The sequence below is a fragment of the Spodoptera frugiperda genome, chromosome 23, assembly GCF_023101765.2.
Source record: "Spodoptera frugiperda isolate SF20-4 chromosome 23, AGI-APGP_CSIRO_Sfru_2.0, whole genome shotgun sequence".
In the NCBI taxonomy this organism is placed as follows: Eukaryota; Metazoa; Arthropoda; class Insecta; order Lepidoptera; family Noctuidae; genus Spodoptera; species Spodoptera frugiperda.
Window position 1 is genome coordinate 11,803,430 of NC_064234.1, and position 1,027,129 is coordinate 12,830,558.

Genomic DNA, 1,027,129 nt, shown 5'->3' on the forward strand with positions numbered 1-1,027,129 from the left:
CGCCCTCATTTATTTTCTTCTTTAAAATGACAAGCTTTAAGCTGCAGCCTTAAAAGATATAGGCAAAGAGTATAATAAGTTAGTATAGGTAGGATATAGGGCTGGCCATGAGCTGGCGTACACGATATAATTTTGTAAGATCGTTAGACGATCTTAATCCCAAGTTGTAAAATATCAATCATAATTTTAAATATGTTTGCCAATTTTTCGTCAAATGGCATGCAATAACTTAAAATATTGCTAGAAAAAAATTATATCAAACAAAAACATCACAATAATGAAGGTTTGATAATTTTTTTTAGAAAATCATTTTCTGTTTGTCGATATCTAACCTTTTTCAAATTGGTGTTGCCTATGATAACGAAAAATATTACCTTAGATAGTTCGAAAAAAATAATGATTGTGATGTGAAGAATGAAAAATGGTAATCTGTGAAAAGAATAACTAATGCTGGCAACACTCCATTCAAAAATTATTGATACATCTGAATTATATTTACGTAAAAATAAGATTTTTACATAATTATACTCATCATTGTGAATTATAAATGTGTGTTTTTACATTACGATGTGTTTCTAGTGACTAAATAAGTTAAGATTCGTTTTTGTATTCAAGGACGCGTTCGGCACAACAAATCGATCTCACAACCAATATGGCGGCTTTACTATATTTTTCAAAAGTTGTTTACCAAGGTGTTTGTGTCCATAATGTTTATTATTTCAAAAACTTATAGTGGCACAAATAATATAGTGTTAATTTTATAGGATTATGTTAAGTTCATATGTTGACTCATCAAATGAAAAGGAACCGTATAATTTCTTTTATAACGTTAAAAACTGTGTTTTTGGTATCGTTATTAGTGAAATTCAGTGTAGTACTTATGTTTTGTAGTGCAAACATTACGTTAATGTTAAACTCGACCGCGATGTCACAATATGAGCGCTCACGATGAGTCCGCCGCGCCACCCGCCCTCGGCAACTCTGTTCAATTCATGGTAAGAGTACATACCTACTGCAATTTGTATTTTCGTCATTTATTGTTACTTTAAGTAATATAGTTTAGAAGTTACTGCAAGCCTCCATTCAACCATATATAAAAAAAATCCTGAGTTTTAGTTTGTATGCTATATTTATTCAATATGCCTGTCTGTCTGTCTGAATTCTGATTATGAGGGTAAAACATTTGTGACAGATTTAGAGATTATTATTGTTTATTTTATAGATAATAAGCTTGTTTATTTTTAGGTATTTAAATACCTATTTTAGGTTACAAATTACAAACCATTCTTAAGACAACATTAAAAAAAGATCATTAAAACAAGCTCGAACCTATAATAATGATCTGCAACATGTGTTGATTCTGCAATATTAAATGGTTTTGCTATAATATAATATAAAAGAACAATATAAAATAATAGATTACAATTAGGTTGAAACTTGGCCGTATCATTAGTTATTTAAATTAGGTACTTATCTCAATTCATTTTTCAATAACTAGGACCAATGACCATTTCCACTCTATAGGTTTTGCTCAGAACTGTAACTTCATGTTATTGTTGTAAGCAGTTGCCCGAGTACATAATCATTGTTGTCTTTAAATTGTTTGACAATTCTGCTTTATTATCTTCATATTTTGGAGATAAATAATCAAATTCCATCATGTTGAATTAGGTAGTATACAAATAGTAATATTTGTCTAATAAACTCAGAAAACTCAATTATAGTCTAAACAATCTAAGAAGTCAACTCTGACAGTTGCCATGTAGTGAGAGACAATGTTATTCAATTTTCATATTATATCAGTTCACAAAATCTTTATAAATAGCCAATAGTAAGGTGCGTTGGGGTAACATCGGACGGATTTTCGAATAGTTGCAAGGATGTTGCAAAAACTTTATTATCTCAATTTTAGTACACAGTAGATTAATGAAAAATAGTGAAAACAAATAATGATTAAACACAGTGTAGTTAATTTAAAATTTAATTTACTTTTTTGAATAATTTGTTTATTTAAATTCATTTCTTTAATAAAAAGATAAATATAAAACTTGTAAATGATTTCTTTTATGAAAGTGTATGAGTAACAAAGTAATTAATGAATATTATGAATTACTATTTTTATGTAGACATTCCAGGACATTCATAACAAATTATAGCGAAACATAGACTGACAAACGTCAGAGTTGACTTCTTATCTTAGATTGTGCCAACTATAATAGCAATTAATTTTTATGCAAGTAACACAATATAAAATGTCACTAGTAGACAATCCATCTCCTTTCTATAGAAAAAAAAGTAAATTTCCAGTACCACTATGCACTGTGCAGTCAGTTTCTATCACCTGATGTGATAAGCTATTGCCGCTGCCAATGGACACTTGAAACGTTAGGGGTTAGGAATTTAAGGGTTGTTGGGGAATAGGGGATTGGGAAGGGGGGTAATTGGACCTCCGGTAACCTCGCTCACACAACGAAACACAACGCAAGTGTTGGTTGACGTTGCATCATTGTTAGGTGAGGCCATGGTATCATTCCAGTCGAGCCGGCCCATTCGTGGGGAAGCATGGCTCTCCCACACTTACTAGGCATATTACAAATTTAATAATTGTTTAAAAAAATACCCAAATAATAAAAAAAAACAAAACAAAATGTCTGTGAGTTATGCCCCTGCCATAGAATGAATATGCCGCAGCAGCGCCGGCGTAAAACTTCGGGGGGCCTTCGGCGGAACATGTGGTGGGGCCCTTAAATCGCTCGTGGTTTTTTGTACAAGGTTTATTTAACTTACAATGATAGATAAGTACTTATCAGGCACAAAACGTCAACTGCTGAACATAGGCCTCCTCTATGACTCCCAGATAGGCGGGTTGGAAGAGGCCTGCATCCAGCGTCTCCCTACAATCTTAATCAAGTTATCTGTTCACCTTGTGAACTGGGCGTCGTGCGTTACCATTGCCAGCATGTAACCTTCACTCGCGAACTTCCATATCCCAACGGCTGTCGGTTCTCTGAGATATGCCCACTCCCACTCCAGCTAATCCACTGGGCTATCTCGGCGACTTTAGTTCGTTTGCTGATCTCCTCACTTCTATTGACTCATTGACATACATATATATTATATTATATATATTATATATTATATATATTATATAATATTATAAAGAGGAAAACTTTGTTTGTTTGTTTGGTTGTAATGAATAGGCTCAAAAACTACTGGACCGATTTTAAAAATTCTTTCACCATTCGAAAGCTACATTATCCACGAGTAACATAGGCTATATTTTATTTTGGAAAAAAATAGGGTTCCGTAAGATATTTGGATTTTTCGGACACAAACTGAAAAAAATCAACCAAAGAAGTTACTTATTTTGCGTACGCTGCCTAAACTACAAAAGATAGAACCATAAAATGTTATAATTATTTGTAGATCTGATAAATATCTACAAAAAAGTCTGCGACACACTATACCTATCTATGTCGAGTGAGGCACAACAACCACATTTTTATTTAAAAATTGAATTTTTTTTGGACTACATTTAAACGCGTTTATTTTACTCATGCTATTAATCCTTATCAAAATAAATTATTTCATCAATAAGTACAGTTTATGTTGATAATATTTGGTCTTTGAATGATTAAAATTGGACGTTTGGGTTTGAAATTGTGGTGAAATTAAAATATTACGATTTCTGCTGCACGCGGGCCGTGCGTCGTATATCTCTCGTAAATCGTAATATTTAGTCGAAGTGGACGTCGCCAAGGCCAGGGGTGCGCGTGCGGGAGAGGGGACAGAGATAGAATAGACCCTGAAGAACAACATAGACTTACACATACTTTTTATTGCAAAAGTGTAAGTGTCACAAATACTTTTGTGAAAACCAAATGAAAATAGGTTAACATAATCGCAGACATACAAGTCAAACTGAGAACTTCCTTTATTTTTGACGTTGTCTAAAGGTTTATTGTTTGCAGGGGGTGGAGCGTGTCAGCGGGTCGGGTGGCGGCGGGGCGAGCGCGCTCAATGGGGGCACGCCGCCCGCCGCCGGCGCGCCGCCCGAGCGACATGACGAGCCGCCGCGCAAGCGAGCCAAGCTGCCCGTCGACGACGTCGCCGCGTTGCGCCGCCGCGTCCTCGACTGCGAGCTGCAGCGTCTGAGGAACCTTCGCGACAGGTGAGCTGAAAGTCGCGCCGCAACCATTGCGGCCCCCGTAGCTTCGTCGGCTCTCCCTGTCACGGTCTTCTGTTCTAGGTTCACGGAACAACTGAACGAGCTGTACTTCCTGCAGGCGGGCGGCAACATGATGGACTACGCCGTATGGCGCAAGCGGCCACCGGCGCCGCAACTGTCGGCCTTCATAGAAGCGCGCCGACCACCGCCCCCGGCCGCCGCCGCGCCCCCATCGCCGCCCGCCGCCAGCGCGGCGCCCGCGGCGGCCGCGGCGCCCGTGGCGGCGGCGGCGCCGGCGCCTGACGAGATGGTGGAGAAGGCCAAGCAGGAGGCGTACGTGGCGTCGCGCGTGGCGGAGCTGGCGCGCGCGGGGCTGTGGGCGGAGCGCCGCCTGCCGCGCGTGCTGGAGCCGCCGCGCGCCAAGTCGCACTGGGACTACTTGCTCGAGGAGATGGCGTGGCTGGCGCAAGACTTCGCGCACGAGCGCAAGTGGAAAAAACAAGCGGCTAAGAAGGTGACGATGTTATGAATTTACTTTCGTTACAGAACAAAACGTACCAACCGAAGTAATTCCACCAAAATTATAATTGTAAAACCTTTTTTTGTTTGTTACTCCCCTGAAAATATTTTGCTAATGATAACAACTATGATTACAGTGTGCCCGAGCAGTACAAAAGTACTTCCAAGACAAAGCCCTGGCAGCGCAGAAGGCGGAAAAAGCTCAAGAATTACAGTTAAAGAAAATTGCCGCTTTTGCAGCAAAAGAAATACGAACGTTTTGGTCAAACGTTGAAAAGGTATGTACGTACAGTAAACAGTAACAAGTTGGCGCATAGTGGGCCGAAACGGGCCGATAGTGGACTTAGCATTGATAAAAAAAAGTTAAAATATTTTTAATTTTAGAATATCGGGTTGCATTAATCTATTGATTATAAGAAACTATGTGGAGGTGGTGGAGCCATGACAGGAGCTAATTCACAAAAAGGTTTTCTAGGGCTCTGCTCGGTGGATATACTTACAGAAACTTTTGCTGGTGACACAAACTGTCAAACAGTGCCCAGTACATCAACCGATGTACTGGGCACTGAGCGATCTTTATTACGGCTTATGCGGCAAACATAAATTAATAAAGTCTGGCCAAATATGGCCAGACTTTATTAATTTATGTTTGCTTGAAGCCATTTGTCATTTTTAGTTTTGAAAACATCTTCTCTCCCGTGAGCTTTTTGCCATCTTCTATTTAAATTAAAACAATACTTTGCACAATATGATTTTTAGGTCTTTTTTATGTTCATCACTTAATTCGTCCAAAAGTTTGGACCTTATCTCATTGTACAAGTCATCACTATTTTTAATACTACCACTGTCAATGTTTTAAGGGTAACGAAGAGGTCAAGATTTGTCACAAAATTTTGAAACATCTTCACAAACATGGTATCACAAATCACACATAATGAATAATGTGTAGGGGTAGTACGACTATTACGTCGGATACTAGAACACTGTAGTGGATTTGAATGCAACTGAATATCTTGTGCTATGTTCATGCACCAATCACGTTACGACACGTCATAACTTGTAGTTGTGTACGTGCTCTCTTATCACCCAAATCTCGGAAATATGTGTAAAACAAACGACTGCGAATTATAAAACAAAACATTTTTTTTTTCATTCAAAATACTAATGGCTATATCTCTCAAACTGCTCGTTAAATAAAAAAAAAAATGTCTGATGAAAACGTTTATAAATAATGCCTAGATACCAAAAATATACATTTCATCTCTTAAGTCCAAACTTTGTAATCCCAGCCCACTGTGCGGCGCACAGTGGGAGACTATGTATGAGCGCGAGGAAATAACTACGTAAAGCCGTTTGTTATTGATTTCAATAAGTTTTTTGCTTATTTAATGATAGGATTATGTCGTTACTAATATAAATATGCATCATTAGTATGTATAAGTTAATTACTGTGATTATAAGTCATGGTTTTTCCACGAAATTTAGCATTCGAAATGGGAACAATTAAAAAAAATATTAGTTAATCACTATAAATATTTTATTTGCAAATATAACTAAATATAGATAACAACAAACATGCTAGCTATAAAAATGTAAATAATAAATAAGAAAAATTAACAAAATAATAAAACAAAATAATTAATAACTAAGGAGATTTTTTGCATCCTCATCTAAGGGCAAATGCTTTTTTATTGGCCCTTTTCTCATAGTATATAATAAAGTATAGTATATAATAAATTATTGACGCTTAATGGTCCTTTTACTGGGAAATCGACTAGTTAGTTCTAATTAGTCTAACTCATAAGTTCGCAGTTATTAGCAGCTAATTTTTCTAATGAGTTATAACTAGACTTCGAAGAATTTTTTAATATATGATTCACTGGAAGGCAGTGGATGGCAAGACAGTTATAAGGTCTTGTTTTCAAAAATTCTAAAGAAAATTTACCATATTTTAAAAATCCTAATAATATAATGAAAATGACGACTTTCATTAAATCATATTCATATTTTCTAAAGTACATACTGTGATATACATGTTACATAAAAAAGTTTTTCCAAAGCAATGTAATTGCAGCTATAAATAATTACCAAAAGAACGATAAAAATTCAACTAAAATGCACAGTTTTCTGTTCATTAAGATATCAAAACCGATAACCGTTTTTATAAACAGACTTCTGAAAAGAACACATTAGGATTTTCTTAGTTTAGGTGTCTATTTTATGTATTTAAAGTTAAAAATGAATTTCATGTACCCAGCCAATTTGGACTTTTTTCCTCCAATCTCCCATTGTGCGGCGGCCCCAGACCGTCGCGCGCCGCCCGTCCGCGCCGCTCTACCAGCTTCTTTACTTGAGCTTCTTTACTTGAAGAATAAGTTTTTAAAATTAAAGTATGTAAATCATACACAATAAGAAACTCCTTCAAAGACTTATTATATGAACAAGTTAAAATATGTTATAAACAATTATGTTGACATAATTATTCTCTAATACAACAGTAAAAAAACCGGCCAAGTGCGAGTCGGATTCGCGATTGTACGAACGACAAAGTTATATTTGCGTATTTTTAAAAATGTACTATTTCTTAAAAACGAATAATGATAACTCGTTTAAACCAATTTTCGTTGAAATCTACATGTATGTTTTTTAGTTTCCTCACTCTTATTTTAAAAGTTAGAGGGGGGAGGGGGGGAGGGGTGACACACTCATTTTTCCACTTTGGAAGCGTCTATCTTTCAAACAATTGATTTTGACGAAAAATGGTTTTAGGAACCTTAATGTCTTTTATAAAGTGCTATCCATAGACACTCATCATGGATAAATTAGCAATTTTTTTTTATGTCAGTTCCACGTGTTGGGTGCTCCCCTTTAATTTTTAAATTGATAAATTTTTTTTATCGAAATTCGAATAGTCGTTACCAAGTTTCAACTATGTAAGCTCAACAGTTTCGGGAAATAAATGGCTGTGACATACGGACGGACAGACAGACAGACATGACGAATCTATAAGGGGTCCGTTTTTTGCCATTTGGCTACGAAACCTTCAATTAAGAGGTGCAGAATTAACCCGTACGAGTTATAAAAGGTTTACTGTAGTGATGTTACCTGTCAGTTATACATTTATAACAATAGGAAATACATTGTCTCTCTGAATAAAATAGTTTAAAAGGAAGATATTTGAAAATGAAAATGTCAATAGTCAGAACAGAGAAACATTATATAAAGCTGAAGAGTCTGTTTGTTCGATTAGATTATTTTATGCTGGATAGTCCATTTCGTGTGACAGTCGTATGTATGTGTGTGCAGTTGGTGGAGTGGAAGCGCGTGCGGCGCGTGGAGCGCGCGCGCAAGGCCGCGCTCGACGAGCAGCTCAGCTACCTCGTCGACCGCACCGAGCGATACTCGCGCCAGCTCGCCGCCAACCTGGGGCCGCGCGCCGCGCCGCCCGCCGCGCCCGACGACGACGACTTCACGCCGCGCGACTGCTCCGACGACGACGAGGAGACCATCGCCGCGGCCGAGGCCGGCGTGCAGCCCGCCGACCACCGCGACGAGCTCGAGGCGCTGCGCCGCGACTCGCGCCAGCCGCTGGGCGACCTGCTGCCGCCCGGCTACCTGCCCGCCATCTCGCCGCCGCCCTCGGACTACGGGCCCGACGCCGACGATTCCGCCGACGACGAGCGCACCATCGCGGAGCAAGAGCGCCACGAACCGGCCGAGGACGCTGCCGACGAGCTGGCGGCGTTGCATCGAGAGGCCGATCTGGCCATCGACGAGTTGCGGCGCCGCTACGCCCCGCGCGACGACCGCCCCGACGGCGACGGTTCGGAGACCGACCGAGACGACGGCGCCGACGACGTCGAAGACGACGACGACGACGCCGAGAACGAGGACGACGAAGGACAGGAGGACGACGACGCCAGCGACGATGAGTCGGAAGCCAGCGAGTCCACCGCGGCGTCCGAGGGCATGGAGGCGCTCATCGACGAGCCGGGCGAGGGCGCGGCGGACGCGGCGGGCGGCGAGCGGCGCGTGGAGGCGGCGGCCGTGCTGGCGGCGTCGCTGCAGCCCACGGGCACGACGCTGTCGGAGACGGCCGTGGCCACGCGCGTGCCGCGCCTGCTGCGCCACGTGCTGCGCGAGTACCAGCACGTGGGGCTGCACTGGCTGGCCACCATGTACGCGCGCGGCCTCAACGGCATCCTGGCCGACGAGATGGGGCTGGGCAAGACGGTGCAGACCATCGCGCTGCTGGCGCACCTGGCGCTGGAGCGCGGCGACTGGGGCCCGCACCTCGTGGTGGCGCCCACGTCCGTGGTGCTCAACTGGGAGATGGAGTTCAAGAAGTGGTGTCCCGCCTTCAAGATCCTCACGTATTACGGCACCATCAAGGAGCGTAAAATGAAACGTGTCGGGTGGACTAAAGCTAATTCGTTCCATGTGTGCATAACTTCGTATAAACTCGTAGTGCAGGATCATCAAAGTTTTCGAAGAAAACGGTGGAAATATCTTATTCTCGATGAGGCACAGAACATTAAAAACTTCAAATCTCAAAGGTGGCAGATGCTATTAAACTTTCAAACAGAAAGGTGAGTTATTTCATAACTAAAAGGAAATTCCATTTCAAAGGCATATCAAATATTAGCATTGAAAGGCTCACAATGCTACAACCCGGGCGACTTGTTATTTAGAGCATAATCGCATGTGGCGTTATACAACAGATCATTTCCAATATTTTTGTCGAACAAATAGATCGTCTCACATCATAAAGTTAGGTATTTTAGAGACAATAACACAGAATAAATAGCTCAAATACAGTAGCGCCACTCTGCCCAGGTACACTACATAGCAATATTTTTGGTCGCTGAAGTGCCAGCCGGGATGTTTATTTAAACGCTTCTAACGAGCGTTGTATCACTCCACAACCTTGAAAGGGATCAGCACCATACCAACTCACAGCAATCGGAATCGTAACGTAATCGCCTCGGAACAAACGAATCGGGGTGCGGTGCGTGGTCAACTTGCAGTCCCCGATCTGCGTACGCTTAGCTTATGTATCTTCGTCCAGGCCATATTCTTTTTTTGTATTTCTTTCTGTTTTCTTTTGCCTATTTCTTTCTATTGTCTTTTGCATCGTCATCAATTGCTGTAGCAATGATAGCCAATTTACCGTATTATGAACTTACCTACATTTAACGTTCGAATTCAAAATGATTGAACAAATGTCAGCTAGCTGTCAACCAGCGGTTGGTGAGCTATAAGCGCGGCGCCGTCGTTAAGCTGTAGCCGAGTCAATGTGCGGGAGTTTCTGCTTCGCATACATTACGTGGTCAGGTCACGTGGACGACTGTTTGACTGTTTGACGCCAAGGGGAAATGCGAGCCGGTGACGACCCGTTCTGAAGTTGTTATCTATGTATTAAATTTAATTAGTAGCAAGTATTTAGTAGCTCCCTCTCTCGATTCTGGCCCAAAATCGAAGCTATGCTAGGGTTAGGTTAGGGTTTCTGCTGTTAGTATATTAGTTGAAGTCCATGTTTGATGCATACGCATCGCTACTGTCCCCAGACGGCTCCTGCTGACGGGCACGCCGCTGCAGAACTCGCTGCTGGAGCTGTGGTCGCTGATGCACTTCCTGATGCCGGACGTGTTCGCGTCGCACTCGGAGTTCCGCGAGTGGTTCGGGTCCGTGGGCGGCATCGCGGCCGGCTCCGCGCGGTACGACGAGGCGCTGGTGCGGCGCCTGCACGAGGTGCTGCGGCCCTTCCTGCTGCGGCGCCTCAAGGCCGACGTGGAGCGCCAGATGCCGCGCAAGTACGAGCACGTGCTGCTCTGCCGCCTCGCCAAGCGACAGCGCTTCCTCTACGACGACTTCATGTCGCGCGCCAAGTCAGTATCCGACCTCGTATATGCTATACCGCCGATCATATTCATGCAAATACGTTAACGGCAAAGGAAAAATTCAATAATGGTTTTCAATTTCTAAACCATCAACAAAAAATAATAAAAACAAGTCCAGTTTATCATGATTTCAGTTTGTACGATCTTCCCACAAGTGGGACCAATAAAATAATATGTACATGAAAATCAACTTAATGGCGAGCTTCCCTTAACCTTTTAACCGCCATATTATGGCATATATTGGTAGGTACATATGAGATACACCCTGGTTATAGACACAGATGGAAGAACACTCAACAGAGTGATAGGGTTGCTATCTTTAAATAAAAAAAAAAAGTTAGCATGACATATATTGAAATCTTGCTGAACAGTAACGTATTAACCTTACTTTGAAAATTTATATTTTTTTTTAGTTTGATAATGTTTGTTGCAACCCTCAGGACCAAGGAGAGTCTGGCATCGGGGCATCTGCTCAGTGTTATCAACGTGCTTATGCAGTTACGGAAAGTGTGCAACCACCCCGATTTGTTCGAGCCGCGCCCCGTGTCCTCCCCGCTGCAGCTGCCCGCGCTGCGTCTGCTGGCGCCCGCGCTCGTGCTCGCCACCGGCCTCTCGCAGCGGGCCGAGCTCGCCGCGCGCCTCGGCGGGGACCTCGCCTCGCTCGAGGCCGACGGCGCCGGCGCCTTCGCCGCGCATCGCGCTCGACACCTTGCGCCGCCGCGTCGACTAGTAGAAGAGTTGGGCGCCGGGCCGCCGCGCGCCGCGCCGCGCCCTCCACCGGCCGGCTTGCGCCTGCATCTGCGCCTCGTGCCGCGCGCCGCGCCGCCCGACGCGGCCGCTCCCGCCCCGCCGCCCGCGCTGCTGCCGCGGGCGCGAGCGCCGCCGCCGCCGGCCGCCGCGCCGCCCCCGGCCGTGGCGGCCGGAGCTCGCGCGCGCCTGGAGGCCCGCCGGCGGGCGTGCCTGCGGCGCCTGGCGGCCCACAACGAGCGGCGCTGCTGGCGCCTGCCGCTGTACGGCAGCGACCTGCGCGCCGCGGTGCAGGCGGGCGGGCCGGCGCTGGCGGCGCGCGACATGGGCGCGCTGCTGGCGGAGCTGCAGCCGCTGCTGGAGCGGTTCTGCCTGTGCGTGTCGGCGGCGCGCGCGGCCGCGCCCCAGCTGGTGCTGGGCGGGGGCGCGGCGGCGCGCGACTGGCGGCGCGAGGCGGCGCGCCTGGAGTCGGGGGCGGGGGCGGGGGCGCGGGCCGCGCTGTCGTTGTTCCACGCGGCCGCGTCGCGGCAGGCGGTGGCGTTCCCTCACCCGTCGCTGCTGCAGTACGACTGTGGTGAGTCCGACGACTTTTCGACGACTGTTATTTAATAATTGCTGTTATTTAAAATGTGAGATCTTAAAGTAGGCTAAATTTGAATTGGTTGAAAAGTTAATATCTTTATAGAAAAACTGAGGTTTAAAAAATGTGCAAAAATCCAAAAATCTTTAAATTTTGATCAGAATCTGTGAATCTTTGAATGTGGAGACTTTTACACTATAACTAATAGGGAACCCAAGGAAACCGCCAAAAGGAGATTGTCCGAAGCTGGCCATTTTTAAACAGGCTGCTCAGCAAGAATGTACTTTTCACATAAATACACAGATATATGTGATGTTGCTTTAAAATCTCTAGTAGTTTGTATGGCAAAACTGTCTCCATGTTTTTTAACGCGCGGTAATGGAGATTGCTTCTTTATAATTTTTAACTGAGTGTCTTCCCACTGAAGCGTCAGAATTTAAGGTTTCTTAAAACTTGCTATATTTTTAAATAACTGCTGTCAGTTTGCCGATTACCTGGTGCCATTTGGAGAGGAATGGACATCTTGTTGCACCGACGAATGACTTGTTTAAAAACATGAATATTTCTCCCGCAGGGAAACTGCAAACGTTGGATGGACTATTGCGGCGACTGAAAGCGGGTGGACATCGTGTGCTCATCTTCACGCAAATGACGCGAGTCCTGGACGTATTGGAAGCTTTCTTGTCTATGCATGGCCATACCTATCTTCGATTAGATGGAGCCACGCGCGTGGATCGGCGTCAACCTCTCGTGGACCGTTTTAATGCAGATCCTCGTGTATTTGCATTTATTTTATCCACACGAAGCGGCGGCGTAGGTCTCAACTTGACCGGAGCAGATTCAGTAATATTCTACGATTCGGATTGGAACCCCACCATGGACGCCCAGGCACAAGACCGCTGCCATCGCATCGGACAGACGCGGGACGTCCACGTGTACCGCCTCGTCACCGCCGCCACCGTCGAGGAGAACATCCTGCGCAAGGCCGAGCAGAAGCGGGCGCTCGGCCATCTCGCCATCGAGGACGGCCACTTCACCACCTCCTACCTGCGCGGGGTCGGTCTCCTTTCCACTGACACGTTGCTCCTGCTCATTTTATCCAAATTGTCATTTATTTGTTTGTTCGTTTTCCATACACAGGCTAACATCAAGGAATTATTCAATTCGGAGAGTGAAAACGTGGCGACCGAAACCGAAAGTAACGCCGAGGATGCCGAACCTAGCGTCGGCGGTGAGCTGGAGTCGGCGCTGGCGGCCGCCGAGGACGAGGCCGACGCCGCCGCCGCCAGCGCCGCGCGGGCCGAGGCGCAGGGCGAGCTCGCCGAGTTCGACGAGACTCTGCCGCTCGACGACGACGCGCGCCCCGCGCCCGCCGCCGACCCCGACGACCTCGCCACGCTCATGAACCAGGTACCTCGCCGCTACTCACACTCGATGGGATGAAATATTGTACTTCCTGTCTCTTCTTTTTCTAATTTTTGAGTACCTGGCCAAAGATAGGAACTTCCGTTGTAATTTTGTTTAAAATGAAAAATGGCGTATGTCGTCGTGTGAGCAGTTTTGCTGTTTTAAGTCGGTTTTTTGTAAGGCACCACAGCCTCATAGAAAACGCACGCTCATCGCTACCGTCCTCCGCAGCTCACGCCCATCGAGAAGTACGCCATGCGCCTGGTGGAGAGCAGCGAGGCCGCCAGCGAGGCGGAGCGCAGCGCGCTGAGCGAGATGCGGCGCCAGCTGCACGAGTGGGAGAACGCGCGCCGCCAGCTGCGCAGCGAGCCCGCGCCCCACCCCGAGCCCGCGCCCGCGCCCGACCTCACCTACAGCCGCGGCGACGCGCGCGCCAAGGTGCGTGCCCGCCGGCGCCGAGCCGCGCCCCCGCCGTCGCCGCCGCCGTCGCCGCCCGCGGCCGCCGCGGCCCCCGCGCCCCCGCGGCGCGCGCCTCGCCCCCGCCGGCCCGCACGCGCTCGCGCGGCACCGTGCACATCAACCTGTGGACGCTGGACGAGCGCGGGGGCGCGGCGGGGGGCGCGGGGGCGCGGGCGGCGCGGCGGCGGCGCGGCGCCGGCCGCTGCGGAACGGCACGCTGGACGCTTGGCTCGCCAACGCGCCCTCCCGCTCTCACAAAGATGACGATAATAAATGATTTTGAGATACTATACGTGCGTTTTATATTTCTGACGTTCGACGTTTCGGTGCCGCTCGATATTCGTCCGTAAATGCTTGATCTGTCCCCGAGTCGGCGATGTTTGCTCGTGATCGGCGAAACTGCGGCACCGATCCTAACGTCAGGGATATATGGCGTACAAGCATTTACGGGCGAATCGAGTCGACCGCGACACGACGCCTTATATTTCCCGTAATTATGCGTCCGGAGCCATCAATATCCCTATCAGCTAGCTTATAACTTCATTATATAACCCAACACTTACAGAAGTATTCGGTTTCATAAAAATATCGAAGTGAAGCACAAGATGCGCATAGAATGAGACAAGATGAGATGCTTGATAAGTAAATAATTAGTCAGCTCGGACATTTGTTAGTCTATCTATAACTTCTATGAACGTCCTTGGATATGTCTTACGAGTATATTATTTTGAACTCGATATCATTTACTTAAGAATCAGTCGTAAACAGCGATCGATCTTGCTTATATGGCAGCTGTCAGAGTTGACTTGTTATTTTGTGTCGACTAAACATGTAACTTGTGTGATATGTGGCTGTCGCTTAACCCACATGTTGTACGTTTTATGAGACCCTAAAGTATTTACTAAACTATTAAACCGAACAGGGTTTCCAAAATATTTGTAGTATATATAAGTATACTAGTATACTTAATACAAGTCGTTTCTGGAAATTGGATCAATTCGAACAGGGACTGGTGGTGCGATTTTTAATGTTAGCTCAGTACAAGAGTGGACTTTTTATCATCATCCATTCACTCGGTAAAATAACATAACATAAATATTTAAAAAAAAAACGCTCCAAATACAGATTCCGAGAAATTTTTTACAACTTTCAAGTGCTTTTTTTTGAAAAATATTTACCACTAAGGAAACTGCCCAGGTATGAGGAAAACTTTCACCATTCATATACATTATTTGGAGGTATGAATCACGATGATATTATCATAAATTCAAAAATAAAAATAGTTCGATCATTTTCTTTACGAGGACGTCGTAATTAAGTAGCTTAAGCTAGGTACTACCCATTCATTTCAGTTTCTAGACGGCCAGTATCAATTTACGTTATACTGGGATTTACTTTCGGTTGAAATAATAAAATACTTTTGTATCTCGTTGGTTACGTCGCCAAGAGATGAAACAGCTAAGAGGGGCAGTGAGGAAATGACCAAGTTGAGCAGGTTACAGTGACAAAGTTCCACAGTATGTTACGAGTGTATTGCATTATTTCGTTTTTACACACTATATTAAACCAACTAGAAAATTATTTTCTGAATAAGTCATATATTTAAATGCATTTCTCCAATATTTAGGTAAAACAAATGATGTTCTCTATGAAAGTGTATGAGTAAGAAAGCAATGAATTGATATTACGAATTAGATTTCCTCCTTGTTTACGTGGACGGTCCAGGACATTCATAATAAGTTACTGCGGTACATAGACTGACACCCGACAGAGTTGGCCTCGTAGATTGTGCCGACTATTGGTCGATCGAGGCACTATATACATATAAACCTACTGATGAAGTTCAATGTTGACTACCTCTTTGGTAAAATGCTCACAAGTAAGAATGCATAGCATCGTGTCTCGGGTTCGATTCTCGGGTCATCTGTCAACAGATATTTTTGCATCATGAAAGTAAATTAATTCCGACCGCATCATAGCAGTCATTTGCGTAATTCAACGCGAGCTTTCAGCGATATAAAGCTATTTTCTTAATCATAACGTTATCAGTTGTTATGAGTATGCTAGTTTTTATGATTTTGAATTGCTTTGTATCTTAACATAGACAAGATCAGGTGAACGTGAGAGTCGTGCTTCGGCGCGACCGGACTGACTGTTTTTTCAACTCGTAGTATTATCATGCAACAAATAATTCAACGGCAATATTAAACCAAATCAGAGTTAAAGGGTGGTTTTTCGAAAAACTTCTCCTGCGTTATTAAGCATCGCGGTAGCTTATTATCATCCTTTTTTTTATTGTCTTGGTTGAGAGCAGTATCACAGCTTATTTTATTGAAACCAAATTTTGTGTTCCAATCGGCAGAATTGTAAACTTTTGGTTGAAGATAATGACGCCGTTAACATTTTGTGTTTTTTTTTTCGGAAAACCACCCTAAAATTTGTAGCGTGCAAATTGATTTGAAGTTCTCACTATAAATCATTTTATTTCAGATTTGGGTGAGCAGCACTGGGTGTATGGAACGAATGCCGGTAATATATATTATACGTATTTAATGTAAATAAGTGAAAATATGTAAATAAGTGAAACAGCTAGATTTACGAGTTTAGCTCTTGTAGAGTATTAAAGTTCACAACAAGTTATATTGGTTTTGTTTCATACATGAAACATTATATTTATTTAGAGTATTAAACAGAAAATATGAAAGAAAAAATATAAAACATTTATTTCACACGCTGAAAACAGTTGCAATATGTTAGATTATAAATGATTAAACAGATTAGGCAAATTTTGGTTTGCGGCGATTTGGGACCAGTTCAGCATGTGTCTTGCGCTCGTATTCTACTGACTCGCGCTTTAACAACAGGAGTCAGCCACTAGGAGTAAAGCACCAATTAAATAACAGGAGTTTATAAACGGTGGTAGTGTTAACATTTTAACCACTCAAACGTCCGGCCCGCGCGACCGTTTATCTCTCTAACGTCCAGCCGCGCACGGCATCCGAACCGCGCGCGACTCGCAAGTTTGTCGTAACAAAAAACCTATATAGCTACTGAACCGTAATGCCTAGAATAAAGAAAAGAATACCAAAAAAAAGATTGAAGAATACTGATCAATCTTAACGATTTTTTTAAATCTTTAGTTAATCTTTAAAATACAATAAAACGGGTTAAACATGAAACACAGAAAAAAAACAGAATTATTTCTACCTTTTTAGAATATACGGCACAACTATATTGCATATTTTATCAATAAAATATTTTTACAACAAACTAGACTCATTACCCTTTCTTTTGATGTATATATGATTATATTCGGTTAACTCTAAGTATTGTAATTAAATCGAAAGAAAACACTACTTGTAATTTTACACATCAAAAAACCTGAGGAACACATTGACATTATTATGGAATCTTCAATGAATTTAGTATATTTCTCTTTGAAAAATGTATTATTTTGCTTATTACGAAATGTATTTCGATATTTTATATACTATTGTAATGCAAAGTATGTAAAATATGTATAAACAAAACTAAAAGTGGCCAACACCAGACCGGCCATTTTTTTCGAAACAACAATCGTTTGAAGTTAAAATTAGACTAGATTTATCAGCTAAAACTGTGATATTTATACATCATCGTAAAGCACAAATCTTCTAGTTTATTTTGATGTATAACACTTGCAAGATAAATTAAACAAAACTGTAGTATTTACGACATAATTGTTAGTCCGGTCAATTTAGACCTGAAAACAGTAATGAAAGAACAAAAATTCCGACAGAGCTGAATTTTGGTACAGACCTTTATTTTACTATAAAGATTAAAAATTTAAAAGTCCCCATCGATCCCATATGTGCTTCAAAAGTTATTCGAGGTCAAAGGTCAAGATTTTAGGTTTTTTGAGTTTTTCTCAAAAACCGTAAGTTTTTTCAAAAAAATACTTCAGACCAAATTTGTAGATCTCAAAATTCTCTACAAAATGGTCCTTATAAGTTTTTCTATAAGTATTACCGTTTCTAAGATAGATTCGTGTGTCCCCACACACATTTTTCCACTTTGGAAGCGTCTAACTTTCAAACGATTGATTTTGACGAAAAGTGGTTTTAGAAACCTTAATGTCTTTTTTAAAGACCTATCCATAGACACCCATCACGGATATGTAAGCTGAAAAAAAATTTTTTTGAATCAGTTCCATGTATGGAGTGCCCCCTTTACTTTTTAAATTTATAAATTTTTATTCAAAATTCGAATAGCGGTTACCGAAAGTTTACTATGTAGGCCCAACAGTTTCGGAAATAAATGTCCTGTCCGTCCGTCCGTCCGTCCGTCCGTATGTCACAGCCTGTTGGGCCACGAAACTGTTGGGCCTACATAGTTGAAACTTTGTAAGATGGTGTATTTCGGTAACCGCTATTCGAATTTTGAATAAAAATTTATAAATTTAAAAAGTAAAGGGGGCACTGCATATATGGAACTGATTCAAAAAAAAATTTTTTTCAGCTTACATATCCGTGATGGGTGTCTATGGATAGGTCTTTAAAAAAGACATTAAGGTTTCTAAAACCACTTTTCGTCAAAATCAATCGTTTGAAAGTTAGACGCTTCCAAAGTGGAAAAATGTGTGGGGACACACGAATCTATCTTAGAAACGGTAATACTTATAGAAAAACTTATAAGGACCATTTTGTAGAGAATTTTGAGATCTACAAATTTGGTCTGAGGTATTTTTTTGAAAAACTTACAGTTTTTGAGAAAAACTCAAAAAACCTAAAATGTTGAACTTTGACCTCGAATAACTTTTGAAGCACATATGGGATCGATGGGGACTTTTAAATTTTTACGGCCTTACTTATAAACGATCACTAAAGTTAAGACACAGTTAAACTACCTATTAAAAAATATTTTAACTCATAAACGATGATTAACGCTAAATAATGTCTTAGCGACTGCTTAAATAGCTGTCAATTTAACCAGTGTCGAACCCTTGTTTAAAGACTTTAAACACCAAAATGGCGTCCGAAATTCGTAAAAGTCCAGCTGTGGTATATTTCAACAATAACACCACATGCAATCTTCGCATTGAATTGTGTTCTGTTTGCTGAGCTTTGTTCCGCTACTTAGGAAAGTGAAGTGGATAAATATTAAAAAATGGATATATTTGACGACGATAATGTATTACGCACATACCGTGACGAAATAGAAGAAATAAGAAATTTCAAGAATATTGGTTGAAGAAGGAGGGTAATAATATATAATTTAAGATCGAACTCAATGGAGGAATTGAGTGAAAGCGACTTCAAGCATACTTATAAATATCTTAAGAAACGACTTGTCTATGGATAGCCGGGGCGGCAGTATACCTGTGGAGTTGCAAGTAATGGCAGCTATAAGATACTGGGGCCGCCATGAGATTCAAGAAGACTGTGCGGAAATTCATGGCATGACTTTATCAAGAACTGCTAAAAGAGTTGCTATTCATTGGCTTCAAAAAGTTCCATTTATATTAAAATGCCTTCAAATTTAAGAGAAGAGACTGAAACTATTCGGAAATTTGAAACAATTTGTGGGTTCCCATATTACCGGTGCAATAGATTGACTTTTAAATTTTTAATAAGTGACGTGTAAACTATATAGTAAAATAAAGGTCTGTACCAAAATTCAGCTCTGTCGGAATTTTTGTTATTTCAATATCGTATAATGACCGGACTATGTTGGAACTCACAAAAACACTTCACAACACGGGCGTAAAACGAGTCAACTAACTTTAAAAATTTATATTTTGTTTGTCAAAGCATATAACAACGCCATGTCTTATTTTTTCGTCGAACAATTTATTCAGCTGTATAGATAATCAGTCAAAACTCACCAAACAAGACCGTATTTTAAACTAGAGGGAGTTAAACAGAACTCGTCGCTTTGGATACTATAGTATCCATGGGCGTATGACGCTCCTTTTTTTTTTGGATACCGTGCTATCCATGAACGTTAGAGTGGTTAAGCAAATAGTAATTACGTAACTTTATTACGCAGATGTGGTGCCCGCCCACTCCCCCCTCCGGCGACGGCGACGTGTACTGCGACACCTGGGCGCGCGCCCTCTACCGCCGCGGACCCGCGCCCGACGCCGCGCTCCCCGCCGTGCACCGCCGCGAGCCGCGCGCGCGCGAGCCGCGCCGCATCCGCGCCCCGCCCCGCGCCACGCACGCGCCGCCCTCGCTGTTCGAGCGCGCCGGCCCGCGCCCCCGCGCCCGCGCCCGCGCCCCGCCGCCGCACCCGCACCCGCACGCGCCGCAGCCCGACTGGGCGCCCAGCGAGGACGCCGCGCTGCGCCGCGCCCTGCGCCTGCAGCGCCTGCCGGCCGAGCCGCCCGCCGCGCTGCAGCCCAACTGGGAGTGGGTGGCCGACCTCGTGGCCGGCGCCGCGCGCGCCTACCGCTCGCCGCGCGCCTGCCGCGACCGCCACGACGCGCTGGCCGACCCCGAGCGCGCGCGCCGCCGCCACCGCCGCCCGCCCGCCGCGCGCCGCCGCCTGGACGACGACGCGCCGCGCCCGCCGCTGGCGCGCCTCGACGCCATGCGCGACGCGGCCGAGCGCCGCCGCGCGCAGCCCAAGCGCCGCCACGACGACCAGACGCCGCACAACCCCAAGCACGCCGCGCTGCTGCACGACCACGGCGTGGACTACGACGCGCCGCCCACGCCCATGGAGGTGGCTACGCGCCGTGCCGAGCGTATAGCCAAAGAGAAACTGAAGGCGGGCACGGCGCCCCCCGCGGCCGCGGCGCCCCCTGCGCCCGCGCCGCAGCGCATAGTAGTGGCGGCGCCGGCAGCCAAGGCGGAAGCCCGGCGCGTGCGACCGGCAGGGGGGGAGGGGGCGCGGCCGCCGGCGCCGGCCCCGCCCCCGGGGGGCGCGAGCTCGCAGACGCAGTTACTCTATCGACAGCAGACTTTCCCAACTCGTCATCTTAAAATTCTTCATCAGACGACTGCTGCACACGCTCAGGTCAGTACCAGAATAATATTATATCGATGCAATAATTTCGACACAATCCAATTTTCTGTTCGCGCGCATAATTTTCTGAGTGTAGTAGTAGTAGATAGTCCTACAGAGTTCGAGAAAAGCAGACTGATAATATTGTAATGGTATCTTTTGATGAAGTTTGTTGCTATTGAATGTTTTTATTGGAGGCCAATATATTTTTCGTGTGAGTCGAAATGAACCGTGCGGTGATGTTGCGACAGAGCGCCAGCGGCGCCGGGCCGAGCGGGACTGGCGGCGGCAGCAGTGGCGGCGCGGCCGCGGCCGAGCCCGCGCTGCGCAAGCTGCAGCTGCAGCAGGTGGCCGTGCGGCGCGGGGGCGCGGCGGGGGGCGCCGGGGGCGCGGGCCCGCGCGTGCTGTCTGCGCGCGCGCCCCCGCACGTGGTGGTGGCGCACCTGGCGCCGGCGGAGCGCGCGCCGCGCCCGGACTCCAGACAATAAACCGTTATTATAATTTCAATACCGAAATGCTATGCATTTTCATTTCACACCCGTTACTATGCGCTCTCACAGAGCGCGCGAGCGCTCCTGTGTGCCGGCTAGTACTGACGCACAGCTGACGTAGCCTGCTAGTTGTTTTAAGCAGCGCATAGCTACTGTCTCTCGATTCATGTGGACTGTAGACCACATGTTACGAGGTTTATTATGGCACAATCAATAATCTGTCTGCACTACATACTAAACCATAATAATCTATACCTACTAATATTACAAAACTGAAGAGAAAACTGTCTGTCGTCTTTTTGAACTAATAGGGTACCTGTTCGGAGCAGTACCGGAATTTATAACAAAATTATATAATATTATTATTTAAAGTTGTCAGGGCGCTCGATAGATGGAGTTTAGATCGAGATAGAGCGCGCTATGGTTTCGGTAGCTCAATTTGTTAGGTTCGGCGTCAATTTGACGTCGATCTAGTTCAAGCAACGCCACTATCGGGAAAAGTGTTAACAATAAAGTGAGTGCAGTAACAGTGGTGTTTGTGATATTATATCCCTCTGAAGCCGACCCTCTGAGTTCTGTTCAGTACCCATCCACTGATAGGTTAAAATAGGGTTCTGTAAGATATTTGGATTTTTCTGACACAAACTGAAAAAAATCAACCAAAGAAGTTACTTATTTTGCGTACGCTGCCTAAACTACAAAAGATAGAATCATAAAATGTTATAATTAATTGTAGATCTTATAAATATCTACAAAAAAGTCCGCGACACACAATACCTATCTATGTTGAGTGAGGCACAACAACCACATTTTTATTTAAAAATCTTTTTTTTTGGACTACATTTAAACGCGTTTATTTTACTCATGCTATGAATCCTTATCAAAATAAATTATTTCATCAATAAGTACAGTTTATGTTGATACTATTTGGTCTTTGAATGATTTAAATTGGACGTTTGGTTTTGAAGTTGTGGTGAAATTAAAATATTACGATTTCTGCTGCACGGCTCGTTGCGTAGTGGCCGTCACCAAGGCCAGGGGTGCGCGTGTGGGAGAGGGGTGTTTAGATCTATGAGTAATCGGTAAATATTGTAATTTCTTTGCGATTGTTTAGTATAATTAAAGCGGTGGTCGAGTCGCTCTTTGTTCATTCATTGTGTTTCAAGTCTGTGTAGTTTGTTTTCTAATAAAGAAAGAAATGCCTAAAAGGAAATCGTAATTGTCCCGGCAAACATCACAGACAAGATCAGCTCGACTACGCCGTACGGAAGAATCTGCCCCAGAAAATGAGCAGCGCCTCTCGAGAAATAGAGAACATATTTCGCAAGCACGCGTCAGAGAATCAAACTCCGATCGCTCACAGCGGCTCGCTAGCCAAAATGTGAGGACATCGCGAGCCCGTGCTCGAGAAACTAGCGCTGAACGTGCGCAACGTCTACTGATTTAAAGCAGCATGTCTCTGAAACGAGGCTTAGGGAGACTAGCGCTCAGCGCTCAGCGCTCAGTCTATTGTATATAGAGAAGCATTAAATTAAATAGGTACCGAATTTGAACGTACGTTCGTTCGTTGGTACGTATTTGACGTAATTGAAGCAGATCATGATTGATATGTGGCATACATTATTTAATGACATCATCATATCGTTTCAGTAAAAGGTGACTAAGGGACTAACCTTGAGCAAACAAGAGAATTTCGATAATCTTCGAAATTACTGATCCGATTTCAAAAATTATTTTACTAATAGGAAGCTACAATAGCGCCGAGTATAATCTTATGTTAAAACAAGTTTTTTTCCGCGGACGAAGTCGCGGGCAGACGCTAGTACTTTATAAACTAAATGCTAGTGGGAGTCACGTTAACTCGTCGCTCCATTGTGTCTTGAACGACGGACAAACAAAAACACAGTTTCCTTCATTAGTAATATTAAGTATAAATATAGATAAGTAAGACTAGGCGGGCGCGGCGCGCGGCGCGCAGGCCACGTGCACGTCCACGAGGCGCGCCGCCGCCAGCACGCGCGCCAGCGGCTCCAGCACGTCGCCCAGCGCGCCCGCCAGCGGACGCAGCGCCGCGCGCAGCCCCCGCGACACGTTGGCCGCGAACACCAGCAGCGGCTGCAGCAGCGCGTTGAACGTCAGCGCCAGCGCCGGCTTCAGCGCATAGTCCGACGCCGTCTGCACCAGCCCCGCCGCCGCGCCGCGCAGCGCCAGCAGCGCGCAGCGCGCCACCTGCAGCGCCAGCGCCACCGGCAGCGCCAGCAGCAGCTGCGGCGCCGCCAGCAGCTCGGCCAGCAGGCCGGCGGCGGGGCGCGCGGCGCGGCGGGCGGCTCGCTCCAGCGCGGTGGGGCGCGCGCCGCCGGCGGCGCCGCACGTGGCCAGGAACTCGCAGCTGCCGTGCTCGAAGTAGTACACCTCCACGCGGTCCGGCTCTGTCACCACCGGTGTACCCGTCTGTCTACACTACCGATCTGTCCATTCGCGGGTTTACTCAATAACTATTCGTATCTATTTCTACTAAATGTGAACTTTTTCGTGATTATTCACGTTAATCATGCGAACACTCTGCGACAGTGCAAGTATTATTTTGATATTCAAAATCGATTGTAGTCCGTCAAGCTGCGGTAAGTAACACTAAAACTTAGCAAGGATTCTGTTTCTTTCATTGAATCCAAAAATATTTCAAAGAAATAGTTGCGAATAGTATTTTTTTGGGTAAAAATATTCTATTGAGTATGTATCCGTCGACCTGGATGGTCGCGACTGGCTATGGCTGACGGTCGGAACTTCTTTGTACACATCATCTTGTAACTTTCTGGCTCGCACAGGAAAACTGGAATGATCTGTATTCAGGGGTTTCTGAACCTATACGACCTTCAAACCTTCAAGAAAAGAGTTTATACCGGTAACGCACCTGTGACTCCACTGGTGTTGCGGGTGTCGATGGGTGGTGCGGGTGTCGATTACCATCAGGTGATGGTAATCGATCGGACGTTTATCGAACGTTTATCTCCTATTCCAAAAAATAAGTTAGACAATGTTTTTTAGGGAAATATTCAGTTATTTTTATTTAGTTACCTATCTTCTTCGATACTCAGTAGATAAGAAAAGCTTGATGTAAGTATTTAACGTAAATCTTACCGTTCTCGCACAATTTGTCAGTGTCCATATCTTGGAACAGCTTCCACGTTTTATTCTTTTTCTGTGAGATAAGTAAATAATTATTAACGCCATTAAGTCCGCCGTCACAATGTTTGTGTCAAACTCCTGCGCTGCGCTTGCTGTTGCCTTTCAAGAACCTTCCTTCCTCTGGCGGCCATCAGTTATCTTGTACACGGGACCTTCAAAAACGTGGCCCGCAGCATTTGCTACTGCTCTTATGACGAAGGAAATCCGCCACTAATTGTATTAAATAAAATAATATAAAAAATAATGATTTTGGATATTACATGCAGCGGGAGTTTTGACCGAGGGCTCCAAGGGAAGCCAGGCCGCCGCTGGTATTAAGATCATTAAGAAGTCGCCCTGTATAATGTATGTCGGATTTGGAGGGATCATGAAATATTTGTTATACCAGTCAGCAAATAGCGGTAGGTGGTGCAATGACCAATTCAATTGGTGTGTCAACTTGACATGGACCTTAATCACACAAGCGTAAAGTTGTTGGTCCTATTGACTGACCTGGCAAGGCAGGGCGGCGGGCGGCGCGGGGCGCGGGGAGCGCGGCGGCGCGGGCGCGGGGTCCCGGGCCGCGCCGGTGCCCGCGTCTACCAGCACCCGTTTCCTGCGGCGGAATGCGTACATCCACGGTATCACAATATTAGAAGTTGGATTCTTAAAGCGGTAATATGGAGGTTGCCTGTCATTTTTCCCGGGAGTTAAAAATTGGGCATTTTATAGATTTTTTGTGCTATTTCCGATTTCATCTTGCAATCTTGTACATGCGCCACTCTTGGAAAAATGGTAACAAAAACTGATTTTGAAAAACATTGAATACAAAATGAAACAAAGCACAATTTTCTGTAATTTATGTCAAACTGTTATTGACTCATGCACCGCAAAGTATGAATGTACATTTCAATGAGGAAAATTAGTTTCCACTACACGCGTAAGTAGAGCAAGTGGGTTATTTTTTTATAATAAAGTTAGTTCTTATAGACTATTTACAGGTCTAATGATGATGTGATTGTGTTAACCTGTTGCTTAAGCTGTTTGTCATGATTTTTTTTATGGAACTCGTAGACAAGCTTCTCACCTGATGGTAAGCAATCGCCGCTGTCCATGGACACTTGAAACACCAGAGGTGTAAAAGTGCGTTGCCGGCATTTTGGGGCTTAGGAATTTAAGGGTTGTTGGGGAATCGGGGATTGGGAAGGGGGGAATAGGGCTTCCGGTAACCTGTGTTTCGTTGTGTGAATTTCATGTCGGTTTTCTGTGAGGCCGTGCCGTGGTATCACTCCGGTCGAGCCGGCCCATTCGTGCCGAAGCATGGCTCACCTACACTTATATTCAGAAGTCGCCATTTCGTCTCGATATGTCATAGTCACTAATTTTAAAAGAAAATGCTGAGTCTGTAAAAGTGCATCGCAGATAATGCGAGTAAGAGTTTGGTGAAAATGGGTGTTACATGCGTCCATTTTATTATACCCCGGCCCCCTAGATAATCGCACGCGATTTCGTCAAGCTTCGTCCACTTCCCTCGCGTTCTTGGGGTTTGGGGCTTTGCAAAAAATATACCTAGGTACATTTAAATAATAGTTAAATAGGAATGAGAGAACCAGCAAGGACTGACGTGTAGTAGGTGTGAGGCTGCAGCGCGGCGCACAGCGGCGACGCGGCCGAGCACGCCAGCAGCACGGAGTGCGGCACCACGTACACGCCGCGCGCCGCGCCCTCCGCGCCGTCGCCGCGCCCGCCCTGCGCCACGAACCCATCTCAAAACAACACGTCCTGTACTCACTTCAAATTTTGCTAAACATACACAGCATGCAAACCATAGCCTAGGTCAGCGTTACATCGCGCCGCAATAAACGTCCGATACCTCACATCATAAATGTCAAATAAGTAGGTCAAAAGTCCAATCTTTCACGAATTTTATTTTTTTTCTGTAAACTAAGTCTCAGATTAAAATATAGAAAAAGAAATAAAAAGACTTAAAAACCAGTATTCTTATCACGGAATTAAAAAGGTATTGTCTGAAAACTGCATCACAGATAGGAATGTTTTGCCTTTCTTTAGTCACTGAAGTTCATGTAGGCGGACTGGAGAAACCACGTTACAAATCACCATCTAACTACTACAACTTTCGATTTACTTTATGATAAAAGTTAAGTACCAATTTTGAGCTTTGAACCAATATCTCTTGACGATGGGATCTGGGGAAGTGTTGACCCTATATTCCCAGTGTTTTTTTTTATCGTTACGCCTTTTATCTCCGAAGGGGTAGGCAAAGGTGCACATTAAGCCGGGTCCAGACGAGTTAACGTGTAATGTAATCCACCGTGTAATGTAACACGAATTCTTCAGCGCGAGCGTTACATGTAATGCTCGTACTGCCGTCCACACGTAGAATTCGTGTTACATTACACGGTGGATTACATTACACGTTACACTCGTCTGGACCCGGCTTTATAATAGCACGTAATGCCACTGTACAATATATATGTCAGTTTTCAGACTCCGTGCTACTACTGGGAAACGAAAATGGAAAAAGAAACCCAGTTGTACTGCGCCCGACCCGGGCATCGAACCCGTGACCCCTTGCCCTTGCCCTTGCAGTCACACTTACAACCACTCGGCCAATGTGGCAATCGTCGTAATCGTAATACACAATACGATTTTAACTAGGTACATATTGACCCATTAATATGTACGTATTTAGACTAGGGAATGCAATCTCGTCCTTTATTAGCGAAAATCTCGAACGAACAAAGGGCGCGGGGTGATCGCGCGAGATTACAACTTGGAAAATCCGATACCTATAATATATAATACCTATGTGTATTCATATCTGACCTGGTGTGTGAGAGGACTCGAGGCGACAGGCAGGCGCGGAGACGTCTGCGCCGCGACGGCCTGCGCAGGCGAGCGCTTGCGCCGATGTTTCTCCACGACCACCTAGCATACATCGGTATTCCAATTAATGAAGGTTGGCGTTTGCGACAATCAATAGGTAGGTACATATTGTACTTTATTTTTCCATTATTGTTTTAATGTGATTTAGTCCAGTCTCCGAGTCTAACAGCACAAATTTGGATAAACCTACACACTCAAAGTTTCGTGCTATGACTAGCTTCATAATCCAGCACAACAAAGAGAACCTGGTACACGGTGTAGGTACCTATTGCGCCACGTACTAATATGAGCCGAGTGCACAGTTTGTACCTTCAGGGAGGCCGCGGTACTAACCTGCAGGTAGGAACCAGTCTCGTCGTTGGAGGCGAGGTGCGGCGCCGCGTCGCCCGTACCGCCCGTGCCGCCCGTACCGCCCGCCGAGCCCGCGCTGCTCTCCGCCGGGAAGTGAGTCGATACCGACATGTCAAGTTCTACAAATCAACAACTACCGTACATAATTCGAAATGTCCGCTTTTTTAATAACGACATCCCCCCCCCCCTCCCCTATGCAATTATTATTTATTATAGAGTAGCTGATTTTACTAATTTTCTCTCTCATCTTTTATAACAGTGTGTATAAAGTAGAAACATGACTAGAGTTACCCAAGTTTGTGTTCACCAGCTCGACTTCCTTGGCTTCTACTCCTCGTTGTGCTGTGCTGGACGTGTAGTTAGACGTAAACTTGTTTGGAGTTAAAGTCATAATTTTATAACTGCAATTACTTTAAGTAGGTACATATAATATTGTAATTATTATGTAACAATTCAAGATGACACTGTGTCACTAAAATAAAGCAAATTATGATGTCAAGTACAAATGAGTTTTAATTGTATTAATGGGGTCTACTACCGACCGCTTTTAACTCGCTTTTATTTGGTTTACCCAATCTTCCTGTTAGTATATCGTCTTACCATTCGGCGGGATTGCGGCCGACCGCCTACCTAGAAACCAAACTATAAGAACTAATTATTTATTAAAACCTTATATTACGCTGTGAACAATTTTATCGCAGATTATAAAGGTGAATCTGAATTATTTATGAAAACCGTGTGTCGTATTTCACTCAGGCAACTAAAAGAGCTGTATACAAAAAAAAAAAAAAACGGATGAATTGAGGAAATCTTCCTGGAGACGCACACTTCCCCAGGTGTGAGTACAGCCAGACTCTCACTGGCTATAACCCCTCCTGCTGTGCCAAAGTATAGAATTTCGATTGGGAACAGTCCATTGATTTATAAATAGATAATTAATAAATAATTGAAATAATTTTATCTATATCTATCTATACTTATAATAAATCTGTAGAGAGGTCAATTCTGTACATGAAATATATTTCCAAAATAACTATCAGCGGGTGATTAGTGATCGATACTGACGCCAAAAATGCAATCAGATTTTTTTTTGTCTGTCTGTCTGTCTGTCTGTATGTTCTTTATAGAAATAAAAACCACTCGACAGATTTCAACGAAACTTGGTACAATTGTTCTTCATACTCCTGGGCAGGTTATAGTATACTTTTTATCACGCTACGATCAATAGGAGCCGAGCAGTGAAGGGAAATGTTGGGAAAACAGGATAACTTACTCCATTTTTTAAGCTTCCGTCGTGTGTGCAGCCTTAATGGTTAAAGCTACATAGAAATAATGTATGGCGAAAATGTTATCCTTAAAATTGTTTAAAAAATATTCCAAGACAGCAAATGTCTATCTCTTAAGGTTGACTCACAATAACACTCCCGATAGCTTAGCAGTTCGGAGCTTTCTGATTATATTTGTCTACTCTTACATTTATAACACTCTCCCAATGATAACAAATATGATAACAAATATAGATACAATGATACCAAAACCAAATATGTGATTAATTTTTTTTTTGTCTGTCTGTCTGTATGTTCAGGCATCACGTGAAAATTAACTAACGATTCGAAAAGTTACGGTTCGATTTCAATGAAACTTGGTATAATTATACCTTATTATCCTTGGCCTAAAATAGGATACATTTTATCCCGGCAAAATACGTAGAAAAAAAAAACTTTATTTTTCAGTTTTATTCTATAGAACGCGAGCTCAACAGCTCAGTAGCTCAATAGAGGGATCTCCTTAATTATTATGGGCCTCGCCGTATTTGGGTCCAATAGATATTTATAAGATATCATTGTCAGAGTTACTCAAAATGGAGACATAAAACTACCACGCGAAGACCGACATCCACGCGGACGGAGTCGCGGGCGGAAGCTAGTTATAAATAATAATAAATACATGATAGAATAAAATTAAAAAAATCCAAAAATAAAAATGAGAACGAGAATAAGAATGAAAAGGAGAAGGAGAAGGAGAAGGAGAAGGAGAAGGAGAAGGAGAAGGAGAAGGAGAAGGAGAAGGAGAAGGAGAAGGAGAAGGAGAAGGAGAAGGAGAAGGAGAAGGAGAAGGAGAAGGAGAAGGAGAAGGAGAATGAGAATGAGAATGAGAATGAGAATGAGAATGAGAGTGAGACTGAGACTGAGACTGAGGATGAGGATGAGGATGAGAACGAGAACGAGAACGAGTACGAGAATGAAAATGAGAAGTTAGGTAGGTTAGGTCAGGTTAGGTCAGGTTAGGTCAGGTTAGGTCAGGTTAGGTCAGGTTAGGTCAGGTTAGGTCAGGTTAGGTCAGGTTAGGTCAGGTTAGGTCTTTTTTTTTTTTTTTTTTTTTTTTTTTTTTTTTTTTTTTTTTATACAGCAGGAGGGAAAATCCTCATGGAGACTCACACCTCCCCACAAGTAGAGAGGTGTGAGTACTGCCGGACTCTTACCGGCTAAAAACCCACCTGCTGTTTCCGAAACCCCTGACGTGGTCAAGGTCAGTGTTTACATATATTTTTATTTATAACATATCTTTTTTTAACAAAGTACAATACACTTACAATATACGTTACCATAATATATAAGTTACAAGTTTAGCTATGATTTGTTTTTTGCTATTACTTGACTGACTACATGTTTACAGAAGTCAAGTACTACATTTCTTGTCTTGGCCTTCTTAATATGCTTGTGAATGTCTTGTGGGACAAACTTTTCTCCTTCCAGGCGCTGTTCGACCTCATGTCTGGCACGCGCATACACTGGACACGCGAATATCACGTGCGGGACAGTCTCCTCCACGGTGGAGTCGCAGGGACACGATGGATTCCCCCGAAGCTTGAAACGGTACAAGTATTCGGAGAATCCACCGTGCCCGGTGAACAGCTGGGTGGTGATGCTGCTGGTCTCAATTTTCCTTACAGTGCTATACGCCGCGGCTGCACTGGGGAAGAATAACTTTGTGATTGAGGCGGTGTCACCGGATTTATACCTCGCGTCCCACTCGCTGATCGTGTCCATACGGATTCTCCCTCTGACGAATGAGACGGGGCATCGGTCATAATCCGGCCTCCTCTTTGATCGCAGCGCTGCTTCCTTCGCCAGGTAGTCGGCCCTTTCATTTCCCTCCAAACCTGCGTGGGCTTTTATCCAGAACAAGGAAACTCTCTTATTCTGGGAGGCGCAGTGGCGGAGAGCATTTCTTGCTTCCACTGCCAGAGGATGGGGGGAGGTAGGGTTGGCGACAGTTTGCAGCGCCGCCATCGAGTCACTGAATATGCCGAACGTGGTTTTTTCGCTGTTGAGCGCCTCCCCAGCTGCTCTCTGTAGTGCCAACAGTTCCGCCTGGTACACGGTGCAGTAGGACGGCAGTACAAGTTTTTTCGACTTAATTTCGGTGGCACTATCCCACAAAGATAGCGCCGCGCCGACTTTGCCCTCGATTTTGCTGCCGTCCGTGAAGATTCTCACGTCGTAATTAAAGGCGTGGTTATTATATTGTTCCTCGTCTACCAGGCTACTGAACTCTACAGTTGTCTGTTCGGCTGGGTGGGGAAGTCCATCGCACTTGTCATTGTTTCTATGTCCCGGTCCCCTAATGCGGTATGGGGCAATCCCCTCTTTGCTTCGTACAGTGAAGCAGCTTCACGCACTCGAAGATCGAGGGGAGTATCCCCGCCAGCAAGAGGGCCGAGTGCAGGGAGACCGTGCGATGGGCTCTGCAGAGCTTTTGAGCGAAGCCTCTTTGTACCACGTTCAGCTGTTTTCTTATCCCCAGTTTGTTCACGGCTGGCGCCCATGCACTCGCGGCGTACAGCACTATAGGTTCGACAACGGCGGTGTAGATCGAACGCACGACCTCTGGGTGCAGTCCCCAACTCACACGTGCAGATCTGGCAAGGTGCTTGTAAATAGCAATTGCTTTTTTACATGCGCCGGCAACGTGAGAGTTGAAGGTGAGGCCTGCGTCTATCGTCAGTCCCAGTATCTTCACTTCCTTCGACATTCCAATGTCGATCCCGCCCATGGCCAGGCGAGGAGTGTCATACTTTAGCTTGCGTGTAATCACCATGGCACTGGTTTTGTGTGGCGCAAATTTGAGCTTATTTTTGACACCCCACGCGCGCACATGCTCGAGAGCGGCATTGGCCTGTTGCTCTATCTCCAAGGCTGTGCCACCGTCGAATAGCATCACCACATCGTCCGCGAAGGCTTGGCAGTAATCGCCTCTAGCCTCCAGCTGCTTCAAGAGCGGGTCCAGAAGAAGGTTCCACAGGATGGGACCACCAATCGAGCCTTGGACGCACCCTTTCGAGGTTTTGCGTCTATTCTCCGCTCCCGCATACCTGACTATTACCTCCCTGTCACTCAGGTAGCTATCTATTACTCGCCTTAAGTTGATCGGACACTTTTCCTATGCCAAACGGACTTTGATCGCCGGCCACCATGCGCTGTCGAAGGCTCCCTCTATATCCAACGACACAAGAACGATAATTTTCTTACTCTCCAGCTTGGCGCGGATATTCTTCACTAAGGTGAAGAGGGAGTCCTTAGTGCTTCTTTGGGGCCTGAATCCGTATTGGCGAGTACTAATCCTCGGCAATAGGTGGAACTTAAGACGAGCAACCAGCATCTTTTCGAATACTTTTCCCAAGACAGGCAGGAGCCCAATCGGCCTGTAAGACTTGGGTACGGTATACTTGTCTTTGCCTGGCTTTCTCAGCACAACCACCGTTGCCTCCTTCCAGGTTTTCGGGAAGTGGTGGTAGGCCAAGCATCGATTTATGAGTGACAAGAAGTAGCCAGGGTTGCAATTTATGGCCCGAGAGCAAATGTCTGCGGTGAAGCCGTCGGCTCCCGGTGCTTTCTTCGGGTTGAACGACGATATCGACCTCTGGAGCTCGCTTAAGGTAAACGGTGGGTCATGCTGCTCACCATCACCACACGCGTTTACTAATTTTGCCAGTTGTCGAGTTCGGCAATGGTCTGAGTCGTCGTCGTCCTCACGATCCTCCGGGTAAAATGTTTCGGCCAGTAATTCCACCGAACCCCCGCATCCAGAACTCGATCTTCTTTGTGCAGGAGCACATCTTCTTCTCTTTTTTCTGTCATCCTCATTACCCGGTAGATTCCCTCCCAGACCCCCTCCCTGCTCTGCTTCCCGCAAAACTCCTTCCAGCTCTCCGTCTGTGCATTTTTGACCGCCTTCATATAATTTTCTTTTAGTTCCAGGTACAGGCTGACGACCAACGCTCTCCGCACCGGCGCTGCGTTCCTGATCCTGCGTCTGCTGGTGGCTACGCGCTTCTTCATCTCGGCGAGCTCCTCGGTCCACCACGGAATGGTGAGTCTCTTTTTCGTCTTCTTTATTGGCATGGTTTCCGAACATACTGAAGTGATGGCTTTTGTGTATTTATTTATTTCCTGATCTATTTCCCTAATGCTGTTTAAAATTTTAATATTATCTTCATTTAATTGTTTTTCTATCATCACTTGAGTCAGCTTTTCACGAAATTGGCTCCATTTTGCTTTTCGACTGTTGTAAATCCTGGTGGTTCTTTGTATGTCGGTGCCAGTCGACTTTTTCAGACTGATCTCAAACACCACGCCGTTGTGATCGGAACTCGTGAGGTTCTCCCGCACGTGCCATCCGTTGACTAGGTTCAGCAGGTCAGTGGAGCAGGCCGTTACGTCCACGTGGCTGCTGTACCTGACTCCTCCCTGATGGTATCGAAGGTCGGGCAGTCGCCCCGGTTGAGGATCTGTAAATCCATCTCGTCCAAGGTACTACTCCACTGCTCACCTCTCTTGTCTTCATTGGGGCTACCCCACCAGGTACTCTTGGCATTGGCATCTCCACCCACGATGAGGTTTCTGAAACTGGCATATTGTGTTACGCATTTTATATGCGCTAGGTATGGCTCCAAAGGCAGGTCGGGCTCGAAGTAGTATGAGACCAGCGTGATCCTCCAGGCTCTCGTATGAATTCCCACCACCACAATATTGTGTGTGGTGAGTTGCGGGTACTGCACTACGTCCAGTGTCTGGTCAAAAACGATGATCGCGGCCTTGACGGTCCCTTCTTCAGTTTGAGATGCCTGGTAGACTCTTACGCCCTGGTAACATTTTACCCTTTTAGTCCCGCCGATGTAGGGTTCCTGCAGTAATGCGACGGCAGCGTTTTCTTTGCCGGCTTCAAGGAGGAGTTCGTGGGTTGCCAGTTGGCTTCGCTGGAGATTAGCCTGTATTATTTTATACCGGTGAGTGTTCTCCGAGGAGCCCTTAGCAATAGGCCGTGGAAGCTCTAGCCAACGCGTCCCATTTCCGGCGGATAGGGCAATCAGTGCTGAAGGCGTTGTGGGCGCAGGAGCTTGCTTTCGCTCTTATGCAATTGATGCAGGAAGGCCCTCGCCAAGCTGTTTGTCCGGGCATTCCGCGCTGTGATGCAGCCCACCACAATGGCTACAGAGGTCTGCTGGTTGGAGAAGGAGAAGGAGAAGGAGAAGGAGAAGGAGAAGGAGAAGGAGAAGGAGAAGGAGAAGGAGAAGGAGAAGGAGAAGGAGAAGGAGAAGGAGAAGGAGAAGGAGAAGGAGAAGGAGAAGGAGAAGGAGAAGGAGAAGGAGAAGGAGAAGGAGAAGGAGAAGGAGAAGGAGAAGGAGAAGGAGAAGGAGAAGGAGAAGGAGAAGGAGAAGGAGAAGGAGAAGGAGAAGGAGAAGGAGAAGGAGAAGGAGAAGGAGAAGGAGAAGGAGAAGGAGAAGGAGAAGGAGAAGGAGAAGGAGAAGGAGAAGGAGAAGGAGAAGGAGAAGGAGAAGGAGAAGGAGAAGGAGAATGAGAATGAGAGTGAGAATGAGAGTGAGACTGAGACTGAGACTGAGGATGAGGATGAGGATGAGGATGAGAACGAGAACGAGAACGAGTACGAGAATGAAAATGAGAAGTTAGGTAGGTTAGGTCAGATTAGGTCAGGTTAGGTCAGGTTAGGTATGGTTAGGTCAGGTTAGGTCAGGTTAGGTCAGGTTAGGTCAGGTTAGGTCAGGTTAGGTCAGGTTAGGTCAGGTTAGGTCAGGTTAGGTCAGGTTAGGTCAGGTTAGGTCAGGTTAGGTCAGGTTAGGTCAGGTTAGGTCAGGTTAGGTCAGGTTAGGTCAGGTTAGGTCAGGTTAGGTCAGGTTAGGTCAGGTTAGGTCAGGTTAGGTCAGGTTAGGTCAGGTTAGGTCAGGTTAGGTCAGGTTAGGTCAGGTTAGGTCAGGTTAGGTCAGGTTAGGTCAGGTTAGGTCAGGTTAGGTCAGGTTAGGTCAGGTTAGGTCAGGTTAGGTCAGGTTAGGTCAGGTTAGGTCAGGTTAGGTCAGGTTAGGTCAGGTTAGGTCAGGTTAGGTCAGGTTAGGTCAGGTTAGGTCAGGTTAGGTCAGGTTAGGTCAGGTTAGGTCAGGTTAGGTCAGGTTAGGTCAGGTTAGGTCAGGTTAGGTCAGGTTAGGTCAGGTTAGGTCAGGTTAGGTCAGGTTAGGTCAGGTTAGGTCAGGTTAGGTCAGGTTAGGTCAGGTTAGGTCAGGTTAGGTCAGGTTAGGTCAGGTTAGGTCAGGTTAGGTCAGGTTAGGTCAGGTTAGGTCAGGTTAGGTCAGGTTAGGTCAGGTTAGGTCAGGTTAGGTCAGGTTAGGTCAGGTTAGGTCAGGTTAGGTCAGGTTAGGTCAGGTTAGGTCAGGTTAGGTCAGGTTAGGTCAGGTTAGGTCAGGTTAGGTCAGGTTAGGTCAGGTTAGGTTAGGTTAGGTTAGGTTAGGTTAGGTTAGGTTAGGTTAGGTTAGGTTAGGTTAGGTTAGGTTAGGTTAGGTTAGGTTAGGTTAGGTTAGGTTAGGTTAGGTTAGGTTAGGTTGGCCGTAGTCGGCAGGATGGCGCCTCGACAGGTTTCCGTTCTGGGGGACTTGAACGCCAAGTCAGAGACGTGGGGCAACTCTGCCACCGACGCTCGTGGGCGGGCGCTTGAGGCGTGGGCAGCCTCCTCTGGTCTCTCCCTCTTGAACAGGGGGAGTGTTCAAACATGCGTGCGGCGGCAGGGTGGGTCCATAGTGGACGTTACCTTAGCCTCCCCAGTGCTGGCCGCACGTGTGGAGAACTGGCGGGTGGACATGGTGGAGACTCTGTCGGACCACAGATATATACGATTCGAAATCTCCACCCAGAGCCGACGGGGGAACTCCACATCATCGGGCCGATCCCCGTTTCCGCGTTGGGCTCTCACTCGCTTGGACCGGGAGGCTGCAAAAGAGGCCGCGTTCCTGCAGGACTGGCTTTCGCCCCCTGCCGTCCTTGACCTGGACGTTGACGCCGCGGCGTCACAACTCAGAGGGTCTCTGACCGAAGTGTGTAACTCCAGCATGCCTCGGACTCGTCGTCCGCCTCCAAACCGCGCCGTGTATTGGTGGTCGGAGGAGCTGGCGCAGCTGCGGGCAGCGTGCATGGCCGCAAAGCGCCAGTTCACGCGGAGTCGTCGCCGGCGGCACCGAGACGAAGCAAACGAGGACCGTCTGTACGAAGCGTACAAGGCGGCAAAGGCGGCCCTCAAGTCAGCTATCGGCGCCGCCAAAGACGCAGCGAGAGCCGAGCTGCTGGAGACACTAGACGGCGATCCATTCGGGAGACCATACAGGGCGGCGCGTAACAAACTGCGCCCCTCAGGTCCCCCGGTGACCGAGACCCTTGAGCCTTCATTGCTGGATGAGGTGGTGCTGTCCCTGTTCCCGCGCCGGAACGCCGATTTCACCCCTCCAGCAATGAACCCCCCTCGGGATATGGAGGCGGAGGTACAGGTCCCTCCTGTCGCGGAAGGCGAGTTTCACACGGCGTTAGTCCGCCTCCGGGGAAAGAAAACTGCCCCCGGCCCAGACGGTATCCCCGCTAGGGTAGTGGCCATTGCCGCCTCCCAAATGGAGGAGCGGTTTCGGGACCTCTTCAGCGCGTGTCTCGCAACGGGGAGGTTCCCGAAACCCTGGAAGGAAGGGCAATTGTGCCTGCTGCGCAAAGACGGACGCCCGGCGGACTCCCCCTCGGCATACCGGCCCATCGTTCTGCTCGATGAGGTCGGAAAAATGTTCGAGGGGATCATCGCTGCCCGCCTCAACCGCCATCTTGCCAACGTTGGACCGGATCTCTCCGACGCTCAGTTCGGTTTTCGAGCCCAGCGGTCGACAATAGATGCCCTGACTCGTCTCAAGGGTCAGGTCAAGGAGGCCGTGGAAGAAGGGGATGGACTGTTGGCTGTGTCGTTTGATATAGCCAACGCGTTCAACTCCATCCCCCATTCAACCATTATTGAGGCGCTCCGATTCCACGGGGTGCCTCAATACCTTCGGAGCCTACTGGCCGATTACTTGGCAGACAGGGCTGTCGTCCTTGTCGACAGAGACGGAGAGGTTCGGCGCTACGTCGTGGAGTCCGGCGTTCCGCAGGGGTCAGTGTTAGGACCCCTCCTATGGAACGTTGGTTTCGACTGGCTCCTGCGGGGAACGCTCCTCCGCGGGACGAGTGTCATATGTTACGCGGATGACACTCTCCTCACTGCCCGCGGGGGCTTCACGACGGCGGCCAACCTGGCATCAGCGGGCGGCTCCCTGGTTGCCAACAGGATCCACCGCCTGGGGCTGACGGTGGCGCTGCACAAAACCGAGGCCGTGTTCTTCCACGGCCCGAGGCAGCGCCCCCTCCCGACGCCCACATATATGTGGACGGCACCAGGGTCGCCGTAGAGGGCCAGATAAAATATCTGGGCCTCATTCTAGATAGCAGGTGGTGTTTCCGCCCGCACTTCGCCGAGCTGTCCAAGCGCCTACTAAGAACAGCGAATGCCCTCTCGTGGCTTATGCCAAATCTGGGGGGCCCAGCGCGCGATGCCGGCGTTTGTACGCCGGCATTCTCAGGAGCATGGCCCTTTATGGGGCTCCGATTTGGGCGGACTCCCTACACAGAAGGGAGAATGCCACCGCCCTTCGTGTGCCCCAAAGGGCTATCGCTCAGCGGGTGGCGCGGGCCTACCGCACAGTGGGCTTCGCGGCGGCATGCGCACTGGCGGGCACACCTCCGTGGGAGCTGGAGGCGTGGGTGCTCGCCAGAGTCTATGATTGGACGGCAGAGCGGAGGGCGCGCGGAGAGCACCCGGCTCATGAGGTGAGGGAGGCCGTGCGGCAGGAGGCCAAGGAGGCCATCGTCGTTCACTGGGCGGACGACCTTGCCGCTGCTGCCTTTGGCAGACGAACTCTGGACGCCATCGGGCCAGTCCTCCAGGCTTGGCTCGAGCGGCCGTTTGGTTTCCTCTCCTTCCGCCTGGTGCAGGTGATGACAGGCCATGGCTGTTTTGGCTCATACCTGCACCGCATCGGGCGGGAGGAGAGCCCGTCGTGCCACCACTGCGGTGCGATAGCGGACACGGTGCGGCACACTGTGGAAGAGTGTCCATCGTGGTCCGAGCCGCGCCAAGATTGGTTGCGGCGGTCGGAGCAGACCTCTCGCTCCCTTCCATTGTTCGCGCTATGCTGGGGAGTGAGGAGGCATGGGCGGCGGTCGCCTCTTTCTGCGAGAGCGTAATATCGCAGAAGGAGGCGGCGGAACGTGAGCGAGAGGAGGACGCCCTCGCTCCAGCGCTTCGTCGAAGACGAACTGGTAGGAGAAGACGATAATACCACTGTCTTCTCCCTCCCGGGGGTGAGTAGCGGGTGCTAGGCGCGGGGGCGCCTACACCTGCTTTGCACTACTCACCTCTCGCGGGACGGGAGCGGTTGGCACACGACCGTTCCCGATGCCCCTTTCCCATGCTAGGGAGGGGCTTGTAATGGCCTGCCACCACAGGTGGGCTCCGCCGAGGGGGTTCTGGTAGTAAAGGTTCAGCCGGTCTCCCAGACCCCCTAAATGGCGATGCGGGTGTGCTCCTGGGTTTTTTAGTGGGTATGCCGGCTTCTACCGGAGAGTCCCACATATCCCTCCCGTCCCCCGACGGGAGGACGATACATAAAGTATTTTTCCCAGGGTCAAAAAAAAAAAAAAAAAAAAAAAAAAAAAAAAAAAAAAAAAAAAAAAAAAGGTTAGGTTAGGTTAGGTTAGGTTAGGTTAGGTTAGGTTAGGTTAGGTTAGGTTAGGTTAGGTTAGGTTAGGTTAGGTTAGGTTAGGTTAGGTTAGGTTAGGTTAGGTTAGGTTAGGTTAGGTTAGGTTAGGTTAGGTTAGGTTAGGTTAGGTTAGGTTAGGTTAGGTTAGGTTAGGTTAGGTTAGGTTAGGTTAGGTTAGGTTAGGTTAGGTTAGGTTAGGTTAGGTTAGGTTAGGTTAGGTTAGGTTAGGTTAGGTTAGGTTGGGGATCCCCCCACAGTGCTGACTTCCACGTAGTGATCCCCGGGCAACGCCGTGTCTGACCACCGTAACGGAGTGGCAGACCGGCGGCTAACGAGCGCTGTGCTTTCGTACACTTTCATTCATTGCGGTTGAGTACGAACGAGACTTTTCTTCGATGCCATCGAAGCCTTTGCGGGACGCCTCCGGGCGCTTCCAATCAAAACGCCCTTCTCAGGGCGAACCCAACGGCCCTTCTCAGGGCCAACCCAACGGCCCTTTTCAGGGCCAACCTGACGACATGTGTGCGTCGGAAACTAGCCGCGCACCATCTGCGGCTAGTTTGTTTTGTCGGGCGGACGACTCGTCGGACTGCGAGTCCGTGACCGAGGCGGTCGCCAGTACCAGTCGGTACCTAAAGCGGGCCTACCTGAGGCAAGAATCCGACGATTCTTCGGAATCAGTCCTTGGTAGGAATAAAAAGGTGAAGGCGAAATCAAGTTCCCACGACGTGGGACTTGATGAAGCCCAACGCGAATTGAGGGCGTCTCTGGCGCAAGCCAAGCGGGTGGAGGTCCAAAAGGACCTAGAAGAAAAGGTCGCCGCCAAGGAGCGCGCAACCGGTGCCGCACGGTCCAGGGCCGGCTACGGGGCTTCCAACGTCCTGTACGCAGACCACTCAGTGGCTGAGCTGGCGCAAATGGCGCTGGAGGACAAGGAGGAGATTTTGGAGGTGGCCTCCAAGTCCTCCAACCTCAAGGGAACCTTTCAAAAGGCCCTTAAATGCCGTGCAGCCAGCTTGCACGGCATTATTGCGGAGCTGGTGCAGCGCACGGCCACGGACGAGTCGCGGCAGCTGCAGGCGCGGGTGGATCGCCTGCAGGCTGAGGTAAGCCAGCTGCATAAAAAGCTGGCTGAAGCCACGGCCCCTGCCCCCAAAACCTCAGCAGCAACAGGTTCCTCCTCCGACCTTGAGGACATCATCCGCAAGGTCACTCAGGAGGAGAGAGCCTTCACCAGAGCCTGCCTTGCAGGTATAGAGGATCGGCTGTTGCCGGAAAAGCGCATCCGTCCTCCACTCGCGGCGGACAGAGCGCCAGTCGCGATGCCGGCACCGGCAACGGTCCCTTCCACCAGCGGGCAACCCCAGGCCCCAAAGCCCTCTAAGGGCAAAGGGAAGGGAAAAAAGTCCCAGGTGGCAGCTCCACTTGCGCCCAGCACATGTGCAGATGCACAAGTTGAGCTTGGAACCGTCCAAGCAGCTCCTCTGAGCCAGCCGGACGACGCGGGGGAACCTTCCGCCACCCCTCCCACCGAGACGTGGACGGAGGTGGTGAAGAGAGGGAAAAGAAGAAGACGGTCCCGAAAATCACCCCGGCTGCTCCTGCAGCCAATAGGGCTCCTGCCGCTCCCTTAAACAAGGTTGTTAAGCTAGCGGCTCCCAGGTCGGCGGCGGTGACGGTGACCATCACTCCAGAGGCCGCCGAAAGGGGTGAAACATACGAGTCCGTGTTGACGCGGGCTCGTAGCTTCGCTGACCCTATCCAATTGGGTATCGGCCCCATTAAATGTCGCCGTACCCAAACTGGCGCTCGATTATTCGAGTTCCCCGGGGCATCGGGTTCGCAAAATGCGGACCTCTTCGCGGCTAAGCTGCGAGAGGGCATCGCGGACGTGGCAAAGGTCGCCAGACCAGTCAAGTCCGCGACACTGGAGGTTGTGGATCTCGATGATTCAGTTTCCATGAACGAAGTGGTTGCGGCTATTGCAGCAGCAGGAGGCTGCTCCGTCGAGGCGGTGCATGGTCGGCCCATCTGGACTGGCCGCCGCGGCCTGGGCATGACCCGTGTGGACTGCCCAGTCACCGCAGCCAAGGCCGTCCTGAACAGAACCAAAGGACGGCTGCTGGTCGGGTTCAGCTCAGCTGTGGTCCGAGCACTTGAGGAGCAACCTCTGCGCTGCTTCAAGTGCTTCGGCACTGGCCACACCCGATACATGTGTCCGTCCAGCGCGGAGAGGGCAGACACCTGCTACCGTTGCGGCAAGTCGGGGCACTTGGCGGCGTCCTGTGACGCCACCACGCCGCACTGTGCTGTGTGCGCTGCCAGTGGTCGCCCAGCGAACCATTTCATGGCTGGGAGGAAGTGTACAGGCCAAGAAGGGCAAAATGCAGGCGCCAAAGCGTCCTGCCGCTGCCAATGCTACCGCCACCGCTACCCCGGTCACGGTCGCTGACGCGGGAGATGAGATGATTGAATAATGGGGCGCAATCATCTCATCCTACAGGCCAACACCAACCACTGCAGAGCGGCCCAGGACCTGCTGGTGCAGACCATGGCAGATTGGTTGGTGGACGTAGCGGTAGTTGCCGAGCCCTACCGGATTCCCGACCGTTGGCTGGGCGACAGGGATGGCCTAGTCGCGATTGCGGCACGGTCTTCCACAGACTCCTCCCCTCTCGCTTCTAGAGAGAGGATCGGGATACGTGGCCGCCGTGTGGGGGGACCTGGCCCTTGTGGGGGTCTACTTCTCCCCAAATCGCCCTCTCCAGGCCTTCGAGGATTTCCTCGAGGGACTTGCGGCCGTAGTCGGCAGGATGGCGCCTCGACAGGTTTCCGTTCTGGGGGACTTGAACGCCAAGTCAGAGACGTGGGGCAACTCTGCCACCGACGCTCGTGGGCGGGCGCTTGAGGCGTGGGCAGCCTCCTCTGGTCTCTCCCTCTTGAACAGGGGGAGTGTTCAAACATGCGTGCGGCGGCAGGGTGGGTCCATAGTGGACGTTACCTTTGCCTCCCCAGTGCTGGCCGCACGTGTGGAAAACTGGCGGGTGGACATGGTGGAGACTCTGTCGGACCACAGATATATCCGGTTCGAAATCTCCACCCAGAGCCGACGGGGAACTCCACATCGTCAGGCCGATCCCCGTTTCCGCGTTGGGCTCTCACTCGCTTGGACCGGGAGGCTGCAAAGGAGGCCGCGTTCCTGCAGGACTGGCTTTCGCCCCCTGCCGTCCCTGACCTGGACGTTGACGCCGCGGCGTCACTACTCAGAGGGTCTCTGACCGAAGTGTGTAACTCCAGCATGCCTCGGACTCGTCGTCCGCCTCCAAACCGTGCCGTGTATTGGTGGTCGGAGGAGCTGGCGCAGCTGCGGGCAGCGTGCATGGCCGCAAAGCGCCAGTTCACGCGGAGTCGTCGCCGGCGGCACCGAGACGAAGCAAACGAGGACCGTCTGTACGAAGCGTACAAGGCGGCAAAGGCGGCCCTCAAGTCAGCTATCGGCGCCGCCAAAGACGCAGCGAGAGCCGAGCTGCTGGAGCCAGCCAGGCCAGGCCAGGCCAGGCCAGGCCAGGCCAGGCCAGGCGCAGGCCAGGCCAGGCCAGGCCAGGCCAGGCCAGGCCAGGCCAGGCCAGGCCAGGCCAGGCCAGGCTGTCCCTGGCCAGGCCAGGAACGCCAGGCCAGGCCAGGCCAGGCCAGCAATGTGCTGTGCTCGGGCAGGCCAGGCCAGGCCAGGCCAGGCCAGGCCAGGCCAGGCCAGGCCAGGCCAGGCCAGGCCAGGCCAGGCCAGGCCAGGCCAGGCCAGGCCAGGCCAGGCTGTGCCCCGCAGGCTGGTGGCCATTGCCAGGCCAGGCCAGGCCAGGCCAGGCCAGGCCAGGCCAGGCCAGGCCAGGCCAGGCCAGGCCAGGCCAGGCCAGGCCAGGCCAGGCCAGGCCAGGCCAGGCCAGGCCAGGCCAGGCCAGGCCAGGCAGGCCAGGCCAGGCCAGGCCAGGCCAGTCAGGCCAGGCCAGGCCAGGCCAGGCCAGGCCAGGCCAGGCCAGGCCAGGCCAGGCCAGGCCAGGCCAGGCCAGGCCAGGCCAGGCCAGGCCAGGCCAGGCCAGGCAGGTCAGGCCAGGCCAGGCCAGGCCAGGCCAGGCCAGGCCAGGCCAGTGGCCAAGCCAGGCCAGGCCAGGCCAGGCCAGGCCAGGCCAGGCCAGGCCAGGCGCAGGCCAGGCCAGGCCAGGCCAGGCCAGGCCAGGCGCAGGCCAGGCCAGGCCAGGCCAGGAGCCAGGCCAGGCCAGGCCAGGCCAGGCCAGGCCAGGCCAGGCCAGGCCAGGCCAGGCCAGGCGCAGGCCAGGCCAGGCCAGGCCAGGCAGGCCAGGCCAGGCCAGGCCAGGCCAGGCAGTTGCCAGGCCAGGCTCCTGCCAGGCCAGGCCAGGCCAGGCCAGGCCAGGCCAGGCAGGCCAGGCCAGGCCAGGCCAGGCCAGGCCAGGCCAGGCCAGGCCAGGCCAGGCCAGGCCAGGCCAGGCCAGGCCAGGCCAGTGCCAGGCCAGGCCAGGCCAGGCCAGGCCAGGCCAGGCCAGGCCAGGCCAGGCCAGGCCAGGCCAGGCCAGGCCAGGCCAGGCCAGGCCAGGCCAGGCCAGGCAGGCCAGGCCAGGCCAGGCCAGGCCAGGCCAGGCCAGGCCAGGCCAGGCCAGGCCAGGCCAGGCCAGGCCAGGCCAGGCCAGGCCAGGCCAGGCCAGGCCAGGCCAGGCCAGGCCAGGCCAGGCCAGGCCAGGGGCCAGGCCAGGCCAGGCCAGGCCAGGCCAGGCCAGGCCAGGCCAGGCCAGGCCAGGCCAGGCCAGGCCAGGCCAGGCCAGCCAGGCCAGGCCAGGCCAGGCCAGGCCAGGCCAGGCCAGGCCAGGCCAGGCCAGGCCAGGCCAGGCCAGGCCAGGCCAGCCAGGCCAGGCCATGCCAGGCGCTGTGCTGTGCTGTGCTGTGCTGTGCTGTGCTGTGCTGTGCTGTGCTGTGCTGTGCTGTGCTGTGCTGTGCTGTGCTGTGCTGTGCTGTGCTGTGCTGTGCTGTGCTGTGCTGTGCTGTGCTGTGCTGTGCTGTGCTGTGCTGTGCTGTGCTGTGCTGTGCTGTGCTGTGCTGTGCTGTGCTGTGCTGTGCTGTGCTGTGCTGTGCTGTGCTGTGCTGTGCTGTGCTGTGCTGTGCTGTGCTGTGCTGTGCTGTGCTGTGCTGTGCTGTGCTGTGTTGTGCTGTGTTATGCTATGTTGTGCTGTACTGTATTGTATTATGTTGTGTTGTGTTGTATTATGCTGTACTGTGTTGTATTATGCTGTGCTGTGCTGTGTTGTGCTGTGCTGTGCTATGCTGTGTTGTATTTGTTGTATTATGCTGTGTTGTGCTGTGTTGTGCTGTGCTGTGCTGTGCTGTGCTGTGCTTACCTACATCTGTGTACCTATAATTATTTGATGTCTAACTTGCGTTAGGACGGGGGGAGGGGGACTGAAACTTGTGAAAAATTATTGCTTCCTCCGTAAAAACTTGAGAATTGTTCGCACCCCTTATTGATTTTACATCAATTTGTGAGAGTTTTAATTTATCGAGCAGAGGGATTCTTGTTACAGGACTCCGCCCCTAATTTCTTGCTTTTGTTTTCCATTGAAAGCTGCTCCTTTTGTACTGTTATACTTTGTCACAACACAAATAAGTACTTCGGTAATTAGAGAACAAGAGCTTGGGGTATTTTTGTTGTAAGCAATAAGCGTGGGTACAGAACCGTTTCTTTTCTTTTATTAGCCAGTAAGAACCAGAATCCTACGGCATTTTCGTAATACTAGTTACGTAATTCGATTATGTAACATAACATTCTTATCTAAATAACTATCTTCATAACATTTTTATCGTATTTTAATCATATTTTTACATGTCTCTACATTGGTAGAGAACATTATACGGCAAGATGTACAAATGTGGTAAATTGCACTCGTTATTATTGCAGGCGCCTGCGCTAGCAACATTTGACAATGTGCCAGGCGTACAGTTATACAGTACACGGTGCAGTGTAAAGCCAAGTGGTGCTGACTGCTGACTCACCGAGTGTACTCGCCGATGCATTTGTTTCGCGCTACTCAGAGGGTGCACTCCACTGACTTGCAGGGTTACCAAACTGTTATTTCTACGGATTTCAAGATAACTTCCTACTTGTAATCTACATAAATTAATTAATTGACATGCACTGGGTAATTTAAGAATGATGAGAAACAAGCTTCCAATAAAGTCAAAGCATTTATTCCAATTTAATCACATATAAGATAACATTTTTAACCGACTTCAAAAAAAGGGGTGTTCTTAGTTTCACCTGCATGTATGCGTGTATGTTTGTGCGCGATTATCTCACAATTGGCTGAACCGATTTTAATATGGAAAAGTATTTGTTACACTTAGGAGCAGATTTATAATTCGTATATTCGGTATATTAAACGACTTCAAAAAGAAGAGGTTAAAGTCGGTCTTTTAAACGTAGTTTACTGAAAATTATTAATTACATGAATTAAACAAGACGCCAAATAAACAAAACATTTAGTATTTCGAACAAACGACCCCGAATTTCGTCGAACATCTCGCAAGAACTAGGTTCAGTAGTAAAGCCCAACTCAGTGCACTCTGCACTTGTGTTTGTTTCATATTTCACACGTTTTAGCTTCGAATGGCGAACTGTGTGCACATTAGGCGCCCTCGTCTCTCTTTGCGTGCGTACCTACATATTCCTTTTAATGTGTACCAAAAGTGCACAACATTCCCTTTCCTTATAATAGGTGTAATGCCTGTCTACATTAAAAATATAATAGTAGGTACTTCAAGATACGACAAAAATACAACAATTTTAAATTATAGGTATTTTCAGGCCATAACTGCTGAAAAGTATACTTGTACTTAAATTAAATACCACATTTTTATAGATGTAGTTAAGGCAATAATTGAAGTTATAGGTATTGAACAGTTGCATACATGTCCGCAATGCAATCGCGATGCCTCTTGTATTGCTGTTGTACTGGTGTATAGGTACATGGCCTACGGTGACTACGCAATTTTATAGGTATTAGGAAGAATAAAGCAGTCGGATTTTCATCTAGCAAAAAGTCACAGAAAAAGTATAATTAGCATTAGCATTTCCGGTGGTAATAACAGCAACTTAATCTGCGGTTTTGTTATTATTACCTACTGAATTGATGCTGTTTGTTTAATGATTTTTACATCGTGCTCCAAACCTATTCAAAAACATAATTTTTTGTCTTCGTCTTTTCCGAATTTTAATATGACAAGTAGAAAGGCATTTACTCTCCGACTTATCATAATAATTGTTGGCAAAGTGGGTACAACTTAAATTAGTGGCATTTAATGTACAATTGTAATAATATTACAGTTAAGTAGAACACCACTCCAGTCTTATCGTATACACTTATTAATGATAACAATTTCAACTGGGATTTTCTTAGGTAGGTACGTATTTCAGGCTCTATAATCAGATGTATATCTGCGTCATGAAATAACGTAAAAAGAAAATGTTCGTGATTCTTTACAAGCATTCTAAATATCTAAAACATTCCATAGAAACTAAATTTTACAACCATTTTACTTTTAAAATAGATGTTTAAATTATTGAGCTCTTATATATTATGCATTAGATTACTATAAATTAATTATTTTATTTGTTAATAAACGAAGTCATTTGAAAATATTACTTATGTAAAGTCCAATCAAAGTCTGCGTCGGAGTGTAACGGAACGTTGTTTTCATGATGGCAGGTGTGTCATTCATATGTTTTGGTTTTTTACATAAATAGTACGTTATAAAAATATCAAATGTTTATTAATCTTTATAACAAAAAAATAGTAAATACAACAGTGACCGTGTGACTGTGTGATGTGTATGTGACGCAGTTGCTGCAGTGGAGTGTGTTGCGCAGAATATGATAGATGGTAGTGGAGGGACGCGGGTGTTGTAAAATGCCTTGCGAAAGCTGCGCCGTGCAGTTCAGCATGTTCAAGCGTAAGCGAGCATGCAGCGAGTGCGAGAGGTTCTACTGCAGCAGCTGCTTGCGGCGAGGCGGCGGCGCCATGTGCGCGCCCTGCCGGGTGCTGTCCACCCGTCCGCTCACCAAACAGGCTATATCCCATTTGAAAGTGCGCGACGTACAGTGCTTCTTACAACGACAGAATGTCTCCACCAGGGGCTGCGTTGGTATGTCTTCCTGGAGCTCTATAACCCGCACTAGTTACAGACTACAGTAAGCTGATGAAAACAAATCCAATAAGAAATTGTAGTCACTTAACTTTACCAGTTGGTATGTTACTAGCTAGTCCTCAGAATTCTCACTGGCCCAGTAGACTGGGTCTTTAACCCTGCCTAAGCTGCTAGATAGGTATTTAGTGCTCTAAGCTACGATTAAATTAAACTAAGTCAGATTATGACTAAAATACTGCAATTTATAATAATTAGATAAAGAAAAGTAAATATTGATTTAGATATATTACCTACGTCCTTCACTTCGCCCAACTACTTGCTTGATTTCTACACAAACCACCACAAACGTTGGGAGTCCTCAACTCAACCTAGTGTTGGAAAATTCCAGGTCCATGCAATGGACAATGATTAGTTACTCAATCCTATGCCATTGTAAAAAATGTATTTGAAACTACCACAATAATGTAAAACATAATCTATACATTATGATCCACGACAGCCTGCAAACTAATGACATGTCAATATACAGAAAAGGAGGAGTTGCTGAACTTGTGTGTGTCACACGTGAACAGCACTGCATACAGACGCCGGGGCTCGCGCACCGGTCCCAGCCCCTTCAGCTCACTGAAAGGATTTACAAGCAACATCAATGACTTCATCAACTCAGCATTTGACATCCGCAACAACCAGCAGCCAGCAGCACAGCCCGCCACTAGAGGATGTGCCAGTTAGTTGTATATCTTATTTTGCATTAATTACATTGTCTGTCTGCAAAGTGAAGATATTCTAGAACTTTGTCAAAAGATTACACACACATTAATTTTTTCCAAGATTTTATACATTGTACAGGATCTTTTTGTAAATTAAGTAAACCTGTATTTTACCAGAATTAACTAGGTGAGGGATCATCCATTACATGGCATTATTATTGTCACCACATTGTTATTATCAATGTTTTACAAATACGATCCAGCTGAGTCATGAAAGTAATTCTAGAATAAAATATTATCTAAAAAGATATCATGATTAACTAATCATGTTATCTACTGTTTCATAAATTATGTTTTTAATGCTCTATGTCTGAGCTTGTTGGATATTACTTTCCAACTTATAAATGGGGTATTTTGTGCAAAACTCACACCACCTCTACTTATCCTGTTTGGAATGACATAATATTTTCTTTTATTTTTTCTATATATCCTGCTCCAAATTATGAAAAACCCACCAAAAAAATCAGTTCAGCTGTTCTCAAAACTTGCACTTAGCCATACATTCAGAGAGTCATTTTATGGATTTATATTCATATCGGATCATAGATGTTTGTTTGTGTACTACCTGAGGACAAAAGAATGATAATGAGTAAAACAAACTGAAAAAAATATTCAAAAAATGTAGATAATACATGCATTTTTTCTCAGATTCAGCAGGTCATATTCAAATTTTCAGGCACTCAGCCATATTAATTTATGAATATATAGGTATATTATATTTCACTAATGAATAATTTATATAAAAATTGAATTGTAAAATATTTGTGAATGAATATTACAGGCAATTGCTTCAACTCTGCTCATGTGCACAATAACATAACTGGTGAAGTTCCTTCCAACCGCCAGAGGCCACAAGGAGAACGATTTACAACTACACCAGGTATTGAAAACTATATTCTATGTACCGTACCTGTATAAAATATTTACACTTAGCTTTACATTAGATATTTCAAGCTGAATTATTTACTATTGTTATTTGATTCATTGACTATACTTCATTAGAATAAATTATGTTGTAGTATAATATGTGTATATTTGTTTAAACCAAGAAGTGTCCCGTGCAGGTGGAGAGCCCGACATTTGTGTACCCGTGCCAGAGTCGTCAGTGTCCCGCAGCGTGTCCGCGGAGAGCGCGCGCGTCGACACCGCCGACTGCTTTGAAATCGAAGACCTGGACGACACTGGCTGGGAGTTTGTCAACCGACCTGCCGATCCCTTGCCGAACGGTACTTTTTGTGAATCTTTTTTCTGATTATCTTGTTGAGGTCATGACATCGAATTATAACTGTTTCACTAAACAGGAACTTGGCAATAGAATAGCAGAAAAGCTTTTCTACAAAATAATGATATTGATGTTGAGCCAGACTCGGAGGTGTTGCTGAGTACGTCGGCCAGCTTCCAGCGGCGTGCTAGTGCTGGGGAGCGGGAACCGGAGCGGCCCGGGGAACGGGCAACTGCGCGGAAGACGGAACGACCAACCGAACAAAGGGCGGAGCGAAGCACAGAGCGACCAGCTGCCCACCGAGCGGAGCCCGAGGAGCGAGAGGTGGAGCGCGCCGCGTCCGAGCTGGAGCTGCGGCCGCCCGCGGCGCGCGCGCACGACTCCGTCAGTCTGCACGACGCGCCGCTACTCGACCGGGACTCGCACAGCGGCCACGGTATGTGCCAGCACTCAGTGCCATATTTCTCCAGCTTCTTTGACATCTTCACACTTTGACAACACATTTATATTGTTAATCTCTTAGGTATTACGTAATACTAATTATGTACGAACTAAAATATAGCTGACAATATGGTTTTGGGCAGGTACACCTAAACATATAAGTTTAGAACAATTCAAGCGGCCGTCGGATCTAGACGTGCTGAACGTGAAGCAGCTGAAGGAACTGCTGGTGCGCAATCGCGTGGAGTACAGGGGCTGCCTCGAGAGGAAGGACCTGCTGGAGCGCGCCAAGACCCTGTGGAGGAACCACGCACAGTACTGCGACGGTGAGTATCCGACGGCGCGGGGCGCGCGGTTGGTGGCGGGTAGTGACGTTGCGCGTGTTGCAGACGTGGACAAGCTGCCGGCGGAGGAGTGCTGCAAGATCTGCATGGCGGCGCCGCTGGAGTGCGTGCTGCTGGAGTGCGGGCACATCGCGGCCTGCACCAGCTGCGCCAAGCAGCTCGCCGAGTGCCCCATCTGCCGCCAGTACGTCGTGCGCGCCGTGCGCTTCTTCCGCTCCTGAGCCCTCGTTGTCGCGTTGCTTGATGTCGGATATAGAATAGAGACGTTACAATTATCCTTCCATGAAACCATAATACGTTATCACGTAACTAAAATTGCCATGGTCGTGATTTGCATGAATAAGAGATCTCCACAATATGCTTGCTGTTTATATTCCCGACGACACGTAGGTTTAGGATCCACATAGCGATGGCGTAGAACAGTAAATGGTGCTTTGTTGCAAACCAATACTAGCGCTGACTACTATTGGAGCGAGAGTTTCGCTGCAGTAGAGAAACTGTTGTAGTTTGTACGATGATATGTAATGGTCTGCCGTGCCCGAGTAACTCGGGCGCCGACCATCAAACAAACATAGTCGTGTTGCACGGTGCGCCGCACGTCGCACGCTATGCCAAAAGTACAGAACTGAACTTGTAAATATTGTAACTGTTAATATTTTTACCAGTTTTCTACAAATGTAAACTGTTGTTATGTATATTAAAATTGTCGCTCTGGCCGTTGTAGCTGCAACACAATCGATCGTGTTTTGATATGTACCGTGATTTACTATTTATGAAGTAACTCAATGAACTATATTATCAATGTAAAGTTCCGAACGTAGTGCAGTATGGTGTAGTCATGAAACGCATACTGTGCACTCGATCCTCACGATATATTGATAGATGAAAGTCTAAATGTATTCATAGTTTCATAGTCCACATTTGCGAACATATTACATTATGTTATTGTATTTGTTATAGTAGTACATCGCAACTTAACGAACTAACAGGGCAGACTGTTCAGACAATAAGTCAAAGTCACTACTGAAGATATTTATCATTTATTGAGCGTTCGCAGCTGTAGTTAGGTGTAAAAAATTGTAAAATTGGTTAGAATTAGCTCAAAATTGTTTATACAAAACTCGGCTATAGTTGGCATGTAAATAGTCAATTTACATGTTGTGAGCCGACTGTTGGATTGGCTCGATTGTGTTACGCAGTCACATCTCATATTGTATCTTACAACAGATAATTTACAATCACGTTCTGGCCAGCTAAATTCCATCATAATCTGGCCATTCCATCGATCAACTCACAACATGCAGGCTCGACCGTCTCTCCCATCTGTGACCTCGTGTCGTGTAAACAAATCTGATCTTCTGCCGGAGGTCCCTGCTAACTATAGTGGCGTACTGTTTAGTTTTATTTATTATTATATTGTTATTAGTGAGATAGGAAACGCGGGCTGTGTAATGCTTCGAGTGATTCCTGCGGTGAGCCGCACGTTCGTGATCCAGTGTCGAACAATGTCACAAGCATTATGTTGTATTATGTCCATATTCGTATACTATGTCGGACGATATTGTTCACACGACCTCGTGGTCCAAATCATTATTCGTATTCAATATTTTATTCAAGTAATTGTTTGTTTTTATAATTTAATATTAAAAAAAATATATATTGCCTAAAAGGTTTAGTGACATGCTGGATCCGACTCCGGACTCGGTAATGGTGTAACTGTATGACTGAGGTCCATGAAATATTGTTTATGTTTCGTTGTATTATTTAAGTACATGTACTATAATCAGCGCCATGTATCTTTGGAACGTTCCCCTACTTGAATGACATACTCGTGGTCGATATATTTACACCTCGTCTAGTGACGTGTATATACACGTCGCCAATAATTATGTGGAACGATGATATGTATGCTGGCACTCGTGTGGGTGCCTGCTATATGAGATATCGAGTCTCCAGCTTCAGTTATGTGTATATATAATATACGACGTACCGGTATATATACTTTAGTTTTAGCCCACTAACTACGACGAGAGTCTTCATTCGTATGGTACAACACGTGTCTCGCATAAATTCCTTACAAACATGAAACTCCCTAAATGTGTATATCTCAAGTTCAGGTAAAATAGCACCAGTCGTGAGTGGTGTCACCTGTCGCATATTAAATTAACTGCAGTGGACACCCGCTCACATATATTGTCCTTATTCTAATACAGAACACAAGCTACAATCTGGAGTCGACTATTAGCCAAATTCTCGTTAGCTTTTCTCATTTCCATTTTCTCAAAAGTGAGAGACTTTTATCAAATTTTCTTACAAATAGCAGCTGTTAATTATCGCACGTCTTATTGCGCTTAAATATTAAACGAGTAGGTATTAACTTCCTACCTATATCTACTTTAATAAATTGATGTTTCTGGTTGTGACTTGGTAAATTAAAAAATAACGTAATTAATTACAGGGTATAGGAAATAGCTGAGAACTGTCGTCTTTGTGTAAATAGGTTTCTTGATTACTGTATTTAGGTAACTACAAACAACGCGTTATATTAATTTCAACGCAATCGTGTATAGTTTGTAAATTCAATCTCACCTTTTGCTTATTTCTTCTAATACATAAGGATGTCCAACACATGCCACGACGCGACAGCAAGCGATGTGTTCTGTTTAATTAAACGTCTCTTGTAACAACAACATATTTCCCTAGAGATATACTGTGTAGTGGCAGGTCTTGTATCATACGATGAAACTTTCTGGAAATACTATAAACGAAGTTCCGTGTAAATATGAATATTTTCAATAAAATTGTAACACAATAGATAAGTTGAATACACGGTAAAGCCTTTATTATAATTTTATTGCCTTTACTCACACCTTTACCCCGAGATACTACTATATGGTGCAATATCCCTTCACTATACATGTGGAACCTTACAACGGGATTTGGGTTTCAATGAATACATCATATTGATTCCGAAGTACTAAAGGTTTCGTAAAATAGTAAGAGGTCTATTAGAGAGTAGGAAATATTTACTGAATGAATTGAATGGAATGGAGCATAAAGCAAAAATTGTTAAAAGAGGTAAACGTCAAGAATATAAGATTTCGTTGCATACAAGCTCTTATCGAATTGGAATGAAACTTAACACTTGTAATTTAAATATGCAACGCATGACTTAGATACAATTGCCCCAGGCAGTAGCGACGAATGAGTAATTAAATAAATACAATACATAAATAGTAATTTATTGAGCAATAAAAATGTTATTTTATAACAATCTATTTAAATAGGTGACCATTTGGTTTGTTTGGAAAAGGAGAACAGTTGCCATAATAATTATAATATCCATCTGACATTGGAATTTCAACCATGAAGGTATAACATATAAAATTATTTTTCATTTGTTTGTCCAGAATCGTCTTGTTCCTACTATAGTATAATATTGGGTTAGTCTCGGCCCACTGCGTGGGTCTCCTCGGGCGCGTCCACGCGTATGATGGATGCCGCGAGCGCGAAGTATCCCTCGTAGTGCACGTCGTCGGGCGTGGTGTCGTAGTGGTAGTGGCCGCCGTCGCCGTGCTCACTGAACCCGTGGAAGTGCTGCACGCGGAGGTCCAGGCCCTGGACACAATTCAACATGAAACGTGAACTTATGTCTCACACACACGAAGTACGATATGGCGCCGCCCACAAACACCCGCAATACTAAAGGAGTTGTGAGTGCGCTGCCTTTTACAGATTATAGAGATTGGGCATTGTGAATACAAAGTTATATAAATGTAAGATAAAAAAAAAAACAGTTGAGGTCGACTGACATGGTCTCCCGTGACGAGAGTGCCGACGTGTGTGATGGGCGCGCGCATCTCGAAGAAGTGCAGCCAGTTGTCCACGTCAGCGTCCGTGCACAGCGCACTGCTGGAGAAGTCAGGCATCACGTGGAACTTCACCTTGCCAGCGCGAAGCATGAACAAGCCACCCAGACCTGACAGAGAAAACTAATTCTAAACACTTTGTAAGATAATTCGGTTTATTATTCAGGCATTATCTTGCATATTTTAAATAAAACATTAAGCATTTCTTACTAACCGACAATTTTATCATCACCATAGTGGTTTTTGAGCGTCTCCCTGATGGCGGTAATGAAGTTGGATGGCCCGATGCGTTTCTTTGCTACTACTTTAATTACCTGAAATCACGTAAGTAAAGAAAACGATTTATATAAACAAAATGCAAACAGGTTTATACTGTTGTTTATCTTCCACTGAGGGAAGAGACACAAACCTTGCCCGGCTTTCCCTCACTGAATAAATAGTTCCCCAGCAGCGCGGTCCTAGTCTCTGTGTTGGGCAGCCGCCGCTGCAGGTAGCCGCTCGTGCCCTTGGCCGCCCCCACTGGTTCTACAGACACGATGCGAGTACCTTGCTCTACGGAACCGTTGTGGATGCTCAAATTTATGATACCCTAGAAACAATAAAATATAAAGCAAAACGTGTATGTTATACGGTCGTGTTTTGAAGAAAAGTCAGATGATTCTTCAGACCTCGCAGTTGACTCCGATGTGTGGCCAGGGCCCTGCGCCTGCGCCGGCCAGCAGCGCGGGGTCGCTGTTGAAGTGTCGCGCGAGTGCCGCCAGGTCGTATACCTTGTCGCGCTGCACCAGCGGCAACAAGTATGGCGGGCCACCGATCTCCACGAGCTTGGCATTGCCCGTCAGACCTAGAATATGATAAAGTTAAACTCGTCTTACGGCCAAAATTAATGACCGATCTCAATCTAAAATCGGTTGGATTAAGATCGGTTTTTGGCATTAATTGAAGTTTTTGTAAATAAATCCACGGATTTTAGATTGAGATCAATTGAGAGAATTCAATTATAAAATGCAGATCATTAAGATAAAGGCAAATGATATTATTTTTATAACTAAGTAAGTTGTTATCTGTAGTTTCGTATTCGGTTTTATGTTTTCGTTCAAGTTTATATCTGCGCTGAAATAACTAATAAAATTCAGAAGTCAACTCATCTGATAGATAACAAATTATTGTCTCAGTTATCATGTATTTACTTGAGATATGAGCTGAGACTTGGAACAACAATATTAATAGGTCAATATTATGTAATTGTTATAATAGTTATATTATGTATATGGGCGCCAATAACTAGACTGGAAGAGTGATAATCCAGCATTTGTTGAACATTGTTAAATGTTATTACCTGGTGTAATGAGGTTGTACGGCGACTGGGTGAGGTCTGGAGTGTCGGCTACTGACACGCTGACTGTCTCGAACGTGCTGGTCAACCCCACGGACAGCACTGCCATCAAACATGATCCGTATTACAATATTCATATACAAGTCGGAAGTTAACCAAAGTGTGGTTAGGAAGCAAATTGACCAACTCACCATCCGCGATCTCCTGTAGCGGAGGCTGGAATAAAGGCTTCTCCTTGATGGGAACCTTACTGTAGTCGACCGACGTCATGCTGGAACATCAACTAATTCATTTTATCTCTATCATTTATTAGGTATCATAATATATTTATGTGGGTACTTCAGTATTGCAAACTGAACTGATTAACGCCAAAGCAATGTTTGTTGATAGTTACCTAACTTACCTCAATTGGTTGCTATTTAATTTCATTTGAAATCGATACTTCATGTAGTGAGTATATGATGAATCACGTTAAATCCGTCAACCAGTTACATTTACAGGTACATCTAGGTACTTATTGCAGTCTTATCCGGCGGGTGCGTCACAATCGATATATCAGACAATAAGAAGTAATAACAGCTGCAATTCATTAAACAGCTATTTTTAAATACTTCTTGTACATTACCTACATTTTTAAGGAATTCCGCGACAATATTTTGAAGTAGCTAAAGTAGCTTACGGATTCAATAGAAGTCGGTAGTAGTAACAGCAGTAGTAAGTAGGTATCAGTGTGACAGTTGGTTTACGAGCCATTGCTTTTACTCACCTCGGCGTGTTCAAGGTCGCCGCGTTCACCGCCACAACAAACACGCACGTCAACAATGTGTGTGACTGCATGGCGCTAACCTAACAGCTATATGTTACTACTGTATGTTGTACGTACGTTGCGGAGTAGTGTGGGGGACGAACTGCCGGGCTATTGGTGGCCGATGACCTGCAGTGACCTCCGGACGGCGCGGTAGAGGCCGGCGCGGTGCGCGGCGTGCGACTGGCGCGGACTGTGGGTGCCGCGCTGCGCGAGAGTGGCGCTGAGATTGCGCGCTATCTACCGAGTGCGCTTTATCATTGTTTGAGAGCTTCCAGTCTAATTAACGGATCAAGGTCATCAAACATCTTATTGTCGCGATAAGCAAACTGTGATTAAATAGTACTCATCAGAAAAATAGTCACAGGTACTACATTAGTTAAGTATTTCCTCGATACGTTTCACAACTAGAGCTGTGGAAAAAAAAAACAGGAAAATATAATATAAATTAGTCACTTGCCGTTGGAGCAGTTTCAAGCAACCGCAGTTTATAAAATATCAACTGTATAACATCTTAGATTGTAATATGATCTGACATAACCAGGAATAAATAAAACACAAAATATACAAAGTTTTCAAGATATTTATTTTGATGAAACTAAACCACAACAGATGTTATTGAATAAATTAGTGTAAACCTTTATCACTGTCATACTTTTAATTATTATTAAATAAATACGAACAGAAACCGCGTCCACTTACAGTTAGCCGTACTTTGGTAATGTTGTGTTAACTAAACTAGATCGAATAATATAAGCTCCGCTATTTACTGTGCTAAGCAAGAATATGTCAAATAATCGCACGTCCATGAAGTCAAACCTTTTCAACAATCTTTAATTGTACGCTTTATGTACAGAGATGACTCTATAGAGAAAAAATAGAAATTATTAAGCATTAATATAAAGCCATTGCAGTCGTTCTTCCAACAAAATAAAACTACACATGTTTGCCCATTAGAATATCATTACGATTAAACTTACAATTTGTTTCAACTGCCTAATCATGTAACGTAAAAAATAACTGCTGCAGTTAAATTATACTGAGCAGTAACTGACAGACAGCCAACATACATACTTAAAATAACACGCAATACACAAACACAAGATAACATAAAAACCAAGTATTCTTGTCACATCCACCTTCAGATAAAACCAATTGTTTTTTTTTTTCAAATTACTACATAATTATTGTAAATGGCAAGGAAACATATATTTTTTTACCATATTATTTTCTCAATCTCTGTGCGACATTTACCTCTGTCTTGTTTGCAACAATTTCACTGCATTATGTTCATACAACCGCCAATTGGAATTTATTTAAAATATACTTTTATTTTAGGTGTAATCAATGACCATGTAATTGGAACGTGGTCCTAATTACAAAGTAAACCTTAAGATTGCCAACACGACATCCATGAGACCGGCCATTTCACTGAGAAATTGGCAACACCTGGCTTATGACATGCAGCACAACGCGTACCGTGTAACACGCTGGCTTGCATTACTGTGCGTCTGCTAGTTAGTGGAACCTACACGTGCAATGGAATGTATACAAATAGAAAGTGTTGCCCACTTCCGAGGACTGCCGGACTATGTCGATTGGTTACAGGTTTATATCACAGCCTAAGATAATTTTGCTCAATCGACCTTCCTACTTCACTTCGTACACAAAATATATCAATCTGAAGTAACATGCAATTACATTGAGGGAATATATTTAACGTGTTTGGCCTCGAGAGTCAACAACAACAACAACAATCACTCGACTGGAAATTGATATTGATAAACTAGTATCCGTTGACAGCGTACTTTTAAAATATTATAATCTTTATCGCAGTCACAAGTCGATGCAGCCACTGCTAAATCTCTCACACTGCGGAAACACGTTAAAAATATTATCTCATAATATATACTACAACAAAGTATCCTCACCAGTTATACGTATCGATACACGTTTCGCACAAGGACATTAATTTATAGCTTGCCACGAAAAGGTCAGTGTCACGGCTAGTGCCTACATCACTCAGGTGGAATAAATCGTATAGTTTTAACAAAACACTCAGATTAAGGATAAAGGATCCATTACATACCCGTACGATTGATATACGATCGCAGCTGACAAATTGTTAGGTTCGCGTACATCAATCTTTTATTCATAGAATACCTGCTAATTAACATGTATAGTAAATATCAATCATCATAATATGTCAATTGCCATAATTACGTACTTAAATAATATTGATGCATGTGATGTAGCTACTCGACTATCCATTAGGAAAGGACATAAATACACACTAGGATAAGTTAATCAGTTCGACATTGTACAGGTGTTCGATATAACTAGACATTTATTGTGGCAAATTATGTCGACAACACCTTCCTAATATTATTATTACAAACTACTTCTTATATACACAATCCAAACTGATATTGCGGTGACATCCTGAATACTCCCCGATATCTCGCAGCATAGGTACCATAGAGTATAATTAATGATTGATTTGCTGGTAAAATCAATGGATAAGTCAAAAAACTTTAATATACTATAATATACAAAAGTTTAAAAAGTTGTCATATTATAAAAACTCGGTGCAAAATGATTGTATATGTTACGGTAAATCTGATTAATTGAAAATTATTAATAATTTTGCTAAATTATTAATAATTACCACACGTTTTGGTAAATGTGAATAATCGATCGAAATTTATCACTTTTAGTAGTGATTATTAATAATTCACGACACATATTGGTGAAAGTAATAAAATAAATATAAACCCTATGTTTTTTGACCAGCATGTATTTATTTATAATATTAAACACCGTCTTACGATTATATTAATTAGAGATCACACAAACAAGGTTGCTTGTACTTGCTTTAAACCAAAAGAACAACAAATTCACATATTCTGCGCGTAAGTGCGGCTCTGCGGACGGCAAGTAGGGGTAGCTCGCCGCCCGACCAGAACCAGACCCGTGCGTGCGGCGCGTCGAGTTCTGCGCGCGCCTCAAAGAGCCATCAGATCACCACAGATGGGGCCCAGTAGGGCTGATGCATGATCCGGAGCTGCGGACTACCTAGCGGGTTTACCGGGGCTCCGGCTCGAAAATCAGGAGTAAGAACGGGGTGGTTTTTAGTCAGTAAAAGTCTGACACTCCCTCTCACCTCGCCAAAAAGGGCACATTTATCACAAAATTAACAATAAAATTCTTTTAAAATCAAATTACCATGAAACTTATGCAAAAAAGTCTATCGTGGTACATAAAATTGTAACAAAAATAAAATTAAACAATTATTGTTTCATTAACAAAATCAACACGAATCCTAAAAGCAATCATCAATAATCACATTTGGTTTGCCTGTAAATCTTCTGTAGCATCTATAAATGCATCAAATTAAAAATTTTAAAGTATTATCATAGAATTCAACAAATATTTGTTGTGTAAGTACAATATATTGCCTTTTAAATTGAAATAAAAATAACATCTTGGCCACTTATTACATTTATCACTACTAGGGTAAAATTATTAATAATAAGCGACAAATGTGATTAATTTATCACTTTTACCTCGAGTTTCGGTAATTATTAATAATAGTAGATAATTATTAATAATTTTCAATTATTCACTCTTACCGTAACATATATACTGTTCAGGTAAAGTAATTAGTATGCACGATATGACTACTTGGGAAATATCTAAACTGAGTACCTGCACAGTCGCTACTTACCTGTCGCAGTGATGTTATTGACACAGGCAACAGTATACAAGATGTAGACGTCACTCGGCTTGATGCAGTTCAGTCGTTTGACATGGGATGAGTAGGTGTACACATAATATCACAACTAGATTCATAGTTATACAAGAATATCATAAGTTAATATAATTCTAATGTTATTCAAGTTAAGTCGCAGTGTCTTTTACAATAATACTTCTGAATACTTCTTCATATAGCATTGTCATATTGTAATATCGGCAGTATAAGTATAACAATCTGAGAGGTCGCTTCACCCGACCGTTTTACAAGCCTTCCTAGTGTTTCAGTCAGATCAGTCATTAACGGGAGCCAGGCTCCAACTACGTTATTCTATGTCGTAAACGAAGGGGAATCTGTATTCCTAGTGTAGTATTGTTGCCATCGATAAAGTCAGCACTTAGATGAACCAAGTCGGTGAATTGACAAGTCTGGCGCGGGCCGCCTACAGGTCGGCGGGCAGCAGCGTGTGCACGTGCTCGTGGTAGAGCTGGCGCGCGTAGGCGGCGTGGCGCGCCACCCACGCCGCCAGCTCGCGGCTGTCGCACTGCACGCGCGGCCGCCGCACGGCCTCGGCGCCCGCGCCCCCCCCGCCGCCCCCGCGCACGCCCAGCTCCACGAAGTAGGCGCCGTCGGCCGCCACGACGCAGCACGACACGAGGTTGCTGAGGTGCGTCTCCATGACGACCTGCGGCGCCGCGTGCTTGCACGTGATGATGCGCACGTAGCAGTCCGACAGCAGCGCGCGGATGTCGTGCGGCGTGTCGCGCACGGCGCGGTAGGCCAGGAAGTGCTCCGAGTAGTCCGTGTGGTTCAGCGCGTACAGCAGCGCCGCGCCCGCCGCCTGCGCGCCGCAGTAGCGCGGCAGCAGGCCCCCGCAGCCCGCCACGCAGCGCGGGCCCCGCACCCGCGCCGGGACCCACTTGTCCGACCTGCACACCACATTGTATCCTCGGACGATGGCTCCACGGGCACACACCTACCCGCTCATCATAGACAGCAGATTGGAACTAAATCCCGAGCATATGCACAAAAATATAAAAGACGTAATAATATGTCACCTGCGGCTGGTATCCCGCAGCGCGGACGCAGTCTCAGCGGCGAGGTCGAGCACTCCGATGACTGGCTTCGTGACCGTGCCCACCAGCCCCTTGCCCACGCCCGCCAGGAACCCGCCCAGCCCCTCTTGCGTAGCACCCTCGTAGCTGTGCTTCACCAGCGACGTCATGCCTCCTGCAGCACCACGATAACAATACAACAATATTCAATCCGTGAGCCGGTACCAATAGAGTAGGCAGTAGCGTCCAGTACCGAGTATGCCGAGGCCGAGCCCCCGGAAGCCGGCGGCGAGGTGGCCGGAGGGGGCGGCGGACCGGATGCGGCGCCGGGTCTCCTCGTGCGCCTCGTCGCTCACGACGCGCTCCAGCCCGTCGCCCAGGGACTCTGTGGACAGACAATGCTCAGTTACTATAGTTAGAGGCAACAATAAAAAGGTTTAAGGATACGTAACAACTATGCATTAGATAAATACCTGTAACTTTGGCAGCAGAGTTAGATATTCCATGGGTGACGTTTTTAAGTAATGCCCCTACGTTGCCCTCTAAGAGTAGACCTGTGACCCCCTCCGACACGTCCGCCACGAAGCCTAGAGGATTTCCCAGGAAATCCACAGAGCCGAGTATTTTAGCAGCTTGCCACTTCAACTCCTGGGAACAATGGTGGTACAATAGTACCAAGATTAATAACAAACTCAACGACACTCGAGTCATGCACGATGGGTAACAGCATAGCATCCGCCAAATATTGGGTTACCGCGGAGCCAACAGGTAAGCTTCCCTTCCCCACTTACGTCCTTGAAGTGCGCCAGCATCTGCCTGCCGAGGTAGGAGGCGGTGTCGAAGACATGCGCGCGCACGAAGGGCTCCAGCTCCACGGCCGCGTCCTCGAACTTTATGAAGGTCAGCCCCAGCCGCCGCTTCAGCGCGCTCAGCGACCCCTCCAGCTTGTTGGCCGTGCACATGGACAGCCGGATCTACACACACACACGTACACTGCACCTCCGCCCGCACCGCCCCGGCCTCTATCTACGTCATCTACATTGCGGTCATACACGAACAAGGGACGAACGACACGTGTCATGTACTCCAACATGTTGTGACGCAGCCACGCACTATGTAGTTTGTGTAAATGTTAATAAAACTGACGTGTACTACGTCGTGTAGTAGTGTACATGAAAAGGCACAGTTTATGGAAACACTAGCAATGTTCACACCTATAATATTACTTTTATGTAGTTAGGTATACTAGGGCCGTGGAGATAACGCTGGCGGTATAACACATAACAAATAATTATAATCACATCAAATCTGACCTTTTCGGATGCCAAACGCTGCGCGTAATAAAAATAAAACAAATGCATTCAGTAACAATGTATGACTCTTTCACACATAGCTCTTATTCCTTACTGTTTGGACGAGACGAGACGTTTGAATTAATATTTTATTGTTTACTTTAAGAAGTATCTGCTATGTAGGTGATGTTTCAGTGTGCAGCGCGGTGAGTGTGTGAGTGAGTGAGTGAGTGTGGCAGTGAGGTGCGGCCGTGACCTGGCTGGGGATGATCTTGATGAGCGCGATGTAGTAGCGCGTGGTGTGCAGCGCGGTGAGTGTGTGAGTGAGTGAGTGAGTGAGTGTGGCAGTGAGGTGCGGCCGTGACCTGGCTGGGGATGATCTTGATGAGCGCGATGTAGTAGCGCGTGGTGTGCAGCGCGGTGAGTGTGTGAGTGAGTGAGTGAGTGAGTGTGGCAGTGAGGTGCGGCCGTGACCTGGCTGGGGATGATCTTGATGAGCGCGATGTAGTAGCGCGTGGTGTGCAGCGCGGTGAGTGTGTGAGTGAGTGAGTGAGTGAGTGTGGCAGTGAGGTGCGGCCGTGACCTGGCTGGGGATGATCTTGATGAGCGCGATGTAGTAGCGCGTGGTGTGCAGCGCGGTGAGTGTGTGAGTGAGTGAGTGAGTGAGTGAGTGTGGCAGTGAGGTGCGGCCGTGACCTGGCTGGGGATGATCTTGATGAGCGCGATGTAGTAGCGCGTGGTGTGCAGCGCGGTGAGTGTGTGAGTGAGTGAGTGAGTGAGTGAGTGTGGCAGTGAGGTGCGGCCGTGACCTGGCTGGGGATGATCTTGATGAGCGCGATGTAGTAGCGCGTGGTGTGCAGCGCGGTGAGTGTGTGAGTGAGTGAGTGAGTGTGGCAGTGAGGTGCGGCCGTGACCTGGCTGGGGATGATCTTGATGAGCGCGATGTAGTAGCGCGTGGTGTGCAGCGCGGTGAGTGTGTGAGTGAGTGAGTGAGTGAGTGTGGCAGTGAGGTGCGGCCGTGACCTGGCTGGGGATGATCTTGATGAGCGCGATGTAGTAGCGCGTGGTGTGCAGCGCGGTGAGTGTGTGAGTGAGTGAGTGAGTGAGTGTGGCAGTGAGGTGCGGCCGTGACCTGGCTGGGGATGATCTTGATGAGCGCGATGTAGTAGCGCGTGGTGTGCAGCGCGGTGAGTGTGTGAGTGAGTGAGTGAGTGAGTGTGGCAGTGAGGTGCGGCCGTGACCTGGCTGGGGATGATCTTGATGAGCGCGATGTAGTAGCGCGTGGTGTGCAGCGCGGTGAGTGTGTGAGTGAGTGAGTGAGTGAGTGTGGCAGTGAGGTGCGGCCGTGACCTGGCTGGGGATGATCTTGATGAGCGCGATGTAGTAGCGCGTGGTGTGCAGCGCGGTGAGTGTGTGAGTGAGTGAGTGAGTGAGTGTGGCAGTGAGGTGCGGCCGTGACCTGGCTGGGGATGATCTTGATGAGCGCGATGTAGTAGCGCGTGGTGTGCAGCGCGGTGAGTGTGTGAGTGAGTGAGTGAGTGAGTGTGGCAGTGAGGTGCGGCCGTGACCTGGCTGGGGATGATCTTGATGAGCGCGATGTAGTAGCGCGTGGTGTGCAGCGCGGTGAGTGTGTGAGTGAGTGAGTGAGTGAGTGTGGCAGTGAGGTGCAGCCGTGACCTGGCTGGGGATGATCTTGATGAGCGCGATGTAGTAGCGCGTGGTGTGCAGCGCGGTGAGTGTGTGAGTGAGTGAGTGAGTGAGTGTGGCAATGAGGTGCGGCCGTGACCTGGCTGGGGATGATCTTGATGAGCGCGATGTAGTAGCGCGTGGTGTGCAGCGCGGTGAGTGTGTGAGTGAGTGAGTGAGTGAGTGTGGCAGTGAGGTGCGGCCGTGACCTGGCTGGGGATGATCTTGATGAGCGCGATGTAGTAGCACGTGGTGTGCAGCGCGGTGAGTGTGTGAGTGAGTGAGTGAGTGAGTGTGGCAGTGAGGTGCGGCCGTGACCTGGCTGGGGATGATCTTGATGAGCGCGATGTAGTAGCGCGTGGTGTGCAGCGCGGTGAGTGTGTGAGTGAGTGAGTGAGTGAGTGTGGCAGTGAGGTGCGGCCGTGACCTGGCTGGGGATGATCTTGATGAGCGCGATGTAGTAGCGCGTGGTGTGCAGCGCGGTGAGTGTGTGAGTGAGTGAGTGAGTGAGTGTGGCAGTGAGGTGCAGCCGTGACCTGGCTGGGGATGATCTTGATGAGCGCGATGTAGTAGCGCGTGGTGTGCAGCGCGGTGAGTGTGTGAGTGAGTGAGTGAGTGAGTGTGGCAGTGAGGTGCGGCCGTGACCTGGCTGGGGATGATCTTGATGAGCGCGATGTAGTAGCGCGTGGTGTGCAGCGCGGTGAGTGTGTGAGTGAGTGAGTGAGTGAGTGTGGCAGTGAGGTGCGGCCGTGACCTGGCTGGGGATGATCTTGATGAGCGCGATGTAGTAGCGCGTGGTGTGCAGCGCGGTGAGTGTGTGAGTGAGTGAGTGAGTGAGTGTGGCAGTGAGGTGCAGCCGTGACCTGGCTGGGGATGATCTTGATGAGCGCGATGTAGTAGCGCGTGGTGTGCAGCGCGGTGAGTGTGTGAGTGAGTGAGTGAGTGAGTGAGTGTGGCAGTGAGGTGCGGCCGTGACCTGGCTGGGGATGATCTTGATGAGCGCGATGTAGTAGCGCGTGGTGTGCAGCGCGGTGAGTGTGTGAGTGAGTGAGTGAGTGTGGCAGTGAGGTGCGGCCGTGACCTGGCTGGGGATGATCTTGATGAGCGCGATGTAGTAGCGCGTGGTGTGCAGCGCGGTGAGTGTGTGAGTGAGTGAGTGAGTGAGTGTGGCAGTGAGGTGCGGCCGTGACCTGGCTGGGGATGATCTTGATGAGCGCGATGTAGTAGCGCGTGGTGTGCAGCGCGGTGAGTGTGTGAGTGAGTGAGTGAGTGAGTGTGGCAGTGAGGTGCGGCCGTGACCTGGCTGGGGATGATCTTGATGAGCGCGATGTAGTAGCGCGTGGTGTGCAGCGCGGTGAGTGTGTGAGTGAGTGAGTGAGTGAGTGTGGCAGTGAGGTGCGGCCGTGACCTGGCTGGGGATGATCTTGATGAGCGCGATGTAGTAGCGCGTGGTGTGCAGCGCGGTGAGTGTGTGAGTGAGTGAGTGAGTGAGTGTGGCAGTGAGGTGCGGCCGTGACCTGGCTGGGGATGATCTTGATGAGCGCGATGTAGTAGCGCGTGGTGTGCAGCGCGGTGAGTGTGTGAGTGAGTGAGTGAGTGAGTGTGGCAGTGAGGTGCGGCCGTGACCTGGCTGGGGATGATCTTGATGAGCGCGATGTAGTAGCGCGTGGTGTGCAGCGCGGTGAGTGTGTGAGTGAGTGAGTGAGTGAGTGTGGCAGTGAGGTGCAGCCGTGACCTGGCTGGGGATGATCTTGATGAGCGCGATGTAGTAGCGCGTGGTGTGCAGCGCGGTGAGTGTGTGAGTGAGTGAGTGAGTGAGTGTGGCAATGAGGTGCGGCCGTGACCTGGCTGGGGATGATCTTGATGAGCGCGATGTAGTAGCGCGTGGTGTGCAGCGCGGTGAGTGTGTGAGTGAGTGAGTGAGTGAGTGTGGCAGTGAGGTGCGGCCGTGACCTGGCTGGGGATGATCTTGATGAGCGCGATGTAGTAGCACGTGGTGTGCAGCGCGGTGAGTGTGTGAGTGAGTGAGTGAGTGAGTGTGGCAGTGAGGTGCGGCCGTGACCTGGCTGGGGATGATCTTGATGAGCGCGATGTAGTAGCGCGTGGTGTGCAGCGCGGTGAGTGTGTGAGTGAGTGAGTGAGTGAGTGTGGCAGTGAGGTGCGGCCGTGACCTGGCTGGGGATGATCTTGATGAGCGCGATGTAGTAGCGCGTGGTGTGCAGCGCGGTGAGTGTGTGAGTGAGTGAGTGAGTGAGTGTGGCAGTGAGGTGCAGCCGTGACCTGGCTGGGGATGATCTTGATGAGCGCGATGTAGTAGCGCGTGGTGTGCAGCGCGGTGAGTGTGTGAGTGAGTGAGTGAGTGAGTGTGGCAGTGAGGTGCGGCCGTGACCTGGCTGGGGATGATCTTGATGAGCGCGATGTAGTAGCGCGTGGTGTGCAGCGCGGTGAGTGTGTGAGTGAGTGAGTGAGTGAGTGTGGCAGTGAGGTGCAGCCGTGACCTGGCTGGGGATGATCTTGATGAGCGCGATGTAGTAGCGCGTGGTGTGCAGCGCGGTGAGTGTGTGAGTGAGTGAGTGAGTGAGTGTGGCAGTGAGGTGCGGCCGTGACCTGGCTGGGGATGATCTTGATGAGCGCGATGTAGTAGCGCGTGGTGTGCAGCGCGGTGAGTGTGTGAGTGAGTGAGTGAGTGAGTGTGGCAGTGAGGTGCGGCCGTGACCTGGCTGGGGATGATCTTGATGAGCGCGATGTAGTAGCGCGTGGTGTGCAGCGCGGTGAGTGTGTGAGTGAGTGAGTGAGTGAGTGTGGCAGTGAGGTGCGGCCGTGACCTGGCTGGGGATGATCTTGATGAGCGCGATGTAGTAGCGCGTGGTGTGCAGCGCGGTGAGTGTGTGAGTGAGTGAGTGAGTGTGGCAGTGAGGTGCGGCCGTGACCTGGCTGGGGATGATCTTGATGAGCGCGATGTAGTAGCGCGTGGTGTGCAGCGCGGTGAGTGTGTGAGTGAGTGAGTGAGTGTGGCAGTGAGGTGCGGCCGTGACCTGGCTGGGGATGATCTTGATGAGCGCGATGTAGTAGCGCGTGGTGTGCAGCAGCGCGGTGAGTGTGTGAGTGAGTGAGTGAGTGTGGCAGTGAGGTGCGGCCGTGACCTGGCTGGGGATGATCTTGATGAGCGCGATGTAGTAGCGCGTGGTGTGCAGCGCGGTGAGTGTGTGAGTGAGTGAGTGAGTGTGGCAGTGAGGTGCGGCCGTGACCTGGCTGGGGATGATCTTGATGAGCGCGATGTAGTAGCGCGTGGTGTGCAGCGCGGTGAGTGTGTGAGTGAGTGAGTGAGTGTGGCAGTGAGGTGCGGCCGTGACCTGGCTGGGGATGATCTTGATGAGCGCGATGTAGTAGCGCGTGGTGTGCAGCGCGGTGAGTGTGTGAGTGAGTGAGTGAGTGTGGCAGTGAGGTGCGGCCGTGACCTGGCTGGGGATGATCTTGATGAGCGCGATGTAGTAGCGCGTGGTGTGCACCGCGGTGAGTGTGTGAGTGAGTGAGTGAGTGAGTGTGGCAGTGAGGTGCGGCCGTGACCTGGCTGGGGATGATCTTGATGAGCGCGATGTAGTAGCGCGTGGTGTGCAGCGCGGTGAGTGTGTGAGTGAGTGAGTGAGTGAGTGTGGCAGTGAGGTGCGGCCGTGACCTGGCTGGGGATGATCTTGATGAGCGCGATGTAGTAGCGCGTGGTGTGCAGCGCGGTGAGTGTGTGAGTGAGTGAGTGAGTGAGTGTGGCAGTGAGGTGCGGCCGTGACCTGGCTGGGGATGATCTTGATGAGCGCGATGTAGTAGCGCGTGGTGTGCAGCGCGGTGAGTGTGTGAGTGAGTGAGTGAGTGAGTGTGGCAGTGAGGTGCGGCCGTGACCTGGCTGGGGATGATCTTGATGAGCGCGATGTAGTAGCGCGTGGTGTGCAGCGCGGTGAGTGTGTGAGTGAGTGAGTGAGTGAGTGTGGCAGTGAGGTGCGGCCGTGACCTGGCTGGGGATGATCTTGATGAGCGCGATGTAGTAGCGCGTGGTGTGCAGCGCGGTGAGTGTGTGAGTGAGTGAGTGAGTGAGTGTGGCAGTGAGGTGCGGCCGTGACCTGGCTGGGGATGATCTTGATGAGCGCGATGTAGTAGCGCGTGGTGTGCAGCGCGGTGAGTGTGTGAGTGAGTGAGTGAGTGAGTGTGGCAGTGAGGTGCGGCCGTGACCTGGCTGGGGATGATCTTGATGAGCGCGATGTAGTAGCGCGTGGTGTGCAGCGCGGTGAGTGTGTGAGTGAGTGAGTGTGGCAGTGAGGTGCGGCCGTGACCTGGCTGGGGATGATCTTGATGAGCGCGATGTAGTAGCGCGTGGTGTGCAGCGCGGTGAGTGTGTGAGTGAGTGAGTGAGTGAGTGTGGCAGTGAGGTGCGGCCGTGACCTGGCTGGGGATGATCTTGATGAGCGCGATGTAGTAGCGCGTGGTGTGCAGCGCGGTGAGTGTGTGAGTGAGTGAGTGAGTGAGTGTGGCAGTGAGGTGCGGCCGTGACCTGGCTGGGGATGATCTTGATGAGCGCGATGTAGTAGCGCGTGGTGTGCAGCGCGGTGAGTGTGTGAGTGAGTGAGTGAGTGAGTGTGGCAGTGAGGTGCGGCCGTGACCTGGCTGGGGATGATCTTGATGAGCGCGATGTAGTAGCGCGTGGTGTGCAGCGCGGTGAGTGTGTGAGTGAGTGAGTGAGTGAGTGTGGCAGTGAGGTGCGGCCGTGACCTGGCTGGGGATGATCTTGATGAGCGCGATGTAGTAGCGCGTGGTGTGCAGCGCGGTGAGTGTGTGAGTGAGTGAGTGAGTGAGTGTGGCAGTGAGGTGCGGCCGTGACCTGGCTGGGGATGATCTTGATGAGCGCGATGTAGTAGCGCGTGGTGTGCAGCGCGGTGAGGTCTGCCAGCACGCGGCGCGTCTCGTAGTCTGCCTCGTCCGCCTGCTCCCGCGCACTCTCCTCCTGCTCCAGCCGGGCCCACGCCCACAGCTGCAGGACCAGTCTGGGGACACGTGGTATAAATGGTAGAGGTCTATATAACTTGGGATGACGCACACGGAAATTTTAACGACACGTGACAAATAACAGAAGTTAGATGACCCGCTAGACGACCAATGGCACAAATACTACATGGCACATGTGAAGTTTACATGCGAAAAACATTAATAGAAAATCCCAACGAACAGTTGTTGAACAGCGTTTAATAAGATAAGAACACTTCACGTGGTCGGAGGATCGAAAAACTAACAATATTGTAATTTCCAAAAGTAAATACAAAATGCATGGTGATTTTAATATTTTCCTACCTTTCTTCCAATCGTATGGCCAATGGCCGCAGTGCTACGACGAGATGTTTAAAGAAGTACGCGTTGTACCGCTTGGTGGGCGCGCGCTGCAGCTCCACCGCGGCGTGCAGCGCCGGCAGCGCCGCGCCCCCCGCCGCGCCCCCGCCGCGCTCCGGCAGGCAGTACAGCAGCACCGGGCTCGGCGTGCCCAGCAACTGTACCGGACACACGCGTACAGGCCACTCAGCGACCGAACAAACAACAGTAGGGCTACTCCGGTTCTCGAATGCGAAGTTTCGTTTAATCTTCGGCCATAGGTTTTATTCATTTACTAATGAAATTACTTTAAATAACGTTTTATTTTTAATTTCAAATCAAAACTTATTTACTTATCTTCATTTCATTCGGTAACTTCCGTAGGCAAATGGCAAAAAACGGAACCCTTATAGATTCGTCATGTGTGTCTGTCCGTCCGTCCGTATGTCCCAGTCATTTATTTCCGAAACTGTTGGGCCTATATAGTTAAAACTTTGTAAGTTGATGTATTCCAGTAAACGCTATTGGAATTTCGGACGAAACTTCTTTTCGTTGAATTAAAGTAGGCCTCCAGTGCTGGAAGTCGGTACGAAATATACGTAGAGCATATTATATTGAATATAGCTCGCCAACCTGGTTGTCCCACTGCATGTGCGACACGGCCAGCGCCAGCGCCAGGCTGCGCGGCTGCAGCGCCAGCTCCAGCAGCACGGTGTCGAACAGCGCGTGCACCAGCTCGGCCGGCGGCGCGCGCGACACCAGCGACACCGACAGCCCCGCCAGCGACACGCGCACGCCCCACTCCCCCCAGCCGCGCCGCCGCGCCCCCGCCTCCTCCTCGGCCGCCGCGCCCCCCTCCAGCCAGCCCGCCTCCTGCACACAGACGCTACTGACTCCGGCCCCGCCGCTACAGGCGGAGCGCACGCGCAGCATACGTACAGGCTCCTTGTGGTCGTGTATCTTGACGACCCGCGTGGGCCCGTCGGCACACAGCGTGACGTCCAGGCGGCCGGAGCCGGGCCGCAGCGTGTGCCACGACACGGCTTGCTCCGCCGGCACCGGCGACGTCGGAGACCAGCCGGCGCGCCCCGACGCTGGCAGCCCCAGGACGACTCGAGTACCTAAATGCAAAATGAGATTAGTTTCTCCAGAGAGTTTCTTCTTAATCTTTTATGCGTACTCGAATGATTTCGGTCAAAATTTTAATCCTTACTTTTCCTTACTAATCCTTACTAATATTATAAATGTGAAAGTAACTCTGTCTGTCTGTCTGTTACGCTTTCACGCCTAAACCAGTGAACCGATTTTGATGAAATTTGGTACAGACATAGAATAGACCCTGAGAACCAACATAGGCCTTTTTATTGCAAAAAAATAGGGGAGAATGGTAAAAAGGGGGGATGAACGTTCATATGGAAATTTGTCATTTTGAAAGCTCTAACAGTGTAACTTTGTATTTAGACACTTTATGATAAACGAAAGAACATAGGCTACTTTTTATTGCAAAAAAATAGGGGAGTATGGGTAAAAAGGGGGATGAATATTCATATGGAAATTCGTCATTTTAAAAGCTCTAACAGTGTAACTTTGTATTTAGACACTTTATGATAAACGAAAGAACATATGCTACTTTTTATTGCAAAAAATAGGGGAGAATGGGTAAAAAGGGGGATGAATATTCATATGGAAATTCGTCATTTTTAAAGCTGTAGGTAACAGTGAAACTTTGTACACTTTATGATAAACGAAAGAACATAGGCTACTTTTTATTTCAAAACAATTAGGGTGAATGGGTAAAAACGGGGGATGAATGTTGATATACAAATTCTTCATTTTTAAAGCTGTAACAGTGTTCATATGGAAATTCGTCATTTTTAAAGCTGTAGGTAACAGTGAAACTTTGTACAATTTATGATAAACGAAAGAACATAGGCTACTTTTTACTGCAAAAAATAGGGGTGATTGGGTAAAAATAGGGGATGAATGTTCATATGGAAATTCGTCATGTTTAAAGTTGTAGTATTATAATCCTTACTAATATTATAAATGTGAAAGTAACTCTGTCTGTCTGTCTGTTACGCTTTCACGCCTAAACCAGTGAACCGATTTTGATGAAATTTGGTACAGACATAGAATAGACCCTGAGAACCAACATAGGCCTTTTTATTGCAAAAAATAGGGAGAATGGTAAAAAGGGGGGATGAACGTTCATATGGAAATTTGTCATTTTGAAAGCTCTAACAGTGTAACTTTGTATTTAGACACTTTATGATAAACGAAAGAACATAGGCTACTTTTTATTGCAAAAAAATAGGGGAGTATGGGTAAAAAGGGGGATGAATATTCATATGGAAATTCGTCATTTTAAAAGCTCTAACAGTGTAACTTTGTATTTAGACACTTTATGATAAACGAAAGAACATATGCTACTTTTTATTGCAAAAAATAGGGGAGAATGGGTAAAAAGGGGGATGAATATTCATATGGAAATTCGTCATTTTAAAAGCTCTAACAGTGTAACTTTGTATTTAGACACTTTATGATAAACGAAAGAACATATGCTACTTTTTATTGCAAAAAATAGGGGAGAATGGGTAAAAAGGGGGATGAATATTCATATGGAAATTCGTCATTTTTAAAGCTGTAGGTAACAGTGAAACTTTGTACACTTTATGATAAACGAAAGAACATAGGCTACTTTTTATTTCAAAACAATTAGGGTGAATGGGTAAAAACGGGGATGAATGTTGATATACAAATTCTTCATTTTTAAAGCTGTAACAGTGTTCATATGGAAATTCGTAATTTTTAAAGCTGTAGGTAACAGTGAAACTTTGTACAATTTATGATAAACGAAAGAACATAGGCTACTTTTTACTGCAAAAAATAGGGGTGATTGGGTAAAAATAGGGGATGAATGTTCATATGGAAATTCGTCATGTTTAAAGTTGTAGTATTATAAAATGATGAATCGGCGGTCGTGGTCTCTATGGAATACATATCTTTAAAAATGCTAACAGTAACATATTCTCAAGTAATTCAGATTTTACATGACATACGGCAGCATTTTGAACACCAACCACTAACACAACCACGCTGACGAGGTCGCGGGTAAAAGCTAGTGTAATAAATAATAAAGCGCAAAATACAAGTAGTACGCACCGGGTGTGAGCGCCATAAGTGAGAGTCCATCAGGCTGCACGCACAGGTTGGCGTGTGCGCAGGCCATGCGGCCGGGCGCCAGCAGGCGCCAGGCCTGCGTGGAGCCGCGCCGCGGGTCCGCGCGCCGCAGCACCAGCGCCGACGCCCGGCCCGGCCGCGGCGCCGCGTCCTCGATGTCCAGCACCTGCAACACGCACGCTGCACCACTGCACCACGCGCCGCTACACCCACTCACGCAGGCCGGCCATACTGACCATGGCGTGCGGCGACAGCGGCGCCTCGTCCGACAGCAAGGCGTCCGTCGGCTGCGGCGGGGAGCTGCCCTCGTGGATCAGCTGGTCGTTGGGGCCACGCCGCCATAATTGAGTCCTGCGATACATCATTATTATAATTTACATACATCAGTAAGTAAAAAGGTCAAACACTAACGCTATTTTTGCTTTGTATGAAGTTCATAATATCGAGTGTCATAAGTGCCTACCTGTCCCCGTACCGCTTCCTGGCCAGCACGACGCGCGTGCTCCCCAGCGGCACCTCCAGCACGAGCACGCTGTCGTCGGCCGCCTGCTTGCCGCCCTCGCCGCTGTAACCGACCGCTGTAGCAGTACGTGCACGCAGCCCGCGGGCTACGGACAGGTACCAGGATACGTACGTGTGCTGCGTGGCGCTGAAGGCCACATAGATGAAGTTCTGGTACAGCAGCTGGTGGTGCGCGGGCAGCGTGTCCAGCGGCAGCTGCGTGCGCGGGCCGCCGGGCGCCCGCAGCGCCAGCGCCCGCGCCGCCTCCGGCTCCGGCAGCGCCCAGCGCGCGCTGCCGTGGGCGCCCACCACGCACTCCTCGCCGCACCCCACCTGCACACTCACTGCTCACTACTGCTCGCCCACCGGGGCCCCTTCCTACACTGGACGGGGTACTTACCTGGTGGAACATGATGGACACGGGGGAGTAGTTGTCGATGCGCAGCGGTGGGGGCGCGCACTCGGCGTCCGTCAGCACCACGAACATGGTGGCACCCTGAGATACCACCTCCACGCGCACGAATTGGTACCCACCGCCCGGCTCCCTGACGCAACAAATATATTTAGTGGTAGATCATCATAATTATAAGATGATATTTCTTAGACATTAGTTTTAAATACTGGACATAAAAATGTGTTTCACTGTTTTGAGATAATCTACGAAAGCTAGAAACGAACATAGTAATATGATTTAGTATTACCTGCAGGCGATGTGCAGCGTCCTGGTGGCGTCGACCCGGAAGCCGCCCGACCACTGCGTGAGCGGCGCGCCGCCCGGCGCCGGGGCCAGCACGCGCACGCACAGCAACTGCTCGCGCTCCCAGCGCGCCCAGTGCCACGGCAGGTAGCAGCCCGCCACCGCCGACACGTGCGTGGCCATGGCGCCCGGGTCGTTCTGCACACACGCATACTTACAACACCTGTACCCGGCAGGTGGCGCGGCGCGCGCGGACACTCACCAGGGTGGTGGCGCAGCACTTCTGCGCGAACTGCAGGTGGTGCGAGGTGTTGTTGTGCAGCTGGTAGCGCGGCGTGAACGTGGCGATGTTGGTGTGGCGGTAGCGGCCGCGGCCCGCGCGCACGCGCACGCCCACTGCGAACACGCGCTCGCCCGTCCCACCCTCGCCCTCGCCGCGCACCTCCAATTTCTTCACGCCCACGCCCACGCCCAACCCAAATGGAGAGCACCACTGAAGAAACCATATTATTTAATTAGATCATGAATTTAGTACCAAAATAATGCTGAAATATTTGATTACCTCTGGCGTGCCGGGCAGACCTCGTCCGATTCTGGCAGAGATTGTAGGGCCCCCGTCGGCCTCTGCGAAGGAGAACAGCAGCGGCTGCACCATGCGAGCCAGCTCGTGCTCGTCGTACTGTCCGGCGGCCTCAGTGGCGCCCCCCTCTGCTCGGAACACCAGCGGCAGCCCCGTGTGGTTGACCAGCCAGTAGGCCGCCGATATCGACACCTGCGACACACTGACAATGACATCCGCGAACACTCGCGCTTTCGCGATACGTCTGACCACAGAATTTACCGTAGCCCGAATTATTTCCACGAACGCAAATGCCTTTCGCGGCGCTGCCGGTAAATTGCCAAACGTCAAAGTCGGTTTTGTCGCAAAGTTCGTGTGGATGGCTACACTTCGCGCGCTTTAGTTGACTGCGAGAAACCGAATGGTTTGGAAGTGTTACATTGTTAAAAATTCGGTAAAACGATATTTTGAAACCTGGGAAACGGCGTTTGAACGTGATTTTAATTTTTCCCGGAAATCTCGCGAGAACGGGGCTTACTTTAAAATTCCGAAGCTCTTTATCTTCTAAACGACTTAACCTATTGATTAAAATTCAGTACCTACCAGGATGGTTGAGCCCGGGTAAGGATATAAGATAGTTTTATCGCTAAAATCCCATGGAAACGGAAACTGTACGGGTATAACCCCTTAAGATTGTTTATTTTTAACTCTGCGGAAATAAATTAAATTCACAATAAACAGAAATTTGGAAGTGAATCGATTTTGATGGTGTTTGCTACAGCCGTAGAATATAACCTTGAAAATACAACGCAGACCAAGTCGCAGACAAAAGCTAGTATTAGATATTTATCAACTACTTCATTTGAGATAACTGCGATTTTTTTTGTAGCCAAGAACTTTGTCCTGGACACAACCTTTATCGTGAAGACGCGAACGGTGAATCTTCGCAGTGAAATGTAGCCGTAGCATCAAGGTTAGAAGAAACTTTTACTTTTCCATTCCTTTATTTCATCCTGGTGGCGTCGACACACTGCAAGATAAACCGTCCATAGCTTTGCGTACCTTGATGCCATCAGTTTTCTTGACGGTGACCCTGGCGTTGAGGTAGAGCCTCCTGGCGCGCGAGTCCCGCAGCTTGAGGCGCGCGCTGAAGGACCCCCCGCCGGCGCCCCCCACCGCCGCGCCGCTGCCGCCCGCGCCCATCACTATCAGCGCCGTCGACCAGCCGAAGCCCTCCAGCTTCACGCTCAACTCCACTCCTTCTTCTACGTTAACCTACACAGATACACATATCATGTTTATACATATTTGTGTCAGTTCACTTAAAAATATACACCTTTACTAGGGTCCGACAGGTATCTTTAGCAACATAGAGCATAGACTATCATTCGTCTATAATATTTAACACGTTTATTGTCGAACCTCGTGGAAAGGCATGGTGTCTCCTGGAGGTATGTTGCCGGATGCGTTGACAGTGGTGGTGCCCTGCACGGCAGGACAGGCTCGGTATTGCAGCTCCAGCGGCAGCAGGTTCTCCAGTCGCAGCGCCGGCACTAAGGTCAACGTGTGCCCAGCAATGGGCGTGCCTCTATCCGGAGGGAATCGCTCGCGGACTATGACGCAACAGAATCTGTAACATAGGTAAACAAGGTAATTAATCGTAAGCGTCGTCGGAACTAGTCTCGAAGAGCAGTTAAGCAAGTCGGTGGTGGTCAGACCTGTAGACGTGGTCGGGCGGGGCGCGGCACTCGTAGTGCAGCAGGGCGCGGTCCCCGGGCGCGGTGCGCCAGTCGATGGGCGCGGGCGCGGGCGCGGGCGGCGCGGCCTGCGCGCGCAGCAGCGGCCGCGTCCACAGCGCCGCGGGCACGGCCGACAGCGGCGCCGCCCACGTGGCGCCCGCGCACACCTGCGCCGACCGCACGCTGCCGCCGCTCCACGCCGCTGCCGGGGGGACAATGTCAGCGACACGCGACGGGACAATACGACAATTCAGAAAACTTTCTACAACGTTACGCAACGTTCAAATAATTAATGCTAATGCAATGAATTTTACTCTATACTTATCTAATTTACATATACTTACGTTACTACAGTATTATCTAATTTTATTCTTTTTTTAAGTATATTAATGTCGTGCGAGATGGAGTACGTCGTGAGTGCGAGCAGTGCAGTAGTACGGTAGAGTGGAGCGAGTACCGCAGTTGACAAATATAGGGTGCAGCGGGAGCGGCGCGCGGCGGGGCGCGGCGCAGGCGTTGCGCGCGCCCAGTCGTGCGCACGTGCCTCGCAGCGCCGCCAGCGCACGCGCCATCGCGAACACGCGCTCTGCGCACGCCAGCCACGTCACCGCTATCCTTGTCAAGTGCGACCCACTACTACGGGGGGCTTCATAGCCAGTATCGACTGAACAAAACTCGCCACAAACATTTCGTTTAAGCCCGCTACAGTATAGCAGTCATAGGTTCAATATAAAACTGCGTGCCGGTCTCACCTGCGGAAGGCGCGTGGTCCACCCTGACCTCCACGGGGTGCGGCAGCTTGTTGACGAGCTGCAGCGCCGACCGCACCGTCACTAGCTTCCGAGCTGACCCTTCCAGAGATACTTCAAACACTATGCGAGCCTCTGCGCCGGATTTCTACAATACATACGAAAATAATGAAATATTTGGCCTTCGACACAATGAATGAGACTTGATACGAATTTTATTTTATTTTATTTTCTTCGGAAAACTTACAGCTAGGATACAAATAGTTGAGAAATATTGAAAGAAGGCCAATTACAAGTTTCCACAGGTAGAATTATAGTAGAACAAGAAACAGTAGACAGATAAGAAAAAAAGAAAAAAGTAAAGGCGCTCAGAGCAAGTACATTGTAGCATTGGACAACATTTCAATGGTTTTCAAAAAATCTCGTACACATAATTTTTTTCAGTTTAGAGACACTGGTGAAAAATAGGTCCAGATCATCAACGCTTTCACACAATGCGTTGAAAGTTCTGCTAGCCCTTATCATGTAAGAGTTTTTACGATAGATACATCGCACTGAGGGAACATTTAGAGGTCGATGATTCATCAGAGTATGAGATGGGACTCGCAGCCCAATCTTGCTCACTAGCTCAGAACAGTCAGCTGTACCATCAAATAACTTAAACAAAAGTGACATGTCAGCAATTTTTCTCCGCTCATTTAGAGGAAGAATGTGAAACTTCCTACAGCGACTATGATAGTTAGGTAGGTAGGTTTTAGATCTAAACTGAATGTACCTCAAAAACTTCTTTTGAATACTTTCGATGCGATTAATGTAGCAGTTGTAGATAGGGTTCCACACCGGTGAACAGTATTCGAGATGACTACGCACAAAAGCACAATATAGTATCTTGACTGACTTACTGTGTGCGTTAGGTTCCTGAAGAAGACGCCGACTCTGTCGACACAGACCGGGTCCGGCGGCGACCAGCCGTCGAGGCGCAGCGCGAGCTGGTTGAGCGCGGCGTTCTGTCCGGCCGCGGCGCCGCCGGCCCGGCCCCGGCGCCGGCCGCGCCGCTGTCCGAACGAGAACGGCTCCGTGTCGCCCGCGCGCACCATCATCCACGAGTCGTCCGGCTCCGACCAACTGGTCTGCTCGCGTAACCTGCACACCATACGAACCATCGTGGCTAGTCGGAGCACGCGCCAACTACAAGGAGCAGTTGGCGTATACTGCAGGACCGAGCTAGTACTCACTCATCGGAAGTGGTGACGAGCGTGGTGAACAAGAGTCGGTGGCCGGTGTGGTTGCGCAGCGCGTAGGGCACGAAGGGCGAGCGGCGCCGGTGGCCGGACGGGCTGCCCTTGGGGGACTGCTCCTGTGTTGCGGATGACTACGTAAACAAAACACACCCTTCAATACATAGCTAGCCCTGGGTGCGGATGAGGATGTGCCATGCTTGCATGCCTGTCTACACGCTGCTGGGCGAGATCGGATTTATTATGAACGATGTGATTACGCACCTGCGGCGCGTAGTAATCCGCGGTCCAGTTGGCGCGCACCAGCTCGGCCAGCTCGATGAGTGAGGAGGTGACGTTGGTGTTGAGCACCTCGGTGGAAGCCACCTCCATCTGCACGCGTCCCAGCGACAGCTCGCTCGTCAGGGTGTACTCCCACGATGTCTCGAATCTGAACAATGCGATGTTTAGAATTTTGCGACAAATAGCACGTCGTTACATCACTAGCCAACAAAGGGGCCGACCTCCAGGGTTCGACGACGGGCTCCCAGCCGGACAGCGTGCGGTTGTAGTAGTCCACCGTGAGCAGCGCGCCCAGCCGGCCCCCGCCCGCGCCCGCCCCCCGCGCCACTACTGCGCCCCCCGGCCCCGCGGGGGTCGACACCAACATCGGGTCCTCGAACGACTCCTCTATTTTACGCAAATCCTGGATCCATGATAGATTAGCTCAGTAAAAAAAACATCATATATTGGTGATATACGACAGAAACAAGTCAGTTACGTTATTTGAAACAAAGCACAGTGTAGGTATACCTGCTCCACCTGCAGCTCGGTGAGCGAGATCTCAAGTAGAGGCACGTCGGAGTCCAGGCAGTCGTCGATCACGCACAGCGTAATGCAGTCTGCTGACACCTGTAACATGTCACGATATAATATTTTGTACTGCCGAGCAAACTCATATATTGAAGAAAGATATTAAAAGCCCCCTTTTTAAGGTTCCGTAGCCAAATGGCAAAAAACGGAACCCTTATAGATTCGTCATGTCTGTCTGTCTGTCTGTCCGTCCGTCCGTCCGTATGTCACAGCTATTTATTTCCAAAACTGTTGGGCCTACATAGTTAAAACTTTGTAGGTTGATGTATTTTAGTAACCGCTATTTGAATTTAGAATAAAAATTTATTAAATTTCAAGATTAAAGGGGGGATTATTAAATTTCATACATGGAAATGATTCAAAAAAAATTTTTTTTCAGTAACATATCCGTGATGGGTGTCTATGGATAGGTCTTTAAAAAAGACATTAAGGTTCCTAAAACCATTTTCGTCAAAATCAACCGTTTGAAAGTTAGACGCTTCCAAAGTGGAAATATGAGTGTCCCCCCCCCCTCTAACTTTTAAAATAAGAGAGTAAGAAAACTAAAAAAAAAAATTATGCTGTAGATTTCAATAGAAACTAACAACGAAAATTGGTTTGAACCAGATATCATTACTAGTTTTTAAGAAATAAAACATTTTCAAAAACCGTAAATATAACTTTGTCGTTCATACAAACACTATGTAAAACAAAGTTATTTTTTAACTTTTATATTATGTCATCTACTTGCTGTTACGGAACCCTTCATGGGCGAGTCCGACTCGCACTTGGCCGGTTTTTTTTATTATGATATGATAGAGCGTGGTATACTGGTATCCTTACCTTTTAGGACAAAATCAATAGGTCTGTTGTAAACATGTGAAGAGAAGAAGTAACATGAATAAGAAATAGTAAGAGACAAGTATGCAACCTGCACAGCTTTGAGCGGCCATATGGAGGTGGTGGGCTTGGGCTGCGGCGGGGGCGCGGGCGGGGGCGGGGCGCGCAGCCAGCGCGGCCGGCACATCCACCCCCCTGCGCCCGCGGCACCCCCCGCGCCGGCCCCCGCGGCCGGGGAGCGCGCGCCTGTGCCGCTGGTGGCGGCACGCATGTGCACGATGTTTGCTGGCTCGTCTGCGTCTTCCTCGGATACCAACAGTTTGCCTGTAACGTAATGTTTAAAAAAAAATATTTTTACTACTTGAACGTTTGGTCAGAATATTCGAACGGGCTAAATGGTGGCAGTAGTTATAAATACAACATCGTACTACTGTGTATAGTCGGCAGTTCGGAACTCACCAGACAGCGCAGCCCTGGCCTGCACCGGCAGAGACTGCAACATGGCCGCGAACATCCGCATGTCGTGGTACGACAGCCGCAGGTTCAGCGTACTCATTGCCACCTGGAACATGACACGTGGGGTGAGGGAGGAAGGAGAGGGCTCCTGCAGCCACTAGTATATAGTAAGCTGTGTTTACGTGTAGCACGCGTTGCGCGTCGATAGAGACGTGCACGGCGGCGGGGTCGACGATGGACAGCGCGGTCTCCTCCTCTAGCCCCAGCACGCACGAGAACACCTCCAGCTCGTTCAGCTCGCACGACACCGGCTTCTGCGCGTCCGCACACCGGTACGTAATCACCGTCGTACTCTGCAGCAAACAATGCAATCTAAAAAACCCTTCTTCTCGATCCTGGATTTCTTCCCTCCATCTACCACCTTCTGCGCGCTTCTCGTGTCGCTTCTGTACATACCCGAAGTATGACCGCGTTAGTGTCCCAGACGGACGGGTCTTCCACCAACACCAGTTGAGAGTCCGTTACATTAAGCTTCAATTCCATAAGTGGCTCCTCCTGCGCCTGCGCAGGATGTGGACTGGCAGCATTGCGGATTGCGCAGAGCGCTTCCTCGCTGTCATCAAACACAACCATTAAAAAGTAACCTTTTCTATAATCGTCAAATAGGCTTTTCAAAACAAATAATGTGAGTACTAACAGATGAGCCTGGTCAGGGTCGGCAGGGGGTGGCGGGGGCTGCATAATGAACTGGTTGGCGCACTCCCACCAGTCTAGCACCGCCATCAGGCGCATGTTGTTCACCAGGATCGTGTACGCCGAGGAGTCGCGTCGCTTTCTGCGAACGAGAAACATGGTACGTCAACTAGACTCAGCGGGCGATGTGGGGGCGGGGGAGGGGGGGGGGAGAGGGGCGCTCATTACCTGGCGTGCACCTCGGCCTGCACGCTGTGTCGCTGCTCCGCCATGGGCTGCACGATGTGGCTGAACACGTTGCCGCGCCGGTTGGCCGGCTCCTTCGCGAACCGAGTGTCGCTCACTAGGATCTCCTGCACACAGTGTACCCAGAATGTCACATTCGTTCATTTAAAACATATTGAATATTTAATTGAATTTATGAAGTAAACCTGTGAAACGAGGTCTATGTCTTGGCTGAGGTCTGAGTATGTTTCCACCACCAGCCTGGACTTGATGAAGTTGATGCAAGCCAGGGAAGACACTCCGTGCTCAGGCTCCAGCTTTACCGTCACGTCGTGTAAGTCCAGTTTCAAAGAGCTCGTGGTCCACACCTAGGCAGCACAGAAAATATTAGGTACATTTTTGTTGGCAATATACTGGATAGTGGGTGTTAGGCTCACGTCGTGGTGCTGCGGCTCGGGCTGGTGGTGCGGCAGGTCCCGCGGCAGCAGGTCGTCCACGGCCTCCGCCAGGTTGTGCGCCAGCACGCCGCGCACCAGCCGGTACTGCGCCGGGTCCAGCGCCAGCTGCAGCGTGCTCAGCGAGCCCTGCACCGACATGTCCGGCACTGCGGGGCGGGCGGGGGGAGCGTCAGTACAGCGGGGCACACCGCGGGACACTGGCTCGGAGCGAGACCTACCGGTGTGCGCGGCGTCCATGTTGTACTCGATGTGCAGGCGCAGGTCGGCGGGCGCGTGCAGCAGCGGGGCGCCGCGCCGGCGCACGCGCAGGCCGCGGCCGCCGCGCGCGCACCACAGCGCCACGCCCGCCAGGCGCACGCTGCGCACGTCCAGCAGGGGCCGGCGGCCCTCGGCCGGCGCGCTCAGCGTGCCCTCGTCGCCCGCGTACTTGAAGCAGTTGTCCAGGGTGAGCTGGTCGAGGTGCGCTGCCAGAGCGTTGCGCGCGCGCCCCGACACCGGCAGCACTATGACGGGTGCCGTACACCGCACGTTGAGTTTCATGCGAGCTGGGCGGGCACCGTCTGTGCCAGATCCGCCAGATACTACTGAAACCTAAAATGAAAAAAATGTCGTTGAGTTTCTATCATTTGCTCCCCATTCAATGACGATAAGCAGATGTGTAAATACTTGAATAGTTACCGACACTATTAGAAATACCTTCTTAATGTTATGAATAATCAATAGAAAAGCTTTCTCCAGTTTCTACGGTTTATTTATACATTACAATAATAACTCACTTTGAGTCTAGCTTGCATAATAACTTTCCGTAGCAGACTGAAGTCCCGTGCGAAAGCCTGCAGCTCTTGCACGAAGCGCTTGGTGTGCACGTACGTCACGGGACCCATCTCTATGCTCAGACTGGTCTCGTAACCCGCGGCGGCCGCCTCGGCAGAGCTCAACCTGTACAAGTCAAGAAATACATTGTACACAGCATCGGGATCGAAGACTGCGAGTATAGAGGAAGTGTTGCAGTTACCGCTGGTATTGGAAGGTGAGTGCGTGGTCAGCGTTCGTGCGGAAGCGGTCGCGCCAGAGCGCCGAGTGCGGCGTGAGGTCGGTGAGCGCCAGCGCGCCCAGGCGGCCCGTCAGGCGCCGCGTGTGCGCGCGCGCGTCGGCGCGGCACACGGCGCGCGCGCGCGACACCAGCGCGCGGCACGCCTCGCCGCGCCCCGCCAGCAGCACCACGCTGAGCGAGCGCACCCACAGCTCCGTCTGCGAGCACGCGCCGCCCGCGCCGCCCGCCTCCGCCTCTGCACAGCGCACACGGTTAGCGCCGCCCCGCGCGTCCCCCGCCCCCCTCCCTGCCCCGCCGGCTCCCATACGTACCGGTGCTCTGCGGCTCGGGCCCGTGCTCGCCGTCAGTCACGTCGTCGCCGGCGATGCCGAAGAAGTCCAGCACCGCCACCCAGCTGTCGATACTTACCACCAGGTTGAGGCAGTTAAAGTCCACTTTGGTTAGTTTTGATATCTAGTAACATCAAACATAACTTTAACAACACTAGACCTATGAGATCAATAAATGTATTTACGTACATTAATATTTCTCATTAATTATCTCCCTGTTAACGTGTAATATTCTGGCGCACCTTGTCGTATTTATCAGCAAACTGAGGATGGTGCGGGTCACGCGTGTGTACAGACAGCCACACGAGGTTGTCCGAGGGGTCTGTGGACTCCGCGGGGTCGGCTGCATCGATGGGGTCCGCGGGGTCGGAGTGATCCGCGGGGTCGGCAGTGGGGCGCGACGCTGCGGGCGCGGGCGGGGGCGCGCCGCACTCGGGGGAGCACGGCGGCGTGGGCGCACACTTACTGTCACGCTTGTTGCGGCGCTCCTTGCTCTACACTCACAAAATATAAACATCGCGAATTGGCTCACAATCACTAGCACATTTAGGTGTTGCACGCAACAGCGCCGATGTCATTAGCTACCTCTCTAGTGAGCACGTTGAGCTGGCTGGGCAGCGAGCTGGAGCACCACTTCATGTACTGCAGGGAGCTCACGCTGGACATGTCGTCCGCGTACTCCGTCACGAAGTCCGGGCACGACTTGGACACGAATACGGCCTTCGGGGGCATTTGTGGCGTGTGCGACACCATCAACATGCGGTGCTTCGAGTCCGGCTCTTTGGTGAGGTCTTCCATCGTAATGGAGTGCAACGATACCTGCGCACTCATTGTTATTCAAACAAATATCTTTATATGGCAGTGAATAATAGTTATTTCAAATCGTCAAAGTTTACCTGTAGCATATTCTCATAAGGGTGTGTCTTCTGATATTTTAGTTTGAACTCTCTGAAGGACAGCTCCACGAGGCTTCTTTCCCCCTCACCCATGTCGGCGCGGAGCTCCACGCTGAACGTCGGCAGCTCGAAGTTGACTGCCGAGGGAAACATCGTGAGCGACGAGTGACAAGCGGGGTGTAGGCGGGAGTGTAGTGCGCTGCCGAGGGGGACGTGTACCTGTGAGGGGCGTGAGCGGGGCGGGGGGCGCGCGCGCGGGCGGCGGCGGCACGGCCAGCACGGCGGCGCGCACGGCGGGGTCCAGCTGCAGCGTGCGCACGGCGCCCTCCAGCAGCGGGCCGGGCGCGCTGTGCGGCCCCGCGCGGGCCCCGCCGTCGGCCACGTCGGGCCCCTCCGAGCTGACCCAGCGCAGCGTCTCCAGCAGCTGCTCGTACTGCTCGCGCCGCGCCGACACGTGCAGCCCGCCCACTATCTTGCCGCGGACTTCGCACTGCAATATGCTTCATCATAAATACCTTACCATATTACAGCAAAATAACCTTATAATTTTTTTCATTTGGATATGGATAAATCATTGTGAATTAATCGTTATAAAAGTGAAAACAAAAATACAATAAATAACTTGTTCAATATTTTGTCTTTTGGTACTTAAAATTTTTTTTTCATTTTTACATAATTGGGTACTATCCTCGGTCAAAAATAAATTATTACAACTTTTCAATACAATAAAATATTAAAAAATAATCACACTCTCATTCATAAATTTGACGAACTATTTAATTTTCGATTTTTTCTAGCTAAATTTCTAGAAATAAGTCTGCTATTTGACGTCAAAAACTTATGACGTCATAACGCACTATTTCATACAAAGTTCATAGAAAATATCGTTTTTGACGTTTCGAAAAAAGTATTGAATTTGACTAGTAGGAAAGTAGCCTATTATAATTAGTTAAGTACATTATTATCACAGTACAAAAAATATCGATTATTTTTTAACCATCGTTATTAATCGAATGGAAGCAATATAGTATTCAATAGTGGTAACACTTTTTTAATTGTCATTGCCATTGTTAAAAAGTTTTATTTTATAGATCCTTTTAAATGACATAAGGCATTAACCTAAATCCATAAACGTACATAAATAGGCATTCAAGGAAAATCTATGTAGGACAATACCTGAGTAGAAAAAAACGAAAACTTTTTTGAATACATGTAAAGGAAATAATGGTTACATGTTGAGACGATAGGTGGCGCTGACGATAGTGTCGGTGGAGACGGGAGACGTCATGATTTTTTATTTGTCAAAGAATTGAATTTAATTTATTTTGTTATAAACTAATTAGTGGAATAAGAGCGACAATATAACTTTAAATGTCGTTTTATAAGACAATTATTCTATTTTTATGGAATTTACGACAAATTAAACCATGCGTTGCTCTGTAAATCAAAAGTTTTTTATTTTAGTATTTTACAATGAATAATCACAACATAACATTACTGTATTGGTAAAACTTTACCTGTAAATCAAAAGAAACGACATTTAAAGTTATATTGTCGCTCTTATTCCACTAATTAGTTTATAACAAAATAAATTAAATTCAATTCTTTGACAAATAAAAAATCATGACGTCTCCCGTCTCCACCGACACTATCGTCAGCGCCACCTATCGTCTCAACATGTAACCATTATTTCCTTTACATACATATATTTTTTTTGTAAGCTTTTATTGAAATTTTGTCCCGAATTGAATTTGTTACTTTTTACTTTTAACTTTTTTCGTTATACCTGATAGTCGGCGTCGCAGTCGGGGTCGGGGTCCGCGTAGTTGATGGTGAGGCGCAGCGCCGTGTTGTGCAGCACGGGCTTGCCGGCGGCGGCGTCGTACACGGCGGCCGGACACCCGGCGGCCGGCCCGTCCGCCGCCAGGCGCGCGCCCGCGTCCACCGTGGCCAGCGAGATGTCGCGCACGCGCACCTTGTACAGCGTGCGGCGCGGCGCGCCCGGCCGGTTGCGCAGGCTCATGCGGCCCAGGTGCGCCACGAACACCTGCGGGCTGTGCGCGTGCCGCGGGACCACCACCACCGGCGACTCCAGCTCGATGCTCACGCTGCAACACGCGGGCCTGTACTACACTGCACTACACTGCATGCCACAGTCGCAGGCGGGGGACGTACCTGAGCACGATGTTGTCGGATTTGAGCGCGGCGGGCTCGTCCAGCGACGCGCCGAGGCTGACCGTGCGCCGCCGCGGGGACACGCCCTCCATCGACTGCGACAGCTTCGGATTCGCGTACAGAGACTCACCCCTGCAATCGAGTCGGATAAAATACAACATCCATTTTCTAGAGTATCAATTAGGTACTTTTAATAAAATTGTATCAATAACGAGATAGCAAGGTACCGAACGTATTGCGTACCTGGGGTGCACGAGACCGATGGCCATGTCGGCGGCGGCGGCGCGGATGGAGCGCGCCAGGTTGGCGAGGTACTGCTTGAACTCCGTGAGGCACGAGCGCAGCTCGCGCAGCAGCGGGCCGGAGTGCGTGTACCAGACGCTGGCCACGTGCAGCGCCACGCTGGCCTCCACGGCGCCGTCGCGCACGCCGCGCGCGATGCTGAACTGCAGCGCCTTGGGCTCGTCCGCGTCGTCGGGCGCGCGGCCCGCCTGCCCCGCCGCCAGCACGCGCGTGTGCAGGCCGCCGCCCTCGCACAGCGACACCACGCCCACGCCGCCCAGCGACCCGCCCACCTCCACGCGGCTGCCGTCTGCACACACCCCACGTCAGACCCTGGCCACCAGGCCCGGCGCCCAGCCCGCCCGCGCCCGCTACTTACCCACGGTGGCCTGGATGCGGGCCTCGCTGATGGTGGCGGTGGCGATCTTGCGCGCGACGAGCGCCCCGTCGTGCAGCGCGGCGCGCAGCAGCAGCACGCCCAGGCGGTGGAAGTCGAACGTTATCTCCGTGCGCACCGAGCGCTGCGGGGTGTTATACATGTTGTATATGTTGCAGTCAAAACTCTCAATCAGTCAAAAGTACTATTAACTGGCCACGCACACCGCACGTGTTACTACGGTATCTTACCTTAGGCTCGTCTTCAGGTACAGGATAAGTGTAGGTGGTGGCGGTGGCAGGCTCCGACTGGTGCTCCTCGTTGGCAGGCTTTTTAGGAGCTGTCTTCGGACCCATCACGCGCTGAGTAAAGCCAATCAACTCGACTATGGTTTCTTGATTAGCTACATACAATAAACGAGTATTATAATACCATATCACTTAGCTTTATCACAAACCAGATACTTTTTGAGCTCACCAATAATATCAAGATTGTTAAACAAAATATTAGCGATCCTTAAATCCTCCGAATCGGCGTCACCCTTGACGATGCATAAATCGACGGCGATAAGTGCTTCAGAGTCGACGAGTCCGGCTGCGCCCCAGTTGGTGGCGGTGGGTCCCCAGTTGAGCCCGCTCCAGGTGCCCCAGGCCGAGCCCCAGCCGGCTCCGAACATGCTGCTGCCGTTCCAGTTGAAGCCGGTGCCAGACATCCAGCTCGGCGCCGGGCTAGCTCGCCCAGGGTCTGACAACTCGGTGGGACACTGTGACTCTTCTGGGAATTATATAATACCAAGGTTTTTTATATAATAAGTAGCTTAAGAACCTTGAATGAACTATTTCAGGCACTTAGAAACATGCAAAAGAGCATTAATGGGCATTGTTCAAAAAAAAATACCTTGTATTTTTATTGAATTTTTTGATAATATAGACCATTTAAAGAAACTAATTTGAATATTTTGATAAAAGGATCAGAAACCACATCAAAAATATTTTTTTTAGATTTTCCACTTTTTGATATTGGTGACGTCATCATATGGACAGAACGATAGTATCTGTGCCATAGTGTGGTTGTATTAAAAAAGTACAACTGTCAATAATAGCTGTCTGAATAGAACTGTCAATAATAATAACCTTAATATAGGCTGTAAACAATAAAACCTGTGATAAAACGTAATTTAACATATGATATGGACAATAATGGGACTGACAATATCAGAGGAGTATATTACTTCTGTGATACTTACATTAAAATGATCTTCGCGACAATACATATAAGACAATTATTCTATTTTTATGGAATTTACGACAAATTAAACCATGCGTTGCTCTGTAAATCAAAAGTTTTTTATTTTAGTATTTTACAATGAATAATCACAACATAACATTACTGTATTGGTAAAACTTTACCTGTAAATCAAAAGAAACGACATTTAAAGTTATATTGTCGCTCTTATTCCACTAATTAGTTTATAACAAAATAAATTAAATTCAATTCTTTGACAAATAAAAAATCATGACGTCTCCCGTCTCCACCGACACTATCGTCAGCGCCACCTATCGTCTCAACATGTAACCATTATTTCCTTTACATCTCCCCCTTAAATTGAAAATTCCTCTGGAAATTTTCACTTTTCCAATATCCCTTTATTTATTCTGGTATGGGCACAGGAGTCAGTTTAGTAATATGAAACAGATTTGATTCCTTCTTCTTGTGGCCTGTATTAATCTTGTATATTGATTGTGATACTTTTTCTTCTATTTTAAATGGACCAATCCTTAACTCATCCAATTTTCTTCTATTTAATTTGTGTCCATTTTCAACATATACCATATCACCTACTTCGAAATTATATTTTATTCTCTTCTTATTTACTATTGTTTTATTGTACTCATGTGATTTTATAGATCTCTCTATTGCAGTTTTTCTATCTCTCATCCAGTCACTTGTTTGTTTTTCCAGTTTTAGTTCATTGGGTATTAGTGAGACATCGGTGCCATCCATTAGGTATCTTGGTGCAAAACCTGTTATTGAATGTTCTGTATTGTTATATTTGTCTACACAATTATGAGCAATACTCGTCCATGCTGTAGTATTTGGTTTTTCATTTAGCTTGCATCTTATTTTATTTACCAGTGTTTGGTTAAGCCTCTCGTTGAGTCCATTGGAAAAAGGTGAGTTTACTGCAGTGAAAATTAGTGTGATAGATATTTTTTGTAAAAATGTTTTAAATTCTTGTGAATTTATCCCGGGGTACTGATCAGTGAGTACTATACCAATTTCATGACAATTCGGTACATTATTTAAAAGTTTTATGAAGTCTTTAGCACTCTGTGTCTTTGAATTTACTATATAAGCGTATCGAGTAAAATGATCGACTAAGAGGTGCAGATATTTCTTAGTTGACCTAGAACCTCCGAATCCCCCAATTGTGTCTATTGAGACAATTTCCAATGGTTTTGTAGCAGGACCTAGGTACGACATTAAACCATATTTTAACTGTCCTCTTGTCTTATTCTTTATACATATATCGCATAATTTACATGTTTTTGTTATGTTTTTAGTTAAATTCCTTGCTGTGTATAGTTTTCCTATTTTCTTTTGCATTTGTTTTATGCCTATGTGACACATATTTTCATGAATTAATTTTACAAATTTTATACTAAATTCTTCTGATAGTATTATTTTTTCTTGTTTCTTTATCTTTTTGAAATATATATTGTCTTTATAAATCAATTTGTTTTTGTATTTTTTTATATCTTCATTATTTTTTTGATCTGTCAATATGTCACTCAATGTTATTAAGTTAATTATCTTTAACTGTTCATGTATCTCTTTATTTGGTTCTATTACTGGGTTTCTGCTTAAACAATCAGCTTCTACATTATCCTTTCCTGGTGTATATTTTATAGTGAAGTCGTATTGTGATAAATAGTAAGACAGTTCTCCCAACTCTTCATCGGTTCTAGATTTGATATTTAAGTTTGCCAAAGGTTTGTGGTCAGAGAATACTGTGAAACGTTTGCCTATCAACAGTATTGCCAGTATTTTATAGCTTCTTTAATAGCTAAGCATTCCAAGTATATTGCCTTCTTTTTCTTCTGGGCTTCATTTAATTTTTTTGAGAAATATGCCACAGGTTTTTCCTTTCCGTCAGGTTGAATTTGTTTAAACACAGCTCCAATTCCTGCAATTGATGCATCTGTGTATATATTTATTGGCAGGTCTTGGTCAAAAATTTCTAAAATGGGTTGTGAGCACAGCAACTGTTTTATCTTCTCAAAAGCTTTTTGACAATCATTTGACCAAATAAACCGTTGGTTTTTTCTCAGTAAATTATAATATTGTCGCTCTTATTCCACTAATTAGTTTATAACAAAATAAATTAAATTCAATTCTTTGACAAATAAAAAATCATGACGTCTCCCGTCTCCACCGACACTATCGTCAGCGCCACCTATCGTCTCAACATGTAACCATTATCTAGACACACGGCAGTGTGTCCGCCAAGTTCGAGCAAATAAACCGACACACCGGCCGTGGGTTATATTACACGAACCATTTCGGGCCAAGTTCGACCCACCTATAACTCAAAATCTATTTTATCTACGCATATGAAATTTCTAGTATCTGTCGAGATCTACTTACTTATCTAAAATACAAAATTTCATTAATGTACCTATTGTAGGTCTTGAGATATTGACGTCAGAAAATCGCTATTTTTACTATACACTCACTGACTGACTCACTCACTCATCAAAAATCTAGACCACTTCCAATGGTCGTATTGACTTGAAATTTGGCATGGAGGTAGGTCTTTAGGTCTAGGTAAAGGAAAAAATCTGAAAATGGCCAAGTGTGAGTCGGTTTTAAAAATAATGAAGGTGTAAATTCATTTCCTTTACATACATAGTATAAACTTTGTAATAATTCGCACCAGCTTCTCGACACCACTTCTATCGTAAGTCTTCCCTATTGCGAACGAAGATTTTGTTTGGACTATTTTTACAATTACTGCTGCAACTTGGAATAAAGCACTTTCTGTATTCCATTTTCACTTTATGCAGAAGAAACTTAGAATTTGAAACTTTGTATTTTTTGTAAACAAAACCGAAACAAACTGATATTTATATTTGACAGTTGTAGGTTTGATTCAAAACTTTTTAATTTTTGAAACATCAGGCAACGATCCTAATGTATACTTGCTATTTGAAGGGCAAGCAAGGTCAACCGTATTTTAATGAAATATCAATAAATAATAAATATTTTAAATTTTTAATTAGTCCATAATGATTAGTAAGTCTATTCCTCGAAATGGTTTTTCAATTACGTTTATAAATTATGAACAATGCCCATTGTCCGGAGGGTTTCGAGATAATATAATATTTTTTTTTCAAAAGCTAGAACATCGGTATTTTGGTATTTTAAATTTACTGTAATTGTTAAATTCGTTTAGGAATTCAAGACCATTCCTTTTTTGTTATTTGTGCAGGGTTGTACTCACGTCTATTATAGTGCAGCGAGTTGAGTGCCTGGTGCAGCGCTTGCGGGTGCGCCAGCCCGTGCGGGCCCCGCGGGCCCCGAGCGTCCGGGGACGCCAGGCCCTGCGGGGACGTGGGGTAGATGGGGGACGTGGGGGACGTCGGGGACGTCGGCTCCGACCCGCGGATACTGCCCGACATCGTGTCCATACTGCAACACCACAATAATGTGACACAACACAGTCGGTCGGTCATTTTCAATAGCAGGCACTTTCGATTTTAGTGAGGTTATTTTGTTTGATCGTGCGTCCACAACAGTGAGGGCACGTACCCGACGTGCTTGTGGCTGGCGACGAGCAGCTCGAAGTCGGGCCCGTAGGTCTGCAGCGCGTCCACCAGCAGCAGCGAGTGCACGGACAGCGACAGCGACAGGTCCCGCGGCCGGCCCGTGGCCGCCGCCTTCACGCCGCACACCTGCACCTCCGCGATGCTGCGCCCCATGGACTGCACCTCCAGCGACATCTGCTCGATGGCGAACTGCAGCATGAACAGCGTCGAGTTCTGCTGCTGCGACAGCTCCGACTGCTCCGTCTCCGAGCTCACGCTGTTCTCCTCCACGTCGTCCGCCGGCTCCTGCATCGGGCTGGCTGCCTCGCGGCCGCTGGGGACATATCGGCAGTCGGAGTACACCTACTGTGTATTGTACGATGTGAGTAGGCCGAGGGGCTGCGCGGGCACGCACCTGGCGGGCAGCAGCGCGCAGCGCGCGAGCACGGCGCGCACGGCGAACAGCTTGTGCTCGCTGAGGTGCACGACCAGCGCGGGCAGCGAGCCGCAGGCCGTGGCGGACGGGTACTGCGGGTCGCACGTGTGCACCACGCGCCGCTCCGCCTGCAGCAGGATGCTGAACCGGTCCAGCAGGTGCAGCGAGGACGTGCTCTTGGTGTGCGCGTACTTCCAGTTGTCGCGCGCGCGGCCCACCAAGATCTGCAGGTCGCTCAGCTCTATCTTGTACCTGCACAGCACGACGAGGGTTAGCGCCTTCACGTTACTACGTCAAATGCTGCAGCAGCGAGCTGTGTACCTGTCGTAGAGGCGGTTGTGCAGGTTGGCGGCGTCCAGCGCCGGCTGCGTCGCCTGCTGCGGCGGCGGGTCGGGGGGGGAACTGGGGGACAACAGGCTGCCCGGGGGGGTCGAGCAGGGGGTCATGAACATCTCTGCGAAACAAATGCATCGCTTAAATACGTTCCACTCCCAAAGGTTATAAATACACAGCTGCAGTGTACACTGTGATTGTGGCGGCAGCGTACGAACCCTCGTCGTCAGGCGGGGTGTGCGGCGTACAGTCCGTCAGGTTAGCGTTAGCCAGCCGCAACCTGCCGAAGTCGACGACTAGTACTGCAGAGTCTCGCGAGCAGAGTTCCTCCACGAACAGGATCTGAGGAGCCGAGATGTCCAGCTCCACTTGCCAAGTGCGGCGTTCGCCCTACAGATACAGAACCACGAATAAATGGGTGAGATCACACGGAAGGTGCGTGCGCAGACGCAGGCGCTACGTACCGGGTGTGCGTGCAGCATGTGTTCCCAGTGCGTGCGCAGGCGCGCGCGCGTGGAGTCGCGCACGTGCGCGTAGGCGCGGGCCCACGGCGCGCTCAGCCACTGCTGCGCCCAGCGCGCCGCCGCCGCGCTGTACACCACCTCCAGCGACGCAGACTTCACCCACAGCCTGCACGAACACATACGTACTCATTAACATCCTGCATGCAAACAGTTCATTACTTCTGTGAAATTACTGAAGTAAAGTTTACTTGTAGTCACAGTTCATGCCGAAGGGTTTCTTCTCGTAAGTGAGTTGGAAGAGAGGTTCCTGCTGGGAGTGCGGGATGCTGGCGCCGGCCTGCGAGTGCGCGCGGCACCACGCCATGGCCGCGCCCGACGCGCTCAGCGAGCTCAAGCCCTCGCGGATCACTCCCTGCACCGAACATACATTGTCACCATTCTCTTAAGTTGTAAACAAGTATAATAATAACACAATCACGGTTCATCGTGCGATGTGAGTACGAGCAGTGACCTGTGGCGCGATGAGTATGGGGAAGAGAGTGTTGGGCGTGATGCGCTCGCGCAGGCAGACGGAGCCGAGCGACACGTGCAGCGCGTGCGACGCGGCGCGCGGCCGCGACTCGATGCCCACGCGCACGCACCAGAACTGCAGCTCCACGCCCTCCGCACCCTCACTGCCTTCTGCCGCTTCTGGTACACCTCTGTCGGACCACAAACGGAATCATACTATTGAAATATGACCTCTGGGAGGAAATTCAGAATAAAAAAAAGTTCACAAGCATCCATAAAGTAACAAATACCAAAAAAGGTTCCTATATTTGTAAAATTCATAAATACTCACTTGTTTTCGTCAGCGTCAGTCTCCATGCAGAGGTTGAGTGAGCCCTTGTTCAGTATAAACTCGAACTTCCCAAACACGGTATCCCTCTTCAGCATCGTATTATTGTCCAAGGAGTCAGCTATGACGTCGAGGATTTCCTCCTCCAGGTCGGCAGGGGCGGGGGTAGGGGCAGGGGCGGGTGCGGGCGCGGCGGAGGGGGGCGTGTCCTGCGGCGCGCCGTACCAGCCCCACCACTGCGGGAACCAGTGCACCAGCATGCTGCGCCCCGAGCTGCCCGGCTTGTCCGGCGTCGACGCTGGACTCGACTTTGGCACTTTGCGCATCGCCACCTGAATTAATAGGCAACTAAATGTGTTCAGTCTGGACTCGAAGGACTGCAGAGATTAGAAAACTGTGGTAACCATTTATGCCACGGTACCTCTCTCAAAGCCTTGAGCAGCGGCAGCGGCGTGCGCCACTCGAACTCATCCTTGGCGGCCTTGCGGTCGGCCGGCAGCGTGGCGGCCGGGTTGCTGAGGGTCACCAGGCACGCCTCCACGTACTGCCGGGACTGGCGGGCTCGCTCCAGACATGACTCCCACGTCGGCTTAGGCTCGGTCCCTGGGTCCAAGTGTCAACATCAGCAAATAATGAGTATTAAGAAGAAGAAGAATATAATAATATAAGGTAGAAATAGTTATATGAGCGCTCACATCGATGGTCGGGTATGTGGCAGGACAGCGCGTACAGCCACCAGTCCCGCGCGTGGCCCCGCACGGGCGCGGCGGGGCGGCGCGCGCGGAACTCCCGCACGCGCGCCAGGCGCTCCAGCCCCGCCGCGCAGCACACCGCCTCGTTGTACTGCCGCTGTGGACACCGCGAGGGTTACGGGGGAAGGACAGGCGACGCCGGGCTACGGCAGCTACTCACGGAGGTGAGGTGCAGCGACACGGTGTCCAGCGTGAGGTGCGCGGCGAGGCGCGGGCGGGCGCGCGAGCGCAGCGGCTGCTCCGTGCGCTCCCGCCGCGCGCGCGCGCGCCGACGCCGGCCGCAGCACGTAGCGGTGCGCGCCGCGCCACGTCTGGCCCATGCGGCCCTGCAACCGCCGCGGTACTGTCACTACACGGTCGGGGCCCACTCGCCGTCGTGTGGCGCGCTACGTTACCGTTAGTTCCGCGATGGTACAGCTGGCGAACATGCCAGTGGGCACGGGCATGGGGTCCCAGTACACGGCGAGGTGGTGCAGCTCGAGCAGCTTGAAGGAGCAGCCGTCGGGGTCGCTGAGCAGCGTGAACCCGCGGCGCCACTCGCTGTCGCACGACTCGGCGCACAGTGATTCTACCGTCAGCCCGCACGCGAATGGACGTGCGCACGTTACTGCGTCTTCGTAGCGGATGTGTACGTCGTTCAGTTTCAACTACATAACAGTATGGAATCCCATCATATTACGATACAATACAATGCGTATTTAGATTATAAAAATACCAATATACACACAAGGCTTCCTAACTAATCATTTAGAGCTTGTTTCGTATCTCGAACAGGAATATTACCTGGAGATTCTCGACGATGTTGGCTAGCAGCCCAGTGCCGTAGCTGAGCCAGGATGAGTAAGAGGTAGCGTAGTAGCCGGCGTCCGCGGCCTCGTGTTCTGCGCGCCATTGTGCCTCCAGCGCGTCCAGAAGCGCCGTCTTGCGCTCGTGCGCTATCGACGCTTCCACCGAGCAGTCCCACTGCACACACCAACACAATTTTGGGATTTTGACCATTCATGAATGGACACTTTCTGCATTTGAAATTGTTGGATTATATGTGGTACCCAAAAATATTTTTTCGTAATAGATCTTATATCATCAATCAATGCCTATGATTTATGACAATAAAAGATATAAAAACATCAATCATACAAATACTACTTATATCACTGATATCTTTTATCTACTGTTGCAAAAATTTGGCAGAAAAACCTCTCTTAACAATGTATTGTGCCTAAAATAAAAAAAAACATCCTAACATTTTATGTTTGTGTGTCAACATTACATTATTATTATCAGTTCAAATTTTATATAAGACACATTTGTGTGTGGTTGCAACAACAAATATTGAGCTGTGATTAGATAAAACATCAAAACATTGTTGCACTTTCTAGAAAGAAATGACGGATGTCACAAAATTACTGTCAGTAGAGTCACTATTCAATAATTTTACAATTTTAAATTGTGCCACCAAAGGATATCAGATAAAAATGATCTATAAATGACTTTAGCCTCTATTGACAAATATGACAATACTAGTTAATTCACAAACCTCATCCAAATTGATTGGTGCTGCTACTAGGTATAGCTTCTCGATGGCTATCAGCCATGGAGCTGATCGGATCTGCCGTACTGGTACTTGGAGTTGGACTTTCCCAATGAATCCTGCTTTGATCTCGACTGGCAGGCCGAGGTGGCGTAGGGCATCTTTCTTCAGGGGGAGATTCTCTAGTTCCACCTTCCCTTTATATTAATAAATAAAAAAAAGATTATATTTTATCTATGTATCTGTTACGGTAAATCTGATTAATTGAAAATTATTAATAATTTTACAAAATTATTAATAATAACCTCGGGTTTTGGTAAATGTGAATAATCGATCGAAATTTATTACTTTTAGTAGTAATTATTAATAATTCACGACACATATTGGTGAAAGTAATAAAATTAATATAAACCCTATGTTTTTTGACCAGCATGTATTTATTTATAATATTAATCACCGTCTTACAATTACATTAATTAGAGATCACACAAACAAGGTTACTTGTACTTGCTTTAAACCGAAAGGACAACAAATTCACATATTCTGTGCGCAATTGCGGGTCTGCGGACGGCAAGTAGGGGTAGCCGCCGCCCGACCAGAACAAGACCCATGCGTGCGGCGTCAGGTCACCGCAGATCACGGCTGATGCCTGATCTGGAGCTGCGGACTACCTAGCGGGTTTACCGGGGCTCTGGCTCGCTTTAGTTAGTAAAAGTCTGACATTCCCTCTCGCCTCGCCAAAAAGGGCACATTTATCACAAAATTAACAATAAAAATCTTTTAAAAATCTAATCTACCTTCAAACTTATGCAAAAAAGTCTACCATGGTACATAAAATTGTAACAAAAATAAAATTAAACAATTATTGTTTCATTAACAAAATCAACACGAAACCTAAAAGCAATCATCAACAATCATATTTGGTTTGCCTGTAAATCTTCTGTAGCTCCTATAAATGCATCAAATTAAAATTTTAAAAGTATTATCATAGAATTCAACAATATTTGTTGTGCAAGTACAATATATTGCCGTTTAAATTGAAATAAATGGGATATGAATATAATATAAATCCCACATGGGATGTTGTAAGACACAATATGGGGACCGAGCCAGCTAGAGAATATATTGAAAAAATCGTTGACAATTGTATAACATTGACTTCAGGGTCCGACATTGCAAATAGATTTAATAACTTTTTCATTGATATAGCAAAAAACAACTGTTCAACTACAACTAATAGTAATGGAAATTACATGCATAACATAGATATTCACAATAACAGTATATTCCTTGAACCTACAAATACATTAGAAATCTATCGGATCATAATGGCGCTGAAAAATTCTAAGTCAGCAGGGTATGACAATATATCAACAGAGCTGCTCAAATCTATATCTAAATATATCTCTTCTCCTTTAGCTCATATTATTAACCTATCTCTACAACAAGGATGTTTTCCCGAAAAATTAAAATTGTCACTAATCAAACCATTACATAAAAAGGGCTCGAAACTAAATGTAGATAATTATAGACCGATAGCATTAACTCCGGTGCTCTCGAAAATATTTGAAAAAGTTATATATAGTCGTGTTCTTAAATTTCTTGATAAACATAATATACTAGTCAATCAACAGTACGGTTTTAGGCAAAATAAATCAACTACACTAGCGATTTATACATTAGTAAAAGCCATTATTAGTAATATTAATGATAAAATACCTACTTGTGCTCTATTTCTTGACCTAAGTAAAGCGTTTGATCTTGTTAACCATGACAGGCTCATAGAAAAAATGGAAAAATATGGCATTAGGGGTCCTGCCAAGGATTGGTTTCAGTCATACCTAAGCAACCGTAAACAGATTACAAGAATAACCAAATTCAATCAATCAACTAATTGCCTAGAATACTTTGATTCTAATCCAGATACCAATGACTGTGGCGTTCCTCAAGGCAGCATTTTAGGTCCTCTACTTTTCCTTCTCTATATTAACGACCTGCCAAAATCAATAAAGCATCAGAGTGTCTTATTTGCTGATGACACCACAATAATTGTTAAATTTAGCAATCCTGAAAACTACGATATGGAGATTAATCAAACTTTGAACGATGTAATACAATGGCTAGATGCTAATAAACTAAAAATAAATATTACTAAAACTAACTTGCTTCACTTTAAATCGTGTCAAAGTAAACCTATACGCTTTAATGTAATATATAATAATAGTAAGATTAATCAGGTCAATGCTTCAAAATTTCTTGGAGTCACACTGGATGAATGCTTCACTTGGAAAAATCACATCGATATAATTTGTAGGAAAATCAATCAATTTGTATTTGCATTACGGAAAGTAAAAGATGTAACGTCTCGACAAACCGCCTTGATGGTGTATCACGCCTACATCTGCTCAGTGATTCGCTATGGTATCGTGGTATGGGGAAACTCTTGCGAAATAGAAAGGATCTTTATTGCCCAAAAAAAATGCATTCGGACAATTTTTAACATGCAGTGGTCCGAATCCTGCCGGCCTGTATTTAAGTCAGAGAGCCTTTTAACGGTACCCTGCATATACATTTACGAGGTTGCTAAGTTCTTACGATCCTATCCTATGCTTTTTAAACCGAAAGATAACACAAATAAAAGGAAGGTTACACATTTGTTATATGAAATGCCTGTTCCTAGACTACAAATCTTTCGAAAAAACTGTGTTTACATGGCTCCTTTAATATATAATGCACTACCTAAACGCATAACGCAACTTCCTTTTAAAAAATTTTGTGATGAACTCCGAAAATGGTTGGTATCTGAAAGCTTTTATTCAATTAATGAATTCTTTTACAAATATCCATGTAAAAACTACAGCCTTGACCTAGCCTCTAAATATCGGCCTAAATATATAAGCATAAGTCCAAATAAATAATAGTTCCTACTCTAGTATATAGCTATTAATTTAAATATGATGTTCCTATTCTAGTATAAGGCATAATGTATTGTTTTAAACAATGTATGTAATCTGGCTTCATGTTTGTTACTAAAATGTTTGTGTCAATAACTATAGTCAGATTAGGAATAGTTTAATCTCTTTGCCTATTCTGTGTTTAATATATTAGTTTTTAAGGAAAATAACTTTCAAAATTTGCATGCTGCTGTGACAGCGAAACATGTCGATCTTTAAATATATACCTATGTAAGAACTTTGTATTTACCGTGTTTCTGGCAAATAAATATATTATTATTATTATAAAAATAACATCTTGGCCACTTATTACATTTATCACTACTAGGGTAAAATTATTAATAATAAGCGACTAATGTGATTAATTTATCACTTTTACCTCGAGTTTCGGTAATTATTAATAATAGTAGATAATTATTAATAATTTTCAATTATTCACTCTTACCGTAACATATCTACTATCAAGCTTCTGCCCATGACTTTATACACGCAATACTGGTTTTTCCCTTTCATAAATCCTTGGATAAAATCAATTGAGCCATTCTTGGGTTATAAATATTGTAACTAAGACAACTTCACTTTTTATATGGGTTGATTTGTTATTAGAGCACTATCTCATATGGGGTTATAGAACATTACCAACATGTTTGTTGCACAAAGCGATAGGTGTAATTGTATAGTTAATCAAATATAATTCTTAGTATTAATTTTAAAATGGCCCATGCAGCAAATCAAAACTAAAAAAACAAACAATATAAGATATGTGCTTGTCATATTTTTTTATAATCTTACATTATTAGGTTTTTTTTAGTTCTAATCCTCAAATAAACTATATTAGTCTTAATTTAGGCACAGTAATCCCAAATTCACCAAAGTTTAACTAAGAAGATGAAAGATACTAGACAAACAATGGAACTAGGTAGTAAAACAATGAAGTTCAAATTGCAAGTTTACTACTTTTAATGAAATCACACAACTTGTACCCAAATGGTTACCAATTCTCTTAGAATATTTAAATTTAAAATATGAGAGTCTATTCACCAAGGAAGGTTATAAAACATCATGATCGCTATGATCAATATGAGCCGAGCAGAGCAGATGAAACCACACCGAAATCGCTAGTAATATAAGAAAGCTATAAAAAATATTGACAATATCTCTAATTAACTAATTTAAGCAATAATATATTTTATATATTTAAGCAATAAAGTTCACATAGTTCCATTAAAATTAATTTGTAAAATCTCATGCCCAAATATTTGTTTATTTACATGTCTTATGTCATACACAAGTGTCTATTATAATAATTGAAAAAGTTATTTTTCAATTGATACAGTATTTTAGATTGCCCATTTGATCCATTCATTAGCCAATAAGATTGTATGATACTATAAGTCATGGCTCTTGTGTCATCTCAATAACGTAATATCTAAATATACTCGAAAGGACATGTACGCAGTAGAGTGCATCATAACTATAGGAACGTACCCGACAAGAGAGCTACGCTCAGCTGATCCGTGTTCAAGTTCTCCACGTACTTCCCCAGATAGTTGTTCAGAACCCATGCTACTAATCCCTCCAACATCGTGCATCGTGCTCTCTGCTGGTAGTCACTTCACACGGTCTTGCGGTTCACTTTCGCCTTTAACACACCAATGTTTAACATTGACCTAACACCTCTGTTGTTGTTGTCGTCCTTTATCGCCGATATTATGTCACGTTTCGGTAAAGCCGTAATGAACTTTGTCCGGCAATCTTAGAATTTATTGCGCAATCTACTCATTCATTTATAAAATAATAAGGGGTTGTATTAAACTTTTCACCACTCGTACCGCAGAAACTAGCAATATAAAGATAACATAAATTTTCACCATCATACAGTTATGGTAAAATTTATCAATGCTGCCATCAACAGTTTTTAAGAGTCCTATCCTACAGTTCTAGAGAATAGTACATTATATCGTTTTTTAATTTTTGTTAAGACAGTGACATCAAATTAGTTTTTTAGCTCTTTTGAGTTAAATTAGGATTTATCCTTTTACAAGTATCAAATTAACTGTGGTTTGATTTATGTAATATGAAATTATGTTTAATTTTCCATACAGATACTAATATTCCCGCATGCAAGGGAAACGTGATTGTTGTGGTAACATTATGATAATGACTGAATCTGTCAGCAATTCCGTCAGCTGTCTACAGTCAAAGTCAAAATATGAACGATCAAAGAGTTTTCAATCAACCCGACCCTTACAAAACAAACATACAGACAGCATGATTAAAATGCCAAGTTCAACAACTTTATTACTTTTTGTAACGACGATTGAAAAGAAAACAAAGTTTTCAAGCTTGTTCTTAGTCAGCAGTTAATAATTAATATGCAAATTTCTTGTCCGGCAGTCGCGGTAGAGGTGCGATCACTCGACCAACGAGGCAATATTTATTCAACGAGGCGGAACTATTTATTCAGTATTTATCTATGGGGATTCTCTAATTCTATGAGGATGGCGTTGTACTTTTACACGTACAACTTAAGAAATTGAAAATAGTTGCATTGATTCTGTGCTGTCGATGCAAGGACATTATAATAATATAGAACGTAAAAGAAACCTTTTATTTTTTATTATTACATAAACGCACTATGTACGCACGTTTTATTATTTATAAGGTTTCTGTGTCAATGTCACTATTGTCAATATCATCAATATGCCAATGTAGGTGACGTTAAGAGTTGACAGCTGACAGCTGACAGCAGCATCCGTGAAACAGACCGTCTCATTCATCTGAAATAGAATTTGTTTATTATATTTTAGTCATTTTCTTTGGGTTATTACGAGTAACAGTGAAAGATGAAAGCAGTACAAGGCTTAACTAGGTTTAGTGTATCACATCTAAATAGGGTTAATATATGTTGTCTGGATATTTCATCGAGACTGCAGGTGCGACATAGTGCCATTTTATTCAACTCACATTTTAAGTTATTAGCACCTACAGCGGTTAAAATTAGAAGTTTGGGGCTTGGACCAACTTCTAAAGATTTTGATGATCAGCCACAGGCACAAATTACTAGCCCTTTGACAAAACTACACGCCAATGAACTTGTGCTACACTTAAATGATGAAGAAAGGAAAGTTTTGCTCCACGCCTTACAACAGTATGAATCTAAGAGAATTAAGGAAGATTATGAAGGTAATTCACTACTTTTTTTTTATAATTTTCGTATATCTTTCCTCCTAAGATTTGAACTAAGTTTGTACAATTTTCCAGATAAGTTAGCTGGTAGAAGATGGCGCAGCAAGCTAGGGAGACCAAGCAAAGTACCAACATTAGGAGACGTAGATCCTACAGGTTCCTACTGTGAGGTGCCAGAAGACTGGCTAAAGAATAAGTATGGTGAGTATGTAATCAGAATAAAAGCCAACTAAATCCAGTTTTAACCAGTTGCCAAGGTGATGATGTCATTCACTGCTCACCTATATAGATTACTCATTTAGTTTGCTTCTCCAAGATTGCAGTTAATGGTATTAATTACATACATGTGAACAAAATAAGACATAAAATATTATCCTAATATTATGATAAGTAATAATTTCATAAATGAAAAACAAATAGTACATGGATTGGTTAATTAGTTATCAAAGTATTGAAATTGAACAGCAGCAACTAGCTGCAAAGTCTCAAATACCACCCAATCATGTTATAATAGAAACTATTGTGGTTTATCTATATTATTGAATAGTTATCAGTTTTATGAACATTATAAAGATTAGATAATATCAATAAAAAAGAAAGAAACAGCACATTAAATAATAGACACCAAATAGCCATCTTGGAGAATCAACTAACAACTGCCACGGCAGTACCCGAGGCTCCTCGTACTAATGAGCCGCTCATAATCAATGAGAGGCAAATACTCCTACATGGAGAACGCGGTATCAAAGGAATATGGTTGCGAGGGGTAGCCCTATTCATGAACACCAGCAGCGAAAGACTAGGGATAGCCTTCTGCGAAAAAAAAATAGCAAATGGCTCACTATTTCACCGGGCCTAGCCTCCCTGATCAATGGCAGCACATCCAGAACAAGCATGCGACGCAAAGTCTATGACGCACTACCAGACATGAAACTGTTGGGTCGAAGCTGTCGATTGTTACGAACACGCAATAAAACAATCGCAATGTTTTCCAGCGTCGACTCTATAACTTGTTTTGCACAAGCATGTGGGGTGCTGTCAGGCGTGGGTGAGTGGGGAGACGTAGAAGGCATACATTCCAGAATAATTAGCGTAGACGCTGCGGTGGTGGCTTATGAGAAAGGGAAAACGGCAGACCTTATGGGCTGTATTAGGGCCTCGGAACATCATGAGGTCATCGTGTACGAGGACAGGGGGGATTTGAGCTTCCTCAAGAGGTCAGTTCAGCGCCAGCCAAGGGTGGATTCTCCAAGCGGCTCAGAGCGTTTACAGCAACAATATTTGCAACAGAGCGCTCTGCAACAACAACAGCGTGCCACCGAAAGGGAAAATAAAAAACTAGCGTCCCGAGGCAGAATGTGGGCAATAACAACAGCCATATGCTCAGTAACCGGACTCATTGCGTCACCTTTCAGGAAAAATGCAACCAAGTCCACTCAAAGATCGGAGAGCTGTCCCACTCAAACACAGTCTGCTCATTCTAGGTCATCCCCAACAAGAGCAGCTATGGGCCACGTTTGTCCACCGAAGCTTCGACAAGCCACCACTCCCAGAGACCATCTCATGAACGCTTTTCTCGAGTTTGTCGCAGTAATAGAAGCAACTAAGCAGATTAACTTGCGGAATTGCGAAGCCATTCTGCAGACCTATCTGCAGGGTAACGAGGTGATACTGGACGATAGACTCGAAGCTGCAGAAGCAGTCATATACGACAATAATACATCGAGAGTGCAGAGAGGTACCTCTATAAGTCGTAGTATGGCAGCTTACAACGCCACTGCAGGATTTGTGTCTCTGGACGAGAAGGAATCAAATCGATGCGGAGTAGTGAAGTTTAAAACTCCCCCCAACGATTCCCTAGTGGTGGTTGCCAAGTGTACCAGGATTATGCTAGACGATGGGATATTAGAAATAGCAAAATCCATATCGGAATCCGGACCGGACGGCATAACCTTTGAGAGCTGGTGCACTCCGAGGTTTCACTGGACGAACGGGGTCCCTGGATGCGGTAAAACGACTTGGATAGTGGATCAATTTGATGCGGACAAAGATTTTATTGTCATTACAACAACTGAAGCAGCAAATGACCTCAGAGGCAAACTATCTTGCCGATTTGGGGGACTACTAGTCAAATCTAGGGTTCGAACAATGGCGTCCATCTTAGTAAACGGCTTGAAGGGGCGAGAGAGCTGCACTCGACTAATGGTAGACGAGGCTCTTATGAACCACTTTGGAGCCGTGGTGATGGCCGCCCGAATAACTTTAGCCAAGGAGGTCCTGCTAATTGGTGACATAAATCAGCTCCCGTTCATTGATCGTGACAACCTCTTCCCTCTCCACTACGGCCGCCCTACACATATCACACCCATAAGTCAGGAGTTGCTGTGTACCCACAGGAATCCGATGGACGTGGCCTATGCTCTCAACACAGTTTACAGTGGCATATACTCGTCCAGGTCGGGCGTGAGATCCCTCGAGACAAAAAGATTCTCGGGAGCGATGATCCCAAAATCACTCCCCGACACCTTATACCTGGTACACACCCAGGCAGAAAAGGAATCCCTTAAGAACCAGGTATACGGGTCGGGCGAGGGATCACGCATCCTCACTATACACGAGGCTCAGGGGCTTTCGTCGGCGACGGTGGTAGTTGTGAACACAGCAACAAAGAGGCAGAAAATTCATGATAGTGTACCACATGCAGTAGTTGCAATTTCGCGTCACACACATAGTTGCATCTACTACACGGACAACTGTGATGACGCAAAAAGTAAATTGATCAGAAGGGCTGCTGAAGAGAGCGACCATGGGATTATGGACTACAACCTGAAAATGGCCATCAAACACAGAGACGCGGCTGTTGTGGGGCCGCTTTTGGGTGAGAAATGTTCCTCGGACTAAAATAAAAATTTATATAGCGGGAGGTAATGTGTATGTGGAAAGCGTAAATAAGAACATAACTGCTATATACATAATTATATAATTGGTAACTCTTTGACTTCTGTAAGCTCTGTTGAAGTCAGCCCACCCGACAGGGGTTGAGGCGTCATGCACACATAAATGTCCTACAGTCGGTGGCGCTGTGTGTTGGGTTGTCCCGTTCCCAGCAAAATGGTTGACCGGACCAATTGCTGACACACACGTCATACTCGTGAACGAGTGCCTTCTGCTGGGGCAGGTCGGCTCTCCCAGCGCGCCGGTGGACTGACTTGGCAGATACGCCGGTAAATTTAATTTAGTTGAATAAAAAAAAAACAAATATGTTAATCGTAAGTATTTTTGTAGTTATAATTTAATAGTTGTGGTTAATTGTAGTGTGTAAGGTAGATACCATATTGATAAGATTTATTGTAAAAAGAAAAACAAATTGTATGACAAGGGCACGGACCAAGAGTCCGTGGAGAACAAATTTAAATAAACAAACAAACACCTAAATTGAGTCCTGATGGATGATAATATGTATAAGTATTTATTTTGTAATATTACATATAATCCTAAAATGAGTATAAAAAATGTGTAGTATTAAAATGTACAACTAAGAAAAATTTGGTGTTGCAGCGGCCAAGGTACCAGCACCCACCACAAAGGAGCTGTTACACTGTAAGTATTATCTGTAAGACCTACATATACTATCTAATGTTTTATGAGTATCTGTTATTTATCAATCTTATGTAATCAAAGAACATGAACACGTAACAGTGATAAGTTAATTCAGCATAGCTTAAAAATATGAACATAAAATCATGATTAAATGATATTTCTTTCTGTAAATAGGTGTACCCTATTTACATTTACTAACTACCACTTTTATACATTCATATTTTAAAATTACTACATGTGATTTATCTCGAATCCAAAATCACCAAAAAGCCGGCAACACACTTGTAACTCCATGCGAGGGTAAATTCGCTAACTAGCTCCATTAACTCATGGACCATTTTAGTTACCAATGAAAGTTAGGGCTTGAAAACAAACTTGCATTGTAAACAAGTTAATATTATTGTTTTAGTGTCGTTGGCAAATGCAATACCATTCATTGGATTTGGATTCTTGGACAACTTTATCATGATCATAGCTGTGAGTATTGCTTGTGGTACATTTAGTGAAGATTTTAAGTGCCGATTTATTAATATTTGTCTTATATGACAGGGAGACAGTATAGAAACAGGCATGAGTGCATACATTACGTTGTCAACGATGGCTGCGGCGGCATTGGGCAACACGCTCAGTGACGTCATCGGCATCGGCTCTGCTTACTACGTGGAACGAGTCGCCTCATTGGTCGGCCTGGGCGCACCAAAACTATCTCCTGTGCAGCTTGATATGACCATCTCCAGGCGGTTTTCAAACTTGGTATGTATGAATTTGGCAATAACATCACGAACATACAGAAAATTAGAAAATAATACTATTTATATACATATTCTGATTCTAGGGTCGCGTTGTCGGTATCACAGTGGGCTGCATTCTGGGAATGGCGCCATTGCTCTTCATGGATGAAGATTCAAAATCTGAACAGAAAAAAGAAGAGCTGATATAGAGAAGGAAAACAAACATATCAAACTGTTACTTATAGGACTTTATTTTGTCCTTCCCTCGAACTATGTAGTTACAAAATTAAGGAAAAATTAAATTGTTGTTGTTGTTCGAAAAATTATATTGTGTATACTAAGAAGTGCAATATTTAACGAAATAATACATATTGATTTTTATCCAATGGATCTTATACTCTGAGTGCTATTGTTGTGGAAAAAATGTGCTTTGCTATTATATTTATGTATCTCTATATATAAAAATCAATTGCTGTTCGTTAGTCTCGCCAAAACTCGAGAACGGCTGGACTGATTTGGCAAATTTTGGTCTTGAATTATTTGTAGAAGTCCAGGGAAGGTTTAAAAGGTGAGAAAAATATGTTTGAGGTGGTACGAAGTTTGCCGGGTCAGCTAGTCATGTATAAAACTCTCATCTACAGGGCAGTGAAACAGTTTTCTCCAACTCAAATGATTACAACACTTGTAAATCCGAGGAACGGTGCACCGCTGGCCGACCGCAGATAGTTGGGGGCCCAATTAGCGTGCTAGCCACACGTGAAAGGCTGCCCCGCCATCTAGCGAAAAATCCCATGGATACGCCATCGTGCCGGTTGGCGACCGGACGAGAGGGCCCGATGGATATTCATGGGGGGGCTCGGGCGTCCCCGCAGTCTCCACGCTGGCTTCCCAATGATGTAGCTAACTGCAGTGCGCGTCTGGGGTCGCCTGTGTGGAGGAACATTTCACTGCCATCCTCTCAGCAACCTCACACTCCTTTATGAAAACAAGAGCTAAGAAAAGGGTTAAACAGCGGCTGCACTCCCTCTTCCTCAAAGTGCACCTCTCTAATATCCGAGGCTTGCACTCCAATCTCAATGCGGTCCATCACCATCTTGAGACCGAGAACCCCACGCTCTTGTTTCTCTCGGAGACCCAGATCAGATGTCCGTCCGACGCTTCGTACCTAAACTACCCAGGTTTTACCCTGGAGCACAATTTTGTTGCCCGTGCAAGCGTATGCCTGTACGTCCAGGACGGCGTCTGTTACCGGCGTCTCCGAGACTTTGAAGACCCCAGTTTCTCTACATTGTGGATACTGGTGGACACAGGCATGGAGAAAATTCTCTATGCCTGTGTCTATCGGTCGCACAGCGGAGATTTGGAGACGACCAGATTAGCGCAATACCTTGAGGAGGCGGCGGATACGGCTCGGCGGAGGTACCCCTTCGGCCCAGTTCGTGTTACTGGGGGACTTTAACGCCCATCACCAGGAGTGGCTGTTCCCATACCAGTGCACTGACCATGCTGGGAGGGAGATGCGTAAGCTTGCGCTGACGCTTGGCCTGACCCAGCTGGTCCATGAGGCCACAAGGGTGCCTGATGTCGATACGCAAACTGCCAACTGCTTAGACCTTCTGCTGACAACTGATCCAGACAGCTACTCAGTGTCAGTTTCATCACCCTTGGGTAGCTCTGACCACTGTCTGGTGAAATCTGTATCCACACACTCCCCGCAGGATCCCAGTCCCAGAGGATCTCGGCGGATGTGGCGGTACAAGTCAGCAGATTGGGATGGGATGCGATCTTTCTTTGCATCCTATCCTTGGCGGCCTGTTTGCTTCTCATCCAGTGACCCGTCAGCTTGTGCGGATGCCGTAGCGGGGGTGCTGCGTCAGGGCATGGAATACTACATCCCATTCTCGGACGCAGCATCTTCCGGTGGCACTCGTCCATGGTTTGATGCCGACTGCGGACGTGCTGAGGCGCGAAAGCATGCGGCATACTTGGCATGGGCGGATGCCAGGCGCCGTAAGGCTGGCGACACTCCTCAGAAGAAGAGAGCCTTCAACCGGGCTGTCAAGTCATGCAAAAAGGCATTGCGGATGGCTCGGTTCAACCACATTGGCCGAATAGGGAACAAACTGGCTTCCTACCCAGCGGGCAGTAAAGCGTTCTGGTCCTTGGCCAAGGCGGTTGAATCGAACTTACGCCGCCGCTCACTACCGCCTCTCCTGGGGTCTGACGGGACGCTGGCTCACACCGCAGTAGAGAAAGCGAACTTGTTTGCTTCTCTATTTGCGGAGTCTTCACGTCTTGATACTGGTGGCGCTATACCTCCTTCTCTACATAACGTATGCGAGACGAAAATGTCCAAAATTCGCATCCGACAGAAGGAGGTGTAGACGTTGACGTAAGACGTTGCGTAATCTCGACATGAACAAGGCCAGTGGCCCCGACGGAATCCCAGCCGTAGTTTTAAAAACCTGTGCGCCTGAGTTGTCTCCAATCCTGACACGTCTGTTTCGCCTTTCCTTGGAGACGGGTCAAGTGCCGGTTACATGGAAGCTGGCCAACGTGCAGCCTGTGCCCAAAAAAGGTAGTCGTGCCGACCCTAATAATTACCGACCTATCTCGGTCACGTCCATACTCTGCAAGAGTATGGAACGTGTGCTTAACAACAGGCTCCTGGCATACCTTGAAGGTAACGCCCTCCTCAGCGATCGGCAGTATGGGTTTCGTCGCAACCGATCTACTGGGGACCTTCTTGCGTATGCCACTCACATCTGGAGCGAGGCCATCGAGAAGCACGGGGAGGCATTAGCGGTCTCGCTCGATATATCAAAGGCCTTTGATAGGGTGTGGCACGACAGCCTTATCGGCGAGCTTCCTGCATATGGACTTCCCGCTGATCTGTGCAAATGGATTGCAGACTTCCTGAGGGATCGGTCAATTCGAGTAGTCATCGATGGCTGCTCGTCTGACCAATTTGGCATCAACGCCGGAGTTCCTCAGGGGTCAGTACTTTCAGCAACGCTCTTTTTGCTGCACATCAACGACCTGCTTAAGCCCGGTATCTTTGGGTATGCAGATGACAGCACAGTTGTTGAAAGGTATGTGTCCGATGCGCGGACTAGCGGAACACAGATCCAGTCTCTAAGAGAATCCATGGTCGAACGGTTGAACTCGTCCTTGAAGGCGGTCTCCGATTGGGGAGACGCCAACTTGGTCAAGTTCAACGCTACCAAAACCCAGGCGTGTCTATTCTCTGCCAAACGGAGTCAATTTCCGCTGGCTCCTACTTTCCGAAATGTATCTGTTCCAGTATCGGATCATCTAGAGCTTCTTGGCGTAACTCTATCGCCAACGCTAAACTTCGGCTCTTATATAGAGTCGAAGGCGCATCTGGCTGGTAGGAAGTTGGGTATCCTCTCGAAGGTGAGACGGTACTTCACACCAGAACAACTGCTGAGCCTGTACCAAGCGCAGGTTCGGTCATGTATGGAGTACTGTTCTCACCTTTGGGACGGCTTGGCTAAATACCAGCTGGATGCGCTCGAACACATTGAAAGGCGTGCCAAGAAGCTCATCAATGATGATACGCTTGTGGAGACCCGGCTTCAAAGTATTGAACACAGGCGCAAGGTCGCAAGCCTTTCCGTTTTTTACCGGATACATTTCGGAGAGTGTGCGGGGGAATTGCACAACTTGATTCCTCTTAGTCCTTTCCATCATCGAACCACAAGACAATCGGCGAGGCGTCACCGATTCATGGTGGATATCCCACCCACACGCACGAAGCGCTTCGCTTCAAGCTTCCTTGTGCGAACTGCTAGGGAGTTGAACTCCTTGCCGGAGTCTGTGTTTCCTGATGGGTATAACCTGGGTGTCTTCAAAGCCCGAGTGAATAGGTTGCTTATGGGCAGACGTGCTCCATCGTAGGCCACATCATCACTTACCATCAGGTGAGATAGCGGCCAAACGTCGTCCCATTTAACAATAAAAAAAAAAAATCTCACACCAACACGCACTTGTGGAGTGGACTGTAGGTATCCTAGGTTTTATACATTATGTAATTTCTGTAGACACACTCATGTATGATCCTAGTGTAAGTATTTTAGAGGAATTTACTGATTTTACCTCTTAGGTAGTAATACTATGTATTATGTCGTAATGATGGCCTAATATGTTATTGTCACTTCTACTGGCTAAGTGTATACACAATGAACATATGTTGTAACTATCTTGTAAAGTAATGCTGGTACATTATCATTCAAGATTTGACCAAACTTGATGTTACAGGTAATACAGGTATATCATCTTTATCCATAGTAAATATTATAGGTATTTAACGCCACAATGTGTTATACATATATACAAGAGATGGAATATAATATACACAGGCAGTGAGCAAGGGTATCACGTGATACTTTTTGGTTCGTGCCTCGTTGGTCGAGTGGTCGCAATTGCGACTGCTGGGCGAGGGGTCTTGGGTTTGATTCTTGGTGCCAGACAAAGTATTACTGACCTATTTTCGACTTTTCGAAAATTTTCTTTTGTCTCGAAGACAGGAATAGTGCCCAGTATATGCTCACCCCCTATTTCTTGGGACTTATAACACGAACGGTGAAAAGTGGGTGTACATTGTACCGTGGCATTACGTGCAGCTCTGTCTACCCCTTTGGGAATAAAATGCATGAAGATGCACACACATTATAGGTCTTTGTCAGAATTATTTCACATATAAATAAAGTATTGTTTAGGCTTACGACATATTTGGATAAAATCTTGTCTCGAAATACGTAAAAATCTTGTATCAAATAGTAATTTTGTAATTAGCTGCTTAGAAGTTTGACGACACGAACAGAAAATTACAAACGGAATCAATATAGCCAATATATAAAATAAAAACTCTCATCTGACCTGTCGTACCTAGATATATCTAGGTACTCGCATGTTACTAATTGTATTGCTATACGTGAATGTGTAACTATTACGTTCATAATCTATATACCATATTTAGTAACTAAGTTTTACAGAATATAATTGTATCTATGAACTGTTTAAGTAAAATATAATAATTTAAATAGTAGATAAAATGTTACAAAAATGTTACTATTATTTTAGGACTTAGTAGTAAGTGCTTTGTGAAAATAATTGATTGCAGGTACATTGGTAGTTAATGTGACGAAATAATGCTAGGTAATTTATTTATAAGAGTTCTACTCGTTTAATTCGTTTTCAGTGAGATCCCTACTGCTGTCTGATGTCACTCGCCTGCTTACCCCAGGTTGTTGTTAACATATTAATCTTTCGCCTATTATGTAATTTTAATATTTTGACTGATCATATCAATGCCCGATACGTTAGGACACAATATGGCGGTGAGGTGGCAGACATCAGGAATAGTTTCCTCTCGGTGTGCGTACACATTTCTATTTCTTGCCATAGATCGCTCTCTGGCAGTGAGTTATGCTATACAACGTGTAACAAAAAGGGGGTATACATATCAAGTGCACGGTTTCTAGATAACATAACAAACGATACGGGAAGGGTTTTTAAAACTCATGTTTTCATTAAGTTATGAATTTTTTCAATCGCGCCGTCGCGTGATTCAAAATTAGGTAGACAGGTACTAGGCGATCAAATTGACAGAAGAAATGTTTCGTAATATTAGCGAGTGATCCCTGTAGTGTTGTAACACGTTTGTATGATTTGAAACCAAGAACCATGCGATATCAAGTATTTGGTACAAATTTTTTTTAAACGTATTTTAAGCTGAAACTTTGTGTAGAGATTATATTCAACCTGTATTCATCAGGGCTTCTTGATGTATATGGGTATTTTGTTACACGTTGTATATTATTTAATCAGATTTTACGCTTTGACTATTATTTAATTATTTCTTTAAATCCTTTTGGAAGCTATAAGAGGCATATTTACTCGCACAAATAATTCTTATTATTTGACTGCATACATGTAACATAATCTAATAGACATAGCTGTGCACATAAAGTGGTTTTAGCGAGAATTATTAACTATGTTAACGATTATTAATATGGAATATGCATGCCGCTCTGCTTGCGTTGGAGAAATATTTACAAGGACTCGCTAGCTCTAGTTTGCTAACTAGTTGTTGTATATGTGATTTTGGTTATTAAGCGTTCATAGAGGTATTTACTCCTCCCAGCTCTAGAAATATAAATGAGTTGAAAATCGATTACAATAAATCTCCTAGCTGCTTCAGGGTCCTGCCTGAAACTAGTCGAATAAATTCAAATCTAGTGATAAAGATATTAAAACAGAAGTAGCTCAATGTCAAGCACAAACGTTGTCTCTAGTCAATACACAGTGGAATTTGTATATACTTGTATAGTAAATGGATTGTATTACATAGTACAAAAGTTGGCACTACATATTCACAATTTAAACTGTGTTCCTTCGTGGGTGAAAACTATTTTTTCGATTATATCGGGAAACTAACATTTCACGAATGTATATAATTAATGGTTTTGTGGTTAAAATAGGGTAAACTCGTTAGAGATGGCCATAGTTTTATTTAAACATAATAAAAAAAAGAAAAAGTGTTGCTTCAATCAGTCTTTTATTCTTATCATAATTAACAGTAATTAGTCTTGTAAAAATCAACGACAAATATTTTTTTATAATTCAAAAACATATTAAAAAGCTATTTCTAAAAAAAAATTGAATTGGCCAACTCTCCCGGGGCTTCAGGGTTAGTTGGCCGTAGCTATACGGGATAGATGGCCAGTACTTGACTTCCCTTTTCCCTTTCCCTTTCCCTGAAATTCGGCTTGTTTAGCTTCTTTTTTCTTCTTCTGTCCGCATTTGGAACACATACATATCATCAAACTCGGTACAGTTTTCATGTACCCACCTGTCACAAATAAGACACTGGAGCCACTCTTCCACAAGACGAGTCTTATAATAATTTTCTCCGCATCCAGCGCAGTTATCTGCTTCGTTTTCTTTATCTTCTTCGTCAGATGTATCACACAATACTGGTTCACTGAGATCAGAACTGCTTTCGCTCATACGCCTTACTTACAGCTTTCCGTTTTCTATTCTTATTTGTATCAGTCTTCTTATCTTTGGGCTTAATCATTTTTTTTTTTCTTGTTTTACTTTACGCCTCTGCTCTTTCAAAGTCTTTTCGTTTTCTTTATCCTTTCTTAATGCTATAGTAATTGCTGCTCTATACACCGACATTTCTCCATTTTTTAGGGAATTTATAGCAGCTTTTAGTGAATCTTCACTCCAACAACCACGAGTGGCTATGGCTTTTCTCTGATACTTATTTGGCATCTGTAACAAAACATAAAACGCATTAATAATACTTCAAATAACAAAAAATAATATGGCAAAAATGTGATGCATTTGGCAGATCTCAACCTGAATGTATGTGGCCATCTCTCCTTTTTGTGCGGGTGAGATGGCCATATCAAATTTTTGATTTAGTTAAACATTAGCAGGCGCCATTTTGAGGTTAGAATAGACGTTAACATTTGATAAACATAATAAACTAAGCAAACATTTAAAAAATGCAATAAAATGTAGTACTACATGATAATATATGACCACACTATACTATTTTTGCAATACCCTGTAAAATAAAAGTTTATTTACTTACTTTTTAACATAAATACGCGCAGCAGCGTCGTCGCACTCTGTTCCCGAGCGTGGCTTGAGGCGTACTGACGGCATTGTAGCGCCATCTAGTTATGCATGCCAAAAATAATTCGATTGGCCATCTCTCCCGTATGGCCATCTCTAACGAGTTTACCCTACTGCTTACATAATGTGATATAATTACCCGAGTGGTTGTACAATATTGTAGCGTGTAGAAGATGCGACGATGTCATTGTCGGAAGAGTTTTTGGTCCATATTTAAGCTTAATGACAGTAATTGGTTTCCTTGCTGTAATACTTTGTATTTTGTAAGTAATGTATACGTTGATGTACTCATGTAGTATTTTAATCACAAATCCAAGTTCTAAGAGAATTATTGTATTAAAGTATTTAATGTTTAAAATCGTTAATTTTGTTTATAGTTATCAGAATGTTGTATGCGTGTTTTATTCTTTGTAATTTCTCGGTGGAATTAATAAATTGATATAAATACACACGGAATTTGTTTTTATAATGAAATTGTGAACAATGAAACCGTGGGTTGATGTATAATAAAACAATGGAAGAATGTCATAATCATCGTTTAATAAATAATTTATCACTTGTTGATAAAGATATGCGTATGTAAAAGCTGCATTTGTTTAAAAAATACGCTAAACAAGATCAATAATCATACAGCAGGCATTCACACACATGCACACGGACACACACACGAACGCAAACACGCGACTGCTGTCGGGGACTTATTCGAAGAAGTAAAACAAAGCTAAGTAAGCAAAGTAACTGATAGAGAAAGTTTAAAGTATTGAGTCTTTGTGCCCATCGGGGGTGTCGGTCTATGGAACCCGCTGCGAGGTTTTACAAAATGTTTGGCACGCAACTTCGGGTTCAACACGATTGCGACACTCGGAAAATAATAGAAGTAGAAATGGTTCCAACGGAAAAGGTAAAAATAGGATCATTAGTAAAAAGTCACGTACAGCAGTAGCATGATTTGCGTATCTCGATATAATTTTACAATTAAACCTAAGTAGAGTGCGAGGGAAAGATACAAATACTCCGTTATGCAACAGCGCGTCTCTTGCATCACTGTTACTGTTACACAAACATGTTACAAAAATGTGATGCATTTGGCAGAACACTACAGTTCAAACGTGGTCGTATTTATATCAATTACATTGTATAAATTTAGTAAGTATATACGTATCCTATCCATTAGGTTTTACAAATTTCAAAAGGGTTAATATAAGCAGTACAATATTATCTATTTTACCAAATAGATTTCAACAAGTGCGTAATGCGTTGTCCATCACTGAGCCAACATTCAATAAAATTGTATAGGTACCTAGATATGAGCCGTGTTCTACGCCAATGGGTAATTAGTGTAATTCTGCGCGGTCATCAAATTACTATTTTAGCCAATAGGAACTTGAAATAATTGTAATAATGCAATTCATTAACTTGTATCTTAAGTGTAGTCACAATAATCGACAATTGCTTTCATCGCTCAGTTGGCTCAAGTATTGCAACGCACTACGAACGTGTTTGAAATGTATTTGAAAATCCAACTTATTATTTATTACCATAAGGACTAGATCTCGTATTAACTAACGCGGCACGGCTCGGCGCCGTCCGCGACGCTACTACAGCTGGCAACTTGCTCACCACTATTCGTTCAGAACATAATCTCGGCACAGCGGCTGCTCACTCGCTACAAGTACTCGAGTCTACTAGATCATTACAGAGGAGAGCACACTACGGTTCAACGCTGCCTTCGTTGTCTCTAAACAGAATTATCTACGAATTATGTTACCCGTGGCATTTACAAATGTTGTTTTCACTAACTGCGACAAACTAAAAGAGAATGTGATGAAATTTTGAACAATTAGCAGTTCCCAGTATCCAAATTTACAGTAAAAACATTACAAACTTACGTAAATGTTGGTCATGATTACAGATAGGTACAAACTCTTAATTTAAGCTGCGTTAAGTAACTGTGAGATCCTTAAATTTAGAGGCTATAGGTATACGCGATCAATCTCAAAATAAATATGTATAGGTCTTTACAAAAGTGTGATACAGCTATGATAAATGTGCTCTAATACAATCATATTACAATATGGTATAATACTTATATATGAGTTGTAGTGACTGCATGTTTCGATTCTCATATTATTCGAGTTCATGTTGATTTACTTGGGATTTCGTATGTTACGAGAATATGAGGACAATATAAAAATCGATGAACGTAATGATATTCGTGCGGTACTCGTTCTGTCTCGCCGGGCGCCGTGTACAGGCACACGCTACTAATAAATACTTAAGTATATCACATTGGATGCGGCGAACTAAGTAGGTCGTGCATGCAGGTACACAACTAGCGTTGATAACAGTTCACAACCAAACCTGGTGTCATCACAAAATACATCAAAATAAAACACCGATATGCACCGTTCGTTACGTCCTTACACTGACGGACGCACGGCCCTCCGCGCGATGTAACGTGTGGCGCAACACGCAACACATTTACTAGGTGGACACTTGTATAAAAGTATTTATAAATAACTAACAAACCTGGCGAACTCCGTTTCGCCACCAATGGTTTCCCCGTTTTCTTGCTTTTCTCTTGAAGTTTTCCCGAATTTCTTTTGCTATAAACCTCACGGAGCCCGAGACCTTTCCAACGAATGCAAAACCGTGGAAATCGGTTTGTGCGTTCTGGAGTTATAGCGTCAGGAAGGAAAACCCGACTTATTTTTATATAATAGATAATGAACCATGACAAAATCCTGTATCAAAATATTTGGCGGTACGTAAAATACCCGGCTGTTATATAATCACTGGTTGCTGTTTGATGGCCAAATAGGTGAACTATATCTTGTATACTTATAATGATTTCAATAATATATTCTGTGCCACTTTATAAAGGGCTTTGTTTCATAAACTGCTGCATTTTAAGACAGAAATATTTGTTCTAATTCATTGACATAAAAATGAAGACAAAATTAAATAAATAGCTTGCATCTCTAGCCTATTATGTAGGTAGGTACACAGTTTTAGAAATTAAACAATTTAAAAAAAGCCACATTTGAGCCAATATGTAGCCGGTATGTTGCGACTGCGCGGTGTAGCACGCGCTACGGTGTACTTAACGTAAAGTATAATATTGCTCGATAAAAGGCTCACGTATAAATTATGACTAATGAGTATCGATGCACTAACCACTAACATAGCAGTACGCGCTGGACGCGGGCCGTCACACGACCGGCGTGCTCCGCCAACTTAAACTAACAATAATCACGAAACATGTACCTCTACTTTACATACTAACGTCTAATGTACAAACTTATGTACAACTCAATCTACACAAAATAATTATGTTCCTAGTAAATAATTTCACAGCTGGCGACAGTATCTCGTTCGTTCGTTACTCCGCACGCGGCTTCTTTGTACTTGGTTAGCAGTGCAGGACTGCGGCACAGCCTACACGTAGGATCGCAGCTTCGTGGTGTTTGCGCAAATGTTTCAGTCGTCATTACGCTGCCAGTTCGGTCAGCACCTTTCTCGCTCGAAACGAGAATAATTTATCAAATAAAATAATACTACAATACAAAATAAATGGTAAACAACAAGTAACTCGCATCCACTCGTGCTCCGCACCTTTTCAAGGTAGCAAATACATGATTGCTGTAACGAAATTATTCAGTAACAAACAATACTGTTAAACATTTAGAATTTAGACAATATAAACAATTGACAAAGGTAACATTACATCTATCGCAGGCTCCGAAATACACTAAAACGAACAATGTTACTTTGTACCCAATATGGCAAATTAATAGCTGCTAATACTCATACTCAGCTTATCTCCTCAACATTACCTAGGATTGCTAACGACTCTCTGAATTATGCCTTGTACTTATTCGTCTAATAAATATGTCTTTCACTAATTTCTAAACCAATACGAATTTTCAAAATTCAAACAACAAAATCTCATCTATTTGGCGTATTTTCATCAAATGGAATGATATCAAATAATGTCAAAATTTGGTCTCACTAACATATCCAATTATTTTTTATCTTAATTCTAACCGTCGTCGTCGTCTCCCGTAGCCCCAACAGTCGCGGGCTTCAAGCGGCGTGCGCCGTGAGCGCGTCGGCGGCGGCGGCGTGGTCGGTGCGGTAGTCCTCGGTGGAGTTCCGCAGCAGCTGGCGCAGCTCGGCGCGCGCCGCGGCCGCGCTCACCGAGCGCCAGCGGGCGCGCGCGCGCACCACGTACGCCGACTCCTCGAAGCCCGAGCGCAGCCCCAGCACGATGCTCAGCGCCGACGCGTCCTGCCCGTGGCAGCCCGAGTACCGGTACTGCGGCTTCTTATCGAACCTGCAGCCTACTGACTGTGCACCTGGAATACCAAACATGTTTATCACGATGACAGTGCGTTTTATCTCTGTATCTGATATTACAATGTCAGTTACGATGCATAACATTCGTCATTCATCATTACACACCTATTGGCATGATGCAATCGAGGGTGAGCACGCACTGTATCCAGGGGCGCATGATGTCCACCACGGAGGGCTTGTTGACGACGATGAGCCGCGTCACGTCCATCATCTGCACGAAGAGGAAGTCGTCGATGGTGGCGTGGAAGTAGTGGAACATGCGCGGGTGCGTGAGGCTGGTGACGGCGGCGCGGCGCGGCCAGGCCAGCACGCCGCCGCCCGCCGCCGCGCGCGACCACAGCGCCGCCAGCTCGGCCGGCGTGCCCGCCCATCGCTGCGACGCTTCGCAGAATATGACACCACCTACGCGGCTCAAAGCGTGCTGTAAACCGAAAACAAGGTCCCGTTTAGATTTGCTTTAGTAGTAGTAGAAATATTTTTGGTACTTGACTATACTGCATTGAATAATTCAATGCCAAGTGGCGACAACGGGACTCTATTTCCTTGGTGCACACCATGTGCTACAGAACAATAAGCAACGCTCGCGATGCAGAGTTACAAGTTATGCCATTTAGTTGGGCGTTGAAAGATGCGCGCAATTAGTATGAAAGCTTCCGGTTTGAAGGAATGTCCCGCGCCGCCAGCCCTATTGTTCCACGAAGTAAAGTTGTAGCGCTGCATAGGCACACACATCTCAGCAGATGGAGTGAGTCCCGAGAAGCATTTTGATGAAACGTTTTCTATTACCTGAACAGCCTCCTCACACAATTTAATGGTTTTCTTTTATATTGTTTGTTTAGAGGCATTAAAACGGATATATAATGTCGCTATATGTGCAACGTTTTGAGGATACTCGGCCATACTTAACATGTATGGAGCAGAAACGTAATGTTGTCGGCCACAAATTTTAAGGTTAAATCGGTTGTTCTGTTCGTTCTGTTCGTAACTGCTTCTAAGCAGTTTAATTCTTTTATGTGGTTTTTTGTTTCATAAGTATTCTAGGAACAAAGACCAATTAAATCCCTAGCCAGGCACTATTTAAGTACCGACGCGGTTCAAATGAATAACTGCCGCACTCAGAGTCATTTAATAATTACTTAAATTAGTCCTTAGTAACGATTGTGTTCCAAAAACAATTGCTAAGGACTGGATTAAGTAACCATTAAATGACTCTGAGTACGGCGGTAGGTAAGTCTACAAGTTGTCAGAAATAGCTAAATGGTTTTTATCTAAATTGTTAATTGGTGAAGAATTGACAAAATAAAGAGTAATCATGTCAATTGTCCTTTATCAATTAACTAATCCAGTGATTGTACAGAATGACGTCGGGAGTCTTTTGAACATAGGTAACTACGTAATAATTGTTGAGGCGCCCAGAGTCCACGCCTCATCCAAGTGGCGTCAGGATAGTACTGTGGGGGATTTTTAGGGCATACCTAATGACATAACTCTGCTGTCATTGCTATGCGTGGGATTTTAAACGGAGTTCGGGATGAGGGTGCTGTACCTAATTAGTAATGAGTTATTCCTCCCCGTTGTGACTCGACATGGCTCATAGGGCCCGTATTATCAGTGCGCATTAAGTTCATTTTAACTTGACTGTTCATCAAACGCCAATTAGATGAATGGAAACATTAACAGAGGTGGTGAAAGAGGGATATGGTCATACCGTTTTCAAACAAAAGTCTAGTATAAAAATAACAGTTGTACGAGTCAGTATCTATTTAGGTACCGTAAAACATGGCAACTTTACCATATTTTGGAACAAAAATCGAAATATATTTTTAACCATAAGACGCATAGAAACCAAAACTATATATTTAGAATTGTAGTCTATCTGGCTCACTTTACCGTAATCGTCATTATATACAAACGCTTACTTTAGCCGTAGTAAAGAAAAAACAACATGGGTAAAGATACCAAATTTTTGGCAACTTTACCTACGCGCCGTATTCATCGTGTATTGCATATTAAAGAGTTGTTGAGGTACAGAGGGCTTCATCTAGGACTACTTCGTATTATAATGCAAACAATATGAGGAAATCTATAAAGATAACGGCTACACAGACAGTAGGTAAAGTTGCCACGGGTTTCATCGTAATTTACATACAAATAATTTGTTACGCTCGGGGTTGTCAAAAAATGAGATTTTTTTTATGACATGTATATTTAAAAAAAACAACCTTAAACCTAAAGTAAAAAAAAAGCATAAATATCTGACATAAATATTGTTCCCTTTTAAACTAAATTAAGTTCTAAAATTTTAAGTATTTATGTTTAAAATTGTAAAAAAAGGCTACAAAATAATGTTTAATCTTTTGACTTTTTAATTTTTTGACTTCACTATCTCCATAGCTAATTTTAACATTACTTTCGTATACTTTTTATATTGTCTAGCTCCGAGTTTTCTGCGGTTTTGTTTCATGTGAGCCATTTTGGCTCTAAAACAAAAGGTATTATTAAAACATTATAACTTATCATCCAGGTTATTTACTATTATGCTGGGAAATTTAGGTATTCGAAAATGGTTACATACACACAAACAAGAAAAAAACATTTATTGCTAACCCTAACTGTAGGTAAAGTTGCCACAAAGCAGGTCGTGGCAACTTTACCTAATCTGTGTCAACATTACCGAAGCGATTATTTATCAATGAATTAAAGAAAAAGCAATTGCTGACATTACAACAGTAATCCCAACTATATTATACATACAAGATCAAAATTTCACTCACCTGTGACAAATAATTAAGGCTCTGTGAGCACAATTTAGGAATTACTAACTTTTAGCACATTTTCACGCACTACACTGTGACGGCCATTACTGGCATAATAGCAGTCTTGCGTTTACGCAAAATATAGTAAATATTTCCTTTTAATGTCTAAAAAATACTACTACTACAAAACAGAATTCTAGTGGGTAGATTTTTAGATAAATGAGTTTATACCGAATACCTATAGTATGGTAAAGTTGCCAAGGGTCCGGTAAAGTTGCAATAGTTTACCGGTATTTTCAGTGTTTAAATAAGCAACATACTACTTTTATAATTTCACTGGAATGACGATTGCCTGTTCAGCACGCAGGAATGCGTATACTCGAAGTCTCTACTCTCTAGTTATTTTGAGAATAATTTTCATATGACAAAATTAAAGTATGCTTCCTTTGAACACAAATCACAGCCGTAATGATTCCGAACATGTGTGCCGAACATTACATGTAGTCGTGTCTAGTGGTACAACGTGACGGTACGTCTGGTCGCCGTACCTAAATAAACGAATCTTAAACATCTCTCCGAATTATTTATTTACGGCATATAATCGTGCGTCGTCGGGGATGCTGATACATTTTACGATCAGACACAATTTGTCAATAGAATGTTGAATCAACTGTGGAGGTAGACATAGGTAGACATTAATTGAGAAGACATTAATATCAAATTGCTGGATCGGACACATAAAATCTAATATTTGATTGAAGTTTAAAGACTCTATTTAATACTAAACGTCCGCCAAAAGCGAGCTGGTCTTCCTATACGTATTTAGGTACATATTAATGAACGTACTAGAAATAAATATGAAAGTGTAAGAGTTACATGGACAACGAGTCAGTGGCTGCACCGCCACTAACAACGTATCGCGTTTAATCCACAGTCTCCGGGTTGTAATTTTATCTTCTTGCTGGGTATTAGGTGATCTCAAACATAATATACTGCACGATATACTACTTACGCACATTTACTAGATTATTTCCTTGATGAAGTGTTTTACAATGATTTCCTAGACGTTTTTATGTCTTTTGCCTTCCTGGAACTATTATATTATATAAGCGTTTTCAGAAATAAATAGTGTTGTAAAGTATCGGTCATTAAAACTATTTCGGCGTGGAGTGACCTAGACAGCAGAGACGCAGACACCACGGCACAGACATAACGTCACGCAGTCACGCTCGCAGGGGGCGGGCGGGCGCCGGCGTATAGCAATGTTATGCTGCTTACCTTCTGTAGCACAATCCGATCCAGAAAATTAGAAAATATTGTCGATGAAATTATATTTAAGTGGTAATAGCTTAATTCATTTACAAGAAGCTTCTATTAATAATTTAGCGTACATACGTATAGCGTATGTAACAAAATGAAAGTTAGAGTAATCAGTAATCTCCATATTGCGTTTTAAATAGTTTGAATATGGTCGCGATAAAATGAAATGTAAAGTGTCCTAGCCTAGCTTTAGTATTCATAATTAGGTACGCTACATACATGAGTACTATCACGCGATAGTTGGTAGGTACCAATACGCCATCATTACCGATAACGTGCTGGCATTTTAACTGCTTGCAGACAATAGCCTGCTAATTTATAGTACCTGTATTAAAATGTTTCATATTATTGTCATTACAATCAACCTGCATGGTACTCAAAGTGCATAGGTACTTGATAAACATTGATGATACTGGCGAGAGAAGTGTGGATCGATAATATTGTCGGTAGTCCTTTGGATAAACACAAGTTTCTGCCAGCAGCTAGGCTAGCTAGTAGCTTATATTCCAGATCATAATCAACCCTTGTTCGAAATTTCATCCCGATCCCATTTGTCGTGAAACACACGCAAACTCACAAACTTTTACATTTATATTACTAGTAGGTAAGAAGTAAGATATACCGAACACTATTCTAGATTATGTTCCTTATTGAGCCTAATCATAAACCATGGTTGGGTGGCGATCCCACGGTTATAGGATTTTTAGGTTGTAGTAACTGCGAAGTTACAACAATTCAGCCAACAACTACCTGACTGCACGGTTGGAGCGGTAGATGCCGCGTAACGTGTAACGGGTTAGGTTCCTGGGACGCAACTCTTTTTGTGATGGAGAAATTGTTGTTTCGGGCCTGGGTGTCATGTGTGTTTCAATAAATAGTGAGTGTGACCTATGAAAGTAAGTCCACTAATCGGTTGGCTACTGGTTATAGCCTCCGTGTCGTCCACTCCACTGCCGTAGGCAGACCTCAAGGACATGAATGCGACACAGCAGTCAAGTGTGTCTGTACTGGACATTAGTATAGTGAATAGTATGACCAATACTTTATCTACTATTAAGGAAAATCAATATTAGTTATCTTGTGTGAAGCAAAGCGTAGGACTTAGACACATAATTACGTCTCATTGGGGAAAATGGTGAACTCTTAATTTTTCCGAATAATACTGCAATAGTTCGACGATCGATGATGGACACCCAGCTTGTTACAGTACCCAGTGGGTAGGTACGGCGCGCATCGCGAATGTGTGCATACTTATCTTATCTGGTGAAACGTCGAGTGTGTTGACACACAAGTAGCTAAGCTAACAAAACTAGCGCCGACAAACGCTGTGCCACACTGGCACGGCGCTCAGTCACTCACGCTCATGCAAACATTGAAAGTCACCAATAGACAAATACAGAACATAACATAATACAGGTTTGACAAGTTAGTCTTCAAGTAACACACTCTAGATAGTCAGATTGCAGTTTGAATGCAGTTATTTTAGTATGACTGCCAGCTAATCGGGTAAGCTGCTGTTCATTCGACACTATCGACAGCACGTTGATTGCAAGCTAACAGTTGATTTTATGTCAACTGTGCAGCTAGCATTACTACATACAAACTGCTTCGCAATTGTTGTACCAATCCTTCTGGCTACAACTCTGCCTGCTGCCTTACAAAGCAACATTGATTGACTGAACAAAGAGTGACGTGGCGCAGCATATTTGTTCTGATCTCGAACGTTGTCGCGCCGGGACCTTACAAGTGATCCCTCCGCACTAATATAACCCTTAGCCTCCGCTAACCAACTCTTCATCTGACAAAACCTTGTTCTAATAAAGTTGACCTGCCGGTTAATTAGTGGAATTGTTTCTGGTCGCTTGTATCACATGTTATCGCATTACGTCCACCTGTCCAAGTTAAATTAATTCAGTCACTTAAACTGTTTAGGGTAATTGAAGATAGTCAACGCACGATAGGTAATCCAATTACAAGGAAAAAAGTTCAGTTAGACTGGTGACAGAGAGTTGTCGTTGACGTGCGATATTATGAAAACATACGAGCCCAGTGGATGCGATGGTGAAATTAATGAAAAAGCAACATTAACTAATTTCCTTAGTTGAAACATTGAGCAATACATTTAATAACTGTAACGAAATATCGAATATGTATGCGTTTGTAATTCTCTATTATTAGATTACAGCGAGCTAGTATATTTAAAAATATACATACAAAAATATATATAAAAATATAGTATACAGTGGACGCAAAGTAACTTAGAACGATTACAAATTTGGCCGTAGGCTGATGTAAGCATATATTCAGTTGAGCAGGAGGCAGGAGCCTGGCAGATGGATGAGCCATGTTCAACAAGCTTTGCACACGACATTGTTAATTTAGCGTTGCATTACATGATGTACATCACGTAAGAGCATTTCGGTGTCAATTAAGCGGATGATAAAATATTTGAGAAACGGTCTTACTGGGGTACCACAAAATATTTGATTACATTGCCTGGGCCCTTCAAAGGCCCAGATGAGACCTTGTCCAGTAGACACTATCAAACAACAGCGCAGAATAAATGAATAGACAATTTAGGAGTATGTACTTCCCTTTTTAGATGTGAATAACAAATGGATTTCCTTATCAGTAGAGTGCCACAATAGCTTCGATATCGTGTTTAATTAAACTATTGTGCTGTTACCTGACTAAATGCTCCAAAGAAACAAAACAAAAAAGGAGGCCACATAATGCAGCCTACTCACTATTCAATGTTTTAATTCGACAGAGATTTAGGCTGCTTTTACTAAAAATTAAGCAGATATAACAAATAAATTACCTCTTCGTTCTAGACAGATGGATTATGTATAGATGGGTCGATTAGACTAATGGGTCCCATGCACAGTTATTTAAAGGAGCAGAAATATTTCTTTTATTTATCGATTATTTTTTTGCGAAAGCAGTTAAAATGTAAAACAAGTTTTTAATATAATGTTATTTTTGTCATTTCTATTTTAAGCATCATGTTTTAAATTCGTTATCAGCAACGTGGTTTTGACGGTCCTGAGATAAGACAACTTCTGTTTGTTATGAATACACCACGACGGACTTAGATCAGCTCACCTGTATGACGAGCGGGCGCACGGCGTGAATGCTCTCATCGCTTACATGCGACGGGAACGTGTCCAGATCCAGGTCGATGATGGCACATTTCGAAGAGTTACAGTAGTTGGAAACCTACGAAACAACATATCATTTATTGACTCGTGTCTACCTGTGTTGTAGAAAATCAAAACATTTAGTTGTGGCTATAGCGCAGGATAATACATGCAAGCCAATAAGTACCAGCTACTAACCACAGATAAGGAGTAAGGTTTCAATCCAAGATTGTAGAGCAGCACTGTGTAGGGCAGCTTAGCGGCGGCGCGGATGAAGCTGACGGCCTCAGCGTGCGCGTCGTTGCGCGCGTACGTCACGAGCGCAGGCAGCGTGGTGTTGTGCCACAGCTCCTGGTGGCCGTCCAGCCCCAGCAGCCGCGAGTACTGCTCCTCCTGCACCAGGTGGTTCTCCTCCACATCCCGCAAATTCTCCTGCTGGGATAACGACGCCTGTACCATGGTAAATCACAATTTTATAGTCAGAAATACCAAATTGATAGAAGTTCATTTATTTTGCAGTATTTCTCCACAATTTACATATGTCTTTCTTAAGTGTATAACTACTAATAAACATTTTGTGGTTTAAAATTGATTATAAATATGTAATACATACCTATATGTATTTTCGATTGTTTTGCAATGACACATATTTTATCTATCTACCATATATCAATTATATTGCAAATACACACCCTAAATTAAAGCCGTTTCACAATTTTGCTTATATTTCCATTACTCTAATGATTACAGTCTAATCAAACTACCGAACATATTGTCCACTAATTGAATATATCACTTAAGCTAATTAAAACTTAGTTGAAATTGGTTCTGTGTTAAATAACTGTTGCCAATTAATATTTACAGTTTTAACCCATCAATTATCTTATGCGCCATGGTACATAAGATAGTACATAATTATGTCAAGATCAAACATGCAATGGGTTAATATTATAACAGGTTCAGCATATTCATTAAGCTTCTGGAGTCCAGCTGAGACAAAAAAGACAGGTAGATTGTCATACTTGTCAAGTTTGTCTGTTTATGGCCTAAAGCAGCAGGAAAGAGGAGGATATGAGTAGATATAGATTATTGATAGTTATCATACAAAATAAATAAAAATACACAAATAGTAAAATAATAAAACACATAGGTCATAAAGTGTGGGAGAGCCATGCTTTAGCACAAATGGGCTGGTTCGACCAAAGTGATATCACAGCCGAGGAGAAAACTAATGTGAAACCACAAACTGTCATGGTCAAGGAAATTATTAACAAACCATCCATGGGTAATTAAGTGATTGATTTAAAATGGGTCTACAAAAAGAGGAGTGAATGTGACTATAAAGGCACATACTAATCTGCCTTACTACAATTACTACTAAACCTCTTATTACTAAGTAAGGGGCTATCAACAAATTGATAGTTTTGAAGATATTTATTTTCCTACAGCAAAAATCTTTTAAAACTGTTATAAATACTACTATACTGTTTTAATTATTATGTTATCGGCTTACTCACGTAATGTTTTGACGATTAACTTGACTACTGACAGTCTACTACAGACTGCCAGTAGCAGCGTGACAATCGCCGCGTCGTGTGTCGCGAAATGCTCCTCATGAATATGAGCCTCTTGCATGGCTTGAAACTAGTCGAGTTAATCGTCAAAACATTACGTGAGTAAGCCGATAACATAATAATTAATTTAGTATGTCTCACGAAAGTTACAATAAAATCATACTATACTGTTGTTAAAATTCTGTGAAAATCCACCAAATGGATGTAGAGACTGCATTTTTTAAATGGTAAAGTTATATCTGAAGTTCGACTGTGAGATGATCAGTCTAAGGCAAAACAAAACATGGATGGTTACTCATGAAACATGTTTGATAGGATTAAACTTTAGTGTATTACATAAAACCTGTAGTAATATTTCAGAATTATGTGTCTCATCAGTCACAGCACTCACAGCAACGTATAATAGTTTGGCTTTGTTTAATAAACACGAATTTAAGTTAGTTAGTGGCACACAAATGATGAAATAAATTTTTAGAGAAGATATTATCACAAACCTGAAAATCCTTTAGGTGCTGATGTGTTTGCGTGACAATACTTTGAATAGACTGCGGCGGCTGCGAGTGGAATACTATGAGAAATATACTTATTGCAAATACCGACGTCGAAAACAGCAAAAAACTCTTAGTTTTCATTTTGTCCGCACATTATCACACACGGCTTTCGACACCAAACATATTATTCGTTGTTAACTGCTCTTTATCGTCACACAGTCAACGAATGGCACGAAGCACCCACTGATCCGACTAAATCATTTTCGAATTGTTCTCTCAGAAAATAAAAGAAATCAATATCAATGACACAAGTCACCGCAAACACACACGCGCCCAGTTATATTATAATATAGACGCACATACTACTGTTATCACAATGTTATGCCGCGAGCGCAGTAAATTATTTACGCGGTTGGCGCTGTTTAATTATTTCATGTTGTCATTATTATATTCGAAGCAATCGCTTTACCCAAAAAAGCGTTCGGTCAGTTGTCTTACTTGCTGCTTTTGTTATTTGACACTTGTGTTTGACATCTGTCTCTACTACACTGTGAGGGGTGCCGCAAAAGTTCATACCTAACATTGTCCATTAATAGGGTTGGCAACTGTCAAAGTGGCACAAGAATCGGAGATCAAGAAAGTTTAGGTCTAAATATATTTAATATAATTAAATACGGCAAAACAAGAAAATTCAAAACGAAGAATTGCCGCTAAACTTTTGTTTCAGTAACGCTACTACGGGTAGACAGCTACGCTAGACCTCTTCTAAATGTGCAGAGTTTGTATTCTCCCAAAGATACAACATGTCTTCAAGGTCAGCGTCAATAAGTTGCTTCATAGATAATACATTATAATAAGGTAGGTTGCTTATAGGCAGGGGTGCTCTATCGTAGGCCGTATCATCGCTTGCCAGCAGATAGTGGTCAAACGTCGATGATTTTCATTACATTATTATTTAAAAAAGGGTTGAGGTCGAGGTCGAGGGAAACATTTTGACTCATTCATCTGCGAGATGGTACTCCTTAGCTCTATACTCATCGCCTTGAAACGTTAACTGACATTCTGAAAAATGTCAGTGTCAATGTCAAACTATGTTCATAGTTCAGACGTTCCATGTTCCTTTTTATTTTAATTTTGGCGCATAATATTTGTAGAGCATCTCTGTCTAACTTACCAATTCTTGTGTCTATTGCATGAAAAACAACAATAAATATTTTTGTGTTATGCTTTCTAAACATTAGCGTGTTGTTTCTCTGTAATATCAAACAAAAAAGGGGTTCTTCATTCGGAAGAATCCGGTGTTATAAATTGTCGTTATAATAATTGTATTGTATTATTCAAATACTTTGATAATCTATTACAATAGCTGAAAATATGTCGAATATATCGAAAAGAAGAAAAGAGGGATCGAGAACCAAGATCAAGGTATGGAAGGAGGTCATGTCGTGGCTCACTTAATCACAAAGTTGAACGGTACCTACGACAGCATGGTATTTCTATAAAAGGCCTGAGAAGCTACGTCGCTATTACCTACTTACAAATAATGTTTTAAAGATGTTCGAGTAATTTATCAAGCACTCTACAGCATTAATTTTTAGCTCAGTATCATGACTAAACCAAACAAAAAAGGATGTTGTCATCATAACTTTGAAAGTATGATGTATTTATTGAAATGTTATTCAATGCATGAGACCAACTTGTTTTTACCTTATAAACATATTACACACATATTTTAAACATTGATACTCTGCCATACCACATAGGTATTTATTTTTTAAATAAATTAAGAATTCACACACAGTTGTTATCATGAGTGACATCACATGATAATGACTAACTAACCACCAAGGTTATTTTATAATTTGTTTGGTGTTGAACAAAACTTTACTTAATACAATTTATAATTGAACAATAATATTATTGTGTGATTAGTTGCATTTCCAAAATCTTGTTAATGCAACTTTTGTAAAGTGATGTTTAACCTCTTGTATGCTGTATATAAAACTACAACAGAAAACACATTGTGTCTCATGTGGATCCGCATTCCGACGCAATACTGTTTGTTTACAAAGAAACAATTTATTTTGAATAGTTGGTATGGGATATTTATTTATATTATAGATACAAAATATCAAATGGTTCAATGGTTCAAAATGTGGATTATTATAGAAAAATTTCAGAATTTGTTTGTCATGCAAATTCTGAAATTTTTCTGTCCCTTTTTCTCTGTAACTTCAAATCATAGAGTTTGATATGTACTTATGTAGTATTGAGTTTTTCTTTCTGAGCGGAGTTACCAACTGTGTAAAAAAAAATATTAATCTATTTCGAAGTATAAAGAGAGTAGAGTCCCCTTGATAACTTCGAATTATAGAGAGGTTCCATTCCATCAAAAAATTGAATTAATGAGAGTGGAGTGTATTTTTTATAGGTATTTCATGATAAAGGATATATTGATGTGTTTAACCCTTAAATTGGCACTGTACTCCACTAATACCATAAACTTTAAAAAATTCTAATGACCCAAATATTTAAAAAACCTAAATTTTTTATATTAAATAAGTAGCAATAATTGTCAATCTTGGTAGAAATTTATTGTAAATTGTGATAAAATCGAAAATAATTTGTCAAATTCAATTTTTTTTCGAAACAGTCTGGTGTCTCTGCGACCCGGGTAAGGTTTTTATTGTTTTCTTTACTTTTTCGTTTGGGAGTTCTGGGTTTTTGGCTTTGAGGCACAAGGGGGCCTAACAAGTAACATAAAATATTCGATATTATTGCTCTAATTTACGTAATAACAATATTATAAGCTAGAATCAAAGTATGTACTCCGTGAATACCGTTGCCAGATCAGTACGAAATAGACTTTGGTATACACGAAGTACATTGCCAAATGCATAGTGTTAATCAATATGTATTTTATTTCTATATTTTATATATTATAATAACACAAGTTGAGTTTTTTTTACGTTTGATGGGTTGACGTTTGGCTGCTATCTCGTACCTGTTCGTACGTGATGATGCGGCCTATGATGGAGCACGTCTGCCCATAAGCAACCTATTCACTCGGGCTTTGAAGACACCCAGGTTATACCCATCAGGAAACACAGATTCCGGCAAAGAATTTCACTCTCTAGCAGTTCGCATAAGGAAGCTTGAAACAAAGCGCTTGGTGCGAGTGGGTGGGATATCTACCATGAAGCGGTGGCGCTTTGCCGATTGTCTTGTGATTCGATGATTTAAAGGACTAGGGGGAATCAAGTTGTGCAATTCCACCTCGCACTCTCCGAAATAATCTTGCAGAGTATGAACGTGACTGATGACGTCAATTTCATACTAAATAATTTTTGTTTGTGATGATTTTTTTATAAATAAAGTAATAAATTAACAAAATGAGTATTAGTGATATATTGGCAGTGTGCTACACGTAGTACAAACGTAGTTTACACTATAATTGGCAATGTACTCTCTGAAGTACACAGGTTTTCGCGAAAACTGTAATATACAGATTTTTTCCATAATTTTTTTCACTCCTCTGGGATCATAATAAATACAAAAATAACATTAAAATGGCAAATTTAAGAAATAAAAGTGCTTGCCAGTTTAAGGGTTAACAGGATGAAAAAAATGTAATTACATACTAAATGATAATAATGTGACCCACAGAGCATGGGAGACCACAAAGAGTTCCTGAAGCGCATCAGTAAGACACTGTACTATGGCCAACTACCCACATTACCCTGTCTAAGTCTACCGGTTACAGGTATGGTGCACATACAATGGTAACTCTATCACATTATATTCCAGCAACATAAATAAATCAATAATTATGCTTTATAACACTAGAAATGTTGCCTTTAATTAACGAAATGTATTGTAATTTAATATTTTAGAAAGCATGTTTGTGTATTTACAGAGATTTCATGTGAGCTGTGGTCGGTGTCTCAGCGCGGGCGGTCGCTCCGGCGCCTGCACGCGGACGCGGCGGCCGGCATCGCGCGCAGCGCTTGTGTATCGCCGTGCGCACTCGTGCTGGCCATCCTCTACCTAGAACGACTGAATGCTTGCAACCCTGATTATATTGCCGCTGCTGCGCCTGCTGATCTCTTCCTTGTTTCACTGGTATAAGCAGAATTGTAAATAACAAAAAGCATTAACAATCTTTAAGCATTATAAGAAATATTCAATGTTTTATATATTTTTAGATGGTAGGTAACAAGTTCTTGCAAGATGATGGAGAAGACGACGATGTGGTGTGCTCTGAGTGGGCTGCCTCCGGGGGCTTAGAGTTGAACCAGCTGAAAAAGCTTGAAATTGAATTCCTCAATGCAATAGTTAGTATTCAATTTATGAATCAATATGATTGGAATATAAGAATAACCACTAATCATAATTCAATATTTTTCTCATCAACAGGATTGGAACATATTTGTGAGTGAGAAATCATTTGAAGCAGGACTGTTGTGGTTGGAACGGCAAGTAGCTCTGAAGCAGGCTCAGCTGCGAGGCTTCTTCACGTACAGCGACCTGGTGGCTGCCAGTGACGCCGCGCTGCTGCCGTCGCTGGCTCGCGGACTGGGCGCAGCCTGCGCGTCCCTAACGCTGGCCTACCTCACCAGTCTCGTGGCCTTCCTCACGTCCACGTTAGTCATGTCCCATGCCTGGCTGCCCGCTCTACACTATATGGCAACGCGCACTCCGCTCGCTCCTCTCGCAGCCCTCGACGTGCTCGATACAAATATTATAACGCACAGTTTGCATTCGGAACTGCCCTCATTGACCTCATACACCAACAATGCAACACTACACCAGTCCACTTTGGATATTCTCACTGAAGAGACTGTTTCTGACAGCCTAAAGTGTTGCACGAAGTGGACCAAATATCAGGATAGTACGACGAGCAAGAGGAATTGGTATGACGCAATCGTAGTGTACGACTGGAAGACCTTGGAGCCGTGGTGGTCGACGACGTCTGTTCTCAACTGGCTGTACCAGAGCTCTCTCGTAAACCCGATGCAGCGTTGGCTGGACAAGCTCAGCTCAGTAAGCGAGCTAGTTGCGCGCGATGTCGGCGGCTCTACACCGCCGCGGAGCTGCGGCGCGGCGCCGAGCTGTCTGCGGCAGGGCCTCAACCTCAGCAAGCTGGGCGCGCTCGTGGCCACCGTGTCCGACCGGTAGGCCCGCCCTGATACATACAAGGCTGATAATACGGACAATGAGTGACGCCGGGTTCACAGGACAATTTACAACACCTACAATTTTATTAGGAACTATTTCAAACTTTGTTATTAAGTGTAAAACTAGGCTTAAAAAGCTAGTAAACATAACTATAACTTATTTTTATAAGATAGGCTTTACGTTAAGCCGTTAAAGATTGTTTTTTTGCTTTATAAAAAATTATGTTGGAATCGCGTTGTAAAATGTCTCGTGAGCAACTTTAATGTTCTTTAAATAAATTGTTATACTTCTATTCTTCTGTGGCTACGGAATTGTATCTCAAAACAAATGAGAGAAATGTATGAGCATCAGCGAGGCTACCACTCTGCGGAGCGACGACGCCTCGCAAACATCAACGACACCGCACAACGTAACGTACCTATCGTCATCGCGTTACGAGTATATTACTGTGCGACGTAAACTTTCTGATGCGTCGTCGCATCGCAGTGCTTTGTCTTCGTCTTGTCCTGAAAGTTTTGTAGATTAGAACGTAGTCTCTCACTACAGCCAATTAAAATAAATATCATTTGTTGTAAGAAACCTAGTTGTCTATAGTTAGCGACGATGATTGACTTGTAGTAATTCTACAGAAGGAACAGTTGTTACGTGTCCAATATTAAATCTGCTAGAATAGAAAATGGTCAGTCCATTATTACAACACTTGATATAAATGAATATATATTTTTACAAACTTGTCAGCGACGTAATAGCATTGGCGAAGGATTCAAACAATATCGCTCTAGTGCTATCAATAATTCTATCTATTTTTGTATGTGATGTGGTGTATTAAAACTACCAGCAATGAAAACACTGTGTTTTATTTTGTAAAAATATAATATAATGTATATTTATATCACTAACGAGTAGTCAACAATGTACTCGAGGAAATATGATTACTGGAGCATTTCTTAAGACTTGCCGTCGACTATACTTATCACAATTGTTCGCTTAGAAAGTACACCATTACTTTAGCAGTAATTACAAATATTCATTAAACTCTATCTTAATATACTTAACCTACATGAGATTAAGAAAAATACAGTCATAGAGAACATTCGATGGTAAATGCTATAACATAAATGCAAGTGAGGTTCACTGAAGTTCTTTCACATGGAATATTACTTAAAAAATAAGAAAAATTCCAGAGAGCTCTTTACGTATTATCAGTGCTCTTAAAATATTGAGTATATCACATAGCAAATAGTATAAAATATTGAGCTTTGTGTTTGTTTCAATACCAATAATAATATAGTTAGAACTTATATTCGTTAAAATTCATACATAAATAATGCAACCATATTTCAAAAGAACTTAATTTAGTAGTAATGGAAATAACTTTATACAAACTGCATTTATGGCACCATTTACTATTAATATTAGGTATCTTAAAATATGGTGGCTGGATTGATTCAATCCCCTGCTACTCTGCTAGTACTTACTATGTTACTAAACTCGTGGCAGTATCACATGAATATATTTATAAAATTTGAGATTAAGATAATCTAAGATAATATTATTATTAATTAATTAATTACGTATATGTCAAATCATACCTCCGATAAAGAGAGAAATAGTACCTAAGTGGAATCACATTTAAAAACAAACTTTTTGCTTTATAAACAAAAGAGGACTAAACTATGATAATATATTTAAAGTGTACAACTGCGGAAGACACATCAGTCAAATTGATTAGAAACAACCATGAAACCACGTAGAGGCCGCGGGCCGTGGCCGGTCCATCACTCGTAGAGGCCGGGGTGCAGGTACAGGCGCTTGTTGAAGCCCCAGCGGTCCACCGAGGACGTCTGCACCTTGAACTTGTCCTGCATGTGCTTGTCAACTAACGTGAACAGTTTCTCCACGTGGCAGTCGTGCGCACGCGCAGCGAACACCTCGCACAATGCTTGGATGTACCACGAGCCGTGCTTGCCGTCCCGGTGCGCCACAAGTCCTGTGGAATATATAAGTAACGCAAATATTATAATTATCTTACGGTATTTTATTGACAGAACTTCTTACAAGTAATGTCATAAATCAATATTTATTTTTATCCAACAATTTTGGATTGCGATTGGTTTTTTTTTAATTAAATAAAATGTAAGGTCGTGGCACTGACCGGGCACCGTGGAGTGCGCGATAAGTATGTCGGAGTAGAGCGGCGTCTGTAGCGGGTGCTGGTAGGGGTGCAGCGCGGAGGCCGCGGCGCTGGCGGGCGGCTCGGGCCGGCCGTCGTAGGCCACGTCCCCCGCCGGCATCGGCATCTGGGCCGGCGCGTGCGCGCTCGTGCTGTGCCACGCGTAGTCCGCATTGCTGCCTCTGTGCACGACACATTATTACAACACTCGGCATACGATTGATACTATGCAGACGGCGGCTTATGAACTGGAGAGTCGGTAACCTGCACATTTGGAAGATGAACACTTTGGGGATTCCGATGAGCGCGGGCATGTTCCGGTTATCGAAGTACGTCATGATGTCATACAACGAGATGAGCTGGCCGTCCTTGCAGCGCACGTCGGTGTCGGAGGAGTGCGGGCGCTCGTACCCGTGCGACGACACCACGATGAACACGGTCTCATAGTCCACCAACACGTTGTTTAGAGACTTTAGCGTCTCCGTCGTCTCCTGGCGGTGACATTCAGATTGATAAGTCCAGAGAAAAAGGCATTGCCGATCATAGTAATAAACTTAAATTGTGTCATCATTTGTAGGAACCGCACCGTATTGACGAAGGTACCTACTTTCTTCCTACATATATAATTGTCTCACTTACCGTTTTGGTAAGGTTTTTGTATCCGACCCTACGAAAGCCGAGTTCATCGAACAAGTACTTGAGGTTGTTGCAATCGACGTCGACGCCATTTCGAAACTCTTCGATATTGTTGTCAAACTCTGTGTACGTGAAGTCCACCAGGATGCCACGTTTGGGACCGCGCGTTCTATACAGCTTCAGATCTGTAATTATGGGGGGAAAGGGTCAAGTATAATAAGCTCGCAAGTGAGACCTTTGATAGCCCATATAGGGTAAACTACCCAATTATCAGCACTTTAAGGGTTAGTCCTAATTTAAGCCAATTTATTATTGTGAAAAAAAGGCTTTTACCCGTTAAGGCAAATTTTAATAGTTATAATATTTAATAAGAAAGACGATAATAAAAGAAAAACATGATTGACCTCTATCCATGATTATTTAGACAAGTAAGAATAAAAAATGGGTCTGTCACCATTTACTGGCACCATCTCCACCAATTACTAGCATAGAGCAACCCAATTATCAGCACCTAACTATCACTATTAGGAATTGCATTAAAAAAATTAGTTACATTATTAAATTCTATTTTTAATTATTTTTTATATCGTTAGTAAGTAGGTAACATAATAATTACTTATAATCTAATAATACTTTTATCTGTATAAGTCGAGCAAAAAAAAGCGTACCATCGCATCGCATACGAAGTACCATCCTTTTCTCGAAACCATTCAGGCCAATTTCGACCGCCTATAACTTCGTTGTGGATAAATCAAGAAGCCTGAATTTTCAGATACTAAGCAGGCATTGTACAAAAATGGTATATTTGAATTTTCATTAAATTTTAATCATTACTTTAAGAATTATAACACGTCAAAGTTTCGAAATTTTGTCACTGACTGACAGATCATCAAAAGTATAAGGCACTTCTAACAGACATAGAAGCTTAAATTTTTTGCATAAAATTAGTAGTTAGTACCTACATTAAGGGAAAAATCAAATATTTTGTAAATTCAGTCCAGTTTTTTAGATACATCAATTGCATCAATAACTTTGCAATTCTAAATGTATGGGATTACAAAGTTATTTATATAGTTACAATGTCATCACACCAATAACTTTGTTAACCCATATAAATGTATGAGATTACAAAGTTATTGATGCAGTTACATTTCATTGTTTAATGGAATAATTGAATCTACAAAAAGAAGTGAGATACCATCAAAAACATTCTGTAAAAAAATCCAAGTCCTGCACCTCATCAGTTTATGTACCGTAAAAAAATGTGAGATCCATGTAATACCAAGTCGGTTATTTTAATTAGTCCCTACTTAAGAGACCTTCTGTCTAAAGGTATAATGTAAATTGTTATCATATCAATAATACATTAATTTTACGTTTTAAATAAAATACACAATACTACCTATACACATACTTTTGTTGACATTTCTCGTATTAAATTGTTTAGTCTATTTCATGGCAACGAATTACGATGGTCTATTGCACGATTATGTACGATGGCCCAGTCAATCTCTTTATTTAACACCTTTTCGTTCAGATGTTTTTTCAGTAATCAAAATGTCTTGTAATTTGACTGGTGTTAGTAAATATTATTGACTATCAAGATATACAAATTGCGCACTACTAAGACAATCTCCAGTAATATTATAAGTTATAACATTGTTTATTTGTTATAGAAGTTGTCGTAGCTTGCATACCATCTACAAAATTCTTCTGCTAATATTACTGGTAATAAAACAAAAAATAAGAAGAGAAAAAATAAATAAAAAGAAATAAGAAGAGATGATGAAATTCTAGGGAAACCAATTTATCAGCATGCTTCTGATCCAATTATCAGCACCATGCTAACATTTGGATTTTGATGGTATAAACTACTTTTACAAAACAAAATTAATTCTTTGCATAAAATAAACATAATTTACATTAAAAAATATGAAATTTGTATTTATGTACTTTTTTCCATTTATCATCACCAGTGCTGATAATTTAGAATTTACAAAATATTCGATCCATTTATCAGCACTACGTATTTTACCAATTAATCACCAGAATCTCAAATTCTCCTCTTCAGATTATCATAAAAAAATATCTCAAATATCAGAGAAATCGATAGTTTCAATATTAAATTTGTAAAAGATATGATATATCATATAATGTAAACACATGACCTAACTGGCGATCACAAGAAACAGGCAAAAACAGAAGAAACTGCAGAACACAAATGTTTGTTTACAGAATTTCCGCCAATTTGAGGTCTCAAAGTATAATTTTCCCAATAGCAGGATTCCAAAAACATGTATTTATTTATTTATTAGTGTGGAAACCCAAATTAGTAAGTGAAAACCTTAGAATTGGTCGATTTATTCAGAGTGCTGATAATTTGGTGCAGTGCTAGCAATTGGGTAGTTGCCCCTATTTACATCAAATTAGATTAGAATCAGTATTTATTTACAAACCAACAAACTCTTCATATTTACTATACCTACCTTTAGTGTCATCATCCACCATAAATTTCGTGCTTTTCTTGACGATAAATGGCGGTGCAGTGACCTCGCCGTCCGCGTTGTCGTTCTTAACGGCAGGCGGAGGCGGCACAGGCTGTAACTGCGTGTTGTCTGTAAAATTCACATTCAATATAATTTTATTCCACAAAACATGTAAACTTCATTAGGATAACTTAGAATATTGACTTACTTCTGTTGGGTTCAGCTCTAGGCCTGTTTGATGTGCTAAGACTGCGAAAGTTATCATTGTCTGCTGGTCTAGGTTCTGAAAGTATTGTTATATCAAATATCATAATTATCAATATTTAATAAATATTGTGTTATTTTCATCAGAGTACTTACGGGGAACGGAGTTGAATCTTTGTTGGCTCGAGAAAGAGAATGGACTATCAGGGTCCAGATCACGCACCAAGTCCCAGTATCCTAGTTCTCCAAGCGTATCTACCAGATGTCCAAATGCTTGAGGTCCTCGACGAGGTATATCCATGTAGAGCCGACGTTTGCGATCCCTTTCTAACTCAGAGGTATTCTGTAAATAAATATTTTGTTTTTTTATATACTAAAGTGAACGCACACTTGTCGGAGCCGAATGCGTCGAACAAATTTCTGAATTCTGTGTATGAAATCTCATGAAACCTCGCACACTTTCCCGCGTTAAATCCTCCCAATGTGGAACAACTGCAGAATTATCACTTACCACCAGGCCAAATGGCGGCCAAGCGTAATCCTGTTAAAGGTAAAAGCACACTTATCCGAGCCGAACCTGTCGAACGAATCGAATTCAAGATTTCATAAACAGAATTCCGAAATTCGTTTCGTTCAACCCGTTTGATGCGTTTGGCTTAGCCACTCTAACGTCCGGCCCGCGCGACCGTTTATCTCTCTAACGTCCAGCCGCGCACGGCATCCGAACCGCGCGCGACTCGCAAGTTCGTCGTAACAAAAAACCTATATAGCTACTGAACCGTAATGCCTAGAATAAAGAAAAGAATACCAAAAAAAGATTGAAGAATACTGATCAATCTTAACGATTTTTTTAAATCTTTAGTTAATCTTTAAAATACAATAAAACGGGTTAAACATGAAACTCAGAAAAAAAACAGAATTATTTCTACCTTTTTAGAATATACGGCACAACTATTGCATATTTTATCAATAAAATATTTTTACAACAAACTAGACTCATTACCCTTTCTTTTGATGTATATATGATTATATTCGGTTAACTCTAAGTATTGTAATTAAATCGAAAGAAAACACTACTCGTAATTTTACACATCAAAAAACCTGAGGAACACATTGACATTATTATGGAATCTTCAATGAATTTAGTATATTTCTCTTTGAAAAATGTATTATTTTGCTTATTACGAAATGTATTTCGATATTTTATATACTATTGTAATGCAAAGTATGTAAAATATGTATAAACAAAACTAAAAGTGGCCAACACCAGACCGGCCATTTTTTTCGAAACAACAATCGTTTGAAGTTAAAATTAGACTAGATTTATCAGCTAAAACTGTGATATTTATACATCATCGTAAAGCACAAATCTTCTAGTCTATTTTGATGTATAACACTTGCAAGATAAATTAAACAAAACTGTAGTATTTACGACATTATTGTTGGAACTCACTAAAACACTTCAAAAACGAGTCAACTAACTTTAAAAATTTATATTTTGTTTGTCAAAGCATATTACAACGCCATATCTTATTTTTTCGTCGAACAATTTATTCAGCTGTATAGATAATCAGTCAAAACTCACCAAACAAGACCGTATTTTAAACTAGAGGGAGTTAAACAGAACTCGTCACTTTGGAAACTATAGTATCCATGGACGTATGACGCTCCTTTTTTTTTGGATACCGTGCTATCCATGGACGTTAGAGTGGTTAGGTAAGTGTGCATTCATCTTTTTTTTTTATTTTAAATGTTCGGGTGCGTTTGGGTGCGTTTACAAACATACAAGTTCACAAACACATGACACCCAGACCCGAAACAACAATTAATAGATCACACAAAGAGTTGCTCCGTGCGGGAATCGAAACCGCTACACGTTACGCGGCAGCCGATTGCCCAGCCGTCGCGCCAACCGTGCAGTCAAAGCTTAAAGATGGCACGTTTCAATAATAATAATTGTGAAGAAGACGAAGATGGGAGATTACAGTGAACGATTCAATATTGCATCATAGCATGCACTTTTGGAGCGAACAATTAGGTACTTACTGGAAATAGTGTCAGTTGATTGCAATCATGAAAATCAGTGTTGTGAATTAGTTATTGAGTTCGAGATAATAACAGTAAAAATTATTACATTAAGACTGGACTTATCTATGATGTACTCATTGACCATATTTGCACTTTGAAAATTACTGAGACTCTGACCTCTGAGTTTTTTCTGCATTATCAACTATTACTTTACTGCTACCAACATATCGCCCACACCCACCTCTCGACATACAAATTAATATTTCAAATCAACACAAAGAGCAGAAATATTATGAGAGTTGGAAACAATACTGATCATAACTAGGAGTTTCATAATTAATATGGCATGTAGATACAAACACATGTATACAAATCTTAAACCAACTTCTTGGCAACTATTTAACATTTATGAGTCACCCACGAGAGTAACAGTCATGTTTTGGTTATTTTTGAGCAATCAAATTAGAAAACATCACTTACTCTGAATGGTTCGATCATTGGCTCGGAAAATACTCCCTTCTCATACAAAGCTGTAACAACTGAATCAAGATCTGTACGCTCTACTAGAGAGGTAAAATTATTTTGGATTGCTTCCCTGTGTTCTTTCTGCATTGTAAAAAATATGTTTTACACAGCTTATTTAAAAAATTTAACTATTCCACTTTAATCCTAGTAATTAACATAAAGTTGTGAAATCACTTATAAGTTGCAGCGCGTACGCAACAACAAAAACAAACAACCGAACACGACAAATGAATTTCAAAAATGATTGTAAATAATATAGACTTGGCTATTCAGTAATTGTCACTGTCCTCACACTGACGAAAAATATTGACATTACATACAATGACAATGACTGAAATAGTAACAAACTGGCAGATATTTTTCTTATTGTCTATGTTAGTAGCACAAAGAGCAATAGATTTCTATACTCTATGACCTCAGTCTATTCTTTATCTCTGACGCCTGACTGTTGTCTGTCTGTCTGTAGTCCTTCGTCATTTTAATGACATTTCGGTGTTTCAATACTTCGATTGTTATCAAATCAGATTATATTTTAGTCTGATTTATAAAGCATTAATCACGGTCTAAATTCAGTTTTATTCTGTTCGACTAGGCAGACAAATCAACATGAAGTTTACGTTACTAGTTATTTGTGCTATTTTAGCAACAAGTTTTGCATATGAAAATTCAGATATTGTTTCGGCAAGAATTGAGGTTAGCTACTTGACGCCTACCTACTGATAATGTTCAAGTAAGAATTCCGTATAATAATTTTGATACTACTGTAATATATTTTTTTTAGACTTGCAGAGGATGCTCACTGAATCGTCTACCGGAGGTGAAAAGGTTTGTCATGGATGACGCTCCTAATTATGAGCGTGTGGAAGTTAATTTCATCAATGGAGCTCCACCGGAGCTGGTGTTGCTTGGAGAAAATGACCGCGAACTAGAACGCCTACCGCTGTCGCAACTGACTCGCCAGCAGTGCAATGAATTGATCCAGGAAAGAGGTTTCACAAAGAAGAATAAAGATAAAGAGTTGTAGTTCCTTATTACATTAGGAAGTAATTGTGATGTAATTAATGTTAAGACTTAAACTTCTTTATGTAACATTCCTTATTCTGCTATTACGTATCTAAGAGAACAAATTTGCATAAGTATTATACAATCTTGGATTAACACAATCATGGAGTGAATTTATGATTTTATTGAATTTGATGAATCATTAATTAATCAAACTGGTTTGTTATGAGATAAAAAGTCAGTCATTATTTAGTGTTGTTTATTCAGATTGATACATTTATATCCTGTTACATATTACAGAGATAACAATATTCAGCATGATGTCATAATAGGGAATTCAATCTTGTTTTCCTATTGTAGATAATATAACATGGAATGCTATCAATCATTTTATTGAATTTTGGGTTACCATATATTGTGATACTTTTTTAATGTACCTACTTTACCAGACAGAAATACAGTTCAATGCCAATTTCCAGTAATTCATTTATTACCACTTTCACATTGTTTCATTCCCAGGGTATTACATTAACAAGTAATCAGTCATTTATATATCTGGATTAGCATTTTGACAGAAATATAATAAATTCATTTTCTAGTGTTGTTTCACAAATGGTACAGATGTAACATCTTAATTTTCTTGCTAATATTTTATACATTATAATAATAATTGCATTTTTAAAATTAATGGTTCTAGTCTAGTAAATTTTTTATAAAATATTAATTAATTTATTTTTATAAAAAATAACAGCACATAAAAGTGTCTGGCAGATATTTACAAGGATTAAGGAAACAATAAGAAGTTTGTATAACAAGTAAAAAGTAGCATTAATGTGTAGTCCAGGACGCACTGGCGTTGTGTGTGGACCTCAGGTAAGTAGTGTGCAGTCGAGATCCTCGTCGCGTCCGTCGGCGATGTTCCGGCGCAGCACCCGCGCCACCACGTCGCCCAGTGCCTCCCGCGCGCCCTCCTCTAGCAACGCCATGCATTGCTACGCACACAATCATCAAACATTTACAAATGAACATCACCAATTACAATTTTATATATATTTGAATGAGATTCATACTACTTGGTAATCTATCCGAGCATCAGGTTGCTTTTCCACCAGAGATGTGCTATGCTCTGTTGCTGTGTGGTTGGTATGTTTTCTATGCATATGCATTCTATGCATGTATATTATGGATGGCTTCGCATAGCATACTCGAGCTTCAGTGGAAACGGTCACATAGTTTCACAGCTTAGCTATTACATCTTCATAGCATCTACATACCAGATCTTTAGTGGAAAAGCAGCCTTACAGTCTTTTCACCCAGTGACAGTAAAATTCTATAATAGGAATGTATGGTCATGTTTGTTGTTTTGTAGGTATAACACTTGAATTTAATTCAAGTTGTATCCACACTACATTACTCGTTATCTATGTAGATCACATGATATCGTGAAGTTGATACAAAAGATTTGTATCATGTGCTAATATCATCGCTTCTTGGAAGTGTTTGTGTTTGTAATTATGGGTCTTGGTAATGCGATACGTGACAATTCGCACGTCAGTCGGCTATGTGGTGTTCTTGGTATAAAAAAATTATGTATACAAGTCCGATTTTTTTGAATATTGGTCTCAAGCTACGACTTTTCTGTGTCGTAGGTGTACTTGATTGTGAATATACATAATTTCACCCGAATATCCAAGACCTGAACAACAATTTATGGATCACACGAAGACTTGTTGCGTGAGATAACCGAACAGCAGCAGGTCAACCATTATGCCAACCATGCAATTCAATATTGCATTTAGGGAATAGTAAAATAAGAAAAAGCTTGTGTTGCGTGTACTGACCAGGTGGAACTGTTCATCTTGCGGCAGCCTCAGCACCGCCCGCAGCGCTATCTCTGCGTTGGCCCTGACGTAGGTGTTCTTCTCCTTGGTGCCGTTGACCAGCGCCGGCAGCAGCGCCCGCAGCAGCTCGGCGCTGGGCCCGCTGGCGCTGAGCTCCGCCTCGCGGCCCAGCATCGTGGCCGCGCGCGCCATTAACTGTTTTACTTCGTTGCTCGGGTGGTTCATACTCTATCAAATCGAATTGTGACATAAGGTCCGTGCGAATGTGGAAAAATGTATCCATTTATTTACCTAATAAATAGATTCTGCCTGCGACTTCGTACGCGCAATCCCGTTTTTCCCCGTTCCCGTAGGATTTTCAAGAAATCCTTGGAAAACAGTATTCTATGTGTCCTGGTTCTGAGCCTCCTCTAATCTATACTAATATTATAAAGCTGAAAAGTTTGTTTGTTTGATTGTTTGTTTGTTTGTTTGTTTGTTTGAACGCGCTAATCTCTAGAACTACTGGTCTGATTTGAATAATTCTTCTTGTGTTGGATAGCGCATTTATCGAGGAAGGCTATACGCTATAAAACATCACGCCACGATTAATAGGAACCGAACAGTGCGGGTGAAACCGCGCGGAAGTAGCTAGTATATTATATTTAGGCAAATACAATCGACTACATATTTAATCGAGACTGTTATCTAAGACAAAGTTATTCAAGTGCAAGTCGGTTGAAATAACTTTAATACAAAGCTAAAAGTTTGTTTATTTTATCACGCTAATCTCCGGAACTACAAGTTCGAATTGAACAACTCTTGTTGAGTAGGACAGTCCATTTATCGAGGTAGGTTATAGGCTCTAAAACATCTCACTACGATCTATAGGAGCCCAGCAGCGAGTTGAAATCGCACTGGAGTAGCTAGTTTAATATAATGATAGGAGAATATCAACTCACTCTGACAAACTGCGAGAGTATGGCGGGCGGCACGGGCCGGCCCTCCTTGAGGAGGTGGCGCATGAGGTAGCCCATGGCGCGGAGCCCGTTGCAGGCGATGGCCACCTTGTCGCTGGCCAGCAGCGCCAGCAGCGCCTTGTCCACCTTGTCCTCGTCCTTGTAGACGACGTGCGGCGTCTCCTTGAGCGCCACGAAGAGCGCGGCGGAGCGGCCGTGCGCCAGCAGCTCGGCGTCGCTGGCGGCCAGCACGTGGTGCGCCAGCGCGGCGTCCTGCTGCGCCGCCGGCAGGCAGTGCAGCAGCGCGCCCAGGCAGCCCGCCGCCTGCGAGCGCGGCGGGTCCTCGGGGTGCGCCAGCAGCGCCGGGCTGCTCAGCGTGGGCAGGATGGCCAGCGCCGTGGCGGCCGTCATCTTGTCTCCGCCGGCGGAGATGACGCCGCGCAGCGCCTGCAGCATGGTCTCCTTGATGAGCGGGTCCTCCACGTTCTTCATGGTGTTGTGCATCTCCAGGAACAGAGGGTCGGCCCGCGAGTGGATCACCACGAGCTGGGACAGTGCCAGGCACGCCTTGATGCGCACGGGTCGGTTCGGGTCGTTCAGTGCCTTCAGGAACGTCGTTTGCAGTTGTGGCAAGAACTGCTTCAGCATCACTCCCACCTACAACAATCGATAGCATTACACATTACAACACACTGCAATGGAAATTATTTTTAAAATGTTATGTGAAGGATTAATGTCGATACAAAAACAATCTTGAGCCCAACAGAGATATACTAGCGATAGCAGTTTATATTATCTAGGTAATATTTCTTCAGAACATATGAAGAGTTCTCTACATTTACAGTATTGTGGATTTCTAAATATTATCAAAAAAATAAAAGTGAATGGGAATCACTGGTGAGAGAACTTAATTTGAATGTGATGGATGTTGGGCCCCTTTTAGTGATTTTAGCAAATCCTATTTCATCTGCTGCCATCAACTTATTTAGAGTGTTTACGCGTCAGGGATATCCTGTTACTTAGGCTATCCTAGAATATAATGTATGGTCATAATTCTTACTTATGACTCAACATATTGTAGAATATACGAATACCCTACATATAGAACATTACATACACCACACTTACCTTCGTGAGTAAAGTGGCCAATGTCTCGAGCACGGCGGCCTTCACGCTGGAGTTGAACCTGTCTCCCAAGATACGAATGAGCGGTCCCGTGATATGTACTACGGAGGGCTGGATGGCAGCGGCAGAAGTCAGTCTGATGATTTCGCCCAGCATGAGCGCCGCGTTCTCCTTGTCTTCAGGTAGACCATTTAATATAGACTCGCGGAACAGCGGCAGGATCGGGGCCAGTCCCTGTACGGAAAGGTGAGAGTCGTCAGTGTCGAACAGAACGTCGGATAGAAAGAATGGCGAGCATAGAATAGATATTGACCTTGGGCAGACAGAAGCCGGGCAGCAGTTGGTCGGGCTTGAGGTCGGCGGCCGCGTAGCGCACGGCCTGGCGCACGTCCGACACGTGCGCGATCTGGCGCTCGGGGTCCAGCGACTTGGTGAGCGCGCCCAGCGCCTCCCACGCCATGAGCAGCACGTCGCGCTCGGCGCCCGCCAGCAGCAGCACCAGGCCGCGGATGAGCTGCGGCACGTGCGGCGCCAGCTCGGCGCGCGAGTGGCTCACGTACGCGCACAGCAGCGCCGCCGCCGCGCGCTGCCGCGGCTCGTCGCCCGACCGGATCGTCTCCAGCAGCGTGTCGATGATGCTGCGGGGGCGCTCGGCACGTCATTAAGGGGATCGGACGCACAAACATAACATTTTCCAGGGATTCGTTTCTTTTCCTCAACAATTATGCATAATCATTTATTTTAGTATGTCGTACGAGTCAGGGGAACGTCTCGATTTGTAAACGTGGCAACTCGAATGTGAGAAGTGAATGTTGGGTGGGACATAGTACCTGCGCACGCCAGGCGGGTCGACGACGGGCAGCAGCGCGTCCCGGCAGTGGTCGAGCTCGCGCGCCTCGGCCGGCGTGCCGCGCGCCGCCACGAGCGCGGCCAGCAGCGCGGGCAGCACGCGCGGCAGATGGCGCGCCAGCGCGGCGCCCGCGCCGGCCGCCAGCGCCGACAGCGCGCGTGTCCACGGCGCCGCCCGCGCCGCCCGCCGTCAGCACCGGCACCAGGTACGGCAGCACGGCGCGGGACTTGATCGCCATTACCTGCCACAACAACGTACATATATTATTAAACTGGCTACTCCCGCGCGATGTCGCCCGCTGCTCGACTCCTAATAATGAACTTTCCATCCCTTTAAATATCTCCAGTTCAAAAATCATGTCAATTTGTCCTTTTGTTTTAAAAAACGGACAAATAAACAGGAGAGTGTCTGTTTCGTTTTCCCATTTTACTATTGTAAGGTTTTCAGAATTTAAATTCTAATGAATGGTTATAAATGAAGCTCGAAAGACAAACCTGTTTGAGACCATCGAGGGTGGCCTCGGCTATCTCGGGGTCGGGGTCCTTGAGTCCCTCCAGCATCTGCGGCAGGATGTCGTCGAGCGCCTTGTTCCCGATGGTGGCGTGCAGGCTGTCGAAGGTCCTGGCGGCCGCCATGCGGACCTCGGGCAGCGGGTCGCAGAGCGCCGTGCGCACGGTGGGCACGAGTCCGTCCGCGAAGCTCAGCACGGCGTCCCGCGACGTGGACGCCAGGATCTCGCCCAGCCCGATGCACACGCCCTGGCGCTGGTCGGCGCGCTCCGAGCGCAGCCCGCGCTCCAGGATGGGCACGATCTCCGGCAGCACGCGCTCGCCCAGCTGCGGCCGGACACTCATGTTACATACCCACTCGAGAAACGTTTGCAACACATATCACGTTTACTAAGCAAATAGTACTCTCGTACTTAGTACATACCTTGCGGACGAGGTCTCCCAGCGTCCTGGCGGCGACCTGGCGTTTGTCGTAGCTGGTGGATGCGAGACAGCCGAGCAGTAAACCAAATAGAGTCGGTAAGATCTCGCGCAGGGTCTTCGGGGTGTTGGTCACCACGACCTGCGGGCAGAACAGGCTGTAATATCGTGTTCCAGTGAGCCGAGTATCTAGTAAGGTTACTGAACCGAGCCACTGACCTTCCAGACGTGCAGCGCGGCCTGGCGCACCATGAGGGCGACGTCGCTGCGGCCCATGTACAGGCCCGCCAGGACGCGGTTCCTCCGCTCGGGGCCGAGTGCGTTAATGATCGCCTTGTGCGAATGTTCCGTACCAAAGTTATCGTCTTCCGAAGCAGTTTCCGTGCTCATCTTTCCAGAAACTCCCGAGATTCGATAGAGTAGATCTCCCAAGAGTTGGACCGAGCTGTACCTGATACGCCAGTTGTCGTCGAACAGTCCCTTCTCGAGCTCGGGCAGCAGTAGTGTGATGGCGGACTCGGCGTACAGGTTGACAATCCTCTGGCCGGCCTTGAGCGCGGTCTCCCTGACGTACTCGTTCTCGTCGGCGAGCGCCTTGAGGATGGGGTTGATGATTTGACCGATGTAGGGCAGGAACTCGTCCGTGAAGGCCCCGGGCATGTAGATGAACATCATGATGTAACCGTCCTTCACGTGCGGCGCGATGTCCGTGCGCTCCGCCGTCGCGATTATATCTGCGATGGTACAGATTGGTATCGTGGGTTGGCTAGTTTCATTACGACATTATTAATGTGTAGGTCATTACAAAGGTTAATACAACTGACCTGGCATGATCTTATGCAGTTTGTGCACGCCGAGGCCGGCGACGACCTCGGAGAGTCCCTGCGCGGCTCCCGAGCGGTCCACGGAGCTGGACTCCGAGGTGAGGGTGTGCATGAGCCACGGCAACAGCTCCTCGAAGCTGCTCTCCCCCATACCCTTCACCATGGCGCCCAGGGCACGCGCCGACACTGAACGTACCTACAGACGGAACGCCGTTATGGTAATCAAACTTCCATTAAAGTATTCAAGAACAAATTGTCTAAACGGCCAAATGAGTGTAGAGTATACCTCAGGCACGGGGTCGAGCAGAGAGCTCTTGAGGCCGGGTATGATATTGGGCAGGTAGGGCATGAGGTCCTTCTGGTCGGTGAGGGAGTACATGTTGCCGATGATCTGCGCCGCCATCTTGCGCGTCTCGGTGCTGCGGTCGAGGAAGGCGCGCTGCACCACGGGCATGATCAGCGCCAGCGACGGCGCGTCGATGAAGTGCACGAACTTGGTGTCCAGCAGGGTCTGCAGGCAGGCCGACGTCTTGTTGGACGGGTCCTGCAGGGCCTCCAGTAGCACTGGTACGATCGCTGCGATACGAACACATCGTTAGCGTCTTTCTTCACACTTTATATAAACTTTTTATGAATAGCAAAACCTTACCTTGAATTTCTGGGTTTCTGATCACGGACCCGATAACACCGAGCGCCTCCGCGCCCGCCTCCTGCACGCGCATGTGCGAGTCGCTGAGCACCTCGATGAGCTTGGGCACGATGGACGGCAGGCACGACGACAACTGCTTCGGCGCACAGTACGCCATCGCACCCAGCAGCTCGATGGAACCTGCTCATACACCACTTGTTTTCACATACACATCGACATTTTTGTCCGTACTTCTCCATCGGAATTACGCCTAGAAACACGCAATGATTGACAGGCGACATTAAGTAGTCGGTACCGTACCGGCCTTGGTGCGCCAGTTGTCGTCCTGCAGCGCCTGCAGCAGCGAGGGCAGCACGAGCTTGACGCCGTGCGCGCTGAGCTTGCTCATGATGAGCTTGGCGGTGTCGTCTGCGGCGGCGCGCACGTACTGCGAGGAGTCCCCGAAGCACAGCAGCAGGTGCGGCAGCACGTGCACGATGTAGGGCTCGAACAGCCGGCCCAGCTTGTAGCACAGCATCTCGAACCCGAACAGCGCGCCTGCAACCACAGCCTGCGTCAGCGCCCGTCATGTACTACGTGTTCAGTCGACGTATACTATACACTGTTACACTACCTTCTCGGTATTTAAAGTTCTTCTTCTCCTGTATGGCCTCAGTGAGCTTGCCCATCACGTCGAGTTGCTTCAGAGACAAGATGCCGAGGCCCTTGATGATGCCGGCGATTCCGTACGCTGCACCCTGCATTACATCAGACACGAACATTAACAATGAAATAATATTTATGTTTAAACCAAAACCCTTGTCCAATATTTTCTTCTATACTCACTTTCCTGTCTCCGTATTTTTCGGCAGTGAGTAGTTGTTTCATGAGTTTGTTCATGATGGCTGGGATTTCATCTTCTAGGGCTGGAGAACTGACTAAGTGAGGTAGACAGTTGCTTACTGCCTCTTGTACCTGTTGAGTTAAATAATAATGTCAATGATCTATAAAAATACGGGATAAATTGGCTAAAATGGAGTGATACCACTGCCTCAAAGAAACAAGCAAAGCGTTGTGTTTCCCCGTGTGAGTGAGGTTATCGGAGGCCCAACTCGAGGCCGACAACGTTTTTGTGACTGCGAAGCTATAAAAATATTGCGGTGGTCGTGTTACTTGTTGGCTGGGCGTGGACAGCGCGGCCACGAGGCGCAGCGTGATGGGCTTGATGCGCGCGTCGTCGGGCGCCAGGTGGCGCGCCAGGGACCCCACCAGCAGCACCACGCACTGCCGCACCGCGTCGTACCCGCCCGACTTCGGCGCCTTGTCCAGGAAGTTCTCGAACACCGGCAGCTGGCTGCTCAGGGTCTCCTGCACGGGCGCACTATGTCACTAACATGTCGCACTACGGCGGTACGGGCTACGCGGGCACGTGGCGTGCACTGACCTTGCCGTGCAGGTCGACGATGGCCATGGCGGCGTTGAGCATCTCTGCGCGCACGGGGTCGCTGCGGTCGGGCAGCGCGCGCTCCACGAAGAAGCGCATGGCGGGCGGCACCGCGGCCGCCGGCAGCTGCGGCGCCAGCGCCAGCAGCGCCAGCGCCACGCCGCGCCGTGCGCCCCACGCGTCCACCGCCGCCTCCACCACGTGCCCGAACTGGTCCAGCCGCGCCGGGATCATCTGCGGACCACACGCGTTACTACATCGGCCTCGCCACCCGGCGGAGCATCGAGTGGACGGGTACTGACGGGCAGGCGCTCGGTGTAGATGTCCTGCAGGCGCTGCAGCACGTGCTCGGCGGCGCCGGGCGGCGCGCGCTGCACGAGGTGCGCCAGCGCGGCGGCGGCGGCGCGCTGCACGGGCTCGGCGGGGTGCTGCACCTCCTCCAGCAGCAGCTCCACCAGCTCCGGCTCGCGGCTCCACTGCTGCGCCAGCGGCAGCTGAGACCACAACTCTTCCGCCAGCTTCCTGCAACAACCGACCGTTTATGTAACAGTGCCGTCCGGCTGCGGCCGTAAACGACTGTAGCAAATGAAATGGACGAGAGAACAGTAAAACAATGCTCACTTGTTATCGTCGGCGACGTCGAAGGTGGCGACGAGCAGTCGCTTGGTGAGCTCGAGCGCGTAGTGCGGGTCCTCCAGCAGCGCCGGCAGCACGTGCAGCACGCGCAGCAGCGCGCGCAGCGCCGCGTCGCGCACCACCTGCCGGTACCATACTGTACTCACCCGCACTATACTCTTTGTGTCTTTGTCGTAATATGGTGTCTTTTGTCGTAATACGGTAGAAGATGAACAGCAGGAAAGACATTAAGTAGCAAAACTCCACTATTAAAGCCTATATATAATCTGTAACGTCGACATCGGACCACTTGGGTTAGAGGTGTTCGTTATATTATACGGCAGAAAATAGCCGTTGAAAAAATAAAGCATACGCAACCCGTTATTAATTTTTACTGCATTCTGCTTCAGGCTACAGCGATTCAAGCAGAAACTTCAGTTGAGCGTCATTTATTACGTTTAATACAAGAAGTTTTACGATATTGTCACCAAATGTCAGTGGAACTATTTTGTTTCTTAAAATAACAAGCGAGATCGTTGTTTCGAACTAACATTTACTAACAACTTTAAAAGCATTCATATTTAAGATCGTATATTTATCGACAACAGGCGCAGATCGCCGTTTAGTGGAATTGGTTCTGCTATTTTTCGAATTGCGTTCATTCAGCTTAGTTGCTATTTATGTTGTTGTTTTGGTTTTTATAAATATATTTGTGCATTTTGAGCTCATTATGTGTGGTCAAAGGTAAACAAAGAAGTAAGCAATGACGGCAGTATATGCGTACCTCGAGCGGGCTCTGCAGGCCGGCCAGCAGACAGGAGACGTCGTCGAGCCCCAGGCCTGCGCGCGCGCCGCACTGCGCCGTCTCCAGCAGCGCCACCGTGCACGCCGCCTGCACGCGCCCGCTCGTGCTGCCTGCACGGACCAACGCACTGTACCTCACTGCTTTATCACTAACCTCACAAATTTTACAGCAAACGATACTTATATAATTATGTTAGCTTCTGTACTACATTTACAACTTTATTGTTTTGACATAAACCTGAAAATTCAACGAAAAAGAAATATAGATTGGAGTAAGGTAACCTGCTGGCGTCACTTAGTAGTAATGACTACATTTAGATTTATTAATTACTACGTTATTACATAACTCAATTTGAATGACAATGTATTTGACCGTAAAGGCGGCGAGTACAGCGTACGTACTGATGAGGTCAATGAGCAGGCGGAACATGTGGTCGATGGGGAAGAGTGCGGGGTGCATGAGGTCGCAGTCCAGGCGCAGCGCCGCGTGCTGCTCGATCACGGCCAGCCCGTTCAGCATCGTCTGCTCGTCCGCCCACAGCGCCGCGTTCGACAGGCCTGCCACATGTACGGTCGTGTAATGTAATCATTTACTGGGATATTAAAACCAAATCTAAGTCATCAAACTACCTATTAAATTAGCTTTAATTGATAGGGAGTTAAAGATTATAGTCGCGTCAAAGAGTGAAGCTGCTACTCAGGGACAACATACCAAGTTTAAGCAGTGGGAAGGCGTAACAGAATCCCGGTGCAGTGAAGTGGTTGGTCTTTTGCGGCGCGTCGTCGTCTCCCTCGCTGGGCTTGGTGCAGGTGGTGGCGTACATCTGGTTGATGGTGCGCGCCGTGGCCGCGTCCAGCTCGTGCTCCTCCCAGCTCGGCTCCAGGTCGCACTGCGGTTTGTGGAGCCTGGCGGAACGGAACAGTTACACACTGAATTAGTATACTCGTTCATGATAGGCAGACACAATCGTAAAGTGCTTTCTATACAAATCCAAGACATGAAAGTGTGGATGACACAAAGTATGGTGGCGTGTAAGTAAGCGGGCGTGGTTACCGTAGCGTGAGTCGTGCGATGAGGTCCCCGAGCGCGGCGTGGCGCGGCAGCAGCGCGGGGCGCAGCGCGACGTATGTGGCGGCGAGGCGCGGCGCGGCCAGCGGGGAGCGCAGCGCGGCCAGCGCGGCCGGCAGCAGGCGGCGCGCGCCGCGGCACAGCGCCAGCTCGGCGCCGCGCCCCGCCGCCTCCACCAGCCGCACCGCCATCACCACGCGCCTGTTCAGCTAGGGGGGATACATACTACTCATTCCCTTTTATCTCTTTTTTACTTCTCGGTTCCTATTCATTCTGTTCTATAGAACACCTTTATATCATTAAAATAAATAAAATCATCCAAACGATGGCTATCCTTATTCCATTAGCTGAAAGCTTATACATCATAATTATACTATAAAAGATAGTAAACTTACCGCGCTCAATCGTTCTCTTATTGCACTCTCCTTGGCTAATTGAGCTTTGATAGCTTCCTTCTGTTTAGCTGATAGGGGCACCTGAAAGTAACAAAACATCAAGAATCTGAAGTCTTTATACAGTGAATTGAGTGCTTTCATAAGTGAACATATTAATTTTTCCTACAAAAGTACCATATTAATATGTTGCCATAATATAGTGTTGTGGATACTATACCGACCTCTTTGACCTTGCCCTCTCTCTTGTTCTTCTCGTCGAGCTCCCGCCGCAGCTGCAGCTCCTCTAGCTGCTCCTTGTAGCTGTACGCCTTGCTCTCGCGCTTCAAGTTCATCTCCTTATTGTCTTCATTACTGCCGCAACACAACACACATATTGTTACACCTTAACTCATAATCTATTGATATATAGTACTAGGTCTGTCTTCACTAATTTCTTTTACATTTTAAGGAACCCCTAAGCTAAGATGGGTAACACTTAAACAGCATTTGGGTTTTCACCCACATATAAAAGGCACTTAACCATACAGGTCAGCAGTTGATTTAAGTGTTCCCTCACACACTATATAACTCTTGTTTGAGATGGTCTCAGAGTGGTTGTGGAAATAGACATAACCGCCATTTTATCGTTAGCCTGTTTCTGCTCAACCTGTGCTGAACATTGAGTTCGGTGACGTGCTATGGAGGGGTCTAATTTGTACACTACTTCAAGAGATAATTTTGAAAATATTTAAGAAGAAGTATCAGTATAAAATTGAGTGTGAGTACAGACCCCGGCACGGCGCTCTTGTCGTAGAGTTCCCCGGGCGGCGTGAGGTAGGTGAAGTACTCGTCGCGCGAGACGCGCAGCAGGCCGGGGTCGGCCAGCACGGCCAGCGCCGCCGCCAGCGCCGCGCCGCCCGCCCACTCCGGGCTCACGCGCACCAGCGTCGCCACCACGTTCGTGTTGGTCTGCCGGCACGGCACAGGGACGCACATTAATGGGCCTCACGTAATAACAATTAAGCATATTGCCACACATCAAAATGGAAAAAAAATCGTAACTAGTACTAGTATTGCTTTTGTCTGTTTCAGGATTCCACTGTGAGACATGTGTCTCGGCAGTCGCGCGTCACTTGATTAATCATTCATTGTTCCAGTCACTTACATCATTAGGTACATAGTCCACAATGTACTTGTTCTTCAGGTTGTTTGAGTACAAGCTGACCAGCTTTTTCGGGTCGTGTCCGAGGTAGTTAACCAGCTTCACCCACGCGTGTTGGTTCACTGCCACCGCCAGTGGGTGGTGGCAGCTTGGCAGGACTGATAAGGCTAAGTCTTGAGAGTCTTTCTCTGGGTAACCTGTAAGTACAATATAGCATTTTACTTGCATTTATATTCTACTTAACTACACATTTTACAGTAACATAGCAATATGATATAATATAAATAAGAAAGACATACACCTCACCTTTAAACGAACACAGTGCCTGAACACAATCCAAGATCATCTTCCCGGTGACTTCACCAGCAGCTTTGTCATCAGTCGGCGTCTTTTCTTTGGTGTTGAACACTTTCCCTTCCTCCAGAACTTCATTTAGTTTGAGCGCTAAATTCCTAGCTATTAGAACCCTGTCTTCGTTAGCAAGTAGAGCCTTAACTTCCTCCACAGCGGATGTACGAACAGTCTTGATAGGAGATAGTAGGACTAGCACGAAGGCTCTGTAAACCGGCGAGTTTGGTTCGCTGGCAACACTTTGGTAGTTTTCCAACACTGTTCTGCATAGCAACACCACCTGCATTAGGACTATAAAGGGGTAAATGCTATAGTGAAATTTAGTAAATTATTATACACCAAAGTGCTACATTGTTAGAAGTCATGTTTCTATCTCAGTATTAAAGTTATCAAATATTTACTTTGTATGTTTATATTGTGTTTGTATTGCTTACTCAGTTTCTACTAAGAGGGATAAGGAGATGTATTGTAATCATGAAATAAACACTTGATGCAGTAAAGTCTCTCCTGTGGGGAACGTATGGGATCGTTATGCATGTATGTAATGGAATTGAAGTCTATTGAAGAATAGTAAATGAAGTGCAGTGGAGTGTAAGTATTGCGTGTAGTACAGGGTCAGTAGTTACCATCGTCGGTGGCGGCGGCCAGCACGCGGTCGTGCAGCAGCACGTGCTTGTCGGCGTGAGTGAGCGCGGCCCACTGCCCACGCGTGGGCAGCGAGCGCGCCGCGTCCAGCTGGGCCAGGCACAGCATCGCGCAGATACCCTCGCTCACCACCAGGTGCTGGGGAAGGGGACATTGTAACAATATAACACAGGATTAAAGTTTTGGTGCTGATTGTTGTGCATTATTGAGTTTTTCTTTTGATTTAATTATGTGACTTTAGTTCTAATCTAGGTAAGTGGGCTCTGGACCAATACGATCTTCAAGAAAAGTGCGTGCTTCTAAAAGAGCAGGTAACTAATTTGTGACTTTTCTGGTGTTGTCAGGTAAGTATCCATCAACAAAGCTGATTGCTTACCATCAAGTGATCTATCTGTTTGTCTGTGCCCAATACCATAATAAAACATGCTATAATACCTGCAGTGGTTGTTGAGCCGCTTTATCAACAGCCTTGCTGAGCACCGGCTGCAGCACGTCTGCCTGCGCGGGACTGGCGCCGCATGCACGCACTCCCGCCGCCACCATGCTCATGTACATCGTGCGCACCACCTGCGTCGTGCTCTTCGCTGATAGGTTTTTCTGTAAATGCAATCGTGCACTTATTAGTTTAGTACTTGTTCCCATTATTCAGTCACTGTGTCAATCTTGTAGCAGTTTCATGAAAATATGTACCTTGAAAATATCGAGCATCTTATCCGGCAGCGTGACCCCGAGCCCCGCAGTCCACCGCTGCAGCGTATCCAGTGCCACGCACAGGGTGCGCTCGTGGGACTCGCTGTCCAGTACTCGACCCAACTGAGTCGCTACCTCGCTGAACAGGGCCAGTCGGTCTGCGCCAGATACTGGTAACGCGCGCAGGCAGCTCACACCCTGAACAAATCAGTGCATTTGTTTTAGAAATTTATTGGCAGAATGTGGTAAAAAATTTTATGACAAAAGAAGATAACGGAGTCAGCCAATATAAGAAATTGACAATGTCTTCGTCGTCTTCTTCAGAATACCATGAGGATATTGCAGTGTAGTAATGAAGAATACAACTTACATTGAGTACTGCAATCTTGTCCTCGCTGGAGGTGAGCTTGCCACTAGCCCCGTTGTACTCGGCGAAGGCGTGCGTGAGCAGGGCGCGCGCGGCCGCGGGCTGCCGGCAGCGCGCCGCCAGACGCTCCAGGGCACACAGCGCCTCGCCGCGCACCCACTCGTCCTTCGAGTGCAGGTTCACTGCACGCCACCACACATTAATACACACACCCTCAATAACCCTGTCCAATATATGACCAGTTTAATACTAACCAATCAAACTTTTGCCGATGTCGACAGCCAGTCCATCCAACTCCACATTGAGGCTGGCGAACACCTGTCCCACCGCCTGCACTATAGTCTCAGGGCTGCGCAGCATGGCCTTGTGTAGCGCCGGTAACAGTGCGTCGCGGACATCCCCAGAATTGAGTTGGCTCAACAAGTCGTGGCAACCCTTGATGTAGTTCGCGTTTGGTCGAGATTTGACGCTGATTACACTCTTGGTGAAGCTTTCCAGCATCTTAGTCTACAAGAATAGCATTTGATAAAATAAATAAATATAAAGCAAAACCTTATTTTAGTAATGTTGCGAGTTTGTGCCACAGGCACTAATTCTAATAACCTCTACCAGAATTTAGTATAAAGATCTAATTAGAAGTGAATGGCACATTAAATTTAAATTTTCTCAAGTATACCTTGTGTTGTTCAATGGTTTCGCCATCGCCTATCTGCTGTAGATGTCGGCACAGAATAGAGAAAGTCACACAAATCTGTGGGCCTGAGTCTGGTGGTGTGGCAAGTAACACCTCAATCCATTTAGATAATTTAGCTTTTCCAATTGACACCCAAGATGTATGAAGCTGGAAAGGAAACATAGCCAGAATAAAATAATTGAAAAAAAAAAGTAATAAAACACTGAACACTTGATCAGAATTTCTCCCACAGAAACTTTTATATTTCATACCATAGAATAGGCCTTGTCACTCTTCCTATGGTCCCCATATGCAGTGATAGCAGCAAGCAGGTTGGCCTGAGATATCACGAGGGTATTGTAGTCCACTCCATTCTCTTCAGTGGACTTAATTGTGCCATCTATGAGAACTGTGGACCAGCGCAGTGCATATAGTCCACTTTGGCAAATACTCTTTCTGCAAATAATATTTTAATAAATAGTAAAGTATTTTGTATGCTTGTATGAATGTGACCGGAGTTACAGAATGTATGTAAGTAAGGAAAGAAGGAAGGAATAAAGATAGAAGGAAGTTTAGCTACATTTACATTTCAATCATTCCATGCATGCCCATTGACTGAAGGTACTGTTTAACTTTATACATAAGGAACAATATCATTTAAACTATGTTCTCTGCTCTAAATGGCCAAATATGTCTCTACACTCAAAATATGACTTACGATGAAGCTGTGTTCTTCAGCTGTTCTGATATTTCTAGCAGAACAGGTAACAGAGCTTTGAGGGTCCATTCCCTGTGGGTAGCAGCAAGGTGGGCCACTAAGCTCTTGATATAGGACTGGGAGGTGGAGTCCCTGTACCGGTGTAGTGTGAGCACCAGCAGACGACACACAAATCGCACTGCTGGCTCTGTTATACCTGATACAACATAAAAAAATACTATTATTATTTTATTTTAAATCTTTTATAATATATGTAGACAATACTATTAAAAACAAAACAATCTATATTATATTTCAGTATGTATAGAATATTGAATAACCATGTTAAATCTTTTACTATACAATAATTACAGCTAACAAAACAGAAGAAATAAAATGTTATTGTGTTTATAATGTGGTGTAATAATTCTCACATACTACCTAACACCTAACATTAATAGCACATTTATTACTTTATCTGCATTAACTTTTCACATAAATAATACATAGTAATGTGAATTGTGAATAAGGCAGTGTTTATTTAATAAGTAAAATTATCTTCATTTGCTTTGCTAGGCATGGTGTTCACTTACCACCAACTTAGTAATATTGTAATGACTAAAAATAATAAAGTTAAATGTTTTAAATTATTGCACAATAATATTTTGTAGGTAGGCAACTGAAATCATGTCTACATGTTATAATATTTTTTATTACTTGCTTAGGTGTAACTTTTTCAATATTTTTTGTTTTATCAATTTAATAGCTTAGCCAAAGTTAATTGATAAATACTTTGTTGAGGTTCACTCTAAAACAGATTACAATTTTATGATTATGACTGAAAATATATAAATATCTGTTGCATTTCATGTTATAGACAAGCTTAAGCTGTAGTATCGCAAATAAGATTCAAAATGCTTGAATGTGCATTGAAATAATTTACATTTTCGTAAGTTTCATTCAACTTGCAGGTGCTAGGATTCATTCTAATTAGGTGTTAATGAGTGTCCCCAAGAATATACACATAGATGCAATCTACATTGCACACAGCGACCTCTGATTGGCACGTTCAATAATCAATCAGGTGAGAGCACGATATTTCAGCTACATCCAGGGGTCTATGGATCAATACAGCTGAACAACCAACCTATAAATACTATGCACCTATATGCAACCAATGCACTTCAATTGCAATTGTGCCGCAAGGTATGGATAAAAGGGGCTCTCGATAATACTTACCCGGTGTTGATAGTAAATTCCGAATTTCTTCAACAACCTCACGTCGTTCTTTCAAACTTGCGGTCTGGATTTTAAATGGTATATCCTTCAATTTTTTTAATACCTGTCAAAAGAATGTTCAGTCATCAATGTAATGATAGTTTTGTAGTGATTTAATGCGAGAAGCTAGTGAATTTACCTCGGAATCTGCCATTTTCCACACACATTTATTGAGAAAATTCTATTGAAAAAAGCACACACGTCTCGCTAAGCGAATTCCACAGATTAAAAAGGATTGCTTTTCGAATCAGCTGTCAACATACAAATCTGCCATTAATAAACTTTTTTAATACATTGGGTATGAGTCTTTTGTACTAAAATGATTTTTATTTGTATTAGATATTCTCTTTGATTTGCACCATCAAGTTCAAATCCTGCGCATGGTTGTCCCTCTAGTCTTTCATAGAGTATAGAAGTGAGTACAAAGACTACTGGTACTGACGTTCCTTCCTTAAAACGTCAAAAGTCAAAACCAATAGAGATTTGTCAAGTCAAAACTCAAAACATTGTTTAGAAAATCGTATTTAGTGGCATTAAAAAAAATATTATAAAATGGATAAAAGACAAGAAGAATTAACGAAGTTACAGTCTTATACCAATAAAGTCGACAATGATCTCACTATGATTTTACAATCTCTTCAATGGGACCGGAAAACCCTAATACAGGTCATATTTTGTATTTCTTTTAAACATTATGTATTGTAATAACATAAATTTTGCTTTAGACTACACCCGTCGACAAAATAAGTATTATTGTTTATAAATAACTTTATTTGTTTAGAAAACTTTGCTTTTAGTAAAAAATATAACCTTGAATTTTTTTATTTGCAGAACCCTGTGCTGGGCACTTGCAGATATGACTCGAAACACAAGATCCCTCCTGATAAGACTGATGAACATGAGAAAGTATGCTTTTTGAGGGACAATGGATATTCGAAAGAAGATCAGCTGTTACCAGAGCCTCTTGATGCAAACGCTAATACACTTGTGACACTCAGTAAATGTTCATAATATTACTTTAATTGATCACAATCCCGTTTATACAACATGTGTTAATTATGAATGAATTTTCCACAGAGAAAGAAGATATCCAGCAAATCATAGCCAATGCATCAAGAGCGGATATTACTTTTAAAAAAGGTAGAGTACAACATATTATGAGTCCCTAGTCCCAGGTCCCAACTATATGTATGCATCAATGCATGGCAGATATTTACAAAGTACATACCTACTTTACTTTTCAGTTTATAGAAAATTTTATGGAGATTCTGTACTTCGCATCCTCTATTTGATGTATCCTTTATAATATTATATTATGATCAATATTTGTTTAAGTATAACTATGTGTAAGTACTACTAGTATTATATGCTGATCTGAGTAAGTTGTTTTGGCAAAAGTATGTTGTGTAGTTTGTAGAAAAATGTTTTTAAAATATAATGTTCCATTAACTTATGTAGCAAAAGTTTGCTCGCAACCTGCTCACTGCAACTTGAGCACTTGCAAAATTATATCTGCTGATTCAATGAGTCATGTGTATGTAGTTTGACAGTATATGTGTAAAATTATTGAATGTGATAAATAAATGCCTAATACAAATGCATGTGTAAGTGGGTGTACATCTATATCCAATGAGTTTCCTTAATAAAGGCGTAGGTTGCCACGGACCAGAGCCGATGTCACTGGAGCGGCTTCAGGTGTGCTACTCGGCAGATGAGCGCCGTGTCATACATGATGCTGTGGTCAGCGCAGTACCATCCTGTCATGATCTCGCTGACTTGGCATTACTCAGGTTAGTATGTTTTATGTACCTAATGCATATTTTACTAATAACAAAGTGTTCATTTAGGTTTGATGAGTTTTTCATTCCCTTTCCTAGAATTAGTATAATTATGCAGTCTACCATATAATAATCAACAATATTAGTTTTGTAAAATCATTGAGTTCCTATACTATATTTATGTTATTTTCTTCCCCAAAGTGAGAGTAATGAGCAGGGCTCCAAGGTAATCCTGACGCGCAAAGAAATCCTGTTGGAACTTCGCAACATGCGCAGACGCCGCACCAAATACCGCGTCGCTCCTAAGACTCGCAACTATTCGGATGTTTTACGTGACGTTATTAAGACACAGGTATGTTAAATGCTAATATGGTGCTTCAGAATAACTATATTTGACATTAGTTTGTTTGAGCAGCTGCTACAATGCATCTTTCATATTTGTAGTTCGAATGTAATGCATACAATTTTATAAATGTAATATTATATAACTAAAATGTAATTTTTCCTCATCTTAAACAGTTGTTTTGGCATTTGTTACAGATGGAAGTCTACAATGATGTTAAAACTGAAGATATCACTCCAACAGAACCAGTTGATGAAAACAACAGTCAGTATTCTAGAACAGACCCAAATAATGTTGACAGAAATAGTCATGACCCACATAATATTAAAAGAAATAGACGGGACTCGTATAATGATGACAGAAGTAGACATAAATCGTATAATGATGACAGAAGTAGACATAAATCGTATAATGATGACAGAAGCAGACATAACTCGTATAATGATGACAGAAGCAGACATAACTCGTATAATGTTGACAGAAATAGAAATGACTCGCATAGTAATGACAGAAATAGATATGAACAAACAAAAAAATGGGTTCCCAAACCAATACAAGTTAAAATCGAAAAAGGAGAACACAGAGAGAGAGTAAAAATAGACAACAGAAGGCATTCGAGGCGAGACTCTGATGACTACGAAAGTCATCGACATGAACGCAAAGAGTGGGTCCCTAGGCCCATCCAAGAAGAAATAAAGATAGAAAGAGAAGATTTTACGGAGAGAGATGAAAGAACTGATAGAAGACATTCGCGCCACTCCAAACACGAAGACAGACATAAACATGATCGTCCCGAAAAGTGGGTGCCTAGGCCTATCAAAATTGAAGTTAAAACAGAGAGAGAAGATTCTAGCGAAAGAGATAGAAGTTCTGAAAGCAGACACTACAGAAGAGACCATAGAAATGATGGCCAAGACAGACACAAACGTGACGGAGTTTGGGTTCCTAGACCCATAAAAGAAGAAATTAAAACTGAAAGAGAAGATTCCAGCGAAAGCGATAGAAGCTCTGAAAGCAGACACTCTAGAAGGGCCTATAGAAATGATAGCCAAGACAGACACAAACGTGACGAAGTTACTGTTCCCAGACCCATAAAAGAAGAAATTAAAACTGAAAGAGAAGATTTCACAGAGAGACACAGAAGCTTAGATAGACGATATTCTAGCCAAGATTACGACTTGATGCCTAGACCTATAAAAGTAGAAGTAAAAACTGAAAGAGAAGAGACGGAGAGTACTACAGACCATAGAAAAGAAAAGTCACATAAAACCAATAGAGGTGAAGTAAATAGACCACATGATCGCGATAAAAGTGACAGACGAGATCACAATACTCGAGACACAAGATATTATGAAGAGACTGACCGAGAAAGAACACAAAAGTATGGAGAGCATTCTCGAAAGAGGAGAGACGGTTACGATTATGAAAGGTATAATAATCACAGAGATAAAACGAGAGAAAGACAAAACTACAGCGATGATAGGGAATACAGGTCTGAAAAGAGACACAAAAGAAGTCATAGACATGATGATCATGATATTGAAAGTAGGAGAAGAAAGGAATCACGAGTAGATGAAGAATCTTATGGTGATAGGAGAGAAAGAAGAGATGATCGACGTAAGGACAAAGATCGTAGACATAAAGACAAACATCGTAGTAGTCGTCACGATTACAGACACGAAGGGACAGAGGAACCAAGTGACAAGATACACATTAAAAAAGAAAGACCGGATAGCGATACATCAAGAGATGACCACGACGGAAGTGATGACGACGTACATGGAGATAGGAGGCGTGGACGCCGTAGACCGTACTATGATGACCATAACATGCAAGACGTATACGATCCTAATAAGAAAATTAAAACGGAGAAATAAAATAAGTATTCGTAAATTTGAAATTTTATTTCTAAATATTCTTTCCAAATTAATATTTTTACTCACCTTGTCTGTACTATGTTTCGTTAAATCATAATAGTTTGTTACACTTGAGGTATCTTTTTTGTGGCAACATCATGGATAACAATCCTATATTTAACTTATACATGAGACTAATCAGATAGCGATTATGCAAATAAGTTTGGAAACAATTCTTGGAGTTCATTACTCTTACAAAGTGCTTTTAACTTACTTTACAAATAAGGTGGTTGAGATCTTGTCTCGTCGAGCGCAGCGGACCGGAGAAGAATTAGCGACTTAATCATTTAAAGAGAATGTAGTGTAAACGCGTTCTATAATGCATTATACTTAGTACGTAGATTAAATACACTAAGCCACGCTGTGTTAATAGTGTCACGCTATTACGTATAATTTATAGACTACTGTGTGTCTAATAGTAGAAATTATAATAATAAAGCCGGCTGCTTACCGTCAAGTGATCCATCCGCTCATTTGCCACCCTATCTATCCCATAATAAAAACGTATGTTAGCACTCTCACTCAAGGTTTCTTCCACAAGCATGGCCACGAGGAATTTACAACAAATAGTAAAATAAAAACTTGGCAGTTAATATGAATGAACGAGAAAGTTGATCTATCATGCAGATATCTGTGATTTCTGATTAGTATGCATCTGTTCTCGGCATCTTGCAACTATTAACATTTATTACAATTCATTAAATTTATTAGTATAGTGTATGAAATTTTTCGAGACTTAGGTCTACCTAGTATCTACCTAATAGTGTACGTACAAACACAGTGTGAGGCAGGTGCTTGCTCAAACTTTATTGTCCCGGTCCTTGACTTTCAAATATGACTCATTTTAATGGATTTAATAGCTTTATAAGCGTACAGAGAAATAAACCTATTTAAATCCATTAAAATGTTTCAAAAGATATACCGTACAAATGCAAAAGAACATGTATTTCAGATTCATAAAAACAAATTCGTTAAATAAAAACAAAAGTAGGTAACTACCTACGATACTGACGTTTCCTACTTCCTATACAGATTAATGAGAAGGCTACATTGTTCAGGTGCCTATCTAGAAAACGTATGTTGTCTTTGTTACTTAGGATGACTAATAAAAAGTATAATGCTATCTAATTTCCAAGTAGCCGTGTGTTTACTGATGGAATGGGTGCGCGTACGCAATGGGAGTGTGACGAGCGGCCGCAATGCTCACGCGCCGCTGTCACGGACGATATCGTGTTACTTAGAGAATTCATTATCCACATCTAAGTAGGAATCTGCGTTAATATTTATATGTGATATCGTTAAAAGTAAATTCTTGTATTCTCGCAGGTTATTTTAAACATAAGATTGATCTGTAGATATGATGTGTTGTGTAGCTTTGATTTCAACAAAAACTGTTGGAGCCTATCCAACAGTCAGCCTAGTCAACAGACGTCAGTCACACTGCGTGATACTAGAAACCAGCTCCTAGGAAGGGAATGCACTTTAGGCATAATAATAGAAGCCGCTCTTAGCAAAACAAGAAGTCCAAATGAGGTACTGACAGTGACGAAAGCTGCTAACGTTGACTAACGTACTTGTACCTAACTATTTACTTAAATAACTTAGTAAAGAATAGCTTAAGTACTACAATCTAACTAATGGACTAGTTAATCGGTCCGTGTGCGGGGCGGATCGATAGACGATACGATAACAGTTAATTATAATCGAACGTCTTCATTAACCCACTTATTTAGTGTGAGCCAATCAGTACCGGCCGCTGCAGGCTACAGGCACAGTGCTAGAAACCACTCTACTGCCTAGGTACGTACAATGCAAAGGATTTAGAAACCTTCGTGTCAATTCAATAAACTGACAGACTACGGTAATGAGCACTGGTAATTTACGATAGCTATATTGATTTGTATTGGTATAGAGGTACCTAAGTGTTTTACGTAGGAAAATATGGTAATGAGTTTTACGTCCTTACCGATAAAGCCTAGTTTTTTTTTTTGAGGGGGAAATCATCCAATCTCTTCTCCCGCCTTGAATGAGGGGAGAAGAAGTGTCAGGAGTGTCTTGCAGACTAAAACCCACCCCGTTCCTACTCCTGTTTTTCGAGCCGGAGCCCCGGTAACCCACTAGGCAGTCCGCAACTCCGGGTCAACATCAGTTCATCTGTGTAAAAAATCTAGTTACCTAACATTGTCTTTTTTACTATTTCATAATAATGATATTAAAACTTGTGTAATTTCGAATGTATCATTACTCTTCACTCTACATATTTTAGCTCTCTCAATCTCGAATAAATAGGACCTTGTTCCTTCCTACGACAATATTTTAGGTCGGTACCTATGTTCAAACCTTACTAAATTCACTTTCAGTTCGAGGTCAGATGGCAATCTTACTTTCAGTAGATACAATATAGCTGGCTAGGAAATAGACCGCACTAAACGTGGAAATTGGCCGGACCAATGAGAGGAAATGTAATTTCCTTGTTGCTTCCAATACTTATTTTGGGAAATACATAAGTTTCCCTAACTCTGTAATCCCCAATGGTTCCTGTAACAAATTATACAAATGTCGAGTATTTTACGCGAATATTGTGGCGTCATGTGGTCATTTATCAAGCATTATATGACGGACTATGAGTCAGGGCCGCGACAATGATTCGTCGGTAATTTCACGGGGCCTGAGCACTAATCGTTGCTTACTATGTTTAGGTATGTATAGGTATTGTATAACAACAATTTCATAAACGTGGTCACGATATGCCTATTTATTGTTTGTGATGAATGTGATTGTTATTCTAAGCCTAGAGCTTAAATTTAATTATTGAATTGGTTCTACCCACAATTAAAATTACAGTTTGTAAAAAAATCAAAGTCTGTAATTGTCGCTAGTTTACAGTAAATCTCATTTTTTAAAACAGCGTAGGTACTTAGTACACACAGTATAGGTACTTAGAATAAGTAAATTGGAAAATCATTCAAAAATAAACCATTTCTAAGAACATATTGAAATAGAATACATTGGAATCGACGTAATTAGTCACAACATGTTGCTAAGATTCATTTCGCGAGGTGTCTACACGTGGCTCGCTAATTAGATTGTGTCCAATCACTTCCTTTAACACGACACCTGTGGCGCACTGTACTGTAGCATCAGGTAAAAAAGTCCGCGAAAGGCGCGTGTTTCAGTCGTTTGAAACGTGATCTACATTTAAACAGACCGTGCTTTTTTACAGCTACTGAATAATAAATCTGAATGTTAAATAAGAACGAATTAATGTTTGATGCTAATGTATGACGACTATACTCTGCTGGTGTGTGAGTGACTAATCGCAAAAAGCCTCAAAAGATTATAATCTCTCTCTTATTTATACAGTAAACTGGTAAACTTTATTCATAGTTTTGGCCACAATGAGCACAAATGAAATACTGTTCGTTTTCAAGGACTAATATTAGTATTTAGCCCTGTGTTCTGTTTGTTGTTCCCGCTCTCATGACATGATTATGAGTTTTTATGATTTTAAAATGATGAAAAACTTTCAGCATTTTGAATTTACTCTCATGATTCTGAAATTTTAAAGAAAAAATACGCATTTAAGTTAACTGAAAATATTTTATTCGTAGACTAGCCTGCTCTGCCCCTGGCTTCGCTCGCGCTCATTTGAGGGGTTGCAGGCAGGTGCGTGCGTCGAGGCCAAGATTTGCCGATTTGCTTTATATGTTTTGTTTTCCTGTTTCGTTTATCTTATGCTCTCAAGCGTGACTGCTAACCACGAAGTTCTGGATTGACGCCAGTTCACTCAATGTAGTCACAAAGTTCACTAGTAATCAGTGGATTTATGTCTCAATTTTCAGTGGAACATGACTGTGCATAATGTTTAGAGGCACTATCATGGAACTAAATTATACATATAAAAAACTATGTAAGTATGCGTGTGTTACGAGTAAGTAGCTTTACGTTATATTTTACTGCGTATCAAAACATTGGTAAGAAGGGCGAAGGGCGAGCGGTGTGCGAAGATACATCGCGAATCGCGGCGCACGCGCACCCAACCGAACTGGCTCTACGGGGCTGCGAGGTCACGATAGTATACCGGGAGCTTGGATAGTTATAATAAGACATAGGCGTTAACATATTATGTCATTATATTAGACTATCGGAAGCATTTTGAATATTTTAGGAGAGGGTTCCATACATAAGTACCGTAAAACATGGCAACTTTACCATATTTTAGAACAAAACACGAAATATATTTTTAACCATAAGACGCATAGAAACCAAAACTATATAATTAGAATTGTAGTCTATCTGGCTCACTTTACCGTAATCGTCATTAAATACAAACACTTATTTTAGCCGTAGTAAAGAAAAAACAACATGGGTAAAGATACCAAATTTTTGGCAACTTTACCTACGCGCCGTATTCATCGTGTATTGCATATTAAAGAGTTGTTGAGGTACAGAGGGCTTCATCTAGGACCTCTTCGTATTATAATGCAAACAATATGAGGAAATCTATAAAGATAACGGCTACACAGACATTAGGGAAAGTTGCCACGGGTTTCATCGTAATTTACATACAAATAATTTGTTACGCTCGGGGTTGTCAAAAAAGGAGGAACATTTTTATGACATGTATATTTAAAAAAAAAATTAATAAACCTTAAACCTAAAGTAAAAAAACGCACAAATTTCTAACATAAATATTATTCCCTTTTAAACTAAATTAAGTTCTAAAATTTTAAGTATTTATGTTTAAAATTGTAAAAAAGGCTACAAAATAATGTTTAATCCTTGACTTTTTAATTTTATGACTTCACTATCTCCATAGCTAATTATAACATCACTTCCGTATAAGTTTTATAGTGTCTAGCTCCGAGTTTTCTGCGGTTTTGTTTCATGGGAGCCATTTTGGCTGTAAAACAAGAGGTATTATTAAATACATTATATCTTATCATCCAGGATATTCACTATTATGCTGTGAAATTTAGGTATTCGAAAATGGTTACATACACACAAACAAGAAAAAAACATTTATTGCCAACCCTAACTGTAGGTAAAGTTGCCACAAAGCAGGCCGTGGCAACTTTACCTAACCTGTGTCAACATTACCGAAGCGATTATTTATCAATAAATTAAAGAAAAAGCAATTGCTGACATTACAACAGTAATCCCAACTATAATATACATACAAGATCAAAATTTCACTCACCTGTGACAAATAGTTAAGGCTCTGTAAGCACAATTTAGGAACAACTAACTTTTAGCTCATTTTCACGCATACATTGTGACGGCCATTACTGGCATAATAGCAGTCTTACGTCTACGCAAAATATAGTAAATATTTCCTTTTAATGTCTAAAAAATACTTCTATTACAAAACAGAATTCTAGTGGGTAGATTTTTAGATAAATGAGTTTATACCGAATACCTATAGTATGGTAAAGTTGCCAAGGGCCCGGTAAAGTTGCCATAGTTTACCGGTACACTGTGTCAATTTCCCTGCCACTGATTAGTGCAAGTTGTGAATGAATGACAACTACCTTATAATAAACTATAACAATCAACATTACGTGACAATAGCCTCATTCATTGTAGTTTCGACACTGTTTACTTACAATGCTAAGGATGTTTAGACATAGGACAAGAAAGCATAACAAAGTACTACCTACTTGTGGAAATGGTCGACCTAACTAGTGTTGTACAATAACATCACATCCCTATCTCCCCGCGACTTGCTGATGGTGCGAGATGCCCGTGGCCCGTGCGACCCGCGGCCCGCAGTCGTGTCGCGTCCGTGCGCCGTGCCTTACGTACCGTCGCTCGCGACTACGCTCCGTAGTTCCGTAGTCTCGTAGTACATCGTAGCAGTAACTCGTGCCTAAATACATTGTTTGTGTTTTGTGTGTGACAATGTGTGTGTTTGTGTTTACATCGCATTGAACACGGATTGAATTTCTCTTTGATTTTTATTCGTGAGTATTTTTTTTTTGTTTGTAAGGGATTTTGTTTGTTTAAACTTTATAATTTCAGTATCTTTAATGTATCAGTACCTACTGGGTGCTTGTGTAATAAATAAAGCTATAATTTAATTTTAATAGTTACAAGCCATTTATTATCGAAAGTAGTTAAACCAATATCCCGCCTTAACGAAGTGACGCGGTGGAGATGTTTCTTCGATATTAATTGAGTAACGGTCGTCGGAACTATCGACGTTAATATTTCCAGAGTCGTTTATTATAATAAATATTCATAGTATTTATTACTACATTCGAATTTTAATGTTTGAGTAAATAACTACATAGGAACTCATATTACTGCCAAAATTATAATCACATCTAAAAATGAACTGATGATGAAATTATCTTTGAGGAAAAACACTTTTCACATAAATTTTTCATGTCTAGCATATAATCTACATGCTGCGCAATACTTATTATGGCGTTCAGTAACTGGTTAAATCCTTTTTAATGGCAATAGTTTGGTTTCTACTTACTTCTTTCAATAAAACAAATAACTCTATACTCCAGGCAGGTGTATCTATAACTCCGTCAAAAATGCGTAGTTTGATTTAAATATGCCAAATGAAAAAAAAATCGGGCAGAAATCATCCAATGATTTTTCCTGCCTTGGGCAATGCAAGATAGAGTAGTAGTAGGAAACCCTTACTGACTAAAAAGCACCCTGTTCCTACTCCTGATTTTCGAGCCGGTGCGGTGCCCCGGAAACCTGCTAGGCAGTCAGCAACTCCAATTATTCCATAAACCAAGTCTTGCTCTGACCAACTTATGACAACTTAATATAATGTTTGAGGGAGTCGTTCCTAGTAGAGAGTTAGCACTACAGTCCTGGAGGATAGGATTTCATTTCTCACGACCTCTCGACCGCGAGCCGACGCCTTAGCTGTTCATATAGGGTTTCTATGTGGTGTTCTATGTTGTTGGATATCTAGTTTATATAGAAATATTGTGTAGAAGGATATGACTGGTAAAGCGGTCGCTGTCAACTGTAAATATTTACATAGATCATCATCATCATCATATAGTGGAAAAGTCACCTGGCAAGGACCACGAGTATTGTCGAGTATACAAGTAAATTGAAGCAATTATTTTTAGAAACATAGACACACACACACACACACAGCACTTTTATAATAATGTAATAATGCTGTAACTGTAGATAATTACGCAGTTATCAATTCGATACAGGAATTATACTCCAATGACAATAAAACTCCAAAATACGTAGTTGACCGTTAATCTATGTGCCAATACTCTTACCAGAACCGGAAAATTTATTGTTTTTCTAACTAAAAGTGTTTATAGGGCGCGGCCGGTGTGAGCCCGGCCCTAAACCTCACACTTAGTTGTACAAATATGCTCGACACCTTCTTATTAGAGTCGTGGTCACAAACAGATTACTCGAGTGTTTGTTGACGGTAAGAGTGTTGGTACAAATCATCAGTATTGTTGTGGGAGCTACTGATTGCGTGTTTACAATGTTATCATATTGAATTATTGGCGCCATTGGCAAATAATATTCCTAATTTAAAAGCAATCCTTCAACTTCACAGGCACCTTTAAATAAATATAAGTTTGAGGTATATAGTCAAAGTCAAAGTCAAAGCACTTATTTCAATTAATCCTAAATTAGGCACTTTTGAAACGTCAAATTGAATTGTCCGTCAGTCTGTCTGTCAGTGAAGCTAGGCGCTCGTTCCAAAGTGTTGCTTCGAATGGAGAAGAACGAGCAAGAAACTCCATCGTTACTCTTTTCAAAAATGTTTTTTACAATATCTCTGATACATTATTTGATCATTTATGTATAAGCTTTGGTATCACAGATTAAAAAGAACAGTAAAAGATACACATAATATTATTTACTCAGAGTAGTTGTGTGTAATGGGTTACGTGCATTAGGAATACATGTCCACGGATATTAGTTTATACAATGATAACATAGTGATAAGCTAAGTGACGAGTGTTGCTAATTTAGAAAACTAATCGTGTGTCGAATGTAAGGCTGTTTAGATAATTAGCTCTAGGAACAAAATAACAAGACAAGACAACTGCTTCAATTACTTGTGTGGGTTGTGAAAATAAAATGAAATGAGTCAATAAGTAATACATGAAGTCTATCTATGTATGTACATGGATGTGCATGTGTGTGTGTTTTAACTGAAATTCAGGTTTCGTAATGAAAGTGTTTCAGCTGAAACAACAGGAAATAATTACGTCAGTCGTGGAAAAGACTATAAAGAATGGAATTAATTTAAGTACTAATTTATCATTATTCAAATGTAAAGTACGAAATGTTAAATGTGTGTGCGCAAGTAATGACAGATGACAGGTCATGCGCCATAAACTCGTTCCTCTCGGTTATTCCTTATAACACTGTAATGCTAACTAACCAGTTTGGGGACATTGATAAACAAACTCACAATACTCGCGCGTATTATTACGTAATATTACGTTTCTTTCTGTGTTTACAAATAAATAAATGTTAATGTGTTCTAGAATTGTGTATTCACTTAGTTTGAAGATCAATTTCATAGTTCCGATTAAGCTTTGATATTTTATTTTCTGAATCAGTTTACTTAGTGAATTATGCATTGCCGTTTCATTCTTGCACGCACAAGCACCTAAACATGACTTCCTTTATTTACTTGGTGAATTATGAACACTCTATAAAAATCATCAATATCAAAAGAATATCCTATCTTGATTCGTTTACCAGGAAAGTATGACAATCTTACAAGACAACGTAATTATTATTATGCAAAATATCTGTAGCACTAAAAATACACGGACCATTTAAAGAATGCAATGGATGCAAATAAAAATCCATTACAATATATAATTGGTAATTATCTCGTTCACGCATCGTCTGTAGAAAACGTACATAATTGTGCAGATCGAGATAAGCAGACGTATTCAAATGAGAGCCAGGGAAAGTGCGCATGCGCACTCGCTGCATGGTGTCGTGACGGCACTGTAATTAGATTATTGTGGTCTTCGGGAACATGGCTGCGGAAACTTGACATCGTCCAGGCTGTGTGTATTGAACGAACTATGTGGGTATTTAACGATCATCACTAATGTAATGTCAAGACACAGTATACGCTTTGTACATATTGTATTTATTTACTTATCCAAAGTTAATGGAATTTTTATTCCTAGCTATTTGAAACAAGTTTATATTTTGTTTATTTTTGTAAATGAGCCACGTCGCGTCCTCCACGTCATTGTCTATGACTAGAATGTTTGAGCACAGACAAGATATAGTTATCGCAGACCTTGTGGTTGTTAAAACCAGAAATGAAACGTGACTACACTACGACCAGTCTGCCATTATCAAATTACTGCAATTTAATTTTTGTAAACAAAGACACGGATAAAACTATTTCTTAATTTTTGACCGTGAACCAAGTAAACATTTGGACGAAGTAAAGTTGTTTTTATTTTGAGAGAAGATTTTATACGTGTTCAAATGTATGAAACAAATATTCGAACAGTTTAAGCTTTGTTCAACAAGCCGCCCAACAATGAACTATGAATAACCAAACAATTTTACGTGACAGACTTTTATTTATTGGGATAAGCCCGCCACAACCTCCCATACCGCTGCAACTCTGTAAGCCAAGATCTACAGTAGATACAACCATGAAAACACCGGAACACTTAAGTCCGGCGCGTCCCAGGGACATGAATGACTGTCTTGGAACAACGAAATAAATCAGATGATATTATTAGAGAAGAAGAAGTTTCCACTTTCCTCGATGAATGAGGAGACAGAATGAGTTAAGCTTAAATGAAAAGACAGTATAATTATAAACGCCATCCCAATTGGAAAATAGACCACTTTGCATATTTATCAAGTCATTATTTGTTTACAATTTGAGATATAATTTCCCTGTTGTTAAGTCTATGTTCTACACAACTTCAATAAGTTGTAAAACGTGATACTAAGCGTGTGTACCTTTGTTCCCACTGAACTAGTCGGAACATAGACGTCACGTAGTCGAGCTACTACTAATTGATACTAATTACAACATGTCCACTTTTTACATCCATGTCCTCACGAATGGCATCCCAAAGCTCCATGCAAGCAGTATTGAGTATAAAGACTACATGTGTAGTGTACTTAGAACATGATGTGGGTAATTGATCGGACTTGCATAATGAAACCGAGATAGATGTTGCGTCTCTACTCTGTACTAATGAGTTAGGTGCGCGTGGGCCGCTCTCGCTTTGTTTCAATCGTATATCATATACAACAGTTCCATTCATCTTTACTATTTCATATTATGTAGAAATTAATCCATAAACTTAATCAACAATCGTTTTTAACACGTATTCTTTTGTTTTTATATCGTCGTAGGGCATGTTAGCGCAGTGCTATTTTGGTGTCTAGTGGTTTGTGTATGCTATTATAATAGCAATATTTTAGTAAACTATCTTTGTTTATTTTTAATTCTCGTGATGACGTAATGCATATTTTCCGTGTTATCCCATACCCATAACCCGCTTTAGAAACTAGTTTTAATGAAAGCATCAAAACTTACGCTATCTAACATCGCTCACATCAAAACGTGAACATTTCTCTAGTAATAGTGTTAATTTAATTTAAATGGATGTATGTATTAAGAGGTTTACGAGGCTTCATTACTAAATTTAGCTGTCGGCTTCATCTGTGCGGAGCTGTGCCCGGTCATTACGTAAGGGCCATAAAACGCAGGCAGATGCACGTCGGTCTGTCGGTCGGTTGCCTCATCAAGACGATATATTACTGATGGACCTCTAACTTATCTCGAATTTGGTTTTCTTTGAACTCGGAAAATGGAATTCACGTTACTCACCACGGGAATTTAGATTGTCGCTAGTTAACTTTAGGGCTACAAATTCAATTAGTTTTCTTTTGTTTTTGGCTCAGCGTTAACTGTCATTTGTACAAATATACAAAATATAAAACATGCGTACAAAATGTTACATTTACGTTTGTATTTGTAGCAATTGTAGCAAATAATAAAGGATCAGTTTTTACTTGCCTTTCATAAAAGCGGCGCAATCTATCAAGGAAATTAGCAGTAAAGCAAATTATTTAATTTCTCCTCAGCATACAATGGACATTTTTTATCGATTGCCTTCAGTTAATATAATCGCGTGACGTTATTGCATGTGTGCTCCCTTCCTGCAAACCTTACGTAAACTTGTCTATGGGAAGAGCAGAGAGCAGAGTGGTGTAAACCAGCCGTGCGCAGGCGCAGTTACACGGCTGATGTAATCTCGTTTATTATGTGAGTGTATGTAAAAACTGTGACTTGTTACTGAGAAGACAAGTTGATTGCACTTTTTGTTCAGGACATGAGGCGCGGCATGACTGCAGTGACAGTGTTCGTGTGTGGCTGCGGCTGCAGACTGAAACAGTCATACAGCAATAAAACAACATATATAAACAACAGTAGCGTGAAATATATTTCCTACAAACAGTTAAGATAAAAACCGCGATTACTTTAGTTATTTAGTATCGTGCCAGTGCCACATTCCTCGTTTTTACGCAGCAATAGTATGGGAATAACATTTGTTCCATTGTGTGATTGCGATCGTTTGTTCGGTTCAACAATCCGTCGCTAATTACAACGAGATCGAAATGTTATGTTTTACTAGCTTTCTATTGCTAATTGAATATTTATGTATTTACCGTCTATTGCACTTATATACTTGGTTACAGCTAAGCTACTTGTCTCATTTCTATAAATAGACGTTAATTGAAATTCTAAATTGTTTATAATTATGTTATCTCAAATCCATTTTAGATTACGTGCTTCAATAAATGAAACGAATTTTTGCGATTAAAAATCTCCAGATAACTTTTAATTCGTTGGGAGTATGGCATATCGTAAACGCAATCTTAGTAAGATTAATGAGTATAGACAAGTGGGAGGAGCAGGTCTGAGTATCGCAAGACATGTATCGTAACATGAGAACAAATTGTTTCGTAAACTCAAACATCAACAATTCTACGCGTGGATGAACGCGCGTTGAAGTCTTTTGTTCTAAGAACTTCGTAACCGGGCGTAGCGCCTACTACGCCAGGCTTGTAAACAATGACACAACATTATAAATTAATTATTAATTAACGAACACAATGCACATGTATAACCCTGACCTAAATATGTTCCACATTTCAAAGCACTCGATAAAAATGTGTTAAAACACATCTATAAACATGTCTACAAAATTCCGATTAATGACAAATGCAAATATCACAACCCTAACGTTAGGGAAAGAATGAGAACAAAAACATCCCGCATTGTTGCCCTCGAGCCCTCGACACTCCCCTCGTAACGGATGCTCAGAAACCGTTGATCATATCAAAGAATTACCTACCATTATTTTTTTTATCGTGTTTTATAAATTACCTGTTCGCTTTGAAATGTAAACTCTGTTAAAGCGTATTAAAGTTTAAAATTGAATGTTGAACGCTAATAAAATAATGTTGGTTCAAAATTTGCCGGAGGTTTAGCCGCAGGGTGTTAGAGGAATCGAGTTACAGAAAGTAATTTGAGCGCATTAGTATTTAATGACAATGAGGTGTGTTACAAAAACGATGTAATCAAATACACGCACCGCCAGGAATGTGCGAGTACTTGCATGCGAGCTACCTGTGTTGCAGTCAACAATCGTATTATTTACACACTTAAACAATTTGCTTCTCATATTTGATTCGTTCATTGATATGGATGGCAATGAAGCTTGTTTTTTTGAAATAAAAAACAAAGTGTGGGTTCATAAAGTGTACCGTCCACGAAATAATCCATCAGAATTTATGTTAAACCACTAAATACTACACTCAGTTTGAAAGTGAAAGAATAGACTAGACACGACTTTTCAGCCATTGAACTAAACGAGGCTCTCAACAAAGTTGCTTGCCTTCTTAATTAACAGCAGATCGTATCTGAGAATATTCAAATTGGCAGCGAAACAAACCTCTCACTGTGAGAGACAGCCGAGGAAGCGCTTTTAGGTCCGCGTGACCTCTACACCACGGAAGCCGAGTATAGAAGGGGCATTGTGTGGAATGGAACTTCCGTATAAGTACCTTCACTCACATCCATTTATAATTAAAAGGTATTAGCTATACATAAAATTGTAGGTACAATAATTGATCTACCCCTTTGTACAGGATGTGTTGGAATATAATATATGTGATGTGTACAATGTGATAAGGAACACCAAAAAATATGATACATTTTGCGGAAAGACTTTGAGCTTTAAATGTAGAAGTTGTATGTAGATAATTTATCAATAAACTTAATAAAAATATTTCCCGTTGTATGGACTGGGTCAATTACAATGATCATTATTCTACAAAGATTGCGCGTGTATGTCATGCAGAGTGAACCTTCTGTATACGCTGGTGTGGGCAGTCTCCTTGAATGGCGGTCGAGGAACAATGGCACTGTTAATGGGCAAGCTCGGTAGCTGCGCCGGCGCATCGAACAATGCCCGTGACGCCGCCCAGGGTTGACAACAAACAAAAAACAAATATTTTTTGTTTATTGTTCGAAGCTTAGAGAGATTATACCGAGCTTTTACTCAAAGCTTTTGAAGATTGCGGCCCTGTATTGTGTGGAGATTTAATTATTTTAATGGAATTTGAAATGTCAATGTTTTTTAAATACACAATTAAAATAAATGGGTTATTATCAAAATTCCTTTATAAAGGGTCACAGATGAAGCACGTCGACTCTAAGCGGTTTTAAGTATTTTAGGGAGTAGTTAAGGAGATATTTCAAGCGTAAACTCTTGACGTACAACGTTTGAACTAAATTGTTAAATATCTAATGGTACTCGTAGTTATATTAACAGAACAATTAAAACGAAACGGTCAGTTGACAGTAACGAGGTAGGCACGGTACTACGATACTAGAGGCAGTTTATTCCCTTGTTGGTTAATTAGCGTTGTGGCCATTTTACCCGCAAGTGTCGGTAACCCGCGAGCGCGCGCCAACAATAGTGTGGTCCTGCGCACGCGCCAGTTGCGCAAGCTCCGATTACTTTCGGCTGATTTCCTCAATTACATCGGTTTGTTTGTTTGTTTGTACAGGAGTAATGGCACAGGCTACTGAGCAGACTCTGCGCAACACAACAATGGGGCTTTCTTCCAATCGCTGGATTGTGTTCGAATTTGTGCCGGAAACTATTGTTGCCCGAGTTCCTTTGTGTTTGCTCGTAAATATTGCGATCGCCGGTTCATTTACGCAGCACTTGAAAGTAAGATTCATGCTACTTAGCTGGTATTGCAGATTCCGCAAAAAATCTGTTTCGAAACTGATACAAAACAACTTCAATTCTACTACATAAGTACTTGACATTTTCACATAAACATTCATCTAAAACTTAACAAAAACAAGTCATTAAAATAAATTTGATTCATCGACACACATTCAATACAAGTACAGCACACTCGAGCCCTACAAAAGCGCGCAACAATTATAACGAGGAAATAATCGCAAATCATTGAGTCGCACCATCATGTCGCACCGTGCGTGCACCGGGCCATAGACAATGCGACCGTAACGCACCTCCGTGCGACAATCGCGTCACTTTGACATTTACTACCGTTATAAACGTAACAAACGTATTGTGGAGATGCAGTTGTATGTTGTGGTGTAAGTCATAAGCGATAGCGATCACGCTCAACACTACTCTTTATCTTTAATAATTTAAGAACTTATTCAACAAGATCTCATTGAAGAAGTGCTTAAATATAAAAAAGAAAATTCTTTGAGACGTTTCGGTGTTCAATTAATATTAAATGAAACTAAAGCTTAAGGTTTACTTAATAACCTACTAAGTTCAGAAAAAATATCAATTTTCTATTTAACAGCAAAACAGTTTTTCAAATAATCCACATTCGCTTACACTTTACACCACACGCTTTGATCGTTCCCTCGAAAATGCAACGATGGATGTGCTCATATACACATGTTATTGAGAGCACCCAGTTACATGCCCCCGCGCATGCGCACCCGCTGACATACGACCATCAAACAATGACAATACAACTCGATCGCTTTTGATGGACTTGTCAAACGCACGTTGAGTTATGATGCGATTCCGATTATTGCACAATTTTTGTACGAGAGGGATTCAAATGTTAGGGGAGTCGCGAATTGTGTGCAATAATACTCGAATGAGTGATATTATGCGAGTGAAGTGAGTTGTGTTTTGATTATACAAACATATTGAAAGAGCTCGCTTTACGATGTTGACTTTTGAATAGAGCTCTTTAGGAAATTGATGAGGTCTAGCGAATTTTATGAGTCATATATTGCTTACTAGCATGATTTATGATGTATTGTGATTTGTAAAGATAATGTATAACGGTTAACGCTAAACTGGTGTCTCTTAAGAAACTCGTAGTTTACTCAACATTGATGAAACTCAGCAATGCGTGATGAATTCTTATTATATATTCCACAGCGTCATAAAGTAGAGCGAGTGATTCTCATCACATCACTCCTGGTGTACATAAATTATATAAGTTCAATAAAAAATAGCATTTCCCCAACGATTGCGTTAGAAATGTTTAATTCAGAACAGGTTTCGTACAAAGCCGGTCGCGGGCCCCGACCGGCCCACAATGCCGTACACTCATTTATATCACTCACACCGAACAAACGGGGGTAAGCACAATGCGGGGCTATTTCTAAAACAACCCTTTGTGAAGCAAACGTTCATCTAATATATTCACGTTCACGGTGGGGTCAGTAACCTGACACTTTCAGCGCAACCAATTTATTTGCAACAAATCTTTTTTTAGAAAACAAATTATGTGTCTATGTGTGTGTGTGCTCTTTTTGTCTGTGAATTATTGTTCGGCGAGGTGTGAAACGTTTCGGTTGTTTTTTTAAGTTTTCTGTTACATATTAATGTTGGCAATATTTATATCGATATGAAGCTGTCGGCCGATCATTCCCACGCTCGCGGTCACGACTTGCAATTACCCTTTGCTACGCTAGTAGGGGCTGGAAATTATGGAGAAAAACAATAAAAACACTATAGTAAACATTATACTGTTATATTGTTTGGATCGATATTTACACTCGCATCAGCAAAAGATGCTCAGTGTTACGCATAATTAGATATAAGTTAGTACTTAAGCATCACACTATCACGTTAATAATGTAAATGGTAAACAGTGGAGACACATCAAACATGCATGATCTTAAAAAAAATAACAATAAAATACCCGGGTGGAGATTGTCCAGAACATGATCCGAGTACTTGTAGCACTTGCCATATTTTACTACACGAGTTTGAGAGTTCAGTAACACCGATGTATCGGTTTATTGCTTTGAAACCCATAATCGTAATATTATATCGCGCAGCGTGTAAACTTCTCTAAGACGGAAACATTGGCATTAATCCCGCCGTGTCGCCGATGTGTCGCGGTGGCCAGCGCCAACCGACCAATTGCAGGGCTCGCCCATCGCTTACTTAATGATAGAGCTCACGTTAATGCGACAAAATTACCAGTTAAGAACTTCTGTACTTCTTGGAAGAAATTAATTAATGTTGTTAATAACATAGCCATTCCATGACCAGATGAGCAAATATAAAATTCAGATGTACTTAGTTTCTATGATCCTATTATTTACTACAAATAATAATACGAGTATTGATGCTGAATGGAGTGACTGCACTATAACTATTTACCCACTCAGACTTAGTTAGGGAGATATTGTTGTATTTGAAAAGTCATTGCCACAACTACTAGTTGTACATCTATAATCTATAGTAAGGTAGAATTCAATTAGTCGCTTATAATTTCTTAAACAATTAAAGAATTGATTGCTAAGTTATTATAGATTCGAAGATATCATTAATCAAACAACTCGATACAACGTTACATCTTCGCCGAAAAAGATTCACGCATGTCTACGCAATTAAAGTAGTCACCATCATTAAACTGGTCTCCATCAAGTCACAGTAACACTTTGAATAAAAAACGAGTTAAAAAATCATCAGATCTCACAGCATCATTAGTATCGGCAAACCAAACTGAATGAGAAAAAATGTTTTCAAATACATTAAGCCATCGCGGCTGATTACTCAATTCCACTTTATGTAGTTACGTGCTTGTGGTCATTGACTTAATCCTCAGGGAGGCGCCTTACTGGGCTCGCTAATTCCCGATCATATTACGGACGGGTACTTAACTGAATTAGGTAAAGGATGGGGCGGACAATATAGCTAAACTTCTTTACCGTATTATATTGGATGGATTGAATGGTGGTCTTTTTCATTTAATTAGGTATTTATGTACTTTTAAGATCATCTTTCTTTTAATATAATTTTGCCTGTGTTTTGCAATTTTGTCTACTAAATACGGCGCGTACGCATTTTGCTACGTGAGAGTGTTGATTAGCATCTGGTGTTCTGTTAGAGGTACACCAGTACCGCGCGCCGCGTGCTGCCGGTTTAATGAATCACAACATTTTAACTTTTTGCGTTTATTTCATTGCCTATAAATGTGGGTACCTACTTCTAACAATGACTAACAAAAAGGAACCAAGAGTACGACATATACAAAAAATGTTAATTGCAGAGTTTGGGCACTAACCAATTGATCTTCGGTGGTTACAATAGAGTGGTAAAACACTTCAATAAACGTGATTTTGAATCCCTCGCAATGCCTGGTTTCGCTAACCAGGTGACCCAAAGTGGTGAGATTATCTTGTTTGGTCTCAGTGGAGCGGATGATGGCGGCTGATGGCGGCTGATGGCGGCAGGTGGTGGAAAGTGGTCAACGAAAGTGTACCTAGCCACATTCCGCAATGAAATCATCCGACAGTTTACAATTAGCGAGGAGCACTCACCCGGAACCCTTGAAAGTGGTTTAATGTTCGGACACCAAGTTTTTGTCCTGATTGCCAATCAACTGTATTTTGCGGACCGCTCTTATTTATGCGCGGCTAACATAGTTTAGCGACCGCGCCTCGGTGCGAAATACTTCCTGAGATAATTTATTGATCAAAAATATGTTTGAAAAGATTTTTAAATATTTATCCGTGTTATTTTTCCTTTGTTCTACTTAATTAAGGAAGCAAATTGATTCTATCAACGTTTCATATTAGAATTTGAGATTACCATAGAATGCTCCAGGTGTTAGGGCCTATTTATCCACACGACACGTGTATGTGTCAGGCTGCGCGTGCGTGTGGAAACCTGCCAAAATACGAGACTATTGAAATTCCGTTGTGTTCACGTTGTTTACTAATATAAGTACTTTTATTAGAAGAAACGTATGTAGAGAAGACACGCTTACTTCGTGGTCACGTGTCTATATTAATAACTACTTAGTGAATTCGAAGAAAAATAGAAACCACATCACTAGCCGTTCATCGGTTCATTAAAAAACAATCTGCCTCGCGCGTAGCTCAAACAACTCAATCACAAAAACTCATTCAGCTGTCCAGTAACAAATGAATGATCGATGACTCATCACTTTTCTTCACGCATGCGCACCGCACGGCGCGGCGTGATGGTTGACAATTTGCGCCTGACCACACCCTCGTGGGATCCAGGCCATCATGAGGTCTATTTGTAACGTGGTGGGAACTATTTGTGACATGGGAGCATTGCGGTGCGGAAGTAAACCCGTGGTTATGTTGTTACACACTGATTTGTTGCGCCGTGCGATTTCTTTAAAAAATACTTTAGAGGCAGAATATAATTTACAACTTTCTGCTAAGTCTTCAATTAGGCTCATCTTACGTCGTTTGGCGAATAAGTTCTTGTCTTAGCGATAAACTTGTTACAAAGTATGTCTTCCTTTAGAGTTGGTGGAAAGTTTTACACATTTCTCGTCGGGCGTTGGGTGCCTGTGACCTGCGCGTCACGGCGCATGGGCGCGCCCTCTGCCCTGCGCTCGCGCACCTGTCCGTTACGCTCGGCGTGCCACGCCGGGCTACACTTGACCAATAACGTGGCCCTGCTACAAGTGCAATGACCAGCTTCCAACTATTATTAAATAATGTAATATTTATGTTCTTTACATAATCACGGGACCACAGGGTCCCGGACCTTTGGAAGGCGTACGAGGGGCCGAAGCCAACTCGCAGAGGCCCGTTGAACAATTTTAATCTAAATGTAATGGGACATCAGCCGGCGATTATCCCTGTATGCACTATGGAAGTACACCAAAGGACAATCCCCGGTTGATGCAAGACTATTGTAAGATATGGTAAAAGGAAATAATAGGGATATGGGTGTGGGTGGCTGTGGAATAGTTAACCGGTTAACTATGGGGACTATGGCCCCTGCCCCTGACCAATATTGAAAAATACGGATAAACAGGCAGGGGGTGACTCGCAAACTCAATAGTGGGCCCCGGAAACGGCCGCTAGCATGTAGCGACAAGGGAAGCAACATCCGTTGAGCTGCTTGAGGAAGGATGGGCATCCCACGGCTATCAGAGCAATCCCGGAAGTACGGTCAAGACCCCTACCAGCATCTTACTGGGATACGTCCTTCCCCCAAGTGGAGCTGAAGGCAACTCCACTCTTGCGAATCTCCACTCAAACCAGCCGATTAAGGCAAGAGTGAGGCAGGAGAGGCCGCTCCGGATAGTCACGAGTACTAACCGGAGTTAAAAAGTAGGGCCTCTCCCGGGAGTCAAGTCCGTGGGGTCGCCACTGCCCAACAGCTCGCCACAAGCTGCCTTGCGGACATATTTATGTTATATTATTAATACAATATTTATGTTATTAATACAATATTTCTACAGTTAGGTTTAAAGTTTAAAAAAGAAGTAGCAAAATATGTTTTAGATAAAAGATTTAAATTCGCATTATGTCTTGTCTCTTAATGTATTTCTGTCTACCAGATAAGATTCCAATAATACCGTATGCATTCGTTCAAGAAAAACTATGAATTCGATTTTTTCAAAATCGCTTTTCTATATGTTGTATATGTATTTTGACACAAAAATAAACGTATTCTGTACACACTTCAATTTATTATGTTAGCGGTCCTAGTGCCGCTGTGTTAGCACTCCGCGGAGTAATTAGCAAGATATCAGTCCGCCGGGATCTTGTTTAATTAATTAGGGACAAGTGTACAACTAGTTAGAAGGTACCAGTCACTGTATACTGAATGTATGGGGAAAATGGTTCGCTTTCCAACCTGTTGCCTTGTTGGCTATGAGGCTGTGACTCATCCGCGCAAATGTAAGAAGAATGCCGTAACTGAGTGAGATTTAAATTTTATTTACGTAGAATTGATTTACTTGTGTAAACTTTTGTCTCTAGTTGTTTTGATCACATCATAGAACGTTACAATACGACATCTCTTATTCTTCGAAGGGTTAGGTGGAAGCTACATATATTATATGATAAACTAGCTACTTCCGCGCGGTTTCACCCGCTCTGCTCGGCTTCTATTGGTCATAGCGTTATGTTTTATAACCTATAGCCTTCCTCGATAAATGGACTATCCAATACAAAAAGAATTATTCAAATTGGACCGTACAGTAGTTCCGGAGATTAGCGCGTTCAAACAAACAAACAAACTCTTCAGCTTTATAATATTAGTATAGATATAATACACACTTTTCACTACTAATGTAATTATAGTATAGAGTGTTGAGCACTGAGTCACAAACATAATTTCTACTGTGTTCCAGTATGATTCGTGTTCCAAAAAGGTCGGATAGCCTGATGGCAGATCCATTCACCATCCATTTACGGAGATACGACATTCTTACTTGTTTTATGGAAATCGATATAAACCCATAGAATGACTCCAAATAGTTTCAGTGACTCGAATATTATAAACAACAACAGTTATATTGAAACGTGCGTGGCTCATCGATCGGGTGCGCAGGCGCAGAATGTATTAAAGTCAGGCAGGCTCCCGCTGCGAGAGTTAAGGTGCCATTACGCACTGAATTGTAGGCCCCGGCTGGTATTGTACTATTTCTCGAGAAACAACTGAAAATGTGCGTAAATGTGACATTGAGATTCAGTTTATTTATGTCGTTTGGTAGAGCTTTGTTTATATCGACCTCAATAGTATTGCGAGCTTAGTTCGATTGGTCATACACCATAATCAGCAACCCTAGACATTACTGCTAGACCATGGGTTTCTTCTGATTATCATTCATAAGTGGAAACTTGTAATTGGCCTTATTTCACTTATTGTCAAATAACTAAAAGATGTATTAGCTGTAAGTTTTCTTAAAAGTAATAAAATAAAATAAAATAAAATAAATAATCACGTAATGATTATCACGCTTGTTCTCTGTCAAATGTGTAGATAATTATTTTTAATTACTCTGTACCTATATTCTGTACATTGTACATACACAAATAGTAACGTAACTGAACACTGTTACTCGTGTAAATTACACTACATTCGAACTTCAAATGCAACACAATTCAGTCACACTGTCATGCTTCAGTTAAGAACATTTTTAGACACAAGGAACATTGGCAACACAGGAAATATAGAGGTTGAAGAGGAAATGATTCACGGGAGCATTATGGTCGCTGAAGCGGCGCGGGGTACCTCCGTGGGCGACGTCGTAGCTGGCCGCCGGTAATTAGAGCCAGGCAAGCAATGTGGTCGCATGGCTCGTGAACACCACTTCCTTTCATTGCGCATGACATTGGATGCTACGACTTGATAACTGTCCTCTACCATGCTTTGTTACCTTGTTACTTAATTGACGATGCGTGTGTGTAAAGGCAGCTACTAATGTTACCATAGCTAGGTAAAAACAATTACAGATTATTATAAGTACGTTAAGTGGCCCATAAAATACTACGGACTCGCAAGACGATCGGAAATTATCAGCATATTTTGCAGTAGATTGTGTTTAAGTATCAGTTTACGAAAACATATCTTGTTCGTTGCTCATTAATATTATATTAGGACCACACAAGACAATCTATCAAGTTAATCTAATATTTCAACATAATTTAAGTAAATCACCGAGCCTTAGTAAATCACAATCGATATCGCATTCGATTATATTATCATTCGAGACACCCACACACGCACAGCCCGTAGCTCTGTGTTATAAGGCAATAGGCAATGTTCTGTAGTTATCAACAAGTCAACATTTAACTGTTTATTTATTTATGTGAATTATTCATGAGTTTTAAAACTAATTAAATTCGAGTCCGATAACTCTTGTTCTAACTGAGGTAACTGTGCTAAGTGGTGTTCATGCAATTGTTTGGCAATTTATTGTGCGGCGTGAAGGTGTCTGTGTTAGAGTACATACATACAGCTGCAAGTACCGTCTTCTGAGTAGTTTTACGTCCAAGTACTTTCTTGTTGTCGCACGTTTAACGTCGTTCAAGACACAGTAACTGTCCGAGTGTTATTACTGGTGTTACCATATTCATGAGCACGCCATACAACGTAATCAAATCAATTGAATTGGAGGAAAGTTCACTTTTATCGGTTGTTGTTATGGCGCTGTATCGCGGCTGTATCTCTCTGAGGGCCTCAGTTACTCACAAAAAAGGTTAAAAAATATTTTTCTCGTCTGCGGCCGCTTTGCCAGGACCGGTTTGCGCCGGCGCACTTTTGAATAATTTCTCTGATACCGTACGGAATTATTCCATTTCGATAGTCCCGCTGTTATCTGGAGCGACGTTACTCCACGCTGTTACACACACTTACTTAGTTTTAATACACACTTTAATCTATTAAACCTATGCTAATAAGTCCTGATATGTAAAGTTTCGAAATGGCAACTCTATCGCTGGATAACAACAATTTGTAGCGATCGCTTGTAATTTAGCGACGTGAGGCGTTTTAATATAGGTTTGTGTTTATATTTTGTTATTTTTATAACATGTTTCGTGATTTTATTTTCCAGGAATAAGAAAAGTACACAAGAGAAAATCCATGAAATATGAAAGAGCCTTATCCATTTTGATAAATAATACAAAATATTTACAACTTCACGTTAGGCCTAGCATACCAAATAGTCCGTGCAATTTCTTCTACTTTTTCTTCGAGAAAACTTCAGCCGGTACATGAGGCGGACGTTAGATCCGACAAAGAAGTTAATCCCTAAGTAATCGAGAGTTTCATGCAATAAACATGGCGGCTGTCGCGCGGTGATTTACGAGGGTGACGCAAGCGCAGCCTCACGCTTGCAACACTATCAATAATGTACAAGAGAAAAACAACTTCTCGTCTATGTTAAACAGGTGCTTGTGTGGTCTGGAACAAATTCTTAGCTACATTTTTCCACATTTGATTGAACGCTGAAACTGTCTGATATCGATGAGGCCTTCGCCCTGTGAATTTAATTTAATTGAGATTTCATTAGTGGTGTGTTATGTCCATTATTAAACAAAGGCCTCTCACAAGAGTTGGTTTACACAAATACACATTCAACGAAAAGCTTTAATCAACTTTGATTTAGTAAACTTTGATTAGTAGACACGTGTTCGACAAAACCACTAAAGAGTCGAAATGAAAGGAAGGCTCGCGATAGATATCGTTAGTTACACACTCATACTACAACATTGGAAGTAGTGTGTACTACTGTTGCATCAAGTAAATGATTGTCGATATGCTTTACGACAGCTGCTGCCGAGTAAGGGGTCCAGGGAGGAATACTGGGACTTTGTCGGTTTTTCTGTCGCCGATTCGATTTTTTTTTTATGTAACACGCCGTAAACCTAAACGTGCTGACGTATCACCTGATAGTAAGCAATCGCCGTCGCCCATGGACACTTGAACCACCAGAGGCGTTACAAGTGCGTTGCCGGCAACGAATACTATACTCCTCCTCGGCTTTTTGGGGATTAGGAATTTAAGGGTTGTTGTTCGGGAATCTGGGATTGGGAAGATTGGGAAGGGAGGAATTGGACATATTGCAAAAATATCTCGAATGTAGTAACATTTTTTAATATAATAAGTATGTCTTATAGCGTATTGGTTAAAATTGTGAGAAAAACGTACTCGCCCCTACCGTAGCATTAGTAGTTTGCAGTTTTTATCCACAGTATATTATTAACCGTAATATTGTAACGCTTGTAGGTTATAAATTAAATTACTTATAAAAATGAAAAAAAGAACCGTTAATGAAACATTAATAATATTGATGGAAGTACATCATAAATTACAGTGAACTAGGAGGCAATATTACCTGTACTGTAGACTGTAGGTAATCTCTTAGATTTACGACCAACCTCTATATAAATAGATCCGTTGTATAATGTACGAATATAATTTACTATATGTAAGTACGCGTGTACAAACTTAGAAGCATATTTTATGGATTATGATATAATTTCAAACTGTTTATTTATGTAAATATCGCATGTAATACAATTTTATTTTACATACTCACATACAGGTATGTCGGTTATATCATGCGCGTCCATCTCTAGAAAGACACAGGACACACAGATTAGCGATAGCAACAGACGCGAAATTTATACTATAATCGTTCACTTGCCCCTTTCAAAGGTTTAACTTTTCCATTCTGTAACCCCTTCAGAGTGTTTACAATACATTTTTTTTTTGTGTAAATAACATACTATATCTATCTCTGTACTTTCTTTAAACAAAACCCATAACGGCGTACTCCAGTACAATAGCGCAGCTCATGAATCATAAACACAGAGATACTTTGCATTTGGAGCGGCAGATGTTGCCTACAATATCACCTTACTGGGGAGCTGTCTCATGTACGATTATAGTATTAACTACTCCATATTAGAATACTTGATTAACTTCTTGTGTTTTTTGTTTACAATGTATCGTGGACTAAGTAGCTTCTGCTTCTGCTTCTTGTTTTTCGCAAGGAGACAAATGTTTCGTTAGAAAATGCTGCACGTTGATGCGAAGCTCTAATAATTATGTAGCATTTAGAAGGAATTACATCATTCAAACCACTTATAGATACATAATCGTCGTCGTCGTCGTAACGTCAAGCCTTTTATCCCCGAAGGGGTAGGCAGAGGTGCACATTCGCCACGGCAATACAAATACATCTATATATATAAAACTCTTCCGTTACTGAGTGACTGACTGACTGACTGACTGACTGACAGACAACGCACAGTCGAAACTACTGGTCATAGACAGCTGAAATTTGGAATGTAGGTTCCTTGGGATATGTAGGGGAGCACTAAGAAAGGATTTTGGAAATTCAACCCCCAAGGGGGGAAAAGGGGTAAAAACGTTTCTATGAAAAATCTTATTCCTTGGGTTTATAAACTTGAAACTTGGCATGAACACGTACATAGGCAAGTAAATATGTTTGACATTATAACTTTTTTCAAACTACCCTCCAATCGTGATTTAGGGGTGCGATTGGGTGACTGATTTATTAACGCACAGCCGAAACCGCTCGGTATAGGAGTCTGAAATTTTGAACAGAGGTTCCTTTAGTAACATAAGTGGGCACTAAGAAGGGATTTTTGAAATGTCAACCCCCAAGGGGGGGAAACGGGATAAACTGAGCCGGGGCTGCGGGAAAGTTCTAACGAGATACCGTGGCCCCGGAACGCAAAGGGCAACTGAAGGAACGAGGTGGGTTTTAGTCAGTAAAAGTCTGACACTCCCTTCCGTTCCACCCAGAGCGGGAGAGGTCATTTGATGATTTCCCATCCTTAAAAAAAAAGACTTTGTATGACAACTTTCAGTCGTCTCTTTAACATACATAATTATGTACATACATGCATAACATTAATAACATCATGCCTTTAAATCCCTATTTTGTGTTAACACTACCCATACAAACAGCTAAAAGGAAACAAGTGAAGAGACGAAATTTGTCCGCATCCATTTTCACCTAAATTCTTAACGTTAATGAGATTTACTTTTTATTATCAGGTCAACCTAATAGCCTCACATGTACGTATAACTTCGTAAGAATTTTCTTTCAACTCCTAACCGTTGAGGAGTTGTACCTTCCATCATCAGCTCATTCACATGGGATGATGACTATCAGACGCAAATACTTAAACAGATCTATGAAATTGTCAAAAACGTAATTGCCTGTAAATTTGAGGTTTGCCCTTGATTTCCCTGGAATACCATCATCAGATCCTGACTAGATGACGATAAATAAGTCTCAAGGGCAAACTTTTAAAGTCGCTGGTGTTGATTTAAGAGAAGATTGTTTCTCTCATGGACAACTGTATGTTGCTTGCTCGCGTGCCAGCTCTCCCTCTAACCTGTTCATACTGGTAAATAATAAAAAAACTAAAAATATTGTTTACAAGGAAATCCTGTAAGGCCTCTTCGTCCTATAAATCCTGTTTTTTTTTCTTTTGAGACGATGATTTTGTCTCGCTTTACTTTTTCTCTATAGATTTGTATGTATACTAACATTATACTTAAAGAGGAACTATCTATTTTTTATATGTTTGTTTGTTTACACATGTAATCGATAAACTCCGAAACTACTGAATCGATTTCAAACATTCACCATTAGAAAGCTACATCATCCCTGAGTAACACAGGCTATATTTAATTCCAGTTGTAACAAGATTTCAGCCTGTGGAAGAAAAAGCCCTGTCGAGATCATTAAAAAACGCTATATACAATGTGATAGGGGTGAGACTTCTAACCCGTTAAGGCTGAGTACTACATCTAATTTTATCGACAAAAGTCGGGGGTCGAAGAGGTCGAGAGGGCCCCCTAAAAATTATGGCTGTTTTAATATTTTTTTTACTTTTTGTGATATCAAAGGTTGTATGCGTCGTAGAAACTTAAAAAATACGACAAATGGTAGCTAATAACCTTAGCTAACTGATTCATTACTTTTTTCATATGTTTGATAATGTTTAGATGAGAAAAAAAATCATTTCTGAATTATTTTTACCGAAAAAATCGTCATTTTTCAATATTTTCAATTGGGGGTTCAACCCTCCATATTATTTTTTTTGTCGATAAAATTTGATGTAGTACTCAGCCTTAACGGGTTAGAAGTCTCACCCCTATCACATTGTATAACCGAATTACACGTGGGCGAAGCCGCGGGCGGAAAGCTAGTACTTACATATACCAAATAACTCATAACTCAAAAATGCTCATAATATTCCTCGAATTAAAGTAGTAAGACTCGATTTAATATAGCGTCGCGTTACCCACACCACTAAACTCCAGTTTATAATCAGTTAAACGAGTTGTTAAAAAAATGCCAATAAAATAAGTAATTATTAAACGGAGATATATTATAAGTAATTTCTTAAGTTTCTGATACTAAGCCAGCGGTGTGATGCAAATTATGGAGCTGTGCTATGTGTCGTCACTATATTAAACCGTGCTGCTTTTGTTTTGTTGTCTGTAAACGCGGGGACTAATGATGTATTTACTAGACTATAATGACACGCTTTTATAAACTGGCTGATGAATGTGTAGCTTGCTTCGATAACTTAATTTATTGTATAGAGATATAGTCATCTTAATTTTTATCAAATGATGTTTTTACTTTTTTTCAGTTTGCTTGTATTATCTAGTATAGCGTGTAAACGTAGCATAAGATTTAAATTTGATATCCACGTATATAGGTAATAATGTAAACATAATTATGAACGTTTTGGTTCTAGTCTGACTACATACTTTAAAAGGCGTGATGTTAGTTACAAAGTATAGCCTTCTTTAGGTGGTTCCCGTATAAGTAATGCAAATAATGCGCATTATTAAGTGGTCAATTAAAATGGAAAGAAACCGACGGCTTCATTAAGAAGCGCGCAAATTAATTGATTCAATTACGACTGCCACTCCTTTAAAGGCAGCGAATATGTTAAATATGCACAGTTTTATATTTTTATGCTGTCCTCTTAATCCCATCAGGGATTAGTACAAAAGGTTCGTACTAAAGAATGTGTTTGTGACTATTTTCTCTTATTTCGTTATCTCAACAGTAAACTAGTCCGTAGGTATAACGTTGGACCAGACTTGATACGTTGATTACATATAGAATAGAATTTGACATTGATTATTGATTACATTAGACATTGATTACTTTAAATGATTACATAAAAAAAATATACAGGCCGAATTGAGAACCTCCTCATTTTTGGGAAGTTGATTAAAAATACATTATGTTGCATAGATATATTTATAAGAGTTTCTTAATTGTGGACTATACATGCAGTCAGTTATTTTAACTGTGACTAACTTTTAATTTCAACGACATTTGCTACATCGAGTCAATCGAATCAATCATGTGAAGCAACTGTCACATCCTTGAGATAACCACACCACCTTTATATCGCTGCAACTGTTTCTTGCTAACAGTTAAAGATACTGTCTGCCCACCATATGCCAGGTGGCATCCGTTACTATTGTGGACGGTTTGTTCATACCTGGAAATAATATTAATCTTCATAAATAAATATGTTATTTTTCTTCTCCTTTTAATTAACACAATTAGAGTAGGAACCAAAGGTAAAAGGGTAAATGACGCCCTTCGCAACATGAAATATGTTGCAAGGGGTATCGGAAACCCAATAAAAAGAGGAAAGTAATAATTATATAATTTGTATATATTTTTAAAACGAGTAATAAATTAACTAAATAAAGGATGATGTTCACACCGACACCGACTGCCTTTTATTTAGTTAATTGCTGTACATTTTTTTCACAAAACAAAAAGCGATCTCCAACTGTTTCCAATAACTTCCAGGCGCAGGTGGTTCGTTATTCAATGTTCTTATTTTCTACGAATGGAGGGAATATTGTGATTTATAGCTTCTATTACATTTTATACTAAGTGCTGTTATATTACTCTATAAATGTTATTTTTTTCTAACCGTTATAAAAGAGAGTGATTTATTCAAACATTTTACCTGGAATTGTTATATAATAATTTTATTTAATTTTTATGTTCAGTATTGCATAATACACACTACTAATACTATTATTATTTATTGTTTAAATAACTATACATAAATTACACTAAGTTGTCACAAAATATGACACGTAATTGTAACTCTTCTGCCATAAATTAAACACATATCCGATCAGAAGTTACATCTTTTGTAAAGTCTATAACTCTATAGTAGCATCTGGTGTAAATCATAGGCTTGCTATAGCTGTGCACATATCTTATCAGAGCTGAATAGCCGTGGACATGGAGCTCCATTAAGTGGTTCCTATTATTATAACTTTACAAAGACAGAACTTACAACGTCATGGGCTGGAAGATTAAAAGGAATATATATGTTTTAAGGTATGATAGGTTAATTTAAGGATGTAGAATAAAGATGACTAAGAAAATCAACCCACGATGTTAAATTTAAAAATTTCTAATGTCACATTATGTTGAAATCTTATCTTATTAATTAAAACTTTACTACACATTAATTCAATTGATTTGAGAGATCAATAAACGAATGACCAAACGAAACTTAAAAAAAGCAACTACCTCCAGCGTTTATCTCATCCCATCAGATAAACATTTTTTGCGGCGGGTGCAACAAAAAGTGCACGGTATCGGTGACAGCCCTGGCCATGACGCTGGCGTATAATTACGGCGGTGGCGGCCCTGCGCGCGGCTATCAATCCCCGACGTCTGCCGTCTGTCCGCACATGACGCCATTACTTGCGTTTTCATTATTACACCCCTAGCGGACATCATCATCCGTCGAGACATCGATATATTGGCAAATATTATTTATTATCTGTTTATGTCTATAAACATTTTATTTAATACGAGTATTAAACTATATTTTGGTTTTGTATAGGATCACAATAAGCTCAATACTTCTTTACCTCTCTTAGAAACATTTTTATTATGAAATTCTTAATTATCTAATTGACTCCCTCTTAAGAGTAGCTTTGATTTGTCAATTGATCTAACAAGAAAAAAATCTTAGTTAACTAATAACAAAGATTTATTTTTTGGTGTCATCATAACTGTGTATTCAGATATTCAACCCATATGATGTAAAATAGTGATTGTTGGCAAAAATCTGAAATAAATTTTATGCAAAACTAACCGTGGCCTGAGTGTCAGGTGTCAGGTGTCTGGCGTGAAGTTATATCATGTGACAGTTACACTGCAAGGCTCTAGAATGTTAACTACCTCGTTTACGACAGTTTACGCAACTTACTACATTTACAACAATTTGCGGAGATACTCCACGGAGATTAACGTGACCTTCGTTGGCTTCAAGGCTAGTCAAGTAATCAGACATGCTCACATAACTGTTTAACAAGCTACTTTAAGTTTCAACAACATCGAACATTCACAGCAAGTAATGCGAAGCAAAAGCAAAGTCTCAAGTCTTGACTTCAGCTCCTATTTATCATAAAAAAATACGTTCTCACCAGTGAGCAGTGATCGTAAAACTATCACAACAATACAAAGTGCAGCGACACTTGACATCGTCAGCAACAGACTGCAAACAGTTAGCAATTGTACTTGTAATGACATCACACCTGACAATAACATAGTCACACCGTAAAATCAACATTTATATGAGTGTAACACCGACGTCACAGTTATGATTCCCGCATACTCTGCAGTGACTCGTCACTCGACTCGACTACTAACCAATGAGAAACAAGGCTAATGCGTTTCCCAAGCAATTTATAGTCCGCGCTCCGAATGTGAAAACTTGTATAAACCAGAATTTCGACAGATTATGAGCCAAACATAGATAATGAGGTGTTGAGAGTCCGAGTTAGAGAAAATAAACATGTTTTTGAGGAAATGTTTAGCCTACCTTACGAAAATACGATAGCTTTACTTTATATGTATTACGATCATGTATTATATATATTCAATAATTCTATTTATTTACGAAAAGCTTGCTTGCAAGTGATAGAATACCTGTACCTACTATGTTACGTTATACAGGGTGACTTTGAATTCGACGTATTCCTCTCGGGAGGTGATAATACAACTAATTTCCTACAAAAATAGCCCTGAGGTCTTTGGGCGGAAAGTGGCTAGTTTCTGAGATATTCAACATTTTTGGTTTTGGTAAAAATATCCCGAATTGATTACAAAAACATCAATAAATAAAAAAATACTGGTTGGATTTAAATTATTTTAGTTTTAATCAGTTGCCAATACATCAGTTATCATTTATAAATACTAACAATGGCAGAAATATCATTCGTTTTAAAATAGCAAGTAATTTCCTATTAAATTTTGTTTTGTTTCACTAATTTGGTCAATAGATAGCTGGACATATTTCGAAAAAAATATATGACACTAAGCGTACAAACTATTAGAAAAACTTCCTTGGTTTATTAGCTACCCAGAAACGTAAAATTATTTACAGTATTCCCAAAAACAAATGAATTAATTGATGATAAGTAGAGTGTAAAGAGAAAAGCGCAATTTCAAAAACATCTTAATTTGCAAAATTTTGTTCAAAATTATCTTCCCTACGACGAATACATGCCCGATCACACTTCCTTATCCCTATGACGTTCACTCTTGGGCTGAATATGCGTTTTATTTCGTAATTATCTTCAAATATGTTTCAGAGAAGAATTACGATACACGGCCAATTCCTTCTGTATAAACAAGGGACTTCATGTAAAAATCAACCAGCGCTAGATTCTGGACACCGCGCTTGCCATGTAGTTGGACCCCCATGCCAATATAACGCCTGGGAACCAAAGCATCCAACCATTGCCCCACAGTAGTTCGATAGTGCGCTGGATAAACTATCACAATATCCATTATTAGCCACATAAAAGTCAACAAAATCCTAAAAAAGTAAACCATCGTTAGCGCATCGCGGTTTTAATTCAAATGTTTGCAGGGGTATCATAAATAATTATTTGATTGGACCCTACTTTTCATCCAACAATTTAAATGGTGAGAATTATGAAAAAAATTTAAGGAATGTGCAAGAGTCATTGTTTTAAAAAACACTTATCTGAAAGACGCGAAAAAGCATAGTGATATCAAATATGTGCATAAATAAGCGTTAAAGGGCTCGTTTTGGTTACCTTATTTGACAAAATAAATTCAACAATAAGTAAAAGGACAATTGAGTTGCTATAATTAAGAAAAATAAAGGAATCGGTACGTTTTCTCAATACAGCAGTGTACACACTCACAGCCCTGACACGTCTATCACACAGCCCCGGCACCGCCTCCAGTTGAAGGATATCGTAATGAACGGTTGCTCAAATTGATTTTTAGATTGGCAAGCTTAATAGACGTCGCGGCGTAATGTGCAGCCGACTTGTCAGATGAGATGATAGATGATAACATTCATTAAAAGCAACGCCAATGCCACTAAGTGTTAGCTGTCAATGGTGGCAATGTAATATGACTTCACAGTAAGTATTATTTCCTAGAAACAAAATGTGATATTTATTAATTAAAAGATTTTTTTTTTTTAAAAACGTTGCCCCACATTAGGATTTTCTCCTGTGTCGTGGGTGCGTTTACAAACATACAAGTTCACATACACATGACACCCAGACCCGAAACAAAAATTTGTGGATCACACAAAGAATTGCTCCGTGCGGGAATCGAACCCGCTACCCGTTGCGCGGCAGCCAGTTGCCCAGCCACCACACCAACCGTGCAGTCATAATTTAATGGGTTTGGTTCAATTAAAGTATAGTAACATTTCCTTGTAAGATGTAGATGAACATTAATAGCTAACTTGGTTCGAAAAAGTAGTAGAAATATATTATAGTCCATATTTTCTTAATATTTTCTATTTAAAATATATGACGACAGTTTTTACTTCATTAACAGACTCCCAACATGAACTCATAACGGTTCAGAAGTACGGTACACTAAATCACATCTGATTTACAATATGATGTCATGCTCATAATATTTCCGGATATATATATATATATATATATCCGGATATATATATATATATATATATATATCCGGATATATATACAACGACATGCATTAGGTTCTTATCTCTTTGCCCCCGAGGGTGGGTAATGACGGCGTGTGCCGGTAATGACGGCAGTCGTATCGCGTGCGCCTGCGCAGCGCCGCGCCGTGACTTACTCGCCATTACGCCAGCATCCCGCTACGGATAATGGCAGGTCTCTGGCACATGCACTTGTGCGTACTATACACAAGGGGAAGCAACTGCCGGGAAACTAAAAATGGGATACTGAAAATTGGCGATGAAATGACATTAATTAGAGCTATTAAGTATACAGGGTGACTTTGAATTCGACGTATTCCTCTCGGGAGGTGATAATACAACTAAGGACATCGGGCGTTTTTTACCCGATTTTTTAAAAGTCGCGAACATAAACCAAAATATTTTTAAATGATAGTGTTTGCAATCATATTTAATATTGTGTAGTTATTTTGATTCACAATAATGGGAAAATGGAAATAATTAGTAAAATGAAAATGATATTTTAAGTTGACTATTTTTCCTAATTACTAAACGACCGCTCAGTAAGTTAAAATATCACTCCGTGGTATTTTTGTAAACCCAATCAGACTAAATCCGTCAAGTTGATGTGCATGTTTCGTTCTCACTCTCGCCCATAGTCCTAAAACTGGTATACATATGTTGCGCTCGCGCAGGTAGCTAGCTTATCTTACTACATCGCAGTCCTTCGTCATCATCATCGCAGTCCTTCGCCAAAAGTTAAGAGAAAAATATGTTGTTTTAATTATTTTTGATTCCCTTTTTCCTCTTCAATTATTGCCCAAAAACATTTATAAATATTTTTTAAATGTCCAATTTCTCCTTATTGCCACGACCCACAGATATGGGAACTATACCATTGTGAACTAGATTTAATTGCCTATCCACCGTACCTAATTTTATTTTTGTTCGCCGTAGGTAAGTGTCCCATACAAAAATGCCCGATGTTCTTTAACTTGTGGACAATCTATCAAGAGTAATAACTGGTACACACCCATCAGACGAACTTTAATCACGCCCATTTGGAAATGAACCAAAATTATAAAGTAATAATGACTTAATTCGAATTCTACTTGATATTCCGTAGACGGGTCCGTAATACCCTACGCCTGCCTCTCCGGTACTGGTCCGATGGTTGATTAAGTCATAAAACGCTGTGTTTATAATAAATGCACGTCCAATTGAACTGCGCGGAAACTTCTTACGGAGAACTGAACCGAAGGTAATTACTGATGGCTGCAGACTGCAATACTACTCCGTCCCGCGGCGATACCTATGTTTTACCGACTATTATCTCCATATCTTCCTAGAACAACAGTTTAGCTACGTTGAAGGGACTTTTGTAGTCGGTGGTCTTTAAATAGAAACTCATTCAAATTCAAATGTTTTCTTTAATGTGATATAGTTCCTATACACCTATAATAACAATGACTTATTTTCAAGGCATATTAATTCAATTCCACAAAACTGTTAGCTTTTGTGCTGGTTAAGACTAAATTACTAGCCTCTAAAAATTCTAGAGCAACTCTCAAGTTGCTGTAGACTTATTTTTCTCAGTTCGGTCGGCTTATTTTTTTTTTCTAACCACAACTAAAAGATTGTTTACACTGTATTGTCACGACCAAAGAGTTACGTTTCATTTTATGATAGGCTTACAATAGTTGCCAAACATAACTCTTTTAATTTCATCATCTATGTAGAATCGATAGCAAAAACATTCGCGAATATCTTCGATTTAGTAAACTCCGGATTATCCAAAACGATTGATTACAACACCAAGTAGTAATGTTTCGCAAGTTACATTGTTAAACAATATAATTGGGCATTGGACGCACTTCACGCCAACAAACACTACGGCATGAGCAGAACCAATTGTTCACGGATTCGGCTAATGAAGTATTGTTTTATAAGCTTTGGTACGAAATTACTTTGCCAAACCTTCATTTTAATTACCGTAATCATGTTGTAAAGTATTAATTGATAATTAAACTTACTTATTGATTTTCTTACGACTGTTGTTCGTAACTGTTCATTGTTGTATAATACTGACTCTGAGTTGTAACTCTCGCTTGGAAATTAGCTTGAACTTTACTATAATGAAACGAATAATATGTCTATATCATCATCATCATCATATCAGCTGTCGTCTGTCTCTGCTGAACATAGGCCTCAATAGGCTCTCAATTTGATATCAAATTGAGATAATTGTCAGCACAAATACCCCTAATAAATATAAACTACACAAGTACACACAGCTCGTTACTCCACACTATGCGCATCTCTAGCACCTTATCCTCGCCTCGGCTCCATTCAAGTGTACGTCGCGTTGTCGGCGCACGCGCAGTTTTTGCGACGTCTCGTTACGCGCTACATCAGTTTACAATTTGTCACCAATCACGTGACGCCGCCGACACAGCCGCCGGTCGCACACATTTACATTCCTTTATGGGCACACGCCGCCCTCACATATATTTCACATGTAGATCTGTGCGTAGTTTGTGTGGATTTAGATTACTTGTTCCTGGTGTTTAATATGGAAGAGATTTTTTATGGTATTTTCCATATGAGTAAGTAGAAACAACTGTACCGCTGTTGTCTTAAGTACCTGGCCTGGGTCACAAGGCATGGCTCTCTGAGTCGATTGCTTAATGAAGGGTATGTACTTGTTCCAGATCACATGAGCACAGCAGCCGGGCGCCATGTCCGCGGTGATGAGCACGCTGTCCATGATCAGCGGCACTCGCCGCGCGCACCGCAAGCTCGCCTGCAGGTAACGTACTATCATTAGCATATCTACGACATCTACTGCTGAACCTAGGCCTTTCTCATTGTCTTCCAGATCGGCTAGTTATGTAAACATGTATGCAAATTACCTATTACAGTATTAGGTCCATTTTACGCTAGTAACAAAAAGTAAACAGCCTAACTATATGCTACATCAATAACTTACAATGTTGTGTAGATTTTATTATTAAAATCGATATAAAATTGCATATAATGCAAAATCATTATTATTCGCGTTCTCTTTTTGTGTCCTCACATGAAAGCTCAGCGTCGAGTTGTTGGCTGACATGGGTGGCGGGTGGCGGGTGGCGGACCGTCGCGGAATGCAGAGTATCGAGCAATTCAATTACCATACCCGAACGGGCATCGTCCACGGCGCGGCTCGCTGCGTGGGCGCAGGGCACAGCCTCATTATGACCACGCTAATATACCGGAATATTTGTATCGCTATAATAACTGCATTTCACGCTACCACAGCGTTTTTAATGTTGCCGAAAACGGCATTACTGATTATTATCTTGTTTTGAATGGATAACGAAAAAAAGAAAATCTTGTTACGGAACAAAAATATTTCTGAGAATTTTGTAACACATCACACACTTTGTAACATATAACTAACCATGACACTAGATAAATCTAAAGATAAATAAATCAAAAATGTGTGCAATAAAGCAAAGCAAATTAAGTAAGATGATTTAGATCGCCATTGCTACACCTCCGATGTTAGTTACGAGTGTGTAACGTTCGCAATGGCACACATAATTAAAGGTTTAATGACTTGCATCACACTTGTATCGATTTAAATCAATCAAGTGATAATTAAACTCGATGTAACCGCTCATAAATCAAGGTATTTACATCAAACGTCTGTTGTAAACTCATCAGGATGTTTGTAATGCTAAATTAATATGTTACTCGTGTAATTACAACTAAATTACATGTATAATCGATAATACATGATTAATCGATTATTAAATGAAATCGATACGGTTGTTGCAGTTTTTGTAGGTTCCTACTTGTAAGTAGATAAAAATCATAGCAAAACGTGTAAATAGAATGAATGTCAAGTGAGAAATAAAAACATTAACGACAGTTCCCAGGGTTTATGATACCCACGACACACGTTATTTATAAAACTATAATAAAATTGCATTGTTATATTTATAAAACACAGGATTTTCTCAGAATCGTAAATGTATACAAACGACAAGATCTCGGTTGAACCTAGTTCACCTTCTTATGAGGCACTAAATCAAGTGTGTTATATGTCATGACAATACAATACAAACATAGTCATATGACAATAATGTGTTTATTGTTAAAAAAAAACATAATCATTATTTATTTCACCTTGGTTCACATGATTAAAAACAATGACATGTTCTACGTCATAAATATAAATTAGAATTTAATTATATAACAATTAAACAATTACGTAATTTTTTACCGTAATTAAAGGGTTTTACGCAGTAAACGCGAAGGTATAAAATAAACACTATTCAGGTTATAATTGGCATGACTCTAGATTATTTACTAATGAACTTGTTTGTTTGTTTGCAGTCGCAAGTCCGGCCAGTTCTCTGACGCGGGGGAGGAGCGCTCGCGCAGCCAACATGACCTCCACAAGCAGCAGCGGTCCGCGTCCCTGGTCTGTAATACACCCATTATTTACTTTTCTCTAAATAAAACTTTTCACCACACTAGTTTCTTCTGTATCGTGGGTTCACATGCACATAACACCCAGACCTGAAACAAGAATTTATGGATTACACAAAGAGTAGCTCCATGCGGGAATCGAAATCTACATGTAGCACTGCAGTTAGTTGCCCACGCCAACGCACCAACCGTGCAATCAACAGTAAAAATTCGTTAGTTATTAGAAGTAAATGTACATAAATTTTAATATAAATTTTAATTTTAATACGTGTCTCCTAAAAAATGATTACCGTTCTGCTTCTCTTACTCAAGTCATTGAATCAGCTAATCTCTCATTACTAAATCTAAATGCTACTCACTATTTCCCTAACTCTGTCCCCTCACTACTTGATTTAATTTTAGTTTCCTCTCCTAATCACATTGCCAAACATGGTCAGTGTTCTGCTGATCATTTTTCTTACCATGACTTAATCTATGCTTCTTATAAGATTCGACCCCCCAAGCATAGTTCGAAAATTCTTTCTCTTCGCAATTTTGAGGGTATGAATGTCGATCGCCTGAGGGAAGATGCTAGCAATATTGATTGGACTCCTTTGCTTCAATCGTTGTCGGTCGACGATCGGGTTGAGATTTTGACCTCCAACATCATACAACTGTACGACAAGCACGCCCCTGTCCGGGCCGTCAGGGTCAAGCACCTTCCCGCACCTTGGCTGAATAGCGAGATTAAAACTCTTATTGCTAGGAAATCCGCTGCCAAGTTTAGGTACAAAATCCGGCCAAACGACGTTAATAAAAATAAATACATCGCGATCAGGAATCATTGCAACAAGGTGTGTAGAAATGCAAAACGCCAACACATCCATAAATCACTTCAAAACAGCGATCCAGCCAAGGTCTGGAAGTTTCTTAGATCGCTGGGTGTAGGCAAATCTGCTCAAAGCTCTCTTCCAAAAAATCTGAACTTTAACTCACTTAACTGTCATTTCTCTTCTTCGCCTGTCCTTGATAGGGCAACCAAAGCTTCTACTTTAAATTCTCTTTCACTCCTTCCAATTTCAACTACTTCTCGCTTCGAATTCAGTCGGTTTACCGAGGGGATGTTAGAAGATGCATCTTATCGTCTGCTTCCAATGCCGTTGGTAGTGACTGTGTTAGCCGTAAGATGCTCATCCCCATCCTTGATCAAATCATTCCTGTAATCCTTTTTGTTCTTAACTCCTCAATCTCCGATAAAACTTTCCCTAAAAGTTGGAAAGAGGCTCACCTTATCCCGCTACCCAAAAATCCAATCCAACTTCCTTTACCGACTTTCGTCCCATTTCCATACTCCCATTTCTATCCAAAATTCTAGAGAAGCTGGTCCACCAACAACTCAGCCTTTTCCTATCCAAACATAATCTCCTTAGTCCCTTCCAATCTGGGTTTCGACCGGGGCATAGCACTACAACGGCTCTTGTTAACATCACAGACGATATCCGGTCGGGCATGGAATCAGGAAAGTTAACGGTTCTCGCACTCCTAGATTTCAGCAACGCTTTTAACACCGTTGACTTCGATTTATTGCTCGGCGTGCTCAGCTCCTTTGGCATGTCCCCATCGGTGATCGACTGGTTTCGAAGTTACCTGTTCGGCCGCCGACAGCGTGTTCACTTTGATGATTCTAAATCTTCATGGTGTTCCACTGCTGCCGGTGTGCCACAGGGCGGCGTTTTATCTCCTCTTCTCTTCACTCTATTTATTAATTCTATCTCTCAAGGCCTGTCTTCTTCCTACCACCTTTATGCAGATGATCTTCAGATCTACACCCAAGCCTGTCTTGAGGATCTTCCGGCCGCCATTAGTTTGATTAACGTCGATATGGCACGGATAGGTGACTGGAGTTCTAGATTCGGTTTGCTGGTAAATCCGACTAAAACACAAGTGACGATCATCGGTAGTGCGCGTACAGTCTCCAAAATTAACTGGGCGAGTCTTCCCCAGGTTTCTTTTCTAAGTTCAAACATTCCTTTCTCTCGCGATGTTAAGAACCTGGGGATTTACATCGACAGTAACCTGTCTTGGAACAAACAATTGCAGGAGGTCAGTCGAAAGTTGTTTGCGTCTGCGGGCTCCTTGAGGCGACTTCGTAATTTCTTACCCACAAACACCAAAATTGCACTTGCTCAGTCTCTTCTTCTACCAATACTCGACTATGCTGATGTCAGCTATCTTGATCTCACCCAAGAACAATTAGACAAGCTTGAGCGACTTCAAAACCTTTCTATCAGATTTATATTTGGTTTGCGCAAGTATGATCATGTTTCTGAATTTCGTAATAAGCTCAAATGGCTTCCTATTCGCTTTCGTCGGAACGCTCATATTCTTTCTTTATTGTTTAATGTACTTTTTAACCCTGCTGCCCCTTCGTACCTAAAGGAACGCTTTCAGTTCCTGGGTGTAACGCATACGAGGTTCCTGAGATCATCGGAGAATTTTAAGCTCAGCATCCGTAAGCACTCCACTTGCTTCTACGACAAGTCCTTCACAATACAAGCGGCTCGGTTGTGGAATGCATTACCAGTGGAAGCGCGACGTGCTAAAACTCCATGTCAGTTTAAAAGGCTTGTGAAGGAGCACTACCTGTCATTGTAGTTTTTTGTATCCTTGTAATTCGAGGACACACACACACACACACACACACACACACACACACACACACACACTATATAATATTAGTTTATTTATTACTTAGAATTATATCCAATTTCTCATGTTATTATAGTGAATTTTAGAATAGTTTGTAGATTTTGTTTTTTAGTTGTTTTTTTTTTGTTGTTTTCTTTTCTTTTCCCTTTTGAATTATTGTGCACGCACTACCCATTCCCAGATCATATAATAAATTCCATCCAAAGGTTGTCTGGAAGAAATCGCCGTGTGTGATAAGACCGCCCATTGTACTATAATTACTATTAATTTCAATGTAAATGTGTTTTATGTATGTGTGCAATAAAGTATAAAATAAATAAATCGGTTCGGTTTAAAGAAATTTATTTCTTTAAACCGAACCGATTTAAATAAATAAATAAATAAATGTTTTTCTTAGTAAGATACGTAAGTAAGATTATAAAGTCATGAATTCAATCAGGGAACAGCTTGCAGACAATTTCGAATAAAATATCAAATTATTTCAGTCCCATCATTCCATTTCGTTGAAAATTTGTAATATGATGATAAATCATTATGTTCATACTCAGAAACAACTTATAGGAATTAATGAAAGATTTTCTATTCCTTTCTATTCCTACGAAGCTAACCATTGATAAATGAGAGTCTATTTACGATCCCTATTATTTGTGTTTGAACCTAGGATCTATGCCGTTACCCTAATGAACACAGTGCCACAAGACAGGAAAGATAGAAAACATAGTATAAAGAATATGAACCTAAAATAGAGTATAATTTAGAGTATAATTTTCAATTTTTCAGAAATATTTGTAATGTAAAGACTATAACAAAAGCCATTTAGGTATTTGACGTTAATAATTTAATTATAATCTGTATACAGCCTTATTAGAGCTCTTGTACAAGCAAAAGTAAACAATATAATCAGTAACTATAGCTTTTTCATTATTTCCCGGTTTACTATTGTAAGCTAGTTATGTTCCCTGTAAAATGTACTTTTTATGCAGACAGTTATATTGTGTTCTATTGTAGTTGTCGTGCGTGGGCGCACGGTGGTCGCTGGAGGCGCATGCGCACCTCGATCGCATCGACGTAATTGACGGCTCGGACCTGAACCTGTATACCGCGGGCTTTGTGCTTACTCTACTGCGCTTTGATTGTATAAATGAGGGCATTGTGATGATGATAAACTGGTTTCAAACAGGAAACACTCCGATGGAACTTATGTTTATAAATAAGTAATAGGTAGTTTGTTTAGTCTTTGTGATAGACTCACTTGCCACATAAGTATTTCAATCTGTTTATTTATCTTAATGCTTACAGGGAGTTGGATAAAGCACAAATGGTTGCAAAATTAGCATCACAACGATTAAAAATACAATTTTATACAAGCAACAAAATTTGGACTAGCTTTAAAGTGCAAAAAATTTTACTCGACATTTAACCAATTTCGCGGCTAAAAATTCAATCCACCAAATACAAGATTAGGAAACCACCTCAAAAAATCAATTTTCAAATATTATTCCAAATTGTACGTCATTAAAAGTACTTCTACTACAAATCTACCAGTACACTATAGGTATAGTGATGTCCATTCGCCTCGTGCGTCGTATGAAAGTAGAACAACAAATCCCCCCGTGTATAATGATTACGAGCAGTTACTAAACACCATCGCTATTGCCGGCGTGTTCCGACGCATAATCCGATCGTAAGGGACTAAGACAAAGCATTTTGTAACACCGACGCATTCAAATGGTGTGGTAATCCTTCAAGTAATGGGACTATTTATTATATAGCAATAACTTATCGAGGAACTCTTTCATGTGCTTGGTAATAGCCGTTTCTACTTAAAGCATTTACTGCCGATACAAAACTGCTGAAGGCAAAGCCTTCGTGAGCGAGCGAGATCGTCACAAAAAACACAAAAAACGATATTACATCGTTTTTTGTGACGATGAGACTGTACACAGTTTTCGCTAAAATTAAGAGTGTGTTATTTTTAGCGTCAGCTCATTAGATAGTTCTACAAATACAGTTTAAATCCAAACTTTCAATAAAAACACCCCATATCAAACCAGATTTAGAATTCTGACGGTGGATTTTGTTTTATTATCCTTGGGATTAACGTGATTAGTGGCTAATTAGTAATTAGAGACCACCCACATACTGTAGGTTAAAGTGTCACTAACTTAACACCTATTACACCTAGTATTGACATTGAAAGAACTACAACACCAGCCACTAGGTACTTGTCTACATAATTACAGTATCAGTGGCTGTCAACAACTGTATCAGTGCACACATCACACAATAGACACACATACATACATAAGTAAGTAAGCACATGTATGTGTATGTATGACAACAATGACAAGTCGCCAACACGCGTCATGTGTGTGCGATGACACGGCGACTTGCGTATGCGCATCATTGTCTACACTTTCGTTACTTTTACTTTCAACTGATTATATTATTTTTTGTAATACGCAGTGTGGTTAACATAACTAGTCTTTCGTATCTATAGACTGGCTATTTGTCACTCAATATGAATATCAAACAAAGACTTACAAAATAGTACTCCTTTTTGAAAGGCCGGCAAAGGCCGTCCTCAAGTGTTGCGGGTGTCCATGGGCGGCGCTAATGGCTTTCCATCAGGTGACCCGTATGCTCGTTTGCTCCCTATTCAATAAAAAAAACTTTAAATATGTTAAAATGAGAGATAAATCTACATAATTATATACTCTTTATCAGAGGACAGAAACTAATTCAAGTTACTAAATATACAATTTTCCAATTACAATTTGCGCCAGTAAGAATGCCTCCAGCATTACATTACTTACATTCGAAATAAATAAATCAGCAGTGATTAGGTGTGAAGGCTTGCCGTGGAAGCAGTGGAACCCCCGGGCCAATCTCACGACACGTTATTAATGAGCAATGCAATACTGTGCAGTAATTAATCCTCTATGTAACACTCTCGTAATTTGTATCGTACCGTATCGTCTCGCCTTTTATCCTAGAAGGGGTAGGCAGAGGTGCACTTTACGGTACGTAATGCCACTGCACAATGTACAGTGTACACTACTGGGTACAATTCCAGACTCCGTGCTGCTACTGAGAAACAGAAAAAGTCCAGCAATACTTTGCCCGACCCGGGAATCGAACTAGGGACCTCTTGCCCAGCAGTCGGACTTGTGCCGATTCGACCAAAGAGGCAGCCATGTAATTGTAGTTTAGAATTAATGAGTGTTTATATTGGATAGAGGTTAATTTAAAATCTTGTTGATTAATACAGGGTGTTTTACATTGCTCTAAAGACAATTTTGTCTGTCCGTAACAACGTATGTACTTCCGAAACGTTGAAACGACAAATAAAAATACCCTGATGGTAATTAATTAATACTTCAATGAGGCGGGTGACCGGTGCGGTTTAGTGGTTTCAGCCATTACCATTACGTCAGAGCTGAGCTGAGTTTTTCCAAGTAATGATGGTAAGACACTATCTGGTACTCTCCAAACACAATTCAGTTTCTGAACGCAAGACCTCATATTGATTTCTGGCGTCTATAATAATTCAATACTGCAGCATAAATCTTGTTCTTTTTAAATATTCTTTGTACTCCGCATTTATCGTCACGACCCGGCAACCAACGGCTACGCTGTTAGGTATAAAACCTTAAGATTTGTGGCAAAGTACTGCAAGTGCTGATTATAGCTATCGGCCTCGAGACAGCTGTAACAGCTTAACATCTAATAGCTTGTTTACACCGTGTAATCATGGAGCGATCGCGGGCTGATGGTGACTCACACGTACAGGGCTGTCAATACTTTACAATTTAGAGATCCTTGCGCATGCACCAGTATGTCTTAGTAACAGTAGCTTGAATTTCATAAAGTTTGGTCTTTGCAATTCTACATCTAATTCGCAATTATGCGATTTTTGTGAATCAAGATCTGCAGTAAAGTCTCAAGTGCAATATGACATACTACCATACATTAATAACATATAGGTACTTACCATTGAAGACAATGTACAGTTAATTCGTGACCAACCAAATTAATTATTCCGGGTCGAGTAAAGGATTAATGTGATTTATAACTTCCTAATGAATAAGATTCGATATCGTGATCTGTTGTCATGTGTGCGGTCTAACCATTAAGCCTATAAAACAAAGCATAATTTACGAGGCAATACGTACAACAATAGAGCATATTAATTAATTATTACACTAATGAATATTGATCAACCCTAGCAGAGATGTTCTAGTCACAGCGCTAGGCGCTTGTAGCACTGCACCCACACTAGCCCCGCTGCCGACCCGCTGTCGTAATCGTGTCAAGATCATACATCATGTCATTACTGTGATTAATTGTTGTGAACATGACTCTGCCGGGCTGAGAATACAGAAACATGAGTCTCCCACCCTCCAACTCCATTCATACATTATCTTAAGATAGATGATATCATCGTTTCCACGCAATGAAAGTAAGTGACATTCGTATTAATTGAATTGATAAAATATCTTTAACTATTTGATTTATAATACTTATATATTTGTGTATTTATACCCTATTACCGAAGCGAGGGGGCACTATGAAAAATAAACAACCAACTATATTTACTTCACACTCTTAAACATAGTTAAGAAGTTGATAGGTCTAATAAACGGGTAGCTCGCGGGCTGACATATGAGCGGTGGGCGTGGTCACCAGTTCATTACCTGAGCAGTGCATGTGTTTAGCCTAGACTGCGGCTTCCTCAGTTATTAGCGCGCTATTAAACAGTCTGCCCGCACAATGCCGGCCGGTGACTGACTAACTAGCCCGCAATTACCATTTCCCACTAAGTACATAATTCCCACACGTTAAGTATTACCCAGTCAATATGATTACTTAATACTACAATTAAGGTGATTTACTATTCAAATACAAAGCCTTTTTATACATGTATAAAAAGTGTATATTTAACATTTATTCGTCTGAAAACGTACAAAAAGCCTATTAATTAATATCAATGTGAAATTAAGCTGAAACTACACGTAGCTGTCGCTCTCTGATGCAGCATTATCGTAAAACTCTCCGCAATAATGTAATAAATGTGCGTTTAGATTTCTAAACTCATTAAACTAAGAAATTTCTCGTTACACTTTATAAAAAAACTCCTTTAATGGTCAGGCTATCGTTAAGACCCGGAAGTGGCTGCGATTCTTCAAATGTTTCGAAGAATGTGAGGGAAACTGCCACATTAGTAGCTGGACGACCAATTAACATTCCTGGTGTATACCTCGCGGCTGGTAAAAAATAGAGCTAATAGTATGTGTCAATCAGACATCATATCGAGGTACGTCAACCACACGTAGGTGAACGAAGAAAGTTTATTAATTATATAGTGTTGTGGGCTAACAACAAATCATAAGAGTCCAAGAAAAAGCTGACCTGAAAACGTAGATGCAAACTACTGGAACCTTACCTTTATTAATTATTACTTAAAAATTTCATCAATCTACTGATTAATATAACGAAACTGACAAAGCGATCAAACTAGAAAAGCCTGGTTTGAAAAAACTAACACATAACCAACTGCGAACGCCTCCACGGCACTATTGTCCAAACAGGTGGAGTGTCCCAGTCCCAGTACTGTGCAATTATCGCAAACATGTGGCTATTAAAACAATTGTAACGCGCGGCTAATGGCGGCACCACCGGCACCGCTCCACTACGCAAGTAGGAACTGTTTGCATAGCGCGTGTCTGTCATTACACAGGATTGAAGAACATGATTACAGGAATTATTTCAGCCTCTTGCGATCTAGTCACACACATCTAGTTGTCTTATGGAAATGAATTTAAAGTAGATGATCGCAAGCTTATTAACTTTTTCTTAATGTTACCCTAATGCCCGTTTACCAGCCTCTCTTAAATAGTAAGGTATCCCTAATCTAAGATAGGTGACTCTTAACGACTTTTTGGTTTTAGTAAACCTATACATATACTTAAAGGTTTATGTAAGGGGTTACATTGACTACGGCCTTTATATTTTCTTAGGTATTATACATAGTAACGCATTTTTTCCTCAATATGCTGTATGAGATTTTTGCAAAATGATTACAAAAACAATCTTAACTTTCCATAGATTTACGTAATGAAACAGTATTCGAAGTATGTAAGCAATGAGCTTCATTAGTGTGACTTATTAATTTGCACTGTACGCATAATTACAAAGAGAGAGAGAGCGCATAATTTTGGTATAAACTGAAAATGTACTCGACCGATATTAATGATATACGTTTTATTTTAGAAAGGAAGTTACAATGCTAATTATTATAACAGGAAAATATAATAAACTTTATTACGTAGAGGTATAAACGTGTATTTACTAACTTACGTTTTATGTATCAGATGTAAGATGATTTGTGTCTGAAACTAATTATGAAAAGTTTATATTTGGAGGAAAATTAGTCATTGGGCAATGCCTAACCGATACATTTAATATAAAATTCCAATAAAACATTACAATACGATCAGCATAATCTATAAATATTGTTCATTTTCTAAACAAAAAAGCATGGCAGTTATAAAGAAACAAGAAGTATTGTAAGCGGCGAGTGAAGAATGAAGCCGGTGTTAACCGGTATTATCCGGTATCGAAGTACTCAGTACTCAGGTGTACCTATAAAAGGTTTGACGATAAACTAGGATTCCTGCGAGCGTCAGTCACGTCATGGGGCTGAACAATGGGACGCGGCCTGCTGCTAATAACGTGAAATCTGACGGCGATGTGAAATAGAAAGCCGCGCTATGGCATGCGCATGCGCTGCCGATGGCCGCGGTCTCAATGCTAGCGATTAGAGAATAAAACACTGTAATTGCTATCTCAAGTAATTATAGGATGGTACTTTTGTATTTATAGCTAGCTTCAAAAATAATGGGACATGCAACTTCTGTAAAATATTTTCAATTTTTGTGCCTGAAAATGTTTGGATGATTTATCCAGAAACATGGAACACAGATGACCTTCTAAACAATACAAACATGTCTAAACAATATTAATTATTATTATTTATCACCTAATATAAAAATTGTGTACAATCCGCCACCAGTAGCACTGGTGCCTCACATCATGTCTGTCAGCGACTGCGAGCTGATAATCTTCATAATGAAGCGCGTGCGCCGCGGCAGTTTAACATTGATCTAGTTCTGCACGAAACTGGGGCTCCACGATATTGTACTACACGAAGTATTAATTGTTGTACACATATTGAAGCGCAATACATAGGTCAAATAAATTAAGGTAAATAAAAACGAACATGGAGTTAATAGTTAAATAAGTTGATATTTTGTATTCACGGTAACTTACACTAATGTATGTAACATTATATTACGTTTTACAAAATTATCAGAAGGCAGCGTCTAACAACATTGTCGAGGGATAATAAAAACAGAAAAGTTAATATTATCGACTCATTCCAATCGATTATGACTCGTTCTAATCTCATCATCACGACTCAGTCCTCGATAAAACTCAATCGTTTAATTTTCCAATTAAAACTTTTATAATTATAATTAATGTCTAAACGATGGTTTTTATAGTTTTCCCTTAATTGACCACCATTAAACTACCATAAAATTGTCGTAACTATACCGTAACAGTCTTGATTCAATGACATCATAAACTGAGGCTTACTGCGCAATTCTCAGAAATTTTGGATTTCCATTTCCTCCTGTTAGCTTTCCCATGGACTCCTCCTTCCCCTCTCATATATGATGTTCCCTCACAGGACGATATGCAAATTATCACCGTTATATTCTTATTGAGTTACAATAAATAAATATACAGAAAACTCGCGCTTAATAGGAACGGGATACGATATAACATACAATATCCTTTTGTAATGTATACGAACACTTCACATTAAGATTAAATATACAAAGTCAGAAAATATTTTCAACTCTGAATCGATATCCATCAAAACATAGAATTCAATGATGTCACTTAAAACTTAAAGTAGGTGACTGTGTCGACTGTGTTACGGTGTGGACACTTCATGCATCGTAACAATTTAAGTTTCTGTTGTATTTTTATAAAATATTTGTTTTTAAGTATTCTTAAAAATAAATAAACAGTCTGTCAAGTCAAATACTGTTAACGATGAATAGAATTGGCCTTCTGCATGTAAAGTAATGAGCCGCGGTTTTAGGGCGCACGTGCCCTCGCGCATCGATCGTGATCAGCGGCGGAGTGTGGCCCATACATTATACATCGGTACCTACCACCAGCCAGCTGGGGCGCACGACACACGATCATAAACGAGGACTACAGCAGTTAACTGTATATTATGAATGAAACACTTCCTTATTGTGGGCAGATTGAGGTCCTTGGTCCAATTTTAGGGGCAGAAAGAATATATCTCACTTTCCTATTTAAAAGTCTTAATAGCTATTCAGATTGCATGACTGCAATAACACCACTACATAGTAAAAAAAACACAAAGTCACTTTTCACTTTCTGTATTAAATCTTTAATACATTGAATTGCAACGGATTTCGTTGCGTTTTATTAATAAAAAGAGTGACCTAAAGAGATATTGTAATTTGTATATAATTATGTATAGTTAAGAAAATCATAATCATGGCTTTAGTTCATTTTACGCGGACGAAGTCCCGAAATGAAGCTAATGTAATATACTCGTATTGACTATTATATATATACAACTACAGGTATCATACACCAATAAGTGACTAGTACATTCTGCACGATATAGCTAGATGTCACGATGTCACACAAATCACTTTGACACCTAATATATAAGGAACCCGTACGAGTGCATACAGTTCGTAGTTCAAGGTCATCGTGAAGCTGATTGTGTAATTGTTTGTTTCAGCAAACTCTGGAGGCGGGCGGCGGCGGGGTCAGCAACCTCGAGAGCCTGGAGGCCAAGGTCAGTGACCCCATCACTAACGTTCACGTAAACCGGAAGTTATTGTCGAAATACTATGTAATTAACGTAGTTATTGGTTTAAGCCAAATATAAACTAAGCTATGAAAAAAATTACTGAATATTAATGCTATCTGGGAGGCATTTTCTTTATTTACATATCAACGAAATAACGGAAATGAATAAACATATCAAAAATTTACATAAACAACACATGAGTACAAATAATGGGAAATATTCTCTTAAAAAGCCATAACATAACACGAGTAGTAGAGAAACTTCAGTCCACGTGACCATGACTTATAAAATATAGTAATTACAGCGACTACTGGACTGTATCGATATTACGGACACTTTCACGTCCATCTTAGAAAGCTAAATATACATAAACCAGTCATACACGAGCACTTACATCATGATTACAGCGAATTAGATGAAAATTCACGCGGACTTTCATTCAATTTCCGTTTCTAGTACAAAAGACATCAACGCGCAGCTACGACTGTTGCGAGTTCACTACACAGTTATTAACGGAGTGATTAAGCACGTGTAGGAGGAAGCCATAAATAACGTTTGAACCAGATTTAATCCGTTGGAACAATTAACACGAGTGTGATACCTTACGATTCCTTCTGCACGTGCAAAAATACTGTTTGTATTTTGGCATATATTAATAGGCGTAGTAACCAATAAAAGAAATCTGGTTAGAAATTTTAAGTTGGCATAGATTAATTAAAACACTAATTTGTATCCTAGCTTGACAAAAAATATATCACTTAATAAAGGTTATTTTAACTTTCAGTAGTTAGAGTTTAGATGTCAAAAAAATACCCGCCGATTAGACATCAACGAACAAAGTCGCGTGCAACAACCTGTAGTATAATATATTCTGTCGCTGCGGTGGATGTAACGAACATATTTAATCATTGAATAAATTGAATTTCCAGCCATTTATACATCGCATCGCATCCTGCAGATAAATGTTAGAATTATTATTAACTGCTCTGATTTATCGCGCGTCAGACTTTCCTTGCGATTTCAATTTGATTCTCATCTCGGTTCCTGAATATGCGAAGTGATAACTTTACTTGTCTATTGGAATTACTGATGCATGTGATGCGGGAATGTGTTCATGTATCGCGTTATAAATTATGTTAATAAACCGAGAAGTATTTGGTTGATCTGAACTGTATAAAGTAACGGTCGAGTCGGTAATACAATCGGTTAACAGATTTTTGAAATCATTAAAAAAATATCAAACGTTGAAGCATATTTTTACCAAGCCTTAATTTCAAATAATCTGTACGATATCCCGTTTGTGACAACTATTTCCATTAGTACATTCATATCAATATCTGAAAGTAAATACTTCAGTAACATAATCCGACATCAGTAGATTACCATCCGCGCCACACTGGAAGTTGTTCGGCGACAATTTGTCGTCGCGACAGCTCGGCGACATCGCGACATTGCACGGGATTTATAGCGACACTGCGATACAACACTGCTGTACTGCTGTACTGGTTCTCCCCACCAGTGCCACCTGATTAGTATGAGCTAATTAAGATCGCCTGATCAACACGCTCTTAGCTAGCAGCGAAATATTCTCGAGTTTCAATGATAGTTATAATAATATTCACACTTTTTATTGGCGACAGAATTCCTAATTAGTAACTACTATAATTGATTCCGGATGTAGTAAAAGTTAACATTTGCTACAATGTAAAGTTGTGCCCTTTGCATTTTGATTATTCAGATCATCGTCTTAATATACAATAATAAGCACCCGAATGTATACGAGTTTACAAGTAGGTTCAATAATAAGTAGCTGGTCACAAAGAGATAGACACCCGTACGAGTATCGCGATGGCACGCAGACTCCGCGCCGGTCCCGCGGGCTGCGCTGTAATCGGCGCGTAATAATCGGAACGAAAGTGAAGCGAGCCGAGTGTTGAGTCGATAGCCGCCGGCCGTACAGGACCTAACTTATTGCCGCACTATATCTTACATTTAAAATTGCCATAACTTTATATTTGTACTCTTAACAACATTTATTACACGTACATGAAAACTAAACTTACCATTCCACCATACCTGCCTATGTATGTAGATACAACAGATTGTTTATGTATGCCCTAGGCGCACTTCGTTTAGCATTCATGCAAACTTATGTATTTTACGATGTCTTGACAAATTAAAAAATGTACGCATGCCAACATATGTACATGTACAAAGCTAGAAATATTTTTAAGATAAAGATAAAGATAAAGATAAAGATATTTTTATTTGCATTAACATGAGTGATATTACACATAGGAAATACATGCAATGGTGGTAGAGTGCTACATGTTATGCCGTCTAGGCGTACAAATATTTGAAATTTTAATTCTTAATCATACAAAGAATTATATAAAATTATTAAACTTAAATAAACAAAACAATGGAAGATAATCTAACAATAAGTTATCACAATATATGGCAATGTAATCATAAACAACAAAGTTAGAAATTAATAATAATTATATTATTAAATTATATTACAAAACTATTAAAAAAATATCAATAATTAAAAATCTAGGTTATCATTTAAAAAATCTTCTAAGCTATAATAACATTTCTTGTATAACAATTTTTTAAGTTTAGTTTTAAACAAATTTAAATTTAGCACTTGTATGGATTTAGGTATTTTATTATAAACTTTTATTCAGCAAATATTCAAAAGGAATGTTTGCGCTATTCACATTCACACCGTTATTGACAGTAACGTATGACACGGGCGGCGTCACAACATTACTTGAAAAAAAAAAGTAATCCTTACAGCAATAGAGCGGACAGTTTGACAGCGTATCATAGCAGCGCCTGTAGCGGTCGCATTACCGAGGGAGCTCAGCCTCGCATGCATATGCAATTCTGTAGTCCGCACATGCAATTACTTGCCAATTTATTGTCAGCTATAGTTTCTGCATTTTATCACCATCTGCACTGAGATCTAGGCAGAAAATTAACTGTCTTTGTCACACATTACTGAGTACCTTACGAGTGAAAGAGATGAAGGAGATTTTCATCGAGATGTTTGATAGTGAAGCGTGCTACAATAAATATGCGGTAATGCAAAGATCTGAATGCGGGACTATTTGAAGTTACACATGCAGGCTGGGCGATGAACCAGTAGCCAGCAGTCAACCTGTTTTGTCATCTTATAGAGAGCTCTTTTCTCAGATTATATTACGTTATCTAATATCGTTATCATATGTTTAAAACAACGGACATTACATTAAATTCCGGATTAAATGGATATATTTGTTACATAATTACATATGTATTATGAACGAGAAAATGGGAAGACTCGGGACCCATTACAACTACCTACTTAATGCTGCACAAAGGAGAATGCACCACGACACTGACAATGGCACTCTTCCGTTCTCATACTAAACGCACAGTTTCCTTCACTTTAATATCTGTGCATCTGTTCTCAGTGGCATCAGATCGAATCGCTTTCAATTATACAATTTGTTATGCGACGCGCGACCTGCGCGAGCGCAGCCGCTGGCTTTTTGTTCACAATCGATTATACTCGATTCATTATATTCCAGTATCGATTTCGCGCCCGACATTTATTGAATTAGTATCGTTTTAATTTATTTTCATTGTTTGTATTTTTATCTGGTCACTTAAGTGCGTAAGTTATGTAGGTGCGTGGCTCAGTACTGGCAGTGTGATACATTTGTAATTCACGTGTGATTGCAAGCTTTAAATAAATAACGTAATTTTCGACAGCAAACATATAATAATTGTAATAAGATAACGCAGTATCAAGGCTTATCTCCAAGTACATCGACCTAGATTAAAACAATAGATGTCCAAAGCGGCACACATTGCATTACATATGATATTCAATCAACGTTGAGATCTACGTTATCGAAGGCAGTGTATCATGCGCCGGTAATTTGTGAGAAAAAAGGGCGGCGTACAGTTTGCGGTACCGGCGCACAATGGGTGGGAACTCCGTGATAGCTGGCCATAAAGTATAACATGTACACTGTACGTGTACTTGACACTAAATGTACCTACACACGCATCTTAGGAAGTCGGTACACTGCACTAGTAGTCACTAGTTACTACACAATAATGAACTACATGTTTTACTTCTTAATTCGAGTGAAGTGAATGAGCCAACTGATATTATTATTACTTAGGTAGGCCTAGGTAGAGTAGGTAACATCTCGATTTCTTGCACTTAGTAGCCTAACACATTCATCGATTGTAAGCCTTATACCATAAAAGACAAGTAAAGCACAATAAAATAATCCCAGACTACAAAAAATACTTCGCAGCATTCAGGAATTAAGCCTCCAGATAAGAGACAAGTAAAGCGCAATCAAATAATCACGTGGACTACAAAAAATCCTTCGCAACATTGAAGGAATTAAGCCTGCAGTCTCCATACACATGAAACTTTACTTTATACCTTTGCTACCTCCTTCCTTCACACTACATAGTAAAGACTAAAGAATATCTACCATGAATCAGTGTGACACCGCACTGCGAGCGTGGCCGTAACCCTACACAGCCTGCAATCCTACAGCTCTGTAATCACACGCCTCATCTGCAGATATTCCCACAGACATGATCTTTACTATGTGTAATAATAAGCAGTTGCATACACTGCCACCTGTACGCCGTGTGCTATCTCAAAGGAAGAGCCTACAATGTCGGAGAAACACTCAGATACAGCGTTATAATTAATGATAACCTATTTGTTACAAAGCCTTAGTATCTAATGGTGAGAGAAGTGACAAGCAGTTACTATTTTTAATTCTTCATTTACATGAGTTTATAAATATGCGTGCTTAGTTAAGAATGTGGATAATATGTTTCGAACACACATCACAGTTTGGAAAGATTATAAGTTAGAATAGTTTCAAATAACACTATGATGTAGCTGAAATAACGAATAACTCTCTGTAGTCTGTTGTATCGCCTGCTCAGTAAACTGAAATTAATATCTTCCGCCACATAAGTAAGTAAACAGTTATCAGCTTAAATTAAACCGTCAAGTACTTATTCTTTCCGAACTACACTAAAACTAAACGCCTCGGTGTGGAACGAGGCGTGCGCCTGCGCAGGAAGTCGCACAACGAACGACTTCAACGCGCATTAACATTACAATATCCACAATTCCACATAAACTTTAAGAAAGGAAACTAGTAGCATTACATGGATATTGTCATTATTAAACACAAGCTCAACCAGCTATCTCATTCCATTCAAATAGATTTTCAACCTTCTTGGTAGGCAATAAAGCTGAATGCCGAATATCGTTAAAAATAATTGTTAGTTTTGGGTAACCTGACATACTGGATGTTATGTGTGTACTTTGAAGCATTAACGACGGAGTCCGACCACTACACATTAAAGTGATATCTGCCTTCAATCTCTGGTTAATATTTAACCACACGGTGCAACATGTCATTACTAACGTTGTAGGTAATCACATGAGATTTAACATAAAAACTTGTGTGTTTATAACAAAATAAATGGCCTGTTACAACCAAAACAGCAAATTACTGCTAAAAACACCCGCCACAATAATAATAAAGTTAGTTTTACCTATAAAATAAAGTAACTCAAATAGGTTTTAATTATACGTTCGCCAATATTTGAAGTTGAAATGTAAACTAAAACAGATGCAAGCAACCTCTCAATTAGCATCGATGAATGACTTCCAAGTTTCGACTATAAAGTATCTAAGTTAGACATTCAGTTCGAACATAACTTAGCTAATCCTAATTAAGTTCGTTTGGCCGAGTGACGTGCAGCAAGAACATAAAGTGTACAGCGAATGACTGAGCGAGGACTTGAACATAGTGTAGGTAGAGGAACCAGAGCTGTACATATAGGTACTTACATACATATGTACATGCAAGAGTTTCAAACTTGAAGGTTTATTTTATAGCCTCAGAAGCGTAGCTTCATAAAAACGTTTGTTACTGCAACGGAGAAACACAGCCATAACACCTAAAATTTAAAGTTTAGTGTCATAATAATATATGTAGTGGTATTTTAAGTTTTATTTAAAGAGTCGAGACATGAAACAAACAAGACCAGATAGAATTTGTTTATATACAATTATGTATGTATGTATACCAGTTTCATTGTTCTGTTTGTGTACGCAGATGGCCAGCATCGAGGTGTCGCTGGCGGGGTCGCGGCGGCGCAGCGCGGGCGCACGTGACGTCAGCCGCGAACTCGATGCACTCAGGACCGCACTCACAGATAAGGACACCCTCATACAAAGGTGGTTAACCCTACTTTATCTATACTCTGTACTACATATATGACATACAACAAACCAATGAATTAACATAATAGCAAAACGTTCATCGTTGTCTTAAACTAACTTGTGAACCATACCCATCTCTTTCTATCTATTAATTTCAAAAATTACAACTGATTTTATGCCTTATTTAAAGTACAATTTCCCTTACAGTCTAAAGAAACAACTAAGCGCATCACTAAGTGCAGCCCGCCTGGCTTCCCCCACGGCATCCAGAGCCAGTTCCCACGAGGACCACGCCACCGCCCTCTCAGCAGACGAGAGGAGGGCTCTGGAGGAACGAGCCAACGCCGTGCGGAGTGAGTTGGACACTCGCAAGGCTAACATACAGGAACTCAGGAGACGACTCGAGAAGACACATGTTACTGAGTAAGTATCTGGTGTCTAGTGATTCTTTCGACACTTACGCACAACACTTTATAAAGAAACATAAAATGTATTTATTATCTTATCTATCTAATTATTTTATTGTCCCAGTAACATAGACACGCGGATCCAGCAAGCGGAGCTGCAGTACAAGCTGGGCCGCGAGGAGCTGGAGCTGCTGACGCTGAGCGAGCAGGCGCGTGCGCTCGCGCAGCTCATCGAGCAGGCCGACGCAGCCTCCAACCGAAACAACCGAACCACTTTGTACAGGTAACAAATAGTAACTTCTATTTCTCTCTGTATCTAGAACTTCAATTTCGACTAGTAGCTTTATGTAATGAAAATTTGGTGGAGCAATATTCTACTACTTCATCTCTCAATCTTTTGATAATTATAGGCTATTGGACTTTATAGAACTTCCTTATGAATAATATTTGTGATTTCTATCTGATCTTGAGACCTCTTTTATATAGTGTCAATAGTACTCGTATCTTCCTAAGAACAATTTCTGATAACAGCCTCACCAGCAAGTACTCAAAAAGTGTAATAACTTATGGAAGAAAGCTAGGGAACCTTTTTGTTTGTTTTTTCATTGCCAGATCGCGTGCGCACGCGCCCCACATGACATTATATTGTTGCCAGGAACGCGATCTTTTCCAACCACTTTATTGCTATATTTTCTTCTTTAATTGGGAAGAGCTAATGAGAAAATCGGAAGAGTACCTATGTATGTACTTTATAATGAAATGACAGTAAAAAAAATATTTGTTTCTATTATACGTACGTTGATGTAGTAGCGGTAAACCTCCGACACAAAACTGTAGGGACATCTTATAATTAATAGTTACTAAAGCTAATTTTACACTCAACTATAGCTAAGAAACATCGTGTTACAATGGCTGGGAGTTTGCTCAGGTTGTAAACAAATGACTGCTACAGTCGGCAAGTTTTTGCAAGTCCATTGAATGGTGACAGGTTGGCCGAGACTGTCTCGCAGGCGGAGCTCACCGGATCGTGTAAATTGTGTCACACGCGACTCAACGAGTAACTAAGCACTCGATGACACGTCAAGGAAAAGTACGGAAAGAACTAGATATGGATGAAGGTGACGGATATGTAAATTGATGTTTACTTGCGAGCAGTATTAATGTTTGCAATAAAGTTACATTTAAAAATAAACTGAAAAATTTACCTTATACCGGTTCAGAGAAACGCTAATTCCAAATAAAGTTAACTAATTCAGTAAAGGGTGAAGCAATTGCAGGCAGTAAACACTCACACGAAGATAGGATCTATTTGAATTAACTAGCTAACGCGCCTGCGCACTGACGTTTCCTGTGTTTCCACACTAAACGGAAAAGCAAGCATCAGATCTGAGTGTTACGACCATTACGCCATCCATTGTTCGGCGGGGCGGGGCTCGGCAGCATACTTTCTATAGCCGACGTTCAATGTACCGCAATCTGTGGGAACTATCGCCGAATGTTTGCTCGTCAATAGGGAAAGTTCTGGACGCTCTGATTTAGTTATTTGCATGTAGTAATTAGAGAGGTGTTGGAGTGCGTGCGAACTAGTTGACTTGTGAACGTATGAGGTGATGGAGCTCGCTGGACGATGAGAGGTGGGCCCGGGGCCGGCACTACGCACTTACTTGTATTTGAACGAAATAGTAAAAAAGTTACTTCGAGTTCTGTACAATAACAATAGCATTAGCATGGACACTTACTACTGAACTATCATCAAACTGCGAATTTTTGTTACATAGTTACTTTACAGCTAGGCTTCTAGACTACTGCTTTAAGTAAGGTTAAATAACCTGCGACAAGTCTATCGATATTCATGTAAAATTGTGCAGAACTATTGTTAACATAACACTGTCTGTCTAAAGCAACTTCTAACTAAGTTGCTAATTCCGAATGCCATAAATCAGCGACATACAATGTTATCTGCAAGATAACATCACATTTACATAGAACAATTAACCGACAGATTGCTCCCACTCAACACCTTCATCTCACATCGCACACTGAAGCAATCTCGATTGTACAACCAACCGATACTGCACAACTACTGAGAGAATAACAAAATACCACAGATTAAATTACCACAAAATAACTTGATGGGCATTTTATGCAAAAATAACCTTTATTTCAATAGTCATAGGATTGTCGTAGAATACTAGAGAATAGGAACTCAAACAATACTCTATTAGGCAAGAATCATACGTTAAATATTGTATTGGTATTGGTTTCTCACGGGGCGCGACGCAGCGTAACATTGCGGTAGCCGAGTTGCGGTCAGTGTGTTCGGTTCAATTCCTGGGGAAAGTGTTATTAGGTTGCGCTACGTTAAACATATTATATTATTCTGGAAGTTATTAAACCTGAGTTTATGTCTTAATGTTCTATTAAGTCCAAGTATTTGTCCGTTTAGCCTACTATTACACGTGGGCTCTATGATGCCCTAATATTATGAATAGCTACGTCAGCATTAGTTGTACTTGCTAAGCTAGACAGACGAATCAGTGAAGTGTTCAACATGAAACCATATAAATACACCAACAATATTAATATACAATATTATTACAGATTTAGCCTCGACGCAAGGAGCTTATATCAAATGAAGCGTAAGATAATTTAATCTATTGGGACAATCGGATAATCTATGATATGATCCGAATGTATCGTATAAATTTAATGAAAAACAGTTTGCAAGCTAATTTGAATTGCGATTTCAGAAGAAAACGAGGTAGGAAGTTTCGTCTCATTTCGAAGAAGTATTGTATCTGCTGGTTTGCGCGGTAACCACCCGCAAATACGTTGTATTGTTCCCACGACTGTAGATGTGCAATATGACGTCACGTATCTTCAGAGGCTGTGGTCAGCCCGGGCGGCTGCGGTCGGTCCTGCTCTCTGAGACACTGACCTACATACGGCTTCGTCTCAAATTACGTGAATAATAGGCTTCTTGGGTTATGAGCGAATATTATTGGGGTGCTTAGGAATCTACTTAAACCATTTTCATGTGAAATATTGCCTTGACGAGATGAAGTGACCATTAATAGCTCGTAGATCTTATGTATAGCTCAGTTGCTAACTTACAACACAACCCACAACATAACACAAAATTCATCACAGGTCATGTAACATGTTTGTAGGCATTGGAAAACTCAAACTAACTTCGACCCCCTAATTTAATTAAAACAACTATTAAATTACTACTTACATCAATGAAAAGAATAATAGTTACTATTGACTATGGTTATAAAGGTATCAATTAAAAATGTAAATAAAAATCAGCCGGTCGTAGTAAGAAAATATTATTCAAACATCCCAACGTAGCAGTTGACATCTTGTTATGTAAATATTAATAAATCTTTATTTATGTACACTTTATGTATTTCCTCAGCTCCCGAATGACAAATTAAACTTGATGGAAACCGGCGTTTCATTGAATAACTTATGTTTCTTGTACGAGAAACTTGTAGATGTAAGCTGTTAATAAATTATCCAGCAATAAAGTACAGCTCGTCGTATCTCCACTATTTAGTATGGGAGACACGACACTACATAGAACTGCTTCCTTCTGCGGAGCGACCAGTTTTTGTTGATAAAAATCAATTTAATCTAGTGGGCGACTGCGACACGGATCGTAGAAATAAGAGCGCTGCTGTTTTTAGTCAACTTAGATAAGGAGGAAACATGAATTGCCTGACGATGGTAATGAAAAAATGGTGTCCACTGTATACACAATATAGTGTGGTGAATACACTGTTTTATTTTTATAATAACTATTGTGAGACATACTAAATTAACTAAAAATCACGGTTAACTCACGTATATTAATGGAGATAAACTAATATATCACGCATATTAATGAAGAAATAAAGGAAAGTCCCTCTGTGACTCGAAACTAGTAGAGCTTTTCTCCATTAATGTACGTGATTAAACCGTGATTTTTTAGTTAATACATTGTTTTGTCGAAATAACAGTCTCTTCGTAGGCTGGTTAACAGTTACCGACATGCCTGCGGATAGCTATTGTGACTGTAATCCAATACGTATTAGAGAACAGTAACCCTGCAACCACACATGTCATGGTCACGAGTATTGTTTACGAGAGAGACCACATCTTGTACGCCCATCGCCGTGCAGATATTGAACCGCAAACTAAATATCTCCTGCGACCCTGCGGCGCACTTTCACGATTTGTTATAATGTAAAGTTTAACTCTAAAACAATTATAATTTTACTCTAATCCTTTCTTCACAAATAGAAATAGTCAACACATCCAATAGATGCCGGTCAAAGGAACGAATGTTTTAAGAAATTAATTTCAAATAATAAGCGTAAACGCGCGAGACACTAATAATTTGTAATATATTTCAGTTCGTTCTTCAAGTTTATAGTAATTCTCGAGCAAAACTGACGAGACGTAAATATAGCATCGCCTCCAGACTTCACTCGAGCCTAACAAACACTGGAACCTTCAGAGTTTAATGATATACAATTTGTGTTACTTGAAATTATGCAAATTGCTCAGGGCTCCGTTTAAAAGCAGAAAATTAGGTGCTTCCTGGAAAACAAGTGGGACTGTAGCAGTAAACAGCACGCAGACCATTTTGATGCTGCAGTTAGGAGTAAGTTATTCGAAAATAACATAAAATATCGTCTTGTAGTACAGTAATTACAGATTTTTAGGCAGCTTATTTTTCTTAATATTCACTGATAAAATTAAATAATTATATACGTAGCAATACCAGCAGGTGTCTGCCAAGTGCCATTAAACATGATATACAAGTCAGAGTAACGAGAACATTTTGACGAGACATAAAACACCGTGTCGTGTACCGTTTGATGAGCATAAGAACACAGACACACACACACACATACATACACATACACACACACACATATATACACGCAGAGCCCATATTCTGGTGTAGAACAAAAAGTGCGCGCGTTGCTAATTGGTTCACACCTTTGTCAAACGTCAGGAACGTCATGGAACATAACTTGATTGTTTCCGCGAACTACGGGATATTGCGCGATAGCTGACAGCTGACTGATAGAGCGCAGATAATAAAGATTGGCGTTCTTTTTAAGTTTGTTTCGGGAAACTAGGAGAGTAGTGTGACTAGTGTGAGTGCATACCCTGGGTAATTATTTCGAGCGCTTTTACGTTACTTAATAAATATCTGAAAATCATACAATATCACTTGAGAAAAGGATTCATAAATTATCTACAAAGATAAGTATCACATAACTTGACAATTAAGATATTATACAATTTAACATTAAGATAACACGAGTGTGAATCTCGCAATAAATTGTGAGACAAAGACAACAATTAGACACTATGTTTCGTTATCTAGTAGATAATAATTACAAAACCTAAAAGCTGAATAAAATATTCTTCTAAATATAACAAAGAAATGTTTGAGCTTCCGTATCACGATGTGATCACAAACAAGAACAAATTAACTAACTCTCTCCGTTCCTATGAAAGCGCGTCAACTCACAATGCAATATGTAATCCCCAGATTACCGCATGTTGTGTGTAATCCAAATTATAATACATAATGACTTTATTAGACTCTCAGTACTCTTAAACGAAAGTAAATACGACAATGCCTAATAACGGACAACGATCTTACGTTATCTTGTAAGAAATCAAAAGTACGATGACTGAATGAAAACCACATAATACAACAAAGGCATAAACGTCACCGTACATCATAGTGTAACAAGCGTCTATCTGAGATAATGTAATTCTACATTACTTGTGATTTCTCTCGTGGGAATGCCCACAATACTGCACGAAATTTTAACTGATTTATGAGTGTGAACATGGATTTGAGTGAAAGTGTGCGCAGAAGCAGTTTGTTGATGAGACTCCGGGCAGACCTACAGCCGCTCACCATTAGCAGACATTAGAGCTTTGAAAGCCGTTGCACTTCCATTGAATAAGAGCATATTAATACTGCATTGAGTAAGAGCACATTAAGGAATTAGGGTTAAGAATATATTTTCGTCTATTATTCCAATTAGAAAGTTGTTACATTTTTGTTAGTCGTCGCTGGACAGGAAGCTGTTGTCAATTACAAATGTAGTTTATTAATTGTAGACAGTTAGTCAATACCTCGTCGTGTGAACCGTGCCACTAATATCTATTGAATTAATCAATTATGAAATGATCTTCCGTAAAAATCAAGAGGTTTACCTCCTACTACATAAAACAAATTACATAATGTCCTCTGCCTTAAGATAAAAGTGTTACCTGTACATAAATTCAGTATGCTATCGCTTTTAAAAAGACATATTGAAGGTTTAGTAGTCAGTCTGTATTACCCCGTCAAATATGATACAACATGTTGTGTATCTATCAACATATATTATATGTATGTATGTGTATGCAATCACGAAACTTGCAGAACAATGCATCTCATTTCAGTGCATTGTCTGTAGTTCCGCTCTGATTTACCGCACTGAGGAGGATTACACGACGATCATGTAACGCTTATTGCAATATTAGAACTGTTTGGTATAATTTCATTGTTTTATAACATAACACAACCGATCATAAAGGACCCTGACCAACGTCGACCTATTCTGAGAAGCTCTACTACCTATAATACATATTTTCAGATATATTTAGAACCTAAGATCTCGGGGTTGGTAATCGAACTTGCAACCACAGCGAATGAGACGCAAAGAAAAACAATAAAACAGACATAAATAAACCGTCTTCAGTTTCTCTTTCAAAGCAAACTTTCCATAGATTACAAACTAAATTACCGACGTGTGGAAAGCATGGCGTACGCACTACGCTGTACGCACCGTGTTCATGTTCATACAACTTCTGTTTAAAACTTGCAGCTCTTAATCACATAATTGCTGTAATTTTCTTCTATCAACATGAAGACAGTTGTCTAATTCGATAAACTGTGGGACACGGATACCTGCTCGTTGGTCTCCTGCGTGACTGCGGGCCCACTAATGTGCTGCGTCGGCGACGTCGCGTAATGTGCTAATGATTGCCGCGCCGCCACGCAAACCGACTGTTAGGCAGTCGTTCAAACATTTTAGTATATGATCTTATCATTAACAATTTGAGCTCAATAAGAAATTTTAATTTATGAAAGTTCTATTAAACTTTAGTTTTTAATGTAATCAATTTGGATGTTTTGAACTTGGCTGCTGATTTTTTTTTAGACGAAATTTCTTATCTTGTAGTTAATCTAGTTTCCACCAAAGATGTCCCAATAAGACAGACTAACAGACAGATTAAAGCTTCAATTAATCGTATCTCGTTTTGAAATATGAAGACAGCCACTATGTGAACAGCAATAACACGAATGGTTAGCCTGACAATGTCTCCTCATGTTAATTATCTGACAGCCGGTGACTTCTGAGACAATCATAGTTAACAAAAGTCTATAAAAGATAATTGTATCAATTAAGACATTACTTTTATTAGCCATTACCCTGGTTTGTACATGACTCGTAAAACCGCGGACTAAAGACATTTCGCGCGGCGTGGGAACCGTTCCGGACTTTATATCCGGATTATAGCAAAACTATAGTAATTAAGAACAAATTTAGAACCTCTTTCACCGTATCCGTAACAAATTAGAATAGGTAGTTAGTTAATGGGTAGTTTATGTAAGATTATACAGTATACATTACTAGTGAGAACTTCAAACATTGTAAGTTTTGCTGTACTCTATTAAATTAACTTTATAACAGCGGCAGAATGTTTTCTATGAAAATATTAACAACATTATCATCGTACCAACAGTATTTTAATAAGTTTAATATTAAGTGTCTCGCCATTTCCTTCGTATATTAGATATTGCCTTCACACTAAGCTGCGAGCTGGGTGCGCCATAAATTCTGCAGTTTCTATTCAAATAAGTGTCTCGCACGGCGTTAAAGGCACATTCTTCACTCGTGTTATAGCACGACGCATGTGTGATAGCTCGTGCCACGTCATTACCACGTTAAGTGCCAATACTCTGCTGTCAGCTCCATAAATATTGAATGAGTTGGTTTTTATGATCATTGTGGCAATCGCATCAAAATCCCGGATAAGATCCGGGATTTTGATGCGATTGTTGTGCGCTAGTTTAAATACGATGGTAACTTCATCTATCGATGCTGAGCTAAGACATGGTCTTCCAAGAGTTTCATTCTTTTCATTATGCTTCCATAAATCATTGATTTTATCTAAAAATACTTTCTTCTAAGCCTATATATTTTTTATAAATTAAGTTATAATTACATAATGGCTCCCGGTATGTTGAAGCCGTCTATGTGCAGTTGCCATTAACGTAAAAATCCTATAAACCCTTAAATGGTTAGAACACAGTCTGTAATAAATCGGCTACCATTTGAGTGGCTCACGTGCTGCGGGCCGATAGCGCGCGATATTTTATTTATTTGTTCCCTACATGGCGCGCAATCTTACGCACAGCCTCCCCGAGCCGATTGATTGCAATCACCTTTTCTATTGCCGTGTTGAAGTTATAGAAAAGTACCTATATAAAACCTTTTAAACACGAAATTCAGTTTTTAGGTTTAGGTTAATGGTAAAAGGAAGTTTTGAGAAAGCAGTCTTATATCTTAATTTCAATTCTTATAATATCTAAGTAAATATACTAAATGACTACGTATTTATAATATAAAGGGTAACACAGGTATTCTTAAGTAAGTACTACCGAACCTGATGAATCATTGTCGGATATTACTTCGCATAGAATTGTGCAGCTACTGCAAGCTGCTGCGAAGATTATTCATACCACAAATGGATATGAATATTTCAATAACAATTTGAAATGTTTACGATATCGATGCAACGTTGTGCCCGAGCCAATGGGTCGTGGTTATATTACTGCGCGGGCCTGTCTCAACAACAATACTTTGATGAATTCTATCGTTTGCGCATTCAGTTGTTATTTTGAGAAAACAGCTGTGTTTGCCTGTCTGGTTTGCATAGTATAAATACTATTTAACTTATCGTAAGATAGTAGTAGATAGAGTTAGTTTTGTATATTTTCTGCAGAAAACTGAAATGAGTTTTGGTACTAAAAAACAAAATACTGGTCAAATCTAACACTTTCTGCCCTGGACAAGGTGTTCACTTGGACCACTATCACATCTAGGTATCAACATATTTTATTTGGTTGTCTAAATGATTTAATTGACCTTTACAAAATTGTGCAACTATTTTTCATTTAAATTCATTGCTCTTGTACTCCACAATGGAAACCTTGTTCTAACAAGTTGTTATATCGCTGATGTACAGTCAGACTCACAAGTTCGTACACAAATTAAGCGAGATTTAAACAACATATCTATATCTAAACGAGTAAAGACATAAAACATAAATTAATAAATATTAAATTTAAAGTAGGCTTTAGATTAACTGATCTATCGATATCCATCGATGAGATTCGGCAGTTTACTGAATGGATACGTCACTAAAATTCCACTAAATAATCACAAATCTGAACAAAACATACAAAAGTCCCTTCTTTTGTGTTCTTCCAAAATACCAACTTTTCAAAGCACTCACGCCAACGTCCCTAACAGACTGTACTTCGGTCGAGCTCGAAGCTCGTGATCGTTGGATGTGTTCGTTTTTTAGCAACCAGTCCGACCGGGAGTTTATGGGTTTCATATTTCACCTCCGCGCAGCTAGGTGTAGCACTGCGCTAAAAACAGGTCGGATGGTACCGTACCAATGCATGCAGTTTTATACGTACCTATACATATAGGTATAATCAAAATATTAAACGGGAATTTATTATAGGCATTGTAACAATGGAAATCGCGTGAAAATCATCAAACGTTCATAATGATAACTAAAATTTATATTATGTATTTGTAAACAAAGGTACAGTAAACATAACATGGAATATTGCACCTCAAACCCATCGAATGAATACACACGGCAAAATACATATTTATGGGAAGACTGTCGTTAACCTCCGTAACCTCACATCAAGCGATCGTCAATAAGCACTCGATTGCAAGCATTACATTACAGCCAGCAAGCACTTCATTAGGAAACTAAATAGAGACATTATCAATCGAATTCGAATTGAGAAATCTTACACAAAATCTTGTTGTGCACTGAGCGAGCTAAGTTTGCCTATTTCTTAACTGCATAATGCATATTAGGCACAAGATATCGAATACGTACGTACGTAGAATAAATATAGTAAATAATGAGGAAACTGAAAAAAGTAAAATCCATTTCAATATATTTTCTTCCTTCCATGCTTACTACCTTGGATATCCCAAACTAATCGGAGTCGGCACAATATATCTTCCTTTTCCATTCTCCCCATAAGACGTCAACCTATCACAAAATGCTTTCTCTTTCATATAATTTATCATTGTTTACACAAAATATAATGAGATCAATTTCCAAATCCCCATGTCATGTAGTAGTAATAGATAGAACAATAGCGCACGCGCTCCATTTCTCCTCGACAATAATGTTGGTACAAAAACTGAGCGGTCTGGAACAACATTTCTATCTCTTTATACTGTCGATCTTTTGACATACTACGAGTAATGTTCACATGTTATATTCCAGTGTCTAACAGTTCGAGCTTTTTTTGTCAACCCGTACTTATTACTTATTGTCGTCAGATTTTCCAGTTATTAGTACTCATCTTGGCTTTTTTTTTTGTTCCACCAGTGCGGTGCGTGATTTCGGCGGATGCGCGTCCATAGTGACAGTGGAGGCTCGCGAGGGTACGTGGGGCGCAGTCCCACGGGGCTCCGGCATGCTGATAGAGTGGCCTGGCGACAATGCCGGCCTTAAAGCTGGCGACAGGTATGTTTAACATTATTTTTCCAAACAAACAGTTGACTAGATAAGCCCTGTCCACACAACACCATTGAACTTCAGGAAACAGGCGGACCGTCCATTCACGAAACACCAAAACTCCCATAAACTTTTACGACACAATCTCTGCACTCAACACTTTATAGTGTGCAATAACTACGCAAATGCGCATGCGCACAGCACATCTGCGTGCAAACGCAGAGGAGCACGGGTCAGCGGCCCACAATCACGAGCATCGCGATGCTATCTGTGCCCATAGATGGGCAACGATGGGCCTGGGACTGTGGGCAAACACTGTCCAAGTAATTTACATTAGTCCATGGAATTTCTTGCCATTTGTGACGGCCACACACCGCGCCCAATGACAACTCGGCTTGCAACATATCTTTCGCTTTATATCTTTATTTCGTTGCAGTATGTAAATCCCGCATCATCACATATTCCTAAATTAATAAAACTATTTCTGGTTAGGTATTATTGGTTTTGAATCTTGAATTGTTTTATACAATGCAATCTAACTACTTAGCTAATACTTATTTAGAAAAAAAAAACTTGGAAGACGCATGACGTCTATTTCTTTATGAAATTTTCTAAATATTGTCTGAAATCATAGTGTTAATCCAGCGTTAGAGATGTTGCGCCCGCGCCGCTGGTGACGTCGGACCATCAATACACGTCCGATTAGGATGCTGATAGATAAGTGCGCAGTGGGCATGCCGCCTCGGCTCGGAGCATTCTATCACTTATTAAACTCAAACTATAGGTAGGACAAAATATAGGTACTACTTGTGTACTTGCGACAGATCTTTGTGCAATTCCTTCATGACATAGGTTCTATGCATGCAAACAAGCACAATAAATACATAAAAAAATATTTTATGTTTAACGGTTTTCATGTGTAAAATCAGATTGATCTGTCAAACAAATAGGTCAAGCTATGTAAAAAAACTGGCTAGGCTTTGTATTTGTATGCCAGTAACGCGAACGAAGTTGTTACAAGTGTCGTATGTAGTCAAAGTTGCAGCAACAGTATTTCTATCTAGTTTCAGTTCTCAGCCAGCTAACGTGACTTTCAATCCTGGAAGTCCCGCGGAATAGATCCCGGGGCAGTAATAATAAATATTAATAGTATATGCGAATCGCTCTGACGTGACATATAAGGACTGGAACGATTAATTCTGCACGATTTATCGATACTAACGACCACTCTAGCGCATTTGTCAATCGAACATAATTCTCGAACATGCTTTAATAGATCTTATTAATGTTTCCCTTGTAAGATCTGTTGCAATGTTTTTATCACAATAATATTAAGTCGTTTCGTATCAAAAACAAATATTCAGGAATGTTGAGGTAGACGCATAAGTTAGTGCTTCTCAACGACTTGGTAGAGTTGATCCAAAATGACCGATACACTAGACGAAGTTGAATATTCACCATCATCTTAATTGTGTAAAACGGAGACGAAACGAAACGAGCCATAATATGAACTAACTGAATGAAATAATAGCTGAAAAAACTCAATACCATACATATTTAGATTAAGTTCAACATTCGGATAACTTCGTCCATGTCGCTCAGCCGCTAACTGCTCGAGCAGTCCGTGTACGGCCGCCTTTAGATGCTAGGCGTCTGTTGAAAGAATGTTATATTTGCTTTTAAATTTCCGCAGTTTGATACGCATCATACCTATTGGCTAGCCAATCAAACAGGATTTGATGATAACACTGGTGGTACCTCTCAGCTATATTATGTGCTGAAATTCAAACATCTTTTAACCACAATACTTAGATTTACTAAGTGAGGCCACTTAGTAAATCTAAGTGGTACAAAACATCTTATGACCAATTTATGAACATTTACGGTAGCTATAGCAAAAAATTCATCAGATTCAAAATACATGTAACCTACTTTAAAGATTACAGACTGAAGAAGCTTATCTAAACATTTTGCTCAACAGGCTGTTAGAAGTAAACGGCACATCAGTGATAGCGTGCCGCAACCAGGAGGAGCTGCAGCGCGCCACGAGTGCCGCCAACCCTGCGCGGCTCGTACTCTTGCGAAACACTACCCCTGCACAGGCGCCACAACCAGCTAACGGCTTTACACAGGTGAATATTTCAGATTAAATAGTCAATTATAGTAAACATATGTACCATGTACCATATCACCCATGTTTTTAGCATCACATCTGTTAAAGCGTTTACGCCAAGGAATATCTTTGGAACCAATCCAGCCGTATTTCTGTAATCTGCCATCAGTACTGCCTGTCGCGTCAAAGTAATGAATTATTTCCAGAACGAAGCTGCGTCATTACGAGCAGAGTTGGGAGCCCTGAGGTCGGCAGCAGACGACGCTGAGAAGGCGAAGGAAGGCCTGCGCGCCGACAACACCAGGCTCACACACCGCATCTCCTACCTCGAGGAACAGGTCGCCGAGCTCCTCAGCAGACATACACAGGTATATCATTCATTAGTAGCACTACCTTTACCTATGTTAATCGAATTTCGATTATAGCTTCTTCCTATTTCTGTAATATGATGGTGAAAATATACCTATTAAATTTCAAACAAACATTATTTCCTGTTTCAGCTACATTCAACAAGCAGCAATGACAGCTGCATCACAGTGAACAAGACGAAGAAGAATGTCACCAATATCAACATCACGACGGATCCTCACCCCAAGCCGAGTCCCAAGTCTGAAGTGCAGGTGTTCCAGAAAGGTCCCGACATTACTGCCATTGTTGCCAAACTACCCGGCCTCGATGGCGCCGAGAGTAACCTGCCCATGATAAGACCGAGGTCTAATGCTTCAGGAGCATCTTCCCGCGCTGCTATATCACCCCGCGCGTCTCCGCCGCTGAACCATAGGTCTCACAGCTCACACAGTCTCGAACACAAAGCCGAACGAATGCGTCACTCTCTTTCCCACCACTGTATACATGGTGCGGTCGACTATAGCGCTGAAACCGACGCAGCGATCCGCATGATCGAGAGGAACCAGAGGCACATAGAGAAACAACGAATGAAGAACGAGAGACTGAGCAGGTCCAAGTGTGAGGACTACTTCAGGTCAGACAGCGACCTGGATATACGGGACACGCACTCCAGCGCCAGCGTGGACCCCAGACACTACGAGATAAAGAAAGCAGCAGACAGAATAGAGGAAAGTATCAAAAAAACCAACTGGGCTGAGAGGAAAACTCTTTCAATTATTGAACAACTGAAGCGATCACAACGGCTTCGGAAAATGAAGAAGAACGACAGCTCAGAGGACATTCAGCTGGAATCTGAAAGACACTACATGTATCACAGAATAGACGGCAAGGTCTTAGAGAACGCTCACAAATCCAGTAGACGGACTTCCAAGCTACACTCGCGCAGTGCCAAGTCTTCCGAGTTTGAATCTGAGTCAGACTTTCCTAACGGCGACATGTACAGCAGCTCGCCGCGGATAGACTACGGCTCCGAGACGTGCTCCAGGATGAGTCATTACAAAAAGAATGATGATAGAAAAGACAGTGATGTGAAGTCACGACCGACGCCGCCGCGGAAGCCTCTAAGGTTATCTCTTCACAAAGCTAGAAGTGCGCACTCTTTGATAAACGGTAGTGAGTCTGAGACTCCCAGCAGACCGGCTTCAGAGGCAAAGCATACAGACACCGAGTGCAATAAGAGGCCAGTGAAGAGGACGCACGCGGCCGACAAGTGGGCGCGGGAGAGGATCCGCGACGCCGGCCGCGCCACGCCGCGACCCACGAGGAAACACCTCAACGGGCTGAGCGCGTGCGAGGCGCCCGCCGCAGATGACCTCTACCCAGAAAACACACACATGCCTGTTAGGATAAATGGGATGGGGGCCAAGTGGTGTTAGTAGTTCCCTCGGGAGTAGGGCAAACATGGTAATAAATGGCATAACGAGGCTGCAACAAAACTAATGTATTAAAATTCATGGAAATTGTGTAGATTGCTAATTTCAAAATTATATAAATTGCTACCAGTTATGCTTACAAATATACATTGGTTCACCTGCACAATGTTGCCACAAATTAAACCAATTCATTACAACTATCTGTACAGAAGACTAAGGACATAGAGAACGATGTAAATACACGTATGTAAGCACCCACCGCGCAATACTCACCTAATGTAACGTATTTATTAAGATACTTTAAGATATGTGTAAATGACAATAAACATTATTATTATTCCTCCATTTTGATATAACCTCATTTGTATAACCTTATCTTTACATAATCACTTTACATTCCCGAAATTATTATACATAATATAAATAATACCCGTTTACCTACCTCCTTAAGGCAGTTGTCCCACCGGCAACGATGAACGAGTAACGAGTAGAGCTAGAACTAGAAACGAGTTAAGCGAGACGTGGCGAGCGAGTGTGTAGTTCTGATATTTGTGTAGCTCGGCTATAAGCGAGTGTGCGAGTGAGGCGGGCGATTACTCGCACTACGATACGCACTGTAGAGAAATGACCACTGGTTGCTCGCTCGGCGTTTGTTTTAATCGCTTGGCGAGTGTCGCCGAGCGAGTGTTATCTTTCATAGCTCTTGTCAACTTGACAAACTAGTGAAGCGAGCACTCGCCGGCAGTGTGAACAGTCAGCGATCAACTATTTGTATATGCATCTCTTTTGTTTACACGGAAAGTATATCTATTGTACGTTTCTTGAGCGAGAAAATAGCCGATAGTTAGTCGTTCACTCGCCGTTGGTGGGACAACTGCCTAATAATTGTCTGTTGATATGTTTTTTCAGGATATTGAATGAAAAAGCAATCCCTCCTGATTTAGGTAATTTAGGTGTTTAATGGATATTCCGAAATAAAACAATATTCGTCATAATAAAATCATTTTAATTATTAATACTAGCAACAAAAACAAATGACATATTATGTACACCAAATTAATATCGTATAAACATTTATCATAACTACCCAAAACCTGGGGACATCATCTACTCTTAGTGTGATGTTGTTTTACAGGAGCTCGGTGCGTTCGTTAGCTCCATCACTAAATATTACAATAACAAGCCGAGATTTACATCAAACAACACCGTTCACTAACAGTAGAGTATGGCCCCAGCTTAAGTCGATATAAATACTCAACTTTGGTTGAGTATGACGCTTGTTTCTACTCTAAAAGTAGGCATTTTATATCATTTTCAAAAAGATGCACATCGTCATCCCAGACCCGGCAGTCATGCTACTATACAAGCAAAACTAATTCTGAAAGCCAGTAGAATGACTTGTCAAACATATAGATCAGCTTAAACATTCCTAATAAAATGTATGAAACAGAATATAACAAGCACCTTAGGTATAAGTATTACATGGAAGCTAACTATTATTAAATCTGTAATGCAGAATATATATGAACGTCCATTACAATACAACATGTTATGGCAAATAATTAACCATTATTTATATCGAGACACATATTTCGTTTTAACTTTATAATATTCTACTTCATTTTGCTTTATTATTGTAAGTCAACTAATTAGATACAGGATAGAATTAAAATCAACGTAATATATTTGTTTCAAGCGCTGTGACTACTATAATCTCGGAACGAGAATATATAGACGACACAGCACGCTTGAAACATAACTCATGTACTACACCCTTATAAAAGCACAGTACGAATACAACTGAGAGTGTACAACACAGAGCGGTATATCCGACCAAAGTTAAAGTATTTATTATGACACAATATTATGCGCTGCCTCTTCAACTGGCTACTCAAATAGGCCCTACACTGACTAGATCCCATGGTAAGCCTCCGACATGAATAAGACCATACATCAAGTGTGTACTGTATCATTGATAAAATATTCTGATAATTCTTTCTCTTAACGAATTGAGATTGAATAACGACAATATTGTACAGATTCAGTAACGCACTTGTCTATAGAGTTCATCACCACGTACTAAACAATTCCTCGTGTATCAGTACGAACCCGATACATTAATGGATCTTTATAGCATATTAAATAATAAACACGTAACAAATGTGACCTCACAATTGTGTTCCTACTAACACCATTTGAACGGCAGCGCATCGACAGTCTTAATAGTAATCCACTAATCTACAATAACTGCAGTACTCGCCAAATATAGGCGTAGAAAAATTGTTTATAAATTCTATACTTATTGTGCACGGCTGAAACTAAGCATCGAAGGAACCAAGCTAATTAATATGCAGTGTACAAAACGCATTCTTATTTCTAAAATATAAGTATAAGTACACTGGAATATGTCATATTTGCTCACTTATTCAATAAAGGATACTGTTGTCTCAAGCAAAAATCGTCTGATTTCTGCAGGGATCTTACTAAAACTCCGAGATTATGAAGCTACAAGTAACAACATTGGTTACAATACGACTCGTGCTCGTCTCGGCTGCTAGTCTCGGCCGCGAACAACAAAATGGCGGCTCATTTGGAAACCGAAGCGTCCGACATAACATCCAGATCTATGGAAATGGCCGAACTTAGCCTACATAAACAATATTTACAATTTAAATGTTACGCTCTCAAAGAGATCTTAGATCATTTCCTAACAGTTTATGATGGTAAATACAATGTTATACAATGATAATATTTTTGTGTATAACTCAGGATCATTCTTGAGATTAAACTTGCAGTCAGCTAATTTTAACAATAGTTTGTTTATTTACGATCCTATAACGGTAACGACTTTAGATAGAAGATTACTGAGCTACAGTAAATACAGTACATCATTAAGTTTCATAGTGCATCGTTGACAAGATTGTAGTAGTGATATTAGTATACCTAACTACACAGTCCATGATCTCTGCATATTTCATTATAACTGGCGTTTCCCAAATATTATGCATCAGATGAATACCAGTAGCCAATCATCAAATTTAATTCACATAAATATAGGTACCTACGGAGTATGCATGTATTGTAAAAGCTATTAAGTTTAACCTCTCGTATGCCGTATATAAGACAACAATAGAAAACACATTGTGTCTCGCGTGGATCCACGTTCCAAACATACGAAGGTTTAAGTTGAGAAAAAAACGATTATAGTACTTTTAAAATTAAGTGAGTTTGATTAATGTGTCATATACTAAACCAATAGTCCAATATATTCGTGTAAGTCAACGTCATTCCTTTTCCGAGTTACATTATGGGAAACTAACAACAGGTTGACATTGACCAGAAACAGTCTAATCTTAATATGTAATTCCAAAAACTCTACAGAGTATGAATAAAACTCGAGTATCAACCACTAAGTACTCTGGCAGTCATTTTAAGATTTGTAAGCTTGATGATAGGAGCTCTATAAACTCTAAAACACAGATAAATATAAACATTCTCACAAAACAAATATATATCGTACCTAGGGCGATAGGGCTCCTGTGTCAGCCAGCCAGCGCGTGTGACTGACGCCATGTTTGGAGGCGTTGACGGAGACATCAGATGACGTGATGGATCCAGTACTTAAAACTCGAAGCAGCGGCCCAGGTTGACATACTTCTTGAGCGCGTAGGGCAGCGGCAGCTCCTTGACGCCGCGCTTCATCAGTATAGAGAGACGCACGCGGCGCGCGTCCGCGCCCGCGCGCCGCGGCCGCATGTCGTCGTACTCGCTGCGGTCGTGGTCGTAGTCGTGGTCGTGCTCGGGCCCGTGCCGGTCGCAGCGCTCGCTCACGTGCTCGTGCTCCTCCGGCTCGTCGTGCTCGTCCTGCTCGCGCTCGGGCGCGCGGCGCTTGCAGCGGCTGTGCTCGCCCGACGTCGTGGACGAGCTGGCCGAGTACTCGGGCGACGTGGATGACTGCGCGCAGTGGCCGCGCTTCTGGATTCGGCGACGACCTGAATGTCGCAACAGTAGACATATGAGCACTTACCAAAACAGTATTAAACAGCGTGATTTTACATGATTGTTCTCCCAAGGCTAAATTATTCGATTTTGGTAGCACAATCGATTGTATTTTTTTTTTGTGGAATCGTAAGACTGCAGTCTTAGAGGAAATTCCTGTACAAATTTGCAAACCCTTTATACTCCATGCTCCTATTATATTGTCCTATTTAATATTGTCTATTATATGGTGTACACAAAAATATAAATAAATATACAGGCATAACCTACCTCCGATTAGATTCTCGTCGTACTCGAGTTCGAGCTCATCACAAATAATCTCGGGCTGCATGGCGTCCCCGTCCGACTCGTCCATGGACTCGGACTTGGCAGGGGAGGAGCTGCTGGATGTGGTGGTCCCCTCCCCGATGCCGCTGTCCAGCTTTTTCCTCTTCTGTTCTTGAGAAGTGTCCTCCTCACTAGAGGACTCTTGTTTCTGCTCCGTACCCTGACGTTCCCATTCTACATAACGCGACGTGCTGGGAGCTTCTTTGCCTAGATATATTTCCACCTCTGCTGGTACTTTAAGTGGATCTGATTTAGCACTATCCGAGTCTGTCTTGGACGACTCGGAAGTGCTAGGCGAGTCCTGCCTGAAGGCATTAGTGACAGGACGACGCTCGTCCTGGAACTCGAAGGTGAGCAGGCCGCGGCACGAGCGCACCGGCTTGGGCTCCGGCAGGTACTCGGGCAGGATGGTGTCGTTGTACACGTCGGGGTTGGCCGCCACCGCCGCGCGCGCCGCCGCGCGCTCCAGACGGATGTGGCGCTCGGCGCGCGCCGGCCGCTCCACGCGCAGCGAGCGCACGGGCCGCGGCCGGGGCCGGGGCCGCGGGGGGCTGTCGTCGCCATCGCCACCGCCACCGCCAGCGCCACCGCCGCCGCCACCGCCGTTCCCACCGCCGCCGCCACCGCCGCCGTCGCCGCTACCGCCCCCGCCTCCTCCGCCTCCGTTCCCGCCACCGTCACCACCGTCGCCGTTGTCGTCACCGTCGCCTTCCTCTTCGGATTCAAAAGGCGAATCGAGAGAATCGAACCGCAATGCGCCTGCGACACGATTCTGGCCCATACTAAGAACGAGGCTCAAGAGTGCATTCATTTCATTGGCGCCGCTGACGTCATCCAGATCGTGCAATGCATTGAGGCCTTCTATAAAAATAAAAAGTAATGAAACTTAAAAGGTTCACATAAATAATGGTATCGCTTTGCAACGCATGCGAGTAAAGTTTGCGTGTAAGTAGTATTGGAATGTAGCAGGACGTACCGACGTCGCTGTCGTCCTCGATGGGGATGCAGATGCGGCGCGGACAGGAGCTGGCGGGCTGCGGGCGGCGCGGCGGCGGCTCGCGCAGGTGCGGGTGGCGCGCCAGCAGCGCCGCGCGCATGCCGCCGCGCACCACGGCGCGCGCCAGCACCTGCAGCCGCGCCGGGCACTGCTCGTCTGTCCACAGAACCATTCCACTCATACCGGCTCTCACTACCGCAGCTACCTCGATAATATTACTACCCAAGCAGCACACAAGCGTTGGTATCATCCATAAAACAGCCTATTTAAAACTTATAATTCTTTAAGAGACTTACAGCTACCTCGATAAGCTCAATCTTTATAAAGACTGTATTATGCCTATGTTAATATCTTACCCGGCCTGATGAGCTCTAATGCCTCCTCTTTCGTAGGTATCCTGAGAGTGGCGAAGGACACGTTGAGCAGGTTCCGGGAGACCCAGTGGTCGACCGTGACGCGCTTCATTTGTACAAGGTTGTCATTCAGCGGCATCACCAGAACTCCGCCCACCTTCACACAAATACCAGACAATTCATTTATGTTCATAAAAACAGTTAATGTGTCTCGTCATTCACCGTTAAAGTTTTCAATTTATAAAGAAAGGAGGAATGTATGAATTATCCAAAGGAGTTAGTAATTCTACCATACAGAATACAAATTCCATTAAACTAAAATTTTGTTTATGTATAAAAACATACCCATCACTTGTTTCACGAAATATAATATGAAAACATTCTTACAAAACCCACATCGTACAAGGAGACGCCCGTTGCTTGATAGCCCTCAGAGCATACACCCGCAGTAACCTTAACTAAACTGCAGAAAGAGCAGATTAAATCAATCTAATAACAGCTTGATCTGTAACATCCTTTTGTATTACTCAATCAGTTATTTATAACAAACCGACGAAATCCTGTGCAACTTATAAATAAAGAAAACACATTATATAATATCAATTTGGGGCTATTATACAGCCCCATGAATGGTCTACCTTGATAAGTTGTTTAAAGTAGTTTTGATACTCCTCGGGGCACCCCGCTCCGCAGTACAAACGATCGTACGGCGCTTGTAGTGGGGCGATGCACAAGCCATTACCTAAACAAGAACACAGCCATTACTTTCTTACCCTTGCAGACTGAAAGGATTGATGTTAAAACTAATTTGAATCTGTACTTACCACAATAAAACCTAGGTTCGCAGAAGTCGAACTCATCTAAAGTAGGGGAGTTCTCGATAAACTGTCCCAGTTTTTTGATGGCGTACTCCATGACATACGGATGGACTTCGATTCCGTGGTTAACGCCACTAGAGCCGATGAGCAGCCCCACCAGGGTGCTGAAGTAACCAGTGCCGGAACCAATATTCAGGAACGAAAGCCCCGGCTTTAGCTCAAGTCCTTCTAACACCTCACTGGAAAGTTAAGGATATAGAAATATTACTATCTTGTGGGTAGGCCGGTCGCAGGTGCAAATGTCGAATTAAGTAAGTAGCACATCAATCTTCAGGAAACTATAATATGATTGGCTTTTTCTGATTTCTAATTTAACGATAACAATAAGTGTATGGCAACTACCACTACTACTTGCATTAGGGTGCTTTTGATTGGTACGAGAGATGTGCTATTTAGCTATGCTATAAAGATGTAATAGCTAAGGTGTGAAACTATAATGTATCGATAGCAGGGAAGCCATCCATAGCACACATCTTTCCCTATAAAAATATAGTTTAGCTGAGGCCGTTTTCAGTGCTAACTGATTAACTGATTGGCGAAGCCAAACTTAACCACAGCAACATACGACAAAACAATAAAAATATTACTAACCCATGAATGTTTATTAACCTCTTTGGGATGTGAAATTACAAAAAAATATTACATAATATGTACCAACAATGTAAGAAATGACAAGTACAGATAAGGTAAGAAAAGAAAATACTAAGAAAAATGCTTGCAAACAAAATAAATAATTAAATGAATCAAGTATTAAATTTGGTATGAACAGCTCCATGTTCCTTGACCACAAAAAATCTGTAATGTTGTCGGTTGTCTAGAACTGTTACGGACATGCAGCTTGGCTTTTGCAATGCCATATATTTTGTAAAGTGTTCAAATTAGCTTAAAGAGAAATATGCACTTTTTGGCTTACTGGGCCAATTTTGTTAATTTTTCGTATATTGTCAGCTAAGATGAGAACAAATGTGTTTTAAAATAAGTCATAAAAACATATTTCCTTAGCAGTACATTTCATTTTGCAAGTCGCTTTGCATGTAGTGTGGCTAAACATGATATTTAGTTGTATATATATTCTACGATGTAAACCTGCTATGCTGCTATATATTAATAGTGACAATACAAAAGAGTATGCATGTAGATCAGATGGATAAGCACAACCTAGATAAATATAGTATTTGCATAAACCTGGCAACACAAACTAGTGACATATATTTATATAAACATATTTAGTTCTATTAGGTATAACTTAACTATATATACTTATAAAATCAGTTTCATTTCTAGCAGCCTACCGATACAATATATTTTCTTAACTGTTTAATGTACACCATGTATAAAAAGAAAGGATCAATAATTTCACCAAGACTTTCAATTATTATAAATTATATTGATGACCATGACATAAGATCAGATACAAATAACCACACCATAGAAGAAACAATCTGTGATGTTATACCTATTAGCAATATTGATAAAGTGGATGGAATTGTTTTGAGAAAGGTCAAACCAAGCAACTATATTTACACATAAAAAAAAATACAATAAGATAGTATCATAGAAACAAAATATGTCTTGTAAAATATATCAGTACTTATCTAATGTGTAAATGTATAGTAATATTATCTGTTACTGCTATATATATAAAGATAACTCTATATAACCTAAGTTATACAATATATATATACAACAGTTGTACATCATACAGCTCATTCTCTTATTGTACCTGTAATATGCAATGCATATTGTGTCTATTACATTGATACATATTGTAATAATATGTATACTTGTATAGTGAAATGGGTTTCTAAGAAAGCTTTTACATAAATATGGGTTTATGATCTTGTCCTGTCCTACTGAATGCTATACATACTCACTCAACATTGCTGCAACACAAGACTTATCAACATTTTGACCCATTTTACCGTAGAAAGCTTTGAAGGCTACAGTGAAATCGTAAGTCATCAGTAAAATTGAGGATTGTATTTTTACTTTTCCTACATCGCTGGAGCCACCTACCTGTAAATACACGGCGCTGACATATGGAGTGGCCCATTCCGCCAGGCTAGGTCTTTATACGCCTGATCCCTAGCCTCAGGCGTCATGTAGTCGGCCCGGTCGAGCGAACGAAACACCCGCTCCACGGATCGTGTGCGGATGTAGTTGCTGCCCATCAAGTTGTCAATCAGCTCATTATTATCGCGCCCTGAGCTCACTGCACCACCCATCTTGTTTGTTTTGCTGCACTATCTTCAACTCTCCCTCCACACACCGCCTCAGCTGATTGGAATTGTGACGTCACAATTGTTTTTCAACATATTTTGGGACCAGCCTTTTCAATCAGTGATTTTAATAAACCACAATTTAACACAAAACAATCCGTAATCTTAATTCCATAAACACATGCAAAATGGTATCAATCATAAAATGTTTCACACAATAATCAGTTCACACAGGCGAAATCTTGACATTTGTTTTCCTTGTACAAATTTATCGACTTTACTACGAACAGACAAAGAACAGCCAATAGAAAAGCTCGAACGACGTACCATAAATGTTAAAGAAAACATAGATAAGACTTGTTTATAAACAAATGAAATCGATTTGTATGTTACAGTTTATTAATATAATTAAACTACAATTGCGTTATTTTTACGGTTAAAATTGTGCATAGTTCATCAGAAAAAAATTGATAAGGTTTTTAGCCACGTAGTCAATAAATAAAAATCTGTCACTAATTATGAGTTTATGACAGTTGTCTTTAGTCTATGACCAAAAAATGACAGATCATCAAACCACGGGATTGGGGATGTGATTTATTTATTTTTATAATTTTCTGTGTGAAAACGCTGGGTATTTGTTCAAATTTAACAGTGTCAGGTGATTTAATTTCTAAACATTCTTATAAGATCCCCCTAGATTAATTTAGAGAAAAGCCTGTGAAGTTTTGTCGTGTCACACTGGGACGTCATTGAAGTGATAAGGTTTTATTGTTGAATATTTATGTGTAATTGACGTGATCAGTATTGTGGAGTGTTTTTTGGACAGAGCGATGGCCGAAACGAGTGAAGCGCGAGCAAGCGCATCGGCGCCGGGCGGTGATGCTGGCGGGGAAGATGACAAACACGATGAGCGTATGTTGGAGTGCAACATTTGCTTGGACACGGCTCGCGACGCCGTCGTCAGCATGTGTGGCCACCTGTTCTGGTACGACACCTTCACATATCATACATTCCATAAGTTAAAAATACAATTAAAAGAAATGTATGTTAATATATTCCAGAAAGTAAACTGTATATGTTTCTAGTTCATTCACTTCATTGTGTTAAAATTAGGGTAATTCACCTCTTGATTTAGAATTTCAAGTCTGAAGTTAATTTGTATGTAATCTCATTACATGATAATAAGTCTCTACTTGGAAATAACAGTTTGGAAGTGTTTGTTGATTATGGCAAAATAGTCTTGTTTACAATTTTATTTTTTCAATGTATAACTGGTATCACACCTGTATATTCAAACCAATTAGAGACCAATAGGAAATTAATGAGTTTTAGTTCTACAGCCATCAATTCTACTTTCCTTAAGCACAGAATTACCTAATATAATATTTAAAATTCAAGGTAACAATACAATGCTTCATTAATTTCATATACATTTTCAAATAACTAAGCAAATTACTGGCATTCATAAGTAAGTACACAAAGTATGAAATCAGTTTTTATATTATGCAATGCATACCAGACTTTACTTAATAATCATCTATGATTTTAAATCTGTACACAATATACTCCTAAGATTATACACATACCTGTTACTAAAGTAAACAGAACTGACATGGTTTGTGAATTAGTATGGACTAGATATGTGTGTCTACTGCCTGATGATAATGATTTTTTAATTAAACATCTAATATAACAGATTATTTCAAACTTCATTAACTAGTTCTCAATTTCAGGGTTTGAAGGATATATATCCGATATAATATATCCAACTTTTTGGGATACAGGTATATCAATTTTGCCTGATCTAGAAGATTTCATGTTTTGGATTCACTTGTCTGTTTTTAAGTACTACCGTAACATGCAAAAAATATATGTACCTAAATAATGCTAAAAATGTCAACATGATGTTTATACAAACTAAAACAAACAAATAAAATATATCATAAATATCCAATATTTTGATATTTATAATAAATATTGGATATTAACGATCCCTGCTCAATTTACATATTAAACATAAATGTTAACAGACTAAGACACAAGTGAAGTATTGTTTTTATTATCAGAAGACTCTAATTTTGAAGAATGTTTCAATATTTATACATTTATTAAACAGGTCCATTATAGATATTCAATATTATGGATGATTATTAAATTATTAATTAATTAGTTATGATAATTTATCTAATCTGGATCTTTCTTTTATTTTGACAAGAGCTCCTTTTAATAAAAACCAAAAAAAATTTTCTATGACCCCAGTTGGCCATGTTTGCACCAGTGGCTAGAGACGCGCCCCAGTCGGCAGGTGTGCCCAGTGTGCAAAGCAGCCATAAGCAGAGACAAAGTTATCCCGCTGTATGGCAGGGGCAACACTAAACAGGAGGATCCTAGGAATAAGGTATTCAATAATCTACTACATGACTCATATAACTATACATAGAAACTGTGTTAACTAGAAGAGTTGAAGCAAACCATCACAAAAATTGTGCAATCTATGAATCTGTTCATAGTGAAATCTATGAAGCCAGTTCCAGAGCTCTTTCAAAGGGTATTGTACCCTTTATTTTAAACCATGTATAACAAATATCAATGGAAATCGTAAATAGACAATAGGCGGTCTTATCTATAAAAGCAATCTATTATGGACAACCTTAGTTGACAATGCCGATATTAGCCCTGTATTATTAATCTTTTCAATCAGGATATTAATTAACGATGTCTGTAGGTACCACCGAGGCCGGCGGGACAGCGTACAGAACCCGAGAATACTAGCGGCTTCCCTGGTTTCGGGTTTGGCGAGGGCTTCCACATGTCTTTCGGCATAGGCGCCTTTCCATTTGGAGTGTTTACATCCACATTCAACTTCGGAGATCCAAGACCCAGTGCTGGTATGTAGTAGATAACACCGTAAAAGCATTTCATGTATTTGTCTGATATGTGATAAGTGAATAATCTGGTAATATTGTTTGTACAGCGCCCCGCGGCACTGCCCAGTACGACGAGGAGCAGTTCTTATCGAAGATATTCCTGTGGGTGGCCATCTTGTTTGTGTTGTGGCTAATCTTCGCATGACCGCCGGAAATGAGTCCGCCGCCCATGGGCCGCGTCCTGCATCCTCACTGACTTGCCTCTGACATCAGTGTGCGCTTCGGTATGTTTACACTTTGGTCGCGAACTTAACCAAATTCTCCCCATTTCCTTTAATAGTTTTAAAATAAATTGCTAGTGGACTTTTTTCCTCCTGGAAAGGTGCAAGTGTATAAAAATTAAAGTGTTGTGAAAGGGTTTGGGATATAAGTATGTATGACGCGTACGCGGTAACTTGAGACTTTAGTGATGCAATGTGATATCAATTTTATTAATGTCAACCAAAACACATCACTGGGGAACACTGACCTTTCTCAATGACATTATTTATTCCTTTTATGATAATGAGCATGGTGTAATTCGAATAAGGCTGCATTCAAGCAGGTGCCAAGTTACCGCGCACAAGCCGTAGTATGTTACAGTGGAGATATACTCTGTACTGCTAACAACGTGCCACGTGTTTATTTGTTCAGTGTAGTAAGTTCGTAAAATACTGTAGCTAAATTTGACACCTAAAATCAGAAAAAATGGTGTTACATAAATATAGGTTCTGTGGGATACATGCAAGTCTTTTAATATTGACGATTTCTCAATCTGTCTTATCAACTAAACTTTCAAATTACTAATAGATATTCTTACATTATTGGCAAGCAATATACTGTCCGCTACTGTACTAGATAGTGTCTCAACTATATTTCTTTTTCTTAAATGATAACTATAGTTTAGCTGGTGCTGAAGATAACCCTGTACTCCATTTGTATAGTACATTAAACCTTAAACAGCACTATGTCATAGTTCCAGATGAGGAAATATATTGGGACTAGGTATTATTGTTGGGTTGCTTAAATTATCAAATTTTGAAAGGTTCCTACATAGTTTTAAATGCTGGTATTTAACAAAATCTACATTAATGTGACGTATTTTTTTTTACTTTAAACCTTAACTATAAAGAGGGTAGTGATTATGAGACATGAAGATAGTAAAGTTAGCCAAATGTTCACAAGTCATAGTCACATATCAGAACAAACAAAATTCAAATAATGGAAATACTCAATGTTTAAAAATAAATAAACTTCAGTTTTAAAAACATTTATGTAATAATAACTCTAGTTTTACTAGATTTTGGAACTCGACATTCCCACGTCGTAGTTGTAATGGCCATAGGTACAAGGGAATAAGATATTCCACCACTATTTTACATTACATTAGATATATTTGCTAAACCAAATACAGTGAGTCCCGCGTATCATGAAAAACTGAAGTGAACAAGTGTAAACATATCGCGTCCACACTATACCTGCTACACTGGCCGCTAAGCGCCCGTCGGTCGCCACGACTGGTAGTCCCTTCGTCAGTCCACTACTGGTGAGCGCTACTGGTCGGTAGTTTTACTACCGAGCTATCTGCAGCTGCTTTGATACTCTTACTGCACCAAGTATGACTATAGATTAACTTGAATTTATTCAATAACGATATTTTATATCGTAAGTTTCTACAATTATCAATTGTATCAAGTTAATCACAAAATTATTGTTGGCTAACCACACAGTAGGTAGTAACAGGCCACAACCTATCATTTCCTTCGAAAAATACACTGGCTAAAGTTGGTAGTACTCATTTAATTTATTTAAAATCGAGTCGTTCTAGCGACTTCATGTGCACTTATATCAATAATATTACTTAAATTATGTCGATGTTACCACTCGACGTTTCAATCACATTTATTGAAGTTATTATAATGTATTATAGATGGAGAGAAAATTGTGTTTAACGTTCAATAATAAGATGTCCTATTTTACTACATGATGATACAATAAAGATACCTATAATGTTAGGCAATGATATAGTATCTAAAATCGAGCATTTTGCTTCGTCGATGTCCAAGACATGCGGTTGGCAGATTGTCTAATTTTTTATAGTAATAGTGAGTGCTATGTAAGTTACTTTGTATATAAACCCATGTTAATGTTACAGGGGCCTTCATCTTTACTCGTTTCGCTATTAGGTTACGAAGGCTAGTCTCGCAATAATCTGTGCTGTATGCTCGTGTACAAACTACGCAGATGCTCTGGGGCTGCATGCAACGAAGGGCCCGGGCCCAACGTCGACTTCGATAAGGTCTGCGTTAACGGAATTATTAGCTTCGTTTGTAGTTCCTTCGTCAACTCATTGTGAAATAATGTCACAACAAAGTTTTAAGGCCCTTTTCCATTCGCTCCCTTTTCCGGATAGCCGTCGGTAAAGTGTATAGCTATATCGTTAGCTTTCGCACGCACCGATACGTCGTAACGTACATTCGCCGCCGGATACCCGACAGCGGGAACGTGTGATCAGGCACTAGGGAGCAGTAAAACATGGTGTTGCACAATTTGCCTCAGACACAACATGCGCCCGTAACATTTACCATCTGTGTATTTTGTACACTGCATTTGTTATATTCGTACTATAACTGTTGAATGTACACAAAACGGTAGGTTTTGAATGTCATTTAAAGAATTAAATTTTATTTTAATACGGAGATGTGACTACATTTTGTATGATAGTTGATTGCATAGGCGTTGTGGATACTCGGAAAGACGCATATTATATGAATTGGTAGTTTTATGTTAATATTCCTGTAATGATAAGTGTATATATAATTATTATATCAAACTAATTACGTTGTGATGGGAGGGTTTGTTTTTAATTGTAAATTTTAAAATAAAGATACATGATGCTGAACTATGTTTTTTTGTACCTAATCAAAGCCTGTGATATATAACTAGAGATGATTCGACTAATAGTGAGTAGTCGATTAATTTTGCTGTCCTTACCTAATAATTTATATCACAAGTTACTTAAAACTGGCGCAAACATGACTTTGAACACATAAATGTGAAATAAAACTTGTTATGTATATTCATTCCCTTTATTAATAAAGAAATGAAATATTTTCACAATTCGTCAGCTCCTTACAAGTTCTGAATTAATAACCACTCATTTAAGGATATACTTACAATTATAATATTTATTCACTAAAGTCTAACCTAATTATATTTGATTATGGGAAATGTCTCTGAAGTATTAGGTTTTACAATACTCATTGAACAGAGGCAGTCAAATAAACATCATCTTATATTAAAAGTTAAAAAATCAACATAAAATCAATCTTAACATTGGGATACTGAAAAAAAAAAAAAATTAAGGACAGGTGTAAGAGACATTTCTAGAGGATTCCTAACTAAGAAATAAATGAACATGTCGAATGTTTAACTAAAGGCAAACATTAGCCTGTACTTTCGAAACAATCGTATCTAATTTTACAAGTCAGTGTCCAGTGCTAAGTCGCCCCGCGAAAAAGATCACCAAAGATATTACAATAATATTGGACTAGTCTACTCTATCCCATACAGTTTGAGTGTCCTATCCATGCTTGTAGACGCGATGTACTGTGCGTTCTTACCGAACCTAACGCCGGTAGCGGATGCCGTGTGGTCGTTAAACACCTTCAACTCCTGCCACTGTCTGCACAGGTATACCCTCACGTCTGTACCAGCAATAGCCAGGTAAGTACCACTTTGGTCAAAGCACAACTCCTTGATGGCATACCCTTCTTCTAGCTGAATAGTCTTGAAGTTCTTAAGCTTTCTCAAATCCCACAACTTAACGCACGCGTCCTCTGCTGCTGTAGCAAGATAATAACCGTTCTCCGAGAAGGAGATGGATGTCACAGGTCCCACATGTCCAGGGAAGTTAGCCACATTGCTCTGCTCTTTCAAGTCCCAAATCTTAACTTGAGAGTTCTCTGTACCGGTACCGAAAATAAGACCGTCAGGGTGAAACTGCGCCGTGGTGAGGCTTACACCAGAGAAATCGCTGACCTTAGTGAGCAGCGTGCCCGTGCGGATGTCGGAGAAGGCCCAGTGCTGGTCGGTAGACGTCGACAGCACGTAGTCGCCAGTGGGATGGAGGGACAAGCCAGTCACAGGTCCATCGTGAGATCGCAGGATAACTGTCGTCTGAGACCTGCAAACAGTAAAAAAATTGCATTGTAAATAAAAATAAAAATTTTTAATAATTTATATTTGGTAAAATCTAAGCATAATGATCAACACATAAAGTTTTGAATTATACACAAAACAATTTACTCACGTAGGCACATTCCATACACGAATAGTGTGATCTGGTGAGGCTGTGATAACAGTATCCTCGTCCGGATGATAGATGACGCGGGTGACTTTCTTGGTATGACCCTTGAGGATGGCCACCACTTGTTCCGTGTCTTTATTGAACACAGTGGCGTTCCTGTCATTACCACCTGTCAGCAGTTTACTGTGATCTGATGGGTTGATATCCAAAGCCAAGATACCAGGCACACTGGCTGAGTGGAGACCCTGAAGAACAAAAGCACAGTCACTATGAGAACACACTTAAGTAGGTACAACTACATTATTTAAAAATCAACAGCCCTCGACATACAAAACGAAAGTGTTGAAATTAAAATTCTACTCACGGGATGTGATGCCAAGGTAAGGAAACCTCGTATCTGGTCAGGCGCGAGCAGTCCCTCGGGTACGGTGCGGCCGCGCCGCTTGCGCTCCTGTGTGAGCGCGGTGGCACGCTCCTGCAGGCGCGACACCACCTCGCTGGACATCCCCACCGGGGCCGCGCCGCCGCCACCGGCTGCACCAGCTTCCGCCTATCACGCATCAACAATTAGTTCAGCAGCACAACAATGGAATCAAAACAATTTTATGGACTCAAATCCAGTCCAAATACAAACATACATAGAGATCTTCTCAATTCATTATTCTACCACTAAGTGAAGGTCAAATACTAAGCATTACAAAGGATCATCAGTGGGTCGGATTACATAATTTTGACTGTATTAGCTTACCACAGCCTTAGAACATAATTAAATAAAACATACCTGGTGAGTTGGTTGTGGAGCTACAATGCCAGCCTGTGGTTTGAGCGTGGCAAGTGCTTCTCTCGCGGCTGTTACTTCCTTGGTTAGACGAGCAATTACACGGCACGCCGCATCGTGTTGGTAGAGAGCATGACTTAATTCCTATCAGAATAGATTAAAGTAAAATTTGAATATACAATACATTATTTTATACATAATAGATATACACTTAAAGAAATATTGGTAGCATTTAAAAATAAATAAATAAATTGATGTTGTGAGTATGTGACTGACCTGTCGAGCAGTTTGCAGCTGTTGGCGCTGTGTGAAGGCATGCAGCATGAGAGCATCCCATTCATCCTGCATACTCTTCAAGGTGGCAGGAATAGATGTGGCACTTGGAGGCTTTGGCTTCACTATTGGTGGAGCTGTTCAATACATATTACTATCTATTAGGTACTACACTTGATTAGAGAGTATGCAACTCCATTACAACAACAATTGGAACAAAAATCTTTCCCTAATACTTATCAATGAATAAATTGATGAATACTGAAATGCTACTATATTTTAAGTTATATTTAAATATAGTGCATATTTGAAGTGACAGTACTATTACTTACTTCGACTGTGTCTTAAATAAAACACATGGTGATAAGTAATTGTGTAAAAAGCATCGTAATAATTCAACATCACGAAAGTATGTATGTAGCCTTTATAACTTAATGATGTCTAAATAAGGCGACAACATTTCATTTGATCAGAATAGAAAACCATTTGTGCCTCTTGCAGATGTAAGTAGATACTTGGAATCACATATTATTGCTAATGTTGATATAATTTTGTAACAGAAACACATTAATATAATTAAAAAGACAAGATAATAGAGTCCGCCCCTAAGGAAACTCCATGACCCAGTTATTTCTTTAGAATTAAACATTTTAAGGGTCTATTTTGCATTTTAATGGTTACTACTAAGTTACCAAAGTTTACTAACCAAGTTACCAACGGAATTGTTAAAAGTATGGCCAATATACTCACTTTTAATCTCAATGAGATCTTCAACTCGCAATTCCTTGTAGGATCCACTCCATTTTCTATAATATATTTTTCTATGACGCGCTTCTCAAATACGGCTCCCGAGGATGGAGACACCACAGGTTGTTCAGGAACCTCATTTGATACTAAAAACACAAAATTAGGTTAGAAATAATTAAAACCACAGTTGGTTTATGCGTAAACAGCTGGACTTGAAGTATAAATCTAATAGTATCCCTGTTATTCCTAGCATCTTTAATTAAATAGAACCGTTTTATAAAATAGTATTCAGAAAGATTTCGACCACCGGCAGACAGATACGCGCCTTCCGAAAAATGGTGTGTATCAAAGTGATTTGATAAAATTATGTGATTAAATTACCCCTTGCACAATACAGAGCCATTATAGTTAATTATTTTAACTAGATTGTACACAATCACTCTGTATTACACATAAAAATTGGCTGACAAACATTTACGAGTTCCCAGCATTGATAGAATATTAAACATAGAGTATAAAAGTCAATCATAGACTATATAAACATTTGCAAATGGGATTCTCGTTGTCTGTGGTCATTAGGATTTGGATGTGATTACGAAAATCGACTATCTAAAATTCTAAGTACTGTAAGGAGAATGAAACCACCTCTACAACTTACTAAATAGTTTTAATATTACTAACACAAATACAATGCTTGATATTACCAGTTTCTGGCTTTAAAGAGATACGTCAAAAGCGATCCGCTCCGCAACTGCCGGTCGTCTTGGAGCGGAACGATGAGCTCGCCAGTCAATTGAGTACATTGGCGCCAGTTGTACCCATTAGACCAGTACCCGTCGAAGGTAATCAAGTCCGCGTCAATGTACTGGGGATCACACAGAATTCAGTGCCCGGTTGATTAAAGTACGGGGAACAGAGGCAAGATTTGGGAGGGATGATGGTGTGAGTCGGCTCGTGAAAAGGTACCGGTCCGTGTGTGTTGCCATTACGGTAAACCATGTGTGTCTAGGCGGCCGTCTGTTTACGCCTCACGAGCACGTCTAAGAACGGCAGCATTCCTTCTTTCTCCTCCTCAGTAGTGAACTGAATGCTAATGCACAAAGTTTAGGTGTCCCACGAATTCCGCCACATGTTCCCGGTTGATGACAGCAAATACGTCATCAACATATCTCCACCAGTATACGCGGTCGCACCGGGGCGGATGTTAAGGCTTGACCCTCAAACCACTCCATGTACATCAAGTTATTAGCAACCACTGTCGCTAGTGGCGAACCCATAGCAACCCCGTTCACATTGCTGGTAATAATCCCCTCTCCACAAGAAATAACCTGTTGTCAGGCATATGGCTTACAGGGCTAGTCAACTCGAGTCGTCAGTAGCATCGTGACAATCGCCGCGTCGTGTGTCCGAAATGCTCCTCATGAATATGAGCCAACTTGCATGGCTTGAAACTAGTCGAGTTAATCGTCAAAACAGTACGTGAGTAAGCCGATCCAACTAACATAATACATTAATTTAGTATGTCTCACGAAAGTTACAATAAAAATAAATTGATGTTGTGAGTATCCAAGTGACTGACCTGTCGAGCTAGTTTGCAGCTGTTGGCGCTGTGTGAAGGCATGCAGCATGAGAGCATCCCATTCATCCTGCATACTCTTCAAGGTGGCAGGAATAGATGTGGCCACTTGGAGATTCTTTTGGCTTCACTATTGGTTGGAGCTGTTCAACACATATTACTATCTATTAGGTACTATACTTGATAAGAAAGTATGCTCACATATATAACTCCATTACAACAACAATTGGAACAAAAATCTTTCACTAATACTTGTCATTGAATATACTGAAATGCTAAGCTAATTTGAGGTTTTACTTAAATATATTGCATATTTGAAGTAACAGTACATTCTTGAGAGTGTCTTAAAACACATTGTGGTAAGTAATTGTGTAAAAAGCATCATAATAATTCAACATCACGAAAGTATGTATGTAGCCTTTATAACTTAATAATGTCTAAATAAGGCGACAACACTTCATTTGATCAGAATAGAAAACCTTCCGTGCCTCTTGCAGATACAAGTAGAAAATTGGAATCACATATTATTGATAATGTTGATATAATTTTGTAACAGAAACACATTAATATAATTCAAAAGACAAGATAATAGAGTCCACCCCTAAGGAAACTCCCTGACCCAGTTATTTCTTTAGAATTAAAAATTTTAAGGGTCTATTTTGCATTTAATGGTTACTACTAAGTTACCAAAGTTTACTAACCAAGTTACCAACGGAATTGTTAAAAGTATGGCCAATATACTCACTTTTAATCTCAATGAGATCTTCAACTCGCAATTCCTTGCCATTAATAGGATCCACTCCATTTTCTATTATATATTTTTCTATGACGCGCTTCTCAAATACGGCTCCCGAGGATGGAGACACCACAGGTTGTTCAGGAACCTCATTTGATACTAAAAACACAAAATTAGGTTAGAAATAATTAAAACCACAATTGGTATTTGCGTAAACAGCTGGACTTGAAGTATAAATCGAATAGTATCCCTGTTATTCCTAGCATCTTTAATTAAATAGAACCGTTTTATAAAATAGTATTCAGAAAGATTTCGACCACCGGCAGACAGATACGCGCCTTCCGAAAAATGGTGTGTATCAAAGTGATTTGATAAAATTATGTGATTAAATTACTTACTTGCACAATACAGAGCCATTATAGTTAATTATTTTAACTAGATTGTACACAATCACTCTTTATTACACATAAAAATTGGCTGACAAACAATTTACGAGTTCCCAGCATAAAATGATAGAATATTAAACATAGAGTATAAAAGTCAATCATAGACTATATAAACATTTGCAAATGGGATTCTCGTTGTCTGTGGTCATTACGATTTGGAAATGATTACGAAAATCGACTATCTAAAATTCTAAGTACAATATCAACAATTTTTTTGGATTAATGGACACTTGAAACACTAGATGCGTTGTCGGCCTTTTGGGGGTTAGGAATTTAAGGGTTGTTGTTCGGAATCGGATATTGGGAAGGGGGGAATTGTGCCTCCGGTAACCTCACTCAAACAATGAGGCCATGGTAGCATTTGTGCCGAAGCATGGCTCTCCCACACTTGAATTGTTGTAATATATCTATTTTATGTATATACTTAAAGAAACTTGTTTATTTGTAAACAAAAGTAAAAAAAAAAAACCTCTCTCTACTGCAGCACCTGTAGCCTAGATGCATTAGGCAGAGGATGCAAGAAACGTATGGTGTTGTGTTGTTAATCTCAATTCCCGACATGATTATTGTTTTAGCCTCCAACTTATCAAACCACCATTAGGCATTTATTAAAATCTTAACTAAAAGGCAGAGGCGTACAATTGTTAATGTAGTAATGCCTTACCCGACTCAAAAATGGAACTAGTCAAACCTATTACAACGCCACGCGTCATGCGATATGATACAAACTTACAAAGCGAAGGTACCACGCCCTATAAATTGAACTGCGTGATTATTTTTTAAAAAAGTACGATTTGGTGTGACAATACGAAAACGTGTTTAGGACATGTGCGCAGCCACATAGACGCATACCATTATGTTACGGCAGTCGATTTGGTAGTGCTCCTAAATATTTCTGTACACCTCCGAAAAATGTAAAAGAAAATACCTGTATAGTTTCAGAGTTTTTATTAAATTACAGAGTAACAATAAAATATTTGGTGCCAATGAAAATGGCACTATAATACTAACTAGTCATTGTGTAAAAACTTACATCAATATCCATACACAGCACTATGTACAAACGTGGCGCTTTAGAAAACAGCAGCCTACTATAATATTTACAAGTCACAAATATAACATCCCTTGGAAGCATAGGGACACTTTGTTAAAATAAAAATAACCCAAAATAATTTGGTTTTCATATCTTCTTAACACTTTGAAAATAAATATTTTACACTTTAGATCTAATCCATCATAAACTTTTTAACACACCATTTTTCAACTAAATCTTATATTTGACTAATGTCACTGTTAATAAAAAACTAATATTTTAGTGTCTCTATTAATTTAGATTAGACAGTAACCAATACATGATTGTTAAAACAAAATAAAATTCCATTCTTGTCTATAATATTATCTACCTCACTACAGAAAAATAAACTCAAGAGACATTTCATAAATTATTAAGTAATATTCAACTACCACTTTGACTACTGAAGGCTGTCTACTGTAATAAACTAAAAACATTTCGTATTTTAGACATTACAAAGAGGTGACAAAGTAAAAATAACATTAACACTACATTGCACTAAATATTATGTACATGGTCTTAATATTTACAAAATACAACATTGTGTTTTTAAAAAACTTCTCAGATGTTCAGTTATTTAATAAAATTCTTAGGAACCTATCATTTAGCATGACAATAAGGTTTGAGAGCACAGAACTACAGACATTAATAATGCTAGGGTGCTGTGTAACATATTATTATAAAAAAAATATTATTCTATTTCTTATTCTTGGAGATATATACTTTAGCAATATAAAGAGAAAATAATATCAGATATGAATGTATAATAGATCAGTAGTATCATATTAATTATGGCACCAACAAAAAGCTGGTTTATTATAATTGTATAATGATAGATAATTTTTACACCACACAGTCATGTATATTTAAATAACACATTGATTTTGAATAGATATAGAATTTTGATTTCCAGTGTCAAAATGTTGCTGATGTTATGAATTTCCTAAATAACTCCTATTCAAAGTCACGACCGACACTAAGATTGCATACAATCACAACCTCCGCAATTAAAGCCACATTTATATCTTAGTGTTTGTGCTAAAATACATATTATTAAATATTGCTTGATACAAACAATGAAATCATTAACATATGGTACATAATATCCATTTCCACATTTTTTATAAAATTTGCTTATGATTGGTTGTTTAAAAACAATATTATAGCTTTTTTTAATGAAATCCTTAAATATTACAACAGTCACAACAAATACTAAGACCAAGCACTTGTATGAAATCTAAAGCTGGCCAATAAAGTTAGCAAGTTCATCTTGTCAAAATAAAGCAAAATCTCATAATTTTCGCAAAATATTCAACACAATTATTAATGCTGCAAGAATAAAAATGAGCACGAAATAATATCAACTAAACACATATTCCATCCCATTCTAGTTACGGTAACAAACATAATACACTACGTCTTCAATGTGACTACATCAAAATAAACTTTAGAATGCACAACAGTCAGTTTTATATGAATTCTAATGTTTTTGAGGGTCTTTCATATAACACAATGAGCACAAGTTTAACTTAGCAACACAGAGTTGAGCACTATACACAGTTTGGTACGTTAGGTATGGCACGTCACTAGGGGCACATATCGCGTCGCTTTATACGAGCATGAGGATGGCCCTAGCGATGGCGCGCGATCACGTATAGTTCTCGCGGAGCTGTCGTATGGCGCTGTAGATCTTGACAGCGGGACCCAGGCGGAGGCGCACGCACTGCACGAGCTCGTCGCGCGACGCCATCACCAGCTCTGCGCCCGACATCCGCGCCGCCGCCACTGCCGCGCCCGCTGCCTCACCAGCTATCCGGGTCACCAGTGCCACCACGTCGCTCTGAAATTATTATGTCATTCAAGTTAAACACATTTCGGACATGGAATAAAGTATAAAAAATAGTATTCATACTAGCCAGAGTATGTAGTACAAATAGTTTATAATAGAAGCTAAAGAGTTACATCAAAATGTATTTGCTTCAAGCTAAAAAGGGGCCAATTACCTGTGTCCAAATAGTAGGATCATGTGGTAGAGCGAGTGCAGTGAGGTGCGCGGCGAGGTGTGTGGCGAGATGGTCGCGCAGTGGTGCGGGCGGCGCCGCGGGCACGCACGAGGAGCGCGAGCCGTGCTCCGGCGCGCACAGCGAAGCGCGCGAGTACGTGCGCAGCGTACGCGTGTCCGACCGCCCGCTGCGCCAGCGCTTGCCGCCGCCACTCGATAGCGAGTCGTCGTCCGAAGCCTATCGAAAAATAACATAAAAATAAATTAAAATCTCACATCTAAAACTATTCGAAATCTGTTATAGGATGAAACACAGAGATACATAGTTATACCAACCATATTAATATTATACCAATTATCTATACATATAATAAAATCGTAGAAAAGTGCTGTCTGTACATTGAAAATAAAAATAAAAAAAATAGCAGGGGTTATTGTTATGTCGATGTCGAACCCAAAAATGTAATTAACTTTTTTTTTGTCTGTTTGTCTGTTTGTCTGTTTGTCTGTTCGTCTGTGCGCGCTAATCTCAGAAACGGCTGATCCGAGTTGGATGCGGTTTTCACGAATATATTGTGGGATGCTTAAATTTACATTTAGTGTTTGTTTCATGTCAATCGGTTCATAAATAAAAAAGTTATGTCAAATTAAAGAATCACGTCGAACATTCTATGCTTATACCATTAATTTCCGCAACTATTTGACGGATTTGGTTGAAATTTGGTACAGATATAGTTTAGAACCTTAGAAAGGACATAGATATATTTTTATTTCAAAAATCAAAAAATAAAAATAAGAAATAATTTATTTATAAATAATTCTATGTCGATCGTTACACGACTTCGGTTCATGTTATTGTTTTAATTCATCGAAAAAAAGTAAATAAATAGTAAAAAGGTATGAAAAAAATAATATCAATATAATAAAACATTTAGTACAAAGAAAATGCTCTAACGGAGTATAGATAATTCTATGTCGATCGTTACACGACTTCGGTTCATGTTATTGTTTTAATTCATCGAAAAAAAGTAAATTAATAGTAAAAAGGTATGAAAAAAATAATATCAATATAATTAAACTTTTAGTACAAAGAAAATGCCCGAACGGAGTATAAATAAATAATCCAAGTTGTCTTTATCCTGTATCCTTATATACTGTAGTTAGTTTTTTTAATAAAATTGTAAGTCTAATTTATAAATTTATTAGATTAGATTTAAGTCGTTTCTTTTAAATTATTTAGTTTAAGCTTGGTTATTATAGCATAGAGGATAGGTTGTAATATAGTTTCTTTTTTAATTGTTATAATAAATAAAATAAAATTATACATACCGGATCATTCTTGGCCACTTCTTCAATGCGCTTATGTTTCGGCGGCCTGCCTCTTGGTCTAGAAAAATAAAAAAATGTGTTATTTATATGTTTCAAATAAAACCAAACAAGCTTTCCTATGTAAAATATGACCCTCACCTCTCTTTAGTATCGCTAGTGGGAGTACTCGTATGTATCGAGTTTGCCTTGGGCTGTTTGGTGAGCACTCTAAACAAGAAATTGACAATATTTATTGGGAGATTCTCAAATCAATAATATAAGGTAGTAATAAGTATTTTAGTAACACTCTTGTTGTAAATTATAACATTGTATGTGTATTGTGTACCTGCGTTCCCTAGGTAGAGCGTGGTCAGCGTCCCGCTCGGCGAGACGGTCGGGCGCGCGCGATGGTGGCTCGCGGTATGGGCAGGCCGAGGCCGCCGCGTGGTGCTTGTGAGCGCCGCCACGCACCGACCCGAGCCCGCGACACCCGCCCACGCCGCAAGGACCCACTATACGCAATTCTTCTGCAGCTGTGTTAAACAAATATTACATCAGTTTTGTATCAAGTAACTAATAAAACTAACTCAAAAAGTTGTAATAGATACTTACTGAGTGGTGGTTCTAACGGGTGTCCTGTCTTGAGACACCAACCAACGGGATGCAAGTCTGGGGAATCGTCATCGAACCAGCATGCCAACTCTTCTGGCCACCCGTCGAAAGATACTTGCACTTGGTGGCCCTTCACAGCAATTATTGTGGCCACACGGATGAGGAAAGGCACCTGTCATCAAATTATAAGACTTTAATATTTTATTTCTTATCTTCATTTAAACTTTGCCAACACTTAAAATGTTATAAATATAGCATGAATTTATGCCCTAGCATGATAATCTTCTTACCCTTTTGTCCACGACCTCCAGCTTCATGCCAGGTTTGAATCCCTGGGGCGGACGGGGCTTAAAGGCGCGTGATGGCGCCGGAGACGCTCCCGTCTCCGCCAAATAGTTCTCCCACGAAAATGTGTCAGGATCTTTGTAAACTGTGGAGAATTGTCTAAAGTTAGCCAAATGTGTAAGCCATTTTAATAAATAAATGTGTATCTTGTATGTCCAGTAATTAACGGAAACAGGCTAATGATGATGTTGGTAGTGATGACATGGTGTCATTGACTGTAGAATGGAATCATTGGATAAACATGTGTTTACAAAAACATAGTCACGCTTTGTTCTCTAAAACAGGAAAATTATAATATGTAGTAGGAAACATGAACTTATATGTTATGAAATAAATCAAGTTAGTTGATTGTCTTAATAAAATGGTACAAAGGCTTAAGAAATGTCCAGCCTTCAATGAACATATTTTATCTACGACCTTATCAGACCAACAGATACCCATCTGGAACACTTGCCTTCGAATGGACAGAGGCACAATGATAAAAACATAAATAATAACTACTTATAAATAAAAGATAATAAACTGCAAGAAGATTATATACATAGAATAGTTCAATAAATAAACAAGTAACATGGGTAAGCTAATGTTGTCAATAACACTTTATCTGTGGAATTTGGGCTACCTAATTTTACATCTAGATGTTGAGCGACGGCCGACGAGTAAATATGTGACTTTGATAAGAGCTATGCATTTCAATGAGAGAATGTGGCATTCAATGTAATATCAATTGACTGCTAAGTGGGGACATATTGTAATGACTGTCTTGGTGAAACATAATACTATCGATGTTATGTATTAAATAATACACCAAAGAGGATAACTTGTTTTTGTGAACGAAATACGCTATTGTCTATAATATCGAATAAGTCATTTATTTATTCCAGAATTCGGTATTGAATTATGAAACAGAAAAACTATATCATATAAATCCGTGAAATTAGTTTAATGCCCACTAAATAAGAATAATAATAAAATAAGAAGATTACGTTATTAATGTCTAATAATACACGATAAACTTACTTGTTTTTCGAGTGCTACATAACGATATATTTGACATTTGTATGTACGTAGTGTGGGATGGGACATATAAGTAATGTCCGCGAAATAACTTATATTCGTAAGACAACAATAGGCACGACAGTCACACACAAACGGCTCGACATGACTAACTCGTGTAGTTTCGACCAGATAACGACGCAACCAAACTACCGGTTATCCTTGTTGCTCGCGACTCTATGTTTGAATTTTTAACTAATACTATTAAGAATTATGTCGGAATTAATTTGCGATGTGCAGAATAAATACTACTTTTTACTTACTTACTTACGTCTACTTTTTTTATCATAACTTATAACAAGACAAATTAACATAGAAGAAGATAACACTGAAAAGTATATTAAAAATGTTGCATTGACGTGCTTACACATTGTTTTTTTTTTAAGTTAAATTTAATATGTATTTCCGTGTGTGTAATGTACAAGCACCAATAAAAATTGTTAAAGCTGCATATTTTTTTTTTTAGGGTTAGCACAATTCTATCAAATGTGGCACATTTATTATTTGCTTACATTAAACTCTCTGTAAAACAGTAACTAGTAAAGTAATTAATTAAGAATTTTTATATTACAAAAGTAAATTAAAAAATACTTACAATTAGGTGGCGTCAAAGGGATTCCGTTTTCTTCAGCCCATCCTACAGGGTGTATGTAGGGCGAAGTCGGGTCCACCCAGAAGTCATACATTTCGTCCCAAGAGTCAAAGTTAATCAGCATCCTATTGTCCAAGACGTCAGCAATGGATGCTACGCATACTAAGTCGTTCTTGCGATCTTCGGCTTCCAGCTTCATACCGACTCGGAAACAGTGCGGTTTGAACACCTAACAATATAAATATAAAGTCTTGTAAACAGTCATCATTATTTTTTGTTAAGCTTGGTAAAGGGAGGTCTTAACAAAATATCCTAATTATATTCAAGTAAAACATGGATCACAATAAAAATACTAAATACTAACCACAAAGTATTAGCAAAAGAAGCAAAAACAATAATTTTACCCCTGTTTATTTTCTTGTAAGGGATTGAGAATATAATGGAAAGTTATGTAACGAAAATAAAAGTAAACTTACCGCAGTTGTTATATGTGGGAATAAGTTCCTAGGTGCGGCGACTGCTCTTAACTGTTTCAAATACAGCGGCCACGAGAAACTAGACGAAGACATTTTACCCGGCGGCTTCAATGACCGGCCATTCTTCTCACACCAGCCCGGGGGGAATATATCCACAGAGTCTGCATTCACCCAATAGTCATACACATCTGGGAAGTCGTCGAAGTGAAGTCGTATCCTGTATCCCTGTACTTCAGCAACAGAAACGACACAGAACAATGAAGGATGCTGTGGATCTATTGCTTCCAGCCGCATTCCAACTTTAAACCCGTTTCTAGTGTAAGGGAAAGGGTTCTTGAACAGCTTAACAGGTGCAGATTTCGCTTTGCAAATTTCGAGGTATCGCATCCATGAGAAGCCATTCTTTCCACACATCCAGGGGTACTTCTCGTTCTCCACTAAATCCTCACTGAATTTTAGTAATGCAGCCTCTGATAACTGGTCAGCTGGCATTGAATCATAATGTTTTAGTAATATTTTGTCTTCTTTACCTTCTGTAGGAATATCAGACTCTGACAGTTGCTTCCTCATCAGCAACTTCTTTATCTTATTCTTCTTTTTGACCAAGTCGATACGTTCCCTATCCTTTTTCTTTTGTAAGGCTTTCTCTACTTCGGTCTGGCATGCAGCACTGCAGAAGGTTGGCGTAATAAACTCCGCCGCCATGCCATGACAACCGCAACATTCACAGCGAAACAAATCTTCAGGGGAGAGGGGTTTCTTGTTTCGTGGCTTTGTCGGAGTTTGGTGTTTTGCATGGTTACCCACTTCTTCCTTATCACTGCCATCTAGCAAGTCTATGAGCCCAAACTCATTGGTTTGAAATTGAAGGGTGCTGCCTTGTAATCTAGCAACTCCATTATTCCATATAAGACCTGGGGGATCCTCCTCTAAAATGCCTTCTTTGGTATCATTTTTACTGAAATCTTCAATTTTTGGGTAGTATATTTCATGGGAATTTGCCTCATTGAGATTATCAGGTTTAGTTTCTTTATAATCTTCACAATCTGAATCCAAATGTTTAGCCTCTAGATCTTTGTCTAATTTCTCATCACAAAACAGAGAGGGTACACGATGATCATCATTATTTTCAGCCTCTGATGGGTCCTCCATTTTTTCGATTTTGGGTAATGGCAGTGGCAATGGCATTCTATTCCTGTTAGACAAGTTTTCTGCACATAAGGAAATGCGGCGCTTCATACTTGCATTTGCTATCTTTCTATCACTGTTGTCAGAGTTAGAACGTCGTAAAATGGCGGGTGCAGCTATACTAACTGTCCCTACTTCATGTCGTTCGACCATGTTTCTATTTAACAAACTTTTGCCTTTCTCTGGTATAGCCAGAGTAAACGATTTCTCCCTATGGCCACCGTCATCATCAGCTATAGACACAGTATATATGTCATCATTCATGGCAGAATTTGTCTCAGGTATAGACAGTGTATATTCTCCCTGTTCACCTGTTGGTTCTGCTCTTGACCCTGGTATTGACAATGTAAAAGCTTTTTCATTTTTTGGACTTTGAGGCACATCTTTGCCATTCAAAACTACTTTTCCAAGTGGTTGCAAAGGTGGCATGTCTTGGGAATCCATTCCAGTGTCCCTCATTACTGTAATATTTCCTTGTGGATCATTTTGGATTTGCCCATTAGCTATTTGCAAATTAATAATGGGTCCTTTGGAAGCCATTGTTGCAGGCAATGTTACTGGCAAAATGAACTTTGTATTTTGAATTTTAGGCATGTTCATAGGGGTTATAAACAATTTCTGATTGTTGGCGTTTACATTAGACTGATTATTGGATATGAGGATAGATTGATTCTCTGGTAAGTTTTTCTGGTTTGGTTTTTTCATAGAGCCAGAGAGATAAGCTATGGCTGGCTTGCTAGGGTTGCTGGGTGCAATGCTGACTGGCACCATCATCTTGTCGTTGTTAGACTTTGGTTTCTGTATCACTATTGGTTGACTAGCATTGACTGGAGCAAGGATGGAAGACTTGTTCTGTGCACTCACTTTTGGTGCTATGTTAGGTTTGGTGTTTACATTTGATATCAAATGTAAATTCGAATTTGTGGTTACCTGTAAAGAAAATAATTGCTGTAATAAAAATACACTTCTTGTACACTTAAAACAGCATAAATAAAAAAAAAATGCAAATGTCTAGTCTAACCCATAAAGCATTATACCAATTAATAATGATACATAATATAATGTTAAATAATTTACTTAATTATCAAATTTTCAGCTTATCAAAAGAGAATAAAACTTTTCCACAAACTAAAGTTGTAAGAATAATTTTATTCCATTGTATTATTCTGTTGCAACAGTGTTTTTACCACCATGCTGAGTTATTATATGATTTATTTATAATGTTACATTAATAAATTTGGTCTTGCAAATAATAATTACAAATATAATGCAAGATGTCCCAAAATTCAACCATACAATTTCTGTAGGGTTATAAAACCACTAGGGAAAAATATAATGTGTAAGTTTCTGCTGTAGTAGTAGTGCTGCTGAACCTTAAGACATTCACTTGAGATATTTTTTCTTTTTTACCTGCAGTTATACTAAGCAAGTAATCAGCCTGATGAAATTTCATAGTTGAATTTTGAAATGAAAAAAATAATTAAAAAGTAACTTGAAGCCAAAACAAGACATCTAAAATACTATATTAATTTATGTACCAAACCACCACCATTATGTTTGTAGTAGTGTGAGTGAAAGTGCATTCATTGAGAATTTTGTCATTTAAAATTTTGCAAGGTTTGTATTTTAAACACGAATTAGTACATTAATTTGATAGATAACTATGTAATTTGATAAGCCAATTTATCACAATAAACAGGTTTTTCACATTAATATTTACATATTTTTTGCTACCTTTTTGTAAGTTACTAAAAATTTATTGAAAGTCATAATCGCTCCAATTGTTACATGAATGCCTGTTAATGGTGATGATTCACTTACTGGTCTCCTTACTATGATTTGTGGTGGGTTTCCACTTGTACTTGCTTGTGTGATGACGTCAGTACTGGAAACAGGCTTCAGCCCCGTTGGAGTTTGTATGTAGACCACATGCGGTACATGTGGCACCTGCCTCGGCGCTCCTCTAATTTGAATAGAATTTGCAGCATTTTGCATCTGCAGCATGGCATTGTTATGTGCAACTTGCACTTGTTGTGGAAGAGGATTGTTGACTTTCACTTGTGAAATAGTTGTTTCAGAGATCTGCAGGTGAGATGAACTTGGCACTGTCATCTCAGAGTTACAGTCCATATTGGTTGACCTTGGATTTGTTGACCCCATGTGAACTTGTATAATTGAACTATGGAGGGATTGGTTATGGTTCTGCAAGACTGGCATGGAAGGCAATGTAGGTAGTTGAATATTTGGATTGGCAGTTGGGATCTGCAGCGGTACATTTATGGTCTCACCAGCTGGTAACTGAACTGGGACACTGGTGGTTCCCGAGACTTGGAGAGGAAGACTAACAGGTGCAATTTGTAATGGGACTGTGTTTGTAGGCCCTGATATTTGAACAGGGACATTAATATTGGAAGTAGATCCTGGAATCTGTACTGGCACATGTACAGTAGACAGTTGCAAAGGATATGGAGAATTATTTGGATGTAACTTAACAGGGGCAATTGAATGAGTAACTAAATTGTGTGTTATAGGTAAGTTGCTCTGTGAGGCCTGCATCGAAGACACAATCATGCTGCTTGAGATTGGCGCCTGAAAGACAAAATATTTATTTGTCAATGCAGTGGTAAAAACACATTGATAACAAAATTTAAACTTTTTCGGAACTCACGCGTAATGTATTTAGTAGTACATTCTGCTGCGGACTGTTTTGTGGTAAATTAGTGCTCACTGACGTGTTCACTGATTTTAATAATCTCTTTTTTAAAATTTCCGTTTTAGGTTCGTCAAAGTTTTGAAGTGGATTACATTGCTGTCTCTCCATTTCTCAATGCTGAGAATATGAGCGAGTTCATTACAGAGACTCAGTTATCTTTTACAATCCATTAATGATGACCTGTAATGCATTTAAAAATAAAATATCGCGAAATGAAATATCGTACAGACGCACCACTCGCGTACATTGATGTTAGAGAATTGATAAAGTTTCTACACTAAATAAAAAAAAACACGAAATAAGTATAATATATAATATTACTTATTAAATTAATATCAAATACGTTACATATATTTTTCTTTTGCGAGTATCGCACTCTATCAGTATCAATTGTGCAGCTACTTTTACAGAACCACAACCTTCTACAAAAAGTTCACGAAACACTGCAACAGAAACTTAATACTTACATTCCGGTGTTTCAACACAGAGATGAGTTCTTCATGTATCTTTTCAACCATTACAATATCGTTATCACATTGAAAACCATTAAAGAAAAATAAAATATCTTTACTAAAGCGACGATATTTACCTGCCAAGCACAACTGGTAATAAATCTGACAACATTGCCAAAATGTTCAAGACGTTCGTTACGTTGGTACTAACTAAATTCTCCACCAATCACAACGCGTAATTTTCGTGACGAAGCTTTCGCGCCCGATTATTATTCAGCTAAAAAAAGTCAACAGATAAGTTTATATTTATACAGTTATGTATGCAAAGATATATAATGATTTCGTAAAAATGTGAAGTCCATTCTAAGTCTTAAAGTATATTTTTGGTAATAAAATATCGCATTTACTCTTTCTTAAATTAGTTACATGTTATTTTTAGTTTATCTTTGACATTGTTTTGTTACTACGCCATCATAAATAAGTATGTACGTATATAGGTTTCATTTCATTGTCATAAACAACAAGTCAACGAAACTTGTACTGGATGAAATAGAGTATATTTTCCAATTATTTATATAGAAATTATGCAATATAGATAAGATGTAACATACATTTCATTTTATATTTAAAAATATAAATAGGAATATCTTCGCAATTTCGTTACTAATTTATTTCCTCTAATAATAAATTACTTTTCACCGGAAGCGGAAAATGCATAGATACTGTTGTGAATAAAATGTAATAGATTGTACAAAATAAGTCATTATAATTTATTTATCACCTATTTGGTGATGGCGATACTTAATTTTTAATCCGCGCATGTTTTGTTTATAGATTCCTCGTGATATTAATTATATTGTATTTTGTAGTTGAAATGGTATTTTTAAAATAACATGCATGCGCACAGTTTTTTAAACTCCCACGTGATAATACATTGATTTGGGGTGTTTTTAACTATCAATTTTATTGGTATTTTATCAGAGTTGTTTACTATTCATTAATATGTGTTTCTAAAAAAGTTGTCTTACTCGTCAGAGTAGAATTAATGTATTATAAGAGATATATACGTTTTAAATTAAAGTCCCAAATAGTAAATTAACATACACTTATCATGCACTCTTAAAAGACTTTGTTTCACACACCAGTATCTAAGTTACAGATTAGAAATTAAAATGCCAATTTGACAATTCTATTCCTGTCATAATATTGTCAAAAATATTTTTATTCTGAGGATTTCGCAATAAAAAAACTCGGATAATTATTTACAAAACAAAATACATTTTGAAAATAATCACATTGTCTACTTTACACTAAGTTGAAAACATTAACATTATTGATAGACGTGGATTATCTTTAATGCGTATGTATAGATGTTTTTTTATTGTAATTTATAAAAATATGTCTTACTAAAGAATATTTTTGAGACGTTAGGAACGTAGTAAGCTCATTTTATAGTTCTGTTCTGAATAAAAAGTCGACACACAGTTGGATTGTGTACTACTACATACAATTTCGTATGTGCTTAAAGTCAATATGAATTCTAGATAATTCTTTGTATGTTCTGTTAGTGTACACGTATCTAGGAGTGCTATATAGGAAGCCTTTTCAACGAAGCATAATTTGTCGATAAAACTTGGTAGCTCTGTGTACAATGTCAATAGATTATATTTTTCTGTTGGGGGATCCCTTGAATTTGTAAATATAGTGTCATTGTATCAGTACCTACTCTGCTTCCTGCTACCATTATGATAAAATGTGTATTCATCTATTTCCAAGAAACTACTTAATAAATAAATATTGAATCATGCATCACAATCACATTAAGTATATTTTCTTTTTAAACTGTTTTATTTAGATTGACCTGTTTATTTACTAATCAAATTTAGTACTTGATTGATCTATCAGATTTTTGGTACACTCTTATTCTTGATGACCATACACATTAAAATAGTTTAACATAAAAATATTTGTATTTGTACTTATTGTACATTATATTAAATAAACCACTTCATAGCTATAGTGAATAAGCTTTTTAAATTAATTTATTTGTCTAATTATCAAACTAGTTTGTTTGACTCCAATATAAATTTGCAGAGCTTGATGAGATCCGTGGACAATGAGTAGCCAGCACCAGTACATGAGCGTGAACAACACACCAAGTGCACGCATCGGGGACATTGAACACATTAGTAAGATATTCATTCACTTACCACTTCATTAGCAGTTAGTTTATTATTTTTAACATAATATTAAGTAGATACATTAAATCATGATCTTTATGCCCATTTTATTAGAGTGTACAATTCTATGTCACATAAAATAATCATCCTACTTAAATTTCAAGTATTTTATAACTATATTCTTGTTAGAATGCTCGTATTCATATTAGATTGCTTGAGGATAGTGATATGGCTACCAATATATTCAGTTTGAGTTTGAAGCATCAAAACTGTTTAATACAGTTGTTATTTATCTTTATTTTTATTTAATTTATTGAAGAAAAATTCACACAGTTATCAAAAATTATGCTATAGTAATCATGTAAGAGCAAATCTTACTATGCACCACAAGTTAGCCTGTATGGTACAAGTGATAATTGCATAGGGAGTACGGACAAACAATACTGTATATTGACCTTATTCCTGTATTAAGTAAACACAAAAAAATATGATTATAATTTGTAAACATTATGAAGAAGTTGTAAAATCACTGGTCAATAATGTGAAAGTTTTCTTATAAAAAATATTTGTAGAGTTATTTTATGGAAGTATAAATGGCATAAAAATCTGATATGAAAACACCAATGCCTTTAATAGCAGAAAATATCAATAATGGTTCAGAGTACAGAACTTGTTCTACAGGAGGTACAGTATGCAGAAAACATAAGTAAATTATTTGTTATACTATTCATACCTAGATTTAATACCGGTCAGTAAATTGAGTCCACACAGAAGTAAGTAATATTGACTGTAACCTCGCGCTTTGTTGTCACCTAACCCATCATTACAAAGCTCAGCATATATTAACAGTATCAATAGATTATAATTTATAATTATACCTGGCCTTGCTATGCAATATATTTTTTGTCTCTAATTTTTCGAACACGCAAAATGTAGCAGTTGCGTGTTATTTTATACGTATTCACAAATGCCTTCCGCACACGAACATGCTAACCTAATGACCAAGTAACTGGAGCAATATCGATGTAAATAAGGATATTGTCGTTTGCAGAGTGTTCCATGATAAAATTACTAAATATTTTCATATTATGTATGGAGTTTGTATTCGAAATATTTTCATTACCAAGAGCACTTCTTGCTACTGGGCAATCAGTGGTTGCACATTGCAGTCTAGACATTATTATGAACATATCGAAAGCGGATGCGTGTGGCAATGCTTCCTGACCACGACGACCTGCGGTTAATCAATCCTACGTATAGAATTAGGGCCAAAGACCGAAAGTTTACACGGTTTAGAAATTATAATGTTTTGGCAATAAAATTATTTAATAATAGAAGATAATTGTAGGTTGCCATTATAGGTTTTGAACCGATACCATTGCACGGGAAGTCTTAAACCTCCGAACCTTTCACGACGTCCCAAATGTTAACTATCCTGGCTTGATTGCATCCTACAATTACAGATTTTTTTATATGACTTACATCCCATCTACTTGTATTTGTGTAGGCCACCTGTCGGAACACATAGGCTCCCTGTGCCTGTCATCTGAGTACTCCGATGTGACCCTTATAGTAGAGGGGCAGCGGATCCCCGCCCACAAGGTCATCCTGGCCGCCAGCAGCGACTACTTCAGGGCGCTGCTGTATGGCGGCATGAGGGAGACCAACCAGGTAACGAACAATATCAGCAGGAGTATCTCCAGTTGAAGTAGTTCAGTAATTGGTACACTGTGTACCACGATTCTGGCGTACTTCCTCCACTTTATCAGCTTTTACCAATCTTTTCAAATATGTTTTTAGGCGGAGGTGGAACTGCAAGCCCCTCTCCAAGCTTTCAAGGCCCTTCTGCGATATGTGTACTCAGGTATGTACTCATTTTCATAACAACAGACATTATAGACAATGTTTAAGTTACACACAGTCTTGAGGTTGTGTAATATAATCTATTCATTTTATAATATAATAGAATCATCATTACTTATGTTCTCCGTTTTTAGGTCACATGGGTCTGTCAATGCTGCGAGAAGACACAGTGCTTGACATGTTGGGCCTCGCACACCAGTTCAATTTCCAGGAGTTGGAGACCGCCATATCCGACTACCTGAGGCAGGTGCTCGCTCTCAGGAATGTCTGCTCCGTGCTTGATGCTGCCAGGTATGGTTAAACAAAAATATTATAACCACTGATATTTTCAGTGTCATAAATATTTTTGCCATTTACCAATATTACGAGCGCACAAAACCAGACCAACTGACAGTTTAAAAAAAAACGGTTATCTAATATACGTAAGTCTTCTTGTTCGGGAACAGCGCTAGCTAGAGCAACAACTGACCGGTGCGACATGTACCACATTGTTATTTATTGAGGAGTCATCATGAGTATTGTTGCAGACTGTACGGGCTGAAGGCGCTTATGGACTACTGCTACAACTTCTTGGACAGGAACGCTATCGAAGTGTTGCAGCATGACACCTTCCTACAACTGTCTGTTGTAAGTACATACTCATCTAAGATTTCTCTTGTTATTAATTAGATTATCTTGAAATTATTATCCAGGTATGTATTATGCCTGGTAACTATAAAGATTATGACAAATCTCCTCTCAAGAAACCTGTACCGGATGATGATGTGGCCGACTACTCATATAACAAGTCTCAGCGTCTGTTTGTTAATACATTTCGTTTTATCACAGGAAGCACTACAGGGCCTCTTAGAACGCGACTCCTTCTTCGCGCCAGAAGTGGACATATTTAAGGCAGTCTGTAACTGGTTCAACGCTAACCAGCTGTGGGTCAAGTCTGAAGCTGGACAGGCGCAAATCGTAAGTTGTAATCTACAGAATAATATTGTTAATAGGAGTTACTTTTAGGTGGCATCATCGCTTACTATTAGGCGAGATAGTGACCAAACGCCGAACGATTTCTAATACAAAAAGAACAAGAATTTATGATAATGATAAATTATATTTATTTTGCAAATAGCTTACAATGCAACTCTTTTACATATCAATCTCTTAAATAACTAGATGAAGCTTAATCATTTAAGTTAATTTAATCATTTAATTTTTATTAGGAAAAGATACTGAAATGCGTCCGCCTAACGCTGATGACGCTGGAGGAGCTGCTGACAGTGGTGCGTCCGTTCTCGCTGGTCACTCCTGACATGTTGCTGGACGCCATACAGGAGAAGACGCAGACCAAGAGCACTGAGTTAAGGCACCGCGGCCTCCTATGTAAGTATTATATTACCAGTAAGTTAATAAGCAATGAAGATTTTGCTTAATATCAATGCCAATAAAAAATGCCATTTTTGCGACTTTTTCACATTTTAATAAGTGTCCCACGATGTAGAGATGGTACTTTGTGACACTTTTTACTTAATATTTTATAATCTTAAGCTTTTCGTATTTAAGCTCTGCAAGAGCAATGAAGGCTCTTTGATTAATTTGGGTGGCATAAATAGGACAGCCTGATTTTGTTTAATGGACCTTAAAGTACTGATGTTTGTTGCTCAGTGCCGGAGGAGAACGTGGCGACACCGAAGCGTGGCGCGCGCGTGATCTCGGGCGACATGCGGTCGGCGCTGCTGGACGGCGACACGGAGACGTACGACATGGAGCGCGGCTACACGCGACACACCATCAACGACGCGCCCGACAACCCCGGCATCATCGTGCGCCTCGCCACCTCCACCATCATCAACAACATACGCCTGCTGCTCTGGGACAGGGACAATAGGTATGTGCTGATGACTAAATACACTTTTAGTTTAAGGTCTAAAGTGTGGGAGAGCCATGCTTCGGCACGAATGGGCCGGCTCGACCGGAGTGATACCACGGCCTCACAGAAAACCGACGTGAAACAACGCTTGTGTTGTGTTTCGTTGTGTGAGTGAGGTTACCGGAGGCCCAATTCCCCCCTTCCCCATTCCCGAACAACAACCCTTAAATTCCTAACTCCCAAAAACCCGGTAACGCACTTGTAAAGCCTCTGGTGTTTAAGTTTCCATGGGCGGCGGCGATTGCTTACCATCAGGTAATACGTGCAAGTTTCAAAATTATGTAGGTAAGGTAAGGTAAAGTAAAATAGACTCTGTGTTGTAGTGTAACAGAGTCTATTTTACCTCAAACGCAATATTCACTCCTGTTCAGATCGTACGCGTACTACATAGAGGTGTCGGTGGACCAGAAGGACTGGGTGCGGGTGATCGACCACAGCAACTACTTCTGCCGCTCCTGGCAGAACCTGTACTTCGAGCCGCGCGTCGTACAGTACATCAAGCTCGTTGGCACCAGCAACACTGTTAACAAGGTACTCTCGACTGTGACTTCTCTTACCCCCTTAGATACTTTAATGTAGTAAAGACTAGATATGGTATTACATCTTACCGATGCGGCAGATTAGAATATAATTTGGCACCACTCGGTCTCTTCCTGCGGATGTCGTGAGAGTCGACCATGGCAGCAGCGTAGTCTGATCAATCTAATTCTTGGTAATCTTCAACCTGCTTGCCACGCGTGGAGTTAATGGCAAACATTGAGAATGTGGTGGTGGTGTGCAGGTGTTCCACGCGGTGGCGCTGGAGGCGCGCCACACGTGCCGCGTGCCCCCGCTGCGCGGCGGGCTCGTCGAGCCGCTGCACAACGTCGCCACCGTCGACCTCTCCGCCGTCGTCATCGAGGGCATCAGGTACACTATACCACTATTTTACTAGCTCTTTAACAGTCTACACTATTAGCATTGGCTTATATGTCTATGATAAATGACTGATTACGTGTTGTTTGAGACACCGTTTTTATTGATGTTTATCAATTAGTTTAGTTCATGTCGTCTTGTTGGCCGTGTCGTATAAAATAGGTGGGGCTCTGAAGTTTCTACCTAGCCCTATGCGACAAAGTCATATAATCCACTAAAATTTTCTAGACTGGTACCAACAAATGTCCGTAAAACCTAACAACTGTACCTCCACAGTCGTTCCCGCAACGCCCTAATCAACGGCGACACGGAGAACTACGACTGGGACCAGGGCTACACGTGCCACCAGCTGGGCTCGGGCGCCATAGTGGTGCAGCTGGCGCAGCCCTACCTGCTCTCCTCCATACGCATGCTGTTGTGGGACTGCGACTACCGCCACTACTCGTACTATGTCGAGACTTCGCTTAACAACTGGGATTGGGAGATGGTCTGTGACCGCACTAGGGAGTCTTGCAGGTATTTATTTATACCAATTTAAAGTTAACATTTAAAGCTGCTTTGAACTGTCTATTAATTATTAACTTTACTACCTTGTGATAAAGACGAAAATCCATGCATCCGGACTTGTATATTTAATGACGTGTTTGTTTGCAGGTCATGGCAAGTGATATATTTCAAGCCGCGGCCGGTGTCCATCATTCGTATCGTGGGCACAAACAATTCTGTCAATGAGGTAATGTGAATATTCCTCATTATGATTCATTTTTGTGTAGCAATATGGTAATAGAGATTTAACTGTGGTCGTCGCGCACGCAGCTTATGAATTGAAACTTTTCGAGCGTTTCTAGAATAGTGCACTATTGTTATATAGTTTGTCTTACGATGTTTATTATTTGTTTGTAGGTATTCCACCTGGTCCACCTGGAGTGCCCGGCGCAGGTGGAGGACGCGCGCGACGACCCCGCCGCCAAGAAGCAGCGCCCCGCGCACGACAACGCACTCAACCCCGTCGGCAACGGTAACACAAACATACCTACATTACTATTTGCGACTTGTTTGTCTACACGGGAGATTTCGATATCGAACCTCAAGTTACATTTATGATAATAAACTTTATTGTCTATTACAAATCTGACTACTTAGTTGACCGAGTGGTCGCGAGCACTACTGCCAAATGAGAGGGTTCGATTCCCAGCTGGGGTAAAGTATAGTTGAGAATTTTACTTTTAGAAACAAATGAATCGGATTGAAATATGCACCTCTGCGTATATGAGAGGCGTGTAATGTTAAACAACAATATAAAGTCGCATTCAAAGAGTGTCATGTAAAGTGGTGTTAAAGTATCGGTATCCCAGCCGGGGCCGCAGGGTCCGCGGGCGCGGCCGGGGGCGGCGCGGGCGGCGGGGCGGGGTCCGGGTCCCCCGCCGCGTCGCGCGCCAGCAGCAGCTCGTCGGAGCGGTCCTGCCGCCGCGGCCTGCCGCCCGCCGAGACTGCCACCGAGGCCGAGGAGAGGTATGATCATTGAACGCGCCACCAGCCCCGTGCCGCTCTACCTGCTCCACTACTTATACTATGGACAACGAAATCGACATACTTAAAATCACTATCACATCTCTAATTGTGTATTATCTATGTTCACGTAACAGTGTGTCGCTACTATACGTGTTGATGTCTGTATAAAATTGATAATAATTCTCTTCATATTGATGTATGAATGTAGAATGTAGACTGGTTACCACGAGTCCTCGTTTTATACAGTTGCTTAACTCCAGTTTTCTTCGTAATTAGGGGCTGATGTAAAAAGGTGGCTATGTAGTGTTAGCAGGGTTGCATATCATGTCTACAGGCAGACAATGGTACTGAGAAAGCTGTTTTAATACAAGATAACTAATATCGCCGTTTTAGAATTGTGAATGTATACAAGTATCCATTGATTCTCGTTTTTGTAGATGACTGTCAAGCAATATTATGTAACGATAATATTATTTTCTCAACGAATTATTTTACTGAACAAATTAGTTTGGATAAATTCTATGTTTTTACTTTGTACTGAATTAAACCGTCTATAAATATCAGAAGTAGGTTTCGGATAGTGATAATATGTTTGAAATTAATACATAGATGTAGAGATTACTATTATAAAAACTTTGTATACCTACTATATTACTTATGTAGGGGTTTTAACATTGTGTGAATGATTTTCTGAACAATAAAATTACTTAGTTGATTCTAATGATCTTAGAAACTTAGTAAGTGTAACTTCTGCTCTTGTTAACTTCCTTGACGGTTCATAATGTATGTGTAACATCAGCTTACAGTATGTGATTATAAAGAAGGTAACAAGAGAAGTCTTTCTATCGTGTATATAACCGTAGTATGTTAGGTAGGGATGCGTCAAATTGAAGTGCAGCTTATTCAAACATGTAAATATTTGTTTGTTCGATACAAATAAATATTTGCAATTTTATGTTTAGGGACCGAGGTTATTTGCTTTGAAATTGGAATATTGGCAAAACAACAGAGATTTTATTATTTAGTTTTTAAGCTTGCATAATATTTCTAGTCTGTTTTCTGTCAGAACGTTTAGTCGAGGTACATTTAAATACTGTAAAAGTTTTAATGAAATGAGTTTTTGTGCTGCAACATGTTAAGGGTATAAAATTAAAGTAGGTACTTACAGTGTTAATTTTTGCTTTCGTTCTTTAATTAAGCGGAATATTCTTTAGCACATAGATCTTACGCCAAATAAAGTATTAGCTTTCTCTTCTTGTGCCTTGTGGCGTATACGCGTTAAAGTAGATATAGTGTTAACAACAAATTCGTTAAGCTTTGTTTCATAAGTTATAGGGCAGACTGTTATTTTATTTTTACAAAGCATTGTTTCTCTTTGCTTGTTTGTACCTTTTTATTTTGTTTACTATGTCTGCTTTGGTCACAAATATGGTGTTTTTGCGCTGTTTCTAATGATGGCGCACTTCTCTATGATTTTCAAAATTACATCAACTTAATTCGTTAAAGTAGTTGTTACATGAATACATAATATTGTTTACTCCATATTTCATTCGATCTGTCGGTAGTTACCTTGACTACCGTCATTGTATTACTCTAAACAAAAAATATTGTAGAATTTCTTTATTACTTTAAAACAGTTGGGTTTTTACTGTGTAATATTATAGTTCGAAATCTATTATGCAGATATTTTCTATTGTAGGATGTTGCTGATTAGTGCAATTGTGTAATTAGCTTTTTGGCAACAAGTGTCATATTTCCTTAAGCTGTTTCTTCAATGTTCTTGTTCCTATGATACATTTTACTGAGAAGCTGATTACACGCGATGGCATTAATTACTATAAATCGGTTCGGTATTTCGGATGTCGTAACTGGTTACTGGTTGTCTATCAAAGTAGGGATGCGAAAACATTCAATACTCGTGTAAGGGCTTCCAATTTTTTATTTTCTGTTTGATACAGTCTGGTTACTGGACCTAATTCAACTTACTATTTTGAACAAATATGTAACATTTCTATCTCAATTTTTATCATCCTTATTTTGGCAGCCCCAGTAACACAAGATTCACTGTGATAATGGTTTGAACCTATTGGTTTAAAGATTTTAGACTAAGGTGAATTGGTATGCTAGCTGAGTAATACTTAAGTGATTGTAGTTGTAAGGCAGAGACTATGGAGCTTATAATAATGTTTAATAAAATATCAAATACCATTTGGGTTTTATTGTTTACATTTGCAACTATGCAATTTCTTATCTAAGCTATGTATTTATTTAAGGATGTTTACAATAAAGTGAGACAAGTTATATCACAGTGCAGTTTATTATTTACATTTCAATTAAGTTACTTTTGCTCCTCTTTCTTTAATAATAGCTCTTGATTGTCTGAGTACTTTGCTAGGATGTATTATGTTTGGATCAGTCTCCTCAGCCAGCTCGTCTAATCTCCTTCTTAATAGCTCCTTCAACTCCTGTATCCCTGGCCCTCCTCTCAGTGCAGATATACCAATGATGTCATCAAAAGATATTGCATTTTCTGGCCTCACATCTTCTGGCAATGTATCAAGGACTGAGTTAATATCCTTGTAAGCATCTTTTATATTAGTCAGTATCTCATTGGTGCCAGGTAAATCCATCTTGTTAACAGCCAGTATGGCAGGCTTTTGTAGTAATTCACTATTATAAAGTTCCAACTCCTTGTTCAGCAACAACACAGTCTCTAGACATGACCTCTTGGGATGTTTAGGGCTGAGCTGGAATCCTTGTGCATCAGCAATAAACAGCAGAATCTTTGTTCTCTCCACATGTTTCAAAAAGCTATGTCCCAATCCAACATTGATATGAGCACCTTCTATGAGTCCAGGCAAGTCTGCTATAGAAATCTGCCTGAGGTCTGGGTAACCAATGATTCCTTTGTTAGGTTTTATTGTAGTGAAAGGATAGTTTGCAATTTTAGGCTGAGCCTTTGATATGGCTTTTAATAATGAGCTTTTGCCAGCATTGGGAAATCCAACGAGTCCAATATCTGCAATTAATTTTAAGTCCAAACGTATGTGATGTACCTGTCCATGATGCCCCAAGAAATTTGATTCAGGTGTTCCTCCTGGCCCTCCTCTCGCTAATATTACTGTCTCACCTTCTTTATCAATTGATCCTAAAACTTTTCCATCTTCTCTATATACAGTTACGCCAAGTGGAACTTCAAGTTTTACATCGGAGCCTGGATTACCAACTATTTTTGTTTTACGACTATCTTCTCCATGTCCTGCACTAACTGTCTTGCCACGATGCTTGTTCATGACGCTTTTGAGGTTTGCATTTTCTTTCCCGATGCAGTAAACACAACCCCCCTGCCCTCCTAGCCCTCCAAACTTCGGAAGACCAGTTCCACCTGTGCCACCTTTGACATGAAGTCTGACGGAATCTAAGAATTTACTTCGAAGATAGCCTCTTGGTTTCTTTAACTCTCTTGCAGCGAATAAAGTTCTAAAAATGAACACCATCTTTCAATAAGAATACTATTTTTAGTAATAATATAAGCAATATTAAGGTTATGCCCGTCTGTTTTCGTTTCGATATAAAGTGACGTATAAAATCCGTTTCACGATTTATTGCTATTGTATTGTTGGGATAACCACAAATTAGACATCCAAAGAAGGACATGACACTCTGCTCATGATGTAGTAAAATAATATTTAAACAACCAAGCAATCAAAAGCCCAATAAAATTAACTACAATATTCAAACAAATTTATACAATTAATCACAAATTGATAGTGTGTAATTTAAAGTGGTTTTACAGAAATGGAACGTTGGATATTTACTAATCTGACATTGACAGAATTTTGTAAACATTTGTTTAGGTTGGCTGAGATTTTTATCATTTTATCAGATTTATCAATAAATCGAACATGTTTTATTTGTCGTAGTCGTAGGTTACAATATTTAAAGTCCAAAAATTCTATGAAATCAAGTTGGCTGCTTATTCGACAATGTCTTAGTCCTTTTCATTTAAAAAATCTTTAGATAGAAGTAAACAATAGAGCTAATTTCAAAATGAAACTATTTATTATTGTAACTATTGCAATATTTTTGTGTGAACGTTCATCCCTCGTATCATGTAGCATAGGAGACAGGTCTATGATATACAGGGATTGCTTGAATCGATTTGTAAGAGAAAACTGTACTAACAGTAAGTATAATCATCTTGTGTCCTGATACAAACTCAAACTCAAACTAGGTATGTTTGTCTTACTCCTTCATGACAAAACGGCTGAAGGGACCATATTCAAATTGGAAACAGGGGTAGATTATGGTGTGGAATTACACGTAACACATTTTTATCCAATAGGAGTGCAAGTGCAGCCTGTTGACAATATATTTATCATTTAAATCTAAATATTGAAACAATTTCCAGATGGTGTGTTATTTAAAAGCAATGCTCAATATAAACAGGACTTCTGGAGTAAGGTGTTGCAATGGTCCTGCACAGATGAGTGTCGCTACCAGTGTATGTGGTTCACTGTGGATGTCTTCCACAAAAATGGAGATGATACTCCCAAGTTTTATGGCAAGGTGGGCTATTGACATTTTGTTATGTTCAGACCAATACATACACTCAACACCCATTAACCACCACATAAGCAGTTAACAAGCAGTAAGCAACAAACTAATAATTAAACTTAAGTCAAATTATTATTTTTCACAGTGGCCATTCATTAGGATGTTTGGTATGCAAGAACCAGCATCAGCCTTTGCATCCGTGTTGAACTTACTAGCCAACGCATATATGTTCAAACAGTTAAAGGAGTTGCGCATCACCAAAGCTAATCTCAGACCTTATGTTATATTCTGGAAGACATTTGCAATGGTAAAACATTTTTATTTTTGAAACAATAGCCCCACTATATGATTTGCTCCTGTGTTGTGAATGCGATAATGACGTCGACATGATATTCATTTCTTTGAGCGGTAAGTAAGATTTTGGGTTCAATTCCCAGAAAAATTACGACCTTTTTTAATTTTCTATATTCTTAACAATATAAAGAATAAAATTTTGTTTGAATTATTTATCTATTGAGAGAGTTGAGTACCTTTCTGCTTTGTTTGGGGACCGAAAATCGTATAGTTAATACAGAATTCAGATTCAGTTTATTCTTTATCCTGCAGGTGTGCATGAATGGGTGGGTGTGGTCTACGATATTCCACATGAGAGACACGGATTTCACAGAGTTCATGGACTATGCGTGTGCACTGTCCATGGTGATGATGCTGTTAGTCGCCGCGATCGTAAGGTGACAACTTTTAAAATTGTTAAGAGATGGTTTGGGCTGAGGTACCTAGTTATGTTGAATTATCAAGAGAATTTGAACTCTAACTTGGGATACGTCCAAATACGAATGCGTCGCAATTTTAAAGAGTTGCTACGAAGTGAAGAGGGTAGTGAGAAGTGCTAATTTAGATGCAAGTCTGAACAATCCCCTTTCTTCTATTAAAGTGACACCAAAGTATAGTCGACTGAGGCCCACTACGCGGGACTTCTTCGTGCCGGGATTGAAGTAATCTAATGTGGTATAACCATAATGTTGCAGTCTTACCATTCGAATCTACTCACCTATCCATGTCGGATTACCCTAAGTTCTACTACTTTCCTAGGTAAGTTATTGTAATTTAAATGTTGTCTACAGGGTGTTCTACTCGCGGAGTAAAGTAATGATGCTGGGGGCGCTGTCGCTGCCAGTGTTCTACTTCGTGATGCACGTGCGGTACCTGTACTCCGGATTTATAAACTACGACTACAATATGAAAGTCAATGTTTTCTTCGGTAAGTTGCTTGATATGTAAAATTTTTATTAATGTGACCTATTTTGTTGTTTGAGGTATCGAGTATCTGTTGGTCAAGGTATGTAGGTACCTAGTCAGAATATATTTTTGTGATTTTTTGTAACAACCCCTACCCCGTCTTTATAGGGTAGGTGGCGAGCGAGCTGAAAGGTTAGGTACCTGTAGGTTAAGGGCACTATACCTACACTTTGCACTTTGAGAAATTAAAATTAAAATGATGTTATGTAATCCAGGAGTACTTGGGTCCGTGATTTGGCTGGTATTGTCCTGGCACCAATGGACGGCACGGCGGCAGTACGCGTGGCGTATGATTGCGTTCACGGTGCTGTCTGGCGCGGCGCTCAGTCTCGAGCTGTTCGACTTCCCGCCCAGGCACGGTGTCTGGGACGCGCACGCGCTCTGGCACTTGAGCACGGCACCTTTACCAATGTTGTTTTATAGGTAGGTATTTTAGAAAATGTATAGTTAGGGTCCGTTCACACAGACCAACTCGAAAAGGAGAGCAGATTTTTGTCACATTGAGCGCAACCGCTTCCAGCCGGTGTATGTAAAACAGTTGGCGACTCCAAGTGTATCTGGATCGATCCGGTCTGTGTGAACTGACCCTTATGCTTGTGTATGTAATGATGTGTCGTGTATTGTAAACGGCTTGTCATATAGATAATCATGATAGAATGACAATGATGATGATGATGAATAGCAAGAGTGGTTGTAAGTGCGACTGTCAATGAGGGGAATTCCGGTTCGAGTGGTTCGTTACGAATGTCAGGTTTTCAAAACTTGCATCGTTGTATACCCTATCTCATATAAAGCACGGCATAGTGTTGCTTAGTAATATTTCTTTTTGTTTTCAGTTACGTGATTGCTGATCTACGGTACCTGGCATCAAGTGAATTGGACAAGTTTGCTTTCAAGATGACGTGAGATGAAGACCCTATTTATTAATAGCTAAGTAAGACCTTATTGTTTTTGTATTTACGTTTTAAAGTCAATAAACAACTCGCAATAAATAATTTTGTAAACTTACGTTCTTTTTCTAACTTCTAACTTGATTCAGATTGTGTCGAAACCACATCAATTCATTGATTGAATATAACACAGACAATAGGGGGCACGACTGTACCAGGGATATGCCGTTGAAGTTGTTTTCAGACACCTGTCAGACACCAAAGTGAGGCTGGTGCGTACGCTGGTTTTCTCCATTTTCTGGTATGGTGCTGGATCCTGGACCCTAAGGAAAACTGAAAGAGCAAAAATTGACACCTTTGAAATGTGGTACGACGCTACGTATTTGTAGCATGCGTCTACAGTTTAAAAATGAATAAAAATTGAGACTGAAATTTTTATTACACATTTTTGACAAAATAACATATTATACGGACGTATCACATTAGCACAAAACAACACAAGAAGTAATTTAATCTTTGAGTAACATCTTCCACTGCTCGCCGCACCCGCAATGGATGCCCGTCTTGTTTTTCCGCAGCCACGGCATTCCCTTGGACGCCGCCTTCAGTTTATTGTCACTATTCACTACTCTGTTTGATTTTTGCTCATGTTTCGGATTCATCGACTTTGGTTCAATAAGAGCACTTCTGGCTTCGTAAGTGTGGTAGTGAGCATGATGGGCTTTCGTCAGGTCGGAGTACATCCGCTCGGAGGAGCGGCGCGCCCTGTTGTCCTGGAACATCAGCCTCTCGTCCCAGTACCTCCGGTACTCCTGCTCCATGTAGGGCGACCTCTTCTTCTCAGGACTTCTGTCTCTTTGATATATTTGTTTGTAAGATATCTTCGAATGGGTCTTACGCTTTGGCATGTTATGTGGCCGACTCGGATTTTTAACGCTCTTCTCAATTTTCTGACTATATACCGTCTGGTAATCATCCGAATCACTGGTAGATTCTACTTCGCTCTCTGTTCTTTCACTCATCTGCTTCGGTTTCTCTTTTACCTTAAAGAGCTTTACAGATTTTAACATCTTGCTAAATAAACCTTGCTTTTCTTTTTTCTGAAATTCAAAAGAAGATATGTTATACAAATTAGATTAATAGAGGAAAATAAATGATGTTGCTAGGATATACTTAACTACCTGTGAATACTAACTTGTATAGGTGCTAGGGCGTTAACTTGAGTGGTCGACTCTATATCATAGTCTGTGCTGGATGTCTCCGTCTCGATAGTATCACTGTGCTGCACTAACGTTTCATGAACTACTTTCCTCTGTAGTTCAGGGTCCGTAGGCTGTGTGTTGGTAGTGGGTATATAGTTGTCGTAGCTATCGTCTCGCATCCTCTCAGAGGTATCAGTAGTTGTCACGATTTGAGATTGTGTAGTCACTTCATTAGACAGTACTTTACTTTCGACCGTAGTGTTGAGGGTGTCCGACGTGTCTATCATATCTTTCTTTATAAATAATTCAGATACAGCTTGTACAACATTCTTAATTTTTTTAGGTTGCTGCTTTTTTGCCTCTGTTTTTAAAATTATTGGTTTTATTATTTCATCATATTCGCTGAGTGAGGACTCTTTATTCGGCACGTCCATAGTTAAGGCCATGGATTTGTATATCTCTTTTATTAGTTTCTCTGTTTCCTTGGCACGCTCTTCTTGGACTTCTTCGGTATTGGTGGCAATCGTTGCCGCTTGCTTCATATAACCAGATTTGATGTTAGAGCTGTTGCGATAGCAGTTGGTATACATGGTTCTCCCTCCTGGAGGTGGTATAAAGAGTGGAAAGTTGTGGAAACATTTCATTCCCTCATGCGAGTAGTAGAACTGATTAGGCATGATTCCTGCCAGTTGACTGGGGTTCAAGTGTCGCGAGCACGTCGCCATATAGGCAGACGGGTGCATGGTGCTATAAGGACTATAATTGACACTATTCATGAAACTAGATCCTTGCATGTTGTTATGAGATTGTCCTTTTTGGACGACGGCGTCTTTCTTTGGTTTATCTCGAACAACTTGATTTTTTGTTTGGGTCACTTTAACTTCTGCTAGTACTGATTGAAGAATAACTTTGATCTGATTTAATGTTTGTTCAGTTTTAGCATCAGCTGGGTTAGTTTCAGGGATGTTCATGGCTGTCTGGCATTCGGTAGTATTACAAATTTTAGTTACTATGTTGGTAGTTAAACATTCAGCGTTCTTTTTAGTGGGTAGAACGGTTTGCCGAACCTCCTGTTTTTTGGGCTTCTTGCAATTTTTTTTAGAATAAATATTTCCAAAATCTACAGAACAACTTTTTGACGTCTCGATAGACTGCGGCCGCTCTCTTTTGTAAATTTCCTTCCTTCGTTTTACCACTCTTACGATCGGTTCTGTACGATTAATTTTTGTGAGGACTTTTTTCCCATGCATGTCGAATTTATCTTTGAAAACATAATCGGCCGGAGGTGGTGGCATGTACTCATTGATTGCTGGAATAGGATACAATGACTGGTAGTACTTAGAGCGGATACTCTCCGGCCAACATTTTACATCGAAATATGGTCTCTGTTCTTTTTTTCGAGCCGTCTCCGTATTCAATTTTACTGGCTTTTCTTTCACCGGTATCATGTCGTATTGTTTGGTATCATAATACATGTTAGCCAAGTTGATCTCATTAAGCATGTAAGTCTGAGGATTAATCAGTCTATTCATGTGATTGTCAATATTGTGGAAAGGGCCATAACAACATGAGCATATGTCGGACTCACATCGACAAGGTCCCTCAACATGCGGCTGGACGTCTCTGCAGACAGGGGACGAAAACTGGCTTAAGGTAGATAAGTTATCTCCTATAATTTTAGGTTTATATTGCTTGTTAATCATTTGAGCCAAATATGACCGACTCATAAGTTCATTTTCGCATTTCAGCGGATCCTCTGTTTGGTCAGACTTCGTGAACGGAGAGCTGTTGTTTGTTTGTGCGTAGTACACAAATGGCGTGGTCCCTTTTTTATATTTGATCGTCTTTTTTTTCTTTTTGAAGAAGGTTTTTTTATGACAGCTTGGCTTTTGTTCAACCATCTTGTGAGCGGCTTCGTAACTTTGGAAGTTAGCTTTTATCACCTCTTCAGCATCCTGGGATAATTCAGAGTTGCCACAGGAAAATGGCTGGTCGCATAAAGCACGGTGGTCTACATTCGGAAAAATAAACGAAACGTTCGATTTCCCTCTTTTCTGCAAACATGTCGGGCTCGTGCTTCGATCGCAGTCGAGCGACTTGCAGGATACCGCTGCAGTGGATACTTCGGGGAATTTGGAATCTACAATCGCTGCGTTTACAGTGGTCCGCCTGCTCGAGTTAGGTTTGTTAAATTTCAGAGATTTGCTATCTTTCAGCGAATCTGATGCTGGTGGACTGTGACCGCCATCCAATTGTTTCTCTAAATGCAGTATTTTTTGTTGCAAATCTGTGACGTCAATAGGTATACAGGATATAATTTTAACCTCGGTTTGTGACGGTGTATTGCCTACAACAATGGAATAATTATATTAAGAATTTTATAATCATCGGGTAAGGGGTCATAGTGAGCGTCATTGCTTCATTGTTAATGTTAACGATTTAAACAAACATTGTAAGTATATGGATTATCTTATTGAAACAAAATATTAATACACATTTGTGGTTTTCCTTCTTCCAGAAGATGTAGTGTGGAATGTGGAACATGCATTGTCTGTCTATGGATCACTGCATTAACTAACTATTGAAATAATTTGTGTGTATACAAACTAATATTGATTCGTTTAAATACAAGTTGCGTACCTAAGTTAAATGCAATTCTTCTTAGAAAGTTCTCGACACCCTTGAATCGTTGTCTGCACAACATGGAACCACCAGATAAATGTTCCTTGCTCATGGTGCCAGTCACCTGCAATATATTAATTTCTTTAGACATAATACTTTTACACGTCGATCCATACAAGATAGATCATTTTTAATAGATACACCAAGCAGCTGAAGATAAATTTCAAATATCAGATGGACTCGATTCCTATAAGGTGCTATGTGAAATGCTTTATCTATGTTGTTCCTGCATTCGCAAGAGATTTAAGCTCAATCACTGAGATGTAACAAATCATTTGTATATCAACTTACCGTTCGAAAAATGCAGGTTACTTCCACCCGTTACTTGACGAGAGATGCAATTTCCGTTCTTTTGTTAACAAGTAATTTCATTTTGTTCATCGGGGTAACTTAATAAACTTAAAACTATGTTTTACGAATCATTTATCCAGATCGCTGACATTTGGGCCTGATGACGTTTGCGACTTCCTTCACCACCAGTCTTGCATTCCATGTGTCAGATGTTTGAATTCTGGCCACTTCTAACGACAATTTTACCAGACAGGATGTACAGATCAAGGACGTTGAAAAAAAGGTCAACGTCCTTTTTGTTTTGTCCAAGAGTTCAAGATATCGGACCTGGACTATTATTTGCATTTTAGATTAAATTAATATGTTATATAAATCTATGTAGCATTTTGTGCACCTACATAAATTTATAAATAAAATTGGTCGTGCAAAAGAGCCATTGTTTCCTTGGCTTTGTGGCAAGCGGTATCGTACAGGTTTATACTCTTACTTTCTGGTCACAAAAAGTTCGTTATTCCTGAAACTTACATCTTATTACAATTTGAGGTTTGACACTTCCTCTCGCCCAAAGAGTATAATAAATATAGGGGAGCTCTCGCCTCATCCAAGGTGGGAGAAGTCACTTGTTCCCCTCTCAAGAAAGGATTTATAGCATGCTTTATAGGAATCTGACCAAATCGTTTGGAAAGTCATGGTAGCCCGGAGGTTAAGGCTCTCGCTTTCCATACACGAAGGTGCGCGTTCAAACCTGGCAAGTACCAATGCATAAGAATTTTCCAAGTTACCTATACCTATTTACTATTTAGCGCTGATTTTTTTGACGCCATAATATATTTTATCAGAGCGATAATTTTGAGTATTAACAACTCTTCCACGCTAAAAATGTAAATTTTATTTGACCGATAACGAAACATAGCTATTGGTAGAAGAATTAGCCCTTAACATTTAGATAACCCTGGTATGTATAGGGTGAAGGAAAAGTGGAAAGTAGGGCTTCTAATTTCTATAAGTGTGATATCGCCAATCCACCTTGAGTAATCGTAATAAATGGTTATTAATGGTCATATCTTTTAGAAGAGGCCTTTTCTCAGCAGCAGGCACTAATAGGCTGATGGTGATGATGATGATGTTTTCCTAGACCGTATGTAACTCGAAAAGTTGAACTCAGGGGAATCATCGAAAAATAAAATACAAATATGCTTTTAACAAATTCTTAAAACAAAGTTAAAATACAAAACGCTACATTTGTCCACACTCACTCCGAGCACGCAATCAGAGGAACAGTTTCGGTTTAAACATGACAGGCGGGTCAATGTAATGTTTGTCTTTCCCTATCAACGTCTGCATCATGAGATTCTTCGGAGAGAAAGGATTCCTTTTGTTGAAGAATTTCTTCATCATCGCTTTTTTCATTTTGAGGTCATTTTCAGCCAACTCTTTCTGGGCCATCGCAGTGAATTTTTTCAAGTTATCAACTTCTGGATCATTCCCCATGGCTTTGGCTTGTAGTTTCTTCCAGTTAAAGCTAAAAGGTCTCGTTACTGGTGCCGTAATCTTAGCCGCGGCAACCTGTGTCTGCGTGGAACAAGTCTTTTGGTAGTTGTCGTCGTCGGATGATTGTGGTATCGTCGGTGCTTGTGGCTGTAGTTGTGGCTGTGGCACCTGCATCTTCTTCTTGATCTTCCGGAATATTGACATCTTTCTTTCACTTTGTGTACCAATACTTTTCACTTCTATTTCTTTTAAACAGAGCGGTACCTGTGGCTGTTGCATTGGTTTATATGGGTTATCGTAAGTGCTGCGGTACGGAGGAGCGGTAGGTCGCTCCTGAGGATGTATAGGTGGTGCGGTCGCTTGTTCTGCCATTCCCGGGTACGGCATTCTAGGCCCATAGTAATCGTGCATTCCTTGTGGTGGCTGGTACTCAGGTAATCCAGGGTTATAGGGTGAATGATAATCTGGGTGATACTCATGAGGTCTTTGGTAATAAGACGGCATGGGGGGTGGGCGGTAGTACTCTGGTTCCTGCATCATATAGTTCGTTATCTCCTGTTGGTACGGTGCTCTCGGTGGCATTGGATTTACTGGTACACCAACCGCACTCCCGCTTTCGCTAAGTTCTTCAATAACATCTTTCTTCTTCTTTTTAAACATACCAAAGGATCGTAGGACTTTAGAGAACTTTTTCTTTTTGTCCTGAAAAACAAAGTTATTGCGTTTTCAACAAAGCATGGGTTAGAAGTACTTATGCATAAACAAATATAGCTTATACCTTTCCATCAGAAATAATGATATCCTCCATTTCTGTATCAATTGTAGATTGTGTCACTTCTAAACTGAATTTTTCTAAAACAGTATCTGAATAAGTAGGGTTAGTTCCGCTAGTGTACTCTTCAGAACCGTTTCTGGAACCGATTGCTTCACAACTCTTTGAATAACATTTGAGTGGCGCTGTTCCCACTTTGGCATCATGTTTAGACATTTTGGAACTATCACCAACGCTTCTTGACGTTAGCATTTTGGTTCCAACATTTCGAGCTTCGTTCCGGTCACAAGTGTCGGTTTCTCTTTTCCTATTAGGGCTTTGTGCTACGAATTTATATATTTCTTTAATAAGTTCCTCGGTTTCTGTGGGACTAGTTTCAGTATGGCAAGTACCGGTAGCTGTGGTTACGTTCTTATTACAACAATGCTCCTTTGACGCATTAACGCAGTTTGTGCAGGTGAAGCTTTGACTAGGAATCATAAAGCCGCTCTGCATGGAAATAGGGCAGTTCATGGGGCACATCGGCATCATCGGATAGCAGCACGGGTTCTGGAATGGTGTTAAATACGGAGATTGATTACAACCCATGCTGTAATTAATGCTGTGTCTGCTGTTGGGTATCTTGGTACTATTTTCATTTATGTTATTTCCACAATTTTCATCCTTTGAGGAAATTTCGGACTTATCAAATTGTGAGGGCGTGGCTTCCTTCTTTATTTCGTGTAGAAAATTTTGTAATATATCTTTTATTTCACACAACGCTTTGTCAGTTTTATCAACTGGTATATCTAGTTCTTGTGTTTTATTAAACGTTTCGATTGTAGCATTAGCTTGGTCGTTCGTATACGCTGGATATTGTAAACTGACTGCAGTAGCGTTGTCTTGTTGACATAAATCGTCGTTCTCGACCTGACACGTCATATTTTTATGCGTCTTTAGTAATTGTCCTTTAATTAACTTGGGATCAGTTACTGATGTTATATCACTTTCAACTTCAAGACGCTCGCGTCGTCGTCTTTGCCTACGTGGTGAACCTTTCTTAGCAGCGTGTTTCATATAGTCTTCAAATTCTGTGTTACGCTGTGCTTTAAGATTAAGCTTTGGCCTTAATGTTCTTGGTGATGGTGGTACTTCTCTGTAATATTCATAAGGTATCATGTTGTCCTCCACAAATTTTCTTCGTGACTTTGGACTACATTTTTCTTTGACCGGTATCAGATCGTAAAGGTCAGCATTATCATAAACCTCTACGGGTACTTTGCGACGCTTACTTCGGGGATGCTTCTTAGAACTGTATAGACGAGTATCACATATGCTTCTCATTTCGCTAAGGTCACTGTATTTTGCCTTGTGCTTAGTTACATCGTAACAGCATGAACATAACTCGGTACCCTCCTGTATGTCCTCACGGATAGAGGGAAATTCCTGATCCCGACAAATAGGTGCTGATATCTGACTGAGGTCAGATTGTCTTCTGTCAAACATTTTCATAGGCCTATATTGTCTCCTAATTATATCTGCTATAAAATCTTGATCTAGTTCTCGATTCTGGTGTTTATGTTTACGGGCCTTAAGAGGCCGCTGCTCATAATATTCTTTTTGTAATTCAATCTTATTTCGTTTCATAAGCTCTCTGTATTTCTTATCTTTATGGGTACGTGTTGGTGCAGGCTCCGCATATTCGTATGAATAATTGTGTCTGTCTTTATGTGGACCTGTATAACCAGGGCTACTAGAACGGACCATCCGTGGCTCTGCAAGTGAACGAAAACTACTGGTAGAGTTAGCAGAAACTATATTATCGTAAACTGATCTCGTTTTGTATTTATGTAATTTTGTGCTGTGATCGTTGGTTCTATTCAGTTTACTTTTTTTATTTTTTACTTTAGCGACATGTCTTCCATACTCGTCCAATAAAGCCTGTGTTTGTTGTGCGTCGATCGCATCTTGAATGTTGCAGATGTTTTCGCTCTCTTCAGATTTTATGTAATTACCATCAGAAGACTTGTATAAAAATTTTGTTTCGGTGCCATTCACCTTTCTCTCGTAAGAAGTCTCAGTCTGTTCCTCGATCGTATCTATCTCATTCTTTACGTCTGCTAAAATGTAGCTGTTTGAATTTCTCACGAACTTTCCCTCAGGAGGGTTGCAGCTCTCTAATTCTCTCAAGTGCTGCCCTTCTGACGGGTTGGAGCTCTCCGACTCCCTAACGTCCCTCGCTTCTGACCTAAGGCAGCTTTCGGACTCTTGCCTAGAGCAATCAAAGCACGAGATATCTTTACAATGTCGGTTTACCTCGTCCAACTGTTGTTCGAGGCCAACTATCTTACGTTTAAGATCAGTGACATTTAAAGCTATACTGGAACTTATTTTAATATCCGGCTGCGACGAGCTACCTGTAAAATTACAAGTATTTAGTTGCCTTGAACATTACAATATTGTGTTCTTTATAGTTATTGAATAAGATCGTTTATAGTCACCTAGCGCTCTGCGGAAAAACTCCCTTATGGCCCGATATCTACGCTTGGTGCGTGGCGAGATGCGACGTCGTGGGGTGCGCAAGGTCATCACCAACCCTCGCACCGATGACGTCTGTTAACCAATAAACGACTGAGATGACATTACCAACTCATCACAACATATAATCAATGACATAATATGTTTTAATATGGGTTTTAACAAAAGATTTAAGACGTGGATTAGTTAATATATATTTTAGATTACTATTATAAAATAAAGGCTTGAAAGTTACGTATTACCTGTTCTCCTATATGACAATTTACGATTGTCGTAAATGTGACTCATTAAACAAAAATTCCATATTTGCCTGAAAAGGTATTCCAAAATCACAATAATTACGCTTATTATTAAATTTTATTCAATTATCATTAAATATACGTTTGACTTTTGAATTTCATCTGACTTTTGCGTCAATATATTTTTATTCATCGACAATACTTATTGTGGCCAGTGTTTTACAAAAAGTGATCGCGAATTCGTGAAAACAATCAGCGTTTTGTCTTAAGCTGTCACTATTGTATTAGCCGGGATATTGGTGCTGGCTGGATGTCTTCCAGGTCGTATATCCATAAGGTAAATTACCAAATTGTCTAAATAAGCATATCGAATTGCAATATAAAGAAATAAAATAAGAAGTCACTTCTAGTTAGTGTGCGGTAAGACATCGCAAGTGACAGTACTACTTATAAATGAATGCGGTTGGATCTCTTTGCTAACTTCATTATTAAGAGATATAACTATTTTGATTATAGAATCTTTTTTAACATTGACATGTTATGTCACCAACTTTTTGTATACATCAGGAAAATAGATAATTGAAGTTAATGCTTCAATTGGCATTAAAATGCTTTCAAAATTCATACGAACTACATATAAATCTAATTTAGGACTGCTGTTGACGAGGAAGGTCATACCAAAAATACTAAATGTGCGATACGCGGACATGATACCACCTACTCAGTACGATGTGCCGTTCCCAAGAAGATTAACATTCGGGTGTCTTATAAGAGATAACTGGGAAATTACTCCCCTGTTGCTATCAACAAGCGTGGCCTTAGCGATGATGTTCTATTCCATTGTATATGCATTTCAAAATAAGGTGCGTTATTTACATCTCCTTGTCAGATTCCAAATGTAGAGTTAGTAGTCCAGTATAGTGAGGCAAGTGTAATGAAGTGAATGAAAGGCGAGGGAATTATTACGGAGTACAACACTGGGACATACAGACATGAAACTATCTAGCCATTATTCAGTTTATGATTTTTAAATTACCTATAATATGGACATAGGTGTTATCGTATTACCTATAACATGGAAGTAAAATGAGTATTGTTGAATAAGTTGTAAACCAATAATTATCAACTTGTTATAGGTGGACACTGTGTATACGTCACGCAGTCGAGAGAACATATCGCGCACGATGGACCTCAGGAACCCTACAATTCACAAGATAATCATCATTAATCAGAAATACCCACCATGGCCCGAGATGCAGTCGGTGCTCGACAAGATGAGGATGGCGGAGAAACGGGCTTTAATGCGTTTACAAACATGCGCCCATCCATAGACCTGGCACAAGTATGCATAGCTCTCGTAACTAAGGCCATAATCGCTCCTTCCGACAACATGCGACCGCTAGCGACGACCAGACCGGCTCGCTAGCGTTGTAGCACTGAAGCAGTCAACTACCATTCGCTGAGGAGACTCCATAAGATAAATTTGAGAGTTGGTTGCCTGCAAAAGTGTGCAATACAGATGTTTCGATCAATTTCTCGCTTCCAACTAATAAGCCTGAAACTGAAAGAATGCAACTAAAATAAATAATCTCTGGTGAAACACAGTTTGTAGTCGTTAAACGTTTATATTGTAAAACCGTTTTTGAAAGTATTTTTATTTTTGTGAAAAATATATTTTATGACATTCCATTGGTTTTCATTGAAAATGAACTATTCAGTGAGTGGTTAATGTGGTTATACTGAAGGTTTTTGGTCTTCCATGAGATGCAATTCCTTCCGAATTGCAAATAAATTCCGGTAAACCTTATTTCGCTGTGCAAACAGGCACTTACTTAAAATACTTAATTCAAAGTCATCTACAGTGCATTTTTGTGAGACTGTACAAACATATTTTGCATGTGCACATCGTATTAGCATGTTATTGTCTGTGTCTCCAAAAGAGGACTTTACAAAATTCGCAGTTTTTGTCCTCTATCCATTCTATAGTAGGTTATTCTATGTATATTGTATACTAGGTTCGACTAAAACTGTAGTGAGCTGCAACTTCCGCTTTATATATCGACACTATCTTCCTATGAATGAATTTGATCTCTTGGCTTAGATTGTAATAGATATTGCAATATTGCTGTCTACAGCATCATGTGACATACTTGTGTGTGTCTATTTTGTGAACAAAATCTATAAATACGGTCGGCTTTCATGTCGATTCAAGTGTTATTCTTTCATTTAGGTGTGTCTTAGTGTGGGAGAGCCATGCTTCGGTATATAATAGGCCGGTTCGACCGGAGTCATACCACGGTCTCACAGAAAACCGACGTGAAACAACGCTTGCATTGTGTGGTTGTGTAATCGAGGCTACCGGAGGCACAAGTAATTGGGAAGATTGGGAAGGGGGCTTCCCAATCTTCCCAAAAAGGCCAGCAACGCACTTGTAACACCTCTGGTGTTTCGGGTGTCCATGGGCGGCAGCGATTGCTTAACATCAGGTGATGTTGTCTGCTCGTTTACCGGCTTATACCATAAAAAAGGTATTTTATTAGACTGTCACTGACTCGGTGGTCGATCGCAGTCCTAAGTCTCGTTATATGGTTTAACAAATCAATAATCAATGGGTTTTCGATTTTCGGATATTCACAGTTTTGCTTACTTTTGTTACTAACTAACTAATTAACTATCTGGTGTGGCATAACTAATGAAAAGTGGGTATTGTAGTATTTGTTACGTTGTGAGAAAAATAAAACAACAAACATTCGTTTCCAATATTTTTATTTTTAAATTAGTGGCAGTGAAGTTTTTGGGTAATTATTGAGTGTTTAACAGAAGCCAGTATCTGTCTCACGTTCGTCGAGTGAATACAAAAATAAATGTTCTCGGGTTACATATGTACGAGTGATCGATGCCATTACGTGCTTCGATTCTGGAGTGAGAAACTTTATTTTGAAGTATGTTTTACTTTAGTGTATAACAATGTGTGTGATAAGTATTACAATAGTATAAGTCTTTTGTGTGTGCTGATTGAATTGTCCAAAACCTTGGCTATTGCTTACAGATTAATATATTTTTAAGAAATCTATTTCTTATCGTGTAGGCTACACACTTCAAAATACAGTTCCAACTGTGTTTGCAAAGGTTTTTACGTGCCATATCTAACTTAACTAATATTACATTAACTCATAAGTTGGCACATTGTTACAACAATTCTTATGGCTCCGGGACTAGGCCTTAGAAGCCCGTCACCGAAGCTTGCTACTTCATGTATTCGACATTTTATATAAAACTACAGCGTACGTCCGACGTCACAGTGTCTAATGCAGCGCCATTGTATAAGTTACGTTAACATATTCACTAGTCTTAAGTCGAGTCAAAGGTGGTTGACGTTGGATTCGACAAGCTGACGCCGAAGTCACGGAGTTGGACAATGGTTCGTAACTCGTAACGTAAGAGATTTGGCACGTAAGTTTACAACGAGTCCCCTAATGGTATGTAGTGTACGAATAAGTAACATTGGATAGTTTACGTATTTGTGTTCGCACGATACTGCTCACTGCGAGTTAAGCTGTTTACTGAGTTGTAACAGATGCTCGTAGAACCCAGAAGACGGACCAAAGCGTTCACTGCTATAGGTACATCAATTCCACATTTGGATTTCACAGGTTCAATATGCGAGGAATAATATTTAAAGATTTCACGTTAAATAGTACAATTTTGTAACACCATTACCTATGGCGTCCACTACAATGATCCTAAAAGATCAATTTTATAATTCTTAATGTCCGTGTTTATTGGCTTACAAGGAAATGCTACAAATCAATATCCATCTTAAAATCTCACTTAAAAAACAATGACGTCACTATTTATTTGCCTATAAAAAACGAGGTTCGAAAACGAAAGTGTTTTTCGAAAATTCTGTTATCGTTTATATATCATTAGTTATCTAATCATTATTTAGGTATGTATATTCCGAAAGTAATACAACTTGGGAAGGTTTCCGAGGACGAGCGGGCGTTCGTTTGTTTCACAGATAATTGTTAGCTCCCACAGCACAATATAGCAACATTCACACTTCCTTGCGTCGAAGGATATTTCCAATTAATTTATTTGTTCTACAATATGAAATAGTTATTTGCTAAGGTCGCCCTGCTCAGTCCCCAGCTACAATGTCGTTACATGCAGTCCAACAGTTAGAGATGATACACTTAATATTATTTCAGTCATGGAACTATTACCCACACCACGAGGCAACTAGTGCTCTACTGGCATGGAACTCTATAATTCAATTACTATCGAGTATCTGTCGGCCGTACACTCCATCACTCCGGCACCACTATTGTAGACGTTCGCGAGATGTACAATGATGCAAGTCAACGTAATACTATCTTTATTGCAAATGTTTAGGTTATGTAGTGTTATGTTAATAAATTAGCAACACAAACTGATAGTAATTAAATTATTATGATTTATATGCCACTGTTGAATGGACAATGCAACAATACCATTGTACACAACAACCGAAGACTTAAGCAATGCAACTATTGCTCAAACGTCGCCTGTCTCGTGTGAACCTCACCTTCGATACATTCCGATGTAACGTCTGTCTGTGTGTGTCGGCACAGCTTGCATTGCTTACTCTCCGCCTCCCCAATTACAACCGCGGGTCATACGCGTCACAAACCAATTTTTACAATTTATCATTACTCCTATACACATAAAAATATTAAAACGGAACATTTTAACTAGATATAATATCATGTGCGTAACGGATCGTAACTCCATAGACTCACCATTAGCTGTACAAACAAATGTAGAAGTGAACGTAAAGTAGCACGCACACATGCGCATGTACATAGTATTGCAGTGCTCCAGGCAGACCACGCGCTGGGTGACGTCACTGTGCTGTTGTTACCACTGACTGAGGTTTGTGACTTTTGTTATACTTACTCAAAGCTTACAATTTACATACCAGCGCGTTGTCTGTCTTGAAACAATTCATTAATCAACAGTCATCTTCAGACAGACACAACGTAAGAATAATCGCAGTCATATAACATTGAAGACCTAACTCTCAGTATTACCATATAAAACTTCAAGAGATGCCATGCGACCGTCCTCGACGTCACAGTATCGGGCTCGCGTGACGTCACAATGTATGACATTAGACGTGCACGCTCGCTGCGTGCAGCGTGACGGGGAGGACGCGCACAGCGTTGCAGAACGTGACTCGTGTCGCGCAGCGCGCACGGAGCGCTGGTGCGCCAGAAACATAGACACGAGAACATCGGAGTCATTTCCACTTCAAACCCGGCCACTTATTTTATGAAAACTTTTTAACGAAACTTACAGCTTCCCCTAAACTTTAATAGCGATAGTAAATTGAAAATTAAGTAACTTTAGGACAAGTCACAATATCAAACTTTAAAATCAAATTCTATCCAATAATGTATCAAAACATCAAATTTTATATTTTCGGTTCACGAAAATAGGTTCATAATATATATTATCGAATATATAAATATATTGATCGTTGACAAATAGTTAATTTAGGAATGAATCTCAAACGGAATGTTTAAAGACCGTTCAGAAATACGATGACAAATAATATACAAGTATATGTCGGACAGTGGGCCCACGAGCGATTTGGGACACGATGACACTTCTATTAGCTAAATCGACGTTGGCATTTATGTAAATGCAGTTAGTAATCACAGTTTGTTCATTTATATTCCACGCGACTGAGATTCGTTTCCTAGACGTTCCAAAAAGCTCGCGCATCCGCGATCCCGCCAACATGTAACATAGGTCACGCGAAACAAACACGACACGGTACCTCATCACAAACAAGTGTATCCACGTACTCCTTCAATAATATCCAATAATAATCGTTAATATTACACCTTAAATAACTATACAATATGAAAGCCTCCCGGCTGTAAAACTTATGAAACCACATTGTTTGTTTATATTATACATTAATGCGTGACCACCACGATCTCCGTACTATACAAAAATTAAAAACATTATACAGTAATACTACGATACCATATAGCTAATAAATACAAGAATCAACTTACCGACTACCAATACCCATGTAGCAAGATGACTGACGCATGACGGTAGGTATATTCGTATTTTAGATACAACCATTTTATTTTTAACATTCAATTTTATTAATTATAATAATTTTATATAAATCTATTCATGTAATGAATTCTCTCTGAAACATCGTCATTCTCTTTGGTACTATCGCTCTGAGGCGAGCCGCCGACGCACGCGCCCGATGTCGCGGCCTGCGCGGCCGGCGTGTCGTCACCTGCAACCTAGTAGTCCCCAGTGTGTCCGCAGGCGATAGTGTCTGCCACGACTCCTCGGTACGATACATACGTTTACTGAATACATGAGCAAGTTCGTTCCCTCCGTGCGTGTGTGACGTGCAGCGGTCTCGAGCCGCTCCTTCATACGCTACAACTCTATCATTTTATTGTTATTGAGTCTCACACTCTGGTGTTTATATTTAGACTTTGTCGACTACTGGATGCATCGATGATGATGATGAGTTTATACAGAAACTTATTCCCCAAGATTAGGCCAACTTTGAATGAAGTATGTGTAGTAGCCGCACGGACACCGCGACCGACATGAACAGTACCTCGCTGCAGAGCCGTGCGGCGGACGAAACAAACGTGGTACGAACGGGGAGCGGTGGCGACGGGCGCGCACCTTCAATTTATTATTTATTACCTAAAACATTGACAATAACCTCGATGATAGACATTTGTGCTGATGTTGTGTTCCGGTGATGCATATATAATACACAGTACGCTATGCGAGCGAGGCGGCGGCCCTCGACACACGACCGGCTTACACTTAAGTAATCACCTTAGTAATCGATAGGAAGTCAGTTTTACTTACAATAATTTCGCTATTTATTAACTAGGGTACGACCCTGCACCGCCAGGTGACACGACCGGGTCATGGCGCGAAGCAGGGCCGCGACAAATTTCATATATAAGTCTCTAAATATTCACTTCGGCGGGAGATCCGTCGTGAGCGCTGCGGCTGGCGACGCGCCGCGGCCGCCAGACGGCGCGCGCTGCCCTCGTACTGCTGCGCCCGCGGCTCGACTGGGACTGCGTCCGAGTCTTCATGCGCGGGCCGATCCTGTCGTTTCGCCCGGATCTACGACGAAACCTTAGTAACGAATATTGCTTTCACGCGTTGTAGCGCTCGGCTGCGGTGTGTAGCGGGAGTGCGGCGGGCCGGCCGGTCAGCGCGCGGCGATGCGGCACAGCGCGGTGCGCACGGCGGCGGCGGCGGCGGGCACGGCGGCGCCGCACAGGCCCGATCAGAGCCTATCTTCCTCCTCTTCCTCTTCACCCTCGTCTCCGGCCTCCTCGTTCTCCTCCCGGTACCCTGGGTGCTCGCTGATCGCATAGTAGTTTCCATTGTAGATAACGCCTAGTTCCCGTAATGCATCGCCTCTGATTGTTGCTTTGATCGTCCAGTTGTAGCAGTCGTCTGACTCCGACTCTCGGTCCAGGCGCTCCACGTCTAAGATTTTGGAGCTTAGTCGCTCGAGGATGATGCCTATATCTTTGATGGTGAGGTGCCGTTTCTGATCGACGCTCAGCTGGTCGATTAGAAGGAGAAATTTCTCGGAGGTGACAGCCTCGTCCTCGACGAGGGTGTTTTCTGTTTCGCTCTCGGAAGAGTCTCGGTCGCCGCGTCGTGCTGACTCCGCGTCGAGAAAGCGCACGTGACCTTTCGGTCGACCTTGTGGCGAAGCGCGCGGCTGCGCGTCCTGGATGGGCGAGGTGGCGACACTCTTGTGCACGGCGATCCGACGACCTTCCTCGTGCAACGCGCAGCAGTGGAAGTCGCACTCGTCGGGCGGTGGACGCGCGAGCGGTGCGGGCGAGGCGGTGGCACGGCAGTCGGCTGTGTGCACGTGCACGCCTCCTGGCTGCTCGAGCGAGCCGGGTGCTCGCGATAGACGGCGCGGCGCCGGGCCCGGCTCGTCGTGGTTCACGACAGTAATGTGTGGCGGCGCAGGCTGCGGCCTGTCTAGTGATGTCTGGATGACGAGCGAAGGTCGTCGGTCGGGCTTGGGCTGGCGCGAGGGAGAGCGCGCGGCCGGCGACGCCTGCGGCCGCTGGTCCCAGTGCAGCACCACCGTGACGCGCCCCTTGTTGTCCATGATCTTCCATGAAGGCGTTTCATCGTGCAACTCGAGTGCGTGAATAGTTTCGCATACTATCTTTGGTATCGCCGATATTGCTGGAATTAATATAATTTACCGTTTGAACGACTGCCTCGTGTGATCCGTAAAATAATTGACAAAATAAAAAATCATCAAATATCCCAACTTAATAAGTAGGTAGGCTGACGTCGGATGACTCACCAGCCTTGATGACGTCGACTCCCGTGGGGTACCATCGCTCTCCAGGCCGCAACAGCAGCAGCACGGTGTTGGGTGGGAGGGTGCGCCAGTACTCGCCGTCCTCGACCTGCGTGCCGTCACTCTCTAGCACCAGCCGCACCGGCTCGCTCGCCGCTACCGATAACTTCTCCTTGCCTGGACGAGGAGGGAGTTCAATATATTACATGCTAAACTTGTAACGTTACTATGTACGTAACGTAATATCGTAATTTGACCAACGAGTACTCCCTAAGTATAATATGTAAAGTATCATTATGATAATATATTTCAACTCGTTTTATATTATAATCAGAAATAATACGAACCAGAAAACTCACTCAACCAGAAATCCCAGAATCACATACATAGGTAAACGAAATTCCTATCCCACTGTTTTAAAAAGAGAAACCGTAATTGTACCGACACTATATTAGTTTAAACAGCACACAGGTAAAATATTAGGAAACGACTATAAAATATAAAACATCGAAGTACAGAGAGACAAGTTGTCCGTACAACAGTTGGTCCAGACTAGCGCCAGTAGCTGGGGTGAGTGGAAAACAGGTCAGGCGAGTGCAGTGGGGCGAGTAACGCGGTTGACCTGCACGCCGGCCTGCGCTCTCCTGCTAATTGACGATCAAACCAGATCACTCGATTACATTACGACACCGGAATATTCCGTGTTCATTTTTTATTTCTAGTCGAATCTGTACAGCTCGTGATTGCGACAAAATTAAATGTATCTGGACTTATGAAGAGACTCAGTTTTATATCTGTATTGTGTGATTTATGGTTGAAGGGTAGTACAACTTACATGTAGTTCTTTAAATTTAACTACTACTAACTTAATACTGATCATATCACGAATAATTATTACTATTGAAAATATTCATACTTCAGAATCATCTTTGGTACTGTCAGTGGTTATAAACCGAACGACCATAAAAACTGCTTTCCGATTTTTCAAAGTCAATGTCAAAGTCAAGTTTTGAATGTATTTCAATCCTTCAGTGAAGCTATACTACTTCTAAATACCTAACCAAATAAATATTATTATAAACTTTATCAAACTAATACTATAAAATTAAAAACTTATTTTGATGTTATACAGTGTTAGTTTGATATATGCTAATCATATTTTTTTTTATTCAAGAAGACAATGTTATTTAATTATAATTTACAAATAAACAATAAATTGATTCGATTCGTGTCTGTGAGAGTCGAGTGTTCGCAAACACGATTCCCGAACTTGGAGTTTCAGATTCGTTTGTTATTTTGTTATTTACCAGCCTCATTGGTCAGATGGTTGTGAGGCAGAGGTACGATAGCCGAGTACCAAGGCTTACTCTTGAATCCAATTCAGATCGATCGACACTGATATTGTGAAATTTCGTACTCTTGAGTTGCAACACTAGCGCCCATTGCATCTGTATTGCGTGAATATTGAATGAACTAAATTGTATTGAGTTTGGCTTTATGTTCCGTTCCCTGAATACTGTTTTAACAGCTACAATTGGTGTTGTATAGTTTTGATATTGAATAAATATTGAGATATTATTTTATTGAAATTGCATTGACATTGAGATTGGCTTCAAGAGTAAGCGCCCTGGCCGAGTATTCGAATTTTAGATAATAGTGCACTACAAATGTAGCTATAGGCTCGAGTTTTATCGTTACTTATAACATAACTATCTAAAAGTTGATTTAATGCTTAATATACGCATCAATGTGCACACCTCTGCTTCCCCCTCATGTTATTACTGGCTAAAACAATAAACTGTTCTTTACGACAAAGTGAATAATCACAGTGACATGTATTGTACGTGAATAATAGTTTGTTTAACAGCTATTCGTGAATAATAGTTTGTTTAGCTGACTAAAGGCATAATAAAAGAAAAAAGTTAAAGTTAATTGATAAAATTGTGCAAAGATCAATTAATTTCAATAAAAATGTTGTTACAAGAAGCATGTCACCAATATTCTCTATTGTTTGTCGCGAGTACATAAAACAATTTCATAAAATGATGTAAACCTGTTGTCCTATCTAATCTATGTATGTGTGAAGTGGGCGAGGTCCTTCCCCTGTCCCCTGCTAGACTCCTGTAGGTCACTAGGGTGAACCAGGGCCAGGGAACGTACGGGGCAGGGTGCACAGCGCCAGGGTACTGACCTCTGTGAATTAACTCCTCGAAGCTAGTGACCACCAGTCCCTTCCTCACGTTCCTTGAACTGTCCCATATCTTGAAAGGCCTCTTTCCTCTGACCTCCTGAAAATATTAAAATAACCGGTAAATATCTTATAACCACGTGTCTTATCTTGAAAAACTGTAATCACGAAATAACGTCCTTCGTTTCTTTAAGCGACAGAAGAAAAAAATATAAAAGATGATTAGAATTAATAGGAATTGGTATATGAATAGTCACAAGTTTTCTATACATACCATTTGATTCCATTATTTTATAATATCTCATAGCTAATCATGTACTTGTTAAATATTATCGACTGATATGTAACTCTTATCATTCGATCGTAATCGAAGATATAAATCAAATTATTGCAAGTCATCAGTACTTCTTAAAACATATGTTCAGGTAAAACTAATGATAGCACTAAACTGTTCATTCGTTACTAGACAATACAAATTAATCGCATCATACAGTAAAATACTACAACTATGCTACGCCCCAGGGGCTACGGCGTAGCCGTCTACGTAGTGCGTAGCGGTCGTCCGTAGCGCCTGCACTGGCTGCAGCGGTGCAACGCCCGAGCGACCTCCACCCGCCCCGCGCGCCCTCGTGTACCCCGCGCGCCCCGCTGACACGCCCCGCGCGCCCCGCGCCCCGCACGCACTGTGCGTTGACCCACTGACATCACCGCCCTGCACGATCTTTAATCTAGACTGGGACTTGGAAACTTCTGAGCCATTAAAAAAGTTTCATCTCAAAAATTCGCGCGATGTTACCATCAAATACCCCGCTCTCTGCCGACCCAACAAATCGTTCCCTCTGATTCTTTTCAATTGTTATCAAATTGTTGCGATAAACTGCCGATTGCAGTAAAGGTCGCTGCGTCCGGTGCACACTACCGTCTACGTGCTCGCGCTCGTAAAAAATCCATTAGACGTAGTGATAGGGGCGGCGCGCCGGTGTCATCCTATTACGATACGATATACGAGCGCGCGATAGCTTCCAGTGGATCCGACAAACATACCTCCTGTATTTCGACTATCATTTTTACTTCACTCACTCACTCGTTCGTAAAAAAGTTCAAACACGCGTCACCACAACAAATACGGTTATTAAAAATAAAATATATGTATGCAATGAGCACTAGAGTGTTCAAGTTAGGATATCGCACGGTGCAAATAGAGGTTATATTGAATAGAAGGGAGGCGGGCGGCGCGGTGCGCGCCGGCGGAGCGCCGCGGCCGCACTGGGCGCGAGACGTGACCGGGTCGCGGCGCCCCGCCCCCGCGCCCCGCCGCCCGCTCGCCCCCGCGCCCTGCACGCCCCACCCCGCGCTCGCCCGGGCCCCGCACTGCAGCGCTCACCCGTAATCTCTTGATGCCGTAAGATCTTGAAATTAGTGATCCCGATGATGCACTTTTGGCAGGAACAACAGTTCATCGAATACGAAAGCCTTCTCGAAACGTACAATCTAGTTGTTAAGTATAAGAGTAATGGACGCTACGTGCAGTATAGAGGTTGTGGCTACTCGCGGAAGTTGCGAGGGTAGCACTAGTACAAGCGGTACCTAATAACGGCGAATGGGTACGTAGCGTCGTAAAATATAGCTTCGGGTTACATCGATAGACATTCACCTCTTCACATTATTACCTTTCTCGTTATATAATTCGAGTGAATATCGTCTTTGGCATCAGCATAATAACATAAAACATTTTAAAATATATCATACAACCAGTAAACATTCATAAATAGATTACTTTGCTCACAGCACGTTCTGGCTACGGTGCTACGAATGTCGTAGCCGTGTGCTACGCTATACTACGGAATGATAGGTCATGTCGCGGTCGAAATCTCGATCATGCACTAAGCCGGAGTAATAACCTCTATTTTTCAATATTACGTCTCAACAGTCTTAACATGGTAGCCCTTTTAATATGACTTCTAAATCGGATCAAGATTAACGAGTTTATTTACATTTTAAACTGTTAATTACATTTTACCAGTGATTTATGCATATCTGAATTAAGTTTTAAGAATAAAATTTAAACAATATAGATGTCCTAATAAAACATAACATAACATTCTGAGTCAAAAACATTAGAGTAACTACGTCTTATAACGGCTACGAGAGTGCTACGCCTGCTACGAAGCTACGGTGCTACGAAATAAGTTTGTAGCAATCATTGTATCGATGTTTTAAATAGGAATAATTAAGATTAGGTTTTATTCTTGTTTTATATAATTATTATTGCTATGATAAAGGTTCATAAGAATGTAATTTAAATAACTTTGTCCATAATAACAATGACTTAAGTAAACCTTCTAATCTACGGTGTTAAGTCGATATTTATGATCAGTTAATCATACAAAAACTAATTCCTGTTTACAGGGGACGGATAATACAGTAATCTACACTTTTATCTCTAATATCAGAGTTTGTTTTAGAAAAATAAACCTTCGGTGCTTATAATGTTTTTCATGTTATTCAGCCAAAATTTATCGTTTTTTAATACTTCTTTAATATAACGGAGGCGTTACAATAACGTGACGTGCACGCGTTACACGCGTTAATAACGTCGGATTAACCGTAATTACGGCGGAGTTACGGCGTTACGGCCCACGTGAACTGTCACGTTAACGGGAATGTCATATCGTGACTTTGCGCCTTCTAATTTTAAAGCCTTTAAGGTTATTCTCTTTTTGGTAAGCGTTTGAAGGGCTGGCGTTAAGTATGTTTGTTTTCCTAAAGTTCCGTGTAATATTTTGCCAATTTTTTTTTTACAATATTGATTAAGAGAACTAGGAAAATCAGTACGAATGAAAAAAGAAACACTGAAAAAAAATATTCTGAAAATTATTTTTACCGAATATTTTTTTCAAATAACTAAATATTGATATTTCGGTTGAATACAGCGTGTATATGATTTCTAGGAATTTAATAAATACGTTTCAGTAAATACTGTTATATGCCAAAAAAATGTTCTGTCTATCAATCGAATGCGGTTTTATTAACTGTCAAACTTTTTCAGAGATATTTTGTAAATACACCACATTTTGTCCCGCAATCACCTACCACGTTTGTACATAGCTGCTTGCGTTGCAGTTGGCGCAGTGGTTAGACAATCAGCGCAATGTTTCGTGGGTTCGATTTCTTTGTATCGACCACAAATTGTTGTTCTGGTTCTAAATAAATTGTGTATGTGAATTTTAGTTCTTTTATCACCCCTTTTTTTGTTGACGGGAGGAAACCTTCAAAAGGCGCCTAGCTTTTTGGGGGATAAAAGGGAGTGTGGGATTTTCACTTCACTAAAACTTCCTCGGTGGCCACCATCTGCACTTAAAGGATGCACCGGGTCCTTCTTTGTATGACCCCTAGTGACTTGTGAAGTTCAAGTAGCTCCATATAAAATAATGACATTCAAGTGATTATGGTTACAATTCAATGGCGACCCAATCTAGTTGGGAAAAGGTCAGGAGAAAGAAATAAAGACAAGAACAATAAACAACATTAAACCACGGGATTTATTCATTTCGATTGTTTTTGTTTATTTGACCTTTTATCATTTTTGTTACTGACCATTTCAAACTGACGAGTAACAAGGCCTTTCTGTAGGTGTAAGGGCTACTGATTATGAACCTAATCGAATTATCTGGCACAAACATTGAGTACATAATTTAAAAAAGTTCTGGGTGTAAATTAGCCAATAATGTACCACATGAACATTCCCATCGACTACCAAGCGTTAATATGACAAAATATTGAGTCATGACTAACAAACAATGCCGTTTTAAACGACCTCTCATATCCGACTCTAAAATATCTGAAATTCAGAACGTATGTAGTGTTGGACAGAAGGGGAGCAAGGCCGCCCCTCTAAAATAGAAGCCTTCGTCGCGGAGACCACTTCACCGTCTCACAAGGTTAACTGTCTTCGCTAAACTTGTGAAGTTTTCGAACAGTGTATTCTTTTGTTGCATCTATTCGTCTTTTTGCAAATATTCTGTCTATCAAAAAATATTTTAGAAGTTGATGTACATTTTAATGTATTGTACAACAAAATTAAATAAAATTACGAGTCTCCAGTTCCACCCTTAACTGGCTCCATTAGAAACTAGCATTTATGCATATACAACGTGTAACAAAATACCCATATACATCAAGAAGCGCTGATGAATACAGGTTGAATAGAATCTCCACACGAAGTTTCAGCTTAAAATACGTTTAAAAAAAATAGTACCAAATACTTGATATCGCATAGTTCTTGATTTCAAATCATACAAACATGTCACAACACTACATGGGTCACTCGCTAATATTACGAAACATTTCTTCTGTCAATCTGATCGCCTAGGACCTGTCTACCTAATTTTGATTCGCGCGTCGGCGCGATTTGAAAAATTCATAACTTGGTACCATGAAAACATGAGTTTAAAAAACCCTTCCTGTGTCGTTTGTTATGTTATCTAGAAACCGTGCAATTGATATGTATACCCCCTTTTTGTTACACGTTGTATAATTAAGGTTTTGAATCAAGAATTATCTGACTAGCTCTGTGTCATTTACTACATAAACGACAAGCCTGGATTTAATTGTATAAATTGACAATGCAGACAAATTATATCAACCTAACACTGTTAAATGTCCACTCTATTTTCTACTTGCTTATGTACAGTGTACATATGTTTATGGTTATGTAAAGATCAATGTATGATGTAGTTGAACTTTACGTCAAATCAACCAGACACCGCTGCGCTGACCTTTCAATTAGAACCTGTTATCTCCAGATCTACCTTCCTTATAACACGCAATAACATTACTTCTGTATACTGTTATACAGACTACTACTTCTGTTGAAAATATAATATAAATTATATTTTGTCAGTTACATACATTTAGGTTAGGTAAGTACTTATATTTTTACAAATGTCAAATGTTTTATCTATCCCCAAAGATCAATTTAAAAAAGGCAGGCTGCATACAGCTTCCTCTCTTATGATTATTAAAGGTATTAACTAAGTATTACGCATGAAATAATTGCATTAATTAGGAAGCTGCAATTCTGTATATATTATTTCTTATTCAAAAATCTATGAGATCTTCTTCGAAGTTAAATCTGTATTATATTACGAACAATTGAAGTCTTTAATATGCTTTCATAGAAGTATATAGTAATTACTCGAACGATTACAGTATTATGTAAACACAAACACCTACTGCCTACCCACTCTGGGTACTTGATTGATCGTTCAAGTTACCAAAACAAGTGTTACTGTGACCTTACGAGTTAATGCTTGACATTTACAGAGTAACAATACATGTGGGCCGTCAAGTATGTGATGGTAAGCTCGTAAGGTGAGCAAGAACATAAAACAACAGTTTATCAACAGATTTGCTGATAATAATGTAATAACATCATGATACCGTTTTATATTTTCTTTTCATTATTAAAGTATCCACATTGTTTGTCCCCTAATTTGGCTGCTCTGGTTCGAATGGGTCGCCTTGCCCGAAGTTATAGTCTTGGCCTCGCAGAAAACTGTCATAACATAATACTTGTATTGTGTGAATAAATTAATGAACGAATGAATGAATGATATTATCACTATTATTATCATAATTTCATTCAAGACCTTTGCATTCATTATAAATTATTATTACAGGTAAGAAACAACAATGTGGGTTGTAAGCAAACCCACGCAGATTCCTTGCAACGTCTAAAGTCCCTGATCTTTCTGATGTTGGAACATCTGAAGAAAATTGTAAATAAATACCAATAAGGTTGAATACTTCCCACGAAGTTGTGTGATAAAGGTTCTTAAGTTGTTTTAATTAATTGGTGTTAGTGTGTGGGTGTGCGCACCTTTGCTTTGTCCTTCGGGGATTCAAACGTGATTTGGTATTATGTTTAATTAATAAACGTATCATAACATGAAGTTAGCGGCGTGGGCCGGATTCATGAACCAACGTCTTTGAATGACGACTGGGATAGAGCAATGGAGATGTGAGCGTTTATCATTCGTGTAAAAAATACCATTAATTTAAAAATGAGTTTTCCAATTTGACTTCTATTTTACTAACCCATTTTTAGAAGAGAATTTTTACTAAGAGAAGAAGAGGCTAATCTCTAAACAATCTATGAAATAACAACAATCTCTTATTTCTTTTGTAATTACATAATTCGTATATTATGAATGTAACTCAGGTAACACCTACCCCAAGTGACATAAATTGCAACGGTTTACGACGACCCTCCACGAGGGTAAATGAGCAGCGAAGTACTGGCAATCTAGTATATACATTGCACAGTTTGTTTTTATAATATATGATTTTATAAGACTGTGAATAGTTGTTGAAAGTTGAAACTGACAAGCATTTTCTTAAACATTCACAATAAAATGAGCATAGAACATGTGTTTTAACTTCTAGTAAGTTTTCTTATGAAGGAAATAACTTTATTCACGTACTTTACTATCTATAATATACTTTGTATGAGTATATAATGCCGGTATTCACGATTGCAGAAAAGAGATGCATGTTCTTTTCATATAGATGAAAGTAAGAGATTGTTAGAGATGACTTAGATATTTCTATGTCACTGTGCTTATCCATCCATATGATAGTATTATAAAATTGCAACGAACAATCTTGTAGTAAACATTGCTTCGTAATCGTATTCAATGAAAACAAACTTTATACAAATACCAGCGACAAACAAAAAAAAAATAGCACCAGTTTCATTATGCATAATATCGCTTCATTTGTCAACACCTCCAATAACGAGTGCTAGTAATGCGTAGAAAAAGATGAAATAAGTCTTAAGATTTTCGATAGTTGTTATGCTAAATATCCTTTCAATAATCAGCTCATCTGATTAAATCTCACAATCAAATATACCAATAATAATATCACCACAATAGGTGTGAATTATAAAATATCTATCAGTGGTTCGCAAGAGACTAGATCAGTCAGGTCAGCTAAATTTATTCAGTAGTCAAATAATATCGCCAGACTATTGATCTACACGGGAACTGGGGCAGCTTTGATTAAATTATGCTGCTGAGCTTGGTTATAATGGGTGAGGTGCACTTTTAGACAAACATCACTCAACATACTCGCTGGAGTTTGTCAGTTAGTTGGATGAGCTATTGAACTGATGTTTGGTTGACATAAAGATAAGATATGGATGTATATTATGTAGTTAGATACTATCGTAAGATTTTATTGGTTAGTGATTAATATAACATTCATCTAGATCGAATAAAGTAATACAAGACACTTGGCAGGTGTTTTACATTCATGAATACTTTTAAACTCAAATTAACAGCTACTCTTAACTGTTACAATTTATTAATTGGGTATATTAAACATGAGTAACCGAGTATTTTTTTTAACAAGTAGCTAAAGGATCATACAATTCACATTACCAATTACTAAAATCGTGAATCAGTTGCCGTGCGCCGGAGACAAGCACCTCGAGAGCGGCCAGCATGACAGGTCACGTCTTAAATTAAAATACTTTCTCAAGTCCATTTAATAACGGGCTCGCTATCACCCGCTGACATAAAACTGATAATAATCATCGATTTCCCATCATTTTAATTTAAAGGAACGCTGGGTTCCTCTGCCCTCCTCACTGTCTTCGGGGAGGGGACTTTATGAGGAGATTAATGCTTAAACGAAGGAATTAAAAGGATCTCGAGTGAGCCTCGCCGCTTGGGAATCGATATTTAGAGGATTTCCGAAACGCCTCTGTTAGTTGTACATATTTTAATGTAAAGATTATTATGTTCTTGACAATGGAATTGTTAATTTGATCCTGGGATCAATTAAAAATAAATATTATTGTTTAACGTAGCTGTGTTACAAGAAATTTACTTGAAAATTAATATGGTACTCAAATATTACATTTTAGTCTAATATGTCACTCCATTGATACTTTTATATAAAACATAATTAATCGTATTAGTGACAACTCGCTTTTTAACTAAATAGCAGTATGCAATAACAGCACATTAATATACACAACAATACATACATCTAAACATCTAAAATACAAAGTGCCATCCAAAAATAATATTGTATTTTCGGACAAATTTTCCAACGGAAAACGGGCGATAAAATATTATTTAGCAGAGATCCTGATAAGAAAAATTAAATCCGTCCTGCGGCCGACTTTAAATTGAGATGAACGGAGATTGTACTTATCTTTCTGCTAAGCTTTGTGCTCTATATATAGCGATGTGATATTTTTAGTTTAATTCTTCACTAGTGGACTGTTGTGGACACAAATAATTTGGTTTGTAATAATAATTATGTTGTGTGAAAACCTTTATAATGAAAGTTTTGACCACATTACAGAAACACGTGCTAGCATCTACTTATGTTTAAAACATTTCGTTATTTTTGATGTAGAAAATTAAGATTTTATTGTCTTCTTGAGTCTTATTACTACTTTTATTAATATTATCAATCTTTTTACTATAACTTTTGTGAGAAATATTAAATTAATTTATGTTTATAATTGATTGAAACTAGTCCAGTTCCTCGTCAAACAATTACGTGAGTTAGCCATTTTGTCAAGTCAATCTTGTTATTTATATTATCAATCTTGTCAAGAAACTAATGGAACATTGTTTCTGATATAAAAATACAGTTTGTGTCTTTACATGACATGTTTTCTTCACCCCAAGGAGACCTTATAGAGCCCTTTTGTCTGGGGAAGACGAATTAGAGGCTGTGAGACTCTTACTGGTGGCACTGACATAGAAGATACATGTTATTGGCCTAAGAAAAGGTATTTAATTTCTTGGTTCACCTCTTAAAGGTCAGCATCAGTTAAAACAAGATCTAGAAATAAACAATGAATGTAATAAACAAGTCGCAGGACAAATAAGAAAACTTACCGAAGTTCCATAGCGTCTGAAGATACTACACCTGTTCAAACTGCTGTTTTAAATATTGGTAAATAAGAGCGAGATTTGATTGCATAATGGGAAGGTGGGTATTAGAGGGCTTTTTGATATTTTTGATGAAAACGTGGTTTCTCAGTGTATGGTAATAAGACCCTACTTATATTACAAATGGTTAAATGTGCAATAGAAGGACTATACGAAATACGAATTCAAAACCTCGTTACTATAGAACTACACAAATATATTGCTTGTCGTCAGTTTTTCAAAACCACAAAGTTTACTTTAAAATATGGGTATTTTAATTGTAAGTAAATATAGCATAAATATTGTTATGTGCTTATAATGAGGTAAACATAAACTATGACGTTCTTTCCAAACTTCTGTGAAATTAAATATTCTATGTATACGAGTATAAGCCTGTCAACGAACACGTGTGGGAAACCCACACTAACAGAGCCCACACATTGCAACCAAGTAGACCTAATGTCTAGTCAAGTTTATACAAGTCTAACACATAACATGTTTTTTGTGGGGATAACATCTTGTCTAAATGTCTTCTCCCGCCTTGGGTGAGGCGAGAGGGAGTGTCAGACTCTTACTGACTAAAAACCACCCCGTTCCTTCTTCTGTTTTGAACCGGAGCCCCGGTAACGTTGTCCGCAGCTCCGGACTAACACATAACATATGAATATAATTCGCAATATAATTGTTTTACCTATTGATTTAAGAATGAGCTTTAAAGTTTTATTATCTCTAACCACGAGGACATAAGGTCGATTTCCGTATGATTGCTCCAATAATTAACATCAAAGGTTATGTGGGAAAGTTAGTTTGATTCTCGTGAAAATAAAAATAACTCATGAAAGTACGTCTTTCTCAACTGCCTTAAACAGCCCACTGGACTATGAACCTCCTCTACATAAGAGGGCTTATCATTATCTCCTCAATGGGCAAGTGAGTTGGAGATTACAGTTTAAAATTATCTACCATGAAGGGTATTAAAATAAGTTACTATTATAAATATGAGCAACCTCATGGCTTAATGTATAGGTAAGTCAAACTCGAATCATAATTTAAAATTGGAGAGGTAATTGGAAAGTAATATGAGTATAGGAAAATTCATTGCAATAAGTTACTACTTGCTACTTAAAGGCCAAAATCTGGTAAAATTACCAAATAGCAAGAAGTTATAAACGTACGGAAATAGCTTAACTGAAGAATAGTGAATACCTGTTATAATTTACAGTAAAATTGTTATCTAATATTGTTAGTTAAGTGACAAACTATTCCATCCTCCACGAGCTCATCGGTATAATATCGTGCTGACCAAAGCCCACGCGGTACGGTTTGTCATAAAACTTTCATAAAATATGCTTACTTAGTGGTTTTATATTTTATTCCAAAGTTTATTTAATGGTTATAGATAGCGTGTACTCCATACTATCCAGTGCGAGAAGACGCGCCGCTGCCCTGCGGTGGGACAGTTATAGGCCGATATTATACATAATTATATCATATGTATTACAGCATTGTATACACTTCGAGGCGGCATTTGTACAGTATGACATGCATGTAACATAATAATACGGGATTTTACCTTTTTCTAGCAAAAATCTATAAATAACATCACTAAGCTACGGGCTACGCAATGCTACAACTGTGTGCTACGGACCTGCTACGTCCTGCTACGAGTGTGCTACGCATGTGCTCAACCAACAGACACGTCAATTATTTGTTATAACGTCTACTTATTTAATACTTTTAATAGAAAATGTATCTACCATATCCTTGTAGGTATGGGCAATGTATATGTAGACTATAAATCACATAGGTAACAGGCGTGTGGCTGGTATAACTGGGATGTATTGATTTCATGTAAAGTTTGTTTTAGACAATTCCTTGTAATGAACACCGTAGGTTGGCACAGATTCTGATTAACGCAGACTGCATGTGCAGTACCGCTGTACAGCAGAGTGAGCGAGACGGACGCATGGCCAGCGGCACGCGAGCGAAGGGGACACCGGCTGCGGCACTGCCGCACGCTTACGTGCCTCGCTGCCGACATCAGGGCAGATCCCCGCCGCAGTACATAACTAGACATAACACACACTCTTCACCACTAGGTACCACTGCGATGCACAGGATGAGGCTCTATTCTATGATCTCTAGAGGACGGCGACGGTTTCTGTAACGGTAACTAAGAGGCCTAGCCCAGGGATAGGTCTCGAGGGGTCAAGCGTGGCACGATGCGGCGCGCTATGCGGGTCAGAGAGCGCGGGGCGTGCGGCGAGCGACGAGGTGATAGTCACCATGTCTCCGGGCGTGTCAGCGATCACCGGTTACATAAGAGGGCGGAGGCGGCGGAGGGCGCCGGTCGCGTCTCGGTTACCTCTCTGGCCATCGCGGCATGTCCGCCGGAGGCCGCGGGCGGCGCGCGCTCACGCCGCCATCGTTGAGGGCCAAGCCCGGGACTCGCGTCGCGACTCGCGGAGCACTTGAGCGGCGCTGCGCCGCGTGGGCGGCGATCGATGGGGGCCGCACGCATGCGCCGCCGGAGCGAGCCGAACACCGCCGAGCGAGGCCGAGCGCGGCCGCGGTGGTGCATCCGCCCTGACCCAGTTGCCGCGCACACTGACCCGTTTCCCTCGCTTCCCTCGCCGCCTCCACTGGAGCGAGTTAGCGATCGCTCGGATGCGACCTGCCCGCCTGCCCGCCTGCCCGCCTGCCCGCCTGATACACTCCACATACGTGCACTGATTGCACTATTTAGATAACATGTTCAGATAACGCTCTATATTTATTGTAGTGCTACACTACTGCACGTTGTAACGAACCGTAAAGGCAAACATCGTTCTCGAAATGTCGCTATTTTATTGACTGAGTTTACTCAGCTATGTACAGTATTGTTAATGTTCGTAAGAATTTAACAGTTAACTAGATAGATGGCAAGTTAGTCATTAGGTGCCCTCATTCTTGCAGCCAATTAAATTATATTCAAGTCTTAATTCAATCTCGATCTAGTGTCGGCCGGTGGCCTAGTCTAATTTTCTCTGAAAAGTGAATGATGTTAAAAATTGTAGGATATTGTTAGCTTAATAGTTTGTCTCTCGATAGTTCCCTGCATGGAGATCACTGGTGCTGGCAACTAATCGAGCAGTAGGCGACTGTCACGCGACCGATAATCCGATTAGTCGCGACTAGTCGGAGAAATCGTATTAGGGATAAACCCATTTGCGGCCAGAAGCCGTATTAGTGTCCCGAAGTTCGGCTGCCATGAAATCGTGTCAAAAGTCGAGCATCCGACTCTAATACAGTTAGCCATAAAACGTGATTTTGTTTCAGTTTTTATTCAATTAAACACGCTCTATTGCGCTCAATTTTATAATTAAGTAAACAGGAAAGTAGATTTTTGTACCAGACTAGCTCTGTTGAGAAGGATGGTTAGCGTCACAAAAATACTTAGGTAGGTACATACTTAGATTTCAGGATTAAGTTTATATCATACATAATAATGAGTAGATAAGTTAGTTAAATAAATGAGCATATAAGCAATAACGTATCTGGCTAAACATTAATTAAGTTTGTCTTTTGATACTTTATTAGACTTATTTTTATAAACCTCGTGAGGATTCATTTTAATTAATTTACCGCTTTCAATTTAATTTTAAAATGCAACATTCAGACTGATTATCTATGCCACCCATACCATAGAGGTCGGTTATAAGCGTATCCTCGTACTCTGTCGCTCCTTGGTGTTTATGCTAACTTGCATCTCACTTAACGCCAACTTCAGAGTCAAACTTAATATCGGTACAGCTTAAAGATTCTTAATATTTAGTTGCGAAATAACATTACGCTGGGTAATAAAACATTCAAAACGCACAATATTTAATAATTAATAAGCTATATTTTTATTTAACAACAAACTATTTTGTAGACCTACCTAATAGTTTTAACCAGGGATAGTTAGCATTTCTGCATGGCCTCATTTCTCTTTTCTTACGCTCAGAACCATCTACGGAGCAACCTACCTGGGATGCGTGTGCTACGGGGCACCGGTGTGGGCTGATAGGGCCACAATAGGCGCGGTACGGCGAAAGCTTCTCCAAGGTCAGCGTCTAGCCTTGATCTTTCTGTGTAAGGCTTATAGGACGGTTAGCACAGAGGCCCTACCTGTGCTCGCGGGACTACTTCCAGTCGATCTTGAGGTGCAGCGACGTGCTGCCATGTACTATAATGCGAGACCTAACTTTTCCGTAAACTTTCTAGCACAACGTGATCGAAGCAAAATTGATAGATTGCTCAAGCCTTTAACGGACGTCTGGGATGAACTTCTGACTGAGTGGCAGTGTAGATGGGAATCTTCTACCAAGGGCCGCCACCTCTATCAATTCTTTCCATCCGTGCATGAGCGTCTGGAGAGGACATGGTTGGAGGTGGATCACTGTGTTGCCCAATTTCTTACTGGCCATGGCAACTTTAAAAGCAAATTGTTCTCATTTAAACTCGTTGATTCACCATGGTGCCAATGTTCGACAGCGGAGTTGCAACATGAGCAATCCGCCCATCACATACTCTGGGAGTGTGGTCTCTGGCAATCTGAGCGTGACACTATGTTGGATAATTTAATTGTTTCATCAGGTGTAGTTTATTACACGGACCTTGTGGAGTCTCGAGCAAATTTCCGTGCGTTTAGGCGTTTTTGCCATACCTATTATTGGAAGCAAGTATAACAGCTCACGCATAGGACCCATTTAGTATTAGCATTTAATATTTTAGTTTTAAGTAAAATTTCCGTGGTACTTGGCGACTGGGCTTCTCCCAGTTGTGCAGTCTCTTTTGTGCCTTAAGGCTTAAGTCATCCTGTCTCCTGCATTAAATTCACCGAGGGAAGTGGAAACTATCGTTTTCTTTTCTTCTCCTCTAATAACATCTTCTGATTTGTTTCGTTGCGGGATCCAAGACAGTCATTCATTTCCCTGGGACGCGCCGGACTTCAGTGTTCCGGTGTTTTCATGTTTGTATCTACTGTAGATCCTGGCTTACAGGAGTTGCAGCGGTATGGGAGGTTGTGGCGGGCTTGTCCAAAAAAAAAAAAAAAAAAAAAAAAAAAAAAAAAAAAAAAAATCTGCATGGCCATTTAATATCTCGATGGAACACGAATCGAATGTTTGAAAATTAAAAAAGATTGAACATTAATGCAATGTAGACAAACTTATTTTTTAAAACAGGATTTAATCAACATGATTTATTAGTAAAACATGACTCGATTTCTGAACGAAATTCCGAATGAGATTGACAGCTGTCAAAAACTTTCTGTCAAAAGTCAGCTGCAAGCTGCAATCGGAGATGAGCTGTGTCTCGGCCGATTTATTTATTACTTTCTCAAAATAATAATTCCAATATAAATATTTAGAAAGTGATATTTACTGTAAAGTACAGTTTCAGCGCCAATATTATTCGCAATGTGGCAGCTCATATGAGAGTTATCCGTGTGATTCAATTCACGAGATCGAAGAACGGATGGAATGTTGGTGCTGTGTACAAGGTACGTACTTGTATAAATACTGTTTACTTGTGTAGTTAGCTCACATGACTGGGCAGTATACCATGGAGTTACTCGGAGAGGTACCTGGCTTTATATTTATTATTTCGTAATGGTGTTAATGTTTGCATTTGAGCTCCAGACGCCCACGCAAATTGTTGAGCATAGGGCCGCTAAGTACTCCGAAGTTATATTTAGCTACCTGTTTGGTGTCTTCGTTTTATTTACATACGTCTGACTTAAGCTTCTTTTTGTGTCGCGTCCCGTACGAGTTTATAATGTATTCTTGATGCAGTTGAATTTAAATACATGTTTATTTATATAAAATAAGTAGTAAACAGTTCTTGTCACTGCTATGACATCATTATGATTGTTTTTTTACTACCTCGGGGTTATCTCACAGAAACATTAGTATATTACTGACCTATTTAGTTAATGAAATCACTTGTTACCTATATTTTAATGTTAAGATATGCATAAACAAAGTTGTGCTACTTACTTACACTATGAAAAATAATAAATTTGTTTAATTTGGCTAAAAATATTTAAAAAAAAAATACACTGTATACAAGTATTATATTTAGTTAATTCAGTATATCTCACGATAAATACAAATAAGCTTAGTAAAACCTGATGTACTATGATTTAATTAAAATGTAAAACACAACTGGTTTGAAAGAAAAAAATGCAATTAAAAATAAATTACAAAACTAAATAAACTAAAAATAGTAAAGTCAATTACGCAGTAATTAAATATTTAATGTGTGTATTAGTAGCTGTTGTATGCCTTGTTCTGAAGCCTTGTATGCTGTAGGTGGCCGGAATGATGCTGGTGCGGATGAACATGCGGCTGGCGCTGGGCGCGCTCTGTGCCGCCGTGCTGGTGTTCACACTGTTCTGGGGACACTGTGGAGACCTCTCACGGAGACCTAGTATGTTTTCTTTCATTTTAATATATTTTAACTACAAATGTAGACATAACACAACTCAATATAATTTACTTACAAGCTTTACAGGTGTAATGATTAAATATAAAAAATATTATTTTATCAGAGTTTACTTTCAGCTTTTTCTTTAAATTTTTTTTTTCAAAATGTTACCGGGTTTAGGATTTTCTCCTATGTCCTGAGTGTGTTCACAAACATACATCTTTCTATTCATAGTCAATAAAGTAAGAAAATAAAGTTGCTTATGTTATAGTACAGAGATTATTAATTACAGAAACTTAAAAAAATGCAAGTTCCTATGGTGTGTCGAGTGTCTATTACGTTTCCTCGTGTACGCTATTAAAAATGCTAACTCCATACAGAGAATAAGTATAAGCCAAATAAGTTAACAGCAGAAGAACTCACTGTTTAAAACAATTCTTCCTTCAGTAGGCTCAGTGCTATCGAACGCACTGTCAGAGCGCGCCGCCCCGGACGAGATCGAGTGCACCATCAACGGCGAGTACTCCGTGACCTGCCGCCGCGACCGCGAGCACGACGAGGTGTTCGTGCCATTCTCACTCGTGCACAAGTACTTCGAGGTAATGGACCATGAGAATTTATAATAAATAAATGATGTTATAATAAATAAAATTCTACATACATATCTTAAATTAGTGCTACTCAAAAATGCGAGTTCTCTGTGTGATTTGTGACTATTAACTAGTAGATCTTTTTCTTCATCATAATTTAATATTTGACGTGATCTTTATGGGACTGCATGATTGCGCTTGCTATCAGTTGGGCAACTGGTTGTTATCACGGGTTCAATTCCCGCACGGTGCGATCTGTAACCGTACCGCCTCGGGTTTGACTCCCTGATTTTTATAAGATGGTTCGGATTTCTGAATTCTCGTTATGCCCGCGAATTGTCTCTATTGGCTCTTGTGCATGAACATTTTTAAAGAAATATCTAATAAAAGTCATCACAGCTATTACATGCACAGTTTGCACGTCTTATAAAAAACCAACTCAACGCATTTAAAACTCGCATTTACATATTATCAGTTCTCCGAAAACATCGAAAGAAATCCCATCACAGTTACATGAGGTTCATTAGCCGGCAGTTCGGTTACCGACCTGAGACCTTGCTGATAATAATCCTTATCGATTTACACGTTTCGGGCCTATTGCAGATAAAAAATTAATAGAACACGTGCAATAGAACGGCTCTAAAACTATTTACATACTGATTACAGTAGTTATTTGATTTGAGCAAAATTATCAACAACCTCATTTGGAAACTGCTGAAGTACTGAGCGAGTGGTCAAAGGTGCTTCCAGAGTCGGCCAAATAAATTTTGATTTTATATGATATGTCCAAATTATGAACTGCTAGGTCCAAATTCTTAATAGATACTTATTTACAAATACCGTAACTAGTATGTACCTATTTTGCCGCTATTGTATAGCAATAAGTTCGAGTATTACTACACGAGAACTATAACACAACTGGCGAAAACTGTAATAAATAATGCTTGATGTTGCCTAGTTCTTTAAGAAATATAAAGTTAGGAATGTTACTCAATTCTTTCTTATCTTCACCCAGATTTATGGAAAAATAACAACAGCGGATGGTGTAGAGAAATTCGAATGGTCACACAGCTACGGTAAGATCTACCATCCAAAGAAGAAGTATGACCCTCGAGGCACGTTCACCACGTTTGAGAACTATAACGTGGAAGTCAGGGACCGCGTCAAATGCATCAGTGGCATCGAAGGTGTACCTGTGAGCACGCAATGGGAACCACGAGGATTCTACTATCCGACACAGATAGCGCAATTTGGACTCGCCCATTATAGCAAGCACATCACAGAACCAGAACCGAAAAGAAGAATAATAGACGATGGGGAGAAGCATTTAGAAAATTGGATCATCAGTAAGGATGCTTACATGGCGCGAGAGTTTGATACTTCTGTACAATCGAATGTGTTGAGGTTTTCAACATCGGACCATGCGGCCAGTCAAGTTTGGCTCAAAGTGAATGTGACGCAGGACTTTGTGCTGAGCGTGGACTTGCAGCTGAAGGCGAACTCTTCTGTCACTGTTGTGCTGCAGAACAAGGATAAGAAGGAGACTGTGTACCTCCATTATGTTACGAGCACGCAGTTAATTTGGGCGCAGGTGAGTTGTGGCACTTTTTCTGAACTCTTTTTTATAAAGTCCCGTTTTATATCCTTAAGCAGAGTGGTTATTCGTTTTGTTGTATATAAATTCACAGAATACTAATGCAGTTTAATCCGCTAATAATTAAGCTAAGGATATAATATTACATTGTACCCAAGTATGCACAAGGATTAATAGCCTATTAAAATACCAAAAATATGAATGTATCTTTCAATGCAATAAAATGAAGATGATGATCAATTTTATTGTTCTATTGTTTTATCAAGTCACGTGGATAGACTGTAGAGTGCAACTACTTTGTGCAGGACGACCACATATACTACGGGATAGGATTGGACCAGCAATGGCGCCGTATCACCAGGGACCTGATCATTGACATGCAGAAGGGCTGGGCTCTGCAGGACAGGCCCAAGAGGAGGTCGCCTAGGAATAAGTTCAAGGTAAATGATAAATATATTGTTGCCAAAACTGTCTGTCATGCCCACAATTATTTGGTTTGGTTAGTATTTTAATAGAAATGGTTTTTGTACCAACATCTATGAAAGTTCTTAAAAAACAAATGGATTAAGGTTGTAAAGAGTATGACATTTTAAACATACATCACATACATATCGTCACGCCTTTAATCCCCGAAGGGGTAGGCAGAGGTGCACATTATGGCATGTAATGCCACTATACAATATACACCCACTTTTCACAATTTATGTGGTAAGGCCCATGTAATAGGTGGTGGGCCTATTGCCATATTTTTCCATTTTAAACTTAGTAAAATAAACATTATTATTTATATTTCGCATGCATTCTGTGTGTTAGATATCGAGTATAATCCTGAGCGGCAGCGGTTCGCTGGACAACGTGACGGTGTCGTGGAGCGAGCACATGTGGCAGTTCTACGCGGCGGCGCGCTGGCTGGTGCGGGCGCAGCGCACGCGCAGCGGCGGCTGGCCCATACCCGTGCGGCGCCGCATGGCTGCCGGCGTCGCTGAGCTTAAACCTGGCTGGTAATACCTATGAACCTCTCTTATCGTTTGTTCAGGTCCTGTTTACAAGTACCTAAATTTTTAATTTACATTTAGGTGAAGTTATGTCAAATCATGCTAAGATATCTTGAAAAATGATAATCAAACGTTTTTACAGAGAATCGACAATAATTTTGACGGCGCTAAATCTAATTGATTTCTTTACAAATAAATTCTTTCCTAAATCATTCATTACGTTTGTCTAATTCTAGGCGCCGAACGCTAGTCAACGCTAGTTTATAGGAATATATGTTGTATATACCTACTAATATTTCCAGGCACTCGGCCATGAGCCAAGGGCACGCCATCTCCCTGCTATCCCGCGCGTACTACGAGAGCGGCGACGCGACGTACCTGCAGGCCGCCAAGCGCGCGCTGTACCTGCTGGACGTGCCCAGCCACGCCGGCGGCGTCAAGGCCATGTGGATGGACAAATATGTTTGGTGAGACACTGTCAAGTTGTATTACTGCTAACTGACCCTTTTAAGTTTGGCGATAAGTGAATTTACCTATGTAGGTTCCATCTCTGCTCCACATTTTTTCGTCAAACGCGTTGTAAAGAGTAAACTAATTCACAAAAGGCTGGCAAAGCACTTTTAACTTCTCTGGTGTTGCGTGTCTTTAGGCGACTCCGATTTTTACTATCATGTGATTCATCTGCTTGTTTGCGCGAGCCCATCGCATAAAAAAATGTTCGAAAGATGCAGTTACGTGAAAAATTAAAAGTAAACATTATTACTAATACGTGTCCATAACCACTTGTTCCATAAATTTTCAGGTACGAAGAATACCCAACGAAACCACCTCTATTCGTCCTCAACGGCTTCATCTACACGTTGCTGGGCCTCTACGACCTGCACATCATCGAGGGAGAGAACTCAATCTCTTTGGCGAAAAAAATGTTCGACGATGGTATGACATCCTTGAAGAACTTGCTCCCGTTGTTCGATACAGGTAGTGGAAGCTTCTACGACCTAAGGCATTTCACTTTAGGAGTCAGCCCTAACATAGCCAGGTGGGACTACCACGCGACACACGTCAACCAACTGTACCTCCTCGCGGGCCTAGACAACGACCCCATACTTATAAACACGGCTAAACGATGGGAAGGCTACATGCAGGGAAAGAGGGCAGCACATAATTGAGATCAGATCTCTGCAGGCGAAACCTGCGTTGTTATTCTACTAATCTGTTGGGATGCGGATGGAGCCACGTTTTCTATACACGTCTAACATATTTCTCACAATAGCTATGATATATCCACGGACTTATACTGTTTGTTCGGTGAGATAACGGAAACGTGGCAAAAAGACGTTATTCAAAATAACGTTCTCGTTGGTAAATCGGTTTATGATTGAGTTCGGCGCAAGTCGAACGGTTGTTATTGGTTCGGAATCGGTATCGCTCTATAACGGTTTCGTATTCCAAATATGAATTCAAACTCTGTTCGTTCGATGTTTGAACGTACCGAAGTTTGTCGGAGATACTCGAGTCGCGTGATTCGAGTTCGTGTTTACGAATTTAGCCGAAGGTATGCCGAAGTTACTTTTCAAATGCAGAATTGTAACCGACTGAATGGGTTTTCGGGGATTTGAGCCAAATTGCTCTGGGACTGTCTGACTATAAGGTATACAAAAATACATTGGTTAGTTTAAGAGACCGATCCAAACGGGTGTAAATAATGTCACGAGAAAATAAAGTATTTTTCTACGACAAACACATCAATTTCTAAGTACCTCCAATATAAGAATCTGTAGGTAAATAAAGTTTGTACAGTTGAATATTCTTAAAGGATCAACTAGAGCCATAAGCAATAAACGTGTTTAGAAACGTTTCTCTTTGTAGTGTGAGTTTATTTGAGAATCTAAATTATTACATACATATCATATCATAAAATAAAATCGCTTTGGAATATTAATTTTGCGGTAGTAGTACTCAATAGCCAATATATTGCAATAGTTTAGTTGGTCCACTAATTCAGTGCCAATAACGACTTCTCTAGAATACAACATAACGTCGAAAATTCATTTTATGGAGGAAACTTTGTTAATACACTTATTTAACAAAAAATAGCTCCATTTGGGTATGTTGGTACTATAACATGGCGCCCAAAAACGACAACAGCGCCACCACACGTTGCTTATGTTACTGTAACTCCAATATTAATTACTCTGTAACCCTAGTCTCGACAATTACACTCGAGTATTCAACCCAAAGAGAATTTATGAATTTGTGTAATTATATTGTTTTTATAACAATTCGATCAAATTCAAGCATTAACCGTTGAAGACTGATGAAAAAAACAATTTGTAATATTTAAATAAGAGTACTGAAGCAAGTTACATGTGTCTAGGCTATAAATTATTATTATTAGTTTATACTTGCATTCTAAGCAGAGGGCTTAGTATGTGTTTATTTTACGTTTAACAAGACGGCGCTCTGATTGCTTGGTTCACTCGAACCGGCGAATCAGAGAGCCGAACGCGCTCTCGTTTTCTTTTCGTTCAACGTAAAGCAAACTCGTACTAAGGGTACTGGTTTAAATATTATAGCTTTTGTAAAATTGGCTCAAATCATTTGCGGAATTTACTTTTCTCGCTGAACTTTAAATCTCATTTCCAATACTTCCAATTTAAGCCATCTTATTATTCGTATTGATTATTTCAAGCATCAAATAGAAATATTTTTTCTAGTTATTATCTCGGAGTCAAATATCAGTAATTATAAGGAATAATTTTTTACTAATTTGTATACTTTTATAGTATGTTATTTTGACATGAATAATTAATTATTATTATAGAAAATCATATCAAACGGTATATAGATTGACATATACATAGATTTTAATGCGTAATGAAAAATAATCTTAAACTTTAAATAATATATAAATTAACAGAGACTAATACAGTTACACCAAGCCTTGATCTTGAGTTTGACAATGTAACAAAAGAATAGAATCTAATAATATTAACTCTTTCCTTAGTGTGTGACAAAGACAACTACATTTTATGTCTTTGTTACTCAACAATTCAACACACACAGCGCCATTTCTCTAATTTTAGTCATTTTCTTGCCATATCAGAGTTTTTTAATCAAATTATTTATTTGTTTCTAACATGTTTATAGATTATTTCGTTACATGAACGCAAATGCGCCTCAAATCTAGTTTAGATATTCGCACACCACTGGACATTATTGCAAAAAGAGCGAGACATTTAATTTTTCAGTATTATGATATTTTTGCGGTAGTCTCCAGTGTGTGTATGCTTCGAACCTAAATTGTTATTACAAAAATGACAAATAACTATGTATAATTCTTATAATATAAGAATGTATAAAATATATATTGTACATAATGTATTTGGTACTAACTACGTATGTAGAACATTAGTTTTTGGTAATAGCATCTGGTTTCTCTTTCTATGAGTATACGTAATATTTATAATCTTGCCGTGTTTTTGGAATTACGTTAATTTTCAAATATTTCTCCTTATTTGTGTTACACCCTTATTAATGTATTTTCTTATAAATCTGTCTACCTCCTTCGTTTTCTAATTTGGGCTAAATATTATTGAATTTTCTGCATTTCTGCTTGACTTGTATGCATGTTAATTATTGCATAATTATGTCAATTGGCCTCTTTGTGAAAATTTTACAATCGTTTCTATATTTACATAAATTTTTGTTTTATATGTGTTTTATATTTACATATTTTACTTTCTACTTAATAATATCAAGATATTGTTAGATACATATCATACCGATGTAAATAATGTCTGAATGTTCGAGTTTCCTTCTTAGTGACAATACTATCTAACGTAGTTACCTGTAACTGTATTGTATGATACCATTTCTCATTAAAGTCTTAGATTACGGCCGGCTGTGAATCTATGCACAAATTTTTACAAAAGTCAATTGGAAATATAAAATTAATAGTGAAACAATACGTAATTGTTCTTGAAATAAATTTTGTAAATTCAAAGCCCCCGCTGTCTTGTAATACACTAAAACATTGGATAAGACTTTAATCGACGGTAGTTCGTATCGACGTACTTTTGTAGGAGAAACTTTACAATGAACTTGTAGCAATAATAGATACTTAAATGTAACAGAAAGTACATCACACCAATCTCTGGTACACTTCAAAATTTACTTTTTAAACATTATTTTTGGTTTATGCGAAACACATGCGTTACATATTTTGATGTAAAAAACTTATGTACAAAAACTGTAGCATGAAAATGAATAAGTTTTAAAGTTTTCCTGCACAAAAGCAGTCACAGTAAGCAATGGTAGGTACCTAGTCACTATTGCGGGCGGTATAAAATCATTGAAATCGATTCAGTTACTTATGCTTAACAAACTATATTCACATTTCGCATAAACTAGAAATAAGGTTATATACTTAGGTAACTACTTAATTTGTGGGTTATGTATGTATTGTATATTATATACCTACATTAATTTTATTTTTGGTTGTGATGATTATGTTTGTGATCCACAATTTGTGGATAGCGTTTTTTTAAACGGATTGCCGTTTCTTATTTAATATGGAAACTAATGATTTACTTAACATTTAAATTAATGTGGTTTTTGTCTCGTTTATTACCTAAGTAAGTTTTTATGTAACTTTTCCTTTAGGCGAAAAATAACAATACGATAGTCAATGTAAACTGTTAAGTGGACTTTATATACAAATTTAATATGTATTTATAGTTTTGTTAATTAGTAATATTTTGTGCCCTTACTTTGTGTATCTTGTCTACGTCTCTGCCTAACTTTTCGGGCAATGTAGGCGTGAGGTTACGTTTATGTTAAAAATCTATGCGTGGTGCTAAATTTTACCCGCTTTGTATTTTCGAAAGTCAAAATTGAACATTCCATTTTTAAAAGAGCTTAAAATCTAGTAGATAATGTAAATAATGTTAGTAGATCTATGTTTTTTTTTTTATTTTACTTTATTAACCTACGACAATTGTTTTTAAGGTATGGTGTTACAAGAGTACCTATTTATTTTAACATGAATCACAATATTTAATTCTAAGTAATTTATTGAAATAACAAAACAATATTCATTGTTTATTTAAACATGTTTTACCTGTTAACATTTTAATCCTGTTTGCCTTTTCGTTCCTATAACATAATTATGAGTAGGTAATTGTTATAATAAAAAAATAACTTATTCTGCATTTGTATCGACATTAGATTGTAGTGAGATAGTGAATGCACTTGTGAATGACAATAAAGCATCTCAAATAATTTTATTTTGTTTCATTTACTTGTATGATTTGTAGCAATTAAGGTCTTAATTTGGCCTATAAGATATTAGGATACAAAATTTCACACAGACGAATCACTGCATAATAATTACAATAAACTTCAAGGGCGGCAACGCACTCGTGTTGCCTTTGGTACCTACTTAGTGTGACTGCTTACCAACCAGGTACCCTGATAGCTTTATTCATCACCAAGTCCCTACACATCCCCAAAACTTAATTTAACCTTTGCCCTACACACAAAATAATCTTAGTCACCGTATAAAGTCAACAACGAAAAAAATTAAATTCAAAGAAGAAAAATATAATGCATGTTTTAAATAATAAAATAAACGAGGCTGTTGGCCAGTTGTGTAATCGGTACAGTACAATACAAAGTTCAATTTCATCAACGTCTGAAAAAGAATAAGCTTCTGTTTCCTAAATAATGTCTATTTTTTTCGATAAATACTCAAATTGGATAAATACGGAGTAAATATTCGCTTTTACTTGAGGCATCTAACGCCCACCTCGATTTCTAAACCTTTTTCTTAAAAAATAATTTGGTGTATAGGAGGGATTTCAAGTTACCAACATAACAAATCCAAATTACTCAGTGAAAATGACGTCACAGCAAAATATTTTTTATCTGTTGTGCGCTCTATTTTTGCGTGATGTATTTTGTCATTTTTTGATCGACAAAGTTTTGGCTTTTAAGGAAAAGTGTTCAAAAAATACTGTGTTTAGTATTAGTGCATGTTTTAGGTGAAATGAATGTGTGTTAGTGATAAATTGTGTTAAAAATGGGAGAAGACCTGGGTAGGATAAAATCTTTGCCATTGTCATGTCTTCCTTTAAGAACTCGCGAACTGTTATCATGCCTGCTGGATACTCCAAAAATCATTCCAACCGATGGACCTGTGAAGCTGCCCAGGTAATCATACTTTTATGAAGTTCCGTGACAGCACCAGGGATAGTAACAAGTTCAAGAAACTTGAATGAAAACCTGTAAACACAAACATGAATAATTAGTTCTTATTAATTCTATTTATATCTTAGTGGCATTTGTTATAAAAGCTCTTAATATGTGCACTGAATACAACGTAAATCGCTTTGTTAAATGCTGTATGATAATGACTGAATATATCATTAATAAGCATACAATTATAACATTAGTGTGACAAAATAAAACTTTAGTAAATTTGTCTCTATTACATGGGATTGAGAATCACGTAAATTAAAGTCAAAGTCAAAATTATTGATTTCAAATAGACCAGGAAAGCACTTATAATGTCAAAGCAAATATTACAATATAAAGAAAACAAAATATCTGTCTGTCGGTCAGTCCTCTAGTAAAGCTATTTGCTTGTTCCAAAGTGTAGATTCCTATGGAGAAGAACGAGCAAGAAACTCCATAGGTTACTCTTTTTCAATCAGGTTCACAATACAATATTTGGTTACATTGTTTCGTTGGTTCAATTATGTGAGAACAATGTAACACCAATATTCAGCCAAAGGGATCGGAATAGACAATAACTTTAAGGACAGTAAAATAATATGTAGCTGGTGAAACATAGAGGTCACTTAGGGGTAGGTGTTACATGTATATAAAAAGTAACACACCGTCATATCCCTACTAAGGGTAAAGAAAAATGTGACATGACTCCCTAAATGTTCAAACAGAAGAAAATCTTGTAATACTACGGGAAATAGTTATGTTTTATCAAATATTTTAAGATTTGTTTATTCATTCAAACTATCATGCACAGATTTGCATATATTCAGATTGATAAAGATGTGAGTCATCTACTCATCTAGCAATAATATTTACTAAGTACAAATTGTGTTAACATCCATTAATGGTAAAGTGTGACAAAACTCAACTTTCACTCGACATTACATAGGATCTTTTTTTTTTTATTAGGTACAATCCAACCTAGTATCTCACATTGTATGAGATTCAGACTTTAGTTACAACATAATAAACAATTACATAAAACTTATTTCTTACGCAACTTACAGAGACTGGAGGGGCTTGGCTGACCTGGTCAATGTGTCATCTGAAAGAGCCGCCTACATCCGCCTACAACCACAAAAGACTGTAAAAGTATTGGAAATATGGCAGAAAGACAGCTCAGCCACAGTTGGGCACCTGTTGCAGCATTTGGAGCGCTTAGACCGCTTCGATGTGTATGATGACTTATGTGATGATCTCAAAGATGTAATGAGTAAGGGAGAACTCTTAGATAAGCCACAAGGTAAATTACTTTATAACTCTAGTGAGCTTAATGGTAGAAAATAGGCTTAAAATGTTTGATCCCCTAATCTGTGCTGAATTAATTACTGCTAACAGTAACAAAGTAATACATTTGACAGATATTACAGATTACAAAGCATATCTATAATTGTTTATAATTAATTGTGTTTTATCTATGTTTCTTGAAGAGCTAGACATTTTGCTGATATATTTTAATTTATTATTTATTATCCATATTTATCACTATTTGTCAACCAATGTTGTAAATCTTGTTAGTAACACCATTTATATTGGAAAACAGCTGTTCTAGTTATCAAAAAAATAGGAAATATCACTACCCTTTGATATAATAGTGTTCCTTAGATAACTGCAATGTTATACACATTCATTAAATTTATTATGTAGTAAATAAAACCTTATTTTCTTTCAGTGAATGAACAAAATCAAATAGCAATAAATAATAACCACATAAACAACAATAATCACCACAACAATACCAGTTCCAATGATGAAGAGAGGGAGTTTGACCCGATCACATTTGATGACGGCCCAGACTATGAGCACCACTACGATGCCTTTGTGCTATATGCTAAGGAAGATCAGAAGTTTGTTGATGAGCTTCTGACTAGAATGAGTGCTGAAGGGTTTCAGGTATTAATTTCAATATATCCTAATTATTCTTCTTTGGTTCTCTCATTGTCTGTCAGTCAGTCAATCAGTCTCACAGTAATGGAAGAGTTTAATATATTATACAGATTGTTTAGAATTAGAAGTTTGTTCTTCTTTTGACACTGACCTAGACCTGGCTGACCTGCTAACTTATGTTGCCTGTTATCATCATATCATAAATAGTTCTTATTGTAATCAGCAACAAGACAAAATAAAGAAATTTGATTATGGAAAGCTTGTTGTTAAACTGTTTATATCTACAGAAAGTGATATATTATTGTATCTACATTCTGCATCTGTGTCCCCAATGGGGGGCGTGATAAGGGCTGATAATGTTACTATCCAAAGAAATTTATATTTTCCTTGTTAGATACTAGATAGTAATGATACATAAGTCAATATTTTCATAGCAGTGTGTAATAACAAGATTAAATTTATAATGACATAAAATAAGACTGATTTAAACATTAAGTTGAGATTAATATTGAACCTTATCTTGAACTGTGTAGTATTGATAATACCTAGTTAATTGTTTACGTAACTAATAAAATAATGTAAATACTGTATACACCAGGAATTTATGAGACGAAACACATTCCACATAATATGCACAATGTGTATGAGAAATTTGTCTCTGTAGACATGTGTTTACAAATGGGTAGATTCGTGAATCATACAGAGAATTGTACCGCGTGGGCGACCGACTTCTCACCGAGTCAATTACACACGTAAAAATTATAAAGTTTAAAAAAATATTGTAATATTTCCAGCTGTGCACTGCGGACAGGCTACAGCCAGGCCACGCGACGCCATACGCCCCTATAACGAAGCTCATGCTGGAGAGGTGCAAGAGAATTATCCTCATCTGCTCGCCAGACTTCCTTCTCATCAAGTCTAACAAGTACTACAGTGAATATGCACAGGCTGTCAGCATCGGTAATAACATTTTATTAAATCATACATTATGTACATAAGGTCCAATTTTTACCAGTTATAAGTTCCACATAGTAGTGCTGAGGCTATTGCTTAACAATCAGCTATAGTCCTAAACTCCATCCTGAGACATCTTTTAGTCTCAGTCTAATATTGAAAACTCAACTGTGCTGTGTACTGCTAGAATATCAACAAAGCAGCAACTAGTTTATAAAAATATATCTATAATATAGTAGTATGATGTCCCATTATATTTAGATTAAAACTGTTCAACGGGCCTCTGCGAGTTGGCTTCGGCTCCTCGTACGCCTTCCAAAGGTCCGGGACGCTGTGATCCCGTGCAAGGAAAGGACAAAAATAGCTATAATAATATCTAATATGTTTATGTTAATTTCAGAGTCACATACCCACAAGATAATCCCGATAATGTACCGCGAGTGCACGTTGCCTTCGAACCTGGCGTTCTACCACCGACTGCACTACAACGAGAACGAGGAGCGCGCCATGTACGACTTCTGGCTCAAGCTCAAACAGTCGCTGCAGTTCGCACGGGCCACGCCCAGCAGGCCACGGATCGCTAACAATAACAAGTAATTATTTTATCATACTGTTTCTTTTACTTCTAGACTTATTAAAATGTATTTTTAGAGTCTTAACATAATATCACACCTTCTTTTCTTAAAGTGATATTAAACTGTGTTATTAGTGAGAAAATCGTAAAAGCTGTTATACTTTCTATTACTCGATAGAAACCGAATCCAAGACTCCTTGTTCGGCAGTCGCGATCACTAGACTACGCAGGTACATATCTAGCGTTTTACGTCCACCTAATCACTCAATTATCTCTTTCAGCTTAAGCGCAAGCAGACTGAACGGTACAACAATACCACAGGTGAAGATAGTGGAGCTCCCGCCGAGCAATGTCATCCCAGACTACTCGGACGACCAGCTCTTCCTCCCGAGTCCTCCGACCACGAGCCTGTCCATGAGCTCGCTGAACGTTAAGGCCGCAGCTGACACCAACTCCTTGAGTAGCATCAGTCAACAAAGTGTGACCAGTAACAAAAAGAAGAAAAAGTCTAAAATCATTCGACGCGTCCTCAAATACTTTCGACCTTCAAAGTCCGAAGAAGCTATAATGGTATAATATACACTGTATGCAGTTACTTGCATGGCCATTATAAAAGTGTTATTTTTAAATCTCAATTTAGAAGTACACACTTACTATAGAAAGTTGCAAACTCTTGGAATGTCTGACATTGTGATAATTGACTATGGTCTTATATGCGCATTTTCGAAATAAGAGAAAATATAAAACACAAAAAAACATATCGTCATAATACTAGTAATTATTGTATGTTCTAAGTTACATAGTGTTTAGTTCTGTTATTGTGTAGCTTGCTCAAACATGTACTGCTTGTCCCTCAGCCACTCGGGTGTATTTCTCATACGTACGTACATTTGACGTAATCTCTCCGTGCATTTTTTCATGTGCTAATAACAATCACAACCTACTTTTAAGATTTACCGCCGTACTCAGAGTAAATTTATGGTAACTTAACCCAGTCCTTAGCAATTGTTTTCGGAACAAAACCGTTGCTAAAGATTAGTTTAAGTAATGATAAAATGTCTCTGTGTACGGCAGTTATTCATATTTCTTTCTCATGTTGCCTCATCTTCTCAATTTTACTACTATAACCCTGGCTAGAAATAAGTTGTAAGAATAAAATCATGTTATAATATAAAGACGAGATATTTTAGATTAATGTTAAAAGAGAAACATATTTTGTAAAGTTGTTATTAAATGGAGTATTTTAGATATTTCATTAGATAAAAGAATTATATTAGATATGCAACGTAGTTATATTGATAACTTGTATGCGGAGTTGCGGATTATTTTCGATATAATTCGAGCACAGCCGTGCGTCGCGATATGTATACTGTCTAGCTGAGCAGAACAGGTATCATTATCAATTCTGTTCGCCTTCATAATTACTTGATTGTATTATATTATCTATGAAGGATATCTTCTAATCTGGTTTTAAAAGAATCGCGGTTAAAATTCTCGTCAAGGTTCAATATAAACTGAGTTGTCTGCACAAAATGAAATTTATATTTAGGCTGCCGTTAAACGGACCAAAATTGTATTTTTTTATAAATATACAAGTGTTCACCTTTTGTAAATTTTATTGATGAAATATTTTTCAAGTTATTTGTAAATATATTAATTGATACGTTAGTTACAATCGTATTTTATTGGAAAATTCTCCCCATTATAGAATTATAAATAATTGTACCGACATGTAATTACTTGTTTTATCTTCTAACTAGACTTCAGACGTAATTAGTTGGAAATTGATAAAACCGTCTATGACTATAATAGGGTTTTTACATTGTTTGTCAATTATTCATAGATACTTCATTTGTTATTAGAAAGTTATACATTTTATTAGATTTTTATTAATTAGACCGATGTGTGTCGGTCCTTTAGTGAAGAAGTTTCTATTTGCTTGTTCCAAAGTATAATTTCTAAAGAGAAGAATGAACAAAATAATTCACGGTTATGCTTTCTCAATTAGTTTCACAAATTATGATGCTATTATGGAACTTGCTTCGCTACAAAACGTTTTTCATGACAGTTTGATATCTTGCGCGTGACGTCACATCAAGATGTCCAAGTTTATCTAGAGCGATTCAAGAATACAGATTAATGATTGACGTTATAACTGATTTAAATACCTACACAAAATAAATAAAATTACATAAGTTATAAAATAATATATTTTATTCTGAAATTATATCAATACTGTATATTCTAACAAGATGATCGCTTCCACAGCTCGCTAACATCATTTTATTTCCTTCGGTAGCCTTGAATGTCAATCTTTTCACTGCTAAATGGTGTGCCGCGCTGAAAAAATATATAAAAATGTAATAAAACAACAGTAAGAAAGAACAAAAAGATTTGGGCTCGTCCGGGATTTGAACCCGGGACCTCTCGCACCCTAAGCGAAAATCATACCCCTAGACCAACGAGCCGCTTGTAATACCTGGCGAAATTACGAGCCTAGTTTTACAGTAAGTTCTTTACAAAAAATTTAACAAGACGAGATTGTTACTGTTACTGGAGTAACTCAGATTGGACGACAAAAGTATTTGAGAATTAAAAGAAACATTACTATAGGTTAGTGACCATGACAGTTTAAAAACTTATAACAATACTATTATTTGACCATGAAGAATGGACAAAATTATGACTACCCTTTGGTACTAAATGGACATTAAAAGCAACGTCGACAGGGCCATATAAAAACATACACTGGCCTAACTCACCTATTATCAAGTTCTTGTAGAAGAAACCAGCCTTCAACGGTAAAGTGGTATATTCTGATAACACCAGTTTCGAAGCCAACAGCCAGTATGAGGCCTGGGCCATCGTGAGGGGCGAAATCCAAAGCTGTTACTGCCATGTTCTTTACTTCTAGGGCTTCGCCCAGAAGACCATGCGCTCCTAGGGAAGTGTTCGTCGGACCCATTTCTGACCAAATGCACACCTGAAAACGAGTAATTAATAAGATGAGCTTTGTAGTAATCTTTATAAAAAGAAAAATACTTTGCCCCACACTAGGATTTTCTTCTGTGTTGTAGGTGCGTTTATCGACATACATACTTATAAATCTTATTTACACACTTATCACAACAACAAAAGAGAATTGTTCCGTGCGGGAATTAAGCCCGGCCGCGGTGCGTTGTTCACGTAGAAGCAGAAATGTTATTGTGATGATTGTATTTAAAAGATGGAATTTAATTCTAGTTTAATATGCTACATACCTTTCCGTCTCTAGATCCAGTAGCGAAAGCCTTACTATCCTGCGTCCACGCACAACACCAAATGATCCTCGTATGCACACCATTGTTTCTATCCGTGTTCGCGATTATTTCAAACGAATCTGTGTCTTGTTGCCTTTGGTATAAGGTCCAACGTCGGTCGCGGGAGACGGAGACTAGGTACTGACTGTTTGGCGAGAATGCTAGCTGTGTGGCAGTCAGTTGATGGGAAACTAGTTTTTGTTTCTGTTCCCAGGTTGTGGTGTCCCTGTGGAAATATAAGACTTTTTGTGATATTTTCACTTTTAAATATAGAAGACAGATTTATCATGAAGTACAAAAAATAATATCACAAAACTTGGAATTCAAATTAGTATAACTGATGGTTACTATAATAACTAATGGAACAGAATCCTGTAGACCATCAAACAAAGTAAAACCAAACGACAACATCTTTTTAGTTGTTGTTTGTTTTTACTTTGTTTTTAATTCGGGACAGAATGATACCATATTGCAGTCAATTTTAGGTTCCAACTTCATTACCTTAAATTTAATTGTAAAAAAGCCCATATAACCATACCATAGTAATACAGCAGCATGTTCAGCAGTAGTAGCCTTGCAGGCCGAGGCGAGTAGAGTGCCGTCCGGACTGGCTGCGAGAGAGTACACCTCGTACCCGTGCCCGTACAGCTTCTGCAGCTCCGGCCACAGCGTGTGCTGCATTAGAGTCTCCTCTGTAGGGGGCTCTGGAACGAGAAACAGAGTATATTGAAAATAAGTTGTGGTTTCTAACGGATTTTACATTTGTATGGCTAACATAAACGATCAAAACGAATTAAGGTATTGTTCATTGGAATATAAGACTAACGTGAAATATTCGACGTGTTTCAAGTCACATCGGGACTCATATTTTTGAGTAGCGTGCGCGGCACGGACGTCGATCTCGAATAGTTGACGTCAGTAAGTCGTATATTTCAATAGATTGGACAAGCAGATTGTATAGGTAGGGTATGACTATTCACAGATAGAGCCCAATAGGGCTGATGCCCGATCCGGAGGTGCGGACAACGTAAAAGGTTACCGGGGCTCCGGCTCAAAGCAGGAGAAGGAACGGGGTGGTTTTTAGTCAGTAAGAGTCTGACACTCCCTCCCGCCTCACCCAAGGCGGGATAAGTCATTGGATGATTTCCCCCCTCAAAAAAAAAGGGTATGACTATTGTTGTAAACTCACCTGACATGTCAACTGGGACGAAGTACCCGTCGTTATCATCGTCAGCGTCGCCCTGTTCGTCCTCTCCTATGAACACCGCCTTGTTTGACAACCCTAGCGAGGGCACCGCTGCGCCTTCCGGACCTGAACGATTAATTTATTATTTCATATTTAATTTATTCTCTTGGTTTTCTTCAGCTAGCTTGAAAAGTAATACACTAAAATTGTCTGTCTTTCTGTTGGTAAATTTTGTCTGCAGTTTTGAAAGATGTAAAAAGAAAGTTTTTTTTTTACCTCCAGTATCTCCTTCGATGACTTCGCCAGTAATATTCCGGTAGTTCTGCACGAAGTTGTGTGGTGCCTTGAACACTCTGATGACCTTCTCCTCAGCAGCGGACGCGAAGATCGTGCTGCTGACCAGCGCGAGCGACGAGAGGTCGTACCCGTGTACTTGAGGACGAGCTATCTCGTGCCATTCTGTGCCTGAGGGAGATATGTTAGAGAGTGAGAGTGAAGTGAGTGCGGGTAGTGCCGGACTACCGGCAATAGTGCATGTCTAGTATGTAGTTCGTTATAACTTGTTATAACCTGGTGATTCTCAATGGCACTTTTGAAATTTCGTACACTGATTTTATAGTCAGGGTATCCTTTTTGCCTAAGATTACTAGACCCGTATTCCCTATAAAAAATGTATTGGTATGTTGTATAAATAACTTTACCAAGTTCAGTCCTCCAGGGCGCATGCACTCTGGTAGTCTGGTCAGCCGACACGCTCATGAGGTATCGTCCCTGGCGCTCCCACTTCACATCTTCCACTGCGCTGAAGTGGCCTCCACACACCACTGACGGTTGCCATTGACCAGTCTCCTGGAAAAAGAGGTGGAACAAATGAATTCTTGCATCACTCACATTTATGTAACTGTAAGGTAGGAAAGTTGAAAGATTCAAACCGCGACCCGCACCAATGTTAATTTACATAAAACTATTACAAATTGGCCTTACCTTACAACACCTCCAAATATGAAAGGAACCATTGTATCCATGTGCTAAGAACGAGTTACCACCAGGGCCAAACTTGCTGCCGTAGAATCCCAACCCATTTCCCCCCACTTCCCCTACCCTTACTCGTTCTACCCACACCCCATCCCCTTCCCCTTTACTGGGAGATGACTCTGGCTCCCAAATGATGACTGTTTTGTCTAGTGAGGAAGACAGCAGTCTGTAGATTGGCTTTTTGTTTAATTCTGAAAAAGATAATTGATCATGTAGCATAGGTTATTTGATTACTTTAGTATTTTGTTTTACAACCATTTGTCACCTACCTCCAAGAGCAGGCGGTTGCCACTGCACCCCATACACCCACCCCTCATGTCCAGCCAGAACTGCTTCCAACTTTACAGACCAGTCCTCTTCGTATGCTGGGAACAGTTTTTCTTCCACTTTGATACCCTTAGTGACCTGCTGTTTCACATGCTTCTCAATCCGCCAGAGACGGATGTATGTGTCTTGGGAGGCAGATGCTAGCATAATCGTTGAGTTGTCTGTGAAATTAGAAGAATATAACCTTAGTAATTTATGCATGGATTCCAGGAACTAACTTACTTATTTTAACTATTTAATCTACTTAATCTTGTATGATTAGTTTGTATAATTTTATTTCAGTAAGTAACCAAAAACCTACAGTAGCCTGTTTGATAACAGTTCAACTTTCAACTCACCTACATCTTGAACATCAAGCCCCCTCACCCAGTCTTCATGACCAGCCAGTGTGTGAACCCTGTGGTACTCATCTCCAACAAACACATGGATCTTGTGGTCATCCAGAGCACAGAATAGTATGGGCTTGTGTGAGGTGGGTAGGATGTGTGCATGGAGTGTCAGGCAGAGACCGGAGTTCAAGTTTATAGTTTGCTTGTGTACTGTGACACCTGAAACAAAAATTTGGTATAGATTATGATTTGATGTTTGATTATGTGTTACTGTCTGTCGCGCAGTCTACTTCCATGTAACTAGTAAATCTTTCCTAATGTATTTATGTGAGTAAAGCATAATTTTTAGGTGATTTAGGAGAATTATATAAATATTAAATACAGCAATATTGAACACGAGACATAATCCACTCTTATCAGAATATTTAGGAATAATATTTACCATCCTTCCGTTCCCAAACTCGGACAGTAGAATCAATGGATCCTGTATAAACAAGAAGCTCATCTCCATTATAAATCCCATGTATACAAGTGACACCATCCGTATGTCCAGCAAGGCTGTTAGTGACTTTCCATACTCCGTCCACCAAGGACCATATAGCAGCAGTCTTGTCTGCAGACCCAGAAATCAGCTCAGTACAGCTTCCATCTGGTTTACGCAGCCATTTAACAGTGTTTACTTGTGATTTATGGTGACTCAATACTTTTAGAGGGTCTGTGCCCCTGAGATTCTGGAATTAAATGAGAAATATGTTTGAAAACAAATAGGTTACAAATCTAATATCCTTATTTACGTAAATTTCTTATTAGTGAATTAATATATTGGAAATTTAAGGCTTAAATATAATTATAGCCAGTAATAGAATGTAACAACAATATCTCAGGATAACAAATGCAATAAAAACATTGCATCTTACCGTGTCGTAAATAACAACAGAGTTTGTGGCACCAAAACAAATGACTCCCTGTCCATTCCAGTCGATTATTTCCGGAGTGCGGTTGCAGGCGACAGATGTATACACTTGCTCCACATTAATTTTCATTTTGCCGGTCATATTATTGAATAAAAACAATACAAAAGCGATCAAACCTCAAAAACATCAATTTTGAGGTTATTATAAACATATGGTTGACATTGACATTTCACCATATGACTGACTGAGCATGTAATAATGCGTTCGAGATAATCTTCAAACTAATTTTAATTCAATGATTTGATATTGGTAAATAAATTTATATGAAATTATTATTAGAAACTAATACAGTATTACAGAATAATTAACTTCAATTATAGACGTGAGGAATTGATAACCTGTAAACTAATTTAATTATTTGTTTCGAACATGGAATACAAACTATCGAACGTTTCCTTTTCTTTGGCGCCAAAAGGTTCATTTACTTGATGGACGACATAAAAATGAATCAAGGGGTTATTATTTATTTATTTGTCATTTCGTTGTGCCCCAGTTTGAATATCATGAGTTATTGTTAGAACCTGAAATTTGTATTTATAATTTTGATTGTATTTAGTGATAAAGTGTATAAACAACATCAGCAATCATGCCTGAAGTAATGATTTGTGGTATACCAGTGACTTTTCCATTTGAACCGTATGAAGTTCAAAAGGTATACATGGAACGTGTGATAGAAAGTCTGCAGAACAATACTAACGCATTACTGGAGTCTCCAACTGGTACCGGAAAGACCCTCAGTTTGCTATGTTCTTCATTAGCCTGGTTACTTGTTAAAAAGGCCCAATTACAAATGAATGCACAAGTTGGCAATTTTTCCGAGCATAGTAACTTTAGTGGATCTCTGAAAGATTCTTTGAAATCTGGAGCAGGGAAAGCAAAAGATAATACGTCATGGGGTATGCCAAAGATAATATACTCATCAAGAACACATTCGCAATTGACACAAGCTATGCAAGAATTGAAACGGTCAAGTTACAAGCATGTAAAAGCCACAGTTTTGGGTTCCAGAGATCAAATGTGTATTCATCCGGAAGTATCCAAGGAGACAAACAACATGAACAAAGTTCACATGTGCCAGCTGAGAGTAAAATCAAGAACATGCCACTTTTATAATAATGTTGAATCTAAGAAAGATGACAGGGCTGTGAAAGGTGATGAAATATTAGACATAGAAGACTTAGTTACTGTGGGAAAGAAGCTCAAGTGTTGTCCTTACTATTTATCAAAAGAACTGAAACAAGATGCTGATATTATATTTATGCCTTACAATTATATTCTAGATCCAAAATCAAGGAGAGCTAATGGTGTAGAACTTTTAAATAATATTATTATTTTAGATGAAGCTCACAATGTTGAAAAAATGTGTGAAGAATCAGCATCTCTGCAAATTAGAACAACAGATGTTGCTCTGTGTATTGATGAGATTACACATGTGATGAGATCTTTTGGTGAGGCAGCAGCTAATGAGGATCAGATGGATATGACTGTGGACAGCCAGCCTAAAGATTTCACCTGTGATGATTTATGTGTTTTAAAAGAAATGATGCTGGCATTAGAGAAGGCTATTGATGAGATCACTGTTGGAAGTGAAGGAACTACTTACCCTGGTGGTTTTATTTTTGAATTGTTATCAAAAGCTGAGATCAGGGATCACAATCAAATGGCTGTCATCACAATGATTGAGAATCTCATACAGTACTTGTCTACAGCCAGTTCTTCACCTTTTCAGCGCAAAGGAGTTGGTTTGCAGAAGATAGTAGATTTATTAAATGTGGTGTTCAGTGGGACAACACATGCTTATAAGGAGAGAGTTAAAATGTGTTACAAAGTTCATGTACAGATTGAAGATAAAAAGAATAATAAGAAGACTGACAGTTGGGGAGCATTAAAAACAACAAGCACGAAGTCTGCTGAAAGAGTGTTGAGTTACTGGTGTTTTAGTCCAGGTTTTGGAATGAAACAATTAATTGAACAGAATGTGAGGAGTATCATTCTAACAAGTGGCACACTAGCTCCATTAAAACCTTTAACATCCGAACTGGGTATTCCCATAGGGGTACAGTTGGAAAACCCTCACATAGTAAAATCAAATCAAATATGTGTTAAAATAATGAGCCAGGGTCCTGATGGGGTACAGCTTAATTCTAATTACCAGAACAGAGACAATCCTAAATATATTTCATCTTTAGGCAGAACAATTCTTAGCTTTTGCAGAGTTGTTCCAGATGGCTTGCTGGTATTTTTTCCATCATATCCTATAATGACCAAATGTCAAGAAATGTGGCAGAATGAGGGGATCTGGTCCAGCATAAATAATATCAAACCTATATTTGTTGAGCCTCAGCGCAAAGACACCTTCAACACTATAATTAATGACTATTATAGTAAAATAAGTGATCCCAGCACTAGAGGAGCATGCTTTATGGCTGTCTGTAGAGGAAAAGTATCAGAAGGTTTAGATTTTGCTGACATGAATGGTAGAGCAGTCATCATCACAGGCTTACCATTTCCACCACTTAAAGATCCGAGAATTATCCTGAAAAAGAAATACTTAGAGGAATTAAGGACTAAAGATAAACAGTTTTTATCAGGTGATGAATGGTACTCCTTGGAAGCAACAAGAGCTGTAAATCAAGCTATTGGAAGAGTCATAAGGCATCAAAATGATTATGGAGCTATATTACTTTGTGACAGTAGGTTTAATAGTCCAAAACTGAAAAGCCAGTTATCTGCTTGGCTGAGAGACCATATCAATGTCTCAAATAAGTTTGGAGAGACTGTTAGTGAAATATGCAGGTTTTTCAAAAATGCTGAAACAACTTTGCCAGCCCCCAGATTGAAACCTCTGCTTCCAAATGAATCTAGAATGCAGGACAAAGCTGATTCTGGCCCAATTCATGCCAGTGGTGTTTCATTTCCTGTCACTAATTCTAGAATTGTATCAAAATCTTCAATTAAAAAATCTGTTAGCCAATATCCTAATTCAAATGAAGTTTATGCAGATTTTTCTATGGATTTTTATAAAAATGCTAAAGCTTCTGCCTATGTTAATGAATTTAAACCTAATACTACAAAGGACCTTTTTAGTGCTATAGATCAAGCAGAATCTCAACAGTCATCATCCTCACAATCTTTAGTTACTATCCACAAAAGAACTGCAGAAGTTAATGTGGCTAATCAAATAGTAAAAAAGAAAAAGTTGAAGATAAAACCTTTTGGATTTGAAGAGAATTTGAATGGGGAACCCTCGCATACTGAAGTGGTTGAGAAAGTACCTCCCACATCATTGATAGATTTTGTCAAAGAAATCAAAGTGCTTCTACAAGCAGAACAATATAAAGAGTTCCAATTATCTATTTCAGCATACAAGAAAAATGGTGATTATGAAGTTTTTCTAAAGGTGCTCTCTAATTTATTTGAAAACAATAAAATGTTTTATCTATTCAAAGGCATGAAGAGATTTTTAAAAGATGAACATAAGGTTACTTTCCAAGAATATTGTGATAATGTAAAATTAAGCTAATTATTTTATGTACAACTAAATATAGTAATTTTTTGACTAGAATAAATTGTTTGAAAAAAATTTAATAAATGGTTATTAAATTTAATTTCACAATAAAACTAATATTATAACTCTATTGTTTATTATCTACATAAAACATACAACTAGAAAACATTTTTGGGTGCTTCATTGATCTTATTTGCTATCTCCACTGAGTTTATTCTCAAAATAGTTTGAGGTGATCTATAAAAGTTTATTCTCATGAATTGCTTCCTCCTCTTCTTTTTGAAATGAGTTCTTGTGTGAGAGAGTCCCTTGGATATGACTGTGGCTGTCACGTCAACTAGTCCAGGTTGCACTAAAGGCCTTCCAATGAGGGAAAAGTCTTTTGTTCCAGCTACTAAGACTTTATCCAATCTGATTTTGTCCCCAATACTAGGAGGCCAATAACCTTCGACAACAAGTAGGTCTCCATCGGTTACACGCCACTGTTTACCCAACAAATGAACGATTGCAAAGTTTCTTGAAGCATTCTTTTCAATGAGGTTATTGCATTCCGCTATCACATCCTTCGTAGTTTCTGGGACTGTTTTAGACTCAACTGGAGATAGGCTTGTAACAAATCTTGATAGTACACCTGCTGTAAAGAAACAATGTTTTTATATAACTAATGAAGAACAAAGCTACCGAAACAACGTTAATGAAGATCCATTTACTAATTTTTTTACCTTGTCCTCCATTGAATACATTGGCTAGTCGTTGCAAACCGGCTCTTATTAGAGCCATTTTCGTAATTTAGTTGTAATCTTTAAATTTTTAAGTTATATTTATTTATGTGGGCCCTCAAAATATTTCCCACATAACCTAAAATCGTTTAGCCCACAGATAATAAAAATAATGGGAGAATCTGACATGACGTTCACATTTGCGTTCAGAAATTAAGAAAGTCAAGCATTTATGTGAGCTAGTTTTGTGTCTAGTGTTAAATATCTTTTAGTTTTAATGAAATTAATTACAAAAGAATTAATAAAGTTAAATTGAAATTGTATTCTTGAAAAATGAACGTGAAAGATAGCATACGTCAAATTTAACTTTATTATTTTTTAACTTTCTAAAAAATAAACTGGGTTAGATATTATATCCAACGACCTACATTTTCACGGACAATGATATTATTCTTGTTAATAATAATTTTATTATGATGTACAGGTACATCTATTCATTTCAAGTTGGTGGTAATAATTCTTCCACTAATGGAAAGATGGCGCTAATGATGTATTTAAATAATAATAAAAATATTTAATGATTGTTTAAAAAATATTTAATAAAATACAAAAATAACTTTATTGTGAGAACATAACTGTATATCGTTGGTTGAGTGGTTGCATGATAATTGATAAGGGGTTTTGAGGTGGTGTAAAATGTGATAAATAAAAGAGGTTTAGGGTATAAGGCACATTTTTAATTAATAAATATTCTTTCTTATTAATTTCTTGGTCGAGTGGTTGCAACCGTTGCAACGTTTGTGGAGTCACGTTTTCGAAGGATTCCGGATTCTGCACCAGGATATTTTCAATTATTTTCCCTGGTCGTGGGTTGGTTTACTAACGTATAATTTCACATTCGCAACACACTCAAACCTGAAACAATTATTACGTGCGGTAATCGAACCCACGATACAGCTATCGGTTGTCCAGCTACTATTTTAAGTTACAGTTATTAATAATGCTTGTCCTCTTCTAATCGAGAGTTATAGTAAAAATGGTGAAAAATGAATGTTAAAAATAGACATTATAAGTACTAGCAAGCAATCTGTGGTCGGCACGTGTACGTGCGAGGAGCGGGAAAGTGTATTGGAGCTGTCAGGGCAAAGTTCGCGGTAATGCCCTCAATGACATCCGCGGCTTAGGTTCATCCCTCAGCGAAACACTTTATTTATTATTCCAGTTCCAGGCTCTCCGCGGCCGTCCTCTGATGGATTACACTAAAGTCTCAGTATTCACGTCGGCGTCGCTCTACATTCAAATATCCAGCTCTATTCGCATTCGTATGCCAGTTACTTGATACATCAGCTCTACTTTCGGAACGCTCCGCCCTACCTCGGGAGGCTTCGGCAGCGTCTGGGGCGCGTCGCCATGGCAACGGGCGGGCACGCGGCGCTCTCGGCACAGCGGCCGCAGCCGAAAATAAACACGAGAGCGACGCCTCGCGGACTTGTTGTGGAGCAAGGGGACACGCCACTAGGGCGCTACGGGGGTGTGCGTCCGCTGACGTATGTAATTATCGTTTCAGGTTTCACCGGAGACGTATTGGATTATTCCGATGGGCTTTTATATATACGTCTCTATTGTTACGTAGGTTTTATTTATACTTTTAGAAAGAATATCAGAAACTGATTTCGAACAGATTATTAGATAAGTTAAAAGCTCTTAAAGCTTGCTTGCGGAAAAAGGTATTTAAGTCCGGACGGAGAATTGTTTGCTTTACATCGACAGAATCAGTTAGGAACGAGTTCTAACGCGGGATTTTCCAAGAAGCGTGCAAAGTTGCCGGGGAAGGCTCGCCCGCTCCCGCACGGCAGCGCTCTCGGCCTGGGGCGGGGGTGTGCGAGGCTCGGGCGGCGTGGCTCGGCCGGTGCGCGCGCACGGTTCCCGCGTCAGTCGCTGGGCGGCGCGCGGCCGGCTCGCGGTCGATAGCTGCACGCTGGCACGGGCACGGCCATGTTGCGCGACGCGTGCACGCGCGAGCGGCCTCGACGCGCTGCCGTGTGAGTGAAGTGTTGTGGTGTGGACACCGGCCCCTTCTCCCCGCGCCGCCACGCGCGGCGCTGCCGCCTCGAGCTTTCGGTCAGTATCAGAGACCAGTGATAGTGAGCTTCTTCTCCGACCTGATGTCCGCCGCCGGCCCGGCAGGCTCCAGCATCACCTGCGGCAGGTGCGCCAGGCATGCGCTGCTGACACTTCATTGACAACAGATCGTCTGTGCGATGCGATTCGATTCGTGAATATTTACGGGTGAATGCGCGTGACGTTTAGGTTCGGTGTACACACGTCCTCAATTTGAGCTGGGTTCCGTCGCCACAGAGCTCGAGCATACATAACTCAGTCGCAGATAGAAATGTTAGGTTAGGACGGGGGGTAGTGATTACGCGCGAAGGAATCCAATATCGTGAAGTGGTACAATATAAAGGTGTAGGGCAAGGTGTGTGCTCCAGAATATAAAGCAAACAGTTTCTAATTAATTTTGAGGTATCATCTTGAACTGAAGGCGATATTGGCAAAGTTTGGCGGCAGCTAGGAGCGTCAGAGAGCGTACTGAGGCAAATATCTTCATTTACATTCATAGATATTATGGTTATCAACGTATACGGTAAGAACGTAGCTTCGTAGCATTTTGTAGCAACTCGTAGCAAGTCGTAGCGCGTCGTAGCACTGTAGACGACTATGTAACTAGTCAGTAATAAAAGCTCACGTTAACAGAAACGGTATTTGTAGGATTATTCGAGAAGAATATGAAATGTGTTCGTACAGTCACGTGTCCATGGGTAGTGAGTTTGTTCTGGGCTACGGAAGCTTAGTTTGTAATCGGGTAAGAACACGTGTCTTATCTGAGATAACATAAATATGGGTAAGCTAAAGAGGCCTACGTTGGATATGTCTTGAAATTTATTGCCATGAGACCGATACAGTTTGTCCATAATCACGTTTATAAGGAATGAGCACAGCATAGTTGAGAAGTAAAATGTTTTATACTGAGCAGACTACTATAGAGACTTGTTTACGTTTCAAAATGTTTCAGATTTCATTAAATGTTAATAAAACAAGTAGCGAATAAAATGAGTATGACTCGGTTCACGGATGAAGAGAACAAAATTATGAATTCATTATTCATTTTAGTCATGGCGATCTATGGGGCCTTCGATAATGGAGGGAGGGGGGAAGGTTTTGTTCAATATTTGATATATTTCAACCTCTGACATGCTAATGGTGACGAAACATGGATGTCTGTGTATGTATGTAGGTAGGTATGTGAAAGTAGATGGTCGCATCTACAGTGTGTTAGTCTAAAGGTTTTTTTTTACAGAGAAGGTTCTTTACTTGAGAGTTCATAGAGAAGTATCTTCTTCTGATGAATAATTATCTAGTAATGAGAAATTGATTGACATCCCATACCTAGAGTGGTTACAAAAACAATCACATTTCGATGTTTTAAACGTCAACGCAGTTTGGAACATAATTCGGTCATTCTGTTGTTTCTAAATACCGTACCGTGGCCATTTATATCTTGACCTAAACATATTAAAATATGAAAAAATCAAAGTAACAAATTCAATCATCATAGCGGCATATAACAGTTTTTGGTGGTTTCGGATATAATGTGTCAAAATAAAAGAGATCACGGGAATTAGAAATAAGAACTAGAAAAATAGGAGATTGACCGAATTATAACTAATGTTTAAAATCAAGAATATGGCACAATTATATTTGTTGATTAGTAATTAAATGAAGTTAAGTGCAGTCAATCAAGTTAAATACGATGGTTACTTATTACTAACAGGTCACAGGGTACTTTTAACGAAGTGTAGTCAATGAAATAGTTAGTCTGGCTGTATTAAAGCAATCATTAATTCCTTAAAAACATTGCCACACACTAGGATTTTCTCCTGTGTCGTGTGTACGTTTAGAAACACACAATCTCACATACAAATGACACCCAGACCCGAAATAACTATTTGTGGTTAGCACAAAGACTTGCTCCGTGTGGGAAACCCGCTACACGTTGCACGGCTGCCGGTTGCCCAGCCACTGCACCCATCGTATAGTGAACCTCCATTAATTCCTTCAGGGAACATTTATTTTAAACACATAAGAATATTAACTCAATAAATATTCACAAAGAGTGAAATATGCTGTAAATATTAAAACAGAAAATTTGGTTTTACGAGCAAAATACTTTTAACATAAAATTCAGTTTTATGAATCAGTTTCAACAGAATGTATCATGGATAAAGTATTTTGTTTAAAATGTGGCGTTGCTTCACGTATCGACGAGAACCGTGTACGTACTTATATACGCTAGTATTTTGGTATATGGTAATATGTGATATACTGGCATTACTATGCAACTCTATATACAGTATCTGTATACTGTATATAGAGTTAAAAAGAGTATTCTTTTCAAAAAGTTAGGGAATTCAATGTCTATTTTATGTAATCAACTGCTTAAAGGCTGATGTTGCATGAACTATATGAAAACTAAAACAATTAATTTTATAAGAATAAAAAAAGAATTCTAGCATTTTTTTTATTTTACAGCCTGTATATTGTATGTTACCTCACAAGCCTTTATAATTATATTTTCTAGATAAGCTTTATTTTGCAAGTGAAAACATGAAATCTGCAGATACTGTAATATAATAGATATTTGTATATCTAATATTAAAAGTTAATTAATCGTTAAATGACTCTAAATACGGCGCTGTTTAATATTTTGAACCCAATCAACATTTAGAGCAAAATAAATCAAGCATCATCTACATAAATAGCTGTAATATAAAAATAAATAATTTTATGTTCGCACGTAATATCTTCGATTAAAATGACAATTTGTCAAGCGGCGGCAACTTCAGAACATCGTATACTCGTATCGGCGAGTGATCTTTACGACTTGTTCAATTTACGGAGCGGACAGATTCAATCATTATATCAGAACCGTAAACTGTTTACTGGCGGACCGAGAGGGCGCTAGTGTCGGCAATGTCCTCATTAACAAACCATGCGATGAGTTAATACATGTATCAGAATTTATCGTTAAGATTTTATGTTTCTGCTCGTTGATCGAGAGGCCACAAATGTGACTACCGAGTAAACGGTATCGGATTTGGTTGCCCGGACGGGCAGGAATATTGTATAGCTTTTTTCAAAAGTGTCTAGCAGTAGGTACACAGATATTATGCAAAACTGGCGAAAAGACTGGACCACAACACTTTTTAGCTCACTGATTTGGTCAAGACGTGTTAAAATAACCCACTTTCGTCAGTTGTTCAATAACTGTGACATAAAATGATACAATGCATGTTTCAAACCGATTTTCTTAAACAATTTAGTTAATCTAGACACCTAACGTACGACCTCGTGGTGTTTACATATACTGGACTAACGAAACAGACAATAATTTCATGTTTTCGTGAGAGATTTTACATTATACATGATATATTAAATATCTACTTTATATTAAATCTGAATGCAAACGCACAAAGCATTATATACGAGGAATTATTATATGTATCATTTTGACATTACGCTTCAAGTATTTCTTCGTAGCACGCTACGTGTTATTGCCGGCTACGACGCTACGACATGTTACGAAATATTAGCTACGAGCTACGAGCTACGGGTGCGGGCGTTATTTGAAATAAATATTATTAGTACTCACTCGGGATTTAGAGTTGTCATACGTTGGAGATTTATTTCAGTGGGTTATAAAATGTACTCTGGAGGGTAAAAGAAATATTTATCAATGTGGGACCGTTCCAAGAAATAATTCAAGTTTTAAAAGATTCTATTAAGTGACAACTATAACGTATCGAAGGATACAGAAGACAAATTACATTTTATATTAGTTTCGTAGGCTACATGATAGCTATCCAGTCCAAGTTTTTATTTATTCATCGCTTTTATATGGGGAATTGAAACTAAAACGAATTCAGTTTTTACAATACGAATTCGTATGAAATATATTTCACCGTAAAATTGTATGATGTTGCCAGCCATTGGTCGACTAGTCAAATAGAGTTTTATATTCTTTGTTTTATGAGTACATTTATTGTATGTTTTATGTGGTAAAATATGTCCCGTCCATCATTCATGTGACTTTTCGATTACTCTTTTATGAATTTTAAACTATTCACAAAATGCAAGTCCTTAACTTTGAATATAAACCATGCATTTTGACCTGACATTAAACATCACATCAACAGACCAAAGTCAACTAGAACCTAAGTGAAAAGCTTCCCAAAACACGTGTACTAGTATCGAGGCTGAGCCATGCAAATATCAAACACATTGACAGTGGATCGGACACATAAACCATATCCCCGACACCGCACTATAAACGCCGAGAGAGTTGTAAAAATCCTCACAGCTTGTGATTTACGACGCGATAATTTGAAGCCATGTATTGACGAAATAGCCTCGCCATCTCGTATAATTTGCACAATTTATTATTACGAATATTACACTAAATGAGTATTGCGTAAGCTATTTATTTCAAGTGTCAGATATTAAATGAAGCGATTTATTAAACTGTGAAGCGGGTTTTGTATTTATGTGAGGAGGCTTCCTTGATTGATCTGACGAGTATTTATCCATATTACTAACAAAATGAACGTATACTTGCTACTGTGTAATGTAAGAATTGCAATTTTTTAAAAGCAAATATTTGTTTCAAAGTCTCAGCAATCACGTTTGCACATCGTCCCGCAGTCGAACAGCTCAGCGAATCAATGTCGATTCTTTGCCAAGAGAAATGTCATCTGCTGACCAATCGGTTAAAATATACTTTTGATTATTGCCATAAAAGATTTCAACATATATGAGAAAGAAATAAATGAAAAATTCCAAGATTTGGAGGATAACATGAGTCTAACATTTTACGTTCTCTCAATCTTATATTAGCAAATACGAAGAAACTAATAGCAATCTAAATACATTTGCTTAGAGTTCAATTCGGAATTCAAACAGTTTTACGTTTATCTCTTCTACTTGGCCACGTGTATATAACTAATTAAATCACCAATAATAAGGTAAAACAAACTAAACAAAACAATCTTCCAATCTAGCCACAAATAGCCGATTAATTCGAACATCGGCAATCATCGGCACCCATCGGCTACCTTCGACTCTCTAACTATACCATTTGCGATGTAAAGCGTTCGTTTTATGTTAGCTTTTATGTTTAGTTAATTTGTTTAAAGGGATAACGTTAGTCGCGGGTATGGCCGGTTCCATAGCCATCCGTACCGAGGGATTAGCCTAAACACTGTTAATGATAATTAACTTGCGACTTCATATACTGCAGGTGAAAACAATTATAGATTTGTTTTGTCAACTTTGTTTTGTTCGTGTAATTGCTGTTTTGGTTTGGGGTACGTTGTGAGGTTAGTGTGCCCCTGTGTATTGTTTCAGTCCTTATATTGTTGGGGTTGGCTTTTGGTAATGTGTTCGTTCGTTTATTAAGAATATGATCTGCTTCGTGTGGGAAGTAAAACCTGTGGTGTGAGGAAACTTTTTAATGTTATTGTGAATTGCTTTATTTTGTTGTTGGTGATACGTTTTAGTTTTAGTTTAACAACTGGAATGCAGTACTATGACGCATAACATATCGAATATTGATTGGATATGCATCCACGAGTTTATAGTTTGAATTGGCTTCGAAACAAATAAAAAGTTCACATATGATGTTCTATAGCCACTGTTACATTCTCTCATCGTTGATATATGTATTTTACAATATGTATGTATACAATGCTAAAAGCCTTCCCAACCCACCTCATCATCAAAGGGAAAATGGCGTCATCGTAAGTACAGGATCAAAGTACCAGGGTCTCATTACATACTGAGAGTAATTTCTTACAATTGCAATAGACAACGTATCTAGAACAGGCTACTGAGCAAAGGTCTGAGTGCTTTCCGCGATAGCCACGCCCCCTACATACTCTTTGGGTAAATGGTCATATTGTATCGTTTAATGGGATATTTAACTATATGTTTATGTATGTTACGTGTAGTAAATAAATACCTTGTTTTTAGGTTTAATGGTAGATGTTTGGGGTCACTGTTCGTTTGAATGTAGAATTATTAATTGTTAACACTGCAAGTTACACTAGTAGATTTCGCAGCTACAAATGTGAGAGTAAAAATGTTAGACGCTCACGAAGTTTAACGTTACATCAATTAAGTGTTTTTTTATGGGACAAGCCCGCAACAACCTCCCAAATCGCTGCAACTCCTGTAAGCCAGGGTCTACAGTAGATACAACCAATTAAATGAATGTAAAACATAGAGAATCGCCTTTGCAATGCTTTTGAATACACGGGCAACATCATAGAACTTGAGTGCACTGCACAAAATAATGAGTCTCTTAATATATACAGCGTGGATAAAATACCGAATAAAAATGGACCACGTCCTAATCAGGCTTGGGAACTCCAGAGCCGTCTAATTGTAAAACAAGAAAACCTCTATTTCATAAGTAAAGGAAACTGTTTGTGTTTGCAAATGAATGGACAACCGGTTCTTTTGATTAGAACTACCTGCAATTGTGCCGGGAAAAACAACGAGAGAACATCTGCATTTGTGTGCGGGTCAGGTTTATACAGAATCAGCTTCCTTCGCTGGATTTTAACTACATTATTAGTGTGTTTTATTTTTATAGACATTGTCAGTGTTGGAGTAGTACATGGTGTTGTCATCAGTTGAACTTATTCAATTTAAGTTAAGAATTTATGTTAAGTAAGTAGGATTTGATCAGGGTCGAAATGTTTTTCATCTGCACAAATCTACACTTTGAGAAGTCGAGGTCACCATGTGTTTTCTTATAGCCATCTACGATAGAGGATTTTGACTTCTCCTCTACCACTTATACAACAATAAGAGAGACCTACATTTTTTACCCGACCTGTCAAAAACACAAACCATTTAATCAAGCTTATCAAAGTCGCAAACTATCGAGGGAAACGTCAAGTGATGTAGGTTACGTATCGGTAGGAACCTTACGACCGCATCACCGCACGCCAATGCCAGACGCGTTTGAAAAAAAAAAAATTAAAAAGTTTCAGCTAGCTTGCGTCACTGGGGGTGTGGGAAGTGACGTCACGGCCGGAAATAGACCGCGGGCGGGCCGCTGTGCACGCCCTGCGCTCCTATTTCAGTTTGAGTTACGTGGTCAGGGTTTGACATCAGATTGTAATACGTCATGTAGGATTGTGTAATTACGAGTTTCAAGTTAGTTTGACGTACAACCTCATTTTTTTCTAGGCTTTGCATCGAGCCGAACAAAAGCTGGATAACATTTTTGTTGTTTCGTATTTTATCGTGGGTGCATTTACTGTCAAACCTACGTTCGGAACATTTGTTTTGTGAAAATGTCATAGGTAATGTAGGTATATGGTATTTATTTTAGTCGGTTGTTGGACAGGAAATTAACGTGACTAAATTTTTTTGGTGGTTACGATTTATTTTATGTGTGACTTGTTTATTTTTTGTACAATTTTTAATTCTGATGCGGAAACTACCTTTACTGATTAAGCGTCGTTTTATTTATGATAGTGGGTGTAGAATACGTTCTGCGTTCAATTTGAACCTGATCTAAAATGAGTGATTCGTGAAATTCCACTGAGGTACACAATTATGCTTGCACAGTAACAAACAAAAAACTGTAACAGGTAACTCCGAAACAGGGATCATCTGATGACGTTCAGTGGGTAGTCATTGTGTGATGATGCTACGAGAGGCGTCCAGTATCCTGAACATCAACACTTTCAGTGCTGAAAAAGCGGCTTATAACTTAAAAGCCTGAACGTTCGTGTACATGACTCTGTTTGCTGTTATAAATAGCCGTTGCAGTTCACGGCTGTACTTTCACTGAAAGTCGACGGATTTAGTAATACAGGTTAGCCTTCAACTGGGTTCCATTCACTATTCCGTTTACTAGTTTGATAATAGGAAGAAAGAGGTATTCATTGTGATGCTGTTTTGATTTTGAGACTTATCATCATCAGTCTTGTTGTCTTTTCAGGACAATTTTTATTCTGATGTAGATGAGGTCTTAATTCGATCCTCTTCCTTACGCTTAAATCTTCGGAAGAGAGCATAGTTTAAAATACATGAGAGCACCTATGTACACGTTCTCAAACTTGACAATTGATCTGGTTATGATTATTGTATAGTTTCTAGGGTGATCAATTACTATAATTAAACTATATAAATGTGTATCTAGTGAAGATTTCATGATGAAAACTTCTCAACGAACTAAGAAGGTAACAATGTAGTATAATAGCCCAGACCTTGTGTATTTGTAGGCATCAGGTCACGGCTTCACTTTCACCGCAAGTCGCGAGTGTTGCCACTCTAAATATAGATGATGTCGTCACTAATTTTAGTGGCTCGCCCCTGATTTCTGCAGTTAAGGTTGCAGGTCAAAGGCAATCGACTTTTTGTATCGAGGCTTTAATCATTCTTTGGTCTGAGGTGGTATTGGGAAGTGGGCGTGGATGGTATACTCTTATTATATCGTACACCATATAAATAGTTTATATAATTTTTCTTTCATCTTATTATAACCGAAATGTATCGTGTAGATATAGGATTAGTAACAGTCACATATAAATTTAAATCATATGATTATGCTTTTACAACTACAGGAGTAAAAGTATGTATGGAATCAAACCCTTCAGTATAGACACTCATAATAAAAACGTAAATATGTGAATGAGCGTAGACCAAGGTCACGCTACGAATGTCGTAGCACACGTAGCGATTAGACGATTATTTCGTAGCGGGCATGTAACACGCTACGCGGCTACGACATGGCTACGACAAGGCTACGACGATTCCCTTGCGGTGAAAAAGTGAGTGTCAACTCAGTGTTTATTGATGTCTAACATGCAAACTTGTGTGTGAAACATTGAAATAAAGTGATTATGATTGCAATTAAATTGTTTCTTTACGTTCAGCGTCACGCGATACTCCACTAAATAACAAACCGTGCGAAAATGCTTACAGTTAAAACGCTATTTTATTTTATGCGTGTCATCAAACCGTTTTAATATAAGATTTACTTAAAAATTGCTGTCGCAGACATATTATACTGGATTAACTTTTGGAAAGTACAGCGATCTGTAACGACTGTCTCGACCTCAGAATAAACTGCACAGTGCATGCAAATTGGCCAAAAAACGGTTCAAAATCCAACTTTATAAGAACAAAAATAGTAAACACTCATAGCAGAAGCTTAAACAAATTAAGATATGGCTTAATTAACGTGAAAACCTGGTTTTACGATATCCCAGCATTTGATATATAGCATAGTGAGGAATATTTTATAGTTATACCATTGTTTATTGCATTAAATTGTAGCATTTAGTTTTACTAATTTGAATAATTATTATTCATCGTTTAATTTACGCGATTAATAAGGAAATGGGACTGTAGTGAGGAGAATGTAAATGAGGAGAGGAAGAGAGACGGAGATAGAGTGGGAGCCTACTTTGTATTTAAATAAAGTAATTAATATTGATTGCGTTTAGTTTTGTTTTAATTCGAATGGAGTTCAGTGTACTCGTACATTTAACAATTTATAAACAGTTTAATGAAGTGTTGATGTCTGTTAGTCGAATGAATGTCATTTGGTTTAGAGCCGATCTCATTATTGAAGGTTTCCACTTAATTAGTTAGCAGATAATTTCACATGAATTTATTCGTCGTTTGGTGATCACTTGGAGGTAATGAAATGTAATAACGAAATACGCTTTATTGCGTCTGAATTGATAGACAGAGGCTTTCTACATGAAACATTTTATATATTTAGAATATTAGGCATAATCATTTTGCTTACATTTTTAATAATCTACTATTAATCTCATTTGTTTAAATAAATAATCTCAAAGTGAGAAACAAAAGCTGGGTTTCGTGGTACAGGAGGTGCTCCCAACCCAACCTCACCATCTTGTCTGGTGGTAAGCAATAATGTAGTCGACGATGGAGCACGGTTAACTATGAACAACTTATACAAAGACTTGAAGTCAGTTAGTCAAAGTTAATGCCAAGTAAATTGAAAATAGAAAAGACTGTACCCGTTATCGTCATCCTCATCATCACCACAATCATCATGTTCGACCGCCATCTCATGAGCAAAATTTAAAACCATCTTTTAGAAGAGTGTACTCAATAGTCACACTTTAAAATATTATATCAAAGAGCTACTACTAGATAAATGTCAATAACCATTTCATGAAACATTTTCAATGAAGTATACAACACAATTAGCAGTATTAGAGCCTCAGGGCTCCGGGGACACCTTTCCATAGGATATCAATTAATTCATTGTGAATTTATAATAAACTGCCTTTGTTTATCGTCTAACTTTCATATCTGAATATTGTTGTAATTTGTTCCACAGTAATATTAGTACTAAGTGGTAAGTTGTCTGTCTCTACCCAAACCAAGTTTGGATCGTTATTGACTTTAAATGAAGCTACTGCCATCTGCTTTTTGACAATAAAGAAAGAAAATTAGGTACTGAGAAGTGGTGTTATCTCTTTTTTCATTACTTTGCTATCGGAAGTTGTCTTATCACAAACTACTTCCTCTTTCATATCATTTCATTATCACCCTCTCAATCTTCCACATTAAAATTAGGCTCTAGTTATTTGTACTCAGTTTCAGTATGCCCTGTAAATAAACAGTGACTTTCACTAAAACTTTTCAACTGGATATTCGATTTTAAAGCTAAAGAATGCAATCGAAACTTTTATATCATAAACTATTATAAAGATATTATAAGAATTTTTCAAGAGCGGTTAAAATTTTTCCACGATAGTTCTCAATGTGTTTCGTTATGGGTCGTGAATCCGAGATTGGACGTGGCTGTATCAGCAGTAATAGTGGCCATGAATTCAGAATGGCTAGCGTTGCGACGCTTTGAGGTGAATGGCAAAAGGCTTTGTGCTGAAACGCTTGAGGAGTTTCATTGCGATGTGTGATTCTTTAGCCGTTGCAAGCGTAAATCTTTTTGATCCTAAGCTCGATGTTAGTATACCTTCAAACACAAACCATATAAAAGTGTGCAAAATGTTTTAGAAGACACAAAATACTACTTTGAACATAAAAAATCCAATCAGAATCAATAACGACTGCTACATAAAATATCGCCAAAATACAATTTAAAAATTTCTTAACAGTACCTACACAGTGCGCCACCCTCAGCGAACTTAAGTAATTAATCATTTCACCAACAATATGAGGGAGCATTTCGATCGCTACTAAAATATTAATTAATATACAGCCACGTACTTGCTCTGGAAACGAATAAATCATAGTAACGGTTAATTGATAAGTAATTGGCAAGCAGTTTAACCTGCGATCTCTATCATTACGCCATCTAAATGCGTGAATTACTGATGAACTTCGCTGGTAACTAGGCGCGTTAATAAATTGATTCCAGTGTACACTGAACGGCAGTTTAATGAGTAAAAGTTTAAATTACTGAAAGTTTGGTAGGGAGATTTTTTTCAGTTAATCTGTGAAAGATTTTGCCTAAATTAACATTTTTAATTTATTCATTGTCTGACTACAGCCCTATAGTAGTCCTATAGCAGCCCTTCGTGTGATCTGCGTACTACATCGGCAACCAGTAAGTCATTCATTATGAAAAATTACATAACTATAACTGATAAAAGGTGAATGAGTTACAGTACTACACTACTGTCTACCCCTTCAAGATATAAATGCTGTGATGTGACATTAAGTAAATACTATAAAACAGTAAAATCCATTTCCTAGAACCCAAGTAGAAACCCATTGAAGTTTTAACGATACACTTAGGTACGTATGTTTGTAACAAGGCTCTAAATTGAAGGTGTTCAAAGACTTCCCGAGTTCTTTCAGGAGCGAGCAGTGGGTGGTATTTATTTGCTTCAGGAAGGCTTCCGTCGCTGAAATATTCTCATACACAATATTTGGGCACGTGCTGCCTGTGATTGTATGCGACGTGCGAGGCCCCGATGTCGCTCGACTTTTGCATTTTTCCTCTATAATGTTTGTCACATGACATTACTTGTATGTTTTCTAGTTTTGTTTTGAACATGAAAATGTGATATTAGAGGTTTGGGACATGTCAAATGGTTGTTTGTAAGACACGTGTCGTTTTCGTATGTGACTTAAAAAGTGATGTAGTAACTATTCAATGTAGTTTTTGATGTATTCGTGTATGAGGTGATGATTCTGATTTGAAGTACGTGAGATATTAAAAGAAATGCTAAGCAGGTTTGTAGTCACCCCCAGCCCATAACAAACTCTGCCCTTCATCTTCACAAAACAGCGGCCATTTTTCTAAACTCCAAACCTGATAAGAGCCGAACGAGTGGCCGCGTGGCCCAGCATCACCGTTCTGCCTTTTACACGACACTTTCCCTTCAATCCGTCGCCCGGGATAGGTCCGCGGCGAAGAATCCACTCGACAACCGACCAATTTAAAATGACCTTCGCAACACCGCGCTCCCCCTCTACACTGTTACATTGTATCAACGTAGCGGGGGCGGGGGGAGGCCCATTGATTCTGGATTCGTCGAAGAGGTTGTCTGATAAGGCGGCCCTCGAGCGATGCTCGCCTTGAAGTTGTAACGTACTGTCGTTGATAATGGATCTGAAAGGTTGCGGTACAATCGAGTTAGGCGGGGTGCACACTGTTATAGGCTGCCTACATTCATATCTGGGCCTCGATATAAAATGGCGGCGATGTACTAAGTACGCTTTTATAGAGGATCGTTTGACGTCACGACTATCTTAAGGGATTTATGAAAGTTAAAAGCATCGCTTAAAAGTAAGACAACAATGTTCAAAGCAACGTCTTAATTGCATCTACATTCGATTTTACACTGTAACAGCTAGGAAATAAAATAGCTATTCATTTGTAGCAGAAGTCGCATCGAGTGTTTTACTATAGTCGTAATCGTTAAAGAGGAGTGATATAAAATACGTTGCTCGTTCTGATTTGAGATGCTTTGAGGAAGTTATAGGAGGAGGAGCTATCTGGTGCCATAACGCGCAGACAGTTCAAGTTATGGTCAACGTAGTTACAGATTCTAGAAATTCGAGCTAAATATTATATCGAAATAGTAACCAGTAACCAGTTGAGTCGATTTAGGAAGTTTGAGTATCATTTAAACATAAACTAGAGGGTTATTTAGTAACTCGTATTTAGTTCATTTTGGACATGAATTTCATTTCTGAAATTCGGCATTACATGTTGTTTTGTATTTTGATCCCTGTTAAAACTCTTCATTGTCTATGATACACAATGCATTCACTTGTTAAAACTACAGTACAGACATGCATTGGAAGTGAATTACAAACGTTATATTTATTGTGCCAAAATATTTTAGTTACTATTTCAATGATTAGGTATCTACTCCATCAAGAACACTCCTACAAAATCATCATCTTTAATTGATTAGTATTAAAAAATTATATTTGTTCCTAATCTCTTGAAACTTTTACAATGAGACAAGTCACCAATCCACACTAGCGCTGTCGGCGAGGCATCCATTAAACTTGCAACACAGCACACTACCGTTCTCTGGATAATTAATACAATTCCTGCACTAGATCGCAGATCGCTTTGATTGTCGACAATCGAAATCTATTCGGTTGAAGCCTTTGTTCATTTAAAATATCCAAGTGTGTGTATATATGTGTCTTACTATCTTATAATATACTGTAATATCTTCTATAGTTTGTAAGAGTGCAGATGATTTTAACCTGTATGATGGTTATATCATGTCTCAATTTCGTTACTACACTTTTCACTAATGCTCTCTGAATTGGAAAACAAGCGAAATAGATAATATAGGTATTTGGAAGTACTTTATAAGAACTGGGTAATTTGAGAGTAAAAGAAAAACAAACCATAAGAAATAGTTTCTTGGACATGGTCCGAGGTTGAAGGCCAATCACCAAAGCGATACATCAATAAAGCTATCAACCAATATAGTTTATTTATATTTACACACACAGACAGTCGGTTGTCTCACTCGTCTCTGCCCCGTTCATATTTCATTCACAATCACATTCCTGTTCATTCAATTCGTAATAATTCCCCCCGACAGTTATCGCTCAGCGATTTGACTGCGATTCTAAATCGTGCAATGAATCGTTCAAGATCGCGATTGATCGCAACGATTTGTCGGGCGCCCTGAGACGGCTTTACATAAAATTCGCTCGCCCTCACTTGGGGAGCGCACAATTTTGTACGAAAAATTGATTCAATTTGCGTATATGCAAAACGATTTTAGTTTCCTTCTCTACGTGATATTGTCTTGCATCTATTTTGTTTTGTCATTTACTTTGTCGTGAAGGTGTTTTGCCTTTTTTTCACTTGAGTTCCTGTTCTGTTTATTTGACAGCATACTTACTTCTAATATTCTGGAATTTGCAATAGGATTCATAACATTTCGTCGTGATAATAAACGATTGGGGAGAATTTTGCTCCCTACATCTCTGTCAAATCGAAATCTCATCATGGCTGTATGGCTACATCAGGTTAGCTTCAACAGTGTTAGTACTTCGTAATCGAAAATCTAAATAAAACTTCGCTCTAAATAATGAAAAATATTGACTGAATAGGCGTTCTATGATTGGACATTTTTACTATCTCCATTTAAGTATTATTTTGAAAAATGTAATAAAATCATGCTTGAAGGTTCTAGAACATTTCACATGACCGATTACAGACTTAGAAAAGTGAATTATAAAATAAGACTCGAATCAAAGCAAAGCCATAGCGGCAACCGTCGCATTAATATGTAAAAGATAAAAAAAGAAATATTATCTTTGCTAAGAAGTTGAGGAGTTACAGAATGAGGCTTGGACGGGAAGAATAAATATTACTTAAAGTTTTATTCATGTTAATGTGGCAATTGAATTATTTATGGAGTGTTTAGTAGATGACGAGTGACGTCCGCGGTTTGCGTTTACGTTTGCGTTTGCGTTTAAGTTTTCTTTTGCGTTCAATTACAAGCTCACGAAGTAAGGAGAATAGTGATAAAGAGAGAGAGAAAAGATCCTAACGTACCCTTAATATAGGTACTTTGATACCCATTATAGAACAGAATAGTTGCATACATATTAAAACCTATGTAACAGTAGCATAGCATCCATACCGCGGTAAACGAATTTACCTACATATACATAATATTATAGACATTATCTACAATAAGATATATTTTCTAACACGGTAAACGAATCTAAAATCTAATAGCTACTCAATAGTATGGCTTGCCACGTGGCATTACGATTTTATAAAAAATATTATATATAAATGGTGGCCTTAGAGTTATAATCGATACACGAGCACCAATCATTACAACGAAATTGAAAGCCAAACAACTAATTATAAGTGATATCTATGAAGGCAATCGCATTTTATATTTGTTCAATGTAAACACAACATGTTGTGTATATGCCCGTATTCAATATTTTATCTGTGGACAAACAAAATGGCGTGTAAAGCGCGCTAAAATTGTTCACGTTAAATAAAATATTAATTAGGATAATTAAATAGTAATCAATTTATAAAATCATTATGCGTGCATCAATTTATTAAAACTTTCAACGTTAATTATTGTAATATTCCGTATAATTAAATTATTGATAAAATTTTATTAACCCACTTATAGTTGGACAAGGTTAAATTGTGAATTTTCTAAAATTAATGATAATAGTAATGAATTGTTCCTGGTGTTTGGGAATAGGCTCGCTGCTTGATAACAACGTAACTGGCTGAAAGTGAGAGTATCGTTTGTGTGCCTGTGTCTTTCAGGGAATTGCAGATGTTAGGTTAAATTAATTATGATGAATAGATATAAACTTGGAAACTTATAACCCAGTTTCTGAGAAGAAAGGGTGGCAGAGTTATTAATAAGGATATTTTAAAAGAGTTTAAACATTAGGTCTTAGCTCAAAGGATTTAAAATGACTTTTCTTATAAATAAAACTAAATTCATCAACTAAAAATGACGCAGAAGATTTAATATCATCCGTAACATTCCCATACATTTCCAAGCTATATTCATCAAAGCTGCCTTCATCACGTTTTGCAGAAAAACCAAAAAGGGCAGACAAAGCAAGAGACTGTCAAAAGCGCTGCATTTTTCCAAAAATTAGACAGTCGCCGACCGATACAAATAACTGCGTTTCACAGAGGGAGCTGCAAAGCTGTTTTAGCAGGCTCAAACTCGGGCGTTGACGCCTAAAAGCGTAAAAAAACCGCCCTAAAATGCCCCAATGTTCCTTCGTTTGTTCATAACAGGCGGGCTTGCAGGAACAGTGACTTTTTACAGTGCCCTTCCCCGTCACTCTGGCTTTTTGCCGTCTGTAGTATTAGGCTTGTTCTCTTTGCTGTTGCTCCCGTATTTGCTATTTGTTTGCCGAAATTTTTTGATTAAACAAAGACTTGCTGTTTCGTGGAAAATATTGTGTTGTACTAGATTAAGCATGGCGTAGAAAAAATACTTTTTTGTGGGTTAAAATTATTTGTACTTACTAATATTTTTTGTCATATACAAAATTCACACCAGGTAACTCCAATACAGCGTGACACTCACAAACCTCGCGCACCACAAATACCCTCCGCCCAATAATTTCAAAAGCGCAATCTATCTTGTCGAAATCAATTAAGTTACGTTATCAACGTGAGACTAACGTTACAGGGTGTTTGTTTTGAGCCGTGTGTCCCTACTACCGGATCAATAAACCTGCTTGTGCTGGCTAGATAAACAGAGGATGTTCCGCGGTGGCGCCTGTCTTCTTGCTATTCCCACCGATGTAGGAAATGTGGACATGACAATTTAATTGTTGATTGAGCTACGGTTTTGTTTGTTTGGTTTGACAAATAGATTGAATATATTGGTGTAGGATATGTGTGCGGTTGTGATGACTATACAAGGTGTCGTGTTCTTGGAATAAGGGTAACACTTTTCTTTTAAGAAAATAACTATATATTTTGTATAGTATAACGTTGAATGCCTAGCTAGCCTCTTCGTTGTTGCTTGAAAGCATTTATTTTTAGTATCATTGCCATAGCACTTTAAAAGCACTCTTTATGAATATAGAATATTGCTTTATAAGCATAATATTGCTCCCATACAAATAGTTCCTGGGAATTCTTTCTACATTTTCATCAATATCATTAAAATTGATAACAGTATAAGAAAATGCTGTTTAATACAAATTATAATATTATTTCTACATTAAGGAAGCTGCGTTGTGTATAAACGAGCGGAAATTGAAAGCTGAAAGGCCAATAACAATGTCGCTGGCAGTTTGGAGGCCCGTCGCTGAAAATTTCAGGAAATTCATTTTTGACATTATTGTTTCTCACTGCTTGTTACTTTGGAAATACTATGAAGTAGATACGTTCTCGATATTTTACATTGGCTATAAAATTAGTTTTTTTTAAAGGATTGAGTAAAATGCAAAATGGTAGAGAGGAAGCCTAGTTTTCCTATATGATGTGTTATTTTTTAGTTCATATTGCTGTCCTTTTATGAGTAATTTCCAATTGTTTTTCCTTCATTTTCTAATTAACTAGCGTAGAAAGATAATTGTATTTATACACTTCATAGTTCTTGAAATTTGTCATCATCGTTCTTTACTAGTACTATTTACTATTACAGCCAGTATAGCGTACACAAAAACTGCATGAATAAAAGAGCACTCAGAAAATGAAACAGATAATAAAATTTAATTCAACAAACTAAAGTATCTATATCAGTTAATTAAATTGCCGCATCCAACCCCCATCGGTCCATGTCCCGCGGCACGGAACCGATCAATCAAGCAGCCAGTCACAGCTGAAAACAATATAGGGGCTCTCTACAACACCCTGTTTGTTTTATGTACCGTGCGCTAGCGGGAATCTTGGAGACATTTTGAGTTTTAAAGTTAATAGGGCGAGAGTTGAAAATTCTTTGATTTAGGTTATAATTCTTGAAAAATAAAATGTTTGCTAATGATCGTTTATGTTTTAATTTCACAAGTAAGTTTAAGTTTTACTTTTGAGCATTTTTAATAATAAAAAAATGAAACCTCATCTCTAAGTAAATTATTTCCATAAACACATTATTTGATATGCTGGTGATAAATATATACACTTTTAACTAAAGCTCAAATGCATAGAGGCGTGACGTAATAGGTATTTGCCATAATAGAGTTGATCATTGAGAATCCTTAGCGTTAATAAGACTCTCTTAAAAATATACCAACAATAAAAAAGTATGTCTTGATTATCACACAGAAACCGCCAATAAGCTTAGTAATGTGACCTTATTTTCAACATTTGGACAGAAACCGAATAGCCGCCGATGTCGTAAAATGCAGCGTCGATATGCACTCGTCGCAGTAAGTTTACGGGCGTCGTAAAATTATGGAGGATCAGATGTCTCTACTGGCCTGAAGATATCTTTACTATAGTACTTTATACATATATTCTTCTAAATTGTGGGTCTAGGTTTGAGAGATCGTCATGTGATCAATTTCGTGACGGACGATTTGTGATATGTATTTGGTGACATACTTTTTGGATTGCTACCGTGTTTTTTAACTCCCTTCATAAAAAGAAGTTACTTCGACTCTTATTGGAGTTTTACTATAGAATTAATTCACAGTACAAAGGACAATAACGGAGTATTTAAAGTTCAACGTAACTTCATAAGTTGTGACAAAGTGACGGTAAAGCTTAATGTAACGAATTAAGTTACATATAGCATACAAGCAAAAAAGTATAGAATATTGAAACTTTATATTGCAGCTACTACATTTTACCTTTTAAAACGAGAACAGGTACTTATTCCCAAGTAAATGTACGAGTCGGCAATTTTATTGAGCTTCTCTTTTAATACAAAATGCATAGATGTTTCTAGAAGTGTGCAGTAAAGTGTTAAGTTCATAGCGTTTCATAAATGGCGGGACGTGGTCGCGGGCTCAGTATCTTACTGTTTTTATTGTGCTTGTGTCGAGAGCTGATGAATATTAAATAGTTCGCCCATAACCGATGATCGTACATTAGACGTTCTATAATATTGGCAATATTCCCAGACAAAATAAATGTAACTTTATATTCTGCTTTTTGTATCACGAAGAGTATACCTATTCGTTATGTTTGATAGTTACATATTTAGGGCCATTTGTAAAGCCCATTTTCAGATGCTACAACTAATGTCATACAAGGCATGGGTTCGAAATCGAGCAACGGCAAGTACCTGTGTGACTCTTTTCTATTTATATATACTTTCTAAGATTATTTAAACATCACTGACAAACGGTGGAGGAAAATATCGTAAGGCAACCTGGACTTATAATTTTTAATTATTGTTTTATAATCGCCAAGCCGCATTGAGCTAGTGTAGTGATTGAAATATTTAAAGAATATCATTATTTTGATTAGACCCAAGAAAAGTAATCGAATCTAGAACTTCAAATCATAACTGCTTGGTCCAAAACAAGACCCAGTTTAACTCAAGACAATCAAAGAGGACACAAATAAAATGACCCAATACGACTTTACTGGACTTCCTAATCAAACCAGCCCCTAACTCAGCAGTCACACTTATCACAAGCAGTTCTTAGTCAAACAGATGTAAAAATAGACATAAACACAGTACATTTATGGCGTCCACATGCAAACATGCAAAAATTCCTTCGGACCAAGGAACTAAACATTTTACGTGTCGTAAAGTGGTAGTGAAGTAGTCGATGGTAACTGGCTCACGTGGAGGTTGTAAACGGAGGCTTCCTAATGATATGCCCGACACTAGCCTACCTGTGTACTTGCCAAGTTACGTTTTATGATTTTTTTTGATGTTAGGTTTGTTTGCTTTGAAGCGCTTGTAACAATTCGATTTGAGGTGTAAGATATTATCAATTGTGAAAGGGCTTTTCAATACCGATGTTTAAAAGTGATTAAAAATACCCTTACCTTTCTGTATATCGATGGCCTTATTTCCTATGACTTGTAATATAACAAAAGTAAGCTTACATCTGTAAAAACTTATATTTATGTGGATTTCTTAACATGCTATTCTCGTATATATTCATGACTTTAGCAGCTTTCGATAAAACCGTTTTTTTAAAGGGAACTGCCTTAAATTTCTGTACTGCCTCCATTTTTTAAAATCAGGTTATATTTCTAAGTCCTTCTGCTAAGTCTGTGAATTACTATGCTGAAAATGGGTTCAACCAAACGTGAGGTAATGGTGCACAAACATACATACAGGTCAAAGTTAGAGCCTCCTTTTTTTTTGAAGTCGGTTAAAAATCTTCAAAAACAGTAGTTGACCCATTTACATGATCTGAACGAACACTTACACGTAATCAGTACAGGTCAATACACATTTCACCATATAATTATCCAATTTTTCCGCGTCACAGCGTTCAATCGGCGACCGTATGTGTGACGTCACATGTCTAATGAGCTTTGACGCCGTGTTATCCCGGTATAGATACGAAATCGGCTTAGCTGTCTGCAGCATCTCATGTAGCTCAGTCAAGACGCTTATTACAACGAGGATTATCGTGATATTAATATATCTGGACTATAGAACATTTTGATATCTATACCTAGTGGATTAATTCTTACTGAACTTAGCTCATATGAGTATCTTAAAGTTCAGCATCAGCACAAGTTTACAAAGAGGCCATTTTCCTTAGTAAATGAAAGTACTGAATTTGGTTTTGAACGACATCTGGACTCACCAGTAGACCAAATTCAGTCTACTGCACAATCTTCAAAGATTCAACCGCATATTGATCATACTTATTTACCTATAAACTTTACTAGTCATTAGATAATTAAAGTAACTCATGATTGACCAAGTTTTCGAATTCTAGAGATAAATACATTCAAATGAACTACTAAAACCAAAGCATCAATTACATTAAAATACCAATATTCAAATAGACATTGGTCAGCATACGTATACATAGACACTATTTAGGTTTCCATACAGACCAGGTTTAGGTGTACCCCTGTCTTATTTCAAAAGCATGTTCAGATATTCAATCAGCTTAAGGAGCGAGGATCGGCTTAGACACTAAATGACCTAGGAGTCTATTTCTGTGTCTGGACAAATTGTCCTTTACTCCAATGTATGAACATACAAAGCAATATATTATATGTTTGACGTAACCTCTATTTCAAGGATGATAAAGTAGATTTTTTGGTTTGATGTGTGATGATGTCGGTTCTTCCTGGACCGAGTTTTCTTTATGCATGCTACACATCTCACGATTTAACTGTAAAATCGGAAGTCGTTGTACAGTTAAGTCATTGGTCCTTATTACCTACACAGCTTACGATTTAAATGTATAGTTAAAACTGCACAGTTAAATCGTAAGGTGTGCTACAAAACTTACCATTTAACTCTGAAGTTTTAACTGTACTGTCAATTAAACCGTAAGGTGTGTAGCTATTAGTGTTATGTTTATAGTTTCAACATAATTCAAGGACATTTTTTACCAAACATAGGCTACTATCGTAAACTTCTTGCTAACGAAAGAAAGAAAAACGTTAATGTTTCTGACCAATGAGTGTAAATGTTCCTGAGTGCGAATGTTTCTGAAGCTAATGTATGATTGTTTTGTTTCAGGATTTTTTTTCAATAATGCGGCAGTCTAATGGAGTCTAGCTTAGGCATCACGGAAGCCGGTAAGTCCGTTTTTGTATGTTATTCTCCTAAACTGTATTGACGATAAGAAGATTTTTACAAAATTATCCTTATGGGGTGACCATGAGGAAAGTGGATGTTTAATGCAAAAGTGGTAATTTTTAAATGTGTCATGTTTGAAATCGTTTAATGAAATAATTGTTTCCTATTATAATATAAATTATATAAGTTATTGCATATTTATTCATAGCCTTTTTTGAATTATATGTAAAAAACTAATAAAAATAAAATAAAAAACCCAGTAAATTAAACCGCATCTAATTTCATTATAAACACACGATTAAATCAAATAATTTTTTGCAATCATGGCCACAATGAATCCATGGCTGTTTTTTGCCATGAAGCATGGCTTGGCGGCAGGGGGACTGGCAGGGCCCAGCTATCAATACAATGGCTTCTCGACGTTGATGGATGGGCCCATTGTGGGTGCATGTAGGGCCCACTAATGTGTTCCTAACATTATACTGTTTTCATTTGTATTATTTGACGTGTAAACACGATTGATTTTCATGTGATTGAGATTTTTTTATGTAATAGGTTACTGACACTCTTATATTAATGGTAGTGTTAGGAATTAGGAAGTGGGATGGTATTCTATTTCCATACCAATTGAAATAAAGTAATATAGAGAGTACATTTTTTTAGCTAAAAGCTACAGACAGTAGAAATCTATTGAAGAAGTTTATCACTTTCTAGTAACTTTACGTGTAGCAGCCATATAGAATATAAAACTTGTTCGAAATATCTTTTTGCAAAACGGGCACAAATCCAAGAGTGACAAAATACAGCCTACGCACTGACACGCCCCGTGGAGGGACCACTGACCAGTGTTGCCAACATGCAGACGATTGCTATTGTTATCAATTGGTCCACTTGCATACTGAACGACTTTCGTGGAATGAAACTAGATAAATGAGAGTTTTCTAAAGTTGATTGAGGGATTTTGGAGATATTAAATAGTTTTATGGATTTGAATTAAATATACTGCGAACAAAATTTTTGGGATGCAGCAATAAAGTTTTTGGTTTCAAAGATTGTGGACCTTATAGTCTCGATTGGTTTCTGTCTGTTACTTTATGTATAAGACTGTTTAGTTTGAAATATTGGCGTTTTCGAAAAAATGAGAAACCAATTATTGATTCTCAGTTTGAACTTTATCAATGTAGCGTAATGTGGGTGGTCAAACTTGATAAAGTGTAATATCAATTTGACGTTGCAAGCTAGTGAATCAAATCCAACCACAGCTGAAATACAGATCAATACCGCCATAATTGAGATCTTACACTACATCCCACTCCTCTCACTACCAAACAAAACCAAGAGAATCGTCCACTAATCTCCTTCTCTCAAAACAATAGCAGGGCACATCAAGCGTCCTGTCACAGTGTAGGTTAATTGCAACCAATGACAAACTATTAATTCAGTTAGCTAATGTTGTCACCGAGGACATTGTGCTGTTAAGCCTACTCTGTGTGTATCATAGTGGACAATGGGCCCGGATTAGTGGGACATGCAGCGCGGTGATAAAACTTGTGAATTAATTGTGTTGAGAGAAATGGTCGCCGGCCATTGTGAGCGTTGCGTTGCCCTGAATATTTTGACACTAGGTTTTGGTGTGGTTCTGTTATTGTCGTGTCTTTGTGTGTAAATAGTGGCGGGTGAGATAGAAGATCGAATGTGGCTGAAATAGGTGCATGATTGATCTGTTATAGCTATATCTGTGATAGAAATAAATAATTTTATGTAGGCCAAGTTTGTATGAATATATGTCGATTGCATCCGTGCGGACCAACTAATAAGGACAGTATCTCAAATGAAGTAAAGACCAATAGCAATGAAGCTATAAGTATTTATAAATAAAGATAAGACAGCATCTATTATTACGTAAAATTTAATTATGGTACAAAGTCACCATTAACTTTAGAGACTATTCCTGTCAGCACTCTCTCATCCCACAGTTCAAAATTAGGCTTTTTTGGAAGACGTACTTGAGTTATAAGTTATGCAGCTTCACGCCGGCCTGCATGAGTACGTACTGGCTTCGGAAAAACTTTTACCTCGCTTATATTTTAATTATTTGGGTCAAGGTGAGAATATTGCGTTTATTTTTAGCTCGGGACAAGGCCCCATTGAGGTTAAAGTGGTGCAAACAGGGAAACTGATTTCATATTACTCTGATGGTAGGAAGGATGTATTTATGATGTAATTTCTCAAATGCTATTTCTAAAAGTAGACCTTTTTACGCCGATTTCTCTATTTGAACTTAAGGCTGATTTATAAAGTTGATAGGCAAAGAATGCCATCTATGGAATGACGTCAGCCTCAACTATGTACTATGTATATTTCACTTTGTGCAGCTACCCGTTTTTGTCCATACGAATGTACATTTTGTACCTACATAGTTTCACTGACGGACAATTCTCTTTTGCATTTCCAAACTGTCTGTACGTGGATTAATTAAAACCAGTGCTTTGACTACATCATGAAATTGTCAACAACGTTCCAGTATAAAGGAAGGGTAATGACGAATGATACAAATGACGTACGAATCTATTACCAGCATTACAATATTCCAGTTACAAAGGCAATCAAGTTGGACAGTCCATGATAGTAATGGAATGTGACCAGTATTTGTGATCAGAATATAGATGCAAGAGACATTGCTCGTTAAAATCAATCGCATGTGATGTGATGTGATGTGATGTGATGGCATCGTGCCATTATGTATTATATTCCCTTTTACAGCAAACGTACATTGTCATTTATATACTATGTTATATATAGTTCTGTTCTGTGTCTTTTTTAATAATCTAGTCTTTTAGCTTACAAAATAGTTTTGGCCTGCGTCAAATCTTCAGAAATTTGACAATTGAGGCGTTCTCTAGGAAAATAAAACCTTTGGCGCTTGTACCACCATATTTTGGGTATCCAATGTTCATTTTTTACGAAGATAAGAAGTGAATTAAAACATTGTTATCCTGTCACTTAGTAATTCGACGTAGATAGACTATGGTCATTTTTACTCAGTTAAAATATTACAACTACTAAGATATTGTCTACTTTTAAGTTTGTTAAGTTCTAGTTATCATTACTGAGACCTCGTGATCGGCAGTCATATCTTAACATACCAAACGAGGTAGTTACTAAAATGTCACTACTTCCAAAAACATGTCTTTTATTGAAACAAATATTTGGAATTCACATATAATTATAGTTGACACTACTAATTCCGAACAAAGCGGTCGTAGCGAGCTGTACCCACATACATTATAGATACGAGTATATGGGCGACCGTTAATCAGACAAAGGGTTGCTGTTCAAGCATAAAGCGCTTCAAGGTGCTTGCTGGAAACGCTGCAGTTTCTGGAACTGCGTTTAATTCAGTGGTAATAGTAGGTGAAATGCGCTTCATTTGCTGTCATTTCAGTAGTAAATTTTGAAGCACAAGCACAGGCATTGAGTGGTAATTTTAAGAAGTTGTTGATGTAATTTGTTCGTTTAGTGTGGGCTTTATGCATTAACATATTTATTGATCTAATGATTAAAATTTCGATTACAATGAAACAGCAAACCTTTACTCGTATACGAAATATCTGCAAACGACTACCAAAACCAAAATGGCGGCCACAGAACAAGTTCAACCGTCACCAATTTAGCGACAACTCGCAAATTACACTTCGCATACTAAACGTACATAAAGTCATTCCAATACAGCCCCAAAAGCTAACCAGTTGAGATTTAAATTTCGCAACAAACATTTCATTCGTCGGATCGTAAGCAACTCCCCGCTAACTTGTTCCAACCGCGGGAATGAGGTGTTAAATACCGCCTCGGGCTGGCCCGCAGCGGATGGAACCGGATAAATCCGGCGTAAACTGGAACTGTGCACCTTTAATGTACATAAATTCGGTTGGTTGACGGACTGACTTGCGTTGTTGCAGTATGCTGGAGTTTATATCTTTTTGAGGTTGTTTTGATGTCAGTTGTGTAAGAGTGAGTCAGTTTAAAATTTAGGAGTAATTTTTGTGTTTACGAGAAATGTAACACTGACGTTAGCTTCTCTCATCTGTCAAAGAAATTTAACAGATTTTAAGCTTTAGTGTTTTGTTATAAAGTAGAAAACCTATCCTGAAAATTTGTTGGTTGGAGTATGATGATGGGCGTCTACACATTAATAGTTCCATAACTAGAAAACATGAAATATAGACCTACCTTGTTCAATAACATCCCGACGTAGTAATGTGATAAATCGTTTAATTTCTAGCTGGAATGTCCACTTCTATAATATAAGTCTTACATAAGGTGCTTTCAAAAGCTGAATGGCCTGTAAAAGATGACCAGTAGTCCTCTTGGCATCGTGCCTTATATGTTCAAGTCCAAAATGTAACTTATAGCTTTTTACTCTCTGCGCCCAACGGGTGCCGTATCAAGGAAATTTATTTTACTAAAATTGGACTTAGGTCCGTTTGCATTTTGACCAGGAGTTAGTTTAATTAATTTCGTTTGTTTGTTGTAAATTATTCATATTTTAATAGTTTTCGCATATTATGTGATAAGCCTATTACTATAACAATTCTAGGATCCAGGTATCTAATATTCAAATATCCGGCTTAAAGCAGAAGCTTACTCCTGTAGGAACGAGGAGATTTTTAGACAGTAAGGGTCTAACATTCCCTTCTACCTCACCCAAGGCGATGGAAGTCATTGGATGATTTCCCCCTTCAAGAAAACAAAGTTTCAATTAGGTATTTTGAGGGAATCGAAAATGACTCTGAGCTCATGTTGATCAAATTAATAAGATAATGGGATTTTTTAAATCATTATTTTATTAACTAAAGTAAAGAAACTCCTGAAAATAAATGTACACGTCATCGACTACAAAATAGATGGTATCTCTCTCAGCCATTATTAAATCTAATAAAAATATCTTTTAGGTAAGACTAAAAAACAGTTTTTCAAAGTCAGATTAGGGATGCGAGGAATCCACTCGAACTATGATCAATCGTGAGCCGTGGGTCGAGGGTGAGGCGAGTGGGGGGGGGGGGGTGTTGGAAGTAAGGCATAAAACTTGGAAAATCGGACGGCATCCGATCCGTGTACTGTCAATAATTGATAATGGATGACGTCATTATGTCAGTTGGTGATTGATTGGCTGTTCCGGCCTCGATCGAGATGGCACAGTGAAAAACAGTAGGTCAAGTTTATTTAGCTTTGATTAATATGTTCTTTTTGTCACAGTTACGATTGTGATGGGGTTACAGATGTGTGCGGTGATTGTGTTTGTAGATTGAAATAATTTAGTGTTACGTAATAGATATTGCAGTAAATCTGTGGAGTTATAACATGAATTATTGTAACAGGGAATGATTTTTTGTGCTTATACAGATATGCGTACCCATATTATGAAAGTAATAATACGGTCATGTGACGTAATGAATATAATTTTATTAGTCTTTGGTTTGTAATGAGGTTTAGTTATATCCTAATCAGAACATACAAAATCAATCTTATGTGTCTTGAACGGGAGATTGATAAATGTAATTGCTTAACTCAGCATAATTTCAGAATTTGTGCTGTTTGCCCATTCTATTGGTAGGAGTAAATAAGTAATTGAATTCAAGATTGTCTGCTAAACGACATATTAAAAATATTTTTAGAATCACTCAAGCCTTCAACATCAAAATATCTCTATTTGACTAGCCATTCCATTCTAAGAATAGACAAGACATTAATTAATTCTATAAACATTATTCAAACGACATCACGACTTGACCTACTGTACAAACTTTGCAATGACACTCGATTTAAAACATTATGTCTTCAGAGCTCTTTTAACTTGCATTGTTCATCATGGGGTATTGACTCCATAAATTATACCCTAGAGGAGGATCTCTTTCCATAATAGATGGCAGCACCATGAACTATAATGGCTCAAAGTGCTTTAAAGCGGGGGATTGATCGAATGTTATTAATGGTGATCTATTTGTAAAAAATCTTTGTGTTTCATTGTTGTCTCTTCGGTGATTTGTGGTGTTTTATGGGGCTTTTAGTGAGTCAAGGTTGTTTGTGTGGTTTTATGTTTTAGGGCGTCGGTATGTGGTTTGGGTTCTTTAGAATACAACTTTTTTTAAGGAGAAATTGTCATTCAGTGGCTACTCCCTCCGCGGCCGTGGGCAAGGCAAGAAGGAGTGTCAGACTCTTACTGATTTAAAACTACCCCCTTCGTACTCCTGCTTTTCGAGCCGGAGCCCTGGTAACCCCGCTAGGTAGTCCATACCTCTGGAACGTTACATATCTATATGCCGAGAGGTAGGGCAGAGCTGGTGTTCTTAAAAATAAAAGAAAGTCTTTATATGCGAATTCGATTTGAATATGACCATTGTAACAAAACCCTAGTCTCATTAATTAAAACAATCTGCCAAAAGTACTAACTTTCTACAAACAATGTATTCGATTAATACTCACGCTAACCCTTTCAGATACCGACAGACTAATTGAGACATAAACTAGAGCTTTCGACAAAGAAGCCGGAATGTGGCTCGAGTTTTCGAGCCAGACTCGTTGAGGCTCGTGGCTCGTACATCCTTTATGAAACACAAATGGGGATTACAGGTCCCTTACGTTACCTTTACGTTATAATGGCCCGAGGTTCTGACGTAAATAAATACACTTGAAATGGTTCCGATAGCCTGTGAGGCGAGGCGCCATTGTGAGCTGTGCTGTGTGTATTACGTTACTTTTCTGCTATTTTCCAGGCTAAAGGTAGCTAACTACATAGTTAAGGTATAACATTCTTCGAATGCATTAGATGTATCGTACAATGATTAAGGATTCTGACGATTTGAAAATCTCACAAATCTACCAATCAGAGTGTTGTATCTGAAACCTTTTGATCAAAATGATAAAATTAAATTAAATTAATTTTGATTAAATTAATAATTGCCAGAATCACGCGTATAGCTTAACGTTACACTGCATTTAATGTTGTACATTATTAAGTCAACTAAAACGGTACTGTAAAAGCCCTCAAAATAATTCCTTTAGAACTGTGCTTAAATCATCCTAATTTACCAATCTCTACTTGTAACCAATACTATTATAATAATCACATATAGGTACTATCGCTGGAACGTTGGTCAAAGTGTTCCATATTAATTAAGGGCACACAAAGGGCCCGCGCCTGATACCGACCAGGGATGGACCTGTTCCTGTAATTCGTCGCCACAAAGCGCCTCTGGTTATGCTGTAATGACGGTGACGTCATTGTGATCGATAGTTTATGGTTTCTATGGTGATGTGGGTTAGCCATATAAACCTCCCTGGTAGGAAATAAAGGCCTAATTACATTAAAATTAGATTTTTGGTTTAGAGGATTGTTTGAATTAGTGTCGTGGATTCATTTTAAATATTGTGCTGAGACTCTTATAATAACTTTACTCTTTGTTTAATTTTGTAAACAATTTGGCGTTTGATCCTACAGCGCAAATCTTTGTCGTAAAAGTAAAAATTACGTACCTCCCATACAGAAACATAACTGTGTCATGCCATATACATTATCAATAATATACATACATCTAGGTATTAATAATATAAAAAAAATCCAAAAAGGACCATTCGGTGCTCGCTCGTCTACCAACACACCGCGCCGCTCACATGAATAATTCTGTCAGAGTGATTAAATATACCTTTTTTGAAAATCCTAGTCGTTAATTCCCTTACTGTGGTATATCATTTATTCCCTGTATTGCTCCACTGTAGGGATGAAAGCCTGCCATCCACGTATCCCCAAGTGTTGTCTCGTCAAATTATCCTGATGTTCGTAGAAATCTGCCTTTTTGTGTCATCCCACATTTGTGTTGCTCTTACGTTTCAAACTGCGGAAATAAAGTGTATGTATTTTTATTTTATTTTTGACGTGTATTTTGATGTGTGTGAGAGACAAGATAGAATGCGATACAATTTGGTTTTGTATTGAACTGGTTTGGATTAAGTCATGAGAATGTAGGCACCGACTACGACTATGCTGAACACAATTACAGAATACAAGTTTTATTTTCCATATATTTATTTAAAACACTCTAAAATTATATTTTTAAACATTACTTATAAAAATAAAAAACAATAACATTTAAAAATATAAAGAGTAGTCCATGTCAAAGACAGAAACCTCCTCACAATACGTGCCGTTTCGAGGAGTACTGCCTTCTGCATCAGGCCCTTGATCCATCCGCCCAACCCCAGCCTCCTAAGGTGGTTGTCGAGGCTGTTGGGTATTAAACCGTTGGCCGACACGACTATCGGCACAACGATAGCCGAATCCACATTCCACATGTCGCGTCAAGATTTGAGAATCTGACGTTAGCCACTCGACAAGCTGCTACCGCCCCACAGTACAGGATCGAGTGTGTATCATAGAGGTTTTCGCTACTTTCAAAATATGTTTTAAGTAGCGAATCCAGAGCGCTTACCAGCGCCCTATTTTTTCCACACATGGGCAAACGTGGCAGTTTTGGTTTTAAAGGAGCAAATCTATACTCACGAATCGCATCTTCCAAAGCACTCCTCAGTCGTTCATTGCACTGAGTACTTACTTGTTCAACCCTGTCGTCCTCCACTCCAGCGGCAGGAGTGGTCGGTGTCAAGTTTTATTATTATTATTACTTTCGTGAGACATACTAAAATAATTATTATGTTATAGACTTACTCACGTAACTGTTTGACGAGGAACTTGACCAGTTTCAAGCCATGCTAGAGACCCATATTCATGGGCAGCATTCCGCGACGATCGCCGCATCGTCGAGTCGAGTTCCCCGTCAAACAGTTACGTGAGTAAGCCTATAACATAATAATTATTTTGAAAACAGAATATTATAGAGTAACACTTATTATATGTAGAGTATACGAAATCAAGTCAATAGAATCAGATAGTTATCCTTTCAGAAACTTACAGCAGTGACTTGTTCGTCAACTGGCGAGTGTCAAACTCGCGTGTTCATCAATAGCGCAGGTTTCCTTTAATTTTGCAGTTATATTAGACCATAATAACCACTCGCGAGTTTGACACTCGCCAGTTGACAAACAAGCCACAGCAGTTGTCTCTCTTAAATATGCATTGCATTCTGGATCGGTAAGGCGTACCAGATAGTCTAAGTTGAGTACTCTGGCCATAAATCAGAAGGATGCAATCACCGACACAGTTTAGTGCACACAACATTATGTGTTGCGGTGAGCCGAACTCTATGTCGGTATTATTTGATAGTTGTCAGTACATACAGTAAAGTAGATGAGCAACTAACTAGTGTAAGCTGACTAGTCTTGTGTATCTTCAAATATTAACCAAGTAATACTATTAGGCTTATAAAATTGAAAGCCAAAGCATTTGTATTAATTAATCCTTAATAATAATACTTTTGATAATGAGAACGTTGAAAGATGTAGTAGTATCTAGTGCAGATTTATGATTTGCGCAACTTGTCCTTTTAATTTTTTTTAAAACATTGTACACTAATATTTTCTCTTGAATGGTGGGTGCATTTACATACATACAAGTTTATATACACATGACCATATATATACCAGGAACAAAAATTTATGAATCATACAAAGAGCTTGAAAGCAAAAAGCCGAATATGCTCACCACCTATTACATGGGACTTACACTATAAAATTGTGAAAAGTGGGTGTACACAGTGGCATTACGTGCCATAATGTGCACCTCTGCCTACCCCTTCGGGGATTAAAGGCGTGACGATATGTATGTAACAGTATGTATGACATCGTAAATTCCTTAATTTACGAGTAGGTAATTACCAAAAGTTTAATGTCATATAGTAAAAGAGGAGCCGGCGCTGTCACGACAATACTCGAGCAAACACGTTTCAGGCTCGATGACTCTCAGTTTCAGCCGATAGCGTGCCTCCATTAAAAGTTGGCCCTTTATTTAGCCGACAGCTCTAAAAAAATGAAGATTCCGCCTAGTGTGGGCTGTAATCGCGGGATTAGTGACTATAAACGCGGGATGTGTCGGGTTTTATTTGTTGTGTGCTGATGTTTATTTCTTGCCCGTTTATGTTCGTTCACCTCGACACATTGTTACGTTTTGTAATACTGTTCAAATGTTAATGTTATGACAGTTGTAATTTTACCTACCTTTGTATGTTAGTGTCAGGTTTGCGTTTATTATTTGGATTGTATTTGGCAATGAAACTAAAGTATGAAGGCAGTATTTTACAAAAATATATTATCTAATTACATCTTCTTTCTCTTCGGTAGTCACAATTTGAATACCTTACTCTGAACTAACCCATTAATCTTAACTCGTAACTAAAATCCCATACTTTTATACTCGTGGAGTTTGGATTTATATGATCGTCCCAACACTAATTCCAACGAACAAGTTTAAGCCACCGCAGTGGAAACTTGCCGTCGCGACGAACGACTGCTTTTTGTTGAAATTTGCGTTTTTATATATTGCGCGAGTAGGCCGGGATGTTGTGTAGCAACGACTCGTACTAGTGTTGTATGTGCTAGTGCGGGACGAGACGAGATTAAATGCTTTTTGTCCATTTGTAAGAGATAATGCACCTATATAGATACTAATCATTTATATGATTAATTTGTGGCTTTTCTACCATAGTTTGGTAAAACTGTACACTATCAAACTTTCTTATACAACTCAAACATATTTTTATACATATAAAATAAAACAGAAATATGCACAAACGACATGGAACAAAGTCACATCGACATATCGCCAATAAATAAAACACTAAAAGAATTAGTTGACGCCAGCACGTGGTAGCATTGCCCACCTATAACCCACCACTATATCGAGTGGGCAAAGAGCATACTCCGGGCATTCTAGGCAAAGACTGCATTATTGAGAGCTGCCCCACTGCACTAACACCTGCTCCCAACTCGTAAACAAATTTTATTTTTCACTACACATAGGGTGTTTTATTTAACACTGGGTGGCAGTCACGTAATGTCGCGGTAATATACAGGGTGCGCGCTCCTTGTTGAGCTGCCAAGTGATGTTTTTAAACTTTTTATGGAATATGAAACTAGGAGGTGACATGTCGGTTAGTGAGTATTTCGTATTTGTTACATGCACGTGTTTGGGTTAGTAGGGATGGTCTTTTAAGGCATTTTTGTGCCAATAATCTACGAGTAAGTTTGAACGCATTATACGCATTAGCAAATATATTAATGACAGCTAGTTGTCCAGCCACCGCGCCAACAGTGCATTTGTAAGTATCATTGTTGTTAGTCCTACACAGATTTTACCCAGATTTTTCACCAAATTTCTTTAGTAAAACTTTTTTAATTGCTTTGCTATAACTGATATTTACCAATAACTGCTATGACCAATATTCTGCCAATCAGCAATATTTCCAAGAATTCAGTATACGTTCTGCTATCTGACCAGTTAACAAAGCTGCAGAGTGATGGACGTACAGAACGTCAGAACCTGCCAGCCGCCGCCATTCTCGTGGAATTGCAACCCGACTCCAATTGTACTGATACAAAGATATCGTTTGGTTTATTTAGTTTCATTCGGCATTCTATTATTCTTGTATTTTTGTTGTTTTTAGACATTTTGAACTAGTTGGTAGTTAATTTAAGAACACTATACTATAGAAATAGGTCTTCCGAATAACTCCTACTATGTTGTTTGAAGCAGGAGTATGAACGTGGTTCTTTTAGTCAATAAAAGTCTGACAATTCCAGAAGTGAAAAAAATGTTTTTAAACTAATTGTATTCTCATTTAGTGGGCATGTCATTGTATTAACTCTCACACAAAATAATACAAAATTTCCTTGGAATAAAAGTCTATGTGTTATTGCAGACCATAGTCTACTCCTGTTTCAAATTTCATCTCGATCCTTTCGGCCGTTTTGACGTAAAGAACAAACAAACAAATATACAAACTTTCGCATTTATAATATTAGTAAGATTACCATTCATAAACCCTAGTCCAGGAATTTACCTTCAAAATCTAGACATCATATAAAAAAAAAACTAATTTCCATAATCACAAACAAAACAAATGAATCTCCTCTCAACTCTTCCACTCTCTTACCCAAATGAATTGTTGACAAATGGCGTTCATTTCTGATCAACAACAAGATATAGTATCTAGTACTTAGAGCACGATCCTTGGGCTATAAAACTCAATGATACAATAAATCTCCATGAATTTATCTGCAAGAAATAGTCGGTTGTAACGAATAACATATTCGGTACTAGTCGGTATATTCGGTATAGTCGGTGTAGTCGGAACAATGGCCGACTAATGTTTTTCTATAGTAATTTATGTTGTTAGCAACGTATTAGGAAATTGTGTGGGTTTATTGTTTTGATGGGTTTTGGCAGTGCATTGGGTTGTATTGTTTAGGGCTTTGATGTATGATTGATAGCTCCATATTTATGTATGTACAGAACTGATATGAAAGATGTGCCTCATTAGACGAGTTTTATTATAACTTTCTCGAGACATACTAAATCAATTATTATGCTACTGGCGACTCGAGTTTTGCGTCCTTCGCACCCTCTGCCTGGAATCACGCGCACTTACTGGCGCGCCAGTTACAGCGCTGTTCAGGAATATGAGCCTCTAGCATGACTTGAAAGTAGTCGAGTTCCTCGCCAAACCGTTATGTTTGTAAGCCGATAACAAAATAATTAAATTAGACGAGTTGTAGAAATTGTCGACGAGATTTCGGGTTCGATTCCCAGGTTCATAATTTATTACAGAGCGGTGTTGTCTGGTTTCTGTCTGTAAAATATGGAGTCCCTCAATCGACTCTTACGGTACCCACGAGAAGAATAAGGGTCGAAACACATGTATATACACTGCTATCACCATGCGTCTTCATAGACATCCTACAAATAAATTTTAAAAGACGACATGACATGTTCAGCTTCTCAGTTTCACAAGCAAGTAGCATAATTACGTACATTTATCCCGCATCTATCCCCATCACTTTAGGCTGGTTCTACATTGTTATATTGTCTTACTTAGTAGTGCGATTTAGCACGCTAGTCGCACCGCCTAATTGAGCCAGGAAGGCGGCCATGTGTAACCGGCCTAAAGCCTCGACGAAATTGTCGGATATCGTGCGACGATGCGTTTGAGCGTGCAAATGTAGATGCGCCCTTATGTGCCTACTTTAATTGTTTTGTTGCTTACTTGAGAAATTTATGCTTATTGTATTTTAGTACGTAAATACGTACTTAGTGTTTACGTTAATATGGTTTATTTTAGAGTGGTCATATTTTTCCTTTATGATGAGAATAATTTTATGAATGAATTTGTAAGTCGCAATCGGTGTCTGACTATGTTTTGTGTTCTGAAAGCTAGACACATTGCAACCTATACTAAAAACCATCTTAAATATATTTTTTTTGGCCTCACTTTGGAGCGAATATTAAAAAGTACAAGTAAGTATTCATAAAAAACAATGAAAGTTCAATATCCATACAAAAATCTATAAAACTGGAAACTAATGCTAAAATCGATCATTCAAACATAAACTACTCATTAAAGTTATTTACACATACATACATAAATATCTATCGATATACATAGATAGCGATATAGATAAGATATAATTAGTCGACTTAATCATAGGTTAATCGCAGATAACGCTCTGATTTATGATCGTGATAGATTAACTCGATTCTATGTATATAGTCGAGTTTACCTGGAAACGTAAAATACTATCATATTTTATAACTAACACGAAATCAAATTGTCTGTATACAAATATAGTTTATTCAATTTGATGATGATAAATTGACAATACCTCTTTCTTATTAATGGTGTTTCTATTTTGCTGGTAAAACATTACTGTCTTACCGCTGTACCCAATATTGTTCCAATTGTTTTTGCAATAAAATCGCTACTAAGGAAGAGTTTATAGAATCACTAAAAGTGTCTGAACACGGCAGTTATTGGTGCTTTAATAATTTTAGTATCATTTATAGAAACTGGTATATCTCATTTCATATTAAAATAATTTAAAATATTTGTTATCGACAGTTAAATACCTATCTTAATTAATATTAACTTCTAGAAGAAGGAATAAGTTGCACCACCAAGTGTCCTTAAAGAAGCCTCCAATAATATAACGATTCAAATAAAACTGCGTAACAAAGCTATGGTCACACAAACGACCCAAGTTTTTCTATTACGACTCCCAACCTACTGACGTATCACGTATTGTGATGGCCAACGAATTGCCATACGTCATCATTAAGTGTTTGAGTTGCGAACACTTTCGCATAGTTTGTTGGCACAGATTCCTTTTTGTTTGCTCCCCATTCAGTTACGGAATTTATGACGTTCGAGCGTTGAAATTTTATGGTTCCTTCGAATGTTATTGCGTTGCGTTCCGTCCGGTGAAATAAAGGGATGTTCAATTGCACGTTGAATTTTCTTCGTCTTGTAGAATATAGGTGTTGTTTTAAAACTGGTAGGGATTTTGTCTATTGCATCTTATTTTATTTTAAGAAAATACAAAGCGTTGTGTCTATGGTATTGCATCGATGCGTTACTGCCGATTAGCTTGATTGCCATAATATTTGGTTAATAACTTAATAATTTCCCGGAGATGCGGTTACCTAGCGGGTTTACCGGAGCTCCGACTATAAAAGCAGGAGTAAAAACACCGAGTCTGAGACTCTCTCTCGCCTAATTCAAGGCGGACGGACTCATTGGATGATTTCCCCCTTAAAAAAAGCTTACATAATTTTGGCACACTATCAATGAAAACTAGCACTATTTCGACACAAAATAACTGCAAAACACTAAGTATTTACATGTTAACGCGCGGTTCATGTAAACACGATTTTATTTTGGAAGCATCACATTTATTTGGCGTCCAAAATGCAGTTAACACGTACATAAATAACTTGTCAAATTACAGCAATACTGATACGTATCCAAATTACATTTAAAAAACTTTTTCATAACGAAATCAAAACTTTTTTAATCAAACAAATAACAAATTGAATTTTAAATTGTGAAACTTTATTTGACATGCATTCGCAATTAATTGGTGTGCTGCAAATGAATCCGTTGATGGAGATTACATCTGTCATTTTATTTTATATATACATACATAAATACATGTAATAGATCAGTGAAAGTAGTTTGCTATTTATTTTTTATTTTAATGAAACATGTGTTTTTGAAAGGAATGGTAATTTTGATCTGCTGAGAGTGAAGAGTTCTAACTAGCCTCACGCCTTTTATCCCCGAAGGGGTAGGCAGAGGTGCACATTACGGCACGTAATGACACTGTACAATGTACATCCAGTTTTTACCAAGTCGCAAGTAATAGACTCCGTACTACTACAGAAAAAAAATCGAAAAACCGGAAAAATAACCCAGTATTACTTTGCCCGACCCGGGAATCGAGACCGAGACTGTTTGCCCAGCAGTCGAATTTGTGATCACATGTAGATAAATTAACCCATAAGTGAGTCAATATCCCAGTTCTTTGTCTCCAGATTGTGATTCAGAGCTCTACTGATGGTGCATTTGTATTCATCAGTTTTAAGGTTATGGCTATTTACTTAATGACATTTATACCTATGAATGAAGCATTTCGTGATCAATTATTTTAACTGAATCGTGTACTAAATTCAGTAAAGAATTGTGTTAAATGCCAATATTTTTCCCAACTAGTTTCTTGTTCATTTCCACGCGCTGTTATGATACTGCCAATTCATATGGCGTATACATAATGGCCGAATGCACTCTCACAGAATAGGCCCAAGGATGTGCTGAATATGAACCACTGTGCAAAAATAGCGATCAAAATGCACAGTGCACTCTCCTGCTCGCACAGGGGAGAGGATTGCGCCATCGAATGAATTCTACATGGGCTGACACCACTTTGTTTAGAGCACAGAATTTTATACATCCTATTGAGAAACTAGGACAGGCAGAACAGTGGTTGCTTGCAATTATTGATAAGGTTGAATACTAGTTACTAAGCTACACTTAGGAACGAGCACCTAGCTTTACTGACAGACAGACTGACGGACAAATAAACCAATAATTTGACGTTTCACGAGTGCCTAATTTAGGATTAATTATATTGATATATATGCTGTGACTTTGATTTTGAATGTACTTTCTTTGTTGATTTTTTCAAATAAAGTGCATATCAATGGTTAATCAAACCGACGCGTATTAGGTTGACGATGTCATCATAATCATGCTAATGTGAGTTACAAACAGATCGCTAAGAAAACTGGTATGAAGATTCGAAGGCCAACAATTGGTGATGATAACGCGATGTAAGATGGACAGGATTGTTATATAATTGATTATTATAAGACACAAAGAACGCAGTGTTCTATAATATAAGTAATTAAAATTATCGACTTAGTAGAAGCAAATGAATATTAAATGAAATTGTCTCAAAATCACAGTTTTATAACGCGATAAAGTTGGTAACGCCCGCACTCCGAAGATAATCTTGAGAACAGCAATCTATATACTTTAATGAACTTATTAACAAGTTGTAACTTGTCCGAGAATTTATTGTTGTTTGTTGCCATTCACGAACAACTCGCGGCGAGTTTACAATCGTCAAGTTTTCAGACTTTTTGGTTGTGTGTAATTAAAATTAAACACTTCGGTAAAAAGGCTGCCGATGCCTTTCTGACGAGCCGCGCCGACACGAACAAGTTAATTGGTTTTTTTTTAATTTTCAGTAACAGGTGTAGCTTTGTTTTTAAATACTCAGTGTGGCTCATTTTCTCTTGGTTGAGTTGGACAGATTTTGAGTGTCTGTTTTTAATTTATACTTAAATTGGACGATGCAATGACTTATGTAAGTGTAGACACTAGAATATTAAGCAACTTATATATGATAGATACAAAAAACAACCGTTTCAGATGATGTTACGAGTATCTTGCCACACAATCAGCAATATTCTAACTTCATGTTGTTACAACAAAAACGTTATAACAGAACCTGAGAATCTTTACCCAGCAGCTGTATTTTTATACTAAGAATATATCCAAATGATCTCAATCAAACAATTAGCGTCTAATGCAAAACTTGTCACGTAAAAAGACGACTGCATTCTCGTTAGTTAGTGCTCCGTAGTTACCAATTACTCGAACTGGGAACTGAATCGGCTGACTAAGCAAAAAGTCGGCAAGTTTAATTAATTAACTCATCAGTAAGAAAAAGTTAAGACAGTCGCGCGGATCGCTTTAGATACAATCACTTATCTAAACTAGCTCGGCCCTGGATTTTATTTATCAGTTTTACTTTTATCTGATGGAATACAATATTCTACGTTGTATTTTGTAAAAATTACGTTAATTTAATTTAAATATTTGTGCACATACACATTCATATTTTTAAAGTGTAATATTTGAAGTATAACTTCATATAACCCATGTATTTGTTCCCTTTAAGCGTTTTTCTATAATTGGATATTTCGCATGATTTTTGTTTTTTATTGCAATTCGGGATTTTTAATTTCGCAGTGTATAATAGCGCAATACATTGTCTACACAGTACATTCTGCGAAATATAAATTGATACAATATCATGTGTCAGTGACTTTTTATTATAAAATATTTCATTTTTAGCCGAACTTTTGATTCTGCGGAACATATTTATTCAAATAAAATACATAGATAATCCTTGTACAAATAAAATATGACAATATCAATCCTTTATTTCAGTTTTTACAAAAATATTCTTAATTTGGGCTCCATTGGCGTAGTGGTATAGTGGCGTAGTGATGTAGCGGCGTAGTGGCATAATGGCGTAGCGGTGACGTCACGCGCTACGCCGCGGTACGTCGCGTGCTGCTGACGTGTCATTACTGGCTTTGTGTTTAACACTGGCTTGCCTTAGTTCTTGTTATATTTAGGAATATTTTGTCGCCTTCGCACTTTGTAGAATAATTAATAATTAAAAATCATATAAACTTTATTTTAATTCGTTACTTATAAGATACATAGCTAACGTACCTACTAGGCATGAACGTAAGATATAGTTTTAATATTGCGTTAAGCATATATTATGCAATTCGGTCTAAGAATCTTGTAGTTGCAAGTCTACCTAGTATGAAGACCATTCCATTATTTGCATGTGTTGGTGCCGGTTGAAAATTAAAACTATTTAGCAATAGAACGAATCTATTGCTGAACATTTTCGTCAGGCACTGCTACTCTGCTGCTTGTCCACTACAAACATTTTGTTATTATCATTTGAGAAGTTGTACATCGACGTACCTATAATGTAGCTAGCTAGGTAATTAAATAACCTGCAGATGACAAGGTCAAGAGAAACATGGCGTATTTTTTATAAAACAAAATTATAAGCTACGCTCAAGAAGACTTCTTAAAATTGTAATTTTTAACATTAATCCTGAGAAACGTAATTCGTTATAATTAAAAGACGGTACTGTCGCGTCCACAAAAGGAAATGTTTATAAATGTATAAAGAAACAATTATCTTATTACGGTTTGGCCTTGAATGTTTAGATTAACATTTTTCTGGGAATTTGTGATCTTAGAAAACTGAATAGATTTGTTTAGATATTCTTCATTACCTATCTTAGTGTACTCTCGACCTTTTCTTGTTTGTAAGTGCAGTGATAATGAGCTTTAACCTAACGTATTTACAACAGGTTACCTGGGCTCCGGCTCAAAGCAGGAGAAGGAACGGGGTGGTATTTAGTCAGTAAGAGTCTGACACTCCCTCTTGCCTCACCTAAGGCGGGAGAAGTCATTTCGATGATTTTCCACCCTCAAAAAAGGTCTTCAAGAATGCAGAACTAATAGTTTCAACAGTCACTGAAAATAAAAACTTACATTAAAATACATTTGGTCAATTTGCCTTTGTATGTCGTATACGGGACTAAAGACAAAATAGACGAGTTTTATTTAAATAAATTGTCAAAAGAGTGAACGCGAACAGGCCAGGTACAGCGAATTAAAGACACAACTTAACTGAAGAAATAATCTAGTCCTCCCATTTAATTGAAACTCATAGAGAAACTTGCCATTGGAAAACCGTCTCTAATCCTTTACAATAAAGCCCCGGCTTTATAAAACTGGGACATTTAAAGACAATCTGCACTTCTACGGAACGATCAGTGAAATTACCTTCGGAGACAGTAAAAAGTGATTTTACGAGAGCTTAGGCACCTCAGTATCCTTCGATCTGCAATAAAATCGCACCACGCACTGTACATTGACTTGTATCTGCTGTTAACACTGCAATAAACACGTGGGTTGCGCGCAATGAATGCAAAACTAAATTCACACTTTATTTCGATTGCAACGTCCACTTGAAAAGATTACTTTTTAAGACGTTTTATATTGTTATTGTTGAGATTGAAGATGGATTTAACGTTCTAATAATGTGTATCTATAGAGTATTAAATCCAATCCCTATTTTTACTTGAATCCGCTGATCGAAAATAAAATCTCATGGCTAAGCAGTTTCGAGAAGATTGGACGTAATAAGGCTGCATTTGCCTTTTCCCTATAGTAGTAAAATGAGTTGCCTACGTCACACATTGTCATGATGATGTCGTGGTGACTCGGAGGGTTAAGACGCCCGATTCTCATGCATGAGGGTGCGGCGCGGGTTCGAAACCTAGCAACGGTAAAGTATTAACGATTTTTTTTCCGAGTTATATATAGTTTCTAAGAATATTTAGAGGAATAACATTTTGAGGAAACTCTGAGCTTATCATTTCTAATTATAAGTTTGACATCGCCGACCCGCATTGAGTAATCGTGGTGATTAATGCTTATACCTTATCCGTACGAGAAGAGAATTTTGGTCAACAGTGGTTATTGATAGACTGTTGATGTGTGTGATGTGATGTCACACATTCTGTAATATATTTATTTTTCAATTTGTAATGTAAAGGTTATTATTTCAAGTAGTCTTAATCAAATTAACATGAAATTCTTTGTATTTAGATTCAATGCAAGCGCTTTTAATTTTAACCAGTTTAAAACTTACTCTACGTACCTATACATAAGGTACATTGTTTCAACTATGGGTGAACATGTCATTCATAAATACCTATACAATTCAGTACTGATGAAGTTCGGAGAGATCATTAAAAACGGATTATGAATATTCAATATTTAATTTATTTTGTGTTTAAATACTTTAATGCCTCGTGGGTCTAGTGGTTATAAAACCGATTGCACCAGTTAACGAGTTATTAAGAGAGATTATCTCCCTATGTTGTTGAAAATTTGTTTCACAGTTCATGCGGGAATCGAACTCGCGGTATGTTGCGCGGCATCATATCGTATAACCACTGTGTCAATCGCGCAGATGTAGACGCAGTAAAGAAATCTCTTGACTAATGTTTTTAATAATAACTGCCATAGGTGTTGGTATGCAAAATTAGACTGAATAACATATACTCATAGAGTTCCTATTTCTTTAAAAAGGTGCTCAAAATCGACAGAATAAAAATCTAAATCAATACACAACAGATTTCTAAACAGTCACCCATTACTTTCATAATAACCACTTTATTCAACCGCAATAAGGTTGTTTTTTGTATATCAAGAGTGTAACTATTTCTAGTAGCTTGTGCTAGTTTAATTAACGGAGGGTTCACCGTAGTAGGTGAATACTAACAGCCGTTTAATGATACTGACCGACTTGGGAATCAAACTGCGATACAGGAAGGCTAAGTAACGAGCCTTGTTATGTACGTACCGACACTATTATTATTCTTATTCCCTGAAGGAGGGAACAGAAGTGTGCTGGTGTTGGGGTTGCTTAGGAGTTTATTATTAGAGTGTGGATCTTGATTCTAAAGTAAGTATGAAAATTATTTTGCTTGAGTGGATTCACTTTTTCTAGATTTTTAAGTAAAATCGTTGTCCCACAGTCTAATTCTTCCTTGTCGTGGGAGTGTTTACAAAGATACAAATTGACATACACATGATTAGAAGTTCGAAAAGAGTTAATCCGTGCGGGTATCGAACCTGCTACAAGTTGCACGGCCGCCGGTTACCCAGCTACCCTTTCAACGGAGCAGTCTACATACAATGTTGAAAAACATCAACAATATTTTATTCTGTAATGTTTCCGATCATCAGACCGATGTTTGATAGTTTTATGATGCTTCGAACACACAAATATTGTCTAATACTTGATAAGATTGTTATCAGTCGCGCAGTGACTTCTATTTTTCATAAGCAGCCCGATAATGGTGAACACTTGTTAAAATACACTGAATAATATCACATTTTCATTTTAATACATTTTATTATTTCTCTTCAACAATAAATACAACAGTCACTATTTTCTAAATTAACACTTATGTACTCGTATATACACATTCCATTACCAACTTTATCCACTTCACTTTTAGGTATAGTTCTGTTTAACTCTGAAATTCTTAAATTAGTCATGAGTTCATCACGAGAGTACCGTGGAGTTTGTCAACATGTTACTATCTCATACGTTATATATAATACTTATTTACACTGTCGTGACCTCCACAAACGGGTCAGAGTTCCACTCAATCACAGAATAATTGCTCCAAACAAAATTACCCTTTAACGTCAAAGGCGCTTCAAAGGCCAAATACAAAATTGCGTTGGCACCTTCTTCGTAGACCCTTGCAGTTTTCCTTCCTTCTTTGCTGTTCAGATTGCCAGGGTTGACACAGTTAATCGTCACGCCTTTACTAGCCCACTCTCTGTGTTGTAGGAATGTTACTGCATTCAATGCGACCTTGCTGACACAGTGCACGCTCATGCCCCACCCTTCTGTCTTCTCCGTACCTCTTCTCGCAGCTTGCTCGTACTCCTGCAAGATGGCCACCAGCTCATCTTCTGTCAAATTAGAATCGCTTATCCTTCTCCTTATTTCTTCGTTCTCTATAGTAGCAAGTAGACCGGCAGGACCTGATACGTTGATGACCCTGGCATTCTCATTCAGTATCGGATACACCAATTTGCCAAAGTTGATGTAGCCATAGAAATTGACGCTCAATGTCCTCCTAACTATTTCTGAGAGCGAAATCCTTTTCTCTGGAACGTAGTCTGTGGCGTTGATGATCAGGTCTATTCTTTCGTCCAAGTCTTGGATGTAGTGCCTCAGCTTGATGATGCTCTTCGTGTAGGTGACGTCCATTTGTATGAAGTTCAGATCTAGGTTATCTCTTTCAAGGTTTTTGAGGATGTTGAAGCCGGTGGTTTCGTCTTCGGTGGTGAAGTAAATCTTGCCATTGTAGGTCTCTGTGAGTTTCTTGAGGACTTGGTAGCCGAGGTTACTGCCGGCGCCGACGACGAGCGCCACGTCATACATGGCGCGCGGTACTATATAATGTGAGGTTATCACGTTATCACGCGATCAGTTATGTACGTTATCACCTCTGACAATGTGGTTTGAGATAAAGTTACGGCTCTAGATAAGAGTGACATAGTTTTAGATGCAGATGCTGTGTTATTTAAGAGTTTTAGGAAAGATTTTTGCAAACTCCAAAATTGTGGAAGTTTTTCGTTAGGGCAATAATAATATTGTGTGAATAAAATTGGTTAAATCTGATAGAGTACTTAATTCTATATTGAAAATACCTAAGATTACCTAATTATATTTTGCAAATATTTATGACTTGTAATTTATCGATACTTAATACTATCTGCCAGTATACTTCTTACAGCTTGAGTGTTAGTTTGTTGGAAGTCAAATAATATCTTCAAGTATTAGTACATAGGACAAAATCTAAATAGAGAAGGAGAAATCATGAGGAAAGTGTAGTACATTTTAATGTAAAAGCATTGACCTTGGCACCACTTGTGTAATCATAACTACATGTTAAACCTGGTCAGATAACATATCTGTGAATTAAACTCAAAATAACTTTTATCGGATTAACAGGTTTCAAGTTGTATGCACATTGATGGGTAAATACTAACATACATGGATTAATGTAATACAGTAGTATTTATACGAAGCGAGGAAAATATTTCTGTACATAAAATATTTTTGGTATAGAGTTATATTCCTAGTTTGAGAAGGAATATTTCTTAAACTTTTGTTCCAAAAGAGTACTAATAAAACTGGCGTCATCTCAATAGCATTTAGCTCAATCCAAGAACCAAATCCGTTTCATTTTCAAATCCGACTCATTTGTTCCTAAGACCTTGGAAGTAGAAATATGAGAGAAAAAACCAAGTTAATGAATAAATTATGAAGTTTTTATAATTAACGACTTCCATACTTTGTCATGTTGAACGTAACTGTCTATAAATTCACTAGATAGGTATAATTCGTCCAATTAAAATCCGTGTTTATTGTATAAACACAAGGCGTGTTTAGATAATACGATAAAAATACAAATTCCACACTAATCTGCGATCGTAGTAAGTGATAGTGGGGATTTTGATAATTCTTAATACATACCACACATTATGTCTGATTTATACACACCAATTAAATACAGGTTCAAAAAATGTTCACTTCGGAATTCATTCAATTCTTACTTTATTTAATCTGTGTATCGAATTTTTAAACATTAAATTCTTTAATACACTTTTGCCGAATGCGTCGCTCACTGTTCGTGAGCGACGCATTCGGCAAATCGGCAATAACTACTTGTAGACGCACCATTAGAAGAGGATTAGGTGGTATAGCTTGAAGGAGTTTTAGAGCATTAAGCTCAAATTTCGTAATTAATTATTATTATATTATGTAACTTTTTGCTGATAAACTGGACTAGTTTCAATCCATCCTAGAGCTGTGGCGGTTTAACAGTCAGTCGCCGCGTCGTGTGTCGCGGAATGCTGCTCATGAATATGAACCTCTACCATGGCTTGAAACTAGTCGAGTTCCTCGTCAAACAGTAACGTGAGTAAGCCGAAAAACATAATCATTAATTTAGTTAACTGTTAAATATTCATCATTATACGTAGTATCGTATTTACTAAAACGCACTAATTAATATGCGATATATTGAGTTCCTAGTACGCACATAAACTATAAGTATAACTGTTATTTAAAATAAATAATCTAACTTCTAACTATTTACTAAAGGCGTCTGTGACATTCCTATGTAAAGTACGGTAGCGAATGTATCGCGTCTTATCTCCCAGCGCCGCACTGTAATGAATACATAGGCAATTTACAGATGATATCAAGCAGAAATTATGTAAGTGATAACGACTGATTACGACACAAGTAAATATATGAAGTTGTATGCGGAAACGACAGTTTCAATTACATATTTATCATCTTTATACATATAAACTTACTACTGTTTTTGTTGAGGTATAGCATGTATTAGATTCCGTGTTATTTTGATTTGATATCTTCTAATTACATTCTGCTTTTCTGAGAATCGACTAAAGTTCATATTTTTTGGCTGTCTAGCTTATATACGACTTCCTAAAAAATATTATAATGCCATTTTTATTTGTTTATATCGACACCCGCTAAGTATAAGTATGTATCTGCCAGATACACGAAATGGTTTTTATTGCATTTTTAGCTTCAACGTACCTGTATCTATCCAATAAAAAAATATCAAAAAAATTGTAACAGCCGAACATGGTTTTTTTCAGACGCATAAGTATTTATCTGAATTAGCTAGGAAATAAATACAACGTACAAATATGTAAGTTCCAGTTAAATAGTAGTACGCGGGGGATCGAGACGCGGGGTGCGGGCATCTGCCGCTCGCTCAGTTCTTCGCGGTAACAGCGAGCGGCACGCGCGAGCGGTGCGTTATATTTTATTAATATAGTGAACGCTATAAATTCTTAGTATCGTTAAAGCAAAATGCAATTAAAAGGCGACAGAATCTCACCATGTCACCACCAAATGAGATTTATTCGTCACCTAGACAAGGTAAGTCCTAATGATAATTATTATGGAATTTTAGCCATTCCCGGTGCATAAGTGTGTATCTACGTAGTTACACATTTATACACTGGATTCAATTTTAATTGTAAAATGTATCTAGGCACTTAACTACTTATTCCATGGATATCGCGTAAAATTAAGGTAATTAACTAACTTATACATCGTTATACACCGGAATTCAACTAGAATAGTTACTAGAATAGATACTAGAATAGTTATGCTAATAATTATTTATCGTAAACAATGATGTTTAATCTGATTTTGATTGTTTTCAGATAGTTCAGTACACTACAAATGCTACAAATTGCAAGTGTTTGTGATCATGTGAACAATTTTACACCTTTTTTAAGGGTGGAAAATATTCCCCTGGCTTCTCCCGCCCCGGGCGAGGCGAGAGGGAGTGTCAGACTCTTACTGACTAAAAACCACCGCTAGCAGTCTGCAGCTCCTGGTCGGAACTTTCTCTGTGGTAGTCTGATGGCTGTTTGAGGCACGCGAGGCGCCGTTCGTTCGGGTCTGGTTCCGGAAGGGCAGCGACCTTGGTCGCCGTCCGCAGGCCCGTGCTTACAATGGCCGAAGATCATCTCGCGATCCCCGATAACAGGAGTATCTCCCGCGATGGCTGTGACATCCGGTTACATCGCCGACTACATCCAGACGTTTCCTCCCACCTTATCAGAAACAGACACCTACCGAAAGTCCCATCCCTGGCAAGCACCTGTGTCAGGCGGTATAGCGTCTCTCAAGCCGCTCCTCTTAGAGAGGACTTACTGCTGCAATAACAGCAAGTCCATGATATCATGCTGGACCTCGTCCCGGAACGCACTAATCTGGCACGGCAGCGGAGATTCGCCCTGACGACGCACATCAGCGCGCAAACTGAAGCGCTTTCGGCTCCAGATCCTACGGCGGTCATCCGGCAAGCTGCCGCCTCCTCGGAGATCGTGCGATATCCACAAATCACCCGGACTGCCTTTGAGACGTGAGCAGCTCCCGAGTTGGGTGCCGCATCAGGTTCGGCGCCGTCGCTACGCTGACGATCGATCGATCTCGATCATACCCTGAGTATGATCGAGCGAGAAGAACTGGGATGCCGTTTCCACCTTTTGCGAGGCAGTCATGCCAGCTAAGGAGGAGGAATGAACCACGTCATGCCGTAGTCATTGCGCGAGACACTCCTGGCGTCGGGGATCGCGAGACGATCTTCGGCCATCGTAAGCACGGGTCTGCGGTAGGCGATCAAGCTCGCTGCCCTTCCAGAACCAGAAACCAGGCGCCGTTTGTTCGGGACAAACGGCGCCTCGTGTTCCGCGCGTACCTCAAAGACTACCACAGATGAGGTCCAGTCAAGCCTGACCCGGAGCTGCGGACTGACTAACGGGGTACTGAGGCTCCAGATCGAAGAGCAAGAGTAGGAATGGGCTAATTTTTTGTCAGTAAGAGTCTGACACTTTCTCTCACCTCGCTCAAGGCGGGAGAAGCCGTTTATCCGGTAATCATTACCGCGTTAAACGTTAAACGGCAGCTACCTGGACCTTCCTATTCAACCTATAACCCTTAATTTTCATTTATTTATTTACCTTACTTGTTGATTAGATTTAGAAATATTTAATTAGAAAATTTTAAATAAGAAAAAAGAAACATTTAAAAATATAAAAAGCAGTAGCCCACCAGTAAATCCAAGCTACAGGTAAGGGCTCAAGAGAGAGGAATTTCTGGACAATACGCGCTGTGTCCAGAAGTACTGCCTTCTGCATCAGGCTCTTGATCCAACCGTCTAACTTTAGCCTACTCAGATGTTGGTCGAGGCTTTTAGCTTTGAGGCAATTGGCAGATACGACTATCGGCACAATTATTGCCAAATCTATATCCCCCATGTCGACAACCTTATAAACTAAATCAAGATATTTACTGGCTTTATCTTTTTCAGCTTTCGGGAGATTCTCGACTTGTGGGATTGTTATATCAATTATCATTGTGCGACGGCTTGGTCGATCTATCACCACAATGTCAGGTTTGTTAGCAACAATTGTCCTGTCTGTGATGATAGTTCGATCCCAATACAGTGTGACATCTCCATTTTCAAGAACTGGGTCAGGCAGATACTTATAATTCGGCACTTCAGTTTCAATAAGTTAGTATTTTAAAGCAAGTTGTTGATGAATAATCCTGGCTACAAGATTGTGTCTATGCAAGTACTCTCCGTTAGCTAAGTGAGAACAACCCGAAATTATATGTCGAATGGATTCCCCTGGGCGATGACATGCCCGACAAATGTCAGCCGTTCCATCCTTTATAATTTACTTTCTTTCCATAACTATATAATATAACTATATACTATAACCCATTATTGTTACAATAATCTTTCCGAAAATGACCGCAAAATGATATATTTTAACCCTGGATAAAACCGAAGTTATTGGTTTCCCAGTTTTGGTGCCATAATAAAAAATTCTCAAGGAGTCAAGTACTAACAGATTATTATATGTTTTCATTTTGGCCGCACTTTCGAATTTGTACCAAAATGACCTTTGTTCATTTTTCTACTTGCTATCTTGTTTTTAATTTGATTCCTAATAAAAATAAATCAAGTATCTTAAGCCTTTTACTTCAAAATAACAAGATTTATTAAAAAATAGTTAATAAAATTTAGTTACATTAATAACATTAGTGTTGTAATCACGGTGATAAAATAGGTAACTAACCATTACATAAAATACTTTCATTGTAATATCCAGTCAAAAGTAAGTATCTGGCAGTTAAAGCATTTACAAGGATAAATATTCCATTGAAAAAGTGTGGATGTGGCAGTTAGAGTATTTTGATACATTCTAAGACCGGAGTAAAATCATCTATGTGTTATAAAACAAAACTATAAACCTTTACAAACAAAATTTCCTTGTAAATATAAACTGTACTTAATTTTAAACTCAGTTACCAAATTTCAAACCATAAATCCTTAAAATGACAAAGATATGACAATTTATAATTTTTGCAATCTTAAATTCGCTCTCCTGTAAAATTTTACTTTTTCAGTTACTTACTTATACTTAGGACGTGTCGATATATAGATACAATACACAAATACAACAATACGTAAATAATTAATGGTAATGCAATTCTGTAAAATCATCAACATAACAAGTTATAAAAAAATACGCTTAAAGAGTAAGTTAGTGCCATCCTTACTCTGCTACAAGAAACTACAAATAAAATTTTAAAATGTCTCGGTTTCATAATACAATGCATTGGATGGTTCTCATTCATACGAATCCAGTAACATCCCCTTTCATCCCGTCTCATCCGCAGTCGGGATATGGTTCAAAGACTTCAATAAATATTTATTGGCTCTCATAAATTTGTCTCGGCCACCTACGACTATTTCTGTATTATTTTTCAATCAGTTTCTTACATGAAAAGGTTATTTTTAGTATTCGTTTTAATATATCCTGTTTGTTTATCTGTGATCAAGTTTGTTTTGATATGGAAAGGGATTTTGATCAATACCATATTTTTTTAAATAACGTCTTTCCCCACACTGGGATTTACTCCTGTGTCGTGGGTGCGTTTACAAACATACGATTTCAAATGCCATGTGCATGCATGTGCATACCCAGACTCAAAACAACAATTTGTGAATCACACACAGACTTGCTCCGTGCAGGAATCGCACCTGCTACATGTTGCACAGCATCCAATTGCCCAGCCATCGCGCCAACGGTGCAGTCGAATTATGAATTGAAAACATGTTGACAGATTAATTTGTTGATTTTCTTGGGGATTTGTTTCAATGCACATAACATATAGTACCCACACTGTAACTGAAATGAATATTATTTACTTTATATTTGTATGTACAAAACAATGGATGTTACAACAAAACAATTATGGCCTTTGTCTAATTAATAGGTAATTAAATTGGCAGATGTCTAATTAGCGTCCAGTGGCTATCGAATAATATAATCATTATAAAACTATCGTTTGTTGTGGTGTGCTCCATTACAGGGAGTGTCAATGTGTGCAAATAGATGGATTGGAAATTATTCCTACATTATTAGTAGTGGGTGACTACAGTCAGCCATACTTGTTTCGTTATTGTTCGTTTAGAGAGAAGGCAGAGTGGAATACTTAATCCTCTCCCGTATATATGTATCGGAAGCGCCTATAAATCTATACATTCCTGCGTACTGCACAGTGCCGGGGCTCCGTCTCGAAGAGCAGGAGTAGGATTGGAGTGGTTTTTAGTTAGTAAGAGTCTGCCACTCCCACTCGACATTGTATGACTTTCCCCCGCAAAATAGAGCTACACACTGCTGACAGTAAGGGGCTTCACAATCGACAGACACCGGGCAGCAGGCTACGATAGACCTGAACTTCTTAAACGGCGTTCTCTAACCCACCTACCGAGCGTAGAGATTATAGAAAAGGTTAAGGTTGAGTGGAGACCTCAGATCCTTCCGAAACCGCCGCATCTTAATTTCACCAAGCAATAACTGTGTTAGTCCATAAAAAAGTATTTATTATTTTGCAGCAGGTCATTCACCTTTCATCTCCAAACGTCATTTTAACTAAGATGACAATGTAGAGTCGTTCACAGCGTTTATTATACAATAAAGCTCTTAGCTATGAGCGGTAGAGTCCAAGTCAACTCGTAAACACTTTGATAGAGCGGGTAGAGACATCAGATTTACTACTGGAGGTCATAGCTCTATGCTATGGGAAATTTGTCGAGAATTATGAATGGTTGGTATAAAAAAATATTTAGGTTGATTAAAAGTTACTCTTGTCATACTTAAAAGCATAGCTGGACAAAAGAGTTTTTAAAGTACTAGTCTTTACTAATCGGGTAATTGTAGGAAATCAGTTTCAAATCCAGAGTTATCTACAAATATTATGTTTTAACCTGATAAACGTATCTGGAGCGCATTAAAATCCACTATCAGAGGTCCTACCAACATTTTCTAAGATAAACATTTGTTCAGTTTAAAATAAACTAAAATTATAATAAAAATTGTGTTCTAACTTAAACATCCCTTAGGGTAATACCTACAAATAAAGAGGTAATGTTTAAACAGAACTATTTTACCCCAAGGACATATTACCTAGGTAACATAAATTTAATTTAAATACAGTGCTTAATTAAAATACTCATATGTACGGAATAAGTGCTAGTTGATTAAATTACCCGTTTCAAAAGAGAATTTAAAAGCATTTTTTGCTTAATAAACGTGCATTGGGGAATGTTGGAATATTCACAATGTTTACAAAGAAATTAATGTATGATTATAGTTAATATGAATATGATTGGTATCGGATGTTTCATTGATTTATATGAGTACCCATAATTATAAGCTTATTAACATTATGAACTGATTGTTGACAATGCGATGTATTATACGCTATTATAAGCTTAAAACTAAATGTAGGTAAGACTTTGACTGTCAACAAAAATCTGTTAAAGGCAAATCCTCCGCTAGCGCCGGTCACTTTTGGCGTTTAATATGTTAAAAAGTACTGTCCATCGTAGCCACGTAGTCTATTTAAATCTTTTTATATAATCTCCTCAAATTCCTTACTAGATGGGGCGCGGCGTAGAGTCATAAATGGTAGTGGTGTTTACCTGCTCTAAAACGTGTTGCGGGATCGATTCCCACGTGGAACCAATATTGCATAATCTACAGGTAGTTGTTCCAAGTTGAGGTGTGATGTGCCATCAGATTTGTATTTGATACAAAAAACGTTTGAACGTTAAATGTTGCCATTGTCATCCCATATTAAAAACTTACCAAAAGTACAAAAGTTACCAAATAAACACATAAAAATATTTCAACATCGAAAATTCCACACAAAACCGTCCACAATGCTAATCACAAAAAGGACACATCCCTATTAATTACATGCACAAAACTCGGGACAGCTCCATCGAACGAACACAAACACAAATAATTAATATTCAAACATTAAACAAACGGAATTAATAACGGTTTCGAAACGTGCGTCCGTAAACCGAAGATTACCTACAAAGCAAACAGGGTAACACCCAATACAACTTCATCCGGGGTAAAAAAACCGGAGGGGTAAATGGGAAATATTGAAAAGGTAAAAAATAATGTGTCATCGAAAATGTTCAAATTGATTTGGCCTCCCCCTCTATACAGTATACAGGGTGCGTATTATTTCGCAAGTATTGCAGTTTGTAGGTCATGTTTGACTGATTCGGTTCGGTTTATTGCTTGCTTGGGGTTTCTTGTCTTTTGACTGTGAAGGTATTTCTTTTGTCGTTACAATGATGGTCTAATACAATGTAGATCGTAATATGACTTGTTGTTATGTATTTGTTACATTAAAGTACTGAAAAAGGAACTGCAGTACCCAATAATAAGTTACTATAAAGTCTTATTTGCACATAAAAATTACCTGTGTATTTGTTAAACCTCATTACCTTTCTAATTACTCACAAAATCTAATTTATGTCTCTTTTACAATGAATCTAATTCTAAACACAACAACAAATAAAAGAAAGTAGCCAAACAAAACAAGACGTCATTCAAAATTCGTCTGTCATTCCATACATTGAAATAACGAACCAAAACTGATACCATCCACTGTCAGTGACAGTTGCCACTGACATGTTAGCTCTAAAACTCCTCAACAAAAATTCATACACGCACATTAAAAAAGAGCAACGAACGAACTGCTCAAATTCCTCAAGCCAACAAGTTGGACATGGCATACACATCGCACATCAAGATACCCAAAACTGACAACATTCCTTAATACATTTTCAACCTAACTCTTTAGGAAATAAAGTTGATAATCTGTTCAACAAATGTGATAGCTTGATGAGCTGCACTGTACAGCATTCATTACATTTTAAAACAGGCTCGCCTGCATCGAAGTATTGCCGTTGAGTGCTTGTATTTATTGATTTATGTAAATATTCAGCTGAACGCGCGATGGAAGGGAAACAAGCGAGCGATGCTAGTTGCTTATCGCTTGTAAGCTAACTGAGAGGGTTAATGTTCGCTCGTCAATATTGTTGTACACTTGTGTGATCTTTTCAATTTGTATGTGGTATTGTGCTTGTTGCTCACGCAATAAGCGTTGCTTTTACAACGTTTTTTTGGTAGATGTGGAGCGCTTGAGACGAAGTATTGTTGGTGTTAGGCCTTATTTTTTTTTGAGGGTGGAAAATCAGTCAATAACTTCTCCCGCCTTGGGTGAGGCGAGAGGGAGTGTCAGACTCTTACTGACTAAAAAACACCCCGTTCCTTCTCCTGCTTTTCGAGCCGCCCCCGCTAAACCCGGTAGTCCGCAACTCCGGTGGTTTTAGGCCCTAGTTTTAATAAGATTTGATAGTAAATCAATCGTGCGATTTCAAATTGACCACTATATTAACCACACTACATTTTAATATTACAAGTAAATTTTAACGACGCTTGCCTAACAACGTAATTCATGTAAAGAGAAAAAAAAAAAAAAATAAAGAAATGCGACTTGAAATCATTAGTTTAATTAGTCGTTCTAGAGGTTTGTAGTTGCAAGGTCTGTGTATATTGTATACAACCTCGCTTAGAAATAAATAAATGAATAAAATACCCGCCCGATACCCGCACTAGTCGTGAGTGTATATTGGAAAAGGGATTACATTCTAATTAGCTGATATCTTTCATTGGAATATTAGCGCTCTTGAGGTTGATGCTGTGAGTTGTTAGACGATATGTTTTATTTTTCTAATTAGAATGGATTTGTATAGATTCTAATGGATGAAAAAGAAAAAGAAAATTGTAGAGTCTTTATGCCATCTCTTTACTTTTTTTTCAGATATGTGACATTAATATAACTTATAAATATTCGAACACATTTTCTATGGACCTTTTTAGGTCACACTATTTGCCCAAGTACTGTTCAGATTTTAATATGAAAGTAAACCATGATAAAGAAAAATGCCCTCAAAGATTTAGTCGACAATCACTAACTATAAGTATATGTCCACTTACAGTAGGTTCCTACGTAAAGTTAAACTTTACATTACTCAGCAAATTCACTCCGTACGTCGAGTGACGTGTTCCTATTAAACAATAGTTTATAAACGAATATTCAATTTCACGTTACGAAAAGTTTTTTTTTGGAAAATTGACCTAGTTTCGTGGTTCAGTACTTTTTTGACTACGTACCAGAAATGACATGTTTTGTATTGAGTTTGAAACTGAACTGTTTTTGTTATTACACACGTGTGCACTAGGTGTAAAGCTGGTTTCACTTTCTGTGTAAGTTGTAGGGAACAAATTAAAATTTTATATTGAACATGAAAAGTTTTGTTTGGGAAATTAAATTGATTCCTATGTGCAGGTAAACAAAGTACATGGTGTGTAACGAGCGCCTACGCATTTAATTATCAAAACTATTATTATATGACCCCATGACGTTTAATGTGAATTTGATGAAGAAATTGATTACACTTAGAGCATATCTTTTGTATAAATTAACATAACATGTACACCTATTTGTGTACATGTTATGTTAATATTATAACATATATCTATATATATGTATAAAATACATATATTCAACTGAGGTCCACGGGTACCACACATTCCTATTAGAATTTCTTACTGCAAACCTGTGACAGGATTTTATATTAACATTATGTATAAGATTAGAGATCGTTAGCGCTAGTGGAACTTTCTTTCGTCTTTTTTTGGAGGGGGGGGGGGAAAGTCATTTAATCAACAAAAGACTTTCCCAACTAAAAACCACCATGTCTCTACACATGCTTTTCGAGCTGCCCTGGTAACACGCTAGGCAGTCCGCAGCTCCGGACCTTATTGTCGATAAGATATTTTCCACTACAAACATTACATATTATACTCAGTACTCACCTCTTTTGTACCATAGTTCGTACATAGTAAGTGTATGTAGAAATGGCGCCTACGACATGTATTTTTATATTCTAGTTTCCTTCCCTATCGTGTGTACAAATTAAGAGCTACCAAGATATTTTGGCAGCGCTCGAAACAACATGTAGTCGTATGTGAGACGTGTTTGGCTTAAAAAGAGTATTGTTGTGTAGATTGCTTGCTTATCGTCTAAATGCGTCTTATTCTAGATAATACTTGAAAATGAAAATAAGGCTTGATTTGGTTTTTCTTATTGTAAAGAAAAAAGTTAATTAATTTTCTCCGCATGTTGTATCCATTATTAATGTATTTTTGTGTTGTATGTTAAAGTGATAATAATGCAAAGTCAACGTCAAAGCATTTATTTCAATTAATCCTAAATTAGGCACTTTTGAAACGACAAATTGAATTGTCCGTCAGTCTGTGTTCGAATGGAGAAGAAAGAGCAAAAATTCCACCTCTTTTCAAATTTAAATCACAGGACACCTTAGTTTCTCATATTTATATTACGAGAAAAGGTGTGTGTGTACACTGCATAAATATAAAATAATAAACGTAATGTTACTCAATGTCTCACGTTTGTACTCGCATCGTGAAGGGTGCCAAACAAGAGATATGAGCAGTGAGCATTTGAAAAGTACACTCAAAATACATTTTTAGCATTTCGATATAAGTTTGAGATTTGCAACCATTTGACGCACGTCCGTTGTGACTCTGATTTGCTGACAACTTGTCATTGTTCGTGATGAAAAAAAAAAAAAAAAAAAAAAAAATAAAAAAAAAAAAAAAAAAAATCAGACATTTTCCATGGACCAAAACTTTTATCAGACGCTATAAAGCTCTAAAAAATAGTGCGCCTTACAAAATTGTAATAACTATGATGATTTGTACTACTGTTTTGCATTACAGGGGCACCATATATTGCTATTACAATTTTGTAAGGCGCACTATTTTTTAGAGCTTTAAGCCGTCTGTCAAATCATCAAATCATCATAGTTTTACCAGATAATTTGCACGAACGTGATTACCATCGTGAATGTTACAAATGTGCTACTGCTTTGCCGAAAAGATATTTCTCTCCAACCTCACATATATTGCTATTACAATTTTGTAAGGCGCACTATTTTTTAGAGCTTTATAGCGTCTGATAAAAGTTTTGGTCCATGGAAAATGTGTGATTTTTTTAATATGATTTCAGAGTAATATTCTACAAAACATATATAAAAATCAGACATAAAAATTTAAGTTAAGTTAGTGTAATTTTTAGTTACCTTTCTCACCTGGTACCTGCGCAGGTGTCACTCGGCAAGCTTTACAAACATTAAGGCATTAAAAAGTACATACAAGACTACTGTAAGCCGAAGGTTAAATGCTTGTAAAAATAAGATATGTCTGACAGCTCTGGGATCTCGGACCATTAGTTGTATTAGATTTTGATATTCAAATAATAACAAATAACTGATATTTTATTTTGTTAAGAAAATATTTAGCTTAAAAGTGAAGTGTTAAATTGTTACACCTTTCCTCACGGGTCTCATACAGCTGAGGAACTAAATATTTGGCAGAGACTGGCCAGCAGTATTCCTTAACAAACCTTTAAAACTAACATCTTTATCCCACCTGCCAAGGGTGAATATTGCGACAAATTCCCTTATGTAGAAGACACCAGCCCGTACACCAACGATAGACTGCCATGGCCTATTAATCTAAGGATTAGATAAACTTTTGAGAAGTAGGTTGGTATATTATTTTACTAATAAGACATTTAAGATTACTTAGAACATAAATATGAAAAATGGTAAAATAAATTGGAATGACATTTCTTTCTGCATCATTTCAGAGATATTCGATTCATTGAAATATCAAGTGCAAAATAAAATGCTATGAACTTTGATATCTACGAAGTTGGGTTGTTGACATTTGAAAATATTTTGCATTTAAAATAACCCCAGTATTTATCTTCTAACGCAGGTTTGGTGACGTGAATAAATCTCAAGATGGCCACCGTTCTTGCATGGAATGATCTCTGCAGAGCTTTAAAATATTTATGAAGCTGTAAAATACTAACTCAGTTCATTTTTCGAAGTTAATTTAACAACATAGAGCTATGTATTAGTATTTCGGTATGGTGAAAGTGTCAATCTAACTTATAAATGTTATAGTTGTATGTTTGTTTGTCTCCGGCTTTTGTTCTACTCACTAAGCCACTGGACTCATTTCATTGAATTTCGGTACAAATAATATAAATACTTTGTAATAGTTTTTTGTTAATAGTGATTATCGTCAGTCGGAAGATATTCAATAATTTACAAAGGCCACTCTAAGATTGGAAGTCCTTATAGAAGGAACTTATGTATCTACTAATAAAACATACTATATAAACTATATAAATCGTTCATTAATTCCGCAACAAAACGCAGTACTATATTAAATTTAAAAGTTTCCACAATTAAAGGAATATAACGACAGTTTCCAGCAAAGGGAAAATAATAAAGTTTTAAGACAAGAAGCCATTTTCAATGAAGAAGTAAATCTAGGCATCTCCTTCGAGCACAATCTTCGTTCAGCTCTGAATGTAAGAGAGACTTTATTGCTGTGCCGGGTGACGTCACAGACAAACGGTTTAAATAACTGTTCCAGCAAAACTTGTCGTAACCGGTAACTATGTTTTGTGCAACATTTTAGTTTTGTCGCATTTTAGTTCGCAGTTTCGGACAAGGTGTTGCTGCTTTCGACACTAGCTTAATTGGAATTTTGTTCTGATTTTACGAATATTTTAATTGAAAAATTATGTTAAAGCAAATAGGGAAATATGTTTGTTTTAATTTGGCAGTTACAGTTACATTTTTGTCAACGATTACTATGATTTTTTAACACTTCTATTGGATTGTTCACACTTTCACTTTTGTCCTGATCAATATTGCATGGGTCTACAGGTAGTGTATCTGTCCATAACTCATTAATATTAAAGTACACTAAACAATCTCTTTGTAATTAGTTTAACTTATAAAAACGTGTATATTTTCTCCAACTTTAACATCTTGAAAGAGTCCTTAAGACACAAATATCAAAATGGCAGGAAACTTCTGTTCAGAACATATAGAATAAATTATAATAAATCACGTAATATATAAGACAACGACCACCATAGATTTACGATACAAGTTCAAAATTAAATTACCCACCAATTGAATCGAAATCGTAAACTTTCATTCCATTTAACTGATTGCGAAACGCAAGTAATTGAAACTGTCAATATTTTAATTTCAAAATTCACCTGTAGAACACAAACATTAAGTTAAATTTTAACTTAACCGTCATAACTTAACCGGGCCGTTAACTTAACGTGAGTTCGTAACTGGCTGGAAGATTGTCACTTTAATTAACTAATAAATAACTGAAGCCGCGTACAGAATTTAGTATCAAACCTTAGACAATAATTAATAAATTCCGGTTAAGGTAGCGCACACACTGTATAAGCGATAGCGATAATTAAATTAATAGGGGAATTGCGGACTAGGAATGCGATATAATTATATGTATATATAATGAAGAAGATTGAACATTAGTCGGATCAATTGTGAAATGGCGATGTGAAATAAAAAGTTTTATTTTTGAGGGGGTACAATCACTTCTCCCACATTGGGCAAGGCGAGAGGGGACGTGTCAGACTCCTACTGAAAACCACTCCATTCCTACTCCTGTTTTTCGAGCCGGAGCCCTAATAACCCGCTAGGCAGACCGCAACTCCCAATTTAATAGGTATTATATGCAACCACAGAGAACATCAAGATAAGAATAAGTTAGAAAAAGCAAGACCTAAATATACATTTAGTTAGTAGCATAACACCAACATTGTAGTAAGCTCACCAAGTAATAATTAAAAGACGCTACATAAAACTTAAGTTTTTTAAACAGTACTAAAAACGTTGGCTTCGCTTTTCTTACATTTAGAGCATAGCTGGTAATACAGGGAGGCCCTAACAAAGTAGCTTGATAAGCCTTACTCAAGAAACACTTGGAAACTTTTGTACCTGGATGAATGAATTATGTATCTTTGCATTAAGTTGGTGTACTGATTAATTTATCTCGAATATTATGGAGTATATGTAGCGACTTCTATTAAGATATTATTTTAGGGTAATGTTGACGCTGTGTCCCCATCATCCACCATGGATAATAAACCTCTACATTACCCTCCGTGACTACCCCATACTCGTAAGTTAAAATTATGGGGTAGCCCTATCTCCATGATAGAACGACAGTGACAGATGAAATATTATAGTTTAGAATAGGGTAGTTTCATGATATTCGTTTTAAAATCTGCCTGGTATATTAATTTTAAATATTAGACACGTACTTATGTTTTTCTTTTCTTACAGAAATAATACTTTCGATGTTATATTGGTTTAAAATTTCATGTGACGTCATACTTTACTACATTTTATAGAGTACCGTGACGTAGCTAGCTTCCGCTCCTAAATTTAATAGTTTTATCCGTATTGTTTACTCTTATGACAAAAAGACAAAAACGTGACTAATACTTTTTAATTATTTAACTGACAGATTAATTAGATTTTTAATTTTATTGTCATACTTTGAAACTACATAATTTTTCTAATCTAAAAAAAATCCAGTTTACAATTAGACATAGAGTTAATTATTTCAGTTTACAAAAATCTATCTAAAAGCTTTCAGTTTAAATCCTCAATGGCAGATGTAATTATAAAGCTTAATGTAAACTTAAATTACTTTTAAAGAAAACATATTAAACTAAAAAGTGGATTAAGCAAAGTATGTCAAACGTTCACATATTCAAAAGGAGGTATTTAATTTTTCATAATTACAATTTGGATTTACTAAATTGTACGAGTAATTATAAAAATATCATTAAAGCTAATTAAAAATAAAATTCAATTTGCAAAATTGGTTTTGTCCAGTAATTAAAATATTTTATATAAGTTATTAGTAACTTACTTCTAATCTTAAAGTTAAATTTAGTTTATACACCATTTGTTTTAATGATTTTGACAAACACAAACCTTTGGTGTGTGGTAAATCATATCAGACAATTATTTAATACCATTAGCGTGATTAACTTACAAATAATTACATGTTGAGAATTTTACGCCTTTGTATAATATTTCCAACCACATTACAATACACATACAAACTTTAACATTTACAGTATCCATCTCGATTTTAAAATTTGAATCGAATACAAAATATATTTGTAAGATATTTTAATAGAACTATCACAAACAGAAAATGTTATATCCAACGCAAAATGTAGTCGGACAGAAACGTAAGTTGTGAAATCTTTTGATCCTCTACACACTCGGTTTCCGTCGACAACCGTTTATAATCCGGATAATATCCGTTCCGGATGACAAGCCCCGCAAGTTTCAAACTGATTTGTCTTTAAGACAGCTTAGATTGCTCGAATTAATTGTGTGTTTAGAACTATGTGCTCCGACTGTTACATGTACACCAATTATGTAAACTGATTGTGATGGCCGATCGTGAACTAATGTTGTTTTTTGAGATCAAAATATTAGTGTTTATATATATGAGTGACGTTTTAACAGTATGTTTTTATGTCTTAAGGTAGTTAGGAGTTTAGAATGTTGGAAAGTGATATATTATGAGATACTTTTTTTCTCTGATCGTGCGGGAAAGTTGAAAATCTCACATCTTTGTCCAATGGTCACCACCATTAGTGCTTTAAATAATACCTTCTATATAATTCGGTGTATAGCTTCAGTCTAATTAACATACGTACGAGTACTGTATATTTTAACAACATCAGTTTTAATTCAATCAATGAAGTTACAATACTGGACTAGGTCAGGTCACAATAGGTAGCCTACGGTTAATAGGATAGGTGACCTACTATAAATAGGCCACTGAATGTCAGGACCTATTAACTGGATACCGTTAATTGTCAGTATCTGGAACAGCATATAAAGCCAGTTGTCACAACAAATATATACTGTAACAAACCCATCGTGGCCTGTAATGTGCTGCAAGCTATGTAGAAGCTTTACTATACCTATATATATGGATATTTATTACGTTTGACAGAATTCACCACATTCCAACCAGGAATAGAATCAGTGATACAGATTTGGCAAATGTAATTTTGCAACTGGTTTCGTAGCTTCTACTGGATAAAATGATATGTACAACAGGAGAATACAACTAGTGTGTGTTAGAGTTCCGAGTGAATAGGTTGCATTGGGTCGGCAGGCTCCATCCGGTTATCACCAGGTGAGATAATGGCTAAACATAGTTTTATTCTATTCTTTAGAATCAGGCGTTACATCGCGGAAAACCATACTACTGAAAAATATTTAATTTTAATCCCGCTACGAATAATTATAAAATAAAACTGATGATAAAGCAAAAGTGGCATGTAAGATTAAAAGTACATCATTCCAATCATTGAAAACTGACATCTATCCATATAAAAAAGAGTTTAATTTGTTTTGTGCTCGTGCTTATGTACTAGGTTTGTTCCATAGGTGGGACATTTTTTCGCTCCTTCGATACCTTTGACACCATACGTTCCAGTGAAGAGTACATTCTGCACGTGACGGGCGACAGATTTTAAACATTTTTTAGTCTTCAGTGGAAGCTGTAAATATGAAAAAATATTTTCTTTACTTAGCAAATATGAGTTTCAGCGAATCAGGGATTTAATAAATATTGAAAGATAGGATTCGCACAATGACGTTAATACATAATTTTAAAAACAAATAAAAATGTTCACTTTAACCTTCACAATCCCTTACATTCCTCCACATTCTCTTATGAAGTGCTGTCGCACCGGATAAGCTAAAGAACCTCTTGGTGGTTATAACCGGATATCCGCTTTGTAATATTCGATTTAAATGCATGCTGCGACAGCCACCTCGCCCGTATCTGTATACTAAATACTACATACGTAGCGTAGCACAGGTCAATCGAGTTACCTGCTACGCCCGCTACGCTTGCTACGCCGGCCCATCTTGTAAGCCGAATCTTTGCTACGCCGTAGCAACGATATTGTGGTACAATTTTGAGAGGATTTATGTTATTGCTATGATATGTTGTTACTAGATTGGTTTGTACAGGAATTATAGTAATGTGATTTGCTCATGTTATTGGATTGATACAAGGGTATTGATGACGTATGAGTGTAATTTAGGATTGTGGGCCAGACTTGGAATTTACACCAAGTGATCGTTTACGCAGTACTCGTCAATTATGTTTTGTGTGATTTATATAAAAAACTAAACAATTAAAGATTCAGTTTTTCTTAAATATTATTATACCAAATCCTACGATTTCACAAAAATATCCCACAAGAGACAACGATTACACGACGGATATCATTCACGTATCACATTGTAAAATCTCCTCAACCCCATGTCATAAGTGACAGAAACATATCGCCTGCCCTCAGGCCATTCGTCCCCTTTTTATACTTCCCATACAAATAAAACAACAACCCGTCTATAATATATTCCCCATTTTTAAACGACAAACGTAAGTAAGTAGCCTCTGTTTTAATGAGTATCTTGGGTTTAACAAGACAATGATTTACAACAGATTTTTTCTTAAACCTATAATAGTGTAAGTCATCGTCCGTTGTGCGTGAGTGTGACTATATACGAAGTAATGGATGATGATGTTGGATTTGATTCCGGAGTCGAGCAAAGTGCTTTTTCAAATTTCTGCCAAGTTTTCAGGACCCTCTTTACGGCAATGTACTCTCCCTCTTTATTTCGTGGCACCCATAGCATGACTGGTAAAGGTGAGCATGATGTCTGTTTTGTAAGGGTCAGTGTTGCATGATCGATTGGCTGTACGATAAAGTTTATGTGAATTGTGAAGGTTGTTGTTATTAAGTTTACAGGCTATGGGGTTACAGCTTCTTCTTATGGTGGTATGTGTGTGGTGGTATGATGTTACGACTTTATATTTGTTGTTTTAAATCTGAGAGCAACAAGCACAAGTTGTACGCACAGCTTGTGCTTGATAGATTAAACTGTTTGAGAGGTTAGAAGGTAATCATAAAGACTCTTTTTTGGTGAATCATTTAACTAAAATTTGGTTTTGTATGTTTTACTATGCACTTATTACTGTACAAGCTACTAACGTCTAGGAATGAAGAAACCATACTTTCCTTTTATTGCTAGTCTGCTTTTATCGCTTGACTCTATACGAATAAATGAAAATATAATTCTTTTTACGTATAGTCAGTACGTGAAAGTTAACTCAAAAAGTCTCATATTTGTTAAATATTTCATTAATTTTATTTTAATAAGTTATGCAAGAGAAATTATAGTTACATTAAATTAGACAAATTGTTAGTTTGATACTAAACAAAATATTTTTTAAAATTTATATTAATGTATTTGATGTTAGATAAAAACATTTTATTTTGAAACAAAATGAAAATAAATTCAGTTTGCTTTGAAACGGTCGCAGTATAATAGTTTTAATTTAGCATCGTCGCTTACGTCTGACTTCAGAAAGAGTTTCTTGTATTTTTCAGTTCCCAAAGGACCGATGTTTGGTATTTTAAACTCTTTCAGACTAAATTTGATCTGGGTAACTGAAAACTTGAGTACGTCAACAAAGAGATCGTATATTTTTATATAAAATACAAGTAAATCGCAACGTCTTGATTCTTATTTTGTAGTATCTATGTTTGTGTCCATGTATCATCCACGTAGTCAGTTAGTTGACAATTTTGTTCCGATTTTATGAATGTTGTTTTCTTTCGTGACTTGTTTCAGTAGTGACTTAAATATTATAGGAGACTGTTGTTTTTTGATGGCAATATAATATGATTATTTTGATTTCTAGAACATTAGATTTTGCATCACGACACATGCCTTAGAGAAACTGACAATTTAAAATTATGTTGGGATTGGACATAATTCTAAATTGCCATTAAGTTAAGTCTTGTATAAACTTAGTATATTACTCTACTAGCTTTTGCCCGCGACTTCGTCCGCGTGGTTGGTGGTCAAAATTAAAACGCCTTCTACCCTTTTTATTCGCTAATAAGCCTATGTTCTTTCGTTCGTCCCATTAAGTGTCTAAATACAAAGTTTCACTGTTACAACTTTAAAAATGACGAACCTCCATATTATCATTCATCCCCTATTTTTACCAACTCTCCCCTATGTTACAGCTTTAAAAATGGCGAATTTCCATATGACCATTCATCCCCTATTTTTACCCACTCTCCCCTATGTTACAGCTTTAAAAATGGCTAATTTCCATATGACCATTCATCCCCTGTTTACCCACTCTCCTATTTTTTTGCAATAAAAAGTAGTCTATGTTGTTTATTCTATCTCTGTACCAAATTTCATCAAAATGTTCGGTTTACTGGTTTAGGCGTAACGGCGTAAGCGTAACAGACAGACAGACAGAGTTACTTTCGCATTTATAATATTAAATATGAGCCGCGCGGGTACCTTACTCATAGATCTAAACACCCCTCTCCCGCACGCGCACCCCTGGCCTTGGCGACGTCCACTTCGCAACGGGCCGTGCAGCAGAAATCGTAATATTTTAATTTGACCACAACTTCAAAACCAAACGTCCAAATTTAATCATTCAAAGACCAAATATTATCAACATAAACTGTACTTATTGATGAAATAATTTATTTTGATAAGGATTAATAGCATGAGTAAAATAAACGCGTTTAAATGTAGTCCAAAAAAAAATCAAGATTTTTAAATAAAAATGTGGTTGTTGTGCCTCACTCGACATAGATAGGTATAGTGTGTCGCGGACTTTTTTGTAGATATTTATAAGATCTACAATTAATTATAACATTTTATGGTTCTATCTTTTGTAGTTTAGGCAGCGTACGCAAAATAAGTAACTTCTTTGGTTGATTTTTTTCAGTTTGTGTCCGAAAAATCCAAATATCTCACGGAACCCTATTTTTTTCAAAATAAAATATAGCCTATGTTACTCGTGGATAATGTAGCTTTTGAATGGTGAAAGAATTTTTAAAATCGGTCCAGTAGTTTTTGAGCCTATTCGTTACAACCAAACAAACAAACAAACAAAGTTTTCCTCTTTATAATATTAGTGTAGATAGTGTAGATGTAGATGTAGATAAAAATAAAACAACATTAACCGATTTAAGTCCAAAGCGATGCCGTTTCTACCCCAGTACTCGTGCCCTTTATTACATAAAGCAATTTCCATACATTACTACTTATATACTTTTATGTAAAAGGGATCAAGAGATTCGTACGTTCGTTGTATCGTTAATAATGCTAAACTAAAAGTGATTGCCAATAGCCTGGTCCCAGGAGTGCGTCTACTTTGACTTCTCAACGAACATATAAAAACTGAAAGGTATCAGAGTTTTCCTTTGAAATCCGCCTGTGGCAGGCCACCCGGAAAATTAATATGGAGTCACTCGATGCTACTACAAAATTTTGTTTCTTGCATTGATTTTTGTGCCTGTACTTTTATTTTTATGTTGAGGGTTCTTGTTTCGGTGCTGACACGTGTATCGCTTGTTGTCGAGCCAGGACTTTGCTAAGTATTTATAAGCGTAGGTACGTTTATCTTTATATCAATAAGTCCCATTCACAAATTATTATTTTATTTAGATTAAAATGTCGATTAACCAATCCAGTAGACTCATTTTTAAATAACTACGAAATTATTATATGATTTTAATAATATATTTTATAGCTATTGTACGTCAAACTTGCAAGCATGCACGAGCATGCGCCGTAATAATATGTAACACAATACTCATCTCTATCACCGACAATACAGAATATCTGTATAATACAATAACGGTAATACCATCCTATTATATTCTGTATATCATATACGATTTCACTCGTAATACCAGTCGGTGGTAACTGCAAACTGGTCAGCATTATTGCGGTTGCGTCCAACTTTCACCACACCCGATAATCTGCAAGTTTTTCCCTGCACCCCAATGTGGGTCAAGAGAAAACACGGAAGGGCGCTTTAGGATCGTTGCATACGTGCAGACGTGATGCGACAAATTCAGAACTGCTGGTGAAAATGTATTGCTGTTCATAAGTGTGATGATTAGATATTTTCAGGTGTGGTTGATAGTCACAGGGAATAAGGACAGTTTAACTTTATAATTGTTGATACAGTTCGGAAAAAAGTAGGAAGTAATGCAGTTGTGAAGCACCTGAAAATACTTAGTACGTAATTAATATCAAAATAATGACTCACAGAAAAAGATAAAACTTAAATGATGTTATGGAAGAAAATTTTTAATGTATTGAATTTTATTTAATTGTATACCAGTAATTCTCATTCAGAAGTACGTATCTACATAGACATACACATATTTGTACATACATAATAACACATAAATGAATGTAATTCCCAACACGTGAAGAATACCATAAATAACACACAAGCACAGAAATAAACGTCCACCACTTATCGAATTAGAATATTTAAACCTTAATTAACATTTACACAATTATTTTATCACACATTGCAGTCTCGCATTTGCAACCATCTTTAGCACTCACACATTCGAATTCCAACTGAGCACTGTGTTTGTGTGAGTGGATGCAATGTGTGTCGACGTGTGTGTGTGCAAGTTGTCGACATTTGTGTATGTGTTTTTGTGTTTGTGCGTGTGAGCTCTGCGGTGTATGGAGTACCGTTTGAGAGACCAACAACTGATGGATTGTTTTTCCCTCCAGACTCGTGATTCGCTTTATGTATGGACTGTTTGTGTGAATCTGACGACTGTGACTCCCTTGTGTTGTGTTATCAATTATATGGAGGTTGTGTACGGTTGTTTGTTGGGTTATTTTAGATAGCAATGTAGAGGGTGGTTTGTTTTATTATTGGCAGACTTCTCGAAATATCAGAGCTGTCGTATACGTTTTTTAAATTTATTATTCTAAATATATTTTTGAGTAATTCATATTTGGTACTCTTTAATTTTATGTATAAACTTAATATCTATTTATAGTTGTAGTCTACTTAATATCTATTTCTGTCACATTATTTACTAAGCTTTGTCTTCTTCTTTTCAGATTCATGTCTGCTTACACCAACATCATCAATGCTATCACAATCAAGTGAGTGGGAATTTGATCATAGAATCATTACTACATAATAACTAAAAACTATAAAATCTAAAGACATCTATACGACATTTTCTATACAAATACTCCGCTAATTTATGACAATTCTTGAATTAGAGTCATAGTTTTAGGGACTAAAACGTCCACTATATAAAATCTTATTTAACTTTTGAACCTATCCTCCAGGATAGCTATTGTTCATAAATACGATACACTGCCATCTATTGGATAACAGTTGTAGTTATAAGTCATATGGCAATGACATAATATCCTAGAGTCAATAGTTCAGTTAGGTCGTTGAAAGGGTTAGTTGAGTCCGTTGTGTTGATACGGTTGCTTAGATGATGTGTCATGGATATGGTGCTACGGCCTATGGCACAAAAAAGTGCATTGATTCTAATTCATAACCAAAACTTAATACGCGCCGCGACATTAAAGTGACTAGCCTGACAAGTTCGGTACATTCTAGATATCTGAAGGTAAATAAAGTAAAAAACCCTGCAACATTTTAAACTCTTACCGTTAAAGTTAGCTAAAATTTTTATAAATTATTTATTTTGTAAACGATATTTTTCAATGGAACATGTTGTTTTCAAACTGTAGTGTGTAAGGTTGCCATTTAACGGAAAGTTTATCAAACGTCCTCACTTCTCCAGTTCTCGTTTGACGAAACATTTTAAAACTGAAACAGTTGTAGTATTTCTTCTATAGCAGAAATAACTTTGTATTTCAAAAAACAATATTTTGTATTCATTTCTCTTGTTTTAATATAAATCTAGAATTAACTTTCAAACTCGTCACACACTATATTAAATGACTTGAATGAATTATTACAAAAAAAGCAATAAGTATGTCGTTTAGATTTAACGACTTATCCATAATCACACATACATCATGACTTGCACAGTTGGCGTGTTGGTTGGGTAACCCGCTGCCGCGTAACGTGTACCGGGTTCGATTTCAATGTGATCCACAAATTGTTGTTTTGGGTCTGGGTGTGATGTGTATGAGAACTTTTATGTTTGTAAACGCACCCACGATACAGGAGAAGATCCTAGTGAGGGGCAGCTATAATAAAAAATAAATTCTCAGCAAATATGCAACTTCTAACCGAACAAGATATAATTTCAAAATTACTCAAATAAACTTAAAAAATCATAGCCACGTGCACGTAACATGGCAATCAATGGATCATCCGAACTATCATCAACTAAGTTCGATTAACCAGCACATAAGTTATTCAGAGGTCTATCATCAAGCCCAGCCTCCGTCCGCTGGGACCACGCTACTTACACTTGCGTGGAACGATTAACTTAACTACGTACTTGCTCAGGAATGGTTCAAATTAAACCTTGACCAACTTCTCTTGTTGTTTACTAATATTAGTTTAAAATAGAATTATATGTTGGTATAGTGAGTTATATCACTATCTACGGTATCAAAAAGATGTAATACTTTTTTACATAATATAGCACAAGGCGGACTTAATGTCTAGGGCATTATCTCACAGTCTACTTTAGAGTGGTACAGAGACAGGACATGGACACACATTTTTATTGGAAATATATTATGTGATACCTCTCTTACCCATTTTACTTTATATATTTTTTTCCAAGGAGGTGGTCAGGAATATATGTGACTTCAAACTTATAATACGACGAGGTCATTTATCCAAAACAAGATACCAGACTATCCAGACTCCAAGTTTACTACATTTAGAACTCGTAACAAATCCTACATTAACATATCTATACAGTGTCTAGCTCCTAATACATCCGGAGAATACGGCGGCGCGTAAAAACACAAAGAAAATCATAATACAGAGAGGGATATGAGAAATATGAATATTGCGAGGGAATACTCGACCGAGCGAGGAATTTAATATATTCCACCAAGCTAATAAGTATTGGGGAAACAAGTTTTTTATTGAACGCCAGATATGAGATCGGTTGAGCAGTTGACACGTGCGTAAGGAACCAGGTTCGGTCCTTTGGAGGAGTAACGTGATTTCAAAGTAGTGTTTGAGATCTGTTTGGTGTTTAATAGGATAATTTTGTAGGAGCTGTAAAAATCCTTATGTCCATAATTTTTTTCATTGCAGGGTAAATATTTGTTCTTAAATGGAGAAGGAAAGCTCGTGACTATAACGAGTAATAAAATAATGTAGAAAGTTCGACATGTACACAAAACCCTCCACTCTAAAAACACAAATCAAATTACCCGCCCCGTCAAATATTTAAAAACTTTCCTTGAAAAAATCAAAGTAAAAATAAGGCAAGCAATATTGGCCATTATGGCTTTGAATTCAGTTAAATATTGCTTCTTAAAGACGTTACATTTTTATAAGGATGACAAACACCTAATGATGGTAGGCAAGTTTGAACGTTCACGGGTCGTCGCCTGCGAAGCGAGGATTTCGCAAAACGACCGAATTCCACCTGATTGCTGCATACACGCGAATTTTTCGTATTTACTTTAACTGTCTCGAGTAAGAAGGTGGGTCGGGTCTTAGTTCAAGGTTTTTTGTGCTTTTTCAGTCTAGGTTTTAGTAGTAATATTGTGATTGTAATCTAGAGATGTGGCAGCTTGTTTAGTGTTAGGAATTAGGTTTATTTATAAGCAAAATTTAGTTAAAATATCATTATCTGACTTTACAATTTTATTCATTATACTAAACGTATTTACGTGTATATCGTAGTAGTGTACTACGCAGCGTGCTACGCCGTAGCCAGGCTACGAATTTTGTCAATATGACCGTTCATCAAATAGGTATAACGCCAACAAAAGGTATTAGCAATATCCCCTGCTATAGACTGATGACATTTAAAAACTCGCATTTACAATGCAAAATGCGGATACACAAAATGTCATATGTTCTAAAAAAGGATTCATTCGGATAAAGGCTATTGTGTCTATATTACATGAGCCACTAGTCTCCGCGGACATTTATCAGTAACATCGACTGTCAACCATTCATCACTCGACATGCGTGTGACATGTTAAATAACTCGGCTTGTGTCGCTATGTCTAGCTGTGAATGGGCATAAATGGGACAAAATTAACGCGGGTGTCGATTGATCCTTATCATCGAATTATCATAATTGAGTTTAGTTTTCACTAAATTCTTCGATAGAATTGATTTAATAAATACTTAGGATACTGCTACTACTGGGATTTTTCCTATATTGCGGGTGTATACAATTTCACAAACACTCAGACCCGAAACAACAACATGTGGTTCACACAAAGAGGTGCTCCAATCCGTGCGAGAATCGAACCCGCTACACCTTGCGCGGACGGATGAACGCCCAACTATGCAAACTGGGAAGGAAAAGCTTGTATTTTTAATATCATACCCTTATTGAGAATGATATGACGACTAGCTACGTTTATATATACAACACCTGCTTACCTTTTGTACTAAGCGATTATGCTGACAAATGATAATTAAATTCCAAATTAATTTAATTAACACACGACACTTTCACAGCGGCTATCAATATGGTTTTAGCCGATAAATCAATTGTCAACAGAAGATTACAGAGCGAATAACACAGAGCTGTATAGCAGCATCATTTCAGTTACCATTCAATTTGCCGATATTTAAATATCATGTTCAGCGTAAATTGTTAAAAGGAGGGGTGAATATCAGCTTTATGTATTCCATGTTGCAAGTAGGGACTTGTGCGTTCGTTCAGTTTGCATTTTCATTGTGAAAATGGACAAATATTTTCAGTCGGGTGCTTACAATATTATTATATGTTTTTATCACTTCTTGTGTGTTGAGTAGTTAGTAGAATGGTTTTTGACTTTGAGATTGTGGGTTGAATTTTAGGTTGGATAGTGTTTGAACTTTTTTTGTTTTAAATGAAAGTACATGTATTCATAATGTTTTTTGATATACATTATCATGATCAGTCAAAATTGGATTTAGAACCTGAATTACTTTATTACAATGGCAATATGAACCTTTGATATTTGGTTCAGTTTTAAAATATAACTATGCACTGCAATCACAATTCAACAAAACGTTTGTTTCATTCACAAAACAAGTGAGCACTTCATATACATTTTGAATCAAAGTTACTGAAACAAAAAAATAAAACAGAGAACTGCTATTATAACTTAAAAAATAACAAGATATTTGTACAGAACAAACATTTTAAAATACTTGAAAAATAATTGTGACTTGTACGACATACAAGAAAAGGTTCATTTTATTACACCTTCCTTTATGATGCTGTAGCAACTATATCGGCTATAGGTACCGGGGCTAAGAGGCCATACTTCAAGGGGCTATTGTTGTTTATTTCCCGTACATTGTCAGCGTCCACTTGATTTGAGTTCCCTTCCTTGTGTCGCCGAAATAGCCTGCCTTTGTGTGAGCGGAGGTGTCATGGCGCAGGTATATTATAACCTTTTTGATACACCGCTTGTTGTTGCAATAAATTCTTTTGAAATGTACATTTTGGAGGTAAGATGCATGCTTTGGGTTTCTTATTCACGTTTTATGTAAAATACTTTTGGTTGTAATAATCAGAAATTGAATGAATTTTCAGAATGAGGTATTCAGACGAATATGCAGGTTAACAATGGTAGTTTTTGTATAAAAACTATTTAAAGCATTTCACAAACAATCAGAAACAGGAAATGAACCCACTCTCTCCTACTTACCGGTAAAAATTAAAAAAAAACACAATTTCTAAACCAGAGCCTCCGTTCAGCTAAGATAGAAACTCGCGATATATTTGTAATATATTGTTTCAATATAGAGCTGGTAGCAGCCGATAATTTTTCTATTACCTGCCCAATAACATGCCCTACTCCCATAAATGGTGGGGGTGTTAAAATTTTAAATTAAACCCCATTTGATATCGCAATAAAGTGCGCCATAAAGTGGAGGGTTCTGCCGGGGGTGACTTGAGACGATAAATTTACTTCGTCTCAAAAGTCGGCCAGCTTTGTGGTTGAAAGTACTCACCCAGAGTCATCTCTGCGGTTTATTAAAATTTTTATTTTTTGTTATTTCTCGCATCGGGAAATTAATATTGCTAATTGCGTTTTTACTGGCTGGAGAACAAGTTGGGTTTGGGATTTCTTGTTTTGAACTATAATTATGGTGTTGTAGATACCTAATCTACAACACACAACACGATGTCCTGTCATTTTTACATATAAAAGTATTTGTTTTGCGGTCACATCTTGCTTAAAACCAAAAGTTAGGTAACATGTTTCCCCCTTTGTTGTGTGCTATGATTAAACCCAGTATAAAACATCTCGAACTACATAAAGTACGATGTAACTACTACTATATCATTAGTATAATACCATACCTTCCTAAAGCTAAGACGCTTAGCACTTCCTAACTTCCGAACTGTAGATAAATCAGCTTCGTTTAAAATTAGTGGTAGCTAGCGGCTACAGTTACCGGCAGCGTACCACACTGCGTTAATATTAACTCCTATAGAAGTTTCATGGAAAACGCTGTTTAAAAGAAATATGGCTTCCACTGCTTTAGGCTTTAGTAAAAGAGGGGATAAAGGTTTCTTGGATAATGTCTCCTGTGTGGCAGGGTGCTGAAGTTAAGTATTTAGTTATATATGTTTGATATTCTGGACGAACAAAGTGATATATTATGGCGTTTTGTCAAATACTCCTTTAGTAGTTTTATTTGACCAATGGTTTTTAAATAGGTCCCAATCTTCCAATTCTATGTCTTACGTCCACTCAGTTGATTTTATTACATACTACAATACAAGGTTTTTCTTTTGTCTTCGGGTTTACAGTTTCATCCATTGCTTTAAACCTTAAATAGTGGAAACCGCTGTGTATTTTTTTGTACATTTATTCTTGAGACGCTGAACTAACAGATAGCAAAAGCGTTTTATATTCATCTTTTGAGCACTCAGCGCATTTTCGTCTAGCTTGTTTTATTGTCTGTTATATTTTATTGATAATTGTTAAATTTCTTTCTTTATCCTAACATAATTTCTATGTAGTTGTTTACATGAAAAGTTACATAATTATTATTCCTGTATTGTCAATTTAAACTCTATTCGAACTAGTGATTAGAAAGGTCAATGTATAATAGACTTAGTTTATTTTATAAAGTTCCTCCCACACTATGTTTTTCTCCTATGTCGTGCGTGTACAAACATACAAATCCACATGACACTGAGATCAGAAACAATTTGTGGATCACACAATGTGTTGCTCCGTGCGGGAATCAAATCAGCTACATATTGCGGGGCACCCGGTTTCCTAGCTACTGCGTCAACCATGTAGTCATTCATTATTGTAATTAAATATATCGTAACTTATGTCGACGCCATACCTATGTGGCGACACCGACAAGTAACAAGTGACAGATGTCGAACATAGACTATCGACGAGTAAATCAACGGATGACGTCACAAATATCCTGCATCGCACATATGAAGTTTACATGCGAATTAACATGGATAGAAAATCCCAACGAATAACAGTTGGGCAGAAAGCCCGCCAGGCATGATCACCTCGCCTGGTCGGAGGATCCTCCTTTTCTTAGGGAACTTTACTCTCTGTTCCCTAAAGTGGTGACCCCGACGTGATTGAAACCAACCTTCACGGAGCAGATCAGCACCGTCATCCTTATCGCCATCTCCCTCACCCATCACTTCTCCGCTGAGCGGTTAGTCGCAGCCAACCAGCATCCTCGGCCTCATCAGGGACCACCACACGCTACATCGAAGATATGCAGCCTGGTTCTTCCCTACGGCCTCATCAGCGTCTAGGCACAGCACTCTCTGCACACGGTCTGAGGACGCCTTCCTCCCGTCAACGCAGACGCCAGCCACTACGCACCTACCCTCGCAGCATCAATTCGACTCATGGGACACTGCGAGCTTCACTACTCCGACTCACTGGAGTATCACCCTGCACCGCTCACCCGACTCACTGGGCATTCAGCGGCACAGTTCCGACTCACTGGAACTAGGGACATTCAACACTGGCTCTGGCACCGCTCATACCAAGCATCGACAGCCGTCTCAACAGGAATCAAATCAACTACGCATTGCGGAGCACACGGTTGCCCAGCCACTGCGTCAGCCATGTAGTTAGTCTAAAACTTATGTCGAGGCCATACCTACATTAACTCTTCACTCTGCAATGAGTCAAGGAGCGTGACCTAATCTAACGAAGCTACTAATCTATTTTCATAAGAAAGGAGAACAACAATCGAAAGTAAACAAAAGCTAGATGTATTCTCACTAATGATTACTGAGAAACTGCCCTGTATTACACAGACATCAAGACTCAGATAATATGGCCGTTCATACTATAAAACTATAGATATTATATTTCCTAGTAAATGTTCAAGGATTGTAGAAACTAGGAATATATTAATATTGTACTATATTTCTGTATTACACTGTGGAAATAATTTCTAGGAAAATATTCTTACCAGTAATGTCAGTATCTAGGAATTATAAGTCGTATTTGTTTCAAGGATTTAAAATTCATATTATTATTTTGTTTGAGTTGTAATATTAGTATTTGTTTTGGTTTAAGGGTCCGTTGCTTTTCTCACTGATTCTATTTTTATTATTGAAAAACTGATATGGTAAATTAATGAAACGGTTAAAATTAAATCTCTCTATTCAACAAATAACTCATTTTCAAGATCTTTTCTTAATGAGTCTAATGTTAACAAAGAGTTTTAAATTCTTCTTTAATTTTATATTAGTACGTGATGGATCCAGTAGTTAAGTTATCCCTGAAGGCACTGAATTATGTAAGGAAATAGTAAAGGCTGGCAGAAACGTCACCAGGGAGCCTGTGTACCATATTAACGTTCATACATGGGCATAAGGTTTAAAATAGAACTGTTTTTTGTACGTGAATGAAAGTAAGAAGTTTTTATAAATGCTGTGCCTTTTATATTTCTGGGTTATTTAATTTTGAGATGCAAGAAACTTTTGAATTTAGACATGGGTGCTACCGTTTTTTTTTTGCTCATCAGAGGGCACAAATGCACATATCATCAGCCCATAAGTGGCCAATGGTGACCAAATGCCTTTTCTCACTCGGAGAAGGTTTGAGCATTAATCAGCACGCTTGCTCAATGCGGGTTAGCATAAATGCAGCAAGAAGTTTTATATCCAACACTGCAGTTGTCAAATATTGAATGTCCAATGGTATGATACTAGATAATTCCCTATTGGATTTAGAACGAGAGGTACACAAGCGCACTATCTGGTGAAACAAGAAGCAGAAGAAAAATACAGCAGTTCCCTTTAAATTGGGTTTCAACTGTATTTGTTTAAATATGACAAATTTCGCAAATTTAAAAATATTGAGAGTATCGTGAAGTTTCATAAAAGTAGAATTAAGTGAAAATTTTAAGTGATTAGCACTGTAATACATATGGCCGCCGTTCTAGGGAAAACCAACAAAATAATATGAATGTATGGATATTTTCATAAATAAAATAATATTATTTGATAACATTATGAGTTTTGCGAAAATTACTCAAAATAAAATAACTCTTCATTATATATACATTCATTCACTTTATGATTTTTGGAAATTAAGTTGTTCTTATTTGTATTAAATTCATGTTCTGGGAAATTCTTTGAGATCTAGTAATTATAATATTATCGTAGCGAAGTTTAAACATACATATAATATGTAGACGGTAAATAGTTCGTAATTATTCAGAGGTTTACACTGGATTCAGTGTTTGGGAAAATCTTTAACAGGACATTAGCGTAACTGAAAAAAACCTGTTTATAGGCACTACAGTACATTTACAAAAAAAATCTATCTCAGTGATATTACGCCATAAATCATCAGACATAGACTAAAATATTGATACTAAAATTTGAAACATACACATTAATGCACTCTTTTTTCTTTTAATTCTTCCTAAACATATTATATCGTAGTTGTAAATTGTGAATGAAAATATTATTAACGTCTGTTGCAAGCGTCGCCGGGGGATAGCGTACGTGCACTGTGCAGCTATCCAAATATGCATGGGGCACACTGGGGCATAGGTGAGCACCGCTCTATGCTTAGCACACACTGCATGGAAACTGCAGATTTACAGTGAAGCTAGATGATATATGAAGCTAGACTTTGGGGAATTATTGGGTATAGGTTGTTAGGTTGATGAAAAGGAGCATTTTTGTGTGTCTCGTTTTTAGACTGTCTTGTTATTCGGTGTATTATATTTAGTATGCCTTAGTTTTTATTGTGATGACCGAAAAGTTTCCAATTTAAGGGTAGCAGTTTGATCTACATGGTTTTTGTTTCCAATATCTTATAGGATAAATAGGATATTTCCAACTACTGAAAGTTTCGCTTCACTTCTCAGTTTATATTCTTCTGAAGAACCCAGAAGGGTTCTGTCTCATGTGTAACAAGATGCTTTTGGGACTTCAAAATAATTAAAAAAATCTTTTTTCAGCAATATTATAAGCTTTTTGGTAATTCTGTAAATGAAAACTTACAATACAAAATTGTTAACGAAGTTTACTGTACAGTTGTGTGGGGGAATGTTTATATTTTAAATACGTACGTTTGTATGTGTATACAGTACTTTGTATGCATGTGTGTGCTTCGGGGATTGCAGTTTGTTCGCTACAGCACCTGCGTGAAATCGTCAGCTGTTAAGTTGAAGATACAGGGAGAGAAAAACAGAATAAAATAGTTATAGAAGACTTTTTCTCTTTTGTTAGAAATTCAAATGCCTTATTTGTCGATTTTTATCTTTTCGGCAGTTCAAATTGTTCGAATAATTGCACATGTGAATGGGAGTTCTCGGATTTAATTCCTGTGTCTCCTTTTTATTTTTTACTGGAGTTTTTATAACCTCGAACAAATTCCTGGATCTGAAACAGTACAAGTGCGATTGTTCAAGATTCTCAGTAACAACACGAAGTCAGGAATTCAGTTTTGTGTTGTTCTGAAATCCTCTTTTGTATTGATAACTGGTAAAAGCATACTGTATACTGATTCGAGGAACAGTGGACGAATTCGTGTTGAAAATAATATTTCCATGGAAAATATTCGATTAACTTGTTCTTAGAAAAGTATTTATTATTGCAGAGATATATTTCTTTCTGTAAATTAATGTATTTCTGTAGTTCTTCGTAATTATTCTACCTTTGATTCATTGTGTATGTAATGAAAGCTATTGGTATTTAATTATGATCAATTAACCATTAGCGCATTGTATTGTGTTTTAGCGATCTGTTTCTGATTTTTCTACATATGTATTAAATAGCGTACGGTGTTTTCGAAGAAAAGTAAAAAGGAGAGTCCTAATAATGCTGCGTTTAGGTTCTGTACATAGACTACACATCATCTAGACTAGACATTGTCTACTCACGAGTTAGCGTGTTACTAATTAATACAACAAAAATATATTCTAAATACACATCGTTCAAACCCAAATACACTTTCTTCAAATTTTCATGTCCAAAGTGCTTCTGCATTACCTTTATGGGGCACAAGATATACCAATTGCTTCATTTTCCTACAAGTTTACGATCCCATGTCTGTTTAGTTATGGGGCATTAAAACTCGACCCCTTAAAATAAATACCCATAAGAAGCAGGGCGAGTGTCATGGGGGCGTGTTGCTTGTCATTTTAGTATTCAAACACACCACATCATAATTTTTTGGTGGTGGTTGGGATATTTCTTTACACGTGGAAGATATAACATGCATATTGGTTAGGAATTTTTATTTTCTAAGGAAAAAGCATAGTTTTTACTATGTATAATGTGTAAATTCAATATGCGTATACTATGAGTGTAAATAATATTCATATAGAACATTTGACTGCACGGTTGACGTGATGGCTGGGCAACTGGCTGCCGTGCAACGGGTAGCGGGTTCGATTCCCGCATGAGACGAATCCTAATGTGGGGCAACGATAAAAAAAAATGGTTTTAATTGTGTGTTATTTGAGTTACATAATTTCTACCTAACATGGGTATAGGTTACGATGAATATAGGTTAACAATTATAAACAGTATGGACGGTTAATAGTAGGGTAGATGACTAATTTTTATTATAATGTTTGTGTGTCTTGTGGATTCTTTAAAAATTGGACATTTATTTTTTATTTAAAATATAGCGTGACGTCCCTTCTAGGTACATTTTATACGTAAAAATTACGTATTTGCTCCCACTTCTAAACTTTGATTCGTTTTATCCAAGTATCTATCTTCCATGACAGAATAAAAAAATACGTGTCTAATGTTTTTTCGTTACCTAACCAACGAATTAGTTTTAAAATTTTCATACCACGTCATCATCACTATTACGAGTATTTTCGTCGATCATAAAAAACAGATAAATGACACGAGCATTAAATCGACAGAACCAGGATGTGCTACATATACACAACTCATCGTATACGTAACCATGAGTAAATAAAAGCACTCAGATCCGAGTGTGTCTCCACCCTAGCGTTGGACGGGTCCTTCGGACGTGCGGAAATTGCTCGGTCTTAAATTATACACACCTATGTTGTACGTACAGCGTACAGAGATGGTTCACTCACATATAACACTCTTTCTGAATATTCTGGGGAAATTCTCAGGATAGGGGAAATTCCAAGTTTACGCTGAATGACTAGAAAGTATTTTGGATGTTTAAATCTAGTTGTATGGTGATAAATAACAGACAACTTACTGTGGGTGTCGGAAGGGCTGATTTCGAAGGATCGTAAGGACTTTTCGCCTGCCAAGTGAAGAGATCTTAGCAAATCCTTATTTGACAGAGACCTATAGACTAACAATGGGACATTGATGGTGATGCATTAAAAATTTCATATTAATAGCTTGAAGTAAGATGTTGATGTCTGATAATGAACTATACCGACTGGCACAGCAATTATTTGTGTTATAAATTTATTAATTCGTCACTAAACAAAACAATTAATTTACTACAAAAAGTACCTTTATTCATTATAACAATACTAATTACACTTAAGGCAGGTCGGAGGCACACATTGGAGAGAACAATAGACTCTCGGGTCAATGACCCCGTGAAAAGTAAACAGGTAATAAAAAGAAACGATTATCCGAACTTAACTATCAGTTAGCGTGTCTCAGTTGAGGATTAACTGATGGGTTAAGATGCGTGGTGGATAATGTATATGTAATTATCTGGGACGTGATTAATTGGGGGAGAAGAGTCTTTTTCAGGTGTTTTTCAGTATGTTCATACTGTTCATCTGTGTAGATATATCTGTGTAACTGGTGTAATGGGTGTTACATTGTGATGTCTTTTTTAAGGAGGAAAAATCATCTAATGACTTCTTCTGACTTAGGTGAGGCGAATTAAAGTGTCAGATCCTTACTGACTAAAAACCACCCCGTCCCTACTACTGCTTTTCGAGCCGGAGCCTTGGTCAACCCGCTAGTTAGCCCGCAGCTCTGGATTGGGCATCAGCTCTACTGGGTCAAAATGTACATACATGCCAATCTCTTTCGGAATTGAAAGCTGTGAAGTCATTTATGTTATATTACGTAAATAATTCAGCATAACTTATTACAACTATGTTAATACGCAGATACTATCAGAAATAACTATCAGCATGAATATTTATGCGAGCTGGTATATTATCTGCAAGCTACACGTGGTTACAGAGTGTTATTACACAATATTGTTGTTAATTAGCAAAGTAAACGCCACGTGTGTGCCATGGCAAACACATACCTATTGTATTGTAATTAGTTTCATGTAATACTTGTATTAGAATATTATCTCATGGTAAAACAATACTTACTTACATGTTCAAGCACACAGATATAAAGGCAAAATGTTATTAGGTGTTTTAATTTTCAAGGTCAAATAAGTGCACCGTTTAATATGGCTTGATCGTTCTCCCCTAATTATCTGAGGAGTGCGGAGATTACAGCAAACCTCTCTCAAATCGAGTCAACTGTAACCATAGAAAATAAAACCACTTCCGAAAACTGAATAAAATAATTCTTAACACTCAATAGTTACAACTACAATTTTCTGTAAACTAAGGTAACATGTAACAGAATTGTACATGTATGTAGTGGGATTCTCTGAATATCGTCGGGTTGTTAAAGCCTACAATTCAATATACAAAAAACAGAGATGGATGAAAAAAAGATAGTCGTTCTGGTGTCACTAGACATAGAGGGCGCCTTTGACAACGCCTGGTGGCCGGCCCTGAAACATCAACTTATAGCCAGGAAGTGTCCGAAAAACCTGTATGCCATGGTAAACTCCTACCTCAGCGAACGGAGAGTCAAAGTCAACTTCGCCGGAGCCAGCAGTGAAAAGGGGACAAATAAGGGCTGTGTTCAAGGGTCCGTAGGTGGACCCACTTTTTGGAACCTTATCCTCGATTCATTGCTACACAGACTAACAGGTGAAGGAGTTTATTGCCAGGCATTTGCGGACGACGTCGTTCTCTTATTCTCGAACCATAGGGTGAGCGCACTGGAGCAATCGGTAAATGGTGCCTTGGAAATAGTTGCAGCGTGGGGGGTCAGCAACAAGCTTAGGTTCGGGGCAAGCAAAACCAACGCTATGCTGCTGACAAAAAGGCTTGTTTTTGAGCCCCCAGAACTGTTCATGACAGGCACCAGAATAAACCTCGTAGATGAGGTAAAGCTCTTGGGCCTCACCATAGACAGAAAACTTACCTTCAGGTCACACATATCCGCAACGTGTAAAAAAGCTGCGGATATTTACAAACAGCTGGCACGCGCAGCAAAAGTGACATGGGGTCTTAATGGCGAGATAACGAGAACAATTTACGTAGCGGTCATTGAGCCGATTGTACTTTACGCCGCAAATGTGTGGGCCCCAGTGACGGAGCTACAGTTGATTAAAAAACAGTTAAATGCTCTTCAAAGGGGATTTGCACAAAAAATCTGCAGAGCGTATCGTACAGTGTCGCTCACATCAGCAACAGTCTTGTCCGGTACTCTCCCACTCGACTTGAGAGTCCAGGAGTGTGCCAGTTTGTATCTAACTAAAAGAGGATTATCTCTGGACTATTTACCACCTCAAAAGGAGCTCGAAAGGCAGGTTAACTACCTAGATCAGCCACATCCCTCAAAACTAAGATCTATCAACTATGAGCTTCTGGAGAGCGATGACTCTGGAACTCCTCTCGTCCAAGGAATTACCGGCCCTCAGATATACACAGATGGAAGCAGAATTGAGGGAGGCGTCGGTTCTGCCTTGACCTGGTGGGAGGACGGTCGTGAGTCGGTGTTCTCCACTTTTAGCCTGGACCCTTCCTGCACGGTTTTCCAATCCGAACTATACGCTTTGAACAGAGCTGCCAAAATGGTTCTTGATAGCAGGGCAACTAGAGTAAACATCATGAGTGACTCTAGGTCATCACTCGACATCTTAAAGAACCCCAAAGTTACCCATCGTTTGGCCAAAGAAATAAAACAGTGTGTGGAGACCGTGGAGGAACAGGGAAGAGAAATCCGGTTCTACTGGCTGAGGGCCCATGTTGGAACGGCCGGGAATGAGAGGGCAGACGAATTAGCTAAAATTGCTGCCAAAAAGAAAAATAACACCACGGCAGACTACTGTATGGTACCCATGTCCTACGTCAAAAAGAAAATCAGAGACGAAACCATCCGAAAGTGGCAGGACAGGTATACCACCTCCACTACTGGGCAGGTCACTAAGACGTTTCTCCCGGATGTCAATGAGGCATATCGTTTAGTGAGATCGACAAAGTTAACACCTGCCCAAGTACAAGCGTTGACTGGACATGGAGGGATCGCTGAGTACCTGCATCGATTCAAATTAAAAGAAAATGCAGGTTGCGAATGTGACTTAACCATCAGTGAGTCAGTATGGCACATTATTCTCGACTGTCCCCGTTTTCTGGCCGCCAGATCCAGCTTGGAAACACAAATAGATACAAATCTGGATACCTCCAATCTGAGTACCATTCTAGCTGATAAAGTCAAAAGACCGCACATCTTGAGCTACATAGACACTATCTTTAGCAGGGCAGCTGAAAGAAACAGCACATTAAACAATAGACACCAAATAGCCACCTTGGAGAATCAACTAACAACTGCCACGGCAGTACCCGAGACCCCTCGTACTAATGAGCCGCTCATAATCAATGAGAGGCAAATACTCCTACATGGAGAACGCGGCACCAAAGGAATACGGTTGCGAGGTGTAGCCCTATTCATGAACACCAGCAGCGAAAGACTAGGGATAGCCTTCTGCGAAAAAAGGAATAGTAAATGGCTCACTATTTCACCGGGCCTAGCCTCCCTGATCAATGGCAGCACATCCAGAACAAGCATGCGACGTAAAGTCTATGACGCACTACCAGAAATGAAACTGTTGGGTCGAAGCTGCCGATTATTGCGAACACGCAATAAAACAATCGCAATGTTTTCCAGCGTCGACTCAAAAACTTGTTTTGCACAAGCATGTGAGGTGCTGTCAGGCGTGGGTGAGTGGGGAGACGTAGAAGGCATACACTCCAGAATAATTAGCGTAGACGCTGCAGTGGTGGCTTATGAGAAAGGCAAAACGGCAGACCTTATGGGCTGTATTAGGGCCTCGGAACATCATGAGGTCATCGTGTACGAGGACAGGGGGGAAGATTTAAGCTTCCTCAAGAGGTCAGTTCCGCGCCAGCCAAGGGTGGATTCTCCAAGCGGCTCAGAGCGTTTACAGCAACAATATTTGCAACAGAGCGCTCTGCAACAACAACAGCGGGCCACCGAAAGGGAAAATAAAAAACTACAGTCCCGAGGCAGAATGTGGGCATTAACAACAGCCATATGCTCAGTAACCGGACTCATTGCGTCACCTTTCAGGAAAAATGCATCCAAGTCCACTCAAGGATCGGAGAGCTGTCCCACTCAAATACAGTCTGCTCATTCTAGGTCATCCCCAACAAGAGCAGCTATGGGCCACGTTTGTCCACCGAAGCTTCGACAAGCCGCCACTCCCAGAGACCATCTCATAAACGCTTTTCTCGAGTTTGTCGCAGTAATAGAAGCAACTAAGCAGGTTAACTTGCGGAATTGCGAAGCCATCCTGCAGACTTATCTGCAAGGTAACGAGCTGATACTGGACGATAGACTCGAAGCAGCAGAAGCAGTCATATACGACAATAATACATCGAGAGTGCTGAGAGGAACCTCTATAAGTCGTAGTATGGCAGCTTACAACGCCACTGCAGGATTTGTGTCTCTGGACGAGAAGGAATCAAATCGATGCGGAGTAGTGAAGTTTAAAACTCCCCCCCACGATTCCCTAGTGGTGGTTGCCAAGTGTACCAGGATTATGCTAGACGATGGGATATTAGAAATGGCAAAATCTATATCGGAATCCGGACCGGACGGCATAACCTTTGAGAGCTGGTGCACTCCGAAGTTTCACTGGACGAACGGGGTCCCTGGATGCGGTAAAAGACTTGGATAGTGGATCAGTTTGATGCGGACAAAGATTTAATTGTCACCACAACAACTGAAGCAGCAAATGACCTCAGAGGCAAACTATCTTGCCGATTTGGGGGACTACTAGCCAAATCTAGGGTTCGAACAATGGCGTCCATCTTAGTAAACGGCTTGAAGGGGCGAGGGAGCTGCACTCGACTAATGGTAGACGAGGCTCTTATGAACCACTTTGGAGCCGTGGTGATGGCCGCCCGAATAACTTTAGCCAAGGAGGTCCTGCTAATTGGTGACATAAATCAGCTTCCGTTCATTGATCGTGACAACCTCTTCCCTCTCCACTACGGCCGCCCTACACATATCACACCCATAAGTCAGGAGTTGCTGTGTACCCACAGGAATCCAATGGACGTGGCCTATGCTCTCAACACAGTTTACAGTGGCATATACTCGTCCAGGTCGGGCGTGAGATCCCTCGAGACAAAAAGATTCTCGGAAGCGATGATCCCAAAATCACTCCCCGACACCTTATACTTGGTACACACCCAGGCAGAAAAGGAATCCCTTAAGAACCAGGGATACGGGTCGGGCGAGGGATCACGCATCCTCACTATACACGAGGCTCAGGGACTTTCGTCCGCGAAGGTGGTAGTTGTGAACACAGCAACAAAGAGGCAGAAAATTCATGATAGCGTACCACATGCAGTAGTTGCAATATCGCGTCACACACACAGTTGCATCTACTACACGGACAACTGTGATGACGCGATAAGTAAACTAATCAGAAGGGCTGCTGAAGAGAGCGACCATGGGATTGTGGACTACAACCTGAAAATGGCCATCAAACACAGAGACGCGGCAGTTGTGGGGGCGCTTTTGGGTGAGAAATGTTCCTTGGACTAAAATAAAAAATTATATGGCGGGGGTAATGTGTATGCGGAAAGCGTAAATAAGTACATAACTGCTATATACATAATTATATAATTGTTAACTCCTTGACTTCTGTAAGCTCTGTTGAAGTCAGCCCACCCGACAGGGTTTGAGGCGTCATGCACACATAAATGTCCTACAGTCGGTGGCGCTGTGTGTTGGGTTGTTCCGTTCCCAACAAAATGGTTGACCGGATCAATTGCTGACACACACGTCATACTCGTGAACGAGTGCCTTCTGCTGGGACAGGTCGGCTCTCCCAGCGCGCCGGTGGACTGACTTGGCAGAGCCGCCGGTAAATTTAATTTAGTGGAAAAAAAAAACAAACAAATATGTTAATCGTAAGTATTTTTGTAGTTATAATTGAAAATAGTTGTGGTTAATTGTAGTGTGTAAGGTAGATACCATATTGATAAAATTTAGTGTAAAAAGAAAAACAAATTGTATGACAAGGGCACGGACCAAGAGTCCGTGGAGAACAAATGTAAATAAACATATAAAAAAAAAAAAAAAAAAAAAAAGCCTACAATTCGAAATTTTACAACTTGTAAAAGGTCTTGACCTCTGATTCGCAGAGTTTAGTACGCATACTCGTATACTCATATGTTTTATGTACTCTCGACAAATAGTTCGGTGTTGGTATAGGTTAAATACTAAATACTAAGTATTTTGCTTTGGGTTTGAGAGAATAAAAAGGTTAAAAGTGGTTTGTTTGTTTATTGAGTTGTAAAATTGTTTTGCTGGATTTATTTTTATTTTAAATTACTTTGTAGCATTAAATACATTCTTTGATATGCACGCTAACTTAATGTTTTAATAAAGCTACTCTTTGTCTATTCAATTAATTAGACTGCACAGGGTATAATTCTAGAGTGGGGTAACGTTTTTTTAACAAAAAATACATGTTATTCTTTTTTGCTTAAGTTTTAAGATCATTAAACATTCGTTTTAATGAATAAATCAAAACATTAATTCTTTAAACCCCATTAAAAAATCTCTAAACTTGACTACTAAACTCATATACATACGGTACATATTATGACATAGTACGCTCCCAATTTCCCGTTTATGAATGTGCAGTGAAGCTGTAGGGCGGTGGACGTTGTTACACCACGTGACGAGGCGGGCACAATGCACACGACGGTGGCCAGTCACCGCCCGACACATGGATGATTTGCTCCCAAGTCACTTGGAAATTACCTGTCCCTGTATCATGGAGCTAATTGTGCAGAGTGGCCGTGTTTTTATACTGATATTGATGGGCGATAGTGCTGGTTTGCAGTTTATGAGCAATGGTTTGTGATGAGTAAGAGGTGTTTTTCATGATATTGTTGTAGGATAGATACAATTAGAGAATATTACAAATATTATAAAAGCGTCAAAACTTTCGCTTTTATAATATTTGTGTGTATGTTACACAATCACTTAAAACTGGCCTAAGAGATCGCGACGAAATTTGGAACAGGCTTAGATTATGGTATGGAATGACACATGGGCTATATTTGATCCCCCAAAAATGCGAGTAGCTGGCAGAAACTAGTTCCTAATAATTTGAAGTAGAGACATCAAAATTTATCTGGGTTGAGAATAAAAACTTTTACGAAAAAATTTTTCGTTAAGATACTTAAACTGGATGATTAATGAGTTTAGAAAAATTAACTGCCGCATAAAACAACTTGTCTTTCTATCAATTCCTCGACCAATCACTTCACATCTTAGACTCCACAGACTCCAGACCCCACTCCCGAATACTCGGCACATAACTTTTAATCACGAGACGACGTATATGTCACTCTATTTATTGGGGAACGAGAATTTGCGTCTCGCGCAGGTGTCCATCGGGTAGCGGATTCGATTTCCGTCGCTACCAATGCCCTCCGGTCGTGTCGAGGCACAATCAATTTGTGTGCCTCTACTCGCAAAATATTGCTTCGGTACCTTTTGCTGATTTCAGATTGGGAGGCAAATGTGTCTGAGTGAGAAGCAGGGATAGACAACGCCTACTTTTATTTGGTTTTAATTCTAGGGTCAAAAGATTGTTATTTGTAATTGAAATTTTGGAAAACGATTTAATGAAATTCTAATTATTGTTTGTCAGTTGTCGATGATATACTTCGTTTTACTGTTTATTTGAGAGTTCTATAGTTTTAAAATATATGTACATATATCCATACTACAGTAAACAATTCTTAGCAAATATGTCCAGCTAAAGTTAAAATAATACATATACAATTGTGGACTTAATGCTTGGTGGCATTCTCTAACAATCAACTTTATGGTGATACAGAGAGATATAATAGTAGGTAGTTTTAATTTTTCATGCTAGTTACAAACAATGTAAACGACTTTTTGCTATAACAATATATCTAGAATTAAATGTAGAAATAAAATGCATACTAATATTGTGTAGTGGACATTAAAAACAAACTGCATACAAAACATTTGGTTCATTGTACTTCATCACAATGTAATTCCTAGAAAATGTTAGAAACATTAAAAAATATAGACCAAAGTTTTTTTCGTTTGATAAATGCTCCCACAGAAGATAAAGGAGCTCAAAGCATTTTAGAAAATTGAAATTTATTTCCTTTTATTTTGGTTTTATTTTCCCTTACGGGGTAAAACTGTAGGCAAAACACAGCTTAAAAGTAAATTCAGATTTATTTATTTGTACTTTCAGTTAGTTTTAGATTGAGCACCATGTTGTAAAAAAAAGCTAAATAGAAGATAACCAATTATAAAATACTCGCAAAACTATAATAAAATACGCCCATTGTACTCAGAATACTATTATAATGTATTTTTTTATGTATGTGTGCAATGAAGTATAAATAAATAAAATAGTTTCGCTGGTCAAACGAAGTCACAATATCGATTCCCGGATTGACGAATAAGTTATAAATGATAAATGATAAATGATATTTATTTTGCAAATAGGTTATAAAATAACACTTTTACACGTCAATCTCTTAAATAACTAGATGAGGCTATAGACTCATAGAGCTTTTCAATTTTGACATTCTTGGTATCGCTACAAAGCGTGGAATATTAAATAACGTGTGTATGGAAATAGTCTCGCTCCCAATTACATGGGCGTAATAAAATTACTAGCAAATAGTGGGAGTACACTCGTTTAACGCTTCGCGGAAATACACGCACAATATTATATTATACAATATACATATTCATATGCCATCCTACATATAATAAATAATTGACAAGAATGCCTCGTTCATCAAATGTTGGGCAAAGTTACTATCGTGTATTTTCGAAGTTCCAAATTTTACGGAATTACAGAAGTGAAAAGTACGTATTATATTTAACAATTGATCACCTCAGCCTATCCTTCCAAGTTTAAAAGGCGTGAAGCTACGTATGTAATCAAAATAGAACGTGTTTGAAATTGCCATCCATGTTTTTCTGGCACAATCAGGAAGCTATCATTAGAACATTTGCAGCTAGATATTCAGATCGCGTATGAGTACCCCCTTCCAAAAGTGAAGGGGAGGAGTCTCGCGTTGCTCACAATTTTAAACACATTTCTCGCGGTACTTGCGTACCATGATTTATTAGGCCAAGATTCTTTATGAAGATTTAGCGCGCGTTAGTAAATGTATTTAGTTGACTTTTTTGCTTTGGCAATTGTGATTCTGGAGTATGGTATACGTTGGGTGTATATTTTGGACATATGTTATGTTTTTCTATTTACAATATTGATATCCCCAAAGAAGTGGTCGTGGTGCACTCGTAAAATGTAGTTCCACTATAAATCGAACCCAAGACCCTTCTCGGTAGCCTCACTTGCAACCGCGCGGTCAAAAAAGCGGTCACTGTTATCTCTTAACTTGATTTTCATATTAAACAAAGTAAACGACTGCAGGAAAATGATTCATTTAATAAAAACAATCCCAATATCTGCAGTACCATAAAAATTATTCGGTAATATATAGGAATATTTATGTATTTGCAAAGTAAACAGATTTTTATTATTCACAAGTTAGCAGAACCCAGTGAGGAGATGTTGTTGACAATATTCCAATATTTTTATATCTTTGCCATCAATATTATGTTTATAACAAGCAAACTAATGGTATTCTAATTTACTTACACAAATATTTGTTGTGTATCGATCGAATATCGATATAAGACAGTTTATATTACCTAACATAATATCCTGTCTTTACTCGCCGGAGGGAAAGGCAGAGGCACACGTGTGCTCTGTAACACTCACGTTTCACTAGTTATGTGAAATCGTACGTAATACGTAGTATCTAGTACCAAACACTGGCACCAAGCACAGTTCTAGGCTCTGTGTTTATAAAGAAGAAGACGTTTTGAAAATACCCTATCTTATTTTGCGTGTTATCGAATTTGAACACGAGACCCTTTGCTTGACATTCGCGCACTCGGATAACACAAGAGGACATTCAACTATATGAAGGCATACAACTCTTGCTTCGTTGGTCAAGTAATCGCAAGTGTAACAATATAGCCATCAGACCACCACAGATGCGGCCCAATAGGGCTGATGCCTGATCAGGAGCTGCGGACTACGTAGCTGGTTTACCGGGCTCTGGTTCAAAGGGCAGGAATAGAAACGGGGTAATTTTTAGTCATTGAGAGTCTGACATACCCTCTCGCCCAAGACGGGAGAAGACATATGGATGATTTTCCTCCCTTAAAAAATGTGTAAAAATATCCCAAACAGGAATCGAAGCTAAGCCCAGCTCGAAGTCACTTTGATTTAATCTAGCATTTGTTTCTTAAAACGTACTGAATGTAAGAATGGGTTTACCCTCCGAACTGAACCCTCTATGTCAGGACGCCCTGAATTTTGAGATCGGTGTTTTAGGGTTTATACACTTTCTTTAGGGATCCAATGATTTGGGTCTAAATTATTGCGGTCTAGAGTTATTTAGGATAGTGTACTTAAGTGTAGCGATTTGTGTTTTTTATTTTTTTGTTATGTAGTTTTAAAACCTACGATGTTATGGAGATAGTAACTAGATAAAATCTGCTTATCTAAAATGGAGTTAATATGTTAAATGGAAACTAAATGTCTGCCACAGTATGTATCATAACATAAATAATAAAGACAAATCAATTGTCACATGCAAAAGAACAGTAACGTTCATGTCACATCAAAGAAAACTTCTTTCTTATTATAGAGTTCTCCATAGTGAACTAAAGACGGAGTGCTCTCCTTTAGTAAGCCATACATATAAAAAGACGTTACTTATAAACCCGATCCTGGCATCGAAACATTATTTGCCCAAAAACTATAAAATATAAACTCTATTTTAAATATTTTAGAGTAATTAATACGTTTTAAACTCAAAACTGAAAGAGAGTTTTTCGAAAGTTCCCCTGTAGTGTACTTAGAGGAGCAGTTGCTAAGTTTACAAGTTTTTGCCATACAATACCCGTCCATGAAGTTTGTTACACATAGCAGTTTGTAGTATGACGTCACAAATTATATGTGCACATCCCTAGCATCAATGCGCTCTAATAATTCTCGTCCAATTTCGATCAAACAACGTTATTGTGTACAGATAGGGTCAGTGCGGTGACAGCGTCGCTGTGTCCTGTCAATGTTTCGATTCCCGTAAGGAACATCGCATGACCTAGATACAGATGCTCAATGGTTTTATTTGATTTTCACATTGTATGTTTTAGTCTGGATATTTGGATCTATTTCTGAATCTAGATTTAGTGTAAATTAAACGTTAAAAAGTTAAAGCAGATGAACAAATCAGAAAAATGTTTTAATATAAGTGCAGTGAAACCGCTCATTCCTCACTGAAGCCTAGATAGATATGCAGAGAATGTCACGCAAATGGAAGCTCCGTACATCAAACAAACACGACCATAAAACTACGTCACTGTGACGTCACAGTGCGCTACCGGGTAACCGAACTCGCTACCAACTCGACTTGCCGGCAAAAGTTGGGGACGCAAGTAAGCCCGGGCAGGGCGGGGCTGTCTCGCGCATGCGTACTAAGCGCCATGTATTCCCCACTGAAATACGATTTCCCCATAATTCCAGGAACAATTACTTGTTGAGAATTTAATTTTAAAGCACTTGGCAAATGTATTTGGACGTTAAGTACCTTCGAGGACAGAATAATGATATGATTTCATGTATTTTTCTAGTGTTTGTTTGATGTCAAAGTGTCGCCTGTAAACATACATTCGTCCCTTTTTTAATTTTCACTTTTCATATCATGGCAAACTTTTATCGCATGCTATTTATAAAACAAAAAGCAAGTATAAGTAATACAGCTAGCCTATAATGACGTTATTTCACATTAAGTTAAACCTGTCAGAAAATCTACTAAGTCTCGGAAAATGGTAGAAATTTTGTAGTAGAATTGACGGATGGAGGGGGGTAACACAGGCGGTCCGCGGCAGTCGGTGGCCGACTGCGGCGCTGGACGCACGCGTCATGCTCGGCCGATTATGACGAGAACTCGCTGTCTCTCGCGCGAAATGACTGTGCCCGATACTAGTACGTGATGTTTGGATAGAAAGAGATACAGTGGAAGTGAGTGTCGTCCCTCTAATAAATTGTTTAAAATTACTCAAAGTAGTTTTGTGAACGAAAACATGTATTATAATGAAGTATCTGTGGTTTTATAGTGATCATCGGTAAGTACTGTGGATTAATTTTGATTTAATAGTTAAGTTAGTTTCTAAGTTTTTTTATGATCTGTAAAATTGATAATTAAAATTTTAGTTAAACTTGCTACTAGTAAAATTACTTTAAAGTATAATTTTAAGTGGAAGATTAAGTTAAAGTGATTTTAATTTTTGAATTTTAATATAAAAGATAATTTTTTTTTTAATTTTGCTAGAATAGCCAGATTTTTGTAGAGCGTTAAAATAAATTCTATTTTATTAAAAAAAAATATTTTATACTCAGATGTTTTTTAAAATTAGCTAAAATGTTGAAACGCCCGAAACTAATATAACTTTGTCACACAAAATTACAGGTGATATTTTAAATGATGACATTTAGCTGAAAGTCTTGAAATTCTTGTTAAGTTGAAACCTTATGCTGAATATTATCGCCAACCGCACCGGGTTGAGCAGAAAAGCGGCCGTAGCAATTAACCTACGCTCTTTAGCGTAACCGTAGCGGTCTGTACGAGTTGCGTAGCAATTAGTGCTACGCCGTAGCAACATAGACGCTACGTTACGTAATTATGGGCGTTTAGATGGTTGAATGATGGAGATTAAAAAATGTGCTATACGTGTTAGCATGTATAATGCATATATAAAAATATTTTTTATTGAATTTTGTTCGGAAGAGCAAAATGTCCTCATCAAGCGGACAAAGAGCTATGGCTAAAAGCCAGTTGGCTTATAACAAAAGTTGTATTCACTAGTTATTTTATTGCATATCATTAAGTAATCTTTCAAACTAAAAAACTTACATATTAACATTAAAAATGTACTCTAACACAAAATAAAATTACATTAACAACATAAACTCATTACCATTAAGGCTACACATAATTAACTCACAGAAAGTGAAATTTCATCCGAAAATCTTGGTTTCAAAATACATACAGACAAAACAATCCGTGTCTCCCCAAGAACTAATCTCCGTAGCGATTAGGGCTACGGTGCTACGGGTGCTACGGTACTACGGCGTAGCGCTACGTTAATCGCATACAATGTAATTGCGTTAGATTTTACCTTGTTAGTAAAATTATTACGACCGTTTAGTTTCATTCTGTTGAATGCTTATTTTACAGTTTTAGAAATTGGTTTTAACATGTTCAGAATGGATTAGATGGATTTTCAGAGTTAAGAATTTTAAGTCTGTAAGATAAGCTTAGTAATAGTTTCAATTATACTGTAACTTACTGAAAATAGTGGCTGTAAGGTAAATGATGGTAAAATATGATTTTCATTTATAATAAGTAAATCTGCGCGGCGCGACGGCAGCTGATAGAACTTCAAAGTACCTACTCAGGTTAAAACAAAACCATTTATTTTAACTTAGATTATCTAATAAAAAGTCTATTTTAAAATAACTAAAAACATTTATGGCTTTTTAAACACACAATTTAGTCGCCTAAGCAACCATTTAATAGTCAGCCACATGAAACCACCAAGTAATTACCTAAACGCCTGTAACCACCAACTTATGGACAGTCCCTAACTTAACGATGGCATTTACCACGTTCTCGCAGTTAAGTTAGGCATTAGACATAGCCTAGGTACTTAAGTGCAGAGGCACTTAGCTAGCAGTACGATAAAAGAATTGTATTTCCTACGCTTACGTTAGGTCTTAAAAATAATAGATGGTCTATTTCGTATTCAGTTTGGAAATCGGAGATTAGTCTCTATGTGAACCATTTTGCGAGAATAAAATTTATTTTTATAAAGTCATAGTGGAGTTTTATTTGGCACTTTTCGCAAAATTGTGGTTATAGTCAACCAAGGGACAATAATTTGACTGAGACCGTTCACCAGCACTCTCTGATCAACCTGAACCTTTTAAATAAACCGCGATCTCTAACTCACCAGCAAAGCGTGGAGATTATGACAAAATATGGTCACGGGCTGTTGATATTTTGCACAATTAATTAAATCAAAAGTTCGTTTATCGTAAAGAAGCCTCAAAGTAACACCAAATGTGTTTCAAGTTTAAAAAAGTATACTATAATAGTACCATAACTAATAATCAGGTGAACTCAGTAAAGACTTAGTACCGTACCTACCGACCTTAACCTAGTTGAAAAAAGGCCAGGAGAAAGTTATCTCGTTAGCTTATAATTAGGTTCAACATTTTTAATGCAACCTATTATGTTCATGGAGATGGTTAGTACTTTTCCAGTTTAAATGCATTTTTTAATCTGACTGAAATACTTAAAAATATGTCCATGTCGAATTTAAAAGACAATTACAATTTTCTACTAACTTATAGCTATAGGTCCCTGGTACGGATCGAAAGTGCCCACCTAAATGAATTAAGAAGAGTTTACTAAAACTCTTCCTGATTCATATTTCACGATAAGATTTAAAGATCTTAAAAATAAATGACTTGTGCATCTTAAAAATCTTATTTCAGAATCTTGATAAAGATGTCGCAAAATATTTCAGTTTTCATCTCCGATGCCATCTTGCGTGTAACAAAATCTTGGTGTTGCCATGAATCTACCGTATTTTCATAACAGCATTACTCTGGTAATAAAATTTTGGGGTTACCAGTATCAGGAGATCGTAAATTGTCATTCGATAGCAATGAAATTTTTCACCTTCACGTTGTAAAAAGTAAATAAGTGGATTTGTTACGTTATGATTTTTTGGGGTGAGAATTGCTGATTGCTTTATATTTTTTATTGCGAAGTGTGATTAGAAAAGGTGGAGACGTTTTAGTTTTGAAATAATGACTAGTGCGTAATAGCAAGGTACTTAAATGTGGTAACGGTATTTGTAGAGAAAGTATCGTCTATTGTATTTTTTGAATTTAATGAACCATATGAGAGTGAAAATCAACTAACGACATTTTACTTTTCACATATCTAGAGCATTTTTTATTTAATATCTATTTCTTACTGTATTTGTGAAGACGTCGCAAGTGTAGTTATTGATTTAGTTTAAGATCTGATCCCGCAGTAGTGACACACTTCTAGAGATGACCAACAGATTACGGTTGAAAGGCTGGATAGATTGAGTATCTTAAGATAGCAATGAGATACTAATAATATATTTTCAGTTCAGTTATAGCAAAATATTATTTACGTTCAAAAGGTTTCTATCTTTAGTATATCTCAGATAAAAATGGTTTAAATCTAATAGACGAGAAATATGGAAAAAATAATCCCTCGTTTCTTACCTTAGCCATAAATATGATTCATAATTTAAATAACATAAATGTAACAGAGTAGGGTTCGCAAAAACATCGAAACTGTGTAACGCAAAACGGGGCCAGTAAAGTCGGAATTTACGATGTGATTTTACTGCGCACCGTACATAGTTGATACTGCAGACTATGCTATTATTATGACTTCTACGTCTGACAGTCTGACATTGACATTACATTTTTATGTCTTATTTGTACGCATCGACGTATTTAGGAAATAGTAAATGTAGTAGGTTTAAGAACTGACGTCGGAGGTTTAGACGCCCGTTCCTCATGCATGAGTGTGTGGATTCGAAATCTATCAACGGCAAAGTACCAATGTGACGTTTTTCGAGTAATGTAATGTACTTTACTTAAGTAATGTACTTTCAAGATTATTAAGACACTACCGACTAACGTTGATGGAAAACATTTTGAGAAAACCTGGGCTATAATTACTAATTTTAAGTTTGAAATCATCGACTCGCATTGAGCAAGGGTGGTGATTAACGCTCAATCCTTCTCCGTGTGAGAAGAAGCTATTAGTCAGCAGTAGCCACTTATTGACGTTGATGTAGAAGTAATGAAATTTCGGTAAGCTTATCTGTTAGGTCGTAGGTTTAGGTCTTAGGCTTTGGTTTTTGAATACGTCAAAGTATACTTATGCCAAATCTGTATACCATTACCTAGTTTTAGAAATAAACTTTCTAGGCGAAGGTAAATATGCTATGTACACTAAGCATCTTCTATCTTCTTTTCGAGTATTTTGTATTTAAATAATTAATTCTAGCGCCTGTAAACAGACTCGTGTACCAACTTAAATACAAAAGCTCTAAACTTAACCTATTTTTAGATCGAGTAAAGTAGATTATTTTGTACAAGCTTATAAAGGAGCTGAGACAAAGACATTTACTTTCGATCATAAATAACTACAACAAGTCAATATTGATGTCATATTAATTTGCCTTTCTAAAGATAAAGGGCAACATCTTTCGAAATGTCTTCGTCGAACTCTTGATCTTTTCTCGTGTCTGACCTTTAGGGTAACAAATAAAAGGTACAAGGTCATGAAGAAAGGAACTAAACCTATCCTAATGAGGCCTCGACTTCAGAGAATGGGTCTTTTTTCACAGTCCCCACACATTGTCAACTAAGGCTACCTTACACCCAATAAAATATTTTTACAAGTCTTCCCCAATCGTGTGGGAAGGTTGTGTAATAAAAGGGCGAGGGTAATGCCTTTGGCCTCAGAGGGCCGTAAATTACCTCCGAACATGGCCCTCTGTCATGATTGTCTTACAGTACAGAATATTGGTTACGATTTCTTTGTACTTCGTTAGTTGTGCAGTTTTTTCGTTGAAGAACATTTTTGGCATGTTTCTTTACGTTATAATACAAGATTCTACTAGTTACCTGTATCGATGTATAAGGAACAGTCGTGTAGTGTCTGATTAAAAATATAAGACCTAGTAGAAAATGGGTCAGTGTGTTTGTTTCACATTTACTCATTTATTAGATACAAAAGAATCACAATTTTTATGTTGTCAGTTTACTACATTCTGTATCCTTTTGTCTTCGGATTTATATTCGTCACCGAGTCTTTATAAACTTGTCTTAACTTTAATACAAATTTAATCACTAACCAGTAGTTAAATCGTCCAGTCTACGTAGTTTCACTAAATGCAGTTCTGAATACAAATGATAAACTATTAGCTAACTAGAACTATTGTTCGGAATGAGCAGTTTAGTGTCGTATACGTCATATCACCTATGTTATATACTAGTATATTGTGTTATATACTGGAGCAATGTGATGTTTGAGTAGATAGGTGGCGCAGTGACGTGCAGCACGCTATGATCTAACCTTTGTCAAATAGAATGCATAACTTCAATGGGTTATTTTAGGCCGTTATAAAGTTGATATAATATGTGTGTATCTGTTGGACTTTTTTATGCTTTATAATAGTGAGTGTGTATTAATTTGATTTTATCCTTGATTATAAAGGGATATGGTGTTGAACGTAACTTCTTAGACGTAATAAGTTTTACTATTAACATTTGAAATTAAAAATATAATACCTTTGATCGTCGAGTGTTTAATCCTTCTATCACAAGTAAAAATACGAGCTTAAACTTTCCAAATCTTTAATAAATACATTTGCTCTAAATCCAGTATTTTCACCAGCAAACAAACTAGCAAAAAATCCGTAAAGCACGCGCTAAAATCACACGGAAAACTTCACATGACAATGTTCTTCGCAAACTTATTACCATCCAATCAGAGCGAGCTCATATTTTACATTACAAGCTGACAGCGGAGGCACGTAGGTACATAATAAAATGATCCAGATACCATAATAAAAACGGGGCCTGTCGCAGGCGTATGCCAGCGAATGGAAATTAAATTACTGACGCAACTCCTTGTACCTGAGTTTATTAAATTAAATTGCCATGTAGACGCTGGAGGCGTGATGGTGCCATGATGAGCCTATTGGAACTGCTTTTCGACAGCTGATCTGATTCCTCGTTAGATATGTTTGGAAATCAGGTGTTGAGAGGAAATGGAGGCAGGATGTGTGAACAGATGGCGTGTATTAGTGAAAGTGAGACTGTTCATGGAAAATGTGTTTGTAGCTTGTTCGCCCGAAACTGAATATAAGTTTCAGACTGGCGAGACTGAGAGTGTGTAAATTTTGAGTAATTCGCAACAATAGGTGTGATAGACTTAATATTATTTCCAAAAAGCTAAAATCTTTGACATGATTGAGTATCTAATTCCTAAGAAGGTAGGTGTTATGAGTCTCGAGAATTCAGATACTTATGTGTTTAGCACGCCTTTTAGCTAAAGTATTTTTCATTGGCAGAGCCATTGCCAGAGAGTGTTGGTGGAGAATATATAAAAGTACAATTTATCCTAAGGATTTATACTGACAAATGATCAAATATACTGTTTTAAAAGACCACATTACTTGCGTAAATACGTTCTTTATTTATTTGTCTTTTTCGCAACAGAAAACGTTATGTCACAGTGACTAGCGCCGTTTCAGACACTTTGGATACTTTCCAAATGTACCCACCATCCATTTTATATTGATCCTCTCGATCGTGTTGATTATCGAAATGTGGGACAAAGTCTGCTTATTAAAGATATGGACGGGGTTCAGGTTGTACTGGTCTGTGTACAGATGCGTAGGGCGTGACGTATTGTTCGTTTCCTTTCTCGTAAATAAGGGTTGCATGATGTCGAGATAAAAGCCTTTGTTTGTTAGTATCGAATTTTGTTTTTCCTTTTGCCATAATTAAAGTAAAAATAACAGTGACTTTAGATATTTATTTTTGGCAGTCAAAATACTTGAGAAAACAACGTAGGCGTCCAGGTAATTTTCCATCGCAAATAAGTTTTGTTTACCAAGTAATTTAACTTGAGAATAAATCAAATTGTATTGGTGGTAAATTGATCGAATTTCCAAATTCACTAATTCTAAGGTACAGAGTAGCGTTCAAGTACAAGGCTTCATTACTCCTACTACTATTCATCGGAGGCAAGTAAATACAAAGATTTTAAAAGATAATATAATACGTAAAAGCCGTACAATACTAGATCACAGAAGACTGAATACAATCTACTTAAACACAACGGTTCTTAATCAACAAACCCCGTGACACAGATTCCTAGAGACGCGACAATACTCCGAAACACGACAAAATAAAACCACTACAAAAGACTTTAATATTGAGGGAGCTCCAACGTTTTGCAGAAATGTATAATATTTGTCTGAGACGCAATACGATTTAAACTGAAGTAGACCAACTAAGTCCATTATTTGTGGTACAAAGAAGACCTCTTTTGATATAACATGGAAAAACTTGTTTACATTACGTACTGCGACTTATGGTCAACGGACAGTCAGACACTGTCGAGTTTTGAGGTTTATTTTATAAGAGACAGCGGAGTGTGTGCTCTAGTACAATAACGCTTGGAAAGTTATTATTTTTCTTGTTGAAATGCCTTTGTAGAAGAAGTCATACAGAAAATGAGTTATTTGCTTCGCTAGAAACGCTTATATCATAGATTCTTTGATAATATTAAATTGTAGCAGCGCGCAGCGCTGTCGCTGCGTCGTCTGTTACGGATTGCTGCTCATGAACCTTTAGCATGGCTTGAAATTAGTCGAGTTCCTCATCAAAAAGTTATGTGAATAAGCCAAAAAAACATAATAATGAATATACTAACAAGACTTTAAACATCGCTAGCGCCCTCTAGCAACCTCAAAAATAAGTCATCATTACAAAATGTTAATTATCATCTCTTTCACTTATATCTTGAACCAATAGTTAAACGAACGACTGGTTGATTGCATTTGTTGTGGAATTTTAAGACGAACAGACGAACACGCTGCCGTCGTGTCGTTGATAGATGCATTTGCATCCCAGTGGCTTGATTAATTGTTCTGAGGGAACAATCTGATTTGAATAATAAAACGCACTTAGTGCTAACGAGACTCGTGGTGAAGTAATTATGAGGAATAGAAATAAAGTGCTTATTTATAGCCCAGTAGGTACTAGTCACATAAAGTCTGAGAACTTTGAAATAAAAATCTCTAATTCTATTTAGTGCAGGGGATTTATTTTAGTGAAATTGATCTTCTTTAAGTTTAAAGACTTGTTTGGTTTCTGTTCTGGTTAATGTGCGAATTTTCAACAAGATTTTCTATTTTAAACGCTTACCTTTAACAACAAATGATTAAGTTATTATCAAAAGAAACTCTGATTCCAAGTCACAACGCAAGATAATTAGGTGTGAAAATGTACAAGCAACATTCTAATTAAACGCGAACCAACAAAATTAAAAGCATTTCATACTTATAAAAGAATTTGTTCGCAACACGTTGATATTCCACAGGTATCCGAGTAGCGCGGCATAACAGAAAATATCAGAATGTTTATTATTCATTCACCGGCAAGATAATCAAAGGAGTCAATCAGTGGTGTGTAGTCGTCATTGGAGCATGCCCGCGGGGAAACAAACGAATTGATTAATCGCCCAGGGTCGAATACGTAATCAGAGCGGATTTGTGCTTCTGCACCGATGGCGGTTCACGGGCCTTGATTGAAATAGCTTCTTGGGTATTTAGATTTTGATAGTTGTGTTCAAGTTATGATAGGAGTTGGTAATTTGTCTCTAGTGGATCTAGTTTGCTAATTAGTCTGCTGCCAAGTATCAAGTGGGCGGTTTTAATGGGTCGATTGAAATACCTTTCGGTTTTAGTTTGAATAAGAGGGTGAATAATATTTTAGACCAGCTATGCGTATAATGCTTGGGAATTTTCCACTGTATTCAGTTGAACTGGATATATTTCTTAGTAATAAACTAACTCTTTCGTGGGTCATTATATTTTTTATGGTCAAGCAATTTCATTATCATGAAAATTGTAAAGACCTGCATTTTACTGATTATTATAAAAAAAGGTCCAAGTGGCTTTCGCCGTTGGGGGTAAAACCCAATAAAAAATATACACATGCGAATTGAAAAGTTCATTTCGCTTAAAGATAAAGAGTTTCGAACAAGATCTCCTCAAGAATACTTCGAACAAGATCTCCTCAAGTATTACCTATAACCCTATTTTCGTAAGATCTGTTTGATCAAACCTTTTGTTCAATAAAAATTGGCCTCAAAAGTTAACCTCAGCGTTGTTCTGAGACCTTTTAAATTGCCTCGAGGGTTCTAGAAAAGTCTTTGACTGAAGGTCAGAATCTATTTTTTTACATTTTGTCTCTAGGCAATTGTCTGACAACCTTCATTCTTGACATAATGAGAGAGTTATACTTTGTGGATGAGAACAAAGATGGCAGCATGAATATTCATGTTCTGTTAGTTTTTAGACCATTTCGGTTTCGAATTATTATTTTATTCTTCTCTATTCTAGATTAAATATATTGAAATTGGTTATTTAGGTTGTCTTTTAGGATTGCTTTGGAAAACTACGTCTCATAAAATTTTCTATTTCGTGTTTTTGACGTTTGAATTTAAAACAACATTTTTATAGTTCAGTTTTAACTTAAAGTAGGACTTAAATTTTTAGTTGAGTACCTAATTGAAATGGAGTTAAATTAATGTTATTCGAATTTTATTCACCATTTTCTAATTACGGGATATAAAACGATCGACAAAAGTGTGCAGTATCTGCTAAATAGTTTACAGCATTTAAATCTCAATTTAAAACGGCATGGCATTATTAATATGATGTTGGTAGCACACAGATTGGCCGTTATGTTGGCACTGCTGTGAGCCACATACTGTGATAACGTGGTTACCAAACAGCAGCAGTAACAGGTTGCTGTCTCTACCACATTTCTATATCACACACAATAGGGGTTGATTATACGTATTTTAATAGCGCTGTCTAATGGTAACTAAACCACATGAATTCATATCTATGGTTTTGGAAAGCATATTGCTTTTCGGAGTTAGGGGCTTGAGAATTACCATGTTCATTAGTTTTTGTGACTTTCTGATAATTTGCACTGTTGCAAGCACCATATCCCGTTTTAAGTTCTAATGATATAACTAGTGACCATGTCAGTTTAAAAACTTATATTGAGAATAACTGTTCAATAATTAGATTAAAGGTTTTCCTCAAAATTAGAAACCATTGAATTATTTAAAGTGCTAATCAATACTACAGCCAATCAAACAAACAGAGAGTTCGATACGATATCTTTAGAAAAACCAAAGAAATACGCAAGCAACTCCTTTCAGAGAGTTCAAAAGGGAACGCAATTCTTTCTATTCAGTAAGGCTAGACTCAATCGTACAGATGTCAGGCGACCGGTACTGATAATCTAGACTCGGTTCCACTACTGATTACTGAGTGAATCGGTCGCGGGCAGGGGCCCGGGCCCCGCGGGCGGGTGGGGCCCGTCCTACAAACACGGATTGAGATGACTGGGCCTGACGCTCGCAGCGTTCGCGTGTGGTACAAGTTGTGAGAGTATGACGGGCGGTGAAATGTAGGTTAGTGGTGAATTGGGTTCTTTTGAGAAGTGTATAAAGATGTTGTTTAAAGAAATTCGTGATAGTAACTGGTTTGATGGACTTGAATGTGATGTAAGGTTTAGACTTTGAAGAAGAAAGTGTATTGTGTTTCTTCCTAAATGTTTTCAGGAATTGTGTTGATAAAGTATTGCCAACTTTTAAGTTTGGTATTTTACTAAATCATAACATAGGTAAAACTTATCATGTGAAACCTTTGTAACTTATATTGTATTTTTAGTTCATGTCCTAACTTAAAACTAACAACCACTTCAAGCTAACTAAGACAACTAAATACATCACATTACCATGTCAAGTAAAGCCGTTAAGCGTATCATAAGTTTAGCTATTTATCATATAATAATATTAAGTTATCGCTGAACTATTGGTTTGTTTTGACTCGCCCCAAGTTATAATCTTCGATCGCACCACGTGACGGTACCACGTGACCGTGTCCCCACTGGAAGTAGTTCGCTATTTGCTTACGAGGAGCGCCTGCAAACATACTCGTACGTCAGTAATTTATTTACTTGCTTGCTGGTCTTGTGACTAACTTGGACTGAATAAATTTATATATTTTTATTATAGACACAATCTAATTGAAATGCATTGAATAGAATAGATAGATTTGTAATCAAGCTCGAAATAAAGTGAAATAGGTGAAAGTCTAATAATTTGAATCCTTGATTGGAATGAGCCATTCTTGTAGTGTGCACTGTGCATACTATTAGGTATGCCATTATACTCAATATAGGTACATCATTGAGCTCATTCTTAAACTAACAGCAAACCCATACCTAGCAAATCTTATAATTTTTTAAATCGTAAAGCCCTTTAATATTTACTTTGTCTAATTCGTTAGCTAATAATAATCAATGTGGAGTTCTCTTCAATACTTCTGTATTGATTCTCTTTTTAACTATTGCAAAATAAGTCCAAGAAAGTAAGTCGCTCGTGACTTACACCTCTAAGCAGGGCGGTCTGCGCTCACTTGAGACGGGCTTGATTATGTCGGGTCACGTGCGCCCGGATCACTGTGTGCGCTGATTATTATTACTATTTTTATATACATACTTTATCTACATCTCCGTGAAGATCCAACAGATATTGAATTCTTCAATTTCACCGCAAAAGATCACTTCTGAAAATACTCCCCATTTTTTAACCAAAACAGTTTTATTTTTATGAGGGGAAAATCATCCAATGAATTGACGACTTACTGACCAAAAACCACCCCGATTCTACTGCTGCTTTTCGAGCCGGAACCCCGGTAAACCCGCTAGGTAGTCCGCTAACCAAAACAGTAGGTATTTCATTCTGAAATAACTATGTACTTTCTGAAAATAGAACCTATTGTTAAAAAATAGATTGTTATGTCTATTTTAACAACGTTAGACGCGAGCCAATGGAAATATTTATAGTACAGCCAAGCACACGCCCACTGAACTATTGCTTATTATTATTTATTAGAATGTTTCTGTCCCTTTCTACTTTATTTTTCTTTTACGACTGTAGGTACTTGGCTTGGTATACGAGCCCCATGAGACGTGGTCTTCTTGTGACCACGCTCAGAAGGTGGGATGTTCAAATTAATAACTAATAAGAAGTACATATGGATGTTTTGTAGATGTGTTTTGTGAAAAATATTACTTAGACTATCTATGATTGACCGAGGTTTTAAAGGATTTATGGCATCTTATTGGAATCAGGAAAAGCCATTTTTATTTGTGCTGGGTTAAGTCTTTCCTGTAGTTTCTTTGTCACGTAACGTTCAGCTTAAAAATTAGCTTGAGGATATAATGAATCCCAGTATAGCAACTTCAAGATATAGCACAAATTTAATATCTTTAGTATTAACTTTAACAAGAAAAATTAACAGAAGCAATCTTCAAAGATTTCGCACCACAAACAAAAATCCATACCCTAACGTCTAGATATGCCAAATTTGATAAGTTATTCTTTCTGTAATAGAACAAGACGCCATGCAATGTACCCATGTCAACGGTTAGAAGGGTCAGGTTCTACTGACGCTGGTACCAGCTCGAATATTGATTCTATTGTTCAGCAAGACTTGATTGATTATATTATTAATCTAATTGGATTCCAATTCAATGGATTCAGCGTTGGCATTTGTTTTATATTTAATATTTCTAACGTCAGACGTGGTTTGTCTTGGAGCTGAGCGAATTTCATCTTGGTATTGTTTCTTTTTTTTTCTGCTATTTGTGTTCTATGTTAATACTTTGTGGGTTTGTTTGGGATGATAAAGAAATTGATTGAAATGATAGAAAAGTTTGATGAAAAACTGCTGTGTTGCTGAGTGATCATAAGCGCGACTAAACAAGAGGTCTTAGGTTCCGAAAAAAACAAGTATAATATGAGGGTTAGGTTTAGAAAAAATAAGTATTGGGATTCTTTAGTTTAGTTATCTAAAATTTTTCAGTAATAGCATGGAGTCTGTGCCCAGTGTATGTTTACATAAAGAGACATTTAAAGTAGGATGATAGTGATTAAGATCAGTGTTTGAAATATATAGAGATTGATTGTGATGACAGGATGATTCCTGACATTGATGGTCATTGCAGTTTAGTCACGAATCATATCACACAGAGACAGAACGGTGAACTATTATAACGGTACTGAATACAGTATACAGGGTGTGTCTTGTTATGCAGATTGCTAATAAGATAAGGCATGCCGTATGTGCTTCAACTGCCAAAGTACGCCGTGCATGCAGTAGCTATGCATCGTGGCGGCTACAGTGTTGATACAATTATGACCTGTAGCAAATCTTGCGAGGTACTGCATTATATTAGAGATGTCAAGTTCCAAATGTGTAGGAAACTGTTGAGAAGAATTAGCTTTTAGTTGTAGAGACATACATTAGATGGAAATAATAAAAAAAAATAGCTAAACAGAAAAATATATGGTCATTCATGTAAGTACTTCAAATACATCACCATCATCACCAACAGATGACACATTGGTACTTTTTCGTTGATAAGTTTCGAACCAACACTTTCATACATGAGAAGCGGGCGTCTTATGTCTCCGGGCCACCACGACATGAAAAACACGTTAACATATATTTTGGAGAATACAAATCTAAATCTTACAAAAGATTTTTGCAGGTACAAGTAGACCCAATACCTAAGCAATACGTGCCCATCCTAACCATTCGGAAATTTCAATACATGAAACCAGGGCTTTGCAAACATGTCGGTGTCAGAGCCACGGTCCTGGTAACCCTGCGACCGCCGCGGTACAAATATTCACCTGGCATTCAACGTAGGCTTTGTAACGCCAAATAGTTGGGTCCGGCGTACGTATTAATCCTTCGGATAAACCGATGGAATTTAACCCACCGCCTACGGACAATCAATAGTGTTTGGGGGTTAAAATATAACTTTGTGGTTAAAAGTATTTATTGTTTTGCTGCCTTCAAAGAGATGTGTGGATTGATTGGTTTGGTTTGCACTGAGGGTTCTCGAAGTCTACAATACTTTGCTATTAGTATTGAGACTCTAGAAGAAAGGATTAGCTCCATAGATTGTTTTATATTTATAGAATCACACACTGAAATTGAAAAGTTGTTTGGTTTGGAGAAAAATATATCGGTTTGTTTTTTTTCTTTAATTTCAGAAAATGAGCTTGGTAAGCAATAAGCTGTCTGGTTGTACTGAAAGTAAAAGTATATGATATTATTTACAATGTTTATCAAAACTAAGCCTAACTATCCTCTAAATAAAGCGTATTTTCCACGTGGATCAGTTATTGTGTAATTTATCTGACCTGAATAGTATGAAAGTGGCTAATTGGATATAACAAAGTTGAGTTTGAACTTATGGATTAATTTTGAGCCTATATCAGACAATTAACTCCCAAACTTTGACCTAGAAATTTCACATTGTTCCTAACGTAATTTAATATTGGATAATAATGTTAAACATGAAATCACGTCTGGCTAAAAGGTGTAGGCAGCTTTTGTACTTGTACAATACATCTAGTTTAGGGCAGGTTTAAAGGCATATCGTCTTATGTAGATCGATATTCTAGACTCCATGTTATTATTGGTATAAAGGCATTGAAATTATCATAGGTTGTGTGACAATCACAACTTTATTGCTTTGATATAAAGCCGATAATCTAATGAAATAATAATAATATTTATGCTACATCTACAAAACATTTAAGTTTTAGATAGGATATAAATTATTGTATTCAGACATTAGTATTCAAGACTTAATCACCTAACGCCTAGTTGAAAAAAAGAAAGAAAACAAGAGACAAGTAGCGACAGGAATAAAAAAAAGTTATTAAAAATGACATTGTTTACAAAGCTGAGCGCGTTCCAAGCCAAATAAAAGTTTATGGGAGACGGAAAAATAAAATTCTGTGAAGGATTATAACCCCATTACTCAAATGAAATGCTAATTCCATTGTTGTTCCGCCCTTTTATTTTTCTAATTCATTTTGTTTTTAATGTCAACGGCGAAATATTTACCTACGTACTGACGAAAAATATTCAAATATTACGAGGTAGGTCTGCATCAAGAGAAAATCTCTTAAACAAGTTTTCCAACGTTTATGCTAGTTTCATATGGAGTTTTTAATTATCAAATATTGGTTTCAAAAATGAGTCACAATTCTCTCACAAAAAATGAGTCACAAACTCTTTATAAAAATGATATCGCTGAAGTATACGCAGTTGAATTTTGTTTAAGGATCATCATAATTCTAAGTCTTTATTTAATGTTTTCGAATCTGATTTAGGTTAAATTTACTTTAGGTAATGCGCTCAATTTCAAAGAAAGGTGACTTTATTACTTTTACTTTATCTAATAATACATACAGGTACATGATCAGATTGACATAGTTCGTAGCAGCTTAACCGCCATATTGAAATTGTCAGTTGAATTCATGCAGTAATCCTCGGTACACACGATAGAGCGGGAACGACACGAGTCGGATTAATTTAATATTTCAACAGGTACCTAAAACGGATAACAAGATATATCCACTGACAGACAGACAGTAGCGTGGGCTCAGTAATTGGATCCCGTTAACACCCGGTACAAAGTCCAAAAATAAAAGATTCGTGAAAATGTAAAACAAATCCCTTGAATTCACAGGATTCCACTAAGTTTCAGCGAGTATTTTGGCTTTTTATTGTTGTAGACAGCTTAAAATACTGATGCTTGGGGTCATTGTGCTAATTGTTAATAGGGTATTTTCAGCTCTAGAGTTTATTAACAATTTTAGAATAATCTTGATATAAGTTACGACGATTACATGCTCAAGAACCTCAGACTGCTTTACTATAATTCCTATCTTTACCACTAAGAAAGTTTCTATACTAACTCCAAATATTAGCTAATAGTTCCAAAATAACAACACACTAATATTACAATGCAAATTAGTACAAAATCATTAGCTATCGACGTCTCATAGTCTAAATTACAAGCATACCGAATTTAACGAGGACACAAAGGCGAAAGTGGAAATTCCTAATCCAATATACGGAATTCAATACAAGAAATTCCTGCAGGGTAACAAGACGCAGGACTTAATTTTAGCTGGTTCATTACGAGTTTGGCAACACCGCGGGTTTTGTACATACACATATCAAAATGCGTCGAGTAAAGAGGTAACACTTTAGCTGTGATTTTGATTGTTTAAAAAAAACTACTGTTTAACATGATTTGAAAAAAATCATTGTGATTTTTTGTTGTGAATAACTGTTGCTATTATTTTTACATTTTCTGATATGCAAGCTTCAACTAGGATTTATTATTACCATCAACTTAAGACTATAATTAAGCACCTAATTTATTGATCTCCACAAATTCAATTACAAACACTCCACTCCAAAACACAAACAATCCATAACACCAACAACGCCATTAAAATACCATAACAATAACGAATAACAGTTCCTAAGAACAGGTATATCAATAACAGTTACATGACATCACTGGTGTAACCGAATTTATTTGTCAGTACACATCAGACTGCTTCTAATGTACGGTATGTCCTCATTCGTTGTGGCTTTCTAAAGCATATGAGTTTTAATTAAACCGGTGTTTGAGTATCGAAGGCTTTGTTCGTTGATGTTAATGATGGGGGGTTATGTGTATAGGAGTTCAAGGGAGGGGGTATAGTGATGTGCTTGTGTGTATACGGTTGTGCCATGCACTGTTATTAGGGGTGTCATGTATTAATACGTATGTGTGTATTGAATGAAAGTGGTATAATTAATGGATTGGAAGTGATATGTTTTGTCTGTTTGTGTTGGTATTTGATTCATGGAATTTAATGAGCGATACGCGTATTTTGTATTTCAATTGACTGCTGTGTCTGAGTAAATAGTTTTCGTTTCTAATGGCAATTTTGCTGTGTAAGAAGTGTGTATATCGTAGGTACAATTGTTGTGGTAGCCCAGAGATTTACGAGCGGTTTTTCATGCATGAGGGTGCGGGTTCGAAACCTACACTAAACGGCAAGTGCCAATTTGATATAGAAAAAAGTTATACATATACAGACTACTTAGTCACCACTGAAAAACGGTGAAGGAAAACATAGACTGCATGGTTGGTGCGGTGGCTGGGCTGGGCAACTGGCTGCCGCGCAACGGGTGGCGGGTTCGATTCCCGCACGGAGCAACTCTTTGTGTGATCCACAAATTGTTGTTTCGGGTCTGGGTGTCATGTGTATGTGAACTTGTATGTTTGTAAACGCACCCACGACATAGGAGAAAATCCTAGTATGGGGCAACGTTTTTTAAAAAACAAAAAAAAAAAAAAAACAAACATAGTAAGGAAACCTGGGTTTATAATTTCTAGAATTAATGCTGAAACCTTCTCTATTCGAGAAGAGGTCTTTTGTCAGCAGTGGCCACTTACAGGTTGATCTATATTAAAATTAATATGCAACTAGTTATTTATTTAAAAATAAAAATTAAGATTCCTAATTATAACACCAACAAAAAACAATTTAAAAAAACAGACCAACACTCAATCAAATGATTGAGTCAAAAGAGAATATAGTTATATTTTTTAATATGAATATACAACACTTACATGAAACGACGCACGTCAGGAAAGATTGTAAGTAAATCATATAATTACAGAACATCAAAATATTCTGAGATCAAAGGCTGTGTGATGAGAGGTAACTAAACGCCTCCAACTTGACTCTGAGGAGGGAATTAGATGGAATAGTAATGGGAAATGTGAGCTCCTGAAATTACGAATATAATTTATTTGGAGTTCTGCTTTATGTCTTATTTAAGTGAGGATGTTTGTGCTGTGCCTTGTGAGCTGTGTTTATTTTTGTTTTGTTGTTGCTGTATTAGGTTAACTAATTTTGAAAATAGTTTGGTTCAGTGATGATAGTGGTTTTGAACCTGAAATTTTCAGGTTTGATGTACCTAAATATTTTTCATTTTTTTTTTCGTTTTTCATTTATTTATTTAATATTTAATGTACACAATACAATTTTATTAAAAATTGTTTATAGGGGGAACTTAATTTCATTTAATAATAATTAATAGTTTCGTTGCCTGAAAATATCAAGGATAATTCTGAATTTTTTGGTCGATCAAGCCCTTATGTAATAATATAAAAATATATATGTTTGTAGGTTTAAACAAAAAAACTAATCGAAAAAAATGTACAATGTACGAGTACTACCGTACGTCAAAGATTGTACATATGTTTTTCAAAACCTGACTAAACCTTCAGTCACTCTGTTGTCATTGATATGTCATATCAATCTTGATTAAACTGATACAATAGGTGTAACTGTGGATTGAACATTATTAGTTGTCAAGCCGACACCTGTACACATATATGTATGTTGGTGTAATTTGAGTATACGTCAATCTTGTTAGATATCAATTACATATGAATTTCGAGTAGGTAATGTTAATTTAGGGTTATATTTAGGTTTCAGTTTACATAGCAACACTTGGCATACATAGCATGGGTTGTTATATGTAGTTGATTGTTGTGATTACCCATGACTAAAGTGTTTTTAGGTTGTTTTCTTGTATTCCATATTGATGCACACAAATCGCAATTCCATTTTGACTTGTAACCTCCATAACACTATAATATTATAATTATTCCATGGGAACGTTAGTGAAGCCGCTGGGAGAAGCTAATATATATTATAGGGAAAAATGAATCAAAAAACCTAACAGAAATTAAAAGTATAGCAAAAACACAAGAATTGTTGAATATAACAAAAACTCCTTCTACATGATATAACATAAAGGAGAGAAGAAAATCAAAAGTTTACGAAAGCCAGCTAACTGACGCAAGTAAGACGACTCGGAATAACAAAACTTGCTAAGAAAAATATGATTCTCCTCACATAGAATAACTTCGAGTATTATCCTTGAGCAGGAGATCGTTACACACGTATGAGTAATTAGTAAAAAATACAACAAATGCCAGAGAAAATTGGATCCTTTGACAAACGGAATATGAGATAATATGGTTTAAGGAAGTGTCGTTTTCACAGCGCTCAAGGATATTTTGTGTAGAAGATATGTTGTTATTTTATGAGCGTTTATGGAATGTACGCTGAGCTGATTTATGGGATATAATTGCCGCTTTAAAGGGTTCTTGAATTTGATTTGAGTATCTCGTTTATGAAGTGTCTTGTGTCACGCGATCAAGTTATATCCTCTATTGGGTGAAATGTCTTTGAGCTATGAGTGATAACATAATATCGAACTGCTAAATACGAGTAGTTAGTATGAAATAAATAATAATGTTCCTATCGCTTGCTGAAAAAATACAGATGTCCAAGTAAATAGCGCTATGTCAACAAAAAGTCAGCATTTTACAAAATGTACAACGTTTTTTTTTTTATTGAAAGTGTAATAGGATGTGTCGTTAAAACATGACGGTTTGAATAAAATAAGGTAGTGAAGTTTTGCCATTAGAAAATGTCGCCTCGTGAAATTCACACGTACATTTAAATTAAATGTGTAAAACTGAGAGCTTGGTTAGGGACTGACAAGCGGAGCGATTTTTCGTTTTATGTTAAGTTTTAAAACATGTGGGTGTTATATGGTTATTTTAATTTTATGCCTATTTTTGTAGGTTTAAAAGACTTTAATGTCTTTTATTCCACTGGTATGAATTTACCTAATCATAATGCAAAATATACGGATAAGAATAGAATTGAAGATAGAGATTTATCAGTTACAACATCAAAGACTCCCCAATTATGCGGATTACATCACACCGATGACATCAACTTAAAACTCCGCATCCGTAGTCGCGACTCCCCACACACACGTCCTACCCATAATCACATACCAGTAAATCAACACTGCACGTGAGTCGCGAGAAATTCGGGCGCTACTTAATTAGAATGCAGCTCGCTATTTTAACTCCATATACTTGGAATAAAATAAGTTTTTTACTCTACATCTCCTGTGGAAAGAAGGTAGAAATGTTTTGTTCTTTGTAAAATAAAAACGTTCTTCAAGCGGTCCATTTCAACTTGGTACCTCTTGTTTTTGTTGCAGGTGTTGTGTTGTTATGATAACCTGTTTCGTTTAGTCCGAGCCTCTTTAGTCTTTGTACCTGAATTACAAGCTTTTGTGCTGCAATTTTATTTTCGAAACAAACGTGAACAAGACTGCTTTGTGGAGTTTATAGTTGGAGATAGTACCGTTTTACATTAATGTTTTACTAGTCGGGATGGAAGTTTAATGTTGGTTTTAATACCTACGTTAGTTAGTTAGATATATATAACTAAGTTTAAAACCAATAAGTAAGAGTAACGGCAAATTGATAATTAGTTTTCAAGTACTATGTATGTAGCAGTAGTTGTTAGGCATTTTACGCTTAGTTAGTAGCGAACCTACTTAATACAATAAGATTCTACTCGGCAATTGCTCTTAGTAAATTCTTCTTTAGTTTCAAAAAGCTATCTGGTAAACTACCCAAACCTTATTATTTATTTAGGCACCGTAACTAAAAGTCTTTATCTAGACACTAACTATGAAAAACATGTTTTTTTTAAACAGCCCTCTTACTTAACAGATTGATAGATCCCCGTATTTATTTAGATAGTCTATCGTGCTCTTTCTGAGCACCTGAGCACTGTAATTAATGTGCCCTCCGACATTTATTGATGGCGGGTGGAAAGTTACCCCCGGCTTGAGCTATGAGTTATCAAATAGGGGTAAATAGAGGTACGAATGGGTTTAAATGATAATGGCGCGGTTCTGCTCACTGAGATGTAGAGGACAACTTGTAAACTATGCAGCGAGTAAGTCATTACTGGTTTATTGATGTGTTTCGCTAACTTTTTAGAATCGATGTGATGGTTTGTCCATTTAAATAATATTATACTACAAAAATGTACACGGGCGGTATTTAGGTTTACTTTTTTACCTTTCTCCACAAATATTAAAATATCAGCTAGTAGTATCCTTCAATTAATTAATTTTGCTAGCGAGTTTAGAAGACGTTTTCCTCATTGAAATCTCAATGTAGTTTAAGAAGTATTGTAAGCTAAAATTGTAAATTATAAATGTCTGTATTGTAGATAACATATTAACAACATCTGCCATTCAAATATATCTCATATGAGTAAGGCATTAAAACATAAAGTGCCTTCAAAATAGAGGCTTTCTCAATCTTTGATCTCCATCATAATTTGATGTTTCTGACACAAGTGACGTGTGATTATGGTACTATGTTATCATTACGCTATTAAATTTATAGGGCACTGTAAAACCTTGAGCTTATTGTTGTTTCAAGTTTAATAAACATTGTTCAAATATATGTTCATTTGTATGTTAGTCGTAAATCGTGAAGATTGTTATGAAACATGTAATGTTTGTGTATTGCTATATCTACGTAAGTGGGGGATTTTTTTAACTAGAAGGTAGTAGTTTAAAGTTTGTGATTAGACAAGGGAAAAAAACCTGCAATAGTCTGGTAATAGAGGATACTCAAATCCTTAATTTTCTTCTCGTTTGCATTAGCAATTATCAAACTTCTTCTGAACCATTTTTATTTGAGATTTCTTCAGACAAATCAAAGATCATAAAATATCTACTTAAACCACAAATGGAATAATTAACAAAACCTAAGTTTCAAATATAAAACTTAAACAGCTAATATTAAGGTACAGTTTCAAACATAAACCTCATAGAGGTAATCTTAAGGTATAATATGGACGCTAAAACCTTTTAAGATCTTAATAACTATTATCAGATAGTTAGTTTAAAGCTGAAGTAATTGACAGTGGAAGGTAAATCCGTGGTGTCGTTTAGCCAGCCAACAGCTCGGTGGAATAATAATGGCGGCTCATTAGGTGAATTAAGACAGCATTTGGTGGAGACATGTTTAATAAGCTTACACAGCTCTCCAGAGATGTGTGGCTTTGAAACTAGCGGGGAACTACTCTGAGTGTCTTGTTACAGTATATTCTTTGTCGTGAGTCTTGTATGGTTTGTGTATATGGGATGCGTTTTTGTGCGTTTTTATTTTTATTTAATCGTCTTCTAAGAATAAGATATTCTTAGTACCTATATCACAAGTTTAGCCACGCTAAGCAATAAATATATAACTAAAATTAAGCGACGGATACTGTAGAACATAAATTGACTCTGAGAATATTAAATGTACTATATACATTATCTACCGTAATGTGCACCTCTGCCTAACCCATCGGGGATAAAAGGCGTGACGTTATATATCAGAATCTAATCTTATCAAAACAAAGTACATACCAATCTTAACACAGCTACACTAATCTAATCAAAAAAATAAACAGCCAAATAAATCACATTCCAACTCCGACCACGAAAAAGGAAACAAAACTTCAGCCTCACATTTTAGTTTCAGCGACGAACCACGACAGTTGTTACACTCCCTGAATTTGCGTAATTCTTCGTTCATACTCCTGAAAGTTTACAATAGACATCTTACAGGCTGAAACTGTAACTACATTACAATGTTACAGCACTTTCTATGTTACAAATAAGATTTGTGCTTGTTATAACTTTCGGAGTTATTATTTTGTTTTATTTATGTGTTCTTGTTGTTTCAGCTTTGATATGGTGAGTAGTTGTTTTCAGGATGTTTCAGTTTGTATTTCTTTAGATTCTTTATGCCTAATGTCAATATTAATTACTGTATAGTATAAAACAAAGTCGCTTTCTCTGTCGCTAAATAATAAAAGAAACTTAATCTTAAAGTACCTAAGAATGTACTAATAATTCTAAAAAAAAAAACGTCTCGTTGGGGGACCGCATGAATACGGACTGCACACCGCCGCCCGCGCCGCTATATTTCTATTTTCTGCCTTATAGTTAAGTACTTAAACATCAATTTACTTTAATGTTGTCATAAACCAAGCATGTGATACTTATGAACATCGTAGATAAATAAGAAATAATTAGGAGCGGTCCCCCAACGTGACGTATTTTTTTTTTAGAATTATTAGTACATTCTTAGGTACTTTAAGATTAAGTTTCTTTAATTATTTTTTACTTTTTAAAGGGAAATTAAGTTATTTTTTGTCGGGGGTTTTTTAAATTTTTAATTTAATTTTTTTATTAAATACTTTTTATAGGTAGGTTAGGTTAAGTTAGGCTTAGTATATTACATATACTTACTATAATTTCGATTCTTGTTAAGGTAAAGATTACATCTAAGGTCAAGCTTGTTCGCTTTAATTTTTTTTTTACTTATTAATTTCTAGTTTTTGTTTCTATAAGTAGGCTAAAGATTACATTGGTGCCAGATTTTTGTTTATAATAAAACGTTAAATTAATTTTTTTTTAATTTTTGTTATTAAATTTTTAATTTAATTTTTATTTTTTTTAATTTTTTATTATTTTTTTTTATTTTTGTTAATACGAAAAAATAATATTTTTCAATATATTCTTTCAGTGCGGTTTAATTTGAGACCCCATCCCAGTATATTTGCAGACCTTTGGCTAACCTCCCCACTTTCACCGCCCATAACTTTAAAACGGATTAACCGATTTTCATCAAACATGTCTAAAAACACTCGCACATAAGTCCCCTTTCATATGAAAAAAGCTAAATTGAAATCACTGCATCCGTTCGGGAGTTATGATGCCACAGACAGACAGACAGACAGACACGTCAAACTTATAACACCCCTCTTTTTGCGTCGGGGGTTAAAAACAAAGTCGCTTTCTCTGTCGCTATGTCCATTTGTATGCGGTTTTTTAATAGATAGAGCGATTCAAGAGGAATGCGAACCGAATTTAGTAAGAAAAGGACTGTTATAAGTTATTTTTATCTATATTCATCATTTGGGTTTAAATATTAGTTATATTATTAGCTGGTACGACGAAACCTATATTTCTCTGATCTCATCCCACGAAGATTTAACCCACGCGGTCAAAAAGTAATCCAATCAAAATATTTATTGAAAAACATACCAAAATAGACGGCTATTAATACGCACAAATTGATCATTAGTTTGTAAGGAAAAGGCTTGTTTTTGGAATAAATAAAGTCTGGAACACAATGCCATTATAAAATCATTTTAACTAGACTAGAGAATAATTTCTTTATATTTAACTATCCGTGATTTTCTATTACTGGAATAGAAACCTCATTTATACAAGCAGCTACCACCACCATACTGAATCTGAACGAGAAAAAATTTAAATCTTGTATAAAGCGTGAACTGTGTAAACAGGCATATTATAAACTGTCAGATTATATTGAAGATAGCTTTTGCCCGCGACTTCGTTCGCGTGGAATAGTGACTTCCGGCAAATTTTTGGTTTTAACCACATAGTTCCCGATCTCGCGGGATCTCTTCAAAAATGAGATGTGGAAGATATTCCAGGGAACTCTTCAAAAATCAACATAATGAGCTCTGCGTTTGAATTTAATAGATGTATACTCACTTAGGGCGTTGAAAAAATAGTTTAAAAACGGACTTAAACTAACTTAAAACTAAAGAAAGCTACGAATTACGAATTTATAACAATTAAAAAAGAAACTATATTACAACCTATCCTCTATGCTATAATAACCAAGCTTAAACTAAATAATTTAAAAGAAACGACTTAAATCTAATCTAATTAATTTATAAATTAGACTTACAATTTTATTAAAAAAACTAACTACAGTAACTACTAATAATCGATATCAAACTAAACCTACGTTAAATAGTTTAACCAAAAAACCAGGAAAACCCAACAAATAAACTTATTAATTGACAAATACAACGAAACCAATTTAGAATATACGAAACAGCAGGACCACTACAGACATAATATATCATACGACTGATAATACACTTTTTCTACGATAGTACCGAAGCGCTCGGCCGATACCCAACCAAATGAATGTAACGAAACCATAGCGCGATCTATTTCGATCCCAACGCCATCTATCGAGGATAAAGACAACTTGGATTATTTATTTATACTCCGTTCGGGCATTTTCTTTGTACTAAAAGTTTAATTATATTGATATTATTTTTTTCATACCTTTTTACTATTTATTTACTTTTTTCGATGAATTAAAACAATAACATGAACCGAAGTCGTGTAACGATCGACATAGAATTATCTATACTCCGTTAGAGCATTTTCTTTGTACTAAATGTTTTATTATATTGATATTATTTTTTTCATACCTTTTTACTATTTATTTACTTTTTTTCGATGAATTAAAACAATAACATGAACCGAAGTCGTGTAACGATCGACATAGAATTATTTATAAATAATTTATTTCTTATTTTTATTTTTTGATTTTTGAAATAAAAATATATCTATGTCCTTTCTAAGGTTCTAAACTATATCTGTACCAAATTTCAACCAAATCCGTCAAATAGTTGCGGAGATTAATGGTAATAAGCATAGAATGTTCGACGTGATTCTTTAATTTGACATAACTTTTTTATTTATGAACCGATTGACATGAAACAAACACTAAATGTAAATTTAAGCATCCCACAATATATTCGTGAAAACCGCATCCAACTCGGATCAGCCATTTCTGAGATTAGCGCGCACAGACGAACAGACAAACAGACAAACAGACAAACAGACAAACAGACAAAAAAAAAGTTAATTACATTTTTGGGTTCGACATCGACATAACAATAACCCCTGCTATTTTTTTTATTTTTATTTTCAATGTACAGACAGCACTTTTCTACGATTTTATTATATGTATAGATAAAAATGTGTGGCAGCATGTTGGTCCGGCTCCACTGGACACTCGCTCACACTAGACAATGCTCTAATACGATCACTAGTTACACGTTAAATTAAAGTACTAATTTATTCCAATGTAGTCTAGGGATCCTGTGGCATCAAGCAGTTATTTATTTTTTTTATTTTGAAAAATTAAATTAAAGGTTATTTTTTATTTGTATAGAAGCATTATTTCAAAATTGTAAGTGTACATATGTGGGCACTATGTTTGAAACAACCCGCTTTTTTAATTTATATTCTTTACAAATTGGTTTTATTGTCCCATAGTTTTGACGTCGTATTGTAGTTACATTGTTCCTACATATATATACAATAGGTAAATGATCAAATAATGTATCAGAGATATTGTAAAAAACATTTTTTGAAAAGAGTAACGATGGAGTTTCTTGCTCGTTCTTCTCCATTCGAAGCAACACTTTGGAACGAGCGCCTAGCTTCACTGACAGACAGACTGACGGACAATTTAATTTGACGTTTCAAAAGTGCCTAATTTAGGATTAATTGAAATAAATGCTTTGACTTTGACAGCTAGTTAGTCTCTATACTTGGTAGGGGGGTTAAAATGGTGCAAATTTGTCAGACCATTATTACCCGATGTCTGTTCCGAACATGAAATAATTGATTTATTTAGCTGAGACACACACAATTAGGCATCTGCTTTACAAACAACTACTACAATAGAAGTACACAAAAGGCTTTGTTTTAACAATTCTTTCAATATACGTTGTGTAATGTACCGAAAGACCAAAAAAAGTTAAAACAAACTATACGAAGTAAGCGTACCATTTATAATATCAGGTACGTTTCCAAACGACAATATGGCGAGCCGGTTTTGTTAAAAAATGAACCTAAATGTTATTGAGATGTCCGCGGCCGCAAGTTTCTTTGTTGCCAGAATTATGAAAGAAATCTTTTATTTTCACTAAAATAATGAACAATTTCTTTCATAGAACGGCTGCTGAAGCTTTTCGTGTGGTTTCGACTGTAAATTTTAAAGCATTTTTAATAACAAAATGTATTATTTTAGTGTTCAGCTGGTTGGTTCGTACGTATAGAGGGTTCGGTATTGTTTTGTTTAAAATGTTATCATTCTATCTAAAAATAATATTCTATTTCCATCCCAGTCTATGAATAGATGAATTCTACTAAGACCACAGTTTTAAGTTCGTAAGAAACTCAAGGACACAAAAATTGTTATGAAATTTCTGAATCGTACCGTCGCGCCGCGAGTCATTGGGTGATATCATGATATCTCTTATGTTAACACTTGACTCTGTTTGCACTACTAACTAGTAACTATAATCTCCGAAACCGACTATGGAGCGGAGCGTGTGAATGAGCACTCTGTAGTCTAAGAGTTTCGTTACTAGCAGTATTACCATAAGCACACTTCGAACAATTTCAATTAAACCAACTTGGAGGCATCACTGTAATATATTTGCGATTACATTAGACTTGGGTCCAAGACCAACACGAGATCTCGTACTAGCACCTGACTTGTGTTTGAGTTGCGAAGTGGATGCGGATGTAAGCTCTTCGTTAAATTGAGATTTTATTTTTGTTGTGTGTTGATGAAATGTTAAGGAAGCAATTTAAATATTTACGCGACAAACATTAAAGTCACTTTGAATTATGTGTGCTTTGTAAAGAGCATTACTGCGATGTGTGCTGTTGTCAATCCTACTTAGATACTTTTATTTATGTTCTTGCTGATTTATGTAAGGAAATATCTTCTATTTTTTCATCTTACGTAGAATGATTTTAATGAGAAAGCATTTCAGACTTCAGTTTCAGAAATACTAAAGTAACTTTAATACTAAATGTTTTCCTCCACGATGAATTCCATCAAAAATGAGTCGAGCGTCAGTCAGAAGTTTCAAAGCGGAGTGGAGTCGTGTGACAGCATTCTGGCATTTCACAACTTTGTAGAGCTGACTCCAGAGCGCATTCCTGCGATGAAGACGTAATTAAGTCCAACCCTGGCATCTCGCCATAAGGAATGAGTAAAATTAACGTTGTTCATCAAAAATATTTAAGAAACAAGCCATGTTTAGAGGGTTTATTAGGGACGAAAATGAGTCATTTAATTGAGGTTCAAATGGCATTCAATGTTTAAATGATTAAAAATTTGATACGTAAGTAATCTCTTCCATAATCGTCAGTAACATTCTATAAGTCTCAACTAAACAAACAATAGATTTTCTGTAAACCAATTTCTTTTTACATGACATCTAGATATCTATAAAAGCAAAGTAACAAGTCTAACAGCATGTCAAACACAACTTCAACATCTTAAATTCTTCTAAAAACTATCAGAAATATGACAAACAATGCGTCAGATACATGCTTCGAAAAATTTCAGACATTCTTTGATTTAGTTTGAACTAGACTTGGAAAAAGTAAAGTGCCAGACAATTTGGCGGGCCGATCTAGCAAAAAGTTCTAGACAAGTACTCAGGATAAAACGGAAGGCGATAAAATGGTTCGACAGACACCAGATCTGTAACGGACTAACTTTTACATTGAGATCTGTTATCTTGTTATACAAAATGATTTCTATTGTTTTTATGTTTAGATTGATTTTTGTTTAGTGGACTGTGCTAACAAGTTTGTTCAGATACTGAAGTACCTAATTGATTAAATAAATAGTACGATGTATGTTTGTATACACTGTAGTTTTCTCATATGGATCAACACAACATAATTAAATAAGATTTGCTTACTGTTACACACTCATTGTTCATAGAACAACCACAACATTTATTCTTAACTCAGTAAAATTCAAAATAAATTAAGAAACAAGCATTTTAATGTACACAAACATGTGTGTTAACTGCGCCTATAAACATTACACTTGATGTTCTATCCTAACAGTTCGAAATTCTCGACAGAGCAACTTGAATCCAAATATCCAAATTATACACGAACAAACAGCAATCTTAAACAACTCGTATTAGTAGTATACTGTTAAAAGTCAAAGGCACATAACATGTCTACTTATGGGTGTTATTAGCCAACTTCAGTCCTTTGTTCCGCAGTAACGACAATAATGTCTCCTCACTACACGAAATGGGTTTATTGCTCAAATTTTATTGTTGTTTTTATTGCTGTATAGTTCACCTGATGAGACGTTACTGTATTGCGGGGTTACGGCGGTTTGAGACGCGCAATTCAAGTGCCGAAAAAAATGTCTCAAAGATCTATTAAGTTATATCTACTCCTACTATCAAAAATACTATAACAAAAGCTTACTAAAAAAGATATACCTCATCTAAAAGGAAATCAAATCAAATTTTCGTCCATAATCAAGACACTAAAACCTGCGGAATTTAAATCAATAGACAGGCAGGGCAGGTTCATCAAAATTCTCCAATCAAACAAAAGAAATATCGCTGACAGCCCCGAAAAATCTTTGGTCCTTTGATTCGCAATAGGTTTGGTCCTTCAGGAATCTTCCTTCATTTCCACATAGATGGAGCCTCTGGCCGAATATGATTAATTCATCAGCCATACGTCAGTGTGGTGTCGAGTCAGCGCCGACTAGTAATAGGTTATTTGCCTAATAATGTGGTCACTTTCTGTCATCTTCTTTTTTATTTGAGAAGAATCAGGGTGTTCATATGCAGTTCAAGTTTATAAAATTTTAAGTGTCATCCGAGTCCGAGTGTTTTAAGTAAAATTGCTGGGTTTGCAAATATGCACTAAGCACGGAACTATAGGCACGACACTATAACATGGGTTATCAATGAAAACATATTTCCATTGTTTTGCTTCAATTTCCTAACCGGTAAAGAAAAATACGACTCCTACATAAAATTTTCCTTCCATTATTATTATGATGGAATGAGTCCAGACATACTATATTTTTCATCATAATAAATTGCCTTAAAACAATTTCATTTTTATTAGTTTATTTGCTAAAAGATATTTAGTGTCATTATTCATATTAGTCATAAAAGTCAGTTGTAATGAAGATTGATGTCGTTTTCTATAACTTTTTATAGTTATACTTTGCAAGTTATTTTCTTAACTTAAGTAATTAGATGAGTTTCGGAAAAACGATTTCAAGGTCGTCGATACCCTTTTTAACACAGTTTTAGTGACGAGCGTTCCGATTAAATCACGGACCGTTTAGGTGCCAATCTTTTGTCAATCGGATTAGGGTCCTTCAGTCCATTATAGTGGAAGATGAGTTCATGTTGGGGACAATACTGTTGTGAGTTCTGGGAATGTCCTTACACTCTTCTTTAGCTTGGTTATTCTAGACATCTTTAGATTTTGTGGTTATTAATCTGGTCCTTTTATCCGAATATTTTTTGCTCGAGATTTGTCTCCAAATCTGTAGCAAAAGATTCGTCGTTCGACAAAATATTATGGAAATATTTCGTCTCGGGTCGCTGGGAAAGTGTGTTAAACAGTTACATAACAATGTCTTAGGACCTCTAGCACGGGGACCTTTTTTGGGAATCTCTTTTTTATCTGAAGGTGATTCGCCAAAGGGTCGGTCGGTTGGGGCAAGTTTTGAGAGGGGCTCCGATCTGAAATAGAAGGCAAAATTTAGGATTTAATTTTTTCTTATGGCTCAAGTTTTATCTTTAGCTTTTATAATGAACAAAATATTTTTAGCAGAGTATCAGTGATTTTGTCGGTTAGATATTTTTTACAGTTTATACGTAAGCTTTTTTTATTCATTATAACTTATATATTAAGTTTGTTTCCTAATTAACCATTCGATCAATAAATATAATAAATACAACAATGTTGTAACTACATAAAATTAAGTAAAGCATATCGATATCAAAAATAACTACCCAAGCAACAATATCTCTCAAATAACAAAAGCAACAAGAAAAATAAAGAAAATAGAACAAGTACCATTATTTTTCCCATCCAGAACCGATACGTCAGAAAATATCATATCAAAAAGTTTGACGATAGCACCCGCTGCCGCTCCTCGCTCAACTCTTGAAGTCCGATCGGCGTCCAGGGTCCAATAAACTGACAATTCAATTACAAACAACAGTCTGTACTCCACTGTCCGGTATTGAGCCGAGCCGATTGATTCAGACAATGTACCACTTCCATACGAAGCGTTTTTTCGTTCTCTCTGCTACAAACTCGATTTGACGGTGTATATAGCATTTGATTTGGACAAACATGTTTGGGTTTATCTTGATAAAAAGAAAATATGGGGTGGCGTGCGAGTTCGGAAGGGGCACGCCTATCTCTGTTGTTGCAAAGAGCACGATTGATTTGTTTTTGAATTTGTTTTGAACGGAGTATTTTTGGAAATGTGCTGTATGGAATGCTTCGGTGTTTTTCTGTGTAGTTTAGCTTGGAATTGAATGACTGCCATAGCAATATGAATTTCTCTAGAATTTTCAAAAGCAGTATAATGTTAGTTAATAAAGTTATCTTCTTGAAAATTATCGTTTTTTTATGAAGTAAATACTGCTACAAATAGCCTCCATACCAATTAAAAATTCTTAGGAAAACCTTTATTCATACATTTTCCTTTTATATTTATGGGAAAGAGCACAAAGACGTATTTAAAAAAATCTCATTAGAAAATATCCTTGGTACGGAAATAGTGATACTGCCCACATTTTCGTTGAAAAGAAGCTTGTGACGGAAATTCCATTATATTAATATTAGTCTATCATATAATGTTATCACTGAGGATCAAATTTCCTTTCAAATATTGAGCACAGAAATAGATTTAATTATTATTTAAAAGCTTTTGGATTGAAATGGAAGCGATAGCGGTGAATAGTCGGTTGAGGTGGTACTTTTTATTCATGTACGTTCAATCAAAGTGAATATTGAATACGTGGGAAAGAGGACTTTTAATTAGGTTATTAATATTAACATTTTTGGGGATTCTTTTGATTATGTGCTCATAGTATCGTGGTGGCCCGGAGGCCTCATGCTTGAGGGTGCGGGTTCGAAACCTACTAACGGAAAAGTACTAACGTCACTTTTACGTATCATTTTTAATTATACGTCAAACTTCATGAAGTCTTGATGTGTAGTTTCTACCTATTTCATTTAGACAGCATTAGCATACTTTTTGATAATTAGGAGGCAGAAGTTATTTAATATCGATTAAACTTGCTTACATTCACAAAAAATATTCCACTCGCTGCCTCTTCCTCTAAAACCATACGCAAATTGTGCCAAATCGATAAGGACATATTTTGAGGAATTCTTTTCCCGAGAACCCTTAGCGAAGAATATATTTAATGGAATTTCACAGGATTTCCAATCTAAAGTGAAACATACCTAAGTATATTGGAAGAATGAGATTTTTCCATGTGAATAGTAACGAACAATGATACTTGCAATTTTTTCTGAGCCTCCTTTGTTGGCCTCAAGTATTTTATTTGGAGAGAAGAATCGGAGTGTTATTAATATATAATCGTTCCATTTGATTCGATTTCTTTGTGTAACATACTATTTATGTTATTATGGGCTTTTGAATTTAACTATATTGATGGAAATATGTACCGGTAAACTATGGCAACTTTACCGGACCCTTGGCAACTTTACCATACTATAGGTATTCAGTATAAACTCATTTATCTAAAAATCTACCCACTACAATGTTTTGTAATAGTAGTATTTAGAAAGAATTTACTATATTTTTAGACACAAGACTGCTTTTGATCATTAGTCATTATGTCTGTTAGTAAATGTACATATTTAATATCGATCATAAGTTCGCCTATATTCACAAAAAAATATACACTCGCTGCTTTGTGGCCTCTTCCTCTAAATTACCATGTTTTTTTCTTGTAAATAAAAAATTTAATCTAAATTTAGCATAATAGTGCCAAATCTGGATGATAAGTTATAATGTATTTATAATACCTTTTGTTTTAGAGCCAAAATGGCTCACATGAAACAAAACCGCAGATAACTCGGAGTTAGACAATATAAAAAGCGAAAGTAATGTTAAAATATTTAATGGAATTTCACAGGATTTCCAATCTAAAGTGAAACATACCTAAGTATATTGGAAGAATGAGATTTTTCCATGTGAATAGTAACGAACAATGATACTTGCAATTTTTTCTGAGCCTCCTTTGTTGGCCTCAAGTATTTTATTTGGAGAGAAGAATCGGAGTGTTATTAATATATAATCGTTCCATTTGATTCGTTTTCTTTGTGTAACATACTATTTATGTAATTATGGGCTTTTGACTTTTAACTATATAGGTATTGATGGAAATATGTACTTTAATTGTGATATTTGAATCTGTGTGGAATAGAATTAGCTCGAGTGCGTACTCTACATACCTAAAGAATGTATATTATACAAGTTAAAGATTTTGCATCACACTCATACGGTGGTCATACACCGGCTAAGAGGTCATTTATCATTACAGACAAGGGTCTGAACCTGGAGTAGTCCAGTCAATTTTGTAGAATTGAAATTGATCGAGGCACATTGGAAATTAAGGCCCACTTCATATAGACAGTAGACAAAAACGTGATAATGAAGGAATATAACATTTCTAAAGTTGTGTATTGTTTGTTGCACAGGTGAGGGCGACCGCGGGGGCGAGCGGCGACGCGGCGCGGGCGCAGCGGTGTCGCGCGGCATGCGGCGCCGCCCGCTGCTGCCGCTGCTGCTGCTGGCGCTGTTGCGCGCGCACGGCCTGCTCGCCGCGTCCGGAGGTAAGTTTGTACCACCTTTGTTTTAAATCAACGTAAATATGCGAAAAAATCTTAAACAAAACTGTTTAACTCTTAAAACGCCACGAGGGTCACCGGCGACCAACGTTAGCGGAGGATTTGCCTTCAACAGTTTTCTATTGGCAGTCAAAGACTTAATTTAAACAACGCGGTTAAGAGCAAATTAAATAATAAATACTTTAAAATATTGTAGATTTTTTGAAACTTATCGTAACTAATACTCGTCTTATAGTATTCAAAAAAATCTCTTCAGGCAACAGAAACTGACAAAACATTACCCACATTATCAAAGGGACCCCACAGGCAACCCTAAAAGACGGCTCGTGTCTGTTCACTCTATAACAAACATCTATCTCCAAGGCAACCTTCCACCAGCCAATTATAAAAATAAAACTATTCACTAATATTAAAGTACACAATCCCCACTAGTGGCCGGTGATAAATGATCGAATGATCACCAGATCACCGTGACTGGCAGGTTTTGTTGCATTAACGTAATTCGCTGCATGACACAGCTACAGATTAAAGATAAAGGCAATATATTATAGCCCGAGAGCCACTGCGATTATTTTATTAATACATAGTTGATGTCCTATGAATTATGTTGTGAGGAGTTTGGATCTTTATTTGCAAAAAATAAATAAAGAGTTACTTGCTTATCTCTGTTCAAAAATTAAACACACCTTAGTTAGTCTCTACATGTATTTTTTTATGGAAAACTGATAATGAAGTCCTATCGGAAGTTAATTGATTGCATGGTTGGTGCGGTAGCTAGGCAACCGTCTGCCGCGTAACGTGTAGAAGGTTCGATTCGATTCTTAACTTTTTCGAAGAATGATAAACATTATGATTGTACTTGCTGAAATTAACCGAAATGCAGTTGATAAGATATACTATAAATTAAATTAATGTGAATCTGATAGCAATTAATTTAACACATTGCCATAGATTCCAACTAACACACAGACTAGTTTAGTTAATGATTTATTTGTAAATCTTGAAAACTTACTTTAATGTATTTAGTTGTGAGTTATTGCTGTTAATATGTCTGAGTTATTGGGATCAATCATATGTTCGGATCTTCTGTGCCTAGGGACACATTAATGATATAATTTATTACACCTATTTATTACTGATACCTATCATTGATTTACTGAAATGTTAGTAATTTAACACTGATTACGATTCATTACCAATTTGATTATTGATTAGGAACTTCGGTAGTTAATGTTTTATTTAAGTTGCGAGGACGTATTATAGTCCTCTTGGCACAATTTGTTTTTATTTTGTTCACCAAAAAAACTTCACGATTTTGCTCGGTACCATTTTTAAACCAATTTTTCTAGTCAACACAAATACACATGAAAAATATCGCGAAATAAATCATCGAATTGCTGTTCAAGTGAAACCGACCACCTAAAAACGAAATAAAATTCGCGCCACTAAAATGCCGCACAACTATTAAACTAATCGTCGAACCCAAATAAAGTATTCAACGAATTTGTTTTACACAAATACCTACTGGTGTCCCAATCAAACTAATGGGCGGTGTCAGTGCAGCGCTGAGCTAAACTGCGGCGCTTCACCGCTTGCGCTGTAAATGCTTTGCGGTACGACTCAGTGACAAATTGAGTGCACGGTGGTGCAGGCTAAGCTTCAGTCTTGGTGTACACGGCATTTTAGGACTGCTAGGGTGAAAGATGGCGCGTCGGTATTTGAATTGAATATCGTGTGTTGTCTGTAGGTGTAAACCAAATTTATACCCGTCCGGCTTCCAATGGAAAACGGAGTTTTGCTGAATTTGAAAACGAAGTGATTTCGTTGTACATTTGTCTACGCCATCCGCGATACCTGAATATTTATATTCGTAGCACCCAGCACCCACTTTAGAGTATCCATTTGGAAAATATTTCTAGAATTGAATTTGACTGCCTTTTTCGGCGAATGATCGTAAACTCGAATTCTGTACAGTACTGGTTCTGAGCCATAAAGTTCACAGTACACCTGGTATTGTGAAAAATGCCTTTTGTTTAAGCTTTTGTTCCATACTTACATAAACTTCTATTAAACCTTGTACGAATAAATCCTTTCTCTATTCGTTAGTTAGTGGGAAATCACGAAGAAACTACAATTACTTTCATGAAGTTTCTAGAACATTCTCAGGAACAGTACGTTTAGTTACCAATTCTAACAACAGCGTCAGTTGCAGAGTCACGTCGATTGACGGTGACAAATGATGTGTAAGCCAGTGGAGCTGGCCAGAGAAACAAAACGAAGAGACGTATCGATTCTTATAGAGAATTCACTAGAGTTGCTAGGAGCTAATGTGGCTGGGATGTTACAAATTAGCTCACTGTAAAGTGCTCGAAGGTGTAGAAGTGTGCTTTTCCTGGGAATAATTGCTTTTAGCTACTTCAACTTACTTTTATACTTGGTCCAGTTGCGAACATAAGGTGTTGATATAAGTGATCTCTGTGAGCAAAAATGCGTCTTGAGCAAACCCCCGATTGTGCTTCTAGTGTTACAGATGTACCTAGGCTACAGGGACTTGTGATACCCGTGTCACAAGTCTAGATCCCGATCTATTATATGGCTATTCAAAAAATAGGACAACGTCACGCCTTTAATCCCCGAATAGGTTGGCAGAGATGTACATAACGGCACGTAATGCCGCTATAAGTACAATGTACATCCACTTTTCACCACAGATGCACAGATAACCTGTTTACATAAATAAATCATTTATGTGTAAGCACTTGGTAAGCCAAAAAATATAATCCCAATAAATTCACCAAGAACCGTTGTCGCCTAAACATGACACGAGTTAAACAGATTACGTATGTGTAAACAGCTTAAAAAGCCCTCAGGTGATCCTTTCAGGCTCAATTTTTCAGTGAATACAAGGCCAAATCATCAATATCAAGTGTGCCGCGTTCAATGGTGGAGGTTCGACGTTCACGCTGTATAAATGTGGCGACGTGACAAATGGAGTGTCACGCTGCTGCGAGTCTTAGCGAGTTGGATGTTGGATGCGTGACACTTGTGTGCTACGTCTTTGTGTTTTTGTGGCGAACGTGACGTGCTAGGGGTGGGGAGTGAAATGATGTGAAGTAATGTTATTAGGAACTTAGGGGGTGCTTCTTTGGTAGTAGCACCAGTGTATGTGAAGTTGTAGGTATAAATATAATCAACATAAAGTGCAACGAAAATCGGTCCGTATTAACACGATTATATTATAAAAAACTGTACTCTACATTTTTTTTTATAATGTCGTGCACACACTTGCCTGTATATATTACATACATATAACACATATCTGAACAGCAGTTCCATCTAGAAATCAAACCCACAACACATTACATACCAGCTCACTAAATGTGCTAACCAAACAGTCATAAACTTATAGTTTACTGAAATTTCCTCTTCAACATGATCAGACGCAAGTTTTCAATATGGTGTTCACTTACCATCAAAATATGACGTGCAACGTGTAGCGGGTTTGATTCCCGAAGCAACCCTTTGTGTCATCCATAAATTGTTGTTTCGGGTCAGGGTTTCATGTGTATGGGAACTTCTATGTTTATAAACCCACGACATATGAGAAAATACTAGTGTGGGGTAACGTTTAAAAAATACCTAGTCTTAAAGACAAACACACCTCCTACAACTTACACCACATCACATTATTCCGCCTCCACCTCCCACTGTCCGAGTGTATTTCCTGCCTCTACTCCGAAGGTCATCTCTATCAGCCTGCTCTGCACTACGTTATAAACCGTCAGAGCGTGCTCTATAAATCTTGTAGAGCCTGCACGAAGATATGGTAGAGCTGAACTGTGAGATGATAACAGGTCTCAGTTCTATTCGAGCTTTATGTCTTGAGTTGCAAGTAGAAGTAAAAATTTTGGCTGAGGTTTTTTTCATAAACATTATTTATTGGCGAAAAGTGGTTCTTACTTAGTTCTCTTCTACTTTAGAAAACAAGTTCCATTATATTATTTTCTTATTCTAAGTTATGACTATTTGTGCCAACAGTAATTATATTGTTTAATGATTTTCCTTACAATCTCCATACAAATTTTTTCTTGGTTCCCAGGGGTTTATTAACCGATTTATTAAATCCACCATGGCACTTCTTGTAATTCTACAAAAATATCAGTAAATCTTTGAAAAAATCGTTAATTTCACTACATCACTCTTTGGTCTTCCACACCACAACACAATGTGTTCTCATTTATACCAAACAATAGAACATAATTATTAGAATCGACCGAACAAAGTACCCGCTAGTCCGCGTCCAATTAATACGCAGCGTAACGTAACGCAAAACGTTTCCGTTCAAAGCATGGCCTGGCCAATGTCGAGCCTGTACGCTACACAGAAATAAATGTCCTATTTCGCGAGTGATTGGAATTAATTTACGTTAACCATGTGTAAGTTGCCGATTAAGTAAAATTGAGGTGATTTCTTGTTACGACATTCGATGTGTATATTGGGACCTTACTGGCCTTCTACTAAGCTTTGGATGTTTGAATAGAATATCAAAATATATAATGTTTCGAAAATTTAAAAAAAATCTTTAAAATACTATTTATTTTAACTCTGTCTACACACCAAACTTCATTATAAAATGTAGACAGGCCAAGAATTGGAGTATCATATAGAAAACCAAATTTTCTAACAATCTTACCAAAACGTAACTCTCAGCTTTTTGTTTCAAAATGTCCTCTGAGCCCAATAACTCACAAGTCTGTTCTCCATACACGAACGACACGACATTACGAAAAGATTTAATAAAGAATCTTCCAAACGAGCTCATTCAATCCCTTAATCTTAGTCATCGAAACTTTACTGCTACAGATGAAAAAATACGATCCTGGATTATTCCCAAAGAAAAAGGGGTTATAAAAAAACGAAAAAAGGGATGATTTAATGTTATTGTCTCTGATATTCGTTATTACTTAGGTTCGAACAAAAGATTTTTTTCGAATTTATTCCATGTCATTATTATATATGGCAATTTTTGCATGGCAATGTGTAACGGAAAACATAGATTTGCTGGCGACGGGATTTACGAGTTCGCGTGGCGTTCTGCGATGAAAATGTCCGATGCTGAATGCGGATTTTTTTCCTATTGACATTTAATGAAAGATTGTCAATGGATACTGTTGTGTAAAGGCCGGTCGTTTTGTAGGTCAAATAGTATTTCAATGTGGAGTGAGCGATAACATGAAACATTATTCTTGTATACAAATTAATTTGGATAAAGATTTTGAGACTGGTTTGCTTCTTTCACTTTACCAGATCGATTCTGACGAGATAAAAATACCATCAAAGACAAAATAAAATTAAAAACAAAACGTAAATTATTTTAATTGCATTTCACTTCAGTAAACAGTTTCAACCCTTTACTGAAAGTTCAGGGGATCCAGTACATTCGTAGCTTTGCCCTTTCATGCGTGTCCAAACTATTTATTGATAAAACTGTTTTTAACTTTAATAATAAGTCTACAGGTCTATTACAAAGCTATAATTAAATTCCATCGAACCCTAGCCTATTATATTGGAGCGGCCATTTTGGCGGGGTCCTTTGTCTGGCCATACGTCCACATGGCTGGAATTTAAACGGACTGATAGTGATGTGAGCAATTTGCCGTACATTGACAGTGTGACAATTATGACGTGCGCTCTGTGACAGCTGACATTATTGTCAATTGTTTTACTGTATATTATGTAACTGGTTTCATGTACATATGTGTGCCATGGAAAAGCATTGACGAAAATTCGTGGAATAGATTTCATTGTGGCCTGTCCTGTCATTCGACAGTAAGTTTTATTCAAACTAAACTAGTGCCATGTTTTACGTGGAACAGCTGACATTTGCCCTCTATAACTTACTAGAAGCACGATATTCTTGGTTAGATGCTAGATCCGGTGAAAATTTTAGACAATTTCTACCCGACTGTACCTATTCGTGAAAATTTCAGGATAAGAATATTGTAGAACAAAACTTTTGTTACATAAAGAATATTTGAGCAAGATTTCATTTTTGTGTACGACGGCGTATATTTGAGCCATGTCGTCAATCAGTCGTCAGTCTGTGAAATTTGATTCAAAGGAATGTCAAAATGTCTAAAATGTTAAAATGTAATAGATACTTCTAATAGATACACTATTTATGACTAGGAACATGTTTTTACATGATTATATAAATGAATTTTAAAAAGGATTACATAATATGCGGCGTATTTCAGTTTTGATAAGATTTTCAATTCTATCACTAAAGCAATAAAGCTGAAAAATGAGACACATTGGTAACTTAACGTGCCTGAGTGTTAGGTTAGTACGAACGTAACTTACCCACGATCTACTCCGTCTTTTATAGTACCAATAACAAGAGTAAGTGTACCTCTGTTCCTCTAAAGTTCTGTAACCCTAAGTTTTTACTGAGAGCGACAGCCATTTGACGCGGAAGGTCAAAGGCCCCACGTCCTGTGAAACTGAAGTCTGGCGTCGTCTGGATAAAAAATCGAGTCCTGCGCTAGCTAATGAGGACTAGCTAGTAATTTGAAGTTTACCTAGCGAATCGGAAAAGTTCTCGATAAGGTGAACAAGGAGATTGTCTAGGTGTATAGTTGGGTCTCCTTTGACATGGGAATATTTTGTTACAGCAGACTGTGACGGGAAAATTGTGTGTTAGCTAGCCAAGGTAACTAGATTGGGTGATAGGTTCTTTGTTTTGTTAAGATTTGCTTTGTGAAGTGTATTATTTTGAATTGTCTCTCAAATATCCATTACTATTATGAAATGATACTACGATCTGAATAGAATCTACAATGTAGCTTATATCTATACGAACTGAAGTACATAGCCAGCAAAAGTAATGAACACGCACATTCCGTGCATTATCGGAGAATGCAAAAACACATTAGCACGCGGGGAACACGTCGACCCATATATTCAGCTTACGCAAAAAGCATAAACATCTGACACCACGTTTCCCTCTAAATCCGAACAGAAATTAATCACACCCAACAAACACCATAAATAATATAAGAAACACTGTATTACACAACAGCAAATTTATATATCCCACTGGTGGGCTTCGCAATCGTCCCTTGCGCCTCACCGGGCCTCATAAATCCCTCCCCACATATTTTATATTTCCCTGCTATAGGAACGTGCTAAATTGATATTTACACACCGGCTTGTTCTCAATAAATGTTAATTTCATTTGGAAATTGATGATCATTTTGGTTTGAACAAATTTTGTAATAAAGAAAAATTACTGCTAACCTACGCCTCGTAGCTAGGAGAGAATGGAAGAAGATATAAAAAGTTTAAAGATTTTTTTGCACAACATCTAAAATATACCTATTTTTTTACAACAGACAGACAGTCTGACAAACCACCAGAAGAACATAAACAAACAAAAGATGATTCCATTTACACGAATTAAGGGCGAGACTAAAAATTGGTATGGTTAATGAAGCTTCATAGCTTTCCCTTTGTTTCCCCTTACTTCTAAACTCAGCCTTAAGATGTCTGAACAACTAATTAAAAGATAATGAAAAAATTCAAAGTGCTAAAGTATGTAAATTACTTGCGGAGTGCTTGAGGCAGTACTAAGTTAACAAGTAATTGTGGCCAGCTTTGAACTGGCCGGTTCATTCCGAATATCGAGTACTTTCCTACCTTTTTGGTTTTTTAAAATAAGTTTCGCAGGTACGGGTAATTAGTGGAGTGGATTATCGTTACGAACAGAGTGTGTTTAGGTTAGGATTATAATGCTGTTATTCAGAAATATCATCATGGTATTTAATAGTCAGTATTTTCTATGACGTTGCCCCACACTAAGATTTATTCTTGTGTCGTGGGCGCGTTTACAAACATACAAGTTCATATGCATGACAATTAGACCAGAAACCAATTTGTGGTTCACACAAAGAGTTGCTCCGTGCTGGAATCGAACCCACTACTTGTTGCACGGTAGACGGTTGCCCAGCTACCGCGCCAACCGAGAAGTATAAGTTCCAGTAAAAGACTAAGTTCGTCGCTATCAATTTCTTCTCATCAAAATCCGCATGTGCAAATGTTCGATTGCGATTAATTACATGATACCAATAACATATCTGTGTCACAATATTAGTTTTATTTCATAGCAGAATTCTAATACTTATTTAGACGTTAAAACTTACCAAACCCCTTTAGCAGTCAACGTTTAGACAACTCAACTAACTAGACACATTGAGGTAATATATCACTCGGTTGCATAGAGATACACGGAATAACGGAGCAACACTGGAAAGGATCACGAAAGGGTTTGCTTCACCCACATTGTATTAGTTATGGTTATATTAACGCCCCATGGTGTGGGGCGAGGTTATTGCTACCGCAACCCATAAATCCAGTTCCCTTGTTACCTACTGAGAATTTTGTTATAGAAAAACTTGTTTGTAAACTTGCTTATACATTATATAGACTGTTAGTTCAGTGGCTGGGTGACTGGCTGCTGCTGACACGGATTAGATTTTCGCGTTGGGCTAAAAGGTGATAATGGTATTTACCAAAGTAAAATTACCATTATTAGTCCGCAGTGTGGAAGTTCGGTGGTGTCACACCCCCATGCCTCAGAAAGCACGTAAACTGCGCCTGACCTCTCTCCGATTGTGTCTGTCTGCCGTCCCATCGGGTTCTGAGAGTTAGGGAACAGTGAGTGCACCTGTGTTTGCACATACACTTGTGCACTATAATATCTCCTGAGTAGTGGGATGGACTAGTTAGACAGACTGGCCACCGTGGTTGAAATCGATCAGGGAGGGTTTTATATTATACAGTTTAGTCATAATAATTTTTGCTTGATGGATTCTTTTGTTATTTTTTTCGGGTTAGGTCGATTAATTTCGAGCTCATACGGAGCCCTTAGACTCTATGTTAATTAAAGAAAGTAAACATCATTAGTCACATAATTAAGCTACACTGTAAACATGGATGTTCTCATAAGATTTTGTTAATTACAGGAATCAAACCTCTCATCCATCAACAAAAATGCTCAATCATAGAACCTCCTTTAGGAAAATATAGTCGGTGACGTATTTGTTGTTCTGAAAATGTGTAAATGAACGGTATGTTTTGTTAGGACGGCCAATCTATGTATGTAAATGAGAACATGAATTGTGAATTAGTCGAACGAGTTTTTAGAACATTAATCTATGTTACAAAGGATTAACCAGATCCGTATTTTGTATACCGTTCCATATTTCTCTTTGTATAAAAAATTTAATCGATTTTACTGATTTCATAAATGTTTTACGTTTTAGATTCGTACCTGAGTATAGGTAGTTAAGTCCAGTATGTCAATTGATTCAGATTTTATCAAGATTGTAGTAACAGAATTAATTTGAGTGTTTTTGAAGTCAAGCGTTGAACTGTTGTTTTCATTACTTATTTTTTACACATATTATACTTAAAAATCCTCGTTCCCATCTCGTAAAATAATCTTCATTAACCATTTCGAGCACGTTTAATGATATATAAAATTATCCTCTACACTAACAATTTACCTAAAACCAGAATGACTTATATACATTTAAGAATGGGTGAAATAATTTGAGTAGCGTCCGCAGCCGAGTGCGGTCCGTCTGTCCGGATGCGTTGAGCTGCGCCTAAGTGCGACTCCAAGGCACAAGTTTGGGGCTATATTATACTGGTATATAAGGTCTTCTAGTGGAAACAGAGCTTAAAGGAAACATGAGATGACGTTATCTAAGCAACAGTCTTAGCATCAAGTCTTAGTATTAAACACTGATGTAGTTTAAATACGCACTTAAATAAATTGCTAAATTTTAATATTTTATCAGTGTCCATAGTCTTTTACTAAGAGGCGTGACGGGTATGCCTGGTTTTATATCACTTTTTTAGTTCATAGAGAACTTTAAGCGACGCATATATTATACCGATCTGTTTTAAAAATTCTCGAAATCTGCTTAGATATTTTATACACTTTATACACATATTTTTACGATATTTTCACTTTACTCTCCCCAAAAATGTATCAAAAATAGGTCATTTCTGTTCACCAGAGATTAAACAAGGCTTAATATTCTATTCACTGCCTGCACCGCTCTGCTCACACCTTGTGGCATACAAGAATACCTTCAAGACGTGCTTGGAGCTCTGCCAACGGGAGAGTGCGAGCTTGCATGCCAAAATGGAATCCCAGGCATGTTTGCTATGATAACAAAAAAAAGGATCAATGCGAAAATTTTAAAATGTACGAGTTTTATTCAAATTTATGAGTTTCACACCTTTTTTTTAGGTTATGAATACTTTTAAGCCAGGAATTTATGTTTGGGTACTGATTTTGTACTTTTATATAATTTGTATTTTTGGGTTCGTTATAAAGAGTCTTGGTAGGATATTTGGTAATTTAATAGGAATCTAGAATCATTATGATTACGTCCTTCTGATGAACGCACGTTTAAATGACGCAGAAATAGGAATTCAGTTGCAGCAACATAACCTTTCATCTCTATCGAAGAGAAGAAATTACGTAGTAACCCATGCAGACAATTTAATTACACTTTTAAAGTTTCAAAAGACTCAAAGAAGCATCTTTCTGGGAACATGCAATTGATCTTTATTTCTTCAGCAATACTTATTAATAGAGAGCACCAATTCAATCATTAACATGATGAGGAAATATCAATTTAAATTGATTTTCTGCGAAAGGAATCTGTACAATGCATTTAAAGATACATTTGGCCTCAATATATCAGGCGATATCTAAATACGAACTCTTCTGACAGGTCCGCGGGGTCCACAATGGGAAAAAATATGAGGTCCTTTACTGGCACTATTAATGAACTTCGCACCAAGAAGCGAAGATTTATCTCGCACGGAGATCGGACTCGGAATAATGTGCAAGACTAGGGAATGTTAATAGGCCTGGGGTGGATCGCATTATGCGATGGCACAGAGACTGAGACTTCGCCTGCTTTGGTTAAATTTTAAAGGAAAATGGAATCAAATATATCGACTTGGTAATTTGGATAATAAATAATATTGTCAAGGTGGTGTTTAGGAATATAAAGCTGCATAATTACGTTATAAAAAGCTGAGTAAGCATTTACAAGGAAAACACTCAGCCATGTGTGTTAACTCTTTATAACTGACATCTACTAGCTATAGCGGAGGTGGGTGTTTAACACAAAATAATCCATTAAAGGAATTATGGTTTTTTACATATTGTAACAGACATATAATTATTTGGTCGGTTTATTAGTTAATCTCCAGTACTGCCACAGTCTGTTACTAGCACACCTAGATCTAAGAGCTAAAATTGTTAATTCATTTCCTTCACATAAAAAGCAACTAGATTAAGAAAATGTAGATTACTCAGCAAGTTCACTGCTGAGTTCACCCTGCCCATATATCAGCTTCAACCGGAGCCAATCTCGAATTATCGTATCGACCGACGGCCCCGTTGCGATCCATTAATCAACAGATGGGATGTAGCGCGCAATGTAAAGCGTCCATTACTTTATTGTCTGCCAGGTGCACGTTCCGTGGCCTGTTCGTATATTTATCAAAGTTTTTAGATAATGATATTGAATGTTATCATCTATTATGATAATACGAGATACTCGGTAAATGATCATTGGAAGCCTTTGTATTGAAATGTCATCTAGTGCTTTGTGAATGAAGATTTATGTTGGAGAGTGGTTCTTGATATAGTTTTCTTTAATGTGCGGTTTAGTTAGTGGTGGTTATTTATGATTCTCTGTTTTGATTTGCAATGGAAAATAGCATTGGACAATTGACTGTAGTTTATGAATTTTAGTAATTGATCATTCAAATGGATATCAAGAGACATGGAGTCATTATCGCGTCCAATATTCCTCAAAGCATCATCTATTGAGGTCTCCGCCTGACCCAAGCTAGAAACTGGCTCTGTAATTAAACTTTAGACCTCAAGAGACTTAAGCAGTGGGCCATCCTACTCCGACATCTAATATTTACAGGTCAGTAAAAATGACTCGTAACTCTGTCATTAGTTGACATGTACCTGTGACAGCTGACCTTTCCAGAGTCCCTCATCATCGCACATTATTCTTAGAATAGTCTGCTTTAGAAAAACCTTCATAATTTAACATTTATCATTTGTGCCAATTTATTCGTAAGTGACGCATATTTTTTTACTCTTCTTTATGAACTGTTTAGCTCTTTTATGGGGATGTAAAAGTAATCAAATAAAATTAGTTATGAACTGAGGCTTTTAACGGGTGAGAAAACAAAATTATTTTGGGTTTATATATTTCAATATGTATCATAGGAGCAGGCTTATTACTCACACCGAGAAATTTACATACAAACCCCAACCTGTTACTGAAAATTCAACACGGAAAACCCGAAATTTTTTTGTTCAACCCGGAAATCGGACGTGTAACGGTCGGCCTTTACCCCTCTCAACTTTTCGCACGAAAAATTCTCCAAAATTTGTATTTTTCCGTAGTTTTTACTTCAAAGCTAGTGTTGGACGCATAAAATGGCGTCGGTAACCATACTTTATATTTTCCACACGTCAACTGGTCGTGTGCTTGGCATCCAACAACTTGATATCACTGCCAAACTTCACGGGTTTACTGAAAGGTGGGAAATTAAATTAAATTTTAATTAATTTTCCACCGGAATGTGATTTACATTTTGTCGGAAATATTTTCATGATTCGCGCTCGAAAGTATGTCTGAAGGGTTTGTGGTTAATTGAATGTTGTATTGTTTTTGGTTTATTATTATTTGTGTTGTGTTAAATATACAACAATGGGGTTTTAGAAAGTCTCACATAATTTGACTAACGAAACAATATGTTGTGCACCTGATTGAAAAAAGTAGTCTATGGAGTTTCTTGCTCGTACGAACGAGCAGCTTCACTAGAGGACTGACAGACTAACACTTTTAAATTTATTTATATTATTTGAAGTTTAAAAGTGACTTAATTTTCTAAGTAAATAAATTATTGAATAAATGGCTTTGACTTTGTTTTTGACTTCGATGCACTCGATACTAGAATATTTAACGACACCATTTGAAATCACAGAAAACAATTTTATAAAAAGATTGATTTTAATACTACGTTGAAACAAGATAAAATAATGTTAAAACCTTATTGATAAAACACGGGGTGAATTACACCCCTGCTCGCCCCCTAAAACAAACAGATGACACTTAAAAAAATATTTCCTAATACCCTCTGCAAACACCTTAACGAGAACATTCCAATAATATTTAATTAATTACAAGTGCCCAAATTTCCTCGTCACATTTCCTACCCTAAGATTGAAGCAGTAGAGCACAATTTCGACAAACAACTTTCGTAGAACAGAAATTGAAATTTAATTGGTATTTGCCTTGTAATCTCCCAGGTTCTGTTGAGACGCAATCTTTAAAATATTAATTGAATCTGTTAATTAATGAAAATGTTTACATTGGTCTTTTGTAAGGAAAAAGTAATGTAATACGTTTTGAAAAAAATATTTTGGCAAAGTTGATAAATCTTGTGAAGCATTTGTAAATAAAAAATGGTTACCTCATTAGGCTAACGATTTCTTCTTTGTTGATTTACTTTTATATCAGTTTCAAAATTGGGTTTTGAAATTCGTAGTTTTTCTAATGGCTCGGAAAAGATCTTATTCGTCTGCGTAAAAAATTGTGAACTTGACAGATTCTCTTTCACCCACAAACAATTGGAACATTCCTGAAATATCAGTTTCAGTCGAAAAATAATACTATTCATCATTCCACGTAGAATTTGTAACACAGTTACCAACTCGTAGTATCTGGTATCACTTTGAAACTAATACCTTAACCCTACGTCTGCCGCCAGTAGTTTCGCAATCTAACAATCAAACTTGAACCGCAGATCAAATGGACGCAGATTGTTAAGGAAGCGGGCGGAGGGTTAACTGCAGATAACGCCTGATAGCCGCGGCGTATTGTACGTTGTATTGATAGGGTTAACTGATTTAACAGGTCTCTTGATTATGGTTCTGAATTGAGTTTGTACAGTTTGGATGGTCTTCGAAGTTGACACTTTATAAATCAAATAAGTTTATGGAATAAGGTTACAAACGAATACTATTCAAACAAAATAACCTAACATAAGTAGGCAGGTCTAGTAGATACCTGATCCGGAGTCTGAGTAAGAGTAAGAGTCTGACACTTCTACTTCATAGTTATAACTTTCAAGGTATCTTCCAAGAGCCTCACTCAACTAAATTTAGTTACCGAAACTAAACTAATATATGACATTTAAATACTACACATTTACTTTTATATTCACTTGTTCAAGTAACACTAAAATGCCATTTATCTAGGTCGACTTAAACCAACATCTGCTTCGTCACAACGCCATGAATACATTCCCAAACCTTATTAAATTCTCAGCACGAAAATAGGATCGAAAAATAAACTGCAAGTGACTTACACTTTAAAACCATTAAGTGTTGAGCGGAGTAAAAACAAAATGTATCGCTAAAGAGCGCGGGAGAAAACAATTTTACAACATCATAAACAGGAGCCGTTCGCAAAAAGTGGACGTGAAGGCTACGGTGGATATAATTTCGGGAAATTTTTTTGAGGCAGGATATTTTTTGGGAGTTGGGCACTATTTGTTGAAGTCTTTTGTTTGAAAGTGTTAATATTTTTTTTTCACTTTTGTTAGAAGTTTTAGTTTTATGGAGCGTTATTTTTTGTGACATCTAGTATTTTAAATAATTCATCATTGATTTATATCTATCTGAAATCAAAAATATTATGTAGAACTGCTATCTTGTATAAAACTAACTATATGTATTCGTACAAAGTTATTACTAAATCGTTCAACCTTAATGACCTTACATGACGTGCGGAGTTTGTTCCACAAAAATATATTAAACAAAATGGCTACTCGGAAATCATTTAAACGTACTTTTTGCATTTTTCTTTGATCATGGCCTGTCAAAGACAAATTACCGCTTCGATTTTTGACATGTTCTTTGATGTGTTTCCGTTACATAATATTGGTCTTTATTTCAATATGAAATGGGTAAAATTATGTTTATCGGTAAAAGCGTATGATGTAAATTTTTACCGGTAAAGTGTGGGCCACTTCAAAGTAATTCTAAAAGGATATTTGTGGTGAATGAGACGGCTTGTTTAAAAGGTTTTTTCTGTTACCTTTTGTATGATATTGATTTAATTATAATTCCATTCTCTTGTCAATAATGGAAGTGAGCGAGTCAGGAACTGAGTGCTCGTTAATTAAAAATCAATTTCACGTCATAAATATTGACGAAGGTAGCGTCAGCGTTAGATAACGTAGTTTCAAAATTTAAGGTTTGTTTTGAACTTTTAATTTCAGGTGACATTAATAGCCTCTTGATCAATCAAAAAGTATGATTTGCGCACATTCTTTGCCGTTAAAAAGTCAGCCCAAGTAATGTATGTAACATCCCACCCTATTTGAACTACTGGACATTATTTGATACAGCTTTGCCCGGACTATGCGGACCGTAATAATGGTCACCCTACAATAGTTTGCGCTCGTTAACACGGTATTATTATTGCCCTTTGTTTTCTAGTAAGAATTGTTGTCACAGTAGTAAACACTGAATAATTCTGGAAACGGTTTTCCGGTACTGTTTGTTTTTTATATATTTTTTGTTGCTGGGGATTTGTGTCTACGCTTACTGTATTATTTTCTTAAGGTAACACTATAATGGTAGAGTTATCGTCTTATTCCTGTTTACGGTGTTTATGTGAAAATATTTTTTACTATGTTGTATAGTTTATGCTACTGTAAGTATGTAAATATTATTTTACATAGTTTTATGATCGATCTTAAAACTAGGTCATCTAGTTACATTGTCCTGATAATTTGTGCAAACATTGTGTCCTCAGTACAAAGTTCTTAAACTGGTAACTACACACAAAGGTATTTAGTAATCGTGTTTTTGGGAACTGATTTTTTCTTAAGCTCAATTTTTAGTCTGAGGTTCTTAAAAGTATTACTAGAGGCGGCCTTCGGAGATATTGCCATAATCGCCGACCATGATGGTCCCATCGGAAGGGTCAACGCCAGTTTACGCTAGTTAACTATATATTACCCTTTATTGCGACGTTAATGCGCAGGGTATAAGCAGTTTAGCAGGCTGTTAGTTCTCGTCGATGTTTCTTTGTTAAAAGATTAATGATGTGATAAATTCTTTAGTAGGCTGTATGTTTAAGTACCTTTTGTGTGGTTTGTGGAGGTTGGTGTGGATAGCATTGAAAATAATTAATAGTGTTTTTCTTGTTAGTCTGGTCATCGTGGGCGTTTACGCTCCGGGGCCGTCGGTTTGAATTTTTTTAGAGGTTATATACAACAATATAACAAACAAAGTCTCGGGTTACAAGCCTCGTTTCATGATTGGAAGCTTAAAATCTTATACTAAAATAGAATTTATTACATCTCTAATATTATTTTATGATGATGAGAACTGAAGAAAACAGATTCGACTTTATTGTTATTGCAAAGAGCAAAGTTCGAATATGAAATTTATTAAAATCAAAATCAATACTCATTTTATGGGGGACATTTCCCAATTATCGTCTGCGACATCCACATTTATTTATCGGCGCGACAGGGTTGAAGTCCCAATTGCGAAACTTAAATTTATTATTCTCGAAAATTATCTCGAGACCCATAAAACGTTCTTGATTAAAAATATTTGTCTTCCCAATCAACGTCGTAACACTGTTCATTAACTATGGCGTCAATCAACACAATTTATAAAGACAAAACGTTGCAATTGAAACGGCAAAATAAACTGTAAGAAGAATCTCTCGTGGGACAAAAGAAACTGTTACATTCAACCAGACAAAACGGACCAGGCAACTTGAGCCGCCGTTCTTTAAGCTCCCCTTACGTGTGGTTGTAACGGAGGGATCTTTTTATTGTGGTGGCAGTCAGAAATGTAGACAATGGGTACAGACATTAATAACTTTCTTTGTTTCCGTACTCCGTCCAAGTGATGAGTGTTCAAATTAGGGTACCGGGGGTAGGTTTTTGTTAGAAATATTTTATGTTTTTCGTCATTATTTTTTTGGATATATTTCCTAGCGTTGTTTGTACATCAGGTGCTTCGCAATTCGTGATTGAGGAAAATGTGGATTGTAGTGATTTGTCGTTTGTTTGCTCTTTTGTGTGAACCAGAGTGGATTCTTTGTTTCTATTTGAAGTTACCGAAATAAAAGTCGGTGCTTCTTCAACGAGCGTAAGTATGTAGCGAGCTATGTTCTTTCGAAAGGTCAAGTTGTGTTACAATAAAAAGGCTCGATGGCTCAAAGACGAGCCCTTTCTATTAGAACAAAGAAATACTGCTTAGCAACAGTAACACAAAGAGTAACAAGAATTTCAGCTATTTTGCTACGACTGAAAATCTCCATATCCCAAAACAAGTAAAATAAAATCGCCGACATTAAAGAAAGAAAGTATCACAAGAATAAAAACACAATTCGCAATATCTGCGTCACATAAACCACAGCCGGCCAGTGAACTCAAACCATAACCAACTCGCCATGAAATAAGAATGCAGCAAAAAGGATGCATGCAAACAAATAATAATTTAAAAAACTAAAAAACCCGACTGCGTTTCTTCATAATATGAAAATGAAAAAGCTCTAAAACAAGAATACAAGAAAAATTTAAGCAGTCGGGACCCATTCTAAATATTATGAAGACTTAGTGAGGGCACATGCGGCTGGCTTTCTAGAATGGGTCCCGACTGCTTAAATTTTTCTTGTATTCTTGTTTTAGAGCTTTTTCATTTTCATATTATGAAGAAACGCAGTCGGGTTTTTTAGTTTTTTAAATTACCTATTTTTATTTTATTTTCTTTTAGTTTTATTATTTATTATATTTTGATATATCTAGTATCACTCTCACAGTAAATACGAATCAAACGACCCCTATCAAGCTAAAATCCATCGAGTCGTTCAGGCTAGAGAGTGGGTAATATTCGAATTTGGCGCCAAAAGTCCGCCATTTTGATTTTTTTATAATTTTGATATATCCAGTGTCACTCTCACAGTAAATACGAATCTAACGACACCTCTCAAGCCGAAATCCATTAAGGCGTTTAGGCTGTAGAGCGTGCCAAACAATTATACATACATACATACATACATACATACATACTCTCGAAAAACATAACCCTCCTTCTGGCGCAGTCGGGTAAATACGGCATACAGTCATCCATTTATGCCCAATGAATGAACGTATGAAGACAATGAAGGAAAAAAGAATGGCTCAGCAAACAGGACTCACATTCAGTTAGTCCCCCATAAATAAAATTAAAATCCGTTTCAGAGGGAAATTAAATAAGCCTGCCTCGAAACTTTTGCTTTGTGAGTACTGAGTTCTGAAGTAAAGGCATTGCGTTGAAGACTACAGGAGTCATATGAGCTCCGTAATTGTGATGTTATGTATATATATGCTTTATGTAGAGAATTCAAACATTCTAGTTTTTAGTTACCATGCGGGTTTTCATCGCAGAGGCAACTAGAGGCAGTATAAAACTGTGGTCGAACTCGTCGTTTTTTTTTAATTCTATTTCCAGTCTCCTTTCTTTCTGTAAACTGATATAAAAATGTAATTTCTAGACAGAACGCAGATGTAAACAAAAGAAAACTATTTCTAGTGCGGAACTGGAGAAAAATGCATCAAAGTAAAACAATGGTTCATGTATTTTTACTGGGCCCACAATAAACCTCGCAAATTCAGTGGAAATATACGCGAAGGGGAGTTTCTTAGTACACGATTACATGAATAAGTTAACAGGTATCATTGGGTAGCACTTAGGATAAATAAAATATTATTTTTTATAGGGCAACCCTTAACTGTAGGTTTATGCGACGAAAATGTGTGGAAGATTTCTTTCCTTCAAGTCTAATTTCCTAATAGATAGGATGACTTAAACAGTTTAAAAAGAGTATTTTTACTTGCTGTGTGTTAATGGACAGTTTTTTTTTGTTAATAACAAGAATGTAAATGTCAGTCGATATTTTTATAAGCATTTTGTGAAAAATAAGTGATAGATGTGATCACATCAACGAAGGTTTGGTTTTGATAAATATCATTTACCAATAATATTTTGTGAAGCATTTAAATTAACAAATTACCAAATTTAACTACGCTGCTTAAATAAACGTTTTACTACACAAAACAAACAACAAATTTCATAACACCAAACTACAGATTACGCCAGTAAAAAACCAGGCTAGACTTAAACGAAATCTAGACACAAATTTAGCCTTTTTGTGCACTTTATTTTATACTCTGAGAGTAACCTTCTGTAATATGAGTGAAAACGAAAATAATGTATGAGCGAAAATGTTTTATGGCCCAGGTAAATGTTGGTCTTTGCAATAATACTCGGGGGTGCAATAAGGACTGCGTGCTTGCCTCATTTTTGCGTGATAATATCATAAAATAGGGAAATAATGATCCATCCATTATTAAGAAGTATTGTGTTTGTCCTTATATGGGACAATGATGGGGAATTATTGTGTGGGAGTAAACGGAAGGGTATTGGATGAATGGGGTTTGTTTATTAAATGGCTTTTTGTGATGGTTAAAAGGGTTAGGTTCTTGAGTATTTTTTTATTAATTTGAAGTTATTATGAAATAATACTTAGGGAGGATTTATTTCAGAGTTTTCAGCAATAGCATTGTATCTGAGTTTGTATGTTTATTTACGATAGCTTTTGCCCGCGACTTCGTTCGCGTGGAATAGTGACTTCCGGCAAATTTTTGGTTTTAACCACATAGTTCCCGATCTCGCGGGATCTCTTCAAAAATGAGATGTGGAAGATATTCCAGGGAACTCTTCAAAAATCAACATAATGAGCTCTGCGTTTGAATTTAATAGATGTATACTCACTTAGGGCATTGAAAAAATAGTTTAAAAACGGACTTAAACTAACTTAAAACTAAAGAAAGCTACGAATTACGAATTTATAACAATTAAAAAAGAAACTATATTACAACCTATCCTCTATGCTATTAATAACCAAGCTTAAACTAAATAATTTAAAAGAAACGACTTAAATCTAGTCTAATTAATTTATAAATTAGACTTACAATTTTATTAAAAAAACTAACTACAGTAACTACTAATAATCGATATCAAACTAAACCTACGTTAAATAGTTTAACCAAAAAACCAGGAAAACCCAACAAATAAACTTATTAATTGACAAATACAACGAAACCAATTTAGAATATACGAAACAGCAGGACCACTACAGACAAATAATCATACGACTGATAATACACTTTTTCTACGATAGTACCGAAGCGCTCGGCCGATACCCAACCAAATGAATGTAACGAAACCATAGCGCGATCTATTTCGATCCCAACGCCATCTATCGAGGATAAAGACAACTTGGATTATTTATTTATACTCCGTTCGGGCATTTTCTTTGTACTAAAAGTTTAATTATATTGATATTATTTTTTTCATACCTTTTTACTATTTATTTACTTTTTTTCGATGAATTAAAACAATAACATGAACCGAAGTCGTGTAACGATCGACATAGAATTATCTATACTCCGTTAGAGCATTTTCTTTGTACTAAATGTTTTATTATATTGATATTATTTTTTTCATACCTTTTTACTATTTATTTACTTTTTTCGATGAATTAAAACAATAACATGAACCGAAGTCGTGTAACGATCGACATAGAATTATTTATAAATAATTTATTTCTTATTTTTATTTTTTGATTTTTGAAATAAAAATATATCTATGTCCTTTCTAAGGTTCTAAACTATATCTGTACCAAATTTCAACCAAATCCGTCAAATAGTTGCGGAGATTAATGGTATAAGCATAGAATGTTCAACGTGATTCTTTAATTTGACATAACTTTTTTATTTATGAACCGATTGACATGAAACAAACACTAAATGTAAATTTAAGCATCCCACAATATATTCGTGAAAACCGCATCCAACTCGGATCAGCCGTTTCTGAGATTAGCGCGCACAGACAAACAGACAAACAGACAAAAAAAAAGTTAATTACATTTTTGGGTTCGACATCGACATAACAATAACCCCTGCTATTTTTTTTATTTTTATTTTCAATGTACAGACAGCACTTTTCTACGATTTTATTATATGTATAGATGTCTACTTGACTTATGATTAAAATAAGACATATTAGTAAAACATTTGATGCTATATAACTAAACGAGTAATGTCATGACTTGTTTAACCAAAGCGAAAATGGAGAATCTCCCTGCAAAACTGAGAATCTTATTACCTAAGATAATCTTAAACTAATCTCATATTTAGAAGAGAAGGTTTCATATAGGATTAACATGTAATGATAGGTAATAGCCATAGTAGTACCACAAGTTGCTTGTTCGGCCCTGTAATTAACATAACAGTAACGTTCAGGGTTTCAAATTAAGGTTATTAAGGTGTTTCCTGGAAAATTAGAACTTATTATGTAATAGGTTATGTTACTAGCACCGCTGTATTCATCACTATTAGTAATCTTATCACTAAATTATGATGAACTTACTGTTGTGCGCATGCGATTTAAAGTTTGTCTTTTTTCTTTCTGTTTTAAAAAATTGAACAATTATTATTTACGATACCTCGAGATCATCAATCGTCACTGTCTAATCTTAGATACGTTGCAATCAATAGACAAACTGTTCCTTCACCCTTATTTGCCACCTAAAGTGCGGCAAACTAGTTCCGAATGCTCTATAGTTGATAGACGTCACGTCATGTGATAGACATTTCTTAAATTACCTTTAAATGAGATTAATTTACATTGATTCAACAAGTATCAAATAATAATTGCATGTAGTTAACGAAACGTCTAGTTAGTGCGATGTCGCGTGGTATGTCAAATTGATGTTGCAAAGAACTGACTACGGCGTAGTCACCTACTACGCCGTAGCATTTGACAACGGCGTAGCAGAAAGTGGTTAAATTGGACGCACGTGTTAGCGCAAAAGTAACATACATAAGTTGATGTAAATAGAGTAAGTAGATTATGTGTATTAATGATGGAATGAACCTGTTAAGTCCTGCGTTTCAACACTTCCATTATCAGTTTTAAAACGATTATCAACTATATTAAAGCTACAATTCAATTTTCCAACCAAAATATCAGATCATATAATGCTTTTATTATTTTATCCGTTCGCTATGGTTAAAATTACAATGAAATATGGAAGAATGAATATTTTTTATGGAAAGCTACGATTTTCTTTCCCATTTTTTTGGTATTCCGGAAATTATCGGGAATGTATTCTCGTATGATATGCTTCCTGAAATAATTTTGTTAACGAAATAATGCTTTTTTCGTGTATATTGTTCTTTTTCAACGTTTGTTGAGTTTCTGTCGGGTTGATTGATGGCTTGTGTTTATGTGTTGTTTAGGGGAAGCTGAATTTTCAAAGCTATTTCAAAATCACTGGCTTAAGTCAAAGACTATGTCACGTATTACCTACCCTATTATTTTATTAACAAGGTTTCTAAATAAACTACAAACCCAAATTACTTTTGTTCCAAAGCCAACTAAAAATGTATTGTAAATTAAACTTTATGTAAACGGAACAGAATCGAATTTACATTTACCGTTGTTATTTCGTCCACAAAGGAATAATTACAAATTGGTTAGTTGTTTACTTTTAATCGTTTTATTCGGTTCGCTTTTACAAAGTAATATCTGTTTATACTCGAAAATGCTATTAGTTAATGTATTTATTTGTAGTAATTATTTATCGAGAACTTTGTACATTACGTAACAATAAAAATATGTTTGGGTAAATAGAAGATGGAATTGAATTTGTCTATAAAGTACAGACATTATTTTATATTAGTACATATAAATGTAATAGGGTTAGGCACAGGCCATGAACATGGCAATTTACTGTATTTCAGCAGCAGTGCTAACTGCTTGATAGTATATAGATTTATAAGGGAATATGTTGACACGGTTGCGAAATAGAGAAGCCTTCCTGATTTTATCCTCTGTCTGACTAGCTTCACTTACAGCCAGACTAACGTACAATTCAATGTGACGTTCAAAAGCGCCTAATTAAGGATTCATTGAAACAAATGCTTTGACTTTCACTTTGACGGTAGGAATAACACTATGTGTAATTTGGAGGTATTCTCTATAGAAAAACCTATGAGCCTGTTTTCTTCCACACCGTAACTATCGGCCACCATGTTAGTGGTTCCCACGAGAAACAAGCTCATAAACTGTTATGTAATAAACACGTCATTTCGAAAAACAGAGGGTCACAAAAGTAAATAAAAAACTGCAATTCACGTTCCTAATGCTGGCTCGTAAAAACCTCCCATAGGAAAGTCGTTTATGTTTTAATTAAGAGGCCCTAAGAACGGACCTTGTAGGGATTATTAGAAAACAGTATTACCGAGCCGTTTGGACCCTTTATTTACTGTTTACACTCGACAGGAAAGCAAGTTTTTAGGGAAACATTTGAATAAAATTTCGTGGAATTCAAGTACCTATTTTTGGTAAGGATCGGGCTGATAACGCTTAATTAGAAATACATTAATCACCACCAGGATAACAATAATTAAATCATGGTTTAAATCACTTCATTATTATAAATGTGAAAGTTTTGGATGTTTATCCGTCAATCACGTTGAAACTACTGAACGGATGTTCATGGAATTTGGTATACAGACAGGGTATGAACTGATTTGGATAATAGGATATTTTTTATCTCACTGGAACAGGCTTCTGGCAGAAGCTAATAGTTAATAGTAATTACAATTATTATGAGCAAACAACATACAATTCTCTGCACAATCACCTTAATACAAAAATCTCAACTATGACAAACTTAATAACTACCGTAAAACATGGCAACTTTACCATATTTTGGAACAAAAATCGAAATATATTTTTAACCATAAGACGCATAGAAACCAAAACTATATATTTAGAATTGTAGTCTATCTGGCTCACTTTACCGTAATCGTCATTATATACAAACGCTTACTTTAGCCGTAGTAAAGAAAAAACAACATGGGTAAAGATACCAAATTTTTGGCAACTTTACCTACGCGCCGTATTCATCGTGTATTGCATATTAAAGAGTTGTTGAGATACAGAGGGCTTCATCTAGGACCTCTTCGTATTATAATGCAAACAATATGAGGAAATCTATAAAGATAACGGCTACACAGACAGTCGGGAAAGTTGCCACGGGTTTCATCGTAATTTACATACAAATAATTTGTTACGCTCGGGGTTGTCAAAAAATGAGATTTTTTTTTATGACATGTATATTTAAAAAAAAAATTATAAACCTTAAACCTAAAGTAAAAAAAAAACATAAATATCTGACATAAATATTGTTCCCTTTTAAACTAAATTAAGTTCTAAAATTTTAAGTATTTATGTTTAAAATTGTAAAAAAAGGCTACAAAATAATGTTTAATATTTTGACTTTTTAATTTTTTGACTTCACTATCTCCATAGCTAATTTTAACATTACTTTCGTATACTTTTTATATTGTCTAACTCCGAGTTATCTGCGGTTTTGTTTCATGTGAGCCATTTTGGCTCTAAAACAAAAGGTATTATTAAATACATTATAACTTATCATCCAGGATATTCACTATTATGCTGGGAAATTTAGGTATTCGAAAATGGTTACATACACACAAACAAGAAAAAAACATTTATTGCCAACCCTAACTGTAGGTAAAGTTGCCACAAAGCAGGCCGTGGCAACTTTACCTAACCTGTGTCAACATTACCGAAGCGATTATTTATCAATAAATTAAAGAAAAAGCAATTGCTGACATTACAACAGTAATCCCAACTATATTATACATTCAAGATCAAAATTTCACTCACCTGTGACATATAATTAAGGCTCTGTGAGCACAATTTAGGAACTACTAACTTTTAGCACATTTTCACGCATACATTGTGACGGCCATTACTGGCATAATAGCAGTCTTGCGTCTACGCAAAATATAGTAAATATTTCCTTTTAATGTCTAAAAAATACTACTATTACCGGTACCGGTAAACTATGGCAACTTTACCGGACCCTTGGCAACTTTACCATACTATAGGTATTCGGTATAAACTCATTTATCTAAAAATCTACCCACTAGAATTCTGTTTTGTAATAGTAGTATTTTTTAGACATTAAAAGGAAATATTTACTATATTTTGCGTAGACGCAAGACTGCTATTATGCCAGTAATGGCCGTCACAGTGTAGTGCGTGAAAATGTGCTAAAAGTTAGTAGTTCCTAAATTGTGCTCACAGAGCCTTAATTATTTGTCACAGATGAGTGAAATTTTGATCTTGTATGTATAATATAGTTGGGATTACTGTTGTAATGTCAGCAATTGCTTTTTCTTTAATTTATTGATAAATAATCGCTTCGGTAATGTTGACACAGGTTAGGTAAAGTTGCCACGGCCTGCTTTATGGCAACTTTACCTACAGTTAGGGTTGGCAATAAATGTTTTTTTTCTTGTTTGTGTGTATGTAACCATTTTCGAATACCTAAATTTCCCAGCATAATAGTGAATATCCTGGGTGATAAGTTATAATGTATTTAATAATACCTTTTGTTTTAGAGCCAAAATGGCTCACATGAAACAAAACCGCAGAAAACTCGGAGCTAGACAATATAAAAAGTATACGAAAGTAATGTTAAAATTAGCTATGGAGATAGTGAAGTCAAATATTAAAAAGTCAAAAGATTAAACATTATTTTGTAGCCTTTTTTTACAATTATAAACATAAATACTTAAAATTTTTGAACTTAATTTAGTTTAAAAGGGAACAATATTTATGTCAGGTATTTATGTTTTTTTTTACTTTAGGTTTAAGGTTTATTATTTTTTTTTAAATATACATGTCATAAAAAAAAATCTCATTTTTTGACAACCCCGAGCGTAACAAATTATTTGTATGTAAATTACGATGAAACCCGTGGCAACTTTACCTACTGTCTGTGTAGCCGTTATCTTTATAGATTTCCTCATATTGTTTGCATTATAATACGAAGTAGTCCTAGATGAAGCCCTCTGTACCTCAACAACTCTTTAATATGCAATACACGATAAATACGGCGCGTAGGTAAAGTTGCCAAAAATTTGGTATTTTTACCCATGTTGTTTTTTCTTTACTACGGCTAAAGTAAGCGCTTGTATATAATGACGATTACGGTAAAGTGAGCCAGATAGACTACAATTCTAAATATATAGTTTTGGTTTCTATGCGTCTTATGGTTAAAAATATATTTCGATTTTTGTTCCAAAATATGGTAAAGTTGCCATGTTTTACGGTACTAAACACTAACTGTACTTACCCATTTTATAACCTATACAAAGCAAAATAAAGTTCCGTTTACCATATAACGTTTAAACTCGTTTCAAACCTCACAAGTGCTGTGTTACGAATAAAAATTTCAAAAGCGACGCACTTGGAGTGGGTCTTACTACAAATCCGGAGTTACTGTACCAAGACCCTTGCCTGAAACTACTGGAATAGCAAATGAGCTGCTGAAACATCTTACTGCACTGTGTTTCAGTTGCGATTGAGATGAAGACTTAGTTTGTAGTGTTTGTGTTGCTGTAACTGAAAAGTAAATGTTGATATGGGGTGGATGATTAGTATTAAAAGCAAAGTACATGATATAATGATTTTAAACCATTTTAATGATTGCATACCAAATGTGTGAACAAATATGTGAACTATTACGTCAAAGGAATGTGACAATGCCGCATAACTCGCAAGAATGTGAGCGAGAGATCTGATAAAAATGACTTATGACAATACACACGTTTGTAATAGCCCAACTATAGTGATGCATTCGTTTGTCGTTGTATATTTTTATGGGACAGGGCAGGTCATAACAGATTTTGTCAATTTATTTAGCCAAGACTCAAATTCAGTACTTTTCGTTCCAATTAGAGTACCCTGTTCACGCTAAGTACATTAAATACTAATTTCCACTAGACGTCTACATAGAGGTATTGGTGAGGTGGACCATATAATAATTACATCAAATAATACCCTCGCCATTTACCTGTGACATCGGAGCACCTCGGCCACAAGCTCAGCAGATAACCACTTTATATGAAGGGTGCTCATGCAAGTGGCTCCTTGTAACTTGCAGCTCTATTGGCTGGCTATTTTATTGGAAAGCTCGACACTTTTATAAGGCTATTATGAATAGTAGCCATTGTAGTTATTATACGGAGTAATTTGGTGGGGTATAGTGATTTGGTTTGAATTTCAGTGGATCCCAGGGTTTCCGATTGTCCAAAATGTTTTTATTAACTTTAATTGTATAATGGTTGCCTTTTCTTTGTTGGTCAAGTGGTCTCGGGTTCAATTAGCGAGACGGGCAATGTATTACTAGACTTTGTTCGGTTTTTCGAAAAAATTTCAGTAGTACCACAGTATGGAGTCTGGGATTGTGCCGAGTGCGTGGCAACAGGCTCACCCCATATGACATGGGACTTATAAAACAAATGGTGTAAAGTGGGTATACATTACATAACGGCATCACGTGCCGTAATGTGCACCACTGCCTACCAATTCGAGGACAAAAGGCGTTACTTTGCTTTATGTAATGGTTCTAAATCTGCGTCTAAAATGTACTAGTGTATTGTAAAAGACAAAAGAACGAATGTAAAATAAAAACAGCAAGTTTTGGTTGTTTTCGTTACTTTGACGTAATATCTGTCTCTGATATAAATCTGTATCGAGAAAGCTGTTGTGAGCTATTAAATTTATTTTCATAAAAATAAAAGTCAAACGTTGTTTCGTTTTTATCAGATATATACAATGTATATGATACGTAAGTACGTATTGAACGGAAAACATGAATTCACAATTTATACCCTTTTCATCCCGTCAACATTTTTAACAATAAATTTTATTTTTTCACCATTTCGACTTTTATTTCGAAAATTTTATTGTCGTTAATTAGAAAGATAACTAATTTTCAGCCCCTTTTCCATTTTTTTGTTTATTTGTTGTTAAATCATTGTTTATACAAATTAATAAAAAAACATTTTTCCTTGCTTGTAGTGATTCAACAAAAATAATCATGCAGATATTTATTAATCTTACTTCTCAATCTTTAAATCGATTTAAAAAAATAACAAACCAATCAAAGAAATAACTTCTAACTACAATCTAAAAACTACTAATTACAACAAGCAAAAGCTTCTACGTTTTTTAAAACCGGTCGGTAGCTGGTCACTGTATCACCATAATTCGTGCATAAACCACGGAGGCTCCTAATTCCGGCCGGGGTAATAGGGTAGTGCGGCACCGTGATTAGTGGAATCGCCGATAATTTGCCGACCAGTATCAATTTACCTGTGCGACCAATTTGTGAGTTTAAGTTTATAGCTTGCGAAGTACCCCAGTAACTGGTATTTAGTGTTGTGTTGAAAATTTGGATTTTATGCTCTGTAGTTCATGTTGCAAGTGGAGTTTTAGTGTATATTATTTTTATTTCCTTTATATGGCAAAACGAACAGTTATCTAATTAAACTTTAAACGAAGATGTAAAAAACTACATGATTTGTTAATAGTGTAATTTCGTTGTTTCTTGATAACATAGTTGAATGTAACTTTATGCAATATTTGATGTAATACATATCCCACGCTTCACCAATTCTGTTAAAAGTAGTAGTCCCATAAAATAGAAGATGAGCCTATTGACATATACCAAGCACAAATCCAGACTCCGTGGTATACTGTATACTAAAAACGTTTCGAAAACCGCAAACACTATTAATTGCCGTGACATTTCCTTCTCACTGTATATTTATCGCGAACTAGAGGAATAGTAAACAAACAATTCGGGATTTATAAATAAACTTGTATCATTGGAGACAGAAATAGTTTCTAATTACCAACTCCCATAATACATCTACATTGCTTATGTAAGGAGTTTTATTGCGCAACTATTATTACTAACACGTGTTACCATTGTCTCGTTAGTCGAGTGGTTGCAAATGGGTAAGGGGTCTCCGGTTCGATTCCCGGGTTGGGCAAAGTATTACTAGGCTTTTTAAGGTTTTAAAATTAATCTGGTACAGATATCTTGTTACAGAGATTTCTTCTCAAAGTAGTCAATTAGGAAATGCAGACCTTAAATATCTAGATTTTTTTTTAATTTTTACGAGTAAATGTGATTTTTTGTAAACCATTTACAAAAATAAATTCACTGTTTCATTGTTACAGTGGCTATGCAACATTCAGAAATAGGTACTAAAAGTTACATGTTCTATTATATTACATACAAACATACATTCTTGCAATAATTTTAGTGTTGAAAACACCACAACTTATCGCCCATCCCATTCTTAACAGCGATATTCTTTTAAGCCCGTTCTGTATCTGCTGCAGCATACTGTCAGCCACTTAATCCCACGCTATGTGGTGTTACTTTATCCCACTCCGACGTGGACAAAGCCTTGCTATACTTGAGATATAAGTCGATATATGGCAGGGGGTTGTGGATGTAAGAAATAATGATTCTAAAATAAGTAAAGACTATCAAGGTTGAGTGGTCGCAAGAGCGACTGCCGGACAAGGAGTCTCGGGTTTAATAAAGCCCAGTAATAACTGGGCTTTATTAGCTTTGTCGAAAATTTCTTAGCGGCATAACGTTACGTAATGCGCATCTATGCCTACTCCTTCAAGGATAATAGGCGTGATGTTGTATTTTGTATGTTGTATCTTTCAAATATATAGTTACTAAAGTTAAGATTAATTGTCATTTTTTTTACAATGGCGTTTGTTAAAAGCTATTGAAAACAATTAAAGAAGAAGATTCGAGGTACATATTACTAGTTGCCAGTAATATAATTTAATGAAGACGAAATCATACTTAATTGATAAATAGTCTTACATTTATAGACAGAAACGCTCTCCATATTATATTCGTACCTATTTATCAAAATGCATTCGTGTATTCAGTGAAGATAAGCTCGTGTGAATAGCATCGCTGGTACAAGCAGTTCATACATGTATACATATTATATACTCGAATTCCAAATACCTTTACTAAGAATACTGAATATGAACTGTGTAAGAATATTATGCTTAAGAAAATATTACATCTTCTATACTTATAATAAATCTGTAGAGAGGTCAATTCTGTACATGAAATATATTTCCAAAATAACTATCAGCGGGTGATTAGTGATCGATACTGACGCCAAAAATGCAATCAGAAAAATTTTTGTCTGTCTGTCTGTCTGTCTGTCTGTATGTTCTTTATAGAAACAAAAACTACTCGACAGATTTTAACGAAACTTGGTACAATTGTTCTTCATGCTCCTGGGCAGGTTATAGTATACTTTTCATCACGCTGCGATCAATAGGAGCGGAGCAGTGAAGGGAAATGTTGGGAAAACAGGAGAACTTACTCCATTTTTTAAGCTTCCGTCGCGTGTGCAGCCTTAATGGTTAAAAAAGCTACACAGAAATCATGTATGACGGAAATGTTCTCCTTAAAATTGTTTAAAAAATATTCCAGGACAGCAAATGTCTATCTTTTATGGTTGACTCACAATAACACGTATAACTCCCGATAGCTTAGTAGTTCGGAGCTTTCTGATTATATATTTTGTCCACTCTTACGTTTATAACACCCTCATTCATTCATTCATTCATATTATATTATATTATAATAAGTCTATAGAAAGGTCAATTCTGTACATTGAAAATATTGAAAGAATAAATAGAAGGGTGTGTTACTGGATCGATACCAAACCCAAATATGTGATTTTTTTTTTGTCTGTCTGTCTGTCTGTATGTTCAGGCATTACGTGAAAACAAACGGTTCGATTTTAATGAAACTTGGTATAATTATACCTTATTATTCTGGGCATAAAATAGGATACTTTTTATCCTGGAAAAATACGTAGAAAAAAAATTTTCAATTTTATGCTACAGATCGCGAGCTCAACAGCATTAGCTCAATAGAGGGATCTCCTTAATAATTATGGGTCTAGCCGTATTTGGGTCCAATAGATATTTATAAGATGTCATTGTTAGAGTTACTCAAAATTGAGAAATAAAACATCCACGCGAAGACAGACATCCGCGCGGACGGAGTCGCTGGCAGAAGCTAGTTTATGAATAATAACATCTTCTAAAAACTAAGAAGATTATTTTAAGTGTTGCTCCACACACGATGAATTTTCTTATTCTTGTTTAACACAATAATTAGTGGATCACAAAGGGTTCTGCTCTGTCCGGGACTCAAACTCGCTACAAGTTGCGCAGCAGCCGGTTGCCCTGCCACCGAATCAATCGTGCTGTAATGTAATGTACGTTAATATGGTGTCATTAAAAATACAGTACAATACTTCGTCGGTATTAAATACTCTTTGAACAGTCTCAAAATTCTCATGATCATTAATTACACAAATAGTTACTTACTGATATCAAACCTCTGTGTTCTGTTAATAACGTAATTATATTACTGTACATATTGACACTAATTAATTTAGTAACAATCAGAAACAATTGCTAATTATAATGACTATGTACCATCAAGTGTACATAAGACTTAGTACATAATAGCTCCAGACGTCTTACAGGTGCATTAAGCCAGGGATTAATTAACTGATCCTAAGAAAAACATTACTTGTGTACATTGTATACAATGTATTGAATATCAATCAATCACTAATTGCATAGACAGCATGTTTGAATAATGATTATGTAGTGACTGGCTTATTATGTATTATGTACAATTATGTATCAATTCCAACTATTGTGGTCATTTGATGCGACCACTTGATAATTATTATGTTATTCCCATATTATTGGGAACGGATTAATTTGTAGGGTTATGTCATAATCCGTAATAGCTGTTGATTGTTGGATGAATTTCAGTGTATACATTTTTCGCTGGTAATATTATAAAATATAGGATGAACTAATTGTTATTAAACGGCTTACATACTTTTGTACGGATTTCGTAAGTACTATATACATATTTAAAAAAAAATAGATATACCTTATACATGCACTCAGTTCCTCTACAATACTGACGCCACATAGAACCTGGTAGAGCACAGTGCAAAGAATTATTGTTGTTAGATAAATTGAGGTATTATATTTATTTTGAGTACTGAGAAATAATTTAAGAAAAATAGCATTGACATTTTATAGCCTTAAGAAAAGGAGGATTCTCCGACGATGCGAGGTGATGATGTGTGATGGGGTTTTAGCCCAACAGTTGTTCATTGGAATTTTCTATACTTGTTTATTCCCATATGTAAACTTCATTTGTGGGATGTTGGATTTGTGATGTCATCCTTTGATTTGCTCGTCCATCGTTTATGTGCGACTTCGGTCTACTGTCAGTTGTCATGCGTCGCCACAACATTTTCCCATAGAGTCTGAGTTCATAGTAACGTAACAATAGCACTCAATACTCAAATCTCTATGGGTACTTTATTGGCACTTTCCTTTGGTTACTCGTTATCAGCAGAATTAAAATGTCACCCAAAAGTACGTTTATTTTAGCCAAATGTACTCAAAGTAACTGAACGTTCCAGTACAGTATGGGCTGAAAAATGATACCTTTTGTCTGGCCGTAGAATAGTTTCAGCTTTGAATTTCAGGACATTTTCAAATTTGCCGTGCGTTGGAAGTCAGTGGAATGGAAAATCACATTGTGTTGGATCTGTGTGTGGACACTGTTTTATTGAGATATGAAGTAGAAACTTTGCTACGTATTGTGTTATTTCGTTATTATATACGAGTACCAGCTTTATTAGTACGTGCAATTTTTATGTACTACTGTGTATTTTAGGGTGAATTTTTTGGGACTCTTGATTTATCAGTAATTTTCTACTATATGTTTTGTGCATTTATGAGAAGCAATAGCATTCTCTAATGAAGTTAAACCTTAAATTACGATCTTCAAACCATCAGCAACCGTTGTCTAATAGAGGCCTATATTTAACCAGTAGAATGTCACGAACTGTCAATGTTGTTCTATCAAAAGAACCACACAACAATTGATCTTTATTTTTCTAGGCAAGTCAATAGCAGTTGCAATAACGTGTATCTATAAATATGATAAAACAAATCATGTTCCGAAAGAAACACACATCTGTTCCATTAACGTTCAGGGTCTTATATTCCTTTTAAGGTATTCAAGTACATAGATTTAAAATGTATTAGAAACTCTCTTTGATCGTAAGATAGCATGAATCCTGAATGTGCGGTTTTGTATCTGTACCTCCGTGCGATCTTGGATTTAGTTGCCATATTTGAAAAATAATGCGGAGTTGAAAGCTTTGAATGTTTTATTTTGGTAACATCGATTTTTATGTGTGTTTATGATTTGATTATATTTGAGCGGTTTTTTATGTATGTATGGCTAAATATTATAGATTTCTTTATTGAATTTTGATAAAAAGAGACAAATTCTCGTTTTTTGATAGAACAAGCTTTCAGTATGGAAAAATGTCTACTAAATTCTATAATAAAAAGTATAACTTACTATTCTTAAATAAAATCAATTAACCTTAAAGGTAAACGATAAAGAAATAGAAGCCGAATATAAAAAAAATCTAGCGTTCAGTAATCTGTATAATTATTTCCTAAAGTAACCTAAAAACAAATTAAGGAAAAAACGAACTTGCGATGTTTAATTGTTTATGAAAATCGAGGAAAATTCGTAATTTTTTAGATCCCCGGGAGATGAGTACGCGATTTTCATTACTTATGTAAATGTCTAATATTTGATGTCGACACCTTTTGATTTTGTAGGCCTTGATAAAATACTCGTATTAATATTGTAAATACAAAAAGAACATTACATTTAATTACGATTATGAATAGGATACAATATTCTTGTATTGACAGAGCTATAATTACTCATGATGAATTCAATAACAAGGAAACTCACTCTTTGCCAGTTTTCATCTTATGTAGGCGTCATGAGGCAGAAGTATTATTACATACACACAAATAAAAATGTACTATAAATCTAAGTCCTTTGAATACAAATTCGGGTAACCATCAGATGTGAGACTCAAAGAAGATGAACATACCACAAACCACACCCGCATGACTGAGACCTCGCGGTGAACTGTCAAATAGATTGCACGCTATGTAAAACGTAGATTTATAAATATTTGTGTTTTTGTAATAAGTAATGTAAAGACATAAGTAAAATTTTGTCCGCGTAACGATTTATTTAATTCCGTGGCCTTTTTTCGTCCATAATTATTAAGAGAATAAAATTAAAAAGACAAATTGGTATTTATAGTAAAAATATCTTTTTACAATGATTTATAAAGCAATTAACTGCTGGGCTGTTGGTAAAATTCATAACAGATGTTTTGCTGATCACCATATTTTTATAAAATAAATTCTGTATGTCGCTCTTTAACCGAGGTGACCTGGAACTTTTTTGGCTTTGTTTAGCATTTCTTCTTAGTAGTTACACTCTTGGCAGGAGTGGTGGTGGTCGTCATATAGGTGGGTAGTATGCCCTAAAATTCATAGCTACTTTTCCGCATTGGAAAATTAGATTATCGAGTGCAGTTTAAATTTAATCCGTTCATCGCTTCGGTGACACGCGCGTTTGTGGCCTCAGCCTTCCTTTGCACTACAAATCGATCTACAGAATCATCTCCTCGAGTGATATGACGTGTGAGAATGCGACTCTGGCCGATGGAAGATAGACGCTGCTTTATCCCGAGCTCTTGGAGAATTGAGACGTTAGTTCGGTACTGCGTCCAGGTTACGCCAAGCATTTATCTCCAGTACCACATTTGTAGAGCGTCTATCTTCTTATATAATATGACAACCCAATACATGAGGATTAATGGAATGCTTTTATTTGTTTCAGGTATGTTACGTGAGATACATCTATAGATATTATAGCTTGAAGCGTTTTTGGGAACACTAAAAGTAGTAAGTAAATTGAAAAAGAATACATTTATTTGAATCTGTAAGTTTATCTAATAAGGAATTCATGGCCACGAACAAAAGATAATATACTTATATAACGTAACTTTTTAATTCAACGAGTTCCGACGACATCAAGAACTAAGAATAGTTTAACACACACCACAAACATAACACAACACAGCGTCCCATTTCAACTAGATCACAGCACAAAGACACAACATGTATCGCATATCCGACTGCATCACAAAAAGGCGCGAGTATGTTGCTATTCCATTTCAGTGGATGCAAGATAAATGGTCTGTCTTAGATCACAACACCCTATATCTTGCGCTGGCAGCAGTTTGCCAATAAATTCAAAATCAATCTAAATGGTTCCCGAGTCCTCAGCGGCCATGACTGTTCCAAAGCCAATAAATCACATAGCTAGTCTATGGTCTCTATTTTCTTTTTACAACATTTTTGAATTTGAATTTCGTACAGCAATGACTTTCGATGTATCCGAATGCAATTCGATTTGATTTATTTGAAGTGATTCCGGTTATTGCGTCTTTTTGTAGCGATTTTGTCAATGTCTGTGGTACGACTTGTATTCGATGATATTTGAATGGGTGTAAAATATACGATACGTGTTTGAAAGGGTAAGCAGATGAGGTGTCAAGCTGCTTCTATAATTCTCTATTCTCAGAATTACTTTTACTTGAAGGTTAAGCCCAATAAATACGCTTAGCAACGACCTCATCATATTACAATTTTATTAGATGAGATTTGTGTAAAAACTGTCAATCACAAACAAAATAAATAAATAATATTCAATTGTAACCGAGAGGACAACGCGACAGACTGAAGGTGACCCGAAAAAAACCTTATTCTAATGTCATTAACAGAGTACTTAGTAAAACTCAATGTAAAAACAAAAAGAAGAAAATATTTTAAATCCAATTTGTTGGAGCTTTGCTCTAAATATTACTATGTAAAAATATACAATTAGTTTTCGAAGATATCATTGTGAGCTGCAAAAACGAAGTGAAGCGAGCTCTTTAATTGTTTTTCTTAAATTGGACCGATGCCAAACAAGAGTCGGGATCCATTGGGCTAGGGTGAAGAATTAAATTGTTTTCTTTTGCTTGTAAAAATAATTATTTCCAAGAAGCCTGGTATTGACAACTCAAGGTTAGATCGGGGGTGCGATTTTAAATTGAGGGACGGGTTGCCAGATTATTTGTTAATTTATTTTCATTTATAAATTGGTGCTGCCAGATTAAAAATTGGCCTACTATTTTTTTTTATCTACGAAATTCGTTTTTTACGCTATGCATTTTTGTTATATGAAAGCTATTTTATCGAGTTAAGTTTTTCATGGAAACATGAAATTTTATATGACAAACGTAGTTTTTGAACGGACGATACATGTATGGTTAATTGACTCATCGAAAAAAAATCAGTCGCAGTACAGCAAACACTTAAAAACGCTGACGTAGGTAGCGATAAAATTCTAGGAATGTGTAAATATTTTGTTATCTTGAAAAAAAGATCAGAATAACTAACATTAAAATTGATACTTGTCAATTATACTTGCCATTTACTGAGGCAAGTTTAGGTTTATTACACAATGCAAATACTGTTGTAAGGTGATAATAGTTCCATATAAAATTATACTTTCAAAATCCAGTTAGGTGCACTAGAGCACATCAAGAAGCGTGCCAAGATTCCGATCAACCATGATGTGCGTCTGGAGGCCCGGATTCAAAGCCTCGAACACAGGAGCAAAGTTGCTAGTTATTCGATTTTTTACCGGATACATTTCTGTGAGTTGAATCCCACTAGTTCTTTCCATCATCGTACCCCAAGACAATCGACGAAACACCACTGCTTCATCGTAGTATTTCACCTTACTCGCACGAAGCGCTTCGGTTTAAAATTTCTTGTGTGAACTACTAAGGAGTGGAATTCTTTGCCAGAGTCTGTGTTTCCTCATAATCAGACGTATTCGATCATAGGATGCATCATCGATAACCACTAGGCGAGACAGTAGCCAAACGTTGATCGAATATACTATAATAAAAAAATCCTGTTAGGCCGAATTTTATTCTTAAATCTGTAGATTATTACAGGTTATTACTGAAACAGACTAACTGGCCCTGTACCCTTCAAGACCCTCTTTACCTTGTATTATACTTCCGGTAGCATATTTTTTATACATAATTTAATTTCCAACCCTTCCCGTGTTCTGGTTATCAATTACGGTAGCCCTTTTCTCTCAAAACAATATAAAGTACGAAGCCTTTTTTATGCCAATTGGCATAAAAACTTGGCATAGAAATTATGATATTATGCGAATTTTATATGAGCACCCTGTTTGTGTTTCAAATATTTTAAATAATTAATTTTTCTGCTATATTCCGGGACAGGCGTGCACAGATTAGAAATATTTTTTTGCATTCCAAATTAAGAATTTTATTTTAACTCTGGTAAAATGAATGTGTTTAGGTTTCCGCGTCCTTATTTAATATTATCATAATATTTATTATTCCAGTAGGCTGATACTTGGCAAAAAGGCTACATTTCCTTCACAACAAAACATTTCCCAATCTATCTCATTGAAAATAAGCGCCGACACTAAAATTTTATCCACATTTACAAAACCTAGTCTTATTTAATATGTATTACGTTGGCTCACTGCTCATCCCTGTAAGCCGCGGTCGCAACGGTAAATCCAGTCCGCCGTCGGCGACTGCCGCCGTATCCCTTTTGTAATCCACTTCTTTAATGTTTTCTAGAAAAATCTAACTGCACGATATTACTTGGGTTGAAGTGGCTTGCAGTGTATCTAGTGTGTATCGTGGGATGATGGTATTAAACGGAGGATGGAGTTGTATTTGAGGAATTTATTTTAAATTCGTAGGAGGTATAGCTTCAATAGAGCCATGCGATGATACACACCGCTCTTCTCGTGATATTTGAAAGAACTTGACAGCCATTACCTATCACTATATAGAGCCCGTAAAACTGTTGTTGCTAATGAGGTAGTTTCTATTAAAATGCAACAAAATATTATCTTATATGTCTATTTCGGAGTAAAGATACGTGTCAAACTAAACACCGTAACCCAAATTCCGCGTCACTACCACAAATTGAATAAGCAATGAGGCGCTCAATAAAAACTTAAACATAACGATAATATTAAAAAATCAGCAAATCGATAGAGTGCGAGGAGTGAGCGAGACAGCACGTTATCACTCAGGCCACCCTTTAAACGATGTTGATGGGCCATTAACGCGGCAAGTTATCGTAAGTGACACTTGGAACAAATTGGACGAGAGAGAATCTTGAGGAATTTCTCACGTGTCCTGTAGCCACCATAAATTATTGGAGCGGTGTATTATGTTTTCAGGGAGACGAAAATATTATTTATTTCCTTGCGGATAAGATATTTTTTTGGGTGGTCACAGAAAGATTTTTTGTGAACGTAGTGTGTTGGGTGAGGAAATAGATGTGAGGTTTTATTAAATAATTTTAGCATTTCTTTTTTCTTCTCAACACGTTGGTGAGTATTCGCAGGTGTGTACCAGCTAAGTTGGTCTCGATTTCAATTCCTGGATTGAGTAAAGTTTTTATCTCTATTATTTCATAGTAAAAGTTACCATTCCTGACACATGTGTAAAAAGGTGTAAATGACTTCGTGCCAATAAATAACTCTAACAAATTATACAATATCACTGAAAATATCAAGTAATTCTAACAAAGCGAGAGAATAATATTCACATAGATATCTTCTAGGACTACAATTTGTTCATATATAAGTGTCTCCATTCTCATTTATTATGTACATAATAAATTATTGCCTATTGCCTAGGTAGACTGAACTTAGACCTACTTGTCATTACCGTTAAGTGGCTGAGGTAATAGATTATGTTAATGTTATGATAACAGCTAATATGTGGTTCCCGTGGTACTCGTACCCTATATTATAGTACCTACAAACATTAGATTATTATCTAAATATGTCGTATATGAGATGATTTAGTAGGTATAATAGAGTAAATGTAATTATAATGGAAACAATATATTTAAATAACAAAGAAAAACTGTTAACTACGTAAAACACTTGCACAAAATATTTTGGCATATTCTCAACAAAACTTACTAAGTTAACTGAACCACTTAAAAAATAACTTTCAGATTCACTAAACCGAGAAGTTAAGTATAAAGTTAAAGTTTTTATTTTTAAACTACCGTATTCTGTTGCCGAGTTTACGGCTGAAGTTTGCCTAGGTATAAAGCTAGTTGCAACAAAATATACCTGACTGGCTGACTAGATTTTAAGCGCAACTGAATATTTTAATACCAAGACTTGGTCAACAGGAAATTTATGGCCAGTTAACGTTTTGTTCGATTTAAAATGAGACTTTGTTGTCGAATACTTTTGGAGTGTGTGTGGCTCTAGGCGAAAAACAAAGGAAGCGTAGGTAGTATGCAGGGATTTTGTAAATAGTTAACTTTCTTTAGTGAACTGTCTATCTTTTTACCTATTTTATAGAGGGTACAACCGGAGCCCTTGTAAACCCGCTAGGTAGTCCGCAGCTCCCGATCAGGCCCTACTGAGCCCCATCTGTGGAAATACTTATACCTGATTAAAGCTTGCACTTTCATAGACTAAGTTTGAGTAAAATGTGCTAGTATCAAACATGCTTATGTAACCAAAAATTCGTAAATCTGAAAACATGTAATAAATGAAGTTGCATAAAAATGAATTAGCGCTGTATACGATGTCTGTCAATATTGCCATTTACGTTTTAGCGCCGGCCGAAATTAGAACGGGCTCTCGAACATTCTCCAATATACCAATTTTTATCAGTATAAAAGCTTGTGAAAATTCAATTATGGATCCAATAAAGTTGTCAAATATCAACACGAGGGGGCGCGGTACGTCACGATTAGGGTCGCCATCCGCTCACTGTGTTACGGATTTGTCCTAGACAGTAGAGGTCGTATTGTTTTTGGTTAGGTCAGTGGGTGAAGTGAAGGTGAAGATTTGCTGATTTGAGGTACGTCAGGTATTTAGTTAATTAAAGTTTTTCGAAAATAGATGTAGTGAAAGGCAATTAACTTTGGAATTAGAAAGGACTAGAATGCGAACCTTTATAACGAGATTTTAAGCAAGACAACAACATTAGAACTAAATCTTATTCTGTTAAATATTGACGTTTCAAAAAGAAATTTCCACTGCCAAATTCCCCTTAATCTAACTCCAATAAAATGAAAAAGTCACAATCCCAAAACTTATCACAATTTTTAATTACATACGCACCCTACTCGTGCTCGTGAGGGCATTTTAAAAGAAACATTTTTTTCGCCAAATTCGTGTCGAAGTTTGCAAACTTTTCATATTTTATCCAGTGATTGCGTCGTCACTTGCCAATCATTTTGGTCAGAAACATTTTGACTTTTATAACTTGATGTGTACCGCAGAGGTCGACTTTTAAACTCGCTGGATACTTGGCTAGGTATTGGCAAAGTTGCGACATAATTATGGAAAATTAAGCGTGTATTTTTGGGATGTTTATCGAGTTTTAGGCTCAGTATTAAGCTTATGCTGGTTTAGGTACTTAGATTGATAGACGTATAATGTTGAATTCAGAAGTTTTCTTTATGTAGGTACAATCAATTAAACAGATATATGTATAGTTTTCAAACCAATCCGTAAAAAGATATAAACCTAACCCTACGCCTGTAGGGTCAGGTTTATATCTTTTTAGATGCCTATCTAACACATTATTTTAACGGCTGACCGACCTATCGTCGGCCTTCATAAGCAAATTCGTCGTCGATCCTGTATATATTATGATTTCTCCGAAGCAACACCTGATTCAATAAAGCAAGACAGGTAGGACCCTTGGATAACAAGATTCCTGACATCTCCGTCCCTTTTTTCATAATAAAATTGGAAATCCCACTCAATAAGGCCCGGAATTGGACGGACGAACTCAAAAACTTGGTCCAATTAGACAAACTGACTATAGAAAAAAATGTTTCAAACGTTAATTCCCTTTTGATGTATAAAGGATTTTATTCGCCTTTGAATTTTTTATTAGCCCTCGAGTATTCTTTGTTTTTTCCAATTTGAACAGGTCCGTATTAAAATTAATAATGATGGATCGACAAGTTCCTTTTGACTTGTTGTCAGTCAACATCGAGTGGGGCTTGAGAGTTTTTTAGCGAAACTAGCTCTTGATAACGAGCAATGATTGTGTACCAGCGTCCTTAATGTAGAAATATGCCATGACAATTGGCACTCGTACGAAATGTACGGCTTTGTCACAAAGAAAAGTGGTACTTGTGAGAGAGACTGAGGCCATTATTGTTCGGCCTTTACAAGCTAAGGAATGATGACTATGCTAAAGGCTTTAGACCTTCTTTCATTTCTGAACAAATTATTCCACTTCTCGTAGCCAAGAGAAGCATATATTCAGAATCTAAATATTCAAAATGGCCACACTTGATTTAAAACTGCGAACGATGTACGAGACTGCGAAAGTTTGAAGAAGTACGAGTAAGTGTATGAGAGAGAATTTTTGAAAAATCTCTCTTAACATAACCGACGTAGTGGGTAACTTTGTGAATTGGCTAAAAGATATTTTAAAGAATTTTTGTTATAACTTACTATCTTGATAAGTTCTAAGACTGAGTTTTGGACAATTTTGTGAAAGTACTCGGTTTGTGATAAGCTTTATATTGTTAGCTGGAGTTTGGGAGCCAACTTGGAATATTCTACACGGTGGAATATTCCTATATTTTAGATTTCATTTATATATAGAAAAGGATTTTGATAACGTATCTTTGTTATAATTTCTGGATGCAAAATACTATTTCTAGGTTTTATAAAACTCATTGAATTTGATACTATTTGAAAATAAAAATCATTCGAACTGTCCATTCCTTTCAGCACTTACTAATACTTTTAGCAAAAAAGCTGTTATAGGTATATTAATATATCTATCAATTTTAAAATAATCCTATAATCCTCAAAATTAACAACAAAAACCTTAATAAAAACTTTTCAAATTATCGAAATAAACATTCGCATATTTTGGTACATCGTTTAATGAGCTTATTGCACACGAAATAATGGGGCCATAGTGGAATAATGAGGCCTGAAGTAATAAGTAGCTACTTATATAATTTATGGCAATAAATATAATTATGGCGGCAGTTAAGTGAGTATAATGAGTAGCGCGTAAACCTATAAATAACATGAACTTAATTCCCCCCTTACAAGTATAAATCAGATTGTGTTATTGGTTATTTTAATATGTTTGTGAAGATTTATTCATATACTAGCTTCCGCCCGCGACTCCGTCCGCGCGGATGTCGGTCTTCGCGTGGAAGTTTTATTTCTCCATTTTGAGTAAATCTGACAATGACATTTTATAAATATCTATTGGACCCAAATACGGCGAGGCTCATAATAATTAAGGAGATCCCTCTATTGATCTACTGCTGCTGAGCTCGCGTTCTGTAGAATAAAACTGAAAAATAAAGATTTTTTCTACCTATTTTTTCATGATAAAAAGTATCCTATTTTATGACCAGGATAATAAGGTATAATTATACCAAGTTTCATCGAAATCAAACTGATAGTTTTCACGTGATTTGTACAGACAGACAAAACAATTTTTAATCACATAAATCTATCCAGTAACACCCTGCTATTTATTCTTTCAATATTTTCAATGTACAGAATTGACCCTTCTACAGATTTCTTATAATATGAATGAATGAATGAGAGTGTTCTACTCTTATGTTTATAATTATAAACGTAAGAGTAGACAAATATAATCAGAAAGCTCCAAACTGCTGAGTTATCGGGAGTTATACGTGTTATTGTGAGTTAACCATAAAAGATAGACATTTGCTGTCGTGGAATATTTTTTAAACAATTTTAAGAAGAACATTTCCGTCATACATGATTTCTGTGTAGCTTTAACCATTAAGGCTGCACACGCGACGGAAGCTTAAAAAATGGAGTAATTTCTCCTATTTTCCCAACATTTCCCTTCACTGCTCTGCTCCTATTAATCGTAGCGTGATGAAAAGTATAATAACCTTATGAAGAACAATTGTACCAAGTTTCGTGAAAATCTGTCGAGTGGTTTTTGTTTCTATAAAGAACATACAGACAGACAGACAGACAGACAGACAAAAATTTCTCTGATTGCATTTTTGGCGTCAGTATCGATCACTAATCACCCGCTAATAGTTATTTTAGAAATATATTTCATGTACAGAATTGACCTCTCTACAGATTTATTATAAGTATAGATGAATGTACTATTGGGAGACTATGTTATATCTTTAAGTTATTTGTATGACAAGTAAATCTTAATTAATATTATAAAAGCGAAAGTTTGTGTCACTCACGTCAAAACCGCTGAAGGGATCGAGATGAAATTTGGAATAGGGGTAGATTATGGTCTGAAATAACACATAAACTAGTAGTAGTTAGCTAACATAGCTAGCTATAATATAGTTTTTCAGAAGCTAGTACATAATAAACTGGTGTAGTGTGGAGTATTCTTAAAAGGTACGCTTTGTTTGATCAGATATAGGATTATGCGTGTATTGTAATTATGTATAGGTATCGTAATTTGAGCACAATAATAGGTATCTTTAATTTATAGAATGTGCATGACATTATGTAATTAATATTAATTACACTGAAATTATCGCAGTACTGTATCAGTACCAATACCTGTATCAGTACTAGGAGTATAAATACCAAGTATTTATTAATAATTAATTAAACTATATATTAGTAGCTAATCATAGCTAAATGGGCAGTATGTCACGCTCAAAGCGAATGCGACACGTTGCCACTTAATTATTCTAGATCAATGGCAACAATGTGAAATTAATTACACATACCATTACTATTAATCCTTCATTTAGATCCACGTGTGTATTACAGGCTTGGGATTAAAAGGATTAAGGATAATATTCTTACAAAGAATATTCTTAAAGTAGAGGTTATTAAGCACGCTGAATAGTTTTTTGAAATCCTCTGTATTGATTAATTACATTTTAGTTAGGATAAAATTAATTAATGCTATACTTAAATAAAAATACTAATTAGGTAAATGTCATTTGACAAAATTCTGTTCGTAAGTGTCTTTTTTATCGAACACAGGACTAACGAGGTAACAGATCATCTAATAGTCGATCAATGCCAGCCGTAGATGACCACAACATCAGAGGAGTGAAAAATAGGCATATAATATCGAAGATCATAATGCAACTTTTGTCAAAAAGTATAATAAAAAAAGTACAGTCACTCACACAAAACAAATCACAGAATAAAACAAAAAAACTATCTAAAAGTTATTCACCCAGAGTTACTCCGTCAATTTTACAATTTAACGCGACACAGCCGAAAGGGAAATCTTACATAAATAATAAAATGTTACCGTAACTGACAAGGTGCGCTGGTGTAAACTAGTACAATCGCATACATTACTTGTTTCCGAGAAAAAGTAAAAAACATAATTGTTTTCGAAAGTATATTTATGAAACGAAAAGTTTCAAAATAGCAATGATGTCTAAAATATCATCTATTTTATTATTATTTTTACACATGAATATTAAAAATTTGAACGTTGTAACATTATTTTGACTGTAAATGTAAAAATTCCTTTCAATACATCAATATCAAAAACGTTTATCAATTTTATTTGTGAATGTAACTACTAATACACCATTAATGTGCACTTTTCACTACAATAACACTCGAGTATTGACAGCAAACAAACACGCTTTCTGCAGGCGACGATACCATGAATAAAGAAAGCCATCCAATAGAAGAAACTATTATAACAACCTGTGAGTTGGACGGTACAGGCGCGCACACGAGGCGCAGTCGGCGCGATAAAAGCACCGCGGAAGCGCAGAGTGCGCGGTAAACGACAGCCGGTGTCCGCTTCCTGCATAGTGCGCGAGGTGACGCTGTGTGCGACTGTACTTTTGTTACTCGTGACTTAGTTATTATGTACGCGAATGTACTTGCTGAATGTTTACGACTACCATTTGCTGCGTATCTCTTAAACAAAGTTATGTAACCCAAAAATCCTTTTAGTTCTTTACACTCAGAGAGCTAATAATATCGTAAAATCATATATCAAAAACATCTTGCTTCTTTATGTTTATAGCAAAAAAGCGGTTAAACCAAGCACCCATATCGAATTCACGAGCAAACACATAACGTTTATTAGCGATCCTAAGCGTTTTAACACGTCGACCGTATTTTCGGTGTCCCGTTCGTATTAAGACTTAGATTTCCCAGAAGACAAGTTGAGAACTTGTCTCGCCGGTTACCGAACTACTACTATATATCTGTTTATGTGTGGAAAAGTGTAAAGTACTTAAAACTTTCGTCTGATCTTGGACAAGGATAAATGTGATCGTGTACATGGAACACTTGTTTTGATGCATTTCAGATGGTTTATTGATTTTGATGAATTTGTGTTTGGGTTTTAAAGTAACGGTAGTTTGTTATGAACAAGTTGAGACAATATTTTTAAGCATACGTAGTTAAAAGTTGCGAAACAATATTGATAGACTCGACAATTCTTATTGGATCACAGAATAGGCATTCAATGCTATATCTATAATACTTGTTTTTATGTTTCCATTTACTTGAATGTATACGCACTCAAACTTCGAAACGGAATTTGACCACAAATAGGGGTCCAAAGCCGCACCTTATTAATTACGCCACAAAACACCTCTCACGCTGTCTTAGTGTTGCAGTAACTTCATCTTTAATCAAGCCACCGTTTGATCCACAAATCCGACGCACAACAGCAGTAATCATCCGTAATCCACAGCAATTATATCACAAAGACCAAGGATTTAATAGACAATCAAAGGGAATAATTTCGGACGGCGATTATTTCAAGTGAAGGCACGAGGACCAGCCCTTAAGGACAGAACGTCGAGCACCAACGTTTAATTAATGAAACCCTGTGATGGTGCGCCGGCAGATTTAATTGAAGTTAAGTTGCTTGAAACATGCGCGACGTTGACTTCTGCGTAATGCAAAAAGAGGGATTTCGGGCTGTATTATGACCGTCTTAATCTTAATTTAAGACGTTTTCCTGGTATTTTATAAATGGGTTCTTGTTGGAGGACCGAAATTGGACGGTTGGGTATTTGTGTCGAATTGTTGTAGCGACGAGTACAAATAATTAGTATCTGTTATAGGTCCCGAAATATTTGCCCGTTGGCGTATTTGATTAAAGACGCGCGACGCTATTGATCTTTCGTTATAACGATCTTATTTCATATTTTATTGTTAGACAGCGATATAAAGCCGTTATGAAAATTGCACAGCACTATTGCACGAATACTCAAAAGGTCATTCCTCACAAAGATAAAATAACATACAAAAATAGTTACAAGAATATTTTACCAAACGGAATATACATTTTGCAAGGAAATTAAGTTGTCATTTCCAATCGCGAGAGAGCGAGAAATATAAAATAAACTAAATGATATACGGTGTTTATTTCGACTAGCAACTTTGGTATCTGATGTCGACCTCATAAATTGCGAAAAGCTTACCATGGCGCCGTGTTAGCACAATTATGTATAACTTATATTTATTCAGTTAAAAAATATTTTTAGCAACTGGATATTGGTGTTACATTGTTCTCAGATAATTGTACCAACGAAACAATGTAACCTATGAAGTGTGTTGCTCGTTCTTCTCCATAGGAATGAGCAAATAGCTTCACTAGAGGACTGACTGACAGACTGACATTTTTAACATTTATTTTGATGTTCAAACGTGTCTTTCTGATCTAATTTAAATAAATAATTTTGATTTTGACTTTTACTTGGATATTTGAGTACTAATTAATCTGTGACTTTTTTATTTCACTGCTTTTATATTTATTTGACATGTAATAAATGTTAATAAAAGGCGGTATATTTTATATTGATAAATATTTTTGGTTTTGCTAATAAAATTTACTCCGTATAATGCTGAAATATGAATGAAAAATGTTTATTCTTTTGTATAGTAACTTAATAAATTGAGACTTGTTAAAGATACGAATTTTCATTTTACGTTTATCCAATAAACATTGAAATATTAAGCAAAGCACCTTTAAATTACCTTCAAATTTTTATCTGAAAAGTCAAGTCATATTTTATATTCATGAAAAATTTTGTTTAGCCGTTATTTTTCAAGCTCTGCCGATGACACAAAACATAATATTTTTACACCAGAGCTAAAATAACAGTGGAATATAAGAAAATCCTGTTTTTATAAGGTTTAAGTTACGAGCGAGCGCGGTAAAAGGCTGTATCGAAATAAGTGGGCTCGTAAAATGCGCTTATTTTAATTTGTGTCTTAAAATTGTTGAAAATATTTTTACGCGATATGATTTTATGTGAAGGGATGTAAAATTTAATATGAGTGAGGCTATAAGTCTAATCAGGCTTTGTCATTCATTGCACAGATCGTAAAACCAAATTAGGCATATACATGTAGGTCAAAAGAATATGGAAACATATTCTGGGAATGTTCATTGTCCGAGATTTATTGAGTAGATTATTAAAATTGTGATGCTACGACGTGGCTACGCCGTAGCAAATCCGTAGCTTGAGTTGCTACAACGCTACGACATCGCAAGTTCAGAGATATTAATAATGACTTAAAGTGTTCTTAAGTAACGATTTTGTTCAGAGAATAATTGATAAGGACTGGCTTGAGTAGGTAACCACTAAATAACTCAGTACGGTGGTAAAACATAACTGGACGTATCACTTTCATGAATGAAGATTTTAAGATACAACACAACGTCAAGCCTTTTATCCCCGAAGAGGTGCTATATAATATACAACCAATTTTCACCATTTGTGATATAAGTGAGCCTATTGCCATGTACTGGACACAATACCAGATTCAGTGCTGATACTTAGAAATTTAAATATTTTTAATAATTAAAATCGCTACAGCCCGTACTTTAAGTGTGCAGATCAGCTATGGACCTCAGACGTGAATTCAGCGCATTATGGCGTTGACACGGGTCCGTGGAGCTTACTCGACGTTATATAAATGTTACCTCTTACTTCTCATTATTGTCACTTTTTGCTTGCAAGCTTGCAAATATTTTTATAACGGCTGACAGTTTATAAGTTATTTAGTTATGAATTTTTATTTAATACAACACTTATTTTGTTTAGTTAATTATATATAATTAATTTGTTATATATAATTAATTTGTGTAATATAGCAGCACGTCGTTGTACAAGTCACTCAGTCAGTTTTTCTTATTTTGTGTAAAACTGAATATGAAACAAAGAAAAAAACATATAATTTACACTTATCAACGATATCTGAATCTTACTTTAATTATTTCCCATAATACATTTTAACAGTGCTATATTCGTTACGTTAACCAGTTATAATTTATAACTAGCTTGACAAACAGTTGTTATTTTATAGTTATTTTTCTTTCAACTCATTTTACAACCTCCTTAAATGTTTTATCTGCGTCAATTTTACGATGTTCCCCCAGTTTTAAATGTAAACTATTCACTAGGGGTTGCACATACTGTATTTATAGGGGAGGTCACATGTGGTGAAAAGTTTTATTCGAAATTCATTGAAGTTTTCATAAAATAGTAAAAGGAGAAAATATTGGTTTCCATTCCTTGTACCGGGTGAATAATAAATCCAACGAGTGGTATGGGTTTGGAATTGTATCCAGTAAAATGAAAGTACACCAAAGAGGTTATGTAGTATGCGAAATATTATTCCGGCTCTTGTTTCGAGTATATAGCAACTGGCGTGATGTTATGTAAAATATTATATCAGACGAAAATAAAGTAAGAAAGTAATCCCCATTTGTCTACAGTCGGAAATGTCTGACAATTGATGAATCACAATTTCGTAAAAATCTTTAGATTTTAGCATAAATCTGTCTGGAGTCTAGACTGGTTTATACGGTGTTCATAAAAATAATAATAAGTGTTTTTTGTTCTAAGATGAAGGATGTTTACTATATTTACGTCTTTGAAAAAATATTTCATAAACGATTAAGAATTATGTTGTGAGAATTAACAAATCTTTGTGAAACTCTAAGAATCTTTAGATTTCACAAGATAAACATGAAGTACTAGCTAATTTAGCTACTAGTATAGGCTCCAAAATACTACCATATGTACCAAAACACAGCAGTAATAAGAGAAACACAAGAAATACATAAAAAAATCAGCGCGCGTCCGAATCGTAACGAGTTTGACGCGGGTCGGCCATGACAGCACGGTGTGACGTCACAAAAACCTTTAAGAACCAGGATTTGTGCCGACTTTTGGACGTGGAGTGACGGGTTGCATGCGTGCTAGTTGCGAAAGTTAATGGCACATAATGGAATATTCTTGTTGTCTTGTGTTGCCCGTTTTCCTGGGTCGGACACCTGTTGTCGAAGAAAAGGGTATTTCTCCAAGTATTTTCCCATATTTGTAGTCAAGTCAGACACAGAATTGCTGGACTCGTACGTAAGAATAGCAGATCTTTAGTTTGATTTAAATTATCACTTTGTTTACAAGGCAATCGGCTAAAACAATACCTACATTCAAACCAGTGAAAGAAGTAATAATTTAGTAGTCCAAAAAAAAGTGAGAGTTTATTCGATAACTTTCAGAACACTAAAATAGTTCAATCGATGCCAAAGAACACTAAAACTAGCTCCTAGAGAATTTATTGGGTCTAGTCTATTTTTTACTACTCCACAATCGTTAGTAATTCCAAAAGTTTTACCCACCTTGGCTACGTTTAAATTTTAACAGCCCAAAATAGTCGAAAGAAAGGCCATTAAAGAAACAAACTAAACCATTATTGGAGTTAGGGGTTGTACGTTTTCATTACCACTGTTTAGAACGAAGGGAGGATTCGATTCTGCCTCCCCTTAATGGTTAATGAAACTTCTTTTAATGTATGTGCAGTCTAAGTTAGGATATTTTAGGTGAGGTGAAATTGGTTAGAAGAAAAAATAAGTAAACGTTTTTAATGTGTAGATATATCAAGAACAATGTGTAACAAAAATCAGATTGATCTGTTGACAGAAAGGGGGAAAAATCCAATTATAAAATTTGACACAAACAAACAGATGAAACTAAATGATCCCGTTTAAAAAAAAAACAAAGTCTGTAAAGAAAAGACGCTAAAAACACAGAAACAGAAACTTTCCATTTTATAAAGAAGAAAACAATCCAGATCCTTTTAGTTAAACAGCTTCCACAAAACAATCGCATTGTATAATATATTCACGTACATTACCTTAATTACAACATCTAAATAAGCCAAATAGTTTCCAATTAGGGGCAGCTATCAAAACAGTAATTATTTGCCTACAACAAACTTGTGATAACCTGAGGCATTTGTTTACAAAATTAGGCCATAATATTGTGTGAAATATCACTGTTTGCGCACCTGGCCGTTATTTCGGGCCAAATTGATCGTGAAGCATTGGGGATTAGCGTTGCAACTTACTGAGGTCGTTGTGGATAGTTTTAGGGCATTATTACGCTCCTCCCCGCTTGTAAATAATGTTAAAGTTAGTGAGGGTTTTGGTGAATGTAATTATAGCAAGCGAAAGATTATTTTTTGTACGTTTAAATAATGCTTTTGAGTGCGTTTGATTAGGATGACAATTAAAGTTTTGTAGAGAAGCAAAAATAGGCAGTCGTTTTGTATGTCTCGGGTTTGTCTAATTCGAAAACCTACAGACGAATTGAGAACCTCTTCTTTTTTGGGGAAGTCGGATAATAACAATAAAATAATACCTACCAAATAAGTTGTCTACGTCATCAAATGAGATAAGAAAAATTGCAAAAAGTATTTCATACTTTTGTTCGAGAATATCATTAGATGAGCTGGCATTATTCTGTTATTCAATAAATGTAAAAAATATACATAACATCAGCGTAATGAACACAAAATTGCCATATATCATACAGGCTCCTCGGTGGAGAAGCTCTGTAATTACTCTCATAATAAAACATACTCGACTTGGTAAGTATATGTATGTATATTGACGTATCATGCGCCGGCTACCGTCCCACGCAAATAAAATTATCCACGTACCCTCGAATATTCGGTGATAATGTGTAATTTTCAATAATACGAAAATCAATACGATCTACGTAGGCTATTACGTCACTAATTGAGTCCCGTTCGTCCGTTGGCTGGTCGCCAACAGTTCAGCTTTTCACTTCAACGGGATTATGCGGTTCTCTATATTGAATTCGATTGGTGTTTTGTTTCCCAGTTTTCGAGTTAGAAGTGAATTCTGTTGGCTCATGTTGACTTTGATCTAGAATAACCAATACACGTTTGATTTCTTTTTCTAGATTTTTATTTTGCTTTCTCTTTGTTTCAATGTTTATGTACAGGTCGATGAAACAAAAACTGTTATTTTAAACGAAAATAAATGTTATTTTTAATGAAAAATCCCGACTCATACTTATCCAGCATAAATTAAATTCAACGAACTGTCAAAAACAAAACCTCGAAGACGGTGGAAAAAATACAATATCATTTTCGTCTTTGGCCATGAATGGATAAAAATATGCAAGAGCAAATCCGTCCAGAAACGACATTACCCAAGAATTTTGCGCACAAACCGGCCAAAGCGCAAAGTCAGCGCTTATAAATTCACGGCCTACCTCGGGATTAAGCTGGAGACGAGATATCTTCATTGTGTTTTATTGTAGCCTTCTCTGAGGTTTTGACGGTATATAATTTAAATTATTCCATTATGAAGACGACCATTCCTCTTCGAATGAGCTTTGGTTAATATTGTCGTTCGTTTTATCTTTCTGGTCGCGGTCATAGATGCCGTCTAGAAACTGTCGCCAATCCTCCAGCTTCATCAGACCTTGATCTCTCTAATACCATAACTTATGTCTTTAAAATCACGTTGTGTAAAATCCAGTTTACTTACTCCGCAAAAATAAGACAAACAAATATTTTTGAAGGCAATTATTTGCGCACGTTTAATTTTTATTAGACCGAAAGAATTTTCTGCTTCATAAATTGGGATTTCAAAATAAAACCTAGACTGTGCTCTCATCGTGGTTGACTTTTTGGCGTAGAAATAAATCTCGAGCTTTGTTTGGTAAAAGTGAGCGGAATGCCACAAGGGACTATTTTAGGTCCGGCTTTACAAATCATTAATGGTTGAAATGTTTCAGTCTGTCATAAAACCCATAAGAGTATAAATGTGTGGGTAATGCACGTTATTTTGACAGGGGATTAAATAATAGGCACTCTGTACCCGTTACTTGCTTATTTTACGCATTACGCAAACATAGACATCAATTTACACAATACAATCAATCAAAACTCCACTACAATGAAATAATTTGATGGGTTCGCAATCCAAACAATACGTTAATTTGTACCAGTCCCATTAGTTTCCGAGTTAAGTCAAGTGTTTGTACAAATTTTGCAATTGTGTTTATTATTCTTGTTTTTACAATAACTAGTTTTGATCGGAGGCGTGTTGCGATACCGTTAATTGCCGTCGGCTGGCAACACGCCAGTCGCATTGAAACGGGGTGAAGGTACAACATAATATTTTTATTGTTTTCAAATTGTTAAATGTTGTTTTAGTATAAGTAATATGGGCGTGTTTTTAGCTGTCGGTTCTGTAACATTTCCTATTCTTTGGTCTTTGTTATTTTTTAAGGAAATGTTTTGACTTATTCGAAGGTCTTGTTTTGCGTTATTATTATTTTATTATTATTATTTCTGGAGGACCAAGATTTGGATCTTGATGAATGATGATGAGTTATTTCTAAAGATTTCGATCTTCTTTCATTCGTAAAAATAAAAAAAATCCAACAGTCCAGAACTTTTTTCAGCAAGGTATTTCTTTTATGGAACAAAATGTCTCCATAACTGACTATCACGCAAATAGTACCCATAGTACCTGAACTTCCTTAAACTATTTACCAAAAACCCTTGCACACACAAGCAGTGCGAGCCTCACTCGAAGCAAACGTCAAATTACCCTCAATTTTGAGGCACGCATGCTTTACCCCAAAAAGCTTACCTCACTTTACTCCATACCTTATCCTTACTAGGAGTTTTACGGCATCTCGTTGCTAACTTTTGATGGCTGTTATAAACATTACGATAACGTTTCACGCGCTAGACTCAGCGAAACGATGGTGGATGAGAGCGCACCTTTTATTTGGCAGTTTGTCTTAAAAACGTATTATAAGAGATATAATCATTTCTAGTATTTAATGGTGATGGTTTGTTGCAGTTTACGGTCGCAACTTCGTCGATAATGTTCGGCTCTATGTCTCTTTGTGTCGTTAGTTCGTTTATGTTTCAATGCTCAGCTATTCTTTTCGCTTGGCTGCGCTTTTTAGTATGATTCGCTTTAGTTTCCAATAAATGTTGTGAAGTTGTCTTTATGACCCGAATATAGAACTGTATGTATCATCAGTATGTGTACATTCAAATCCCAATATACAAATTTAATGCAAAAACATTTTGTTTTTAATTAACAATCCGAATACTGAACACGCTAAATCCTATTAAAACTAAGTTCTCTTGTATCCATGTAAACAAATCTTGTTAATTCAAAACTCATTTGGACCGCCAGATCTGCTTACCTCCTGTGAACAAAAGACCGGAATTTTAACACCAACGGATATACTGAACTCCAAAATTAATTTAGAAGTCATTTCAATGGCTTAATTATTTTCAATGAACTTTGCTCAAATTATTTTGTTGGGCTACCTGCTGCCCTCTGGTGGGGAAGTTGTGGAAACTCTGTAACTCGATTACGTAGAAAGAAAAAAATAGACATTTGTTACGGTGAATGCTGTTGTTTTTGTGAGGGGCGGCTCCGTACTTGAAATGTAGGTAAATATGATTCTGGCATTATTAATGTTGTTAAATTATTTTTAACTTCGTTGAGTTTGCGTTATTTTCGGTCTAGGCTAAAATTAGAAACATTGCTCATCTAATTATAATATATGCTTATTTTTGTATTTTGTTATAGAAAGTACTCTTTTTTCTACATAATGATAGTAGTACTTTCTACATGGTTAGTGCCAATTTCTTTTAAGAAATCTCTTACCAGCACCAAAGCTCAACGTAATCAATAGACCAGACACATTCACAGCCAATTTAGTATCAAAGCACCCATTTCACGTTACAGAACATAAACATACTTCCATATTTATGCCTTTAGGTAACAATGGCACAATAATTCTGCCAAATAATCAGAGTGTATTTGGTAACGTGACCTAGATTGTACAAAAACATCGGACCGAGCCAAATCCCAACAACATCCAATCGCTAACTACGGCTAATATCGTGAATCGATATGAGAACCGGATATAAAAGCACTTTCGGATAAATAAACAACGGATATTGGGTTTTATCAACTTTGCCCGGGTGGAGTGGGCGAAGATAAACACGATACGGATAAATTTGAATCTCCAAATGTTTTGTATTGTCCTGTTCCTCAGAAATTAAGGTTTATGTTCGTGATCCGGATGAGAAAGGAATAATATTATCTCAGGTGTACCTTCCATAAGAAATGTTAAATGGTCTATAACAGTTAAATGTCAGACGATGTAGCAGCTAAAGTTGTAATGTCAACGTTATTCACGTTTGACTATAAAGGTCAAAATTGAAGTTCATCGTGTTCTTATCTTGTAGAGAAGACTAATTGGTTCGATGTATGTGACTGAAATATAAGCTTCACATTAGAATTTGCTTCGTTAAACACAATAAAATTAGGTACTTTTAGTGAAAATGTCGTAACATCATATTTGAGTTTATACAAAACTAGCTTCTGCCAGCGGCTTCGGCGCGTGCGCCCGTGGAATAAACGTTTCCCATTACCTAAGTCAGCCCATACTCTGTCTCCATACCAAACTTTATCAAAATCCGTTTAGTAGTTTCAGCATGATTGACGGACAAACATTATTCACAAACACAATCAGTATTCTCGTAGTCAACATCATCCACATTCCGACAATCCACTCCTGGACCATGGGCCTCCTCGATATACGAACTCTTATCATAGGACCATGACATGACAAACAAAATATGCAGTCACAGAACTATTTTACAAACAACTCACAAAACAATGTCCCAACACGTACCACAAAACCTTTAACACCAGCCCAACTTCGCAACAGAATAAAACCATATTATAAAGTCAAGAGTCATATTAAATTCTAACATACATAGCGTTTGGCTTCACCTCTCCACGTGTAGGGAAAACAAACGATGGAGTTGAGTTGTGCAACTAACATAAATAAAAACACGTAATATTACGAGGAAATCCCTCATGATTGCCGTACATGTGTTTGCATACAACAATATTGTTACACAACTTGAAATAACAAAGCTTGATCCCCATTTAAACTGTGTTTCGCGTGTAAATATCGAAAGTTGGAGATTTCATTTCCTCTCCGTGCGATGAACGGTTTGTGTTACTCATTATATTGTCCGGTATTGTCCGTGCTATGCGCTGTAAACGCTTCGTTTTACATAAACCGAGAGGAATCATTGGAAAAAGGTTGCTTTTTATATTATTTCGGGATTTTGAGTTTATTTTTGTATTTTCGTAGAATATGAGTTACTTTTCATGATGAAGCTATTTTAGTAATGAGTTATTTGTGATTCTGGTAAATAGTTAGCGAGGAGATTTTATGTAAGTAGCAAATATTACTACATGTTTATTCGCCATCAATAAATATTGTACCTAAGTAAGAAATATTGTGTTACATTCAATAAAGTACGCGTTAAAAATAATTAACAATTTCGACACTAAGTAAAGCTCTTATTACAATTGTTCGGTAAATTCCCGATTATGGCGCCCGCCCTAGCAACACCGGAAACTGCCGAAGGGCGCGCGGGAAGTTATCATCTACAGAGCAACACCTCGACAGATGTATATAAATTATTAATTCAGTATTTTTGTCGGTTTTCATAATTTTCAGTAGGCAATTTTCCTCGTTTTTCTTGAGTTAACTGTGTACTGGATAAATAATCTAATTGTTTTTATTTTTAATATCTTTTCGTATTTTTAATAATACAATTAATCAGCTGATACGTGTGCTTACCTTACAATATTTCATTTTAATCTCATTACGGTAGATAATATATTAATTATCTACCATATTTTTAATTATCTATATATTAATTGTTTCACTTTTGGTTTGATATTAATTTAAGCATGTGGTGTTCACCTATAAGTGATTGTTACACTGTAATATTATCATTAAGCATGTGTTTTATAATTGAAATTGTGTAAACAATTGTTGGTGAACCTATTATAATAAATAAAATAAAATAAATAATTGACTCAACAATTGGATAACATTCGTACCTCCAGCTTCATTAGGAAAAATTAATCAACTTCGTTCAGTAGCTCCTCGGAGTCACAATCACTAAACAAATGAATGGACACACCACTCCATGACTTATTTACATTTACTTAACTATCTATACAGATACGATTAAGCAATACTATACCTCCCACGTCATTACCATAGCGTCCCCAAACACACTCGAATATATCCTTTAACCCGAAGCTCTAAAGATCATTTTCTTATCCGTCACTCCTGACAACTTCCTCAGATCCCGAGAACAGCCTACGGCGAATAATCTACGATGTTGGTTTACCCCCTTTTACGTCAAAAATAAGTTGCGTCAAAGATAGCAAGCTGACTTTGGTCCGTTATTTGTCAGTTGCAAGGTACTTGCCTATTGTTCCGACGACCTCGTTTCCGTAAGCAGTTAGCGTCCGATGTATAATAGATAATTTGTCGTAATTAGGCCATCCTGAGTAAGGTTAACTAAGTTTCTCGGGAACATTGTCTTATTTCTGTTTAATATCGAAGAGTTTATTGAGTTTCATCATAATATTTTCCAAGAAATTTGTAGGTCTTTACAAGATTTATTTTCCTTTATTAGGCCAATTTTGAACGTGTTTTGTAATAAAATAAATGAGATATTTCTCAAAAAATATGAACAACGAAAAAGAAGCCACGTCACCACTATCTCAAACGGTGTCTATTTCTACGTCAGTGGCTGTAACGACACGTATACGGAACGTGTACGACTCGTAATGTATTTTGGCGCGTCGCCAGGATTCCTGCAATGCCTATGCGATCGGCTTTCCATCCGATTTGCGGGACGATTCAACTCGGCAGGTCTATTCGAAAAGCTCCACGATTGGTTTCACTCTGTGTTAGACGTGACCTAAATCTATTTACAGTTTAATTATAAAATGTCTCTTTCTGTATCGAAGAACTTCTTAGAATCTCACCCTCGTGTATCACAGATTAAGTTTGGTTTAGACGATAAATCTTTTAAGTCAACGTTCTAGGGGTGGAGCAGCTGGGACTGTATTTGTGTGACTTACGGTTTATTGGCTTCTTAACATTTTAAAATATTTTTTATAGAAGACAGTTTCGTTTTATACTAGAACTTTTAGCTATAGAAAACTATATTCATAAGTTTACTCAAGCGACTTACTTAGCACTAGCAATAAGAGATCAACTTCTGCGAGTCTGATTACTTACGCAACTTACGTTACGATGCTCTGAAGCAAAAACTTAAATAGCTGCACAAATAAATAAAATGTTACCAAGAATTGCATTCAAAACTTATTCTGAAATGTCTCGCTAATGACCATTTTCCAACGATGTCTTCGAGATAGCTGAAAACTTTATAAAATGTCATACAAGAAGTCTCGGTAAAGTTATAGTGGAGTCGTTTGGAAGCAATACGCGCCGAGGGAAATCATGGATCGACCTTCTGATATAAAGACCAATTTATAAGATGACATGCTTGCTTGCTTGCTTACGTAAACAGATACTTGGCGCAAAGCAAGGACTAAGTTTCTTCCGAGTAAAGTTCCTCCTGTAAGGCTAGAAATTTATAAAAAATTAGTTTAATTGATTGTGTTATGTCGTGATGATTCGAAGGTTTAAGACGGCCGCTTCTGGAAGTCAAGATGATGATGTGCGGGACTTATGTTGTCAGGTTTGTAACATCATCATCATTCTACAAGTTTCTAGCCATACAGAACGAGCCTTATTTGGAGGATTCAGTAGCTCTATCACTATTAGTTTGTATTTAGTAAAATGGTCTATTGTTCCTGACACTAAATAATTCTCCCATGATCAAGTGGACACAATATGGAGATTATGAACGGATCCTGCGTTGATGAGAGAACATATTTAGGATAAGATGTTCTTATTATGATTGAGCTTATTGTCGAATGTAATATTAGTGAATCTGGGAGATTAATTCTGTCCAATGGATTCGGAGCTCTCATTACCAAATGTTATTGACAAATTCATGTCTAGCACTGTTTTTCTAGAAAATATGGCTGTATCTTTTGTGTGTGGTATAGTTGATGAGTTTAATAAAAGCTATGGGATGGATTTGGCCATGAATGGATGGTTTCCTTGAAAGTCGTAAGCTAGCAAGATACATGAGGCATACAAAGTGACTTTTATGCTTTTGGCTTCATGGTTTATGTTAAGTAACATGCATAACCAACCAAATTGAGAAGTTGCTTTAGTGAAGCAATGTTCTATATATCCTCGGTTCCCGAATTCTGTAGCGCTATAAGTTACAGTATTAGAGGGTATACTTTAATAAGTGGATTGGGAAAAAATCAATGTAGGGTTAGGACAAACAGTGGCCTATACAAACATATTCTTTTCGAGTTGTTTGATTTGCAACAGGTCTCGGGTATATTTTTAAATGATGTGTTTGCTTGTGACTATTGGGATTTACAAGGGATACATTTACCAAGACAAACAATTTAGTGATAAAGAGTATAACAATAGCAGTGGACAAGTGCAAAAGGTTTTAGTGCTTGAAAACTTACTTATAACTATAAGTATAATTGTTGTTTTTATGAATTCTACCTATACTTGACCATACCTTAAAAAGTATGATAGGTGTATATGATGTTTCTGACTACGTAATAGTAACAACATACAAATAGGATATAAGAATCGTGTAATATATCCTCGCGTAGGGTAACGCTCAGTGAAAAAGCAGATGATGTATGTAAATAAGGCCTAATCCACTTAAGTCTGATTAGAAATAAAATAAAGATTTATTTGGCATATAAGCAATAAATTCAACATTATAACGTGCAAGGAGGTGTTTTTCAATATAAAATATTAGAAAGATATACCTGTTACATTTTCCTCTAAGAAAAGATTTCGAGATCAGTATAATATTAATATAATACCAAGTGTGACAGGCCCCGAGTTTATAGCGTATAATTGCAACATAAAAGTTAACGACATCAGTTAAAACAATAAAGAAACGATATTACCGAGATAAGCAGAGTGAGGTAATGATAAAAACGGTTGGCTTCAGTGCCAACTTTATGGTCCTCTTAATTGAACTCAAGAACCATTCCCAAGTCGAGAGCCGAAGTCGATTTCTTAATACAATTGTAATGGAAGTTTCAATGTTAATGTAGAAAAAAGTTACCGCACCTATCAAAATGGGTAATTGTCGTAAAAACTGACGGCGGAGCTGAGTGAATCATTCGCCACTCCACGGCAATTTAACAAAAAGCCGAAACAGATATGTAAGTGGATGATAAAAATTGGATGCGATTCACTTTCCGTAATCGCCGGCGTGCTCCGGGGAAATCACCCAGTATAGCTTCAATGTATACTGCACAGTTAAGTTTCAACTGATGTAAATGGGTGAGGGATTCGAAAGCCTTAGAAGAAGTGGAGTGGCTCCAATTGTATAAATAAATACAAGCTCGTCTATATTGAGTGCTATTGTCGTCAGGCGAAAATCTTTTTCATTTATCTATAAGAAATTACTAATATATTTATTCCGTTTTTCCTCTTAGGTAGGCTCAATAGACGGTGTATTAATATTTTATGATATAACACTTATCCTGCTCTCGTTTTCCTTATCCGATCCAGAGACTCGTGTCTTGTTTATTGATCTAGCGTGACACGCACTCACGACACTCACGACATTGCGCTCTGTGTACCAACACACATTATTATTATTTCATATCTCCATTAAATTAGCATAATAATAATACTCTATAATTTCTTTGTTTTCTGTCTGTTGTAAATCCATGACAAAGTATTCAGCAGCTTGTAATACAATCTGTAACTTTGTACTACACGCTTCCACAAATCTTACATAAAACAGCTACAAAATATCTTCCCCTCCTTTCTCAATTTATCTCTATAATAAAAACCGATAGAATTCATTTCGTTAAATTCATTGAACGGTTCAAACCGATCGACTAACATTCGTTGTCAGTTAAATCTCCTTTGTGGGGGCGCCACTTTCCGCTCGGCTGCCAATTGTGTTATTGTTTTCACGGCACGTTGACACTGTCATCTGGTGACAACGTTCAGCCATGCTGTCTTCAGTAATATTTGTTTAAATCATTTAAACTATATTTTATTTAGAAAATGCAGATTTAACTATGAAAGAGAAAAAGTTAGCTACTTTTAACCCATTACGTTATAAATTTTTCAATTTTGCTTGTAGAGACATTTTAATTTGATTTACATTGAAGTTTAGGTGTAACATTAATTAAAATTAAAACTGTTTATTAAAAGTGAGTACAAACATGAAACATTGTTCATGGAAAAAAAATAATAATTTCTATTTTAAATTTCACCTCAATCCCCCTTCATCGAACACCTGGAACAAACCGCTCTTTCCACCCAAACTCCTTAAAGCATTCCTCACAATCCAACGAAAACCTCTCATAAAACATTATAACATAATACTGCAACATATAACAGTGAGCCACTTGACATTTACACTGAAGTTGTAACATTTTCCTCTAACAATGCACATTGTTTCCTAACCGGTTTCGCTGCAATAATAATTAAGTATCATAGAGCGAGGACAAAAGAGAACAAGACGTTAATTGTATAGAGTTAAAGTTTAATTTGCACCGCAGTGGCCAATGTATCGGTTGGCGCGGTTAACTAAGGTATGCTTTCTGTTTAAAGCGATTTATGTATTATACTTAGTGTAATAAAGTTTTGGAATAAGTGTTTAGGTGAAATGTGGATTTAGTAGTAGACTATTTTGTTGTTTTTCATAGTAATGTTTAGTGATTTAAAGTGATGGGTAATGACTAGTAAGGTGCTTATTTGTGTGTGCAATAGTTTTAAAATAAAAAAGTAAAGATTTGTTAATGCCAGTTCAGAGGGAGGGCTAAGTGCGAGTTTGTTTTACGTTGAACCAGATCGAAACTACTACGCGTTCGGCGCTTTCATTGGCTGATTCATTCAAGCTGGCCAATCAGAGCGCCGAACCAGCTCTTGTTTCGTTTTCGTTTATCGCAAAGTAAACTCGCACTAAGGGTATTGATGTCTTGTGCATCTATTGTATATAGGTGTATAGCACCTATAAATATAACATAAACGTGATTCATAAAAACTATTGATAAAATAAAATAAGAAACTTTAACGTCATTACTAACACTACAAAACCAATCTTTCATTACTTTTCCAAGCTTTAAACCGTACCAATCACACTTGTAATGTTTCATTAATCTCCAGTGACTGGATACCGAATACCTATCATTCGAGCACCTTTGTTACTTCAGCGTCATCACTGAAAGCATACACCGCTCGTTACAGTATCAGTAGTATCACTACCTTCGACTGAAACTAGCCTTTGTTACGGTACCAATTTGACCGGATGTCTGAAAAGTGAAGCCTGAAAGTCCTTTGAAGGCTGTATTGAACTTTACTGGACGTAATTACGCCAAGTCTGATTGAAGAGTAATAAATAGGTTTCTTGTCTGAAAATTGTTGTGGGTATCAATGTCAAATAATAGTGTTCTTTGTTCGCGTTTGTGTTTAATAATATTTGACATTTCTCAGTGTTTTTATCGTTTTTGGATGGGTATGGTGGTTTTCAAGGTCAAATCCTTTATGGCAATTTTTTTTGAAACATTGCCTCATACTGCTGTTTTCTCACTTACTGTACATTGACTCGTATAAACATACAATTTCACATACACATAACACCCAAATCCGAAAAAACTATTTGTGGATCACACATTCAGGTCCGTGTAGGAATCAAAGTCGCTACACATTGTGCAGTAGCCGGTTGTCCCCACCGCACCAACCGGGCAGTATTTTAACTTGCCAAAAATTTTTGGTATAATACTTTTTCCGATATTATCTTAAAGTTGATAAGCAATATAAAATAATACAACAGCTACAGCCCTATATTTTTTCATTTACATCCATAACCCCAATTACATTAAAAACTCTTGACACGGAATGATGGCGTCCCAATTTTTTCCGCTAACCCCTAAACCACTCTATCTCCTCCAACTCCAGCACTCGTCGCAAAATATTTATCCTTGAGGAGTGTTAGCCAATCTCCCCTGATTATTTCATCCCCCTGAGGCGAGTAGATAAATTGTACCGCCCTCAGCATCCCTACGATTATACTCCTGTAACCTCTTAATATTGATGAGCCAAAATAACCATTACTGGGTCGGAATAACTAGGTTAATTTATTATTACGCTCGTTTCCAATTTGGATTATTTAAGTCGTCTAATGCTGGTAGATGTAAAGTATCATAATGAGATCATATCTTAGACTGAGTTAATGTGCTGCTGTAGTTGTTTCAAAGAAAATTGTGCCTTGGTAGGTTACTCTATAGTAACCTACTAAGTTACAGAGAAGTTTCAATTTGTATATTATTTTTATCGCAGTTGCATTTACATTTTATTTAAATAATTTTGTTGTCTGTGAAGTAAATGCGTGGACATGTAATTAAATAAAAGTAATATAAAAACCTTAAAACCTTACTGAAAGTGGTAGCTTTAGTTTTTACTGGTTAAATTTAGCATATAACTGGTAACGTAGCCTTTGTCACCAAGATCTGAATGATTAAAACATGACTCAAATCCAAACAACATTACAACACCACAACGACATCTTAACCACTTCAATTACCAAGCAACTAGATTATTTTCAGATCATAACAACTTTAAGATGACCGGACAATCGAACTCGGATCCTTTGACCAGCATCTGTACACAATGGCTCACTATCTGCCCACGAAACTGACAAAGTTGGGTTTAACGCTACAAATGACTTCCAGGGAAATAACTCAAGTCTGTGGTCGCAAAACGGATAAGCGTCTGATAACCGACCGGGAACCAAACTTCAGACAAACTTCAGATGCAGTGCTACGTTTTAACAGATTAATGATCTTTCGGATGAAGATGAATTTAGTTTTGGTTCTTCAACTATGGTACTTGGCTTGCTTGCAACCCGCACCGCAGCCTTGATACCAAGGCTGCGGTGCGGGTTGATTCTCGCGTTGTGTATGTCATGGTACTGAAAGTCGCTAAAGAAGTAAATTAATACTGAACTAATTTTAAGTAGTTGCATATAATATAAGTACTTTGTTTCAGTGAATTCTTGAATTAGTTTTTTCAAACATTTACTTATACTTACTTTACAAGTTACATAAATACTTACTCCAAAAACAACAAATTTTCGTCTTTCGTTGAACTTCCCCCGAGAATATTTTCGTACCATATCAGAGCTATCCACTAAACTAAAATCACTCTAACCGTATAACAGAAGAACGTATTTGAATAATACATATAAACGTCACAATACTTTTTGGAGCCACTAAAATCAGATCCAACTGAGTCTTATATCTACCAAACGTAGCTTACTCCGTAACTTTAAACATGTCTGTTACGTTTAGCTATTGAATAATAAACGTAGTGCCAGGCCAGGCTACGTGACGTACCCGACACGAGACGTGAGGAGCCTTCGGAGACCACCCTTCCCAAACATAAACCTCACACGTCACAACCAGCCCCGAACGAAAATGCACTTTATCATCCAGAGAATTAAGCCCATTCTCATTCAAAACTAATTCGGACTTCCATCTTTTGTTAACGCTGAAAAAGTTTTTTCAAAGCCGTGGTTTTCCCAATTTTCTGGGTAATTTTCTGTACGCTACGTCCATTGTCATTTTGAAATGTGTGGTGGAAATAGTCAAATGGGAGTCGTAATGTTAATTTATGACAATTTCAAGGGAAAATATTTAAAGTTCGGTGTGTTAGAAAATTCACGGAAAATTAAAGGGATTTCTCTGTGTTGTTAAGTAAATCACATTTGAATTTTATGATGTGCTCCGTAGCAGTCTCAAATATTTCAACCAACTCTGACATCCATATAACACGAACACTTTTACACAGTTCAAGAGACAAATAAGTGCGTTCACCTCTATACATATAAATTGTAAGATCTTTCTTAAAAATATAGAGCTACAAACGAGAATATGTACACATTCAAAAAACAAACTTATGCCTATTGACGGTACATTCAGATTCGATTGACGAAAACTGGAGCTAACATTCAGCAATTCACCTCCATCTACTGGTATAATGATGTGAGGTGAACGACCTTGGGTAACCTTTTGTTTTTGACCTTTGACAAAAAGTAGATCAAAACTGAAAGGAGTCTTATAACAATGGACGAACATTGTTAATGTTTTTGAAGGACATACGACCTTCTTGCTCGTTACCTCCTTGAGAACTTGTACCGCAGTTCTACACGTTCAAAAATAATTTAATATCTGACAAACTTATTCAATTTCGAAGCTTGTAGCGTTTGGCAACAATCATTATGTCAATGTGTGGGTGTGTAGTTATTAATTTATGGAACTAAGTACTGCCAATATGTAAGTTTTGGCTTTAATTAGGTACTCATGTTATCATGAATATTGAACGAGTCCCGTGAATTATGTTTTCATCAGGATTAACAGGAATTTGGGTAAAGTTTCCGTCTGTGGGACAAATTAGTTAATAGTTACTGGTATCGGTGATCGATCATACGTCTGTAGGTACAGGAATAAGATTTTTAATTGGACAAACTTGTTTCGGAGTTGGCTTGCTCTATATATCTGGTGAGTGGTTGTCCTTCCGCATACAAAAATGGTAGGTCGCTTTAACTGGAAATCATAGGTGGAGGTTTATATTTAGCACCCCTGCTGATCCAAAATCTTGTTCCTGAAACTACAGATGTATGATCGATTACGGATACCAGTAACTATTAACTAATTTGACGTCTTGTGACTGATATGATGATACAAAAATGACTCCAAAATACCAGAAATGAAAACAATTTATGTAAGTTCCCTTACATAATTCGTATTTAAATCATCCCACTGGACATCAAAACTAGTTTGTTTTTCGTTACACAAAAATAAGCGTGTAAATAAAAAATCTCAGTCATATCGTAATCTAGTTAAATGAGGTTGTAAAACTTGTTTTCGTGTTCGAGGTTTCATTGCTAGTATTCAGTATTTTACTATCTAATCACTGGGCTTTTTGTCACAAAATGGCTTTTACGATTTTATGAATAGAGAGCATTATTGTGAGATACGTACTCCTAGTTAATATGGCCTTGTAGAACATGTACTATGTTTTTATGGAGACTTTATATGTTACTTGTATGTCTTTGTAGTATGTTAGTGAGCCATAAAATTTGCTTGAGTTTAGTGGTGAAATGATGGAGTTATCTCTGCGTTAAAGATAAGAGAATGGTATAGTTCTTTCTTGACAAAGGATTAATTAAAGGAGGTAGTGCTGTGATAAATCTACTGTTTTCTGTTGGTCTTCTGAGCGTCATTATTTATAGTATCAACCAGTTGTTAAGCAACACATTACATATATTATGGTCTGTCTTGTTTTTTGGAAAATATAATGAAATTTTTGTTTATATTTGAAGAATATACAAATCTAAAAATGCAAAAATCTCCTTAGTAACATTGAAAGTATCAATAGCAATCGTCTGGCCGGCACGTCTCTCTTACACGGAGACCAAATATTATAACAGATAAAAGGCCTATTTACCCACGAATCAAAAAACACCTCGTCGCCTAAGAGACAACGGAGAACCCGATTTCAAAGCAACGATAAAATAATGTTATAATAACGCGTTAAAACACAAACAATACGCCAACATGATGGGCTTTCAGTAAAACAAATATTGGCCCAAGTAATGGCTGCTACCCAAAAGGAAAATAAAATACATATAAATAAAACAGAAGCATGTTTTCAAATAATTCTGTATACGCTAACCAAACATTGGGACGTGGATGGAATTATATTTTTTTTTATATACTTTTTAAATTGATACGTATGCGGTATTGATACGTTATTGGTTGGCTCGAAAGTGTGTCGATGTACGATTACTGATTAGTTTTTTGATTGATATTCGTGTGTATAAATAAACTTTTATTGGATTCTTCATTTTAGAATTTTTTATGGAAACTAAAAAACTGAAATTCATATTAGGCAAAGGTCTCATTTCATATCATACACCTCAAAAGATATCTGTACGTTTCATACCACTATTCTATTTCAACTTTCATTTTATTGAGTATCGTCCATGTTACCATGAGATAGTTTCAGAAGCATTTGCACAAAACATATACCTCCATCCAGAAGAGCCAATCAACTTCCAAGAAGCCTGACCACCATCGTTCCAATACCTCTATTGGCAAGCTGCACTTCGATCAAAATGCCCACAGATTGCACTAGTGCTGGGATTATGACCGACATCGAAACGGCTGACAAATAGTGAGGTGAAGACGTTAGGGATGCTCCCAGCTTTAGTTAATGGATACGGTTCGATGCCAGTGTTTCTATACTGTAGTGTTGTTGATGATATTGTTTATTTATGTGTGCTAGGAACTTGACGGAGGAATTTGAACGTGATTTTTTTGGTATTTATTTTTTAAGCTGGTATTTTTTTGTTTTGGTTTTTGATATTATCTTTTGTTTGAGTAAGAGTTAGTTATGTAGCTTCTTGCTCGTTCTTCACCATAGGAATTTATACTTGGACCGACAGAGTGACGTTTTAATTTTTTTATGTTTGACGTTCATAAAAGCTTCCAAGTTTAACTAAAATAAATGATTTTGACTTTAAGTACCACTGCCCAAAAGTGTTAGCCAGTACGCGCAGTATCATTTACAGAGATGATTTTAAAAACACGTTTTATTACAAATCCCCAACATACACTTACAAATATTGGACACACAACTGTGGCTGGTTTGAAAGCAAGTGAAGGCAAAGTTATGCTAACAGTAGCTCTGTGGGGTTTACATTATTGTAAGCCTCTTACTGCGTGGCGTCGGCCGATGCAAATGATTCAGTCTGCAATATCAAATGGCATTTGCTGTGATATTATACTTGATACTATTTGTAGTTTAATAAAGGTAGAATGTCACAATAATTACACTATTACACAATCGCACTTAATATTATAATTGCGAAAGGTTGTTTGTTTTTCTGTCACTCATGTTAAAACTACTGAACGGGTTTTATGGAATTTGGTACATACATAATACAGGGTATGAGCTGACTTGGGTGATAGAATACTTTTTATTTCACAGAATTGCGGGCGAAGTCGCTGGCAGAAGCTAGTTGAGCAATAAATGTTTGAGGAGAAATATACTTAGACTGTTTCGAGAAATGTTAAGCTTTGAAAGAATGAATAAGGTATCAATTTCATTTTTTACTAAGATAGTAAATTCGATGGAACCAGTGAGGCAAATATTGGGCTGAAAAGTTTATTCTCTGAAATCTCATTCACAATTGCAATTTTTCTAACACTTTTTCCAAAAGTTACTCTATATATACAATTTTAATCCATAATTAAAAGCAAATACGATTGAAAATGAAATAACAAAGCGAAACTAAACCCAACCTTTCCTCCTTTCCTTCTAATCTATTACGTTTCGATACAAATGTTAAAGTTTACCTTCGAACTTGGTTCTCGATATCTCTATAAAGGAAAGTTTAACTCTGCAATCTTTCGTATGAAGAGAAACTTGGACACAGCTCTACTAAACGAACAGCTGATATATTAACTTGCTTTCTTTCTCGACCTGCATTTTCTTTGACATCAGAAACTTGTATTAACTTATACTTGTGTGGAAAACAAAACGTTTGCACTAGTGCTGGCAATTTTGACGAAGATTCGAACGTACTGCGCTTTGATCTCGCTGCAGTAAACAGAATTCTTAGGAAGTCGTTTTCGAACAGTTTCAAAACGTAGGATTTCTGTTTCAAAAGTTTCGCTGTGACAAGGTGAAATCTCTTTGTAAGTACAACTAAGGATATTTCATTTCGATAACTATGTATTTTTTATTTTTTAAACGTTGGCCCACACAAGTATTTTGATCTGTGTCGTGGATGCATTGATGTTGATGATTGTACAATAATGTCTTTATCGTTATTATGCAATATTATCAGCATATATAATATAACTGTATTTGTATCTATAGCTTATTATTATGTAGTAAGTATTCGACAGCTATTACTAGCCAAAAAAATATGTTCTGAACACAATCCCCACACTAACGAGGCAGTTATAGTACCCGGAATATAGCCTATACAATGTTTGGTAACGCGAATCAAAGGAGCAAGACAAGTATTTTGTAATCTGACATAACAGTAGCAAAAGCCATTCAGTATTAAAACTAAAGTAGTCAGTTAAACTACATTTTGCCAGCTCAACAATGTTTTTAACAGCCATTCAAGAAATTACGTCGTAAAACAAAATGGCGGTGTTATGGCGGCAAATTGAAATTTCGTGACAACTGCAGATACATGGCATGTTTCGGGGATCGTAAAATACATAGTTGTTCAGTTCAAAGTGGGCTTTAGTGCTGTTTTTGTATAGAAAATGATGTCTCTTTTAAGATTGAAACGCTATTTAAAATTCATAAGATTTGTTCAGAAGTAATGGCCGTTTTACTGGTGATATTTACCTAACTGTGAAGTAAGTGTTTACTATTTGACGGCTAGGACTTTATACGAGTAGCTAGTAATCTTAAAACAAAGACAAGTCCAGTAAAACTAAAATCAAGAAATTAGTACTAGAGCAGACATGATAGTGTGCCTATTTTCGAATGCTCATTTTATCCTTACTTAAAATTATAACAAGCACCTTATAACGACACTTAAAATTGTAGTAACACATACTCATAGGAAGTGTTTAACTACATGTTTCCATCTTAAAAACATTATAAAATGTTACTCTCTTTCTTTTAAAAAGTGGCACCGTCGGGGAAGTAGCGATTTAAAATGGTGGCAACGACAAATAGGTTATGTTTTGGAGGTTATAAACTACTTTGTTGTAACAAAGTGTTCTCTGCGGCTAAAAGGTGATATGACTATATGTAAGAGCTTCTGTTAACTTTATAGTCAGATTTTAGTGATACCAGAGAATATGGAATACATTTTGCAGTCTTAGTGTTGGAGAAACTTATTACCTTGATATTTTTATGGCTTGTTATACGTTAGACTTTGGTGTGAGGTGTAGGTTACAACAGTACTATGTAATAGAGAAATGTGTTTAAAATAAATATTTTATAAACATAAGCACTACTAATCCTCTTTTTTAAAGGAGAAACTCATCCAATTGCTTCTCACGCCTTGGATAAGGCGTGGGGGAGTGTCAATCTCTTAGTGACTAAATACCACCTCATTACATCTGTTTTTTTAGATGGAGCCTCGGTAACCTGTTAGACTGTCCGCAGCTATTCCTTAAGACTAGTTGAGTTACTTTATTAAAACATGACTCCAAAAACGTTTTTATCGATTTCGATCAATTCTTCTTCAAACTATGACTGAAATAAATATTACCACTAAAAATACAGACATAACCTAAATTCATCTAAAACGAAAATAACAAAACAACTTTACAGCACACGTAATTAAAGCCAATAGCTTATTAATATAACGGTAACATTATTACATAGAGAACTGCCGCACAGCGGTTACAGGTTCATATAACCGTGGGCTGGACGTGACTGCCATACGAGATACATCGCACGCTCCCATCGCAGGATATGTCTCGTGATCACGGTCGTTTAACTAACGAGATGATTTCAGTGGAATAGTATTGCCAGCATTGTTATGAATCATAATACTTGATGCGATATATTGGTCCTTACATGTGACCGTAATCGGAGACCGCAGACCGAAACATATTTGTCATCACCTATAGTCTTTCTGCAGGTGTTGTATGAGCCGTCGTCTTCTTCTAAGTCGTTTTAGTATTGACAGAGTGGTCGTGGTCCTCAATCGGGAACAGTTTATTACGTGATTGTTCTATCATAAGAACGTCATTTCTCGGACCACAGTCTTACTCGTTATATGAGCCACTAGGTTGTTGCATATTTAACGGAGACCAGACAGTAGCACCCTTTGTTAAATCACATTCTTTAAAATTCATCTCAAAGTCAAACTCAAATCTTTTATTGCAATTATACCATAAAAAGGTATTTTCGAAATATCAACAAACAAAGAAATATATGATAGTCTGTCAGCCTGTCCGTCAATAAAGCTAGGTGCTCGTTCCAAAGTGTAGCTCCATACTACGTCCCAAGTGCGTGTAGATTAGAGCAAACCCCATTTTTAGAACATAACGGCCATCCATCCATCCATCCATCATCGGACTCCCATGGGCTGTTTATGATGATAATGATGACATGGGTGTTGGACCCATGTATCTCATGTGACCCAAGCCTTGTTTGTGGTTCGTTCACCATCTTCTAGAGTAAATGACAGCTGTTAGCATGATTCTGGCTGGCTAACAACCAATGATCGTTGTTTCATAGTGGTAATGCCATTCGACATCGCACTTTAGTCGCTGTAACGCTTATTGGATGGTAGTACTGGTTGTATTAGAGGCCTAAATGGAACCATTGTTTCAAGATGTTGGGTATTTTGATTTGAGCAGGAAATGGCTATATTTAGATTCATGGTTAGATTTCGTTGATGATTAATATGAATGTGTTGTTAATACTTATTGGACGTCATAAGCGACAATTGTAGTTGACTGCTAAGTAACATATTTGATTGGAGCTTCAGTTTCTATGAAAAACAATATAATTTTATGAACAATAAATTGTTGTTCCGATAATAATCAAATATTTTATTAACTACAGCACAATTAATTTAAAATTCCAACCACATAACGATATTAAAAACCAATAAAATTGGAATACCACTAAAGGACCATAAAAAGTGGCCCCAAAAACGTCCAATTATAAGGCACATAAACCTGAGGGGTACATTAACAATACATTGGGAGGTATTACAGTAAAGTTTATGAAGTTACAGGAATCCCACATAACTGCGACTGTACGTGAGCCCACTAGTAATGGCTGCCTACCGATCTGTGCCAACGTTTATGTGAAGTTATTTTAATTGTTGCTTATGGTGTAGTAAAAAGGTTTTTAAGGACTTTTATTGTTTAGGCCTAAATGTTTTTAGGGTGGTAGAATCGATAAGGTTACACGACCTTTGTTTTTGCTAAAATAAGGCAATGCTTTAAATTATACAAATTCTATGTGTACCTACCAACTAATCTGATCTTAGTGGAAATATCTGATAATCTCGAGTTGAATAAAACTTTAAAAAGATCACATCTCGTAGTTTCAACCGCTAAAAGAAGTTGGAAACTTTAAAAGAACGCAGAAACTTATATTACAAAATCATTGATAGCAGACACAGAGTGGTAATAAGGAAGATGTCGCAAAAAATGAGAAGAAAATTTCACATCTTGAAGCGTCTGCGAGCCTATCTTGAACTTTTCAAGCCCGAAGCGGTCCGGTGGAGGCAATTTAACCGAGATTAAATCCCGAATGCTTCCGACCGTGGCCGAATGAGCCGAGCTCACCCGAACGATTTGCTTCTGTCTTTAAATTCCAGCACTTACCTTTATTCATAACCTGATATTGGTTCGGCTCGAAATTCGGTATCTGTTCGGGAATAATTTGAATTTGGAATAAGAATTTTTGAAATTGGAATCTTGGGAGGTTTTCTGTTTGGATTTTGCGGGAGTGTTTCGCTTTTTGTTTTTATTTTCTGGAGTACTGTGTGTGGTTGGAAGCAGACAATTTTGTTACTCCATTTTCTGAATGCTAAGCATTTGTATTCAGAGGTAGTCTCAAAATAGGTTTAGTACTTTTTAAATTGTGCTGTCGATAATTAAATAAAATGATTGTTCTCTGAGCTAATGCAACAAGTGTTTAGTAGTTTACATAAATCATTATTACAATATTTACAGCTATTAATACTGACACTTGATTTAACTGACCCACGACATAGAGTACATATCGCTTGTCTTATCTAAAACTTTAAATTGTCCCATCAAAACTTGTTGGACCCCAAATGGACCCTTTTCTCAACATTTTAATGACCCCCAACTCTACATATCTATACATAACACTCAAGTTTGTAACTCTATCATCCTTTACTCTATATCCTAGGACATTTATAATCCACCGCAGTTCGGGCCTTTATTAAGACCCTCGTGGTATGTAGAGCGAGTACAAAGGAACCTTTGAGTGGCAACTCTACATTGTAGACGTAGGCGCTACATATGTAGAGCTGCTGGTTTTGTAAGAATTTTCGCTGGAATGAAACGTGGTTGAAAAGTGGTTATGATTTTTAATATTAAATTTGTTGGTTTTAGACATTTGTAAAATGTCAACGCCAGTGTTTGTCTAAATTAAAGACGTTTAATGATTATCTTTAGAATACTCAATTAATAAAAGCTAGTTGTTCTAACAGCCTATTTACAATTAAAAAAGTAAACTCCAACAGTAACCACCTTTACAAAATGTACGTTTACAAAGACCGTTACTCAAGTCGCCGATGTTATCAGCGTTCACAATAAATACCTTTTTGTATAAAATTATAATTTCATTTAAACGCAGCGTTTTGTAATTGGCGAGCTCTGTAAACGCTCCCCTTTTTTATCTGTACCGGTGAATATTATCTGTGCACGTAAAAGTTGACAGTTCGTATTGTTGGTGTGGTTTATTTAGCTACCGTCGCATAAAAATACTTTAAAAATGAGATACATTTAATTTTTAAACATCTTGTTTTATGTTTTTTACATGATATTATTAAACAATTTAGGCGTGCAATATTTAAAATTCATATTCGAAAACTTTAGTTATATACAATTATATTAATATATAATAATATTATTTTGTAATAAAAACTGTTGGATTATTGTTTGTAGTTTCAGATAGATTCTACCTTAAAAATAGAGAAATGAAACTATAAAATGCATGTACCTATTCGTTGATAAGAAAGATATATATGACTTCAGTAAAGCGATGTTTTAAAGTATTTTAAAACCAAAACCAGTACCAAAAACGCTTAAAGTAAACTAGCATAATAAATTAGTTGTAAGTCATTTATTTTTATTGTGAGTTAAACATTAACTTTTATTAAAATTAATATATTATTTATGAAAATGTACACCAAAAATAAGTGAGCGAGTACACGTCGAGTTGCTGACATTTGCCTAAAAGTACTTTCTTAAAACAACGTCCTTTTGTAAAACAAACACTGAGACTTAATTAAAATCCATTGTTTCATCGTTTCAGGTAAGAACGGGCGTTGACCTCACCCTTCGTACACAATCCAATATCCTATAATTACTTCATTAAAATAAACTTCAAGATAAGAAGGGGAACAATTCAGGCTTTTAGATTTAAGATTTCGACAATTAACGTCTGTTTAAAAATCTTTAATTTGTTCTTTTCTCAGAGATAAATTACGTTTAGTTTAGCTAGAGTATTTAGGTTAATGACACTTAGCTCAAGAGTACTGCGGGCCTTAAAAGATTCAATGTCTTATCTCGTGTAAGAACAGGTAAAGGTAAAGTCTTTTAGTGTAAAAATAAGTCAATTATGTTACTATATGTTGGAACTATAAGAAAATAATGTAGAAGAAGGAAGATAGAAGAATCCAGTGGGTTTGGTTTTAGAATTCCTACGCTTTACCGTTGCCAAGCAGTGTTGGGCAAAGCGTTTGGATTCTAAAACTAAATGGCTGGCTAATCAACTCAAGATGCTACGAGCTACGACCTACGCGCTACGAGCTACGGGCTACGAGCTACGAGCTACGAAGAACATTGTATCCAAGATTTTTTTTAATGCACACAAAAGCGACAAGACATAATACCTTACATTTTTTGAAGAGTCTATTGACATATATTGAACACATTAACAGATTCTTCATTGGTATATACTTATGGTAAAATTTCAGACTGGTAAAATTTCTTTAAATACCTCTTGCTATTCATTTCATAAGTTTCTGAATAAGTACAGTTTCTTTTAGCTGCATTTCTAAATTTACTTATCTCAATCGCATCATGGCGCAATGGTCCGAATCGACTAAATAATTGAATGGTTAGCCAGAGCTCAATGCAGAGCGCATAATAAAAACCTTTCTATTCTCGACTACAAAAAAGAATTTACATACAGAACCAAGTCTGCACAGCAGTAAATCTCTAAAAGGCAGGTCATAAAACGGTATATCGTTCTAACGAGATCTGAACGGTTGCAGTACTAGGCATAGATTGACCGCAAATAATAGAAAGAAAGCAATATAGGCTTAAAAATATCTGTATCATATGACAAATATAGCTTTATTTGGTCTTCTGAATCCTTGTTTCATTAAACAATTTAATAATTTAACTATAATATTATTATTACTCCTTCAGAGAACAACATGTATGATATGATGTAATGTTGTTTGTGTATGTTATGTACAGTACATTTATTTTTAATACTAAATTCGCGTCCATTCACCTATTAGTTAAATCATCATGATTCTACCAGTCACAGCCCTCTCTAACTGTCGCTTTCTCCTGAACTTTTCTAACTTTCCCAGTATTCCATATCTCTTCTCCCCAATCAGCCGTAAAACAATACAACTTACCAAGTAATTGACTAGGTTTCAAGTTAATGCATTTAAATTCCCTTCTCCAAAACATTTTCGATAAAAAGTCTTCGGTTATAAAATGCCGCTGTTTATTCCTCTGTAGTGTTTTCGAGTGTTTTCAATGAGTTCTATTTTGTTCTGTTATAGCGTCTCTGGTAATGGCACATAGGTTTTTATGGCGGCATTTGAATGTGCTGTGGTTTTGTGTGACCTTTGTCGTTAATGGCTTGGAATTGTATTGAGAATAAGATCTTTAAGATAAGTCGGAATGGGTTTTGTACAGTGTGTGTGTAGATTAAAAGTTGTGGAGTGTTTTGTATCCGTTTTAATTGTCATTTAGAGGTGATTTTGTAATGTTGTGTTGTAAGAAATTATGTAGATTCTTCACTTGTATAAGACATTATTTTAAATTTAAGTTGGTGTAAGTAAAACTTTAAATAAACCTCGTAAATGAGCTCGTTCCAAATAAAATTGTCACAATCTCAAACTATTACATTTAACCGATCTTAACTAAGCGAAAAATAAAACAATAAAATGGACAACAGAGTCTTGCAACTCCATAATTCAATTACAATGTTCGCAGTGCACTTAATTCATGAATACAAAAGAAATGTCGAAAACTTCCACAGGGTTCCACAGAGTGACTCATTAACGTCACAAAATGGTGCTTCTACAGTATAATTCATTTAATTCCAGCTTGAAACACTGGCTCTTATCTCAGATGGAAGGATCGGGATTTGAGCGTCTGTGGTCGCTTTAAATTTAATGTTTTACTTGAAGCTGTGCTTCTGAATTTTGATGGATCGGTGTTTATCAAAATTCATGAGGATTGTGGTGAGAAGATAGTAGTCTTCAACTTTGTCTTTTTGTAGTAACTTTGCTTTGTAATACTTTGCTAGGCTTACTCTTTTGACGTGTAGATTAGTTTGCTGAGTTTGGTCTGAGAATAATGGTATTTCGTGTCGGAAGAACGTCGATTTTAGCTATATTGTAGTACTAGTAATTATGAACACAAACCAAAAAAATATCCACATTAAACAATAGGAAAAGATACCTCTTCCTTTCTCCATCTCCATCATATCTTTTAATATTATTTTTCATTTCTATATCACAATCTAAACACGTCTAGATATCAAAACAGTATTGTGTATTCATAGTATTCAACAAAACAATTGCACTAGCATGTTCCCGACCGCGCCTCGAACGGTTATAATCCTTCCTGATTGAAGGATCACGGGGCTTACTCCGGATAAAATCGGATGATAGCAGATAACGAATATCATTTTCAAAATGTAGTAGTTTTGTTCATTTTTATTGCTATTGTGAGGCTATTGTGTAATATTTTCACTTTTATGGCGAATTTTCTACGTATTTTTATTCGAGGTAGGATATTGATACGGGTATTTTTATAGGTATACTTTGGTAATATTTATAGTAACCTAACGCTAATATTATAAATAAAGTTTGTTTGTTTGAATGTTTGTCCGTCAATCACGCTGAAACTATTAAACGGATTTTGATGAAATTTGATAAACAGACAGTGTGACTCACTTGAGTCATATAATAAATACTTTTTATCCTACGGGAACGCGGACAAATCCACTGGCAGAAGCATATGCATATACTAAACATTCTTTTGCAGTAAGTATACCATCTTGATACATAAATTAATGTTTAATGATTCCTCATGAATTAGAAATCATTACCATCTCTAGCTCTTTATGTATTGTAGAACAAATAAATGTATTCAAACCTGTACATTATTAACTACTTCAATAGTTCAAAATGTCTATCAAACACGTCACTACAAAATCAAACACAGTGGGCCTCATCAGTCCCTTATTTCCTCTCTCATCAAGTAAATTGTATTTTAATCTTAATCATTTATCGATTTATTGCGCCCAAACGATGTAATAACTAATAAAATGTCGCATCTATCTCTCGATCGTTAAATTTAAAAGAGAAATCATGAGAGCTAGTAAAGTTTGATTGATGTAACTTTGGGGGCGTTTCTTGGACTATTTTTTACTCTTATGTAGTTTTTGTTATCATTGAGTGGAATGTTTGTATTAATAAATTGTATGATATTCCCAGTGATTAACGACTTTAAATACTTAGTATCTTTGTGCGCAATTATCTCAGGTTGACTGAAACTATTTTGATGCGGTTTTCGGCATAATATTTGTCAAACTTAGAAAGGTTTTAGGGATATAACCGGACTTAGAAAAAAGATTACAGATTCCCAATAGCCTGACAATATTTGTTTATTTTTTAAATACATATTTGTATCAAAATTTTAAACTATACCAATCAACTAATGACTCTAATTCACGTCGACAGTACAAATCCCTTGTGAAACAAAATAATTGTACAACAATTAGTTACTCGTATTTACTTCCAATTTACTTGTTTGACTATTAAACGTTTATTTTGATAAGCGTACTGTCAATAATGTATATTGTTGTCAATTATAATATACTGCTATTACTTTTGTTTATTTTTTAACCAACTTCAAAAAAAAGTAGGCATTCTGTTTGACTTGTAAGTATGTCATGTATGTTTGTACGCGATTGTCTCGCGTTTGGCTGTGCCTATTTTGGAGGAAGTTTAAGGAATATTAAGCAGTGGCCACTGCTGACAAAAAACCTATTCTCACACGATGAAGTGATCACAGCTGACCAAAGGACTCTTCATACACGAAGAAGATTCACACATAAGTCACAAATAAATAACAAAGATATAATTCACAACACAACAATTAAACTAAAACTAATATGATACATTAGTCCCTCTGTAAAAACATTGAACCTCATCCTAAAGGGTTAGAGAGGGCTTAGGCACTCCTTCTTTCGCTGTCAGATTCATTGTGACGTCCTTAGTGAGGATTTAGAGACAAGTGGTACGTTTTAGTGACATAAAGTACCATTCGGTTATGTTTGAGTGCGGCCTTGATTGAGTGTCGATAAATTGATATGAGTTCTGAGGTTTGGTTGTGTAATAGAGTAATTTGAATTTGTTTGCTGTGTGTGGTTGAGTGATTGTGTAATATGTATGTATGCATATTATGGGTGTTACTAGAATATTATGGTTTAACTATTGATTTTTATGACTTTATGGAAGTTTAGAATAAGTGATGATGAAAGAGACACACACACTAAATGATGCAATATCTAACGGCGAGACTAAATACTATTACTTGATAGTAACTAGTACAATTATCTAATTATCGTCTGTTTGATTTTTGGATTCGTTAAAATACTCAATGTGTATCTAATAAAAAGGATCTTAACATGCTTTTAAACCCAAAACAGTATATTTTAAACATAATAATAAAAAGAAAATGACTAAGACTAAAATATAAGACTATTAGCACGTGAATTAAGACGCCATAAACAAATTGAAAGTAAGGAACAGGGTACACGAACGGTTTAAGATTAAAACACAAAGTAACAAAGCTAGTTGGCAGAGTTGCAGCAAGCGTTTGGCGCATATTAACTGGTGTTTATGACCGTGTTACGCTATTTTAATGTTTTTACGAGTTTCAACTCCGCTGGTGTGTACCGCCTTAATGATTCTGAGGTTTGTCGTCTACTTTGAATTCTGATTTTTATTACTCTTTTATTCTTTTTTGAAAATAGAATGCGGTGTAATGAGGTGTGTTGGTGTAGTTTGGTTTGTGATTGCATTTTTGTAAGAAGAATTGTGTGACTCCAGATATTTCTATTGTTCATATGTATACTATGGGAATAATTCTGCAATAAAGAGTTAAAATTCTTTATTCATTTTTAAGTTGTAGAGTTTTTATTCATACCTTTTGTAACTGTTTATGTATTATGAGCACATTGATATTTCGTACTAGCTTTTGCCCGCGACTTCGTTCGCGTGGAATAGTGACTTCCGGCAAATTTTTGGTTTTAACCACATAGTTCCCGATCTCGCGGGATCTCTTCAAAAATGAGATGTGGAAGATATTCCAGGGAACTCTTCAAAAATCAACATAATGAGCTCTGCGTTTGAATTTAATAGATGTATACTCACTTAGGGCATTGAAAAAATAGTTTAAAAACGGACTTAAACTAACTTAAAACTAAAGAAAGCTACGAATTACGAATTTATAACAATTAAAAAAGAAACTATATTACAACCTATCCTCTATGCTATAATAACCAAGCTTAAACTAAATAATTTAAAAGAAACGACTTAAATCTAATCTAATTAATTTATAAATTAGACTTACAATTTTATTAAAAAAACTAACTACAGTAACTACTAATAATCGATATCAAACTAAACCTACGTTAAATAGTTTAACCAAAAAACCAGGAAAACCCAACAAATAAACTTATTAATTGACAAATACAACGAAACCAATTTAGAATATACGAAACAGCAGGACCACTACAGACAAATAATCATACGACTGATAATACACTTTTTCTACGATAGTACCGAAGCGCTCGGCCGATACCCAACCAAATGAATGTAACGAAACCATAGCGCGATCTATTTCGATCCCAACGCCATCTATCGAGGATAAAGACAACTTGGATTATTTATTTATACTCCGTTCGGGCATTTTCTTTGTACTAAAAGTTTAATTATATTGCATTATTTTTTTCATACCTTTTTACTATTTATTTACTTTTTTTCGATGAATTAAAACAATAACATGAACCGAAGTCGTGTAACGATCGACATAGAATTATCTATACTCCGTTAGAGCATTTTCTTTGTACTAAATGTTTTATTATATTGATATAATTTTTTTCATACCTTTTTACTATTTATTTACTTTTTTCGATAAATTAAAACAATAACATGAACCGAAGTCGTGTAACGATCGACATAGAATTATTTATAAATAATTTATTTCTTATTTTTATTTTTTGATTTTTGAAATAAAAATATATCTATGTCCTTTCTAAGGTTCTAAACTATATCTGTACCAAATTTCAACCAAATCCGTCAAATAGTTGCGGAGATTAATGGTATAAGCATAGAATGTTCGACGTGATTCTTTAATTTGACATAACTTTTTTATTTATGAACCGATTGACATGAAACAAACACTAAATGTAAATTTAAGCATCCCACAATATATTCGTGAAAACCGCATCCAACTCGGATCAGCCGTTTCTGAGATTAGCGCGCACAGACGAACAGACAAACAGACAAACAGACAAACAGACAAACAGACAAACAGACAAAAAAAAGTTAATTACATTTTTGGGTTCGACATCGACATAACAATAACCCCTGCTATTTTTTTTATTTTTATTTTCAATGTACAGACAGCACTTTTCTACGATTTTATTATATGTATAGATATGGTTTACGTTAATTTGTTTCTAGAAAATTTATTACCTCACCACGCAGATCAATGGCCTATAAGTGGACACTGTTGACCAAAAGGACCAAAAGCGTCTTCTTACACGGAGAGGGTTTCAGCATTAATCATCACGTTTGCTAATGCTAGTTGGCAAGGATTAGTTATTTTGTTTTCTTTCACAATCTAACTAAGAAAATCTAGATATAGAAAATAACCCAAAAATAGGAACTGCCAATAGAACCTTTCCTACATCACACAAAAAAGTCAAGTATATTAAACCCAAAACGAGTAGGCTTGTAATAAAAATGGCGGCTTCTAATAAAACTTTTTTCAAGGCACAGATATGCATACATTCTGCCATCAATCTTAGCTGGCTGTATGCCAAACTTCATCGTTGATATGTTAATGATTCTCAAGTAACATATAAATCAGACTCGTGTACTTTTCAAGGTATTTTTCTTCAGACGTTTTACATGGTATGTGGAGATTTTGTCAAAGAAATAATATGGGATAAATTAATATTTATGAGGTCGCTATTGAATCAATGTTACGTACAAATGCTATTGATGTAATTTGTATTTTTGTGCGATCATAATCACATTTGATTGGTCTGTTGTATTCATTTAAACTTTATTGATAAGCAGTTTTTTTTTATTATATGAAATCGTTTACAGTTGTAGCTAGAGAATACAGAAGTAGTTTTTACAGATCACAGAACAACTTATTGTTACCATATTTTTAAAACAACACCATTCTCCACTATATGAATTATGTAATTTTTTATCCAGAAAAAGCCAGAAAAAAAAACTTTCCATATAAATCATTTTTGTAATTTCCTACAAAAACTACATTTAAAAGAAACGCTTTAAAAATGGCTAACACAAAAATCTTATGACACTAGATTTTATTCTCAGTTTCCGAACACATTTTAACACAGTTTACAGTAGTCAGCTGATTGCCGGGGCCTGGCTCTCTGCCAGCCCTCTTTGTCGTAGTGGATTGAAAGTTTTCACTAACCACCCAGTTGCTGATGATATCAGCTTGCTCTTTTTAGATGAGAAACTTAGTAGGTGTAAATACTTGGAACTCGATTCTTTCGTTCTAACACGTAACCAAGTGAGTTGTTTTAGTTTTTGTGGTACAATCTTTATGTAATATATTTTCTAAATCTTGCTGCACTCCATACTAGGATTACATCTATAGTTGGAATAATAATTACTGAACAGGATACTAGCGTAAATTGGTCTTGAATTGAGTATATAGAGTGGTGGCGGCTTAAATAGTAAGGTGTGTAGAGCTAACAGTTGAACTGTACAGTTTTACATTGAATCGAATCAAGAATAGATAAAACTGTACAGTTAAATCGTAATGTTAAATCGGGCTGTGTGCTATATGGACCTAGGATTTAACTGTAAGAGTCCGACTGTACAGTAAAAACAGACTGTTATTCACATTAAAAAAAAAATGCAAATTCAGTAAAAGTCAATATCTGATTACATTACCTAATAATACAGAAAGGGTATATTCTAACGTTAGTAAATAGAGGTATTTATATTTTGTATTTTTATGGTTTCAAACATTTCATAATTTTGGATCGTATTGCAAAGCCGTACAAAACGTTTTTGCTTAAACAAAATTCTGGTTATTATTAATTAAATTATTCTTGTTTTATTATTTGCTTAAAGTCTCACGTGAATATTCTTTGTCTGTATCTATTTATATCACATCATGCTCCTAAATCGCCGAAGGGTAAGCAGAGGTGACATAAACTAAAATCATTTTTTCACTATATACTTCAACTGTCCAATCTTAGAGCAATTGAGTTTTAAATTGAAGCCTGCACTAAAAAAAGAGATATTTTATGTGTTTCAAAAATGAAATATAAAACCCCTTGTTTACCTGTAGCATAATATGGTATTTGTATAATAACAAATACCATTCTGCTATGCCATGAAACTCTATAATATCTTAATGAAAAAAACAGACTTATTAATAACAAATGACAATATGAGAAAAAACAGCAGTCTTGCAAGCTGCGCTAATTATGTTATTACTATTCTTCTAACTGGGACAGAGGACAGAACAATACAAATAAAAAAATATGAAGTATATGTGGTTGTATAAAACCATTGTCCCTTACCCACGCAGCCATGCTATAAGTGGAACATATCACATAATATTCATTATATATTACATCATACTCCATCTTTGTTAAGCGGGTAGACTATGTCTACCCGCACAGTAAATTGGGTGTAGTAACTCAATTTCGCTGCGTCTTTGAAATAATTTGAGTCGGTAACAGCGAAGGGAGATACAAGTACCTCTTAGGTATCAATCAATCAAGATATTTGGGTCGATCGCGGATGAATAATTTCTATGTAGTTGACCCTCCTAATATGATGTTGTTTAGGGTTAAGTACCTGTACCCTTGTTTAACTCTTTGCCTTTGTTCTCAGTTTAAGAAAAACGTTTCTGAAATACCTCTCAAGCCTATAAAAATCAGCAAATAATAAAAGTGCTTTCAATAGGAAATCGTAAAAGAAATGCATTACAATAAAGCGCTCGACACAAAAGGCCAGATAATTACAACAGAAAGCAAGCAACGTTTAAACTTAATCAATCGATCGAGTTGAATTACTGTTTCGTATTTACTATGACGCTACGTCCGATGACGTCATCTATTTAATGCCTCTCTATCTCTCATTTGCGAACACATTAACTGTGTAAAAAATATAACGTACAACTGAAAGAAAAATAGACTCAGTACTGTACAAATACGGTTCATTTTCCATTGGTATAAAATAAACAAGAGATGCTGAGGGAAAATCTATGAACCCCTTTTTTGTATGGAACAAACTCCGTAATATGTATGTAGGTTCATCCATTAGGTACCCATGGTAAAGTAATGGGGAATTGATTCGATATGTTATGAGCCTTCTTTGCATGTTTAAATTATTTTCGGGACTGGAGATAAAAAATACAGACTCTTATTTAACTTAATTTATGTATTCGTTATTTAATTTGCATGTTTTACCGTCGCCGGTCGAAGCTTCGTGTGTCGCAGATTATTTATTTTTCAATCAACCTGTTCTTTTTTGTCTCGAATCTTGTATCGGTTACATTTTTAATATTTACTCTGACGATGTGCGATGTATTATTGATGAGGATACAAATAAATGTGAAATCATTAATGTAGGTTAAGACTGAGACATAAATATTGTGACTGCTATTTTGACCTTTAAAGCAACTCTAACTAAATCCATTTTGTAACCATGGTTGCAGTTTCATGCATAAATAACTATCAAACAGGACCCTTATCTGAGGGACATTTTACTATTCAAAAAATATTTTTCTCTCTAACTTTGACCCAAAACAACCCCGTCGTATATTTGCAACATTTTTCAATTACCACGGACCAAAGACCAAAAAATATTTGGCCATTACAACGTACGAACAGTGTCCTCGCCTAATGAGACTCGTTAACATTTACCACTAATCCTTGCTTGTTTCTAAAAAGTCTTTATTTCATAATACGTGCTAAGTAATTTAACACTTATCACCGAAGTATAAAGTTTAAATTGCATTTTTCGGGCGCTATGATTTGCAATTAACATTTTTGAAAAATGTGACATCTAGTGAATGTGTGATGAACTAATTAGTGGAACAAAGAAGGTTTGTTGTCTCGTATGTGGGCGTAATTGTTCTGTTTCGAGCCAGACTCGACGTAAAGATGAAAAACTGATTATTTTATAAATAGCTCTTACAGCATTGCTACTTAAATCTGCAAAGATATTTTCAGAACCCTTTTCAGACCTAAAGTTAACAAAACCTATAAAAATCTTAATACAATTATTACTTATCATGATCCATATCAGTCCACTTCTTCATCTTCTTATATTACAACAGTCTATACTTTCAACACAAAAAACTTACAAATTAACCAAAACCTTTGACTAAGCACATAAAGCACAATATCAGCCGAAAATTTCATATATAAGCCATTCAGACCGGTCAGCCGCATAAAGGCACCAACTATTTCAGCCTGCTTACCAGCGTTTTCAGTTCTTGAGGCTGCAAGCACGTTGCGGGTAGGTCTACAAAAGCCCACTCGAAACGAAACGGGGCCTGGCAGAGAGCCAACAACGCCTTTCTTGTATCAATTTGAAATTTTACCCATGGTGAGTTGTTTGTTTTGGGAAAGTCTGCTGACTGTGCCCGATATGTAGTGCCGAGTGGCGCATTCCAGTTTCAAAGGTGTGAAGTTATGTTGTGAGGTATTGAGGTGTTGCTTTCCGATCCATTGATTTTGTTTATGTGAGTTAGAGTTTAGAAGAGGAAAGAAAAACTATATGCTTTCGTGGATTCAAAATTACTTGTTTTGTTCTTTTCTGATGACGAGTTCATTTACGAACACAATAGTGTTGAACCAATTTATGGTTATGCCGATTTCTTCATTGATTTATTTTGTAATGTTATAAGTAATTTGGGTTATTGTTAACGCGTGTCCATAGGCTCTTACTACTAATGAACTAAAATACCGTAAATGATTTGACTTTTCATATGAATATTGGGTTTGTATCATTTCAAGAAAGCTCTTCTAATCACATTGATAACTCAAGCAAATAAACATACTCCATGAATGCAAATGAAGTTAAATATAACATTTCCTACAAAATTGTCTAATACTCTCCAGTATCAACTGTTTCATTGCATTTCCTCGGTTAAAATGTCGGATTCCTGGTTCCGAGTTCTAAGTGATTTTCTAAGAGATTGAGGTGTCGAACCGCGGTGTAGTGATTTATAAAGTGTGGAGCGTCAAGTTCCTTTCCTAGCCGTTAACTGAATCGATTGGAGATGTTAGGAAAGTCTTCTTAGAAACTCTGATGGAAAATGTGGAGATAGTTACATATGTATAAAAAGGTGTGAATATACTTGCTGTTGTATGGCTTTCATTTCTATCGTCATTAAGAAAATAAATCAGGTAAGATCATTATCAGTTAGTGTTATCTCTTAAACGGATTTCGCATTTGTTCTTCTATGTCTTTCATAATGTTTAATCAATAAAGTTTTTTCTTTAAAAGTGTCCAGTATGTCCAAAATCGCTTCTAAAATTGTCATTTGTCTCAAACTTCACTTCGTAAATATATCCGATCTCCCCATCAGTATCAATGCAACCCTCACCCTCTCAAACACTTGTTGACAAACCAAACCCCAGTTCACGTAACACAGTGACTTATTCGGATCATTAACATACAAATTCAGGTCAATTTACCTGCAGACTCACACACCTATATTATTCTATCGGTGTTCGGGATCATTTAAAAACAACGCCGAGTCACCAGCTCTAAATTTGGCGCCGCATATAAACAAAATTAACGTTGACATTCAAGGGAACTTGTTTACAGAGAACTCAGTAAATTTCACACAAGCATTGGCTCAATAAAGTGTGTCACTAGTGTTGTGTTCATTTCCCGGACTGTCCCGGAATTCGGAGTAAATGTTTTGCGGGATTCCGTGCTTGGAATATTAGAATAATGTGTTTGTTGCTGCAGTTGCTTTTGTTTATTGCTATGTTTTTGTCTTTTTGCTGGATAAGTGAAATTAGAAAGTAATACTGTTTTTACTTCAATTGAAATAATATGGGAAATCTTTGACTTTCTTTTGTATGTAGTTAATATAACATAAGTATATGGAATAATTATTACAATTATTTTTATTTTAATGAGACTATCATTATCTAGCTATATGCACTGTTAAACACAAGGCAAGGTAAACACAAGGCTCAGAAAAATAATAAATTTAATCCATATTCAATTTTAATGGAATTTAAAAGTCCCATCCTTTCCCATCCCTTAACTCTCCAGGTATACATTTCACACAACTTATTTAGGATTCCTCTGAGAGCATATCCCTAGAATACTCCAGGGTGTTATCCTTCAAGCGATCGATACCCCGGTACAAATTGTTGGTGATAAATTGTATCCTTCTCGCTTTTAAGTGAAAAACATTTTATTCGATACCGTAACCGAACGAATGCTGGTTTTCGAATGGAACGCTCGAATTTATTTCGAGTGATACTTTAATATTGTGCTGTTTGCAAATTGAATTTAATTAATACATTGTACTGGACTGTAATTTTGATCAATTAATTGATACATGTGGCTACCGAATATGAGGTCAGAGTATTATGGAATCGTTAAGATTCTCAGAACAACTAATAGTGCTGGATTCGGAATTCTGTGTGGTATTTAGCTGTAACATGACCTCATTTAGCATTGATGTACATTGTACATGTCACAGAACTGATGGCAATTGAGTACCAAAATAATACATATACTCTTTTAGGAATCTAGACCGAAACCAAATTTACAAAACAGTTTCATACAAAAATCTTGTTTCAAATAAAATATAAGTCCCAAACAAAACTGCTCACCAACTATCGACTCGTAACTGCATAGAACATAAACAAACGACTCACAAGAACAAGTACACAATATCAGAGCATTAACATCATCTTTACTACAAAATAATATCTCATGTGCGGTAATGAGGAAACCGATGGAACACACAGCCATCTTAACAAGACCCCTGGGACACAGTACCCTACCTTTTTAGCACCATACAATTGTGGGGACGGAGACGGGCGAGGAAGGTCTAAGTTCCTGGTCATCACACACAATACATTTGGTATAAAAGTATGATATAATATATCTACAGCAGTTGGTCGGCCTACAATTTTTTTCTCTCTTTCCCGACGGAAAAATGTCCTCTATTAATACGAATGAGATATGATCCGACAAAATGGGATTTTTTTACCTCTGTTGGTAGTTTATTTTTAGTAGTTTTGTACCTCTATGGGATGTAAGAATAACGGGGATGAGCGCAATCATTGTGCTGTATTTTTATGAGTTTCTATTATACCATGGTGGTGAGCGCGCAGTGATTCTGTGTTCATGAGTTTTATACTGATATCTGCTGATAATGCTGTTTGCAATAACATTTTATTATTCATTTAATCGATAGACAAACTAAATTGTGTATTCTGTATTGTATAATTATTGAGTTTGAGTACTATCCCTCCTATGTTAGGAAACCTTGTTATAAAGGTACTGGTATGTGTATAGAAAGTATAACATGGCTTAAAATTAAATCAACAAGTGAAAAAAATACCAACTTATTTCTTCTTATGAATTTAATACTTAGAATAATATTTTTATACAGAAGAATTGGTTTATGCACAACACAAAATTCACCCCCAATAAATTAAAAACCGAAATTGGTAACAGCCAATTTTATACCCCCCATAAATAAAACATCTACATCAGATTACATGGAGTTATGGCCCTTGCATGTAATCACTGCATATCGAGATTATGGTAATGGGACGAAGTTAATTAGTAAAGTAAAGCTGTCTTTGGTATTTTCATGGGACCCACGTCATCGTTGACATGGGTTGGAACCACACTTAATGGTTTTATATCCCATAAGAGATGTTATCAGGTTGCAAATTTATTTATTCATATAATATGTCAAATGTGTTGGTGTTTATTGTTTGGTTTGGAGGTTTGTGGCGTGATTTTGTTGGGCAAGTTAGCAAAATAGTGTTTAAAATCCTATTAATATTACACTAATTTGGATGTTTTTCATTGACATTTTGATCTTGTCTTTAAAGACAAGGTATCAGCTGCATTATATAAATAAAAACAAATAACTAACTAAATTAGTAATAATAAAACTAACGCTCATTTAATAAAAAAGGAGCTGTAGCCAAATTTCAATTCAGTTTTGTATTGAAATTCACTAAAAATATTAAGTTATGCGTACAAGAGTACGTAACAAACATAAAGTTAGGCTTTGATTGATTTTAACGATGCATGTAAAAGAGAACGATGAAAGGTAATAAAATAAAAGTTTAAAATAAAAATTGATTTAGAACAATTCCCCTTACTAGCTAGACTAAAAATACATCAAACTACAAGTAGGCAATATAAATGGTAGCTTCAATAAATGCCGGCTTTTACTGTCGAGATCCTGAGCCGAACTAAATGTCATATCGCTGTATGACGTCACAGGAACACGGTTTTTATTACCTTCCCTCTTTTGTGAAGTTTCTTGTCATCTATTCGATATGGCGACTATTCGATATTCGATTGTTATAATCGATGCGTTGTTGAACCTTGTTGAGGTCGCGGAATCGATTGTGTTGTTGCGTAAAGGATTGTTGTGTTTTTGGATTTGCGATATTTTCTGATCTGTGATGGCAAATAGGTTTTTCGTCGAATTTTTGTATGGAGTTGTTCCCGGTGTATAGAAATATGTGCTTAATAAATGTAAAGATAATAAAGTTGGTAATGTAAAGATAATAACATACTATTTTGAAAAATACTTACCATGTTTATTCTTTTTTAAAATAAAAGATTAATTATAAGTCGAAATCTCGATAAAAATTGTATTCGATGCACCGTGAATGTTAAAATTGAATGAAACAAATTGATTCGGACTTGTATTGCAGTTTTTGCTTATACTACGTGTAACTTGTTTTTTATGGCGTTAAAAACAAATAATGGTATTAATTCACGAAGCGATTCAGATTCTGATAAAAATACTTTTGTTTGGTTTTGTAGACTTTATTACAGTTTGGAATAATTAATGAATATTGCATTTTTTGCTAAGAGCAATTCAATATTGTGCGCAGTTGAGTAACGGACATTAAATGAAATCAAATCAAATAACGCAATGTACCACGAGATCACCCACTTACCAATTTTTATATAGTAAAAAAATAAAGTTTAACATTGTTTACCTAACCTACCTAAATAAAACAAAAATCTTTTTTTTAATCATAGTCACCCAATTTACCAGAATGCCACCATTTTATAAACTTACAATCAAAATAACATATAAAATTTTCGTCCACACGACATCCAACCATTTCATCTTAGATCCTCACTCAAGACCTTATAAAACACACCCCATATAAAATTCGGTCCAGTCCTGCAGCCAAGACTGAGCTGGAAGGAATAAACAGAGGCTGGGACAATAGCAACTGGTTCTAAATGAAATCTGGCCGAGATGCCGTCCATTGTTTGAGCATCAGGACGCTGCGACTTTATTGTGCCTGTAATGAGACGACTGGCGGAATTGTGAGCTGTTCTCTAGTATATCATTGCACTTGTACGGTGTAGGTAGGGGATAGTCCTTGGTATATTAAAATTTGGTTGTGTTTTTGCGTTGTGGTGGTGTGTGAGAGTCATGATAAAATGATTGTACATGACTAATTTTAATATCCGAAATTCACATTTATTCAAATAAATTGACTGCACAGTTACCGCGGTGGCTGTGCACTCGGCTGCCACGCAACGTGTAGCGGGTTCGATTCCCGCACGGAGCACTCTTTGTATGATCTACAAATTTTGTTTCGGGTCTGGTGTCATGTGAACATGAACATGTATGTTTGAAAACGCAACCATGATACAAGAGAAAATGCTAGTGTAGGGCAACGTTAAAAAAATCTGTCACATAATTATATAATTTTTAATAAAACATATAACACACCACATCCTTTCAACTATCTTCACCAATCTAATCCATAAAGAATGCAACACGCTACCACAAAGCTGCATTTAACGAACATAACTTAAAATTAATTGGCTGACGTAGTTCATAAAGGCTATTTGGCTATCTTATATACAAATAATCTGAATAGTTCCAAGTTAGTTCAAGTGTCCTTAGGTTCAGACTTAGGATGACCTCGAGACGGTCTAGAATCTAGACTGTGTCGTCCATTTAGACTGCAATTGTGCTAACTAGCATTCAAAATGATAAATGGCGTCGTGTATCTTCATTTCAAGACGTGGGCTATCAACACTAGCTTAGTAATGTGGTCTGTTTTGCATATATTTAGTTGTTTATGTAACTACTGTAAGTTTGGATATGTCTTTATGTATAAAAGGTTTTTAAATTTGTATCGTGTTCTTTTGATTACTATGTTAGGATAAGTAGACCTTTTTAAAGACTCATATTTATTTTGGTAAAGTAATATCGTTAAAATACCTGTATTTATAATTTCTTATTATAAGCGTAAATATCAACATGGAGTAAACGTGGAAGTTAATAATTTTGTTTTCTGTTCGTGAGAGAATGCTTTTGACTGCTTGCTAGCATTATGTTTTTTTATTTCTTATAAATAATTCGTCTAGTATGTGTTGAGAAGGGATGAAAGCCACGTGGTACTAAACGGAGGGGTGAATATGACGGAGTTGGATAAAAAGGGATTATCAAGGAGGAGATGGTGAAATTGCATTGTGGGAAAAATGACATGTGTGGGAAGTGGGATACAGAGATGATGAGTAGAAAGGATGGCTGGTAGAAGACGACATGTCGTCTCTAAATTATTGTTTTGTATAACTAAATCGAAAGTAATCAATTTAAAAAAAAACAATTAAAATAAGCTTATTATTTTATTTTTAAATAAACGATCTTTCTTAAAGATTTGATGTCACTTATCCTAAAATTTCGGTTTAAAGGTTCAAAAGGTTATAAAAGTCTTTAAAACACATCAAAACGAAGCTGTAAGTGTCTTTTTTGCCGTTCTAGATACCACTTAATACGATTATTATGTAAAAAAACCAAAACTTGTACAGCTGGTGATCATAACCACAAGCAGCTTAACTTCAAAACATTAAAGAGAAGCCAAGTGGCTTTAATAAAAGCAGATACAGCGAAACCGCTAAAGTCTGCACCGAACTATCCTGAACTACATCCACTTATTAATTTACCGCAACTAACTATGCCACTAGCAAAGAATTTCCTAAAGACTGCACTATTATCAGAAACTACCAACTTTTAATTTTACTGGGGAAGCCTTTTATAAATGTGGAAAAATCCTCGGAAGCGAAACTGCGTCCATATGCCGGGAATCGCAGGGTAAACACTTTTAAGAAAATAACATCTCGGAGACTTGCTTTATACATTTTTATATCGCTGAGGTAGGGATGGCACGAACGAGAAGTGAGGAGTTCCGTAGGACTTTCTGCTATTTGATATATTACTTTTCATTGTGTATTGTTGTGAAGTTATGGGATGTTAATGTGAATATGGTATCCATGCAAGATTAAAATTATACCTCTTTCTGTAATTTATTTTGAACTAAGAACTTTGTAATTCGAAGAATTTCTCCGCAAAGCAAGACCACATTACAGCGTATCGTAACATTTTTTTCATTAAATCAGCAAGAAAAGTAACATAATTTTACATCAAAAAAATATTGCCAACAATAAATCCAACATACGGCGTTTAATGGCGAAACTTCTTTTATTCAAGCCGTTATTCTTTTAAGGAAAAATATTATTTGATTTACCGTTCTACGAAATTAATGATGCAGTACGTGATCCTAACGATTTTTGACAACCCTAATGTTGGTTTTGTTGAAAGAAATATTGAATTTGGCCGAGTTTTATTGTAGAAATAAAACTTAAACATTTTCCTTAGGTAGTTGTTTCGTAGTTTAAGCCAAGGTTTCTTTCAAGGAAACTATCAGGTTCTTTTTGTTATTTTTCTATTTAGGAGTTCTTACCTCAACCTGCCTATTTATTCAGTAAACAGTGGCCATCATTGTGATGAAAACGACATTTAGAGTATGACTCTCGAGTAGAAGCAAAATTGACAAAAGTTCGACGAAATCGCTTCGCTATTTCAATAGCTTCATCAATAATAAAACATTTAGCTCACGATGAGTGTTCTACTTTAAGCATAAAAACATAACAAACCCTACCTAGAAACAGCAAACTACGTTGTTCATATAATACAGTGATCTATTCTTATACACTCATTGGTTTAACAAAAATATGTCACTCGCACACGGATCCCTGAGATCCTCAGCTCTATACAATGACAGAAAACAATCGGTAACAAACAAAGGGAACGTTCCAACGCATATCGAGACTGTCTTCACTTCCCTACCTTCAACACTCTTATTCTAACGGAATAAGGTTCAATATTGTATGTTTTCTTCAGAGGTCTGTAATCGAGGTTGGAGGTTTGTTTATTATGTTTTATCCTCATAAATATGTAGTTGATGCTAGCCTGTGGGTTACTGTTTAGTTTACGATTTTGTTCAAGTAATGGTTCGGAAACTTCGGCTGCATATTTATATTGTAGTTAGTGTTTGTTAAAGGTCTGTCTTGGGGTTACTTAGGTTTCTAGGTTTCATTATTGGATTTGGGAAGAACATAATTGTTTAGTTGGAACTAGTTCTTGGTTGAGTACGTATTTTGAGGGCTTTGAAGATTGTGTGATTAACTTTCTTATAAATTGTGCTTTTTTATACGAAATCTGTTTTTCGAAATCATTGGGATAAATTAAAATATTTATATGGAATTCTTGGTCGCTAGTGCTAATAAGCACCATTTAGCAAACGAAAAGAAAAAGTTTTGGTAAAAATCCGTGTACAGACAAAAACAATGTGAAATAAATGCTGTAGTAAAAATACTATTTAATCTAAACATCAATAAAGAATAAGTGAATAACACAATTTATGCGCCTACAAAGCGACAAAACGTATTTCAAGCAATAATCACAAGCAAAACTTCTGTAAAAGAAAGTAACACGAAAAAAAAAAAACAAAACGACCTCTTTTGCGCCATCGCTCAACAATTACCGAAATGAAATTCCGATCGAACCCAAATTCTTTTCTTTCAATCGTCGCGTACCCCGGAAACGACCGAAGTTTGCCGATCTTAACCGAACGCGTCAACTGCACTTGGACGATAAAAGTTTTTACGAAACTCGAGGAATGTTACAAATGTGATTTGAATTTGTCATATTCGAGGCGATATTTTTTATTGGCAACACGCGTCAGATTCGAAAGCGTGTGACGAATAGCTCGCGAGCATCTGATCGAAGAGTATCATATTTGTGTTAGTGATGTTCCATTCCTGTCGATAATATTGGATTTGTTGGATTTGCACATCATTTCTGCTAGCTAGTTGTTAGTTCCATGCTGGGGGCGTACTGTGTACAAAGGATGGGTAACTATCGATGTTTATGTTTAAGTTTTGAGTTAGTTTGTGGGTTTATGCAATATAGTAGGTGTTTTTGTTTTACCTTTTATTTCTGGAAGATTTCTGCAAAGGTTAAGTGATAAAAATATACCGGTTTTTATGTAGGTAATACTGTTTCATAGTTACGTTATTGAGCATTTTAATTTTCCTCACACAACATACGGTACAGTATATAGTCTCTTTTATCTTATAATTTAAGCACGTTAAGTATATAATATTATTTTTAATTTCCAGACCATAAGCACATCAGCAAATTGGACAACAAAGAGTAAATAATTATATCTTGCATAAACGTTCCTTTGAATCGCAAATAAATTATAAAATCACCCTGTACCCGCCGCAGCAATCCACTCACACGCAAAAGCCGTAACATAAAAATTGATTTAACATAATAAGGTTACGTTTCCACAGTATAAAAGGTACACTGACATTTAAAGCCCGGTTAAAACGGCTGGAAATTTGTCCGGGCGTAACCAGTCACAACCGGTAATCCGGGTGAAGCGGTTGAATTAAAAAGTTGGAGAAATAACCGGGTATAACACGAGCCGTTCTGCTGAAGGCTTAATGAGGATTGGTTTTTTGGACATTTTATTAAGGAAGGATGAGGTGAACGGTTTTTGTCCTGCGACGAGGATAATCGGTGCTGGTCACGCTTTGTTGCACAACCTTTTTTTCGACTACTGCTATATGCAGACACAAAATGCAGAAAAATGCACGTGCAACTATTTTTTCACACTTCTTTTCCTTAAAATGTGCTCTCTACAGGGTGAGTTGTGAATTAGAATTAATAGACCCTGTGGTCCCTGGGCCGAATGTGGCTAGTTTCTCAGATAATCAATATTTTTAGTTTTGGTTTAAAAAAATATTAGGAAATTAGTTGTATATTGTCACCTCCCAATAGGAATACGTCGAATTACAAAGTCAATCTGTAAAGTTTTTTATAAAATGCTAAAAGAGTCTATCATTTAATAAAGTAATAGTTGCTCCGTTCAAATTATAGAGTCCTTTGAAGAGAGATGAACAAAAAATTGCACTTAAACTCTAAAACGACCTAAACGTCATACAAGTAACGGTAGCTAGCGTCATAAAAACAAGCAGAGCAGTGTCAGGTGCTAATTTTATTCACTTATACCCAAAAAACAGCAGCTAATTAAGAAAAATGGCTGAGAGATCCATCTGATGACGATTTAATGACCTGAATGGGATTAAGGGACAAAAAACTTCATGCAACATTTTTTTTTTTAAATAAATTATGAAAAATGTTTTTGTTTTGACCGAGTTTCGTAATTATGGTAGTCGTTATACCTTTTAAGACCCATGGTTGCCATTAAAAGGTGGGTCGGGAGACAAGGTATCTCCATCACCGATTTTGTCCAAAGATTTTAATGTAATTTATCATTTTTATAATGTTTAAATTCGCTTTGGTTTGAACAAGGCTTAATTTGAAAGTTGGGAAAATAGCAACAACAGGTATTGTTGTTCTTTAACTAAAATATGTTTTTCTGGATTGAAAACAGAAACTAAATGCTTTCAAACACCACTTATATTACTTAAGCACATAGGGAGGCTTAAAAATACTTGTGGTATTCTTAGAATCACATATTCATGAATAGTTTCAATGGAAATATAAGTACAGGTAAACTGAAATCAGAATGTTGCCATAAAATGCCAAATATAATAGAACGATGAGAATGGCGCCGTAAAACACACCCTGGGGAACGATTGCGTGAACAATACCATTCGCTCTTTCATTCATTCATTCATTCAATTTGTGTGCTTTCGTGCTTTTTTATTTTGCTAAGATGCTCAAGTCCATGTTGCAGCGTTTGTGATGATGCACTATTTTTTAATTTTGTGAAATAACATGGATAACTTTTATACTAAAAGTACTGAAAGTTTTGAAAAGGAAATAGTCAATTTTTCGTAATATGAAAAAAAAAAACTATTGACCTGTCAATAACATTAAATGTTTACATAATCTAATTTACGTTATTTTTAATTTTGTACAGTGATCGTTACACAGCTTGTATGTAACATCTATTTCTTACTAATATTTATAAATGATTTTGTTGCAAACAAAAAAATTAATACCAGAGAAGAATATTAGAAATAAAATTAACACAGTATCATGTACCTAGAGGAACAATATTAATCCAATAAAAAGGATAACTACATACCTCTAATAAAACCATTTACACACTTGGAAATTCGCCTCAAATGCTACTCGTATTAAACGCTTCTGCCAATAGCTTGGAGGCGCGAAAACGTATCGTGTCCCAGTCTTGTTAGCTCGGCAGTATAGCTCGCGTCACGGTAGCTTGCGTGTCCCTCCGGTTGATTAGTTGCGCCGTAATTGTGTCTGACGCTTAGCCAACGTTTGTTTTTGTTATTTTAACTTTACTTAAGTAGCTGGTATATATTGATGAGTGGAATATTTAGGTATGTTGGGGTTTTTCTGGTGTTGGTTTGAGTACTGTAAATAGTCTAGGCTTTTATTGGGATATTATTTTCGGTTTTGGACATCGGGATTAGACTTTCTATGATCACTTGTAATAATTTGTAAAATGACACTTTTATCGTTTGTTTAAATGTTTCTCCGTCAATCATGCTAAAACTACTGAATGTATTTTGATGAGATTTGGTATACAGACAGGGTATAAGCAGACTTGAGTGACTACTAGGTATTTGTTCCATGGGAATGTAAGCGGACAGATGAAACCGCTGGTAGAAGCTAGTTGTGCATAAACTGCATTTAATTTAATTTACATAAAAAATAACGATAATCGATTAGTTTATCACATATTGAAATTCAATTTGCATTCGTACCTATAAAACATCAATTAATACCAACAGTAAAAAAATAATTAAAACCACAGAATCATTAGCTAATTGTTCTCCAAAAAAAATCCAGACATCTCCAATAAAATACTGTCACCTTCAGTCTCTTGGCAGTCATTAGTTCATTACTCTAATTGAACAAACTAATTACGAGATTCAATCGAATTAATGTAAGAAAAAATGTTCCACGTCCCGTTACTTGATGTCTTCTCAAGGTATTACAGACTGACAGTCTTTTGAGATCCAATTACGTTCATGTTATTGTAATTTGCATAATTAGTTTTTGTTTTTCGAGTATTTGCTGATTAAATATCTCTGTCCCGGGGTGTTTTCGTTTTGATTGTTTTTTTTTTTAATGGAGTTAGGGTTGTCTACGTTTGTTGTAAGTATCGAATGATAACAAAGAAAAGGTTTGTAAAAATAAAACGTTATTATTGTTGTTACAATCTTATCTCGTAAGGTCTTCGGTAATGAGGAGTTTTCTTGGAAAAACGGATGCGATGTTATATCAATATAATCCCAGTGTATACAATATCCGCTATATTGGAATTTATTAATTATTTGAGGCGCAAAGATATCAAGTATTACTAAGGGTTTCAAACAGGATGAAACTTACTAAGATACGCGGCAAACCTCACTTTTATATGAAATTACTCCCGAAACTATAATTAAATTATAATTACCAACTAATCATAGTAAGAACCACATCACACGATAAAGTCACAAGTTTTAATGAAACATCGCATTTACCCTGGCTGCGTTTACCCTAACAAAACCCAATTTGGAAATTGCTTACGACCGACCAAATCATCCCCCCATACATACGATTCTGAACGCGCAACCGAAACTTAACTTTATATGTTAGGGTACATGATTCAATTTGCTTCAGCCTCACCAGTGTCCTTCATACCTGATTTAGTGAGCCTATTCTGGAAGCCATAAAGATGATAATGGTCATAATTTCAAGATGCGAGCCCTCGATAGTAAAAGAATTTTGGTCTTGTGTGAAAGGAAATTATCTAATTTAGAGACAAGGTCGTAGTAATTAGTAGGGGCCCATTAGTTGCGGTAATTTTAAGTGGTTAATTACATGATGTTTAATTTGGTCCTAAGGTCTTTGAAATAAAATACCTACGTTTTTCTTAAGTTACGTTTACTGAAAATTGCCACAAGTAATGGAGTCGAAAGTGACTTTTAATTAGGAATTATCAAGACTTATTTTACTAGAAAATAACCAAGCCAAAAAGATAGAGGTGCTGAGACAGCAATTTTTCTGCTTAGCTTAATAAAAATGAATCTTACGAATATCGATATAAGAATTACAATAAAAATTAATCATCCGTTTTCGCCTACGCGTTCGATATTCTGAATATGACCGTTTAAGGTCAGTGAATCCAAAATTGCGCCGACTGCGACCTCTAGCGATATTAGCACGAATATTGAGATACAATGTGTCGATATTAAGAACATTTAATTTATTATTGTACTCTTATTAACTGGTAGAACAAAGAGAACATGTGAATGTGTATCTTTTTATTATTAGAAGTAATAAGGACAGGCTTCTTGTATTCGGTTGTTACGTATTTGCTATCTATGTCTTGCTTTTTCTATCTAAGCTAGTATCTAAATATAATAATTCCTACCTAACTCTTTTGTAAAATAACGATTCCACCACCCTGAAGAATTTCAATCAAAACGAGAATGGGTATAAAACACAAAATGACAAAAGCATTAAAAAGTCAAATCCGTATCCCAGAAATTACTTATCCAATGGGTTTCCGAAAACGACCCGATAGACAACTTTTGGACCTCAAAAGTTTGATTAATTGTTATGTAAGCGTGCCGGCTAATTAGGGTCCACCTCGGCTTCTGCTTACATCCTAACTTTTTAACAACCTCTGCCTAGAGTTTTTACGGTCTATTGAACAGTGGGAAACTTTTTGGGATAAGGAATTTTGTAAGTGAGTGTGATAAACGTGCATAGATACTGAGATTATCTTATTATTTTAAACCGGTTTTTGCGTATCAGATGCTTATCAGCTGTTTGTTTGAATACGGTGTTTGAGTAACTCTATGTGTTATCCACAAATAATTGTTTCGGGTCTCGCTGTCATGTGTATGTGAACTTGCGTGTTTAAATAAGCACGGCCGGTACAGGAGAAATACGTAGTTAAGACAAGGTTTAAAAAAGTTTTTCTTTCGTTTCGTATTCACTAAATCATTATTCGATAGTTACGACATCTACGAAAAGAGTAGATCAAGCGACAACAAAGTCACGTCAACGTTGAATCCGATTTTCGATAAATGAGGCACCTCCACTCAGATACGAAGCGTTTATTGAAACTATCTCAAAGCTGATATTAGCTTCCATAACCCGTTAGATCAGATTGGAACTTCTCAAAGGTCTAAAGGGCAACACCGATTCTAATTAACCGTCAGTTCACTCACCTTACAATTATATAAAGTTCTGATGTCTGTAAGTTAATCTGAACAGCCGTCTGTTCAATCCGTTTATAGAATCTGAAGTTTCGTGAAGGGGGTTTCAGATTTCTAGATTCAGACTTCGTGGTAGACTGAACAGGTATTGTTAGGAGTTGTGGATGCTTTTAGTAATGTATAGAAATTAAATTTATAATGGCTTTCTTTTTCTTAAATGGAGTTATTTAATGGAAAAGTATTGTTATTATAAATATGTACTTTCCAAGGATGGAATTTTATAATATCTTTAACTAAGGAGGACTTTGCAATCGGATACGTAACACAATAAACCAGCGCTGCACTAAAAACAAACCACACATTCAATAACCCTACTACTGCAGCTCTCAAAATTCCGAAACCTAACAAATCCCAGTCCAGTCCTTCAATCTCAAAACCGTTTCCAAAAACGAAGCAAAAACTAACCGATTTATCGTATCGAACAAAAAATCCGGCAAAATATTGACACATCTCGTACGATAACGGGAGAAAAACCGGTCGCAGTACCGGTATTCTATCACGGTGATATCCAATACGTCTTTTGTCATTACATATCCGTCCCTCCCATCCCCCGCTGACATAATTACGGACTCCGAGATCCCTAAGGAATAACCGAATATACCGTTATATAGACATTTTTGGGCACAAAGTTGGGCGCAACACAGTTTATTCTAATAGGCCGCGTCAAGCTTAGGACTCCAGATTTTGATAGACTGATTCATTGGTCGATGTTCGTTAAGATGGTTTAGACAGGATTGTTGGAAGAGTTGAGAAAATACATTTTACGCGGTGATGGATTGCTCGCAATTTAAATAGAAGGAAAATATTTTAGAGAAAAGCGTATTTTATTTTTTATAAAAGCAAGGGACCGTGTGCCACCATTTATTGTGTTGGGAGTATGTGTGAACTATTCAAGTGGACACGGCCGCTGAGCACGTGACACTTGACTAGAGTGATGGTCGAGCGTCAAGCATTACAATATGTAGGCAATTAAGCCATTTCAGGCAGGTAGCCGCTATCTACCACAATATAGTAACCGTCACTACCCGTGTTGTGCTACGTAATAAAACACTCATAAAACGTTTATTTCTCTAATAAAATTCTCATATTCGTGCTATCATTCAATTTATAAATGCTAAACCACATTTAAACACGACAAGTATAAAGCGGACGTCCATTTTTATTTGCACGGCTCGCTTTTAGTTCCCGCTCCATATTTTCAAAACTTTTCGCAAGTAAAATAAGTGGTTATAAAACAATCGTAACTCAAGTCACACATGATACCGACTGAAACGGAATCCAAACTCGTTTTTGTAATTATACAGCGGGTTTCGTGGACGTGACACGATTTTGAGCTAAATGAGTGGTGGGGGTCGGGCGTGACGTAACGTGGCAGCGGAACAAGAGGGGGGGAGTGGTCGTCCAGTGATTTGTTACCTGATCCGCGTCGAGGCGTTGTGAATTGAGCGGATTTCGCGGGAAATGTATTGTTCGGTCTTTTTGACACCTAAGCGGCAGCGATAGGGTTAGGGTTTATCGGTTAGGTTTAAGGGATTGGATTGGCTGTTCTCGGATAAATTGAATGGCTTAGCGACGTTCACACTTAGTGTTAATTGGCGTGCAGTTGTGTGGGAATCGACATGAGTAGCGGGGTATTGGATATTGGGTGAATGGAACAAAATTGAACGGTTGGCCTAATTTGCCTAGTTAACTGAAATTATGCTTGGGCATGAATATGTATTCATTTTGAAGTTTTCGTTTAATTTCACATTCGTTAAGTAATCCAAATAAATGTAAAACCTGCAGTACGCCCAATTAAAAAAAAACAGGTTTAGATTTAGATTTCAGGCATGGTCGTCCTGGCTACACTGCAGGGTACCCTCCTTCCATTCCTCTCTGTTTAAAGATTTATAAAAAAACCAACATTAAAAAATTGCAGCTGCTAAAAACCTCTCAACTTCACATTTAAATACATTAACCTACCAGCCTTAAAATTAAATGTACTTTAAATCAGATCCGAATAAAATTTAATCACAGAAATTAAGTTACAATTTTGTTGGGACATGTTAAAATAATTAAAGTGAGACGTGTGTACGGGGCGTAACCACGAGGGATGTCTACTAGGCGTAGGTACAGGAACGGGACATTTCATGCCCCGGTTATCTTTATGTTAAGTATTCTATTAACATTTTAGGAAGCTAATTGTTATGTGCTTGTTATAGGATCAAGAAAAATAATTCTATGAGTATAAAGACAGATAGACGTCTTAGAATGTATCACTCATTGTGTATGCTGTCAGTTATTTAAATATCCACCGTACTCAGAATCATTTAATGGTTACTTAACCTAGTCTTTAGCAATTGTTTTCGGTACAAAATCGATACTAAGGCATAGTTTCAATAATCATTAAATGTCTCTCAGTGCGGCAATAAAAACTGTTTGTGTTTAATTAGGTCCGATTTGTCTAATCACGTTAGATAGCGGGAATAGACTTAAATTCACAATGAATGCACACTAAACGATAGTAAATAGGGCACTGAATAATTAATATACTATGAATAGCTAGTAGTAGTTAAAAATAATAATATGTATCAAATAACCAGCTTACTACAACAAAATGAAATGGCATGTCACGTCAACAATTATAAAAAAGTTTCTATGTCGAAACCGTACACTAGTGTCCGCCATTTTAGTGACGTCAGCCGTCACTTGACAGCGCACTCCGTTCAGAAATCGAGTTACGATGTCCAATATTGATACAATTGTGCCAACAAAACGAACTCGACATAACTACAGGATGGACGGTAATTCGATTTATATGAATACTTCTTGGTTCGCTGGAAGGAGAAACAGATTTTAGAGCTTACTTGTTGTATATGTACTAAAAATTAAAGTTTTAAATTAGGTATATGTACTAAATGTTGTGTTCGGTATGGCACCTGTTATTTATAATAAGATTCCAAGTAGTATTAAGGAGCAACCTTTAAGAATTTTTAAAAAACAACTTGCATCTTTGTTAATACAAAAATGTTATTATTCTGTGTCTGATTTTTTATTAGATGATTTGTAGACTGATTTCTGCAAGTTTATTGTTATTTTTAATTTTTACTTTTGTGATCTCAATTTTTAAATTTTTAAATTTTATTAGATTTATATTATCCTTTAATGTTATAGTAGATTTGTTTTCTTTATTTTAATAAGTTATTATTATAGTACCTAAATAATGTTTTTAGCTTTAAGATTTTTCAAAAAGTTTGCATGCCAGATGGTAGAATGTACCAGGAACGATTTATCTTTGTAAGACCTTATATTTGTACCTACATTCAATGCAAATAAATGATATTCTATTCTATATTCTATTCTAAAAATTAAAGTTAAATTTGGATAGATATAGAAGTCTCATAGTCCAATAGATAAAGAATCCTACAGTGTATAAAACATTACTAATATTATTCTAATCAAGATTAAGTGACAAGTGAGATGTAAAATACCAACAGCCAAGTAATCCACTTCAAAGAATAAATAAGTACTTACGAAAAAAATAATATCACAAACCATCAAATTACTTTCGTAATAAGTGGCGACATTTCTCAAAACATTCCCTACACAATATTTCATCAAGAAATGAAGAACGGCGGTATTATTCGAAATATCATTCTGCTCTCAAAATCACGCTAAGATTTTCATTTTTATCCACAACACGGCTCCGCCAGCAATTCTTTTAGAATAATCTCCGTTTGGAGGGCGCGTCAAAATATATAAGATATTGCTTGGAACGCGAGAATCCGGAAGAGATCTGTTGCTCCCATCACCGGAATTGTTCCTAGTGCATTGTGTTCTGTGGATTTAAATTCTTTATGTCTTGTTGATTTGAGTGTGAATGGAGAGCATAACAGGTGTTCTGACGTCGGCACCGGGACTACAAAGAAATGGTGTTATACTAAAAAAAAACATGAAAATATTTATAAAGGTTTACTGGTAATAGTAATTTTATGATTTGATTCGTCTCAATCGATCTAATAAATTAAAAGAAAACTGTTTTATTAAGGGTAGCGACTACCCACAATGACAATTGAAACAAAATATTACTTCAAACTAAACTACAAATAGTTGAATTAGGCTTTAACAACCACACGATGTAGCACACCGATGACATCCATGTTAACATTTATTCATAACAACAATACTTAAATTAGTAATCAACTATCTCATTGTGAAATAACAATATGCCCACTTAATTATTGGACAAACTGCAACAGATTAGCATTTCATGTGCTAAAATTTTGCATATTCAGCTCACGTAGACGTCCAACAGCATCATGACACCGAATTATGTACGTATTAGATTAGTAATTGCCGCGTAAACGCAAAACCTCATCTGTATTCAGAGCTGACGGCTCAAAATGCAGGATTTTGCAGTTACCCCAACATTTTATATTCTAGTGTGTTGCGCTCGGCTTAATGCAATTTTAGTTTGATACGGACGTTCGTTTTAATTAGGGGTAATTAATGCTTTCTTTGTGTTCTGTTTGCTGAATGAGTAATTATGAAAATTGGTTTGTAGCTTCGAAATATTGGACTTGTTGTATAATATATAAAGCTAAGCAATATTTTGGCACATTTTATAATGTTGTGGCTAAATTTAACATAACCGTTTTGTTCAAGGAGGGGTATACACTGATGCACAGATTGTATTGACCGGTACAAACACAGGTTTTCGAAATCCAAAATGTTTGAAGTCTAATTTATCAGGTCACAATCTACCCCCATTTCAGATTTATTAACTCGACGGTAGTATAACAAATTATAGGGTGAACTAACAAATAACGGTCGACTGCGTCTCCATTTGTTACTCAATTTATGTTCAAGCGTTCATTCCGCGCTACAATTAACTTCTTCGAACGCAATTAATTTTAATCAGAAACACTTGGGGGAAGAAAAAAGAGAAAAAAACAACGTTACGGAAATAAGTACGCGTGTTGCTAAACTCTTGTTGAAAGAATGTTCAGGAAATTAGTTTTGTGATACACTTTTCGATGCTTATTGTAATAAAAACACTTTAATGTAATAAAAATAAAGCTTTTTTGCAAATACTCTTGTTTTTCTATCAACAGAATTGAAATCAGGCTGGTCCCACGTTGGGCGCCAATTACTTTGAGCTTACAATTCACTAAATCATCAAATCAAAAGATCCTTCATTCATTCATATCTCAAATGCTAAGGTGCTATAAATACGTCTTAGCACAAATCATAACGCCAACAATGCAATGAAACACAGATAAGGTCCCACGGTGGGCGCCAACGCCACCGCTCTAAATCACTTCCGGTGTCCTGCAATAATGGCCGCCGTACTTCCGATATGACCAACTCTCTGGCCTGCGAATTATACCTCTATTAATAGAGTTTCAACCACCATTGACCACGGTAATATGACATCAATAACAAAGGCACTATGGATGGGTGCTTAAGATGTGGTAAAGGAGCGATAGCAGTCCTGTGAAGATTCCTTGTTTATTACTTTTATTAGTCAGTTTTACACATACAAGTTTTGGAAAGCCCAAGTAGAAGGGTTGTCTTTTAAATTGTGTTAGTGACTTTCCACACTTTTATAGACATATGGCTTAAATTTTATCTGCAATGCAGTCGGTGACCTTTACATGAGTACGGCAATCTCATACATTCCGAGTTCGTGTTTTGATTCCTATGAAAAATGAATATCTTTTCCCAGAATCGCTCGCTTTTAGTTAGGTATTTCGTTTGTAGATTCTCGGATACAGCAAAAAACACAAAAATTGAAAAGGCGTTCATCAATCCAATGTCCTGGGCTTTTTGGTTTTATTTCAAAAATGGAAATATTCACAAAGGGTTAGCGCCAAAAATATCGGTAGGTATTTGAAAGAATCTCTTTTTGTTATTTTCTGAGAAGGACTTGTACAATTCCGGATAAATGTGACCCTTAAGTTTTGTTTTTACATTTTATAATCTAAAATTGGCTATCAGGCATGATATCAAAAACTATGTCATACAACATGAAACAAAAGGTGTAGATTTGTAAGTTTAATTAAGCATTATGTTAGTACATGACTGAACTATGTGCTCAATCTATACATGGTAATTCAGTTTCATTCCAAAATATTGATCACAGAATAATATTACAGCATCTCATGTCTTTAGATATAAATATCCAATTAATTACGTCTTAACAAGAAAAACAATACAAGAACAATAATGAAATAGAACCAACAAATGAAGTAAAATGCGATATCAGATAATAAAGGGAAACCAAGCAATCCTGTCATTATAAGCGTCTCCTAACAAAACGAACGTAGAAATAAGTGGAATCAAAATGGCTGAAACATAATTAATAATTTAATTATATGGATTCATCTGGAGTGATTCAAAGAATTGATATCTCCTAATCCCCGGGTTTTGTTAAAGGTAGGAACAAGGTACATTATGATAATTAATTTCGGGTAGTTGGAGATGCCTGCTAATAAGTCCCCTTGGAATTGTCGTCATGTTTTGATTGTGTTTTATTTGATTTTGGTTTATATTTTGTGACTTGCAGAAGTTGTTTTTAAGCGTTGTTCTTTTTTTATTTGTATACTGTTAATGTCTTATTAATTTGTTGGTGTTACTGAGTTGTTTTTATTAAAATATGTTAGAGTATTATTTTAGAGGGGAAAATCATCCAATGACTTGACAGGGATTGTCAGACTCCTACTGACTAAAAACCACCCCGTTCCTAGTTCTGCGTTTCCAGTCGGAGCGGCCAGTAAACCTGCTAGGCAGTCCGCAGTTCCGGATCAGATAAAAATATGTTAGAGTAGCATCATATTACTTTAGGTTTTAATGCATTCACTAGCCAAAACAGTTCAGCTACGACTACTATTTAATCATCAGCTTCAGCGAGTACCTTAATTTGTACTATTCCAGTACGCGCATAATTCGATTTTCCGCGTCTACAGATCTTTTATTAAACTCGAAACGAGTATTCATGATATCTAGTGCAGTTCCCAAGTTAGTTTGGCTTGCTTGTTGATGCATACATTTGTTATTGAAGAAAACTTTTAGAAATACGAGTGTATCGCTACAATGCGTAACGAGAGGTTGTTATGAGTTGAAAAGTGCAGCTTAGACGATATTTCATACATGTCTTCCTACTTTGTTTGGTATGTTATGGTTAACTGTTTATGTGTTTGTTGTTGAGTTTTGAAGTTTGTTTTGGTGATATTTGTGTAGGTAGATTTTATTATGGTGTAGAGAATGTAACCTAAATAAGTGAAAAGTAATTTAGTATTCTGTGAAGTAAATTTTTTGATTAGACTTGAGGTTGAATTATTGAAATAAAGTACGTCAATCAGTTGGATAGGTACTTCAAATATACATATAGTAATCGTAAAATTAGAAAAAGACTACGGTTACGTACTAAATCTTTTACAATCCAGATTTAACAAAATTATATTCTAAAGCAGCGTCCAAAAAGCAACTGAACTTGATCAAACAACGTAATGAAATCATGTTTCAATATTGCCCCAAAGTCTAAACAACCACAGTTAATGCTCTTTACTTTGCAAACGATAGAAAATTAGAAAAATGTTTTCATAACACAATTTCAAATTCAGGATGTAATCTACTTACTTGAGGCGCAATATTTGTGGAACAAACTTGCCTCCCTTACTCCCCTATAGTATCGTAAAAGCTAATGGTAGCGTTCCCTGTATCATTGTTTAAGTCCCTTTATATTGCCACGGCCCGTTATGTATGATAGCTCACTTATTCTGGTGCTGTTTTTCCCTTAACTGCTCGTGAAGAATTTTAAAGGTAGATGGAGCCCGTTGTCCTTTAGACAGATTGAAAGAACTGCTTATTAGTACCCAAATATTGTTACAGTGGCAACCCTGTAGCCGTGTATAAATTTTTCCACGTACTTTTGTGTGAACTTCAGCCGCGAAAAACGAGTTAATTACAATAACAATGGGTATATCCGCAATGAATGGGCGAAAAAACCATCCCTTGTACAGGCCCAGTGTATAATTTATTTTGTGGCAATGTCACCGGCGGTAATTATTTATTTTTGTGTTTGCATATTTTTTGTTGGTTCGCTTTGATTTATGAGGTCCGTTTCGCTCCTGGACTGTTAGAAGAAAGGTGCCAGATGCTTTTAAGGCTCTTTTTTAAGCGGCGTGACCTAACTCTGTCGGTGCTGATTCTTTGTCTTCAATTAATTTATTTTTTACTCGAGTAAGGAGTTGACGGCTGCTAAATGGTTGCGTTTAGTAATAAATAAGCTCTAAGTTGCTTAAAATTAATTACTACTCCTTATTTTTTAACCTTTATGTCATAGTAGCCTACAACTTTGACTTAAATAGCAACTTTATGACCTTGTAATAAAGTACCAATTAACAGCATTACCCTAGAACTCACGTCCTTGTAACCGAACAATAATGCCACATTACATCCCTAATATAACTTCAATAACGTCAATCCTAAATGGGTAATCGCTCGGAGCCAGATTATTTCGTCCCACTTCGGGGTGAAATTTGACAAACTCTATAACAAGAGCAGATAACGTCAAAACTTGTGAAATTATTACTCGGAGCACGCTAACACGCTGCCGAGGGGAAACACGCTCGTCAGCGATATACATTTTTAACGTGAAAGTGAATATTCGTAAGTTTTGATTAGTGTCTTGTATAAAATTTTGACATTTATAGTAAAAAAGAAATAAATCAATAATTTAATTTTTGACCACATGATTCGTTTCAACTTCACGGTTAGTGCGGTGGCTAGTCAATCGGCTACCGCGCAATATGTAGTCGGTTCGATTCATGCACGGAGCAATACTTTATGTGATCCACAAATTGTTGTTTCGCGTCTAGGTTACTCCCACGACACAGGAGAAAATCCTAATGTGGGGCAATATTTTTTTTGTAATATTTCCTTATTAGAGTGATTATATAAGAGCAATACAATTAGCATCATACAATCAAATTAATGAATTAAATAGCACTCACGAACAACACAGCCATGTTTGCATAAAAATCTACAAACACGATCCCTAGTGTAAATTCATTTTAAAACATACATTAAACACGAATGTAATAAGAGTATGGATGTTATATGAGTATGGATGTTTAATAAATTAATGTGTGTTCCATCATCCATCATCATTTCCCTGTTAATCTGAAAGCTGAAATGTGCACATTACTGAAATAACATTTCATTTGTTTCAGAAGCCGATTACACACTTGACGATTCGTTTTGGAATGAAGAAAGCCCAGTTGGTGAGTGCTTTTGTATTGTTTTATTATAATTAAAAGTCCTTTATGAGTCTCAGAAATATTAATTGAATTGAGACTTTATTTTAATTTGAGAAGTTAATAAAATTGAATGGTCTGAAGTAGTAACTTTTAGGTACCTACTTATTAGTACAAAGGGGTTTCGTATCTATAGTTAGGCCATAAATCTGAAAAATTTATAAAATGTCTCACTGTATGGAAAATCAATTGCATCTCTACTTAAACAAAAAAACTAATTAATCACGCTTAAAAAATCGGATAACATTGTTTATTGAAAGAATGTTACATATCAAGAAAATCTCAACAAAATTGCAAGCACACAAATATTTTCAAAACACTCACATAAATATCGTATACTCAAAAAGACGAAAAAGCCGAATTCTATCGACATAGACAGCACAAACTTGTGCCTCCATGTTTGTCACTAGCAGCGAGATGTAAAAACGCTCGTCAGTCGGATTTCCGGCGGCGCGTACATCACAGCCGTGCCGGGGACGATCCGGGGACGACCCGGCACGGCCCGAGGCCGGGACATACCCATTCCAGTTCCACTACAATGTTTTTGACGAATTTTTTATGACTCTTTCCACGTAGTAGTACGTACGCAGGTAAAGTGATTTTTTTGTCAACATTAATTTGTTCGCCGAAGTAATGTTTTAATTAAATGGAGTGTGCCGTTGTTGTTTTTCTGTTTTACGCTATTGAATTTATTGCAGTGTGAGTTTTTATTTAGTTCTTTTTTATTATGGAACATGTACATTGTACAATGTGTGCAGCGAGTCGAGTGAGGCTGTGTCTTTAACAAATTGAATAGGAAATGCTGTAAAGATAAACCTGTCTAAATCTCAGGATGCATCCTAAAGCGACTATGTACAAAAGACTACAGACATGTCGACTATAAATGGAATTGCAAGCTTGTATACAAATTTACGTGGAGTCCTCTTTGACATTTAGATTTGAAATAGCGAAACAATTTTATGTTTACTAAATTCCAAGTCGTAGTCTTGAGTGGCGAGTCCCACAAATACAATCGTGAGCTTTTGTTTGCAAAACGGTATATTTGATCATTATATTATTCATATCCCACAAACACATATCACAAAGGCGTACCAAACATACTTTACTCATTCGAAACAAACTAAAATTTCTGTCACCACATCAAAGTGAATCGAAGCAGTTTAGGTTTCGCGAAACTGGTTTCAACTGGTTTGAAGCGGTAACGATTCCGGTTTAAACTGGCTTCCCACGTGTGGTTATGTTGCGGGGGATTTTATTTCATTCAGAAGTTGTTTGTTTAGAGTTTCTCAGTGTGTTATGTAAAAGGTTTGGCTTCAGGGAGTAGTCTGGTTTCAAGAACACTGTTATTTATAGTGATATATTCTCGATGTTTCTGTACGAATTTTGAAGGAAACCTTAGAACACCAGTTGTCGGGAGAATTGCTTCGAGTATCAATTCGTCCTCGGAGCCTTGGAGACAATCCAAAGGTATAAAGTTTGATGGTAGAAGGCCAACCTATTGTGACATAAATAACATGTATCACATTCAGGTTTCCATAATAACAAATCGTAATAAGTTGTCTGAGAATTTCTACTACTCTTACAAAATATTTACACTAAAAATATTTGTTATTTAAACATTAAAGTAAAAAAATTACATCACACTTACATTATAAATGTGAAAGTTTGGTTATTTTGGATGCTTGTCCGTCAATGACGATGAAACTACTGAACGGATTTTGATGAAATTTCGTATATAGACAGGATATGAACTGACTTGGGTGATGGGATACTTTTATCCCACGAGAAAGCGGGTGAAGCCGCTGGTAGAGTAGTTTTATAAGCAGAAGATTATAGTACGAATCAACCTTTGAGCAGATCTAGGTCAGCCTGTATTCCTAGTTTGTTAAATAGATCTTTGATCACTCAAGCAATCATAGCATAGGAGATGGGATGCAGACTTGCATTTGACATATTATTAAAAATCGGAATGCAATTCTAGGAAACTTTATATGGCAAAATATTCAATTTGGTCCATCTTTTATTATCCTTACTATTAAATGTGCTCAATGACCATTGCAATAGAGTTTTCTTTTGAGTATTGTAATAAGCTATTATGTTTGTTTCTTCTTTTTTTAATGTTCATTTATTTATCTACATTAATGATAGCGTAGCTTGTCAAAATCGAATGTTGAACGCAACAGAATTTAGAATAGATAGACAGTTAGACAAAAGAAAGACGCATAGACTTTTAAAAAAAGATAGACAATCAGACATAAGATAAATAAATAAAGCATTGCCATTAGCAATCCCATGATTTATTTAATAAAAAAATATATAGGAAAGCTTTTAATTCCCTAACTATTATGTTCCATCAATCAGTAAACTTAAGCGAATACGTTTCCTTCTTTCATTTTTCCCTTTTCAAGCCGTCAGTTTTCCCCATCATTCACTCCTTTTTCGGTCATATCATTCCTCAAAGAATCCATTCGCCTTTTCTTTGCGCGTTCCCCTCTATTCATGATTAAATTCATGACTCGCTTGGAAATCGTACTGTTATGGTTTTCATAGCAAAAGGTGTATGGTGGGGCTGTTCTATTACATGTAATAATTTCTTTTAATAATATCTTATACCTTGATTATAAGAACAATTATGGTATTAAATACAAAATATTAACATTAGTATTTCATAGCAAAGCCCTTACGAAATTTGGCTCCTCCATCCTATCGCCATATAAAATTCTAGATTGAATCGTAATATACTTTACCCGATCTGGAAATCAATCTCCACATCCTCTACAAGATAGTGACGCTTGCGATCACTAAACTAACGAAACAATACACAATACAGTCATTTTATTGAAATTAAATAACATTTGGAAATATTTAAACAAAACAAAGTGTTAAACAACTTCATAAGTCAAATGAGATGTTTCGATTCGATTGGAGCGCCGCGCGCTGTGAGAGGTGAATCAAGTCGTTTGCATGCGCGCGACACTTTCTCAATGGGACGTTCCAATACACGGCGAGTGCTCCACATACAGCGAGAGTGGTACAAGTAAAGAGATGGCACAGTTTTATCAGTCCAAATATGTTTTATGTAATAAAATGTGTAAATAAGTAAATCAAATTTATATGTAACAGTGATTCTGAATTGTGTATAATTTACATAATAATTCATATAATGTATTATTAACAATAAATACAACATTCCCAAATTATCCAAAATATTCGTTAATAAATATAATTTACGCTTTCCTATGATTAAAATGCTTTCAATCATATCGCATTAAATAGCTTTTATAGATTCTCCGAATTTTAAATGCATGTTGGCTACAGCTGCAGAATTCCATAACTGAATATTTATGCTTCAAATACAAAATACATTTCATTTAATTCAATTATTATTCGAGCACGTAGCATGCCAGACGCTACGAATAATTGTAACCGTAGCGCGTAGCAAGCTTGGCTACGCCGTAGCTACAGCGTAGCACAAAGTTATGCATCTTGATTTTATACCAATAGTTAGGTTAGTTTATTGAACAGTTTGAAATTAACTTTAAATTAATACATGTGATAAGATACTTTACCGATAAATTACAATAAAAGCACTCTTTCATGAACTGAAGACTAAATGTATGTATAATACTTGAATAGCTATGATATCTTCATATGTTTAAAACATCATAAGGGATTTAAGTGCGATATATACTTTTTCCGTCGCCAGGATTTTCAACTTGAGCCTCAAATAGAACATATTATGAAAACTGAAAACAGCACGACTTTATCGTAGCTATTACGTAACACATTACCTACGAGATTGTCTTGGAATCGAGTCCTCTGGTCCTATACATACACACAAACAAATAGGAAAGTGTATATTTTTTAGAACCTTTATTGAAATTCCATTATTTACGAATCATGTAGTTAAATGGCAACATTTTGAGAAATTTCCATTATTTTGTGTAGGTTCGATAAAAAATTGCAACAAATTGATTTTTTCGAAGTTGAAATTTAGATAAGATACTTAATTTAATTAATTAAATAAGATAAGTTTTCTATGGATTCGTGGAAATATATTTAGTGCTAGATTTTTTATATTGTATAATCCATACTTCATGTTTTCCATGAAATAGACAATTGTAAAAGAAAACACTATACTTCGAAGAAAATGGGTGTACATTTACCAACAAAAACCCAAACTAAACATCATCAAATACAACATGTATAAAATATAACATACAACAAATTGTATAAACCTTCTTTTGTCAATACAACCCACTCAGCTATTAATATAATACCTACATTGTTTGACAAAATGTCCTTATTCTGGTAACATTAAGTGAGACACAATACGCGCCCACTATTTCAAAGAACTCGTAACAAAATAGCCTGAACCTTCATGCGACCCGTGCCATTCTAGATCAATGAAGCAACTTGTAACACAATTACAAAAAATCGCTTACACATAATACATCCTTATTCGGTTCTATCCGATTCGAAATCGATTAGGGCTCGGGTCACGTCCACCGGCGCGTGGCAGCGTGTATGAATGTTTGAATTTCCATGTGGAACGCATTGACATGTAAATTTTCGTTCAAGATGGCGAACGATGTCGCTAGGTGCTGTCGCGCGTCGTGTTATAGAATACCGATGTTTTTTAAATATGGAAAGAATATTGTAACGTTCGATTAGGTACGACGTTTTTTCTTTTGAAGTATATTGCTCATTTATTGGTCGATTGGTCTTTTTAGTGAATGTCGATAACAAGTTTTTGTTTTGTATTAGACAAAGTATGATTGCGTGTTTTACAAAACTTAATAGCTTAGCTTAGACAATAGCTTTAACCGCTGTTAAACAAACTATAAAAATGTATCTTCCTAAAAATGGGTTAAAAATAAAATACACCATTATTCCGTTCATTTCGTGTACGGTACCCTCCCGTAACATTAGGGATGTTTTTAATAATATTAAAGAGTCCATTCACAAACACACACACACATATACACACAGATAACGTGAACAAAAGAATACACTCCTATTTCGGCTGAATATATTTTTGCAAGAGTTTGATATTTCAGGGCTTCACAGCAAAATTGGTTTGTAATCCTTGTTGAAAGATCATATTAGTGTTTCTAAAATAAATTCTGTTGATAGTAATGGCTTCCGTATAGCTACATAAATATGTACATACATATACGACTCGACGATATCACATTTGTTTTAATTAGAACCATTAAATAGTAAAACAATTTGTTTTAAAAAAATTGGATAGAAGTGTAGTACTTTAATCATTAATTTAAGTAGACTATACGTACATACATACAGGAGACCACCAAATGTAACTTTTTCCGACTCACTACTTCAACTAAGGACCCTTTGATTGTTCTTGAGTGAGGGAGAGACAGAGAGACCGTAAAAACCCTTTTAAATCTATACATAAATTCAAACTCTTTTCACAATTACCAAAAACCCAACATACGAAGTCCTATTTAAACACAATGTTTATCCTAAATTAACCAGTCAACAGTCACAGTCACACGGCAAGACTAAATTCGTCCTTTTTACCATATCACCTGAAAATTAGCGGCGGCAGAGCAGCTCTGAGTGGCGTAAAATCTCGTAAAGCAAGCGGCCATGCTTGGCTGCATTTCACGCGTTTTGGTTCAGCTCTGTCTTTAAAGCAGTTTATATACATGTGTATATGTATAGGATGTTCGCTAAATGGGTGCTCCGTGCAAATATATGTGTGTTAAGCAGATTCTGGGAGTATGTTTGCTGTCTCCAAAGGATAGCTGTTTGTATGTTATGTAGGTACTTGTGTTACTCGGATTTTGGTATTTTGAGGTTGGATTTCATTCGTGTGGACATTCCAAACATGTGTCTTTAGGAAATATTTCAGTTAAACGTATTTTGAGTTTATTTCGCTATCTAAAAGTATTTTCCTACCTAATTAAGATGTCAAAAATTTGATGATACAATTTTTTTTTAATTTTGTAGTCTTTGGACTTAATGATTGACTAAATTCGAGTAATTAAGAATAGGTTGAGAAATGCAAAGTTAAATAACTTAAATATGATATTTTGTTTTAATAAGAACAACTTGATAGAGAAAGACATTAAAAAAAATGAATAAAGATGACATTAAACTTTGGAAATATTTACTTACATTACATTAAATACCTACGGTATATAATATGTTTATTATACAAATAATGACGGAATTAAGTGCTACCATTGTGATGAAGAGCGACCCTTATATCAAATACTGGTCAGAAATTACACTTAGTGCTACTTAGAATTTCAAATTGACCCGGAACCGGATATTGTTTAATTATAATGCTACGAAATTTATGCGTCGTCATGATCGTAATCTATGAGAGTATATTTTATTTGGTTTCTATTTAAGGAGGTCGAAATTGGTGGACGCTTTCCATAAATACTATTATTATTTACTTGTTCACTACATAGCACATAAAACTGGGATAATAGAATATGTAATTTGTCACCACTCCTGTTCTTCTCTCGGGTAGAATGTAAGTCGTAAGAACCACCTTAGGGACTGCATATTACGAGAATAAATATTAGTTGTTTGTTTGGGTTAAATTTAGTAATCGGAATTCAACCCCCTTCCTGACGTCGGTCGAATCTGATATTTGATACACACAGTTGATCTTGATGACCATACAATATAAGACAAAACCGTAATAAAAAATATTTGTATGTGTTGATTGTTCTATAAGTCAAAGTCAAAACGGTTTTTGTCACGATAATAATATTCTACGTACATACCTGTTTATACATACCTATCTAGGTATTTACTGTAAATTTTGTTTTATGGCTTTGCACAGCCAATACGTAAGCCAACATATGCCAGTAATCATTTTCTCACAATCTTGCCAATTGGCAATCACGTGTCCAAACTTCGAACGAAACATTTTAATCGGAAAACAAACTACGCTCCGTGGAATTAGGGTACAAAATCCTTTGACCTGTAAATAGTTGGCTGAAATTTATGCTGTAACATATCAGTGCAAACACATAATGCATTGCAGGCTAGGGTTATGCCAATATCGGTCCATCTATTTACTGAATGTAGATCCGATGCGCAGGTTTTAGGTTGGTTTAGGTAAATTTTAGCGTTGAGAGAGATGAATGGGGTTACGGTGCGGTATTGCATATAGTATGGTAGGTACTCTTTGAGAGAAAATGTTCACAGAATTCTATGTAGAGAATGAAAATGTATGTTTGTGTGTAGTCAAAATTTATTTGAATTATTCTATAATAACAATGTTTTAAACTGTAGATACTGAGATGTCATACTATCTCTCACCATCTAAAGTACAAGTAAAATGTCTCAAGTATGTATTACCTACATTTGTATTATTAATAATCCGTAAAAATTACAAAACTAAATAAAAAAAGTTTCTAAATTAAGTTTTTAAGCGACATATATGATTCTAACGCCAAGATTTACAGGTTTATGAAAATTTAATATTTGTATTCATTTTCATATTTCATAGAGTCACTAAATAAATTATAAAAGTCTCTTGCTAACTAACTAACATTTTCATATGAAAACCAACCTTCTGTCCTCCACCGACATTGGCATCACAAACTACCCACTGACTAAACTCAACGTTTGAATTTATTGATTTCGTGAACGCGTGCCCCCATTGAGATGCTAATACCACGTCGTGCACACACACGATTAACGGCTTTAACTTCATTAGTACAAGGTTCGAATTGATTTACGTGCACCCCGGTTACCGAAAATCCTGGAGTTTGTTGAACATGACAGGGTCTTATTTACGTGGTTTTATACGTCAGCATCGTTAGTGTGGGGAGGTCATTGACATGAGTGCCGAAATTAAAAAGAAATCTCGTTTGGTTATGAATAAGAACTGTTTTGTTGGTTGCATTATAGTCTGTTTTGTTGAGAGTAATAGGGTTGTTATTTCATTGCTCAAAAGCATTTAAAGGGTGGTTGAGATGTGCTTATATAAAACTATTAATCCTCAAGTACTTTATTAATATATATGTTCCTAAAAATTATAAAAAGCGATAAAAGCAGTAGGAATGTGTTTCATCTGGATTTGAATTTAATGTTATTGAGGTATTTTCTTCTGTAAGCATAGAGCAGAGATACAAAAACGCCATATAAACGTAAACCGTACTCTTAATTCTCTCTCACCTATATTAAGCCCGTGACAGACTATCTACAATCGAAACGTCACCCAAAATTATTACACTCGCCACAAGGAGCTTAGTCGTTAAAATTTATTCGCTACATAACCGATTCCGACGTCGTAATTCGCAGAGCATCGCCTATTTCCCGCATATAAATCGACGCTTAACGCGAACGTACGCGTTACGCGGAGTATAGCGTTAGCGTTACGTAAAGCCTTTCTTTGTTAAGCCCTAATTGGTATATTTCCATTGTCTCAGTATGTGCATATCAAGGTTTTATTATTATATTGGAACCTAGGAACAATGAAAAAAGTTACATAAGTCTTCCAACATTTTCGCTAAATTCGTATTTGTCGAACAGCAGAACTTGAACCAATATATCTACAACAAAATGTAAGAGTTTTGAGAAACAATTTTGAGAAAATAAATCTGTGGAAAGGACTTCTTACAAAGTGATCAAAATCTTATAGAAACGCAAAAAAGTAACAAAAAAATGTATCAAAACTACACAATTTTAAATCAAAAAACCATCTACAATCCCTACCAAAAAATTATACCTCTAACTCATATACATATTAGTAGACCACTCAATTTGTCCCACATAACTTGGCAATACGAGTGGGGGTGGCGCACAAAGGGTTGCAGAGAAAGCGAGGCCCTTGACCCACCACTTTGTTACAGCCCTGAAAGCGACTGAAACTCCTGAAGGGATCCTGGGCCGTAAGTACTTTCGCGGGCGGTCTTGATAATGTATTGTTAAATTAATTAAGGGAGTAAATTATTTGAAGAACACTCGTGTGCTCGAGTTTTATTTTGAGTTGTGTTAAATGTGGTTACTGAGTAGATTGGGAATGAGTATGCAAAATTGATTCTGTAAATGTAAAAGAAAAATACACATTTAAGTAAGTAATTTCTTTTAAATATAACTATGTAATGCACTATGTACTGTAAGTGTGTACTTAGAAAATGTATTTATATTTCTAAACAAAATAAGACGAAGTAAATAAAATTAAGTTTAGTTTTCCTTGGAATAGACAGAGATATAATCTAGGATGACTTGTTAGTTGAATCTCTGTTAGTTGACATTTTCTAAATTGTATCTAATGCGGGGAGCTGTACGATGCAGAGCATGGTTGAAGCAAGGTTAAGAGCTCGTTGGCTCTGGTGGTGTCAGCGGAACTGAGAACAGTTCCGCTCAGCTCCACTTCAACCTGCTACCCAGCTCAGCCCTGCACCGCATATCTCTGCGTAGCTTTAGTGGAAACACCTACCTATTTACACGACTCTGCTGCGCTGAAGTCCGCGCAGCTCCGCTTACATGAAAACGTACCTTAAGAAATAAATGAAAGCACAGATTTTAATATCTTTAACAAAAAATGGTTATGTACAGTCCATGTATTATATCATCACATTATTTCGCTGGAAACAAGAGCAGAACACACAAAGTTAACTTGAACTGGGATTATATGTTTCGCGAGAGGTCAGTCAAGTTTGACTTTGGACTTTATCGTACAACTTTTAATCGCCGATCCGGGATCAACACGATTTTTCGTAAATACAACTTTCAGGACCATATTTTTGATGTATTTCACAACCATGTTTTATATATTTTACATAATAAAGTACTGCTATTGGCTCGCTGTCGCGTATTGAACAGTTAATCGGAGACTAGAGTTAGATATAGCTAAATTAAAATATTTTGGTAAATCTCTTACCAGTAAGAAACATGTGATTTTGTATTAAACAAAATACAAAAAAAAAAACATAAATAACTTAAACAGGTATTATAAGGATTTAGAATAAAAGTCCAACGATTGCTACTTGAATTCTCGAAGTACCAATTTCCCTCACCCACTTAAATCTAAGTTAACTAATAGAGAAACAGCTACAAACCACCTGAAATTGTCAAAACAATCAGGAACTCCATACATTGAAACACCGACATAATATTAATTTACTAGTGACGCGCACCGGTCACGTCACTAGCACGCAACAATTTCAACTTTAAATAGAGTAGAACCAAGTTCGAGACCCATTCAATGTCTTGCACGAACTTACACGAACTTCAGCGAACTTCAGTTTGCTTTTTAATCTCTACGCTGGGAACAGACGTTCGCTTAGCATATTTTATAAAGTAGTGCCGCAAAAGGCTTTGCTTAAAGCGGTTTCTGGTCTTGTGATTATGGCAGTAGTTTTACCTCCTTTGTAGACATTTTTTCTGCCAGTGCAGTTTTAAGATAAATAGTTTGAAAGTCAATATTTATTTTAAAACCTTTTTCAGATCAAATACTGAGTATCTAAGAATACAGTCCAGGTTTTTATTGTATTTTCACTTACTTGCTTACAAAAATCAACGCCACCACATGGTATTCTTGGCAATTTATTCAGAAATTAAGGCGCCATTCCTGCACAGAATTTCTACTTTGCGTCGCACCTTACAATGCTTGCTTCGAACGCAGCACGCTCACATGAATAACAATATACGTACATACATATGTAGGTAGGACCACAGGCCCTATCGCTAAATGCAGCCCCATGCATAATGCACGCGTCATCTGCGCGATGCTTCGGGCGTTACAGGGTTGAGCTCCGCTTTCAGCGAGGAATGTGGAATGTAGAGATATTTTGGTTTTTGCATGGTAAAAACCTGCAATAAGTTAATGAAATTCGAGAAATCTGACTATCTTTACAAGCTTCAAAATAATACACAGATCTTTACAGCACGTAGGTACACTGAAAACGTACAATTTTTTTATTAAATAATTAGATATATAGTTTAGTTTTGATATTACACAGACCTATTTTCACTACCTACTAGTATTAAAAACAAGTTCAAGACGCCTACGAGATATTTCATTATCAACTTGATCAGTTGTCTACTGTTTGTTTCAATTGTGACAAACAAAAAAACTAATTTCTTTAGATCTATCACCCAAGGACGAGGTAGTTTATACCCACAATCCATTTCAACATTCCCAATCTATTCTAGAAATCTCACATCAACACAATTCTCACAAGAAAAATAAAATGTAAGTGGTTGAGGATGCATTTGTTTTACAGTACTCAATAGCAGCGTTTCACTATCTATTGTATAAAAATAAGTCGGGTTTTCCTTCCTGACGCTATAACTCCAGAACGCAAGAACCGATTTCCACGGTTTTGCATTCGTTGGAAAGGTCTCGGGTTCCGTGTGGTTTATAGCAAAGAAAATTTTGGAAAAATTAAGAGAAAAGCAGGAAGACAGGGAAAATCATTGGTGGCGAAACGGAGTTCGCCGGATTTGCTAGTCGGCTATAAAAATGAATGCAACTTTATGCCGCTGTAACTCAGACCCGACCCCACCGATTCATGCGCTCAGCTTTTGTGCGCGGAACGTTTGGTTCAATCTAGTGGTTTTACGGCTGCCTTAGTGGTTTAATACCCCACTAGATGTCGTCAAACTGTCTTGTAACTCTTAGCGATTAGGTTTACGCGTATGTGTTGCGGTTGGCTCCGAAATGTTTTGGATGTGGGTTAGGTTCAGCTTTGTACAAGGATTACTTTGTAATTTTGTTGTTGTTGATATTTTTGTTGGGCCTATCTAACTGTTTGTTTGTATTAAAATGTTTTTTGCTATCAGTACTACAGTAATGTTAATATTTCATAACTTTAGGGCCGTATTAATCTGTCTTTTTAACCGACTTGAAAAAAAGAGGTTCTCAGTTTGACCTGTATGTATGTATTTTGAAATCCTATGTATTTATGTTTGTGCTCGATTATCTTGCGTTTGGCTTTACCGATTTTGATGCGGTTTGCAGCATAGTATTTTTCAGATATGGGAGAAAGTTTGCGTATATTGCCTGACTTAAAAAATGGAGGCGGTAAAGAAAATTGCAGTTCTCTTTTTTAACATTGCATGCTTCCTTTTTTCTACTAAATATGGAAACCATCGGCTATGCATATCTCCACACACACATAGCACAATAATGTATATATTTAAAATCATTGGCCCATTTCACTTCGGCCACGGTCGCTAAACTCTTTGCAGCTGTCAAATATGTGCAAGAGAGAAACGATAATGGAAACCATGAGAGTATGTCAGAAGTATGGTAATGCGTTCATTTTGAAGTTATGGAAAGTAGCTGTCGGAATGTAGTATTGTTTTAAATGGATTTTTCTGGAAAATGTTGCCGAGTTTCATTTCATATTATATCGACGATATTTTCGTTGTATATATTTGTAGGGACGGCAAGACAGGATGAAGTTCTTTTCGTTTATTAGATTATTAAATAGATATACTTATTGAAAATATCTGAACAATTAACTCTCAACGCTCTCACATGGGACTACTACCCCTATTACATAGGACTTACAACAGAAACGGTAAAAAGTGGGTGTATTGCGACATTACGTGCCGAAATGTACACCTCCTGCCTACCATTTCCAGGATAAAAAAGGCGTGACGTAGTTAACTCCAGAAAAACACGTCAAATGTAGTAGTAATAGAATGAGTTATTACCGGATTAACTATTACTCAAATAACACTAGTCACATTTTCCACTACTCACTCCAGCAAAACAGTAAACCTAACCCTGTACTTTCTGCAGACTGGTTACGGGTTACCGGGGTTCCACCTCAAAAAGCAGGTCTAGGTACAGGGTGGTTTTTCGTCAGTAAGACTCTAACACTCCCTGTCGCCTCGCCCCGAAACGGGAAAAGGCATTGGATGATTTCCACCATAAAAAACCTGCACTTTAAAACACAAACCCATCTCCATAACTTAATTGCAATTACAATCTCTTTCACAAAAATCCTTTACAAACCCAACATATTATCACGAAACAATAAAAAAACGTACGAAACTCGAATCTTCACACGAGATACAAGTGACTCCACAAACTGGGTCACACTGGCTCATTACAATTAATTAAAATTACGCCGAGTAAGGTCTATGCGACGTACGTGTATTGTGTTGTCTATATCGTGACGTCATTCATGACATTGGTACTGTGAGTATTGGAAATGGTGACGTCATATTTTCAACCTGGTTTTGTATGTGTGTGATTTGTTTTAGGTATATGCATACTGGTGTTGATAATTGGGTTTATAAATAGGTTAGGTATTAAAAATATTTTTTGGGTGCGATTACAAAAGTACGCACTCAGTTTGCTAAACATTACATCTATGATAGCCAAGAGTTTCATATCTGTCTCGTTACACTATAGAATACCTAATAAGTCGGATTGCATAAGAGGATAATTATTTAACATTTTACCAATTATCAGATACAATACCATGCTTATGCTCTGATCGACAAGTACAAAACTTTATTAAAATTATCTATGTATGAGTGTGCTTTCCATTTAAAGTAATCGAACCTAGACCGCGTTCGGCGCTCGAATAAACCAACCAATCAGATTCAATGGATAAATCCAAACAATAATAACGATACAAAACTTAAAAAAAAATAAACAAACCCCCTCAAAAATTTATAATATCACGCTCCCATAAACAAAAGTTTAGAAAATCTCTAACAAACGAGGATGTCAAAAAACCAATTAATCTAGAGTCTTTAACAAAGTGTTCGTTGAACAAATTATTCAAAACATGCCATCAACATATTAAGTTTTATGAAATTTACTTCCACAGTGCACCACAATGGTTGGAAAATCTATTCCGTCATGCTCGCTATTCATCGGCCATATTGTTTAACAAGACGGCTATTGTAATTAATATGTGATACCTCCATTCATATGATTAATTATTCACATGTGTTAGGCATATAGGTTATGTGTTTATTTATTAAAGTTTCATAACTGAAAGGTACCATAAAATTTGGTTTCAATCGATGTGTTTAGGTACTAGATAGAATAGTGTAATCAGTTTTCATGAGCTTACGAACTTAATCTGACCTGAACCTAACTTAAACTCAATCAAAATGAAACGATTTTTACTCAGATTTTCGATTGGTTAGACTCGTAAAAGTCATACGATATTGAACACGTTAACCTCGATAAACATAAAATAACTTCAGTGCTTCTTCTCTCGTCCTCCCATTTCCCCAGTTTGAAATGTGCTAAAAATGAAGATTTAGTATCCTAACGTTAAGAAAAAAGCACACTAAAGTTAAGTACTAAACGTAAACGCATCAATTCAGCCCCAAAATGCCGCAGTATCATTTGTTCCACCGCTTATCTTTAATTAAGCAATACATCATAGCTAAGCAACACCCGTTTTAAGTTCCCAAACACACCAACAAACCTACCAGCATAACGCGACCTTCACCTCCTTCCCTTCATACGCAAAATGCCAAACAATATCTGAGGCACGGTGCGGTTGAATGGCTCTCGAAAATCTGGTCGTGGTTACATGGCAAAGATTTAGGGTAAATGTACATGTTTTCGGCTCCATCTGTTTAAAGTTAATTAAGTCGCGTAAGGGGTTTTTGTTGTACGCTGACTTGTTAGTTTTTAGACACTTTTCGTGTTACGAGGGGCTTGCTGAGATGTGGGTGGAAATTATGTTTTCCATTAACTTGTGTGTATAACATAATAACACGGCTATTGCCTAAATGTGGCAGAAGTGTGCTAACTTTACATTCACTTTCCACTAGTTATGTTATTAATCCCAATGGAGGCAGAGAGCTTCAGACTCCGTGTTCTGAGAATCCAAATTGTATTGAGAATTGCAAAATACGATAATGTTTAACACTGATTTCGTTCATAAATATGAGAGTCAATGTATGTCGGATATTAAATCATACGCATACCTGCATACATATATTTGCAAATATAATTGCATTTCCCTGAAAATATTATAATTCATTAATTCTGTTGCCATGCAAGTAAAATTATTTCAATATTGCATCGCCATCCGCTTTTGGAATTTACAGAATTTTCCGCGTACAAAACAGTAATTCAAATTAAACAAAAGGAGAATTAAAATCAATCTTTAATAAAGGATAAAATCAAAATTAAAATCTCAATTTCAATCTGAAATGCAAAAAGTTTTCGATAAATTAATCAACTTTCATTTTAATACTAATAATATCATACTTTGGCTTGCCTCGCCTCACTCCGCCTCGCCCCGCCTCGTCCCGCCTCACCGACGCCTCTACGTACGCTGTCTTCACTAATTATTATTTCCATACGAGGCTAATTGTGCTCAGTTTAGTTTCAATTATGATATTACTTCTTTAGCTCCGAAGTTAGTAGCTCCTGCTTCGGGAACATCTCATTCAGTTTCTCATCTTAATATAATGTACGAGTAAAATTATTATTTAAATGACTTTCATGTGATTACAGTCTGTTGATTTTCTTTTGAGTGTTTTCTCGGGATGAGATACGTTATTGATATAAAATTAATGTTGTAAATAAGAATGTTTGTGTGTTCAGATTGATGAATATTTACTAATGGTAGAACAAGTCTGAGTTGCAAAAAATATACATAAATAATTGGGGCAACATATATATGTTTGCATAGTAAATATCTTCACGAGTAGAAGTTAGTATACCATTGTGTATTGAACTTGGGCGTAATCTAGAGGTTTTCAAAGTAAAATAGATCTTTGATTTCGAAATTCTCGGTATAATCGCACTAAGTGTAATCATACCTCTGTATTTAAACAGGTAGAGCGTACCCCTATAACTTGATATTGTTTTATCGTGAAGACGGTGCGGTATGTATCCTCTAAACACCCAACGCCTACCTCTTCGGGGAATAGCGTAGTGTTAAGATGTTTAAGTTCCATACATGCTTATGCTCACACCTTGGTCCCATGGGAGCGTTTGGGGTATGTAGGTACCACCAACCGATATGACAATGCAAATGTATACTGTCTTTGATTTCACATTTAAGCTTGTAATGATACTATTTGTATGAAAATATTTTCTTCTGTATCCACCAAATTGGACACTTTTTGCTGAAGTACAATGGTGGTCGCATGCGCCTAACCACCACTAAGTTAATGTTTGCTTGCACCTGATAACATCCGCTCCGGGTATGGTTTAATGTTTTTGCTGGGTTCAAGCAATTCAATTTTAAATGATCAGGCGGATCTGTCCGCCACTGTACATCTATAATACTTACTTGAAGGACATGAGGTCATGGGATAAACATTTAAGTGGTTAATTCACTACACGAAAATCAAAACTCACACGAAGTTTATTAAACTTTTATTAAACTCAAAACTTCTTATAAAGACCACAGCTCTTAAACGATTTAAATCGTATTTATTCCACGTAAAAACACCTCTATTCATCGTTCGAGACGACAACGACACGTGTCTGAGAACGCGGCGAGGCGTCGACGGAGACGCGTCCCTATCACAAAAGATTTAGCCGCTTGTTCGAGCATTCAAAGTTTAATTGAATCCTATGAGAACTTAATTGAAAGCACGCGAATATCCTCTTTGACATTTAAACTTAATGTAAGAACTTAACCGGGTTTTACACGTGCCAGTATGCTGATTTCTCAATTAAATACCTATTTCACTTGATTAAGATTTTGTTTGTAGTTTTAATTGTGTAATTTCGCTCTTAAAGTTAAGAAATGTATGTTCGTGTGTGTGTTTGTGTGTACAGACGTAGTGAGGTAATTTTCAGTTAAAGTGTTTATTGTGTTTTCAAGTTTTGGATTAATGTTTTAGCTTGTGAACGTGTTTATTTGCTTGTGATGTGTATTAAGAAGTTACAGTTTATTTGCTTTGAGATCCGAGTATATCAAGAATTCAATCTTTTCCTATCTTTTTCATATTCATTTAAATTAAATGGTTGCTAAAAATCTTGAGGTAATTTAACTAACTCATAACTTGAAACCGTTGAAAAATTAGAATAAAATTGAAATATATATTCTTAAAACTCACATAGTAAGAGACATTTCAGTAAATCTAGTCATTCTAAGCACTAGCAGCACGATAAAAAAGTTGTTCAATTTCAGTCCCCCGTGTACCGCCCACATGAACCATTCGATAACACAAACACGTCACTCAGCTCTCGATCTAACCGCAGTTTGTTCCAAATTAAGTTACGGATTACCCGACTTTACTATTAGTTCGGACTTAATGTAAAAGGGTGTTGTGTTTACGAATTTCGTTTGTTTTACACCCCTTTAATCCTGGAGCTGATTACGTATTCGAGATGGCCCAAATTGCGTATCAATATGCCGGTCGTTTTCAGATCACGCGCCTAAATTACCCGCTGTGGTTACGTATATTTTTTTAGGAGATGTATAAAAATTGTTAAAATTTGTATAACTCTTTCCAGTATAGAGCTCTGAAATCAAGATGATTAAATTCCTCTGCATAAACGCTATGGTTTATACTAACTACGAGTATAACTAAAAATCAAAACTACAAAAGCACCACATTTCACCTTACTTATCTGCCAAAATTACCACTATTAGTCGCATATTCTCTGTGACTACGAAACAAGTTCATGCTCGACAATATGATACAGATAATCCGCACAATACACCCTCCCATGCTCCCATGCTCACACGGGTGCAGCAGCCAGCGTCAATTTAATTACACATCAAAACATCAAGATGGCGTATTCTCGTACTACGCCGGGTACGCCGCGTTTGCGTACGCCCCAATTCGCGTATGACAATGTCGGCGTATTCCAGTCACTACGAAATAGGGATACGAGAGACTCACGCCCTGATTATTGCGGGCGTAACATGCTTTTTGTTGTGCTCTCTGATTTCGAGGTTTCGTGTTTTTTGCTTCGACAGGGTTCAGGTATGCATGGAGACATTTTTGGAATATAAAGTATCATTAGTAATGTACATTAGCAAGACATCATTTATAGCTGAATAATATTGGGTGTCATACTACACAGAAGAGGGGTATCTTCCTATATGCATTGTGTCGAACTGACATAAACATAATGACAGGCAAACCAAGAAACTACCCATCAATCGATCCCCTATTGTGGGAGCTATACACCCTGATTCATGACAATCAGACCCCAACTCAAGTATCAACATAGATGTGTATAGACGAACTCTCAATAGGGCCAAATGAAAGCCTGTCCCAGAACTGCCAATCATATATTAATAATTAATTATGGTATACGCCGCGACATGTTATATTAATTAGGTGAATGATAGGTTTTGTTCGATAGTGATGAAATACTCGTATATACGTCTATGTATGATGGAGTTGCCCGCAGAGATCTAATAGAGTAGAAATCTAATTATATTGATATGAACACTAATTAGTTTCGAAGATGAAAACGTATGTAATATCGTCTTGTATTGAGTTCTTAGTTTTGTGCGAGCGTTCTTTTGAATAAATGTTGGTAAAGAAATCATTTATGATTCTTTGAGAATATCTTTCTATAGTAAGATGCTTTTAAATAGCCTTGTATAAATACTTTGGTCAATTACAACATGTTGTATATCTGCATAGCGGTTATGGAGTTACCACATTTAGCAATTACCCTAAAACATTTCTCCTTTCTGAAGCCACTTAAAAACCATACCGAAAATTCATTGGAGAGCTATTTCTCCTATTACTGCGGAGCACATTATCCGCACTCTTTGAACCAAAAACGTCTTAACAAAAGTGTCTCGACGAGCATTCACTGCGAATGACAGTGAATACAAAATGATGGATGGGTTCGTCTTCCGCGGTGGAGCTGGTTACTATATTTTATGGATTCAAAGGTCTCAAGGTGCTGCGGATATTGATGTTGAGAGATTTTCGTGTAGAACTCAGTTTTATTGAAATTGATTTAAGTGTTGTATAATAATATGCTGTCATAGCTATCGTTGCCTAAATATTGACATTGAAATTGGTTTCAAGAAAACTCGTCCTGATTACAGCAATTATAAATAGTCTGGTATTTGAATCCAAAACAAATTTTACAGACACACTTGAATTCACTGAACAAGATTCAAATTCTAAAACACGAAGTCAGAGGAGGAGCCTAGTTTCAGCTCACAATTACAACAAAGTAGTTTAATTCAATTAGGATCTTGGAGGAAAGTTGTTTTACGAGCGTGCATAAATCCGCTTTGTTTAATGTGAGGTGCAAACAAAGCAAGTTATTCTTACTTCTCAGTTGAAACAAATCCCACGTGTGTTCCCTCTAGCCTGGATTCTGGCTTTTTTATATTTTTGCCAAGTAATCAGAAAGCTTGAGTTAGTGCGTGGAGACTGGTGAGCCACACGACGGTCTTATATTTATGGAGATGAAAATATTTGTGTTTTTCTTTTATTAAGATGCTCAAATATAGTCTCTAGTTTTTTATGTTGTTAGTTAGGTAGAGCTAGGTCACGACAATGATAAAAATCAATTGGAATAAAAGAAAAATCTGTTGGATTGTGTTTTTAGGAATCGAACTGAAGTATCAAAATTTAAAGAGCTTAATCCTCCTTCATTGAAATAGATAAATAATAATACGATAATCCAAATACAACGCTGATAGAATTCCAAAACGAAACCACTCCATCAAAACGCATGACCCAAAAACGCTACGCGGAGTTTTAACCCCAGCACAGCAGCACAGGGGCCGTAGCGACCATATAAATGTCAAGCTTCAACTTGGCAAGTAGCACTCATGAGCTAAATGAGTTCTAATCTAGCTGGCCGTTGTTGGGTTTAAGGCCATCATAAAAGAAAGCCTTCGTCCGTTTATAACCCGGTGATCTTAAACTCAAAATGCAGGTGTTACCTTTTATTTTTACTCAGGAATTGAGTTGTGGTTTTAGGGTTACTTAAAGTGAAAACTGTTTCAGTTTTCTCTCTTTTAGTTTTGGTATGAACGTTTTAATTGAAACTTGTGTTGCTGGATAATCTTTTTTATTTCTTGAGCTAAGATGTTTCATTAAATTGTGAGGTTTTTGGTTATTTAGCTGCAAAGTTTTCAAATGATCTGCATAGTTATTAAGTACTATTTCCTACTGCATAGTCGTCATTACATAAAACTATGTACATCTGCCTAATCCACTAATCATTTCAAAAATAATGCCATAATAATCTTAATGTATGTATTTGATAGAAAAATAAAACACACAGAGAACTACAACAGTCTTTATAAAAACTCTTCTACCAAGCACTACCAAATACCCACCGAGATCACAAATTCGCAACATAACCAATCCATATATTGTACACAGGTGAAGTTGAGCGGCTGTTACGCGAGTACCGCCAGAACCAGGAGCTGGTGCGGAATATCGGTGCCCACTACTACCAGATCATTTACCCCGTGCAGCTGCGACATCACGAGAAAATGGGCATTTCCACGCGCGAGGTCAACACTCCCAAGGTGAGTCTTATTGATAGAACACGTTTCTTGGATCTGTCTTGTCCTTATGCAATTGAAGATGTAAAAAGGGATGTGTTTCTAGATGAGGAACTAATAGTAATAATGCAAGATGATACATTTCAAGACAAACTGAATCATTACTAGGCGATGTATATTTCATACTCGTGGTAAATTCGTTTGCTGAGTAATAAAATATTGAGTTTACAATGCGAGTTAGTTATTGAAGTCAGTCTCTTCTCTAGTAACCAATAAAATCCTATTGAATTGTAAATTAACAACAAAACAAAATCCCGAATAACTTCGGAAACAAATTATATATTTACAAAGTAAATCTTGTCATCTACAATTCTGTTTGCGCCATTTTCTTTTTCAATCACTTTTAAACGAACTTGAAAATGGGTCTAGATTTTCAGGGGCTGGCCCGGGAGTCCAGACTTAGCCCCTGAATGATTTCAGCGGACTTTTAATCCACTTACCAAGTTCAGGCAGGCTATTCCAAATTCTTGTGCTGAAAACTTTGCCAGACGCGAAGTTCTCATGTATTTAGAGCGATTCGGATAAGAAGTAATTCAGGATAGATGTGTGTGTTCCCTTTGAAGATTATCTTTTCTTTCTGGAAAGTTAAACCAATGTAAGGGTTTAAGCAAATTATGTATTGCATAAGTACCGAAGAAAAGGATCATTGTGGGTTTTAGAACATTATTATAAGGATTGTTCCCAACTGCTTGTGAAGATAATTTTATGTTCCAAGTTTGTTCGTTGTGTATAAGCTTGAAATTGACTGAAAATGTTATTAAGTTTTATGAAATGATAAGTCGATCCACGCATGTGCAGTCAAATCTGGGTTGCGAAATATGTAAAATGATAGTATAGGAAAAGCTTCTCTCCATATTACCAGAAGAAATATCTGATATGATGCTGTTATCAGTGATTCTGAATAAAAATACCACCATAGAATATGGGGACTTTAAGCTATAATCACCGATATTATTTTTTATCAGCAGTCGCATTGGGCCTACACAGAAGCACTTTGAGCACCTTGAAAGGCTGGTACACTCACATTTAACGGCGTCCCTCGATCCTGGCACTGTAAGGCGCGAAGGCCTAAAGTATCTCGGGTTCAATTACTCGCCTTTACGACGATATAAAGATCATCCGACGAACATTCCACCCCATACGGTTGAGCACACAAAATATCCGTTCGGGAGCCAATTTAACTTCGCTTGGAAGTTGTTTGAAGTTCTGAAAGATTGTTCGATCGGTTCCTCTGCCTTTAAAAGGTCCCAAGTAATTATATAAACATTCTCTCCACCATATTGGGATCCGAACTGGTGGGATTAATAAGGAAATTGGGAAGATTGGAAGTAATTATGCTTTGTTTACGACAGTTCCCTGATAGAATTTCGCAGCATGTGATTTAAAAAGTAAAAATTGGCAAACTTTGTTATGATTGGTCCGCTTGTAAATTCTGTTCAACTCTGTAAGGGTAGCAACGTGAAACTTGTTTGGTAAAGGTTATATTAATTTTGAATCTATTTTTGACTTGTTAGCGGGTGTGGGCCACCAACTTTAAGGTTGTTCGGTAATTCTGATTACTTTTACATAAGTTGGGTTGCCTCGTTTTATATTTATATCATTTCAGATATTAATAGGATGACCCACTTAACATTATCTCTTGATTAAATGATACTCTTTTAATATTGGTTTTATAAGAAAAATAATCGGAGAACGTCCCGTGTCGTTACTCCAAATTCGTCGATAAATTTCTCTTTACAAATGATCCGTTTCTAGTGGATTCTTTAAGAACGTTCCCATATATGAAATTGCACCGCTTCGTTCTTTTCGATGAATGCCATTCAAGTTAATAGTATGGGTCCAACGTGGGTAAGCAGAATAGTGTAGGTAAAGGAATATCTGAAGAATTCCCTCGAGTTAAAATGCAATCTATGAAATGAAGACTTTGAAAGTGAACGTGAATCGGTTTGAGATGTCAGATTACAATTGGAGATATTTTAAACTTTGGGAATCTTATACTTGTAGAAAGATGTTAAAGGGGTAGCCAGAGGTGAACTGAGCTCCCCTCTTCTAGTCCGTTTTGAGTTTACTGCTCTGGAAATATAATAAAAGTTCAATAGGTAGTATTTTGATGTGATTCGAGTCCTAATTTATACTATTTTAGTTATATAGTATAGTAGATATAAAATTAAACGTAGCGCGAACATAAAGCTTGACTGGTAGACAAATTGATAGACTATTTCTTTTTACACTTTAATATTACCTATATGTTTCGTTGAAAGAAATTTTTTAATATTGACTTTAGGACCAAAATACTAACCACTAATTGTTGATAAAATCAGTCTCACAAACTTAACAGATTCAACCAAAACTTGTAACGATGGTCCTCAAAATTATATCTAGTAGAGTTGTGACAAGGTCCAAAATTCTACTTTGTTTCACACCCGAAGTATTTTGTGGGCTTAATGATATTAAAACTTTAATGTATACGACCAAACGGGTCGGATAATGAGCGATTTAATTTGTCTTTTTGTCATAGCTTAGGGCAGGGATTCGACCCCAAACTTTTCGAGTATTATAAGACCTAGAAATTTATGAGCATATTGTATTAAGCTTAAGCCGTTTAGCTGGTCTGTTTATGTTCTTGGGTTCTGAGGGTCATTTCTTTTGTGATAATAACGGTTCTTCTTGAAGAGACATTTTTATCTGAAACATATTTATTTCTATTTATTGTCCACGCTTTTGATTCTGATGTTTTCAATACTAGCATTCCCCACAGGTAGATTGGGTGTATGTCACCATACTCCAAACAAAACAAATAACTTTTATAAATACAAATAAATTGGTCACGTTCATCACAAACATAATCGTGTCCAACAATTCAATGTGAGAACATTCTAGAAACATTTATAAGGTAAGGCTTGACTTTAATTATTATTGTTCTCCAAAACACGATGATCGTTCTGACAACCTGAAACAAACCTTCACCCTATACGAATACGGTTGGAAACAAAGTATCCAAGTCTCAATCACTGCTTATCCGAACATTTTTCCCCATACATAATGCAGTAGGGTATCTTGAGTATTATGTTAAGATGCGTATATATTAGGGACCTAACGATCGCATGACCAACAAGAATGTACCCATTGGAGGACAAACAGACATAAAGAATATCAATAATATTAATACAAGTTATAGACATGTGCTCAAACTGATTCATTTGTAACAAGAGCTTAGGTAGTTTGTTAATTAAAATTTGTAATGTATAGGCAAACCATGGGTTGTAGATTTTTTTGTTGACCAATTAACCTATTCAAACTATTTTGAAATATAAGTTAACTTATGTAATTTAAAACGTATTTCTTGTGTAATAGAATGACAAACCAATTTCAAAGTACTTATTTCAATTAAATCATAAATTGAAATTAAATACTTTTGATCTGTCAGTCTATCCGTCAGTCAAGCTAACTGCTCGTTCCAAAGTGTAGTTTATAATATAGGTAATATTAGCCTAGGTCTACTAAATTACATATGACTGATAAGCAAAAGTTTATTGCGAGCTTTCGTTTACAATTTCGATTTTCAATAAAAATGTAAAAAATATTCTAGTTTTGTTTACATCCAACCAGCAACCACGCCCAACATCACACAACACATCTACCCAAAAAGCCCAAACCTATCAATATCAGAAATCAGAATACTGAAAAAAGAATCCAATTTGTGACCGCGCACGTATTTTTCCGAACACACACAACAACACCGACTCCTTTGCACAAAGCATCGTGTGTGAACTATATTTAAAGCAAATAGCTTTTGGGTTTGAACGTTTGAAGCGGAAACATAACTGTACATGGAAAATAGTCTCCTTTTGATGTAGGGGATAGAAACATAGTGAGCATATATACATGTGTTTATATATACCTTCATATATGTATGTAAAGTGTAGGGTATGAAGACTGAGTGCTATAGTGTATCGATTTTGTTGGTAGTTTTGGACTATGTTTTATGATAAAACTAGGCTTTTAGGATGATGCACAAAATTGTTTAGTTCTTAGTTTAGTACTTATATATATAGCCTCACGGTTAATAGTAAAACCATTTAAATTAATATGTTTTTCGGATCATTCTCGTAACTCTTTGATGCGGAACAGCATTCCGCGATTCTCGACGCGGCGATTGTCGTGCTGCTCCAATTACGTGAGTAAGCTCCATATAATAATTAATTTAGTGTCTCTCACGAAAGTTATAATTAAATTATAGCAAAATCATTTGTTATCGTTATTACAAAAAATCCAGAAAATCATAAAATTTGTTAAATTTTATAAGACCATCAACGTCTAGTGGCGTGGCAACCACATTTTCGATTTAGTTAATGGCATGGTTAAAGAATGTATCAATAAACTAAAATATAAATAAACCAGATGAGTTCATAAAAAGTTATACGTTGGACATAAATGTGAAAATATTTCCAGTTGAAAATGACAATAAAATGCAGCTAATACAAATTAAAACAAGACTTAAAGCTGTGATGGTGGCTTATAGTGCTGCATCTAAAATATTACCTAAAGAGAATGCACCACTGAGAGATATAGACAGAATCAATTTATTGCGCTGCAATCCATTTTCCATATATTTTTTATAACATGGCTATGACGCCCCATAACTGCAACGCAACGGACAAATCAGTCCGGGTTGTAAATAGATTTGTTGGTTATGAACATATGACAAGGCAATAACAACTGAAGTGCACAACGTTTGAGGTTCGATTCAAGGGTCGAAACATTTTACCTACAGCTTAACCATTTTCTATATACATAAATCTGTTTCAAATATTTTATTGCATGGACTAAAAAGCTCAAACAAACTGCTCTTCTAACTAAAATTAGTCTTAATTCAAATATGTAGCTCCGTAATATAAATCTTGACTCAACGCATACAAAGTAAATTCTAAATTGAACTAATTTATACGAAACAGACTCGCTTCTACACTAGCTCACTTATTCGAGATCCTTGCATTCGAAGCAAACAAGACAAGACTAAATAAATACATATAAATAAATGTATCTGTGAGTTTGTATATAGAATTCCATTTTCTCGTAAATCCCAGTTCAGAGGCTTCGGTAATTACAGTGGCAAGATAAACAAGACAAGGAGGGATTCGTTTACTGTCGACTAATTTTGTTTACTTAATGTCTGGATCACTAATGCGTCGATTTTTTCTTAAGTACCAATCTTTGAGCGGAGCGGGTTTGGTCCTGCGATGGTTATTGCTAGTTGTGGTTGGGTTGGAGTAATGGTAAATGACTATGGAAGTAGATGTTATCAAGAAGTAATAAAATGACGTATTGTACGTACGAAAAATAGAGCATAATAGTTTTCTACCGGAGTTGTGCAATGTAGCTACGCTACGAAGATGTAATAGCTTAGCTGTGAAACTATGTAGCTATGCGCGGAAGCCATCTATAGCACGCATCTTTCCATGTAAAAACATAGTCTAGTTGAGTTAGTTTCCACCAATGCAAAGCTATGTGTACTAATTAATATGATTGGTGGAAGCCAAAAGCATGAACAACAACGTATTTTACTTAGCTTCAAAATTACTAAGTGGTACATCTAAGCTTTATACTTTGTCTGTAAGTATCTCCTACTTATAGACTTGTTAAGAAAAGAATATTTATATAAAGAGAATCTTACAAAATATCATGAATAAACAAGAATAAGATACTTCAACTTCATTACAATAATATTTAGTCCGTGGGAATAATAATAATATCGTTTACTGATCCAAATTCTGTAACAAAACATCACAGGCTCATTCATTACCTAAGAGCTCTATTTCCACAAAAAACGTTGAAACGTTACAAACGAATATCATTCAAGTCCTTTCATTTTTTTATTTAAATCCCTAAACATCGCTATCACTCCTGAATTAGACCCCAATGTCCTCTTGGGAGGAATAAATTTCCTCCCAAAGACAATTTTCATGGATTTACAATCATTTCTTCTTCCAACACAAAAACGACTTGTTTGCTAATTTTTACATAAAAAGCGTTAAAATGTGTTTTCCAAGTGTCCCTATATAAATAGATTTTGTACAAAGTTTCTGAATAATTTTGTCTGCCATTTTGCGTTCTTTCAAATCTTTTTGTTAAAAGAATTAGGTTGTAGACAGATATTTCTTGAATGTCTTTTTTAATGTTCACTTGGAGATAAGTATTGCGAAGTCTATTCATTGAAATGTGTACAATGAAAGTATATTTTGTTCTCGTAAATATTTACAACCGACTTTCCAAAAAGGAGGACGTTCTCGATTTGTCTGTATCTACACAAAACAGATTTGACAGATCAGTTCATCATCCAACAAAATCTCATTTATTATTAGTTTCATAAAATATTTACTTAAATAACACGACATGTCGTGCGTACTGGTACAACCACTTAACATTAAAAAAAGGTTAACCTTACTTACTTACGAACACTCCCCCAAAAAACTTGAAATACTCACCGAAAAAAGGCTATAAATCTCGAACACCTTCATCACAGTAAACCGAATCCGTTTAAACGTAACCAGTTCCACGGATTTTGTAACAAAAAGGCAACCAGTAAAATACAGAATCAATTTAAACTTTAGAAAACACGTTAAGGCTTGCGGTGGGGCCCTGTTTACGGCTCAAAGTTACCGACTCCATGCAAATTGCATTAGACCACCATCTTACAAGACAGTTACTACACCACAATCTTAACTTGTTTATATTACTCCATTTTACTGGTTTTCTTAAGTTTTTTAACTGTGTAATCTCAGAAGGTCTATAACTCGATGGGTTCTGGAAGACGCTTAAAAGGGTTTTAATATTTCAGTGGTCAGGGTGGATGAGTTGAGACGTTACTTTTAATTATTTTTATTACTTTAGTAACTCGATGTTTGTGTTATGAATGTTAGAAGGAGTTTGGTCCTTTCAAAGTTCGAATATTTTTTTTGGTTTATAAATTAATAACTTACGCTAATAATCTCTTTTTGGGCCTGCACCGATGTTTGTGGACATTGAGCGGACTCTACTCAGTAGTAAGTTTTGACTATCGTTCGTGTGACATGCGGCAGACCCAAAAGTGACCAGCCCAGTTCCACTTAAAGCTTAAAGCTTTATGGAATAGAAGGATAGGATAGGATTTACCTTGCAGTGGAACGAACATAGCTGAAAAAAAAAGATGCTAATAATAATACGTTTCATGTTTTCCTCATTTTAACCCAATAGTTTTTTTTTTTTTTTAAATCTTTTATTCACTTAAATCATACATATAAAAATACATACAAAAATCGCCAAACTGTCAAATATTGAGTAATACGGCCAGTTTCAATAACCTATCTATCGGTAGATTTGCCTACTAGAGATAGAATTTTGACACATTTTGTATGGAGCTTATGTCAAAATACTATCTCTAGTAAGTAAATCTACAGATAGATAGGTTATTGAAACTGGCCGTAAGTGAATAGGTAATCCAAGCTTTAGTATCTACCACCTACTCAAGATTATAACTAAGACCAAGACCTCGTTCAGTTTCACACTAGAACATCTAGAAAATTAATCAATACCTCATCAAAACACAATCACAATAGTTACACAACAGTTTGTACCTTTCTAAACAAGAAGGTTGAAGATAAACAAATGTTAGATTGAAACGTAACCATAACTTGGCGGTCACGTGTCGAAGTAGGCTCTCTACTGGATTACGTGGCTTATACCGAACTAGTTTGTACAATATATAACCTAACTGAAGTAGTTTCAGAGTTCCAATTTGCGTGTTTGCGTCTGAAGGTTTTAGCTTGTCATCATAAGGGTGAGGATAAGGTGTGAAATAAAAATATTATGTTATCATTAGTTGTTTATTAGGAGAATTAATAATAAAAAAGAAATATTTTTATATTGAAATATGAAAAGTACTAAGGCCCTATGTAAGTCAGAGTAAAATTAAGATTTGTAATGCCATCGTTGCGTGTAATAAGTAAACATTTACAAAGATTTGATTTCATATACTGGATAATTATTATCAGTAACCTACGTTTTCTAGTTTACCGACTTCAACACCTCTTTTTGCAATCGATTAATATACTAAAACTTGTTCCTAAATGTAACAAATACTTTTCTGATAACCGCATTAAAATCTGTTCGACCAATCGTGAGATAATCACACAAATATAGATAACTTAACGATAAAGAAAACACGAGTATTTTAATTAAATTACATAAATACGAATAAATAGAGATATAAAAAACTTTACATATATATCGTTATCCCCACTCAGATTGCTATCTTCTAGTCGTTCGTTTGTTTGAAATGTAATATTCTTGTAAGTTATAATGCTTAAGTGGCGACTAATTACTTGGATTCCGAATCTGTGATCTTCAACATTAGCTTTGACGTGTTTTCTTTGGTAACTGAATATGTTAAGAATTCGTCTCACTTCTGAGTATTTCTGAGTTAGAGAGCTGTTCTATATCAGGTTTAAAAATAGGAGTGTCATTTTTTTCAGTAAAAGGAAAAAGTTAATCAATATATAATATTTTGTGATATTGAGAAATTGTTTATCGAATTTACTTTACTTTAATCTCTCTTCTTAACTATACCTATACACCTTATACTTACGTATATACCTTAGTAGACATATAATAAAAATATGCATGAAAAGACTGATGATTGTTGATGAAGCGAAAGAAGTGTGTAATATTCGTTACAATTGACGTTCCCTTGTCTCTGTCTACCTCCATGAGAGACAGGCATTAGGTTATGTATGTATGACGTATGTATATAGAATAAAAATACTAATTGATATTTATCTTTCCTTTTTTTACAGGGCAGAGGTTACGACTACCAACAGGGCACAAGGTCACGCGCTAGGGTGAGTTTTTAGCAATATTTTTTTTTAGTACTCTTCACTTTTTTCGGAATGGCGACATTGTTTTTCTCTTTATAGTGACCATAAAAATATGTTTATCGTCTGCCAATCTTGTCTTAAATGTTTTGTAATGAACATTGAACACAAACTGCCCAAGTTCGGGGGCCGCTGACAGCTCCTAGCAAACAAAACTCAAATCATTTATTTCAATTGGACCCTTCGCAGGATTTTGTCAACAAGTCAAGCAATTTATTCGAAAATTTGTTCTACAGTTACGTAAGCGTAGGTTCGTAAAGAGAGGTATACAAAAATATAATAGTAGTTTTGTAACGCCTATTTTGTATAAATCGTAGAATATACTTTGGATATTAAAAGATCCGTATATGAACTGTCCATCAAGTTACTTAAACTTTGACAATACTAAATTCGATGTATGGAACATCGAATTTAGTTATAAACATGACATAATATCAGTCATAATATTTCCAAAAGGCCTATACTCGTGTAGGTATTATTTATTTGTTTGTTTTTTGTACTACATTTAATATTTACAATTTAAATGAGCCGCTCATTTTTCGAGATCGATTTAGAAATAAGGAAATCCGCAAACGAATAAGTCGCTCATATGATTTCATGAGTGACTTAGCAAATTTAGCAAACTACAGATGCAGGAGCATATTTGTGAAACTTAGACTACATTAGAGTAGGGTATGCTGCTATACATGAAGAGATCCTACTATATTTCAAAAACTTCCTAGTAAACTTGATTCCATAATTGTATACCAAGTTGCAATATGGTACACAAGACAATTACGGTTACATAATAGATGCGTGAAGCCAAATAAATAAGGCAGGAGAAGTCATTACACTCCCCAAGAATTTCCCACAGGAACTATTCACAGTAATTACAAGGATCTGTGTAGTCTTGAAATATATAACTCTGTATAATATTATAAAAGGGAAAATGTATAAATAGTAACTTTGTCTTGTAATAAAAATGCGGATCTTAGTATTATTTCTGTAAAGTCAGGAACTTTAATATAAAATCATCCTATAAAAGTTATATATTGTCAACTGTTAAAAGGTTCAAATACAATGGGTCTTTCTAGTGCTATCATTTTCTAAATAAAATATTTAACCAAATCATAGCATCAAATTTATGGTTAAGGGAGCATTTTTTTATCCCATCCAAATAAAATTTTATGGGAGCTACCGTTTTTTCAAACTGATGATACTCATTTAGCAAGAGGATTTTTATCCAATCACAGTAGCTGTCATAAATTATAAGTATTATAACTGACTGGACGAAAGGACAAGTAGTGCACACTAGCTCCATCTAGGCAGCAAAATAAACGTACCCCCCATTAGTTATTCCTTATTGTATTGCTAGACAAATGCCATAAGACTTCAAGGTTCGTGTTGTGAAACTAAACACTATTTCTAAATCAAACAACTAAAAGCAAACAGCATTTCAACCTCATATTACTAAGAAGTCAGACAAAATACTAGTCTATTTTCAGCGTCAGAAAGTTCATTTCTCATTAACACCTTCTAAACATCAAAAACGGGACTTAAAGCTACCAAAATCTCTTAGAAAATCAAATGAATTTTGAAATCTCTTTCTAGCTTGAAATGCGGAATTCCACGTAATTTACAAAAGAAGGCAGGGAGCTCACTATTCGCCAATTAAGTTGATGTATGTATGTGTATGATCTTGTATTTAGTAAGCTTTTCTACTGTGATGCCCATGTGTGTAGATCTCTAAATGTCTGGATGAACTTTCAAGTCAGTTTCAAAAATCCATTAAAATTATTCTTAATCCTGTGCACAGATTTGATAGTAGCTAAATTGATTCAAGTTGAAATTAAGTCTTTGACTGCCAACAGAAAACTGTTGAAGGCAAATCCTCCGCTAACGTCGGTCACCGGTGACCACCACGCGTTCAAAGTGTTAATATACTTTTTAGGACTTAATTTATAATCAAACCAATAATTTTATTGCTTCAATTACCTAAAACCACTTATATATTCATACAGCTGAAATTACCCACAGGCTGCCGATATAAAACATACAAAATGAACCTCAAAAACTCGTTAATCCATTCACGTAGCCACTCAACATGGAATTATGATGGGTATTTCATATAATAACCGGGTAAAGCAATAAATTACACCTGCGCCGAAACGTGTGTATCTAGTTTCAACCTCATTATGCTCCCCCGGGATTTTGACAGATTAATTTCAACTTTGTTATCAAAGCGTCATGGTATAAAGTTGGTTGGTACGATGCAAGTGATGGGAGAAGGAGGGAACAATTAGTTATGAGTATACTATTAATTTATTATTGAAGTTTTAGTTGAATCTAATTTGTCCCCGTCATGAATGATATATTGCTGTTTTAATAGTTTCGGAAAAGTTATTAGAGCGGTTTTACGAGATGTGTGCATTTGATTTTACGTCAAATTTAATAAAATTTTAATCAATGTTATCAACGTTAATCGAGGTTTTGGGAACGGTAAACTCTAGTCAAACATTTCAAATGTTTCATTGGTAATATACTAATACCTAACTGTGAATATATCCGTGGCAATTGACAATCGCCAGTTGAGCTTATCCACTATAGTAATATAACTATTGTTTCTAATTTCATAATTCTACTTCAAGTGATTGCGGTTACAATAGGCACCTGTCTATATTTTTCTAAACTATTTCTATTATATTTCTCTAATATATCTTTTCAATACAACAGAAAACATACTTCAGACACCTGTGCACACACATTACAAGACAACACTAAAACAGTTTAGTATAAAATTATCTAAAACAACAATTTCGAAAGCCACGAACGTTCTAGAAACAAAACTTAGACCATAGTTTTAGGTTTAAACAGAATTAATGTGCCTAGTTCTAGGTTTCATTAGGCATGCAAGCTGGTGCTTGAGAACAGGCTTTCATTAAACGAGACGTATACACCGCACATCAAATTCCACTGCTGAAATACATCTTCGACTTTATAACAAAACGTTAAAGTCCAAAATCTATTTGACAATTTTGTCTATGTTGATATGCAATGATTCGACGACATGAAGTCGCTTTTTCCTCTTTATTACTGTACAGTAGAGTTCAAAATCTATTGGATGGTAAGGTGTATATTGATATGCGTGTGTATGTAAAGATCATACAACGTGTAGTCTGTAATAAATAGAATGCTTGTAGTGAATTAGTTGGAGGATTTGATTAACATTAATTTACGCGCTGTCTTATTAGTTTAGTCAGTGGCAGTAGGATTGTGTTCAAATATTGATAGTACAAGTTGTATGTCTTTTGATTGTAAAATGTTTTAGTAGCGCCACAGTTCTTTATTAGTCCATGATACTGACATAAGAGTGTGTAGAAATATGATTTTTATGGTTGCTCTCAAGGCGTAGCGTAATAGGAATGATGACGGAGCATGAAAAGAAGTGACGGTGTGTTTCAAAATCAATATATCTTCGAAAGTATTGGTTTCCGTAAGAATATATATATATGTATATACAATATTTGTGTCTAATATTTAAAAATAATCTACAAAATGGATATTAAAATAAAACCTTTTATCACTATAGAAAATGAAGTAGAAATCTACAGATTAATTGGTAAACTTTTATGTTCCGTCAAATTAATCTAGAGCTGATCATTAAGCCTTTTTTTCGAGGGGGAGAAAATCATCCAATGACTTCTTTCGCCTAGGGTGAGGCAATAGGGAGTTTACTCCTCTGCTAGGTAGTCCGCAGTCATCATTACGCCTAACGTAGTCTATTTTACCTTCAGCATAATTATGAAACACAGTATGTGAACGATTCAGGTTATCTTGGCAAGTTAAAGATGTGATGCCTCACTAAAACGACCTATAAAGTAAATAGCAATGTCAAACTACATAAAACATTTATTAAACATTTGTAAAACCACTTAATACCTAAACCTATAAACTCCACCACCTATTTCCAACCTTACACACACTGCAATAAAGTCCAATATAACACAGCATTTTGGAAATTGCTTCACTAATTCCCTCTCACATCTCAGTATATTGCTGTTGCTAATAACTCCACTCTAATACAAAGCAAATTCATCTAGTTGAACACAGCACCTCCCTTTTAGCTACAGTCGGTACAATACAGTACATATATCACTAGGTTGTTGGGTGGGAGGCAGTCTGGTTAGGGCTGTCAGCTTATGAGTAACTGGTTTGTATGTGTGAGTTGTTAGAAAAAACTATTGCATTCTTTCGTAAAATTAAAAGGTGAAAAATAATATTCTATGTACTCTTTATTATTATAAAACTAGCTTCTCTCAGCGGCTTCGCCAACGTTCCTATGGGATACAAAGGAATCAAAGTAAAATTTGGAATAGGGGTAGATTATGGTCTGAAATAACACATAAGTTACTTTTTACCCCACGGGAACGAGCGCGAAGCCGCTGGCAGAAGCTAGTATGAAAAGAAAACACTTACAAACAAGCTGTGAACATTATATTTAGTACATGATTAGGAAGTCTACACATACGTACTAAGCTCTAAGTACTTCTACTCATATATAGAGCTAGAAACATTTTCTGAATTCCATTTAGAACTAGCCCTCTCCATGTTTTCTTACACACTCTATATAGGTACATACATATATACTAAAATATATTTTAGCAAAAATATTCACTGTTTCGCTATTTTTTCCTTTTTATTTAGTTCTTGGTAAATACGTCAAAGTATTTATTTGGTACCTCATGTACGAATATGTAGTACAAGGACGTTTGATGTTCATAACAATGTTACATGTTACGAGTAACAAAATACATAGTCATTTTATCGGAAATTCTGATAATTTTCGTATTTTATCAAGCTAGGAAAAAAATCGGTTAGTTATTTGCTTAACGCTAATTTGCTACGTTTAATAATGCTTTTAATTATGATTATTTTCTATCGAGTTCGATAATCTTGTATTGAGTTCGATTATTGATTTTCATAAGCATAATTCGATACTTGAATTAAATTTTACTTTAATTCGTTCAGATAAATTAGGTCCTATTTCACGAAACTTATTACTGGTAAAATATTATCATTAGAGCTAGATGGGATTAACCATTGTAAGTTCTAATGATAGTGTTAGATTACCTATTTCAGTTTCTATTACATTGTTGAATTAGTCTACATTTTAAATGTGCATCACTGCCTAGTGTAAATAGTCCTCTCGAGGAAATATAGATATTAATTAAATAATAAAAAAGTTACACGAAAAATATCATTACCTTAGCAACACTTGAATGTAATTGCCAAAATTACTTCACACAGTACAATATAATACATGCTTCTATCTCCAAGTATCTTGGAGCGTACTCAGCTGAGTACACAACGGTACTAAGTTCCACATGAACCGAAGTTCCCAGTCTTAGCCCAAAACGGTACAATATGTTCATTAAAGATTATAGCTAATAGGTCCCGAGAGACATGTTCAAACATGTCTGTCGAAGGTTTTGATAGGATCCATATTTGATTGGATTTGGAGCATGTGGTATCAGTATTTCATATCGCACACCTGTGTTGTAAGTTGATGGGTAATAATTGTAATTAATCCAGTAAGTGTGGTGCCAGTAATATATTATTATTATTAAGTTTTAAAATAGTTATTTGAAAAATACACTGCTTGTTAAAATAACGTTATTTAAAAATAAAATGCGTATGCCTTTTTATAAGTCTTAAAAATACTATGCTGAAAACCGCATCAAAATCCGTCCAGACAAATGCGGGATAATCGCACACAAACATACATGACATATCAGGTCAAACTAAGAAGTCAGTTAAAAAAAATTTTGGTTTTCAATTAACTCGAATGAGAATGGAAATCTTATTTCTTTCATCGTTTGTTGTCATTTCAAATCATTAACGACACAAACGCTTGTCTCACCAACTCTATCAAAAACGATGGCAGCCATGAATCGCATAGCTCACACAATTATAGCCCCAAAATTAAAATTACCAAAATCCAAACATTGCCTGAGGGAATAATCCATTAATATGAGTAAACAGCAATATTAATGAAGTCTTCTGAATTGTAGCCTCGTGAGGACGAGGCCTTATAACGTAATGTGGCCTTACGACGTAATGTGGCCTGGAAATATGTCGCATAATTACTTAGATCTAAGGGAGATTTTGGTCTGAAATGTAATATTTCGTTGGCTTCGTGTGATAAAAGTATTGATGTGGGTTATTTTTTTTATGAATTATGGTGAAATATCAATTAGGTTTCCTGATTTTTGTAACATGATTTGGTATAGCATAATTATATTAACAAAAATAATTATTACAAGCACGCCTTCAAGTTGTACACTAATCTCCAAACTAACGTAAAAAACCGTATCTTTAAGGTCTTTTCAACCTTAGGAACTTCAAAATAGTGTCGATATTTCCCCTTTTCTAAAAAGTCAAAACCTCTTTACTTACAACAAAATAACCCAATAACTTGTACTCAAGCCTGTAATAACCTTCGAGTCAGTTTTCCTTTATTCCTACATTTTTCCATAAAATATAAATTAATTTTCTTTTACGGTTGAGACCTTTAACTTAAACTTCCGGTACTGATATTAAGTGGAATTTAATTTTGTTACAGAAAAGCTTTTTGCCTGCTTAATGTAAAAGAGTTGTTTTCAGGGTTCCGTTTATAAATTCGTTACTGAAGGGTCCTTAGAAGTAAAGTATTACGAGTAGTATTTGATGGGAGTGGTATAAAAGTTTATAATAGTGAAAGATGCTGAACAAAAGGACTGCACAGTTGGCGCAGTGGCTGGGCAACCGACTGCCGCACAACGTGTAGCGGGTTCGTTTCCCACATAATTTGTTATGATCTTGATATACAAATTTTTGTTTCGTGTGTAGAATATCCTATAGTGTAGAACAAATAAAAATAATAGTCATGCACTTACTAATAATACCCGTAAACTTTACCCGGTCAATGGAAAAGAAACCAAAAGTAAATTGTAATTAAATTAACTCTTTACTCCAAAACCTACTTACGATGATATTAAATCCTATTCAGTCCTTCAGTACAAAAAAATGCTAACACCCAAATCCGAATCCCTCTTAGCCAGTTTTGTATCCATCTTGTTATTTTGTCTTTTAAGTACCCGTGGAAGTTTCGACTAATGTCTCGGCCAAAACTTTGTTTTTTATTACGAGAATTTTTGGAGCATTTAAACATAATAGATTGCTATAGTTATGACAGGACGTTACAGACATGATTTATTTTCTTTCCCCCAAACAAGTAAAATAAAAACTTGGGATTTCGTCGTGTCATAAAGGAGAGAGAATTCTTCGCGCCGTTTCTTTCTACAATCCTTATTATGTACGACTAGATGATATATTATAGCTACACGTTGACAGACTAGAGCTGTTACAAGGTATATGAGAAGCTACTCTCAGACCGTTTATAAAATTTATATAAGGGAAAAAAACTGTAGCGAAAAAGATTGAACGTTCATTTTTTACAGAGATACAATATCATACCTAAAGATATTGCGATGTTGTTAAGTTTATCTATTTCTAAAAAATATTTACTACAATTTAGTTCAATAATTCACAATTTAAATTTAATTTAAAGCCATTACATTAACCTTAGCAAATTAATTCGTTCAAATAATGACTACCTCATTACACTTTCATTGCTTTCAGCTGCCAATAAATGAGTACGAATTACGAAAAGCCTAACAAATAAAAGCAATTACGAATAACAAAACACATTTCCCTCATTCAGTTTCAGCCAAAAATCAGAGAAACAGAACGTAAAGGCGCAAACATTTTTGGTCTAGCATATTTTTAGCCTACACACGCGGTACAAAAGCACACCTAAGAGAAAATGATCCTGCCTCCCCCCTCCTCCTCCTTAATTACGTCCCCCTCTGAGGTCAAAGGCCCCTCGGCCGTAATTATTCCTACCCCCCATTTGTACCCCTTATTCTACCCCCAGTTATTTTGCTCGGAGAGGAAAAAAGACTTTCAATCATAGATGTCTTTACGGGTTGAATCATTGATGGTTGTGTGTGCGAAACGCTCAAAGTGAGTATGTTCACGCTTACTCCCTTGCGGGTTGAGTAGGGATTAATCAAGGGTGAATTCGTAACGTATGGTTGAAACTTATGTCTTCGTCTACCAGATAATCCACGTCTTATGTCTTAATTTCATGCTTTGATGATGCTGATGATTAAGAGAATATTTTTGCTGAGAAAATGTAGTGTGAATGTTTTCCTTATTGATATTGTATAAGTTGGAATAATATTGTCTAAAGATAGTGTATGAATGTGTTATGTATTAGCGTCTACCAACGGCTTCGCCCACGTCCCGTGGGTTAAAACGTATCTTATGTGTTCCAGATCATAATTTACCCCTGTTCCAAATTTTATCTCGATCCCTTTAGCCGTTTTGATGTAAAAAATGCGTTTATAATATTAGTGGAACTTGTATTTTACGATGTATTACGGTTTCGTGACAATTGCGCTAAATACAGAGTCTAGCAAAAACTCCGCTACACACTTTCTGAGCAAAAAAGACGTAAAATAGAGTTGAACACTAAAAAGCCTTGCTGAAACAACTTTGAACTGATATAGTGCAGTGCTTCAACAATTTACTTTGAATTTCTTGGCAAGCTTGCACGTTTTACAAAGGTTTTAAAAGAAAATTTAAATTATGTCTCTCAACGGATTCCCTAACGATGTTAAATTCTTATTCACATAAGTGCGAGTTGATAGTTTAGCGGGAAGAATGGCTGGATCGTGTACTCTGTATATTTTAGCTGCAAAATCTTAAGCAGTTTTGGTTTTAAGAACTAATCTTTACTGCTATAGAAATTGTGATGGAAATTGCTAAACTCAGTAGAATATAAATCTGCACCTACTGATTTATAAAACTGGAGAGTATTTTTGTCTTTTATATTATTTGTATAAACGCGCTAATCTGTAAATCAATTTATTGAGAAAGATAACTAGATTAGCTGTAATCTTACTAATATTATAAATGTAAAGGTTTGTGAGTTTATGTGTATGTTACGCAATAACGTTAAAACAGTTGAAAGGATCACACAACACATAGGATACTTTTTATTCCACGGGATCACAGGCAAAGCTGCTGACTACGGGAAGCTAGTATGCTATAAAACATCACGTTACGATTAAAAGTAGTCGAACAGCAGTTGAAACCACGCGAGAGTAGCCAGCGAGTGTTAAAAATATGCACATTTTTTAATTGAGGATCCAAATCCAGATTCTTTGAACCTATATCTAAACTCACATAATAATCTCAATTACATCTTCATAACAAAGTGTAATAAAACAAAGAACAGGTTGATTGTGGAAGTCGAAATAAAGGTAATTATGTAAGACAGATTGCTTCAGGGATTTGCTGACTCGTTGGGATTGTAATATTATTAAGATAACAAGGAGTCGTGGTAACACTGCCTTCTTGATTGAGTGTTCGCATTTGCAACTGGACTGAAGTCTTGTGTTTGGTTGTTTGGAATAAAATAGGATGCGTTTTATTTTACACTATTATTATGTTTATGCGTGGACAAAAGAAACTATTTATGGAATGTTACAATAGTTTGGATATGTAGAAAGGATGGCTGAAAATAGATTTAAGAAAGAAGTATATAAACCAAAGCAAGGAATGGGGCCGTCAGTAGAAGGCGCTCTAAACGGACATATATCGACCTGATTGGCGATATATTAAAAATAAGGCCTAATTTAAAGTATCCTTAATCGACGAGCATGCATGAAACCACTGATTACTGTTGAGGTATGTAATAATCGTAGGAATTGGCATTCCATTCTGCATATCCTCATGGCAGACATGGGTTATGTATGTATGTATGTAATTTATTTAGTTGCATTTTTAATTATAATATATAAAAAAGTTATCAAAATCATCGGGGTTTACCCTTTAGTTAAGTTACATCAACTATAGTTTATGTGAGGGTTCATTCACCCTTGTTTCGATTTCCAGCAGTTCGAATGAAACTTTTCAAGAGATCTATTTCAGATCAAAACTAATATTACAGATTGTTTTCAAGTGCTTCAAGTACTTTCAATGGCTTGATAGTTCTCGAAGTTTTTCAAGAATACCTTTAAGTAGCTACCTACTGAGAATGTATAAAATACAAAGGTGTAAATTATCATCTCTTCAAAACATTAAAATACAGGTTATTTTACAAAAATTCAACCTGTAATTACAATATCCATAAACTCCATGTCATTACGAATTATTTCAGAATCGTAAACCATAGTTACATTCACTCGACCTGAAACTCATTCTCGAGACCAACGAGCCATATCCAGCCGGTTTACTTTTTATTGCATACTAAAATATTTTCCAACTAAATTTAATAAGATTACTTTTGATAGAACCCAATTCAGCCCAAATAATCAACTGACTATAAAGTAATAAAAACATTTTGGAGCTTCTTTCCGAACTTTATCCTTTTTTACGAACAAAACTTGAGCGAACCGGGCTTTCAAGATAGTGTAATATATTTTTCTCACATTTTATACGAAAATCTTATATTACTGAGGTGTAGGACATAAATAACAAAGCTGCCAAGATAATTTATAGCCAGTTGCTTCTCTTATAAATTAGTTAGTTGTTATTTTGCGTAATAATACAGTAATATTGTACTAAGTAATAAGATCATAATAGCGCTCCATTCGACTACGTCGTAGCAATGAACGTGCTACGCCGTAGCCGGTGCCTACGACGGCTACGCGGTCATAGCGTTTTATTCTTTCTCCTTTGTTCGTGGTATTTTTAATATTCTTTGTTGGGTTTATATTTTCCTAGATGTTTTTATAAAACATCTCAGATTTTATTATTACAAAACACACAATGCATTGACTACAAAATCATTTCTATTCAAAATTACATTATTGTATTCAGAAAATCCTGATTTTAATCTGGCTCTGATAGAATTATAAACTAATTGGTGTTCAAACTACACGTACTCCGGTTTGAACCCGAATTCTAATTTCAATTAGTTCTAATTGAACCATTTCCCTGTTACAGGCGCGATAGGTTAACAATCTAATATTATAATGTTGTGTGCGATTACTGTTCGTGGTTTTATATTAAATTAGTTTCTAACACACCACTAGAGATTATTATTTCACTTAGTTTTTAATATTTCAGTAAAAATACTTGAAAAAGAAGTCAAATAAGATATAACATTCAGGCAAGTGATTTTATCGTACATGAAACAAACTTCGTAAGCAAAAATTAAAGATTTGAAAATCTGTGACACAATTTTAATTCCAAATACGTCAAAAAGAAAAATATTTAAAGTATCAATGCTAATATTGATCAACCTCATATAAATGGAATCAATTAACCATACACCAATTCAATTCAAAAGATCTGATACAGATCTCGACTATCATCCATTCGATACATCGACGCCATTGTTTTCCCCCACAGGGAGCGAGATCTCTTTCGCTTTACGTCTAGAAAATTCTCGAAAGTTTTCAAAACACGTACAACTAATGCGTTGAATTTAAACATTAGTGTTGTGCAATACATTTCCACTGTTACCTTCAGATTTTGTAACGCTTTACTTTCAAAGTTTTGTTTTGACAAATCTGCGCCTTGTTTTCGTATTGTGAGTATAGTTTTATATTGTTGGTGAACAAGTTGCAATGTTGTTTTTGGTATTATATTTTACGACTCGTGTTTAGGTTGTTAAACATTGTTAAGTATTTATCTCCATTTTATTAATGTTGCATATGCCATAAATGGTGACATATAGTGGACAAGATCAGAATTAACGAATCAACAGTGCATGAGAACTTTGTAAGAGAATCAACCTAAAGACAAGTCTGAAAAATACTCAATTTTCTTTACCGCATCCAAATCGATTCTGAAAAGACAAACGCAAGAAAAATAATTGAGCACATCAAAATCGATTCAAACAAACACGTACATACAGGTCAAACTGAGAAACTCCTTTTTTTAAGTCGGTTAAAATCACTAAAAAACCAATTTCCAAATTAATAGAACACAAACAAGAAAAAACATATCAAATCAGCATTACCTTACCTTCAACAACACCGTTCCGACTATTTTCTCGAAAATATTTAAAAAAAAGCAAACAATAGCGAATGATATCAGTTTTCAATATCCATTGTGTCGGGGGAATGAAGTCTCGACCTTATCTCAGATATCCGATCGTTGATTGAAATCGTCTAGTTCGATGTTCACTGCGGTGTTTTTTCAATATTTCCCGAGATTGAAATTTGTTGGGCGAGCTTTGGAATGTAAATATTTTATTTTGGTCGCGAGATCTTTTAGATTAGGTGCTGGGTTGTTTAATTATGTGCGCCTCCTTGTATTGATTCGTTGGTGGTTGGTGTTCTGGTTTCATTGAACTGGAAGGAAAATAATAATTCGTATTCATTATTTATTATTTACGTAAAACCAAGTTTTAGTTATTTACTTAGGAATTATGGATAGTACGATTAATATTATGCATTAGTTTCTTTGGTAATGTAACCATATGATAAAAATGTACTAATATCCTATTCCGTTTTTTTTTCTTGTTTCTATATTAGTTTATATCTCAAGCACGTTTAACTAAACCCATCCAATTTATGTACGGTACGTAACATCTATCTGACTGTACATTAAACTCAATATAAAATGCACCAACAACACAACCACAAGACAATACATCAAATGCATCATTGTAAAGCTTAGCACACACGTCAGTCACGTCAAAGATGTCAGATCACGTCAACGTCATTTTCTGCGAGATTACACTTGAGGACACCACGAGCGGTTGCCTAATGAAGCTCGGCCGGTTCTCACTCGCTCCACTAGCCCATGTAATTGGATGTGTTAACTGGCATGTGGACACGGCCTTAGAATTTAACGTGTTACATGTAAGGGTTCTCAAAGATTAAGATCGCATTTTTATATGCTTAAAAAGCGAAAAATTTCAGTCGTTTGAATATTTTCTGTTGAATTTTTACACGGTTTTAGGTTGAGATTCTAGTTTTCGAAGTGTTTATTTCACATTGTAATAGATTTGCTATAGGAACCATCCATAATTGTGTGTGTACTATAAGTGCTTAAGCCTACCCATCAAATAATAGTCACATTTTTTTAAGCGTAATGTTTACTTATTTACTGCCATTTTAGCCCCAACACATCTTGTGAGCTTGTGTGTATGTTTGTTACTCAATCACGTCAAAACGGCTGAAGGAATCGGGATAAAATTTGGAACAGGGATAGAGTATTGTCTAACACGTAGTACAATTTTTATCTTACGGAACCAAAGCAAAGGCACTGGCAAAAGCTAGTATTATTTTTAAGCAAAATGTCTAATTAAAATAAAATTCTTACAATTATAATATTCTTGGAAACTGCATGTAGTACACAGCTCAGTCTCCAGCAAGGAGTCTGGTATCAGTGGCTGAGTAGTTCCAATTAATGTGCCTTTGTGAACAGCTTCTAAGCTCGCTATTGAGGTTGAAAGACTTCTGCAATCTTCCGTAGAACCAGCTCTTTATATTATAAGGACATAATATTATGAAATGTTCCAATAAAGTCTTTTTTTAAATTTGGTATTATGTAAGTATTAACTTTCATAGCAAGTAAATTATAACTACGTTCCTTTTAATTTTTGACTGAGAGTCGATCGATGAATCCTGATTTCTATCCTAAATTACACTTTTTCATAATCTATTAAAGACAAAATCAAAGTATTTATTTCAATTAATCCTTAACTTTTGTCAAATTGAATTGCATATCTGTTTGTCTGTTATTGAAGCTAGGTGCTTGTACCAAAGTGTAGCTTCGAATGAAGAAGAACGAGAAAGAAACTCCATTATTACTCTTTTCTAAAAAAAGATTTTTACTAAAACTCTAAACTATTTATCAAAAAGTTTAAGTTTCGGGTTGGAAAAGTTTTATTACGTCGAAAAAAAATAAGGGTAAAGTGTTGGTAACTGGATAAATTATTAAAAATAATATGAATAACTTAATTATTATGTAATCGGCTTACTCACGTAACTGTTTGACGAGGAACTCGACTAGTTTCAAACCATGCTAGAGGCCCATATTCATGAGCAGCATTCCGCGACACACGACGCGGCGATTGTCGCGCTGCTACTTGCGACTCGAGTGTCGCGCCCATCGCGCCCTCTGCCTGGAAACACGCGCACTTACCGATGCGCGTAAGTCTCACGGAAGATATAATAAAATATAAATAACCGGTTCCTTGCAAGCTAAGCGAGCGTAATATTATGTGTGACACTAAGTTATGTATCTTCAAGCTGAAGTAGTGTGTGATATTGAGTGATGGTACTACCAGTGACCTCCTCACGTCAGACCTCTCCTATGATGAATGAGTGCGTGAAAAATTACCAGCGTGATTAATTATATTATGCTCTAGGTATTAAGGCTGATTTTGGTGTAACAATGTACACGTGTACATATTTTGTTAGTGAATGGGTCTGTGTCATGTGAATTCTTAAGAATTTGTTTTTAGCTATTGCATAATCGTCACATCATTATTTTTGCTATTGCATAATCATTACATAATTATTTTTACGGCGTACTTTTCTTATCTTTTTAAAAACCTTTTGTAGACAAATTGACATGTCTGATAAAAAATTAATATTGGCTTGACATATTATTATATTTTGACATAATTCGTCGACTTCCAAATGTCAGCCATTGATTTCTTTACAAATTCACTTAGGTAGGCTCACTGTAGTTTAAAGGTAGGCGTCCTCAGGCCCGCATCGTGCGCATCTCACACAACGGATTTTAGTTTGTCTTGTATAGAAACTCATACAACTGCGTTCACTAATCCGCACCGTACGGACCACATCATCGGCAACGCCTACATATGATGCGTACTGATGACGTCATACGGAATGCATACGATGCGGGCCTGTGGTGGCTTACTTTAAATGTCATTTATGAAGAGAAACAGAGAGTCTCTCTATCTCTAGATAAATTGATTGCATTTCTACGCTAAAATTCGAAAGTAATATTTTCAAAAAAGCCTACATTTTAACAATGTATAGCTAGAATAGTTACGTGTGAAACAATAGTTCAGTATGAGTGATGAAACAACGATTGACCCGCGGTGTCGACCGCGTTTTGATGAATGGGTAGCGTCGCCAAAAACGTGCCCACTATATTAATGATAGTAATTTAGCCAGTAACGTTAGAAAAAGTGTAAATTACAAGAAAAGTAATGAAATGCTGTATTAAATATTAGTTGTATGTTTTTGCTGAAAGATATTTGTTTTGATTAATGAGTAAATTGAATGTAGCTTTTATTAAAGAATCTGTAATATTAGAAAAAAAATATTACTAAAATATGATTTACTGGTCTTCCATACAATTATGGTAATTATTTAGCAAATATTGAATTGTTACTGCTAAATTCAAAAGTTTTAAACTTTTATAAGAACACAGGAAAGAAAATTAACTTTGTAGTACAAAAAACCAGTTGAAGTTAAAGATCTTTGAAGCACAGTAATAAAGTCCATTTTAATCTTTATTTACGTCCACAAAAAAAGTAAAGTACGGTTGACAGCCGAAATTAAAGCAAATTGCGGCCATTACTTACGAGCTGCATTCAACAGTGCACTGTGAGAGATTTATTTAAACACTTTACTGAGAATTAGCTCTTTTTTGCCGACTGTACTGTTTCCCGAACGATTGCTGTTATCATTCGTCTTAATAATGTTGTTATTGTTATTTATCCTTCAAGGTGGGGCCGGCTGATAGACGTTCGAACTACCCCTCTATCATTTTAGCAATTATGATTAATATCGATAGATGTTTTATTTATGTTGTTTTTTTTTTTATAAAATTGTAACAGGTTTAAGTATGTCTTATAATTATCGCTTGATGTAAAATAAAGGCTGCCTCGTTGGTCGACTGGTCGCAAGTGTGACTGCCGGACAAGCGGTCTTAGTTAGGTTCGATTCCCGGGTCGAACAAAATATTACTGGGTTTTTTTTAGCAGTAGCATGGAGTCTGGAATTGTGCCCAGGATATGGCAATAGGCTCATTCCTTATTACATTAGACTTATAACACAAATGGTGAAAAGTGGGTAATGCGCACCTCTGCCTACCCCTTCGGGGATAAAAAGGCGTGACGTTGTATTGTGTTGTATATAAAATAAAATAATATTATGTTCAACATGAAAGTTGTCTGTATTTCACATTGAGCTTTTCCAAGATTATGTTATCCACAGTAATATAAATAAGACTACGAAAGTAATAAAGCAAAAAAAAAGAAAAAAAGTTAATATAAACACCTCAATTTTAATAAACCCGAGACAAATGTAGTAGCACATCATTTTTAACAAGACGAAGGGGACAAACAGTACCTGCAATAACTCACGCGGATTTTATTATACGTCGGTAAACAAATATCAAATATAAGGAGCCGACCTTTGGATACTTCACCCTAAAACACTACACTTGAATATCAACCCTGAAATACACACATAGGGTTGAATTTTCCGGGGTGTTGAGGATAGTTCAGTCGGGCGAAGTTGTCAGCGTGATTTAGTGTTGGCAGGGTGGATGAAAAATTGTCGGCAAAACGCACAAATCATCTGCGCGCCTATACCGATAGACGGACGGACGATAATTTAGAGTTTGTCGATATTTATCCCCTGTCCGCCTTTAGATTGGACCGATAATTGGTGTTGCTTGGTGTTGCTACACTTTCGTTTAGTATTACACAGATTATGGGCTCTCCTCTATTTATTGCGGGTCTCTTTGTTCTTTGTTGTTTTTGTTGGGAAATATTATTTTTTGCCTCGTCTAGACATGGTGATTTAGTTTATTGGTCAGATGAGGGTTGTGTATTAGACAATATCCCCATATTGTCTTGTGTTATATTTGACTGAGAAAATTATGTGGTGTCTCTCATAATACGAGAAACATCATGACACTAATGAGTCCTATCTATGGTTAAACAGACCCATACTTTTGATACACTAGATTTGATACTCCGTTTAAACTTACAACACAAATAGTAAAACTTGGGCGTACATTGTGCGAGAGGTGTACTCTGCTTACCCCTTCAGCGACAAATAGCCTGATGATACGATGACGTCTCTCTTTCAAACTACCTATAAAGCATCAGTATAACAGACTGCACTACTCTACATTAGTTACACCCTATTTTCCTAAATAACACACCGGTTTAGACCAAGCTAAGTTCATCTTAGCTTAGTTTACATAGCTTTGTCTGGTGTACCTTCAGACCATCTGCCGGCCATGTTTTTATTATAAATACAAGTTCACGAGGCTCGTTACTGGACGAAACATTAGCTTTTAGTTTTAGCTTAGAATTCTAGCCTAGATCGTGCTTTGAATAATACGTCGTGTGTATGTGTGTGTGTAGAGTGCTCTTAATGTTTTTAGATTTAGTGCGGTCGTTGTTGTAACGGGCTCATCTTAAATAACGTGGGAGTTATAGTCTAACTGGTCAAAAGCGGGAGTTAAATTTGACTTTTTTACGTTTAGGGATAACAAAGGCGTGACTGAATGTAACATCTTTCGTCATTTTTTTTTAAGTAGGGTTTGCTTTAATAGCTTCTTATTCGCATATTACATGACTAGCTTTTGCCAGCGATTTCGCTCTCGTCACTGTAAGATAAAAAATCATATCATCTAAGTCAAGCTCATTCTCTGTCCGTAAACCAAATTTCATCAAATACCGTTCAGTAGTTTCAGCGTGATTGACGGATAAACATCCAAACAAACAACTTACTTTCACATTTATAACATTATTGTGATCGTCAATAATAAATTTATTTCTTTTTATTCACAATTATATACCGAGATTCAACGTATTCAACAATCAATACCGTACATGTATTATTTTCCCTGAAACAAGTGTGTCAGGTCACATTTCAGCTGTAAGGTCGTGTTTACACGGCACATAGTTTGCTCAGGACTGCAAACACATTGCTCCTGCTACACGGAGCAAAAGGAACGATTTTTAATGGACCATGCGACATATTAGAGTGTGTGTCCTATTGTTGTACTTGTAATAAAATGGTTCGTCCTTTTGTGATATTCGTCACAAGATGTCACCCATAAATTAAGTTATTGACTAATCTAAAATTGTATCTGCTAAAATCATGCACATTTTGTTATGACGTCTGAATTGCAATCGTAATACAATATATTTACATGATACTTATAATACTACACTTGCCCGCAGCTTCGCCCACATTCCCTTGGAATAAAAAATATCATATCACCCAAGCTCATACTCTATCTATATACCATATTTCATCAAAATCCGTTCAGTACTTTCAGCGTGATTGACGGACAAATATCCAAACAAATAAAATTTCACATTTATAATATTAATATAATATTAAAGTGTGATAAACATAGGTGTAATATAACATTATATATTGAGATAGTGCGATTTCCACTAAGTAATTGCATATTAGGTATGTTATATATCCAATATAATATCTTTCATGTACCACGAAGTAATAGAACTCAAACGTACCCATAAATGGTTCAAAATTAATTGCATCAATATAGGACCGCTATATCTTACAAAACCCTACACCTACAAACAAAATGAAACCAGACAAAAAATTCGAGGAAAAAAGGCAAGTAAAACATAGTCGGTAACTTAGTCAAGTCGAAAGTTTATACTGAAAATTAAGTTTGCATATGAGAGAGGAACTTTTGAAACGTAAGCCGAGCCTCCTCCGTGCTCTTATTAAAACTTGATACTACCCTCTTCGGAGGTTTACCGTGCTTCCGTATTATCTTGATCATCTTTGTTGTACTTAAATTTACTTAAATAGTGAAGCCTGGCTTTTAGTAATTGTGTTTCCGTGCATATTTTTTTGTGTAAGAAGACGGTGAATGTGATGTAAGATCAACTTTCTTAATAAATATATCTGTAATGATATGTGTTATTATTATGAATGAGAAAGGATGATGTATTGATAGGGAATGTCGTAATGTCCTGAAGGTTTAAGACGTCCGCTTCTCATGGATGATACCGCGGTTTCATAAACTACCAACGGCAAGTACTAATGTTTAAAATGAGAATATATAATAAGATTTTGATAGCTTATTGAGAAGACTGTGAAGCATAGCACTCTCTTAAATTTAATAATAGTGGGTATACGTTGTATATGAGTTTATGTTTGGTAATTCCTCAACCACCAATGACTGTTAAACTACTAACAACTACACTCATTTAGCAAAACTATAAAATTAATCTAGAAAATCCCTATATTTATCTTCAAATACTCACTAGTTCGTTAACATGATACAAGCTCAATAGCAACAATTTAATGACGTCATATTAAAAATGGTGCCAATTCGTGCGAACGACTGGTGTGACCGCACCAACCACTAGTAAATGAATTAAAAATTAAATACACATAAAATTGTGGTCGTTCCCTCACTACACTGCTTTAAAACATAATTACTGAACCGTTAAGTATTGTTTAACCTTTTGAATTAATGTTTATTTTTTAATCTCTTTCTGGCGTCGTACTTGATATATTAAAATCATCACACATGATAATCCACTGAGCAAAGCCTCTTCTCTTACGAATAAGGTTTGAGCATTACTCACCACGTTTGCTCAATGCGGTTTAATCCAAACCCAATCTCCAAAATTCTTAAAAATACACCCAAAGCTGCTTATTCTACTGTCTAAAAAAGATTGATGAAAAACCAATTACTTAGGTACGCGTGTACGAAACAAAATAGCTATTAATATTATCCACCATTTTGTTCTGATAAACAGAAATCAATAAGCGGCCGGTTAGCGATTTAAATTAAAAAGTTTTGTTGGCCAAGTTACTTGGCTTCAGATTTTGTTCTGCGTCAATCAGTTTCCATTTTATTACGGCTTTATATATAAATATCGGTATATATTGGTGTACATCGATATATTACGGTGTATATCGGTATATTTCGGTGTATATCGGTATATATCGGTATATATCGGTGTATATCGGTATATTTCGGTGTATATCGGTATAACAATGGGGAATTGGGGAGAGAAACATTCTCTTTTGTATTTTTTGTGAGGAATATTTTGTAATTCACTTCCTACAATGCGTCCGACTACAGAATAGGTAGAAGTTTTTGAAAACTCTTATTGCGATGTGTTAAGAGTGAATTGGGATGAGCAAATGTTAGGTTATGATTTGTGTTGATAATCGACTTCCTATTTTTTTATATTCTCGTCGACTTTATTAATATTTTATATGTTTGTGAGCTTGAGCTTGGCCAGGTTCTCAAATGTGGCCAAGCTCAAGTTAATTATTTCATAATGATCCATTTGAAAAAAACACTAATTTTCAAAACATCTTCAATACCTTAACCACATTCCAAAAACCATTTTCATTCAAATACAAAACGAAATGCATCGATAATCGCTACCGCATTCGGAAAGCGCATCCCTATTCGATAAATCGGTAACAATATTCGATTGGTACGACGCAATGAAACTGCGCTGGTACTCGGCTGAATCGGAATCCCTGATTGGTATCGACGTTCCAGAAAACAGTCGTTTGTTTTATTTTATGCTGATCTGGAGAGCGAGCCTGAGATTTAGAACGGGTTATATGTACTTAGGAGATTTTTAGCATCGTTAGAATTGTGTAGAAATATTTGTGAATGAATTTTCAAAAAGCATATCATACTTAGATCGTTTGGAAAATAAATCCAGTAGGTAGATATTATGGTTCGTATAAGTCTTATAAAGATATTAACGAACTAAGTTTGTGTAATCAGCTAAGTAGTTAAATAAGACATAACTTACAACAACGTATTATGACATAACTTACAACATAATTATATTGGTCAGAATAAATAACACCTTTGATTTATTATAAAATCAAACGAGAGACAATATTATATTAAGCAAATTAAGTCAAAAAAATTGACACAAGTACCGAATTTTCTTTTTTGACGTAGTTAGACGTCATAATAATCGTAGCAACCTGTGACTCAAAATATACAAGGTATATAATAATTAATTCACCTGTGACTCCTCTGGTTTTGCGGGTCCATATGGTGGTTCTGATCGCTTACCACTGGGTGAACCGTCTGCTCGTTTGCCCACAATTCCATAAAAAAGCAATCTTCGTCTTTAACAAGAAATCGTATACCCAACAACAATACAAAAAGTAAGACCTATTCAGAATACATACATAGACAGATCTATCAATTTAGGACCAAAAATCACGAAGTCCCTCTCAAATTTCCAATCACGTTCCATTGTTTCGACATAGAACAGTGACTACAATCCATTCTTGTGCCACTCGATGGTTCACTTGATACCTAAACAATGCACTATCAGATACCGTGCTAATTAATCTTTACTTCTCCAAACTAGACTCTCTATGGCCAAAAACCTATTGTTTCTGCGTCGGTACTATTTTAACCTTTATCAGACTATTTGTTGGTGTATAATAACTTGATACCAACCTATTTTATTACGGTAACCGTCAGAGGTAGCTCTGAGAGGTATAAAGTGGTTTAACGACGTATTGTTTTGGTTTTTGTTCTGTGTGTCTACTAATATGGGGCTTAATTTTTTGTAAAGTAAACATACATGCATAACTTCACGCTTGGCTTCCATAGGTGGTAGGCATAGGCAATGTAATTCCAGTTGCTACGAATCAAACATACTTCTTTCGCTTCATCAACAGTCATCAGTTTTTACGTGCATGCTCGTCGGTTAAGGTTAGCTTATTAGCTTTTAATTTAGCATTTCTAAAATCTAGTCCTTATATGTTCGTCTAGGGTGCCCTCTGCCGACGGTCCAGTTCATATTCGCCTTGTATACTTCTTTCGTAGATGAGCTATCATCCAGCCTTTGTACAATGTTTAAACCAAGTAATCAAATCAGAGAAGTTCTTTTTACAATGTTTCGCTATGTAATTATGTATGATGTAATTGTAAATCTCTGGATATTACATACATAAATTCACTTATGTGCTAAGCTAAAGAATATTCAAAGATGCATAGTAGCTCTGCAGTTTGCTGTAAAGCCGCTACGTAGTGCTTTGAACAGTAAAGATATTATATTTATAAGTGTAGGATATTATAAAAGTGTAGATTGTATTTTACTAGAATTTGCTCACAATTTTATTTTATCAATTTTCTTAACTGCACGGAATAAAAGAATCAGTTTTACTCTTCATAAATCTTTGATAAATTGCCAAATAGAAAATTGAAAACACCATAGTATTTACCCAAATAAAATCGCAAACAAAATGCAACTCTATTACTTCAATTTTAAATTCGAAATAGCAAATGACACAAAAATTTAATTGCACAACGCTGATAGCAAATTATTGAAACTATTTGCGGGTAGTTGTGTCGTCATAAATAAACCAACGGGGATTACATTAAACCCGGTTTATATAGCGGATGAGTTTAATACTTTAAGTTACGTTGACAGTGCTGGGCGTGTTGTTCGGATACCAATACGTACAAAGCTATTTTTAATTTTAGGTCTTGTATGCTAAGGTATATTTCACTTTGAAGAAGTGTAATTTTTAGCTGATGTTCTCCTTTTTCGTTAATTTAAAATGAACCTTACCACTAAAAAATAGAGATGCAAAACAAACAAACTTTCCAAAAATATTTAATCAGCAACACAGTGCAGCGGGGAATAAAGTGGTTACTGTTTGCCCGAAAACGCCGAAATTGGGGTCCAAAGTTGTATGTAAAAAATAAAAACACAGTGCTCCCCAAAGATGCATTATACGGACGGTCTCGGCCCGAATTTCACCCAAGATGGACATTCAACCCGTTTTGGGTAAAAACACGTTAACCGTTTTGGGAGGGCGTACTCTTGAGGGCCACGTAAACATTACCTCCCACATCAGTCTTGTTTATATATGGATCGATTTCATGTATTTTTAATTAAGTACATTAAGTGAGAATGATTGTACAGTTTCATTGATATATTTATTATTTCCCTAGAGTCAAATACAATGTAATCGACTTAGTTTTTATGAGGTCTACTGTGACAGACAATAGATATTCGAATGTACCTAAAGGTGAGCAGAGAATACACAAGACGAGAGATATTTACAAAATTATACCCACTTTTCATTCGTTTTGTTATTGAACCTTCTCTACTGTCCCTTTACTTCCAACAAAAGCTACAGTAAAACTATGTTGGAACCAAAAATTGACCTAACAATACATTTGATTAACAGCATCTCAGACAATTTAATTCCAACCATACATACACACATACATACCTACCTTCAGAACTGTGCAATTCCTGTACCCAATTCTAGCAATTCTAAAATGGCCGCCATTTGAACAACGCACCACAGCAGACGTTTATTGTTTCTATTCTGCCACCATGATAGCTCGCTCTCATGATTTATAACACCAAGATATTGCAATTTAGTTGCATTCTGAAGTTATTACCGCCAGAGACAAGAACAAATTGGTTCCGCGTTATTTTTTACAAAAAACTGGACGTATGATTTGTGAGCACCCTGTCGTTTTTGGCGGACAATGAATTTTAGTTTTCATTCCGAAGGGTTTAAGTTGAATTTGCTCTGGAGAATGGAAAGGGATTTGGTTGCTGTTCGCTGTCGTCTTAGCTAGGTTTTGTCAGTTAGGATATTAATTATATTTTTTTGGTTTTGTTAAATAAATATCGCTTTAATATTTGAGTTTTGTTATTTATATTATGGTTGTGGATAGATTTCAAAACAGATAATTAAATTAGTCGTGTAATGTAATATTGCAATAGTCTCTTCGGTTTCCTCGTAATTAAAGAGCGTTTAATAATGTACTATAAATAGGTATGAGACTTTGGTACAAAATTAAATAACAAAAGAACTGTAGTTATTTACAAAAATCCTGAAATACCAGTACTTAGTTACCTACCACTAAATTAGGTACTCGTCGAAATTCTTTGTAAAGATTTGTTTGCGAATACTTTTGATATTATTTTTCTTTCAGAGTTTATATTCAAGTTAGGCTTTAAATAAAGAAATATTGGTCTAAAAATATGTACATTTATTTATTTTATATAGCTTATGATTGTTAGATGGGTTGAGCTAGTTTTAATTTGAAGTGAGGCAAGGGTTCGATATCCAAAATGCTTTTTACTTTTATTTTATAGCTAAACTTCTTGGATCATGAAGTTGACAAATTCGGTTCTGGATCTAGAATAGTTAGTAATAGCAAGAAGTCTCAAATTAGACCCGATTTTGGCAATTGGCCCGTCCTAATGTAACAATGGATCTTACAAGTACACAAGCAAAAAACCACACTTCCAAAGTACACCTCTCTGTCTACCTCTCCTTACTATAATAGGTACGATGCTACTTTACGTAAAATAAGTAAATTGTTCACAACAAAGAGAGCAACATTATCTGAACTGGCACTACACTATGCATTAACACAAGCAATATATTATCGCTAAGTGTTTGTTACATTGCCGAGTTTACTCTCACAGGATTTCACTATTTACCGCTACCTCGAACAACGCACGCAATGTATGCTTCTCATTCGGAAATTGTTTTCGTACTTACGAAAGATTTATATACAAGTACTTTTAGTTTATTTCGGCGGAGAATGGTGATTAATTTTGCTTTGCTTGTGTATTATAATCTAGCTTTAGTGGGTGTTGGGGGGATGTTGGGTTAGTTTAGAGATACAACACTATATTCATTGGTGTATTGTATGAGACTAGAAAATGTTAGTCTATTTCTGAATACAAAATAATAAGCTGGGAAACCATGACATGAAGATAGGCAAATTGTAGTTCAACTATTCAATAAGTTATAAAATGTATATAACATAACTCTTCTACAAAAAACATATTCTTTAAAGCAAAATTCTATACAATATATTGTCCAGTTACTAACCATGCGACAAAAACAAAGCGGCATATATACAAACGCCCACCCAGCAAGGCCACTCAATAAAACGCTGCCAAAATGTACGTATCTTAAAACAAACAACGGGAAACTTTGCAACCATACTTCACTCGAACAAAAATACCGTGAACACATTGCTGAAACGAAGGAAGACTTGATACATAGGCTCTTTGCTAATTAAAAAGATTGTACGCAGAGACCCTACTTAAATCAGCATGGCCCCGTTGTTCTGACCCCAACCCCGGATGCGTATTTGCTAATGCCACTGTGAAACTGGCTTTCTAATGAGTCGTGTTTTGTATGTAGTTTTGGTGCAAGGTTTTGGTAATTTTGATTAGTATGACATACAGTTTTTAACTTATACTTGTACCTACTTGTATAAAATACATGTTCTTTAAGGTAAGTTGTGAAGCAAACCGCTTGCTTATAACTTTTGAACAATATTTATATATTTTCATTGCAAACCAGCAGTATCAAGTAATATTTAAACTATTTATATTAGTATGTTTCAAAAAAAATGCTGAAGATACAATAGTATACATACTCTTATCTACTATTTAATGTATCATTATGGCATAGTTCAAAGTACACCATTTCATTCTTTTACCATACACAACTCCTTACCAACCTCACCCAATCATAAAAGTAAAGTGTCGTTACTAAATACGCGTCAAGGACCCAAAGTTTGAATAGATGCGGATATTTCATTACGTTTTGTGTTAAATGCGGTTGCAAATTTTTTGGTTAGGGTTCTGGAATCCGGTTTGGGTTGACCACCGTGTTGGGGACGGGCTTGAAGGACCACGGCCACACACTGTTTGGAAACGTGGGGTAACAGGGACAAAATTACAATGGATTCAAAAAATTTATTAGACTTGCATCTATAGGTAGGTGACCCGGTGCTGCGAACTGCCTTGCGAGTTACCGGAGGTCCGGCTCGAAAAACAGGAGTCAGAATGGGGTGATTTTTATTCAGTAAAAGTCTAACTATCGCCGAGGGATCTCGCCTTGAAAAAATCGAGACGATAGAAGTTATTGGATGATTACCTAATTAAAGGGGAAAATTTTTTAAAGGGTTCTCCTACAAAAAATTTATAGGTAGGTAATATAAATTGAATGGTTCTTGTAAGTCTTTATTTTTTAATTGCTGCCATAAATAATACCATTATATGTGACAAATATAAAATAGGCACTGATGGAATGGTTACAGAAAAAATGGCTGACAAGTAAAATACTTGCTGTTAAGAAGAATATCAAAAAATGTGCTTCTTTATTCTCCACCATAATAAAGTATAGAAACAAAACATCAACGTCTTGAACGTCAGACAAAAATAAAGTACAAAATATTTGCATAAATAAAAGCGCTCAAAGCGAAACTCTTAACCATATTATAGCTCATTTCTTGCCAATATAACCAGAAATTCCTTTAAATTCACAACTTTTGCTTATCCATACTAAAAAACTTATTTACTTGTATTTATTTTTAGCTGCGTTAAGCCCTATTTAAGCCCCGGAAAAAGGACCCGGGCCCGAAATCAGTAACTTTATTTTCTCGATCTTTTTTCTAAAGCTCCGATTTGAGCCTTCGAGCCTTATTTGCGGTTCGAAGTTCGAGCGATTTGTGATTACTGGTGCATACTTAAGGGATGAAATGGGATAAATAAATTGGCAAAACAAAAAATATGTTTACCAAACCATAAATCATTTTTGCGAGCTTACAAAAGATTAGGTAACTAACTGCTGGTGAACGGCTGATGTCATAATTATAATGTAATTTCAAAAATGTTTAAAAATGCAAAGATCTTGAACCATCTTAGTCATCTTCTTCGGTGAACCATAGAAGTGATACATATTATTAAAATCACATCTACCTTTACCAACTACTCAACATACCGTAAGTTAGTTAGCCAGCAGCTTCACACCCTCATAACTTTCCCTCTTCACTGCACCCGAAGCATACTGACTATATCGCTGCACACCAAAACACCAAACTCAGCATCTCACCCTAAAGAAGCGAATCACGCGCCTAATTTCCCACTAACAACCAGATTTCCGAAAGGGTACCGTTTGCAAAGGACAGTAAAGTGCCATTTTAAGCGGACGGTACCAGCGTAAATACTGGTTCGACGGCCCTCCGTATCAGAGAAACGGGTAAACATTGGTGACACAAGATCTTTGGAGCGATAGAGGTGATGTATAGTGTTATGTGCGCAAACATTTGTACGCGCACTATAATTGGGAAATTAATTAGTTTATGTAATAACCTGTGCCTCGCAGTTTGTATGTCGTGGCTTGGTTCAATGCAATTATGTGTAATTAAAATTTTCCAAGGGCATTCTGTAACTTAGTTTTAATCACGAATCCAAAAAGCACTGAAATAATTATCTTTATTCTTAGTTAAACTCCATATTTCATTAAGCTACCACTACTACTGATCCGTATCAGAACCTCCTTAAGCCACGTCTATCACTTCAGAGCACTCCAGTGATGGTCTAAATAATCGGAATTAAGGCAGCGTGTCCGGATTCAGGATTATTATTATTATCAAAAATCTAATTATATCTCACTCGATTCCATCACGAAAGTCCAGCTTGTATTTATCAAGTCATATTACACAATTTCAGCCCAAAAACCGATGTGACAGGATGACAGCAGAACAATCCTCTCTATTCTATTTTATTTAGCAAATAGTTGAACTCAGAATCCTATAATAAGACGTCTCATAAGTTTCAACAGTGACGTTTGTCAAGAATCTTAATAAGATCTGACATCTTGAATACAAAATTACTGTGACATTTGTAAAATCAAATTAGAGACTTGTGTATTCTTAGAACGAATTATAATTAATTCATTAGCTATATAAATGAGATGTAAGGAAAAGTTTTTGATGTTAATATTATGCTTATTAACTCCATTAAAGGAGGCTGTTTTTATTTCTTTATTTTGTTAACGACATAATGTTATTTGTGAAATAATATTTAACTTGTGTATTAAATACACAAGTTTTTAGGTATACAAATCGTTGGTTACTGTTAAAAATCTGTTTGTAATTGAAATCTATCTTAAATAAGACTATTTCATTACGTTGAATTTTTTATTTACAACTTAACTATAAAGAAGAATAAGTCATTTGCCATTGGCAAAATTTTTTAAAAGGGTTAAAACCGTAATTATTCTTTAGACAGTGTGGTATAAAGCTCATTCAAAATACCATTTCTTATTGAAACAGTTCACATTTTAATAATAAAAAATACAGGAACTCTAAACCTCTCATACAACCAAATCAGCCAGTGGCGCCATCTATGAACCCGAATCCCTCAAATTTCCTCCTCAGTCATCAGAGAAAACATCAAATTGATGGCCGTTTACATAGAAATCTATTAGTGCTCATCGATTGGCTGGCGACAACACAGTCTAATTAACCCAGCCTAATTGTGTATTAAATCGAAACCCTCTTCCCAAGCGTGTGACACACATATTGACGGCTGGACTCGAATGCGTAATAATGTGTCGGGTTTTTCCAACCAATATTTGTTTGGGCGAATTTAAAACGCTTCTGGGTAGCGTTATACGGTTAAATTGGATGAATGAAACGGTTTTTGAAATAGCTGTCCGGTTAAATATTGAGTTGAGTTTATTTAATTTTGAAAAGGATTTTTTTGGTATATAATTCTGTTCAGTTATGTAACGACCAACTGTTTTCGAGTTATGTATTTTTTTCGGATATTTTTCGTGTTTATATATTTATTTGGTTTGTTTACTTTTATAGATATATTTTCGAGGAATCGAAAATTCGATCACACCGATATTAATGTTTACCCGATACTAGGAATCACTGATTTATTACCAACCTACGTAACAAAATTCCAGTGAAAAATATAACAAGAAACATACACAACGTTAATATGTATGATTTCTCAAAATCTCGCAACTTTTAACAAACAATCATGTGAAAGTTAACATGTGAGTAATTCTGAGGAATAATTCATTGTTACCGTCTCGTGTTACGGGTCGTACTTCAAGAACCCGGTTATCTCAGCCCAACTTGCAGTATCAAGTGAATAAATGTAAAGTTTGTGCAATTTGTTAAACTTCAACGTATCGTATTGACATGAGCGACGTCGTGTTGTGAGGTTCGCTCTTGTGTGTATATTAGACTGGTTGACATGTTTTGTGACAAGTTATTATATTAGTTTTAGTGTTATGATAATAATAAAGTGTTATTTGGTTTTGATTTTAATTATTATATTATTCGGCTTACTCACGTAATTACTTGACAAAGAACTCGACTAGTTTCAAGCAACGCTAGAGGCCCATATTCATGAGCACCATTCCGCGATACAAGACGGGGCGACAGTCGCTCTCAGTAAAGTTGCAGATTCATTTATCTATAAAATTAAAGAGCAAACGTTATTACTTAACAGTAATATTCATATATCTTTACTTTGTACCTCTTCTGTTCAGATATTTAGCTGAAATATATGGTTCAAATATTTGATATTTTATTTTGAATGAAAAAGAATTTCATATGAATGTGTGAACCACAAGTTAATCTAATTTCATAAACCCGCCACACTAAAATCTAAAAACGTGTCACCAATAAATATTAAAACTAAAATCCCTGTACATTTTGAGTGTACGTGTTTTATTTTTCACGAAACTGACGCATTGGTGCATAGCCTAGAGCGAGGGTTTATTAAATTTCTGTGATGGCTTGCAATAATCCGATGCATCGTCCTCCCCGCGGGCGGTTACCCCGACCTGGGGTAATAACTCGTAAAATTATATTTTTGTTACCCTCACCAATTTAGTACGACAATAATAATATTTTGTTTATTAGCCAACATAGCGTGGGTGGCTTATTATTACACTTTATGTTAAATGCATCACATGTTTGTGGTACCTATCACAATATTTTGTTACTGAAATTGTTTAATTTAATTCTGGTCTTTTTGGTCGGCGACGTTGTAAATATGTATGTATTTGTTTGTATGTAAATATATACTTTATAATATATAACTTTTATACTGTACTGCAGGTATTTATGTAGTTAATTAACTAACGAAACTAATGTATAATTACAATGTATAAGTACGGTGTTAACTCAACTCTTTTAAAAGCAATATTATTCTCTTCTCGGGTTAAATAACATTCAAATGATTTAATGTAACAAAAGCAAAACATACTAAAATTACGAATATTTAATTCTAATTTTATATTTATGGTAACAAAGCTCTTCTAGTAATAACTCGAAAATAACCATTATAATTTGTATATTAGAAACATCTTAAATAACTCAATACTACAGCAGTCTAATTAAATTATAATAAGGAAAATTATGAAGCAATATTTCGACCACAACAATAAATAAAATTCACAAACGAATCAGAAAACGAAAGAACGATTAGCCGACCGCACAGTGCTCTTATAATATTTTTCCTCAGACAAAAATAAAAATAAACATTTGATCTTTTATAGCTTTCAATTTAATGCTGAATAATATCCAATTTAGCGAGTATGGGGTATAAGTGGGTGTATAGTATGGTAGGTATAAAGAGAGCTCGTTATTATGACCTACATATTTGATAATAAAGAGTTGTTGTCCTTTCTGTTGTAGCTTTGTGAGCGGCCATTGTTTCAGCACAATAGCTCCACGACACGTGTAAAATTCCCTCATTAGGCGACATTTATATAAAATTCTGTTTGTCACAGTTTTATGTATTCGTAATTGCCGTTTGATTGCGAGAGATTTGGGTTACAATGATAAGTAATACTTTGTGAATATCTTTGACAAAAATGTATTGTTTTGTTCAAATATCTTTTGACCTTTTTGTACAGGTCTGTAGGTTGGTGCTGTTGTTTAAATGCCATGTTTGTATTGTTTGTTCGCGTCTCAAATATTTGACGGCTACGTCTATCTTTATATTATTTGATGACTGTAAGTTCTGACTGTTAAATAAACGTAAATTTTTACAAGTAATATCATTTTTTACCTTTATCTTTATTAGTAAAAAATACCGATATTTTTATAATTTTCACTCTTCATTATGACAAAAACATCTCCAAAAAACGTCGTAAATATATAAAAAAAAATGGAAATCACGCCAATCGGACTGGCAAATTCAATCACGAAGTCAACCTTATATAATTATATTTGCCTCCTTGCTTTTTCTGGTGGAATGGTGACGTCACAGCCAACTGATATAGACTCTCGGTTCATTGACCCGTCACAACTTATTTTTCCTAAAGAATGACCCATTTGTTTCACCTCTTCGGTTGAATTTCCTTTAAGGAAGTGTTGTATGGAACGTCTATGTAATCGGGTGTGTATTTTATCGGGCGCCATTTTGTTTTGTGAAATACTAAGTACTTTGGTAACTCATGTTGTTTATACCTTAAACCTAAACTACACTACTAACACCTAAACTTGTGTTTAGGAACGATTTGTAGTTTATAGACTAAATTAACTAAAAATTACGGTTTAGTTACTCAGTTTGTAGACAAAAATATGAATAAAGGATCTAAAATACACAAATCACTTAGGTTTTGAAATCTCACGTACACCGTGACCTACTTAATATACCCATTTCTCAAAGAGACACACACAAACACCTTTGAATTCCAATAACGAAACCAAACAAGTAATAATGAAAATTCAAAGCGCCCAAGTAAAATTTACTGTTCTCTCACTGAAGTTAAAACGAAAAATACAATGATTTATCGAAGTTTATAAAACTCTAAGGAAAAGAAGAATTGCGAAAGATTCAAAATTTATTTGATTGTTTTATCTTTAAATTCAAAGAAAAGGTAAGACTAATATTGTGTGGCTCCTTGCCAAATCTTTTGGGTATAATCGATTTGATAGTAAGAGCTAATATTATAGGAACGGTCGTTTTTTGTGATATTAATTAATTTTCGACTACATAACAAAAGAGTGGCCCACTGTGGATAACAATGACGTAGATTGAAAGAGAGGGGATGTCAGAATCACTACCGCTCTTTTCCTTACCAGTAGCTATGTAAGAAAAACATGTTATGAACATAATTAATACAAAAAACAAACAAAATTAAAATAAAAAGGATTTCAAAGAAACAGTACTTGATTATGTCATAATAATATGAAGTCAGGGATATAACACAAACATAAATTCGATTGACTTTACTCCAATGAACATGGGTTTTATGAAACAACACGCCATTTCTCGATGTTACGAAACTCCTAAAGCGTAAATAACGCGATTGGGTACATATGACACACGCTGACTCGTTCAACCCTTCACTAGCTCACTAGGGACATTATAGTACCCATTAACAGGTTGACATTGTTTTGCCGGATTCCGTGAAACAAAATGGGCGTGTTTAATGGGATTTTAGAAATGGTATGTTTTGGTTGTGACGGTGAATGTACACTGTGGGTTGAATACAAATATTTGTTGGGCAAAAGTGGTTCATAAATGTGGTATGAATTAATTATCAGATAACTTATGAAATATTTTTTTAAACTCTTAATTAAATATATTCATAGTATTATTATTGTAAATATACTCATAGTATGGTGTCTTTTGTTAATATTTCAAAGTATAAATAAATATTGATTTTATTTGCTAGAAAATTATTTTTCCACCTAAAGTCCTTCACTCTACTTAATAGAAAATACGTACAAATGTAAATAATGTCTATTAAATATTTGAATCTCCGTGCCTTGTAATCAACATTTTTTCAGACGTATGTCTAAGTGCCTATCAAACATTACAGATCGCTACTTCAGAGAAATTTAGCCTTTATTTCTACCTGTGTTATTTGAATATTCGTGGAATTTCTTTTAAATTGATTCAACCAAAGTTTATACACATTGTACGTAAGGTTCTATGGCAAACACTAGTATTTTTTTATTCAATAAAATCTCAATGAAAGCTGAAATATTTTACACTAAATTCTTGAAGTCAATTTAGTTACTTTTTAATTCAGTAATGAAATGTTGAAGACAAACACAAAGTGAATATTACAGAGTTCCTTCTCATACTTCTTATTATTTTCAACTTCCATAAGTAAACACCAGTTCGAATTAGTTTCTTAATTACACTAACTGTTCTAAAATCTACACCGAATAACAAATTTTTCGTACAATCATAACATTTATGTAAATGGAAAATTGTTCTTTATGTTCGTGGAAATAATGTTGTTTTTCGTTTGTTTCAGACTGGCAAACACTTTCATAGGACTTCACTTCTCATCAAAGCTTTCAACCACAAGTTCCGACTGGACCTTGAGCTTAACACGTAAGTAATAGTTGTTAGTTCTTTGTCCACAGAAAATATTGATTTGGCACACTGGGCGAGCCATAAATGGTTACACGAACAGATGAAAAAATGTATCAAGTCTTGTTTTAAGTTACTGGAACTTACTGCAAAATTGTTAAAAAACCATAATATACAGTGGGAAAATCGTGTTACAATCCTTAAACAAATAAATACCTACCCAAACCTAATGGAAAATAAAAATTCCGAGCCACAGCCACGATTGTAAAAACTCAATACGTCGGGCCGAACTCTAAATATACAGAAACCCGACACTAAGGACCGAACAAGGAAATAAAAAACTTCCAATTTGTTGGAAATAAATACACCAATCGGCCGACAGAACCCGAATGGTACAAAACGCTAACAAATTGTACCAACTCAGGGGAGGACTTGAAAAACAGTTTGGACCAACACCATAAATGAAATACAGGGACGGGCGTGAAGCTAAAAGCCTTAAAAGAAAGGGATAGGCATATACGAAGTCTGTATATTAGAAAAAGATGGAGTATGAACGAAGTATTTGAAAGAATCGCTATTGCGAGGGAATCGCCGGATTTTTTCCGTTTATAGATAAGCTGTTTGTAATTCTGAAAGAGTTCTGCGTATTGCAAAATTCATATTATGGGTAGGTGAGTGAGGCATTGGGGGCACGTGGCTGATTTGCAAGTAACGGTGAGGGCTTGGATAAGGTGAAATACTAGAGGAGTTTGACTACTATGATCCTTAAAGATAATATTTTATGACAATAATGCTCCATACAAAATCGACAAGTGCAAGATTTATGCAAAATGATGTCAATTCCATCAATAATGATAATATAGTTTTTCTAGACTTTGTACAAATAATATCCCACTTAAAAAACTCGATACAATTTATTGAATTTTTTGCGTTGGACCCAAGAGTAGCAATCTATCTTAATTCGAGAGCCGCTCGGTAATCGAACAGAGATATACGTATACATATAGTACCAACGCAACGGTCCCGAAAGGCCGGCAGTATATGTAAATATTTTACATAATATTTCCATATTGATTTCGAAAACAAATTCAATGGAATCGGAATTCTATGGTAATCAATTGACAAGGAAAAAATATTGGTGCGGCTCTTTCTATAATGGGTAAAAGAGATGGAGGTATTTATTTTTTCCAACGTTTTTCCTGCCATTAAATTCATTAGGTATGGACGGCTATTTTATTATGTAATTGGCGAATAAATATGAGACCAATCATTTCAATGCATATATTGATTTGCAGATTTTTTCTATTTAATGTAAGTCATACTACATAGTTTAATATGTAATGGGTGTCCCAAAATTAACGCAAGATTTGAATTTGCCGCCATTTGTGCAGTGAAGTGTTGGCAACCCTGAAAAAAAAGCAATTTGACAGCTAACAGTATAGGGTTATTAAAAATGGAGAGTTACACGATAGAACAACGTGTCTTCATTATTAAATTTACTGCATGAGACATTTCCAGGTCGTGTACTCTCTCGTTTCGGTGATCTAAATTGGCCTCCTAGATCGTGTGATTTTACACCATTAGACTTCTTTTTATAGGGTTATTTGAAATCACAAGTCCATGTCAACAAGCCCACAACCACCCGTGCATTAAAGGAGGAGATTTAACGCTGCATCAACGAAATTCAGCCACATTTATGCAGAATAGTCATGGAAAATTTCAACAAAAAAGTGCATGTGCATGCAAAGCCGTGGAGGCCATTTGTCCGATGTGTTATTCCATACATAACCCTATCCTATGTACTTTACGAGTCAATAAAAATATAACTATCAAAAGACAAAAAGCGGCGTTTTCAATTTAATTTAAATCTTGCGTTAATTTTGGGACACCCTATATAACTCCTATCGTTTTCTCTAAAAATGATGGTGCAAAATAGTTACCTACAAACAAAAATCCATTAAGGTTGGTGATTTTTTAAGGTATTGACATTAGTGTTTTTTATGGTATCGCCTGATGGTAAGCAATCGCTGCCGCCTATGGACACTTAAAACATCGCAGGCGTCACAAGTGCGTTGCCGGTCTTTTGGGGATTAGGAATTTAAGGGTAGTTGTCATGGTGTTACTAATAGTCTTTTAATTATAATATTATGAACATCTATTCTCAAACCAGTGACACATCGTCCTACTATTCCATTAGTTGCCAACAAGGTGGTTTCAGTAAGACAAGAAACACTCCCTAGTATTCTCAATGTCTTTTGAAGATTAGCTCCCGTCATCAATTAAAAAGAAAGTACGCCACATCGCCATATAACGTCCTCATCGTACGCCCATAACGCGGGTGCCATATTTCCGCGATTGTTTACAGTTACCAATGTATCCTTTGTTAGATATCCAACATGTCCAGCCGGTGATTAATGCGGTGCCGCTTAAACATGTCCGTTTTCCATTTTTAAATTTACATTTTGAAATGAAAATGTTTGCGGACACTCGAGTTGGTTGTTGTTACGTGTTCATTTGTTTTTTAGTTGTTTATCGCCGGGTTTTTGTAATGGATCAATGGTTTCATGTCATGGGGTAAGGGTGGGTTGTCATGGCGTGTTGATTTTATGGGATTTGATTGCTAACGGGTGAATACTGAGTATTGTCGTGGAATGGTTTGGAAGATATTCGCAGTGATCCTGATAAGTGTAATTAACTTATAAAGTATGTATTTCTTGCAAATAAATTGATTTGAATAGAAATTTTTACTTGACACCGACCGAAAAGTTATAAAATGAGTGTGCCATATTCAAAGTTTAATTACAAAATATTATTAAAATCAATGAAATATATTTTGGTTTTCTTCTGTTTGACTTTTTCCATATGAAAGTAAAATCAAAGGAAACACATTTTTTTGCCAAACATTTCCAAGCTTACGGTCTTCACCAAGTAACCTCAGAGAAACATTTGCAAACTTACAGTTTTCACATCTACTCCTACAATTTCGCAGCAACCCCAGTATTTTCATCAAACAAACTATGTCACAAACACCAGAAACAAACTCAAGATAAACTGCACAAAGAACGCGATGCTTAACACACACACACACACACACACACACACAGCGAAATCAGTGAACAAGTATTTCTACATGTTATACAGGATGCTACAAAAATGTTGATTGGCACACAAAGGGTGTCGCGTGTTGCTACTGCGTTTTGTTTGCGTTCCACTTTTAATGAAGTTGTCGAGCGGAGCGACTGGCGGGCGATACATGAACGCTGCACGAGAGAGAGGCTTCGTGTATTCTTATAGCTTGTCTTATGATCATTATAAACTTTAATAAGATGGTAATAAGTCATAGATTTGAAGAACAATGACAGGTTTTTTAAGTGGGGAGATGAAGGTGGTCTCGTTACTGGGTAAAGTTGTGGATAATATAATCATCATACCCTGGTATCTTTAGATGTGAGACTGAGCTCTTATTATCCTGCCGTATTAACAATTTGAGTTTGACATTGATTTTATAAAACTGTTGATGAAGCGAAAGAGGTATGTAAGAGTCGTAGCAATTGGTGGTCCATTGTCTCTGCCTACCCCAAATGGGAGATAGGCGTGAATCTGTATGTTTATAAAGACATTCAAACGAACAGACGCATTAAAAAGCAAAGACCTAAGTACAGATCACACTAGTATTCAATAAAAAATATCTTTAAACCTGATAAAATACCTTACTATAGTATAATTTTCAATCATTAATTTGTGTGACAGTGTATAATTATTTTAATGTTGATGTTCTCACAAAGAGTGTCGCGACCATGTTGCGTTTTGTTTGCCACCACTTTTAATTAAGTTGTCGAGCGGAGCGACGGGCGGACGACTTCATAGCGGCCCAAGTTATAAACTGAAGGCGATTTAGTTTTGAAGATCATTTTCTAATTTCTAATTCGGTTAATGTTTTTGAAAGTATAGTAAGTTTGTAATAGTATATTTTGTAAGACGATGTAATCATTGAAAACAAATGTTTTACTATGTTTCTGTTTGTCTATACATAAATATTAGTACAAAATTTTATTATCAAGGTAGCTGCTGATGATGTATACAATCAAAATTAATGAAAATACTCCTGTGACATACTTTTCACACCTTTTGAACTTCTAGTCTACATTCAGACTATGTTGGTTACAATAACAGCCAAGAACATATCGAGCCAGAAAGTTTTTTCATTAAAACCTTGTACAATGACTTTTGTTGAAAGTATCACATACTTACGTTATTCAACAGAATATAAATACTAACGAGATCTTTGTCAGAAATTGTACACAAGATTTGAAAGTCAAAGTCACAAGAGTGTAACCTTACATTTTGTTTGTACCTTAATGAAGTTGAGAGCGGGGCCAAGTAATGAGCGCCGAGCGTTTCACGACGTACGGTAATGTTTGTAAACGAAAACAAAATAGTAATTACAGAATATTTAAAGCATACAAAACGTTGTACGATGCAGCCCGTGCAATTTATTTATAAGGCACTTTTAATGAAGTTGTCGCAGCCAGCGGGATGCTGTAATGTGTTTGGGGAACAAGTTGTTGGTGGACAGCGGGGAATTTACGTTAGAACCTTCTAAAATATTTTTTGTTAGCAAGTCTTCGCTACGACTAAATAAGATAAAGTCGAGCAAAATTATAACATTTCTGTTAGTGTTGAAAACACTGTTGTTAACAATTTTTTTGATATAACACTTGTAAATAGTTACAAAGTTACTATAGTTCTGACCTTACAAGGGAACATTTATCAAATGCAACATCTAGTTTATCATGTGTCATGTTAAATTGTAATAACTTTAATCCTTATTTAGATTTTATCAAATACATCTTTTGTACCTAATGTAAAAATAACCACTATGTGTCGCTCAGTTTCCACCTTGTACCACAACGCAATCTAGCCGAGTTCGCACCGACTCTGTTGCACGAACGAAGGGCTCAGAATTTGGGACTCAAATTGGAACATACGACACAACCAGGTTGCTCTGACACGGGAAATGCTTTTGATTAGGTCGCAGACTAGTCAGACTTACGTTCTAATTACAATTAAATTAATTTTTCGCCTTTGTTTAGCTTTAATGGAGTTTAGTTTGTTTTTACTGTGAAACTGTTGGATAATGTTTACAACGGATAGATTACTAGTTTTTCTAGGATTTTCTATATCAATTAGACGGTTTATTTACTAGGTTTATTAAAAATAAATATGTTGCCCAAAAGTACCCGGTAAAAATCGGATAGTAAAATAATTTTCCCGGTAAAATTAATAGCCTACGTTACCAGGAAACCGCTCAATCAGTTTTTAAAATGAAACAAGCGAAAATACGGAAAAAATTAATAATTTCCAATTTTTTTAACCTTCCTATACTCGCGTGATTTTTTGTTACAGCTATACTCGCGCGCGGTCTCACAGACCGATAGTTTGAACTGCTGTCATTTTTTTTTTCTATGAAAACCTATAAAGATTATATTTTGTTTTCAAAATAGAGGATATAATGAAACAATCATATCATGTTATAACTTGTTAATTATATATTTAACTTGACTATCAGTCTCATACAAAACAGCCTTCAAAATTGACATATTTTTCTTATGTACTAAGTAAACAGAACTAAAACATATTTCTTCAAAAAAAAACTCAAATAAACTTTATTATTTTAAAAAACAATAGCTATAAGATATGTAAATCACAGATTCACTTGGTTATCAGCTTCACAGTAACAATCTTATACTACTTTTATACTGACGATAAAAGTTACGCCTATACTCGCGTCGGTCTGACGGACCGATTGGCGCCAAACACACCAACATGTGCGTTTCGCACAAACGCACTGTGTGCACTAAAATGAAGTTGGCAACGAATCCGGCAGCTACTAAAAGAATGAAGTCGCTGGGGTTACCAAAAACAAAAAAATTGAAAAAATGTTTCGTCGGTCTCACAGACCAATGCGCGAGTATAGGAAGGTTAAAAGGGAACCACGTCAAGAATCGTTGCGTCATCGTTCATTTTCGGTTAATCTCGGAAATGTTACCGTGTAAGCGTAATTCTGCGAAAACATTCTCGAGTAGCGGCCATATTGTTTACAGCAGTGACGTCACGCCTGGGAGACAGGGGCCGATTGAAAAACAATACAGTGGCGGTGGCCATGTAAATAGCGAGAATGATGGGTTTGAATAAGATTTTATTGTGTTTGTCGCTGCGGCAAATGTTTTTTTCTTTGTCGTTATCGTATTTATGACTTAAGAGTTTAGGTTCTGAAGGATTAACACTATTTTTATTCGATGTTCCTAGTCGCTTCTTAGTAGGTCGTTTTAATTTTGTCGTGCCGTTTGGCGGTAAAGGCGGAATTTTATTGGTAGGTAGCCAATTTAGTAAGGAGTAACTTTGGCTACTTTTACTTAGTATGTAACCTACGCGATTGAAGCCGCGGGCTTCAGCTAGATAATAATAAAAATATACTATACCTAAGTAGTGTTCATAATTGTTCTTTATAAACAGACCGAATAGCCTCCCAACATTATTATCAACCTATCAAACACAAACAGACTAAGTCGTACCAGCTCCTTAAACCTTCAATCAAGTTCAACATCAGACTAGTAATTTGGATAAAAACTTCATTACAGCTAAATAAACAAATTTTAATAGAGTCCTTTTAACTAAGGGCTATGGACAAATTACGGAGGGTCGTAGGATTCGCAGGAAATTGAATTTGTCATCCTCTTAGATTGTCAGTTTGTCTATTTGATTTAATATGGCGCGGGTCGTTATGGGTGTGCCCAAAACTGTGACCTCTGCAAATCAAGGTTATTAATTCTGGTATTTGGGTGCTTTGGGTGCGTTGTGTATCTGTGATTAGGTTACATCTTTAGGCTTTTGATTTAGTTTGGAGTTGGATTGATTATAGATTAGTGTTTTGGTCTGAACTAATCGTAACATATAAAAAAAACCTTTGAACACTTCAAGTTCAAGGGTTTTTGTTTTCATAAAGAGTCCACAATGTTACTGAGAAAACTCGTACGTTTTTCCTTATAAACCTACTAAGTAAAAGTAAAAAAGTATATTTTGTTATATCACAGTAAATTCAATCTACATTATTTGAACAAATTAAAACATTTAAGACAAATTCACTGCAATAGATCAAACCGTTAATTACAACAAATGAGACTGTATTACACGACCTTGTTTCGTCTTGTTCCCAACGCCACTAATCAAAGATACACAATTTAATGTCCTATACATTATTTTGTTCTAATATAAAAGACAACACCAGCATACCAATCTCATCCACACCACTTATAAAGAAACAAAACACAAACACCTGAACTATATTCTTCTTTCTCACTCTCATAGAAGTTTCCGAAAAAAGAAAGAGATGGGTAGATGGTGTGGATAATAAACCATTTTCGCGTGTCTTTCATAATTTATTCGGAACAAGTGGTGGACGGGCACACCGTAATGAGATGAATTCAAATTAATGTGCGTCCTTATCTTTAACAAGACGAGGATTATGCTTTGCTTAGAAATGGAATTTATTCAAAGGGAAATTTTCTGCGCCATTTTGTGTATTTGTTAGTTACGCTCGCGAGAACTGAAACTGAGATACATTGTGGAAATAAGATTGTAATGAGGTTCCACTGGATTCTTTTAAAGTATTCGTCAAAAATAGATTAGTTAGATTTATTTCGGAAAAGACTGAACTTTTTCTGATAACACTAGTAAAATCACAAAATAAACTAATTTTCAATAATATTAGTTTTTAAACTGACATGGTCACTAACACTAGTATTAGAATTTTGGCACTGTTGCAAGCACCATGATCACGGATGAACTGAACTCATAGAAATAGAAAAAACATGGTGAATATCCCGTTTCAAGTTTCAATAATATTGTTAATAACATTTCGAATAAATAAACACTGTCTAAAGTAAGTCCTTTCAACCAAACTTATTTAGCTTTACTACCAAAAAAGTGTTCCTCACAATTAACTGACAACATTTTTTCTCAAAAAAAGCAGTACAATAACCAGTTTCACGGCACTTTTATTTATTATTTCCTCAACTTGACAGGGTAGCTTACTCTAGGGGGGAGTAAATACCCCCCACGACTCAACAGTACTCTTTTGGCGTACAAATGAATTACGCCGCATCCTTTCTTGGCGTAAAATAATGATGAAACTGTTTAGTGTTAGGTACTCGTAGTAATAATGCGTTATATCATATTTTTTCCATTTTCTTTCGAGTGTACTTTTTTATGGTACTACTTACTTATTAACAAACATATTACTCACTCTCTTTCCCTCACTTTACTTATAAAGCTGTCTCGTTGATCAAGTATTTGCTATTGCGACTGGGGTCTCGGATTCGATTCCCGGGTCGGGCAAATTATTGCTGGACTTTTTTCAGTTTTTCTAAAATATCTCAGTTGTAGTACGGAGTCTGGAATTGTGCCCAGTAAAAACAAACAACAAACTCCCCCTTAGTCCTCCTCATTCGACATCTAAATTGATTGTTATCATTAATTAATATTACCCACCACTTTCTAGGGTTTATAGTACCAACATAGTACTCAAAACTAGTTTTGAACTAGTTTGAACCAGTTCCTAGTTAATTGATTAGTTGTTTGTGTCACTCGAGTGCTTATTGACAAGGTTTATTAAACCGGAATATGAAAATTACTTTTAATAAACTTTGTGACTTTGAAAATTAAATAGAATTAATGACTCGAGCTCAGTGTTGAGCAACGCATTAAAATGATTTTCGACTTTTTCAATATTCAGTACCTTAGTACGAGTTAGATTTACTTTGAAAGAAAACTAAGCGAAAGCACACTCGGTGCTCTGGCTAGCCTGCGCGACTGAACCAACCAATCAGAGCGCTATACGCATACTAGTTTCGATCTCGTTAAACGTAAAACTCGTTCTAAGCCCTCAGTATTTAAAAATGACGAGGAGATTGCAAAAGGGCCTAAAATATAAGGAAGAATAATAATTGTCATTAATTACAGTCTAATTATAAGTCATGTAAAATATAGTACCAACGATAAAAGTAGAAAATGTAGGTACAACATCAATATCAATATATTTTGTCGCATAATATTAAAATCTTATTTCACACCAATCCATTCAATTTACCTGAATCCACCTCGACATAATTGAAAATATATTTATCACTTCAAAACCTGTAAATTACATTGACAGACATAAAATCGCATTTAAAACCTACCGCTTTATACTCTGTATTCCGTATTTTATTTAGTGGCAACATTCAATATTTTTTTCGCTGCACTTTGTAATTGTCAGAGCGATAATTGAACGAATGAGTGAATGAATTAAATGAACATGTGGACAGGGGGCGTTAGGGTTGGGTCTCAGTAAAAGTAATAGTTGTTTTATTTTTTATTTTTAGTTTTGGGAACTGTTTTATCGCAATGTCTTATTTTAATGATTAATGAAACTTTGAAACTACTTAAGTTAATCGACAACCGGCTATATTTTTTTAGTGTTATACGGTAATATATTTGTTTTTCTATTGTTTTTCTATTTGCGAGAACATCTTACACCCAATTTAAGTTCATAAATAACGCATATTCTTCTTTTGGCATGATTTCCTTAAAATTCTCAGTTCTCAAGCAAATCCGCTCTCGCTCCGCTTATCACCAACATCTTCACAGCCAGCAATAAATCATTTTATTTACTACACATTAATGATTGAAACGTTATTTCCCTACGCCTCGTCCGTGACGTCATTACTCAAAATGAGTAATTGTTTTTCAATTGATTACGTCATCGTCATTGGATTATAATAAAAACGCGTCCCTTGAAGTCAGTTGATGCATTTGTGGATTTTTGGGTGTGAGAAAAAGTGATAATGACATTTTCAAATGTCTTATTAAAAACCCAAAAATTCTTGAGACTTTAAATTCACCCCGTGTATCAGAAAGCATGCAAAACCATTCGTCCTGCGCCGGACCTGTTTGTGTCAAGATACAAAAGGTGCACAGGAGATGTCTCCAGCTTAGTTGGCTCCGGAGCGAACTGCCTAGCGAGTTACTGGGGCTCCGGCTTGAAAAACAGGAGTAGGAACGGTAATGGTCTTTACTCAGTAAGAGTCTAACACTCCATCCCATCTCGCCCAGGGCAGGAGAAGTCATATGATAATTTTGCTCCTTCAAAAAAAAAAGGCGTAGTTGGCTTTTGTTGATGGCCGCCTTAACTGAAATAGGTTAAGAGAACCATCACAAAGATGCAGGAGTATTTAAGTTTTTGTTGTGTTCCCCGAAAAAACTGTTGGAATTTCGGATTTTCAATTTTGCATTTAACAAAAGACGTCAGTTTTACGTCGACGCGACGTCCAAAGCGGAGTGATTGTGAATTCATTCGAAATTCGAATACATGCGAATTCGAGTTCATTTGTAATTCACATTCTTGTACGATAAAAATTCATTGAAGATTTAAAATTGTACATATTGTGTAATGCCACAACAAAGCCTTTATATTAAAAAATATTGTTTTAAAAAAACTTTGCCCCACACTAGCATTTCCTCCTGTGTCGTGGGTGCAAACATACAATTTCACATACACATGACATCCAGATAACATAACAACAATTTATGGATCACATGTGGTTGTTCTGTGCAGGAATCGAACCTGCGACATGAATCTACCGTAACATGTCGCACGTTACACTGCAGCCAGCCCAGCCACCGTGCCATCTGTGCAGTCGATAAAATATGTAGTTTAAAACCAACTTTGAAGCTCTTTCATAAATACTGAAACGTCTCTTATTTACTCGTATTTTCCATTATCACCACAATAACACCATTCCCTGAAATAATTAAACATCGAAAACCAATAACACAAGACCAGAATACGTATTCCATACCCACAAACAATAAATACATTATCCTCAAAATTAAATTCAAAGCCCATAAAAAATGATTGCATACTCATTACATTTAATCGATACATCGACATCGGTGCGATACGAATCGTAATAAGAATCGATTAACATAAATATCGGGTCGGATCCCGTATTTGAGAGCGACGTATTTCACGTTGCAGTAATTAAGTTACAAAATGTAATACAGGGTGGTATTAAAATGGCTCATTAGCTGGTGGAGAGGTACCAGCGATGGTGCTCGAATATATTTCGGGAATATTATGGTAATTGTTGGAATATCTATTTGTAAATCGTTAAGATAGTGAGGTGCTTTTTGTAATGGGATATTGGGGCGTTTGGGATTATTTTGCTAAGATATAAATAGCCTAGCTATAACAAGGACCAATTTAAGAAATTGACGAAAAATTTAAGAAGAATGAAATTAAATAGTCTTGGAAGAATGAGGAATGGTTTTTAAATTTTTCTTAATTGTTTAATGGTGATCTGTCTGTTTAAAACGATACGATGTACCTTATTTGAATGATCTTAAATTTCCTACTGCTCAAAACAGGATTCTCTAATAAACTACACAAGCTGAACAAGTAACAAAAGATTCCCTTATAAACTCTAAAGTACCAGCAATCCATTCACTTCGATGGGGTCTTGTAACTCACCCACCATGAGGATTAGCATAAAAACAATTTATAAACCGTCGAAAACCGGAACAACTATTGATCAACCGAAAATCCGACCACGATCTCATAAAACACTGAAAACAACCCCTCTGAACTACCCCTTAAATGTAAATGTGTCCATTAATATCATTTTGCGCTTTTACGACAATAAAATCGCGCGATCCGATCGCACGACACCGATACTATCTATTTTTCCCGGTGGATATTTGCATAATTGCCGTAATGGCCTATATATTTTTTTTTCATATGACATTTTAAAATGTTTCCGTGACGTATGGGGTCGAGGGAAGTCTTTATTGCAGTTTAGTAAGTTTTATTAGTTGAAGTACGCATTTAATGGAGTAGTATTTTTTGTTAAATGTCGTATACGTACATTTTCATTATAATTGCAGCCTTTTAAAGCTGTATGACATGCTTCTACTTGTCAAAGGAGTTTTGGGTAAACTGATGGACTCTGTGCCGGTAGACTATCACATTCTGTCTCATTTTACAGTACAGTAACACTGAAGCAAACAAAATATCTTCGTAGGTTCACAGTACTTAACGAAACAAAGCTTATTAAAACCATATCTATTTATTTTTATACCCTAAACACAACTTCAGAAAAACATTTTGTTCTACAATAACTTGAAACACAACTTTTGAAATGTACCTATGTAATGTTCAACACCGAATGTTTAACCAAAAATTGTTCCAGTATTGTTACAATCCAGTTATTTTTCCGTACAAATAAGTCGGTACGTAACAAACTCGGTGTAAATAATAATATTACAAAAACGTCTCGTACTCGTACCACATGTAATGTATAACCATTAAACAACGTTATATAGCATTTCAAATAAAATTTGAATAGCCAATTATAACTTTTCATCAACTTCCTCCGTCCTGGTTCGAGAGAGATGGCGTTATGTGTGATTCGATGTGAGTGAGGGAGATAGGTGTATGTGGTTTGGTATGCCGTTCAGGTCAATGTGTTCAAGTTCTAATGGCAATTACGTTGAAAATTGAATGAATAAGTTGTATTATAGGTATGGTGCGGCTCACGGTCGGTGGTAAGATGTCGACAAATCGCTTACGTGATTTCGTGAACTTGGCGTGTTAATTTTCTGTATTTTATGTTTGTGAGGTACAAGTACATTGGATAAAAGTGATTTATGTTAATGCCATATTTAAGAGTGGTTTTCCTCCAGATATGTGCTATGCTATATTGCTGTGGAAGCGTTTGGCTTCCACCAATCAGATTCATTGGTACACTTAACTTAGCATTAGCGGAAACGGGCATGTTTTTATATGGAAAGATGTGACTATGGATGGCTTCCCTACTATCGATAAACCGCATAGTCAAGCTGAGCATCTTCCTTGCACAGCTACATAGCTCAGTTTTAATGGAAACTGTGACATAGTTTCACGGTTTAACTATTACATCTTCGTAGCATAGCTACATAGCACATGTTTGGTGGAAAAGCACCCTAATACAAATACTCCCTGTGGTAGATTTGAAACTGTAAATGTATGTACACTTATTATAACCAAGAATATAATACATGAAAAGAAGTAAATAGTAAAAAATATATAACTCGTTCACCAAGTAGATTGTTCTTTTGTCAAAATATTTTTACTTATTTTTCTTCCACGTTCACTCCCACAAAAGAGTCGTAAACATAAAAAACAAGGTGTAAAGTAGCTAATCAATGTTGTAGCGATTGAAACTGTGAATAGAGATCGATACGCGACGAATCGTGTCAAAGGCACGATTCAGGACATTGTGGTTTAGGTGACAGGCGTTAGCGTGATTGTGACACTATTAATTTATGGTTATGTTACGTATTATAATTAATTACTGCTTTAACTATGAAACATAGAGTCTTATATAGGACACGGTAGTTTATACAGACTTATATAGGATGGTAGATGTAAACAATATGCATTATTTTCGACATATCTTTTTTGAATATGTCTCAAAAAATAAAAATAACTATGCATGTAACTTTTATAACCTCTTTCCTTCAGATTATGGAATCAGTATAGGTACGGCAAATTAGATTTTACCTACTATTACATAGTATTAATTCGTAGGGGACTCCTTAAAGAACAATCTCAAAACTAGTAACTTAGCACGTTGACACTTTTATTTTTTTAACACCATGTGCACAAATGACGTAACAACCAATCAATAACCCGCTACCTCTCGTGCCTCCCACCACTAACCATTACAAAATTTAATTCCGAGGCTTGATCCGATTTTGTGGGCCATCGGGACGCACCTGGTACACTTCACATCGGCCGGCAGAGGGCGCTGTGGTCACCGCTCTTTTGATGGTGACAAAGGGCCTGAAAGCAATCGCCGTTTACCACACGTCACAATTAAGTTTTAAGGCCAACATTATGTTGGTTCCAATGTTGGTTTTATGGGACTGTCTGCGTTTTAAGATAATGTGTGTTTGGTACGACAAAGGGATTTGGTTGCTTTTTGTTTATGTCGAAAATATTGGATGAAACGTGATAGTATTGTTTTTCTATGAAAAGCGATTAGTTTGGTCGGCAGCTACAACGAGACAAACGTTTAAACAATTTTCATACTACAGCGACTACCATCACAAACTTCTTGCCATTTCACATAATTACGTTAGTATCTGTGTAATATTTACCTCAAAATCAAAATCAAATTCAAACTGAATTAACATAAATAATTATTCCGATTTTTTTACTTATTCATAAAATTGTATTTAATAACCTCTTTCAAAAGACTAATTGGCCCAGTGCACTAAAACAAGAACACAAAACGCCAAAATGAATAATTTTCAACCAACTTTAGAATACACCCTAACTATTTAAAGCAGCACAGTGGGCTAAACAGAAAGATCATAGGCAAAAAAGCGTGCATAAACAGCAGCGTATCTAAATTTAGATTTTCATTAAAGCGCGCACATTGGGACGCACGGCGCGGATAAGCCACACGAATTAGATTCGATCCGCGGTTCAACACAAACGGAACACTGTGCAAATGTTATTGCGCACGATTATTACTGTAATACCCGGCTTTTTTATATTAAACCTCGTGGATTGTGGTTGGATATCGTTGTAGTTTTTCGTGTGTTTTGTAAAAGAAAATAAACATTCAAATTTAAAAAAGTGGGATTAAAATAGATGCTTTTTTATACTAAACTTTAACCAATTTTTCTCCTAAATAATGTCTATACACAATAATTATTGACCTCGTGTTTTTTGCTCATCTATAAAAACTGTTCACGATAACCGAAGGTTAATATTTTAAATAAAAAAATCTATTTGCGTGCAACAACGAAACGAACACACAACAAATTGAAACTGTTTCATAACTGTTCCACTTTTAAATGACAGTGACAGTTCTTTAATTTCCCGCGCTTTTACATGGCCGCCATTACAACTCGACATTTGCGAAGTATGATACAATTTTGCATCTTTGGAATTTGATTTTTTTATCGTTCCCCACACTATAATTTTCTCGTGTGTCGTGGGTGCGTTTACAAACATACAAATTCACATACACATGACATCTTCACAAGAGTTGCTTCGTGCGGGAATCGAACCCGCTACACGTTGACTGTATATTAGACTATAAGAAAGTACTTACATTTTTTCCTATTTAAAAAGAAACGAAAGTAAGCAAAAATAATGAAACCGACCACAAGAAATTATTACACCTATCAAGAACTAGCTCAAAAAGGATAACGTTGTTCCATATAATAATCTCCATAGTTAATCTGATTAAGTCGAGTTAGTAAACAGCTTTCAGAATCATTATCTTTTTGTTTTCCACGTTCAAGAGATGAAAATAAAGTATTTTTCTAGGTAACACAACCTCATAACTTAGTTGAGTAACTTGGTTGAGAGTCAGTAAACTTGTAATAGTTACAGTAACCAATGGACACGACAATAATACTTTTACCATAATTTCAATAATTAAAAACTACACTTACTACATTTTAGTATGCTCTGTATTTCAAGCTATTACGTTCATCAATAGGAGGAACTCATTTTCAAAATTTCGGAATTTAAATTACAATCTAGAGAATATAAATATATAATTGCAAAAAAAAATATGTGATACACGGCATTGCATAAGACTCCAAAGTATAGAGTTGGTAATTTAAGACGAAAATAGTTGAATAACACTTAACCAATCCTAAGATTGAGACAGAGGGATACTCAATGGAGCTTTTGTTAGCAAAATATTTATTTTCAAATGTTGTTTACCAAACACCTCGTCCCGAAATAATGGTAAACAAAATAAGTACTGTAACGACACCACGTGCTCACGGCGTCATCATTATTCAAGCGTAACTTTTCGATTGCGTTAGGCAAAACTAAGTTTGGATCAAATTGATGTTCCATCAAATTTGACCCAATTTTTTTTCGTAAATATATTGTGACTCTTCTACTTATTATTCTTTATTATATATTCTTCATTTTTCGAAATATTGTCAAGTAAATTTTCAGATGGGGATAATTTTGACAAGATTTGTTTAGTAAACCGAGCAGGATTGAGTAAATGAGAATACATAGTAATTACATAGCTCCTGAAAAATATTATTTATAGGTTACGTTTGTTCATATTTTCAATTATAAGCCTCAAAAATAAGTCTAGAACCTTTAGGAAAATATTTTCCTCTTCTCTTTCTTTTCAAAGTATAACTGCTGAATATTTTGAGCCAGCCAGCTTACACAGACGTGTACGTCATAAATGTAGTACAAAGTTTCAGAATATTTCCATATACAAGAGACAGATAACGAAATCTCCACCCAAACCTCACAGGCCCAGAGGTATTGGAAACCAAGTGCGTACATTGAATAAAGGCCCGATTGATACCTTTCATAATTTATATTCGTTGTCGACTTACCCTCAGGCGCCATTTTTTCGATCTTACACCACGTAGGTTTATCGGCTTTTGAAATAAGCTACGATTAGAGGGTTCCTTTTTATATTTTATGCATTATATTTGGATATAAACATCGTATGTACTGTTGGCTACATTTTGTTATGTGTTTCGTATTTGAAATGGAAATGTAAGCTAGGAATTGAGTTTTGCGAAGGTACATAATATATTACATGTTTTGTGTATCTCTTAGATAAGAACTGTAATGTTTAGTGTACTTTAGAGTAGGCTCACATTATCAAAGGCTTATCATTTGATCTATAATATGCAACTCTTGTATGAGACTTGACACCCTCTTTCGGTAAATGGCTAACTGCTACTGTTATCAGACTGTCATGATTTTTGAATACGGAAATAAATGCCATGCGATCTCTTTACACGTTATTTTTAAAAGCCTTTTTGCAACGTTGTATTCAATACGAGAGCATTGAGTACCAAATATCTGCAAGATAAGTCGATTCAATTTGTCTCAAAGGGTTCTACCTGTGTTCACCCCTATCTCATGGGGTGGGGGTTGTCAGATTGCGTTTAAGCAGTACGGTTTGTCGGATAAGAGGGTATCAGTACCATTGGAGAAATGAAACTCAATTCGAAAAAGCATGGAGCTCGGTATGTTGTTACATGTTCAAAATGGTATAGGATTTGTAATCAAGGTATGATAAAAGGAAAGTCACGGCGAACTAGGGAGTAGTTGTAATGTTCCTTTTGTACGATAACTTTGTTCTGAAATTAGAAATGATATTAATATTAAATATTTAGAAACTTTACCTCACTGAGTGACAATCAAAATTTTGACTTTCGTAAAATTTATACGGCCCGAATTTTTAGACAAGATCGTAACAGTGGTTCAGTATTTAGCTGTCCTTGCCCACAAGAGCTGTTGAGCTGACCTGACAGCAGCTCAGCAACTCATCCGGTACTAAATCCCTAAACCTATGCCTACAACATGCATCCATGTCAAATTCTCGTCAACAAAGATTTTAGCGCTATCTACGTCTGACGTTCGTACTGAGCTGATAGACAACGATATCCGTCACCTAGTTTTTTAAAAACCGTATTAGGTATGGTGAGGGATCAGATAAAGATAAGATTAGATTCAGATTTCAGCCATGATCGTCCCACTGCAAGGCAAATGCCTCCTTCCACTCCTTCCTGTTTAAAAGTGATAGATACATTATGAAATACCTACATGGGACATGGGACAACTCCTATCCGTTTGGTGGCTTCTAACAACATTAGGTACATGAAAACCTGAAACCGTACAGTACAGGTCCTATGCAAACCTATCTTAGAGAAACCTACCTCAACTCCTTAGAGAAAAAAACCACGATGCTATTCTTCCTCCACATAGTTATTAAGCTACATACAAACTCACTTACGATGTGAAACTTTCGCTTAGTTTCAGAATGATCGATGTAAATGTTGGTAAAGTTACAAGCAAACTTGAGACTTGATATCTTAGATCATTTATTTCTTAGGAACAAGTCTCGACTCGCGGTGAACTTCAAATGTAGTTTGAACTTATGTTGTGTTAATATGATGTTTCGTGTTAATAATGTTATTAACATTGTGTCATGCGTTTTGTCAAGTGAACGAGGTGTGTAATGATATTTACTTTTTCAGTGGATTTTTTATGGTATGGTTAAGCCAGTAAACGAGCAGACGGATCATCTGATGGTAAGCAATCTTTACACTCTCTCTCGCCTCGCTCAAGGTGGGAGAAATCATTGGATGATTCTCAAAAACTAAATAAAAAGACTAAATAATAATTTGTGGATCATATAAAGAATTGTTTCGTCTGAAAACCGTGAAGACAATGCTGTAATGTATACATTACGTAAGTACACCTTACCTTTCAATAGCAGACGAGACATGTAACAATATAGTTTCCAAGAAATCGTTACTCCTGCGTTTGAAAGCTGATCACGGAGCAAAGTTTGAGCCAAATTTCGCCATAAACAGTTTTAAAGTAAAGACGTGTTTAGACGCGATTAGTTAGCGGAGGTAAATGAGTTTGTTAGTTGTGCCAGTACCTGTGCGATGTACGTTGGGAAGGACTTTATATGAAGATCAAAATTTGTGAGGGATTTTAGAAGTTTCATATTGTTGCAACTTGCGCTGTAAGGTGATTAGTGAATAGTTGGAATTTTAGTGAGTTTTAGCGTTGATGCAAACTTTGATACATTTTATGGGATATTTTTTTAATATTTCATACACCCTTTTTGCTTTGATATAAAAGGATTGGAGAGATCATTCTGTCTTTATTTTAAGCAAAGATTTTTAAAAGCAAATAATACTGCCACGGAGGTAATTAACGTTTGTAACTGCAGTGACCACACCAAAAGACTGCAAATACCCAAACCTCATTATAAATCCAACACTTTTCCACCAACAATAACCTACTCGTTAATCCTGACTTCGCTTTCCAAATACCAAACAGGCATCCTAAAACAACGAGCCACTGACAAAGCTAGCACCTGAACCACCAACTAAAATAATTAGGCAAGTTGACAACTTGGTGTCACTATAGTAACAAGTTAATTTACGTTGGAACAGTACAAACGAGGCACCTTGTTTGAACAAGCATTTATTATGGAGGGAACATGCTGAGCAACTGTTTGGTAACATGTTCGCAATGTTTTAATAATGTAATCTGTCGATGATTCTCTGAATGAGACTGTTTTTAGTTATTTCGGTTCATTGTTTCATGTTTCTGTGTTCGTATTCTACCCTCGGGGTGTTGAAATACATTGTTTGACGTGTGTCAACTTCGTGTATTGTCGGTTATGATGTACTGATTTCGGTACTTTCAGGATGTGTTTATTTTGTAATTAGAAGGCCAATAAGTTCTATGTTGTAGTACGATAGGAATCTATGACTTTAAGTTTCTAACTAAAATAATTATGTACCGTACAAAATCCATAAATTCGTTGATCGCCTATGCTACGGCGTAGCACGCTGACTACGACGTAGCACATTGGCTACGATAAAAAGTTTGCTACAACGAGCTTAACATTTTAGTTCAATGAGCGTAATTAACACAAATAAATTCAAATTAAATTGAAGTTGATTTATATTATTTTTTAATACTTCTCTAAACTTTCATCGACTTTCATCTTGTAAATAGATCTTCAACCAAATAATTACTTGTAAACCACAAACCTCAATCAGAGATTGCTCTAAATCTGAAATGTCCTAGATTCAGTGTATGTGTTGTCTGTATTGAGGCTTAATTAACCGGCACTGTTTAGTTCTGCACTCGACCGACTCAGGCGGAGATTAATCTCTTAACTGGACATCGTTTGAAATTGAAATTGTCAGATTAGGTGACATTTCAAATACGTTACCGGTAAAGAGATAGGTTAGCTATGGCACTAATGGCAGTAGACTCAACTATTGGCTATAGGCCTCTGGTTCTATTTGAAAGTGAAAAATGTTTACTGCAAATATCTAGATAAAAGAAGGTAAGCACAATGTGTACATGGAATCAATATCTAGGTTACTAAGACTAAGTTCTATAATGCAAAAATAAATCTTATTAGTTAGTCCATGTAAGGTTTATTTTAGTTTATGCCTATAAAACATTAATAAACACACTTGACCACAACCTTTTTATTTCCTAGTAAATCTTCATTTCAATGCTTCGATATACAATATAGGCAAAATAAATTGTAGTTGTTTTTCCTCTCGACCCATTTAAAAGTAGGCCGAGGACACTGAATTTTAACCAGATTCAGCTGAAATCAAAAACGAATGATATCTGTCCTTGATAACACGGTTTTGTTTACTCTCGGATTTCAAGTCGACAGATGAAAATTAGGAACTCGAACAATAATCATCTATGTCCAAAAATACTGCATCTTGGAATCTGGATAGAAAACGTTGTATTTCCTGGATTTACATCTTAATTTCAACACCGCCATGTGAAAATATGTATCTCGAAATATATGTATGTCCAAAAATACGCATCTAAAAATCTAGGTGTAATATGTTGCCTTTTCTGGAATGAAAATTAGATCTAATTTTGCGTAACACTCATGCTTTTACAGTTTACAAGCCCTGTTAAAAGCAAGCAGTACATTTAAAAACTTTTAACATTTAAATATTTAATCAAGATAAAATTACAGAGCAAGCATTTTACACAGCATCAAATAGCAATTACATTAATCTCTTCCACTGCATACACTCTAGAGAAATAACTTGGACTGCGCTAACTGCACTCATTCCAAGTCTACATACAACACAAACAAAAATAGTTTTTAAAAACATTCGTTTGAGGGGTACAAATTAAAAAATTGATTAAACTCGCTAACTGAGTAAACGGAGCAGTTACTCTCACTTATTTGCAAGTTCTAGATCCGCGCGATTGTTCTGTTTTATACCTTACTCTTGTTATTTGTTTCATAACTAGGGCTGGCAGTTGTTGGCCAGGCAATTGCTCTTTGACAATTTTATTGTATAGAGAATTTCAAAGGCGCCGTGTTGTTCATGTAATTTGTATCGTCACGCCTTTTATCCCTGAAGGTGTAGGCAGAGGTGCACATTAGCTCACATAAAGCCACTGTGCATTGTACAGTCACTTTTCACCATTTGTGTTATAAGTCTCAAGTAACAGGGGCAATTGCCATATACGGGCACAATTCCAAATTCCGTGCTAGTCCTACAGGGAAATTTTAGAAAAACGAAAAAAAAACAGTTTTACTTTACCCGACACGGGAATTGAACCCGACACCCCTTACTGTTCATTTAAGTCATTTGTTTGTTAGTAATTAAGTTCTACTTGGCTATATTGCTGTTGGAATATAGTTTTCAGTAGTTTTATAGTCCCTTTTGGCTGCAACTTGACACTCGATAATAATATATTCTAAAGTCAGTATATATTAAGACTTATAAGGCATCGATTCGAACCAAAACCACGATAATGCAACAAACTTAAACCACAATTCATTTCATGATCGTTATTTAAAAGGGATCGCACTAAAAGCTCGGTTCATGCTAAGTACTATCAAAATTATATTAAGGTCGTTATTGGAATCGCGCTGCCATAAATACAACGAATTCGCAATTTACCACTTGCCAACCCTACGAACCACTTGTTAGTTTCGCCTCGGTTTGACACTGAGTAAAAAAATGTACAGAATGTCAACTGGCCTTATTTTGTTATGAAGATGCAACTGCATCTTAAGTTTTATTACTTACTAGCTTGTGCTAGTGGTGTCACCCGCGTTCTCATGGGATAAAAAGCATCCTATCACCCAAGACAGCTCCCTGTCTGTGTCTTGTCTTACCAAATTTCATCAAAATCCGCTCAGTAATTTCAGCGTGATTAACGGATAAACATCTAAACAAACAGACTTACATATTTATAATATTAAAATGATTCAATAAATTTGTGTAGGAAATAATAGTGAAATACTTGTCAAAATCCTACTTAAAAGAAACAATCCTCAAATACAAAAATCATTATGAATTTTATTCATAATTTAAGCAAGATAATAAATATTTACCTAAATAAGTTAATTCATTGCAAAACATGATACTATTTAAATAAACTCATGCATTCTTTTAATTTTCTAAAAAATACGTCTGTTTCCTGATGACTCCAAATGAACCTTCTATCGTACGTCTGCCGTTGCAGTAAACATTATTAAAAACGGACTGCGGTATTCCCGCGTTGTTGCTGTGCTGAGTGCCGCACGTACCGGCGGGTATTACTGTGCCGTATTATGTACGAGCCGGCATTATGACGTACCGGCCACGGCTGCGATTCCAAATGTTAACCTATGTTTTGGAAACTTTTCAATATTTATTATATTTGGTTTTTTTTATTGGAGGTAACAAGTTGGTGAAGATTTCGATTTTTTTCTACAATTATGTAGAAATGTGTATGTCCTTATGGCGTACTAAGACGGATTTAAATCGAGTTATTATAAACATGTTCCATAACAGTAGAGATGGCTTCAAACTTAAGATACTTGGTCTTAGTATTAAGTTCCATATTATTTATCATTTGTCTTCAACATACTCCAGCCTGAAACTGATGAAGTTTTGATTCATGTAATAGCTAAATTTTGAGAATTTCAATTCCAAATGACTGTTTTATATATATAAAAAAAATATATTAATAAAAACCATTCACATAGACTTTTCAGTACGGTATTAGTGTTTGCAAACTGTTTCAGTTACATACTCGTAACACGAAAATTAATACAGACCAATCCAAAAATTATTCAGCTCAAAAACAATTTTAATAATAAATACCTGGCATACCTATCCGAAACATAATTAAAATCGTGAACAGTATTTCGCAATCAATTAAAGGCGTCACTCAAACAATGACGGAAACAAGTAATGCCGAGTGTGGCTCGTTATTGGCGCGCGTTCGCATTCGGTGCGCTCGTGCGGTGTGACGTCATAGTACCGCGATGACGTGGCTAGAAACCGCAGCGCACTTCACTCCAGTGGCACAGGTTATGAGCGACAGCGTTGTGTTTGATGCCTTTCATATTATTATACTCATTCTTCTTCTGTCCTTTATTGACGTTTTACAACCAAAATCTTTAACATTTTATGTTTGTATTTTTTTCTTTTTGTTATTAAAAACATTGCTCCGTACTAGGATTATCTCCTGTGTCGTGAGTGCGTTTACAAACATTTAAATGTACATACAGTACGATTTGCACACACAACACACCCAGACACGGAGCAACAATCTGTGGACCACACAAAGAGTTGCTCCGTGAATCGAACCCGCGATACTTGCGCGGTAGCCTGTTACCAAGTCACTAATATCCTATTAACCACCTCTGTAGGAATCGAAATGACCTCTACTTTTTTCAAAACCACAAACATAAACCGTATAAATACCTTTAAAACCTAATGGCTTTCACAAATGTGGAGGATAAAATTGATCTGATTGATTATAAGTAACCGTGCTACATAGTTAGCTATATCATTTACCTACAACCAGACGAAAAAGTGGCCAAAGGCAGTTAAAAAAATAAGAAATAAAGTTTTGCTGTGACAGTAAATGCTCCTTATTTCTTATAAGTATGAGTGCTACAAATGAATAAAATGTAAAGCTTATATCAATGGAACGCCTGCCCACTCACGTGTATTCATTTCATTGCACATTGCTTTAATATTGCAGCGTTTTCGAAAAACAATCATGTGTAAAAATATTTACAAATAACAGAAATAATTCTGAATATACATACTTCAATTACTCTGATATTTTAAGTGGTTGTTGCTGCATTTCATAAGCGATTCGAAGTTGGGTAAATATTACAAAAAAATACAATTTTACATAGGTACACGTATTAAAATTATGAAGCTTCTGCCAGCGGCTTCGTCCGCGGTCCCTTGAGTTAAAATGTCTTATGCGTTATTCCAGAACATAACCTACTCCGTGTATTCATTCCCTTACACATTCAGCCATAATATTGCAGCGTGATTCAACTGACAAGCATGTGTACACAGATATTTACAAATCACAAATAATTCTGAATATACATACTTCAATTACTCTGATATTTTCGCCTATTGCAATTAGACTTGTGCTCGAATTCGAAAACTGAAATCATCATTACCTTCAAAATTTAATATGTTTAAATTGACTTATAGAACTGGCAAAATCGCTTCTAAATTACCATAAATGTGAGTGCGTGTGTGAGTGTGTGTGTACACGTACATGTATATTATGACAAGACGTCAAACCTGATGATGATGTCCCACAACCATACCTCACGCAGCGACAATGTTGCGGCGTAAGTCATAAGCTGAAGCGATTTTGATTAGATTTAGTTTTTAAGTCGCCCCACATTAGTATTTCCTCCTGTATTCACTGTTGACCAAAACCTTCTCACATGGAGAAGGTTTGAGCATTAATTACCACGTTTGCTCAATGCAGGTTGGCGATTTATATCTTTTAATAAGAAATTATAAGCCCAGGTTTTCTCACGATGTTTCCCTTCACTGTTTGTCAGTGGTGTCTAAATAATCTTACAAAGTATATATTATTATAACAAAAAGTCACATTAGTACTTGCCGTTGGTAGGTTTTGGATAAAATTACTATCACCTATTGCATAATTTTATTCTTCCCGTAATGTTTTACTTTATAATTCATGAGGTTATTTGTAAGGCCAAATATGTAGTAATAAATTTCATGTCAAGTACATATTTTTTTTAAACAACTGTACGTTTATTAGCCTTTACAGCATAATTAATTGGCACGTGTATATCATGCATACAAATGTTTGCGCACGGTCCAAATACACTACTGTTAACGTAGCTTATTTTATACAAAGTAGGCCACTGAAAACTGAACCCTATTGACGATGTGTGATGTCTGTTTTTCTTTTAACAAAAAGTTAAATACTTATTGTGAATTTTCCTTAAGTGTCCTAATTAAAGATATTGTATTTATAGACTTTTGATACTGACTATTATCGGAGAATCGTAACTAGAAGCCTCTACTTGATATAAAAATATATAAACGTCTTGGTGTCTATCTAATACGTAATTAAACTCAATAGGAATAAATCATGACTTCAAGTGACACAGATAAAGTTAAAACCTTATCTAACCAAGTAACAATTTTTATACAATGACGCAAATAATAATCTCTCCTATAAATAGAGTACTATTTTCATCCAAACCTCCCACTATAACATTTTCTTCGTCCAATTCAAATATGATAGTAAAACTTTGTAATTCAACTTTGTCACAATTTCTATTACCATTCGAGAAAAAAAACATATAATCTTGAAGCTGGAAGATGGTACAGGCTACCCTTACCTCGGGACGTGTTACCTCCGGTCCGTTGGGCTCGAAAGAGGACCGTTGCCATGGCAACCGACTTTGATATCAAACCATGTGAGAGGAAGAACACTATTGAATTAGATGTAAAAGTGTATTGAATTCAGTCAGGCAATCGGACTCTCTTATAGTGCTTGCTATGCTAAGCGAACGTGGGCTATATTTTTTTATATTTTCATGCCATTTTTAAAGGGATAGAAGTATCACTACAAGTTGGTAGTGAGTTTTAACATCCCCGATATAGCCTCTAATGTTAACTTTTCGATAATAGCAAGCGTGAAACTAAATTTATAGAGATCTGATATTCGAAGTATATCGCAGATTTCGATGTAAATTTGTCATCAGTAGTATAGAATCCCATCATAACAAGTACTCATTTAGTTGTCTATAATAGCAAAAGTAGGTATTAGCCTAATGATAAAAACTATTACCGCGTATCAATACGTATTAATACAATTTTTAAGTTAACTTTGATTTCAACGATCACTAAACTTAATAGCACTCTTTTTACCCGACTGCGCCAGAAGGAGGGTTATGCTCTTTTTATGATTTTAAATCAATAAACGTTTTATATTTTATATCTCCAACTGGACAACCTACCTTATTATTCAGAAGTCAGAGTACATTTTTATATGTAGGTGCTCCAAAACTGTTTTCGCTCGCCAGTTCTCTGGATTTTTAAGCCAAGCAAGCATTTTGTCAATGATCGTGTACGTGTCAATAAGTATTACCAGAGGGGTTTAGGTAAAGCGTAACTGATGCGATTTGAGAGATCCCATCGAAACGTTATTTTTGATGTGAGAACGGTGAAGGGTCAATTTTGAATTGTATCGTTATATTTTTTTTCGTGTATGTGAATATTCTGTACATATGTAGGTACATTATGTTGATGTTTAATACATATATATAAGAGATCTGTTTTTATGTAAATGTGTTTTTAGTTACACTTTAATCCATTTATGTTTGTCCGTGTAGGACCGATCGGGCTGATATTTGGCATGCAGGTAAATGTTGTGATGTAGGCATCCTCTAAGAAAGGATTTTGATAAATTCCTTTAAAAATACTTATTGAAAGCTAGTTCATAAATATAACACAGTCATACATATATAGATACTTAAAAGAAAAAATAGGAATTCTCTATTTATTACTGTGTATTTGTGTACACAGCAAAGGTATTAAATAAACGTACTAACAATAGTTTAATTGTGAACAACAATACAAACAGTCTACAACATTAGTCGCACCGAAATAGACTCGTCACGAAACTCGTTAATGAAATAAAGTCGAAAATAAACGACAAACACCTTCGTTGGTCACTAAAAAACTTTCGTCGGCTGAAAATTTCCCGACAATCGTCACCTAACTGAGTATTTACTTAACTGATTACCTTCGCCAAGTCGGACAAGTTACGCCAAGTCGCGAAACTTCGTCCCATACACATTTAGAGGTGTTTTCAACGGGAGTTTTTTTAGAAGGAAAAAAAATACCCTCCCCCTTTTTTCCTACTTCCGCGGTGCCGTAGGAAAAGTTTCCTGTTCACCTGATTGGGACACCACTCGGGAATTTTCGGCTGTGATTTTTTCACGTCGTCGTCATCTTTTAATAAAAGTTGGTTAAGGAATAAGTATTTTTTGTTTTCCTTTTTTTCTCTGTTTTTTCTTTGATTTGTTTCTTTATGTAATTCCTGCTTTGTGTGCGAGGGGGCGTGCGCGGCAGGTGCTTTTGAATATGAGTACTTTATAGTCTTTTGTCAAAGAAAGTTGCGAGTCAACTGTTGTCGAGATGTTGTGGAGTAAAAATAAAAGACGGAGCACATTGGATTTTAATTACGCTACATGTACTGTTTTGACTTTTCATCTTTTTTATTTTGTTTTCATTTTGTCCATCAGTGATTAAAAAGAAATCTTTGTAATTATACCATGGTGTTGGTGTGTATTGTCTTCCTTTTGCTGTTGTTTATAAAAAGACTTGCATTAATCTAGAGTCAACCCATTGTTTCGATTTCCATGTTTAGAAATATTACAAAGTGCCAAATTACGTCGTATATAGCAACAGACTTGACCTCTATTGCGCGGCACTTCAATCAACATGACCTGACTTCTAGGTTATAATGTGAAGGTCTAAATATGCTATCAAATACTTATCTATCTGAAACATACACAGTATACCACACATTCCTTCGGCCCGACCTATCATTATTCAAAAGGCGCTTGCTGACGTTCGCTAAAACCGCTCGTTGCAAGCCACAGACGTTGGTACGTGATATCAACTCTATATACATCATTATATACTCATCTACTGACACAAAATCCACAAGATAGATGAATATTGATTTTGAATTTTATGCTGATTAATATTAAGTTTATTTTAAGTTGTTTGTTTGAATAATTGGTAGTATAATAAATTGATTTGTTAAGTGATTTGTCTTTGAATTAAGTACATAACTACTTATTAATTTGACACATCCTCATTATTACATTCCACCTTTTATCTCCGTTTACCAATCTGTCAGTATCATAAAAAACCAAAACTAAAATGAACAACTACAGTTACAGCTAGACTAACAAAACTTTCACAACAAAAAAAAAATATTACACACAGGAAAAATCTCAGCAAAAATCTAATTTACAAACCGTCCTATCACTTAACTTGTTCACAAACAAAACGATTCAACATGGCCGCCACAAACTAACCTCCAAAACTGAGATTTATACTAACACGAGGACATTACTTTTCCTTATAAACCACTTTCCTCTATTCTTTATTGCCGACGCGAAGGTGAGAAATTAAATGCATCGTTTTTCATACACGACACTTAGTAGGATTTGGGAAAGTCATTTCATTTTCGGAGAAAACGCATCAAATTTAGTGGTCGAAATGATTTTGTTTTTTTTTTCTCCTGTCTCCCAACATTAGATTTTTCTCCTGTATCGCGGGGATGATATCCAGATCCGGAACAAAAATCTGCAGATCACATAAAGTACGGGACGTACGTTACGTGCAGGACTCAACCCTCGACACGTTGCATGATTATTATAATGAAGTACCACTTTAGATGTTGAATAGAATTTAGATTAAAAATATTGATTGTTGTTCAAGATAAAAAATATACTGTTATTCACATAATTATTCAATCTATTCCATAATGATTAAAAATCAATATTGACTAATTAGTGTAAAACTAATTAATGAAACATTTCTATAATTTATTCAAATTCACACCCAACTAAAGAACAAAAACCTCAACGACGAAATCACACACACGTGTCGTCATTCGTCGACCAATAAAACCAATTTCTCGACAGCCAATGAAATCTATCATAACAAACTGCGTTACGAACAAAATGGCGCCGTTCCCCGAACACAAATCGAAGACTAACGTACGGATATGACGTCATAAGTTTAAAAAAATCGCCTCAAACCATTTACATTGGGCATCAATTTAGCGATTTCCGTACCTTATGCATCCCTCCGGCGGCCTCCGACGAGGGCGGAATACGTGAAATATGTATGACAAGCTCGACGGTACAAGGTACAAGTGTAAGAGATAGCGGGTATAAAATTAGTGACAATTTTGGTCATTGAACTTGTTAACGCTTTATTTTTCTTTTGATAAATGCAGATCTGAGAATTCTTAAGACTGCTACAGAAGAATGTATGGTTATCTTAATTAGAGATCACTTTCTGAAGTCACTAATATTTTATTTACATATTTACTTCAATACAGATTGCTTAATGTGTTAACATGCTTTAATATGTGACCAAAAAACCATCACACTCATTAACATCAGAAAGTGTCATATAAAAGACAATACTTCAAACCCGCTACTCACCGCCAACTTGCGCCGCATCATCTGAAGCACCTACATTTTGCTATACACGAAAAATATGTTGTCGAAAATTGTTTACCGCGTCGCTTCGGTCGCGTCGTTCGCATGTGTCGTAAAATGCGTGCTTTATTACTTTCTTGTTTTTGCAGTGATTTGTGTGTAAGTTGCTTCGCGCCAGTTTAATGGGCTAACATTATGGGATGTTAAAATGATGGTGTAATAAGGGAAGGGTATAATAAAGTACCAAGGAATTGTGCTCTGAAAATGGAGTGATGGATTATGAGTTGAGAAGAAGTTGCATAATATATAAGGTGTTGTTTTCAAGCGCCTGTCATCACGGGAACGCTTGTAAAGAGCAAATAGTTGTTGTTTCGACGCTTTGAAGTTTGTTACGATGATGAGGATAAAGATGACAGAGTATAAAATTGAAAGAACAATATATTTACACAATATTTTACACTATTTACACTATTTTTTCAAGTACTAGAACAGTTATGTAGAGCAGAGTCTTCGTTACCGCGCACAATGAATCTATTAAACCGATTCTTGGATTCAAAGATTGGCACGTGGCGTGTGACATGTTTTCGAGTGTAAGAAGATTATTTTTGTTGGAATTCTTAAAGTTTTGCGAAAGAGGATGATCTAATATTAATTGTCTAAATATAAACTAAACTTAGATATATTTCTTTTAGTTTTTAAATTTATTGAGTACTGGAATTGGTTATTGTGCCGCTCTATTCTGTAAATAATAAATAAATAAATATAAATCACGAACTTTTCTCAAAAACAAGGTCTAAGCGTTAACAGTCCATTAAACACCAAAGCCAATATTCGGACGTGCACTTCTCAGTCCTATTCCTTTCAGCGAAAATCACTAGTGGTATCCTATGAAACTAGCGCGGCTTAGTATTCGCAATTCCGAGGGTATTTCATAGGCAAACAGCTCGTTCACAAGTACACAGCACCTCGCCACAGACTAACACGCGACGGTTCAGTGCACAGCGCACGGTCTGCACGGTTGCATGCGTACTGCCATGCATGTGGTTACACTGTGGCGCTATATGGCATTGATGTGACGTCAACAAACGTTATTCCCTTAAGGGGTAGGTCAGAAATAGTAAATACTAGTGTGGGAGAGCCATGCTTCGGCACGAATGGGCCGGTTCGACCGGAGTAATACCACGGCCTCACAGAAAACCGACGTGAAACAACGCTTGCGTTGTGTGAGTGTGGTTACCGGAGGCCTAATTACCTAAGTATCACAAAAACATTATGATATAGAGTCTACTGTTGTGGGGGAGACTATGACCAATACAAATGGGACATAGAATAACACAATAATCCCTTCTCAAATTGCAAACCATGCATTTTCTCTCACACTAAACAAACGATTCACAGAATCTTGAACTCTAAATATTCAAAGTTTCCTATAATAAATCCTTCAAATACTAGACAAAGGCATGTAATATCTACGTATTCAGCATAAATAGGGCTTCAGTAACAAGGATACAATAATGTAGTGTCGATGTTTGCTATGGGACACGTGCAGTGGAGCGCTGCACACGGCTCACGGCGCGTTCTATTGACAATCATTCCTGTTCTAGCCAAATAGCTCATTTTAGTGCAGATAGATACTGTGTTTGATAGGTGTGAAGCCTATTTTAGAACTAAAAGATCTATTGTGAAATTCTTGGAGGTAGGCGCTAATGGCTGCGATACAGTATTTTTTATTTGGCTGTAACGAAATAATAAATATTTTGTTCCAATAAATATTTTATATGTATATAACTGTGATAGAAAATTAATATTAAAATCACGAGAATGAATTGCAATAACCGACAAGTTAATATGCTCTGGCGTTTGTATCATATACATATATACCTGTAACTAACTGCAAAATTGCTATATTTTAACTTAAAAAAAGAGAACCAGCCAACATGAAAAATTCACTAACACGATATGGAATTTAATAAATATTTTGATGCGAAAAACCTAACTTTTTAATATCTCACGTCGTCGCACCCTACTTAGCTAAGCACGTTTCATAAATATGAAGTTCCCAACCTGTTTACATGCATGAAGTTTTTATTTATGTTTCTGACGGATAAATTAAATCATACAATGAGTTTGTTCTTCTCAAGATTCAGTTTGTATGGCTTTGTCGCGTGTTCAGATTTTATTATTAAAGGCGCCTGCTCTTAGGCGGAAATTACGATTTTCAATTATGTTTTCTATAAGACAAACGATTTTCTCCTGAGCCCCGTTCAAGGAAGTTGGTGTTGTGGGAATTTTGAGAATTACGTGATTGTCTTGTTGCTCTTGTTACTTGTTACTTGGCCTCAATTTCTCGAGTAAAGTATTTACTGGGAGATAATTAAATTATTGGTGTTTTGTAGAACATGGATGTGGAAATAATTTCATTATTATTAGAATTTGAGAATAGAGGTAGCTTTTACTAGAAATTAGTAAAATTGGAATCGTATTATACACCACACATCTTGCATATTAGGAGTTTTACACATATTTACCCATTCCCATAACACTTATTGTAACCGGGAAATCAAAACTCGGATCTCATTTTTTGGAGCTGTGGATTGCATAGATTGCAATAGGAGTAGGAACGGGGTGTTTTTTTATCAGTAAGAGTCTGATACTGCCTCTCATCTCACCGAAGGCGGGAGAAGAATTTGGATAACTACACCCGTAAAAAAAAGATCTCGTCTTTTTACAGAAGCGTTAATAACTAACGAATACTTTTAACTAACAACATACCTGGCAACTATTTACTACCAACCCACCCACAAACACTGCACAACAATGGAGAACACATTCACACCCACTTCACTTTATAAATACCTTTAATTAACCCCGTCCCGTTAATTAGCTCACAATTTTCGTTAATTTACATCATCACGTCAGTGTCAGATCGTTCAAAAAGAATTTACACATACTGCTCCGAACATCGTACTTAATGAGATCGAAAAAGGAGATTATTGTGTCAATTTTACACATAAAATGTATAATTACACTTAAGTAGCTTATAAAGGTGGAATCGCTTAACATTTTGTTCTCAATTTATTATAACGAACAGAAATATTCCAGATATTTCTGATGTTACATTGTTTTTTTTTTTGGTACTGTTAGCTTTTATACAGTAATAGTGTTTTTTATAAAAGACACAAGATATCGCATTCCGTATTATTTGTGTTTAATTTAATTTTACTAAAAATCAGGACACAAGTGCAAGTCTAATACTAACAAAATAAACTAAGTGCCTACTTCACTACCTTCATATAAGTGCCCGATAAACTTATGTGACAGATAGTGCATACAAATTACGTTCATAATTCAAAGTTATCTGATACATAGCGGCTATCCAGACATTGTGAAACAAGTCCTTAGTATTTTATAACAACCTCTACATAAATCTTTCTCATTTATTATCAGACTAATCCTGCATTCATAGCAGATTTTCGCACAATAATCTATCACTAGAGAGATCACTAAACCCTATCGCGTCACGTTTGACTATTGACAATCTAAAATACACAACGTCACAAATACAGTAGCGAAACAGCGCCATCTACACAAAACGTCTAAATCCAACATGGCCGCTCAATCACAGCTGATCGCAGGGCGGGAAACAAAGGCGCACAATAATCACATTTAAACTCAAACGCTTTGGACTTCATTAATACCGCTTTGAAATACTATTTGACAAGCTATGGCTTAGTTTAGTTTTAGACCTACTATTTGTAATGTTCGATTAAGTGAATCCATTCGGTTAGGACTCTCGGTCAACGGTTTTCAATTTGTTTGTAAAATTGACTTTGAATTTCATTGTAAATGTTTGATTAATTTTGGGGTTATGTTGAATAGGTTTTGAAAGTTTTAATAGCATAGTAACTAAGCATTATGCTAAATGTTTTTAAAATGGAAACGTGTTACCTACTGACACTGTTAAGAAGTCAAACGTACAACCATGCCTAACTTAAATCAGTTTTATCTTAAACGATATCTAGAGAAGCAATTCAACTCAAACTCTAAGAAAACAAAGAAAAACAAACGTTACTTTTAAAAGTAATCGCGAGAATAAATTGCAAGGAAAATGTCACTTATTATGCTTAGTGTCAAATTATGTTCACCACTATTTAAAGACATGCTCGTACCTCATAAACAAAAGTATAAACTTTAGGACACACCCCATTAACATGGTGCCATATGCAAATCCTCTAATGGGCTATAAATTAGCTCGTTATTCTACGATATACAGGCAAGGGCCATAATCACTTGGTCTGCCAAAACCCTCCACTATTCATAAAGATCCATACTTAACCAAAATCGAAACAGGCCTGTATATATAGCCGAGTATGGCACAGTTAGGGATGGTCGTAAACTGGCGCCAAAAACCGAAAACTTTTGCGTCGGCCAACAAATTATAACAAAAAGTGCTTCCCTACAAATTAAAGTAATCAGCTAACCGACTGTGTGAAGCTAGTATTATGTTGTTGGGGTCCACGTTTTTGTTGGTGTTTGTGACGTCGTTAATGTAGGAAGGGGCATTGTTTTTAAACTATTTATTTTATGTTATTAAGTAACCCATCTAAACTATCATAAGGGGTCTCGAGTTCGATTCTCGGGTTGAGCAAAGTATTAATGGGTTTCTCAGCAGTTTGTGAGGAGGAGTTGTGCTCAGTATATGGCAATAGGCTCATCCCCTACTACATTAGTCTTATAACACTAATGGTGAAAAGTGAGTGAACATACGTTGTGCAATGGCATTACATGTCCCAATATGTACCACTGCCTACCCCTTTAAGGTGTGAGTAAAAAAAGTATTCAATGTTTAGGTTTCTTTCTCTAGAAACACGAATTCTTTGTCAGTTCGAAGAAAATATTATATAATTACAATGTTCGTGTAACCAATAATGGAACTCTTCATGGAAAAAATATTATCAAAAGTATTGTTGATTGTATTAAAATTGTTTTTCTCTTTTGTCCACAGGCAACTGCTAGCGCCCAATCTAAAACAAACACAGTACTTAGCAAATGGTGCCGAGAGCGACATCAGAACTGTAAGTATTTCTTCTAATATATAACGTAAATATTGGTCAGTACAGATAAAGAATTTAAGAACCTTCTTCACGCAAGAAGTTCGTAAGTACTGGAGCAATAATTTAGGTTTTTAGTCAGATTTTAGTAATAAATACAACTTTTATATACATAGTAATTATACATATATCTAAATGACAGTTTTCAAAAATAACTTATGTATACTAAAAATATTATACATAGTACTATACTATTATACATCACTTCTCGGAATCAGAATATTAACTAAAATGTTTGAAACGGCCATAGTATTTACTGAAACCAAAGCAATATCGAAAGTTTCAGTGGAAATAGTTGAATTTCACTGAAAATAGCGACGTATCTACATTTTCATGGTAACATAGAGGTTATTTTTGACTGCAAATATTTGACTGGATCCAATTTTAGTTCAGTTCAAATGAAAATGAAAAACAACATGGTTCGCAAATATACATAGCTAACTAGAAATGGGGCGTGGAAAGATATATGCAGAGTGTACATAGTTAATAAAATATTTACTTTTCATTTCTGCCTATCCCTTTGTTCGACAAAAATATTGGAAATTATATGTTCTATAACCCTATAAGAGATCGTGCTATTAACAAATCATCCTATATATTACCTATGGTAACATATCACCTACTACTATTCCTAGATGAGATAGATATGAGTGTTTACCTCTTGGAATCAATATTTGGGAATTAGTATCCAGCTTCATTGGCGGACAATTCTATTTTGACATTTCAAAAGTACCTGTATGTGAATGTGAATTTGTGTAGTGAAGCGGCGTTGTACTATAATCAAATATTAATTACAAAACCGAACCTTGATGAAGAGATAGTGTCAATACATAAAATATCTCTAAATTACACTTTAGAGGTGAACTAAATGAAAGGCGAAAACGTATGGGAATCAAAAATTATCCTTTATTTGCAAAACCATTTTTATAGCTTTATATCGTCGTAAGGAGATCGGACTTTCGAAACAGAAACAGAAAAGTAATATATAACTGTAAGTAAATAAATAGCTAAAATATATTCAGCCAAAATACCTACATAGATATCGTCCGCCATTTTAACCACACCTTCCTTTTGTGGGACGTGTTAAAATGACAGCTGATACACTTTTTGTCATTCCCAGTTCGAATTCAACACTAGATACCAGCCAGTTGAATACCCAGTAAAAACTAAAAACATTTTTTTTAATGAATAGAAGTGTAAAAGTGAAAAGTGCCAGGATTTCAGTGCTGGGTGTCGGCACAGTGAATGGTGCCAATCTCTCTGCAACTGGCGACATTGAAGTACGTCTATTTTTGTCCGAGCTAGCTTTTTTGGCCATAGCTATGGTCGAGGAAAAAAGTTGCGTTTAAATATCAGAATTAATCGATTTCATTTTTAAAGGGATTTTGATTTTTAAGTTGACTGTTACTGGTTGATTCGTTTCGTGAATTCAGTCTTTTTTTGTCCGTCCTTGGTATTTGCTGTTTAATGAAGAATTCGACAAAAGTTGTGTGGTCAGTCGTTATGAGTGAAATCTCGGATAGTATCCACGTCATAAATGCTGACTTCCCTCGTCACACTACCGATGTGCCGCGGACTTGGGCGGCGCCGTGCCGCGGATTTATATCAAAACTTCTTAAACAGTGTCGGCGATTCGCAGACAGTTTCAACTCTGAGATTAAGTGGGCAGCGAATGAATTGTTTCCCCCAGTAAACTTGCAAGAAAACTGCACTTAAGATAAAATAGTGCAGTTTTCTGTAATTGCAAACTTAGTACGTTGCAACCGAGTCGGATACAAAGTTGTAAGTGGACGCTCAATCAAACGATGCTTGAACATCCTGTGTTTTAGCTCTGCGGGGTATCATTGTACGTCTCGTCTATTTACTGCAAACTGAGTAGGAGCTGATTTCAAGTTACCTGAACAGTATTTACAGAAATAGTAAAGCGTATTCTGATTCAGTAGACCTTTATGTTATTTTAAATCTCTAAATATGATTGGCTTAATAGTAAAATAAACGGATACCAATGTAATTTGAAATCCAGCATAGAAACCGCGAGACGAAGAAAATATATTTCCCGTGGAACAAAAGAAAGATCCGAGTCACAACGCAGTACACATCGTGTACGATGTACGTACAGCTACACGCTGTGATTCCTCCGGCAATCTCGCCAGGTTATTTGCCTTTTTACAACCAGCACAAGTAAATACAAAAGACGAAATTCCAAATACGTTACAGTACAACGTACAACACACAAACGAAATAAAGATGTAAGCGAAAATTATACTATTTATTTTACAGCGAAATAAAAACACCGTCTCGCACAAAAGATAGGAATATCGGTGGAATTCAACAAGATTTGTGCCACAGAAATGCTTGGCTGAATATTTTGTTCTTTCCACCAACAAAATGTACGCGAATACGAATCGAGAAGTTTGGTGAACGATAACAAAATCGCTGGGAATTTGTCGCACACTTGCTGCTCGCTCGCGACTTTGTCTGAATAAAAGGGAGCTTCTACTTATCTTTTTGCTTGATTTCTCGTTTATATTGTATAGAAAATACACCCTTTTTATCGTATCGTCTACTGTATAACTCTAAATAATGCGACATAAAGAAATAACTCTTGTAATAAAAAATATTAGTCTGCCATTAGAATCCGAATCTTCTTTAGCCCTGCGAATAAAATAGAACCTCTATAAAAATGTGTATTTTATTTCTGATCGCTATCACAATAAATCATGGCCCACAGCAAACTTCTAAATCACGAACAAACTATTTAAACAATCTTGTTTGCCTACAATATAACATTTTCTTGCGAAGAGACCGTGACCTTTTTCTGCTCACAAATCTAATCCCTGTATCACATGTAGTGGCACGTACAAAAAGAGACTATTTACTATCATCTAGGCCTTGAACCGCCACGACCAACGCATATTGATATATGCTTCGAAAATAGAACAAGTTCGCGCCATGTTTCAAATCAGATTTAAAAAGAATGCTCTACCAACCAAAGAGCAAATCTGTCTGTAGCAACTCCTTGGTCGTACGAACAGTATTTTTCTTATAATATCAAACGTAAAGCCGCCTATTGAGGTGGACCAAGCTGACAAATCCTTGCATCCTATTCAGAGGACCCGGAAAAATATTACAGAATCTTTCCCCCTACTTTATACAACTTTCTTATTGTGGGATCAAACCCCCACCCGCGAAGGAAATGCGTGAAATTAGAATTCCCGATATATTTGCCAAGGAAGGAATATTTTTGGAATGAATTTTCCTTTTTTTACAGTAAAACGTACCTCTAATGTTAGAATATTGGTTCTGTTAAAGGTTGTTTGTCTACTTCTTTGTTTTAGTGCTAGAGGCGGAGGTTCCTTAACATTTATTATGTTTGCGGAACTTTTGAACGCAACTATTACAAGGAGGGAATATTTTAAAGTAGTTTGCGAGGTCGTCCTTGAAAACAAGCGCTGATGGAAATAACATTACATGATTGTTAGAAATAACATCACGTCGTTACACAAAGTTTTAAACTTTGTTGTCTTTAACATATTTTGACTTCGTATTTAAACTTCTTCCTTACTGCTTACATAACCAAGTTGTTCCTAGTTATATAGTATGCTATTCTCACATACAGTTTAAAGAAAATATGAAACACTAGCTTTTGGAAATACATATTTGATGCTGAAGATATACGCAAGTGAGACCAAAAACTTTATGTTCTTCAAAATCTTATCATATCAAAACAGTCAATCTACGTGATAACCGTAAATTAACTTGCCCTCTCTCCACAGTCCACAACTAAAAATAGACGAGCAATCTAAAACCCTCCCCAACAACAATATAATTTAATTTCATCTCAAAAGTGACAAATTCAACAAAATCTTCACAAAAACAAATTGTAGCTAACAATTCTCGAGGACCATCAAATTGTAACGGATTTTAGCTTAAGTAGCACTAGCTATGAAGTCTCCGGTCGGGGTCAACGTCCTGGTAAACGAAACGACAGCAAAATAATAAGAAGAGCATTATTATTGTCGGGAAATTGAATTTCATTTGACTAATGAACGCTTTATTGGTGTGTTTTGGCTGAGCCGACACGAAAGACTGCGGTATTAGAGTCAACATTTTGCGGGTATAGCGAAAATAACGTAGTAGGTTACGTACTATGGTTGTTTTTCTCAAAAGACGTGAACTGTGGTCATTGGTAAAAATGGATATATGTTTGGCAGTTGCCTATGTTATGAATGTTATACATACTTTTATGGCATCCTGAAATCCATATTATCAATCTTTGGGTATACGTGGAGAGACGATATAAGTAATCTGCCAATGTAGCTGGATTATCTTCATATCTGCCTATCCATATAAGGTATATGTATGCCATTAATGCCTGAATGTAAAGGGCTAAAAATTAAGCTCAGTAACATATTATTTGAGACGTCTATAAACTAGCTTCTGCCAGCAACTTCGCTCACGTTCCTGTAGGTTAAAAAGTATCCTATTGCCCAAGTTAGCTTAATACCTGTCTGTATACTAAATTTCATCAAAATCTCTTCAGTAATTTCAGCGTGATTGACGGACAAACATTCAAACAAATAAAATTTCACATTGATAATATTAGTGTGATCCAAAATTTGAATAATAATATTACAGTTAACAAATAGCTTTCCTAATATACTCATGTTTTAGGTCATAGAACAATGCAAGTTAGGTTTAATTAATCTAGTTCTCAAATTGGCTTGTTAGTGTAACTACATTTTATGTTGTATGAGAACTCCGCTAATTATGGGCTAGATTCTGTGCCAAAATTCTGTTTTAGTTGTACTACTGTTTATTTGATAAAAGTTTATTGGGATCTAGGACAATTCACATTGCTTTGTTCGCGTTAACCTCAAGAACATTGTCTTTAAAAAGCACCATGATCTGTTTTCCCTCATATTCCACATGTTTTACTCTACATATAGGCATACAAACGTTTTGGCATAAATTGCAGTAAGCTATCTCTCAATCTATAGAAATAGACTTTATTAACACTAGCTATTTTTTACTAAAAAGTAATGACAACTAAAAGTTCCATTTTAAAACAGAAACATCAGGTCACTGAAAAACAATACTTATTCTAAACGTCACAAGGTCAGATATCCAACATACCATTGGAAACAGGACAAGCGTCACAGAGAGAGGTCTGTCGTCCTTGATGTCTATTTCTGCTCCGTACCTTATATTTATTCTGAACATTTCCTTCACTTGAAGGTCTTGTTCCATCCTCCGGCGAGCACGAGGCCAGGGGAGTTTTTCTTAAGTCTAGCAGCTTGTTGATCGACCATGAGAAGGCAGATTACTTAAAAATGTGCTTAATTAAGTAGGTATTTATCAAGCTTATTATAAGCTAGTGAATATTTAACAAAATGTATGCACGTATGTAACATTTAACACTTAATTGATAGGTACTTTGAATTTGAAATACCATGCAGTAACTAGGTTTTTTGATATCAACTACTATAGGTACCGTACTTTTTTCATTACTTAATCCACATACAAGTAGATTTGAAATGTCAAAATAGTTCGTCCGTTAATCAGTTTGTCAGTAAAGCCAAAGATCTTTATAACACCTATGGGGTATTCCTATCACAGCCGATTTTAATACCTAACTGAATTCACTTGGTATTTAACCAAGTTTTGCTCACAAGATTTTTTCCAAACAAAATAATTCCAGTATTGCCCCGCTAGCAGTGAGACCGTCGGCTTACCGTCGACTATTCGAGTTAAGTGCCAAGTTATATCCAAGTTGTAACAAGCTCTTTGTTTAACAATTCTAAGTTAAAACAGTCACTGTTTAATTTCAATTGCTCCACGCCTTTTAGAAGCTTAAGTGTCGATGTGAAAATTTTTAATTATCATGTCTCAATCTTGTTGTTTGCTCTGGATATAATTGTTTGAGATTTAATTTTATTGTTTATGTTTTTGGTTTTAGTATTTTTGTTTCAGGTTTTATGGTTTGTTTTAGTATTTTTTCTTGACTTTTTAAAGCCTATTTGAGTAGACAGGCCATGCTTCGGCACGAATGGGCCGACTCAACCGGAGTAATACCACGGCCTCACAGAAAACTCACGTGAAAACAACGATCACATCAATGCAGATGTGGATATTCGTTAATTATTTAGTACCTACCGTACCATTAATAAATTTCAAAATACATCATTAAGACTAATATTAACTGCGTATTACTTTCTTTCTTAATGGACGTTGAAAATTCTTAAGAGTCCTTAACCCGACTCAATATTACAAGCCCACACGATTATACAGTTGCCAACATTTAACATAGTCCTGGGACAATTCAGTCCAGATAAGTCATATTTTCTTCTAAACAAAATGTATTTCATTCAATGCAATAAAATATGTAGCAGCTGTCGTATATAGAAGAATATTCTTTACACAGCAATCAAAAGTTAATTTCATCTAATCTGCTCTACAAAAGTTCAATGAATACAAATGATCTAGTTTAGTTTTCAAAACATCTGTCCTAAAATTAACAAGCCACTTAACCTACAACTACGACCCGTGGTCACCCTACGCACAGTTTTAATCAAACTCGAATTTAATCTAACATCAGAAACTCTGAGATTTAATAAAATCCCGAATGAGCGCACCCTTTCCGAAAGAACATTCGAGAATTATCGAAAAACAATCGTTGCCCGCCCAATCTTAATCTACAGTGAGTCATGAAATTTTCGCAAAACTCAATTAAAAGTGATTCTCCAATATTTTAATTGTATAACTGATGAATGGAGCAAGTTGGAACATCTGACAGGTAAGATCTCCCAGCGAGAATTGGTTACTAAACTTAATTGATAAGATGGATCGGTCTAGTTATTTTCGCTTTAGTTTAATTGGAAATCGTCTACAGATGCGTCTGTGGTCTTTAAGTTGTTTTTTGAAATAGAGACTAATACTATGCCTTATTGATCTCATAATTAATAAAAAACTTATCCATTAAAACAAAGCCTTTCATCTTTATAATGAAATCATATCACATGAAATGGCTAATTGATTCCGACACAGTACGAAGTCTGTCCGATCTAACTGTTATTATAACTCCAACAAGCCACCGAGCCACAGCACGCATACGCCAAAAATAAACACGAGCACAAGCCACTAAACAAACGGCAGAAAGATAAGTAAAACAAAACAGCACGCTAATATCACATAGCTTAAAAAAACAGAACGCAATCCGGTGTTGCAATTAAACGTAGGCAATGCTATCGCTTCGACTTAGTGCGGAGTTTAATTAAAGCCGGGACAAGCCGTGCCCGGGTGGCCGGGACCCGGGTAAATAGCCGGCACCCGGCCGCCGTGAGGACAAATCGATTGCATAACAGGAGGAACCAGCCGGATGAACCGGGAGGATGAACCGAGATGCTCGTTTAGCAGTTTTTCAAACGGTACATGATAATGTCCCGGATTAATCAGCGCTTTGGCAAAAAGATAATCTTGGACTTCTGAGTTTGGAGGCGAATTGGATTCGATTTTGTTTTATTTTTTCTTTTTCTCTCTCTCTTTTGTTTCGTGCTTCAATAAGGAATTAATGAAGGAACGGATCGTTTTCTTATTAAAGATCGAGTTTGTTGGGTACCTATATATAAATGATTCGGATTTATTTGTTGTTTTCCTGTTTTGAATTTATTAAGTTTGATTTACCTCGATAATTGTAATTTAGTATTTTCGAAGGTAAGCTTTACATTATCAAAAATGGTACTTTATCATCCTCAAAAACACAGAATGACAAAAGCAACTTGTCCACCAGTTTAGAAAACACGGTAAACATGTTAAAAAGTCTCCATTCACAGCTATCGATCGGGGCAACATCTGAGAGTAGTAACTCCTACATCTGCGGAGGGAAACGGCTTAGAAACCGGCATTTTTCTATGCAAACGTTCGATAGATAAGGCACTCGTAAAACTGTATCGCCCGGGTTGATCGGTTGGAAGTTATCGAATGGATGCGGTTCAGTCTCTCGCTGTGTTAATCCTGTCGTTTGTATGGGTTTTTTACGTACTAACGTTGCTATGTATGTAGGTTTAAAACAGATTTTGGGTACACGTTTTAAAACATTATGTTATTTGGAAAATATATAGGTAATTATTTCCCAGGTTATCAGAAGGATAAAGATTGACCTTAGATAAAATCTAGGACTCTTTTTTTGAGAGGGGAAATTAATTCAATGATTTTCCCGACTTGGGTTAAGCGCGAGGGAATGTGACTCTTACTGACTATCCACTCCTTTCTGCTTTTTGGGCCGGAGTCCCGGTAATCCGTCAGGTAGACCGCAGCTTCGGAAAACTGAAACCTAACTTCAAATTCTCAAGCCTAAATTATGTATTATATAGAGCATAACTTCTTGTACAGCATAAGTTTCATGTGCTATTTAAATAACAAAATACTTCTGACTTTTTTGGTCAAACAAAATGCTTTTCGTTTTTTATTCAAACACATACAAAAACAATCACATGCAAAAAGTTTTCTATCAAACGATACTCCATTTCAAAACCTAAATAGAATTCCAATTATAAAAGTAAAACAATACGTTGGTAAAATAGAATTCAAATTTCAAATTCTGTGTCCCACTAAAATGATTATGTAGGCCTTTTAAAAACCAATTCCTATGAAACAACAATACGGCCAGTTTCAAATCAATAGATTTAAAAAAAAAAACGAGAGAACTTGATTGTTTTCTGATTAACTGCCACGCTCAAAGTAATTTAATAAACTATTGCTAAGGAGTGGGTTAAGTAATCATTAAATGATTCTGAGTATCGCTGTAAAACTACTACCTATGGGGTCAACGGCGTAGGGACTTTTTTTAATGGCTCTCTCACTAAGATTTTCTACTGTATCATAGGTGCGTTTACAAACTTAGACCATGGAATAACATTTTGTGAATAACACAAATACTTGTTCCGTGCAAGAATCAAACCAGTGACATTTTCCACAGCCTCTGCGCCAACCCATGTAGCAATTTTTCTTAAGTACCATCCCAGTCTCCTATTAACCTAATTAATGGAATTGTAACCATTTCACCAAAGAGGCTGTAAAACAAACACCAAAAATTACCAAAAAAGCCTAAGATGTCATAAAGTCCTGTGACTCTAATCTACACTACTTTCATAGGAAAATAGTCTTAAAAAACATTCTTAGTACACGCAAAACTAGTCTTTAACCCGTTTGGAATAAAGTTGTAAACCGTGCTATGAATAGTAATAGCATTTTTATTTAACTGCTTAACGTCTAGACACGAATGTAGTTCAAGGTGAATGCGATTAAGTTATCCATTTTTATTGTCTTGGGTACTGAATGGCAATACCAATAAATGTACTTATATTTTTTATATAGGGCTACAATACCTATATACATATACACGGTACATAGATACTTTTTATATAAAGGCTAATGTTTATTAAGGATGGGTGAGTAGTCACTTTGGTATAAAAGTTATAAACGATTTTAAGGTTTACTTTAATTAAGTTTCGGTTCAGATTTTTTGTGAGATTGTGAGTTCCAAGTAGACCTTAGTACTACCTTAGTTCAATGTTTAAATAGTTTAAATTAAATGCATATTTTACACGAGAGCTTTAAGATGTTTATATAGTACCTGTTTATATCAAAAACAATTTTTAAAATAAAAATATGGACGAAAAATATTTGCAAATATTTCTTTAATAGCAATCACATGTACCAAAAAAAAACTCAAATTCCATTCTAAGATTAAGGGTCAATAAATAACAGAATGACAGAATAGAACTCAGTGACTCTACAATGCGGAACCCGTGAGTTAAACGCCCATATAATTTATGACCACGTAAAAAATGTTACCTACTGATAAATCACCAGCCTTTCCCCAGGGGAATTGAAACTCCATATTTGACCACACCATTGTGGATAACGCTTTGTGAAACTGGAATAGGTAATTTGAAATTTTTACCAAAAAATAATTACAATTGAATTATTTTGACTTGTAACGGGCTCTACCGTATTTTTGCCCACCAGATGGCGCTAATCTAGCAAGCGATTGTTTTGTCCAATCACTGTAGTTGTCACGTATGAATGTCCAATAGTGTGACTCTAGCTAATTCCCTATTGGGCGAAGAACGAGAGGTTTCACACTAGCGCCATCTTGTGGGAGAAACTACAGTCGGCCACATTGTTATGAGTTTCTTTTAAAAACTGTTTTTATGAGTATAGTCACTTCTCTTTTAATTAATAAAATTAATCTATTTGAGAGCTTATATCATTTTATTTCAGTTAGATCTCGATGACCAACCCGCATTGAGTAGCAAGCATTAAACATCACATGTGATGTTAATATATCCTACCAAAGCATACTTACTACGAACGAAATAAATATAATTTTCCTGAACACAAACATAAATATAGACAAAATCTCATACACAGGAAAATCTGCTCACATAAAATCATGATAAATATTGAAACATAATTACACAGTACTTTCCTAGTACCCGCTCTATGTTCCTAGAAAGCGGTTTATTATGAAAATATAGTACAAAACCTTCCTTTGAATAGTCCCCACACTATGTACCGAGTACGGAACATCGATGTTTACACACAAATGACATCCCTAGAGAATCTCAGTGAACTGGAAATCGTACACTGCTGTGTGTGTATGTATGTATATATGTATGTGTGTGTCTAGTAGTATACAGTATTTATCTTTTGTATAGTAATGTGTCTAATATTCAACATATCTAGCAGGAGCTAGTTACAAAATAATTGAAATTGATCTAAAATCAGCTTGAAATAATTGAATACTTTCCCGGTACTGCCAGTTGGAATTAATAATATCTTCAATTTACTTACTGACACTTAACAGCCAAAGTGCATTCCGAATTTACGGACTTTCCATCCGAATTTCCGTCAAACCGAATTTATCTCAAGCCTGACGCGCTGAATCTGAATACCTTCTTTAATCCTATTTTGATACACAACCTGACGGAATCCACATGCATACGACAAACGAAATTACTCTCCATAGCTAACTTAATAAAGTTTGAAATGGCATGGAAGCTTGTTTGTGCATGACAGCGCGAACCTTTACAAAATGTGGCATCCATTGCGCAGTTGGTACGAGGACAATGGGTATTGACAACTTTGAAAGCATTCATGGATAGGGACATGCGGCAGTGTGTGGTTTCCACCTCATACCTTATGTTTCTACGTGATCTTAGTAGAGGGTGTGGGTGGTACGTGTAATTTCAGTGCAATGTCTACATTTAATGCAGTGCATCTTAGCAAACAAGACTAGATACGTACGAGTACGTGAGCTCGGATAATGCAATTTCGTATTTGCGGTGTGAATCTATGAACGTCGAGGTAGCTTGTCTTTTGAGCTATCTTGGTATGGAGAAACTAATAAGCGTACTGTTATGGAGACATGAGACATATTAAAGATATTGGTTGTGGTCCTGTCTTTTCCATACGAATGTAATGATGAACTTTGGAATGATGAACTTAGCTTGATTGATGGTCAGACTGTTAGCTAGACTGGTAGATAATTATGTTTTAATATCCCAAAGTTGCCTGGTTATAGTTTAGCTAAAGCAAATCCTATAGACTTTTTACGAAAGGAAAGTAGTTCATAGAATCGAATAAAAAAGTTCACGAGAACCGATCGACCTACCTACAAAGTTTTTCTACCCAAAGTGATCTTATAAAACAAGCAAACTAAAAATTCAATAGAGTAGTCTACGAACTCAATCCTTTTCAAGGAAACCTGCCTTTATTTTATGCTAGCAGTTGTTGTATGAAAAATGGAGTCTTTGATAGCATTGATGGATTACTAGGAACTCTATACCATTGCCTACTTTACGTACAAAGGAACTGAGTCGTAAAACAAAAGGCGTGTTGTGTGAAATTTTCCAATTTATACACCTTTTGTTAGAAACAATACAACGTCATACCTCTCCCTTAAGGGATAGGAGGAGGTACACGTAATCATACAATGGATCACACACTTTTTTACCAGTGTGTGATTATAATGTATTAAGGAGTGAGCCTATTATAGAGCTATTACCATATATACTGGGTACAATTCTAGGCTCTGAACTAGTACTGAGAAAATTTTGATATAAATCAAACCACTAATGCTTGGTAGAAGCCGTTCAAGTGGCAGTAGGTTCAAATAATGATCGTGAAGTTAAACTTTCGTAAACTATTAATGTATCTTTCAAAACTGATTATGAAATCTTAGTTCAGCGTGTGAATCAACAGTATGGAGCTAGGATAAATAGCAAAGAGGACTAAAGAGGTCCATCCAAGGAGGGTTTAAGACGAGAAGGTGAGGAAATTCAAATTAGATTGAAGGAAGTTTAGATTAGATTGAATTTTCCTACACCTTGTTTAATTTAGTACGAGCACGGGAGGTTGTGTTCTGGGATTTTTTCCCGTATCCCCGTAATTGTCAGCCGAATTGATGATCAAGTTAATCATATTAGGACAAAATTGGAAGATTTTTTTTTAGTAATTTTACTGATTACTTTTCAGACGTGTTCCTGTAGGTATAATAGGGGATGTAGATATCGTCCGTTTTTGTCGAGATTAAAAAATACATTCGGTATTTTATTACCCTATTAATAAATATTCGAAACTTCCGTAGTTACAATTACAATCCTTAAATGCCTAACCCCTCAAAAGACCGGCAAAACCGGCAAAGCACTTGTAACGCCTCTAATTTCAAGTACAAATGATGACTGGCATGGTCTAATGATCATGCTAGTCACATGTACAACTTTGAACGTTATTTATAAGATAATAAATCACATAGTATTTTATTAATTACCGTCATATTTGTTTTTTCATATAAAGACTTCGAAGAGGAAATATCCTGAATACATCATAATACTAATACAGTTAATTATAACGATAAACATCATATATGATGTATGACACACTAGAATTACTAAACGGTTCCTCCCCCCTTCGGTGGTGGGTTAGGGTGGGGGTGATAATTACACGGCAGTACTTAGGGGATGAAAAATGGTGGTCGTGACGCAAAATGTTTTCTCAGACCGCTGAAACTGTGACAACATGAAATTATTTTTGGGATAGTTTGGTAGAGAATGGTTTTAAAACATGTGCAATATTTGCGTTATTACTCCGTAAATGGGGGCTTGTAATAGTAGGAAACTTTTAAAAACACAAATAATTGATATTAATAAAAACTTTTGGCACAGATTACTATATCGACAAAACCGTGTTTTAAACATTAATTTCCATTAAATCTAAAATTACACATTTTTAAAACTCAAACCGAATATAAAAATAGTTTTCGAACATTGTTTCATTATAACTGGCTCATTATAACTTACAATACTTAAACAATTCAATAGTCCAACCGACCTTAACCTACGTATTATCCGATAAATAAAATGCCAATTTACAACAATGACATGAAAAAACCACTTCACCTATTTTCCTAGGACGAAACTAGAACTAATATAAAACTAAACTTATCATTCTGTCCCAAAGACTTTTATGAAATGACTGGCCACTTTAGCAATTGTTCCCCAAGAATATTTTTATGTCTCCCAGGCGATATTGTGAAAAGAAAAACAAGGCGCCGAGTACTTTTGAAAATGATTGATGATACTCAAGGAGCCGAGAGAAAGAATTCCGCTATAACTAGCTCCCCGAGTGAGAAACGTCTCATTACTGTTATTATTTTATTATTATGTATGATGATATTTTTAATAATACTATTTTTTGTAAATAATACTTATTTTTTTCTTATTTAAAAAAATGTTGGTGCTTCGTTTTTTGGAGATACAGCTTTAATAGGTTTTTTAAGATGTCGACCCACTGTAGAATTTTCTCTTGTGTCGTGGGTGCGTTTACAAACATACAAGTTCACATACACATCACACCAAGACCCGAAACAACAATTTGTGGATCATACAAAGAGTCGTTCCGTGCGGGAATCAACCAGGTATACATTGTGCGCCAGCCGTTTGCCCAGCCATCGCACCGATTATGTTGTGTTTGATAATGTTTTAAGTGTTATAAAGATAAAAATAAACTATGAATATCATATTTTATTTTTCCCAAAATAGCCCTTAATAACTTCTTAGAATTCAATTAACGAAAATACATTTACAGTTAGTTCATTCTCTTTCAATTCAATCTTTAGGAACACAGAAATTTATTTCAAAAATACCTTAAAATGTAACTAAAAGATAATTAATCTCAGAATAGATTAATAAAATGTTTTCAAAAAGAGAATGTCAAAACAACGTCACCCGGAGTGTACTATTCACATTGAATGAATGAATGAATGAAAACCTTTTCGATTTCTTGTGAGCGTGCGGTTCGGTCTTTCATTCGTTCCATTCGCTGCAGAGTGAAAAAAAGAACGCGGTCTAATTGCGAGTGAGGCTTTTACGTGGTGGCCATGAAATTAGCGATGCATGCTCCATAAGTCAGGATCAAGAGCTTTGATCCATGTGGGTTGACATGACAGTTTAGTTTAGGTATCCTTTACTAACGTATATTGTACAGAATTGTTTTTACACCATTCCAAAAATACTTATATAGGCCTCTGTAAGTTGTCTAATTATATGTGTTATAATTGAATGATTTGTGAAAACAATTACAAGACTTTAGACATTTTTTTTTATAAGAAAACCTATCATACAACGATCAATACATACTTCTCTCTTGACTTATACAAGTCCTACAACATGTCAGTTACAACCGCTTGTGTCATGGCCCCTGCACTTACATAGCATCTTTTTCCCTTCTGTTAAAGGACGATACTCGTGAATGACAAATTAGGAGATCTCGCAGCGCACGAAATTGCCCCACAAGAATATTTTATTGAATTCCTACACTTTTATATTGCGACCATACTCCAAGCTATATTTAGAAGGCTTTTTATCAAAATCCGCCCTTTTATACACCGTATCGCGATTATATTTTGTAAATATGGTTTCTCTAATTTAATAAAGTGAAGATTTATAATCTTGTTCGATAAGTAGACAAGTTTTTACGCAATTTGCTTGATAATAACAACGGAAAAAGTTAAACCATTTTTGTCGCACTGCGTAAAGCGGACTTTTTTGCTGTGGTACGAGTTTTGACAGCCAGGATTGCGTTCGATTTTTTTTAAGAGTTAGTTCCAATTTTGAACGCGTTAACGGTTTTCCAAATTTAATTTAAATTTGTCGAAGAAGGAACGAACACGTAAATGGCAGGACTTTTGTTTGCTGGTGTTGCTGTCAAACTACTTTTACATGGTATTCTGGTTTAAAAAGGATTATCAGAAGTGTTTTGGTATTGAATTAAACAAAACCGGTTAATTTTATTCCAAATAAATATCTTTTGAAATGTTAACAAACAGGTACTTTTAATAATAGTCAACAGTCTATAGAAATAATAAAAGAAACTAGGTAGAATAACGTAAAGTGTAGCTTCGGATGGAGAAAACTGAGTAAGAACGTCCAATCGTTACTCTTTTAAAAAATCCGTATCTCTAATAAAATCTTCTTAAGAAAAGGGAACCTCCATCTAAACCATCAGATTAATCGACATATTTCATATCCTTCCTAAACAGATCTCTACAACACAAAACCTCCTCTTGTCCACAGGAAATCGAGCACTGCTACTACCACGGCACGGTGAAGGACTACCCAGGGGCGTCAGCAGCATTCCACACGTGCAACGGAGTGTCAGGGGTCATTCACATCGGCAACGAGACGTTTGTCATACACCCCTTCTACGGGGGTGATCTGTCGGTCAGTATCGCTTGCTTTTTTACTGTAGATACTAGATATAATAGTATTAAATGCTAAAAGGATTTGTTTTCTTTGAGATAATCGTTATTTTCAGAAACATATTCTAAAATTGTTAGACACGTCACTTATAAAAACCAGTAAATAAATACAATTATAAATGATATAATTTCTGTGAGATAAAAAGTATCTATCACCCAAGTCGGTTCATAGCCTGTCTGTATACCAAATTTCAACAAAATCCGTTTAGTAGTTTCAGCCTGATTGACAAACAAATATCCAAACAAACAAACTGTCACATTTTATAATGTTATATAGTGTAATAATGTAATTTGTGTGATACCCCCTCACTATTGTCTTTTTCCAAAATAACTTAAATTCACCCGACAATAGAACTTAAGTTACCACTCGGTGACCTCGCCAATGCGACGAAGCCGTTACGTAACTTAGTTAACCAACTCGTTTCTTTAAAAAAAAACAACAAGTTTCATTTAAAAAGTTATTTTATTTTAACTGTAACAAAGTTTGTAAACATAAAATATTTTACGGCTAAACACGTTAAAAAATTCTTACGGCCGAAGTAACTTTTATGATGAACAAAATAAAAATATTACGTTACGTTATTATAAGGGTTATTTCTAATGTACTGTAGTACGGACGAGAAAATAAACAAAATAATAATATCATACTGTAACATTAAACATTAAAAAGCATCCCAACCATATATTCCCAAAAGTAAGAGTAGAGATGTACGTAGCTATAATATTTCACACTCGCTTTTACCTGATAATTCAGATGAGGAACTCGACTAGTTTCAAGCCGTGCTAGAGGCTTATATTCAAGAGCAGTATTCCGCGACAATCGCTGCGTTGGCTGTCGACAGTTGCGTGAGTGAGCCGATTACATAATAATTAATTTAGTATGTCTCACGAAAGTTATGCTGAGAAACTCTTGTAATACAGTAAAATCTGGTTTTTAAATATAAATAAAGAACAGCAAACATTCAATATACCTTCTAAACCTACAATCTAGAAAAAAATCTAGAAAAATTAGTGTACAAACTGACTAACTTTGAACTTTTCAATTAAGGCTAAACTAAAAAGCTAATCCATTTCACTTTAAGTGGACTATTACTGGAGGAGATTACAAATATTTGTTTTTCTTTTTAATCTAGCTCACCTAAGTGGGCATAATTGGCCTTATTAGTGGCCAACTTGAGGCCAGGCCAAGTTAAACTAAGATTTTAATCGTACCGTAATAACTTAATCGTAACTATTACGGTTAAAGGAAAATAACATTAATTTTCTTAGATGATAAGTCGAAAATTGTTTGCGTTTAAATAGTTTCGGAAGATTTATTATTTTTGGGGCATAAACAAATTGTTTTTGCTTAGTTTTTGGGCGATCTAAAATTACAGGTTCGGAGGCTAAAGTAAATACAAACTCGGAAGCTAGTTCCTAGTCTAATTACTAAACACGAAAAGTCAGTTTCAGAATTGGCCAGCGTATTGAGTTTTTTATATTTTATTTTGTATCCTTTTTATATTTTATTTTGTATCCGGTATTAAGAGGTAATTTCACCACTAGTCAGATACAGAAAACTCATAGATATGTTGTACCTGGCAAAAATAGTAGTATTTGACATCTCAGTACGATCAGAAACTGTACCGGTCAAAATGTACCGGTCTACATTCATCAGAGAAGATAACCTAAAATTCTCTAAGTCCCGATGCCTGCAAAAAGTGATCAATCTTATCTCAAATACTTTGTTTAGCCTTAAAAAAGGTATTTCATTTTATGTGATTATAGTCAAAACTTATTCTTGAGGAAATGTCTACGTATTAATATAAAGACGGGTTTAAAGATATTTCGTTGTGTACTCGTATGTAGACAAGGTTGTAAGGCATCAGCGTAAACTATGGACTAGCTTCTGAAATCTCATAGACCCAAAGAAGAAAGTGCTCAAAGTCAACATAAGTTTTTCTATAAGTAGGTACACTATTTAAGACAGACGAACCTATTTACAAAAACATTTTAAAATGTTTATTCCTACCACATCTAGACATCATAATCACATGTTTGTCTTAAAGATATAAAACAATATAAAAGGAATTAAAGAAAGATACATTACGAATATCATTCTTTTGAAAGCAGGTTAAATATTGCGAAAATGTCTACATAGGTACATTCAAGTACTCACACACGAGTAAGTAAAACGCGTCAAAAAGAGCTATTTATGTTATTTACGAGCATTTTCTTTAACGACTCAAATTCTCTTCATGTGCCTACTTTCGATAAAAAAATGGTTTACATTTGTAAGCTTCCAAGATTGTTCGGTGTAATTTATAAGAGGGGGCGGCAGCGATTATCTTAACGTTACACGAATTTAAATAAATAAACGTGTAATGAAAATTGTATTCTACTGAAACCTTGTAGACTTTTTTCTTAATTTTAACAATCACAATATTTGATTGACTTTGTCTTAGAATGATACCAGTGCCGGCGTTAGGGGGGGGGCGACATGGGCCGATGGCCCAGGGCGACAAAGTCTGGGGGGCGCCAATAAAATGAAAAACTACTACTAACACTTGATATTGCTTCCCTCAAGTGGGCGCCACAATATTTTCGCCCGGGGTGTCAGTGGCCCCTACGCCGGCACTGAATGATACCATTACACACACTAATTGTTTTTCTATAGAATAAGGGGCTAACGACAGGTCACCTGATGGTAAGCGATCAGCGCCACCCATGGACACAATATCTGTAGTAGCACAGAGTCTGGAATAGTGATTGATGTATGGCAATAGGACCATATCACTTACATAGACCATATTTAATTTAAAAGATCAGGCATGGTCATGGCAAATTTTACATGCTTACACTCGTATAATATCCTAGTTTGATAGTTTCCAAAAAAAAACTCTGCTCTTACAACTTAAACCAAAGTGAAATTTATTAAGGGCGCGCGCAAATTTGTCGGTGACAAGTATAACACATTCACGCTCCACGGCGCCCTGATTGCAGGGTAACACGTAAACACCTCTAGGGCACGTAGGCAGGGCGCCAGCCAACAGGACGAACGAAACATTCGCCTTGCCTTTCCGTATTATTGTAATACTTCTTTTAAGATAAACATGGTATTATGGGAAAAGTGTTTTACTAAACACTCTTGCTTTGGGAAGTCTGTGTTCAGCAGTGGATGTACTGTGGCTAATGAGTAGGATAAAACGACTGATGATACTACTTAAATAATGTATGAAATTTCAAGTAAGAATTGTATTCAGGGTTTAGACATTGAAATAAGTCTGTCGCATTTTACAATTGAATAAAAACTTGGTTCAATTTGAAGACACCCAAAATTTTACATTCAATTCAAATAATTACACATTTTTTTATTCAACTCAATTGATAGTTATTCAACAAAAATAAGCAATAGGGAAATGTAATGTTTCGAAAAAACTGCCAACATTTAAAAGCATGTCAAGAACGTGACAGCGGCAGCGTGACAACTAGTTAAATGTTTACAGATCCGTTCCACCATCGAACAAACAAATGTCATAACAAACACGCTGACTTTAAAGGACAGTCCACTAATTTATAAACACTGTCTCTCTAATACTTTATAGACGTCGTTGAAGAGCCATTGCCGTGAAGCATAATTTATGCGGCTAAGAGAAATGAGCTCCTTAATATGCAAGCTTAACACTTCGCTTTTCACTAGGCCTCGCTACCAATACTAAACAGGCGGCCTATGTAGTTTATAAATCTAGACTTTGGGAATAAATCTTCTTTTCGAACTTAGTGATTTTGGCCTTACTTTACTTTTATATAAAGTTTTTCTTTATGTGTTTGATGGCAATACTTTATTTGATTGTGATTTGTGGTAATTTATATTTTTATATGTAGTTTAATGTGGACTGCTACTTAAGATTATTTTGAGAGGCGATAAATTCTTGTTAAATATCTCGATATTTTTTATTTAATTATAATTATTATGATTAAAGCTTTTAACGACAAACGGGTCACAAACATAAAAAATTTAAACATTTTGCAACTCAGTTCAATGTAAATGTCTGAAAATAAAATCAGCAGTATAATACTTATTAATATTTTTTATGAGTTACCCGCTGTATTTTTGAAAAATATCAAACACGATTTAAATTAATGATAATATATCACAAAAGATTTGTCTCAGTTAATTGCAATTTTCATTTGATATAATATGACAGTAATATCGTACTACATGGGTAGACACAATTAAATCTAATTGATCCTTAATTACGCAAGCGGCCTGCCGTATATAATTTTATTGTAATTAAATTACAGACTTGTTATTAATCGTTCTGTAATTACAGACTAAGTTTTGAATTTGATTTTGACTTTGCTTTGAAGTTATTTTTTGAATTAAAATGTCATTATAAAATCACGGCTTTTGTTCTTCGATTCGTTTAATTTTAAATTTTAAATATAAATTTAAAATTTTAAAGTGTTTATACACTCAATTTTCGGCAGCTGGCGTGAGTCCCTTGAATATTATTTTCCTGAATAACGTTTGCATTTTTTCAATAATATTAATTTATAACAATGAGTAAGAAAACAACAAAACTTCTCCAACATTTAAATAGAAATCGAAACCTCTTGATCTAGAGTCTCGTTTGTGATATTAATAGTCATCGAAGGATTAATTTCATCCATTTAAATTAAACGAAACACATTAAGATTGCCATCGCCAATAAACGTCAAACATCAAAGAGAACTTTGACGCGATGATCTCAAAACGAAAAGGCCTGCTAATAATTATGTTTGATAAAGATAATTCCTAATCAGATTACGGGTCTAACAAAACGCCCCATAAAACTAACTCCGACCAAGTTCAATAGATGAATGATCCATCGTACCCACACAGACGACGCTCGATACACACATTGACAGCTATAGATATAAGGCTCGGTGCAGACAATAGCACCCTTATCTCCCATGACCCGCTAAACAAAAGCGCCAGGGGGGTAAGATTAATAGATCGCCGTTATTGTGCCCCCGGCCTTATGATCACCTGCCCGAATAAGGATGCTTTGATGTTCGAAATCAGTACAAAGTTTGCATCAGTTTGTGATCAGCTGAGGCTTTGAAAGTTTAAATTATGACGAACTTATCATAACAACAGAATATTTTTATAATATGTATAAACTGAATTACAAAATGTCTGTCGGTCAAGGAACTATGCCCATTGTATGACAATAAACTTGCATTTTATCACATGAAACTTATACTAATAACTAAAACTTATATAAGAAACATTTATCTAAATATGTAGAAACTAAATAATGTATGTATATCTAGAACGACGTGATGCTTAATACATTAGACGGCGTTCAGGAAAAAACACCTTTTCTTTAAAAAAAGTCATGTGGTATACCAGACAACCTTCAAACTTTTAGAGCATAAAAAAAAACTAAAGAAAACCCTAAGCTAAGCTATCTATAAAAAAATATTTGAGCACGTTAGCTCAAGAGATCCTCTGATTTATACCGTCATTTGGACAAAGGCGTTTACTCTGCGTCACTTTAGCCCGTAATAAGTACACATCAAATAAGTAGGTACTAAGTTTGTCTGTCCATCCCTCCCGTGTCACGCGGGACGTGCAAGGGACGTGATAATCCGAACCCTTATCGTGCCCGTGCCATAAATTTGGCACGTTCGGGACGCTCGCAGACGGTGACATTTGGGTTTGGAAGTGTAGTATTTTTTTTAATAAGTGCTGTAATAACGGTATGCGTGTATACTAGGAGTTTTTTGTAGTGTCTCGTTTTAGACTGTATTAGAGGTGATTGTTAAAGGATTGGTATTGGTATTATTGAAGATTGTTTTCTTAAGTGCGTTTGATTACATCTGTAAGTTTTGATCATGAAATCATGTGTTTCAGGTGTTTTATAATTGTTATATATTTTAAAACGACTAGCGGTTTAAATTATCAGCATCATCATCATCATCAACGTTCTCACATGGAGAAAAAAAATCTTCTGAATCATGCATGACAATTAATGTTCCACTCAAAGAGTCACGTTATAACTACATTTTTTTTTTGTTGTTATTAATATATCAAATATAATTTTATTCCTTTATAAAACTACAAGTATATTCCATAACAAAATGTTCTAAACATTAGAATATACGGAGCTCATTTCCTTCGTCCGTTTGGTTCTAAGAAAAACCGTTGCGATGTTCAAGCTCTATATAATAGCAATAACAGTAGCTTGCGAGGGAAAATGATGTAATAATGTAAACTAAAAGGGAATAACTGCAAAACTGTAGTGCATATACAAACAAAAGTGTATTCATAAAGATTTTTTACGATCACAAGTAGACAGGAATGTACTTAGGTGTTATTTATAGTATAATGCTTGTTATACACGTACGGGAAACGTTGTTATATTATAAAGATACTATTATAATAGTTATTTGCAACGAAAACGTGTTTTTGGACTAATGTGTTATGTCACGATGTCCGTTATTGTCACGTCAATGGAATGAAATTACAATTTCAATATTTTTTATGTTGTTATTTCAATACGTAAATCATTATTATTTACAGATTAATTATTTACAGAAATCTGTTTGCATTCATTTCATTAATTTCTAATTCCATTACATGTTTTATGAAAATAATTTCACCGATGTGAGTAAACATTTATTCAACAGCAGCGTGAGGGTTATATCATTTAAGATGATCAGCACGATACCCTTCACAACATTGTCACGCCCCTGGCAGTATTTTATATTTTGCAGCTACGCAGGACATAAACTTGTTCCTTACATCATCGGTGATCGTCAATAAACTGTGTAAAAGCAAATATTTGACGAGTACAGCAATAATTTTAGATTGCCACATGACGTCATCAGCACTTGACCCGTCCTCTCGTCACGACGTTTGTCACGCTGGCTATAATCCGCGATGTAATTGCCGTCACGCTCTCGTCCGCTTGCCGTAATATTCTAACAAATTGTTGGGATGAACGTTTATTATTTATGAGTCAGTGCCAACCCTTACTTGGGTATTGCAATTATTATAAAGGACTTCTTATTTCTTCAGTTGGAGTAGTGTTGATTATATAGGATAAAATTATTCTTTCTTAGTATCTTCACTCTCACATATTATATCATAGCGAACTGCAGATAATACGAGCATTTTGCTTCATCTGGGATTCGCACCCATCATTGCCACATGATAATAGCTCAATCTTTAAACCTTCATGTGACACAGTACAGTCGCTGTTTCTATTATACAATATATTTGAAAAATACCAACCAATAGGCTTCACTTCAAATATATTTCACAAATATAAATTGTTCTCGTATTCAATATTCGCTTGATTAATTACAGAATTGCCTCAGATTACTGAGTATTTAATAAAGATTGATAAGCGCGTGTTAGTGAAGTCATGTGTCTCTTTAATATTGCCATTAAGCGCGTTATGAAAACATAATCTTCGGGCGCCATTACTTTACACTCAGCCACAGGCTCGTTATTGCCTATTTATTTAGCAGTTTAAAACTCGTAAATTACAGTAAAGCCCCCAAACGAATTACAGTTAATTACAGAATGTGCCCAATTGTAATTTAGTCTGTGGTGGGATTTTTGTAATTTTTCTTTATTGCTGTTTTTGGATTCCGTTGATGAGACGACGATTAGGAATTGTGTTTTGTATTTACATTTTACTGGTGCGTCGTGTTTTAGAGAAAGGAACTTTACATTAACAACGGACTAAAGTACACCTTTTTTTACTGCTTAAATTACAATTATAGTCGTGTTCACCAATTTGGCAACATGTGAGATCCAATAGAAAAAAATACCGTCATTTTAAAGTAATCTCTAAAATTATCTAACCGTAAACTTACTACACTCAAAACAAGTACACTAAGATAAAGGAATTTACCATTTCATTATCTCCACCTACCCCTATGGGAGATAACCATACAAACACATACCTACATGAAATAAATTCCTTTTACAAAACAAAGCCTTATATTACGCAAGAAAACAAAAGCTTCAGTTAAAACAAAAATTAGAGTGATAATCACCACCGGAGTGAAATCAAGGACCCTATCCGCATCGCAGTTTCCTTGGAGGCGTACGTGCCAGCATAATTGTGGAGATTACTCCTCATTAGGGCGGAGCACAAAATATTTAAGTGTCAGCCTCTTTTGTGAAGGTATTTATCTTTGTGCGCGCTAGTTCTAGAGGTGCTTATCACAGTAATCAGGGGAGATTTGGTAATACATTGTTTATGAATGAGAATTACATGTGTTTGTGTATGTTGGGGGTTGCTGTTCGCTTTGGGGGATGTTGAGAGGTGTATGTAATATTAGTTTTGTTTAATTATTGCTACTGAGATTTTTTTTTCATACATTTAAATCTCATATTTATTTACGATTAGTTACAGTATTGCATTCATTTCGATGAACTCTAATTCCTATTTATAAAGCTCTGCAAAATTCGTGTTACAACAACCTTACAACAATACCCATTTGCAAAATACAAACTAATAAACGGATAATCCCTTTCGAATAAAAACCACTAACATGCCACTACATGTCATTATTTTATTAAAACAATTTCCACATACACATGGAATTCAATTCGTGAAATATTCAAATATGTGTTACATTCGATTCGCGAATGCCCTGTGATTAGCTTCGAACAGAAAAGTAATTACTGTTAACCGAAAACCGGTTCCATTGATGTATTTTTTTACTGAAACTTTCCCATTTAAATGTTTTCACCATTTATCGGTCGAAAGGAATACGAAATTTTCATTTTTGTCGCTAATTTAAGTTGAATGCTATTGAAATATTAAAGTAAAACGTGTGCAAAGCCAATTAGACAGTTTATTAATAATTAACCTAAAATGCAAAATGGAATATGTTATAAAACTGTCAAATTAGTTCTTCTAGTACTTTTATCTCTTCTTTATTTTAAGATTAAACCTACTACTAAATGTTAACATTACTGATATTACACAAAAAATGCTATAAGACGATATAATCGAACTAATAATATTACCTACTTCGTACCTAAGAAATTCTTACTTCATTCTTACTTACACATAATATAACTACACACACATAAAAATACAGTAATATGAGGCATCCTTATTAATTCCGCTACTTACCATACACCCACCCCTTACATTAGCCACATCCACAGCCAAATGATTATCATTATTCCTTAGCAACGGAATAGAACCGTCGGTACATTAATCACCACTCGAAGACTGACGTCTCCAGTGACTAGCATTTTACCAACTTTTAGATGAGTCCTCGCCTCCCAAGCTACTATTTGAGTACTTCGTGACTCGTCAGATCGGCACCGAAGTGTCTGTACTTGTGATTTTGTAGGTTCCGCTAAAAATACATTATGAGCCTCTGTTTTTGGGGAAACGTGCTCGGAGTGTAGCCTTGATCTTTTTGAGATGTGCTTGCGAAGGATTTGGTTTTGATCATTTTGTACTAATATTTAAGGTGTTTATTCAAAGTAATGGTGAATTAAAGCGTAGTTCAATCTGAGTGACACAATCCGCCACCTGGTTTCATTCCTTCTTATTCTACACTCTCTGATCATCACACCACGTTACACATATCAGATATCTATACTAAAATCTTTTCGCACACAAGCTATTTAAGGATATTATTTTAAGAAACCAAGCAAGAATGATATTCTAAAGGCCACTCCACGGCCACATTTCCAAGCCATTTCCCCGTCAGAATAAACCAAGACTAACTATTTTAAACTCGGACTTAACTTAGCTCATACTTACGCCACATGCTTAGGAGCAGCATTCAGATGTTCTAGATAAAGTTAGGAAGTTCCTGCAAGTTGTATGAACAGCCACCATATTAGGCGTTAACTCGATAATGTTGGCGCTTTTGTCTGAGGGTAAGCAGAGTTGAGAAGTGGTTAAGAAGTATGGAAAGTTGGAAAGTATTGTTTGTATGCAACGGATAGCTGGTTTGTGGGTTACACGGGTTGGATATATTGTGGTCTCGTGTGAGGTTAAACTTTCTTCGTATCGTATTGTAATATTGGGTAAGCCTGAGTACTATGTCAATACGAGCACCTTGTTTCACTAACTGATAGATTGACGGACAATTTAATTTGACGTTTCAAAGTGGCCTAATTAAGGATTAAACGAAATAAATGCTTTGACTTTCCGGCATGATGGTGATGATGATATTATTATAAAATCTACTATTTCCATCATGCAATTTGAAAAAAAAAATACTTAATACACCCACTTTTACACTACCTTCATTACATTATTGACTGACCTTTTACAAACACACTGTCCCCAACTAGATTCCACCAAACATAACCAAAATCTTTAGGAATCCACTCCGACAAAAGGAAAGCAATTGACAATACAGAAATACAGAGGAAAACTAATTTCGCAAATAATATTCTGGGTCCGTCGCACTGTACTATGATCCTCTTACCGTAATCTCCTTGAGAACATTCCAATTGTGTACGGAACCATATCGTATTAGTACTTCACTCTATATGGATTTAAGGAACCCTGCTCTTCTTAATGACTGCTATTTTTTAAGTCCTTCCCAGAACCCTATTGCGTTTTTCAAAAAACAATTCTATTGTTTTTGCGGCAGAGCCTGTTTCTCTTTTTTTCAAAGCTTTTGTTTGCAATTGGATTTGAAAAGGCAAGCTTGTTTCGACTGTACAAATTCAGCGCGGGTTTCGGTGTGTGGAAACAGATTGTTATCAAAGTTAGAATGAATACATTATTTTAAATAAATTGTTCTCAAAAAGGTATCATTTATTTCCAACCCTTATTAGATCTCTCATTGGGAGAGGCCTATGTTCAGCAGTGGACGTCCTGTTGCTGATATGATGATGATGATTAGACCTCTCTAAAACTTTTTTAAGCTGAGATATATATATACAATGTGATAGGGGTGAGACTTCTAATCCGTTAAGGCTGAGTACTACATCTAATTTTATCGACAAAAGTCGGGGGTCGAAAGGGTCGAATCTACCCTACCCCTAAAAATTATGGCTATTTTAATATATTTTTTACTTTTTTTGATATCAAAGGTTGTACGCGTCGTAGAAACAAAAAAAACGACAAACGGTAGCTAATAACCTTGGCTAACTAATTCATTACTTTATTCATATGTTTGATAATGTTTTGGTGAGAAAAAAAATCATTTGTGAATTATTTTTACCGAAAAAATCACAATTTTTCTATATTTTCAATTAGGGGTTCAACCCCCCATATTTTTTTTATGTCAATAAAATTAGATGTAGTACTCAGCCTTAACGGGTTAGAAGTCCCAACCCTATCACATTGTATATATATCTTTTCATAATAGAACTTCGTGAAGTATGATCTATAGACTACACTTATTAGACACTTGACTATGACGACCGCACTTTTTCATCGGATCGTCCTAGTGATCCTCATTACCGTGTCAGACGCACGACTGTAAAAGGGCTGCACTTGACAAGTAGCACGTGTACACAAACTGTCACGTCCAGGCTCCGTATCTATGACTCCCCGCAGGTAAGCACCGGCCTGGAAATCCCCAAGCATAAAATGAAGCGTCAATCACTCTAAAGAAAATAATAACCCGAAACTGCTACAGAATCGCACGGTGACGTTAACCCTAAAACTGCTCGCGTAATAACGGCGTGACGTATTGTATAACACGTGTTCTTGTCACGCTGGGGCCACATTTGTCACGCCGGCGATAATCTGCCCCGCACAGCCCAACGCTGTTTTGCCCAACACATGTATCACAAAATTATGTGGTCACGCTATCTATAATTTTGTCGCCTTTCTCTGTGTAGCTTTTGTGTTTGAAATGAGATTTTTATCACGCTCAATGTCTCTCTGTATGCAAATTTTTTGTAGTTTTATTCGATAAAAAATATTCGATACACGGTTTTTGTGTTGACTATTTTTTGAAACATGTTTGTTTATTGGTGGTCGTTGATAATGAATATTTATTTTTGTGGAAATATTCCACACATTCTATATTCCCTTAGGCGTTCCAGGTCATACATATTGTAATATCACGTAAATGGTAGGATGCTTTCCGAAACCGCACGTTGACATAATTTATGTACCTCCCAAAAATTAACCTACGTGTCACGGGAACATTAAATAATGTATGGGCAAACTTGATGATACACTCAATGTAACTATGTTTAACTAAAACTAACTGTATCATAATTAGAGTAACGAAAACATGAATACATTAGGACTTCATTACTATTGTCAATTTACAGTTTTCAGCAACCCTAATGTTTAAGTTCAAGTTAGTATTAGAACAGTTCCTGCTTCTTCTTCGCCGTATATTTGATCACTTGAGCTAATTGTTTTAACTTTCCAATCTCAATAACACGACACACTAAACAACCATTTTGTATCCAATAAGAAGCCATGACGACAGGACACCAGCCAACCATCAATCATTAATCTAATTACTAATAAAAAGCAGAAACTGTTCAACTTTCGTTATAATTATAAAAGCGTGACTTGTATATATGTATATTTACGTACAAAAGTGCTCGTCACGCTGCTCAGAGCTCCCTTATTCACGTGATTAATATCAACGAAGCAACTCTGTCTTTGAGTGTACCGTATTTTTCAAGGCAAAGCATTTATGGCTAGAGTGCTCCGTACTCGTATGTACCTTTGTTTGCGTTGTGAATGTAGGTAGGTGCTTGATATGATTTTACTTGCTTTATTTATACCGTGAGGAGAAAATAAATATTTTCTTGATCAAAATGAGTAAAGGAAAAATGAATATAGGTTTTTGAAAGGCTGTAAATATTGTGTACTTTTATGATACATAATCATATATTATGTGTATAATATCGTTTACTTACCTTTAGCCTACAGTTATAAACAGAAACCATTAACTTGTAGAACTTTCAGTACAATAATTTGTAAGTCACACAAACAAAATGTTCCGTGTGGAAATTAAACCTGTGACACGTTGCACAGCAGCCTATTACCCAGCCATAGCGGCAACCATGAAATCAAGTTTATACACATGTACGAGTACGTACGAAGTAAGCTCCATAAGTATACTTCATATTACTCCCATATAGTTTCCGACTGCTCACATATTACACTGAGTACTGAATTATTACAATTGTGCCCACATAATCCCATCGATGACACGTCACAGAGAATAATCCAAGATGGCGCGACCGCGTGACGTCACAGCCTGATGACAGCTTAGTGATGTGCCGAGCCAGAAATAGATGTTAGATAACTGACTATGTATAGTATCGTTCTAAGTTATAGAATCAGCTCTTGTCCAACCAAGTTGTATGAAACTGCTATCGTGATGGCCCAGTGACTAAAGTACCCCCTTCTTAAGGATAAGGGTGCGTGTTCTAAGTGACGGATATTGTTGAATATTTCACCAAAAGCCAGTGGAAACCTCACAAAATACCAATTTAAAACATTGTTCAAAAAACCAGCAATAGACGCGAGCAAAATATACCATTCCACCGACAGCCTCGAGTGACGTCAACACAGGCATGAATTCCAATTCTCAACAAAGAAATTGAACCTCCACTGATTCCGGAGCTCCGTCGATTGGTCTCGATAGAGGCACCCCATTCATTACGTAGAGGGTTACGACGCTACGAAAGTGCTACGCCGAGCTACGCCGCTACGCCGCTACGAATATAGATGATACCATCGGATAGATTGATTCTATCTGGATAGATGTAAAATTTATTGTACCTTTTCGTTTCTTAGGAAATATTTTTGAATATTTTTGCTTAGATTGGTTTCTTTGTTTCGTTCTGAATAAAAGAAAGGGATTGCTACTGTGTGAAATCAATGTTTTGTGTTGTGTGATTGTGTTTTAAGCTTTCATATATTTTTATGGACTGTTGTATAGAAGACGGTTCCTTGGCTTTATTTTCCTTCCTTGTTTTAATATTGTATGCTATGAATAACGCTGCAACTTTAACTGGTGATATTTCCTATAATAGAGTTAAACTCTTCACAATCTACCCAATCTGTACCCGATCATACCAAACCGCCTCTACGTCTTTAAAAACCGAAGCGAACCTCTTCAAACGAGCTCCATCGGGCTAAATCCAGTTGTTTGCTAAGCAAACTGCATTACCCGGCGCTGCCCGCATCCCGACGTCATTAGAGTGCTCCTGTTACGTCATCGCCCATTATTGTCTCCACGAGCTCGCATCAACCCGTGAGACGTTAGTACATGGCTACATTTCGAGCCATACATTACCAGTTTATCTTGGTCCCGTTTTATATGAGCTTTTCACACAATCGACGGTCAATTTATACTGGTTTGTATAGCTTGATATGAGACGTACGATGAACATTGATTGCTAGCGACTGACGCTTAAGTATCAGTAATTTTGTGTGAAAACTCCTTCTTAGTGTTGTGTTAGGATTTTATCAAAGAAAAGGAAGGTAAAGATATTTTTATTTCTTTGAAAAAAAGGAGCTACGAGTATAAGCTGAGTCTCTGGTAGTGTTATTGCTGTCGATTTGAGGGTGAAAGGTTATTTTTTTATGTCTCAAGAAAGCCCATTTGTGTATCGGTAGAGTTAAATCTAATGGTTAAGTCTAGCTTCTCAAGTTCTCGAAAGAGCCTTTGTTACAAACACATTTATTATATCCCTAAAATGTTTACCATACATGTATATTCAGACTCAGGTATGTAATTTGTGTATGATTTTGTAATTTTTTCTGTGTATTACGCTTTATTAAAAGTTATTCCCATATAACGCTGAATAACTGTCATAATTCTGTTTTCAACACAACTCAGCAGGTAGAAACAGCGGCTAAAACATAGCTGTGATAAAATAAAATATTATATTTGCGGTTACAAATGAAATATATTGCGGGTTCAAATATTTCGGGAACATGTTTTGAAACCACATCGGAGACAAAATTTCACAATGTAATAATTTGAATGTTAAAATAATAATCATATTTTAATTGCCTTGTTGGTGTGTCTAGTACAACTGTTGAATATGAATATTGTAGCTGTAAACCACACAGAATTGTAGCTGTAAACCTACTTTTACTATGATTCTCGTACCGTATCGTCACGTCTTTTATCCCCGAAGGGGTAGGTTCCGTACATCCACTTTGCACCATTTATATTATAAGTCCCATACCACTAGACCAACGAGGTTATCAGTTTTACCGTGATTTTCATTTTACTAATTATCATCTGTAGTATATAAAATATGTTACCTGTAATATTTTGTTTATGTAATAATAATTAAGTCCTCTTTTATAAATGGCTCAAACTTGTATTTGCAATCACACCAGCAGTAATTAGCGCAGTAACTCAATAACCTAAAAGTGTTCGCCTTCGTTCCACTTCAGCAGACATTATTAACTTAAGCACTAAAAGAGTACACCCAATATTTTATGCAGTAACATCCCAAGTAATAGCAGTCATGTATCAAAAAAATTTAACATAAATCTCTATGAAAAACCAGTTTAATCCAGACCTTTACCAATCCAACCTCAGGAGACTCTTATCTATACATTATCTAGATTCAACGATACCACCTACCGTCCAGTTACAAAGAGCTTCCTCGCCGCCCCTTGCTGGACTGAATACAGACGACAAAGAGGATGTTACAAGAATCCAAGAGACCAAGAAAGACTGGTGATATCGTATCCTTTCTTAGCATTGCAAGATTCTTTGTGAAGATAGTCCATTGTCCTGAGTCTTTGTTTCTCGGCAGTGATTTGTGGATTCTGATAGGGCTCTCACCAGCAGTGTGTTGGCAACTGTCACTTGAAATTGATTTTAATTAGGATGATTTAAGTCTAGGCTTCATTTGGCACTCTTCGGGCTCATTGGAATGATTTATGAGGAATGGGAACAGCTAATGAGCCGGCAACTGTTGAGCCGTCGCTTTTACAATTTATGATTGGGAGTTAGTTTAGCTAAACTGTGCTAACGAATTTCTTGTACGAGTGGTAGGGTTCAAGTGTGTTACGTATGTATTTGTGTCTAATTTAAATATTTATAATACCTACTTATTTAATTGTAATATCTTCTGAACTTATGTCTATCTTTTATTTTTGACTTCAAAAAAGGAGGAAGAAGAGGAGTAAAAGGTTCTCAATTTGACATGCATGTATGTATGTATGCTTATGCGCGATTATCTCACGTTTGACTAACCCGACTCTGATGTTTACATAGTATTTTTAGACTTCGGAAAAGGCTTTAGGGATATTACCTGATTTAAAAAAAATAGATGCGATAAAGTAAACTAAATGCTCCTTTTAAAAAAAATATAATTGTACATACGAACACAAATTTTATTTTTATTTTTAGTAAAAGAATAAAGTATCGTTTTACGCTAACTACACAATATTTTACGTGCACTTTCACTTAGTGCATCACAATACATATTGATAATAACGATGAATCCATAAAAATATGCCTGATATTTCGTTGTAATAAAATAAATGAAAATACAAAAGAAGATTTAAGAAGGGATTAACCATTAACCATTATGCTTATCAGAGCGAATTCCATTTCAAATACGTTTTGTAGGATTAAAGCTGATAGAAAACCGAATTGCACGGTTAAATATAATATTGCCTTTATAAATGTGCATATAAGGGTTTCATTTCGATATCTCTCTTACTTAGTTTAATATTGACCAATGTATAATTTTAAACTGTTTTGATTAAAGAATTAACTGTAGATTCATAGTCAAATATATTTTAAAATTTTACCGATATTTCGAAACCAATTTGGAAGTTAAACATAAAACATTAAGTCACATTTTTGTTTATTGAACCAATTTTACTACAACATTTGTGTTACTATAGGTTTAGAGCCAATAACATACCATATTCAACACCAATATCGAACTAAATTAATCATTACGTTATCAGATTACTCACGTAACAGTTTGACGAAGAACTCAACTAGTTTCAAGCTATGCTAGAGGCTCATATTCATAAGCAGCATTCTACGACACACGACGCGGTGACTATCGCGCTACTACTGATAACATAATAATCAATTTAGTATGTCTCACGAAAGTTATAATAAAAATATTCAACTAGTTCTCCGTCTTAATACTTTTCTTTGCGTCATTAAGAACATATAAGACCTCGCTATTATCACAACATACATCCAATATATCAGTATCGGCAAAAATAATGTAGGTTACAAAAAATCCTTATGAACATCAGAGATCGTTCGCTCCTCCTACATTATGGCCCCTGACCTCTGTACCTTGATTTATCTGTCTGATTACTTTCTATTAATAGGCTCCTTTGAAATGGACTTCGATCAATCGATATCTGCGGTTCAAATGTAGCTAATGTAGGGTATATGTGACTAATCCCTTAGTGGTCGAATGAAGATTTTGGTCTTAGGGTCCCTAAGCTTGATACAGGTTTACTTAATGACGAGGTAGACAAAGCTGTAGTTAATCCATCGTTTGTGTACTGAATAAGTCTTTGGTCTATTTGGAATACAAATTGATTGAATGGTTTTTAGGGGTTGAAGAGGTATATAAAGTCTGAAATAATGTTCAAAGAGCAGTTAATTCGTTCACCTATATTTTAGTTCATAACTTACGCACTCCAACAGCTCTTGTACCGCAAATCAAATCCAGGTCAGCAATTACGTCAGCGTCAAACCATCGGTTGGTCATATCAAAGCAAATTTCAATCTTGACGTAATCAAAGCAAAATCACGTGGCTAAATAACATGAAACCTCTATTTTTAGGCCACCTTGCCCAGAAACGTCCATTAACCATCGAAACGCTTTCCCCGATAAATTGGAAATGTAATGCGATTCCCCGAAATAATTCAATTTTTTCCCCAAAGTCACCGTTGGCTGATGTAATGAGCGATACGCCTGGCATCTTCAGAAAAAACGAGGATTATCAACGGCCCACTGAAGACGTAATTGTTTCAAACGGATAATCTTTCCCACGAATTGAAATTCTTATTTTCTGTTCCCATTTTGTGTTTGAGATTAAATTGAGATGGTATTTATGATTGTTTTGGGATCACAAACTGGGATGGTCCGCTAAACTAATAACTGGGCTGCATTTTAATGGAGATCAGTTTTAATCCTTCTTTACATTTTTATTTTGTCTGAATTGTTGGTAATACAATTTTATGATTTCCCCTTAAAATAGAATTTGTTTTGGAAAAGTGTACATGGCACCTGAAACTTTAATACCCACACGCGCCACAATTCCGCGGATGTACATACGTTACATTCGTCTCCCATGGTCCCGCACCAATTTTTGCAAATTCACTCAGTTGACTTTTCATTTTCGAAGTTGCCATTTTTTCGTGATATTTTTTTTTTTTTCGCGAAGCACGAGTATTCCGAAGGGGCTTCGCTTAACGAACGACGTGATGGCCTGATGGGTTTTTTATTTCGTGTTCGCCGTGCGAATTAATTTGACAATATTGTTGGTTGGTTGCGAGAGTTTTCGCGGTACATTTTCCACTGCGAATTTTGGAGTATACGCGAATAATTATAATATTTTGTCTATATGATATGGTTCTGTTGGTTTCTAGTTAGAATTAGCTTAATTAGGACTTAATTATGAACCGCACTTAGCTTTTTTCGAATAGGATTGGATTTCAAATTAGAACGTGTTCATATTAACAAGACTTAATTTAAAAACTGTGGAGCGCAAAATTTTCAGTCAAAAGTGACTGGAGCGTTTCATAGCCTTATAAAATTGACTGCGAATCTAATCATAATCCACCTGAGCTAACTAAAGAAGACGTACCAAGCAGATGTAAAGCTCCTAAGTAGAAAGCCACGTAGAAACCAGTCTTTAGGATTGAACAGAAATCTAATTAAACACAAATCGCTTTGATCAAAAGGACCAATTACAATCCATATCGGATCTGGTATAATCCCGAAGCCAGACATCTAGTTCGGCACTACCATTGGAAGCATTAAACAAATTGATTTGGAACCAAAAAATGGTGAGTCGTAAGGCAGCACTTAGAGTAATGAAACGGTGACAGAGGTACTGGTACCCGTTACATTTTATATCGCTTTAAAATATACTCTGTTATATGTACGTAAAGTGATTTTTTAATTATCTTCCATTGAAAATTGTATCGAGTTGAGAATTAATCTCTCGATTGTGTGTAGTGGCAACAATCGGAAAATTAAAATTGGTGGCTGTAGCTTAGTGTTGCCATTGTAAATATATCGTTTTTAAATAATTTTATAAGAGAGTACTATATTTTGGAAAGTAAAAAAAAAAACATTTTTATAGCTTGAAACACTGAAAGTATATGTATGTTTTGCAGATCAGTTTTGTATGTACAGTTGAATTTCACTTTAACCTTTTTTATTCTTATTATGCCTTTATCTATTTCAATTAACACTGTCCTCATCAAACTTCCAAAATCCCTGACCAGTTCCAAGAAACCCTTGAATTTATAAACAAGTTTACACATTTTTTGCGTTCAGCGTCCAAAGACGAAGCCTTGCTATTTACACAGCAGGGTAACCGCACCAAATGTTTGCCATAACGTTAATCCGATCCAGCGAATCGCGGCGCTATTTAATTCGAGTAGGAAATTAGATTCAGATCCATGCGGCATGTTTGATTTGAATTACTTGCGCGAGACGTGAACGACACGACTCCAATTTGTGGTGTCGGTACGGTTTGATGTTGTTTGTTTGTGTGCGCTTGTATGTATGTGTGTGTGCAGGACATGGACTGATGTTTAGAGCTACAGCAGTCATTTGGAATTAAATCGAGTTTATTTATGTAAAACTGCGTGTGGTTCCGTGCCGTTGAGAATTCTAACCGTCAGAAAGTTGTTGAATTAAGTTATTGGAGTGCTAATTTAACTTGAGATTGTAGATTGGAACTGGAGTTAGATAGCATTGATGTCGTTCAAATGGTATAGTTTACTTTATTAATTGTAATAAAAGATAACTATTGAGTAGATAACCGATTTTAGGAACAAAAGTTATCTTGACAATGTTTCTTTCAAACTCTGATCATATAACTAAGTTTGAACCCATAACCATTTACATACCCTCTATATTTATAGAAGATTTAGCAAATTTGAACCTTAAAATCAATAATTTGAAGCGGTTAAAGTAAAAATGTTGACCACTCACGTTTGTGGCGAACTTTTGGGTGGGTGAACGTTAAACGGGTACTAATCACGGTTTGGTGGGGCGCAGAACTTTCAGACAATGTTAAGACGTGATCACAGGCAGGTGGTAAATTAACATTTGATTTAAATAATTTTAAACTTCGTTTTGTTTGATTTACAATTTTGATTTCGTAATTACGTTTGGGAATTGGTCTGGCTCTCTCATATTATGTTCGCATTATTTAAATTTTGATAGAATTCTGAAGTAAATTTGAAGTTTTGGATTTACATGAGTATTATTACAAGTATTATTTTTATTAGAATTATATTGTAGGTACATATTTATCTTCTAGTAAAATGAAAATGTGTCTGAATTCTCTGAAGGTGTAAATATGTTTTTGCCCTCAAAATTATACATAGGGACATAATTTATCTTTGCACAATTTAATGTATATTGAACCCTTTATCTTTAAAACGATATAAAACCGATATCCAAAACTTATTTTCAGTTATAAAATCTGAGATACGGGGACATTATGGCTCCAATTGGGGCCCATCTACCGCTGGGGCCCATTAAGTCTCATTGTATAGCTATACCACTGATCATTGGGGCCCACTTTATCCCATTTGGGCAATAAGTTAGGGATAACAAGTAATTGTCAGTGGTATTCCGTTATTTTCCAATTTTCAGACATTTAAGGCTTTACAGGAGATACGCTGGGGGTATGTGCAGCGCTGTAGTGACGTAATAAAATTTTGGTCGTAGAATTACATTAGGTTTTTTGTAAAAGAATATTACGTAAAATTCAACCTTTGTTTTAAACAACCGATGTTCAGGTATTATACGGTTCAAATTGATTGTTAATTTAGTATTATAAAATCAAAACTTTTACCAAACTTGGGAATCAAATACAAGCCTTTTTAACTATCTCACAACTAATAATCTATAATAGAAGCCAATATAATAATATATAAAAAATAAATTAATTATAATATTTTACACAATCCAAACACGCGCATTCATGCAATAGCTTCCTCTACAACTCAGAGGGAATATTCCAAATATATCTTTAAAACAGTTCCGAAGTTATATCAAAGGGATTTTATTCCTGAAACCGCTTTCTTTTTAGTCTTACGTTAAACCAATGAAGATTGGAGGCAGTTAAGTTTAACGGAGAGAAGCATCATCAGCACTAAGTAAGCCACTTCACCCAGATTCACACTTTAAGCTCGTTTCATCGCCACTCCTGTAACTAGCGACTATTTTTGAACTTGTCATAAAAATTTAGATCAGATTTACTTGAGGAAATGGTAATGAAGATGGTTTTAATATTAAGGTATTATAATGCTGATGATAATTCCTGGATTAAGTAGGTATTGTTATTCGATTGCTAAATTCTTGACATTGTGTTAAATAGTAAACACCTCTTTTTTTCTATAACAAACCACATATAAAATTTAAAATTTTTAGAAAACCTATGGTATAACAAATGTTTATGAGATTGCAGTACCTAACTACTTACCACCTTGTAGAGTAAGAGTGAGGTCTCATTTGCCCACTGCGTTGCGTCGAGGTGACGCAACAGTGTAAAGGGACATGTCATAAAAATAAAGGAAAACGACGTTGCAACAACGCAACGCAGCACAGCGGACAATAAGACCTCACTCTATGCTCGATTAAATACCAAACTAAAATTTTAACTTCCATATATACAAGTAAAAAAAAAACGATATCCAAATCAATCTATCACAATCCCTTTTTAGGAAAAGAGTGTAAGCGAAACAGCCTTCAGCTTCACACGTCGGAGGCAACAAACAATAATAAATGGAGCGCGCGTGTTGTTCGATTGAAAAAGTTCAAGGGATAAGTGTTAGGAGTCCGATAGTTAATGATGGAAGTTGATAGCTATGACCCACATACGGACAACGGACATATTTTTTCTAATGTCCTCGTGTACTTTGGGAACAAAAGTTGTTCTTATTATAGTAATTATTCGAGAGGATGCTTTGCTGAGAAGACATTCCTAGGTATATTGAGGAGGCGCTTAGTGGAGAGTCATAAACTATTTTTATAATTATGACAACTTGCGTCGATAGAATTGTCATAACCTTTATGTAATTTTATTGATTAGATACCAAGATAACCCAAAAACTGAAATGTTACACTCACAACATATAAGTAACAAAATCTAGATGTGCTATGAATTCAAACACTCCTACTACTTCATAAAATAAAATAATACGTAAATTACAAAACATTTTAATACCAGCGTCAAAATAATCCGTCGAATATTAATATTTCACAAAACAACCGGGCATTACAGACACTGCCTCTGCATATAAAACTGTTCGGATAAACTGCAGCAAACTCTCAACATACCATTATTCCATGTACAAGAATAGTTAACAACTGGTGGCCGAACAAAACTAATTTGCATTAACTCTGGCCTGTGCTCGCTTTGGCCGGGTAGCACTCGCTTTGCCCGGTCAGTGTGAACTTGTTATGTATTATAGAAACCGACTTAATTGGTGTTGATATATAGTTCTAGTTACTGGGTTCTGTTAACGATCTGTGTCGTTAAGATAAAGTTCCTGCCAATAAAATTAACTGAGTCGCGATTTAAGAGAGTTCTTAGTTTTGATGATGACGGAGGGGGGGGGAGTGTAATCAATCGAAGCTGTTAGTTTGTCGGAGACGTTTGTTTTCTTGTCTTGTTAGTTTAATTTATAATGATGTTGATTTTGTTATTGGGTTGATAAGTCGTTGGTCAAGTGCTCGCAAATGTGACTGCCACAGTCAAGGGGTTCGATTCGCCGGTTCGGGCAAAGTAATACTTGGCTTTTTTCCATTTTTCAAACATTTCTCAGTATAACACAAATTCTGGAATTGTGCCTAATATATGGCAACGGGTTCAAACTCTATTACATGGGACTTATTATACAAATAGTGAAAAGTGAGCGTACAATGTATAGCGGCATTACGTACCGTAATGTGCCACTCTGCCTACCCCTTTAGGGATAAAAGGCATAACATTGCGTTATTAATAGCACAAGGCTATTAATTAGCAAATGATTTGAAGATTAGTAGTTATTTTATCTTAATGATTAATAGTTTCAGGAGATACGTTTAGAACTTGGTTTTCGATTGAAATGATTAATGATGGTAATAACTCCAAGTTTACGTAAAGAAACTAGCTTACCTTAGATTTCCTACATAAAATCTGAATATCACAATTATATGTACGTATTTCATTGTAAACATATCATACCTTATAGACATATTACATTATGTCATGTGTAAAAAAGTCATTCATCACGCCGCGCCGACTCAATCAATAAGCCGACCAATATTTGAAAGCTGGTTGTTAAAAGAATCGTTCGCCAAAACTATTGTCTTAACAAAGTCATTTAAAAGTGGGATCGGTTCACAAACAGCCCCTTTAGATCCAACCCCATTACATGAGGGGATAATAAACCAAACTGAATCTCAGCCAAACTCACTAAAACTCAGCCAAACTCCCCAAAACTTGGAGTTTAGTCTTAAAAAGAAAGTTTCGCAGTAAAATTTTATTCGGACCTAGTTCCGCCGTGCAATTTGTATGGGAGCGCCATAAATACACCATCGCTCGTCAATAATGTTGTTGTTATCATAACTAACTCTCATACTAGTGGTTTAAGGCTTTAGGTCGTTGTCTGTGATGTAGGTTGTAGTGATGACTAACTACACGGTTGGTGCGGTGGCTGGGCAACCAGCTGCCGCACAACGTGTAGCGGGTCGGTTCCCGCACGAAGCAACTTTCTGTGTGATCCACAAATTTTATTGACACTCAGTCCCGAAAGACTGAGTGTCGTTTGTATATGAACTTGTATCTATGTTTGTTAACGCACCCACAACTCAGGAGAAAATACTAGAGCAGTGCAAAGTTCTTTTAAAAAAAAAATAAGTGTGTTAAGTTTGGTATATCAGTCTCGGTAAGAATCGGGGTTTTTTACACTTTATTCAGCTTTTTACAAAAGTTTTCACTGAAATAAACAACCCTTTCATACTCCATACGATACAATTGCACGACCTCCAGTAATTCTAATCGCATACAATTAATCAAAAGTGTACCATGTAACAATACTACGTAGAGTCCATTTTGTCCATAAATAAAGAAGTCTAAAGTAATTAAAAGCGGCCGGTAGAGGGCGCTATCAGTACGGCCGATCACATATTTTTTGTTCCAGCCTAGATAACGCTGGTCGTCTTTTATTCTTGTGTTTATTTCCAACAGTCGGTCTGACTTATCTTTTAGTAAATTATTGTCTTTTTTGCCTACTTTAGTATCTAAATTACTTAGCCTAACCTACTTGAGGTATTACGTCACTGTGGAAAATTTATAAAGGTAAAAGTGATACACTAATGTATAAAAGAACATTCGCTCAATAGCTACTTATCGTTTACGAGTGATAGGACTTTTGCATTTTTTCAAAGCTGTATGTTGTCTAGTCAAATCATTAAATCAAAACAATTACTAAACTATAAATTGACGTTAGAAGAACGAAATGACCTAAATATGTCCACCAAAATAATAACAAATTACACTTAAAGCCACAAAAAACAACCCATCCGTAAATAACCTCGGAAATTATCATCACAATTTCCCCGATACACGTACATGTACCTACCTACACACACACACACACACACACACACACACACACACACACATACGTAAGGTAAAGTTGACGATACGTCGATGTATCATTTGACCTAAAAATGATGTTTAGCGAGGGCCCTACATTAATTTAACCCGTTCACTGCTCCGCCGGGAATTTATTGAGGAAATGAGTTCCGCGGGCTTCCCGTACCAGACGTTATACGTACGAAAATATGAACTTATGTTGTAAATAAATAACCAAGTATTTTTTGGTAAAAAAAAAATACGCTGAGGTGAAATTTATGGTAGTCGGACCTTGTTTGTGATTTGTATTGCGCGCCATGAAAAAGTTGTTAGCCATTTTTTTTTTTTCTATTCTTGCGTTTTTTTCTGAGTGAAGAAATATATCGTTATAATGTCGAAATGAGAATTTAATCTTGTTATTATTTTAGAGTGAAATATGCCAAGTGAATTGGGAATGCAATGTTTCTCGTTTGTGAAATCTGTATTAGATGCTGCTTAACTGTCAGAGTTCGTATTGCCTGAAATGTATCAGAAGCTGGCTTACAATGTAACTACTGTTTTAAAACTGCACGATCTTTCTCAGCTGCAAAATAAAATTATGGACGTATTAAAATGGGTCTAAAGGTACTGAATTTAGTACAGTACAATCACATGTGTATAGAAAGCAAGATACATAATGCAACAAAGGATATAATACTTTTAAACATGAAAAAATATGGAACTTAGTTATTCAAACGTAAAAATTCCCAATCATAAACCTTCAAAAGTTAACTTGTTACCATTAACCAATCCAAACAACGGGCAAGTGGACCGCAATCACGAAAATATATAAAACAAAAGGCAACGCGGCGAGAAAAATAAACGAAACTCAATTTGGAGTGGGACATTAACTCCGAAATATAATAGGGGCATAATGTAACATGAAACATAAAGTAAATATAAAATGTAACAAGGCCATCCAATCATAGCTCGATAAATAACTAGATGGCGCCACGTGTGACTTACGGCTTACCCGGTGCGGTCCGTGGCCGCCTCGATTTTTACCAGCGCCCGGCTAAATATTGTCGCGTTTGCGCCTTTTATGAAGAGGGCTGTTGTTCCACTATCGATAGCATTTTTTGGGTTACCGACGTGAAGGGGATGTTTCTATTTGTATTAACGTGCCCACATATATTGTATACGTATGTTTGTAGATTTGCTGTGTGTTTGCGGTTCTAGATATATTTTTTTGTTAACATATTTAACATCACATAGTCACATAATTCAAGGAATAGTTTAACAAAATCGAAACACTATGATAGTTACTGGAGCTCCAACTCAAAGCAGAAGTAGGAACAAGATTTTTAGTCAGCAAGAGCCTAAAACTATTTTTCTCCTTACCTGAGGCGGGATGAACTCATTGCAACATTTTTCCCCTCAAAAAAGCCATAGTTTATTATTACATTCACACATTAGCTTCCAATACAAAAACGTAATCAATATAGCCTCATTAGGCGTTGCAAAGTGTGTCACAAAAGAGCATTATAGGCACGGCATAATCACCCGGACAATTGCAATAATTGCATCGCAGCCGATGCCATCGTCGATTGCCAATAAAGAGAATTAATTCAAAATGGTATTAGTTTGATTGGCCGCCAGTGTAATGAAGGTCTGTTTGCAACAAATGGAGCTTCGGTGGCGGTTGCTTTGCATAGTTTGCATTGTAACGGCTTTATATTGAAATTCTTTGGTATATTCGGTGTCTGTTGTCTGTTTTGTTTTGAAATGATGTTACAATACTGGTGATACATAATTATGTTTTCCACTATCACAAATGATTCAAATAACTCGTTCAAAGAAAATCCAATCAAACAAATTCCACAATGAATTCTAAAGTCGTGAACACACCACTATTGCAAAAGTCGTAACACATTATAAATAGAATAAACAATTGGAGCTCTCTAGCCACTAAGGGCGCCGCTAAGAGCCCCATTCACTTGAAGTATGCGCCAATAAATAGTGGATGTCCCGCGCCGGCGGTCCGCATTTTTCAAGCAGCTAGTGAACCCCCAGCCTTATATTTTAGCTCCAGTCGAGATAAAGATGCTCATGAGATGAACAGCACGTGTTACTTGCAATATATTAGTTTTTACTGCGTGTTGTGTTGATACGAGCCCTGTTTTGTGTGGGAACTATTGCAATATCTTTTTAGTACTTTACTTAGATAGCCATAGAAAATAATAGCTCTGTGACAAAAATAGTCGAGTTTCTTAGAGGAGTTAAACTAAACGTGCTCTAGATTTATTCGAACTACGTGACGCGATTTTGTCAGATCTATAATTTGACGTATTCTCTAGACGCGTCACGTGTCATAACTATCAACTTAAAATTCCGAGCGCTGCTGCAAGAGCAATCATAATCGTTGACTATCGAGTCGCATTATTCGATTATATCCAACCACCGAATACGAATTCGATTGAGCATTGAATCGTTAAGCCGTATCCAAACCGCATCCGACATTGGAACGCTATCGGCCGCTCGACGAGACGACAGCGTGACAGCCAAGTGACGGCGCCGTGACAATGACAATATTTCAAACTGTCTGCATTCGCTGCATACGACCACAGATGAAATATCTTAAACTGACATTGTTTAATTTCGGAACGTGTTTGAAATCTGTCAGGCGCATGTGCATTCCTTATGTCTAGGAATATTAAAACGAGCTGCCGCGGAGATGTAGCTTTAATAGGTGTTATTTAAATGTGTCTAGCCTCCGGGGTGTCGGGAGAATGTGGAGTTATTTCATATGCCTCAACAGCTTGCTCAGCTTCAAGCGATAAATACATGCACCTACTGGAGTAACCCAGATATATGTATTTTGGGTGTTATTTAAAAATCTTCTCCGCTCTGCTAGATCAAAATAATCAATCTTTATGACCTTTTCTGCACCTAAGCCTACGGATATGCCATACAACAATCCTATGAAAACATTAAGACCCCCACATATTATCATATCATACATACCCAACATGTCCCACGAAACTACTTCCCCACTACCGCCCCCTCACTCCAATCACTAGTCACTCAAATTAACGTGTACTTAGAGCTCCAATCACTTCAGCCACCATCCATCTTGGCCCATCACCTGTCATGTCAGCCTATTGGCTCGATCCCATAATTCTCTCAAGGCACTTGACTTTGACGACGAGTTTGAACCACTTATGCACTTGAAGATTCTGGAGACAATCTGATTTGACATGCTGAGGTAGATTCGGTAACCGGTCAATTATTCTAAATGAATGTGGCAATCAAAAGGCGCTTCAAAAGTACTTGTTAAAAAGTATATAATTAATATTTTCACCTTTTTTTATTATTTTTACCTTTTTTAATTTAAAAAGATGGGTAAATCGATAATTAATAACATATTTTCTTAAAAATAAAAAAAAACTGTTACTTTTTACCAGATACGTGTACCTTTAAAATGAAACCTTAAAGTTATTTCTTAAAGTATATTACAAAAACAAAAAAGATCCTTAGTAAAGATTAAATAAATACTACTTTATCCGTACTACGCCTATAAAAGTACCAGGCAGAGATGAAAGTTTTGGCAAATGTTTGTGTAAATTTTCATCGGGATTAGGAGTCGCATCGTTTGTCATAACTTCACCCAACTCTGGGTAAGACCTAGCTCCAACTATATTTTAGACTTTGCACGGATCGTTGCGATTTATGTCCGACAAATTGTTGTGTAAAATTATTACTTAGTTTGCAGTTTCGTGTAAAAGTTTTGCGGTAAATTTTATTACTAGTCAATAAATATTTACCGTGCAACTTCTGTTACTAATAAAAAGTTCTCTTTCAACATTAGTTACGTTCATAATACTCATAAATTATTTCAATAAAAATTTCTTGAGATGAATCATTCAATTCATAATTACATTTTAGGGCTACTATCCACGTTGCGTCATTTGACGAATGCGTGAATTCGTCAAAAACAATAGGCGAATTTAACTTAGCCGCTTTGTAGCCACACACAGCGTGGACAACGGGGCATTTACGGCATGCATTTTGCTACGCACGTAACATTAAGTAAAACATAATTCCCAAAATCACCAGACCTAATTTTTACTAAAAACATTAATAAACGCTCGATAACCCTCAAATGGCATTGGAAAACGGAGCTGTGTAAAGCCATTGGAGCAACTTTGTACCCGTCAATCGGGCGACGAAGGGTTAATCCCTCGGCACAAGAGACATATTAAGACGCATTCATACGTCCGACACAAATCTTCGACTATAAATCAAGTGTTATACAAATGTGTACATAGCCTAAATATTTGAACGTTGTTGGGAATTTGTTGTCAGATAGTTCGGCGTGTGTTAGTGGTGAAGAGATGAGATCTTAAGATAACTTACTTATGTATTAACTTTTTAGTATATCTTTATTCTACTACGATACAATAGTGATTTCTATGAACTAACGTCATGATAACGCCACATCAATACCAATGCAAGAAACTAAAACAAAAAAAAACTTATTTATGACGGCTACTGTTATCCATTTTTAATTTTTCAAAAACAAAGGGCAACCTCCCGCAACATTTTGTTATTCATAAATTAAAAAGAGAGAAAAAAGACACAAAAAGGCGGCCATATTTTATCACAAAACCTTTTTCACCTCGGCCATTATCAATCACGTTGTCAGCACTCTATCAACTGCGTGACACCCGCCGTGTGTCCGCCATGACACTACAGCGATGCATATAAACGAAACACGCTAATTTTGCACTGGAATAAATTTAGATGTCACGGGATCGCATTGCAGACATTTTAATCAAACTGATGCGATGGTCAGAATTACCCACAGAGGCGTTCTGGGGTTGAATTTTATTGGTCGTAATTTTATTTCCTTTGTTTAGTATTTACCTTCTCATCGTATTTAGTACAAAACTTGAAGAAGAGTGTTTACTTCCATACTATTATTACTAAAAGAAAAGATTTGATTGCGATTGTTTATTTGTTTGCATTGAAAAGGCTTCAAAACTACTAAACCGATTTCAATATTTCTTACACCGTAACATATCTTTCAACGAGTATTATACTCGTACGTTTCTTTTCATCACAGTTTATAAGAATACAAACTTAGGATAAACTCGAAAAATATCTTCAGTTCTATATGAGCGAAACCACTGGCGAAGAGCTAGTAATTCATAAAGCGTAACAATAACATAATAACATTTCACCCACAATCCCGACAATGAATTACAAAGGCTTGTCAAATAAATGAGTTTCCAGAACGAATATATAATTACGGCAAAATATCCCGCGAGTAATTCCACTCGATAGAAATTAGATCGGACGTCAAATCAGTGCAGTTAGTGGAATTAATAGTTTGCCAATATAATACAATTATTGTGCGACGTCCAATAACTATCGAGTTATTCAAATAATTCATTGAATAGTTTTCGTAATTAAACATTGCATTGATATTTACGTTATTTGCTGCCGAATCTCGTATAAAATTTGTTAGTGTTTATGTTACCTCATCTAGCTACATGCAACCCTAAGCAGATTTATATTGTCTTTTGCAAAAACTGCTTTTAGAATAATAGTGAAGTAATTTATCAAAAGTACGTCAACTTAATTCCTTGATTCATAAAACTACGATAGAGACAAAACAATAAACCTCACCCACTTTACTGCAAAATAAAGCATTATCAACTTTATTACCGCAGTTGAAAGTACGTTTTACTCCAAAATGCACACTAAAACTACTAAAGAAGTTTAAAAGTTCCTAATTCTTGAATAAAACGTTTACGAAAAACACAACTGAAGTGAACAAATCCATTTTACCGATTGAATTGAACGAACATTTTCATTCGTTCACGAATGAACATCTCTACAACATTCATTCATTCCTTTTGTCGAGTATCACGTGCCTCTAACATAATCGAACTCGGAACTATTCAGTTGTTCGAATAGTTTTTGCTGGAAGTGCCGAGTTGTAGGCGCACTCGTTTGAATTTTGAAATATCTTCATCTTTTTTTTAAATTACTCAGATATCGTATCAGTCTTGCTTTAACAAAAGTATTTTACTGACTCATTGGTGTGCTTAGTTATCAGTATGAGTAGGTATTTATAGGTAACAATGAAACTGAAACAAATAATGAATTTAGGAGTCAGTCAGCCATAGATACATTCATTTCTTTTTGCAAATGTTTGCTACAAAAGAGCACTTTTACACGTAAAAATTATTATCTACATGAGGTCGGATGTACTACTGAAAGTTTCAGTCAGATGAATAAATCGAATTTAAAACCCAATACATAAGAACACGCACTCAACTAACGTAGCCATTTCGCAAAAAAATATCTTAAAACAAAAACAATATATAGTTTTACTAGCGGACCCGACAGACGTTGTCCTGTCTACACGTCTTTAATTTGAAACTTTTTTTAATAAGCTAAAACATTCTGGACCTTTTTGATGAAAATTGTTATTCAAATGTTATGACAATATCTAACGTCATTCATATTTGACCCTGCTATGGTAGCGCCGTCTGTCGGATTCAATGTAAAACATTCCAAAATCAACAACTACTGATAAATTAAAAAATAATCAAAAAATCATTGTCCAGCGGACAAAATTGTGAATCTAAACCATTCTCAGATCCCCTTGAACACACACACAAAAGTTTCATCATAATCCGTCTAGTCGTTTACGAGGAGTTCAGTGACATACACACGTACAGAAGAATTATATATATAAAGATTTAACCAAAAGTATGTAAAACTAAAAACAACTTTACGTTCAAAATTAAATGAAAAATACGTTCCTTTTTTGTATAAAAAAGTTGTAATGTGCAGCGTCTCACGTCCGGGTAACAAAATGGCGGGCGCAGCTATTTAGTTGCTCAAATACTTCTTGCATGCTATGCGGATTAGCCATTCTCACTTAGTAACGTCATAGAATAGAGAACTGCAGTAAAACAAGTGCGCATGCATGTGATTGAAAATGTATTAACTGGGGTTTGTTATTTTTTCCTCCCACCCGTCTTCCATGGGGGTAGGGTTTATTATAAGATAGGCATCTCTAGGAATCGGTCATTGAGCTCGAAATATAAATATAATATTAAGACTCGGTGCCCTTTTTACTTTTTACGCAAATAACTTACATACTAAATAACAAACTTATTATAGAATTGTACAAAAAATCTGTCCTAAACTTTAATACCTTTTTGGCCTAATAATTTAAATTTAATTCCAAAATAAGTGGATATTTACCAAAAAATCTTGGTAAAGGCCACCTTTAACATACCTTCCCTATTAATACCATATCAAATGGTTAGCCAAACAACCAATGATTCCACCCACATACAAACTATCCTCAAGATACAACCGACTCATTCCTCCAACATCACATCTACTCTGTGGCCGCGTGGCCAGCGCAGCGCCGGCGCCTGGCGTTGATTACCGCGGCGGTTCACCCGACGAACTAAACTAATTTACGTGAACCGCGCCGGACACTGGCGGAATAAGTTCTGGATTCTGGACTAACGCTTATTCAGCTCACAATTGAATGCCGTGGTTAAACCCGGTGCAATGCTGAACAGATGGAGGTTTTGTGTTCCACACTTAGCTGGTTTAAGATTTGTTTTCAGGCGCTAGAGATGAATTATAGGGTGCTTTGGTTTGGTGAAATTGTTTTTGGTTATGAGTGTGTAATTTGACTGTCATAAGTGAGGTCTCGGTTACCGAAAGTGCCTTAAACAAACAGTGGTACGGAATTTGCAATCGAGTTTATTCAATTTGTTATAAACTTCGTTCAACTCCGTATTCATAGTACTTATAGTAATTCAATACTATATGTGCTACTTATTTGTACATAAGCATTTGTATCATTATTTCTTATTTTATTCTCGTTCACATACTTATCCGCTGATTATAATCAATGGGATGACAAACCAGACTAATTTTCTATGAAAATAAACATACCTACGTCGGTTAATGGCATATAGATGACATAATATGATGTGATGAGCCATTTTATTCAATTGCCTTATCGGTCTAGTATACTGGAGAGGCAGCTTCTTCACTCAGAGATCAAACTTGAACTGTCCGGAATAAATATGATGTAAAATTTTAGACGTAAATCTCGTTAAGACATAACTCCACTATCTCACCTTGTGGTAGGTGACGATGGAATACACCTGTCCATAAGCAACTTACTCACGTGGGTCTTGAAGACATCCAGCTTTCACTCACCCCTATGGAAACACTGAATTGCTCTAGTAGCAAAATAGCGATAATGTCAGATTAATTTACGTACATACATACAAAACCTCCTACCTGTCTTCCATAGGGGGAGGGAGAGACTATAGAATACCAATAGCTACGAATCTTACATACCTATTTCGCTTCATCAACAGTCATCAGTCTTTTCATACATGCTCATCGATTAAGGGTACTTTTAATTTGGCCCTTCTTTAATATATCGCCCATTTAGTCGATATATTATGTTAGATTTATTGACGTCCATTATTCTCTTTCAAATGTTTATTTATCCGAAACTTGTACTACATCTATAGCCATCGTTTATACTGAGTTGAAGTCAAAAGTTCTCCGGGAGCCAAGTATAGAAGTCATAGTAAGATTTATAGTACAGGAGTCGCTTGGCAAAGCTGTAACTTTATTCCGCGGTACTTGTAAACTAGGTACGATGTATTGATTGGTGGCTTTTGTATTTTATTTGTATATTATACCGATAGATATTGTTCTTTTCGTATATGAAAGAAGATTTATTGAAATGGTATTTGGGCCATTTTCCATGATATTTACCATGGGCGGCGGCGATTGCTTACCATCAGGTAATAAGTCTGCTCGAATACATGTCTCATCTAGTTATTTAAGATATTGACGTGTAAAAGTGTTATTTTATAACCTACATATTTGCAAAATAAATATCATTTATCAACAAAAAAAAATGTTGTAAAATGGTTAGCGCCAATTATAATAAAGAACAATATTACTACCAGATTCTATTTAATTCTCAGTAAGTAATATTGCTAAAAAGTTCCCTAAAATTCAAGTAAACCAATATTTGAACCTGAGTTTGCCAGTCATATCTGTGAAAATATTAAAAATATACCAATATTTTAAACTACTAACTTCATGGTCCAGTTATAAGTTTCGCATACGGAATCCCAAAGGAGTCGCGGTTCCGTCCTGACTTGAGCACCGCTTTATCGCCGAAGATAGCCGAGTCTAACCGAAGATTTACGAGAGTTTTATCGCAAGTTTAAAGGGCTTAATAATTTAAGCGATGCTTAACTTGTCCAGATTTTATCATTCCCTATAATAAAATTTATTGCGAGACCAACCACAAATTTTGTAAAAAGAGAATGTTTATTTTGCGTGGCAACCCTTTTTGGGGCAGTTCAAGATGTTTTTTTTTTATTGTTTAACTACCGACCCGCCCCCGTTTCGCACGGTTGTTAATTCTTAATTTCATAAAATAGATTTAACTGGCGTCTTTAACAACAAGGTATTTGTTTTATTCCAATTTCTGGTATTGAAATACAATTGCAAGTTTTCTGTCAATTTCTTAAAACGTTTGTAGCACACAGTCTTAAAATGTACAATAATTAGTTATTATTACATATATACCTATATTAAATTGAAAATTGCAAGTTATTCCCAACGGTTAAGCTAGATAACATTCCAAGTAACGCTTCGGGTTCAAACTAACTAACTAACGGTAACTGAACTAGCAACTATTGGTTAAGGTTAACTTACAGTTGTTTTAACAAGTTTAGGTCGCAGTTATCAGTTGAACGAGTCGATACTTCGCTTCAAGCTTCCTTGTGCGAACTGCTAGGGAGTGGAACTCCTTGCCGGAGTCTGTGTTTCCTGATGGGTATAACCTGGGTGTCTTCAAAGCCCGAGTGAATAGGTTGCTAATGGGCAGACGTGCTCCATCGTAGGCCACATCATCACTTACCATCAGGTGAGATAGCGGCCAAACGTCGTCCCATTTAACAATAAAAAAAAAAAAAAATACTTTTGTATTGAGTTAGCTTTTGTATCAACTTTTGTTGTAACATAGCTGTTTGGGCAAATGAAAATATATAGTATGGAATCAAACTGTCTTTGTCATTGTACATTGTACACTCACTTTTCACCATTTGTGTTATAAGTCCCATGTAATAGTGGACCATGCAATTTTTTTTCGAAACCCCGAAATGTACCCATTAATGCTTTTGCCCGACCTGGGAATCGAACCCGAGACCCCTTTTCTGGCAGTTATTACTTGCGTACACTCGACTGTCTTTGCCATTTTCCAAAAAATGGGGTGATTTTTTATTAAATACTATTATACTCTATAACATAAATAGTCTGTGTGCTAACTATACAGGATATGACAGGCCGCTAGGTCATTCAATGTGTTATTAAATTAAAATAACACTTAATTACTAACTCTTATATCATCATACACAATCTGTTAATGGTTCAAAATCTTCTGCTAAGCAATCACACTCACACTTAGAAAGCTAGCCCAATCTAGACTTCCTATTCATACGTACTTAGGTATTACTGTTACCGTATCACAATCAAATCACATTTAGGCGCACCAAACTTGAAATCAGTTCCTAAGTACGATCACGACGTATCTGTCCCACGCCCCCATAATTACATATCCCAATTTACATGACAACTAGCGCTCGGCTCCGTTCGGGATCATTCGGCAAAGTTCGGAAGCAAAGCGGGCTAATTTCCATTTGCACAGTCTATTGTTGACCCGGGATTGTGCCCCATGCCTATTAGAAAATGCATATTTTTTGTTCTACTTATTTAGGTAAGCCTGCTCAATAAGGGATTTCGAACCTAAAATTTAACGCCAGGTTTTCTTTCGTTACCGGGACTGCGGCTCAAAGCAGGAGAAGGAATGGGGTGGTTTTTAGTCAGTAAAAGTCTGACAATCCCTCTCTTCTCACCCAAAGCGGGAGAAGTCATGGATGATTTACCCCCTTAAAAATAAAAAGTTTGCTTTCCTGTCTTTTGGCCTTCAACGTACTTGAGTGAGTCGTGTAAACTTAGATAGTACTATACTATATATTACTTGATGTCCATCATGCTCGAATAGCACCTTAACCTGCAGCCCATTACGACTTAAAGTTAGCTTGTAAAACTAACAGCAATTCATTCTAAACCATAGCAACCAAATAGTAATTAAATTGACCCTGCAATCCATTCAATAAACATACACTACGAGATCAATCGAAATTGGACTTTATAACTCAATTGGCAGTTCAAATCACTACTTAGATTTGTTTGACTGCACCGTTAAAAGTATCTGCAGTAAATGCATTCCGCTCTTGACTTTAATTTTCTTCTTTTAATTAGAAAGCTTTCTTGCAATCGACCCGATTTGTTTACTCACTGAGAAATATTCCATTACTGATGTCAAGACCTTTCTGTTACGTCAATGTTGGTAGAGTGTTCTACAACAATTATTGCAAGTAATATCTGTACCATTAGTATGAGTTTGCTTTACGTTTAAATGGCAATTGAGATGAGAGCGCGTTCGGCGCTCGGATTGGTTAGTTTATTCGTGCCGGCAAAACTGAAGAGTCTTTTGTAAAAACGATTTTGTCTTCTTCGAGAAATGGCCACTTAAGGCTTGTAGACGCTCACAAACCCGCATCATATGCATCACACGCAACGGATTTTAGTTTGTCTTGTATACAAACTCGTACAACTGCGTCCACTGATTCGTATCGTACAGACCGCATCATCAGCAATGCCCATGCGATACGTGATAACGTCATACGGGATACGTACGATGCGTGCGACGCGGGCCTGTGGACGTTTACCTTTAATCAACATCATCATCAAATTTACAACCACTTACTTACTACTTACACAAATCTCACACACACATGTATGACACACATATTACAAACAAAATTAAATAAAGAACATCGTTCGTAAGTACAGCACTACCGCCCCCGTTGTCATGACGACGGCAAAGTAAAACATAATTTCCTATAAGCATCTTATTCTGTATTAAATGAAATTAAGTCGGTTTTGAAGGCTGCCTCCTAAAGGTTGGCTCCCTTTGATGGAGGACGTGATCAGACTACCCTGTCAAAGGCTCTTTATTAACATCGCTAATACATGCTAACTGTGTAATAGATTGGAGTCTGTTTTATTGTTGAGAAGTAGGGGTTGGGCTCCCGGTACATTTTTTAAATGTCATTTTTTATTTTATTGTTTTTTTTTGTGTATGGTTTTAGAGTGGGGCTATTAATATTCCGAATTTAATGTGTGTTTCTGGTATATCAACGCAAAATACAACCATTTCATACCATTAAAAATTACATTAACTTAGTTCACTGAAAAAATCTAAATCTGCAGAAATAAAATAGTGTTTTTACTGTTATTTGATATTTTATTAAAAGTATGGAGAAAACTCCTTATCAACAATACTAAACTTCTCATACAAATCAATGAATCCCAAAACGACACCAGCTGACGTCATAAACCATTAGAACAAAAAAAATTCGATGGATAATCGGCATTATTCACCTCATACATCATTTTAATGTCAGGCAAACCTGAACTCTATTCTAAACGACCTACAGCCCACTTTCCTTTCCCAAACACGTTTAGTGAGGTGACAATAACGAGTAAAATTCGGTTCCTAAGACGATAAATCGAGTGAATATCTCAAACTATTCAGAATCAGTTCTCATCCCCTTAGAAATGGGTTGCAATAAATCGTTGAGAATCGTATAGAAATTATTGGCTTCCATACTCGGCTTGGTTCGAACAATTTTGGCTTAATGATGTTAGTCTAAGTGGAAAGTTGGTTTGGCTAAAACTAACTATGAAATGTTACTTTCAAATCTTAATGTGACAGCCCGATCGTAATGGCTCTATGGCAAATAGCTCTGTGTTAATTAATTATTAATTATAGTCAAATTCATATTTACCGATTGGCCACAAAACAGTGGGTAAAAAGTATTCAATACACTAAACTAAAACCATTAAAGTTAAAAATATATTACAATTTTTATTTCACCCACCTCCCATCACACAATCACCCACTTCCACCCATATCACGCACCTATTTGCCACACGTTACGAAACCACTCACCGGAATACCTACAAAATACCCCCAACATACCTACAAACACAGTACCTTAAAATCTAGGCGGTTCCTGCCGTAACAAATGAGTCTAATTCATCATTCCGACAATGATAAAAACGGGACACGGGATCGAAGGTCTCTCATTGGCCCACACAGACACACGCACACATACATACACATACGACGTCATGTGTGTGGTCGTGTATTTATTAGGGTTGTTGTTGAATGAGTAGTGGTGGGAATGATGAGTGTGTGTGGAACATTTTTTTAGTGAATTCGTTGTACAATTTTATTACGTGGAAGAATTGATTTTAGTCCATGTAATATTGAAGATATTTTTTGTTTTAAGTTGTACCTTCATACGAAGTTTTACTCTGTGTCCATAGGGATTGTTTTCCCTTGCATAACAACTAGTTAGGTAACCTCTGCTTACCCTTTACTTCCCAGAAAATTGTGTTCTGTTTTCAATTAAATTGTTACCGTATCTTTTTTCCCTTTATCCGAACTAAAACACCAATTTGGCCGAAAACGTAAAATGCTTGTTAAGAAATTTAACGTAAAAATAATTAAGGATAATAAGATTTTAACTAAACGGCTTAAAACAAAAACGATTTGGCTTAACTAGTTTAAAATTTTCTAATTTACATGAAAGAGGGATTAACGTTTTTTTGACGACAAAGCGTTATTTGAAATATTTAATTAAAAGAACGTCCTTTATTACTGGAGACGTTGTAACTGTTAATGTATTGCTTAAACTATTATTTACAACAATTTCCTTTGTTAATTCAAGTTTTGATAACCTTCTGACATGAAGAGTAATACTTATAGTTTCTGTAGAATAAGATCAAAGAGTTATTATTGCCGGCTTTGTGGCTTTTTAGATTAGAAACATCAACTAACGTAAGCATGTCAGATTGCTAATCACAGATTATGTACACATCATCTATACTTCAAATAGCTTCTGCCAGCGGCTTTGCTTGCGGATCCGTGGGATAAAAATGTCCTATGTTCTATGCCAGACCATAATCTACCCCTATTCCAAATTTCATTCCGATTCCTTCAGCCGTTTTGACGTGATTGAGTAATAAACATACACACACAAACAACCAAACTGACCCAGCGAACTTCGTACCGCCTTCGCGTAGCAATGATGCTCTACTTTATTTTGTAAAGCTGAGCTATCTTAGGTATGAGTCCCTATTCAATTTGAACAGGAATCTATAATATCCTCCATATAAAAATGAATTCATAATTTCCTGATCTCACTATACCTGAAAAGGACTTTACTAATTTAATAGAAAACAAAATATATTTTCATAATAGTGTTTATTCCATAGGATTCAATAATTTCACTACTATTTTTACAAATCGCTATTAAAGAACTTGGCATTTTTAAGTAAACACTGAGTTAAATACCACGCGCGCTCTTTATCAATTGTTGGCACATTAAAATGTCCAGCATTTTGTCCTGCAGGCGCCTTATCGGCTCTGATGACAATTTTGTGATTATCTGATGGCATGCGGTCTAATGCATTTGTGAATAATGCAACTAATTCATTGTGTTGATTTGATGGATAAATGTTTGAAGTTGTTCATCACAATGGATCTTTTTACTGAGTTGTTGTGTGCGCAACGCTGATCGACTTCTCTTGCTGAATTGTCCATAAAATATATTTGCAAAAATGTATAGTCTTCAACAGGCACTGGCAATAAGGAACCTGTTTGATGATATATTTGAATTCCTGAATCTGCAAGAATATAAATATGTATACAGGTAATTGTATAGCAAATTGTACCACCATGTGGCTCGCAAAATACTGCCACAATACTTTACATCATTTCAAATTAAAACTACTTTAAACCTCGACATTAAACAGCCATCCACGGCAGCTTTAGGCAGTAGGCTTTACCAAGAACACCTTGCTCATGCCACTATAAAATACAACATGTTATAAAATGGTGCTGATTAAGTCTTCGGATTAAAGACTATTATTATGTATTTGACTTATTGTTTACAAAATAAACACATCACTGACTCGACATATTTTGCACCAACTACATGGTTTTAAAACTAAAAAAAAACGTTTGCCATTATACTTACTAAAAGTAGGCATAAAATTGTCTCGTATAACTTTTGTTGCCCCAAATGATGTCATTTGAAAGCAATTATTGTACTGCTAGATATGAGTCAAAAAATTAACCAATGAATGTAGTGGCTCTGGTGGCGGTACCAATGGCGTCAATTTGACTTGGCCGCTGGCGCAACACAATCCAGAGGCTTCATTTTTGAATTTCAATCCCAATGTGGACACACAATGTTCATTAGTCCAATAGCAACAATTTGCTCTGAACTGTAATCAATTGCCACATTATAACTGAATGCAGCTTTGTGGGGATTAAACACAACATTTCTATCTTGATATCGATTCAGTTCAAGTTCATTTCGCGCTTCGCGTTGCTCATCAGTTTGATTTGCTCTTATATTTCTTTGACTTGCCGTATTTCGAGTTCTGCGGCCTAAGCTTGTACGTCTGGTTGGTAGCATTGTTAAAAACGAAATTCCAACTGAAAATAAAAAGCTCTCATACATTTTCTGCATAACCATGTATACCAAATTGTAGTATTGTGTAGTCACCAAAAGTTACTAAAAATCAATATGAAGATGTGAACTTACCTTGATTAACAAACACTTTTTAGCAAATAAAAATCTTCTTAGTCTTTAAAACTCGAAAAAATATTAAGATAATCTCTCAGAAATATTGAAAAATATACATTTAATTTTGCATATTTTAAAAAACGGGCAATACGAATGTCAATGTCATTCACACCAATAGACTATATTGAAAGAGCACCGTTTGTTCGAAAACGTGAATAGAAACTTTAATTTACACAAAATACATTTCTGAACACACGCGTAATTGTTGATAATTTGTCATTATTTCTGAACGCACGCATAAATATTTGATGAATTTCTATTAATGCTAAATGCACTTTTCAACATTTTCAATAGATTAAAAAAAATACAGACAATTGTTTATTCACCCTTTTTAAATAGTTTATGCATAAATGTCAATCATTATTTACAGTATTTGACAGGATGGACAACAAATATTTGACATGAACGTTTATTGAAAACATCTAGCTTTTGCCCGCGACTTCGTCCGCGTAGTGGTGTTAGTGGTCAAAATGCTGCCGTATGTCATCTAAATGTGAATAACTTAAAAATATGTTACTGTTAGCATTTTTAAAGATATGTATTCCATAGAAACCACGACCGCCGATTCATCATTTTATAATCATGATGAAAAGTAGCCAAGGTTGTCTATATTATTATCCTTTAATTTCCTATATATTGCCTATCAATAAAAAAAATACATTGTTTCGTTGTTATATTCCATAAAAAACATTCGTGCAAGCGTAACCTCAACACAAACAGGGTTATTTTCGCATTCATAACATTAGTATGGTAGTAGGGATATTGGCGATTTAAATAAGTATATGTGTATTTAAATAAGAATCGAACATCGTGTATTTAAAGAAGAAATCGTGAAGCCACAGGCAACGTATTAACGAAAATGACGAATTTTCAAGCAAACATTAATCTCCTCTATCAACCATTCTACGCCTTCTACCCTTTTTATTAAAAAGTAGCCTATGTTCTTTCGCTCCTCATTAAGTGTCTAAATACAAAATTTTACTGTTACAGCTTTAAAAATGACGAATTTCCATATGACCATTCATCCCCTATTTTTACCCACTCTCCCCTATTTTTTGCAATAAAAAGTAGCCTATGTTCTTTCGTTTATCTTTAAGTGTCTAAATACAAAGTTTCACTGTTACAGCTTTAAAAATGACGAATTTATATATGAACAGTCATCCCCTCTTTTTACCCATTCTCAATTTTGCCAATTTTTTTGCAATAAAAAGTAGCCCATGTTCTTTCGTCCCTCATTAAGTATCTAAATACAAAGTTTTACTGTTACAGCTTTTAAAATGACGAATTTCCATATGACCATTTATCCCCTATTTTTACCCATTCTCCGCTATTTTTTTGCAATAAAAAGTATCAAGTAAGGTCTATTCTATCTCAGTACCAAATTTCATCAAAATCGGTTCACTGGTTTAGGCTTGAAAGCGTAATTACAGACAGACAGAGTTACTTTCGCATTTATAATATTAGTAGGGATTCTGTGCTCCAAGTCTCCAACGCACACTTATCCAATAGCATTTGTTTTTTAATATCCAATAGCAATATGAACTTTATCCAATAGCAATAAAGCTCAAATTGACTCTACGTATTAGTTAGAAAACGTTTGTATGGGATAAAGAAAAGGGCTGTTTTTAGGGCTTTTCCGTCAATTATTTGATATTTTCTCGCCGTAAAAACCATCCTTGAACTTCGACGAATATTACAAAAAAAGAATTGGCCAAATTGGTCCACGCGTTCTCGAGTTATGCGCTTACCAACGATTTTAGCGATTCATTTTTATATATAAGACATTACCTAACAAGATAACCAACACTAGGTTCAGATTTTACCATAATGCGTGCAGGAGGCTCGGCAAATAGATGCCTTTGTCTCGGTATCGGTAGGGCAGGCACTTTGCATAATTGTCAGTAGAGGTCGCTGCCTGGATAACGTGGCCCTTAACGTGTGCCGCAAGGAAAACTTCACCAATGATATTTTCTTTGTCTACCTTACAAGGGAAAATGGTCCTTTTTTAGATAGGAACGTAAGACCCTTTTTTGTATAAGGATTGATCGTGAAAGGAGTTGGATATTGTACTAAGTAAAATGGTCGGTGTTCCAATAATTGACTTTGTTGGATGTTGAAGTTCATTGGTTGCATACTTCTTATTAAATGATGAACTATTCCGTCTCCAGTAACTAGAAATAGTGAGCTTAACAATCTATTTTGACTTAACTTTTATTTTATATATGTACCAGTAAATCTCACTGCGCTTAAATAAACAAATACTGCATCTAAAAGAACCATTCAATGAAAGTAATAGAAACACAAATCTCGCTAAAAGTACTTGACCTAAGAACAGCAAGTCGATTTATGTATCCCCAATATGTTACGAATAAAAACTAGAAGCTGCGATACCCAGAGAATCAGTCCAATACCCCAGGGCCGGAATAGGACGGTAAGTGGGTGCACGTGGGGCCCACGACAATGGAATATTCTCATGCGAGTTCAAAAGCCACCTAACTATTGTAAACTACAATTTAAAATGCATTCCTGAAAATTTAAGTATGAATATTGCTTCGAATATTAAATTATTCTGAATATACTGAAACCAATTTACATTCTTCATAAAGTAAACATAGTAAGATTATTAGTTCTAAACTAAAATACAAATTTGTATTTACTAGCAATTAATTAATATGCTGTGCTCTTGAATAATTTAATATGCAGTAAATTTTAACTGAGCACATATTTTTAAAGCTATAATGAAAAATGGCGGACTTATCTAAATTGCTTTGTGTGTTTACATTGAACATATTCACATTTTGAACGTAGTCTGTTGTAAATGTATCGAAATATTGTGTGATTTTGTTATAATGCACTTTTAACGTAAAATAATACTTGTGCTATACGGTAACATAATTATTATCATTAGTTGAAAATAAGGCAACCGTTGAACAAGACAGTATATTACAATATTGTGTATAAGGGTACCGCTTTTGCACCCTTTTTACGTCCTAGTCCGTCCCTGCTTACACTAGCAGATGTAATTTAAAAAGGAACAGTGCATTTAAGTGGTGCATTTGCTTCCGAACCACCTGTGTCTTATTTATAGTCTTAGATACAGTCTATTGGCTTGAAAAATGCAATCTTTAACAAATATTCCTGTTTCCTTGGGTTTAAGGATGCCAAGTAGATTTGTTTATATTATTTTACTGTGTGTCTTGTGTACTTGTACTTTTTGCTCAATTAAAAATAAGTGGTATTTAATATCTTTCTTAGCCCTTAATAATAACACTGTACAATTTCGTATGTACATTGTGCATTACCCACCCATGGAATGAAATAGTGGTTGTCACATTGTATATGACAACCACCAATACATCATCTATAATATTATATTATGTGTTAAAAACTTCTACATACCTAATCCCATTCTAGAACCACCATAATGACATAAATATCCCCCAACAAACATTACATAAACATTCCTAAAAGCTCACATTTTAAGACCGCCAACTTACAACCGCGAGGTATGCAAATCACATTAGTTGAGCTACCCTTACGAATTTTAAGGCCCCAACATACGCGGCCTAATCTCCTAATGCCACTATATGGCACTTTTAGTGGCACATCTATAAAATTAGCATAGTTAACGAAAAGTTTCGGTTAAATTAACTTTCTATTGTTCTACGTAACTGTAGTTAGTTTCCAAGTGCGATTTGATTCGATGCCATTTTGTGTGAGTGTTGACGTCATAGGTTTTAAGTTTTTAAATCATATCTCTTTATATAATACAGCTATTCATGACTTCTATAAAGCGAAAGGGAATTTCAAACATATTCTAATAACGTTATGGTTTGTAATCGATTGGAGTAAAAATAAGCGTTTCAATTTGTATTGTACCTACATAATTTTATTTCAATTCAATGTTAAAAACAATCCATAAACATCCCCAACTAAACACAAAGCTCTCAAATCTCAGTTTTGCATTAAACAGAGGGCGCTTCAATCGAGTTTGGAGCACCACTTCAGCAAAGGTCAAAACATATTAGGGTTTTACGTGTTCTAGAACCCTTTAAAAATAATTTCGCAGTTCAAAGCCGAAAGGCCTTTATTTTTATTTAAAAACTTGTTTGCTGTTAACATCATCATCATCATCATCAGCCGAGAGACGTCCACTGCTGAACAAAGGCCTCCCCCTTGGTCCTCCACGTAGAACGACAAGCCGCCACCTGCATCCACTGGCTCCCCGCCACTCTGACGATGTCGTCGGTCCACCTAGTGGGAGGTCTGCCCACGCTGCGTCTTCCGGTCCGCGGTCGCCACTCAGTCACCTTCCTGGCCCAGCGGCCATCAGTCCTCCGAGCGACGTGGCCTGCCCATTGCCACTTCAGCCTGCATATTTTGAGAGCTATGTCTGTAACTCTTGTTCTTTGGCGAATTTCCATATTTCGGATTTTGTCGCGCAAAGATACTCCGAGCATAGCTCTCTCCATCGCGCGCTGGGCGACTCTGAGCCTTTCTAAAAGGCCAGCAGTTAGGGACCATGTCTCGGTACCGTACGTCATCACTGGCAACACACACTGGTTGTACATCCTGGTCTTCAGACACTGCGGGATTTTTGACGAGAAGACTTCATGCAACTTCCCAAATGCTGCCCATCCGAGTTGGATTCTTCGAGCGACCTCTTTCTCGAAGTTGGACCTACCTAGCTGGATGATCTGACCCAGGTATGTGTAGTGGTCTACAACTTCGAGTATATCGTTCCCAACGACAACCGGTATAGGTGCAACATGGACATTTGACATGATTTTCGTCTTGTCCATGTTCATTTTAAGGCCCACCTGTTGGGAAACGGTATTGAGGTCGCTGAGCATGGTGTTCAGCTCTTCCAGCGACTCTGCCATTACGACTATGTCATCGGCGAAACGGAGATGAGTGATGTATTCGCCATTAATGTTGATGCCGCGTCCGCTCCAGTCCAAGAGCTTAAAAACGTCCTCCAGTGCGTTCGTGAACAGTTTCGGAGATATAACGTCTCCCTGTCTCACGCCCTTCCGCAACTGGATTGGCCTCGTAGTCTCTTCCTGGAGTCGGATGCGCATGGTGGCGTTGTTATACAAACACTTCAAAACCTCGATGTATCTATAGTCGATGTGGCACCGCTGGAGAGACTGCAGCACCGCCCAGGTTTCGATTGAATCGAAGGCTTTCTCATAGTCCACAAACGCCAAGCATAGTGGCAAGTTATACTCCTCGGTCTTCTGTATAATCTGCCGCAGCGTATGAATGTGGTCTATGGTACTGAAACCTTTTCGGAATCCGGCTTGTTCGGGAGGCTGGAAGTCATCAAGCCTGCGTTCGAGACGGTTCGTGATGACCCTCGAAAACAGCTTATACACATGGCTCAGAAGTGAGATAGGTCTGTAGTTCTTTAGCAGACAGTTGTCGCCTTTTTTAAAGAACAGAACCACCACACTCCGTTGCCATGCTACCGGCGTGGTTCCCTCGAGTATGACGGAATTGAATAGCTTCTGGAGGACTAAAAGTATCGGTTTTCCACCCGCTCGCAGAAGTTCCGACGTGATTCCGTCATCGCCCGGCGCCTTGTTGTTTTTAAGCTGTTTGAGAGCCATCCTAATCTCGTACAGGCTGATGTCTGGGATATCCTCAGTGTAGTGCCGCGTCAGTTTAGCTCTTGGGTCCCGAGCTGTACCGACGATGGGTTGCCGTGTTGAGGTGTATAACTGTCCGTAAAACCTCTCGAGCTCTCCGAGGATCTCGGACTTTTGGCTGTTAACAGGCGAACTGAAATTCAGTAAAAAAGGTATTCATTGAGATGGAAGCTTTTTAAATTGAATACTATTTTTTTCAGTCCAGTTATTGGGGAAATTGTTTTGATTCTATATTCGTTTTGTAATGAAATGTGCTCGAGGTATTTCATTAACGAGGCTTTGTAAGTTTTTAGTCTGAAACAGAACTAATGGTAGGGTCCTCTTTGAGATTTTCGCCCATTTCATGAATGATTTACAAATATAGTAATTCACATCGTACCCAAACTTACTTTTGGGGGGGGGGGAATCATCCAAAGTCAGACTCTTACTTACTAAAGAACACCCCATTCCGACTCCTGCCTTTCAAGATGCAGCCTTAGTAACCCGCTAAGCAGTCCGCAGCTCCGGGCATCATTCCTACTTGGCCCCATCTGAGGTGGTCTGATAGCTCTTTCAGTCTGAACGGCTCTGTGAATCGTACCCAAACCCAAACAATTTGTGGATGACACGAAATATTTTTCCGCATAGGAAAAGAATCCTTGACAAGTACCGCAATAATCAAAATACCTATCGCAACAGTTAAGAAATATTACATTATGACACACACTTTGGAATGTCACAATACGTACCCAGCTCAATATATTAACGTGGACAATCTTTATTTCCTCTCGAACTATCCATAGGCCGCGACACAAACCAATTTATCAGCCGATATCGAATTCGTTTCAATATCGAGGCGATAAATCGTGCAGTGTATGGTGAGCCTTAGAGCCGCATCCAATATTTTAAACCTAACGCAAAATATTTTAAAGATGCCACACAAACCCCGACACCTTGCAACGATTTATGAAGAAATATCATTCGCTTTAATATTGTATCCTCCATAAAATGCCTTGCTAACAAATATCCTGTGCGCTTTTATGAAACCTTACCCCCTTATAAATAAAGCTCAAATCCGCATGTATTACATGAAAATGCTATTGGCAATGTTTCCTCGTGATACAAATTTTACATGCGGTTATATTGGGTCTTATAGCGTTGGTGTAAGGTTGCTTTTAGCTGGTTTTGTGTGAATATTGCAGGTCGTATTTTGCAGGGTTGGTAGAAATTTGCGAGTTGTGCAGGGGTGTGATTTATTTCAATCCATATTGCTAAGATTTGATTGAAGTGCTATCTACCATGTGCCATTTAATATTAAATGGCGGCTATATGTTAGACACGTCGTCTTAATATGTACGTTTTGGAGGGAAACCCTTCATTTGAAGTAAGAAAGAAAAAATATTTAAAAAATAAAGCTGACAATGAGACTGAGCTCACAGATAATGAGACTTTACATCCATATTTAAACTCGTTTGAAAGTCACACATTAACAAAATCTAGAACTGATTTAAATCGATCTCAGCCTTAAGTCAGTTGTGTAAACCCCTCAGGCAGTTCTTAAGAAGATGCTTCACAAAACGTAACAACCAAACTTTCTTTTGCTTCGTCACTCACGAAAGAACCAAATAACATTTTGCCAATACCACGCCATTCAAACTCCAAAAAGGTTCCCATCCTTAAAACCTTTTTGGTACATAACATTTTAAAAGTCGAAACAACCATTAGAGAAAAAAAGAACTCATTAAAAATACTTCGAACAATGATATAGAAAAAAAAAGAAATAATATACTCCGCTCTGATTGGTCGAAGTTTTCTCGTTACTACAAGTTTGACGGGTATTAGGAGTTTCAGTAATTGCACGTAAGATCAGACCAAGTCCCAGTAAGGCCTCGGCCTCGAATTTTGCGGGCAGCGGGGCGGCGGCGGCGCGGGAGCGGGAGCGGGGCGGCGGCGGCGGACCCGTTCTCGAAACTAGCGGGCAGATCGCGCGGCACTACAGCGGTGTAGTGTTGTGTTCGTGGTTGTGTTGTCGAGATATTTGTTTTTATTAGCGAACGAAATCTTTTTGATTCAAATTTATTCCTAACGCTCGATTTACTGTGGGCAAAAGAAGAAGACCTACTATAGGGCAAGGAAAATAAATGGCGAGTTTTATCGAAATTATGAAGAACAGAGACAAAATCCCGACAAATTCTACGACTACACTAGAATGAGTGTAGAAACTTTTGACTATATTCTTGAAACTATCAAGAGTGATTTCAGTTTTTGCTTTAGTCTTCAATATTCAGTTCGTTTTTTATTTCTTCCCATAATTGGTTAATTTTTCTTCTATTTTTATGGTTCACATCTTTGCTGTTCCGTATGGGTGTCCTCTCAAAGATTGCCGAAATCATTTTGATACGTCACAAAAAAAAATGTAGGTACACAACACTATACTACAATGCAGACGCGCAACGCGGGCGGTCACCGCTTGACTGGAGTGCACCGCTCGTTGCCCGCTCCCGCGCCGCTCCCGCGCCGCTGTTTTCGAAAACCGGTCCATTTGATTATACGCAAAAGATCCTGCCGCTGCCGCGCCGCCGCCGCCGCCGCCCCGCTGCCCGCAAAATTCGAGGCCGAGGCCTAAAAGCAATCTGCTGCAGACAAATAAAACGAATGAAGATAACATGGAAATATTCTGTCAATCGATGTTCCCGCAGTTTTTAGCAAACAGTCCAATCCATGTTTTATTAGTAAAATGTTTTTTAATTACTGCCTCGTTGGTTGAGATCGCTAAGCTAGATTACCAAGCAAACTATGTTTGAATCGGTTTCCGACTCGAACAATTATTGGGTTTTCGAAAAGTATTGGTTATTATTATAATTAAACATGTAGGCTATGTTTTTATCATCGAGCATGTTTTGGTCCAAATACTAAAATGAGGAGCAAAATATTAAACCATAAAGTATTACAAACGACAATAAAAACCGCGCTAACCCATCTGTACGTAAGACACAGACGTGTACGTTAGGTGTCCTAAATTACGGACCATTTGTAAGGCCAGGTCTTGCAACACAAAACCTACACACTATTTGTCTACAATATCTGTGGCCTACAGCGCCATATTTTATTCTCAAGATAGATATTTACGATCAACTAACAAGACATTTACAAAATATATTTCGTCTTACTTACTTCTGAAAAAAACAATGATGAAAAGGCTTAGGAATATGAAGAATGAAAATGATATTACATTTAGTACCTAAGTAGGTACATTTGCAGACAAATAACAATTTAGTTTTTCTTTTTTATATTCTCTTTTAATCATGAAGCAGCCCAAAAAAGAGTTTAAACTTTGGTAACTACGAATTCCTGTGAATAGAATTGCGAGCATACTAATTGGCACAGATTAGACCCCTAACAAAATCATTCAAATTCCCAGTAAACCTAAATATAATAAGCGTAGATTCCTGTGTAATCCTCGTTTACTGAATAACCCCATTAATAAACCGCAAATTCCAAGAGAAACCAATAAACCCATTAATTGAACAAAATACAGTACAAAATTCCACGTAAACCCCTTTAGTCAAAATTGAACAAAACCTTTTTTCTCTCTGTATTTCATTTCCTAATAATTCCATATTACTAATAAATTCCCATCGGTTTCACGGTAATAAATAAAACGTATAACACTACCAAATACGATAGGTAACGAGAATAGCTCAGGTGTACATGAATTAGGACGCTTTCATTTGGCCGGGTTGGCAGGTGTGAAACGAATTTAGCGCCCAATCACGATCGCTATATTTGGTTTTAGAATTAACAACAAATAAAATAAATGGTGGATGGATAGCTTTGTCAGTTTTTTCATAGTTTCATTATTTTAATGAAAATAAATAACGTTTTAAGTAAAATTTGTTTGAAAGCATAATTTTACTAATTAAAAAACGTAATGTGGAGTTATTACCTACAAATTGAATTAGGATTTAATATACATTTATGACTTAATCAGATTTTTTAATACATCAGTACTACTGTTGCAAGCAATATGGTGTCGGATTCATCTCGTTTTTAATTCCAATAATTTTATTACCATGAGGTAAACTTGCCACTTGGAAAACGGCACACTATTTTATAAAACATTACTATTATTATTTGTTAAATATTTTAGCAGGGGCGGCCGTCTCGCGCGCCGCCGCTACACAACACGGCGACGGGTCTAAATGAAAAATGGCGTCGATTTACAGGGCAAACGCACCTAAATTGGATATTTCTCACGGCTGAACCTCCTGCTACTAAGAGTTTCACTGTTTTTACTTCAGTTTACGTATTATTTGTGGACCAAGGAGAAAATCCAAAAGATTTTAGCAAATAACCAACCTAAAATACAGTCAATACTTTAAACTTTGTATTCTTAAAATAACTTTTCAGTATGAAAAGTATCTAAGTTTTAATGCTGTATTAATAGCATAATCCAAGGTTTAAATGAAAGTGACTTTCTCAACTTATACTTTGATTTTAAACAAATTGAATTACTAACTTTGTCAACTCATTGATAATAATTATGACTAATCTTCTATTAATTAATGAATATTATGTAATTGCACAAAAAATACTATAAATCTAAGTAATATGTGTGCCTAGAAATAAGGGCATAATATAAAAACGTTTAAACACTTATGCAAAACTATTTATCACAGTCTAGTAAAAGATAGCGTGAAACGACATCCTGTATCTGATTACCGAGGAGTAAATGAAATTAGGTTTTTTATTTTCCAATTTCTGAGCAATAAGTACATTATGTAGAAACAATGTATATAAACGTACATTATACCATTTTACATACCTACAAAGGCCACAGATCATAATTATACACACAGACATTTATAGATGATCTATTCAATATTTAAAAAATAACTAACCAATTGTGTGTTTAACATTAAAATAATGCACTTCCAGACATTCACATTTCGTCCGCTATACTGTAAAGAAGCTATAAACTTATTAAAAAGGGTTAAAGCATAGAACCTATTACACTATATTGCCATAAAAGAAATAAAAATAAATGTTAAGATTAATAGACGCTGGCAAATGGTCGGACTACCTGGCCATCATCAATATTGGCTGGGCGGCTTCATCGATCAACAGTGTTGTTGTTTCCAACTATATATAACTGTGATACACAGAATATAACAACTGGAAGTGGCATATGGAGACTGCATCGTTAGAGGAATGTGCAAATGATCGCAAGCACAAGTTCTTGAGTTCTTATTCTGATATGTAAATTTTTTTGTTCAATTGCAACGATTAGGACATTTGGATATCTTGAATCTTAAATATTCTACTTGAATTAAAATTATTAACGGATTTTTGTACAGAGATGTAGGTATAAGAGAGTAAAAACCTACATCTCTGTGCTTCAAATACAAAATAGCATCATAAACATTCAAACCTACCCACAATAGATAATTCTATCACATCAGCAACCTCCAGCCATTTAAATGAGGGTGCCAACTGCCAAGTTCGTGCCAGTACCAGCCAGTAGCCAAGTCCTGTCTCCCTATATCCGCGGTACACTTGGCTCTCTCCTCACGTCCGATGGGCCAGTCGTATTTTATTAGATCATTAAGCCCCACAACGTGTCTTGGGCCACTTGGCCAGTCCATCAATACGGCATTCAGTAGTTCTTCGTATGGTATTGATGGTGGAATTAGATTACCGTATTGTGGTGAAGTGAGGTGGTGGTAAAGTGGTAGAAAAGGGTTTTTAGTGGTTAAGTAGGGTTGTCTGGTAGCTTTTTCATGTAGAGGGTGATTTCAGTTGTGGGTATAGCTTTGATGTACGAATGAACTACTCGTAAGGTTTAATTTTGTACCTATTATAATTCTCAAACGGACTATTATTTGCTCAACAACTCATACTTACATTACAAAATTACAATCTCAAGAAAAAGCGTCATCTTATCACACATAATAGCAACCAGCAGCCAATCACCGTCAATTCTCGTGTCACGAGCGCTAAAATGACGCTTTTGACTCCTGTCTGATTAGTCCCGATTAGCTTGACCCCCTTTTTATCTGAGGGACCTTTAATCATTGGAGCCCGTCAGACTTACATCGTTCCTTTCAATTGTAAATGAAGTTAATCTCGCTAAAAGTTGATTGGCAAATTGTCAATAAGGGATGGCCGAGCTCATTTCACGCTGAATTCCAACCATTTTATCACATTTGTCGTTTTTAACTAGGATTGTTAAAAGGTTTATATACAAATGAGTGGGTGATTTACTTGTGTTCTTGAAGTCATGTGGATGGTTCTTTGATTCATTTAGAAATTTCATACTCTATTATCTAAAAATCATAATTCAATAACGTATCGATATGTGCAATATAAGTTTATGAAAGACCAACTAGCTTCCAGGCAACAAACTTTGATAAACAAGAGAGGGTTACTAAATTACATGCTATATTTCATTTAGTTCATTACACTTTCAAATAAAAGTTGGCACTTCGAATTAAATTCCTAACTCAGTCAATAAGTTGTAACACTATTTAACCTAACAAGGAAATTCCGCGCAACGAAAACTCTCACGAATCCGAGAATTGGAAAGTTTCCACTGTTTTTGCATGAATCAACTGTAATTCATTTTAAATTAGTGAGCGTTGAAGCGTCAGACATCTGAAATGTGATTAATGAAACTAATTTTAGGGGAAAAATGTCCCGAAATTTTGTTACGTAAGCGCAGAATGTTTCCGTGCCACTGGCCGGGAAAACGTAATGCTTATTAGCTAGATATTACTCCCACTTATCTCCTAAAAGATAGCGTTTCTTCTATTTCTTGGTCCCTATTTCATGGAGTTTCATAAGATCCTTTTTTCGGTCTTGTACCCAGACCTCGATAATTAAGGAAAAGGATTCTTAATTCGCTTCCATTTCTGAGGGATCAGAAAATATTAATTTTCTAAATTGGTCAAGTTATTCTTGAGATTTGCACTTTGCATATAGAAAAAAATAATTGAATTAAAAATTATTTATATACCTAAGTGACGTGTCTATCAATTATTTTCTTGAAATTAATAACGTTAGAAACTAATTTCTTACTGACTACAACTTTTCCTAGGACACCTCTAATGAGAACCCGTATTTACGATTCGTTCCAGCAGAAGCACCCACATGTGATCTTTGAGGCGCGAACGAAGGCGAACAAGGGCTGCGCCAACAAGCTGGAGTTCCGGCCCAAGAGCCGCCGCACCAAGCACGTGCCCTTCGTCGAAGAACCGCTCGCTGATGACCCTGGCAACATGTGAGTATACAACCCTTCATTATACTCACAGACTTTTTTATGGAACACGCCTGTAAACGAGCAGACGTATCACCTGATGGTAAGCAATCGCCGCCGCCCATGGACACTTGAAACACCAGAGGCGTTACAAGTGCGTTGTTACTTTAATCCTTTACTTCCAAATACTCAATATGACCATGCATACAAAAAGAAAAACTGTTTATTACCGATGTAATCAAACAATATAGAGACAAGATATTAAATATACAAAATTTAAAAATACGTCACAGCACTGAACGTAAGTGCTCAGCTTATGTTAATGTTGTTCATAAGCACATCTAGTTTATAGATTCTTGATCCCAAAGCCTAGAATCTAAATCTATCGGAAAATCTACTAGATTATCTCCCAACATACAATCTTCAAAATTAACTTGACATTTTCAGTAACAAATCCAAAATGAAAAGTGAGAAGAATTAACTTGTTACAAGTGCTTACCGAATCGATTTATTGCCGGAAGCCGGAAGATTACAAGCGGCTTCCAACGTTCGCTTAATTTACCAGATTAATTATTGAACAAGTCCATGAAATCATACAACTTCTCTTCCTTATTTTGGTGAACACGTGTAGGTAAAATGTCATTTAGATTCAAGTTAGTTTATACGAGTAGGTAAAATGTAATTTAGATTCAATTTAGCTTTCTATAAAAGCTAAGCATTAATTTAGACCAAATCAAATGGATTATAACAAAATTATAAATTATATTAGCAGGCTTTAAAGCCGTAGAAAATACTGACATTCAAACTGAATAAACTTAATTTCACCTGCCGCTCTCATCTCTGCATCACCCAAAGGTCGACTGGTAGACAATGCCTAGGGCATAATCCCACTGTACATAATAATTTGTGTACTAAGTAAAAAATAGTAACAATAGTCAATTCAGTACATCTTTTGTACAATGCCCCCATGGTAAGCTACAGTATTATAAAATAAAGCCCCATAAGTAGGTATACTATAAACTCCTGAGAAAATTGGATTCTAAGGCTGTCATAATCCAATAAAAATATTTTTTTTAAATCTTTCCCTAAACCGAAACACGTGCAGAATAATATGAACCTTATTTAAAATGTTATGAGAAATATTGACACAATAATTGCCTGACAAGGTATATTTGAATCACTCGAGTGTTAAGATGCTCATCTTGGACCCTCGGGGGTCAAGTCCCGGAATTATTGAAGCGACAACAGGGATGCCCCTCAAGGCAATCAGTTGTTATTTGAGCCATTCAAGTATTTGTGACGAGTGGGTGGCGCTGGTGATGTAAATAGGTAACGTCATACTTGTATAAATACGCAAATTCTATTTTGAGGTAACCCTATTTGGTAAGAAAGGCTAATTCTTTTTTTAATTAATACAGATCTAGAGCAAAAAATAGACTTAGTTTAAAAATTTATATTTAAAAGCACAGGCAACGAATTGCGTCTTTCAATTAGACACAAGTGTATTTCATTGATGGTTGTCGCATGTCTTCTTATGTTGCTAACTTACTATTTTAATAGATAATAATTAACAATATATGTATCTATATATATATTATATGCAACGATCAATAAACTGAAATACAAAACCGCATTTAAATTAATCGATGACCAAAATTCGAACAAAAATGACTAAAACTCTTATAGATTTGAACTAAAAACTAAATTCTTTATTATTAGACCAGTTCGGAAAGAAAAGTTTGTCCTATTAATCATAGGTATGTGCGAGCCAAGGCCAAGTGAAAAGTGAATAATGCAATGTGCCAACTTGGCTCAGGAGATTTTTTCCCCGGTCGACTACACACTGAGTCTCCTTACTGAATTCTATTTGAATTTGTTTGAGAAATAATTTAAACTTCGACGACAAAGCGAAATACTTTGTTATGCAGCTCTTCATGTTTTTGTTGAATATTATATTGGTTTTGTTTAACTGTGTCTCTGGTTTGGTAGGACTTTGATTTCAGAGTTCTTGGGTAAACGTAGCGGGAAAATCAAAAGGACTGTGTGGACAAAAATGATACTATTTTATTAAAAATATTGAAAAATCATCCAATGACTTCTCTCGCCTTGGGTGAGGCTAAAAACCATATAAGCCGGAGCAATATAAAGCTAAAATCACAAAGTCAAGAAGACACTTCTTGTTCTCCAGCCATAACAATGAAATACTATTTCCAAAATAATCACCAAATTGTCCTCACACTAACTCAAAAACGAAAAAAATCTACCTTTACCTAAGCAAAAACTTAATTTGCACCTAAAAACTACATGAGTATAGTACGCATTACCGCTCTCGCTGTCTGTCAATAAACACCTGATGCTGGCCACAAGCGGCCATATTTAATTTGCCATGACCGATTGTTGACAGTCTGCGTTTCAAAATACTGGTGCCCTGACACTCGGCCGTGCTATGGTAATGGCCACCGCAACCTGATTCATTAATCCGAATTAATTATTGACACGCACGTTTCGTATTGATGATAGCACTATAATCGTAGATACATAGTTCGATGTAGAACTTAATAATGTCTACCCATATAAACTAGCATAAGTAGTATTAAATTGTGGGGAATGTAAGCAAAAAATGCAAAGGCATTGATAGCAAATCAATAAGATCTTTATGGATCTAAGTCTGATGCATGTCTACATAATTATGTTAAACGATGGGACGTAGGACATTCGTAACATCCGAGTGTGGGGCAAAGCTTTCTTAAAATGAACAAAAATCAATATTGAATTATGTAATAGATATTAATTACACGCCATGGTGTAAGTTCAGTCCATGCAAAAATGGCTGTTTTAATACACCAAACTTCTGTATTGATAAATTCTAAAACCAATCGAAAAAAAGCCAATACCACTACACCATAGTTATCATCAAACTCCTAATAAAGAAAAACCATTAAAAGGCGTGCCCCATTCGTTTGCAGTATCAATACAATGTGATACATAACCTGCGGTATTAGGGTCCCTCCCATCACCAGCCTCTGTAAATTGGGTCCTCTTGAATCATTGATTGTGTGTGAGTGCTGCCTTATAGAGGCATGGCTTCATTGTTCCACTCGTAAACTAAATATTTGGTTTACGAGGTACCTATACAAGTACTTGTCATATATTTTGTGGGGTATTTCTTTGTCTCCTGATAAGAGAAAGTCGTGTGAACACTATAAAATGAAGATATATGGTGAGACCATTTATAATAAGTTAACTCCATCACTTTTTATGAAAATGCTAACGCGATTCGGAGGTCTCATGTTTAATACCTGGTTTGGAAATACGATAATACGACCACTAAGCAAGAGGTGAAAGGGAGAGCAAAAGAATTAGCGAAATCGGTTAAGCTGCTCGGGATTTACAATCCCATTTTTATATGTGCAATATGATTTCTGTATCTTTATTTATTTTCTTACCTGTATACTAAATTATTTTGCCGTCCAAACACAACACTACTTTCCTAATAGCAAAGACCATAAAGTACACAGGTAAATGATAGTAGAAAAAAACTCAAACGTAGTCGGAAGCAGAACACTACTTAGTAAATAAATAAAGCATAGAACGAAACCAATTTCCTCGAAGGCACTCCTCTTCATTTCTATTTATTCGTTCACTCACTTTGATATCTCAGCAATATTTTAATGATAGCATTGACATTCAAAAAGTGTCGCTTACCGAATCATTTGATTTCAAAAAGATAATGAACGAACGGAACGAACGGAACGTAATGAACGAACGTTTTGAAGTTTTAATTAATTATGTGAAGGTTTTGTGTTCGATTTTGGAGAATTTGTTACAATGAGAAGCGCTTTTGGGACGGAGTTTCAATTTCAAAGGAAAAAAGTTTCTACGACGCTGATCTTAATGAAAAGAAAATTGGTAACAGATAGAATGTAAAATTTAATATTATTATCATTTAAAATCTGTATTGACTAACTTCATTATACACTAGAATTAACAATTGCAATGCTGGTGACAATTCAATGTTTAATAAGTAGGAAGGTACTTACAGTATCGAGAAAAACATATTTTTTTTTTGTAAGGTATAAGGTGGTAGACGAACAAACGAATCGCCTGATGGTAAGCAATCGCCATATACGTATGGACACCTGAAACACCAGAAGTGTTACATATGTGTTCCCGGCCTTTTGAGGGTTAGGTATTTAAGAGTTGTTGGGAAATCGGGGATTACGAAGATTGGCAATATACGAAACGCAAGCGTTGTTTCGCGTCATTGTGATTTGATTTACATACTCTTGTGATATTTAATTCGTATCACACATAAAATTCTAAAATACTCTCCGGATTAGACTATACTCATGATACTGATATCATTTCGTCTCTACAAAGACAACCACGTGGCAACAAGATCAAGAACAACAGTTTACACCACTCAGTATAATGAGAGCATTCAATAAAACCTTCAGAAACATCCGCATCAGACTAAACACGTCATAACACCCACCTACGTATGGCAAAGAAAACATTTCTATTTACAATACGCCAATCGAAAACCCGGAAGCAATCTACCCGGGCGGGTCCGGGAAATTTCCCTAGTTTCCAATAATAGGGGCGTGAAGGGACTGATAAAGTTGATTAAGCACTCCCCCCTCCTGTAGGGAGGCACTCCCTCATCCAACAGCCTTAAAACCGATTTTTAAGGATACGCACTTTATATCATCTGTGGCACTTACATTATCTGTGGTCGATTATAGTCTGTACTTTTTAGCGGGACGTTACCTCTAATTTCACCATAATAAATATCCTAATGAAAATAAGTACGATGAAAATCGAAAATCACATAAAAACGGAAAAATAAACACATTATGTCAATAAAATGATTTTAATTTCATATCGTGACGTCATTATTTTATGATTATGAAAAAGATATTCAACGACTATGTACGACTATGTATGTACCAAAATTAAAGACTTTACATTACTTTAATCTTTGCTTATTAAGTTATAAACTAACTAAAATGCCTATAATTAATAATTACTTAATCAATTTACATTGTCACCAGGGACTCAACAACAAGAACAAAAGAAGAGCGAGCGTGGCGATGGTGGCAGGACGCAGGGCTGCGCGCACTGAACAGACGCAGGCGTGACGTCAGAGAGACCACCAAGTACATAGAGACAGCCCTGGTGATCGACAAGGCTATGTTTGACAGGAGAAACGGCAGCACCAGGTCCGAGGTGGTCCATGATGCTATTCAAGTGGCTAACATTGCTGATCTGGTGAGTAAATCTTTAAATATTTAACATAGAAGTCTAAAAGTGGGTTATGTTCTTTTGGTTGTAATGGTCATAAGTCACGCAACTCATATACTTTTAAGATATGCATGAAAAGACTCATGACCCGAAAGAAGTATCTAAGATTCATAGCAATGGCATTCTATTGTCTCTGCCTACTCTAATTGGTGACAGGCGTGAGCTTATGTATGTGTGTAAGGTCATAAGTGTGACTTGTTTAGACCGTAAAATATTTCTCGAAATTGGGAACATTTTCATGCCGTTTTTGAAATTGTTATTGCAAGGTAATAGATTCGTACTACTTTAAGGGACAAACTACTTACTTCATATATCTACGAGAGAGCTACCTACGAGAAACACAGGCGTTTATAACGTTTGTGTAATAAATGGAAGTAGATACAACGCAAACACTACGGTTGGCGCGGTTTAGGGCCTATTCCTAACCGAATATAAGATTTACGATGCGCCTAATCATTAGGTCCTTAGTTTATTTTACTGCTTGCCTGAGACTACACAGTGTGTGCCAGTGATAATGTTATAGACCAGATAAAAACACCTAAACTCCTCCTTTCTTTATAACTATTTTATGTACCTATACGTTGTAAGTCTACTACACCATAATATAAATTCAAAACACTGTCTTATACAGTTGACGGAAAGTCTATATTTCTTTAGCGGGCTTCTACAGCCAGTACATCAAATTATGTACCCCAAAACTGTCAAACTTCTTCAAAGGATTTTCCATTTTATTACAAAAGGTACAAGCGTCAAACTTGACATACTGTTCCGAACAGTTGGACATATTTCAATTTAAAAACTATATAACGTAAAAAACCAATCAGGAACTTTTCCTTTCCTGCTACTACCAACATTACAAAAATAACTGAGTTTACTAATAAACATGTCTGCCTAGCGTAATTAGAAGAAGCATAAAACAGTAAAACGTTTGGGTCACATCATGACGTATGTCGTCACACGGCTGTGTTATATGACACGTGTCACGAGGGTACAACAAATTATGATGAGCAGCGCTCTAGTGTTTCCATATAGACCTGACAATGACAGCCAACACTTCAGGCTTACATCCTTTTACACAAAAAAGGTGCGAGACAAAGATGTATTATTATTAATTTTATTTTCAGTATATTTGTAAGTAGTGTAGACGGTTTTTTATTTGCGTTTTCGTTGAGAAATTCTCTTAAAAAATTCAGTTTGTCTACATGTTTGAAGGATTTGACTCATTTTTAATCTTTTTTCGTAACTAAGGCCACGACGCGTCATTTGGCGAATGCAGGATTTCAAATAGTTTCTTCCCCTTGCGCAAATACTTTAGTTTCACACATTAAAGATGAAATTAATATCTGGTCGGCTACACATTTTGTTTTCTTGGCCATTAGCTCACCTTAAGCTGCAAATGTCTTGGTACAAAATTGTTAATATCTAAGTACAAAATAGGTAGCTATTAATGTACAATAAAATACACTACAATAAATTTAACTCCGTACCTAAACAAGTTCTTACAATTTATCCTTATTTTACAATTAATAAACCGCTAGAAAACTCCGTTCGAGTAAGCATTGCGTTTAGTAAATTTTCTTCATCAATCAAATCAAGAGATCTCATTTATTTCCGAACGTCCTGTTGAATTCTAAAATTGAATTTAAATTCGTAACGGATAAACCTCCATATTGTGTGTTAATTATTCGGCACGGTTCGATGTTTCGTCTGTATTTTATTTAATCACACTTTTTGGATACGTATTTTCGATGGAAATGGCGAAACGGTTTTGTTGCCTATTTAATTTTGGCTATATTTCAGTCGTCCAAGCTACTATACCGATTATGAACCACAAATCACAAGGTTCGATCGCTAAACAATATGTAGGCAATCGATTTTACTGTTCCAAACATCTTTGTAAGACGAATACTTGGATAGAGAATTACCTACAATAAGTATAATCTAAACATCGATTTGTCACTATGATTTCAGATTTAGCTAGAATAAAAGTTCAAGGTTACAATAAGGACTAACTCGCAAAAACGAGGAAGATAACTTAGTTAACTCCTAAAAAAGAATTATTGCCGTACAAAGCCTATGGCTACCACAGAAACTGTGCGAAACTCGGAAAGTTTCAATCATATTCAGTGAGTCCCGTAACTCATAAACTCATTAAAAGTTTTTTACCTCGAAAATAAGTAATGCTTGTCCAAAATTCAATTTTTGGGTTAATCAAAACGTTTTGCTAGGTTATAATAGGGTGTTCCGGGTTTAAAACAGAGCCGAACAGCCAATTTTCTGCTTAACGAAGTTTTCCCTACATGCGGGTCGCTAGTTGCGTGCTCCGTGCCACTCATACGTGGAAAATATTGCTCCGAAATGCTATCAAAAATGGTGGTTTGGGATAAGAAACTTGATTTTTAATATTGCTTATCACACGAAGAGATAATAAATATAATTTCCCAACCACTTTTCAGGCATTTTTACGTCTTTTGGTATTTATGTCGAATCTATTACCTTACACCACATATAGGTATAACAAGAACTCGTCAATTCAGTATACATATTGTCATATTCAAACACCATTAAAATGTCCTTGTATCCACTAGAGGACATACCTATGTATATTACCAGACCAGACATTTAAATCGTCCCCTTTTTCCACAGTATTTCCGCACGTTGAACACCCGGGTATCCCTGGTGTACATCGAGTCGTGGCAGAGTGCCGACCAGGCAGACATCGACCGTAAGCAGGACATCACCCGCGCCATACACAAGTTCAGTGACTACACTGCTCGGAAACTGTTCAAGATTGAGAAGGACACTACACAGCTGCTCACGTGAGTATAATGGAAGATTTGGTGTATTTTTGTTGTAGGTATGTTTGACAATATTTAGGGTACAACTCTTATGTAAACGTATTCTCTTATGTAAATGGATCAAGGCGTTACAGTTTTATTGGAGACTTGGTCATATTTGGTACTTATTTACAAAATTTTCAATAGGTAAAGACTGTTTGTAACTAAGGTTATAATGTCACAAGAATCTAATTAGTATTATCACAAACGAGCGTCTCCAACCAAACGTCACTAATATTTACACAAATTACAACGTAATACACGTTTTTCATTCAGTAATGCTGCACAAGTAAATTAGAGTGCTAATAAGATTCATATTAAGCTATAAACAACGTTTAAAACGAAACTACATAGCAGGTTTAAGTTTAATCTTTGAAAGTAAATCTTGTTACCAAGCAGATTTTGTTTCACAATTCAGACGCAACTTTCGGATGTACGGGGAAGAGAAATAACACTCCTTACATTGCATTTTATGAAAGCGTCCCTCCTCGCCTGCATTTTGTACTAAAGTAATACAAATATTTCGCAAGAGACGTTTCAACCGGCAAGCGAGGCTCCACAAATCTGCTTACAAAACCCTTTTCACTTTGAACGAACGAAATTGCTAGATAGACAGTTGCCAGTGCGCTAAACAGCTCGAAAATTAATCTCGAAAGCGAACGAGGTCGAGAATTAATTCGAGCGATAAACGAATCTGACGAAAAGCGTTACAGCGCTCATGTTGCCTCATTTTAAACTTTAACCTCCTCGTTTTTGAGGTTACATTCGCTTGGATTTACGACCCTCGAAATATCATCGGCTATTATCGCTCTAATTTTACAAATTACTAGGAATCCGCGGTAATGTTTCCGACAGCCGGTATCCTGTCATAATTTAGGATGTCAGCTGCAGATACACGCCGATATCGCGGGACGCTAGTGTCTCCGATACGAGCGGAGTATTTCTGGGCCTGTCGTGTGAATGATTGATGTCTATCAAATATTTACGAGTGCTGTATCCTGGAATGGCTCCGATCCTTCGGGAAAGAATGCCGCCAACGGATTGACAGTCGAACAATGCGGTCTTGGCATTTATTGCCCGTTTTTTGGGATATCGCTGAATCTACATATTCATTTTGTGTCGATGTGAGCTTTCAGGAATCTGGCCAAGTAGATCGATGACGTGGCATGACGTAACCGAACTATGAGCTTTGTGTTTATGTAATACTCTTGTATATATTTGCTCAGTGAACCATCACGGACGTATATTATGCCGATATATTTCGTGGAAGCGGTCGTTCCATTGTGTTGAGGTTAGCCATCCATAAGTTAGTAAGAATTGAATACAATATAGATTCGTTCGATACAGAAAGTAATCTGAACCTGTACTGGATATTTTAGGGCCTTTCTTACGATACGTTTATCTTCGGGTATAATCTCGTCCGTATTCAATGATACAAACTAAAGCATTGTTATTAATTTATGTATTCCCGGGTCCGTCGTCCGGGCTCAATACAAACACAGCTAACGCAATAACACTCCGTAGTAAAATTAGTCTGTCCGCTAATCCTTCAGCGCCTGTGTACCTACGTACACAAACAGACATTTTATCTAATTTCCAGCGGCTCTTTGTGCGCGGAGTTTAGAACCTAAATGAGTTTTGAATAGAAGGAATCCAACAATGTTAAGATTCATCCCAATATTTAAACAGAACAAAACCAAATTAACTACATACGCTTTGATTAACTTCGAAAATTTAGAACAGTTTTCCCAAAATTACATCCCTGCCCCCGCCCTCACATCCAAAGTATCTGTAAATTCCCAACTTAAATGCCTCCAAACTCTATATTTTGCGCGTGAAGAGGACTAACAAATATATTATTAATGCATACCTAGACCTACCATATATTGTAACTAAGTTAAAAAAATCCAAGTGATTGGTTTCCAATGCTCACCTGGCGACGTGCTTCGAATATTTGTTACAATTGCCACGTTTTATGACTGCCACCCAATACGGGACCCGCGCAGCTTGATTAGATAGATATCAAATGTACCCACTTTTATGCCTGTGCGGTATACCTACTGGATTTATGAGTGTTCTGCAAAACTACCATAGGTACGGCTTTGTATAGATTTCCCAGGTTATAACTGTTTTGTTTTGTTCAGCCTTTGGTTTTAGGAGCCTGTTAACTATTCATCGATAATCAAAACTTTGTAGACGTAAAAACTATTTCATTGACTACCATAAAACATCAATAACATTTCTCATCTATAATACTGGCTGAACAGAAAAAACACCCTTATAAACTTAATCAAAACAAAAGCTTCCAATTTCAAAATCAATCAGATCAGCGCGCAAACAGTTCTTTTTTCTAATTATCTCTTAACGTCTGCTACAAAAGGATCTAAGATGGCGTCGATGACGTCAGCGCTATCGCTTGTTGGCGAAGTAATTCAACTATAATTTCCGATATCCGAGTCGAATCGGTTCTCGTGGAAGTGTGCCCGCTCTTTGAGCATCGAGTGTACCTTTGAAAGTTGTGTTCCGAAGTACTTGCCGATTGGAAACATACGGAAAAGCGGGTGCGGTGTGCGTCGTGGCGTATTCGAATGAATGTTGCAAACTAGTGTTGCACTTTTTATTTTATCGTGTCGCAGTTCGTAGCTCGGTTGGAGATGCCAGATTGTAGTGGCAATGTTCGATACTAGAAAATGTCAATGGTTCACAAGAGTTTTTGTTGAACTTACCTACATACGTATATTGCTTTGTATACTAAGTATAAAGAGTACCATCTGAGGTTTATTTATTATGTATTCATATTTACTTGTTTAAGCTTTACTTCTAAGAGAGCTAGAGGTCTTTATTTGTCTTTTAATTCCTTATTGTAAGGCGACAAAAACTATCTTATCAAGAATCTCTAGTAGACAACTTTAGGCTGATCCTAATCGAAGCCTTATAAGAAGTACACACTACTCACAATACAGTCAGGTACGTCGTCTTATCCTTATTCGGTATATTCCACTTCGTAATATTTCCCCAACTTGTGACGCTATCGCGGCGCGTTACAAACTTTGTCAAATTCGCTTTCGATCACAAAACTCGATAAGCGATCACGAATGCTAGATGATAACCATTTTTCTAAGAATTTCCATTTAAACACTTGGATTATATGGGAAAACTTAAATAATTTGTAGTTAAATTGATCAGAGAAATTGTGATAACAACTTTAGACAAAGCACTGTTAGGATGTTTTGATTATTCAAAAACTATCCTTACATCGTCATATATTAGTCTTCTGAATATATATTATTACTAAAATCATTAATATAGCATTACCAAGCAATTAATAACACATATAGGAAAATGTTCCACAACGCGCCCTCATCATTTATTTACAAAAAGGACAATATACCGCGCATATGGCTCTAATCCGCCTTATGTCTGTATAATAGCCAAAAACGCTTGATTATTATAATTTTTATGGCCTAACAGACGTACCTAATTGTTTTAGAGGCCCCAGTGTGGCGATAATCCCTTTGTGAGTGAAAATGCGTTTATTTTTAATGGAATGTCTTATTAAGTAGGGGCACAAATGATTGCATGGTACCTACTGTTAGCAGGGACAATTAAAATGGCCGCTGCTATTATTTTCAAATGCTTTTGTTTTATATACTTAATGTTTTTGCCGTTAACTTTTAATGGTTTGTTTAGCGTTTAATTCAAAATCAACTTTTTAAATACTTACCTCATACACTTACTTCCAATTATTATACGCTATTCCGCAAAATACATTTTAAAGATGAATATAAAATATATTACACATATAAAGTGGAAACTCGGGAATGTAAGTCAAACAAAATTTAAACAAGAAATTAAACAGTTTCCATGCAAAGAACTCAAGCTACAAAGACGTTGAGCAATTCATAGGAAGATTCATCTTAGTTGAGTCGTTGCATACGGAGTGAGGTACACAAAGTTCAACCAAAGTGCTACGTGAAGTCGGTACAAAGTTTATGTACATATAATGTATGTATTAAATATACCAGTTACTTTGAATTGAGACGTTTTGTAATATCTGTTTTGTTAGTTTGAAAATTTTTCGTTTGTGTAAGCTCTATAAAATAATGAAATTAAAAATGAAATTAGTATGATGAAGATACTTATGTGTGTCTTTTGATCGATACAAATGTATGTTAGAACATCAAGTTACGCAAAATATCTTCCGCCATAATAATTCGTGTTCTTCCTTGCAGCGGGCTGACGTTCCCGGGAGGTGAGTCCGGGATATCAGTCCCGGACACGCTGTGCACGCCCAAGTCCGTGGGCATATCCGTGGACACCAACACTTACGAGCCCCACCTGCTTGCTGGGACCATGGCGCATATGATTGGACATAATATTGGTGAGTCAAGACAAAAGTCTACTTTCATTTTTACGCGCGCGTCGTGCGCGGTTTCAAGTCGTCGCCGCGCGGCGCACACTGCTCATGAATAAGTCCCGTTGTGACCTGAAACTAATAGAGCTTTTCTCAATATCAGTTTACACAATTAAACAAGTCAGTACATCCCATTTTCATCACAACGAGTCATATCAAAATAATTTAGAATAGGTTACCCAAATAAAAATTTAATTACCTCACCTGGAAGAGAAGCTAATTGCTCGTTGCAAAATGTAGTTTCTTATGGCCAAGTAAGAAACATTTAAGGCAGATGGGCAATTTTTTCGGCAAAAATGTTTACTCTTTGACTGTTAGTAGATAAGTGTTGAAGGCAAATCTCCTGCTAACTATACACATACCTAATTATGCCATACATAAACAATTAGAGTTAACGATATCTTTCTCCACAGGTATGGGCCATGACGACGGTCGCGAGCAGTGCTTCTGCCGCGACTGGCACGGCTGCATCATGGCACAGTCCATCGTGGGCTCCGACAACGTGCAGCCCTACAAGTTCTCAGACTGCTCCAAGAACGACTACATCAACGAACTCCGGGTCGGCCAGGGACTGTGCTTGCTCAATAAACCTAATGAGGTGGGTTGAGGTCTCATATTTGTATAGATTTTAAGATAGGTTTATGGTCTTGTGATGTCTATAACTGATGAAAGCAAAGGTTATTGGGCAAAGGTGGTTGAAAATACTAAAAGGCTTTAAAAAACTTCTCAAAATTGTTTTGCACGGTTGATAGATTATCTTACAAGTGAGGCTTATAGTTGCTTACTTTGACTTCAAGGCATTATTGTTGGTCCCTTTAAACGCCGACGGCGTGTAACTATCAATAAGAGCTCTTTAATATGTGTCATAACTTATTTAAAACCATGATTACAATAGTAATTACTTAGCATTAGTAACAAATTTTTCAAAAACAAAATTTGAAACCATTTATCTATTAGATTAATTTAGTCCACAAACAATTCCAATTTGTTAATTGAAGCCAAAAACTTTTACATAATAAAGTGATAGCACAGACTTAACAAACACATTTTTGATTCATGAATTTGTGTTGAAACAGCTTTATACAAGTAATAATTCAAATATAATTACAAATTACTAGTGGTAATAAACCCAACGGCATCTGTTGTGGTCATATAATTGATATAAATAACAAAATAAACCTTTTGATTCAAAACCTAACTAAAATCTATTAATAGATAGCGTTCAATAAAATTCGCTTCAACAACGCTTATCACCTAAATCCTTTGTAAATATTTAATGATTGGTAATAAAACAAATTACAATCAGATTAAAACATTTCTATAATAAATGAACGAGATTGAACTTAGCTATTGAAAGTTTAATTAGGTCGGAATCTTAAAATCAAATTCAATCGAGTCCATCTCTGGGGGAAATCAGTTTAATTCGCGATAAAAAACGATGAGATCCTTTCAGAATGCGATGATTCGATGTCGGTTTACGTTGATGACAAAATCTTAATATCCAATCCTACTAATATATCCACTATATAATAGAAATATATAGACATATATTAATATTAGAAGTGCTAAAGTTTAGACTAAGTCTAACTTTATGACTGGAAAAGAAAGATCAAGATTAAATATTAGTTTTACAAAATATCCGCACACAGTATCACGATTAAAAGCTATGTAAGGAGACGTACAAACATAAACAAATACATCTACATGTCATACGTACGTACATGTATATGTGTATTGTGTATATATCATAAAGTTGGAACCGGCATTGTGCGAATAGGTCGAGAACTCATCATCGCCACTTCCACGCAAGAGTTAATTCGAATTCAAAACAGATTTTCACGTTGAAAATTAATCAGACGGCGTCGTATTGTTTGTCGTCAACGCTCTAAGGCCCACTCCTTTAATAAAAGTTATGGTAATACCGGCTGCCCTCGCGCTTCGAATCATCTCTTCGTTTGCGAATATATAATAACAGGAACGAACGCCAGCCAAGGTTTATTGGAATAAATTTGCATAGTCAGGAATGATAATGCGGAGCCCTGGTACTCCCCTTCGATTTCTCACGTTTACATATTTATCGGGGGATGATTGTGAGCCAATGCCTTTATTTTCCTCTGGCGGTTCATGGCTGCTCATAGTAATGCGTGATTTGTTATCCGATGTTCGAACTTATTCTGCTATTGATATCTTGCCACTTTGTGAGTGATCTCCGTGTGTGCAGTTTCTCTTCGGAATTTGTGTTGGACGTTTTTTATGTGCGTCGTCGTGTCGTATCGAGTTCTTGAATGTGTTTTGTGAAAGAAATTTATTTTTTACATACTTAAATCTTACACTTACACACTTTATCGAATTTTATCTAAATTATATTCGTAAGTTCCTTTTAAACAAGTCCTGTCAAAATTCAAAGTAAGTGAATATAGATTTCGAACACACAAAACGTGACTGACAATATACATTTCCAACTCTGAATTTGTTGAATATTTCTCATCATTCGCGATCATATTCTTCTACCTGCCTACCTGCCACGCCCGTACCCTTTGGGCATTCTAAAATGTTTCTCTTGTACCACTAATACATTTTCCACTGACTTTGACATGAAACATGACGCTACCTTTCTTATACTGTTTCAAGGTTTGCTTAAGATATTAAATTATCGATGTATTCGAGTGCTTTATTCTTATACGATATGCGAACAATAAGTGGATGGGTAGGTCGTAATTTTTAGGACTAAACTTTATCATGTAGATACCTATTATTTAGGAGTCCCTTTGTGTAGATCTATCCTTTCAAAGCATTGCACAAATCTATATCACTTTGACCAGAACTACCTAGTTTTCTACAGGTTGAAATGATTTTGAAAATAATACTAATTTCTCTAACAAAACCCCTATTATTATACCTAACATTTCGTTACATGCAGTTGGTGATGCACCACCTATGCGGCAACGGGCGGCTGGATGAAGGCGAGGAGTGTGACTGCGGGACTCTGTCGGAGTGCCAGAACAGCAACCCGTGCTGCGACCCCTTCACCTGCCGCCTCACCAAGGAGTCGCAGTGTGCTTCGGGAGAGTGCTGCGAGAGGTGCCAGGTGAGTTCACTTAAACTAGAAATTTTTTTGAGAATATTGACCTCGCAAACAGATTTAGAGACCCTACTTTCTGCGTCAGATAATAGATGAGCTTCCAAGAACATAGTTTCTGCAATATCTTCGTCATAAAATCCGTATTCCAATTGGCAACAAACATTTCTGCATCAGATGCGATACGATTTACGTCGCAGACAAGTTTCTCGTTGTTATTTGATTCGTTGAACTGTGCATTTGAAGTCTATTGTATATTGATAAGTCTCGCTCCGCTGACAGCAATAAATCAGGCGTAAATTAGCTACAAGACTTCCAAGTGTCGACCTTTGATTTCAGCGAACAGAGGATTCTAGGTCTTAAGTACGGAACAACGGCCATCATTTAAATACGAGTCTCACAGTCGAAACATATTTGCATTTTGTTCAGGCAAATGTATTCCAACTAATTTACAACGCAATGTCTGAATTTCATCAGTTTTAAAACTGATTAATGTTCCAAGCTGTGTGTCATAATGTTGAATAATACAAAGTTAATGCCACATAAAGTTTTGGACAACTATGCAAATGCGACGCTCGGAACCGCAAAAAGAGTGATTTACTTGGAAATTAGGGAGCGAGCACAATTGTGTGACGTATGTACGAATATGCATGTCATGTTTGTGGACCTGTTTGTGTGAGGAAATATGATTTTACATGTACAATTGTACATTGCTAAACAGATTTTCATTGCGTAATGAACTAACTAGTATTGTAGCATTTTGGTAATATACTAATGAAATAATGTTTATGTCAGGATTGTAATTCAAAGTAAAGCTTTCAATTCAATGCACATGAACCGCTATTGTTTATACCAACAGCTGAAACCGCGTGGCGTGACCTGCCGGGACGCCACCAACGAGTGTGATCTAGAAGAGACATGTACGGGACTGTCCGGAGTCTGTCCTCCTGACGCCCATCGGAAGAATGGCGAGCCCTGTCAGTCCGGCAATGGAGCCTGCTTCGCGGGACAGTGTCCCACATTGTCCCTCCAATGTGAGAAGATCTGGGGCCAAGGGTCTTTAGGAGCTAAAAAGGAATGCTTCGAGGAGTACAATTCTAAAGGAACAGTGACTGGACATTGTGGAAAGGACAACAGTGGACATTTTATCAAGTGTGACCCTGAGTGAGTAGCCTTGGAATTATTTTAAGCTTATCAAACTAATCTTGAATTCGATGGTCTGTATTGTCGAGTTAATAACCTCAAACTACATCTCTTTAGATTCTGACTTACCTACCGATGGCGACGACTTTGTTCCTAAACTTGCTAGTTTAAGGTGATAAAAGAAGGTGGTTAACCCATGAATCTGAAAAATTCATCCCCTGTCTTTCAAACAACATATCATATACATACAGTTCCAAAAGCTTATATAATTATAAAGGCATTTCTTGTAAAACCTCTACACTTTTTTAGTATCAAATCCTTCTATGGATGAACCGTCCAATGTATGGAAGTCATCAACATTATTTTTTCTCTTTTTATATAATGGTACCTCTAATACCTTTATCTATGATCCCCAGGAATGCTCGCTGTGGTTCCCTGCAGTGCCAGCTGGGTAACCGCTACCCCATAGTGCCGGGGATGGACGATTACTACACGAAAATCTACATCAACAACAAGGGTACCGAGTTTGAATGCAAGTGAGTATACTAACTTCAATACTGGGAGGTGAATAAGACCATTATCATACTATTTACATAAGAGTAAATGGTATTTTATTATAAATTATATACTTTAATTTTTTTTGTGATTATCTATAATATAAAAATAAATCGGGGTTTCCTTCTTGACACTATAACTCCAAAACGCACAAATCGATTTCCACGGGTTTGCATTCATTGGAAAGGTCTTGGGCCCCGTGAGGTTTTTAGCAAAAAGCAGAACAAAAATCATTGATGTGAAACGGCGTTCGCCAGGTTTGCTAGTATTTTTATACTCTCTAAGTATCAGAAGACTCATCCAATCACATCAATCTTCATTTACTAATGTACTCTTCTGAACACCAACTTCTTCCCGCCTTCCAGAGCCACGACAGGTCTTCCAAAACCTTCGGAGATAGCTCCCCTGGGGCTGGTGAGGGACGGCACCCCGTGCGGAGACAACCTCGTCTGCGTGAACCAGACCTGCACCTCCATCTTCACATACATCGACCACATCAATAAGTGTCCCACTGACGATAAAAACAACGAGTGCTCTGGAAAAGGGGTAAGTTGAAGTTTTGAGAATTATCAATATTATGTTTTTGACCGACTTCAATAATAAAGGAGATATATGTATGTATGTTTGTGCATGATTATCTCGCGTATAGCGGCACCTATTTTGATGCGGTTTCCAGTATATTATTTTTCAGGCTAAGAGAAGATTTTAGAGATATTGCCTGCTTTAATAAATGGAGGCGGTAAACAAAATGAAGGCGGTTCCCTTTTTTAAAAATGTGTGTCTATTTTTAAACTTTTAAACATCGAAAGCAAAAACAGCAAAATGACACATATTCAAGCCAAAAATATGGCCAAAACCCTCAAACTAAAAACTTCCATTATTCTACAATTAGAACCCGCTCCGTACATTACACTGACATCAGTTTAAACCACATCGCATCATAACTAAACGTATAAACGTAACACGTTTGACGGCCGCGGCGGAGCACGAATTGAATAACACGCGGCCCGGGCCACCACTCAAACTATTAAAAAGTAACTCTACACGACTCGCGGACGTATAAAAATATACAACGTACTTATTATACTAAGTTCCCTAGGTGTTGTCTATATATAAAAGTTTATGTGTGTGACTAGATTTCAAACCCAAGAAAATCTGAATTTCCATATATTTTTTTCAAATAAACTATATTTAACGCGATATTGTTACTTTAGGCAGAAAACATACAACTGCTTTTATGGACCTACAGCTAGTTTTCTATGGTATTGATTTGCTTAACTTATTTGCACCTACAAGCATAAGTATTTCGAAAGGCTCTACCTAAAATTATTCTATTACAAATTCATTCGATGTTTTTAGACATAATACTGACTGTAGATATCACTGAAAACATATCGTGGGTATCGAAAAAACGTATATTTTTACGAGAGAGTCATAATATCATCTCGTAAAAACTAAAAGGATTTAATTTACATAAACAACACCACGATATCGAAGCAATGGGTGATCCATTTTCCAATAATATTCGTACATTTGTTCCGTAATCTAGAAACATAAACTCATTTCGAACACATTACATAACCGTGAATTCTCTCAGTACATGAATATCGGATTCACTGATACAGTGCAATCGACACACTGGTTCGATGGAACCAACTATTTACACAGGCTCTCGCAAATGATCTCTGATTAATATTAGCTCACGTAGGCGTTTTTATTAACCAGTCATAAGTCAAGGACGAGTAACAAATAACTGCTGTATTACGTAAATATGTATTGGCTAAAGTTATAAATAATTACTTAGTTACGTGCTTAATGACACTTAGCTTAGATAAAGTGAATGTAATTTATCTACTTACTTACTTAATTACAATCATTTACAAGATTCGTATAAACATTGTGGTAAATGTTACACAAAGCATGATAATAATATATCTATTATCCGTGTCGTAAATAAAATAGTTGAAAAATTAATTAACGGGGTGAATAGATACAGTAACGGGCTGACTAAATGTAGAGAAAAAATCCTAACGTCAATCCACCCCTCGATTTCTATTCACCCCGTATTACCCGGTATATCATTTCACATAATTATTTATGTATCTTGGAACTTAACAGTAACACACGTAAGCAACAATTTTAAGTTCTCATAAACACTAAAATAAGTTGTAAATATTTAACAAACAGTAAAAATATTAATATGATATTACCTATTGTCTCATGTAAACTACGTTACAACAACTAAAATCCACATTCCACAAAATTCAGTACCTATTTACATTTAAATATTGTTTTAAGCGTCGAGAAAGTTCTAAAATTAATGTACCTAATATGGCGTCTAGTTTAAAACGAAGTCATGTTATTTAGTAAAGGATTAATAAGTAGTTACGTTGGTTTAATTCAATATCATTTAATTGGGACGCGCTCTACAGTTTGGACATCGTTAATTATAACTTGGGCTGTGTGACTCCCTTAATGATGTGTGCAAGTTAGAGGAAAAAGCGAACTACTGCTCCGATAGTGCCCGAACGTATTTTCTTTCTGTATAGTAATAAAATTTGGAAAAATGGGGTTAAAGTGTAATGTGTATATTGTAGATACTGTAAAACTATGCCTTTATACATGTAATATGCAGTTTTATACGAAAAGTAATTAGAATGTTTTATCATTAAATGGAAAATAATGTGAAATTCACAATCCTTTGCAAATTATGTTTAAATGTGTGTTCTAAAAATAGTTCTATCATGTATGAAAAGACTAATGACTGTTGATGAAGCGAAAGAGGTGTGTAAGAATAATCGCAATTGGCGTTCCGTCGTCTCTGCCTACAACATGGGAGAGAGGCGTGAGGTTATGTATGTATGTACGGTTCTATCACACGCTCTTTTTAATCCTGGTTCGAACACTAAGACGTTTCGTAGAAAATTATTGTAAGATAAATCAAAAGTTCTAGCCATCTCGGTATTATTTCCTTTAACTTGTACCGCTGCAAGCCACCTCTGACGCTTTGGTAATTAGGAGGGCCAGTGAATTCGTAAAATTGTAATTAGCAAGTAGAGCTGTAACGTGCCTGCTTTGTGTAACACAGCACCTAAGTTTAGCCGACTGTTTGTTACTATTCTCTTAAATAAATCATTTTTAATGTCTCAGTATATTGTGATTTTAAAGTACAGTTCAGAAATAGCTCTTTGCTTAAAAGTGGGAGAATGTCGTCTAAGTATATTCTTTATCCAACAGTTAATTAGTTATCTCACCCAAAACTTTTCCAAAATTCATCCATCATTCAGCTCGTGAAGGTTAATTGGACTATGGACTTCTTCCACGTGTTCATAGTTGTTCCAAACTTCACTTATGTGTTCATACTTTTTTGATTCCATATTCACAGCAAAACGAAATAAAAATACAAGACATATATAATATGCAACGTCACACCTTTTTTCCTGAAGGCCACATAACGGCCCGTAAAAATACAACACAACATAAATATATGTACTTTAAATTCAACATCATAAGTCGGCCCATATTGCAACCCTTACCTGACTATAAGACATCGACACACTGTTGCACATCGATATCCTTGCGCCGATGCATGTGTTATCGGAGATTCATGTAACAACGTGCATACACCGCCTATCTAGGGTCTAGTGTAACCTTTGAATATATTGAGTGCATCGGACTTGCATTCCATTTCATATCTAGGCTATGCCATACATTGCATGCAAATGGTAAGATTTATTAATAGTATACATAGTTTGTATTATCGGGATTGTCTATGGAAAATAAACCTGATTATTTGTTTTAAACTAATCTAATTAAATTAATAGTATATCCATTCACAAGAATAAAATATTTTGCAAAATATAATGGTGCGTCATTATTCATTGAATATTAAAATGTTACTAATATTGTAAAAGTACACATGTCTTATAACATTTCAGTGCACTTCTGATACCTATTTTCTATCTATTAAATTCCATAATTTTGCCTTCATAATTAAAAAACCAATACATTTTCAAATCACATCACATGCAACCCCAAAATCACTGACCCGAAAACTAACTAGCACGTTCTTTGAACACGAAAACATCCCGAACATCATAATTCGGCGAGATGGAGACGAAACGAAATTCGTCACAAAAATGTTGTAGCCAACATGGCAACGTATGGAAATTCCGCCGTGGCACCGTAACCAAATCTCGGTACGTCACAGCGACCCCGACCAAATCCGATTGGTCCTGCGAACCGTGCTCTGAATTTCGCCACGACCCGAATAGTTGGCCCCAGTTACGAAGTAAATAGTTTAAATAGTAACTTTATACGGTTCCAGTTAAATATGTAGTTTACTGAAGAGTTCGCTGCTCCGGTCAATTTAGACCTGAAAACAGTAATGACAGAACAAAAATTCCGACAGAGCTGAATTTTGGTACAGACCTTTATTTTACTATAAAGATTAAAAATTTAAAAGTCCCCATCGATCCCATATGTGCTTCAAAAGTTATTCGAGGTCAAAGGTCAACATTTTAGGTATTTTGAGATTTTCTCAAAAACCGTAAGTTTTTTCAAAAAAATACCTCAGACCAAATTTGTAGATCTCAAAATTCTCTACAAAATGGTCCTTATAAGTTTTTCTATAAGTATTACCGTTTCTAAGATAGATTCGTGTCCCACACACATTTTTCCACTTTGGAAGCGTCTAACTTTCAAACGATTGATTTTGACAAAAAGTGGTTTTAGAAACCTTAATGTCTTTTTTAAAGACCTATCCATAGACACCCATCACGGATATGTAAGCTGAAAAAAAATTTTTTTTGAATCAGTTCCATGTATGGAGTGCCCCCCTTTACTTTTTAAATTTATAAATTTTTATTCAAAATTCGAATAGCGGTTACCGAAATACACCATCTTACAAAGTTTCAACTATGTAGGCCCAACAGTTTCGGAAATAAATGTCTGTCCGTCCGTCCGTCCGTCCGTCCGCGATGTCACAGCCTGTTGGGCCACGAAACTGTTGGGCCTACATAGTTGAAACTTTGTAAGATGGTGTATTTCGGTAACCGCTATTCGAATTTTGAATAAAAATTTATAAATTTAAAAAGTAAAGGGGCCCCCTTTACTTTTTAAATTTAAAACTCCATACATGGAACTGATTCAAAAAAAATTTTTTTTCAGCTTACATATCCGTGATGGGTGTCTATGGATAGGTCTTTAAAAAAGACATTAAGGTTTCTAAAACCACTTTTTGTCAAAATCAATCGTTTGAAAGTTAGACGCTTCCAAAGTGGAAAAATGTGTGTGGGGACACACGAATCTATCTTAGAAACGGTAATACTTATAGAAAAACTTATAAGGACCATTTTGTAGAGAATTTTGAGATCTACAAATTTGGTCTGAGGTATTTTTTTGAAAAACTTACGGTTTTTGAGAAAATCTCAAAATACCTAAAATGTTGACCTTTGACCTCGAATAACTTTTGAAGCACATATGGGATCGATGGGGACTTTTAAATTTTTAATCTTTATAGTAAAATAAAGGTCTGTACCAAAATTCAGCTCTGTCGGAATTTTTGATATTTCAATATCGTATAATGACCGGACTAGTTATTGAATTTGAAATGGGATTAGTGGGAATTTCATTTATAGTTAAAGTAATTTTGATATTGAAGTGCCTACTTATTCTAAAAATAGACCTAAACTTCAGTTCACACATAAATCTGTCTATTAAATTCATCATTTTAACGTTCATAACAATTGAGAATACAATTAATATTGGCCAATCGAACAAAATCCACAATTCTCTCCTTATAAAAGATTATTGTATAATACTTATCATTCCATCAAAAGAAAAAGTTTGGAACAAGACCGCTACCGTCGTAAAAATTCATCTACAATTTGAAATCGGTTTGGAACCTACAATTATAAAGGAACAAAGTACTTAATAGGAGTTTTTGTCATGAATAAATTTCGTATAAAGTTTTTAATAATATTTTTATCCAATCGTACCTTGCCGGCGATGAATTCGCCGATCCTATTGGCTGACGATTTGTGCCAAACTCAATCCTGCCGGAATCTAGTTACCGCCGCAACTCGCTTCAAAGTCGCTTCTAATTCGTTCATTTGCATCCTTTGGAACTGAAGTGATTTATTTATTGGTGAATTTCGGATGTATTTCCGGAGATACATAATGTTCTCAGTTGCGATTATAGTTGAAGTTGTCGTGAACTGTTAAAACATTATAAAGCCACTTAATTTTTCAATGTTTGTGTTAATTTTGTAATACATAATTTCTTATCTCGTTACACAAGTGTTAAAAAATATTTTGGATTATATGTACTAGGATCTAAGCGGTTTTCAAATACTTGCGTCTATGAAATTCACAGATTTTAGAGCCCGATACGAAACTGTGGTGACGGAACGTACGCATGTTAAGACGATAAAAAACAAAATCTTCTACAATGAATGATGACTATATATTAATAAAATAACATACCTCTATCTCACCAAAAAATACACTACACCAGTTCAAATACTTGGTTTAAAAACACTTGTAAACCAATCACACATTTCACAAACGAGACACAGACCAATAGTAGTACCCACGGGCCTCCAATTTGTGGCAGTTAGGTATTAGGTAATACGAATCGATTTCAACGCGAAATTAATACCGTTAATATCAGTAGAAGTTGTTCTAAGTCTAGAATTGATTCGATGCTAGTAAGTTTCGACTGTTCTGACTATGTTTGTGGAAGCCAAATGGGATAACTTTGGATACGTTTTATTCGAATCGCTTTGTGAATTGATGTGTAAAAGCCTTTGGTATTTGGATTTAAAACGTATTTGTTGATGCAATAAGTACTTGTGGAGGGTTCGTGTTTAGTGGATTACGGATTGTTGTTACATTTTTGTGATTAATGGTAAATAATTGCTTTCTACAAACTATTCAGTTTAGCATTATTGTATTTTAAATAGTTGTACCTACTATACTCGACTTTGTAACAGTTAAACTTGGATAATTTACGACATTTGGTTGAAGCCCAAATATTTTTTGTTAAATCATACTTAAGGTCGCAAAATCTTTGACTACACATAACGTTTTGTGACTATGATACTGAAGAATCGTAAAAACCTTCGAAAACATATGCATTTCGTATTTGTCTGCTTACTTAAAATCATCTTCTCTAATTCCAGGTGTGTTCAAACCTGAACCAATGTGTCTGCAACCGCGGCTGGACAGGCCCAGACTGCTCGCACCACGACGAACTCCCCCCTTCCCCCACTCCCTACTATGTTCCAGACAACAGCACGAAGGCAGCCTACAATATGACCAAGAAGGAAACACCGTATGGTGAGTCGAAACCAGTAATATAAGCCTAGAATAAGATACTAATATTAAAATAAACTATATTTGACAAAATTATAATGAAAATCTGATATTTAATATAAAAGTTGTAATATTTTAATGAATTCGGAAATTAACTTTCAGATTTTTATAATAACTTTTACTTAGTTTGTAAGCAAAATTCAACCTATTGTATTATTTGGCCCTTCTTCAGTTTTTTTCTGATATTATTTGTGTATCTATGTATTTATATACTGACTGTCTTTTTTCAGTTTTTGGGGGTTCTCTTGTAATGTTGCCACCTCGTTGATTGCGGATAAAATGGATTTAATTATCTGCAAAAAACAAACTGGTCGATGAATAATAAATCTATTTTCTGAAATCGAATGGTATCAAATATAATCTCTTGTAGTAAAAAAAAAATATGTTTGTTTATTCTCGATACAAACGCGTTACGAACAAACTTCGTCAATATCTTTAACTTTTAACAAAATAATAAAAAGAAAAATCTTGTTCAAATCCATAAAACCGAAAGGAAAAATAAATTCGTTCAAGATAATAATGGATTCAGGTGGAGCTAACTTATAAACCTTTCTTATATTTACGTATTCCTACAAATCCGTCTTCTTCCAACCCTTTCCCTTTATTCCCACAAACTGTTACTTCTTCTAACACTTGTATAATTTTACTATAATTCATGTTTATGTTTTCAGGTGTTTTTGTACTGTATCTATTAATATTCCCCCTACTTTATACCTACTGTAATTGGCCAAACATCCGAGCACTGCTTTCAAAATTACGCTGAGAGGCGTTGCCATCGACATCATCGCGTATTGCAATTTGGAAGTAACAAATACCAGTAAATTAAACATTTAGACAAGCCCAAGTCTAAGGTAAGATGATGACGTAACGTAAACTCCAGTACATTAAGTAATGGTACATAAAACATGGCCATGTATCTGCGACCCGCGGCAGTGGTAGCACACGCACCACGCAGTCATCACCTTACGGTAGACGGGCCCGGCACGGGTGAGCCGCTGCACGGAGCATTGCTCGGAGGGCGCGACGCGGCGGGCGGCGCCGGCGCACTAACGCGCGGGACCCCTCTCTTGCAGGTGAGCACGAGGGGAATAAGATGAGCACCATGAACATGGTGATATTGTTGCTCGCGGTCGTGCTGTCCGTGTTCGTGGGGTTCGCCTGGATGGCGTACTGCTTCAGGTAACGACCGGTAACTCGGTGTTGTCGCACTGTGTGTGTCGCTCGTGCCTGTCGTGTCGTGTATTGTCGTGTCGTGTATGCCGACCGCGAGCCCGCGCGGCGCCGGCGCCGGCCGCCCGCTTCGCTGACGTCACACCCCGTGACGTCACCGATTGCGCCGGCCGTCACTCACTCCCTTCTGTTTGGGCGCAGAGAACTACCACGGCTCGAACACGGTTTTCCTCGTGGCGGTGCTCATGTCTGTGGTAGGGGGGGTATTCATAGTATTTGCCCTGAGCGCTCTCTGCTACAGGTCAGTCGTAGTACACAAAAACTTCTCCCTGTGCCTAAGGTTAGTGAGCAGAAAACAGACCAAAGGTAGTCTTTAAGAAGAAATTTAAATCGTCACCTTCGTATACTTGTATGTTTATTTTAGACGTTAGCGTTGGTGTTTCTGTTCGTTTTTACGTCGGCGATTGGTTTTCATTTACTTTATTATTTTTCCTTTTGGACATACGTTCTTTATGTCGTTTACTTTGTGGTCGTAGAGTTAGAGTTGGCGGGTGGCGCGTCGGCCTGGCTGGCGCGCCACAACTGCATTTGATCTGTGGTTCTGTGTCCGCGAGCGGCCGGGCCGCGCGGCCAGCCGCCTCGCCGTCCGACCGCCTCGCTGCATGCCGACAAGGCTTTCCTCGTTGTACTCGAGACACCTCGACTCAAACCCTTAAGATTCTGGGCTCTTGGATGTATGCATTGGCTTATGTGAACTGTGACTCGTTTTCGTTTCCTTTCTTGGTCGGAGGCCGCGTCGCCGGGCGCCGTACCGCGGCCCGGCGGCGCGTCGCGTCTATATCTTCCGATGTTCAATAATGTTGCGCGCGAGTTACAGATCGGAGACCGCTCCGCACGGTACGTGGTGTTGTGCCACGCCGAGGTATGTACAGTACAGTTACTATGAAACCGGAGAAGATATAGATCGCTCGACTCTAACGTCACCAATCACTTACCACTTACCACTAAATTCTATTAACTTTTGCACGAGAAGCGAATGTGCGATGCACGGATTCTTCTTTCAAGCAGCTGTCTATCTAGTTAGCAACGCCTAATGTTACATTTAAGACAAGGATCCTTCCAGCAAACCATGCTTACCTTTTGCTTCCTAAGCGGAAATTTAATAATAATTTAACTAAAACGCATATACATGTATGTACCCTGGCTGTCCCTCGCTTTACTTTACTGGAAGGAGCCTCCACACTTTAAGCTAAGATCGATCTCTTGATATTAATTTCCATTTAACATCAATTCCCATGAGGAATGAAACGAAAAGTTGATTCTAAAGTCCAATTCAAAAATTATAAAAAAGTATTTGATCTTGTAATATCCAAAAGCGCCAGTCTTTGCTGTCAAATTAATTTTGAAATACTTTTTGAGGAATAAACGGTGACCTTGCTGTGTATTCGAGTATTTGTGATTCCGAATGTAACCTAACTTGACTCTATTGCTTAGAAACATAACAAACCTAATCTAAACTATCATAATCTTTAACTCGTCCAAGATTGTGGATACCAATAAAATGGTTGAATATCATCTTCTATTCCTCGTTTCGAGACCCTCGGGGACGTCAGCTCCTGTTGCCGTCGCCGACCTCCGATTTCGTAAACTTTATCGATTGATCTGAGTGTGCGTTCCCCACGCCACGCCTGCCTCAGGAAAAAGAGTACGTCACGCAAATACGACCCGCCTTACGTCAAGAAGCCGATTGCGAAGAGCTTCGCAGCCGGCTCCACCACCTCTAACAACTCCCAAGAAGACATTTCTCTGGACGGAGGGAAGATGCACTCCTTCAACAATACGTTCAGGTGAGCCAGCGGAGTTTAAGACGTTTGGACTTAACTTACAGGTGCCATTCACATCTTACGTTTTAAACTTGTAATTGACACTGCAAGTAAATGAATGTCACCTATAAGTTTAAAGCCAAACGTCTTTGTTAAATTAAGTTTCCCTGCAATTCTTGGTGTCTATAATCTAAAATAATAATTAATCCTGCAAGGCGTACTTTGAATAAAACACGATTTTTGTTTTCTCTCTAAACTAAAAAAAACTAAAAGTGATTGTTATAAATAAACTCTTTACTTTACCCCGTACTACGTAGCTACCCATTTCTAAAACAGTGCAAAACTTTTTACTTATACCATAGATCCTGGCATGTTTCTTGTTATACACACTAAATGGGTACCTACGCTAAATGTATCCTCAAATTAAAATTTTCTTTCCTCTTTTTAACGGAACTCATCTACCCAAAGAAATCTTTTAAGGTATGTCGAAAGCTTTGCGTGGATTGGACTGCGCACCGCTGTTTATTTCCGCTCACACGATTTTCGCTTTTATTACACTGAGCTTAAGTCCCAGTACGCTTTGGACTAGAACAGGTCTTTGAGCAAACTGCAATTTTTATTTGTGTGTTCACAACATGATAGAGCACTCACAAAAGACACGCTTTTTCTTTATACATTTTGGTTGATAGAAATAAAAGAGTTTAGTCCATACTTAGACACACTTTGCACCTCAAGTTCTTCTATCGTACGAAAGCAGCCAGATTTTGAGACATTTATAATTTATGTGAATAATATTAGCTTTATATTTACAAAAGCAGAATCACATGAAACAATAAGTACATGCTTTTTGGGTAACTGAAATCATTGTTGATATTATTCGCGTTGACATCACTAATGAGTTCGTCTTTCTAATCATAAACTAAACGAAGTTGTAGGAAAATTTCTAAAAGCAATTTGTATGTACAGTCGGGGAGACTCCCAGCGCGTGATCTTCAGACATGGCAACCACATGTCAGGCTCTGGCAGTACCAGTAGATATCCGTAAGTGCATTTTATATCAACAAGGAAATATGAATCCTATCTATAATACCGTTAGAATTATAATTGTCCGACCTTCTCAGATTTCCAGGCAAACGCACGAATCAGTAGACGTGTAAGTCAGTGTAATAAAAGTGAAATTGCATGGAAACCTCAGAAATACATTCGAATCATTCTTTAGCGATATTTGTGATTGATAATAGTTACTGGTTGCATCACTTTGCTAATGTTTTAATTTTCTTCTATTGCAGAGATCACAAACAAATGAAAAGAGTACATTCTGGCAGTGAAGACGAGCCGACTCATTCCGGTAAGTAATGTTCAACTTGACACAATATTCTAATGAGTAAACTAAAATTAATAAAAAATCTAAGTTAATTACTGTAAGTTATATTCCCTTAAACATTTCCAGGTGAAGAAGACATTGCATTTATCGACGTAGCACAGAACTCTATGGCAAAACTTCCAGAGAAGGGGATCCTGAAGAAGCATGGATACGGCGCAGTGGACGGCAAGGACAAGTGGGGAGATGACTCGCAGTCTGAGCAACTGGAAGCTGGCTCGCAGTCTGATGGACAGGAGCCGGCTGGAGCCGTCGCTGACATGGAGTATAAGTTTAAGGTGAGGAAGAATTGTTTAATGATATACAGCTACCTTGACTAATAGGGTGATGACAGGGTAGGGACAAATAATAAGTCTATTTATTTATTTATTTATTTATTTTAAACTTCATCACAAATACAGTGAATGGCGGACTTAATGCCTTAAGGCATTCTCTAACAGTCAACCATAGGGTAGTGCAGAGAAATGAACGGATTGATGCTAAGTCATAACACAAGCACAAAAGAATAAATATATGAATACAATATATCTTATACATACATAATATATATATGAAGATACATATTATATACTTACCTATATACATATATACACATAAACATATACATATAATACAATATATATCCACTGTTAAACGACTACATATATAACATAAATAGTGAAAATAGCTATATGGAGAAATAAGTATCCTCAATTGTTTTGATTCTGCCAATCCTTAGTTATATGCTCGCGGACTTTAAATTTGGTCCGTCGTCTCGGTATTTAGTCTGTCAGTTAAATAAGCAAAAAATAATAGTCACCTATTTTGAAAACTCCCGGTTATTACTCACACATATTTATTTTGAATATGTCCTTACTAAGTTTTATTCACACTACATTTTCAGGACCTTAATGGATACCACGAAAACATAATCGTAGCATTAAAGACTGCGGCGGCCCAACGTGCTGCGGGTGCAGGCGGCATCGCGGTCGGCTCTGGCGACCTGCGAGCCTTGCAAGAATATGAGTACAATAAGCGAGAGCGAGCGCCCTCTGCTGAGAAAATCCACGAAACTGAACTTCGCCGCCAACGCAACGATGACGAGGAAGATGAGCCTCCACAATGTGGACCCATCCGCATCCGCAACCTTGAGGATCTCATCCGACAACTCGAGCACCATTCCAGCAGACACATGAGCCCATCTGGCTCCGAAGACATCAGGATGTCGGAGACGGAAGCCGATAGACACTATAGAATTGAACCCGGAGATATAGCAGCTGCGTACGTAATTTGTTCTTACTAAATAGAATAAAAAAATAAGTATATAAAAAATATTTTGGACTTTTTAGGCACAAAATCATTGAGAAATTCAAGTCTTACTGATACCTTACTCCATGGTTTGAAACCATGGGAGTTGATACATCATATTACTTACTGAACACTTGCAAGCCAGATGCTGTAATTCGTTTTCTGAATCATGTTTAAATACTTGCATAATATTATATATTGTGTTAGACAATAGTAAAGTCATGGTTTTATTTGGTTATAGTAGATGTCGCGGTCGTATCGGAGGCGGCGAGGAGGAGTCTCGGTTCGGCTACCCTCGGTTCCGCGGCAGCGGGCGGCACCACGGGCCGCTGTTTGGCGGCGCGGCGGCCGGCGCCGGCGCGGCGCTGCCCCCGCACGCGGGGCACGCGATGCCCGCGCCGCACGTGCCGCACGCGCCGCACGCGCCGCACGCCCCGCACGTCCCGCACGCCGCGCACTCCCCGCACGCCGCGCACGCCGGCCTGGCGGGCCACGCGCGCCCGCCGCCCGACGACGACGCGCTCTATGAGACCGCCGACGCCGAAAGACTTCGGGATGCCCCCGACAGTGAGAGGTGAGCATCACTTCTCGTTCTAATCGACTCCAGTCGATAATTCGCACCCCATTGGCACTCAAATCTGAACACTACATTTCCAAAATTAATTAAACTAATTTCGATATGATTTTATTTAATGTGGAAATGGTTTTTGCAATAAAATCGGATTTTTCTTGATTTCAACAAAACACTGAATTTTAGGCATTTTTCCGCAGCAGAATAATGTTGAAGTTAACAGCTTATCCACGTTTTTATTTGGCGAGATAACTTTTAAGTGATTAGTAAACAACTCCTGTCGAGTTGTATTATCACACGATTGTATTATGTTATAAAAATATAAAACTAGTTCTAAAAACATGAAAAGACAAAACATAATTGTCAAAGCACAAGCCGCGTGACCGACCTAAAATGCTTTAAATTCAGTGTGTAGTATTTTCGAAAATTAAGATTTTGAATTTTTCATCTTAAAAATCATTTCCATGAGATAATTTTGTTTAACTACACGAACACGCACACAGCGGCCCAGCGGGCCCCGCGGGACGCGCCGAGCGCCCTCGGGGCCCGCGGGGGCCGCGGCGCCTCGACTCTCCGTTCCTCTTCTCTATCATTTTCTAGTGATGAATTTATTCAAGCTCAACAACAGTTAGCCCGGTGGGCGAGTGAGGAGGCGGTGCCGGCGGCGCGCGGGTACCTGGCGTCGCCCGCCAGCTCGGCCAGCCCGGCGCCGGCGCCCGCCGCCGCCTTCCCCGAGTACACGCACTGACCCCGCCGGCGCGCGCGCGACGCGCTCGAGGCGCACGAGTCGCGACCCCACACGTCCTAGGCTACTAGATATCGATGTATCCAGCTCTGTCTGCACTGTTAGGGTAAGCACGTCGACTAGTTTAACCGTTAGTAAGAAACACGATAATTCTCTTCACGCGTAGTTAATCTAATAAAGGTATAGTGATCGGACGTAGGGCCGGCGTCGGCCGCGGCCGGCGCGCCGCCGCTTGTGAATACGTAGTTATCGTTAGCGAATCAGTGACTTGTAAATATTATTGACCTATGACGTACATATTAATTGCACATAAACGATATGACTGAACTTGTAACGTACTCTTAATAAACGATTTAGAGTAACCGTCGAATGTAAGTCTCGATTGGAAGTGTTTGCCTGCCGCGCCGCCGGAGGGTGATATATCTGTTACGTTGTCGTGTCTCATATGTTATATTCGTTCATCTGATCAATACGCTTTATATCTATATATCTGTTTGAGTGCCGCCACCCTGGCGGTGGTGCGGCAGATTGTATGTCTAAAGTAACTCTAAGTAAGTCAGTGTATGAACGTAGCATTAAGTGTAACTGTGCGGTGCCGAGGTCCCCCGACACGTCGAGCTCGAGTTCGTTTCACTTCCGACAGACGAAGCTCAAGTAGCTTGCAAATTAGATAGGCGATTAACAAATTGAGCTAATTCTTAAGCGAAGCTTTAATGTAACACGATGTTAGCGGGAGAGGCGAAGGCAGAGCTCGGCGTCGCGTCACGACGTCATCGTTTGCCCTAGATATCGTTTGGTTGTTAAGTTGTCCGAGTCCGTCTCATCGCGTCACTGTCAGGAGGTGGGCGACACGCAACCGTCCCCGGAGAGTCAACAACTATCGCTTCATACTGTTATCACCTCTCCGATATACGCCCAACTTCGTGTTCTACGTTACGATTACGATCTCGACACGATCTAGACTTGAAGGAACACCAAAGAGGTCCCAGCGCACATCTCGTATCATATTGTCCTATGTGTTGTTCGTTGTGTTCGCGTCGTCATCACTTAGTTCCGTAGACAGTTCAGCTCTCGATCTCGTCTCACCGTGCACTAATAAAGAAATAATTTAATTAGCCCTTAACGTACACATATTCTAAAACTTAATTAAATGTGAATAAAAGTTATTTCGATTTATCAGAATATCTATTATTATTATTATGTATTGACTTAAACGAATTTATGCCGATACAGATAGAGAATGTATGTTAATATGTTATAGTTTTCAAGTTTATTTTATTGTGACAATTTAGGAAGTTATCGTTTGATTCGCGTTTACGCTAGGCTAGGTGGCCCGGCCACGGAATATAAACACATTATGTAGTTAACTTACAGTTAAATTATTGAATAATGAAGTGGAGCGGCCGCGTATGGTTGCGTCACACTGGTACGATGTTCACTGGCGCTGTGAGGCTGCGCGCCCTGTTTTCGTAATTATTCTCCTAGATAATCGTTAAACCTTAAGTAAGTCTAAATAGGAACTATGAACACGTACAGGGTAGATGTTTTTGCAATACTCTGTGACTGGGTGTGGTACCGGGCGGCTGCAGTACGGCCCGCGCACCGCACCCAGTAGGCGTCGCGACTGCTGCGGCGGCCGGGGGCGCCATGCCTCGGCCTAACTCGTCAATTGCGACCGGCGACCGACGCCGCCATTGCTCACGGTAGTGCTCTGTTCTCGGTACGAATTTTCGTAACTAATGTATGGGACGTGGTGAGCGCGCTGTGCTGTGACGTCACACCTCCGGAGCTGCGCAATGTCAACTGTGGAACACTTGACCTTCCGTAGCGCTGTGTCGTGGAGCTACTGCATGTCCGTGTGTCCTACCGATACCGACCAGTCGGCACAGCACAGTGCCGCCGGCCAGCAGTAACCTTGTATGTATTGAACAGTTATATTTATCGTGTCACTGGATGTTGAATGTTTTGTACTTAATAAAGTGGATGCGCACAAGCAAAGAGGCTCAATAGAAGTGTCGTGTCCTCTATCGCGAAGTTGCGACGATTCGTAGGAACCGTTCACCACTACCGAACTACTGATTTAGAAATGTTAAAGTTAAGTGATATTATATAATATAAAAATACGAATTTTAAACGAAAAAAAAACGTTAAGACGTTGTAATTTTTCCGTTTGATTTTGTCCTTGTAAATATATTTGCTATATGATTTACTAAATGAATGTAACATATTATTAATGAAAAAATAGATGAACACAAATTTTAAACGTTGTTTTATTTACTGTATTTTATTTTACACTGTTTATTTTATCCCAATGATACCTTACAGTATGCTATAATTTCTATATTTAAAATAACATAATTATGAAACTGCAGCCATTAGACAGACATCAGTACTATAAATAGATGTATGTACTTAATAGAGATGTAATGTCAGATTTATAAAATATCAATATTACTTACAGAATACATAATAATATAACCGAGCAATCACAACACAGGGTCCTAGTCCTAAGGGTCCTTTATGTTTTGTGATAATCACAAATGCAACAGTCAAGCATGAAGCCCCGGATTCGAACTCTGGGTCTGGCAAAATATCGCCGCTAAATAGTTTGTCTCCTTCGAACAAAGAATAATAATAACTCTTATGATTTGCTTAAATAAAACATCAATAATATTGCTTATATATCTTTAATAGTAAAACTAATAGTTAATTAATCAAAAATATAAATTATGATAGCATATGGAAGAATATAGAACCGAACAAAGTATGGAAAATGAACTAAATGGAAATATTAGTATCAGTACTCTCACTCCTACGCCTAATCAGAAACCTGGCAAAATCATCTTTCTGTGCGTCGAACGTGGCGATCTTCTCGCACTGGGCGGCCGTGGCAGCTTGCTGGATCTGATCACCAAACGCCTTTACATCATCCCTCTTCTGTTCCACCAAAAACTTCCTCGACTCCATCAGAACCACTGCATCATCGCGCGCCATCGACCACACGCTGGGCTTCACACGAGGCAACATGTTATGGCCCACGAACACACCGTGAAACAAACCCTGAAACTGCGGCTTATGAGGATAATGTTCCAGCGCAGACAGGGACAAGAAGTGAACCTTCCCGTAATCTACATTGATGTAAGTATCGCGATCCTCACGCAAGAGCAAAGGTGCCTCGGGGCCACACTCAGATATCTTAGCATCTATCTGAGCTAGCACTACCATTCCCAAGTTCTTTTCCGTCTCTAAGTTCAGTGCAGCAGCGTCAAAGTCTTGACGGTTCTCTATCTCGTAAAGCATTCTCATTACATTTCTCTCTGCAATGTCCGTCGCACGTTTATAATTGACGCCATGGGAAGACTTCAACATATCGGCGTCCTCGCAGTTCAGTCCATAGCCTATGTAGGGTGACGTCACAATGTCTCCTAGGTAGCCCCTATGGAGATATCTATCACCGCACTTATACACACCAGCAGCGAGGCTCACGTTCGGCCGACATACTTCTGTCTCGAGCCACGTGAAGGCCACGCCATGCTCACGAAAATGTTTATATTCCGGATAACAAATCTGGCCTCCAATCTCCTTCAATCTCATGTGATAGTCCCAGTCATAAACACCCATTCTAGTATCGTACCTGATACCGAGACTGTGTCTCAGGCGATGCTCCCAAAGCTCACAGGCGTTGAACTGGTTAGTGTTGCCCGTAGTCCAGAAGTTCATTAAATTCTCCATATAATCACGTTCACGGTACTTCATCTGCTCAATAGAGACGCAGGGCAGAAGACAGTTCATGTACTCAGGGTTAGTAACCATGCCGACTAGTTGTCGAGCTTTAGCGGTCAGATACCTCGACGTAGAGGGTCGCAGCAGCAAGTTGCCGTAAACTTCTAGGTATCGACGTGTTTTTTCCAATAGGCCACATCGTGTCGTCTTCTCCAGTGCCAGCGACGTGAGCAGCAGTTGTCTCGCCACCAGCTCCGGGCATCCGTCGACCACGAACAGATTCATGTAGCGCCTGGTGTGTCGGTAAGCTTGAGCCAATGTTTTAAGAAGATGCCTTCCATCGCAGCCTCCGATGACAAGGAAGTTGAGTTCGTAAGCGTTCTTGTCGCCATATTTCAGGTACTCTTCTTGCAAATCGATAGCAGGACTGATGCCCCAGAACATTTTGTATTATCACCTCGGCTGACAGTTACCGAATGAAAGTCATTGTCATGGCGACGTTCAATGAAGCGTGTTTATTTAGCGAACGGGGCGTTACTATGGTTACGATCTATTTATGCACTCGTAGCCTCCGGGTTGGTAGGCGCTTGAGCGAGCCGCCGCCACACAAAGGATGCATGTAATAGATTATATCGCTAATTAATAATATCGTGAAGGTTCTCGATAGCCGCTCGAGTGGCACTAAGTTGAAATATCGATTCATACGGAATGGGTACCATGCTCGTGTCGGTCAGTATACTATTTTTATATAATTAAATATAAGAGACAAACAAGAAAATAACAATAACCTATAACAACGTGAAGCGATTTTCGACGAGTTTTGGTTCACGAAAATTAATCAAAAATGGTTAGTTGTTACCTAGTTTGTTTAGGTCATTTAGTAATTAGAATTGTTCCCCCTTCCTGACAACAGATCGATCTGTTATTTGGTAGGGACACACTCAATCTCAATAATGATCATACTAAATTATCTGTATTTTCTACAACTCCTACTACTATAGATATCAAAAGAAAGGGCTTTGTCGATAGAATAGATTAAAACCTTTTCATATAATATATGTTTTTTATGTATTACTTATGTTCAGAGGGCTTAAGTACGGGTTTGTTTTACGTTTAAAGAAATCAAACGAGAAAGCGTTCGGCACTCTGATTGGTTGGTTTATTCACACCGGCCAATTACGGCACCGAACGCAGTCTCGTTTCGTTTTCGTTCAACGTAAAGCAAACTCGTACTAAGGGACAACAAACCACTCTAAACAATATAAATAAAACTCAAAACATTTTACTTAAAACAATTTATTAAATAACTTCATAATATTATAGTAAATGCCTCTGTGAAAATATTAACTATTAAAATAGTACAATAAGCCGAACCAGAGTAGGTAAGTAGTGCTGTATTCGAGCATTCAAAATCTGCAAGTAAACGGTGCAAGCGATATGTTGCTATATCTCGTGTTGTTTTTAACTCATAAGGTTCAAAATGAAGTCTTCTGGTCGTATTTCTTAACTATTTTGTTCTTTATATACAGTTTATTTATTTATTAGTAATATTTACAGATATTTCATAGCCAAGTACTGATTAAAGGGTTTGCCTACTGAACTGTAATGAACGCCTGAAAGTATATTTTTATATTTTAAAATATAAAATTGAAAATAGAAGATATCTTTGCTTAGAACATTTAAAGTTTAAATTAAAATAACTGAGTTAAAAGAATGTCAAGAAAATCGTACTCAGAGTCATTTAAATAGCAATTGTTTACAGAACAAAATCTTTACTAAGGTAATAGTTTAAATAATCATGAGTTTAAAAATGTCTCTGAGTGCGACAGAATTTTATTTTTTTAGTTAGGTATTCAATAACTAACCAATTTCTTTACAAAGATTTTTCACCAAGTTCAGTTCCGCAAACAACCAGTAGAGGCGCTCTAGTCAGTATTTTCACTCGCTACTTATCCATGTAAAATATTAACATCTACTTATATATTACACTATTATTTACTAAAATATCAAACTAGGACATAATTATTAAATATTTGGTAACTATCTTTGATGCTTACCTTTGCGTTCATTAACCTACACTAACTACAATTTACAAGGAATCTTCTTTAGGAATACAAAATAGTGAAAGAACGCATTTTAGACACAGACTAGAAAGTGATTACATGAACACTGCGACACACTGTAATACTGACATCGTCGGATTTCACAAATAAATAAGTTTATAGTCTATCTTCTTAATTATAATCTGACGATACATAGTCCATGTACAGCAGGCTCATGTTTGTGAACTTTATGAATACAATTTAATAATACACACACTTTGGCTAAGATTTTGTTGATGATTTTAATGGAGGTCTATGATAAATGAACCCATGATGTAACAGTCTACAATAAATAGTTTAAAAGAACTATAAAATTACAAATAAATATATGTATCGGCTATTTAAACTGCAGCTCGTATTTACTATAACTTAAATACAATTAAATAACATAATAGAATTATCATCTACTACAATCTAATCGTACAAAATAAGTAGACAGTACAGTATAAAGTCTTGGCAACAGAATAACGGAAACTCACAAAGATTACATATCTACATAATTCTCTTGAATCTCAAGAAATTCAGTAATAGTTTAAATAGTAGGCAACTGCTTACCACACAGTTCACACGATCTATTTACTGCCCTGCAATGTTACATTAACAACCCATTCAAGAGGAACTCTATACAAGGTTTGAAGACCACAACAAGCAAAAGTTCTGGAATGTAAATGCATATTCCCAAGTTATAGAAGAATATATATCCCGCACCCAGCAGAACGAGTCTTAGAAATCATGACTTATTATTTTGGGAAGAATGTCACAAGACCTTTTCCTCGACCGGCCCGTTTTGGAGGACCTTCCTTGCTTTCGTCAAGAGAATCTCGAGTCATCTGAACTCGCTAAAGACTTGGGCTTGGAAACTTTCGCCTCGACTGACGTTTGAGGAGCACCTCGCGCCCCGGCAGCCGTACTCCTGTTGGTGTAGGTAGACGACGTGACCGGGATCTTGCGAGTCTGTTTGATCCTCAACTTGTTGAACCAAAGATCTCGCGTCTTTTTGTTCCCCACAACAAAGAACATGAACAACACGAACCCTTGGAAGGTGGATGTTAAAGCAAATAAGTAAGCTAACACTAGATTGTATGCAAATAAACCGAATATCCAGGGCAGCCCGAACATAAACACGAGTAGACAGCTGACAGAGGCACAGCGCACGGCCTCATTAGAGTCGCCGTGCCTCTGGATCCCTCTAGAAGCAAACACGGACCGTACTATCAATATAAATAGCGTCCAGTTCGCGAGCAGCATGACCGCGATGGGGGCATACACGGCCAGCCAGAGACTGAGGCCAGAAGGATAGCAGAAAGCTCCTGTCGGGGTTTTCTCTTCGAAGCGTCCCGCGTAAGAGCGCGGGTCGACTGAAAGGAGGATGCCGACTATAGCACACGGAGCTCCCCACGAGAAGGCAGACGCGCGCAGCAACTTGTGCGACGCGTCGCGGGTGAACACCAACACTAGTCGCCTGTACGAGATAATGGCTGCCACCAGCATCCAGCAGAAAGATGCCAACACTGAGTAGTGCATCAACAGTCCCACCAGCATGCAAGAGAAGCCGTAGTTATCAAATCTCACGTACACTGCGATTAAGAAACAGGTGACCAGAAGAAGTATGGCGATGCACAGCTGCAACCATATCTTATTGTTGAAGTCTCTTCGCCAAGACCTGAAGAGAACGGCAGTTATACCAACCAGGATGACACCTAACATAGATAAGCAGCAGCCGATGACAGAGATGATTTCCAGGGCTTTTTCATTAGCCTCGGAGAAGACTGCTCTAGGGATGAGTACTTCAGCGAAATGTGTGAGATGAGTGCAGCGACACGTGTCCAGCATCCCACGTCGTGAGGCGCGGATGAAGGTGCATCCCTCCTGCGACCAGTAGCCTTTGCCATTTTCTGCAAACACCCAGTAGCCACACGAACGGCTCGTGTTCCTCGGGGGACTACCAAGGGAACTGAAGTGTAAGTCCACAGTCTGAAAAAAAGAATACAATCGGTTTATAAATGTGAACTCAGCATCCAATTATCAACCAAATGCTAGTTAACAATTTACATAAAGCTATTTTTATCTGCCCTCTACAGGTCTTCAACTTATTAAAGATGATGCTATATTTTTTGTTAAATCGCTTCTCAGATTTATTAACACTTCAGTAAACTATATTAAAATTTCGTATGTCATCTAAGACCGCTGGCTTCTCTTCATAAGAAGCTAGATAACAAAATACATTTTAGACATTTACCTCTCCGCGCTCAAACTCGGTAACATTCTCGACATTGATGCTGAGCACTCTGCTGTTGACTTGGTACTCGTTGGCGGCACTCGCGTGGAAGGCGCGGTCGTTGCGGAACACCACGAAGCTGATGCGACGAGACGAAGAAGCCACTGATTCTGGCAGCTTCACCACCACCTCATTGGCGTCTGTTTGTAGGCTGGACGAGTCCATTCGATCTGGAAATGTTGTTATAATATTTTACATCACTTGTGTTATTAGTCCAATAAAGTTGTAACTGAGTATTGATAGCCAATCTGCAATTTGGACCCTGATTTGAGAATTTCAAAGTTTTGAAAAATATGTATACGATTTTAGGGATCTTTTTTTTACGATGATATTTCTGGAATACTGACTTGACAGGTTAATGAAACAATAGTCGATTTATAGTAAACATTATGTTAACATTAGGATAAAACTAAGAGCCTCAAATCTTGAAATAAGTACACAGCTACAGCTACAAAGCAGCTATTTGTTATTTCCTTGCAACTTATCGTTCCCACATCCATTACGTGAAGGAACCAATTACCGCACACATGTTACTACTGATTCAGATTAGTTGGGCGTTGCGTTCAATGTCATGCGGCGCAAACCGTGAACGAATGCTTATTGAATCAAATGTTAAGTTTCACAGTAAATAAATTGCCTTCTGTTTGGTTTAGTTTTAGAAAAACATATATATGGTGAGAAGATTTCGAAGTTTCATCATCATCATCATAATTATCAGCTATAGAAACTTCACAGCTAAATAAGGAAGTCCTTTGTAAAGTCAAACTCAATTTTTTTTTTTTAATTTAATATATTAGACCAGTAAGGCAAATTAGACAAAAACAAAAAAAAATAAAGGTTCCAATCTGGCGGTCAGTTCTCTAGTGAAGCTATTGGCTCGTTCCAAAACGTAGATTCCTATAGAGAAGAACGAGCAAGAAACTCCATAGGTTACTCTTTTACAATCAGGTTCACAATAAGGAGGTTTGATATAACTCTCAATTTTAGCAAGATTATTACAGGTTGCAGCCACAGAAAATAGATGCATAAGATGAAGGCTAACTACTCGAAAATCATATTACAAAACTTACTCGCAACATAATTAAATATGATTAATGACTTGAAATGATCGGAAGGGCTTGTCTTGACATTTTGGTTTTTATAAAAGGTCTGCTACACGCAAGTTGACCTACTTTTGGAAAACTGTGCCATTTGACCATCTATTGTGAATTCATAAGTCATTCACTGATAAGGCATGAAGGAATATGGGCAGACGTACACTCACAAAATATGGGTCTATTGCCATACATCAAACTCGATCAATCTCTCTCTAAGATAATTGAGATAATTTTGGAAAAGTATCAATAGTTCTTTGCCCAATTCGGGTGTCGAACCCGAATATAACGTTGTCATAACCTGACACGTCAAGTAACATTCATATTTAAGTCTTGATGGAATCATCAAATACATAATAATTTACCGTGGTTGCTATCATTATTATGTCTATTAGATCTACCACAGAACTATCACACATACCTCGAATAATTTCAAAAGTATCAGCAGTGAAGTTATCGCTGTCTCTGGTAGCGATCCTAAGGCCCTTGACTGGTTGTTTAGCATCAGCTTGAGCCACCACCAAGGCTATATTGCCCCTGATAGAGGTCGCGTTCTCTGACCCAGCCAGGTCCAGCCTAGTTCCAATTCCATCCAAAAGGTGAAGCAGTTCCCCTGGAATGTTGAGATCTAGGTTCTCTGCTAGCAGCTCATCTACCTGAAAATTTGATGTATCGAGTTAAACATGTTAAACTGACGGGTGACTACGTAGTGTTCTAGGTTGAGTTAGAACATCAGCATTAATTGCATAATAGAACAACACACCTTTTTATCTCTTGAATACAAAGATGCACTTTCGAAATGTCAATGTCACATTTCAGTTACATTGTAAGAATTATCCCAGTAAAAACATTTCATGTTAAATGTTGCCAAGACGAGACCATATAGCTCGCACTGTCAAAAAGTAATCAGATCCCGTGTAGAGCCAAGTTTCTAACCCTATACTTTTGAACTCTAGTAGGCCGCACGGACTTTTTGCTATTCGTCATATGGGCTTGAGTTTAAAAATCTATTCAATCTTCTAAACTCTTTCCGTGCGGCCAACTCGCCAGTTCAAAAGTATAGGGTTAGAAACTTGGCTCTACACGGGATCTGATTACTTTTTGACAGTGCGAGCTATATGGTCTCGTCTTGGCAACATTTAACATGAAATGTTTTTGTGGGATTTCATTTCTTTTTGTAGGTTGCTTTGATAGAAAGACTGAGCGACAAATTCACCTACTAAACCTAAATTTATGGAAAATTGCCATCCTAATACTTTTTATTATGAAAATTAAAACACTAGTATAAACCTTTACCTACTAAACTACTAACAATTAAATATTAAAATGGTTTTTTTCTCCGCGATAGCAAACTTTTAAATCACCGAAATATTCCGAAAACTTTTCATTCAACGAGATCAACCGTCAACGACGTCTGCCCTCGCGCGTCTGCCCGCGTTCGGGTGCCGCGCTCGCTGACGGGCCGATTATTTTTAGTTGTCGGGGATGAGGGGGCAGGCGGCGGGCGTTGGCGCATACTATACTTACGATCTTATGTTCAAAAGTATAGGTTGATTAATAAACACTTACCGAAGTGAAGTGTAGTAATATTATTCATATCTAAGTACTTATGGGTAGGATAATGTTTTGAGTTGATGAAAAGTTTGTGTTCTATGTACTTGTGTATAATTTTAAGATCTCAAGCAGGAAATAGGGTAAGTTTCCCTATTTCAGATTTTGAGCCCTCCGCGGCCGCATTGACCTCTAGCGTCAAAAGTTGCGGAAGTCTCGAACAAACTTTCAGGTCCCCTAGTTTAAGGGGTTGGGGGTAAAAGGTGAAGCAGTTTTAGGATTTTTTTGTTGTTTGGGTACTAATACTAGCTTACATACCAAATTTCAGTTTTATAGTATCAGGAAGTACCTTAAGAATTTTGTTGATCATCAGTGAGTGAGTGAGTGAGTGAGTGAGTGAGTGAGAGTGGTGACGAAATCATAGATATCAATAAAATCTAAAGTATAAGAGCTATCAATTGAAACTTTAGAGGTTTATTAAGTCTACCACACATTTCAGTTACATTGTAAGAATTATTTAATAAGGGACGAAACCAAACACCGAGTTATCAGCATATAGTCCATGCTATTCCTTAGAACTTCCGAAAACCAAATGTTGTGTTTTCAAATATCAAACAATCGTTTAGATTTGATAAAACTGAATGGAAAACATATTTTGAAAGGATTAGATCATAATACGAGTATTTAAACGTAAATATAAATATTATATTAGGCAAGTGCATTGAAAATCACTAAATCAGCTTATTGAATTGGAAAATAATGAGGTTTCCAAAATACTGCTGCCAGTTATCCCAAATATGATATATACATATGATGTAACTGAATGACTTCATAATTCGCTTTTTTACCGTACCGACACGATAAAATGTACAATATTGTGCATTTCTATAAAAACAATCACGATAATGATGTCACATAAGCTGAGACTAATGGCACATATACAAAACTGGCTTTGCCTGTGTTCCCGTGGGATAAGTAAGTAGCGTGTGTGTTATTCCAGACCATAATCTACTCCTGTTTCAAAATTTTACTCCTATCCCTTCAGCTGTTTTGACGTGATTGCTTAACAAACACATATACAAACTTCCACCTTGATAATATTATATAGTAAGATAAGATAGACACAAAATGATTATTGAAAATTTCAAAATCCAAGATAGACATTGAGATCCTGCTATCTAACATGGAGTCCCAAGCGCCGGAGCCGTAATTTCGATGACACTACCAACAAGACGGATCTATAAAGAAAAAGTTTAATTAAAAATGAATTTACCTGATCAAATGCTGCATCAAATTCTTCAACGGACACAAGCGACGTTGATTCACTATTGATAAGACTATCCAGGTCATTTATCACTTGTTGGAGTTGATCTTCAGGCTGGAATAAAGACGAAAATAATACTATAACAAATATTTCATTGATTATATGTAATTGTTAGAAACATATAGACATTTAGGTTTAGTTATATGCTTGCTATGGCGCATGCAATGTTATATACAATAAAGAAAATAACTTTTAGTATATCAAACCTAGAAACCATGTTTTTCTTCATCATTTCTTCATTAATTTTGATTGTTTTGCCTAGTTGTATAACATATTTATTCATGATATCGCGAAGAAATTTCATATTACTCTTTTTTATCTTCAAACCATGAGCCACCAATAGAATATTTCTCTTCTAAAATTTTAATAATGCCAAAATAAGGGCCGTGTAAGGAATCTTCTACATTATGTTACATCTTTAAGAAATAGAATTGATGTTAGTGACGTTTCAAATTATCTTTTAATAGGATTAATGTCTATATTCTAACATCAATTGAAACAACATCAATTTATAAGTACACAATGTGACTACTAAATACGTGAACGTTTTTACTTACAAGACCAAGCATAAGTTGGTAAACATTCAACTCTAAAGAAAACGTGCACACTACAAAGCACTTTCCTTTACAGAGAACTTTTCCTACATAGTGGATGCCAAACTACTATTCTACTGTACATCTACAAGAAGACAGGACATCCACAAACAAACAGGACTTACTGCCAGCGTTGTTGGTACAGGGGTAGTTGTAGGAGGTGGTGGCGGTGGTGGTGTCACCACCTCTGTAGTAGTGGTGGGACTGAGCATCGTTGTCGTAATGATTGGAGTTTCTGTCTTTATCGTCTCAGGCGGCATGGTTACGAACGTCACTGATGAAGTAGTAGGCTCGGGTGTAGAGCTCGGAGGAATAGTGGTAGTAGCAGTAGTAGTAGTAGAGTAGGGTTGAGACGTAGTTGTTGAAGGTGAAGTCTCCTCCGAACTGTCCGAAGAATCCTCGTTTGCAGGCGTTGTGGTACACTAAAATGTTAGTCAATTAGCTTGTGCTCAGCATGGAGTGGTCAGGTGTTATTTTACATTAATTTTGTTAGATACACATGATCCTGAAGAAAAGCACGAAAAAACATCTCAAGTTATGGCATTCTACAGCCCCTCTCTTCTATATTCAAGTCAAATAGCATTCTCTTGTTTTATTATAAAAATAATGAAAAATAGCTAAGACGTATGCATACTGTTACGATGTACCTATAGTTAGTAATTTAACACGCTAAATTCATCTCTTTTGTTTCCTTTACAATTTCGTAACATTGTGAAATATAGTCAGACATTTTAGAGTGAATCCTAACAAAATAATTGTCTTTGATAAGAACGGACACTGATAATCACGACAAGTAGTAATTTTAATCATAGTTAATTTTGCAAATGACATTTGTATGGGTAACCAGATATGTATTAATACATTATTTTACCTTCTCTGACACTGTTGGTTAAGAACATTAAAACATGAACTGTTAGAAGTTTTGCATGCGGTTAAGCGACATCTCTAAGAGTACTTAGTTCAATAAGCAGACTTGGTGCTCAGAACAGAACTGAAGTGATGGAGAACATCCATCAGATCATTACTGTAATGCATAAAATAATGTACTTACAAATTCAGTGCATTCTGTGGTAGTATTAGTACTGGGTTCCACGGTAGTGGTGGTGTCCGTGGCAGTGGGGGCCGTTCCATTCAACGGTGATGGGTCTTCGTTCCTGTACAGCGACGGCAGCCTAGTAGACATGATGCAGGGATCGTCCATCGTCGTCACCACTTGCACACCATCGTTGAAGTTACCGATACAAGTGTGGATTCGACATTGCACTGTTATTGATTCCGCTGAAAATATTTTTGGGAAACGATCAATGTTGGTTCTATGTTTTGAAGGTATTAAAGCTAACTTTCATTAAAAAGAAAAGTGTGAAACACTTGCTCGATTTGCTCGTTCTTCTATATACATATAGTTATGTTTACGCTACAAAATTATAAATTTGCTAATAAATAACCGTTAAACTGTTTACATTTTCTAATTATTATCAGTCTCCCATCGGTAATTTAGCTTTTCTGTGGCAATGCGCCCATAGAATATAGGTATAAACCGACACGATCCCTAGCATAATACACTCATCCACTATACCAAACAGGTAGTAATTACTTCAATCTGACCTTTTAATTACATCGAGTAATACGACTACTTAAACAAAACAATGTAGACATAATAATAATTTTAATTTACAAGTACTACCGTCAACAATGAATGACATTATCCTTAATTGATGAGTTAATTATCTAACTGTAGTGACATTGCAACAGATAAGATACTACAAGTACCTACGGTAAAAAGTGCAGGAATAGAGCAACCGGTCAGATGCATGGTAACTCTATCTATTGAGGCGAAACGCTTTGATGGAACTAAAGACTTACTTAATGACAAGAACATTATTATAGTATAGGTATAGTGCATAATATTTATAAGTAGAAAATAAGTCTAATATCTATTCCGTAGAATGTAGTCATTTAATGATTACTTAACAAAATCTTAACTAAGGAATAGTTATCATTACATGTTTCTGAATATGGCAATAAGTCATAACCAAACTGTGAACGTATTATTACAAGTCGTGGTCATCTGTCTGGATGTTTAACCTCTGCACTTGGACACGAATGAAGCTAATTAGGCGACCGGGATACATTCAAGTGTAGACTAATCAGATAATTATGATCGCGTTAGTTGTAATAGGATACCGACTATTTGATTACATGGGGAAGATAATGTTTAGGGCCAAGCGTAAATGTATGATAACGATGACCTTATTCTGCCAGTAATTATACCATGTTTATCATGGGACACTGATCCAAACTACATTAAAACTTTATCTGACGCACCTAACTTAGGATTTCCTGTACCTCATAGCAAAGACAATGTTCATGCCAAACAACTTAGTTAATTAAGAAGTACTCACCAAAATCATGATGATCAGCATTACAGTAGAAGACAGGTTTCATGTAAACAATCTGAAGGCCTTCCCAGGTCCCTGGCTGCACCGGTAGCATACTTGGATTTAGTTGGATGTGTAACAAAATAGTCTTCTTATCCAAAAACACTTTCTTCAACTTCATCCCATAAAAGACGTCTTTCGTAGGACTCAAGTCTGGATGAGCCATTTTGAAAGCAAACAAGACATCTTCAAAAACCTTTGGATCTTGAGTCGTTTCTGATCCACCATTAAGCTGATAATAACTCGTTGAAAAGTAAATGTATGCTTTTAACTTCTTCTCCCAACTCTTTTTCAGTCTTTCTAGAGAGTCAAACGTGTATTCCTTGTCCAATACCAGTTTGACAGCGTAATTGTATCGGAGGGATGTTTCCTCTCTCACCCAGAGAGCTTTATTCGATTCTGACACTTGGTACCGCTTGGAATCAGTGTGAACACACCAATAGTAGCCATCTCCAATAGGTTTGAGGACGTAGGTCCACAGTTTGTTGTGAACACCATCGGAACTAAATTTTACAGGCGTTGGGGAATATGTCTCAGAATCTGTGAAGCAGTAGATATTGTCTTCGTCGACTTTACTAGCCACAGTCAATAATAACTTGTTTTGACTGGAAAATAAACGGTTGAAAATTACAATAAATTTGAGGCATCTGCTGTTAATTCTAGACAGAAGTAAAATTACTTAATGAACAGACTTAAGTCGCACTTACTCGTCAGCGCTAACAACTAAATTAGCTCTTTTTAATTCAACGTTCTTCTCGCAAATGATGTCATAGAATATGTAGGAACTATTAACCAATTCCCATAATTCGTTTTTCACTGCCCCATAAGATGACTCATTTCCACCCAACATTTTAAAATGTTCGTCCAAATGCCATGTTGTGGGTGGTTCCTAAAGAGTGATTTACAAATAAATATAAAATAACTTTGAAACATGCAATAACTGCAAGATTAACAAGGCTGTTCTTTTCAAGTATCGGTTACCACATAAAACATTAACATGCTATTAGGAAAACGACTAGCGCAGTAAAGGACTATGCAGAGCGCTACAATCTAACAGATTATTAACGATGTAACAGTTAAAATAACATACACTAACAAATATAAATCGACAGCACAATAACAATCAAGGCGGACAAGTAGATGAGATGAAGCTTTACATATATGGAGAGGAATACGTGTTGAAAGCTAAGCAATACATTTCAAATTTCGTTCATGCAGGAATCATAGTGACTACTAAATGAAAGAGAATTTGAAAGAGTCCCCACCAACACCAACACATCCCGGTATATGGGTTGCGATAGCCATCGCGATGACTTGTGACAGCACAGTTCTGGAGATGTTTCCAGCTCAAAGAGTGATTTTCTGTTCGAAGGAGGTACAAATGGAAACCAGCCACCACAGTCCAATAGCTAATAAAAACAAAACATTCTAAGACAACAAAAGCAGCATATGATTTGGCCTTAACCGTTTATTATTTGAGTACTCGACGAAAATGGATACTAAATATTACATGACCACTTTAACGATATTAAATTAATAAAAAAAAATACTCTATGCAAAATGATAAGATGTATTTTTGGTTCAGAGTTTTTCTCGGGAATACTTCTTAAGAATGCTTTTATAGACATTACTAAGATCAAAGATAAACTAACTTTGATGGACATGATAAACAAGATTGCAAAATGTAACTCACCGTGGCGCCTCCACTCACAATATTCATGTGACGTTGAGGGTCGTACGTGATACCCAGAGGATACTTAGGATTCGAGTTTAAGATATGCAATAATGGATTATTTGAATATCTCCACCCGTTGTACAGGAGTGTGCCTCCTCGTTTCTCACATATTTCCTTCGATTGATTCCAGGTTGCTCTTACCGGACCACCGCCAACGGCAGTGGCTGCTGACAAACAAGTTGATTTTGGAGACCAAAATCTATAAGAATCTTTGAAATCTTCACAACCTTCAGTAGACATATCCTCTGCTTCAACGTATGGGTAAACTAGGCAGTACCTATAGTACTCTTCATCACATTTCGCAGTGGTAAAATTACTTACAGGGTCCATCACTACGCACAGTTCTTCGTCAATGCCTCGGTGAGGGTTACTAATTTCAAATGTAGTTTCTACTAGGGATCCTATTGATTTGGTAAAGGAGTAATCAATGAAGGGTCCCCCAGGGTACAATGATTTGTACTCTGTCCATAATACTAACTCAGACTTTGTTAAATTCAAACTGTTGTACAGTTTGGATGTGTATAGGTTACCGGCGCACCCTACATATTTGTCGGTGAGCTTCTCTGGGCCCTTCAACCGGTAACATATTAGATCTCCTTTCAAATTGGAGTAAGCTATCTGGAATCCTATTGGACATATTACTCGTTTAGGTTTCTTGGCTTCTAGTGCCGGCTGTAACACCAGCAGGAGTATTATAGTAGCTACGGTGGGTATGCGATGTAGTTGGTCCATCTGAAACAATAATACGGCTTTGTTTATCAATGACTTTATATTACTTCCTCATAATTCCTACATTTAAACCTTTATGTAAATATTAAAATTTATTATTAATTTGCTAATTCATAACTCCACTTCACATTCAAGCTAGCACAATGCAATTAAATAAATGACACATATAAACGCAAGTCGATGACAAATATCAGGTTATACTACAATATTGCTTACACTTTACAAAACAAAACAATTCTGAGAACTGTAGACATCATTTTTGGGAATCCTGTATGATCGGCTCTCTGTTATCAAAGTAATCTCATCATGAACGTATCGGCAGATAACTTCGCCTATGAAACGATACTAACCGATACACGGATATCGAGGCTTATCATTGTGTGAAATTGGTTACATGTCTCTAGAAAATACATGTTAAGTAATGACTAAGAATGCTTGTGAGTAATATTAATAAATCATATATAATAATTACATGGATGAAACTGTGCCTATTACATATCGACTATATTTTAAATTGTAGTGTTCTGTACTATGTGTATAATTACATTTAACGCACGTTATTTACTGGATATAATTTTGTAGCATTTCTTTATTTATTGAATGACCACGTTTTACTTTAGTTGAACTCGACCGATTTTATTCGCTTGCCGGATCGTTGAGACATAATCGATTTAAACTGACTAGGTAAGAATTTAACATCAAAATCTCAACCCAACCGTATTGTATTGGATTCATAGTGTATTGGATTCGTTTGTTTTCTATCTCTAATTAATGTTCATAATATTTTAACACGAAGTGGACAGAAAACTGATAAAGGTCACTTTCAAGTTGGAAGGAAAATGAGAAGCGATGAAACCACTTGATCAGCTTTCTTCTTATAGATCAAGGATGTGGAACAAATCGACAACCTTACTGACAGACAGTCTGACGGACAAATCTATTATCTACAACGATTCAGGTGCAAAAGTACGGATTAATTAAAATAAAATGTTTTGACTTTGCCTTATCAGTTTAAACTTGATTAATGCACTTTATTCTACAAACAAAGCCACTGTCTACTTACTTGGTGAATAATGCAAAAAATCAGCAATTATGTGTTTGTTGATAATTATTATTATCAATAGGAAACAATTAAATTATTCAACACGTTATCGGAACCTGTCCATGTGTAATTGAATAAACATACATAAGTTAAAATTATTACACAAAATATACATACTGTTAACATCACGCTTCTTACACATAAATTGACTAACTCAACGGTGAAGAAGTCATAATGGTAGTAATTAAATTAATTTCTTCAAGACCACGTGTTACTTTTATAGGGTTAATCATATTTTCATATTTTTTCCCATAATATTATTATGTTGCAGTAATTTAAGTAATACGTAATTAGCCTAGTTAATATAATTCTTTATAATTAATCATAATTCTAAAATAATCTGTAAAGAAAGTGCAATCCGATGATAAAATTAATTTAAGACGTGCTGTTATCATAATTATCCTATACTGAAACACAATTCTATTTTTAAGTATGTCATAATACAAAGAATTAATAAGCGGAACAAGATTACTAAAGAGGCAAACAAAATACAAAACATGAAAATAATCCTGTTCAATAGCCGCGACATTCTACCTGGAGGACTAAGGGCCTTAGTTCAGCAGTGGACGTCTTCGGGCTGATGATGATGATGAATAGCCGCGACATATTTTCCAATGTGTTTTTCAGTTAGTTTCGACTTTGTTAAATAAAATGTTCCTTAAATAATTCAATGGACTTTAAAAGGATAATAAAAGGGTTGAAAATTGGACCCACGATCACATCGATACATTTTTGAATAAGTAACTATTCTCATAAATATGACTCAGTCAAAACTATTTTCATTTCATAATGAACTATTTTCTTTGCTATGTAAGTTTTGGTTCACTCCCTAATCTACGCACATTTAGGTAGCAACGTAAACAGTAGAAATATTCTACAAACATTTACTACAACCAGCGACCGAAATTAAATTGAATTCACCGCAAAACGAAAAAAACGCCAACGTAATTGTTACTTCAATCCAATGACCTTAATCACGAAAGCGAGGTTCATAAAACTACTGTTATATTTATAAAAACTCTTTGTTTGTTTGTTTATTAATTCGTTCACTTAGAACTTTGATGACTAACTGCCGTACTCAGAGACATTTAATGATTACTTAAACTATTCCTTAGTATCGAAAACGATTGCTAAGGACTGGGTCAAGTAACCATTAAATGAGTCTCAGTACGGCGATAAGTATGAGTACCTACATAACATACAAATGTGTGCGTGATTGGAAGCTAATTACTTTTGTATCATTTGTTATATTTGCCAAAACCTAACACGAGTTTCGTCATAATAATTATAGAATGGTGATTACAAATTTATCATAATAATATGTGATAATTATAATAACTAATCAGATGGAAACGTCAAATTAAATTAATTAATTATCTATTAAAATAAGTATCGTACAAAAAAAGATAAGGGAAACTGTCTGTAGTTTAGATATTTTTTTCAAAAACAAAATGCATTTTATGATCATTTGACATTAAACTATAAGAAATTAACTTTTTTCCAAAAATATGCTATTCCTAAACAGGTAGGTGAGTGACTGATAGTGAGTCAGACAGTCGGGGACACGATTGTTATCATGGCACGATTTTGATGGCATTCCTTGATTACCACTGATACGTGTCATGTGTAATCAACACCAGATATTTTCCTTAATTGATTATAATTTACTGCGCAAGCGTGATCTTTACAAACAGTAGTTACCATCAGCAAAAAATGTTCCCTCACCTTCATTTCTTTAAGTGATCTGAGCTCGAATTACGAACGGTCCTCTGTGCCAGCTCATCTTACAGCCCCATTTAGCACCTGTTCTTTAGGAACTAAAGTCCAAACTTGCTTGCATCGTTTCCACAATCACTTGCTCTGCGGCTTTGTCTGAAAAAATTAAAGAGTGTCATTAATGTTAATATTTAACCTTGCTGTGTGTCAGTGCAGATGTCAAGGGATCATGATTTAATAGGGGCCTTAACTTTTGTGTATAAAATACTGTACTGGTCAGATTCTGATCTTCGATTAATGCCGAGATAGTGAGACGTGCTGGTACATCCGGATTTTTTGCCACTCGGATGGTAAAGCGAATTGTTTGCGCTCACGGTCGATGCATCAATTCGTCTGACACCAGAAGGAAATTGAATTTAATTATCTACAAAAGAAGCTTTCTGTACGTCAATCATCTCTTATTTTCTAAACAAGATCAACGTTTTCTCTAGAAAGAGGATATTAGAATTATATTGATGAAGGTTAGGATATACGTGATCAACTTTGGCGATTTTATTGAATTAGAAAACTTGCAAAATTTAAAAATAATTATTTCGAAATTCAACTGCTTATTAAAAGAAATAAGTTTAAACTTAAGTCTTTATAGACCACTCTAGAACTATACGAATAATATTAAAAATACAAAAAACCTATGCATTTTACCAACTTCAGTGAAAGATTTCATAGTCCTGTCTGACTGGCTGGCATAGCAACCACACTCACTAATTTGAGTAGCGTGATTGGGATCAATTAATTAGTAGAAATCGGAATACGTCATCAGTCTCCATTAGGGGGTCGTTTGGGAAGAAATATCTCAAAGGTCAAGAAGTGGTATGATCTAATGCTTTACTGTGTCAAGGGCATTTTTTACTCTAAATGGGAATTTGAGGTCACCTGGAACATTCATTTATTGTTCATGGTTGTATACAAAGAAGAAGAAATTAAATATAAATGTATTTAAATAATATTAAGTTGTATGGAACTATAAAAATATACTTAGAACATTTAACATTTGGAAATGACATTCATTCATTGATGTTGTATACGATAACAATCAAATAAAAATAATTGCATAGCCTCTACAACCAATCTTATCATCTACATACCTACCTGTTTACCAAGAAAAACAAAAGAATACTATAATATATACGAAAATATAAAGAAAATACTCGGAATAGAAAATCCCCTGTATCTCTTCTCCCAGTTATCAGGACAAGTTCACGTGTTATCATCGTGTACAATGATTACGAATCAGTCATCTCAAGGAACTACATATTTACATGTTTAATGACGTCACAACACATCTCAACGGCGAAAATATTTGCTACAAATGAATTTCCAGAAACTATCGTTTAATGTGTATTCAGAGATAATGTGATAACTAAGCTGTTATTTATTATTTATAATTTCCCTTTGATGTTATTGCCCGAGCCCTGTTAATACCTGCTGATCTATTTCTATTGGCATTACGTACGCACAAACATAATGATTATGTATCATACACATAATTAGCGAGCTGGCTGTCTGCCATGTAATTAATAAATCATATAGACTAGGTGTGAAATTGAGATATTTTTTATCCTCGTCAGCAGTGTAGTAAACTCAAATAGTGAACTCTGATAATTTTATTATTAGTTACACAGTTACAGTTTGAGTTTCAGGATAAATATTTTGTATGAAACGACATAACATCGCATCCTCTGTTTTATTAAAGCATAAGCAGACTTTTAATGCTTATTTGTAATAGGTATACCGAGAAAATCCTAGTGTGGGGCAACGCAAAATTAATTTTGTTGCTAAAAAGAATTATGTTCTACTACTATTTACGAGTTAAAACAGTTACCAATCCAATATCTCCGATATAAATCAAGTAACCACCTGATTTAATGACGTCGTCTGAAAACCCGGCCTCCGTAACATTTCTAATGATTAATAGACATTCGGAGAAGGGAACAATGACGCGATCACTTTCGGATAATGAGTTCTTTAGATCAGTGCGACAATGACGTGACATAAAAACCCACGTTTGCGGAACTTCAGACCTTAAACTTGATACTATTGGAATTATATAAATTATAAATGTTTTGTAGTTGATGTTTGATAATATAATTATGGTAAATCGCTCGCTCTTACTATGAAATTAATAATATAACTATTTAAAAGTTAATGCAAAAGGCATAACTGGTCACAAACGTCCGTAACTACATAAATACTAGGCAGTAGGCAGGTAATGTCATATATCATATACCTTTGAAGCATAATTTTATAATGCAATTTATTATCAATCATTTCTTTAAATGATATGTATGCAACGTCACGCCTTTCATCTCCAAAGGGATAGGCAGAGGTACACCAGCACACCTGTACAATGTGCTACACACACTTTTCTGTATTTGTGTTATAAGAGTCATGTAATAGGAGTTGTCATGTAATAGTCCCATGTAAAAGCCGATACCTTGCCTGCCTTGCCTGGTCAACCAGTTAACCAACGAGGCAATTTCTTTAAACTGTACTCAAAATAAACGTCCCGTGGCCGTGGCTGAATGATAACCAATTTTTCATTAACATCGGGTAGTCAGTAGGTGCAACCGTCTATATCGGGCACCGGTCTTCACGCTTCTTCGTTAATTTACACAATAATAACCAATATTTGACGGAAATCCCACACCATTAGGAATACACTAGGTTTGTCTCGTGTTTTGGTCTGTGATACAATAATTATGCTAATATATGAAACTGTAAAAGAATTGCGGAATAGTTTCAGTGTTGAAACAAGACAACTTTGTTTGGAAAAGATAAATATTATGACTCATTACATTTATATTGCCGCAGAATCAATGTCAGCTGACTGTAACGAAATGTTCAAGTAACTTTTTCTGCTAAAAACCTTTTTAATGTGATAACATGTGCAACAAATATAAGGTACCTACAGAAGAGAATTTTGCATAGAAGTGTTATGCTATTTGATCATGGTAATATTCTTATGTCAGCTCTAAGCTCATTATAAAAAACTCATTATAAAAAAAATCTTCAAAATTCATCAAAATTGCCTTCTGTACAATATCTAAATACGAAAACAAAGCCAAACTATCTTATTTCCATTTGTAAACAAATTGTACATTAATTAGTTTAATTCAGAGTTGATCACAATAGCACACGAGTACAACACACTGTGTATTAGGGACAAACAAGTGGATAAACACATAAAGTAACAATATTTGAGTAAGGCCGGGTCAATGAGGCGCACTATACTTATGGGGTCACCCTCAATGGACGTAGAAAAGTAGCATGATCAATTGGATGCGATCGCAGGCACTAATGAGGAGAAATACTCTGAAGTTGGAATGTAGAAGGTTCGATTTGGCATAATAAAAAAAGTAAGGTTACGCCTTTTTTCCCCGAAGGGTAAGGCAGAGCTTGCACATTTATGGTTCAGCGCATGTAATCATTAATAGCTAAAGTTAAAAACTTTATCTTTATCTAATCTTTGCATCCACATCTCGTAATATTACTATAATAATTTAGCATTAGTGATGATGACAGAGTATAAAAATTAAAAATCTATTGAAACGTCAGTTAGGCAATGAAAAAATATTAGACACGTATTTCTTATTTGATCTTATAAGAAAACAATACAAAACGAATTAAATTTTAGGAATGGAATCAAATACGTAATTTCTACGTATGAATCGTACCTCGAACTGACGTCACGCGATATTTCAAATCAATATATCATCGAAAGTATTTGTTTCCATAACAAAATAAAAAATACGAACGTGTCTAATGTTTTAAAATAATCTACGAGGCGGACATTAAAATAAAAATTAGTCATCTACTGATACTGACCAATAGGATCATCAGTTTGGAAAATCATCATGACGATATCATTACGTCAAAGAGTCAATTTATTTAGAATATCGAAAACGATATTTTATCTATGACAGGAGAATGATATTAACGGATTCCTCGTGTTCATCTCCCACGCAGCTAAATAAATCATCTGCCCTCGCGCACTTTCCCGTGCTAAATGCTCTTTTAAACGTCTAGCCTGTCTAAACTTCACGAGCGAGTGGAAGGCGATGGCTGCCGTCAAGACGTCATAACACTTTAACTAGGAAAACAGCTCTTAATGCAACGCAATAAAGGCGCAGTAAAATTTTATAGTGTCAACATTCAAAATGGACAGTGACCTCCACTTTAGCGAAGAAGCCACGTCGGGCTTTTAAACTGTACTATTTTCAGATTCTTTTTTAAATTGTTGGTGAAATATTAGAGGCGGAAAGCAGCTGTAGGAAATTCATTCTGGAAGCCAAGAAAGTTCAGATGAGTTCAGTTACATTAGGCTGCTTAAAATGGAAATTACGTTGATCATTTGCTGGTCAGAAGTAGCGTCATCAATGGCATTTCTAACTGTTTTAATCTACTATCTGAACGAGGGACATCCGCTAATGAGTGGTTTTGCCGTATTCCTCACGTTTGGCAGGAGGCTTGGGAGTCGCAGTTTGGCCTTTGAAAATTTAAAGGATGCTGTCCGTCTGTTGGTGGTTCTTGGAACCACAGTTATAATGCTAACATTTTAAATGACAATTTACCTAACGATAATGTTAATGACTCGTTCTATTTCATTGCTAATAATTTTCGCAGTTGTCTTATTTTTTCGTAATGGAAATCTAAAGTTGTTTCTGTGACAGTAAAATAAAAATAACTTAAACAGTGAAAACCTTACCCTATATTTTGTAGGAAAGCAAAACACTGTTATTTACTTTAATCATTCGTACTCGCGGTAAGTAGAATTACTGAATATTCCCTTTACAGTTGTCCATTGGGTGCAGCGTATGATCGACACTTTTATAGCATACTTGCCCTGAATGTCGGTGACGTCACATCGGAAACAAACAGCATCTTTGATAATATTAAATACTAAAGCACTTTACAAAAACCGCACTTAGATAAATGATTTCTTCTGGCAAGAGTATTTTAACGTTTGATAGTTTTATATTTATGCACAATTCTGATAATAAATACTAACGCAGTTGATTTTATAGTAGAATGAATTTCAATAGTTTCGTTGTATTTTATGCATCCTTAAACAAATGCACGCATACTTGTCGAGTGTTACAAATGTTTTACTATAACAAAGGAACAAATGAAAAATATTTTCATCAACATTCATACATAATTAAAATAGCAGCATCAAACATACCTATGGAGACAATAACTATATGTAGGTACATTATATTTCGAAAATTCTTTAAATTTTATCCGTCAGTTAGGCTTACACAAAACATAATCTAAGATTTGTTATGAGCTCTCAGTCTCATATGATAAGGTCTATTGTTTATTTTCTATTGCGTACCACAGCGTACCCGAAATATCTAAATACTAGCTTCTCCCGCACGGTTTCACCTGCTCTCAGTCCCTATTGGTCATAGCGTAATATTTTACAGCATGTTGCCTTCCTCCATAAATACTCTATCCAACACACACATTTTTTTAAATCAAGCCAGTAGTTTACCCACTGGTACACGCACTACGCTAATGCGTGTTCAAACTACGTAACTCTTTAGCTTTATAAGTATAAGCACAGATAAAAATTCGCGAAAATTCTGTCTTATCGAATATAACATCCTCGTTGCATAATAAATCCTCAGAACATACGTAATGATCACTCTATTAATAGTTTCTCAATAGAAATTCTGACATGTGACTGCTCAATTATCCCATGATTTTAATGTACTATTGTGCTGAAACGTGAACTGAAACGTTTACGTTTATACTAGAATCAACGATTTTCTCTTGAGTTTCTCCGAGATTATAACTACAGACTGTGAGGTTTAAGGTACAAGTTGGAAGCGGGTATCATGAGGCAGCAGCAGGCGACGTGTTGCTTTATGTCGCCACGACACGTCGTTATGACCTGTCACTGCATTCCTGATTTCGAAGTATAAGCAGAACTACTGATCCGCGGTCGGGTGACACTAGTTTTTTTTTTTAAGGGGGAAAATCATCCAATGCCTTCTCTTGCCTTAGGCGAGGCGAGAGGGAGTGTCAGACTCTTCCTGACTAAAAACCCCCGTTCCCACTCCTGCTTTTCAAGCTGGAGCCCCGGTAAACCAGCCAGGTAGTCCGCAGCTACGACACGTCGCTAGCTTCGTGTTGTACGGAAGTAATTTCCTAAAAATACATACAAACCAGTAGTACTAGTATTACTTATATTTGAAAAAAAGTTGATCTTGACAATCTACTTCATTTTTATTTTTTATACATTTAGACGTCATTATTTAAATATAATGTTTTATTTTGTTTTTATGTTTAATGCTTGGAGTTTCTTTTTTGTAGTGTGTGACTAAGCCAGTGTATTTCTATATACCTGCCTATGGGCAGGTGTCATATCCATAGATATAATATCTGAAATAATATCAAAAATAAATAACTAACTAAAAACTTTGGCAGTACTTACAGAAAATCGGTTTATTATGTAATTTAGTAGATAATTGGTTAGTATCTAAATCACAGACCTGTTACAATGGAGTTTAAAAGTAAATGTAGCGCGAAAATTACGCGGAGTACACTCAGCACAGGACACAAACACATGAACACAAATATCGTATTACAGTGTCGTAAGGATCAAAACTGCGATATTAATTTAATTTAATGAAACTGTACATAGTGTAGGTATATGTTCTATATTTACATCTAAATATACCTAATAGGAAAAAACAAGCTTGATACCTGTATCGTAAACGGCATTTTACTTACCCTTTTTGGTCAATTATTTTACAAGTTTGTGTGTGTATGTATTGACCTATTTGTGGTTACAGTCCTCTCCAAAGTAATTAATATAAATGATAATGATAAATGATATTTATTTTTGCAAATAGGTTACAATGTAACTCTTTTACACGTCAATATTTCAAATAACTAGATGACACTGGCACTTCCTATCGGACTACTCTGAGAAGTAATGCCGAAACAAACGCAGAGGTCATAGAAGAATGACTTGGCTTGAAACTAGTCGAGTTCCTCGTCAAACAGTTCATGGCAGTTCAAGAGGCTATAAATCCTAAAACTTCCATTCAATAGATTTATATTTTAATAATATGTAATTAAACTTAATAATTGTGGTGTACCAAATTAATGTAGCTTTAAATAAACCTTACAATGTAGACTATCGTTTCTCTTTTTATCTCTTTTTCTTCTGGTCGTTTTTCTTTTTATAACCCTTGTAAGTGTGTGCATGTCTGTGGGAGAATAAATGGTTCTTTCTTTTTCTATCTTTGGATCTGAATTAATTTCTAGGGATTTATTAAGTCAGTGTGATTAAAAGATTTTCGCATGTAAAATTGAAAGGTGTTCCAATTTTAAAACATGACAGTTACTGATGACAGCAGTGTAAGCACGAAAAAGAGGTTTGTTGTACATGACAATATTTATTTACCTCTACGATCGAGGACAATATCTATGCAAAATATTCAATCCAGCCAAAACTAACGGAATATTTGGCACGCGACACTGATAGGATACATCTCATGTTGTTTTTCTAAATACGAGTATCAAAGTATTGAGTTCAGCTGAATTCGTTCAAGGTGGCTGTAAGTATATGGGTCGTTAAGGTGAACTATTCAATGGCGTACCACAAAAAGACCCTATTTATAGCTATGGCATGGCATTACGTCAAATTCTTTGGAACCCCATTGTTTATTTAATGAAGAATCCTTTTGATCCTCTTTGACGCGTCTTTTGTCTCAGTCTGTATATGAGAAGCATGTGTCGAGTCACATTAAGACAAGATAATTATATTTGTAAGCGTCCGGTCTCCCTACGACGTAAGCAATCTGCTACTGGATCACCAATGAGATCTGATGATGAAGATATATGAACCTTTCTCTATTGTAATATTTTTCCTTAGGCCAAAAATATAACCTAATCTCCTTTTCCCGGAAAATATACACGTATTTAAAGTATAAACAGATAGTACTTGTATTATATCACAGAACACTATAATAACTGTTACGTTATCATTATGTAAAAGATACTGATTTAGTACCGCAATCACAGAATCTATAACAAGCGTAGATAACGTCAACAATGCAATTTTTTCCTCCACATACACAAGCACTTCATGTGAACGATGATAATTAACAACTAATAAGATCTTTAACTAGCGAAGAAAAAGCGGAGTACCTCAAGTCTGGTAACCAAAGATAAGGCAATTACCGGTATTTAGTTCGGCGAACGACAATAATGTATGAGCAGACTTTCACTTAATTGCTCGGGAAGTCAGTGCTGTACGATCACTCCACCCATAATGCCATGGTTTCTCACGGAAACCTAACTTCCCTGTGAAATACTAGCATTGTGCACACGCTATTGTTTTTGTCTAATTAACATTAGAAGAGTATAAAACAAACGGTAATGTTACATTTTAAAAAGTCACTAATTTTTCTCAAAGAAAGAATGAAATGCTAGATGTGGAAATACCTATACACCTACTAGCTCAATATAAGCACTGAACTTTGGCTCTCTCTAGCAGTTTCGGTTCCACGTCGATTTAGATTCCTATCCTTCGAAACGATTTATTCAAACTGAAAGCACTATTTGGTTCGTAGAGATTAGATTGCAGTCATTCAGTCAGTCAGTCATTTGCGTACCTATTGATTTTTTAGTACCATACACTTTTATGACTGCATTATGACAGCTATAAAGATATCTGCATACACATCTCGCGAGAGTAACATACTAATTTAATGGCGAAGATTTCTATTCACTTCGCTACACTGCTACTGGTTCTTCACACAAGAAAATAACAGTCCACGCCGTAAAAGAATAAAAAAACTCCAAGGAGTTTGATTTATCGCACACTTATCATGTTAATGTTTTGATTCAGTAATACACGAGTCCACGAATCAATCATAATTAGTAGAAAGCACACACTTTGGAATCCCCTTGCGGCGTTGTATCAAGTTTTAAAAACACACCATTAAAGACCTGACGCCATTACACTCGATGGGTTCCTGATCTGCATAACATTTTAATTAAATTAATATCATAATGTCATTATTTTTAAAGCTTAACACGTTTATATCTTTATTAGTTAGTTATGTAAATCGTAAACTTGAAACCTGCCTATAATATCTTCCCGCACGCGAAGGTCCAATTTGGTGGTCATCATATTTGCTTGTAAATGTCCGCTCCCTTATTTAGGACGGGCTTACGAACACTTTAACAAAAAGCCCTGATTTATAAATTATTATAATCACTTCGTTTGACGGGCTTGTCCTTGTGTGGTTTATAATCTAGCAACTGTACATTTTTTAATCTATTGAAAATAAGTGATAATCACAAGAAATAGGATCTATGATTAAATAGTTCTTTAATACCTACAAAAGTGTAACAAAACTATACTTTCGACCAAACAAATGAATATTTATCAAAATATTTGTCACTATTAACGATTTGATAATGTATGAGTAACACTAAGTAACATCATAATAAATAAATACATAATCAAAACAAATCTTATCAATCGATCTACTGACGTCAAAAAACGTTTAGGCATGCAATTACCGTAATTTTATCATCAAACCTGCGTTACGCGCCTACAGTGAAATCGTTTGTAAAAAACAAAGGTACCTTAATCATAAATCTGGATTTTAATGGTAACAGGAAAATGAGGAAACCGATTGTGTGTTCAGGACAATGTAATAATTAACTGGACTACGGTTAAAATTAGACAATCGATAGCGTTTATTTCAGTTTCAGTGTTCAAAAATATGTGTAAATACCACTAACAAAAAACGTAATACCGTAAAACTTGTCAGTTAGATCTCTGATAAACGAATACCTGTACATTACTCGAGGCGAAGTCCAAGTAGACTGTCGTTGGAACACGCTGCAACTTAACTTGTAACTCCAATCGTTCTTTTATACAAATATTTCTCTATATTTTATTTACACTACACTTGACAATTACTTAAATAAACATTATTTTTATAAATATTAACTTTGTGGTTTTGTAATAAAGTAGAAAATGTTTGGAAAGAATATATATCGATAGTTCTATGTACCTTGATGTGCGTATCAACTCGGTTCGTAGCTATTAAACAGACGTTTAGCTTCGAACTAGGTATAGGAGTGCACTCAAAGATCTGCATTTATCATAGACTTTACGATTTCAACAGAAATTTGAAGTTAATCTTTGAAATGTAAACGTTATATGGTTTGTATAGTAGGTACATTATTTGCTCAACTCGATTAAACATAATATGTGTAAGTATGCACCATTAGTTCAGCGAATAAATGATAGTGCCACCTTATTCAAATTTAAGGATAATCTGGATAATATTTATAAATATCTATGTATGACACATACCATTCTTCACATTCTTATTTAATGGAATAAGCATACATAAAGAACGTTTTAAAAAACAGCCTTTTTTAAATAAAATAATGAATAAAAATAAGCTAAAATATAGGTAGATAGTCTATTACCTTATCCTATTCAAATATAATAGCGAAATACCACGATAGAAACATAATGGAAAGATATTATCTATCAAATCGATTGGCTTGCCGTATCTAATCCCATGTTCTGTCGAGATATGTTAAATCGAAATAGCTATTTTACGGTTCGTAGAGTTCTCAAATTCGAATTGGACAGTCCGCCTTAGCGATAGAGGAATCATAGGTTATTTCCGAAAGATAATATCGATATGTTTTGGTTAAAAATAACTTTAATAAGAATCTTTTGTAAGCATATTCAAAATTAATGTGACATCCTCAGGTGTTTTTTTTTTTTTGAGGGGGGAAAATTGTCCAATGACTTCTCCCAGCCTTGGGCGAGGCAAATCCTCAGGTGTAGTTTCTTTTATTATAAGGATTAGTTATTTTTAATAGATACAGTCAGGGATGATCTTATTTATTAAACATACCTACTTATTATACAAATTATTTAGAGGCGGTAGGCATTAGTCACAGGTGCTCAGTGCCGCAGGTGGCCACCGGCACCGGTTTTAATGAGGTAAAAATCCCACATTCCCTAGTCTTTCTCATGAAGAAGCTAAGCGACATCTGAAGATTTTCCTCCATCATCAAAAAAAATACTAGTTACAGGTAATAAATATGTCCGATTAATTTTGCGTTAAATATCTTAGTCACGCTTACTACCACTAATATAACAAAACTATAATATATTTTAATACCATTGACATAGGTATAGGATAACTAAAAATATGTATAAATCAAGTAAAGATAAAATGTTGAAAGTCGACAAGAAAACGTATGTAATAGAAAGAAAGTGCATAATACTGTTTGTATGTGAGCATCTCGTCGCATGACTGCGCGCGTCCGAGGAAAAAAATGTCCCGTCCGACTAATTAAATGCTTGTGATAAAAACTATAATTGAGATGAAGAATTAGTCCATGGTACATGGAGGAATGCAAGGTGTAGTTACTCAGTTAATTGAATAAGGTTTAAGAAAGACTGGTCGTAATATAAAGCAAGTCAAAATAATGTTGGGTTTCTGAATTTCGGAACCATCAGAAACATTTATACATTTTATACGAAACATGTATAAATTATGCACATTATTTAACATATATTATAGAAAAATTGTGGTTTAAAACTCAATACATATTTCCTAAATGAACGCACACAGTATGTAAAAAAGCTGACTTACACGAAAATATAGTAAAAATGAAAAAATAGCTGCGCTGCACTTCGTATTTTTTATTCAAAAAAATGCAAAGATTTCTTTGTATGCATTTATTAAATGCTTTGGTTATGATCATAGATCAAAATATAATGACAAACAAACGAGCAGAGAGGCACGTCTTACTTGGCCATAACTTTCGATTTCATACATTTGTAACTGCCATTAAACATTAATAGCATGCAATAGAAGACGTACTAGTTTGCATAAACACGATGCAAGGATGCAAATGACTCGTATTGGTATAGAAAGATAACGGATACTTAGTAGAGACCCAACAATGCATTGCTTGATCGTGGTAAAAAATCTTACCGTAATTATTCTATGACCCTGGGAGTGTAATGACTAATGAAGGCAGGGCTGCCGCTACAACGCTACTGATAAATTAACTTTTGCTACGTAATTTACACTAGTTATATTCATTACTTTTCTTTTTCTAAGTATTAAACTAAGTACGGTGTTATTCTTGTTATGTTTAGACTGTAATATTCTTTTGCCAGAGGAAAATATACATTATTCAATTGTGAATTAAAGATTAAAGAGAAACTTAGGTAATCTCTGTATAATTATTAGGGACACACCCGGTGTTTCCTTTCCGTGATTTAATATTTTCTGTTACCTAAAGTATGTAGGACTAATTAATATACTGATAACTCGCAGGTCTATCCAAGTGCACTAAGATGGGATACAGCCGTCACTTACACCTTCATCACTAAAAATCTCACTTTCATAATTAAAACAATAGTTAGGAAGTTAATATTAACATTAAGATATGAATCCTAAAATAGGATCCGAAGCTGATTCATTCATTCATACCTATCACATTATAGCATGAGTCATCTTTACCTACTGTTCTGATGCATTTGTCAACCCTAGCTTAAATACTAGCGGAGCAAAGGTTAAGTCAGGACAAGTGACTGTGAGAATCAAGTGCTTCAACCTCCATGATCTGATTCAGCATGATATATAGGCATATTCTTTAAAGAAAAGAAAAACACCTAAAGGTTTTGAAGGTATTTCTGCCTAGCTATATATAGTAATACCTGTTGAGGTCTATCAAGATTCATTTAATTTATCTGAGATTTTTTTAACACAATACTCTCGTGCCAAAAATAATTAACATCTACTAACTAATGACACTGGATTTTCATTCTATATGATAAATGTTTTATCAGTAAAACTAATTCAACATTTTTTTAATACGAGTATCAGACTATTGGGATATAATTTGTGCATACAATGTACGATGGCAAATTCCCCTTATCAAAAAATCTTTATTGCTGAGCACACATTCTAATACTATTTACTCCAACATACGTAGGAGCTACACTCCTGTGTTAGTCATCCGATGTGCACAAACAAGATTCAGCCATAACTTAAAGTACATGCAAGCTTATCATAAATAAACTATTTGTATAAAGCAATCGTCGATATTGCAGAAAATGGTTAAACGAAAACAAGAGCTACTTTAAAATTCATCTTGTAATAATAAGTACGACTCTATATGACCATAATTTAAAGAGAATCTTATCGAACAGATCTAATACTATGACAAACTGAAACTATGTAACTTTAACTATCAATTAAACAAAGACAATAAATCAACAAAAAATCTCGGTTTAGTCGCGTACATTAATGAAGAAAAGCTCTACTAGTTTCAAGTCAGAGAGGAACTCTACATCATGAGCAGCGTGCGCAGACGCGGCGTCGTTCGCACGTCGCTCAGCCTACTGCCCAGTACCGTACTAGTAGAAGCTAGTAGAGCTTTTCCCCAATAATGTACGTGAGTAAACCGTGATTTTAAGTTAATGTAGTATGTCTCACGATAGTTATTATAAAAATAAAGACAATAAACACGTGCGATACATGTTTTCTATCGTAGTAGTAGAAGATAGCCATAAAAATTGTCCAACAGTTATAGTAGTACTTAAACAATACGACTTACCTCGGCCCATATGTGGAGTGTATATATCAGTCTGTTGTAGTAGACATAAAGACAGTACGTAAAAGATAAGTTAAAAATATACAGTTTAAACGGGTTACACAAGTTATGTAGATATTTAAAATTATATTTTTTAAGAAGGTCAGTAAGTTAGATCAGTTTTTTTTTTTTTTTTTTTTACATTTAATGGGTCGACGTTTGACCGCTATCTCACCTGATGGTAAGTGATGATGCGGCCTACGGTGGAGCACGTACGGCGAACGAGTGAACGAACTTGTTTAATAATTAGAAATGCGAACGCATATTTTATGTTAATAATCTATAATCTAAAAATAAGTCGGGTTTTCTGTCCTGACGCTATAATTCCAGAACGTTACCGATTTTTCCTGTTTTATTGTTTTTTTCTGAATTTTCTTTGCTATAAACCTCACGGAGCCTCAGACCTTTCTAACGAATGCAAAACCGTGGAAATCAGTTTGTGCGTTCTGGAGTTTTTATATCATAAAAATATAATGCTCTCAGGTTTTACATTCACGTAGACACAAGCTTTTTTCTGAGGTGTTTAAAAGTACCTAATTAATTTTCGTAAAAACCATTTCCAGTTTTCATAACAAATAGGTTGGTTAGCCTACCGCAGATTCAGATTCCAAATACAACAAAAGTTCACAGAGATGTCGTACGATCGACCTTCTGCATTACGAGTACCTACAGAGGACGGTAGGAAACGTAACGTAGGACCGTAAACCTCCGAACATTAACCGCCAGATGAATTATCAGTAGATATTTACTATTTACCCACGTCATAATGTATGTGCGATGACGTCACGGCCGTAAACTCCGCCGGAAGCTGCTGCGACGTCTGCAGACGGAAATATTATGAAGACAAATTATTTACAAACACTAATACTCTCTGGCTTTGATGTTTGTGTGCATTCTAGATTACAATGTAACGTAACACTCGAAATTGTGACTTGTTAGGTAAAGGATAAATTAATGAATTGTGTTTGATGGTTATCTACTATGTTTTTTTTCGGAAGCCGAAGTAACTAAACTATGTATTAAAATAGAATAAATAGGTTTCACTATCTTTGTCGATATCTATTCGAATTGATCGTATAACAAGTATATTGTAATTGTCGTGAATACGCATACGTAGGAAAACTTATTACTTAAGTTTTACATACATGAGTATGTAAACCAGGGTAATTTTGAAAAGAATATTCCTACTAAATATTGAAAATTATCGGATCTACAAGTTTTTGCACAACGCCAGTTTAAAAGTGAAATACATATACAAACATTAAATTCAACAACCTCGTTAAATCTTAATGATAATTTCTAGGAAAGTCGACGAGCAGACCAAACTAGGGAACGCTATATCCACCTCCGGTACTGACGCACTAGCAGATTAACGGCAGTACGACACCCACCAAAACCTAAATGTTTTACTATCGGAAACTGCGGAAAATGTAGGTGTGCCTTTAAAAAACAATAAACAGAGAGTACTGTGCATATTTGCACATAAATATCATATTATAGTAAACATCTACTTTTACCAAATACCACAAGGGTTATAAAGTCCTACGTATAAAAGAGCAAGCACATACCAGGGCCCTAGTCGTATGTATGTATAATCGTGTTGATAATAGTCCTGCTGAGAATCGACCTTAAGATTCTGTTGCTTAATACACTTAGTATAACTACAGATTCTTTGCCAGAACATCAAATCAAATCTAAAGCCTAGTAATATTATTATGTTGGTTTCTCGCAACTGTAAAAACCCAAGAAGAGGCTTAACAGTAGTGCCTACAAACTCCCAAATAAAGAAAGAGTAGGAAACTCGTATACAGAAAGAAAATAAGTATGATAATGTGAAGATAACATCTGTATTAGCCGAGAGCATCATTTGTGAGAAGTATTCCACCTGATTCACATTGACAGCATTGTTATCAGTACAGGGGCAAACACAATAAACTTGTGTCTATGTAGCGTACAGACGGTTTATTGCACCTCTCGAGTTAAGCTTCTAGTTGTTGTGAGACTGTTCAGAAATGCTCGTTTATGAGTTTAAGTTTGATTATAATTCTCTATTTTTTTAGAATAAGAGGCTAACGAGCTGATGAATTACCTATTGGTAAGCGATCAGCGCCGGCTATAGTCACGCGCAACCACAGAGGAGTCACAGGTAGTTTGTCTTGTGTAAAAAGGAATACGCATTATATCTGGATGTAATCTAATGGGATTTAGGTTTCAATGCACTTATACGGGGATATATGTAGACTTATTTTACCTACTGGTAAATAGCAGTAAGAAAGGTATGGAAAATTTATCAACGTTAAATCTATTGAAGTAACAAGCATTTAAGTATACATGTACTTACCTACAGCAGCACAGAATTGTCCACTGACAAGTTCGTTTGATTCACTTCTAAGCAGTATTGAAACCAAATAAATATATGTATTACAACCAGTAAATTCTTGTTATGTACACTAAAAAGCTAATCTTACAAGTGACAAACGATCAAAGATCATGTTATCGCATTCCTTCTAGTCGCCACGTTATGCGCTGCCGATAAACCGAACTGACACATTTTACCTGTTCCACTTTAAATATAGCAATATTATTTTTCAGTTACAGGGAATTGCCAATAAAATTACATAAACATGCTATATAAACGTACATATTTATCCCATTAGATAAGGCTGAAGCTGCAGAACGTCACGTAGGTACTTAGATATAGGTACAGCATCTGTAACTTCTTTAACTCCCATCATTCTACATTTTCTCTAGATTATGTTAGTTGACGATTCCAGAATACACAATAAAACTAAAAGTTTCAAAGAAATCTCGACTTCATGTGCAAATATTTATGAACTAAATTATACTGCAGATACGTGACTACACATATTAATAATCAAACTATCATAAATTCTCAGACAAATGACTAGGTTGTAATATAGCTGATCGTAAAATAGTTAATTTGAGGCACACGCTTGCTTACACGGGCCGGACATTGCCACACTGGACCGTCGTACAGCCGCCAAACAACTGTCTTCCTGAATTTAATTATAATCATAATCACGCCTAATAACCAATGTTTAAACATAATTATAATTTTGTTTTCATCGCCTTGTACGCCGGTAAAGCTTCCCCAATTAATCAAATTTCATAAATTTTTCGATTCTGTTACAAAATCGATACTCATTATCCTTATTATCATTTCGGAAACCCCACTGCAACTATAAATACAGATCTCCCATTTTCCTGTCATTATTTTTGAAACTACAATGTGCATCGCTGATCCACCTATTTATTGCACTTAAATACGAAACAATTTATTCGGTTCGGAGAATCGTTAGTGGAAATACGAGACAAGTTATTTCGGAACAATAGAATTCCTACAACATATCTAAAAGATTTTGAAGAACACAAGTAATTATAGCGGAAAAAATGCAAAAAATACATCAGCATTAGAATGAACGAATAGTATTAGGTATCGTATGTAAAAACACGTACATAAACTTTTTAAACAGCATAATGAGACCTCGTTGGATCTCTAATGGGCGATACGTGCCTGCTAGTACAGGCAACGATGTGATTCTGATTAGAGGCGTGTCTACCTGCACCGCGCTCAAAACAAATAGATAACTAGACAAAACAATGTTAGTGTACTCTAGGAAATTAGACAGCTTTAGCATGAGCTAAAGATACTAACGATATTCGCCTGAAAAGGTCAATGCAACGTCTTAAAAATAACGAAACCATAATATTTGTAGGTAAGTATATTACTTAATTAGACAATTTCTAGACTAAACTTTACAATATACGCAGGCAAATATCTGCTTTCCCGTGCAAAGCAAAATCATATTCCTAACTACCGAATATGCCCTGCATGGGCTGAGCACCGCCGTGTCCTCAGGGATGTGGTCGGCGACGGCGACCTTTCGCGTCCGGCATTGGTTCAGACCATGGTGCGGAGCGAGGGGACTGGGATGCCGTCTCCTCCTTCTGCGAAGCAGTCATGCTAGCTAAGGAGGAGGCGGGGCGCGTGAGAGAACGAACCTCTTCACGCCCCAGCCGTCGCGAGAGACACTCCGGGCGTCGGGGATCGCGAGACGATCTCCGGCCACCGTAAGTGCGGGTCTGCGGACGGTGAGCAAGGGTAGCTCGCCGCCCGACCAGAACCAGACCCGTGCGTGCGGCGCGTCGCGTTCCGCGCGCGCCTCAAAGAGCCATCAGACCACCACAGATGGGGCCCAATAGGGCTGATGCTTAATCCGGAGCTGCGGACTACCTAGCGGGTTTACCGGGGCTCCGGCTTGACAAGCAGGAGAAGGAACGGGGTGGTTTTTAGTCAGTAAGAGTCTGACACTCCCTCTCGCTTTGCCCTGGCGAGAGAAGTCATTGGATGATTTTCCCCCTGAAAAAAAAAAAAAAAAAAAACTACCGAATATAACCTTAGCTGAGATCAGTGAATAATTGGACAGTACAAACAATACTCAAAGTCTACAGATTTATCACACGCTACAACGAAGAACAATTCCAAATTCGCTCCAACAAAAGAACTTATATTTCACTATCTGTTCAAAGAGGAGCCTGTATTCAATCATTCTCAATGGACTGCCTTGTTAAAAGTAAATTGAGAACAATTCCTCAAGTGTTTGTTCAAATGATAAATCAATTAATAACTTGCATTTGTACGAGTATGTTAATTGTTTAAAACAATGGTTGAATTACTTAATCTTTTGCATGATCATCGTGTATGCTATCAAAAGTAGACAAAAGAAAAGGGTGTCCCCAAAAGATACGTCTCTTATACCTGTATCACTACGTTATGCCTTACAAAGCGAATAATCTCTTAATCCGTACATTTTTAATTTATTTTGTGTCGTCGAACAGATTAGATTGCAGTAAAGTAAATATGTTTACCCTTTTTTTGATGAAAGTAAGTCATCCAATTACTTCTCCCGCCTTGGGCGAGGCGTCTTGGAGTGTCAGACTCTTACTGACTAAAAACCACCCCGTTCCTACTCCTATTTTTCGAGCCGGAGCCACAGTTACAGGTTACGCAGCATGTTTACATATTAGCATGTCATTCATGAGTCGCAGCGAACTTGCTTAATTAGCCTTTCAAATAACAGCGTAGCATTTTTACTGAAGGGCGTATACTTAATTAAGTAGTCTGCTGTATAGCTGCTTAGGGTTCGGTGATTTTATGCTATAATATATTTCATCGATTTACATTGACGTCTTAGATTTATAGATAACAAGAGAGTCTGTTTGAGATGCAGACTAGAATCAAAACAATCAGTACAGTACACACGTGTTTAACTATTGAAATGCGCAGTAAAATCACGGTCAATGATCAAATATAGTGGACCCACGGTATTTAGCCAAGTTTTACGGCACCTTGACTGATAAATTGTCAGCTAAGTGATGCGGAACCGTTTTACTATTGATTTTATTATGGTAGAGATTCCTAAGCGACCGTGAAGAATGTCATATCTAGAGTAATAGTGTTCGTAATTTTATAATTCTACGGGAATTTAACTAATAACGAAAGCCTATGGATATATTCAGATAGGTAACCCATATTTACCTTAGGTTATTTGCGGCTCTATTATGTAGGTATTCCAGCGCAATTTTTGAGTCCGCAACTAAGTCCTAGGCATTAAAAGCCCTCTCCGGAGCAGGTCTATTAAGAGGACCCGGTGCCCCTTACAGGTGTTGAGGGTGGCCACCGGGGTGGTTTTAGTGAGGTAAAAATCCCACACTCCCTAGTCTTTTATCCCCAAAAAGCTAGGCGCCTTTTGAAGGTTTCCCCCGTCATCAAAAAAAAGGCATTAGCAGCCCTTTTGGTGCTGAAATTTTAAATCTTGCGGCGATTGACTATTTGCAACACATATATTATGTATAAATAAGGGAGAGATAGTCTGATACCTGATAGGAAGGTGTATCCTCTTGTGTCGCAGAAGGCAAATAACAATAGCATGAAAAACACTTTCTAATGTTGATAGAGAGTATCAAATAAAAAATACGCTTTATTCTGCGGATCGAGACCTTCAGCTTAGCTGTGGTGCTACACAAATGAATCATTATTATTCAGTAAAGTAAGTAAACAATAAACAAACAACGTAAGGTAAACCAACAAATTACTGTTTGTGTTTAAAGTAAAATAAACATTAAGGATAAGGCAGGTTTATCTAAATAGGAGCGCCACATTGCATTACCGATAAACTGTCTCATTTTCCAAGTAAACATATACTAAGTAGGTACGCCCTAATGCTTTAAGTACCTAGTCAAGGACCTGCAAAAAGATATACCTATACTTAACACATTTATAAAATACGAGTTGTGGGTAAATATGTATCTTTTTATTTTTATATCTATTTACAATTTGTAATAAGTTGAGCATCAGTTCTGTTACAGTTGTGTCATCTAACGCAACGATTTCAATAGAGAATAGTGAAGAGATGAAGGCTAACCGGCGGTGACACTATAATTTAGGGGCGGGCCTGCTTTGCATATAATTGAGGCTTTTACAACAAAGGCGAACTAGCTGACAAACCCACTTGTCAGGAGTCACTGGTTGTAGTTATTGTTACTGTGTTACGATACGAGTACTATTGATTGTACATGTTGTACTTTTACTTAAGTACATAGGTACGTGTCTATTGCAGTTACACAAACTCAAATAACTATACAGAAAAATCTTTCAAAACAAATTCAAATATTTATTTTTCTGTCATATCATAGTTGAAATATTACAAATATTCTTCACAATTTTACTTTAAACTTCGGTGCGTATTTACGTAATGGAATACTTTGGAATTTTATCACAACCACAATAATACTTATAGACACGCCTAGAACCTACCTACATAAAAATAACGACAATCCTATATTTGCACATTTAATGCCAAGTACGATAAGTCAGAACACCGTCATTTCCTGTTATCAGATGCCCTATGGAATTTACTGCGGTGGTATTCATGACCATTTCTTCGAAAGAATTGAGGAAGCTGTCTTTCCACATGGAGGTCCCGTTAATCATTTAGTTTAAAGGTCGATGATTGTAAGGTTCCCTTGAAAAACTTTCACATTTCCAGAACGTTGATTTACTTTGCTCTAGTGCGACTGCCTGTGCATTGGGATTTCAAGTTAAATTTTGGGTCAGAATAAATAATATGATATGATTTTCAAAATTATCAATAGGTTTATACATAGACATAGGTATCTCACACATAACATGGGGTCTGTAATGTTCGTTACATAGCAATACATAATTACATACACTTACCACCGTATTAGAGTCATTTAATGTTTACTTAACCCAGTTCTTAGCAATTATTTTCGGAACCAAATCGTTACTAAGGAATAGTTTAAGTAATCATTAAATGTCTCTAAGCACGGCGGTTAGGTAATTTATTAGCAGTTGGCTAATTAAACAATAAAAGTGAGTATAACCACAGGTATAACATTCAATATTAATTATGGTACATCTGTACTATCCTGGAGGAAAATTTTTATTTATGAGTATAATAATATACTCGGCCTATTTTATTTATTGTCTAGGGTCAATGAACTGAGTACAATACATAGTGTTATAAAGAGCTGGTGGGTGTCACTTTCGGTACAGGCTGGTTGCTAGCTCATAATAAATGCACTTTTCTTTCTTAACATTTTATTATAGGTATACATACATCTAGGTATGTACAGTCTGCCCCGGTACAGCTATTTGGTAAGCAAGTATAAAAATTAAGGTTCATTCAACACAGAGACAGTAGCCATTGTTTTTTGGTTTCTGAGCCGTTTAATGGTCACTAAAGATATGGTTTCAATAAAAACCATATATTTCAGAGTAGCAATAGCTACGGTCCGTATTCTAAATCAATCTTTATTTTCTTACCTGCGTACCAAATAGATGTACAAAGTAACATACCTATATTATGAGCTGTTATTAAATAAGTGTGCAGGCTGTGCCTGCAAACCACATAGTACGTACTAGTAGTAGCTAATAAGAATAACGAATAAGAATAATAATTGAAGCCATTAATTCATGCACATGACACCTGAATAAATTCATGAATTTTGCATGTGTTTCCTATTTATGACAATGAAATTCCCATATACCTAACGATTGTTGCATCGTCATCGTTATGATACGTAAGAAGTCACATCCCATGTTTGTTTTACAGAACTCACGAGTTTATAGTTACCCAGTAAAGAAACTAACAAATAACTAATTCTGTTGCCCTGATAACGAAACCTAAGATAACAGTTATTGCTTGACGTTCTTGTAGGAACTATTCACTGATTTTACAACTATTACTTACTACGTTAACCGTAGTTTCGGCATTTCGTTTATTGAAACTGTAATTAGTGTTTGAGCCCATTGAAGTAATGATAGCATTTTAAAACAGAACTTTTCTCTCAGAAGCCTATTTTCTTTAATTTACTGTCCATTGTATTTTACAGTATTTCTCTTATATTTCAGTCATTGATAAGCTACAATACTGCATGAATGATATCCATAGCGATTTATTTATTTAAAATTCCCTTAAACTATCATTAAAGGGATTACCCTAACGCGACAGCTAGGAACTTATTTCAATAATTAGACCTATATACTAACAATATAATACCATTATTTATAAACAATAAGCACTCAAACAAAGTTAAAATTGTATATTGTTTCTATATGCGATATAAAAACAATAATACAAATGCATAAATGGGATATTAATATCATCTCGATATATGCAGACTAAATATCTAGGCCACTTAAGGTATTGTGCATTGTTTGAGGTTAATTATTAAAACAATTTATCCTTTTATTAAAACCTCTTTTACCTAAATGTTTCACATACATGGGGGTACACAGAGACAATGGACCGCCAATTCCTACGAATCTTACATACCGCTTTCGCTTCATAAACAGTCATTATTCTTTTCATGCATGCTCGTCGGTTAAGGGTACTTTTAATTTGGCCCTTCTTTAATATATTGCCAATCTGAGGGCCTACTCCGGTTCTCGAATCCGAAGTTTAAACGAAATCTTCGGCCGTAGGTTTTATTAATTTACTAATAGATTACTTGAAATAACGTTTTAGTTTTAATTTCATATCAAAATCTATTTATTTATCTTCATTTCATTCTTTCATTTTTGTTCACGAAAGTTCGCAATAAATAGAATTGTAGTGTGCAATCTGCGAAGATTCGGACGAAATTTCGTTTTTCGTTGAATTAGAGTAGGCCCCCTGGTCTCTATATGTATGTTCGTCTAGGGCGCCCTCTACCGACGGTCCCATTCATATCCATTTTGTATACTTCTTTAGTCAATATGCTTTCATCCATCGTTTCTACATGTCGAAACCATAACATTCCCTTTTCAATCCTTGTTACTACATCGTCTTTCGATCTTCACCTTTTCTAATAACACTATTTTTACTCGATCACTCAATTCACTAAATTGTTTCATTGGTGGTTAAAACAGGTAAAATCAATTATATTCCTGGGTATTTTAGTTATTAATACAAAAATAGTGTGTAAATACCAATGCTTTATTTATATGTGTATGGGTATTTAAATTGCCAGTTTTACCTTATATGTATTATACCTACTATAATTATATGTATTACCCAGTATAGCCTAGTTAATTCCTCTTACTATTATTAATACTCACTAACGAAAGGATGTGGGGATGTATGTATGCTTATAACTAAATAACTACTGGGTGAATTTTGATGAAATCTGATACAGGGGTAGATTATAGTCTGGAATAACACATGGAGTATTTTTATCCCGGGAACGTGAGTAAAGTTAATGTCAGAAGCTAGTGTAATCATAGTAGACAATATTGACACTAAGTGTAGTATTATGTAGTATTTCGCCGAAGTCTACATGCAAATGCTTTTATAACAGTAATGATTACGATTGCTCATTTACAATGATCGTTTTCTAGTTAATAGCCAATAAAATTTGCAATAAACACAATCTGATTATGCCCGGGCCTGAACAATACCTACACTGATAAAAGGCGTCCATAAAAATATCATTAATGTACTAAATATTCCTCTTAAAGTGGGAAATAACGTAATTCCTAAATGTTACTAAGTAAGAACACCAATATCTAATCTCTGGAATCTAATCGTCCCTACATGATGATAAAATAATATTTTAAGTGCTTTAAAGACTGACTGAGCTAAAGCCGTCACAGTATTTTACTACCTATCGCATAAGTACGTTTTAATTTTTTTTTATTTAGGAATTTAGTTGTTTACGTCAGTGGCTGAAAAAAAAAGCGGAAATCTATGAATGCATTTACTATTCAAAAAAGGAACAATACTAATTAATGTCCGTGTAGGAACCTAACGTATAACTTGTTTCTAAGAAGTTCTGACGCTAATGTATAAAAAATAAAATAAAATAATTTATTTATAGTGGATATTGCAACGTTATAACAGGAGATTTTACTCATATCTTTAAGAAAACTAGGAAAATAAAAAGTTGATGTCATTATAACTTTTGGATTTAGAATACGCACTATGATGGAATTTTAAATCTAGAATGTAAATAATTCAAGAAATGTATAGGTTATCATATGTTTTAATTATTTTTCTCAGAATGAATGCGATTAAAGAACGATTCGACTTATTTCAATAACTTTCTACCGTAAACACGCCACTAACTGATAAAACTGATAATAAAATTATGATAATAATTTGATTAATACCTAATAAAACAAAATGAAGTAGGTAAAAGCGTAAGTACAAAAAAATTACCTGTAATCTGTGTGCGGTAAATATTTCAAGTAAAAAAATCCCAGGAATTCACTGAACTGTCGTAAATTTTCATAAAAAACACTTTAATCACACAAATATTTATTAGTAACCAGACACCCGCGAAAATAAATTATGATCGACTAAAATTACGAATTGCTAATCAATTTTCGCGCCACGCGCTTGCGGTGCAGCGTGCGTTCAACAACAACACTTTCCATAGACTAATTTATTTTTCTCTCCGACTGTATACAATCCGGCCAAGACAAATACCTGTGAGCCGCGAACAAACTTTGTTACATTTATTTACTTTTACCAATCGTTGCGTAACTATGCGTGTGATTACTTGATTTGTTAGCGTAGGCATTGGATTTTTTTCTCTTAATTAGAATCTTTTATTGAAAGAAACGTCAGATGAAAAGTAATTAATGAGTACCTACGTTTTAAAACTAAAATTGCGTTGATCTAGATTTTAATATAACTTTATAGCGTTTAACTATAATTTAAGTTAAATATATTTTACAATAGATGGTACTTATAGGCGAAATGTACCTATTGTATTTTAGATTTTTAGATTTTAAGTATATTCTACACATTGCACTAAAATTCGAAAATTCGTACATGACCGGCCCATAAATCAACACCTTACTACTTATAAGTTGAACGGGTACGTATTACCAACATTTGGTATCATATCATCATCATCATCATCATCATCATCATCAGCCTGTTCTCGTCCACTGCTCGGCATAGCCCTCTTCAATGGCACGTCACCATTATTATTATTCTCTATTTCCAAGATTTGTCATTGCGTTTATTAATAATTGGAATTTCTTCTGGTCACGGTCATGGTCATTCAGTATGAATCACTGAATTTAGCCGACAATTATTTACCTTTTTCTTGGTTCATTTATTGAAAAAAACCTTTATTGTATTTAAATAATGTAACAGACTTTTTGTCTTCGTACTATGTAGCTGTTCTAGGTATTGTATCTAAGGATTGTCATAAACATTCATGAATGCGTTTACTGAAACTGAAGGCTCAAACAATAAATTAATAGGCTCTCAGAAGTAGCGAAGCGGTCTAATGTCTCTGAATTTGAAAACTCCAGACTATTGATGTAAATTATAATTAAAAAACACTGATTATATTTTTTCAATGCTTAAATCGTATCTGTGATAGATGCGCAAAAGTAATACATTCCTTCGCTAGCAAAACATTACATTGTTGATAAGTTAACACCATGGGCTACTTTTTGGCTTTTTCTAAACCCTTACTTTCCTAAAATGGAGGGTGGAATTTTGTATAGGATATTCCACAATTTTTAACATAGAAAGATACAAATTAATGCGTGGGCTATTTGTGACTAACAAAAATATCGTGCACCATTTACTCAGAGTTAACAGACTTCTTATAAGCAACTATGCTAATAAAAGCAACCATATTGTATCTAGATACGAGTGCGATCACTATCATTTAGACACACACGTCAACTAGTTCACAGGCGGACAGAATATCAATCAAAATAGGGCTTGAAATTCATCTCACGTTGGAATAGAAAAGGGCATTACGCCATATTCTCGATCCAGTTTTGCAACAAAGAAATCGTCGTTATCGTAAAAACTGAATCATGGAGTTACTAATACATTTATCTCAGAGATAAAGTTACATTGCTCGACATTTGTAAGAGCAGCTGTCAGATAAACAAGATGCGAGATTTTTACTTCAGGCATGTAGCACCTACATCCTAAGAATGGTTGCAAAATATTTTAGAAAATATGTCATGAATTTCCGTCATGCTTTGTTACTAAGATGACGAAATATAATATCTTTCCATGTTATTCCTATTGTTAATCATTTGATAGAACTGTATGGTGTCACCAGAATAGAATACTTTTGACGCGGCGCCTACTCTTCACGGAGGTAAAAGCTATCTAAAACATAGGACCAGACCACAACGCACTCTGATAAGCCTGAACCTTTTAAACTACGTTCTCTATCCAAGCATAAAGGCATTATGGCAAGCCGTCTCTTGTACCTACATAGGTATATTTCCTATATATTCACTCTAGTTGTTCTCGGTTTCACCGGCTCTGCTCAGTTTCTATTAGTCGTAGCGTGATGTTTTATATTCACTTCGTATGCTATTGATTGTACTATGATATTTTACAGTCGCTACGTATCCTTTATTAAAAAAAAACGTTGCCCCACTCTTCTATTTTCTCCTGTGTCATGGGTGCAGTTACAAACATATAAGTTCACATACACATGACACGCAACACCCAGACCCAAAACAATAACTTGTGTGTCACACAATGAGTTGCTCAAATCGAACCCGCTACACGTTACGCAGCAGCCGGTTGCCCAGACACGACGTCAACCTTGCAGTCTATTGATCTATTGATGTATGTATGTTTATACGTTCTATACGCGTTTTATCACGCTACAGTCAATAGGAACTGAGCAGAGCAATGTGGAACCGCGTTGAAGTAGCTAGTATCCAGATCCACACTATAATAATTATAAATGTGGAAGTTTGTTTGTTTGAATGTCTATTCGTTAATCACGCTGAAACTACTAAACGGATTTTGATGAAATTTGGTATACAGACAGGGACCTGGCCTGACCTGACCTGGATGATAAGATACTTTTTATCCCACGGGAACGCGGCGAAGCCGCAGACAAAAGTTTGGATACCTTAGTACTATCTAAATACACTTAATACCTAGAAATTCTTACCATATTACTTAGAATGTCGTATTGTGTCTCTAGAAAGGATTTAACTCATCAGAAAAGTGCAAACATAAACACAAAAAAAGATAGAAAGTTAAAAAAAATTGGTACAAAGAAACTTGCTACGTTACTGACTTGTGACTACCTACACGTTATCAGACTCTTGTGATTACTCATTACTCATACATAATATATTTGGTGTGTGTTGTAGTCACGAGGCACGAGTAGTACTAGCTAGACAGATAGATTTGCCGCAGTGGCTGGGCAAATACCTCGATACGTAACGAACGTCCTTCCTTATAATCTCCAAGGGATTGGCAAATGTGCAGTGGCGGACTAACATGTCTCTTTCTGAACCCCACTTTCTCAAAATGGGGGATGGAGGTTTGTATAGAACAATCCGCAATTTTCAAAATAGAAAGCTAAAAATTAGTGGACTATTTGTGATTAAATAAATCGTTAATCATTTGCACAGAGTTAACAAACTTCTTATGAGCAACTAACTATGCCAGTTAGTTTCGGCCCCCGACTTTTGGGACGGTCGGGTCCTCGACCCGTCTTTACGAAGGACCAAGGGGCTCTTTGTAAGATTTGCTACACTTTAACTTATCTCTAAAACTCAAGAGTATTTAAACAAATGTACCAATTAGGTTTTTTAAACAAAAACTTACGAATAAACTTTTCTTGATTTAATTTAGGCAAAAGACAAAGTTTATAGGTAGGTACCTAGAACGTGTAACGAACGTTGTAAGTTGTAGCACATCAGCACATGTGTCATATCAATGTTAGATACCATTTAGGTGGTTAGTTATGTAACGTATGTTCAGTCAGATTTTACAGTCAGTATGAAAAATTTACTTTCCAAACACAGAAAAAATATCGACCAACCATTGTGTACTTTCTAAACTAGTCGAATAAAAAACTGGAAGCATAATACGAACTAAATATTTCAACAGTTAGTAGGTATCTAGTATAGCTCCCGCAACTGTAGAGTACCTACATTCAATAGAAGCCTAGGCCTAGGAACCGATTAGATATTTTGCAAGTAAAGTTTGTTCCCCAGAAATGCGTGTTTGCACCCATTGTTAAGATAACAGCGTAATTTTACGTTTCTAAGAAATCGCGTGCGTTAAATAATAGGTACAAAGAGGTACAATATATCCGCTAATATTGACGTCAACGGCGACGCTCCTAGCAGTAATTATAAACAAGGCGCAAACTACGCTAGTGTTAATTATTAATTTTTCATATCTTTTCAGCATTTTTTCTACGTTCTTATTTTCAGGTGGCCACTTAGTACAAATAAGTACATAGATAGAGGTAGATACCTATATAATTTTATATAGACAATACTCAATTGAATTCAGTTTAATGTATTAAAATAAATAATTTACATAAAAAGCCAAAAAAGAGAATAAACTAGTTCTTGCACAGATTGCTTCATAGTCTAACTAGAAAAGTTGGTAGAAAATAGTAGAAATTTTCTACCAATTTGCGTCGATGAGCTAGTCGAGAATATCAACCGCATCAGCTGGTTCTATAGATCTATATATACATGTACTCTATGGTATGACATCATGGTGCTGTCATGTCATTCGTGAGTTTTGTTCGATTGGCCGTCATTGGGTTTTACGACGAATTTTGTCCTTTTGTGATGAACTAGAACATTCGCAATAAATTGATTTTTTATTTTCACAAACTCAACACCGTAAACATGTATTAAATTGTGAAAATTCAAAAGTAATACTGATTGAATCAATCGCCCTGAATAGCACTTGAAACTATCCCACAGTAATCACGTCGTATGCACTAAATAACATTGGCCTCAAGAACTGTGATGGAAACTAACTTCACCGCGAGCTCTAGGCGGAAAGAATCAGCTGAGGAAGGCTACAAATGATATATCCAGACACGAAACTTTTGTGAATCACTACGAAGAGGTAAGCGGATCGTCGACAGACGGGTTTTATGTGCGCGTGACGGTGACATGAGCACAAACAACAAGCGGCGCGGAGCTAGCAGTTCCAGTTGTTCTGTCCCTGGGGTGCCTGCACTGGTGAACGCGCCAACCGCCATGTCTGCCGACCTTGCGTCGCTATTCGAGTGTCCTGTGTGTTTCGACTATGTATTGCCGCCGATCCTGCAGTGCCAGAGTGGGCACCTGGTGTGCTCCAGCTGCCGTCCCAAGTTGTCCTGCTGCCCGACTTGCCGCGGCCCCCTCGGCAACATACGCAACCTCGCTATGGAGAAAGTGGCCAGCAATGTTATGTTCCCATGTAAACACTCCAACACTGGCTGTACTGTCACCCTGGTGCACACGGAGAAGGCGGAGCATGAAGAAGCCTGCGAGTTCAGGCCGTATTCATGTCCCTGCCCTGGTGCATCATGCAAGTGGCAAGGAGGCCTTGACCAAGTTATGCCTCACCTCATGATGTCTCACAAAAGTATTACCACTCTCCAGGGAGAAGACATAGTGTTCCTGGCCACTGACATTAACCTCCCTGGAGCAGTAGACTGGGTAATGATGCAGTCATGTTTCAATCATCATTTTATGTTAGTCCTTGAAAAACAAGAGAAGTTTGATGGACATCAACAATTCTTTGCCATTGTGCAACTCATAGGATCTCGGAAGGAAGCAGAAAACTTTGCTTACAGATTAGAGCTTAATGGGCATCGTAGAAGACTCACTTGGGAAGCCATGCCGCGCTCCATCCATGAAGGAGTGTCATCTGCTATTATGAATTCGGATTGTCTGGTATTTGACACATCTCTTGCACAATTGTTTGCGGATAATGGAAACCTCGGAATAAATGTCACAATATCCATTGCCTAATCATTACCACATTTATCATTTATAGCACAGTAACCTGAGTGACTTTCATTGGCTGTTAACAATAATGTAATTATGTTTCCAAGTCAATGGAATTTAAACTTTTAACCACAAAATATAGTAGTTATTAAATATAATTATACTAAAGAACATATACATATGCAACTGAAGTGAAACCATATTTTTGTTACAGTTTGTGGTGTTTGAGATGTAATTTTGACTTGACATGTTTTATATTGAATTTATGAAATAATCAACATCAAAGTAAGCCAAAAATAATGTTTTTTTATTCTCATTACTTTGTAAATGTGTGTTCAACTTTAGAGTTAAGTAGTGGAAAGTTTAAATTCTCAGAGTGAATGATAAAATGTTCACTTTAGAATTGCCTTGTCAAGATAGTTTGTATAAGAATTGTGACCTCTCACATGAGAAAAGTGATTATTTTATTCCAAACATTGAACAAATTTGTACTAACATTAATTAATAATCATTTGTATATATTATGAGCATAGACATTTATGTTGCGAATGAGTGATGTTGCTTTGTGGAAAGGCTTCACCAGATATAAGGGTCACAACAAGTTGACTTACACCCAAGGCACTTATCAGATTTCCAGTGTTATCATTCATTGTGGCAGATAACTAAAGATGTTATTCACATGAAGTTGTTAAGTAGGTCTGCAGCATTTTGATGCGTTTGCGCAAGCTATATTACACAGTGCTAGTGCTAACTAGCTTTTTGAAGCCAACTTAGCAAATATGTACAAATATTTAACATCAATATGTCTAGTGAACTGTGTTAATATGACCTTTTGAATGTACACAGTGGTGTGGTACATTATGCCTCTTACATTTAAATTAAAACATTGTACAAGTCTGAAATGTCAAATAATAAGCAATGTGTTTGAAACATTAAAAATGTTCAATTACTTTTCTGCCGGTACCTGACTGCCAATCTTATGAAGTATATTTATACAATAGATTAGTGCACTTGGGGCTGCAATGTTTCATTATCTGTCGACAATCATCACACCATTTGATTTTATTTCTAAGTTGTGTTTAGGGTTGTATTTTAGTAAACTTGAACCAGTACTTACAGTGGAGAGCAGAGAAATAGCATCAGTGGCACAAGTTTTTAATTCAAACTTTTTAGATTTCTTAGAACTTTCTTAGATTCTAGAATAAGTTCACTAAACTGAAAACTGGTTTTATATTTACTTGCAGTGTTTTGAACACATTTTCGAAGTAATTTTGCCAGAACATCCCTTATCTTTAAGAGACACAGCATATAGTCTCAAAAACATTTCTGTTATTCAGCTGTAGATTTCTTATGAATAGTGCATTTGGAATATGTGTAAAAAACAATTATTAGCACTATGAATACATCATTTTCTAAAAATTTATAATTTCAGATTAATTGCTTACTCTCGTCTTCTTTTAAAAAACAGAACTTATTCAAGAATCTATCTATACTATTTCTTTCTAAGTCTTTATTTGTATTTTTAAAAGATTGTCATTTAGTATGTTTTACCCAATATGCAGTACATTCCAAAACTATGCTATGGAATAATCTTGCCATGTGCCAGGTGTGTCCCAGCTACTGGCTCTATCTCATTGCTCTCCAATGTATGTAGCTTTGTCTTAAGTTTGTTTCTGAGAACAATAGCTCAAGATTACCAGAAATATATTGTTTTCTATGTCGTGACTGTTATAATAATAAATATTTTAGGTACCTTGTAATTCGTTAGTGTTAGCTTCATTTATTTATACCAACCGTTACTTAATTGTGTAGTTTTAATTGCCTCATCTTATATCACTTCGCAAGTGTTACGGTGAGCATAAAGCCGTAACTTTTTATTATTTAAATTAAATCTCTTCTATATCTAAGAATAAACTGATTAAAGTTTTATGAAAAATTCTAGTTGAAATAAATTTTGTAATGTATACTGTAGTTTTGATTGAGCACCTAACATAGCACCTGTATCTCATTAGTCCAGTACTAATGCACTTCATGTCGTTCATTACATTCCGTAGTGAAGAAAACTACATAATATTTCTGCCATGCCATTTATTACTTCGACGGGAAACATATTAAACTATGATTTATTTAAATAAATAATAAACTTGAACAAATCAATAATCGACTTTCAACTGTAGCACCAACCAATTTGGTTAATAATAATAATAGATCTATGATAGAGATACAACTTAAAGCTAAACACCAGCTAGGTTGGTTTGTTGCTGCTTTGTGGTTGTATTGGCGATGGCAGCAAGCAGGCAGTGGCGGGCGTGTCGTTGTCGTCTAGGATAGAGGTCGACTGCTTCTCTGGGGCGAAGAAAGGGTCCTTGGATAATTCTACTGGACTGAACGGGTCCTGGCCTCTGTGTACCACCTCGAATGGATCAGTCTCCTGCTTCCTCTGGTCAACGAAGCTGAATTCATCGAACGAATCCAAAGCTGTTTCGAACCCTTTTGATGTTTGTGGGGCGAAGGGGTCGAACGTAGTTATTTTTCTAAGAGCTTCTGGACTGAATGGGTCCTTGGGTTCGGATTTTGGAGCTTCCTCGGCTATACTGTTGTCGCCACTGAAGTCTGATAGATCGATGTCGTAGTTTATGTTGCTCAGTCCTGGTGGCAGTTGGTCCGTACCAAATTCGTCGGGAGTCATCAGTTCGTCGATGGACCGTGAATCAAATGGCGTGAAGCCTAGAGGCGATGGTGTGAGCAGTTCTAATGAACTGGTCTGCTTCAAGTCCCATGTCTGGTCGAGGTTCTGTGGTGATTTGGAAGGAGATTGTCTTTCAATTACCTCAAAGCCGAGGATGTTAAGTTTTGGCTCGGTTTCTGGCTGGATGGTGATGTTTGGTTCTGTGGACTCTGTAGGAAGTAAGGTAGCCGCCAGAGGTTCTGGTGTGACCTCTGGCTTTGTCTGTGGTTCTTCCTGAGCGGTAGTGGTGCCTAAGTCGATGAGTGGCGCCGTATTGATTTCCTTCAGGTTCCCGAGGCGCGGCAGCTCGCGCCGTGGTTTTATTTCTAACGGCGTCTTCGTGAGGACGTCTTGTACTTTTTTGGCGATTTGCTCCTGTAAATTAAATTTCCTTGTTGTACAAAATGATGCTGTAAATTACTATTTTCATGGGGAATATAAAAAACCCGTATTCGAGTATATTTTAATATTTTTCTCGTGGTTTTCCTGGCCACTGATAACATTAGTGATTTGGGAAATCCCAATAAATGTCATTCAGGAAATGACCTTTTCATGAAACTTGTTTTGGTTACCTCAAAGCTCTGAGCGTTGGCAGCGAGTTGTTCAGCGCGCGTGTGTATGTTGTGTGTGTGCGTGAGCAACTTCTGCGCGTGCGCACGTTGCTCGTCCGCCTCGCGCACCGCGCCGCACAGGGACAGCGCCGCCGCCTGGTCAGACATACACTTACTATTAGTAATAAGACTACAATAGAATTTATTTAGTTAAACAATCAAATAACTACAATCTCCAAAAGTTTGATCATCCTTAATTACAAACAATTATTGATTTTATATTATATTGTAATATTCCATACTAGTATTTACCCAAGCGCTGCCCCCGATGGAGGCCGGCATGGCCATGTAGCAGTCGAACTCTTTCTTGTCCATGTTCAGTGACTCGGCCGTCAGATTCTCAATGAACGAGACTGCACAGCACTGAAATAATTAAACAGGTTGCAACGTTAAATAGACACTTGATTTAAAAAACACTACATAGGAAATTCAATACGAATGATTTAATTTAATGAGGTAAAATTAAAACTGTAGATAGGCATAACTTATCAGTCTGTTATACCCAAAGTAAAAGTGGCGACGCACATTGAAGATTCAACAACATATCACATGCCACAAAATCCTACATCGCGCAAATGATGTTTACACGCGAATAAAAATGCATAAGAAATCCCAACGTACAACTGTTCAGCAGGAGCCCGATAGCACGATCACCTCGCCAGTCGCCGGGTCGGAGGATCCTCCTTTTCAGAACTTAGGGGACTTTATTCTTTATTACCTGAATTACTTATAAATATGTCACTTTTTTACATTCACATAAATATAGTTATTTTATTACTATTTAAACCTTTCAAGGAAACTAGAGACTTTATAAAATGCAAGCTTCTGCCAGCGGCTTTGACGGCATTCTCATGGGATAAAGAGTGTCCCATGTATTTTCATTACAGACCATAATCTACCCCTGTTCCAAATTTCATCCCGATTCCTTCATCCGTTTTGACGTGATTGAGTAACAAACATACACACAAACACCAACTCACAAACTTTCGCATTTATAATATTAGTAAGATAACTAGCTTTGAAGTTCAAAAATGCCTTTCTGGTCTATTTGTAATAAAGAATTTTGACTTTGACTTTAAACTTACAAGGTTAGTAAAGTAGTATCCTCCCTCGCCGGTCATCAGTCGCTGCGCGTTACAGAACCGCGTCACGAAGTTTATGTTGCTGACGAGGCGGGGCGGGTTCGCTTTCAGCACCTGGGCATAAGTATTATTATTACCGCTCGTTAAAAAAATACCTATAAATAAAGTGGTGAAATATGGTATCATGTTTTATTTAATAAACCTGTGTTTATAGGACTAGTTTGCGTATACTTTTCCTTGGTTTCGTACTAAATATTATTATAAACAGTAAATTCTACCTTTTAGCTTGTAAAAAAAGCAGTCTTCTTTAACCTTTGTCTATCTGTATAAGCGGGATAAACTCAAAAACTACTGTTTCCACCGACAGGTAGTGTGATTCCCGAAGAAGTTTTGAAAGTATGACGTTCAGTTGTAATTTATTATATCCAGTATTAAGAAGCTAGTAGAATATCAAATGTCTTACAGTGAATATGAGTGCAGGCAAGAGATCGTCGGCGGAGGCGGGCGCGGCCGAGCACAGCCGCAACACGTGGCGACAACAGCGACGCACGCGCGACAACTTGTCGCCCGGCGACAGCGCGCTGTCCATGCCCAGCAACTCTGCAATATCACATATTGTCACTATTATAGCACTAATCAGTTACAAGGAAATGAAGTTTGATGGTATGCATTTCTCAACAACACTAGTACATCAACAAACCAAAGACTAGTATAAACTATGGCTTTTGGAACTTTGCAGTTTCACAGGTTCAATTCCTAAATCGAGCAAAGTATCTTAACGATGACATCGATTCCAGCTATTTTTTATTAATATTCCATTAATTATCACCTTATTACGAGTATTATATGTATTAACCAAATTAAGGCATTATGTAACTTCCATCGAACCCATCTATAGCACATAAAATAATAATGTATGAGGTTCCCAAGTGGGCTCACCGCTGATAGCCTTGTAGAGTAGCTGGCGACAGTCGGGGTTGTTCCTGTCGAGCTTGCACTCGAGGTGTCGCTCGCCGACCCAGCTGAGTTGCTGGATGCGCTCCGACATGGCGCGGTCCAGGCGCTCGTCGTCCGTGCCGCTTGGGGAGAACACTACTGACGGTAACCTGAACAAATACAAAGACATCATATATTAACACTTGATACAAGTATACAACTGATTCTTACTTGCGATATTTTCGACCGACTACGACAGCTTCATATAAATTTAGGTGAGCTTAGAGCACTGTAATTAGTTTGAAAGGGGAAAATACGCGATAGAGATATTCTGTAGGTAAATTGTAAGTGAAAATACAAATGCAATTTTAAATTTTAATAGAATTTCCAAAAGAATAAAATGATGTAAACGTAAGTTTTGCAGTTACTGCGAGCTCTATCTTAATGTACTTGTACTCACTCGTGTAAGTATGTCATGGCGTGTTTCTCGACGAAGTCCATGAGCAGCTCCTTGGTGTCGGCCTCCACGTTCGCGAAGTGCGACGACGTGTCCATGTGCTTCATGAAACGCTGCGTAAATAATAACCATAATATTAAATAAGGATATTTACATAAATAATACAAAATAAAAAACTAAATACGGTACCTACTTAAATCAATTTCAAATTGCAAAAACATTTAGGTATTGTTTTTTCCAGTTTCTAAAAAAACTACTTGACCTTGTGATCAAAATCGAGATCACTCCAGAGAATAGAAATTAGACAATCTAAAACTCAAGACAAAAAAGAATATCTCTATATATAAAAATCAATTGCTGTTCGTTAGTCTCGCCAAAACTCGAGAACGGCTGGACCGATTTGGCTAATTTTGGTCTTTAATTATTTGTGGAAGTTCAGGGAAGGTGTAAAAGGTGAGAAAAAAAATATTTGAGGCAATACGAAGTTTGTCGGGCCAGCTAGTTTTTAAATAAATGTTAATGTTTGGAATCCCACATATACATATGTATATTTCCTTGGAATCAACCTCCCTGTTATTTTATTGTAACTTTCGTGAGACATACTAAATTAATTATATAATTACAGTAATAATTACAGTAGCAGTGCGACAATCACCGCGTCGTGTGTCGCGGAATGCTGCTCATGAATATGAGCCTCTAGCATGGCTTGAAACTAATCGAGTTCCTCGTCAAAACATTACGTGAGTAAGCCGATAACATAATAATTAACCTCCTGTTGTTTCACAGTAGTTGGTTAAAGGTTAGAATATAGGTGTCGTTCCCTTACCTGATACTGCCTCTGAACTCGCTCGGACAGCTCATCAACGCTGAGCACGTTGGCACACTTGATGACGTCCATGATGAAGCTGTGCACGAACAGCCGCGAGTCGCGGTCCACCGCGGGACCGAGCTGCGGGAACCGCGTGCGAAAGTCCCGCTTCATACCCTCGTTCACTATGCCCGGGATCTTGAACTCCGGGGGGCGTTTCTCTGCTGAGTGGTCGTGGTCATCTGGAGATATACAAGTGATCTTCGTAGTAATATTAATCATTTTTAAAGTAACTATTCTCATTACATTCTATACTATTTTATTTTGGATCTAGATCTAACATTATTAAAAATATTGTAAATACCTGTATCTAAATAAATATACCTGTATCAAAATTTTTATCGACTTCAAAAAAGATGGAGACAATTACTGTTATGCCGCAATTATGGATTGGTTTGCAAAACAATTTTTCGTTCGAAAGACATTATTTATTCCCTACTTTAGAGTTAGTAATAAGCGAGTGTCGACTGTAGGTACAGCTTCACAATATAACTAACCTGTGCTACTCTTCTTGAAGACACTGAACTTCAGCAGGTTCGCCTTCTTGAGGGTCTCGCTCTGCCGGAGCCGCTTCTCCTCAAACTTGGAGAAGGAGGAGTGGGAGGGAATCCTCAACCCTCGCTCCGGTTTCTTCTGTTCTGGTTTTGGTAATGTTGCTGATGACTCTTTTTCTGTTAACACAGGAATAAAATAATTAGAAATAAAGTTGGAGGTGAAATTCCTAGCTAAAGGACTTTTTGACTCAAGTCCAAGATAAGACCTGGTGGTTGGCAATAGGCTCTCCTATTACAATCATATTACAACAACAAGCCTATGGTTCCTCGTTTAATCCGTTAAAAACAAAAACATAAACAAAAAAGAAAGCCTCCTTCGGCATATCTTAATCTCGCAGATAAAGGCGCAACGAACGAATGGCCATAGCTCGCATAAATTAGAAGACAGAACATGCTGTCCAGCCAAGCTCTTCCCCAGTAAATAGGCGTGATGATATTCACTAGAGATATGAGCAGACAAACACGATCATAAACACAGATTAGCATGTACACGAGCTTCGCTTCCCGGTCAATGCACGGAGACACGTGCTGCCGCCTCAGTTCACTAGATTTGTACAAGTTTCTACGCAGTAGGTACATATGCACCTGTTAGTGCATCTCTATACACATGCATAAGTACCTACTTATATGTATGTGTTATATGATAAAATAATACTAAAGAGTTTCTTTGAATGCGGTAATTTTTCGAATATATTCCGTTCTTGAAAATGGGTTAGACTATCTGATAGGGCGTCAACATGAGAGCGAGCTTATGCTAGTGTAGCATGTGTCAATCTGGACCGATCAAATTATAAACTGTTTCAGGTTTTTTACATATAAAATAAAACCCCATTTATCGACAGTTATACGTATTATAACGCCTACGTGTTACCTTGGGGGCTAGGGGACGACCCGACGGGGATAATACCGATATAACTAGATGTTATTTTTATTTATATTGCAATTATATGTATTGCGGTTAAAATAAGCATTATTATTTATTTATAATTAAACAATGAGACTTTAGAACTGCGATATGTTGCATAATGCATTGAAAGCAGTAGAAAAGTTTTATGTAAAAAAAATCTCTGAAGCTCTAAAACAGAAGTGGTTAAATAGTTTCGTAATGGGGCCCACTATTGAGGAAGTTCATAGTTTATGTACCAATGCATATATTATGACACAATCCTACTTGACTGATATTAATGTGTTAATTTATTTATATTGATTCAGTATGTTTATCAAACTACATAACACCACATAATAGGGACACACCTAGCGATTCACCTTGTGATTCAATCAGTTATTTATCTGGTGTTATGTGAAAACCATGTTTATCACAATGATAATAACTGGGAAGGTGAAGTTCACATTATCTGTTCTATAGTTAAATTACTTGTAGCGCTATAACATTATGTATTAAATCGTTGATCAACACCTGTGATATGTATTGTGTTCGATTATTACACAATTTTAGAGTTAGAACCTATTTTGATTGTACACAAGTCTGATTTATTATTTTCAATTAGTTTGTGTTTCAGACTCTAAATGAATAATGAAGTAAACTGTCTATTTCTGTATTCTTAACAAACAAACTGTAATTGTCTAGTTACTTTGCACTGTACATGAGTGTATGTAAAATATGTAATGAAATATATGTATAAAACATTGGTAAAACTAAGATTTTTTCGAGGAGGGATATCATCCAATGTTTGCTTGATCCCGCCTTGGGCGAGGTGAGAGGAAATGTAAGACTTTTACCTGACTAAAAACCACCCCATTCCTACTCCTGCTTTTCAATATTATTTTAGGTCCCATTATCTAATACGGATACAATTTGAAAACCCACACTAATAAGAATTTTAGTAAATCCTTAATATATCTCAACTTTGATCAATTTGGTAATCACACCTGACACCCCTTGCCCAGCAGTCTCACTTACAATCATCAATCAACTCATAATTGTGATGAAATTTGGAACAGGGGTAGATTATGGTCTGAAATAACACATAGGCTACTTTTGATCTCATGGGAATGCAGACAGAGCCGTGGGCAGAAGCTAAATGAATTAATTAATAATGTTATTATAATAGCAAAGTACTATTTAAACAAAGCTTACACTTGTGTACATATGCATTATTGCCAAGTATTGCTTGTCTAGACACTATCTTGGAATTATAAGCCATTTTCATAATATAATGACAATTATAATTAGATAACAATTTGCAAATAAACCGATCTGCTATAAAACTAGAAATATTAATAAAAAAATAGTAACTTCTTATTTCATAACAAATTCTAATGAGTTACAATAGCATTTCATAGTTGCATATTATTATGTAAATAAAACAATGATTCCTTGTTTGAAGTAGCTTAAGTTCTTAAGTATTTGCTACAGAAATGATCTCATTGTTTCAGAATAAACAAAACTACTGTGTTTCTACCATATTCGTCTTTTATTAATTTATTTACATCTAAACTATAAAATTAACAAATAATCTAACAATTACATGCTATTTACAAAGCTTCAAAAAATTTACCCAAATTACTGTGATAATGTTTTTCTTATTAGATTTTTTAAAAACAATTTATTTGCGATAGTGTGGTAACTATAAAGATATGAATAGACTACAGTACTAAATACTAATTAATCAGTGTAAAACTGATTTGCCTATAATTATGTTGTGAGTCCTATGTCCCAGGGGTTGACCCTTTTGCCATACACCAGGCAGAATTCTGGATTTCATGCTATTACAGATTGATTAAAATTCAAAACAAGACCCAATAGTGGATGAGACCCATTGCTCAGCAGCTACACTACTGTTACTCAAGCATTTGACCAATGAAGCAAATCAATAAGGTAAGTATAAAAAAATTACTTTGAAAAATTTGTGTTCCTAATATTGTTCTATGCTGCCGATTTGTTATCACAAATGTGGGTATTTCCACTAAAGTAGGTATTGTAATGAATTAGATTTTGAATAAATTGATAACAAACTGTATGACTCACCAGCCTTTCTCTGCCGTTGCATCTGTTCTCGATGACATTTAGAGCAGTACCCTTGCCACTGTGGGTTCCCGAAGTAGTCGCAGCCATTCTTGCACTTCAAGTCACTCTGGTCTATCCGCAGAGACGGCATCTTGGACGCAAACATCATATACTTGTAAGACCTCTGCAGATTCGGACCAAACCACATAGTCACAGTTATAATTTACACAATAATTTTGAATTTAACTTGACCGGTGCCCAAATATTTGGGCCAAATTGAACAACCATGAATTTTAAGCCTAGCTGCCAGTATGACACTTGCAGCGACGACCGAACAGTCATAAAACTACAATTTAGTCAATTTTTAATGCTCTGCACTCAAATAATCGCCCATTAATTGCAATGACGATATTTTCAGCCCATGTTTGGTAATTTACGATTACTAAGAGCGGTTTTGCGCGGAAGGCAGTATTCATTTCAATGTGCAGCGTTAACGGTGGCCGTTCAACGATTTCCTCCGTTATATAGCCCTCCTCTTATCGTAAAATGTACTTACTCGAGTATCTGATAACCAAATGAATACATGTAACTAATGTAGCTGTAGTTTTATGCTTATGTTGATGGTGTGCAGCTATATGAGCCGTAATTGTTAATAGACACTCACCTTAGGTATTGTAATAACAACAACTGCCTTTTGTAGTACTATTTAATTATATTAATACGAAATAACAGCACAACAAATCATTTTATTACTTCGATTGACAAAAGCAAATTATTTGACAATTGACTGACAGTTGCTTTTTACGTCATCGATGTCATTGACAAAGGAACAATGGCATTCAGCTCAGAAAAAAATGAATAATTTGCTTATGTGCATTATCGTTTAAGACGCATCTTTCTGAATGTTAAATTGATTCTTGGAGCCATTAATTTCTTTCTTGTCGGTAAAGAGTGATACCATATCTCATTCGTCGGTGGGTTCATAAGTAGTACGCTGCCATGTTCCAACTCGATCTTTACTGCAAAAAAGAAATGCAAATATTAGTTAGGTATTACTAATATGATATGTATACGAATATTATATTCCTTAACATTAATAAAATTATGTAAATGTGTTAATAAACAAATCCTCTTTTGTGTGTGGCACAAAGTCACTATGGTTATCAATGGCGTAGTTAAGGTGGTTGCTATGGTGATATAAAACATTTTAAAACGTAAACACCGAGTGAATATTTATTCATTTTAATATTTAAAAAATGGATATGACAATGCAAATTAAAGATGGACAATACACAAAAACTATTTATACTATGGTAAGGCTGTTGATTCTTTTTTATGTGGGTAGGCAACTAGGTACACATATTAAATGCACCATTTGAACAGGTATTCATGGTGTTAAGAACTTCGAATAGCTTTAATTTAATATCAGTGTTTTTGCTACTTTTTAAGTTGTCGATAGATCTGTGCCAAATATAGTGCACATCTAACTAATAGCGGGGTAGCCGCATATACATAGCCAAATAGCCAAAGGGCATGCACCATCCAACATGGACACACAGAGGTCATGAAGCCTCGCCAATTAAATTCGGTTACGGACCTAATATTAAATTCCTATCTATATTTATCCACGTGTCTAGAATAGACCGTGGTAGCATACATTGTAACGGAGAGCTCGACTAACACAATTTCATTATCAGTTAAGTACCCAGTCGTTAATAGCTAAGCTTATGGGGATTAATTTCGGAATACGATGATTTAGTATTATTGTGAGGAGAAATGGACGAGTATGGGAAAACCTGCTGGTCGCAAAAAAAGAAATATGTTTAAAGAAAACGCTCAAGAGAATTTCATAACTGTAAATGAAATGAAACATTTATAGGGCCCAAGTCCATCGATAGGTAGAAAAGGAAACTCGAAAATGGCTGGGTTTTTAATATGATTTATTAGCATTACCATCAATGTCAAGGAAAGAATATGGAAGCAATTGATGACTGACTCCGTGGCACCAACCCCAAGTAAATTGTGATGAAGCCCCTGGTCAGAAGATTTTAGTTGTTGGTCCTTGGTCGACTGGTCCTTGCTTATTACCAACTTACTTAATATTTCTTTATTAAATAAATCACGCCTTAGTACTTAGGTAAAGCATGTAGCCTTAAACCACTTAAGTGGTGACCATTCTAGTCAAGTGGTCAAATAAAGAGACGAGGTAATGCCTCGACGACTTCAAGTAGTATCACGTGATCTGCATGTCGGAAAGCACGAAACTGATATTAATAGGAAAATGTTGTCTACTAGCAATGCCTCGCAGTTTCATCCTCTTTTTCCGTTTTCCAATTTATCCTACACCAGTTAAGTAAATATAATTATCTAACCAAAAGAAAATTCTAGCTATTTTTTTTCAAATTCAGTCGTAACAAACACTTGAAATTATCGCTACCTTAAAGTGTCATCATTGACCTTTCAAAATATAGGAAGCAAACGTTTCACACAAACAACGATAACACCATGCGTTACATAATCGAAAGATTATCTAGAAAATTCCAAGCCAAACCCATAGATATAAACTAGGAAATAAAACTCCAAGGCTGCGTATTCGCAAAATAACAAAAAACGAAAATAATCTGCAACGACCATCGTCGTTAAAACGATAAACAGTTAAGTAGGTAGATAATTATTGGAATTAGGTAGTGCAGAAACACGCATTCTTGTAACGTCGTCGTTGAGATTAGATTAACGACAATCCAAAGATAATTTTAATGCCTGCAACCTAAATTCATTGACTTTCATCGTCACCTCTGGTTATCGAAACAGCGACTGAAATAACTTTGGAAAATACCTTTAATTATCACTAAAAAAGTGCATTACGACAATGTTTGGGCCTTCCTAGCGATACAAACACAGGTCCGCTGAATTTTTAATTGTGCTAATTTCGTTATAACGATAACGTTAATACTCTTTTTATCTTTGAAAATAAATTACGTGTTGTGCTGATAATATCTAGTTAATCTGCGGACTAAACAAAGAAATCGGCTATCGGGCGCATCGTTCATGGCCCGTGTCTGAAACCAGGTTGCTAATTTTATTCGATGCATTGATAAAAATGCATAGCTGATCTCAATTGAATAATGTAGGTTGTACTTATACCTGGGTAGTACTAGGTATACCGACGAACCTCATAATAGAAAAATATATCATAAATTAATAAAAACAGGCAATTACGTCAGTTTCGTGTTACATCGTCCTTATCGTCTTCCAGGGAGCCAACCTAGCCTTGAATTGTTTACATATTTCACAATAGATTCAATCAGTTTGTAATCTTTGATAACTCAAGTTCTAGACAAAGGCTAGCCAACAACTGTATGACTGTTTTCGATGAGACACATGCGAGCAACTAAGTTGAGGATGACAAACACTTAGATAACCTATTTTCAGCTTTAGGTATAATGTGTAGAACTTTTCATGGTATGTGGAAGGTATTATCCGATACACAATAAGAAATTACACTTAGCTTTGGCTTCACGCGTCCTCACACGTTCCACTTGTAATTTAAATAATCTAATTAGATAATCGGAGAAGGAGTCTTTGTTATGTTGGAAACTAATATACTATCGAGCTGATAATCTAATTTGTAATCTGGACCTTTGAACTATTTCCAGATTAAGGAAGCAAGATACGACGACGCAATCAAGGCTCTCAATGACGCCATCAACTTCAGTCCGAACAGAGCTGGACTGTCTCTCCTCGGGTTCTGTTACTTCAGGACACAGTCGTTCCTAGAAGCGGCCAATTGCTATGAGCAGCTAACAGCTATGCATCCTGACATACCTGAGTATAAGCTCTATTTTGCACAAGCACTCCACGAAGCTTCTATGTACGACGAGTCTTATAAAGTCACAATGCAAATCACAGCACCTTTACTTGAAAGAAAGGTCATAAAGTTACAATCTGCCATCAAATACGGTGAAGAAGATACAATTACTGCAAAAGGACTCGTGGATTCATATCCTCAAGAGGATCCTGATAAAGACATAAATCTAGGATGTTTGTTGTTCAAAGAAAATCAATACGAGGAGGCTTTGCAGAAATTTTCGAGGAGCCTGAACGTTGTTGGGTTTAATGCACATCTTCATTACAACATAGCACTTTGCTACTTTAAACTCAAAGAATATCCTCAAGCATTGAAACATATCACTCTAGTGATTGAAAGAGGAATCCGGGACCATCCCGAGCTAGCAGTCGGTATGCAAGCAGAGACTTCAGAAGTGAAATCTGTTGGAAATACTTTGACTCTGCATGAGACGGCGCTCACAGAAGTATTTAATCTTAAAGCTGCCATTGAATTTCAATTGAAGAACATAGAAGCGGCACGTGAAGCACTCAACGATATGCCACCCAGACATGAACACGAGCTGGATGCCGTAACCTTACATAATATAGCGTTAACTTCTATTGATATAAAACCAACTGACGGTTTCGAAAAGTTGCATTTCTTGCTTCAACAAGATCCGTTCCCGGCAGAAACATTTGCCAACCTCTTACTTCTTTATTGCAAGTTTGAATACTTCGACCTTGCTGCCGACGTACTAGCTGAAAATGCACAGTTCACTTATAAATATTTAACACCATATTTGTATGATTTTTTGGACGCTATAATAACTAGTCAAACTTCACCAGAGGAAGCATTTCAGAAATATGAAGATATTGCCTCGAAACACGCAGAACAACTCAGAAAACTCACAAAAGTGGTTCAGGAGAGTCGTTCTCAGGGAGATAACGACCAAGTGAAGAAAGCTGTTGTGGAGTATGAGGAAGCCTTGGAAAGATACATTCCAGTGGTCATGGCACAGGCCAAAATATATTGGGACATGGAAAACTACGGACAAGTTGAAAAGATATTCCGTAAGTCTGTGGAGTTCTGTAATGAGTCAGACGTGTGGCGGCTAAATGTTGCGCATGTGTTGTTCATGCAAGAGAATAAATACAAAGAAGCTGCCAGTTTCTATGAGCCTATTGTTAAGAAACAATACGATAATATATTAGACGTAAGTGCAGTTGTTTTAGCTAATCTATGTGTGTCTTACATAATGACGTCGCAAAATGAAGAGGCCGAGGACATTATGCGTAAAATAGAAAAAGAAGAAGAGCAACAAATATTTGAGGACCCCCAGAAGAAATTTTATCATTTGTGCATCGTGAACTTGGTTATTGGCACTTTATATTGTGCGAAGGGAAACTATGAATTTGGGATATCAAGGGTCATTAAGTCTCTGGAACCTTTTAACAAACGCCTAGGTACAGACACTTGGTTTTACGCAAAGCGTTGCTTTTTATCCTTCCTGGAGAACTTGGCTAAACACTTGATTGTTGTTAAAGATAACACTATAAAGGACTGTCTGCAGTTTCTCGAAGGTTGCGAGACTTACGGGCGACGAGTGAGTACTGTTATTGAAAACCCATTTCAAGAAGAAGACGCGCACACTAAGGCTAAGCAGACGGTGACATACGAGGCGCGGCTGCTACGATACATGTTTTATAAGTTAAGGAACATTGATGATTCTGTTACTATAAATAAGTACGAGGATTTGAAATAAACGCTTACCTGGAGGTATTGGTCTTTTATCGTTGCCAGTCTTTCTTGCATCTCTGTGTTTGAGTACAAAAGTCCGTTGTTGTCCGAACGATATCGACGCTATGGGCGCTGTTGGATCTAACTCTGGTTCATTATCTCTGTGCTCGCCCATGTGATCGTTGCCGTTTCTGTATCTGTGTGAAATGTTTGCATAAAATATTCAATATCAACAACAAAATGCTGAATAATGACTATTGAGCATGTATCTATGATCTTTATCTAAAAAAGTATTGTTCTTTAGTTCGCTATTGAGTTACAGCCTCTCATAAACGGCAGTTTATTACGCGGATTATTTCAATAAATTGAAAACTAGATAAGTAATCTTATGACGACTCAATCATATCTTTGTTCTAGTCGTTATTTTATGCAATCATTAGCTATATTTATATGAGTATGAGTACTTAGATAAAATAGCGACACCGCCTTATAGACTTCAACGACTCATCAGCAACAACCCGCAGTATGGTGGATTCCAGAATCACTTATTTTGTGAATCACAATACAATCACAATGAACATAACTTAAGGTAATGGTAAGATAGCCACATTAACCAGTTCATCAGCAAAAATCTACATTTATGCCTGCTTTATGTAGGCCTTGGGCAAACGAGGAACTTCTATACCTTCGAAACTGATATTTAATCAGCTCGTGCAAATTATGCGATAGTTCTATAATAAATATTATTTAGATAAAACTTACTTGTTAACTAAGACAAAGTCGTATTTAATTCCTTTTAGAGCTACCAGAAAGTCTCGCAAAGCCAGAACAGGAGCGGGCCAGGGTAAGGCAGGTACTGTGGTGCCAGAATACGTGTACGTTATACCCGGGTCGCCGTAGGCTACCTGCTGCCGCGGCAAAGGATAGACTTTGCCAAAAACCCTAAAATTAAAGCAATTTTACCAGTACTATAGCTAGAGTTCCTTGTATCTAGCTTAGTACTGAAAGTTCCAAATAGAAGGTGCTTTGAACCTTTTTTTTTTTTTCAGGGGGGAAAATCATCCAATGACTTCTCTCGCCAGGGCAAAGCGAGAGGGAGTGTCAGACTCTTACTGACTAAAAACCACCCCGTTCCTTTCCTGCTTTTCGAGCCGGAGCCCCGGTAAACCCGCTAGGTAGTCCGCAGCTCCGGATTAAGCATCAGCCCTACTGGGCCCCATTTGTGGTGGTCTGATGTCTCTTTGAGGCGCGCGCAGGAACGCAACGCGCCGCACGCACGGGTCTGGTTCTGGTCGGGCAGCGAGCTACCCTTGCTCGCCGTCCGCAGACCCGCACTTACGGTGGCCGGAGATCCCCGACGCCTGGAGTGTCCTTCGCGTCGGTTGGGGCGTGAGGAAGTTCGTTCCCTCACGCGTCCCGCCTCCTCCTTAGCTAGCATAACTGCTTCGCAGAAGGAGGAGACGGCATCCCAGTCCCCCTCGCTCCGCACCATGGCCTGAACCAAAGCCGGACGCGAGAGGTCGCCGTCGCCGATCACTTCCCTGAGGGCACGGCGGTGTTCAGCCCACGCAGGGCAGACCGCAACCGTGTGTTCCACCGTGTCCTCCGGGCGGCCTTCGCAGTGATGACACCCGGGCGTTTCCTCCCGCCCAATCAAAAACAGGAACCTACCGAAACTAAGGTGCTTTGAACCTACGTGTAGGTCTGTTATCTAGTGGGTTCGGTTCTCGATACAATAAATTATGTCGTGGGGTTATTTAGTTACCTATAATGTGAAAAAAAATCTACAGAAACACATCTGAAGGCTTAGTACGAGTTCGCTTTAATTTTAACGAGGCTGGTTTCGGCGCTCTGATTGGTTAATACATTTGAGCCGGCCAATCAGAGTGCCGAACGCTATTCCTTTATTCGTTTCGATATCATCAAACTTAAAGCAAACTCGTACTACGCCCTTGAATGAAAGATAACTTTAGACTAGATAAGTGATTACCGGGGCTCCGGCTCGAAAAGCAGGAGTAGGAACGGCTTGGTTTTTAGTCGGTAAGAGTCTGACACTCCATCTCGTCTTTCCCCCCTCAAAACAGGCTAAATAGCACTTACTTAATTTAATTGAATGTAATTTACAATCTTACTTTATTTTAGACAGGTCTCCGGTAAAATATTCTAAACTTATTTCTAGTTCTTTAAATATATCACTTGCAATATTTTTAGGTATAGCTACAGCATATTCCAGATCAAGACCTTCTTTTGTTATTGATTTCCAATTTACTGCTTTCACATCAATTTCTTTCAATTTGTCCATTCCTAAAACGGTAATTTTAAATAAGCGTGTGGCAACATTTTTCTTGTTTATTTATGTATTAGGTTTACGAGTTTGTAAATATTTTTATTGGAATGTAATTTTTATACATTAATATACACACGTATGTACACAATGCTTATTTAAAATATATTACTGATGTACTTACTTGGTAAGTTATTCTCCGGTTTGTTAATTTGTTATTGAAATTTTATGTGTCACAAGAAATCAACAAATTGAGCTTTTGAGGTTAAATGAATGTTGCCATACAAACTATACAAAAAAATACAATTTTATCCTTAAAAAATAAATAAAAAGTAAAACACAAGTAAAGAATATTTATATTCTCAAATAAATTTCATCCAAATGTAAATCTTTAAAAAAATCATCCGTTCTGTAGCGGTGGTCCCGTTAACTGTGGGGTAGAGTTTGATATAAGAATATTGTTTTGCAGGAATTTTTGAAACGCGTCGGAACCCGTTAAAAATCCTTGAGTTGTTATAGGGTAGTCCACACCCACGCATCGAGACTGGAGTCTTGGGTCATTTATCACAGTTCCTGAACTGAAAGCAATGCAATAATAAAAATGTAGATATTACGGACAAAAACTGCGTAAAGTGATAAATAGTTGATTGGCACATACTTCATGAAATCCAATAAACAATCCTTGTCGTAATAAACGGAATACTGTCTTATTCTTTTAATGGTTTCTCCGTCATTTAAATCAGTCTCATAATCATATTCGTACAACTTTTCTATAAGGCCATCTTTATCTTTGACTGTCCAGACATATTCGCCGGGAAGGCCCTTCATTTTGGGAGCATCAGATATTAATGGTACTAGGACATCGTCTTGAACTATTTCTGCAAACCGCGTATTTACACTTATGGGCCAACTACTTGAGGAATTACTTGATTGTTCAGTTAGCTGCCAGTTTGAAGAGGAAGCTGAGGTTGATCGCGATTTGTCCAAAAACTTTTGTATCTCGGCGTCCACGTCTGTGTTCAACAAGTTGTCGGTTGTCCTCACTATGAACTTACTGCAGAAAGCCTTTAACTGATTGTTTGTGGATTTGTAAACCTCGTTTACCAATTCCAACAGATTTTTTTCGGCTTTCTCTTTTTCTTTTGCGAGTTTTTTGACCCGGCACTTCAAAAATGAGTTTTCTTGATGCGTAACTAAGTATAACTGTTGAAAACTAACGTATTTGGATCTATTTTCTTTTAGCACCTTCTGGGTGTTCTCAATATGCCTGGCAAGTTTATTTTTTGCTAACATTTCTAACTCATATTGCATTCTAATGTTTTTGTTTTCATGGATAGCTGCTATCAAGAGCTGGCCTAAATTTTTTCTCTCTTCACCAACTTCCTGCAATTTCTTGAGTAATAAAAGATTAATCCTTGGATTTTTCCTTGCTACCAAGGCAGAGAATCTCTTCCACCACCTTAATATTTTATTGCTGATTTGCAAGCTTATTAATTTCACATAAGTTACTTTTAAATCAATAATTTTGTATAGAATTATTTTTAAATATTCTTGCACTCTTTCGATAAGAGCTCTAGTGTTTATTTCAGAAAATGTTTGTTTCGTAAGTATAATGATTTCTTCTTTTCTATTAAACAGAGATACCACGAGAGCGCCGGCGAGGAACATAACACATGGCAATACGGTGACTCTTGAGGGCTTGTCGGTCACTGGCTTGTAATATTTGTCGCTTTGTAAATGCACTTCATTGGTTATTGGTATCGTTGTATTTCTGGCATTTTGTGATATCTTCATGTTTAGACCTAAAACATTTATTTTATTTACCGAATAAGATAATAGATACATGTTTAGGTATGGTATTAAAGTGCATGGAATGAACTCACCCTCCTGTTTAGTTTCAAAGTTTCTTTTGACAATGATATCAATGCTACACATAGATATCCACATAGCGAGAGTCAAACCAATCAGCCACTTAAACGCGATGTACATTTTACGTTATTTGAGAAAATAACTAATTATTTAACATTTAATATAGCTTGATTGTCCCACTGATTCCGAACCGTGAATTTGTTTAAATAACCTATCGAAAACATATTTTGCAAATTACAAAACTTGTGACGTTTATTATTGACATATTTAGTAAAAGCGCATTGAGAAATATATTTTTAATCATTATGCAACAGTAGATAAATAATGTGTAATAGAAAAATAGGTTGTATATTGATTCTATGGCCATTCAAATACTGGCAACACATTCAGGTGTTGCAATACTTGGCCACACCTGAGAATGGAGGCACGTAGGAGATTTAACTACCTTCTTTCTCTTACGCTTACTTGAACGAAATCTGTATTGACCTATCTTTCATTACCTACCAATCGGACAGAGGGCGCCACTGCTGGAAATGGCTTCGCTCGTCCCTTACATCAAGTGCCTACAAATATTTTCATATTCATAATTTTCTTTTCGTCTACTTAAAGGCGTTATATTAGCAAGTGGATAAAACGTCGCTTTGGTATGCTTAAAATACGTCAGTTGAAGTTCGTGGCAAATAAATTATAACAGTATAATGCCTAGTAGTCTAGGTTTTTATTGTTTTTTGATTATGAAACATGTATGTAACAGTACCTGCTTTAGGTACAGAGGTATCAAGCATGACCCTTTAAAATAATTAATACGCCGTAGAATGTCGTTGTACGACAAGGCCTTGGTACTATTCTTGAAAAATAACAGACATAATGATATAAAACGAGTCGAGTTTCAATTCACTGACTATTATCGTAGATACTGAAATGGCCAATTGATCCAGGGTAATAATCAGAGTTTACTCAACACGGAAATCAAACCCTCGACATCGCAGTGATAGATACTATGAGACTGACAAATATGTTGAAATTAAAAAACTCAATTTAACACATTTTATTTATTAAAAATAAACATCCTTATTTACCAAACAATTGTTCTAAGTAAAAAATTAACCTCTGATATACTAACACTAACAAGTGAACTAGTCTTTAAATCTAAATAGTTTATTTAATTTTACTCTTATGGCTAGCCTTAGTAGGGTGAAGTTCTTCTTGTACCACTCTTTGTTATAATTTAGGTGCAACTTCCAATTTTTGTCAAGGAAAGCTTTGTAGAAAACACTCATTTCATCTGCTGTTAGGTTCTGTTTGTCGACTGGCATATTCTTCTTTAAGTATTCCTCTCTTTCCTGTAAAAATATAATTATATATAGCTAACGTAACTATAAAACTGCTGGACCAATTAGGTTAATTTTTGTTGTGTTTATGTTATCAGGAGTATGAATATAGCTCTGTTTTTTAAGTTATTGTGATTTTAACGGCACTGGGCTATGAGTCTCTAAGAAACAAAGTCGTTAAATGAACAATACAGAAGGATCTTATGAAAAAAAAAAGACCTTGATATGTGAACTAACACAGATTCAAAGTTGGTAAATAAGTGTAAAATTATTAAGAAGAATACATCTCACATTTTTATTAGAACTCAAAGCAAATTAGAATTATCACTTACCAATTGGTAAATACATATTTTCAAAAATGATGTAATTCATTATGTTACATTTATTTTGAAAATAATAATGATAAGGATGATCTGTTGACCTCAAAAATATGGCATGTATGACAGATAACAAGGTAAAAAGATAGTACTTACAATGTGACAGGTCAAATTGTATGATAAGTAGAGGGTCAAAATGTATCTAAGACTGATCTCAAGCACAATATCTAATTAATTTTACTGGTTGTCACAAAGATACAAAATGGATAACATATTACAACACTAGCTATGGTTTTTTGTTTCTTACAGTTTCCATGCAACTTCTCCCACTGTTAGGCTCCTATTGATTGTTGTGTAATGTTAAATAGCTTATAGCTTTCCTTAATAAATGTACTATCCAATACAAAAAGAATTATTTGATTTAAACCAGTAGTTCCACAGATAAGCTTGGTCAAACAAACATCATGCTATAATCAATAGGAACCGTACAGAGCAGTATATTTATGAATACTGTTGAAAATGATGATGGTTGGGAACTATTAATAAATAATACTATAACAGTTAATAGATAATTCGAAAAAGAAAACTTTTTCATTTTCTTGTTTTTATAATACTATCCACTTCTATTTAGAGTAGCGATTGTAATAGTAAAAGAATAAACAAGTATATGAATTGACTTTCATTTTTTTTTATACATTAAAAATCTATAAATAGTCTAGTACTCCTTCAAATTGGATAAATAAATTAAATAACAACTAATATAAACAAAATATTTTATATATTAAAATAGTTTTAATGAACTCTATTGCAACGATCCTTTTGTTTGACATCCATAATGGAAAAAGTTGTAGAAATTTGATTATAATATTATATGGTCATCAAAATTATGAGTGTGTACCAAAAATGAGATCAATGCCATCAGGTTGGTCTTGAAATTCCAATTACTAAATTTGACCCAAACAAAAGAATGAATGACCTATGTTCAGCAGTAGATGCCTTATGGATGATATAATGATGATGACGATGAGACAAATGAACATGTCAAGCTAAACAAAATCGTTTAAAAAGAATTACCTGATAAAACGTAGAATTATGTTTCTCCCAAAAATGTTGGTTCCATTCCTGAACTTCAGCTCTCATTTCTCTGTACCTTTTTTCTAGTTCTGTTTCATTAGGTGGGATCCTAAAAATCACTTTCCGAAGATTGGACACGGGGTCTGGAGGACCCACCATATCTGTGCTAATCCTCCTTGGGTTAGGAGGCTGAATAGACTTCGTATCCTGTGTGGTACTTGCATTTCTTACGATTAGTAGATAAGATTTATGTCTGTGGAACTTTATAACTCTATTCGAAATCATCTTTATATTTTTAATACATTAATTTAATTAATTATTTACACATTTTCAAAAACTGGTACACTCGAGGCCTTCTAGAGTGAAACAAATAATGAATATAAATAATTTTATAACGCTATTTCGATGTAAGTAAAAGTTATCCGTCAAAATCAGCTGTGTGACAGACTGACAGAAGTCATTCGTTTAGTACCTAACACAGTAAGGCTATTAACACACATGCCAGCGCCGGCCGGCAATGGATGCCGCTCACGTTAGCTTCACTTGGATTTGAATGGAACTTTACACACGACATATTGATTTTATAATGTAGAAGTAAACTAACACAGTATGCCTCCGTGTTTTGAAACTTTTTATAGATATTTTTTTCACTACTCCTAATCTACTTACATATTTATAGTCTGTACCGTGGTGCATTGACGTAAAAGTGTAAAAATTGCGCAAATATAAATTAGTTATAAAATGTGTTGATACCCCGTATAACATCAAAATGATTACAAAAATCTTACTTTTTATGAAACTTGCATAAAAAATAAAACATCTCATTTCATATATGGCCCCTACAAATTTTCCTGATATGTCATCAAAACATATAGACCCAAAAGATCGATCTATTGCAACTGTAATACAATTATGCATAACTGATGCATGTGTAAAAGGAGGTAATTGCACTCCCAGATAAGTTAATATGGACATTTTAGTCCTGCGTGCCGTTTAAGGGATTCGCAGCATTCTACTCCAGCACCACATTTCAAACGCGTCAATACGACCCGTCGTCTGTTTGCCGATCACTGTCTTATTATGATACAAATGCAATATTAAATTAATTTATATTTTTCAACGTGGCACACTATGATTTTTGCATTACAGGAGCGGGAGCATTGCTTGGAACGCTGTCCTCTATGTTTTTCATAAACCGCCGGCGCTGGCCCATTATCATGGGACTGGGAATCGGTTTGGGGTTCTCATGTGCAAGCTGCCAGTAAGTTATTTATTTATTTTCTTGGCGAGCTTAATCTTGAAGGAACTTGAATATTTGGTACATATAATTATAATTTAATGTAGATTCGTATATCAAATATAAATTGCAATAATTAGTGCTTTTAGTTAAGTATTATTTTTTGCTCGACTTGGCGGGGGTACTTCCGTGTAGCCCGCGAATTTTAAATGTTCGTAAGTGTTACGAAAATTTAAATTTCGTGGGCTGCCCTGGAGTTATGCTAAAAGCTATTTGTTGAAAGCTGTAGGTTTATACAAGGAGTAGGTCTTATTATGAACTTAAAAAATTGAACGAAAATAGGACACAAGTACCTGTCTACCACCTCTCTTGTACCTACACAATATTTGCATGGAAAACACGACTACTTACTGAATAGCCCAAGCCAAGACAAAACAAGAGTGACACCAGGGGAACAAGAGGGACTCCGAAGAGCTACAGGATCGTCTTTTTGATCGGTTACCAACTTTACAATGTTGAAAGGACAATACCACTTGAAGAACGCTGCGGGCCTGGTTTTCAATGTGTCCCAAGAGCATAAAGTCGTAATATGTAAATTTTTTTGTTTCGACGGGTCTTCAGTACCTACCACGTCATAATGAATAAACAACTTTATCCTCCCGCTTTTCAAGAGCCGGAGCCCCGGTAAACCCGCTAGGTAGTCCGTAGCTTGTTGGAATAAATAAAGCTAAGGTGTCCGTCTATAGATGTTCACGGTCAAAAGAGCGTCTTCAATTGATAAATCGTGTCTATAGAGGTTTTTAAATTGTAACGTTCTGATTCAAGTAACACTGGGGTTTTTTTTTTTTTTTAATAATTTTATTCAAAGTTTTTACAAAAATTGTGGCCTTAAATCTAGACTCGCCAAACTGTAACGTTTGATGGCGAGAAGCGCTCATTTAACAATTTTAACTCAAACTAATAAAAACAATACTGACACAGTTGACTTCACATTATAAAACGATAATAAAACAATAATAAAACTAAACAAAACATAAAAAACTAAAAACATAGAAACTCAAAACAAAAACAATAATAATCTACCTCTTTAACTCTAACAACATTCTTTTTAATTTCGACTTTAGAGATCCTTTACTATATTTCTTCCCCTCTGCTCTTAATATATCTATCTTGTTAAATACTTTAGGTACTAAGTAAGCGGATGTTCTTTTACCATAATAGTTTTTAATTTTTGGCACAGTCAGTTGATTTTCTCTAACCCTACGTGTATTATATTTGTTCTTAACGTTAATTTTAAACATTTCCTTATAATAATATTCCAGTCCAATTAAATAGTCTACTTTTTTATCAACGGGTATGATTTTACAAATGGGAAACAATCTATCATACTCTTTATTGCACTCAGCTTTAACATTTCTACTTACTAGGAACTTTAGCAGTCTTATTTGTATATCTTTAATGTCTTTTAAATATGTTTTGAATGTTCGGCCGTACACAAGAAGACCATAACTTAACAGCGAGTCTGCAAGTGCGAAGTAAACTAATCTTAAAGTCTTTTTGTTTAATACACATTTTAGTTGGTAAAACTTACTTAACACAGACCTTAGTCTGTTACAAATGTCGTTAACATGCAATTTCCAACTGAAATTGTTATCTACTGTTAGGCCTAAGTATCGAAATTGTTGTACATATTCTAGTTTGTTACAATTACAGTTATATTTGTTTCTATGTAAACATTGATATGTATGCCCTAAAATTGCGACAGATTCACTATTTACAGATTTAGCATTCCGATTATATGGCGAGTATATATGCATACATTTAGTCTTTTTATGGTTTAATATAATTCCATTGTCATGTGCCCATTTACTGATGTTTTCAAAGTCATTCTGTATATACTTCTGAGCTTCGGTTATATCTCTGGATGCATATATAAGGCACATATCATCAGCGTACATAAATACCTTACACTTCTCTACGACATTTGACACACCATTTACATGCATTATATATCCTACTGGCCCGTACACAGATCCAGTCGGCACACCCAAATCTACAACCGCCTCTTTCCCTGACTTGCCAGATATGATGGTATTTATCTTTCTATTAGTTAGGTAGTCTTTAAACCATTTATTTGTGGGACCGCGTATTCCACATTCATCCATTGCCTGTAATAATATCTCATGGTCTAGTGTGTCAAATGCCTTTTTGTAGTCAATGAAAAGCGCCAAAACCTGTTTCCCAGAGTCCAGAGACTCATTAATGTAGTCAGAGAAACCTAAAAGAGCCGAGACCGTGTTTCGTCCTCTACGGAAACCATGTTGAGTGTCACATAGTATTTTATGATGTTCCAGAAACGCGCTGATCTGACCTACTACTATTTTTTCGATTATTTTATCTATAACTGATAATATTGCGATAGGCCTGTAATTCGCATAATCTAAATGACTACCTGATTTATAAATAGGACGGATAATTGCGTTTTTTAATTTGTCAGGATAGATTCCACTAGTCAATGATGTGTTTATAAATAATGCTAGAACCGGACTTATTCGCTTTTGTATATAAATAATGTCTTGCGCTCGTATTGCATCGGAACCGGGTGCTTTTTCACATGACAAGTTCCTTATAACCTTTTCTACTTCTTCCGAGGAGACTTTTTTATACCTATAACTCACTTCACTCGGTATTACGTATTTATTTCTATCTAAGAATTTCATGTTACATGTATGTTTAATCGCCTTTATTTCCTCCGTAAATGTTTTAGTGAAATTTGTACAAATTTGTTCTATACTATCCATTTTACCTAAATGCCTTAATATAATATCACCTGAGCTAGTCTTATTACGTCCCAACCATTCATTTATATTCACCCATATTTTTCTAAAATCTCCATTACATTTCCTAATTTGTTCCTGTCTGTATTTATTTTTTGCCATAATAATTAGTTTGTTTACTTTATTTCTAAATTTTGTATAGTCTAATCGCTTGTTCATATTCTTAGGATCAACTTTCCATATTCTAAATAAACAATCTTTTCGCAATAACATTGTATATAAATCTTTATCTACCCATGGTTGTCTTATTGTTTTCTTATTACCTAACGTAACTTTAACTGTACTTTCCCTATAAATCCTTTCAAATACATTGCACATAGTCTCATATAAAACTATCGGACATGATATATTAAGCAACTGAGTCCAGTCATATTCATCCAGTTTTTGTTTCACAGTTTTGTTACAAATCACTTCGCGCACACCATTATTATTACTATTGGCACTCACACACTGATTTTCGTTGTTAGCTAATGATTATCATCAAACTGGCGATTAACCATCGAGATTAATTACTGATCGTAATCCAAAATATTTTGTAAAAAACGTAACTTGATTCAGAGAAAAACTGTAGGAAAGCCATTCTTCGCATGAATGGGCCGGCTCTCTACTGGTACCGTCATGTGATAGGTATGCGCACTTTCCGCCCTACGATAAAAAAATGGATAAAAATAACCGATCTTTATCCCTTTTTTTTCGGCCGCAAGTGATACCTCATTCTGTTTCCTAAGTTAATGAAAAAATAGATGGAATCACACAAGGTAAGCGCTGTTTGGTACCCTCATATCAATTATTGTTATGAAGCGACGGCGATGGCTTGCCTTCGTTCGGTGCAGAGTTGGCGATGGGGACTCATACGCAACATGCCAGTAAGTTGTTAAATATTAATTCGTAGAAATATAAAGATGTATTAAAGCTTGTAAGTCTTTAGTTCGCAAATTGAATAACCTACTTAGTCAGTAGCACTTACAGCGGAACTTTTTAAAGCGTAGTCATAGTCTATTCTCTTTCTTAAAAACTACTTCTATTGTCTTTGCTGTGTGTTGACATTCGCAGAAATGGAAATTTTAGTGTCTTAACCGTAGTTACTTGAATTATGATTGTATCACAACACAATGTTACGTTTTGCCAACGGGCACCATCCCACAACCATTTTAAACTTACACAGTCAGATATTACCAGTGAAACTATAATATCTGCTACACAATGACAAGACCAACAGACCCTGAAGCATGCGCTTACGATGCTTTATTTAAAGGAGGTAAATACTGATGAGTGTTATATTAATCTAATTCTAATATCAAGCTCTCCTCTGCGCTGCCGTTATATTATATCTCCCAAAGTGGTTTAGTGCTTCAGCGGCTTCGTATCGTGTATCGGCCCAACTGGGCCTTATCTGTAGTGGTTTGATGGCTCTTTGAGGCGCGCGCAGGACACAACGCGCCGTACGCTTGGTTCTGGGTTCGCTTCCCGGAGGGCATGGTGGTACACAACCCATACGGGGAACACCGCCACCATATGCTCCACCTTATCGTCCTCGCAATGTTGTTGATACTCCACCGGTCACTCTCAAACTTGAATCACGATTGATTATCACAGTAAATAATATAATCGAAACGTTCAATCGAACTGTATTCTACATGATTGTCGTTACATAAATAAAATAATGATTGGTAATTGAATGGTAATAAAAAAGTTATATTCTGTTTTCTGAGTTAATAAAAAAATAGCTGGAATTATACAGGGTATGGAGCTCTGTTGGGTACACTTATGTCCATTTGTTGTACGAAACGACGGCGATGGCCCGCATTTGTGGGGTCTGGTGTTGGCGTTGGATACTCATTAGCAAATTGTCGGTAAGCTAATAAAATGTTATTAAACAGTTAAAGGATACCTAGAAAGACGTTGTATGGCAAATATATATTTTCAGGAGTTATCGGGTTTCAAAGATTTACTAAGGTTGAGCTAGCATGTGTTGCGTCGCGTAGGTCGATTCCTTATAGTCGATATTATCTTAGGTCTGGTAATACTGGGAGTGACATAATGACAGTGACAAATCCGCTGTAATGACAATGACAGTGTCACTGAAACCGACCATTTTCCTGTCGTATAATTTTTCACACCGAATTATGTAAAAGCCACAAAAATCCCAATAATCTTGTTTTTCGGTGAATGTTTTAACCATCAAATACTATAACACCTATAGTAAATCTGAATTTATCAATTTGTGGTGAAATATAAACAAAGTTCATAATGGCTAAAGAAAAAGAAAATCCCGAAGATATATACCGAAAAAAACTGGACATGTGCATTACAGATGCCATCATAAAAGGAGGTAAATATTTGTATTTATCCCAATTATTTAGTTGATTTATATACATACTAAGCACAGCTGATGTAGTTACCCCCACGATACTCTGTGGTATCCTTTAGTAGAGGTGTTGGATCTCAAGTGCTGTTTTCTAGTTAGATTACTTTCTGCTTACACTGATTAATATATTTTCTTATTGATAACCTTTCTATAGACGGCTGTTAGTAATGTACCATGTTACTCCAACAAAAGAATGTTTGGGTACTATTCCTAAATAAATTTGATAATGTTAAATGATGTTTCAGGTGGGGGCTTACTACTGGGTGGCTTGGCGTCGGTTCTTATATTTAAGAGGAGGTGGCCCATCACAACTGGTTTAGGCATAGGCATGGGTATTTCTTTCGCCAACTGCGAGTACGCTCTAAACAATAGAACTAATTCTCTTTAAGTGTAATTAGTTGTAGCGTCTACAGTTGTCAGGTAGGCATCATTTAGTGTATACTAGAGTAAGTAATACTGCTGCTATATTTATGTTGTATTTGTTTGTACATTTTTGTAAGATCACAATAATCCATTAGTCCAATGGTACGTTACATAGTATGGTATGGTTACATAGTAGCTTCAGTGCCGGCGTTCGGGGGGCTGATGACCCAGGGCGACAAATTCTGTGGGGCGCCGATGCCGCCGCCGCCGATGGGATCCTCAAAAAACTAACACTTGATATTGCTTCCCTCAAATGGGTGCCACAATATTTTCGCCCAGGGTATCAGTGGCCCTTACGCCGGCACTGAGTAGCTTGGTTTTATTTTTAATTTTAATAACAACATCAAAAGAGAAATAAAGTTATTTATACCGAAACTGTTTTGATTTTTGTTTTTAATTATGTCAATGTTCTTTCTTTATTATTGTTTGTTCTGATGAAGTAAAAATAGTTATTGTTTACCATCCATAGAGGCAAATGTTTTATATATTAATGTTTATGAGTTATACTGAGTCAAAATAAAGAAAATACAGTCATGAACTGTTCATAATATTTATTATACAAATGATGTAATCCCATAATTGTATGCTTACAGGTGGACATGGTGTAACAGACGCGCTAAGGCTAATAAATAGATGCAACATAGGTATGCAAGACTGTTTTCATGGCCTCTTTATTTAGTACATATAATGTCAAAAGATGAACACTGAAATTTTTAATGAAATATGCTGCTGTCTCATCACTACATTATGCAAAGTAACCTATGATAATGTACCCACATTGTTTTTAATGCATAGTTATGTGTTAAAACAATAATTTGATATTGAAAGTGTATAGAGACAATGATTTAACAATACTTCTTTTGTTCCAGCCTTGAAATGAAAAACTATAAGGCTATCAAAGCGATAGAAGCCACTAATGTTATCCGAAACCATTAGCTCTGTACCCTGTGACCATGACCAGCAGACCACTACATAGACCAATAATTGTTATGAAATAGATGCAGTTAAATTAATCAAACATTTGTTTTATTTTAGCCTGAAAACTATCTTAAGTTTAAGTTTGGTCTGGCTCCAGAATAGGGTAGACAGGGTATGAAAATTTCAAATCTAATTAGTCCATCAGTTAGATGATTAAAAATATAAGACTTGTATTTTTTCATTTTGTCACATAACTTTACTTGATATAATTGGAGTTAAGTTTAGGAGAGGGAGGTTGTGTCGTCACATTATCTTATAAAATGTAGTAAATCGAAAATATTTAATTTTGTAAGAAAAATTAAGTGTCAAATATTCTGACATAATCTACCAGACTAAAATAAAAAGAGAAGGATTCTCCCCTATTACATCTCTAGTCTTCTGTACAGTGGAGGTTAGTTTGTTACTATACTACCTACCTAGTATTTTAGCCATAATAGCCTATATGAAAAGGACACTGCAATTTACTTTGTAACACTCCCAACTCACACAAAGGAGAGCCTATAAAAGAGGAAATAGCAAACAAAATAAAACCCATAAATAAAGAACATTATTTATTATTTTATTGTACAAATCGATACTGGAATTAAGATAAAGGATAGATTAAGTGTATCTTAACAATAAAAATAATTTAAATACAACAATAATAATTATATTTTAGTAAGAATAGACAAGCTTTACCAACAACCCATATACAGACACCCAACATGGTGATAACTTTACTATAAAACATGGCAACACAGGTTAAACAGCACATTTATAAATACAGTTCCGTATTGGGGGGAGCCACTGTCGTTACGCGCTGACCATCCTTGGAGAACACATAAATACTCTAATGTGACATTTAAAAAGTAAACATTCAACAAGTGCCATCATTTTAACAGATAACAACAAATATGTAAAATTCCAAACATCAACTGTAAAGTATGAACTATTTATTTTAATAAAATATTTGATTACAACTATTGTCTAGATTGGGTCCAACAGAATGCGCATGCAACAAATTATAGTACAAGTCCCACCAATAAACATCATAGAACAGATACAATGATAACAATCACATAGTTACACATTTTGTTAGATTTATACAAATTTGTCTTTTTATTCATCAAACAATTTCATTTTGTAGAAAAATGCACTTTATTGTTACCATACACAGGGTTCGAAAACAATGCTTAAATTAATTGTCATGCGTAAACACTTAGAAAAACATTAAAAAATAATACATTTTATAGAAGACGCAAGTGATTTTAAGAATACTACCCACTGTACAGCCATAGTCACAAAGTACTAAATAACATTCACCGGCAAGAAATGTTCACAAGAAAATAAAATTGCACTTTTATCATAAATATACCGACTATGACCTACGTACAGACTACAATATGGCAATAACTATAATTAACTAAATTATTATAAAGTAACATTTGGTAATACATTTGACTAGTACATTGTTCGGGACAACCGATTACACTCAGGAACAATAATAAACAAGAATTTTAATTGTATTATAAACAAAGTTAATACTACAATAACTATTAAAATACTAATACAATAGCGATTTGTCTAGCAATCCGAAAAATAAATGTTCGTTACTTTGACTTAGTTTTGCAAGAGTACTTTCAAGTTTACATATAACCTAGTACGATAAAACTATTATGTTAGGACATTTTCCCAACATTTATTCATCCCAATCCTGTATTTATTCACCCCTTGAATTCTATTTACCCCGTTTTACAATAATCTAAATATGAGGTAAAATGTTCACACACGTATGATTTATATTGAAGTTGTTTAATTTCAGAACTTTTATTACTGACATCAATCCCAGAAGCTCTGCGAGCATGCTAATTTTTCAGGTGCTATAAAGTTTTTGAGAAAATAATGTACTAGTAAAGGGTAAATTTGTATCAAAACTTGTCAAAGTAACGAGCCTACGTACATAGCCACGTAGTTTGTTTGCTTTATAATAAATTTGTTCTCTAGCTTTCAACAGGCAATATTACGAAGCTCAATCAAATTTACTAGAAGGTAGAATGTATAAAGATTTAAAAAGGTGTAAAGTTACTATTACATGTCGCGTTGGATATCGGTTCCTATTTCTATGTTGGAATAGAAATCGTGGCACATTTTTATTGGTCCGCGTGGTTCAACATTGAAATAAAGATATTGTCTACATCAAAATTATCATTACCAACATATTTCAATTCAGATTACTTTTTATGGTATAAGCCGGTAAACGCGCAGACAGATCAACTGATGGTAAGCAATCGCCGTCGCCCATAGACTCCCGAAAACAGAGGCGTTGCCGGCCTATTGGGAGTTAGGAATTTAAGGGTTGTTAGGGAATCGGGTATTAGGAAGATTAGGAAGGGGACCTCCGTCATCATGGAAGCCGTCAGTGCCGGCATAAGGGCCACTGACACCCCGGGCGAAAATATTGTGGCGCCTACTTAAGGGAAGCAATATCAAGTAGTAGTAGTTTTAATTTTTTTGGCGCCCCCCAGAATTTGTCGCCCTGGGCCATCGCCCCATCACGCAGACCCCCCCCCCCCCCTAACGCCGGCACTGGAAGCCGTAATGTTTGTAATATTACACAATTAGTTTTACTTACACAAAAACTGTTGGAAGTCGCAAAACTTATTGTTATAGCAATAGGAATCGAAGTCCACACCAACATGTAACATTGTATCGATCAATGAGGTGCAGTGCCGACATACCGTCCTTACTTCATTGTACTCTATAAAACTAGTTATTGTGATATTGTGAAGACAAATTGCTAATTTACAGCTAATATTATAATTTATTTATATAAAAGTGTGAATATTTGTTTTTATTTCTCTTAATTTATTATTTGAACGAGGACCGGTGTGAATTGGTGCTGTTTTATTTTCAGTAGAGGGCGCTGATGGAGTTTATGGTCTATGTAGTTGTTAGAAGATAGTCGTCCAATATACAGGACATTAAAAAGGTTTGTTCAATAAGACCATAACCCCCATTAACGCTTCTAGCGGTTAACCCTTAGGTACCAAATGACCACGTTAACATGCGAGGCAAATACAAAACATATAAATCGACACCAGCAATTTATACTACGCTAACTCGAAATTTGGAAAAAATTTTTTATGCCAAGTTGCTTAAAATGTGTGTTTACATACGTCATAAAAAAATTGAGAAGAAATATGCAAAAATAAGAAAGTTATATCTCTTAAAACGCTAAGTAAAGGTTCTTTTTGAAATCACTCGATTTATACTACGCCAACTATTATTAGCGGAGTGTGCGCGCGGATAACTTTGGTCAAAGTCCGTGCAAAACTGCACTAACTCATAGTTAGCGTAGTTTAGTGCGTTCGTGTGTATACTTGTTCGTTTGTAAAATGAACGACTTAGCGACTTTTACGTAGTAAATACTTATGTGTTAACGTATTAATTAGTTTATTAATGGTACGTTGACTATTCTTTTTGTAAGTAAGTACATTTCTTTATAAAAATATTGAAATATGCATCAGATGATTGATCATGCACTACGACCTCCCGTACTACACTACGCTAACATAAGTTAGACGTGTATAAGATGTATCATTTTTTTGATGAATTACGTTTATATACGGCTAACTTGCGCTAAATCAAAAAATAGAAATAATTAAGGAAATATAAATATGAGATATTACAATGAATAAATTAAATATTAAGCATACCAAATTTCAAAAAAGTATCTTAATTAATGTTAAAGTTATCACGTTTTTCCCTTTAAACGCCTCTACTGTAAAGTACGCTTTTTGAGTTAGCGTAGTATAAATTGCTGGTGTCGAAATGAACACAGTTATATAAACCTTGTAAACGAATACAATGAAATGAATTAAACTTATATAAATAGTTTGTATATTATTATAGTCATTAGCTAGATGGACGTAGCTATGCATAAGTGTTCATGTAATTTTTCCTGACATTTAGTGACGCAAAACTTGAAATATAGTAGAATTTAATTTATTTATATCTCTTCAAATACTAGTTATGGTAAAAAAACTTTATCTTTGTGAATACAGTAAAGTTACCGCAATTGTATCAATTATTAACTGCCAAGGATGTGATTGTATGTACGTATTTTGATATTTTCAAATACTTAAATTATATTTCAATGTACATACAACGAAACACTTTTGCACAACTACATCCATATTACATTCCTCAATACGACTCGAGTTCCAACACCGGCCTCCGAACGTTTTAAACTTCGAGCTACAATAAAGCTAATACCTATACAGTAGGAGAATCAGTTCGCCTACTATTCAACATAGGCACTAATACAATTTGGCCTAGTACTCTGGACACACTTCTTTTGAACACACGTTACAAGGCAGCTCTCAAATATATTAAATATCTCCATAAGTAGAGGTAACCAGCATTTATTCATTATTACGATTGTAACAAACCTTTTTGTAAGGATGGAAAATCATCAAATGATTTCATCGTTATTATAAGACATGAGCCGTCCACCACTGAATATGATCTTCCAGAATCAACCGGTTAGAGGCGACCCACACCTAGTAGCTCCCTTTGCCTTTTACCTGATGGCTTTGTACGAGTTTGTTTCACGGTTAACGAGACCGCGTTCGGCGCTCATTGGTTGGTCATTGGAGCCGCCCAATCAGTACCCGTACATAACGTCGAAGGCGGTCTCATATTGGTTTCGTTAAATGTTAAAACAAACTCGTACTAAACCCTCTGATATCAAATTAACTGTCCCACTAGACAAATGACATAAATGTTTACGATAAAATATTTCATAAGTTAATGTCACATCGACTAACGTCTATGCCGTTTATCTAATAAGGTTGCGCCGCCATATTTATATGCGAGTGTCAATAGCAATGTGTCCACAGTAACATTCGATAAGTATTACACTTGTTCACTCGACTGTACCGTGCAGTACAGTCACACAGAGTACCACGCAACGCGAGCTCGTGATAACCCGACACCATAATATAATTAATTATGTCGGATACGCAACTTTTCGAATCGTAGTCTGAAAACTATCTTATTCTCTTTACATAAGGCCCCTTTTAGAAAAGTATAGTTTCGTAGCTGCTTTACAAATTACCTAAGTTTGAAAACTATAGCTGGAAGCTGCTGGTTTTGTCTCAATAAAGTTTTAGTAACGGTTCAGGCGGGACTGACTTGATTGGTCCCTTTGACAATATTCATAATTTGAGGTTTATCCTCACGCTGAAATAAATAAGTCGATTTCAACAATCTATTGACCTTAACATTTCCCAGATCTCAGACTACGATTCGAACGAGCGATCTCAACTCCTAACTCGGTCATCAGCTCTAAGGCAAACCGTTACGAATAATTATCACACTTATTTATAATCTATGGTCGAAAAACGGCAATAACCGGGCAGTATATTTCCTTAACAACGACGAAAAAATACAAGAAATTATTGAAAATAAAAATTGTTTGTACCATGATGCGTTTTGGCGTAACTAGGAATCGCGTTTCAATAGTAATACAAGTTTTAAAAGGAAGCCCTAAAGGATTATATCGAAGACATAATTTTAAACAATAGTCATAATCAACTCGACACAGTGTAAACAATTTAACAACAATATGAATCGTAAAGATGTCAGACAAACAACACTATAGTTCAACACCGAAAACCATTGTCGACAATACTCAGGACATCAACAAACACGGCACAAAAAAATCAACAATCAGATCTTTATAATAAGATTCAAACAGTTCACCTAAAATCAACAATTTTGATTAATTATAATAAACAACTTGCATGACAACAATAATCACAAAACGCAAGTGTATCATACCTACATCCCCTTAAACAATCAACCCCCTTCCCCCGTCCCCCTTCCTAGTTACGTCACAACGTGTCACGTGTGTGTGTGTACAGAGTAGTGTGTGTGTGTGTGCTCACTTGGTAGTCATGTCGGGCCAGTAGTTGATGTAGTAGCGGTGGGTGCTGCCCTCGAACAGGCGGTCCAGCCAGTTCTCCAGCCCGTCCAACAGGTTCTCTGTTGATCGTACAATGGCAGGTTTAGTTTGTTTGGTAAACTAATAGGCTACTTTCCTACTAGTCAAATTCAATACTTTTTTCGAAACGTCAAAAACGATATTTTCTATGAACTTTGTATGAAATAGTGCGTTATGACGTCATAAGTTTTTGACGTCAAATAGCAGACTTATTTCTAGAAATTTAGCTAGAAAAAATCGAAAATTAAATAGTTCATCAAATTTATGAATGAGAGTGTGTTTTTTTTTTAATATTTTATTGTATTGAAAAGTTGTAATAATCTAGACACACGGCAGTGTGTCCGCCAAGTTCGAGCAAAAAACCGACACACCGGCCGTGGGTTATATTACACGAACCATTTCAGCCAAGTTCGACACCTATAACTCAAAATCTATTTTATCTACGCATATGAAATTTCTAGTATCTGTCGAGCCTACTTACTTATCTAAAATACAAAATTTCATTAATGTACCTATGAAGGTCTTGAGATATTGACGTCAGAAAATCGCTATTTTTACTATACACTCACTGACTGACTCACTCATCAAAAACCTAGACCACTTCCAATGGTCGTATTGACTTGAAATTTGGTTTGGAGGTAGGTCTTTGGGTCAAGGTAAAGGAAAAAATCTGAAAATGGCCAAGTGTGAGTCGGTTTTAAAAATAATGAAGGTGTAAATTCATACCCCTAAGGAACTAAAACAAAAAAATTATCTATATCTTCCAATGTTCGTACCGACCTAAAATTCGTTACGAAGTGCTTTGTATTTAGTCAAAGTAAAGTAAAATAGCGAAAAAATAAAAATAAAACTTAACGCGCGTTAAATGAAATCCCACCCAAAACATAAATGTGAAAGCACTGCCAAGTTCGATAACCAGAATGCTTCGCCTATAAAAGAAGTGAGATCTAAATAAGTGTTCCATACACAGACCTCAGTTAAAAATGATATAACTTGGCAAGTTTTAATAGAAAATTAATACTTGACTCAGCGCCCGTTTAGTAGGTTTATAACAAAGTGTTGAAAACTTGCCAACTTGTTATATCAATAACTGAAGTTATGTTGGAACTTGTACTTATTTAGATCTCACTTCTTTTATAGGCGAAGCATTCCAATATTATCGAACTTGGCAGCCTTTCACATTTATGTTTTGGGTGGGATTTATTTTTGACCGAGGATAGTACCCAATTGTAGTCGACAATTTCAAAGATCAAGTTCTCAATTTAAATAATCAACTAGAGTATCACATCTAAAATCTTTCTTTCACTTTGTTGTACAGAAAAATAGAGCACTGTATACCTTGCATGAGTACGGGCGGGTCCGTGGCCTCGTCTGCCGATGAAGAGTCGGGCGAGGTGTGGAACCCGATGAAGGCGCCCGCTTCGGGGTCGAACGTACCCGTCTCGCCCAGAGACCGCGTCATACGACTCATACGCTGGAACCGAACGAGAATAAAACTCCATGACGTTTCAGGTTTAAAAGTTCAGTGCTAACATATAACATTATTTATTTTAAAGTAGATAAAACCCTGAAAATCCTATCATAGAAAATTTGCTATTGTGTATTTTTATTTGTTGTTTCAAAGTGTGATGTAGGTATGTTCGTAAATGCATTCATGATACAGGAGAAAATTCTAGTGTGGTGCAACGTTACGTACCTTGTGCGGCTTGGTACACTCGGGGTGCTTGGCGTGGTAGATGCAGAAGTACTTGCGGTGCGGGTTGAGCGCCAGCACGGTGCCGACGCAGTTCCGCGCGTTGAGGCGCAGCTCGGCGCCGCCCAGCGACAGCTGCAGCACGCGCGCGAACCAGCCCGCGCCGCGCTCCACGCACAGGTACGCGAACACCAGCGTCTTGTTCCTGCAACCCCGACGCGTTGTATGACATGTGCAAACGAGAACATTCAACGGTAAGCAATCTGTTTTTATTTCTTTAATCCTTTAATACTTCCATTCTCAGTTTTTCCATTACAAAGATAATGCTCACATATAAAGAGAGGTACTCACTTGCGATATGGCCACACGATCTTATGGAACTTGGAGAGTAGTTGCACGCGACTCTGCATGTCTACCAGTAACACAATCGTCCGGCAACCAGGCTTCAACAGTCTGTGGAACAAGATTATCATTAAACTTACTAAACTACTACAAAAATCAATTGCTGTTCGTCAGTCTCGTTAAAACTCGACAACGGCTGGACCAATTAGAATTATTTGTAGAAGTCCAGGGAAGGATTAAAAGGTGAGACCTTTTTTTTTTAAGTTGGTACGAAGTTTGTTTGCAATATGGGCATTGGCAGCAAAATCATTACAAAACTATCCTTACTTCGCGCATGCACGTCAACTTACCTAACCAGTCCATTATACTTCTCGGCCCTCAGCTCGTGCAGTCTGAGTTCCGAGCTCGGCTCGTTGTTGTTCTTCTTGCCGACGCCATTCTGTTTCTTCCTCTCTTCCTTCTGCCGCTGCACTGACTCTTCTTCTACACGTCTGTTGATAGACAAAGTTAGTTTAATTTCGCAAGTATACAAAGCGGTTTTCGAGTTCAATAATTATTTGAACTGAACTGATTTTGCTTTTGTTGCCCCGGCAACCCGTAAGGTAGTCCGGATCTAGTTAGCCCTACTGGGCCCCATCTGTGGTGGTTTGATGGCTTTTTGAGGCGGAACGCTCGACACTGATTCTGGTCAGACGGCGAGCTACCTTCGCTCGTGATAGTTATCACATGTGTAGTGTGTATATAGTTCAGATGGGGCCCAGTAGGGCTGATGCCTGATCCGAAGCTGCGGACTACCTAGCGGGTTTACCGGGGCTCCAGTTCGAAAAGCAGGAGTAGGAACGGGGTGGTTTTTAGTCAGTAAGAGTCTGACACTCCCTCCCGCTTCGCCCAAGGCGAGAGAAGTCATTGGATGATTTTCCCCCTTAAAAAAAAGTATGTATATAGTTACATGAGGTAGGCCATGAGGTACCCGGCGGCGAGCACGGTGGCGACGGTGGCGAGCACGGAGATGGCGGACAGTGCGCGCTGACTGCGCAGCCCGTGATAGTTATAACATATGTAGCGAGTATATAGTTACATGAGGTAGGCCATGAGGTACCCGGCGGCGAGCACGGTGGCGACGGTGGCGAGCACGGAGATGGCGGACAGTGCGCGCTGACTGCGCAGCCCGTGATAGTTATAACATATGTAGCGAGTATATAGTTACATGAGGTAGGCCATGAGGTACCCGGCGGCGAGCACGGTGGCGACGGTGGCGAGCACGGAGATGGCGGACAGCGCGCGCTGACTGCGCAGCCCGTGCGCGGCGCGCTCGCCCCACTCGCACAGCGCCACCACCGCGCGCCACACCGCGCCCAGCGCCGCCTCGTCCAGCAACTCCTGGGGGGGGGCATACAGTAAGTACCTATTGATACCGCCTCCAATCCTAAGTAAAATAGTCATTACTGCACCGACCTGTACATGAGCTTCATACGCCATCACTTCGGTAGGTTTCAACAACCTCTTGATGAGCTGGTCGAGTGCTCGCTTGGTCTCATTCAGTCTCTCGTGGTACTTCAGTAACTCCTCCCTGAGGACAGGGTCCGAGGGGAAGTGGTCGGAGGAGCAGTGCGCGTGGTTGCAGCTCGGCCACGTCTCGTTCAACCACTCGTACTGGATGCGCGTGGCCTCGCGGCGCCAGATAATGACGATCCGATGCTCCATCTCTGATATATCGCTGCCTGTTGAGTTTTATGTTAATATAAAAATTGTCGGACTTGAACTTTATTAATAATGCTATTAAAAGTACGTAAATTAGTTTATTCAAATTACATTTGGCAGGGACAATAGGTCTTAAAACTTCACTAACGCTATCTAGAAGTTCCACAGAAGACTTACCAGATCCATTAGCGATGGCATGTATGAAGGCGGGCTGTTTGTGCGCGTAGACATAGGCGTAGTGCAGGCGGTCGGAGGGCGTGCGCGCCAGCTCGCGCAGTGCGCGGCGCGCGGCGGCGGCGGGCCCGCGCGTCCCCCCCGCAGCCCCCGCCGCGCCCCCGCACACCAGTACACAACACAGGCGGCGCCGCGCCGCGCGCCACTCCACAGGACACACGCTCTCGAACACACTCTGTACACATCACACACTGTCTTTGTACTGTACACACTTTTTTTGAGGAAGGAAACATTTATCAAACGGTTCCTCCCGCCTTTGGTGAAGCTGGACGTGAGGGGGTGCCAGACTCTTACTAACGTCTTCTGTTAAGACTCGCACTATATGCCACCGCTACATACAACTCGTTAAGATGCGAAAATCGGGACAATATTAATTCTGTCTTATTTAAACTTGTGGATCAATACACTTTTTGAGAAGGAAAAACAAAGAGACTTGATTTACCTAAATCTTGAACTAGCGCGGCGGGCAATCCTTTACCAAACCACAGAAAAAACTTTTAAACTACCTAATTTAAATAGCAGTTGTTCCCCTTACCTGCGAGGACAGCCTGGGCAGCAGTAGCATCTGGTTGGCCTCGATGAGCTGGTGCAGGGTCTCGGAGGGGATCTCGTTGGTGCTGACGATGGCGGCGGGCTCCTCGCTGTCCTCCTTCAGCAGCACCATCGTGTCCATGTCGCGCTGCACCTTGTACCGCGCCGTCACGTTCAGCGTGTCGCGGGATCGCATGTCTACGAAACTGGAGTCAATGCGGTCTATTACTAAAATGATAGTAGGCTAAGAACTGTGTAACGTTTCTATTTTGTATTTGTATTTGATGACAGATAAAAAGTAATTAAAGCAAGGAGAGGATTTTTTAATGACTAAAGGTCGGTTTATACTAGCGCAGAGTCGAAGCGCATGGAAGCGTCTTTCTAAAACTGAACATAGGACTTTAAAAGGCGCACGCGTTCTTCGGAATCCGCGTCTGCGCACGAATGTTCTTTTTAAAATCTCAGAAATAATGTGTGTGTTACGCTGTGGAGGTTGAATTTATTATGTGCAGTTTTGGATAGATGCTTCGACTCTGCGCTAGTATAAATTGACCCTAACATGAAAAATATACTTTTATAATTAGCTAGATTTGTGCAATCCGCTGATCAATATTAATATCAGCAACTACAGAGAAATTCTTAAAGTTAAAAGATAAATAACTAAAGTACCATTTATAAGCCGTTGCTTACCCAAACGCGACTCTATCTCTATAGTGGAATGCAGTGATGAGGTATCTGAAGCGCATCGTCTGCCGCTCCTCGAAGATCAACGCCTTCACTTTATTGTCCTCGAAGTCCGACACGAAGCCGTCCACGTTGCTGTCCGATATCGTGCTAACCAGTTTATAGGGGAATTTCCAACGTATGAACTCTGTGTACAAAGGCATAAGGTTCAATGTCGCAAAACATAGTTTAGTATTAATAAAACATTATTTTTCTAAGTTACTCAGGTTTGGGGCCATGCCATTCTATCAAAATATCTATTTTATTTTGGTTGTTTTCCTTCCATTATATGTTCTTCACCCCTTAATATACGATTTTCAACCCTAATCAGTATAATTAATAATAACTCACCTAAAATTTTAGGTAGCGACGATAGTGGCTCCTTATACATATAAATATGTTTGTCTAAAATGAAGGTAAGGCAGGGCACTCCATGTACCCCCACTCGGCGTGCCAGGTTGGCCTCGTGGCCCGCGTGCACGGTTGCCATGGTAACGCCGAGCGGCTGCAGAGCTTCCACCAGCCGTCGCCAGGCGGCAGCTGAGCGCACACAGTCGAAACACCAGTCCGTGTAGAATAGAACTAGTGCTGGCGTATGAATGCTTTTTTCGACTATATTGTTTTCGAAGTGGCTGAAAGGAAGAATTTTTCATTAACATTATTATCAGTGGGAAAATGCACTCTGCTATAAGGGTTATAAGGTTGATGGTTACACACTTACCGCGCAGTAATTGATAGTTTATGGAACAACGTAATATCTTGGTCTTGTGTTCGGAAGTGTGTCCCGAAGAAATCTTCGAACGGATCGTTACTGTAACAAAATAATCATAATTTTATTAGGAAGGTTTGAGTGACGTCAGTAAAGGGCGACATAAACATATTAGGGCCTAATTAAAAGTAATTCCATTGTGTACATTAAATCAGGGGAGAGATTGATGAATGTGAAATACCATTAATGCTTACTCTAATACAGTAAAATGCTAAAAGTAATTTTATTTCTTATTGATATTGATAAGACTGATATTTGCGTGTATGTTACAACCGTGAATTTTTTCACCTTGACCGAACACAAATTGCATATTGTTTTAGTCGTTTTCGAATATCATTGGCATTCAATAAGAATGCACAAGGAAAATTATGTTTATTTTTATCTCCTACTCATCATTTCCGAAAAGTCCGGATGTAAGGAAATTCCAAATTAATGTTTCATAATCTACAAAGTGTTGGCAGTGATGTTACACTGCTACTGCAGTTTAGTTTGTATGTTAACTTTATGGGTGAAAAAATGTGCTATAAATTAGTTACTTTAACAAATGAATTCACACTATACATAATTTAATAACGACGTGTATCTATGAGGTCGTCCTTTTCTGAGGTATTATAAAGTTACATTGCAGGGTTCTATTAAATCCATCAAAAGATGGTATATTGTTAGTACCCCGACTTACGCGAATTCGGAGATAAGTAGTTTTTCATTTTGATTGCCGCGGGTATATTATTACACCCTTGACTACACTTTCTTACGAGCATTTGTTTTCAACAGTTTTCTGTCAGCAGTCAAACATAACATAACATAACATAAAAACTATATGTATAGGCAATCATAATAAAATAACCATTATTTCCGCAACCTACTCTATTGCTACGAATATATCATTTATATGGAGTTGTTCTCTAGATCGTAAAACTATTTATGGACAGTTGAATACAAGTTTATGTACAACAACAGGGAACCGTAAACATGAGTGATTCATGATGAAAGATTGCCAATCTCTTGTAAGGGCTGTGTTGAAAAACATTTACATGAATCATGGATTGCTATGAAGGCAGAAATGCATAGTATACTGACTTTTTATTTTCAAATAGCTTTTGATATATATTACATGGTCTCTATTTAATGGGCAATTATTTTAACTTTACAGCAATTTCTGGTGTAGCAGATTTATTTAGGTCACATCTTACAAAACAACCAATTTAGTCTGTAAATAAAATAGCTAGTTAGGGATGTGGTGTTGGCAAAAGATTCTGTGAATTAATAATTAGCATGACATATAAAATACTTGTACTTATTGGTGTAAGCATTGACATTTCTTCTGCGGAAAGTGATTATTATAAAATTTTCATTTAATTGAGAATATTTTTTTGAAATTTAAATGTATGTGAGAATGTAAGAAAGAATAATAAATTGTATACTTCAGTTGCAAGTGAAGAGTTGAGGAATGATATAAAACACGTTATTGTAAACAGCTGATCTATTTCATGAATAAAGACCTTCCACAATCTCAAATACAATTTTATTTTTCAGATGTTCACTTGTTTGTCTATTCTATGCATTCAGTCACTCATAGAATATTTCTCATTATAATAGAAACTAAGGAATGAATAATCCATAGGTAATATTATTTTTGTTTCCCGATAACTGTACAAATAAGAATGTTTTGGGAATTAATCAAATTGCTGTGAATTTATTGTTTCAGCATAACACAGTTATGTAGGTATTTACAACATTAACCTATAGTACCTTTTAGATCCATCGCTAGTATTAATAAAAAAAGATAATTTCAAACTTACCTAAATCTAGCATATTGGCTGTAATCATGCCGGGGTTTATAAAGGTGGTCGTCTTCGTTCGTAATGCCATAGTAATCATATGCCTGTCTCCGCTCAGTGTCTGACAACAGTTCATATGCTTGTTTGATCTCTACAAAACGAGCTGCCGCATCTGGATGCTCATTCTTATCAGGATGCCTGTAATAAATTATAGACTGAGTAAGTTCATAGAGCACATGGTTTGGGTATCATTGTTTAGTACACTCTGCACTAATCTGTTGAGGTCTTTGTAGTATCGGTTTATTCACATATAGAGCTCTAATTATACTATTACCAGCTAAAGAACATAGAATAAAATTTGTTGAGACCTGTACAGTATGTTTAAACTATTAAGCCTCATTTCCTAGGTAGTAAATAATAAATTCCTACAATGAAGATATTATACTTACCACTCTTTAGCGAGTTGCCTGTAAGCTTTGCGTATTTCAGGTAATTTAGCCTTGGGGTGTATTCCCAAAATTTTGTATGGGTCACCGATTTTCTGAGCCACTAGCAACGGGCACAATGCGAGCACCAACACCGCCCACAGCCATCGCCCTTTCCATCCCTTGTATTTCCATTGCATATTACCAAACAGTTTCTTTAACAACCCTGCCGAATAAAACCTTCGTGATCTTCAAGATATTTTTCATAGCAAAATCCTGCCCGCAGCAATGGAACACATGACTGATGTATGTGAATTTAACACGGAATACTCAAAAACTGTTATCAGTCATTTGTCTTAAAATAGAACGGCTGAAAATTCGTGAAATTCTAAAATCTCACAAAAATTACAAAATGTCAATTGGACTAAACCACAGTCAATCCTTGTTGTTTTTCTGCGCAACTATCAAAGACAAAGTACAGTCAGTGTAGAATAGAATTAATCAATAAAAACTTAATTTATAATTTAGTTTTTCTCGAGTATGCGTAATATAATATTTGATATATGATTATTTTTTCTAGTAAATTTAGACAGCCTTTAATGTAGATTTACTACGAATTTTATCAAATTAACAGAAAAGGTTTTAGATAATATAAATGTTTCAAACTTTCAAGTTTATGGTCCTATTGGACCAAATATCTAAAATAACAATTTTAATGTGCAAAATGTTTAAAATTAATAGGAGAAATTATCTATATGTATTTATCAAAGTTCTCTGGGCACGATTTATCAGTGATAACAAGTTATCACTTTCCACCATGAAATGAATACCGAAATGCTGAATATTGTTAAATTTTATTTATAATTTTAATTCGTATTCCTATTATTATAGGAACAGAACAAACTAGAAAAAGTAAAAATAAATAATTATTTTCCCACACAAAATAATTAAACTTAATTTTACGAAGGAAGCTTGTGAATAAACTAAAGCTTAAACTCTATGATTCTGAGTGATACCTGACAGCAGTGACATTAGTAAAGTCAAAGTCAACACCACGTCATTTTTGATAACCGGATTACCCGGCTGTCAAATAACCAATGTCATTCTTCAGACTTGATTCCGTTTGAGTTCAGTTTACTATTTTATTCACTGTGAGTGGTAGTGTGGTGGATTATTCTTAACCATCTATCGTGTGAAACAAGTTATATTTGATTTAATTATCCTCAAATTTTAAACAGTAAGTGCTCGTACCATTCCTTATTTTTTAGGTTATGTGATGATTTGAGGTAATACTCGTATAACAATGTAATTATCTATTGTTGTGGTGTTCGCTTTCTGTAATATGATCTTCTACAAGGACTAATCATAATGCATTATACAGAAAACTAGGTAAACAAGTTGTAACTTAGAATTTGATTTTTATTTGCATTGAAGGAAGACAAACTTTTTATCCATAATAGGTACTTTTATTTGCTTATATTTTAATTCGGAAAATTATTCTGGTTAATTATATTAACAAGTCTGAAGATAGTCACCACTAGTGAATACTTCGTTAATAATTATGTCGTAGTTAAAATGAAATTTGAATAATATTATGCATAAATAAATCAAAATGGGAATCTATCATATTATAATAGTGCTTTAATTTCCCTGATCTTTTTTATCGAGATATTTATAGTTCTATTGTTTAGCAATTGAACAGTGTTTTTTATGAAAAAAAGATTATGCAATGTTTTTATGAAAAAAAAACTATAGTTGTAACAAAATATGAGAGGTAGTTTCATTCTGTGTAACTTTTTTTTTAATATCTTGTACTTAAACATTTACTTCTTATAACATTTTATTAATATACCTACACTGCTTACATTAAGTTAGTCAAATGTCTACTTACCTGTTATAAAAAAATCCAAACCTGTTTGTAATAAACTATGTAACAAGCTACCAGCAAACAAAAAATATTTGCTCTAAAAGAATATAAAAATTTTTGAAACATTGGTTAAGGTCAAAGTTAAGGTCAAATGTGTCTTATTATGTGATGTCCTTTGACATTCACATCAAGTAAACAAAAGTTGGATAGACACAATATTATGTATAGGTACAGTGACTTCTCTTAGCTTCTGCCAGCTACAGCTTCATCCACTTTACCAGGGCAAACAATGAAACAATTATTTCTTGATTGATGATTTGTTTCCTAGATTGGGCAAAGCATTGATGGGCCTTTCGGTTTTTTGAAAATTTTCTCAGTAGTAGTATGCAGTCTAGGATTACTTGTATGTGACAATAGGCTCAACCCTATTGCATTGGGTTAACATAAATTGTAAAAAGTGGGTGTACAACAGTTGTATTACAAGCCATAATGTGCACCTCTGCTGGTTATCTCTCCTTTGGGGATAAAAGGCAGGACTATATTTATTTATTATTATTTTAAAATAACTTTATTTAGTTATTCCATAGTTTTTTATTCCCAAATGAATTCTATTCCAGTGATTTTCATTCTTTTAGAGTAAGTCTGAATGTACAAACTTATAAGTATTATTAGTAGGTCAGGGTAGGATAACACCATAATATTAAATAAGATATACCTGCAATAGTGCTATATTATTTCATTTAACCAGCTGTTTTTCAAGCAAGCATTCAGTAATTTTATTTATTCCCATTTGTTAGTTATTCTTTAATAATCTGGGTTGGGTTGGGGGGTGGCTACCAGGGACAATAACGCCAAGCCCATTACTCTAATTACTTGAAGAGGTCTTCTAATTTCTTCACTATACAGTATCCATTGTTTATGGTACTTTAAAAAATGGTGGCTAATAATGATCTCTGATGAAATTTAAACTGGCAGAGTCAAATTAGTTACAAACTGTGCATACAAACTTAAATGATTACTTGTCAACATATTAATCTTAATTCATGCTTGTTGGAAGATTTGACCTCTGGTCTCTAATTACAAATAAGTGATAAATGCAAGTTAAAACAGCAGAACATAATATATAAGTATCATCAATGTGAGAATGGCATGGTGTTTTTCTCTTTCACATCTAAACTATGAATCAATTTTAATATACTTTGTTATAGAGATATGTAAAAAAGGAACTTAGCATAAAAATCTGCTCAAAATGACATATCTGCATAAATAATTCCATTTACAAGCTCTTTCAGACATAAGACAGACCAACTTGTAGACGATACACCTACTTGTATGTACTATAGGACACCTCAACAGCAACACATAGGAGTAGTATACAATATTAGATAATTTAACATAATGTGGTGAAACATTTAGAGATAAGATAATTAGCTATCTATATCTGTAGCACTCTCATATTATTGCCCATGTTGTAATCTTTTCTGAGATTGGACTATGACTATTTATATTTATTTTATTTATTTATTTATTTATTTATATCTTAATAGGTCTTTGTCATTAAAAACTTACTATAATACTATATTATCTATTATATTTTTTATGTGCAATTGGCATCATTTTTTTATAACTATCTTGAGATAAAACAGGTAAATTAATTACTTAATGAATTGTCTGTCTGACATTGAGAGTCTGATTTATACACGTTATTATTCGATGAGCTTATTCGACTAATTTCAAGCCTCCCGAGGGTCCATAATCAAGCATTAGTAGGACCAGTTTGCTTTACGTTGAACGAAAATTTGATTGGTTCATTCGCGCTGGCCAATCAGATTGCCGAACGCACTCTTGTTTCGATGTCGTTAAACGTCAGACAAACTCGTACTAAGCCCTCGGTAGTCGTCACAACTATTATCTAAGTGATTTAGGCGTACAACCTAGATGGCTAAACTAATTTATATAGCTAAAATGATTTCGTTCTACCTTCTACCATTAGGTGAACCTTTCACTTTACTGTTAGGCTTGTAACCAATAGAAAATTGAACCTTCAGCCTTAGTTATTTGGTCTACTTTTACTTGCTCACTTTGACCTACATAGAGATAAAAAATATAATGAAAGAATAAAAGTAAAAACAATGTAAAATGGTCTCCTTTATAATTCACATTGTGTTTGGACTTTTTCTCTCAAGGTCACAGGGCCTTGTTGTCTAATGTCATAAGCTATGCAAAGCTAATCTAATACAGCTTTGTATAAATATATACTTCTATAAATTTTTTAACAGAATCAATGTATAGAAATTAATTAGGCCGTATTTTCATACGACCATGTTCATTAAATCTTTTACCCACCCACAGATTATGATGACGATTTCAAAGTCATATACCTATTACATAGTTAGCCTAGTTGGCTTGCTACGTACTAATTACCGGGCAATATTCCAAATTCCTGAAAATTTCATAAAAAGTGCTTTCGTTCGTATATTAGGTAATCGACTGTAGTTGTAACAATTGCAATTCTTAATATGTACGTTAGAAAAGTTAATTTACTTTCGCTGTCTGAGCATTTATATATTACTTACTGCAAATGAGTGAGCCATATACAAAATGGACCTTTAGTCAGTACAGCAGTTGAAGCTGCTCAGTTCAAAGCGTATGGAAGAAGTACTATAGTTATATTCGTAGAGAGAAGACCGAGAACTCTCACTAAAGAGAGTTTCATGCTCGGTCAACGAAGTCGGCTTAGGACTAAGCAACTGACAACACAATGCCTCTACAATGACCTTGGAATTCCAGTTCAGATAACTCTGTAATCTCAGTATAGAAAGGCTATTAATGACGAGGATTAGTACCGTGGCTGAGATAAAGAATAGGATATAGTTAATTACTATGGATAATGTATCCGTTAGTAATTATATGGATACGGATAAGGATCAGTCAGAAACTTAAGTCCAGGATAATTATGCGTGGGAATGAAGGTGTTATTATCATTTCATAATAGCATACATCACATAGGGATCGAACTCCTTATTCCTGCTTCGTCTAGCTTTCCATTTTTGTTGTGTCAGTATCAATGACAAAATGTTAATTAAGCGTTTATTATAAAAAAACGTGAAGCTGTAATGTAACCTTGAAACACGTTAGAAAATTCGCGCCGTGACCTTTGTTTCTGTTTTACCAAAAAATGTTTTCGTTTGAGCGAAGATTACTCTTATTTTTTGGTGAAAAATAGTCCTAAACGACTAGGCATTAATTAAAATTCTACATTTTATCAAATCAAGTTTTATGTAGTACCTGTATTAGCAAAAACATTTGATTTTGCAAAGTCTGCGCTACGTGACCGCTACATGACGTGTATGTATCTGACAACACCACGTCATGTGTACATAAACAAAATCACGTAGGCACCTAACCAATGCAAAAATAAGTCGCAAACTATTTCCTCAACATTCGTTTAGGCTGCAATTGAATCGCCTTCACTTAACAGTCTCAAATGAATCAATTGGCTGTGATAGTTGGTGACGTCACGGCTACCGGTGGGTGTGCGCATGACGCTCGACCAATTGAGAAGTAATTTGTTACAATATTGCATGTAACCAGTGTAGTGATTGTTTGTTATTCAGCCTGTTTGCTGTTTGCGAACTATTTAGATGACGACGGGTCACGGACGTGGGGTCCACCCAAAGTCCAAATTTCAAAGCCTTAAAGAGTATTAATAGGTAATTGTTGCTGTCAGTAGTTATCAAGTGGTATAATATGCATCTTTCATTTTCGAATAAACTATTCTGAACCCAAGTTTGTTTGGTACATTGGTAAATATTCACCTTCACCTAATAGTTATTGGATTTTTTTACGTAGCCACGTTGCTTCCATCTGCATCCAAAATAAAAGTAGATACATTTTCTAAATAGAATTTAATTTAGAAAAGAATAATATTGTGGGATTCCCTGTAAACTGATGAAATCACAGGTTGGATTACTAATAGTCGTATCGATCGATCAACAGGGTCTGTCTCAACTAGAAATCAAAACCCTCGTGGATTTAATATAGATAACATTAACTTATATCTAATATGATAACGTCAGTAAATATTGTCCAGTCATTGGGTAATCGTATTGCAATATAGTCAGACTATGAACGAATACTGTCTGACGAAATTTCGACTTCGTTCTTGTAAGTCGACTTTAAAATTCGCAATGAACGTATGACGTCAGTATTGTAATGAGTGCGATGACTTGCTGTTCCGTTCTATCAAAATTAACATGTACATACATAAACATATAACTCTAAAAAAATAGTAAAGAACTAACGAGTCTAAATACTGGTGAGCAAAGTGCAAATTGTATTGAGATCAGAGTTAAATTAAATTGGTTAGCAACAGACAACAGACGTACTGCACTGCACTCATGTGCTGCAAAGATAAATAGAAAAATAATAAAACTGAGCTTCAGCGAGATGTAGCTCAGTTTTGTTGGATTGGGAAAACCTGAAGATGCCTCGGCTTTTGCAGAAATAACTTTATGAAACGGAATACAATATGCAGCTGTCTACTGTTTGTTAGTTTTGACTAGCCGCAAAAAGTTCTGTCGGTAACCTTGTTGTTACTTTCAATACAAGTTTAGACATAATCCAAGTATTTTGTATAACATACACATTTTTCTGAAGGTGTTTTGTACTTTACTATGAGTATGTTTTACGTTTAAATCAAAATAAAGGTAATGTAATCGAAACGAGAGCGCGTTCGGCGCTCTGATTGGTTGGTTTATTCAAGCCGGCCAATCAGAGCGACGAACTTGATTACTTAAACGTAAAGCAAACTAGTATTACGGGTACTGTACATTTGTAAGTTCGTATCTCATCCATGGAACCATTATTCTTGCTTGAAGCTTTATTAGTTTCTTTACCACAATGAGACAGCCATAAATTGTCGAATTGAACAGGAGCGTGCGCAGTTTGCCAATAGAGTCGGTAGCCGCACTAACGTGTAATTTACTTGACGGTGTCTGATTGTTTCTGAGAATAAGTACCGCATTGTAGACGTACGTAATTATTTAACTAAGACTATCATTGAAGTACCTCTTACGTAGTATATGGTAAGGACTATTTTCCTCTGAAGGGCTTGGCTTGGCCTATATTAGAATAGGTACTTATAGTTCATATGGCGTATTTGAAGCTTGAATAGGTAGGGCCTATTATCATACAATGAGCGTACGAAATTCATCTCTATAATTAAATACAATGGCCCATTTGCTACAAAAGTATAGATTTGCGTCGTTGACTACAGTAGACTACAGTAGAGTAGGACTTTGAACTCGATCATTGGTACCAATAAAATGTTATGATGTAATGATTATGACATTAATAAGAACAATACGTTGGGTAACAAGACCATGCTACGCCTATATTATCGAAGTTATTCAAATCATGTTTTGTCAGGACTATACGATTGTTCTTGATTTCGATTATATTTATGGTATCCTCATCATTTCTTTGACAAAATATGTGGTATAATAAGAAACATAAACTCTTTTTCTCCGTAATACATCATGGTTTAGGATATGAACCAGTCCTTAACATGGTTGAAAAACCCTCCTTATGAGGACATCAGACTTTGTCCTTCCAGCCTCTATTTCTGGTGGAAAATGTATCTTTAATATGTATATTACTTTTGTTCCAGAGCATCATCATGTTGGACGTACTAGCCGACGTGCTGCAGCCGTACAAGGAGCTCGTGGGCAGCATCGCGGCCATCGTGACCGTCGGCCAGATGTTCTCCGGCTCCTTCATCTGCTGGGACATCTACAAGCAGGGCAACACCAGGGGCATCGGGATCATGCCCTTCCTTGGAGGTGTCGTTATGTAAGTAGCTAACCGATTGACCTTGAGATGAAAGGGCAATTTTTGTAGTGAGCAGTTTATAGCGTAACGGTATATCTGTCGTTGTACAGTACAATAAATGAACAGTCGTCAACGGTGTTGCATTGAGTCTACACCTCAGATCATAATACACCACCACCCGCTAAAATAGTTTATGTTGTTGCCATAGCATTATGCATTCCAATATGCAAATAACATGCCATGTTCTCTCAATTTCCATAATAAACAGTTAAATAAACTATCTGGTTACTGAAACGACATTACACATAATGACCAAAACGTATTTCTTACCCACAGGAGCGTCCTTAACTTGAAGTTCGGTTACATACTTCGCGACGACAAGATGATCCAAGTGAACTTGTTCGGTTTGGCCTTGAATATCATCTATTGCTTGGTTTACTTCAATTATACTCAAGAGAAGATGAAGGTTTGGGCCCAGCTTGGCCTCGCAGGCGCCTTCTCCGCCGGCCTCATCGCGTACGCCGAAATGGAAGATCCTAAGTTGGTTGAGAACAGATTCGGAACTATCATCACTGCATTCATGTTCTATTTGATCGCGTCGCCCTTGTTCGGATTGGTAAGTTCTTTTAACTTTTATTATATCACTGCTGTAGTGCTGTCCGTACTTCCTTTGTATTTAAGAAGATCCTCTATAACCTTATTGAATTGTTGTCTAATTTTGGGACTAGTAGTCAAATCAACTGGACCCATAACTTTATTTGCTCTTCGTTATGATGAGTCTCGAATTGATTTAGTAGATCATTCACTTATTAACGGCAGCTGAAGATGCTGTTTTTGATTGTGATAGATTTAGTATCATCACCTTTCAACGACAGCTGTATATGCTGATTTTAATTGTGAATGTATAATTTAGACAAAAGTAATGCGAGCTCATCTCTCACCGTTACTTGAACAATTGAACGATAATATTATATCCTTTACAGTAACTGTTAACATTACAAACACCAATCATGATTATTTCATTGAATCTTAAAAAAAGTAAAGTTGATAAACCATAAAATCGGTCTGCGATTGGCTAAAGTGGTAGTGTAAATTCGCAAAAATGAATGAAGTCAAGTTGGATCACTCATAACCAATTACTATGAACGTTGTTCGAGCTACGTTTGTACATAGATGTGAGCTAGTATTGATATACATCAGGCAACTAATTAACTGACTGTAAACAATGAATGCCTCATTTACTCTTTATCTTTAAACTTTTCTATTGTACTGTACACGTTGCCATATAATTATTCAAATTATATGAGAGGATGAACGAATGAATGGACTGTGTAAGAAGGGATATTGTTAAGAGATGATGCACAATGAGAGGGTAGAACTAAGAACTAGCTTCAGCCAGCTGCTTCGCCCCCGTTTCCGTGAGATAAAAGTATCCTATCACCCAAGTCAACTCATCAGTAGTTTCAGCGTGATTGACGGACAACCATCCAAACAAACAAGTGTGATATATTAGTCAGTAGGTACAGTATGTCAAGCTTCCAATTTCCTCAGTCCGCATCCCACTGGTAGGAAATCGAAATTTCTTTACTTAAAATGATTTTAGCCTAACACATTAGTATCCCATACTATTATATTTTCGTTACGCAACTATCATTAACGTTATCACGTGTATATAACACAGTTTATAATTGTGTTATCTCATATCTGTAATTACAGATACTTCAGGGTCTTAGTTTTAAATGTCGCGTGAGTATTTATCGTCGGTTCCGCTAATAGTGGAGTGAGTAATTATTCTACGTACGATAATGCATTTTTGTAATAACCATCGAACTACATTAAATTTGGGAATTGTTCGAATAGTTTCAAGTGACCCCGGAGTCCTAAATGCTTGAACTACATACATACGCAGTGACGCGACATTGAGACATGAAGTTTGAGTAAAAAATCAACATCTAGAAACAAACATTCAATTCAATAATTCATCTTTTTACACAATATATTGTGTAGTTTCTATTTACACAGCATTTGGATTTGTATGAAGGCCATGCCATAACTAGATTAGTTATCGTATTGAGTCTTAAATATGCACATAAAATTAAGTACTTATTGTATTATGTGATAACGAGTCTAACTTTCTAATTAATTCTAGTAGTATTATTAATCCGAAAGTTTGAATGTAGAGTACTATTTAATACGACACTACTGAATGATTCTAACATGATATCATAGACAACGTAGATTATTTATACACAACAATTGGTGTGTCTGTTTGTAATATTAAAATAATTAGTTTTTACTACATGTATATCAACTGAACATACACCAAAATAACATATTTTTTTTTCAATTTTTGTCTGTCTGTTTGTTCTGGCTAATTTATGAAATGGTTGGATCAATTTCGTCGGGACTTTTATTTGTAGGTACCTGGTGTACTAAGGAGTAACTTAGGCTACTTCTATTTGTTACAAAACCCGTAATCCACGTAAGTGAAGCCGCAATCATCGGCTAGTCTAGAATAACACTTTACTCTTTAACTTGATACTGGACACTGGCGGAAGCTAGAAGAAATATTATTACTATAAATAGCTGCCTGAGAACAAAACCACAAACGTTGTATACATATCTATCACAATCATTATTCAGTTTACTATTGTATCACAATCATGAGGTGAGACACAATGGCCGAGATATAAACTCTCATAAAATATTATGCTCGTAAATATATTGTTCATGTCCCCAATGCGAGCTGTACTTTGGATGTGGTACAGCGCACGTAGATACATCGGTCATACGTTAATACATACATAGATGATGATATTTATAGTTATTAGTAGTTAGATATTTTTTACTATCAAATAGTGTGCATTATCATCATATCAAATTGTGTGCATTTTTAGGATCCTTGCTTTTAGCATCCTACATTCGCATACATAACATTGCAACTTGATAGTCGTAACTCGCAACCCATCGGGAAGTAATGTTTCCGAAGGTTTAAGTAGAGGTTGAGATTTTCTAGACTCCGACTGATAGTTTCTAAATAGTAAAGCACAGTTATATTGCGATCAATGAGACCGCGTTCGGCGCTTTAATTGGTGGGTTAATTGGAGCCGGCCAATCAGAGTGCGTACGAGGTTTCGCTTCGATCTTATTAAACGTAAAACAAACTCGTACCAAGGCCTGACAACACAGGAGATTTTAACGAAGTAATTTCCAAAAAGTGTTGCTGATTTCTAGTTATCTATAGTACCGAGACTACCTAGTTACTTTTCAGTTCAGTTACGTCGTTCGATTATATTATCAGTACGTGCTTAATGACTAATTACCATAAAATAAAATAGATATAAAATGTAACATAAGTCAATGACCTCGGTAGGTACTTGACTTGACCTCATTCGCTTTATGTCACGTTTGCAATGTGATTTGATGTAAACTTATAAAGAATATAATAAAATTATTATTATTAGATTTTAGATAGAAGTATCAAGCAAGTATTTGTAACGATTGTATTGTTAGCTAAGTGCCTAGAGACCTTCAAATGTAGGCATGCAACTATGTCATTTAGGCAACTTGTTAGCATAAAGTATTGTAATTTAAAAGCTTTTTGTTGTACTTCACTCATTTTTCTTCCCTTGTTTATAGACATCATAATATTTAATCAGCAATCGTGCTAGAACTTGATAAAAATGTTCCACGTAAAAAATCTTGAGCGTATTTAAAATATATTTGATGATAATGATAATAGGTTACAATGTAACTCTTTTACACGTCAATCTCATAAATAACTAGATGAGGCCGGCATTTCCTTACGGAAAACTCTGAGAAGAAATGCCGAAACAAACTCAGAATGATAATGATAACCTAATGATTTATGTACTGTGTTACAGAGAGAAATAATCAAGAACAAGAGCACGGAGGGCATGCCGTTCCCCATCATCCTGTCGGGCTCCATCGTCACCTTCATGTGGCTGCTGTACGGCATCATTCTCAGGAACAAGTTCCTACTCGTGAGTATCATGACAACTTTCTTTGAAGAAAGGGCTTTTTCTGGAGAAAGTGTAGGGGAATATGGACACTATCGAATCTTCTAGACTAGTTTTAGGCCCTAGTCTCACAGTGCAACGCCTATTACGTGTGTTCCAAAGCGTTATAATGGGGGTTTCCGAAATATAGGGTTTATTATCTTTAACGTCGTCGTCACGAAGTCTTATATCAGATGTCAACCTATCACAACGCCTTTTTCTTTAATATTGTTTAATCCATATTTTCATTGGTCGGTCTACTCCATTTTTACTTTTCTACCATCTACTGTTAAAAGTGATAGATAAAGTATACTGTTGCATATGCTCTAAAATAGCACGCTAAAAGGCATTCTATTGAGCATGCTCCAAAATGTTTAAAAAACGAACGCCTGTCGATTCGCAAGTATGCCCGAAATAAGCCTGCTAATTGCGAGCAACAATCCGACATACCGAAATTAGCATTTTGTGTGACAGAAAGTTTAAATTTAGGACCTTTAAGTTACATTCTAATGAAGCTCTTCTGATGTCATACATATATTTTCTGTCTATAATTTCAGATACAAAATCTAGTCGCAGTAGTATTGTGTGGATCTCAACTGGCGTTGTTCGTGATCTATCCTTCGAAGCCGAAGCCAAGCAAAGAAAAGAAGCCAAAGGCAAAGAAAGCCGACTAAATCGAATAGTTAGGACGAACCACAACGTTGCCTCCTTAGGATGTAGGTATGTAATTTGGCCGGGTTATCCATAACTGTGCTTTTGCAATTATAATATTGTTTTAAACCGTAAAACGGTTTATTACTATAAAAGATCAGATTGTGATTTGGAGCTCTTTATAAAGGTGCTCTAAATTAATAATAATTAAATAAAAATCTTAACTAGTCTTCCATTCATTTCGATAATGATTACATTAACTAAAAATCACGGTTTACTCTCGTATTATTAGTGGAGAAAAGTTCTACTAGTTTCGAGTCACAGAGGGACTCTTCATCATGAGCAGCGTGCGCAGACACGGCGACGTCGCGCACCCTACTGATTTTTAGTTAATCTGCCAAATACTCAAACGCTACTGATTTTTAAGACGCTCTCAAGACTAGTTCTGTCACTATCAACTCTTTATAAAATGACAGAGATAGCACGATATTTTAGGAGAACTTAAAATTGAATACCATTTCAGTATTCGGACGTAGGTCTCATGATAATTATAATAAAATCACGATTACATTGATGATCATATTTCATTACGTAACATTGTAATTTGTCTGCATCTGTGAACACCAAGGTAAATATATATTGTTTACCTGCACAATGCAAAAGTACAGCTAAGGAAAACTCGACCATATTTAGTTTTAAGTATAGAACAATTTTGTATACGTTTTGTAAAAATAACTCATAGCCACATGAATGCATTATAATTTGTAATATAATATGTTATTTACTTATCAGCTATCTGAGATTTTATTTCATTAGTATCTGATTGTTCAAGCAATATATGTGTGAATTTTCTTTAATACATTTTCAACTGTATTGCTTTGTTATAGAGTCGAAAATGTATTAAAGTAATGGTATATGTTGATGTGCATCTGTACATGTTCTAGTTTATAATAATGTCAGATTTCTTTATATAATGTTTTCCATGAATTCGTTGTGCAAAATGACAATTGTAACTTTTGTTCACTTCATAATTTTGTTATAAAATAACCTGTTATGAATTTTATAAATTAAATCGCGAGTTTCTTATTACTAAATAGATTTTCCTTTTAAATTTTTCATTTATTGTTACTTTATTGATGTTACATATTGAATTATTGCGTTATTGAGATTTTAACACTTATTTCAATTTGATTGAAAGTGTTTAACATATTTTTCTTTAGTTTATACAAGACAGATGTTCGTTACTTCATAGTTTTCAATATATTTCATTCATGTTCATTACATTCCATCAGAGTGTCTTGGATTCTAATTAAAATAACTACATTTTATATCTAAAGCAATATATTTGTATCCATTTATCTATTTACTCCAACAAAACGAGTATTTTTATCGTAATTATTCTGAAATGAACTTTATTTTTAGAGCAATAAAATTTATTTTTGTGTGGTTATTTGCATTTCTTGTTGATAATGAATGGCATGTACCTTTGTAAATACAAGTTTAACCTTCAATGATAGTATAACCTGTTTAATGTAATAGAACATCGTATTAAAATGTCGCGCACGTTTGCTTAGCAATTAAACAAATGGTTTGTAAAATCATCCCAATATTGTGATATCAAACATGTGAGATTGTGAATTAAAATAAAGTAATTTTGTATTAATTTTGTTTAATGTTTTATTTCTTATCGCTTTACTATAACAATATCATGTTACAATAGTAATAGTTGCTGGGAAAGATCATAATTGTTGTGATTTTTAGTCAGTAAGAGTCTTACACACTTCCCTGATGCAAGCGTACTTCTACTTTTGTAGCCAAATGATACACTGGCATATAAAAAAATCAGTAATGTTTGACCAATGAGTATAATAAGTACGTACACCACACACACACACACACTTTCATACGTGTTTCAAAAGCTTTTTGTCAATTCATTGACGTTTCTGTTACATTGTAATAAACAAACTTTTTAAAATTCAAAATCATTTTAACCAGCATACGGATCTCCTGATGGTAAGCAATTGCCGCCGCCCATGGACACTTGAAACACGAGAGGCGTTTCAAGTGCGTTGCCCGCCTTTTGGGGGTTAGGAATTTAAGGGTTATTGGGGAATCGGGGTTTGGGAAGAGTGATTGGGCCTACGGTAACCTCACTCACGCAAGCTTTGTTTCACGTCGGTTTTCTGTGAAGGTATCACTCCAGTCAAGCCGGCCAAAGCAAGACTCTCCTACACTTAAATACTATGTGGACTTAAATACTATCTTTTAATAAACATAAATAATATTTTACTCTAGATCTAGAATCTCAAAATATCATTTCTGTTTGAAAGTGACTTCGACGTAGAGCTTTAAAATGGCTTCGTATGTGTTCGTGAGTGACACGACGAAGTCGAGGCGGCCCTTCTGGAAGGGAAACACGTTGGGGAAGTGTTCCGTCGGCGCCGTGATGTTCATTACAGCGTGGTAGCCCTGGAATGTACATACATATAGAACATTAACCAATATGCCTCTATCTAGACTAATAATTAAAACTGGAATGTCTGTTCGTAATATCGGTATAATCGCTTCTTACTATGTGCATATGAATCATCATCATCATCATCAGCCTGTTCTCGTCCACAGCTGGGCATAGGCCTCTCTTGGTATATGAATAAACATACTAATTTTTGTGTCTGTCTGTTTGGTCCGGCTAATCTCTGAAATGGCTGAACCGACTTTGACGGTACTTTTATTGACATTGTAGCTAATGTACTAAGGAGTTACTTGGGATACTTTTATTTTAGAAAATATAAGGCCATAGTAATATAATAAAACAAGTAGGTTGATCAAGAAACAGAAATAGAAAAATAATAGGATCTAAAGTCCTGTGTGTGTTTGTCGGTTATATTATAAGTAAATACCCATTGAGTATTGTTGTATTTGTCTCTTGTATTGCGCATATTATTTTATTTTATTAAAAAAGGAACAACAAACAGCTACACTATGTGATATTATAGGTACTTTCTCTATCACCTACTCTATTTGTGTTATAAACAGACTCACAGCAGGCAAGGGACACACCACGCCAGCGTTCTTGATGGCGCCACCGATAAATTGATCCTTATTCACCAGGTCGCAGAACTTGTAGTGGTGCGTGATGAAGGAGGGCCGGTACTCATTGTGCAGGTACTGGTTGATCACTATATCCACCTGCTAGCATACGAAAACAGTTAGTATTTGAAAAGGACAGTAATCATGCTACCTGAAACCCAATGACTGAAATTATTAACTCACGGATCGATTGACAAAAAATCTATAATTAGCTACTTTTTAGATTTTTTGTTCGATGTGAGTTCGATAATATTGGAATGCTTCGCCTATAAAAGAAGTGAGATCTAAATAAGTACCAAGTTCCATACACAGACCTCAGTTAAAAATGATATAACTTGGCAAGTTTTAACAGAAAATTTATATACTTGACTCATTGCGTTTAGTAGGTTTATAACAAAGTGTGTGAAAACTTGCCAACTTGTTATATCATTTTTAACTGAGGTCTGTGTATGGAACTTGGTACTTATTTAGATCTCACTTCTTTTATAGGCGAAGCATTCCAATATTATCGAACTTGGCATCCTTTCACATTTATGTTTTGGGTGGGATTTGAAAAGGACAGTAATCATGCTACCTGAAACCCAATGACTGAAATTATTAACTCACGGATCGATTGACAAAAAATCTATAAAGTAGGTAATGTTAAATACTGATCTCAATCCAAAGATTTATATATATTTTTCAAAGTCCAAAATAACAGGTACCTATTGTATTTCTACTTATAAGTACGACCATACCTATACGGTACGTATCTACCATGAAGCGGATGCGCTTCGCCGATTGTCTTGTGGTTCGATGATGGTAAGGACTAGGAGGAATTTGAAGTTGTGCAATTCCCCAGCACGTTCACCGTAACTTGGCTGCACGGTTGGCTCGGTGGCTGGGCAACTGGCTGCCGTGCAACGGGTAGCGGGTTCAATTCCCGCACGGAGCAACTCTTTGTGTGATCCACAAATTGTTGTTTCGGGTCTGGGTGTCATGTGTATGTGAACTTGTATGTTTGTAAACGCACCCACGACACAGGAGAAAATCCTAGAGTGGGGCAACGTTTTTTTAAAGAAAAAAAAAATATATAAAAAAAAAAATGGTTCCCTTCGTACTCAGTGGTAAAGGCTTTAAGAAGTTATTAACCAACAGAGGTGTTCCAAACCGTAATGTTGTTGTTCCACATGTGGCTGGTGGTGCCCATCAAGTTGATGTAGTAGCGGGACCGCCGGCTGTACCGCCGGATGTTTATCGTCAGGTTCGTATACCGAGGGTTCGCGAACGTGACGTTTGCTCTTTCAGGAATCACTTCCATGCTCTGTAAAGCAAGGATATCGCTAAAGTTTTTTTGCCTAAATGATTGAATATGTTGGATTAAAGTTAATTTCTTTTAAGTTTGAGGATTTCGGGATAAATGTATTAAAGGCCGAGTGACTGGCAGCAATGCAAAATTTTTGGTGACAATGCTCAAGTCGCCTGGCAATGCCAGATGGCAATACCATCGTATTCTTCTTACGCGTGTCTAAGATTAACACTTAACATTGTAATTTACAAATTAAATGTGTAACAATTCGCTTTACCATAAGTAGGTACATGTTCGAACGACCACGACCATCCATCTCCTACATTCACGTGACGGATATACTATTTTATTTTTGAAGTTTCCAAAGTGCCTTCTGTAGTCTAGTTGAAATAAATGCTTTGACTTTGAATTGCATAATTACAGCAAAGTAGGTACTTACTTCGATGACATGGACAATTATTATCATCAGAAATGATGTAGGGAGAGGCCGTAACATGATTCTAACGCAGCTGATGATAGGAACAGCTAAGTTACCTGTAACATCTACATTCGGAACAGTTCCAGTTCCAGTTTAGTTTAGTTAGACTACCTAATAATATAAAACGATATATTTAACGTTTTTTCCAAAATATGATCGGATTTAACGATAAGATACCGTATATTGATAAATATCTACAAAATTAAATACAAATTACTATGCGTATGCAGGTAGGTAATTATTTAAATTTGTTTTCGGTAAATAGATATGGGTAGTTATGGACAAAATTATATGGCATCGTTCTAGACTAGATCTAGACTGTTCTGGGGCCTTAGTCTGCTATTACAATTGTGTCAGAATGGTCGATCATTGAGCAGTGCAAGAGGAACAGAGCTATACAACCTACATAGCTGCGTCCCTCTCGCACTGCTCAATGATCGACCATTCTGACACAATTGTAATAGCAGACTAAAGCCCCTGTCTGACAGCCCCTTTCGTCCCCCCAGGCGAGGCGAAGCGAGGGCTCCATGAGGAACTCCCAACTTAGGGTAAAAAAAGACCTAGACAGTTCTAGGCTCGGTGTGAGTGGACAGGGTACCAATCCATATTCATTTATAATGGAACTAGCAAACCCGGCAAACTCCGTTTTGCCACCAATGATTTCCCCTTATTTTATTCCTATATTTTTTTTACTATGAACCTCACGGAGCTAAAAATCTATTGTTAGTGTTTCTGTCTATATGTTCACGCATCACGATAAAGCTACATGTCCGATTACAATGAAACTTGGTATAATTATATTTTAATAGCCTGGGCCAGTCAAAGACCCCAGTATTGTACCTACTGCGTACTTTTTATGCCGAAAATGCTCGATCTCTAGACACGATTACTGAACCAACCGCATATATAAGTTTGTCGAATGTCGAAATCAGCTTGAACCACCCGTTAGCGCTGCGCAACACATTTAGCTGGAATTCGTCATAACAATTTGCTTAACACCCGAAAACGGACGTGATGGGGCGATGGCCCAGGGCGACAAATTCATGGGGGCGCCGATGCCGCCGCCGATGGGATCCGCAAAAAACTAACACTTGATATTGCTTCCCTCTGTGTGCGTGTGAGTGGGCGCCACAATATTTTCGCCCGGGGTATCAGTGGCCCTTACACCGGCACTGTTGGTCGTGGGTGTGGGTGGTTCACCATACAGAAAACAGCCGGAAGACGTCTACTGCCCCCCATAATCCTCCTCATCGAACGATAACTATTTGTATCGACGGATGTAGTACCTATGTCTGTTTTGTTGTCACGGTAAAGAAAACTTCCTACTGAATCGATTCTGATGTTTGATACAGATCTTAGAGAAGGCAATAAGTTAAAATCCCAAATGCTGCCGAAATTTATTAATCCACTCGGACGAAGTCGCGGATAAAAGCTAGTCCATAATAAGTGTGAAATCATCAATATCGCTTTTAGCTCAGATTTAGCCATCATCATCAACATGCAATACTACTGCTAAGGACATGCCTCTTATAATGGTACGAGATCCGAGCTAAGATCGACCTTCATCCATTTGGTAACCGAATGAAACATTACATGGAGAAGGAATCAGCATTAATTACCGCTCACTATTTGTGCTCAAGGCGGATTGGTGACTTTCAACCGAAGTTTTTCATCGCCGTATAATAACACTGCGAAGATTTAGAACTCAGATTTATTCAACTTTATTCTGACGCTGACAACATTGTTTAAATACATATAAATTATGTTTGCTTGAACCTAACTTCGAGGAAAGCATTTAACACTCCCTCGCCCGTGCTGCTCAGGGTCACTACGAAATCTATGCGGCCCTTCTCGAAGGGAAACACATTGGGGAAGTTTTCAGTCGGCGCCGTGATGTTCATTACAGAGTGATAGCCCTGTGGACACAGAACAGAAAATATGTATATTATCTAAATGTAGAAAAGAAGGAGATTGACACGGATAACATAATAATGTTGTGAAGACTTACAACAGGCAAGGGACATATCAAGCCCGAGTTCTTCAAAGCGCCGCCAATGAAGGGCTCCTTATTGATGAGGTCGCAGTACTTCATTTGGCCGCCCACGAATGAGGGCCGGTACTCATTGTGCAAGTACTGGTTGATTCTAATATCGACCTGTAAGCAATACACTGTTAAAAACATGGCCCATAATAGACTAATTTACAAGCGAATTTCGAAAATGTCCAATAGACGCGGAAATTGTATTGAAAAAATAATACAAAATATATTGTTACCGTAATATTGTTAGTCCAGGTTTGCTTGTTAATGCCCATCAAGTTGATGTAGTAGGCAGACTTCCTGCTGTACCGCCGAATGTTTAATGTCAGATTGGCTACGTATTTGGGGTTCGAGAATGTCACATTCGCCCTCTCAGGAATCACTTGCATGCTGCTCTGAAAATAAACGCATTATTAAATAACTACAAAAATGACAAAATCAAACAGATTGGTTCCCTTACCGCATCCACATGTTGCAAGACATGGAGTAACTAGGATCAACTACAATCTTAGTTACTTTTGAAACCGAATTCCCTGACAGTGGTATCTTGTTGACGACCGCATTCCGCGACCGCAGATAGAATTGGTATCGGCTACCTCCTACACCTAATTTTATTATTTACTTGGGAGCCGCCCTAGCTTCACATGGGTGCAATCGTGATGTATTATATACATATTATTATATTAAACCTTCCTCTTGAATCGTTCTATCTATTAAAAAAACCGCATCAAAATCCGTTGCGTAGTTTTAAAGGTTTAAGCATACAAAGGGAAATAGGGATAGAGAAAGGTACTTTGTTTTATACTATGTAGTGATATTATTCCAATTAAAAAATCAATGATTTCAATATATGTACTTACTGTAATTATTTTAATATTAAGGATAAAACACGAAAATAATAGCAGAACATTATGAGGAAACATGAGTTCGGCCAAAGAAATCTGTGCGTTCTGTAGTGTCGACCATAAGCTACACGCAGGTAGTAATTACACATATATCGATGTGATTTGTATACCAGTTTAAAAATATTTAACTTTTTTAAAGCGTAATGATTAATTACGCGATAAGATTTTGCGTATCGATAAATGTTAAATTAACTATAATCTAGGATGGAAGGACGCACGATCATTATTCAAATCGGATCAATAGTTCTGGAGATTAACGCGTTCAAACAAACTCTTCAACTATATATTAGTATACAAGATAATACAGGCGTACAAAGGTTCGAGAGATGTCGCGCGGTGTTCCACAGGGTTTGGTTTTGGGGCCGCTCCTGTGGAACATAGGCTACGACTGGGTGCTGCGCACTGACCTCCCGAGCGGCGGCAGCGTGGTTTGCTACGCTGACGATACGCTGGTGCTAGCATGCGGTGGTAGTACCAGACGGCGGCAGACCTGATAGTGAGACCGGTTGCGATAGTCGTTGAAAGGATCCGGCATTTGGGACTCGAGGTGGCGCTTCATAAGTCTGAGGCCATGTGTTTTATGGCCGCGAGAAGACGCCACCTCCAAATGGGTTCCAGACAATGGGAGGAAGGGTTTCCATCGGCATCGAGGTGATGATGAAATACCTGGGACTCGTCCTCGACAGTCTGTGGAAATTCGAGGAACATTTCCGAAGTTTGGCTCCCAAGTTGGAACGGACGGGGCCGTTCTTAAGCAGCTCCTACCCGACCTCTGGGGACCAAAAGCCTCCTGCCGGAGGTTATACGCAGGGATCGTGTGCTCCATGGCCCTCTATGGGGCCCCGGTGTGGGCGCCAAATCTGAGGCGACGATTAGCTCGCGCGCTGGTTTAATCCCAGAGGGTTATGGCCGAGCTGCGGACTACCTAGCGGGTTTACCGGGGCTTCGGCTCGAAAAGCAGGAGTAGGAAGGGGTGTAATAGGGTGGTTTTTAGTCAGTAAGTGTCTAATACTGCCTCGCCCAGGGCGGGAGAAGTCATTTGATGATTTTCCCCCCTCAAAACAAAAAAGAGGGTCATGGCCATTTTGCAGGATCACCGCCGTCGGATCTGGAGGCGAAACCGCTCGCGCACGTATATAACTTACGTGTGAAGGCGCGTCGCCGGGGCGAAACTCCACTGCCGCGTCAGATTAGTGCGTGGCGGGATGAGCTCCGGCGCGATCTCATGGCGGAATGGAAGCAACGACTGTCGCAACCGAGGGCTGGCCTCACTGTTATAGCAGCGGTAAGTTCCCTCTTTGAGGAGTGGCTATAGAGGCATCACGGCGTACTCACCTACCGCCTGACGCAGGTGCTTACCGGACACGGAAGTTTTGGCAGGTACCTGTTTCGGATTCGGCGGGAGGAAACGCCCGAGTGTCGTCATTGCGAAGACCGCCAGGACTACACGGTGGAGCATACAGTAACGGTGTGCCCTGCATGGGCTGAGCACCGCCGTGTCCTTATGGATGTGATCGGCGACGCTGACCTCTCGCGTCCGGCCCTGGTTCAGGCCATGGCGCGGAGCGTGGGGGAATGGGACGCCGTCTCCCCCTTCTGCAAAGCAATGATGCTAGCTAAGGAGGAGGCGGAGCGCGTAAGAAAACGATCCTCCTCACGCCCCAACCGCCGTAGAAGAAACTCCGGGCATCGGGGATCGCGTGACGATCTCCGGTGCGGGTCTGCGAACGGCATGCAAGAGTAGCTCGACCGACCCGAGGCGCGTCACGTTCCGCGCGCGCCTCAAAGTGTCAGACCACCACAGATAGGACCCCTATGGGCTGATGCCTGGGCTCGCTGTCATTGCAGCGATAAGTCCCCTCTTTGAGGAGTGGCTAGAGAGGCGCCACGGCGTCCTCACCTACCGCCTGACGCAGGTCTTACCGGACATGGAAGCTTCGGTAGGTTCCTGTTTCTGATTGGGCGGGAAGAAACGCCCGGGTGTCATCACTGCGAAGACCGCCCGGAGGACACGGTGGAACATACGCTTGCGGTCTGCCCTGCGTGGGCTGAGCACCGCCGTGTCCTCAGGGATGTGGTCGGCGACGGCGCCCTCTCGCGTCCGGCACTGATACAAGCCATGGTGCGGAGCGATTTCCGGGGACTGGGATGCCGTCTCCTCCTTCTGCGAAGCAGTCATGCTAGCATAAGGAGGAGGCGGGGCGCGTGAGAGAACGAACCTCCTCACGCCCCAGCCGTCGCGAGAGACACTCCGGGCGTCGGGGATCGCGCGATGATCTCCGGCCACCGTAAGTGCGGGTCTGCGGACGGCGAGCAAGGGTAGCTCGCCGCCCGACCAGAACCAGACCCGTGCGTGCGGCGCGTCGCGTTCTGCGCGCGCCTCAAATTCAGACCACCACAGATGGGGCCCAGTAGGGCTGATGCCTAATCCGGAGCTGCGGACTACCTAGCGGGTTTACCGGGGCTCCGGCTCGACGGGCAGGAGTAGGAACGGGGTGGTTTTTAGTCAGTAAGAGTCTGACACTCCCTCTCGCCTCGCCCAAGGCGGGAGAAGTCATTGGATGATTTTCCACCCTGAAAAAAAAAAAAAAAAAATGGGCTGATGCCCGATCCGGAGCTGCGGCAAGTCATTGGATGATTCTAAAAAAAATATATAGGCATACAAGGGTTGGGCACTGGACAGTTACCCGCTGGGCACCACCTAGCATGGGATACAAATCTGCTATTTTAACAAAATTCGTCATTCTCATATTCATTTTTAAATAGGTATTTTGTTCAATAGTTTCAAAAGTGCCGTATATTGGGCTTGTTGAAATAAATTACTTTGTAAAATTCAGATTTAACAACAGGAAATGAGATAAATATAATTATTTACTACAAATTGGCTGTTTGTCTCTAAATGTTGATACACTTGTTGGTTTAACTATTTTGACAAAACAGATTATGGTAACCGCGTCCTATCCTAGTTATAGTTAATTTAACATTTATCGATACGCAAAATCTTATCGTGTACTTAATCATTACGATTTAGAAATAGTAAAATTCTTTTAAACTGTTATACAAATCACATCGATATAATATGTGTAATTACTACCTGCGTGTAGCTTATGGTCGACACTACAGAACGCACAGATTTCTTTGGCCGAACTCATGTTTCCTCATAATGTTCTGCTATTATTTTCGTGTTTTATCCTTAATATTAAAATAATTACAGTAAGTACATATATTGAAATCATTGATTTTTGAATTAGAATAATTAAAATAATAAAATTAGGTGTAGGAGGCAGCAGATACCAATTCTATGTAATGCGGTCGTCAACAAGATACCACTGTCAGGGAATTCGGTTTAAAAAGTAACTAAGATTGTAGTTGATCCTAGTTACTCCATGTCTTGCAACATGTGGATGCGGTAAGGGAACCAATCTGTTTGATAGCAGCACGCGGAGGACATTTTTGTAGTTATTTAATAATGCGTTTATTTTCAGAGCATGCAAGTGATTCCTGAAAGGTCGAATGTGACATTCTCGAACCCCAAATACGTAGCCAATCTGACATTAAACATTCGGCGGTACAGCAGGAAGTCTGCCTACTACATCAACTTGATGGGCATTAACAAGCAAACCTGGACTAACAATATTACGGTAACAATATATTTTGTATTATTTTTTCAATACAATTTCCGGGTATGTACCTAGTCTTGCCATAAATATTGTAATACTAAAGAAAACATTTTTTTTAACTGCAAATAATATATTACTTTGACAGTGTGTCAGTTTAATACATAAATATACAACAATTAAAAATATAAAAAGCTTATTCGAAGTGGTCTCCATTGGCTGCAATACAGTCCTTTAAACGTTGTGGCCAGTTATCAATAGAAGCACGCACTCTTTGATAAAATCTTTTGCTTTCGGACAGGATTTTTTCGAATTCTTACCCTTACTGCTTTGACCACCTTTTTCGTACGAACACTACGTGGACGGTCAGATCTTTTTCTGTCACAAACAGAGGAAGTCTCATTGTACCTATTAATAGCCCGGTACACAAACATTTTACTAATACCAAGTGTATGGAGAGTTTTAAAAATTGCATTTCGCTCCATACCTACTTTGTATAATGCAATCACAGCGATTTGGTCCCCTTTATCACCCCACTCCATAGTATATCGCAAAATATTGTACAATGTATTGGCGCCAAAATGAGAAAATCACAATTTATAACAATCGTATAAAAATGACAGATTCGAAATTCAAATGTAATAGATATTTTTTTTATTTTTAAGTGTAACAGTATTTATGGCCAGACTAAGTATATTGGACATTTTCGAAATTCGCTTGTAAATATGTTCTTAACAGTGTATTGCTTACAGGTCGATGTTAAAATCAGCCAGTTCCTGCACAATGAATACCGGCCCTCATTCGTGGGCTTCCAATACAGGTACTGCGACCTCATCAATAAGGAACCCTTCATTGGCGGCGCTTTGAAGAACTCGGGCTTGGTATGCCCCTTGCCTGTTGTAAGTCTTGCCTTCACAACATTATTATGTTATGCGTGTCAATCTCCTTCTTTCCTACATTTAGATAATATACATATTTTCTGTTCTGTGTCCACAGGGCTATCACTCTGTAATGAACATCACGGCGCCGACTGAAAACTTCCCCAATGTGTTTCCCTTCGAGAAGGGCCGCATAGATTTCATAGTGACCCTGAGCAGCACGGGCGAGCCAGTGTTAAAGGCTTTCATCGAAGCTAAGTTCAAGCAAAAATAATTTATTTGTATTTAAATATGTTGTCAGCGTCAGAATAAAGTTAAATAAATCTGAGTTCTAATTCATCGCAGTGTTATTTATACGGCGATGAAAAACCTCGATTGAAATTTTGTAATCACAATAAAGTTTATGTAAAATGCATATAATTTGTAAGCGCGTGTTTTCATAACGGTTGCCATGCGAACAACGCGCTACGAGTTACGTATTCTGTAGAGAATACAATGCTACGCCCTTCTGGTTACGGCGGTAAGAGCTTTTTTTTGAAGGGAGAAATCATCCACTGACTTCTACCGCCTTGGGTGAGGCGAGAGGGAGTGTCAGACTCTTACTGACTAAAAACCACCCCATTCCTTCTTCTGTTTGGCGCCTGGGAGCCCCGGTAACCTGTTATGTTGTCCGCAACTCCGAATCAGGCATCAGCCCTACCGGGTGCCATCTATAGTGGTCTGGCTCTTTTAGGCTTTACTCGCCGTCCACAGACCCGCACTTATGGTGGCGAGGTACACCACCTCCGTATGCTCCACCGTGTGTGTGTGACACCCGAGATGTGACGTCTCTCATGCGACTCCTCAGAGAGGGGAGTTACCGCTGCTACAACAGTGAGTCACGGCGGGAAGAGCTAGTCTTTGCCAGAATTTATTCATCCACGCGGACGAAGTCACGGGTGAAAGCTAGTCCATAATAAGTGTGAAATCATCAATATCACTTTTAGCTCAGATTTAGCCATCATCATCAACATGCTGTTTGCAGATGATACATCACTGATTTTTAAAATAGATCGACGTACGAATAATTTTGACGTCGTAAACAGCTCCATTCTTCGGGTCTATGGTTGGTTTACTATTAATAACTTGGCGCTTAATGAGAAAAAAACCAAATGTATTAAATTTTGCTTGCCAAACATACAAAATAACGAATGTTATGTTGCTTTGAATGGACAAAAGTTGGAATTTGTTAAGGAGACTATATTTTTGGGTATCACATTAGATGACAGATTACAATGGGGGCCCCACATAAAAGCACTTTCAGGGAGACTAAGCTCAGCTGCTTATCCAGTTAGACAAATTAGGCAGCTAACGGACGTAAATAAAGCAAGACTTGTTTATGGCGCGATGGGGCGATGGCTCAGAGCAACATATTCTGGGGGGCGGCAAAAAATTAAAAACGATTACTAACACTTGATATTGCTTCCCTCAAGTGGGCGCCACAATATTTTCGCCCGGGGTGTCAGTGGCCCCTACGCCGGCACAGTTTCACAGCAATGTCCTACGGTATTTTGCTGTGGGGTCAAGCCGCGGATGTAGAATCAATTTTTATTTTGCAAAAACGAGCTATTCGAGCAATATATAACTTGCCCCGTCGCGAATCTTTGAGAGAATTATTTAAAAATATAAATATTCTTACAGTACCATCTCAATTCATTTACGAAAATATTATGTACGTAAGAAAAAAACTACAATTGTTTGAAAAAAGAAGCGACAGACACAATTTTAATACGAGAGGTAAAAATAAGTTAGCTATACCGCAATTCCGATTGTCCAAAGTGCAGAAATCCTTCATGGGATTTTGTGTTAAATGTTATAATAATCTACCATTCTAAATCTGAACTAAAAAGAACATTAAATCTTGTATAAAGCGTGAACTGTGTAAACAGGCATATTATAAACTGTCAGATTATATTGAAGATAAAAATGCGTGGCAACATGTTGGTCCGGCTCCACTGGGCACTCGCTTACACTAGACAGTGCTCAAATACGATCACTAGTTAGATATGTAAACTTCAAGTATTAATTTATTCCATTGCAGTCTAGGGATCCTGGGGTATCTTTATTAATCATTTATTTCAGACTTAGTCCATAAATTACATAAATCAAAATCACAATCAATAAATACAATCAATTAAATAAAATCAAAATAAAAATACAATTAAAATCAAAATTAATCAAATAAAATAAAATATAAAACAAAAATAGAAATTAAAAACCCATATACCTACTCATAATGTCGTAAATACAATCAAGTAAAATAATACAATTAATATACAATGTCAAAGAAAAAGAGGAGAAGCGCTAACATGAAGCTGCATCCACCTCTGTAACAGGGACAGGTCCCACCGCTCGGACAATACCCTCAGGAGACTGTTTGAGCTGCCCCGTAGGCGACTTAATAATGAAGCGCTTCGCTTCCTGATAATCGCGAAAAAATCATCCGTCCGCGCCTCAGCAAACATAGTCGAAGCACAACAAAACCGAGGCAGCCCCAACAGCATCCTAAAAGCGTTGTTGTACTGCACACGCAGCGCGCTGTACGCCCGCTGCGTAAAGCTAGCCCACAGGCTACACGTGTAAAAGGACTGGCAATATGCCTTAAAAAGTGTCACTTTAACTGGTCCAGTACATCGTGCAAACCTGCGAGCCAACATATTACAGCGGACAGCCAGCGCCCTGCGCTCTCGCTCAATGTCCAGATTGTCACTCAAATCATCAGAGACCCAGTGGCCCAAGTATTTAAATTGCTGCACCCTTTGTAAAGGAATGCCGCATAGAGTGACAGGTGGTACAGATGAGTAACTTTTGGTACCAGCTTTGAAAACCATGAATTCACTCTTTTTAGCATTATAAGTAAGCCCATGGGCCTCCGCGTACGACTCGCAAATGCGCAGAAGTTTACGCAAAGCAGCTATCGATGGACTCAGCAATACCATATCATCCGCGTAACTGATGTTGTTCATACACACTCCATCTATAGAACATCCAATATTAGTACTGCTGAGTTCACCGACCAGCTGATTTACGTACAGGTTAAAAAGGCGAGGCGAGGATAAACCCCCCTGCCTCACTCCGCACTCCAAACTATATACATCCGATCGCGCACCCAACCATCTAACTGCATTCTGCTGATTACTGTACCAGTACTGGAGCAACGATACAATGCTAGGCGACACATCTGTTTCACATTGTAGCTTCTGCCATAGCTTGTCATAACACACCAGATCGAAAGCTTTAGAAAGGTCTAAAAAGCATGCATACACCGGTGTGCTTCTGTCCGTATAGTACTGAACAGTCTGCTTGAGACAGAAGATAGCACTCTCAGTTGACAAGCCGGGTCTGAACCCAAACTGAGCGTCATGTAAATGGATGTGCGCTCCCAACTGTTGATCAAGCAAACTGTCCAGCACCTTAGCTATGACAGTCGCAAGCGAGATCGGTCTGTAATTAGACAGGTCCGATGAGTCCCCCGTCTTGTCTTTGACGATTGGCACTACGACTGTGTGCATTAAGTCATCGGGTAAATAACCGTGACTAAGGCACAAGTTAAATAATAGCGCAAGGACTCTTGGCAGATGTACACCCGCGTACTTCAAATGCACGATGCTGAGATCATCATGACCTGGGGACTTGCCTCTCACCATCTTTTTTATAATTTGGACCACATCCTTGGCGGTGAATCTAACACTGACATACCCAGGGTGGTCCCCAACATCGAGTACCTGTGACGCGGGCCCGAGCGGCGACATTACGCTAAAATGCCTCTGAAAGGCACAGGCTATGTCCCGCGGCTCATGCGCACCACCGACAGTCGCCGGAGAGCCCGACCTTGGATTCAGCTTGTGAGTATTTTTCCAAAAATCACCAAAGCTCTTATTTGAATGATGTTCTGCAATGATGTCCATTTTTATCTGACATTCATTATTTTGGCAGTACTTTAATTTTTGTTTAAAAAGTTTCCTAGTCTCACACATATTATTATAATGATATCCAGATCTAGGACGTCCATACGATACCCACTGCTGAAAACAAAGCCTGGCCCTCCGGTGAGCGCCACTAACGTGCCTGTTCCACTCCGTCACATATTTAAAATTGCCGCGCTTAGGTACAATGCAGCTTCCCTTAGCGGCTTCAGTCAAAATATTTATAATGTCAATGTACATCTTATTTATTATCATTTTATGGTTCTGATCACTACATGTCACATCTGCGCAACTACATAACTCAGATGGAAAGTCAATCTGCTTAAGTCCTAAATTACAGTATTTAGTATAGTCTTGAATTTGACTACTGTCCCTAAGTCCCCACTTGACACAATTAAATGTATTCGAACTGATTGAAACTTTAGGTTTAACAATTTTTACATCGCATTTAATCATTAGCGGATAATGGTCAGACCAATATGTGTCATACAATACGCACACATCAACGACGGCGCGCCGCGCCGCGCCGCACCCGCAGTGGTCGAGCCACCGGCGACACCCGTGCGCATCACTTACAAATGTATAAGTATCGTGGGGTAGCCACTCAAAGTCTAGACACGTCCACGATTGTTCATTACAAAAAGTTATTAACTCGTTCGAGAACAACTCACCTGGGTGCGCGTTAAAGTCTCCCAGAATGAACACAGATTCCACATCACAACTTTCAATAATCGCGTTTAACTCACTTAGGCACTCTGTAAACTCCGTGAGATTATCGACTGAGTCAGTAGGCATGTACACTGATATCACCAACATAGACCGGTCATGAAGCACTACCTTTATCGCAGTGAGACGCACACTAGTACACGCGATCACAGACACCGTTGGGAACATCGTCTTCCTCCACAGCAAAGCGACTCCACCATATGGCCTCCCTCTAAGTACTCCAGCGGTTGTATCGACAGCAGACTTGCCAGTAAAAGAAAATGCGTCATCAATGCTGCCCAGAAACTGTAGGTCGTGAGGGAAAAGCCAGGTCTCCTGTAGTGCCACAAAACCCGCCGTCCGACAAAGCCGCCTCACACAATCCACCGACCTAGTGACACTCTTACAGTTAAATGTAACAAGTTTAATGGTACTATCCATTTACTGATGATATTAGTCCCTTTATCTCCCGGTAGGCAGGTTTGTCCGAGTTGCGATTGTAATCAACAAAACGGCGATATAATACCCCGTCGGGCCAAAAGTCCTCGGTCATAAACATGCCGTACTTTTGTTTTGGTACAAAAACAATGAATCCATTATAATTTCTGTTTGATTTCATATTGATCTTTTCCAATTTTATTTCTAAGCTGGTTTTCTTCAGTAAATAAGATTTTATATCGTTCTCCGATGTTTTATTTATTTAAAAGACGATATTAAAGATAATTTTTATTTGTATAGAAGCATTATTTCAAAATGTAAGTGTACATATGTGGGCACTATGTTTGAAACAACCGCTATTTTATATTCTTTACAAATTTTATTTATTAATTATATTCGTTGTTCTTAAAGCAATTAAGAAATTAGATTTGAATAAGGGACCCGGTCCTGATTCTTTACCACCCATTTTTTTTAAAAAGACCGCAGAATGTATAGTTTGTCCTCTCCATATAATATTCAACAAGTGTTTACGCGTAGGAACTTTTCCCGATATTTGGAAATGCGCTAATATTACTCCAATCTATAAAACTGGGGACAAACATGATATAAAAAACTATCGTCCTATCTCGATATTGTCTATTTTGTCGAAGCTTTTCGAGGGTCTTGTACACAATGAATTATATTCACACATTCACCACCTTATTTTAAGTGAGCAGCATGGATTTGTTAAACGTCGTTCGACCAACACTAATCTCCTAGTATTTACTGACTTTTTATTCAGAACGATGGACGATCAAATTCAAGTTGATGCCATTTACACGGACTTTCGGAAGGCTTTTGACAAAGTAGACCACAAACTACTTTTAGATAAAATTGCTTTCAACGGCATCCGAGGTAATCTGTTACGTTGGTTCATGTCATATATTTTTAACAGGTCACAAAAAGTCGTTACAAATGGCTATCAGTCCGATTCCATTGTCGTCAGTTCCGGTGTGCCCCAAGGCTCAATTTTGGGGCCATTGCTTTTTGTCCTATTCGTGAATGACATAAAAAAATGTTTTACTCACTCTCGATTTCTAATGTATGCAGATGATATCAAAATTTACAAGTCTTGTAAAAACATTCAGGATTGTCAGTTACTACAAGAAGACTTAGATAGGCTTTCTCGTTATTGTTGGAATAATAAACTTCAGCTCAGTTTACCCAAGTGTAATGCAATCACTTTCACAAAAAATAAAAATATTATCACATATGATTACAAGCTAGATGATATGATTCTAAAAAAAGTTAACAACATAAGAGATCTTGGGGTCACAATTGATTCTAAATTGCATTTTGACGTCCATATAGATAATATTGTTAATAAAGCGTATCGTATGTTTGGTTTCGTATTGCGATCGTCAAATGACTTTAAAAGACCGTCTACTTTCTTACTTCTATATAAAGCTTTAGTTCGTTCTCAATTGGAATACGCAGTCCCGATTTGGAGTCCCATTTTTGATGTGTATAAAACTAAGATAGAATTGGTTCAAAAAAATTCTTGCGTGCCACGCACTATAGAACCGCACTCAAACTCAAAGCTACCGTACAAACAACTGTTAAAACGTTATAATCTTCAGAGCTTGGAGTCTAGGCGCAGCTTATTGATGACCATGATGCTGCATGGTTTATGTAACAACAAGTTTGACTGTCCTGAAATTACAAATAGCATATGCTATATTGTACCTAGAACTGTGATGCGTCGAGAGGCGCGCGTGCCCCAGCTGTTCCACACTGCAAGGTGTAGAACCCACGCGGGGGCACGGGCGCCTCTCCGACGTATGGTAGATACGTATAACTCACACTCGTACCGCCCCCTGTACATTATAATGTACATAATATTAGAAATCATTAAAGCCCAAACATATTTAAAAAAAGTACACGTAAACGCCCAGCGTACATTACGATGAACAAAATAAATTTTGTGGAAAGTTTAAATTTCCCGCCAGGATACATATTAATGGTGACTTTTATTTGATTTGTGTTTAATGCTGTCAACGTTTTGACGTCTGTCAACTTGATAGAAACCATTGGTTAAACGTCAAAATTGCACACACGTGGCAAGATGGCGAGCCGGCAGATACCACGTAAGTTTGATCCGCTTTTATCTTTTTAACCGACTTCAAAAAAAGGAGGAGGTTCTCAATTCGACCGTATTTTTTTTTTTTTTATGTATGTTAATCGATATCTCCGTCAGTTATAGACCGATTTGAGAAATTCTTTTTGCGTTTGAAAGAGTACGATGTCCGTGTGGTCCCATAAAATTTTTTTAAAGTCTGACCATAAATGTGGAAGATAATCCAGGGAACTCCTCAAAAATGAACAGAATGTGCTCTGCGTTTGAGTTTAAGTGATGTATATTAGCTAATCTTTCTGAGTAACCATACAATTCAGGACAGATAGTAGCATATCTGGTATAGAATGATGGGTAGCTTGATGTGCTGTCTGATTTACATGTGTATGTAGGTACCTAATCTGTTTGTGTTTGACAAATGCATATCTCTGGCAGTTATAGTCCGATTTGAGAAATTCTTTTTGTATTTGAAAGAGTACGATGGCAGTGTGGTTCCATATAATTGTTTTTAAAGTCTGACCATAAATGTGGAAGATAATCCAGGGAACTCCTTAAAAATGAGCAGAATGAGCTCCGCGTTTACGTTGAAGTGATGCATACTAGCTTATCTTTCTCAGTAGCCATAAAATTCAGGACAGATAGTAGCATATCTGGTATAGAATGATGGGTAGCTTGATGTGCTGTCTGAGTTACATGACTGTATACCTATGTGGGTATCTAATCTGTTTGTGTGTTTGACAACTGACTATGTATGTAGCTTATGAACAGGTTACTGTTAGCTGTCGGCTCGGCAGATCATAAGTAAGGGTATCAGGTTAATATACATTTGAAAATAATGTAATTATGCGTCAATATGGATAGATATTAATATTATTCATTTACACGGCACTGTCTCATATGAGCAGCGCGTTTAATAGGTCGACCCATACTCAAATAAGTTATTCACTAAAAATCAAGAAATAAAAAACAATTTTAACAAAAAAAAAACCGACTTCAAAAAATAAATATTCCAAAATAAATTAATATGCACTAAAAAGTAAAAGAAATAATTGCGTATTTTTCAACAACTTAATAGATCAACTAACTTTACTAACTCATCACACACATTATAATGTAAGTAGGTACAATTATTGTTATTTTTGGAGTCGGTGTCAGCCTAGGAAACGCCAACAACTAGCACGGCACGGGCACGGCACGAGCGGAGTGTTGGTTAAGTACCTACTTACAACTGGTGTAAAACTGCAATGTTTTGTTGTGATAATAGGTAAATAACAAACCTATCTTAGTTGGCTGACACCGACTCCAGAAATAACAATAATTGTACCTACTTACATTATAATGTGTGTGATGAGTTAGTAAAGTTAGTTGATCTATTTAGTTGTTGAAAAATACGCAATTATTTCTTTTACTTTTTAGTGCATATTAATTTATTTTGGAATATTTATTTTTTGAAGTCGGTTTTTTTTTGTTAAAATTGTTTTTTATTAATTTTACAGATTTTTGTGTGAAATTTTGATCTTAGTGAAAGAATTGTTACTAAACTATTGTGTGATATTATTATTTTAACACTTAGATCCAAAAATCTTTTTTAAATCGCTCTTAAAATATTATGTACATTAGATTACACATTGGGCGTTACTTCAATTTAATGTACAAAAAAATATGTTCATTCTATTGTACAATGGGTTATTATATAATAATTGGTTTTATTTCTTTCTTTAGGTCTGGGGGATGTCGATATTGAACAATTATTGGTCGATTCAGAAATTGAGGACTTTGTTCCTTCAGACGAAGATGTAGGGGATCCGGAATACATGCCAGTTTTCGGATCGCCAGAAAATAGAACGGAAACTGAAAATGAAACGGAAGGAAAGAAAGGCCAGTTAGACGTGCTCAAGGTCGAGGACATGGTGCTGGGAGAGGACGTGGTGCTGGGAGAGGACGTGGTGCTGCTAGTGGACGTGGTGCTGCGAGAGGACGTGGTGCTGAGCGAGGTCGGAGAGGGGTAAGAAGGGGAAGGGTGAGGGGTCCTAATTCAACGGTTGAGACATCATCAAATGGGTCCTCGGTACCTTCAAGCAACTGGACCATACAAGAGTTTCATCCTCAAACTCCAGTTTTATTAGAGCCGGCTTATTTGCCACTAAATAGTCATATAACAAACCAGTACTGTTATTGTCTTCTGTGGAGGCTGATGTTGAGGTTGATGAATGCAAAAGATGGTGCAAAAAAGACAAACGTTATGTAATTGTGCCAAGACCAAGAGTTGTTAAGGAGTATAATAAAAAAATGGGAGGTGTCGATTTAGCCGATCGCATGTTGGCTGTTTGCCCTAACAGATATCGTACCAGAAAATGGACACAACGATTTTTCTCACACATGATTGATTTAGCTGTTACAAACTCCTGGTTGCAGTACAAAAACGATCAGGTAAAATTAGGAGTTCCTTCAACAAAAATACTGCAACTGCGTGCCTTTAAAATGGAACTAGGAGAAATGCTCATTGAGTCACATGTTTTTACAAATTCTGATCACGAAGAAGCATCTGAAACAGAAGTAGTTTCAGCTAGAAGAAAGGGCCGACCTTCAACGGTTGTAGTGCCGAGCGTGAAATTTCGTACCTATGCAGCTAAACACCTCCCTATGATAAGTGATGGTAATTCTAGTAGATGCCGTCACTGTCATTACAATAGGACTCTATTCAAATGTATGCATTGCAAAGTAAGTTTATGCCTCACGAGATACCGTAATTGTTTTTTTGATTTCCATCAGAATGGTTCAGATAATTAGTACATTTATCATTTTCATGTTTTTTGTAAACAATACTTACGTTAGATATTGTTTATGCGTAGTTTTTATTTTTTGTTATTAGAGAACAATGTTTATTTTTTGATTTTTATTAGGTATATTTGGAAGTTGATTATTTAAGAGGAGATTTGAAAAAGATAATTATATGTTTTGTTAATTTTTAAATATTTTAGAGGCTTTCATTATTTCGTTTCCGTTCGTTTGAAAAAAAGGTGATTACTTTTGACAGACTTGTGTTAAGACTATTTCTTTTTTAGAACAGCTAGTGCTTAATGTTTTAGCGGTACTTTTTAGGTTTTTTGAAGTTTCTTATTTATCTGGATAAGATAAAACATTATTTGTAATTTTATTTTAGAGGCATATTTCAATAACTATCACAGCAATAGGAAGGTGGTTAAATTTAAGAGACTTGTCTTAAAGACTGAATTCAATTAAGGATCTCAATGTGTGATTATTACATTACCAAAAATAAAGAAATTGATTTATAAATACTTTTTTCTTTATATCCTTTTCACATGAGTAACACCCAATGTACAGTTAAATGAACAAAATAAATAACCTCAATGTAGTAAGTAACGCCTAATGTCCATTTAAATGAACAAAATAAATCGCCTTAAAATTTAATTCTTGATCTTCTACGTAACGCCAGGTTATACCCAAAAATATAAAAAAATCCTATGCACATATTTACGAAAAAATAAGTGCATTCTTGCTTGGGCACTTATCGTCAGTGACCCGGTTGTGGCCACTTTAAGAATTTTGTCGACTTTGAGGCTTTCTTAACTTATAGTTTTTGTTATCACGAACATATTTCTTGTAAAAAGTAATTTAACATGTATTAACCTTGCCTAAGAAAACCCTTTTTTAAAGAACGTCCAATAGAAAAATAACTGTATAAGAAAGAAAAAAAAAGGCAGTTTGTGCCATTTTTGGCCAGATTCGTGCCATTTGTGGCCACGGTCTTGTGCCAGTTCTGGCCATCAAAAAATACAATAAAAGTAATCAAAATTTATTAATTAAATTGGACATTTTACAAACAATGGTTTTTATTTAGTTTGGAAAATATGAAATATTATTACTTCACTTGAATTTAACTTACAAATAAAGAGATCAACAATTATATGACGTTGGTAAAAGCTGCAAAGTAAACTGACCTGCCCTTTGTGTGAAGGCAATTTATTGCATCTCTGAAAATGAAAAATATGTATTTGTTGATATGTAAAGCCAAGGAAAAAAAGCCACGATAAAATAAAGGGGAAGAAGTCGGGTGTCTATGTACATTAGTTTTGCATCAGCCATGTGGCCAAAGATGGAGAAATTCATAATTTTGTCTCCATTAGTGGCCACCTTCTAATAACCGCACTTCAGAAACATATGGCGACAAAATAACTTTAGTTTCACTTAGACAATATATTCTTCATGTAGTATTAACATAAACATCCAAACAATAAGCATAGATTTAAAAAATAAAAACCAAATCCTCACCTGCTCGCCTTAGCCTTTTTGTTAAGATCTTAACAATTTCACCCTCAACTAAAAAGAATGACTTGTTGCATCGAAGTGAAGTTTGACACATCAAAGCTGCCAACGGTATCAGTGTCTCCAATATTCAATATTTTAAATACTGTATATCACAGAGTAATTTATTTGTCCATGCCTTAGTTATAAATATTTGAAGATCCAAATGGCCACAAAGGGGTCGGTGGCCACAACCGGGTCACTTGCCCTACAATAACCTCATATTATGTACATTAAAATGAACACTGGGCATTTAGCTCTCACGATATTTTTTATGCTTGGGCGTTACGAGGATAAACCCTTGATATTTTTGCACTTCCCAATGTCAAGTTTAAAAGAATGGCCACTGTATATAGATATGACGAATCTATAAGGGTTCCGTTTTTTGCCATTTGGCTACGGAACCCTAAAAACTATCAACATTCGTTCTATATTTAGACTTAAGATGTCGTTGCAAGTACTATACTGAATTGCGTAACGTAATATTTTTCTTCTTGAACTCACAAAATTAATCATATCTTTTGATAGAGTGGTTCACTCTATCAAAAGATATGATTTCGATGAAACAAAAACTAAGTTATACCTCAAGTCACGTACAATTTTTGTATATAAACATTTTCAGCATTGAATTCGTAGATTTTACGTGATGTGCGCACAAACAAACAGACAAAATTTAAAAAAATGGTGGAAATGGGTTCTGTTACTTATCTTTTCACACTTTTCTTCAATGTACAAAAATGACTTTTCTACAGATCTAGACACACGGCAGTGTGTCCGCCAAGTTCGAGCAAAAACACCGACACACCGGCCGTGGGTTATATTACACGAACCATTTCGGGCCAAGTTCGACCCACCTATAACTCAAAATCTATTTTATCTACGCATATGAAATTTCTAGTATCTGACGAGATCTACTTACTTATCTAAAATACAAAATTTCATTAATGTACCTATTGTAGGTCTTGAGATATTGACGTCAGAAAATCGCTATTTTTACTATACACTCACTGACTGACTGACTGACTCACTCACTCACTCACTCATCAAAAACCTAGACCACTTCCAATGGTCGTATTGACTTGAAATTTGGCATGGAGGTAGGTCTTTAGGTCAAGGTAAAGGAAAAAATCTGAAAATGGCCAAGTGTGAGTCGGTTTTAAAAATAATGAAGGTGTAAATTCATACCCCTAAGGAACTAAAACAAAAAAATTATCTATATCTTCCAATGGTCGTACCGACCTAAAATTCGTTACGAAGGTTTGTATTTAGTCAAAGTAAAGTAAAATAAGAAAAAAAGAAAATAAACCTTACAAAAATAAATGAAATCCCACCCAAAACATAAATGTGAAAGGCTGCCAAGTTCGATAATATTGGAATGCTTCGCCTATAAAAGAAGTGAGATCTAAATAAGTACCAAGTTCCATACACAGACCTCAGTTAAAAATGATATAACTTGGCAAGTTTTAATAGAAAATTATATACTTGACTCATTGCGTTTAGTAGGTTTATAACAAAGTGTGTGAAAACTTGCCAACTTGTTATATCATTTTTAACTGAGGTCTGTGTATGGAACTTGGTACTTATTTAGATCTCACTTCTTTTATAGGCGAAGCATTCCAATATTATCGAACTTGGCAGCCTTTCACATTTATGTTTTGGGTGGGATTTATTATACGTATAGATAGATAGATAGATAGATATAGATACCGTACTTAGTTTTTAATTGTATCTGGAATGTGTAACTGTTTTATGTCCCAATAAAGAAAAATAAATTAAAATAAAATTGGTTTTATTGTGCCATTAGTTTTGACGCTTTTTTTTTGAGGGGGGAAAATCATCCAATGACTTCTCCCGCCTTGGGCAAGGTGAGTGGGAGTGTCAGACTCTTACTGACTAAAAACCACCCCGTTCCTTCTCCTGCTTTTCGACCCGGAGCTCCGTATTGTCATTACTACAAGGTCATTGTTCCTACATATATGTATATACAATAGGTAAATGATCATATAATGTTGATACATTATGTAGAGTGTAGAGAGAAAGAGTAACGATGGAGTTTCTTGCTCGTTCTTCTCCATTCGAAGCAACACTTTGGAACGAGCGCCTAGCTTCACTGACGGATAGACTGACTCACAATTCAATTTGACGTTTCAAAAGTGCCTAATTTAGAATTAATTGAAATAAATGCTTTGACTTTGATGCAACTATACCACTGCGAAGGACATGCCTCTTATAATGGTACGAGATCCGAACTAAGATCGACCTTCATCCATTTGATAACCGAATGAAACATTACATGGAGAAGGAATCAGCATTAATTACCACTCACTATTTGTGCTCAAGCAGGATTGGTGACTTTCAATCGATGTTTTTCATCGACGTTATACTACACAACTTTATTCTGATGCTGACAACATTGTTTATTTGAATTATTTAAATACAAATAAATCATTTTTGCTTGAACCTAACTTCGATAAAAGCCTTTAACACTAGCTCGCCCGTGCTGCTCAGGGTCACTATGAAATCTATGCGGCCCTTCTCGAAGGGAAACACGTAGGGGAAATTTTCTGTCGCCGGCGGCTCCGTGATGTTCATTACAGCGTGATAGCCCTGTGGACACAGAACAGAAAATATGTATATTATCTAAATGTAGGAAAGAAGGAGATTGACACGGATAACATAATAATGTAGTGACGGCAACACTTACAGCAGGCAAGGGACATGCCAAGCCCGCGATCTTCAAAGCGCCGCCAATGAAGGGCTCCTTATTGATGAGGTCGCAGAACTTCATTTGGCCGCCCACGAATGAGGGCCGGTACTCATTGTGCAAGTACTGGTTGATTTTAACATCGACCTGCAAGCAATACTATGCTTAGAATAATAGATTTTTAATTAAAAGAGTTTTTTTTTTAATTTACAAGCGAATTTATAAAATATTTAATAAAAGCGGGAATTGCATAGAAAAAAATATTTTTACCGTAATATTGTTAGTCCAGGTTTGCTTGTTAATGCCCATCAAGTTGATGTAGTAGGCAGACTTCCTGCTGTACCGCCGAATGTTTAATGTCAGATTGGATACGTATTTGGGGTTCGAGAATGTCACATTCGACCTTTCAGGAATCACTTGCATGCTCTGAAAATAAACGCATTATTAAATAACTACACAAATGTCCTCCGCGTGCTGCTATCAAACAGATCGGTTCCCTTACCGCATCCACATGTTGGAAGACATGGAGTAACTAGGATCAACTACAATCTTAGTTACTTTTGAAACCGAATTCCCTGACAGTGGTATCTTGTTGACGACCGCATTACATAGAATTGGTATCTGCTGCCTCCTACACCTAATTTTATTATTTATATTATTTCAATTCAAAAATCAATGATTTCAATATATGTACTTACTGTAATTATTTTAATATTTAGGATAAAACACGAAAATAATATCAGAACATGAAGAGGAAACATATTGCTCGACATATTGTTCGACCAAAGAAATCTGTGCAATCTGTAGTGTCGACCATCGACAGGTAGTAATTACACATAATATATCGATATGATTTGTATTTAATAACAGTTTAAAAGTATTTAACATAATGATTAATTACGCGATAAGATTTTGCGTATCGATAAATGTTAAATTAACTATAATCTAGGATAGATCGGATAGGATAAATCGGATCAGTAGTTCTGGAGATTAGCGCGTTCAAACTCTTCAGCTACCTATATATATATATTAGTATAGAAGATAATACAGGCGTAGAAAGGTTGGACACTGGACAGTTACCCGCTAGGCACCACCTAGACTTTTTTTTTGAGGGGGGAAAATCATCCAATGTCTTCTCCCTCCTTGGGTGAGGCGGGAGGGAGTGTCAGACTCTTACTGACTAAAAACCACCCCGTTCCTTCTCCTGCCTTGAGCCGGAGCCCCGGTAACCTTTTACGTTGTCCGCAGCTCCGGATCGGGCATCAGCCCTGCTGGGCCCTATCTGTGGTGGTCTGGCTCTTTGAGGCGCGCGCGGAACGCGACGCGCCGTACGCACTGGTCTGGTTCTGTCCGGGCGGCGAGCTACCCTTGCTCGTCGTCCGCAGACCCGCACTTACGGTGGCCGGAGATCGTCACGCGATCCCCGACGCCCGGAGTGTCTTCTGCGGCGGCTGGGGCGTGAGGAGGATCGTTCCCTCACGCGCTCCGCCTCCTCCTTAGCTAGCATGACTGCTTCGCAGAAGGAGGAGACGGCGTCCCATTCCCCCTCGCTCCGCACCATGGCCTGAACCAAGGCCGGACGCGAGAGGTCGCCGCCGCCGATCACATCCCTAAGGACACGGCGGTGCTCAGCCCATGCAGGGCACACTGCTACTGTATGCTCCACCGTGTCCTCCGGGTGGTCCTCGCAATGACGACACCCGGGCGTTTCCTCCCGCCGAATCCGAAACAGGTACCTACCGAAACTTCCGTGTCCGGTAAGCACCTGCGTCATGCGGTAGTTGAGGACGCCGTGACGCCTCTCTAGCCACTCCTCAAAGAGGGGACTTACCGCTACAATAACAGCGAGCCCAGCCCTCGGTTGCGACAGTCGTTGCTTCCATTCCGCCATGAGATCGCGCCGGAGCTCATCCTGCCACGCACTAATCTGACGCGGCAGTGGGGTTTCGCCCCGGCTATGCGCCTCCGCACGTAAGTTGTATACGTGCGCGAGCACTTTCGCCTCCAGGTCCCACGGCAGGCACCACCTAGCCTGGGACACAAATCTGCTATTTTAACAAAATTCGTCATTCACAGATTCATTTTTAAATAGGTATTTTGTTCAATAGTTTCAAAAGTGCCGTATATTGGGCTTGTTGAAATAAATTACTTTGTAAAATTCAGATTTAACAACAGGAAATGAGATAAATATAATTATTTACTACTACAAATTGGCTGTTTGTCTCTAAATGTCGTTGGTAAACACTTGTTGGTGGAACAAATTATGGTAACAGCGTCCTTATCCTGGTTATAGTTAATTTAACATTTATCGATACCCAAAATCTAATCGCGTATTTAATCATTTCATTTAAAAAAAAGTTAAATACTTTTAAAGTGTTATACAAATCATATCGATATATTATATGTAATTACTACGTGTCGATGGTCGACACTACAGATTGCACAGATTTCTTTGGTCGAACAATATGTCGAGCAATATGTTTCCTCTTCATGTTCTGATATTATTTTCGTGTTTTATCCTAAATATTAAAATAATTACAGTAAGTACATATATTGAAATCATTGATTTTTGAATTGAAATAATATAAATAATAAAATTAGGTGTAGGAGGCAGCAGATACCAATTCTATGTAATGCGGTCGTCAACAAGATACCACTGTCAGGGAATTCGGTTTCAAAAGTAACTAAGATTGTAGTTGATCCTAGTTACTCCATGTCTTGCAACATGTGGATGCGGTAAGGGAACCAATCTGTTTGATAGCAGCACGCGGAGGACATTTGTGTAGTTATTTAATAATGCGTTTCTTTTCAGAGCAGCATGCAAGTGATTCCTGAGAGGTCGAATGTGACATTCTCGAACCCCAAATACGTAGCCAATCTGACATTAAACATTCGGCGGTACAGCAGGAAGTCTGCCTACTACATCAACTTGATGGGCATTAACAAGCAAACCTGGACTAACAATATTACGGTAACAATATATTTTGTATTATTTTTTTAATACAATTTCTGCGTATGTATATTGGTCATTTTCGAAATTCGCTTGTAAATTAGTATTTAGTTCTTAACAGTGTATTGTTTACAGGTTGATATTAAAATCAACCAGTACTTGCACAATGAATACCGGCCCTCATTCGTGGGCTTCCAATACAAGTACTGCGACCTCATCAATAAGGAACCCTTCGTTGGCGGCGCTTTGAAGAACTCGGGCTTGATATGTCCCTTGCCTGTTGTAAGTCTTGCCTTCACAACCTTATTATGTTATGCGTGTCAATCTCCTTCTTTCCTACATTTAGATATTTTCTGTTCTTTGTCCATAGGGCTATCACTCTGTAATGAACATCACGGCGCCGACTGAAAACTTCCCCAGCGTGTTTCCCTTTGAGAAGGGCCGCTTAGATTTCATAGTGACCCTGACCAGCACGAGCGAGCCAGTGTTAAAGGCTTTTATCGAAGCTAAATTCAAACAAAAATAATTTATTTGTATTTAAAGACTTCAAATGAACAATGTCGTCAGCGTCAGAATAAAGTTGAATAAATCTGAGTTCTAATTCATCGCAGTGTTATTATACGGCGATGAAAAACATCGATTGTTGCAATCACAGTAAAATGCATGCATGTACGTGACGTCTTTTATGTGACTCTTCAAAGAGGGGACTTACCACTGCTATAATAGCAAGTCACGGCGGGAAGAGGTAGTTTTCATTCGATAAAATGACGCTACGAGATACGTTTCCAGTAGACAAAATTAATCTACGAACTACGAACAACTTGCTGCAGATAGATACGGTTGTAGTGATTTAAGATTTAAGGCTCGACATGTAGAGTTAAAAACTAGGGTCTACATGACTACGGCGCTATTTAAAAACGCTGTAATAGTCCAGTCAATTTAGGAATTCACCTCAGAATTCGAGATACCCAGCTGTAATTTTGTATATACTTGTATTTTGACCCCCTAAAACTTGTCTCAAAACCTACATATGGTAGGGTGGAAGCAACCCTTAAGATTCAGGGTCAAAGGGCCCAAAAATCGTTTTTTTTTTGCGGTTTTTTCGAAATATCTCATTTCCTATGGGTTTTTGGTAATTGTATTCAATAGCAATATTGTAGCATACAAAATTCTCTACAACTTTTGTCTAAACTTTTTTTTTATACGGTGAATCGTTTTCGAGATAGAGGGCGGAAAGCGCGCGGTCACTGCATCTCTTCAAAAATTTTTTTTTTCGTCTAACCTATCCATGCTGGTTGTCTATGTATAGGACATAAAAAAATACGTCATGGTTCCTAAAACCATTTTTCGTCAAAATCAGTCGTTTGAAAGATAGACGCTTCCAAAGTGGAAAAATGAGGTCTATCGAATGTGTCCTGCCCCCTAATTTTTAAAATAAGTTAGTAAGAAAACTAAAAAAGATATATGCTGTAGATTTTAATGGAAACTTTCAACGAAAATTGGTTTGAACGAGATATCATAATTAGTTTTTAAGAATTGATACATTTTTAATAAAAACACACCTAATTTTCCACTTTCTCAATTCTTTTAATCAATTCTTAAAAACTAATTATGATATCTCGTTCAAACCAATTTTCATTGAAAGTTTCCATTAAAATCTACAGCATATATTTTTTTTAGTTTTCTTACTAACTTATTTTAAAAGTTAGGGGGCAGGACACATTCGATAGACCTCATTTTTCCACTTTGGAAGCGTCTATCTTTCAAACGACTGATTTTGACGAAAAATGGTTTTAGGAACCATGACGTATTTTTTTATGTCCTATCCATAGACAACCATCACGGATAGGTGAGACGAAAAAAAATTTTTTTGAAGAGATGCAGTGACCGCGCGCTCTCCGCCCTCTATCTCGAAAACAGTTCACCGTATAAAAAAAAAGTTTAGACAAAAGTTGTAGAGAATTTTGTATGGCACAATATTGCTATTGAATACAACTACCAAAAACCCATAGGAAATGAGATATTACGAAAAAACCGCAAAAAATCGATTTTTGGGCCCTTTGACCCTGAATTTTAAGGGTTGCTTACACCCTACCATATGTAGGTTGTGAGACAAGTTTTAGGGGGTCAATATACAAGTATATACAAAATTACAGCTGGGTATCTCGCATTCCGAGATTCTTATCTAATTTAACCTTATTTGACTGGACTATAAAGAACATGTGCAGTAAGCGGTACTTAACTACTACGTTTATGGATTGTGCGGCCATGTTGTTTACTGCGTTTATGGATTGTGCGGCCATGTTCTTTACTGCGTTTATGAATTTGGCGGCCATGTTTTTTAGTGCGTTTATAAATTGCGCGGGCACGTTATTTACTGCGTTTATAAATTACGCGGCAGATGAGATCTGGATACTTTTTAATAGTGCGACCTATATGGTCTCGTCTTGGCAACATGTTACCTACAAGAAAATGTTTGGTGTTTCCTTCTCACGCAAGCTAAACAAACAACAACAAAAAACTGTTTGAGAAAATCAATAAAATACCTACTGGCTGAATAAAGTCTACGTGATTGAAGCAGTAAACACATGTTTTAACAAAACTACACTTGTCAAATTTTGTTAGAAAAATCCAGAACCATACAGCGTTCTGACATGCTTCTTTTTAATATTTTTATTTAATTAAAATTTCTCGAAATTCACAAATGATTATTGAAAAAAAGTATAACAAAATATTTTTCACATAAGGTGAGTAGGTATCTACTTATATATTATACTGGATAACTTGATATTATTGTGAAAAAATCCTAGTAGTGTTTATCGCCAGATATAACGCAGAAAAGCCCTAAAAGAAAATCCTTGAGTTTTCTTCGTCAAGGAAATAGTAGCAATCTTCCTGGAGGTTCGATTATGGCCGTGTAACAGATGTGTTTGTTGCAGATTAGGCATGTCTTTGGTACGAATATTACTCAGAAGAATTTGTAATCCTACGGTGAGAGGCTCTTGTTCTTTGCTTACATTATTTACAGGCACTGGCCGAAGTGACGAGGGATGTGTTATTTATAGGTATTCATCACTAGCTTCCGCCCGCGACTCCGTCCGCGCGGATTTCGGTCTCGCGTGGAAGTTTTATTTCTCCATTTTGAGTAACTCTGACAATAACATCTTATAAATATCTATTGATTGGACCCAAATACGGCGAGACCCATAATAATTAAGGAGATCCCTCTATTGAGCTACTGCTGTTGAGCAGAATAAAACTGAAAAATAAAGATTTTTTTTCTTCGTATTTTTCCAGGATAAAAAGTAACCTATTTTATGCCCAGGATAATAAGATATAATTACTTATACCAAGTTTCATCGAAATCGAACCGTAACAGTAACACCCCCTGCTATTTATTCTTTCAATATTTTCAATGTACAGAATTGACCCTTCTACAGATTTATTCTAATATGAATGAATGAATGAATGTGTTATAAACGTAAGAGTAGACAAATATAATCAGAAAGCTCCGAACTGCTAAGCTATCGGGAGTTATACGTGTTCAACCATAAGAGATAGACATTTGCTGTCGTGGAATATTTTTTAAACAATTTTAAGGAGAACATTTCCGTCATACAATATTTCTGTGTAGCTTTAACCACACGCGATGGAAGCTTAAAAAAACAATTTTAACAAAAAAAACCGACTTCAAAAAATCAATATTCCAAAACAAATTAATATGCACTAAAAAGTAAAAGAAATAATTGCGTATTTTACAACTTAATAGATCTCCTAACTTTACTAACTCATCACACACATTATAATGTAAGTAACATACAGTAAGGTACAATTATTGTTATTTCTGGAGTCGGTGTCAGCCAACTAAGATAGGTTTGTTATATTTACCTATTATCACAACAAAACATTACAGTTTTACACCAGTTGTAAGTAGGTACTTACCCACCACTGCGCCCGTGCCGTGCTAGTTGTTGGCGTTTCCTAGGCTGACACCGACTCCAAAAATAACATTTTATTTCTTGATTTTTAGTGAATAACTTATTTGAGTATGGGTCGACCTATTAAACGCGCTGCTCATATGAGACAGTGCCGTTTAAATGAATAATATTAATATCTATCCATATTGACGCATAATTACATTATTTTCAAATGTAATTAACCTGATACCCTTACTTATGATCTGCTGAGCCGACAGCTAACAGTAACCTGTTCATAAGCTACATACATAGTCAGTTGTCAAACACACAAACAGATTAGATACCCACATACATAGGTATACAGTCATGTAACTCAGACAGCACATCAAGCTTTTTTTTTGATGTGGGAAAATCATCCATTGACTTCTCTCGTCTTGGGCGAGGCGAGAGGGAGTGTCAGACTCTTACTGACTAAAAACCACCCCGTTCCTATTCTTGCTTTTCGAACCAGAGCCCCGGTAAACCCGTTAGGTAGTCCGCAGCTCTGGATCAGGCATCAGCCCTACTGGGCCCCATCTGTGGTAGTCTGATGGCTCTTTGAGGCGCGTGCGGAACACGACGCGCCGCACGCACGGATCTGGATCTGGTCGAGCGGCGAGCAACCCCTACTCGCCGTCCGCAGACCCGCACTTACGGTGGCCGGAGATCGTCGCGCGATCCCCGACGCCCGGAGAGTCTCTCGCGACGGCTGGGGCGTGAGGTTCGTTCCCTCAGGTGCCCCGCCTCCTCCTTAGCTAGCATGACTCCTTCGCAGAAGGAGGAGACGGCATCCCAGTCCCCCTCGCTCCGCACCATGGCTTGTATCAGTGCCGGACGCGAGAGGGCGCCGTCGCCGACCACATCCCTGAGGACACGGCGGTGCTCAGCCCACGCAGGGCAGACCGCAAGCGTAATATGTTCCACCGTGTCCACCGGGCGGTCTTCGCAATGATGACACCCGGGCGTTTCCTCCCGCCGAATCAGAAACAGGAACCTACCGAAACTCCCATGTCCGGTAGGCGATAGGTGAGGACGCCGTGGCGCCTCTCTAGCTATTCCTCAAAGAGGGGACTTACCGCTGCAATGACAGCGAGCCAACCCTCGGTTGCGACAGTCGCTGCTACCATTCCGCCATGAGATCGCGCCGGAGCTCATCCCGCCACGCACTAATCTGGCGCGGCAGTGGAGTTTCGCCCCGGCGACGCGCGTCGGCGCGCAAACTAAAGACGCGCGCGAGCACCTTCGCCCCAAATCCCACGGCGGGAGTCTGGCAAGGAGGTTAGCCGCCTCTCCGGAGATCGTGCGATATCCGCGGATCGCTCGAATGGCCATGACCCTCTGGGACGTGAGCAGCGCCCGAGCTGGCCGCCGCATCAAGTTCGGCGCCCACACAGGGGCTCCGTAGAGGGCCATGGACCGCACGATCCCCGCGTACAACCTCCGGCAGGAGGCATTTGGCCCCCCGAGGTTGGACAGGAGCCGCTTAAGCGCAGCCCCCGTCCGTTCCAACTTAGGAGCCAAACGTCGGAAATGCTCCACGAAGTTCCATCGACTGTCGAGAACGAGTCCTAGGTACTTCATCGTCGTCTCGACGCCGATGGTAACCCCTCCTGCCGTTATTTGGGACCCATCCGGAGGTGGCGCGTTCCCGCGGCCATGAAAGCACATGGCCTCGGACTTGTGGAGCGCCACCTCGAGTCCCAATTGCCGGATCCTTGCAACGACTCCTTGCCCATCAAGCTACCTATCATTCTATACCAGTTATGCTACTATCTGTCCTGAATTTTATGGCTACTGAGAAAGATAAGCTAGTATGCATCACTTCAACGTAAAAGCAGAGCTCATTCTGCTCATTTTTAAGGAGTTCCCTGGATTATCTTCCACATTTATGGTCAGACTTTAAAAACAATTATATGGAACCACACTGCCATCGTACTCTTTCAAACACAAACTGATTAGGTTCCTACATACACATGTAAATCAGACAGCACATCAAGCTACCCATCATTCTATACCTATATGCTACTATCTGTCCTGAATTTTATGGTTACTCAGAAAGATAAGCTAATATACATCACTTAAACTCAAACGCAGAGCACATTCTGTTCATTTTTGAGGAGTTCCTTGGATTATCATCCACATTTATGGGACCACACTGACATCGTACTCTTTCAAACACAAAAAGAATTTCTCAAATCGGTCTATAACTGCCGGAGATATCGATTAACATACATTAAAAAAAGTTTTTGTTAGTTATCTCCAAAAGTGCTGAATCAATTTTGGTAAAATTTAAATGGGACAACGTTTGATGTAAGACCTACTAAATACAAAAAGAATAATCAAAATCGGTTTATAAACGACACAGCTATCCGCGAATAGACATAATATAAAAAATGTTTGTATTGATATTTGTTTTTGAATTATCTCAAAAAGTGCTGAACCAATTTCGATAAAATTTTAATGGAACAACGTCTGATGTAAAACCTACGAAATACAATAATAATCATCCAAATCAGTTCATAAACGACACAGTTATTCGCAAACAGAAATAGTAAATGTTTGTGTCGATATTTGTTTTTGTTGATTATCTCCAAAATGACTCAATCAATTTTGATAAAATTTTAATGGGACCACCTCTGGTATAAGACATACCAAATACAAAAAGAATCATCAAAATCGGTTCATAAACGACAAAGTTATCCGCGAACAAACATAAAAAAAGCATATATACGGTCGAATTGAGAACCTCCTCCTTTTTGTATGGAATGGAGTAAGTTCTCCTGTTTTTCCAACATTTCCCTTCACTGCTCGGCTCCTATTGATCGTAGCGTGATGAAAAGTATCCTATTTTATGCCCAGGATAATAAGGTATAATTATTTATACTAAGTTTCATCGAAATCGAACCGTTAGTTTTCACGTGATGCCTGATACAGACAGACAGACAGACAAAAATTTTTTTAATCACATATTTGGGTTTGGTATCGATCCAGTAACACCCCTATTGTGTGCTATTTATTTTTTCAATATTTTCAATGTACAGAATTGACTCTTCTACAGATTTACTATATGAATAGATATAAACTAACCGTAAAACGGGGTGAATAGAATTCAAAAGGTGAATCGACACAAGAATGGGGTAAATAGATGTTAGAACATTTTCCCAACATTTATTCACCCCTCTTCTGTATCTACTCACGCCGTTTTACGGTATATACAGGGTGTCCCTGAAATCGACGTCCAACGGGCACTAGATAATCAGCAAGGTTCCAACTGTTATCAGAAAAATATAAAAAGAAATCTAAGTCCTACAATTTTTAACTTACAGTGACTTATGTGTTATCCACGAAAAAGTACACCCTGTGCCAGTCTTTTGACTCTTGTTGCTACAAATCTTTATTTTTTCGTCTGCAGTCTTCCTTACATTATCTTGAATAGTGCTCCAGTAATATGGAATCATAAATTCTTAGCCAACTGCTTTAGATTGGAAAACATTGTTAGTTTTAGAGGAACCAAATACTCTGAATAAAATTTTCACCTTACTTTAAGTGACTGTACTGAATAAATTATGTATGGCGCTAGTAGTGGCAAATTTCACCAAAGTTGGCGCATTTAATAAGGATTATAAAATGGTATAGCACTTTGCAAATTATTTCTTAAATTCGACACAAAAAAAGATTTTTCAACGAAACTCCGTTTCGAAGTATTTATTTGAACTTACTAATATTTCTTCTAGTGTACTCAAATCATACGTTACAACCTCGTATGCACTAGACAACACTTTGCACGCTATTTGCTATCATCATGTTGAAAATCAGCGAGGATCTCTTGTCAAACAACATTGTTTGTCTACTCATGATTTCGCTTGCAGCTTTCGCCGGCAATATTACTAGACTTACTAGAGGAACTGATGTTGTGTATCATGTTTCACTAAATAATATTGAATGATTGCAATATGATGTTCAAAGTGCATCAAACACATTATCAAATGTGTAGTAAAATCAAAAGGAACGGACGCGGCAGATTCATGTATACAGCATATCGATGCGGTAGTGGTATGGTGTACATGAGCCCTTACGCACAATTACTCGTCAAATCCCCATAAAAAAAAAAGAAATGGGTGAATCCTCCGATTAAGTTACGTGTTCATGCCTTGTGATCAAATACGAGATGAAGCATCAAATATTCGGTAGTTTGTCGAGAAAGAGTTATTTGCACTGTTACAAGGAATTGCAGGTAAGGCAAAAAATAATTTAAAAAATAAATAATCAACACTGCGCAAAAAAGCCAGTGCTCAGCTAAAATGCCGAAGCCCGAGTACGATGGCTCGAGATGCACAACACCAGTTCGTCTAGCGATAATATTGCCGGCGAAAGCTGCAAGCGAAATCATGAGTAGACAGACAAAGTTGTTTGACAAGAGATCCTCGCTGATTTTCAACATGATGATAGCAAATAGCGTGCAAAGTGTTGTCTAGTGCATACGAGGTTGTAACGTATGTTTTGAGTACACTAGAAGAAATATTAGTAAGTTCAAATAAATTCATCGAAACGGAGTTTCGTTGAAAAATCTTTTTTTGTGTCGAATTTAAGAAATAATTTGCAAAGTGCTATACCATTTTATAATCCTTATTAAATGCGCCAACTTTGGTGAAATTTGCCACTACTAGCGCCATACATAATTTATTCAGTACAGTCACTTAAAGTAAGGTGAAAATTTTATTCAGAGTATTTGGTTCCTCTAAAACTAACAATGTTTTCCAATCTAAAGCAGTTGGCTAAGAATTTATGATTCCATATTACTGGAGCACTATTCAAGATAATGTAAGGAAGACTGCAGACGAAAAAATAAAGATTTGTAGCAACAAGAGTCAAAAGACTGGCACAGGGTGTACTTTTTCGTGGATAACACATAAGTCACTGTAATTTAAAAACTGTAGGACTTAGAATTTTTTTTATATTTTGCTGATAACAGTTGGAACCTTGCTGATCATCTGGTGCCTGTTGGACGTCGACTTCAGGGACACCCTGTATATACTGACGTTGTTCGTATATATTGTACTGTTTCGAGTTATTGCATTACCATGATGTCAATACGCCGTAATTGATATCGTTAAAGAATTTGTAATTATGAGGTTACAGAGGCCCAATTTCCCTCCTCCGCAGTGGCTGGCAACGCGCTTGTAACTCCTCTATCCAGACTCTTCCGTTGAACATACCCTTAATAAGTACGATATAATATTAAATGAATAACGACATTAGTTTATATTGTTGTAGCAATGTCTGATACAAATGAAATTGAACTTGTCATCAAACGCCGAGTCGTTCCTCTGCGGGGCGAACGCCAACTTCCTGGAGGCGCAGTACCGGGACTGGTCCAAGAGTAAAGGATCAGTAGACACAGTAAGTCAGATTTTATCACAGTCATTCAAATATATGAGATACTAGCAAACCCGGCCAACTCCGTTTTGCCACCAGATGGCTTCGCTACTTTTGTGTCAGAGATGGTGTTGTGAAAAATGATGTTCCCTGTTTTCCTGCTTTTCTCTTAATTTTTTTTAGAGAAAAGCAGGCTTGCTATAAACCTCACGGAGCCCGAGACCTGTCCAACGAATGCAAAACCGTGGAAATCGGTTGATACGTTCTGGAGTTATAGCGTCAGGAAAGAAAACCAGACTTATTTTTATATTAGACAAATCTTACAGCCATTGCGGCTTTACTATATGCCTCATTAACATAAATAATTAGGTAATTTGCTACAGAACACTCATAATGATGAACTCTTGTATGAGTGATAAAAAGATATACCTATGTTGATAAATTACCTAAATCAACATACCTACCTGCTTATACTTAAAGAGAAAATGAAGGCACAAGTTGTTATAAGTATTCTATATTCTTAAGTAGACTTTTCGTTCGTCTACATGTTATTCTGATGACACGAACCGGCACTCGCTATTTAATCATCTTTTGCAGTCTTGGGATGGATTCTACGACAGCCTCTGTGGTCAGGCTTTAAAAATAGAAGAAATGCAAGATGACTTTAGCCCTAAAACTGTCAGTAAGTAAATAATTTACGGTCTTTGGCTTATTTAATTTTTTGGAATTAGTTTGTTGAATTTCTGTCAAAATGATAATCGATATTCAATACGAGTTATGTTCGATTTATTATTATTTTCGACTGTACGATAATATAGCGAATGTAGCGCTATTTAATAATTTAATTCATTTACAGAGTCAAAACCATGTTCTAACAAAGACGATGATTTTCGAACCAAAATTAAGCTCAACTTGGCAGTAGCTAGCGTAATCAGAGGTTATCAGGTAAGGATATACTCTTAAACCTTTGGGCCTTAGGCTGTTATTCCAACACAAATGTATACAGCTCCACAGTACTTGATATACAATTAGCAAATTAAAGTAGGTATAGAAGTTTTATGGTGTCTTGAGTTTTTTATTAAACTAGCTACTTCCGCACAGTTTCACCCGCTCTGCTCGGCTCCTATTGGTCTATAGCCTCCTATAGCCTTCCTCGATAAATGCACTATCCAACACAAATAGAATTAATCAATTCGGACCAGTAGTTCCAGAGATTAGCGCGTTCAAACAAACAAACAAACAAACAATCAAACAAACAAACTCTTCAGCTTTATAATATTATATTAATATAGAAGTATAGATTAAGCAGGGCAAAGGCAAGGGCTCACACGACCACACTTGCTCAAGGCGAATTGGCGATTACAATGATATTTCCAGGTTTTCTCACAATAAATATTTTCCTTCGCCTTATGTTAGTACTGTTTTAAAAATAAAAAAGCAATAGTTACAATGGTACTTGCCAGATTTTGAATTCGAACCCTCTTAGTCGGGAAGCGGGGGCGCCATAACATTCGGGCCACAACAACATTAGTAGGTACATACCTAATATGTCATGTTGTTCCCATAGGCTCGTGGTCATCTTTTGGCGAAAGTAGACCCTCTGGGCTTGTCGTTGCCTGCCGGATTTCTGGCCAGCGCCAAAAACCTGTCGCCTGACCTCAAAGGACTACAATGTTGCTTGGTGGCTCGAGAGATGATGTCTGAGCTGGGTAAGTAAACAATCGACGAGACTACGTACACAGCTACTGGGTTCTGTTAGTCACGTGGAAACTGAAAGCTTGATTAATAATTAGTGTATTTAAACCGTAGGTAATTATTTTTTAGGTGAGAAACACATGGACATGGTTTTTGAACTACCTTCTAGAACTTATATTGGTGGCGACGAAACCCAATTGACGCTCAGGTGAAACATCACTACAATAATTATTGTATAAATAGTACCTTATGTCTCTTTCCAAAAACTCCACGATCAAATTTTATCAGACGGCCAGTTAACTATTACGATTAAAAGTTTGTAATAAGTACGATTTTACTCTCTTTCTGATCTTTGTGGAATAATTTTATCTATATTTTTATAATAACTAACTAACTTTAACTTTTTTTGAGGGGGGAAAATCATCAATGATTTCTCTCGCGTTGGGAGTGTCATTCTCTTACTAACTATAAACCACCCTGTCCCTACTCCTGCTTTTCGAGCCCTAGCCCCGGTAACCCGCTAGGCAGTTCATAGCTCCGGGTCGGTATCAGCCCTACTGGGCCCCATCTGTGATAATGACTCTTTGAGGAGCGCGCGGAACGCGACGAGCCGCATGCACGGGTCTGGTTCTGGTCGGGTGGCGAGCCACCCTTACTCGCCGTCCGCAGATCGGCACTTACGGTGGCCGGAGATCGTCACGCGATCCCCGACGCCCGAAGTGCCTCTCGCGAGGACTGCGCCGTGAGGAAGTTCGATTCGATCTGAACCAATTCCGGACGCGAGAAGTCGCCGTCGCCAACCACATCCCTGAGGACACGACGGTGCACAGCCCATGCAGGCACCTTATGCTTTACCGTGTCCTCCGGGCGGTCCTCGCAGTAATGACACCCGGGCGCTCCTCGCACCCTATCAGAAACAGGAACCATAGGAACCAACCGAAGCTCCCATGTCCGGTAAGCACCTGTGTCAGGCGGTAGGTGAGGACGCCGTGACGCCTTTCAAGCCACTCCTCAAGGAGGGGACTTATTGCTGCCATACCAGCGAGCCAGTCTTATTGTTACTTTACTTATATTTTGAAAAGTATTAAGTCGTAGTACCTGGTAATTATTACATTTGTAGGGAGATAATCCACCGGCTGGAGACAGTATACTGCCAGTCTATCGGCATAGAGTATATGCATATGTATGACGTGGATGCAGTGCAGTGGCTCAGGGAGAAGATGGAGAAGCCGGGGGCCATGGTGATACCTGATGTTCAGAAGAAAGACATCATGCGCCGGCTCACGAAAGCCGTGTTGTTAGTTTGTATATTTATTATTTTTATTTACTTTTCAACAATCAAACCAACTATCCGATAATCACCATTTTGTAAAAACATTCACTTATCTAATGGTTACTTTGCCGTTCTCCTGAACAAAAACACTAGTCGCTGTTCAAAATGGTTTCCATAGGTACACACTTTCCTTTGGGTAAAAAAGGAAAACCGTTTAATATATTGTCGACTTAAATATACATTAATTGTAAATATTCCAGCCTAGAAAAGTATTTCGCAGCTAAATGGCCCTCGGAGAAAAGATTTGGTTTGGAGGGCGGCGAGAGCATGATCCTGATGTTGGAGGAGATCGTGGACACCAGCACCAAGCTCGGGGTGGAGTCCATCGTCATGGCCATGCAGCATCGAGGTGGGCCCACACACTACCATCCGGAGTGTTACATTATTGATATAGATACATGTATTATAACAATGATTTCGACGCAGGTCGCCTAAACATGCTGGTCAATGTGTGTCGCAAACAGTTGGCTGACGTCTTTGCTCAGTTTAAACCCCTTGAGCCTAAAGAAAGTGTAAGTATTCCACGTTCAAAAGATTCGGACAAACGTCATGAAATTAATATTATTTTAATGACTCTTGTAAGCCTAGTAAGAAATTTACTTATTTCTTACTACTTAGAAATTTACTTAATCGATTTAGTTATAAAACGAATATATTTCAATAAAGGTTTGTTGTTGACAATTGGTTTTGACACAGAGTACCGTAATCCAGATTGTTATGTGCAGGTTTCCGGCGATGTCAAGTACCATTTGGGTACAAACATACAACGGTTCATCAGACGAACCAACAGGTACATCAAGGTGGCAATGAGCGCCAACCCATCTCACTTGGAGGTGGTCTCCCCCGTGGTGTTAGGCAAAGCCAAGGCTGAACAGTTTTTCAAGGGTGATGGTAACGGTGACAAGGTAATATTATTACAGTCGAAATGTTGAATTATCGAATGGTCCTAAATTTGAACCTGCCTCAGAATTTAGGTGCTTACCTCTGCAAACTCTGAGATCTTTCTATCAATATTCAACCAGTATTTTTTTATTGATGTTTTTGTGGTCTGTCTTGGATTTTTCGGCCGAAACCTTTGAATATCTCTGAAACTAGCCTTTTAGACCTGTTGGAAATTACTTGTTTTAGCATTTTCCGAGAGGAATACATCCAATTACAAATCATCCTGTATAATGAGATTTTCTAGGGACCTTGAAATAACTTCGAAATACCAAAAGGTTCGAATTATCGAAGGGTTGAATTATCGAGAGTCGACTCAGTCGGCTGTATTTGAATCTCGATTTACGATTAGTACTTATCTTGCTCTATCACATTTCACATAAAATATCGCCTAGAATCAGAACATCAATTTTATTATAGGTTATGGCTATAGTGATGCACGGCGACGCAGCAATATGTGGGCAGGGTGTGGTGTTCGAGACCGTCGGGCTGAGCGCGCTGCCTAACTTCACAACACACGGGAACGTCCACATTATCTGCAACAATCAGATCGGGTACACCACCGAACCTCGTTTCCATAGAAGCTCGCCGTACTGCTCGGGTATAGTTCATCTGTTCCTGTCCTTTATACAACATGCGTACGAAATAAGCATCACTAACCACCCGCTGCTGTACAAAGAGTGGGATATTGTGGAGTTGATCAACAGCTACACTCACAGCACCGATGATATTCATCTAAAGTCATCTATTTTTGAAAGCAATAAATAACCTACGATCACCGAAAGTGTATTTTTGATAATGTTTACTGATATTTGAATCAAGTGTATGTTGACTTGACTCAAAATGTGATATTTGAATAAACGGCTCAATGACAGTAATTGTCACTCGCAGATATTGCCAAATGTATCGACGCGCCCGTCCTGCACGTGAACGGAGACGACCCGGAGGCGGTGGCGTACGTGGGCCGGATAGCCATCGCGTTCCGCTGCAAGTTCAAGAAGGACGTGGTCATCGACCTGGTGTGCTACCGCCGCTACGGCCACAGCGAGGAGGACGAGCCCATGTACACGCAACCCTTCATGTACAAGAAAATCAAAACCATGAGGACGAGTACGTCTCTTCTTTTTTTAATGCAGAGATAAGAACAATAAGCCAACTAAATTTTTGTATACAAATCTGATTTTATTACAGTTGACCTAATGTACGCCGATCATCTGAAAGCGACTGGAGTTGCGACGGACGCTGATATAAAGAGATGGGAAAAGGAGTATACAGACACGCTCAACACTCACTTTGAAATGTCAAAGAAAATAACCAAACTCTGCATCATGGATTGGGTCGATACTCCTTGGACGGGCTTCTTCGAAACCGTCGACCCTAACGTGGTACCTTCTTGTAATGTTCCTACAACCTTTATATTCGGGTTAGTTAATACACAAGTAATACCACTTTTGTTTCAGATTAAAGACACAGGAATAAGTCAGCAAACGATCACGACCATTACGAATCATTTTGTCAAACCGCCGGAGCCATGGGCCTTCACAATACATCCTGGTGTCACTAAAATACTGAAAAATCGAGAAACTTTGGTATTTGATTTATTTAATAAGAAAAACTTCTAATACGCAATAAACACTAACCATAGTTTGTAGGTGTATATGTAGTAAACTAGCTTAAGTAGGTACAACAAAGGTTTTGTTTCGCGCAGATTGCCAGCGGTATCGCAGACTGGGCGATAGGCGAGGCGCTAGCATACGGCTCGCTACTACGCGATAAAGTGCACATTCGCTTCACAGGGGAGGATGTGGAGCGAGGCACCATGGCACACAGGTACCTACTGTTGTCATAGTTGTGCGGTGCATGATGCGTTGTAACTAGGTTTCGGACATAATGCCAGTCGACGCGAAAAAATAAGATTTGGAGTGCATTATCACTTATCTATAGTCGGCTTAATGTAAGAGGCCAATGGCACCATCAGTCCATTTGCACCGATAAATCAGAGCACCGAACGCGCTCTCGTTCCGTTTTCGTTCAACATAAAGGAAACTCGTACTAAGGGTACAGATTATAGCAGTACACAGACTGACAAAATTAAATGTCAGTGTTGACCTCTTAGATTGGGTTGACTATAACAAAAGTAGCCATGTGTTATTTTAAGTGATGGTGAGGTATTTGTCGGCAGGCACCATGTGTACCACCACCAGAATGTGGATGGCGCTGTGTACCGCGTGCTCGACTTCCTGTACCCCGACCAGGCAGTTTACTCGCTGCACAACAGTTCGCTATCTGAGTATGGTAAATAAAACTTCTTAACTTACATAACTACTTACCTATTAAAATTACCTCTTCTGCCAAGCTTTGAGTCGATTATTCATGTACAGGTATCCTGGGTTACGAGTGTGGCTATTCATATTCAAGCCCGTACGTTCTGTCCATCTGGGAGGCTCAGTTCGGAGACTTCGCGGACACGGCGCAGCCAATCATAGACACATTCATTGCAAACGGAGAGAGCAAGTGGGTGTGCCAGTCCGGGCTGGTGATGCATCTACCACATGGTATCGACGGTGGTGTAAGTACCTTTCTTTCGAATCTCATACTTAGTTTATCTTTGATAAATAGATTAATTTGGTGACCATTTTAAAATATCGATAATGGCAGGGTCCCGAGCACTCTTCTGGGCGTATCGAGAGATATCTACAGCAATGTGATGATGACGAGGATTATATACCCAACCTTGACGACAAAAACATGGAGCGTAAGTACCTATCTACATACCTAATTGTCTTATACTAACTCATATGAAAGTAAACGCTGAAACATCATCAACTTTTTCTTTTAGTGAAGCAGTTGCGAGCATGCAACTGGATCGTGGCTAACCCGACGACCCCAGCAAATTATTTCCACATGATCCGGCGACAATTTGCGTTGCCGTTCCGCAAGCCAATAGTCACGTTCTCGCCAAAAGTCGGTCTCAAACATCCTTACTTTCGGTCACCGTTGAAGGACTTTTACCCTGGAACTAAATTTAAGAGGTATAATTTCAGTTGTTAACATATTAGGTACACATATACACCCTGAATACTGAATACACGTTTATTCTTTATATGTAATTTTGTAAAATAATAATCAGATATCTCTTAACATGAACATAAGCCGCTGATACAAGCACGTGAGTTTGTGTATATCAAAAGTTACTAATGTTATCTAAAATTTATTTTGTACAGTACATTCGTATTCATGATGCCCTTTATTCGACAGAGTAATCCCAGAAGACGGACCAGCTAGCAAAAAACCTGAATGCGTTAAGAAACTGATTTTCTGTACCGGTAATGTCGCCATTAAGATAAGCGATGAACGGAAAGCAAAGAATCTAGAAGATAAAATCGCAATATGCCGCGTTGAACAGTTATTCCCATTCCCTTATGACTTAGTCCTAAAGGAATTCTGCAAATATGAGAAGGCAAAAAAATGTTGGTGCCAAGAGGAACACAAGAACCAAGGCGCTTGGCTCTTCTGTAAAGTTCGCATGGAGAACCTCTTCGAACAGAAAGTGGAGTAAGTAGATAAAGCCGTGGCAGGAGGTCGTAGTATAACTCTGCTCGATCCGGCCCATTCATGCCGAACCGTAGCTCTCTCACATGGAGTACCAATTGTCATTTATAGGGATTGCCCATCATGCTCTGGGTAAACTGCTGTATAGCAGCTTTGTAGTGTGTAGTAGACCAAACTAGTAGAGGCGCTGCCTAACTTCGAATAAATTAACCGATAATAACCGTTTTCCTCGCAGATGTATTGCCAGGCCATCTAGTCCAGCTTCGGCAACTGGTATCAAATGGTTGCACATGAAAGAAATAAAAGAACTTAAAGCAAAAATGGTAGAACTTAAATGATGTTGTTCATACTACTGTAATTGGGTATTGAAATTCGGTTAATAAACATTATTTATACATTAGTGTGATGTGTTTTAATTTGTAATTGATTTCAACGCGGGTGCAGCAACGTAATTACAAGTATTTGCCAAATAACTTATGAACTTACACCATATACAAATTATACGGATCTTACCCTACGTATTACCGAAAATACCCTCCGTATTACCGAAAATACCCTCCGTATTACCGAAAATACCCTCCATATTATCGAAAATACTCTCCGTATTTCGAATAAATGGTATAGTTTAAGGGCCGATAGGAAATAAACTTTCGCTACCGGTAACAAAAAAAAATTCACTTCGATCCTAAGGGGACAAGAATACACCATAATTAGTGGCAGAGTGGACACATACCTAAATTATCGGGGGGCCAGGGGCCTGGCAGTTGACAATTGAAACAGACTTTCGCACCTCTATGGATTTTATCAAATGATTTTGACATTGCCGAACGATTGACTGTTGTCAATGTCAATAATACAAACAAAAATTTTATTGAACAAAAACAAGCCAACGTGAAACGCGCCAAAGAGTGCACGCGCACAGCAGTCCTAAATGTGTAGAAAGAGTCCAGCAAGGCTGAATTATTATTAAGTTTACCTATGTCTGAAAGAAACGCCTCGAACAACAATGTCGTCGTATTTTGATTATTTTTGTCAGAACATAGAAAATGAGACTAGAGAAAAGAGTACACAAAATGTAGATCGGATCTTAGGCACTTGTTACTCAATGTGTCCGGAAGATGAAGTCAAATTGTAAGTGTATTTTGAGTTTTTTTTACAAACAATGATAAGATACACACTAGAGTGCTACACTTAGGGTGCTTTTCCACGTGAGATGTGCTATGTTGCTATGCTATGAAGATGTAATGGCTAAGCTGTGAAACTGTGTGGCCGTTTCCACTGATATTAAGGCGATGTATCGATGGTTGGGAAGCCATCCATAGCATGCATCTTCCCATATAAAAAACATAGCATAACCCGTTTCCACCAGTGCTAAGCTATGTGTACTTACTAATGAATATGATTAGTGGATACCAAACACAGCTACAGCAACTTAGCATTGTACACTGGTGGAAAACCACCTGTATATGGATTATAAACAGGCAGTTTGTGCGATACTAATACAATACGTCAGAATACTTTTCTAATTATGTATAGACAATTGTGGGTCAGTGGTTGTCTTACAAATGAAACAATAGTGTATAGTTTCACAGTATATTCATAACTTAAGTGAGATATTTACGTTTTGCAGACGTGAGGCAGAGCGCCTAGTTCATTTACTAGAAGTATGGGGGAGTGAGAGAAGGCTTGTGAAGAGCTACAGTAGATCAGCAGCGGACTCCAATATGGCAGTACCTCATCTGCTGCGGCCATACTCGGTGCTTGCCAACACTGTACAGTATCTGCTGCTTGAGTAAGACTGTCTAAATATTGTTCTAGTGGCACACCTACACACAAACAGACATTTGTAGTCTACACATAAAACATTGTAGTACTTGTAATGTAACTTAGGTACATTAACCTATATACCACAGACGCACCACACATTTCATTTGTAAAATGACTTCTCAATTGATTCTGGCTTATTGTCTGCTATTCTAGTGTCACAAGAAGGGTGGACGTGCCTGAATCAATAATGTATGACTTTGTGAATGATCGCTTGAGAGCTGTGAGGCAGGACATCACCATTCAGCGGCTTATTCCCACGCAATGTGTTTGCCTTCTAGAGCCTATGATCAGATTCTATGTTTACTATGGATATGTGTAAGTTGATACATTTGGTACTTTGCTTCTTTTTTATTGAATAGGTACCAATTACCAATTAATAAATAAAGGTACCAATTAAAAATTAATAAATCTGAAAATTCTCATGATAATCTATTATGACAAATCTTATTAATTGCAATGGAATTTGATAAATGATTTGTTTTTATAATATTAATAGAACAATTTGTAATGTATTATTATGATGCACTATTATCTACTTGGACTTTGTATGCTTTTGAAACAAATCATAATAGAATCACTACAGTTTCACTAGATAAGATAAATAGCTTACTGTTTCATGAAAGGAAGCCCTGGTCAGTCAAGATCTCATGTAAAAACAATTATGTTATTTGTAAATAGTAGTTTATGTCATGAATGTGCGTAAGAACTATTAGATGCATTTAACAGTTTTGTATATTTTCAGATTATCAGCTCATCCTCTAAAGGACTATGACCCCGTCCTGAACAAGAAGTACTTGTTAGAATGTTTGAAATGGTACCTCACATGCTGTGACAGCATTGCTAAAGAAAAAGGAAATATAGATGAGCTCTCTGGCTTCTTCTCTGGGCTAGAACTTAATATTAGAGAAAGTAAAAGTAAACTAGTAAATGATCAAGCATTGGTGGAAAGTTTATACATATTATGCAATCTTGATGACTTGCATCCACTATACAGGTATCTCAAGATGACCAAAGATCTCAAAAGGTAAGTAGTCCTAAAACATCATTCTGCAAGTAATTTATATAGTTAATAATATGTCTACAAATATTTACTTTATTTTATTGTTTCAGACAAGAAAAACTTGAATTATCTTACGAAATAGCAATAGCAAATCTTCAGGGCAACTATGTAAAAGTTTGTAGGCTGTCAGAAAAGCTGTGCCCTCTGTTATACTGTGCCTTATGTACTTATTTACCAACATTGCAAAGGTAAGTATAAAAGACTAATCATATCGAAACGAGAGCGCGTTCGGCGCTCTTAGTTTAACTTTTCGTACTAAAGGTACAGAAGTAATAACATTGCTGCATATTACAGACGTGCACTTAATGTGACGTGCCATGCATATAACAACAAACGCCTGACAGTTCCAAGCACGGCACTTGTGCGTTGGTTGTGCTTTACCACAGAAAGAGATGCAAATACTGTGTGCTCACACTATGGACTCAAAGTGAACGGAGATGCGGTACAATTTGATAGAAGCGAATTTAAAACAGATGCACATTTGGTGAGTATCAAGAATCATCACAGACATCACATTGTTTGACAAATTTTCCCAATTAGCTTCAACTTTAACAATGTAATAATTTCATTATCCAATTACTCTTCACTGCTAAACACCCTCTTCACGCCATGTTCGCACTACGTAGTATTTTAGTAGAGTAACAAGTAATTTAGTTGGTAAAATACCTTCTGTCCATATGTTCGCACTATACTAAACTACTCTACTAAATATTCTGTATTCAGATTCACATTTAGTTACTAAACTCACTCTCAGTCCTCAGTTCTTCAAATCCAACCTACCTGATACACTCTAATCATTTTATATTTGTGTTTTAGCATATTCCAGTAATTCGGAACATTAGAAAGAAGTTTGATGTAAGTCTGATTGATATATTTACATATGAAACAAGTAAATAGCATTATAAGGACCAAGTGGACTGTACTTTGATTAATGTAGCGGATGCTAAAATAAAACAATCGATCTTTATAAAGGAATCCTTTATTTGTTTTATTTACATAAGAAAATTCTCCTAATTATTCAATAACTAATTACAATGGACAACAAAATCTATCTAATATCAAATGGTTGCATGGCTCCCAATGTCGCAATTCATTCCATTAGTATGCTGTGTACCTTCCTATCAGATAAATGATCACGCCTTGTATAGACGTGAAATAATTTCTATATATTTTTTATAATATAATATTAATATTTAAAACAGCCAAAATGTAAGATGAAGTTACATTGTCAATGAAATGATAAAATGTACAAAGTTATAATTTTACATTGTAGACAATATTTATTTCTATATTTCATTGTTTTAGAAAAATACAGCTTAATTTCTTTGACAATGTAATCAGATTGGTGAAGGTGTAACCAAAGTAACAGTTTCGCCTACATCAAGTAATAACAATAACATCCGAGAACCACACTTCACTTTGCTAATAAATAAATTAATCCTTATATTGAAACAATTTCATTATAATCCGCAATGTTGACCATGCCTACACTTTTATTAGTTTTTTTACTTATGAGTTACCGATAAACATAATAAATGCTCCATTTCCATTACACTGTTTGTTCCTGCAGTGTGCCAATGGACAAAATAATTTTGCAACAGAAGTAATATATCACAGATCACATAAATCATTAGAGAGGTCGCATAGTCGATATTGCGGAGTTTAGCAAACAATATTGTATGGTAACTAATCAGTTTGGGCGATGCTATCGAGCTTGTAGAATAATTTAATTTTAATGAGTACCCAGTACACTATCTAAACACTCACATTATGATCCAACAGTTTTCGCGAATGTGATTACAAAGCACGTAGGTATAGCGATGATAAACATACAAATAGTAAATACTTCATAAGATATCCTCCATTTATAATTTATCAGAGATAACAACTTTATACAACTGTCTATAAACATTTCCTTTGTTAGATTTAGAAGATTTCGTACAATACATCCGTTTGGTAGCACCTGGATGCTTACGTAATTATTTTAAGGGAAGGTAAACATTAAAAGTAAATTATAAATCGTCAGGAACCATGTAAAAACTAAAATAATTCAATATAACAAATTAATGTCATAACAAGTTTTAGACGATCGTCTACGCGTGATTTCATTGCGATACAACATAAAAACTGATAAATAGTTTAAAACAACAACAAAATCTCTAATTTACAATAGAGGAATCATTTAACTATACATTGACATGAACATGTTTACCTTCCTAGAGGCTAGAGACCGGTCGAGGCGAACCAACAGAGGTCGGCCTCGGACCCGGGACTGCTCACTCACGCGATAAATACACGCACACTACAGTTCACGCCGGGTCCTTCACACTGACGAAAGGCCGCAGTGCCACCGCGCTGGACCTTATTGTGCCTTCCACTGGGAATAACATTCTTTATTTGAAATAAATCATCAATCAGAAAAAAGAGATGAGATATTTGTATAAATGTATACAATGACTTGCATGCAAACTTTACTTACAAGTATGTACCTCAATGGTTGCCGTGTTAGTTGTGCTTGAGGAAGGCGTCGTCGAACAGTTCGAGCTCGTGGGACAGATAGTTAGCTTTGTTGCGCAGCTTCTTGGCGGAGGTGGAGGCTGTGTCCAGCATCTTGATGGCCTCCTTCACCTCGCTCAGCTCCGTGTCCATCTCCGTCGTCGCCTCGTCAATCAGCCGGCACAGCCGCGCGAACATTGTCGATAGTTCCCTGATAACGTAAAATTCCAATCACATGATTTATCCAATCATAACTTGCAAAACGACACTTGACATTACGGTACGATGTAGGAGTTCTCTGAAGTTAACATTACACCATTTATCCGATAGCAAGTAAGTAAGACAATGACTGACTGTTGCACTTGGTGGCTGCAGTTGGCGGAGGTGAGGTCGACGATGAGGCGCAGCTTCTTGCTGGCGTGCGCCACGTACTGCTGCTTGAACACGCGCTGCTGCGCGCGCGCCGTCCACGTCATGCGCTCGTACACGTACAGCGCCGCGTACAGGCAGCCCGTCACCGCCACCACGCGCCACCCCACCGTCTTCAGCAACTGAAACCGCCACACGTCACCACCGGCTCTACGCTACGCTACACTCCACGCACTACATACACATTACGGGGAGCTTACGAGTCCAGACAGCAGTAGTCCGCCCATGGTCCCCTGCGAGGTGAGCGCGCCGAGCGCGAACTTGGACACGAGTCCCCACTCCTCGGCCGACAGTCCCACGTGGCTCGCCAGCGACGCCGGACCGTTGCTGCGCGCTACTTCCATTGACGACGGAGCTGAACTTATCGACGGCGGGATCTGAAATATCAGTTATATTGAAGTTAAGTTGAAAGTTGAAGAACAAGGATTCAGAAGAAAATGTTGCAGATAAATATTATTTATAAATGCCGACCTGTGTATACTGCGGTGGGTTCTTGAGCGCGATTTTATTCGAGTTTTTGCCCTGGAACCGCTGTATGAGCGCTGTGATGCCGTACGAGAAGCGGAAGGATAGGTCCTCGGTGAAGTCTGCGCAGAGGTTGTCACAGTTGAGGCGGTAGAGGACTTCGAACGGTTGCTGGTGAGGGATGATGTACGACGCCGCGGCGGCGCGCTTGTGGATCGGCAGGATATTGTACATGCGTTCTGAAAGAGAGTACAAATATCTTAAATACTTTAGCAATATTAAGACATGTCAAAATTATAGTTGACAGTGGACTTTTAAGCTAAACTATATTAAGTGATTTGTACTGCAATAGATAAAATAGATATAACCACTCAAACGTTCGCGTGCGACATACGTTCACGCGCTCGATCTGTGTTGAACCGCGTCGAGCGCCCCATGCCGTTACCGATTCAAAGTGTATTTTCTAGCAAACTATTGCAGCTATAGCAAAGTAAAAAATACCAGTATAAAGCTGAATTATTAAGGAATCAAAATATATACTAATTAAAGTACAGAAATCAATCACAAATGCATAAAAAAAAGTTGAACTTAACAGAACGGGCTAACAGTAGGATGATAAATAAATGAATACTTCAATTTTAAACGCAAACACTTCACAAAACTTGACACACAGTTTGTAAACAATTATTTTTTATATTCTTGCTGTCACCTGGCATACTGTTTTACCGACCAATAGATGCGTTATTTAATACAGATCTATCTAGTGTAACATTCGTAAAGCTCTTTGAAGCTTGTCATAGATAAAAATTCGTTGGAAGTGAACAAGTCAAATGGGCTGCTATAGTCGCCCGGACGTTTAACGCCAAAATTTTTTGGGCGACTATAGTCGCCCGGACGTTTGAGTGGATAAATGGTTTACCGAATTGTACATACCAGCCATTTCCTTCTGCGCCTGGTCCATTTCGTTGCCGATGTCTGCGGAGAGTCGCTTCTTGAGCCGGGAGCCGAGCCCGGACTCGACGTGTCGATGCAGCGCGCGCTTGTACTGGTCCAGGTGGGCGCGGTCCGTGCGGAACGGAGTGTCGTACTCGTCCACTAGCGCCGACAGGCGACGGATCTCTTGGCTCAGCGTCAGGGACACCTGCAACGTTATAATAGTGGTTTAGCTTGTAATTTAGAAAATGACAAAATGGTGTTGGTATGGCAGAAAAGTAAAAATAGTTTCGGGTTACCACAATCATTGCTTGACGACAATTCTTGCCGACAAGAGATTGTGATAAGATTTTGAAATTTTCCTGTAGTACTTTAAAACTATTTAACTGAGAACTATTTAAAGTCACATATCATTTCGGAAATAATTTCCTCACTGAGTTCCAGCTAACTTTACAAAAATTTAATAACATTCCATATGTTATAATCGTTTCGCCGTAACGCTGTACCTTGTGCTCGACGCTCTCGACCATGCGGTTGATCTTGTCCTTCATCTGGCGCGTGATGGTGGTGAGCTGGTCCTCGATGGCCGACAGTTGCTCGTGCAGCACGCGCTGCTTCTCCACCTTGGCCGCCTTCTGGTCCGTCGCCGTGTTGTACACCTGGAGTATTCATTGCATATATCAGTTATAGCTGTAAATACTATCATAGGTATAGGTAGGCACAGGTGCATATTATATTATTATCTCTGTGACACACACTTTTTACTCCATCTCTCCATGCTAACACTACAGAGTAAGTACAGAGTATTTTCGATGAACCGAAAACTGGCCAATATACCTTACTAGCATACAACCATCCAAAATTCGAAACAGAATTTAGAAGTCCCATTGCTTGGCCACCCGACGCAGTTAATCTCATGTAAGTTCTATTTTGTGTGTAGCTTACCACTTCCAAAGCGGCCATGACTTCAGCAGCGATGTTCTTCCCGCGGCGCGAGTGTTGCGCGAACTTGGTACGCACTGCAGACTTACTGATACACTCCTCGAACTTGCGTTCAAAGTCCACGAACTCGAAATAACGCACTTGATGACCCTCGGCCAGGATTGGTGCTGGAAATGATAACATTATCATAAGACTATGTGGGGGAATGGATTTTATGTTTACCAATTGTAACGACAGTAGTACTTAGTAGCTAACTACAGCCTACCCAAAAACTTCCTTATGACAGGAAACTCAAAAAAAAAACTTTGCATTTTGGTGACAAATCAGCACGACAAAAAGTGAATTAAAAGTGTATACTCACAGGAGACAGGTTTCTCTCTCTCTCGCATACGTGTGAGCAAGGCTTCCTTGGCGGAGATGAAGAAGATCCTCTCCTCGGCCTCCTTGGGCGAACACACGCGCAGCTCCCGCGACAGGAAGTCCACGCAACGGTTCGCGTGTTGCGTGCGGACCTACGGAACGTTACACTTTCACTGTTACATACACTATTAACTCAGTTTCTTATAGGAAAACAATCTGCCTTAAACAAATACACAAGCCACGTGAGTCTCTTCTGTATTAATTTTTTTAAATAGTGTTCAATAAATAATGTTGAATACTTTGATAAAATTGCACTCACTTGGTCCAAGTACTCGGGTTCGGAAGCGGAGGCGTCCCATCGGTTGTTCAGTATGAATATGTTCGGTTGAGATATTTTTGTTGATACTTTATGGAAGAAGTTTTTCTCCTGAAATTGGAAATATCTATATAAGAAGTTGCTGTTGTTGGAGGATGTTGATGTTTTTATACTAACAAATTATGGCAAGTTCACTTACAACACAAATGCGTTACCATTATCGTCGTGTGATAAACAAATACTCACAGTGACCATGAGCGTGGACTCTGCGTTGGCGACGAGCACGAAGACGTCTGCGTCGAGGCAGTACTTGTCGATCCACTCGTCCAGGTTGGGCGTGACGTCGACGCCGGGGCTGTCCACCAGCACGACGTCGTCCCGCAGCAGCGCGCACAGCTCGCGCGGCCAGTACACGTGCACCAGCGAGCACTCCTGCAGGCGCGACGCGCACAGCGCGTGGCCCAGCTGGCTCACCGACTGTACACACACATAGTGTTATGTTACTCTGAACTGCTGCTAATATTGACCCTAAAGGCATTATCAACTTTTAACTGAGGACTAGATAACCTGTGTTAAGAGTAAAATATACGCAGCGACTGCCATCCTGCCAGTAGCAGAGTGTATAATGGCTTGAAACAAGTCGGGGTTCTCGTCAATAGTTATTATTAGTCATTTAATTTAAACGTCATACAATATTGAACTTTATAAAATGCAAATAAAGGTAATAATGACCTGCACATTAAGTTTCTCCTCGGAGCCCTCGGTCCGTAAGAACGCCTCGTCGTTGTCGGAGCCCTCGACTTGCAGGAAACAGTTGGTGGTGTGTCCGATACCGCTCGGCAGTATCTTGTCGTGCAACATCGCGTTGATCACTGTACTCTTGCCATTACTTGTCCTAAGCACCAATAATAACATGTTTAGTAGATTATGATTTACCTACCAATATTTAAGCATCTGGTATATGTATCTGTATACAGTCGCCAACAGAACTAAGAAAGACAAAATACACTTACCGACCAAAGAAGGCGACTTTCATGTGATCTCGCTTGAGCACCTCTCGTATGGCCTGCACTTTAGATACGTATGCTTCCACGTTAGCCAAGTCTTGAGGGGTCGCGATTCCATTTTCGCCCGTAACAGCTAAAACACAATTTTAAGCTTTGAAAAATGTTACGTTTACTCTCATTCTCTCATAAATTGTAATATGGTTAGAAAAATGACAAAGATAGACAGGTATTATAAACTAACATATTTGTAAAACCCACTTAATCAGCTCTATTTAAGAGTTCTATTTAATTTAGCTAGCTTAATCCTACTGTGTCATATTTCAAATTGTACAGTGTACCTATTATGCCCGGTTTACATTATTCCAGTCCAGCGATCCAGTCCAGTACTGGATTGCTTACTGGACTGGATCTGTTACGTCTACTTTATTCCAGTTATTTAGAAGCCGTTGAAGTGTGAACACTACAGTGACAATGATTTCAAGAAGAGATCAGTTTCGAAAATGTTTTCAACGTGCTCAATCACTCTTGCTACAAGAAGTTATTAATGAGGTTGATAAGGAACTAAAAAAAGGAATGGATTTGGGTGAGAAATTGGATCAGTGAAATAGATCAAAAAGGAGGGTCAGTAATGCTTTTGCAACAACTGAAGGTAGAAGATCCTAATGAATATAGACTGGCACTGAGAATGACAGCAGAAAACTTTGAAGAACTTATCATTAGTTTATATTAATATCCAGCGTAAGAATACGTTGTTCAGAGATGCTATACCCGCAAAAATAAAATTAGAAGTCACTCTTTCTTTTTTAACTACTGGAGATAGTTACAGAAGCCTCAGTCGTATGTTTCGATTGCCAAAACCAACTATTTCAAAAATTATCTCTGTATATAGAGACAAACTTTATAGTTTCGTCTTCAGATAACTTCTTCACCATTGTTAAATCCTTTTTCTTCGCAAAAAAAGTCCGCAAAAACAACCAACACGTGTGTACTTCGTCAGCACTGGAATGGCACTGGATTGGCCGTCTACATTATTCCAGTTGCACTGGATTGATCGCACTGGACCGAAAAGTAGACCGCGAATCCAGTTACTGGACTGGAATGCTTACTGGATTCAGTTCATTCCAGTATTTCAGTAAGCAATCCAGTACTGGACTGGATCGCTGGACTGGAATAATGTAAACCGGGCATTATATTGGAAAATCAAAATGTCAATAATACTCCTTATTTAAAAAAATGCAGATGTAAAGACAGGATGGCAATGACAAAATAACAATAATATTAAAATTGTATTTATTCGTGAAAACAAATGTAGTATAAACACATAATTTAATACTTTTTGTTCCTGACAAAAATGATAATACCAAGTTAAACGCGATAACCAAAACGTTATGAAAATATATTTAACGTTTAATTAGTTGTATATATTCACAAATAAAATATTAATTATCTATTAAAATGCCAAAGGGTATGGCCGCCTTGTTGCTATTGGAAACGTATTTTAGGCACAAACATTAACTCCTTTATGGATAAAAAAAAATAAGTTTCGCATAACTTTGAAATCTGCAGCTTCCAATATTAGTATAATTGAATAATTATTGTTTACATACAAAAAAGACAGTAATACATCCGCCTTCTACACAATCTCACTCTTGCCCTGGGAACGAGGTGTAGTTTTTAGTTTACTATTATGAGTACTAGAGCAAAGTAGGCGTGTTGCACGCTTACCTTCGCCATTCATTGATAGAAAACTATGCACAGCGTTAGAAACTGTTATGAAACAATGTCGGTAACATAAAAACACACAACAGTCCAGCTGGAACCACGCCAACAAAACAATCAACTTCCAAATATCATGTTTCGGCATAAATTGGAAGTATTTCTATATTTCTCAAGTATGTTTTCAGCGCAAATAGAAAGCCACATATTAATAAGCTGCCAAATTATACTCGCTGGTGGGGGTTGGCAGAGGTGTGGCAAGAAGCGATCTGTTTAGTTTTCTTTAGTCATGCTAGCTATACTAGAGGGCAGTCTCGCAGCCCTTTGTTCTAATTATACATTACCGTAATCACTTTAAATAGAAAGTCAACAAACATGACATGTGTACGATACATTGGCATGATATCGTGCTACAAACAAACTGCAGCAGTACAAAAACCGCGCGCGCCCTAATTTACGTGTATGGCGTGCAACACTAAGCAAAGTCACTTACAAACTCGATAAGAAGATTAGTAAACAAACAATTATTGCTGCTTCACCTAATCAATGTTGTATGACATCATATAAACAAGTAGATAAGTAGTAATGTGTGATTAAACTTTCGTAACTTCTAGTATGAGACTTTACTCGAATATTGGTCAATTCTTAAAAGTGGGTGGCAACTAGTAGTGAATGTTTGTTATATAATTGGGACTGTTACCTACAGCAACACACAACATAAGTATGTAATAGTATTATCTTAGGGATTAGGTTCTAATATCCTATTATGTTCTAGAACATTCTTGTACAAGATCCAATGTAGTACAATATTAAAATACATCCATAATTTGAGCGCGCAATCCGAATATTAATTGGGCCGCACATTCTACAACTCGACGATACGCGCTATTAGGTATATGCGGCACGTACAACATACTCTGGAGCCTAATAAAACATTAATGATAATGACCTTTATCCAAATACGCGAGGCTCACACGCGACCTTTGCGAGGTGTTCATAGACTGAATTGAATATTTTAATATTCCACAGATAAAATGCTTTGGATTTGTCAATAAGATTAGACATAATGACATCACTTATCAATGAAGAATACTTTACTTTAAAGGTAATATCAATCACTATTTCTGTTATCTTGTTTAAAGTTGAATATTTCTCGATTATGGTATAATTCTACAAGTATACAGCTGTGTCGGACTTCAAAATGGAAATATTTGCTTAATAATTTATGCATAGAAGTAATAAAATGTCTTTCTCTCCTGGTGAATGCTATTGTATGTGAGTCATGTGTATATTGTGTAGTTTAGAAAACATAATTCTAGAATTGTAGGTTTAAAATTTACTGAATATTTTATCTTTGATATCTCATTGTTTAGAAAATAAATGGTTATTGTTAATCAATTATTTTCATTTTCAGTAGTTTGCATTAAGTCATTCAAACTTTAATTCATTAGTACATGTTCTTTACTCATTAACAACAAACAATCCTAAAGTACTAAGATCTTCAGATATCTGAGTCATTAATCTGATAGATATGATCTCAGAGATAATGCACTAACTTAATGACAACATAAAAACATTATTGGGAAACAAACAATACTATGGTTTGGCACAAAACGAGTATCTAATTTTCAATCACTGTTATTTATTTTATTTTTAGCCGTGGTTGTCCCATCATTGCCTTAGTTTATATAATTAATAGTTACAATATTACTTATTAATTTTAAATTTCATCTGGAACAAATAAAATGTTCCTACTGCTCTTCGTATTATAGTCATAGTTGCACCTATTGACAAAAATCTATAAACAGTAAGTAAATAAATAAACAGTGCTTACCATGCATGAAAGTGACAGCATCCTTGACATAATCATCAATCTCAACAAATATATCATTGATCTTCTTCTTGGCTCTCACAAATATCTGCAGCGGTGAGTCCACATTAGACATGTTCACACGGACAGCACCATTGTTCAGCATTGCAACGTTGTGGGGCCCGTCGCCAGCCATCATTGATATCGTACGGTTAACATACGCAGCCATACGGGAAGGAAATATTCACGGTTGTCGTTAGGTGAACCTTATGGCGGACAAGCCAACAATATAGTCACTGTATCACTTCTACAGTTTTAACAATACATGCACGGTAAAACTGCAACAAAGCATAACAAGGCGTAAACAAGTGCAAACAAAACTAAAATCACAGGACAGTGCTACAACTTAAAAGAACTGTGAACAAAAGCCAGTGAAACTAGTTGCAAGTAGCATATATTTCTCAGTTTATTGTCCACACACTGCTTTGCAGCTACAGGAATGCTTGTTAGCTGTTCACCAGTACTGACCTAGTCAGTGTAGGTACTCTAAACAAGTTTTTGGTCAGAGGGTCATCATAAAAAATATATATCACAAAATCTGACAACACAGAGATAAGCCTCAGACTGACATGTAAAATGATAAGCAGTTACTTGAACATTTCAACCTTACTATACGCCAACATGCAACATGGAGAAGTGACATGTGTGTGAAAGAACTGTATGCACTGGCGCCATGAACTTGAACAGTGGGAAGTAGCTACTTGTGTTGAGGTTATGTTTGTGATCAAACTAACTAAAGCAAACAGTAACATTGAAAGTAATAAAAATTAAATGTAAGAAAGCAAAACACCAATAAAATATTATACAAATGCAAGTAATTTGCACCTTATCATCTCGTTGCATCATCGTAATCGATGCACATCCCTGTAGTCCAAGCCGCGTGAAATTTTTTATACACTTTAGCGACAATCTTAGAAATAAAGTATTATGAACAAAATATGTATGATGAGACGTAAAACAACTGACAGCCGCTAAATATAAGTCAAAATTCAGTCACGATAAAATTCACAAATGCAACCCATTGCGTAAATAATTCTTATGGGCATGTCAAAAAGAAATTGTAGTACTTACCTAAGCATCAAAGCATCATATTGGACATGTTACTCCTTGTTTAAAATTATTTTCGGCAGTAAAATACCAATGATTTTTTTCGTAAATTTATTTCCCTGTTTTCAATTTTCGATTTTGACTATCCATAAAAATGATTCGTTTTCATTTACATTGAATTACATCTACTAATCACACAATTGGTTCAAAAACAAATGACTCCGTTTAACAACCAATGAAATGTAAGTACGATTACGCAAGCAAAAACGTTTAGTTTATACCATTTGAATGATTTTAACATACATTTTATTTTTGTATTCGGATCATTCAGCAACAGCCGTTAGCTGAGCTGATTGTAAACTGACACATGCGTTTGAACAGGTCCGCTCAAGTTTTGCATTATAATTAAAACAAAATGCTGTATATGTGTACATCAAAAATTATATTAAATAAAATTATTTTATTTTTACTAAATTTCTTATTTTAATTTTAATATAACCCTCAAATTCCAATGGATAAATATAACGTGAAAAAGGTACGTTGACGTTTAATTGCTAATAGTACAACAACTGCTATTTTTATTTTTTCATTGTTGAGAAATAAAAATATTTAATAGCACAGCTAGTACGGCTACTACGCCTATAAAATATTAAAATGTTAATTTTATTAGCTTTTGTCTAAAGTGATATACTTCATGGTTGTTCGTATTTATTTGATAAGAGATAAACCAAAATAACTAAACGCGACATAGACTCTTGTAAGTTGTAAATGTCAAATCAAATCGGTCAATGGCGGATGAATGAAATAAAGAGTCCGGAACCGCATCGAAACGAAATTATTTATTACAATTTTTTCGTAAACAAATACTATAAGTTATCGTAGCAGTAGCTGCAATTTTTACTAAAGTCGACAAATTAATTAGGCAGAATGTCTCGTTCGGTCCGTGCGGAAACTAGAAACCGTGTTAAAGATGATATCAAAAGAGTCATGCAAGCTGTGGAAAAAGTTCGCCATTGGTAAGTTATAAAGTTAGACATTTTACAATTCTAAATCAAAGCTTTTTCTGAATTTGAGAATTAATATCGCTTACATTTTTAGGGAAAAAAAGTGGGTGACTATTGGTGAAACGACTATGAAAATATATAAATGGGTGCCAATATCTACAAATGAGCAAAAAAAGAAACACGCGGCTAAACGTGAGAATAAGGAGAACACATTGACTCCGAAGAAAGTACACGACTCTTCAAACTCCAACTTTGGCATGGCCGAGGATTCCAACACATGTGAGTAAACAACAATCGTAACCCCCAACTTTCGTACAATAGCTAGTAGCTACCTACATTCGATCACTATCGATGGCTTAAGTTTTTAAGATGGTGGATCTAAGCAAGTAGGTCAGGGTTCATGGCTTATGTTATGAAATTTGTGTCTTAGTAAATTTGGTAGGAACTTGAGCTCAGTACACAATATATTGAGCACAGCTGTCTTTCAAAAGCTTGATGATTTAACTATAGAGATTTTATGTGAATGCTCTAGAATAAATAGATAATAAGTGCAGTAACTCAAGGTTTATGTTTTGCAGGTTTTTCAACAGTTAGTGATTCCCAAGGGCCCACAGAGTTTACATCAACAGCAATGAACTTCTCTGAGGACTCCAACTCCCAGAGTAGTGGCACCACAACTCCAGCTAAGCGGTTAAAAACAGACTGAGGCTTGCTGAGCATGTAACATGTTGTAGCTGCAAGCCTGCAGGTGGACACTGTGCTTACATACTGACATTGTGAATTGGTGGTGTGTGCTGTGAGTTCAGGAGTGTGCATCCAAGGAGCTAGCAACCATTCACCACAGATGCATTCATGCTTTTAGTAGGTTTTATTTTATCAAACTTATGACCACTTGTAAGAAATGTGTTCTTAATTAATTATGGTCACCGTGACCAAGAGTGATTTCATTTGATTTTATCATTTTATTTCACTGCTAGCTCAATTCTTGCTATTGTAAATAATATTTCATCAGTTTCATAAAATGTGACTTAATTAGAATAATTTTAGAAATGTAATTAATTTAATATTATTTTATTAAGACAACAATTTCATGTGGGTGTTTTGCAAATTGTGATATTTTCACATAAGTTGCAGTTATTTATGTTGAGAGCATATTTTAATTTGTACAACATAGAATATTGTGCAATCAGTCTCCTGGTGGTACAAAGCCCTATAGAATGTAGTGCATTATTTTGCTGAATTTTTATTTGAATTAGTGCTCTTCTAGGTTGATAAAAATCTACATTAGACCATACCACTGAACAAAAAGTACACAATTCTTGAGTTACACAGAAGTCTAAGGTTATGTTCAAAACTGATTCTTTGACCCAGCTTTAATAAATTTAAGTGGTTTATTGCCTTCCTTCTGGTGTAAGCTTAGAATATATTTTTTATTGGATTTCACACATGTTTGTGTAATTTAGTAAAATTTATTAAATTATCTGGTATGTATGGGATTGGCAGACTGGACTAACAAATTTGTCTGTATTTGCAACATCACCAGTCTGATATTTTATTTTATAAATAGTTAATAGTTCATAATTACTGAGAATTCCATCATTTTATAATGCTGTGTTCAAGATATATTTTATATTATGACATTCTTCAATACTGATTTTCTATGTGAGATTGATGCCATTTTTATTTTACTTATTGTAATTGAAATATTGTTCAGTTCACAAAATCGCTGATAGAATACAATGTGAATGTTTTGTTTTATGGATAATAATGCGACACATTAACATTATTGTAAATTTCATGTATTATATAATAAATAATATGTAATATAATAATATAGTAATTAGTAAGATGAAAATAAAGATATATAACTTATTATTTTCATTTATCATCATTGGAGTCGTTGGAAGTGATTGTGTGTATGGAGACCATTGACTCCATTCCGGAGTGTGTGTCTGACACATTGTCCTGTTCTTGTATGCCAATGATCTCTGTCACAAAGTCTGTGAAGGTGATGCGCTGTAAACAACAACTTTGAATTAGATTTTTTATATTCTATATTGTTACCAGTGGGTATTTTTAATTAAAAATGTGTTAATAAAAATTATAAATGTTGAAAAAATTGGTTGAGAAGTTATGTCAATATCGGTAATATTGATATGAATCCCAATTCAAATTCATTTTGGCCACATCAGATATCTTAGTAGTTATACACGATAACATTAGTATTTAGTAGGCATTAATGTCGCCGCTATTACTTACCTCTGGTAAGAATGAAAAATCGTCTTCATTCATCAGTGCCCTATCTTCGATGCTGTGCCCAGATAGGATAGTCAGCAGGTACCAGCATAATTCCCGAGAAAAGTATTCTCCTGACCAGTGCAAGATAAATATAATTAGACCTACATAGGTAAAGTACATATATGCTACGAGAACTAACGTAACTCTATTCTAATAGTGACATTACGTCAGTCAAAAGCCGACTCAACTGTTGCGTTCATGCAGCGCAGTTTCGATCCGAGGGTTCGTTGATTCTAGAATGGAAAAACTCAATAGAAGCACCTGGAATTGTCGTGTATCGCAATAGGTTCGTGTTCTATTAGCTGTGACTCTTGTTTGAATTATAATTATAAAATTAAGTAGGTACAAGCTCTGTGCTATGAACTACAACTGGTGAAAACTGAATAGCGGGTATGACACCTTGGAGCAACCTATACCTACCTGTTAATTACACTACTCAACAAATTTTCAACTTTTAATTTTATCTGAGTTTTCATTATGTGATTATTATTCCTTGCCACTGATATTATAAAAATATATAAAGAAGCACTTTCCATCACATCTCAATTTCCAGATATACGCTATGTCCGAAATGACAAAGTTGTCATGATTTTATTCTTGTTTTAATTGGAATGGTGTGGTTTTTTTGGAGTGACTGGCTGTCCTCTTGTACTCAGATGCTGGGGTACGTCTAAGAAGGCTCCAGCAGTAATCTGCGAGCATAGCAGGCTCCCATCGACCTTGAAAACGTTTCTCAAATGCAGCAACATCTTGATGAAAGCGTTCTCAGTGTTCGTCACTGACTGACCCCATATTGTCAGGGAAAAAATCCAAATGTGCATGAAGAAAATGCAGTTTTAATGACATATCGCATCCCATTTTATGGTAGCAGTCCAATAATATATTTATTTTTTCGCGAAAATCATCTGCTTTCTTGTTACCAAGGAAATTCTTCGTGACATCGACAAAAGCTTGCTTGCCATGCTTGTTTTTCAATATTGTTGAGAGTAGATGTAAAAGATGAGTCTAGAATTAGTTTATTTATGTCTGGACCTACGAAAACATCCTCTATGATTTTCGCGTCACTAAGTTTAGGAAACTTTTGTTTGAGAAACTGGAATACAGAACCTCAATTTTTTTTATAAGTCCCAATTTAATGTGCAATGCTGGTAAAATGAGTTTAATCTGGCTCAACCAAAGGATCAAATTTAATGTTTTGTTGTCCCACAACTATAGAGTGACGTAATGGCCAATCTTTTTTTCATAAAATGTAGTGATCGCGCTCGGCTTGGCGTAGGGGAAAGTGGGGGAAACACGAACACCTAAGGGAAAATATAAATAAAACAGTGGAATCAAATCACAGAGTTTCTTTAATTATTGATTATTATAAACTTTACTTATCTAGCTAACGTATTACTAATGAACATCATTATTTTTTTAAATAAAATATAAAAAAATGACCGAAAAACAAAACCCTTAGTGTTCGGTTTTACCCAACTGATGTCGGGTAAAGCCGAACACCAAGTGGGGTAATCACGTACTAACATTACTAAGGTAAATTGTAGTTTTTAGAACACAAGTATTTGCTGCTCTGCCAATGCTGAGTTTCTTGGTCTGAACATCGACTATAGCCTTTTTGGAATCCTCTAAACTGTATTTAGCTTCAGTTTTTCTTTTATAATTACGGGGCATCTGAAACAATTTATTTGATGTTTAGCATTATCAAAATCACCCGACAACATAATTTAGTGCCACAAAGAAATCAACATAGACTGGAAAACACTATACCCTATTTGCCAGTGGCTAGTTGGAAAAGAAATATGAACAGGGAACTAACAAAAAAAGGAGAGAGGAGTAATGCCGAACGTTCGAGATTACCCGACATGCAGCGTTCGCCTTTACCCCACCGGGTCGAAAAAAATAAAATGGAAAAAATATTTTAGTTTATAAAACTTTTACCAAATGCATCACTGTCATTTGAATGGTTTAGTATGTAAGTTTCCCACTATGTAAAGGTTAAATAACTATTCTCAATAGAAATAAAGCTACACTAAGTTCAATTTATCAAAAACTTACATCGAAAACATTGAAAATATTATAATTGACATACCTTGAAAAGTACGTGCGTCCGCGTCTCCCGTGTCGTTGACTGGCGCTGGTCGTGGCGTGATCTCTGAGTTACCGGCGAGTGATATACGGCTATATCTTTCTAACATATTAAAACTATTGGGTTCGGGTTTACCCCGCGTTCATTCTCCGTAAATTCTCCACAAACATAGCAAAATAAATCAGGACTATTAACACACGCTCGCGACATTTTAAAAAGCAGTTATTAAACTAACGAATGGACTAAGTTTCATCCGCAATAGTTATAAATTTCACGACTACCCGTAATTTAGCTATTGAAGGTCGGCAAAAAAATAAAAAGTCCTATATCTCCACTTCTGGATGTGATATCAAAATAAAATGCCTATAGATATTTATCATAAAGCAACCCCATTATGAAATAATACGAACTGGGTCAGATAATTTTTTTGTGTTGAATAGTGTTATTTATTGCCTCAGAGACCTCGGGGAGCAAACAAGTAAATAAATCGATGAACTTGTACATAATTATAATATCAAAAATGTTTAAGGTACCTACTTACCGTTGGAAGTGAGCATTTCAATGAATTCGTTTCGTTTTATGAAGAATCCATCTTTAGATATGTTGGCGAACGTGCGGAATGCTGCGCGCAGGCGCTTGAAGTTCTCACCGAACACCGGCCGATGGTTCAGGTACAGTTTCACAAACTCTTCAAAATCTATCTCCGTTACCGGAGTATGAAGATACACCTTATATCTTGCCTCAATTAATAGATTTTCCACCTGATAAAATTTAAAATGGTGTTAGTCCCTCAATTTCCTTAGGTGAAGATGATTTTTTATACATTAACCTAGATTAAGGATCGGTTTATATCTGACGTAAAATATGTTAAGCGTATCATCGGTTGAGTGTGAACGGTCACTTGATTTTCTATTCATTTGTCTGTTCTGGCGTTACGCGACGCATGTTCCATCAGATATGAACCGACCCTTATATCAATAAAAAATATTTTGGTAAGTAGATCCTACTTAACAGTGTTTTTTTTCAGTATCTAAAAGTCAAATAATCTACGTATTATAATAAGTACCTGCTCAGTGCTCACCTCATATTCCGATGGAAAGAATCCTAACGCCCTCATGAGATCGGGCAGTGAGTCGATAGGAATATAATCCTTGACCCGCCTCCTAGCTGGTGAAAAGGTGCCTTGGCAGAGTATCTGGATGTAGTAGAAGAGGTCGCGTATCTCCTGGAACAGCCAGCCGGGGCGGCCGCTCTCCACGAGGCAGTAGTACGGATCCAAGTTGGGGCCCCCGCGCGTCGTTGTAGTTTCTACGGACCTGCAGATTTGTTCTTAATTAATTTGCGGTAGATATAAAAAAAAAGTTTCGCAGTCGAGACAAGTCAGTCGGTTGCTCAGGGATTTCACTAACAGTGATGACATTCTGGAGATCTTCCACACTCATTGGATAGTTTCTCAAACAGGGTTGAAAAAAAAAACAATGATAGAAAATAGAATCAACAGACGATTACTGAATACTATGATTTAAACTATGTATACCTAAAGCTAAAGCAGCTTATGATCGTAGCTCTGAAACTCTTCAGTTTCTTATTCTTACTCTCAGTTTAAAAAATTAAGAATCTACATAGGTATGTACCTATATGTAGGTATGTACCTACCTATGCAGTTAAATGTAATGTAAACCTGTATAGTGATGTTACCTACTTGAAATGAGCTATCCACTGCGTGAACACGGTATCTCTCGCACCGATAGTGAACAGAATTTCCAGATCTTCTCGGAAACACATATCTAAAAGCTGAAAGCGTCACTCGAAAGCCGTTAGTTATTATATCCCATAAATAACGCATGTTAGAGAACAAAGTTAGGCCCATAATTATTGAATCATAGCTGTAAACTCTCAGCCAATTGAGGATTGTATACCTAACCCTCAAAGGAAGTACCTACCAATATCATCATCATCAGCCGGAAAGCGCTGACTGTTGAACAAAGGCCTCTCCCTTAGTCTACCACGTTGAACGTACCAATACAAATAACTACATATTACAGAAGAAATGTTACCTTAACTGGATGTCCCAGCATCGCAACATGTTTCCACGGATTGCCATCGAGTGGCATCTTCTGCATGCCCATGATCTCTCTACAACCGAACAGTAAGTACTGGTTGGTCTCGTCCCCCTGTGTATTACTAATCAGCTGCATCCTATTGACCGGGTGATCGTATCGGGGACCCAGCACAGTTGCCAACGTCATCGTTGTTGCATAGTTCACTATCTTGTACTTATACTGCAAGAAGTTTTTAAGGAAAAATAACTGGTGAACTGAGACTTTCTGAGAATGTGGAGACACATTTTAAGGCAAAAAGTCTGAGCAAAAAGGTTACAGTTGTGTAAACGAGCGACAATGCCGCACAACTCGCAAACGACTGAGCGATAAATCTGATAGAAATGACTTATGACAGTTCGCACGTTTGTATTGGTCCAACTATAGCCACGAACGTTTTTGTATTGTATTTACTTACTTCATCGTTTGCCATCAGTATCGTCGGTAAATCAGTTCTGAATTCCTCCGGGTCGAGGTCTGCGGGCGTGGGCCACACAATGGCTGCGAGTGGAAGGGCTGTCTGCTCCACACGATCCAGGCTGGTAATCTCAAGGAACTCCTCGCTGCTGTTGGCAATGTCGTACTCCACCATACATCGGTCCATGCCCAACGACACCAACTTGTATTCTCCTCCGTCCGACTTACTGGGCAAGAAGACGAGGCCGGTAATCTCCTTGTAATGTGCCCTATGTTTACCAATAAACATCCACGAGGAAGTTTTACAGTCGTACTTGTACACACAAACTGTTCGACCTGCATCCTGTATTCAAAGAGAGAAATGGGTAAAAATACAGCCTGAAATGTTATTGATAGTTTAGGTCACATAGCTACGATATAAATCCTATAGTAAATATATGGAACTGACGGCAGTGGCGAGCGAGATGGAGTCCTGGCTGAAGCACATGTACTTGATGTCGCTGTTGGTGTCGGCGAACGGCGTCGGGGTGCGGATGTCGATGGTGGACGGGTCCAGGAACAGAATCTGGCCCGTGTTCAAACCACAAGCCAGTTGCAACCCTGTAATTGATGGGAATAGGAGCAAAAATGAGAGCCACCAAATGGTGAAAATTCTACCAGATTCAACACCTTATGTAATAAGCGGTAACAAACACGTCTATACGTATTTTCCAGATTCGAGCGTCAGAATCTCGAGAGCCAATGTTATTTTACGGTACCCAATCAAGAATTTTACCCTACACAAGAATGCTACTACTAGAATGTTTCCTTACTTTTCTTCTTCCGTAATTTATATTATCTATCTATCCATGGAATAGAAAAAACTAGTATCTATCTATTCCACATACTATTTGTTTTTGTATACCTAACTTTATATAAGTCACGCTAGGTACCTGAAGGAGAGTATTTGAGGCAGGTGACAGACAGTTCGGGCACCGTGATGGCGAAGTTACAGTTGATGGAGTCGTCATTAGGCGGCACGACCACGGTGTACGTGCTGCGCAGGTCGATCCGTTTGATCAGCTTGTGCAGGATGAAGTCGAATAGCTCCACGTTCCCGTTCTTGTAACCGAGGCACAACACGTTTCTGTGATCACACAAATAGCTAAATATCATTCAACTTAACTTGTACTCATTATAACATTGTAAAGTCTTGTCAAGCTAAGAAACATATCTAATTGTGCAAACGCCAGCAGGTCCGTAGGTCGATTTGTTCACCGATAAAACAATCTAATAAAGAAATATTGTAGAAAGTAGTTTGACCGGCGGGTGTCTTCACGAGGATCAGGTAGGTACTACTGAGGTTCATATTAAAACAAAATGTATTTCAATTATTATGTTATCGGCTTACTCAATTAACTGTTTGACGAGGAACTCAACTAGTTTTCGTGTGGCGTTGAATGCTGCTCATGAATATGAGCCTCTAGCATGGCTTGAAACTAGTCGAGTTCCTCGTCAAACAGTTACGTGAGTAAGCCGATTACATAATAATTAATTTAGTATGTCTCACGAAAGTTATAATAAAAAAATGTATTTGATTCAAGACTTAATTACTATCTACTGTATAGGTGTCTACAAGTAATAAATGAGTTTGTTAACTTCTCCGGGTGCACGGTAATGGTGAGGACCAGGGATCTGTTGTGGTCTAGTATAGTTGTAACCTTCTCAGTGACAAAGTCTACGAAGCCCACTCCTTGGTTATACGTAGCTGTAGGAACAGGTACAATTATTTCAATGTTATAATATTCATATTACCTGCCGCAATGTTGACTTCTGCCTACCCCTTCGGAGATAAAAAGGCGTGACGTTGTGCGTTGTAATATTCATCTATGTAATAAAATTAACATACATGTTCAGACACTAGCATAACTGTAATTATTTAATTGATTTGTTATTGCACTCCAGCGCGTGGCGAGACGAACGCTGGGAAAGTAAGAGATAACTGATGGTATCACGCTCCTGGCACGCGCATCACGCAGTCAGCAATAACCCTAGCGTTGCACTGCTATAACCAAAGAGCAAGAATATGCCACGTTGCAATAGTAATTACACGATGGCGACGTAGCCGTAGACGCAGCGTAGCCGCTATCATAACCACAGTCGTAGCCGTAGCCATATAGCTGTAGTAGTAGTTGTAGCCGTAGCCGTAGTCGCTAACATAGCCGTAGCCGTTGTCGTAGCCGTTGCCGTAGCCTAAGTCACGGTCGTAGTCGCAGACGTAGCCGCTACCATAGCCACAGTCGTAGCCGTAGCGTTGTTACAGGCGTAGCTGCAGACGTCGTATTGTCAGAGACCTAACCGTAGCCGTAGTCACAGACGTCAGACGTAGCCGTATTCGTAGCCGGTTTCGTAGTTATACTTGTAGCAGATACGCGGCGTAGCCGATATCTATGCCATACCGATTATACCAAATGCTGAAGGTAGATAGGTATATAAAACTTATATAATTCCTAGCAAATTTTTATTACAGTATAGGTACTTAACACTTGGTAGGTTGATATAAACAGCATATTCTCTAAACAATTACTATTAATAGTCAATGATCACTACTATCTTACTGATTATAAAATCCCTGACGAGGAAGGGCTTGCCACCGACGGTGGCGTCCGAAGGCAGCCGCTTCTTGATCAGTTTCTGCTGTATCTCGCCAGTGACCGGGTCTTTCTCAACCTCCACTTTCTCCCAACAGGGACACACCTTGTTACCTACGGTAATGAAGTATACAAGTTACGAGCAGTATAGTATTATATCATCATTTGGTGAAAACTCTATTTACCTATCCCTACAAGTGATCTGAGTATAGGTATATTGTGGAGAGGCAAACAGAGGTCACATATCTTACACTTAGGATCGAGTATCATGGAGCTCCTGGGGGAGACGTTGAAGCTGAGCGCCTTCACGCGGTCCACCGTGAACCCGTGCACCCAGTACAGCAGCCGCAGCTGGTGGTCGTAGAAGTGGATCTCGCCACAACTGTTGCCCGTCACTACCACGCTGGACAACACAATTATGAAGTAAGGACAAGATGAAAGAAAAATGTATTATGGTAAAGCCGGTACGGTATACGTATATATTATTGGGCTTAAATAAGAAATTAAAATAATGTTTCAGTGTCACGTTGACAGATTTGTTGATCGGACGTCTCTAATATTTTATAATTTTCTCTAAATAAAATAGATATCTTATGTAGAATTGTTCTGTTAAATAGTTAATAAAACTAAGTTTTTTTTTATTGGAAACACGTGCGGTAGGAGTGCGCCGGTTCATTCGGCCACTCGGACGAGTACCTATAAGTACTATGGAAGATAATGATAGTACATCGGTTTGTGGTGAACGCGAATCAATAGTTTACAATCCATGCATAATTAATAGTGACGTAGAACAAATGGATAAAGAGTATGAAGACGTAGATGAAGTAGGCCTAGATGATTTGGCGAGAGCTGAAAAGAGACAGAGAGAGGATAGTACTGGAGATGAAGATAGTTGGACTCAAATAAAAGGCAAGAAAAAGACACGTCGTGACAATATTAGTACACTGCACAAGGAGAAATATGAAGTGTATATATCACACAAAGATCCTCTTCCTAAACAATTTGCTTTGGCACGTCTTTTAAAAGACAATAATATCGCCAATGTCACCCAGGTCAAATATTTAAGCCCTTATAAAATTAGACTGCAATTTGAAGATGAGTTAGCTATGAATAAGTTGTGCATCTGTGAAAAGCTAATAGAAAAAGGTTGGAGAATTCAAAAAGCTATGCAACTTTCATTAAGCTATGGATTAATTAAAAATGTTGACCTTGAGCTGTCAGATGAAGAAATACATCAATATATTTCATGCCCTGCTCCTGCTAAACTATTATCGGTCAGAAGATTAAACCGCCGCAATACCGTGGATGGCGGGTGGTGCCCCAGTGAATCTCTTCGACTTTGTTTTGAAGGTGACTTTTTACCGGCTTTCGTGAGTGTATGTGACATTAATATAAAAGTGTTGCCGTATGTTCATCAAGTCTCACAATGCTCTTTGTGTTGGAAATTTGGACATAGTAGGAAAATGTGTCAAACAAAGAAAATTGTGTGTCCGAAATGTGGGGGCCCTCATGAAAATTGCGAAACTCTAAAGTTTGTGTGCGTTAATTGTAAGGGAGACCATATTTCGCTGAGTAAAAGCTGTCCTGTGTATAGGAAGGAGCGAAGGGTTAGGGAGATTATGTCTGAGTTTGGCTGTACTTACAGGAAAGCCCTGGAATGTTATATCTCCCCTAAAAGTCAAGGTACACTAGATACTGTTGTTCCAATGCAGCCACCCTTAGCCATGAACTCTCAGGACCTTTTCCCTTCGCTCAGTCAAGAATCACTGCAGGTTAACCCAGAACCCACTTTTCGTTCTACGTATGCCGAAGTAGTTCAATCTAAGGTAACTGTTCACCCTTCAAAGGAGTTGTTTAGTTCACCTGTTAAATCCAGTCATAAATTAAAACAAAATAAAGCACAATCCTCGAAAGAGAAAAGGCGTGATGATAACGAAGACTGGATGTTCTGGAATTCTGAGCCAGACTACATTAGTCCAAATCCAGATTGTAATGAAGAGGATAAAAATAATCAGGGACCTTCTTTCAGTGAATTACTCTCTAGAATAAAAGAAATTATTTTTCTTAAGCAGTCTAATCTAACAACGAAAGTGAAATCTATTATACAATTGTGCTTAGAATGGATAGTATTGGTAGTAGTTAACTTTATATCTGAGTGGCCGATGATCAAAGTATTGTGGAACTTGATGAATCTCCCGCGTGATGGCTAATAAGGTATCATTTAATGTTCTTCAGTGGAATGCCCAAAGCATTAGACCTAAGTTATTATCGTTTAGTGAAATGTTGATTCAAGAAAAAGTTCATATTGCTGCGCTAAGTGAAACATGGCTCGAACCGGATAGTAACTTTAATATTAGTAGTTACAATGTGTATCGGTCGGATCGAGATGATTCATACGGTGGAGTAGCTATTTTTTTACATAATAGTATCAAAGCACACCAGAAACCGGTTCGACTCAACAATGCAGGTATCGAGATAATATGCGTTCAATTATTTAATTGTAAGCCCTTCGAGTACGTGATTGCTGTTTACTGTCCATCCAGGATTGTCACAAATCGTCATGATTGGGATAGTCTATTTTCTATGTGGTCTCATAATGCAATTATATTAGGCGACCTTAACGCGCACCATACTACTTGGTCTTATAAAAATGATCACAGAGGTAATCTCATTTATGACGCGCTAATGGACAGTAACTTTTTTGTGTTAAACGACGGAACTCATACACGTGTTCGTTTAGTTGATAACAATTGGCAGCAATCGGCCCCTGACTTATCATTGATTTCGAATGATATTGCATTGGGAGTTAATTGGAACGTTTTAAACGAAAATTTGGGTAGTGACCATTTAATAATTAAAATATCATCCCAGCTGTCATTTCACATTCCTCCAATATCTAAAAGAAATTTTCGTAAAGCTGATTGGTTAGCTTATAAAAATCATTTAGAAATAGAATTTGATAATTTTATTCTTCCAAGTGATCCACAAAAAGGCTATGATATATTTGTTAGGATCATCAATGACGCTGCGGACCTTTTTATCCCTTATTTTAAATTCAATCAAAATCCTACTTCTAAATTTATCTCCAAAGCGTACTGGACATCAGAAATTTCTCATGCTGTAGCACAACGTAGGCTTGCATTGTCTAAGTTCAGGCGTAATCCTACTGCACAGAACCTTGATAGTCTTAAAAGTCGTATTCATACTGCTCAAAGACTTATAAGAATAGCTAAAAGATCACATTGGCAAGAATTTTGCACCTCGATTGATCACAATATTTCTGCTAGCGAAATGTGGCGTAAATTAAATTGGATCAAAGGTTATCGCTCGCCTAGACAATTCGTAGACATTACTGGTGCCTCTAATTTACTCAACTCTCTAACACCAGATTATGTGGTCCCACCACCTCCCTCACTACATCAAAGTAATTCCATAATAGAATGTGAAATCTCTATCCAGGAGCTAAATAAATGTATTAAAAATAAGGATACATCTCCTGGATGTGATGACATATCATATTCGATGATTAAATACTTACCAGACGCAGGTAAACAGGTATTACTTAAGTTATTTAATTTAATTTTACTTAATAGTTTTGTTCCTTCACAGTGGCTTGATATTGGTATCATACCTATCCCGAAACCTGGTCGCGACCCTAATAGTGCATCAGGGTTGCGTCCTATTTCTCTTTTGTCCTGTATATGCAAGACATTTCATTATATTTTATTACGACGCTTGGAGTGGTTTGTTGAAAAACAAAATATATTTTCTACAAACACGGTAGGCTTCCGTAGAGGTAGGTCATGTTTGGACGGTTTGAGTAATTTAATAACTTTCATTCAATCAGGTTTTTCTGCGGGGTATTTAACGATGGGTTGCTTTTTGGATATCGATAATGCTTACAATAATGTAAACCATACGGCCTTAATTGATATATTGAACAATCTTCGAGTAGGACCACTTATTTGCAATTATCTATGGAATTTCTTACATCAAAGAGTACTAAAAATTAAATCCGGGAATATATATATAAATAGATGTGCTGGTATGGGTGTGTCACAGGGAGATCCTTTATCGCCATTACTATTTAATATTTTAACATCAAATATCTGTAAACAAATTCAGAAAGATGATGTTTGCATAACACAGTACGCTGATGACTTTGCGATATATTTGCAATGCTCATCTATTAGTGAGGGTCAAAGTAAAATCCAGCTTGCAATTAATTTAATGGATAGGTTGCTGTCTAGATCTGGCTTGCAAATTTCCCCTTTAAAAAGCAAGATTTGTCTATTTTACAGAGGTTTTCGCAGGAAAGTTTTTAATGTACACCTAAATGGTAATCAATTACAATTGGTGGACAATGTTCGTTACTTGGGTCTCTGGCTAGACAGGGGACTGCGATGGAATAAACACATTAATGAATTGTGTGAAAGAGTTACCAAGCTGATAAATATTTTTAAGATCTTGGTAGGTTCGGCATGGGGTATTCACCCCAAGCACCTAAGGCGCTTATATATAGCATTGATTCGTAGCCGTTTGGACTTTGGAAGCTTCTTATACGACAATAGTGTCAACACTCATCTATTAAAACTAGATAGGTTGCAAAACATTTGTTTACGGTTGATAGGTGGGTACATAAAAAGCACCCCAATACACGTGATGGAAGCAGACCTATTTTTGTCCCCTTTATTTGTTAGACGTCGTTTTTTAGCCGGGAAATTTTATTTGAAGACTAAGAGTTCTGAGTCCCCTTTAGTTAAGATGATCGACAATTTACATACTCAAAGTAACAATCGTTTCTGGAGAATTAAGAAAGTACCACTTCTAGTAAGTACACATGATGCCTTGAAGCGAGAACACATGTACACGAGTGGTAGTGTTGGTTTATTTTCTATGAATACTTGGGGCAGTAATATGGACTTATCTAACATTAAACCTAACTTAGAATATATAGACAAACCTAAAAATACATATAATAGCTATAACTTAAGATCAATCTGTTGTAAGTCTTTAAGTTCATTATATTCAGAATACCATTGTGTATATACAGACGGTTCAATCAAGGATAATTGTTACGGTGCAGCATTCTTTGACTCACAATTAGGTATAAGTTTTAAATTGCGCATTTCATCGAAATTGTCAATTATGCACTTGGAATTAATAGCCATTGCGGAAGCTTTATCGTATATTCATTCCTTAGATGGAGACCGTTTTGTTATCTTTTGTGATTCCAAGAGTGCTCTTTTACACCTCATCCATTCAAATTTATCTGTACGAGGGCTTCCACTGGCATATAGTATTTTAAGAGCTATTTTTGACCTTAGGGCCAAGGGCAAAAACATTGTGTTACAATGGATCCCTTCCCACATCGGATTGGAAGGTAACGAGGAAGCTGATCGGTTAGCTAATGAAGCGGGATCTGACGGTGAGCTTTATACTTGTGCCCCGTGGCATACTGAACTACTGCCTTTGGTAAGAGAAAGTTGCTACAAAGTATGGTCAGAATATATTATTTCGACAAAAGGTCACTTACTAAAGGCATTTGGTACAAAACCATACAACCGACGCTTCCTTGTGCTCTCTGGTTCGGTGAGGGTGGGATGAACAGACAAGAAATTGTAACGGCTTTGAGACTCAGATCCGGACATATGCCGCTTAATAAATACGGATTTTTGATGCGCAAAATCGAGTCGCCCAACTGTGCTGTGTGTGGTGTGATAGAGGACGTGCATCATGTCTTGTACGAGTGTAGACGAATTGAGTCTCAAAGAAGTTATATTTTTGGTATAGATAATTTTAATATTGGTTTTTTTAATAGTATTTTGGCATCTCCATTATCACCCGAGGCTAGATCTCTGTTCCATTTGACCATTTATTTTTTAAGTTTAAGGGCAAGCTAAACATGGTTTAGCTGCTGTCTATGTATATATTTTGTAGCATATAATGGGGCTGTCATGTTCCGATTAGGAAAAAAGCCCTAATAAAAATTTAGATTAAAAAAAAAAAAAAAAAAAAAAAAAAAAAAAAAAAAATGTTTCATATCAAGATATTATTTCATTACAATTAAAGCAAACGCATAAAATGTCAAGATATTTTTTCACGAGTACTTATATGCTGTGATTTGGCCGAAGATGATGACAGTTTCATTACTAACAATAAACTTACTTGTCAACATTCTTGATGACATGAATCATCCTCTTGTTCAACTTCAACATCTTGATGTACCTGAGGTGTTCGATGTCCGAAGGCTCCACGTTGGCCTTGTACTCGATGGTGTACCCATAGACCAGCACGGCGCCCCGACTGGTGCCCAACAAGATCTGGGAGGTCCCCTTCACGAACGTATAGCACATCAGCTTCCCATATTCTGGATTTATTTTGTCCATACATTTCACCTTCATCTCCCATCGGTCTATCTCTCTCGCGATTCCTCGCTCAACTACTACGACCCTCTGAAATATTGTTCTTTATTTTTGTGTTCAAGCAACGTACTTAAGTTTTATTGTAATTTATTTTGTACTTACGTAAAGAAGTACTTTTACCAACTTAAATCAATAATAAATTGCATTTTGTGCACTTACTTTCGCAACGCCAATATGAATATTATTTCTGGTCATCATGAGAAACTGTTGCGATTTCGACGGATTAAATCCTAATTCTATGATGCTATCTCGAATGATTGTAGTTGTTTCATATATCGCTAAAATTATACAATTTTAATACGTGGTGTGACCTAAGAATATATAAGTAGCAGATTACTACATACGTGTGTTTACCTTTTAACAAGCCCCTAATTGTCCCTTCGTATATTTAAAGAAATATTTTCATTGTTACTGTGATCTCTTCCGGACAACTTTAAAAAGGGTATCAGAGCAAGGGAATATAATAATATGGAAGGGATAATGACGAAACAGATATTTGGGAATACAAAGGCGCCCTGTAGTCTGTAGCCCTAGTTCACTTACCATGTGGAGTGTCTTGTCCAAAACACCAGATCCAGAAGTATAGCGACATCTTCTCTGCATGGTATGCCATGGACAGCAGATACTTGGCGTCACCACTTAGCGCCACTTTAGCAATCTTAGCGTTACCGTGAGGGGCAAAAAAAGTTTTCTGCGGGAACAGATCCCTGACATCCCACACTATGAGCACATTTTCTATGCCTGAGTCGGCTGTCACCAACCATCGACCCTTGTCGTCCGCAGCTATGCATGTGATCATATGTCTCTAAAATATTTAACATAGATGTGGGATAGGATTTTAAATAAAAAATAATAACTCTTCTTCTATTTTATTTTCCGTCTTAACGTCTTCGTGCCAAATAATCATGTGACGTCTTACTTCCATTGACTTCCTTTCATCGTCTATATCCCTCTCTTTCACACATAACACTCTCTCTTACACTTCCTCTTGCGTTCCGTTTCCCACATTCGGCCATCCGACACTCATGTCTGTCCTCAGACATGCTAAGCGGACATCCATTCCTCATAATATCATTCTTACATCATCATCATCATTCATCAAACAACATGAATAAAATAAACACATTACATATTACACATATCTTAATTTTAACTAACAACAAAGTCTACTTTCTTTTTATTCATTTTAAATCTACCGCCTCTATATTTTCTTTTACGCCGTCTTCTAGCTTGCTGGTATATTTTTTGGTTATTACCATCAATCTCTTTTTGTCGTTGCTTTACTTCGCTTTGTATTCTTTCTCTCTCCTTCTGCCTAGCATCATTCTCCTCTTTCCCAATATAATACTCTTTAATCTGCGAATCACCATCCAACGCTTGCTTCTCCTCTTTTTTTTCTTTCTTCTTCTTAGATCTCTTATCTTCTGTCTTCTTAGATCTCTTATCTTCTGTCTTCTTAGATCTCTTATCGTCTGTCTTCTTAGATCTCTTACTATCTCCGACTGGAGTCTTCCTTCGCTTCTTGGAACTGAGTTTATCTCTTATGTTGCTTACCGTAGCTGTTGTTTCTTTTTCTTCTTCTATGAGCTTCGGTAAGGGTTTTTGTTCTTCTAACTCTAGTTCGCCAGTAGTCTTACTGCTCAAATTAGGGTCTTCCAGCAGGTCGGGCGTAGACTTGGGTTTTCCTCTGTATTCCGCAGCCTCACCCTCGTCCTCTTCAGTAACTTTCACTGGATTTGGCTTGTAGTCCTCTACAAGTTGTAAAACTTCCTTCTTGACAGCTGGGCTAACTGTAGAACGTATAACCACACTCATTCCTACAGTAAAACCATTAATTCGTCTCATCCACTCATCCCCGGAGGGTAACAACAATACACTCCCTTCATTCATAATCATTGTTACTCTAGTGAGAAACTCGTGACCTAGTACGATACTATAGGGCATACAGTCTTTAGGCACAACATGGAACGTGATTCCTTCATAACATCGTTGATCAATAATAGCACAAGTTGTAAATTTCCCAAAAGAATGTACTTGAGTAAGTCCGAGACCAGACAACACAACACCATCTTCAGTCGTCTTTGGTTGACCGATCACGTCGTAGAACTCTTCTGACATCAAATTGACATCGCTCCCAGAGTCAACAAGCGCCTTTCCTTCGATATTTTTAATGAAAATATCCAAAATCGGCTTGCTCAGCTTCTTATCAGGTTTGTTTACAATCTGCATAATCTCTTTGTTTTGATTGCATTGACAGCCGTCATTCTCGTCATCGCCGTCAGTAGTGCCAACCGGAGAAATAGAATCCATAGTGAACATTGCGCTCTTTGAAGTGATAGGATTGGCCGGTTTCCGCACCGAACGTCCTCCGTCATGTTGGCAGCGCTGTCGGTCAATCTCGCTGCTGATTGGTCGACTCGAACGGCTGCCGAAGTTTTCCGAATGCTTCATCCATAGGCTTCATCGTAGCACTCGTGGCCGTGCATTTCGTAGAAAGATGGCCGAAACTGTTACATTTGAAACACTTTATGCCATTTTCACAAGAATTCGATAAATGGCCGTGTACACCACAGTTGTAACACCGTTGCCTTGTTGATGTTGGATGTTTTTCAGTTTTTTCTGGGACCTGCACCTTCATTTTTTTCTTCATATTTTCGTAAAGAACGAGTTTTTCTTTTAATGTCGAGTACGTCGTGACCCCGTACAAAATTGCTTTATTCACTTCATAGTCCAAAATGCCATCGATAATGTACTGAATTGCAACATAATCAGGAAATTTCGCCCGTTTTCCCATTTCTTTCATTGTCAACATATACTGGTAATAGGTTTCGTCTTTACGTTTCCGGCGCGCCGCCATGAGCTCGTGCATTTCTTTGCTATTTATTGTATCTGGGAATTCTTTTAGAAGCGCCGCCTTCAATTCTTCGTAGCTTCGGTGCACCTTCTCTGTTTTGAGCCACAAATGCGCTGTCCCGGTCAATGATCTGCGGGCGATTATTAATTTTTGTTGCGGCGTCCATCCGAATATTTCGGCATTATCCTCGATGTCTTGAGCCCATTTTGTGGAGGAATATGTGTCGTCTTCGTCGCCACTGAACTTTGATATATCCATGAAGAAACCGTCTTTGCAAAAAATACTTTCATTTGTTCTGCTTTCCGCCATGTTCCGTGTCGTCTTGCCGTCGTATTTGCGTCCTCGAATATTCTCTTCGTCTTCCGTCTTGTTTTTCTTTTTATTTATTCCAATCCCGGACGAGCCCCCAAAATTGTGGGATAGGATTTTTAAATAAAAAATAATAACTCTTCTTCTATTTTATTTTCCGTCTTAACGTCTTCGTGCCAAATCTTATAATAATCATGTGACGTCTTTCTTCCATTCACTTCCTTTCATCGTCTATATCCCTCTCTTTCACACATAACACTCTCTCTTACACTTCCTCTTGCGTTCCGTTTCCCACATAGATTTAATTGTCTCCAACCCAAGCTTAGTGGTCACCATTTATGCAAAAAATAACGAACACTTAATGTGCATGTCAAATGATGTCGGTAAGTATACTTAAAAATGTAGGTACGTCTAAGTTTAATTATATTTTTTTTCAGACTCTTACTGACTAAAAACCACCCCGTTCCTACTTCTGCCCGTCGAGCCGGATCCCCGGTAAACCGGCTAGGTAGTCCGTTTTCAAGTTTCATATTTAGGTTCCTAATTAGCATTTTCTTTTATGATAAATGATAAATGATATTTAAGTATTTTGCAAATAGGTTATAAAATAACACTTTTACACGTCAATCTAAATCGTTTCAATCTATCGTTACACGTCAATCTATCGTTTTTTTTTATTGAAAACTTAATTCTGAAATCCATACTATACTATAGTGTAAAGACAACAAAGTTTATTGTAGCCAAAACTGGCAGCTTACATGTCCCTGGAGAAGCCACATCTGATGTGTGGACCAGTTGTATATCACTCCGCAGTTGGAGGCTGAGTAGAACAATATGGTGCTGCCTTTGTCATTCAGGTTGATGACCCCAACCTTGTAGTTGAACCCGTTGATCCATCGCATTTTCTGTAATATCACAGAAAATGCAGTTCTATTGAAAATATAATAATTTATTTTATGCAACGTCACGCCTTTTATCCCCGAAGGGGTAGGCAGAGGTGCACATTACGGCACATAATGCCGCTATACAATGTACACACACTTTTCACCATTTGTGTTGTAAGTCCCATGTAATAGGGGGTGAGCCTATTGCCATATACCAGAATATTTGTATAAATATATTCACAACATAAATTGTTTCACAGAATTTATTTATCGATATTTCTAATTATAAGTTTGAAATCGCCAACGCGCATTGAGCAAGCGTGGTGATTAATGCTCAAACCTTCTCCGTGTGAGAAGAGGCCTTTAATAATTCTTTTTGGGATATAATAATTCTTTCTGCAAAATTGAGAAGGATGTACATAGTATAAGCAAGCTTTCGGTTATCCTAAGTTACCAGTACTACTTACCTACTTATAAATATTTCATTGTATGTCGTCGTATTTGATGCTTGACTGGATGTGAGATTAAATTTACGGTAATAAACGAATATAAAATGATTTACAAAAGGAGATGGCTTAACCCTGGCTTCTATGAATTTTAGACTACAAGTAAAATTTTAAAATATTGCTAGTTTAAAAGCAACTTTCTTCAACAAATGGCCCACCCAATGAGGCCAGAGTAGGGAGTGTCAGACTCTTACTGACTAAAAACCACACCGTTCCAGTGCCGGTAATCCAAGCGGTTCTCCACAGCCCCGGTGTGTAATACCGACTTTAGTACAAAATACTATCGAAGCAGTAATGAACTCACAAAAGGAGCCGGTTTTTGTGCAGTTGTCGCACTGATCCCAGTTTGTTCTTGGTACTTTGTGAAGAAGGCTTGAGACAGACTTTTATATTGCTTGAACATATTGACTTCACCGTCATCGTCGTTGGCCAGCCCTGGTATAGAATAAGACAGTCGCATAGTACTCGTCATCTTTGTTCGAAGTGTAAATAAACTTTAGAAAATCAATCGGAAAATTTTTACACTCAAAATACAAAATAAAATATTCGTTCCTATCAGTAACAACGTCCGTTTCTGACACTACACAATCATTGAAGCACATTGACATTGTTCAAGACGTTTTAAAATTAATAAGGTGTCTTTGAAAGTAAAGACCTCCTTGAAATATGTTCAACCTTACCTTTTTTGACAGATATTGTCCGGAATCTAGATAAGTATAGTGAAAAGTGTGTAGATTTAGAGCGACAAATTGCTAGAAGGGTTGTTTAACTTAAGACGACTCTCTCACCTTTGGGACGGCTCGGCTAAATACCAGCTGGATGCGCTCGAACACATTGAAAGGCGTGCCAAGAAGCTCATCAACGATGATGCGCTTGCCCCGGCTTCAAAGCCTTGAATACAGGCGCAAGGTCGCAAGCCTTTCCGTTTTTTACCGGATACATTTCGGAGAGTGTGCGGGGGAATCGCACAACTTGATTCCTCCATTTCCTCCTAGTCCTTTCCATCATCGAACCACAAGACAATCGGCGAAGCGCCACCGCTTCATGGTAGATATGTCACCCACAAGCACGAAGCGCTTCGCTTCAAATTTCCTTGTGCGAACTGCTAGGGAGTGGAATTCTGCTGCTGTGTTTCCCGATGGGATAACCTGGGTGTCTTCAAAGCTCGAGTGAATAGGTTGCTTATGGGCAGACGTGCTCCACCGTAGGCCGCATCATCACTTACCATCAGGCGAGGCAAACGTCGACCCATTTAACATTAAAAAAAAGACGAGCAATTCCTACCGATGACATAATTAACTATAACATAAAGTAAGTACGGCTACGAGTAGTTTAACGACTGCTCCCTTAAGAGAGCACTGCTCGACTGACAAAATATGAATAAAGAGTACGCTGGTATGACGTAATTAACCATGTTGGTAAGTAGTTAGCTGTTATACTTTCTTAATTTGTTTGTTACACACATTGTTTTTTATAAAAAAGATGTTAACTTTCGTTAACTTAACAATATAAAAATCCAATAAATATACAATTGTTTACCGATAAACATTGTTTTCTGTAATCAATACAATATGTACTTGTAGAGATCTTCCCCCGAAGGTCGTTAACCAGATCACCGCGCATCAATAATGATTCACTATCTGCAGTCAAAGGTCAGAGCAGTACAAACCGCTGAGCACTATCGGCTCCTCATTCCTGCAGCGCTGACATGATCGTCAGGACTGTTTTGTGTGTACTGAGCCTGCTGGGCTGTACCGGCGTCACGGGAAAGGCAATTTATTATGAAGAAAAGCCACCAACTCCCGAGGAGGTCAGTGTAACTATAAAAAGCTTTTGTTAACTAAGTGTGTCGTCAAAACAAGTGTGTTGTGACTGTGTGATAAATTAACATGCCTACTTATTGTCATTTGTTTGATAAATTCATTATTTTATGTACCCAATGAAATGTGAACTCGATCAAATGGCAAAATTCGACGTTGCTTAACTTACGTACATACACCACGTGTTTTAAGTTAAGCTGTTGACAATGTTCCTAAATATCACCATCTCTGTTTCGCAAATGTTAAGTTAAACTAGTTAAAAAGAGCTAGGAATATAATGTATATACAGTAGTACATATTACAGTAAGTTATTTGATGAAAGGGGTAAAGGGGTTCATCGCCTAGCGAGGCTTTTTTTTTTTTTTTTTTTGAGGGGGAAAATCATCCAATGACTTTTCTCGCCTTGGGCGAGGCGAGAGGGAGTGTCAGACTCTTACTGACTAAAAACCACCCCGTTCCTTCTCCTGCCTTTCGAGCCGGAGCCCCGGTAAACCCGCTAGGTTGTCCGCAGCTCCGGATTAGGCATCAGCCCTATTGGGCCCCATCTGTGGTGGTCTGATGGCTCTTTGAGGCGCGCGCGGAACGCGACGCGCCGCACGCACGGGTCTGGTTCTGGTCGGGCGGCGAACTACCCTTGCTCGCCGTCCGCAGGCCCGCACTTACGGTGGCCGGAGATCGTCACGCGATCCCCGACGCCCGGAGTGTCTCTCGCGACGGCTGGGGCGTGAGGAGGTTCGTTCTCTCACGCGCCCCGCCTCCTCCTTAGCTAGCATGACTGCTTCGCAGAAGGAGGAGACGGCATCCCAGTCCCCCTCGCTCCGCACCATGGCTTGTACCAATGCCGGACGCGAGAGGTCGCCGTCGCCGACTACATCCCTGAGGACACGGCGGTGCTCAGCCCATGCAGGGCACAGCGCCACCGTATGTTCCACTGTGTCCTCAGGACGGCCTAGCGAGGCTTACAGCTCAGTTATCCGTCAGCGTCTGTTAGATATCATGACTAAATTACGACTTGTTTTTGTTTTGTAATGTGAATGTAAATTAACTGCATTTTAACTTATTTATAACGTCAGTTCTTTCTAGTTATTATCGATTTCTATACCGTTTGCAGTATGTATATAGAAACTTTTCATCCAGTTTTACACGTAATGTGCATTGCACTGGTTCTCTCATTACGTTTTCAAGTTAAAGCTAAGGTTCACTAAACTTCATCTTAAATTAAAATTTCCAGCTCAGCTTTTTAAAGAGGTATGGCTACCTATCCTCACCGGACGAACAAGGAGATGGTGACGACACCGACTACGCGTACACGCCGCACTCCATATCCGACGCCCTGAAGAGGATGCAAGCGTTTGCTGGTCTCCCAGAAACTGGCACCCTGGACCCTGAGACTAAACAGGTACGTGAAGTATGCAGTATAAACATAGGTACTGGCACAGTATCCGAATACAAAACTACCATTTACCTGATTGTGGCAGGAGATTTAAGAAATCATCATCATCATTAACATAACACACATCTTTCTAATCCTTGACGATACATAATCTAAGTTAAACCAAGGGTAAAATTGTGACCTATAGATATATTTAATTCCATTGGTTTTCAGCTCTTCAACAAAAAACGTTGTGGAGTGAAAGACATTGAGATGTCACCAGCATCGTCGAGGAGTCGGAGGTACATCTTACAGCAAGCATGGAACAAGAAGTCCATCACCTACCGGTAAATAAAATAGATACGAGTAACTTCTCATTGCATGGTATATACCTAATGTAAATCTATAATGTAGAAGCAATGAGGAATGTCGGTACATTATGTAGGTAAAGTATGGTGCTTGTAATATCATTTCAGAGTGGTGAACGGCTCCAGTACCATGGAGAAGTCACGAGTGGAGGCGTGGATGGAAGTAGGACTCGGGATATGGGCACCGCACGGAGACTTGAGCTTCAGTCGCATTGAGGAAGGGCGGGCAGACATACAGGTCTCATTTGTGAGCGGTAACCATGGAGACGGGTAGGTGCAGAATTCTATTGATGTGACTTGCCATCTATCAAGTCATAAAGCCAAGAAAGTTACGTACCTAAATCGGTTGCTTAAGCAAGATACTTACATATAGTTAGTTCGTGTATCGCCCGAATACTGAAATGCTACTCAATTTTAAGTTGTACTTAAATATCGTGCTATCTCTGTCATTTTATAAAGAATTGATAGGGACAGAACTAGTTTTGAGAGCGTCTTAAAATTGAGTAGCGTTTAGTATTCGGACATAAGTCTGACAACTTTCGAGCCATCCCGGCATTGATTATAATAATTTTATAACTATTTATAGGTTTCCATTTGACGGTCCGGGTCATATAGTAGCCCACGCCTTCCCTCCGCCGCACGGAGCTATGCACTTCGATGACGAAGAGACTTGGGGTGACAACCCTGAAGAGGAAGACGAGGACGTCACGGACTTCTTTGCCGTCGCTGTGCACGAGATAGGACATGCGCTAGGGTTGTCCCACTCCAATGAGAAGTCGTCCGTGATGTACCCGTACTACCAGGTGCCAGTTGAGCGGCTGCATATTGATGACATTTTAGGGATGCAGAAGTTGTACTGTGAGTGGCTATTTAACGAATACATTAATAACTAGTTTCGTTGGTCTCACCGTGAAACTCATTATGTACCTAGGCAATTATTTTATTCTGTTCTATAATTGTATTTTTTGATACACAGCAGAAGAAAGTACCTACCAATGAGGGGCAAACACACAACAAAAAGCAAAACATCTTTCCACCTATCCGCTTGCATGTTTTCAGTAAAAGAGCAGGAGTCAGGAGAGAGTACCGAGAGCCCGGTGTCCCAAACCTCCTTAGTGCCGCGGTTCACGAAGGCCGGCAGTGAGGAGGACGAGAACTACATGCCCGACCTCTGCCTGACCAACTACGACACGCTGCAGGTCATCAACGACAAGATCTTCGTCTTCGAGGAGGAGGTTTGTGCCTGAGACTCATTCCTTACGAGTATCTCCTTATTAGGTATCCACTCACTTTACTCCCTGACAAGTGTAAAACATTGTATATCTATTATCCCGGTTTCTCCAGTAGATCCAGATAGAGACAGAGATACAATTTTTGAGAAACTTCATGAATATTTGATAATTTCAAATCGCAAAGGCAGTTTGCAAGTGAAAACTTTAACTCAATTTATTGCACATAGATACGTGGATTGCTATTGAATTTGAAGAGTAATTAAAACTGAGCTCTATGAACTGTTAAATAAATTAATCCACAGTTACACAATACCTCCCTAAAATTATGCTTCTCACTAAAAGACTTTCCTTTTAATTCTCCAGTGGGTGTGGGTGCTGTATGACCGGCACGAGATGGAGGAGGGCTACCCGAAGCGCTTCCACGACGTCTTCCGCGGCCTGCCGCTCAGCATCAACATCATCAAAACTATCTACCAGAGGCAGAACGGGAATGTTGTTATTTTTTCAGGCAAGTACATGCCAAACCTTTCTTCATAATCTAGAGACTGTTACGTTTTTAAAATATAAGTCTCCTCTACCCGTAGGTTATCACTGTAACTATTCCGTAGGGTAAAATACGGCAAACTACCTATTTAAAACAGCCTCCCATCAAACTCCATGCCAGATCTCAAACCTTATCCGAAAAACTTACGTAACCAAATAATCAGTAACTCACCTTATTCTATAGGTACTAGTCTCTAACAGACATCCATCCCATTACAGGTCGTCGTTACTGGGAGTTCGACAGTTTATTCCACTTCATCAAGCAAGGGTCTATCTCGGACTACTTAATACCTAAAGACGTGGCGGAGCTGACGACCGTGTTCCTCTCCAACTACAACAACAAGACGTATCTCATCGAGGAGGAGAGGTACTGGCGGTTTGACGAGAGCACCGGTACTATGGACCCCAAGTATCCCAAGGAGATGTCCATGTGGAGACAGGTGCCCTACCCTGTGGACGCTGCTGTCGTCTGGAAGGGAGGTGAGAATTGATACATCGATTTTCGTCGAGTTACTGGTACCTAAGTCGTAGTCGTAGTAAGTGCAGACGTCATCACATCACAAACTCCCCCTTTTCGTTCGTGTACTCAAATAATCCATTATTTTCTTTTGGTCCTCCTCTTTTATCCATTTACGTACACACTTCAATTTCTTTGATTTAGTGAAAAAATCTCAATTGTTTTGTTTTGTTTCCAAAAGTTAAATATTGTTTGTTTGTGTTTATGAATGTCGCTAATGTTTATAAATGATAACAAGAGAACAAAATGTTCGCTAAACTAAATATTGAAATCTTGAAACAAAATAAAGCTTACTTGACATTTTTACTTATTCTTATTTATATCGAAACATGTTTCCAGACACGTACTTCTTCCAAGGTCCTCGGTTCTGGCGGTTCGACAACGAGCTGGTGCAGGCGCACGAGTACTACCCGCTGCCGACGGCGCAGGTCTGGTTCCAGTGCAAGTCCACCAGCGAGATGGACCGATACGTCACTAACGACGGACCTTAAACCAGTAATTCTGTCGCTTCATTTTCAACTCTGTGCAGTTGCGATAGAGTTCTTTTCCGCTTGAACACCAAACGGTGTTAATTTTTTCTATGTCCAACTATCATGTCCGCCTCAAATGACTCGTTACAAGTGTTAAACCCAACCAATAAAAAATCAAAAGCAACTTGAATAGTTTTCATTAAAAATATATCACTTTATTTAAGTTCAAAATCACATAAATTAAATAACATAATGTATGAAACCTGATTTCTGTTACTGCGACTTAAGGAATGTTGCATAATATCGACATGTGGAGTACAACTGAGAATAACAATAATACTGTACCATTTTATTTGCATCATAGTAACAATATTGTATTTTAATACATTTCTTCCTACATATTTTGAGACAATAACAATTCATAATGTTCCAAGAATTTGTACTATAAACGTTGAAAGTAAATCGATACAAGTAGAGGTTAAGCACCGAAACGTTGGTTACTCGACATTGTATGTCCTATCACAAAGAGGATGAATCACTTGAAATGTTAACATTAATACAGTTATAATTTAAGGTGAAGGGGGAGGCGCGGTGACGGTGACCGACAAGCTATAAACATCTCTGCGATAGTAAGTGACGGGTGTATTATAATAAAAATTCCTCAACCGATACATGTTACCCCTCCACATTGCAATTACAAACAAATCAATAAATGCTAAATTCTTCGTTAAGGAAATCCAAACTTCTTGTTAATATCCTGAGGGATCAATTATAACAAGGAACATATCATTATTAACAATATCAGTGGACTTTAGAAGCAGCAAACTATATATCTTGTAGTGGTAAGCAGGAGCGGACACATTATAACACAAAGCTTTATGCTTGTTATGTCATGTAGTAAATTTATTACCATACACTGGGCACAATACTAGATTGCGCTGCGTGAGGGATACTCAGTTATACTTTAAGAGCGTTTGCTTACTCGATCAACATTGTTCAAAAGTGCCTTCCCGATCTATTTGAAATAAATAATTTTGACTTTGACAACGAGATGTAGTTTTCGTTTGATTTAGATGAAACCTATTAACCCGTTGTGTGGCAGAACGCGAAACGCAACATATTCTCAATTGTGTCTCTTATACCAGAAGTAAATAAACTGCTCCTGTGTCCAGCAAATATGTTAACAACAATAGTGAGGGTAGAAGGGTGATGTAGTGGTACATGTCTAGCTGCAGCAGGAGGCGGGGTTGGGGTCGCGGCCCGACCGCTTGGTGATGTTGAGGCGCGTGAACTCCTCCGCCACCGTCGGGTGGATGCCCACCGTGTTGATCAGCTGCTCCATTGTAATGCCGCATCTGGAATTGTAGAGGTATATTGTAGTGTGTGCTGTGTAAAGGAAATAAGGTGCTTCTTCAAGTCCAAATGACTGTTAATGAATGAATCGTATTGTAAGTGGTAACTTTCTGGACTCTTACAAATAAATGTTTGTCTTTTTATTACTCAGACTTAAAACTAGCCTAAATTTTAAAGTTGTATATTCGAAAACCGGTTTGCATTGAGAGTTGTACAACAAAAGCAATACATACTTGATAGCGGCGGCGAATCCCTGTATGACCTCTCCAGCGACGGGCCCGACGAAGTGAAGGCCGAGGATCTTCTGCGGCGCCTCGCGCAGCGCCACCGCCTTCAGGTAGCAGTTCTTGATGTTCCGCTGCGGGATGAAGAACTCCGTCGGCTTGTAGTAAGCGTGGTATATCTCCAGGTTGTCTGCTCCGTATCTGCAACGAGACAATACAGTTACAGTATGTTGCGAACTAATGTTTGCATATTTCCTTTATTTCTCACCAAAATAGCATATTACTTATCACAGAAAGCAGTTCACCATGACCATAAGTAAACCAAAAGTAATATCAAGAATAATAATCAGTGATGCCATCTCTAAGATAGTGTAACAGACAATAAGGCGAACGAACTTATATCAAAGATTGCTATCATATACCGCTAAGATATTACTAACAGAAAACATGATGTGATCACATAATATACAATATGACCGTATCCAATCTTTGTCTTATATTTTACGACTGCTTAATCAACAATCAATACTAAGTACCTTAGTTTAAACTATTCTTACTTCATACTTTATGACCACAAGAACCCCAGACCTTACACAACTGAATAGGATTTTCACTCTATTGGCTCAACGACACAAAATAGATCTTGGCCTTCGATACAAGAAATGACCCGAAGCGATGTAGTGGAGAGAGCCACTGTAACTTAACTTAAACATTAAACGCCATGGGGGGAAAAATTACCGGCGCTAGCGGAGGATTTGCCTTCAACAGATTTTTGTTGGCAGTCAAAGTATTAAGGGAGCTTAGAGCTGATAATATATAAGAGCCCATAACATACCTGGCAGTAGCGGTTTCTTCGCTGAGTCCGACGCAGCCGTACTCGAGGGGAGTGAAGACGGTGGTGGCGATGTTCTCGTAGTCCATGTGCTGCGCGGCGGCGGCGAACATGCGGCGCGCCAGCAGGCGGCCGGCGTGGATGGCCACCGGCGTCAGCTCGGGCCGCCCCTCCAGCACGTCGCCCACCGCGTAGATGTTCGGCACGTTCGTCTGTTCCGTCTCCGCTGTTATTTTGCCGTTCGATGAAACACACTGTAATCAATGGTTTTACTTATTATTACATAACATCAAATTATGCTTTCCACAGTTATAGTAGGAGAGAAAAATAATATTACACTATAAACTATGACTGCAGGATATGGGCGTAGCCGGGGAGGGGGGTGTTTGGGGGTTCACCCCCCCCCCACAAAAAGTTAAGATAAAATTTAAGTAGCTAGTAACTGGTTATATTAACTACTGATTGTTTTGTTCGTTTTACTTTCTTGAACCCCTCCCGATACTAAAACCTGGCTACGCCTATGTTGCAGGGCATGTTAATTAATAATGAAGACAACGAAATCTGCTACATTAAAATTATTTTATCAATATTTAATATACTCCCAACTTCCTAACATATCATACATCCTTTACTTCTTTAGGAGAATAATAGTAACATCATACTTTGTACCTATTACAGTCTGTACTCTGTCCTTAAAATCAATTACCTAATTGAACTTTGATATACCAACAATACCGGCCATATGTTATATCATTGATATAAGTCGAGGCCACATATTTATGATAACGAAAATAATCATTATATCAAAGTTACGGCTATTTCATATACTATAATAGCGTATAAACACGATATTACAATGTGACATAACTTCTTGTAATATACAGGTATATAGACATACTTTTCTTAAAATAATAGATATTATTTCTGTCAGGCCCCGGACGGACCAACCGAACTTTACACACTCGAAATATTTTATCTTGATTCATTAATTAATTTGCCAGGATTATAGGACAATCTCGCATAAGCATTGTAGATACTGAGATAACGCATTTTGTTTATTTATATGGAATATTTTTAATTATTATTTATTATCACTAAGCCCACATAACATTTTATCAAAATCCATTTTATAAGACAACTTCAATATTTTAGTATTTGACCCTTACTAGATATTTCGTAGAATAGAACTACGAAGAATATTAATCAAAATTACAATACATTAGGCGCATTTTCCCTGGACGATCATCAAGTTTAATTCCCTATGCGACCCTGCCCAGCTGCATAATAATTGCAATTTAATGATACATGGTGACAAAGTCATTTTGTCCCAACTAATATATTAAGGTTTTACATTTCATAATAAATTACAGTATGTAGGCAATTAGACCTTCCAAAACCTTCCATAAAGACCATAAGCACTCATACAGTACATAATATCTTTCGATTATAAGTCTTATCGCCAAGGCAAAAGGTACAAAATATGATAACTCACGGTAACTCCGGCAGCGTCCAGGTTGAGTTGTTTGGTGAGAGCATATCGTCCGGTGGCGAGTAGTACTGTGTCGAATACATCTTCGTATCTAGAACATAAGAGAAATTTTGTTAAAAATGTTAATATTGGGCAAAAGTAGTTGTACAAAATAGGCATGTATCGTGTTCCGGGACTTAATTAAGTATAAGTAGTCAGTCTACTCACTGTTCCTGCAGCTCTGTGTTGAGCCAGCGAGCCTTGAGCTGTCCTGACTCGAGTTTCTCAACGGAGAGCGGGACACACTTATGCTCGAACTTGACGCCCCTCTCTTCCATCTCGTTGGTGACCATGCGCGCCATCTGTTGGTCGAAGCCACGCAGCGGCACGGAGCGCACCAGCACCGTCGCCGGGTAGCCCATCGAGTTCAAGAATCCCGCGCATTCCAAACCAATGTCTGTTTTCAAGAGTTAAGAAAATGTTGCCAACATTTCATGAGACCTAACAAATGAAGTAGTTAATATGACAAGGATCACCAAATAGGAGATAATTAATTTTAAGAACATTATACTGCACATTATATTACATACTAATAAGAAGTAATAAAGTAGTATTATTCCAACTGTATCCTTTTCTACTATGTGCATAATATTCGCATAGATTTTCCTCAGAATGTAACTATTATAGGTAATTAATCAAAGTAAATGAAGAGGAAACGAATATCGGGCGCATGGAGCCGAGCCTGGTGACGTAAGCAGGTACATGTATACTTGTTGCCATGGTATCTTGATTGTAACCGGACGTAATTTAGACTGTATGTATTTATATCTACACCAGACGTTGGAATCTGTCATGTTTGGTAAAAATCAACGTCTTATTAATAGCAATTTTGAACTTTACCAGAAGAGGAACGAGTCAGAAATTGTTAGGTTATTTAAGTGTTGTTAAAGTAGTATTTATGGTAAAGGATACATCCAGCGCCAACGACGAGCGTCTTGCCGGGTGGATGGCTGAGGCTGAAGATGTCGTCGCTGCTGATGCAGTACTCCACGGCGCCAGGAATGTCAGGGTACTGCGGCCGCCCGCCCACGGCGATCACTATGTTCTTCGCCGTCAGCTCCTTCTTCGATCCATTCTTCATCGTCGCAATAATCGTGTGCGAATCCTTAAACTCTCCCAAACCATTGATATATTCAATTTTCTTATCCCTAAGATCAACCCTGGTTACCCAGTTCACGGATTTAATGTGGTTCTGTACAGATTCTGTGAGTGATCCCCAGTTGATTTTGATCTCTTGGTGGGCCGGTACCTCCCAGCCGTAAGATACTGCTTCCTGCAATATTTAGAGGAAAACATGTAAATAATGTTCATCTCAACTCGATATCTACCTACGAGCTACATAGTGTAGGTACTGTACTGATAATACGAACAAGTTTATCATGCATTTCTAAAATTTTTCTACAAATCACGTTGTGATAATATTCTTTTAGCTACGCTACATAAGTATATTACCTACTATTGTACACTTTCATATATTTATGCTAAGATCGTACCTACTATAATAAATGTATAAAGAAATAATGTTATCGTATTTTATGAAATTCAATTATTTTATTTAATAGTAGTAACAACAATCACCATTGTATGTTACTTTATAATCTTAAAAGTTTACAGCCCAATTTGTACAACAAAGCGAAAGCCGGAGTTCTCCAAATTAATAAGATAATATACAAAGTACTCCCAAATTGATAAGATATCAGACATAGCTGGCGACGTGTGATTATTACATTATCAGTCACTGTATTCAATTATACATCTGATGTTGACACTGCGATACAATAACACCAGACTGTTAATACAATTAGCAGGATCTACAATAACTGACTCGCTTCCATGACTGAATGGCGATGTCATAGTCATTGTAGGATAGGAGACTTTAGTATGAGTCATGATACAAAGTACTATGAAAGGTCATTGGGCGGAATCCGACCCGGTCGCGGACACGAATGAAAATGATATGAAATGAAAGAGTATAAATTTATTTAACATTAGGTATGATTATTTTTTTTTAATCCATGGGACAAAAAAGTTAGAACCAAAAATAGACGAAATTAAGTCGCAACTTTGACATACTTCCCAAATCGATTAATGAAGCTGAAAATTGGCATAGATGTTAACTACATGATTATAAACAAAATGTCAAAAATCCCCATCGATTAGACTTTTACCAAATGAAATATTCAAGGTCAAAAGGTCAAAATTACGGATTTTTCTATTTTTCTCGAAAAGGACAAGTTTTATCGTACAAATATGTTCAACAGAGTTGTAGATCTTACAATTTTTTACAAAAATGGTTCATCACTTTTACCCTTACGACTGTCCATTCGTGAGATATCGCGGTTTTAATGAAATAAAACGTATTTTATATAATACTCGCAGGGTTTTACTGCTGCTCGGCTCCTATTAATTGTAGGTAGCATTATGTTTTATAGCTTATAGCATAATTCGATAAATGGACTAACTAACAAAAAAAAAACACTTCGATTCGGACTACTAGTTCTGGAGATTAGCGTGTTCTATAAATTCTTCAGCTTAAAATATTAGTACTACTTTTCCGCAGTTTCAATCGATACTGGCCTTCTATTAAGCATAGCCTAATGTTTCATTAATTATAACCTACCTCAATAATTAATGGACTATCAAACACAAAAGCAATAATTCGATTCGATGTTGTAGTTCTGGAGGTGTGCTCGTTCAAAGATACAAACTCTTTAGCTTATATATTAAGTTACTAAGTATTCCGGCGCTGTTTCAATCGCTCTGCTCAGTACTTGTAGACCATTATTATATTGTATTGAATAATCCATTCATCCAGGAAGCTTATAGGCTATAAAACATCACGCTATGATGATATACTAGGAGCCGAGCAGCGAGTAAAACCGCGGGAGTGGTACTTACGCGCTAATCTCCAGAACTAATACTGCGATTTTTTTTTTGGTTTTGGATAGTCTACTTATCGAGGAAGGTTAAGCTATAAAATATTACGCGACGGTCAACAGGGGCCGAGCAGCGGATGAGACCGAGCGGGAGTTTTACTATTATTTGAAGCTGAAGAGTTTGTTTGAACGCACTAATGTCTAGAACTACTGGTTCGCACCAAATTGTTATTTTTGTGTTGAATAAGTCCATGTATCGAGAAAGGCTATACGCTATAAAACATCTCGCTACAATTAATAGAAGTAGAGTAGCAGATAAAACTATGCGGAAGTAGTACTAATATTTAAAGCAGAAGAATTTGTTTGAACACGCTAATCTCAAGAACTATTGACCTGCATCGAATTATTCTTTTTGTGTTAAATAGTCCATTTGTTGACTACAATCAATAGGAGGAGGTAAAATCGCGTGGGAGATAGCGAGTCAAACTCATTGAGTTATGTAAACTATGATTTATTTATTTAAAACCGTGATATCTCACGAATGAAAAGTCGTAAGACTAAAAATGATAAACCATTTTTGTAGAAAATTGTATGATATACAACTGTGTCGAACATATTTTAACGATAGAACTTGCCGTTTTCGAGAAAAATTGAAAAAACCATAATTTTGACCTTTTAACCTTGAATATTTTTTTTACCAAAAGTGAGATCGATGAGGATTTTTGACATTTTGTTTATAATGGTGCACTTAACGTTTATGCTATTTTTCAGCTCTATGCGAATTATGTTAAGGATATTAATCACGCCAAATAAATAATTATGTAAAAGTTTATTTTTCTCCACTCTCCCACATCCCACAAGAAAGCGACCCTTACCATGATAAACTAGACACATTTTATTCATATATCCTGATAATTTCATTTCTGTCCGCCGTGGGTTTTTTCCCATACATTTTGCCCATTGACCTTTGTGTGCAATTCCACACGGGGCATGACTTGCACTATTGTAACATTTCTGCTACAGCCGGCGTCGTGGTGTGCCTATCTATAATCGCCGTTAAATTAATAGTGACTGCGCTTATTTGCGAAGGGAAATTGATATGGAAAGTCTGTGCATCTTTTAATAAGTTTTCCGGAAATTCCAGATGGAGATACAGCTATTGCTTGTTATGTTAACATCATGGCAAGAAGATGTAATCTAACATTACAATATGCAACGCATAACTCAATACTTTGCTAATAATAATCTCACCGTTATGCGTTTCCTTATCGTATGTATAACGTAGCTATGTACTACTAGAAATAATGTACAGTAACGAACGGACAGCACATATTATTGCCATTAAAGTATCACATATTTATACTACCTAATGCCACATTGTTTTATCTAACGCTGTGGACTGTGACAAGTGTACTTCATACAAAATGTATTAGTAAACATTCATAAGCACCTCGTTATTGATTGGTCAGCTTGGTAACTAAAGTTATAATAAGTTATATGAATGGGAAATAACTTGACCATTATGTATGATCGATCGCAGAGCGGCCTTGTGAGGCTAACGGTTACCTCGAACCGTGTCGCTCCCAAAACTGCCTCATATTTGACAGAAATACGACTGAATTATCACTAAATTACTATGTTGTGATATTCTGATACATAAACCAATTAGTAAAGTTGAAGTTTGGTTTGTATCATGTGTGAATATTTCTTGAGGCAGGTTGTGGTTTCTATCTTAATTATTATGTGTATGTTTGTGTTACTGAAGTTCTCACACACGACTAGATTAACCACTGAAAACCCAACCCAATGGAAGCTTTAGGACCCATAGTGCTTAGGGCATTCAATGGTGTATCAGGTCTAAATCAGATCAAACTTTATAAAAATAACGACATATCATCAAAATTCATATAGCTATTTAGGAGGTTTCACATAAGCGCATAAGTATACAAGTCTAAGTAGATGACACGAGTTGAACAGTCGTAGTAACTACGATATTATCTGCAGTAATAAGGTAATAAATAACACACGAATTAAAGTAATGGAATGATTGGTTTAATAGTGTATACTGGTAAAAACGAGACAGTTATAATAATAGGTTTCCCTAACGAAACAACAGCCCAATTAAACTCATACCATATCCCTAAAATAGCGGTTTAATTAATTAAACTAGATAACAGGGTAAATATTAGACTTCAGAGGCTATTTTAACTATTATGTATTTGTAACATGTTACATCGTTAGTAATAAAACTGATGAGTTTATTTGTTTGGCTCATGCTTATTTTTGTCACTACATTAAAAAATATATAACATCATCATTAACAATATTTCCTTTCAGTTCTTCAAAAAGTATTTTACGAGTATCACTAACAAATTGCATACTCATGACATAATTTTAACTTCAGTAAACCTATTTAAATAATGTGCCCATCTTTTTCACATAATGCTCTTCCAATAGGTAAATAATTCTATATTGGGAGAATAGCGTAAGGCATAATCTATGTGATCATTCGTCGTTAATGGCATGAAGACGTGATGGAAACTAAAGAAGTGTACAGTTAAGTATCGTAGTAGGTGGCGCTCTATAGTTTCCACCTACATCCATGGAACAAAAGCGTAAGTGTATACATGTCCTATATACATATAGATGGATGTAAAAGATCTTATCTCTTCGTTACTTAGTTTAGAAGCATCAATATAGCTTCGTGCAGACACCATGAAGCTAGTACAAAGTTAATGTTTTGTAACAATCTATCTCTATCTTCACAGCCATTTTCTGAAACGTATACTGTGTAACGGAAATTTAAATCGCTAATGCCAGGGAAATCATTTTAAATACAACTTTTCTCATGGTCATTTCCAACAAAATATGTTTGCAGACAAGATCCATAAGAAAAAGCATTATTCATTATAGGTACACATAGGACACTAAATTACGTATTAGTTCATTTTTGTAGACTTCAGTTCCATTCCCATAAGAAGTCGGATTTGTAAAGTTACGTCAAGAAACAAATATTTATACAACATTATAAAATAATTCCTTTTATAATATTAATTTAGATAAAAGTCGATTAGTTTAATGTTACTATAGATACCTACGTTGTCTCATATGTAGACCTAATAGCTATTGGTTTAATGATCGTGTGAAAATATTACAATACAATTACTGAATTGAGTGATAGAATTGTTTGAAAACTCATTTTGCCAGTCTTTGGGGCTAGTATTTTTATATCTGCCGGTCTAAGATTAGTACTAATATAATAAGAGATATCGTTCGTTGAACTGTAAATGACTAAAACAATTAACCGCAATGATATACTAATAAATTCTATTAGATTTAGAATATCATTGATTAACCGGATATCTATTACGTTACGGTACTGAGAAAATGACCACGTCACTAAAGACAGAGAATTAAGTTAGTCATTTATAAACCTACTCTAAAGTTTAAAAGTCAGTAAAATTGGTATTACCAGAATAATCATAAATAGGAAGGAAATTCAAAAGGAAAACATAACACTATATGTGTGATTGATTCTATTCTACAATGTGATAGGGGTGAGACTTCTAACCCGTTAAGGCTGAGTTCTACATCTAATTTTATGGACAAAAGTCGGGGGTCGAAGGGGTCGAATCCCCTCCCCCTAAAAATTATGGCTATTTTTATATTTTTTTTACTTTTTTTGATATCAAAGGTTGTATGCGTCGTAGAAACAAAAAAAAACGACAAACGGTAGCTAATAACCTTGGCTAACTAATTCATTACTTTTTTCATATGTTTGATAATGTTTTAGTGAGAAAAAAAATCATTTGTGAATTATTTTTACCGAAAAAATCACTATTTTTCAATATTTTCAATTAGGGGTTCAACCCCCATTTTATTTTTTTGTCGATAAAATTAGATGTAGTACTCAGCCTTAACGGGTTAGAAGTCCCAACCCTATCACATTGTATAATGACTCATTACGGAAAGGAAATTAATGCATTTGAATGACACCATTGCATTGCTGCATTTACGTGAACATAATAAATATAAATTAAATACATGCTCTACTTGCTGTGTATAAAATAATAATGATATAACAAACAGTTACGAGAAACTGTCAATAATTATAATAGCTTTTGTAAACACATCCAAGAATTAGGAGAAAGTTCTAGTGTAGGGAGCAAATTGTGAAAAAACATGGATGATATAAAATAATACCTACGAAAAATATTTTTACAGGCATTATAACAATGGCTACCTTTTTTCTTTGTTTCTAGGGCGACATTGAGACGTAACCAGATTAGAATACATATCGGTACACGACACTCGGCAATGAATATGGTGATGAAGCGACCTCTACTGGGAAACATATAGACTATATTATGGGACTATTATATTATTTCGCCAGGTAACGAGTAACCATGGAGTGATCCACAAATACTATTTGACTGATCTAGTATCCAGATTCATTGTGAGTTTTCTATTTCTTCATGTACATGTTTAACCTTTAAGTACCGACGCGTGGTCTGACAGACACCTTGATGCTTACGAAAATCTAGGTACATATGTTAGAGTGGACTTATCACCCTGTGAGTCTATCTACCCCTTAGTTAGTCGACCAGGAGCGTTCATGGAAAATAGCTGCACCAGCGTTCGTCATTTCGGTGAGTTATGCCTTACTGAAAATTTTGAGTGGTCTGATAGACCACTCGTCTGTACTTATGTAACTTTTTTTGAATAGGACTTTCACCCAATTTTAAAGGTTTTTTCTTTTAATTCCAGTCAGGTACAAATATGACCTATACAAATATATTTATAAGTCAAGTCAAGTACTTCGAGCTTGAAACGGGCATGTATCAGGGCAAATAAAAGTGTTTCTCTCAAATAGATAATATAAAATAACCCTCCAAAATAAAAACTATGATTTTTTTTACAAGAATGGCATTTGTCCATCAAAACTGAAGGGCAAGACTGCGTACAAATTTGACACTTGTAAGAAGCATGTATGCCTATAGTGCAGCAAACCTGTCTGCAAAGCGTATTTGTGAAGGTAGCTGGTTACCTCCAATTTGGTGCCTTGCGATTTTTACGATATTTGTTGATTATGTGTAAAGTATAATGTTTTTTTATTTATATGATTATTGATCTTTAAGAAAAAAAGACTTTCGGAAAATATATATTGTTTGTTGAATCATAGTAGTCAACAAGATAAAAGTAACTTTTTTCGTTCAAAAAATGTGCGTCTGCAATAAAAAAAATTAATATTAGTAATTAATGGTTATACTTTACTTTATTGTTTAATTTATATAATAGCTAAATACATATACAACACAAAAACATATATATTTATATGATATATTAATAAACATCAAAGATTTCCATAATAAAAGTCTGGTGTCTGGCAGACCTCACGTCGGTACTTATGTAACTGAAATTGGACGTCGGTACTAGAAGGTTAATCAACTAACTTTTTCGTTTACCTAGTTACTCAGTTCGGACCCGGCGCATCTCGTGAACTTCAGCACAAACTGTTAACTGTTATATTAAAGTGAGAGTCATATCCGAATTATGTATTGCATAATGCGCGGGTAATAGGATTCCAATTTCTGTGCGCTATTTAGGTATGTCCGAGCAAGCCAAGAATAGACGCTTTTAGATATCTAGCAACAGTTACACTTGCAAATAGAAGCATTTACACGCATTAAGACCTACACGCATATTATGTACTTCAACAGTACCTAGATACTTTTTACTTAAACATAGGATCTACCAAATAATTCATTATGTAACACGTATTAGATAGATAAGGAGGGAGATTACATTGTTTTTTATTTTCCGTTTACCAAAACCTAGGTAATTGTATTTAATATTTATTTATCTTTTCATCTTTCGGTCAATTTATAAGCGTGACCTATTTTTAAATGATAAATGTGTTGTAACGATTCTTTAGTACGTTTTTAATTAAAAAACAATAAAATATAATAATAATGTTTTGTAATTTGCCTAACTTTTGTACACCAATTTCATTCGAAGAACATGGAAGTGCTTTTAGTGTATATTTCAACACCCTTTTGTATTACCTGTGTTCACAAAGAAATTAATTTAAATTTAAATTTGAAAATGTAAGTGTACGAGTTGCGGTAGTCTGAATCAGTTTCAAATGTCATCAAGCAGCCAGATGCTTAAAAAGTTAAACAATGTACAATAACACATAACTGTGTAGTTCCCTACGTACTTTATACCGCTATTAGTGTTCTGGCGTGAAATAGAGATAAGGCACACATGACAAGCGGCCAGCCATTCAATGCGAAACAATGACTCGTGAAAAATGTTCGCGCCATCATTAGCCGGTACTTTTTTATCTCCAAAAATACTGACAAGACATTTTGCTGTTGTTTTGAACGAATTCTATGCATAGTCCTAAGTTTTATCGACAGGATTTAAACAATAAACATTGATTATTTTCAATGGAACCTCGCCGGCTTTCGAATTGTTCTACTTTAAACGTTATAAAGGAAGTAATTACTTTCTCCTTTTCTAATTTTACCACAATTAGTTATTTACAAAAATACATAATATGAATAAGTATCTCCAAAAAGTCTACTTTTTGTCTCTATCTACGAAATAAGTAAAAAGAAAAATATAACCAAAAGCAGCCAAAGGTTAGCTCATAAAGGACAGCCTTCTGATTGTAGGATAAGTAACATGAAACTTACACACTGCAATATAATAAAAATAAATCAATTAAACTTAACTTTCTTGTATAATTCAGGTTAGACAGAGATAAAAAATAGAAAAATAACTCACATGAATGCTTTCTCCCAGCAGTGCTGCCTGGTGCATCAGTTTCTTGGGTATGCAGCCTACATTGACACAGGTGCCACCAAGTCCCCACTTGGTGCCCTGCGGCGAGGGTGTCACATAGTCTAACACTGCTACCTTCGCACCCAGGTTCACGGCCTCCTTGGCACAAGCAAGACCTCCCGAACCACCACCAATAACCGCCAAATCATAGTCGAAATTTCCATCTATAATAAGCATAATATTCTTGTCAGTTTGAATATTATTATTAAAACAAATTCTGCACAATATGTGGAGTCTTGCGACCTATAAGTAAGCAGCTTTTGATGCATTAAATAGTGACACTTGTATGAGAATGTCACTCTGAAAAGTGCTTAAAAATTATTGTAATCAGACAAAACTAAAATTAATTAAGTAAGACACACACATTATAGTACATAATATTATTATTGTGTAGTGAATTCATGTTTTTCGATTTTACTATTAGAGAATTAATTCCAGAGAACCAATCAGAATCCAATAAGATTCTCGGACGAGCAAACAAATATTTTCCAATGGTCATAATAATAACAAGAACTTAATTCTTATAATAAATGAGAACAATAAGCTTTAATTTTTTTAAGCAATGGATGATGATTTATCCATCCCCTGTGAACATTGCAATTCATGTAGAAAGTGCAGACAATTGAAGTTTGGTACAACTCAACATATTATGCTCATAGCAACCCATTTTGTAACCACTGCCTCTGTATTCCCATTGCAACAGCATGGTGCACAACAAATATACTGCAATGTTGGACAGTGTTCATACCTTCAGGGGTATTGTCTATAGGAGCAACCGACTTGCTCTTACGGCTACAACACAGCAAGCCTGATATCACCAAACAAATTTAAACTGTAGCACAATGATTACAAAGTACACTTTATTTTGTATAGGCATGTAGCTAAACTGATTGATAGAAATACTATACTACACTAGTATACTACTATGCTACATTTTCGTAAAATAGAATATACTGGAACAAATTGAAGAGCATAATTTATGGTTTAATAAAGGTCTTGGTCAGGGAGGCATCATATAGGCTTGGCAGACAGCAATGTATAATAAATTACTTTAGAAGAAACAAGTTGACCAATTTTATGTGCTCAAGTTTACAATACACAGAATATAGTTTCTGACAATATTACGCAGATACAAAATTACATAAAACATTGTGCAATTATTATACACTGTGCTAAACATTTGAATTTGATTCCACCATCCCAAGGATGCTTAATTTTTCTATCAAAAGAAGTTGTTCTAGAACATTTTCGTCTCTAAAAACAAGAGATTAACAATTAAATCCAACATAATTATTTAGTAAAACTCTCATAAAAACATAGTTACAAAAAGTGGGTTGTATGAGTTGAGTTGCTCAATCAAGAGTGAGGTTAGACAATTATCTGCACTTCAAGGTTATAACATCGACAATCGTGGACTACTTACGAGAACTAAGAGTCCGTCGTGCCAATATCAACACTCTGTCTGACTTTATCATAGGATTTATCAAATTATTTATCCTTACAAAATTACTTAGGATTGTCATTTTGACGTAAGTTACGTACGTAAATGTGAATGTGACAGAGACAAGAAAATACACACACCGGACCTTTGAGGGTTGTAAAAGATAAGTTTCAACAAATGTCAAGGCGTTATAACTAAAGTTCAGTTCACAAAATGAAGACTGTTTTGATCACCGGAGCCAACAGGGGCCTCGGCCTCGGGATGGTGAAATATCTCACTAAACAGAACACGGTAAAGAATATATTCGCGACGTGCCGGACCGTGTCCGAGGTATGTATGCTAATTTTACTTCTTATTCTTACTGACCTATGGGTGCCATCACTGCAAATTTTGTATTAAAACACAAGTTGTAACCACACTTTGTCGATTGTTGATTGTAATTAGGGCGCACGGCAAATGCACGAAGTCTCACGATCAAATACTATACGTCCAAAGGCGTAAAGTGGTTTATGTAGCAAGTGAACAACACGATTGTGAGAAAGAGACAGCGTGCGGTCTCGTTTGACAGCAACTGGGCTCGACAGGTGACGTCACCGAGTGACATTGAAAATAGTGCTGTGATGATGACGTACCACTTTTCTCGATGATGTCACCAACGATGATAATTTACTATTAGAACTATTGATATTTGTGTAGTGCATGAGTAAGGAATCCCTTGATTGTTCTATAAAGACTACTTCACCACACAATACCCAGCATGTAAAACAAAAGATTTGATTTCTTTATTTTAATAATGAAATTAATTTTCTGTTTTCAGGAACTAAAAACACTGTCTGCAGAACACAAAAACCTTGTTATTTTAAATTTAGGTAAATATAATCTGTCATTATTTAAATTACTAATACCTAATCGAAGACTGAGACAGTTTTTTTGAGGGCACAAATCATGGAATGTCTTCTCCCTCCTTAGGTGATGTGAGAGGGAGTAAATATTGCACAATGTTATTATTATTCATAATTTTAATTTTTAGATGTCAAGAATACATCTAGTTTCGACGAAGTGTCCTCCCAAATAAGTAAAATAGTCGGCGAACAGGGGCTAAACCTGTTGATAAACAATGCTGGTGTTACCACAAAATTCACCAAACTGCCGTACGTGAAGACTGAACAATTATTGGACAATTTGACTGTCAATACTATCGCCCCAATTATGCTCACAAAGGTTAGTGATTTTTTCTAAAATAGTACCATAAAATGGGGTGAATAGATACAGAAGATGGGTGAACAAATGTTGGCAAAATATTCTAATTCTAACCATTGAATTCTATTCATCCGCTTTACCGTTACCTACCTAATTTCAAAATTGTGTTTGGTTTGTCATTCAATCACCAATACCTAAATGGAAGACATTTAGGCATACTGATATACTATATTTACTGTTTCGTATTTCAGTCTTTACTGCCCATTCTGAAACAAGCTGCGGACGCTAATAACGGGAGCCCTATGGGAGTCCATCGTGCGGCTGTAATCAACATGAGCTCCATTCTCGGATCCATCGCCCAAAATGATCAAGGTGGCTTTTATCCTTACAGGTGTTCTAAGGTAACGAAAACTACTAGTACGCTGTGTTACTTGCAAAAAAGGGCTTAGGGGAAAAAAGCTGTTTCGATAGCAACGTCACGCCTTTTATCCCCGAAGGGGTAGGCAGAGATGTTCATTACGGCACGTAATGCCGCTATACAATGTACACCCACTTTTCACCATTTGTGTTATAAGTCCCATGTTAGCCTTATACTGGCCACAATTCCAGACTCCGTGCTAATACTGAGAAATTTTCGAAAAAACGAAAGTAATACTTTGCCCGACCCGGGAATCGAACCCGAGACCCCTTGTCCGGCAGTCCACAGAGTACTTTGTATATCTACGGCAGTCGCACTTGGGACCACTCGACCAACGAGGCAGTCTCATTTACGCTTTATCAGAATCACGCAATCACGACGAGCTGTGTTGCACTGGCCTGCTGGGCACATTTTGGTTTGTCACTAGTGCATGACTGTGACTGACAATGTCCGCTATGTAATATCTAGAATCTAGATCTACCTACAACTCATCATTATTTTATTTTTAGGCAGCTTTAAATGCAGCGACAAAGTCGATGAGTGTCGATTTGAAAAAGGATAATATTCTGGTAGCGTCGATGCATCCTGGCTGGGTGAAGACGGACATGGGTGGCAAGAATGCGCACCTGGATGTTGAGACTAGTGTCGCTGGAATATTCGATACCATAACCAAACTCTCTGAGGGCGACACTGGAAAGTTCCTTAATTATGACGGCTCCGAGCTGCCGTGGTGATGAAAGATTATTTTTCGTTGTATAATTTCAACGCAAATATATGAACTATATGTTATTTTATTTGTTATTTCATAGGTTTTTTTTATTTTATATGCACCTAAGAATACAAATTTACGGATCTTCTTATTGAAGAGTATGATTATGACCGTACATTTATTACGACCCAATCGTGGTTTGCTCCTATATTTTCCACAGGCGTTCACTAAAATGTCAATTTTATTATAACAGAGGTAACGTAAAATATACATGTTGATATAAAGGTATAAAAATACAATAACAAGCTCATTTCTCATCAATACCATTGTATTTAGTATCATTGAACCATATAATCAATAGGGAGTAAGGAGCAAGCCTATTATGCAGCACGAGGCTCCTTACCAGTGGCGTAGCGTAGTGGGGGCGGCGGGGGCGGATTTCGGGCGGCACTTTTTAGGGGGCGGCAAAATTAAACAATAAATAATAAAAATATTTTGTAAATATTTCAACCATTTTATATTTTTTTCGCTTCCGATCCCTAAAAAAGGCGATAGAACAAATCCGTCCAACTACAGACCGATATCCATAACTTCCCTCTTCTCGAGTCCATTATCAACTGTCAGCTCTTGTGGTACCTAGAGGATCACCAGCTACTCAGTGACCAGCAATACGGTTTTCGTAAAGGGGCTTACGGGCTGGGGATCTTCTGGTCTACCTGACACACCGTTGGGCACAGGCGATCGAATCTAAGGGGAAAGCGTTGGTAGTTAGCTTGGACGTGGCGAAAGCCTTCGCCCGGGTTTGGCATAAAGCGCTTCTTTCGAAGCTTTCTTCCTATGGGCTTCCCGAGAAATTGTGCAAATGGGTCTACTGCTTCCTTGCAGACAGAAGCATTAAGGTCGTTGTCGACGGGGAATGCTCCGATTCTCTGTCTGTAAATGCAGGTGTCCCGTGCTATCACCTACCTTGTTCCTCCTCCATATCAATGATATGTTGCAAATCAGCGGCATTCATTGTTATGCGGATGACAGTACAGGTGATGCCTATACCGGCCGCGCTAACATTTCTTAGGAAAACGTCGACGAGAACCGAAACAGACTTGTGTCTGAAATCGAGACTTCTTTGCGGAGAATCTCAGATTGGGGTGAACTTTATCTGGTCCAGTTTAACCCTACTAAGACACAGGTCTGCGTGTTTATCGTTAAGAAACTGCCGTTGGTCGTCTCACCTATAACTGAAACTAAGTATTGGAAATAGGCATGACATTTCCCGCCAAAAAGTGTCAGATTCTTTACTGTAGCGGGATTACCCCGTACCAGGTTCATTGTGTAAGTTAGCAGCGTGCGACTCGGATTGTTGGTGAATCGCAAAACGCTATCACCTTGTCAATCTCGCTGTGCATTTGCTATCGCCTATACCACGGGGAGTCACATTGTATTCTTGCCGAAAACTATTTAATTGAATGCTAAGTATACATAATGGAAATACCAATAAGGCAAAATGTGTGAAGCGAAGCATATCTACGCCATGTCTATAATACCGAACATTTCAATAAATTAAATTAAAAACTTAGATTTTTCAGGCCAAAATCAAGTATGAAACTAGTAATTAAACATGGCAGAAAAATGCGATTGGTACATATTATTATCTGAGATGGGCTCAATTTCATTAATAAAAAATAGGAAAGAAGAGATCTTGTTATAGGCAAATGACTAATTAGATATCTATCTAACAGTCGCTTAAATGTTACGGTACCTATTATACATAATTACCTACCTAGGTATCGAAAAATCATATTTAGGTGGGGATATCCTAAAATCATTGTGTCATATCAATTACCTAAATGTAAACTGTGACATTTAAAACTAGTCGTTTCCTAATACAGACTTAACTTAGTCTGTATCGTTAATAGTCCTAATAGAGCGGGCTGCAACAAAAGGATAAAAACGCTTAGGTACCTACTCTACAGTATGTCATCTTTGTCGTTAAAAAAACACTATGAACATGCAACGTCACTTAAGTACAAGCAGTTGATAGATTGTGATTATTCATAGTGGAAGATTTGTATCGGCCGCTCGATACGGTAGGTACCTACATCTAACAGTAGATCGCGATGATTCTCGTTTTCGAAGAGAGTCGAGTTCAAAACCGACCCTTATAACAATTGAAGTAATAAATATGAACTGGTGATAACTGGATGTCATGTCTAAATAGGACCACTTCTGTTCCTTGAATCATAGAAAAGTTAGAGCTTATGCACACTACGTTTTTTAAACGCGCCGTCGACACGCGTTTGTAGCGATACAGACGCGATACGCACGCAAGTTAGACGCAGCCTGTAGACCTTTGCATAACACACGCGCTGGTGCCGCGCGTTTGTATCGATACAAACGACAACAAACTGCTCTGCAGGAGTAAAACGCGCCGGCGACGCGCGTTTGTATCGATACGACAACAAACAACAAACTGCTCTGCACTAGAAAAGCGCGCGTTTAAAAAACGTGGTGTGCATAGGCCCTTACTATGAGATAACAAATTGTTAAATGGGGTTGGTAACTGTCAAAGTGGCGCTAGCAGCGATGGACCCATTACCTTGGATATTTTCTATGTGTTAACTATTTTAATGCGTTATGCGTTTAAATGACGCCCTGTGTTGTAGTAAAATGCATTAGAGTAGGTACATTCATGACGTTCCCTAACATAAAAAAATTCGCCAGCTTTGATTGAAAGGTACGTCTACGATACGTCTGGAGAATTTTATCTAAAATATTAACGAATCACTGAAAACTAATTACCTTTCGATCAACTTTCCACGTAAATAAGTATCACGTTTTTTTCAATTCTGTGATCCGCCAGATGGCATACATAATGCTAAGTTAATAAATCCATAGATATTCACAGTTACAAGAGCGATGAATCGCGCCCACAAAGGTTTTTATGTTATAAATAATTAACACATGTGTTGTTCCATCTATGCTGGCGCCATCTATGTAGATTTAGCTTTCACCGACCAACTCCATTACCTACAATTTCATATTTTATCACCTAGCTGGGCCAAAAAAATGTACACTGTGAGATACAACAAATTAAATAGCTTGTAACCTATAATCAGATCTCATTAAAGTTTGGAAACATTTCTTCAAACAGGAGTAGAATGATGATATTGTGTTATTTATTCAGATGCATTGCAGTTATATTTCCTGCCAGTGACAATGCCCGTGCGCTGCTCGCTCTCGACACACTCCCAGGCAGGGGCAGGTCAACGAAGTGTAATTACGTAAATTGATTTGAATTGAAGACTTCTTTGTAGGGACATTATAAGAGTCGAGTTATCGAATTGATGCAATTTATTTATTTAGTTGGTGTATAGCTATTTACTTGCTTTGGTTTCACTCTCTTTAAGACCTGTACTTTTAAAAGTACTTATCTAGGTACCAACCTATTAAGAGATACCAATGTACCTACTTCTTCGTAACATAATATACCAAAATCACTATCATTAATCAATTTAATGGGAATTTCAGACGAGGAAACATTACACTAAATACCTACAACGATAATTGCGAGTACCTAATTAATATGTTTCGATAAGCGACCTACATACATGTCCCCACTATTACATTTCATAAGTTTTCAAAATATAATAACTATTATTCAAGAAGGGTCTAATTTTACCTATCTAAAAAAAAATTATTTAGGTACTTAAATTATTAAATTCGGGTACCTTTGTATATATTGTACACACAGTCTCGCAAACTAGGATTAGGGTACCTACCTATACAATTGGTAAAAAGTTGACGTTACAAAAACCTATATCGCCTACATCTCTATGCCTACCAGAGGCGGAATAAATAAACCTAGAGAACGCCCTAGGCAAGCACCTCATAGGCGCCGGCGCCACTGTATGGGCAGTTGGGTACCCCTGTCTCGCGGCGCCCCTCTATAACCTTCGCACTAGGCACCTGCCTAGTTTGTTTTAGGGATAACACGGCTCTGATGCTTAAACCGAGACTTTAATATTATAAACCATTTCATATTCAAATAGGAAAGACGATGATAAACAATAAATCTTACCATACTTGCTGCAGTGATCTTTATGAGGGCACAAATGACTAAAATCCATTTTTTTACAACTTTATAATGGTAATAATTGTTGCTAAAATTTTTTGCGAGTGAAACATGCAAACTGTATGTTTGACTGCTTGTCACTGTCTGTCTGTGTGACGCAAGATCTAATTCATACCATAATTGTATCATGTGTGAACCACTAAGGAGGTAGTCCTCGTAATTTTTTTCTATAGAAGTTAAAATTAGGATTTATATGAGTTTAGTTTTTTCAACGAGCTAGGTTAAATTTAACATTTAGTACAGTTTCACAGGCGGACTGTAATGCCACCCCACCTGAATTTAAAGATTCTTAGTCGCACGCGACTCGTCCCGTGTGAAACTTTTAAAGAATTAGATTCCCGTACATGATCTTTGCCAGTTGTACAGGGTCTCTTGGCTCGACTAGTGATACTATGATCTTATAGAAAGTCGGTGTGATACAAATTGCGTTGTTTCGCCGTGTAAGCGAGGATACTGGAGGTATTAGCCCACCCTATCCCCAATTTCTAAAAAGCCAGCAAAGTATTTGTAACTCCTCAGGTGTTGCGGGTGTTCATGTTTGCCATGAGCATAGCAAATATACTTAACAAGTTACTAGACTGACAGAGGAAGAAAGAAGGAAAATGGTTGTGGAGGAAATAAAACTTTCGTAATTGGTATCAAAAATCGGATTTATATTTCCGTTTGCTGTAGTAGGTTAATGACATTAACAATTTGCCAGGTTACAGATGTGGCTGCACAGCCGGTATCATATCAAGCATAACGTGTACTTTTTATAACAATGATACATTTTTTTCAGACCTAATAACCTAAAACTTACAGAAACTACCTACAGATATACAGGTAAAGCCTAAATTATCTACAATCGTCAATAAGTTATATACAGATATATTAACAATACAGCGTTATATACACTTACAATTTAATTAGAATTATCTGTAACCGGCACAACTTTGATTTTTCCTACATTCAGGACAGTACCATTTGCCTTTAGGCGGTACCATGATACCGACACATTCGAAATGAAACCATTCAATTGGACAGCCTTCGGCGTCGCAGGCGATCATCTCCGACACCTCATCATACGGACAGCGACAGTAGCAGTATACGCTTTCACCCTCCCGAGCCTCTCGCATGGCAGGCCGCTGGAAGGCATAAGGCAAGCTCGAAGTGCCAGAGTTCAAATAAGTCGGTGGTGGCGGCACCAAGCTCTGGCTGTTAGGCTGGAATATTTCCAAGTTGCCTTCTTCACTCGAATCTGAGTCGCTAGATTCCATAGACTCAGAATTCATTAAGATACGCGGCGGTTCAGGATCTGGGATAGGAGCGGTCAACCTAATAGGGTCTGTGTAGTTGTACAATCTGCTAGGAATCACTGTTGATGGTACTTCCTTCTTCGCCTTGTGTGTCACTGGCGAAGGCAAATCTTCCTTACGCCATTCTAATTTCGGTGGTTGCTGCGGTTTCAATGCCGCGACTGGAGTCTGCGGCGCTTCCTCATCACTAGAGTATCCATAAAATTTATTAGGGACTCTTCTTCTTTTCGAAGCTCGTTTATTTTCGGCTGAACTTGCCGAAGACGTCACTTCCGTTACTACGGGGCTTGGTTTTGGAGCCTCAGGGATTTGTACTGTGTTAGATTGTAAAGATATTGTTATTTTATTAGGAATTAAAGGCGGTGGTGGCTCTATTTCAGGTTTAGCTATGACATCTTTAGGAATGTTGATTTTAATGGGCCCATGCTTTTTGGAATTTTTAGATTTCTTCTTCTTCTTGCTCTTCTTCTTACTGCTGGCTGACTTCACTTTCACTTCAGGTTCCTCTTTAACTTCTTTTACTTCTTTCTCTTCTTCTTTAATAGGAGTGGTAGGGCGGCTGGTTTCAGCAGAAAGAGAACCAGTATCTGAAGGTGCCACAGATGATAAGTTTATCAACTGATTACGTTTCTCTTCGTTCAACTTGTTGGCTATTCGTTGCGGATGCTCATCATAGAACTCTTCATCTGTTTCACTCTCATCAGTCTCCAGATCTGTTTCCGCAATAGGAGGCTCTGTTTTTTCAGGAACCAATATCGGTGTTTCAGACATACCCATCACGTCAACATTAGAACCAGTACTAACTCGTCTATTGGGTAGAGTCTTTTTAAGACGCTTCGTCTTTTTCTTCTCCTTCTCCTTCTCGTTTATGGAATCATCCGAAGAATCAGAATCCGACGAGCTTGACGATGAAGAACCGCTACTAGACGAACAACTACAATTAGAGCCACAAGAACAGCTGGAATCAGAATCACTGCTGCTGCTACTAGAGGACGACAAGTCACCACGTTGCTTCTTGGGAGACCTTTTATTTTTCTTTTTAGTATCACTAGTAAATAAATCATCATCTCCATTCATATCCGTAGGTACCAAACAATAATCATGATCTGACTCACATACATGTTTTCTGATTGGTACCAGTGGAGGAGTTTTCTCTTTAGTCTTTTCAACTTTTGCTTGATATTTTTTAAAGTTATCCCATATGTCTAACACTTGCTGCTCATTATGTTTTTCGTCAGTGGCCTCTGTTTTTTCTTCAGTCTTAGGCATAATATCCATATCATTGTGATTTGTTTCAGTTGATTCTAACTTAGAGTCTTCCTCTTGCTTTACATTGTCTACAAGTTTTTCATCTTTGACCTTTGATGGAAAACCACTATCTGACTCATCACTGCTGTCACTCTCAGAAAGGTTTAATGCTGGTAAATTCACATCAAGCAAAAGAGCATCCTTATCTTTTAACTTCTTTTTCTTTTCTTTCTTAGTAAGCTGTTCAGTCCCCAATTCAGCTTTAACATCGGAAGTGCTAGCTTCGTCGTTTGGTTTGGTATCTACCAAATCAATTATAGGGATTGGTTCTTTTGATGAATCTGGTAATACATCAGTTAACATGTTGGGCTTAATTTCATTAAAGTTTTCTATTAATGATTTCTTCATGTGTTCATCTAAATGTTTGTTAAGAAGTTTTTTAGAAACAAACTTTTCAGTACAGCCTTCTTCCGTACACACATGGGGAAACTCATTAGAGTGAAAACGTTTGTGGACTTTTAAATATACTGCTTTTGTAAATTGTAGACTACATTCCTCACAAACAAATACGGCTGGAGGTGTGCAGAAATGATAGACATGGGGCCATTTCTTCTGTAAACATCTTTTACACAAAACACTTTCGGTGCCATGTTTCCAAAATAAGTGATTGGTTATGTCTGGCTTATTCCTATAAGCAATGCCACATCGATAGCACAAATGATGCAATTTATGTTTCCACACGTGATTGGAGAGGCGAGCTTGATTGTGACAAAGTTCCAAACAGACATCACATGTGTGGTGAATCTTGCGCAGGTGTACCATTAATCTGAATGGTGACGGGATGGCATCTACATTGCACAAACAACATCTAAACTTAACTTCATACTCAGAATCATATGTTCCAGGGCATAAATGACAAATTAATTCACTATAACTATAAAAATTAGATTTACACATTACACACAGTAAAATAGTTTTTTGATGCATTTTACGATTATGTAAATAGAGATCTTTGTGTACAGCAGTTTTGAAATAACATTGAAAACATTCAAACATATAATCATACTGAACATCATCACACTTTTCTACACTGTCATAAGAGTCTAAATTTATGTAGACCATATTTAGTTCAGGAGCACCTGACTTCAATTTAGCAGTGATAGTTTCAGGCATTAGCTCCTCTGCAGTGATGCTGTCTACCGTTGCTGCAAAACGGTGTTGGGCCACCATATGTAAAGCAAGTTGTTCACAGTTTACTGCAATCTTGCGCACATGATTGCAATATATACAGTTATATATGGTAGATGATAGGAACACTTTTAAAAGATCTTTTAGAGGATATTTATCCAGAGGCCGGTCAAGAGCAAGTTGTGTGACAGGGATAGTTGGCTCTTCTATGGTAGGTTCTACAGGTGGATCTTGGTCCAATTCCTGACCTATTTCTGGCTTCAACTTGATATCATCCTTTTCAACATCCACCTGAATATCTTCATCTACTTGTAAAGGTTCTTCAAGCTTGACCTCAGCAGGTGGTGTCAGAGGTTCAATGGGTGGAGGTTGAATCACTGGCTCCTCTTTAATTTTATCCTGTGTTTCTTCACTAATAGGTTTATTTTCATCTACTGTCAGTTTATCACTTACATCACTGTCAGAAGAATAATCACTAGATGAATCTTTATCCAACAGTTCTTTAGGAACTCTCACTGTTAATTTGGGTACCCTGTTCATTGTATTAATTTCTTCTAATTTGTTATCATAAATTGTAGTTTTAACAGTGTTCTCTATCTTCATTTCAGGAGTTTTAGATGAAGTTTCAAAGTTGTTATTTAGAAGTGTTTTTAGTGTAGTTTCTTTATTATTTTCAAATATGGTTGTCTTTACAAATGGGCTATCAGCTCTATCACAAATTGTCATTTTTATTGACTGTGTTTTGGGAGGCAGTACTGGAGGATCCACATTTACATCTTTTTCATAACGCTTTGGTGGCCGTCTCACTCTAGATGGTGGTTTATGTACTTTCTGTTGTCCAATGGTGGGGTCTACTGTGGAATTTATTATAACAGGAGAGTTTGCATTATTTAAACTTAATTTTAATTTTATGCCACATTCTTTCTCCTTTTCTACAGGAGTACAAACTGCTTCATCGATTTGAACAGGTGTAGGCTCTCGAATTACTTCATTAATTTCATCAGAGGTTGGTGAATCACTTTCATCTGAATGTTCTAAATTATCATCTCCATTGGAAAGCATATGTTTGTTTTGATCAGGGCTGAAGTGATTTTGGTGTATTGGACTTGAAACAGGCTTTGAGTCTGAGTTTTCAAGTTCCATTCCTGAATCAATAGCGTTATCTTTACTAGTAAGTAGTGAACAGTCAGAGGTAATACTAGTATCACTAATTACAGGTTCACTAGCGCTGCTTGTGTCAGGCATTATAGCTGCAGATTTATGTGTTTGTGATGTGACTGTTTCAGGTTTTCCATCAATGATATCTCTTCGATCACAAATTGGTTTTATTGACTCTTTTGTTAAACTTGTTGGTCCATTGGTTGACACTTCATTGAAGCTTTTGACATTCTTTACACTATTAGTTTTAACTGCTTTGCTAACAAGAATAGGCACGGGTCTTGGTATAACATTATTACAATCATGGTTGAAAAAGTCATCTTTTTCACTACAAATTTCATCACATGCACAGCACATCAAATATAAGGTTCCACTAAAAACATTGAAGAATTCCTCTTTACTCTCATAATTAAACTCTTTGACATTGTGTTTATTTGAAAGGTGTGAGGAGAGCTTCTCTGCTTTAGAAAACATACCCAAACAAAATAAACAAATATGTCTGTTGTGTACTTCTTTCATGTGCAGAAAGAGATTCCAATTTTCATAATAATGTCCACATGCAGAGCACAAGTACAATTTCCTAGTAACTCTAGACGGCCCACTTGCATTTGGTTCTGGACAAGGAGCTGCCTCAGGGCTTAACGCAGGTTCTTTTGCTTGTGCCCGACATACTAATTGATGTTCTTTCAACATGGCCAGAGTTTTAAATGACATAGAACAGCATTTACGGCATTTAAACTTTACCATAGGTTGCAAGCCCAAGCTTTGTGCATATTCCTTTAGCTGGGGTTTCTTTTCTGTTTTACTCTTTTTGAACTGTAGCAACTGGCTTTTAGGCACAAGCCGAGGCACGGGTTTGTCACGTTCACTAATAGCATCAGTCTCTGACTGTGAGGGAACATTGTGAAATTGACTACGGTCTAAGTGCTTAGGAATAAGTTTGGGCACTCTGGGCACTGAATTGGCTGGTGTGCTACTGTCACAAGCTTTATTTGAAGACTTTCTTTTCTTACTTGTGCTGTAATATTGAAGAGAGTTATCAACAAATGGCCTTTTTCCAAGGTGTATTCGAAGAGGATTGATTCGTCTTTTGCATTTGTCGTCGTATGAAGTAGACTCGGTAGACTGCCGACGCTGCTCGTACTGCTCATCTGGCGGACTAGACTGCTCGCCAACGAATTCATGTCCATTTGCGGTAAATTTCACTGGCCGTTCGCCGTACAAGTTTGTCAATGACGCTGCTGAGCATTTATCGTCTTTCGTATTGACAATATTACCATCTTCCATAGTTTTCTGGAAAAAAAATTAACACGTGCTTATGACTACTAGGAAACAAAAGACGCTCAAACAAGAGGAAATCGAAACATGATTTGAATTATCATCGTAACAACAATAATATAAATATATGATCTTTACCTCGGAATTCGTCCGTCCAGCACGAGTGCAAGAATATAGATTCGTGTCCATGCATCCGTTTGATCAGAGCAATCCTTACATCAGGCTTACTATGAGGCAGCCGCGGGCTGATCATTCCCGTAAAATGGCGTCACTCCGCACAGCGAGGAATCGTGATATCAAAAGTGTTGCTCTTTATTTGTACCACTCAAATCACAGTTCACAAACATTTTTAAGGTTTTATATAACACAAATGAACACAAACAATATTAAATTAACCACAATAAATTGTTTATTTCCAAACACATTATCGAAAATCGTAGCGTATTACGAGAAGCTAATTCATGTACCATAGACTAAATTTTTACTTCTTAAATTTATTTTTTTTAAACTTCTATGACCAAGCATGGCGCTAATCATGAACACGTGGTTTTTTACCATAGACAGCCAAATATTTTATTTAGTTATTATATTTTAATGCATATTAAATATATCTACGTGTTTTTTTACATATAGGACCAATAAACTTAAGATTGTGAGGCTGAAACAATTCAATCGAAATGTTTTCAATTTTTTAGTAACTTTCACCATGTCAGTATTGCCAATCGAAACAGAAACAGAAATAATTTTAATCGACTTAAATTAAAAATCGATGTTAAAGAAGCCAAAACAAGTTTTTGCCATGAATATGGAACAAATTTTTATATTGAAGACTAAAATTTCTTTTATTTTTGTGCTTTAGATATTAATAAATATATAACACATCAAATACAGAGGCAAAAGTAAAAAATTATCATCAAAATGTTTCTATGAAATGTAGGCTCTTATATTTTTTTTAAATTCATAATTTCTTGGGTTAAAAAGTAGTTTATTTCAACATTTCAAAAATATTAAATTAATCGACTAAATGTGTTACTTACTATAGAGATCTCCATCACTAGTGTTCCTAACTCTATGATATTTTTTGCTAATTTGTCAAGGAAGCTCTTGGTTGAACCAGAGGGTGCGAGTTTTTATCTTTTTTTTAGTGCGATTTTCCTTTTTTTACGTTTCTTATGTAGACAATGCAGATACAAGATGATGTCTGATCAGTTTAGAAAAGTAGAACCGTATTCCCCTAAGTCGTCGCCGCGAGGCGCGAGGTCACCAGTGGTGTCTCGTCAGGATTCCTCTGGAACCCTCAAAACTACCATCTCACTCGGCAAGAACCCTTCAATAGTGCATAGTGGACCATTCTATTTGATGAAAGAACCTCCAGGTAAGGACTCACTTTACTACGTTATCATTTTGTTGTTTATTTACAAGCAACGTTTATCATTACGACTATGTATTTACAGGAGAATGTGAACTCACTGGAGCGACTAATTTAATGGCTTATTATGGACTCGAACACTCTTATAGTAAATTTAATGGCAAAAAGCTTAAGGAATCACTGTCTTCATTTCTACCTAATCTGCCTGGAATACTTGATGGGCCTGGACAGGAAGACAATAGTACATTAGGTTCAGTAATAGCCAAGAGGCCAATAGGTGGCAAAGAACTGTTGCCACTTACAAGTGCTCAGCTAGCTGGATTCCGACTGCATCCAGGCCCTCTGCCTGAACAGTACAGATATGTAAGTGCAACCCCACCAAAGCGACACAAGACTAAGCACAAGAAACACAAGCACAAGGATGGAGTCCCGTCCGGACAAGAGACACCATTGCAGGGTAAGCAATATCAGTATCATACATTGTTTGTACTCACACTTTGTTTCCTTATCTAAATGAATAATAATTAGTATATCAATGATAACTTTGCCTCAGAATAGTTTTATACAGTACAAAGTAAATAATTGTAGAAAGGTTAATTTCATTTGGGTTTGTAAAAAGAATTACACCTAATTCATTACTTTTGTTTCTACCCAATGATAGATATAGATATTCAACTAGACTTAATGATGTATCTTCTATAACTAAATCTCAATCAACAGATTCCTCAAATCCAGACACATATGAGAAGAAACACAAAAAGCAGAAGCGCCATGATGATGACAAAGAGCGCAAGAAAAGGAAAAAGGAAAAGAAGAGGAAAAAGCAGAAGCACAGCCCGGAACATGGAGGTCTCACTCCCAGCCAGCACCCACTACCATAACCTGTTGTACCATAGTAGTAAGATGAAGCTATTGAGCCCAAAGAGACTGCTCCATATAATCTGTAATTTTATTACTCAGTTCATAAATAAGCTGCGACCAAAATATATCTCTCCTCTTAGTATTTCAGTTCCCAATATCATTTCGCCAAATATGTCATTTTCTGCTAACATTGTATAGTTGATGGGACTATGGGAGTCACTTTCCCAATATCATTTCGCCAAATATGTCATTTTCTGCTAACATTGTATAGTTGACGAGAGTCACTTTGATCAACTGGTTTCTTTTAATAATCTCAAAATAAAGGAGTAATTTGGAATATTTGTAAGAAAATTGTAAATTGTATGTAAATGATTGGAACGTGATTGCTTTCATAAGCACTGGTTGCCAGGTAAAGTAAGCTGTTTATATTCCTTAACCCTTGGTATGCCGTAATGCAGATACACAATGTGTTTTCTATTGTCTTGTATATGCGAGAGGTTAAATCTGATAGCTATAATTTTCGCGTGTGCACTGTTTATTCATAGTAGAGGTAGTAGGAGTGATTACTATTGTTTTATAAATGTTACTTGCATTAGATAAATTAAATGAGAATTGTTAGCTAGGCAGAATGAGTTAGTGTAAATAGTAAGTACACTAGATCAAGCTATTTTAGAGATAAACATGTCATCTCTTTGGGCTTGACTCTTATGAAATTAGTATTAAGTGATTTACCTACACACAGTAAAAATATTCCATTTTACCATTTTGTTCAATTTGTATCATTTATTTCTTGAAACAAAGATTCATTGTAAATATTCATAAATCATTTGTTTATTTTATGTTTAAGAAGTACCACTTTCATAGATTTAATAAATTGGATAGAATGTTACATGAAGTTTCATTACTAAATGCCACATGGACTCTGCCACATAAATAACCCTCCCTGCATGGTGTTAATTTAATGGGGATAAAGTATTGCCACTTAATTACGTTAATAAATAATTAATGGTTATTGAGTACCGTTTACGCAAATGGTACAAATTATAGACATTACAAAATTAAATGATGCTGGTAATAGGGAACATGTTTTTGAAATCGCTCGCGTGGCTCCTATGGTAGACTTACACCGAATAACGGTCTATAATTCGTAAGCTGTGTTGAACAATTTGTAACTTTCTTTTGTCCTCATTCCATATCATGGGTACTTGTACTTAGCAGTGAATCGGCGTGGGGTTTTTGACAAACAACAAAAGCCATTTACCGGTGTTTGTTAACATTTTCTACCAGATGTCGAAGAATTTTAATAATAGAGCAGTGAAATTTGATGAGATGTCTAATCGAAACATAGGTATATCGTTCGTTTGTTTTTGTTTTTAACCTTTAGATAGATTTGTAAGAAACCAGATTCATGAACACCTTGTTGCTAAGAGCTGAAGTTGCAGTCATAGATAACGATAAGCTAAACGAGAAACTAATGATTTGTTTCGGTATGTATTCAATTGATTGGTTAAAAGTTTCCATCAGGTTTTTTTATAGTGATACGATACAAGTCGAAGTTAGAGTGAATTCAAAATGGTAGTGGGTATGAAGGGATTTCGGTAGTTATTCGAGCCCGTCAGACATATGGGGAATTAGGGTTGTCCTTGTCTGGTGTTGAATATAGTAACCATATTACGGGGATATTAGATTAAGAAAAGTGAGGTTGATAGCAAGCTATAGCAATTTAAACAAATCTAAGATTGAACGCACTTCTAAGAGTGAGAGGTTTTGAAGTGTTCTCGTATAGCCTCTCGAATATTCAACCCAATATGCAATCTGCCTGATTTAAGAGCTTTTTCATTTTCAGAGACACGTCATGTAGTGATGTAGCATCTATTATATGTCAGAATTTTGAAGATCTGTGGATTCCTCCTTCCTCCACCGGTGGAAAGAAATGTCGCTAAATCATTTTTTCCTTGTCATCATATTATATTCAAAATCTAGTCGACCCCTACGACGCTCCAGTAAATCCAAATATAGCATCGAGCGCTCCCCTATTAAAAAGGATCTTATACCTACATACTGTTATGTAATTGCTATTCCACTTTTTCGAAGAGAGGAAGGGAACTCAGCACGAAAAATTGAGATCAAGTACATGCATAATGCATGCAATAAAAATAAAACAACACATTCAGAGCGAAATTTATTTAAAATATTCAAATTTATACAATATTAAGTCTGTTTTCGCTTCATATAAAAAGACAGTTGGTCATTCATAGTTAAATTGAAAACAAATAAATTAGTAATGCAGCACCAAAATACATACATCGTACTTAAAAAAATTACGTTCCTACTTACAAATTATACTGACATTGATCTTTACTACGCAGGCCGAAGAAACACTGACTGTCTGGCCCGTCAGACATCCGCTGCGTCTGAGTAGACGATACATTAGGTTCTTGTTTGTTAGGGTGCAACTACATCTGTTGAATGTACCACAATCGGCAGATCTAGTTGCACCACTAGGTGAAAAACATTAATTTGCGAAGGCATATCGTCCGTCGACACGCACGGTACAAAAACTGTAAATATGTTATCTATGAAACACACGGTACATCGGGCTGAAATCAGACTGTGGCCACAAATAGTCAGCTGACTGCAACCAGAGTGATAAGTCGGTGGTGTCGAGGTGGTCTTATCTGGCCGCAGTCAACTAATCTAGTGACGACAATTTACACAGCGCCAACTCCTGTGACTCAAAAGTCCCGCGTGTTCATATTACATTGACTATAGAGTTGTAACCAAACGCTGCAAGAGTAACAGTTTAATATAAAATCTACAGATATACATACATGTTACAGGCATACGTTGTACATAAACATCTGACAAGCGCGCATCTCTACCGCTACCCGCATCTCCAATTCATTACTACTCGTAACTACAATACACATACTTCTGATTGTATTACTAATACATTTTGGTGCGCCATGGCACTGTACGTTAAAGTGAGCATCACTAACAACTATATTTATATATAAGCGACAAGTTCGATAATCTCCTGTACATCGTTAGATACATAACTACTGTTTACTCAGTTTACTCCCGCTACACTCCTACTTCGAGATCTAATCGAAATGTTCACAAACAGAATGTCACAATAACAAGATAAAATAATTTACAATGTCATCAGTAAAACAGCATGGTAACTTTGTAGAATTGTGAATTAAAAATCTCGAAATATAAAAAAATACAATACAATGGTCAGTCCCACGAAAACTCCTGCCTTCGAGTCCCTAATCCTATTGGACGTTTTACCTTCTCAATAGACTATCACATAGTTCATGGGATACAATTTTGAGCAATTATATTACAGATAAACGCATTACAAATAATTAAAATCGCGTCAACGACGAGAGCGATGTATAATATAGTGTTGCTTCAAAACTTAACTTGACTTTGTGATACCAATGGCAAGTAACAAATCGATCACTCCAATTATATTATTAGTAACAAAGCGAATGAATTCGGCAAGCTAAATAAAACTTACATATTTATACAGAAAATACGAACATAGTTAAAATAAATAATTATTCATTAAAATTAAACAAAACATTAATTATACACATTATTATCTCATATATTACAGGGAATATTGTATTATGAAAGCGATTTACAATAGTTATATGTTGGTTATACGTAATACAACCAAATTATTATTTATGTTGTCTGTGTACAACATCTTCGTGCAGTGCTGTTGATATCTGTTGGTCGTGTGTCGCTTACAAGTTCACGAACATGTTGTACGCAGCCACAGCTGTTGGTTCCGACGAGACAACGCCTGCATTCAGTCACATTATCTTACATAATTAGCTAACTATCCGAAATGCACGTAGATGCAGGAGTCTATAACAGAGCCTACAGGGTTGTCACGTCTGAGCGAACAGAATATTGATAAGTATATTACACGCGACGTAAGCTACGCCGAGCTTACATCTAAATGACTTATGGCTACATCTCCAGTAGAAATGCCAGCACTCTGATTAATCCGCGATGTTTTCATAACAGAATATTTATAAAAACATCGTGTATTCCTTCACAGTTCACACACATTCACATACACGCCACAAATCACGTCACTACATTCATTATTAACTTAATAATCCTCGCACAGTACATTTTTAGACATGTTTGAATAAAAATGTACTGCATGTGGACTCGTAGCAAATTAATTCGTGATCAACATAATACAGGTTGAAATGATCATGTTAAATATTATTAGAATTAATAAAAAATTCAAATTATTATGTTGATAATGTTAATTACTTAGAGCCTGTCTAACAATGATTGAAAAAGATTCTGTTGGGACAATTTGACGTTTATTCCATAAAAAATTAATCATACATTATGAAACAGACCCTCTGTGTTATGTTAACTTTTCAATTGCTCATAAGATAAAGCAGTTTTGTAGATGTAGTTAGTTACATTTACAAATAGTTCTTTTTCATCTTCAATTCTTCAGTCAGCTTGATATTCTTGTACGTGCATACATGGCAGCGTGTCGTCCCTGCGTCATTCGCGCAGTTTCCGTCCTCGCACCGACTGCAGTCCTGTCACAGGTCTTTCAGCAGAGCAGACTTCGCGTTCTTGAGTTTGTCGAGTCGCTTCGTCAGGTGGCTGTTCTCAGTCTCCAACTCCTCAACCCGGTTGAGCGCTTCTCGAGCCTACAATTTGAAATTAAACTCTTAGCATGTTGATATAAAGGCAGTTTTTGCACAAACAGGGGTCGGTAGCGTTATATACAGTAGTTTTGTAGGCAAAACTTGACATTAATAGCGGTCGAGTTATATATTATTGATTTAATTTTACAACGATTTTGTGTAACTGCATAGTTTTACATATATCATGCGGCAGGAGTAAACCGGTAGAGTATGTACAGTGTAAGAAGAAGTAGCGGTAGTGTGGGAACATTATTGTGTGGCTGAGCGTTACGTTAGGGACACACTCCGGGAGCAAGGGGTGCGACTGTACCGTTAACTGTCGCCATTATTGATAACGGCCCAGAAGTCAACGACTTCCTGAAAAGTTAAATTGTTTCATGTATTTTTTATATAATCCCATTGATAATATCTCGCCATGATCTCATACGGTCGTACCATCATAGGTTGGCAATTATAGTTGGCCGTAGCTACTAAGCATGTGTCCTTTGTAACTGGCCGATTTGGGCATACTGGTTGATACTATGTCATAGAATACTCAAGTACGAGGTTGTAGCTATGAGTGGAAGACAGGCTACCTCTCGCTGCAGCTTGCGGCGCTCCTGCTTGAGTTGTTCCTCGTGTTCGTCCTGGTGGTCCTGCCTTGCCCGCAGCCGCGCCAGCTGCGCCTCGAGCCGCGCGACATGGGCGGCCTGCAGCGCCGCCTCGGCCTCCGCCCGCGCCGCGCGCCCCTTCGCCTCCGACACCGCCTTGCGCACTGTCTCCACTGTACACACGACCATATTGTTATGTTTCACTACTTATACTATCGAGTGTCTACTAATGTCATATTTTTTAGACATTCGCGAATACGAATGCGAATATCTGATAACGTTACGTCGTATTTAGCACATAATGGCAAACCCTCAAGCTGGAATTTGTTTGACTTTTAAGATACAATTTCCATGGACTTGATGAAGCAAGATTTACAGTTAGAGCTTCGTAAAATAAATATCACATAATTTACTTCACAACTTCATTCACTACAGTGTCATAGTACTTTATAGCAATACTGACGTTCATTCTCGTACTCCTGGTCGTGGTGGTTGGTGACACCATTCTGCCTGGCGGCACGCTCCTCGTTCAGCTGTAGCTTCAGTTTGCGAACCTCGGACTCCAGCGCCTGCTTAGAGCTCAGCAGCTTCTGCAACCGTACGTCTGTAACACAAACATATATTTGTTAATTAGTATAAAATCACTATAAAAACCTTATACACCACTTTGATTTATGTATTTTTATTTTACAAGACAAGCATCACTAAGTTTTGATTTTCAATCATGCTTTAGAGCCTGATAATTGGCTCGGTCTGGCAATAATATTTATTGAATATATTAGTGGACGCACCGAGCGTGCCCTCGCCGGCGGTGTCGAGGAGTTGATGCGCGGCCTGTGTGAGCAGCGCCAGCGCGGGCACGGCGCCCACGGCGGCCCCGGCGGGGGCGGCGCCCGCGGCGTCCCGGGCGGCGGCGTCCAGCGACGCGGCGTCCACGAAGGCGAAGCCCGCGGCCGCGGCCGCCGCGTCCCGCGCCCGCACCGCGTCCCGCGCCGCGCTCAGCTCGCGAGTCACTGACTCGTGCTCCCGCTTCAAACGCTCGAATGATGAGCATTTCTCTCTGTGCTCTCGCTGTAAACATTAAGTTTGTACCTTGAATATTGCTCAAAGAAAGTAGGATTATAACCATTGAAAGCAAGGTAGGCAGAGATAGTTCATGCGAAGTACTCAATCAGTCTGACTTAATTGGATATAAAGAAACAAGGTGAGTATGTCTATTAGCACGGCCTACACACCTGTAGCTGCGCGTACTCCTCGTGCAGCTCCTCTATCCTGTCCTTGAGCAGCTCGAGCTGGTAGCCGAGCGCCGCCTTGTCGTTGTCCAGCTGCGCGTTCAGGATCATCGCCTTGCGGAACTTCTCCTCCACCTCCTTCAACTCGTGCTGGAATTACAATTCAACAAATATACCATTAATTTAGCTATCCTGTAGACAACAAGAAAGCGACGTACATATTAGAAAAAGCTCTGTAATAGATGCATTATGTACATAATATTGCCAGTTATTATCATGACATACTACTTTGAAAATCTATAGTTTCTTTAAGTATAAAAGTAACACGAGGTTTTAGGATATTGGTGAATATTCTGCACCATTACGAATGCTACATACCCTAAGATCTTTGACGCTGAACGCGTCATCCATGGAGTCTTCGGAGCTGCGGCGAGGCGAGTGCACGGCCGGGCTGAGGGACGCCAGTCGCGTGCCACCGCGGCGACCCACTGACTCTGGAATACCATACAATGAACGAGTTATAGTAGAGCTAAAGGTGATACGTCTTCCTACTTTGATACAATAATAGAGCTATAGGCAGTTATCTCCCAATAGCTCACTTACTTTGCGTCTGTAAGAGCGATAGAAAAATAAGCTTTCAGAAGAAATTAAGAACAAACAATAATGAAAGATGTCACGCTGTCACCGGTCTTTTATCTATTGATAGCCTGTGTACAAATCAGTAAAGAGACCACGAACTACGTAGTGGTCTTAATTAATATTTTCGAGACACGTTTCCAATTAGGTAGCAAAGGATAGCTTGAATAACAAAATAGTTTATTACGTTGTTGTTCTTGGGTCTCTGAAGTCTTGGTAAACTATTTGACTGAATGATCAGACTCATACCCATGCGATAATGGCTTTCCATCAGGGGGACCCGTCGCGTCGTATGCCTTCTGCCCTATAAAAAACGAAGATAGTGCCATACCTGGTGTCTTGCCGGCATACATATCATATGCTTTGTCAGCATGGTCCTCCTGTTCGCGCTGCTGGCGCTCCAGCTCGCGCATGCGTATCTCGCGCGCCTCCGCCCGCGCCGCCCGCCGCGCTGCCAACCTTTGTTCCGCCTGGAATTCATACACACAACTTAAGACAACTAGGATATAAGTACCTACTACACCGAAGGAATCTGACGGTATACTATCGCAGTGGACGATACCATAGTGACAGATTGGTGAGTGTATTTTAGGGGAACATTTAAATCCTATCCTACACCGTCCTAACCATTGTAACCCTGGTAATCTTGGATGACAAGCCAGGATCTAAGGTAGCGTCTTCTCAAAGAAGCAATCAAATATTAAAGCTCGATGCTCTTCAGCGCCCAAACAACGATGTCGTACTGGATCTCGAGGGAAGAGTAAAAAATAAATTGTGTGATGTTTGTCCATACCTTAACCACAATCGATAGACTCACAAAAAGTACGGCCATAAAAACAGAACAAATGTATCGATGAATTATATTTGGTCTCCGGCCAGTTCGTGCCCAGGCAGACGACCTGTCTAGTGGACTAAGCTAGACTAGACATAAATACGACGACATTCAGTTCACCAATGATTCACGATATTGGCAACTATACTACACTAGAGGATTTCTTAATACCTGGTTATTAGTGGATATAATAAAATAATAATGATACATCAATGCGTTGCCAAGTCGATGCGCAGAGGCTGCGATTGCACAAATAGTGATGTGGGCGGGACATTGTAAGTTACGCGTCTTCAATTAGAACACCGTTTAGTATATCTGTGTACACTGTAGATGTTAAGATTCGGAATAGTCATTCAGTTAACTGGTTCGGAATATTGTCATACATTTCATGAAAGTCAGTTTGAAATTTGCTGTAGAGAATGTAGTTTTGGTCCTTTTAGTCATTGTAAATTGATAAAGGACCAATTTAAATATTCATTACATACATCGAAAGGACGGAGTAACACCTTTAACAAAACTCGATAGTCCTAAGAACTAAAGATATAGTTATTGACAATCACGACATGATTAAGAAAACATATTGAATCACAAATATCGAATGATGTCATTAATAGCACAATCAAGTGTTTGTCTAGAACGCAGTATTTAGAGTACCACTCTGGGGACGTTATTCCACAATCCAAGGGCTATTGATTGTGGTTTCATACAGTACACATACACGTACAGTACATGTTTTCAAACGACAAGAGAAATGGACAAAAGACCTCCAGGTTCTCAATTGCTATTGTTGAGCTTGTTTACGAAAATTTACGACGAGAAACCTAACGAGAGAATCTAATAAATCTAAAGTAAAGATCGTTTGACCTGAACGGTAGGTAAGGAGGTCTAGAGGGCAAACAAACTCAGGAGAATTAGGCAAACATTCAGTGGTCTTAACACAACTAGAAGAAAATCTATATAGTAATTAAGTATCTTACGATGAAGAAAACAGCATTGACCATGTATTTTACGACCTCTAACGTATAATTAAAGAGCTAGTGCTAACAAAGACCTTATGTCATACTTAATCTTGGAAAGGTGTTGGAATAGAACGTCGGAAGAGAACGATTAAGCACACGTCTCGTCAGGTGAGGAAGCAAACATAGCACGTCATTCACACTGACGAAAAGATTAGCATGTCATCTGAGTTGATTACACTTTAGAAGGTACGTAATATTTTTACTATCAAATTCACATTAATGAAAGAAAACGTATACTTCGTATCAATCGTTCGTAAAAACCCATATTTTTTAAGCAAGTCTCCAAACATTTACATCCACTGCAAATTATGTAAGTCGTGATGTCGTCCCAGAGCCAAGAAAAAACTATATTCAACAATGTACATGAAATCAGTGGACCAACAATCTTTAGAACCTCTAGTTTAGGTTTCCGTCATCGGTATTTGGCTGGACGTGTCGTCCACCTCGAAAAGGTAAAAAAATCACAAAGAAGTTAGCAATCACTCAAAAAACATGGAGATGATTACGTGAACATTGTATTGTTACAAAATAAGGCACCTTGGTACTTACAACATCTAAAAATAAGGCACAGACTCGTGTCCGCGGAGAATTACATATATTCAATATAAAACATTTTCCCTAGTTTATAATAATACAGGGCTAGGCATGGTTCACATAATAATGTTTCCTTTCTTTGGTTAAAGGAAGTTTGGTTGTTTGAAGGTTAGTCGGCTTGATTAAACATTAAGTACAATCATAAAAATTGAAATGTCAAAACTTTCAAACCTGTCTGAAGATTCATTAGATGAATGTGGTGTTATGATGCGTCTAATTTTATAATTACTGTTTTGATAGCGTGATATAACGATGGTGACGTAAAACATGGTGTGGGTGTGGGCGTGGGCTTCTACCGCGTCTGCTTAGCATTGGGACACATCACACATCCCATTTACATTAAACTTGGTACACGGAATGGGGGAAGTCCTCAGTACGTGGCTGGCGCCCAGTTGATGATAAACTTATGGTTTGTAAATTATATTATTGGAATACGATTAGTTTTAGTAAACAGCAATAGTTTGTACGTGATTTTAAAGGAAAATAACGAACATATTCACATATACTTAGGTAGACTGAAAAAAGTTTTTAAGGTAACAATTGAAAACAATAAATGTGGTCCTTATTTACGCAGTTGCAGAAATAATAAAAGTTTCTACTTTTTTGCATAATAAATTCACAAGTACAGTGATATGATTAGCGGACAAAGCGATATAATGTAAAAATTATGCGCAGTTGACGTCATGTATGCGGGCGCGAAGTTTGAAGTAACTGTAAAATGCGGGTGACGGGAAGTGGTGGCGTAACACAACAATGCGATAACATTACCCTTCCTTAGTTTGCATCGCAATAAACTATTATTACAGCCTTATCTCGAGTCTCCCGACCAGACGGAATAGTCCATTCAAAGAACTAAGATCATTGCTCCAAAATTTTACAATAAATTGTCATTGTAAAAGGCAAAGACTAGAAAAACAAAACAAAGCCCTAAAACAAAGATACGAATCGGTTAACGTACGAATCGATTACGAAATGAGCTCACCGGTCGGCTGGTGATAACGAAAATATGCGATAAAACATAATATTCAGAACAATCGTCTCGAAAACCTTTTGAAAAGTTTACAGAAGATTCGTTGCGGATTACGTCATAAGCGACTGCCATCAAATATTTACAATACAAAATATTCATTAAAACATGATTCACGCCACATGGCCGTAAGTAAATAAAATGTAAAGTTTGCGGCGGTGACATCATCCTTGAACACAATGCTTTAAGGATACGAAGGTCATTCCCCAGAACCGCCAGTCCTTGTGAACACGTGGACGTGACAATGGATGGAGCCACCGTGCCAAAAGAGGACCATACACTTGAAGAGTAAAATGGTAAAGTGCTTCTTCCGAATGGATATAAAATAATGTCACGAGGCTTAGCCCGTTATAAGGCAATTAACAAATTGTCAATAGATATAACAGCAGCTATTGACTAGCAAGGATAAACAGAAGTGTTCCAGTTAAAGGGCGATAATCTCGAGCGGCAGGCAGCAGGTCGCCCGTCACTAACGTTTACCAATCCGGCGACATTTTTATTGCCAATGCACTTCAAACTGATTGGAAGATAAAGCTTCTATGGTTCCATTCTATTTATCTCTAATAGCCTATTACTGTTGTAATACGCTTTTGATTTGAACAACAAAAGCGCGATGTAATATTGGCTAAAGACTATTTAATTGAAAATTGACTGTCTGTTCAATATGAACATACTAATGCCTTGCACAATTTAGACGTTGATTTCTTTTATAGTTAGAACAAACGATGTCAGTAAAAATGTACATAATAACGAGTTAATAGAGAGAAACGCGACACGCTGTCTTCTTTAGAACTTCGGAACCAATTTGGAATATTTCTTTGAAATTATAACTCAGTCATTTGGCTGTGAAGAATAGTTGTCGGTGTTGTCACACTTTGTGAAGGCAACGAGCGAACAGTGTGACAAATCGTCCCTGTTGCTTAGCTTAGCGTTAATTGTTTTTATTGTCATACAAACATAACTCAAGGATGTGTTGGAACTTGGGGAGCGAGCAGTGTGCGAGCACACGTCAACATATTGCTAGTCAGTACAAGCCGGCACACGTGTTGAATGAAAACATCCCAGTTATTAAATCCAATACATATAACATACATAGTCGATGACACACTACGTTTAAACTTTAAAGTTAAAATAAACACCGATGCGGATAAATATTTCACACATTCCATACGATTAGCTTACAGCAAACACTTATAAAGCCATGTTTGTTATATGGTTTTTAATTTCACTGAGGTTGTTTGACGACGCGCGACGGTAAGGACAACAAGGACATAATGACGTTTGTGGTTGACCAAACAGTTACAAGATCTCCGTAACGAATATGTTGCGAAAACTTGTTCTAAATTTAGTATTAATGCAGACTACTTACATAGAGAATTAAAATTCGAGTGGCAATACATAATAAAAACTGCAGCGGCGACATAGCGAGGCTAAGACTGCCGTCATCGAGTCACCAGGCGTGACAGCACCATCGCACTAGTGGCCATAGCTGTCGTCACGTGTTTACTCACTATTACAATACATTTCAAGTACGTACTAGGTACGTATTACATTTTATATGTCACAAACTTGAGGAAGATGTAAGAATCGGTACTTAATATATTCAAGTTGTACTATTTGCGAACATTCTTGTCCAATAATAGTTGTTGCATTCAGAGGTGAAAAGGTGACTTACATAAAGGAGCAAGAGTTTGCAGGCGAGTGCTAACAAGCTCTCCGGAAACGTCATATCGATGCAATCTAACAGCACGAGGTCATCTCACCGCAGCACCGCCGCGATTATGAACATACTACAGCACCAACCTGACCACTAAAGTATCGCAACTACACAAATCACACAGTCACGACTATACTATGATTTAAAAGGCACTAATTGAAGCAACTTATATTTATTTTTCCACAATAAACCTTTGACAGCATACCGTACTTAATGGCTGCCGTACTGAACTGTTTACCTGAGACAATTTTATATTTGGCTACGACCTTCAATTCGTACAAAACGTAGTGAAATATAATGAGATAAGATAATCCTCACCTAGGCGCGGTTCGTGCTATTAACTAAATTAACCTTTAAATTATTGTATCGTACACGTTCATACGGTAAGCAAAGGCGAAGGCTGTCAGACGCAGGTTGACGTGACTCACCTGCAAATGGTTTTGGGAAACGGAAAATATTTCGGATGTAGCATGACACAGCGTACAATTCAAAGAAGGATATGCTATGACTTCAACGCACTATTAGCTATACGTACATGGTTCTGCTGATCGCCGAGAATGCCCACGATTGAAGGATTTTGTTCGCCGTGAGAATCTCTGCGCAAATCTGATAACACTAGGCTTTGGCTGTCCACATCACTTGAGTGAGCTTCACTGTTTTTACGACCATTCATTCGGAGCTGCTCATCGACGCCACCATTAGTGTGCCCATTAGTAGCGGCATTGTCCTGAACATCGTCATTCACTGTTTCGTTGATCGGCATGTGTGCAGGCTTAGCATCAGCATGGCGCTCTACGATCGTTTCTTCTTCGGAGTCACCAAAGTCTCCATCGGTGAAGGCCTCTCCGCTCTCCTCATCACTATTGTCAGGTGTAGCCACTTCCGAGCGTTGCCCCATGATGAATGACACTGTTTACCGGCAGCTAGTGTTGCACTTATTCGTAGAAAATAAACAAACGGTGTAGCGGCACTGTTTTCGAATTTTCATATGCGTCAACAAATGTTACGTGTGCGCAGACGACTAGATTGCAGCATCGTCTCTGCCACTTGAATAGAAAGGAAGGACACAATTTTTGCACTGTGCTCTTCTCGAACTGCACCCTAGCGCGAGTCGCGATAACATTTATTGTCGAGGTATTATAGCTTTATCTTATCGCCGATGTTTTCCACTTTATTAAACGCTCCTTGACCAACATTCTTTATTTTAACGTCAACAAAATTTATTATGATATTTGGAGAATTGTTTCTTCAGAAGCACTTGTCTATATGACAATGATTGTTTGTGTATATTATGTGTTTACGATTATTATCACCGAACAATAGAATTAAGTCATTGAGAGAATGTGACAGTTTCGCGCGCGATCGTGCTTATAATTGTCTCGTTAGGGCAACACCAGCACGCGTGTGGTTGCGGCGCCGACTGCGACTGACTGCGAGTGACCGCCATACTCGGCTGTACGTCACACGTACTGTAAATTATCGCTTTCATACGTTTACTAGGGAATAAAAGACATTTGGGAGAGTCGCATTTTGCGAAAAGCAGTTTTAGAGTAGGGAAGGTGCCACTTTGTGCCACATCTACATAATTATTTTTCGCTTTTGACCAATTAAATTAAGGACCACGAAAAGCTGAAAATTACGGTTTTGGATGTTTTAGTTTAGTTTTAAGCTAAAGTTTTAACATTAATGTAATATTTTCTAGAATATAGATTTACCCCTATAACATTTAGGTTCCTACACGATGCACTAATGAATACCTGCACGAAGCTAGTTTTCCGGTCTCCACGTGAGCAGCGCACTGATTAATTGGGCATTGTTTTGGTCAGGTAGACAGATATTAATAAGGAAATAATGTAATATTATAAAGCATTTGTAATGGCTTAGTATTCCGCTCACCAATAAAAATCAATGCCAGTATTCACAGCATTTTTAAAATATCCGTACTTATACATATTGTGTTTGTGTACTGTGTCGGTCTACAAATGGTAGATATATTTTAAAACATACTTGTCTGGTTAATCTGACAGATGTGACGAACAATAAAAACACAATTCTAATAATAGTGACATTGAATATTGAATTATCACAGGAAAACATGTTACATACAAGCGTACAACATATAAAACTATGTGAGTAGATAAGGGACATTAAATATGTCATATTTATTTTCGAAGAGGAAATACTAACTTAAATTTGACCTACAATAGCAAAAATAATCCAACATAATTTTTCACTTGTAAGGGTCGGGCTAAATCTAAAAAATGTATGATACGATGTGGCTAATTTTAATTTTAAATAAGTGAAATTCCTGGGACAGTTCGTGATGATGGGTAAGAAAATTTGGGAAAACGAGGAAGACCCGGCACAGCTAGCTTTTTCAACAAGGGATCAATATCAATTATACCTTGATTCGACACAAGACATGCTGTAATTCTTAAGTTTCTGATCAAAACAAGAGGTAGGAAATAGAAGCTTGTTAAGCAACAGAAAATCATCGCTCGTTTTGTAAACAAACGTTCAATTCTTTCAAGCGAATCGCCGCCTTTTTTCGCTTTTATTTTATTAAAAGAACTATCAATTTCGATTTCAACTAAACAACACTTTTTTAGATTTATGATGAAACAGACATAAATATTGACCGTTTTCTCTACAGAGAATTACTGTCAGTGTAGTTAAATTCAAAAGGGCTGCTTAATTAGATTCATATGAAAAATATGAATAGATAGATAGACATAGATTCAAATAAAAGGGCGAGTTATACAACGAAGGGCGTAGTCTGATTAAATCAGTTTCGATTTTCGATTTGTATTGATATAAAGCTTACGTGAGCAATGTGTTGGCGAGCTATAAAACTGTTGGTTAAACTATTGGTTAAACCTACGTTTATTGCATTAAATCACGCTATTACAGATCTCGACAAACTAGATGCAGTATTAGAGGAAATGCTGCAACACGATTACGTAGTGTAAAACGAAGAAAGTGAAATAAGTGACTGGAAATTATAGAATTGAGAGAGAGCTACTTCCAGTGAAATCTTAATGTTTTCCTCGGGTTAAAACCTCTCACTAAGGCAGAAAAATAAAACATAATTTACGTATAACCATAGAAGAGGCTTATTTACAGCATTAGACCTCTAACCTGATGATCATGATGATGCAAGAGATTGAGTACGTTTACTAGTAATAATACAATATACCTTTTCTACTAAAAACTGCAAGTGGCATTGGCAATTCAGCCAGCTTGTAAAATCAGTCTCTATTTCATTAGCAAAGGTTGTTAGTCAACAATTGTCATGCAATTTTTATTCTACAGTTTCCTAGCCAAACTATTAAGGTCAAAAGTTTAAGGTCTACGAATAAAGGTTACATTTGTTTTGACATTGATCGAAACACGTTATTTGATACACATTAATATGTAGAGGAAAATATCATCTATTTATTATTCGATTAAATTAAAAGGGGCACCATAAAATATTAGGACCAGATTTTCTGGTCCTTCGGTCCATGTAAGTTAATTAGGTATCAAAAGACCACATTTTTGTCTCCTTAAACTTATCACTACATACAAAATAAAGTCGTTTATCTATCCCTATGTCCCTTTATCTTTAAAACTACGCAACGGATTTGATGCGTTTTTTTAATAGATAGAGTGATTCAAGAGGTAGGTTTCTATGTATAATACATGCATAACATATCACCATTGCACCCATGCGAAGCTGGGGCGGGTCGCTTAAGAATAGCAATGTATGTATGTTAGTTAGTAGACTTGCTCTCTACTCCCGGTCACACAGCGGACCTCAGACAAAGGTGCAAGGACGTCACGGCTACGTTATCTGACACAATACCCTGGACATCTAATAATATACTCCAAAACACATTTCTAGTGCACCTTAACGCAAACACTCAAGGTGCATATTCGAACGAAGTGTACAAAAATGTTAACAATAGAGGATGTGGAAGGTGAAAATCGAGAATATAAGAATTCATTATTATCTTCAAGGATTTTTATCTTCAAAAATTAAATAATCAAGAAGTTTAATTGCGGCTACAATTGTTGCAACAAACAATGCTTTTTAAAAATATTTTATTTATGATTCAATATTTCATTTTATTGGCCCTAAAATAGCCATAATGAATTTATCCACTGTTCGTAATATTAGTGCTCGGTGCTCACGTCGTTATAATTAAGAGTCAGAATTCCACAGTATGATAACACGAATAAATTAGAACGTTACATTTAAGAGATTTATTGATGCTATTGCCTTCGATTATGTCCAATCATAAATCATAATAGAAAATCAGTAGAAAGGTGTCAATAACCCAGACGAGGACAACACTTATTTCGTACTAGACTATTTTAAAGATATGTTTAATAGTAGGAATGTAACGCGCACCGCGCACTTATCGATAGAACGCACTAAACCGAAGCACAAACCGACAAGCACTGATTGACGAGCAGTTGTCGAACACACGGCTAGACGCATGGAACGGACGCAAAAACTGCGCAAACGCAACTTGACCGCACGCGGGAAAAATAATTGAGATAGTTGCTGCCACGCGACTGTCGCAGAGAGCTACGTAAAAACTGATTGCGGACGATTAACTGTTAGAATATCGAACGGGATCGATGGACGGCGAGGTGCGCACGCGACGGTACGCGGACGTAAATATCATGACATTTGCGACGCATCTGCTGCCACGAAACCGTCGCCAACGCACGTGAGATGCGCTTTCGTAATAGCAAAGGTGAATGATCGATGTCGCCACCATATTTATTGACGACGATCAAACGATATTCGCTGACCCGACATTAAACTGGATCACCATTTGATATCATTTAGTTTGTACAGATAAACGCTTTGTTCAAAGAGTTAAATCACAAAACAGGTGATAACATACATCACTTTAATATTATCGATATAATATTTTAAGAGGACACACACACTCATTAACATCAACGATTATATCGCTCTAAATCAAAAGAAACGTTGAGGGGAGAGTTTGACGAGACGAATATATTTTTAGAATTATTAAAGTGTCCTGTGTGATTCATGGGCCAGGCGCCTGTGTTGTGGGCTGTGGGGACCACACGCGTCCGACATTTTGAATGCAACAATGCTATATACCACGACTTGTAACAAATCGTCTCTTATTATGCAAAATTTTTGCTTTCACCGCACTTAGTGGACCAGTCATCATTCTTTGTACTGTTGTACTGTATCTGCAACTAATAAAGTTCCTTATGCAGTCGCCGTTAAGTTTGTTTTAATTTAAACCGGCTTTATTTATTGTGCTTATCCTTAAACGATGTTGTAATACAGCCAGTGTGCATTGCTGCAAATCCGTTTGCATTTTTAATTAATTTAATGAGTTTGCCTCATTACCGCATTCTTGCTTAGTTTACAGACGGAAAATTGGGTACGATATAATAAATCTTAACTTAATTATGACTACTGAAAACAGAAACTAATTGTATTTGTCTCTTCATGTTTTGATTTATGTAACAAGTCAATGGTGAGAAAATGTAAATAATATTTTGAAATAGTGTCTAAGTACTCACTACTTTAGGTCTAACGAGACAGACAATCGATCGAGCCGACGAGTCCTCATCGCTGCTGCTCTCCAGACAGTCAGACAGAGATGGCGAGCGCTGAGGCGGCCACGACTTCGGAGCCTTCTCCGAGCTCGGTGAGGGCAAAACCAGGGGTGGTGGCAGCCATATACCCTGACCGCGCCACCACGACACCAGTGCCGGCGCCACACCGACCACCATCGCCAGCCCCAACCGTACCATATTGCCGAGTAACAGTACCAGCCAACACACAGAAAATAAAAGTTTTACAATAACATAGCCTCGCCGACGCACTAGGAAGTGCCTGGCGCTCGCCTAGCGCATTGTTCTTAAATAAAAACGTCTATTTTAGATGGATGCAGTCTCACACTTTCACGCATGCAATGTGTCACCAAACCGGCGAGCGGACGACACGGATTATCCATCAACGATCTGTCAGCGACAGTCGTAACATCACACGTGCGGCCAAACTATATGATAATATTCCACATAAACATGATTAACTAAGCTGTTTCACGTGCCAAATGCCAGGAACTCCGGCGCTTACACGACACAACCGTCACGAAACGCATCATGCCAAACGAGTGAGTGTTCGCAATCCACGAGCTAATTGTCCCAGACGACCGGCGATCGGCACACGAGCACCCCGAACAATTGAACACGCGCGATTTTGAACGCTTTGTGAAACTATTGAAAATGTCGAAAGTTGAAAGTTGAATCGACCGGGTGCAGCACGGGACGGTGTTCCCTCACGCTCGCAGACAGACGAGTGGCGGTCGTTGACGCTGAAGCCCCCCTCCGCGTGCCGCCCAGATGCCCCTCCAGCCGCCCGCCCAAAGGACCAACCCCCCTAGCCTTACATGCAAGAGAATGTCGCGCGAAATGACTGCTCACTGAAAGGGCTTCTTAGAAATGAATATGGAAGTTGCTCACGTTTATGTTTATTTTTAAATTACCGCAGAGATTCTGTAGCGTACCACAAAATGATTGACTCCCAGTACCGTTAGCGCAATCTGGTGTCGTAAACTAGGTCAGGCATGTATGCAATACTCGTAATAGTCAATAAACATTTGGCCAAAACCGTTGTAACTGCATAATACAACGCTGTAAAAACGAATTAATGGAATTATTACATAAACAAGGCATTAAAAATAGAATTTTTTCAACATGAACAAAGAAAATGCGACGTGTTAAGTCGGTTTCATAATGACCACGTACTTCCGTTGCAAAGCAGACTGCAAATGCAATAATTACGATTGAATAATATTTCTGATACAATCAGAGGTTCTTAAGATTTCAAGTCAATGACAAAAAAATGGTTTGCAATAACTGTGTGCGTATGTGAAAACAAAATCGTTGTACCAATATTTATAACTGCATCTGCATTGTGAAAAACAGGAACCACAGGATTGGTGGAAAAGCGGGACTGCAGCAGGATCGATACATACAACCTAATTTGAATTTAACTTTGGATAAACGGAAAATGAATGGAGCTTTGACAGTCGGTACGGATATAAAACATACATGACACTGGATCCTAAAACTTAAAATCTTTGTGAAATATGAATCGCAATAAGTAGGCAGATTGCATCAGCCGGGTTTAGGCAGAGGGGGATGGAGCACAGACAGATCGATGCTGCTACTGACGTCAGCAAAACCCAGACTAGGGGCGGGCAGACAGAAACCCATTTGTATTAAAGCTGAAATCTTGAAACTGTCTCTAACTACATATTTATTCGCGTCTCGTCTCGTAAAAACGACGTCTAACGATGTCTATTCAAACATTCCTATTTAAAGGTGATATAGATGATCCACTTGTTATTCTATAAGAATTGAATAGTCTTTGTTTCCAAATGTTTTCTTTTTCTACTGTAGGACTTGACACTTAGTTACAATTTGTGCGATAGCACGAGTCATTCATTGTAATAATATTTAGGAACGTGAATAGACAAACTGACATTCTACTACGAATTGTTTGTATAAGTCTACGATGACGATACACTGGAATCTGCAGGACGGTATTTACAGGCAAAATGGTTTAAATAGTCCTAAAAACATCAAATAAGTCGGTAAATAATTTAGGTGACTACGAACAATAAATTATAATAATATGCAAACCAACAACGCTTACTAGTTTGAAATAAGACCATATAACGGAATAAATATGCACAAATTTTGAAAATAATTTGCATTATAATATCTTCAACACGTTCCAGTCGTTTTCGGACAATATGATTAATCTGGAGGAGATTTGACAACAATAGGAAAACGTGGTGACCTTGTATGGAAACATTTAAATATAACATGGCCGAAAGCCTTGGTAGCTATACTAAGTATTAGTTCATTGATCTCGATACGTTTCTTCATTGCTAAGGACCGCGTACGCGTGACGATGAATACTATATGAGTATGATTACTGCAACCCAGCTGCCAACTAGAGCGACCTTAAACAATTCTATTTATCCACATAACTTCTGAAGTAATACTATAAGAGTTTTTGTTTATTTGTACCGAATCGGCGCCGGAACTACTGGATTGATATTAAAAATTGCAACCGCATTAGAAAATTTTCTTTGCAGGGAAAAAATATGGGTAAAATCCTTCCTATTATGGGTATAAAGCCTTCTATATCCCGTGTATGAAGCCGCAATACCAGTAATATATGTAACACAACTCTATATAGCGGGCATAGTATATGCAGATGTTGCAACGGTCCTTACATAACACAACCAGGAGGAGGGTAGGCCGTGTCCGCGAGGCTGCATGGAAGTGGGACGCCGGATCGATCACGCACAGGGCGACGACCCCAACAACCTGCTACCAGCTGACCTATATTTACTATTCCCGCTTTACATTTAAACTCTCAATTTAATATATTAAGAGCCAATTTTGAATAACAAAATTTATACGTTGTTAATGCGGACTTTTATAGCACTCTTTTGCTAAATTTCTAAATTGGAAAGTCGAATTGGTTTTGGTTGCGTCTGATCTACTTCAAAATTACTCGTACACATCACTTTCGAAAGAACAAAGAGTTTAATACTATTTAAACCCCGATAAGGATTAACTTAAAAGTATTTAATAGCGATGTTAATTACTATAATAAATTACACATTGACGCAGACGTATTTGCAAAACGCTATCATTAATGCTAGCTAAACTAGGAAATAAATAATTCTTCAAAAGGGCACAATCCATCTATTGCTTGTCATTTAGATAGAGAATTAATTTCCGTTCCGTATAGTTTACAAAAAGGTGCGTGTAGTGGATGTACTTGTTAATTATAATACGCTTCAAACAAAGTCTTGAATAATATTCTGTCTAAACTCACTGACCTAAACTTTTTGGTCTTTCGGGCAGAAAAAATATTTCCAAGACGATTTCATTCACCAGCTTGTCTGATGATAATGATACTTGTTTATCGCAAGTAATCTAGCGTACGGATGCCACAGCAAACGTTGCAGTAGGTCAGTTGCTTCCGTGAACTAACGGCGCAGTTGGCGCGTGTCGTACTTATCTCGCTGCATTTTCATTCACCAGCTTCTTGCATGGAGCGCGGAAACATATCCTGTTTTCACATCAAGCCTTTCATTTAAAATTAATTGACTATCAAGTTCTTTTTATCCACCTTTAAAGCTTTCATTAAAGTAGTAATGTGCTAGTTTCCCCATACATTACTTTAAGTGGAGTATTTGAGGTCATCTTGGCGGGTCATCGGAGGCCGTAGGTTCAAATCCTACTTTCATATGATTTGAACGATTACTGATGTCTACACTTTCATTTCCGTTGATCCAAAAAGTTAATTATATACGTATTCATTTTATAGTCACGCAACATAACGTTTCTATTTTAAAAAGATTTGCTTCAATGGCTTTGGATTATAAAATATGAATTGGAACGATTTAGGACTGTTCATGAATCTGAATAAACAAATAGTTCGCTCACCAAACATAACTGAAATAGCACATAAATATCAATCAACAAACCTTACAAATCAATATTAAAATAGCTGACAACATGACGATCAATCACTCGAATCCCTCCTGACGGCGATCCACCGGCATTCTAATCTTGAAATGAATCAACAATCGTTACACTGGAGTTTTTTAGAAAAATATCAATGTTTACCGTCATCCTACTTCCTCAATCATCAATCATTGTCCTGAAGGTTATGAAGGACTTGTTCAAAGAATTTAGTGCGAAAACTGCAATGAAATGATTGTACATTTCTACAGATCTGGTACGCTATGGCTAAATAGAGGCACTTGATGCTGAGGTCATAAGGGTGACATCTTTGCCAATTACATGAGGTCTAATTAAACGAATATGGCATAAAAAAGACTGTCAAAAGGACCAACTTGTGTATTTCTAAGAATAGTATTTCAGACGATTGAATGTCGCATTTCATTCAGAAAGGAAGACATTAAAAACAATTAGGATCTACTGCAAAACTGAAACGAGTCAGTAGTTGGTAGATCAATGTTATAGAGGCAGTTCATTTATAGAAACATTCCTGGGAGTTAGTGGCCACAATTAGCTGCAGTAGCTAGACCGTCACTTGCAGACGATGCACTAGTTAGTGTCGCGAAGGGTCCCGACTCCCGTACTCCGAATATTCGTAAATAGCGCGAGCGACCGGGCCGCATAGATCTATTTCGGCCGCACGTCGTTTTGTTTCGCACCGCGTACCAATGCATGCTGTATGCGTTTACGCATAAATATATTCACGTTATCGCTTAGGGATGGCAAAAATAAACATAAATATAAGTTATTTTAAATATCATGTACCGTTTTTTGCAAAAGACTGTTTGAGTAATAATAAAGTTAAGTAGAGGTCCTTTTCAAATGAGTGCACAATACTGTATTTTGGGATGGTATGGTTTTAGATGACTAGCTATTAATAGAGGAGTAAATAGTCAAATACCTCTACAAATGTCATCTTACAGATACTCAATATTGCACACCTTTTTATGAACACGGAGGTAAATATTTGTTTGACTAGCTTGTTATTTGAATTATTGATAAACTTTGTCGTTCTTTTATCTGGTAAGTTCAAACAGTTTTAGGTTTTATGAAATAGCAAAGAAACCAATGATAAAATAAAGAGGCTGTCACCGCCAAAAACAGTTTGCATAACAAAAAAATTTTAATAATTATTGTCAGAAAGATATAGATGTATGTAACAGAAACACGCGTTCATGTAAAACAGGCACAGAGTTGTGGTAAATGGTTCCATTAGAGAGAAAATTGTATTGCTTATAAAACAATTAGGTAAATATAGGAATAAAGGCCCCACTTTGTAATGAAAGGGAACCTGTTCGATGGGAGACGGTCCCAAACCCAATTGCTTTCAACCAGTTCTAATAAATTAGAACCTGAAGCGTAGGCAATTTTAGAATATTCTCCTCACATAAATAAATGGAAATGGTAGAGTTTATAATCGAATGTAATGTTCGATAAATTAATGCTGAGTGACAGCCCTATCGAACTCACAGCTCATAAAGCAATATTCATTGTATTGTATGGATCTCGATTCACTCGATCAGCTCATTGGCATTTCGCGTATTTTGATACGGTTTTACAATACTAGATCAATGGATAACGGAAGCACACATCGTTTATAGGTTGTTTTAATATAATTGAGTTTTGCATACTGAGTATGACTTAGGTACTACTGAACACTGACCAGACACAACCTATGTTATACTTTCTACGACTTTGTTTATGAAAATACTCTGTACCTAATGGGATTGTGGAGGAATTTATAACATTATGATTAATTCCTGTACATTGTATAATTAAAAGACTTTGATATATCAATCTGAGAAATTTTACACAATTTTACGACTTAATTGTTTATGATTAGAGTGCAGTATAATATCCAAACTCTTGTTCATCTTTGTTTCTAAATATGCTTACACAGCAGGTTAAGTTAATCATTTTGCTATCATACAACAATATGAACGTCTACCGACGTCTCGACAAAATCTGCATTACTGTTTCAACCTTTACGACAGATATCAATCAGGAGTGACATCGTTGCAGTGAGCCGGTACTGCCGGTACTGCCGGTAGCGAGGTGCACGCGGAAGTCTATTTCGATCGCGACTTATTTTACTACCACCATTAACAGGTGGCAAATTACACACGGCTACGACCATACACTACTTTTATACAAAATTATAATCTCTACTGATTATAAAGAAGAAAGTTTTGACGGTTGGTTTTCTTTGAAACTTATAAAACGACGTGAAAAATACTTTTCAGGGAGCAACTTATGACAACATTTTGTTCCGATATTCCTACAAGATCTGGAGTCACTTAAGATTAATCTCCATGTAGAAGAAAACCCAGGCGGTAGGCTAGCAAATCAATATAAAGTAGAACTTTATAAACTTGGGCTAAATAATTAGGTGTAGAATTTAAGATGAAGCCTAATACTAAACTTGTAGGTCAGCTTTAATTTACTTAGCGGTATTTTAATTTGAAAACACATAAACGCAAGTTGTTAGCCAATTGCTACTTCGTTGGTCTCTTGTGTTCGGATTCAGAAACGAGTCGGTCAAAACATTACTTGTTTTCGATTTCTCTATGTTAGAATTGTTATAATAATTGCACGACAACAATGCCAATAGATATTGTACCCAAGAGTAGCACGCATTTGGCACACCGTGCGGAGTTTTGGTTTGTCGTGTACGGTTCGAGTATTCGACTCGTCTGCCAGTCAACAAAGTGGATTACATTCGACTGGCGACACAGGTGAGGAGAAAATTACTAAATAATATTCTAAAAGTACAAAATAATCGTCTTTACGACTAATACTAAGTACTCCACGTGAAATGTGTGTTATCTGTGCTTCGAGCCCTTATCTCCCAGTTATCGTAAGTGGTTTTAGTATCTAATTGTTCTTGTGATTGGCATTCCTGTCTTATACTGCTGTACTTTTTGTTAATTTTACAGTGATACGGCATTTCTTAAGTGTTGTGTTTGATAAAATAATTAAAAATGGCGTGTAAAATCATAATATAGTACCTAATTTAAACTGTAAGTTATTCATATTAACTACTCAATAATAAATACTTATTACTTTAAAACTTTTAAATAAAGATGCTTTTTGAGACACTAGTGCCATCTGTTGAGTTCTTTTGGAAGTTATGTAGTTTTAAATTCAAGCAATAACAATGTTTCTTTGTAATAAATTAATTCAAATAGTCTTAATACGTTTGACCTCTAGACATGAGCACCTGATGCTTGGTAATTGGCTTAAAGAGTTCTCATACTTGTCGTAAGGATTAATCAGTCACATGGCGCACATGTCTATAATATGATTATCTTGTCTTTACAAAACTAATCCATTTAGTGGTAAAATCGAAAGGTATAAAGAAAAACGTTTTAAGACCAGACACAGTGTTTTGGCTTTACCACATAGAAAATTAAAATTGAACTGGGGTAGTGGGAATCCCACTGAACAATTGGCACAGTGGTTTGAAAACCGGCAACTGAGCACCGTGAGTTGTGTCGTACATTAACTTGGAATAAAGTATTATGTATTGTGTGACATACTTATTGATATTCAGGTTCAGACCTCAAACCAGTGTGACCTCCTGACATTTAGTAGGACCTTATGACTACAATATCTTTTTTTTTTCTCCAGGCCATTTGCCAATTAATTTTGGAGCTGAATTTTTACCTTGCCTTCATATTAAAGTGTTTATGTAGTATTGCTTACCTCTCTTGCTATCTGGTCGAGGGCCTGCTCCTCCGCCGTGGCCTTCGTCTGCGTGCGCTGGCGCCGCGACGGATCCATCCCGCACAACACACTTCACACTCTGTGAACAAACATGTACAATGTCATTAATTTAACAGTATTAGGTATGTTACACAGATTGTGATTATCCTGGTTGGATGTTTGTGAACAAGGATGTAGTTATCTTTGCTTCAATAATTTACAGTTCTAAAAATAATACATTCGTAATAGATACCAACTACCTACTCTAAATTATTAGAGAAAAAGGGCTAATTTGAATTCTATTCTCATATTATATATTTTCTGAAATGTATCAATTATTTCTTAAACAGTGTCTGTAAGAAATCAATTAATGGCCTTTCTAATTTGTTTTGTTTATCTCATTACTGCAGGACATAGGAGACAGACAGATTAGATTGATAAGGAGGTGCTGAGAGTAAGTTGTGTGACCTTATAATAGGACAAGATAAAAAGAGACCAAACAATTTATTAGCACATGGTTGTTACATGGGCCAATAAATTTTTCTTTATATGGATCATCATTATTTATTATATGGTTTCATTTTTATTAACTGGTACAATTTAATTCCTATCCTATTTTATTAGAATTAAAACAAGCACAACCAATTTTAATGAACAATAACATTAATTTAATTTGTAATGGTATGCAAGTGATAAGCAAATGTGTGCTGCATGCTGTGTGACCTTGGATTAATATAAGGAGGCGACACCAATGTGTCAGATGCACTTTATCATTTACTCTAACAAGGTTATCATTTGACAATTATTGTTACGCTACTGTTTTTAATTACTCATTCACTTTTTAATTACTCATTAATACCTTCTTACAATGAACTCTATGCTGGTTTCAAATTGTATATATTTTTTTATTATTCATTGTTTTGTTAATGTTTTGACATATTGGTAACAAACAGTTGTTGTTTTGTTAACATAATGTAAATGTTAAAGCTTGTTTTAAGTGTTAGAACTTTCTATGAAGATAATATATTATTGTGTTCCATTAAAAATACAGTCCTTTCACATAATTGAAATCTCATAAAGAATAACCCCTTAATTGACAGATATGTATGATAACAATTTACTGGTTTTTCAAAATAAGTAAACATTAATACCTACTTATTTGGTTGTCAAATTAATGAATGTTTTTATCTATCCAATACAAAATCCTTGCTGTATATACAAGTAGCAACTACAACCAATAAATTTTTGCCATAGATTATTATGATATTAAACCAACTGATAAGATTAATGTGTTTACAAATATACTTACAGGACAAGAGTTTAATATGCACTGATACAATGGAACAATACATTTGTGAGAATAACACCAGAGACAGGTAACACATGCACTGTAACCACTGACCTAATGAAACATCCTACCTAATTCTATTTATATGGAAACTACTGTGTTGTCACTTTTATAAATATTGTTACACTCATCAGTCACATAATGTAATATTTCTAATAAAACAATCGCTGTGCGCCTATTTAGGATCCAACATTCATAAACAGAGCAGCCACTGGCTGACCACAGTCACAAACTAATTAACATAAATTTAGAAACAGGTTGTCTATAACCTAAGGGGTTCATTGCGCTTATCCCGCGTGCTTGTTTCCTCAAAATCGTATTGGAGTCACGATCACCAGGAAAACGGGTGGGCACAAAGCCAACACAGTTTTTTATGGTACTCACTACAATGACATCATTGCATACTTACTGGGACAGTTACAGATGTAAACACATCACTGCAACGCTCGCTATCACCTACTTATCGGTCATCAGTCCCGACACGATCTCACGATTATGCTAATCAACTCCGAAGCGCAAAAGAAACGTAAAAAAATTGCAATATTTTAAGAAATACGGCGACACCAATTCACTGCCTACACGAATCACATTGAATACGCGCTAAATACACTATTTCCACTAAAAGTTACGGATTGCGTGGCACGGTTATAAATTCATATGGTCAGTCATGAAGTTTATTTATCGTTGTAATAGAAAATTATGCCATTTTTACTAAAATTAATTTTACAAAAGCCATGTATGACATGCATGCCATTGCCATTTTAAAACCGTTGCGTTCGAGAACAACCCATTGGAATGTCAGTTAACTTTATGGAAGCGTTCAGATAAGATTATGCTAATGAGATCCTTTTTCGTACTCACATTTCAAAAGTGAGCTTTTTCTTTGACTCTGTCAATATAGGCGTAAAAGTTAATTCAACAAATGAATATTATACGCAAACAACTATTTTTGTATTTCTTCTCATATTACAGTTTCTGTTCTTTGGGTTAGTGTTGCCATTGATGTAAGGAAGCTCTGAGAGTTTGCAGCTTCACGATAATTTCGTCGTTCAAGTAATACATTGACTCATAGAGGATTCATAAGTTTCTGATTAGAGTTAGATTTTTTTCAAAATAATATAATATGCAATACCATTATCAATTGAAGTCTGTTTATGTAGTGTAGACTTCATAATGTTTAGACATCTCTATTATATACTAGCTGGTGCCCGCGAACTCCGTTTCGCCAAGAGATGTTAATAATTTTAATCGAATTAGCTTCAAAACTGACGGAGTTTCATACAAACTTACTCCTCCCCTTTTTACCCCCTTAAAGGGCGAATTTCCAAAAAAAGGATAGCCTATATGTTAGCGAGGACTAATAGCTATATAACAAAAAAGTTTCATCAAAATCCGTCCAGTAGTTTTTGCGTGAAAAGCGAACAAC

General features: G+C 37.8%; 59 protein-coding genes, 1 long non-coding RNA gene and 1 other non-coding gene across 110 annotated transcripts; 27 read left to right on the forward strand and 34 right to left on the reverse strand.

Annotated features, from left to right (window-relative positions):
• The first annotated feature begins 417 nt into the window (after window positions 1-417).
• On the forward strand, window positions 418-21,282 carry LOC118266794 (helicase domino). Its single transcript, XM_050703350.1, has 13 exons — window positions 418-995; window positions 3,972-4,171; window positions 4,250-4,682; window positions 4,825-4,965; window positions 7,994-9,276; window positions 10,255-10,575; window positions 11,028-11,908; window positions 12,489-12,970; window positions 13,055-13,324; window positions 13,553-13,759; window positions 16,271-16,309; window positions 19,808-20,779; window positions 21,019-21,282. Exons 1-13 carry the CDS (start codon window positions 936-938, stop codon window positions 21,253-21,255), a joined length of 5,526 nt encoding a protein of 1,841 aa, XP_050559307.1. The 5' UTR covers window positions 418-935; the 3' UTR covers window positions 21,256-21,282.
• Window positions 21,282-28,346, reverse strand: LOC118266801 (uncharacterized). Its single transcript, XM_050702948.1, has 7 exons — window positions 27,973-28,346; window positions 27,664-27,800; window positions 27,271-27,372; window positions 26,048-26,172; window positions 24,937-25,039; window positions 24,368-24,457; window positions 21,282-23,718 (listed from the first exon to the last, which is right to left on the reverse strand). Exons 1-7 carry the CDS (start codon window positions 28,070-28,072, stop codon window positions 23,209-23,211), a joined length of 1,167 nt encoding a protein of 388 aa, XP_050558905.1. The 5' UTR covers window positions 28,073-28,346; the 3' UTR covers window positions 21,282-23,208.
• Window positions 28,347-30,311: 1,965 nt separating this feature from the next.
• LOC126912164 (uncharacterized) lies at window positions 30,312-33,099 on the reverse strand. The gene is made up of 3 exons (XM_050702949.1): window positions 32,214-33,099; window positions 31,344-32,006; window positions 30,312-31,255 (listed from the first exon to the last, which is right to left on the reverse strand). Exons 1-3 carry the CDS (start codon window positions 33,097-33,099, stop codon window positions 30,312-30,314), a joined length of 2,493 nt encoding a protein of 830 aa, XP_050558906.1.
• Window positions 33,100-46,546: 13,447 nt separating this feature from the next.
• Window positions 46,547-52,617, forward strand: LOC126912171 (E3 ubiquitin-protein ligase rififylin-like). The gene is made up of 7 exons (XM_050703032.1): window positions 46,547-46,996; window positions 47,529-47,726; window positions 48,551-48,649; window positions 48,834-48,995; window positions 49,134-49,427; window positions 49,576-49,758; window positions 49,822-52,617. Exons 1-7 carry the CDS (start codon window positions 46,732-46,734, stop codon window positions 49,995-49,997), a joined length of 1,377 nt encoding a protein of 458 aa, XP_050558989.1. The 5' UTR covers window positions 46,547-46,731; the 3' UTR covers window positions 49,998-52,617.
• Window positions 52,618-52,997: 380 nt separating this feature from the next.
• Window positions 52,998-56,033, reverse strand: LOC126912172 (ester hydrolase C11orf54 homolog). Of its 2 annotated transcripts, none has more exons than XM_050703036.1 (8): window positions 55,865-56,033; window positions 55,173-55,252; window positions 54,985-55,083; window positions 54,314-54,489; window positions 54,055-54,234; window positions 53,860-53,959; window positions 53,589-53,755; window positions 52,998-53,394 (listed from the first exon to the last, which is right to left on the reverse strand). In XM_050703036.1, the coding sequence occupies exons 2-8, from the start codon at window positions 55,249-55,251 to the stop codon at window positions 53,221-53,223; spliced, it is 975 nt and encodes a 324-aa protein (XP_050558993.1). In that variant the 5' UTR covers window position 55,252; window positions 55,865-56,033; the 3' UTR covers window positions 52,998-53,220. The 2 variants fall into 2 exon arrangements, with proteins under 2 accessions (XP_050558993.1, XP_050558992.1); XM_050703035.1 differs by having other exon boundaries at window positions 55,748-56,027.
• A 318-nt stretch (window positions 56,034-56,351) lies between these two features.
• Window positions 56,352-100,240, reverse strand: LOC118266791 (intermembrane lipid transfer protein Vps13D). Its single transcript, XM_050703031.1, is given in 64 exon segments — window positions 56,352-60,469; window positions 60,599-60,770; window positions 60,849-60,980; window positions 61,069-61,243; window positions 61,387-61,569; window positions 68,441-68,603; window positions 68,908-69,101; window positions 69,556-69,795; window positions 69,862-70,043; window positions 72,085-72,268; window positions 72,339-72,453; window positions 72,566-72,936; window positions 73,004-73,148; window positions 73,305-73,498; window positions 73,563-73,793; window positions 73,863-74,072; window positions 74,922-75,134; window positions 75,282-75,489; window positions 75,578-75,800; window positions 76,351-76,495; window positions 77,250-77,490; window positions 77,583-77,719; window positions 77,850-78,015; window positions 78,089-78,270; window positions 78,378-78,476; window positions 79,348-79,580; window positions 79,716-79,818; window positions 79,895-80,065; window positions 80,169-80,325; window positions 80,410-80,547; window positions 80,634-80,758; window positions 80,837-80,998; window positions 81,068-81,234; window positions 81,307-81,679; window positions 81,865-82,027; window positions 82,104-82,377; window positions 82,454-82,595; window positions 82,714-82,965; window positions 83,057-83,290; window positions 83,368-83,504; window positions 83,587-83,857; window positions 85,154-85,475; window positions 85,543-85,674; window positions 85,786-86,134; window positions 86,204-86,345; window positions 86,452-86,603; window positions 86,678-86,974; window positions 90,705-90,892; window positions 91,013-91,342; window positions 91,424-91,696; window positions 91,766-91,898; window positions 91,996-92,167; window positions 92,242-92,407; window positions 92,490-92,653; window positions 92,753-92,942; window positions 93,083-93,411; window positions 93,501-93,682; window positions 93,775-93,928; window positions 93,992-94,088; window positions 94,090-94,157; window positions 94,227-94,478; window positions 94,615-94,794; window positions 95,369-95,559; window positions 99,805-100,240. Coding segments are annotated over 64 exon segments (12,654 nt in total). The 5' UTR covers window positions 99,902-100,240; the 3' UTR covers window positions 56,352-59,982.
• Window positions 62,390-67,267, forward strand: LOC126912173 (uncharacterized). Of its 3 annotated transcripts, XR_007706803.1 has the most exons (5): window positions 62,390-62,457; window positions 63,661-63,769; window positions 63,879-64,096; window positions 65,623-65,840; window positions 67,128-67,267. It is a non-coding gene; the product is annotated as an uncharacterized LOC126912173 (long non-coding RNA). The 3 variants fall into 3 exon arrangements; XR_007706801.1 differs by lacking the exons at window positions 62,390-62,457; window positions 63,661-63,769 and adding an exon at window positions 63,406-63,551; XR_007706802.1 differs by lacking the exon at window positions 62,390-62,457 and having other exon boundaries at window positions 63,628-63,769.
• LOC118266663 (uncharacterized) lies at window positions 84,577-89,702 on the reverse strand. 2 transcript variants are annotated; one of them, XR_007706800.1, is made up of 2 exons: window positions 84,885-85,093; window positions 84,577-84,804 (listed from the first exon to the last, which is right to left on the reverse strand). XR_007706800.1 is itself a non-coding variant. In XM_050703037.1 (2 exons), the coding sequence occupies exon 1, from the start codon at window positions 88,829-88,831 to the stop codon at window positions 87,851-87,853; it is 981 nt and encodes a 326-aa protein (XP_050558994.1). In that variant the 5' UTR covers window positions 88,832-89,702; the 3' UTR covers window positions 84,577-84,804; window positions 87,610-87,850. The 2 variants fall into 2 exon arrangements, 1 of the variants encoding a protein (XP_050558994.1); XM_050703037.1 differs by lacking the exon at window positions 84,885-85,093 and adding an exon at window positions 87,610-89,702.
• Window positions 100,241-101,035: 795 nt separating the features above from the next.
• Window positions 101,036-108,201, forward strand: LOC118266982 (uncharacterized). The gene is made up of 6 exons (XM_035580678.2): window positions 101,036-101,502; window positions 101,581-101,706; window positions 105,064-105,105; window positions 105,515-105,582; window positions 105,655-105,858; window positions 105,941-108,201. The coding sequence occupies exons 1-6, from the start codon at window positions 101,163-101,165 to the stop codon at window positions 106,043-106,045; spliced, it is 885 nt and encodes a 294-aa protein (XP_035436571.1). The 5' UTR covers window positions 101,036-101,162; the 3' UTR covers window positions 106,046-108,201.
• A 5,829-nt stretch (window positions 108,202-114,030) lies between these two features.
• On the reverse strand, window positions 114,031-128,219 carry LOC118266888 (uncharacterized). 3 transcript variants are annotated; one of them, XM_035580502.2, is made up of 5 exons: window positions 127,154-128,219; window positions 125,284-125,517; window positions 125,051-125,164; window positions 117,975-118,290; window positions 114,031-117,868 (listed from the first exon to the last, which is right to left on the reverse strand). In XM_035580502.2, exons 1-5 carry the CDS (start codon window positions 127,289-127,291, stop codon window positions 117,597-117,599), a joined length of 1,074 nt encoding a protein of 357 aa, XP_035436395.2. In that variant the 5' UTR covers window positions 127,292-128,219; the 3' UTR covers window positions 114,031-117,596. The 3 variants fall into 3 exon arrangements, with proteins under 3 accessions (XP_035436395.2, XP_035436394.2, XP_035436393.2); XM_035580501.2 differs by having other exon boundaries at window positions 125,284-125,520; XM_035580500.2 differs by having other exon boundaries at window positions 125,284-125,535.
• A 149-nt stretch (window positions 128,220-128,368) lies between these two features.
• Window positions 128,369-133,175, forward strand: LOC118266790 (protein CNPPD1). The gene is made up of 5 exons (XM_050703034.1): window positions 128,369-128,575; window positions 130,817-130,913; window positions 131,067-131,272; window positions 131,356-131,484; window positions 131,567-133,175. Exons 1-5 carry the CDS (start codon window positions 128,525-128,527, stop codon window positions 132,326-132,328), a joined length of 1,245 nt encoding a protein of 414 aa, XP_050558991.1. The 5' UTR covers window positions 128,369-128,524; the 3' UTR covers window positions 132,329-133,175.
• Window positions 133,168-140,688, reverse strand: LOC118266887 (caspase Dronc). 2 transcript variants are annotated; one of them, XM_035580498.2, is made up of 8 exons: window positions 140,336-140,688; window positions 137,984-138,170; window positions 137,832-137,906; window positions 137,624-137,752; window positions 135,141-135,322; window positions 134,766-134,992; window positions 134,484-134,683; window positions 133,168-134,318 (listed from the first exon to the last, which is right to left on the reverse strand). In XM_035580498.2, exons 1-8 carry the CDS (start codon window positions 140,465-140,467, stop codon window positions 134,107-134,109), a joined length of 1,344 nt encoding a protein of 447 aa, XP_035436391.1. In that variant the 5' UTR covers window positions 140,468-140,688; the 3' UTR covers window positions 133,168-134,106. The 2 variants fall into 2 exon arrangements, with proteins under 2 accessions (XP_035436391.1, XP_035436392.1); XM_035580499.2 differs by lacking the exon at window positions 140,336-140,688 and adding an exon at window positions 139,874-140,314.
• A 115-nt stretch (window positions 140,689-140,803) lies between these two features.
• LOC118266890 (selenoprotein M) lies at window positions 140,804-141,854 on the forward strand. The gene is made up of 2 exons (XM_035580503.2): window positions 140,804-141,073; window positions 141,162-141,854. Exons 1-2 carry the CDS (start codon window positions 140,987-140,989, stop codon window positions 141,402-141,404), a joined length of 330 nt encoding a protein of 109 aa, XP_035436396.1. The 5' UTR covers window positions 140,804-140,986; the 3' UTR covers window positions 141,405-141,854.
• LOC118266886 (eIF-2-alpha kinase activator GCN1) lies at window positions 141,625-158,960 on the reverse strand. Its single transcript, XM_035580496.2, is given in 39 exon segments — window positions 141,625-142,374; window positions 143,224-143,451; window positions 144,165-144,818; window positions 145,290-145,520; window positions 145,600-145,924; window positions 146,117-146,298; window positions 146,300-146,377; window positions 146,631-146,972; window positions 147,070-147,207; window positions 147,285-147,799; window positions 147,890-148,085; window positions 148,176-148,465; window positions 148,539-148,718; window positions 148,839-149,075; window positions 149,152-149,275; window positions 149,364-149,492; window positions 149,691-149,885; window positions 149,962-150,195; window positions 150,264-150,483; window positions 150,583-150,719; window positions 151,361-151,491; window positions 151,783-151,938; window positions 152,093-152,286; window positions 152,435-152,658; window positions 152,845-152,925; window positions 153,066-153,195; window positions 153,614-153,792; window positions 153,989-154,182; window positions 154,292-154,627; window positions 154,963-155,119; window positions 155,417-155,578; window positions 155,672-155,869; window positions 156,042-156,220; window positions 156,293-156,545; window positions 156,715-156,879; window positions 156,984-157,167; window positions 157,430-157,625; window positions 158,648-158,750; window positions 158,826-158,960. Coding segments are annotated over 39 exon segments (7,995 nt in total). The 5' UTR covers window positions 158,841-158,960; the 3' UTR covers window positions 141,625-142,251.
• A 173-nt stretch (window positions 158,961-159,133) lies between these two features.
• On the forward strand, window positions 159,134-162,700 carry LOC118267112 (protein starmaker). Of its 2 annotated transcripts, none has more exons than XM_035580908.2 (6): window positions 159,134-159,352; window positions 159,518-159,683; window positions 159,764-159,826; window positions 160,335-160,476; window positions 160,666-160,816; window positions 161,005-162,700. In XM_035580908.2, the coding sequence occupies exons 1-6, from the start codon at window positions 159,239-159,241 to the stop codon at window positions 162,682-162,684; spliced, it is 2,316 nt and encodes a 771-aa protein (XP_035436801.1). In that variant the 5' UTR covers window positions 159,134-159,238; the 3' UTR covers window positions 162,685-162,700. The 2 variants fall into 2 exon arrangements, with proteins under 2 accessions (XP_035436801.1, XP_035436803.1); XM_035580910.2 differs by lacking the exon at window positions 159,134-159,352 and adding an exon at window positions 159,931-159,979 and having other exon boundaries at window positions 159,650-159,683; window positions 160,341-160,476.
• A 5,810-nt stretch (window positions 162,701-168,510) lies between these two features.
• LOC118267031 (uncharacterized) lies at window positions 168,511-233,420 on the forward strand. Its single transcript, XM_035580768.2, has 11 exons — window positions 168,511-168,686; window positions 198,271-198,368; window positions 199,943-200,030; window positions 211,584-211,640; window positions 217,817-217,938; window positions 218,131-218,346; window positions 218,455-218,613; window positions 229,053-229,190; window positions 231,163-231,313; window positions 231,501-231,662; window positions 231,795-233,420. The coding sequence occupies exons 2-11, from the start codon at window positions 198,298-198,300 to the stop codon at window positions 233,076-233,078; spliced, it is 2,448 nt and encodes an 815-aa protein (XP_035436661.2). The 5' UTR covers window positions 168,511-168,686; window positions 198,271-198,297; the 3' UTR covers window positions 233,079-233,420.
• Window positions 233,421-236,250: 2,830 nt separating this feature from the next.
• Window positions 236,251-242,157, reverse strand: LOC118267032 (uncharacterized). Its single transcript, XM_035580769.2, has 7 exons — window positions 241,646-242,157; window positions 239,576-239,808; window positions 239,390-239,493; window positions 238,755-238,908; window positions 238,378-238,554; window positions 237,345-238,262; window positions 236,251-237,067 (listed from the first exon to the last, which is right to left on the reverse strand). Exons 1-7 carry the CDS (start codon window positions 241,852-241,854, stop codon window positions 236,697-236,699), a joined length of 2,166 nt encoding a protein of 721 aa, XP_035436662.1. The 5' UTR covers window positions 241,855-242,157; the 3' UTR covers window positions 236,251-236,696.
• A 196-nt stretch (window positions 242,158-242,353) lies between these two features.
• LOC118267034 (E3 ubiquitin-protein ligase RNF185) lies at window positions 242,354-247,656 on the forward strand. The gene is made up of 5 exons (XM_035580772.2): window positions 242,354-242,506; window positions 242,675-242,833; window positions 244,108-244,246; window positions 244,574-244,736; window positions 244,823-247,656. The coding sequence occupies exons 2-5, from the start codon at window positions 242,679-242,681 to the stop codon at window positions 244,918-244,920; spliced, it is 555 nt and encodes a 184-aa protein (XP_035436665.1). The 5' UTR covers window positions 242,354-242,506; window positions 242,675-242,678; the 3' UTR covers window positions 244,921-247,656.
• A 165-nt stretch (window positions 247,657-247,821) lies between these two features.
• On the reverse strand, window positions 247,822-253,736 carry LOC118267033 (pre-mRNA-processing factor 19). Of its 2 annotated transcripts, none has more exons than XM_050703186.1 (7): window positions 253,572-253,736; window positions 253,183-253,332; window positions 250,118-250,251; window positions 249,845-249,985; window positions 249,428-249,613; window positions 249,067-249,308; window positions 247,822-248,940 (listed from the first exon to the last, which is right to left on the reverse strand). In XM_050703186.1, exons 1-7 carry the CDS (start codon window positions 253,588-253,590, stop codon window positions 248,310-248,312), a joined length of 1,503 nt encoding a protein of 500 aa, XP_050559143.1. In that variant the 5' UTR covers window positions 253,591-253,736; the 3' UTR covers window positions 247,822-248,309. The 2 variants fall into 2 exon arrangements, with proteins under 2 accessions (XP_050559143.1, XP_035436663.2); XM_035580770.2 differs by lacking the exon at window positions 253,183-253,332 and adding an exon at window positions 250,865-251,007 and having other exon boundaries at window positions 253,572-253,734.
• An 816-nt stretch (window positions 253,737-254,552) lies between these two features.
• Window positions 254,553-265,800, reverse strand: LOC118266857 (uncharacterized). Of its 5 annotated transcripts, none has more exons than XM_035580443.2 (12): window positions 265,451-265,797; window positions 264,939-265,163; window positions 264,092-264,859; window positions 261,083-263,200; window positions 260,610-260,835; window positions 258,904-259,043; window positions 258,614-258,785; window positions 258,348-258,534; window positions 258,161-258,229; window positions 258,023-258,080; window positions 256,695-256,931; window positions 254,553-256,531 (listed from the first exon to the last, which is right to left on the reverse strand). In XM_035580443.2, the coding sequence occupies exons 2-12, from the start codon at window positions 265,089-265,091 to the stop codon at window positions 256,340-256,342; spliced, it is 4,320 nt and encodes a 1,439-aa protein (XP_035436336.1). In that variant the 5' UTR covers window positions 265,092-265,163; window positions 265,451-265,797; the 3' UTR covers window positions 254,553-256,339. The 5 variants fall into 5 exon arrangements, with proteins under 5 accessions (XP_035436336.1, XP_035436337.1, XP_035436338.1 ...); XM_035580444.2 differs by having other exon boundaries at window positions 264,104-264,859; window positions 265,451-265,796; XM_035580445.2 differs by lacking the exon at window positions 258,161-258,229 and having other exon boundaries at window positions 265,451-265,800.
• Window positions 265,801-266,615: 815 nt separating this feature from the next.
• On the forward strand, window positions 266,616-276,128 carry LOC118267331 (BTB/POZ domain-containing protein 9). Of its 2 annotated transcripts, none has more exons than XM_035581264.2 (15): window positions 266,616-266,795; window positions 267,530-267,624; window positions 269,123-269,286; window positions 269,416-269,479; window positions 269,613-269,769; window positions 270,006-270,105; window positions 270,307-270,435; window positions 270,687-270,846; window positions 271,129-271,351; window positions 271,765-271,924; window positions 272,175-272,302; window positions 272,585-272,824; window positions 272,963-273,041; window positions 273,212-273,326; window positions 273,650-276,128. In XM_035581264.2, exons 2-15 carry the CDS (start codon window positions 267,552-267,554, stop codon window positions 273,904-273,906), a joined length of 2,049 nt encoding a protein of 682 aa, XP_035437157.1. In that variant the 5' UTR covers window positions 266,616-266,795; window positions 267,530-267,551; the 3' UTR covers window positions 273,907-276,128. The 2 variants fall into 2 exon arrangements, with proteins under 2 accessions (XP_035437157.1, XP_035437158.1); XM_035581265.2 differs by having other exon boundaries at window positions 273,664-276,128.
• On the reverse strand, window positions 276,119-277,413 carry LOC118267332 (GTP-binding protein 10 homolog). The gene has a single exon (XM_035581266.2). It carries the CDS (start codon window positions 277,315-277,317, stop codon window positions 276,154-276,156), a length of 1,164 nt encoding a protein of 387 aa, XP_035437159.1. The 5' UTR covers window positions 277,318-277,413; the 3' UTR covers window positions 276,119-276,153.
• Window positions 277,414-277,647: 234 nt separating this feature from the next.
• Window positions 277,648-291,045, forward strand: LOC118267333 (post-GPI attachment to proteins factor 3). 2 transcript variants are annotated; one of them, XM_035581268.2, is made up of 8 exons: window positions 277,648-278,006; window positions 278,232-278,389; window positions 278,523-278,684; window positions 278,984-279,108; window positions 279,502-279,638; window positions 279,892-280,099; window positions 280,513-280,610; window positions 290,897-291,045. In XM_035581268.2, exons 1-7 carry the CDS (start codon window positions 277,871-277,873, stop codon window positions 280,580-280,582), a joined length of 996 nt encoding a protein of 331 aa, XP_035437161.2. In that variant the 5' UTR covers window positions 277,648-277,870; the 3' UTR covers window positions 280,583-280,610; window positions 290,897-291,045. The 2 variants fall into 2 exon arrangements, with proteins under 2 accessions (XP_035437161.2, XP_050559305.1); XM_050703348.1 differs by lacking the exon at window positions 290,897-291,045 and having other exon boundaries at window positions 280,513-280,680.
• Window positions 280,987-284,950, reverse strand: LOC118267329 (uncharacterized). Of its 2 annotated transcripts, none has more exons than XM_035581262.2 (4): window positions 284,742-284,950; window positions 284,409-284,514; window positions 281,762-284,115; window positions 280,987-281,666 (listed from the first exon to the last, which is right to left on the reverse strand). In XM_035581262.2, the coding sequence occupies exons 2-4, from the start codon at window positions 284,500-284,502 to the stop codon at window positions 281,076-281,078; spliced, it is 3,039 nt and encodes a 1,012-aa protein (XP_035437155.2). In that variant the 5' UTR covers window positions 284,503-284,514; window positions 284,742-284,950; the 3' UTR covers window positions 280,987-281,075. The 2 variants fall into 2 exon arrangements, with proteins under 2 accessions (XP_035437155.2, XP_035437156.2); XM_035581263.2 differs by having other exon boundaries at window positions 281,492-281,666; window positions 281,748-284,115.
• LOC118267328 (uncharacterized) lies at window positions 285,936-289,979 on the reverse strand. Its single transcript, XM_035581261.2, has 4 exons — window positions 289,764-289,979; window positions 289,485-289,596; window positions 287,011-289,400; window positions 285,936-286,934 (listed from the first exon to the last, which is right to left on the reverse strand). The coding sequence occupies exons 2-4, from the start codon at window positions 289,570-289,572 to the stop codon at window positions 286,011-286,013; spliced, it is 3,402 nt and encodes a 1,133-aa protein (XP_035437154.2). The 5' UTR covers window positions 289,573-289,596; window positions 289,764-289,979; the 3' UTR covers window positions 285,936-286,010.
• A 1,464-nt stretch (window positions 291,046-292,509) lies between the features above and the next one.
• On the reverse strand, window positions 292,510-312,034 carry LOC118266885 (uncharacterized). 4 transcript variants are annotated; one of them, XM_035580495.2, is made up of 5 exons: window positions 311,663-311,681; window positions 301,385-301,503; window positions 300,344-300,440; window positions 298,156-298,329; window positions 292,510-298,031 (listed from the first exon to the last, which is right to left on the reverse strand). In XM_035580495.2, the coding sequence occupies exons 2-5, from the start codon at window positions 301,403-301,405 to the stop codon at window positions 297,100-297,102; spliced, it is 1,224 nt and encodes a 407-aa protein (XP_035436388.2). In that variant the 5' UTR covers window positions 301,406-301,503; window positions 311,663-311,681; the 3' UTR covers window positions 292,510-297,099. The 4 variants fall into 4 exon arrangements, with proteins under 4 accessions (XP_035436388.2, XP_050558815.1, XP_050558816.1 ...); XM_050702858.1 differs by lacking the exon at window positions 301,385-301,503 and having other exon boundaries at window positions 311,663-312,034; XM_050702859.1 differs by lacking the exon at window positions 301,385-301,503 and having other exon boundaries at window positions 311,583-311,728.
• A 2,556-nt stretch (window positions 312,035-314,590) lies between these two features.
• Window positions 314,591-324,212, forward strand: LOC118266670 (D-glucuronyl C5-epimerase B). Of its 2 annotated transcripts, none has more exons than XM_050703347.1 (8): window positions 314,591-314,821; window positions 315,633-315,750; window positions 316,198-316,346; window positions 317,353-317,928; window positions 318,237-318,371; window positions 318,745-318,932; window positions 319,229-319,393; window positions 319,729-324,212. In XM_050703347.1, the coding sequence occupies exons 1-8, from the start codon at window positions 314,753-314,755 to the stop codon at window positions 320,093-320,095; spliced, it is 1,767 nt and encodes a 588-aa protein (XP_050559304.1). In that variant the 5' UTR covers window positions 314,591-314,752; the 3' UTR covers window positions 320,096-324,212. The 2 variants fall into 2 exon arrangements, with proteins under 2 accessions (XP_050559304.1, XP_035436034.1); XM_035580141.2 differs by having other exon boundaries at window positions 314,592-314,821; window positions 316,195-316,346.
• A 623-nt stretch (window positions 324,213-324,835) lies between these two features.
• LOC118266669 (myeloid differentiation primary response protein MyD88) lies at window positions 324,836-330,310 on the forward strand. The gene is made up of 6 exons (XM_035580140.2): window positions 324,836-325,139; window positions 326,228-326,463; window positions 326,893-327,113; window positions 327,902-328,067; window positions 328,462-328,654; window positions 328,917-330,310. Exons 1-6 carry the CDS (start codon window positions 325,009-325,011, stop codon window positions 329,209-329,211), a joined length of 1,242 nt encoding a protein of 413 aa, XP_035436033.2. The 5' UTR covers window positions 324,836-325,008; the 3' UTR covers window positions 329,212-330,310.
• Window positions 330,311-330,831: 521 nt separating this feature from the next.
• LOC118266667 (elongator complex protein 2) lies at window positions 330,832-335,962 on the reverse strand. Its single transcript, XM_035580139.2, has 12 exons — window positions 335,729-335,962; window positions 335,254-335,542; window positions 334,821-335,030; window positions 334,425-334,643; window positions 334,105-334,346; window positions 333,822-333,969; window positions 333,397-333,585; window positions 333,124-333,246; window positions 332,473-332,638; window positions 331,896-332,160; window positions 331,398-331,618; window positions 330,832-330,975 (listed from the first exon to the last, which is right to left on the reverse strand). The coding sequence occupies exons 1-12, from the start codon at window positions 335,864-335,866 to the stop codon at window positions 330,849-330,851; spliced, it is 2,337 nt and encodes a 778-aa protein (XP_035436032.2). The 5' UTR covers window positions 335,867-335,962; the 3' UTR covers window positions 330,832-330,848.
• Trnap-agg (transfer RNA proline (anticodon AGG)) lies at window positions 331,032-331,103 on the reverse strand. Its single transcript has one exon. It is a non-coding gene; the product is annotated as a tRNA-Pro (tRNA).
• Window positions 335,963-336,179: 217 nt separating the features above from the next.
• LOC118267015 (regulator of telomere elongation helicase 1 homolog) lies at window positions 336,180-339,412 on the forward strand. The gene has a single exon (XM_035580733.2). It carries the CDS (start codon window positions 336,372-336,374, stop codon window positions 339,306-339,308), a length of 2,937 nt encoding a protein of 978 aa, XP_035436626.2. The 5' UTR covers window positions 336,180-336,371; the 3' UTR covers window positions 339,309-339,412.
• On the reverse strand, window positions 339,413-340,194 carry LOC118267014 (39S ribosomal protein L21, mitochondrial). Of its 2 annotated transcripts, none has more exons than XM_035580732.2 (2): window positions 340,016-340,194; window positions 339,413-339,924 (listed from the first exon to the last, which is right to left on the reverse strand). In XM_035580732.2, the coding sequence occupies exons 1-2, from the start codon at window positions 340,071-340,073 to the stop codon at window positions 339,452-339,454; spliced, it is 531 nt and encodes a 176-aa protein (XP_035436625.2). In that variant the 5' UTR covers window positions 340,074-340,194; the 3' UTR covers window positions 339,413-339,451. The 2 variants fall into 2 exon arrangements, with proteins under 2 accessions (XP_035436625.2, XP_035436624.2); XM_035580731.2 differs by having other exon boundaries at window positions 339,413-339,927; window positions 340,016-340,191.
• A 1,746-nt stretch (window positions 340,195-341,940) lies between these two features.
• LOC118266652 (disintegrin and metalloproteinase domain-containing protein 11) lies at window positions 341,941-774,928 on the forward strand. 9 transcript variants are annotated; one of them, XM_050703305.1, is made up of 28 exons: window positions 341,941-342,133; window positions 363,709-363,767; window positions 409,655-409,699; window positions 466,753-466,887; window positions 574,757-574,807; window positions 595,112-595,260; window positions 604,128-604,172; window positions 637,322-637,401; window positions 671,542-671,611; window positions 687,286-687,432; window positions 740,864-741,003; window positions 746,034-746,250; window positions 748,930-749,102; window positions 753,353-753,501; window positions 753,948-754,132; window positions 756,455-756,622; window positions 757,473-757,777; window positions 758,173-758,292; window positions 758,677-758,857; window positions 765,496-765,652; window positions 766,762-766,867; window positions 768,556-768,705; window positions 769,648-769,722; window positions 769,971-770,029; window positions 770,132-770,340; window positions 770,946-771,322; window positions 771,591-771,923; window positions 772,521-774,928. In XM_050703305.1, exons 2-28 carry the CDS (start codon window positions 363,737-363,739, stop codon window positions 772,666-772,668), a joined length of 4,005 nt encoding a protein of 1,334 aa, XP_050559262.1. In that variant the 5' UTR covers window positions 341,941-342,133; window positions 363,709-363,736; the 3' UTR covers window positions 772,669-774,928. The 9 variants fall into 9 exon arrangements, with proteins under 9 accessions (XP_050559262.1, XP_050559259.1, XP_050559261.1 ...); XM_050703302.1 differs by lacking the exon at window positions 766,762-766,867 and adding an exon at window positions 767,060-767,198; XM_050703304.1 differs by lacking the exon at window positions 766,762-766,867 and adding an exon at window positions 767,060-767,198 and having other exon boundaries at window positions 771,594-771,923.
• Window positions 385,061-386,160, reverse strand: LOC118266654 (uncharacterized). The gene has a single exon (XM_035580123.2). It carries the CDS (start codon window positions 386,125-386,127, stop codon window positions 385,297-385,299), a length of 831 nt encoding a protein of 276 aa, XP_035436016.2. The 5' UTR covers window positions 386,128-386,160; the 3' UTR covers window positions 385,061-385,296.
• Window positions 774,929-775,336: 408 nt separating the features above from the next.
• On the reverse strand, window positions 775,337-777,068 carry LOC118267281 (dynein axonemal assembly factor 3 homolog). Its single transcript, XM_035581192.2, has one exon. The coding sequence runs from the start codon at window positions 776,830-776,832 to the stop codon at window positions 775,444-775,446; it is 1,389 nt and encodes a 462-aa protein (XP_035437085.2). The 5' UTR covers window positions 776,833-777,068; the 3' UTR covers window positions 775,337-775,443.
• Window positions 777,069-777,668: 600 nt separating this feature from the next.
• On the reverse strand, window positions 777,669-817,770 carry LOC118266856 (uncharacterized). 3 transcript variants are annotated; one of them, XM_035580440.2, is made up of 12 exons: window positions 817,527-817,769; window positions 793,060-793,206; window positions 789,462-790,235; window positions 789,034-789,177; window positions 788,476-788,657; window positions 787,733-788,373; window positions 786,382-786,608; window positions 785,456-785,752; window positions 784,687-784,791; window positions 782,284-782,518; window positions 780,730-780,938; window positions 777,669-780,464 (listed from the first exon to the last, which is right to left on the reverse strand). In XM_035580440.2, the coding sequence occupies exons 2-12, from the start codon at window positions 793,063-793,065 to the stop codon at window positions 779,301-779,303; spliced, it is 3,984 nt and encodes a 1,327-aa protein (XP_035436333.2). In that variant the 5' UTR covers window positions 793,066-793,206; window positions 817,527-817,769; the 3' UTR covers window positions 777,669-779,300. The 3 variants fall into 3 exon arrangements, with proteins under 3 accessions (XP_035436333.2, XP_035436335.2, XP_035436334.2); XM_035580442.2 differs by lacking the exon at window positions 785,456-785,752 and having other exon boundaries at window positions 817,527-817,770; XM_035580441.2 differs by lacking the exon at window positions 789,034-789,177 and having other exon boundaries at window positions 817,527-817,768.
• A 4,059-nt stretch (window positions 817,771-821,829) lies between these two features.
• LOC118266921 (E3 ubiquitin-protein ligase SIAH1A) lies at window positions 821,830-825,030 on the forward strand. Its single transcript, XM_035580571.2, has one exon. The coding sequence runs from the start codon at window positions 822,245-822,247 to the stop codon at window positions 823,088-823,090; it is 846 nt and encodes a 281-aa protein (XP_035436464.1). The 5' UTR covers window positions 821,830-822,244; the 3' UTR covers window positions 823,091-825,030.
• A 107-nt stretch (window positions 825,031-825,137) lies between these two features.
• On the reverse strand, window positions 825,138-834,082 carry LOC118266918 (rab5 GDP/GTP exchange factor). Of its 3 annotated transcripts, none has more exons than XM_035580566.2 (11): window positions 833,935-834,082; window positions 833,292-833,421; window positions 830,246-830,419; window positions 829,707-829,930; window positions 828,884-828,993; window positions 828,427-828,593; window positions 827,951-828,087; window positions 827,491-827,601; window positions 826,658-826,768; window positions 826,367-826,501; window positions 825,138-826,169 (listed from the first exon to the last, which is right to left on the reverse strand). In XM_035580566.2, the coding sequence occupies exons 2-11, from the start codon at window positions 833,419-833,421 to the stop codon at window positions 825,312-825,314; spliced, it is 2,157 nt and encodes a 718-aa protein (XP_035436459.1). In that variant the 5' UTR covers window positions 833,935-834,082; the 3' UTR covers window positions 825,138-825,311. The 3 variants fall into 3 exon arrangements, with proteins under 3 accessions (XP_035436459.1, XP_035436458.1, XP_035436457.1); XM_035580565.2 differs by having other exon boundaries at window positions 833,292-833,454; window positions 833,935-834,075; XM_035580564.2 differs by lacking the exon at window positions 833,935-834,082 and having other exon boundaries at window positions 833,292-833,868.
• On the reverse strand, window positions 833,963-841,459 carry LOC118266922 (DNA oxidative demethylase ALKBH2-like). Its single transcript, XM_035580572.2, has 5 exons — window positions 841,305-841,459; window positions 840,969-841,140; window positions 839,599-839,778; window positions 838,870-839,033; window positions 833,963-834,289 (listed from the first exon to the last, which is right to left on the reverse strand). Exons 2-5 carry the CDS (start codon window positions 841,136-841,138, stop codon window positions 834,147-834,149), a joined length of 657 nt encoding a protein of 218 aa, XP_035436465.2. The 5' UTR covers window positions 841,139-841,140; window positions 841,305-841,459; the 3' UTR covers window positions 833,963-834,146.
• Window positions 834,332-838,874, forward strand: LOC118266919 (tetratricopeptide repeat protein 30A). The gene is made up of 2 exons (XM_035580567.2): window positions 834,332-834,583; window positions 836,927-838,874. The coding sequence occupies exons 1-2, from the start codon at window positions 834,527-834,529 to the stop codon at window positions 838,859-838,861; spliced, it is 1,992 nt and encodes a 663-aa protein (XP_035436460.1). The 5' UTR covers window positions 834,332-834,526; the 3' UTR covers window positions 838,862-838,874.
• Window positions 841,459-843,896, reverse strand: LOC118266920 (uncharacterized). 2 transcript variants are annotated; one of them, XM_035580570.2, is made up of 3 exons: window positions 843,004-843,896; window positions 841,779-842,908; window positions 841,459-841,698 (listed from the first exon to the last, which is right to left on the reverse strand). In XM_035580570.2, the coding sequence occupies exons 2-3, from the start codon at window positions 842,786-842,788 to the stop codon at window positions 841,521-841,523; spliced, it is 1,188 nt and encodes a 395-aa protein (XP_035436463.1). In that variant the 5' UTR covers window positions 842,789-842,908; window positions 843,004-843,896; the 3' UTR covers window positions 841,459-841,520. The 2 variants fall into 2 exon arrangements, with proteins under 2 accessions (XP_035436463.1, XP_035436461.1); XM_035580568.2 differs by having other exon boundaries at window positions 841,779-842,922.
• A 130-nt stretch (window positions 843,897-844,026) lies between these two features.
• On the reverse strand, window positions 844,027-846,155 carry LOC118266923 (COA8 family protein CG14806, mitochondrial). The gene is made up of 2 exons (XM_035580573.2): window positions 845,712-846,155; window positions 844,027-844,332 (listed from the first exon to the last, which is right to left on the reverse strand). The coding sequence occupies exons 1-2, from the start codon at window positions 845,994-845,996 to the stop codon at window positions 844,126-844,128; spliced, it is 492 nt and encodes a 163-aa protein (XP_035436466.1). The 5' UTR covers window positions 845,997-846,155; the 3' UTR covers window positions 844,027-844,125.
• Window positions 846,156-850,890: 4,735 nt separating this feature from the next.
• On the forward strand, window positions 850,891-853,594 carry LOC118266924 (MICOS complex subunit Mic10). Of its 3 annotated transcripts, none has more exons than XR_004782907.2 (4): window positions 850,891-851,043; window positions 851,527-851,638; window positions 851,713-852,117; window positions 852,399-852,501. XR_004782907.2 is itself a non-coding variant. In XM_035580574.2 (3 exons), the coding sequence occupies exons 1-2, from the start codon at window positions 852,036-852,038 to the stop codon at window positions 852,539-852,541; spliced, it is 225 nt and encodes a 74-aa protein (XP_035436467.1). In that variant the 5' UTR covers window positions 851,831-852,035; the 3' UTR covers window positions 852,542-852,573; window positions 853,170-853,202. The 3 variants fall into 3 exon arrangements, 1 of the variants encoding a protein (XP_035436467.1); XR_007706807.1 differs by lacking the exons at window positions 850,891-851,043; window positions 851,527-851,638 and adding exons at window positions 853,170-853,220; window positions 853,446-853,594 and having other exon boundaries at window positions 851,829-852,117; window positions 852,399-852,599; XM_035580574.2 differs by lacking the exons at window positions 850,891-851,043; window positions 851,527-851,638 and adding an exon at window positions 853,170-853,202 and having other exon boundaries at window positions 851,831-852,117; window positions 852,399-852,573.
• Window positions 853,595-854,092: 498 nt separating this feature from the next.
• LOC118266789 (dnaJ homolog subfamily C member 16) lies at window positions 854,093-868,203 on the reverse strand. Its single transcript, XM_050703181.1, has 14 exons — window positions 867,764-868,203; window positions 867,336-867,512; window positions 865,486-865,575; window positions 865,116-865,396; window positions 864,732-864,912; window positions 864,046-864,247; window positions 863,454-863,685; window positions 863,031-863,296; window positions 862,783-862,955; window positions 861,926-862,066; window positions 861,585-861,686; window positions 861,237-861,438; window positions 860,879-861,014; window positions 854,093-859,581 (listed from the first exon to the last, which is right to left on the reverse strand). Exons 1-14 carry the CDS (start codon window positions 867,937-867,939, stop codon window positions 859,481-859,483), a joined length of 2,460 nt encoding a protein of 819 aa, XP_050559138.1. The 5' UTR covers window positions 867,940-868,203; the 3' UTR covers window positions 854,093-859,480.
• A 602-nt stretch (window positions 868,204-868,805) lies between these two features.
• On the forward strand, window positions 868,806-881,771 carry LOC118267186 (sugar transporter SWEET1). The gene is made up of 5 exons (XM_035581014.2): window positions 868,806-868,976; window positions 875,278-875,459; window positions 875,775-876,054; window positions 879,323-879,442; window positions 880,015-881,771. Exons 2-5 carry the CDS (start codon window positions 875,287-875,289, stop codon window positions 880,129-880,131), a joined length of 690 nt encoding a protein of 229 aa, XP_035436907.1. The 5' UTR covers window positions 868,806-868,976; window positions 875,278-875,286; the 3' UTR covers window positions 880,132-881,771.
• Window positions 880,015-884,693, reverse strand: LOC118267184 (uncharacterized). The gene is made up of 3 exons (XM_035581012.2): window positions 884,349-884,693; window positions 883,151-883,297; window positions 880,015-882,577 (listed from the first exon to the last, which is right to left on the reverse strand). Exons 1-3 carry the CDS (start codon window positions 884,496-884,498, stop codon window positions 882,422-882,424), a joined length of 453 nt encoding a protein of 150 aa, XP_035436905.2. The 5' UTR covers window positions 884,499-884,693; the 3' UTR covers window positions 880,015-882,421.
• A 1,964-nt stretch (window positions 884,694-886,657) lies between these two features.
• On the reverse strand, window positions 886,658-897,694 carry LOC118267182 (uncharacterized). Of its 2 annotated transcripts, none has more exons than XM_050702996.1 (4): window positions 897,039-897,694; window positions 887,239-887,397; window positions 886,973-887,119; window positions 886,658-886,880 (listed from the first exon to the last, which is right to left on the reverse strand). In XM_050702996.1, the coding sequence occupies exons 1-4, from the start codon at window positions 897,081-897,083 to the stop codon at window positions 886,725-886,727; spliced, it is 507 nt and encodes a 168-aa protein (XP_050558953.1). In that variant the 5' UTR covers window positions 897,084-897,694; the 3' UTR covers window positions 886,658-886,724. The 2 variants fall into 2 exon arrangements, with proteins under 2 accessions (XP_050558953.1, XP_035436901.1); XM_035581008.2 differs by lacking the exon at window positions 897,039-897,694 and adding an exon at window positions 887,863-888,009.
• Window positions 890,302-894,929, forward strand: LOC126912167 (uncharacterized). Of its 2 annotated transcripts, none has more exons than XM_050702997.1 (4): window positions 890,302-891,120; window positions 891,393-891,548; window positions 892,277-892,423; window positions 892,521-894,929. In XM_050702997.1, exons 1-4 carry the CDS (start codon window positions 891,058-891,060, stop codon window positions 892,674-892,676), a joined length of 522 nt encoding a protein of 173 aa, XP_050558954.1. In that variant the 5' UTR covers window positions 890,302-891,057; the 3' UTR covers window positions 892,677-894,929. The 2 variants fall into 2 exon arrangements, with proteins under 2 accessions (XP_050558954.1, XP_050558955.1); XM_050702998.1 differs by lacking the exon at window positions 890,302-891,120 and adding an exon at window positions 891,165-891,316.
• Window positions 897,695-906,347: 8,653 nt separating the features above from the next.
• On the reverse strand, window positions 906,348-907,076 carry LOC118266788 (uncharacterized). Its single transcript, XM_035580338.2, has 3 exons — window positions 906,924-907,076; window positions 906,654-906,800; window positions 906,348-906,556 (listed from the first exon to the last, which is right to left on the reverse strand). Exons 1-3 carry the CDS (start codon window positions 907,074-907,076, stop codon window positions 906,395-906,397), a joined length of 462 nt encoding a protein of 153 aa, XP_035436231.2. The 3' UTR covers window positions 906,348-906,394.
• A 1,805-nt stretch (window positions 907,077-908,881) lies between these two features.
• On the forward strand, window positions 908,882-910,145 carry LOC118267180 (uncharacterized). The gene is made up of 4 exons (XM_050702951.1): window positions 908,882-908,890; window positions 909,466-909,624; window positions 909,739-909,885; window positions 909,974-910,145. Exons 1-4 carry the CDS (start codon window positions 908,882-908,884, stop codon window positions 910,127-910,129), a joined length of 471 nt encoding a protein of 156 aa, XP_050558908.1. The 3' UTR covers window positions 910,130-910,145.
• Window positions 910,146-912,181: 2,036 nt separating this feature from the next.
• LOC118267177 (2-oxoglutarate dehydrogenase complex component E1) lies at window positions 912,182-926,855 on the forward strand. Of its 2 annotated transcripts, none has more exons than XM_035580995.2 (22): window positions 912,182-912,350; window positions 912,543-912,594; window positions 918,834-918,959; window positions 919,533-919,617; window positions 919,792-919,880; window positions 920,503-920,644; window positions 920,745-920,838; window positions 921,751-921,927; window positions 922,164-922,312; window positions 922,390-922,475; window positions 922,689-922,868; window positions 923,323-923,503; window positions 923,794-924,012; window positions 924,094-924,287; window positions 924,363-924,491; window positions 924,611-924,732; window positions 925,085-925,197; window positions 925,284-925,471; window positions 925,561-925,657; window positions 925,742-925,934; window positions 926,161-926,457; window positions 926,690-926,855. In XM_035580995.2, the coding sequence occupies exons 2-22, from the start codon at window positions 912,550-912,552 to the stop codon at window positions 926,790-926,792; spliced, it is 3,009 nt and encodes a 1,002-aa protein (XP_035436888.1). In that variant the 5' UTR covers window positions 912,182-912,350; window positions 912,543-912,549; the 3' UTR covers window positions 926,793-926,855. The 2 variants fall into 2 exon arrangements, with proteins under 2 accessions (XP_035436888.1, XP_035436890.1); XM_035580997.2 differs by having other exon boundaries at window positions 920,760-920,838.
• A 420-nt stretch (window positions 926,856-927,275) lies between these two features.
• Window positions 927,276-930,316, forward strand: LOC118267179 (germinal-center associated nuclear protein). The gene is made up of 7 exons (XM_035581005.2): window positions 927,276-927,585; window positions 928,085-928,246; window positions 928,435-928,596; window positions 929,024-929,305; window positions 929,392-929,529; window positions 929,636-929,825; window positions 930,158-930,316. Exons 1-7 carry the CDS (start codon window positions 927,461-927,463, stop codon window positions 930,236-930,238), a joined length of 1,140 nt encoding a protein of 379 aa, XP_035436898.2. The 5' UTR covers window positions 927,276-927,460; the 3' UTR covers window positions 930,239-930,316.
• On the reverse strand, window positions 930,303-941,114 carry LOC118267178 (transmembrane GTPase Marf). Of its 7 annotated transcripts, none has more exons than XM_035581003.2 (16): window positions 940,947-941,106; window positions 940,701-940,739; window positions 939,840-940,081; window positions 936,296-936,422; window positions 936,015-936,177; window positions 935,529-935,759; window positions 935,286-935,393; window positions 934,968-935,118; window positions 934,610-934,773; window positions 934,171-934,323; window positions 933,665-933,872; window positions 932,738-932,970; window positions 932,467-932,643; window positions 932,192-932,388; window positions 931,821-932,048; window positions 930,303-931,718 (listed from the first exon to the last, which is right to left on the reverse strand). In XM_035581003.2, the coding sequence occupies exons 3-15, from the start codon at window positions 940,042-940,044 to the stop codon at window positions 931,847-931,849; spliced, it is 2,319 nt and encodes a 772-aa protein (XP_035436896.1). In that variant the 5' UTR covers window positions 940,045-940,081; window positions 940,701-940,739; window positions 940,947-941,106; the 3' UTR covers window positions 930,303-931,718; window positions 931,821-931,846. The 7 variants fall into 7 exon arrangements, with proteins under 7 accessions (XP_035436896.1, XP_035436894.1, XP_035436892.1 ...); XM_035581001.2 differs by having other exon boundaries at window positions 939,840-940,153; XM_035580999.2 differs by lacking the exon at window positions 940,701-940,739 and having other exon boundaries at window positions 931,831-932,048; window positions 939,840-940,153; window positions 940,947-941,114.
• Window positions 941,115-941,685: 571 nt separating this feature from the next.
• Window positions 941,686-943,801, forward strand: LOC118267181 (B-cell CLL/lymphoma 7 protein family member A). The gene is made up of 3 exons (XM_035581007.2): window positions 941,686-941,938; window positions 942,021-942,205; window positions 942,505-943,801. The coding sequence occupies exons 1-3, from the start codon at window positions 941,850-941,852 to the stop codon at window positions 942,630-942,632; spliced, it is 402 nt and encodes a 133-aa protein (XP_035436900.1). The 5' UTR covers window positions 941,686-941,849; the 3' UTR covers window positions 942,633-943,801.
• On the reverse strand, window positions 943,704-963,115 carry LOC118267176 (cilia- and flagella-associated protein 251). 2 transcript variants are annotated; one of them, XM_035580993.2, is made up of 17 exons: window positions 962,739-963,110; window positions 961,803-961,949; window positions 958,425-958,686; window positions 958,041-958,159; window positions 957,625-957,911; window positions 951,708-951,859; window positions 951,424-951,570; window positions 950,465-950,573; window positions 949,759-949,952; window positions 949,275-949,426; window positions 948,828-949,169; window positions 948,368-948,592; window positions 948,013-948,104; window positions 947,392-947,626; window positions 946,852-947,071; window positions 944,186-944,295; window positions 943,704-943,942 (listed from the first exon to the last, which is right to left on the reverse strand). In XM_035580993.2, the coding sequence occupies exons 1-17, from the start codon at window positions 962,904-962,906 to the stop codon at window positions 943,805-943,807; spliced, it is 3,099 nt and encodes a 1,032-aa protein (XP_035436886.2). In that variant the 5' UTR covers window positions 962,907-963,110; the 3' UTR covers window positions 943,704-943,804. The 2 variants fall into 2 exon arrangements, with proteins under 2 accessions (XP_035436886.2, XP_035436887.2); XM_035580994.2 differs by lacking the exon at window positions 943,704-943,942 and having other exon boundaries at window positions 944,276-944,457; window positions 962,739-963,115.
• Window positions 963,116-964,075: 960 nt separating this feature from the next.
• On the forward strand, window positions 964,076-968,940 carry LOC118267038 (matrix metalloproteinase-2). The gene is made up of 9 exons (XM_035580781.2): window positions 964,076-964,244; window positions 965,486-965,653; window positions 965,861-965,973; window positions 966,103-966,264; window positions 966,581-966,852; window positions 967,054-967,229; window positions 967,590-967,734; window positions 967,989-968,249; window positions 968,626-968,940. The coding sequence occupies exons 1-9, from the start codon at window positions 964,143-964,145 to the stop codon at window positions 968,775-968,777; spliced, it is 1,551 nt and encodes a 516-aa protein (XP_035436674.2). The 5' UTR covers window positions 964,076-964,142; the 3' UTR covers window positions 968,778-968,940.
• A 6-nt stretch (window positions 968,941-968,946) lies between these two features.
• Window positions 968,947-984,411, reverse strand: LOC118267036 (thioredoxin reductase 1, mitochondrial). 4 transcript variants are annotated; one of them, XM_035580779.2, is made up of 9 exons: window positions 984,226-984,396; window positions 983,167-983,226; window positions 982,362-982,582; window positions 973,606-973,966; window positions 972,862-973,090; window positions 972,658-972,745; window positions 971,169-971,419; window positions 970,343-970,534; window positions 968,947-970,111 (listed from the first exon to the last, which is right to left on the reverse strand). In XM_035580779.2, the coding sequence occupies exons 1-9, from the start codon at window positions 984,236-984,238 to the stop codon at window positions 969,982-969,984; spliced, it is 1,545 nt and encodes a 514-aa protein (XP_035436672.1). In that variant the 5' UTR covers window positions 984,239-984,396; the 3' UTR covers window positions 968,947-969,981. The 4 variants fall into 4 exon arrangements, with proteins under 4 accessions (XP_035436672.1, XP_050559275.1, XP_050559274.1 ...); XM_050703318.1 differs by lacking the exon at window positions 984,226-984,396 and adding an exon at window positions 983,842-983,941; XM_050703317.1 differs by lacking the exon at window positions 983,167-983,226 and having other exon boundaries at window positions 984,226-984,411.
• Window positions 984,040-986,283, forward strand: LOC118267039 (C-factor). Its single transcript, XM_035580782.2, has 5 exons — window positions 984,040-984,189; window positions 984,677-984,728; window positions 984,890-985,080; window positions 985,311-985,460; window positions 985,987-986,283. The coding sequence occupies exons 1-5, from the start codon at window positions 984,073-984,075 to the stop codon at window positions 986,209-986,211; spliced, it is 735 nt and encodes a 244-aa protein (XP_035436675.1). The 5' UTR covers window positions 984,040-984,072; the 3' UTR covers window positions 986,212-986,283.
• Window positions 986,284-990,947: 4,664 nt separating this feature from the next.
• Window positions 990,948-996,968, reverse strand: LOC118267035 (uncharacterized). The gene is made up of 2 exons (XM_035580773.2): window positions 996,621-996,968; window positions 990,948-996,497 (listed from the first exon to the last, which is right to left on the reverse strand). Exons 1-2 carry the CDS (start codon window positions 996,669-996,671, stop codon window positions 991,227-991,229), a joined length of 5,322 nt encoding a protein of 1,773 aa, XP_035436666.1. The 5' UTR covers window positions 996,672-996,968; the 3' UTR covers window positions 990,948-991,226.
• Window positions 996,969-997,554: 586 nt separating this feature from the next.
• On the forward strand, window positions 997,555-999,601 carry LOC118267135 (mediator of RNA polymerase II transcription subunit 19). The gene is made up of 3 exons (XM_035580941.2): window positions 997,555-997,857; window positions 997,937-998,308; window positions 998,572-999,601. The coding sequence occupies exons 1-3, from the start codon at window positions 997,677-997,679 to the stop codon at window positions 998,730-998,732; spliced, it is 714 nt and encodes a 237-aa protein (XP_035436834.1). The 5' UTR covers window positions 997,555-997,676; the 3' UTR covers window positions 998,733-999,601.
• Window positions 999,602-1,000,881: 1,280 nt separating this feature from the next.
• Window positions 1,000,882-1,012,616, reverse strand: LOC118267116 (leucine-rich repeat flightless-interacting protein 2). Its single transcript, XM_035580914.2, has 8 exons — window positions 1,011,592-1,012,616; window positions 1,006,199-1,006,337; window positions 1,005,610-1,005,725; window positions 1,005,235-1,005,381; window positions 1,004,791-1,005,070; window positions 1,004,463-1,004,603; window positions 1,003,985-1,004,172; window positions 1,000,882-1,003,412 (listed from the first exon to the last, which is right to left on the reverse strand). The coding sequence occupies exons 1-8, from the start codon at window positions 1,011,952-1,011,954 to the stop codon at window positions 1,003,302-1,003,304; spliced, it is 1,485 nt and encodes a 494-aa protein (XP_035436807.1). The 5' UTR covers window positions 1,011,955-1,012,616; the 3' UTR covers window positions 1,000,882-1,003,301.
• Between the last annotated feature and the right edge of the window lie 14,513 nt (window positions 1,012,617-1,027,129).

Excerpts from the sequence above, each read along its gene's own strand:
- LOC118266794 (XM_050703350.1), top strand. The coding sequence starts at position 936 with ATGAGCGCTCACGATGAGTCCGCCGCGCCACCCGCCCTCGGCAACTCT. Across the intron at positions 9,277-10,254 it reads TTAAACTTTCAAACAGAAAG|ACGGCTCCTGCTGACGGGCA; the intron begins GTGAGTTATTTC and ends TACTGTCCCCAG. Across the intron at positions 13,325-13,552 it reads TCGCCACGCTCATGAACCAG|CTCACGCCCATCGAGAAGTA; the intron begins GTACCTCGCCGC and ends CGTCCTCCGCAG.
- LOC118266801 (XM_050702948.1), bottom strand. The coding sequence starts at position 28,072 with ATGACTTTAACTCCAAACAAGTTTACGTCTAACTACACGTCCAGCACA. Across the intron at positions 25,040-26,047 it reads CAGCCTCACACCTACTACAC|GAAACGGGTGCTGGTAGACG; the intron begins GTCAGTCCTTGC and ends ATTCCGCCGCAG. Across the intron at positions 24,458-24,936 it reads CCGCCGCCCTGCCTTGCCAG|AAAAAGAATAAAACGTGGAA; the intron begins GTCAGTCAATAG and ends CTTATCTCACAG.
- LOC126912164 (XM_050702949.1), bottom strand. The coding sequence starts at position 33,099 with ATGTTCGGAAACCATGCCAATAAAGAAGACGAAAAAGAGACTCACCAT. Across the intron at positions 32,007-32,213 it reads TATCCGCGCCAAGCTGGAGA|GCTCGATTGGTGGTCCCATC; the intron begins GTAAGAAAATTA and ends GGTGCGTCCAAG. Across the intron at positions 31,256-31,343 it reads GTGCGTGAAGCTGCTTCACT|CCGAACAGACAACTGTAGAG; the intron begins GTACGAAGCAAA and ends TTCCCCACCCAG.
- LOC126912171 (XM_050703032.1), top strand. The coding sequence starts at position 46,732 with ATGGTAGTGGAGGGACGCGGGTGTTGTAAAATGCCTTGCGAAAGCTGC. Across the intron at positions 48,650-48,833 it reads ACGATTTACAACTACACCAG|GTGGAGAGCCCGACATTTGT; the intron begins GTATTGAAAACT and ends TGTCCCGTGCAG. Across the intron at positions 49,759-49,821 it reads CCACGCACAGTACTGCGACG|ACGTGGACAAGCTGCCGGCG; the intron begins GTGAGTATCCGA and ends CGCGTGTTGCAG.
- LOC126912172 (XM_050703035.1), bottom strand. The coding sequence starts at position 55,818 with ATGCAGTCACACACATTGTTGACGTGCGTGTTTGTTGTGGCGGTGAAC. Across the intron at positions 55,253-55,747 it reads GCGACCTTGAACACGCCGAG|CATGACGTCGGTCGACTACA; the intron begins GTGAGTAAAAGC and ends TTGATGTTCCAG. Across the intron at positions 55,084-55,172 it reads GCTACAGGAGATCGCGGATG|TGCTGTCCGTGGGGTTGACC; the intron begins GTGAGTTGGTCA and ends GTTTGATGGCAG.
- LOC118266663 (XM_050703037.1), bottom strand. The coding sequence starts at position 88,831 with ATGTGTCACATAGGCATAAAACAAATGCAAAAGAAAATAGGAAAACTA.
- LOC118266982 (XM_035580678.2), top strand. The coding sequence starts at position 101,163 with ATGAAAGCAGTACAAGGCTTAACTAGGTTTAGTGTATCACATCTAAAT. Across the intron at positions 101,503-101,580 it reads AATTAAGGAAGATTATGAAG|ATAAGTTAGCTGGTAGAAGA; the intron begins GTAATTCACTAC and ends ACAATTTTCCAG. Across the intron at positions 105,106-105,514 it reads CACAAAGGAGCTGTTACACT|TGTCGTTGGCAAATGCAATA; the intron begins GTAAGTATTATC and ends TTATTGTTTTAG.
- LOC118266888 (XM_035580500.2), bottom strand. The coding sequence starts at position 127,291 with ATGAAAACTAAGAGTTTTTTGCTGTTTTCGACGTCGGTATTTGCAATA. Across the intron at positions 125,536-127,153 it reads AGCACCTAAAGGATTTTCAG|GCGTCGTTATCCCAGCAGGA; the intron begins GTTTGTGATAAT and ends ACCATGGTACAG. Across the intron at positions 117,869-117,974 it reads CGATTGCATCATGCCAATAG|GTGCACAGTCAGTAGGCTGC; the intron begins GTGTGTAATGAT and ends TTGGTATTCCAG.
- LOC118266790 (XM_050703034.1), top strand. The coding sequence starts at position 128,525 with ATGTCGAATATATCGAAAAGAAGAAAAGAGGGATCGAGAACCAAGATC. Across the intron at positions 131,273-131,355 it reads ATCTCTTCCTTGTTTCACTG|ATGGTAGGTAACAAGTTCTT; the intron begins GTATAAGCAGAA and ends ATATATTTTTAG. Across the intron at positions 131,485-131,566 it reads TTGAATTCCTCAATGCAATA|GATTGGAACATATTTGTGAG; the intron begins GTTAGTATTCAA and ends TCTCATCAACAG.
- LOC118266887 (XM_035580498.2), bottom strand. The coding sequence starts at position 140,467 with ATGCAGAAAGAACACAGGGAAGCAATCCAAAATAATTTTACCTCTCTA. Across the intron at positions 138,171-140,335 it reads CAATGATCGAACCATTCAGA|AATACCTCTGAGTTAGAAAG; the intron begins GTAAGTGATGTT and ends ATTTATTTACAG. Across the intron at positions 135,323-137,623 it reads GGTGGATGATGACACTAAAG|ATCTGAAGCTGTATAGAACG; the intron begins GTAGGTATAGTA and ends CCATAATTACAG.
- LOC118266890 (XM_035580503.2), top strand. The coding sequence starts at position 140,987 with ATGAAGTTTACGTTACTAGTTATTTGTGCTATTTTAGCAACAAGTTTT. Across the intron at positions 141,074-141,161 it reads TTGTTTCGGCAAGAATTGAG|ACTTGCAGAGGATGCTCACT; the intron begins GTTAGCTACTTG and ends TATTTTTTTTAG.
- LOC118267112 (XM_035580908.2), top strand. The coding sequence starts at position 159,239 with ATGGATAAAAGACAAGAAGAATTAACGAAGTTACAGTCTTATACCAAT. Across the intron at positions 160,477-160,665 it reads GCTGACTTGGCATTACTCAG|TGAGAGTAATGAGCAGGGCT; the intron begins GTTAGTATGTTT and ends TCTTCCCCAAAG. Across the intron at positions 160,817-161,004 it reads GTGACGTTATTAAGACACAG|ATGGAAGTCTACAATGATGT; the intron begins GTATGTTAAATG and ends CATTTGTTACAG.
- LOC118267031 (XM_035580768.2), top strand. The coding sequence starts at position 198,298 with ATGTCCGCGGTGATGAGCACGCTGTCCATGATCAGCGGCACTCGCCGC. Across the intron at positions 229,191-231,162 it reads GGCCTTAAAGCTGGCGACAG|GCTGTTAGAAGTAAACGGCA; the intron begins GTATGTTTAACA and ends TTTGCTCAACAG. Across the intron at positions 231,314-231,500 it reads CAGCTAACGGCTTTACACAG|AACGAAGCTGCGTCATTACG; the intron begins GTGAATATTTCA and ends AATTATTTCCAG.
- LOC118267032 (XM_035580769.2), bottom strand. The coding sequence starts at position 241,854 with ATGGGTGGTGCAGTGAGCTCAGGGCGCGATAATAATGAGCTGATTGAC. Across the intron at positions 239,809-241,645 it reads TCAGCGCCGTGTATTTACAG|TGAGGTGTTAGAAGGACTTG; the intron begins GTAGGTGGCTCC and ends TTAACTTTCCAG. Across the intron at positions 238,909-239,389 it reads ACTTTAAACAACTTATCAAG|GTGGGCGGAGTTCTGGTGAT; the intron begins GTAGACCATTCA and ends ATTTGTGTGAAG.
- LOC118267034 (XM_035580772.2), top strand. The coding sequence starts at position 242,679 with ATGGCCGAAACGAGTGAAGCGCGAGCAAGCGCATCGGCGCCGGGCGGT. Across the intron at positions 244,247-244,573 it reads AGGAGGATCCTAGGAATAAG|GTACCACCGAGGCCGGCGGG; the intron begins GTATTCAATAAT and ends CGATGTCTGTAG. Across the intron at positions 244,737-244,822 it reads AGATCCAAGACCCAGTGCTG|CGCCCCGCGGCACTGCCCAG; the intron begins GTATGTAGTAGA and ends TTGTTTGTACAG.
- LOC118267033 (XM_050703186.1), bottom strand. Across the intron at positions 249,614-249,844 it reads CTCCACAACCAACTCACCAG|GCGGAAGCTGGTGCAGCCGG; the intron begins GTATGTTTTATT and ends GATGCGTGATAG. Across the intron at positions 248,941-249,066 it reads CGTGTATGGAATGTGCCTAC|GTCTCAGACGACAGTTATCC; the intron begins GTGAGTAAATTG and ends TACTGTTTGCAG.
- LOC118266857 (XM_035580443.2), bottom strand. The coding sequence starts at position 265,091 with ATGGAGAGACAGCAATGTAATCCACTTCAAAACTTTGACGAACCTAAA. Across the intron at positions 260,836-261,082 it reads TCCCACATATAACAACTGCG|GTGTTCAAACCGCACTGTTT; the intron begins GTAAGTTTACTT and ends TTATATTGTTAG. Across the intron at positions 258,535-258,613 it reads CCCGTTAGAACCACCACTCA|CTGCAGAAGAATTGCGTATA; the intron begins GTAAGTATCTAT and ends TGTTTAACACAG.
- LOC118267331 (XM_035581264.2), top strand. The coding sequence starts at position 267,552 with ATGAGTAGCCAGCACCAGTACATGAGCGTGAACAACACACCAAGTGCA. Across the intron at positions 267,625-269,122 it reads CGGGGACATTGAACACATTA|GCCACCTGTCGGAACACATA; the intron begins GTAAGATATTCA and ends GTATTTGTGTAG. Across the intron at positions 270,106-270,306 it reads CCTTCCTACAACTGTCTGTT|GAAGCACTACAGGGCCTCTT; the intron begins GTAAGTACATAC and ends GTTTTATCACAG.
- LOC118267332 (XM_035581266.2), bottom strand. The coding sequence starts at position 277,317 with ATGGTGTTCATTTTTAGAACTTTATTCGCTGCAAGAGAGTTAAAGAAA.
- LOC118267333 (XM_035581268.2), top strand. The coding sequence starts at position 277,871 with ATGAAACTATTTATTATTGTAACTATTGCAATATTTTTGTGTGAACGT. Across the intron at positions 279,109-279,501 it reads TTAGTCGCCGCGATCGTAAG|GGTGTTCTACTCGCGGAGTA; the intron begins GTGACAACTTTT and ends TGTTGTCTACAG. Across the intron at positions 280,100-280,512 it reads TTACCAATGTTGTTTTATAG|TTACGTGATTGCTGATCTAC; the intron begins GTAGGTATTTTA and ends TTTTGTTTTCAG.
- LOC118267329 (XM_035581262.2), bottom strand. The coding sequence starts at position 284,502 with ATGAGCAAGGAACATTTATCTGGTGGTTCCATGTTGTGCAGACAACGA. Across the intron at positions 284,116-284,408 it reads AAGAATTGCATTTAACTTAG|GCAATACACCGTCACAAACC; the intron begins GTACGCAACTTG and ends CCATTGTTGTAG. Across the intron at positions 281,667-281,761 it reads ACGCCCTAGCACCTATACAA|AAAAAAGAAAAGCAAGGTTT; the intron begins GTTAGTATTCAC and ends TTTGAATTTCAG.
- LOC118267328 (XM_035581261.2), bottom strand. The coding sequence starts at position 289,572 with ATGACCTTGCGCACCCCACGACGTCGCATCTCGCCACGCACCAAGCGT. Across the intron at positions 289,401-289,484 it reads GTTTTTCCGCAGAGCGCTAG|GTAGCTCGTCGCAGCCGGAT; the intron begins GTGACTATAAAC and ends GTAATTTTACAG. Across the intron at positions 286,935-287,010 it reads TCATTATTTCTGATGGAAAG|GACAAAAAGAAAAAGTTCTC; the intron begins GTATAAGCTATA and ends TTTGTTTTTCAG.
- LOC118266885 (XM_050702858.1), bottom strand. The coding sequence starts at position 312,019 with ATGTGGAGTGTATCAGGCGGGCAGGCGGGCAGGCGGGCAGGCGGGCAG. Across the intron at positions 298,330-300,343 it reads CGAGGAGTTAATTCACAGAG|GCAAGGAGAAGTTATCGGTA; the intron begins GTCAGTACCCTG and ends CTCCTCGTCCAG. Across the intron at positions 298,032-298,155 it reads AGTCGACGTCATCAAGGCTG|CAATATCGGCGATACCAAAG; the intron begins GTGAGTCATCCG and ends TATTAATTCCAG.
- LOC118266670 (XM_035580141.2), top strand. The coding sequence starts at position 314,753 with ATGAGAGTTATCCGTGTGATTCAATTCACGAGATCGAAGAACGGATGG. Across the intron at positions 316,347-317,352 it reads TCGTGCACAAGTACTTCGAG|ATTTATGGAAAAATAACAAC; the intron begins GTAATGGACCAT and ends ATCTTCACCCAG. Across the intron at positions 317,929-318,236 it reads CGCAGTTAATTTGGGCGCAG|GACGACCACATATACTACGG; the intron begins GTGAGTTGTGGC and ends TACTTTGTGCAG.
- LOC118266669 (XM_035580140.2), top strand. The coding sequence starts at position 325,009 with ATGGGAGAAGACCTGGGTAGGATAAAATCTTTGCCATTGTCATGTCTT. Across the intron at positions 325,140-326,227 it reads GGACCTGTGAAGCTGCCCAG|AGACTGGAGGGGCTTGGCTG; the intron begins GTAATCATACTT and ends CGCAACTTACAG. Across the intron at positions 328,068-328,461 it reads TGCACAGGCTGTCAGCATCG|AGTCACATACCCACAAGATA; the intron begins GTAATAACATTT and ends TGTTAATTTCAG.
- LOC118266667 (XM_035580139.2), bottom strand. The coding sequence starts at position 335,866 with ATGACCGGCAAAATGAAAATTAATGTGGAGCAAGTGTATACATCTGTC. Across the intron at positions 334,347-334,424 it reads GCAACCGCCTGCTCTTGGAG|AATTAAACAAAAAGCCAATC; the intron begins GTAGGTGACAAA and ends TATCTTTTTCAG. Across the intron at positions 333,586-333,821 it reads GCCCTGGAGGACTGAACTTG|GCACAGAATGGCACGAGATA; the intron begins GTAAAGTTATTT and ends TATCTCCCTCAG.
- LOC118267015 (XM_035580733.2), top strand. The coding sequence starts at position 336,372 with ATGCCTGAAGTAATGATTTGTGGTATACCAGTGACTTTTCCATTTGAA.
- LOC118267014 (XM_035580731.2), bottom strand. The coding sequence starts at position 340,073 with ATGGCTCTAATAAGAGCCGGTTTGCAACGACTAGCCAATGTATTCAAT. Across the intron at positions 339,928-340,015 it reads TGTATTCAATGGAGGACAAG|CAGGTGTACTATCAAGATTT; the intron begins GTAAAAAAATTA and ends GTTTCTTTACAG.
- LOC118266652 (XM_050703302.1), top strand. The coding sequence starts at position 363,737 with ATGGAGTCTAGCTTAGGCATCACGGAAGCCG. Across the intron at positions 466,888-574,756 it reads CCTGCTCGCCGCGTCCGGAG|AAGCCGATTACACACTTGAC; the intron begins GTAAGTTTGTAC and ends CATTTGTTTCAG. Across the intron at positions 746,251-748,929 it reads TGGCTAACATTGCTGATCTG|TATTTCCGCACGTTGAACAC; the intron begins GTGAGTAAATCT and ends CTTTTTCCACAG.
- LOC118266654 (XM_035580123.2), bottom strand. The coding sequence starts at position 386,127 with ATGTATGACGTGGCGCTCGTCGTCGGCGCCGGCAGTAACCTCGGCTAC.
- LOC118267281 (XM_035581192.2), bottom strand. The coding sequence starts at position 776,832 with ATGTTCTGGGGCATCAGTCCTGCTATCGATTTGCAAGAAGAGTACCTG.
- LOC118266856 (XM_035580440.2), bottom strand. Across the intron at positions 786,609-787,732 it reads TGCTGATCATCATGATTTTG|CGGAATCAATAACAGTGCAA; the intron begins GTGAGTACTTCT and ends AAATATTTTCAG. Across the intron at positions 780,465-780,729 it reads CCGAGTTTGAGCGCGGAGAG|ACTGTGGACTTACACTTCAG; the intron begins GTAAATGTCTAA and ends TCTTTTTTTCAG.
- LOC118266921 (XM_035580571.2), top strand. The coding sequence starts at position 822,245 with ATGAGCACAAACAACAAGCGGCGCGGAGCTAGCAGTTCCAGTTGTTCT.
- LOC118266918 (XM_035580564.2), bottom strand. The coding sequence starts at position 833,478 with ATGTGGTTTGGTCCGAATCTGCAGAGGTCTTACAAGTATATGATGTTT. Across the intron at positions 829,931-830,245 it reads CTTCAAGAAGAGTAGCACAG|ATGACCACGACCACTCAGCA; the intron begins GTTAGTTATATT and ends GTATATCTCCAG. Across the intron at positions 826,769-827,490 it reads GATACTACTTTACTAACCTT|TGCTGTGCAGTCTCGTTCAT; the intron begins GTAAGTTTAAAG and ends TAATTATTTCAG.
- LOC118266919 (XM_035580567.2), top strand. The coding sequence starts at position 834,527 with ATGGATATGACAATGCAAATTAAAGATGGACAATACACAAAAACTATT. Across the intron at positions 834,584-836,926 it reads CAAAAACTATTTATACTATG|ATTAAGGAAGCAAGATACGA; the intron begins GTAAGGCTGTTG and ends AACTATTTCCAG.
- LOC118266922 (XM_035580572.2), bottom strand. The coding sequence starts at position 841,138 with ATGGACAAATTGAAAGAAATTGATGTGAAAGCAGTAAATTGGAAATCA. Across the intron at positions 839,779-840,968 it reads GGAGACCTGTCTAAAATAAA|GGTTTTTGGCAAAGTCTATC; the intron begins GTAAGATTGTAA and ends CTTTAATTTTAG. Across the intron at positions 834,290-838,869 it reads TAAAAGACCAATACCTCCAG|TAAAGATCGAGTTGGAACAT; the intron begins GTAAGCGTTTAT and ends TCTTTTTTGCAG.
- LOC118266920 (XM_035580568.2), bottom strand. The coding sequence starts at position 843,109 with ATGTACATCGCGTTTAAGTGGCTGATTGGTTTGACTCTCGCTATGTGG. Across the intron at positions 842,923-843,003 it reads CTTTGAAACTAAACAGGAGG|GTCTAAACATGAAGATATCA; the intron begins GTGAGTTCATTC and ends TAAATGTTTTAG. Across the intron at positions 841,699-841,778 it reads TGTTTATTGGATTTCATGAA|TTCAGGAACTGTGATAAATG; the intron begins GTATGTGCCAAT and ends CATTGCTTTCAG.
- LOC118266923 (XM_035580573.2), bottom strand. The coding sequence starts at position 845,996 with ATGATTTCGAATAGAGTTATAAAGTTCCACAGACATAAATCTTATCTA. Across the intron at positions 844,333-845,711 it reads ATAATTCTACGTTTTATCAG|GAAAGAGAGGAATACTTAAA; the intron begins GTAATTCTTTTT and ends ATATTTTTACAG.
- LOC118266924 (XM_035580574.2), top strand. The coding sequence starts at position 852,036 with ATGGCTAAAGAAAAAGAAAATCCCGAAGATATATACCGAAAAAAACTG. Across the intron at positions 852,118-852,398 it reads AGATGCCATCATAAAAGGAG|GTGGGGGCTTACTACTGGGT; the intron begins GTAAATATTTGT and ends ATGATGTTTCAG.
- LOC118266789 (XM_050703181.1), bottom strand. The coding sequence starts at position 867,939 with ATGCAATGGAAATACAAGGGATGGAAAGGGCGATGGCTGTGGGCGGTG. Across the intron at positions 867,513-867,763 it reads AGGCAACTCGCTAAAGAGTG|GCATCCTGATAAGAATGAGC; the intron begins GTAAGTATAATA and ends AATTTATTACAG. Across the intron at positions 864,913-865,115 it reads GTCGCTACCTAAAATTTTAG|AGTTCATACGTTGGAAATTC; the intron begins GTGAGTTATTAT and ends CTTTGTACACAG.
- LOC118267186 (XM_035581014.2), top strand. The coding sequence starts at position 875,287 with ATGTTGGACGTACTAGCCGACGTGCTGCAGCCGTACAAGGAGCTCGTG. Across the intron at positions 876,055-879,322 it reads CGTCGCCCTTGTTCGGATTG|AGAGAAATAATCAAGAACAA; the intron begins GTAAGTTCTTTT and ends ACTGTGTTACAG. Across the intron at positions 879,443-880,014 it reads TCAGGAACAAGTTCCTACTC|ATACAAAATCTAGTCGCAGT; the intron begins GTGAGTATCATG and ends CTATAATTTCAG.
- LOC118267184 (XM_035581012.2), bottom strand. The coding sequence starts at position 884,498 with ATGGAAGTGATTCCTGAAAGAGCAAACGTCACGTTCGCGAACCCTCGG. Across the intron at positions 883,298-884,348 it reads TGTGGAACAACAACATTACG|GTGGATATAGTGATCAACCA; the intron begins GTTTGGAACACC and ends GTATGCTAGCAG. Across the intron at positions 882,578-883,150 it reads TGGTGTGTCCCTTGCCTGCT|GGCTACCACGCTGTAATGAA; the intron begins GTGAGTCTGTTT and ends TGTACATTCCAG.
- LOC118267182 (XM_035581008.2), bottom strand. The coding sequence starts at position 887,925 with ATGTTTCCTCATAATGTTCTGCTATTATTTTCGTGTTTTATCCTTAAT. Across the intron at positions 887,398-887,862 it reads TTAATATTAAAATAATTACA|AGCAGCATGCAAGTGATTCC; the intron begins GTAAGTACATAT and ends GTTTATTTTCAG. Across the intron at positions 887,120-887,238 it reads CCTGGACTAACAATATTACG|GTCGATATTAGAATCAACCA; the intron begins GTAACAATATAT and ends TATTGCTTACAG.
- LOC126912167 (XM_050702997.1), top strand. The coding sequence starts at position 891,058 with ATGTTTCCTCATAATGTTCTGCTATTATTTTCGTGTTTTATCCTTAAT. Across the intron at positions 891,121-891,392 it reads TTAATATTAAAATAATTACA|AGCATGCAAGTGATTCCTGA; the intron begins GTAAGTACATAT and ends GTTTATTTTCAG. Across the intron at positions 892,424-892,520 it reads TGGTATGCCCCTTGCCTGTT|GGCTATCACTCTGTAATGAA; the intron begins GTAAGTCTTGCC and ends CTGTGTCCACAG.
- LOC118266788 (XM_035580338.2), bottom strand. The coding sequence starts at position 907,076 with ATGCAAGTGATTCCTGAAAGGTCGAATGTGACATTCTCGAACCCCAAA. Across the intron at positions 906,801-906,923 it reads CCTGGACTAACAATATTACG|GTCGATGTTAAAATCAACCA; the intron begins GTAAAAATATTT and ends TATTGCTTGCAG. Across the intron at positions 906,557-906,653 it reads TGGCATGTCCCTTGCCTGCT|GGCTATCACGCTGTAATGAA; the intron begins GTAAGTGTTGCC and ends CTGTGTCCACAG.
- LOC118267180 (XM_050702951.1), top strand. Across the intron at positions 909,625-909,738 it reads CCTGGACTAACAATATTACG|GTTGATATTAAAATCAACCA; the intron begins GTAACAATATAT and ends TATTGTTTACAG. Across the intron at positions 909,886-909,973 it reads TGATATGTCCCTTGCCTGTT|GGCTATCACTCTGTAATGAA; the intron begins GTAAGTCTTGCC and ends CTTTGTCCATAG.
- LOC118267177 (XM_035580995.2), top strand. The coding sequence starts at position 912,550 with ATGTCTTTGGTACGAATATTACTCAGAAGAATTTGTAATCCTACG. Across the intron at positions 925,198-925,283 it reads CAGTTCGCTATCTGAGTATG|GTATCCTGGGTTACGAGTGT; the intron begins GTAAATAAAACT and ends ATTCATGTACAG. Across the intron at positions 926,458-926,689 it reads CTCTTCGAACAGAAAGTGGA|ATGTATTGCCAGGCCATCTA; the intron begins GTAAGTAGATAA and ends TTTTCCTCGCAG.
- LOC118267179 (XM_035581005.2), top strand. The coding sequence starts at position 927,461 with ATGTCGTCGTATTTTGATTATTTTTGTCAGAACATAGAAAATGAGACT. Across the intron at positions 928,597-929,023 it reads TATGTTTACTATGGATATGT|ATTATCAGCTCATCCTCTAA; the intron begins GTAAGTTGATAC and ends GTATATTTTCAG. Across the intron at positions 929,826-930,157 it reads TTAAAACAGATGCACATTTG|CATATTCCAGTAATTCGGAA; the intron begins GTGAGTATCAAG and ends TTTGTGTTTTAG.
- LOC118267178 (XM_035580999.2), bottom strand. The coding sequence starts at position 940,044 with ATGGCTGCGTATGTTAACCGTACGATATCAATGATGGCTGGCGACGGG. Across the intron at positions 935,760-936,014 it reads AGGAGAAACTTAATGTGCAG|TCGGTGAGCCAGCTGGGCCA; the intron begins GTCATTATTACC and ends GTGTGTGTACAG. Across the intron at positions 934,324-934,609 it reads TCATGGCCGCTTTGGAAGTG|GTGTACAACACGGCGACGGA; the intron begins GTAAGCTACACA and ends TGAATACTCCAG.
- LOC118267181 (XM_035581007.2), top strand. The coding sequence starts at position 941,850 with ATGTCTCGTTCGGTCCGTGCGGAAACTAGAAACCGTGTTAAAGATGAT. Across the intron at positions 941,939-942,020 it reads GTGGAAAAAGTTCGCCATTG|GGAAAAAAAGTGGGTGACTA; the intron begins GTAAGTTATAAA and ends TTACATTTTTAG. Across the intron at positions 942,206-942,504 it reads GGCCGAGGATTCCAACACAT|GTTTTTCAACAGTTAGTGAT; the intron begins GTGAGTAAACAA and ends TATGTTTTGCAG.
- LOC118267176 (XM_035580993.2), bottom strand. The coding sequence starts at position 962,906 with ATGACGAGTACTATGCGACTGTCTTATTCTATACCAGGGCTGGCCAAC. Across the intron at positions 948,593-948,827 it reads TACTGATGGCAAACGATGAA|TATAAGTACAAGATAGTGAA; the intron begins GTAAGTAAATAC and ends AACTTCTTGCAG. Across the intron at positions 947,627-948,012 it reads CAGTGGATAGCTCATTTCAA|GTCCGTAGAAACTACAACGA; the intron begins GTAGGTAACATC and ends ACAAATCTGCAG.
- LOC118267038 (XM_035580781.2), top strand. The coding sequence starts at position 964,143 with ATGATCGTCAGGACTGTTTTGTGTGTACTGAGCCTGCTGGGCTGTACC. Across the intron at positions 965,974-966,102 it reads AAGAAGTCCATCACCTACCG|AGTGGTGAACGGCTCCAGTA; the intron begins GTAAATAAAATA and ends ATATCATTTCAG. Across the intron at positions 966,265-966,580 it reads AGCGGTAACCATGGAGACGG|GTTTCCATTTGACGGTCCGG; the intron begins GTAGGTGCAGAA and ends AACTATTTATAG.
- LOC118267036 (XM_050703318.1), bottom strand. The coding sequence starts at position 983,941 with ATGACAATCCTAAGTAATTTTGTAAGGATAAATAATTTGATAAATCCT. Across the intron at positions 973,091-973,605 it reads GCTCGTCGTTGGCGCTGGAT|ACATTGGTTTGGAATGCGCG; the intron begins GTATCCTTTACC and ends TCTTGAAAACAG. Across the intron at positions 970,112-970,342 it reads GGATTCGCCGCCGCTATCAA|ATGCGGCATTACAATGGAGC; the intron begins GTATGTATTGCT and ends CTACAATTCCAG.
- LOC118267039 (XM_035580782.2), top strand. The coding sequence starts at position 984,073 with ATGAAGACTGTTTTGATCACCGGAGCCAACAGGGGCCTCGGCCTCGGG. Across the intron at positions 984,729-984,889 it reads CCTTGTTATTTTAAATTTAG|ATGTCAAGAATACATCTAGT; the intron begins GTAAATATAATC and ends TTTAATTTTTAG. Across the intron at positions 985,081-985,310 it reads CCCCAATTATGCTCACAAAG|TCTTTACTGCCCATTCTGAA; the intron begins GTTAGTGATTTT and ends TTCGTATTTCAG.
- LOC118267035 (XM_035580773.2), bottom strand. The coding sequence starts at position 996,671 with ATGGACACGAATCTATATTCTTGCACTCGTGCTGGACGGACGAATTCC. Across the intron at positions 996,498-996,620 it reads CTGGACGGACGAATTCCGAG|AAAACTATGGAAGATGGTAA; the intron begins GTAAAGATCATA and ends TTTTTTTTCCAG.
- LOC118267135 (XM_035580941.2), top strand. The coding sequence starts at position 997,677 with ATGATGTCTGATCAGTTTAGAAAAGTAGAACCGTATTCCCCTAAGTCG. Across the intron at positions 997,858-997,936 it reads TTTGATGAAAGAACCTCCAG|GAGAATGTGAACTCACTGGA; the intron begins GTAAGGACTCAC and ends ATGTATTTACAG. Across the intron at positions 998,309-998,571 it reads ACAAGAGACACCATTGCAGG|ATTCCTCAAATCCAGACACA; the intron begins GTAAGCAATATC and ends CTCAATCAACAG.
- LOC118267116 (XM_035580914.2), bottom strand. The coding sequence starts at position 1,011,954 with ATGGGGCAACGCTCGGAAGTGGCTACACCTGACAATAGTGATGAGGAG. Across the intron at positions 1,005,382-1,005,609 it reads TCAGCGTCAAAGATCTTAGG|CACGAGTTGAAGGAGGTGGA; the intron begins GTATGTAGCATT and ends TTGTAATTCCAG. Across the intron at positions 1,003,413-1,003,984 it reads GCCGCAAGCTGCAGCGAGAG|GCTCGAGAAGCGCTCAACCG; the intron begins GTAGCCTGTCTT and ends TTCAAATTGTAG.